This window comes from Polypterus senegalus, chromosome 3, assembly GCF_016835505.1.
Source record: "Polypterus senegalus isolate Bchr_013 chromosome 3, ASM1683550v1, whole genome shotgun sequence".
Taxonomy (NCBI): Eukaryota; Metazoa; Chordata; class Cladistia; order Polypteriformes; family Polypteridae; genus Polypterus; species Polypterus senegalus.
The window spans coordinates 104,536,193-105,689,625 of NC_053156.1; the positions used below are offsets into that span (position 1 = coordinate 104,536,193).

General features: G+C 37.9%; 3 protein-coding genes across 5 annotated transcripts; 2 read left to right on the forward strand and 1 right to left on the reverse strand.

Annotated features, from left to right (window-relative positions):
* The first annotated feature begins 181,917 nt into the window (after positions 1–181,917).
* Positions 181,918–914,341, forward strand: sntg2 (syntrophin, gamma 2). Of its 3 annotated transcripts, none has more exons than XM_039747723.1 (17): positions 181,918–182,414; positions 558,139–558,276; positions 615,022–615,078; positions 615,203–615,260; positions 624,664–624,707; positions 637,030–637,071; positions 654,329–654,416; positions 676,891–676,982; positions 704,744–704,871; positions 729,752–729,881; positions 765,162–765,200; positions 775,886–776,017; positions 823,342–823,413; positions 826,088–826,297; positions 893,504–893,596; positions 911,219–911,329; positions 913,549–914,341. In XM_039747723.1, exons 1-17 carry the CDS (start codon positions 182,346–182,348, stop codon positions 913,678–913,680), a joined length of 1,635 nt encoding a protein of 544 aa, XP_039603657.1. In that variant the 5' UTR covers positions 181,918–182,345; the 3' UTR covers positions 913,681–914,341. The 3 variants fall into 3 exon arrangements, with proteins under 3 accessions (XP_039603657.1, XP_039603658.1, XP_039603659.1); XM_039747724.1 differs by having other exon boundaries at positions 775,901–776,017; XM_039747725.1 differs by lacking the exon at positions 637,030–637,071 and having other exon boundaries at positions 775,901–776,017.
* A 48,072-nt stretch (positions 914,342–962,413) lies between these two features.
* On the reverse strand, positions 962,414–977,492 carry LOC120525442 (marginal zone B- and B1-cell-specific protein-like). The gene is made up of 4 exons (XM_039747726.1): positions 977,171–977,492; positions 973,035–973,144; positions 972,506–972,610; positions 962,414–962,865 (listed from the first exon to the last, which is right to left on the reverse strand). Exons 1-4 carry the CDS (start codon positions 977,354–977,356, stop codon positions 962,694–962,696), a joined length of 573 nt encoding a protein of 190 aa, XP_039603660.1. The 5' UTR covers positions 977,357–977,492; the 3' UTR covers positions 962,414–962,693.
* Positions 977,493–988,749: 11,257 nt separating this feature from the next.
* tpo (thyroid peroxidase) lies at positions 988,750–1,061,654 on the forward strand. Its single transcript, XM_039749754.1, has 13 exons — positions 988,750–988,847; positions 1,009,758–1,009,819; positions 1,010,834–1,010,927; positions 1,011,513–1,011,682; positions 1,013,621–1,013,753; positions 1,021,204–1,021,333; positions 1,024,283–1,024,489; positions 1,026,824–1,027,339; positions 1,032,480–1,032,738; positions 1,041,635–1,041,805; positions 1,045,971–1,046,208; positions 1,058,330–1,058,538; positions 1,061,473–1,061,654. The coding sequence occupies exons 1-13, from the start codon at positions 988,750–988,752 to the stop codon at positions 1,061,652–1,061,654; spliced, it is 2,469 nt and encodes an 822-aa protein (XP_039605688.1).
* Positions 1,061,655–1,153,433: the final 91,779 nt, after the last annotated feature.

Sequence of the window (1,153,433 nt, forward strand, 5' to 3'; positions counted from 1 at the left end):
AGCCAATCTGAATATCTAACAATCAGATGTTGCAAAACCCCCTATAGCAGTGTTTCCCAAACTCAGTCCTGCAACTCGGGCTGCAGGTTTTTGTTTCAACCAGATTCCTAATCAGTGACAACACCTGATAACACTGATCTCATTTAATTAGCTGGTATAGCAGCATGAGCTTTACATTTATAAGACATTTATAAATATTTCTGCTTTTGCTATAGATTCAAATGCTTATATCTCTTTTGTTGATTTCATTATACTTTGCCCTTTCTCTGTACAGTTTTTCCCCCTTTGTTGTATCTTAATAATGACAAAAACAAGCAGAGCAGACACCCAGGCAAACAACACTGAATAATCAAAGGCTGCAACTACTTTAGCGTTAGACCCACTAATTAGTAAATAATGGATTAATTAAACAATTAGAACATCTTAGAAAAGTAGAATGAAAATCAAGATGAAAATACTGTTAAAAAGAAAAAAATACATTATTTCTATATAACTGCTTGTTACGTTTTAATATTTTTTTTTAGCAAACTTAGTTATCTAATTTCTATATTGTTCCCAAAACACAGAACTTGTAAATAACACATCACTTAATTAGCCCAGGAGTTCAATTAAAAACAGAAGCTGGCTGGAACAAAAACCTGCAGCCACAGGGGGTCCCCAGGACCGAGTTTGGGAAACACTGCCCTATAGAATCTTATAATAAATATGCCTCATCTGAAGAACGACAGGAGAAGAGGACAAAGCGATGTCAGAAGAGGGTAAGAGTGACTTCAGGAGAGGGCGCCGGCAACTTGCAGCCATTTCCTTCTGATCGTCGGGAAAGCCTCTCGTGAACAACTTCGAGTGCTAGATCAATGCCGCCCTGGGACATTCGTCCTTGACATCTTTAATTTTTCATAGCTGTTTCTAAAGACTATATATATCCAGACTTTACTATCAGTTTTATTTTTTAGTTTTCTTTGTTCTATTTGGTATTATTATTCATATAATAAATACAACATCGCTTTTACCTTTCTATGCTTTGTCTTCTTGTCTATAGTGATTAACATAATAAAATAGACTAGCCAACCTGCGGCGTAGCATATGCCACATCATTATCAACGCAAACAGTCAATGTGGCTCACAGCTGCATGTGGACTGTAGCCCAGACCAAAGCGATTGAGGATGTGTTTGATGATGTGTTGGGGGCGGGCACATGAGCAAGCAGTGTGCATACCTCGAGGGCAAGGGTGGACTCGGGAAGAGGGTGACAGTTGGCGGGCGGGGCTCCGTCGTGCATTCCCCATGACGTGGCAGGAGGGTTAGAGTGGGTGGTCGGGGCTCTGTCGTGTGTACCCCATGGTCGGATGACTTGGTCGATTATATATACAGTGGAACCTCGGTTCATGACCGTAATGCTTTTCAAAACGCTGGTCATAAACCGATTTGACCGTGAACCAAAGTAATTACCCCATAGGATTTTATGTAAATACAATTAATCCGTTCCAGACCATACAAACTGTATGTAAATATATATTTTTTAAGTTTTTAAGGACAAATATAGTTAATTATACCATAGAATGCACAGTGTAATAGTAAACTCAATGTAAAAACATTGAATAACACTGAGAAAACCTTGAACAACAGAGAAAACTAACACTGCAAGAGTTTGCGCTATAGCGCTATGAACCACGCGCTAAAACACTTTTTTTAATGAGTTTTAAGCATAGGGAAAAAAATGAACATTTGAAAAATCCATAATTTAATAAACAACCAAGAAAAGTAACATTGCAACAATGCACATGCGCGCCTGTGTGTGTGTATCTCTCTCTTGCACGCGCCTGTGTGTGTGTGTGTGTCTCTCTCTCGCACATCTGTGTGTGTGTGTCTCTCTCGCGCAGGCCTGTGTGTGTGTCTCTCTCTTGCGCACCTATGTGTGTGTGTCTCTCTCGCGCGCCTGTGTGTGTCTCTCTCGTGCGCCTGTGTGTGTGTGTCTCTCTCGCGCGCCTGTGTGTGTCTCTCTCTCGTGCGCCTGTGTGTGTGTCTCTTTCATGTGGATTGTAGCACAGACAAAAGCGACAGAGGCTGTGTTTGGTGAGTTGTTGTGTGTGGACACATGAGCAGGCAGTGCACATGCCTCGAGAGTGACGGTGAACGCAGGAGGAGGGTTACAGTTGGCGGGCGTGGCTCTCTGTCTTGCGTGCCCTTAGTGAATTATATATAGATATTTTTAAGAGCACCTGGAGCAGTTTGCCATACGCTCTGTGCTGAGTAGGGAACAGTATGTAAAGTAAGGCATTCATAGTTGATAAATGGCCCATGTTTGGCCATATGTTTGAATATATTCCTAGAGACTAAAGTAATATTTATGTCTGAGATATACTTAAAACTTTGTATGTTGTTCGTGCCAACAATAAGTAAGTCTCTTGAAGAGCCAGAATAGTGACAGACTGTGTTATATTCCTAAGGCACTTGTGTGGGTTAAAGTTCTAGAAGTTAACCAGCAGTGTGTGTGTCATATCACGGGGCACTGTTGTGATTAGTGTCTGTGTGTATGCAAGTTTCTTGAAGTGCTAAGAGAGTGACAAGTTGTGTTATACATAAGGCACTTGTGTGTTTTAAAGTACTAGTGATTAACCAGCTGAGTGTATGTCATTCATAGGGCACGTTGAGTTTCTGTGTGTATGCATATATGTGTATGCGTGTGTTAATCTTAAGGTACGACAGTAGATCAACCTGGTAATGAACCTGATGAGTACACTTACCTCTAGGTAAAGGGTAAAAGTAGAGGGAAATATCACAATAACATGCTTTCCCATCATTCAGACATATTAAATTTCTATTCTCTATTATTTCTTCAATTTATCCCACAAGGTACTGCTGAGCACCATAGCACACCATATCAGTTTACCTCCTGATTGTACTGCTAGTTCATCCAACAGCTCCTCTGTCAAACTGTTACAGGGATTATAAAAATGTATATGTTTGATACTTCCTTCTTTAGTCCAAACTTCATTCCAGTTCCACACCCTTCCCCATGACCCTATATTATAACCCATGTTTTTAAATATTATATAACCTCCTCCACTGCAACTGTCTCTACGAACTTTTATAAAAAAATCCGTAATCTGCTTAAGCAATGTTTCTTGCACACATATAATTTCTGGATTCTTTTTAAGGTGTTTAATGAATCCTTTAAATTCCTGTCCATTTGCAATTAAACTCCTTGCATTGCACTGGAGAATAATCATACTAACTAAGTAATCCCCAACACCTCCCGGCTTCCTTTCAACCTCTAATCTTTTATTAATCTGTTCTCAAGACACATCTTTAAAATCTAAGAACTTCTCAACTTCCTTTATGATTATTTAAATTTTTTATGTTCTGTGTCTCACTTGATTGGTACAATTGAATACATAAGCAATAAACAGAGCAAGTTTATCTATTTCCACTGCTTTATATTTTCCACAGTCTGGACTGTTTTTGGTTCCACTATTTGATCAGCTTTGTCAATTGTAATATTGAGAAATTCATTTTTAATTCAAGTCATGTTGGGGAGCATGCATTGGTACAGTGTGTTGCTGCACCCACTACACGACAAAACAACTCGGGATCCTGGTTGGCAACCCCCCAGGCAAACACGCAGTTCAGTCCCACCCTCCTGAAATGACCCTTTATCTGCCACAGCCAGGTGTTACGTGGGCGACCCCTTGGCCTGGTCCAGTCACTCGGGTCCCCAACAATGAGGATCTTATGAGCCGGATCACCCTCTGGGAAACGCACCACATGGCCGTAGTGCCATAACTGAGGCTCCCTCACAATGCAGGTAATGTGCCTCATTCAGGACTCCATGAGCAACTGCGAATTGAGACTCACAAAGTCAAACCAACAGTTCCCAAGGATTTTCCTGGAGACACAGTACCAAAGGAGTGCAGTCTTCATCTCAGGCCACTAGATAGCGTCCATGTCTTGCAACCATATAGCAAGACAGGAAGCACCAGGACTCTAAAGACTTGAACCTTCGTCCTTTTGCATAGATATCGGGAGCGTCACACATCCCTTTCCAGTGACCTCATGACCCCCCATGCTCTCCCAATCCGTCTACTAACTTCATAGGAAGAGTCACCAGAGACATGAATGTCATTGCCAAGGTAAGTAAACCTCTCGACAAGTTCGACACTCTCTTCGCAAACAGACACACTGCTGATGGCTTTGCCCAAGAGGTCATTAATTCACTTTTAAGAGATAATCATATTGAAATAGTATGTGTTGTTGAATTTGAAATGTCAAGTGATGTAAAATATTTTTCAATATTTGTACCAAGTAATCTTAAAGTTTTTAAAATTAGTTCTATAAGATTTCCATCCAGTTTGCACCTTTTCGTTAGCTCAAACATTTCTACTGCATTTTTTCCTCTGATTCTTTCTTTCTAAAGCACACGCCATGCAGGCCACAAACTTAAGAAATGGAAAGTTGCACGAAGATAAACAATAATAATTTATTACACCAGAACCATTCTCAGTGTTCATGAACAGACCATAGAAAACTTTAACTCTGTGTAGTTTCCTAAATATTTATGTTTGAACCATTTCAAATAGAATTGTTATCAAATATTATATTTAAAAATACAGAATAAAAAGCTATTTGATTTAGGTTTCCATTAAAAATGTCTCACAAATTTCAATTCTAGAAATCTCCAGTACATCTGTATCAATGATATGCAACAGGTATTTTCTGTTGGTATCAGTGTCTGTTCTTCTGCCAGTATTAATTTCCTATACTTATAAAAAACCCTATTAAACTCATACTGCTAACTACTGCAAATTTCTGACAGTGATTTTTAAGTCTTTTTCTGTTCCCTTTTTTTACTTATATTATTCCTAAAGATCCCTCGTGACTTTAACCTGACATTCTGTAAGGAGCAGACTGCTTCCATTACTTGCTTTTGTCTGTGCTGTCTTATTCTAAAATACTGGTTTCCCACACAAAGTCCACATTGAATTATTTGAGATGTGCAGTATGGGTTGGGTTTGTGAATATTCAATACAGTAAACAAATACAGGCTTGTCAAATGGTTGAATGATTTCATTTCATACAGTTTATTTTATTCTTCAAAAATGTTATTTCACTAATTGTAAGAATAAGATGCATAACTAAAATTAACTGAAAGAAGACTTCTTGAACTGCTGCAATTTCATCAGGCAATGGATTTGTTATACCAAAGGAATAGATTTGCATGCAAAAAGTCTTTCCTATAAGGACCATTAATGTTTTGTGGGTTTTTTGCATTTGTTTGGCAGATGTCCAGAAGCAATATCATTGATTTTAGTAAAGACTGTCAATATAACATCTGTATGTGAAGTCATTCTCAGTGGTTGATATACTCATTCTATAAATATATATGAGATCTACCATCTGGAAAATCAGCAGGATTCTGGTTTTAATATGTTTATTGACAAGCAAGCCTTGACCGCTCCTAAATAATTCAAATGATATTACATTATAAGAATTTGAGGAAATATTTGAAATTCCAAGAACACACTTTTTGTGCACTATGTATATGGAGAAAAAGTAACATTTTTAGTCTGATTATAAACTTTCTTAATCTAAATATGTTGATATACACTTTGCCGTTAATCATATGCAGTTAGTATTCTATAATTTCTTTGGTTTCTTGTAACGATTGCCTACACTAGTCCGCCAAGAAAGTGGAACCGAAAAAGTCTCCTCCAAGACACTATAAAATCTCAATTATTTATAGTATACAATTCACCTACAAGCTAAATGTAGTGTTTCAATGTGCGTGTGCATTTTTTGTTCATTTAGTTAATAAGAAATTGCTAGAAATTAGCAGCAAGACCCCTTCTTAAAGAGGTTATGAACATTCCCCACATTCTCCATTTTGATATCTCACATTTCCTTGCAGTTTTCCTGATGTAGAAAAGGGTGTCAGTACAACCCAAGTTAATATATGTGCTATATAAATAATAAAGACTGTTCCATCTCTTTCCTGATTTTTTATAACAGTTGCCACTGCTCCTTTAGAAAAATCCTGCATGACCCAAAAAAACAAATTAGGATTTTCAGAAAAATCCAATTGCTACATGCATTTTTGAAAACACCCTGTGTTGCTTGGTAGCTAAAGCACTGGACTGTGAACCATGAGGTTGCTGGTTCATTTACCACATTTGACTACCTAAATATTCATTATGGAGATGTTTAACTTTATTCATGTACTTGTAAATCATTTTAATAACAGAATCAGTTAAAATAAACAATTGTTGCTATTATGAATTATTCTGTACATTATATATTAATTTTAAATAAAAAGGTTAAAATGCAAATGAAAAGAGTAACTTAAGTGCAACACCTTTTTCAAAATATAATAAAGCAGACAACTTAGGGAGATTAATGGAAGCATCTGGAAATTCTAAAAGAATTAAGCTACAGTATTAATAATTGACCTTGCTTTAGCAATAACTGAATGATCATAGCAGTTATGGAACTAGCTGAAATACTTTTCTTGCTATTTTTTTATTAATAGATGAAAAGGAATATAGTGAAAAATCTTGAAATAGAGAATGTTGCAGAGAACATAGAATAGTAACATACAGTGCAAACAAAAGAAAGCTGGCAGAGGAGGACCAGAAAGATTTGGTGGGAGGGCAGGACTACAATGAATGTGCGTCCAACAGGAGCAAATGCTCCCCAGGAATGATTCTTTTAGAACTGCAGCTTATACTGTATATGATCCCATATATATCCCTGTCCAGTAACTACAGCAGAGATATTAAGACGAGACATTTGGTACAATTTGGGTTATATTTATCTTTCAGCTATAACTCCTTTATATACATTGTATAATATGGTATAATACCAGCCAAAGAGAAGTCTTTCAGCAAAACAATTGTTTTGCAGCTCTTCAGTGGAGTCTTTGATGTTTGTATGTCCATCTTTGGAGGAAATAGTGTCATTTGGTCAGTCCATTTCAGCAGACTTATTCTATGATGCTGTGACAGGCTTTATACACCCCCATGACACTCCCAGGTCCTAAAGTAGTCATACATTGTTTCTTCTGTCCCATACTATATATGGAATATGTTCTATTCCTACAATTAGCACATTCAGTGAGATATTTGCATATTCTTCTGACTAATGCTATATATAGATTAGGTTCCCTTTTTTACCAGTTGAGCTTATTCTTTGACTAAATACTTGTCCACTGCACAATGGATTGTACGTCTCTCCATTACTAAATATGGAACAGTGCACCTGCTACACTGGCCAGTTCTCCTGGGTTTCTTGATTACTGACAGGGGGTACTGCAGTACGGAGACTTGTCAGTGGAGCAGGACAGTGACAGCAATCTGTCGCTGAAGCTGCTCTTCTGTCTGGAGATGATACTGTTCAGTGGATGCAGTAGCCTACTGATTGACAGTAGCCTAGTCAGTGCCTGTCGCTCCGCCACAGATGTCAGACTGTCCAGCTCCGTGCCTACAATAAAGGCTGCCTTCCTCACCAGTTTGTCCAGGCGTGAGACATCCCTCTTCTTTATGCTGCCTCCCCAGCACACCACCGTGTAGAAGAGGGCGCTCGCCACAACCGTCTGATAGAACATCTGCAGCATCTTATTGCAGATGTTGAAGGACACCAGCCTTCTAAGGAAGTATAGTTGGCTCTGTCCTCTTTTGCACAGAGTATCAGTATTGGCAGTCCAGTCCAATTTATCATCCAGCTGCACTCCCAGGCATTTATAGGTCTGCACCCTCTGCACACAGTCACCTCTGATAATCACGGGGTCCAGGAGGGGCTTGGGCCTCCTAAAATCCACCACCAGCTCCTTGGTTTTGCTGGAGTTCAGGTGTAGGTGGTTTGAGTTGCACCATTTAACAAAGTCCTTAATTAGGTTCCTATCCTATTCCTATATAGCAGTGTCGTCAGCGAACTTTTCCACATGGCAAGACTCCAAGTTGTATTGGATTGTATCTGTTTAGCAAAATTCAGCTTTTAGGAAGTGTTATTTATGGACTGCGGTACAGTATATCACTGAAATATATGTATATATGGTAACCATAAATAAATATATTAGGGCTGTTGTTCAAACGAAAAATGTAGATTGCAATAAATCTCACAAATAAAAATGACATTTTAAACCAATTGAGAAACACTTCAGAGGATGTACAATTACAATTATGTATCAAACAGTCATCATCTTATTTTCTATCTCAGTGGGCATTTCATACTGTTGTTGCCAAGTGCACAAACAAACACCTTGCCTCTTTCCACTGGTGTATGCAGAACTATTTAACATGCCATCAGGTTCACTTTGGCTGCCACTAGCTGGTCTTACAACTTACAACAGAATCTTGTTTATCTCATCTGCAATCCCGTAAAATTACGGTGGCTTCCACATCAAGATTTTGTGGTATGGCACCAGTATTGAGCAAACGCAGAAGATTAGAGTATATATATGTGGACAGAAGTGGGTGGTCAGGTCATAAATTAACCTCTGAGGAAATTCTTGAATTTAAATTAAGATATATAGATAAATAATTATTTTAGCATTATAATTATAATTTATCACCAATGCTTTGATCAACACTGTTTCTCTGTAAAAGTACAAACAGTCAGGAAAGAAGAAAAAATACTGATAGATAGATAGATAGATAGATAGATAGATAGATAGATAGATAGATAGATAGATAGATAGATACTTTATTAATCCCAAGGGGAAATTCACAAACGTGGAATCATGTCTGTGATGTTTTGGTGTTTCCTTTTATTTTTTAAGCAATTTTTCAATGTAATTATTCTAAGTATCATGGTGCATATGCCTAACAGCTTGTAAGGCAAATGAGCAATACTGTTTTTTTTCTCTTCATATCTGTTTTGACATACCTTCATGTGGACAGGGTAAGTGTGTTCCACTATGCTAGGGTAAGCTTGCATTTTTCATTTTATGTGTGTGAAAAGCTCATGTTTTAAATGCTTATCTTAGTGGCACACACACCAAACCGGACATATCTATCTGTTTATCAATCTATCAATTAAAATGACCAGATTTTGTTTTTGAAAGAAGAGGACACATTCCTTCATATAATGGTTTTTTATTAGTTTTTATAATCGAACAATTTAATCAATTTGAATATCTTAGTTTATTTTTGACTGCATAGTACATTTTTAAATTAATACAGGGTTGCTGTTTCTCTTTCATGATTGCAAAAAAACAAAACCACAAAAACAGAGATAGCCGCATGCATCGTAACTTAGAAGAAGTCCTCACTACCTGTCAAAATGATCAGTTTTAATGTAATACAGTGATCCCCTGCTATATCGCGGTTCAGCTATCGCACCCCCGCTACATCACAGATTTATTATTTATTATTACTGGGGCTCCACCCCCTGCTCACTTCGCTTGCCCGCCCCCGGGTTTGGTTTACCGCATAAACAATTTAAAGAGATTGTTATTTTCATGGGAATTGTTACATATGCATTATTTTCATTTTACTTTTGTAAAAACAATATTTGTCCCTTATTTCCTGCCCCGGGCGTGGTTAAATCTGTTTCTTGCGGAACTTATAACACTGCTCGCATTGTGAAGGGGGTAGGTTCTGAACGCACGCTAAGGAGATGCGATCGGTTTACTGGTGTCTTGCTGCTGCTGCTGGCCAGCTGTGTGTTGTGCTTGTTGCACTTTGCATCAATCACTTAAAAGCCTGTACAGCAGCTGTCCTTTTGCCACTTTGCGTCTCTGCTGCTAGCGTTCTGAAGGAGAAGGGGAATATGAGGGCTAAACTCACAGGTTAGATGTCAGTGAACTTGTTTTAATTTGTTTGTAAGTAAGACGTGACATGCAAAGTTCACTGTCTCACGGGTTTTGCTTCCTAAGGTTGTAATGTCTAGTCTTGCGTGTCTCTCGGAGATGATCTGGTCTCGATCGCCTGGCTCAAACCCCCCCCAAAGGGGAGGGGCGCTACGCTGCTGCTACTTCGCGTCTTTCCCGTTGTGAAGGGGGGAGCTGAACACACGCTAAGCAGAAGTGGACGGATCAGCTACTGGCTTCTGTGCTGCTTCTGCCAAGATGCCTGTTCGGCTTGACGCTCTGCCCGTTGAACATTTAAAAGCCTGTACAGCAGCTGTACTTCTTTCGCACTGCCTTGTCTTGCGTAACTGTTAAAATGTCTCTTGCGGGATGTCAAATTGTCTTCTGAGAAGATCAAGCCTCGTCTCCCTGGTCTCCCTGCCGAGATTTTTTTTTATAATAGGGAGATGTTACTCACATCCTTAGCCTGATATCCATATGTATTTACAAAGTGTGTTTTAATAAGTTTACATACGTTTAAAGTGTTTCGGTGGGGTATTTTAAGGCTTAAACTATATAAAAAAAAATGTTTATTTATATAGTTTTTCTATATTGCGGATTTTCACCTATCGCAGATGGGTCTCGAATGTAACTTCCGCAACAGGCAGGGGATTACTATATATAGAAACATAATGAAATTAGCCTCACCAAATAGTCTTGACCCTTCTGCTGATGTAGTGTTTCTCTTAAAAGAGGTTTTGTGCTTTTCAGAGTGAACATTAGCTTTACAGTCACACATACCAGCTCTACTTATTGTACATTTGACTTCCTACTAATTACATTGTAGTCAAAATATAATGGTGTCACACACATGCACATGAGAAGCAGCTAAAGGGCTCAAAAGAGGGTAATACCTTGCTAGACCAGGGGGTGGCAGAGTGCACTGATCCTTTCTCTCTTTCTTTTGCACAGCTGTCAGCTGAGCTAAACTGCCATGTGTGCTTTGCTTTAAAATAACTGCACATAGGTTACACTTCATGAAAGTACAAAACATATACCTGTCATACATGAATCAGACAAAATATGAAGGTTTTTGTCTGTTTGTTTACACAGACAAAAATCCCAGCCACATTTTTGGATTTAAAAATATTAGCTACACCACTGTATTAGATCTCAGAAAGCAGACATCTCTGGAAAGAAGAGCGTGCTATATCTATATGTCTACTTTTTTTTTTCAAAAGATAAAATTAGATCAACTCTGATTGTATTGTGAAAAAATAATAAACAGTTTTGTTCACATCTGTGATGCTTTTTGTCCCAAAAATTCAGCTGTTTTAGGAATCCGCTTAGGCTATGTGTCCAATTCAAGTGCCTTTTAAAGGGGAAGCTAGGAATGTGGTCAGGAGCAGAATGGAACTTTTTGCAGGAGTATGAAGGATTAGGTGGTCAGGCACAAGATTGAATATTCAGTACCACACAGACCTCTGGGGACAGCTAATGTTTCTTCACTAGCTGTATCACAGGTATGTGCAACAAACTGATAAGAGTTACAATAATTAATTGAATGAATGGAAGGCATTTAAAATCACCATAGCGGAATTAAATCTTGGCTTGTAAAGCCTTGAACTACCACTAAATTGAATATCAAAAAATAACACTTTACCATTCATATCAATACAATGCAATACTATACAGTATAGTCTTTAGGGAAATCCTGCATCTTTAATTCCCAGTCTTTTTTTTGATCACTCAAGGCACCATAGAAAAAAGGAACCAGAAATTTTGGGGGAATATAAATGTAAATTCTATGAACAATTTTATGTTAAATGAACCGATGACTAAGGTTTTTGGAGGAATTTTTAACTGCATTTAAAATTGAATCCCAGCTTTAGGGGGAAAAAAGGATACAAATCTGAACCCTCTTCAGTCACACAGAGAGAGATTTCTTACTAGTGTCATAGAGTTGAGCGTGCAACACAGACTGAAACTTGATCATTTAAACCAAATAAAAAGAGATAAGATGAACTATAGGGGCTGAGTTGCTACATGTTTTGAGTACCAAAATTAGCTGTAGGTGAAACAAAAAAAGTAGAGAGGAATTTAGAACAAATGTTGCTAGAGCTGCCTCGTGTGTAAAATAAATGGGACACCCACCGATAATAAGGGCATTATTAAAAAAGATAGGAGTTTGCACATACCATTTCTGTATAAAACCTAAACAAGCCTTGACTTTCTGAAAAACCTGAGGCACATATGACATAATAGAGCCAAATTTATTTGTGCTAGATTTAGTTTGGTGCAAATTAGAGAATAACTATATTGGATTCAATGCAAAGCCAATGGGCGGGTTAAGACGAGGCAAGAAGCTACTGAGAAAGGGGATGCAAAATTAAAGCCTAATGGTAAAGTTGCCATTCCCATCTGCTCTGGGCAAAATGACAGCCCATATTTTAATCTTAGGCCGATGTGCATTCCACAAAAAAGATTAACACTAGAATTACCAGAGCCTACGAGAAAGCTTGCAAATCCGGCACAACTTAAATCCTTTCGCACCTTTCTGTCAGCATCTTTTGTCCTGTAAATGTGCCAATAAGTAGCAAGCAGCCTGGTATCCCATCCCCCCGCCCACCACTGCAGTTCAACTCGCAAAGAAGTTTTACAGTGCTCAGTGTTTATCTTCAAGTGAAGTGCTGGAGCTTTAAAGGGTAAAAAAGTACATCATCATTTGGAATACATACATTTCATGTGTGTTCCGTGTCAACAACAATCTATATAAAATGTAGTTAACACAGAAACATTTTTCATGTTTTAGCAATAATTGAAAAAATGTAGACATGAAATGTATAATGTGTGAAACCTGAAGTACAAATATGAAATAAACACTTTCACAAAAGGTACAAGTATAACAAAACAAGTGCACTTTTATTCAAGAATTTAACCAAAGAAAAAAGAAAGCAGGTTATGGTAAGCGGTTGACACAACAACTTGCGTGGTGCAATGCTAAGAACAGCTGCCTTCCAATCAAGAGGTTGCAGTTTCGATATCAGCTGCTTCCCAAATTTACCATTTTCAGTAGTGAGCTGCTCTTATTGTTAATATCTATACTAATAAAAGGCAAAGCCCTCACTGACTGACTAACTGACTGACTGACTGACTCACTCACTCACTTACTGACTCACTGACTCATCACTAATTCTCCAACTTCCCGTGTAGGTAGAAGGCTGAAATTTGGCAGGCTCATTCCTTATAGTTTACTTACAAAAGTTAGGCAGGTTTCATTTCAAAATTCTACTCATAACAGTCATAACTGGAACCTACCTACGTACATTTATACAGCCATAGCCTGCAGCTCGGTCACCGTGTGAGGCGGAGTTGCGTCACTTATCATCACGCCTCCCACATAATTGAGTGCCTGCCCATATAATGCCGTCCATCAGCAGCTATCCAACAGACACGCTGCCATGAAATATTCACGGGTGAAGGACTGTGTTTATGCAAACGAAGATGAGATGGTCAGGGATAGAATAGTGTTTGGCACAAACTCAGCAAAAGTGCGAGAGAAACTTTTAAGTGCCGGGTCTGTGCTAACATTAAATAAAACCATGGATTTCGCAAGATCGCACGAGATAGCACAAGCACAGCTGAGAAGCTTCGATGCATGTACTCCGAGCGGCTCATGTGAACTGACTTTGCAGGACTGGGAAAGGTAAACCCGTGCATGCAGTGTGTGATTTCTCAGATAAAGAGGAAGACGAGCTGCTTATTGATGCAGTAGGAAACGAACAACCCTCTGATGCTGAACAAGCCTTTGTAAACATATCAATAGGAAAGCAAGGTGTAAAGCTTAACTTTAAATTAGGTTCATAGATACACTGCAACTAAATATTCGCAGGCAAATCCACAACTTAATATCAGGAATGCCTGTTAAACATCTTAGATTCACGAGTACCGATTTGGGTAGTGATCACTTCGATGAATGAAACTTGTTCAAAAAACACATTACACAATTGAGAAGGCAGCAAAAGAATATGAAGCGAGTGACGCATACAAGCATATTCATAAGTGCAGCTACTGTGGAAACAAAGCACGGTGTAAACCTTAAGTTTAAATTAAGTTCATAGACAGGCTGCTGCTGGCGTTTGTCATGCCAACGACAAATACGATATTCACAAGATACAAGTTTAATGAGGAGACGCAGGGTATAAACGAGACTTCATCACTTTGTAACGCAGTTAAAATTGCTGTAACGGAGTTAAAATTGCTGGTGAAGGACTGTGCTTATGCAAACGAATAGGAAAGCAAGGTTTAAAGCTTAACTTTAAATTAGGTTCATAGATACGCTGCCGCTGGCTTTTGTCATGCCTAAGACAAATACGATATTCGCGAGGTACAAGTTTAATAAGAGGACGCAGGGTATAAACGAGACTTTTCCTCACTTTGTAACGGAGTTAAAATTGCTGGTGAAGGACTATGCTTATGCAAACGAAGATGAAATGGTCAGGGATAGAATAGTGTTTGGCACAAACTCAGCAAAAGTGCGAGAGAAACTTTTAAGTGCCGGGTCTGAGCTAACATTAAATACTGTAAAGCCGTGGACATCGCAAGATCGCACGAGATAGCACAAGCACAGCTGAGAAGCTTCGATGCATGTACTCCGAGCGGCTCACGTGAACTGACTTTGCAGGACTGGGAAAGGTAAACCCGTGCATGCAGTGTGTGATGTCTCAGATAAAGAGGAAGACGAGCTGTTTATTGATGCAGTAAGAAAGGAACAACCCTCTGAATTTGAACAAGCCTTTGTAGACATATCAATAGGAAAGCAAGGTGTAAAGCTTAAGTTTAAATTAAGTTCATAGACACGTTGCCGCTAAGTATTCGCAGGCAAATCCACAACTTAATACCGGGAATGCCTGTTAAACATCTTAGATTCACAAGTACTGATTTGGGTAATGAACACTTCGATGAATGAAACCTGTTATCTTTACAATGGTTGACAAACACAGAATATAACTTGAACACAACACATCCTCCAAATACGTAACTGATTGAAAGAAATAATGATAATCAAATCCTTGATGACAGCAACACTCATAACAATTACAAAACAATTACATTGACAATCATGTTACGTTATTTTTAAAATGTTTTCTTTTCTTTTTCAGAACCTCTTTAACACACTACTGCGCTGCGAAGCATGGGTATTTTGCTAGTCATACAATAAAAGCATACATTTAATTTGCGTCTGTAAATTTATAGTTAAAGTTAGCGTTTTTTTTTTCAGCTTTATTCTCTCACTCACGTTCAAGCTCCCACACACCCCCAGTTTTCCGATAAAGACGTGGTATAACAAACAAACTTGTTTTGTTACACCCCCTCTTTATTTAAAAACCGTGTCTGATCTTGTGCGTGAACGAGACTGGGAAAACTGTGGACGTGGATGTCAGTGGTGTGCGTGATTGATAATGACTGTTGATGTCAATTATTTTTATTCAGTTTTATTCTTGAGTGCTCCTGCTCACTCTGAATTAGTATGCACCTTCTGACCCATGATGTCACTGACGAAAAAAGAGAGACTTGGGTATATATGACATTTGGAATAATTCATTTTATGGCCTTTATTGTACTGCTTATTTGATATTTGGACTTCAGTCTTCACACATTATACACTTCATGTCTACATTTTGACGTTAGTACTAAAACATGGTAAAAGTTTGTCTTTTAGGTATGTGTTCAACATTTCTGTCATCCTACACTTACACAGATCTTTGTTGACACGGATCACACACGAAATACATACGTATGTCCCAATTAACAATATATTTTTTTAGCCTAGGTACCTGACTCACTGATAAATAAGGGCTTCATTCGGGAGACATTTTTGCAGTTTCTCCGGCGGTGTGGGGGGATGGTATAGCAGGCTGCTTGCTACTTGGGATTATCGACACATTTTCAAGACAAAAGATGCTGAATGGAGACGTGTGAGTAGATTTAAGGTGGGCCGGAATTTACCATTTTTTTTTGTAAGCTTTGGTAATTTTAGTGTTAATGTTGTATGTGAACTTCACACAAGGATGAAGGGGGAGGAGGCAAGGATAGCCCCGTGCTCCTACAGTTTTAATGTGGTAGTATTTTCATCATAATTATAGACAGATGAGATTGAAATTAAAGGGTAAGTTTGTTTCATGAAAAGAGTGATTTATTAACCTCTTCAAAAACAAAATTAAACAATGCAGTATCTTTTAGGGATATACTGTAGCAAAGTCCATTAGATGTGAGGGCCAGTGTGATTTTCTATGATGTATTATGCAAAGCTGGTAACATCATGTCAGGAGAGGCCCACTGAATCAACAAACTAAAAAAAATGGTAGGCTCAGTTATAGGACACACTCTTTAGGTAGAAGCGAAGGAAAGAATGAAAACAAAAACTGAGTGCCATTATAAACAATGCTACATATCCTAGCACTGAGTATTTTCAGCCAACAAATTATTCAGCAGAAGTGTGTCAGGAAACATTACATGTGCTCATTTATACCAACAGCAATATGCCTGCATAATGCCACACTATGACTGTGTTAGCCAAGTCAGAAAGTTTTCTTTCTTTTAAAATTTTCTGATGTGTATTCACACCATAGTGTATGCATCTATATACATATATAAATGTATCTGTTTTCTATACTGACGGCAGATGTGCCCTTTCTTTATTTAATTGGGACTGGCAAAAGAGTCCCTGCTGAATCTCTAATGTACATAATTGCTCCACTATGTGGTGGAGTTTACAGCTTTTACTCTTCCTTTCTGTATTCTGACATTTGAATCCATTGAGTGGGACTCAACAAAAACAAATTAAATTAGAAAAAGTAACCAAAGCAAAGATTTTCTTTTTGCTGGCAAATAGAATTGAGGATGTCGTGGTAACAACCTCGGGTGGCAAGGCATCAATAAATGTGGGTCAATAAAAGAATGTGCATCTAAACTAACAATAAGCTTAAAGCCATTAAATGATAAAATATTTTTGACCATATCTAAGAAAAAAACTATTCTATATGGCATGGAAGCCTATACAAGTATCAGGCAAGTGTCCTGCCTCCCAGCACAACTAGCAGAAACTTTTCTTGTCTTCACTCCAAAATGCAAAAATCTTTACCTGTAGCAATCACCTCTGTGGTTTGGGCATTATAATCAGGTAAGAAGAGCAACTTTTGTGACTTGAGAAATTCCGGTATAATGCCTTTCTTAGCATTTGATGGAAGCACAGGATTTTAAGGTTGTCCCTTCTGGCTGTTTTCTTGTTCAGTTAATTTAGACTACAAAGCAGCCATTTCTGAGCAGAGGCAGAATATATCTGAATCATGTCGTCCAAGCTGGTATAGAAATAAGTTGAAGGATTTAGTGGGTTTACTCCTTTCTGCATTCAAGGCATTGAAACTACCTGTTAAATCCAAAAAATCCTTGAGCAACTGCTTTCACCAAAGCTTGGAATGTATTATTTTCTTCTTTGAAAACACTTTTTGAGTTCATTAATTATCAGTTGCAACTTTTTGGGCTCAACGGCCATGACACCTACACACAAGGCCTTTACAGTCACCAATTCCAGAGGAAGGTCTTCTCTCTGAGCTCATCATTATGAACAAATAAGTTAGCATGTAATTTTGGAGGGCTTCAAGTGATAGAATATTGAATGGTGGTGGCTCAAGAGCAAGGGGCGAGTCACGAATAGTAGCTAATATGCTGCCAACCCTTAATGAGTTTCATGTGGCTCTCTTGTCATAAAGTTAATGATGTCTAAAATGTTACAACAAATTCACAAGAATATACAATACAGAAGCTTATTCAAAAATAATGCATCATAACATTTTCTGAACCCAGTTTTTCCATTCCAGTATCAGAAGGCAGCATCATATGCGAGGCAGGAACACACTCTGAATGGGATGCTAGTCCACTGCAGAGAACACAGATCCACATACTCAAGCACACTTTTGTAGTCAATCCCAGCCAACACAAGGCGCAAGGCAGGAAACAAACCCTGGGCAGGGCGCCAGCCAACCACAGAGTATGCTCACACACACACACACACACACTAAGCACACACTAGGGACAATTTAGGATCACCAATGCACCTAACCTGCATGTCTGTGGACTGTGGGAGGAAGCCGGAGTACCTGGAGGAAAACCACGCAGACATGGGGAGAACATGCAAACTCCATGCAGGGAGGACCTGGGAAGCAAACCTGGGTCTCCTAACTGCGAGGCAGTAGCACTACCCACTGTGCTACCGTGCCGCCCATAATTCCATATTAACTGTGACCAAACTGGTAATTTAATCCTAGTTCTAGGACCATGTGTGCAAAGCACTTTTCAATTCTTCCACTAGAATACATATTATTATTATTTTGGAGATGAACTATTCAACAAATCTTTAATTTTCCTTCCAAACTGGCACTACCCATGCATTTTGCAACATTGCGCTCTGGACTCAGTACAGGCTATTCCCTTATATTTATTCCATATTATTTGTCTTCCCTTTGAGAAGTAGACTTTATAATGTGAAGGACACAGAGGTACTTGACAGGGTGAGAGTGGCAGATGGTGAAGTTAAAGGTTATGTACATCTTTGAGCTATTAGAAATGCCCATAGGTCTCAGTATTTAAATCAAGGCTGAAGATTAATTATTTTAACATAGCATATCCTTTGCTGCTGAGGTTATTTCATATTGTTCTCTTACATTTATTTTTAATCCATCCATCCATTATCCAACCTGCTATATCCAAACTACAGGGTCACGGGGGTCTGCTGGACCCAGTCCCAGCCAACACAGGGCGCAAGGCAGGGAACAAATCCCAGCAGGGTGCCAGCCCACTGCAGGATTTATTTTTAATTGACAGTAGTAATTGTTTTTGTTTTTATGCCATTAAATGTTATTTGTTTGTGTATATGTGCATATGTCTACGTATATGTGTATTTTTTATATACAGTGTATTGAATTACGTTTGTTTATGTTTTAAATTAGTGTGTTGTGTTTATTTTACATCCTTTTTGCATGCTATATTTGCAATTACGATGTAGCATGCTAAACTCATAAGTAAAAAAGTGTTGATATAGAAGTATAGAGAAGGCCAGAAGGAATTGCGTCTTTGTGGACCTGGAGAAAGCATATGACAGGGTGCCTCGAGAGGAGTTGTGGTATTGTATGAGGAAGACGGGATTGGCAGAGAAGTATGTAAGAGTTGTACAGGATATGTATGAGGGAAGTTTGATAGCAGTGAAGACTGTGGAAGGAGTGATGAATGCATTCAACATGGAGGTGGGATTACATCAGTAATTGGCCCTGAACCCTTTCTTATTTGCAATGTTGATGGACAGGTTGACAGACGAGATTAGACAGGAGTCCCCGTGGACTACGATGTTTCTGAAAGACATTGTGATCTGTACCAAGAGTAGGGAGCAGGCTAAGGAGACCCTGGAGAGGTGGAGAGGAGAGGAATGAAGGTCAGTTGAAACAAGACAGAATACATGTGAGTAAATGAGAGGGAGGTCAGGGGAATGGTGAGGATGCAGGGAGTAGAGTTGGTGAAGGTGGAGGAGTTTAAATACTTAAGATCAAATACAGAGTAACATGAATTGTGGAAAAGAAGTGAAAAAGAGAGTGTAGGCAGGGTGGAATGGGTGAAGCAGAGTGTCAGGAGTAATTTGTGATAGATGGGTATTAGCAAGAGTGAAAGGGAAGGTCTACAGGACAGTAGTGAGACAGCTATGTTATATGGGTTGGAGACAGTAGCACTGACCAGAAAGCAGGAAACAGAACTGGAAGTGGCAGAGTTAAAGGTGCTAAGATTTGCATTGGGTGTGACAAGAATGGACAGGATTAGAAATGAGTACAATAGATGGTCAGCTCAGGTTGGAAGATAAAGAAAGAGAGGCAACATTATGTTGATTTGGACATGTGCAGAGGATAGATGCTGGGTATACTGGGAAAAGGATGTTAAAGGTAAAGCTGCCAGGCAAGAGTAAAAGAGGAAGGCCTAAGAGATGATTTATGGATGTGATAAGAGAGGACATGCAAGTGATGGGTGTAATAGAACAAGATGCAGAAGACAGGAAGATATGGAAAAAGATGATCCGCTGTGGCAACACCTAACAGGAACAGCCAAAAGAAGAAGAAGTTATGAATGTGCTGCCTTGGTTAAATACAAAATACAACATCAGCAGCCAGAAAAAAGCTTAATTGTATTCATTACTAAAGCAGGCAGAGTCAAAATCAAGTCTGGACAGGAGGTGAGAAGTTAAGAAGTTCATCATGTCTTCTTTATTTACACACATTTTATACTTTTATTATTTGCAAAGTAATTTTGTATTAAAACTATGTGTGACAGTTCAATTAATAAATCTCTCCATCCCTGCATTTAATTTATGAATCTGTTTTATCCAGTACAAGATAGATAGATAGATAGATAGATAGACAGATAGATCTTTTTACTGTATATCCCCAGAGGGTTATCTTGCTTTGTACAGAAGCTCTGCAAATAAATAAAAACGTAAAAAATTGATAGATATATATATATACTCTGTAATTAAAAAGGAAGAAAAATTAAAACAGAAAGAAAAGTTCTGACTTGACAGTCACGGTCACATCATTTTGCAAGTGTATTGCTGTTAGTATAACCGAGTATAACCAATAGTGTTTCTTGACACACTTCTGTTGAATAATTTGTTGGCTGAAAGTCCTTAGTGTTAGTGTGTCAGAGAGAGGATGTGCAGCATTGTTGATAATGACAATTATTCTTATTATATTTTAATTTTCTCCTTTGGTACTACTACCAGGTGTTCCAGTGTGTGTCCCATAACTGAGCATGCCCTTTTAATAAGTTTGTTGATTTGGTGGACATCTCTTGAAGTGACATTACTAGCCCAGTACACCAGAGCATAGAAAATTACAGTGGCCATCACAACCATCACCAAGTTGTGGAAGATGTGAAGGATGTCACTACCCACATTAAAGGAACACAGTCTCCTAAAAAAAGCCAAGAGAGTACTTGTAGGAGCACACAACGTCTACATCCTCCCCCTTAATAGTGAATTGGCTTTGTGCCTCTTTGGTGCTGCAAAAATCAATAACCACTTCCTTAGTTTTGCTGATGTTAAGTTGCAGACAAGATCATGGGGAGATGAAGCAAGACCTGATAGCACTGTGTGTAAGGTAAAAACCAACCCTGGAGTGCATAGCAGTCCATCACATAGCACACTAAACCAAGGGCAATTTATAAATATTCATCAGCACAACTGCAAAAACATAATGAATTCACGTCATAAGAAACATAAACTTTTTGGATTTTTTATTAAACTAGCCAACCCGTGGCGTAACATATGCCACATAATCAGGCCGATTTTTAATGATTTTTAAGCACAGGGAGAAAATTAACATTTGAAAAATCGGTAATGTAATAAATCAGCAAGAAAAGCAACATTGTAACAATGCACGGAACGAACCAACACACAATCGTCCGTGACTGAAAACTGGCGGACCGCCATCGCTCATGTGCCCACATCCAACTCGCCACTTGAGTCGTTGTCGTCTTTGCACAGTCCAGATGCACTTGTGACTCACGTAGATTTTCTGTGTTCCTGCAGGAGCATCTAAGAAGACGCGTGTTTGTCGCAGATGCGAATTGCTGTATGTAGCGTGTAAAACAGTTTGCCATGGTGCACCCGTTCGTGCGTCGTAACCGAAAACTCGGTTTTTAAAGACTGCTTACTTCATTGTGTTTTAACCTCAGTTGTAAAGGATTGTTTTAAGGATCCCATGGGATACCCCTCGCAAATCGTTTTACACGCTGCATATGGTGATTCACCTCTGGTGTGGCTCTTTCCTGCGTGCGCCATAGGTGTCTCACTTGTCGTCGGCTTAGTGAATCCACGTCCCTTCCGGCGTGCTTTCCATGGGTGTCTTGCCTTAGTGAATTATATATATAGATTTAAATAAAACAGAAATGTTAGCAAAAGTCTTTTAATCCAGGTGTATAAAGTGTAAAACTGTTTGCTTAAAATAAAAATTGAACTTTAATAAAAATAGAATTGAATAGAGAATTGTTTACATTTTAAATTCCCAGTATAGGTTTTGTAACACTACACAGCATTTATATTTTTTGCTGGTATGCACAATCTTACTTACATTTTATTGATAGTTATAGGATTTTTTGCATTGGCCTTAAAATGTATTTAATATTTTATGAGAGGCTGACAATTTCTAAATTATTCCAAGATTATAGCATCTTCAAGTTAATAGAAAAATGTCATGAAAAATCCTAATGAGCCAGACAAACCAGAACTCTATTTTTTGCATTTGACAGCAATTCTCTGCACAAAGCTAAATTTACAGAAATGCTGCAGACAACTGGCTCATTTTTTGATAATATCCCATTCAGCTTCTAAAACTGCACAGGCTGTTATGCATTATGCTGATGGTACTATTATAGCCATATCACAGTTTAAACGGTGTGTATTCAAGTAAAATAATATTAACTTTAGTTTATTTTGTTAGTAATTATAACGATAAATGATAATGTGATGCATTATCAAAATTCACTGCAGTGGAGATGGTTTAAAAAACAATTTTCATTTTTTAAATTGCTCAACATGATTGAATTATTCTAGGTGAAATCCTACTACATTTACTTTGACTCTAAAAATAAAAGTTGTCAGGGAGTCTGTTAGTAGAAAAAAGGGCCACAGGATTCAAAAGAATAAGTCATAAATAGACTGTTCAATCAGTTGTCAAGCTGTCAATCATGTTTTCCAGTTTTACTGACATAAATAAAACATTCTGTTGGAACTTGGAAAGTATTGAGTTATAGGAAATTCTGCACTACACAATCTAAAACAGAAAAAAGTATGCAAAACCTCAGTGTTAACTCATATGTCCCAACATAAATTAAGGGATAGGATATTGGGATATTGTGAGACACAATACCCCATAACACTAAAAGAAGTGTTATGGGATATGGTGCTCTGCACAATCTAATACACATAAAGAAATGCAAAATCTTAATGTTAACTCATATGTCCCAACATAAATGAAGGGATGGGATATTGAGATATTGGGATATGAGATATTTTGTGGCACAATATCCCATGGCAATAAATGAAGTCTAATATAATATGCAATGCAAAACCACTGTGTTAAGTCATATGTTGCAACACTATGAGATTAAAACCTGCCTTCCTTAGCACAACTTCATTATTAAAGAATTAGATCTTGCTGGGTTTTTAATGCAGCATTTTCCCTTGATTCATTTCTTTTGAAAGAGCATGTCTGTAGTACTAGGGCAGGGGTGCCCAATGCGTCAATCGCGATCGACTGGTAGATCACAAAGGTAGTGCAGATAGATCGTATGCATTAAAAAAAAATTTTTTTTTAAATGTTAGTCTATCATATATCCTCCCTATGGCATTTGCCACTTGATTGACATACAGAGCGGTCAGTCTGAGATCTCTTCTCTTCTAACATGCTGGTCATCCCGCACGCACGATCAAACGTGCGAGCTACTGCAAAACTCCGGCTGTGATCTAGTTAGCCTTCCAATTTATATCGACTAAAGAAGGGATTTAAAAAAAATTGTTTGGGGAGGGTATGGGCTGGATGTGGAATTGGAAGAGGATTTTTTTCTCACAATGTCACAATTGAAGTGCGTTTGTCTGCTCTGTCAATCTATCATTGCTATTCCAAAGAAGGAAAATGTGGATAGGCACTTTCAAACTGTTCATAACTACTACAAAACTGACTTCCTTTCAGAAAGCAATTTGAGAAAGAGAAAGGAGAGGGACCTAAAATCGCAGTTAATCAGACAGCCGTCATTTTTCACTCGGCTAAATTCAAAAGCTCCTTGACTGCATTATTCGGCTCTGCTTATTTATGCAAGTCAGCCTTTTCCCCCATGACAATTATTAAACCCAAATACTGTACTGTAGTGACCATAAATGTATTGAATTGTAATTGTGCCATAAAGGTTATTCAGTTATGCAACGTATGACAACATACATTTTATGTATAAAGTATACTCATTATATACAGTATATATATATATATATATATATATATATATATATATATATATATATATATATATATATATATATATATATAATTTTTAATGTAGGTATATCATTTCGACCTGGTCATTTTAAAAGTATCTTGCAAGCCGAAAAAGTGTGGGCACCGCTGTACTAGGGTGTTGTATTGTGTTAGCCATTATGAATGTAGTGAAAAGTCAAGCAAAATGGTACTTTTTATTGGCTAACTAAAAAGACTACAATATGCAAGCTTTTGAAGCAACTTAAGCACCTTCTTCACCTTAAATATAAAATGTTGTACCTGTCCTGGTGTCTATATAAACACAGGGAACTCCATTTTCTGTAATACGTCTTGCCTGAAGAAGCGGTCTGTGCTGCCTTGAAAGCTTGCATATTGTAATCATTTTAGTGAGCCAATAAAAGGCAACATTTTGCTTGACTTCTCACTACTTTGAAAGAACAGTAAGATGGTTTATATTTGTTTACTGTGTCCTACAAATGGTCATGTTTTCATTTGCATATCTTTTTTATAACTGTACTATTCTGCAAACGTTTATGATTTTTTTTTTAACTTATGCTATTTCTGTTATGTATGTGATGTTGTGTTCTGTAATAAGCAGCTCCAAATCTACCAAGTCAAAATCCTGTACATTAAGTACTGGTGAATAAATGTGATTCTGATTCTGGTTTTAATATATTTTGAGAATTTGAGAATATAATACAGTATTAGTTAATACAAGTAAAGAGAATTTATTACAAAATATAAATATATTTTGCAAGGAATACAAGTCAAACATTTTTTACATAAACAGTACTAATACTTCATAAAATGCTGTGAAAAACAGTTTATGCAAATAAAGTCACAATATTGAGGGTTATGATTGTGCAACTCAAAATAAGTCGTGGCTTACCAAATAAAGGTAGCCAGCAATAAGAAACAAGTTTATGCCAGCATTTTTGATGAACATTTTCTTTTTATTTCATAGTTCATTAATCTAAATTAGAATTGTTTTAATTTTATATACTAGCATTGAAAAGTTTGGACTCACCCAGAAATTTTTATTTTTTGATGGAAATTGATACTTTTTTTTCCAAGGAACCATTAAACAGGTATTACTAATTGTGCAAATATTTATTAAATGAAATGGTTGATTTATAACTGATTATTCACAGACAGCAAAGCACCATTTTCAGCAGTCATTACTCTCAGTGTTCTAATGGTGACCTACTGTATATTAACTCACCTAAATTGTGTCTACATTTCTAAATGGTTATTACAGAAAAAATCCCAATAGTGCTAGGTAAAATCGCTTAATAAAGCAAGCAAATTGTCATTCCTAAAGTTTAGTTCTTGGATCACAAATGGCCAAAATAATACTGTTTTCTTAAGAGGGACATCTGCACATTGTTATTTTACAAAATGATGGTTATTTCATGCTACAGATTGTCAGGAAGCAGAGTATCTCATACAAATGTGTCTGCTACTATGTTCAGGGAAGAGAACAAACTTGATCTAACAAAGACAGAAAAATATGTGGAAGGCTCCGATGCACAACTGCATGAGTCTGTAATTTCAGAAACAAACACCTCACATGTCCCTAGTTGGCTGCTTTCACACACCAAATACCAGTGTGCAATAGTTAAAAGTTGACTTCAGGGTGCTGGACATCTCAAAGAAAAAAACTGTATCTGAAACAGGCAAATAAAAAGAAAAGTTTCAGATAGGGAAAATTTGGAATCACGCAGAATTCCACCATCCGATGTCTGTATTATTTTGCCCATTTTAACTTTTTCTTTTGGCTGTGGCAGATTACATTGCTATTTGGTGTCTACTTAAACGTGGCAATTTCTCTGCGTCTCCAAACTTTTGAATGTTAGTGAATTTGCTGCCCTTTATACAATTTAATAAAGCTGTACCTTGATATTTTTATTTATGCACATTCTTGAGTCCAATTTATATAGACAGAACAATGAATTATTTCTGTTGTAATATATAATTTTTAAACTTAATGAAAGCTATGAATCATGGATGATTATTTAGTAGTAAGAGATCCTTGGTAATTTTGCATTCTGACTCAAAGCATTTATGCATTTTAAGTGAAATCTCTATACACAATCAAGTTTACTGGAAGCTTTTCAATGCATATTCACATTTTTTTAATATTATTATACACCTGTACTGTTTTAACCACCACCAGATGGGAGCCCCAAGTTCATATCACAAGAACGCACCAAAATGAAACAACATAATTTGTGTGGGTGTGATTTGGATCTACTATGCAGATAAAAAAAAAAAATTGCAGTGGGTGTGGAAACCATTTTGATTGCAAGAAGCTTCCAAGATCAGTAGTTATCTCCATATTAGCTGTCAGAATTAACAGCAAAGTGAAGGAAAACCCTTTATGTGTGTATGCAGGGATTTATTTATGTGTTTTCTGATTCAGTTAGTTGATAAATGAAGAAATCTGATTTTCAGACAAAATTTTAAGATGGCATTTGTGCATAACACTACAGTAAAGATGAAAACATAAAGAGAGCAAAAAAAAGAACGTGATCCTGGGACAGCCTTGGTCTCAGTCCATATGCCTTGACAAAAGTGGCACAGCAGGGTAGATACCTGAAGATATTTCAGGAGCATTCTTCAACACTAGAATTACCATAGCCTATGAGAAAACTCATAAATCCGGCCCACCTTAAATCCGTTCACACCTCTCTGTCAGAATTTTTTGTCCTGTAAATGTGCCGATTAAGACAAGTAGCAAGCAGCCTACTATTCCATCTCCCACCGTCGCAGAACATTCACTAAGTTCTCCCAGCTCATGCCTTGTTTGATTATCTGGGAGTGAAGTGCTGGAGTTTTAGAGTGGAAATAATAGATTGTTATTTGGAACACATGCATTTCATATATGTTCCGCTTCTACAGTAATCTGTGTAAACACATTGTTAAAGCAGAAACTTTTTCATATTTTAGTAATAAATGTTTCAAAATGTAGGCATAAATTATAGAATGTGTGAAGCCTGAAGTCCAAAGATCAAATAAACACTTTTACAAAATGTTCAAGGATGCTACAACAGCTCCCATGGCGTAGCAGTAAGATTTGCTGACTTGTAATCAAGAGACCCCGGTTCGATCCCCACTGCCTCCTATATTTGCTGTTTTCAGTAGTGAGCTGCTCTAATATTATATAGTACACACATACATTTGGTTTGCGTCTGTAACAGAAGGTGTACATTTATAGTACTGTACTTATAAAAGTTACCTTTTTTTTTTAAATTTTCAATCTAATCTATAACATATGCTGTCAAGTTGCGCACACGCCTTCCATTGCATCTCAACTGTGATTTTAGTTCCCTCTCCTTTCTCTTTCTCAGATCGCTTTTCAGAAGGAAGTCAGTTTTGTAGTTTTTATGAGCAGTTCGAAAGTACCTTTCCACATTTTCCTTCTTTGGAATAGCAATGATAGATTAACAGATCAGACAAGCGCACTTTGATTGTGCCATTGTGAGAGAAAAAAATTCTTCCAATTCCACATCCAGCCCATAAACAACTTTTTTTTTTTTTAAAAATCCCTTCCTTAGTCGATATAAATTGGAAGGCTAACTAGATCACTTAGATAGCCGGAGTTTTGCAGTAGCTCGCACGTTTAATTGTGTGTGCGGGATAACCAGTGTGTTAGAAGAAAAGAGATATCAGTCTGGCCGCCTTGTATGTCAATCAAGTGGCAAATGCCATAGGGAGGATATATGATAGACTAACAAAAAAAATTTTTTTGAATGCAACACGATCTACCTGCACTCTCTTTCCGATTTACCGGTCGATCGCAATCGATGCATTGGGCACCCCTGATCTATGTAAACACATCGTTAAAAAAGAAACGTTTTTCATGTTTTAGTAATAATTGACAAAATGTAGACATGAAGTTTATAATGTGTGAAGCATGAAGTCCAAATATCAAAGAAACACATTCACAAAAGGTACAAATATAACAGATATTTATGAATAAAAGTGTTATATTTTTGAATAAAAGCATTATATTTTTGAATAAAAGTGCACTTGTTCTATTATATTTGTATCTTTTTACGCTACAGAGCAGATTGAAAATTGTCTGTTAGACTTTATCTAATGGAAAAAAGTAATAATTCGAGTGTTGTCCAATGTAGCGGAGTAAGAGTAGCGTTTCTTCTTCACAAATGTACTCAAGTAAAAGTAAAAAGTATGGTGCAGTAAAACTACTCTTAGAAGTACAATATTTTTAAAAAGTTACTCAAGTAAATGTAATGGAGTAAAAGTAACTCATTACTACCCACCTCTGATACTCAGTATCTATACTAATAAAAGGCAAAGCCCTCACTCACTCACTCACTCACTCATCACTAATTCTCCAACTTCCCGTGTAGGTAGAAGGCTCAAATTTGGCAGGCTTATTCCTTACAGCTTACTTACAAAACTTAAGCAGGTTTCATTTCGAAATTCTACACGTAACGGTCATAACGGTCGACAACCGATGTACGTACTTATTTCGATGGTATGACGCCACTGTCGGCCGCCATATTGAACTTTCCAATGTCACTAATTTTCCAACTTCCCGTGTAGGTAGAAGGCTGACCCCATCTTCACGAAATTTGGTTGGTGGCTTCCCTGTGCTAACCAAAACCGATATAAGTACTTATTTCAGTGGTATGACGCCACTGTTGGCCGCCATATTGAATTTTCCTAACGTCACTAATTCTCCAACTTCCCGTGTAGGTAGATGGCTGAAATTTGGCAGGCTCATTCCTTACAGCTTACTTACAAAAGTTAAGCAGGTTTCATTTCAAAATTCTATGCATAACGGTCATAACGGTCAACAACATCCGCCATGTTGAACTTTCTTATTCATGGCCCCATCTTCACGAAATTTGGTAGGTGGCTTCCCTGCGCTAACCAAAACCGATGTACGTACTTATTTCAGTGGTATGATGCCACTGTCGGCCGCCATATTGAAGTTTCCAATGTCACTATTTCTCCAACTTCCCGTGTAGGTAGAAGGCTGAAATTTGGCAGGCTCATTTGTTACAGCTTACTTATAAGAGTTAAGCAGGTTTCATTTCGAAATTCTACGCGTAACGGTCATAATGGTCAACAACGTCCGCCATGTTGAACTTTCTTATTCATGGCCCCATCTTCACGAAATTTGGTAGGTGGCTTTCCAACGCTAACTGAATCGTACTTACGTACATATATACGTCCATAGCCTGCAGCTCGGTCACCGTGTGAGGCGGCGTTGGGTCCCCCATCCAAACGCCTCCCAAGTTGTTCGCTGCCTGCCTATATAAGGCCATCCATCGCTCCAGTCTCTACATTCCCTTCCTTGCTTCGCCACGGGATTCACGTCTCCCTGCTGATAACTACAGCCTTTTTATTTAATCCACAGCTTCTCCGCTGTTTTATTGTTCATTTATTATGATTATAGTTATTGTGTAGGTATTTTAGACTTACTTTACATTGTTCAGATACCCATTTCCTTTATCATTCCAACCGTACCTGCATTAACATGTCTATCGAGGTAATCACCATCGATCAAAGAACTGTCACTTACCGAGTGGTTTCCATGCCCGGAGATGGCACCTACCTTTTCCATTCTCTTTGTTACATATTGCTCGGCCATATCAGGCTCACTCTTGATATCCGGAGGAACATTGTGTCTTATGTATTGAATGACTGGGACAGGTTCAAGGTGTGGACTAATGACGGTACAGGAGATAATTATACTACACAGGAGCACTATAAGAATGAAATGCTTAAGCCCTTCACCTATGCATCTGCTTGTGAGTTGATGGCTACCGCTGAATTGTTCGGTTGTCGCTTTCAAGTGTACCGAAATGGCCAAATATTTTACACCTTTGGACAACCGCCAATGCCTCTTCAACATCTTAGAGTCACAGGTGACAATTTCAGTAGTGGACACTTTGATGTTTATGAATGTTTAAACTCTCAAAAGCTGGATGTGAAGTTATCGATGAAACTGGTTGTATACTTGCAGCGCTTGACAGATGCCGAATGTCTCTTTAATACAAGTCCTACAAACACTGTCGTAATTGAAAGAAACCATGAAACTCAAACCGATTATGACAGCAGCAATCCAAGCTGTGAGATCTGAAACAAGATTACTGTTCACATGGCCAACTGTACGTTGCATGCTTAAGAGTAAGCTCAGCGCACAGCTTGGTCATATTACAACCGGAGGGCCGAACTCACAATGTGGTATACAAAGAGATCCTTAACAAATAATTATTGGTTATTGGTATATTTTCCCTCAGTTTAAAAAGATTTAAATTTCTTCTTAATAAAAAAATAAAGGCAGTACTTTGCCGCTGCGGAGCGCGGGTATTTTGCTAGTATATATATATATAGCATTTTTAATGTAGGTAGATCATTTTGACCTGGTCATTTTAAAGCTAGCTCACAAGCCGAAAAAGTGTGGGCACCCCTGACATAGATTGTTGTAGACATGGAACACACATGAAATGCATGTGTTCCAAATAACGATATGGTATTTATAAAAGGTATGATTTTGCTTGACTTCTCACTCTATACAACTCCAAGCAACTGACACGCAGGTAAACAGACTTGAGCTGAGAAAACTGTGCGCCAGTGGGGGATGTGATAGCGGACTGCTTGCTGCTTATCAACACAAAAGGACAAAAGACGCTGATGGAGAGGTGAGAAGTGATTTAAGGTGGGACGGATCAACAAGTTTTTTCGTAGGCTCTGGTAATTCTAGTGTTAAGGTGGGCCGGATTTATGAGTTTTCTCGTAGGCTTTGGTAATTCTAGTGTTAAAATACACTAAATAGTGAGCATGGATTTCACAAATGTATATTAACCACAAGTCTTCACCTTAATTTGAGAGGTCCATCATAAACAGGAGATCTGAGTGGTAGCTGGATGGAAAAGGACTGGTTACTATTTAGTCTTGAGACTAAATCTATAAGTGACAGGATCACCTGGGGCCTCATGTATAACGCCGTGCGTAGAACTCACACTATAACATGGTGTAAGCACAAAAGCGTAAATGTTCGTACGCCCAAAAAAATCCAGATGCACAAATCTGTGCGAACGACAACTTCCACGTTCTTCCGCTATATAAATCCTGGTCAGCGTAAAAAGTAACGCACATGCACGCGCCTGCTCTCCTGCTCCACATCCTCTCAGAATTACACCTCTTTGAATATGCAAATCAATATACATAGCCCTTAAGCTCAGCCTTCTCTGAAAAGACAATGGCAAAAGCACAAAGGAAAATAGAAGAATTTCAGCAAATACCAAGTGGAGGAAAGGAAAAACATACTATTTGTTGGTTTAAACAGTGGTATAAACCACAAAAGGAAGTTGATCGAGTGATATAACGTGTCAGAGAAACTCGAAAGCTCAAGTTCACAAAATCTCACAGTGCCCGAAATAAAAAAGAAGTTGTCACATATCAAAGTCGGAGTGAAAAGGTGAGTCATAGCCCACCGTCTGAGTGTCATTTGAAAGCTTATTAGGGTACAGAGAAAAAAAAAAGGCAGACAGTGGGAAAAAAGCATGAAATGTCAACTTTAATCTTGAAATTTCCACTTTAATCACATAGTTTATTTTGTCATTAAAATAGAACATCATAAACTTCATTGTAAAATCGTTTAATTTACTAGCTTCTCAAATCCCATCGTAACTTAAGTAGCATGTTAAATGCTTTGTTTTGTATTTGATCTATGTGCTCTATGTGTGTGAATCACTACGTGCCTCTTAAATGGGCTTTCTATTCCTCCGACAGGACACAGAATCCATTACATTTGTAATATTACAGTTTTTTCAATAATTAAAATACTGAGATGTATACGTGATATCATTTTCAAAATGATAGGAGTTAGAGCATGTTATTAAACATGGGAACATGGTGGCGCAGTGATTGTTCATGTCTCACGCAAGATGCTTGCTGCGCCATGCGCGACCTTCGATGAAATACTTTATTGTAGCTGTACTGTCTCTTTCAAACGTACTAACCCCCAATTCCTGTCCTTCCTTTTCTTTCTCCAAATACCCAATCGCCACACAATCAGCTTTGTAATAGACGTTAAGCCATCTGTAAGCTTAGAACGCTGATTCTTCAAAACTTTTAAGGAACACTGAAATATCTTCGTAGTACATGTTTAATTAATCTATCCATCTATCCTTCCACAGTTGCGCCAGCACTATCAAGAATACAGCGCGAGGGAGGAACAATCCATGAACAGAGTGCCAGCTCCTCGCTTAGCGCTTCAGCACCATGTCGTCACATGTTTAATTATTAACAATATAGATTATTTAAATGAAGTTAAAGTTTTATCTGCATAATATAATAAACATATTTTGCTGTTGCATTTCATCTTAAAAATGATATTTTCATCATATGCAAATGCGTGCTTTATAAAGTGGCTCATGTTGTGCAATATTATAACTGTAGTGCAAGTTTGCAGTGAGGTAATTGTACTTATAAGTACAAACAGTTCTACAAGGAGCACTTGATGGACTGATTGAGTGCGTTTATAGTTCTTGGGATGAAACTGTTTCTGAACCGCGAGGTCTGTACAGGAAAGGCTTTGAAACGTTTGCCGTATGAGAGCAGTTCAATAGACAGCATGGCTGAGGCAACGTGTGCTAGATGCTGTATACCGACAATTCTCTTTTCGATCAGCTGCTGTAGATCTGTGATTCCCCACTCAGATACAGTGATATAAATACTCAGTGTGGTACAGTGAGAGTAATATGGAAAATGATGATCTGCTGTAGCAGCCCTTAACTATAGCAGCTGAAAGAAGAAAAAGAAGGTGCAGTGAGAGTAACAAAGCTAAAGCAGCTATGGTATTTGGAATACTTTGGCTATTCCCTGGACCATTATATTGTTACAGATTAGATAGATAGATAGATAGATAGATAGATAGATAGATAGATAGATAGATAGATAGATAGATAGATAGATAGATAGATACTTTATTAATCCCAAGGGGTCCATGAGGGGCCTGGGCCTACTAAAATCCACCACCAGTTCCTTGGTCTTGCTGGTGTTCAGGTGTAAGTGGTTTTAGTCACACCATTTACCAAAGTCTTTGATTAGCTTCATGTACTCCTCCTCCTGCCCACTCCTGATGCAGCCTACAATAGCAGTGTCATCAGCAAACTTTTGCACGTGGCAGGACTCCGAGTCGTATTGGAAGTCTGATGTATATAGGCTGAACAGGACCGGAGAAAGTACAGTCCCCTGCGGCGCTCCTGTGTTGCTGACCACAATGTCAGACCTGCAGTTCCCAAGACGCACATATTGAGGTCTGTCTGTAAGATCCATGCCACCAGGTGTGAGTCTACTCCCATCTCAGTTAGCTTGTCCCTTAGGAGCAGAGGTTGGATGGTGTTGAAGGTGCTAGAGAAGTCCAAAAACATAATTCTTACAGCACCACTGCCTCTGTCCAAGTGGGAGAGGGATCGGTGTAGCATATAGATGATGGCATCTTCCGCTCCCACCTTCTCCTGGTATGTGAACTGCAGAGGGTAGAGGGCTTGGCGGACCTGTGGCCTCAGGTGGTGAAGCAGCAGCCGCTCCGTGGTCTTCATCACATGTGACGTCACATGCAACAGCAACAGGCCGGAAGTCATTTAGCTCAATAGGACGTGATACCTTTGGGACTGGGGTGATACAAGATGTTTTCCAAAGCCTCGGGACTCTCCCCTGATCTAGGCTCAGGTTGAAGATGCGCTGTAGAGGACTCCCCAGTTCCAACGCACAGGCCTTCAGCATTCTGGGCGATACACCATCTGGACCCACTCCTTTGCTGGCACGAAGTCTCCTTAGCTCTCTGCTCACCTGTGCTGCTGTAATTGTGGGTGGGGATGTCTCACCTATGCTGGTATCAGCAGAAGGATGGTTGAAGGATGAAGTTCTCCGAGGTGAGAGTGGGTTAGGGTGGTCAAACCTGTTGTTCATTTGGTTTGCTCTCTCCACGTTTCACTCAGTTGGTTTAAACTAATAAACAATATGCAGTTAGTTTCAGTGTATATGAAAAAGCCGCATCAGAGATGTGGTTCTAAAAAATAAAGGGGACCCACACAGGAACAGTAGCACTGCTTTGAGGCTGGGTGCCGCTAGTTTGCAAAACCGAGCGGAGAACTTGTGTATGCCAGGGTTGGAGCTACTGTGAAAATGTGCGTGGCTTTATGCCTAGTTTAGGTTTTATACATCACGATTTGAGCCTGGAAACGTTTGTATGCAACATTTTTGTGCGTACGCGCCATTTATACATGAGGCCCCTGGTGAAGAGTTCTGTAAGGATATAATTTACCCTGGGGTTAGCTTTCTAGATCACACTCTGGGAATATTTGTTTTTTAACATCAGTAATACACATTATGGATATGTTAAAGACTTAAAAGCATTATAGATTCCCATAATTTCATGATAAGAACTACAAGACTGTTAATTGTTTTTCATTTTTTGTTTTTGGGTCTCTGTAATAGCAGCTTGCTTAAACCACACAAAAACAGGAAGTGTTAGTAGAGAAGATTTCTGCATAAAATAGGCTTGCTTTGAATAGACCTTTTGCTATTTAGGTGAAGATTGGTAAGATTATATTTTAGTCAAATGGCAAAATATAACTTTTTTGGACTTTCCACATGAATAAAAAAAGATTAACCAACATGCTGGGTGCATTGTCCTATTCTAAATTTTAGATCACCTACAATAGTGGTACTCAGTACTAGTCTAGGATGTTTGCAGTGGCTACATGTTTTTGCTGTAACTAAATTTATAATTAGAACCCATTTATTTAATACTAAAATACAATTTAGTTGGGCTTAGTTTTAGTTAACTTGTTTGTTAAGATTAAGAACCCTTAATTGCCTATTTTAATTTAGTTTGAAAATCTGCAGACCTCCAGGACCAGAGTTGAGTGCTCCGATCTAGAAAGCGTTCAAAGCCTGGACATCAGTTTAATGAACACTTTAATTTCTTATTTTTGGTATTGGTCTTTATTTTCTTGTTTCTTATGACGGAGTAAAGCAAATAAATTCTGCATTGACATCTGACAATAATGTGCCATTTTTCTTAATTATTTGACTACAATTGATAAATTTACAGTGCTCCAATGTGTAAGAATCACTAACCGTCCTCTGTTGTCAATTTATCACCTTTGCACAACTACAGTATATCAAGAACAGTTTTATTTTAAAGAATCCATGATATGCAATTGCTTTATACTTCAGTTTTTTGGATTTTTGCAAATATGTAACTATAATTAGTGTATGTCTGCTGTAGCTGTATATACTTTATATTCTACTCATACTTTACAACAAATTCCAGACACATAGTTGTGGTGAATCAATATTGTGGCCTAACCTACATAACAAAGACAAAAGGTGATTGAACAGCACAAGTGAGGGAATGGAGACAAGAAAATATCCAAGTCACTGAATACCCTTGGCTGAGGTGGGCTGGCACCCTGCCCACAGTTTGTTTCCTGCCTTGCGCCCTGTGTTGGCTGGGATTGGCTCCAGCAGACCCCCCGTGACCCTGTAGTTAGGGTATAGCGGGTTGGATAATGGATGGATGGATGAATACCCTTGGAGACCAGTTAACTCAATCCTGAAGAAATGGAAAGAATAATGCTCATCTGTAAATGTGCATAGAGCAGACAAATAAAAAAAAAACAGTGGTCACACAAAAAGAAAAAGGCTAGTGAAGGAGGCCAGACCCATGGAAACTCTAAATGAGTGTGGCTGGGTGCGGGCACAAAGAAAGTTTGGGGCGTCAACCGGGTTGTCCCATTTAATGTCGTGGCACTTAAAAGCACTTAAATGCAGCAAACACAAGTAACATTCATAGGCATTTTCCCTTACTTAGGAGTTTTAAGAAAAGACCAAGGGTTGTTGTGAGGTCCCTCTGGGATGGTTTGTCTCTTATGATAGGTGGACTGAAAGGGGTGGGGTTAATTTACTTCCTTGGACAGCTTCTTGGTGCTGCAGGGAGCAAAAAAGAAAACATTGTTAGCAGCTGCACCCCCTCCTGGCGGTTTAGTACATACCTTGACTGAGCCTGTAAGGAGGTCATCTGATGCAGCGCACATGCGTCTTAACGCGCATTTCTGACAGGAGTTATAAGCTAAAGTGACTGAGATTAGAGACACTTTGCAGATAGCATCTATTGTCCATGGAACTTCACCAGTCGCAGCTGAATAGGAGAGAAGCAAAAAGAAATAAGCTGTTAAACACTGCACATGATTTCTCATGTAGAGTTTACCAGAAGACACATGGGAGACTATGAAATCAGCTGAAATGAGTTTCTGTGGTCCAATGAGACAGGAATTGACCTTTCTGGCCATCCAACTAAACACCATGTTTGGCATCACTGAAAACACACCATCCCTGTTGTGGGGATGCTTCACTCAAGCAGACCCTAAAAGTTTTGAGAGGTTAGAGGATAAAATGAATGCAGAAAAATACAATACAATATAATACAATTTATTTTTGTATAGCCCAAAATCACACAAGGAGTGCAGTAATGGGCTTTAACAGGCCCTGCCTCTTGACAGCCCCCAGCCTTGACTCTCTAAGAAGACAAAGAACAACTCCCAAAAAAACCCCATTAGAGAAAAAATGGTAGAAACCTCGGGAAAGGCAGTTCAAAGAGAGACCCCTTTCTAGGTAGGTTGGGCGTGCAGTGGGTGTCAAAAAGAAGGGGGTCAATACAATACAATACACAGAACAGAACAATCCTCAATACAGTATAAAAATAAAAATTTTAGAAGTACGTAGCAGAATTTAACAATGGATGACATCACATATTTTGATTTGGATTTGTTTAGAGTCCTGGATACCTCATCCATCAAGGTGCCTCCCCCATTTGGCCATTCCACAGCTGAAACAGTGCTGGGCCAGCCAATCCGATGAAAGGAACTCTCTTTCCCATGATTCCAGCAATCATCCATCAGGGATGACTTTACCATAAGCAGGCACAACAGCTTGGCAGGTGAGCCATGGCACCAAGTGCCATATTTGAGTACAGAGAAGAGAAACATAATAGGTGAGGGTTAGTATCAAATTATAACTATCATGTTACTTATGTTTTAGCGCTAATGACTAACAGAGATGCAGTCTGTACAGTTAATCAGCAGCTCTAGTCAGGGTATGCTAAACTGAAGTAGTGAGTCTTCAGCTGGGATTTAAAAGCTGATCCCGAAGGGGCTTCTCTTATAGTAGCAGGCAGACCATTCCACAGTTTAGGGGCCCTGTAACTAAAAGTTCAACCTCCCTCTGTTTGTTAATCCTTGGAATCATAAGCAGACCGGCATCTTGAGGTCTTAATGTGCGCTCTAGTTTATAAGTCATGATAAGTTCAGACAAGTACGCCGGACTTGGCCATTTAATGCTTTATATGTTAAAAGGAGGATTTTGAAATCTGCCCTAAACTTAATCGGGAGCCAGTGTAAGGATTTAAGAACTGCAGTTATAAGTTCGTATTTTATTGTTCTTGTGATAATTCTTGTGGCATCATTTTGGATTAACTGGAGGCTGTATAAAGAACAGTTTGAACATCCAGTGAACACCGCATTGCAGTAGTCAATCCTACTAGAAATAAATGCATGAATTAATTTCTCAGAATCCTGTTTATTTAGAAAGCGCCTTAATTTCCTAACATTTTTAAGATGGAAGAAACATGATTTGGACAACTTTGTAATATGTGCTTTAAATGACATGCTAGAGTCAAAGAAAACTCCAAGATTTCGGGCTGATTCAGTGAAATTAATGGTGATTCCAACTGAGTTAAATGATGACAAAATATTGTTGTGATCAGCGTCATTCCCTCCAACAATTAACATCTCTGTTTTATCTGTATTTAAAAACAAGTAGTTCTCATTCATCCACTCCTTTAATTCACTAACACAACTAATTAAAGACAACATCGGAGAAACTTCATTTGATCTAAATGAAAGGTATAACTGGGTGTCATCTGCATACGAGTGAAAATTAACATTATGTTTCCTAATGATAGATCCCAGTGGAATTATATAAAGTGAAAACAGTAAAGGTCCCAGTACTGAGCCCTGCGGGACACCATATTTCAGTTCTGTGTATAATGATGGAGTACTGTCAGCATATTTCTGTACATATTGGAATCGATTTGATAAATAAGAACTAAACCAAGCGAGCACGGTGCCTGTAAGCCCAACATCATTTTCTAGCCTGTGCAGTAAAATAGAATGGTCAGTGGTGTCAAATGCTGCACTTAAGTCTAACAACATAATTACAGTGGAGTTTCCTTCATCAGAGGATATCAGAATGTCATTTACAACCGGCGTTAGTGCCGTTTCTGTACTATAACCAGTGCGGAAACCAGACTGTAATTTCTCAAATAAATTGTAATGTATAAGATGTGACTGAAGTTGATTGGCAACTACTTTTTCTAGTATTTTTGAGAGAAAAGGTAAATTTGAAATAGGCCTATAATTATTAAGTATGTGTGGGTCTAGGTCTGACTTTTTAAAATACAGTACAGGGAAATCCTGGAGGACAAGTTGATGCAGTTTTCAAGAAATCTATACCTTGAGAGATGATTTTTTTCCAGCATGACAATAGCCCAAAGCATAAAGACAAAGCTATAAGGAAATGGCTTAAAAGTATAGTAATAACATGAATGTCCTCACAATTGTTGAGGTGTCACCCACTGCACTCAGGTCCCAATCCAGGTAGTTCATTTTGTGGTGGGTGTTTCAATGTGCAATCAGCACATGTTTCCACCAACCTGAAGTGGCCAAGCCAGTGTACGTATCTCAATCTAATTGACAGTTTGTGGCCAGACTTGAAAAAGGCTGTTCACTCACGATCCTCTTGCAACCTAACAGAGACTCAGTGGTTTTGCAGAAAAGAACAGGAAAAATTTGTAGAAGTGCAAAGCTGATAGGGCTCTGTCCACTAATACTCAAGGTTGTCATGGCTGCCAAATATGCAACTACTAGTACTCCATTCAGCAGTTTTGTGTTTTATAGTTGGATTTAATTTAGATCATGTTGCAAAGATCTGATTTCACTTTTCTTGACATTAAACAGGCTTTTTTCTGTTTATCCATATCAAAAAAAGCCAAATGAAACCTACTGAGATTTAACTCTTTGAGGGCTGAATATTTTTTTCCAAAAAACACAAAGCAATGGTTTCACATAGAAATCAAAACAAAGCATCTGTTGCTTTGTGCTTTGGCTGCCAGTTCACCAGGAATGCGCAGCAGGCTGGTTGCCAGGCTGTGTTTGCGGGGTGTGAGAGCGGCAGTGGCGTTCACGGTGATCACAATCTGGTTTGTACTTCTCATTATTGTAAGTGGCGGTCCAGGCAGGCAAATATTGACGAAGGTGCGTCAGCTACACGAACCCGTTCAGCACCACGACCAGCTGATGCTGGTACTTCACATTCATTTTCGATCACTTGTATTAAAATCAGAGTCCGACAAGTCAGAATCCAGTTCAGTGATAATATGCAAAACGTCGTACACAGAGCATTCGCCTTGATCTCTTGCCAGATATTGATGCCATTTTTGTCATTGTTTGTGCCTCGCTACTCACGTGAGGGTAGGGGATCTTGGTCAAACCAGTGAAGCTAACTTTCATCCTAGCAAATAGAGTCCAACTAAAGCAATAATGGCGGGTTTTGTCTCCGTTTACAGTTGATTACCACCGTCAACCCCTCCTGTTGACAGAAGTCGACATCAGCCCTGAAAGAGTTAATACTGAATAAAATCTTCAAACCTCCATGTAAGTGAATACTTATTATAGGCATTATATTTACAGAAAGTTCATTTCATTATACAATTATGATTTTGTTTTAATCTCATATCAAAGAGATGTGTAGGTTAGATTAATTGGCAGCTGTAAATTGGCCAGAGGGGATCGAGTGTGAATGAGTTTGCCCTAAAATGGACTGTCACCTCATCATAGTTTGCCATAATATTGTTGAGTTACTACAACCATGTAATAGAAAAAAAGGTGTAGGGATAAAAATGTTTGCACCCACAAAAACACTACACCAAAAATAATCAACATTTAGTCTTTCCTTTGGTATAATGCTGCATTTATGTGTTATTAGAGTTTCTGGAGTTACCATCTGAAATATCATAATAATAATATCATAAACATCTTTCTGTGCACAAGCATTTATGGTAAGAGTTTTGGGTAAAACACAGGGCACCTACCTCATGTACTACTCAATAACCACAACATGCAATTAAATGTTTAATCTAATTTTCTTTTAAAAGTAAACAAGGCAGTGGAATAAGAAGTTACTGCAGTATTCCATATACGATTCAACCGCAAAATGCTGTTTCTGGTTTTAATGGAACAAATTGAGGATACCGGTCAATTCTCCATGACAGCTCAACAAATTAATATAACAGAGATATATATCCCTGAATTCTGTCACTGGTAGTTGCCACTTACAAAATTCCAACAAGGAACCTTGTATAGTACATATTTACAGAATATATGGATGCAGCATCAGTAAGTGCAAGAGAAATGCAAAAGCATTATTTTAAAAGGATGTCAAGATATTAAGCTACATACAGTATACCAGATACAAAGTTGAAATTTCTGCCTAAACCTACGACTCTTTACATTATATTTAAATGCAAGCAATTGCTAAAAATTATACAAAGATAAAAGATTGTACTTTTATTTTTAAACAATAGTTCATTAACATATATTTCTTTTTATCTATGCATATGAATGTTTTATTTATTTATTCATCTGCATAGAATGTTTTATTTATCTATTTCATTAATCTCATTATGTTTTCATTTGCTTTTGCTGAAAAAATAAGGAAGGAAGCTGTGGAACTGATTGATCTATGACATAAATAATATTGTCAACCAAAATTTATAAATGTTATAAGTTATACGGCATACGCAATCACCCAATTTCTGGATATGTCACATAACAGTGATACTTATTATATTAGATCCAGCTTAAACTTCAGTACCCAAGTTTGAAAAGGTTTTCCTTTATTTTTTCCTTTTTAATTTTTACTTTGGCCTTTTGTGACAAAAGAATACATATATATATATATATATATATATATATATATATATATATATATATATATATATATATATATATGTGGTACCTGGCGGGCTGGAGCCGGCGGGCGCCTGGTTATGTTGGGGGGCTCGGGTGAAGGGCTAGGAATATCTCGGGAGCCCAGCATTTCCGCCACACCAGGAAGTGCTGGGGGGAAGACGACAGGAGACACCCGGACAGCTTCCGGGTGCGCAGCCGGCACTTCCGCCACACTGGGGTGTGGCTAAGGAGGAATGCCGGGAAGCAGCTAGAGCCCATCTGGGTTCCTATTTAAGGGGCCGCCTCCCTCCAGTCATCGGCAGAAGTCGGGTGGAATAGGTCGGAGCTGGAGGGAGGACTAGAGGCAGCCAGGAGAAAGGTAGAGGAACTGTGTGGCCTGAACATTGGGGGAATCGGTGCTGGAGGCACTGGGGTTTGTGAGTGCACGAACATTGTAAATATTGTAAATAAATGGGTGTGTTGGGTGAGAAACCGTTGTCCGTCTGTCTGTGTCCGGGCCAGCGTCCACAATATATATATAAAGGATTATTAGGAACACCATACTAATACGGTGTTTGACCCCCTTTCGCCTTCAGAACTACCTTAATTCTATGTGGCATTGATTCAACAAGTTGCTGAAAGCATTCTTTAGAAATGTTGGCCCATATTGATAGGATAGCATCTTGCAGTTGATGGAGATTTTTGGGATGCACATCCAGGGCACGAAGCTCCCGTTCCACAACATCCCAAAGATGCTCTATTGGGTTGAGATCTGGCATTTAAGCGATGCCCAATTGGCACTAAGGGGCCTAAAGTGTGCCAAGAAAACATCCCCCACACTATTACACCACCACCACCACCAGCCTGCACAGTGGTAACAAGGCATGATGGATCCATGTTCTCATTCTGTTTACGCCAAATTCTGACTCTACCATTTGAATGTCTCAACAGAAATCGAGACTCATCAGACCAGGCAACATTTTTCCAGTCTTCAACTGTCCAATTTTGGTGAGCTCGTGCAAATTGTAGCCTCTTTTTCCTATTTGTAGTGGAGATGAGTGGTACCCGGTGGGGTCTTTTGCTGTTGTAGCCCATCCGCCTCAAGGTTGTGCGTGTTGTGGCTTCACAAATGCTTTGCTGCATACCTCGGTTGTAACGAGTGGTTATTTCAGTCAAAGTTGCTCTTCTATCAGCTTGAATCAGTCGGCCCATTCTCCTCTGACCTCTAGCATCAACAAGGCATTTTCGCCCACAGGACTGCCGCATACTGGATGTTTTACCTTTTCACACCATTCTTTGTAAACCCTAGAAATGGTTGTGCGTGAAAATCCCAGTAACTGAGCAGATTGTGAAATACTCAGACCGGCCCGTCTGGCACCAACAACCATGCCACGCTCAGAATTGCTTAAATCACCTTTCTTTCCCATTCTGACATTCAGTTTGGAGTTCAGGAGATTGTCTTGACCAGGACCACACCCCTAAATGCATTGAAGCAACTGCCATGTGATTGGTTGATTAGATAATTGCATTAATGAGAAATTGAACAGGTGTTCCTAATAATCCTTTAGGTGAGTGTATATATATATATATATATATATATATATATATATATATATATATATATATATATATATATATATATATATATATAAAATTAAAACTTTTATAAGGCTCTTGTCTGATTTTCCAGTAGAAGACAGGCTGCAATTTATAACTTTTTAATCAGCAGCCTCACCATGTAGTATTTCTTAAAACTGTCACTGAATCATGTTTTGAAGTTTATACTTTAGCTGTGTTGGTCTGCATATCTGTTTGTTTTCCTTTTCACTACCACTGTTGCTATCAACCATGTTTTGCAGTTTCATAATGTTGCTGTCCTGGGTATGTATTGGTGCTTTTGATTTTTACTGATTTTTAACTTTCAGTACATCCAGCTAATATTGTACATTCAATGAAACTCCACTGTTATGATCACATTTTAGAACTGTGAAATACATTTTTTCAATTTTATTATTTTTATTTTGTATAATATTACTGTTATTTTGATAATGTCATTTTTTGTGGGTGCTGATATTTTCTGTTTTATTTTCATGGTTATGGCCATATTGTTTACGATAACAATGTCCATGCCATTGCTGGAGGTGGTGGTACATACATAACATACTTGAACATCCAAGCATATCAAAACCAGCAATCTGGGTTTTAAAAATTTTGTTAGGACTTATTGGCTTGACTTTTTGCCAAGTTTTGCGTCCTACATTTTGATGCTTGTTTTGATATTTGATACCTGATCATTGACAATCCTTCTTTATTTATCTTAAAAGAAAGACTTCAATGCTTGTTTGAGTTTTAACAAAAAATGAGTCATTTGGACTGGAGTTTTCCACATGGAGTGGTTTAGTTACTTTGCACTATCTTCTAGGAACAATCTAAGGCATCATAGGCACACATATGAACAATGTGACAAATATACAAGTGCTTGGGCTTATTAAGTCTAAGATAATGTCAATATAATAGCTGTAAAACCCATCTTCCTATACTGATCAAGATTAAGAAAATAGTTTAGTCTAGCTCACACCCTATACCATATATGAATATGGTACCAAAATATCTGGTGTCACACATGTGTGCATAAGGGACAGTTTATGGGCTCATTTAAGCCAGAGGGCGCTGTCGACTAATGCCTTTTCTCGTCTCCTCTGTGCAGATCGGGAGACTGACTAAGATGGCGTTGCTTCTGGTGATAAAGGTTCTTGGCAGGAAGATGCAAGGCAACTTAACAACCCTATTATGTGGGATAAAAAGATAGTTGGAGGGAGGGGTACTGTAATAATTTTTACAGGAGAGAGTGAATTTCAATTTTGCTGTCACAAAATATATTAAGCTCTGTCATGGACTTTATGAGCCCCTGAATTGGATTAAGTAGGAATGAAAATGTTATTTTATTTACCACCATCAAGACCAGCTTAAAATATTTCAATCCAAGATGTAAAATTGAGGTTAGTAGACATTTTTCACAAAAGCAATTAAGCATCTTTCTAAGATTTTAGTACATTAATGCTTTTCAAAATCTTACCAATGCCTGAATCTTTAAATCTCTTAAGGGAGTAGTTTGTGGTTTTTGACATTTAATTTTATTAAGAGGTAGTAAAAGCGTCAACCTGCTCATTTAATTTTTAACTGGTTTAATATATTTCTGCAGGATACCTTTTCTACCCGCCCCATGCATTTGCGTGTGTAGTTACGCAGCAAGTTATACACTCCTTCAACAAACACCCATGGCAGTGGTTGTGTTCAGGCATTTAATGAAAATGGTATGAAACTGTAAAAAACAAGCAATACCTATCAGAATTTGTTAACATACATTCTTCTTTAAAAAATCCTTTACATTTAATACAAACTATTTTGTTATTACTTCCTTATGAAATCATATTAATTAAATCAGATTACAATGCTGTTTCATACTCAAACGCAAAATGATTATTTGGATAGTTACGAACCAGGTAACGCATGTGGTTGGTCATCCAGTTGGCAAACATCTGCCACATCCTCTCAATTGCGAGAAGCAGATCCTAGATATGTGTCATAGCTGAGAGGAAGTTGTTTGCTGACTATATTTACATACACACTGAGCATTTGCAAAACTGTAAAGGGAAAAACTAAAACTCAATGTGTATACGAATAAAAGAAACAAAATACATAGAGATTACGGCTTTACAATTGCAAACAAACAGATGGAAATAAATATCTGCCACCTGCTTTTGCAAGCGCTGCTTGCTTCAAAAAGTAGTCCTGATAACAATATAAAACAATACTTAATGCAGCCACTAGAGGTCCCCTAAGAACAACTACTGGACACTACGCTCATTAATCAGATTTCTATCCAAACTTTAGACAAATTTAATTTTATTCATCATTCAAGGAGACAACTGGGTAAAACTACCCTCTCTTTCCATTTGCCGGTTTTGGGAAAATTAACTGTGCCACAACCTATTCCATCAGCACTGGGCATGTCTGGAAACAGCATTGACATTGACATTGACACCCTCCTTATTCACTCATAGGCCAATGTAGAGTCACTCACTAGCCTAAACTGTTTTAATATAGGAAGAGGGGTTAACTAAAAAAAGGCCAAGGACAGAAAAAGAAAGCTCCATGTTGACAGTGACCATTCATTTATTGTTTTTCCACCAGTTATTAGAAGCCTGGTTGTTGGGCAACAGTCTTAGCAGTGTGGCCCAAATGTCATTTTCCTCACCCATATTTGCCAACTCATACAATGGAATCCCTACACATTCCCAAGCAATCCTACAGATATAATCCCTCAGTGTACTCTGGATGGTCCCTGGAATCTACTCCCAGCTGGCCATGCCTATAAAACCTCCACACTGAGATGTCCAGGAGGTGTCTGTGTCAGATGCCTGAATAACCTCAATTGGCTCCTCTCGATGTGGAGGGTCAGCAGCTCTACTTCGAGCCTCTCCCGGATGTCGTCACATCTCACCTTATCTCTAAGGAAGAGCCCAGCCAATCTGCGGAGAAAGCTTATTTCATCTACTTGTATCCACAATCTCATTCTTTTTGTCATTACCCAAAGCTTGTGACCATAGGTGAGGGTAGGGACAAAGATCAACTGAGAAATCGAGAGTTTCGCCTTCTGAATCAGTTCCTTCTTTCCCACTACTGATCGGTATAGCTGATGTGCCTGCTGCTCCAATCCATTTGTTGATCTCACCATCCCTTTTCCCCTTAGTCATGAAAAAAGACACTGGGGTACTTAAATTCCTTCACTTGAGGCAGTAACTCACCTCCCAGTTGTATAGGACATTCCACCTTTTTCCTACTAAGGACCATTATCTAGAGAACTTATCAAAAGAATAAAACTTGATTTTAACTCGAGTAAAATAACATCTTACACCCACTCTGATTTGCAAATTTTCAGGATGCAGACTGTAAACATCTAGAAAACATTTTTGACAAGCTAGAACCCAATAAAGAATAATAGGGATGTGCAGACCTGAAGTACAATAAAAAGGACATCCAGGCACTCTATAGAAGTGTGAAGAAAATCTTCCTGACAGCTGATATTATACTCCCATTTATCAATTTCAACCAGGACTTGTGTGGTAAATAAAGAGTTATAATGTCACAATATATTGATTCTATTTCTAATGACAGCAATAGGTCAGTTCCAAAATTGAATAAAAAGGATTTTAAAAAAGGGAGTGAAAGGATACATTAGTTGAATAAAACTGCAAAAAAATTTTGAAACATTGGCTATGCTATTTAAACTGAAAATCTCAACTAAAAAACAAGTAAAAATTGGATAGAGAAACAAGAGGAAAAAGAAAAAACAGAATTGTATTTAAAAGAAATGAATATCATTACGATCCTGCTGGAGGGTTAAATGATGAGGCAAGCTGAAAAGTACCTTAGTAGTGAATAGTGTTTCTTCGCCACATGGAGATGAATTGGGTGAAAAGAATTTTTAGTAATGGATCACTTTAACTAAATTGTGGGGAATTAATATTTATTTATTTATAATTTAAAACAAATTGTGAGAAAGAATGGGGACAATGAAATATGGGAAAATAAAAGGATATTGGAACTGATTTATGTCTGAGTATTGTTTTTTTTTTTGATAAATAGCACTTACCCATACTGTTCTTCGGAAAAATACCACTTATATATGTTTACAGGTTTGGTTGTGTTTGCTACCACATTAGAGTATGTTTAGATTTGTAGGTTGTTGTTTTGGTTTTAATATTATTACATTAAACATAAGAGCACATCATTTCAATACTGGCTGGTTCCCTGTTGCTATCAATTAAAAAGGTAAATTTATGAAAGCTTTTTTTACATTAAAATAAAAGGTTCCATGTGGTGGAGATTGGTTTAAGAGAAGAGGTTAATTGGCATTTAATGTACTAATCACATAACACCTGAAGGGAGGAAGATCTCTTTATAAAGCCTTATTAAAGAGTAGTAGCCATCCTTATAGGAGTAGGTTTAGAGAAGAGAAACAAGGATTTTCTTCTTTTATTTTTATTTTGTTTTTCTTAAGAGAAGGGAGAAAAAGAACCATAAAAGAAATTCTTGATTAAGAAAAAACAAAAAATGAATTAAACTTGAGTCCATTGAATTACAAGGCTGTAGTCAACGTGCAAGCTTAGTTTTGACCAATACATCCATAAATATACTACTTCAGATTTTTTCTTGTCACATCTCGAAGAGCATTTGCTGCAACAAACCTTATTCATAATGTCTTTTACAAGTGAAAGTCATCCACAAATGCACTATGAGCATTAAGTTAGGTCAACTTCTATTCCCCAGACATATGAGGCTGTGTGGAATGAGACCCTGTGACATAATTTATCATCATTTCCCCAGGGCTGTTCCAAGACTAAGTCAAGATACAAAAAATTAATTTGAATAGCTCTTGAATTTTTTGAAATTGTAACTCTTGGATATTTGAGTTCTTCTGATTCAATTAAACAAAACAGTGCAAATTTAAGCTGATATGTCAAAGCACCCACAGGGAATAGTAAGCTGTTATTCAAGTTAGTTCTAAGCCCCATAATCGTATATAATATGTATATATTCTTGTTTATTTTGGTGCCAGACAGTGGTGATATGTTTCATCTTGGTCAGTTCTGGACATATAAGAATACTATCACTACAACAACATTTATTTATATAGAGCAATAACTCTTTCTAAACAAAGTTATAAAATAAAGTTAGAGAAAAGCTATACAGTATATACTGTGGAACCTCAGTTCACGACCATAATTCGTTCCAGAACTTTGGTCGTAAACCGAGTTGGTCATGAACCGAAGCAGTTTCACCCATAGGATTGTATGTAAATACAATTAATCTGTTCCAGACCGTACAAACTGTATGTAAATATGTAAATATATGTAAAGATTAAGCACAAATATAGTTAATTACACCATAGAATGCACAGTGTAATAGTAAACTAATGTAAAAACATTGAATAACTGACACAAAACACCCAGGCTCCCTGCTCAGCTACACGTGCTGACTCGCTCGCGCTGTCTCCCTTTCTCTCTCTGTAGCACACACACCACCAAAGCCCCTCCCTCCCTCAGCTACAGGAGCAGGCTGGCTCACGCTCTCTCTCTCTCTCTCTCTCTCTCTCTCTCTCTCTCTCTCTAGCGCCACACACACACACACACACACACCACCCACCCCCTATCCTCCCCCCCATCCTTTCCCTGTCAGCTGCCCGCTCTCTCTCTCTGCGCTTGCTCGCTCGCGCTCTCTAATCTCTCTGTAGCACGTGCTCACGCAGCATTTTTTTTAAAATGGGTTTTAAGCACAGCGGAAAAAAAACGAACATTAGAACAAATCCGAAGTGCATGCAAAATCCAACTCACAAGCAACCATAAAAAGTAAGATTGCAGGAGATTGTGCTATTAAACTTAAAGCCTGATCGCTGTAAACACTGTTTTTAAAATGAGTTTTTAGCACAGAGGGAAAAAAAGGAACATTAGAACAAATCCGAAGTGCATGCAAAAACCAACCACAAGCAACCAAAAAAGTACTGTAACAAGATCACTCTATTTTAGCCTTACATTCCAATCGCTGTAAACACTTTTTATAAAATGAGTTTTAAGCACAGCGGAAAAAAAGGAACATTTGAAAAAAGAAAAAAGTAACATTGCACCTAATCGCGCTATGAAAAACTCCATTTGTAAACACTTTCATGAGTTTTAAGCACAAGGAAAAAAGCGAACATTTGAAAAAAGAGAAAAGTAACATTGCAACAAATCGCGTTATGAACTGAAAAATAAACTTTTGAAAAATCCGTAATACAAAAACCACCAAGAAAACTAACCTTGCATGAGTCGAGTTCTGGCATGAGGTGTTTTCCTTCAGGTGTTTTCTCTCTTGTGATTTCTTGGGTTTCTGGTGCTTTTAGCTGGTGGGAGTGAAAGCCTCATGCAGCCATTCCAAAAACAAAGTTCTTGTGACCCAACCCTTCATGTTTGCCCTCCACATTACTGGCAGTCTGGCTTTGTTTACATTGTGCTGCTTGAAAGCACAAGGGTTCTCAGATTGGTAAAGGAGTAAACTGGTTAGTTTTTCCACCTCTTGTAATTTCTTTCTTTACTTCGATTTCAATTTTCTTCAAAACGTTCTTCTCACCACTCTTCACTTGCTTAGAAGCCATAGTTAACTGCAAAAGCACATGAAATAATCTAGAGCACAAAGAGAGTGCACGTCTGACTGAAAACAATGAACAAGGAGCGGCTTTGCTTAAATGAAAAAGCCAGGCAGCCACACGGCTTGCTCGCTTTCTCTCTCTCTCTTTCTCTCTCAGCCTGCCTGTGGTGGGGGGATGGTTCGCTTGCACTACAGCCTGCAGATAGGCAGGCAAACACGTGCAGCAATCTCCTCCTCCCCCTCCCCAGCAGGCACGTGGAATTGGGGAGATGGTTCACTTACTGCCTGCAGATAGGCAGGCAAACACATGCAGCAATCTCCTCCTCAACCTCCCCAGCAGGCACGTGCTCTCACTCTTGCTCTCTCTCTCAGCTCAGGCAGAAAAGGGAAACTGGCTTGTTCGTATACCGAGTGTGTGGCTGTAAACCGAGGCAAAAGTTTGGCGAGCTTTTTGGTCGTGAACCGAGTTGTACGTGAGCCGAGACGTTCGTGAACAGAGGTTCCACTGTAACATGTTATATAAAACTTTACAGAATCAAAATGCCCATCTCAGTAACAAAAACAATGCTCAAATGGTCAGAGAGGAGAGGAAAATAAAAACTTTATATAAATTCCAAGGCCAAAAGACCACCCAGCCCCTTCTGTGAATTCAACAGCAGATAACTACTGCTACGATTAAAAGGATACTCTTGTGTAGCATTTCTTCATCTTCACAACACTGTGTGGCTGCAGCATACTTATGCCAGGGTGCATAGTGCCTCTAATGCAGGGGTGCCCAATACGTCGATCGCGATTGACCGGTAGATCGGAAAGGGAGTGCAGGTAGATCGCGTTGCATTCAAAAAACATTTTTTTAAACATTAGTCTATATATCCTCCCTATGGCATTTGCCACTTGATTGACATACAGGGCGGCCAGTCTGAGATCTCTTTTCTTCTAACACACTGGTCATCCCACATGCACTAACAAACGCGCAAGATACTGCAAAACTCTGGCTGTGATCTAGTTATAGCCTTTCAATATATATCGACTAAAGAAGGGATTTAAAATAAATGTGTTTGGGGAGGGTATAGGCTGGATGTGAAATTGAAAGAGGATTTTTTTCCCCACAATGTCACAATCGAAGTGCATTTGTCTGATGTGTCAATATATCATTGCTATTCCAAAGAAGGAAAATGTGGAAAGGCACTTTCGAACTGTTCATAAATACTACGAAACTGACTTCCTTCCGAAAAACGATTTGAGAAAGAGAAAGGAGAGGGAACTAAAATCGCAGCTAATCAGAATGCTGTCATTTTTCACTCGGCTGAATTCAAAAGCAAAGGCAGACACACCGAAGCATCGTTCCGGGTGAGTCACTTGATCATTAAGCATAAGAAGTCCTTCCAAGATGGAGAGATGATAAAAGAGGCCTTCATTGAGACAGATGGCTAGGGAGAAATTCCTGCTGAGATTTCAAGACCCCATGTCATTAAAGATGCAAAATACAAGCAACTTAATAATGATCAATGGCCGCTAGACTTGATATATTTTTTCCAATCTGACCAACATGTTGAATGAGCTTAATTTACAGCTGCAAGGAAAAGAGAACTCCATGGTCAATATGATTAGCTCAGTTAATGCTTTCAAATGAAAAATGCAACATCTGTCCTCAAAGCTGCAGCGCCTTGATTTGGGGAACATCCAAAACCTCGCGTCAGAGCTGGAGATGCAATGGAAGGCATGTGCGCAACTTGACAGCATTCACTACACAGAGCAGATTGAAAATTGCCTGTCAGACTTTGATAGACGGTTTTAAGACTCGACTTTACTTGAGCCAATCGCTACATTTAAGTGCTATCCATTTAGGGAAGATGTTGAGGGTGATTCACCCACATCAAAAATTGCAACACTGTTTCACCTAAAACTCCTCTACAGTGGAGGATGAGATTTTGACACTACAGGATGACATTCAGCTGAAGTCTGGGGCTCTTGGACAGTTTTGGAACTTACTCACAGTGGAAAAATACCCAAACATGAGGAAATGTGCTACCTCCTTGACTGCATTATTTGGATCTACTTATTTTTTGCAAGTCAGCCTTTTCCCACATGAAGATTATTTAATCCAAATACTATAGTGACCATAAATGTATTGAATTGTTATTGTGCCATAAAGGTTATTCAGTTATGCAAGGTACGACAACATATATTTTATGTATGAAGTATACTCAGTATATATATACAAAAAGTTACAAAAAGTTGCAATTATTGTCCACTCTATAGAACTTTTTTTTTAATCGCACATTTTCAAACAAAACATTTAACTCAAAGTATTTTACAAGATGTTGAAGAGAAAAAAAAATGCAAATAAAAATATAAAAATAAGTATATTTATAAATAAATGTATTAAATGCCAAAAATAATAAATAAGAACAAATGAATATGCAGTTACATAATATAGCGAGTAGCAGAGAAGTAACAACAATAAGTAGTAGATAACATAGAGACTTTGATTAGGGATTACATTGCTAAATTAATTTTATAGATTTCTTAATGATTATAATGATAACTCCTATGCTATGATCAGATGACCAGGTAAAGACTGAAAAATCAAATGTGTAGCTAGTGAGATGCTGGAAAAAATAAATCTGCAGTATTTTCAAGGCCAAAATGATTGCCCAGCCCCGACTGGGCAATCTACCAAACATAAGTGTACTTAAGTAGAAAATTTAATGCAGTGGTCTCGTCGACAACTTGGGTATGCACATTTTCTTCCAACATGATATGCGGCTGCAAAGTACTAATATAAAAATGTGTTTTAATAAAAAGAACTAAGTTCCTCCCAAAGTACGAGGAAATGCTAGTTATACTATTAATTTCATAAGAGATCAAGAAAAATTGGTTGGATAAATCTGTAACGGTAAAGTTTCCAGGTGCCTAGGATCAGAATGTCTTTGTATAGTTTTTTTTACATTTCATTCACGTAATAGTGTTACTTGTGCGTATAAAACCAGAGTTAGAAGCTCTAAAATTTAAGAAGACCTAAGGATCGTTAAGACTTTAGAGCTTTATATACAATTAAAAGCATTTTAAAGTCAATTTTTAAGGATACAGGCAGCCAGTGCAATGATGCTAAGGCTGGTGAGATATGCTCAGATTTTCTTTTTTTCAACTTGCAGTGATACAAAAATTCTAACTTGTGCAATGCTTCTCAATTTAGTTCTATTTTAATTTTTGGGGCATGAAGCATTATTAGCTGTAAAAGTTCACTTGCAGATGACTTCTGTGCTGTTGTGGTGAAACTGATTTGCAACAATGTTCAATATCCAGTAACATATAAACCTTACTTTACTTATATCATGATGAGACCTAACATTTCTGCTTCACCACCACCAGTTTGCACTAGAGACACCCTTTATAATGGGGACTTTCACTAATATCAAGTCCAACCAGTGGTATGAATCAGTTGGGACCAAGTTTTAGACCAGTGTTTCAGTGTCCAGCAGTTGAATTCTTTACCCTGCTGTAATTGTGCTTTCATGTTTTTCACTGCTACACATTGTTGCCTGTTCATCTGTTTCTGTAGCCCATTCATTATAAAGTGTGGTACAGGGCCGGCCGTTCATCCTGGCCAGTACCCCCAGGCCGCCAGATGGAGCCCTCATTGCAGCATAGAGGTGCCCCAAATGCCAGCAGGGAATTATGGATAATGGACTTTTAATGCACAGCCCTGCTGGATACCATGGGGGCCGACAGGAGTCGCTGCAGGGAGGCCCAGAGACTATTTGCCGTACACCCAGGAAGTACGTCATAGTCACGTGGACATTGGGAACGATGTGCTTCCTGGGTGAAGAAAAAAAAAAGGATTTTTATCTGACCCGGAAGTGTTCCAGGTCACATGGTCAGAGAGGGTGAAACGCTTCCGGGTCAAGGACTATAAAGAACTGTGGGAAATCCCAGACGGACGAGCTGAGTTGGGAGGCAGGGTGGCTAAGCGTCTGGGAGTTTGGAGGATTGGATTATTGTATTGTATTGTTTATTGAGTATTTGGGAGTGGAGAGTGCTTTGTGCACATTATTATTATAATAAATAATAACTGGACTTTTTATCTGGTGTCTGACGTGTGGTCTGAGGGTACAAGGTTGCGAGAAAGCCCTAATCTGTCACAAAAGTTTCACATGTAAATTGTGAGAAGCCTCTCTTCTTACCACATTTGTACTGTTCTTATTTGGCCGACTGTGAATTATGTTACCCTGGAGAAAGTGTGTCTCCTCTGTCCTTCCCTATTCTATAAACATCCATTGATTGTATGTTTTTGGGTAGTTTTCCATTCTCTTGACAATGTTCTTAACTGAAAATAGTCTCACCTTAAAGTTACACATGCCTGATCTGTTGGTACCTTGTAAAGGAAAATCTTCGATAACCAGGTCCAGCACTACTCTCGCACTAAAAGGCTTTTTGGACTTCAGAAATATGTGAAAGATTTTATTTAACTAAGATGTATCTCAGGAGCATAGTACACATTATCCTATACTGTATCATGCTTTAAAGAGCCACTATACTAACATTTCTTTGTTAGACAAAGGCTTTTATATGGTAACATGATTACACAAGGGCTTCACTAACATACTTCATAAACACACAGAAATCACGTACGGCGGTAACATACAGTATATGGAATTCAAATCACATCCTTGGTTATGTGATAAGCTTCCAGCATTACTTAAGGACAAAGGCTCTACAGCTGCAGCCTACAAAAAAAGTTTATTTAAAGAAGGTAAAAGACCATTGAGCCCAAGAGTCTAAAATGCTGAAGTATTGTATGCAGGATGTAAGAGAAATCTTTTCTAAAATATTTACAAAGCACCATCTGCACTAATGCAATTACATGGAAGAGCAGGAGATCTTATAAGACAAACTATTACTTCTTTGTTGATAATCAAGTTACATTTTAATAGTTATTAATTTCATGCTAGACTGAAATATTAAGATTTTAATTAAAAGAATAAAAATGCACTATCAGCTGTATTTCAGCCCGGGTTCCCCCGGCATGGGGTTTAAATGCTGTTATGTTCATTTTTTTTTCATATTTAATGTTAACAATGTTGATTTTTAAATTCCTTATTTTAATGTGTATTCTATTATGTTCCATGTGTTTTGTTGGTGGTACCTCAAGAGGTGCCCATCGCCCTAGGCAACTGCCATCAGCCCTATAAACACACAGTCCCTTGCAATTCATTGAATGTGTTTATGTTATGCTGTGTTCTCTAGTAATTATTGTTGTGTTTTTTTTGTGATTTTTCCGGATATTTTGAAAGCTTTCTCTCTTTTTTGACTTTGCCTACTGTCAATTACCTACAGGCAATCCCTGCAATACCACTTGTGCTCTTGAGAGTTTCTCTGTTTAAAAAAACTTTTTGTACAAATAAATCTCTATTTTTATAAAAATTCTTTGTTGCCCTTTTTATAAATAGCTAGGGTTTGACAGTAGTTCCCCCTCTAGTAAGCATTTTGAGTATTTTTGAAGGATTTTTCTGCATTACTTTAAAATAGAAAAGAGGTTTACATGAAAAATAGTAATTTTTCTGTACATAAGAGGTAACCCCCAAAAGATAAGACTGGTTTAGTCTAACATAATATACCTTGCAGAGTAAAATCCATTTTCCAAACCCTCTTATCCAGAGAAGGGTTATGGTTAAGATGGATTCTATCCCAGCAAGCATTGAGTAAAAGACAGGAACAATTCCTGGACAGAGTGCAAGCCCATTGCAGAGTGAACACACACACAAGGGGCTAATTTAGCACTACCAGTCCATCTAAACTGCATGTCTTTGAACTATGGGAAGAAACCAAAGTGTCCAGAAGAGCACAAGACACTTGAAGAGCATGCAAACTGCAGACAGGGAGCACCCAAGCCTTGAACCCTAGTTTTCTTGTTGTGAAGCAACAGTGCTGTCACTCTGCCACCCACAGAGGAAAATGCTTTCACTTATTTTCTTTTTTTTTTTTTCATGGTAATGTTTCCAGGATAGGCACTGGTCCATTATGACCCTAAAATTAAACAGATTCAAAAGACAGACAGATGAATGTACAGGAGTCTCATCCTTGACATGCAGTAATAGTGATTAGTGATACAATTGCAGTGAGGCCTCAATGATCCTAACAAACCAAGCCTGTCTAATTTTCTGTTTTAAAGCTGACAGGTTCTTACTGCAGTCATGCAGTTTCTCTGCCTCCAAAACCAACTTTAAATTGACTCTACATTTTTGACGGAGAAAAATGTCTGTAATATCACAGTTAGAAGACCATACCATAGACACAATGCAGGATCCGTGGTGAAAAACTGAAAAGGGTTGACTTTAGAATCAGTACCACATGAGAAAGTTGCAATGGGAGCACCAGTCAGTAACAGGATTTGGAGTTCACCAGGTTCTTGCGATATTTCAGGTATAGTGAAGAGTGCATAGTTACTTCTCTTAAAACTCTACATATGTTGTGTCCTGTTTTTGCTACATCAAGTTTCAGGATGCCCTGATTTACTGAAACTAAACTCTTTAAACTCTGATAGAATGAAAATGCAGCAATAGGTTTAAGAATACTGTAAAAAGTTGTTGCTTTGTACCAGAAAGTATTATATAATCTCATAAACTAAAGTTTGAGAAACTGTGCCTTAGATTTTCTCTCTACTGTGATTTGTTTAGTCTTATTCTTACTATGTGCTGTCCCGTGTTTGCAGTTTTCAAATTTGATCACATTCACATTTTAACTTCTTATTCAGTGGAATCATTTCTAAAGAATTCCAAATCAAAAATGAAGTCAAATCATTACACATTATTCAGAGCACAAACATCCAAATTCTATAAAAACCTATGATTCTAAGTGCCTTTAAATAGCTCTCATTAGCAACAATACAGTCTCTAAAAAGGTTTTCAGAGTTTTAAAAAATAATGGCTGCATAGCTGAAAACATTTAAATAAGAGTATATGGAAATCAGTACTCTTTGTGGATACAACAAAAGTCACTAAAATATTAAATGCATGCATTAAACATGATTGCAGTGCCGTCATTTTATTCAGATAAAATAGAGCATTTGTGTTTTTAAGTAAAAACGGAACTCCAGATGCTTTAGTAACATCAATGTGTATTACATGTAAATTAAAGCTAGAATTACAATTTTTACAAGATGCTGTTTCAGAGAAACTTAATGATAGAGCTATGGAGAATGACTGGTAATTATTATACTGGTTAGTATTACAGATTCAGAAGAAAGTTTGCAAATAACTGACTTCAAATGTCAGTGGGGGCTGATTCTAAACATGTATTATGAGAAATGTTTTATATTGAGAAGCTCTTTGGAAATGTGTCGTATTTTCCAAAAACGGGTTTCATAAACATTAGTGTGCACGTGACTTAGAAGTGACACATATTATTATTATTAACGATTTTAAAAGAATGCTGAATAAATTCACAAAGCTGAATACTAAAATACATGTAGCACTAGAGCTTGATCTACTGCCCCACAGCTCTATGGTCAATAATCTCATTGAAAATATAGACAGGGACTAAATACAACAACATTTACTGTATTTATATAGCACATTTTCATACATACAATGTAGCTCAAAGTGCTTTACATGATCAAATAAAAAGAAAGTTAATATAAAGCATAAACAGACAAAATTAGGCAATAATATTATACAGTATGTAACAAAGATAAAGATAAGGTTGGATGCCAGGAGGACAGAAAAAAAACAAACCTCCAATTAGACTGGAGAAAAATCTGTAGGGGTTCCAAGGCCAAAAGACCACCCAGCCCCCACTAGGTATTCTAAATAACATAAATGTTCTAAAATCGTCGTCATGGTTTTCAGGTTTCACATGGAAGAATTTGATGATGACTATAATGTGGGCATCTGGGACACCCACCACTCAATCCATAAATGCAGGGGACAGCATGGTACCTTGATCAGGTTCTGGTGGCACAGTTTTCCACCACAGAAAAACTGGAAAAGACGGGAGAGAATAGTACAGATTAGTACGGAATTGCAGAACCCAGAGGAAAATGATAATTCAGTGCTCATATAGACTAATATGTATACAACTAAAATGTAGCCACAAAAAAGCCATCTTAAAATAATGGTGTTTTAGCTGTTTTAATTTGTTCTAAAGTATTAAACTGGAAAATTTCTACTGGTAAAGTGTTCCAAATTTTAGTTGCATAACAGCAAAAGGCCACCTCATGACTTCTTTTCAGGTTGGCTCTTGGAATTGTAAGCAGACCTTCATCTGAAGATCTGAGGTTATGACTTGGAGTGTAAGGGGACAAACATTCCGAAATTTTGGATGGGGCAAGATTGTTTAAGGCTTTGTAAACCATTAGTAGTATTTTAAAGTCAATTCTAAATGACACAGGTAGCCAATGTAACAACACTAGAACTGGTGAAATGTGTTCAAATTTTCTTTTTCTAGTTACGTTTCTGTTTGCTGCATTCTGTACTAACTGTCACCTATTGATGTCTTTCTTAGGTAGTCATATTAGGAGTGCATTACAGTAATCTAGTCAACTGAAAACAAAAGCATGAACTTGTAAAGTTATAAAAGGTAAATGAATACTGATTTTGAGTAGTGCCTTGCAACCAAATGATGTAATGGAAAAAAGTTGTAACAAATTTAATACTTTAACTTTTCATATACAGTTGAGCCTGTGAAAATGAATCAAAGAGTCCCAGCAGTTCAAGTCACATACCCCCTATGATTATGGTCTTTTTTTTTAATGTTTACAGAAAGATCCTTGCAGCTCCAAAGACAACTGCCAGATGGCAAATTGCTTTCTGCAAAATGTTAGGGCAATAACCTGTGTAGGCATAATGGCTTAAAATCTTAGCACAATTCTTTTTAGAAGCTTGATTTTTTTTCTCTAAACTGCATTAGGGGAATCTATGTAAATCATATTTTAATTTTTTATAGTTTAAAATATTTAAAGCAATTAATGTAACATTTAACTTTATTTATGCTGTCAAAATGTATGATGCTACAATATTCATGGTATTTTTAAGAGATGCTACTTTTATTTGGAATCTTAATGTGTAACTGTGTGTCCAGAATGTTGTATACAGGCCAAGTTCAATTGTTTGAAAGGAATACAATGAAAGTGTACTGTGGTGTACTGGCATCCTAGTGAGGATTTTCTCTCTTGTTCCCCATACTGCAGAAACAGAATCTATCCTCAATGCATTAGTATTGCCATAAGGAATTTCAGAAACTGAAAGATTGATTAGGAACAGAAATAATGGCCTGCATCAACCCCAGTTGTGGCTCCAGCTGTACTAAATGGATAAGGCTGCACAGTAACAACAATCAATTGAACGTAATACAAAAATTGACTTTTCATTTGTGATAACACATCCATTACGTACCACCAAGCATGTGAAAAAAGAAGGTCCCAGTAGCTTTGGGCATAAGCCAAAACTTGAACTAAATCAGGGTGGTGCATAAGCTAAGTTTCCCAGTAATTTTAGTAATTTCACGTAGTCTAGCATACCTAATGACTTACTCAAATCAGTCCACAGCTTGCCTGAATAAAATCAGAAATATTAATTTGCAGGGGCGGGGTCTGTGTGCATAAGATCTGACAACCAATAAGGACCCACCAATGCATATAATCCAGCAAGGTGGGATAAGGAACATCTGTGCTTTGGACCTTACAAACAAAAGGGAAACTTGTCTGCTTGGTGCCTCAGGTTTTATTTACCATGACAAAATGGTAAAAAAAAAGAAAGACAGGAAGAGATTGTGGCTGAACTTGCTGTAACTGTAAACCTCCATCAGCCAGCACCCTGCCATAAAAAGCTGTGAGCATGAGATTATTTTGTCAGTGTTAAACTGTGCTGGAATGTTTTCATGCCGTCAGGTAATTTCATATCCCCAGTGATGTTAGCCATTTAAATTGACACACTCAGGTGAGTAGATCACCAATTAAGTCATCAAGTTTGACATACCTTCTGTGACAGTAAGTTGTGTTATGGATCATCAGCTATAGTAGTAATAGCTTGTAGTCCATTCAGGTACTACAGTTATTTAAAAAGCAATATAAAAATAGCATGATAATCTTCATTTGCAGCTCAAATAAGTGTATGCTGTGGTAAAATAATGTGTCTTCAACCTTCACTTGAACGTGAAAATCAACATACAAGAAGGGTTTTATAAACCTCAAAACTGATGTTAAAATGTTCTTTTATATTAGCAAATTGGAAACTCACATCTATGTACCACTGGCAAAGTACAAATATTGTGACCCCCCTCCCCCCAGCTTTAGTTGCACAGTCAAATGCGAATCGCTGAGTAAGAGAGCTTAAGACACTACAGTACATACTGAAGAAAGTTGTAGGAGGAACAATGGCACCTGCCTTTTAGGACAGGAAGTATTCATACGAGTGATATTTTCACAGTGGGTGATGTGGGCCCATCTACCATTGGTGTTTGAGAAAAGAGTGGCAAGCAAGATGCCTCTAAATGGCAGAGTCCAAGTAGTATGCTTTACAAGGATGCGATCAATGGAGAAAGTGCCAGGAAAGAGAGGTTAAGACACTCAAGGGTACCGAAGAAAGGTGCAGGAGGAGTGAAAGGTAAGAGATATTAAATATTTTTACATTTATCTCTGACCAGTAATGTACGTAGTTTGTTATAACTCAGAAGGAAACTGCTGTGGCATTACGATAATAATTCTGAAACATTTTGAGACCAAGTGTTGTTATTTTGCCAGATCCTGCTTCTACTGAGGCTGTAAACATAGATGCTATTTGTAGTATGGCAGTGGCTTTTTTTGTGGCAATTTCATGCTTTGTACACCAGTTATATATTTTCTTTTTCCTATAATGATGTAAAACTGTAAAATGTGTCTATGAGCTAACTTAAACAGATTTCAAATATTTATTATGCTTACCTGTCTGTTGCACGTCATGCAATGCAACATACTAGCCTCTCACTTTTTTAATTAGTCAAAAAATGCTCAAATATTAATTTCTGTTTTCAGAAATTAAATGTATATTTTTGCGTCTGGCTTTCTTGATATCTGATGATGGGATCCTTTGTGTTTTGAGCCCCAACCCCCCACCTACTGGGGTTTGTGGAGTCATCTTCTACTCCAGGGCTACAGTATGTACTCAGTATGCTATTGTTCACACTTTTTTCCTGAAATGTTAGACATACACATGGAAGTATGAAATTTGTACAAAAACAATAACAAATAAATAAAGTGTATACATATTAAAACCTAAGGAAAAATTTACAAACCAAAATATTAATGGCATTAACATATTGATATAGACCCTCATACTTATCTGAGTTCACGTCTGTTACAGCACGTCTTTATTTGAGAACAGCAGTGTCAGATAGGGGGAAGCATGAACGTTACTGAGAGAATAATACTGAAAAAAAAAAACATGCACAAGTACATAAATTTACATGGGCTGTTACAGAGTCAAATCAAAATTATGTTTTTATTCTACTGTATAATAGTAACAATAAGAGCATCTCACTACTCAAAACAGTTATCTTAGTTAGTGACCTAGTCTCGAATGATATAAACCCGCTGCTCCAGGAGTTGGTGCTGTGTAATAAATGTCACTTCTCTTCCACCCACTTAAGACTGGAAGATTGATGGCTTTACCACCACTGATGTCATTTCTGGACTTTGTCCACCTGGACCCACATCTTCCTGCTGAAAGTCCTTAACCCTGAAAGATATGCCATCTTAAATAAGTTCTGTTATGAACTTGTGTCTGTACAGACGTCTCCACAATTGTTAAATGCTTTCTTTGTTTTCAATTGATTAAGTTATACAGGCTTACCAGGGTGGTACCCCAACTCTTTATCAAAGTCTGTCTGTTTTCTCACAGAGGGCTATGTATTGGGTTAAAAATTGGGTTCCAATAACTGGGAAGGAGCAGATCATGGCAATTTTGGTATTCTTGTAAATGTGTTTAGAAGAGCCAAGCAAAATGACACCTTTTATTGGCTAACTAAAAAGATTACAATATGCAAGCTTTCGAGGCAACTCAGGCCCCTTCTTGAGGCAAGATGTATCTACATTCATAATGGCTAACACGGTACAACACCCTAGTACTACTTGTAAATGTGTTGAAATACTGTATACCATTGCACACTTCACAGTTGTTTTAATAAGGAAGATTAATACCAATTAAATTGTTAGCCTTTCTGGTACTGACTTGTCATTCCAATCAATTTTTGGCACATCTTGTCTATACAGATGAAGCATTGTGTAGAAGAATACTAAGAGTAGAGTTGAAAATTGTTAAAAGGACTGCCACATTACTTTAAAGAGACATTTAAATATCCATAGACATGTGATGTGTCCAAAGATTGGCAGGTAACAACATAGATCATGAATCTGCGATTTGCAGATGTGAGTCTATACTCATGGTCTTTATTACAAGGTCTGCCATTAATGGCTTAGATTAGCTTGGAGTGACACAGGTTGGAAGTGGGTATTCATTGAGTCCCAAATTTTGAATTTTTGGATTTTGCACATGGAGACAATATACTTAAATGAGATATGAAAAAACTAGCTGCTCTCATGATACCTTCTACTACAGCAATACTCAACAGGTGGCCTGTGAGAAAAAAAAAACAGTTATGTAATTTCACATTATTTTAATTAAACAGAAAAATATTTATAACTTTTATTTCTTTATTAGCACATTTAGTAACCACTGATGAAGTAGACAATCGGATGAAAAGGTGCAAAGCAGTGCCACTTTTTAACAGAAACATATTTGCCATGCTATATGGATGTCTAGTGAAAACAACTGTTTCCAATCAAAAGCGTGAAACATTAGAAAATTGACAGTGATATTTAATCTGTGTTATTTAATGAGTTTGAAAGCAACTCTTGGTGAACTGGAAGCCAGAACAAGAATACTCTCAGTGTATATTTGTGAGAAAACTACCTACAGGCATTTTGACGACTTCATGATTCCAAAAAGATACTTCTGTTGGTCAAAGATCCACTGCAACATGTTCAAATATCAGTTACAGATGGCACAAGAAAACAAGAATGTTGAATTTGCAGTTTAAGAAGCATGTCTGACTTGCCCTTTTTTGTTGATATCGATTTGTCTTTAGGAATCTGGCTTTTCATAATGAACTTGATTAAGAGCAGCCAACATAACTGTTTCATATATGAGCATCCCATGCAGTTCCTACATGTTTGCCTTGACATCTCTGTCTCCCACATTCAGCAAACTGGCTATTGATTATAAAGACCACTTTTCTCAGACTGACTATGACTTTTGAAAGTACAGTGTTTAAATATTTTAGCATCTATTTAGAGTTTATATGGATTTATTGCATGTTAGCCTATTCATGATCCCATACTGTATCTGCTCTATTTTGACTTTTCATGTATGCCTGAGCCTTTTAACTGTAAAGTAGAGTTAGAAATACCCTTGCAAACAGATACAGAATAATTTTTTTTTTTTTTATTTTGGCCTTGTGTTGATGTTGTTTGGCTAAAAATGACTATGAAAAAATCACATTGATTAACCCATTTTCATTTTAATTGTTTACACTATTATAGTCAATGCTGTTGTGCAACTGCCAATTAGACTGAAAAAATATGTGCCTCACCGCAACAGTACAAATTAACATTTGATTCTGCCTTTAATGCACACAAAGGTTAATTGAACTAAACAGCAATTCTCCTGAAAGCAAATGCAAAAAATTAGGCTATAATTGCATTTTTTAAATATTTAGTACAAAGGTGTTCAGCACAGCTTTCTGTTTATTTTAAGTAGCCCCATCAACTCACGTATCCCTGCACTAGCGTCTTGTCATCTATGTCGTGACTGTTTGTGGCCCGGATGCCACCACCTTTCTAAAGTGTTTTGTGATACGAGTACCCTTCTGTATCCAGTCATGGCACTGGGATCTGTAAAGTGTGTGTGATATTCAGAGCTGCCAATAATATTCTACTCCTTAACCTTTTATGGCCAGTGCCTGTTGAAAATGTGCTGCACATTGCTTGGTCGGGTGTGCACCTATGACCACCCAACACGTGTATAACATGACAAAATTTTCTTTAATTTACTAACCTTCACATGTACTTTCATTCTAGACCAATAATTCAATAATTTACTCTAACTGTGTTTCTAATGTCAGCAGCCATTCTACATGCAGTAAAAAACAGGTCATCAATCTAAGGCTAAGCATGTTCAGGCCCAGCCAGTACTGGGATGGGAGACCAAGGAGGAAAAGCAGGGGTTTCTGCTGAAAGATGTGTTGGTAAGGCCAGCAAGGGGCATTTTACTATGTGGTTTGTGTGTGGATCCCAATGTCCCAGGGCAGTGATGGGAGCACTTTGTTCTAAATATGACACCATTCTTCCGATGAGATGAAAAACCGAGGTTCTGAATCGCTGTTGTCATTAAAACGCCCTAGGCATCTTTCAAAAACAGTATGGTTTATCCCAATGTCCTGGCTAAATTGCCCATCATGGCCTCATCCATTCTGGCCCTCTAATCAGACTCTAACCCCTGTCTCTTATTGGCTATCTCTCTTATCCCATCACCACCTACTACCTACAGTGTTGTGAGTGTACTGGTGCGATAACGGCTGCTGTCACATCATCCGTGTGGGTTCTACACACTGCTGGTGGTTGAAGTGGTTGCTCTCTGTTTATGTAAAGCGCTTTGAATAATAAGATATATGTAATACATATAACAAATGCTGTTGTTATTATTATTATTAATATTATTATCAATTCTAATTTCATTTTTTACCATGCAACATTCATTTTATATATCAAAATTAAATCACTGCTAGAAATAAAGCCATTTTTTTGTGTATGTCATTGACTTTAGTAGAAATGATGCTCTGGACAATGCATATTTCATTTGGACCAGACTTTAGTTGGCCTTTTAAAAATGTATTGTGGCAGTGCACCTTTATATACAAATTAAAGTACTGCTTTGTTTATCATTTTCAACCTTTATTTAAAAGGGGTCAATTTTTAAGATACTGTACACATAAGGCAAATGCAAGTTATCTTTAGTGAAACTGACAAATTCACATAAACCAAACAGAAAATAGCAGATACATTGCAAATTAGCCGGTGAACACCTAACAGGTCTATTAGGTTTCAAAGTAAAGACTCCAGAAACAGTTCTTGACAGACTCATCTTATAAGAAGAATGTATAAAACAATTACTGGTAATAGTTATGTCATTTAACCTTGTTAAGCATTAGAGAGAACATCCTGAGTGTCTTAGCTATGCTCCAGAAAGGTGTTATTTCAGAATATAATTATATAGGCTGAAGACAGAAATCTCTTTAACATAGATTTAATTATAACTGTATTAACTATTTTGTCTCTCTATTAAATGCAGCTCATTTACCTTCTGCTTTTAAGCACTAAACTAAGTAATGGCAAAAGCATATACTGTGTAGTCAGGTTAATATCTAGTGCCTTTTCTTTAAAGAAACTGAGCACATGTTTCCATTACGGTAAGTGACTTTTGAAAACTAGCTTTACTAAACCATAATTCATCTAAATGAAATTAAGATGTCTACCTGTTAGACTAGGAACACTTCCATTAATCTGCACCTTAAATTCTGGTATTTTCACATTTTATGCACAATACTTGACCAATCAATTATAAAAAGTGTTCATAAAAATTATTAGAACTGCCATTTACATTGCCATATTGAGCTGAAGCTGTTCCACTATTAATTTTGTCCCATTTAACGTCAAAAGTGAAATTCATATCAGCTTAATTTATATGATAATAAACCGGACCCTTTCTTCCATACATTGTTAACATCCATAATAAAGAGAAAATTTGAAAATTAAAGAATTATTTTAATTTTAGCAACATGCTTTTTTTAAAATTCTGTTCTTGTAGAACTAGATTAGAGTATTTATACACATTTATTATTTTTATTAATGAACTGAAACAGTTTTTACATTTTTAAAATGTGTATCTCTATATGTTGGCTGCCTAAAGTAATATTGCCATCTAAGTATTAATGTAAAATGCAAAAAAATGCATTAAACATAGGCATGAGTGAAAAGACAATGTAGTGCTTAGCCTTAGCTGAAAGTTCCAGGATATGGCTTATCAGATGCCATTTGTGTAAATCAGTCTGTCTGGTGTTTGTACATTCTACTGTGTATGCATGGGATTTGTTTAAAGTTTGTAATTTTATTCCATTAATAAATTCCATAAAACCTATTGTTAACTGGTGACACCAAACTGGCACATTGCACATGATTGTGGGTGAGTATGCAGAGAATTATCCCATGATAGGTAGACACCTCCTTTACATTTTCTTCATCCGAGGTGACTTACAACATTTATGATACAATTCTTTTCATTCCCAGACTTCCCCATTGTCACACAGTGCCAGTAGCAGCATTTGAACCCACAACCACAGGGTTTGAAGTCCAAAGCCATAACCACTACACTACACTACCTGCCTACCTCAGAATAGGCACTGACATCCTGTAACTGTCTGAATTGAAAGGAGAAAGAAGATGAAATGGATATCAGGATGCATGTTATTTTCTGAGGTGGGGATTCATATGGAGTTACAAAAAAAAGTAACATATTAAAATATATATGAAAAATATAACACAGTGATCTTGATTCAGTATTCAGACATTACAGTAGAAACAGGTGACAATTATACCAGGGAAATGGCTCTTCTGCTTGTCCACTTGCCATGTAAGATTTTTGCCCCATTGACTTTGTAATTTCAACCACTATACATTTTAAATAAGAATAAGAATTTATGCCACATCCTAAAATTAACATTCAAAACATCTCCCGAGTCAGTTCCAATCTTATTAGGATGTACACTCTCAATAAAGTGTAAAAATTCTTAATAACATAATACTTTACAACAAATAATGTATAATTTTGCCTTGTAATATGCTTATGTTAGGCTTACTCATTGGGTCTGCTTAATGGACAAATTAAAACATATCAGTAAAGATGTGGATGTGCTAAAATCAAAAAATGCAAAGGGCAAATCCTAGATATTTTAAATATTTACAAAACAATGCCTCAAAACAAATAAAATATCTGTTTATTGGATCTTTCAAATGATGTGGAATAAATACCACAATAATCACTGTTAAACACAAGGGTAGCAATTCAATGATGATGTTATAAAAATAAGATTACAAATACTGGAAAATTAGGACAAAATAAAATGCAGAGATGCAGAGAAATGAAATAGATTTTGGCAGCATCAAGTGCAAGACAGAAACCTGCCATGAATGGAGCACCAGTGGGTCACAGGTCACCCTCCTGTGATAATTATAATTTTGAGTCGAGGGTTACAGTACCTGTTCTTATGTTTTTAATGTGTTTTCTAATTATGTATTTTTGCCCATGTGACCCTTAAATCCTTCATTAAATTCAGATGCCTCAGAAGAATTTGAATGTAAAGGCAATGCTGCCAGTCTGGTCATTGATACTACTGTATGTTTAAAAAGGAACAACCACAACAACAATATTTATTTATATAGTATAAGCTCAAAGTGCTTTACAAGAAGTAAAAGGAAGTAGACAGATTACATTTACTAAAAAATACATAATAAAAAATAAGAAATAGAAATAAAAGAGTCTTTAAGTATAGTTTATACAGTACTATTGTGTAGCACAGGTTTTAAGTCTCCAGTGATAAAGATGTTAAAACACAAATGCTGTGGTCAATTGGCCAGGAAGGAGAAGAAAATACATATTCCAGCTGGGATGATGCTGGAGAACATAAACTTCTAGGCGATCCAAAGCCAAAAGACCTCCTGACTTTCACTGGATATTCTTCAAAACATGATGTGCTGATGTAATCTATTGTTATGTTGCATCATCCTAGAAGATTGGATAAAGTAGGTCTCAAAGAAAGTTGGGGCTTCCACATTAATTCCAGTATCAAAGGATGCAAAGTACAGTACTTTGATCAGCTGTGTTCATTCTAATTGTGATTGAAAGTCCAGTGTCTCTCATTGGAATTTTATTTGGATTGACCTCACTTTGATTGCTCTTCTGAGAGTGATGTTAATATGTATGAAGGGACTTTATTTCCAGAAAGAACTATTGACTGTGATATTAGAAGTGGTGTATTTCTAATTGAGCTTTTATTGACGTATTAGGCTCCATTTAGATGTAGTCATAGTCTAATCATCCAAAGTACACTCATAAAAATAAAAGTGGCAGAGTGGTTCTTCAGGGTGATGTCATAGGGGAACCACTTTTAGTTCCCAAAACCCATATCTGCATGAAGGTTCCAGAAAGAACCTTTATTTATTTAGGTTCATAACAGGCTCCATATAGTAAATAGCATTGAATAGTGTAGAAGGAAACATTTTTTATTTTTAGCATAGAGAATAGCAAATTAACATAAAGAGCCATAAAAAGTAATTAAAAGCTTCTAAAACATTAGATTAAGCATAAATTAGAATGTTAAGCAAATAAAATACGTCAAGCATATAGTTAACTAAAAAATCAGTTATATTGCATTATTTTTAAGCTTACAGCATACATTACTCGTGTGAGAAAGTACAGGAAAAAGAACAAAAAATGACATACAGAAACCATTTAGAACAGGATAAGAGATTGAAAACACCTGTGTCCAAGGCTAGGAAGCTAAAGGAACGATACCACAGAGAAGATGGATCTGGGAGGCACGTAAAGAAACCAGTTGGATTGGGGAATCAATAGAAAGGAAACAAAAGGCTTTTGCTGTAAGCAAGGTCACACTGATGTAATGCATAAAAGAAAACCTTAGTAAAATCAGGCATTAGCAAGAATATTAGAAGAATATATTAGAAATTAACTTTAGCATAGAAATTGAGATGAATCAAGTATGCCAAGCAAATGATTAAATAAAAACATATACTATATTTCTTTTAATTAAAGCTTAGCTTTTGGCTACCATTATAATATAGCTTGAAAGGCTTAGAGAAGGAAGTGACACCATGAAAGGCCAAATATGGAATAAAGAACATCTGCCCAGTTGAAGAACCAATCAAGAATAAGCAAAACAGAAAGTGGAGTGAACAATAGACAGTTTGGCCAGGTGCAGAATGAGCTAATTGAACGAGGTCAAATTGATAAGAAATTGTTATATAAACTTCGATTGCTGTAATGTTCAGGGCTCAGCTCAATTTGGCCGTATTGGGTTGAGTCTTTGTTATTTTTTGTGTTGATTGATTGCAATAAAGCTTTAAGCTCTGTCTGTCTATCCCGTGTTCTAATAGCCTTTATTTTCAGGTAAAAAGCCTTCTGATGATGAATTTTTTGCCACAACAATAGCAACATATTTGTGAAATACCAAGGTGATGGTTTTAAAAAGACTTTGCTGCATACGAACAGCAACATAGGCTAAGTCCGGGTTTTGTTAATATTTTAGTGCCCTGCTAGGTAGCCTACCATATATTTTTCAGGGTTTTTTTTTTACTACATATTAGGAAGTTTTTCAAAGCACAAAATAACAACTTTACATGCAAAATATTTTTCCCATCATGAAATGGTGCTCTCTCAAGCAAAAGGAGCCACACAATCCAGTAAAGAACTTTAGAGTGCCATCAAAGAACTATTATTTTTAAGAGTGTAGGCTACCATATTGTAGTCTCTAAATGCATGTATGTGCTTTGCTGGACACACAACCCATGTCTTTTGTTTGTGTTTCTGACTTAAAAATCAGTTTTTATATAACATTATTTTAAATCGAGTTAAGACAAAGAATACACTATTCAGTATATTATTTGTTGTCATTCATAAAGTTCATGTGTGATCTCCAAAATTACATTTTGTTTTGTTGTAATCATTTGAACTCAGAGATACCCTCTGCTTATGAAAGTAACTGAAATATAGAACTAGAATACAATTTGATATCGCACCAAGAAAAGAATAAATAAAACATATTGATAGATATACATATGATTGCTACAACTAAAATCAACAAAGCAGATATTTTAAAGTCAATGTGCAAATGAAAATGGGAACATGAAGCTACATTTTGAATTAAGTGGGGAAATAGAGTGTAATTGTGAGATACCTAGCAATACATTATTAAAATGGGCTTCTCTTGAGTAGGATATCACCAGCTTGGAAGTGTGAAATATATTAGCCACAAAGCTTCATTCAGGAAGTATCCGGTTCTATTGTATCCACTTATTCTTGTGGAAACACCCTGATTTTTTTTACTAGTTTTATAACTGAAGGAGTCACAATCAAACTATGCCAGTGTTTTAAGTACCATATTTGTGTTTTCATTTATTGTATTAGTCTTACAAAGTACTACATTAAATAAAAAATTATACAAGTTCACAATGCTATTGCAGCAAAATTGACCTGACAAAAACTTTGCAAGAGATTGTATTCTGTTTGATTTACAGAGTAAAGGCATGTAATGATATTTTAAAAATCTTTTAATGAAACTATTCCACCCCCTTTATATAGCAGTCAGTATTGGCTTTAATGATAAAATATCCAATTTTTTATTTAAGGATTATTATAACTGTATACATTCCCTTGCACACATACACTTTAATATGCATAGATGCAGATACAAAGGTTACACAGATTACTGTAGAATAACACTATGTTGTATCACTTTCTCACAGCTATATTATTCATTTGAGAATGAGCATAATGAGGAGCCATCAGGTTTCTACCCTGCTGTTACGACAGTCTATGGCAATTATAAATGTTCTTTTTTAGCTCCTTGTAGATGAAATTTACCTCCTACTGACAACCTCTGTGTATCTTTCAAAATCCCAACCTTTGATTAGCCAATTTTACTTAGTTCTTTTGCTGCTAATCCTTTTGCTGTGATTGTTTGCTACCTGTTCATTGACAAGCACCTGCTGGAATAGTGTTTGTTTTTCTGTTGATTGATTAAGTCTTCATGATCCACACTTCTAAAAATGCAAATGTTAAACATGTGCACAACACGATAAAATATAATATTGTTGAAGCATTTGGAAAGGCTATTGAATATAGGTATGATTAGTAATTGTACACTGTTTTTTCTTGGTGCCCAAGTGGCATCTGAAATAGCATTGCCATCCTCGAGTAACTAGACGGAGATTCAGTCCTTAGTTGTGTTATCTCCTGTGTGCCTTTTGGTTTTGTTTTGTTCCTGTCCAGCTAGATGCCCTTTGCTGAGGGCCAGGTATCTTGTTACTGTTGTCTCACTATGTGGTATCTCTTCTGTCCAGTTCACATAAACCAACTATGACTTACCAAAAAGTATTTGTTTTGTTTCCCTATTCCAAAAGAGTCTGGCGGTGTCTCACTGAGCAGCAGGAGTGTAGCCCCTTTGAATCAGTCCACATCACACACACTGAACAGTACAGTAAGTGGCAAGTCATATTAAACCAGCCATCACCTACCAAGCAGACCTCACTTTCCTGTTAAGCTAGGAATTTAGTAAAGCAATGTTTTAGGTCAAATTGTTTCCATCTACTTGCCCATCTAATGATTGGAGTACAGTGTATTATTTGTCTAGTCAGCCAACCCTCTCTTCCTTCCAGATGGCTGTGCTTCTGTTTATCTGTGCAGATGTTTTGTCTATGTCTTCTGTCACATATGCAGTAGTTGCCTCTTTTATTTCTTGTCTTTACTGCTGGCCAAGTGACTACTTAGGTAGCAGCTGCATTATTTCCACTGGTATCCGTGCAATAAGAGCATATAGCGCTGTTGAGGAAAATTTAAATAAGCAGCAAACTTGCCTCAATAATTTAACATTGTAGTAGAGGAAAAAGAATTTAACTTGCCCACCCAAGGACAGTCATAATAATGCGGGAATGAAGAGAGAATTGATGAGTTCATCGATTATCAGTAAGACTGGTACTTGATTAAATATTTTGGCAAGGCTCTTACTCTATATACTTTAGTTTTCTCTGTTGTAGGAGACGGGTCTCTGGCCTTTAGACATATCATGGTAACTGAGGAACACTCGTTTTAAGAAACTGAATAATACAATTTATTAATAAACAAAAGGATTGTAGAAATATGATAACTGCATATATATGTTGACATATAAGACAGGATGCAGACAGACTAGACAGATAAACATATAATTTAGAGAGGCTTGCTGTTTACTTGCTTTTGGGAGTTCTAATTTATTTTGGCACAAATGAACAGTTTTCCAATACCATGTCATTAAAGGTGATATCTGATGTTGTCTGGAGTTGTTGCTTTTGTTGCTGCTTCAGGTTCAAGTGGAGAAATCTTCTTGCATTGGAGTGCACATCTCTCTTTGCTGCATGACCCTTTGTCTGTGGTGTGTAGGGCTTTCTTCAGTTAGGTCATTTGCTGTGTCATCTGCCGCTTCATAGGGAAAGGCATTACTGTTTCTGGAACAAGAGTTTAGATGTTGAAATTCATTTCCTGAAGTAATGCCTGCTTCTCAGGCCTTTTCAGACTGGGCGCAGTGCTTGGCTTGGCAGATTGAAACTCAGCTTTTAGCTCCTCAAATAGGCATTTTCAGTCATTTTTGGAGAGTGTAGTCAGGAGCGACCCTGGGCACCATGCCCCAGGGAATCCCCTGAGAATTTTCTTAGAGGTCCCTTGAGAGAGCCAGAGAGAATCTTCAGGATGGCGCAGTGAGTTTTAAGAGAGTATATAACTTATCCTAATTAGATTAAATTCACTTCCAATTACAATGTCAGGGTCTCCTCATAGGAAGTTATTCTGTCCATCAGAGATGTCATTCATAAATTTACAGCTCTTTCTTTTTGTTTTAATTTATTTTATAAGTTCTGGCTCAAGAAGTCTGCAGAGGGGCTTCTGCAAAAATGACAGTTCAACTGATTTACACCATTGTTATCAGATGAAGTCCAGGCAGATCCTGACACAAACAGTTTAGCTAAATTTTACAAGTACCATAAATTTACACTGGCTGTTACACACTCAGATCAAATGTATGTTTTTATTCTATAATAGTAAGAATAAGAGCAGCTCACTACTCAAAACAGAGTTGTCTAGGATCGAACCATGAAAGTCTTGATTACAAGTCAGCAGTTCTTACCGCTTCACCACCAAATTGGTCATATTAATGGCATGTCAATGTCGCACCCTAACGCAAGTTCTTTTTTTGCAGTTATATTCTTGAATAAAAGTGCACTTGTTTTGTTATACTTGTACCTTTTGTGAAAGTATATATTTGATATTTGGACTTCAGGCTTCAAACATTATACATTTCATGTCGATAGAAAGATAAGAACTTTATTCATCCTGAGGGAAATTCTTATGTCATTGGCATGTTCAGTGCAACAAGAGAAATAAAGATAGTACAATAAAGATTTAAAAAGAGAAAAATAGTAATTGTGCAAATATACAAAAATATGACAGTTGTGCAAATGTACAAAAATACGACAGCATATAACAAGCATATGACAATTGTCTAAATATACAAAATATAAATATAACAGATTATTGTTAAATACAGATTATTAGTGTGGGTTATGAAAAGTGACTTGGTACTTGTGCCTCAGTAAAATGAGCTAGCCGCTTGTGATGACAGAATGGAACTAACATACCGCCATAAAGGCTGAAAAATATCACCTACAGAATGAAGAGGAGTTATAAAGCCTTATTGCCACAGGTAGACATGGAACACATGTGAAATATATGTATTCTAAGTGTGAGATATTATTTACCAAGAACAACTCCAGCACTTCACTCCAAAATAAACACTGAGCACTGAGTACCTTCTCAGCGAATGGAACTGCGATGGTGGGCAGGGGAATGGGATAGCAAGCTGCTTCCGGCTTGTGTCGATCGACACATTTGCAACAAAAAAGATGCTGACATAGAGGTGCGAAGGAATTTAAGGTGGGCCGGGATTCCAAGCTTTTTCGTAGGCTTTGGTAATTCTAGTATTAAGGTTTACCCTCAAGTTCCAAATCTCTCCTCCTAACACCTGGTGTTGAGACTTTAACAGGTTTGGTTATCTGCTACAAACCATGGTCTCACAGACCTGCATTTATTATTCCTAACCCTGCTTAGCCCTTTAATGAGATCTCAACATTGACACTCTACCACCTAAACCACTGAGACCAGAAAAATCTAAGAATCTAGATCTAATTAATATTAGTATTATCATATTTACACAGAGAAGAGCCAATGATTACATCTTGCCTGAAGAAGGGGCCTGAGTTGCCCCAAAAGCTTGCATATTGTAATCTTTTTAGTTAGCCAATAAAAGGTGTCATTTTGCTTGGCTCCTCTCTACATTCATAATGGCTAACACGGTACAACACCCTAGTACTATAGTCATATTTATGCATAAAAATAATATACACAAATAAAGGATGAAATGCAAATACAGTCAGTCTTCAACCTTTGCAGAGGTTACACTCCTAGGAAACAACACTAAAGTTGAAGAAACAGATACTAATACATTAAACCTATGTGAAATATGGGATTAGGTTTTAGTAACAACCACAAACTGCTATAGATTCATTAAAGTACACTTTTCTTCATGGAATTTATTATAAAAAACACTATTTTTTAATAGTAGGCACAACACAGTAGCATAAAACAACCCATAAAATGCAGCACAAAAAATAGAATTAGTAACATTCAAAAAACATTTTTTCTTGTGAGTCATTCCCTAAAATTTGGGAGCATAGCAAAAGAGAGTCGATGTTTAACCTTGAGGCTGTGATCAATGATGGAATCATTAGCCTTAATGTCTCTAGCCAGTTAGAAGCTGCCGGCATTTCAGCTGGAAGTTTATCTCACACCTTTAATTTCTTACTATTGACTTAGAACGCTTGGACTTAGAGCCCAAAGGACTTGCACTATGTTTTGGGGGCATAATTGCAAAACAAAAGTTGATTTTTTCAAAACAATGAAATTATTGTATGCAACAAAGACATGGAAAGCTCTTTACTCTACAACCGCAGGATGAACAAGACAGGTATTGTATCTAATTCAGTCCGTACCCCCCAAGCAAAAATGTCAATCAAACCTCGATAACCGCGATTTTTCACATTCAGGGCTTGCACAGAAATCTATACTAAAACACGCCCTTCCATGTGGAATAGTGCAAGGTTCAAACTCCATTCTCTTAAAATAAATAATAAAGTTATTGCCACTCCCCAAACTTGTGTCTTTTTTTTCCTCTAATGCACATAGCCACAAAGCTTGCAAATATATAAAGTGGCCAACCCAAAAGTTAAATATATGAGGTTATATAATACAAATACAAAATCGCAAAAAATGAAACATGTGAATGTATAAATATAAATGTTAAATATTTCAAAAGACAAGGTGAACTACCACAGTTGTTCAAATGGCATGCAGCTTTACCTGTCTTTAGCACCTGAGGACCCTGACACTTGGACTGTATGACTAGTGTTTGTGTTGTATTTCTACTTGGATGAGTAGTAATTTCCTCATGCCAAATAAGGAAAAAAATCTGAAATCTTAGAGATGAACTTGATCCCTTAGAATTAAAATTCATAGTGGATATACAGAAGTTAGGTGTAATCATGGACTCTGATGTAAACTTTAAATCACACATTACAAATATTATTAAGACTGCATTTATAATAATACATTTTATTTATATAGCACCTTTCAAATGCTAAAGGCACTTCACAGAGTCTCAGAAAGAACACTAGGGTAACATTAGATAAAAATATTTTGTGCAGAGAATACTACAACAGATAAATACAGGATATATGAATAATTAAATAGAATAAAAGAGAATAAACCCGAGTAAAATACTAAATTCAATACTTAGATAAAAGTCTGAGAAAATAACAATTTGAGATATAACGCACACACAAATTAACCTGAGCATCTGGACAGAGAGGTAAACTGAAAGAAGGAGCAGAATGTCAGGTTAAGTTGTTTTTTAAAAGAATGAATTGAGTCAGCTGTTCTATTAAATTTAGGGAGGTCATTCCAAAACCAATGAAGGCCTGTCAGCCATAGAGAGCAGGTTAGTGTCTGGCACAGGATTGCAAGAATCAGAGGTGAGTAGGTGAACAGGAGCGTAGTGATTTAGAAGGTCACTGATGTAGTCTGGTACAAAGCAATTTAAAGCTTTGTAGGTTATTAATACAACTTTAACTTCAATCCTGTAAGACACAGAGAGCCAGAGAAGGTGAAGCAGGATGGGTGTAATGTAGTTACTGTTGCTGTTTTGTGTAAGGACTCATGCAGTAGAGTTTTGAATCAGCTGGACCTGTGATATAAGATTGCCAGTAAGGAATTACAGTAATCAATGTAATAAAAGCATGGAAATGTTTCTCAGCATTAGAAGAGGACAGGAATGAGTGAACATGGGATATGTTACATAGGTAGAAGTAAGAAAGTTTCTTAATGTGGTTTATGTGGGTAGAATAAGAATGGGAGGAATCAAAAATGACACCAAGATTCCTTGCTTTAGAAGGTCTGGTGAGATTGTCAAGAGTGATTGAAAAGGAGGTCATTTTCTTATGTTTAAGGAACACTGCAATAGTTAGACCTCTAATAATATTGCAAGATACTGTGAAATTAATTCACGCTTTTGTTTTAGATGGCTAAATTACTGTAATTCAATCCTAACTGGTCTACCTAAGAAATACATCAACCAGCTGCAGTTAGTCCAGAACGCAACAGTAAGAATTCTAGCTAGAAAAGGAAAATCTGAGCACATCTCACCAGTTTATTTATTATTACAAACATTTACCTGTGTGTTTAGAATTGACTTTAAATTACTACTAATGGTATATAAAGGTCTTAAATAATTTTGCTCCTTACTATACTTTGGATTGCCTGTTCCTCCAAGCTGTAACCTTAGATCTTCTGATAGAGGTCTGCTTATTCTTCCAAGCATAAAAGAAGTGGCGAGGCAGCCTTTTGCTGTTATGTACCAGAAATCTGGACTACTTCATCAACAGAGATATTCCGGGCTAATACTGTAGATTATTTTACAAAACTCTTAAAAATCTACCTTTTTAATTTGGCCTACATAACTACATTTTAGTTCTACCCCTTCACAAACTAGATATGCATGCAATTATCATACTCTCCAATTAATTTGTGAAATCTTTATTAATCTTTACTTTTCTCTGTTTTCTTTTCTGGTTCTTCTGTGGTGGCATTCTGTTTCACCACCATCTGATCAATGTCCTGTGCAGTCACGTGTGATATATGTTTGAAAGAAAGCAGACACTCCAATTTCCAAGAGACCCAATGTGTCTAAACCTCTAAGATGAAGCTTAAAAAAAACAAAGAACTACTTTAGAACATTTATGTTAGGAAAAGTGGCGACTGGGCAGTCTTTTGACCTGGAACCCCTACATATTTTTTTTTCTCCAGCAACAATAATATATTTAAGGGCTCTCATTCTCTTATTTGTAGTTAGGTCCATAAGTATTTGGACAGAGACACAATTTTCATAATGTTGGCTCTATTCACCACCACAATGGATTTGAAATGAGATAATTACATGATTGAAGTAATGGCTTTCAGCATTAAGTTAGAGGGTTTACTGAAATTTAGTATGAGCCATTTATGAATGATAGCCATTTTTAAGCATGTCTCCCATTTTCATGGCCAGAAATGTATTTGGACTGTTGACTGACATGCTGTTTCATTGTCAATTGTGAGCAGGTCCCCCATTATTCCATTAACTGTTAAGCAGGTAGAAGATCTGTGGTTGATTCCAAGTGTGTAACTTGTATTTGGAAGCTGTTGCTGTGAACTCTCAATCTGAGCTCCAAAGAGCTGTTTGTGCAAGTAAAAACAGGCCATCATTACGTAGAGAAAACAAACCAAACCTTTCTGAATGATAACAGTATCACTAGGAGTGGTCAAATCAACCATCTGGTATTAAAGAGAAGGGTCACACTGGTGAGCTCAGCAACACCAGAAGGCCTTGACAACCATGTGCTGGATGATTGCAGAATTCTTTCCTTGGAAAAGAAAAACCAAGTTGCAACATTTAGCCAAATCAAACACACTCTTTGGGAGGGTTTGTCTTTGCCAAAATCTACAATCAAGAGAAGACTTCACGAAAGTAAATACAGAGGGTTTGCCACAAGGTGCCATGGTAAACCCCAAGCATAGGAAGCACAGATTAGACTTTGCCAGAAAATATTTTTAAAAAAACAGTCCAGTTTTGTTTGGACAAATGAAATTAAGATCAACATGTACCAGAATGATGGAGAGAGAAGAATATGGAGAAGAGGAGGAACGGTCTGTACCATACCATATCATCTGTGAAACATGCTTCATATGCTCCCTCATGACCTTCCTGCAGCACTTCCTGGTGTGGCAGAAGTGCTGCATGGGCACCCAGAAGCATTCAGAGTGTACCTGGTTCCTGTTCCGACAGCACTTCCTGGTGTGGTGTAAGTGCTGCATTCCAAAGCTTAGCCAATGTCCATGTGCCCCCTGGCGGTGGTCACGGGCCCCCACAGGGTTGAGCTTTCAAACTCTGTTCCCATGGTCCCAACACCCACCAGGGTGGCAGCCTTCTCGTGTTCCAGGGGAGGTAGTGCTCCTCTCCCGGTCCTTCCATCCTCCATTCGTCCTGACTGGGCATGAGCCCCAGCCGTCCGCCACACTATAGATCTATCTTATAAAAGTGTGCAATATTTATGTTTTGTAAACTATTCATGTATTATTATTCTTATCTAATTTGAATTTGTTTTTATTTGCATGTAACTGTGAAGCACTTTGAGCTACATAATTCGTATGAAAATGTGCTAAAGAAATAAATGTTGTAAACAGTTTGTGATATTTGATATCCCTTGCATAGTGCTGAAAATAATTCTTCTGCATATACTGTTTATGCAAAATATACTGTATATCAAATCAAGAAAAAAAGTATACAGGTGGGAGTTGAACATGATTCTATTAACTTGCAGTTATACATGCAATGGCCATGCAATGGCCATATACCAGCACTATGATCACATCACTCCTTTGTTAAATATGAAACATCATTGCACATTTCTACAATTTTTTCATTATGTTTTGGCATGGTCTGGGCCTCAGGGCAATTAGGTTGATATATTAGTTTTTATTTATTTTTTTTCCTTAGGTTGTCTGCAACCTAGTCAAGAATTTCCTGTCAGTAAGTCAATCAGAGATGTATAGCTTTCTATTTAGATATATATTAGATATCTAACTATCAAGACATTCACTGTCAAACTGGTTTATATGAACATATTGAGTGTTTATTAATTATATTATATGGCATTTACTTATCTGCTTTGGAGGTCAGTTTTAAGTGGAGAACTTTAATTTTTTCTTCCATACATTTGCACCTACCAGTGTGTTATTATACCACTGAATTAGCTTATTTACCTTCTTCATTATAAGTTTATACAATATGTGCATGGAGAAGTTTACTCATTAGTAGAGTGAGGAACCACAAGTAATTCTTTGAGCCTGTGTGCTCATGTGTTAACCAAATTAACTTTTTTAAAGATATTTCAAAGAAGCTGTAGACACATATGAACTAAACAGGAGAGCATCTGCTTATATAGTTATTAATAACAAGAATGACAGTATACATTGCTTGCACCTATTTCTTAACCTATTAACTAACTAGACTTTTTTAATGTTAGAAAATCATTTTGCAGGTTCCAGCAATAAAATAAAATGTTAGATAAACAGTAGAAAACCTTTCTAAATAATGTATACTTACTAGGATAAGGCAAAATATGAAAATATCACAAAGTGATAGCAAATTGCAAAAATGATAACTCATATACTATAATGTAACATACTGTTTTTCATACTAGAAATTTACAACTGCTGTGGAGACATTTCATTGTTAATGTATTTATGCTTGAAAGTGCTGAAAATTTATTTTTTTAGGTTCTAGCATTGACTAGCTACTCTTAACATTGACCTGGAAAGTCTGAGGGCAAATTGCCTGAGTATATCGTGCTGGAATACAGAGCTATCTAATCAAAGTCTTGTTTTATTTGTTTAAAAAAGCTATTAAATCACATTAGGTCAACAACTGCCACCACTGGGATCAGAATAAATTCAGTCTAAAAGAAATACTTCACAGAAATGACAACATATTTTTGAATAGTGTTATTTATAGTTGTTTTTGTAATGAAGGAGATTTTTGTCATAGAACCTGAATACTTAAACTTAAAAAAATGATAAACTACAAAGCATGCATTTAGACAGCTGTAACAAAAAGAAAAAAGAAAATTAAATTGCTCCAGGGGTAATAAATAACTTAAATTATCACTATGTAACTGTCTCTTAGGATGTCTCACCATTATCAACATATTTGTTTATTCAGAGAGTAACTCCCTATGTAAATACTCTCTTTTAAAAAAAGTGATTTTGAGGTTTGCTCTGCAGTCCATACACTGTAGTGTTAGTTTCAGAAGTGCTCTGTAAAGCAAAGGCTGGGTCCAAGTCGGTGCTCTTATCTCTTCTCTTAAAGAATCTGAATACCTCTTGTTTGTTGGGTTCTATGATAATTTGAGGAAAATTATTTAATACACACTGTGGCAGTAAGGGGCGCAAGTGCTCCCTTGAACCCTCAGTGATGACTCCAAACACCAGGTAAAAGTCCAAGACCTTTTATTTTCTTTTAACACAAATGTGCACCAAGCACCCTCCACACTACTCATACAATAAACTACAATAAACCAAATATTCTCTCTCCTCGCCCAGACACTTTGCTCCACCACCTCCCAGCACAGCTCGTTGTCTGGAGTGAGGCACCGCCCTTTTATAGCCCCTGACCCGGAGGTGTTTCTGTCCCAACAGTCCACAGTTCCTTTTCCCTTCCGGGTCAGGGCAAACAGTCCTGTTCTTCACCCCGGGAGCACATTGTTTCTTTCCGTCACGTGACCATGACATATTCCCGGGTTATAGGGCACACAAGGGCCCATGAGCCCTCCTACAGCGACTCCCGGTGCTCCCCAAGTTATCCAGCAGGGCTATGTAAAAACACTACATAGTCCATAAGGCCCTGCTGGAACTCGGGGCACGATCCTGCTGTCGGGAGAGCTCCTCCTGGCGGCCTGGGGGTGCGGACCGGCATGGGAAGCCAGCAGTCCTCCACAACACCTATGAAAAATAAAGTGAATCCTGCAAATCTGTCACAAGTGCAAAGACCTTCACAAATCTTTAATAAATAATATGCATGGATGCCATTATTTTGGAAAGACCTAATACTACATATGAATTTTAGACAGATCTAAAATCTGGACATGGCAAAGTGGTGTAGTGGGTTAGAATTTAATGTCTATGTGCAATCTGTATGTTCTCCCTGGTTGTGAGTTACTGTGATTTCCACCCATTTTCTAGAGACTGCTGATTAGATTAATTGCTGATTCTAAATTCAGTGAGTGTGGACCTTGCAATGGACAGGAATGGTTTTGCCCAGAGCTGGCTTCTCATAATGCTGAACTGATTTAAACAAGTTTGAGAATCTTATGTGCTTATGGTATTTTACAAATTAGAGGGAATGTCTGTCTGGATTTAGCATTTTGCAATAGGAATTCAGGGTATAGAAGTGATTGATCCACTAGGTTCTAGTAACCATAATAAAATGCATTTCACAGTGTTTTGACATAGCATATATGAAAAACTAAAACTGGTAAGTTTAGTTCTGGTATCGTAAATTTTGAACAGATGCATCAAAATGTAAATGAATAAGCTGATAAATGTAAGGTGTTAAATGTAAGAATTAAAAATATTAGAATTAAATACACAACGGGATGTATAAAATTTGAAAGTGCACCTTATGAAAATGACCTAGGAGTCACTATTTACAGTCATAAAGTATTCTGAAGCCATTAGGAAGGCTAAGAGAATTTTAGGTTATCAAGGTTATATAGCCTGATGTGTAGAGTCAATGGAGATTATATTTAAGTTATATAACTCATTACTATGTACAGTTTTGGTTTCCCAGGTTACAAAAAAAGACATAGCAGTGCTAAAGAAGTACAGAGAAGAGCACCTAGGTTGATTCCAGGTGTGCATGAAATGGTCTATAAGAAAAGACTGAAGGAGACAAATCTTTTCAGTTTAAGAAAATACTTCCACAAAAAATAAATACTTTTTATGTGATAATTATCCCATGCAATTTGTAGTGATGGCTGAAAAAAAGTTTTAATCTCATGTTTTCATTGAGATCAGAAATAACACATTTTCTCAAAGAATGAAAAAAGCTGAACATTATCAAAAATATCCATGAAACAAATTCACATAACTTGTGTGACATAATTCAAATGTCAAGTCATCCAGCTGTATGCATACAACATGCAAAACATATACATTTTTTGCAAAAATATTTAAAATAAATATGCCAGAAAATCAAAGTAGTGCATAAACAGCAAATGTGTTCAAAAAGGATTGTGCTTTTGAAGGGAAAATCTGCTTCCTTCCCTCATTAACTGATTTTTTTTTAAGGATTTAGACCATCTAAATATCCTACCTCCACCCCCAACTTCTGTCTGCTTATACTCACATACAACCCACTAACCCCCTGCATTTCTTGAAAGGAGATCCTAACTTCCTAAGTCATTCATAAACATCAGGGTCCCTGTCCTTATCACTAATAACTGTATCTATTCTACTAAGTAAACAATCAGTCCCTTCCAAATACAAGATTACTGTACTCCTGTCTATTTTATAGTGAAAGTCTGAAATCGTAACCATTGGTGCAGACCTATCTGTTTACCTCTATAAATGATTCCCTTTCTCCTCTGGGTGTTACGACAACTCTAGGCCAAGACGGACATCAGGATCTTCCAGTATCCTAGTGAGATCTTTTCAAAATCTGTCAGGTAAAAGAACCCTTGTTGTTCCATATACCATTGCACCCCTGGCTCCAACTGCCAGGTCCGGCTCCAAACTGGCAACAAGAAACAAGGATCCCAATGTCCATTTCCTCCCAAGGACAGTTCATTCCTTATAAGACACCCATATTTCCTTACCATCCTGTTCCAAATACAGAAGCTATACACATTCGATACAAACCCTTCACTCCAATCCTTCTCTCTGAGATCCAAATCTATGTGTCCGCTATCCTCCTCCTGTGATGATTCATGCATAGTCAAAAACGATATATCGAGGATATCTAGATTGGCCCAGTCATGCTGCTCCAATTGGGGGACTCCTATTCTGCATACCTTCGTATTCTCAGTCCTGACCAGATATTGTTTATACATAGACTCCACTTCGTACCTTATCTCCCTCAAGATTGGTCTCGAATATCGCCTCTTACGTAGAGCTCCGCATAGTATGTGGATGGCCTTTTCAACATCTGACTGTAAGGTGTTGAATCTAAAAAATCGGATCAACTGCAACTTGACAGTCCCCTTAAAGGTGTGCCTCGGGTGAAAACTGGAGGCGTGCAACAATGCGTGCGTATCTGTGGGTTTAAAGAACACTCTAGAATGCAAAACTCTACCCTCCTCAGACTCTGCAAAGACAATTTCTGTATCCAAAAAAGAAAAAGAGTTATTACTAGTTTTAACTTAATTTAATGTTGGCATGATGCTCATTTAAAACCTTCACAAACCGCTTAAACTCCTCCAAGCTGAAGCACCACACCCCAAATATATCATTCAAATATCTTAAATATAAAAGTAGCAGCTCAGCACATTTCTCAGATCCCGTCTGTTCCCAGTCGGCTATATAAATGTTGGCGTAGGCCGGGGTGTACTTTTTCCATTGAATTCAAAATCGTTACACCTAAGGCTCAGTTCTAGCAATTCCAGGATACCAGTATCTGGCCTATTCAGTTCTGGGAACCTATGGAACATTTTCTGCGCTGCCTTGAGGCCCAACTCCGTACTGATATTCGGTTGCAAGGACTCCACATCAATTGTAAAGAGAAAAGCATTCTTAGGGAACACCCAACCCCAATGATCTGTAGGAAGTAATACGTATACCGAACTTAACTTTTATGCCTCTGGGAAACCGGATTTAAAAAGTGGTCAATCTATTCCGATAAGTGATATAACTCCAATGAACAGCCTGACACAATCAGTCGTCCCGCCAGAACCTCAAAAGGGACCATCCAGGACTCTGGGGGTTTATGTATTTTGGGGAGCAGGTAAAATTTTCTGACGGCCGGGACTGCCAGACCCATCAGGTACCTTTTCTGCTTACCATTAATATAGCCCTGTTGGAACAATCTCTCTAAAATAAGGCCTACCTTTTTCTTAATTGTCTCCTGCATCAGTTTAGTTAGAAGCTTATAATATAAACTGTTCAACAACCTGCGGTGGGTTGGCGCCCTGCCCAGGGATTTGTTCCTGCCTTGCGCCCTGTGTTGGCTGGGATTGGCTCCAGCAGACCTCCTTGACCCTGTAGTTAGGATATAGCGGGTTGGATTATGAATGGACGGTTCAACAACTGTGTTTGGGCTTAGTATAGGTATTGTGCACGATCTAAGATGACCGTTATCGCGCAAGCTTTATAATTACAGTATATCTCTCTGCCATCTTAGGGTCTGGAGAGATCTCTTTTCAGCCTGTGTGAGATTCCGTCTGTTTTGGTTTATAAACTCAATTTGATTTAAAAATTGTAAGCCTTTTTTAACCACATCCAAAACTGGCTGGCTCACCTGCGATGTTTTCCATGTCCAGGTCGAACGGTACACAAAGGGTGTTGTTGTCACCTCTCTGTCCAAATCAAAGTAGTCCAACAATTTAAGCTTCCTATGATATGCATACTGTCAGGGATGCCAGGGGCAACGACCCGGCTGGGACGCCATGAAGGACCGGATGAGGGTCAAAGCCCACCCTGGACACGTGGGGGCCGCCTTCCTGGTTGCTCTGGGGGCCACGAGTTGAGGGCATGGAAGCCCTACCCTGTAGGGGCCCGTGGTCACCACCAGGAGGTGCCCCAATGCCTTGGGGACCTGTTGCCCCAGCACTTCCGCCACACCAGGAAGTGCTGGGGGGGAAGACTTTGGACGACACCCGGAGAGCTGCCGGGAGAACAGCCGGCACTTCCGCCACGCTGGGGCGTGGCCAACGAGAGAGTGTCGGAAGCACCTGGAGCTCATCCGGGTCATGTATAAAAGGGGCCGTCTCCCTTCATTTGAGGCTAGAGTCGGGTGGAAGGATGACGAGGCAAGAGAGGAGAGTGTAGGCGGCCCGAAGGAAGGCATTTGAGTGGCCAGGACTGTGTTGGGGTTTGTGCACTTGTGGACAGTGGGTCTTAGTGACCATATATATTTGTAAATATTGTAAATAAAATACGTGTGGTGGTGAAGAACAACATGTCCGCCTGTCTGTGTCCGGGTCAGCTCCACAATACATATTTCTTTTAAGAAGTTTTAAGTCCACATCCTGAGGGGTTGGGACAAATGTTAATCCCTTCTGTAGAAGAGAGATGTCGCTTTCTGTTAAACTGAAATTTTTGGAAAGGTTATAAATGTTAATCTCTTGGGTGGAGACCCATCTCCTTAATCCACTAAAGAGTTTACCTGCTCCTGCCACCAGTGCGGCCTCAGATCCTATCCAATGAATACCATCTGGTTCGAACTCCATATGTCCAACACCATAACACTCCAACACATGCTCTTAAAATTTCTTCCCAAGCAGTTCATTCAATTCCATAATAAAGCCCACATGCTCTCCGTCTACAAAGTAAAGCAGCTTCGAAATATACATCAAGCTATTGGGAATTTCTGCTGTGCTAAAGCTAGCAACTGTTTCATCTGCTTGTGAATTGTAACCAACCTGGTCCCATGATTATTTATACCAATGGAAAAAAATATTCTCCTTATCCCCTCCCTAGGGGTAATTTTAGCCAAAATACATTTTAGGTTACAAATTTTCGCCCCCGGAAAGCTATGTATTTCCAATAGGTTGTTTTAAACTCTCTTATTCTGCCTACATTAGAGTCACCTATAATTAAATAATGTTTTTTAGAGTCCAAGTTCCAATCCTCATTCCTTTATGTGTTGTGTGTTCATGGATTATTGACCTCTCTACCACTTCCAAGATATTGACCGGGCGAGGGGAGGTCTCAGATCCTATTGGAGATGCATCAAGTTCAGTCTCTGCAGTCTCTACCATCATCACTCCTCCCACTTCTGATGGTAAGTTCCTTTCCTGCTGTCCATACTCTGATTCCAAATCCCCACTAGAGGAATATTCAAGCCCTCGAATCCTATTTCGCTACTAAAACAAACTTCTTCCCTCTGCTCCACTTCCCCACACATTAACTCCCATTCTGTCATCTCACTATTCACCAGAGATTCACGCTGAAGCAATACCTCTTTTTGCCCTTCAAATTCACCCTTGGTACATCCCCTTTCCTCCTCACTCTGTCCCATTACACCTTCAAAAGATGACAACCTCCTAGATGTAAGTGTCAATTAAGGACACACCACAGAAGAACTCTGGCTACTCAACCTTCCCTCTCCCTCCTCTGAGGACAAAAGACATTCCAACAGAATTGGAGTATGCACTTTATTTACACCGATATCACTGTACGTTAAAGCTTTTATTTGCGCAACACCAGAACATGATCCAAAAGCTGGCAATCTCTGCTCTGAATCTGCCCTATCAGGAGTATCACTGTTCTTCACGTCCACCCCATCTTTTAGATCCTCCACAGTTTGTACAATCCTTTTCCTTTGCTGGATCAATAGGTATGATGGGGAACTATGGTTAAGAGTCCTGTTTTAGCAGCCATTTTGCAGTCTCTCAAAGTTGTCATTTTAAAACTAAAAAATAAATTATAATCAGTCATAACTGTCCACAGTCAGATGGTTTTGCTGAACTGAATACCATTTTTTAATTTTCAAGTTAAACAAGTTTACAATAAAAGACTTCCTGCAATTAACAAGTAACCTTCATTGGAAAGTATGATGGAAACCTGCTTATTTGAAACATTGTCCCCTTTATGATTAGGATTCCTTTCTGGTATCGGGTCTGAAGATCTAAACTATAATACCACTGGAATTGCCCATTTAATACAGAATGTAAAAGCCCTTATCATATGCTAAAGATGCCCATAAAGCCTCAGAAGGTAAACATATGTGGTCAAACAAGCAAGGTCATACAAAGGAAAAATCAGGGTACAAAGTGGTTAAATGGCCAAAAGTTTACAAAACAGAAAAGAAACAAAATTAAAAAGACACTAAATACACTAATACAGGATCTCAAACTTAAATAGACTCCAGTATATACCACCATTGATGCCTGAAAAAAGGTATTCTTTTCCTTGGACACAAACACATGATTTTCTTTGAGAAATAGATTTAACTGTCACAGCATGGCAGCCAACTAGAAGAACAATTACATTTCTTGGTATTATGCTTTTTAGATATCATTACCAGTCTATATTAAAACAATGGGTGGTGTAGGGGGAATCTGAGTGGAGTAGTGCAAAAGAATTACTAGAATGTAAAGAGCATCTTCATGATTGTATTTGAATTAATGCATTACAGTTACACTTTACCTTCTATTTAGTGAAATCAATCACAAATCAGGAATGAGTCTACAGGTCATGCTGTCCATGTCGATTTAGCTGATGTATACTACTAATGCAAACACCAGTTCATAATCGACTAATGTATTGGGTTGAAAACAATGCTTTTTACATTATGAGGCAGTAAGACATAATATTTATATGTGTATGGTGTATTAAAATAGGCATACAGGATTATTTTAGATGCATATTTTTTCATAAAATATGTAACAAGATTGTAGAACTCATAATGGAATTATAATAATTGTTTGTTTGGCAGGATTTTGACATGACTGTGCTGCACAACTTTTTTTAGGCAGGATGTTTGTTGGAGTGCCTATTACATATTTTGGAACAGTCTGAAAGCTGAGTGGAATTATGCAAATACAAACTCAAATACCTGTGTAGTGCTATAGATTGTACAAACGTTATGTTCAGATAAAATATTAAGTGTGTGCTCATATGAAGATGTAAAATAAGTGATTGGGACATTTTAGTTTAGCATGACTATAATCTTCTTTGCATTTAGCAAAACAGTGTTTTGGTGACCACAAATATCTCAAATGGCTTGCAGCATCTCAATGATCATAATCACCTCAGCTAGCTTAAGAAGAAAAGCTTCTACAATTCCTCAAGTCAGCCTACCTAAACTGTGTGAACATTGTTTTAAATCACTCTGGTATGTTTTCATTTATTTAATTCCTAGTGTTCTTTGCAAAATATAAAGATATACTGTATATAGGTTAAGACTGATTGATTGATTGGCTGCATTATCTGTGTTGTGAGTCTACATCCTTGTTTTTTATGTTTCTACTACTGTATGCATCTGAATTTCCCCATGGGATTAATGACGTTTAATTAATCTAATCTAAATTAAATTTTATTACTTCATTGAAAGAACCTCATGTTCACTTACCCTAGTATTTACTGAGGAGCAATTGGTTGCTTTCCCACCTAATGCAGGTCCTTTAGGGATGCAAGGGGATGCCTCTAATGGTGGGAAACTGGGTGAAACCAAAGAAAAGGTGAATGGCTGTAAGCTGTAATCACAGAAGCATGCAGCCTATCACTTGAGTATTGTGAGCTAGGATATAACACAAATGTTCATAGATTAAAGTATTGTTTAGGGGTATTTCTTGACCACCAATTAGAAAAGAACATAAAAGACTACTGTGGTTGTCCGAGGGAATCGCAGGCTCGAAAGAGAAGGAATTAGTGTGGTAGCAACCCGGCCAGCCCTATTTGCTTCTTAGTCCAAATAAAAACAAACGCACAATGATGTACAAGGAAACAATAAATCGCAACAAAAATAAGGTATCTGCAATTAAGCTTTTTGGCCTCCCTTCAGAAAGTCTCTGAGCTCCTTAGCTCTGGGTATAAGTGATGCCTCCTTGCAGGTGGTCATGTTTTTATAGCCTGGGTACTGGAAGGAGTGGAATCAGTTGACCTCACTAGGTGGTTTCTCTGTATTGAGGAAGAAAAAAAAGATAAGCCAGTTAGCAGCACCACCTCCTCTCGGCCCAGGGTGGTATCTCATACCTGAGAAAAACGTACATGGTGATCCTCTGATACGCTTGCATGACATGAATATAGTGCCTTTCACTATATAAAATTAAAATCTATTGTCTACAAACATTCAGATTATGTATTGTTGACACAAAAAGCTTTAGCTTGCAATGAAACTTGTAACTCAAAAACAGCATTTTTTACAGTGCATTATTTTTTACATTAAAATATTTTCTGATAAACCTTTAGTAATTACATTTCTAGGTATGTATCATTATATAACAATGTCAATATCAGTTTTAATTATAAAATAATACGTTCACCCAAATCAGATTTGATGTATAGCTAGCTGACCAGCACAGTCAATTTATTTTCAAAATCATAAAAGAAATTTTTTCTGTAGGATTCAGTGATGTGCTCTGTGTTGGCTGGGATTGGCTCCAGCAGACCCCCGTGACCCTGTAGTTAGGACATAGCAGGTTGGATAACGGATGGATGGATGGATGGATTCAGTGATGCCCTCTATTAGTTTTGTTTTGCATGAAAAAACTGATAATCTATTTAAGCATTGAACCCTTCAAGTTTTTCCAGAAGGTGTTTTACAAAGTACAGTTACAGCAGAATAAAATTATAACATTAATTTTGAATAAATGGAGAAACACCTCCTTTTAATGCCCCGCAACTGTGAAATATATATTACACATACTAATTGCTGCTCTCTATGTCTTGCTGCAGTGCAAATTATCAGAGCTGTAGGGTAAAGGAGTTTCATTAATCCATCAAAAAAGTCTTTTTTTGAATATTAGTGTAAGAACAAAACATCTAGGAAGTTTAAAACTGCAGATTCTTAAAATGAAAACATATTTTACCTTTTTTTTGGATGTGAAGAGAACATGCATTTCATTTGCTCATTACTTTGAAAGTCTATTTGATTTATAGGGTTTGGTTTTTTGTTTCATTTATAGGTTCACTTCCAGCCACCTCACATAATCCTTATAGCAATTTACACCTTTCACCAAAAAGTTCTGTCTGCTGTCATATAAACTCTTTATCATCTGATACTAGCCTTTTCCATTCAGCTTTATAGTTCTTGTAAAGTCGTTTTGCAAACCTGATGAACTAGTTTGAAGTTATTTTTTTCTCCATGAAACCTGTGTAGCGTGCGGCCGGGGCTCTTCCCTGGCTGGGATGCCTCCATGCTGGGAGGACCGGGGGATCAAGCGTGGCCAGAGCGTTACCTCCCCCAGGACGCTAGATGGCAAAACCCCTGGGTTGCAGCAGTGCCTCAGACCCCCACCAGGCTTCATGGGAATTGGAGTGTGGTGCAGCCCTGTTAGGATCCGACAACGCTGCCAGGGGGTGCTGCAGCAAGAGCTGCTCAACTCTTTTGGGCAGTTTTTCCGCCACACCTGGAAGTGCTGTCCGAAATGAGTAATCAAGCACCTGGAGCACTTCTTGGTACATTATAATAGGAGCCAGGAGGAGGAGCGAAAAAGCTTGACCTGAGGAGCAAAGGAAGGGATTGTTTGTGCATTGTGATGTGCTTTGGACTGTGTTATACTTGTGTGGAACAGGGAAGGCGTTTCCCACAAGGAAAAAAGAAAAATAAACCTGGCGTGCCTTGAACTTGTGTCCCACTCTTGTCTGTGTTGGGTTCAGCTGGCAGTGCCAGTCTGACATAAAAGAAGTATTGCAATATTCAAATGTCAATAATATCAGTCAACAAGTAATCTATACTAATAAAATGCAAAGCCCTCACTGACTGACTGACTCACTCACTCATCACTAATTCTCCAACTTCCCGTTTAGGTAGAAGGCTGAAATTTGGCAGGTTCATTCCTTACAGCTTACTTACAAAAGTTAATCAGGTTTCATTTCAAAATTCTACACGTAATGGTCATAACGTTCAACAACGTCCGCCATGTTGAACTTTCTTATTTATGGCTCCATCTTCACGAAATTTGGTAGGCAGCTGTGCTAACCGAAACCAATGTACGTACTTATCTCGGTGGTATGACGCCACTGTCGGCCGCCATATTGAACTTTCCAACGTCAGACTCACTGACTCACTCATCACTAATTCTCCAACTTCCCGTGTAGGTAGAAGACTGAAATTTGGCAGGCTCATTCCTTACAGCTTACTTACAAAAGTTAAGCAGGTTTCATTTTGAAATTCTACGCGTAACAGTCATAACGGTCGACAACGTCCGCCATGTTGAACTTTCTTATTTATGGCCCCATCTTCATTAAATTTGGTAAGCGGCTTCCCTGCGCTAACCAAAACCAATGTACGTACTTATTTTGGTGGTATGACGCCACTGTCGGCCGCCATATTGAACTTTCCAATGGTCTTTGTTACCTATGGGCCCATCTTCAAGAAATTTGGTACACGGGTTCCCAACGCTAACTGAATCCTACTTACATACATAGAAACGTCCATAGCCTGCAGCTCGGCCGCCGTGTGAGGCAGCGTTGGGTCCCCCATCCCAATGCCTCCCATGTTGTTGGCTGCCTGCCTATATAAGGCTGTCCGTCGCTCCGGTCGCTTCATTCCCTTCCTTGGATTTACGTCTCAATGCTGATAACTGCAGCCTTTTTATTTAATCCACAGCTTCTCCGCTGTTTTATTGTTCGTTTATTACGATTATAGTTATTGTGTAGGTATTTTAGACTTACTTTGCATTGTTCAGGTACCCATTTCCTTTATCGTTCCAATTGTACCCCCATTAACATGTCTATCGAGGTGATCACCATCGGTCAAAGAACTGTCACTTACCGAGTGGTTTCCATGCCCAGAGATGGCGCCTGCCTTTTCCATTCTCTGTGTTACATATTGGACGGCCATATCAGGCTCACTCTTCATATCCGGAGGAACATTGTGTCTTATGTATTGAATGACTGGGACAGGTTCAAGGTGTGGACTGATGACGGTACAGGAGATGATTATACTACACAGGAGCACTATAAGAGTGAAATGCTTAAGCCCTTCACCTATGGTTCTTCATGTGAGTTGATGGCTGCCACTGAATTTTTTTAGTTGTCGCTTTCAAGTGTACCAAAATGCCCAAATATTTTACACCTTTGGACAACTGCCAATTCCTCTTAAACATCTTAGATTCACTGGTGACGATTTCAGTAGTGGACACTTTGTTGTTTATGAATGTTTAAACTCTCAAAAGCTGGATGCGAAGTTATCGATGAAACCGGTTGTATGCTTACAACGCTTGACAGATGCCGAATGTCACTTCAACACAACAATTTCTGCAAATACTGTCGTAATTGAAACAAACCATGAAACTCAAACCGATTATGACAACAGCAATCCAAGCTGTGAGATTTGAGACAAGATTGCTTTTCACATGGCCGACTGTACGTTCCATGCTCAAGAGTAAGCTCAGCGCACATCTTGGTCATATTACAACTGGAGGGCTGAACTGACATCATGGTATACAAAGAGATCCTTAACAAATAATTACTGGTATATTTTCCCTCAGTTTTAAAAGGTTGACAACATGGCATACAAAGAGATCCTTAACAAATAATTATTGGTATATTTTCCCTCAGTTTAAAAAGGTTTTTCTTCTTAATAAAAATTTTAAGGCAGTACTTCACTGCTGCGAAGCGCAGGTATTTTGCTAGTATATTATATAAGGCAGAATGCACTTCCAAATCCAATAAAATACAAATAAATAATCTAATGACTAAAATAATGAAATTTATGCACTGGAAATGTAGCTTAACAGATCTCAAATAAAGAAAGTATAATTTAATTTAAAATACCATATACAGACATGTTAGTGTATGGCCAAAAAGGTGACTGCAGCATTAAGTGATGAGTTTCTTTGCACATTTATATTTGTGGCATGGGATTTAGTGGACTCATTTACAGACATGATTTCTGAAGTAGTCAATGTTTTCTGTAGCTTCATGTGCAAGCAGAAACAGCAGTAACAACACATACTACTTCTGAGATAATTTCAGATGGAACTAATGCTAGAGGTTCAACTTTCTTAAAAGACAGAATCCTCAGGGAATCCATGCAAAACACCATAGAACCCCTTCTACTGCCCCAAGCTTACATTCTTGCTTTGTAATACATGTTTGTTAACATAATACGTCATTATAACAGGAAAAAGATTAAAACGTTTGTGCAAAGCAATAACAATATCTTAGCTGTTTACCTGCTCCTATTTTTCTTAATCCAAAACATTTTGGGTAAATTCCATAGCCCTTTCTATCAACCAAGTTTTCCCACTGTTACAATACTTTATAAAACTGGTCAAACTATATTCCATTGTTAACAGAACTGCAAGATTGGTTCATTTTTTCTCCACATTATAGCAAAGCCCTTTGCCAAGGCACTAAATAGAAAAGATGCTAGATATAATTTCGACTTGTGGATCAGTATTTGTCACTTACATTTGTTAGTAACTGCTACATGAATACACTTAACTGCTTCATCTGAAAGGATACGTCAATTTTTATCCTTTCTTGACTGGCTTGATATTTTATATTTTGATCATTTATTAAGAAAGTTCTAAATTATATTACATCTGCTAAAATGTTGTGCCTTGATAAAGTCACTATGTGCAATACTTTTAAGTGATGGTCAACATTTACTATTGCAGTCTAAAAATCTGTCTATCAAGCACATCTAGTTTAAGTTATTTTTTTAAATTTAGGAATTCGTCTCCAATGTGTCAACTGTGGTAGGTCTTCAGGAAAGAATGAAATGTAGCCAATAAGCACAAAGTAGAAGAAAAAGAGCTCACATCAAGAGCATGGTTTCTTTTCCTTGTCAAAGAAAAGCTACTGAGTGCTAGTGTCTTATGCAGGTGAACAAAAACACTCTATTGTGTATAAACTGGTGCTGGGTACTAACAACATGCCTTGCACTTTGTAGTTAATAAATAAGATTGAAATAATACTTCTGGCACCCTAAATCCAACAATATCAGACATGGACACAAGTTCAGCATACAGTAACACACAATACTTTATTTCAGTGGGAAACACTTCCCAAATTGTTTCCCACCAGTGCAGCACCAAATATATTATGCACACAATAAGTACACTTTTTTCTCTCTCTGTCTCCTTCTGCCTCCACTCTTCCTCTAGCAAACTTTGTCCTCCACCTCCCGATTATGGCTCCTGCAATGAAGGCAGCAGAGTCCTATTATGCTGCACCTTGGAGTACTTCCGTTGGTCTGTTATTATGGCCCAGAAGCACTTCCAGGTGAGGCAGAACTCCAACATAGTTGGGATCTCCAGAATCTGCAAAGCCCCCTGGCAGCACCCATGGAACCTAACAGGGCCAAACCGGCAAACTCCTGTGGGAATCTGTAGTGCTACGGCAACCCAGGGGAGCTGTCATCAAATGTTCCCGGGTGAGACAATGCCCTGTGCCTTGTGCATGGCGTCTCCCCCCTGTCCTTTCCCACTGAGGGCATCCTGGCTGGGCCAGATATGCAGCCATCCCTCACATATAATATGTTAAACAATAAAAATGCACCAAAAGCATAAAATGTAGATAGTAGTCAATGGCTTTCTCTGTCATGCTATAATTTTGTTAAGTTAAAGAGTTATGGGCCTCATGAAATCCACTGCAGTTGCTTTAAATGCTCTACCTAATAAATAAAAACTAGATTAATTTCTTGTGAAGAACAGAGATATTTAATCATTTTATACAATAAATGACAAAAGATTATTAAATATTAAAAATGTGCACTTAGTCATCTCCAACCTATTACACCATGTTGATCATCTGTATCTTTTAAAGAAACCTAGTATTTACAATAGTAAATCTCTCTCAAATTACAAATTACAATATTTTATACTGTAACATTTATGTTCCAACAATACATTCATATTATTTATTTTGTAGTGTAATGTGTTTGTGCAAAATGTATGTTGTCTTTGAGTGACATTGATTTAACTAGTGCTTCAAACTTAAATAGCCTGTAAATTGTAAGTTAGAATTATATTTCCATTTACACAAAGTAGAGTTAGAATAAAATGCAATGTGCATGTTTTATGTAGCAAGAAAATGTAAAAATGATTGAGAGTTGTGTCCAAAGGTTTTTTTCCCTTGACAATTTTGAATTAAAAGTTGGAGCATTCATCTTTTATTAAAGGACAGTGCCTGTCAGCACACATTAGAGGTGTACCCTCAACACCACGTTTTGTCTGCCTATCATGACTTTGTTCTTTCTCCCACCGTAACTCTGTGCTCTCACTGTAAAACTATAGTCCTATTAAAATTAAAAAGGAGTGGAGAAAGGCTGGCTGTATGGCGGTAAACTCGGGGCCAGATAACAAAGTCAAGCCAGGTTTTAAAAAAGCATGTTTTCCCTTAAGAAAAGGACTTGACTCATTCAAATCCTATTTATAATGCCTCTGCAGTTTGCCATCAACACATGTCTGTCAAAATGCTTGTTATGGAAAATAAACACAGACAAATGACAAAAGAAGAGTAGGAGGAATTCCCCAATGTTTGGTGGTCCGAGTAGTCAAAAAAGACTGTTCACTGGTCAAAAATGAAAAATATTTGACAACCAAGCAATTTTTACACAGGTGGTTTATGGAATGGTGGCAGGAAGGAAGTTAGGATCAGAGAGGAAGCAGAAGTGGTCTTAAAGGAATTGACATCATAACTGTGGGTCGGAAGTGACATCACCATGAAGAGCCACAAATGAAGTCAGCAGTGGGAGCCAGAAGTGATGTTGTTGCGTGGGACTGAGATGAGAAAATTTGAGGAAAAAAGGCATTATTGCTTTGTTCCAACCCCTTATCTCTTGATATTTCATGCTCACTTGGTCCCTTTGGCTGCCCCCTAAGTGTGCATGTGTGACACGACCAAACTGAACCAAGAGGTCGAAAACACAGGAAAGGGCACAAAGGGTAGTACCGGAGTTAGGTCATTGACTATTTAATCATCAAAGCTTAATGTTCTACTGCTGCATACCTGGTTTCCTGGTCTAGCAGTTTCCGGCTCAGGTACATCATGGGGTGTTCAGCACCATCAACACCCTGGCTCAACACGGCACCAAGACCTGTGTCCAAAGTTTTGGTTTGGAGAATAAAAGAAGAAAAGAAATCAGGGGTTTTCAATACAGGTACTGAAGAAACGGTCTGTACCACATTGAAGAAAGCCTTCTTCTTTGTCAGGTCAGTCACAGCTCTTTCCAAAAAATAAGGTACAAACCAGCGGTAGTAACATGCTAAGCCAAGAAAAGATAATCCAAATATTTGGCTTCATTCAACCCAAAGAAACATTTCTTTGGATTGATATGTAGCCTGGCTTTAGCTAATGTCAGTAAAACAGCATAGACCTGCCTTAGATGTTCTTCCCAGGTGCCAGGATAAATGACTACGTCAGGCAGGTGGCACTATATGAACTGTTTTAGCACTCTATCTACCAGACATTAGAAGGTTGCTGGAGCCCTGTGCAGCCCAAATAGGAGTATCTTATACTGCCAGTGCCCACTAGGGGTGCTAAATGCTGTCTTTTCCTTAGCGGAGTCCATTAAGGGAATTATCCAGTATCCCTTTCTTGTATCAAGAGTAGTTAAACATTGTGCATTACATAGCCTCTCAAGGAGTTTATCTACTTGGGGCATCAGATATGCATCAGATTTGGAGACCTGATTGACACGTCGGAAGTTGTTACAGAACCTCCAGCTCCCATCTTCGCTAAATACTTTGCAAAGCATCTGTTTAAGAATTTCATTAAATCTCTCTACCAACCCGTTGGTTTGTGGGTGATAGACTGATGTTTTAAGATGCTTTATGTGGAGAAACCTCCCTGAATGTGTCCAAGGAGACATGGCTTAATACATCAGTTCCGCATTAGAACTACTGAGGTTTCTGCTTTACAGGGCAGTTAGAGATGCTAATTGTTGCAACAAGTCAAAAGGTGGTGGAGTATGTTTTTAATAAAAACTGGTGTACTAACACTTCCTCCTTATCGAGGCACTGCTCCTGCAATTTGGAACAACTTTCTATTAACTGTAAGTCATTCTATTCACCTCAAGAATTTTCTTTCAATAATTCTCATTGCAGTTTACATCCTGCCTGACATGAGTGTGAATGAAGCACAGCAGCAGTTGGCAGACTGCATCACGTCATGCGAATTCCCTGATTTTAGTGATGGGTGACATTAATAATGCAAGCCTAACCATCGAGCTTCCCAGATACAAACAGCTTGTTAAATGCCCAACTACTATGCTATAAAGGACGCATACCGGGATTTACCTCACATGCCACTATGTAATTCTGACCGCGTTATACTATAGTTGCTATCCACTTATAAACAAAGGCTAAAATTAGCTAAACCAGTAAAGAAATCTGTTTGTTCATGGACTGATGAGTCAGTTGAAGTACAGTTTGGGACTTTTAAAATAGGCTTGCAAAAACATTCATGAACTTCTGAGAAGAGGTTTGCGTTCCCTGCAAATCTCTTGTGATTTACAACAATTGAAACCTTTGGTTCACCAAAGAACTAAGGAATATCTGTTAGGTAAAAGAAAAAGCCCATAAAACTGGTGACAAGGATGCTTACAGACAGGCCAGGAATAGGCTAAGCAATGCAATCAGATATGGTAAATGGAAACACAAAAATAATCTGGAGCTTCAGTTTTCAGCAAACAATAGCTCCTCTGTATGGAGATGTCTTCTGTCTGTTACTAATTACAAAAAAACATCTCCCAATGCTTACTCAGATTCATCCCTCCGTTAACAAGTTTTATGGCAGATTTGAACAAAATGTTGAATGTCCACAATCCCTCTGCTCCTCCTGCTCTGAAGTGATTTTGACACCAATCACTTCTTCACACAAGCCTCACCCTTCCTCTTCCTTTTCTTTCAAAGAATAAGATGTCTGGAAGCTGTTTGCAACACAGAACTGCAGAATTTCAGCCTGCCCGGATTCAGGCACTGTGCTAGGCAGCTCGCTCCCCTCTTTACAGACATCTTTATCAGTCTCTTGCCCAGTGTACTGTACCTGACTGCTTTAAATCTTCTATTATTGTTCCTGTTCCCAAAAGTGATAAAATAAGCTGTCTCTATGATTACAGACCTTTTGGTCTTACATCAGTTCTAATGAAAATATTTGAACAGCTTGGTCTAACCGATCAGAAATCTATTACTGCTACTGTTCTTGACACTCTTCAGTTTGCATATCGAGCAAATAGATCTGTGGACAATGCTATCAACATGAGCCTTCACTTTGTACTGGTGTACTGGAGCATCTGGACTATAAAGGATCTTATGCCAGAATACTGTTTGTAGACTTCAGTTAAAGGTTTTAAAACCATTGTCCTTAAACTGTTGTTAAATAAAATTCTACAAACTGAACTGGATCCTTCCATCTGTAAACAGTTTTCAGACAAACCAGAAATAATATGTTTGTGTGGGCTCCCACCTCTTAGACTGTCTCGGTATTAGCGCAGGTGCTGCTCAACACTGTACTTTCTCCCCAACTTTATTCCTTGTACACAAATCACTTTAGGCCCACTGATTCGTCAGTTAAATGCATTCATTCATAAATTCAAGTTCACTGATGACACACACCATTATTGGTCTAATTACTAATGGCAACAAAACACCTTATAGAAAATCCTGTCTTGTGTGTTCATGTGCTTCCAGCAACCTAGAGCTTAATACCCCCAAGACAGTGGAAATGGTCAATGACTTTTGCTTTCAGTAATTACAACCTCTCCCACTAGAAATGAACGATTCTGCAGTCAGTATGGTGGAATCCTTCAAATGTTTGGGCACAGCTATCACAAAGACTTTCACCTGGGAGATTAACAGCAATTCCACCATAAAAAGGCTCAACAGAGGTTGTACTTTGTACACCAACTAAACAAAGTGAATATTTCCCAGCCAATCCTAGTTCAATGTTACAAAGGTATAATTGAAAGTATAATCACATTTTCCGTTATTGTCTGGTTTGGTTCAGCAGCGGCACACTCCAAAAATAAATTACAGTGTGTTTGAGGTCTGCTGAGAAAATAATTGTCTGTGCTGTTCCATCTGTTGCAGACCTGTATACATCTCGTGTCATGAACAACGTCAAAAAGATCACCAAGGATTCATCCCACCTAGCTCATCATTTATTCCAAAAATCCTCCTCTGGTAAATGCTTCAGGTCAATTAAAACTAAAACTAACAGACACCTCAATAGTTTCTTTCCGAGAGCCTTAGACCTCTCAAACCAGTAACTTAGCCTGTCTTCTTTGTGTATTTGTGCATTCTGTCGCATAAAGAGTTATCTCTCGTTTGCTATATTGTTGCTTTCCCTGAGAACATAAAACCTGAAAGAGAGGAAGATGCTTGGAACTGCAATGATCAACAGGCTCTGATTACTTCATCTTGTACTGGATGAAGATTTAAAGCAAACAGGTTTTATGATTCTTTGTTTCAACTTATATATGATGTTAATGGTTTTAATGAAAAGACATAATTTACAAGTTAAAGCTTAAAAGTATTAGTGGTGTGGCCAAATGCAAGATTGTGCATTCTTAGTTCCTTAATGGCAGAAAAGTATGCCTTTGAAAGTCTCTCTATTGATGGTAAAACTGGGTTGAAGTAAAGGTTTGGAAAGTCCCAGTTAGCAAACAACCTGTCATTAGAGGTTCCAAGGGTTGAATGTGCTGGGTGTAGTATGTACAGTGAGACATGTAAGAGTTAAAGGTAATGGGTATATACTGTATCTGATTTTGACATTTCGTCCTATACCCCAATAAAAAAATAACCTAAAAGATTAGTTGCTGCTTTTAATGTTTATGAGATCTGATTAAATGACAAAGCAATGACGTTCAAAATTAGAAAATATTTTTGAGCTATTAAAATGGATATATTCTATAGACTCCATCACTGAGTGATACCAATCCTATAAAGGATTGATTTGTCTGAAGAACACACCAGGCTAACTGTGTTACAAATGTTTCTTTGTTTAATTAAATTAATTTAGCCATTTAATTGAAAATCAGTCAAAAAGTCATGCATTGCCTAATCATCATATCATTTTCAAGGATACTAAAGCATATGTCTGTGTGCATCCATACATTTTATTAAATGTCATTTCACTGACCTGTACAGAGATAATCTGAGGAAGTTACTCCTTGACAGCCGCCACTCCCATTTCCTGACCATGACATGCAACACATAACATGAAAATGAATTTAAACTCTTTGACATAAACATAGACCAAAAATTTGGTATCAAAATCTCTACAGTCATGCCAACATGAATTGTTCAACACCTTACATCTTGCACAAATGAAATTAGTAGGAGGCAACATCTTGTAAACAGGCAAGATTTAACAACAAAATTTTCGATTTTTGCACATTTTCATACAAAAGAGTAGCTCACATTGCTTTAAAAATAATAACAGAGCAAGTATAAAAGAAATAAATAAGAAATAGCTCTTAATTTCCTAAACTTGTCTTCCAGTCCTTTGCTCTACATTGATATTCTTTCCACTAAGATCATGAATAGGAGAGAAGAGAATGCCAGACATACCCTTGGTGGATTACGACACCTACACTGAATGGACATAAATGAATGCCAAATATGCAAACACAAATCTTGTTTGGCATAAACAGGGACCGAATGACACACAGTAGTGTTCCAGGAACCTCAAATTCTTAAAGCACCACAAGGTGCACTAAGATATAAGGTCATAATCTTTTCCATAATTAAAGAAAACATTTATATTACATTGGCCATTTCCCATGACTTCTCAAATATCTGTGCAACCATAAAGAAACTGGCCGCTTTTCCATGCTCCAGAATCTGTGATTCAGCTCTTAAAAAGAATTTCCATCTCAAGATCTTGGCATGAGTTTTATGATCCTTTTGGTACCTGAAACACTCCTCTCTTATGCTCCTTTATAAAAAATGAGAGCCACCACTCCAATGTTGTCTGTAACGCTGGGGCAGGGCCTCAAGACTGGCAGACTAAAGAGGCATGAATACTACATTTGAAAGATCTGTGTCATTTTGGAGTTAACTTTTATACTATCACCAGAGACTTCTCTTTTTCTATTCTACTAGTCTTGTTTATTGATATGCTTTAAGTTTAAATAAGTCTACCTGAAATAATAATTGTGGTTGCTCTTCACATATTCATTTTAAAATGAGAATATAGTTAAGCTTTGACATTTGAATACACAGTTTCTCTATGTGGTGAATATTTCATACTCCAAATCAACATTAATAATGGGAAAAGAAACTTTATGTGGCAATAAGAAAAGTATATGAGAACTTTTTTTAGTAGTTATCAAAATCCATACTTACTCTAGCAGTGACACGCCGGCCCATAGTCAAGCTTTGCATAAAAATTAGCCAGCTTGATTAATCCTTTGAAACCTACTGTTCTGTTGACCAGCTGGCATCTGAGTTCCCTTTAAATCCTCTGTGCACTGGCACAAATAACTTGGTCAAAGGCCAGCCCTATTTTGTCAAGATCAAGCTTAATAAACTCTGAAATGCTGCAACGAAGGCTGGTATTTACTGTTGTCTATTCAGTCTGTGGACCTTGGAAAATACTCAAGAAGAGCAGCTGGTGGAAGTATGCCCATGGAATAAGATGAGTAATGTTTACACTGTTCTGTCTAAATACATAAAATGACAATTTTTCTAATTTTTAATATATTAAATATAGTCAACACCTGTCATTGAATATTATCTCTTTTGTTGTTCTAGGTTTACAAGCTTTACAACAAAAATAACTTTATTATAATGTTTAATATTGTGTGTTTGAACATTCCAGGAAGAAGGAAGTATGGAATTTTCGAGCCTGTCACAAAGTGAAAGCAATTTATCCAATTCCTCTGTTTTTCAGCATCCTGCACTCCACTTGAGTCTGAATTTTTGGCATCTTACACTCTTTGTTTCATTCTTGGACTTTTTAAATGTGTTGTTTATTACTTGTATCCTTATTCTAGTGATGTCATTTTTTTAGACTTGTTTTTTTGTATATTATTTTTTATCATTATTCTGATGGTGCTATTTTCTGACTAGGTTGCTAGGGTTATTGCCAGTTACATTACATGTTGTAAGGTTGCGGTGCACAGTTTTTGGCATTCAACCATATGGTCCTTTTCTTAAAACAAAAAACAAAGACTGGGGTTAGTTAGGAACAATTAACACTAGAAGCCCCACACCTTTTTTCCAGGAATATAAAAGTAGCATTTTGAATCCTTTTGTATCTACTAATAGCTTATCACTCCTTGTACACCAGTGATGCATCCAGACTGCTCTACTATCAAAAAACATATACAGTGATCTCTTGCTACATCGCGCTTCGACTTTCGTGGCTTCACTCAATTGCGGATTTTAAATATAAGCATAGCTAAGTATATATCACAGATTTTTCGCTGGTTCGCGAATTTCTGTGGACAATGGGTCTTTTAATTTATGGAACGTGCTTCTTCAGTTTGTTTGCCCAGTTGATTTCATACAAGGGACGCTATTAGTGGATGGCTTAGAAGCTACCCAATCAGAGAATGTATTACGTATTAACTAAAACTCCTCAATGATATACGATATGCTTCCCGCGCGGTGCTTGATTGTTTGCTTTTCTCGGTCTCTCTCTGACATTCTCTGTGCCTGACGGAGGGGGTGTAAGCAGAGAAGCTGTTTGCCTAGAGGATACGGACGCTCCTCTAAAAAATGCTGCTTTATCGCGGTGCTTCAGCATACTTAAAAGCCCTAAAAGCACGTATTGATTTTTTGATTGTTTGCTTTTCTCTCGCCGTCTCTCTCTCTGACATTCTCTGCTCCTGACACGCATTCCTTTGAAGAGAAGATATATTTGCATTCTTTTAATTGTGAGAAAGAACTGTCATCTCTGTCTTGTCATGGAGCACAGTTTAAACTTTAGACTAAAGGGTGTTATTTCATGTCTAGAGGGCTCTAATAATGTTAACAGTGTGGGAGAGTTTATAAGGGCTTAAAATATATAAAAATAACCATACAAACATATGGTTTCTACTTTGCAGATTTTCATCTATCGCGGGGGGTTCTGAAATGCAAACCCCCGCGATCGAGAAGGGATTACTGTATAGCCTAATACTGCTTTAGCAAATTTAAAAACAAATAATTCCTTGGCAAACAGTACATATTGTTTGCATAGATTTTCACTTTAAACGCTAGTGTACATTTTCAATTAAACTTAAAAATAATACCTTCTACGGTTGCAGTGCCACTGGGCTGAAAACTATTTCAGTATTACTAAAAAAGCAAAACAACACAGTTCAATAAATTGGACTCATAAAATTAAATATGAAGTAGAAACTATTCTTTTGGTTAGAAATTTCTTTGGATATGCAAACATTTGAAAATTAAAGTAACATGTAGGCTTTTACAAACCATTACACATCAGCAGTCAGCACAGATTCTCAGCATCTTCATGATTACACTTTACAGTCTGTGAGTGGCTTCCACACACAAAATGTTAGCAGTTTATTCACTCACTCATGGTGCTTCCTTCACACTTTATCAGTGTCTGTCTGATAGACAATCTCCTGTGTTACCTTTCATGATGGGGTGGCAGATCACATCTCATTTTGTTTCAATTTCAGTAAGCAGCAGGCTTGTCTTTTTATTGAATTTGATTGACTTTCAATTCATGAAGGGACATCAACATTTCATCGAGAATAAGCAACAGTTATGTCTTCCTTCATTTATAATGCATGTTTCAGTTCTACACTGTGACGCGTGAGTCACTGTCTTGCACCCCAAAACACAAGGCCGAGTCTCAGTACTTTAGCAAAACCAGCTTTATTCCACTTGAAACAGGAAAGGTAGGGTTATTTATTGTAGCGGGATACACCACTCTCCTATACACAGACACTGTAAACAGATATAGTCTGGGCTAGGTCAGTGGCCAAGTTATAATGTTCCCTGCATCACCCATTGGCGACAGGCACTTTACATGTAGCATGTAGGCGAACAGCTCATAGTTGCTTCTGTGAGGTTGTGCTGTGGCACTGGGAACCTGTGGTTACCTCGGTGATGGACAAGCAGTCCTCCACAGATGCGACAATCACACCTCAGTGTGTCGACCCATGAGGGGGTCTCAAATGTGTTCAGAGATCTTACAACATGTTGTAAAAAAAATGTGAGTGATTACAAGTGTGTTAGGTTTTGATGATTATATTCTAACTGTCTAATGAACAGAGACAGCAATTCACATCCATGTAACAAGAACGTAAGTTTAATGTCACTGTGCTCTGTACAAGAAATTATTTTATAAATTCACTCACATGTGCAGGACAAAGTTAGCACACAGGGGCAAAATTTAGAAACTGCTAGTCAGCATTTAGAAACTGCTAGAATTTGCAGAATGAAGGGGAGAACTGCGAAAATAGGCATTGTACTATTCCAGTATGTTAGAGATGAAATTGAATCCTTTCCTTTCCTTGTTTGGAAGCCAAGGGAAGGCCTACATGTGGAACAGACAGCATATAAATACTTGGACAGCAGCCAAACACTTCAAAGCTGACGGACGAATGAGTGATATCGGCATTCGTTCTGAAAATCCTTTCAGCGCAGCAACGGAAAATGGCAGACTGTATACGTCAAGTTCCCACCTTGGTATTGTCTGCAATGGCTTCCTCCTTTTTTAATCCCGTGTAAATCGTCAGTAAAGAAAGCTGTTATTTTCTCTTACGTGATTTTTACTGCCGTATAACTGTGGGAGGGATTTCACCTTTTAATATCATATTCTCTATATTTTTCGGTTACTTAAAACGGCAAAATAATAAAAGAACTTATTCCAATTAGGGAGCTATATCACCCCTTAAAGGAAACAGTCCATAATGCTCCATAAAATCACTAACAGCAGTAGAAGAGGAATAGGAAAACATGGTCAACTGCAAACTGGAGGAGATAAATAACGAATGGGTACCAATGTTTAATAGCATTGCTTGTGATGTTAACAGGGGAACTTTTGTTTTAAAACACAAAGACAAATATCTTCAATCATGTTTTATTTTTAATAGAATTTCAGAGTTACAACAACATTTGCATTTGCTGTGCAGAAATTTAGGAAAAAACCCACCTCGAACCGCCACCTTATCGTGGTGGAAGGATTTCAGTGTCCCAATGATCCTAGGAGCTCTGTTGTCCGGGGCTTTATGCCCCTGGCAGGGCCACCCAAGGCCTAGGTGAGGGATGAGACAAAGAGCGGTTTAACAAACCTCCTATGATGAACAAAGTAATTTGGACTGTGTTTTTCTTCGCCCAAAATGGGTCACCAGGGGCCCCCCTCTGGAGCCAGACCTGGAGGTGGGGCTTGATGGCGAGCACCTAGTGGCCGGGCCTACACCCATGGGGTTTGACCGGGCACAGCCCGAAGAGGCAACATGGGTCCCCCTTCCCATGGGCTCACCACCTATGGGAGGGGCCAAGGATGTTGAGTGCAGTGTGAGTTGGGTGGTGGCCGAAGGGGGACTCTGGAGGCAGCTAATAGGTACTGGCAGGCCAAGTGGAATGCTACTTCGGTGGTTGCTGAGGTAAAAACTCGGGCGTGGGAGGAGTTTGGGGAGGACTTGGAGAACGAGTTTTGGATGGCTTCGAAGAGATTCTGGTCTGCCATCCGGCGTCTCAGGAGGGGGAAGCAGCGCAGTGTCAACACTGTATATGGTGGGGATGGTGCGCTGTTGACCTCGACTTGGGACGTTGTGGGTCGATGGGGGGAGTAGTTCGAAGACCACTTCAATCCCACTAACATGTCTTCCAATGAGGAAGCAGAGCCAGGGGACATGGAGGTGGGTTCCCCATCTCTGGGTCTGAGGTCACCGAGGTGGTCAAAAAACTCCTTGGTGGCAGGGCCCCGGGGGTGGATGAGATACGCCTGGAGTTACTCAAGGCTCTGGATGTTGTAGTACTGTCTTGGTTGACACGCCTCTGTAACATCGCATGGACATTAGGGACAGTGCCTCTGGATTGGCAGACCAGGGTGGTGGTCCCCCTCTTTAAGGGGGACTGGAGGGTGTGTTCCAAATACAGAGTGATCACACTCATCAGCCTCCCTGGAAAAGTCTATTTTGGGAGTCCTGGGGCCTCATGTATAAACGGTGCGTACGCACAGAAATGTTGCGTAAGAACTTTTCCACGTTCAAATCGCGATGTATAAAACCTACACTTGGCGCAAAGCCACGCACTTTTCCACGGTACCTCATGCCTTGTCGTACGCAAGTTCTCCGCTTGGTTTTGCAAACTGGCGGCACCCAGCGTCAAAGCAATGGTACTGTTCTTGTGTGATTACTCATTATTTTCATGACGCGGCTTTATAAATACACAGAAACTAACCGCATATTGTTTATTAGTGTAATGCATCTGATTGTAATTAACTCGTAACAATATAATGGTCCAGGGAACAGCCATAGTATTCCAAATACCATAACTTCTTTAGCGTTGTTACTCTCACTTCTTCTTCTTCTTCTTCTTTCAGCTCCTCCCGTTAGGAGTTACCACAGCGGATCATCTTTTTCCATATTGCTCTCACTGCACGACTTGGAGTATTTATATCACTGTATCTGAGTGTGAATCACAGTAGCAGCTGATCGGAAAGAGAATTATCGGTATACAGCTTTAAGGACACGCTGTCTCAGCCACTTCAAAATGTTTTAAACCCTTTCCTGTACAGACCTCGCGGTTCAGAAACAGTTTAATCCCAAGAACTTTAAATGCACTCAATCAATTGCTCCTTGTAGAACGGTTTGTACTTATAAGTACAATCACCCCACTGTAAACTTGCACTACAGTTATAATATCTCACAACCTGGGCCACTTTATAAAGCGCGTATTTACATATGATGACGATATCATTTTTAAGGTGAAATGCAGCAAAATATGTTTGTTAAATTATACACATAAAACTTTAACTTCATTTAAATAATCTATATTCTTCACTGGGAGTGTCGTGAAGGATAGAATAATTAAACATGTACTACGAGATATTTCAATGTTCTTTAAACGCTTTTGAAGAATCGGCGCTAAGCTTACAGATGGCTTAACTTCTATTACAGAGCTGATTGTGTGGCGATCGGTTCCTTGGGGAAAGAAAAGCAAGGACACTTGGGGCGGCCACGCCAATATATATTGAATATAAAACAGAAAGAGAAAATAACAACACAGCTAAAAACGCAGCGACAAATTTCGACAAAAGATAAATGCTTGTCATGAGCACGAGGCTCATGAAACACATGTTTAATAATGTGCTTTAGCTCCTATCATCATGAAAATGACATCACGTATACATCTCAGTATTTTAGTTATTCAGAGAGCTGTAATATCACAAATGTAATGGACTCTGTGTCCAGTTGGAGGAAGAGAGCCAGTTTAAGAAGCAAGTAGTGATTCACACACATAGATCACATACGAGTAGAAGATCAAATACAAAACAAAGCATTTAACGTGCTACTTTAATTACGATGTAATTTTGAGAAACTGGTTAATTAAACGATTTTAAGATGAAGTTTATAATGTTCTACTAAATGACAAAATAAACTACGTGATTAAAGTGGAAAATTCGAGATTAAAGTTGACATTTCGTGCTTTTTCCCCACCGTGTGCCTTTTTTCTCTGTACCCTAATAAGCTTTCATATGACACTCAGACAGTGGGCTTACAACTCTTCTTTTCACGGCAACTTTGATATGTGACTTCTTTTTTATTTCCGGCACTGTGCGATTTTGTGAATGTTAGCTTTCAAGTTTCTCCAACACGCTATGTCACTCGATCAACTTCATTTTGTTGATTATACCACGGTTTATTTGAACAAATAGTATGTTTTTCCTTTGCCTCCACTTGGTATTCGCTGAAATTCTTATATTTTCCCCGTGCTTTTCCCATTGTCTTTTCACAGAAGGCAGCGCTTAAGGGCGATTTATATTGATTTGCATATTCAAATAGGCATAATTCTGGGAGGATTTGGGGCGTTACAAAATGCGCGTGCACGATAGTTTTCACGCTGATCAGGATTTATGTAGCGGAAGAACGTGGAAGTTGGAGTACGCACAGATTCCTGCATCTGGATTTTTCTGTGCGTAAGCACATTTCGGCTTTTGTGCTTACGCCATGTTATAGTGCGAGTTCTACGCACGGCATTATACATGAGGCCCCTGGAGAGGAGGGTCTGTCAGAACCTCAGATTCTGGAGGAACAGTGTGGTTTTTGTCCTGGTCGCAAAACTGTGGACCAGCTCTACAACCTTAGCAGGGCCCTGGAGGGTGTATGGGAAAGAGAATTATTGGTATACAGCATCAAGCACCCGCTGCCTCAGCCATGCTGCCGATTTGAACTGCTCTCATACAGCAAACGATTCAGAGCCTTTCCTGTACGGACCTCGCGGTTTAGAAACAGTCTCATCCCAAGAGCTATAAACGCACTCAATCGGTCCATCAAGTGCTCCTGGTAGAACTGTTTGTACTTATAAGTAAAATTACCTCACTGTAAACCTGCGATACAGTTATAATATTGCACTTTATAAAGCGCGTATTTACATACAGCATGATGACGATATCATTTTTAAGATAAAATGCAGCAAAATATTTTTATTACATTACCTGTATACAGATATAATGTAAACATTTAAATAATCTATATTTTTAATAATTAAACATGCGAGGACACAGTGTCACAGCACTAGCTGGCGTCCCATTGTTCCTGCCTCACGCGGTATTCTTGCTGAGGCTGGCGCAACACTGGCAGGTTAGATGGACAGAATAATTAAACATGTACTATGAATATATTTTAATGTTCCTTAAAAGTTTTGAAAATCGGTGTACTCAGCTTACAGATAGCGCTAAATTTATTACAGAGCTGATTGTGTGGCGATTGGGTATTTGGAGAAAGAAAAGTACAGGAATTGGGGGTTAGTACGTTTGAAACAGACAGTACTGCTGCAGTAAATCATTTCATCGAAGGTTGCACATGGCACAGCAAGCATCTTGAGGAACAATCTCTGGAGGGGGCACCAGTTCGTCTATCACTGCGCCACCGTGTTCCAATGTTTAATACATGATTTAATTCCTATCATCATGAAAATGATAGGAAGTACAGTAATCCCTCCTCGATCGCGGGGGTTGCGTTCCAGAACCCCCCGCGATAGATGAAAATCCGCGAAGTAGAAACCATATGTTTGTGTAGTTATTTTTATATATTTTAATCCCTTATAAACTCTCCCACACTGTTAACATTATTAGAGCCCTCTAGACATGAAATAACACTTTTAGTCAAAAGTTTAAACTTTGCTCCATGACAAGACAGAGATGACAGTTCTTTCTCACAATTAAAAGAATGCAAACATATCTTCTCTTCAAAGGAGCGCCGTCAAGAGCAGAGAATGTCAGTGAGAGAGAGCACGCGACAGAAAAGCAAACAATCAAAAAATCAATAGGGCTGTTGGGCTTTTAAGTATGCGCACCGTGATAAAGCAGCCGCAAAGAAGGGAGCAATGTGAAGGTAGTCTTTCAGCATTTTTTAGAGTAGCCTCCGTATCTTCTAGGCAAACAGCCTCTGTGCAAACAGCCCCACTGCTCATACCCCCTCCGTCAGGCGCAGAGCATGTCAGAGAGAGTGAGAGAGAATGAGAAAATCAAACAATCAAGCACTGCTCAGGAAGCACATCGTATATCATTGAGGAGTTTTAGTTAATACGTAATACATGCTCTGATTGGGTAGCTTCTAAGCCATCTGCCAATAGCGTCCCTTGTATGAAATCAACTGGGCAAACAAACTGAGGAAGCATGTACTTTAAATTAAAAGACCCATTGTCCGCAGAAATCCACGAACCAGCGAAAAATCTGTGATATATATTTAGATATGCTTACATTTAAAATCCGCGATGGAGTGAAGCCGCGAAAATCGATATAGCGAGGGATCACTGTATACATGTCAGTATTTAAATTATTCAGAGAGCTGTAATATCTTGAATGTAATGGATTTTGTGTCCTGTTGGAGGAAGAAAAAGCCCGTTTAAGAAGCACATAGTGAGCACATAGAAGAACATATACAAAACAAAGCATTTAACGTGCTACTTTAGTTAAGATGGTATTTGAGAAACTAGTAAATTAAACAATTTTAAGATGAAGTTTATGATGTTCTACTTTAATGACAAAATAAATTAAGTGATTAAAGTGGAAATTTTGAGATTAAAGTTGTCATTTTCAGCTTTTTTCCCCACTGTGTCCCTATTTTTTTTTGTTTTCTCTCTACCCTAATAGGCTTTCATATGACACTCAGACGGTGGGCTACGACTTGCCTTTTTACGGTGATTTTGATAACTGACAACTTCTTTTTTATTTTGGGCATTGTGCGACTTTGTGAACCTGAGCTTTCGAATTTCTCCGACACTCTATGTCACTCGATCAACTTCCTTTTGTTGTTTATACCACTGTTTAAACCAACAAATAGTAAGTTTTTCCTTGCCTCCACTTGGTATTTGTTGAAATTCTTCTTTTTCCCCCATGCTTTTGCCATTGTCTTTTCACAGAACACAGAACATAAGTGGCTATTTATATTGATTTGCATATTCAAAGAGGTGTAATTCTGGGAGGAGTTTGGGAGGGGAGGCTGGCACATGCATGTGCATTACTTTTCACACTGACCGGGATTTATGGTGCGGAAGAACATGGAAGTTGGCGAACGCACAGATTTATGCATCTGGATTTTTTTGTGCATACAAACATTTCCACTTTTGTCCGTACGCCATGCTTTAGTGTGAATTCTACGCACGGCGTTATGCATGAGGCCCCTGGTCATTGTTCTGTTGCTCCCATTATATTGCTGGTACTCTTATCATATTTGCATGGGAATCACAACATCCCATCTGCCTTTTCAATCCAATCAGAAGATTTCCAGACATAGTTCATGCACAAGCCAACCAAAGGAAGGAACCTGGCCAACATAAATGTGGTGACAAAAGCATTTTCAGAAAGCAGTTTCTATAGCTCAGATCTATGGAGGACCTGAAGACAAATTCCTGTAGGATTCTTGTACAATATGCCTAATCCTGATGTGGGAATTTGTTGTTCTTGATGACATTAAAAGCTGAGCTGCAAATCTCCAACATTAAGGACAGAAAGCTGCCTTGGGCTTTGTCATAATGTTGATAATGCTGTGTAATTGCATGCATTCCTGTTTTTTCAGTCACAACTGTGGTATTCTTGCCTCATTAAAATGAACGAGTTGTCCTTCAGATTATTGGCTTTGACCCATGCTTTCACTGCCCTCCAATTTTGGTCCTTCTGCAATAAATAGGATTTTGAATTTATAGTTAAAAACCCTGATTGTTTTCTGTCTAGCACTAAAACATTTGACTTCTAATGCTAAAATATAGCACTAGAAATCCAACGGGTTGATTGAATTTGCTTTTTTTTAATATTTCTGGATGGACTGTGAAACTATACCTTTTCAGCATTGTTTAAAAAGCTTCTTAAAAGCATCTTTGAGGTTCTGATTTTGACCATTGCTTGTGTCTTATTCTGAAAAATGATTTATGTGCACAACAGATGTAACAGAAAGGAATTCATTAATGTGAGAGAAAAAGAAAATTCACATGATATAAAACAAAAATGTGCTGTAACAGGCCCAAAATGGCAGACCTATGTAGAACTCACAGGAGCTAGCTTTACCCTCTGATTTTACACATTAAGCATGGGTGTCTGCCTATTTTAACTAACCCCTAATGTGTACAAACAAAATAAATGGAATGGCAAAAACAGAATTAAAGAAAACAGACAAACATCAGGAAGTAGAAAACGAAGGTTGTTCAGAATGATGAAAAATACAGTAATCCCTCCTCGATCGAGGGGGTTGCGTTCCGGAACCCCCCGTGATAGATGAAAATCCGCGAAGTAGAAACCATATGTTTGTGTAGTTATTTTTATATATTTTAAGCCCTTATAAACTCTCCCACACTGTTAACATTATTAGAGCCCTCTAGACATGAAATAACACCCTTTAGTCAAAAGTTTAAACTGTGCTCCATGACAAGACAGAGATGACAGTTCTTTCTCACAATTAAAAGAATACAAATAGATCTTCTTCTCTTCAGGAGCAGATAATTTCAAAGAGAGAGAGAGAGAGAAAGCGCTCGCAAAGAAAAGAAAACAATCAAAAAATCAGTACGTGTGCTTTTAAGTTTGCCACTGCATTTTTTAGAGGAGCGTCAGTATTTTCTATGCAAACAGCCCCTCTGCTCACATATCCTCCGTCAGGCGCAGAGAACGTCAGAGAGAGAGAGCAAGATTAAAGCAAACCATCAAAAAATCAATAAGTGTGCTTTTGGAAACACCGCGATAAAGCAGCATTTCTTAGAGGTGCGTCCGTATCCACTAGGCAAACAGCACCTCTGCTCACACCCCCTCCGTCAGGCGCAGAGAATGTCAGAGAGGGTGAGATAGAGGCAGAGAGAGACAAGCAAACAATCAAGCTCCGTGCGGGATGCATATCTTATAGCATTGAGGAGTTTTAGTTAATATGTAATACATGCTCTGATTGGGTAGCTTCTAAGCCATCCGCCAATAGCGTCTCTTGTATGAAATTAACAGGGCAAACAAACTGAGGAAGCGTGTAGCATAAATTAAAAGACCCATTGTCCGCAGAAATCCGCGAACCAGCGAAAAATCCGTGATAAATATTTAGATGTGCTTACATTTAAAATCCGCGATAGAGTGAAGCCGCAAAAGTCGAAGCGCGATATAGCGAGGGATTGCTGTAATGGTCAAAAGCTAAAAGGTTAAAAAAGGCCCAATCTTTTTATTATTTTGCAGGTCTACTTTTTTACTGACAGAGACTGGCAACAGAAAAGGGAACATCATGTGCTCAACTATGTAGGGGCACCTCCTAGACATCACAATGTGGTGACCATCTTGAATTCTTGGACCAAAAGAGTAAAAATAAACCAAAACTGAACTATAAAGAAATAAATTATCATCTTACACCAAAATGGAGCAAACCTTCCCTGACTGACACTTACACCAGCTGCTTTCAAACACGATTTTTGACCTCTACAACACAATATAGCACTAACTAAAAGAAAGCTATTGTTTTTTTATCTTCAATTTATAACAAACACCTATAGTAAGCTATTTCATTTAAACCTAAATATGATCCATTTGTGCAGACTGACTTTAGTTTGCTACCTGATGTGAAAGTGACAATGGACAGCAGGTAGGGCTAAATCAGTTAAATTTTGCCCAATTTCTACAACAGAAATTATAAAAAGTACTGTATAATTTGCATTTTTTGAATAACAAGATTGAGATATTGATTGGAAAGTTTAATAGGGTTTATCTTATTCTGACATGGTTTGCTCATTAAATGCTTTTTTTATTCCTGTAAAAAGAAATAGTATTAAGTTAAACTTCAGGGTGGTGGGGTTGGGCAGGTCAGGAAGAGGAAGACCACAATGACTGAACTTGACATTAGTTGGTAAAGTGTCCTTCCTCTAATGCTGATCATGTCTTCCTAATTTCAGTGGTAGATACAGGAAAATGCAATGTATCTGGTGCAATTCACATGAAAAAGCAGCACATATCTTGTCACGGCATTGTAACTGAATAATCTCCCTCTCCATATTAAGGGTACCAGCAGCCCTATTCTCTCAGAATAAAGCTTACTTGATCTTGCTGAGCGGCACGGTGGCGCAGTGAGTAGAACTGCTGCCTCACAGTTAGGAGACCTGGGTTTGCTTCCGGGGTCCTACCTGCGTGGAGTTTGCATGTTCTCCCCGTGTCTGCGTGGGTTTCCTCCTACATTAACCCAGATGGGAAAAATGATTGAAGCTAGCCCCATGCCAAATTCCCCTAAAAAATGTGTTCTGCATTAACTAAATTTATTTGGGAAAAAAATGAACTGTGCCTTATACCACCACGGTTGCGCAGTGGTAGCGCTGCTGCCTCGCAGTTAGGAGACCCGGGTTCGCTTCCCGGGTCCTCCTTGCGTGGAGTTTGCATGTTCTCCCGTGTCTGCGTGGGTTTCCTCCGGGCGCTCCGGTTTCCTCCCACAATCTAAAGACATGCAGGTTAGGTGGATTGGCGATTCTAAATTGGCCCTAGTGTGTGCTTGGTGTGTGGGTGTGTTTGTGTGTGTCCTGCGGTGGGTTGGCACCCTGCCCAGGATTGGTTCGTGCCCTGTGTTGGCTGGGATTGGCTCCAGCAGACCCCCGTGACCCTGTGTTTGGATTCAGCGGGTTAGAAAATGGATGGATGGCCTTATACCACTTTCAGTTATAACCCCCACACCTCCATGTGGATTAATACCTTTTTCTGTACTGCAGCTTTACCTCCCATATATCTTTGTTCTAAGTCTTTTCTAAAAACGCTGTAGTCAAACTTTATCCCAAATGCATAGAGTTTAAAAGCAGTAACAGTGAAACTAATTCTGAAAATACAAACAATCTATAAGATTAATGAAACAAAAACACAGGGTGGATACAGGGTTAATAAAGGCTGTCTTACTTCCTCAAGATCACATTTTAGTATGAATAGGATTAGCTGTCTGCTTTTGTTTTAAATGCTTATTGGTATTACTTACACGCATGAAACACCTTGGTTTACTTTGCTTTCAAATAACTAATGACAGAGATCATGCTAAGCGTATCTACAGCAATTACATGGTTCCCAGGAGTGAGGGAGAATAGGTTTTATCTTTGGTATTTTCTAAAAATGTTTTTTTTTTTGCAAAATAAATGCCACCAAATATTATATTACAATATTCTGCCAGTTCATACTGCATTAAATCTCAAATAAAATTGTCTGGTGTTTACATGTTTTAGGTTGGTATTTTATTTAATACAGTAAACTGTAAGGGAATTCATTCCTACTGTTATATAAATCCTTGATATTAGGTGTTTTTTTACCATTATTACTCCAACTGCTTAGATTCAGAGACAGTTTTTATCCACAGGTCATAAGGCTACTCATACCACAAGTGTACAGGTGTTTCTTGTATATATAGCATTCATTGTCTGATGTTCATTATATGTTATTGGAATTGTAGTGGTCTCACTAATCTGAAAGAGAAATTCAAGTAATTTAATCTCACTGTTTAAATGTGACAGTTAATTGGAACTTGAACATCTAAAACTGGTTTCGACAAAACACATTTTGTAATTAATATCTACTTAACAGTGACAAATGTAGTGTACTAGTACACAAGGTTAAAGATTCTCAGTGTGATAAATAGGAAGAAGACAACTTTTGTGTATACATCAATTGTTCTTGTTTCTTTTTTATCCATTTGGAGACTTGCTATACTCCCTATAAAATTATACAGATCAAAGTGATGATTTGCTGACTCCACTAAAAAGAATCTGAGACTCATGTTTGGAAGTACTGTTTTGTGTTCTCACTACTGTTTTCTGTTAAAAAGTTAAACTGGCACTAACACAACACTCACACTTTGGTGTACATCTGTGAAACACCAGGCAAAATAATAAATAAATAATATTTAAAAACTGAAAGAGATTAGCTTTAAAACAAAATACACCAGCTATGAACTAAATTAAAATATTATTTTCAGAATCGGGTTTGCACCAGAAGGTTTTGATAGGAGTGACTGTGGTGGGCAGAAATAGCTCCAGGTGGAGCTTAGAAACAAAAGAATGGTTAAGGACAAAGGGCGTACTCTTGGCAAAACTTTAATTTCAAAGCAATCTGTTCAAGTCAGTTAACAGTGCAGAACATTGTGGCTAGCTGCTAGTGGGTGACAAACAGAGAATGCCACAATGGGCCAATGGAAGACAATGGCCATGTTACATGATGGGGAAACAGCAGAAAAGTTAGCTGTACCTAGTGCCAAGTATGTATATATTATTTTGAGGAGTTTCCTGTGGTCCATAACAATAACAATTTTATATTTTCCATGAGTTATGATTTGTTATTTTTAAAATAACCATGCGTATTGTTGGATTAAACTGTTCCTGAGTCTATCTAGTGTTGCTTTTTTTTTTTGTTTGTTTGTTTGTTTGTAGGGGCTTCAGCATTTCTAGGGGTACTGTATGCTCCAGAAGCCCCTCTGTGGTACTACTTCTGTACAGAATTTGAATGCGAAATGAAACTTGGCTGTTTTGCTCATTTTAAGCCCTTCTCTAAATAGTTTGGCAGTTACAAACTCTTTCCTGAAATCTATAAGATGCCTGCCCTTTTTAACTAAATATGCTCAGTGCAAACTTAAGAGATATTGCACATGAGACTGACACCTTTGATAACATTCCAGAAAATAACAAAATTTTACAAGTTTACGCAATCAATATATAAACAATTCAACATGGAAAATTCAGAGAAATAGCACATGGTGAAGCAATGCCAAATTCTTTAATGCAAAATTTGAAACTTTTATAATGAAAACATTTCTCACAACTTTTAAATCTAGTATAGTATGTAAATAAGATACAGAATGTGTATGTACTTCTTAAAGTTCATACTTACATATTTTCATAATGTTAAAAAGCAAAATACATGACATGAAAACACTGATCTTACCAAAGTGCCAACTGAACTGATTGGCTCATAGCTTCACCCAGTGTGCTGCTCCTTGTATTAGATACCAAATTCAACCAGAAAATTTTATGATTATAATTATAATTAATATGTAAATATTTCAAATCTTTTGAATATGTATCACATTTCACATTTAACGTTTCAGTCATTGATAGTGCTATGAATTAACATGATGCATTGCAGTATTAACAAAAAATGATGTAGTACATCCATCCATCCATCCATTATCCACCCCGTGATATCCTAACTACAGGGTCACGGGGGTCTGCTGGAGCAAATCTCAGTCAACACAGTGCACAAGGCAGGAAACAAACCCTGGGCATGTCGTCAGCTCACCGCAGGGCGATTATTTAGTATATCAGATTTAATTTAAATTAAACAGAGTATAAAGATGATTTTCTTCCTCTCACTTTCTCACTTTAAAGCAAGTAATCCACACAAGAATAAAAAGAAAAATAGTTACACACATAGAATAAAGGCAAAAAAAAAGAAAAAATGTATCTTCTATAAACTTAGCTTTTCTTAAGAAGCTTTGGTTATTTCTATACTTAAAGGTTTATTTATTTCTTCTTCTGTATGCTTTAAACATACGGTTCGACTCTTAAATCTTTTATTTTACGAGTTACTTCACACTCAAAAGGCCCGTAGGCCAATGGCACATAGACATGTGCCCGGGCACGGTCACGTGCGCAAGCACGAACGCGAGCACAAACAAGAACACGGTTAAAAAACCGTATGCCTCTGTACCTTACACAAGGCAAGGCTAGACACTAACTGGAGAACATTGTTTGCTCAAAACTGTTAGAAAATGACAGGAAAATACCAACTCAATTCTATTCACGGGGGTTATAGGAACCTCCCATATTTTATGCATTATCATCTAGTAAATATTCATACATTTTATAGAACTAGGAAAATGGCTCTTACAATTATATTGTAAGTGAGCCTGCAATAAGGTTACTTGAACGTCATCATAATTAAAAGGTAAAAGGATGCAGTCCAGATGCTGCAACTGATTTAAACCTTATCAGTTTCTCTTTTTCTTTTTCCAACAGGATATACAGTGTTTTCACACATTTGAGAGGCAGGCAGAGATTTAATAAAAAATAGTATTGCTTGACTTGTTCAGCACATTGAATTATTAATTACTGTAGATGTTTTGAACATTCAGCTAGAGTAAAGTGACATTGCGAGGGGTTAAATACAGGCTTATGACTGAATTGAGTCTAGAGCCAGGAGGAGACGCAGAGAAAGGGTATGCAAAGTCACAAGATAAGCAGAAGTAAGAAATGAAAAGTCAAAAGAAAGTGCTTTGCTGTAGTCACTTGTGAGGTGGACAAATGGATGAGCCAACCAACCTAAAATATTTGCCAGTAACATTTACTATTAAAGCTCTTGGTTCCTTTTATTTTATATTTGTGTTATATTAATTGCCTTCAGCATCATTTGTTTTTAAATAAATGCATACCTTTTAATATATTTAAAGATAATACAGAATTCTTTTGAACGGGAAGGTCACTTTATATTTACTTTCCATTTCATTTCAAGAATTAAAAAAAAAAATGAAACTACTTTTTATTGGAGTATTTTTGGCTGCATCTTCTGAGCCTCAAAAAGATTGTACAGTACGTTTTTTTCACTTATAACATTTTAAAAATAACGTAAGATGATTGTTAATGTAATTGTTTTGTCATTGATATGAGTGTTGTTGTCATATCTTATCTATTTATATTATATATATATATATATATATATATATATATATATATATATATATATATATATATAGCAAAATACCTGCATTGGCAGCGAGAAGTAAAAAGAAAAGGAAACATTTTAATAATAACGTAACATGATTGACAATGTAATTGTTTTGTCATTGTCATGAGTGTTGCTGGCATATATATATATATATTGTGACAGTAGGGGGCAGTAGTGCTCCCTTGAACCCTCAGGTACCACGCCAAACACCTGGTAAAATTGCCACAATGATTATATTTATTATAACAATGTGCACTAAGCACCCTCCACTCCACACTATTCATAAACCACAATACAATAATCAATCAATAATCCTCCACTCCCAGACGCGTTGCCCTCCTACCACCCAGCTCAGCTCAGTGTCTGGACTGAGGCACCGTCCTTTTATAGCCCCTGACCCGGAGGTATTCCTGTCCCGACAGTCCATAGTTCCTTACTCCTTCCGGTCAGGGCAATCAGTCTTTACTTTAACCCGAGCACGTTGTTAGTTCCTGTCACGTGACCATGACGCATCTCCCAGGTCATAGGGCATGAAAGAGCCCATAAGCCCCCCCACAGCGACTCCTGATGGCCCCCAAGGTATCCAGCAGGGTTGTGTAAAAATACTACAAGGTCCATAATGCCCTGCTGGACCTCGGGTATGATCCTGCTGTCGGGAGAGCTCCTCCTGGCGGCCTGCGGGTGCGGACCGGCATGGAAAGCCGGCAATCCTTCACATTTCCCCCCCCTCAGCGACGACAACTGGGGCGGAGCGTCTGGCCCCGCGAGGGACGTCCTCCTCCAAGAGGACGCGTCAGCCGGACCCTGGCTGCGATGTCCATGTCTCCCGGCGAACCTTGGGGGAACGGTGTATCCTTTATGCGCCCACTCCCCGTCCTTCGGGAACAGTCTCGCCACTCGTGGCCCAGCCGACGGCAGTTGTAACACCGACGATGTCCCCTGGGTGTCTCCTCTGCGAGACCAGAAACTCCTCGGGAATTCCGTCAGCGTCACCTCCGCCCCTTTCTCCGCCAAGGAAGGGTTAATGGCCGCTTTGCTGCCCTTTAGCCCTCTCTCCGATATGTCAGGAGACCCACGCTTTGGTTTGGGGACCTCCTGTTTCATCTGGGCTTGTGCTCAGCTTGAGGCTCTCTATGGAAAGAAGAGAGCCTCTTTGCTGTCTGCACACCCGTTGTCCCACGCATATTAGGTCCCGGCGTCATTAGTACCGACTCGTCCCGATGTACAGCACCATCCAGCTGCACCGCACGAAGGGCGCTCGCCGGCGCCCTATCACCGGCGCTACCCGCACGCCAGACCGATCGGGTCCTGAGAGTTGCACAGCCCCGAAAGCCACGCCAAACGCAGGCCCCGGCTGTTTGCTTCGCTTCCCCAACCACTCGGTCATCGTGGTCCCGCCTCTTGTCGGGCACATGGTGCTTCGACAACCGCTACTCATCATCTGCGTGCCCGATCGCACTGTGTTCCTTACACTCTACGACGCTGGACGGACTCACCTGTACTCCCGCGATCGATCATCTCCGAGCTTCCCAACCCAGCCGCTGCACGTAGTCCTGCAGAGCCTTTAACGGGTTGCGCCGCCGCCCCAAGTCCTCCACACGTTCCTTCAGCTGTTGTAAATCCTGTAAGAAACGGCGAAGGGGCGCGAGGTATTCCTCGAGCCTCCATAAGTCCACAGAGTTAATGTTTACGGCCGGAGTTGTTTGCGCTCCGCATTTCGCTACCCTCCGACCGGGAACCAATGAGCACGCCCCTCCTGGCACGCGTTCAGCTGGGTCGCGCAAAGGCTCCTGGGCTTTGGAGTTCTTAGAGGGACGGCTGGCTTCTACGAGCCGGCTGTGATCTGCCTTTTCTTTCCCAATTGCAGACCCTTCAGCCACAACCCGTCCCTCCTTGACGATTGCCGTTTGTTTCGGCGCTGCTTTGCACGCCTTCCCCTCCCCTTCCAGGAGGCTCAGACCCGTCAGGGAACGAACGACCTCATCGGAGGACTCCGAGTGTCCTTCACCTTCCCGACATGCACCGTGGGTGACCAGTCTGTTGTCCTCGTGGGAAGCCTTCGCTAGCCGTCCGCGGCCATTTTGCCGAGCATGAGGCAGTCATCCGAGACGCCGCTGCGATTCTCTCGTGAGCGCCTGTAAAACATGATAAAATAAACCAAACGCCGGGCGCTTTACCTGCAGCTCCCTCCATAGTGTATGGCGGATCCCCGGACTATCTAGGAGTCCGAGGCGCCGACAGCGTCCGTGTCCCGACTGACGCTTACCGGCTAACTCGCCCAATTAGCTCTCGGTCCTCTTCGCTTCGGTGCAGGTAGGTCCAGGCCCTCTCGGCGTCCGTCATGCCCTGCAGCCAGCTGGGACTGACCTTCTTTTTCCCGGTCTTCTTGCCCATGGTCCTGCAGAACGGAATGGCGCGCACAGTTGCAGCTTTCTCGGTAGCGGGTGGTGTTTGCACCTCCGGAAAAGATGGGGAATCCCCCGAGGGTTGTCTGCCCACACAAAATTTGTTTTTAATGCAGGTCCTCTGCCAACAGACGGCCAGAGAATCCTGCCGACTACGCCAGTGTGACAGTAGGGGGCAGTAGTGCTCCCTTGAACCCTCAGGTACCACGCCAAACACCTGGTAAAATTGCCACAATGATTATATTTATTATAACAATGTGCACTAAGCACCCTCCACTCCACACTATTCATAAACCACAATACAATAATCAATCAATAATCCTCCACTCCCAGACGCGTTGCCCTCCTACCACCCAGCTCAGCTCAGTGTCTGGACCTTTTATAGCCCCTGACCCGGAGGTATTCCTGTCCCGACAGTCCATAGTTCCTTACTCCTTCCGGGTCAGGGCAATCAGTCTTTACTTTAACCCGGAGCACGTTGTTAGTTCCTGTCACGTGACCATGACGTACTCCCGGGTCATAGGGCATGAAAGAGCCCATAAGCCCCCCCACAGCGACTCCTGATGGCCCCCAAGGTATCCAGCAGGGTTGTGTAAAAATACTACAAGGTCCATAATGCCCTGCTGGACCTCGGGCATGATCCTGCTGTCGGAGAGCTCCTCCTGGCGGCCTGGTGTGGACCGCATGGAAAGCCGCAATCCTTCACAATATATATATACACACATCTATACACATACATATATACAGTTATATATATATACATATACACACATACATATATACATATACATATATACACATACTGTATATATACACACACACATATATACATACTGTATATACAACATATACATATCTACATATATACTGTATATACACATATATATACAAATCTACATATATATATTAGGTGGGACTCATTAAAAAATTAATCCAATTAATTAGAGGCTGTGTAAGAATTAATCTTGATTAATCGTATGTAATCGCACACGAAATTTGCCCCAAATCGCAAATGTTTTTTTTTTAATTTAAAACGGTTTTAGTGGGCTTACAGAATCAAATAATAGACATGGACATGAATATTGTAAACTGAAGCTGTTTTAATTTCTGAAAAAAAGCTTTTAAACTGCATTTGAATTCAAAACAGAAACAAAAATATCATCCCTGGTTAAAATTGGGCAGACTTAAAAATAAAGTGGTAGTTTAAGTACTTTAAGTACATTTTCAGAATAGTATTGTCTTTAAATAATAATAACCAAAATTTCAACATAAAGTGCAGTTTTCTTCTTAAAAAATAAGTCAGAAACATAAAAGGTAATTTGACCAGCTTACTCTTTAAACTCTGAGTAACATTAGCCAAAATTATTTTGTACATTAGGCTAAAACAGTGTGATCATTGAACATTTTGTAATTAGATGTATTTAGAATTACTAACGGTCACGGAAGTCCAATGATCCCCAGTAAGAGCCACAAAGTCCGCTTTCTGTAATGCATCTAATTTTGCTTGCTTTTCAGTGTGCACAAAACCATGCTTTTATCAAGGCTTCGCTGGTAGTCGAAATGATCAGTCGTAGGAACGCGCTTTATTCCGACTCTAACATTTTTGTAGCTGTGATGTGTGCATCAGTGTAATGGATGTACCAGGAAATCATGCATTGACAAAAGTTCCCGCTTGCTTGAAATTGAAAGTGTGATTAAATGCGTTATTTTTAACGCGCTATGGAGTACATGCATCAAGCTTCTCAGCTGTGCTTGTGCTAAGAAAGGGAAAATTTTAAAAATAACGTAACATGATTCTGCGTTAACCTAATATTTTTCATACGTCCCAAACCAAGGAGATCGAAGGTAAAATGAATCAGGTAGCGTACATAGTCAGTACATCCCTCTCGAATCAACCTCGAATGTCGGCGTTAGAGGCTTAAGACTCTACAATTAGCCACAGCGTGTGGCTTGTCTATGCTAAAGTATGTATTGTAGATCGGGTATATATATACATTTATATATATATACCCGTACCACAGTGGAGAAGTAGAAGTTATGAAAAGAAAAGGGATCATTTTAAAAATAACGTAACATGATTGTCAATATACAGTAATTGTTTTGTGAGTGTTATTGAATGTTGCTGTCATCAAGGATTTGATTATCATTATTTCTTTCAATCAGGCTCGTATTTGTAGGATGTGTTCAAGTTACATTCCGTGTTTGTCAATCGCTGTAAAGATAAGAGGTTTCATTCATCGATTAGTTCCTTACTGCATCAATAAACAGCTCGTCTTCCTTTTATCTGAGATGTGACAAACTGCATGCACGTTTTTTTTCACTGTCTTCCTTTAGCAGGACATTCACTTTTTCCACCGTGTGCTTTGTTTCCGCAGTAGCTGCACTTATGAATATGATTGTATGTATAAGACGCTTCATATTTTTTTGCTGCCTTCTCAATTGTGTAATTCGGTTTTTGTTCCGCACTCTTTGGAACTGTTGCTTTTGTCTGCGCATTGCGTCAGTTCATGTGAGCCGCTTGGTGTTCTTGCATCGAAGGTTCCCAGCTGTACTGGTGCCATCTCGTGTAATGTCAGCTAAGACCCGCACTTAAAAGTTTCTCTCGCAGTTTCAATGAGTTTGTGCCAAACACCACCCTGACCATCTCATCTTCCTCTGCATAAGCGCAGTCCTTCACCCGTGAACATTTACCGGCAGTGATTGTATTGGATTGCCGCTGATGGACGGCCTTATATGGGCAGGCACTAAATTACAAACGCTAGTGGCAGCCTGTCTATGAACTTAATTTAATATAAACTTACGGTTCACGCCGTGCTTTGTTTCCGCAGTAGCTGTACTTATGAATATGCTTGTATGCATCATTTGCTTCATAATGTTTTTCTGCCTTCTCAATTGTGAAATGGCGTTTTGTGCTCATCGCTGTTTGGAGTTCTTCCTTGTTCTCTACGTACTTACGTAGGAGGCGTGATGATGTCACACGAAACTCCGCCCCCCACGGCCATCTCCAACTCAAGACTCCATTACATTATATGGGGAAAAATAGCTTCCAGTTATGACCCTTATGCCTAGAATTTCGAAATGAAACCTGCCCAAACTTTTGTAAGTAAGCTGTAAGGAATAAGCCTGCCAAATTTCAGCCTTCTACCTACACGGGAAGTTGGAGAATTAGTGATGAGTCAGTGAGTGAGTCAGTGAGTGAGTGAGTGAGGGCTTTGCCTTTTATTAGTATAGATTACACCATAGAATGCACAGTGTAATAGTAAACTAATGTAAAAACATTGAATAACACTGACACAAAACACCCAGGCTCCCTGCTCAGCTATAGGAGCTGGCTGCTCAAGCGCTCCCTCCCTCCCTCAGCTACAGGAGCAGGCTGGCTGACGCTCTCTCTCTGTAGCGTGCGCACACACACACCCTATCCTCCTAAACCCCCCATCCCTTCCCTGTCAGCTGCCCCCTCTCTCTCTGCGCTTGCTCGCTCACGCTCTCTAATCTCTCTGTAGCACGTGTCACAAGCAGCATTTTTTAAAATGAGTTTTAAGCACAGCAGAAAAAAACGAACATTAAAACAAATCCGAAGTGCAGTGCATGCAAACACCAACTCGCAAGCAACCAGAAAAGAAAGATTGCAGGAGATCACGCTATTAAACTTAAAGCCTAATCGCTGTAAACACTGTTTTTAAAATGAGTTTTAAGCACAGCAGAAAAAAGGAACATTTGAAAAAAGATAAAAGTAACATTGCAACAAATCGCGTTATGAACTGAAAAATTAACTTTTGAAAAATCTGTAATACAAAAACCACCAAGAAAACTAACCTTGCATGAGTCGAGTTCTGGCATGAAGTGTTTTCCTTCAGGTGTTTTCTCTCTTGTGATTTCTTGGGTTTCTGGTGCTTTTAGCTGGTAGGAGTGAAAGCCTCATGCAGCCATTCCAAAAACAAACTCCTTGTGACCCAATCTACGTGTTTGCGCCCTACATTACTGGCAGTCTGGCTTTGTTTACATTGTGCTGCTTGAAAGCACGAGGGTTCTCAGATTGGTAAATGAGTAAACTGGTAAACATTTTTTCCACCTTTTGTAATTTCTTTCTTTACTTCGATTTCAATTTTCTTCAAAACTTTCTTCTGACCACTCTCCACTTGCTTAGAAGCCATAGTTAACTGCAAAAGCACACGAAATACTGTAGAGCACAAAGGGAGTGCACGTCTTATTGAAAACAATGAACAAGGAGCGGCTTTGCTTAAATGAAAAAGCATGGCCGCTCTTTCTCTCTCAGGCTGCCTGTGGGGGGAGGGGATGGTTTCGCTTGCACTACAGCCTACAGATAGGCAGGCAAACACGTGCAGCAATCTCCTCCTCCCCTTCCCAGCAGGCGCGTGCTCGCCGCTCTCTCTCTCTCTCTTTCAGCTCAGCTTGCAGGCAGGCAAGGGAACCTGGCTTGTTCGTATACCGAGTGTGTGGTTGTGAACCGAGGCAAAAGTTTGGCAATCTTTTTGGTCGTGAACCGGGACGTTCGTGAACCGAGGTTCCACTGTATGTATATAACATTGAAGAGCAGGGTGCTGTTCACCTTGGAGAATGGAGCACGTTCATAAATGTATATGATACTGAAGATTGGGGAGAAGTCCCCTGTGGAAACTGGAATGTGATCATACATGTACAATGAATGTACAATACAATGATATCTACAAGCATGGTGTGAGCAGTGATAAGGGCTCAAGCTTCTTTAATGGAACTGGGCCAGTATGCCTTTCAAAAGACAGGCATTTTCCAGGTTTTAGCTTTACCCGCAGGGCAGAAGATGTGAAGTTAAAAAAGAACATCCTCCTTTTGCCAGGTGTCTAGCAAACTAAGTTAAATGCTTGTTCTCTAACTGTAAAAAATGTGTGTAAACAGCAGTAACACATTCTGAATTTCTAAGATTCCTTGGATAAAGGTTTCAGCTAAATGTAAAATAATAAAATTTAACAACATTTCTTTCTATAGTTGATTTTCATATACAGGATATAGCTCAAAGTGCTTTACAAGAATAGAAAAACAAATTACATAAAATAGAAATCTAAAAAGAACTTTATTGATCAAAAGATTTTTTTCTCCTGTTTTCCTATAGGCACAGGAGGGTTAGGTCTAGATTATTATTATTATTCTTAATAAGGGATTTTACTACAGCTGTCTTTAGAGAATCTGGGAAGAGACGTGTATCTAATGAAGGGTTAACGATGGTTAAGTACAGTATCAATTAGCACACTAAAAACTTTCTCAAAAAATAATGCACATTTATCCTTCATCAAGTTTTTTCACATCTCGTGTTGTCAATCCTATGTAAATGAAACTTAATCATTCATATTCTCAACTTTTAGTCTCTAAGTAGTATGCATATTTTTAGAATTAAATGAACTTGAAACGGCAAAGTTTTTGAGGATTTAGGTAGTAGAGGGCAATGAAATTTACTTAAAGGAGAATGATGCAAAGTGGAAGAGGATGGAGTAGCACAAAGCCCTTTTCCTTACTGCCTCATGATGTGTTCTGCTGCATTTTTAATATTACATTTGAAGTTCATTGTATGAGCCTCGCTACAGTAAAACAAGCCACTATTCTAAGATTAAAAGAACTGAATACAGAAGTATTAACATGTTTTAATAGTTCTACTGTACATTGATATGAATATACTGTTTATTTTAAAGAGTTTAGAAAATAATTTATTTACAAAAAAAACGCAATTTAAATTTTCTTCATATTTTTTACTTATGGAAGGGATGGCTGGTGTCTGAGGTTTGCCTTCTGTGTTTTACACTATCATTCCAGGGTCCTCATGTATAAACAGTGCATATGCACGTTTCCACGCTCATCATGATGTATAATATCTAAACTTGGCGTAAAGCCACACACATTTTCATGCCAGCTAAATTGTTGGCGTATACAAGTTCTCCGCTCAGTTTTGCAAACTGGCGGCACCCAGCATCAAAGCAGTGCTACTGTTCCTGTGTGGTTTCCCTTTCTTTTTTAGATCCACATCCCTGAACGGCTTTTATCAAATACACTGAAATTAATTGCATATTGTTTATTAGTTTAAGGCATCTAATTGTAATTAACCAGTAACAATATAATGGTCCATGGAATGGCCAAAGTATTCCAAATACCATAGCTGCTTTAGCATTGTTACTCTCACTGCTCCTTCTTCTTCTCCTTTCAGCTGCTCCCATTAGGGTTTGCCACAGAGCATCATTCTTTTTCCATATTACTTTCACTGCACCACTCGGAGTATTTATATCACTGTATCTGAGTTTGGAATCACAGCTCTACAGCAGCTGATCGGAAAGAGAATTATCGGTATGCAGCATCAAGCACACACTGCCTCCACCATGCTGTCTATATGAACTACTCCCTTCAGAGCCTTTCCTGTACGGACCTCGCGGTTCAGAAACAGTTTCATCCCAAGAACTATAAACGCAATAAATCAATCCATCAAGTGCTTCTGGTAGAACTGTTTGTACTTATTAGTACAATTACCTCACTGTAAACTCGCAATACAGTTATAATATTGCACAACCTGAGCTGCTTTATAAAGTGCGTCTTTACATATGATGACGATATTATTTTTAAGATGAAATGCAGCTTTATTACATTATACAGATGGTGCCCTATTCACGGATTGTTCCTGCCTGTGCTGTAATCTTGCTGGGGCTGGCGTGACACAGGAAGGATAGATGGATAGAATAATTAAACATGTACTACAAAGATATTTCAATGTTACTTTAAAGTTTTGAAGAATCGGTATTCTATGCTTACAGATCGCTCAATGTCTATTACTGAGCTGATTGTGTGGCGATTGGTTTACTTGCAGAAAGAAAAGGAAGGACAGGAATTGGGGGTTAGTATGTTTGAAAGAGACAGTACTGCTGCAATAAATTATTTTATCGAAGGAAACGCACAGTGCAGCAAGCATCTTGCGAGAGGCAGGAACAATCTCTGGACACGGCGCCAGTTCATCACTGCGCCACCATGTTCCCATCTATAATAATAAAAGGCAAAGCCCTCACTGACTGACTGACTCACTGACTCTTCACTAATTCTCCAACTTCCCATGTAGGTATAAAGCTGAAATTTGGCAGGCTTATTCCTTACAGCATACTTACAAAAGTTAAGCAGGTTTCATTTCGAAATTCTACACATAACGGTCATAGCGGTCGATAACGGTCGACAACGTCCGCCATGTTGAACTTTCTTATTTATGGCCCCATCTTCACGAAATTTGGTACATTACCAATTTTCAAACTTCCCGTGTAGGTAGAAGGCTGACCCCATCTTCACGAAATTTGGTAGATGGCTTCCCTGCGCTAACCAAAACCGATGTACATACTTATTTCGGTGGTATGACACCACTGTTGGCCGCCATATTGAATTTTCCAAACGTCAATGATTCTCCAACTTCCCGTGTAGGTAGAAGGCTGAAATTTGGCAGGCCAATTCCTTACAGCTTACTTACAAATTAAGCAGGTTTCATTTTGAAATTCTACGCGTAACAGTCATAACGGTCCACAACGTCCGCCATATTGAACTTTCTTATTCATGGCCCCATCTTCACAAAATTTGGTAGGCGGCTTCCCTGCGCTAACCGAAACCAATGTACATACTTATTTCGTTGGTATGACACCACTGTCGGCCGCCATATTGAACTTTCCAACGTCACTAATCCTCCAACTTCCCGTGTAGGTAGAAGGCTGAAATTTGGCAGGCTCATTCCTTACAGCTTACTTACAACAGTTCAGCAGGTTTCATTTCAAAATTCTACGCGTAGCGGTCATAACGGTCAACAAAGTCTGCCATGTTGAACTTTCTTATTTATGGCCCCATCTTCACGAAATTTAGTAGGTGGCTTCCCTGAGCTAACCGAAACTAATGTATGTACTTATTTCTGTGGTATGACGCCACTGTCAGCCGCCATATTGAACTTTCCAACATCACTAATTCTCGAACTTCCCGTGTAGGTAGAAGGCTGAAATTTGGCAGGCTCATTCCCTACAGCTTACTTACAACAGTTAAGCAGGTTTCATTTCGAAATTCTATGCGTAACGGTCATAACGGTCAACAACGTACGCCATGTTGAACTTTCTTATTTATGGCCTCATCTTCTTGAAATTTGGTAGGCGGCTTCCCTGAGCTAACCGAAACCAATGTACATACTTATTTCAGTGGTATGATGCCACTGTCAGCCACCATATTGAACTTTTCAACAGTCTTTGTTACTTATGGGCCCATCTTCAAGAAATTTGGTACACGGGTTCCCAACGCTAACTGAATCCTACTTACGTACATATATACCTCCATAGCCTGCAGCTTGGTCGCCGTGTGAGGCGGCATTGGGTCCCCCATCCCAACGCCTCCCACGTTGTTGGCTGCCTGCCTATATAAGGCCGTCCGTCGCCCGGTCTCTACATTCCCTTCCTTGCTTCGCCACGGGATTCACGTCGCCCTACTGATAACTACAGCCTTTTTATTTAATCCATGGCTTCTCCGCTGTTTTATTGTTTGTTTATTACAATTATAGTTATTGTGTAGGTATTTTACACTTACTTTACATTGCTCAAGTACCCATTTCCTTTATCATTCTAACCCCCATTACCATGTCTATCGAGATGATCATATTGCACGGCCATATCAGGCTCACTCTTGATATCCGGAGGAACATTCTGTCTTATGTATTGAATGACTGGGACAGGTTCAAGGTGTGGACTAATGACGGTACAGGAGATAATTATACTACACAGGAGCACTAGAAGAGTGAAATGCTTAAGCCCTTCACCTATGGTTCTGCATGTGAGTTGATGGCTGCCACTGAATTGTTCGGTTGTTGCTTTTAAGTGTACCGAAATGGCCAAATATTTTACACCTTTCAACAACCGCCAATGTCTCTTAAACATCTTAGATTCACAGGTGATGATTTCAGTAGTACACACTTTGATGTTTATAAATGTTTAAACTCTCAAAAGCTGGATGTGATTTTATCGATGAAACCGGTTGTGTGCTTACAACGCTTGACAGATGCCGAATGTCACTTCAACACAACAAATCCTGCAAATACTGTTGTAATTGAAACAAACCATGAAACTCAAACCGATTATGACCGCAGCAATCCAAGCTGTGAGATTTGAGACAAGATTACTGTTCACATGGCCAACTGTATGTTGCATCCTTAAGAGTAAGCTCAGCGCACATCTTGGTCATGTTACAACCAGAGGGCCGAACTGACAACATGGTATACAAAGAGATCCTTAACAAATAATTATTGGCATATTTTCCCTCAGTTTAAAAAGGTTTACTTTTCTTCTTAATAAAAATTTTAATGCAGTAGTTCGCCGCTGCGAAGCGCGGGCATTTTGCTAGTGTTTAATAACATGCTTTAACTCCTATCATCATGAAAATGATATCAAGCATACATCTCAGTATTTAAATTATTCAGAGAGTTGTAATATCATGAATATAATGTATTCTGTGTCCTGTTGGAGGAAGAAAATGCCTGTTTAAGAAGCATGTAGTGATTCACACACATAGAGCACACAAAAGAAAACATAGAAAGAAGGATTTAATGTGTGATTTTAGTTACGATGGGATCTTAGAAACTAGTAAATTAAACAATTTAAAGATGAAGTTTATGATGTTGTACTTCAATGACAAAATAAACTACGTGATTAAAGTGGAAATTTTGAGATTAAAGTTGACATTTTGAGCTTTTTTCATAATGTGTCCCTATTTTTCTTTTTCTTTTCTCTGTACCCTAATAAGCTTTCATATGACACTCAGGTGGTGGGCTACGACTCGCCTTTTTACAGTGACTTTGATATCTGACTTCTTTTTTATTTTGGGCACTGTGCGACTTTGTGAACTTGAGCTTTTGAGTTTCTCCGACACTCTATGTCACTCGATCAACTAACTTTTGTTGTTTATACCACTGTTTAAACCAACAAATAGTAAGTTTTCCCTTGCCTCCACTTGGTATTCTCTGAAATTCTTGTTGTCCCCAATGCTTTTGCCATTGCCTTTTCACAGAACAAGGGCTTAAGGGCTATTTATATTGACTTGGATATTCAAAGAGGCATAATTGTGGGAGGAGTTGGGGAGTGGCTGCAGGCATGTGCACATGTTACTTTTCACGCTGACTGGGATTAATGTAGCAAAGAATTTGGAAGTTGGTGTACGCACAGATTTATACATCTGGATTTTTTTGTGCATACGCACATTTCTGCTTTTTTCTGTACACTATGTTTTAGTGTGAATTTTAAGCACGGCGTTATCCATGAGGACCCCGGACATAAGGGGTTATGGTCACTAATAGTAACATCTCCTTTTTCCTCCAAAGTCCTGAGAAACCATCCCCAGAGGGAAACTGACTTCACCCCAAACATTCCCTCCTTTATAAAAGCGAGACAGTCCCAGCATGACACATCTCATTTTGGAGGGAGCAGACCGATATTGGAACTTGACGCATCCGAGAAAAGACTGAAGAAGCCTCCAGTTTATTTTTTTCATTTATTTATTTTTTAGACAACCCACTTGTCATTTTGCATTGCTGGATGCGCCATCAAATGCCCGTTTCAGTTCAGGAACATTGTAAATATTAAAAGGGGCAGCCCTGTTGGTGCCACAACACTTCCTCCATGACCAGGGTATTTCCTTGGCCAACACTGGCTATGTATCTTATTTTTGTTATACTTTTGCATATTGCACTCCAGCTAGAGAGTTTTATTGTTTCTTTCTTTTAAAATGCCAAATTATCTGTTTTTAAGTGGTTTTTAACTTTTCCATTTATTGCACAAGAACTGTGGCAAAATGATCTTTTGGTAACCATGCAGCTAATTTCCACTAAATGACGAATATACTTTTCCTTTTTAAATAATCTGGATTGCTAACTTAACTTTTTGTCAGATGGCCATAATATTTTGTATTCTGCAGAAAACAACTAATAACTATTAACTAAAACAGTGTTTTGTTCTATTTTTGCTGAAGATGAAAGCAATCTGACTACTATAAAAAGTACTTTTGCCGTAACCTCGGGCCTAAAATTAGACATACAGTCCATATTTTGTAAATATAACACTGAAAGGTTTGCTCTTTCTAAAAAAACAGAAACACGTTTCTTTTAAAATATCCTTAAAAGACTTCATGTTTAATGCTTCATTTGTTGTAAACTGTAAGTAATGTTTTAAATCTTAGTCAAGATTTATATTACATTATTATATGGTTCAAAAAAGCATGGAATGGAGAATGAAGCAGTAAAGAAAGAGAAACAAAAAGAATAGTCTAAACCAGCAAAGTTCTTAACCATAAGAAGCAAAAGTAAAATCAAGATATCAAAACACTCTAAAACTTAAAGATCCTTGTACAGTTTAAATTGCTAACCAAAAGAAATCTGTTTGAGAGAATACCCATAAGCTTGGACATCAGTTTTACCATGGAACCATCTTAAAAACAACTGCCATGATCACTCCACTTGTAATAATGTTATATGTCTGTTCTTAATTGTTGTGCACACATGAGCAATGAGAATTTGGTGTAATTGAAAGTTGTACTCCCATACTCCCATTCCTTATTACATTTGTCTGCAGTGTCTATGCATGAAGTATACACTAATCACCTACAACATTAAAACCAATGGCAGACAGAGAGTGAAAAAATATTTATTTTATTGCAATTGCAATGTGGGATTACAGTTACAATCTGAGATATATTAGTCAGTAGGTAAACAGTCAGTTCTTGAAAGTGATGTGTTTTGAAGGAGGAAAAATGAGCAAACATAAGGATCTGAACAACTTTGATAAGGGCCAAATTGTGATGGCTAGGCGACTAGATCAGAGCATATCCAAGCAGCAGGTCTTGTGGGGTATTTCTGTTACCCAGTGGTTAGTACTTATCAAAAGTCATCCAAGGACAAATGGGTTTCCAGTGACAGGGTCATGGGCATAAAAGGCCAATTGATGTGTGTAGGGAGTGAAGGCTAGCTCATTTGGTTAGATTCCATAGAAGACCTACGATTACATAAACTGATGGAAAAGGTACAGTTGTCAAAACACACAGTGTAGCACAGCTTGTTGCGTATGGGACTGTTTAGTTGCAGACTGGTCAGACTGCCAATGCTGACTCACCCTGTCCACCACTGAATGTAGCACAAATCCGCATGTGTGCATCTGAACTGAATAATGGAGCAATGGAAGAACATTGCCTGGTCTCATGTGTGGACTAATAATTGATCAATATTTCAAATACATGAGAAAATAGCATAATGTTCCTTTATACCACACTATTGAGTGATTCCCTATTTTATATTAAACCAATATAAAAATACTGAGTTAATCTACAGGGGACAGACTTTTTTTATAAAAACTTCTATTCTAGAATGAAGGTGATCTTTAACATGAACCTAACAACTGGAAAAGAATTTGTTCCTTTATGGTTGTTTTGCCACAGTGTTTACCAATCTTTCAAAAATGTCTTCTTAATTATGTTTTTAACTTCACTTAACCAAAGACGTCTCAATATTAATTTGGAATTTACAGAATGCTGGTTTTGCCAATTTATCTCCCCTATCATCGTTTATGTTCTGGGATCCATGAAAGTTGCACATCTGTTATTCAGTCATTCATTTTCCAACCCTCTATATCCTAACACAGGGTCACGGGGGTCTGCTGAAGCCAATCCCAGCCAGCACTGGGCGCAAGACAGGAACAAATCCCGGGCAGGGTGTCAGCCCACCGCAGGGCACACACACCCACACACCAAGCACACACTAGGGACAATTTAGGATTGCTAATGCACCTAACCTGCATGTCTTTGGACTGTGGGAGGAAACCGGAGCATGCAGAGGAAATCCATGCAGGGAGGACTCAAGAAGCAAACCCATGTCTCCTTACTGCGAGGCAGCAGTGCTACCACTGCGCCACTCTGCACATTTTTTATTTGTACACAATCTAGTTACTACATGCTTTAATTCCAAAATCAAACAATTTCTATTTTAAAGATTTTTATGAGCTTTAAGCAAACAAAAATTATAGTCAACTTCTCAAAATGAACCAGTTTTTTTAAAAATGGACCTAATTTATCTATTCTAAGACTTCAACAGCTACCACCATTTAAGCAGTGTGACATCATATCATGTTCCTTCTAAGTCATAATGGTAATCTCTCCTAAATCTGCTAAATCTGAAGGCACATGCTTCCAAAATGAATGCAAAGATCATGTGACCAAACCCAGTAACATGACATAACAGCCATCCTTGAATAATGTAAACAAATAAAATTCACCAGCAACCAAAAAAAAGTAATGTTAAAATATATACCCAAAATGTAAAATAATTGACACTAAAACAGCATGAAATTTATTTAGCTCTAGCTTACTGTACTACTAATCCATCTAATATGGTCCCTTTGCCCGTTTTATTTAGAGATCTGATTTCATTTGATGTCATCTAATCACTACACTGCAAAGTTTCACAAAAAAAGATCAAAACTTAGGTATCTTTCATTCATTCACTGTTTTCACCTCACTTTTCAATGATTTTTTTTTAACATCAATAAATCACTTTGGCTGGGTTATTTAACTTTTAATTCATGACAAACTTTTATTCATGAGACATACTAATTTTAAAATAAGCACACAAACACCGTGAAAGGTTTGGGAATCCGCTCCGTATACTGCAGAGCAGTTGAAAAAACGGAAATGACATCTTTGCAGACTGGAGTTAAAAACGGAACTGATATTGACAAAAATGGAGTTTGTATATACAGTATAGTCAGTGGAAGGAAGTGATGTTATCGGTGAATGGCATTTTGGAACCTGAAGTGACATCATAAAGAGGCGGGGTCTTGAGGACTGGAACTGGAAGTGACGCTAGTTAAGTTGTGGATTCGTCGCTTGTTCTGCAGGAAGAGAGGAGAAAGAGTTAGAGGGAAGCACCCACCCCTGGTTCAGCGGGTAAATGCATTTATTGGAGCCCATAAACTGTCTCCCAAATACATGTGTGTGACATAATACTGTGTTGGTAGTGAGTGCTCATGGTAACTGTTATAACTAAAGAACCAGGAAGCAGATAATTACTGAAGTGTGTGACAGAACTGCTGTCAGATTTTTTGTCAGGGTCAGAACCAAAATAATTGTCCAAGTTGTGCACCAAATTTCTAACACTAGTTTTTTTTTCCTTGTTCTGACTCTTACTAATAATTAATTTTTCTCCTTTTATCTTCAATCCTCATTTGGATGCATTATACAGGTGGATAATAATGACAAGTTGTACCACATGATCTCTACGTAATGTGATCAGCATAGAAACCATAAGCAACCAAATGCCCAGACATATAAAGTTAGGTCCAAAATTGTGCTGTCCCAAGACCAACACTAAGCTAGCTGAGGATGCATCACCAATGAATAAATATAAAACACCTTCACACAGTTCCATAAAAACTATACTTCGCATTTGATTTTGTTCATTTATTAAAGTCAGAAGCTTTCCTTATCCAAATGACAAAGCTTACTCTTGTAGCGTGATTCCCCCCAATGTAAGATAAATTCTCTTATTTTTGCATTCATTCAAACTCTTTTTGAATTGGTTGTAAGTATGAGCTCACATTCTCTCCTGTTTAACTACATTTTATCCATGCATGTTTGAATGATGTCCATTTGTTTGTAATTAGTGTTAATAGCCATGTGCCCATTTTTGCACATTTCTTTAAATACTGGTGTTGTAATGTGAACTTTTGCATACAAGTTGATAAATATTTTGTATGTCTGTATTTGTAACTCTCTCAACCCCCACAGGAAAGCCAGACTGTCTAACTGCCAAGCTTTAGCTTAACATATGGTTTGGAGGGCAGTTGTGAAGGTATTCTGTCCCCCCATTGGTCTGAAGTATGGCTGTTTGGAACTGTCTTGTATCAAAAGCCTTTAAGTACCACAACACCCTATTGGCTCTAGGGGTTGGGCAGAAAAACCTATAAATTTGCTTTTTTACACCCTTCTGTCTCTCTTACCAAACTGATGAAAGAACATCTTACACACCATGAACGAGAAGGACAACACAATGAAGAGCACAGCTTGGTAGCCATATTGAGACAGGCATGCGGCCTGTTCTGAAGAAAGTTGACCACAAATGATACCTTAACTAGAGACATTTTAAGTAACAAACAAGTCTGTGTGCCGCCTGAAACTACACATCAATATTTATCAGGTTGTGTGGTTGCCAATATTCAAATGTACTTTGCATATTGTTATTATTTATGAATATTATCAATAATACATTATTTAAATTGTAACTTAACTCCTGCTTGTCTTTTACTACACCTAATTGCCAAAGGTTATAGATGTAGAAGGGAAGGTGGGGAGAAGTTATATGGTACAATACCTTATAAACAGTGGTAAGTCTGTGAGATTTGAGGCATTCTGACAAAGGCTACATATTAATAATACAAAAAGGGAAAGTAGAGTGAAATATTACTCTACCAGGGAAAAACAACTGGTTTACTTAATTTATTTTTAATTCCTGAACATGATTGGCGTGGATGAACAGACTTCTTGTCATATACTGTACATTGAATTTTGCTTTCCTAAGTTTAATTCTTGATCACGGCCACTCTGCCTTTACTATCAATTTTCAGAGTATGATGAAACTTTTATAATGACAATAAGTTGCATATCTTAATTTATAATTTATCTGAACTAATGTCATGATTTACAGATTAACCAGCACATTGATGGCATGCTTCAATTAAAAGCAATAATGGATTAAGGTACCAAACATTATTATTGACATTAACTAGGATTTCATTAACGCTATAGTAAAAACTTCAGAGTCTGAATTGAAGCCTAATCCTGACTTCATTTTTTTTTTAAAAAAGTTGTTGGTTGTCATTTATACAACTGAATATTGTTTCACTGCTGTGAACATGTGTGGTGTATTGTCTTTGAAATACTGCTGCAGCATCCTGTTCTCTTTTAAGCAAATACCTGAAGCCCTGATGTGAATAATATAAGCTTGAATAATACTAACATTAAAAAATAATGAATAACAACCCTTAAACTGCCACATACTTAGGGGTTAAGGCACCCCCAGACGCCAGATACTTTTTTGCTGCATTTTTTAAGTAGATGTCACAATTCACAAAGAAAAAGTGAAATTTTCATGCAAAGAGCATCACAATTACAGTGGAACCTCGGTTTGCGAGCATAATTCGTTCCGTAAACGTGCTCACAGTCCAAGTGAATTTCCTCATAAGAAATAATGGAAACTCAGATGATTCATTCCACATCCCAAAACCATTCATATAAAAATGATTAATACAAAATATAAAGTAAAAATACATAAAACAAATTAACTGGCACTTTACCTTTGAAAAGAATCATGGCTGGTGTGAGTGAATTTCTAAACTCTTGTGGCATTCCACCCAACAGGGTGACACGCGGAAGAGCGTCTCAAATCAATCGCAGTCTCCCAGCGCTGTAGCAGAGATACACACACACGCGTGCGCGAGAAGAACCATCAGCTCAGTTGTGGTCACATGATGCTCAGCAGACAAAGCGTATCCATACTGCTTGTATTGCAAGACCTCACTTGTTTATCAAGTCAAAATTTATTAAAAATTTTAGCTCGTCTTGCAAAATACTCGTAAACCAAGTTACTCGCAAACCAAGGTTCCACTGTACTGCAATACTGATTTTAAACTATTAAAAAAACTACTGCAACAATCTATTATATGTACAAGGTGCAATTGACGCCATTGATGAAATTCAGTAAATTACTAAGTCAACTGTGCTTGGGTTCCTAGGCCAAAATACCTTCATCTATACTAATAAAAGGCAAAGCCCTCACTGACTGACTCACATATCACTAATTCTCCAACTACCCATGTAGGTAGAAGGCTCAAATTTGGCAGGCTCATTCCTTACATGTTACTTACAAAAGTTAAGAAGGTTTCATTTTGAAATTCTATGTGTAACGATCATAACTGAATCCTACTTACGTACATACATACGTCCATAGCCTGCAGCTTGGTCGCCGTGTGAGGCGTGGTTGGGGGTTGTGTGTTGCGTCCCACATTCCCACGCCTCCCACGTAGTTGCAGCCTGCCTAAAATAGATTTAAATGATTAAACGAGCAGAGCAGACATGCTGGCAAACAACACTGAAAATAAATACTCGCGGGCTAATCCACAAGTTCATAGAGACGCTGTCGCTAAATACTCGCGGGCAAATCAAAAAGTTAATACCGGGAATGCCTGTTAAACATCTTAAATTCACGAGTAGTGATTTGGGTGGTGAGATGTCTATCGAGGTGATCACTGTAATATTTATATGTCATTGAAATGTATTATTATCAGGTATGGTTGAGGCACCTATGTCATCAGGAAGGCACCAGAAAAAGGGACCTCAAGGTTACTATTATGGAAGTTAATTTAGAGCATGGATGCCGTGAATGTAAGAGCTGTAATAAATAAAGTTCCCCTGCATTCTTTAAAAGAAAATTTTGCCAACATTTCATTTTTCACATTTTGTGAAAAGAAGACATGGTTTCAGAATAGAGGACAGTCATGGATTTTGTTGGAGTTCCCTCGCCACGAATTGACTGGGATTCTCTTAACCTGCTGGGAGAATGGAAAAAGTTCAGAGAGCACGTGGAGGTGATGTTTTCTGGCCCGCTAAAAGGCAAAGACGAGAGTGAGAAATGCAGATACCTGCTCCTGTGGACTGGGGAAAAAGGAAGAGACATTTTTAACACATGAACTCTCACCCAGGAGGAAGCCAAGGTGCTGAAAACTTATTATGACTGTTTTGAGGTGTTTGTCATGCCTAAGAGGATTACGATATTCGCGAGATACAAGTGTAATGAGAAGAAGCAGGGTATAAATGAGTCTTTTGATCACTTTGTAATGAAGTTAAATTGCTGGTGAAGGACTGTGCTTATGCAAATGAAGATTAGATGGTCAAGGATAGAATAGTGTTTGGCACAAACTCAGCGAAAGTGCGAGAGAAACCGTAAATGTTTTTTTAAGTCCTTGAAATGATTTTGTTATCATGGCACTAATTTGTGATTAAAATAGACCTTTTCAGCCGATGTAATGATGAGTTTAAACGGGGCTGCGAGATGTGAACTCAGCTTTTTCCGGCAAACAAATTTTCAAAACAAACCGTTTTTTACAACTCTAATCAGAGTCAGAGTAATAATAATTTTTTTTTTTTATTAATTTTATTGCAATCATTCCATACAAATCAATCAATTTTTACAAAAAGTAGGATTGAGAACAAGTCGACCCCCACCCCTGAGAGAGAGAGAGCATGGCCAACGGAGTAAAACTTAAGGCCTGTAAACATACCTAAATTGATGAGTTTGATAAGCCAAATAGAGATGAATGGAGAAAAAAAAAGAAATACAGAAATAATTGCTTCCACTGTGCTTTAAGAGCTTATTCTAAAATATTACTGATTAGATCCTGCCATGTTTTGAAAAAAATCTGTACAGATCCTCTAACTGAGTATTTGATTTTTTCCAATTTCAAATAGTTTAAAACATCGGTTTTAACACTAGAATTACCAGAGCCTACGAAAAAACTCGTAATTCCGTCCCACCTTAAACTGCTTTTAAATCCCTTCACACCTCTCCGCCAGCGTCCTTTGTCCTCTAAATGTGCTGATAAAGAGAAGCTAGGAGCAGCCGGCTATTCCATCCCCCCACCAATTTAGAACGTGCACGAACTTCTCTCAGCTCATGCCTTGATTGAGTATCTGGGAGTGAAGTGGAGTTTTAGAGTGGAAATAATAGATCGTTGTTTGGAACACACGCATTTCATGTCTGTTCCGTTTCTACAGTAATCTGTGTCAACACATTGTTAAAACAGAAACGTTTTTTATATTCTAGTAGTAGATGACAAAATGTAGGCATAAACTATATAGTGTATGAAGCCTGAAGTCCAAATAGCAAAGAAACATTTTCACAAGAATAACACAATTGCGTTTTTATTCAAAAATATAACTGCAGAAACAAAAAGCCGCCTTAACATGTGACATTGACACCAGTTTACTGTAACTGCCTCCGTGGTTCAATAGACTCAGCCCCGGTTAGGAATCAAGGGTCACGAGTTCGATCCTGCCCCTCCGTTTTGAGAAGTAAACTGCTCTTATTCTTACTGTTTTAGAATAAAAGCATACATTTGATTTCAGTCTGTAACAGCCGGTGCAATTTATGATCCTTGTAAAGGTTAGCTTTTTTTTTATTCACTTTTCATTCTCTCAGTCGCGTTCAGAATCAATCCATACAACCCCATCTGACACGGCTGTTTTCACTAAAGACGCGCTATAGCTCTGCAGTGTACCACGATGCATACTAACGCCAAATACCCCCCCGGGTTCTGACACACAAACGCTGGCGAAGCTGCCTTCTTCGTATCTCACCGTCACTTGCTTTTCTTTTATTCAGTTTTATTGAGTGTTCCTGCCAGTCCCCGCATGTTGCTGTATGCTGTTTCTTTTGTACTCCAGGACATGCAGAGGAAAGAATGGTAAAGACCAGTAACTTCAGCGCTATATGCAATCATCAGACACTCCCCATCTGCCCGTGTCGTTCAAACACAGGAACATATACTGGTGTAAAATATAACAAAAGTGCACTTTTATTCAAGTGCACTTTTTCCATCGCCTTTTCCTGTAAGAAGCAATGTACACACTTCTCTCTATGCTGTGGTTTCTATTACACACCTGAAAGAAAGAGACAATATATGTGAAAATATAATCGCACTAATGCAATATTATTTGAAAACGAACAGCGTCAGATCGGGTGTGAATTTATGCAGGAACTGGAAATTCTCTGATGCGGGACCTTCCCCCAGGGAAGAAAGTACAGTGTCAGGTGCTCATTCAGTGTAATAGAAACCATAGCACAGAGAGTTGTGTGCACAGCAACAAGTACACGTGTCGTAAATGTAGGAAGGACGGTCCTTGGGTGTGTGGGAACTGTTAATATTTGAATGTGATGATTTTATATAGCACGGAATGAAAATCTGCACTTCTTAGCATTGCACCATGCAAGCTGTCGTATCAATCGCCTACTGTAACTTGCTTTCTTTTTCTTCGGTTATACAGGTAGTTTTGAATAAAAGTGCACTTGTTTTGTTTGCGAAATGAAGGCATTACACGTGTATTTTTTGAGCATGCCCGCTTGAGCAGTATAAAAAGTATTGAAAAGTATAACAAAACAACAGGCAGATGGGGAGTGTCTGATGATTGCATATAGCACCGAACTTACTGCTCTTTACTATTCTCTCCTCTGCATGCCCTGGAGTACAAAAGAAACAGAATACAGACGCTATAGCTCTGCGTTGTACCACGATGCATACTAAGGCCCCCCCCGGTTCTGACACACAGACGCTGGCGAAGCTGCCTTCTTCGTATCTCACCGTCACTTGATTTTCTTTTTATTCAGTTTTATTGAGTGTTCCTGCCAGTCCCCGCATGTTGCTGTATGCTGGATATGTTCACATGTATTGTCTCTTTCTTTCAGGTGTGTAATAGAAACCACAGCATAGAGAGACATTGCTTCTTACAGGAAAAGGCGATGGAAAAAGTGCACTTTTGTTATACTTTTACACCAATATATGTTCCTGTGTTTGAACGACACGGGCAGATGGGGAGTGTCTGATGATTGCATATAGCGCAAAAGTTACTGGTCTTTACCATTCTTTCCTCTGCATGTCCTGGAGTACAAAAGAAAAAGCATACAGCAACATGCGGGGACACTCAAGAAAACTGAATAAAAAGAAAAGCAAGTGACGGTGAGATACGAAGAAGGCAGCTTCGCCAGCGTTTGTGTGTCAGAACCCGGGGAATGGGTTGGGGGTTTGGCGTTAGTGTGCATCGTGGTACACTGCAGAGCTATAGCGCGTCTTTAGTGAAAACAGCCGTGTCAGATGGGGTTGTATGGATTGATTCTGAACGCGACTGAGAGAATGAAAAGTGAATTAAAAAAAAAAAGCTAACCTTTACAAGGTTCATAAATTGCACCGGCTGTTACAGACTGAAATCAAATGTATGCTTTTATTCTAAAACAGTAAGAATAAGAGCAGTTTACTTCTCAAAACGGTGGGGCGCAGGATCGAACTCGTGACCACTTGATTCCCAAGCGGGGGCAGAGTCTATTGAAGCACGGAGGCAGTTACAATAAAGTGGTGTCAATGTCGCATGTTAAGGCGGCTTTTTGTTTCTGCAGTTATATTTTTGAATAAAAGCGCAATTGTGTTATTTTTGTGAAAATGTTTCTTTGCTATTTGGACTTCAGGCTTCATACATTATATAGTTTATGCCTACATTTTGTCATCTACTACTAGAATATAAAAAACGTTTCTGTTTTAACAATGTGTTGACACAGATTACTGTAGAAACTGAACAGACATGAAATGCGTGTGTTCCAAATAACGATCTATTATTTCCACTCTAAAACTCCACTTGACTCCCAGATACTCAATCAAGGCATGAGCTGAGAGAAGTTTGTGCACGTTCTAAATTGGTGGAGGGATGGAATAGCCGGCTGCTCCTAGCTTCTCTTTATCAGCACATTTAGAAGACAAAGGACGCTGGTGGAGAGGTGTGAAGGGATTTAAGAAGCAGTTTAAGGTGGGACGGAATTACGAGTTTTTTCGTAGGCTCTGGTAATTCTAGTGTTAAAAGAGATGAGTTAGGATTCTTCCAGTTTAGCAAAATAAGTCTGCATGCCAAAACTGTTGTGAATGCAATCACAGTTTGTTTGTCCTTCTCCACTTTGAGCCCATCTGGAAGAACCCCAAACACAGCTGTTGATGGGTTAGGAGGGATTGTGAGACCAAGTTTGTCTGAAAGGTAATTAAAAATTTTGGTCCAGAATGATGTAAATTTGGTGCAGGCCTAAAACATTTGACCCAGTGTGGCTGGGACTTGATTGCAGCGTTCGTAGGTTGGATATTGCCCTGGAAACATTTTGGAGAGTTTTAGGCGAGACAGATGTGCTCGATATATAATTTTGAGTTGAATAATTGTATGCTTTGCGCATATGGAGCTCGAGTGAATTCTCTGCATTCTATTTTCCACTCCTTTTCTGATATATTAATTGAGAGATCTTTTCCCAGTGTCCTCTTGGATCTTTGAAAGGGAGGGACTGTAAAATAATTTTATATATTGCAGAGATGGTGTCTGAGTCCTTGAAACTGAGCAGTATTTTTTCCAGCCTGGATGAGGGTGCAAGATGAGGAAAATCGGGAAGGTTCCTAATTTGAAGATAGTGAAAGAAATGTGTAGCTGGAATGTTAAATTTGGAATGTAATTGTCCATAGGATGCAAAGACGTCGTCTATATAAAGATCTCTAAGCAAGTTAATCCCAATTTTTTTCCAGATATTAGAAACTGCATATGTTTGCGAAGGTTGAACGAGGTGGTTCTCTTGCAGAGGTGCCACAGATAAAAGCTTCTCCATCTTAAAGTGCTTTCTACATTGATTCCATATTCTAAGTGAGTGAAGCACAATTGGGTAATTAGTAAATTGCTGATAACTTGCATTTACTGGGGCACAGAGCAAGGAATATAAAGAAGTACTGCAGGATTTTACTTCTATTGCAGACCAAGCCTGTGTATGTTCATCTATTTGTGTCCAGGTTTTTATAGCTTGTATGTTTGCTGCCCAGTAATAAAACTTGAAGTTAGGTGGAGCCATGCCACCTTCTGCCTTTTGTCTTTGTAGGGTCACTCTTTGGATACGTGGATGTTTTGAGTTCCAAATAAATGAGGTTATTGTTGAATCTAATTGCTTAAAAAATGATTTATTGATGTATATTGGAATGTTTTGAAATAAAAAAAGGAGCTTAGGAAGAATATTCATCTTAACAGTGTTAATTCTTCCAGCTAGAGTGAGATGAAGGGTTGACCATCTATGCAAGTCTTGCTTAATTTTTTCCATGCAGACGGCGAAATTTTGTTAATTAAGAGCTTTATGTTTACTTGTGGTGTTTACCCCTAGGTATTTAAACTGTAAAAGGTAGAGTGTCTAATCTAATATTATATGCTTGAGAATTCACTGGAAAGAGTACACTTTTATTCAGATTAATTCTGAGACCAGAGATCTTTTGAAATTCTGTGAGTGCTGTTAAGACTGCAGGCACAGAATTTTGTGGGTCTGATATATATAGTACCATATCATCTGCATATAACGAAATTTTCTGTTCCAGTCCTTCTCTGATAATCCCCTTTATCTGATCAACAACAGTGTATTGCCAGTGATTCAATGGCGATTGCAAACAGTAGCGGTGACAAGGGGCATCCTTGTCTGGTACCACGTTCTAGTTTAAAGTAGTCTGAACAAATGCTGTTGATACAATTTGAAGCTTCTGGATTGGTATACGGTAGTTTGATCCATGCACAGATGTTCGGGCCAAACTCAGATTTCTCCAATGTAGTAAAAAGGTATTTCCATTCAATCATGTCAAATGCTTTTTCTGCATCCAATGATAATAATATTTCTAGGGTGTTTGACTTAGTTGGTGAGTATATTACATTAAACAGGCGTCGGAAGATTTGAAGATAAGTGTCGACCCTTGATAAATCCAGTTTGATCTTCTGATACTACTGAAGGGAGCACTTTCTCCATCCTTGTAGCTATGATTTTTGAGAGTGTTTTAGCGTTATTATTCAAAAGTGAAATTGGTCTGTATGATGCACATTGTAATAAGTCCTTATTTTGTTTAGGAAAAACAGTGATTAATGCTTGGCAAAGAGTTTGAGGAAAAGTAATTTATGTTGGTGTGGTCATTTTAGATCTGAGATCAGCTAAAATTTAAACAAAGACCGTTGTTAATACCCAGCCGTCATTACTCAGTTTGCCAATAGACAGATGCCAAAACCGAACTGCCCAAAGATAGATTTTGACGTACCAAGCAAATGGCGATACGTTTTAAATTGCTTACAGTTCCGGAGCTGTCGAAGGGTTTACGTCTGTTGACAATGTTAGCCCTGGAAAGTACGCGCCACCAAACCAACGTTCCAAAAACCAACCGAACTTACTGTTATCTGCTCGAACCAACACCGACTTACTATACTCGGCCGTCCAGTGGCGTCACTGAAGAATTCGAACATTCTTAGCCAATCATGCAATACTGCGTCCGTGTGTGCCACATTATGTTTTAACTACAGAGGCAAAGTCCCATTGTGGTATAGCGGGTCCACAGCATTCTCACTAACGGCCTATTTTAAATAAATAATCACCGCTCTCGCCGGAGGTAGCGGGAGTCGGGACTTGGGACGCAGTGTCCCTAACGTGAGAGCCTTGGCCGTTAAGGGATTCCCAAGTTGTTGTCCGGAGGAGCCGACCGGAGCCAAGGATTGGTGAGGCAACTGACAGCAGTAGCAGATGTAAAGAAGGTCAGCTGCAGAGAGAGAGCGACTCCCTTGTTGCGCGGCCCTGATGGGTGAAGCAGGAGAGACGCTAGTTTTAAACGAAGGCACGGGGTTTGTCATTTGTTTTTAAAGACTGCTTCCTGACCGTTTTAACCTTGTTTTAAAGGATTGTTGTTTTTTCTATTTATTATTTTTACCTCCACGTTTTTCTTTTACGGATTATTTATTTATTGAAGAACTTTGGCAATGCACTTTATTTGAACACTGTTTTGTTGACTGTTTTAATAAAAGCACTGTTTCACCTTTTTTACCATCCCCTTGCTTACTTGTTGCCTTCACTGACTAGCTCACTCGGTAACATTATCGACGGTATTGGGTTGAAGGGCTCCCGAATAGCAATGGGAGTGTAGAGCCAAAACCCACATCGTCACACCCATTGCATGGTTCTAACTTGTATTGAGTTGAGGTATTGATGTGAACACCATACATACGGAGTACTGACACAAACACCATACATACGGATAGTATCAAATTATATAAAAGGATAGCTATAAAAACGGCAAATTAAAATAATTGGTTTTTAGCAGTTTTTTTTAAAGTGTTCCACAGTATTAGGCTGGCAAATTTACAATTTTAGGTGCATAACAGCAAAAGGCTGCCTCACCACTTCTTTTATGTTTGGCTATTGGAAATATAAGCTGACCACCAATAGAAGATATATGGTTACAAGTTGGAATGTAGGAGATTAGGCATTCTAAAATATAGGAAGAGGCAAGATTATTTAAGGTTTTACATATTTAATAGTATTTAAAAGTCAATTATAAATGACATGGATAACTAAAGTAACAACAGTTTTCTTTTTGTAGTTAAGATTCTGGCTACTGCATTCTGCACTAATTGCAACTGATTGATGTCTTTTTTAGGTAGTCCTGTTAGGAGTGCATTGCAGTAATCTAATTGACTAAAAATGTGAATTCATTTTTCAGCATCTTGTAATGTTATAGGAGGTCTAACCTTTTATCTATTATTTATGTGAAAAAACTGCAGTCCTATTAATCTGGTTAATATGTGATTTAAAGTTTAGGTCAGAATCAGAGTCAATGATTACACCTAAATTCTTTACCACCTAAGGGATTAAGTTAATTTCTAATACCTTCGTTATTTCCATATTTGTCAACAACAACAATATTTATTTATATAGCACATTTTCATACAAATAATGTAGCTCAAAGTGCTTTACATGATGAAGAAAGAGAAAAAAAAGTAAAAATTAAAATAGAACACTAATTACGGTAAGTCCTCAGACACTAAGACCTCTGTTTTTTCTTTATTTAGTTTGAGAAAATGTCTACTCATGCAATAGGAAATACTGCTAAGACATTGGATCAGAGAAGAAAAGGGTTTCAGGGCCATAAGTAAAGCTGTGTGTCATCTGCATAGCTATGGTAACTCACCTTGTGTTTTGGTATAATCTGACCTAATGGAAACATGTAGACTGAAAAAACAGCAGAACCAGAATGGACTGTTGTGGTATACTATATAAAATATAATGGATCACCAAAGTATAATCACCACAACTAACAAAGAATTTTCTACCTGTTAATTAAGACTGAAACCAATTTAAGATACAGCGGAACCTCGGTTCACGAACGCCTCAGTACACATACAACTCAGTTTACGACACAAAAGTTAGCCAAACTTTTGCCTCGGTTCATGACCACACACTCGGTATACGAACAAGCCAGTTTCCCTTTCGGTTTGTGTGCGCTGATGATTTCCGCACGTGTTGCATTGTTCTCGGTGAGACGTGCGTATGTGCACATGCGTGCATGCTTTCGCTGTGAACTCTTTGTGCTCTATTTCATTTCCCTTCCGGTTCATACATGCCAATTACTATATTTAAGCATGTGTTGAGCCGCTCCCTGTTCATTGTTCTCAGTCAGACGTGCATGCTTTATCTGTGGTCTCTTTGTGCTCTACAGTATTTTGTGTGCTTTTGCAGTTAGCCATGGCTTCTAAGCAAGTGAAGAGTGGTGAGAAGAAAGTTTTGCAGAAAATTGAAATCAAAGTAAAGAAAGAAATTATTGAAAAGTATTGATCTTGCAGGCGAGTACATGAAGTCAAAACCTACGATTTCGACTATTCTAAAGCAGAAAGAATCTATTAAAGCAGCTGATGTTGCAAAAGGAGTTACAGCATTAACCAGGCAGAGACCTCAAGTGCTGGAAGAGGTGGAAAAACTGTTTACCAGTTTACTCATTTAACAATCTGAGAACCCTCGTGCTTTCAAGCAGCACAATGTAAACAAAGCCAGACTGCCAGTGATGTGGATGGCAAACACGAAGGGTTGGGTCACAAGGACTTTGTTTTTGGAATGGCTGCATGAGGCTTTCGCTCCCACCAGCTAAAAACACCAGAAACCCAAGAAATCACACAAGAGAAAACGCCTGAAGGAAAACATCCCTCCAACGCGGAGCCAGACTCTCCCTCAAAACTGTTACCTCCTCTCCACCCAGTTTATGCCAGAACTCGACTCATGCAAGGTTAGTTTTCTTGGTGGTTTATGATTATTTTTTGTATTACGGATTTTTCAAATGTTAATTTTTCGGTTCGTAGCGTGAATTGTTGCAGTGTTACTTTTCACTTTTTACAAATGTTCATTTTATTTTTCCCCTGTGCATGAAACTCATTAAAAAAAGTGTTTATACAGTGATCGGTTGCAAGGCTATAGCGTGAACTCCTGTAATGTTATTTTTTTGGTTGCTTGTGGTTGATTTTTAAATAAAGTTCGGATTTGTTCAAATGTTCCTTCCCACTCCTCCTCCCTCCCACCCGTGCTTAAAACTCATTAAAATAAGGTGTTCATACAGTGTGATATTTGGACGGCTTATCATCCCGGCCAATACCCCCAGGCCGCTAGATGGAGCCCTCCCTGCAGTATGGAGGTGCCCCGAAGACCAGCAGGGAATCATGGATGATGTAGTTTTTATCCTAAGCCCTGCTGGATATCTCAGGGGCCGCAAGAGGGTGCTGCAGGGAGGACCGAAGACTCATTTGTGCCCTATGACCCGGAAGTTCGTCATAGGAAGAGCAACGGGCTTCCGGGTTGAAGAAAAGAACTTTTACCTGACCCGGAAGTGATTGAGAATCACATGGACTGGGGATTGGGAACACTTCCGGGTCAGGAAATATAAAAGGACTGTGGGAGCTCCCAGATGGCGAGCTGAGCTGAAGGGTGGCAACGCGTCTGGGAGCTGGAGGATTGGTTTATTGTTTATTATTAGTTATTTGTATGAGTATTGTGGAGGAGAGGGTGTTTTGTACACTGTGGCTGAAGAATAAAGTCAATCTGAGGACTTTTACCTGGTGTCTGGAGTCGTGGACAGGGGTTCAAGGGAGCATGAGCGCCCTGTATCTACCACAACAGAGATCGGCTTGCAAGGCTATAGCGCAAACTGCTGCAATGTTACAGAGAGAGAGAGAGAAAGAGAGAGAGAGAGAGAGAGCGAGCGAGCGAGAGCTTGCGTGCTGCTGAGAGAGAGAGAGGGTGCATGCTGCTGAGAGGCTGAGAGAGAGAGAGAGAGGGGTGTGTGCTGCTGAGAGAGGGTGCATGCTCCTGAGAGAGAGAGAGAGAGGGTGCATTCTGTTGAGAGAGAGAGAGAGAGAGCGAGCCTGCGCGTGCAGCTGAACAGGGAGCCTGGGTGTTTTGTGTCAGTGTTATTCAATGTTTTTACATTAGTTTACTATTACACTGTGCATTTTATGGTGTAATTAACTATATCTGTGCTTAATCTTTAAAAAATATATATTTACATACAGTTTGTATGGTCTGGAACGGATTAATTGTATTTACATACAGTCCTATGGGGGAAATTGGTTCACGACCAAATCGGTTTACAACCAGAGGTTTGGAACAAATTATGGTCGTGAATCGAGGTTCCACTATACAGCTGGAGAGGCCCACTCATTGACTAATGCAATTTATAAGAATACTGTGGTCTCTGATGTCAAATGCTACACAATTCAAAGATAACAAGAACAGATATGTGGCATCTGTTTGCATTAACCTGAAAAGCATTTACTACTTTAACCAGTGCAGTTTCTGTACTATGATTTGTTCTAAAACCTGACTGAAACTTATCAAGAATTTAATGTCTATTCAAGTAATCATCTAGCTGCTTAAAACCATCTTTTCCAGAATTTTACTTAAGAAAGGCAGGTTAGAAATTGGTCTAAAGTTGTTGAAAACAACCCCGTATCAAATGAGGAGTTCTAACATACTAGATCAAGTACACTATTACTTAGCACATCACAGACTTCTTTGAAAAAGCCTTTTGGTACATGGGTCAAGAATACAGGTAGGGGATTTCAGCTGAGAAATTATTCTGTGTAGTTCGGGTAGATCTATTCCAGTGAAAAAGTTTAATTTACTTAAAAAGGCTTATTAAGGTTCTACGGAATTAACTTGGGGGGGGAGGGGGTGTACTATATTATTTCTAATGTCATTTATTTTGTGTTTAAAAAAATATAGCAAAAGCCTCACAAGCTTCATTAGTAGTTTTTAGGAAGCATTTCATTCAGTGAGCTGTATTTAGCAGATGATCAGTGGATTACCAGAATTATATTTGTATAATTTAAGAGAAACAGGACTACTTTTCAAGGTGGAGTGCGAAGTTATAGTCAGTTATTTTTGCCTTTAATATTTCATAGCGGACTTTCATTTTAGTTTGCTACATTTACACTCAGCTTTCCAAGCATGTTCTTTTTAAATCAGACACTCTTTTTACTACCATTTGCTGTTTTAACTTACTTGTTACACTATTAGTATTATTAAGTTAAGCACTACAATCTGGCTGATTGTTTAAAATATTAGCAAACACTAAAGCTGCAGATGAATCAAAATAACATTTTTTAACAATACGTTTCTCATTAGCTGTAGTTATCAGTATTTTTACATCAAATAATATGCAATAATGGTCCGATATACTGATATCCATGACCTGCCTCACATCAACCTTTAATCTTTTTTGAAATTCCTAAATCCAGTGTGTGTCCTCCCTTATGTGTGGGCTAACTGATGTGCTGACTGAGATGAGAAGAGTATAGGAAGTTAATAAATTCTCTTTCTTTTGGGTCGCATTGGTTATTCACATGACAACTGAAATAGCCTACAATTAAGAATCTGTTATAGTTAGTTATTATATATAGAACCTACTTTTACTTTAAGATGCTATGAATGATTTGTAGTTTACACTAACTCTAATGAGCTTGGAGGTGCTGTTTTTTTTTGCACCTGAGAGTAATCTATTGTGCCTATGATGTTTTGGAAGCCTAAAGAACATTTTCTAGTGTCACCGATACAGCATAGGATGAATTAATTTTACAGAGATTACCTTAACAAAAAAAAAAAAACAAAAACATTAAACTGACGCAGTCCACAACACTATACCTGGCCTGGTGCAGAGCATACTTAGAGATAATGCTTAGTTGCAAGTTAGCAAGTTTAACTTTTACTGATCCTCTTTGGTGGATCTGAATCATGTCTCAGATAAGCCCTGCGTCTGAATTTAAGCGAGGTTTATTTGCGAAGCGTCCTTAATGGAAAACCCCACAGGAGAAGAAATAGTAATTCCACCTTGACTCAATATGTTATTCTGCCTCCTCAGGTTCCTGGAGCATTAAATGTTTGGATTATTCACTTCCACACCATCCTAATTGATGAAAGGGCACTGAGATGGATACCGATGGCTGTACCAATGTTAGTACATAATGTACTCAAGCATGTCAACTTCTGTACAATTATCATGTATTTGTACTTAAACCTGTATGTATTACTTTATTTTAAATAGTTGTTTAGTTATATTGAAGAAATAAGTACATTTATTTATACATAAATAATTAAAAAATACATTTAGAGGCACACATCTAATTAAAGCTGTATTGCCATTATGTTGTGTCACTAACATATTCTATTTTTTTGTGTGGAAATACATTTTGCCTTTTTTAGCAATTTGAAGATGCAGGTTGACACAGCCCTTATATGTGTGTAAATGTTGCAAGGTTTTGATTTTTGTTATGGTTTTTTGCTTTTAAAGCTGAGTGAGCACCTGTCTCCTAAGAAGAGCACCATTCAAGGATAAATGGACTCAGATTGAAATATTATCTCTAAAATACTTATCCTGGTGGTTAAATATGTGTATGCTTTTTGAACTTTAGTTGACATTGTCATTTCCTATCTTTTTTTTTTACTGTACTTCTGATTTCTCGTTATTTGCAAATTAAATATTTTTCTGTTATTTGCAAAATGTAAAAAATACAAGGTAACAATTTGCTTGATTGGTATCTTATGAATAATTCATGTAAAAAGGGATTGTATTTTTGAATGTTTATAATTTTTTCAGACATTCTTAATTGTGCACACAAGGAAGTATAGAGCACAGCTGGATGAATCTTTAACAAACTGTCAACTGGACACATAAATAATGAAGGCTGTTACCTATAGGTCAGAACACAAATCACTCACTCACTCACTCAAGCATCCCAGAAGCAGCTGTTTATTCCATTCTTACGTCTGTCTAAAGCAGAGTTTATTCTGAATATTAAAAAAATAATTACTCATTTTAGAATGTGTTTGGGTATCTGGCTCACTATTCAAATAGTTTTATTTCTTCTCTGCACAAATTTACTACTACATCTCTCTTAAAAATAAAGGTTAAAGTATACTTCTTCAGAGCTATGTTATAAGGAAACCACTTTTGGTTCCCAAAAGACCCATTCACATGAATTTTTTATTTAGATCTTTAACAGGACATTTTTTTCCAACAATGTTCACAGACAGATTTACCCAAAATGTTCAGCTCAAGTTATTTAAAGGCAATGCTACCAAATATTAAGAGAGTGCATGTAAACTTGTGACTCACTGGAACTATGATATAATCAATAAAAAGTGAAAATTACTTCTGCCCTGCACAAAGTAGATGTCTTAAAAGTATGCTAAGTTTATAGTGTGTTAATATAAAGTCTGCAGAGGGATTTTAAAAGTGAGTTTTAAAGAATTCACCCTAAGTGTATGCAATCTTCTGACTTCAACCTGTAAGAAGTATCTGGATGATATATAGGGAAGACTTGGCTATTAAAACAACAATCAAGCTTAATGGACTGATGCTCCAACAGTGATGGATGGATTAAAAGGCAGAAGTCTACGTGACCATCTTCATCAAGCCCTTCCCTGAGAACACTAAATCCAAAGAGAACTGTTTCATTTATGTTAGGTAGAATGCCCAGAAGGGAACTGGGCGGTCTCATGGTCTGGAATCCCTACAGATTTTATTTTTTCTCCAGCCGTCCAGAATTTTTTTTTTTTGTCCCCCCTGGCCATTGAACCTTACTTTTATGTGATGTTAATTAATGTAGATTTATTTTGTTTTCTTATTGTGTCTTTTATTTTTCTATTCTTTATTATGTAAAGCACTTTGAGCTACTCTTTGTATGAAAATGTGCTATATAAATAAATGTTGTTGTTGTTGTCTCCTCTTGTAAAATGTCCTTAAGGGCTTCTGTATGAACTAACTTCCAGGAGGAACCCAATGGATTTTTCTCTATGCCGTATACTAAGACAAGGGAGGATTTGGATCCGATCTGTCACCACCTTCCAGTTTTAATTTCTGCAGTGGAAGATGCCTGTGCAACTACAGGCAATTGATACATGGCTAGGGGTGCCTACCATCATAGTTTAAATGGTAGCTCCAAAGAAAACAGAATGTGAAAGGGGGGTTAAATGCAGAGCCCACACTCTGGCTGACATTTCCTTTTTATTTATTTATTTTTTACTTTTTCAGCAAATCACTGTCTACTACTTATTCAGTTCAAACTGTGTGTCCTGTTTTTAGTTATTAGTTATCACATTTGTTATGTCTCTAGATCTTTTCTACTCGTGTTGGGGGTCTTTACTTACTCTCAATGACCTAAGTTAATGACAGTTTTCTATTTTCTCTTACTCCATGCTCCATTCCCCAATGTCTGATATGGTAGTTTGGAATATTCTTCTTTATGCTGATATTCTCTCACCATTTCTTCCTTTTGCATGAATTTTGTTTCATGTTCTCCTAATTGCACATTAGTCAGGAAGACTAGATTAACATATAACAACAGCAGTTAATATTTAATATGTCATATAATTAAAACTCAGTACACATAACTTTCTATATATGACATAAAAATACAGTCATTTTAACTTTGAATTCTAGGATTTTGTTATTCTATTCCAGTTACTAGTAATACGTTTTGTGGTAAAATTGCAAAGATGTGGCAATGTTAGTAGTTAAAAAGTGGTCATTTTTATTTTTTTTCTTCTTACAAAGAAGAGTGTATTACATTTTTTCTTCTGCAGACTGGGAGAATTGATGGATGACTGACTTTGCAAGCATGTATAAGAAAAAAGAAAGCTGTATAGTCATTTAGTTACTGACACTCACAGGGAGGCTTGATTAACAAAAATATATGCTAGAAGGTCTTTACAGGCCCCGAATTCTATCACGAACAAGGAGCCTAAATAATGACCTTTTCAATGTAAAGCCCACAAGGGCTTCCTCCACTCACGTAACCCTATGGTGTATATAGTCATTATAACATGCACAAAAATAAAAAAAATAGTACCCAATAAAAATCATCAATAAGTGAAGATAATCTCCAAACTAATTGTGTAAGTCTTCTTTATCATGATGGGACAGCCATTTTAAAGCCATACAAAAGAAGTGAAGTTTAATTCAATATGACAGAAAAAAATGAAAAAACAATACAAAGCAGTCATAAGCTCTGGCAAAGCTTGGTGCCACTTTATTTATTTTAAAATTCTTGAAAAGTTCTAACCAATCCAGGGTTAGTTCCAGCCATGCACCCAGTGCTAGTAGGATTTTGGGTTTGGGAATGTGATGCAGCTTAAATAAGTAGTATGCAAGTATCCATCTATCAACTCTGAAAACTAAAATTACTGTCAGGCAAATAGATATACTAGATTTTCTAGACACATATCTATGGTGTGTTGTAGGGCCTGGATCTGTCAGTATTTTTCCATTTTATTCCATTTTGTTTTGTGGAATACTTTAATGGGGCTACATGACGTAAGGTAATATTACTCAAGTTACAAAAGACTTTTAGTCATTAAAGTTGTTAATTGCAAGCTTGTGCAACAGAGATATGAGGAACCCTCTGCTCAAGCAGCTCCAAACTACACGCCTAATGAGCACACCTAATATTGTGCTGTGTAGTATAATTTAATGTGATCTACCTTTCTGATCTCTTTTAGTATGATGTATAAAATAGAATATAAATCTTTTGTTGTCTTGTAATCAAGTATTTGTTTGCAGTGCTTACAGATAATCTTAGTATCCTAACAGTTCGTATATGATGTATGACTCCTTCAGAATTAATGATGGTTGGAAATGCACAAATATTGTTTTAAAGTCAGTCGGTCAGTCATTTTGTAACCGACTTAGTCCTGAACATGGTCACGGCGGGTGCTGGAGCCTATCCCAGCTAGCATAGGTTACAAGTCAAGAACAAATCTTGGACAGGGTGCCAGTCCATTGCAGGACAAACACAAACACCCCAGCCAAACATTAGGGGCAGTTTAGGACAACCAATCCACCTAACCTGCATGTCTTTGGACTGTGGGAGGAAACCAGAGCACCCAGAGCAGACCTGCTAAAACATTTAATTCAAAAACTGAGTGAAGTGGATTCTATATTATTTTCATTTTGTTCTAGTAAATTGATTCACTTTGATTAGTTATGATCATTTTGAGATGATTTCATAACTCTAGCAGCAAAAGCCTTATTTGAACTCTAAAATCAATTTGATTATTTGGCTTTGGATTATTTTATTGTGTGTTTGTACCTTTAGAGTGCCATTAAAATCCAGTTAATTTTAGCAAGCAAGCAAACATTATATATAAAGCACACTGAAAATCAATATTGTGTTAACCAAAATTCTGTATACATGAAAGTTAAAAAGCAAGGAAAAGGACAACAAAGTTATAAACCATATGATCAGTAATATAGACACATTAAGACAAAGAAAGCAAATGTATAAAAAACCTGCATCTAGAGAGACTCGAAAGCTAATGAAAAAAGGTGAGTTTTGAATCTACAGTAATAGAATTAGCAGCTCTAATATTGAGGGGTAAGCTATTTCATAGTCTTGGAGCAGCTACTTCAAGTGCACAATCCCTGTTAAATTTAACCGGATTTGAGGCACATCTAATAACGACTGACATGATGACCATAATGACTTGGTGGTCGATTGGGCCAAGCCATTAAAAGCTTTAAAAACAAAAAGTAGACATTTAAAATGAATCCTAAAACAAACCTGGGAGTCAGCAAAGGGAGGCTAAATCTGGAGTGATGTGACTGCTTTTCTTTTTGCCAGTCCATAAACTTGCAGTACCAATCTCAGACATAACAAATACAACTGACTAATACATATATACAAAGAATTACAATAATTTATATGGGAAGTTATAAATGGATTGTTTACTTTCTCTCTGTAAGTAAATGACAGTATTGGCTTCACTTAAGAGGTCATTCTAAGCTGGGAAAATTAATCTTTGACAACTAAGGAGTTTGCTTGCTTTTCACTATTTTGAGTTGCAGATCAAGCATCACTCCCAGATTTGTAACCTGTGGTTTGACTTCTATTGGCAAGTGCTTTAGGGTTTTAGGGAGTCTTGTAATACTTTTAGGTGGACCAAAGAAGATCACCTCTAATTTACTTTCATTCAGCTGGAGAAAGTTATTTGCCAAGCAGCCTTCTATCTCCTCCAAGCAAACAAAAAAAGATCTTCAAAGAGCAATCATTGTTAGATTTCACAGACAAGTAAAGGTGAATGTCATTAGTACAGAATTGAAAGGAAATATTGCGTTTCCTAATGATCTGCCCTAAAGGTAGCATATAAATTGAAAAGGGAGCAGGCCCTACAATAGACCCCTATGGGACTCCATATGAAACAGAAGTAGAATAGGAGAACTGATTTCCATTTGACAGAAAAGGTCCTGTGATTAAGGTAGGAGGCAAACCAATCCAGTGCAGTACCCAACCTGCCAAACTAATTTTTAAGGCAGTCAAGAAGCATGTTATGATTTACCATATCAAAGGCAGCTGTTAAATCCAGTAAATTCAAAATTGCACAATCACCTGAATCAACTGCAAGTAACAAATTATTAATAACTTTCAAAAGAGCAAACTCAGTACTATGAAATGCTCTGGACCCTTACTGGCATGACTCCAGAATATCATTATCCCCAAGGAAAGACAACAGCTGTGAAAAAAAAAACACCTTTTGAAGGTGCATGTACAGTTAAATAAAATTAACAAATTGTTTGTCTTTCTGGTGAACTGACTCAGAAAATATAAGAATAAAAAGATAATCAGAAAAAAACATACGCAGTAGAAGAATTTATAGCACAAAAGCTGCTGCTCAAAATCATAGGAATGACTTTTTGAGTGGCCCCTAAAAACTAAATACGAATAGCATATGATCAGAAAAACATCATTAATATTAACATCACTGACAGAGAAACCGGATGGTATGATACGATTAAGTATTTTATCATGTACATGAGTAGGACCATTTACAGACTAAAATAATGAAGCAACAGAAGTACAAACATAACTGTTAAAATCATTTAAGATCAGTTATTTATCAGAAATAGTTATGACCAGCAACAAAAAAAAATCTAAATTGTTAAAAACTGAATTCAGAAGTCTGCTTCTTGTCACTCTTGTATAAAGACCCCCTAAATTATGTAAAGATTTTATTTGTGAATTTTCAGATTTTTTTTCTTGCTGGTCTTGACTACATCTGATAAAATACTGATCTTAGGTAGCTTTAATATTCATGTTTTCTGTTCTTTGAAACCGTTGGCTAGCTATTGCATCTCTTTAAATTAACCGAACAAAACAAATATTTCCTTCACATTTTAAATTTTGTTGTTTTACTTTAATAAGTTACTATAATTCGAATCCATGGCACAGTCAACTGCAAAAAATAATTTTCTTTACATTATTTGAGGATTCTTATGGGGTAAACTGCTGGGCACAGGACTGGACCCCTTTGTTTATAACCTCATAGTAGATGGCTTCAGTTTAAAAATATTTCACAGAATTACAGGAGATATTTGTTCTTTCAAGTTGCAATGCATTTGTCATGGATAAAATGTAAAATTATATTAAAGGAGCACATTTTACACTTAATACAGTATTGCTAGGTTTATAGTGAAAAAACCTTTTTGTGTATTTTAATAGATTGTATCAATCTAATAATAAATCACTTGAGTCTAATTAAAATGGAACAGCATGCATTATGTATGTGTGTAGAGGAACAAATTTATAAATTTTATGCAAAGGCCCAACAAACACTGAATTTAATAATTAGGAAACTGTGTGTGCACTTTTTCTGAGTTGTGTTCCCAAAGGCCTAATGTGCCTTCACGCACAATTCATTTTTTAAAATCCAGTATTTCAGGTATAATGGAAAATAAGTAGTTAATACATCTGAAAGTAACACTAATAATAAATAAAATACTATTTTTTGTAAAGAACTTTATAACACAAGATATACAGATTATTAATCAGAACTTCCCACTGAACAAGATACTACATTTTTTGAGTATATTATTTATTCTTAAATACCGCACCTTATAAATAATAATTTGTTTAAGCTTAACTTCATTGAAATCTCAGCTACTATACTAAGTACAAACTAAATCAATATTTTTCATCTAGGGTCTTCAGCAAAACGTAAGGAGCTTACTTTGAATTTCTGCTTATACTGTACCCTTGCAATATTTTAAATATGCTCTGATATTGCTGTCCTTGAACAAAAAAATGTAGATATTTTGTTATCAATTTTGTGGTGCCCTTTATTTGTAACTAGCAAAATACCCGCGCTTCGCAGCGGAGAAGTAGTGTGTTAAAGAAGTAATGAAAAAGAAAAGGAAACATTTTGAAAATAACATAACATGATTGTCAATGTAATTGTTTTGTCACTGTTATGAGTGTTGCTGTCACATATATATACAGTAATCCCTCGCTATATCGCACTTCGACTTTCGCGGCTTCACTCTATCGCGGATTTTAAATGTAAGCATATCTAAATATATATCACGGATTTTTCGCTGGTCCGCGGATTACTGCGGACAATGGGTCTTTTAATTTATGGTACATGCTTCCTCAGTTTGTTTGCCCAGTTGATTTCATACAAGGGACGCTATTGGCGGATGGCTTAGAAGCTACCCAATCAGAGCACGAAGCTACCCAATCAGAGCATGTATTACATATTAACTAAAACTCCTCAATGATATAAGATATGCTTCCTGCGCGGTGCTTGATTGTTTGCTTTTCTCTGTCTCTCTCACCCTCACTGACATTCTCTGTGCCTGACGGAGGGGATGTGAGCAGAGGGGCTGTTTGCACAGAGGCTGTTTGCTTAGAAGATACGGACGCTCCTCTAAAAAAATGCTGCTTTATCGCGGTTCTTCGGCATTCTTAAAAGCCCAAAAGCACCTATTGATTTTTTGATTGTTTGCTTTTCTGTCGCTCGCTCTCTCTCTCTCTGACATTCTCTGCTCCTGATACGCATTCTTTGAAGAGGAAGATATGTTTGCATTCTTTTAATTATGAGAGAGAACTGTCATCTCTGTCTTGTCATGGAGCACAGTTTAAACTTTTGACTAAAGGGTGTTATTTCATCTCTAGAGGGCTCTAATAATGTTAACAGTGTGGGAGAGTTTATAAGGGCTTAAAATATATAAAAATAACCATACAAACATATGGTTTCTACTTTGCGGATTTTCATCTATCGCGGGGGGTTCTGGAACGCCACCCCCGCGATCGAGGAGGGATTACTGTATATATACATATACACATACATATATAAACATATATATATACATATCTACACACATATACACACACATACATACCTACACACACATATATATATATACACATATACACACATATAGATATATATACACATACACATAAACATATATATATATACATATACATATATATATATATATATATATATATATATATATATATATATATATATATATATATTACACCCTTTGGGGTGCGAGCAGCTGTTGCTGGGCTTCCCAGAATCCATCGAGGAAGAAAACAGAAAAACATTATTTGTACAATTTCTTAATTTATCTATCCATTCCTAATAATTAAATGGGCAGGCTATTTCGTATCAGTGCAATACGTTGCTTGTTAAAACAGATGACTTCTGCTCTTACGTGCACGTAGTGTTGCGTGGGCATTATGAACTATCGAATCTGTTCAAGTTTTATTTAAATTTTAAATATAAGTAATTTTTATTTAGTCGACAGAAATATCGTTGGTAGTTGGTAAGTTAAATTTAGTCATCATTGCATACATTTTTCTTCACCACAGAAATGTAAAGAATAAATTCAACTTACATTCCTACCAAAGATATTTCTGTCGACTAAGTAGAACCTACTTATATCCAAATAGAACTCGAAAAGATATATTTTTTCGAATCTGAGCGAGCATTTTAGATTGACTTAACGCGCACCACATCGAGCCCCGTGCTATCGTGCTCTGGCCTGCCTGCCTCAATAAGTCACCATCGCTTCGCTCTTACTTTTTTACCGTTCATTTTATCATGGGCCTCTGTACAGTTTTGTATATTTTCGGGTTGTAATGTTCATTAAATTTACGTATCATCTGGTCTATTGGCAGACTGTGCATCTCACGCGTAGGCCTTCAGTACTGCCCCATCTGAATCAACCCGCCCCTCAAAAACTAATTTATGGTTATAAGAACCATCTTAATATGCAGAAATCTATACTAAGAAAAGGCAAAGCCCTCACTGACTGACTGACTCATTCACTCACTCACTGACTCATCACTGATTCTCCAACTTCCCATGTAGGTAGAAAGCTGAAATTTGGCAGGCTTGTTCCTTACAGCTTACTTACAAAAGTTAAGTTAAGCAGGTTTAATTTTGAAATTCTACACGTAATGGCCATAACGGTCGACAACGTCCGCCATGTTGAACTTTCTTATTTATTGGCCCCATCTTCACGAAATTTGGTAGGCGGCTTCCCTGCGCTACCCGAAACCGATGTACTTACTTATTTCGATGGTATCACACCACTGTTGGCCGCCATATTGAACTTTCCAACGTCACCAATTTTCAAACTTCCCGTGTAGGGAGAAGGCTGACCCCATCTTCACAAAATTTGGTAGGTGGCTTCCCTGCACTAACCAAAACCGATGTACGTACTTATTTCGGTGGTATGACACCACTATCGGCCGCCATATTGAATTTTCCAAATGTCACTAATTCTTCCCGTGTAGGTAGAAGGCTGAAATTTGGCAGGCCCATTCCTTACAGCTTACTTACAAAAGTTAAGCAGGTTTCATTTCGAAATTCTACGCGTAACGGTCATAACGGTCAACAACGTCCACCATATTGAACTTTCTTATTCATGGCCCCATTTTCACGAAATTTCGTACACGGCTTCCCTGCGCTAACTGAAACCAAAGTGCATACTTATTTCGGTGGTATGACGCCACTGTCAGCCGCCATATTGAACTTTCCAACATCACTAATTCTCCAACTTCCCATGTAGGTAGAATGCTGAAATTTGGTACTTATTTCAGTGGTATGATGCCACTGTCGGCCGCCATATTGAACTTTCCAACGTCACTTATTCTCCATCTTCCCGTGCAGGTAGAAGGCTAAAATTTGGCAGGCTCATTCCTTACAGCTTACTTACAAAAGTTAAGCAGGTTTCATTTCGAAATTCTACGCGTAACGGTCATAACGGTCAACAACGTCCACCATATTGAACTTTCTTATTCATGGCCCCATTTTCACGAAATTTCGTACACGGCTTCCCTGCGCTAACTGAAACCAAAGTGCATACTTATTTCAGTGGTATGATGCCACTGTCGGCCGCCATATTGAACTTTCCAACGTCACTTATTCTCCATCTTCCCGTGCAGGTAGAAGGCTAAAATTTGGCAGGCTCATTCCTTACAGCTTACTTACAAAAGTTAAGCAGGTTTCATTTTGAAATTCTACACGTAATGGTCATAACGGTCAACAACGTCCGCCATGTTGAACTTTCTTATTTATGGCCTCATCTTCTCGAAATTTGGTAGGCGGCTTCCCTGCACTAACCGAAACCATTGTACGTACTTATTTCGGTGGTATGATGCCACTGTCGACCGCCATATTGAAGTTTTCAACAGTCTTTGTTACTTACGGGCTAACTGAATCCTACTTACGTACATATATACGTCCATAGCCTGCACCTCGGTCACTGTGTGAGGCGGTGTTGGGTCCCCCATCCCAACGCCTCCCACGTTGTTTGCTGCCTGCCTATATAAGACCGTCCGTCGCTCCGGTATCTACATTTCCTTCCTTACTTCGCCACGGGATTCACGTCTCCCTACTGATAACTACAGCCTTTTTGTTTAATCCACAACTTCTCCGCTGTTTTATTTTCGTTTATTACAATTATAGTTATTGTGTAGGTATTTTAGACTTACTTTACATTGTTCAGGTATCCATTTCCTTTATCGTTCCAACTGTAATCCCATTAAGATTTCTATCGAGGTGATCACCATTGATCAAAGAACTGTCACTTACCGAGTGGTTTCCATGCCTGGAGATGGCACCTACCTTTTCCATTCTCTTTGTTACATATTGCACAGCCATATTAGGCTCACTCTTTATATCCGGAGGAACATTGTGTCTTATGTATTGAATGACTGGGACAGGTTCAAGTTGTGGACTGATGACGGTACAGGAGGTAATTATACTACACAGGAGCACAATAAGAGTGAAATGCTTAAGCCCTTCACCTATGGTTCTGCATGTGAGTTGATGGCTGCCACTGAATTGTTCGTTTGTCGCTTTCAAGTGTACCGAAATGGCCAAATATTTTACACCTTTGGACAACTGCCAGTGCCTCTTAAACATCTTAGATTCACAGGTGACGATCTCAGTAGTGGACACTTTGATGTTTATGAATGTTTAAACTCTCAAAAGCTGGATGTGAAGTTATCGATGAAACCGGTTGTATGCTTACAATGCTTGACAGATGCCGAATGTCACTTCAACACAACAAGTCCTGCAAATACTGCCATAATTGAAACAAACCATGAAACTCAAACCGATTATGACAGCAGCAATCCAAGCTGTGAGATTTGAAACAAGATTACTGTTCACATGGCCAACTGTACGTTGCATGCTCAAGAGTAAGCTCAGCGCACAGTTTGATCATATTACAACCGGAGGGCCGTACTGACAATGTGGTATACAAAGAGATCCTTAACAAATAATTATTGGTATATTTTCCCTCCGTTTAATAAGGTTTAATTTTCTTCTTAATAAAAATTTGAAGGCAGTACTTCGCCGCTGCGAAGCGCGGGTATTTTGCTATACGGTATAAAGAGCCACTGCATCGCAGATAGAATCGCAACATTTGACTCACCAAAAATTCGGATTATTTCTAAACAAAATCCATCCTCCTCTCTTTCCTCAAAAACAGTTCAACCACTCTGATGTACGAATTATCCGTGTGCCTCAGTTCCATCAAAAAGTCCCTTTCTATCCCCATTGAAGCTAATACTGAAAATCGAACCTGCGGCTTTTATCCAATCAATGGGTCTAATTATGGTGATGTCACCGTACGCCTGCTACAGACAGATTGGTTGAAGCAACAGGTTAATTGACATTTATTCTGTGTTAGAGTGCCTGCACAATGGATTGTAAAATCCTCCCTGCCTGGCAACAATTGATGGCTGAAATGTGATTGGTTAAATGCTTTAATACGAAAATACATGCCTGGAAGCAGCACAAAAAAAGCTATGAAAGAAAGCGGTCAGACTATTTGGAATTATTTAATAAGTATTTATGGAGAAAATATAATTAACATCAGTTTGTGATTCAGATATTTTTACATATGAATATGCTAAGCACAGTCCTTCACCCGCGAATATTTACCTTATGTGGGCAGGCACTCAATTACGTGGGAGGCGTGATGACGCGACACTCAACTCTGCCTCTCACGGCCATCGAGCTGCAGTCTATTACAGTATATGGACAAAAAAATAGGTTCCAGTTAAGACCATTACGTGTAGAATTTCAAAATGAAACCTGCTCAAGTTTTGTAAGCAAGCTGTAAGGGTAAGGAATGAGCCTGCCAAATTTCAGCCTTCTACCTACACGGGAAGTTGGAGAATTAGTTATGAGTGAGTGAGTCAGTCAGTCAGTGAGTGAGTGAGTGAGTCAGTCAGTGAGGGCTTTGCGTTTTATTAGTATAGATTTCAGCTATAATTTTATCCATAAGCTCCTTGAGCATTGGAAAGGTGCTATATAAATAAAATGTTTTATTATTAAGATACATAGAAACACATTTTGTCTGAAGATTTCCTGTTTTTCCTACATGCATCCTTGTTTTTGTGATGTTTTATTTATTTATTTATTTTACAATGACCATGGTGCCACTGCATTTCTTTCATGTTTTCAAAACTGTACAGATCCTGACATGGAACAATTTCAAGCACATGGATACATTATACAAGTCATTGATCAGTTGTAGTAAACTAGTTTTTAACTTTTAGTAATTAAAAAAAATTATAACACACAATAAAATTACTTCTTTTTACAGTTCTATCTAGCATTAAAGTCAGAAAACTTTATGCCATTTGCAAACCAAATTGAGTCTACGTCCCTGGTTATGTTAAGATAAAAGGCTAGAGTGTGTCTTTTACATTTTATATCAGAGGTGAGTTGTACTATGCTATTAATAGTAACAACTCATAAATCTCTATATATAATCTTCATTTGGATCTTGATCTTTGTTTGTCCGCGAATTAATTAGCAGAAGAAGCACTAGATGGCAGTAGAGAGACAGCTAAAACATAGGCATTGCATTAAGAATCTCCTCCAGGCTTATACTAATGAAGACTGTAGTACTCCAGTCACACCTCAAAACACAGACATTCAATTCAAACTAAATAAATTGTTGTGCTTTAAATTAACTAAAGAGATCTTCATTTAGATCTTGATCTTTGTTTGTCTGCGAATTCCACGCATGCACAGACCACCGTCCACTTTAGTACATTGTTGTTACTCACAGATGTCAATAATGTGCCGGAATAACGAAAGGGGTGGTGGACAGTGTTACGCTGGTTAGCTCCTGAGGCCTGGTTAGAGAATGAGATTACCGAAGATAAAAGGTACGTGCCTACGTAACATATGAATGAAAGAAAGACAGTGGGTAAAATGAATAACAACGTAACAGCACGTTCCGGAAATTATTATTGTTACATTGTAGCCGGCGAGTGCTGCTCGTCTTACAGTTGTACATGCTCACACGTCAGTGAAGTGATCTCTATTTATGCTTTAAAGAGCCTGGATACCTATGTGTCCCCCTTTAATAACCATTGCTCCGTGTATATTGCCTTACTCTTTGGATTGCCACAAAGCAACCTGCGAGATTGGAGAAAGGTTGAGAAGACATCGTGAGAGGAAACAATAGTGTTGTGAAAACGAGACGGACTGTGAACGGACAGAAGCAGAAATGCTCCTACACCACCACATAATTACTATTCGGACAGTGATTCAGAGTAGGCCGTTCCTATCAAATCAATATCCAAGGGTTTTCTTTTGTAATTTTGTTTCCCTTATAAAAAATTATAATGCTGTGCGACGAAGGGCCCAGTTCATGACTGGCAGCCTTGCTTAAACTTAGAGCCAACTTTAACACGCGCAACATAGTTGGGCGCACATGGCTAGTGTTTATTTACTTATTCTAAAGTCAAGCATTTGTATCAAAATAAGCAAACACCTTTGAATATTCAGAGCAACCATTAGTTTATTATAAATGAATCTCACAATGTAATATATTTTCACCTGCAGGTGTCATTGCCATGCCTCTCATGGTAGTTATTTTAGAAAGCTGTTTGCCAGGAACAACAGTTCACATGTGGTTTGTTTGGTGAGGACTAGAGATGGCTGCCCTGAAAAGAAACAGAAACAACTAAAAAAAAGCAATGCTATATACATGAAATGTGTTTATGTGAAGAAGAGATGGACTTGTATGCAGTGGCCTTCTACAGAGTTTTGATCTTTCTCTCTTTCACAAACACTTGGATTTGAAAAGAACATTGTGTATTGAACTTGGCTTTCCTTTGTATGAAATTTCTGGTTTTAATATATTACATATTTACAGAATTATTGTTCTATATAGAACACATAGGGAACAAAAACAGTTGGAGTGCTAAACCAAGAATACTCATTTTATTGTTGAGGTGATTATGGTAAATTAAGATTACGGGGAGAAAGACCATTGTCATGTGTACCAATTCAGCCTTCACCAACCATCTTTGTTATCCAAAAAGGATGATGGGTAATGATAGTTGGGTCTTTTATTTTTCTGTGGGATCTAAAGAGGTTGGAGTCACTGTTTCTCTGCTGGGCCTGGGCAGGGTTTAATGGGCTGACATTATGTCCTGTGATCTCTTGTGACATCTCTGACCTTTCTTCTGCCTTACTATAATTCTGTCCTTGTAAGTCTGATAGAATGTTCGCCTTCAGAACAATACAGTTTTTGAAATTGATTTTGGATGTCTTTAGCATCTAGCTCATAGTCTTCCAAACATATATGCTACAACACCCTGTGTAGTGGAAAGGTTAGTACCAGACTACACAGTGGGAGTCTTGTAGTTTGAGACAGACTGGGATCAGACTTGAGAGACATCAGACATGGAGACAAAGAAACAAAAGGTGGAATTTTCTAAAAACAAAAAAGTGGGTTTTATTGACAGGTGCACAAAAACAAAAATAATGTCCCAATCAAAAACAGTGAATTATATTTACAATGAATTTGCAAGTTCCAAAATGAAAAATAAAGAAAAATGGTCGTCTTCCTAAAGCAAGAAAACAACTAGGAAAACTACACACAACAAAGTCCAAAGAATCCCAAAAATATTTACAAGGAAAACAAAGTGCACCGCAAACCCAAAATCTATATAAATACATCCACCAAAATAATACTACAACTAGGAGATATCTATGTCTATTTATATACAAGAAAATATTTACAAATAAAGACACAAGCCTCTGTTTGGTATACTAAGAGAAATCGCAATACCAACCACACTACCCACACCACCGAGTCTAAAGACAACCCCAGGAGTTAGGAAATGCCTTTTGTACTTGGGGAACAAATCTTCACCTAATCCTGTATAATGCCACTCTCTTCTGCCTGTAGTGGCTGACACAGGTGCTACCTGCAAGGCAGGTATTAAATAGGCTAGCAGCCTTGCGAGTGCAGCATGAGTGCAAACTTGAACACAGTCTGATGTGCTCCCTTTAGACGAGCTAATACATTCTATGAAAGTAAGTTACTCTTTGTTGGGGAATCCCCGTCTCAAACTAAGGCATGAACAAACTTAACTAAACAGTCCGCACCTTTCTCTTTGCTAATGGCAGGTAGCTAAAAAGACGCTCAACTTGAAGACAGGGTATGTCCACTGTCCTCCAGCAGGCCTGATCTGTCACCGGGGTCCTGCTGCATGAGCCTGTTGAAGCCAAAGTTAAAATGCTCGCAGAAGCACACCCCGTATTTCAATGATTTAAACAGGTAACTGCTTTAACTTTTTACTCTGCAAAAGTTTGCTTTACGCTACTCTTGGGACTTTTTTCCTTTAAAGTTGGTAATGCCCGGTAGGCGGATTACAAAATATACATCTTGAAGGGTGTTGCAAAGATAATGCTCTGATTTGTTTTAACTGTTCACTTTTAAAATTGACTTTCAGTATGAAACAAAGAAATCAGCAGTAGGTTTGTCAAATTATCCAAAAATGAATGTATGAATTTTTTTTAAAAATAAGTATATATTATATTGAAAAATATTTGACATATACCTTAATTATTCTGGGTTCTGCGCATATGTTTATACAGTATTCAATTTTTTAATATTTACTATTAATATTTTTACCTTATTGTTTTACTGTTTTGTTACTATGCATCTGCAGAACGACATGCTTAACTTGTGCACTGTGGTTTAAAATAAGCAGGTGAAAACTATAGCCCTCAACAAATGCGACACTTGAAACCATAGTCCATATCTTAAAAGCCATCATTAATAACAAAAAACAAAAAGAAATTCAAAAAAATGGTACTGTATAAAAACATTAAAATGCATATAAAGTTTACAAATGCTTTATGAAGAAATTTCATTATCTTGTTAACTATCTTTTTATCCTAGTGGTGCTGAATGGAGAGAAAGATTAGGCTCTGACCAGATTCTCACATTCTTTATGTTGTTACTGGAACCAAATCAGGTTTGACAAAGCTGTTTGCTCAAGAACTCCCAAAAATGTAGAAGGTATGTGTACAGATGCATTTCTTTTTATCTTGTTCCTTTCTGGTTTGTATGAGATCTATGGAAAAAAGAAGCTGACAGTTAAGATTATTAGCCAGAAAATCATAATCAGTTTAGGGTTTTGACAGATACCAGATATTTTCTCAATTCAAAATTGGAATTATTATGGCCACCTTAATCATTCAAAAGGATCCAAAAAGAGAGCAACAGCTGTAACTGGTATCAACACTCTTGTTTTGATATGAGTTTCATGCACAAAACCTTCAAAGGCACCTCCATTACATTGAGCAATACCCATACACCAAATGGCACTTAAAACCTTTATACTTTTTATTTCACAAAACGTAAGGGCTCTTCATGAGTTAGGGAGTCATTTTTTTTCTTGCCAGACTATGCTCCTTTAATGTGGGTAGTGATATCCTTTTCATGTTCTACAACTGTGATTTTTTCCATGCTGTGGTTCAGTCATGGGATGCACGCTTGGCATTCTGGAGATAACAGCGAAGACAAAACTGAGGGCCATTTTGAGTAATACTGCAAATTCTCTCTCTGGTACACAATCTCTAAATAATTTTAACCAATGTTTTATTTGGCAGAAGTGTGTCAAGAAATGTAACTTGGGCTCCTTTATACCTACAGCAATATGCATCAATAATGTATCAAATCAGAAGTTTTCTTCTTTTTTGTAAATCCTTCTGTGTATTTGAGAGGGTATGTTGCTTGTTATGAAATTTCCTGACCTTCTTTAAAAAGTTAAATTTCCCCTGTGACACAACATCTGTCTATCTGCCTTTCTCACTGCCACTAGAAAACTGTTTGCTGCTCGATTGCTGTGGTTTAGGGTGGGGATTTATTTGTGGCGTGTGAGGACAGAAATGCCTGTCTCACTGTAACTTTGTTTTTCTCTTCTGTTTTATTTTCTATCTTTTAATTCCTGTTGATTTACTATTATGGGTTTTTATTAAGTAAGATGCTGCTTTAGTAGTCTTGGCCATGGCCACCTCCAAAGGGGCAACAGTACTGATAGAACAGCATCTGCTGAAGTGTGTGTGGTGGTGGTGGTCAGAATGAATAATTGGGGTTAGGGGGTAGGGTAAGGGATATGGCCATGAATGGCAAGCTCTGGTACACTTGATTCCAAAAAAAAACCTAACTATCTCAATCTCATAGGTAAATCTCCATCTGCCAAACCAAGATCCCTCCGTCCCAGATGTTGTATCTGACACTCCACTAGGTCAGGTGTATTCAATCCCAGTCCTGGAGAGCCGCAGTGGCTGCAGGTTTTTGTTCTGACCTGGTTGCTTAATTAGAAAGCAATTCTTGCCAATAAAGCACTAACAAGCTATGAAATTAAATTAACTCTGCTATGTCAGGTCATTCTCATATCCTAGATTTTCTTTCCCTTTCTATCATGCAAATGATTTGAAGGCTAAAATGGACGAGTAATTCTCAGTCCTTCACTTTTTTCTCTTCATTTTTCTTCCAAGTATTTAATTAAACCCAATAGTGCAGATAAATACACACAGGTGTAAATGTAAATAAGCTAAATGGAGAAATGCTGCTCTCTCTTGTCATTTGCATGTTATTGATAATAAGGAGCAATTAAAATAGCTGTTTAAGACAAAATTAAGCAATATGGGCTCAAAATCACTAAAGTGAAGCAGAAGTGTTACTTTAGCAATAAGTGCTTTTTATTAAGGCAACTGGGTTGGAGCAAAAACCTGCAGCCACTGCGGCTCTCCAGGAGGTGATTGAGGACCCCTGCACTAGGTCATTCAAAGCCATAGAAGGTACCGACCCATAAATTGTTAGAGTAGATCTGGAATATGTTTCCCTATCAAAATTCCTCATTAATACCAACATTTTTTTGATTGGGGATGAAACCCTATACACATATTCTGAGAATGTTTGCCGTACTTCATCCACAATGCTCCTGAGAGACCTATGGGAGCAGCCTCTTTTATATAATACTTGGAATAAGGTATGGATGGCCCTCACTACATCTTCCAAATGAGAGTTAACCCTATTAAAATTAATAATCTGGGATTTCACTATCCTCCTAAAAGTATGTCTGAGATGATAACTTGTTCAAAATAATAGGGCATTGTGTCTGTTGGCTTAAAAAAGATTCTAGAATGGAGATGCCTGAAGGAGCCCACTGTCAGTGAAAAATAGATTTCCGTATCTAAATATTGACCATACAAGGATCTAAATTGGCCTGTACCTCTGATAGTAGGACGATTTTGGTTCAGAATATTAAGGAAATCCTCAAAATCATCTTTCGAATGGGTCCAGACTCCAAACATATCGTCCAGGTATCTGAAATATAGGAAAGGGAGGCGGGGATTACAAGGAGTGACATTTTTGTCATGCCCAAATGTCAGGTTTAAGTGTCTGGCCTACGCTGATGATATCAGTATTTTTACTAATTCAACGTGTAACATAGAAATAATAATTTCTTGCCAACGAGTATTTGAGAGCATATCTTTTGCAAAAATCAATTGGTCTAAAAGTAATGTCTTCTTACTCCTGGACTGAATGTCCTACTGCTGATGTACCTGATAAATTGAGTTTGAATAGAAAGCGTTTTTGGAATCTTTGTGTGGTTATGGGTATTGAAAGGGTGGTTGACAGTAATCTGGAGGGAGTTTTAGATAATGTAACCATTTGATTAAACAAGTGGAAATGGATCATAATTAAAGTTTTTTTAGTACTGCTGTAGCACAAGCTTATGTGTTGTGATCCTCCTCCTGGTGCCCGAAAGTGTGAAGTGATTTCCTTTGGAACACATTACACTAGATAAAGTCAGTTATTCTGTTTTTAGCCATAGATGAAAGGCTGTAAGGGGCTTTTGGATGTTTCTATATCAGACACAGCTTTTGGACTACAACTTCTCAAGAAGCTTTTTTTCTTTTGTTTTTCACTCACTTTATCTGGAAGGATTTGGCTTTGCATTTCTTTCCTCATGTTGGGTAGGTTAGATTTTCACAAATCACTTTTAGCAATGAATGTACATAAAATTAACCGTTCTGTGTTGCCTATATTTTAGGGGGGAGTTTTATGAACTTGGTGCTTGGTATTTAGGAGGAACTTTTAATTTTTCCTGTTGATTACAAGATGTACCTTAATTTCAGTGCTTTCTGGCTAAAGACTACTACAGTCTTTGATCATGGTAATGACTTAGGTGTCCACCCTGCTGTAGATCTTTCTTTGCTTCCAAAACATACCTTTGCCACATTTAAGACAACACTGCATTCTGCTGAACCACCATACATTTATATTAGTATTTGTCTATTAAGATTACTGATTTATAAATGCACACTAAAGTATGAATTTATGTAAATTTTCTAAAGCAACATTTTGTACTTTTATTGTATTACAGTTATAAATACAGCATCACTTTATCACTTCTTGCTGTATCCATTTTCAATACTTAATAATTGGAAGGTTGCAGTATATTAATGCCAATGTTCCACTAACTTTGTCTGAATGCCTGCAGGTTTACAGAAGTATTAGCTGAATGACTTAATTATAGGTAAGCACATACAATACGTGCTTTTAAAACCAGCCCTCTGTTTCTTAAGTTTCTTAAACGGATTTTATTTTTATGGTATCAGTTGACAAAAACATAGCAAAAATGCTTCTGATAGTTTTGGATGGTGATAAATGTATTTTAACATTACCACTGACAAAACAAATCACACTTTTAGGCTATACACATGAAATGAAATGTGTGAATGGCATATTCAACAACAAAACTGCAGTCTGTGCATGGGATGTGAAATTATAGTTTACTCAAAAGAAAACGGAATAGAAGCAGATTTGCTAAGAAAACAGTCATAATACTCATAGTGAAGAGAAAGGGGAATCTGAAAATAAAGGTCTGGAAGAAGTGGACTTTAGAGAGAGAAAATCTCACAAACCAGAATTGCAGTTCTCACTTAAGAAACAAAATGAATTGTATTATACAAATGGAATTAATGTTTTCCAGCAGATGTCTTTAATGTTTATCCCACAAAGGTTACTTATTTATATTTGTATGTAGGACCTCCTTTAAGCTAATATTATATGAACCAAACAGTGAATTGATAAACAAAAAGAATCTTAATGTTGCAAGACATCAATGTGCCCTCTTCAAATTAAAATTGTAAAAAAGTAAACATTTTTATGTACACTAAAACAGCAAAATACAGGATGCTGGGAATTATTTCAGTTTTGAGATGTAAAAAGCTATACTGAAGTACCCAAGAAGTATGGAAGTAAAACAAGTCCCATAGATTTAATATGCAATTGAAGAAAAAAATCCTCTAATTAACCAAGTCAGCAAGAGGGCATGTATGATTTGCAGATGAGCAAATGGAGTGCAGAAAATGTAACATGAGAAACGTATTGCTGCTGAATGTAGACTGTTATCATTTAGGAACTGATCACAGGTGGGACATTGTAATTTGAGTGGTGAACCAAACCACTTTTTAAAAGGTTTTCCAATTTTCAGTTAAAAAGTAAATGTACAGAAGAATAGATGCAAATGAGTGGAATGGTTAACTTAAACACAGCATCATTATATTGCTAAATTCAAAACAATTTAGCTATGAAAAAGAACCTTTATATGAAGTATGTAGAAGCAAGAATTCTGTAAAAGCATAGGGTCAAAGGTAGAAGAGTGACACAAAGACATTAATGATACACCAGGAGAAAATGTGAATAAAGTAAAGGATTGATTGACTGCTTGTGTTCTTGAAAATTTAGGAGAATGAAGGTGCTAAGGCAGTTCAACTTTTGGCATGCTTATTAACAGGCTGCTCATGGTTTTAAAAAAATAAAGAAAGAATCACTGTGGCTGTTTGTTCGAATGCAGCAGGGACTCATGAAATTCCTGTTTTCATCATTGGTAAATTGGCTAAGCCACGAGCGTTCAAGAACTTGATTCCGTCGCCCCTCCCTGTTTATTACAGGTTACAAAAATTAGCGTGGATGAACACAGACTTGTTTAAAGAGTGGTTTAATTCAGATTTTGTTCCAAACGTGAAAGGGCATTTAAAGAGCATAAACTTGCCTATCAAAGTTGGACAATGCACCAACTCATCCTCAAGACCTGCCCTGTGATACAGCTGACATATAAAATAATATACTGTACCTTCCTTCTAATGTGACCAGCTTGGTGCAACCCATGGACCAAGGGGTGATTGAAAGCTTGAAAAGACAATACAGACATAAGTTTGTTTCCGAAATTTTGCATCGATCAGAAAATGAAGACAAGGGCCTTCTAGAAATAGTCAAAAAAATCAACATTAAGGATGTGATTTACATGTAAGCTACAGCTTTTCAAGAAATGCCTTCCTCTACTTTTATAAAATCTTGGCAAAAACTTTGGTCAGATATCGAGAAGCTCGTTGAGAATGCAAATCTTTCAGATGGTGAAGAGGTACAAAACGAAACCATTCTACAAGATCTTCAAATGCTATCGGGTGACTACACACTGCAACCAGAAGATATAGAGAATTGGATGAAAAACGGTGACGAGAATCTTGAAAATTAATTTATGAATGATGAAGAAATCATGTACAAGCATAAGGGTGTTCATATGTGCATTTGGCACCAGGACACCCTAGGCCTCAGGTCGATGATCGACTTTGTGGTCGTGTCGTCGGACTTGCGGCCATATGTCTTGGACACTCGGGTGAAGAGAGGGGCGGAGCTGTCAACTGATCACCACCTGGTGGTGAGTTGGCTTCGATGCCAGTAAGACCTGGTAGGCCCAAACGTGTTGCTGGCAGAGTCCCCTGTCAGAAGTAGCTTCAACTCCCACCTCCGGCAGAACTTCAACCACGTCCCGAGGGAGGTGGGGGACATTGAGTCCGAATGGGCCATGTTCCGTGCATCTATTGTTGAGGCGGCTGACCGGAGCTGTGGCCGCAAGGTGGTAGGTGCCTGTCGTGGCGGCAATCCCCGAACCCGTTGGTGGACACCGGCGGTGAGGGATGCCGTCAAGCTGAAGAAGGAGTCCTATAGGACTTTTTGTCCTGTGGGTCTCTGGAGGCAGCTGATAGGTACCGCAGGCCAAGCGAACGCTGCCGGTTGTTGCTGAGGCAAAAACTCGGGCATGGGAGGAGTTTGGAGAGGCCATGGAGAACGACTTTCGGACGGCTTTGGGGAGATTCTGGTCCACCGTCCGGCGTCTCAGGAGGGGAAGCAGTGCAGTGTCAACACTGTATATGGTGGGGATGGTGCGCTGCTGACCTCGACTCAGGACGTTGTGGGTCGGTGGGGGGAGTACTTCGAAGACCTCCTCAATCCCACTAACATGCCTTCCAATGAGGAAGCAGAGCCTGGGGACTCTGAGGTGGGCTCTCCCATCTCTGGGACTGAAGTCACCGAGGTGGTCAAAAAACTCCTTGGTGGCAGGGCCCCGGGGTGGATGAGATACGCCGGAGTTCCTTAAGGCTCTGGATGTTGTAGGACTGTCTTGGTTGACACGTCTCTGCAACATTGCATGGACATCGGGAACAGTGCCTCTGGATTGGCAGACCGGGGTGGTGGTCCCCCTCTTTAAAAAGGGTGTGTTCCAACTATAGAGGGATCACACTCTTCAGCCTCCCTGGAAAAGTCTATTCGGGGGTTCTGGAGAGGAGGGTCCGTCGGATAGTCGAACCTCGGATTCAGGAGGAACAGTGTGGTTTTCGTCCTGGTCGCGGAACAGTGGACCAGCTCTTCACCCTTAGCAGAGTCCTGGAGGGTGCATGGGAGTTTGCCCGACCAGTCTACATGTGTTTTGTGGACTTGGAAAAGGCGTTCGACCGTGTCCCTCGGGGAATCCTGTGGGGGGTGCTCCAGGAGTATGGGGTACCGGACCCCCTGATAAGAGCTGTTCGGTCTCTGTACAACCGTGTCAGAGCTTGGTCCGCATTGCCGGCAGTAAGTCGAGCCCGTTTCCAGTGAGAGTTGGACTCCGCCAGGGCTGCCCTTTGTCACCGATTCTGTTCATAACTTTTATGGACAGAATTTCTAGGCGCAGCCAGGGTGTTGAAGGGGTCCGGTTTGGTGGACTCAGGATTGGGTCACTGCTTTTTGCAGATGATGTTGTCCTGTTTGCTTCATCAGGCTGTGATTTTCAGCTCTCTCTGGATCGGTTCGCAGCGGCTGGGATGAGAATCAGCACCTCCAAATCCGAGAGCATGGTCCTCAGCCGGAAAAGGGTGGAGTGCCCTCTCAGGGTTGGGGGAGAGATCCTGCCCCAAGTGGAGGAGTTCAAGTATCTCGGGGTCTTGTTCACGAGTGAGGGAAGAATGGAGCGTGAGATCGAGAGGCGGATCGGTGCGGCATCCGCAGTGATGTGGGCTCTGCATCGGTCTGTCGTGGTGAAAAAGGAGCTGAGCAAAGCTCTCAATTTACCAGTCGATCTACGCTCCTACCCTCACCTATGGTCATGAGCTATGGGTAGTGACCGAAAGAACAAGATCGCGAATACAAGCGGCTGAAATGAGTTTCCTCCGCAGGGTGTCTGGGCTTTCCCTTAAAGATAGGGTGAGAAGCTCAGTCATCGAGAGGAGTCAGATGAGGTGGCTTGGGCATCTGATCAGGATGCCTCCTGGACGCCTTCCTGGTGAGGTGTTCCGGGCACGTCCAACCGGGAGGAGGCCCCGGGGAAGACCCAGGACACGCTGGAGGGACTATGTCTCCCGGCTGGCCTGGGAACGTCTTGGGATTCTCCCGGAAGAGCTGGAAGAAGTGGCCGGGGAGAGGGAAGTCTGGGCCTCTCTCCTTAAGCTGCTGCTCCCGCGACCCGACCTCGGATAAGCAGAAGAGGATGGATGGATGGATGAAAAAATCATAGCTTTAGCAACCAAAGAACCAAAAGAAAATGATGACGAGAGTGACGATGTTGAAGAGGGAGGAAAGATTCCTCACGGTGAAGCCAGAAATGCGATGGAGGTTGCATTAAAATACATTGAACAACAACGCGAGTCGACTCAGTAGACGTCTTGGTGATGAGAAAATGGAGGGATTACGCATTCAAAAACTCATTGAAGGTAAACAAACAAAAAAATTACAGAATTCTTTGAAAAATGTTAGTGAAAAATATGTTTAAAAAACTTTTTCTTAAATCTTGGTTCTTTTGAAGAAAAAAATTAAAAATTGTTCATACAAAATTGTATTTTCTTCTGTTTCCTCCCTTATTATTTATTTTTACATATGTTTCATTTTTCTTACTTTTACATACATATGTCTAAATACAGTATGTGTTAAAATTGTGCTACTACATTTTTTATTCATAATACATATCTTAGAAATATTTAACTACATGGTCTGTGAGGTCTTGCAAAACGAGTAGCACATACGAGGTGTGGCAGAAAAGTAATGAGACTGGCAACACTGCAAGCAATCTGGCAACGCTGCGCTGTTGTCCTTGATAGAGCACGTGTGTCAGTACCCTCCCATAGCTCAGTGCGAGTTTCAACTCCTTCCGTTAACTACGTGATTTTTGTGACTGCTATTAGCGAAGTTTGTTTTTGGTTGTGCGTCACAAAAGGGGAATTGTCCACAAAGAATTTGTTCCTCCAGAACAAACTGTCAACCAAGTTTTTTATAAAGATGTCCTTGAAAGGCTCAGAAAAAGGGTCATTCGCGTGAGACCAGACATTGCAGACAAATGGATGCTCCATCATGACAACGCCCCATGTCACACTGCCCTCTCCATAACAGAATTTTTGACCTCAAAAGGCATTCCTGTGGTTCCCCAGCCCCCTTTTTCACACTCCTTTTTCCTAAACTGAAAAATGTCCTCAAAAGACGTCATTTCGGGACTTTAGAAAACATCCAAAAGAGTGTAACGGACATGCTGAAGACCATACCGGTTGAAGACTTCCAGCGCTGCTACCAACAGTGGGAACAACATCTCCATCGGTGTGTAGCTGCCCAAGGGAACTACTTTGAAGGGAATAACATTGATGTTTGAAAAAAATAAAAACTTTGGTAAATAAACAATCAGTCTCATTACTTTTCTGCCACACCTCGTATATGCTTTGTCTGCTGAGTGTCACGTGATCATAACTGAGCTGATGGTTCTTCTCATTCTCTCGCTGCCGGATTGTGGGCAATCGTCACCCATTCTCGGTCTCAGTCAGCGTGCCTCACTCATATAGTCAACATCCGTACAAGCGTATACTGTTTACTATAGCATTGTGATCACATGTGTATGTTGTAACGTGTGAGTTCCTGTCTTGCACCCCAGAACACAAAGCTGAGCAAAACCAGCTTTATTCAGCTTGAAAGAGTAACAGCATGGTTATTTTTTGTAGCAGAATCTGCCACTCTCCTATACACAGACACAGCAGTCAGCCAGGGTCACGGCCAGGTTAGTCGCCAAGTAATACTGTGCCCTGCCCATTTATAATGTTCCTTGTATCAACCAGCAACGGCAGGCACTTATAGCATGTCCGCATTCTTTTTGGATTCACTTTTATGGCAAAATGCTACAGCGCTGGGAGCCTACGGTTGTTTCGGGATGCTTTTCAGTGTGTCATCCAGTTGGGTGGGATCCCAAAAGAGTTTAGAAACCTTACAGTTTTTTTTATTTTGTGTCCAAGTGTAGTGACTCTTCAGGCAAAAGCAACTGTCATTGGATAGGTTCCTTGTTAAAGTTGCAAAAAAAGAAGATTCCAGTGAGCCAACAGATAACAGGGATTCCGTTAGTTAGAGTGAAAGTTGTCCTACACAATAAACCTCCTCTCTCTCGTCTCCTTCACACCAGTCATGATTATTTTCTAAGGTAAAGTGCAGATTAATTTGTTTTACGTATTTTTACTTTATATTTTGTATATTTTTATATGAATAGTTTTGGGTTGTGGAACGAATCATCTGAGTTTCCATTATTTCTTATGGGGAAATTCGCTTTGATATACGAGTGCTTTGGATTACAAGCACGTTTCTGGAACGAATTATGCTCGCAATCCAAGGTGCCACTGTATTGAAAGTATATTAGGGATAAGAGGAGGTAAAAAAAGAATAATGGAGTAAAGAACAACTTGTGGCATTAATTCACAGGGATTGTGAGCTTTTCTGGTAAAGCTAGGCAAGAACAAATTAACTCTGTCTTACATTTTAATGAATAACTGAAAAATTTTATCAAGCAAAACAAAAAAAAAAAAAAAAAATTCCAGAAAACATAGTATTAGGGCTGGGTGATATATCAGGGTTTTAAGAAATATCGACATATTTTCATACAATATACAGGATGAGACAATATTGTTTAGATCAATATAGTCCATGTTGCATTAAATTTATACTTGTACAGCCCCCAGTTCACCTTTCTCTTCTTCCTGTTTGTCTCTCGCATAATTTCACTCTGCCCCACCGCCTTCCCTCTCTGAACACAACTCACCCCCCCTCCCACCACCATTTCACTCAGTAAGTCCATCAGGAAGCAACAGGATGGAGACTGATAAAGACATGAAGGAAACTATTGAGGAAGAGCTGGTTTGTAAAAAGAAAAACAATGGCCGAATTATTTGGAGATGGTTCTGGTTCAAAGTGTCAGATGAGCAGAAGAATAATGTATTCTGTAGAGAATGCTGAAAACAAGTTCAGAAAAAAAGCGTCAAGCACTACTAAACTTTTCCACCATTTACAACAGTGCCATAAAGTGCAGTACGAAGAGTGTGTGAAAATGCGTGCTGTAGCCCAGACCAAGAAGTCTTCCCAGCCATCTTCCCCCAAAAAAACACATTAAAAAACTCATATACCCATGCTGTGCCTTATGAGAAAAAAAGTGAGAAGTGGGGCAACATTACTAAAGTAGTGGCTTATCATATTGCTAAAGAAATGGTCCCCATCTCAACTGTGGAACAAGACGTCTTTTTACAACTGCTAAAAACCCTTGACTAGTCGAAATTACTTTGCAAAAGAAGTACTGCCAAAAATGTATACTGATGTTAGACAGAGTCTCACTGCCCAACTCGCCAAAATGTCTTTCTCTCACACTGACCACTAATATGTGGCCCCGCAGGACGTGAGAGCCATACATGAGTGTGACAGTACATTTCATGGAAGAATGGGAATTGAAAAGTTCCTGTCTCCAAACCAGCTACTTTCTCCAAGACCATACCAGGGAGCACATAGCTGAAGCCTTGCAGGATGCCCTCACAAGCTGGATGCTCAACCTGATGGGACTGATTGCTATAACTTCTGACAATGGGACTAATGTCGTCAAGGCGGTGCAACTGAACAAGTGGCTGAGGATGCAGTGTTTTGGTCACAGACTTCACCTAGCTATTAGTGAGTGCAATACTGAATCAGTTAATTTAAAATAAGAAAAAATATGCCAGGTATAATGTAATCTTTTAGCGCTGATTTTTTTTTTTCCTTTTCTCCCAGAGCTGAATATTTTTTCCAAAAAACTTTGGTTTCTAAAAAGCACGCAATGCAATAGTTTCTCACATAAATCAACATATAACCTTTGTTGCTGCATGCAATGTGCTGTCGCTGCGTGTTACAGATCTGGCAGTGGCAATTGCAGCGGCTGGGCAGGGGTAGAGGCAGTGGCAGTGGCAGCAGTGGCACATCAACTGGGGATCGATCAACTAGTGCAAGTGCCTCACTTTCATTTTAGATCTCGATCTCCCAATCACTTCCACCAAATCATAGTGCAAGTCAGAGTCCAATTGAAAATAATAAAATATATGAAAAAATGTCATTCACTGAGTATTTTGCTTTGCACATTCGCTTCACTCTCTCACCTGATGTCAATGCCATTCTATGCTACTCACACACATGCAGGGATTCAATGTCAAATCAACGAGTCTAACAGTCCTCCAAGCAAAGAGGGTCTATCTATAATGTGAGTGAGTTTTTGCCCTCTGCCTGCCTTAAAAGAGTTAAGAAAAGAGTTTTATAGAACCACTTGCAGAGCTACATATGCCTGTTAATCACAAGATAATCTGTTTAAAATGTTTAGGCTTATACAGCTACCACTTATGAAACTGAAACTGTTACATAAACTATCAGTCCTATCGGAGTATGTGTGTTAGACTGAGGATTGTGACACTGAATGAAAGCCCCTGCTGAGAAGAGACAAGAAACGGAAGGGGAGTGTGTGCTGTGTACAGCGCGTGGCCGCACCAGTCACATATGACGTGCAATGGGTTATGCCTCGGTACTATGCAACTCCATTTCGAGCTGCGTGAAGGTTTTTATGGTAGCTAGAGTGTCAATTCTCCCATCAACCCTCAAGTTTTCCCTGAAAGTTGGAGGACTGTTTGCAAGGTCGGATGCAGGTTAACGTCATACCCAGGATGAAGCAATTACGGTTAAGGTTCTTGTTCAAGTACCCAAAGAAGTGTTCTGGCGGTTGCAGGATTCAAACCAGTGACTGCCAGCAAATCCTTACCACCAGAGCCACCACTCCACTTAAGAAGAGACAGGGATGCATTTTAAATACAGAAGTGTTTGAGATTGAAAATGTCTAAAAATATACATCTGTTTCTCTTATTTGCTGATGATTTTACCAAAATGGTTTGCCCGCATCACCTGGGCCATTTCTCTGTATAAGAAAGTTGTCAGCAGCTTCTCCTACAATTGGAGGGAGAGAAGAGAACTGACTGAAGTGAAAAATCAATGAGACAGCCACTCACTGGTGATCAAGGCTGCTAATGATAGAGAGGGTCCTGGAGCAGGAAAGATCACTTTCTAAAGTCCTTTCTGTAGACATGAAAACCTGACCTCTTTTCCCTACCTGGTAGAACATAGAGATCCTGGAGGCAGTTCAGAAAGCTTCTCTTTCAGGAGAGGAGTACATAACCCTGTCATATGTCATACCTGTGCTACACCTGTTTAACACTAATCTCCTGGCACCTGGAGAGGGTCATAGTGAGCTGTGTAAATCCATCAAGACCAGCACTGTGGATTGCCTCAATAATAAATATGCAGAGCCATCCACCAGTGACCTGTTGGTCATTGCTTCTTTCGTGGATCCACGGTTCAGGGCCAAATACATCCCAAATAAGAAAATGGATGCACTAAAATATAGTTATCTTGGAGGCAGAGTCTCTGCTTGTTTATCAGGGAAGATGTTTGTCTGAGCTGCCTCTGCAGACCAAGTAGGAGCAGCAGTTGCAAACACAGCTAAAAAGAAAACAGCACTGGCAAGCCTCTTCCAGCAAAGTCACCAGTACCACTTTCACACAGAGGGTGGCAATAGAAAATGAACTTTCTGGCTACCTGTTGTCAGTTTGTGTAGAGAGTGGTGCTGACCCTCTCAAATGGTAGAAGTCATATGAAATTGCCTATCCAGCACTGAGCCGCCTGGCGAAAACGTATCTTTGTTTGACCAGCCACCAGCTCGCCTTCCGAAAAAACTTTCAGTTGCAGTGGGAACATTGTAACCTGCCACAGAGCATCCTTGAAGCCTGACACTGTTGACTGACTAGTTTTCCTGGCACAAAATCTGAAAAATATACAGTAGGTGGCCTGGCCTGTTGCTTTTGTTCTCTTTATATTTTTATTGTTATTTGAGATGTGTACAAAAAGATGCACTGACTAAGGGATGGAATTTTGTTGATTTCATTCAATCTGTTTACATGTTTTGTTATTTGCACAAAGTCCTAGATGTTTGTACAGGACTACCCACAGTAGGAAGCACTTTGGTAAAGAAAGAACTCTCTACTTCAGTGGAAACCCACTTTTTAAAGAGCAAGTCGGCCTTTAGTTATTTTTGCTCTGTATCTTTTCTGTCTATATGTTCTTAATTGCACAGCAGTGAGTGTTTTGTTATACAGAAAAAGAAAATTTTTTTATTCAAGGAGCATTATTTAATATATGCCAATTAGTTTATTTTTGAGCCATTTCTCATATACATCTACTGCTGTATGTTAATAAAAGTGCCTATGTGACATTTATGTGGCCTTGAATCAGAACTGTCTTTTTGTTATTACTTTAGGGGAAGAAAAAATATCAAGATATATATCGTATATCGCCTTTCAGCTAAGAAATATCAAGATATTTTTTTTGGTCCATATCACCCAGCCCTACATGGAATCATGGCTTTCAAACTGGCAACATGTTAAAAAATCGGATGTTTTCAAAATCAGGTAAATTAGACACAAAAGGTATTTGTCACATTGTTCGGGTGAATTTGCAGCATAGTAAGCCACAGTTCCACTCAGTTTCTGGTATAATAGATGTCTGTAGTAAACAATGCTGGGCAACAGTAAACATTATCAAAAACAACAAAAAAAATCTCGCGTTACTTGCGTCTTGCATTATCCAAATTGGTAATAGACCCCTATTATCAGAAACTTCTGCATTAAAACATCAAAAATACAAAATACATGGGGTAAGGAACATATAAAGAATATATCATTTTTCAGAGCTCACCAGTATTAATGACTAAGCATACATCTGTCCATTTATAAACTCCAGTTATTCTATTATAAATTCTCATAGTGTCAGGGACTACCCTGACTGAATCAAGGTTAACCTTGAATTGAAGGTTAGTTCATCAAAGGGCATGTGCACACATATACCTGTGGTCACCAACACCAAATGAAAATACAAATTGGGGGAACTGAAGTGCCTGGAGAAAACCAATGAAAAGATAAGGAGATTTTTGACAACCATGTCAGAATTTGAATCCAGGTCACTGTACATAAGAGATACGAGAGTTCTCCACTTTGCTAATATGTTATGTATACAAGCTAAAAGAATCAACTTTATGACATTTACACATCAATACTGAGAGATGAATTTAATATAAATTGACAAGTTAATCCATGCATATGATATTATATATGTTTTTGTTAAGGATTATAACAGGCTACAGAATTAGGGTGCACAGTACAATTTTACTTAAATAATTTATTACTGAACTCTTATTATGATATCATGATCAGATTTCACTCTTTATTTTATATTTCAACTTAATAAATGCTTTTAGTGACAGGAAACCTAACCATTCATTAATAAATAGCTGTTTCTTTTTTGTATCTTGAAATGAGCTCTGCATCCTGTGATTAATGACTAAAGAACATCTACATTTTTGCATAATGGATCTGTGTTCAGCATCATATTAATATGATAAATAAGAGAAGAAAGCACTGCATTTTTAATTAATACATGGCAATACCAGGAAAAATAGGTCTTTCTAGATAAAACTATATTTTCAGATTTCAATAGACTGGTCATCTTTAATAGCTTTTTTAAAGAAATTTTAATAGCATTTTGTGTGCTGTAGAATTGTTGTGCCTAAGACTTCATTACACTGCAGGCGATAGAGAGTTAATGCATAACACTCTAAAAATGTCATCACTAGAAAATGGGAGGAGTACTAAAAAGCCAGCAGGTGGAGAAGGCAACATGCTGTACAGAGAGTGAGCTGTACAGCTTAGAGCTCAGATCTGCTGCTCTGCATGCATTTGGCTGGCAGCAGGAATAAGGAAGAAGAATTTTAACAGGCATACCTTGAGGAATAAAATAACTCATTGAGTGAGACTTTTTTAAAATTCTAGGTTGTATTTCTTTTTTTTTCATTTCTCATGCTTAATGCAATTCTTGCCAATATCAGCTTAAAGTTATCTGATGCCATCCCAGTTGTAAGAAGGGCACACAATTAATCAAGATTCTTCTTTCTTTGAGTGCACAGTATGCTCTGTGTCTCCTCCTGTCTATGCCTTTTACAGTCTGGTGAAAGAAAGCTCTGTGGCTTGCATTAGTCAGGCACTTTGGATAAATGACTGATAGAGGATCCTCTGAGTTCAATGATCAAAGCCTTCAGCTGAATGGGAAATGAACGTGACCGGGAAACACACTCCAGAACTGCTTGAGCGCCCTGTCAGCCTTCTCGTACCAACTTGGGCAAGTAGACTAATTTATCTGAGTTTTTTTCATCCTGATTATTGAAGAGCAAAAATGAATCTTGCTATATGGGATCTATTTTTACACTCTTCTGAATGTATCATATTATATATAATTTAATAGCAAAATTATTTATGGTCATATATTACAATTATACAATGTTGCTAAAAAAGAAGTTCTAAAATCTGACTGATTTAATAAATGCAATGCAGAACCAGCAGGAAAGGAATGCTCATACTGTAGTGGATGTTTCAGTACTTTTAAGGATTTTCAAGTTTTCAGGTGGCATGATACTTTGGTGAAGAAAAAGCACAAGGATCTTTGCAGCAAGGTATTCTTTGATGTACTGTAGGCACTGAATAGTTTAAAAAAGTAGTATAAGTTTTACAAGTCCCTGTTTTGCAAGCATAAGTGTAAAGAGATGACAAATCAGATAAATTTAAAATACAGCATATCCAATTTGACTAACATTGCACCTGCCATTATGTGATACTAAATTTCATTTTGTCATTGTTAATAGAATATTTCACTCAGTTAAATAAAAAAATGTTATGTTAATCACATTTCGATATAAAACCATAGGGTGGTGAACATTTCAAACAAACCCAAGTTGTTTTAAGTTTAGCAGTTGGTGTGTAACACATTTGTAAACAAAGAAACACAACTTTATTTGATGGGACATATTCATACAAGTTTTTGTATTAGAAAAATTATTAGAATTAAAGGATTTAAGGGGCTACTTTAGTAGTTTTTTATTATTATTTATAATGAGGAATAATTAGGAGTACAAGGGAACATTTTTAAAAGTTTGCATAAACTGCTTTATATATTTTTCACAACAAAAGCAATGAGTACCTAAAAATGTAAGATATGCAGAATTGAAATTAAATTATTATGTCTGGTAGTGTTTGATCCTGGATGTCTACATAAGCACAAATACAAATAAAAAATATGTAATACTGATACATGTATATATTATGCTACCTCAAGCAACCTTTGGTTATATATTTGCTCAAAGTATAGTAGAGCTTTTTTTTAATGTAGTGTAATTATTAATTTTTCATTACTAAAATCTTGCAGCTTGGGGTGGTTATTTTATAATTAATTTTGGATCATACTGCTCAACTTGATAATGCTAAATAAGGATATTCAATAGGAATAATACATTTGCAAGGTAAATAAGAAAGCTATGGTGACTTTTTGTATTACATCATAAAATGTATCCTCTCTCTCTGCAAGAACTATAGATGATGGCAATGGAAATGAGGCATACTTTGGAAAATGTTCCTCTGGTCCGAAACAGGCGGAGTAAATAAGTTACAAAGCGTGTCAAATATTCTGATTTGCTTTCAAGATCATAATGAAAAATTAGACTTGATGATTAGCAAGTGCGAGTCAGTTTGGGAAATTTGTTTAATAAATCAGGAAAACTGTGTTGTTGCACTCATGCAAATGTGTCTAGAAGATAATGCTTAATATTCATCCTTGAATGCTCAATTATGCTGAATACAAGAGACAACTGGGAACTTTAACTCAAGTCTGTGAATTTTTATTGTTGGAAATATATAAAGGTTTAAGGCTTGTAGTTTTATTTATGAAAATAAACAGATATCCCTGAAATTATACTGACAGAAAAAACGATATGGTAATATTAGTAAATACTTGCTAAATGACTGTTTTCTGTAAAGTTGTAATAGAATTGATTATGTTAGAAACACTATGGCCTTCTTTGCTATTGTTGTTATAATATTATTATTGGATGGTGAGACTGTATGGATTATTCATTAATGGTATATTAAAAAGTGTTTAAATTAACCAAAACTTTTTTTTTCTGAATATCACAGATAAGTGGAGTTAAATGGTTAAAATACAATGGTCTGAATCTTGAACCTTTACCATTTCAATGCCATTCAGAGTGAGAGATTGCAGAAGTGAAGATGGGGTTGGGATAGCAAAGCAAATAAATCAGAAGAAGACAGAATTAAAAAACAGTCAAAGTTTAGAGAAATTTTAAAATGTATACATGAAAGGTTAAGGAAAAAAACTGTGAAAAGAAAAAAGTGAGATTACGATTTTACCTAGGATGAGTCATGGTGAAAAATGAGTCTAACTATGAATTGTACCTCGGCTGGTATTTCTCACAGGTGTCTTTATATCCTTGTAAGTACACAAACAGAAGGATTGGTGTTTTGTGAAGGCCTTCAGAAAACAAAGATGCAAGAATCATTTTTGAGAGCTCTTTATGAATTCCTAGCGCACTAAAGGCTTGTCTGTCTATTATGAAATTCCCACAGTGTGGCAGCTATTTAAAAACTGAGCTAATTCCTTTAATTGTACTTTGACTTTTCATAAATGAATATGGAAGAGTGTGGCTTGGTAACAGTGGTTTGCAATACTGTCCCACAGCTTCTGTGTCAATGGCTCAAATTCCAACACATGCATTTTGTTTATGGTGTCACATTCTCCATTTGCCTGGATGATGTACATTGACTCCCTCACTCATCTCAAAAATGTTTCGGAAAGAATGATTTCAAATTCTGGCCGAATAAATGTGAGTGTGGTTATGTAATAAGTATTCTCTACTGTAAGTGAAGAACCCATCTTAAGTTTTTTTCCTTTGGAAAGTGAATGATCTTCATAGTAATCTATATTTGTTTGTGTTCCTGTTTTTCTGTTAGATTACTATAGGTCAGCATCAATCTGAGAAGTGTGTGTTGGATACTGAAAATGAGTTCTTTTTTAGAGAGACACTTCACAGAATCTACAGAGTACTGCTCAAGATACAGTGTTAATGTGTATCTTACTTGTAGTAAAAATAAGAACCTGAGTAGATGGCTCACAGTTAAGACAAGCCTTCTAATGAGATATGTCTTTTGACAGGGTAGGATTTGGTGGAAAATTTGTTTTATTAAAGTTGACCTTAGTTTATTTTCTCTTATCAAAACAATTGTCTTACTGAAAACTTAATTCAGCATTAATTGAGTTGGTTTAGGTAAAATCTAATAACATATTGTATTTATGGGTGGGTTCAGGAATGACATGTCTAAATACAGCATGGAAATTTTAGGGTGCCAACTGGGTTGTTCCTTTTATTGTAAATGGACAACGATAAAATAAAATAAAGAAATGACGCTCTTTGGCACGTGTCCCAAATGCGAGAATTCAGGAAGTAATGAGTAGTGAGGTTACAGTTGCTGATAGGGAAGCTCCATCTGGCGGGTTGCAATAGCCAGTAATGATGCCTCCTTCTGGGATGCCTGGGGCTTTATGGCATAAATTGCCTTTATCAGGTGGCTTCTTGGCACTGTGGAGAAAGAAGTAGATGACAACATTGGCTGCAGTGCCCCCTCTTGTCTTGGCAGGTTACTACATAACGTGACTGAGCCTGCGAGAAGGTCTTGCGACACGCATGTGTGACACATACAATTTGAAATGGGTTAACATGTTTGTTTTAAAGTACTTCATATTTATTAACTTTCAATCAATGCTTAATGCTTACTTCAGATTTTCTTTACTTAATTCTGCAATAACCAAAATGAAATATTTGCCTTCTTGAAAACTGGACACCATAAGTCAAAAACAAATTAAACAATTGAATCAATGAATTTAAGATTTAAAAACTATATAAGTAATTAACAAACTATAAACAATATAATATGAATATTTTAAAATATTGCTGCCATTTATGTAATCCATTGACATCATTTTAAAGATATGTGAATTTTCAAACACAGAGTAGGCCCACTGGCCCATCAAACTTTCTTCTTTAGCTAATAGAAAAAATGTCCAAATGTCTCATTAAGTCATCTTATACATTTTATAACCCTGTTCACTTCATTTGACATGCTTTAATGAATTCTTTTAGAGCCCCAAACTTTTACATAAAGAAATACTTACTCATTTTGATTTTGAATACAGCCAGCAATCCATACGTTTTGTAAACCTTTATAATCAAAATGAATTGTGTTGGGAGCTGCTGCTTGATCTGGATACATTGGGGCCAATACAAGTCTTGGACATTGTATTTTTAGCCCATTACTCCTTTATTTTCCTGTTGACCACCTTATGTAACAAAACAAAGTAATCTTAAACACAAGGTCATGGGAGCAATTGAGTGCAAGGCAACAATAAATCGTGAATGAGATGCCAGGTCATCTCAGGGCTCAAATCCACTCGTACACTAGTCCAATTTATGAGGAACAGCCAGTTAACATTTTCATGTAAAACTGGTGTATCGAGAGAAAATCCCCCACAGAAAGGTTGAGAACATGCAGAACTACAGACACATTACCACATTTTTTGTACTGACTGTTTTGGATACCAACTCAAAAGAAGACAAATACTGAAGATGGACTGTGTTTTAAAAATATCTTGTGCAAGGCTTTGCATTCAGCCTTTGAATATACATTCCAATATTTTGCAGCTTTGTGGTTCACATTAGCGATGAGGCCTCTGACTGTGTGGTCAAATTTTATATATATTGTGCACACTACATCATATAGACACTGTGTATTCAGCAAAACTGAAAAAGAAGTTCATAGACTTTGTAGATGCTGCTTTGTGCTACAAAATGAAGGCTTTGTATAAGGCTCTTAGGTGTACAATGAAGGAGGAGCAGAGTTTAAAAATACAATTTTAAGTGTGGATATGAACAGTAGAAAGGCCAGAAGGGCTGTAAAATATTTTAAAGGACATAAACCGAATGACAGTGTGAGGTCCAATGCCAGGCTGTGCCCACATGGAGACAGTATGACGCATTATATGGAATTGCAGCTGAGTACAAGGAGAACGGGCTGATATGCAAGGATTATTGAAAAAGGTGGAAGATTCAGTTGTTTTGTCTTATCATTTAATTTTGAGAGGTGAGGTGAGAGGGTCTAGCAGGGAATGGTAGGAGCTCAAAGAAAGCCTTTTTGATATGACTTATTATTACTCTGGCAAAGAAGAAAATACAGGATGTCAGACGTATTCTGATAAAGCACATTTCACCAGAGATGTGGAGTGAGTACAAAAGAGTTTGGTAAAGAAGCTAGATGTGAATGTAAAGAAAGATATTGACAAGTAGGGGATTGCAGCTGCTAGGGAGAGCTGGAAGAGTTTCTGGCTATTGTCAAATGGGAAATAGGGCATTTACTAGAAGTTGTTCTTTAATCAAAGGTAATGGTATATAAAATGGACATTAGTGCAATATTTTGGAAAGATGATTTAGGTTTGTTCTCCCCATGTCTGCGTGGGTTTCTTCCGGGTGCTCCGGTTTCCTCCCACAGTCCAAAAACATGCAGGTTAGGTGCATTGGCAATCCTAAATTGTCCCTAGTGTGTGCTTGGTGTGTGGGAGTGTGTGTGTGCGTGCCCTGCGGTGGGCTGGCACCCTGCCCGGGGTTTATTTCCTGCCTTGAGCCCTGTGTTGGCTGGGATTGGCTCTAGCAGACCCCCTTGACCCTGTAGTTAGGATATAGCGGGTTGGATGATGGATGGATGGATGTTTTTGTTATACTATGTAATGGAGCAGGATGTGCTATAATAGGAATTGTAATTGATTTGTGAGTGAAAATGTGATTGGTGTGAGCTTTGAACAAGGAAACTTTGATTTGTGTATTGTATTTTGTACTGTGTAGATGAAATTTACTTTTATTTAAAAAAATTAACATATTACCTTTTTGTATGTAATTCTGCATTTCTTCTCCTAGAAAAACCTGTCACACTTTCCCTTTGACCATTATCCATCCGACCATTATCCAACCCGCTATATCCAAACTACAGGGTCACAGGGGTCTGCTGGAGCCAATCCCTGCCAACACAGGGCGCAAGGCAGGGAACAAACCCCGGGCAGGGTGCCAGCCCACCGCAGGGCACACACACACACACACACCAAGCACACACTAGGGGCAATTTAGTATCGCCAATGCACCTAACCTGCATGTCTTTGGACTGTGCGAGGAAACCTACGCAGACACGGGCTTGAAAAATTACAGAAAATTATGTCAAGACTTTAGACAATTAACTTTTGACAGCCAATTAGCCCAATTGGAGAAATGAGTTGGATGTATGTTAATTCCTACTAACAACTTAAAGCAAGGAGGCCTATGAACCTGTCCCAGTTACACCAGTTATGTCTAGAGGAATGGGCCAAAATTCCAGCAACTTATTGTAAGAAACTTGTGGAAGGCTACCCAAAGATTTGGCTTAAGATAAACAATTTAAAGGCAATGCTACCAAATATTAAAGTGTATGTAAACTTGTGACCCATTGGAATTGTGATAAATGAAAGTGAAATCATCTCTCTGTGAACATCCATCCATTATCCAACCCACTATATCCTAACACAGGGTCACGGGGGTCTGCTGGAGCCAATTCCAGTCAACACAGGGCACAAGGCAGGAACAAATCCCCAGGCAGGGCGCCAGCCCACTGCAGGACACATGTACACACACCCACTAGGGGCAATTTAGGAATACCAATGCACCTATCCTGCATGTCTTTGGACTGTGGGAGGAAACTGGAGCACCCGGAGAAAACCCACACAGAAACGGGGAGAACATGCAAACTCTACGCAGGGAGGACCTGGGAAGCAAACCCAGGTCTCCTTACTGCAAGGCAGCAGCGCTACCACTATGCCACCGTGCCACCCCCAGCACAATTTGAATGTATTATTAAACCCACTTATCATTAATGACTTTTATTGGCTTGATACATATCTACTTAACTGTATTTCTATTCTGTTAATTTTAAATGTGTGCTGGTATCAAAAACTTTCCACAGTACAAATTTCATGTACATTTATTTGTTGCTGTTTCTTATGGATTGAATTGTCATTATTTACAGTATGTATCAATATATAATACCTTTAATTACAAACATAAGCTTGCTAAATTCAGTTTCTTTGCTGTAGACTGCACAGTCTTTTGAATAGTGTTAGCTCCTTCCATGAAGACTTTTCATCCTCATGTCCTTTAAAAAGAAGCTTTCTATTGGCTAATTTCATTACAGAACAGCTACTTTATTATTTTTTCCCAAAGTCTTCTTCCAAAGCTTCTGAGAAAAAATGTGGAAAGGTTTTACAAGAAATATTCAGGAAGAGCTTAAATATCTACTGCAACTAGTGCCACAACTCTTTAATGATTGTATGTGATAAAAGTATAAAAATACAAAGCCATTAAAGAACTATTTGTAGTTGAAAGAAGCTTTGAATCAGTATGATCTTTTATACAACTAACCTATTATTCAAGTTCATATGAAAAATGATTTACAAACTATGTTAACTGCATACATCCCACTGGTTTCTACAGTTGTGCATAATCATTATATAATTATTTTTATTTTGTTCCTTTGAATGTATATACAACACGTTACAAAAATCATTGCATTAAAAAAATTAATTTCTAAAATAAAAAATACTACTATTACATTATTGTAACCCTAAAAAGATTTTTATTAACATATACAGGTGCACTCACTAACATCATCCTTGAGTCATTGTTTTATATAAAGTTAAGCATTAGTTATAATAGCAAGTTCCTTAAGTACACTACATTTCACTATTTCATTTCAAGTTATTTTGAGAAACTAATGAAGTCATTTGAGAAACAGCTTTGTTCTAAAAACTTACAAAACTAGGAAAGTTGATTTTTTAAGAAATGTTAAACACAATGGGCCGGTTTCCCGTACGGGGATTAAGCCTAGTCGTAGACTAGTCGTGCCATTTTAAACCTGGATTTATTGAAGTAGCTTTCTCACACATGGATTACAATAGTCTCAGACTTGCACTAGTCTTGACTTAAACAATTGGATTTCTAGAAGTAGAATTAGACCTAATCCAGATCTAAATTAAGTCTTAAATTAAACCTGGTCAGAAGCAGGTTTAACCTCAGATTAAAAACTGCTTGCCTCAAGGCTCACGTCCACAGTAGCAAAAAATGGATTACCTTGACTATTTCAATGACAGTAAGAGACCACCACCAAGACCAGAAAGAAGGTTGCTAAAAGACAGGAGCAACCCACTAAATGATTTTGATGATTTACATTTTCTTGACCGTTTCCGTATGTCAAAGGAAAATGCAACAGAAATAATTGGTTTGCTGCAGCCCAAGCTTACAGGTGACTTAGTCAGAGGCACCCCTATTTCTCCTTCCTTACAAATATTAATTACCTTAAGGTTTTTGGCATGTGGAACCTACCATCGGGAAACTGGGGATTTGTGTGGTGTAGGTGAATCAACAGTGTGCAAAATAGTACACAAAGTCTGCAGTGCTATATGTGAACTGAAAAAGGATTTCATCAAGTTCCCAAATGCTGCTGAACAGGCCACCTGCAAGGTAGATTTCTATGAATATGGGAACTTCCCTGGAGTCATTGGTTGTATCGATGGCTGCCACATTCCCATCAAGTGTCCCTCTACAGCAGATGCTGAGGAATTCAGAAATCGTAAAAACTGGTTTTCAATAAATGTACAAGGAGTGTGCACTCCCACTATGCAGTTCTCCAATATTGTTGCACGCTGGAAAGGTTCAACTCATGACTCAAGGATTTTTCACAACTCTTCTTTATATACTCAGTTTGAAGCAAGACAACACTCTGGAATTCTACTTGGTGACAGTGGGTATGCGCAGACAAACTTCTTGTTCACCCCTTATCCCCATCCAGTCAGACCAGAGCAACAGCGCTATAACCAAGCTCACATTCTCACCACAGGGCTAATAGAGCACATGTTTGGTGTATGGAAGAATCGTTTCCAGTGTCTCCGAAATACACTGCGGTTTGAACCTAGGAGGTGCTGCATTGTTATTATTGCAACAGCAGTGCTTCATAATTTTCTTAAACGGTGCGGCTGCCCAGACCCTGATATTGAAGATGATGATGACCAACATGTCCCCATCCCTGAGCTAGCCAATGACAGAAATGGACTTGCTTACAGAGATGCTTTTGCTTTGCAGCACTTCTCATAAATGTGCCTTGAATGATACATAAATGATAGACAGGTAAAAAATTTCAGGAAATTTTTTTTATTTAACTGAGGTTTGGTTCCAAAGACAATTGACACTGCTGCTGCTTCATCTCTCTCTCTCTCATAGACAACTCAAGATGAAGAATTTTCATTTTGACTTCATGTTCTTCTTTTAAATATTTTAATTTACATTCATGGAACTCTATGGCAAGTTTCTCATGAATGGTCATCCTTTTCCCTCTTGACCTGCTGCCTGGATTAGAGACTGCTGGATGCTGACTAATGCTACCGAGGAGACTGGATGCTGCTGCATGTTGGTGCTGGCTGCTGATGGATTCATTTGAGCCTCTTGACTGTTCCCTGCGCCCCCCAAGTCCTGGGTGAAGATCAGGTCATCTTTGTATGGAAGAAAAAATCTAGTATTACATTTGACTTCAACAATAAAGGTCATTACGTCATTTTTGTTACAAGACATGACTTGCATTTAATTACTGTATGTTGGATGGGATAACACATGTTACTGTAAATGAGACATGTCCTATCAAATGAGTCTTTGAAAGATTCCTCACCTGAACTGTCCAAATGGTCATCATCTGGAATACCTTCCAGGGGTTGCTGACTTTCAATAATCCCAGCCAACAAGTCCCCCAACTCCTCTGTGTCTGGTGGAACTGGAAGTCCCCCACCTGTCTTGAAACGCTCCTGACGCGTAGCAGCAGTTGTTTTTTTCAGGTTTATTTTTATGTTTTCCACAGGACCTTTACAAGATAATATACACTCTGAAGTTGGAGTTCTACATAATATTGTTTTCTTTTTACATTTCATTGATGAAAACATTTATAATTTACTGATTTGTAAGAATGGGGCAACAATAAATCATACCTGAACTTGTTGGAGTGTCCGTTTGGTTACTTTTTCATTTGAGTTGAATTCATTCAATATGGAAATCCATGCTTTCTTCTTCTTGTTTTCTGTACCTGAATCATGCTGTTTGTTTTCAATTACAGGATAGTTTGATACAATTTGATTAAAAAGGGTCTTCTCAAATTCACTGAAGTTTTTTGAGCGTTTTCTTTTGTCTTTATCCATTTTTTGGTTAAGTGTAATGACTCCTGTTCCACACACTCCTTAAGACTAATGAATTACAAGTATTCCATACCAGGTTTTTATAGCAACCTCTCCTTAGCCACATGTGCATGCCATTAATCTAATCGGATTTCCAAAAGATGATCTCACTTGTCCTTGATTACCTTAATCTGAGACTCTGTAGTCTAGAACTAGTTAATCCAAATTTAAGCAACATCTCAGAAAGTCAGTTGTTTAGTGTGGATTAATTTAAGTAGAATTAGCCTAGTCCTGGTTTATTTTAAGCCCTTAACGGGAAACTGGGCCATAGTGAGGTTATACTTGCAAATTGCTAAATAGCAGCCTCTTTGGATGCAAGAATCATCTTTGTTTTGTCATTCGTACAAAAAAGATGATCAGTTATTCGAGTAAATCTGTGTCATATTGAGTGTAGCAACTATCAGCCATCTTACCCATTTTCAAACCACTTTGTCCAGTTACAGAGTTGGTCAACACCATAATCATTCCTGGATGGGACACCAATCAATTATGCAATGCATCAATTTTGAGGTAAGTCAGTAACAATAATCAATACAACAAGGGACACTGGAGCAAACCATAGAATCTAGAACATAAATTCCAGGAATTCTGGATAATGCCCAAAGTGCACATCATCAACTGCTATGCCTAAAATTGAAACTAGCTATGTGGCAGGACCACTGACTTTTATCTTAAGTTTCCCCACAAAAGTGTTCACTTTTGTCGATATATAATAGTTGCCTAACGTATATAATATCATGAATAAAAAAATAGTACATGTTAATTTCATAAAACTAGTCACCCTTACAAAAAAGGTCCATTCAGCCATCTATCCATTTTCAAATCCATTAATCAAGTTTTTTCAGGATATATTTTCAATTTACAAGCCTATAAAAACATAAGGTTTTAGTGTCTATATGATGTAGTGTGCACAATATTAAATAATATTCTTATATAATGTGTTTTGTAATTAAACTAATCTTAAAAATTATGCTTATATTGGACTATATAAAAATTCCTCCTCACTGAACTACCAGCAATAACGAGACTGATTTATATACCACAGTCTTATGCAATACAAGTTACAATCAGAAATTATAATACTATAATACACTATAATACTACAAAAATACAAAGCGTCCCATTTCCACTTCAGTATACATAAATGTAAAGTATAATGTAATAAAGGCAAATTTCTTTCATGTTAAATACTGTATTTAAATTGCACAATAATTTATTCAGAACTACATTTATGCATGGTCTTTGGATTTTGTGAGAAAGTTTCATTGTGAAAATCAGCTGTACAGGGGTGAAAAGATTAAAATCGTATGAATTAAACACAGTCAAAGTGAGAAGTATTCTATCGATCAAAGTGACTCTACAGCTACGAAGGACAAAGAATTGTGGGAATTTGAGGTTCAAAGCTCCGCCCATTGACCTGTGCTATTAGCATGTTGAGAACTTGAAAATAAAAATGCAAAATGGAAATTCATTTTACTTTTCATTTTTGCAGCTTCATTGCGGCTCAGGCTGAAAATGAAATCGCAAAGGGGTTTATTTCATTTTAATTTCAATTTCTGCAGCATTCTTGCACACAGACTTTGAAAATGAAATTGCAAAAGAGAGATTGTATTTTCATTTTAATTCTTGCAGAAAATATCCCTCCCATAAATATAACCCAAACATATTTTCAAAAAGATGCTTAAGATACTTGTAAAGATAAGTGTAACATTACCAGATAAGCAAGAGAAATATTCTCATATACATTGATCTAATATTTTGTTTCTTCTTCATTTAATTTTTTAATCTTCATGAGAAGAAAATAAAATGGTATATAATTTTTGTATAGTTTATTAAAGCAGTTCAGAAAATGTTTACTAATACATTTAAATCCATCTTTAGAAACTACTTTTTAAAATAGTTTCTATATTTTGTTTTACAACAACCATGCATTTTTTACATAGACCAGTGTTTTGTAGTAACCTGATTTAGTATTCATTAGTATAGCCACCTTTTGTATTACTCATTATTTCGGAAATGTGCAATGCTATGGTATCCCCAGGGATGTTTATGTGAAACATACAGGTGGTTCATTACATTCACCAATCAGCAATGTAGTCTTTTATCTTTTAGGTATCGCGTATAATAAAGATAACAACAGTAGACCCCCCCGCAAAGTCGCGGTTTAGGGTTTGTCGGACTCAGTTTTTGAGGATTTTTTCTTAGAACCTAACTATTAATTTTTTTAGTGGAAAGCGCAAATATCCTCCGCAATTTTTTATGGCTTTTTTTCGTGGCAGTACTGTGCTGTAGAGAGAACAGGAAGCAACCGCTGAGGGAAACACGGTTTGGGATGGTAAAAGTAGCCAACCCGAGAGCGTTATTCATTTCTCCTTGCTGCTGATTGATTGCTACAATGTGACGCGTCTCCAGGTGAGTGGGTTTACCACCGTTGAGGGAAACGCGGTTTGGGATGGTGAAAGTTGCCAATCCGAGAGCGTTATTCATTTCTCCTTGCTGCTGATTGATTGCTGCTTTTCTATTTTGTTATTCTTAAACGCACAAGATGTCACCGAATCGCCCTGCACCTTCTAAGGCTTCTGGCACTGAACCTAAGCACCAGAAGAAGTTTAAAGTACTCCAGGAGAAGGCTGAACTACTGGATCTGCTCTGGGAACTAAAAAGTTATGCTGCAGTGCACACCACTATGGAATAAATGAAAGCACTGCATGCTACATAAAGAAGAACAAAGCAGCAATCTGGAGTACTGTATCTGTAAGTTTCTGTGATAGTGCCAAAAAGGTAACCTTAAGGAATAAAAATATTGTCAGGATGGAATCTGCCTTGGCATTGTGGATCACCGACTGCAGGAAGAAGAACATCCCCTTGGATAGTAACATCCATGAGAAAGCATGGAAATTGTACCAGCAGTTCGCTACAGGAGACAATGTAGCAACTTCCCATCACAATTTTCTGAAATCTATAAAGAGAAGCCAGCATGAAACCCCGCCAGAAGAAGACCCGTCCAAAGATACAACTCCTCCTGAAGCAACTGAATTAGAGGTGCCACCCAAGGAGTTTTAAGTCCTTCGCATCGTACTTCACAGCTACTTTATCATCATCATCAATATCATTCATCACTGTATTTTAATTAAAAGAAATTATTATGTATTTACTCTACTTGTAACAAAGAAAACTACAGCGCATACCAAAGAAAACGCGCTTGCATGAATTACAGTATGTATAGCAGTAACATCGTTATTTAACATTCTAGCACTGCGGGAGAGATAGCAGTACAATACTATACAGTAGACAGGTTTACCTTTACATTCTGTTTTTAGGTAATGTATTAAGGTAATTTGTTAGGTAATGTATTAATGTATTAAGCTGAGTTTACAACGAAATTAAAATGCTTTGGGGGCATACTGTATTTAGGGTTTAAACTATAAAAATGGGTATTTTTCACAATTCGTGGGTGCTCTAGGAATGTAACCCCCATGAATTTTGGGGGTGTACTGTATATCCTAATGCTTACTGAGATCCTCTTAAAAGAAGATGTGTCCATATTTTTCTATCATTTATTCTTGAACATATTTTTAGCACAAGATTTACAAGGAGTATATTGTGTGATTTCTGACTTTTACTATTCTTTAAATGCTAAGATTTAGATTACACATAAGGAGATGGTTTTGAAGTCCATCCATCCATTATCCAACCCGCTATATCCCAACTACAGGGTCACGGTGGTCTGCTGGAGCCAATCCGAGCCAACACAGGGTGCAAGGCAGGAAACAAACCATGGGCAGGGCGCTAGCCCACCACAGGGCACACACACACTAACCAAACACTAGGGACAATTTAGAATCGCCAGTGCACCTAACCTGCTTGTCTTTGGACTGTGGGAGGAAACCCACACTGTCACGGGGAGAACATGCAAACTCCACGCAGGGAGGACCCAGGAAGCGAATCTGGGTCTCCTAACTGCAAGGCAGTAGCACTACCCACTGCGCCACCGTGCCGCCAGTCTATAAATCTTAAATTATATATTCTGTTGAATTTTATCATAATGTAGAGTGGTGTCCTGCTAGGAGGGGCAGAGGTGAAGACTATTGTGTTGTTTAGCAATGCTATTTAACTACATAATAAATGTTCAAAATGATTGCATTATGTAAGCTGAGTCTGTCACTATGCAAATTTCACATTATTATGTAGTGCATATCAGGAAATAAAAAACAAAAAATGCAATTTGAAAAAGAGTTTACCTTGATTTTGAAATTAACTACAGCATATTTTTATATTAAATGTATATTTTGGCTAAAAAATCTCTAAATTCCTATGGTAGACTTGTCTCAAACCAATTACATGTGTAACATTGTACTTTGAGTTAAAGTGCATAGTTTGACCTTTCCAAAATGTTAATGAAGATGATATTTCCATTAAAGTATACATTTAAATGGACTAGTTTTTATCATCAGCTGCCCAAATTAAATTTACATGATAGATTTTGCAATAAGAAAATTCATTTTATAACAATTTTACTGGAAAGTCAAAGCAAAAACACATTTCAAAGACATATTGTTTCCTGTTGTAGTTTTGTTTATAATAGTCAAAATGATTAATAAAATGTGTCTCACATTCAGAGGAGCATAGGTGGATAGCTGTGGAGTTTTAAAATACCAGAGATGAGAGTAATAGTGGAGCTAATAAAGAGGATTCCTTCATCTGAAAAGGCGTAAGAGTTTATTTCTAATACAGTACAGAATATATAAAAGGTAAAATAACTCCTAACAACTTGTAAATTTATCCCAGATCATTGAGGACCTCTGCTCCTCAGACCTACCATAGTAGGATGTGATTATTCAATTTCATAGCCAGTTCCCAAATATAATGAATTACCTTACCTGGAGGTCATCTTTACATTTACAGTACCCCACTGGTTACAATGTGGAAGTCACATATTTGAGGATTACCGAATCTGTGCACATTTAGGTATTTTTCCCCAATTTGTTGTCTTTTTCATTTTTTCCTTTTATTTTCAGATCCCTTCTGCTTTGAAAACTTCATGATTTTTGCATACAAGCTAAACACTGTTTTCACTCTCTTTTTATCTCCCCTGCCTCCTTTTTAATTTGTATATCATCAAATAAACATTTACCTCTTATTTGGATCTGGACTAATGATATATCAAAAAGCAGAAATATGTTGAGACCTTATTTCCTCTAAGAATCCCAAACCACCAATTCACATAATTGCAGTTCATCAATAGACAGTATTTTAAATGAATGCTACCACCACTTGACAGTATCCATTTTGCCATTTCTGTTTTTACTTTCACTTTTTTATATATTTTAGAATTGCCCTAGCATCTCACCTTTTCAGACTTTATCTGTTCTTTCCATTGTGCTTAAACGTTTGGACTGTAGGCCTACAAAATTGTGCTTACTTTAAAATGGAAAGCAATAGAACCGAATAACATATAACACTGGTGAGTATCTTTCTATAATTCAGTCCACTTGGGGCTTTCCACTGTCAGAATCAATGATGCATCCACTAAATCAATTATTCTCTGGTTGAAGGCAGTTAAGTCCCTAAAATCTTTTATTGATTGCTACCTTGCTATGTAGGTGCTTTTATTTCCTTCTTTCTCAGAATAGTCTTTCTGACTAAATAGCCTTCAAAACTGTAACCCATGCAGCAGGAGCTATACAGCATGTGTGGTTATGGAAGGGTCTGGGGATCAAGCAAAAATGGACTGACATCTATTGGGAAAACTGAATGTGGGAGGACACCAGATATATATTCTATTGTTGTTATATGGAGGATTAACTTTTAAATATATGTACATTGTTCTTGTTAATGCTGAAAGTGAAATATCCCAAGTGATTTGTATTAACACATATATCATACCTTTGGTGGAAGTACTGTACAGTAATGTAGAAGTTAGTGCTGCTACCCCATGGTTTGATGACTCTGAGCTTGAATTTCAATGGTCACCATTCAGTTAAGTTAGCACGTTTTTATCATATCATACTGGGTTTGCTTCTGTATACTTTTCTTTTGATATTTTAAAGATTTGCATGCAACATTTGTGATTCTACAATGAGTATGGGTTTGTATTCCGTGTTAATGATTAGTGCTTCATTCAGATTTGGTTCTTGCCATGAGCATGGGCCTATGTTGGCATCGTTAATCTTCTGGCTGGAATATATGATAAATGTTTTTTAGAAAAAGATGAAAATATTTTCTTTAGATATGATCAGTGATCTACTAAACTGCTTATTTGCAGACTGCATTGCTGCTAATTGTGTAGGAAGTCACTCACATGCAGTACTATTAACTGAGTATTAAGGATTGTTGGAAATTTGAGAATGTTACCTGTGCCATGGTTTCAAGGTTAAATCCATCATTGGAGATGATACCTGAGAGAACAAAGGCATAGTTGTACAGCCTGAGGTTATACCACAGAATTAGAAACAGTCACAACTGTGAGTATCGTAGCGAACCATAATCAAGAAAGCAAGTAAAACCTTAAACATATGAAAAGTAGAGAAGAACATGCTACCCCATGTATGTCTGTCATACTCATAATGCACTCATAAGACTACATTTTAAAGCATTTGTAAGAAAGTGTTTGGAGTATTGTGTGCAGTTCTAGTCACTACAGTACAAGAAAGATATAAGCAGCGCTGTAGAGAGGAGTGCAACCAGGTGCATCCCAGAACATAAGGTCGTGTCCTACTCTGACAGACTTAGAGAATTAAACCTGTTTAGTCTTGAGCAGAGGAGACTGCATGGGGACCTAATCCAGGTATTTAAAATCCTCTAAGGCATTGATAAAAAAGATTCAGCAACATTCTTTTGGCTTAAGGGTGAATCACATACTAGAGGATATCAGTGGAAATTAACGTTGAAATGTATTTAAAACTGAAGCTAGGAAGCACTTCTTTACTCTGGAACAAACCACTGAGACATGTAGTTGAAGCAGAAACCTTGACACTATTTAAGAAACATTTGAAAGATATAATGGGACAACTTAGCTGTTAGCTAAATAGAACGGCTTGCTTGACTGAATGATCTTCTCTGCTCTGTGAAATTTCTTGTGTTCTAATGTCTGTTGTCTCTTGTGTTTTAAACCCTATGTTCCTCCTTTCTTTTCACTTATCTTCAAATAGGTAAAGTATGTCTGCTCTTACAGATCACAATCCCCTTTACTAGTGCTATCAATTAGACCACTCCATCCCTTTGTCTTCCTGTACAACCCATTAGTGGTAGCCTGCATATCATAATAGCATTATTGAGTAGTAAAAATTAAAAATATCAGGGTAGATAAGACACCATTAGGGTGAACGTGTCATATCAGCAGATATATGTGATTAAAGTTAATAGACAGTGACAATTCCTTTGTCACTAATAAGTGATAATGGGAGACAGTTTTTAGTGATAAAACAACAAAGTGGAATTTCATCCTTTATAAATACATACAGTATACGAATAATGGAAATTGCCAGAATCGCTTAATATTTGCTGTGTTCTTTATTTTTTCTGCTGGAGGCCTAAATGTATCCTTTCTTGAACTAAGCCTTTTACACAGCTTTTTTACATCTTTATCATATTTATCTCTGACTCCTCCAATATAATGGATGTATGTGACTCCTGTATTACATACCAAATAAAACTTTGGAATTCTTCCCTTATATTTCACATGTTCAGTGGCATTTCTACATTGTTGGCAAGTGCAGGCACATTCTCAGCAGATTATCCTGTTTTGCAAAAATTAAATAAGTTCTAAATGCAATGGTTTAACGTACTGTTGAAATGTTTATTATTATTAGCAAACTCAACTTTGTTGCCATAATCATTTTTTTCAAATTTCTGTGATATGTTCAATGCAATTTCTTACAGTTGGATGAATTATTTTGGTGTCTGAATCTGCAAGCCCGTTTACATGTTGCTTGGGCAGACCCTTTGGCAGCACTCTTTAGTTCTGCGTGGGGCTTGAATAATTGAGTCCTTTCAAGCAGCAATTGTTTCAATTTTCTATGGCACAATATAGAGGCTCAGTAAACTTGTACAAAATATTTGTCATCAACACTTAAATAAAATACAATTTAGCACTTTGCCTTTTGAACAAAATTGCATCTCCAGTCATGCAACGTTCATTGACTGTCGTCTCTTTGATTGTTTTACCTTTCAGCGACAATCTGCTGTTCCATGGTCCCATCCATTCAAATCTAATGATCTTTACTCTACTTTACCTTTGTATTCATGTCGCTGTCTCTGCTTCACACAACTCACTTGGGATCAGAGGCAGAACAATATGCTCTCACTTCTCTTGTCACTGTGAACTTTGCCAAGCCAGGATCCTTCCGGAGTCTTGCCAGTAGTCATGTACCCAGTCGAATGGATTCAAGCAGAGGTTCAGTTCTCACAAGAGTCATACATACTGTTCTTTAAATGCTTGATCATATCTGTCACTCTACTTCTCCCTCTTGCTCTCTCTAGCTCACACACACACCCGCACACCTTCTGCATGACTCCTTTCTCAGTATGGCCTCACCCCATCTGAAAGTGGCAGACTAAACTCGACCAGAAAGTCATGCCAAAAACGCTCACGTTTTACAATTGGAGCAGTGACAGGATAAGTGTTTACTGCCTTATCCTCTTGACCCTACTTCTTGATAATAGTGTTACAAGCTTTTTGTTAACACAAAAGGACATGTGCATTATTCTAGCAGTGAGGCAAAGCCTCAAATGGTGGATTTTGTGTGAGTCTGTTTTACTTTACTGATGTTTAAAAAGTGAGGGGAAATTGATGTTCTTGTATATTTGTGTCAAATCACGAAGGTTAGACCAGTAGATAGCTTTGAGTGACATTGTTTTTTAAAAAAACATTGAAAGTTCAGTTATTTTCAGGGGGACAGCCTTCATTTATTTAATACCAGTAATGGCGCACTGCACTTGTGCAGTGCATACACTTGACTTGAGCATTCATAGTTTTCATACTCTTTCTCTGTACGTTTAGCATTTGTTGGCTCAGAGGTTGATGCGCTTGCTGCTTCCTGAGCAGCTCTTCTTTTCTCCACCCTAGCGGCCTGCTTCTTCTGTTCTTTCGTCTGCATTTTTTCACGTTAAAACCGATTAAGTCAGTGTTTGTGTTTCAATTATTTTGTGCATTTTTAAAAATTTTTTAATCTGCCTCAGCAATGATTTAAGATATGAAGAGGTAGGGGAAATGACGGCAAAGGTGGTAGGGAATGAGAACGGCGCCCATGCACATGTTCCACTCGGCCTACCTGCTGGCCACTGCTGAGAGTTGAATCTACAATAAAGCAAAGTAAAAATAAAAAGAGGAATAACCTTGAAGGTCAATCATCACCCCCCCGAAAGCGGAAAGTAGTAATGGTTTACGAGCTACAGGTGATTTAAAATCCTGGACAGACAAATGGACAGCAACGGTAGCGTATTATACTGTATATTAAGACTAGCAGTGTTAGACCAATCCGTAAAAAAAGTCCAGGCTCCTGGAAACCATGGATTCTGGCACTTCAATTAATAAATCGCATTGGTTGTGCATTAGTGGCTAAGCGAGGTTTTCTTTCCTTGGCGGTTTTGTTTTACTGATCTGCTAGCCTCCATTGTCTATCGGCGGCTAAGCGGGTTTCTCTCTCCTTGGATGTTTTGTTTTGCCGATGTGCTCACGTCGCTTGTGTATTAGTGGCTATGCGAGTTTCTCTTTTTTCTCTGTGGTTTCTTTGAGCTTCATGCTGTAGCCTCACACTTCTGAGAAATTGATAGGCAATACATAAGCATGCGAAACATTTGATTTTGGTATGGTTTTCAAATATCAAACCCAAAAACATATCAACCAAATGATCATTTGCATTTTACTACGGCTTGCTATACAAAAGTTTATTGCATTTTATTTCATGTTCATAGATCGCATGTCATTACCAAAGCAAAGCAGAGATATTGCATTTCACTTAGCACCATCTCTGTGTTTATTGCACAAAATGTGATCTTGAATCAAACGCACAGTGCTGCCCACTAACCTTTCAGTTAGGACACACAATCTATGGATGAATATTAAAACGCAGCAAGCATTTCCATTGCATTTTAAACTGACATAATAATTGTGTGAAGGGGCAGAGTTAGTTGCCCTCACTGGGCAGTGTCTCGGTACTGACCAGGCAAAGGCCAACAGTGGTATTACATACCTGGCAGGAACTTGGATGGTGACCCTCTGATGTGCATGTGTGAATTACAGTATATAGGAATTATAAAAGAACTAAATTTATTTAAAAAATACAAATAAAAAGCATTTCCCTTAGCCTCATTTACACAAGAAAATTGCTTATACGTAGCTTTGAATTTATCCTAATTAGTACAATGTTGTGCCCAATGCAGTAAGCTCCATGAGTATGGCATTGAGCCCAAAAGGATTTCTTACATCATGGACTGACTATTTTATTTAGTCAACAACCAAGTGGAGGTCAACTGTGGTAAATGCATGAGATATACTTAAACTTTATCCGGAGTAAACTCAGAAAAACGATCATAAGATCACTTAGTACAGTAATCCTGACTTCACTGGAAGGATTCAGTAATGCATTAATGTCTTAAGCAGGTTGCTTTAAACACTGTATGCTGGCTTTTGTTCCTGACAATATTTGAAACAGGGCCAGTTTAACTAAACATGCAGCTATTTTCCTGTTTCTGCATTTAATGTACCAATCAATGTACTGTAGTACCCTATTAACTTTACCATTGTAAAGAATTTACTGAATGGTTCTGTGTTTTCACAGGAACACATTAGCTATCCTGTTAGGATGGATTTCAGTCATTTCTTTCACATATCTTCCATTCAAGTAACCACATGATGATGACTCTGTCAGTGCAAAGTGAAGTGTTTTAACAGTTGCTCCCATTTGCAGAAAGACACATTATCAGTGGTACTAGAAGCTAAAGTGTGTTGCCATGTTTAAAGGATAATCTTTAGAAGTAAGTAAGATAATGAACTCTTAAAGGAAAAGTAAATACTTTAAATGAAAATAAATTTAAAAATGGCATGATGGGAGTCAACAGTACAGTGATCTATTTTCTAAAATGGGTCTGGAAAATGTTCCATTTCTGTGTCAGCAGGTGTCACTACAGGAAAACCCAGGTTTTGGCCATTTACAAAGGATAAAAGCTATTAGTCTGGTATTTATTCTGAAAAGCTAACATTATTCAAGGGCACAACCACATGAATCACAGTGAAAGAAAGCACTCAGTTTTTCCATTCTTAGCAAACAAGTAGAAAACCATTGTCTGATGCCATTAAGAAGTCAAAATAAATACCTGGAATATAAAACTAGTCAAAATAAAGTAGGTGAAAATCAATCAATTACTGTAAGTAATAAAATAATGGCACAAATAGAAGCTTGCTGCAGACTAATTTAGTGTATAGATGCTAAAACTGCCTTTTTAAAACTGGGAAAGGGAAGTAAAGTAGTTTGTTGTAAGTTAAATGTGTGAACCAACAAATTAAGTATTATAATTGACTGTCAATTGCTGTAGATCACTTTTCACCAGTTTTAATAAAGTTTATTGTGCCCTTTATATATTCATTGCTTGTATACTACTTTTTCCCTGCTCATATATGATTTTCAACAGAACAATCTCCAATTCTGATTTGTCTTATCATAAAATGTAATATTATTGTGTAGTTAGCAAATGATGTATAGTAATGTGTTTCCTTCAGTAATTACATGAATTTGCTGAGAAGCTTAGATACCCAATAATAGCCATACAAGAACACAAAACCACAAAGGACTAGCACCCTGTCCAGGATAAGCTCCCATATGCTTCACTTTGCTTATAAACTAGCCCTGCCATAATCTTGATTGTGATAAAAGATGTGTGGAAAGTGAATAACTAACAGACTGACATTAATGGAAAAAAAAACAGGTTTTAAAAATAGATGAGAATTTGGAAGGTGGTTTAAACCTCACTATAACTGCTTATTCTGGTCATGATCGCAAAGCTGCTTGAACATTTAAATTGTTGATAAGACTAAATGCTTTTCAGCTGCAAGGAGGTAATGAAAATTGTATGCAAAAGATTTTTAGAGAGCATAACATGCTCAGTGATTGAAATGTAGAATCCATTCAGTTTAATAAGCAAGACCAAGATTACAGTTTACACACTCTTTTTCTGTCTGTAAATAATGCAGATAAGTCACAGCCTATAATTGTGTATTATGTCAGTTATGTTAAAACAACATATTTCTAATATTTTAATATTTAATATTAAGTTCAGGCTAATGAGTTTCATTTATATCATCTATATTTCCCTTTAATCTATGGTGATGTGTTCATGTATTAATGATCTCTCACTTATTTCTTTACTCTTTACCACTCTTTTTGTTACAGATGTTTTCACCCAGTAGGTCTTGCTAATATCTATCAACAAAATCCATCCATCTATCCTTCCATTCATTATAAAACCTCCCTAATCCAATTTAGGGCTATGAGGGCTCTGCCCAACATGCAAAAATAAAATGAATGAATGAATATCTGAATAAGAAACTTATTGTGATTGTCAGCACCTTTAATAAAAAAAAAGAGTTATGGACACTGCGGTGGGCTGGTGCCCTGCCCGGGGTTAGTTTCCTGCCTTGCACGCTGTGTTTGCTGGGATTGGCTCCAGCAGACCCCCATGACCCTGTAGTTAGGACATAGCGGGTTGGATAATGGATGGATGGATGGAGTTATTGATAGATATGTCATTGATTGAATGTAATAGTTTAAAAAAATACATTTTTAATCTGGTGCTAACGATATGAAATTAGCAATGTTCACTTGGATTTTCCTGCAATCTTCACTGTAGATTACAATGCTTCAGATACACTTAAAAATAGTATACATGTAAGATGAGATATAATGTTTGATTTCATATTTATTCCATTAAGTTTTGATAAATGTAAAAACTTCCATGAAACTTAAAAATGTACATAGCAGAAGTAATTCTACTAGTAACTAGCATCTAATTTTGATATTATTTTTAAAATATTTTGCTTTATGCCAGGTTTTTTGTATTGCCATGGCAACAAAGTTTTTTTTTCCACAGATATTCTCTACTCTAGAAGCTGGCAGAAAATGAACCATGAGGTGAAGTATAATTCTATACAATAAGAAGATGGAAAGAATTACTTAAAATTACTCCTTAAAATACTGTGGTTAGCTTTTCTTACCTGATCTGCAGGACTACATTAAGTTGTATTTATCTTTATCAAAGCTTTCACAGCATGATTTAAGATTCAGGCGGAACAGGTGAATGATGCCATTAAAAGTTGGAAAGAGAATGAAATGACTTTATTGATCTGTAACAGAAAAATGATCTGATTGAAAACTAAATAGTAAGCATGATATTTATGTGTTTTGAAATTAGTTTGCAACTGCAACACTGTTTTAAAACAGAGTTAAACAACAACCTTTAACCCTGCATTACCCAAGAAAACAATTAACATTAATCACTGTATAATAGATTAAGCTTTACCACATCAGGATTTGGTACTTCTTTTGTAAATATATTACATTTAATACAATGAACCATAAATATTCAAACAGATCCCCCATATATTTTCTACACATCATTTATTTTGGTCTCAATTGCTCAGGAGAATACGGATAGTATATCAAGAATTGCATAGGTCAAACTAGATCCAGGAGTAGTTATTTCTGAAACTGAGACAGGAAATGCTTTGCCTACATATCTTCTTAGTATAATTAATTTGAAGAATACCTCATTTCACTTTTTTTACTTTTCAGGTGTTACTCAAACATCATAGATTTTATACATGTATTTCAGGAAACTTTTTTCACACTTACTCTTGAGGTTTTCAACTGTCAGTTTTTGTTTGGAAGGAATACTAACAAATTATTGTACAGGCTTTGCATGACTGCTAGAAGTGAAATGTCAAAAATGAGCCATGTATAGGATATTTACAATTAATTGGCTACTTTTTGCAGTGTATTGTTTAATTTATACAATTTAAGTGTGGGCTGCAAACATACAAAGGGATCGTACGAGGTAGTGTCTTCTTTTTCTTCATGATATTTCACACCTGAAAAGGTGAAACTGGAGAGCACTTAGTAAAGTGTGAGTGAGCAAAAAAAGTGCAAATGTGCAAATAAAGTTTATTGAATGAAATGAAAAGAGTATTTTATTTTTTGTTATCTAGTATGTGTTTTTTAAGTTTGCTTCCAGAAATTGATGTATAGGCCTGCAGACAGGGTTTCCATTTTATAGACTTGATAAGGAAGAGATTATAGGAAAGTTAAAAAATTGCGAGTGTGCTCCCCTGGACTTTTTCATATACTAAGATAGAGGAAAAGATCATCAGAACCACTTCCAGTTATGCAATATTTGTCAAATATCATATCTTTTTGTCTTTCATTATAAATAATTGATCATATCGATACACAATCATTTATCTCTATTCATAATCAAACTTTATATTAAAATGATTTTTTCGTACTTACGGATGTCAAAAAAGGTAGTGGATTTTTTTTATGATTACATATGCAATACCTAAATTTCGTGCAAAGTAAAAAGAGTTATAATCACCTAAAAACATAGAAAATGTGTTAGTATTATATAATATTTGTTGCAATAAATTGCTATAGGTAAAACTGCATTTAGCTACATTTAATTATGATGATGGCATAAATTGAACAAAAATCATTAAATTAAATGTATTACCAAGAACATGACGGGGACATAGCAGCTTATTATTCTCGTTATATGTACATGGCATGTTCAATATCCATCCATCCATCCATCCATTCTCTTCCGCTTATCCGAGGTCGGGTCGCGGGGGTAGCAGCTTAAGCAGAGAGGCCCAGACTTCCCTCTCCCGGCCACTTCTTCCAGCTCTTCGGGAGAATCCCATGCTTCCCAGGCCAGCCGGGAGACATAGTCCCTCCAGCGTGTCCTGGGTCTTCCCCGGGCCTCCTCCCGGTTGGACATGCCCGGAAACACCTCACCAGGGAGGCGTCCAGGAGGCATCCTGATCAGATGCCCGAGCCACCTCATCTGACTCCTCTCGATGCGGAGGAGCAGCGGCTCTACTCTGAGCCCCTCCCGGATGACTGAGCTTCTCACCCTATCTTTAAGGGAAAGCCCAGACACCCTGCGGAGGAAACTCATTTCAGCCGCTTGTATTCGCGATCTCGTTCTTTCGGTCACTACCCATAGCTCATGACCATAGGTGAGGGTAGGAGCGTAGATCGACTGGTAAATTGAGAGCTTTGCCTTACGGCTCAGCTCCTTTTTCACCACGACAGACCGATGCAGAGCCCGCATCACTGCGGATGCCGCACCGATCCGCCTGTCGATCTCACGCTCCATTCTTCCCTCACTCGTGAACAAGACCCCGAGATACTTGAACTCCTCCACTTGGGGCAGGATCTCTCCTCCAACCCTTAGAGGGCACTCCACCCTTTTCTGGCTGAGGACCATGCTCTCGGATTTGGAGGTGCTGATTCTCATCCCAGCCGCTTCACACTCAGCTGCGAACCGATCCAGAGAGCTGAAGATCACGGCCTGATGAAGCAAACAGGACAACATCATCTGCAAAAGCAGTGACCCAATCCTGAGTCCACCAAACCGACCCCTTCAACACCCTGGCTGCGCCTAGAAATTCTGTCCATAAAAGTTATGAACAGAATCGGTGACAAAGGGCAGCCCTGGCGGAGTCCAACTCTCACTGGAAGCGGGCTCGACTTACTGCGGCAATGCGGACCAAGCTCTGACACGGTTGTACAGAGACCGAACAGCTCTTATCAGGGGTCCGGTACCCCATACTCCCGAGCACCCCCACAGGATTCCCGAGGGACACGGTCGAATGCCTTTTCCAAGTCCACAAAACACATGTAGACCGGTCGGGCAAACTCCCATGCACCCTCCAGGACTCTGCTAAGGGTGAAGAGCTGGTCCACTGTTCCGACCAGGACTAAAACCACACTGTTCCTCCTGAATCCGAGGTTCACTATCCGACGGACCCTCCTCTCCAGAACCCCCGAATAGACTTTTCCAGGGAGGCTGAGGAGTGTGATCCCTCTATAGTTGGAACACACCCTCCGGTCCCCTTTTAAAGAGGGGACCACCACCCCGGTCTGCCAATCCAGAGGCACTGTCCCGATGTCCATGCGATGTTGCAGAGGCGTGTCAACCAAGACAGTCCTACAACATCCAGAGCCTTAAGGAACTCGGGCGATCTCATCCACCCGGGGCCTTGCCACCAAGGAGTTTTTGACCACCTCGGTGACTTCAGTCCCAGAGATGGGAGAGCCCACCTCGGAGTCCCCAGGCTCTGCTTCCTCATTGGAAGGCCTGTTAGTGGGATTGAGGAGGTCTTGAAGTACTCCTCCCACCGACCCACAACGTCCGAGTGAGGTCAGCAGCGCACCATCCCCACCATATACGGTGTTGACACTGCACTGCTTCCCCTCCTGAGGCGCGGACGGTGGACCAGAATCTCCTCGAAGCCGTCGAAAGTCGTTCTCCATGGCCTCTCCAAACTCCTCCCATGCCCGAGTTTTGCCTCAGCAACAACCGGCCGCGTTCGCTTGGCCTGCGGTACCTATCAGCTGCCTCCAGAGACCCACAGGACAAAAAAGTCCTATAGGACTCCTTCTTCAGCTTGACGGCATCCCTCACCGCCGGTGTCCACCAACGGGTTGGGGATTGCCGCCACGACAGGCACCGACCACCTTGCGGCCACAGCTCCGGTCAGCCGCCTCAACAATAGAGGCACGGAACATGGCCCATTCGACTCAATGTCCCCACCTCCCTCGGGGCGTGGTTGAAGTTCTGCCGGAGGTGGGAGTTGAAGCTACTTCTGACAGGGGACTCTGCCAGCCGTTCCCAGCAGACCCTCACAACACGTTTGGGCCTACCAGGTCTGACCGGCATCTTCCCCACCATCGGCCAACTCACCACCAGGTGGTGATCAGTTGACAGCTCGCCCCTCTCTTCACCCGAGTGTCCAAGACATATGGCGCAAGTCCGGCGACACGACCACAAAGTCGATCATCGACCTGAGGCCTAGGGTGTCCTGGTGCCAAGTGCACATATGAACACCCTTATGCTTGAACATGGTGTTCGTTATGGACAATCCATGGCGAGCACAGAAGTCCACTAACAAAACACCTCGGGTTCAGATCGGGGCCATTCCTCCCAATCACGCCCTTCCAGGTCTCACTGTCATTGCCCACGTGAGCATTGAAGTCTCCCAGCAAAACGAGGGAATCCCAGAAGGTATGCCCTCTAGCAACCCCTCAGAGACTCCAAAAGGGTGGATACTCCAAACTGCTGTTCGCGCATACGCACAAACAACAGTCAGGACCCTTCCCCCCACCCGAAGGCGGAGGGAGGCCACCCTCTCGTCCACCGGGGTAAACCCCAATGCACAGGCTCCAGTGGGGGCAATAAGTATGCCCACACCTGCTCGGCCTCTCACCGGGGGCAACTCCAGAGTGGTAGAGAGTCCAGCCCCTCTCGAGGAGATTGGTTCCAGAGTCCAAGCTGTGCGTCGAGGTGAGTCCGACTATATCTAGCGGAACCTCTCGACCTCGCGCACTAGCTCAGGCTCCTTCCCCTTCAGAGAGGTGACATTCCACGTCCCAAGAGCCAGTTTCTGTAGCCGAGGATCAGACCGCCAAGGTCCCGCCTTCGGCCACCACCCAACTCACACTGCACCCAACCTCCTTGGCCCCTCCCATAGGTGGTGAGCCCATGGGGAGGAGGACCCACGTTACCTCTTCGGGCTGTGCCCGGCGAGCCCCATGGGTGCAGGCCCGGCCACCAGGCGCTCGCCATCGAGCCCCACCTCCAGGCCTGGCTCCAGAGGGGCCCGGTGACCAGCGTCGGGCAAGGGAAAACGTTGTCCAAAGTTTTCACTCATCATTGGAGGTTTGTTGAACCGCTCTTTGTCTCATCCCTCACCTAGGCCCAGTTTGCCTTGGGTGGCCCTACCAGGGGCATAAAGCCCCGGACAACATAGCTCCTAGGATCATTGGGACACGCAAACCCCTCCACCACGATAAGGTGACGGTTCAAGGAGGAGGCATGTTCAATATTTACATTAAATTAATGATGTATAAATTAAAATAAATGAATAGTTATTGAAAGAATATGCATTATATTCAATTCAGTTTTTAATATGTTGTACACATATTGTCCCTATTACTTGCCCAGAGAGTTTGGACACGTGATTGTTGTTATTGCTTACATCTGAGTCCAGCTCAGGGCGGCGAAAGAGCAGTACAGGAGAAAGCTGGAGCAGAAGTTGCAGAACAACAGCATGAAGGAAGTGTGGGATGGGATGAAGATTATCACTGGCTGCAGCTCGAGCGGGGTGCCGCCATCGAGACAGGCGTGGAGAGAGCAAACCAAATAAACAACTTCTTTAATAGGTTTGATCACCCTAACCCACTCTCACCTCGGAGTACTCCATCCTCCAACCATCCTTCTGCTGATACCAGCATAGGTGAGACATCCCCACCCACAATTACAGCAGCCCATGTGAGCAGAGAGCTGAAAAGACTCCGTGCCAGCAAAGCAGCGGGTCCAGATGGTGTATTGCCACGACTGCTGAAGGCCTGTGCATTGGAACTGGGGAGTCCTCTACAGCGCATCTTCAACCTGAGCCTGGAACAGGGGAGTCCCAAGGCTTTGGAAAATATCTTGTATCACCCCTGTCCCAAAGGTATCACGTCCTAGTGAGCTGAATGACTTCCGGCCTGTTGCTCTGACGTCAAATCTGATGAAGACCATGGAGTGGCTGCTGCTTCACCACCTGAGGCCACAGGTCCGCCACGCCCTCGACCCTCTGCAGTTCGCATACCAGGAGAAGGTGGGAGCGGAGGATGCCATCATCTATATGCTACACCGATCCCTCTCCCACCTGGACAGAGGCAGTGGTGCTGTAAGAATTATGTTTTTGGACTTCTCTAGCGCCTTCAACACCATCCAACCTCTGCTCCTTAGAGACAAGCTGACTGAGATGGGAGTAGACTCACACCTGGTGGCATGGATCATGGACTATCTTACAGACAGACCTCAATATGTGCGTCTTGGGAACTGCAGGAGGAGGAGTACAGGAAGCTAATCAAGGACTTTGTTAAATGGTGCGACTCAAACCACTTACATCTTAACACCAGCAAAACCAAGGAGCTGGTGGTGGATTTTAGGAGGCCCAGGCCCCTCATGGACCCTGTGATCATCAGAGGTGACTGTGTGCAGAGGGTGCAGACCTATAAATATCTGGGAGTGCAGCTGGATGACAAATTGGACTGGACTGCCAATACTGATGCTCTATGTAAGAAAGGTCAGTGCAGACTATACTTTCTGAGAAGGTTGGCATCCTTCAACATCTGATGTAAGTAAGATGCTGCAGATGTTCTACCAGACGGTTGTGGCGAGTGCCCACTTCTACGCGGTGGTGTGCTGGGGTGGCAGCATAAAGATGAAAGACCCCTCACGCCTGGACAAACTTGTTAAGAAGGCAGGCTCTATTGTAGGAGTAAAGTTGGACAGTTTAACATCTGTGGCAGAGCACTAAGCAAACTCCTGTCAATCACAAATAATCCACTGCATCCACTGAACAGTGTTATCTCCAGGCAGAGGAGTAGCTTCAGTGACAGACTATTGTAACTGTCCTGCTCCACTGACAGACTGAGGAGATCGTTCCTCCCCCACACTATGCGACTCTTCAATTCCACCCGGGGGAGTAAATGCTAACATTACTCAAAGTTATTGTCTGCTTTTCCATTTTTTTATTTTTATTACTATTTAATATTGTTTCTTTGTATCAGTATACTGCTGCTGGATAATGTGATTTTCCCCTTGGGATTAATAAAGTATCTATCTATCTATCTATCTATCTATCTATCTATCTATCTATCTATCTATCTATCTATCTATCATTTATATTTCCATGATGCAAAAAATTTGGATGGTTGCTCAAATAAAATGTTACTTCCGGTTGAGTAATTTTTCTAAATTTTCATATCTGTTTGCTTTTTATCATTATAAATATCTATACAAATTTAATTTGAATCATCTATCTGTAATTTTAACCATATTTTACTTGAAAATTTGTGAAAGTATTCCAGTTGCCAGAAGTGGCCCAAGAATTGATAGAATTCTGTATTTTCTGATATAAAGCAGGTGTACAAAATCTCATTTACCTAAAGTTTTCAAGTTATCATGTTTACACACAGACAGACATAATTTAAAAAATTGTATTTTCGGACTCAGTCAAGATTCAACAAAATCTCAAGGTTGAATTTTTTCACAATTCCTATACTTTCTCTCTACTATGTATACAAGAAAGTAAAAACAAAAAAGATTTAAAACAGCCATCAGTGGGATTCAGCTAGACAAGCTTAACAAGTGTGAAACATTGAAATATAGTAAATTTACAAGTGTATATATTAGAGGGTATTGCGTAAGGCCCTGGCCTCCCTGCCACCTTGAATTGGATTAACAGGTTTGAGAATGTTATATACTGGTTAGCATCTCTTTACTTTACTATGCTGCCATTGAGTGGTGACATGCTGCATGTTAGTTGGAAAAGCAAGTAAGAATACTCTGTGCATGTCAAAATGCTACCACTACTGCTATAATTCAGATATGGTAAAGAAAATTCTCCTTAATTTGTTGTAGTAGGATGGCATAGAAACAGAAATGACCCATTGAGAATTATTTTAACATTTTCTGCAAAAAGATGTAGAGTACACTGAATTAGTCATTAGTGGAAGTCTCTGAACACTAAATACCTGTTCATTATACTGAGCAAATTAAAGAGTTTTTACTGTTGTGTAAGCTGTTGTGTAAACTGAGAACAAAATACTTCTACTACATATAGGTGAAAAAGGTTGGTTCTTTCTGTTTTTTGTAATGGCTTCTTGGTATCCACATCAGCTCTTCTTGTAAGGATGAATGCTTACAACAATAAAACAATAATATAAAGTTTATTTTTCTATTGTCTTTTGTTTGTTTAAAGTCCCAATAGCAGGAAAGCATCTATTTACCATTCTCAAAGAGAAGAAAGGTTAAAAGTCCTTAAACTCAGGAGTACCTTGCTATCATCATTTGATCTATATATAGCCATTTTAAAAAAGAAGGAAGTTCAAACAGAAACCATTCATCATTTGATGAGACATAATCTTAAAACAGAGAGCCCAAGCCTTACAAGGTCTGTAACTTAAAAATAACATCCATTGGAGAGTGGGTAAGTGGATAAATGCTTGTCATCTGGGTGCAGAATGCACTTCTTGTTTAAACGTTGTCCTGGAAATAATTTGTCTGAAGGCACTAGGAAGATCATGGAAGATTGACAGACTCAAATAAAATCTCTTTCCCTCTCTCTTTGAATATTAGAGGTTAATAAGAGGTTCCTATGTTGGACAGATAACAACAACATTTATGTCTGTGACACATCTATATACACATGATGTAGCTCAAAGTGCATTACAAGATGTCAAAGAAACAGTTACAAGAAGAGGAAAACAGTGAATAAATAACATACCCAACTTTAAATCAATACATAAAATAGATATATAATTAGCAAAGAAAATGTAGAACCCTTATAAATTGTACATTTTTTTAATTCTAAAAGAGCAGTACAATGATAAGATCAGGCAGCCAGGCAGGACAGAAAAAAATAAGAAAAATTCTAGATGCTGGAAAAAGAAAACAAACTAAATCTGCAGGAGTTCAAGGCCAAAAGACAGCTCACCGGTATGGGTTCTGGGATACCAAGGCTGCTAGTGCACCTGTGGAGGTGGTCTAAAGAATTTTAGAGGACATTCCCAACCCTGAAAGTAGACCACGTCATGATCTGGCTTTTTTCATGATCTAAGTTGCATTTTATTTTTTTTTTTACAGTTATTTCTTGGCCTTTATAAATAACCAAAGCATAATTTTAGAGATAAAAGCCCAGGTACGCATTGATTTTTTTTTTTATTTTTATTTTATACACACTCTTACTAACGTTAAAAAAAACTTTGTTTGTGGTATGGGCACTGCCATTTTCTGCATTCCTTTTGGTCTGGTTGTCAAGCAGTTGCTAAATGGGGTCATCCAGAAATGTGTGCCACACGATATCACCAGGTCAAAGATAGAAATGTCAGCATTGTGCACGTTTTGGGTTTCCAAACTTGTGAGTACTGTTCTCATTATTATTTCAAGTCTGATTTTTGGCTGTGAATTCTTTTGTGTGAAATTATTTGGGGTTTTTGCTTCATTCTCTTCTTTCTTTAAATTATAATTTGTTTCCACATCCTTTGAATTGTTTGTTTGAGTATTCTCTTCTCTGGATCAATATTGATTTTTCTCTTTAATAAAATCACAATTTCCAGACATGATGTTAGACACCATGTTATGGTGCAGCCAAACCTTGCAGAGTATTCATTTTAATTTGAATGAATATGATTTTCATTTTATCATTTCATTTTATGATTTATACCTTTCATTTCAGCTCAGATACCTGAACTATTTCCAGCTAGAGTTTTTTCCCATTTCTGTCTCACATCCAGAACTGACTAGATGTAACATTGGAAACTAAAAGCAGACGTAGTCAGAGTCAAAATGTTGTACTTTACATTTGATGACCGGTCTTATTAAGAACTAGCAAAATACCCGCGCTTTGCAGCAACGAAGTACTGCCTTAAAATTTTTATTAAGAAGAAAATTAAACCTTTTAAAACTGAGGGAAAATATACCAATAATTATTTGTTAAGGATCTCTTTGTATACCACATTGTGAGTTCGGCCCTCCGGTTGTAATATGACCAAGCTGTGTGCTGAGCTTACACTTGAGCATGCAACGTACAGTTGGCCATGTGAACAGTAATCTTGTTTCAAATCTCACAGCTTGAATTGCTGCTGTCATAATCAGTTTGAGTTTCATGGTTTGTTTCAATTACGACAGTATTTGCAGAACTTGTGTTGAAGTGACATTCGGCATCTGTCAAGCGTTGTAAGCATAATACAACCGGTTTCATCGATAACTTCACATCCAGCTTTTGAGAGTTTAAACATTCATAAACATCAAAGTGTCAACTACTGAAATCGTCACATGTGAGTCTAAGATGTTTAAGAGGCACTGGCAGTTGTCGAAAGGTGTTTAATATTTGGGCATTTTGGTACACTTGAAAGTGACAACCGAACAATTCAGCGGCAGCCATCAACTCACATGCAGAACCATAGGTGAAGGGCTAAGGCATTTCACTCTTATAGTGCTCCCGTGTAGTATAATTATCTCCTGTACCATCATCAGTCCACAAATTGAACCTGTCCCAGTCATTCAATACATAAGACACAATGTTCCTCCAGATATCAAGAGTGAGCCTGATATGGCCATGCAATATGTAACACAGAGAATGGAAAAGGTAGATGCCATCTCCGGGCATGGAAACCACTCGGTAAGTGACAGTTCTTTGATCGATGGTGATCACCTCATTAGACATGTTAATGGGGGTACGGTTGGAATGATAATGGAAATGGGTACCTGAACAATGTAAAGTAAGTCTAAAATACCTAAACAATAACTATAATCGCAATAAACGAACAATAAAACAGTGGAGAAGCTGTGGATTAAATAAAAAGGCTGTAGTTATCAGCAGGGAGATGCGAATCCCGTGGCGAAGCAAGGAAGGGAATGTAGAGACCGGACTGACGGAGGGCCTTATGTAGGCAGGCAGCCAACAACGTGAGAGGCGTTGGGATGGGGGACCCAACGCCAAAAGTGGCGTCATACATCGAAATAAGAACATACATCGGTTTTGATTAGCGCAGGAAAGCCGCCTACCAAATTTCGTGAAGATGGGGTCAGCCCTCTACCTACATGGGAAATTGGAGAATTAGTGACGTTGGAAAGTTCAATATGGCGGCCAAAAGTGGCGTCATACCATCGAAATAAGTACGTACATCAGTTTCGGTTAGCGCAGGGAAGCCGCCTACCAAATTTTGCGAAGATGGGGCCGTAAATAAGAAAGTTCAACATGGCGGATGTTGTCAACCGTTATCGACCGTTATGACCATTACGTGTAGAAATTCGAAATGAAACCCGCTTAACTTTTGTAAGTAATCTGTAAGGAATAAGCCTGCCAAATTTCAGCCTTCTATCTACACGGGAAGTTGGAGAATTAGTGATGAGTGAGTCAGTCAGTGAGTGAGTGAGTCAATGAGGGCTTTGCCTTTATTAGTATAGATAATGCTAGAAGAATGCTCAAAAATAGACAGTGTTTTCATGAAACATTTTCTTTCATATACCTGCAAGGTCTGAATGTTGTTTAATGTGGGCAGCCATCTTCCATAAAATTGCCAACATGATGTCATGGATCAGATGGTGTGTATCACTTGCCTAGCAACAATGTAACATCATAGTGACACAAAGCAATAAAATGGCAGGCCCATGAAAATAAACATACAAAGTGGCAGCACCGATAAAAAATGAAAGTACAAAATGAAATGAGATCATTGAAAAAAATGGTAAAAATAAATAATAAAAATGGAACATTATTTGTGCAATCCCGACAGTTGCAAAGCTAACACAGCTCATCACCCAAAGTCTGCAATACCCACTTTACATAGTATAGTAGTAAAAATGCACAAGGTTGTAAATATGTGTATATCCATTGTATATGTTGTATTTTGACCATTGTTTTACTTATAGTCTGTTGAATGAAGATAGGAACACAAAATTAGAATAACAAAAGGTAAGAGATTTGAGACAGTTGTTTGTGAGTGTGTGGTTACCAGTCATTCAGAATAGTAAGCCTTTTTAAAGTCAATGGTTTTAATGCTTGAAATGGTGCTTGGTGTTTGCTCTCAGCCCTCAGGTGACAAAAAAAAATCTCAACTGCAAGTATAGTTGATAAGTGGAAGAAGTTCATTGATGAATTTATAAACTGGTGAATATACACTCCTTAGATGAGACTGAATTGAAATCCTTGGTTGAGGATGAGTTTACTTTTTTGTTTGACATCTTCAATGATGAAAAAGCTCTGTAGGGGCAAGACCATAAGAATGGATTAGATTAGATTGTGCAGGAGATGCTGAAAACCCTGCATACAAGATTGTTTTGTTAAACATGCATTATTATTATTGTAAGGCAGGTATAACACCTCAAGTTATGAAAAAAGTGTTGTTTGATGTTTTTAAAAAGAGGAACTAGCATTAATATTAATTACCAAAGGATCACCCAAGTCAATTCCTATTGGTGTGTAATAGTTGTCATGGATATGTGTGGGTGTCACTGGCAGTTTGCACCTTTTCCTAGTTCTGTTAATGGTGAAATGGCTTAATGTGCAAGGCTGTCCAATGGTTCAGGGAGAAGGGAGAACTTGGTTCAGAGGGCCAGACAAACTGTAAGACGGAGGAGCTTACCATATGTAAATCTGAGGCGGGAGAATAGTGAAGGAGGAGAAAAGAGTGCCAGGCCCAAAGGAGAAGCAGGTGCCACAAGAAAGGTGAGAGTGAAAGCTACTCTACTGGAAAAAGTCAGGTGAACCCGGGTTCATTTTTGTAAGAATTGTTTTCTTTTTCTTATGAATGAGGTGAAGTCATTCGGGAGAGGTACTAACGGGCCAGCATAAGGGACTGTGTATGATTAAGTTTCCCAGAACAGGAGGTATGGCTTAGCGCATCCTTCACCATAACAGACTATAGATGATCATGCCTAACGATGAATATTTAAAGGACTCTGGTTTCAAAATGTTTTCTTTCTCACATATGTGTATTAATGGTGTATGTTGTTGAATGCTTTGTTTTGTTATTTGTGTAGGGTTGAAGTTCTGCAGTGCTGTACTATGTATACAGGGGATTTGTTGTGTCCAATTCCTTATTTTACTGAAATTCTCTTGTATCTCAATTTTTGCTTCTGCTGGTGTGCTTCTGTACTTGTGGTGGTTTAGTAGGGAAGTAGTGTTGTCTTTATCCCAAAAAAATACTGGTTTGCTTTTTGCAAGTGAAGGGTACGTATTATATCTCAGCCAAGTTCTTCACCTTCTTGGGGTTCCATAGTTCAGGTTTGAGTCATTGAAGTATGCTAATGTTACTTTTGTTTACTTTCAGCTTTGTTTCCTATGCATGTGCTATGTTCCATATGTTTTGTGGGTGGTCCCCCACTTGCTAATCATTGCCAGAAACTGTCCTCCACTCTATAAATCTGGAGGGTTTGTGAAGATATAAGAATGAGACAACACTCTCACGAATTGTTGGAATTTTGCCTTCCCCGTGCAGTGAAAAGGTCCAATAGTCTTGCTCAGACTTGTACATTCAAACATTGAATTACATCCAGGACAGCATATTAATAAAATAGTCAGATTTATATATAGGACGGACAGGAAATGATATACAACAGGTATGAAGGGAAAATCCTGGAAGCCGGAGGTGATGTCATTAGCATGGGACAGAAGGGAGGTAGCGGCTGTTGTATACACAGGATGGACATTGAAGGCGGGTCTTCGTAAAGGTTTGTTTACTCGTCTGGTTTTGTGCTGAATAAAACAGAGAGGTGTTAGTACTCTGTTCCAAACCCGTTTTCTGTGAATTATCACACTTCGTTGAGCCGGTCAGCTGCTCCCTACTCAGGCATGTGTGACAGGTCTTACACAGTTCCTGGTTGTTCATTTTGGATGCATTAGGAGTGGTCGGTTTTCTTGAGTTTTCTTGCTTATTTTGATTTTCCTAAGTTTTCATCTTCTGGTCTGTTTTTGCACCTTTTTTTGTATTCTGTGTTGGCACTTTCTTCATCTTGGATGGCCTTGCTGGAAATTCTTTTATGCCTTTTGAGCTTTTCTGAGCTTCATAGTGTGATAGAGCATTTTGTTGTGAAAATAAACCTTTTATCATAGGAATCTGTGTTTGCCCTTATTACTAGCCAGTGTTTGACAGTAAATCCCCCCCCATCTGTGCATTTTTGGAAGTGATTTTGGGACATATGTGTTTTGGGACTTTTGATTATAACAGTTGAACAAATTTGAAAGAATTCAAGTACCCTAGATTATTTTACATTAGTGAAATTGTATATAAAATATTGCAATAGACCATTGAATTGGTATTGTTTTTGCAAAAGTGTCACCAACATAAAAGTGGCAAATTAAGAATTAAGGCCTCTGACAAAGCTTTAAATATACTGGTCAGTTTTCATCCCCATCAATATTGACAATAACAAACAAAAGGTAGCAACTGAAAGAATCAGATTGCAGATACAGTACAAGCAGCTATGATTACAGATGCTGAATCTCCAGATAGAACAAAGCAACTTGGGGTGGTCTGGGCATGAAATTAAAATTCTTCTATTCCAGCCATGGCCCACAGACCAAGGTGAAACTGAGAGATTCTAGCTCTTGGCTTGCCTGAAACATTTTGGAATGCCTAAAGAGGAACTAGGGACTTTTGTTAAGGAAAAGGTGGTGTGTTGTTTTAAGATCTGCATGTACTGTGGCCAATGCAAACATTACCATGAACGGTGGATGGAAACTGAAGTAAGGCATTACTTGTATTTAAAGCTGACATCATCTCCAATCATAAGAATAACAAGGTCAATAAGGTTGTTTCATGTTTAATTAAAACATCAATGTTCTGTCAGTCGATAATTGCCAAGTAATTTGCAGTGTATAAATGTCCTCAATTTTGAATTCCAATTACATTTATAAAAATGCAAATGTGTTCATTGTTGTGAAATTTAATATATAAAATAGGTGTTAATCAAGTAATTAAATTATTTAAGAATTTATTCATTTAAATTGCATTGCAATGTTTCCCTTTGGGTGCAATTTTCTTGTAGAGTTTTTAAACCCTAGCACATTAAGTCTTGTAGTTTCTCGTCTATGTGTCCCTTCATTTGTTCCCATTATCTTTAAAATAAATAAATATTTGAAATAAGTGATGCTTATATAGAAATTAAGTTTTGTTTGCTTAATAAGTAATGTCTGAGTAATGAAGAATTAGAAGCATAAAAACATATGAATGAGTTCATTGAGGTTTAATCACTTTAGTGGAGGAAATTGAGTGCTGCAGATATGGGTAATGATGCCGCTAACACTGTCAGATTCCCATTAGTGCCTGTGCCAAATTATAAGACTGCATCTGCACATGTGTGTTTCTTCTCTAGAACAGCAGGGCTCACTCTTGAAATGTGTCATGCTGGAATCCCATTGCCAATCTTTATTCATGTATATCAGCAGGCAGATATTTCTAATGAGATTTATTCTTGTTCCAAAAGTATGATACCTTGCATTCTCTTGTCAATACTGACTTGTTTATTGTATCACACTAGACCTTATTGTACTAAGTTGAAAAAAATCTGCCTGTCAGTACACTTTTATTCAGGAATTGAGCAGTAGAACAAGGCGTTATTTTATTGGAAAGATTTATAACTTGTTAATTTATTTGTTCATTTGTGTAACCTATTTGATTACAATAAATAAAGCAAATGTGGAATGTACTAATTATAAAAGTTCCTGTAAACAAACTACAGACCAATCTGTAATTAAATTTGTGTATTGCATTTAGAAAAGCTGAAACCTTTTAAAAAAAAAACTCACTGCATATTGTCAAATAATGTAAAGTAGAAAACTAACAAAGAGTTAGTTAAACAGCAAGCGGCATGGTGGCACACTGGGTAGCACTGTTGCCTCGCGGTTAGCAGACCCAGGTTCACTTCCCGGGTCCTCCCTGCATGGACTTTGCATGTTCTCCCCATGTCTGTGTGGGTTTCCCATGCAGGTTAGGTACATTGGCAATTCTAAATTGTCCCTAGTGTGTGTGTTTGTGTGTGCCTGCCCTGTGGTGGGCTGGTGCCCTGCCCAGGGTTTGTTGGCTGGGACTGGCTCCAGCAGACCCCTGTGACCCTGTAGTTGGGATATAGCAGGTTGGATAACGGATGGATGGATAGTTAAACAGCCTAGCCATTTTTATTCCATTAAACAAGTGGAAAGTTCATGGTAGTAATGAACTAAAATACACTTTAGATGATTTCATAATTTATTTGCGGTTTCTTGTAATGGGAATGTTTCCTGCATACCTTATTAAATTGTGCAGCTGCAGGTCAACACTTAACATTGCCACACAAGTATTAATGCTTTAAGAGATGGCCATTCTCTGTAACAGTACATATTGTAGCTGGTTATCCAAGTAAATGCTCTGGACTACAGTCTGTAGAATATTTAGGTGATGGCGTACTGCCAAGGCCTCACATTCTACTCTGCCTACGAGGATTCACTTAGCAGTAATTTCTGACTCAAAAATTTGATGGGTGACTTTTCATGGTTAATAAACTGGATTATCACTGTTTTCAGCTCTGTCTCATGTTTGTCTGCAGAATAACAGAAAAAGAAGTTAGATGCATCCAAAACAATCCTTGAACACATTCAAAATGCAGGCTCAGTGGTAGGATTCTATGCCAACTCCCTTTCTTCCTATAACAACCTTCAATAATATTATGCTAGTTTTGAAAAAGAGTTGAATGTGTCTCTTGTTTTTGGATTTTCAACCAATTTTGTTTGGCTTATGCAGCACTATGAATATCTAAATTTTCATTTGACTGTGGCCCACCACAAGCATCAGGCATTCAATTTCCTTTTAGGCATTTAATAAGGCTGCTTGGTGGCATGGATATTGTTCCCATATAATGGGAAAAAGAACATGGTCCAAATATCTAATACTGAAGACGTGAATGAGAGAAGCAGTCTATCCACCAAACATTGAAATGTCACAGAGCCCTGTGACGGACATTATACTGTGCTACAAGCTGTTTTCTTCTTTGTAGATTCCCTCTAAAGAACTTGGCAGTACTGTTTGGTCATGTTTACTATAGTTGTAGAATTTGGCTTAATTAAAGATCTACTTAAACTCATCTAATCTAGGTGCAGGTTTACAATGAAACTGAAAAATTCAGTTGAAATATATCATATAGCTGTGATACCAAAGCAACTAGGCTAGATAGTGGGCTATGAATCTATCATCGATAGCCTTAATGTTTTTTCAAATCCTAAGCTCAGTATCATCCAGTTTATCCTCAGGAATTTAGTGTAATAGTTTTTTTAACCCAGGACTGGTATATCCTGCAAAATAAAGGAGATACTTCTTGGATCATTGTCCATAACATTTGCTTTCATTTATAGGACTTCTAGCATTTGGATTCTGTGGCTAGATCCTAAAGTGAATGTTAACTTTCTATTGAAGTGATCAGATTGTGTGCATGTTAATACTTTTACCCCTTCAGGCTTAAAATAAAAGAAGTAGATATGTATGATGTATTTGGTTCCTTATTGTTTTGTTGGATTGTACAATCAAGTAATCTATCAAGCTTTTCCTCTTGTTACTCATGTGGGCCTTACCAGGGTGCTCAAAATTTGGTTGCTAGGTAGAAACTAATTGATGTCCCAAATGGAATTCACAGATGATTTTTACTTGATTTTAAAGCCATACCTGTGTGCACAGAGCTGTCTTCATGTGCCTCTTTGCTATATGACACACTTCTTAAAAATATCCACTTTAATGGGATACATATGCAATTATATTAACAAATGAAACAATCTAATCTCATTTTAACACTGTCCAGAATGTGCTTTAGATATCGTCAGGTGTCAGGAAGGGGTGAACAGTCAGCTGTCCTAGGCGTCAGAAATGTGACTTTGCCTGATTTTGTTATAACCAAAGAAGCTTGATGGACTGAATAGTCTCCCTGCTCTTTGTCAAACATCTTAAGTTCTTATAACAGAGGCACCCAAAGGTTTATTTTCTACAAGAATGGTGTTGACTGGAGAGTTTGATTTCCACTGCTCCATTGCCAAGTGCAAATCTCATTTATAATTGAATTCATTCTGTCAGAAATGTTTTTGATAATGAAATTTCAAATTGCCCTGTTTACAGATATTTAACTAAAATGTTCATGAAATGTATGTTAAACTTTATTGGGTTTCTGGCTCCTTAACACAAATATCCTGCTTTTAAAAACAGCCAGTCATGTTGCTGCAACTCATTATATATATACTGTAGCATGTAGACACAGTCAAAAGGATTAGTTTTTGTTTGACCGAACCTTAGAATGCACATAATCTAAGCAACGAGAAGTAATTGTTGGTGCCAGATGTGGTGTTTGTAAGATCTCAGAAACAGCTGTCCTCTTCGGATTTTCATTCACTACAGTTGCTAGTTTACAGAGGGTGGTGTCATAAACAAAAAATACATATAGTGAATTACATTTCTGTGTGCTAAACACCTTGCTAACGAAACAAGTCAGAAGAGATTTTTCAGACTTGTCCATGCTAAAAGAAACGCCACAAATACTCCATTAATAGGTTGTTACAAAAGTGGTATGTTAAATCTGAAGGACATCTGTACACATAACATATACAGCATCTGAGCTTGATGTGAATGGGCTACAGCAGCAGAAGTTCATGTCACATTCCACTCTTTTCAGCAAAGAAAAGGAAAACAAGACTACAGTAAGAGCATGAATCTAAACAAATGAGGATTAGAAAAATGTTGACTGATTTAATCTCAATATCTGCTGTGACATGCAGATGGTTGAGTTACAATTTGGCATTAACAGCATGAATCCATTGATCCATCCTCCTTTGTGCCAAAGATACAGACTGAAAGTGGTATTAAGCTTCTTAATGCCTATTGAGCATTATTTGAATGACAAAGAAATCTTAAGTATTGTTACTCACCATATATACAGTAGCTATAGTCTACACTATATAAAATGGATATTTCCAACAGGATAACGCATCATGTCACAAAGCATGCATTAACTCAAGTGTGTTTTGGGAACATAGCAGTCACTTCAGTTTAGTTGAAATGGCCTCTCCAGATCCCACTTCAATAACGTATGTGGCTAAAAAAAAATGCAAGCGATGCTATTAACTCAGCATAGACCAAAATCTCCAGTAAATATTTCTGACACATTGTCAAACTGATGTCTCAAGAATTCAGGATGTTCTGAAAGCAAAATGGTGGGGAAGCAGCTGGCCACAGAGTATATCTGTCACTCTGAGTCACAAAATTAACAGAGGAATTAAAAGAGGGTATTTATTTAATGCTATATGAATGGCAACTACAACATGAATAAATGCCCAGAACTGAGTACAAAAAGTTTTTTAAAATTTGTTTAAAAGAAAAAGGATACTGGTTTTGCAGATTACATGGAGAGAATAATAATAGTAATAATATCTGAACCTGGAAAAGTTTCTGTTAATATTACTTCATGTGGTTCAGAAAGCATTAAAAGAGCTAAAACAGAACAAATAAAAGCAAAGAGAGAAAAGGAAAAAATAAAAATCATGCCATTGAATCTTTATTGTTTAATGAGATATTAAAAATCAAACAGTACACAGACCTTGTTAACTTGCTCCCAGTTATTCATCTTTCTACATTTTGAACCAAATAAGCAGCAGCACAGTGTAACTGGCGGACAAGCAAACTTCTTTACCAAACTGTATCTATGAAGCACTAGTAATAGTTTTACTACTTAAAAGACATTTAGTTATTGAATACAGATTAACCTTTGTAACAAATTATATTTATCCTACTATTTGTTTTTTTACTGAGATCACAAATGTATCAATATAACACATTTGTAAAATTGAAAGATTTTGTATAAAATGCACAAGATGAAAAAGCTACATTTAAGTTAAAGAAACTTGAACACTGAAAATATCAAACACTGCAGTCCAACTTGGAGTGTTTCCATTTAGGCTCAAACCTGTATTGCCCTACTGTCTTCAGTAAAATATTACAGTATGCTGTCAGCATCAAAGACCCTGAAGTGAAATTCCAATCTCAGATAAAAATGATGGAGATTATAAAGAACTCATTAGAACTAGAGCATATGAACTCAGATCATGCATGCAAATACTCTGCCAAAAAATTCTTTTAATTCTGGCAAAATGCTTGTAACAGTTGAGTTTATCCATCCATCCATTATCCAACCCACTATATCCTAACTACAGGGTCACGGGGGTCTGCTGGAGCCAATCCCGGCCAACACAGGGTGCAAGGCAGAAAACAAACCCTGGGCAGGGCGCCAGCCCACCGCAGGGCACACACACCCACACACCAAGCACACAGTATGTACAATTTAGGATCGCCAATGCACCTATAATCAACCTCATTATTTCTGCAGCAATAACTAGAAAATGTCAGTGGAATTTCTGGTATTTATGGGAAATAGAATAACTATGAAACAGGAGGCAAAAATGATTACCATCTTCAGTTCTGAGTGGAAAACTGAACTGTGGTAATATCATTTATGTGGCTTTTTAGTTATAATTTTGAATGAATGAAGCTGTATTTCAATGACATTATCAACATACTGTATATAACTGACCACTACAGAATTGCATGATGGCCAAGCCTAACACTTTACTTAAACACCATTTGAGGTACAAGTGTGACATTGAAGTCCAATTTTTCTGTCATCCTTTTTCCTGTTTATCAAAACTTTAACCAACTGTGGTGTGGCCTTTTAGCTGACTCTTTACCATGTAGTTCGTACAAGTTCCAACGAGTGCACTTCCTTGGGTGACTTAGTTATGCATTCAATAAAAGTTGATGAGTTCTGATTATAAAAATTAGAAAAATTGTATTGATGGAAATTTAAAGATTTAGTTATATTTGGAAAATAATGAAACCTTTCAAAATCCATTACAAAAACACATAATTACACACTGAAGCAGGATGACTAAACTTGACCTTTTTATAGCTAGAAAATTAGCCTTCTTAATGTTTTCTGTGCACCATCAGAATATTGATTGTTGTTAGCCCACTATAATATCTAGTCCTTCTCATAACATGTATTTTCAAGTTTCAAACCTCCCATCATGTATTCAAATCTAATATGTGTTCTTCTTACCTGTAACAGCTTACATTAGTTAAATTAAAGCTTATCTGAAACAAATCTGTCCATGCATATATTCTGTCCAGAACTCCAGCTGACCAGTCCAGCTGACTCTACATTATTTTAACCATACTGACATTACTGTCTACATTGTAGACCTGGACAATCTCAATGCCATGTCTTTATCTATGCTAATCTTTACTCACACATAAACATCCTAAGATGGGGATCATCATCCAATTGAAAAAGATGCAATTTGTTTTATACAAATGATAGCTCCTTTAAAGTTTTGCGTATCTTTTCAAAAACATGTAACTATGTTATGCATTCTGATTTCCTTGGTTGGTCTTATCTGGACAGACATGTGGCACAAGCAGACCTCCAGAGAAGACCACCTCATCAGCTCTGCTCCTCAGCTTAGCAACTTGGTTTTTAAAATTGGATTGCAGAAGTGGAATCCTGAGCTTACATATGTAATTTCTTCCAACATTGACAACAGAGTTATCTGAGTCAACTATCAAAATAATAACTGTTTAAATGTCTCCTTTGAATGAACTATTTGCCCTTTCCTTCCTCCTAGTACCAAAGCTCATTCAGTGTGTTTAAACATACACACACAAAAACATGGATAAGTGAGGTACCTGGTTAAGGCAGAAGCATAGATTCTTAAAAACCTCTGTGGACACTAGCTGCTGCATCACCAGATCACGCTGTTTTAACATATCCATAGCAAATACCAATACGAAAAGCAAACTGACACTTTATTAATGTTTCTGTTGCTGGATTGCATGTAGCACACTTTTCTGCTTAGTTGTGTAATTCAACCTTGCAAAGTGTCAGTGTACTGATATGTTTGCTTCTTTCCTTATACCCAGTGCTGCTTGGATAATAATAATGCAGGTATTTTTACTTCAATAAAATACGTATTGCATTGGATTGGTTTAAAAAGTAATTGACTTTTAACACACAGTAACACACGTTTCATTTAACACGTTATCCCCAATATTGCTTTTGAGATAGTGTTGCTAAGCTTAGCTCTGTACGTTCAGCTCATCCACATAAATTTAGCAATTTCTGAGATATTGAGACAGATTTTTATCTAAGGGAATGAATAGTGCAATTGCCTGAGCATTTGCATAAATAAATTTAACTTTGTGGACATTTCCACCATTTTCTACCCATGGCTGTTGAAAGGGAGTGAATAACTAACACATGCATAAGCTAAAAGAATTCAGTAGACATGCACAGATTACAAGATTCCTAAATATAACCTGGTTCAAGGTTTACATGGCCACATAACTGGGTTACTCACCTACAAATATACATATTTTCTACATGGTTTCTCAGAGACCAAAATCCCAGTTTCTCTAACAAGAATAAGGGTTTACATAAAATTATAGAAACCTGGGTTGCTGTGAATAACCAGTTTATTAAAGCACATGTAAACACACTCATTATACAATACAATACAATACAATACAGTTTATTTTTGTATAGCCCAAAATCACACAGGAAGTGCCGCAATGGGCTTTAACAGGCCCTGCCTTTTGACAGCCCCCCAGCCTTGACTCTCTGAGAAGACAAGGAAAAACTCCCAATAAAACCTTGTAGGGAAAATGGAAGAAACCTCGGAAAGGCAGTTCAAAGAGCGACCCCTTTCCAGGTAGGTTGGGCGTGCAGTGGGTGTCAAAAGTAGGGGGTCAATACAATACAATACACAGAAAAGAACAATTCCTTAATACAGCATAATAATAAAAATTTTAGAAGTACGGTTTAACAGTAGATGATATGACATAATTAGGTTTGGATATTTTTAGAGTCCTGGAGACCTCATCCATCTAGCTGCCTCCCCATTTGGCCATACCACAGCTGAAACGTTGCTCAGATGAAAGGACCCCTCTTTCCCATGATTCCTGTGATCCTCCATCAGGGATGACTTTACCATAGGCAGGCAAACAACTTGGCAGGTGGGCTGTGGCACCAATTGCCACATTTGGGTACTGAGAAAAGAAACAGAATAGGTGAGGGTTAGTATTCAAATATAATTATCATGTTACTTATGTTTTAGTGCTAATGACTAACAACAGAGATGCAGTATGTACAGTTAATCAGCAGCTCTAGTCAGGATATGCTAAACTGAAGTAGTGAGTCTTCAGCCGGGATTTAAAGGCTGAGACTGAAGGGGCATCTCTTATGGAAGCAGGAAGACCATTCCACAGTTTAGGGGCCCTGTAACTAAAAGCTCGACCTCCCACTGTTATTTTATTAATCCTTGGAATCCTAAGCAGACCGGCATCTTGAGATCTTAATGTGCGCTCAGGTTTGTAAGTCATGATAAGTTCCGACAAGTAAGCGGACCTTGGCCATTTAATGCTTTATATGTTAAAAGGAGGATTTTGAAATCTGCCCTAAACTTAACTGGGAGCCAGTGTAAGATTTAAGAACTGGGTTATGTGTTCATATTTTCTTGTTCTTGTAATAATTCTTGCAGCGCATTTTGGATTAACTGGAGGCTGTATAGAGAACAGTTTGAACAGCCAGTGAACACCGCATTGCAGTAGTCAATCCTACTAGAGATAAATGCATGAATTAATTTCTCACAATCCTGTTTATTTAGAAAGCGCCTTAATTTCCTAACATTTTTAAGATGGAAAAACATGTTTTGGACGACTTTGTAATATGTGCTTTAAATGACATGCTAGAGTCAAAGATAACTCCTAGATTGGGGCCTGATTCAGTAAAATTAATTGGGATTCCAACTGAGTTAAATGATGACAAAATATTGCTGTGATCAGCGTCATTCCCTCCAACAATTAACATCTCTGTTTTATCTGTATTTAAAGACAAGTAGTTCTCATTCATCCATTCCTTTAATTCACTAACACAACTAATTAAAGACAACATCGGAGAAACTTCATTTGATTTAAATGAAAGGTATAACTGGGTGTCATCTGCATACAGTGAAAATTAACATTATGTTTCCTAATGAGAGATCCCAGTGGAAGCATGTAAAGTGAAAACAGTAAAGGTCCCAGTACTGAGCCCTGCGGACACCATATTGAACTTCTGTGTATAATGATGGAGTACTGTCTGCACATTTCTGTACATACTGGAATCGATTTGATAAATAAGAACTGAACCAAGCAGCACGGGCCTGTAAGCCCAACATCGTTTTCTAGCCTGTGCAGTAAAATAGAATGGTCAATGGTGTCAAATGCTGCACTTAAGTCCAACAACATAATTACAGTGGAATTTCCTTCATCAGAGGATATCAGAATGTCATTTACAACCCGTGTTAGTGCGTTTCTGTACTATGACCAGTGCAAAAACCAGACTTTAATTTCTCAAATAAATTGTAATGCGTAAGGTGTGACTGAAGCTGACTGGCGACTACTTTTCTAGTATTTTAGAGAGAAATGGTAAATTTGAAATAGGCCTATAGTTATTTAGTATGTGTGGGTCTAGGTCTGACTTTTTAAGTAAAGGTTTAATGACTGACACTTTTAGTGCATCAGGTACTGTGCCATGCAGTAATGAACTATTGATAATGTTAGAATAGGCTGCAAGAACATCCATTGCACCTTTTACTAGTTTTGTTGGCACTGGATCTAGGGAACAAGTAGTGGGCTTCATTTTAGTAATTAAAGTTAAGACTTCCTGGTGAGTTACAGGATTAAAATTACTAAAGTGCTGAATGCAATGTGGCAGGGTCTGCTAAGCTAGTATTTGGTTTGTACTGTGATGCTGAGATCTGGGATCTTATATTTTTAATTTTCTCATTGAAGAAGTTCATAAAGTCTGTACTGCTAATATCTGTTGGTATTTTGCACTGTTGATCTGAATTCCATTTGTTAATTTAGCCACTGCTCTAAAAGTACCCTAGGATTTTTATTATTGCTATCTATTAATGTAGAATAGTATTCTGAGCGAGCTTTAAAGAGGGCTTTTTTATATTTATTTACACTCTCTGTCCATGCAATTTGAAAGACATGTAGCTTTGTTGTTCTCCATCTACGCTCCAGTTTTCGACACTCTAATTTAAGAGCTTGAGTATTTTCATTAAACCAGAGAGAGTTTCTATGTGCTTTGATCACTTTTGTTTTAGGGGAGCCACTGTGTCCAGAGCATCTCTCAAGGTCACATTATAATGTGATATTAGCTGATCTAAATTGTTTTCCACGTTTACATTTGATGTTAACTGATCTAAATGGTTTTCCACAATTACACTCGACTTACTCAAGGTATCTATAAATTTTGAAGCAGAATTACAATCTAGATGTCGCACTGTCTTTGTTTTAATCTGTGAGTGCGTTGGCATGGGCAGAACTAAATCAAATGTAATTAAGAAGTGATCGGAAATAACTACATTTAATGGAGTAATATTTAAATTTTGAATTTCAACTTTGTAAGTTATAATTAAATCTAATGTGTGGTTATGATTATGAGTTGGACCTTTGACAATCTGACAAAATCCTACTGAATTTTACAAATAAGTAAAACATTTGCTAAAAGTGTCAGTTTCCACATCAATGTGTACATTAAAATCCCCCATCAGAACTACGTGATCATAATTTATAGCCAAATCAGACAGAAGGTTGCTAAATTCAGTCATGAACAATGAATATGGCCCTGGTGGTCTGTAGACTAGCACTATAATTGTGTTGGAATCTGTTTTAATATTTAAAATTAATGCCTCAAAGGATGACTTAATGCCTCAAAGGACACTCATTGACTTGAACTGTATACATCAGACTTAACTACAGTGTAGTACTCTTTTTCTTCCTTCCTTGGGGGTACATTCACTCCCTTATTTACCTTTAACAAATTCAAGAGTTTAATTATTTACTTACTGCCTAATTGCTTCTACTGTACTGCACTTTGCCTGCCCCTGCCAAGTCCAAAACCACTGGTGCGTCACGTGCATACACTGCTGTGCTGCACACACCCTTCACTTACCATGTACTTTTCTGTATAAAGGTAATCCCATCTCTTTCTCGAGCTGGGTGGCACATGGAATCGTTAACCTAGGTGGTGTTTTTGAGAATCGTGGAGGTCCACGTTTCCTAGTCATTGTCTTTTTTTTACTTTTATCTGCAACTTTGGTCATTTATCAGGTCTTCAGGTATTTCTTCGTCTGCTCTGTTTTACTCTCACCTTGTTTTAACATTTCCTCATGATCTCTCCTCTAAGATGAAACCTGCCTCTTCTGCTTGTGCCTTTTCAATCAATCAATCAATCAACATTTATTTATATAGCACATATTCATACAAAAAAATGTAGCTCAAAGTGCTTTACAAAATGAATAGAGAAATAGAAGACACAATAAAAGATAAACATAAGTCAACATTAATTAACATAGAATAAGAGTAAGGTCCGATGGCCAGGGTGGACAGAAAAAACAAAAAAAAACTCCAAAGGCTGGAGAAAAAATAAAATCTGTAGGGGTTCCAGACAAAGAGACCGCCCAGTCCCCTCTGGGCAATCTACCTAACATAAGTCAAACAGTCCTCTTTGTATTTAGGGTTTTCATGGAAGGACCTGATGATGATGGTCACGTAGACTTCTGGCTTTCAGTCCATCAATGTTGGTGCATCATGATGCTTTGAGTAGGTGGTGGTGGCACAGGCCGCCACCACAAGGAAACCGGAAAAAGAAACAGAAGAGAGAGTAGGGGTCAGTATGGATTTTGGAGCCACTGTGAATAATTATTATGAAGAAATGAACATACAGAGTATCAGTATTAAGTTAAAGTGAAGTTATAAAAAGGCCATGTTAAAGTAATGTGTTTTCAGCAGTGTTTTAAAGTGCTCTACTGTATTTGCCTGGCTTAATTCCTATTGGCAGGCTATTCCAGATTTTGGGTGCATAACAGCAGAAGGCCGCCTCACCACTTCTTTTAAGTTTAGTTTTTGGAATTATAAGGAGACACTCATTTGAAGATCTGAGTTTACGATTTGGAATATAAGGTGTCAGACATTCTGATATATAAGATGGAGCGAGATTATTTAAGGCTTTATAAACCATAAGCAGTATTTTAAAGTCAATCCTGAATGACACAGGCAACCAGTGTAGTGACATCAAAACTGGAGAAATGTGTTCGGATTTTCTTGTCCCAGTTAGGATTCTAGCAGCTGCATTCTGCACTCGTTGCAAATGATTTATGTCTTTTTTGGGTAGTCCAGAGAGGAGTGCGTTACAGTAATCTAGTCGACTGAAAACAAAAGCGTGAATTAATTTCTCTGCATCTTTCAATGATATAAGAGGTCTAACTTTAGCTATGTTTCTTAAGTGAAAAAATGCTGTCCTAGTGGTCTGATGAATATGCGATTTAAAATTCAGATTACAGTCAACGGTTACCCCTAAATTTTTTACTTCCGTCTTAACTTGTAATCCTAGTGCATCAAGTTTATTTCTGATAACCTCACTGAATCCATTATTGCCAATTACTAAAATTTCAGTTTTCTCTTTATTTAGTTTGAGAAAATTACTATTCATCCATTCAGAAATACCAGTAAGACATTGTGTTAGTTATTTTTACACACCACTGTCTCCAGTCCCTTGCCAATTCAATCAGTCTGGAAATGTGATCTATCTTTGTCTATTCCTCTTGATTGGCACCTGATTTGTAAGTATTATCACCATTTGCTTCTAAAAATTCCAACCATCAGCATACCCAAGTCAGATTTGTTAATTGTCTTCTGACAGCAGGGGTCGCTGTTGCCCCGTGAAACCCGCAGAAAACACATCCAGAAACCAGGTAAAATAAAGAAATGAATTTAATATTTCTTCAATAGTGCACAAAGCACCTCCACCTCCACAATACTCACAATAATAACAATAATAAATCAATAATACAATAAATCAATAAATCCTCCTCTCCAACCAGCAGCTTCGTCACACTTCCTCCCAACTCCGGCTCAGTCTGCTGGGTTTCTCACAGTCATTTTTATAGTTCTTGACTCCATGTGATTTCATAGTACTTCAGATGAAAACTTCTTCTTTTCTTCAGTCCGGAAGTACTTTAGTTCTTCCATCCCCATGACTTGTAAGTACTTCCGGGCTATAATAGAAACAATGTTCATGTCTCCCTGTAGCGTCCCCTGGCGGCCCACACGTTATCCAGAAGGGCTGTGAAGCCGAACTCCATGGTCCATGATGCCCTGCTGGAATTCAGGGCACCTCCATGTTGCAGGGAGGACTCCATCTAGCGGCGTGGGGATATTGGCCGGGATAAACTGACGGCCATATGTCACAAACTGTACTGTATTTCAATCAGTGCAATTATTTTGCTGTGGGCCATTCTATTGATTCCTTTTATTTACTTCATTCTTCTAAACCCCGAGGTACTTTCTTACATATGTATTGGTTTGTCCTAAAGTCTCTCTTTTTTGGTGTGTTGTGTCCTCAACCTTTCATTCTCTTGGATTATTCTGCTTTTTTAATGTCCTCTTCCCAGCAGACATTATTCTCTTTCGATACAACTGCTGCAAAATTAGCCTCACCTTAAAGCTGGAAAACTCCTTACTCTCAGTTCTTTCATTTTTGAAATCATTTTTCTATAACCTTATGCTTCTTGAATTATCTGCTGCTAGAGTTAATGGTGTGACCAGATCCAGTATTTCTAATTGTGAGTCCTGTGGACAACAATACAGCTCCCATCTAAACATTTTCTTTGGATGTGAGCTGTGATATGATGCTCATTTTTTTTTTTCTGTCTACTGATATTACGTTGTGCTTGTTGAGGTTATCGGTGGGGGTGGGGGGGGGGTGGGTATGTATGGAGGAAAATATTACACAGAATTAAATAAATAAAGACATAAATAAAAGTACCATGAAATGTGAGTATAAATAATGGGTAATAAAATATGTTTTGTTTCTTATTTCTTCATGTATTCATTTATTTCTTCATTTATTTCCTGCAGTGACACAACACACAATATGTCATTTCTATTATTTAAAAGAATGCAATAAAGGTAAAAATTATAAGAATTCTTCAAATGTAAAATATTTTTTTTTCTCAAAATAACAATTTAACATTTTCTTATTGCAGATAATCTTGGAAACGTTTCTTTCCAAGAGTGTGAAACATTATTTGGGAAAATAACGCAGAATACATTGCAACTTCCGAAGAAGTTGTGCTTTAAGTGAATGTGCTTAAACATTTGGCTGAAAGGTAAATTATATCAGGCACCTTTTTTGTCTGATCTAAAAATATAAGAAAAAAACCTTTAAAAAATTTGAAAAATATGAGAGAGTAATATTCTTAATTATTTAATATTGTTTCTTTTGAATTTTAAGATTTTTCTTTTACTGATATTTAAGAAGCAGATGTAATATAGTAAAAGTAACTACCTGTTTGAGGTTATACCTTATATGTCTAAAGAAGTTATTTATTTACAGTGAAGAAGGAAAAGATTTAATGAAATTCGAAATCCTTAATATTACTTTCTGCAATCTCTCCTTTGATTTAATTATGTCAAGAAAGATACTAGGTGAGGGATGCAAAGCATAAGGCCTGTCAAAAATGTTTCAGTGTTCTACTTTTGTATGCATTAAATTGCACATTCAGCCATCTCACAGATTAGAGTGGGCACACCATTTTGCACATGTTTAATATCTGAAAAAAGTTATATATATGATTATATTAAAAAAAGAAAAAATGATCAACTAATTTCAGAAAAAAACATATTTCTTTTAAGACTGATCATTCTATCTGCATCCAAAGACTCTACAGAGTGATGTATAAAATTAAATGAACTTATTTTACAGGTAAAAAGTGGTTCTTAATTTAAACAAGTTTGATCAGTTAAAATTATATAATAATAAAAAGATTTTAGCTAACAAAAATGGATATCTGTAAATATAATAACATGTATGTTGATCAATGATTGCATACTATGATCCACAAAATAAAAGTATGTATGTGGTTTTAGGAATGTGGAAGTTTTTTGCATTTAATATATAAATAATTGATTTTAAAAGCATAAAATACAGAAGTGCCCATTATTATTATGGTTGTTGTTGTTAATACTACTACTGCTACTATGACTAATAATAGTATCAAGAGAAAATATCATCGTCTGGGGAAACTTACACTTATCATTTATTTAATAATATTTGCATTTATTAACTTTAATGCTTTAAAATACTGACATAATCATTGTATCTGTTAATGCTGTGAGGTAAACAGAACACATTCTTAAAATTAATCTGAAGGTAATTGTGAACTATTAGAAGGGTTTGTAAAACAATTTATAATAAACTAATTTCCCATTTTCACATATGGTAAGGCTTTAATTTTTAATTATCTTAGCAATTATATTTTCACTTGTATAGCTGATTTTCTGCATGATATGTTTATAATATTCATAGGAAGTGAATAAGAATTTCAGGGAAAGAGAAAAAATGGAAAATTGTTCCAGAGATAATGCTTTTAAAATAGGACTGGAATATTATGACTTTCACTACATTCTGATATCATACTTTCAGAAAAGGTGTGAATAATTCTCATTTTACTCACTTTCAACAGTAATCATGAGGAAATGTCCCACAAATCACTTTTCAGTGCTTTGGAGCTCTGGCATGATTACTGTATACTGTATGTAACTGTTGCTTTTATGAAGAACTTCACAGGTACTGTACAATTTTCAAGTCGTTACTATGGCAGACATTCTTTTACTTATCCATTAAGTAAATTTCAGAGTTGCAGCCTAACCTTTTCCTTTTCATTGTTTGAATATCATTAGAAACATTTTACTGCATTTTACACAGAAAAAAAAGTTTATTGAACAATATTGCTATTGAAAGTAACACAGCAATAAAAAAATATCTTTACACTCGTAGACTTTTAACTACGACACACGATCCTCTATTTATTATTATTATTTATTAAAGTATAATTCCGTTTGTTTTTGAAAAACAGTATTACATTATTTTATTTGCCAGTGTTTGTTTAAAGGCAGGTTCAATGCATTTCCCATTCTTTCTATTTCTGATTTGTTTTTTTTATGTTGTCTGATGTCTTTTGTTTTGTTACATTCCTCTCTGTCTTTTGTCTTTCTAATTTCCAATAGAAAGTTCATTTTTGCTTTTGTCGCTTTACATACTTCAGTTTCCACCTCCCTTTCTCTCAAGAGTCATCTCAGTACAAAGTAATGTACAATATGCTGCACTGTCACCTTTATAACACTCTTGAGCTCCATATTCATACAGAATAGCTGCAGTACCATGAAAAAGTTTTTGCTAATATCTTTATTTCCTCGTACAGAATGTATCAAGGTCCTTGATTTCCTCTTACAGTATATATTCAGTTCACTTGAATGAATAAACACCGTTTTTTGTTATATGCATCATTTATTGAATTACCGAACCTATCCAGTACCAAATAGCACTGTGAAAAAGTACCGTAATTCACTCATTACGCTTAATTCCTGGCTGTGCCACTTTTATGTGAAATGACTGCAAACAAAGTCTTACAAATTAATATCAGTCTTCCACATTGTTGTGGGGTAATTTTTACCCACTCTTTCTTGCAGAGCAATTTTAATGCAGAAATAGTAGCAGGTTTGTAAAAATTAATCTCCTATTGGGTTTATGTCTAGTTTATGTCTAGACTTGGAGTGGCCAGTAAATAAAAATTTCCTTCTTTTCAGCTATTCTGATGTGGACTTGCTTTTAGATCACTGTCTTACTGTAAATTTATATAAGCTTTGTGATGGTGAGGGTTGGCTCCATGCTCCCTGTTGCACTTGGGAGCCTCTTGAACCCAGCACAGTTACCACAACTGATATGGGCCTGGACAGTGAGGAAAAAACACACCAGTAGCAAGGGGTAGTTTCATCAGTGCAAAAGTGCATTTATTAAATATAACCAATACAAAAATGTCCATCAGTGCAGAATTCAAAAATCATCTTAAATAAATAATCCATCAAAAATCAAGGTGCAAGAGGAGGTTAAAGTCGCCACAGATAAATCCATTAAAACTAGGCTAAAAAACAGCAGGAAACTCCTTTAGAAACACTAGCCTTGGTGCCCCTTTTAAAAATTGCTTTCTCCTCATCCTGTCCCTTCTCAGACTTTGCAAACCAAGAGACGTCTACCAGCAGACCCAGATAACCTTTTGTCCTGGCCCATGTCTCCATCACTACTTCTTTCACATTCTACAGGGAGCCACCGTGCCCTGCTCCGCTTGTATTGCTGCCAGTGTTTTGGCTCCTCCTGGCATGAGCACCCTGTGTGTAATGGTTACTCTTGCTACCTAGTCGCTTCACTTCTTGCACTGGCTCTCTCTCACATTCCTGCTCCTGTACTCCTCACTTTAACCTCAAGCAGGATTAAGCAGGATTAGGTGCAACTGCAGCAATCACAGCTCCAGTGCTAATTTGGGTCATGGGTGATCCTGCACATGTGCACAAAGTGCAAGACCATCCGTTCCTACATCATGTCTTGAAGCTGCTCCCGACTCACTACCACACCTCACCCGAAGACGGAAGTGTCACTGTTATTTATTTATTTTAAGAACATGCCCTGTGCCACAGACCATTAATCACAGGCATCAGCTCATAAACAGATCACCGAACATTCTGCTCAAGAATGTTCACATACGAAAAACAATTCATTATTCTTTCAGTCAAAGGATGCCTGCAGTTCATTGGAATCTTTTAGGATCCTTTGTGAATTTGTTGATAATTTTATAGGTTACATTTAGAGTATTTATATCAGGCAGACTGTTAAAAACAGAGTGCGAAGCAGCCTGAATTTGAATATTGTAGAAAAAAAATCAGAAAACAAGTTTTTATGAGGACAAGATAAACTCATAGTTGAAGATTCAGGCAAGGGCTCAGTAACCAAAGATCTGATTGCCAGTTAACATAGTCTAGTGACTAAACTAACTTGTGAGCTGAGAAACAAAGCAAGAGGCAAACAAATATTCATGACCTCTAACCAAAGAATAAATACAAGCAGAATACACAAAGTATATGTGTATATCCAAAAGCTGGGATACTGGATAACCAGTGCTGCCATCTAATACACATTAGAGTTTAGCTCAAGTCCTGAAAACATTACATAAATACTTTTTAAAACACCATATGCAACCTTGCTAAATGCAAGACATTAATCTGTTGACAAGTCTGAAATTTAAGCAACAAAATCTTTTCACCAGCTCACATTTTACATTTATTATATGGAATACCCATTTACCCGATTGTTGTTTCCCTTTCTCATCTGTGCAAACAGGCATGGCCTTTGTCTTATGTTCATTATCCTTTCTGTGTGTCTGCCTCTACTCTTTGATCATCTCGACAGCTTCTTTTTCATTTGATCACCGTTAGTCACACTCCTTAAACATCATCATTTATAAAAATAACAAGAGTAACAGTAAAGAAAATGCTCATTTCACAGTATCTTGTTTTTCATACTTTTTGTCAGAAAATCTCAAATTGTTCTAACTCTACACAGAGATAATCTTGGCTGGTTCTAGCTATTAATGTGAAAACAATTAACCAGTGCTGACAAACCCTTTCTCTCACTGGACCACTATAATAAAGCACCAAATGTTTCAGTCATACAGTAATTATCTTGTATTTCTATAGACTAAAATGTCATTCACAGACAACAATCATTTCATATACTGTAGTAGCTTTCTATAGCAAACATAGTCTCAAGGTGCTTTAAACACAGCTACTGCATTACAGAATAATTTTCAAATAAAATTTACAATTAAAGCAACAAAAAAGTTGAAGTGGTTTGCTTACGGAAACACACCGTATCAAATATTGGAACTCAACCAGCATCCTAGTGATTTATGGTGCAATATTTTGGCTCAGGTTATTCCAAAAGCTACACAGAGAAAGGCGCTATATAAATAAAATGTATTATTATTATTTATTATTATTAGAGAAATAGGTAGTGTGCAAAGGGTGCATTACATTTGTTTTGATACAGTATGATCCTTCTGTGAGATGAAGGTCCTGTATTTTGATAAGCCAACCTTGGCACCAGCTTTTCCAAAGTGTTGCTCATATATTTTAGATTACGATACATTCTTAAGTTTGTCTGGGAATGGTTTGTCATACTTAAGAAGAGTAGTGGGCCTGCTGTTCAGCTATTTTATCTCAGTTAAAGATTCCTGAATACTCTGTGCTCTGTAGGTTGTTGTGTTCCATGGCATTTAATAGAATTTCCTTCTGCATCAAATGTTAATATATGAGCAGTATTTTAATTGGCAAAAAATAGTTGGGAGAACTCACCGTTGGTTTAAAATTGTGGATAATTGACAATGCAATGAAGGCTAGGCTCCAGCTGCCATGTGACCCTGTCTTGCATAAGCTTATTACGAAAATGGATGGATGATTAAAGTATTTAAAAATATTACAATTACTAAGGGAATTATTGGTACAGTGAATATTAGCTGTCATTTTGAAATAAACAAGAACTCAAGGACATGATTGGAAATTTAAGGTCCAATTTCACTCAATTGTTAGAAGTTTTTTTCTTCATGCAAAGAACCATGGGCACATGCAATAAATTACCAAATAGTGTGGTAGATAGGTGGACTTTAGGCAACTGCAAATCTTGACTTGATGTTTTTCTTTAAAAAATTAGGTGAATAAGATCTTTTGGTGAGCAATTACCATGAGATTAAATGGAAAAAAACTGCATTTCAGTAACATGCCAAACGTCGATGAAGTAGGAACGCGAGTATGTAATCTTAGTGGCACATATATTTCTTTTTATTTTCAAAAAAGCATTTAAATTAGGAGATAAGAGTGTACTGATTAAACTAAAGCACTGGAGCAGTTTGTTGTGTCAAGGTGTGCAAAACTGATTGAAAAACAGAGAACAACAGCTCAAGTTGCAAGGAACATTTTCTGAAATAGTGATGTCATGTCTAGGATAAAAGCTGGAGACACTGCTATTTGTAAGTTCCATAAATGATCTAAATAGATAGTAAAACTAAAAAGATGTGGTTAAATTTGCAAATGACACTAAATAAGGTGAAACTGAGGAAAAATTGTTGACTTCAACAGAATTCAGACCTTGTCAGATATGTTACAGATGTAAATAAAGTAAAGTAACTAAATGTTAGATGTTTTAGGTAGGAAGTAAAAAATATTGTAAATGATTCAAATTGTTAAATCTGAAACTTAAAAATATGCCATACGAAAAGTACTAGGAGTCATAGTGGACCTATCACTGTCCAATTCTAGGTAATGTAGGGAAGCTATTAAGAAACCCTAATAGAATGTTAGGTTACATACCAGCCTTTACAGTTCTGCCACAGATACAAAAGTAAAAAAAAATAAAAAAGCAAGATCTGTGGTGTTTAAATACAACTGGTAATTATAACCCATACTTCGTTGACCCTCAAGTTTACTCCTAGTCCATGTGGCTGCAGGTTCTCATTTAAAGCATTTAGAATTTTAACTGGATGTTTATATTCCATCTATCTATTTTACACAGAAATTAGTTAATTATCTTTAAGATTTTACATTTGGTAATATAAATTACTTTTAAGCAGTTTATTACTAGTAAGATGCTCTGCACTGAGGCCGATGGTATATAGTTTGTGTGCTTTGTGCTCTGATCTTTGTTAACAGTCAGTATTTGGATATAATCAAACCTAAAACTCTACCAAACAAAGTAAAAGAGGTTTACTGCTTACATTTAAAGCTACTAGTAATAGTAACAAATGCAAGAAATTCTATATTTTTATTAATAACACACTACACACTACCAAATATTTCTGACTGAAGAATAAGAAATAGAGGGAATAAATAAACCTGATTTTTATTTAAAATAGCAGACAGACATGAATTTTGAAATGAGTTCGGGTGAAAACCTATAGACCACTGCTTTAGGGTTCAAATCAATGTTTTTGATTTTTTTTCAGATTCTTTAATAGACAATTTCTGTATTTTATTGCTTATTGCTTACAAAGGGGCTACAATCCTAACTGTTTTTCAGGACTTCAAATGCAAAAAAACCCAAATTAAACAGGAAAGCTTTCAAAAGAAAAAAATAATGAACCTTTACTGTGACTGTCATAATGTTTCTGGATCTTTATTTCAGCTATACTCCTTTGCCGCTGAACACTTCTCTTAATTTACAGTATCTTCTTTTTGCCATAAAGTTTGTCTGCAGTGGTATAGTAATGATTTCTGTAAACTCTGTGTTAGCATTTGAATAAAACTTACAAATTTTAAATATCTTACAAAGGAAGATCTTGTAATAATGAATAAGAGTCCTATAACAATAGTAAGTTTAAAAAATATTTATATTGTATATTACATATGTATAATTGGACATTTTATATATACAGAAATATAAACTGCTCAAAAAAATTAAAGGAACACTTTGAAAACACATCAGCTCTCAATGGGAAAAAGAAATCCTCCTGGATATCTATACTGATATAGACTGGGTAATGTGTTAGGAACGAAAGGATGCCACATCGTTTGATGGAAATGAAAATGATCAACCTACAGAGCCCTGAATTCAAAGACGCCCCAAAAATCAGAGTGAAAAAATTATGTGGCAGGCTAGTCCATTTTGCCAAAATTTAATTGCAGCAACTCAAAATTGTACACAGCACTTTGTATAGCCCCTGTGTTCTTGTATACATGCCTGACAACATCGGTGCATGCTTCTAATGAGATGACAGATACTGTTGTGGGGGATCTCCTCCCAGATCTGGACCAGGGCATCACTGAGCTCCTGGATAGTCTGAGGTGCAACCTGGTGGCATTGGATGGACCAAAACATAATGTCTCAGAGGTGTTCTATTGGATTTAGGTCAGGAAAGTGTGGTGGCCAGTCAATGGTATCAATTCCTTCATCCTCCAGGAACTGCCTGCATACTCTCACCACATGAGGCCAGGAATTGTCGTGCACCAGGAGCCACTGTACCAGCATAGGGTCTGACAATGGGTCCAAGGATTTCATCCTGATACCTAATGGCAGCCAAGGTGCCTTTGTCAAGCCTGTAGCGGTCTGTGTGACCCTCCATGGATATGCCTCCCCAGACAATCATTAACCCACCACCAAACTGCTCATGCTGAATGATGTTACAGGCAGCATAATGTTCTCCATGGCTTCTCCAGACCCTTTCACTTTTGTCACATGCTCAGGGTGAACCTGCTCTCATCTGTAAAAAGCACAGGGCACCAGTGGTGCATCTGCCAATTCTGGTATTCTATGGCGAATGCCAATCGAGCTGCATGCTGCTGGGCAGTGAGCTCAGGGCCCATTAGAGGACATGGGCCCTTGGGTCACCCTCATGAAGTCTTTCTGGTTGTTTGGTCAGAGACATTCACACCAGTGGCCTGCTGGAGGTCATTTTGTAGGGCTCTGGCAGTGCTCATCCTGTTCCTCCTTGCCCAAAGGAGCAGATACTGGTCCTGCTGATGGGTTATGGACCTTCTATGGCCCTCTCCAGCTCTCCTAGAGTAACTGCTTGTCTCCTAGAATCTCCTCCATGCCCTTGAGACTGTGCAGGGAGACACAGCAAACCTTCTGGCAATGACACGTATTGATGTGCCATCCTGGAGAAGTTGGACTACCTGTGCAACCTCTGTAGGGTCCAGGTATCGGCTCATGCTACCAGTAGTGACACTGACTGTAGCCAAATGCAAAACTAGTGAAGAAACAGTCAGAAAAAATGAGGAGGGAAAAATGTCAGTGGCCTCCACCTGTTAAACCATTCCTGTTTTGGGGGTCATCTCATTGTTGCCCCTCTAGTGCATCTGTTGTTAATTTCATTAACACCACAGCAGCTGAAACTGATTACCAACCCCCTCTGCTACTTAACTGACCAGATTAATATCCCATAAGTTTCATTGACTTTATGTTATACTCTGATTAAAAAGTGTTCCTTTAATTCTTTTGAGCAGTATATATACCTCCAAAATTCAAATGTTGTACTCTAAATCAAACAATGCGCACTTAATATTTTAATTACTTTGTTCACTTGTGACAGATAGGCCATCTTCTTTGGAATTCTTCCATCACTAGCTTGTCCTGGACAACCCCTTGCCTTCTGTGCAAGAAAATTAGCTTTGCTTTTCATCACCACATAGTTAGCGTTTTTTTTTTGTTTTTTTTTTGAATTTCCAGTGGAAGTGCTACCTATTTTTTTTGTTCTAATCTTTCTTTGGTTTCCCCCCATTTTTTTTTTTTTTTACAAAATCTAGACTGTAGTTTATTTCTTTCTTTTTGCTTCTGTTCTGATCTTGTAGTTTGTGTTACAGGGAGTTAATACAGACCTCAGGGCATACAATTTTGCAAAGCTTCATATGAGAATTGGCCATCAAAATTGGCCTCCACCACTCCTAGCCAGGGTATGAACCTTGCGCCCTTAAACATAGGTGTATTTGAGCCAATTCTACAGCCACTTTATAATTTGCACATCACTTGGGTATGAAGAATGCTTGATCATTTCCTCAGCAAGTTCGTCAAGAATATTAACTTTGGGATACAAATTAAATGTGACTCTGCATGTGTCCAAAAACTGAATCGTCATTCAGGAGATGAAAACAGAATAATGTAAGCATCGTAAGAAAATATTGATATACCTGTAGAATCATCTGATATTCTTAGAGCCAGTGAAGAGCCTGTGGATTCACTTGTTAAGTAGATCATTTTTAAAGTGATTTTATCTTGAATACTGATGTCAACTTAAAATATGTGTTGTTGAAGTTTACATGCAAGTACTGGAGTGTAAATGTTTTTTAGTCCAAACTTTGTAATTTTTTCGAGCATCAAACCTTTCAAAAAATCTGGAATTGCAGACTTAAGAATCAGCTTTCTGGAGTCATTTTCTCCAAGGACATTTCTTGGAGTTACTATGTCAGCCACTTATTAACAATACAGTAATAAAAATGAGGCGCATTAAGCTTTAGCTGATAGAAATTTATATCTCAATGAATTAGTTTAATACAAGCTACCTTTAAAAAACAAATATCATTTAGGTGTTTATTCTACATTGCAACATCCTTAGATTACTATGTGTCTCTTCAAGGCCATCATTCAGGTCCTTCCAATGTAAGTAAGTAGATAAGGATCAGTCAATTTTCCTGCTGTATTAGGACAACCTCTCTGGTAGGTGACACAATTAACTAAAAGGCTGTAAAATGCTTCACTATACAAGTTAACACATTATGAATAAGGCATACTGTATTTGGAGAACTTTTGTAAATTCAGGCAACCCACAAGTAGAGCCATAAGCAACAAGTGTGCCCATTCTAATCCCAATACAAGGTAAATGTTTAACAAGATTAACATGGTACACATCGGGTAGATCTGCTTGAGAGACAGTGTCACATTTTTATTTAATACAAGAATAGGAACCATTGAGATATTGGTGACATCCTTCTTGATAGGCTTTGAAATGCAAACGATAAGTAACTCCGAATGATGTTTACTTGATAGTAAAAAATTTAAATTCTTAAAACATTATGTATCTCAAACAACCTGTATAGAGAAGTTGTTCTTGTATTGTCCATGAATGAACAAGAAAGTCCAAGGAATCAAATTAGCTGAGGGAAAGGTTACAAGTAATGATGTTTTGGAAAGACCCATATGTCTGGGAATAGTTCAAGATATGTTTCTCTATGTTCAGAACTTTTACTTACAGTTATGCTATTCTCATTTGTATGCAACAACAATAAAAACAAGTTCCAGAATATATTTTATGTATAAAGAAATCTGATAAGCACGGTAAACAGATGTATTTTGTATTTTATTGTGCTTTTTCACCCATAGGATTTTTTTGGAAGTTAAATTGTGTGGAACCACATGTGGCTTATTGGTTTTGACTCCCCATTTAAAAGGAAATTTTTTGAATTACTCAATTCAGGCTGTCCAATGTGAAACATGTCAGCTCAATCAGAACAGCACCTCCAAAAAGTTCATGTGCAGTGTCTAAAAGTATAGCCTATAACAGCATGAAAATGAGAAAGGTATTAACTCATACCTTTTCACTCCACAAAGGAGTATGGAGAGGATAGTTCCATACTTCTGTTACAGACGTAATGTTTTTTATACATTTCCTTAGTTGGGAGGTGGAAATCTCCTGTCTGAACATCTTTACACAGAATATCAGACTTCTTTCCAATGCAAATGTATTCATCGCAAAAGAAGTTTTCAGTAGATCCAACATTACCATAGGCACACTCATTGTCTGCTCTTACACATTAGACTGTTCCTTTAAATGGGTTTTCTAAGGTAACCAAATCTTGTAAAAAAGTTCTAACAATTTTTCTTACCCATATATCTTTTAATCATGACTCCTACACAAAACAGACAAATAAATTGAAGAAAGGGATGAATGTGAACCTGGTGGTATAGTGTTTGTTTTTTTTCAGATGTTCCTGAAGGTTTTCAAAATTTTAAATCATCAATAAATAAAATTGCAGAGATTCACAATTCCTCACCTGAAAGATAAATTCTTTGATGCACCACTGATCATCCCTTGAGGTCTTGTACTTTATCTGATTTGCATGGCCTACATTCTTCTAGGCCTTTTGACGTTTAATCACATCATTATGACTGAGTAACAGTTGTAAAGATATTAGCATAAAAATATAATGAAATGTTCCATTTTTCTTGATGTGAAGAAAAAAATTTAACAGGCTCTGCAACACTGAAAAATGGATGTAAACCACATACAAAAGTAGCAATCTCTTGAATGAAAGTCTCATTGACTTGTAAACTTTTTTTTTTAAATATCAGAAACAGTGTTGCTGGTAACAGGAATTGATGTAGAAGTTAGTAAGTATTCAAGTTCTTTCTCAACTTCATCAATGGCTATGGTTGTAATATGCATGACATTTTTACATTTACATTTATTTGCTAATCAAAAACAACTTACAGAGGAGGTCAGCATCATTGACTAAACATTAGTCTGGGAATGTTTGGGATAAAGTGTTACAGGGCAGGTTATACAATAGATCAGCACAAGTAAAGAGCTCTGAAGAGAATACAAGTCAGTTACAAAACCTAACAACTAATACAAGTCAGACAGAAATTCACCAATGAAGAGAGATTTTTGAATGGAGGTGGACAGCTCATTCCACCAGCTAGGAGCTACGAATGAAAAGAGTGTGCATTGAGATTTAATGCCATGCAGTGGTGTCATCACCAGAAGTCACTGAACAGCAAACCTAAGTGGTTGATGTGGAGCATAGGACCTCACAAGTGTCTCTACATACAGTATATATAGGCAAGCATTAGGATTTGAAATGAATATGTTCCATTATGTATGATCTCAATAGAGGAGTGACATATGCCTGCCTTGGCTAGCTAAATACCAAACACTGCTGCATTTTGAATCATCTGCTGTAGCTTGGTAACACATGCTGGTACTTCTGCCAGCAAGGAGGTGCAGTAATCCAGCTGTGACAAGAACAAAGCCTAGACCAGAAATTATGTTGTAGTTGATTTATAGAAAATTTCTGCAGAGAGACACTTTTAATATGGTCAGTGAAGTACAGCTGGACATCAATCGCCACCACAAGGTTGCGTACAGACTTGGCAGGTGTTAGATGATAATGAGCCATGCTGATCAGAAAATCGGGTTCTAAATAGACAGATCAGCTGGAATAAGAAGAAGTTCCATCTTTGCTAAGTTGAACTGGAGATTGTGTTCCTTTATCCAGGTTGCAATATCATTGAGATTCTATCTGATAAGTCTTGGTCCTCTAGAGACAATAACAAGTACAGCAGTGTATCTTTAGCAAAGAACTGATAAGAGAAGCCATAGGACAGGATGATAGGACCTAGTGGAGAGGTGTATAGAGAAAAGAAGTGAGGGTCTAATACCAGTCCTTGTGGCACCCCTATGCTTGCCTGGTGCACTGTTGACATGTCTCATCAGCAGGACACAAAATAGGATCTGCCCAAGAGATAGGATCAAATGCCTGAAGTTGGTCTTAGTGATGCCAAGGTCAGAGAAGGTGACAAGGAGAATCTGGTGGTTGACTATGTCAAAAACAGAGAAGAGATCTAATTTTAATAACATTAATGTTGCTTTTTTTAATAAATAACCTTTGACAGATCTTTTATAGGGTCAGCATCAATGCCTTTACATGAAAATAACCTTAAAAAAATAATATATTCAAAACCTGGATCTACAGAGTTCATCCATGGCTAATTTACATGCAGAACTATTTTAAACAGTCACTGACTGAGAATCGGCTTTCTGTACATCAACTTTCTGTACATGTGCTCTAGCAGTTAAAACCCCAGCTCTAAAATTCTTAAAAGTATACAGATTCTGTTTTTGTATTTATGTGAATGGAAAGTGGCATAAACGTCACTTTGAAACATACATTCAAGAAACATGCAAGTAATGGTTTCATGATTTTTTTAGATGTGTGTTCATATGAACAAAGTGATCTTGCACTGAGGCTGTTTTATCAAAAGTGCATAAATGACAGAAGATTCTTGTGTGCAATGTATATAGGACACAACACTTTTTTCTATGTTTTAAATGTGTATAGACAATTTACAGTTAGGTCCATAAATATTTGGACAGAGACAACGTTTTTCTAATTTTGGTTCTGTACATTACCACAATGAATTTCAAATGAAACAACTCAGGTGCAGTTGAAGAGCAGACTGTTTTTTTTTTAACACAATCCCTTCATTTCAGGGGCTCAAAAGTAATTGGACAAATTAAATAACTAGAAATAAAATGTTCATTTCTAATACTTGGTTGAAAACCCTTTTCTGGCAATGACAGCCTGAAGTCTTGAACTCATGGACATCACCAGATGCTGGGTTTCCTCCTTTTTAATGCTCTGCCAGGCCTTTACTGCAGCGGCTTTCAGTTGCTGTTTGTTTGTGGGCCTTTCTGTCCGAAGTTTAGTCTTCAACATGTGAAATGCATGCTCAATTGGGTTAAGATCAGGTGACTGACTTGGCCATTGAAGAATTTTCCACTTCTTTGCTTTAATAAACTCCTGGGTTGCTTTGGCTGTATGTTTTGGGTCATTGCCCATCTGTATCATGAAACGCCGCCCAATCAATTTGACTGCATTTAGCGGGATTTGAGCAGACAGTATGTCTCTGAACACCTTAGAATTCATTCGGCTGCTTCTGTCCTGTGTCACATCATCAATAAACACTAGTGTCCCAGTGCCACTGGCAGCCATGCACTCCCAAGCCATCACACTGCCTCCACCGTGTTTTACAGATGATGTGGTATGCTTTGGATAATGAGCTGTTCCACGCCTTCTCCATACTTTTTTCTTGCCATCATTCTGTTAAGAGGTTAATCTTGGTTTCATCTGTCCAAAGAATGTTTTTTCCAGACCTGTGCTGGCTTTTTTAGATGTTCTTTAGCAAAGTCCAATCTAGCCTTTCTATTCTTGAGGCGTATGAGTGACTTGCACCTTGCAGTGCACCCTCTGTATTTACTTTCATGCAGTCTTCTCTTTATGGTAGACTTGGATATCGATTCACCTACCCCCTGGAGAGTGTTGTTCACTTGGTTGGCTGTTGTGAAGGGGTTTCTCTTCACCATGGAAATGATTCTGCGATCATCCACCACTGTTGTCTTCCGTGGACTTCCAGGTCTTTTTGCGTTGCTGACTTCACCAGTACTTGCTTTCTTTCTCAGGTTGTACCAAACTATAGATTTTGCCACTCGTAATATTGTAGCAATTTCTCAGATGGGTTTTTTCTGTTTTCGCAGCTTAAAGATGGCTTCTTTTACCTGCATGGAGAGCTCCTTTGACCACATGTTGTCTGTTCACAGCAAAATCTTCCACATGCAAGCACCACACCTCAAATCAACTCCAGGCCTTTTATCTGCTTAATTGATAAAGACATAACGACGGACTTGAACACACCTGCCCATGAAATAGCCTTTGAGTCAATTGTCCAATTACTTTTGAGCCCCTGAAATGAAGGGATTGTGTTAAAAAATGCTTTAGTTGCCTCACATTTTTATGTAATCTTTTTGTTCAACCCACTAAATTAAAGCTGAAAGTCTGCACTTCAACTGCATCTGAGTTGTTTTTATTTAAAATTAATTGTGGTAATGTACAGGACCAAAATTAGAAAAAAAGTTGTCTCTGTCCAAATATTTATGGACCTAACTGTATATGTATACATGGATAGCAGCTGCTGCATCTATAATGCTCATGTTTTGGCCTATAATGTTTTAGCAACTGAAACCTACTTGTCACTACTTGACATTTACATATTTAAATAGTTGAAAAACAAGACTCACTTTTCCAACTGTTGAAAATATCGGTCGGGTAATGATCTATGCTTACACTTTATCATATGTAAGGTTCACACAGTTACTGCTAAAGTATTGGGGATAGAAACTACTTCGAAAATGAAACTGAGGAGAAAAAGTTGTTATACACTAACAGTACAAACACAATAGTTTTGTGTTAATAAGTTTTTATGCTTCCTCTAAATAAAACTACCCAAACAGAAATTGCATATTAATTTTCAGTATTTAAATCTGTGATTACATAACTTACAAAAAATATATGTATTTCAACAAAGTATTATAATATTAAACAGCTGATTGCAGCAAACGCAACACTTATCAAACTCTATGACCACATGTAGAAGAAAAAGTGCTCTTCTGGTGTAGACAGTGTGGCATCCTTTTGTGCACATGCATAACCTGGGTGTCCAATTCTGTCGTTAAAACCATGAAGTCTATTGGCTTTGTTTGATTGTAAAATTAAAAATATTGATATGATGTTTGAGACTTTTAGTTGAACTTAAATTGAAACAAATAAGCTAAGATGGAAAACATTTTTAATTTAGTGTAGAATTTACTTAAAAAGGTTCATAATGGCTACCGATGCCAAGAATTATTTTTTGAGTCCCGAAGTAATCAATTAATCTGTAGATAAAGTTATTTCAAAATCGTAACTTTGCTGGTTTTTAAAGCCATAGTAATGTAACTCAAGAATATGCTTACTTGAAAGTATGTGGTAACTTTTTTTGAACGATATTTTCAATGTGTTTGTAGTTTATCATATGAATTAGAACATAAACAGATTTTCTGGCTCCTTGGGTTCTGCTGGGTCAGCTAAAGAGCTTGCTTAGAGCATCTACAGTAAATTAGATTTACTGATTTAACAGCTCCTGGACCAGATCTGGTCCACAAGTAAATTTTTTCTGGCCATTTCATTGTTCCTGCTAACTAATTAAAAGACTAATAATTTGTAGGCACTTATTGGGAATATAAAGTATGTTAATCCTACCTATTTGTGCCACCGTATCTGTGTTAACAGCCAATTATAATTAGCTAACCACATCAAGCTGGTGTAAGCTGCCATGAGCTATCCATTACTTTAATCTTGCGTGTGTTTTAACTGCATTTGCATCAGCTAACATAGCTACCTGGTCCTATTAGTAAAATGACTCTTTCTACATTATAAAAAGAAAAGTTGATTTGGAAAACAGACAATTTAACAGTGAGTATACAGAAAGAAAAATGGTTAATCACAGCTGGAACAAACAAGTCTTTGTGCTTACTGAGCTCACACTTTTGGTGATGTAGGAATACAAATGTGTGGTGGCATTTCAAGATACCCCAATCTAATTTTACCACAAACTTTCCACCAGGTTCTAATGCTTGCTGTTGGAAATTTTAGGTGCTAGTTAGTCAAGTAGACTTACACTATCTGTTTTATCAGTTTTTGACTATATGCATACATGACAAGTCAACATTTGCATAGGAATGTCCTCACAGGTGGCGCAGTGGTAGTGCTGCTGCTTTGCAGTAAGGAGACTGTGGAAGGTTGTGGGTTTGCTTCCCAGCTCCTCCCTGTGTGGATAGCGCTTTGAGTACTGAGAAAAGTGCTATATAAATGTAATGAATTATTATTATTAGGAATGCCATTAAGAAAAGTAATCGTCCATCATGTCCTGTGCATTATGCTTACATCTTCATAACCTGTTTCACTACTTTTATTTGATCAAAAAATCTAATTTTTCTTATTAAGTGATAACTGCAGCCCACTTAAGCAGGATGTGATCGGTTAGATTAAAGAGCTAGAATATATGTATAGAAAGGAAAAGTGGAATTGAAGGTGGAAATGAATCATTTGTCTTGAAACCGTGCTGTGCCCTGAGAGATATTAGCTGACATATGTATGATATAAAAGAGGGGGTGATTTGTTTGTATGTTTCTTTTCTGAAAAAGCCTCTCTAGAGATGAGAAAGTGAATTGGAAAATGAATGTGAGAAAATAATAAACACTTAAAGACTGTCAATATGTACAAGCAATTCATTTTGGATATGTTCGCATATAATACGCAAAGCACTTATTGTGATAGCCATGTCTGTCTGTCTAACTGTCATGATAAAACAACTGAGCCCCCATGGACCAATGTTGTTGAAATGTGGCAAACTTATTCTTCATGGAGTTTTGCAGGGAGGATTCAATTTTCAGTGAGATATTTTGAGCAGATTATGCTGCGCAAAGTTTTGAAATTCAAAATCCCCCTTTGTAAAGCACTGGAAAATTTGTAAATGTGTCTGTCTTAAAACAGAGAAATATTCTCTATAACTGCAATATGAGTTCACTGTTTCAATTTTACCTTGAGAATGGTTGTTTGAACATTTGTATATTGTCCTGTTTTGCTCTTCTGACAGCCACTTGGATGCCCAATGTGGGGATGGCACATGTATTTGTGCAGCTGCTTACATAACAGCTCCATTCTCTTGGTGCTTTAGTAAAGTTATAGGTCTTAAAAAGGTCACTTCTCTGGAAATAAATGGAAGAGGAAAACAATTACATAAGCATATATACTGTAAGACCTAATTGATGGAATTAATATCTGCAGATTATTATTGTAAAGAACCAGCATTATTATGTCACAGTTGAATGGTGTTTGAAAGGTGTAGCTCCCTAAGTGACGTAAACATAGGATTGGTTTGCATTTACATTTGCATTTATTTTCTTGGCAGGAACTTTTATCCAAAGCAACTTACAGAGAGGTGAACATAATCGAGTAGCCTTAGGCTAGGGCCTGTTTGTTTCTTTAGGTGTACTAGGACAGGTAACAAAAGGTGATTGCCACAAGTGAAAAGATGTAATAACTAATAAACTTACAATCGTAGATTAAGTTTAAATGCTTTATCAATTGTTAATGTAACAACAAATCAACCAACAATATGAAAGACCACAGAGGTTTTTTTTTTTTCTTCAATCAGTTAGATATTCACAAAACAGGTGGGTTTTCAATTGTTTCCTAAATACATTGAAGGAGTCAGAAGTTTGGAAGGTGGTGTGCAACTTGTTCCACCAAATAGGAACTACACAGGAAAATATTCTGGATTGAGACTTGATACCACACAGAGCCGGCATCACTTGACACTGTTGGTCCCTGCCAGATCTGAGTGGGCAAGAAGGAGCATAGCACCTCAGCTGTGTCTACATATACACAGGGGCTGACCCAGGTGTAGACGCATTGACTACTTTGTAGGCAAGCATAAGGGATTTGATCTTAATGTGTGCTGCTACAAGGATCCAGTGTAGTTACCTGAAGAGAACAGTGACATGGTGCCTGTCTTGACTGGTTAAATACAAAATGGGTCACTGCATTCTGGACGATCTGCAGCAGCATATTAACACATGTTGGTACCCCTGCCAGAAATGAGCTGCAGTAGACCAGATGCAACAAGACCAAAGTCTGGACCAGAGGTTGTGCTGCATACTCTGTCAGATAAGGTCTGATCTTGTGGATGAGTGAGAAACAGTAGAAATATGGCCAGAAAAAGGCAGCTGCTTATCAATTACCTAACCTGGCAAGCATTAGCGACAGTGAGCCAAGCTGTACAGAGATGTGTAGAGTTGAACAGACAGGATGGTTGGGATCATAAGAAGCTTGTTTTTTGCCAGGTTGAGCTATAGATGATGGTCCTTCAACCAGGTTGAGATGTTAGTAAAACATGCAGAGACTCTAGCTGATATCGTGTTGTCCTCAGGAGGAAATGACAGGTACAGCTGTGTATCATCAACAGAGCACTGATAAGAGAACCCATGGAATTGGATGATGGAGCTCAGCAAAGTTTAGAAATGGAAATGCAGTTGATCTGTGTGAAGAAGATCTGAGCCGCTTGGCATGCAACAAGGACAACGCTAGTCACTAAAAGCAAGAACAGGGCAGGACTACATTTTGTGCCATGCCAATTACTCAGGGGTATAACATACAACAGACTTGACCATGCCTTATGGTTTATAAGTACCCGAAAAGCCGGTTTTTTGCATTTGGAATTACAGTCTTTTGGTTAAGTGTCACCTTTCGCATCCCAATTATACAATAAGTCAGTTCTTTTATGTTCTTACTTATTTTATACAATTTTAACAAATTACTGTGTTTTAGCTAATATTAGTAGCTAGATGGGGAACCTACTACGGTTGCTTTTCTCCTTTCAAAGGATAATATTGATAGTGATTTTATTTTAATATTGGTAATTTAGTGTTAATAGTTATTTTTCATTTGCCAGTGATTATGTACTATTCTATTCAGTATACTTTCAAAATTGTTATGCTTAAGAAAATTAAAGAACAGTTAGTCACAGACCCTCCAACACTAACACACATGAATCAATGCCATTTATACATCACCTGAATTGATCATCATTGTCTGGTATCTTTAACAGCTATTATGCCATAACAAGTCTGTTTGTGTTTTGTTTTTGACTCCACTGAAAAGTGCGTTTTGGTTTTTCTTTGATATGATACACTTTCTTAATCCCCGAAGGGAAATTGTTTTCTTGCATGACCTTCTGGAGGTCAGTGCATAAGGTCAGCCATTGTACCTCACCTCTGGTGCAATTTTCCAGGCTAAGGGTCTGGCTCAAGTGCCCAATGGAGTAGGATACCTTCTAGCAGTAACTGAATAGGAATTTGAACAGGAAGCCGGCAGATCCGTAGCCACAGAGCCATCACACTTAAAAAGCACATGTAATTGCATTCTATTATTGCTATTATTTTTGAATAAGTCTTATTGTTACAAAAATATTTAATAAACAAAAATGTGAAAAATAACTCAGGAATGAAGTAAATAAAAAATGTTGAAAAAATTCCTGAATGTTACGCAATGCGTACATTGTCTAACTTGCTTATACAGGTAAATGTTGTGAGGGAAAAGAAAATGGCCTTTACAAGTCTGTATCAAATACTTGCAAGCTTGTTGAGGTCTCCTTTGACGTGAGCAGAAGATGAACATCAAATGTTTATCGTTGCATTATTTTCTTCCTCACTTATGCAATTGTTAGCTGAAGAAATTTTAGTCATCTAACTACCAGGTAGTAAATTTACAGTATATGCTTTGTAATTTGAAACAATTAAACTGAGATTTGTTACATATCTCCTTTAATTTTTGTAATGTTGTTGCAATTATGAAATAAAGTTTTCGAACAGAGATGTGAATGTTAATGTAGCTTAATTCTACTAAAATATTTTAAAACTTGAATATGAAAAAATGCTTATCATTAAAGCTTTAGTTGAATGATGGCTTGGCAGCATGTCATATCTCAGTGCATAGCTGGATGAGTATAGATCCTTTAAACTGCCAACTGTTATAATGTGTATTCAGGGAGATTGGGGAAAGCTTTCCCTCAAAGTTAATAGTGCTTTTGGTCCAAAGGGAGCACAATTCTGGCTTTGACAGTGGAACAAAGGCAATTAGCAGCTTCAATTTTCTAGTGCCTGTTGGTGACACTGTGTTCATATCTGCTTAATAATTTTTGATTACCTGTATTTATGTGTTTAGGGAAATGTCAAAATATGGTGTCAGAAAAAACAATTCCATTAGCTAGACATATAATAACTGTTCTTATGGATGTTTTTGGTCTTTTCATACTTTATCTAATGAATACAATGCAAATAAATTCTTTTTGTTCACTTCCAAGTTTTAAACAATGCTTGCATTTTACAGTTGAATGCATTTAAAATGAATTTACAGTTGAAGTCAGTGTTTACATACACTTAGGGTGACTTCCTTAAGACTTACTTTATAACCCCTTCACAGATTTTATACTAACAAACTATAAATTTTACATATCACTTAAGATATCTACTTTGTATAGGGCAAAACTAATTTTGCAAATAATGTTCACAGAGGGCGATACGGTGACACAGTGGTAGCACTGCTGCCTCGCAGTGAGGAGACCTGGGTCCTCCCTGCGTGTAGTTTGCATGTTCTCCCTGTTTCTGTGTGGGTTTCCTCCGGGTGCTCCAGTTTCATCCCACAGTCCAAAGACATGCAGGATAGGTGCATTGGTATTCCTAAATTGCCCCTAGTGGGTGTGTGTGCGTGTGCCCTGTGGTGGGCTGGCGCCCTGCCTGGGGATTTGTTCCTGCCTTGTGCCCTGTGTTGATTGGGATTGGCTCTAGCAGACCCCCGTGACCCTGTGTTAGGATATAGTGGGTTGGATAATGAATGGATGTTCACAGAGAGATGATTTCACTTTCATTTATCACAATTCCAATGGGTCACAAGTTTACATACACTTTAATATTTGGTAGCATTGCCTTTAAATTGTTTATCTTAGCCAAATCTTTGGCTAGCCTTCCACAAGTTTCTTACAATAAGTTGCTGGAATTTTGGCCCATTCCTCCAGACATAACTGGTGTAACTGGGACAGGTTCATAGGCCTCCTTGCTTTAAGTTGTTAGTAGGAATTAACATACATCCAACTCATTTCTCCAATTAGGCTAATTGGCTGTAAAAAGTTAATTGTCTAAAGTCTTGACATAATTTTCTGTAATTTTTCAAGGTCTTTAAAGGCATTGTTAACAAAATGTATGTAAACTTGTAACCCACTGCAATTGTGACAGAGTAAATAAAATGTGAAATAATCTCTCTGTGAACAATGTTGGAAAAACATTACTTTTGCCCTGCACAAAGCAGATGTTTTAAATGATATGCCAAATTTATAGTTTGTTAGTATAAAATATGTGGAGGGATTATAAAGTGAGTTTTAAAGAATTCATCCTAAGTGTATATAAACTTCTGACAAGCTTATCAAATTTCTATGCACTGAAAGCATAATAATTTTAAATGAAGATTCAGTATTTAAAAGTTGAATATGTAGACTGAATACTTTGCTTTTTATCTGCTTTATAGATAGATAGATAGATAGATAGATAGATAGATAGATAGATAGATAGATAGATAGATAGATAGATAGATAGATAGATAGATAGATAGATAGATAGATACTTTATTAATCCCCAAGGGAAAATTCACATACTCCAGCAGCAGCATACTGATAAAAACAATACTAATTAAACAGCAATAAAAAAAGCAGTGCAAGTTAAAAAATGGCTTTGATAGTGGAGGTGGAGAGTGCAAGGCAGGTATAACTGTCAATAATCTTGTATGGTGTTAACGTTTACAAACCCCGGGTGGAATTGAAGAATCGCATAGTGTGGGGAAGGAACAAGCTCCTCAGTCTATCAGTGGAGCAGGACAGTGACAGCTGCTCCTCTGTCTGGAGGTATTTATAGGTCTGCACTCTCTGCAGACAGTCACCTATGATGATCACAGGGTCCATGAGGGGCCTGGGCCTCCTAAATCCACCACCAGCTCCTTGGTTTTTCTGGTGTTCAGTTGTAGGTGGTTTGAGTCGCACCATTTAACAAAGTCCTTGATTAGGTTCCTATACTCCTCCTTCTGCCCACTCTTGATGCAGCCCACGATAGCAGTGTTGTCAGCGAACCTTTGCACGTTGCAGGACTCCGAGTTGTATTGGAAGTCCAATGTATATAGGCTGAACAGCACCGGAGAAAGCACAGTCCCCTGTGGCACTCCTGTGCTGCTTACCACAATGTCAGACCTGCAGTTCCCGAGACGCACATACTGAGGTCTGTCTGTAAGATAGTTCACAATTCATGCCACCAGTTATGAATCTACTCCCATCTCTGTCAGCTTGTCCCTAAGGAGCAGAGGTTGGATGGTGTTGAAGGCGCTAGAGAAGTCCAGAAACATAATTGTTACTGCACCACTGCCTCTATCCAAGTGGGAGAGGGATCGGTGTAGCATGTAGATGATGGCGTCCTCCACTCCCACCTTCTCTTGCTATGCGAACTGCAGAGGGTCGAGAGCGTGGTGGGCCTGTGGCCTCAGGTGGTGAAGCAGTAGCCGCTCCATGGTCTACATCACAAGTGGAGTCAGTGCGACAGGCCTGAAGTCTTCAGCTCACCAGGACATGATACCCTTGGCACTGGGGTGATACAAGATGTTTTCCAAAGCCTCGGGACTCTCCGCTGTTCCAGGCTCAGGTTGAAGATGTGCTGTAGAGGACTCCCCAGCTCCAATGCACAGGCCTTCAACAGTCGTGGTGATACTCCATCTGGACCTACTATTTTGCTGGCACGAAGTCTCCTCAGCTCTCTGCTTACCTGGGCTGCTGTAATTGTGGGTGGTGGGAACCTCTCTCCTATGCTGGTATCAGCAAAAGGATGGGTGGAGGATGCAATACTCTGAGATGAGAGTGGGTTAGGGTGGTCAAACCTGTTAAAGAAGTTGTTCATCAGGTTTGCTCTCTCGTCTCCCTCGATGGTGGAACCCTGCTTCGAGCTGCAGCCAGTGATGATCTTCATCCCATCCCACACTTCCATCATTCTGTTATTCTGCAACTTCTGCTCCAACTTTCTCCTGTACTGCTCCTTCGCCTCCCTGAGCTGGACTCGGAGTTGCTTCGTCACATGCTTTAGCTCATGCTGATCACCGCTTTTATAAGCCCTTTTCTTCTGGTGCAAAAGGCCCTTGATGTCAATCCATGACTTGTTGTTAGCATAGCGGCGTACTGTTCTTAGTGGAACTACAATGTCCATACAGAAGTTGATGTAATCAGTAGTGCAGTCAACAACCTCCTCAATGTTCTCACTATGTGACCCCTGCAGGATATCCCAGTTCGTAGTTCCAAAGCAGTCTCTCAGAGCCTGCTCTCCCTCAGGGGACCACTTCCTGAATGAGCGTATGGTTATAAGTAGCTCCCTCGCTCTTGGTTTGTAGTGAGGCTGAAGAAGAATCAGGTTATGATCTGCTTTCCCAAGCACAGGCAGTGGGGTGGCGCTGTATGCGTCTTTAACGTTTGCATACAGTAGGTCAATAGTCCTATTTCCCCAGGTGTTACAATCCACATACTGGGAGAAGGCAGGTAATGTTTTCTCCAGCGTCACATGTTTAAAATCTCCAGAGATTAGCACAAGCACCTCGGGGTGTTGTGTTTGTAGCTTAGCAACAGCAGAGTGGATGATGTCACATGCTTTCTCCATAAGGAGGGATGTAAACAATAACAACAATGACGTGTCCAAATTCTCTGGGCAAGTAGAAGGGACGCAGACTTACGGCCCTGCAGCAAGTGGAGATTTTAACGGTTACATGTCCAGGGTTGCACCACTAGAGAGTGAGTCCTCCTCCTTTCCGCTTCCCGCAGGTATTTGCGTCTCTGTCCACTTCTATCTGTGCTAAACCTGGGTGGCTCCACGTTAGCATCTGTGATGCTAGTTGTTAGCCACGTTTCACAAAAACACAACAAGCTGTATTCTCTGTAGGTCCTGACATTTTTCACCAGCGCAGCCAGTTCGTCGATCTTATTTGGTAGTGAGTTCACATTTCCCAGGATCACAGAAGGCACCGAAGGCTTGTATCACCACTTCCTTGCTAGCTGCTTAGCCTTTAGCTTAGCGCCGGCTCTGCTGCCACAATACTGCCTTCTTACCTCGTCAGGTAAATAGGAAACCACACCGGCATGGGCCTTTGTTCTCAGCGCTAGAAGTTGACTACCTGAATAGACGAGTCTCGGTGTGTAAAAATCCATGTCCAGAAAAAGGTAGAAAGATAAAGTTATACATGGAGCTGCTGGAAAGGCTGCCACTCACGGTGGCGCCTACCACTACTATATATATATATATACTGTATATATATAAATATATATACATATGTATGTATAAAGACAAGAGGTTTTCAAGTCAAGTCCTTGGCTCCAAATGATTTTTGCATTTATTTTCTTTTAGTAAATGTGCTGATGGGTAGAATTTTCTGCCTTTATTGTGTCAATATAGAAATGAGCTCTGGGATCTCTTCACATTAATAAACATAAGTGAAATATGTTTTTTACATAAAGGTAAATAGGATTTATACCATTTAAACTTTTATCTTCTAATTGTATATGAAATGGCTAGACTGGTGGTAAACTGGTGAGCACTGTGGGTTCATAGCATCAGGGACCAGGATTTGAATTTTAGGCCAGCTAATAAATGCACAGAGTTTCTCCATATGCTTTTTTCTCTTTCAAAAATGTGAAGATGTGTATTTTAGACTAACCAGTGTCTCACAATTGGTGTGTTTATTCTTTGATGTGGACCAGCCTTCCATCTATGGTTGACTCCTTGTGCTTGATGTTGGCAGTTAAGTCTCTTTTGCTCCTCAATTTTGTGTGTTTAGAGGATGAAAGAAAAAATGTTTCAGTTGTTTACGCCACTATTTACTCTCAAGTACAATAGCTTGCAGTTACAGTAAAGTAGTTCCTACTTTTAATATTCATTGTTGTTTAATCTGTGTCCTCTCTACTCTTTGCTAATTGTCACTAAAGGATATAATTTGGAAAGCACATTCTTACAACTGCTATTCCAGTATTTATTATGACATGGTTCATAATGATGATACATGGAATTAAAGTAAGAAAAACATTAGAGGGTGAAGCAGTAATCATTAAAATTCAAATGAAAACCTTACTAATTTGTTATATTTTCTATTAAATTGGTATACTGCCAAAGTGTGTGAGAAGTTCTGGCAGCTTTATTCATATATTCCTACAAACCTGCAGTTTGCCAGCAAAAGCCTGGGATATTCTACTTGTGTGCAAGGGACTGTGGAGGCCCATCTTCACCACATAAAATACACTGTACAGTCTTTTTTACTTTTTCATATAGTACATACTCAAACCAGGGGCAGCATGGAAGTACAGTGCTAAATACTTCTGCCTCATGAATCCAGCATGCTGGCATTATGTTTGTTCCTCCATGTCGATTCCTGTATGGAATTTACTTGTTGTTCTCGTGTGTTGTTTTTTTTTCCCAGCAACCCCTAAAAATATGCATGTTAAGTTAAATGACTATTTTAAATTGGCCCAGTTTGATTGTAAGTGTTGTTGTGTCCCTATAAACTCTGCAGTAGCCCAGCCACCCTGCCATGGGCTGGTTCCCTCATGACCCTTAATTGTGTTAAGCAGGTGTAAGAATATTATGTTACATTGGAACATGTGACTTTGCACAAATCCTGTCCTTAGAGCAGCAAGCAGCAAACACTGCAACCTTCCATTGCCTCCCCTACACCCCAGAAATGCAATGTGGATAGCCAGACTTGGACTGGCAGCTACGTGAGGGGAAAGCCTGCTACAGAGACAAACTTGAGCACAACAAAAAGTTGCAACAAAACAAAAGAATGGACCAGGATGAAGACTATCATTGCCTACAAGCAGGCTGTAAAACATGGAGAGAAACAAGAGCACAAGAGCAGAGCTAAAGAACTGAACCAGTTCTCCAACAGGTTTGACTCATTCCTGACAGTACACCCCTTTCCCAACTAGCCTCTGTGACAAAGCTGAGGAGGTTCTGGAATACCAACTGCTATCTGCACAACCTTCCCCTAAAATGACATCACACGTGTGGTCTAAAGCCCCCCTCCACTTTCTGGACTTTGTGTGTCTGCTGATCAATTGAGGAGAGAGAGTTGGGAAAACTCTGAATTAACATGGCTTCAGGGCTGGATGGAATCAGCCCCAGGGTGCTGAAAGCATGTGTCAGCCAACTCTGTAAGACCCTTCAACACCTGTTCTCCCTTTCCCAGAATTTGCAGAAGCTTCCCCAGCTGTGAAAAACATTTGTGGTCACAGTGCAAAAGAAAAGGCATTCCAGTGATCCCAAGGACTTCAGACCAGTTGCTCTTACTTCAAACATCATGAAGAGCTTTGAGAGGTTACTCATAAAACAATTATGACCCCTGGTTTAGGAACATCTGGATCCTCTGCAGTTTGCATATCAGACACATATAGGTGTGGAAGATGCTCTCATCTACATGCTCCACACAGCCTACTCTCACTTGGACAAAGCCGGCACCACAGTCAGGATAATGTTCTTTGATTTTTCCAGTGCTTTTAACACTAGAATTACCAAAGCCTACAAAAAAAATGTAAATCTGTCCCACCTTAAATCCCTTCGTACCTCTCCATCAGCGTCTTTTGTCCTGTAAATGTGTTGATAAGCTGCAAGCAGCTACTATCACATCCCCCACCGCTGCACAGTTTTCTCAGCTCAGCTGTGTGTCAGTTGCTTAGAGTTGTATAGAGTGAGAAGTCAAGCAAAATGACACCTTTTATAAATACTATATCGTTATTTGGAACACATGCATTTCATGTATGTTCCGTGTCTACAACAATCTATGTAAACACATCATTAAAACAGAAACGTTTTTCATGTTTTAGTAATAATTGACAGAATGTAGACATGAAGTATATAATGTGTGAAGCCTGAATTCCAAATATCAAATAAACACTTTCATAAAAGGTACAAATATAACAGAAAAAGTGTGCTTCTATTCAAGAATATAACTCCACAAAAAGAACCCGTGTTAGGGTGTGACATTGACACCCCTTTGATACAACCGCTTTGGTGGCGTAATGGTATCAACTGTGGACTGGTAATCAAAACTTCATGGGTTTGATCCCGGACGACTACATTTTGAGAAGTGAGCTGCTCTTATTCTTACTATTTTAGAATAAAAATATACATTTGATTTTTGTCTATAACAGCCGGTGTAAATTTATGATACTTGTAAAGGTTAGCTTTGTTTTTTTTATTCAGTTTTATTCTCTCAGTCGCGTTCACGCTCCCAACCCCAAAGATCTAACACTGCTGTTTTCACATAAAGACGTCCTATAACAGAGGTAAACTCAGTTGATGACAGGGTTTCCACATTGTAGAAAGAATGCACGTCACACTTTTGCCGTCGCTGTACTTTGTATATGTACACTGGAAGCTCTGTAGTCTACTTGCGACTTTACTCTGTAGGAAGTAAGTAAATAAATCAAAGTAAATAACATTTGATCTGGCTTTTATGTAAGTAACAAATAAATGTTAATGTTTTGAGCACATGCACCATCCAGATCTAAACACTAGCGTGGAGAGTCACTGGTGTACTGAAGAGTTTATAGCTGCAGGTGGAAGCTGCCATCGCTGTACTTTGTATATAAGAGCCAGATTGAATGTTATTTACCTATTTACCTTGATTTATTTACCTAAGGAGACATGGGTATTATGATGTGTACTGGAAGCTGCTGGAAATATATTATCAGTCCATAGTAGCCAGTGTGTTCTTCTACGTTGCATTCTCCTGGGGAAGAAACCTGAGCTCAAAAGAAGCACAATCCCTGAACAAACTTGGCAGGAAAGCCTGCTCCATCAAAGGAAAAACTCTGGAAGCTGTTGTGGAAAAGAGGCAAAATTGAATGCCATCTTGAAAGATCCCCTCCTTCTACTACAGGAGGTGCTCTTTTGGAGCACTTTTAGTCACAGGCTCATTCCACAACGGTGTGCTAAGAAGCACCTCTGGGGGTCTTTTCTGCCCACTGCATATATTATGCAATTTAGTGCTACTTCCTTGGGCACTCTAAGTTCATCTTGAAATACTGTTTTGTAATATCTGCACAATACACATTTATTTATTTATTTTTATGTATCGCTTAATTGATAGATTGGCTGTATTATTTGTCCCGAGAATACATCTTTTTGCTTTTTATGTTTCTGCTGCTGTATGCATCTGAATTTACCAATAGGATTAATAATTCTTATCTGTTATAATTTAGAGAAGGTAGTTCACCAGCTGAAGACACTAAACAAGGTAAGGGAAAGATATTTTAAATGAAGGAAGGGGCAAGGAGGACAGAGGAAATCAGGAAGACTAAGGCCTACATGATAAGGTCAGAAATTGACACAGCTACATCATTTATAGAAAAGGTTTGTTTAGAGATGTGTCTAAACATGGTCTTGCAGAGCTGATAAAACATTTTGTAACATATTCTGGACTTTTTCTGTGGCATGAAAATGACTGGACCTAAACGGCAACTAACACTCACTCACTGCTGGAGACCAAAAGGAAAGTAGCTTGTTTTTGCCAGGAGCTCTTCTCACATGCAACCAGTTCTGATCCTGAATCAGATGCCTAGTCTGGGGTTCTTTTCATTCTGTTCTTCCTGTTATAGTGGTTTTCACCAGTAGCAGAATGTTGTCTTTAGGTGCAAAGGGTTGTTCACAGAGGCTTATTTTGTCTAATGCCAATATTAACATTGGTTCAAACTTTAAAACAATCCATTATAAGAAGTATGCCATATCTTTATATATTCCAAGCTGGAGGTATGCCTTTGGCTTTAAAGACTAAAAGAAGACAGGCCCATAAGACATGTTCTCCCTTTCAGGAGTCAAATCTCAGAAAGCTGCTTATTCTTAGATTTCATTTTTGTTTTCATTTTTATTTATATCACATTTAAAAGACAACACATGTCCACCAAAGTGCTGCAGAATAAAACCAACTAAGACAAAACAAACATTTAAACAAAATAAAAGAGAAGAGTAAAAATACACATTTTAAAGGAATAAAATGACTATCAAATTAAGAATCCCTGAAGCCTATGAAAAAACTTGTAATCCCGGGCCTTAAATTCCTTTGCACCTTTCCATCAGAGTCTTTTGTTTTGTAAATGTGTGATCAGCACAAGCAGCAAGCAGTCAGCCATTCCACACCCCAACCAGAAACGATGGAGCTCAACTCAGGCAAAGAGTTCTCCCAGATCAAGTGTGTTTATCTGCGTGTAAGGTGCCTGGAGTTGTATAAAGTAAATAATATATTGTTATATAGAATACATACATTTCACTCATTACCAAAGCAGAAATGTTTTCCATGTTATACTAATAATGACATGAAGTGTGTAATGTGTGAATACTTTAGTCCAAATATTAAATACACACATGGGCTTTTATTTAAGAATATAACCAAAGTAAAAAAAAAAAAAAAATCAATTTACATGTTACTGTCAATGAGTTTAACACCCAGGCTTAATTGTCAATCTACAGAAAGTTGATATATATTCTTGGATGGTGCAAAGGTAAGAGTTTCTGCCTTATAACCAAAAGGTTCCAGGTTCAAGACCGGGCACTCCACGTTTTGAGTAGTGAGCTGCTATTATTATTACTATAATATAATAAAAGTCTGTAACACCCAGTGTAAATTTTGGCTAGTTGTAAAAGTTAGTGCTTTTTTTTACTATTCAGTTTTATTCTGTTGATGAAGTTCATGTGGTACAACTTGACAAACACCACTCTGAGTTGATGGCATTTAGCTCCATTCATTTCACAAGAGCAGTGATGTCCCGTCACCGCTGTCTAATGCCATGAGGCATTTGTGCTTTGACAACAAAGACACCCATGCAGAATGTGTGAAAAACAACAGCTTTGCTGTGATTTCGGACATCTGGCAACATTTTGTTAATAGCTGTGTTTTGAGTTGCAACCCAAGGGGCAAAACTTTCTGAGTCTGTGGCCATAAAGACAGAATCGTAACAACAGAGAGCTTCTTCACAGCACTTTCTCTGGCTAATAGACTGCTGCACCACAACGCAATTCTGCTTGGCACCAGAAGTAAAATGATTCCACCTGCAGCTAAAGTCACTTTAGTATGTGAGTAGTTCACCATGCTAGTGTTTAGATCTGGCAGTACCATGCTGATGGTGTATGCCGTCTTACCCAGATCTTTGTAGACACAGAACACACATGAAATGCATGTATTCCAAATAATGATATACAGTATTATTTACCCTATAAAACTCCGGACACCTAACACGCAGATAAACACACTCTAGCTGGGAGTGCTTTTTACCCGAGTTGAGCCCTGTTGGGGGATGGGATAGCTGGCTGTTTGCTGATCGACACATCTGCATAACAAAAGACGTTGACGCTTAGGCGTGACAAACTTGAGTGACAGATGCCCTGGTAGAGAAAGAGTTTTGACATATTTCTGAGTTGAAAAAAGCTTCCACAAACAATAGAGTTTACTTGTTTGTTGAATTTAAGAGCAGAGTCAAAAATAATATCAAGGTTTTTTACATGGCTGTGTACAAATTACCTGACAATGGGCCCAAGTCATTTGTTATAACTCAGTCAGAGCTAGGATAGCCAAATATGATCTCTTTTGTCTTGGTTTAGTTTTAGAAAATTCTGTGACATCCAACAGTTAATGTCCCTTAGACAATTTGAAATGAGCTACACCATCTTGACCTGGCTTTATCCTTTGCGTAACAGTGAAATAATATTTTTTATTTCAGAAAAATGGACCCTTGCAGGGGCCTGTACAACAAAAACAAAACAGGGCCTACAGAGGAGCCTTGTGATATTCCACATGCAATTGTTGCAGTGGAGGAATGACATTTTCCCAACGTAACCAAAAATGTTCCATTTTCCAAATAAGAGGCAAACCGCTTTAATACACTAACCTAAATTCCAACACTATTTTTTAGCCAAACCAACAGAACAGAATGTCAAACACTGTGCTCAGGTCTACAACAATTAAGGTAGCACACTTTCCAGAGTCAGCAGCTAGAAGTAGATCAATAGAAACCCTCAATAGGGGTGCTGGTGTGCTCTAAACCCTCTCTGGAATTAGTCCAGAATATTACATGTACTATTGGTGAAAAAAACACATCAGCCACATCAGTGTTGCACTAAATTCAAGGTAACCCAATGTGCTCCCAGAATAGTTGTTTTACCTTCCCAGTCCTGTAGGCCATAGACTTGGCATGCTTTGGTAACTGTGGAGGAATGTAAAGGAAATGGTGACCAAATACACTGGGGGAAAGTAGGGTGGCAAATGCATAGTAATATGAGTGTAAAACCTTTGATCAAGAAGTGTATTTGTCAGCCCTTGCAGACCAAATTCACACTTGAGCCTTGCATTCTATGGCTGAATTTGTCTACAGGATTGGTGGTAGTTAATGGAAGTTATAAGTAGCATTCATGGCCCATCTGTAGATGAGCAGCTTCAGTTAAAGAGGATAGACAGGATTAGAAATGAGTACATTAGAGGGTTGGCTCAGGTTGAATGGTTGGGAGACAAAGTCAGAGAGGTGAGATTGCATTTGTTTGGACATGTGCAGAGAAGAAATGTTGGGTATATTGGGAAAAGGATGTTAAATATAGAGCTGCCAGACAAGAGGAAAAGAGGAGGAGATTTTTGCATGTGGTGAGAGAGGACATGCAGGTGACAAAGCAAGATGCAGAAGACAGGAAGATATGGAAAAAGACCGCTGTGGCAACCCCTAACAGGAACAGCTGATAGAAGAAGAAGAAGTTAAAGAGGTAACTGGAAACAAAGTGAGTTTCTGTTTCATAATGTACAGTATATTGTGATGTGTGAGTTACTGTCTTGCACTCAAGAGGAGACGCCGAGTGCAAAGTCTTCAAGAAAACCAATCTTATACCCATCAGGAATAGTCAGAGTATTTATTCAAAAGGGAGCTACCAATTCAATACACACAGACACAGCAAACAAATAGTGATTGGGTCAGGTCAGTGGCTGGGTTAGAATGTTCACCACATCAACCATCGGACAAACATGTTACGCAGGGAGGCTGCAAACTTGCAGCTGCCTCAGTGGCCCCATGAACCTGCCGTTGTCTCAGTAATTGATAAGCAGTCCTCGACATATGCATCAACTGCATTTCGGGCATGTAACACAGTTGGGGATTGTCTCAAAAGAGCTCAAAAATCACACAATGTGTCTTCATGACAGGTTTAATTCCAGGTCCTAGATGCATCTTTCATCAGTGTTCATATACCCAGGCTGTTGTAGCAGAATATTTCATAAAAGCTTTGTGAGGCAGCAGGTTAAGCTTGTTTGGGAGTAGTTATGTAAATTTTAACTATAGGTTGTTTAAGAAATTTGTTTGAGCTTTGTTTAGAAAAGGGAGAATCCAAAGAACATGCCTGTAAAGACCCCAATTTGCTTCACAAAAATAAGTGGATAAATTTGTGTTGTCTGAATGCTGGGACACACACAGCCATGAAATAAGCAAATGAAGGATATTTATCAGGTATCACAACTTAAATAACGGCAAGACCATCCACACAAATGAGTAGGCTAACAGATTTGGTGTTTTTTTTTTGTTTTTTTTGATGGGACAAGATACAGTATAGAATTGATTGTTGGCCAATAGCTGAATTGATAATGCTGTCTTCCCATATTCTGTACAACCCATATTTTATTTTTTTTCTAAACACTAAAGATACTCTGCTGAATGTTTCAAGGAAGATACACTCCAGGCAATAAAAAATAATTTAGTATATCTATATGATAGACAAACAGGATATTCAGATACTTGCTGGCAGTGAGTGTGATATCAAGTTATAAGTTGTAAATGAGATTATGCTAAAGCCACTCTGGAGATGTTAAAAGGAACTTCAGGGAAAAATTTGAGGGAATAACAAAAGTTAATCTCTAAATGGCTCTCACATCATAATCATTGTTCTGTAAAGGGTGCCAGCATAGACAGAATTTTTTAAATCTCCTGAACTCTTTAGGTATTTGTGTAAGAGTTTGTGCACTATTCTGTGTCTACTGTTCACAGTTGTCTTCACTTTTCTAGCTGTGAAACACCATTGTACCTTTGCAAATAACAGAGACATATGACAAAGAAATATTTGCTCTCTTATTTAAATCTTTCTACAGAGTTTCATGAGAGGTGGATCTGTTCAATAGGTTTAGGAGGTTGCTTGAAATGCTCTTTTTTCGACTTTACATGTCAAGTCAAGTTTAATATTTCTTCTCTCTTGCTAACACCATTTAGAGTAATCAGCACCCCACCTTATCTGAGTCGTCAAAAGTAAGTCTAAATCTCTTCATAAACAGGTTGCAGAGGTATCACACAACAGGCATTGATAACCCCAAAAAATGATATTTTGGCTGCCTGATAGATGTCTCTGTAGCAAGATCCAAGACATTGCAATAGTACCACAGTTTTTCTCACTCTCTTAACTGTGTTGTTCACCAGAACAAACTCTAACCTTTATAGCACTCAAAAGTATTGTATATTTGCCTGGAGAATTTTAAAAAGGGAAGCAGCAAAACATCTAGTTACAGAATCAATATTGTTTAAGTAGATAGGCTAGCTAATATGGAGATATTTTCTAATCAGCTATGTCATCCTAATGACATTTTTCAACTTCTTAGTATCTCATATTTCCAAAATTAATATTCTCAAACTGGGATCTCAAATGGGATTCATTGTTCCTATGAATACTGAGCTCAGATGGTATCCATTTGGATGGGTTAAATTCTTAACGTGTTCTGCCTAATGCACCACTCTGAGTTACTAGCATTCCTGCTCCAAAAGAGATTTCTGAGTGTATTACTGGAACTCCATCCATCCATTATCCAACACGCTATATCCTAACTACAGGGTCACATATTACTGGAACTCTGACAGGATAATTTTTTTTAAAGTCTTTTAGGTGCCTGTTATCTCACTTGTGCCTGCAAAAAATGGCCCCAGTATGTTTAGTATACAGTATTAAAAATGAATACATTATTATCCTTTTGGTATTGTGATTGTTGGAATTACTTTAATGACATTTGAATATTCTTTAATTGTATGTTTTGTATTTAATAATAAATGCAGGAAGCAGTCCTTTAACAGAAGAATTTAAACTTATTCATCCATAATACTAAGCCCACACAGGTATAAAAGAGGGAGATAAAATGAAAAGGTAAAACTTCTTCACTGATTAGAAGTTCTATTTATAGCCTCATGTATTTGTTATAGGCCATTGGTAAAATATTGAGCAAGACTTAATTCTTTCCTTATGCTCATTTTCCGATTTACATTTAAAACCTCGCTTTAGCTCCTCTGGGTTTGCACGCAAAAGGTCTAGCAGGTGAAATTTTTAATAGCAGTGTGTAAAAAGCCTTCTCTGACAACTAGCAATTAAAAAGACACAATTGTATGGGGTCCACCTCATCATTAACACATTTTTTCAAATACTTTCCTCAATAAATCTTCAAACCATTTGCTTCCAATTACTTTAACATAATTAGCCATTATGAGTCTCAGCTAGGTCAGATACCACAGTTGTTACCATTTAATGTTTAGAGCCATTAAGCAGAAATTTACTGGGTTTCTTTTTCACATTTGTTGGCTAAGTTAATATAGCAAAAAGAAAAAAAACACATTTTGAGTGGATTGTTTTTATCACAACATATTGAACGACAGGTGAATATTAAGATAAAGTCTCGCATGGACTGGCACACTGTGCAGGATTTGTTCCTGTGCCCAGTGATTGCTGGGATAGGCAACAGCTTTCCCACAACCCTGCTCTGGATAAATGGGTTTAGAAAATGATTGGATAAATGACTATATGGTCACATGATGCAGAGAACTATTTCACCTGTATACAGGCAAGAAAAAACTTTGAACATGCCGTTGTTTCTTTAGAAAGTTATTTTTGAAAAATATAAAACATAGGCACAGTAAGCTTAAATGAATACATACAGTATGACATTTTGTATAGTTGGTAATTATTTTATTTGTGGCAATAGAAAAAGTTCCTTGCAACAGGGATCTCATACTAGATTTTGCAAGGCTGCATTGGCTGTAAGGCTAATGCTAATTAAAGAAAACTGTATTTCAGAAGTATCATAATTTCTGAATCTGTACTCATGCTGTGAATGCAGAATTAATCAGGTATAATATATATCAATATGTAAACTTCATTGTCTTGTCTTTTGATATTCAGAAAGATTAATTTCCCATCTACGCTCTATGTTTAGTACTCTGCTAGAATTTTTTAACAGAATTTGCACTTAAAAAGCCGATGTCTGCCTTTTCATCAGCTGCTCCTCTGCTAGGCTCACTGATTTGTATCTTGTAACTCCAGAATGAATTTTGCCATTGGAAGTGATTTAGATAGATTTATAGATTTATGTCAGTATTCTGTGAATTTTGAATTTATCTCTTGCCCTGATATCTGTGAGAATAAAAGGATTGTTTTATATTCACTTTGGAAGTAGAAAATCTAGCAAATGCTTTAGAAGCCTTTGGAACATTTATCAGTGCAGCTGTTATTACAAGAGATAACTTCCACCTAGAGAGTATGTCAATGTAATGGATAAAAATTCTCTTTGTAATGAAGAGTGTCTTAAAGTACACTGTATTAGATAGTAAACAAAACCCTTGGTCTTTGCAAAGTAGTACAACAAGTTGCATGGCTGCTTCACAATTTCAGGAGAGTGGGTTTGAATCTGTGTGCTGTGTTATTTCCTCCCACATCTGGGAGATGTGCACATTAGGTTGAACAGCAAAACTAAATAAGTATTTTAAACACGACACTAAACAGTATTTTTTAGTTAGATAACCAGGGAGATAGTTGAAGTTTGACTGATTTGTTTTATATCAATACTAGGGGGGCCAAGTCTCCCTGGCACCAGAATATTAGTAAAATCTGTAAATGTACAGAAGAAAAATTATTATTTATTGGAGTCAAAAATCATGAAATTCTATAAATATGTAAAAGAAAAATTAATTATTATTTAACGGAGTAAAAATCATGAAATGAGAATAAAATATTTACACTCTTACCAATTGGAGTATTCCTGTTAAACTGAGGTCCACTATGCTCGATGAGTATTTATTTGTTTTAGCTGACTTTCTTATAGATAAAAAAAACTTTTTTTAAAAAGTGACTCATTTAAATAACAGGAAAAATCATATGAAAACTAAAGTGGTATGCAATGGGTCATCGTAACTCGACCTTGTTGATATTTTAGTTTATAATTTAAAAACAAAATAAGAAACTGAAAATCTCACAACATCACATTAAAGTTCGATAAATTCTGAAAAGAATGATATCAAACATACTGTATATATGCAGGTTTTAAAATAAGCCCAATTTAAAGTGAGACAAAAAAGTCACATAAAATCGTTGCACTTTTAGGCTTAGGATTTTATATAGAGAGAGTATGGTAGATTACCAGATGGCTTGTTCAACCAACCTTTAAAGTGTTGACTGGCTTCTGGAGTTCCCATCACAGGGACACGTCTTTTCAAACAATTTTAAGTTGTAACCTTCATTTAAAACCTAGACCAAAACAAATTTAATTTGTCACAGGCAAATTATACATACAGTACAATAAATAACAATGTTAGAGAGTTTACTATAGGAATAGGGTACTGTGTATTTCTAGACACTTTCCTTATTAAAACTGAACTGAACTTCAGGCAGCGGTAGCATTTACCTGACCACAGCACAGAATAGAGGCCACTTTTAGAATGACTGGTATCATGGACAATTTCATTTGTCCTGCTGTAACTTTGCTTGATGGAAGTTAAGGGAGTGCACACCAAGTGATGGTGCTGACCGCACCACTCCCTGCAGAGTCTTGTGGTCCTGCTGTGCGCTTTTTCCAAACCAGATGGTAATACAGTACTGCCTGTCAGAATATTTTCAATGGTGGATGTGTAGAAGTTCTTTAGTAATTTATGCAATTTTCAAGAGTAATGGACAGTCCCTGTACTGTGACATTCACAGGAGCTCATTCATAGGGGTTAATGACTAGGCACAATTAAATTAAACAGGTCTAATTTTGTTGCAAGTAATAGGTGTGTATTCTTCTGTGTGTGCGAGTTGGCAACCAATGAGTGTTCAGCTGGAAGTATAATGCATGCAATGTGCACACCCCAATTAACAAGATTTCCTACAAAAAAGGCAATGGTGGCCTTAAGAAACAAAAGGAAACAAGCTTTCCCTCCTAGACTGCAAACAGAGGAGAGGCTCTCTAAAATCAGAACAAATGTCTATTCAACATCTTGTCTTTGTTGCACCACTACAAAGTGAAGAAAGAAAAAAAGATGCTCCACGATGACTGTCTGGCAAAATATGTTAGCCTCATAATAATCTCATGACACAATAAGGAAATTTAATCCTGTGCTCACAAATCATGAACAAGGTGTATAATATATTATTCTATAATTCGTAGTTATGTAATCTGACATCCTCAAGACAATGAAGTCCTGCAGCTACTGTTTGATATGTTCTGCAACTTGAAGTCATCTATTGTGACAAACTTCTCTGTATACATAAAATTCAATTAAAAATATGATATTTTCATTACATCATTCTTCTTTTGATCAATGACTATAAAATCTTTAAAATTATTCTGCTAAGAAGGGGGTTTGTGGCATGTTAAACTGCTTCTAATTTATTAATAAGCTGCATCCGTGTGGGGGTTAAAATGTTAAGAAATAATAAACAGCAAAGCAAGGAAAAAAAGTGGTCATCATCAAAGTGAGCCAGGGGCTATATAGGAAAAGGTTGATGTTATTAAAACAGTCATTTAACATATCACGATCAGTGAATCATTAGAATAACTGCCAACCATAATTAGAGCTAGGCATCTACTGGAAATTTCAGTTTTCTTGAAAAGAAAATGCTTCACAGATCATCCTTATTTTTCAATTTTATTAATTTACTACCAGATCAAGTTTTACACTGGAAAGTGTAAAAGATGGTTCTTCAAAAGATTTGCTAGAATAAAAAAAGAATGAGATTAAAAATGCAATATTAACACATAAAAACTTAATATCAGGTATGAAATTGTGTAATAAAGGTCAAGATAGTGAAAAGAAATGGTGAAAAGACTAGGATCAAAAAGTGAGGTAAATTTGTGATCAATATAACAATGTCAAAAATCACTTCTAAATTTGTATCCAAAAAATAAAAATGATTATAAATACAAGAGCTTATTTAATGGAATCCAAAAAATTTGAAAGAAATAATAAGGTGCCAGCATCTTTTAAAACATAACGCTGCTGACCTCATGCATTATAAACCATTGGCCATGGGTGTTATGATTCTGACACCCAAACAACAAAGGCCTACAAAAATACCCACAATCCTGACTGGTTTACGCAAAACAAGTCTACCCCAAGGCTATCATAACTATACATGACTATGAGTGTGTTTTTTTTTTTTTAAGGGGTTTCAGTTTGTTTCAATTTGATGTTACATAGTTTATTTTTATTTTCATTATGTGTTTATACAACACAGGAATCACATCACATAACCACGACAGTCACATCCTTGATGTCTTACACTAAAAATATACTGTCAATTCTTTGCAGTAACATTCCTCGGTTGGAATAAAGAAGAAAAATCTTTAGGGGTAGTTACTTTCTTGAAACACAACATTAGGTTCTACAGTATTTAGGTTTTTGAATTCCACGTTTTGCCACTTTTGTCTTGGTTGCCCAGTTCTCTTTCTGATTACAATTGTTTTCATTTTAACTTAAAATCACATTTCAATCTTCTGGCTTGTTTTTGCATTCACAGTAATCCTTGAAAACAAAGTCTCATTACAAAAGCAAGACTGATCCCAGATAAATGAAAGGCTTCAGTCATGGCTTAGGCCTTAAAATGAAGAACAAGCCTTTTGTAAAGTTCAAAAATCAGATGAAATAGCCCAAAATGTAGCCTAAGCCTAACAAGAGGGAGGATGACTGTAAACTTGTAGATAAAAGGGCAAATAAAGAATCTTTAAGAGGATTAACAAAAAGAAATACAAAAAAGGCTGAAAGAAGAGAAAAAGGTAGCTGCGTTGAAGGCCATACTAAGGAAAAGAAACACAATCCAGCATCAAAATTCAATAAACAGAAGTAAAATATCAAAATCAGTAAATCCAATAAACAAAACAATTTTCAAAGAACTCACTAAATGAACCACAAGTAACTTGCTTACCAATATGCTTTTATGAAATCAACACCAGCTTCCAGTCAGTACATGCTTTAAGTAACAGTATAGGTACAAGTTGCAGGGCTAGTGGCATCTGAATAAATGTGATGTCAGGTGTTTTCAGGGTGCTTCTCCTCCACTCTAAGGGCAGAAAAGGAACAGAGGTTAGTAAATGTGTCTTCTCCTCCACCTTTCCCCTTTGTTTCCCCATACAGTACATAAACCTGTGAGGCACTCCCGATGCTTGCATGTTTGAGTAAAGTATTATCATTTTAGAAATCTCAGAAACTGTAACAGTACAATTATATATCGCAAGCTGAATAGAAAAAGGAATAGTAATAAACTGAGTAGTGTACAGGAGTTAATGTCTAAAATGAATCTCCAAACGGAGTTCCTTTATTTTTTATCATTTGTTACTTAAAAGCACCTACAAAGTTTCATGCATTTACCTCCAGATTTTATGTATTGTTTTTAAAATATTAATTTGTTTCGATTACTTTATAAATATAGTATTGATACGATTTCGCACTAAAGATTTTTTTCATATGTTTTATTCAGTTTCACAGTGTGGCTTCTTTGAGAAAGTCTTCAGTGAATGAGCTCAATACTCAACAAATCAATGATTCTTCTGACTGGGCCAAAAAATAGCCTTATTGATCTTTTATTTGCCAGATGTAGGTTTAAGTGTTTTGTAGAGAATGTGAAAGCTATAAAAACATTAATCTTATTTTCAGGTTGAAAATAGTGTTATTTGGTCATTTGCACTCTGTCCAGAAAGTAAGTGGAAATGAAGCAAATGTCTAAGTAAGGAAAAAAAAAAAAGCTCTGTAGATCTGCATCTGCCAGCAATCATGCATAGTATAAAATTGCAGGTCCCTGCTGGGCACTGCATGGCAAATATTTAGCCTTGATTGTTAGGATATCACACCCCACTCCTTAGCCATTCACTTATTTGTTTTTCAGGTTCTAAATTGCCATTTAACGGTACAATTAAGACTTTTTAGAGTATACAGTGTTACACATGTTAACATAACTCTTCATAGCTATTTTAAGTCTTACCACTGTGTCTTCAGATAATCTCCTATAACTCAAATCAATCACAGAAATTAGTCTCCACAAACCAGTTGAGTATTCAGTTGCTTCAAAGCGGAGACCTTCAACTGAAATACAAAGTACATTGAGTGTGAGGTACCCTTACTTTGAAGGACAGGAAGTTGTAGAGACATGAACTTTATTCAGACACTGCAAACGAACATTTGTCTCTTTTTCAAAAGTATAAACTCCATGACAAGACAGAGATGACAGTTCCATCAGGAGCAGAGAATGTCAGTGAGAGAAAGAAAAACATCCATCCATTCATTATCCAATCCGCTATATCCTAACTACAGGGTCACAGGATGACAGGTGCTGAACAAGCTTTTAAGTATGCGGAGTACCGTGCGAAAGGTTTATCACGCGACAGAGTGTAAATAAGGTAAGGTGCAATGTGAAGGTAGTCCTTCAACGTTTTTCAGGGGTTTTCCCAGGAATGTCTGTATTCTCTGGGAGAGCAATCAGCCCCCCAGCTCACAAGGTATTATGAGATGTGTTATCACCTTTTGTATCTTGTCTGTTGATCTGTGAGTAGGCCAGACACAGAAGTTATACAAGGTAGTCAACTACTGGCCCCTCCATTTTCCCTTTGAAGTTCTTTATAAAGAGATGCATATTTTTTGCTTTTTACATACATGAAGGAGCAACTAAAACAGCAGCATTTGTATTTTGAAAATATATATATTAAGTACGCGGTTAGTTTATTGAAACCAAGTAATTTATTCATATGTAAAACATACTAAAGAGCATAATTAATTAAAGTTGGTTGTTTTGCTGGAAAAAAATAACAATATGCAAACTGGAAAAATATAAAAGCAAAGATAACATGGCATAACTTGCCTACTGTATGTTGTGAATTAGGTACCAGGATGACACAGTAGAGATTGTGCACCTGCTTGGTCTATGCTTTAATTTTCCAGCAAATATTCTCCATAAAAAGTCAATGTTTAAAGGAAATATATCTCCCTGGTTGCTGTCAATTAAACTTACATTCTTGTCCAATCAAGTGTGCTGTTTGTGGAAGCTGCCTTGCCTATGTGGGATCACTAGAGTTAAAAAACCATTAACTAGACTGTATCTTAGGCCAGAGAGAAAGTGTAGCATATAGGCATACAAAAGTATGACACATTTCATTATATTAATATTTCTGTTTTTTAACATTTATTTCACAAAGGGAAACTTTCAGATTGTGTCATCTACAGTGTTTTTCTTTTGTCGGCAGAAGCAAAAGTACAGTGCTATGTCTGCAATCTGCCTGACTAAAGCAATGTAAGTTCACTGCAGTATTGACACAACTTGACACAGATCTAATGGAGCAAATGCTACAGCTACATCCAGGCCAACTAATTAGGATCTGGCATGGAGAAATCTGTGATCCTGCCCAAATGTATTTTGCTAGCTGGTTACTCAGCCAATGCATTTTTTAATCCTGACTCAGGCTAGATTCAATGTTCCAAAACTGAACTGTTGACAAATAATTTTATGTGCCTATTATAATCAGGACTCTGGTAAAATGTGATATGTTATAATTGGGCCGCAAACTATTATAAACTGCCAGCCCAAATGCGATATGCCATAGTTGGTTTGCATAATAGACAGCTGATTCTAATCTGATGTGTGCTAGTAAAGGTGCCCTGAGTGGATCCTTGGCAACAGTGACAGAGCACAAAAGGAACCAGGCTAGATCTATTCTGCTAGCTATACATCGTTTGAGTTGATTTCAAAGTTCTCACTAATTTAATCCTTTTTATTTTTTACTTTTGAACTTATTTGTTCTCTTTGCAACATTTTTTATGGGTTAAAAGGCGTTCCCTCAAACCATCCTTACCTCTGAATCAGAACCATGTGTTCTTCACTGTAGCACCCCCCTCATTTTCTTTCATTCATTGCAATTTTAGTTTCTTTTCAAAATTTAATTTCACCTAATAAATTACAATAAACATGGATCTCTAATCAGCCTGACCCATGGCATTTCATTTAGCAGGTCCCAGAAATTCCAATATTGAACCAGTTCATGTTGCACCGCAACATACTCAGTTACACTGTCACTTGATTTCTTATTTCTAAAACTAGAACTGAACAATGCTTTTAGTTTGAAGGGCTTCAGGTTATAAATATTTCTTTCACACTTAGGCAGGAATTAGCCTTTGATGGCACACCAGTTCCTCACTGGGCACATGTGGGCACAGATGGATCAAAGTCATATACAGACACTGATCAACCTGCTGTTTTTCTTCCAAGTTTGGAAAAAACCTGTGTGGACTCAGTGAGGACACTGAAGTTATAGGCAGGCATTCTGCAGTGACGATGATGCCTAGTAACACTACTGCTGTACATCCTTTTTCCAACATACCCATCTTCAATCCATTTAAATACTATGTTAAAAACTGTTACTTTTGATTAAATTTTAATGAAGAACAAAACAGATGATTATTCTGGAAATGAGATATAACACAATACAGACAAAATTTACCAGTAATGTCTCTTTAAAGGAGGCTGCCATTTTCCTTTTATTAAGAATTCCAATACATCTGCTTAACATTTCTAAATATAAATATACTATAGATATACTGTATGCTTGTCATAATCATAACATTATTGTAGAGGAAGCAAAAGTAGTTAAGAAACATTTGTGTTAAAATAAAATGAAACACAAAATCCCTTGTGTTTTCTATCTAATTTTTATATTGCAGTATGGAATTTAATATAATATTTTTCCCTTTAGCAGGTTCACAAAGAGAAGGCCCTTCTCTAACACTTTCAGGTCTAAATTAAGATTGTACTTTTGTAAGGAACTGTAATTCCCTTCAGCATAGTTACGCCTTGTCAACAACACATGTTGCAACTTACATGACAGAATATGGGAAAGCGGGAAGTTGAATATCCATCCATTGGACTAAAATAGTTTTGAGATGCTGATAACATTAACATCGATTAACTGTAAGCATTTTTGTAAGTTCCTATCTTGTCATTACGTGTACATCTTACACAAATGAAATTGACACAACATTTGTACATTTGATTTGCAAATACTGTCGTTGCATTATAAAAATGATATTCAGTTAAATGTGTTATCTTTTAAAGAAGCTTATTTTTTTTAGTATATGTAAATGTGTCATTTTAATTATTTTAACAATTTAAAATATGGCTTCTAGCTGCCATGATTATAAACTGGATTAAAAATATATGAAAACGGATGAGAACATTGACAGATGGATATAAGAGTTTGATACCTCTAGAGCCATCTAGACTAGCTTTAAAACCAATACAAATGCCTTAAATTTACCTATAAAATTGCCATGGCATTATTTTTGAGTCCCAATCACAGAAAAAAGGTGTGCGACACACCTAATATCCAGCTAGCCTCAAAACTGCTAATTTCATGCTTCTGGCCTAACATGCCCCAAACAAAGTGAGTTGGCAAAATAACAAGAAATGTCCCAAAATATAGTTAAAGTTCCACAGGGATACAGATCATTGCCAACCTCTGGCTTGTGCAACAAATGGCCACAAAGAATCTTTATGAACCAAGATTTATGTGAAAATGTAAAATGCTCAAAAAAGCAAAAATACACAAAAAGTAGTTGCCTAACAGGCAATCCTACAGCAAACCAGTCCAAATCCATTGATCCAATGAAAACAAAAAACTGTGCATGAAGCAAAATATTTCAAGAAACAGTAAAATCCAAAGAAAACAAACAATACTTATAATTCCTTTATAAACAATGTTCTCTGGTTTGACCTTACTGGATGGATGGATGGATGGATAGATAGATAGATAGATAGATAGATAGATAGATAGATAGATAGATAGATAGACACTTTATTAATCCCAAGGGGAAATTCACATACTCCAGCAGCAACATACTGATAAAGAACAATATTAAATTAAAGAGTGATAACAATGAAAGTATAACAGACAGACAATAATTTTGTATAATATTAACGTTTACTCCCCTGGGTGGAATTGAAGAGTCACATAGTATGGGGGAGGAACGATCTCCTCAGTCTGTCAGTGGAGGACAGTTACAGCAATATGTCACTGAAGCTGCCCCTCTGTCTGGAGATGATGCTGTTCAGTGGATGCAGTAGATTCTCCATGATTGACAGGAGCCTGCGCAGTGCCTGTCACTCTGCCACGGATGTCAAACTGTCCAGCTCTGGGCCTACAATAGAGTCTGCCTTCCTCACCGGTTTTTCCAGGCGTGAGGCATCCCTCTTCTTTATGCTGCCTCCCCAGCACACCACCTCATAGAAGAGGGCGCTCACCACAGCTGTCTGATAGAACATCTGCAGCATCTTATTGCAGATGTTGAAAGACGCCAGCCTTCTAAGGAAGTATAGTCGGCTTTGTCCTTTCTTACAAAGAGCATCAGTATTGGCAGTCCAATCCAATTTATCATCCAGCTGCACTCCCTGGTATTTATAGGTCTGCACCCTCTGCACACAGTCACCTCTGATGATCATGGGGTCCATGAGAGGCCTGGGCCTCCTAAAATCCACCACCAGCTCCTTGGTTTTGCTGGTATTCAGTTGTATGTGGTTTGAGTCGCACCATTTAACAAAGTCTTTGATTAGTTTCCTATACTCCTCCTCCTGCCCACTCCTGATGCAGCCCACGATAGCAGTTGTCTGCAAACTTTTGCATGTGGCAGGACTCCGAGTTGTATTGGAAGTCCGATGTATATAGGCTGAACAGGACAGGAGAAAGTATAGTCCCCTGCGGCGCTCCTGTGTTACTGACAACCACGTCAGACCTGCAGTTCCCGAGACGCACATACTGAGCTCTGTCTTTAAGATAGTCCACGATCCATGCTACCAGGTATGAATCTACTGCCCTGTCTGTCAGCTTGTCCCTAAAGAGCAGAGGTTGGATGGTGCTGAAGGCGCTAGAGAAGTCCAGAAACATAATTCTTACAGCACCACTGCCTCTGTCCAAGTGGGAGAGGGATCGGTGTAGCATATAGATGATGGCATCCTCTGCTCCCAGCTTCTCCTGGTATGCGAACTGCAGAGGGTCGAGGGCGTGGTGGACCTGTGGCCTCAGGTGGTGAAGCAGCAGCCTCTCCATGGTCTTCATCACATGTGACGTCAGAGCAAAAGGCCGGAAGTCGTTCAGCTCACTAGGACGTGATACCTTTGGGACTGGGGTGATGTAAGATGTTTTCCAAAGCCTCGGGACTCTCCCCTCTATTGTTGCAGGCTCAGGTTGAAGATGTGCTGTAGAGGACTCCCCAACTCCAACGCACCGGCCGATACTCTATCTGGACCCGCTGCTTTGCTGACACAGTCTCCTCAGCTCTCTGCTTACCTGGACTGCTGTAATTTTGGGTTGGGGGAAACTCTCTCCTATGCTGGTATCAGCAGAAGAATGGGTGGAGGGTGCAGTACTCCGAGGTGAGAGTGGGTTAGGGTGTGTGACAGATAGGGGGCGTTGTCTTCCCCTTGAACCCTCAGACCAGACGGCAGACACCAGGTAAAATTCCAATAATTAAAGTTATTTAGACTATAATGTGCACAAAGCACCCTCCACTCCACTATACTCATAAATATCAATCAAATCCAATCAATAATCAATACAATCCTGCATTCCCAGACGTGTTGTTCCCTTCCTCCCAACTCAGCTTGCCCGTCTTCTGATCCTCCCAGTCCATGTGATTCTTGGTACTTCTGGGTCAGATCAAAACTCCTCTTCTCATCAGCCCGGAAGTTTCTTCCGTTTCCGTGACTGTGAATTATTTACGGGCCATATGGATAATATAAGTCCCTGGGCCTCCCTGCAGCATCCCCTGGCGGTGCCCAAGGTATTCAGCAGGGCTGTGAAGAAAAACTCCAAGGTCCATAATACCCTGCTGGAATTCGGGGCACCTCCATTTTGCCGGGAGAGCTCCATCTGTCAGCATGGAGGTATTGGTTGGGATGAATGGCCGGCCATATACCACAGGTGCTCAAACCTGTTGAAGAAGTTGTTCTTCTGGTTTGCTCTCTCCACGTCTCTCTCAATGGTGGCACCCCGCTTCGAGCTGCAGCCAGTGATGATCTTCATCCCGTCCCACACTTCATTCATGCTGTTATTCTGCAACTTCTGCTCCAGCTTTCTCCTATACTGTTCCTTCGCCATCCTGACCTGGACTCGGAGTTCCTTCCTACTAAGCTGTGACCTTAAATAGCCAGAGGGAGTGCTCAGAAGGAGTGATATCAGGGTGACCCTGCCTCACAAAGGACAAGAAATGGAATCATATTTAAAGACACAAAGCCTAAATTAAAATATAATGGAAAATATATAAACATATAAAAAGTAATAATTCAAAAACAATAAAACAGAAAATATACAAAAATACAGACCCATACATAACAGGTATTTGATTGTATGGTGTATTTAACAAGTCTGGGTATTCATTTAATTGTTTTCAGAGATTGGGAATTTTTATTCAAGTTCAAATTGTTGTGAACTGGAGTCACAAATATAACAAAAGTGTATGAAGTTTCCAAAAAACTGTAAAGCAGACCAGAACCCTTTACTGGCTAGCACAGAATAATAACAGTACATCTTGTTTATATAGCACCTGTCTCATGCTGAAAATGCTCAAGGTCTGGAGTCAGAAAACTCCCCAACTATAACCTGCAGACTTCGATCATGACAGGCCTGTAAATGAAAACTTGGCCTTAAACGTTCAAAATAAAATACACCTCCAAAATACTTCACAAAGGAGAGAACTAGTGAAACTCTGGCTTGTAGACACAAGTCCCACAAAGAATGTTTATACATTGAAGATTTAATTAACAGTAGTAGAAAAATACAATAAAATACTCAAAAAGAGCAAAAAGGATTTGTCTAAAAGGCAGAACACAAGAAAATAAACCAGGATCACAGTAAATGAGTCAAACCAAAGAAATAATAATACTGAATTAATGTAAGCCATTCTAATTCAGGGTGTTCATAAGAAATATAATGATTTACTTCATGAAGTAGAAATACACAATAAAGAAGAATAGTTGTTTCATATATTTTAAACCAGTAACCGCACACTGCACTATAACAAACAGTGAATACACTTGATTTGAGCATTCATAGTTTTCATACTCTTCTTCTGTATATTTAGCATTCATTTGCTCAAAGGTTGATGCGCTTGCTGCTTCCTGAGCAGTTCTTTTCTCCACCCTAGCGGCCCGCTTCTTTTCTTCTTTTGTCGGCCTCATTTGCCGTTAGAACTGATTAAGTCAGTGTTTGTGTTGTAGTACATTTTAATAAATTTTTCACTTAAGCTGGCACTTAAGTCTTCAATCTGCCTCACAAATGATTTAAGATATAAAGAAGTTGGGGAAGTGATGCCGAAGGTGGTAGAGATGAGAACAGCATCCATACATATGCGGCGCACGGCTTCCCTGCTGGCTGCTGCTGAGAGTTGATTCTACAATAACATAAAATAAAAATAAAACGAGGAGTAATCTTGGAGGTCAATCATCACCCAGAAAGCGGACAATAGACATCATGTAATATATGTTTACCAAATTTCAGGTCAATGGTTCAAACGGTTTGTGAGCTACAGGTGATTTAAAATCCTGGACAGAAAAACAAACTGCAACAGTAGTGTATTAGCCTATATGTAAAGATATTCAAATCTGTGCTTCAGTTTAAATTCTTTAAATTGAAATTTTTTTTGATTGTAATAGAAATTTGTAATTTTTCACCATCTGATAAATGTCCATAGAGGGCTAGTTATCGGGTAAAAAGTCAGAAATCAAACATAGCATCATAAGTGTTGGTAATCAACAACATTGAAATAGTTTAAAATAATAACTCTCATGCTTATGTTTCAAAATGATCATTTTTAACCTTCTGGGAGAGACTCTTAGAGGGCTAGGGCAACCAGTAAAGAATAAAATATAAAAAACTGTTATAATATTCATGATCAACAACCTTGAAATAGCATAAAATGACAGCCCTGATTCCAATATTACCGATCTCAATTTTTCAAAGTTTTATAAAAAGGAATAACTTTGATCCATCGTATTCCATTAGGAGGTGAATCTCTGGGGTTGATTGATGAGGCATGCATAACTTTAAGTCCTTCCAATCATTTTTGTTTAAGACACCTATTTATTTACTTATTATTAACCCTAATCCTAACCCTGGAAAAACTTTGGTCCAACAATGGCCTAAAAATTTGGTTCCTTTAGGATTAGATCCCAAGAAATAAAAGGGGACCCCAAAAAGTATGAAATCTTGCATTACTCTACATCAAGACAAGTTAAACAGTACATCGTATGTGGGTGTTTTTTCATACCACTGAGTCAGGAGGCACTGGACAAATAAAAAAAACTGAAATAAATTCAAAGTATTCATAAGTAATTCTTATGAACACAACAATACTCACTTTTAACTCCAAATGCAAACACTGTATTCTGCAAACAAATACAAATATGTAATATTTGATCATTTTCCTCAATAAATAAATGCCCAAGTATAATATTTTTGTCTCATTTGTTTAACTGGTTTCTCTTTATCTGCTTTTAAGACTTGAATGAAAATCTGATGATGTTTTAGGTCATATTTGTGCAGAAATATAGAAAATTCTAAAGGGTTCACAAACTTTCAAGCACAACTGTATGTCAGACAAATGTAAGGTCATGCCAAAAAATTCAAAAGATAGTCAGAAATGACACATAAATAAGTTTAACATTTCCAGACTGAAGTCCAAGCTGGACTGCTACTTATCACCTAAACACTAGCCTAATTAATCATAAATTAAGCATATCTGTTACCTGGGTGTAACAACATAAGAAAATCATGTAGAACAGGGTGTCATACTGGGCCTACCAGTACTGAGAAGAAGTTAATAAAACCTTGGGCCTTTATTCAATCTCAAAAGGTACTCCCTTGACACTATTTTCATACTAAACCAATTTTGTTCACAACACTCCACAAAGGCAATGGGATGGAGTAATTAAACAATGTAGAATGTTTTATACAAAATACAATGTGAAAGACAACCCAGCACTCGGACGTGTGCAACCATGTGTCATTTCAAAGGAAGCAACATTGGATGCCAGTCCATCACAGATTATATTTATGTGCATAAATTATTTCCACCATGTAACTTAAAAGATGTGTCTTCAGGTTGTGGGAGGAAAACTGAAGTACACACAAAAAAACCCACACAAGTGGAAAGAATGTGTAAATTCTACACAGTTGTATACAGTAAGAATATATCTTGGCCCATTTCAATCTTTTGCTTACATATTTTGCATGACCTTAATGCACATACCTGTAATTTATATAGTATACAGTATGTGCTATGCATAATATTGCAATAATTGCAATAATAAGAGAATGTAATTTCATACAGAAATAAGGTTGTTTCCTGGAACCTCGCTAATTTCCATGCCTCATACTGCTAGCACTTCTGACATTTTAAACCCATCCTACTAATACAGCTCATATTGAGCAACATACAGTATTTGGTAGTTTTTGTATCTTACATAAAATATAATCCAGTGCTTCTTGATGGATTATTAAATTGTCACTCTTGTAATCAAACATTGAATTCACAAATACATTTAATTGCCATGGTATTCTAGAACCTTAGATGCAGGCTTGATTTGCAGATGGTATGCAGTTGAACTGTTCAGCTGTTCTGTTTAACTGCTGGATGTCTTCAAAAAAATCTCTCACAATTTCCTTGCTACTTAAACTGCAGTTAGCATGATGTCAAAATATAAAATATTTAAGCAATTAATAATTACTAAAACAGTTAACATACTTGGAAACTTACTGGATAAAATATAATTCTTTATCAATGTAAGTTTCAATAAATATGTACAAACATCCAAATCACTCATTTATTATCCTTTCCAATCTAAAGTCAGCAGATGTTGGAAATACAATAATGTCATTGTCAGTTAAAGGATATATTTACATAAAGTCCTGGCCCTTTACAGGACCCTCCATTTCCAGGAGTTATTTATGACATGACGCCCCAAATAATAAGGATTTATACCACAGACATCATGAGAATTCAAAACTTATGCAGGGTGACTAAAAGGTTATGCTGTTGCCTAACTCTAATCCTGACCCTAATCCTAACCTATAACAGAATAATTTTTATCTACAATAAACAGATTCACTAGGGGTTCAAAAGTAAACATTATCAAATGGGGAAACCAGAAATATCTTAAGGATATGCTACTGTAAACTGAAGCTGCCTGGTACATCACAAAATGTTGCTGCATAGGCCCAGTCAAAATTACAGTGTTACACTTTATATACACTTTACACTATATATATAAGATGTATCTATCTTCTCTTTGTGTGCCTTAGCTGATTTGTCTGTTTATGAGTAAACTGTAACATGACAGGGCATCAAGTGAACAATGGGTGTTATTTCAATAACATACACATTGCTAAAAAGAAAATGTGCCTGGAGGTCATTGGGATAAGAAGGTCCGATTAGGAGTTAGCAACAATATTTATGTACTGTATAACTGTTCACCTGATATCAGCTAATATGAAACACCTAGGTTAAGGAAGTAAACTGAATGATTGGAATAGCACCTAATCTAGTCCTTCTAGCAACAAGACAATTCCATAAATGAATATATTTAGGACTATGTGAAAGTCCATTTAGGCCTGAAGCCAGGGAGCACTTCTTTACCGGAAGAACTGAGGGAATCTGGAACAAGCTACAGGGACATTCAGTTGAAGGAGAAAACTTGACAACCTTTAAGGATTTGATATTAAAACATCTTGGCTTCTTGTGAACAGCAAGCTGGATAGACTAAATGGTGTCCTCTTGTTTCTCATATTTCTTCACTTTGATGTTCTTATTTTGTGAAAGAGAGACCTGAACATTGCAAAAGGTGTGTGAAACCTCCAAAAAGATCCACAAAGCAGGCCCAGGCCTTGACATACTTGCCCAGAAATGGCTTTACCAGATTACAGCTCCCCAATTATGACCTGCAGGCTTCAGTCTGCACATGCCTAAAAGCTGTAAAATTTCAAAAAGGCTTTAAATGTTCAAAAATGTATCAAAAACAACTTACAAGTGAAAGTGTAAACCACTGGCTTGATGAGACAACCCAAACAAAGAATTTTTATAAATGAAGAATTTATTTAGATATTAAGAAGGAGCCACAAAATCAGAAAAAAGGCAAAAAACAAAAACAAGTTCCAATGCACAAACCAGACACCAGAGTGAAAAAAACAGTACACTTACTTCTAGATGTACTTAATGTACAAGCAGTATATCTTGTTTTTCATACCTTTTACTTTCTCTTCAGATTTTACTCTCTTATTGTGTAGCTTTATGACATATTGGATTAGTCTATTGATAACAGTCACATAATTTTGTTGTGTACATGTAAGTCCCTCTAAGTTATCTATAAGTGAGTACTTAACTTTCCAGCTTACCACATGTGCTTATGCATAAGTGTTTTCTATATATAACCTTGTTTTCACATAGCACCAACACAACACTGCTTTAATGATAGCTTCATTCACATATGGTCTTATGAAAAAGAGGGAAGCCCTGCCTTATTTATTGTATATACTATCTTCAGTATACCTGGATTAAATATCCCATTCTTTTCATTTCATCAGAACCTAATAATATGAACTACATATGATTGTATTTTTGTCATAGTAATTCTTATGCTTCTTCTTCTTCTCTCAGTTGCTCCCGTTAGGGGTTGCCACAGTGGATCATCTGTTTCCATATCTTTCTGTCCTCTGTATCTTGTTCTGTTACACCCATCACCTGCATGTCCTCTCTCACCACATCAATAAACCTTCTCTTAGGCCTTCCTTCTTCTTTTCCTCTTCTCTGGCAGCTCTTTCCTTAGCGTCCTTTTCCCAATATACCCAGCATCTCTCCTCTGCACATGTCCAAACCAAAGCAATCTTGCCTCTCTGACTTCGTCTCTCAACCGTCCAACTTCAGATGACCCTCTAATGTACTCATTTCTAATCCTGTCCATCCTCATCACACCCAATGCAAATCTTAGCATCTTTAACTCTGCTACCTCCAGCTCTGTCTCCTGCTTTCTGGTGAGTGCCACCGTCTCCAACCCATATAACATAGCTGGTCTCACTACCGTCCTGAAGACCTTCCCTTTCACTCTTGCTGATACTCGTCTGTCACAAATTACTCCTGACACTCTTCTCCACCCATTCCACCCTGCCTGCACTTTTTCACCTCTCTTCCACAATCCCCATTACTCTGTACTGTTGATAGATAAATAGATAGATACTTTATTAATCCAAAGGGGAAATTCTTGTTGATCCCAAGTATTGAAATTCATCCACCTTCGCCAACTCTACTCCTTGCATCCTCGCCATTCCACTGACCTCCCTTTTATTTACACACTTGCATTCTGTCTTGTTCCTACTGACCTTCATTCCTCTCCTCTCTAGAGCATACCTCCACCTTTCCAGGGTCTCCTCAACCTGCTCCCTACTATCAACAACAACACCAACATTTATTTATATAGCAAATTTTCATACAAAACGTAGCTCAAAGTGCTTTATATACTGAAGAAAAGAAAAATAAAAGACAAAATAAGAAATTAAAATAAGACAACATTAGTTAACATAGAAAACGAGTAAGGTCCGGTGACCAGGGTGGACAGAAAAAACGGAAAAAAAAACTCCAGACAGCTGGAGAAAAAAAATAAAATCTGCAGGGGTTCCGGGCCATGGGACGGCCCAGTCCCCTACGGGCATTCTACCTAACATAAATGAAACAGTCCTCTTTGTAGTTAGGGTTCTCATGGAGTCACTTGATGTTGATTGCCATACAGACTTCTGGCTTTTAATCTATCCATCATTGTTGGAACATCACGGTGCTTTGAGTAGATGGTGGTGGCACAAGCCACCACCAAAAGGATCCCAGAAAAGGAAACAGAAGAGAGAGTAAGAGTTAGTACAGATTTTAGAGCCACCATGAATAGTTATTATAATGAGTTGGAGATATAGAGTATCAGGATTTTGATTACAGTGAAATTATGAGAAAGCCATGTTAAAATAATGTGTTTTCAGCAGTTTTTTAAGTGCTCCACCGTATCAGCCCGGTGAATTCCTATTGGCAGGCTATTCCAGATTTTAGGTGCATAACAGAAGAAGGCCGCCTCACCACTTTTAAGTTTTGTTCTTGGAATTGTAAGGAGATACTCCTTTGAGGATCTGAGGTTACGATTTGGAATATAAGGTGTCAAACATTCCGATATATAAGATGGGGCGAGATTATTTAAGGCTTTATAAACCATAAGCAGAATTTTAAAGTCAATCCTGAATGACACAGGTAACCAGTGTAGCAAAATCAAAACTGGAGAAATGTGCATTCTGCACTAGTTGCAAACGATTTATGTCTTTTTTTAGGTAGTCCTGAGAGGAGTGCGTTACAGTAATCTAGTCGACTGAAAACAAACACGTGAACTAATTTCTCAACATCTTTCAGTGATATAAGAGGTCTAACTTTAGCTATGTTTCTTAAGTGAAAAAATGCTGTCCTAGTGATCTGATTAATATGCGATTTAAAATTCAGATTACAGTGGACAATTTACCCCTAAGCTTTTTACCCTCGTCTTGACTTTTAATCCTAATGTATCCAGTTTATTTCTAATAGCCTCATTGTATCCATTATTGCCAATCACTAAGATTTCAGTTTTCTCTTTATTTAACTTGAGAAAGTTACTATTCATCCATTCTGAGATACAAGTCAGACATTGTGTTAGTGAATCAAGAGAATCAGGGTTATCAGGTGCTATTAATAAATACAGTTGTGTGTCATCAGCATAGCTGTGGTAGCTCATGTTGTGCCCTGAGATAATCTGACCTAACGGAAGCATGTAGATTGAGAAGAGCAGCGGACCCAGGATAGAGCCTTGTGGAACACCATATCGGATATCATGTGTCTTTGAGTTGTAATTACCACAACTAACAAAGAATTTTCTCCCTGCCAGGTAGGATTCAAACCAATTTAAGACACTGCCAGAGAGGCCCACCCATTGACTAAGGCGATTTCTAAGAATATTATGATCAATGGTGTCAAATGCAGCACTCAGATCTAAGAGGATGAGAACAGATAAATGGCCTCTGTCTGCATTCACTCGCAAATCATTTACTACTTTAACGAGTGCAGTTTCTGTGCTGTGATTTGTTCTAAAACCCGACTGAAATTTATCAAGAATAGCATGTTTATTGAGGTGGTCATTTAACTGCATAATGACTGCCTTCTGCAGAATTTTACTTAAGAAAGGCAGGTTAGAGATGGATCTAAAATTTTAAAGAGCTGAGGGGTCGAGGTTATGTTTCTTAAGTAGGGGTTTAACTACAGCAGTCTTAAGACAGTCTGGGAAGACCCCTGTATCTAATGACAAATTTACTATGTCAAGAACATTATCAATTAGCACGCCTGATACTTCTTTGAAATAATTTGTTGGTATTGGGTCAAGGACGCAGGTGGAGGGTTTTTATTGAGATATTATTTTTAGTAAATCAGGTAAATCTATTCTAGTGAAAGAGTTTAATTTGTTTATAACGGAATGCTGGGGTTTAGGAGGATCCTTAGTGTTGGGGAGATATACTATGTTATTTCTAATATTAATTTTTTGGTTGAAAAATACTGCAAAAGCCTCACAGGTTTTACTGGAAGTACTTAGAAGGCATTCCTTTGAGTTACCTGGGTTTAGCAGACGATCAATCATCGAGAATACGACTCTGGGATTACTAGCATTGTTATTTATATTCTTAGAGAAATAGCAGCGCCTCTCACAACGGACAGTGTTATTGTATTCTGTTATTTTAACTTTTAATATTTCATAGTGGATAGTTAGTCTTCCTCCATTTACGCTCAGCTCTACGGCATGTTCTCTTTAAATCATACACTCTTTGGGTCTTCCATGGTATAACAATGCTAGAAGATTTTTTAACTGTCTTTTCAGGTGCAACTATATCAGCAGCAGCTCTCACTTTAGTATTAAATCTTTCCACCTTACTATTTACATTATCCTCGCTATTATAGTTGGCATTATAAACGGACTGATTGCTTAGAATGTTTGTAAGTTTTAAAGCTGCTGCTGAGTCAAAGAAGCGTTTTTTAACAATATGCTTCGCTACAGATCACAATGTCATCAGCAAACATCATAGTCCATGGGGACTCCAATCTAATCTCGTCTGTCAACCTGTCCATCACCATTGCAAATAAGAAAGGGTTCAGAGCTAATCCCTGATGTAATTCCACCTCCACCTTGAATGCATCCGTCACTCCTACCGCATGCCTCACCACTGTCACAATTCCCTTGTACATTTCCTGTTACGTACTTCTCTGCCACTCCCCACTTCCTCATACAATACCACAACTCCTCTCGAGGCACCCTGTCATATGCTTTCTCCAGGTCCACAAAGATGCAATGCAATTCCTTCTGGCCTTCTCTATATTTCTCCATCAGTACCCTCAGAGCAAACATCGTATCTGTGGTGCTCTTTCTTGGCATGAAACCATACTGCTGCTCATTAATCATCACCTCACTTCTTAACCTAGCTTTCACTACTCTTTCCCATAACTTCATGCTGTGGCTCATAGTAATTATTGACCTTTTTTAAGGTAATTTACTTTTAGTAATATTTTGCCACTTTTTATACCTTAAGAATCTAATTAAAAAGCATTGTTTCCATTTTTCGCTGTTCCTTTGTTATTTTGTATAACAGTAATGCCCTAAAGAAGAGGTTTAATTTGTTAAAATACTTCAGCATTTTTTTCTTGCTGAATAATCTTGTTAATCACATACAGTAAAAACACAACTCTAGTTCCCATCCATTTCTTTTTAGACTGTTGTTTTGAAACTCATCTTGAACAGAAATATTTCCCTAGTGTGACTTGCATCTTTATTTGTCAATGTTTGTATATATTCATATTTTTTATGTATATCTTGGTAATTTTTCCTACATCTCTTCTGTCTAATTTTATATATACTATATATATATATATAGTGGAATATAGAGGCTGCTATCGTCCCCTTGAACCCTCAGATGACACGTAATAAAACAAGAACAGCAGAACAACGGGGAGACATGGCATTTCTTTTTAACAACCTCCCCAATTCTCCCTGGACAGTCCCAACACAAGTGGCCCAGCCGATGAAAGTAATAACACAACCTCCTCCCATGTAGTAATGTCCTGCGGGACTAGAAGCAGGCTGGCAACTTCCACGTAGCCTTTTGCCTGGCTGGGGGCGGACTAGCTTCCCGCCCACGCGGAGAGCGTCCCCTCCACACTCGCTCTATGTTAGGAGCTCCCTGCCTTTCCTGCAGGTTCTCCATTTCTTTCTGGGGCTTGCTCACACTTTGGGTCTCCCTATGGATAAGAGAGAGACCCTTTACTGTTTGAATCCCTTTATATTTATCAACAACTGGTGTCGGTGTCTTCGGGACCGCATCGTACCGAGAGGCAGCACTATGCAGCTGCTCCGGTTCTTTCGCTCCTTCCCCCGAACACATGGTCATCACACAAGCATCTCTTGTAGGGCGCGAGGTTACTTGGCACCTGCTACTAATTAATTTTATTCTGTACGGTACCAGTAAAACTCACCTATACCGCCGAATCAGTCATCGCGGGAAGCTCCTGACCTAATCGCCAGAGGTGTTCCTCCACCTGTCTCAAAGGCACTTCAGCCGTTGCTCCCAACTCCTCTACCAGTTGCTTTACACTCGACAGCATCTGTCGAAGACTTTGTACAGTACTTTGTTTCCAGCTTGCGCATATTAATATTATTATTTAACTCGGCCGGAGGTGGACTCGAACCATCATCAGCCCTACCTCCCGGCCGGGAGCCAATGAGCACGCCCGCCTCTGGAACATGCTCTGTTAGGTGTCGCACAGGCCCTTGGGAACTGGAGTCTCTCACGGTAGAGGTATGGGTTGCCACCACCGGCTGACTGCGATCCGCCTTTTCTAATTTAGCGGCGGACCATTCAGTCATATCCCATCCCTCTTTACCTTTATTCGTGGCTAGCGTCACTTTGCTTGCCTCCCTCTTCCCCTTCAGGGAGCTCGGTTCCGTTGGGAAAACGATGACCTCACCTATTGTCTGACGCTGACTTTCTGCTTCCCGCAATCCTTTGGGAGAGATCACATGTCCTGCTTCGGCGAATTAACGTACCTCATCCTGGTTAGGTGATCTCTTGTAGTCCTTTTGGTTTCCCCAGCCTGCCCCGGGATAGTCCATGTGATTATTTGTGTCGAATAGGATCCCACAGTTCAGACTCCTAGACCGGCAAGACCCTTCGTCCTCACAGCCATCTTGCTCAGGTGGAAAGTATGTTTCCGACTCGCCGTCAGATGAGAGAAGACAGGCTCCTGCAAAATAATTAAAATAAGGTCCTGTTGCATTGGACAGTTTTGTGGCACATAACTCCGGACTCCAATTGTGTTCTCGTAGTACATAGAGGTTGTCCTTTGTGTCCGATGTCCAACAGCCATGATGCCGTGATGCTCGGTTCCTCTCAGCGTCGATCATTGCCCTGTCTTCTTCACTTCCCACCAGGTATGTCCATAGATGTGTGGCGTCATCTGAAGTCTGCTCCTTTTGGGCATTCCCATTCTTTTTCCCGGATTTCTTTCCCATCACGGTCCGATGTTCAGTGAAGCTTTTGTTGCAGTACTGCCTGTTGGGTTTGCGTCCACGTTAATTTTAACGTTTTTTCTGCGTGTCGTGATGAAGTCTTTGGGTTCTATACACAGAATTATTTCTTTAATCAGGTCCTCTGCCAAACAGACGTCCAGAGAACACTGCTGGCTACGCCACTGTGGAATATAGAGGGCGCTATCGTCCCCTTGAACCCTCAGACACCAGGTAAAAGTTCAAATTTATTATTTATTATAATAATAGTGTGCACCAAGCACCTCCACTCCACAATACTCCAATAGATCAATAACAATTATAATAACCACTAACAAATCCTCCACTCCTCCCAGCAGCTCTGTCGCACTCCCTCCCAACTCCGGCTCATCTTGCTGGGTTTCCCACAGTCCTTTAAATAGTCCTTGACCCGGAAGTATTCCTTCTCCGGCTCAAAACGCCTTCCTCAGGTGTCCTAAGTACTTCCGGGTTAACATCACCATAATAGTCCCCGGGTTCTTGGTGAGCTCCCCCTGGCGGCACCCACGGCACCCAACAGAGCTGAAGAGCCGGACTCCATGTCCCATACTGCCCTGTGGGAATCCTGGGAATCATTTCTGTCCAGGGGAGCTGCCATCTGTATATCTGGGTATGTAGTATCCTAAAAAGGCTCTCTCTCTTAGTTGAGGGACGTCCCGGCCAGACTGAAACGCCGGCTGTCCCTCACAATATACAGTATATATATCAATCCATCCATCCATTTTCCAACCCGCTGAATCCGAACACAGGGTCACGGGGGTCTGCTGGAGCCAATCCCAGCCAACACAGGGCACAAGGCAGGAACCAATCCTGGGCAGGGTGCCAACCCACTGCATGACACACACAAACACACCAAACCAATATATATATATATATATAGAGAGACAGAGAGAGAGAGAGAGAGAGGAGGAGAGATAGAGAGAAGGAAAAAGACAAGACTAAGATAGACTTGTGTACCACCTTGGTCACCCCATATAACTGATGGATTGAAAAACAAGAAAAACATGCAATAATTGAAATGTCTTCTCAGGTTTGAGTTCAGGACAGAACTGCCCTAAGATGGGAGATCTTCCAGCTTTGAGCCCTTCTGGCAGGAATTGGCTAATCCAGGTGGACAGACACCGGAAGTGACATCAGTGGTGTTACAGCCATCAATCTTCTGGTCTGCAAGACAAAAGGCATTATAATACAGCGCCAACCCCTGGAGTGGTGGGAAATTACAATTACCTGAGCCTTTAAGCCTTCCCCTATGTACATGTGTGACTATATGTGTGTGTGTGTGTATTAGTGGGAACTGTTGTTTTTACTATAAACTAGCTGATTACCCAGTGGCATCACTCACTGAGTGCAAGGAATAAAAATAAAATGTAGTATATAAATTATTAAACAGTAAAACATTAACATGTAAGAAGTAAAGATACATTGAGGAGTACTGGAGTGCTTTCGGGTGAAGTACATTTTAAAGGTGCAATAACACAACAGGTAAGTAGCACTAACAGCAGCTTAAATGTATTTGGATCATCTCTCGATAGCAGATCCCTTTGCGAAAGGTGCTACACGACCACTGTGGTATAGAAATTACATTTTTTTATGCGATCCTGCAAATTTCTGCCTGACAACCTTGCAATATGTGCCTGTGATTTAAGAGAAAAATTATTCTGAGAAATGTAGACGCTGCCATTTCGTGCTTAACGGGCAGAAGGTCCAAACAATTCCCAAATCCAAAACTTAACATGAAGAGGTCGGTACATCTTCTTAGATCATTCTCGGGCAACGCGCACTGGTGTACCATGGAATTTTCTAGGGACGCTGCGAAAACTTTTGTAAAATATTTAAAATTGCTAGTTTTTTTGAACATTGGGTTGATTAAAAAGATAATGTTTAAAAAAATATATTTTATGTTGGAAAAACAGATAACGGAACACTTATGGAAATGATCGACAAGGAAATGTGCATCTGTCTTTCGAAAATTGATCCTCGCATCAATCTCATATGTGCTGAAAAACAATCTCAACGTTCACATTAATTAAATTTAAGATTTATCCTTTGATTCCTTTAATAATAAAATGTCTTTCAAATTTGTAAAATTAACTGTTTTATTGGTGATTGTCCATAGATTATATCGTCACGACTTTATTTATGGGCAGTTCCTCAGATGCGCCGCAAAAGAAACTTTTTGGACTTAGTGCGCCGCAACTCGAAAAAGATTGCCTTTCACTGTCTTAGATGTAAACCTGTGGTGTAGCGAGTCCACAGCACACGAAAAAAGGGCCATTTTTAAATAAATAATCACCACTCTCACGGCTTAGTGAGGGGGTGTGGTAGTGTGGCTGAAGCAGTTCTCGGGGCGATTCGCGGTGTGGGCAGTTCTCACCTAAGTGTACAGGTGAAAAACTGTCCACATCCGTGATTGTGCCGTCTTGATAAATAGAAGTGCGAGTCGGTTAGAGGGGAAGGAAAAGAAAGGAAAGACGGAACGGATGTGAGGTTGCAGGTGGAAAAAGCAGGAAACAGTGCGGACAGAGACAAAGCTGGTGTGGAAGAGCGAGCAAGTGAAGGCTCACATGCAGCTTTGCAGGCAGCCTGGGTGTTTGGCCGACACCCAGGGCATAGTAGTTGTGGACGCTCCCGTAGAGTTTGTTTTTATGAAGGACGGGAGTGACCGGAAGGCGGATGACTCTCCGCGGAAGGCAGCGGGAGTTGGGACTTGGGACGTGGTATCCCCAGCATGAGAGCTTTGGTCGCTGTTCGTAGAGCCTACCGGAGCCAGGGATCGGTAAGGCGACTGACCAGCAGGAGAGTCGACAGAGGGCCAGCAGCAGGTAGGGCGACTCCCCTGTTGAGAAGCCCAGATGGGAGGAGTAGGGGAGTTGCCGCAGGAAAGAAGATACCGGACTTTGTTGTTTTAAAGGATTGCGTCCTGCATTATTTTAACCTCGTTTTTAGAAGATTTGTTCTAATGTTTAATTTTAACACTCGTTTTAATGGATTATTTATTTAATGACTTTTGAATGCACTGCACTTATTTTGAACACCTTGTTTTTGTTGTTTTTAAATAAAAGCACTTGACACTTTTTCACCATCCTCTTGCTTTGTTGAGCCTCACTGCTAAGCTCATTGATAACATTACCGGAGATGTAGGGTTCAAAGGCTCACATGAAGACGGTTGGGAGCATTGAACAAACCCGCATCGTCACAGAACCCTCCATTTTCTTAAAAGAATTAATCACAAAAGCAACCTTAAATGTTGCGGGGTTTTAGTGACCTGAACTCACCTTAAGGACAGTAAGTAGTTGTGCAGCACAATTTACAAAGAGAGTCTTGCTTCAATAGCGCCAATTACACTCATTTGCAAAGATTTCCACTCTCCCAGGAGTCAAAGGGGCACTCAAAGTGTCACAAACAGTGCGAAAAGAGAGGACGCTGCCCGAACTGTGAAACTCTCGACCCAGCGGAGCAGCCTGACATTCCGAACCTCTGAGCGTCCACTTTGTTCTCACAACCCCTCGCCGCTGAAGGCGGTGTCGTCTTCACATTTTTTACAGCTCGACAGAGGTAAAAACTAGAAAGACGCAGAGCTGTTTTCCTCATCTCTTCTACTATCAAGTACTGCCAATTAAAAAAACTTATAATGTGACAGTTTCTGCGACAGTCACGTGGATGAAAAAATAAAACTTATCTGTCAGAACGTGAGTGGTGGCAGATGGCTCAGCGCTGGAGTCCAGAGAGGATGCCTGGGAGAGGACGACGCGGGGCAGACTTCTATGGGATAGATCAGCGTGTTTGTGTTTACTTCTTTTCAATATCAGTAAAATAACTCTCACACAAATAATAACAATTTGTAAAGACGATATGAAAATGTCGTCCACAAATGAAGTGATTAGTTCCTGCATTATAAAATGTTCTCTGATCATAAGTAATTTCCATTTTGCATGGTCATACGTAATTTCCGTTTCAAACGCGAAAAGAATTTTATATATATAGATGTGTGCAGTTATTTCTTTATATATGAATTTACGGTATTTATATTTGTAATCACTACACCTGTGTTTCAGTAACCCCTAATTAAAAAATATGCTTTTTTTTCCTTGCATATTTATTTCTGTAGCATTGTGTTTATAGGTCATGTTGATTCTTTTTGGGATATATATTTGGAGTTTAACCTCTGCATTCCTAAGTATTTTTGTTTTTATTTTGTTTCAATTAGTTTTTCAATTTTTGATTATTGTTTAATGATTGCAGTTGCTTTTCTTCATCAATTATTTTAAATGCACTATACATTTTCATAGTTTCCTGTTTATTTTTTCCATTTCTTGTGCTTTTTAATATACATAGGTGATAGTTGTGCATACAGACAGGTTATCCAGCCATTATCAGTAACTCAAAAATAACAAGTTCAGAGCGGCGAGGGGTAGCAGATTATGTAAGAAATAGTTCAGTGTACATTAGGTCTTTAAAGTAACTCAAGATACAAAGCTTCAGATGACCCAAGGGTTTCCTGATGCTTTTATGGAGTGATAACCTAAAAGCACTTTCACACTAGGAAATCACCCTGATTTTAACATTTATTTCATTCTTGTTACTAAAACCTGATGTGGATTTTGCTGCTAGCTCTGTTGTTACTTATATGATTTGTTAAAAAATGGGACCTGATAAACCATAAAAAAGTTAGAAGGTCCAGATTCTGACTCTGTCTTCTGCCACACCAATGCAGAGCATACAGTTTACAGGAAAGTCAGTTAACTACAACCCAGTTAAAGATGGATATAAATAATAAATAAATAATTTTAAAAAAAATGGTTTTAAAATAGCGAGTTACAGCCTAAGTTGAAGTTCAGGTGTAATACTATATTTGGATTGACCCATACTCCAAAAATTACCTCTAGGAAAAAACCTTAAATAAACTTTAAGGCACGATCTTACTAGCAAAAGGCAGAAAGTGTTCACTTAAGCTGTGAATTAGTGTCTGGGAGGCATGGGGGCCAATGGGACCTAAACAAATGAAGGGGTATTCTTTTATACATGTGGGTGTAGGTGGGTTAGCTTGAATCTGAATATGACTGTTTAGTGGGGCTGCTAGTTATTGTTTATTTCTTCTTTTTGTTATTTCATGTATCTTTTTCTTCTTTTCAATAGTAGAAAATAATCTTTTGTACTATTTAGATTGTTTTGCCCATTTTTATTTCTAGTCAGCAAATCCTATTGGATATGGTCTATTATAATGATAATTTTTGAAAATGTATCAAAGATCCTAAATATTTGTGTTGGAATTATAAGCCAATGACATCAGGAAGGCATTAAAAATCACATAACACCAATTAACAAAATAAAATGAAAATGATTTACACAGTCACACGTCTCTTTAACGCAAGACATCTTTAATTCTGCAACACATCTTTAAATGAAGCCCCAGCGTCTTCAAATGTAATGCATACTCCTACTTTAAATGTACATAGTAGTTATCTGGCAGTGTGTCATTGGTGGGAGCTCAGAAAAACTGCCATTTTGTAACACTCTGTGCTCAGATGTGCCCCTTAAAAATTCAGCAAGCTGCAGTTTCCCTGAAGGTTCTAAGTACATGTAAACTATTTTTAAAATAAAAGACCATAGGAAAAAAAAACCCTCTAGCAAAGTTTGCAGAGAACCAGAAGTTAATAACACAACTTACTTGGTGTATTACTTCCACTGTATTTTTCAGTATGTGTCTCTTTTTTTGATTGGTATTAATTTTTTACTATAGCAGTTATTTTTCCATCCTATGGTTAAAAAACAGCTAAAATACCTGATCTGAAATAGTATATGGTCAATGACATTTTGTAATATATTACAGATATCACTAAATTAAAAATCTGACAGTTCATTTTCTATATATTGCCTTTGTAAGATGATGGCACCACTGTCCTGCTTTTGAAATCTGGCCCAGGCAATGTCTTTAAGTAGTTTACACAGTCTACCTGTGTCTGAATGTTTTATTTTTGGATGCACCGGTGTTCATTGCACATCAGAAACATGTTTAGTTCTTGACAGGTGTAAATTTGCACAGCATAGGTGCATGTGTGTATTGTGACAGATTAGGGTTATTGCTCGCACCCTTGTACCCTCAGACACCACGTCAGACACCAGATAAAAGTCCAATTATTATTTATTATTATAATAATGTGCACAAAGCACGCTCTTCTCCACAATTCCCAATAAACAAACAATACTCAAATAACCAAATCCTCCAATCTCCCAGACGCTTAGCCACCCTGCCTCCCAACTCAGCTCATTGTCTGGGAGTTCCCATGATCCTTTTATACTCCCTGAACCGGAGGTGTTTCTGCCCAACAGTCCACAAGTCCTTATTCTTTCCGGGTCAGGGTAAATAGTCCTTTTCTTCAACCCGGAAGTCCGCCACTCTTCCTATGACGAACCTCCGGGTCACAGGGCACGAAGAAGCCCTCGGTCCTCCCTGCAGCTCCCTCCTGTGGCCCCCACGGCATCCAGCAGGGCTTTGCATAAAAACTCCATTGGCCATGATGCCCTGCTGGTCTTCTGGGGACCTCCATGCTGCAAGGAGGGCTCCACCTGGCGGCTTGGGGGTATTGGCCGGCCATCCTTCACAGTGTGTATGTATGTGTATGAGTGTGCTCTGTAATGGACTGATGTCCCATGCAGAGTTGGTGACAGCCTTGTGAGTGATGATGTGAGTTTGTTATTTTTTTCCAGTTTGTTTTATGAATTTTCATTAATCGGCATTTGGAATAAACTCAGTACTGACAGAATGTCAACAGCAGAATCATTTTAAAAATTCAAGAACACATCAGTGTAAAGTGAAATAGAATGGAGAGAATGAAGAAGAAGCCTAAGGCATATGAGTTAAGAATAAAGAATAGCTATAACAAACAATTTTCCTCATATGGAAAAAAAGAGAGAACATAAGATAAATGTTGACATAAAGTCAGGCCTTTTTATGTATTAGTCAGCAGACATGTTTAGGTCATGGTGTAATTATAAATATTTAAGGGAGTATTAGCTTCCAAAATGAAACTGATTCCTTTGAGGTCTGGGGTTTTGATAATTTTTTTTTTAGTAAGACTTTTTATGGCCATGGATGTCAATGTTTCTTTTGCAGTTGAACCTCAAGCTGGTGGATTGCTGCCCCCCAAAATAATGCATCTTAAATTTAGCTATACACAACAGCAAAGAGCTCAGTTCAGGATTAGTTTCTGAGATCTCACAAGTCGACACATTTTCTGGACTTCCCACTTGAAGCACTTGAGGCAATCCAATCAGGTTACATGTATTTCTAATATTAACTTTAATGGCCTCCCATTAAATGGAGCAATCTGAAACATAGCAGCCATAAATTACACATATGCCCCCAAGCCAGCATTTAACGCAGAACCCGATGTGCCTGTTCTGGTTATAATCATTTTATAGAGTTGTGAAACATAGAACAGCACTTTATTATTGAGTAGGATGAGATGAGGAAAAGGCACATTTAACTAGTGTATTTGTTTTAAAGTGTCCAATGATGTGACAATAGAGTCAGTCAGGTATCATAGTAATGCATGGAAAAAAAATGGTGTAAATATCTAATTTTGATTTGTGACGATTTAAAAGGAATTGTTTCTCTGAGTAGAAGTCAACAGGGCCATGAATAATAAAAAAGGAACTTAAAATGGGGTTACCCTTCATGCTGAGACACCTCTGATAATCAGATGAAGGTTTTAACTTAAATATAAAATGAAGATAGAAGCAAAATTGAATGGACATGGAAATATAAACTGCAGGCAAAATTATTTTATTTGTTAATTCCTCATTATATAATAACTAGTCCTGTAAGCCCATGCTGTAAAAAGCCCGGGCTCCTAGAAACCATGGATTCTGGCACTTCAATCAATCAATCACATCAGTTATGCATTAGCAGCTATGCGCAGTTCTCTTTCCTCTACAATTTCGATTTGCCAAATTCCTCGCCTCCGTTGTCTCTCAGTGGCTATGCAAGTTTCTCTCTCCTCGGAGGTTTCGCTTTGCCCATGTGCTCGCCTCGCTTGTGTATTAGGGGCTAAGTGAGTGTCTGTCTTTTCTCGGCAGTTTCACTTTGGCGAAGAGTCACTTTCATTGAGTTTCACGCTGTAGCCTCGCACGTCCAGGCCGGACAGACAGACACACACACTTCCAAGCGTAGACGTTTATATATAAGAAAACAGTCAGGCCTTTCTCCACCAGGAATAAGTGCGGTGGTTGATGACTAATAAAATAAATGTCCAAAATGTTTTACTAGGAATACATGGATGAGATTACTACATAAACATTTTTTGCATCAGTCCAGGTTGTAAGATTTTAGGATGGCTGTATAAGTTTCACTGCAACATAAAAAGGGCTGAGAATATTTGCTAAAACATAGGAATATTATGCTCTGTATACGAAATTATGCTTAAAATTTTACAGTGATGCCCTGTTTTGTTCTATGACCTCAAGGAGGATTTAACATCCATAGTCCAAACCCTGTGCCTGAAGTCTATACAATTTCCCCTATGTCTGCAGGAGTTTCCCTTCAGGTTCTTAGTTTTTATTGTTTCCCTGTTCCACAACCCCCAAAGTTGTGAGTTATGGATTCTGAATTGGCCACAGATTGAGAAAGTGAGGATGTGCATATCTTGCAATTCAGTCGTGGCCAGCCTAAGTTTGGTTCCTGCTTTGACTCTTCACAGCTCTGAACTGGATTAAGTGTTATAAAGTACATAATTCTAGTTTAAGGACCACTATTTTATAATGAACAACAAAGTGCTAAAAGACACGGGAAAAGAAACATCAACAGGGAGACTTTCACTCCCAACTTGCATTTACTAAAGACTGCCTGCTCTAACTCTCATCTGTAAACATTTATAATCATCACCTAGGAGAACTGTCTCTTTCCAGCATTACCCTACACTGCCCTCAATTGTTTTATATAGCACTTTCTATGATGAATTCAGTCCCAGATATCCCCAAATGCTTTTACATATTTAATGTCTGTTCTACAGCATGCTTGTGTTTTAACAAGAGGAACTGATAGGTTAAGTCACAAGTGAGTCAGAAATGGGAATTCAGCCAGAGGCCTTATGGATTCAAGTTAACAGACACACTGCTCTCCTTTACTGACTAAACATAAAACAAGTGAAGCTCTGTGCCAGCCTCTTATCATTCACCCTGGTTACCAAGGTTCTGTAACTTTTGCTGGAGAATTAATTATGAGTTATGCTTGTTAATAGACCCTACCACTATCGTTAGGCTAATTTTTTCCTTAGGCTCTGCTGAGACAACCAGCTACTCAATGAAAATATGTCAGGGTATTTTAAAAACTTTATATTGTAATATTATTTTTACTTTATTATTCATGTGAAAGTATGTATATATAATTTTAAATTATAATAATAAAATAATGGTTTTGTAAGTCAGTATAAACTTGTGAAAAGACACTCCAGAGTTTTCTTTAATCTCTTTTACCTGAGATTCTTCAAAAATAACATTAGCTATTGTATATATCAGAATTTTTTTTTTATAATGTAAAAATCGACTATAACAGGCTTCACAAGGATAAATCAGTTCTTCAAAGTAAACTGAATAGGTTTTCAACTGAAAATTTGTCACAAAATTATACAGTATCCAAAAAGGCAAACATACATCCAAAAATAAGTTGCTATGAAAAATAAAACCTTAATTTCCCAGCACTTTAGTTAGATGCCTTATTAATTTAATTTTATATTTCCTTAAAAGATGGATCCATGCAGATACAATTTCAGTAAGCACATTGGAATTCCCATGACGTTCCCTTTAATCCGCTGTTAGATTCAATTCTAATTGGTTTACTGTGGTGTTCCTGATTCAGCTAAAATCAGATCTGCCTGACTTACTTGTCATAGAGAACATTAACTTTGAATCTCATTTTCATTCACAGTAATATTTTTTTCTATGAGAAGTATAAAAATGAAAACATTGGCTTTCCAAACTTTGTCATCAGCTACTCAATCGGTCCTTCTTTTAACAACATGTTCAATAACAAGCACCCAAGATTTCAATATACTATCACATACACAAATGTAACAATACAAGAAAAAACAACAAACTCAAAAAGTACACTACTGACAGATACTAGAGCAGCATGGAAAAATACCTGACAGATTTCAAACATGATGTAATGAATGAACTCTACAAATCAAATATATATATAATTCACTAAGGCAAGACACCCATGGAAAGGCAAGACACCCATGGAAAGCACGCCAGAAGGGGCGTGGATTCACTAAGCCGCCGACAAGTAAGATACCTATGGCGCATGCAGGGAGGAGCCACACCCACCAACTTCAAGACCATTGGATATGACGACAAATTGCAGAGACACGCCTATCAACTCGGGCACGACGACACAGAAAGAACGGCGTCATTTATATTCGTCTGTCGTAGAGGCCTCATGTACCTCTGAGCCACCTTGACTGTTCATAGAGGCATGTTTCTCGCGGAGGTGAGTCACCATATGCAGCGTGTAAAACAGTTTGCAAGGGGTATCCCATGGGATCCTTAAAACAATCCTTTACAACTGAGGTTAAAACACAATGAGTTAAGCAGTCTTTAAAAACCGAGTGTTCGGTTACGACGCACGACCGCGTGCACCATAGCAAACTGTTTTACACGCTACATACAGCAATTCGCATCCGCGACAAACATGCGTCTTCTTCACTCACGGACAATTATATGTTGCTCTTTCCAGAGTTCCATCTTTTCATTCGCTTACTGTTGTATTTTCACACCAACCCGTTTTAGACAACCGTGTCTTTCCAGAAGTGTTTAGCATTCAATAAATAATTATGCATGAGATTGAGCTTGTGTCTACAGGGCGCAGAGAGGCGTGGGTAAGCCGTTGAACCCCATTCGGGCTGCAAACCGTGGAATTCCCACTAAGTGCGACTCATATGCTCCCACTGATTGCGTCCCTACCCTTTGTGCACACCCCTCTCCCACCTTGCTACTACTGTCGTCGGGTGTCTTGGTGGATTATATATAAAAAAGTAGCCAACGACTCAAGTGACGAGTTAGAAGTGGGCACTTGAGCGGGCAGTACATACTGAACGAGAATTCAGCAGACAGACGGAGGGAGCTGACTGGACGTCCTTCTCCTCTCCTTCCGTTTCACACTCCGCACCGTGCACCGCCATCCCTCCGTCTGGCAAGAGATGGCGCAATTGCGGTCCGCCAGTTTTCAGTCACGGGCGATTGTGTGTTGGTTCGTTCTGTGCATTGTTACAATGTTGCTTTTCTTGCTGATTTATTGCATTACCGATTTTTTAAATGTTAATTTTCTCCCTGTGCTTAAAAATCATTAAAAAACCGGCCTGATTATGCGGTGTATGGTGCGCCGCGGGTTGGCTAGTAACTATATAATATCATAAAACATTGCAATATTGACAAAGTACATAGCTGAACAGGATTTAAAGCTACTATACCAGTTTAGTTTAGTATAGAATACAGGCTTCTGTGCCACTACAATTTCATTAAATAGAATGTAATTTGAAAATGATAAAAGAAGGGACACCAATTACAAACTAAAAAGAACAGGTGGGTCATAGTTGGACAAGCCAATGTCACATTACACATCTTCTAGTTGTGGGGTATGTCAGACTTGCTGATTACAGTTGCTGATCTTATCACCGGACTATGTCAGTTTAAGTGAGTGAAGATCCCTGGCCAAGTTACATTTACCAACTCTGTACAGCCTTTTCATCGCAGAAGTGCTTGCCAAATTTTGTAATAGCCAATAAACTGCTGTTTAAAGGAGCTGGCACTGTAGAAAGGGTTAACGGGGTGGCAAGTTCAGCCACAATCTTGGCTGTTTTTTCTATTTCCATTATGTTACAGTAAATAAAACAGAAGACATCAGACAGAAAAGCTTCTCTTCTGTTTTGTGAAGTCCAAAACACTAGCATTCTGTATTTCTCATGGCTACATTAAATGCATTGTGTTTCTGGATGAGCATTCATTGGTTGTCAGCTGTTATGTACACAAAGCCCGTCCCAAGACTAAAGACAAAATAAAATCTGTCGCATAGTTCGAGTGAGTCACTGGTCATGTCACATTAGGAGAATGGCTTTATGAGAGTGCACCATCGACTGCCTTGGACTTGCTAAGCTTATGTAAATGAAGGCTACAGCTATAAATCACTAGAAAAGTCATGTAATGTGACATTGCCTTAATGAAGAAATCTATGCAATCCGCCATTTGTTAAAGCAAAGGAATTAGTTATGCAAGACTGCTCATAAAGGATGGAGTGGTGTCTTATTTCTTTGTGGTTACTTCATTAGAGTCTACTCGGAGGTTTACTATTTTTATGATCAGTGATTTAGGGAGCTAATGCAAGGGTCATACAAAGTAGCATCATTAACTTTGATATTGTGAATAAAGGTTATATTGTAAAATTAAGCATCTAATGGTTATTCCATATAAACCATGCATCATGCAATTCATATCTTATTGGATCTAGCTATAGGTAATGTTCCAGAAATTTCTTGCAGTATTTTCTTGCAGTCTTACGCTTGACGGGTAGCCCGTGTTGATGTAAATTAAATGTAAATAATATAAGAGTAATAATCAAAATGATAGCACTGTTGCTTGTAAAGCTGTAAATGCGTGGTTTATCGTAATCTTCATGATATTGTTATCAATCATTAAATCACCTATAAAATCTACTGGTGCATTCACATGGAATTGATAAGAAATAATAATCTTCATTCTGTTCCAATAACAAACTCACCAGTTGGGAGTAAGAGAATGAATGAACTTTAGAGAGAATTATGTCCAAGGTAATGACTAGCATTTTACCCCAGTTCAAACTAAGGGTTCTTCAGCCTGTTCACTGGATAGCTAAAACATGAATAAAATAGTCTGTATCTTGGCCAAAGAATGCATCTGCCTAACAAGGTTCTCTGGGTAAGGAGTAGTTAGAAAGATGCCAGAAGTGAGTTACTGTATAAGTTATAAGGAAACAGTAACATTAACAAAATAATAGAATTAATTGTAATCACATAATCTATGATATGGTGATCAGTCTGGTGAGCCCCTTGACATCACTATGTTCTATACCACTATATAGTTTACGGCACATGTAACTTATCATAAAATAGACAAGTCTAGTGATGTCAGCAGGTCAGGAATATTGACCAACATCCTTCAATTTAACTGTCCAGCTAATTCCAATTTGGGTTGCAGGCCACAGTCTATTCAGAAACCACTTAGTGCAAGATAGACACCAGCCCTGGGAAAGGTACCAATCTTTTAGACAGCACACTTATGCACCTTTCTATACTTACTAGACCAAGTCTGAGTTGCCAGTGAAGCAGACCTGCACATGTTAAGGATGTGGGACATAAAACAAGTTACATAGACACAGGAACCACATGGAAGCTCCATATAGACATTATCCAGTCTCCTTGAGGCATAAGGCACAGGTACCACCATGCTGCTCTGGTAAGTAATAATTCAGTAAAAATATATATAAATGGACTTCACCATTAAAACTGATACACATTAAATTTACAGTGCATTCGGAAAGTATTCACAGCGCATCACTTTTTCCACATTTTGTTATGTTACAGCCTATTCCAAAATGGATTAAATTAATTTTTTTCCTCAGAATTCTACACACAACACCCCATACTGACAAAGTGAAAAAAGTTTACTTGAGGTTTTTGCAAATTTATTAAAAATACAAAATCTGAGAAATCACATAAGTATTTACAGCCTTTGCTCAATAATTTGTCGATGCACCTTTTGGCAGCAATTACAGCCTCAAGTCTTTTTGAATATGATGCCACAAGCTTGGCACACCTATCCTTGGCCAGTTTCGCCCATTCCTCTTTGCAGCACCTCTCAAGCGCCATCAGGTTGGATGGGAAGCGTCGGTGCACAGCCATTTTAAGATCTCTCCAGAGATGTTCAATCGGATTCAAGTCTGGGCTCTGGCTGGGCCACTCAAGGACATTCACAGAGTTGTCCTAAAGCCACTCCTTTGATATCTTGGCTGTGTGCTTAGGGTCGTTGTCCTGCTGAAAGATGAACCATCGCCCCAGTCTGAGGTCAAGAGCGCTCTGGAGCAGGTTTTCATCCAGGATGTCTCTGTACATTGCTGTAGTCATCTTTCCCTTTATCCCGATTAGTCTCCCAGTTCCTGCCGCTGAAAAACATCCCCACAGCATGATGCTGTCACCACCATGCTTCACTGTAGGGGTGGTATTGGCCTGGTGATGAGCGGTGCTTGGTTTCCTCCAAACGTGACACCTGGAATTCACACCAAAGAGTTCAATCTTTGTCTCATCAGACCAGAGAATTTTGCTTCTCATGGTCTGAGAGTCCTTCAGGTGCCTTTTGGCATATGCCTTTTACTAAGGAGTGGCTTCCGTCTGGCCACTCTACCATACAGGCCTGATTGGTGGATTGCTGCAGAGATGGTTGTCCTTCTGAAAAGTTTTCCTCTTTCCACAGAGGATCTCTGGAGATCTGACAGAGTGACCATCGGGTTCTTGGTCAGTTCTCTGACTAAGGCCCTTCGCTCAGTTTAGATGGCCGGCCAGCTCTAGGAAGAGTCCTGGTGGTTTTGAACTTCTTCCACTTATGGATGATGGAGACCACTGTGTTCATTGGGACCTTCAAAGCAGCAGAAATTTTTCTGTAACCTTCCCCAAATTTGTGCCTCGAGACAATCCTGTCTCAGAGGTCTACAGACAATTCCTTTGACTTCATGCTTGGTTTGTGCTCTGACATGAACTGTCAACTGTGGGACCTTATATAAACAAGTGTGTGCCTTTCCAAATCATGTCCAATCAACTGAATTTACCACAGGTGGACTCCAATTAAGCTGCAGAAACATCTCAAGGATGATCAGGGGAAACAGGATGCACCTGAGCTCAATTTTGAGCTTCATGGCAAAGGCTGTGAATACTTATGTACGTGTACGTATTTACGTTTTAGTAAATTTGCAAAAATCTCAAGTAAACTTTTTTCATGTTGTCATTATGGGGTATTGTGTGTAGAATTCTGAGGAAAAAAACGAATTTAATCCATTTTGGAATAAGGCTGTAACATAACAAAATGTGGAAAAAGTGATGCGCTATGAATACTTTCCGGATGCACTGTATATATGTGAAATCAGACCACTCGTGCATATTTTGAAAGACATAATTGTTAGAATATTTTTACTAAAAATATATAAGTAGTGAACTTAGCCCTAAATCTTTCAATTGTAAATTACATTTTGAGTGGTACCTGAGCAGAATGATTTAAAATCTCCAGCAGAATGTAAGACCAGGGACTTAACTGATGAATGCAAGAGATAATAATTTTCAAAAGCATATGACTTGAAGATATTAAAGACAACTCATAGAAGAAAATTATTTTACTTATATTGCAGACTTCAGTCCACTCACCCATCTATTCAGCCACTAAAAAATTCAGATCAGGTTGACAAGGGATAGTACCCCCATCAGGGATTTAAAGTGTGCTAAAACCTATATATTTAAGATCCATGACCTTTCAATTAAAAGGTTTTTATTTTTGTACATCTCTCTATTATACAAAAAATCTTGGAAGGAGACTTCGTGCCAAGCTATGCAACCACACCCGGGGCTGGAAGGCCCACGAGACAAGAGTTTATGCAAAGAGATTTGAAAAAGTCCTGCATGGTTATGTCAGACACATTTGACACACATTGGCAGAGAGAAAGAAACGGTATTCGCTTCACGAGCAGTTATATGTTGCGTTGTCATGATGTTATTCCAAACACGGAATCAAAATTCTCTGCAATATTGATGAAAAGATTAAAACGAAAAGAGATTGAATATATGGACATAGGTGATATGACAGAAGTGCGCAGCACGAAATGCTGATCACATGGCACGGCAGCAGCAGCAGCAAGCTAGCAGCTGATCGAGCAAAGAGGAGGTAAAAAAACCTGTACGTGTTTCCCATTGTATCACCGTTTAAGAGGGGGTGTCGGAGGAGCGATTGCGTCTCCTTGGGGTACGCTCATCCCTACCTCTTCACAACGCGAGGGACATAGACATGAAGTGGTTGGCGCATAGCGCAGGTTTGGTGGATGAGCGAAGCGAGTAGGAAGCTAAACCCCCTAGTATTACAAATTAACCATTATTTCATTTAAATCAAAATAAATTAATATTTCCATGGTTTAAATCAGTAGGTCTTATGCAATCTCAGTTTACTCAGAAGCACCCAAGGGAAGTAATCTGTATATTTCAGACTTCATACAAAAGTGTTCCTTTTTTAAATGTTTCAATTTAAGAGTTGGATTAAGGGTATGCATTCAATCAAATGGTGCCATTATAGCGATCTAGCCATATTGAAATCTTATCCTTTACCTTAAAAGTAGCAACTTAGCAGTCTGGTTATTAATTGAAAAGCTATGTTTTCCCTCAAAATCTAGGTGAAAATGTATAATGTGAAAAGGAAAATGTTTTTAGGAAGCTTGGCACCTAAGGATAGGAAATACTCCACCAAAAACCATTCTTCCAATTTAGAATTCAACATCACACACATCTTTCTCTACTTGGATTATCCCAGGTTAAGGTCCTAATAGCATTCTCATGCTAATGGTTCACTGTGGAACATGTTTTGTGAATTTTCCCTATCCAGACCCTAATGCTTATTTATCAGAAAGTCTTAGAATCACAATAATCCCTAATCCACTAACTATATAATTGTTTGGGGTAACTTTCAATTTTACTTTCCTGCCGAATGAACAGTTAATTGACATGACACTGCTGACATACTGTCTTATCTTATTCAACTGTAAGAATTGTAACCCATCTAACGTTACACAATAGGGAAGGTTGTGTTACTAACTTAAAACTAAAAATCTGGACATTGGCCGATTGCAACATTTTATGAAACAATGTAAAACAAATTGGCACAAGCAACATTTACAGGCTCCTGAATACCTCACATCTTTCAACCAGGCAGTTTCATGAACTTAAAAATCTAGTCTGTTTGCAAGGTAAAACATTATTAAAAGAAGCACAGCATGTACTAGAAATGTAGGTGTTAAAGCCTGTGCTGTACCTCATGAATAGTAGGCTTATGGCACTAGGTTATTTTTTTATATGATTACCCAAACACAGCCGATCATTAAGGCTGATGTTGAAATTGCATTGCAGTAATCCAACAACTAATTCCACAGCCTATAGGAATGGCATTTTCAGTGACATTTGCAATGACAATAAACAAAGTCAGAGGCCAGTCTCTTAAAGATTTGGAGCCAATAACAAGTTTCTTGTTTCATCCATGAAAAAGTCTATATATTTAACTACTTTAATGCCAAATCATGCCAGAACCAAGATTCAAAAGGAAATTTACCAAGAAGCTCTTTGATCCACTCATTTATCCATCCGTTGATACATTCATACCTACATTTTCTTAATTTGGCTAATCCAATAATAGAATCACAGTGTGCCAGATCCAATTATGGTGAAGCTGAGTGTAAGGCTAAGTCTTGATCTATGGATAAATACAATGGGCTAATTTAGAGTTCACAATAATAATAAATATAAATGTTGTACATTTGTAAACAAAAATCTACAAAAACCAAGTTGCAGTAAGTTTTTCTCATTCTTTAAGTAGTATAGTTGTTTAATTTGGCCTTTTTATACTTTATTTTGTAATTTATGTTACATTAGCTGTGTTACTTGGCTTTGCGTAATACATTTTCTAAAGACAGTGGGTCTTTAATTATAGTGCTATCAGTTAACTGGGTGTATCAGAAGTACTATGTATCTGACTAATTGCTTTTCTATACACAACATTATCTTTTTTAAACCAAGGGCTAAATTATTGGCAGGCAGGGTGGCATAGTGACTAAGACTTTGAAACTAATAGAATATGGGCTGAAACCCTGCTACTGGTAGTGTGTGACCATGAGCAAGTCATTTCACCTCCCTGTGCTCCAATTGGACAAACAAAAGAAATGTAACCAATTCTATTACAAATGTTACACATCTACTTCAATAAAAGCATCAGTCAAATAATAAGTAATAATAATATTATTATGTTACTAGAGCTGCTTACTCTTGAACATGCTAAACACAATTGTCCATGAGTAAAACATTCCTACATTAGATCACTTCCAGCTTTTTCCTACTTTGCCTAGTGGCATGGCTTCTGTTGATCATCATTGCAAAATACAATTTTACCAGAAAGGGTTTTCCTTTGAATTGAAATGGGTACTCAGTAGGAAAAATGTTGAATTTGTTAGTATATTATTATCACTACTAAATGTTTACAATTTTGATTTGTTTATGTCATTCATTCAAATGAAGTATTTCTTTTAGTGTTTTTTGTCAGTTGTATGTGGACTCTTTTTAGACCTTACAGTTCAAATATATATGCAAAGCAGTGATTGAAGTAGACATACATAAGTGCTGGTATCCCATGTGTGACACTGATATATTAACATAAAGAGTGAGGAGCCCAGAGCAGTAGCTTCAAACATTGCAGCACAATTTCTATGAGTTTTTCATATGAAATTAAACCACCGCAATTTCAGACCAGCCACGATCAAAGAGTCTCGAAATTCACTTTGGAGTTTCAGGTACCAGTGTATTTAAGCTGAAAGTAGATTAAATGGAATGGATAACCATGATGAGAGGCAGTATGCTAGAAAACACTGTTATATTCCATCTAACCTGAGCCATGTTCCCTTTCCACACATATGTTATTGTGCCACTCACTCCCACTCTCACTTAGCAGTTTAGAAGAGCTACGCTGCTGTTATTGCACCTTTCTCCATTTATTAATGCATTCACAACTTCCGAAACGCCATGGTCAACCCCTGGTCTAATTTATGTAGTGGTACTTGGCAGTGCCTGGCACTTCATGGGGGTCTAGTGATTGTTGTTTGTTTAAGTGTGCTTTATGGGATTTAATACTTCACAACAGGAGGTCAATGGAGTGGACCAGTTAACTAAGATGAGAGCTGGTCCACATCTAAGATTGCCTGTATTCAGCAGCAAAAAGAAAAACATTGCTAACCATTGAGCTTTGCTTTTTCTTTCAGCTTCTCCAAACGTTCTCTTTCCATTTCAAAACGTGATCATGTCACATCTGTTTTCCTGCCCAACGACACTGCCCCATCTTTAGTCATCTGTCCAACCTATTAGTTAGGGATGCTATTCGCATGACCTTCATTTCATAATGCACAAAATTCGATCAAATCTGTCAAAGCATTTTGGAGATTTTGGGTTATTTAATTTTTCTATTAGGCAGGGATTTACCTTATATGTCAATATTGATATATTGACATATATTTTCTTAGTGGATACCTAGTGCACTAGATGTACATTCCTACCAACTTTCAGCTTTTTATCTAAATGGGAAATAGTGCTTTTGTTGATGAGTAAGACAGTCTGTCAACTGTTCATTATATAGTATACAGTATATATATTTTCACATACATGCACATTGGGGACAGCTTAAAGGCTCTGGTGATGTTAATTTAACACCGATCCACAACATGATAGTGTAAAATAGCAGATATTTTCTTCTACCCTCTACAGACGTAATGATTGACACCCCAATCACCTCTGACGACACTTCCGGTGCCCCCCACCCCAGACCGGCCTCTAACTGCTTGGCATATATTTAACAGGAAGTGTCATCATCTTTACTAGTTTGGTCTGAATGCTGAAAAGCATTTTTTGCATTTATAATGTACGGGGTCACAGTGTAGCCCCAGTGCATGGAGCACTGTAAAAGATTTTTATTTTGGAAAAAATACAGAAAAAACTTGACTTTATTTTCAATTATGCCTTGTACTATCAAGACAGATGGGAAAGACATATGCTCAACTAGTAAAGAACTATTTAAACTAGAGCTTGTCTGATAAACAGCTTAAATGTGTAATGTTTAGCAGTAGTATCAAAAAAATATAAATTAAATCAACTTCCCATTTCACAAATGTAATTAACACAGCAATATTACACAATAACTGCATTTGGCCAACCATTAATGTTCTCTTAATGTTCTCAGTAGACCATCAGTATAAAAGTATAAAATCATATAGCCCAGATGGCAACTCAATGTAATTTTACAAAAAGAGTTCCTTTAAATTCTGTAAATGTTTTATAAAGCTACAAGGAAATAATCACTTATCTATATACAGGGGGTCCTTGGGTTACGACACAGTTCTGTTCCTACAACAGTGATGTAACCCGGATTTTGGTGTAAGTTGAAACACATCCTAGCCTAAGTCACTTACCTATCCTAACACATTTGCAAAATCATAATCTAGAACATAAAAACACAACTAAACCACAGAAAAAGGAAAAGGACATAAATATACTGTACTGTACACTGTACTGTAGTAACAGAAAAAATGAAAAAAATAAGTGTAAAAAAATTTCTTAGCTTTATTCCTTCTGATCTCTTTACAATGTCTAATTTCACTTCCATCGTGATGGCTTTCCTCACTACCATCTGAAGACTCTGACTTTCATTTAAACCACCAAACAAAGCAACAAAAATGGAACACTTGTGCTGTGCGCAACCACACTAGTTTGCCAACTCCCTCACTCCAATGCCGTGTACTTCTGCTGTGCACAACCAAACTAGTTTGCCCACGTAGTCTAACGGCATAAGCCGAAACACTCACATCTCAATTTTTTTAAGTTTTTATGGGAGTTAGCGTTGTAAACTTGAAACGTTGTATGTCGAGACGTTGTAACCCAAGGACCCCCTGTATATAAAAGCCAAATACCACTGACTCACTCATCACAAAATCTCCCAAGCCATGAGGACTTGAAATTTGTAATGTAGGTTACCCTTGGCCCATAGGTGCTTGCTAAGAAACAGTTTTAAAAATTTCGTAGTCCAATCACAAAATTTCTTATAGTTTTTTATATGTTTATATGTCTGTCCGCTTTTCACGAGAGAACAGCTTAATGGATTTAGATTTGTTTTAGATGGTTTTTTTCTTTAATTTGCTTGAACATTCTGTTGATTTTGTGACTTTCTTATCGCACTAAGCATCATAGTTCCGTTGTGGTACCGATTTATTAGCACAAATCCAAGAGAGTCTCACTGGGTTTGGGGGCGAGAGAACTACTTAACGGATTTAGATCTTTTGTTTTTTTATAATGTGCTTGAACATTCCATTTGATTTTGCGACTTCTCTCATTGTGCTAAAAATCACCTTGCTTGCAGGAGCGATATATTCACGCTAATCCGAGGCTGCGGGCTGACAGAAGGGAGAAGAACAGACGTCAGGAGTAGAGAGCTGGACCAGGCCCTACTCACTGTCCTGTTTCACTAATACATGGGTGAAGCCATGGGGGATGGCTAGTTTATATATAAAGCTACGAGGAAATAATCAAAAGAACTAGATAGTGTAACAGTTTCCCAGCAAGATAAGAAACCTCCAAAATGGTGAATCATACAGATTTGTATCCCATTTGAATAATAACATCTAGATTTTGATGTTATTATTCACTCATAGTACCCTTGAAGCCCCAGCAGAAACAATACAAATTAGGATGTTTGTGATGTCTGCTACAGTTCAAGACAAGACTGCACTCTTTCTCCTCAGCAATCTGATTTTGCTTTCAAATCACTGTCAATTTCTGAGGAATAATGTGAAGGTTCATTGGATTGAGACAGGAGTGCAGCAGAAAACATCTTATTACATGACTACAATTTGTTTTTCTTCATTTCTAACAAGTCTGCTTATTACATCATTTACTTTAGCTAAGAGACAATTTCTATAGAGCTATAAGCTTTAAGATAAAAGTGTGCAGTTTGCATTTTGCATTCCTGCTCACTGGTCTAAATGTTGCTATGACACAAAATATTACTTGGAACTACATTTATAAAGATACTACAAACGTAATACAGCAAAATTTGTCTTTTAGTACATTTTGTGCAGTGCATTAGAATGGATAGATCCAAATGGTTAAAAAGTAATACAATGTGATCAAAATTAGTATTTTTCTTAACCTTTTACATTGTATTTGAATCTGCCTGACCAGTTTTTTAAGATCCTAGATGGAATGATTATGCCATTCATTTAAGGTAATAAACACCACTGCATAAAAAAAAACAAGTTTTAAAGACTCAAGAGTGTATGTGATTTTGGTGCTGCAAAATTTTAAATTGAACTATTTGTGATTTGCAGCGTGCTGTATACTATCCATTCATTGACAACATAGCTAATTATGATAAAGGAAATCAGGATGTCATTTTTTCTACATACTACCTTATCTCCCCAAAACTTCCACAACTATTGCAAAAATTTAGAGCTTATTGAGACTTTAGAGTTAACATAGGCAGCACTTTAAATAAAGCATTTTTGCTATCAGTTTTGCTTCTAACATTAAATCAGATGTTTCCACAGTTAATCTATTTATTATTTTTTGTGTATTTAATTTTTAAAGACTATCACAAATGTCTTTGCATCATTTAAATACCTTCCCTTTAAAATAAATATTACACATAACTACTTTCCCTGCGATGTACTGGCGCCCGGTCCAGGGTTTGTTTCTGCCTTTCGCCCTATGCTAGCTGGGATGGGGTGCATCCTCCCCCACAACTCTGTTCATGACTATGCTGGTACAAAATGACTGACTGACATAACTACTTTCCACACTGCTCACAGATTAGAGATTATGCTAAATGTTAAACTGTAAATAGCATTTTTATCTTTCAGAGTGGCATAACTATAAACTCTTCCCAATGAAAAGTGAACAAAAGAGCATTATACTAAAATATCAAGACAGCTGGCTTTGAGATGACAACCACACTATTAGCTATGTTACTTAGAATCTAATACATTTCAGTTAATGTCAAAAAAGCATTAAAACAATTCTGTGTTCTTCACTTCAAGCTTAGCCTCTTCAAATTATATCCAATATTTGACTAACCTATGACAAATGTATATCTGCCGTAGGCATAAGTTCTGTCTTTGTCCTGTCCTCCATAAATGCTTTGTTCAATTGGCATTTTTACTGTACTGTAGTGAACGCACACTTCAAAATAGGAAAGAGAGGATTAAACATGTAAGCATTTGGGAAAGAGAAACAACTTAGTTTAGCTTTTAAAGCTGGTTTACCTTGGAACTAAAAGATGTAAAGGCAACATATTAACATTAACAAAGAAGAGTTTCTTGCATAACAGGAAAAAAGACATGTTTCTTATATGAGCTCAGGTTTGTACCTCCAGCTGTGTCCAGATGGCTTGTTTTTGGAGAAAAGGTAGGATGGTTGAATGACTTCTAATAAGATTTGCATCACTCAGATACTAACTCATGATGATACAATAGATAGGAGCAGCAGCACAATATTGTAATCCCCCCCTTATTGTTATCATATTCAAATTTTATTGACAACACCTGCCCAACAAAAGGTACAACTTCAATATATGCCCTACTTTCTCAACATAACATGATATTCAGGAAATTTCTAGGACTACAGCTGTATTGTTATTTCAAGTTTCTTTCTTGACATGTTCCATGTTTTGCAGTTCATAATGTATCTTTAATTCCCAGTGCTTTTACCTGTATGTAAATGCTACATCTATGAGGGAAATGTGAACATATGGCAAAAAATTATATGTTTATATAAGCAATTAAAGCATAACTCAAAGTGACAGGCCAATTATTATGTGTGCTGCACTCTAAGCTTACTTTTCTGTCATAGGCTCTTACTACAGATTATACAATGGTAAGTCTAAAATTGTTACTTTTTCAAGTGGATAGCACCGCATTTAATCCTACACAACTGAAAAAAATCTTAGTAACTTAATTTCTTCTAAAATTAGAAAAGAGTCTCTCAAACTTTCTTATTATACTAAATATGGCAACTACAGTACAGAAAGATAACAAGCTGTATTTTCTTCTCCTAGAAATTGGTGCAGGTATATTTCTGTCTTCACTTTCCCTTAAAGTTTTTAGATCAGGGAATGGGGCAAACTTACTGAATGAAATATATTTTTGCTGCAGATTTGACCAATGTCATGTAAACTAATGAAAAAGACGAAATACTGTATGTTAACCAACAAAAGAAATTTGAAGAAAACGTTTAAATATTAATAGTAAATAAGACAAGTGAAGAGAGCCTTCAAGTACTGAAGCACTACTCTTCATAAGTTATGTTATATACATATAGATGGTATGGCCGGTACAATTGCAGTTCATTGGGGGGTTGTCCCCATTTACTTGTTAAAATTATACAAATAAAACAATGCACAATGGTGTTTAACATTCATATAAACAAAATAAGGTTCCCCCTCACCGATCAGGTAATTAAAGTTTATTGTAAGATTCTTGTCAACCAGCTGGTAGAGCTCCTCTCCTTTGTCACTTACTCCATATGTGACACCTTTCCTCAGGACGGTCTTGAATTTATAGCCCAGGAAGCAGAAGGGACAGAGTTAGTTGTCCTCACTTTCTGTGCTGTGGAATACAGAGAAGACAAGGTAATTAGCAGAGGCACTGCTTCCTCTCAGCTTGGGGTGATATCACCTGTCTGTGAAGAACTTGTAAGGTGTCCCTCAGAAGCATATGTGTGACATGGCCTCCACCTAACTCAGCCACACGGGGCAATCGGACCAAGCCATGAGGCTGTGGGTCTGGGAGAGGGCATCAGCATTGCCAAGGATGGACCCTTGCCTCTTCAGCACCAAGTACTTGTATGGCTAGAGACTAAGGAACCAACAAGTCACCCTGGGGATGGAATCTTTATGGGCACATAACCACTGGAGTGGTGTGTGTTTGGTGATCAGGATAAACATGCGGCCCAAGAGGTGATACCAGAGCTGAACGATGGCCCATTTAATGGTGAGGGTTTCCCATTCAATCGCTGCATACCTTGTCTCTTGGTCGAACAGTTTCCATATTTCAAGTACATGATGGGTTGTTACGCTCTGATGATGATTTGGCCCAGTAAGGTGCCGAGGCCAGTGTCTGGAGGAAGAAAGGAAGAGAAAAGTTAGGTGAGGTCACCTAACTTGGGGTTCCTTTCCATATTGTTAGGAGCTTTCTTCCTTGCAAGGGCTGTCAATGCACAGCCCTCTCTGAGAACTGGGGCATACACCTCTTTGGGCCAGTCCAAAATGATGGCAACTTTGGACCACTGTGGCTTGACACGTTCTTCACCAACCACATAATTAGCTTAATTCAACCTGAAGTAGCACTTTTTAGTATTGATCTGGAGGCTGGAGCCACATAGCAAGTGCAGGACAGCTGAGACATTCTTCAGATGCTTTTCCCACGTGCTGAAACGAGTGACATCATTGATACAGGTGGAACTATAGGTCGTGTGAGGCCAGAACACTCTATCCACCAGATGCTGGAAGGTCACTGGGGCCCTATGAAGTTCAAAAGGGAGGATGCAGTACTGCCAGTGTCAAAGGAATCTGCCAGTAGTCTTCGGTCATATCGATACTGGACAGAAATCTGGCACCAATGAGGCATTCCAGAAGGTCGTTCACCCACAGCATGAGTAAGCATCAAATTAGAAGACCTGGTTGAGTCGATGGATGTCACTGCTGAAGCAGTTAGACCCATTAGGTTTGGGTACTAGTACTGGAATGGACCACAAATTATTGCTGGCTTCTGTAATGCTGAGGTCCAGCATTCTTTGTACCTTAAGCACCATCTTTGTCTTCTTTGCCTCCAGGAGGTGATATGGGTGCTCCCAGACCATGACCCTTGGCTCTATAACTATGTTGTGGGCAATCACCAAAATTCATCTCGGCTTGGGGTCTACTGCCCCATGGACAGAAGCTATCACGGCCCTAATGCCTTCCTCTGTCCGGGGGTTAGGGTCTCTTAAAAAAGTGATGTGGTGGGAGTGGCCGCAGTGTTGTTTGAGTCGAGATTGTGCCATGACTGTAATAAGTTTACATTGTACATGCACTTCTGGGGAGGAATTCTCAAACGTGGGTGCCATGTTTATGAGCCAGACCTGGGATCACTGAGCTGCCTCAGGGTGTTCATTTACAAGAGGCCAATCTTTGAGAAGAGGTTGCATAATGCTATGACGTATTCAATAATGTTATGGGAATATGACGTTGCTTCCTCCTACTATACCTCTTAACTCAAGCAATCAATAGGGTTCTTCTTATGTATAGGAGCTCAAATGAAGACAACCCTGTGGAGGCTTGTTGCACCTACCGGGAAAGTGAAAATTTCTGCCAACACGTCTGTTTGAGGGTGGTACACAGAAGTCTTGAGGAAGGTGATGCGGAGCAGTCTAGCAACCTCCTTGAAGGTGGCTGATGTAAAGTGAGCTCCTTTGTTCTTTAAGACTTCTTTAGAGATGCAAATTCGCAAGAAGGCGCCGACCAGTTCCTGAGCGATGTTTTTTGTGTTTGGCACAATAGAGGTATGTCACTGTGCTGATGATTCAAGTGAACTGACTAAGTCAATTCCAATCCGTTCGAATGGGATGTCATTCAGTGGTAGGGGAACAAGATGTACATGATTCTGCCAGGGTATTTGAGTTAACTGCCATTCCAGACAAGACCTACAAAAACAATGCACATCTTTATGCATACCCAGCAACCAAATTCCTCACAAATTTATCATTCCATTTCGCACCCATAAGGGAGGTGGGTGTGGAGTGAAACCTCAGTTGCAGGTTTACCAACAAGTCAGGCGTGGTTCCCACATATATAGCCGAATGGGGTTTGGGTCCACAGACAATACCGGTACTTGGTCTGCAGGCACCCTCTCCCAGACTGGCCATGTCATATTAGGTGGACACACCCTTACCTGCTCTTTACACATGAGTAAAACATTCCAGCATTAGATCAGTTTCCGCTTTCCTAATGACTTGGCTTTTGTTGAAAGTCATTGCAAATGTAAAACACAATTGTACAATTATACTTTTGAATGGAAATGGGCAATTTGTAATAATTACTATTATTAGATGTTTATTTCTTTCCATGTTTTTCATCAGTTGTATATTCAAGCTTCTATTTCACAAAAGGTGCACACATAACAAAACAAGAGTGCTTTCATTCAAAAGAAACAGAAGAAAAATAAATTGGTTTAAGGTACAACACTGACACGACTGCTTGGGTAGTGCAGCAGTTAGAGCTGCTGACTTGCAGAGGTTGCGGTTTTGAGCCCAGCCACTAACTAGAATTACTATTTTGAGTAGTGAGGTGCTCTGATTGTTACTATTATAGAATAAAAACATACATTTTATTTGAGCCTGTAACAGCTGGTGTAAATTTATGGTACTTGTAAAGGTTAGCAGTTTTTTTATTCAGTTTTATTCTCTCAGTCATGTTCACGCTCCCCCTGATCTGACACTGCTGTTTTTAAATAAAGATGTGCTATTACAGAGGTGAACTCAGATGAGGATGAGGGTTCTACATCGGAGAAAGAACAGAAGCCCTCCTCGTAAGAAACGTCCACTCACACATAAAAACAACACAGCTGCACCAGGCTTAAAGGTGAAAGATGGCACCGTTTGGATGCAGCAAGAGGTTGGGTGTCATCCTGTCAGCGGATATTATTGGTCAATCTGCCACGCATGTCCTTTAACGAAACAGTGGGGCATGCCGAGCTTGCCAAGGTATCGTGCAAAGTTCTGTTTGTGATTATGTTTTGTGATGGTCTTTATATGAAAAACATTTATATGTTACTTATATAAAAGCCAGATTGAATGTTATTTACCTTGATTTATATACTTACCTTCCTACAGTGTAAAGTCATAAGTAGACTGCAGAGCTTCCTGTGTTTGATCGACATGGGCATGCTGACAAACTACATGTGCAATGCTACTTCAGTACGCGAATGACTTTAGCTGCAGATGGAAGCTCCTGTTGCACTTTACGCAACTGTTGTTACGGTCTCATAAGCTTTATGACATTAGTCTCGGAAAGTCTTTCTCCCTTGGGACGACTGGGATCTTTTCCTGAATAAGGATTGGCATTGCACATGTAGTTTGTCAACATGCCCGTCTGAGTTGACTGCGTCGGGGGATGGGAAATCAGGCTGCTTGTTGCTTGTGCTCATCGACACATTTACAAAACAAAAGTCGCTAATGGAGATGTGCAAACAAATTTAAGGGGCCTGTTTTTTTTTTACGAGTTTTTTCATAGGCTTCAGGGATTCTAGTGTTAGCTCTTTTAGCTCTTGCAACTCTACATGACAATTACTTTTTTCTTCCCAGTCAAACCTACACAGTGCATAATGTTTGGAAAATATCTGGGATTAAAACATTTAGAGAATTGTATGTAGATAATTTCTTTGCAACTTATGAACAATTAGGGTTCAAGTTTAACTTCCCATCAACACAATTTTTCCACTATTCACAATCAGAAACTTTGGTAAAAGGAACCTAGCCAATTTTACTCACTTCCCTCCAGAAGAAATACTGATCAGTCTTGAAGACTCAGACACCATCTCAACTATATTAAAGTATTCTACAGTTCCTTCCTTTAAAAGATCCCAGGGTATGTTGGGGAAAAGATCTTTCACTTTACCTCTCAGAAAAGGACCGGAAGACAGCCATGCATAGAATACACTAATATGCGCGAAACATTCAATCATTCTACATAAAACCTTTTATTGATTACATTTATCTCATTTAAAATTTTCCAAAATGTGTCCGGGCCTAGATTCAACCTGTGGGCATTGCAATCTAGCTCTAGTCTCACTGGGCCACATGTTTTGTGCCTGCACCAAATTAACATCATTCTGGACAAAAATCTTTGAATGCCTATCAGACAGCCTTGGGGTCACAATCACTCCTAACTGATTAACAGCTGTGTTTGATGGGCTTACAGTTGAGGAGGACAAATTGATTGTAATCGCTTTTACTTCGTTACTAGTTTGTAGCCTTTTCTTGCTCAACTGGAAGAATCCCAGCCCACCTGTTATAAGTCAGTGGGTAACTGATGTTATATTCTATTTGAAATTAGAAAAAAAATCAAATTCTCACTTAGAGGAACTGTTCGAAACTTTTTAAACATATGGCAAGATCTAATTAAAAATAATTCACAATAAACAGTATATATATTACATGGAAAAGGAAATTCTCCTTTGCTTTTGGCTCTCATCTCTTTCTTTTGGATGGAACCTAAATTCTGGTTTTCTCAAGTTAGACTTGATTCTATGGAACATTTTTTTTATTTAAATAAAAATAATAATAATAATAAAACCTATTACAAACATCAATGACATTTACAGGCTGCACATTTAGGCTGCTCATAAAATGAATTGAATGTTTTTACTTGTGGGGTTGTTTTTTCTAGTGCTTGAAGGGGAAGGAAAAAACTGCTGTTATTATGTTTTCAAGGTTTCTTAAATGATCAGGGTTCCCCCTTTAGAGTGCAAGGATTGTCGTGATTGGGCTTTTGAGTTGCAGGAAAATACAGCCAAGAGAGAACAGGGCAAAGAGACTTTTATTTTGTCACTTGAAGAAACAATATTGTAGCGTTATTCAAATCACAGTAAACTTGACAGCTTCATAACTGGCTGTTTCTTAAAATTAAAAGAACTCAAAAGCGTCTTCCTTGGAAGCGTTCAGTTAAAGGTAAGCAGGAGTGTAGTCTTAGGTGGCCTACATGGGACAGTGAACAAAATACTGGGTAAGTGAGCTGGCCATACATAATTTATGCACTATTGAGTACAGTTAATCCTGCACAGGTAAACATTTAAGCTGTTTAAAAGTATGTTTCCTTTGCAGCTGATCTAGACCCAGAAAATGAAAGTGTAGTACAATCAGTATATTTACATGCTTGTAATTGTAAATGATTTCAAAGGACTTGGGTCCCCTTTCAAAGTCTGTAGACTGGAATGTAGCTTCTTGTTCACCTTGTCTTGGATCTGAAGACGCTTCTTCTGCCTCTTCTTCTAGCGCAGATTGGGTAGCAACACTCTGTCCAAGTCTTTTTGCTTCTAACAAAGGAACATCAATGCTCACAGCTACAGCGGCTGGCACTCTCAATGGAACTTTAAATACTTGACTGTAGAAGCCAAACATATTTAAGTCTGGTTTATCATGTCCAGGACACCACCTCTTCTTTAGTCTTCCATCCTCCCTATTGGTTAGTGCTGATGTTAATGACTTCTGCTGCATCTTTTATTTGCATGAGGCCTCTGTCAGTGCAGCACAGACCATCTAAGTTAGCAAAATATTAATAAGTAGCAACAAATAACAAAAACAACTTGTCAGCTAGATTTATTTTTTCTATTACGTCACCAAATTTCAATTAAAACCATTAAGACATTTTTAAGATTTTGGGGTATTTAGTTTTTCTGTTGTTGTTGAGGGAAGTATTACTCCTAAATATTGACATATGAGAATGTCCTTTCTTAGTGGACATCTACTGGCATAGATGCACTATCTTGTGAAATTTCAGCTTTTTAACTGAACAGGAAATACCGAGTTGATGAGTGAGTGAAGTCAGTTAGTCAGTCAGTTAACTTTGCATTATATACATATATAGATTACATATCTGGGAGCAGCAGACAACCTAAACCATTTCTTAAAAAGAATTTTCACAATGTTACTTGTTTATTTTTCATTTTTTCTAAATTGCTGTCTTTTAATTCAGTATTGCAGAAATCTATAGTCGTTTAATTACAGTGAGTGTTCAAATGCCAACACACATATACAGTAGGGCAATGTAGTGCAATAAATGAATCTGCCCGTATATCTTTGAAAAATGGGGTGATACTGAAATGTCTGAAGGCTGCCTACCTGACCATGAACACTCCAGGGCACAAATACTTTATGTAAGGCAGGTTGCCATCTACATCATTTTGCTACCCTATTATAATATATGAGTCTTTACATGTCATGTCAGTTTTACCTAAAGAGAGAGATGAAATTGTTTTTGACCATCTATATATAATTATTGTAATTGTGCAACACCTGAATACAATTCTAATTACTTTTAATTTTATTTACCCTTCTAGTGTCTGAAAAAAGAAACCACTATAGCAATAGTTTGTTTGCTTAAAAGCACAATCCATTGCATCTCTTACTTCAACCATATCTTGTTTGGACACATTACTTCATATGTAAAAACTAAGTATTACAATTTGTTAACAGCTAATTTTCATATCAACTGTATAGAGAAGTAAACAGCTAAAGAAAGTTTACTTCATATTGTTGTGTTTTAATAGTACCAACAATTCATTAGACCTATATTGCCAAACCGTCACTCAGTTGTTTATTTTCCTCAGTGCAAATTGCATTCATTCATAAAAGATAAAGACTTTGCCTTACTGGAGCTCGATTTTAGATATTTTTTTTTTGGACAGCTTTCCATTTTACTGGATAGTCATACAACAATTAAACAATAGGCATCCATCAGATCATTTATGATTTGCTTTATTTGACATACTGTATTCATTTTAGCCATAAGGATCAGAGAGTGTCTGTATTGTGGCTATAATGCAGTAATCCTAACAGTAACATTTCAGTATATTATAAACCAGAAACACTTTTCACATTGCTCTATAATACATGCTTTATGAACAACCTTCGATTGTCAAGCTTGAGCAAAGCGAGTGAAATATTATAGGCATGTCTGTATCTAAATGTAATACCCATTTTAAAAAGATCCAGTTTGGCTTGCTTCTTTAATTTAAGAGGCATCTTCTTTTTGATGAGATGCTGCAAGGAGATGATATCATTGTTATCACATAATATCCTTTACAGTCACGGAAGGTTAACATTGCATGACATTTTCTTCTCTACAGTGCCAGTACAGCAAAGGATATATTGAATAAGAGGCAAAATAAAAATCTCCTTGTATGTTCTCTTCTTGTGATGGCTTGCAGGGATTATATACTGTAAGTTAAATTGCATAACATATAATTTATAACATTATTTTAAATTTAGGCAATATAAGTCTATTTGAAAAAAGCATGCATTAGATAGGATGTTTTTTGAAAAAAACCTTTCATTAAAAAAACTATTATGTCACTTTTTTAATTAACACATTTCTTATATATTAGAATGAAAAGGAAATTAATTTTATTTATATAGTGCAATTTGCATGCTGTATAAACTATTTTTATGTGATATGAAATGGTACTATATTGTTAAACTCAGAATTACTTTGACAGTAAATCAAAGTGAGTTGTTTAATAAACGGTTTCAATCTGGTGGCTGTTACTCAGCATCTAGTAGTAATATAGTATTAATGCAGTAAAGCATGCAAAGTTTTATGCCAGAACTGGACTTAAATGACTGTCAAATTAAATAACAACAACAACATTTATTTATATACCACATTTTCACACAAAAAGTAGCTCAAAGTGCTTTACATAATGAAGAATAAAAAAATAAGACACAGTAAGAAAATAAAATAAGTCAACATTAATTAACATAGAATAAGAGTAAGGTCCAATGGCCAGGGTGGACAGAAAAAACAAAAAAAAAAAATACAGACGGCTGGAGAAAAAATATAAAATCTGTAGGGATTCCAGACCATTAGACTGCCCAGTCCCCTCTGGGCAATGTCAGTACAAAAAGTCTTCCAGATGTGACTCTTTTAAAAAGCTTTTAAAAATGCATGTGCTAAGTTCTTAAAAATTTAACATCAATAATAAACTATAAAATGGGGTGATTTTTAAAGGTACAAACAGTGCTTCCATCCAGGACTTGATCTTACATTTATTGACTAGTTATAAAAATAAATTTCTGTCATTGAAGATGTGTTCAAATTTAACCGACAGCTTCGTTGAAGTTAAATGCGCTTTTTTATGTTTCATGCAGCCATAAAGTAATGCTGTTTATTTTCACAATGAAAAAAAGTCTGTGCAGTCAAAACTCAAGGAAATAAACATAAACATTATTTCAGAAATTCTAAAGCCGTTAATAAACAATAATTTAAAAATTAACCATGATTTATAGTTATTTATATATACAGTTCTTGAAAAGCAACTTATTAGGAGCTTAATTGTTCAAAAGCACAAGTCTTTAATGAAGAGCACAATGGATTTATAGTGTCTGGAAGCGCTCAAACTCTATAAAGACACATTTCACAGACACTGCAGTGTGGGAGAAGGCAGAGTGATGTGTGAATAGGCAACAGTTGTATATAGTTAATCACATTCAAAAAAAAAGTCCATAGTTTTTTCCTCCATTGACAAAACATTGTCTGCCGTGTTTTCTTTCCTCGCAGGGTACTACAGATTCTTTACATGTAAACTAGCTATGTTACCCAGCTGTGCCCAGAATATTTCATAAGACAATGTGTCTCAGTTATAGATACAGGTTATATATAGTTTCATCTGAATTAGAACAGTTATCAGTAGGAATAATGTGAAATTTGATTGTATATTATTATCAACATTAGAAGTTAACAATTTTCATTTGTTTACTCAAGTACAGTATTTCTTTTTGTGTTTTTCATCAGTTCTTTGTAGCCCATCATTAAAGACAGCAGATATTAAAGTATAAGCAAAGCAGGCTTGAAGTCGATATACATCAATGCCTGTGTCCTATGTAGTAACATTAAGAGCGAGAGGTGCAGAGCAATAGCTTCAAGCATCGCAACACAATTTCTATGGCTTTCCTAGTGGAAATTCAATAGCCACAATCTTAGACCCTTGGGACTGGAATCCAGTTTAGAGTTACCAGTTCCATATCTGGGGGGATGGAGGTAGATAGAGTCGCAAGGATAACCAAGATGAGAGTCAGTACACTGGAAAACACTGTTGGTATGCATCTAAGAGTGCCTCTAATCAAAAGGGAAAAACTGAGAAATACCAGCTCGTTTTAATTACTGCGGCTAAGAGTTTCAAAGAGCGAGCAGAGTGGGGCATCCCCGTGTAAATGTAAATGATTTTGGAGGTCGGGGGTGGGAGTCCCCTTTCAAAGTATTACAGTGGAGTAGCTAGTGAATGGCCTGTCAAACTGACTAGTATTTATAGAATTTTCAGGTATCAGGGCCTTAGCCCTATCTGTGATTGTCATATGTGGTCTTACATGTAAATGAAATCGAAGAGCAGAGAAGGGATCCCTTTGGGATTTTGCACATGTTCATATAATGGTGGACATTGATCAGGGGCTATATTGTATATAATGGACAAAAGGGTAAGGGTCTTACCATTATTGTCGTGTGTATAATCAAGACAAAGATCAGGGACTTAAACCTCTGAAGTCCCTACCATACTCCTGAAACCACTGCATCACTCCTGGCTGGTTTGGATAGGAGGACACCACATCCACCTCAGTGCCTCTCTCACTCACCTTTTTCCAAAGACAAGCAGGTTAGATAAACTGACAATTCAAAAATGATTCTGGACTGCCTGCCTGTCCAGAGCTGCTTCCTGCTTTGCACCCAATACTGCTGGGATAAACTTTGGCCTCCATGACCCTGAATTAGATTTTGCAAGTTTGACAATTTATGGATTTTTTTTTCCCTAGTAGGTTATGTTCTGGTTCTTTTGTTGTAAGTACTGCTTCTGGTTTCCATGAAATAGCAGATTAGAATAAATGTTTTCATTCAATATATTAGTATGACTAAAGTTTTTCCCAAGAATCGGGCATTTACTGCACAACTAAAGCAAGAGAAATACAAATGCTAATTTAACTTACTACTGTGTCTTTTTAAAGATTTGTTTAAAATAAAACAAGTAAATGAAATATTAGTTTAAGATATTCAACAAAAAGAAAAGATTGCAGCACAAGTGAAAATAACAGCAGAGACTCTGTTCTTATTTTGGAAAAAAGCCTTTACAATCTTCATATAAATTATGGTCAGTTAATTGCTGCTAACAGAAGGTATACATGGGCAGACTCTGGCGTTTATGTGCCTAATTGTGAATTTAAGTGCTTGTTTGGTGACATGATTAACTTGGGGATAGAAGCAAAAAATGATGAGTATTTGTTTTTCTTAAAGATGTAATTGACAGCAACTGACATGAGGACTTCTAAATCAGCAGACATATGTTCCAGTTCATTTATTGCCTCTAAAACAGGAGAATATAAGTGATATGTGAGCAAATAAAGAATCCTCTCTTGAAAGCAAAATTAAACTAAATAAATATTCATTGTTGAATGGGGAAGAATTTTTCTCAACCATCTAATTCAATGATGTTTTGGAGTCTGGTTTTGCAGAAATGTCAAATCACATCACACTCAGCAATATATGCCACATTCATTGAAAAATTAAAGTGCTATTGGGGGGTTTACATTTTTAAACCTAATAAATATTATTTTAATAAGGAATTAAGAAAATTAGTGCGGTGAAACAATAAAAAGTAGAAGAATTTGTTACCCCTGCACCATTCAGAGTCAGAGAGCTGCTGTTCTTCCGTCCAGCCAGTGTTTAGAACCTGTAATAAAGAATAGAGAGAGTACACACATTGAGCTGGCATTAGCATCGCACAGGAGGATTTATTCTTCCTGTTTGCTGTACTCTGCTCTATGGTGCTCATGCAAGGAGCGCCCATCTAACGACTTGGAGGTGGAATAGCACTTAACTCATTTAAACCATGGTGAAATCAAATGAAATCCTTAAAATAAATAAACAGGTTGAATAGCGGTGCTTCTTTTCTCTCTGTCTCGTTTTAACCTTTAAAGTTTCTTTTAATTTGTCATCCTTTTCTTATTTCAAAGTTTTTTTTTTTTTCAACTTTCAACACTCTACCCCACTAAAATGAATGTCTCCTGACATCGCCATTTTTCTGTGTAACTTCTTATTGTATGTGAGTGTACCAGTTATGGCAGTATGGTTGGAGATAGATGGGGTAGGAAAAGGGCACACAGTTTTAAGTTGTTGATAGAGGTTGGGTAAGTAAGAGGGGGTTTACATCTACACTCCAGTGGCTATCTGATGGTTGACCTAGAGCATCATATGTGAGTCTCAGTGCTGGCCTCCCTCACCATTGTGATCTCCTCACTTCAACCAGTCCTCCTTCATTTTCACCATCCATCTCTTCCACTGAATAAGGCTCTTCCTCTACTAACTATAGCCCATCCTCAGGCTCCTCAGCACCCACCTTTCTCTCAACTTCTTGTATGTCGGGGGGACAAAACTCTCTGGCTGTTACACACAGATTTGGCTGGTTGTGAGAACTCTGCTGTGGCATAGCTGGTTCCTGTTGCTGAGGGTTTACCAACCCATAGCATGGAATTCTGCTACTGAGGTCATCACTGAAAGTATATCCCTCCTCCTCATCAGCGCTCTCTGTACCAAGTCTGCTAATATTTTTTTTTAGTTGTTGATGTCTGTTCTATTTTGTCTCATCTTCCACAGGTAGTTCTTCCTCAAGAGGCAGGTAATTTACTGGCAATAGCAGGTTTCAGTGCAACACTCGCATAGTCTTACTACCTCTCTCTGGCCATACCTTGTATATAGGTCCTTCTCCCAACCTCTCCACCACGCAATGGACTACTTTCTCCCAGTTGGCACATAGCTTCCCTGGGCCTCCTCTCTCTGAGAGATTTTTAACCAGTACCCGGTTACCTGGTTGGAGTGCGACACCTCTTAGATGTCTATCATACTGCTGCTTGCCTTTAGCAGAAGACTTCTGGCTGTTGTTGGCAGCAATTTGATAAGCCACTTGCATCCTATCCGCCCATTTTTGTGCAAAGGTCTGATGATTGTGTGCCTCAGTCTCCCACCTAGAGTTGAAGAGCAAGTCAATCGGCAGTCGTGGAGCTCTGCCATACAAGAGGAAGAATGGGGAGTATCCTGTTGCCTCATGCCTTGTGCAGTTGTATGCATGCACAGTTTGAGGCAGATGGTCTTTCCATTCACTTTTCTTAACCTCTTGTAGGGTGTGCAGCATTTGGAGGAGTGTACGATTTAGATGTTCCACCGGATTGCACTGCGGATGATAAGGAGTGGTCCGTGAGTAAGTAATTCCTGACAGTTGTTGTAGTCTATGGAACAGGCTATTCTCAAACTCACGTCCTTGATCATGATGAAGTTTCTCCAGGTATCCAAAACGAGGGATGAAGTCCTGGAATATCTTCTCGGCAGGTGTCTTTCCCGATTTGTTTCGTGTTGGATATGCCTGGGCGAAGCATGTAAAATGGTCCATAAGGACTAGGATATACTCGTATCCTCCTTTGCTGGGTTCTAGATGTAAATAGTCAATCGAGACCAACTCAAATGGTGCACTAGTTGTAATGGATCCCATTGGAGCTCTCTGACGAATATTGGAGTGGTTTTGTTTAATGCAAACACATTTTTTGTTACATAGTCCTCAATATCTTGCTGCATATGTGGCCAGTAAAACCGTTCACGGGAAAGATGAACCACATTTTCAGCACCTACATGTCCCATATCATCATGCAAGCTTTTTAGCACCATTAATTTTAGCTGTTCAGGGAGAACCAATTTTCTGTGTTGCTTTGTTTTTCGATAGAGTACTCCATTGTCTATCTACAACTTGTTCCATTCATGGACCAGTTTTCTCATCCTTTTACTTATTGTTTTCTTCTCCTTTACATTAGGATTCCATGCCTTGAGTTTCAAGAACACCTCTTCTTTGATAGTCGGATCTTCCTGTTGGGCAGTTTTGATGTCTTCAAATGTCTTACCTGAAATGTTGCCTGTTAGCACAGTCTTCACTTCTTCACAATTAAGCTGCAATGCAGCGACCCAGGGTACATCATCACTTTGGGATGCTTTGCTCCCTTGCCACACTTCAGACACTACTTCTGGTGACACTATCTCTGTATGCTCATCCATTTGCTGTAGAAAGTTTATCGGGTACCTGGACAACATGTCAGCATCTGCGTTCCTCTTCCCTGGTCTATACTTAATATCAAAATGGAAATCTGCTAACTCCCCAACCCATCTGTGACCCACAGCATTTAACCTGGCAGATCTTAAGACATAGGTGAAGGGGTTGTTATCTGTATAGACAATGAAGGTTGGAGCGTAATATAGGTAAATGGGCAATCTGTGACAAATTTCGAGATTAAGTGCCAGGAACTTTGGGTAGGCTAGGATAGGAGGATTGGTCAGCATCTCCACCAATCTTGATTCCACATTCTGATGTTCAGTAGACCAGGTGATTGGTGTTTGTGACGGAAGCTGTCCTTTCTCCCCTTTATTTGCTCGACCTTTACCCTTGTTTTTCTGAACCTTGTTTGTATCACTCAGCTCAGCTGGGCTCTGGAGAAGTTTGAACAAGGGTTTTGCCAGTCGGGAAAAGTCCTGGAGGAATGACCGGTAGTAACTAAGTAATCCCAATAGCATCCGAACTTCTCCAACTATGTCAGGTTTTCTTTCCTTTAAAGCAATCACTGCTTCTAAATCCTTTGGGTCGATCTGAATTCCTTCCCTCGACACCAATCGCTTGATGTAACAAATTTTTTTCTTAAAAAGTTCACATTTGGCCAGACGGAGCTTGGTACCATGTTGTCGCATGCGGCAGAATACTTGTCTAAGATGTTCCACATGGTCCTCAAATCTTTTAGAATAGCACAGGACATCATCCAAGTATGGCACACAGAACTCATCTCTAATGCCTTCTAACATTCCCTCCATACATCTCTGAAATGCAGCTGGTGCATTTGTCAATCCAAAGGGTACCCATTCATAGAGTCCCCAAGGTTTACTGAAGGCTGTTAGCTGCTGCGACTCCTTACTCACAAAACCCTGATGACATGCACTGCCTTGATCCAAGATAGAGAACCATGAATCGCCCTCCAAGCTGTCCAACAGATACTGAATCCATGGCAATGGCTGGCGATCCGGTATCGTATTGCAGTTGAGCTCACAAAAATCAACACACAGGCGCAGGCTGTTGTCTTTTTTTTGCACACACACTACTGGTGAGGAATAAGCTGACACAGACTTATGGATCCATCCTCTGTCTAAGAGGTTCCATTGCGGCATTCACTACCAGGGCACGAGCTTTCTCCAGACTCTTAGTCAGCGATGACACTTGTGCAGTCAGTTCCTGTATGGCAGCCCAGTTAGCTTGGACTTTTGCTTGCACCTGAACAGCATGTGGACTGTACCCATCCTGCTGCACTGCACTGATACTGACTACTTTCTGTCTGTAGGTTTGACCCAACCTATTTTGTCTCTCTGTTTCTTCTCTCACTGACCTCGTTATCAACTCCAAAATAAAGTCATCAGTAATATGGAGGTCTGAGATGTGTGGTTTAAGATCTCGTCTGACATATGAGCATTTCTCATTCATACCCTTGTAAAGTGAATGAAAGAACACTCCTTGCACAAGCTTGCTGTCATACTGAAATCCTGTACTTTGTTTAGAAGCAAACAACACACTTGTTTCAACCCCATTAACCTATACATGAACTGTTGTGGGCTTTCTTTATCAAGTTGTTTGGCATTGCTCATGTCATGGAATAATTCAGTACTGCTTTTGTCCCTTAGGTGTGCCTCGAGAAAACACTTTAGCAAAGCTACAGTCAGGTTATCTTTGGATAATGTGCATGTCTTTAAAGGTACCAGGTTTGATAATTCTGAGCAACGTTCTAATAATCTTAGCCTCAGTAAACCCTTCGACTAGTCCCTCATCAATTTGCTTACACAAATTATTATAACTCAAATCAGAATCTGAATCTGAGATTTGACCTCCATGAATCTTGTATTCTCTACGAGGCAGCAATGCTGCAACATCTGTCAGTTTTACTAAACCAGTTACCTTATCAGCGACCACTGGTGTCGAGGCTATTTTACTAATTTCAGGTGCTACTTCTATTGGTTCAGTCTGTGATACCAAATCAGCATTCTCTTCATCAGCTACCTGGGCCAACTGCAGTTCATTGATGAGGTCACAAAATACAAGCAGGCGAGATATTTCCTGATCCTCACAGCTCCTCAATTGATCACTCCTCAAGAAGTCAACAATGAAGTTAAAAATTTCCAGTTCAGTCGATTCAGCACCTGGCATATCTTCTTCAACCTCATTTTCAAATGAAGCTGTCAGCTTATGGAGTAGGACCCTGTTGGTGGCACTGGTCAGCTGATAAAGCTGTTGCTGGATTTCCCATCACAAATCACGTACAGCAGTTATCACTTGATATCTAAGTCTGCTGCCTAGACCATCGGTTCTGGAAACATGTAATCAGGATCTCACGGTTCTAAGATGATTAGTACCAGTCCAACAGGAAGCACTAATCCCGGACGAACCCCCAAATTTGTTACCCCGCAACATTCAGAGTCAGAAATCTGCTGTTCTTCCATCCAGCCAGTGTTTAGAAACTGTGATGAAGAATAGAGAGAGCACACGCATTGAGCTGACGTCAGCTTCACACAGGAGGATTTATTCTTCTTGTTTGCTGTACTTTGCCCTATGCTGATCGCACAAGGAGCACCCATCTAACTACTTGGAGGTGGAATAGCACTTAACTCATTTAAACCATGGTGAAATCAAATGAAATCCTTAAAATAAATAAACAGGTTGAATTAGGGGGTTGAATTAGGGTGCTTCTTTTCTCTCTGTCTCGTTTTAACCTTTAAATTCTCTTTTACTCTGTCATCCTTTTCTTATTTCTAAGTTTATTTTTTTTCAACTTTCTACAGATGCATGAATATAATCAGTACACAATTTTCTATTTCAGTTAACTTATAATAAAAAAAGTAAAAAAAATCTTCCTGAACCCCAAAAAGATGATTGAAATGTCATGTTATGTTATTTGGAGACTGAAAGTTCTCCCACTGTGACAATGTGGGTGTACATCTTTGTGTGCCACCTTCAGTAAACTGGCAAACCACCCAGGCATCATTCCTGCGTAGTGTCCAAGGCTGCCTGGATGGTTAGTCTCCAAACTGCAGTAAGCAGAAGGGTGATAAATGACTGAATAAAAACTATTTTACTGGACAATGTAAACAGTAAGTAGCCACAGCAGCCCTATTTGAAAAGCTGTAGTTATATGAGCTGTAAATTCCAACTTTTTATTATTTTATGAAGGATTTTTTTGAATGTGGCCTTTCAAATAATATGCAGTATTTCAAATCTAACGGCATTTCCAAAAGTAACAAACTGTGTTTAGTTCCTTTCCATGTTAAATCTAGTATAATAGAAACCTATTTAATATAATTTTTGTTTTTAAATGTTTTAATGTATTCTTTTTTTCATTTTAAAATAGAGCAAATAAAGAAACACCAACACAAATAATCCAAACACAACAGCCGAACAAAAATAATAATTAAAAGGAAATCTAACCCACACCCACACAACATAAACAAAACTTAATACACAATGAAACAAGGGAAATAAACGCCTCCCCAATAACTTCTAAAACAGATCAGGAATAAATGTTATATAACACAATAAGCCCAATCTGCCCACCACCCCATTAAGGTCCTGAAGAGTACAAAAGTTAAAGGGATACCATTTTGCAGATATAAGCAGCTTAGTGACTTTGTCTTTCTTCTGAGGTTTCATTTTGCAGACATGCTCGCCTCGCTTGTGTATTAGCGGTGGGAGAAAAAGTTAAAGGGATACCGTTTTGCAGATGTAAGCGGCTTAGCGACTTTGTCTTTCTTCTGAGGTTATGTTTTACTGACGTGCTGGCTAAGTGAGTTTTCTGTTTCTTCGGAGGCAGAGCCCTTACCCCGACTCCATCTTTCACTTCCGGGCCGGACAGACACACACACTTTCATGTATAGACGTTTATGTATAAGATAAGTAACAAAAAGGTAAGGTCAGATGACTGGGAGCACAGATAAAAAAAATAAACTCCAGTCAGGTTGGAGAAAAAAAACTAAATCTGCAGGGGTTTCAATCCACCAAGCCATTCTACATAACACAAATGTTCTAAAATCAGTCCTCTTTGTTTTCATGCTTCACGTGATAGTATTTGATGATGTTGGTCTTGTGAGCTGAAGGGCAAACCGCCTTCATTCAATCAGCGCAGGGTTCTACACACTGCCTTGATCAGGCGGTAGAGAATCAGATAAAACATCAGAGAATAGAAGGGATTAGTACAGATTGCAAATCCCTACAGAATATGATAATTGTATGCCCATGCCCATATAGTCTATCAGGAAAACAACTAAAATGTAGCTATGGAAAAGCCATATTAAAATAATGTGTTTTTTGCAGTTTTGTAAAAATGTTCCACAGTATTAGCCTGGTGAATTTCTGTTAGTAAAGTATTCCAGATTTTAGGTGCATAACAGCAAAAGGCCACCTCACCATTTCTTTTAAGCTAGGTTCTTGGAATTATAAACAGACCTCCATTGCGACTTGGAGTGTAAGTGGTTAGGCATTCCAAAACATAGAACATCATATAAGGCTTTGTAAACCATAAACAGTGTTTTAAAGTAAATTCTTAATGACACAGGTAACTAATGTAATTACAGTACATCAAAACTGGAGAGATGTGCTCCGATTGTCTTTTCCTAGTTAGATTATGTCTGCTACATTCTCTACTAATTGCAACTGATTGATGTCTTTCTTAGGTAGTCCTGTTAGGAGTGACCTAATGGAAGCATGTAGATTGAAAAAAACAGCAGGCCCAGAATAGATCCTTGGGGTATACCCTAAACAGTATTATAGGTCTCTGAAGCACAAGTAGCAAAGAATTTTGTACCTATTAAGTAAGACTGAAACCAATTTAAGATGCTTCCAGAGAGGCCCAACCAAAGACTAAGGCGATTTATAAGAATACTGTGATCTACTAGTAATTTAACCAGTGCAGTTTGTGTACTGTGATTATTCAAAAACCTGGTGGCTCTGAGGCTAGGGATCTGCACTGGTAATTGGAAGGTTGCCGGTTCGCCAAAAGTGACTCTACTCGTTGGGCCCTTGAGCAAGACCCTTAACCTACAATTGCTCTGTCCTGGGTATGATGTTAATCTGCATCCAGCCCTGCATGTAGGCCCTCAAACCTGCAGGGAAAAACCTGGAAGTTGGTGGCAGAATTGGCACTCCAGCCACCATAAAAATCCTCACACTGTTCCATTCCATCTGAACTAGTGTGGTGCTGAAGTGTCACCTGCTACATGGCTGCACTCAGGTCCTAATCTAGGATCCTGAGTTGGTTTGTCATGTGGTGAGTGCAGGAATGCGCTCTATCAGCGTGTTCTCCGAAACTCTGTATTTCTCTGACTGAAACTTGTCAAGAGTAGAATTTGTAATCAAATGATAATTTAGCTGCTTAATTATTGGCTTTTCTAGAATTTTACTTAAGAAAGGCAGGTTAGAAATTGGTGTAATATTGTCAAAAATAGATGTGTTGAGATTATATTTCTTGATCAGGGGTTTAACCACTGCAGTGTTAAGACAGTCAGGAAAGACCCCCATACCTAATGAAGAGTCCACCATCTCAAGTACACTATCAATTAACACATCACATATTTCTTTGAAATAGCCTGTTGGTATTGGGTTAAGGATGCAGGTGAAGGGTTTCAGTTGAGAAATTATTCTATGTAGTTCAGTGAAAGAATTTAACTCGCTTAAAAGGGAATGCTGGGTTTTCAATCAGATTAACTTTGGGGGGATGTGCTATAGTATTTCTAATATCATTTATTTTGTGTTTAAAAAAATGAAAAAGCCTCACAAGTTTCATTAGTTGTCTTTAGGAGACATTTCACTGAGATAGCTGGGTTTAGAAGACATTATAATAAAGATGTTCATGGTCAAACACCTGCAGTTACCACAGTGCAAATGTGCAAACTAAGATGGCTCAAGGTGTGAGCCCATGGCAATACACTTGGCGCAGTCTCCAACCTTTGCACTGTAGTCTTTAGAAGTAGTAACTGTGTGGCCAAGGCCAGGAGTCTCCTTTAGCTGATGGTGAAAAGAGGCTGCTTTTGAGGGCTGTTGTAATCCAGAGGTTGTAGGTTCATGGCTGACCACTGGTAGTTACCACAGTGCAAATCTGCAAACTGAAATTTCTTGTGTTTTGAGTCCATTGAAATACAAAAAAACTAACCCTAGTAGGGAAGCTTGTTCATAATCATGCATACAACTATATTCACTCATGCAGAATCATTTAAGTCACCAATTAACCTAACACATACACAACTTAAGGGTGTGTAAATAAAAACAGAGTAACACCAGAAAACCCTCAGACATATGAGGAAAATATATAAACTCCACACAGGCAGTGACAGGGCTGGGATTTGAAACCAAGGATCTGGAAATATGAGGCAACAGCACTAAAGACTGTGCCATTTTCATGGTGAAGAAGTGAACAGCATAAATCATCCGTATGTGTGAAATGTAGTAAGTCCAATAATTGCCAGACCTATTGAGTTGTGACAGTTTAACTTGCTAGACTATTCAAACTATTTTATGCTGTGTGATTTATGAAGATTATCATTAAAAGAAAATTGCTCAGAGATGCAGTCATGTGCAAGATTTATGGGGAAATACAGTGATGCTAGCCCTAGCAATTAGTGGTTTGTGCTAACTCTTAGGAATTGCCAAATGTAGCACGTTAATATGGTATTGCTTCACCAGACTTTCCACCAATAATATATCAAATAGTATTATGCATACTTTTCAGGCAGTTGGTTGTTTTTTTGTCTTCAGGAAACAGGATTCCACAAATTCTGGATGTTCAGTTTGAATAAAATGTACACAAGTTTCCAAATTGTATAATCATGTTACATTTTCTGTGCTTGCATGCTATTTGGAATATTTTGTGCTTATTACTTGATAAGCAAATTATAGGCAAATCATTTTTTAGAGATGATAAAGAAAGCTGCCATCAGCATTCTTGCAAGTTGTAATAGAAAATGTTAATTATCTCCTCATGTGACAGCCAAATAATAAGCTATAATATTAATATTATTTCATCATGATTTACAAGCATTTAAGTTAGCATTATAATTTTTCTTTATCTAGTGAATAACAATAATGAAGTATGCATCATATAAGAATATGCATATCAATGATGCATTTTGACAGGTGAGTGTTTGACTGTTATTTTACTAACCTTTTTTTTACAGGTAGCTCCATCTTACCCCGATACTCTGATATCTTCTTTGAGAAAATGTCTCCTACTTTCTGTTATACACTGCTGGGTCCTGAGCCAGTGCAGTCACAACACTCTAGGTAGCACAATATTAAAAAAACAAGTCTTGCAATGTTGTAATCTGAAAATTCTTAGAACATATCTTCTATTAAGACAGAGCTTCTGTTTTTAGCTTTTCTAAAATAGTCTGGTCTAGCACAGCATATTGAGTTTCTGGCTACTCGTCAAAAGTCTCAGATTGAATGTGTAACCCTATTGCATTTATCTCTGAAAAAGATACATTTAGCATATAGAGTAACTGTGAGCCGCCTGTGCTAAAGAGGTGAAAGAGGGATTCACCCTTTTCTGCTTTGAATACTTACAAAGCATGTTTTCCTATTTATTCTATAAAACAGAAATTGGTTCAGGTCTGAACAACATCCCAGATATTTATGGGTATTTACCACTCTTTTGCATTCTGGATATACAGTACTTATAATTTTACAAAATTATTTGTGGGCTCATTTAGGTATTAGCCACTAAATCTTCAGACCCCTATACTATGTATATCTTTATGTTATTGTTTTATTTAGTCTCCTATCAATGTTTTCATTCCACTCATGTGGTGATATTTTCTGTTACAGCAATCGTTTTAATAATATCACCGGCACGCTGTGGATCTGCAATTTGTTTTAACTAATATTGAATGTGTTGTGACAGATAGGGGGCGCTATCGCTCCCTTGAACCCTTGTCCAAGACGCCAGACACCAGATAAAAGTCCAAAAGTAGACTATATTTATTCTGCACAGTGCACAAAGCACCCTCCTCTCCACAATACTCATTAAATAAATCACAATAGTCACAATAAATCAATCCCCCACACCCAGGCGCGTTGCTACCCTTCCACCCAGCTCAGCTCGCCATCTGGGAGCTCCCACAATCCTTTTATCCTTCCTGACCCGGAAGTGTTCTAATCCCCAGTCCATGTGATCTCCTATCACTTTCGGGTCAGATCAAAAGTCCTTTTCTTCACTCCGGAAGCACGTCATTCCCCTTGTCCATGTGACTCTGACGTACTTCCGGGGCATAAGGCAAATAATCGTCTTTCCTGCCTGCAGCGTCTCCTAGTGGCCCCCATGGTATCCAGCTATGCATAAAGACTCCAGTGTCCATGATGCCCTGCTGGTCTTCAGGGCACCTCCATACTGCAGGGAGGGCTCCACCTGGCTGCTTGGGGGTATTGGCCAAGATGAACGGCCGGCCATACACCACAGTGTATGTTAATAAGAAAATTAAATTATTATTAAATGCTCTTACTCACAAATATTGATATTATTGCCATTTAAATAAGAAATTACCAACTGGTGAGCAAATGTATAGTCTCTCAACTGATGCTATCCAATTGATTTTACATATCACTCAGTTGCTCAGTTTTTATTCTCTCCTTTTGCCTGGGCAGAGCTCACATATTTTGCAAATTATCCCATGCATCTGTCATCCACACAGCATTTTATTAAATCACTTTAATCACAGAATAAAGAATATTAAAAATTGAAGCAACTAAATAGTTAGATTTATCAGTAAACATTCAAAGTACAGGCAGTCCCCAGGTTACGGACATCCGACTTACGACTTACGAACGAAGCTGCAGCTGCGACGCATGCGCCTTAGTAACTGCCGCTCCGTCATCTTCAGCCTGGGGATGCTGCAAGCAGTGGCTGGGCAGAGACTGGAGGGGAGCGATTTCACTGCTTGCATAGCTCGCGCGGCTCCCGGCGGCAAGCGGTTTCACTGCCTGCCCACCACCCTCCCATTCGTTCTAGGTGGGCGGCTGGTATTGCTGCAAGCGGTGATCCAGGTCTGGCTGAATGGAGGCCATTGAGGGTGAACAGGGAGGTGGGGGATAAGATTGTAGTGTGCCTCGGATGACTGCCTGTTGAATGGCAGTGGAGGTGACTGTGTGGTGGGCTGGTGATGAACCGCCCATCACTGCCCCCATTCATTCTCAATAGCAAGCCTGCTTGTACTGTTACGCACATAGCAAGAAGTTGTCTCTTGTCAGTACAGGGTGGCCCAGATCTAATTCTGCAGATCCAGATCGTCTGGATGACTTTGATTGATGCAGGGATGATTCCAGTTTGGCACAAAGACGATTCTTCATGTCTTCAGTTCGCACTCTTCTCGATGGTCTGGGATTTTTCGGGTGATTTTCTATGTAATAAACTGAATAAGTTATAGCGTAATGAAAATTGCATAATTATATCTGGCCCACCCTATACATCAGACGTGCTGAGGACGGGTGCCTCCCTGCTGTGATAGCTGTACAGTGCTGCACAGGAGAGCTCATCTTAACTTTTTGTCTTCACCCTTCAAAAATGTGTCTGAAACACAAATCTGATGCAAGTGTTGGTGATACAGTAAAGAAGAGCAAAACCATCATCATTGAAAATAAAGTTGAAATAATAAAAAGGTCAGAAAGAGTTGAAACTCCATCATTCATTGGCAGAGCACTTGGTTACAGTCAGTCAAGAATAGCATTTATTAAAATAATGTACCTGTTCCAACTTACATACAAATTCAACTTAAGTACAATCCTACAGTCCCTATCTCGTACGTAACCGGGGACTGCCTGTACATTTACTTGCAAAATTAAAATTAAACGTTTTCAGCAAAAGTGTTTTGTAAACATTTATTTAAAGTCACATGTTGATGTATATGTTTATATGAAAAGTTGCAACTTTAATGTTTTGCAACAGACACAAATTTGTGATGGGGACAGAGTGCAGATATGAAATTATCACACTTTATCATCCTTTCCAGGACTTATCCTTTGTTATGTTCTCTATTTTCAAGAGTCTCATGGTAGCTGAAGTGTGCTAAATGGTCTGCTGTTATTTTTAAACAAAACAGGGAAGGATTTGAGGATAAGCATTTTTTTTAGGCTACATACAGTATAAGTCAGGGTGTTATATATGTGCACTTTGTTATTATTGAATTATAGGGTTTGATTATGCAGCCATGTGCTATAGGTCTGCTTTTTGTGAGATGAGCTTGATTGCTTTGGTCGGAGATGTGTAAAAGAAAAAAAAGAAGACAATAAAAAAGGTTTTTAGGGTGTTGCACTCTGTCAGCGTCTCTCTCTTAGACATAAAACAGGGCTGGTGCAATATAAGGGATCTTGAGTCATTTAAAACTAGTTCATAAGTAAGAAAGTGAAACAAATTTCTTTTAATTTATAAACCATGCACTTTGGTACTGACTTTTCTGGGAGGAAAACACAACAATTTTTATTTTATTGGATGTGCTGTCCTAACTAAACTAGAAAACACAATACATTTTTTATTACTGGAGTGGTAATGAACCAGTCATAATTGAGTATAGTTTCCTCTACAAAGCATTTTTTTCATGGTTCATGGTGTTGTTGGCAATTTATAAAATAAAGATGTATTGAGATGCCAGAGCTAAACATGGTTACTTTATATTATTTGCAGTTATAACTACTGGATTTTTGGTGAATACCCACATCTAGCTCGTATCATTTTTGCATGAAGTGTCAACCAGTGTTTCAATTACTTATTTTATTATTATGGAGATTACTTGAGAATATCCTTGTAATCTTCCAAGATACACTTTCTGTCAAATTATTTGGTGTAGCAGCACTCCTTTGTTCATATGCAGACATCATCTTATAAACCTATTACAAGTACACATTCAGTGTGCCTTGGCTGCATAAATTAAGATAGCTAAAAATGTTTAAATGACCTCAATTAATTTTTTAATTGGTAGAATTATTGTTCAATTAATATAAAAAATCTAGTTTAGTGATAGTGATACAAAAAAAAAAAAACATGCATAATATTTAAGCCAGGTTCAAGTTTATTGCTATATGTACAGAGGTATGTGAAATTTGTACTTTTACATCTAACACGGCCAACTTTACGGCATAAGGACCAGCAAATATTACTAGTTAGATGTGGACTTTACCTTGAAAACTCTAGATTCTTCCTTACTAAGCAGACAACTTCATTTTAACACTTTTTTCTTTATATTACTACAGTGTCTGCCACAGAAACTAATATAAAAATGGTGTCTCATTCATGATTGATTCTTGTAGGTGCACACTGCCGCTGGGATAGGCTTCTGATGCCTACAACAGAACATATAATTCATTTTTACCAAAATTATTTTGACTCCATTTTGGCTTCATTTATTCTGGAGTATACATTTTCATTTATCATAAATGTGAATTAGTAGGGTGGCACAATAGTGCAGTGTTTTGCAGTTGAGCTTCAAAGCTTCCAGAGATGGGTTTCAGTTCTTTCTTTAATTAATCTCTGGTTGAAACTTGTAAAGATTTACCCTGCTCAAGTGGATTTCCTCTGGGTACTTCATCTCCTGTCCACTTTCCACAACATGCACATCATATCAGAATAACTAAAGACTTCAGATTAGCCAGATTTAAGTCGTTATGGGTATGTGAATAAGTGTGCCCGTTAAAGGCTGGTGTCCCGGCCAGGGGTGGCTTCTGCTCTGTGTCCCTTGCTACCAGAATAATTTGTGTATTTTAAGGACCCTAATGGAAAACGCACGTACAGTAAAGAGACAGATAAATGTTTATCTAGGTAGGCAGGCTGGCATAGTGGCTTAAGCATTGGACTTTAAACTATGAGGTTGTAGGTTCAAATCCCACTACTGACAATGTGTGACTAGGAGCAAGTCACTTAACCTGCCTCTGCAAAAACAAAAGAAATGGTACCAATTATCTCTCCAATGTTGTAAGTCACCTTGAATAAAGCCATTATCCAAATAAGTAAAAATGTTATCTGATAAAAATAAATATTTCAGAGTTTGAAAAGAATTATGTCACTGCAGCATTTTGTGTACTAGAATGGCAAACGAAAGCTCACCCATATGTATTAATCTGTGTATCCCAGTGTTTAAATGCATACTGTATGATCATGACAAAACTGAAATAAGTTTCTAGGTGGCACGGGAAGGTGAAGTTATGAGCGGTCTTTACTTCACAGCAAGTTAGGTAGTATTTGATTCCAATTGAAATTATAAAAATATAATATTCTTTTGCATTGCTCTCTACCTGAGAGTTTGTTTCAAAAAGTGCAAAGAATAAATTGGAGATGTATCAAAATTCTGCAGCAAATTAACATCATTGTGGACCAAAATCTTTGAATGCCTTTCAGACAGCCTTGGTGTCACAGTACCTCCTAACCCATTAACAGTTGTGTTTGATGCACTTCCAGAAGGGTTTAAAGTGGAAGGACAAACAAACTGTAGTTACCTTTACTTCAGTATTGGCACGTAGGCTTATCTTGCTCAACTGGAAGAATTCTAACTCTCCTATTCTAAGTCAGTGGGTAACTGATGTTATATTCTATTTTAAACTAGAAAAAATCAAATTCTCACTTAGAGAATCTGTATAAAACTTTTTCAAAACCTGGCAGGATCTAATCAATAACATTTTAGAATAAGCATTTAAATTGAGGAAGCAGGTTCTCTCTCCACTTTTACTCCATTTATCTTTTTTCATTTATTAAAGTTTTACTCTGCTGGCCTAGCTCTCTTTCTCAGGGGTGGGAGTTGATTTGTTTCAAACCTATTTTTGTAAAACTTGATTTATTTATATGGAATGTTATTTGATTTTAATAAAATCAATGCAATTAAAAAAAATCCAGGACCTATATGACATAAAACTTTGTTATAACAAGAGTACACAAACAAAGCTCATTAAAGCTGATCTACCCATTTTTTGAGCTTGCATAATTAGGACTGTGGAAGGTCGGTGCCTATACCAGACGCATCAGCTACAAGATATTAACCACCCCTACATTGGGTGAAAGGTGAAAATTTGAATCTGAAAAATATACAGTAATCTTCAGATAAACATGGTGCACTATATAAAAGGTGCTTTTTCAGCAACAGTTTACTAGACCTCTTGAAGGGTCATTGGTTAATTTGATCATAGCAACTTGGATTTTTCATTTTCAGATATAGACAGCTAACTGCAGGGCACAGATCTCAAATTGAGGTTTTCTGTTTAGAAGTTATAGATCTGCAGCATGACAAACTGTACAGTGATGTACCTATTGATTATTCTACCAAAGCTGAAAGCTCAAAGTACTAAATAGGGCAATATTTTGTTCATATATCATTTCATTTTATAAGTGATTTTTTATATTAGATGGCTTAGTTTCATACACCAAATTAAACATGCTAGCAAGGTTAATTCATTGCTTGATAAATATTGATTGCTATTAAAAAATGCTTTATGACAAAAGATGTCCATCGTGTAAGAACCCAAACTTTATTATCGGAAGTAACACAAATAGACACAAATTCATCCAAATAAGTAATAACATACACACGACTACTAAAGGACTTGATGCACTTAAGGTGGAAAACAATTATTAATGTTTGTTCCTGTGCATTCATTTAAATCATCTTCATTTAAATTGAAAAGGTCACAGTCAGCTAGGCAGTTTTCAGCATAAAGGGCATACGTCAAAATGTGTTTCCTTTTTTAATTACTGGTTGGCTCAGTTAGTTTGTGTCTCTATTTTAGCCTCCTGAAAACAAACATTTTAATCAGCCGCCGTGTGACTCTTTCATTTACATAGTTATTTCAGAAGGATTACTGTTTTAAACATAAAACACAAAATTGTACTTGCTGATCTTTCTAAAAATAATATGAACATAGCCTTTAGAAATGTTATGGGATGTTACATGCTGCTCGCCAGTTATATTGTTTTGCATTTCTTTACATATAGTTTGCAGTACGTTTGCAATCATAAGAACCGAAGTGTTGTGCTGTCCAAATAACACACCTTTGCATTTAAACTATTAACAATTTCATATCTGAACATTGTGCCATTGGTATTAATACAGGTTTAACATAATATGAATGTAACATTTACCCATTGAAAGTAAACTGATTGCCTTACCAATCCACACAATAGCTTCCTTCAATGCAAAGACAATTTAATCAATCTAGATCCATGATCTCAATAATGCTGTAAAATAAATCAGGAATAAGATGAATAGTTGGGGTATCATATAGGTGAACCTCATATATAATTGTTGGAAGAATAACAAAAGGTTGAAAATTAGAAAAAGATCTTTTCAGACTGGAGTCATGAGATAGACTAACTCAAAATGGCAACGGAACCCCTTCAGAAGAAGCCAGACTGGGACCCGGAAGTGATGTCACTGATGCTGCCAGTCATCTGATCTGTAAGGGAGTGAGGAGGAGAAGCATTAGGCAACAGTACCAACCCTCAACTTGGGATGGAATTATCATTAGGTAAGCTCTCAAGTTATCTTCCAAGCACACGTGTATGACACACATTTTCTTCTTAAAAATAACTAAGTGCATTTGTAGAGTAGAAGTGGAGAGCCTATTGTGCTTCAAAGAAAACTTACAAATTGAATTTTTTTTACAGTTTTCATTAGACATTGACTCGTGCAGCACGGGTGTTTTAGTGTTTCTCCTGTGTTTCCTGGGGAACAGGGACAGGCCTAAGGTGCCAGCGTCTGAGCGGGTAGCCGATATTACAATGATTGCTATTACAATGAATAGTACAAGCCATATGAAAATCCTAGGATTCTGCCAGTTGCTTTACCAACAAGCCAGCCACCATGTGTAGTACCAACACATCTGCTAAAACTACTTTGCTTCAGAATAAATGAATCATGGGTTGACCCAGGCCACCAAACCACAGTGTTTATCCTCTTAGAAAGTCACTGCTTATGGTTAACAAAAACAGCTTCATTCTTGCTAGATGCCCTTATGGGAATATGTGTGCAGTAAAGTGTTCTGATTATGTTAGGAGAACTGGACATTGCTGCAAATTGCCTACAATGAGGTAATTTCCAAAAAAGTTGCATGCAGGTGGGTCACAGTTCTGCAATATAAATGTAATCCTGTCAATTTTTTTTTTTTTTTTATAAATCCCGACTTTTGTGTGGAATGCTGCATATACATGTTTCCTCTTTTTGTGCATATGCATGTCTTACAAATTTGACCCCAGGAAATGAGGGGAGAACACAAGGTCAGAAAACAAATTAAGGTCTGAGCTAAAAATACCAAAGCAAAAATGCCATACAGAAATATTAAAAAAAAGGTGAAGTCCTGACACCCTAAATTGACTTGAACTGTCTAAACACTACATAGCAATTTCCCTCACATATGCAAACCTTTGGATATCAGGATGAGTATGACTCCATTTTAAACAGAGCTATGGCGATATGGACATTGCAATTTCGAATGTCACAATATGATGTTGTTGCTATCAACATCTCTGCAGCTGTCTAGAAATATATAAAACTGTGGCACCTATAATAAAATTCTAAATCCAAAATGGAAGAGCATTGATTTCACAAAAATATCAATTAAAAAAACAACAGTTTAAAGGATAATTAAAGTGAACAAAGTTCATATAGTAATATTCTATGGAGGAACAAAATTCGTAACAGTAGTAAGAGCACTTGCTATTTATGCACCAAGAAAGTGCACACAAGATCAGTGCACCTTTCACACAGTGACCCTTTTAGAGTTAATGGCAAAATGTACCATATGAGAACTTTAAAGTCAGAAGAAGAATCCTACCTCTGTTATCAAATTATAGAAAAAGATTAAAAAGAGCAAATGAACCAACAGCACAGCCACAAAATGACATTGTGTATATTTAAAGGTGAAAGTAGTTTGAAAGTAGAAGGCTTCATTAAAATGTAACCAGAATAATTACTCTTGGACCTATGAATTTTATCTAGCTGGTCTAAAATGAATGACTATAATTCATGATTGTATGATTCACTTACAAATGTGTAACCCATTTTGCCAGCAGTGTATTCCCATCTATTTGTGGTCTTGCACAGCAGGGAAAAGATCCAAAACGTTTGAAGCAATGACAGGTCTATGATTCCCTTTGATGTCCAGGGCTGCATGTGCGGTGCACTGAATGGATCAATGTGTGTCTACCTGGCACTGATAGGCATGGATATGCTTTTAAACCCAATTTGTGCTTGCAAGTTGTTCCCCATGAACAAGGAATTCCCAATAAGTGTAGATCATAAGATCATGCTAATTAAGACCCTGCCCTTTGTGCAAAATGTCCATTGCTACTGCTGATTGGATAATGTAGTGAGGTCCTCAGATCAGCCCCTGCTGTAGTGTTGAGTAGTAGCAGCCTCTGACGGAGTGCCTAAAAAAAAGTAAAAATCGTAACAAGGTTGACACAGATGAACCCGTGAAAAGGTCAAGGGGTGAGAGCAGAGGGCTGATACATCCACCTGACTCTGTCTCTCATAGGTGATCTTCCCCCCAAGCCAGTTCCAGTTCCAGCAAGTTTTTTAATTGGTTTCACTATCTGCAGTTTCCAGTTTTTCAGAAATGTAACCCCTGTGCATAATGAGAACTGACTCTATTACATTTAAAGTACCAAGTTGTTGTATTGTTCCTATTTTAGCCAAGGTGGAAGCTGACAATTTAAATAGGAAAAACAAAAAGGAGTGAAAGTATTTCTTTTAGGGAAATTTAGACAATTGTAAGAAACAAACTACAGTCAAAGTACCAAAATGATAAAAAGAAAGCCTGCATCAAAGTTCCAAATGGAAATCAATATTTGTAGTTAATTGCTCTACTGCTACAAAGGATGTTATTGCCAAACACAATACAGTTATGGCCATGCAAATAGTACAGAAAATGGAGATCCCCTTGTGGAACAAAATGGTGATGTAACTTCTTAAATGGCATGATCCTCTAGGATACTGTATGTTTAGTTGCATTTCTCTCATTTGGCAAGTAAAAGTTTTTGAAAATATTTTTGTGACACATTTTTTTTTTACGGGAGCCACCATATTGTTTACATTTGCTATACAGTCATGTTTCTTGATAATGTCAATTCCTCTTCCTAGCTCTCAGTATCCAGTCTTTTCAAAAGGGTTGAACTGCAGACCTTCACAGCTCTGTTCTGTTAACGAGCCAGTCAGATTGGACACATATTGTAATTAGTCATGTAATGTGACACACTCAGTCATTTGTGTCTTTCCAAACATACTAAATTCAAGGCATACCGCACGCATCATTCTCATAGAACATCCTTGCACTTGGTTAAGGATTGGATTTTGAGAGAGTTATCTTACTCTTTGTATGAGTGTTACTGATACATGTATGCCTTGGATTTCCTTTTAGGCAACTACTTTTAATAAATCTTTTGTTGCAATTTTTGGATGCATTCTAAAGGATGTTTCTCATCCTTATTGAGCATTCTTCATAATTCTAGGGACTCTTTAGATATTTTTGAAGAGATAAAGCCAGTTCCCCATTTTGGGCCCCACAAGGTCAAAGCCTGGTAGTAGCTGAGAATTGGCTGTCTCTGGGGTTATGGTAGGTTATGGTGGGTGGCCTGCTTTTATGGTGGGTTTTTGAGGCCTCAACCCTTTTCGGCGTGTTTGAGAACTTTTCTGTAGAGCCAGCAGAGAAAAGCACTTACAGCATCAGGCACATACGGCCATGTACCTACATTTTTACTGCAGGGGGGACAGCACTGACAGTTGATGTGGAGCCACCTGATTGATAGAAAACCGTTTAACTTACTTTCTGCTCTGCATCACTCTATGAACTGTTGTTCAATGGTTGAGCATCCTGAGGCATGGACTATATAAACAGGGGTGATTCAAGGGTCAATAAATCTGGAGTTTCCAGAGGCAGAAGGTGACAGTAAGGAACAGCCTGTGTGAGAATGATGATATGATGACAGGAGTTGGATGAAGTAGCCGAAGTACTGAAAATGAGGAGTCAGGAGTTGGAAGCCCTGATGATTCAGTTGTGGAAAAAGCTACAACAGATGGCCACAAGTCGGCAGATGTGTGACTGTAGACAGTCAGTGCTGTTACTTTGTGTCTAATGGCATGGATCTTATTTTCTTTTTCCCCTTTTGTAGCTAGGCTAACATTATGAGCAATGTACAAAGTTTCTGATATCCTGACATAAGAATAACATGACAGCAGAGTATAGGGGATAACAAATGAGAAGTACATTTAGATTAGGTAGTATTTTATTATCCCAGAGACACAAGACACATAAGCTGAAAATGTTGTTGTACAGGTGCCGGTCATAAAATTAGAATATCATAACAAATTTGATTTATTTCAGTAATTACATTCAAAAAATGAAACTTGTATATTAGATTCATTCATTACACACAGACTGATGTATTTCAAATGTTTATTTCTTTTAATTTTGATGATTATAACTGACAACTAATGAAAGTCCCAAATTCAGTATCTCGGAAAATTAGAATATCAATTAAGACCAATGCAAAAAACAGATTTTTAGAAATGTTGGCCAACTGAAAGGTATGAACATGAAAAGTATGAGCATGTACAGCACTCAATATTTAGTCAGGGCTCCTTTGGCCTGGATTACTGCAACAATGCGGCGTGGCATGGAGTCGATCAGTCTGTGGCACTGCTCAGGTGTTGCGAGAGCCCATGTTGCTCTGATAGTGGCCTTCAGCTCTTCTGAATTGTTGGGTCTGGCATATTGCATCTTCCTCTTCACAATACCCCATAGATTTTCTATGGGGTTAAGGTCAGGCGAGTTTGCTGGCCAATCAAGAACAGGGATACCATGGTCCTTAAACCAGGTACTGGTAGTTTTGGCACTTTGTGCAGGTGCCAGGTCCTGTTGGAAAATGAAATCTGCATCTCCATAAAGTTCGTCAGCAGCAGGAAGCATGAAGTGCTCTAAAACTTCCTGGTAGACGGCTGCGTTGACCTTGGACCTCAGAAAACACAATGGACCAACACCAGCAGATGACATGGCACCCCAAACCATCACTGACTGTGGAAACTTTACACTGGACCTCAAGCAACGTGGATTCTGTGCCTCTCCTCTCTTCCTCCAGACTCTGGGACCTTGATTTCCAAAGGAAATGCAAAATTTACTTTCATCAGAGAACATAACTTTGGACCACATATCAGCAGTCCAGTCGAGACGCTTCTGACGCTGTCTCTTGTTCAAGAGTGGCTTGACACAAGGAATGTGACAGCTGAAACCCATGTCTTGCATACGTCTGTGCGTGGTGGTTCTTGAAGCACTGACTCCAGCTGCAGTCCACTCTTTGTGAATCTCCCCCACAGTTTTAATGGGTTTTGTTTCACAATCCTCTCCAGGTGCGTTATCCCTATTGCTTGTACACTTTTTCTACCACATCTTGTCCTTCCCTTCGCCTCTCTATTAATGTGCTTGGACACAGAGCTCTGTGAACAGCCAGCCTCTTTAGCAATGACCTTTTGTGTCTTGCCCTCCTTGTGCAAGGTGTCAATGGTCGTCTTTTGGACAACTGTCAAGTCAGCAGTCTTCCCCATGATTGTGTAGCCTACAGAACTAGACTGAGAGACCATTTAAAGGCTTTTGCAGGTGTTTTGAGTTAATTAGCTGATTAGAGTGTGGCACCAGGTGTCACAATATTCTAATTTTCCGAGATACTGAATTTGGGACTTTCATTAGTTGTCAGTTATAATCATCAAAATTAAAAGAAATAAACATTTGAAATACATCAGTCTGTGTGTAATGAATGAATCTAATATACAAGTTTCACTTTTTGAATGGAATTACTGAAATAAATCAACTTTGTCATGATATTCTAATTTTATGACCGGCACCTGTATATACACACAATCAAGTCTACTTCAAAAAAAAAATTCCCTTTAACGGTGCATAAAATAATATTTCAAAAATCAGCAGCGTTCCAATAAGTAACAGAAGTCAAAATGGTTTTAGTGCTAGGAAAAAAAAGAGTTCTTAAATATTGTTGGTCTTTACCCTCAGGAACTTAAAACTGCAGCTTTATGGCAACAGCTGGAATTTAGGAAAAAGATGATAGGTACTATCTGACAGAATTTGGTTGGCCTTCTTTCTAACCTGTTTGTAATACAGTTCACAGACAATAATAATTTATGTTATGATCATGACAATGATCATTTTAATGCTAATTTTTACAATGTAGTTAAGATAGTTTATACTGTATGATCTTGAGTACCTGGGTGTACTTTAGAACATGAAATTCAGCAAGGACTTATTTTAAGGTACACTTCAGCCTGCAGTGTTTTGCAAGCGAGAGAGAAAGAGCAATAGGTTAGCCAGTCTCATTAAGCAGAGCCACAATAGCACCAGAAAGTTAGAAGTGCTGGTACCTAAAAAAACTGATGTTAATCTGAAGAGCAAAATGTAGAAATGACAGAACTGCTTACTTGTGAGTACCAGCGTACTTCAGACCTTGGTCTTCTGTTTATTCTGAGACACTATTTCAAGGGTAGATCGTGTGGCTTGGCTTAAGTAACACTGATGCTGTGCACCACAGTAAAGCATAGAGAACAAGGATTGGAAAGGCCTACTAATAGTTGCAATGACTGGTATTATTAAATTAAGCATAATACAATGTATACAACAGGAATGTTACTTGTGTGACATGTTGTTAGAAGAATCTGGAAGATGTAATTTGCAGTGTAGAAAAACTAGATAAGAATTGTATTTTTAATGAGAAATGTGGATTGTTATAGTAAATGGTGAGGATGTGTCACTGCTAGAGTTGAATAACATACTAAATCTGAAGATGAGTGAAGTAGCAATCCTATTGCTGGAGTGGGGGAACTGATTAAAAAGGAAAATATCTCCTATGTTTAAGGAATTTTAGTCACAAAAATGCGTAATTTGTATTGGCAGCTGTTGAAAAACTACAGTATATACTAGAATCTATCTTGTGTAATAAGGAATAATCAAGGTCCACAAAATCAAAAAGAGTTGGGGAATTGCCCTTGTGGAGCCGACCCGGACACAGACAGGCAGACATGTTGTTCTTCACCACCACACGTTTTATTTACAATAATATTTACAATAAATGGTCACTAAGACCTAGTCCGAAAGTGCACAAACCCCAACACACAGTCCTGGCCACAAAAATGCCTCTTCTCGGGCCGCCTCCACACCTCTCTCGAGCATTGTCCTTCTTCCACCCGACTCCAGCCCTGAATGAAGGGAGACGGCCCCTTTTATATCCTCCTGGATGAGCTCCAGGTGATTCCCGACACTCCTTCATTGGCCACGCCCCAGCGTGGCGGAAGTGCCAGCTGTTCTCCCGGCAGCTCTCCGGGCGCCCTTTTAATTCTTCCCCCCAGCACTTCCTGGTGTGGCGGAAGTGCTGAGGTAACAGGTCCCCAAGGCATTGGGGCACCTCCTGGCGGTGACCACGAGCCCCTGCAGGGTGGGGATTCCATGCCCTCAACTTGTGGCCCCCAAAGCAACTAGGAAGGTGGCCCCCACGTGATCCAGGTTGGGCGCAGACCCACATCCGGTCCTTCACGGCGTCCCGGCCGGGTCGTTGCTCCTGGCATCCCTGACACCCTGTATAATATCCAGCGAACGTTATGAAAATAGCAATGAAAATGGATCAAAAACCAATGCATTTGACAATATACAGTTGGAAGATGTCAATACATATACAGAAAATGGCGGTCAAATGTGATGTGGCAGGAATTGACGTCAAAACTGTTGGACAGAAGTGACATCATTGTGAAGGAACCAGAAGTGATGTCATCATGGGGGAGCCTGGAAGTGACATCATTATCAAGAGCCGGAAGTGATGTCATCATCAGATGCTGGAAGCGGAAAAGGCATTGGGCAGCCATTTTGTGAATCCTGAAGTGGTGAAGGTGAGTGAATGAAATCTTTATTTTTCTTCTTTGTTTCTGATGAAAGAGAGTGAGAGGCATTAGTTCCATAAATCAACCCTTCATCTCGAGATATTTCACCTCATTGCTTGTTGACTGCCTCCTAAGCGCACATGTGTGACACTTGCAAGTTAGTAAAGGTCATTTGCTGCATACGTGAAAAGCTTTCTTAGCCATCATTGTAGTACTTAACAAAATTTCTAAACTTCTGAATTAAAATACCCATTACCACACCTCTATAAGGGGTTTCTTGTACATGAATTGATGTTACATTTAACTTACAGTGTTGTACTCATTGCCTACTTTTGCTTTTGTGCTAAAGTCCCTAGTCTATAGGAGACAAGCAAGTAAGAGTTTCATGTATGTACATGGCAATAAACTTGAACTTAACACAAATGGACACATGACATGCTCAAAAGTGGAAATAGTAGTATTTATGCATATTATTATTTTCTTAATAAATGGAAATAGTTATTTTTCTTCTGCAGAGTACAGATCTTCACACAGCTAAGAATCAAGATGGTTCAAGCGTTTAGTGTAAACAACTGGAGAAGGAGAAGAAATGTAGCATCATGAACAACACTTACATGAAAGGCAACTCCACAAATGCGAGATAAAAATCAAAAATTTTAAGAAGGTGGTATTGTGAGAGACTGACATTTTATTTTCATCACAATCCAGAAGAACAGGCAGCCTCACAGCAACATTTTTTAATAAACCTGGAAATACCAAATTAAAATGAAGGTCTCAGTATTGTGCTTGTGAAAATGAGAACAGCAGTGCCAGCTTAGTTGTTAAACTAAAGTTCAAATAGTAGGTATGAAACTTAAGGAATTTAAGCATGGTGTGTGAACATTTTAAAAGTAGAAGTGACATTATTGTTGAGTGATGATGGCCATCATAAGAACAAGTACAAGTCCCTGGGTCTAAACAATAGTACTTGCACTTAGTCAAAAAATGTTGAAAGGGCAATAAGATTTTTTTAACTCTCTGAGTTCTGTTACCTCCAACTCTGTCTCTTGCTTGTGCCACCATCTCCAACCCATATAACATAGCTGGTCTCACTACCGTCCTGTAGACCTTCACTTTCACTCTTGCTGATACCTGTCTGTCACAAATTACTCCTGACATTCTTCTCCACCCATTCCACCCTGCCAGCACTCTCTTTTTCACCTGTCTTCCACAATCCCCATTACTCTGTACTGTTGATCCCAAGTAATTAATCTCATCCACCTTCGCCAGCTCTACTCGTTACATCCTCACAATTCCACTGACCTCCCTCTCATTTACACACATGTATTCTGTCTTGTTCCTACTGACCTTCATTCCTCCCCTCTGTAGAGCATATCTCCACCTCTCTAGATTCTCATCCACCTGCTCCCTACTATTTCTGCAGATCACAATGTCATCAGCAAACATCATAGTCCATGGGGATTCCTGTCTAAATGTGCAAATAAGAAAGGGCTCAGAGATGATCCCTGATGTAATCCCACCTCCACTTTGAATGCATCCGTCACTCCTACTACAGACCTCACCATTGTCATACTTTCCTCGTACAATGGAAATTTTACAAAAATACACGTATAAAAACTGTGGTGTGTCATATTTAGTGTGTCAGCCATTTAGGTAGCTGATCAATTCCTATGGCACTTGTCTAACTAATAACTTAAGAAAGTAATTTTCTTCTTCAACACAAAATGTAATAACATCAATATCTTCTTTTGTTAAATATGTTTAGAGGTTTAAAGGTTCACATTGGATATGCTTATGGAGATATGTAGCTGTGGAGATGTGTAGTAATCTATAATTACAGTGCACAAAAGTTTAAGTCCACCTGCTGATACTGAATTTATTTTTAAAAAATGATTTTCATTTTGTATTAAAAAATTTTTAAATATAAGGTTCTGACACATTAAACTGAATTATTCATAATTCCTTTAAGGATTATTTCCATGTCTAATGGTGTCTTCTACAGGGACCAAGTTAAATTCTGCATAATGATTTTTTTTTTCATTTTCAAAATCTCTGAACAATTAATGACAGACAAATCAATTAATTATACAGATCTCCTTTCCAGTTCAGACAGCTATCTGAGCAATCAAACTGCAAAACGGTGCAGCAAGTAGAACAAACCTACAACCTGACAGGGCTTAGAAAATACATCCACCAACCACTTTAGAGTACATTCTGGTATTTACTTCCAAAATTTGGTTTGGTCTTAGGAACCCTGGGACTGTCTCCTTCACACTTTACACTTCTAGAGGCTCAGTCTATCCTGGCAGTTCTGGATCTTATCTTCTATTTAAAGGGCCAGAGAGGCTCTAAGTCAGCTGTCTACCAAGAGACTTTTCAAGGAGCCATGAATTAACTCAAGAGGTACTTTTACTGGCAGCTTTCCAAATTTCTTACACTAATCTTTCACTTTTACTATGTTCTCTGCGTATTTCCCTGAACCTTTTAGTGCATTCTATATAATTATTTAGGAGATTGCTCTCTAATGATGATGGCACAGCAATTTCATCTATTAATACAGTGGAACCTCGGTACACGACCATAATTCGTTCCAAAACTCTGGTCGTAAACCGATTTGGTCGTGAACCGAAGTAATTTCCCCCATAGGGTTGTGTGTAAATACAATTAATCCGTTCCAGACCTACGAACTGTATGTAAATATATTTTTTTAAAAGATTTTTAAGCACATATATAGTTAATTATACCACAGAGTGCACAGCGTAATAGTAAACTAAATGTAAAAATATTGAATAACACTGTGAAAACCTTGAACAACAGAGAAAACTGACACTGCAAGAGTTTGCGCTACAGTGCTACGAACCGCTCGCTAAAAACACTTTTTTTTAATGAGGGAAAAAAATGAACATTTGAAAAATCCGTAATTTAATAAACCACCAAGAAAAGTAACATTGCAACAATGCACGCTACGAACCGATCGCTGTAAACAGAAGTGAATTGGAGGTTAAAATCCAATACAAAAAAGTCTTCATTAAATACAACTAGGTTAAAACAATGCTCAGGTCTGTCTCGTTAAAAACAAGCCTTGTGCATTCTTTAACTGCCTTCTTGGCCTTATGCATCCAGCCGTCTCTCTCTCTCTTGCTCACTTGCGTGTGTGTGTGTGTGTGTGTCTCTCTCTCGCACGTGTGTCTGTGTGTGTGTCTCTCTCACTGGCTGCACAGGGAATGCACAGGGAGAGACTGAACACAAGCGGAAATCATTGGCATGCACAAACCGAAAGGGAAACTGGCTTGTTCATATACCGAGTGTGTGGTCGTGAACAGATGCAAAAGTTTGGCGAACTTTTTGGTCATAAACTGATTTGTACGTGTTCCGAGACGTTCATGAACCGAGGTTCCACTGTAGTTGTAGCGTTCTTTTTACCAGTATTCTCTCTACAATAGACACACAATTTTATCGTAATATTTTTTGCAAGGTTTTTCTACTGAAATGATGACAATAGAAGATGTATACACAATATTTAGATACTGTGCTCAAAATCATTTCATGTACAAGTTAATATATATCAATGCAATACTTAATCAATCTCTGTTTGATTTGTGTGTCGATTCAACACTATGTACTATGATTCCTAAATCGGGTGTTTGTAAATCATGGTATGCACTGTAAATTTCCTGAAACCGCCTGCTACTGATTCCCTAACATGTTAATTTATAGGGCTATGAATGTGATTCTACCACTACACTATGACTGAACATCTTAGATCAATACTCTGGGCTTAGATATTCACAGTCAAAGTTAAGGTAATTCCAGACTGGCCCTGTATCAGTGCCTGTAGGCACTTTTACCCCACCCTTCCTTGTATTTCTTTTTGCTAAAATGTTTTTTCCCACAAATCAATGCAATATCTGGTTGTAAAAGTGTATTAATAGGATCTTTTCATTCATTCATCAATGTCTTACTTGGCTTAATTAACTTATATGGTTGTAGGAGGCTAACCAGCAGCTTCAGGTACAAGGCAGAAACCAATAGGACAAATGTAAAACAAAGCCACAAATTGCCAAAGAAATATAAGATTAATAGTGATGATCATAAGTCTATATAAATACAATCTTACTTTGTTTGTATCTTTTTTTCTTTGCCAATCACGCAAAGACAGCTAAGAAAAATCATGCAAATTTGCATGTGCGTTACCATTGCTCTAACTTAAAATATAGACTATAAGGCATACTGGGATAGGGGTTGTAATGGGAGTGAAGCAAACACAAAAACAAGCACTGACATAGGGACTGCAATTCCCATCAGATAGCAGAAGTGCACTAGGGATGATTGGAGGAAGTAATCGTTACAGAGCACAAACATTTGTACAAGACAATGCGGGATCTCCTCAAAGACGACAGGCACAGGATTTTCTTCTCAACTAATTTGGATAACAATTTCATTGTCTTACTAGATTACAACACGTCTAAAGAGTACATTTTTTTGTCTCAAATTTGGTTGTGTTTAACCATGTAGAATTTCCAAAACACAGTGTTTTCACTGGTTATTTATCTCCTTGCAACACTGGGTACTTCGGGTAGTGTAATAATTAAGGATAAGGAAATAACTTCTGGACTCCACATTGACAAATTAAGGAATTTTGAAAGTAATGTGAAAAGACTGTGGACGCTGGCCCAGACACACACAGACGGACATCGTTGTTTCACCCAACACACTGTTTATTTACAATATTTACAAGTTTCTGTGCACTCACGAACCCAGTGCCTCCAGCACCGATTCCCCCAATGTCCAGGCCACACAGTTCCCGTGCCTTTCTCCTGGCCGCCTCTAGTCCTCCCTCCAGCTCCGTCCTCTTCCACCCGACTTCTGCCGATGACTGGCGGGAGGCGCCCTAAATAGGAACCGGATAGGCTCCAGCTGCTTCCCGGCATTCCCCTGTAGCCACGCCCCTGTGTGGCGGAAGTGCCGGTTGCGCACCCGGAAGCTGTCTGGGTGTCCCCTGTCGTCTTCCCCCCAGCACTTCCTGGTGTGGTGGAAGTGCTGGGCTCCCGGGATATTCAGGCACTGGGGCACCGCCTGCCGGTGGCCACGGGTCCCTACAGGGCTGGGCTTCCAAGCCCTTTACCTGAGGCCCCCAACATAACCAGGGCGGACGCCCCCTCGCGGTCTGGAGGAGGCACAAGCCCTCCTCCGGTCCTCCTGGGTGTCCCGGCCGGGGACCACAAGACATAGGTTCATACAACAGTAGCAAATGGAAAAAATGTGCTTGCAAGGAAATTGGAGGGAGATAAAAAGCTATTAAACACAAACTGCTGTCAACAAAAGCTTTCAGCGGCTACGTTAAGTAAATAGAGGAATGTGGGATATAAGTAATGGGCCCTAGCACCAACTGAAAAACCAAGACCTATGACTACGGTGTGTTTTTTAAATCAATTCCTTTGGATGTTAATGATGTTAATGACACAGTATGTTGTTAAGGTGCATTTTGCATATTGCTGATTTTTTCAGCTTCATATAAAAGCTGTTATGCATGATTAGATGGACACCACATCACTTTTAACTGTGCAAAAATTTTAGTATAAGGAGAATAAATTGTTTGTGTGTTATAACTGACAGTGAAAAAATGACTGAATACAGCACCATTGGTTAGAACTAAACCAATAGGATGATACTGTATAATTCATCAGCAGTTATTCTGTTGGAAGTCTGTGACACTCAAATGTTTTTAGAAAGTCGTTATATTGATTGTGAGTTTCATCTATTCTCATACAGTTAATCAGAGGCAGTTTCTTGAATAAAAGTGATGTAGCAAAGTGATGTGCTGCACCAAAGCAAGAGCTGGTGAGTTGTTAGCTAAGGAAGAAAAGATGTGACTTGCACTCTGAAATCAACACATCCATAATACAAAAGGGGAAACTACGAGAGCCGTTTGTTAATGTGGGAATTTGGGAACTAACTCTTCTTGCCTCTCCTACAAAGTTAAATATTAAGAACATCAGACTGTCATTGGAGATTTATACCAGCTTCATGAAAAATTGAAATTAGACTCCAAGATGCTTACAAAGCATTTAGTAGAAAGTAAATGTTTTAACTTTATATATTATCTATATCTATAACAACTCTCTGATTGAGAATTTCTGATTATCATTTTTGTGCTAGAGCATGCACTGTTTTGTTCAAATGAGCTCTAATACTTACCTAGCTAGTTCCATAAATGAAAGAATGCAACTCTCACTTAGGTCTGCAACAGGAACCTTAATGTTAAGGTTAAATAAATTATGTACTTACTGTTTGCTAAAGTTGTCTGAAATATTTTCAATGACAGTGTGTGATGTTATCAATAACAGTGATCTCCCCTTACATTTCACTGTGTCATGGTCAGGGTACAAATTATAGAGAGAAATCAAAGGTATGAAATCCATTCATGTATATTTTTAAACTTGCTTTCTCTGATGCAGTGACTTTGGAATTTAGAAACTGTTCCTGTAGGAATATGTACAAGGCAGGAACCAGCTCTCAATAAGATGTCAATCCAACATAGATACATTTACTTGGCTATTCATGTCAAGCCAACTTAAAATTACAAATCCTTCTAATATCAGATCATTGGAGAAAAGTGGAGTCCTCAGAGCAAACATATGAAAAATATGCAAGTGAGAGTGCAAAAATTGTAAATCTGTTTTGCCCTATGCAGCCATGACTACAATACAGTAAACCATAAAGAAGAAAAAAATGAATAAGCTAAATAATGGATGACAGCCCAAAACTGTGCTTCATCAATACAGTTTAATGACTCACAAGGTATGTTCATGGAATAGTAAATTGATTGCTGAAACTGAAATATAATAATGACAGGAATCACCATCAAACAGCTGATGGATAAGCTTGAAGAGGAACCCAGTAGTGGAACTGAGCTGAAATGACAATGCTGTGATGGCACAATTCGAAAAATGGGTACAAATAATCGGCAATCTGGAGAGGCATGAACCAGAATGAGATGGCCAGGAAATAAACATCAAACTGCCTCCTAACCTAAATTACAATCAGCTTAATATTAAGCTTCTACCCTCGGTTTCTCTGTTTAGTACTGAGGTTTACTTTTGCAATTTTACTTTTTCTCTTTTTTACAGAAGGTGTGGTAGAGTGGCACAGTGGTATGGCTTCTGCATCGCAGTAAAGAGGCCAGGGTTCACATATGGGTCCTCCCTGCATGGAATTTGCATTCTTTATAAACAGAAAACATTCAAGACAGCTGAAAACATTAATGAAATGTATCCCAAGATTAAATTGTGTGATGCTCAGAGAAATCATAAGGAACCCTAAAGCTGCTATATATCCAAGTATCTACAGGATTCTGCCAATATGTGAAATGTTGTATTTCATAACTTTAACATCATAAATAAACTGAAGAAGGAGAGCTTCTTTGGAAGAGCTGCCAGGAGAAATCCACTACTCCACCAAAAAGAACAAAGCAGTACAGTTAGACTTCATGAATAATATTCTCTTAGTACAGTATTTAACAAAAAACATAATTTTACCTGAATATTGGGTAGCAAAACTAAAAACTGAGTATCACCAGAAGAAACTCAATACCAAGGTGGCAGAAAGGTAATGATTTGGAGTTGTTTTACCATTACTGGACCTTGAAGCCTTGTCAGCATTGAGTTCACTATATTTTATACCAGTGTATTCTAGGCCATTTGATCATAAAGCATGGCCATAATTATATTTTTCAACAGAATAATTATCCAGAGCCCATCAGCTTTTTTATAATGAATGGCCATAAAATAAGTTTTTGAATGCCCACAGCACATTCACTGAAATGCTTTGGTGGCAACTTATGAGAGTTGTACATACATAAATGCCTTCAAACATAATATATTGAAGTTTAATACTTCATATATGACTGATAAACCAATAAAGAAAGGTACTGTCAAAGATAAGGTCACAGAACTGTGTTTAGGTTGGAGATGCATGAAGTCTTGCAGTACAACAAAAGTAAAGGCTGAATTACAACTGCAAATTGCTTGTTATATACACAGTTAATTACAGGAGTATGTGATTAGTGAACAGCTTCTCACATTCTTGTAGGTTACATATCGGTTACTAATAAGCAGAACCCTGGAGTCAAGTTGCATTTTTGTTTTCTCTGTCCCTTTCTGAGCCAGTTATTGTCAATTTTTAACCTTGTGCATATCAGTGCAGCTGAGAGATGGCCAAAGACTGAGTCACAGATCAAAAGCTTTGTTTAAAATTCTTGCCAATGGTAAAATTCATAATTGACAATTTCCAACCATAAGTGTATTGACTTCTTTACACATGGCTTCTGCATTTTAGGTTATATTTGTTGAACAAATAATGAATTAATGACACTATGTGTTGTTTGTCTCCTAAGGTTACATTTATCTAATTATAGGACATCATGAGGACCAGATTATTAACAGTTTGTGTCTTGATATATGTCCCAACATTCTTTTACTGCATCCAAAGAGAAGATGTGGCTTTATAAAAGACACAGAGGTAAAATTCTGTAAACTGCAGGTAATATAAAATGTTTCAGTGGCACATTTGATTCCTTAGAGCATAGGTTCTTAATTAATTGTCACGTACAGTCGCGTTTGCATAGCATCTGGGGATGGGTGGTTGTGGGCAGTTTAAAACAAATACCATTTATCTGCTATGGTCCACATTGGCGAGCCTGTGATCACGGTCAGTGGCCATTCTGGGTCTGAGGACACAAAAATGGCAAAATTGGATTACAAGAAAAAAAAGTTTAAGAACCAGTTTAAGAGCCTTGGAGAGCTACTCGTTTTTTTAAATTTTATTTAATTTATTTAAAGCATGTAACATTCCATACAATCAAGTCAAACTTAACAAAACTAAATTCAATTCAACCCGCACACATGCGAGCGAGAGGAAGGCCTACAGCCAGAGTAAAAGTTTTGAGAGTAGTAAAAAAGGTATATAAGTGCTTATTCTAAAATATTATTGATTAGATCCTGCAAGGTTTTAAAAAAGTTCTGAAGAAACTCTTTAAGAGAGGATTTGATTTTTTCCAAGTTCAAATGGTATATAACAACAGTCACCCACTAACTTAACAGAGGTAGGTTAGGATTGTTCCACTTGAGCAAGACAAGTTTACATGCCAATAGTGAAGTCAAGCAATTACAGTTTGTTTGTCCTTCTCCACTTTAAGTCCATCTACGAGTACACCAAACAACACAATTAATGGATCAGGAGTGACAGTGATGCCAAGGCTGCCTGATAGTCCTTTAAAATATTTTTGTCCAGAATGATGTTAATTTGGTACATGCCCAAAACATGTGGCTTAGTGAAGCTGGAGCTCAATTGCAAAGTTTGCAGTTTGGATCTTGCTCTGGAAACATTTTGGACAATTTTAAACAAGATAAATGTGCTTAACAAAAACAATTTAATGTTGAATAATTAAATGCTGTGTACATATGGACAAACAGTAAATTCTGTGCAAAAAAAGGTTTCCTTTTAAGTCAGTCAATCAAAATGTTGTTTATGTTGGTACCTTTTCATCACTGTAATTTTAATATGGTTACAGATAATAAATAATAGATTATACAAAGCAGAAAAACTCATGTTCGTTTGCACATCACCATTACTGCTCTCTATTATTATTATTAGCCAATTATTAGCCAAGGCAGAAGTTTTCTCAATTTTTCAATTCTTTTGTGTGCTTTAGGGGGGTTCTTTGTCTTGTTTGTTAAAATTTGTAAATTTATCCTTTGGACAAAAAAAATGACTTTACAATCAAAATTAAACCAGGAAATGTTTCTGATGGAAACAGTGCTCAAAAATATTTTTTTCATGAAATCTTTTCTTTATAAGGTACAAAGTTCAGACACTACTTTACCTATGACGCTATCTTACATAAAATGGCTTCCATGATATCATGGGGTATGTGCATCACATGCCTAGCACCCATGCACCATCACAGCAACCAGACACACAATATAGCAGCCACTCAAGAAAAAAAATAATCTTACAAAAATAATGTCACTGTAAAAGAAGTCAATGTATAATTAAACACAAATGGAGCATGACTGTATGTATGCAATTCTGACAATGGAGAAAGAAGCTGTGTCTGAATTAGATCTTTCTAGTGGTAAAAAATCTTTTATGGTAAACTGAGATGCAAAGCTGTTGAAAGTTCTTTATCATTCTGTACATACATAATAATTTCTATATTTATTTTATATTTATTTAAATCAAAAGTAATACCAAAGTTAGTTTTTCATTAAATAAAAACAAGTGGCTGTTTTTTTTTTTGATGTTTCCAACAGGAGAAACAACACCTACTGAATGAGAACTAGAAAAATAAATACAACAAAAACCTTCTGTGTCTGCCATGTGACTTCCTTTGAAAATGGGATCCACTATGCAAAAACCTTAACACTTAGGTCTTCAGTCATATTTGACATCAAAGGAACATGTAGTCACCTGGGAAAATGGTGGAAAACAAGATATTAAGCCCCACACAAAGAAAGAACGCGTCAGAAACAATGGAATTGGCATTAAAGTGTTTTTGCTGATTTTATTGGAAAGTGTGGAAAAAGAGTATGAAAAAAAGAATTGATAAATAGCTTAATTCAGTATCTGTGCCAATCCTTTGTAATTTTATTTATTTTTTAAGAATGGCCTTATCTCTGTATTGACTAAAATATGTTTAGTTCAGTAGGTTTAGAAAATAGTTGGATTTTATTTAATTTTTTGGTATGTTTCCACCTGCTGATATATTAAGTGTGTGACCTTATGCATCCCATATGTTTAATATGCCTTGATTCCTTACACCATAATAGTCTGGGCAGTACTCATTACTGGAACAGTTAGCACTGCGAGGCAAAATCATAGCATCTAATTTTTCTGCAAGCTTTTATTTTTCCACATCCTTGCCCATTCCCAACCTCTAATCTTCATTTACATATATTACTTGATAATTTGCATAGTTTAATCATGACAGAGTGCAAATCTGATAGTGACTGCAGAACACCAGGTTAAATACATTTATGAAGTGCATCATTATTTCTAAATCAACTCATATTCCAGTCCTTTGATCTTTTAACCATTGCGGCTGTGTTATAAAGTAATAACTTCCCTGTCTTTAAAATACATGCATGTCAAATTCAGCTTATTGTATTTCTTTAAAAACCGAGGAAAGGTTTCAAGCAAATTTTGATTAATGTGAATCTAAGCTAAATTAAGATAGTAGTATGTAATGTAAAATAAAATAAAATAAAAAAAAATGTAAGGCAGTGACAGCACTCGCCAGTTAGCAAATAAATTTACTTCTTCAGTGTTGTGGTTTAAACTAAAGAAGTATGTGTACCTTGAAGTGGTATTGGATAAAACAGTTGTTTTAAACTTAAGCAAGGGAGCAAGAACATAGTCCCCATTCAAAAGTTTAATGTACAGGCAAATGGAGATGGTGGGAGGGATCCATCGGTGAAGGGGTAGCAAGCAGAAAACAAAATAAAACAGCAGAATTAGAAATGTGAGAGATGGCTTAAGTACATGAGAAGGTTGCCTCACCATATACTGAAGGCAGCTATAGAGAGGGTGGTAAACAAAAGTTGTGAAAGAATATTATTTAACCAAATATACAAGAAAGGACCCAAACATTTCTGGAGTTGTAAAAAAGAATATATACAATTTACAGTAATTCCATTTTAGTCACTGTCAAAACACATACCTTGAAATGTAATACAATTTGTCCCAGTACTTCTTCTATGCCTGGAAATATTTTCTGTACTCATCTTATTTTTAATGTGTCTAGAGCTTCCTGTGATTTTTTTTTGTTGATTTCTTTTTTTTTTAACATGGTATCAAATCACCACTTCAGTCTCAATTTCAAGTTCAGGAACGAAAAAAGTCCCAGGGAGCAAAATCTGAATACAGGAGGTCTAAAGCAACAATCACATTGCTTTTAGTCAAAAACTCTTCGAGTGATAATCCAGAGTGGGCAGGTGTGCTGTCATGGTGCAAAATACAGTTTTGCAAGCAGCACTGCTTCAAATGTTTTCCCCCAATGCTTTCCCACAGATATTTCAGCAGTTCAGTGCAATGTTGTTGATTAACAGTCTGTTTCTCGGGGAAACTCTTTATTAAGAAGTCAATTAATGTCTAAAAATACAATCATTGTTATCTTGATGTTCAAAATCACCAAAGTCCTGTGCACTATTTTTTAATAAATCTCAAAAATAAGCACTCAGTCAGCTCAGTACAATGACACTTCGTGGATGGTGTAACAAGACCATCCTAGCAACACAGTTGATAACTGCACCATTCTCCCATGCTATTGGTTGATTCAGAAATATTTTGAATCAGCCCTCATATGTGCTTATAGAAAACTAGGTTTACAACAGCATACTTGCTTTAAGCTTTATTTAAATTAATAAGTGTAAAAATCTGATGTATTCAGCACATGTGTTTCCCTAAAGAAATCTGTGATTTTAGTAGAATAATATTGCAAATCAATAGGAAAAAAAAATAAAATGTAAATTCAGTGTCCCAGGTGAGTGATTTGGTTTTAAGCTATTACATCCACAGATTCAGATTCTGATACATAAACTGGTAGACAGACACCACAACACACAAACAGATATCATTCTAAAAGTAGTTCAATCATGTACAGAGATGTCTAAAATATGTTGAAATTTTGACTCTACCACAGTAATAATATATATATATATATATATTTATACCTTTTTAGCTGGTTTTCCACTTCTTCAAGAAAACTAAAGATGTAGAATCAGCCATCAGAAAACATCCAGTTTGGTGGGAAACAGAGGCTGTATCAGATTTCAGATTTGCTTAAGTGCTGTTTAATGCTGTAGAATGCAACTTGTTTAGTAGATGTTGAAGGAGAGAACTCTGGGAAAATATGAATGCAGTTATTTTCAAATAAAATATAATCTTTTTCTGTCTAAGAATCAACATTAAGTTTTCTTTGACTTGTAGTTTGTCAAATAGGACAATCGGGCTTCTCAGTTTTGAGGCATTCAAACCAGATATGCGATAACCTGCAAAAGTCTCAGAATCTGATTTAAAGTCCTCTCCACTTATTTCAGTAAAACTATTCAGCAATGAATTTCAATGGGTTTCTGGGAAACCTTCAATTCTAGTGTTGTTCCTTCTAAATCAATCTTCCATTGCAGCTAATTCATCACTGAGCACTTTGTATTCGGATTCTACAGCAGTTGCTTTTTTGTCAAGGGCGGATATCGATTGTTCAACTTCTTCAATGCAAGTCATAAGAGCTTGCTTAACTTCTTCCAGGTGATCACCGAGTACTATTTTATTCTCGATTTTGCTTGCATTTTCCTGTATTTTTCATCAAAGCTTGCTAGAAATGTTTTATTTTTTACATCAAATTTATTGCTTAAATGCACCTTCTGATCTTTAATTTTCTGAAGCAGCTTGTACATCCTGGTGTCTATTCTGTTGTCCATTCTAATGTCAGTTCTGTCTGTTCTCTTGTGTATACCCCTGAGTATGGTAATCATCGCCTTCAGCTCACATAGCTCATTTCCATCTTCCAAACACATAGGAACGTTATCCTGTTGGAGTTGATTCCTTTGACTCATGGGGGTGTTGGTAGTAATTGACAGTGGGGATAAAGGGGCCATACTCTATTTCAATATTCCGCCTGACATAGGTGAATTCTGATTGTCTGCCTCACTCAAGGTTTTGCTTCCTCATTCGTTGTCGGCTAGAGCGGATGCTGCAGTGTGAGGTGCCTTCTGATCTGTGCCTTCACCTGTCTGTTTCAGCTCAGTCTGTGGCAGGCTGTAGCATGAACTTGAGTCTGGCTTAGACTTTGAAGTACCTTTAACTACCTTTTTCTTCTCTTTCCGACCCGTTGATCTCATGCTTATGCTTTTAATATACTTGTAATAAAAAAAAGCTAAATAACACTACTGACAATGGAGCGACGTCTCAGTCATTTGTCTCTCGCAACGGATGAGATCAACTCCCCTGATTTTGTTTTTTAACATTGACAAATGGAGAGATATGGCAAATGCAACCAGGATAAGTTGTACTAAACTTACTGATAACAAAAGATTAAAGGAAATGTGGAATTATACTTTCTCAGAATTGTTTTAAATGTATAGGAATGGATATTTTGTGGAGTTTCATTCAAATGCTGGCTATCTACTTCATCATAAGCAACCCCTGTTGCACGTCATCTGAAATATTTCATTGAGCATGCACACTGATTTAAGTGAGTCTAATATGTGATGCCTGTGTGGCTCTGGTTATTTCACTGTTTTGCACAACACAAAGGCTTCTCAAATAGACATAATGTGTTCGGATTCAGCGGGTTGGAAAATGGATGGATGGATGGAAAGAAAGGCAAATGACCTTCCCAAGTAAATAAAATAACTTAGGGAGGAAAATAAGTCATCCACTTACAATTAAACAGTACTAATAGGTCCTCAATTAATGTCTTGATTTTATTTAAACAAATTTCAGAAATTTTCAATGACAAATTCTATTATGAAAAATAACTTCAGCAATGTATGTATATCTAAAATAATTTTTTTCTCTACAGTGCTTGGTTATATGAGAGTGTATTAGGTTATCCAGGATGTACTAGAGATGCATCTGTTGAGTTAGATAAAAAATAAACCAATAAAGCTTTGTGTAATTTGTATTTTTAAAAAGAAAAATACAAAATTATTCTGTGCCAATGGCTGTCAAAAGTGAATACAGAAATCCAGAACTGAATTATATTATTCTTGCAAGAATTCAGAAAAAAATGATATTTTTATTCCTACTGTTTTTTTAGAATCTTGCCTTTTTGATCCTCTTTTGATGTGTCAGATGTGCACATATAACGTTAAATCCAAAGTCTTTCAAAACAGAGAAAGAAACCTGCTTTTGATTAATCAAACCATGGGATGTGTCAGAATGCATGATGCATTTTCTTTAGTGCATTCTAGTTAACAGTGCGGTGCTTGGACTATAAACATTCCTGACCAAAATTAGTAAGAAAAGGATGTGTTTATTCTACCAAATATACTGCCTACAAGTGATCATTTAAAACATATTTTTGTGTCTTTTATATCTATTGTGATTGTTATATCTCAGCCAGGGTTTCTAATAAGGCTAGGGTTCACATTCATAGTTTATGTGAACTCATGTTTGATACTTTTTTTGTATTATTATTATTTTTTTCACTTGCTATTGTGTTTATGTTTCAATTCCACTTTGACGCCCCATATGTTTTGGGTGGTCACTCAAGATGCAGAGCCAACTGCCAATCACTGGCAGTAACTGCCCTTCGGCTATAAATCTGGAGGGTTTCCCTTGGCAGTTCATTGTGAATGTGTTCTGGAGTTGGTGAGTATGTATGCTTTTGGCTGTGCTTTGTGTTTTTGTAAAATGTCTGGATTTTTTTCAACCTTCTGCTCTGTGTATTGCCCTTGCTGTTCGAGTCTGTATTGGAACTTGTTTGATTTAGATTGCCTTCACGTTACAGGCAATTCCGTTTTGACTATGGAGCTTCATTTTATTGAAGAATTTTTTTTTGATGAATCACTCATTTGCATGTTCTCCCTGTGTCTGCGTGGGTTTCCTTTGGGGTCTCCAGTTTCCTCCCACAGTCCAAAGACATGCAGGTTAGGTGCATCGGCGATCCTGCTTGGTATGTGCCCTGTGGTGGGCTGGCGCCCTGCCCGGAATTTGTTCCTGCCTTGTGCCCTGTGCTGGCCAGGATTGGCTCCAGCAGACCCCCGTGACCCTGTGTTAGCATATAGCGGGTTGGATAATGACTGACTGACTGACTAATTATTTATGTTGTAAATAATTCACAAGGCCCTTTTTGTGTCTAGTCTGGGTTTTTCACAGGATTTTTCCCTCTAGGGGGTAGGAGTGTACAAAATGCATCTTAATTGTTGTTTTAATGGTGTGAGAGCTGAAATTATCAAGTTTGTCACTCACTTTGCAAAAGACAATCAAAAACATGCCTTGAAAGTCCACACATTCAATGTCTCAAGTAAACTAACAAGATAGACTACTGCACATGCGAAGCGAGCGCATAGGCGTGCATGGTCAGCATACTAGAAGTACAGTGCCCCATAGGCTTCAGGCAAAAAAAAAATCAGTTCAAAAGAATTATGGGCGCATTTTGTTTCACAAGGTGTCTTGGTTGGAGGTCCTTGATTCCAGAGCACTTTTTTCTTTCACTATTTAAAAAACACGCATAGATCAGTGCCTCCTCACCAGGCTCCATCCCGGCCCAACTAATATATAAAATGTATACAATAGTATTATGTATACAACAGTGTTAAAGCAATGATGAAGTAGAATGGAGACGCTGGGCATGCCCATAAATCCGAACCATTCTATTCAAACCAATGTATACATCTGAACCGACCACGGTTGGGTAAAAAAGATAAATAAATCTTCTGGCTGCTACTTCAAAAAACACAAGAATACAGAAAAGGCAACTCTCTCCACACTGCCATTGAAAAAGAGACCAGAATCTACTTGATGATACCTGAGGTGGACAGTGATGCACTTGAGTGGTGGGAAACACAATAAGCACATTTCTCCAAATTGGGCAAACTTGCAAAAAAGTACCTGTGCATCCTTGCCTCAAGCAGGCCTCCTGAGAGGAAATTCAACACTGCAGGAAATGTTTTCACATGTAACCATGCTGCTCTAAAGCCAAATGCTGTGGACAAACTGGTGTTTCTGTCACAAAACTTGAAGTGTCCTCAGTGGAATTTTACAATTGTTGTATTTTTTTAATATCTTTGTACAATATTGAACAGAACTTGAAGTTAATAGTTTGCTTAAAAATGTTATAGGTTTGGATTTGTTGTATCTTTGTGCAATATATGACAGAAATTGTTTACAAATGTTATAGTTTTGTTTGTTTTTTTTTCCTGTGCAGTATTTCACAGAACTTTGGACTTTTATGCAATACTACATATTGGTAGATTTTTGTTCTTACTTATAAGCTGCACAATTCACCTTACAGCAGAGCAGTTTATGTTTATACCGAATGTAATTTTCTTGCCTTGTTCTTCAATTTTGATTAGTATTTTATTCCTTTTGGAGTCATATCTTGTTTACATTAAGGGTAAGAGTTTGTTTAGAATGCTCTTATTGTAATAGTTTTGTCAGTCTTTTGTGTAAATCCTGTAGGCCACTTTGAAATGATTTACTCGTACTTGCACTGTGTAATCTCAGCAATACTTTGACTGGTGATTTTAATGTTTTTGTTTTATTTTACTTCAGTTTTAAGTAAATAAATAAGACCAATTTTACTTAACTGTTGTTTCCAATAATCTCATTAGTAAGCTACAATTAATATCCTATTAACAAGAGCAAGCTAGATCAATAAGACTCCTACAAACACATTTTTAAATGATGCAAAAGATCAACTAATTATTGTTATCATCATAGTCTAACGAGATATCATTTTTTTCCAAGATCGCACACTCCTACTAGTGGGCTTTTTTCAAGAAGTGCTTTTGGGATATACTTAATTTGGGACTCCTAGTTCATGATCTGCGGTGGGCTGGCACCCTGCCCGGGGTTTGTTTCCTGCCTTGTGCCCTGTGTTGGCTGGGATTGGCTCCAGCAGGCCCCAGTGACCCTGTAGTTAGGATATAGCGGGTTGGATAATGGATGGATGGATTGATAGTTCATGACATTGACAGGTTCGTCATTGAACACAGTAATAAATAATGCTCTAATCCAAATCCAAATGTATCTTATTTAAGTATTTGTCCCTGCCACAGAAACATTCTACTGATAAAGGATAAACAAAGAAGAACAAAATCATAGAAATATTCTGACATATAGTGAATCCAAGGCACCATTGTGTTCAACAGCTTAAACAGCCACTCCCATTTAATCCATTGCTCTTCCAAGATACTCCGAGTTGAGATGGCTTCTAAAGGGTGACTGCCAAACTTCTTAAACTGTTTGAGGAGTCAGCAGAGGTTATTGTAAAACTCCACCTTATAGATGTTTTTCTAACTATTAAACACTGTTAGGTAAAGTAGCACACATCCCTGGTAGCGTAGTCCTTGAAACTGTGTATTGCAGATTTTTCATCACAAAGATGGTTTCTGACACTTTACTGTTCTAAGTGAATGGTGATAGAATGCTAAATTCTGTGCCCATGAGCTCCTGGGCCTGACAAGACATTGAGCCCTCCTGCAGAACACCTGCTGCCAGCCAGACCAAACCTACAAAGAAATTGAAAAATAATTCTTTATTCAACCAAATGTTAAAGTTTATTTACATTTATAGAATGTCAAGCATCTAATAACTTCATCCTTTTAGCTGATTAGTGATCAGTGATATTAGTGCTACAATAATTTCTGCTGTGACTTACATTCTTTACATGAAGAGGTGACAATTGTGGAAAAACACAATAGCCTATACACACTTTGCATTTAGTAATAAAACACAAACACAGTAAAGCAATCCCTGCAAAAACATGCAATGGCAAAACATTTGATCATCATATGGCTGCCTTCTTTCCTCTTAGAGTGGTGGATGGTTCTGGTGGAGGAAGATGCAAGGAATGTTATGCCAGAGAGGGATCAAGCCTGCTGAATGCTCTGGAAATCTCACTGTGGTGGCTGATGGAGGTGGCAGTGAGAAATGCAGGCTCTGCAGAACTCCAGCAGGTGACTGACAGAGATGGCTGGGAGGGAGCTTAGGAGACGAAGGTCTTGTATGTCACATGTCTGCTGAATACATTCTGATTAAGAGCAAAAGATGAGAGTGAGATACTCATTTTAACACTATGTACTGTACTATTTTAAGGATTTATTTATTGGATTTATGATTTATGGAAGACTTTTAACTGCACTGCATGATAACAGTGTTTTTTGCTATTTAAAAAATATGCACTTTGCACTATTTTACTTTGGACCTGTTGTTGTGTCCTCACTTGCCATAGTCCATCCTTGGTTATGAACCAAGCTGCGGCTACCGGGGCAACATAGATGTTTCTAATCTGTTGTCATTTTTTCAGAATATATTGGGAAAGAATGACACCTTTGTCTAATATTGAGAACTTAAAACTAAACATATCTGCATTCAGCATGAGGTGCTATTGTAAATGATGTTCCACTTAGTAGAAAATCGTTGTTATCTCTCAGAATCTGTAAATATAACAACATGAACGGAGAAGGAGCTGATAGTAAACAGGAGAATTATTGATAACCCTGTTACAAGGACAATTTTCTTATTTTGTGTCTTTATGGACAATTGTAGTCCAGCTGAATTTCGAGAAATGTTGAGAATTAATGTTTCAAACATTTCATAGGCATATAGAATTTCAAGTATCTATTTGATGCATTCTGACACATCCTCTGCTCTGGTTAGGCAAAAGCAGGTTTCTGTTCAGATTTCTGTGTATAACTATTTTTAGTTTAAAATACAATCCTTCTCAATGCTAGCCATTTTGGAATTGTTAGAGGCTGACGTGAACTAGTTAATTTTAAAGTTTCCAATATAAAAAGGTTGTATAGGCATCCAATTGGTATTATTTGGAATAAAAAAAAATCTTAATATTGTACAATTAGAAAGTGCTTTAGAGAAGTAATAAAGAGTTTACTCCATGGTAAAGAGTGCTATCAAATACTGTATATGTGATTATTAAAGAAAATAATTATGATTCACCTTAGACAATGAGAATAAGCAGGGTAGTTGTATATTACAGTAATGTATTTTCAAGTAATCTGACCTTTTTGATTTATTTTTGTACAACAAGTTTAAATTAGTTTTTCTATTTTTTGACTACTGGAATTGTATTATTTTCCTTTTTTTCACACAACGCAGATATTCTGTGTTGCTACTGAAACTTTAAGAAATAGGAAGTACATTCATTTCCCATAATAAGATAAATAACCTTAGGGAATTTTATTCTATCAAATGCAATTTCTAAAATTTTGCTGTTTAACACATAGACTAGTAAGCAGCTCTGAGATTACATAAATTTGTTTGGCAGAATGTTGCAACCATTTATTCTCAACAAGGAAGTCTTATATGATGAATTTCATGATGCATTAAATTTAAAAAGCAAAACAGAGAATAAACAGTAAAAAAGTACTAGAATTTTTTTTTCAAAAGTAAATGTGCCCAACAGTGTATTATACTTATTTGTCTAATATCATGTATTCTATATTTATTAATGTTAAAGTGAAAAAATATGAACTAGGTAATTAATTTTGAAAAATGTTTAATTAACTGGAAATTTAATGTGTTATCTGAATGAAGTGGGTATAACACAAACAACTTACCAATACCTCTGTAGTACTTCCTTAGATATCCCTATCAGGCCCAATAGCGTCTACATGTGCACAATGGTGTCCTTTTGTCAGTGGCTAAAACACATCCTGGTACACTTGCTTAACTTGAGAATTTAAAGTGGCACAGAATATTACCAGCACTCAGCTACTTCTATTTAGAACATATACAACATTGACTGACCTTAGAAAGGCAAACAGGCTAATTAAGAGACTTTCGCCATCTTGCACAGTTGCTTTTCTCACTGGTACCTTCAGACAAATGGAACAGGACCACTGGCTGTTACACCAGTATTTTAGGGACAGTTTCTACCCACAGCCTAAGATTACTGAACAACCATTATAACAAATACTGGATATACTGAATATAATACACCTTATTTAATAATAATAATGCTGTATGCATTTTGATCATGTAGACTTAGCAAACGTGCCAGTGGCAACCTTGAAAAGCAGTTACAAAATGGATTGACTCATGAATAGAAATACACACATACTATGTACATAATAAGTAAAAAGTTAAGAGAATACATATTAAGTGATAGCATTTTACATTGTCTTACTACTATGCACTTACTCTGTAATTACATGCTTAATTATGGTGCAACTAGGTCTATTACTGGGTAATTTCACTGCAACTTATGTAATAGTACAAGCAAGTAAAGATTTTGGTAAGAAAGAAGAATTTGTAAAATGAACTGTTGCTCAAGCTACGGATAACATAACAATAATATAGGGTACTTTGTCATGTAATAACTGCCTAATTACAAGGGGCAACCCACAAATTCCCACAATTAAAAAAAAATGAGTTTGGTCTCATACTTTGTGTGAGATGGATGGCTAGAGCTGAGCTGCATTAGCAGTGGTGTTATTTTATTAATTTTTCAGTACCATCCCAAGGTATTCTGTATTACATTATATGTGTGTATAAATAAGGATGAGCAGCAAACAAATGGTTCAGAAAGAAAAGGAAAAGGATAAGGCAGCTAAACTTTCATCAAAGTGAAGACTGGCTTCAAGGTCATGTGACCTGGAACAGATAGGCGAAAGAGTTGATCTGCCAGGACCTTGTGCTGCAGAATCACCTCTAGCCGAAAGTGAAAGTGGGAGCGAGTGAGATGGGCAAGGAGGATTCATTGACTTCAGGAGGATTATTGGAATTCAGCATGGCCTTTTCATCTCAACAGTCAACCCCCCAATTCAGCCACATCAACCGTTTCAACCCCAACCGGACTTGCAACTCTGCAGAGAAGACCAAAACGCACTTTTTGAGCTGAAGGAAATGATTGCCACACTTGTGGGGGGACATAAATGATATAAACTATTATATAAACAAAGATATAAAGAAAGAAAGTGCTCGCTGACAAACTGGCCGCACTGGAAGATAGATATAGAAGGTCTCCTTGAAACATGCGAAAGTCCAAACCCAGTGAAATTCATAGCTGAACTATTCTCTAAAATAACTGTAGAGGACTTCAAATCGAGCACCGAGATCTCAGCAGCTTACCGTATACGTAAATTGAATACTTCAAAACCGAGAATCCTCATTGTTTGTTTCGATAAAGTACAGGCGAAACAATACTTCATGTCCCTTCTCAGACAGAAAGAGGAGATTATATTTGAAAATAACAACATTCATATTCTCCCCTGCAACAGCCTCTAAACGTGCCGCATACTACAGTATTAAACATTATCTACACAGTGCTGATATCAGATACAGCCTCTTGTACCCTGCCAAATTAAAAGTGAATATTGAAAGTCAGTCTGCTATTTTTAGCTGTCTGAATGAAGCAGAGAAAGAGCTGAGCAGACTGATCTCGATATCATTTTGAAACACAATCATGAGCCATTCCATGTTCTGACAAGGCAAAGAAGATTCTGCATGCAACTTGCAACTTGAACCATTTGTAATCTGACACTTGCTGTAACTATACATTCTAATTCCCTTTCAGCTACCATTCCCTTTTTTTCAATTATATTACATAGGAATCTCTTTCAATGAATATATACACCTCTTGGCAACCATACAGTAACTAGTTATTTCCTTATTTTTCATTTCATATCCTTGATTTATTGTATTGAGAATGTACTATCTATCATACTATCATACATTATCTCAGTCTTCATGGGAACTGTTTAACATCATTCCCTAGGTTTATTTTATTGGGGCTGTACTTTAAAGATACCTCAATTTTAACCTTTTTTACACCACTGCTGGGGGGGTCATTTTGTTGTGGACATGCTCTGTCTCTCTTGGAATGTCTGAGGACCAGGACTATGTGAATTGTGGTCTGCCTCACTTGGGGATGCAAAAGGGGGGAGGATATTTGGGAAGAAGAATGAGAGAGAATGAGTGCTTTGCTATTTCTTATTTATCCTTTCTATCCCAACAACTGTTAATGTGAACATAACAATAGGCTTCATAGCAATAACCCCTGGCAATAATATGAAATCTAGGTCAAAGCTATCATATGTAAAAATTTACTGCCTTAACTAAAGACTACAGAATGTTCAGAAAGGTTCAAAAGTAATGTTTTTATCACAAAACAGTGAATTGTGTGAGCTGGAATGTCAAAGGTCTCAATCATGAATTACACAGAAAGAAAGTATTTACTTACTTAACAGGTTTAAATGCCAATATAGTATTTTTACAGGAGACTCACATAATAAGTAAGGACCAGTTTTGGTTGCAAAGGGATTGGATTGGCCAAATATTTCACTCTGGCTATAAAAAGATTTAGGGGTGTAAGAATCTTCTTAATACACAAAATTACCCCATTTCTAGTTTCAGACGTAAATGTGATCCTGAAGGGGATATGTCAAGGTGATGAGCAATTTATTTAATACTAAAGTGATTCTGATAAATATTTATGCACCTAACCTGGATGACAGAGATTTCATCCAAAATGTATTTGCATCCATTCCTGATGTGAAGTTGCACAGTGCACGAAATAAAAAAAGAAGTGGTCAGATATCAAAGTAGCCGTGAAAAGGCGAGTCATAGCCCATCATCTGAGTGCCTTACAGAAGAGTATTAGGGTACAGAGAAAAGAAAAAAAATAGGGACACAATGAAAAAAAATGTTGAAATGTCCACTTTAAACTCGTAGTTTATTTTGTCATTAATGTAGAATGTCATAAACTTCATTTTAAAATCTATGTTAAAGTTATTAAATTTTCTCAGATCCCATCGTAACTAAAGTTGCACGTTAACTGCTTTATATTGTATGCGTTCTTCTATGTGCTGTATTTGTGTAAATCACTACGTGCTTAAATGGGCTTTCTCTTACGCCGACAGAACACAGAATACATTACATTCATGATATTAAGGCTCTCTGAACAATTTAAATACGAAAATGTATACTTGATTATCATTTTCATGATGAAATGAGTTACAGCATGCATTAAACTTGGGTGCTTGGTGGCGCAGAGAATGTTCCTGCCCCCCACAAGATGCTTGCTGGGAAGTGTAAGACCCTCAATGAAATAATTTAATGCAACAGTACTGTGTCTTTCAAATGTAACCAATCGCCACACAATAAGCTCTTTAATAAATCTCAGACCATCTGTAAGCTTAGAACACCGATTCTTCTAAACTTTCAACAAACATTGAAATATTTTTGTAGTACATGTTTTATTATTCCATCTATCTATCCATCCAGTCAGAGGAAGCACACAGCGCAAGGCAGGACCAATCCCTGGACAGGGCACCAGCTCATCACTGCCACAGCGCCACTGTGCCCACACGTTTAATTTTTAACAGTATACATTATTTAAATGAAGTTAAAAGTTCATCTGTATAATGTAATATGCCTTCTTTAATGTATTTCATCTTAACAATGACATCAAGAGCTCCAAGACGTTAGATCTTGCAAATCTAAATCGACTTAGAAGCCAGGCCTCATCAGATGTAAATATGCGCTCTCTTCTATTGCATTGAATTGAATTCCTTTATTGTTATTGTATGGTACAATGAGATGCAATATGCAAATCCTCCATAAATGTATTATCCTATAAAAGAATAAAATATCAATAGTAATAATAATATGATAAAAAACAATGAAAAATATACAATATGAAAGCATAAGTACAATATTCATCTACATATCGTGTAGATTGTGCTCATGGTTCATAAAGTTTATCATGTTGTGTAATATTACAACTCTAGTTTATAGTGAGGTAATTGTACTTAAATTTACAAACAGTTCTATCAGGAGCACTTGATGGACTGATTTTGTGCATTTGTAGCTCTTGGGATGAAACTGTTTTTGAACCTCGTGGTTCATGCAGGAAAAGCTCTGCAGCATTTGCCAAATGTAAGAGGTTCAAATAGACCGTGTGCATGGCTGAAGCAGCATGTGCTATAAATGTTCTTTAGGGTAAATGCTGTATCCCGATAATCCTCTGCACTCTCAACACAAACGGCCATTGAGCTTTCAGCTGCTGCACAGTTGTGATTCCACACTCAGATACTCTGAGTGGTGCACTGAGAGTAGCAACGCTAAAGCAGCTATGGTATTTGGAATAGTCTGGCCATTCAGTGGACCATTATATTGTTACAGGTTGATTACAATCAGATGCCTTAAATTTATAAACGATATGTGGTTAATTTCAGTGTATTTCATAAAGCCACGTCAGGGATGTGAATCTAAAAAAGAAATGGAAACCACACAGGAACAGTTACACTTCTTTGACGCAGGGTGCCATCAGTTTGCAAAACCAAGTGGAAACTTGCATACGCACAGGGTAAGGCTGGAGTGAGAATGTGTGTGGCTTTACCCCAAGTTTAATTTTTATACATCTTGAAGTGAGCGTGGAAACACGCGTATGCAACAATTTTGTGTGTACACACTGTTTATACATAAGGCCCCACATCAGCAAATGAAGTACTTTATAGAAAAAGACAGGTTTTGCAATGCGAATTTAACCTTTTGACTGCTAAAGTAATGGAACAGATCATCTTTAAATTGCAACATCATTATTATGTAAAGAAGGCCAATAAGATTTTAGTTCAACAAATCCACAAGCAGGAAGTCAGAAATTAAATAACAATATAGATGGAGATAAAATCCTAAACATATAACCCACTCATTTAGAGAGAACTAGAAATCCTTATATTCCACTCAGTCTAAAGAAGATAAAACACAATCTAATAAGTTCTTTGACTCATACAGATACCACAGTTAGATGCTCTTAGTGCTGTGAAACTGGATAGATCTCTTGACATTCCCAGAATTACTAGATGCTACAGATTTACTTTAAAGTAGGAAAGCAGCCAGCCCTGATGGCAAACCAGTGGAACATTATAAAAAAATTTCAAAATAAATTAGCTCCACTATTATTAGCAACATTTGCAGCAGCTAAAGACAACAAAAGTCTAAGCATTAATTTCCGTGTTTCCTTAGAAAAATAATGTGTATCATGCAGACTAACCTCACTCCTGCATAATGACTTTAAGATACTCACCTAAGTTCTAGCTGGAAGGATTTAGAAATTACTTCCTTCTGTAATATCACTAGACCAAATCGGATTTATTAAAGGTAGACATGTAGCTTCTAATCTTGAACACTGTTTAATATAGTATATTCACCTATTAAATCTAGCACCCCAGAGATCTTACTATCTTTGGAAGAAAAAGCATTTGACACGGTTGCATGGGACTACCAGTTCACCACATTGCACAAATTTGGGATTGCCCAAACATATGTGCATGGATCAAACTACTTTATACTAGTCCAGAAGCCTCAGTTTTTGTTAACATTATTTTGGACTACTTAAAACTAGACCGCGGTACTCAAAAAGGATGTGCCCTATCATCATTGTTTTTTGCAGCAGCAAATACAGCGATTGGCTCAGAGCAATTATGCATCAGAGATAAAGGGGATTTTCAGAGAAGGACTGGAAAAGAAAATATAATTATAAGCAGATGATATGGCACTGTTTATATCTGACCCACATATTCCATGCCAGCAGTCCTAAAAGCACTAGCAGATTTTCAAAAGATATCTAGACTCAAAATAAATTTGAATAAAAGTGTGCTTTTTCCAATGAACTCTATAACACACAATATTAGACAGGACACCTTCCCATTTATATTAGCAGATCACTTTAAATACCTAGGGGTAAATGTGACAAGTAAATATAAAGTTCTTTTTTAACAAAAGTTTCCTGTCTGCATGGAAAAAGTTAAGCAAAATGTGAATCGATGGCCCAACCTCCATCTCACATTAGCAGGTAGAATCAGCACTGGTAAGAAGAACATAAGATAAGATAACACTTTATTAATCCCCGAAGGTAAATTTAGGTGTTCCAGCAGCGCACAGCAAAATTAAAGGAAGTACATATAGTTTAAATAATTAAAACATCTAATAAAATATATAAGATGAAACAGATAAGATAAAATACATAAAATACCAAAAGCAGTGGTGTATTACCAATCCACTGTAATAAATACAGTGCAATTTCACAGTATTATAATATGTACAAAAAAAAGGTAATACATGGGATGATCAGTAGCCACAGATAAAGTGTCTAGTGTTGGATAAAGTACCAGTGATTACAGAGTCTGATGTCCCATACATACAATTCGTGAAATAATCCAGTGAAGGATACATGAATTAAAGCACAGAGTTGTACAGTCTGATGGCAGCAGGAAGGAAGACCTACAAACGTGTTCCCTCCTGAAGCAGGGGAGGAGCAGACTGCTGCTCATTGCACATCTTTCTCTTTACTATCACCTCCACAGTGTCCAGTCTCTAGTTGTCTCTATCCTGCCCAAGCTTCTTTTCCTATTTCAAACCATACCCATATACATTAACAAATCTTTCTTTTTGTATTAATTTTATTATAAACATTCCATACAGATAGATCAATTTTTACAAAAAATAGCATTGAAAACAAAACAACCCAAAATATTTCTTTTAAAAACTTTAAATTTTTTAAAAAGATTTATTCATAACCTCATTTATTTGGAATTCTAAACATCCGCACAATCAAAGGGCGACTCTACAATAACCTTAAACAGAAGGGGTATGGCACTACCCAACTTTCAATTTTATTACTGGGCGGCAAATATACAGGCCATAAAGATCTGGACATCAACAGAAATCAATGAATATGCACAAGCCTGATCTGCATTAGAATTAAAATCATGCAGTACTTCTTTATATTCCCTGCTCTGTGCCCCAGAAAATACAAATTATTGTCAATACACTCCCAATTGGCTAGACAGAGGGACCAAGCTGGGAAAGATGTGCAGCAGGTTAGGGTGATAAAGTATAAAGATGGAAACATACTCACAAGCAAGGAGAGTGTGTTGAGCAGATGCAAAGAGTACTTTAAAAGGCTGATGAATGAAGAGAACGAGAGAGAGAAGAGGTTGGATGATGTGGAGATATTGAATCAGGAAGTGCAACGGATTAGCAAGGAGGAAGTAAGGACAGCTATGAAGAGGATGAAAAATGGAAAGGCCGTTGGTCCAGATGACATACCTATGGAAGCATGGAGGTGTTTAGGAGAGATGGCAGTGGAGATTTTAACCAGATTGTTTAATGGAACCTTGGAAAGTGAGAGGATGCCTGAGGAGTGGAGAAGAAGTGTACTGGTGCCGATATTTAAGAATAAGGGCGATGTGCAGGACTGCAGTGACTACAGGGGAATAAAATTGGCACAGCATGAAATTATGGGAAAGAGTAGTGGAAGCTAGGTTAAAAACTGAGGTGATGATTAGTGAGCAGCAGTATGGTTTTATGCCAAGAAAGAGCACCATAGATACAATGTTTGCTCTGAGGATGTTGATGGAGAAGTTTAGAGGAGGCCAGAATGAGTTGCATTGCGTCTTTGTGGACCAGGAGAAAGCATATGACACGGTGCCTCAAGTGGAGCTGTGGTATTGTATGAGGAAGTTGGGAGTGGCAGAGAAGTACGTAAGAGTTGTACGGGATATGTACGAGGGAAGTTTGACAGTGGTGAGGTCTGCGGTAGGAGCGACGGATGCATTCAACGTGGAGGTGGGATTACATCAGGGATTAGCTCTGAGCCCATTCTTATTTGCAATGGTGATGGGCAGGTTGACAGACGAGATTAGACAGGAGTCCCCATGGACTATGATGTTTGCTGATGACATTGTGATCTGTAGCGATAGTAGGGAGCAGGTTAAGGAGACCCTGGAGAGGTGGAGATATGCTCTAGAGAGGTGAGGAATGAAGGTCAGTAGGAACAAGACAGAATACATGTGGGTAAATGAGAGAGAGGTCAGTGGAATGTTGAGGATGCAGGGATTAGAGTTGGCGAAGGTGGATGAGTTTAAATACTTGGGATCAAAAGTACAGAGGAATGGGGATTGTGGAAGAGAGGTGAAGAAGAAAATGCAGGCAGGGTGAAATGGGTTGGGGAAGAGTGTCAGGAGTAATTCATGACAGACGGGTATCAATAAGAGTGAAAGGGAAGGTCTATAGGACGGTAGTGAGACCAGCTATGTTATATGGGTTGGAAACGGTGGCACTGACCAAAAAGCAGGAGATAGAGCTGGAGGTGGCAAAGTTAAAGATGCTAAGATTTGCATTGGGTGTGACAAGGATGGATAAGATTAGAAATTAGTACATTAGAGGTTCAGCTCAAGTTGGACAGTTGGGAGACAAAGTCAGAGAGGCGAGATTGCGTTGGTTTGGACATGTGCAGAGGAGAGATGCTGGGTATAGTGGGAGAAGGATGCTAAGGATAGAGCTGCCAAGGAAGAGGAAAAGACGAAGGTCTAAGCAAAGGTTTGTGGATGTGGTGAGAGAGGACATGCAGGTGATGGGTGTAACAGAACAACAACAACATTTTTTATATAGCACATTTTCTTACAAATAATGTAGCTCAAAGTGCTTTACATGATGAAGAAAGAGAATAAATAAATCAGAATTAAAATAAGACAAAACTCGTTAACATAGAATAAAAGTAAGGTCCGATAGCCAGGGAGGACAGAAAAAACAAATAAAAACTCCAGACGGCTGGAAAAAAAAATAAAATCTGCAGGGGTTCCAGACCATGAGACCGCCCAGCCCCCTCTGGGCAACAGAACAAGATGCAGAGAACAGAAAGATATGGAAGAAGATGATCCACTGTGGCAACCCCTAACGGAAGCAGCCAAAAGAAGAAGAAGAAGACACTAATAATCCAATTGCCCTTTATTCACTCTTAATATGGAACCAATGTAGGAAGCACTTTAAAACAGAGAAGCTCTTATCTGTTGCACAGCTACAAGACAACCACTCTTTTCCATCTTCTGAAACATACACAGTACTTAATGCTTGGAAAATGTCTGGAATTAAAACATTTAGAGACTTGTACATCAGTAATGATTTTGCATCCTACGAGCAATTAGACTTCAAATTTAACTTGTCATCAACACTACTTCCAAGCTAGAAACTATGCTAAACTGAACCTGCCCAATTTTCTTCAGAGTCGGCATCTCCACAATTTGTAAAAACATTTTAAAGTACCTTCCTTTCAAATATCCTAGGGCACAATGGGGAAAGGATCTTTCATTAACATTACAGAAAAGGAGTAGAAGGCAGCCATGCACAGATTACACTTTAGCGCCATATGCGCAATGCACTCAATTGTTCATCTTAAAATTTTCTAACAAGCGCATTTATCTTGATTAAAACTGTCCAAAATGTTTCCAGGGCAAGATTCACGTTTTGGGCGTGCAACAAAAAATTTACTTCATTTTGAACAAACATTTTTCAGACAGCTTTGGTGTCACAATCCCTCCAAACAGCTGTGTTTGGTGTTCTTCCAAATGGGCTTAAAGTGGAGAAGGACAAACAAACTGTGATTGCCTTCACTACACTATTGGCATGTAGACTTATTTGGCTAAACTAGAAAAATCCTAACTCTCCTCTTTTAAGTCATTGGGTAACTGATGTTTTATACTATTTGAAATTGGAAAAAATCAAATTCTCAGTTAGAGGGTCTGTGCATAACCTTTTCAAAACCTGGCAGAATCTAATCAATAATATTTTAGAATAAGCTCTTAAAGCACTGAGGAAGTAATTCTCTTCTCATTTCTTTTTCTTCTCCATTTATCTTAATCCGCCTATTAAACTTATCAATTTATGTATGCTTACAAGCTTTAAGTTTTACTCCGTTGGTCATGCTCTCTTTCTCAGGGGTGGGGGTTGATTTGTTTTCAATCCTATTTTTTGTAAAAATGTATCTATTTGTATGGAATGATTACAATAAAATAAATTAAACTTATAAAAAAAAAGAAATTATTTCTTCACAGTCAAGGAGTTTATTATTTGCTACACAAAACTGTGTCTCAAAGTGAAGTATTTGAATACGTTTAAAAAAATACATAGCCTGCTGTTGTGTTTTAAAATAGAGGTGAAGAATACCTGGGAACACATTTATCCTTTAAGCAAGACACAACAAATCAGGGTTTCATATTTTTGCATTGTGCATTGCACACCAATCACTGTTGCACATTATTGTATTGATTTTTCAGTACTGTATGTTCCATCATCTCATCTCATTTTCTTAACCACTTTTTCCAGCAAGGGTCAGAGGAGCAGCAGGCCAAGCAGGTCAGTCCACACTTCTCCTGTCCCTAGCTTCAGATTCCTGCTCTTCCTGGGAAATTCCCATATGTTCCGAAGCCAGCTGTGAGATATAATGTTTCCACCATTTATTTTATTTAGGTTTATTTATATTTTATTGTAAAGCACTTTTTTTTTAAATTTATTTTAATCTTTGATTAGTACAAAAAGAAGGAATATGAGTAAATTTTATGTTTTTACTAAGAAATATGACATGAAGTGGAAAATTAAGTTAAATGCATTTTCCGCAAATCAATGAATAATTATTATGTTATTTGTTTATTAATAGCATGTAAAAATAAATATTTAAAAGCTAGAAGCTTAAATAATTATTGAAAAAATAGGTCAATTTACGCCAAGTCTTACAAAAAAAATCTCTTTATATCTCTAAAGAAAGTTTTTAACATGGTTGGAAAATCTCTAGAACCTAATCATAATTTGGATTATCCAAGATGCTACAGGGTGGAGCAAGTGAACAAAGCATCTGTCCCAGCAAAATATATTTAAAAGTTGAATGACTTGATCACTAAGAAGTCTAATGTTGTATATAATGAATGTTCTTCTTACCCATAGTCTGAATGTGTAGGAGTGTTGCAATAACTTAGTTAATAGCGAAGAACAAGCACCTGTGGTCCAGATTGTGAGAAAACAGGTGGAGAATACTGGAAAGTGGGAATAATGTTAATTATGTTTAGTTGACAGCACAAGCTTGTTTTTTATTATTAACTTATTTTTTTAAATCACTGTCTTTTTCTGTTTTTCTCTCTTCTTTGTAATTTTGCCTTGGTTGATTTTGTATTGATTTTGAACTGTGCTGTGTGATTCTCCAGAATCCAAGTGGATATTTTGTGTACAGACAGTTTGCCCTGGGAATAAATGAACACTATTTCCCAGTTTCCAGTGTGCATGAACAAGAATTCAGGTTTGCTTAATTGTGAAGGGAAAAGAAACACTGTGGAAACTCAGAAAAACTGTAAAACTGTAAAGATGATCGATGATAAAAGACTAAGAGTCCAGAGACAGGATAAAGCCTATGTACCTGTGAGGAAATGTTTTATACAAACACAAAGTGAAAACGGACTACATTGGAGAGGCGAGCTGCTGCAACTAAAACTATGACAGATCCTTTCAAAAGTACCCCATTACTCATTATTTTATTTGCTTTTTCTATTTGAATACAGTCAGTCACTCAGTCATTTACTAACCCACTTAGTCCTGAACTGCCTTAGCTTTTCCCAGCTAGCACAGGGCACAAGGCAGGAACTAACCCTGGACAGGATGTCAGTCCATCACAGGGCGAACACACACCGACACAAACACACATCCCAACCACACAGTAGGGCCAATTTAGGATTGTCAGTTCACCTAGTCTGCATGTCTTTGGACTGTGGGAGGAAACCGGAGCATCTAGAAGAAATTACACTCAGATATGGGTAGAATAGGCAAACTCCACTCAGGGGGGACCTGGGACCTAAACCCTGATCTCAATACAGATCATCTTTAAATTATTCAAAATATATTAAAATATATTTGCTTTCAAAGTTTTGATTTATAAAATTGCAGTTTAGCTGTTAACTGTGTTTTTCTAAATCTGGAAATAGATCATTTATTCTTTAAAAAGTGGGGTAGAAAATTTGCTAATTAAAAAAGTAACAGAAATAAATGAGTAAGGAAATTTCAAAGCATAGCTAATGAACATATATATATAAAAAAAAATCACTGCCAGTTATGAAGTAATAATACTTACAATGGCACAGCTTACATAATAAGTACAAAGTAAATCTAATCTGTTACAGTAGTTGTACACATCAAAATAGATACAACATAATTACCAATTACTTATGGAGACCTACTTTATAGTCTTTAACAGATAAAATTATTGCTGGCAGTCACACAACTATATCTGCTGTATATTGTGTCAGCATGCTGTATTGTAGCATCAAGATGTAACAGATAACATTTTATTGGATATTGTACTCATTTATCAACCATTTTAATTGAAACAAACTTGGAAAATTGGCATGACTGGATTGCACAGTGGGAAGTGCCAGATAAAAAATGAATGGCATCGTGATGCTTCACCATATATATAACTCAGTTACCTATGAGTTTATTTATTTAGGTATTTGGCTTTAGTCTACAACACACCCAACTGATGCAAATCCAAGAACCAGTTTGAAAAATTCTTTAATAAAATGATGCAACTTTACATCTTGATATGTGAAACTTACCGGTGAGGACTCATAGATGACACTTAGCATATGTAATCTGTGCTCTTGTAGCTTGTTTTCTAAATTTCAAGCATGCAAAGGGGTATTCAATGTGTTGATATAGTCAGTAATCAGGCATATGGCAGTTATAAAAGCATTGTCATTGTATTCAAATATTAATTCTATAATCTCTTTTGAACTGTACATTTTATTTTGCTCTTTAATTTTTGCTGTGATCATATGAAACAAATGCTTACAAAGAACCGTATGAGCACTTTGAATGATCAAATGCTTTTGTTAATCTATTATTATTAACAGTATTAATAGTGTCTTCCCTCACTTTCTATTCCCTACTTGATGCTGCTTAGTGTCTATCCTGGTCCAAGTTCAGCTCCTACCATTCATACATTGATTACAATATATGAGCATAACAAAATTCGAATATCAAGTGTGCATTCTGAGTTCCTGATATGAGAATAACCTCAGTAGTTACTTTTTTATGACATGTATGTTTTTTCATACTGCACCTATATAATGTTGAACAAAGTGGGCATTGCCCATTCTGCTAGGCTTTAGTGGGACACCAGACCTGTAACACAGCACATTTAACAGACTTCCAGCTGCACCTTCCCTCACTTGAATTCCAAACTAAGTGACTGGACTCAAGCACGTACCAGGGTCTGCCTTAACTCCATCTGATAAGAAAGGTGTAAATCAGATGTTCAGCTGACATCTTTCCAGAGGCCCCTTTGTAGACTTTTTAAACCAGAAGGTGTGAAATGGACTCAAGCGAGAACAAAGAGCTGTAAATCAATGAATAACTATTGTAATGGATAGATGAACCCACCTGTTAGGAGAAACTGATTTTGTAATTGGACGTGACTTTAATCTGATCAGGAGAAGTTATTCATGCCCTTTAAACTTGTTACACTCATCCCATCTGGATATGCTGGACACTCTCACTGAGGTCCTTGGGTACTCCCTTGGGACACTCTTCCTGGCACAGTATGCCACCTGGGAAAAACTGTTCTCTCACTTTGCAAAATGAACTCCTGCAACTTTTCTCTGAAACTAAAAGCTGGCGAGCCATTCTCTGTTTGTGGAGCTGAGAAATGACAATCTCTTTTTCTTTGTAGATCAGCAATTTTCAGTCTCTCTGCCAAAGCCAACCTGTGGGAACACGGACTGTAAAGGATGAGAACGAGCTGTCACTTCCAGAAGTGAAACTTTAGCATCTAAACTATTGTGCCAAAAAGTAATGCTTTTCCCTAAGTTGCAGATGACACAGCAAAGGGTCTAACAGCAGAAAGCAAGCTGAGAAAGCAGCATCAAAGAACTCCTCAAAGAAAAAAAAGTAAACAGTAAAGAGAAACAGTGCACTCCAACCTAAGAAGAAACCTCCACTTGAACGCGGAGTAGCAACAAAGCAACAACTCCACACAACATCAGACATCATCTTTGAAGACTTTGTATCATAAAACTATATATTTGTGCCAAGATAAATTAGACCTCTAATTACCCAGTAAACAGCCAGCCTCTCTACGTTATACGTTTACTCGTCTAGTCTGTCTGTATCCTGTTTTATATGTGAACACATATATGCAGTTACAGTATATTCCTATAATTATTGTCTTTATCATAAAATTGTATTATTCTGTTTCTTAAAATGAGTGTGCTTCAGTTATCTTGATATAAGTCTAACAGCCCGAGATACACCTCCTACAACAGTAAAATGTCAGATAAAGTAGGAGCCTTACCAAATTACTTGATTAATTACTAAGTTAAAATTCATCTTTTCATTTCCAACATTTATTGGCATCCTTTTTTGGTGGGCCAAATAAATTGCACTCATTCATAAATTTAGTGGCGTCCCCCAGGATGGGTGTCATTATTGATAACTGATTATCAATTCCAACAATAATTGAAAAAATACTGAAGCAATTAAACTTTCCAAGTTGTTTTACTATTAATGTCTGCACACTTGCAAGAAGGTGAAGGGGCTGCAGATATTTTCAAAAGTTATCAGATTAGGTACAACCTGGAGGTCACAGCTCTAAAACATTTTAAATGCTTACAGCCAGTTCTGTTCTTTAGGAATTAACCTACAAGTACACCCAAGATATGACCACCCTCTATTTGCAAATCAGAATGTTGTTCTTGTACCACAGCCTAGGATATAGCAATTTGCACACTTTGGGTTGTGACTGGGTTGAGCTGAAAGCCCTTTGAGACATTTTTGGATTTATCTTCAATTTTAACTTACCTAATAAACTAACTAACTAATTAATAAGGTTTCATATTATAAATAGGAGTGTCTTAATTTAGGATTGTGGGTTCTTTAGGTCTTTGCTGAATCTTATGAATCTTTGGCTTTTAGTGCTTTTAATGTTCATTGATGTTTATTTTTAAAGCATCTCACTTTCTACTAACATTTTAAATTTGTCTGCATTATAAACTGTACTGATTGTCAAATCTTTTGCTATAATTCAACTATAGCACCTTTTAAAAAAACATTAGGATTATCACTTTAAACTTTTTTTGAGCTTATACACAGCTATGATCTCAGTGGTAGGTGGACCTGTGAGTATAGAAAAGCAGATGAAATTCAGTTATTGGCGAGTCCACTAATAAATTCTCTTGAATAAAGTCCTGACCAAGCTGGTTCTAGCTCTCCGCTGTTTTCAAGATAGTAGTCAACTGTGTGATTTGGCCATGGATCTGAGAGTTTGAAGGCCAGAGGTTAATCACCTTTAGGGAATATAACCATGATGATTGTAGCCCACATATTGAACCATAGAGAGAGCTCTATCAGCAGGCTGCTATGCTGACTAGAGATTTTACTTTTAGTCCTTTACTTTAGACCAGTTTACTACCAATAGACGGCTTCACAGGATTGCCTTCTGAGTCTTTACGTAACTGTAGTTAGACAAGGAATGGCAATCTGGCTCTCAGCACACTAGTAATCAATCAAAGACACTGAATTAAGCTTTCACTTAAAAATTGAATTTATTTGCTTCAAAACCAGTAGCAGCAAATTTAAGCAAGAACTAAGAATTATTCAACCTGTGCAGTATTTATTCAGTCCCAAATGACAGTCCTCAGACGGCCCAGTTCCTTAGTTACAGATTGTATATACTTCATTGAAAAAGAGAGAGATTTTTCAAGTGTCCATCAGGAAAGAAACAAAGCTCCATGTACTTGTCCATTTTCAATTGTTAGCAAATAGAGAAAGGTTCCTTAGAAGTGTTTATTTTTGCTTATGAGCTTAGCTCTTTATCAAAGTGTTAGAAAAGTGCTTCAGTTTTGGAACAAAACATCAAATGAACTGAAACCTTTTCTGAAAAAGGTCTAATAAAAGGCAGTTATCTCTTGTCCTCCCCAAGTTAAGCACACACACCTGGCTTTCTTTCTGCTAGAAGGGAAGGCAGTTTCTCAAAACACACACATATTGCTAAATCATTACCATACAAGCTCAAATTGATAAAAAACAGATCATTTTCTTCAGCAACGCTCCCCTCCATCATCCACCAAGTAAGACGTGGAAGACTCCCAAATTTTAGCTTTCAATAGTAACACATCTATGAAGTCATACATATTCACAGAATATACCTTAATCTTTGTGTCTACCCTGAATTCTGGACTACCTGTGAATGCACTTTTAAAACCACACCCTTGAGTCCTCAGTAACTATTAATAGGCTGAGTCTCCAAAAAGGTTTTGTAGTTGCACTTTCCCTTAAATACTTTCCCACTCTAAGTCAAACAGTTGTTGTTGCCAGTTAAAGGTTATTGATAATACTCCTTGAGTGGTATAGCGGGTCCACAGCCCTCTTAGCAAAGGCTGTTTTAGTGAAATAAAAAATCACCGCGCTCACGGCTTAGTGAGGGGGCATGGTGGCTGTAGCAAGCCGCAGAGCGATATGCGGTGTGGGCGTTTCCACATCCGTGATTGTTCCTGTGGCTAATGTGCTGCAGCTGCTATGTCCTCTCTGCATATATAGAGAAGCGCGATTCAGTTAGGGAGATCAAAGTGAAAAAAAAAGAACAAGGAAGAGAGAGAAAGACGGAGGTGGCTGGAGAAAGCAGGAAAGAGAGAGAGAGAGACGGTGCGAGTGGGTGAGTGAGCAAACGAGGGCTCGCTAGCAGCTATGTGGAAGCCTGAGTGTTAGGCCGACACCCAGGAGTCGAAGTAGAAGTCACTCCCGCAGAGCGATCATGTAGCGGGAGTGACCAATGAAAAAGACTGTCCACGTAAGGCCAGGACGGCAGCGGGAGTCGGGAGGCTTGGAAGTGAAGTCCTTGGTGTGGGCGTCCTGGATGCCAAGGTTTCCAAGTCTTGGGCCTGGGATGAGTGCCAGACCGAAGCCAGGATCGGGAGGACTTCAGACCTGTGTGTGCGTATGGGAGAAAGAACATACAGCTGCTGAGAGTGTCGTTTGAACCCTGTTGTTTTTAAAGGATTGTATTTGTGTATTTTTAACCTCCACTATTTCACAACTCTTTTATGGATTATTTATTTTGAACAGTTTTGTTTGTTGATTTGATTTTAAAATGAAGCACTTATGCACTTTTTTTTACATCATCCCCTTGCTTTGTTGTTGCCTCACTGTCTAGCTCACCTCGGTTATAACTATCGATGGTGTTGGGTTCAAGGGCTCCTGAACAGCCAATGGGAGCATGGAGCAGAACCCGCATCGTCACACCTTGATCCTCAGCCCTCCTTAGATAGGCAACCAGCCCCCAGGTTAACTACTGGAACTACCTGCTATCAGCCAGAAGGTGAATTACGTGCTATCAGCCAATGCTCCACTATCTCTCTTTCTAGATAGATAGGTTAATATAGTGTATGTTGGGTCAGCTGTCCTTTTGCACCCTGAAGAAATCTCTTCACATTCTTCCTGTGTCCTGCCCTGTCTTTTTCACGGGTGTCTCAGTAACTTCCACCTTCTAAAGAATGACAAGGTCCAACTACAGTACCTCTAATAGCCTGGTTTTGTGCACAACTTCACCTTGTACCACCTTGGTGGTTCCCTTCTCCATAGCAGCCTTTTGCCAGCCAGGCACCCCATCACAATATACAGTAAAATATTAACTGCTATTCTTTTAATAGTTCATGTATTTCAAAAATATGTCAGCTTTCTGATGTTACCATCAGGGAATATGTGTAAAGACATAAAAAAGAAAAAGACAGACATAAAAAGATAAAGGGGCAAAACTGATGTAAATGTAATTCTTTTTAAGCTACTGATTGTCTACAGCATACAAGAATATGTATCAACGCACTATATGTATATTTACATAAGGGAACACATCTTTGTCACATTGCATTACTATTTATGTATTTGTTCCATACTCTACATAATTTTTACAACTTAATGCAATTTTTAAACATTCCTAAACATACTATGCTAGATGTATATTATCAATTTTTCAATTCATTTACCTTGGTGAAATAAGCATCAGTGAACATCACTATAGATTGCTTTATTTTTAGCTTACCAAATACTCTACTGAGCTGTTTCATACAGTATATATAACTCATCACACAGTCCAAGATAATTCACAAGAGATGTGTTACAGACCAGTGAATCTTGAAGAATAATCCATTATACCTCCCTACTGATTGCTTTTGCCTAGCATTTCTAAATGTTCGCATCATCCTGTATATTAACCGTGAAGTACAGGACAAGTACAATACCCAAAGAAATTTGTTTGCTAAGAAGGTAAATATATATTATAATATCCCAAGAAAGCTTCTTCAACTCTGTACCCTAGAACAGAATCAAAAATTAGGTTAACTGAATAGCATTTTACTGATTTAAAAAATTTGAATTTTTCATTTTGTATATGAATATTTCAGTGCAAGTACCATTTAAGGAAGTGTATTTAAAGTTTCCCTTATGAAGAAGACTCAGGGCTAATGCTAATATTTACAAATATAAAACAGTAACAATAAAAAGCCTCACAGCATATAGTATACATCCATATATGTCATAGTCAAATAGGAAAAACAGTTTTTCAGTAAATTAGGGTAACTGGAAAGGAAGATGATATTTTTCAGAGAGCATAACATCATTGAGTCTGTGTAGCTTCAACTATGAAAGAGCAGTGGTGCGTCTACACTAAGGGCAATTGGAACACTGCATACATTTCCAGCAAATGGTGCTGTTTACCAAAATGTTAAATGTAAAAAATATTTTATGCAATGACTATAAGACATTCAAAATGGGGGACAGCCAGACTGATTGCATGGAATTGATCCAGGAGCTATCAGGGCTCTGAAATTAGATAATTGGAACATTGTTATTATTTGTAGAATTAGGACACCAAAGAATTTGGAATTGACCAACTTTGAATATTGAAAGATAAATAAAGATTCTTCAATGCTGTCCTGTTCTGTACCTATGCCTCTACAGGGAAAAGTGATTGGGTGGATTACGATTCATTCTGTTTTACAGCGGAGAATGTCAAAATCATACTCATGGTTTCTTTAATGCAAAAATCTAGGCTTTAATGCTGCCCATAAATAGAAACTTCATCTTGACTAGCATATTTTTTTAGAAATACAATTTGTAATCAATATGTTTTTTTCATGTGATGGATAAAAGAAGAGTATAATGTGTCCAGTTGTAACGGTGCTGATTGTAATTCTGATCATCATCCTACAGTCACAAAAATAAAACAAAAGTCAGAAAGCAAAAAAAAAAGACAAGAAATACAATCTTGATAAGTAAATGAATAAATATAGAAATATACATGCCATGAAAAAAATCAACAAGTGCCCAGATATGACGCAAAAGAAGCAGAGCTGATTAAGAAACATGAAGAATCTTACTTTGAATAATATATGATGTTATCAAAAAGATAAGGGAAACAGAAACAATGGCAGTGGAATGTTGCAATGCAGTCATATACCAAATTCACAAGAAAAGGGATACAAACATTTTCAAAAATAATTGGTTACATTTCTTTGTTGGATACTTGGTAGAAGATGTCTGCAGGGGTTTTGGCCAAAAAAGTGAAGGTAAGAACTACTATTAGGGCATTACCAGTGTGATTTCCACCAAGACTGCTCCACAACAGACCAGGGGCCTCATGCATAACGCTGTGCGTAGAATTCACACTATAACATGACGCAATCACAAAAGCCGAAATGTGCTTACGCACACAAGAAAAATCTAGATGCAGGAATCTGTGCGTACTCCAACCTGCACATTCTTCCGCTCCATAAATCCCGGTTAGCATGAAAAGTAACGCTCGTGCATGTGCCTTCTGTCCCACTCCCAACTCCTCCCAGAATTACACCTCTATGAATATGCAAATCAATATAAATCGCCTTAAGCTCAGCCTTCTGTGAAAAGACAATGGAAAAAGCAAGAGGGAAAATGTACTATTTGTTGGTTTAAACAGTGGTATAAACAACAAAAGGAAGTTGATCACCTGACATAGTCGCACAGTGCCCAAAATAAAAAAGAAGTTGTCACATATCAAAGTCACTGTGAAAAGGTGAGTTGTAGCCCACCGTCTGAGTGTCATATGAAAGCTGATTAGGGTACAGAGAAAAAAAAACGCACACAGAAGGAAAAAAGCACGAAATGTCAACTTCAGTCTCGAAATTTCCACTTTAATTACATAGTTTATTTTGTCATTAAAGTAGAACATCATAAACTTCATCTTAAAATCGTTTAATTAACCAGTTTCTCAAATCACATCGTAATTAAAGTAGCACGTTAAATGCTTTGTTTTGTATTTGATCTTTTGCTCTATGTGTGTGAATCACTACATGCTTCCACCTTCTCTTTCTCTGACAGGACACAGAATCCATTACATTCATGATATTACAGCTCTCTGAATAATTAAAATACTGAGATGTATACGTGATATCTTTTTCATGATGATAGGAGTTAAAGCATGTTATTAAACAGGGGAATACGGTGCGTGATTGTGAGTGACCTTCGATGAAATTATTGTAGCAGTACTGTCTCTTTCAAACGTACTAACCTCCAATTCCTGTGCTTGCTTTTCTTTCTCCACATACCCAATCGCCACACAATCAGCTCTGTAATAGACGTTAAGCCATTTGTAAGCTTACAACGACGATTCTTGAAAACTTTTAAGGAACATTGAAATATCTTTGTAGTACAAGTTTAATTATTCTATCCATCTATCCTTCCAGTGTCGTGTCAGCCCCAGAAAGAATACAGCACAAGGTAGGATCAATCCATGAACTAGCTAGTGCTGCAGAACCATGTCCTCACATGTTTAATTATTACATTACAGATTATATAAATGAAGTTAAAGTTTTATCTATATAATATAATCAACATTTTTTGTTGCATTTCATCTTAAAAATGATATCGTCATCATATGTAAATACGCGCTTTATAAAGTGGGGCTGGTTGTGCAATATTATAACTGTAGTGCAAGTTTTCAGTGAGGTAATTGTACTTATAAGTACAAACAGTTCTACAAGGAGCACTTGATGGACTAAATGACTGTTTCTGTACCGCAAGGTTCGTACAGGAAAGGCTTTGAAACGTTTTGCCGTGGCTGAGGCAGGGTGTGATTGATGCTGTATACCGCTAATTCTCTTTCCGATCAGCTGCTGCTGTGATTCCCCACTCAGATACAGTGATAAAAATACTCTTGAGTGGTGCAGTGAGAGTAATATGGAATAAGATGATCCTCTGTGGCAACCCTTAACGGGAGCAACTGAAAGAAGAAAAAAAAGGTACAGTGAGAGTAACAACGATAAAGCAGTTATGGTATCTGGAATACTATGGCTATTCTCTGGACCATTATATTGTTACAAGTTAATTACAATCAGATGCATTACACTAATAAACAATATGCGGTTAATTTCAGTGTATTTATAAAGCCGCGTCAGGAATGTGAATCTGAAAAAGAAAGGGTAACCACACAGGAACAGTTGCATCGCTTTACGCCAAGTATAGGTTTTATACATCGCGATTTGAACGTGGAAACGTTCTTACGCAACATTTCTGTGTGTACGCGCCGTTTATGCATGAGGCCCCAGAAGCCTCATGTATAAACGGTGCATATGCACAAAAATGGCATGTTTCATTTCTAAATTTACATTGCGATGTATAAAAACAAAACTTGGCGTAAAGCCATGCACATTCTCACGACAGCACCCCTCTTGCACACTCCTAAGGCAGTGCTACTGTTCCTGTGTGGTTTCTCTTTCTTTTTTAAATTCACATTCTTGATGTGGGCTTTATCAAATACACTGAAATTGACCGCATACTGTTTATAAATTTAAGGGACCTGATTATAATCAACCTGTAACAATATAATGGTCCACAGAATGGCCAAGCTATTCCAACTACCATAGCTGTTTTAGCGTTCTTACTCTCAGTGCACCACTCAGAATATTTTAACCAGTTGTATGTGTGTGTGTGGTATCATAACTGCACATCAGCTGACCAGAAAGCTCTGCACCGGGTTGAGTCGAGAGGGCAGAGGATTATCGGGATACAGCTACCAGCCCTGGAGGATATTTATAGCACATGCTGCCTCAGGAAAGCCACCAGCATCTGCATGGATTCCAGTCAGTCATGTGCACAGTCTATTTGAACTCCACCCTTCCGGCAAACACTTCAGAGCCTTTCCTGTACAGACCTTGAGGCTCAGAAACAGTTTCATCCCAAGAACTATAATTACAGTCAGTCCATCAAGTGCTCCCAGTAGAACTGTTTGTACTTATAACACTGGTCTACAAAAAACATTTTTTGTTTGCTACTGGGAACCTTAGAGCAGCTCTTTCTTAAATTTTTTACACTGATTTCATATATGAAATTGGAATTAAGCTAGCACGTCAGGTTTTGAAATAAACATCATTGAGGTTTTGACACTTTTGAATATCAATATATCAACACGATATCTGGAGTTTGGACTATGTCCCACCAAAATTGTTTTGATGTGTTTATTCTGAAAACAAACCAGAAGATGATATCAGAGACCAGAGATAAAGTATATTTATGTCAATTTACCTCAATATAAAAGTGAGGTCAGTGTGCCCAAAGCTGTTGGAGGCACTCACTTTTACGCTTGTACTACACATCCATCTTTCTTTGCAAGAACCAATAGTAGTCACCCATCATCAGTTTTTCATCAACTTTATATCCTGATGAAATCTTTCCCCATGCTCATCTCTGACATCGCTTAGATTTGCTGGAAAAAAGTCGAGATGAGAATGTAAAAAATGCGTTTTCAATGACATTCTGGCTCCCGTAATCTAATATACTTTCAGCATATTCTTCACAAGCTCAGTATAATTCTCTACTCTGTGACTGTGAAGAAATTTCTGGACAACCTGCATGAATGACGGTGCTAATAGTGAGCTTCTGTTTCCTTTTCAACTTATCGTCAAGCATCAGTTCACGAATTTCAGGGCCAACAAAAACACCTTCCTTAATTTTGGCTTCACTTTTCTCGAGACCAAACTTATTTCTTAAATGCTGAAACGCATCGCCTTTACTGTCTGGTCACCCTAGTTGTCCTAGACCTGGAACATCATAACTAAAAACTGGGATGTGCTGGACAAAAACGTTTTTTTAGATTTGGAGTCACCAAGTGAAATTTGTCAAAGTACAGGTGAAAGCATCCCAGGGGCTTGTTGTCCAGTGTAATTTCAATTACCTTACTGTAAACTTGCACTACAACTGCAATATTGCACACTTCAGTGTGCTTAAACTTCCTTGGCATACATATCTCCCAGGACCTTACGTGGTCTGTCAATACAACATCTCTGGTGGTAAAAGCACAGAAGCAGCTCTAATTCTTAAAGATGCTGAGGAAGGTCGGACTGTCTAAGCAGCTGTTCATGTCCTTCTATCGCTGATCTGTGGAAAGCATACATACCTGTGGCATCCTGGTACGGCATGCTGGCTTCTTCATAGCTGACAAGAAGGCTCTTCAGAGAGTCATCAGATCAGCACAAAAATTACTAACACACAGTTACCTTCACTACAGGACATATACAGAACTTGATGTTTACAAAGGGTCAAAAAAATCATTAGGGACCCATTTCACCCAGGCCAGTGCCTATTTACTCTGCTGCCTTCTGGAAGGCATTATAATTCTATTAAGACACACACTTCCAGAATACTGAAAAGCTTCTACCTGAGCACTATTAGAGAACTAAATTTTGTTAAATAAGTTTTTACTGCATCTAAGTCTTTCACTACCACCCATGGCATCAAAGTGACAACGGTGCAACATCTCTGAGACATATTGCAATCACTGTAAAATGGACCTGTTTCACTATTTACTACTTATGTTTTCCACCTTCAATGTTTTATTGGTTTTATTGTTTTATTGATTTATATTAATGCATATGTGTAGTTTAAAATGCTGAGGATATGTTGAATCTGTTGAAGATTCTGGTTTTATCATTTTGTATGTACGATTTCATTGTATTTTCTATCCATGAGAGAAAAACACAAACAAGAGTCAAGACTAGCCAGTTATTCACAAAAACCTATGTCATGATTGATATAAAGAAAGGAAGGTTTAGATCCCTAGACCATTTGCAGTAGAACAGGGCAGTGAAGATGGTGTATGGGGCCTGGTGCTGAAGAATGTGAATAGTGGTATGAGAAGCATATTGTGTGCACTGCTGAACAGATGATGAGACATCAATAAGTGAGTCTTGCAAACATTATATCTAACAAAACCAAGACCACACAGCTATGGAAGTTTTATTTCCCTTATCTTAGACATGTTTGTGCAATTGTATTTTTAAGGTGAATTTTGGATATGAAACATATACAGTAGTCCATTTTGTCCAAACATGGAAATTCAGATTAATATAGCCATTCAATTTTCTAATCTTAGTGCAGAAGAGCCATTAAACTAACTGTTGATTTGCCGATACACAGTAAACAAATGGTTACACGGACTTGCTTTTGCTTTCAAAGTTTAACAGACAACTAATTGAGTTTAAAACATTTGCTTCATTGTCTTAATAGACTTTATGAAACTGGAAGGGGAAAAATTAGCTAGAGTTGAAAAAAAATCCAGAAAGCATCTATCTACGAGTAGTAACAGAGTGTAGGGAGAAATCATCATGAGCTAAAGCTATGGCTAATATGGTGGCAATAAAGCAGGTTTCAAACAGCTTAAATAAAATCCATTGGGAAGGAATTCAGGATACTGATGTAAAACTGATTTGAACTGGTTAAAGAGCAAAGAACCATTTCTGAGTTGATATTGAAAGGGTGAGTGCTAAGTTTGCTTCTGTTTTTAAATTGTGTAACTAACTGTCACAAATGTGAACCAAGAAAGTTAGTTACAGTATTAAATGAAATTGACCAAAATATATCATGGGGCCAGCTAAGGCAAATAAGGATTAATTAAAATATGAAAGAAAATAGACTCTGCTTTGCATGTTAAGGGAACGTATTTCAGATAATATACTGTACTATGGCTGTTTTAAATGTAGAAAGTAAAATGAATGACAACATTGCGAGCTTCCTACCATTTACCACCAGAAACAATCAAAAAAGGGCACCAAGGAATTTGGAATACATATGTCGATGTCACACAATTGTACATATGAGGATCCATTCACAATACTGGGCCTGACACATTTGTTTACAAAGTTCAGTATCCTGGGGCTGCTTAGGACTTCAACTGCTGTTCTTTCCTGTTGGACATCTACAACTGAGCTGACCAAATCAGCTGTCACCCAAGTGACGTTTTGTGACAGTGCTGGATTACATTGAGCCTTTGAGCTAACAGTAGTACTAAGCTTCTTTAACTCTAATTTAAAATGTGTTCTTTATTGCTTATTAACATGATACCTCTTCAAGACTCAAATGTACACACTGTCAATAAGAATCAAAAACCATGTATAGTTAGACTACTTACATAACAACAGTTTGTGTCGCTATTACAACATTTTGTTAAGAACAGAGCTATGCTTATTACTTAGTTCAGGAATTTACAACTTACAGCAAAAAGCCTTGCCATCTCAATCAAATATTACAGAATACAAGGCAGCTTTCCTTTTATATGGATGATTGAGCATAAATCCTATCAACATTCTGTGAGCACATACTAGAAAATGATGCATTTATACTATACATGGGCATGTTGTCTGACAAAAACAGTGAACATCATAGCCATCATGAAGCATTTATTATGAACATAAGCTATGCAATTTCCAGGTTTGCATGATATAAATTAAATTTCAATAGAATTCATGGATTATGTTTTGTTTATGCTACCACATACTGTACAGGCTAATTAACTCAATCCTAAAAAAAACATAAAATACACAATAAAATATAAAGTTAATCTTTGTAATACACATTACGAAAGTTAAGACATTTCAAAACCTTACATAGACTGAACTTATGTTAAATGTGGCTCTATTTACACCCCCAAAACTGCAAGAATGATTTCTGCTTTAGGTCAATATATCCATTTAACCTACAAATGATTTCAGGGTTACCATTAATAACACTCTAAAATGGCAAATACAGTATGTGAAAAAGAAACAACAAGCCTGATCTACTGTATATAAAATGCAAAGATACTGTACAGTATTATCAAATCTGCAGAGACTTCAGAGTCATCCTTAAATCAGTTGAAAATGCAGATAAACTGTAAGTAAACCAATGTTTCATGTTGATCTATGTTTAAGTTGTAAGTGGTACACATCTTTGTATTTTTTTTAACAGATACTCCTCTTTGACTCACATGATTCTAAGATGAGTAGGTGAGCTAAATTGACAACTGTGGACCAGTGTATATGAATGGTTTCCGATAGAATGGGAGTCTATGATGACCAATGCTGGGCAACAGCAAACATTATCAAAACCCTTAATGAAGAAATTTCATGTTACTTATTTCACATAATCCACATGTCAAGTCAATTAGTTGTATGCTCACAACATGCAAAACACATGCTTTCTTTTTTTTTTTTTTGGTAAAATATTGTTAAATAAATATGAAGGTACTCCACAAACAGGAAGCCCATATACATGGGATTGTACTTTGGAATTGAAGACAGGACTTTTAACTAATGAAAGAGGGTGGGAGCAATTTCTGATGGTACTCTTGCCCTTTTTTAAATATATATGTTTCAAAATAATTGAGCAATTTCTATCAATAGGATAATTACAGCAGAAAGAAACAGCTTTATTAAGGATTCCAACAACCCCTCCAGCTGTGCTATTTAATTAAGTTTCAAAATGCATGTTTGACTGGCAAACAGTGTGGACACTTCCTCATGCTGTAGGTGTAGTTTAACAAAGTGAAGTAAGATTCACATTAAGCCATTCACATATGTCATCTATGCAAGAATTTGATATCTACTGTACATTTATTTCAAATATACTACATGGGTACAGCTTTTTGTGGTGAAAAAAAGTATTTAACATATTTTTTGTAACTATATATATTCTCTTCTTAGTGAAGAATTTAATAAAGAGAATGCTGATATCCTATTCTGTTATGCAAAAAGTAATAAATAATATAACTATGCAGTAATTCTCTTCATATTAGAAGTCTTCTATGAAACCCTATGGGACTCCGAGGCACCACTGCAACCCATGGGGGCTTCAATCTAGCATCCCGGGGGAGGTACTGTTCTGCCCACACTTGCTCCCCAGGTCCTCTCAATAAAGGACTCCGACCATCTGTGACAACATATATATTTATATTTTAATAAAGTGATGCACAAAAGTTTTGGTTTTTTTTGTTGCAATGGATTTATTCTTCCCAACTGGTGGCACATCCGTCCCTCAAAAAATGTTCCATCAGTTGCCAGTTAAATGTTATTGCAGATTCCTTCACAAGTAAACTAGGTTAGAAAAAAAAAGTCAACTGGTGGAAAAGTGCTGAGCACAAGCAGACATATTATTACAATGGGTACAAGAAAAGAAAAAAAGAAAGGGGAAAGATGCATACGTGGCATTTAAATAAGAAAAAGGACTTGTGTGATGATCCTGACAACAAGGATGCTCATGAGACACCTGAAGGTACCAATAGCATTAACAAGGCTGCTATCTCATCACCTCACCAGTGCTCCCTGACACTACCTCACCAAACAAACATCAACACTTGTCCGGCAACAACATACCTAAAGCACACACACTCTCCCTGCAGAAACCCCAAACACACAACGCCAATCTTGACCTGGGCCCCATTCACCCCATTAAACAGCCCTGCCTTGTGAATGACTGCCATCCTGTCCAGGGTTAGCTGCTGCCTTGTGTCTGATGATTTGGCCCCTGCAACCATAAAGATTGAATTAAGGAGATTTGGAAGATAAATAAAGGGATATTTTGCTATTCAGAATGGCTAATAGTATACAAAATTAAATAAGTCAAGTGTAAGTAACTAATTGAAAACACATATTGACTTCCTCTTCTGTCTCTATTTGTTTTAAGGATAAAAAGGAAAATAAAATATTTTCCAACAGAATTATTAAGTTATAGATCCTCTGCATAAGTATACTCATTTTGATAGACATTATTTTAAATAAATGTTAACATTCTTATGCATGTCTTATGACCAGGAAATGCTGAGAAAGTAAGAATTATAATTGTTAATTAAATGAGAATACTAAATGAAACAAACCCCCTTTAGCCTCTGACAGTTAATTAATATTAGATTGCTGCAATATTATTAGGATAGAAATGATAGTTTCTCTTACATTTTAAATATATTTATCTTCATGATATGTCACATAACTTAATTATCTTAAGTGCAACGTTGGTCTCTTGTCATTTTGCTTTATGCAATATAAAAAAATAATAGCTAAATCATCTGATTGATGTCTAATTTTAGGAGCAAGATCTGTAGCAGGCAGTTAATTATCTTGGATTTAGTAATCAGATTAGTTTAAATTTCAGCTCTTTAGATTTCCACATGTGTCATTAATGCATTGCTGGTGCCTTGACTGACTGACTCAGTGTTTGAAATGCTAAGGCAGTTAACAAATGAATGCCCATGATTCTCCTGCCAATCACAAGAAGCAAACAAGAAAAAGCAATTTTCAGTGGTATTAAGAAGGTGAATGTATCAAGAAATTAAAATTTTCAGGGCTGTCATTCAGATTGGATCACTTTATCTGCAATAGGCTTTTAGATGCATGAAAGCTGATGTTTTTTATACTTCTTAATGTATTTGTTTGTAGAATTTAGACATGCCTTCATTAAAGGAAAATTTGTGTGCTCAGAGCAAAATCATTTCAAAGTAAATCATTTCTAAATATTTGGTACATGGTGTTGCAACAGCTACATTATTTCATTGAATATGAATGAAACAAATTGTTCAAGACACAGTAAATTGAAAAATCAAAAAACATAAATTAACAATGTTTCTTTTTTTTGTTAAACCAACATAACTCTTTTAAATTTCTTGTGTCAATGTATTTTTTATGTGACATTTTAGTATTAAAAGAAACTTAGAAAATAACAAGATGAGGATGAGTATAATATTATTGGACTATGTACTATGAAAATGGTGAAGTTAATTTAAGTGTAGAGCTGCTCCATGTGTCTGTGGTTCACTATTTGAAGGAAAACTTCCTTATGTTTGTGCAAAATTAACCCTTTACAAGTTTCCTTCCAACTATGGTTCCATGTTCTTGCCGAATTCATTTTAAAGTAACAGTCTTGATCCACTGACTAAGTCCCTTCCAGCGGTGGTTTGCAATGTGAAGCGCTAAGGTGCTGCCCTACACCAAATATTTAAAAACTCTACTCAAATTAAGTAGGTAATGTGAAATTATCATGAAATAAATTTATTTGCACAACGAGCCTGGTGTCAGAGCATGTCAATATCCATCTTCAAACTTGTATTTTTTAAATTTCTGCAGCAATACCTATATTTCGTGAGTGAAGGATGCTGGCCAAATGAGAGTATATGTAAATCGTTGATCTTTTGGCAAGCAGGTGACCTGAGACTGCCCTTTAACCTCCTTAGAGTTAAACCCGAGCATAACTCATGCTATAAAAAAAAGTCCTAAAAGCGTTAGTCCTGAGTGTCATTTGGGCAATGATGTAGACACTAGCCATGTGTGCCCAACTACGTTGCGCGTGTTAAAGTTGTCTGTGAAAGGCTACCTGTTTAAACGCGGCTGCCAGTCGTGAACTGGGCCCTTCGTCGCACAGCATTATGATTTTTTATAAGGGAAGCAAAATTATAAAAGAAAACCCTTGGATATTGATTTGATAGGAACGGCCCACTCGGAAACACTGTTCGAATCGTAATTATGTGGTGGTGTAGGAGCATTTCTGTTTCTGTCCGTTGTACAGTCTGTCTCGTTTTCAGAATGCTGTCGTTTCCTCTCACGATATCTTCTCAACCTTTCTTCAATCTCGTAGGTTGCTTTGTGGCAATCCAAAGATTAAGGCAATATACACGGAGCAATGGCTATTAAAGGGGGAGACACATAGGTATCCAGGCTCTTTAAATAGCATCTTTAAAGCATAAATAGAGATCACTTCACTGACATGTGAGCATGTACAACTGTGAGACGCGCAGCACTCGCTAACAATAATAATTTCCAGAACGTGCTGTTATGTTGTCATTCATTTTACCCACTGTCTTTCTTTCTTTCATATGTTACGTAGGCACGTACCTTTTATCTTTGGCAATCTCATTCTCTAACCAGGCCTCAGGAGCTAATCAGCGTAACATTGTCCACCACCCCTTTCGTTATTCCAGCACATTGTTGACATCTGTGAGTACCAACAACGTACTAAACTGGAAGGTGGTCTACGCATGCATGGAATTCGCGGACAAAGATCAAGATCTAAATGAAGATCTCTTTAGTTAGTTTAAAGCACAACAATTAGTTTAGTTGGAATGTCTGCATTTTGAGGTGTGACTGGAGTACTACAGTCTTCAGTAGTATAAGCCTGGAGGAGATTCTTAATGCAATGCCTATGTTTTAGCTGTCTCTCTACTGCCATCTAGTGCTTCTTCTTCTAATTCATTCTCGGACAAACAAAGATCAAGACACAAATGAAGATTATATATAGAGATACCTTGCATAAGAGACGACGATGACTTGGACTGTAAAACTGCCAGCAGTGTTAGTGCTGAATGTTACTTGGGTAACAAAATAGGCGTATCTTAGGTAAGTGTCAGGCCCGAGAGTTAACGTAGGCTATGGTGTAGATGTGTCTTCTCCTAGCCTCATAGTGACGTTTCTGGTGAATCTGTCTTCAGGCAGTAAAATTGAAATGGACAATGAAACCGAAAGCGATTCTGGTGAATCTGAAAGTGATTCTCGCATCACTTGTGCATGTGTAGTGTGTTGTTCATATTATTATTATTATTTGTATTATTATTTGTATCATTAATATACTTTCTACACTTCTGACTTTGTACTTTTAGTGTTTTGTACGTTTTACAGCAGAAAGATGAGATTTAATAAAAATGTAATTTTTCAAGCCAAAAAAATGCAACACTTTCTTTTTTGAGAAAAAATGTAATGCAAAGGAGTTTAATTGGTTGCTTTCAGATTTTTCCAGAAAAATCCGGCACTCTGTACCTGGGACACTCAAACATTTATTAGCAGCAAATTAGTATTGTTTGAGGTCTTTTAATCTAATATTATTGGACAATCGTCAACACAGTATTTCATGTTCACATCAATGATGCCATTAATGTAACTACAGATAAGCAAATGTGACTTTATGGAGATGGCAACTTCAAGCTGAACTTAAGAAGTCAAAGAAAATTGAATTATTTCTATAATGAAACACCCCTTCATAAATCATTTACTTGAAGAAAAAAGAAAATAAAGGAGCTTAGACTGGACTGGACTGAGGTGCCCTAAGAATTCAGCAGCAGGCAAGTTTGCAGCTTACACACAGACTTTTTCCCATTCTTGTTATGACAAATGGAGCTGTCTAACAGAATGTAATATGAGTAATGCCTTTTTTTGCTTTCCCTGTTTGCTGTTTTAAAGTGTTGGTACCGAAGTGTTGAGGACAATGGTGGGGTTATGAGACCTAAAAGATCTTTCTGAAAAACGCAATCGGCATGAAAGTAGCTGCAGTCATCTAGACCAGTGGTGTGCCATGGAAATAATAGTATAGCACACATGGGTCTGAACCTGAGAGGGACAACCTCCTTGTCTGGTTGAGACCTGTCTGATCAGTATGTTGCAGACACAGCACTTTGAGCACTTCACATGTGTCTCCGGACTGCTAGAGTCCATCTCCCTGGGTGTTTGGTCATCAGTGAGCCTCACAGCACGAGTGGATAGTGGTCATACGAGTTGCCTCTGAAGCAGATAGGGCAGGGCAAAGGGACAAAGCAGCAGGGTAACGCCAGCAAAGTGCACATTAAGTGCCATGTCTGCGCACAAAGATCTTGGAGCTGCTTTTTTACTGACTTCTGCAAAAGTCCCACCCCTTCGCACAGTTGAGCACATGTATAAGATATAATGTGTATGTGGTTAGTAAGATAGTGGTGTGCTGTGAAACACTGTACAATACACTATACAATAGCATGAGGCTATATTTTTGGCAGACTTAGTGAAATGACTCAATTTAAGCAGAGAATAATTTGGAGGGCAAAATTTATGTTCAAGGAAATATAGGTATCCTTATCATAAAGGCAGAATAAGATTTAGGTTGGATTTGTCCTGTAGGTGTAGTACAAGACAGGTTGGGGGGCAAGATATGTTTTAAGATGTAGGGGTCTGTGGATCTTGCATTGTGAATTTGTTCCCAGGTGATATAAGCCTGGCAAACTTGCATATTGGCAGCAAGTATAGAGTAAAATTACGGTGGGAATGACTCTGTGGGTGTGGTAAATTGTAAACTGGGATGCAAGATTTGAGAAAAATCAGAGCACTAGTTATTGTATGATGTGTATTTATGTAATACAGAGGAAACGTCCAAAAACTGGGCACTCTATTAATAGAGGCAGTATAGGATTTGGATTTGATATATGCAATGGATGTGTTATAGGACAGACAGAAGTGTGCATTATTGGAAGATTAGAGAGGTGGGGTTGCGAACGTTATGTTGTGGGTTTTGGCAGAATGGGGAACTGGGCAAGTTGGCAGAGGACTGGGCAATTTAGAGACAGGTGTAATATAACATTTGGGTAGCAAGTGCACCTGTTCCTTTCTACATCTATAGAGCAAATTATGAGAAGAATAAGGGGACTGTGGATGTCACAGACTGAAGTTTTGGAGCACAGTAGAAATGGGAAAACCGGCATCAGATTGGGCAGCATGGTGTGAAAAGGTATAATATATTTTAGCCTGGATTTGTCTGGTACTGGACAGGCCAAGATGTGCATTACCACAATGATGCAGACCACAAGAGCATGTGGAATGACCAGATAGATAAATATGAAAGGCCATATATTCTAGATATTTGTGAAAGGCACTATCTAATAGATACTGTATGTGCTGCTTCATTTTGTTCACCCAAAAATTATGCCCCTGCCTAATTTTTTTTCTCCTGCTGCCACTGTTTCCTTCATAATTTTAAACACTTCAACCATGTCTCCTTTTTTTTAAACTGTAAATGCTTAGCTCTTTTAATCATTCCTCATAACTCATCACCTTTTGGCCTGGAATCAGCCTAGTTGCTCTCCTCTGGACTTTTTCTACAGCTGCTATGTCCTTTTCGTAGCCTGGAGTCCAAAACTGTACACAGTACTCCAAATGAGGCCATAATATTATCAGATGAGTTTAACTGTGTAAATATAAAATACAAATTATTAAAGATATGAAATTTGGTATAAAATGCTTTTAGACAGAAAGTAAATGTGGCAAGCACCAGATATTATAATGATAAACTTGCCTTGGACTCCGAAAAATACTGAAGACACATCAGACAATCTTGGAAAAAAAATTGTATTGGAGAACTCTGTGTTCACCATTTGCTTGCAGCAAGCTGGCTGTCTAAGGACAGTTCAAATCATGCCTTCTTGATACTTTAGGAAATTGTGTATATTGTAAATTGTGTTTTACACTGTAAAAAGAATCAAAATGACAAGTTGAAGGGGTACCTCGCTGGTAATCCCCATTTAATAAGGTGACTTTTTGGAATAAATTACTGTGATTCTTAGTGGTTGTTCCAGCAGTGGGAATCACTGACAGGAGCAGGTTCTGCTGACCTTTGGGTTCCCTGATTCTAACGTATATGGAATGTGAAGCAGAAGAGATGGGACTTCCAGTTGTGAGGCATTGGTCTCAGAAGTCTTCTTGACTGGAAAATTCTGCTTTGAGAAGCAAATGGAGAAGTTGTTAGAAACAGCAACGCTTTACTTACCAGAGGACAAATTACCCATTTCACAAGAGTCCTGAACAAACCAAAACACACATGTCTGACAACACATATATACCATATCATTATCAAACCTGCTTAATCCAATACAGGGCTGCAGGGAGACATATCTAATGCAGAGAATGAGTCAGCACAGGATTTGAACCAAAGACACTCAACTTGTGAGGCACCAGTACTAAATACTGCACCACATTCTGTAGACTATGTCTGTTTGTGTGTCAGCATTTATTTTTTCTAACTTTCTATTTTCCATTTTAAATATACCGCATTTAAAATTAGTTTACAATATGATGGGTTAAAAAAGTGGCAGTGTGCTTCATAAAAATGTATTGAATTGAAATAACCTTGAAAATAAAATTATGTTTATAATGGATAAGCATTAGATTTCGGCAACCCACTTTAGTTAGTTACTACTAATGTTGGAAGAGGTTGGTCTGTTTATTGAAAGAGCATGAAAGCAGATGACCAGATAAATGAGATTTATTGATAAAGGAACAAATTGATGAATGATTAATGATGTGATTAATGACCCAGTGTTCACTTATAATGAAAGCATCATTAGGGGTTATCTCTGAAGAATAAGAAAACGTTAAGCAAGGTATCATAATGACCTAAAAATAAAGAGATCTGAAATAACTGGATAACAAAACAGGCTTTTTAAAAAGTAATTTTACTGTGATTAATGAGAATAAAATGGGTTCTTTAATTGTTTTTTTAATTGAATAAATAATGTACATGAATAAGCAGAAAAGTACTAAGCAGTTGAAGGCTCACACCTCTCTGTATGGAGCTTACCTATTCTCCTCAAGTCTCTATGTGTTTCCCCAGGTCCTATAGATTTCCTTCCATATCTTTTATGTGAGAGTAAGGTTACATTGGCCAAGTATGTGTGTGTGTGGGACTGCCCCCTACAAGACCGGTTTCATGCCCAAGGTAGTTCCCTTCATTGCATCTGATTCTGTCAAACTAGATTTCAGTCCTCAGTAACTCTGAATAGGATTAAGCGCGTCTGAGAATAGATGGATTCATTAGCAGTTTCTGAACACATTAGATTATAAATCATAGACAATAAAACATAACTTCAGTTGTCAAGTCCATGAGGAGATTTGTGACTCATTTCTGAGAGTAATGAAATGTACAGCAGATCAGATTTTAGAGCCAGAAATTAGAAGGGAGATCTTTTTTGGAAGAACTAAACTTTATGAATCAGGGTTTATTAGCTTGGAACAAGATATACCATGGCTTACTATTTTAAAAAACAGAAAAAAATTATATAAAACAGAGTAACTGTAAAATGAAGAAGACGTTAAAGCTAATAAATACAATAGTACTTTCTAGGCATAATTATTTTACTGGAATGCCTTTAAATATTTTAATGACGTAACACTTAATGGGTGTTAATGGATAGATATCCTAACCATGATGGGCTCTGCATTGCTCTTAAAGTTTATATGAGCAATTAATATCGAGAAAAAGTAAAGAAACACTAGGTTTTGTGAAGTGAGGTATTGGAAGCAAGAATTTTAAAAAAATTTGAGTATCCAAAAAAACTGGCCTGTCATTTTTGCAATATGAAATATAGAAGCCACGTGACAATTATTTAATGACAGACACCCTTATGAGACAGTTTAAGTTAATTATATAATTTGTTCAAATTAACAGATTAGTAATGAACAGCCATGTCAACTGCAAAAATGTAATCATCTTTATGTTGATAAATATTAAAGCACACCATCCCCTAAAACACTGCTCAAGTTTCACTTGAAAACTCACCCAAAATCACCCAAAAGCTAAGAGGAATGTCCAAAATGACTGATTCAACCATTAGGAATTTCTGTAAATAATGACCAACCCGTCCAGGCTTTGTGTTGTATATCAATCTGGTAACAAAAAAAAGTAAAATTATAATTGTTGCAAATCCAAACTGGATAAAAATAAATAAATGTAATCAGTTGTAGGTCAAGGGGCGGCACGGTGGCGCAGTGGTAGCACTGCTACCTCGCAGTTAGGAGACCCGGGTTCGCTTCCCGGGTCCTCCCTGCGTGGAGTTTGCATGTTCTCCCGTGTCTGTGTGGGTTTCCTCCGGCGCTCGGTTTCCTCCCACAATCCAAAGACATGCAGGTTAGGTGGATTGGCGATTCTAAATTGGCCCTAGTGTGTGCTTGGTGTGTGGGTGTGTTTGTATGTGTCCTGCGGTGGGTTGGCACCCTGCCCTGGATTGGTTCCTGCCTTGTGCCCTGGGATTGGCTCCAGCAGACCCCCGTGACCCTGTATTCGGATTCAGCGGGTTAGAAAATGGATGGAGTTGTAGGTCATTGCCATTTGGTAATATTGCAGAGTTAATGTAATGAACAAAAGCAACAACAACCCCCAAGTGAGGTTTCAACAAAGCTTAATTTTGGCAACTAAAATGATGTTTTAGCAGCAGACTGGCAAATTGGTGTTATTATACTGTGCAATCAGATCACCATACCTGGCTAAAGTTAAACTGACCAAGTAAAACACACAATTACAATAGATTACATTATGGGCATGTCAGAAAGCTGAGCAACCTAGACAACCAGTGATAGAAGGAGCATTGTGCTATGTACATATGCAGAGAAAATACAATAAAATCCATCCATCCATTAATAAAGGAGAAATGTGTCAAGGAAAAAAAGGGATGGAGGAATCAATCTGTCAGTCATAAGCCAGTGGATACTATGACAATGAGAGAGGGAATTATATGTGAATGTTATTTATAGACTATCGTTTTCAATTTAATTAAAATAATCCAGTTTAAGCTTGTCACCAAGTTCATGGACCTTGCATCTAAACACTTCATTGTACAGCTTGATGTTTAACTTCCTGAAAGACAAAGCCCAGGTGGTTTGAGTGGTTGGTCACAGTTCATCATTCGTCACTCTCAACACTGGGGTTCCACGGGGCTGTATTCTAAGTCCTCTGTGTGCTACCTATACAAATATGGCTGCACATGATTCAAACATCATTGTCAAGTTTGCTGATGGCACAACTGTAATAGGCCTGATTGTACCAGCAGATTGTGGACTTTGGAAGAAAACAGAAGAGGCACTACCACCATCTCAGTGTTAGCAGATGGAGAGGATGGACAGTTTCAGATACCTCGGTGCCCAACTATTTTTGTTCATTATTTACATGTACCTTGTGAAGTAATTTCATTAAATTTCTTATGAACACCTTGAATCAGGGTACTAATTCAGATTTTTTATTTATAATTAGAAAAACAAATTACCTTACACAGAATATTTTAAATGTTTTTTACAGTCTGTGAGATATTTATGAATATTGTCCTCAATAATTGAGCAGACTGAAAGACTGTTGTCCTTTTAAACAATACAGTATCTCTACAGTAATGGGCTTCCTCTTTTTGTGAAACATCGCCGTGTGACATGTCGTTGGAAATACCACAGATATACAATGGTGTGACCCACTGATTAAGAGTGACCCCCACCTCCCAAAACACCAGATGGTTAGTACCAAACATTGCTGCCCAGCTGCTGATTTACAAAAGATTTCTAAGGACTGGAACATCACACAGAGTCATGTTTGGGTTTGTTTTGATCTTGAGAATCTGCTGCAAGTACTGATATGTCACCTATATATTTTTGCTGTTGTTTTGTGAAGTTATATGCAACAGTATTTGAAAACTCAGACAAGCAATGTGATGGTTTCTCCAGTTTTTGGTCTATGGCAGACATTTGGTCAGTTGGAGCAGCGGTTCAATGCATTGGTTGAAATATACACATACACACCTTTCAATTGATATATAACACTTGGATAGTTCTTGTACAGAATAATTAAGATTTTTCTTTTTTCTTGCTGACAATTTATGATGCACACCAAGTATGATTTCATACCTGAGTAAAAGTTAACTTTACGTACTGTAAAAATGTGATCACTATGAGTGCATAGTAAACACCCGTTGCTTGAAAACGACATATTGTTTATGTCGGTGTGTGACGTAGTTCACTTGTGTGATGCAGCAAAAGAGGTTTTAGAACATTTTTGAATGCTTGCGGGCTGCTTAGGGTTTAAGAGGTTATTAAATATTTTTGTTTTTTTATTCCAAGATAAGGTTCACTTTGAAATTGTGCAGTGCATTTCAAATTACCCTAGAATTCTTAAGCACATTTAGATCTAAATATGATTTCTTCTTATAAGAAGGTCTAACAATGACTACTTTGAAGGAACTGAGGACAATGCTATTGAATAAATAATAAATAAATATTTATTAATTATGTTTAGTAACAGTAATGGCACACTGCACAATAACTTGCAGTGAATACACTTGACTTGAGTATTCATAGTTTTCATACTCTTGCTCTGTATGTTTAGCATTTGTTAGCTCAGAGGTTGATGCGCTTGCTTCTCCCTGAGCAGCTCTTCTTTTCTTCACCCCGTTATGTTCTTTACTCTGGCCACTAGGTGGAGATAGTGAAGAAGGATAAAGGGAGTGTTACGAAAACGAGAGAGTTCGGAGGACTAATTGTTTTTCCTGTTGTTGCTTCCAGTTCTTGAATTAAAGCTTTAACTTTTGCCACTGAGTCTCTTCATTTATCCTCTAACAACTTAACAAATTGGCGACGAGATACTTACTTGCTTCTACTGGTCTACAATGGCTGTTGCTGCTACTCCCTTTCCTCCGCCATTTCTGCCATGTCCGGGTGAACCTGCTGTACCGTTCGAAATGTGACTGAAAATGTTCAGTAACTACATGCGGGTTCTTGGTGCATCAGGAGATGAATGGCCAGAAGCATGCAAGAAGGCACTTCTCCTTCATTGTCTGGGAACAGAAAGTCAGAGATTGTTTTACATGCTTCCAAATCAAGGTATGTCAATGGAGGACGTCATTATGGCTTTACGAGCTCACTTTGATCCACGGAGAAATATTGCTGAGCGGCATGCTTTTAGAAAACGCGCTCAGGCTGCTAATGAAACGATTTCACACTACGTGACTTGGCAGCTAAATGTGAGTTTGATACTAAATTGGATGAAATGTTACGAGATCAGTTGGTGGAACACGTGGTTGGTCATCGCATACGCGAACGCTTACTTTTAGAAGCCGACTTGACTTTGGATAAAGCTATTACGATTGCTACACAAATTGAAGCTGCTGGTGAGCTGGCAAAGTTTATTTTGGGAGACAGACCAGTGCCGGTACAAACTTTACACACTAAACCTGCGTCTGCTACTGGCCGCCGCTGCAACAGACCTTTCAAGCCTCCAACAGTTTCACAACCTAAAGCTTCTGCGCCTCCTGCAGCCTCTGTTCGTACTTGCTATCGCTGTGGATCTGAAAAACACCTTGCAAATGATAAAAACTGTCCTGCTGCTTTTGCTAAATGTAAAAACTGTCAAAAGACTGGTCATTTTGCACGGGTTTGCCATTCTCGAGAACATGCTCTGTGCAAGAAGTTGCCTTACCTGAGCTTCAGATCCTTTACTTAAGTGACCATTCAGCAACTGATAGAATCCGTTGCAGTGTCACAATGAAAACGTCAACTGCTACTGCACTCGTGGATCTAACTGTGGATTTTGAATCATCCGTATCCATTTTGCCTAAATGTATATATGATGCTAACTTTGAAGGAGAACCTTTACTGCCACCTCCAGTTAAGCTAGTGACTTATTCACATTCTCTACTCCCTGTGCTTGGTTGCTTACCTGTTACTGTGTCCAAAGGTGATGTTACATGCTCTACGTCAGTCTTCATAGTGGAGTCTGGGACTGCTTTGTTGGGAATGGATTTAATAAACGGTCTCCATTTGTGTTATAATGGCAGTACTGTCTTACCATGTGCTACCACAAACTCTATTCCTGTCATGCGTCTTTCTACAGCTCCATTACCTCCACTTGCCCTTGGCTGTGCAAAAGGCTTCATACACAGAGTTAAAGTATTAGACTCTGTTACTCCAGTACGACAAAAATGACGTCATTTACCACTGTCAGTTCGGCATGATGTCAGTGCAGAGCTAAATTGCCTTCTTCAAGCAGGGATTATTGAAAGCATTGATGCCTCTCCCTGTGTCTCGCCCATTCTTGTTGTCCAAAAGAGGACTGGGGGTGTCCGTATGTGTATTGACTTGCGAGAACCAAATAAAGCTATTATTACAGACAGCTTTCCTCTTCCGCTCATTGATGAAATGCTCTTATTGCTGAGAGGAGCAACAGTGTTCTCCACTATTGATTTAGAAAATGCATACTTTCAGCTTTTGCTTCACGAAGAGAGCCATGATCTGACTGCCTTTATTACTCAAGAAGGACTATTCAGGTTCTGCTGGGTCCCATATGGGTTAGCATCTGCTCCATCTGCTTTTCAGAAGATGCTCGCTACAATCTTGCAGGGGTTGCCAAATGTTGCATACTACATAGATGATATAATTTTGTTGGCATGAACACAAGCCGACCATGATCAGATACTTCAAGCAGTTCTTAAATGCATAAAAGATGCAGGATTGCAGTTAAACAAGTCAAAATGTCATTTTAATCACTCCAGTCTGCGTTTTCTGGGTCATACTCTTACAGCACAAGGGATAAAACCTGATCAAGAGCATCTTGCTGCGCTTCTGCATGCTCCAGCTCCAACTGATGTTACCAAGTTACGTTCATTCCTTGGATTTGCATCTTGGTATAATAAGTTTATCCCAAATTTTGCCACTGTTGTAGAACCCTTACGTGCCTGCCTCCACCAAGATGCGCAGTTTTCCTGGTCTGAGGAAGCTTAACACAGCTTTCTGTCAGTGAAAGTTGCTAATTGACAGTCCAGCTCTGGTCTTATTTGACTCTTATTTGCCTACTATAGTTTCCACTAACTCATCTGATTATGGGCTTGGAGCTGTCCTAGCTCAAGTCCAACCTGACCATACGGAGCGGACTGTTGCCATTGCTTCTAGGACTCTTACTGCTGCTGAAAGGAAATATTCCACAGTTGAAAAAGAAGCGCTTGGATGTGTGTGGGCTGTTGAAAAATGGAGGACTTACTTGTGGGGTCGTAAATTTATCCTCCGTACTGATCATCAAGCGTTAACAACTCTACTGTCCTCAAAAGGGTCTGATCATGCAGGCATGCGGATTGCCCGCTGGGCAGCACGACTGTTGTGTTTCAGCTTTACTGTTGCTTATCGTCCTGGGTCACAGAATTACATTGCTGATTGTCTCTCTTGCTTGCCCTTTCCTGCTGCTGCTGAGGACATTTCTGCAACTGAACCTGAGTTTGTGGCAATGTCTCCTTCTCTGACTGCCCTCTCACCTGGTGAGTTTGCTTCTGCCTCTGCCTCTTGCAGTGAGTTGTCTGCTCTGCAAAATTAGATTACCTGTGGTTGACCTTCTTCTCTTAATGCAGCTGACACAGTTCTGCATCCATATTTCAGATTACAAGATGAATTTAGTACACAAAACGAGTTTATGTTCCGTGGTGCCCGTCTTATTGCTCCTGTTTCTCTGCACTATACCTTGGTAGTGCTTGCTCAAAAATGTCACCAAGGCATTGTGAGAACTAAACAGCATCTGCTTGAGCTATACTGATGGCCAGGTATAGATGATATGGTCGCTGCTCAAGTTAAAAATTGTCAACTGTGCCAGTCATCGGACAAGACAGCTAATCCTTCTGCTGCACCTTTACAACCTGTTCCATTTCCATTTGAACCCTGGCAAAAATTGGCCATAGATATAGTGGGTCCATTTGAAACAGCTGTCTGAAATTGCCGTTATGCAATAACCCTTATTATCATAGCAAGTGGCCAGAAGTCACCTTCACTGCTTGTGTCACTGCTCAGAATGTTATAGATTTCATCACTTCAGTCTTTAGCAGATTTGGAAATCCACATTCCATAGTGTCAGATAATGAATGTCAATTCATATCAACAGACTTTGCAACATTTCTGAAAGAAAGAAATATACAACACATACGCACTTCAGTATACCATCCAGCTGCAAATGGTGCCATTGAAAGATTTCATCGTGTTCTCAAAGGCTGCATCCAATCTGCTATCTTACAACCCAAACTTTGGAAACCTGTCATCTCAGAATTCCTTCAGGTATATCGTGCAACACCACATGCTACTACTGGAGTTTCTCCTTTTGAATTGCTTCATGGGTGGAAAATGTGAACATACCTCAATGTCCTTCCTCCTCCTATTGCTTGCAAGGCCAATAATGACACTGTTGGTAAAAGAGTTTCTTTCCTTCAACAGAAAATGAAAAACTATACAGATAGCAGATGTGGTGCACAGATTCCTGTTTTTCAAAAAGGGGACAAGGTGCGTATTCGGAATCCAGTACATGTTCCAAAAGCACACCCAAGATTTTCACAGCCTGTGGAAATTAAAAAAGAAATTGGTCCATGTACTTACCTGTTGGCAGATGGAAAAAACTGGCATTCTTCCATTTTATCTAAGTCAAATACATCTGTGCCAAATGATGCCTCAGGAAATGCTACAATGGAATTACCACCCCAATCTACATCGACATCAATACCTGTGGTTTCTGACATTCCTCCAGCTGAGAAGTTCCCCTCGTTGGCTTGAGGACTGTTACATAATTTGAATTTTTGATGTCATTCAGTGATCATTAGGATGCTAGTGATGTTTACCTACTGTAATTGTACTATTCTTAAGTACAGGGGGAATATGTTATGTTCTTTACTTTGGCCACTAGGTGGAGATAGTGAAGAGGGATAAAGGGAGTGTTACGAAAAACGAGGACTAATTGTTTTTCCTGTTGTTGCTTTCAGTTCTTGAATTAAAGCTTTAACTTTTGGCACTGAGTCTCTTCATTTATCCTCTGACTACTTAACACACCCTAGCGGGATGCTTCTTCTCTTCTTTTGTCGGCATCTTTTCATGTTAAAACTGATTAAGTCAGTGTTTGTGTTGCAATTACTTAGTACGTTTTCTTTAATTTTTCACTTAAGCTAGCACTTAAGTCTTAAATCTGCCTCAAGAATGATTTAAGATATGAAGAGGTAGGGGAAGTGGCGGAAAAGGTGGTAGGGATGAGAACGGTGCCCGTACGCCTGCGCCACACGGCTGCCCTGCTGGCGGCTGCCGAGAGCTGATTCTACAATAAAATAAAATATAAAGAGGATCACCCTGAAAGCGGATAGTAGACCATGTAGTATATGTGTACCAAATCCAGGATTTGTTCTTTCCTGCACCTGATTGTGTTGGGATATTGTCTAGTTCCTTTCAAACCTTGTATTGGAATAATCTAGTTAGTAATCACCTCATGGAGAATCATGCAGAATGGTAAACTTTCAACTGTATTGTTCTTCTTGTATGCCCTAATTTTAATTATTCTGATTTAACACAATGGGTGATATAATTGAGCCAAGATGATTCACTTCTGTTTTAAATATGAATTGCATTCACCTGTAACATCATTTATAGCAGCATTACCTTACAATTTAGGTTTGAGATTTAATATTATCAAAAATCCTAAAGTTCTAGTATTGCATAACTATACATGTTTTAGAGTTCAGGTTCTAATCTGAGTTTATTAGCAAGCGCAGGAACAGGGCAAAAGGAATTAAATGACATAAAGAGGAGTTAATTACAGTTTAATTGTTAATGGCAGGGTGATAATTGCATTTAATATGTAATTATAAAAGTGAGTAGAACCTTTAAATACTTTAGAAAAATCCTATTATTATTATCTACTAAGGAAGGAAACCTTCTGGTGATGGTGTCCATTTCCATAACATATTGTTGCAAATTGAGACACCATGTTAATTTTTGTTTTATGTCAGTTATAATTTTTCCATTTTTCTATTATAGACCATTTCAGAATATCTAACCCCAAGGAAGGTTTCTACATACATTATATATTTTATAGTAATAGTTTAGTTTGGAATAAATATAAATATTTAGACTTAATTTTGTGTGTGTCATGTTGTCACTTTGTAAGTAAAGAATTTTGCTACTCTTTCATCAGGATAAGCAGCACTGCTGCTACGAGCTGCCTCCTAACAGACACTATACATTATGTATCGATGCTACACTTTATAACCTTGCACGGTACTCAATACATTGTCCAATATTATGGATTAAAGCCTTGAACAATCTGAGTCTAGGGCTTGTAGTGTTTAAAGTTTTCTGGTCAATGATTCATAACATTTTATTTGTAAATTCAGTATTACCGGTAAGTTTTAGTGTCGTGATTGTGATGACTACTCCTCCTTTAGTTAATTGCTTTTGATTGTTTTCCTTTAGACTTTGTTCAGTTTTGCTCTCTGATTTTAAACAAAGGTATATTAGAAATTTAGATGTTGACTCTTGTCATGGTTTCTCAAATACCCACATATTTCATGGTTTTTTAAACACCATCCACATGGTTGCAAAAGCAGATGAACTTGGTCTATGTTGTGGTGCTGCCAACAACCTTTGGATACATGCATCTAGCACAATATAGTTAAGGCCAACAAAGTTTTTTCATCATAATTTGTATCAAATGTTACTAAACTGGATTAAGAACAGGCAAAGTGGTCAAGGAGATCTATAAACTAGTAATATACAGTAGATACATATATGGTCCTCTGATGTTTTTAGAGGTACCTGAAGGTCATTATTTAAAATCTCTCCAAAACAATTTCTTTGTTCTCTACTGCACAGTTTGCAGAAAAATTAAATCTATCAGACAGAACCTGTACTAACGGAATGGTATCTGTATGTTCTACCATTCATAGCTGTGGGTATTAAGCATGTTGAGATTTTACCTCAAATTAAAGTGAGGCAACAAGAAACTATCAGAAGTGATTGAAAGGATCACCCAATTATAAATGCAAGAAATTGAAACTTTTGCTTAGATACAAGTATCCCATTCTCTTCTTCTTCAGTAAAATGAAACTGCATTGGAAAGAATGAACATATACTTTTGTTTGGAGTATAATAGTGGAATAAAATGCAGAATATACAGAAAGTAACAGGTTTGGTATTATTCATAAAACATTTACTATTGATTTGTCTGCCTGTAGATCTGTAGTCTGATTTTGTCAAAGACAGAAAAGAATGTTCTTACAGCTAATCAGATGTCTGGCATGGATGCAGGAATGCTGTATGTTTTGGTATAAAAACATGGCTTTAGTAATGTACAGTGTAGTACAATACAGTATCATTTGCATGCAAATTTTAGCACTTCATCCTGGGAGCCAGATAGCAATTTAATACTCCCTGAAATGCATATTTAGAAATTTATACCATTTCTAGGTGTCATTTCAGGGTAAAGTATCATCTAAAAAGAACAGCTTCTGTGGAATTTTGCTTTGTCTTTAGAACCCAGGCTACCAAAGAATGCCACTAACTCTATCCACATAGTGACCAGGTCACCTCCTTGCTGTAAACCGTAGGGGACTAATTTCTCCTACAAAGGTGTATATCTGAGGTCATCGACATCCCTGGTTAAAAGATAAAAACACTAAGCTGCTCTCCAATAAATGAATCACTGAGAGAATTACTCGTCTCTTGAGTGTTGAATCCGTTTTCTAGAATTTGGCTTGGCCTAAAGGGCACATCATTCTGTCACAATGCATAGTATACTTTGCTTAATCAATTAAACAGTTGTCATGTGCAATTTTATACATCAGGACAGGACAAGGGTAAAGCGGAGAATCAAAAGCAATGGTAGTCTAACAATATATTGAATGCAGAAATGAATATGTAAATAAGTTGAAATATCTTAAAATAGTCATGTAGGCTGAATTCACAATGACAAAATAATCTAGGAAAAAAAATCTGTTTCTGTTTCTTTTTGTAAGTATTATCAAGAAATAATGCTTTTGGCTGTTGATGCATTACAATTTGTTGACTGACAATTAAAGCAGAACACATCTCTTTGTTTATAGATGTCCTTAAGATCTATTCAGCTCTCAGTACTAGATTACACTGCACAGTCATTTTATTAATAGTGAGTTTGTTTACTGAAACAGTTCTATCCATTTTGCCGCTTCACTGAACCTAATCAAGGCAATCATTATCTGCTTCATAAAGTATGTTATCAGGATCTAAATCACACCATTTTAAATACTGCAAACTTTTACTCATGAAATGTAGAACATCAGTTTATGTCTCCTATTGAACTACCCATCTATCAAGGGAAGCTTCTCAATTTAATGATGTTAAATTTCCTTTAAGAAAGCCAATGGAGGACTTAGCAGGCTGGCTTACACATTGCATTTTATTTTAACATGCTATATAAATGCTTTGAAGTCACTATTTGGGAGCAACACCAAACTTAATGTAACAGTGGTACTTTTTTAAAGGTGCATACAAGTCAAAAATAAAAGTTGGTTCAGGTGTCCATTGATATCAAAAGATAAACAAGGGGCACAGAGTTTTACATAACTGCTTTACAGATGTAGGAGACTAGGTCTGAATGCCTGTGTGGATTGTTCACATGCCTGTGTGGGTCTTTCTGAACACTCAGTTTTTCCTCCCACATCTCTAAGACAGGAATAATATGAATTGGTGACTAAATTTGCCTAGTATAAGTGAGTTTAAGTGAGTGTTTGCCCGAGTGTGGTCTCTGAACCACTGGGTACCCTGTTAAGGTGTGCTTCCTGCATTTCACTTAAGCCAAGATTTGCTCTGTTCTGTTCTCATCCTGAATTGCTTCTGGAAATGGAGGGATGAAAAAAATGGAAAATGCACTGGCTACATAAAAATAGTCATTTCACTTACTGAGACAGTTCCCAATGCATGAGATTCTTACAGTATAGTACCAGCACCAGCAAGGTTGGTCATCTAGGAAGACAACTTATGGTGACTCTGATAGCATGGAGGCCATTATTTTCCTCCAAGTTGGTAAAGGACTAAATAAATACATTTAGCTTTCCCGAAACATTAAATATGGCACTATTAAATGTTAAAGCTTTAACTAACAAGACATTTTTTATAAACGATCTTATTAGTGATAGAAACAGAGTGAAACGTGGCTTAGCTCAGACAGCGCGGCTGTTTTAATCGAATCTGCGCCTCCGGATTGCAGTTTTACTCGGTCAGACCGCCAGGGAAAAAAGGGGTGCGGCTTGGCAAACATTTACTCGAGCCGGTTAAAATTTAAAGATGTTACTTTTGGTAAATTTAAGTCCTTTGAGTATCTCGCCGTTGTTATTCATGGAGATTCTCGCGTTCTAGTATTATCCGTGTATAGACCTCCTAAATATAACGCGTCTTTCTTTGAGGAATTCTCTGACTTAATGTCAATTTTAATTACGAACTATGACACACTCTTAATAGTCGGCGACTTTAACTTTCATATCGACAATCAGTGTGACCAAAAAGTAAAAGAATTCATGAACCTCCTGGACTCTTTTGATTTGAGACAGCTCGTTAATCAACCTACACATAAAGCAGGTCATACGTTAGACTTAGTGATTACTAAAGGACTAAAAGTTGATATAAAGCAGGTCATTGATATTGGTCTATCAGACCATTTCCTTCTACTATTTAATATAGAAATAATGATAGAAAACATTCATGAGAAGCATATTGTTAAAAACCGGATCTTTGACTCATCAGCAGCTTTAAAACTTACAAACATTCTAAGCAATCAGTCCGTTTATAGTGCCAACTATAATAGCGAGGATAATGTAAATAGTAAGGTGGAAAACTTTAATTCTAAAGTAAGAGCTGCTGTTGACATAGTTGCACCTGAAAAGACAGTTAAAAATCTTCTAGCATTGTTATTCCATGGAAGACCCAAAGAGTGTCTGATTTAAAGAGATCATGCTGTAGAGCTGAGCGTAAATGGAGGAAAACTAAACTAACTATCCATTATGAGATATTGAAGGTTAAAATAACAGAATACAATAACACAGTCCGTCTTGAGAGGCGCTGCTATTTCTCTAAGATTATAAATAACAATGCTAGTAATCCCAGAGTCTTATTTTCTACAATTGATCGTCTGTTAAACCCAGGTAACACAAAGGAATGCCCCAGAATACTTCCAGTGAAACCTGTGAGAACATTGCTGTATTTTTCAATCAAAAAATTAATGATATTAGAGATAACATAGTATATCTCCCCAACACTGCAGAGCCTCCTAAGCCCCAATACTCCATTATAAACAAATTAAATGCTTTCACCAGGATAGATTTACCTGAATTACATAGTATAATCTCTCAAATGAAACCCTCCACCTCGTCCTTGACCCAATACCAACAAGGTTTTTCAAAGAAGTATCAGGCGTGCTAATTGATAATATTCTTGACATAGTAAATTCGTCATTAGATACGGGGGTCTTCCCAGACTGTCTTAAGACTGCTGTAGTTAAACCCCTGCTCAAGAAAATAATCTTGACCCCTCTGCTTTGAAAATTTTAGACCCATCTCTAACCTGCCCTTCTTAAGTAAAATTCTAGAGAAGGCAGTCATTATGCAGTTAAATGACCACCTAAATAAACATGCTATTCTTGATAAATTTCAGTCAGGTTTTAGAACAAATCACAGCACAGAAACTGCACTCGTTAAAGTAGTAAATGACTTGTGGGTAAATGCAGACAGAGGCCATTTATCTGTTCTCATCCTCTTAGATCTGAGTGCTGCATTTGACACCATTGATCACAATATTCTTAGAAATCGCCTTAGTCAATGGGTGGGCCTCTCTGGCAGTGTCTTAAATTGGTTTGAATCCTACCTGGCAGGGAGAAAATTCTTTGTGAGTTGTGGTAATCACAACTCAAAGACACATGATATCCGATATGGTGTTCCACAAGGCTCTATCCTGGGTCCGCTGCTCTTCTCAATCTATATGCTTCCGTTAGGTCAGATTATCTCAGGTTACAACGTGAGCTACCACAGCTATGCTGATGACACACAGCTGTACTTATCAATAGCACCTGATGACTCCGACTCTCTCGATTCACTAACACAATGTCTTACTGGTATTTCTGAATGGATGAATAGTAATTTTCTCAAACTAAATAAAGAGAAAACTGAAATTTTAGTAATTGGCAATAATGGATTCAATGAGGTTATCAGAAATAAACTTGATGCATTAGGATTAAAAGTTAAGACGGAAGTAAAAAACTTAGGGGTAACTGTTGACTGTAATCTGAATTTTAAATCGCATATTTATCAGGCCACTAGGACAGCATTTTTTTCACTTAAGAAACATAGCAAAAGTTAGACCTCTTATATCATTGAAAGATGCTGAGAAATTAATTCACGCTTTTGTTTTCAGTAGACTAGATTACTGTAACGCACTCCTCTCAGGACTACCCAAAAAAGACATAAATCATTTGCAACGAGTGCAGAATGCAGCTGCTAGAATCCTAACTAGGAAAAGAAAATCCGAACACATTTCTCCAGTTTTGATGTCACTACACTGGTTACCTGTGTCATTCAGGATTGACTTTAAAATACTGCTTATGGTTTATAAAGCCTTAAATAATCTCCTCCATCTTATATATCGGAATGTCTGACACCTTATATTCCAAATCGTAACCTTAGATCTCAAATGAGTGTCTCCTTAGAATTCCAAAAGCTAAACTTAAAAGAAGTGGTGAGGCGGCCTTCTGCTGTTATGCACCTAAAATCTGGAATAGCCTGCCAATAGGAATTCGCCAGGCTAATACAGTAGAGCACTTTAAAACACTGCTGAAAACACATTACTTTAACATGGCCTTTTATAACTTCACTTTAACTTAATCCTGATACTCTGTATGTTCAATTCATCATAATAACTATTCATGGTGGCTCTAAAATCCCTACTGACCCCTACTCTCTTTCTGTTTCTTTTTCCGGTTTCTTTGTGGTGGCGGCCTGCGCCACCACCACCTACTCAAAGCATCATGATGCTCCAACATTGATGGAATGAAAGCCAGAAGTCTACGTGTCCATCATCATCAAATCCTTCCATGAGAACCCTAAATACAAAAAGGACTGTTTCACTTATGTTAGGTAGATTGCCCAGAGGGGACTGGGCGGTCTCTTGGTCTGGAATCCCTACAGATTTTATTTTTTCTCCAGCCGTCTGGAGTTTTTTTGTTTTTCTGTCCACCCTGGCCATCGGACCTTACTTATTCTATGTTAAATAATGTTGACTTATTTTTATTTTTTATTGTGTCTTCTATTTTTCTATTCTTCATTTTGTAAAGCACTTTGAGCTACATTTTTTGTATGAAAATGTGCTATATAAATAAATGTTGTTGTTGTTTCCCAGTGTTTATCACAAATGTTTAGGAGTAGTAGTAGTAATAGAGCTAAGTAGTGTCAAGAAATAATTGAGTTCACCAGCAAGTGGTCTCTGTTCTGTACTACATTGATCAGAGTAAAAAAAAATAACTTACACCTAAAGAATATGCAAAAAAGAAAAATAGCAGAATTAGTTCCAACAGTCCACATCAACACAAGTGTGAAGACCCAGCATAAAATAGTGCACACACTTGAAAAAATCATTGAGCTGTCTCTTCACTGTAATCAGAGCAAATTTATTAATTATTGCATCCACAAGATCCTCCAGTATAGTGGTACACACCTTCCACCATCCCCATGGGCTCTTTACAAATCACTTGCCGTATCAGAGCCACCTTCTTCCCCCAGGCTGTCAGGCTTCTCAGGTCTTTGAACTCTGAGTCCCTTTAATTCTTAAAATTGCATTTGGGCACTTATTATTTGCTATTGCACTTTTCCTAGCATGTCTTACACATGTCTGTTGCACCATATGCTTTGTTCATGCAAATATAACCACCATTTGCCTGTATGATGCAATCTTAGTACTTGGAAACAATATCTCATAAAATTGTTGCTATGTCAATAAAATACTATTTGACTTAAAAGATTATGCAGTCCCTTTCTATCATAATTCAAGTGAAGATAATAATTCCTATCTGATTACAGTGCAGAAGAGGAATGGTGGAAATCCTCATCACACAATTACAGTGAGCATAAGGACAAGAGTTTACAATATTACACATTACTACCATCAGTATTCTATGAAAGAATATTCGTGCCAAAATTAAATACAATCCACCATATCAACTAAGCTGAAATGCAATACATATGTAAGCCACTTCATTAATTGCCACAGTTTTATTGTGTCATAATTAAAAATATAGCCAAGTGGCCTATGGCTTTTCACTACCGCATGCAATTTTTGTGTCAGTTTAAAATGCATTATAAAAGCACATTGGATTTTTGTCCATAGGTTGCATGTCATAACTGTAACAATATGTGGAACATATTTGAATGTAACACTGAAATAAGGGGGGATTTATTAAAGGGTTACACAAGTTTAGCATGTACTTGTATGACATGGGAGAAACAAAAGTAAAGACATCTTTGAATGCTAACAAGTGCTTGTCGTGGCTTCAATGTGAGAATTTGCATTTTGAAAAAATAACTAAAAACAAAGCAAATATTTGGCATTTCAGTTAGAGGCGGCTCTGAGCGAACTGCATTTCAATTCTAGACCATGCTTTTATCTCGTCAAAACTAAATGTAATCAAATGACCAATGTCACACATGTGCGTATGGGACACAGTTATAGACCAGGTGGTGGCGAGGTGCACTGATTGTTTCTTTCCTTCTACAGCAGACCAGTTATGGGAAATCCTGCCTGGCGTTGATGACATCACTTCCGGTAACAACACCTGAGGATGCCACTTCCGGTCCCGAAAACGTCACTTTCCGGTCATGGTCACTTCCTTTACCATCCCTTAAAGCCGCCATCTTTGCCTCATCCAGGCAGTTCTGTTTTAGACTCAAACCTATACATAACTGTACACTATTTAACCAATTTTGCTGCCCAGAAACATTATACGGGTGGCTGCGCCAAACCTTTTCTTAAGGCTCCGGTCTATTCTTTTGACACCAAATAGCCTAGAAATGCGGTGCAAGGGGTGTAAACAGTTGGGGAAAGAGGCGTTCCAATCACGAGTGTGTTGTACTTGGAAAGATGCTGAAAAGAGAGTGGATAGGCAAGAAATCCACTGTCTCATTGAACAGGTGGAAGCTGGCAATCTAAATGATGATTTCATTCTTTTGTGCGTCAAAAGAAGGGGAAAAATATATAATATCTAGTTATCACAAAGGGTATGAATAAAAAGTTACAACGGAAAAAACCTCAGTGACTTTGACAAATGTTTCACTATATTCTGTATTTAACTAAAATTGCTAACAACCCACACCTCAAAAATGAAACCGCACTGCTTAATTTAACGTGTATAAAAACAGAAAAACAGCTTAAAACTTTTTCAGGGAGACCTAAAACATACTTTTCACCATTTCAGTTAATCACTCTGCAGTCCCCACTGACAAAGCCTCTGCCTGCCACCAGAAAACAGAAATGTTTAGAAGTAGAATACCCCTTTCTCCAACTGTTGACACTCCTTGTTCCACCTTTTGACACTAGTTGGTCATTTGATTATATTAAATTTTGGCACGATTAAAGCATGGTCTCAAATCAAAATGCAATGAACTCAAGCTGCATCAAATAGAAATGTAATACATCTGCTTTGATTTTAGTTATGACATGCAACCTATGGACTGAATTAAAATGCAATATGCTTTTGTATTTCATTTTATACAGACAATAAAACTGCATACCATAGTGAAAAGCAATGGATCATTTAGTTGATATGTTTTTATGACATGATAAAACCCAATGGATCATTTGGTTGATATGTTTTTATGACACAATAAAACCACACAAAAATTAATGTCCCACTTGATTAAGTATTGCACTTCAACGTAGTTAACACTTTGGGTTGCATTTAATTTTACCACAAATAATCTTCTATAGTTTACATACATAAGTAGCAGATAAGGCACAATCTAAGGAAAACTGTAGGTTTTAAATGAAATGGTGTAATGCTTAACCCATGTAAAGAAGACTTTTTAATCTGAAAAAGCTTGTTTACAAAAGCTCTGTAAATTCTTTAACCAAGTGAAAAAGCTTTTTTAAACTATAAATGCCTGGCAAACTGAATCAAAAAATTTGCAAAACATTTCCAAAAATATTTCATTGTCTGAAAAAAGCACAACATAACACATACACCATTCTTTCTGTGCAGTCTTTGAAACAATACAAAAACTTACCAGGATCCACTGTAAGTGTGCTGCGTCCAGTTATATCCTTTAGAGCTGATGACTGTCTAAAATGAGAGAGGGCTCTCCAGCTCTCTCTAACCCTGTCTCAATCGTTAGACACCTCAAGGTGTAACACTCATTTCTACATTTTCTAAATTTAAGCAGCACCAATCTCTCTACAATTTCCAAATATTATTAATAATAATAATAATAAATAGTGTATAGTGTTTTTCTTGCTACTCAAAGTGCTTAGACAGATGGGATCCACTTCAACCACTACCAATGTGTAGCACCCACCTGGATGATGTGACAGTAGCCATTATTGCACCAGTACACTCATCATACATTAACTATAAGTGATGTAAGGTGAGAGAGAGATAGCCAGTTACAGAGGGAATGATTAGGGGTCAAAATGGACAAGTCCGTGATGGGCAAATCAGCCAGGACATCGCGATACACCCTACTCATTTCAAAAGATACCCAGGGATCTTTAATGACAACAGAGAGTCAGGACCTCGGTTTTACACCTTAACTGAAGGACGGCACCATTTTCACAGCACAGTGTCCCTGTCACTGTACTGGGGCATTGAAATCCACATTCAGACCACAGGGTATGTGTCCCCTGCTGGTCTCACCAACACTTCTTCCAGCAGCAACCCAAACTTTTCCTAGATGGTCTCCCATTCAAGTACTGGCTGGGCCCGAACATGCTTAGCTTCAGGTGGATAACCTGTTCTGAAGAGCATGTGGTATGGCTGCTAGAAATCACTCAGTACATCCTTGGTATTCCCTGTAACTGATTGGAGGTTCTCAATTTCTTCACAGGTGAAAACTTCAGGAAAATGCTAATTCAAAGCTTTTGCAATTTCAGTGTGTGTATATTTTAGTTCACCCCTACTGATTCTAATACACTTCATTTCCTTTCTTGACTATCTTTCATTACTAAAACACTGAAAGAATTTCGATCATCATTCACATTTTCATCAACATTTCTTTCTACCACCTTTTAGCTTGCCTAATAGTTTTTAACTTTGTAACTATTACTGTTTTGCTCTCATAATATTTATGGTCTGTGCTCAAAGTAGTTGTCAAATACCCCTTATACAACAGTTTTTTCATTTGCACCTTTTTCTAGCTCCTTATTTACAATATATACTGTGGAATTTTCTTTAGTTTCTTACCGATTCTAACATTTTACATAAAGTGCTTTTAAACCTGCTCTACTACTCCTCAACTGATTATACTAGAGAGTAGGACAATGTTACCTGGCTGGAACCTTGGAAAGAGCTTAAGCGCTCTATATCTTCCTTAAAATTCAACATGGAAAGGGGAATAGCTTTTCACTGTGTGCTGATTACACCATACAAGCTAACTAAGAACGCGTTTGTGTGGGGATGGCCTTATTTGAATAAACATTAATTTTTGTGAATTATGCTTTTCCAAGACTAAAAGGAACAGAAAGACAGATTACTTTAAACAAGCTAGAAAAGACCAACGCAAAAATATACAGTACATGGCAGCAGTAATACAGAGGCACATGTGAACTGATTTTTTCAAAGATACGGTACACAACACACACATACATTTCTGCATGCTTCTTTATTTCAAAAGGTGACTGCTGAATAGTACTCTGAACTGAACTAGCAACTGAGTTTTATGCTTTACCTTTGTTATATGTACACAAGGTTTTGAAAGCATCACAAATGTAATAATCAAGTGGACAATATACTCTACAGCTGTGCTCTTCCTTGGAGGCTTTGACCAATTTACATGTTATTAGCATGTGGATATGGCTCCTCCTACTGTTTATGGGCAAGTGCACTGCAGATCAAATTTATTTGTTTCTGAGAGAAAGGAGGAGCTATAATTTTTGTCTAATTCACCTAATTATGAAAATGAATTTTTTTAAAAAGTGGGCAAATTTAAAAGTATACACTGTAAACTTTCTGATTATGCTTTTATCTAGTGTCTAGAATAAAGCAGCATTGAGTTATTAATGTAAATAGAATGTAAACTGCCTCTAAACCTGTTCAACATTATCAACAGTCGTGCAGTCTCCAGAAGGTTAAACATAACAATTCTAGTTTTGAATATGTGTTCTGTCAAAACAAAGTAAAATGTATTATACTATGGTCACTGGATGTGGTAACCAGATATGTTAACCTATGCCTCCAGGATGCTAAAGTCTTGCTAAATTTGAGTTAGTAAACCGGGATGTTCGCCATTCTAAAAATGAACCATTCAAAAATCACATAAAGTTTAAAGAATATATATCTATGTTTATGAAAAATACAATCACAACTCTTTTCTCACTCTTTTCAAAGCCTTGACTTGATCTGAGGTGAATTATTTGAGTTAGTACGTCAGGTGAGATGCTCCTATAAAACATTTTAGATGAAAAGGTTTTTTAAATTTTTTTTTATGTTAACAAATAAATTTTCCTGATTATGCTGATTGAACTCCAGACCTTAAGTGGAAACATCACTACTTAAATCACCAAACTGAAAATAAGTTAGGTCTTTTAACAGCAGAGATCCATATAAACTATCCTTCTCAATATTGGTTTTCCCTAAAATATGAGGCACTGATTAGTGACTAAGGTCCTTTTTAAAGATTTTCTCACTCTGAACAATAAAACAACTTACTTTTTCTGGACTCAGTCATCCAGAAACTACTACCCATCGATCCATCCAAACTATTACCCTAAAAATAAAAAGGTAAGTTCACATTTAGTTTAACAGAGAATTATACAGTGAAAAAACATGAATTCACCTCTTAAGGAAAAAACAGGGATTGGACCTGATCACTTGATGATGATGATAATGATGAATCCTCCTTTCTTCTAAACAATTATCATAATTAGGATTGATTCTAGTTAATAGCTAAAAGTTTTATTTTATTATCATCAAAGTTACTCAGTAAAATCTTAATGGCAGATGTAAATTTAATTTCCCCAAAGCAACAATGGTAAATGCAAAAACAAAAAATTAGCTGCCTATCTTATTGAACTTCTTCAGTACGTTTAATGCAGAAGGGGACTTTCTACTAAAGACAGAGGTTGTTATAATCTGCATGTTTTTGCTGTCACCAACCCTAGGGTGGGATGTACAACCCTTTGGAATGTGGATAATGCAAGTGCCCACTCTGTTTTTGGCTAGCTATTGATTTAACATTGCTAAAGGCTCAGCACATTTACTCAGGTACATCTTCTTGTTTTTTCAAAGAATGCAGGGAAGAGTTGACTAATGGGAAATATTGTGCTTTTTGACTCTGATAAGATGTGCCTCTGTGATTTACAGTTAAAAGTATTTAAGCATGGTACCTTGTGGTTTGACTCGGTTTGTACCTTTTATTAACAGTTTACACATTCAAGGACTTCAAAGGCTTTTTTACGCCATTTAAGCTTTTTCAGATTAAAGAGCTTTTTACACTGTCTGTGATTTCTGATTCTGCTCAATTTGCGCATTTTCAGTTTTAAATCCTTGTGTCTTTATTATATAATCTGAGTATTATGGATTGTGCTTGACAGTTTTTTCTTTATTTGTGCATTTTTCACTTCTCAAACTTTTGCTTTTATTATGCTTTTTGAGCTTTATGCTTTTTTTTATAAAACCTGCTTTCACAAAAGTTGAACTTGGTGCCTACAGTTTTACTTGCATTAAACATTATCTACTGCTTAAGTGTGAAAACTAATAACAATTAGGGCTGTTTTCACCTTTTTGACCTTAAAAAATGCTGCAAATGTGCTTCATGTGGATTTTTTGTATTTTTCTTCTTTTTAAAATACTAGGACAACCACAGAAACCACTGACATTATAAACAATATGGCAGGGTGAAAAGAAAAGGAGGGGTTTAACAGGAAGTGGTGGGGCATATGTCACACGATCTTATCACATCATTTCTTGACTGTTTTAGCTGACTTATCAGTAACTACTACTGAGATGTGGTCCTCCATATGACTGGACATTAGAGATTTGCAAGAACTTCAAACCTTTCAAAGGCACTCTACATGAAATAAAGCAGCAAGTTTTGCTGCATTCTTGCAATAATTTTAGTTAAAATATCACTGTAGAATGGCAGGAGAAAATATTCATGCAGCCGCAAGTAACCACAGCCTTCTTTATAATTACCTTTTCTAAAACTCAAAATTTCAAGGTTATGCCAAAGAGCCAAGTTAAACTGCTACATAGCTGATATCTGTGACCCAGAAAGATATAAGATAATAAAGATATTAGGATCCAATAAATTGACGTATTACAGTACATTTCATTTACTCTAGGTGGTTCCTAATTCTCATACTGTACATGTCATGGTGCAGATCTTGTGATTTTGTATATATTTTTAATCTTTCTTACCTTCATTACTGGTTTAAGGGTTTAACATATATCATCTGGAAAACAGTGTATTTTGCTTATTTCCTTGATGTTTCAGACATTTACAAATGAGCCTAGTGTCCTCTTGTGTAGTTTATTTTATATTGGTGACTATTTTGTTGTTGATGATGGATAACTGGACAATATGAAGATGTTCCCTTAGCCGCAGTACATTTTTTTCTCTGTATCTATACATGTCACTGTGCATGAACATCTTCACAATATCTAAAAACAGTAATTATATCTTTTTAATGTATATATTTTTAATGATCATACATTTATTATTTGGATACCTTTACTAAATGTTGTTAATACTGAATTTCAGACTTGACTTTTAAGAGGAACATTAAGTTTGAAAATGATGCTTTTGTGTGCTAAGCCTGTATATTTTTCATGTCACACCACGCTCAGCTCGTGCTTTTCGACACACATGAATCACCCCATGCTGAACAGCAGACCATTTGTGATCACTGAGTCCTGAGTAGTAAAGCATCTGAGAACAGCTTTAAATTATGTTTATTCTTTCTTTATTACTCTTAAATTGATTGTTAAAGTATATGTAGAGAAATTCAAGAAGAAAAAAAATCAAGGAAGAGGTTAACAGGTAGTTACAAATGCATACATAAAAATCATAAAAAAGATAACAAATGAAAAATATCACAAGGTAAAAATACTGTCTAAAATTAAAATAAAAAGGTGAGAAAAGAGGACAAAGCACTAAAGCAGGTAGATAAAATGCAAGGACTAAGCATTATGGTAAAGTAAGGAGCCTGTTTAAATATCATCCTTGCCAAAAACTAAAATGACATTGGATTTTGACCAGTTGTCAAACCAAAATGGGTAGGGTGTGTGGTCAGAATCATGGGGATGTGCCTATAATACAGCATAACAGGTTATTGTACAGGGTGGGCCATTTATATGGATACACCTTAATAAAATGGGAATGGTTGGTGATATTAACTTCCTGTTTGTGGCACATTAGTATATGTGAGGGGGGAAAATTTTTAAGATGGGTGGTCACCATGGTGGCCATTTTGAAGTTGGCCATTTTGGATCTAACTTTTGTTTTTTCAATAGGAAAAGGGTCATGTGACACATCAAACTTATTGGGAATTTCACAAGAAAAACAATGGTGTGCTTGGTTTTAACGTAACTTTATTCTTTCATGAGTTATTTACAAGTTTCTGACCACTTATAAAATGTGTTCAATGTGCTGCCCATTGTGTTGGATTGTCAATGCAACCCTCTTCTCACACTCTTCACACACTGATAGCAACACCGCAGGAGAAATGCTAGCACAGGCTTCCAGTATCCGTAGTTTCAGGTGCTGCACATCTCGTATCTTCACAGCATAGACAATTGCCTTCAGATGACCCCAAAGTCAAATAAAAGTCTAAGGGGGTCAGATCGGGAGACCTTGGGGGCCATTCAACTGGCCCACGACGACCAATCCACTTTCCAGGAAACTGTTCATCTAGGAATGCTCGGACCTGACGCCCATAATGTGGTGGTGCACCATCTTGCTGGAAAAACTCATCATCATGTAGCAATTTCGCATATCCAGTGGCCTTGAGGTTTCCATTGATGAAGAATGGCCCCACTATCTTTGTACCCCATATACCACACCATACCATCAATTTTTTTGTTCCAACAGTCTTGGAGGGATCTATCCAATGTGGGTTAGTGTCAGACCAATAGCGATGGTTTTGTTTGTCAACTTCACCATTCACATAAAAGTTTGCCTCATCACTGAACAAAATCTTCTGTGTAAACTGAGGGTCCTGTTCCAATTATTGTTTTGCCCATTCTGCAAATTCAGTGTGCCGATCTGGGTCATCCTCGTTGAGATACTGCAGTAGCTGGAGTTTGTAAGGGTGCCATTTGTGAGTAGCTAATATCCGCCGAAGGAATGTTCGACTAATGCCACTCTCCAGTGACATGCGGCAAGTGCTACGCTGTGGGCTCTTGCTGAATGAAGCTAGGACAGCCACTGATGTTTCTTCATTAGTGACAGTTTTCATGCGTCCACATTTTGGAAAATCCAACACTGATCCAGTTTCACAAAACTTAGCAAGCAGTTTGCTAACTGTAGCATGGGAGATGGGTGGTCTCGTAGGGTGTCTTGCATTAATATCTGCTGCAATGACCCGGTTACTGCGTTCACCAGACATCAACACAATTTCTATCCGGTCCTCACGTGTTAACCTCTGCGACATGTCAATGGCTGTAAAGAAAGAGAAACTTGTAAATAACTCATGAAAGAATAAAGTTACGTTAAAACCAAGCACACCATTGTTTTTCTTGTGAAATTCCCAATAAGCCTGATGTGTCACATGACCCTCTTCCTAATCGAAAAAACAAAAGTTAGATCCAAAATGGCCGACTTCCAAATGGCCACCATGGTCACCACCCATCTTGAAAAGTTTCCCCCCTCACATATACTAATGTGCCACAAACAGGAAGTTAATATCACCAACCATTCCCATTTTATTAAGGTGTATCCATATAAATGGCCCACCCTGTACATCTGATCTCGAGTTTGGCTTGGGCATCTGTGATTAACCAAAATTATAGATGATACCTGATCATAGGGGCAGAGGACTCTAAGAATGGGCAATCACCTCTGAAAAAAAATTTAGTGCTTTACATTGGCACTATATTGTCATCATCTTAGTGATATGCAGAAAAAAAATTAAATATTAGGTCATATTTTAAAAACTGTTGAATATAAATTGAGAGGCATTATGCTTAGGCTACATAAAGCACTACAGAGTCCACAACGGGAGTATTGTATGCAGTGCTGTTCACCATGCACTACAAAAAAGAAATAGTGCTCCTTGAGGCTGTACAGGGGAGAGCAACCCAGGACTTAAAGACATATCCTACTCTGACAGGCTCAGAGAATTAAACATGTTCAGTCTCAAGCCAAAGACACTGCATTAGGACCTAATACAGGTTTTCAAAATCTCAAAGGAGCTGACAAAGTAGAGCCAGCTGAATTTTTTCGACTAAACTGTGAATCCCATACAGAGGAGACCAGTGGAAGTTTAGGGGAATTGCATTTAAGCTTGAAGTCAGGAAACATTTCTATACTCAAAGGTTTTGTAGGAATCTGGACCAAACTGCTGAGTGATGCAGTTGCAGCAGAAACATTGACAACTTTTAAGATGTATCTGGATGTGATATTGGGACAATGTAACTATTAGCCAAATGGGTCTGATGGACTGAATGGTCTCCTTTAGTTTGTCAATTTTTTTATGTTCTTATGTTGAAGGTACGCTAGAGACACTGTTAAATGATACAGCAAAGGTGTAAAAATGGATGTAAAGTGTGGTCAAAAACAAATTAAGTATAATAATCTCATAAAAATGAAGCGAAACATCCAAAGGAAAACAATTTGTAGTCTTAGAATGATTTAATACAATCAGCTGTTCAGGTTGTTAAACACATAAAAGCTCACACTGCTCAAGTTTATCTGAAATATATTCTATGGAGAAAGGGCCAGACATTGGGGAATTTAGGATTATGTTGCAAGTGAATTTTAAGGAAATGCTATTTTTCTTGTCATATCTTGAAAAATGATCTGTAAAATAAAAAAAAATTGTATAATATTGATCATTCAATAAAGTTCATAAGCTGGATTGTTATAGGTCTCAACGGTAAACTCAAGATGGAAAAGGCATTTCCACATCTTAGCTCCCTGTGGTCAGATAAAGTATTTTCTCAGGGTAGCCATTTAAGTAGCATGGATCAATTGCAGTTGGAAAGGGATTGGGCTGGTAAAGTTTTTTATTCTAACTTTGGTGAGAAGATCCACGGATTGGGAATTCAGCTTCTTAGCAGCTACTGAGATTTTAGAAACTAAAGGGCACTCACTATACTGTATTTTTGGTAGTGGGGAAACTTAAACATACTGGTGAATATATATCAAATTTGGTAGATAAAGAATTCTTAAAATATGCCTTAATTTCCAATATAGTCTCTCATAAGTTAATAGCAGAAGATTTAAATTGTTCATGAAATATTGAGTTAGGCAATTCTAAAACTGCCACAAAATTGTCATATTTTGTTAGAGATTACAATCTCAAACTCATATCCTCTGGGCACTTTTGATTCTCCACCTAAGTGTGAATAACACAAAGACTCTCTGTTTTAAAGAAGAATTTGTGATTGGGTAAAGTACAGGATGAAGTAACCAAACATAAAAAACTCAGGGCAATATTAACAAGGAAGAATGAATTTGAATCTAGATCAATAAATGTGTTAAGATCAGAATCAGAAGTCAGCCATAGGCTACTAGAAGCAAAATGGCAGCTACTTGAGGTTTAGCTGTTTTGAGAGGAAAAGGGTAAGGCAACTACACATTGTCACAAACTTCTTATTGTTTATGTTGTATTATTTTATTTCATTTTTTGAAGTACATTCAATCCTCAACATTTTGGGAGGGGTGGGTAATGTTGCTAGAAAACTGCAAAAGTCAAAGATGCGAATATTAATATATTGAACCTATGGCAAATAGGGAGTTGGGTTCCTGCGCCCCCAAGAACTGTAATCTTTCACTAGAGATTGCTCAAAATACACTTTTCTGCATATAATTCTTTATAACTAAACATTATTTTTTGATAATATACTCTTTTCATAACACAGTAGCCATGAAAAAAAAAATTAAATGTAATACACAAAATAAAATTGGTAACAGGCAAAACATTTTTTTCTTGCTAGTCTTTCACTAAAATACTTTTATGCTCACATCTCGAATGAAAAACTTTAGCTGCTGCTATTGAAAGATTCCAATAATGGAGAGGTCTCAACATCACCATTGACACTTTGTCCTTTATGGCCAGTGGATAGCATTAGAGATCGAGAAGGATGCACCAACTTTAAATAAACCGTCAGTGATGTCTGCTTCAGGCACCACTTGAGATCCTTAAGTATCTTGAAGCATGGGAGTATAGCAGAGATAAGCTGATGTTTAACCTCGAGGCTGTGATTAATGAAGGGATCAATAGCCTTGATATCTCTAGCCAGCTGGTTGATTTGTTAATACCAAACTCATGACCGACAGCGACTGTGGATATTCTGGCACAAAGTTTATCTAACTCCTTTATTTTCTCACTAAGCCATATCACTGACATTGCACTCTTAAAGTCCAAAGGAATTTTAATATGCTTTGGGCACATCATTGCAAAAGGAAACTTTTTTTAAGCAAAACAATGACCAGTGAAGAGCCTAGTAGGATACTAGCCACTCCTCACATTTGCACAGATTATGGCTCGTTTTTATTCTCTAATGCCCATAACCACAAATCCTGCAAATGTACGAGGTTGACAAAATGAACATAAAAATGAAGCTACTAATAAAATTGTGTGAATATTTAAAGTCGTGAATGTTGAGGATCAACTGGATATATTTATTATTGTTTTGTTGTTAATCATTTTTATCATTGTTTTCATTGTGTCATTTCACTGCCATTTTATTTGATTTTTTTTTCTTGGGCACTTTTATTTTGTACATTCTTTTTCATTGGTGTCATGACATTGTTTTTTGTTAACAATGCTAGTTAAATGAGCTAATGGTGCATCACAAATTATATTTAACTTTGAATAATAACAAAGGAAAAACTAAATGAAGTTCTATACACTTCAAAGACTAAAGAACAATTTTTTTGCCATAACGTTCTTACTTTTTGACTTTAAGTTTTGGTCTTTGCTTAGAAGTATGTTCCTTATGACTTTCATGTTTCAACCTCTACATGTTAGTTGACTATATTTTGGAATATCCCTTTAAAGGCAACTTACATTCCAGGCTGTTCATTGCTTCCTAAAGACCATTTGGACCCACCTTGTCCTAAACAAATCCAACCCTCATCAGGAATTAACTGGAGATCGGCCTCTAGCTCTACCTTTTGCCTGAGATTTGCTATAGCCTCTCATACCTGCATCTATTATTATGCAATTCTAATGACATTGCAGTCTTTGACAAATGGACAGTGTCAATAAAAAGTGGGAGCTTGGCTTTCAGCATTGCCTGTAAATTGTGAACCTTATTGTTCTTGCCAACATTCAAAGTTCAGTTTCAAAAGAGCCCCATGCGTTCCTACTTTGCTGTACTTTCTGACCTTCTCACTGTTTTCTAGATCACATTTTGGTCTCGCGCCTTTCTTCAATTACATTTGCTTTTGTATTACTTTCTGCCTTTGTTTTTTGATTATGCGATTATGGTTATAAATGTCAATTATCTTTTGGTTCTTTCCGACTGAAATTCTAACAAGAGCCAACTGAGCTCAAGGAGGTCCCAGCTTTCCTGTCTAAACCTGATAAATGAGAGCAGAGGGACTCACTGAGACAGTTTAAAACAAACCTAACATTGTTCTTTTCTTCTTTGGGACGGCCAGTCAGAGTGTCCTCTCAAGCAGACACCTGGAAGCTACCATACATTTTATCATCTGGAATAGAAGTGTTGGGAACTCAGACAGGACATCTAGAAGACAAGTTTGAGAAACATTTACCTAATTTTGTTCACAGTATGCAAAAGTGTAGACATCCAAGAAATAATGATACAAATATCATGAATGGAGAGTACTGTTTTGTATTTTTAAGTTGTATATGGTGTTCAGGGGTACAACAGTTAGAGTATCAGTTAACATTTTGGCCTTACTATTCCAACCAACCTGAGTTTGACTACTATCTTTGCTGAATCTACACATTCGCCTTGTCTGTATGGGTAATCTCCGGGATTTTCCACATCCTAAAGATAAAGGTTAGGGTTCTGTCAGAACTGGCTGTAGCTCTTTACATTGTAATGGGGTGAGCAACTCTGGGAATTCGACTTATAGACTGTGATAATGGATATCATTAAGTTAACAAGATATGTTTGCAGTCTTTCCTCATCTTGGATTTGCATGAGCTTCAAAATGCATTAAATTAAGTTTAGTAAATTCATTGCTTCTTTATGGCATGAACGTATGAACTTGCAAGGAGAGATGTTTAATTTTTTTTAACTTAATCATCTAGACACAACAATATGTTGCTAGGTGATGTTAACAGAACTTCAAGCTGGTAAGATGTTAGTTAAGAAGACAGTATTTAACCAGTGTGACACCAGCTTTCCTGCGGTGGGTTGGCACCCTGCCCAGGATTGGTTCCTGCCTTGTGCCCTGTGTTGGCTGGGATTGGCTCCGGCAGACCCCCGTGACCCTGTATTCGGATTCAGCGGGTTAGAAAATGGATGGATGGATGGACACCAGCTTTAATCGTGCAAAATTTTGGACTCTTTAAAAAACTAGTATCAAGGGAGTTATAATTTATTGAATTTGTTGATGATGTATTAGTGCTTTCTTCTGACTAAGACTTTTTGGGTTTAGCATTTTGGCTGAAGTACACAACACTTTTTGATCTACTGGAATTTATTCAAGTCTGTTTCTTGACTTAATTTCTGTTTACACTCATTTCCCAGTCCTGTATGTATTTCCCCACTGTCTGGTTTCTCAGACAGCAAACACACGTGTGATTAGGGTGACGTTGTGTGGACAAAGTAAAGGTAATTCCTTTACCTTTCCTCCTCCAGGCCAGGGGAGGGTGGGGTGCATTAAATCTTCTCCTGCCATCTCTACAGGCCAGCCGTGGGAAAACCTATCTGAATCAAGAACATCACTTCCGGTTCTGGCGCCCAGAAGAACGTCACTTCCGATTCCGGCGCCTAGAAGAACATCACTTCCAGTTCCGGCGCCCAGAAGAACGTCACTTCTGGTCCTGGCTCCCAGGCTGATGTCAAACAAACATAACTTTCGGTCAACCTACATCATTTCCGGTTAACATACATCACTTCCTGTCTGACCACTTAAAACCGCCATCTTTTCCAACCTTCATCAGTTCTGTCTTGGACTATCTACAATCAACTACTCTGTTAAATGAAAAACAAACCTTTGCAGCTAGGAATATTATACGAGTGGCTGCCCCAAACCTTTTTTACGTGTGTGGAGTCTCTTCCTTTTTACAATATATATATATATATATATATATATATATATATATATATATATATATATATATATATATATGCAGGGATTATCCTGCTACTGTCTCTTCGTCTTACAGATTCACTCTCTACAGTATACACAAGATCTGATTATATCTGATGAAGTATACAGCACAACTCCTGGTTCAGACTTTGGTCTTGTCATGTCAGGACTACTGCATCTCTCTGCCAGCATGTGTCACAAAGCAGATGATTCAAAATTTAACAGCATGCCTAGTGTTCAAGCAGCCGAGGCGAGCATATTGGCTTACTGTAGAGGCACATATTAAGTTAAAATCATTGATTCTTGCCTACAGAGTAGTCAGTGGATCAGCACTTATATACAGGGTGTTCCAGATCTAATTATGCAATTATGAAAAGGCGAACACATCGCACCCACTGTTCGACTGACAACCATCTCCCCGCCATTTTGGAATGCAGGGCAGGTGCTGCCATCTATTGGCAACAAAAATATTTTTTTGTGAATTCTCTTTGTAATAAACTTAATAAGTAATAGCATAATGAAAATTGCATAATTAGATCTGTACCACCCTATATATGTAGACACTTGTGAGGTCCTATGCTCCTTCTCGAACACTCAGGTGTGCTGATGAATGTCACCTTTGCATTGCATCAGATTTCAGACTCTTTTCATGGGTAACTTCTGGCTGGTGGAACAAGCTGCCGACCTCGATTATAAATGTATACTCCCTCAAGATGTTTAAAAAGTGTTTGAAGACTCTCTTGTTTAGTGAATTCCAGTCTAACTAATTATTAATTGTAGATTTTTTGTTCGAAGTTCTTCACCTGAGGTATTATTTTGTATCCTTGTCCTGTAATGCTTGCTCCTAAACTGACACCCAGACTGATGTTTACTCGATTATGTTGACCACTTTTGTAAGTTAATTTAGATAACAGAATCTGCTAGGCAAATCAATATCAATGTAATATTATAACATATAAATGATGAAATCAGAAAACTTTAAGAAATATAATATGAGGTCATTACTGCTGCGCCCATCTAGTTGCTTCCATTCATGAAATGTTGTCAAGAAAATCTTAGGCCCCCCACAATTCTAAATTTAAGTTGGATGGAGAAAGTTTATATATTTTATTTTTTGACAAAATGATATATTTTTTTTCTTTTGTATTTTCAAAAATAAACACAATATCAACACCAAAATCAGTTTTTAACTTCAGGCTGTATATTTCATGAATTGCTGGAGCATTTGATTGACTGACTGAGAAAACAGGACCGTCAAATATAATAATTTGTCCAACACTACTCATTGCATATCATGGAACACTGCTGTACTCTGTACTATTTTTCTGCAATCTTTGCTGGTTCCTGTACCATTTGATTGTACTTGTACTCTTTATTCATTTCCCTTTACTTTGTTTTTTATTTTATTACTATTTGCAGCTTAAATAACAGAGACCAATAAGAATTCTAGACTCCTAATTAGACTCCTAATTTCAGTTTTTCTTAAAATTACTTCTAATTCAAAAATTAAATTATTTTTTGTCCTAAGTTTCTTTTTTAAGATAGAAAAACAACATCAACAAACTTTTCAGCAATTGTTAGCTGAGAAAATAATAGGTTATGTATACTTAAGTTAATTATTCATGGAAGAGTTTTGAGGAAAGATGATAAGGTTCATATGCTAAACAAAAAATGACAACACAATATGAAACAGTAAAAGCAGCAAGAGATGGCTATTGCAAAATTATATGTTGATTTTTTTTTATGATTGCATAGTTAAAGTAGTTTTTTCATGCAAAAAGTACAAAGTAATTATAAGATGTGAGTTTAATCCAAGTAATTTTAAAACATATAATTTACTCTGATAAGTGTTAATGTTCAAAGTATACATAATTTGAGGTGTAACTTTAATGGCTAAGTGTTACAGTTGTTACCACTGCTGCCTGTCTGCTCGAATTTGCATTTTCTTATGGTCTGTGTGGGCTTTTTCCAGATATTTAGGCTTCCCTTCACATCCCAAAGATGGAGAGATTACGCTGCTTGGTAAATATAAGAGACTGTGGGAGTGAGATTGAGTGAGTCCAGGGTTTTTAAATGCCTTACTTTTGATAAGTATAACCTCTTTCTTCCAATCATCTTCCATTGGAATAAGATGCTAAGACCTTAACACACCCACACTGACATTGTATTTGTAATAGAATACCTACGAATAACCAATGGTCCTAAAACCAAACCAAAATACACAGATCTATATAGAACAGATACATGTGAGTGGGATTAGTAATAGGTAAAACAAAAGGGTTAGTACTACAAGCATCTATGTATTGTTGCATGTAATCATATACTGTAGGTGCTGAATCGTGTCCAGTGGCACATCCAACTTAACATTCAGCAGCTGCTAATTCAGGGATGCAATTGTTCAAGATGTTGACTGTTACTTTGTATTTGATGAAGAAATAATCTGTGTTTGAGAGAGAAGTGTACTAATATAATATGGCTTTTACTGAAACATAACAGCCATGTGTGGTTGGGAGTTTTTTTTCTTAGAGAACACCATCAGTTCTGGGCTGCCAGAAAAATTATATATAATGGGTGAAAAGATCTTTATATATGATTGGACATTGAAATTGTCCCATACAGGTCATAGTTTTTCTCACTACCAGGTTAATATGAAATCCTTTTGTAACTATCTTATGGAGGCACCAGACCAATGTCACATCTCAGCCTGTGTTATGGCATTTCGCTAAGATCACTGTTTCAGCAAGTTTCAAACTTAGCTTTTTACGCCTTAAACACATCAACAAATCATTCCTGCTGTGATGCACATTCAATAATCACCATGATCTGTTCATCTTAAAATTCTGATATTTGATCCTCTAATGGTGGTCTACAACATAACAAATGCAGACATTGCTGTTTGCATACTTGGCCATTCCAGTTTTGATGCAAAGATGTGTCCATAATACAATTAAACAAACTTGAAAATTAGAGGAATGTAAGAATCTGAAACAAAATATCAATACAAAGTCAAAATTTGGGAGCAATATACAGGCAACCCTCATTTATCGCAGTTAATCTGTTCCAGACTCTGCCACGATAAATGAATTTCCGTGAAGTATGATTCTTTATTTATAAATCGAATATTTTTGCAGGGCGGCACGGTGGTGCAGTGGTAGCGCTGCTGCCTCGCAGTTAGGAGACCCGGGTTCGCTTCCTCCCTGCGTGGAGTTTGCATGTTCTCCCCGTGTCTGCGTGGGTTTCCTCCGGCGCTCCGGTTTCCTCCCACAATCCAAAGACATGCAGGTTAGGTGGATTGGCGATTCTAAATTGGCCCTAGTGTGTGCTTGGTGTGTGGGTGTGTTTGTGTGTGTCCTGCGGTGGGTTGGCACCCTGCCCAGGATTGGTTCCTGCCTTGTGCCCTGTGTTGGCTGGGATTGGCTCCAGCAGACCCCCGTGACCCTGTATTCGGATTCAGCGGGTTAGGAATTGGATGGATGGATGGATGGATGGATATTTTCGCAGTTAGAGCATAGAAAACCTGTTTACGACCTTATAAATACATTGCAGCTGCTGCCCCTCGCCTGTGGAACTCTCTACCTCAGCATATTAAGGAGTCATCTACAATTGAACAGTTCAAAACAAGATTAAAAACTCACTTCTTTTCACTTGCATTCAGTGACCTTCAGTAATACTGATGTTTTCCTCTTTGTGATCATATAACATTATTTCTATTTATTATCTATCTTATTTAATGTTCATATATTTTATTACTATTTATGTTCTATTGTTTATTGTTTTTGTTTTTTTTATTTTTCTTTTATTCTATTATTGTAAAGCACTTTGGCCGCAGCATTACTATGTTGTTTTAAATGTGCTATATAAATAAATTGACATTGACATTTTCTAACATTATTAGAGCCCTCTAGACATGAAATAACACCCTTTAGTCAAATGTTTAAACTGTGCTCCATGACAAGACAGAGATGACAGTTCCGTCTAACAATTAAAAGAATGCAAACACACCTTCCTCTTCAAAGTGTGCGTCAGGAGCAGAGAATGAGAGAGAGAGAGAGAGAGCGAGTAAAGCAAATAATCAAAAATCAATAGGGCTTTTGGGCTTTTAAGTATGCGAGGCACACCACCGGACAAAGCAGCTACAAGGAAGGCAGCAATGTGAAGGCATTCTTTCAGCATTTTTTTAAGAGGAGTGTCCGTATCCTCTAGGCAAACAGCCTCTGTGTAAACAGCCCCTCCGCTCACACCCCCTCCGTCAGGACCAGAGAATATCAGAGAGAGAGAGAGAGGCAGAGACAAGCAAACAATCAAAAATCAATATGTGCTATTTGGGCTTTCAAGTATGCGAAGCGCCACACAGGAAGCATATCGTATATCATTGAGGAGTTATATTTAATATGTAAAAAAAAATGTTGCGCAGCTTCTCAGCCATCTTGCAATAGCGTCCCTTGTATGAAATCAACTGGGCAAAGCAACTGAGGAAGCATGTACCATAAATTAAAAGACCCATTGTCCACAGAAATCCGCGAACCAGCAAAAAATCCGTGATATATATTTAGATATGCTTACATTTAAAATTCACGATAGAGTAAAAGTCAATTTTTAATAATAATGCAGTATTTGTCATGTAGAAAATCATTTTAACAAAAAAGCAGAAAGTTTTCAAAGACCTGAATTACAGCATTTATTTGTCACTTTGATGATCATTCCTAACAAAGAACAAAAAGAAATCCTTTTTAAGTTCCAGTTTTTAATGGGGCACACACATTTTTGAAGATGTGATGTAGTAGTAACTAAAGCAGGACCAGAAAATCAATGAATGGCTGGTGTGTTTCATACTATTCTTTTAAACTAGTGTAGTTGTATATGTGCGCATATTTAAAATGATTAATCACTAAGATTTTATTCATAATTAATCTCAATTGTTGTTTTCATATATGTCATCTGTCAACTATGACTTGTGTGAGTTATGAGTTTTTCTCCGTTCTACAGAAACATGGCACCAATTTTGATTTTCTGTAATGAAAACCATTACTTTGTGATTGTGTATTGATGGAATTAATTTGACTTAAAAAAAATTACTACAGTAAAACAATGCTCTTTTTTGACTGAAAAGGCATTCAACTATAATTGTATATAGGGTGAAGAATAAAACAAGATGGATTGTGTTTCAAACATTACACAAGAAATGGCTAAGTAAGATAGTCAATGTACGCACAGTGAAACACTCAGATGCATTCAGTGAATTAAGTTAACTGATATGAAGGTTGGAGCATTTGACATTTTTTATTTACCTTATTCAGGAGTCAATTATTACATTTTTGATTTTTAAATAATTTTGTAGCAATGAACCATACCCAGAAGAATAGTGATAATTGAATACAATCAACTGTGTTAGCAGACTCAATTAAACATATGATTTTTAATGGCACTTTACAATGGAGTTAAAAATGGAGCACAAACAGGCTTGTGGTGGCTCGATAGCTTTTATACACAGCAGACTGCAATTCAAGTGATGTGAAAATGGCATCAGATGACGTGTGTTAGTTCTGGAGGGTCTGTGACTAACAGTTGTTCAATTTTCTTAAACATGACAGTTTTCTATATTATCCTGATGCCACAAACCCATCCTAAGTTTATATCATTTAGGGCAACTGTACCTTTCCTGTGTTTTCTATTAGTTTAAACACCATTTAGCTGCAGGTTGATATCATTGGTTCTTTACAATAATAATCTGCAGATAATATTAGTTCAATCGATTCGCTCTTTTTTATGCTTACATAATTGCTTTACCTATCCATGTATTTCCACAGAAGTGACTCTTTTTTGTACTCTTTTAGTTAACTTTCCTAAAGTAGCAGGAGAAGGCGCTGTTTGAGTGTGTGTGTGTACTCTCCCTGGCCTCTGACTCACTTGCACTGGACATCAGAGTAGCTGTTACTTCATTCATTTTTTACCTAATCTTATTTGTTTTTCTTTTCTCGTAACCTTCTCTTTGACATCTTGTAAAGCACTTTGAGCTACATTCTTTGTAATAAAATCTTCTACATAAATAAATGATGTTGTTGTTAAGTAAAAGAGGAAAATATACAAAATGCACAAGTTCAAGCAACCACTCTCAAGGTAAAACTGAAACAGTAAACTAATTCCTAGTTGAAGTCGCATAGAACGTTTTAAGATGGAAAGGTTAGCAAATTCGTCAATGCTTTTCAAAGCGAAATTTTGGAATTTTAAAACTTCATACACCACAGTTTTTTTGAGATATCTGAACGAAAATGGAATTGTCTTGATAAATAAGTGTGTCTCATCTCAACAAAATTGGTTCACGGGGGACGTAGTTGTTTCATGTATATAGGCAGACAGATGGAAGGACAGACTTAGGCTTTCACAATAGGTGCTTCATGCTTTATATGTGAACATACTTGAGAAAAGAAGAATCAAATTTTAGTATTTGTTTAGTTTGTTACTTTTATCTGTCATATAATGTGCCACTTCAACAAAGATGTACACACTTATCAGAAAGGCTCCAGCACTTTGAGCAACATAATTAAGTTAAAGACCCAATTAAACTTAGGAATTGCATATTTTAAATTGAAAAAAGAAATGAATGACATTTCAAAATTTATCCTTGCACTTTTAATAACCTAGACTTATAGCTTGATATTACTGCTAGCATATAGTGAAAGCCTACTTTATTCATCCTGTTCTTATTTGCTATAAGCTTTATCATACAGTCCTGTGCTACAGTGCTTTGATCAACTCTGTGACATTTATCTTTTACAATACTGAGAGACAACCACTATTAAATACATTTTTTATCATTATTTTGCTGCTCACCTAAACTATGCTTTTAAATATTTTATTGTGTTCTCTAATGCTCTTACTTTTTCGGTTAAAAAAAGTCATGGGTCTGCATGTTCGTTCACAATTGCTAAGATTGTAAACACAGCTATTACTGATGGGTTCATTCTTTATTTAGACAGGAAATCTTTCTGGCCCATCTTAACAAAAGCAAGAGCTGACAAGAATTATTGAGATTAAGCTACAGTCTTAATCTTTAAGAACAGAGTTCTCTAAGTTCGCAACAGACCAGTCATTCTTAGGTTGTTTCAAATTATTCATCATCAGTTGAAATATATACTGTAAATAACTAGACATCAAACCCGTTACAATAATGGGCGCTAGAACAGTAGTGCATAAACATTAGCAGGAACAGGCTATATTAAATGTCAAGGGACCTTGTATGTGGCTGTAATATGCGTCACTGTATTGTGTGCCTTTATTTTTCTCTCTCAGTAATAGGGTTTGTATTTCCGTAAAATGTCTGTAATTTTGTCTGACAGTAATACAGTGGGACCTCGGTTCATGACCATAATTCATTCCAAAACTCTGGTTGTAACCCGATTTGGTCGTGAACTGAAGTAATTTCCCCCATTGGATTGCATGTAAATACAATTAATCCGTTCCAGACCTTATGAACTGTATGTAAATATATATTTTTTTAAGTTTTTAAGCACAAATATAGTTAATTATACCATTGAATGCACAGCGTAATAATAAACTAAATGTAAAAACATTGAATAACACTAAGAAAACCTTGAACAACAGAGAAAACTAACACTGCAAGAGTTTGTGCTATAGCCTTACGACCTGCTCGCTAAAAACACTTTTTTTTTATGAGTTTTAAGCATAGGGAAAAAAATAAACATTTGAAAAATCCATAATTTAATAAACAACCAAGAAAAGTAACATTGCAACAATGCAGCGCAAGCACGCCTGTGTGTTTGTGTCTCTCTCGCGGGCCTGCGTGTGTGTGTGTGTGTCTGTCTCTCGCGTGTGTGTCTCTCTTAAGCGCACGCCTCTGTGTCTGTGTGTGTGTATCTCTCTCACCTGTGTGTGTGTGTGTGTCTTTCTGTCTCTCTCTCTTGTTGCGTGCCTTTGTGTGTGTGTGTGTGTCTCTCTCACCTGTGTGTGTGTGTGTCTTTCTGTCTCTCTCTCTTGCGTGCGTGCCTTTGTGTGTGTGTCTGTCTCGTGCATGTCTATGTGTGTGTGTCTGTCTCGCGCATGCCTGTGTGTGTGTGTTTTGCGTGGGCCTGTGTGTGTGTCTTGCGCGCGCCTGTGAGTGTGTGTGTCTTGCGCGGGCCTGTGTGTGTATGTCTGTCGCGCGCGCGCCTGTGTGTGTGTCTGTCTCTCGCACACCTGTGTGTGTCTGTCTCTCTCACGCATGCACCTGTGTGTGTGTCTCTCTCTCCGCACACACAGGGAATGCACAGGAAGAGACTGAACACGTGCCGTGTGGCCCCGCGCATGTGCTCTTCACCAGAAGACACACACACACGGACACCTGGACGCACACAGGGGTTTTATTAAAGAGGATGATGGAAAAACCTGAGACATTTTACATATACAAAAAAATTGCATTTTTATAAAACAGTCAGGTATACTTTTGTTTAATATGAATATGGTAAAAGAGGAAATTAAATGATGATTAGAATATGTGAAGGAGCACGTTACTTAACTGAAGAACTGTTTAGATGAATTACTGAATAAAACAGTGCAGAAAGTGATATAACGTAAACAGGTGAGGAAAAAGATAAATGAAACAATAATTTAAGTGGTGGACTGAAGCTTGAACATGTCAGTAACTGAACTAGTGTACTGAAAGCTACACATCAGAACACCCTGTTTCAATCCATGTTTCGTCTATCTATCATGCAGTACTATATAATACCAGTGACGGCGTACTGTATGGTAACGTGCAGTGAATACACTTGACTTATAGTTTTCCTACTCTTTCTCTGTATGTTTAGCATTTGTTTGCTCATAGGTTGATGCGCTTGCAGCTTCCTGAGCAGCTGTTGTTTTATCCACTCTTCTCTTCTTCTGTCACCATCTTTTCACGTTAAAACTGATTAAGTCAGTTTTTGTGTTGCAATTACTTAGTACGTTTTTCTTAATTTTTCAATTAAGCTGGCACTTAAATGTTCAATCTGCCTCAAGAATGACTTAAGATATGAAGAGGTAGAGGAAGTAATGGCGAAGGTGGTAGGGATGAGAATGGTGCCCTTCTACAATAAAATAAAATAAAAGTAAAAACAGCAATAAAAATCATCACGCTGAAAGCAGACAGTAGAGGTCACGTTATGTACCAAATTTCAGGTCAATATTTCAAAAGGTTTGTGAGCTACAGGTGATTTAAAATCCCGGACAGACAAATGGACAGCCATGATAGCGTATTATATAAGAAGATACCTTTTACATGTAAATTTTTGCAGATAAAACTGAGTTTTGTATTCCTATAAACATGCAAATTAAGCAATCCTGGTAGATCAGCATCTATATATATAATTCACTAAGGCAAGACAACCATGGAAAGCACGCTGGAAGGGGCATGGACTCACTGAACCGCCGACAAGTAAGACACCTATGGTGCACGCAGAAGGAGCCACGTCCACCAACTCCTGGCACCTCTGAGCCACGTTGACTGTTCATAGAGGCATGTTTCTCGCGGAGGTGAATCGCCATATGCAGCGTGTTAAACGGTTTGCAAGGGGTATCCCATGGGATCCTCAAAACAATCCTTTACAACTGAGGTTAAAACACAATGAAGTAAGCAGTCTTTAAAAACCGAGTTTTCGGTTACGACGCATGACCGCGTGCACCGTAACAAACTGTTTTACTGTGTTGGTTCGTTCCGTGCATTGTTACAATGTCGCTTTTCTTGCTGATTTATTACATTAACGATTTTTCAAATGTTAATTTTCTCCCTGTGCTTAAAAATCATTAAAAAACCGTCCTGATTATGCGGCGTATGGTACACCGCGGGTTGGCTAGTATATGCATATTCTATGTAGATTTTCCCACTGAGTAGACAGAGACTTTTGGTCTTTTAAATTACTACACCTCAAGATGTCATCAAGAGAAGAAGCCTATGCATGCATATATGATCACAGCAGCTTGTTCCAAAATGGCAGCACATAAAGATATTATAAACAACTACAGAAACTAAAAAATAAAATAAAAAGTAAGAACACAGCATTATTATGCTTACTTTCATATCTAATATCGAAGAAATAAAAATAATACCTCAAACTGATATATTTGGCCCATTCACACCTAAGTGTTTTTTAGTGTTTTAGACCAGAACACTGCCAAACTCTTTATAAAGTTACTTGACATTGTTTTCAATGATACACTTTAGCGTCTTAGCAGCAAGCAGTCAGAAAACTGCTTCTTCCACTGAAACTAATGGCAACACATGGTAAAATGCTAGTAAAAAAAGACAAAGAGCGTTTTAAAGCATGTTTACAGGAAGTTAATACCTCTTGCAGCCCAGTGTAGAAAAAGCCTGTAAAGGCCTTGTATAGTAAACATTGGAGCTGTCTTGAAATGAAGGTGTGACCTCAATGGCAGAGCAGGAGACTTCAGTCATTTGTTATGCGGCGTGGTGGTGCTGAAGCAAACCAGCAAGTTTAGTTATGAGTTTGGTGGCTGAGTCAATTTGAAATGCTATGGCAATTGCTCTTGCAAGAGTCACATTATCTGGTGCCATCAGTAATATTTCACAAACTTTAGGGTTACCTGCATGTTCTGCAAGTTGGTCCTTGATAAATTTGTCCTGTAACTCAGCGAATTTGCAAAAGCTGGTTAAACTATACAAGTCAGACTGAAACTGATGAACTGACCCGTCCCACTGTTGATGGCTCAGACGGAAAAGGATTCATTTGACAATGACACTTTGAGGTGTAGCAAAATAAGATGCCAGGAGAATTGCCAATGCAGAATATCTAGTGGGAGCAAACAGCAAAAACCTAGGGATGTTTTCTGAAGGTAGCTGTTCATTTTAGTCGCCAACACTGACAAGAAAAAAGATTCACTGGAACAGCTCCAGTGAGAAGAGTATCTTCTTTTTTAGAAATATCCAGAGGTTGTTACAGATTTGTCATATGGTAAAAAAAAAGTCTCAGGTTATATATGGTATCATGCTGTCAAGCCATATTTGATTTTCTTATTTCTTACCCTGGAAGATAAGAATTTAGAAATTTAAAGCAGATACAAAAGAAAGCTTATGGGCTTGACTAGGTTTATATTGACTCCAAGGTTTGTTTCTTGTTAATTTGTACTTGTTTCTTATACGTTAAAGAAAAAAATAGTTGAGGCTGCAATTTTTCAGAACTGGAGAGTTGACAAGAATTACATAATACAAGCCACTTAACAAGACAGAATGACAGAGAGACACTGCTGGCATAAAAGGACACGACACCATAGAGGATTACATAGATGACCTGAAAACCCCGTACTGAACGAGAAATGACTGGCTTAACAGAAATTGACAACTGCTGCTAGATAGATAGATAGATAGATAGATAGATAGATAGATAGATAGATAGATAGATAGATAGATAGATAGATAGATAGATATTTTATTAATCCCAAGGGAAATTCACATAATCCAGCAGCAGTATACTGATAAAAGGTACACTATTAAATTAAAGAGTAATAAAATGCATGTAAAAGCAGACAATAACTTTGAGTAATGTTAGCATTTACTCCCGGTGGAATTGAAGAGTCGCATAGTGTGGGGAGAAATGATCTCCTCAGTCTGTCAGTGGAGCAAGACAGTGACAAAAGTCTGTCACTGAAGCTACTCCTCTGCCTGGAGATGACACTGTTCAGTGGATGCAGTGGATTCTTCATGATTGACAGGAGTTTGTTTAATGCCCGTCGCTCTGCCACAGATGTTAAACTGTCCAGCTTTACTCCTACAATAGAGCCTGCCTTCTTAACAAGTTTGTCCAGGGGTGAGGCGTCTTTCATCTTTATGCTGCCTCCCAGCACACCACCGTAGAAGAGGGCACTGCCACAACCGTCTGGTAGAACATCTGCAGCATCTTATAGCAGATGTTGAAGGATGCCAACCTTCTAAGAAAGTATAGTCTGCTCTGACCTTTCTTACACAGAGCATCAGTATTGGCAGTCCAGTCCAATTTGTCATCCAGCTGCACTCCCAGATATTTATAGGTCTGCACCCTCTGCACACAGTCACCTCTGATGATCACAGGGTCCATGAGGGGCCTGGGCCTCCTAAAATCCACCACCAGCTCCTTGGTCTTGCTGGTGTTAAGGTGTAAGTGGTTTGAGTGTACCATTTAACAAAGTCTTTGATTAACTTCCTGTACTCCTCCTCCTGCCCACTCCTGATGCAGCCCACAATAGCAGTGTCATCAGCGAATTTTGTACATGGCAGGACTCCGAGTCGTATTGGAAGTCTGATGTATATAGATTGAACAGGACCGAGAAAGTCCAGTCTCCTGTGGCGCTCCTGTGTTGCTGCACACAATGTCAGACCTGCAGTTCCCAAGACGCACATATTGAGGTCTGTCTGTAAGATAGTCCAATCCATGCCACCAGGTGTGAGTCTACTCCCATCTCAGTCAGCTTGTCTCTAAGGAGCAGAGGTTGGATGGTGTTGAAGGCGCTAGAGAAGTCCAAAACAATAATTCTTACAGCACCACTGCCTCTGTCCAAGTGGGAGAGGGATATGTGTAGCATATAGATGATGGCATCCTCCGCTCCCACCTTCTCCTGGTATGCGAACTGCAGTGGGTTGAGGGCGTGGCGGACCTGTGGCCTCAGGTGGTGAAGCAGCAGCAGCTCCATGGTCTTCATCAGATGAGACGTCAGAGCAACAGGCCGGAAGTCATTCAGCTCACAAGGACATGATACATTTGGGACTGGGGTGATACAAGATGTTTTCCAAAGCCTTGGGACTCTCCCTGTTCCAGGCTCAGGTTGAAGATGCGCTGTAGAGGACTCCCCAGTTCCAACACACAGGCCTTCAGCAGTCGTGGCGATACACCATCTGGACCCGCTGCTTTGCTGGCACAAGTCTTTCAGCTCTCTGCTCACATGGGCTGCTGTAATTGTGGGTGGGGATGTCTCACCTATGCTGGTATCAGCAGAAGGATGGTTGGAGGATGCAGTACTCGAGGTGAGAGTGGGTTAGGGTGGTCAAACCTATTAAAGAAGTTGTTCATTTGGTTTGCTCTCTCCATGTCTGTCTCGATGGTGGCACCCCAGCCAGTGATAATCTTCATCCCATCCCACACTTCCTTCATGTTGTTATTCTGCAACTTCTGCTCCAGCTTTCTCCTGTACTGCTCTTTCGCCGCCCTGAGCTGGACTCGAGTTCCTTCTGCACGCTTGAGCTCATGCTGATCACCACCTTTAAAAGCCCTTTTCTTCTGGTTCAAAAGGCCCTTGATGTCACTTGTAATCCATGGCTTGTTGTTAGCATAGCAGCGTACTGTTCTTACTGGAACTACAATGTCCATACAGAAGTTGATGTAATCAGTTGTGCATTCAACAGCCTCTTCAATGTTCTCACTATGTGACCCAGCAGCATATCCCAGTCTGTAGTTCCAAAGCAGTCTCTCAGAGCCTGCTCTGCCTCAGGGGACCACTTCCTGAATGAGCGTGTGGTTGTAGGTAGCGCCTCACTCTTGGTTTGTAGTGAGGCTGAAGCAGAACCAGGTTATGATCTGCTTTCCCAAGCACAGACAGCGTGGTGGCGCTGTATGTGTCTTTAACGTTTGCATACAGTAGGTCGATAGTCCTGTTTCCCCGGGTGTTACAATCCACATACTGGGAGAAGGCAGGTAATGTTTTGTCCAGCGTTACATGGTTAAAGTCTCCAGAGATTAGCACAAGTGCCTCAGGGTGCTGCGTTTGTAACTTAGCAACTGGAATGGATGATGTCACTCGCTATCTCGCTCGCTTGAGGGGGATGTAAACAATAACAACAATTACGTGTCCAAACTCTTTGGGCAAGTAATAGGGGCGCAGACTTACGGCCAACAGTTCGATGTCCTTGCAGCAAGTGGAGATTTTAACGTTTACATGTCCTGAGTTGCACCACTTTGTATTGACATAGAGAGCGAGTCCTCCTCCTTTCTTCTTCCCGCAGGTACTTGTGTCTCTGTCCGCTCTAACTGTGCTAAACCCGGGTAGCTCCACGTTAGCATCTGGGATGGTAGTTGTTAGCCACGTTTCACTAAAACACAGCAAGCTGCATTCTCTGTAGGTTCTGACATTTTTCACCAGCACAGCCAATTCGTCGATCTTATTTGGTAGTGAGTTCACATTTCCCAGGATCACAGAAGGCACCGACGGTTTATAACTCCATCTTCTCTCAAGTTGCCTAGCTTTTATCTTATCTTTTATCTTTGCGCCGGCTCAGCTGCCCCGATATTGTCTTCTTACCTCGTCAGGAAAATAAGGAACCACACTGGTGTGGGCATTTCTTCTCAGTGCTTTAAGTTGACTACTTGAATAGGCGAGTCTCAGACTGTAAAAATCCATGTCAAGTAGTAAAAATAGTAAAAAGTGTCCAGGGAGCGATTCCACATAAAAATTGAAGACTGAATGTTTTACCGTAAGAAAAACAATGGAAACATGAAGACCTAACTAGATTTTCTTGGAACCTCCACAAATTTCCAAAATCTTAATTCTTTAACACTAAAAAGTAAAGCAACCTGAAAAACAGTAAGTCATTTGACCCCATTACCACAATTAGTTCCTTTTCTTTATTAGGAACTTTCTGCCTATGCATTCTATAAACAAAGCCTTTTGTGCACCTTTGAAATTACATGGGTGTTAAAGTTTTACAGCTATAATACTTTCTAATAATAATAATAATATGGTGGACACTGACATGTGAATAATGCAACATTCTGCAAAGGACTGAAGCCAAACAGAATCCCATAACTAACAGATAAAAAGAAATTAAAGTGGAGCTTGAATAGAGCTGTTTAACTTGTGTACACAAACCCTAGTTTGATCATTAAATAAGAAAGGGAAGAGAAGGCTCATGAAAGACACCAGTGTTCTTGTTTAAATGCTTCTCTTTCACAATGTTGGGTGAAATGCAGGTAAGAATGATCATTTGTTTAATCTGTATTTCAAAAGCAAACAGGCATGAACAATAAATATCATAAAAAGTAAGCAAGCATAGATCAGCATCTCTTAATAGCTCAGCCTGAATTATAGGAAAGGAAAAAGCCCTGTGCTCCGTTGAGCCCTTGGTTGCATGAAGGTTGCAGCTGTGTATATTTACATTACAACTTATATTAACAAAATAAAGATATACTGCATTTTGTATGCCCAGCAGATGTATATAAACAGTTTAAGAAAAAGCATTATCACCATTAACAAAAAAATATTTTCAGTGGATACAAAGATAGAAGAGTGAGCGGTTTCTGTCTATAAAAGATTTTATTCTGCAGTGTGAAAAGCAGTGTTTTCACAGTAACCTCAAAGGAAAAAAGAAGAGTTTCTGACAAAAGTTCAAGTTTCCATGTTAATAAATTCAACAAGACTTCATAATCTTTGAAGGGCTATCTTGTTCATCATCTTGTCAAAGTAATGTGTAGAATTTGAGGGTTTAATTTAAAGATAAAGATCATTCTGCTATGCTGCCACTGGATCCATAATAACATTTTCAGCTTTGTTTGTAGCTCTTGTGACATCCATGTATAGTTCGTTACAGTTAAACCTTTCAGTATAGGAAGTAAATACACACCACACCATGCGTGCGTGTTTGTGCATTTTATTATTAATATCTTCTCATCCATTTGCTCCATCCCAATATTGTGGCAAAATGTATTTTCATATTATATACTATACTATATAATATAGTATAGTATACTATATTTGAGTGGACTTGCTTATACAGTATAATAGAATTGCATTCACAACATAAAAAGTGAAAATTCCTTTTTACAATAAATAGCACTGTAGTGTGGGGTGCATGATCAGTCAGTTAATTAATTATCAGTTTTTCCTTTGGCAATGCTGGAAAGTAAATTAAACAATCAACAAGAAACCCCACCCAAGGGATGCCAAGTTAAATGTAGGTCAAGTGAGGGAATACCAGAAATATGAAGAGATCTGTACGATCAAGGCAAAAATCCGCATTAACATTTTCACTTTCTCTGTTGTGGTTTGATGTGGTGCTAGACTTACTTTGACAAATAACCCAAACGCACTTATTGAAATAAACAAAATAATACAATTTATTTATAACATAAGGATAATAGAAGATGGGCATATGTAAGGTGTAAGTATACTATGTATCTACATCAATACGTGCCATTGCCAGAAGGTTTGCTGTGTCTCCCTGCACAGTCTCAAGGGCATGGAGGAGATTCTAGGAGACAAGCAGTTACTCTAGGAGAGCTGGAGAGGGCCATAGAAGGTCCATAACCCATCAGCAGGATCAGTATCTGCTCCTTTGGGCAAGGAGGAACAGGATGAGCACTGCCAAAGCCCTACAAAATGACCTCCAGCAGGCCACTGGTGTGAATGTCTCTGACCAAACAACCAGAAAGACTTCATGAGGGTGACCCAAGGGCCCCATGTCCTCTAATGGGCCCTGAGCTCACTGCCCAGCAGCTTGCAGCTCGATTGGCATTCGCCATAGAATACCAGAATTGGCAGATGCACCACTGGTGCCCTGTGCTTTTTACAGATGAGAGAAGGTTCACCCTGAGCACGTGACAGAAGTGAAAGGGTCTGGAGAAGCCATGGAGAACATTATGCTGCCTGTAACATCATTCAGCCTGAGCAGTTTGGTGGTGGATTAATGATTGTCTGGGGAGGCATATCCATGGAGGGTCACACAGACCGCTACAGGCTTGACAAAGGCACCTTGGCTGCCATTAGGTATCAGGATGAAATCCTTGGACCCATTGTCAGACCCTATGCTGGTACAGTGGCTCCTGGTGCACGACAATTCCTGGCCTCATGTGGTGAGAGTATGCAGGCAGTTCCTGGAGGATGAAGGAATTGATACCATTGACTGGCCACCACACTTTCCTGACCTAAATCCAATAGAACACCTCTGGGATATTATGTTTTGGTCCATCCAATGCCACCAGGTTGCACCTCAGACTGTCCAGGAGCTCAGTGATGCCCTGGTCTAGATCTGGGAGGAGATCCCGCACAACACCATCTGTCATCTCATTAGAAGCATGCACCGATGTTGTCAGGCATGTATACAAGAACACAGGGGCCATACAAAGTGCTGTGTACAATTTTGAGTTGCTGCAATTAAATTTTGGCAAAATGGACTAGCCTGCCACATAATTTTTTCACTCTGATTTTTGGGGCGTCTTTGAATTCAGGGCTCTGTAGGTTGATCATTTTCATTTCCATCAAACGATGTGGCATCCTTTCGTTCCTAACACATTACCCAGTCTATATCAGTATAGATATCCAGGAGGATTTCTTTTTCCCATTGAGATCTGATGTGTTTTCAAAGTGTTCCTTTAATTTTAGCAAAATTATGTCCCTGTGTTGGTTAGTGATCAGTAGGCTCTATCGTTAGGAAAGGTAACATGTGGCTTCTCATATATGGTCTTCTTTTACTTAGGCACTGTTTTTTCCAGTCCATCCCTGGTTACCATTTTGGTGTAGAACAAATCACTCTCACTTTGTTTTGGCCACACCCTAAGCATTGGGGTTTCTGTTGTACAACATAAGTCATAGCCAAGTCAAACAGTGAGTTGACAGAGGGAAACAATAACTTAGGGTCCAAATAAGGTTTTTAAATGAAGGAATAGAAGTCTTGCCATTGGTCTCCTGGGTGCACAGAAGCACATCCTCTTGGTTGACCACTGGTGCAAAGTTCTATCTATCAATGTTACTCATTGTTGATTTATGATCCTTTCTTCAGAATTTCGGTGTCCAGCTTGTGTCTTCATGAGACATTCTTGGATATTATTGATCATCTAATTAGATAAGCCACAGAGGCTGCAAACCATAGATGGGACACATCGTTCAAACTGAGACTTTTGAGCTGGCATTAAGAGTATCTGGCCCTGACTTTTAAGCCAGGAACTGTGTTCCAGCCATAGCAAAACATAGACAATGTCAGTCTTTTCAACAGCATCTTCCTTTAGCTGCTTTAGGCCTTCTTTTAAAAATTCAATTTGTTTGCTTTCAGATTGTATTTTCTTATTTACTGTCCTGTTTGCAATTAATTTCATTTGATATATTTTTTGCATCCTCTCTTTTTCATTAGATACTTCACAATTCGTTCCACCCTTTTTTGTCTCTTGAGCAATTACACTACCTATTAACTATTTCTTCAGACAGATTCTCATTAATTGTCTCAATGTTCAAAATCACATTGCTTCTTTCTCTCCTTAGCAGAGAGAATATGGAGAGACATGCATGTCTGGTTTTATTTCCCTCATATACTTTATCCAATTAGGAATGTCTACCTAATTGTTAATCAAAAGATTCTACTCTTCTTATTATGAGCCAGTTTTGTCATTTAACTGCACTCTTTGGAATAAAAGAATAAAATAAAATAAAAAACAACAAAAACAGATTACGTATAATGGATTAAAATTAAATTTACAATTATGCATTTAGTCTTTCTTCATACTCATTTCCAGTCATCGAGTTTTTTGAATCTGGATTCATTTTATTAGATTACTATATGGATTGTTAAAAACAAAGCAGCACAAATTTTATAATAATAGAGTGATAAAACATAGCATTAATACTGCATTTGTTCCATTAAACTCCCTAGTCTTGTGCTTTGCTTTGTACATATGGAAAAAGCATATGACTGTGAACCTTGATTTGTGTTGTGGGAGGTGCTGCAGGAATATGGAGTAACAGCGCCACTCTTGTGTGCTATTTGTTGCCTATATAAATTCAGTGATAGCTATATCAGAATTTTGTTCACCATGGGTCTCAGACACTATTAAGGCTGTTTTACCACCACCCCTGCTTGAGGTTTTCATGGACAGGATATCAAGTTGCAACCAAGGATGTAAGGGTATCAAATTGGGGAGGCTAGGGTTAGCATCATTGCTTTATATAGAAGATGTTCTCTTTGTCTTGTTAGACTGTGAGCTTTGAAATGCAATTGAGTGATTCACCGCCAAGTGTGAAGCAGCAGGGATAAGGACCAGTACCTTCAAGTCTGAGGTCATGGTTCTTTCTCCGAAAAGACTGTATTGCTCTCTTCAAATGAGGAGGAGACAACTGCCCTGACTGAATAACTGGAAGTGGGTGTCAGCTCGAGTGTGCTCTGTGGTAAACTGCTGTTTGTCCAGGGCTGGTTCCTGCCTTGTGTGCAGTGCTGTTGGGATACAGATTGGGCTCCTAAATTGGACTGAGATGGTTAAAAAAGGTTGAGGAATGTAAATGACTTAACATTGACATTTTTCTTTCTTTCTGTGTCAAGGGTAGCTTTTTTGATTAACTACTTTTTCATAGGGTTACTTTTTAAAATCAGTCACCAAGTCAGTTGTTTTCTATAATTACAAGCTCTGTCCTGGGGCCCCTCGTTTTCATTATTTACCTCCTTTCCCTTAAATATAACATTAGCTTCTACTATTATGCTGATGACACCCAGCTCTATCCCACTAGCAAACCTACTTTTTCCTTTCCACCCTCCTTGCTTATTGATTGCATAGCAGAAATTAAATCCTGGTTTTCTTCAAATCTTCTTAAATTAAATAGTGACCAAACAGGTTCTCCTCATTGGTACAAAATCAACATTATCCAAAACTGATAATTCTTCATTTGTTATTGATAATTCCCCTGTCTCCCCTTCCACACAGGTTAAGAGTCTGGGTGTCATCCTTGATAGTACTCTGTCTTTTAAGTCCCACATCAATAACATCTTCCAAACTCCATATTTTCACTTTCGTAATATTAATCGTATTCGCCTCTCCCTCACTCCCCAGACCACTGCTACCCTTGTTCATAGCCTTGTCACTTATTGTCTGGATTATTGTAATTCCGTTTTCTTTGGTCTTTCTCACAAATCTCTTTATAAGCTTGAACTGGTCCAGAATTCAGCTGCCCACATCATTACTAGAACCCCCTCTATTCACCATATCACTCCCGTCTTGCAGCAACTTCACTGGCTTCCAGTTGTGCAATCAATTCAAAATTCTTCTGTTAACTTTTAAGGCTATTCACAACCTTGCCCCTCCATATCTGTCCAACCTCCTCCATGTTGCCATTCCCTCCCATAAATCCTCTTCCTCCATCCACTTGACTGTCCCCTTTGTCTGTCTTACCACCATAGGGAGCAGAGTATTCAGTTGCTGCCATCTGAGCTTAGAAATATTGAATCATTCTCACTTTTCAAATCTAAACTTAAAACACATTTAAGACTGTTTTTGCTCTTTGACTACAATTGCTCTGTCTGATTTTAAATTTTGTATTTTAGTTTTGTTTATAACGTGTGTTGCATTTATTATTTGGTGTACTTGAGAGTTTAGATAGGCAAATAAATAAAATGTAATATTATTATTATTATTATTATTATTATTATTATTACATAAAAGTAACTTTTTGCTAACTAATGAAAAGTAAGATGGTTTTATGAATTCATTTTTGCCAGTAAACACATCAAGGCACTCCTGATCTTGTTACTGTACAATTTGTAGTAAGGGTTGGAGCAATACAACATTGTAGGAAATATTTAAGGCAACGATTTAAGAAAAAAGGATGAGCAGTGGTAGATTTTAAATAGGTAAGAAGGCGAGGTGCAAGGCAATAGAAGAGTGTGAAGAGTAAAGTATGAATTGATGAGACAAAGAGATTTTTGATTTGTTGGGGTTCTGCTTTGATTATTATACTCTGTTATATACTTCATAGCATTAATGAGCAAACCAAACCCTGATAATTAACCTTACCAGTGTCTGTAGTCTTGTTTCTTTCACTATAATCTAACCATCCACCCATTTCATAAAAAGTTTATCCATTTCATGGTGCATTCCTATCCCAGCAGCCTTGCAAACAAGGCAAACACCAACACTACAAGTAAACACACTTACAGTATGTGTGGTCAATATGCTTGCCTTTGGAATGTGTGAAGAAAACTAACCAGTAACAGGAAGAAACACTCGATGCAAACTCTACCCTGGAAGTGTCCAGACTGTGATTTGAATCATAAACTCTAGGACTGTGTGCAGAAGTGCCAAACACTGCGCATTGTGCCCCTCCAATATATTCCATCTTTATTCATCCTCATCATATGACTGTAGTTTCAGATGACTTCAGTAGGTGTCTGTACTGAATGTTGGAGTTTGGTCTGAAAATGTAATCAGAGTTTAATTACATTGTAAGTCTTTCAAGATGTAACAAGTATATAGAATGCAAAGGTTTTTAACTAACAATCACCAAGTACACTGCCAACATTTACTTAAATGTTACACAAGATAACAAACCTTTGAAATCAAACAATTTGAATATTCTAAAAGTGTATATCATCTACAGAGGATACTAAAATGCCTCAGTAGCATGACATTTAAAAAGAAAATAATACCATCACACGATTCAGTATTCAGGATATTAAATAACATCAAGTTCCGTTTTGAAATTCCCTAAAGTTCTACTGTCTACCACACTACTTGGCAGCTTATTCCATGTGTCTATGGTTCTCTGTGTAAAGAAAAACTTCTTATTGTTTGTGTGAAATTTACCTTTAACAAGTTTCCAACTGTGTCCCTGTGTTCTTGATGAACTCATTTTAAAATAACAGTCTCGATCCACTGTACTAATTCCCTGCATAATTTTAAACACTTCAATAATGTCACCTCTTAATCTTTTTTTGTTCATAATGCTGCCTAATAAAATACATTATGAATTACATTGAAAGTACAGTATTTCAAGTATAAGTTGTTTCATAAAATTCTTTAGATATAGCTGTTAGAATGGTAGTGATACAAAATGTCCAGTCTCATGAAAAAATACAATATGAATCGGCATATCTCTCACTGTTTTTATGACCACCTTTTACATTAATCTTTTTAGTATTCTGGTATCCTGACTAGGTATAGCTGGTGACTGCAGCGTGATTTTGTTGGCTTTTGTGTTGTGTCTTTGAGTGTTAAATAACTTTTTTAGTTCCTGGATAAAGTTAGTATGTCATTGAATTCTTGCACTTATTTTAAATCTTTCTTCATTAAAAATATACATTAAATTTCCATATTATTACTACTAAACTAACACATTTTAAGAGTTAATGTATACAGTACCATGTAAAACATGGATTAGTATTTGAATGTGACAACAATTAAGTCTGAAAGGGCAGGCAAGAAATAGACTATAAATTGAGATTACTAAAAATTAAATGTGAAATGTTTAAATATATGGATCAAGGAGTTTAAATTTGAGGTAGGAAGACATCTCCTGTACAGATATTTCTGTGAGTTGCATAAGTACTGATATCCCGAATGGAAAAGCAAAATCCATTTTTTTTCAATTTAAATACAATATTCAGATTTATTTCAGGAAAATATACAGTGTGACACAGCAATACCATTCCAAATAAAGCCAGTACCTTCATTTACAGTTAATTTAATAGCAGATAAATATATTTTTAGAGAACACCAGTGAATAAATGTTCATTAGTCATTTTTCTTTAACATGCAGTAAATGACTCTGAACAGTTTAAAAATATGAACTATACTGTAGTGCAGAGTTTAAGTAACTAGTGGATTTAATACAATTAAACAATGCCTGGTGGTGTACTTAATTACAAAGAAGAGATCTTTTGACAGTGATGTTGATCTTAACCAGTTGTTATCTCCACTGGGTTCCATCCAATATTGTCTCTTGAAAGCTGATTTCCCAAAAGTCCTCTAACAAAGAGCTTAATTCAATGGCTTTTTTACACTCTGTTTTTCATTTTGCATTGCAATTTAAATGCTATTTTTGGAATCCTGCATTTTATTAAAGAATGCGTATGCACTTTCTAAAAGAGGCCATAGCAACTGTGTATGGAAGGAATAAAGAATAAAGGATTATTGTTTTGTTTTACGCACTGATAATAAAAAAAATTCAAGTAAATTAAGTTGATTTCCTTGTAGTAATAAACATTTATTTTCATCACAGAACTACCAAAGTAATTTAAGAAAATAAAATATTGGTTCCATTAATGATTTTTGCAACTTACACCATGTGCACATTGTATCTGATTGACTATTGTAGGTGTTAAAGCTTTATTAATTAATGTATCACGGCTAAACCTCAGTATACAGTATATTACTTTTAATAAGCATATGTCTACTTAAAAACACAATTAGCAATGAAACATTGCTGGAATTTGTCAGAGTGAATGATGTTTTGTAAAATAGGCAGGAAGTAGCCTATCTGCATTGCAGAGCATGCTTACTCACACCATTTCTGTCATACTAACCATCTGTTAAAAGACAGAGAGAGGTTAGGAGCACACACTGATACAGCGTATTGCCGCACCCACCACATGACAAACCAACTCAAGATTCCAGATTAGGACCCGAGTGCAGTCATGTGACGGGTGGCACCTCACACTGTGAGGTTTTTTATGGTGGCTGGACTGCCATTTCTGCCACCAACCCCAAGGATTTTCCCTGCAGGTTGGAGGGCCTACTTGCACGGCTGGATGCAGATTAATGTCATACCCAGGATGGAGCAATTGCAGGTTAAGTGTCTTGCTCAAGGGCCCAACAACTTAGTGTCATTTTTTGGCGTTTATGTGATTCAAACCGGAAACCTTCTGATTGCAAGTGCAAATCCTTAGCATAAGAGCCACCACTCTGCCCATTAAAATTGTGAAAATATTTAATAAGACAAACCTGCAGTAATAAACCTAATTTTCAACACTTACTTTGCCATAAAGTACAAATTAGAGATATCACAGAATACTTGTCATCGTGGCATACTTGCTAGTCAACTGACATCCTCAGATTGTTGTCTTCTATTTTTCCAAACTCTTGCTAGCATATCTGAACAAATACTTTGTTGTCTGCCCAAGTGGACTCATTAGTGTAAATGATAAAATGACTTTTAACTCTTACTCTTGCCCACCAAATTTTAGAAAAAATTACCGACACTGATTATTAAATATCTGGTTATTGTGTAAATAACGAGCTAATGCGTTATCAACTCTGACTTTTTAATTGTTTCTTTGGCACTAAATTGACATGGGCAGAAGTATCACAAAGATGGCACTGGAAAAGGATATAACACCAAGAATGAACTCTTCAAAAGAGAACATTAATATCGGCTTTCAGATTACAAATCTGTAGAAATGTGACACCAGATCAAGGCTTCTAGATAATGGTAAGGCCTGTGTGGCAGTTCAAATGTGAAACCTGTGAAAACACCAAAGAGGGAGCCAGACAAGTAAAAGTGCACCAGTGTCATACCAACAAGAGTCAGATTACAGACACTTACTTAAAAAGGTATGCACTACCTATTAAAGACAGCAACTGTCAGTGCAACCATCAACTTATCACATACCACATAAAAAATCACTGAAAGGGGCAGGCTTCTCTGAGACTGGATATAATTAATAACCGATTGAAGGGAATCTGCTCTGATAGAGCTGAATACATTAAGCAAGTTAAACTAATGGCTGACAGATTTACACTGTTTTGGATTTGTTATACTTAGTTAAAAGTATGAAAGAAAAAAATAAAAACTGAAAACATAATTATTAGATACACATAAATTACAATGAATAACATTTACAATAAATTACATTTCTTTTAACCAGTTTGTTACATGTATCAAAATATATTGCTTTATTATAAAGCATAGTCCCGTGTTGCAAGTGCTCCCCTACTTGTCTTCTATGCTGTTGTTGTCATTTTATCTATTTGGTGTTTGCATTTGGCCTTGTTTTATTTATACAATACTGGTTACAGATTTCTACCTTAATGACACTCTTGGGGACACTACAAATCATGCATTGCGATTTTATGAATCTCATTAATAGGCCTGTGACATCATGGCCATCAAATTAATGAAACGAGGTCAGTCATTAGGAATTTGCCTGTGCCATGCATAGAAAGGACTTACTTATCAGAGCAAATCTTTGTTTAAAAAAAAATACAAAAAGATATTAGAGTTTCTGGATGGGTATATACTGTATGCTACATTCCAAAGGAGTGCTTGGTTTAGAGTTCTAAAAATAAATCTGTATTGTATGTCTAGTGTGCAAACAAAAGATTAAAGGACAACTGGTGGGAAATGGAACTACTCTATTTAGAGAAAAAGAACAACAGTACAACTTAAAATGTTAAAATATAAGTGTCTGGTGGAAAATACACCAAATAAATATCCATCCATCTATTATCCAACCTGTTATATCCTAACTACAGGGTCAAGGGGGTCTGCTGGAGACAATCCCAGCCAACACAGGGCGCACGGCAGGAAACAAACCCCCAGGCAGGGCGCCATCCCACCACAGGGCGCACACACACTAGGGACAATTTAGGATCGCCAATACACCAAACCTCCATGCAGAAAACCCACACAGACACAGGAAGAACATGCAAACTACACGCAGGGAGGACCCGGGAAGCGAATCCAGGTCTCCTTACTGCGAGGCAGCAGCGCTACCACTACGCCATCGTGCCATCCTAAATATCAAATATCTAGTAAAAATTTTTGATTTTTTAGGACGTGAAAAAAATCTGGCTGCTGTTTAACAGAGAGATTTATAAGTGTACAGGCAATCATGGAGAGTTGTGTTTGTGATACTAATGGAAACATTGGAAATTAGTAACAAAGAAATCTAATGATTTAAAACATCGGGGTGTTCTTATGGATACGCTTTGGCTTTCTCTTTAAATGAATAGCGATTTTTACTTTTGTGATCCTCTAGCACTGGCTACGGTACATGGAATTCCAAATCTAAGTATAATTTCTCTTGCAGACATTTTTGCACAATGGTAGATGTCTGTGCAGGCAAATGCTTCAGTCTATTCGAGAACATCCCACTAACACATATTGTCCCCATTTATTTTGGACAATTTAATAAAGTCCATCTTTACAGTCCTGAGGTCTGGAACAGGCTGGAGGAGTGTTTGTTCAAAACTTTATTAAATGATACATTTTGGAGGTTGCACATTCATTTTAAAATTTATACACTAGTGATGTAATCCCAGTTGTACACCAGGCAAGCGCAGTTAGGGCTACCATTTTACATTTCAAATGTGAAAATCATGATGTGATCATAAGGGAAAACCATACAAGGAGATACTGAAAGATCACTGAATGACCATGAAGTGACAATCCCATTTGGGGATGAAGAGCACAGTTTACTGTGGGTGTAGTGGCAGCAGTCTGGAGAGGGGTAAAAATGTCAATCTCCAAGTGGTGTGAACAGAGGTGACCATGTGTAGTATTAAAACAACAGGTTTCCCAAAATAGTCAACAGCTTATTTTATAGCTGAATCAGCCAACACATTTTCTTTCAATATGGAATCAGAGGCATCACTATATATCACACTTAATAACAACAATGGATAAGGGGAAAAGGATGACATACACTAAATTATTAATTAGTATGTCATGTTTTATAACAGCGCCATAAAAAGTCTAAGAAGGTACTCATACATTTTCTTAAGGATTCCAAACTCATGAGTAACACAAAAGACTTATTAGGATTAATTGTAAATGTTACAAGAGCACTCACTAGCTAAAAAGCAAATATTTCAGTTAAGAGAATGCAAATAGTTCAGTGGCTTGTATTGAGCAGGCAGAAAGTAGGCAGGCAGATTCCAGGCATTTAAATTTTCATTCCAAGCTACACCATATTCTGAAAGCAATTTGGGGATAAAATTTAGGAATAATTCACATAGAAAGTTATTGATAAATTATAGTATTTTAAATAGGGGCAAGGTAAGAAGTTTACAATCCATAGCAGCTAAAAGAAGAGTGACAAGGTAAAGAAGAGAAATGTTCTTTATTTGAGGAGGCTAAATTTATACTAAAACCAGCTTATATTGTGACAAGCAGATAAATGCTGAATAGCCATTTGAATAACTGAAGAAGACTGAGAATGGGACATAACAGGATAAACCAAAAGTAACTGTGCAGTGTCCAGAATCTATGCAGCTGCAACAGAGATGCAGTATATATGTACTGCCACAGCATACTAAACAATAAGGAAACCAATGGCAATAGGGTATGGCTGTTTTGAATAAATTATGCTGTTACTGAATTTATCATTAGAGTCAAGCTTCTAGACATTTCCAATGCAAAGTAGATTGAGAAGAGCAACGATAGACTGCCAGCTCAAAAGATGATGCTGAAAGTAAGGCTTTGCAGGAGGAAGAATTACGGAGCTCTTGGGTGGCATCCTGGACACAAGCTGAGGAAAACAAACAGTCTAAGAATACATTTGCCTAGTGACTAACTATTATTAACCTAAAATTGTTTTTCAGTTATCCACCATTTTGCCTATACTAAATGCTATAGGGGTGGCACGATGGCGCAGTGGTAGCGCTGCTGCCTCGCAGTTAGGAGACCCAGGTTCGCTTCCCGGGTCCTCCCTGCGTGGAGTTTGCATGTTCTCCCCGTGTCTGCGTGGGTTTCCTCCCACAGTCCAAAGACATGCAGGTTAGGTGGATTGGCGATTCTACATTGGCGTTTGTGTGTGTCCTGTGGTGGGTTGGCACCCTGCCTGGGATTGGTTCCTGCTTTGTGCCCTGTGTTGGCTGGGATTGGCTGCAGCAGACACTTGTGACCCTGTGTTTGGATTCAGCGGGTTGGAAAATGGATGGATGGATAAATGCTATAGTTAATGCATATTAAATTTCTCTGTGACTGTCAAACAAAGTTGAAACTGCACCCAACTTCAGAGGACCCTAACAGGGTGGAAAATGTAAGCCCTGTCACTGCACTAACACAGCTTGCCAGATGTCTTGTGTGAAAACATTCCTGTAAGCAGGTAAATCAAGTGGTGGAAAGAGTTTGAAACATCAGCATTCCATTCAAAGAGGTCAGGTCAGAAGAGGTTTGAGATATCCAAAAGTGGGGGGCAGCACAGTTGAATCCATTTGCTGACAGCAACCATACATACTATGAAAGCAATTCATATGCTGTTGATTAAGAGGCTTAGTGGATCCATCCAAAACACTGTCCAAATGTTTAACTTTTTGCCTACAGGATTGCAGTTTAGCTAAAGACACTTTGTGTTTTTCTGCCAGTGCCTTTAATAAATATATGGAATTAGACAGGCACACCTGTTCAGTTTTTGCAGCCAAGAGTAATGCATCACCATATTGAATGAGAACAGAGGAAGACTGAGCCAGGTGAGATTTTAAACACTGGTCATGCTTACACAGTACCCTGTGGAATGACAATCCACGTATACTACTGTAGGTTCACTCAAAAATGTATGATAAACAAGTAATAGCTACAAGGGTACAAGGGTATTGAAAAGAAAGCAATGCACCAATAAAGTAATGTATAGTGCATAGAGGTTGTAGAAATATAGGCAAGGATAGTGGAACGATTGGGCAACATGGAAAAATGAGTAATGTCACACTCCTCACAACATCTAAATCTTTAACAAACTGGGGTTTAATGGGGTTCAGCATTTTAACAGATAATGGAAAATGAAATAATAACATTTTGTCAAAGTAGGGTAGATGAGACCAGACAAAATATCCTTGGGAGTTTCAGACTGAAAAGAGTATTTGGACACCTTGGGTGATTTTCAGACTGAAAAGAGTATTTGGACACCTTGGGTGATTTTCAGACTGAAAAGAGTATTTGGACACCTTGGGTGATTTTCCAGGAACGATAGCATTTTTTACTCTGTCAACCAGGAACATTTGTCCAGCTTGGGGCCTATAATTTGGAAGGAGTTTAGGCATGTACAGGCTTAAACAATTTGGTAGTATCTGTGCAGAAGACACAATGAAAATGTAACTAAGTGAAAATGCTAGTCATGGAGGTAAAACATTGACAATTAGGATAAATCTCTCTATATATAAAATCCAACTTCTGTCTGTCTGTATGTCTGTTCGCTTTTCATGAAAGAACTACTTTTTCTATAATTTGCTTGAACATTCTGTCATTGCGCTAAGTATCATACTACGCTAGCAGCAGTGATATATTTGCTCTAATCCAAGACAGAGGCTGCAGATGGAGTGGAGGGGGAAGCATGACATCAGGAGTGAGGAGCCGGGTTTTGGAGTGCACATTGCCTCTGCTTAGCTAACAATACCAGTTTTTTTTATTGATTTTTAAAGTTTGTCCTGTTTCACTACTACGCAGAGGACGGCTAGTAAAGGATAATAATGGATTAAAGCCTTCTATTTGCTAGAGTAGTACTGAGTGTATGGTGGAAATAAGTAATGCAGTTACAGATTTAGTAATAGGTCTAAGATCTTTAAGTGGAGGTTAGGGTAGGGTGAGCAGGAAAAAGTGAGGGTTGGGGGTGTTAAATGTAGGAGCAAGCATTTGAGCAGGCAGCAGAGACTGCCTTCTGAGAACCCACTCATGATAGAGAAGAAATTCAATGTTTCATTATGTGAGCACAGTGTCCACCTAAGTCTGAATCAGAGAGATTAACATCTTAAGTAGAGATATTAGCAGTACAATGGTGCATAGAAAAAAAGTATTTATTTAAGGAGTGAACATCTACAAAGATAGATAGAACTTTATTTGTCCACAGGGGGCTTTTTTGATTTTCTAAATCAATAAATATATAAATAGACAGATAGGTAAGAAAGTAAATAAATAAATTAATTAATATAAACACACAATTTGGTCTGAACACACACTGAAGTGACTATAAAGCAAGAAAATAAAAAAAAGAAAAGTTCTAATTTGGCTGTCTCAGTCACAGTGAGGCATTATGCAGATGTATTGCTGTTGGTATAAAGGAGCCCCAGTAGCATTTCTAGACACATGTCTGTTGAATAATTCATTGGCTGAAAGTATTCAGTGTTAGTGTGTACGAAAGTATGTGCAGCATGGTTCACAATGGTACTTAGTTTTGTTTTAATTCTCCGCTTTACTACCACCTCCATGGTGTCCAGAGTGCCTCCTATAACTGAGCTTGCCATTTTAATTAGCCTGTTGATTTAGTAGGCCTCGCTTGAAGTGATGTTATCAGACCAGCACACCACACCATGAAAAATCGCACTGGCCATCGTAGAGTTGTAGAAGATGTGAAGGATGTCACTTCCTACATCAAAGGAACTGTTCTGGCCTTTCTTGTACAGTTCCTCTGTGTTCCAAGACCTGTAATTAATGTGGACCCCCAAGTACTTGTAGGAGTGGGCCACCTCTATAGTGACTGGACATACAAGCTTTTTGATGAGGTGAAAGTCAATAACCAGTTCCTTGGTTTGAATATAGGTTAATGGTTTTAAAATAGGGGCTAATAGGGAAATGGTAACTAAAAAGGCAGATTAAAGACTAAGATATTTGAATCTGTAACAGCACATTTATGCTCTACATTCATCTATGACATTGCAAGAAGTGTCTGCTGTTCATGTGCCAAGCTATTGGGCACTTCAAGACATAACCTTTCAAGCAAACAATGGACCTGACACTCTCATTTATAAAAACAGTCCTCCCCAATAAGTTAACAGAGCTATTAGCAGAAATAGGAAATGCATGATGAGCAGAGAAGGGTTCAAGCATTATTGGCAACTTGTATATCTATACTAATAAAAGGCAAAGCCCTCACTGACTGACTGACTGACTCACTGACTCATCACTAATTCTCCAACTTCCTGTATAGGTAGAAGGCTGAAATTTGGCAGGCTCATTCCTTACAGCTTACTTACAAAAGTTGGGCAGGTTTCATTTCGAAATTCTACGCGTAATGGTCATAATTGGAAGTTATTTTTCTCCATATACTGTAATGGAGTTGAGCTGGATGGCCGTGGGGGGCGGAGTTTCATGTGACATCATCACGCCTCCCACGTAATCACGTGAACTGACTATCAACGCAGTACGTAGAAAACCAGGAAGAGCTCAAAAAAGCACTGAAGAAAACATGCATTATATAATTGAGAAGGCAGCAAAACAATAAGAAGCGAGCGACTGACATATACAACCATATTCTTGAGTGCTGCTACTTCGTAAACAAAGCACAGTGTAAACCTAAAGTTTAAATTAAGTTCATAGACAGGCTGCCGCTGGCGTTTGTAATTTAGTGCCTGCCCATATAAGGCCGTCCGTCAGCGGCAATCCAATAGAAACACTGCCGCTAAATATTCACGGGTGAAGGACTCTGCTTATGCAGAGGAAGATGAGATGGTCAGGGTGGTGTTTGGCACAAACTCAGCAAAACTGCGAGAGAAACAATACAGCCATGGATATCACATGAGATGGCACCAGCACAGCTGGGAACCTTCGATGCATGAACACCAAGTGGCTCACGTGAACTGACGCAGTGCACAGACAAAAAGCAACAGTTCCAAAGAGTGCTGAACAAAAACCGAATTACACAATTGAGAAGGCAGCAAAAAAATATGAAGCGTCTGATACATACAAGCATATTCATAAGTGCAGCTACTGCGGAAACAAAGCACAAAGTGGAAAAAGTCAATGTCCCGCTAAAGGAAGACAGTGTAAAAAAAACCCGTGCATGCAGTGTGTCACATCTCAGATAAAGAGGAAGACGAGCTGTTTATTGATGCAGTAAGAAACAAATCGATGAATGAAACCTCTTATCTTTACAACGATTGACAAACACGGAATGTAACTTGAACACAACACATCCTACAAATACGACCCTGATTGAAAGAAATAATGATAATCAAATCCTTGATGACAGCAACACTCAATAACATTCACAAAACAATTACTGTATATTGACAATCATGTTACGTTATTTTTAAAATGTTCCCTTTTCTTTTTCATAACTTCTTTAACACACTACTTCTCCGCTGCGAATATATATATATACCCCGATCTACATACTCTCAAATAGACAAGCCACACGCCGTGGCGCAATTGTAGAGGCTTCGTCTCTAGCACCAACATCCGAGGTTCGATTCCTGAGAATGGATGCACTGAGTATGTACGCGCGCTTCCCGATTCATTTTACCCTTGCATCTCCTTGATTTGGGATGTATGAAAAAATATGCAGTTAACGCAGAATCATGTTACATTTTTTAAAATGTTTCCTTTTCTTAGCACAAGCACAGCTGAGAAGCTTCGATATATGTACTCCATAACGCGTTAAAAAAATAACGCATTTAATCACACTTTCAATTCCAAGCAAAGGGGAACTTTTGTCAATGCATGATTTCCTGGTACATCGATTACACTGATGCACACATCACAGCTACAAAAATGTTAGAGTCGGAATAAAGCGCGTTCCTACGACTGATCGGAGCAAAATTTCATTTCAAAAGACTACCTGAGCGAAGCCTTGATAAAAGCATGGTTTTGTGCACACTGAAAAGCAAGCAAAATTAGATGTATTACAGAAAGCGGACTTTGTGGCTCTTACTGGGGATCATTGGACTTCCGTGACCGTTAGTAATTCTAATTACATCTAATTACAAAATGTTCAATGATCACACTGTTTTAGCCTAATGTACAAAATAATCTTGGCTGAGGTTACTCAGAGTTTAAAGACTAAGTTGGTCAAATTTCCTTTTATGTTTCTGACTTATTTTTTTAAGAAGAAAAACTGCACTTTATGTTGAAATTTTGGTTGTTATTATTATTTAAAGACAATACCATTCTGAAAATGTACTTAAAGTACTTAAAATACCACTTTATTTTTAAGTCTGCCCAATTTTAACCAGGGATGATATTTTTGTTTCTGTTTTGAATTGAAATGCAGTTTAAAAGCATTTTTTTTTCAGAAATTAAAAGAGCTTGAGTTTACAATATTTATGTCCATGTCTATTATTTGATTCTGTCGGCCACTAAAACCCTTTTAAATTAAAAAAAACATTTGCGATTTGGGGCAAATTTTCATGTGTGGTTATATACGATTAATCAAGATTAATTATTACACAGCATCTAATTAATTGGATTAATTTTTTTAATAGAGTCCCACCCCTAATATATATATGTTGATATATATATGTAGATTTGTATATATATGTGTATATACAGTATATATGTACATATGTATATGTATATATGTATGTATATGTGTGTGTGTGTATATATGTGTATATATATATGTGTATATATGTATATATATATGTCTATATTTGTATATGTGTATATATATATGTGTGTATATGTATGTATATATATATATATTAGGCCCCGGCCGGGCTGGAGCCGGCCGGGGCGCCAGGAGGACGTGAGGAGGGCTTGTGCCTCCTCCAGACCGCGAGGGCGTCCGTCCTGGTTCTGTTGGGGGCCACGGGTTGAGGGCATGGAAGCCCTTCCTGTAGGGGCCGTGGTCACCGCCAGGCGGTGCCCGATGCCGGTTTATCCCGCGCGGTTGCCGGTTGGGGCTGGAGCCCGGCCGGGGCGCTTGGAGGACCGGAGGAGGCGAGTGCCTCCTCCAGACGGAGTGGGGCGTCCGTCCTGGTTAGGCAAGGGGCCTCGGGTACAGGGCTTTGAAGCCCAGCCCTGTAGGGACCCGTGGCCACCGCCAGGCGGCGCCCCGGTGCCTAATTATCCCGGAGCCCGGCACTTCCGCCACACCAGGAAGTGCCGGGGGGAAGACTTTGTGTGGCACCCGGAGAGCTGCCAGGAAGACAGCCGACACTTCCGCCACGCTTGGCGTGGCTAGAGGCGGAAGCACCTGGGGCTCATCCGGGGCATTATTTAGGGCGCCTCCCTCCAGTGATTGGTGGAAGTCGGGAGGAAGAAGGACTGAGCTGGAGAGCGAGGACAGGAGGCGCCAGGAAGGCACAAGAGACTGTGGGCCCTGGACTTTGGGGGAATCGGTGCAAGAAGGCACTGGGGTTGCGTGAGTGCACTGAACTGTAAATAATATTAGTGTAAATAAAAGTGTGTGGAGCAAAGTATGCTGTCCGTCTGTCTGTGCCGGGGCCAGCCTTCACAATGGCGCCCAACGTGGGGCCAACCCCCTGCTAAAAGGGGGGGACCCCGTCTTTATAAATATTTTGTGAACGGCCCGCGCAGCAGCGACCCACACACTGGCAGCGGGAGCGCCGCGCACGGCGCGCGGAGCGTTTACCCGAAACCGCCGCGGAATGAAGAGAGGCCATCCCGGGTGCGGAGGAGGAGCGGGCCTCGCTGGAGCGCAGCGGGCTCCGAAGTCGCGCTGTCGACACGGACAGCCAGGCGGCGTGGCGGCGCAAAGGCCACACCGAGGTGGGGGCCTCGGCAAGACGGGATCCGGGAGGTGAGTGCCCTGCCCTGCAGTAATCGGCCCTTCGGGGTCGGTCATACCTTGTTTTCCACAGGGAGGGACAGACCGGATCCGCGTCTGTGGCAGGAGCGCCGGGCCACGGGCTGTCGGCAGTGCGGCTACGGAGGCAGCAAAGGAGGCTGCGGAATCGAGCCGCTGCGGCTCGAGGAATCGCTGCAGCTACAACGCGGTGAGGAGGCACGCCTCCGTACTCCAGCGCAGGGAGACAAGATGGCGCGGGCGGTGGTCCCGCCCGCTGACAGGCACGGGATTGGCGGTGTGTCTTGCGTGCCGCCGATGATTGGATAGAGGCGGGCCCAAGGAATGCCAGTCTCGTGCCAAACCGAGACCCGATTGGGCCAGAGGGAGTGGCCCAGAGGAGGCAGGCGTCGCGTGGAGCTGATGGACAGGTAAGCCCACCGACGTCTGTCTCTCTCTCCACCAGCGGCTCGGCGTGCGTCGGAGGAGTCCCTTCGGCCCGCCAAGCCGCCTTTAGAGGAACTGCTACGTGTTCTCGCCGCTCAGTGTGAGCAGCTGATGGAGATGGCGGTCGCGTCGAGAAAGCCACCGACTGAGACGGAGGATCGGCGCGCGCTGGAACCGGAGGCAGGCAGAACACGGCGGGAGTGGTGAGTGTTGCCGTTCCCGTAGAGCAAGGGGTTCGCCAACATGGCGTGACCGATTACGGACGACCGCTCCGGTAGGCAACCTCCCAACAGCGGATGCGGCGGTGCAGACAGCTAGCGAGGCGAGGCGCTCGAACACGCAAGGGCTGGTAGGATCGGGGCTGCTGAGTGCCCTGGGTCCTAGCGCCCTGCGCTTCAAGCCTGCAGCTGTCTCCTGTCGCTCTGCCTGGACGCAGACGGGCAGGATTTGAGCTTTGCTGTGCTCAGACCCAGACCGTCCAGCGTCCAAGAAAGAAGGAGGAACCGAAGGGTGAATGCCGGTTCCTCCGATAGGAGAGGACGCGGCGCTGGGTGCGCGCGTCCGGAGAAGGGCCGTCCTCTGGATGGGCAGAGGAGATCCCCTGGGCGGCTGGACGAGCTGCCTGCGAGCGTGCCGAGGCCGAAACAGACGGGCGTGGAACCTGCGGCGGAGGACTTCAGCAGGCAAGTTGGGGGCTGTCGGAGGGGGGCAGGAGCACGGTCGATACGGAGACCGACGGGGCGCTCGGGATGAGTGTCCTGGCTGTGCTTCTGGCCCTCTTTTCCTTTATTTTACAGGCCCGAAGCCCCGACGAGCGCTGAGGCCGACGTCGACAGGGACCTGCCCTCCTGGAACGGGCCGCTCCGCGGGAGTGCTCCACGCCGGGAGGACTACGGTGACCCCGCTGGGGGGAACAGCGGGGGCGAGAGCGGCGCAGACCACAGGGGGACGTTTGCGCCGGCGAGGGTGCCGAAGACAGATGTCCCAGGGTGCCGTGTTGGACCCTGGGGACATAGTAGGACCCTCGCTGGGGACGTGCTGCCCTTTCGGGTTGTGCCGCTCGACCCACGTGTCCTCGCTAGCGGTGGGGCACTGTGGCCCCGGCGGGCTGGAGCCCGGCGGGGCCAGGAGGACGTGAGGAGGGCTTGTGCCTCCTCCAGACCGCGAGGGGTCGTCCGTCCTGGTTCTGTTGGGGGCCACGGGTTGAGGGCATGGAAGCCCTTCCTGTAGGGGCCCGTGGTCACCGCCAGGCGGCGCCGATGCCGGTTTATCCCGTCGGGTTGCCGGTTGGGGCTGGAGCCCGCCGGACGCTTGGAGGACCGGAGGAGGGCGAGTGCCTCCTCCAGACGGAGTGGGGGCGTCCGTCCTGGTTAGGCAGGGCCTGGGTACAGGGCTTTGAAGCCCAGCCCTGTAGGGACCCGTGGCCACCGCCAGGCGGCGCCCCGGTGCCTAATTATCCCGGGAGCCCGGCACTTCCGCCACACCAGGAAGTGCCGGGGGGAAGACTTTGTGTGGCACCCGGAGAGCTGCCAGGAAGACAGCCGACACTTCCGCCACGCTTGGCGTGGCTAGAGGCGAAGCACCTGGGGCTCATCCGGGGCATTATTTAAGGGGCCGCCTCCCTCCAGTGATTGGTGGAAGTCGGGAGGAAGAAGGACTGAGCTGGAGAGCGAGGACAGGAGGCAGCCAGGAAGGCACAAGAGACTGTGGGCCCTGGACTTTGGGGGAATCGGTGCAAGAAGGCACTGGGGTTGCGTGAGTGCACTGAACTGTAAATAATATTAGTGTAAATAAAAGTGTGTGGAGCAAAGTATGCTGTCCGTCTGTCTGTGCCGGGGCCAGCCTTCACAATATATATGATGTGTATATATATGTTTATATATGTGTGTGTGTGTATCTGTGTGTATATATATAAATATATATATATATATGCCAGCAACACTCATGACAATGACAAAAACAATTACATTGTCAATCATGTTACGTTATTATTAAAATGTTTCCTTTTCTTCTTCTCCGCTGCCAAGCGCGGGTATTTTGCTAAATATATATATATATATACAGATATATATATATAGAGATATACATATATATAGATATATATATATCTAGATAGATAGATAGATAGATAGATAGATAGATAGATAGATAGATAGATAGATAGATAGATAGATAGATAGATAGATAGATAGATAGATAGATAGATAGATAGATAGATAGATAGATAGATAGATAGATAGATAGATATGACAACAACACTCATATCAATGACAAAACAATTACATTAACAATCATCTTACGTTATTTTTAAAATGTTTTCTTTTCTTTTTCATAACTTCTTTAACACACTACTTCTCCACTGCGAAGCGCGGGTATTCTGCTAGTTTTAGATATAAGAGAAGAAGAGCCATGCACTACAATAACGAAAATAGAGTGTTATGAAAGTCAATAGACCAAAGAGTAAAGCTGCAAGTTCTGCTACCTGCATCTGCTAAGAAATGCACAGATTCACAGGTAAAAGAGAGTGACAGCAGCTTGAAGTACAGCTCATGATTCTGGGGAACCCCTGTTCTAATAGGCTGAATTAATGAGCCTATTAGACAATTAAAGCAATATGTTTTGTTCCCAAAACGAATGTCCTCTACCATGTGTACTTCCATAACTAAAGCATCCTCCTCTCCCTTAATGATACTGTTGTCAATCTGCATGCCCCTGACAAGACTACATTTAAGCTGACAACATTTTCTCAGAGCACCTCATATTTTCAGCACATTCAAGCTTCAACTCATGCTGCAGCCTTTGCCACATTCTCATCATGTCTTTTTCCACATTTTAAACTGATCCCATGTTTTTTACTCTAAACCATTTAGAGAAGCATTTAATAGCAGCTTCTGCATAACATTTCTTCCTTTGTATCAAAGTGTCTCTCAAATATTGCTTTAATTCTCTCAAAATACTAACTTTTGGGCACACCTGCTAATCTTAGTCCATTTTAGCTTTTAAGACATCTTAGTTCTGTATAACTTGAATCAATTCATCCATCATTCCTTCTATGAACTTACTATGTTTATCCTAGCCACTGTTGCAAGTCATGTTTTAATTTGTGACCAAGTATGTTTACAGCTTCCGTCTTGAGAATATCTATTATCTTTAACTGATGGTCTAATAACAAGAGGTAAGTATCCAATGGAATTAACCATTATTTTTATAGTACAATAACTCTTGAACTATAGTACATATGTCAGTAATTGTCTACAATCTATATATGTTTGATATATTGCCAAGCTCTTTAGGGAATGACTGCAGTGTATACATCCCATATGTCTGTCCTGTTCTAAGCATCCATCTTCCTCTCTAAAATAATGAGTTACACTCCGATGTCTCATTTTTTGTGTTGTTCTCTCTGTAAGAGGTTGATGACTCCATCAGAATCTCAGTCGCTTCCCTATCTTGTTCTTCAGGGGAAGAACAGCAGCTGACCAGTTGTTAGGATTGTGAGAAGGGGTGGCATGAGCCAGTAATTATTTTTTTCTTTATTAACCCAGTTACCTTTCCATTTCCATTATACGAGTTCAAGTAAGGATACAATCCTGAGGCATTCTCTTTCATCTGTCTGCACGAAATTGAGTAAAGTCAGCAGCCTTCCACTCTCTACGCTCATTTTGTCTTTATTTTTTCATATCAAATTTGCATGCTTTCTCAAACATTCCGCCTTCCATCTCTGAAAATCACTATTCTTATTCTACTTTAAATTTAGAGTCTTTTCCTATGTAATGTTGTAAATAATAGAATTTTCTCCAATAAAAAAGTGTCTTGTAGTGATCACTGTGCTCTTTACTTTTATTTCCAATTATATTATGTATATCTAAGCCACATTCACAGTTCATATGTTCCCTTTTTGGGAATGTCCACATTATCACAATGTATCTTTTTTTGACCTGTGGAATCTTCTGCTACAAACCTGCTTGCCACCTTTTTCTAAACTTCTGAAATTTTCTCTTCCACTCCTTTCTATTACCTGTGTGCATACCCGTTTTGACACTTCATAGGACAGGGCTGATAGGGGCGTTGGAGGAAGGTGGGTGGGTCTTAAAAAGATTTTTCCCCCTCTTGGGGAATAGATCTACACACCAAGAGTACAGCATTAATTTTTAAAGATCACTGTTCCTTCTACAGTTTAAGTAAGTTTTATTTTTGTGTGAAAGAGAGGCTGCTCCTGGCATGGAGGAAGAACAAGGATCAAAAGTGGTAATTTTAAAGGCTTCATTACCTTTTGATATGTTGGCTACATTTCATCCTTTTTGTATCTCATCCAGTAAAAGGCCTCCTTTTCAAGGTTATGTCATTGGTCTGGTCTGCCTGGGTTTAAAAGTTTGGGGCTTGACGAAACCACTCTACAGGCCACAGTATATACAGTATATGGACACCAGGGGAGTGCTCCAGCTCCCCAAACACCCAACACATACAGGCACAGACAGAAGTTAAAAGGCACAAATAGCCTTTTATTATAGGAAATGCTTTGAATTAAGTGTTTCCCACCATCACAGCCACCAGTATATACAATAAGCACTGTATAACATAATAAACATAATAAAGCAGCTCTTTGTCTTCTCTCTCTATCACTGCCTCCTCCACTCCTCCTCACAATCTTCATCCACCTTCCACCCAACTCTGGCTTGTCAATGTGAGGGAGGCAGCTCCTTTTATGGAGTCCTCAGAAGTACTTCCGGTGTACCAAAGTATTGGTCCAGAAGCACTTCCAGATGAGATGGGTACCTGACAATGTAAGGCTTCCCAGTTTCCACAGCACCACCTGGCAGCAACCCAACAGGGCTGAAATGAAGAACTGAACGCCCCATGATGCCATGTGGTAATCCAAGGCACCCCTGCAACCCAGAGGGGCTACCATTTAGGTCTCTGGGGGAGATAATGTCTATACATAAAATCTTCCATGATGATTAAATTAGAGAAGATTCAGACAAGAAATACACATATACTGTATTTTTTCATTTTTAGAGGAATATTCTATGCTGCATTTCAGTCAGGCTAGCTGAGTGGCCTTGCTTTCCACATTATGTTAATGAGCAATGGCAGTTTGATTGGTGAGTAAAGCAATCATGAGTGTCATGGCTTAGTCTGATTTCACATACATTCAAGATTGTATATGTAAGTTTAAGTTTTAGCACAGAGACAAATAATGATAAATTAATATCTAAGAAACATGTATTCTACGTTGAAAATAATGCGCGCCTGATGTTTTACATGACAAGTTAATAATTAAGCTCAGTTTCAAAAATGAAAATTTCCATTACCAGGGTTGAAATGATGTACTGTTAATATCACTACTCAGTGAGTAACTGATTAGTCTCATTTAATTACATTCTACAGATCTTGTCATGGATTTTTCAGTTAATTAATCTAAAATTTGTGAAATGCTTTTCATACCAAACACTGTCACAAGACATCTTATAAAGCAATTAACAGCTCGGTATAAAAATAATCAAACAGTGCTTTTCCTGAAGTATGCATATTAGCAGTTTTAGAGTAGAAAGTCACCAAGACAAGAAGACAGAATAAGAAAAATAATATGTAACATTTCCCTGCAAAGGAATGGCACCCTGTCCAGGGGACTGTTCCTGATTTGTGTCCTATACTTGTTGGGATAGGCTCCAGCCCCGTGTGACCATGTTTTAGGATTAAATAGGATTAGAAACTCCTGAGTGGTGGCTCTGAGGCTAAGGATCTGTGCTGGTATTCCAAAGATTGCCAGTTCAAATCCCCATCACTGCCGAAAACTAACAAATTCCTAATACAAGAAATTGTATAAGGCGAAATAAAGAACAAAAAAAAAAAAAAAATGAACATAACAACTTAAGACATCTGACAAACAAGTGGAGAAAGCTCAGTCTATCAAGCTTATTTTGTTAGCTAATGGCTAACTTGTTCCAAAATATAATCTAGATACTTTTTAAAGGTTGTCAGTGTTTCATTAAGGCAAAACAGATGACTATGTAAGTTAAATCATGTTAAATGAACAATAGTCCCGTTGGACTGTATGTTTTATAAGTTAACAGGTTCATATGTCTAATTTTGTAAATCTGTCTGGTCCTGGTCAGTCTAATTATTTACCATTAACACTAGAATTACCAGAGTCTACGAAAAAACTCGTAGATCCGTCCCACCTTAAATCGCTTCTTAAAACCGTTCTCACCTCTCCGCCAGCCTCCTTTGTCCTGTAAATGTGCCGATAAAAACAAACTGCAAGCAGCTGGCTATTCCATCCCCCCACCAACTTAGAACGTGAACGAACTTCTCCCAGCTCATGCCTCAATTATCTGGGAGTGAAGTGGAGTTTTAGAGTGGAAATCATAGATTGTTATTTGGAACACACGCATTTCATGGGTGTTACGTTTCTACAGTAATCAGTGTAAACACAATGTTAAAACAGAAACTTTTTCATATTTTAGTAATGAATGTTACAAAATGTAGGCATAAACTATAAAATGTGTGAAGCCTGAAGGCCAAAGATCAAATAAACACTTTCAGAAAAGGTTCAAGAATTTAACAAATGTTTCTGTGGTGTACTGGTAAGATTTCTTCACTTAGAGTGCAGCAGATTTGCTGTACATCAAGAGATCTGAGTTTGATTCCCCGCTGGAGAGAAAATTTATTTATTTTTAACCTTCGCCGTTCTGCCTGCCTGAACTCCCTGTCTCTCTATATAGTAATAACAGTAATTTTATTATTATATAGGAGCTTCCCTGTCTGCCTATCATATAGTGCCTTTCCTTCCTATCTACCTGTATATCTATCCCCTTAGCTGTTTTTTTATATATCTATTATACACCGCCTTCCCTGTTTAGTTATATATCTAGTGCCTTCTCTGCCTGTCTGTCTGTCTGTCTGTTTGATTGCATATAGCGTTGAACTTACTGCTCTGTCCTATTCTGTCCTCTGAGTGTCCTGGAGTACAAAAGAAACACCACCATACAGCAACATGTGCGAACTGGCAAGATCGGGGAAAAAAATACGCTATCACTGATCACAAACCGCAAAATGAATGAAAGAGACAATATATGTAAAAACATAATGCAATATTATTTGAAACCGAACAGCGTCAGAACGGGTTTGAATATGCGCCCGATCTGACGCTGTTCGTTTTCAAATAATACTGCATGTACTGTGCGTTGAAACTGCTGCACTGAATAAGCTGATGCCTTCTGTAACAGCGTCAGTGTGTATTTAAACCCAATCTGATGCTGTTCATTTTCAAATAATATTGCATGTACTGTACCATTTTAGAATAAAAACATACATTTGATTTCAGTCAGTCTGTAAGAGCCAGTGTAAATGCATGATAATTGTAAAGGTTAGCTTTTTTTTTTTTAATTCAGTTCCATCCTCTCAGTCGCGTTCACGATGCCCCCCTCCCCATCTGACACTGCTGTTTTCACATAAAGATGCGCAATAGCTCAAATGTGATTTATTTAGAGACGCGCTATAGCTCGAGTGTGATTTATATAGGGAAGAAAGTACAGTGCCAGGTGCTCATTCAGTGTAATAGGAACCATAGCACAGAGAGGTGTGTACACTGCAACAAATACACATGTCGTAAATGTAGGAAGGGTGTGTGAGAATTGTTAAAATTTGAATGGGTTGATTTTATATAGCACGGATCGGAAATCAGCAGTTTTTAGCATTGCACCACGCAAGCTGTCATATCAACCGTCTACTGTAACTTACTTTATTTTTTCTTCACTTATAGTCTAGAATAAAAGTGCACTTGTTTTGTTATACTTGTACACCAACATATGTTCCTGTGTTTGAGCGACACGGGCGTGCTCAAAAAATAGACATGTAATGCCATGAAAAGTGCACGCAGGCACTTCAGTTTGCAAGCATTGGTACGAGAATGCAGTCACAAGTACGCTGCAGAGCTAGTGCGCATCTTTATGTGAAAACTGCAGTGTCAGATGGGGGGGTGGGGTAGGCAAGGATTCTGAACACGACTGAGGGAATGAAAAGTGAATAATAAAAAAAAAAAAAACTAACCTTTACAAGTATCATAAATTACACCGGCTGTTACACAGTGAAATCAAATGTATGCCAATTAACTTATTCAATATTGTAAATATGGTGTTTTATGTTGTTTAAAACATTGTCATTATTGTTGTTATCAGTATTGGTGTGGCATTGGTGTATACCATTGTTTATCTTCTTATATAATACGCTACCGTGACTGTCCGTTTGTCTGTCCAGGATTTTAAATCACCTCTAGCTCGCAAACCATTTGACCTATTAACCTAAAATTTGGTACACAGATACTACATGACCTCTACTGTTCGCTTTCAGGGTGATGATTTTTATTACTCTTTTTATTTTTATTTTATTGTAGTATCAACTCTCGGCAGTGGGCAGCAGGGTGGCCATGCGGCACATTCGTACAGGCCCCATTCTCATCCCTACCACCTTCTTTGCCACTTCCTCTACCTCATCATATCTTAAATCATTCTTGAGGCAGATTAAAGACTTAAGTGCTAGCTTAAGTGAAAAATTAAGAAAAACATACTAAGTAATTGCAACACAAAAACAGACTTAACCAGTATTAACGCGAAATGATGCTGATGGAAGAAGAGAAGAAGCGGGGTGCTAGACTGGAGAAAAGAAGAGCTGCTCACGAAGTAGCAAGCACATCAACCTCTGAGCAAATGAATGCTAAATGTACAGTGAAAGTGTATGAAAACTATGAATGCTCAAGTTAAGTACTGTATATTCACTGCACGATAGCAGTCCACTGTTACTGGTGTGTTAATATTTAATCATTTAATGTTGTACAGAATTCTTCACATTTGATTTTCACTTATTATTTTTGGCAATGCACTTTGTGCAATTTAATTTAATTGCTGGACTTGATGTAGGCCCTCATCCAAAAATTATCGTCAGTAAAAAGTGTTGCCACCAAGGGAAATTTCTATAATTCTTGGCATGCCTTTCTGATTATTATGATATGGATGTAAGTTTATTATAAAATTTAATTTAAACAGGTTGGGGTGAAACATTCTACCACTGCATACTGTACATCTAGCCTCAAAAATAGTTAGCCAAAGAGCAGTACTATGTAGAGCTCACAAAGAGGTTGCTTTATTCCTTGTAGTATTAAAACACCATTATGCTATAAAGAAAAGGGAAAACTGTGTAATGAAATAAACAAAAGCATAAAAAGAAAATGCTCAAAAATGAAAGACTAATCTGAAATATTCACAGATACTGAAGATAAGTAAATTTATATTTACTTATAAATATTTAAGTAATTAAATTTCAAAAAGATGGATTTTGGTATCTCCAAAAAGATAAGAAAAGATAACAATTTGATCATGTTTCCAGGTCTGCTTACTGTTCTGAAAATGACCAGAAAGTCCATTGGATCTCATCCCTCTTGTCAGATGTCCAGCACATGACCACACCTATCATGTGTGGCTTATGACATGGCTGTCATCTTGGAACACTTGAGACAACGAGAGCTAACACAAATGTAACTAAAACAAAAACCAATGATAAAAGATGAACTAGACAAAAAAACACCAATGAACAGCTTAAGACTGTGACACTTCAGCCATAACACAGTGTCGGAGTAAAGTACTTCTAGAATAATAGCAGCCACTATTATATATTTTACATTTTGCAGATTGAGATGTTTCTCTTCTCTTAGTTGATGTGTTGCAGTGAGATAGAAGGAAGACACATTGACCATTTTTATTGATATTTAACTTTTTTCTTTGCCTGGGGGGAAAAATAAAAAAAAATAGTAGGACACTTTAGTATAAATATAATTCTGGAAACAATTTCAAGAACACCTATGAACATGTATCTGCTTCTAAATATAAAACTGTCCTATTCAATAATTTGTCAAACAAAACTTTTGTAGACTAACAAGTGCTAAAATATTTAAAATTATTTTTCAATAATAATCATATGTTTTCTCATGGCAACAGTTTTTCTCTTCATCATAAAATTATATTAATATGTGTGAATGACCTTATGATGTGACAAGTATATAATGATAGAACATTCAACTCTTCTTCTATTTTACATATGCAATCTAAGAAAAACATTTATAATAAAAACAACAAAAAACACCATTATATTTGCCAACAATGTGTGTTATGTTCTTGTACTGTATATGTCACATCTTAGAATGACAGTGGATTCCCATTAGATTAATTACTGATAATCTGGCTGTATGTGTGTAGTCTCCAAGGCTTCATTACATGCCAAACCTAATTGCCAGGATAGAAAGTAGCTTACATTATTGGCACCACATTTTCAGTAATTATCATTTGTGGTGCCAGTTGTAGGACATTGAAGTCATACTTGATAATTATTCAGTGTTTACTGAGTGGATAAGTAATCTGATAACCACAGTATATACATATATTTAGAATAAGCACTTTATTATCCAAAATGTATTTTTAATTAATCAAAACTTTCTGCTTATGAATTCCTTCAATGTATAGCATTTTTCAAATGATTTAAATTACTACTGTATTTCTAAGCTTAACATAGAAACAGCAAGCAATCTATTTCAATCGATGTTTTGCAAAATATATTGGCATTACTGCAAAATCTACAAAAGTTAATTTACTTTCTTACTATAACATTAGCATCCCTCAACTAGCCATATATTACCTGCCTATTCATGTACTTTTACTTCAGCACTTACTAAGCAAATATTCCATTACTGGCAGCACCTTTTATATACACCACCATATACGGTGTTGACACTGCACTGCTTCCCCCTCCTGAGAAGCCGGACAGTGAACCAGAATCTCCTCAAAGCCGTCCGAAAGTCGTTCTCCATGGCCTCTCCAAACTCCTCCCATGCCCGAGTTTTTGCCTCAGCAACCACCGAAGCTGCATTCCGCTTGGCCTGCCGGTACCTATCAGCTGCCTCCAGAGACCCACAGGACAAAAAGGTCCTATAGGACTCCTTCTTCAGCTTGACAGCATCCCTCACCGCCGGTGTCCACCAACGGGTTCGTGGAATGCTGCCATGACAGGCACCGACCACCTTACGGCCACAGCTCTGGTCAGCCGCCTCAACAATAGAGGCACGGATCATGGCCCATTCGGACTCAATGTCCCCCACCTCCCTCGGAACGTGGTCGAAGTTCTGCCGAAGGTGGGAGTTGAAGCTACTTCTGACAGGGGACTCTGCCAGCCGTTCCCAGCAGACCCTCACAACATGTTTGGGCCTACCAGGCCTGACCGGCATCTTCCCGCACCATCGAAGCCAACTCACCACCAGGTGGTAATCAGTTGACAGCTCCGCCCCTCTCTTCACCCGAGTGTCCAAGACATATGGCCGCAAGTCTGACGACACGACCACAAAGTCGATCATCGAACTGAGGCCTAGGGTGTCCTGGTGCCAAGTGCACATATGAACACCCTTATGTTTGAACATAGTGTTCGTTACGGACAATCTGTGACGAGCACAAAAGTCCAATAACAAAACACCGCTCGGGTTCAGATCAGGGGGGCCATTCCTCCCAATCACGCCCTTCCAGATCTCGCTGCCATTGCCCACGTGAGCATTGAAGTCTCCCAGCAGAACATGGGAGTCCCCAGAAGGTACGCCCTCTAGCATCACCTCCAGAGACTCCAAAAAGGGTGGATACTCCAAACTGCTGTTTGGCGCATATGCACAAACAACAATCAGGACCCTTCCCCCCACCTGAAGGTGGAGGGAGGCCACCCTCTCTTCCACCGGGGTAAACCCCAATGCACAGGCTACAAGTCGGGGGGCAATAAGTATGCCCACACCTGCTCGGCGCCTCTAACCGGGGGCAACTTCAGAGTGGTAGAGAGTCCAGCCCCTCTCAAGGAGATTGGTTCCAGCGTCCAAGCTGTGTGTCGAGGTGAGTCCTACTATATCTAGCCGGAACCCCTCCTTGGACCGTTACCTTATCGTGGTGGAGGGGTTTGCGTGTCCCAATGATCCTAGGAGCTATGTTGTCCAGGGCTTTATGTCCCTGGTAGGGTCACCCAAGGCAAACTGGTCCTAGGTGAGGGATGAGACAAAGAGCGGTTCAACGAACCTCCAATGAAGAGCAAAAACTTTGGACAATGTTTTCCCTTGCCGGACGCGGGTCACCGGGGCCCCCCTCTGGAGCCAGGCCTGGAGGTGGGGCTCGATGGCGAGTGCCTGGTGGCCGGGCCTGCACCCATGGGGCTCGGCCGGGCACAGCTCGAAGAGGTAACGTGGGTCCTCCTTCCCATGGGCTCACCACCTATGGGAGGGGCCAAGGAGGTTGGGTGCAGTGTGAGTTGGGTGGTGGCCGAAGGCGGGCACCCTTGGCGGTCTGATCCTCGGCTACAGAAACTGGTTTATTTCGCTTTTCTTTATTTTTAAATCGATACACTCTGATAACAATGAAGTCATTTGCAAGACAAAGTCAGCCAGACTTATGATATTGTGTATTTCTTATGTGAATGATAATACCAACCAAAAAGAATGATTTTTTTTATATTAAATACTTACTTTTTAAACAAAGCCAAACTACCTTGTTTACCTTTAGTAACCTAACTATATTATTTTTAAAACATCTATAAATATAACATGAAGAAAAAATTCACTAAAATAAGCCTTAAAGCATAAAGACAGAGTTTAAAACAATACTCATCTTGCATTAATATTTTCTGTAACTAATTTCTATCCTCATGTATTTCTACCTTAGATTAAAAATTTATAGATTATTATTGTATTAGGTTTTTCTTTTTTTACAGGCCAAATTTGCTCTTGAAAATTGATCTGATTTAAATTTTGTTATTATTTTGCCTTAATGTACAATATGCCTACCAAGGGATATGTCTGCAACTAAACTTTATATGTTTTCTTTCCAATATTAAAAGAAAATTGAAATTCATGAAATTTTATAATTTGTTTTTCTAAATTGTTTTAACGTTCTCTTTCGCATTTTTATGTGTGACATCTGACTAGAATTATATGTATTCATTGTAGTTTATTGCCAAATCTATCAATTACACTTTCATGTAAAAGATAATTCAATAACTGTTGAATCGGAAATTACAGAACCGTCTGCAAATGTCAGACAGTTTCATGGACAATGAGGCAACTGAAATCATAAACTGCCACTTGAAGAATCCTGGAAGACCTGAGCTGCATATTAAAATAATGCTCAGTTTACTTTTATATGAAAAGCACAACTGCAGGGAACAGATGCATAAATCCCATTATTTGCCATTTCTAAAGTAAATGGTGACTGGCATATTTTCTTAAACAATACTGTATGGGGGAGATCATCCCTTCAGGTGTAGTGAGTGCATTTGCAAGTAATTTTTCTTGGGGCACCAGAAAAAGGATAAAGCCAGAGAGGGCAGGGAGAAGAATAAATACCTCAAAGTCTATAACTGAGAGCTAGTGGTCTCAAGAAAAAAGGGATTATGTTGTCCTTTTAAAATGTGAGAATTAAAAAGACAGGCAGCATACCAGTACATTTTTTATTTTAACCCATTACATGTTACCTCATGATTCCAGATGGACATCAGTAGCACTATGTTGTAATTCTTAGGCTCAAGATGAAGGTACCCAAGTGGCAGAAATAAGGTAATTCATTAGAATATTACCAATCCAGGAAACACTTTTAAGATGCAACTGCCAATTCCACCTTTACAACACAACCAATTCAAAAACTGTACTCACCAGGGGCAAAACTGTGGGTCACATTATTCAGGTTCCCCACTCAGAAATAAAGGCCCTCATTAATGTTTTTATTTGATTTATGGTAATTGACAATTACCCAAGACATCAGTTCGATAGTCAATAAGCCAAGCTACTTAAACCTTCAAGGGGGACCCCTCAGAACATCATTTCCAGGCCCAGCCACACTGCAATTTCTGGCTTCACCACTGGTTCTTACATTGTCGATAAACTACACAATATTTACAAATGTTTGTAGAACATGGGAGTTGTTGGGAATCTTAGAGATTTTTATACTGACAGAGAAGTCATGAAATCTTATCTTTCATTAACATATATTTTTTTTTTACTATATGGGAGTTAGAGAGTGTTTAAGGAACCTGGAAAAGTTTTGTTAACCTTACCTTGATATTTGCTGTGGAGTCTATACTATCATATAGTCATAAATATGTTGTCGGTATTTCTAAACAACACCAGGATCAACAGAGTTGATACATAGATAAGCAGCAGTTGGAACAACACGTTTCAATTAGAATTTCAGGTTACGAACAGAGGGCAACTACAATGTTGTCCAATTCGCAGGGCCACGTGTTTTAACATATCAAACAGTTTTTCTTTCACTTTTCTTTTCTTTTCCATAATTCTCTAGAAGCACTATTTGACCCATTGGGCTAAAACTATTTAATGAACACCCTATTGTGGTGATTTGCTGTACTTTTCCTAGTTTGTTGTCTCTCTTACCAGCTGGAAGAATCCTACCCACCTTTAAGTTTGGAAAAATGTGCTTTTTTTACTTACAATTACAAAAGAAAATGAATTGATTCATTTTATCACCCTGTGATAGACTGGTGCCCTCTCCAGGGTTTGTTCCTACCTTGCGCCCTAAACTAGCTGGGATTGGGTCCAGCATCCTCCAGTTAGGGTTAGAAAGTGACTGACTGACTAATTAATTTTATAAGTGACAGCTTTAATTAATTAATCATGTTGATCCTCTTCTATCTTTTAGGATACCTCATTATTTTTAAGTGAACACTTTATCTTAAATTTTCTCATTTCTTTGCTCCCTGAATGGATAGAAGTGGGTATAATGGGGTTTATTTGAATAAAGTATAGCATTGTTTGTCTGACTGATTTGTTAATGATTATTTATAATGCACAGTAAGTTATAAATCCATTAAAATGGTTATTTAAATAAAGAAAAGAAACAAACAAATAATGAAAACTGGTCCATCAAACAAACCTGGTAATAAAACTATAAGGTTGCACTTCCTTCTTGCTTTAAAGCAACCAGTATTTAATTTAATTTAATTCCTTATTTATCCATCCATCCATTTTCCTAACCAGCTTATTGAGGGCAGAATCATAGGGTGTAAAAACAACATAAATGCAGAGAGACACTGGAGCATGTTAGGCAAGACATTTGAGCATATCAATTGTCTGGTACCCTTTGTCTTTATGGTATTAGTGGTATTCTTTGCTGCACTATTATAAAAAAGCAATTCTTTCTAACCAGCTTTCTCTTTAAGTTGATGTTCTGTTTGTTCTGTTTCTGATAAACCACTTACCTCCTGAGGCAGTAGTAGCACTGTTTCTGTTGAATGGTTCATCTATCCATCCATCTATTATCCAACCCACTATATCCTAACTACAGGGTCACAGAGGTCTGCTGGAGCCAATCCCAGCCAACACATGGCGCAAGGCAGGAAAAAATCCCCAGGCAGGGCGCCAGCATGGTTCATCTAGTACAGGAAAAACATTAACTTGGTTCTGTTCTCTTGACTAACCCACAATGAAAAATCAGGTTTTTTTTCCATTATTCCATGCAATACATAAATTTAGCCACTATCTTTTTTGTCTCATATACAGTATGTGATACCTATATTTTCTATCTGGTCTGCTGCTCAACTTATTCGTCGTCTTTATGAATCTGTCACACCCCTTGATTATGAATTTTAAGTTTCCCCTTTCAATATAAAACTTAAGGTTCAGAAAGATATTTTCGTTACAATGAGGTGAATAACAAGAGTAATGTAAGCATCTTAAAAATAATCCTGAATTTTCTGGTGTGCTTACACAGTATCTTCATGTTAAACTCTTTCTTTTTATACATGTGAGCTTTATGTGAATCGAATCACTTGCTCCTGTCTTGTGCATCTGTGGGTAATCTACATAATCTACTTATTGGTTTATGTCACCAGTATGACTTCATGTTCCATGCTACAACTGTCAATAATATATTGTATATTATATGAAGGTTTCCAGCTGCAAGTGAAATTATGTTCACCACAGAATTTGACAAGCTACTGTTGTTATGTCATTTCATATTTCATTCCACAAAATTCTCATTCTTTTTTCATTCTGCTACTCAGACATGACTTTCATAAAAACAATAATACTTTAATAAAAATTTCAAAGATTCATACATTTTTCCTGCTTTAATAATCACAACATTAAGTGTATAACTTTTCTTTAGTTTTAAATGCAATAAATAATTACTCTCTTCTTGGAGTGCTCTATGAAACAAAAAACAATATGAGACTATATGAATATGCAGCTATAAGTGATAGCTTGAAACAGTATACATATATATACAGTATATCCATTTTGCCAAAATTTCATTGCAGCAACTCAAAATCTTACTTAGTAGTTTGTACGGCCCACGTGTACTTGTATGCATACCTGACAACTTCGGGGCATGCTCCTAATGAGACGATGCATGGTATCGTAGGAGATCTCCTCCCAGATCTGTCCCAGGGCATCACTGAGCTCCTGGACAGTCTGAGGTGCAACCTGGCAGCTTCGGATGGCCTGAAACATAATGTCCCAGAGGTGTTCTATTGTATTTAGGTCAGGTGATCATGGTATCAATTCCTTCACCCTGCAGGAACTGCCTGCATACTCTTGCCACATGAGGCCAGGCATTGTCATGCACCAGGAGGAACCCAGGACTCCCTGCACCAGCATAGGGTTTGACTATTGGTCCAAGGATTTCATCCTGATACCTAATGGCAGTCGAGGTGCAGTTGTCTAGTCTGTAGAGGTCTGTGCATCCCTCAATGGATATGCCTCCCTAGACCATCATTGACCCACCACCAAACCGGTCATGCTGAATGATGTTACAGGCAGAAAAATGTTCTCCACGTTTTCTCCAGACCCTTTCACATCTGTCACATATGCTCAGGGAGAACCTGCTCTCATCTGTGAAAAGTACATGATGCCAGTGATGGACCTATCAATTCTGGTATTCTATGGCAAATGCCAATCGAGCTCAACGGTTCCAGTCAGTGAGCACAGGGCCCGGTAGAAGATGTCGAGCTCACAGGCCACCCTCATTAAGTCTGTTTCTGATTGTTTGGTCAGAGACATTCACACCAGTGGCCTGCTAGGGCTCTGGCAGTGTTCTTCATTTTCTACCTTTCCCAAAGGAACAGATACTGGTCCAGCCGATGGGTTAAGAACATTCTAAGGCCCTGTTCAGCTCTCCTAGAGTAACTACCTGTCTCCTGGAATCTCCTCCATGCCCCTGACATTCTGCTGGAAGACACAGTAAACATTCTGGCAATGGCACGTATTGATGTGTCATCCTTGAGAAGTGGACTACCTTTGCAACCTCTGTAGGGCTCAAGTATCGCCTCATGCTACCAGTAGTGACACTGACTGTAGTTGAATGCAAAACTAGTAAAAAAAAAAACAGTTAGAAGAGATAAGAAGGGAAAAATGTCACTGACAATCCACCTGTTAAACAAATCCTGTTTTGAGGGTCATCTCATTGTTGCCCCTGTAGTGCACCTATTGTTAATTTCAATAACACCAAAGCAGCTGAAACTGATTAACAACCCCCTCTGCTACTTAACTGATCTGATCAATATCCCAGAAGTTTCCATTTTCCTTTAATTTTTTTGAGCAGTATACATATATAATTTATATATTTTGTCATTCTTGACTCTTGTTCATAGTTCACTTTATTAACCTTCTATCTAACATCAATTATGATAAAGTAGTCTAGTTGGGTGACTTAAACATTGAGACAGTGGTGCCTATTTCTTATCAGTTCTTAATGAAATATAAACTATAATTACTGTATTACTTGTAGTGTTGGGTTTTAAAATATAAATAATTAAAACATTTTGGTCATCATTTCTTTACCCTTACATTTCCTCTGACCCTGCTGACAAAGTCATATTTTAAAAGCAGAACTTTTACACATCTGAATAATAATAGTAATATTTAACAATGTATTAAACATTCTGAAAACCTTAACCCTAAAGAAGCAGAAAAAAATGAAGTGGAGTTAGCTGTTGGAAAGTTATCACCTACAGCATTAAAGCACATAAAAAACAATCGGACAGCCATGTATAGACTGAAGACTAGCAGAAAAGCAGTTGCACAGCTATCTGTGTTCAACTAATTAGGAAAAGAACAAAACTACACTGCTGTGCTGATTGAGCAACTAAACAGAAAGAAAGCTTCTTTTGTCTCTGTATACTAGGCAGCTTCTTTTCAGGAGACGAGACAAAAAGGAACAGGACATAGAGATGAAGGTTTCTTATCAAAACTTTATACAAGTTTTTCTTTCTTTTCCTTTTGTAAACAAGTGAAGCAAATAATATCAAAACTGCATCCATCTAATTACTTTGAACTTATTTGAAGTATGTGCAGACAGAAGAAAGATAATGAAATATATTTTTGGCCCAATAGTTATATTTCTTCCAATCTGGCATATTGTGAGATTTTCTAACTCCTTTGAGACCCCAGAAACAGCGGTGGACGACAAAACACAATTGACGTGAATGTTGAGGGTTGTTTGTCTGTTGCTGAGGCAACCACAGGTTTGTGGCACCAAAGAGGCAACTGCAAGTTCATAGCCTCCCCACGTAACATATCTGTCACCTGATGGATGATGCAGGGAAACATTATAACTCATCCACAGACCTGGCCCTGTCACTGCTTGTTTTCTGTGTCAAGTGTGTATTGAAGTTTGAATAAGTACCCTGTCTGTTCCTGTTTTGATAAAAAAGTAAAGTTGATTTTCTTGAAGCCTTTGGGCTCAGCATCTTCTCTCGGGTGCAGGACAGTGACTCATGCGTCACAATGTATAATCATTATGTACCTCTTTTATGTGTTGTATTTTAAAAACTAAATATTTTTAACAGTTAACTATATTTTGTGTAATGGTAATATTTTTTCTACCTTTGAACCATGTTGATATATACTGTATAGTCAAAATGTATCAATTTTTTGTGTTTCATTTGCCACCAAAAAAAAGGAAAAGAAAAAACATACGTTTGTTAAAATTTGGCCTTTTCAGCTGAAAAGGAGTAACCGGAAGAACTGAAAATCAAATAAGCATAGGAAACAGCCTGGCCAAAATGGATTTACTGTAAGTTAGCCTGTCTGGTTCAAGATTTATCATGGATATAGTAATCGTGAGTGAGAGACATATCTGATTTTATGCAGACTTTTGTTTAGTATGTTCCAAAACATCAAGAAAAGTGAAAAAAAAGTTATGGGGCAGCCCTCTTTCCTGATTTTTAACACATTGGAATAGACATTCTCTGAAATCACACAAAATCAATAAAGTACAAGAAAAAGTGCTGGATTTGCATCCAGGCTTTTATAACATGGTATTTTTTGTGATATCATTTAGGAGTATTCTCATGTGCATAAAAGCCTGTGGGATGACAAGATATGCACATGACAATGATAACAAATCACATCCAAAAATGTAATAAAATTTAAATGAAAGCCTCATACAAAGAGTAATTGATATGCAAAACAGCAGAAACATAGCTGAAAGATGCAAGATTTTGACCCATTCAGTTTAAAGAGCTTCTCTCAATATCATACCTCTAGGGAAATGGATTCATCAGACTCTGATATTTGAATGCTGTATCATGCCGAGCATACTGTGCTTACCAAATAAATGAGTCAATGTTTTATCATGGAAAGGATTTTGGGGTGACCCTATTCCAAAACACAGATTCTTTGATTACCATTTCCAGATTCTGTGTTATGTAGACCCACACTTATGTTCTCCACCTTAACTCTTGTCCTCATCCTTGTACTCACCTGGCCTGGAAGACACAGCGCCCATCTGTAATGCATTTGCACCTGGGGATTCACCCAGATTTGACTGCTACTGTACTTTACTTTCTTCTCCTATGCTCTATAAAACAGGTGACAAGCTAGGGCAGGGCAGCAAGCTTGGTTACTTTATTAATTCATTATAGCCTTTAACATTCTTAATACTGTTAATGTGTCAAAAGCAGAAACAAAAAAGGAAATGTATGTGACAAATCACCATGCAATCTGGAGGTCGCAACAGCTGTCATAGGCAATGCTGGTTGACACACCTCATGTGTTAAGGTTACATGGTGGCAGCTAAAACATTCCATGCCATGGAACTTCTTATGTTCTTCTCGTTCTTCCCTCTTCCTTCTTCTCCTTCTTCCTGTTTCTCCTTGAAGCTGCTACATTTTTAAAGCGTGTGTGGGCCAAGGCCAACCCTTCTCTGTTCATGCTTTAATGCATGTGGAAAGTCTAGTAAAAATAATCATTTTGCTATGTTTACATTTTTGAGCTTTATCTAAACCTTGCTTGTTTCCAAATGTTTCTTTCTGCTTGCCTGCAAAAGGTGTCTGTGCACTCCTGTGGATTCTACAAAGATCCCCTTTCTCTGTAAGAATGCCTTCTGTCATTTCTAACACTTCTTCTTTCTGTCATACTGCTATTATAGAGATCAAAAGGTCAAATAAAGAAAATGGGCACTAATTGTCTATAATCTTTTTTAACACTTTATAGCAAAATAATTATAACATAATAAAATCACATTTCCAAGCAGTGAGGAACATTACATTTATAACTACATGGAAACGTGTTATTGAAAGCTATCATTTTGTTGCTGGGTGCAGTTGATCACAGAAAAGCTATCAGGCTTTTCATTTTATGAATCTGCATTTTCCAAGCCATGGAATTGGAGCCTTTTCCAGGCACATCATTTATAACGTGGGAATCATCCCTACATGATAAACTAATTTTACCATAGAACACTCTCTCTCACACACACACACACATCCTAAGTCAACTTGAAGCCATCAACTGCTCTAACATGCGTGTCTTTATAATTACTTACTGTTACAAGCTGCAAAGTGCCTGCAGTTTTGAAAAGAACAGAAATCCTGTCATTCCAGTTTATGATATATACTGCTAAACCAGAAAAGCAGCAGCTTAGCACTGCTACCTCTCAGATACAGCAGTCTTATGTTCAAAATTAGTCATTAAGAAAAAAGTTATTATTTGGTCCTAGTACTTGTAATGTTATTCAATATGAAATGTTTTTTAGTGTCATTATGCTTTATCCTTTCTATAGCTGCTCATTTAAACTCTTGGCTCTGAGGAAGGGGAAGGGTCCCCAAAACACTTCAGATATTAAAGTTTGATCTATCTATCTATCTACGTATATTCAAATGAATTTAGGCTACCTGAGCTTGTTTTATGAAATTTGAAACCATGGACTACTACTGCTTATTACTTACTGTTTTTTGCTATATGTTTACCTTAGTATAGGCTCCTCTTTACTATTGTTATATTTACTCTTCTTTGAAAATGATTTTGTTTCACAACATGAATTACTTTTATTTTTAAATAATATTCCTTGTATATATTTTTGCATTAATAGTCACATTAATGCAACATATATGTTCATGCGTCAATCAAATGTAAAGCTGTTTGCATTTTAATATGAAAAAGTTTCCGCACTTTTTTTAACTCTATTTATTAAGACTTTCAAAAGCAAATTACATCACTTTTCTACATAGTCGCCTTCTTTTGCGATGCTATTTTCCCAGTCACATAACAGTCTCAAACACCACCAATTACTACTCCTCCCGCCTTCACCGTTTCCAACGAAAATATAGAAGTGCAGAAACTTTTTCAATGACCCTCGTATATCTTAATTGTTTTATAATTGCATTGTTAAAAATCCTTTCTTGGTATGCCCTCTTAATCATCTCCCAAAAGGGTCCCATGCATATTTCAACATATACATTTTAAGTAAATGGAATATTTCCAGCATTTTCTTTTTTGAACACTTAATTATGTACATGATTTTGGGCAAAAATGAATCAAGTAGACCTATATAAAATAAATACAAATTGTAGTTCTCCTGCTACTTCAGCAAAGGTCTAAGGGTATAAAAATGATGCTTAAAACAGAAGAAGCCTATCAGTGAGATATGTGCTGAACTTGTGTTGACTGCATATTAGTGGAGTCACCATAGTTTACACAGAAGACCTATAGTGTTAAGTGATTAGACTGGGTAAATAAAGAAATCAGCTTTCACATTATTAAAGTGCAATATTCTAACTTGCAAGATTCCAGAGCATGTCTACAGAACACCAGCAGCTTATAAGTTTTTTTTTATTCATACATAAGAATTGCAATCTGTAAATGATTAACTTAAAATTTTGAAGAATAAGCAGAATGAATGGGTAAAAGCTTGGTTTAGCAGTGACTTTGATGGTTTCTCAGCTGTGCTAAGTGATGAAGTGATTAATACTTTATATGGATAAAGTTTGTATTGAGGGACTACTTCACAGCTTAGAAAAATAATGAAACTGGAATATTTGGCAGCCCTCGAGGTGACGGTGATAGCTTTCAGAGTCATCCGACAAACAAAGTTCGTTTAAATGATTTACAATCCATGCATTTTCATTGTTGTTTTTTTTTCTACTCTATAGACAGGAATATGAGGCCTAATGTGGAAAAATGTAGCCCAGGATCAAATCACAATCATTTCCAGGGCACAGAACCAAAAACACTGGAAAGACTTGACACGTCATGTCTGAATGGGTTTTATTTACAGGATCACTCATAATTACAATTTTTATGAATAAAAGACTGGACATATAAATATTCTAGACGACAAAGGGAAATAAATGTATTTGTCCTACTGTTCTAATAAACATCTTTTTCTAAAAGGAGGAAATGTTAGTATTATTATCAAAGGGGTTCAATGTGCTGTGTTTACCTGGCTGGTTTCCCTGACAGATCCATCATGTTAAATGACTCTCCCAGAGGCAAACAAAAAGGACATCTAGAGGATGGAGAAACTTGATGGAAAACTTTAATTACTAATATCAGGGAAAGAGCAAAAGATTAACAACAAGCCCTGTTATATATTTAAGTTACACTGGCTTGTTTTTTTAAAATTGTATCAGTCCCATTCAGATGTGTTCTGTGAACCTCAAAACTTACACCTGAAGTTAATATCCACTCCCCAGAGATCCACATGTTCCAACATTATTACATAACACTGATCATTTTCTTATATTTAATTAAATCTAAATTCACACAAACTGTATAAAGAAGGAACAACATTTTACATTAGCGACAGAGTTCAATTATAAGTAAGAATTAGCTTCTGATTAAGTTATTGGTTACAGTGAAAACCTGAAGCTACTGTTATAGATTCAGCTTTCAGTGGACTGAGTAAAGTTGCTGTTCTGTACATGCTGACAACCTTTAAAACATTTTTGTTGAGATAAGAGCTATCAAAGCTTGTTATAACCTGGAGGAAATTATCACAATGCACTATATCTAAACCTCAAATCAAATCATGTCTGTGCTTAGAAGTCTTATTTATATATAACAGATAAGAACTTCACCTTTGCAGAATGACTTTACCATGAAAGTCATGGATTTTACTTGCTTATAAAATAGTATTCTGTAAAACGTACAATGCATAAAGCAACAGAGCATGCAGTAAGCAAATTGATGAAAGGAGGAACTTAAAGAATAATACAAAGGTGACACTTAACCTGCTTGAAAAGCGTAAGAAAATAAATTTTAGTACATGACAACATCAGTGGCCAAATTGAACTAAATTATCCTTTTTACCTGTTCATAATATTCAAATCAGAAGGTATTTTCAAAATTAAAGATGGTACAAATTGCAAGAGGAAAATACTTCACTTATAGTAATAAGATTCCCTCCAAAAAGATTTTTTTTTAGATTTGTATCATCAGTATGCCGTACCATGAAAATATGGCAAGAGTGCTTTTGTGTATGATAGATATTTTTAAACAAGACAAAATAATATCAAAAACTGATTGTAAGTAGTGCATAAATGTAATTTAAGATATGCACTGTACATTGCTTTTTGCATTTGTGGTTTTCTATCTTTTCAAATCAATGATAAAATACATGGAAATAAATTTCAAATATATTACAATTCAGCTCAGCTTTTCAGATACTGTATGTGAAAATTGAAGCAAGATATCTAAAAATAAGCATATACACATTATGATATATGCAACACATTTTGAAATCCCTTAAATGAGTTTTAAGTTTTCTCAGATCTATTTCAAAACAATGCCCTGTGCATTTCAAGACATTTCAAATATATTTTGAGACACTGACTTTGTACACATTTTAATGTCTGAAAACTTTCTCTATATATGCCAAAACTATTCCCTATAAAATGTATGACTATTGCACTAGGACTTTTGTCTGTATTAAGATATCTTTAAATGCATTTGATATGTCTAAAACAGAATATTAGTTTAAGATATCTGGAAATGATGTTCCGATATCTTAAAGTAACTTCCTGTTTGTCAAAACTAGCTTAAAATGTAATTCAGATATGCTGAAATTTGAGATATGGTATATTTAAGTGGAGCAGATGCACATTTTAAGATTTAAAATTTGTAACTTATCAAATTTTACTTTAGAAATAGTAGCTCTATTAACTAATGATGTTTTAATAACAGCTCTTTAATTAATATTGTTTTTATCAGTATGCTGGTATGCTGGAATATGTGAATTTCCCCTTGGGGATTAATAAAGTATCTATCTATCTATCTATCTATCTATCTATCTATCTATCTATCTATCTATCTATCTATCTATCTATCTATCTATCTATCTAGTACTGTCATGTGTACAGAATACAGTCAAATGTGTTTGTCCAGCCAAAAAGCAACATGTTGGTAGTTTCTAGTGACACGATAAACAACTATGAATTAAAACACACAACTCAGTTTTATTAAATAGAAACACACATCAGCTTTTATGATATATCTCAAATTTGAGTCAATGTGAAGATATCTGAAATGCATTTTAAGGTATCCTGATATGATGTCAAGTTTAATATACAAAAAAAGTTAATAATAATACATTTTTTTATACAGCACCTTTTTCAAGGTCAAGTTATCAAATGCATTCCAAAAAGTCCTTGATTGTTGGATACATTGTTGATTTTTGATACAGATGAGGAAAATACATAAAAATAAAGCAGAACCAACAATGTTTCATTTTCATTTAGCTGTGCTTGCCAAAAGGTCTTTGTCTAAAGTATTTTCCATAAAGGAACACCCCACCACACCACCTTACAAAAAACTGGAAATAAGAATATAAACAGAACGAAGCAACTAAAGTAAGCAATAAAGCTTTCTCTGCATCCCCCAAATCTTGTTATTTCAGGGAAGCACAAGCCAGTAACTTAAAATTGGCATTAATAAATGATATAGATTTGTAACTTCAGTATTGATTTTTATTTTGGTTAAAAACATAGTTATCATCTTTAGCCTGATGTGTAATTCTAAATTCTTCATGGGGAGAACTTTAGAAAGTTACTCTCAAAAGTTTAGGCAGTTCTCTACCATGGTCTTGGATTTTGTCAGGTTAGGTCAGGTTGGGGAGCATGCATTGGTACAGCGCATTACCACACCCATCACACAATGAAACAGCTTGGAATCCCTGTTGGCAATCCCCCAGGCAGATACACAGTTCATTCCCACCCCCTGGAAATGACCATCTATCTGCCACAGCCAGGTGTTACATAGGCGTCTCCATGGCCTGGTCCAGCTGCTCAGGTCTTCAACAATGAGGATCCTGAGAGCTAGATCACATTTGGGGCCGTAGTGTCGTAACTGACGCTCCCTTACAATGCAGGTAATGTGCCTCATTTGGGACTCCGTAAGCAACCGCTTGTTTGACACAAAGTTAAACCAGTCGTACCTAAAGATTCTTCAAAGAGACACTGTACCAAAGGAGTCCAGTCTTCGTCTCAGGTTACTGGATAGCATCTATATTTCTAGTGCAGTCAATAACTTATCAATTAGGTAGGACTGATTCATGTTAGATGTGAAGGAAGCAGGTGATAACATCACATGATACTACTGAAAATACTGTGGAGAAAAAAATCAGAATATTCTAAATTAACTGTTATGTTGCCATTCTGAAATGCATTTTGACCTCTGCAGTGATGGTTATTATGCACAAACATTTGGAGTGTAACTTGGCAGGACAGAACTCCTTGCTGGATACATTAACTTGTACATCTGGAATTTAACACTATGGCAAAGTGGAGTATTAAGTTCTATATTAGTTACCAAGATTGAAGCAAATAAAAAACAACCTGCAAACATGAATACGGCAGAGATTCAGGGTAAATTGTTTCTACTATAGCCTTTGATAGCCTTCCATAAAATGCTAAAGTTTGAAATTGGTGTAGTAAAATAAACTCCTCCAAATCAGTTATTATTTACTTGAGTACTATCAATTTAGAAGCTTAAGGACCAACAGATGGAATGTCAAATTTAACTAGATTAACTAGGTCGCATCTATGATCAGAAATTGCCTTTGAAAGAATATTAATATCACTTAGAGGTTCTACTAATGAACTGGAAACAAAAAAAGATTTCAACGAGTGACAGCAACTTGTGGCTATCTGAAAAAGAAAAGTAAAATTGTTAGAGTCTGAGAGAAATATGAAAAGAAATCTCAGAGGACACTTTTCATGGCAGTGGTAAAAGCAGTAATTGATCAGTTTAAAGCCCAAAGTACAGAATATCTGGTAATCTAATGTGTTCTGCCTTGCAATGAGACAGTGTTATTTTTTAATGCATGGGTTTTGGAGATGACATATTCTCAAATGGTCAAAACGGGGCAAAATCAAAAAACCAACTGTTATCAAAATTTGAACATTTAAAAAACGTTTATAAGCCTTTATTCCAATGTTTTGTTAACTATAAGGAGTTTAAAATCACTAAAATCACGATCAAGCACTATTATTTTTATCCTAAACTGAGATGAGCTGAGAATGCACATATCAACCTTTATACCCTTAAACACTCCTGGGTGGTTGTGAGAAAGATTGCAATGGGTGAAGTGATATAATGGTGGTGCCAGTAAACAAACAAAATGGGGTTACAGGGAAACAACACAAATATACAAATTTCTCATGCCACTGCGAAATAAATATCAGGCTCTAATGATTCCTTCTGTCAAAAAAAAAAAAACAAAAAAACAAAACAAAGCAAAATAGCCTTACTGATTGCAAAAATCCATTCAGGAATTCCCACATAAAATTAATTAAACAACAACAAGTAATGCGTGAGATAAAAATAGAATATTCAAAGAATGAATGTGCATAAACTGAAGAAAAAAATATTTATTTCAAACTCCCATTATAACAGACTGTTCCCCCTCAGAAGTGATAGTTCTACAATAAAGTGAATGACTTAAAACAGTTTCACTGTTTTATTAGAAGGTAAGTTTGATAATCTTTATTAAAGATCCTTAGCACATATTTGCTATTTATTGAGATCTTTCTTGCTTATATTGTGACAAAAATTGAGGTAGGAGGATTCTTGTGACATTATATTGAGATTGCCTTTGTTTAAAATCTTGTATAAATGAACGAACAACATAGTATTAGGATAATGAAAGGAAAATAATAAAACACCACTTAAACTTTACTACTAGAAAATTAACAATGTATTCATGTCTAAAGTAACCACCCAGCAGTACCCAGCATTTCTGAAAAATGTATGCATCATGTCATAACTAGGGTTTAAATTCATTTTATTGTTTGATTTATGTTTATGTGCATCATTCTTTATTTTTGTTTTGGACTATGTATATAGGCCACCCTTGTATTGTGCCATGTGTTTTATGGGCAATCCCTAAGTGGCAGGGCCATCTGCCAATCTTTGCCAGGAAGTGCCCTCCACCATATAAATCCATCAGGTTTTCCACAGTGTTTGGTGGTTTGTTTCAAACATGCCCGGGAGTGGTGAGTTTACTTGTATTTTGCTGTGCTTACTGTGATTTCAGATTTTTTTTGACTTCATGCTCTGTTTTTGACTTCACCTTTGGATTGTGTTTTTGGAACATTCCTAAGCTTGGTTAGTATCACTTCCAGCTCATTTATGCCTTTTGTGCTCTTTGGAGCTTTTTTGTGAGATAGGGCATTTTGGTGATAATAAATATTTTTATTTATAATGTGTTTGCTCTTATTACTAGCTGCAGTTTGACAGTTGGCAATTTTGGAAGTACCTTTGGGAGTACGCAGTTTAGGCCTCTTAATCCACTGACTAAGCCACCAAACATACACAACAAGATAAGTGGTAACTCCTCTGTTTAATACGCATCAATATGAAGTGATCTAAGACATTAAGAGAAAATGCTAACAAAAATAATGAATAGCAATTGTAAATCAGAAGATATTAACTGTAAAGGAAAAATTTGAATACATTGCCCAAGCTAACACAGACAACAACTAAATGAAAGAGACTCACAAACTGTTGATTAATCTGTCATGTGGGTATATTTTCTTCATAAAGATGTGAACACGTAATTTATTATGAAGCCATTGAAAACTTTTGTAAGAGCAGCTGTAAATGATTTTCAGCCATCCAATGTATAAAATGAAGGACTATATCCTTACTTGTTAGGGTTTCCGCATGGTAAACTTACTTACACTTCTTAACTGTTCATTCATTGCACCCACACTGGAGAAGATTTGGAATTGGGCCCTGTTGTGGATTACTTCTGACAATATAAAAGCTTCATTGAGAATACAGATTTCATTCATAAACTATCTGCAATTATTTAATGCAGAATTGGGACCTGAAGCAAAATAAGGCTGTTAACCTTGCATGATTTCTAGGTTGTTTGTTCTGGTAAAGGATGTTGTCCAAAGGATGTTATCAGATAGTTGGCTTTGAAATCTTTAGATAACTTTCAATACAGCATGTTGTATTTAATTTCTAATATGACCAGTTCAGATTTCTTGATGGCATTCTCGATGCAAATGGACCCCACCCCTTGGCCTCGACTCTCTTCCCATTCCAGTAACTTCGTCTGTCTCCAATCTTGGAATCAAAATGGATACGGTCCTGAAAATGGATGCTCAAGTCAACAGCACAGTAAAATCCTGCTTTTTCCATCTCAGGCGAATCGCCAAACTCAAGCCTATTCTGTCTAACCACCTCCTGGAATCAGTAATCTATGCATTCATTATGTCCCGGCTCGACTACTCAAATTCCTGCCTTTATGGTATCAGTAAAGCCACTCTTTCTAGACTCCAACTGGCTCAGAATGCGGCTGCAGGCTTCTAACTGGAAGTAGCAGAAGCTAACACATTACTCCAATTTTAAAAACCCTACACTGGCTGCCGGTTAGATTCAGAATCGATTTTAAGATTCTCCTCTTAACCTATAAGGCATTAAACGGTCTAGCCCCCGCCTATTTGAGTGTCTTGCTCCATTGTCACAATCCCCCTCGTGGTCTTAGATCCGCAGATCAGCTGCTCCTAACCGTTCCTAAGGCACGTTTTAAAGCTCGTGGTGAAAGGGCTTTTTCCGTCTGTGCACCCAGGCTCTGGAACTCCCTACCCTTAGTGGTTAGGCAAGCCGCCTCAGTCGCCACATTTAAATCTCACCTAAAAACGCACTTCTTCACATTGGCTTTTAATTCTTAACCTGTCTCATTTCCACTTTCTTCTTCCTATTTCTCTATTTTATTGGGTCCTCTGACCTGTTTTTAGTATCTCTGTTTTAATTTTCTCTTAATGTTTGTTTTTAATATTTTGTTTTTAGTCCTGCTTCTTTTTTAACTGTACAGCGCTTCGGTCAGTTGTAATGCTGTGTTTTTAAGCGCTCAACAAATAATATATGGTATGGTATGGTATGGTATGTCATTACATGCAATGGATTTTCATAAGTTCAAAAGTTTTGCCTTCATTTCATTTTGTTTACTTTAAAAGCAACAATATCAATACTGAACTATCTGGCCAGAGTTAGGCCAAAATTATTAAAACTTACATGTGATTTACAAAATATCATTTTGCTAACCCTTCACTGCACCTGTCTTAAGGGTCCAAGTTGCTAAAACCTCTTAGGTATATATGATTCTTAGATTGTTCCAGAGAGGGGTTAATAATAAAAGAGCATGAAAATTTGCAAGCTATCCCTTTCAAGTAACATTATTTAGATAATATTCATTCTGATATCTTAATGCATTCCATCAAGATAATGTAGAGATTCAAATATTAAATTCCTTATTACAAAGAAGTTTGGCTAAATGAAATTCAGTAACAGGAAGTTTTGTGAAAACCTTACAACAAAATGCACTATTTACCAAGATACTGTACTTAGTTCAGTCATTTAGAATATTTACCTGTAGAGGTGCGGGTTGGCTCCATGCTGCCGGGTTCTTCCAGGGAGCCTCTTGAATCCGCTACTGCTGATAATGTACTCAAGGGAAGAGCCTAGCAAATGAGGGCACTCACACATAGCAAGGGGTAGATGCAAAGTGGTAAGTGCTTTTATTAAAACAAAGTCAATCAAAACAAACAGTGTTCAAAAGTGCAATGCTCTCTTCTATAAATAAGTAGACATAAAAACAGTGACAGTCTGCAGTTTAAAAATTCAGATTTAAATGAGATTAAGACCAACAGCAATTCGGTCCTTTATCTTTTGTCGGATGAGCCCAGCACCTATTCAATTCCGTCTTCTCAGCCCACCCATTGCTCGCTCAGCGAGCAGAGACATAAGCAGCCACAGTCCTCACTACTTGACCCCCATCTTAGCTGCCTCCAAGTGGCACCAGTCAGGCTGCCATGGCTCGGTTGTCCTCCCATCTTCTTCTTGCACCCTGGTGTATCTTGGATCCCTGGGGTAGGATGCCACATCGGTCGTTCCCACTCCTTAACAGTGTATCAGTGGGAACAATCTGACCCTAGAGCGCAGATTCCTATCTCCATCAAGGGCCTAAAACTATGCTGCCTTGCACTCACCCTGCCTAGCTTATCCTGCCTCTCTCCATGAGGCCGTTCTCACTGCTCTCTCTGTCTTGATTTTTCCTCCTACCTCAGCCCATGCAGGCTCTTTTTAAACTGACCGTTTTATTGGGGCACAGGTGTACACGCACCTCTCCCAGCAAAGAAATAATGAGGCACCTTCCTGACGCAGGCACTCACATGTGTTTTCGCAATCTGGCAAGTATCCCCTCATCTATCCTTGGAACAAAATGTGCTCGCAATTAGCACAGCACCACGGACCACTTATCACATCAACTTGTTGTTCACTTTAACTCATTTTGGCTGTAGTGTGCCTGTGAATGGTTGGAAGTGCATAGTGTGACAGGTCATTTGGACAATGGATGTGTAGAAAAGACATATTACTGAAAACAGGTTCAAGAATAGACAAAAAAACTTAGTAATACATTCCTTAAATATCTGTTATGTATTTATTTAGATGCTATATATTTGGTGGTTTCAGTTATTTAATTTGATTAGGTGAAGTAAAATTAACATAAAAATATATTAGCATTCGGGCGGCATGGTGGGGTGGCGCAGTGGCTAGCGCTCGCAGTAAGGAGACTCGGGTTCGCTTCCTGGGTCCTCCCTGTGTAGAGTTTGCTCATTATTCCTGTGTCTGCGTGGGTTTCCTGGGTACTCTGGTTTCTTCCCACAGTCCAAAAACATGCAGGTTAGGTGCATTGGCGATTCTAAATTGTCCTTAGTGTGTGCTAGGGTGTTTGGGTGTGTGTGTGTGTGTGCGCGCCCTGTGGTGGGCTGGCACCCTGCCCGGGGTTTGTTTCCTGCCTTGTGCCCTGTGTTGGCTGGGATTGGCGCCAGCAGACCCCCGTGACCCTGCAGTTAGAATATAAGGGGTTGGATAATGGATGGATATTAGTATTTGTAACAGGGCCCAGCAAATATTGGAAAAATAGTAAGTATTTCTTAATAATAAAATGTCTATTAGAGTTCTGTTCTTCAGAATTTTCTACATTAAAGGTTTTGTTTAAATATAATGTTTTTTTTTTTTAATTCTGGAAAGACAGTTAATTTGCATCAAAGGTGTAGTGTGACACTAAATTATGCCTCCCATGCATCAATTTTAGGTATTTAAAGATAATTTTCAGGTACATAAATTGCTTTATATCTGCAATTGTGAATACAGCACAGCTGTAGAAGATTGCTAAATAATTGTATATAGGGAATATACTGTATGTATATTTTTAAATGTCTAATTTTGGAATTGTATAGAAAAATGTATTTCAAACAAGCATTTGTAAGTCTTTAGTATAATTATTTAGTATTTAAGCCAATTCACACTAGACAGAGGGTAAATTCAAACATAAAATGACATTATGCCATGTTCTGTATATAAAAGGCCCTTGTTTTAACACCACAAGGCTGCTGGTTCAGTCTTCCTCCACTAACGCAGTTTGACCAACTAGCTGCCTATACTTTCATTGCAAATTATATACAGTATATACATCTGTGTATGAAAGTATTTAAACAATTGCACAATAGTAGTAAGGCTGATGGTCTTCTCATTAGTGGTATAGCTAGTACATTAAGGTCCCATGGGAAAAATTATTGAGGGGGCATCACCATTTAATATTAAGGAAAAGAAAAATAAAGACTCCAATAAAAAAGTTTAATCAAATGTACTTAATTTAATATAAAGTTTCTTTGAAATATGTTTATGTACGTTAAATATTTAATTTTTGTGTAAGAGGATGTCACTGTAAATACATTATATCAGGAATATGAATAGACCACTTAAAATTTAAATACTGGGAAACATACACTTGGTTATTTATGTAATTAATTGAATGTACATTTAAGGCAAAGTAATTTCAATCAACTGCAGTATAGATTTTTTTATTGAGTGGACACCTCAGGAGAAATGGACACTTTATGGTTTTATATGCTATTTTCATTAAAATATTTGGTAATACTAATGGCAGAAAGCATACGTTGAATTGTATTATATCATGTTTTTTTTTATTTTTCCCACTGTATGATTTTCAATTTCTAAAAGTGTTACTGTAATATCACAAACTTGAGAATCGTTGTTATTAACATTCTCATGTTAATGTTCACAAATTGAATGTCAAAATCAAAACAAGAAAATTGTTCTCATATCTTTTTACTTTATTTCCTCGTCATATGGGAAAACTATTTAAACAATCAGATTACAAAGTAGATAAGTGTTGTCTTCCTAAATTTCTTTTTAGCAAATTCTTTGACAATACTTCTTATGTTTATTTTTTTTTTTTTGCTATTTCTTATTCAGTATTGAGAATTTCCGTTCTGTAAAGTCTCATTTGAGTTTTTAGGATGAAAGTCCATGTCAACAATTTCTGCCATTGTAGAAAAGCATTAGTTAGCTGTGTAATGATAATGTCAAGAAATTAAACATACATCTCAAACAAGTTTTTTGTATCTTTAACTGGACTCTTATTCAGTGATAGTTCATCAATAAATTTTGGCTTTCATACCATATTTGCTGCTGTTGCTGCGTAAAACTTAAATGAAGTCTTGCTATTTCCTTTACTTCTTTTAATCTGTCCTCAAAACTACTAAGGAGGTATTTAATTTTCCCAATTGTTGTCCCCACCATTTCTGTACCACATGAAAGGTCTGTGTTAACAATAGGAATACATTTGCTGACAAGATTGACAGTGTACAGTATTTATTTTTGACCGCTTCACAAATAAAGAAGCTGTTTGAAACTTCTGCAAATGCTGCAGAAGTGACTTGGCTTCAGCTTGCACTTTTGCTGATGAATTTTGCAAAGTTTAGGAAGCAAGAACTTTTATGAAATCAAGGTACATACAGTAACAGCAAGTTCATGTAACAGAATCATCCCTCAATGAACACAAAGCAGGGCTCAGACACTTCAATACTAGCCCTATATTTATGACTTTCTTCAGTTCTTCCCAGTGCCTGACACTCTTTGAGAAAAAAAAAAACATACAGGTTTTCTGTTTGATCATAAAAAATTTTTTATTGCCATAATTCCTCAAATTGAATCTTTGAGCATGAGTTTGAGATCATGATTTCTACAGTGAACTTGCACCGGTAGGGATTTCTATTCTTTAATATGTATCTGAACACCAGTTTATAAAACTCATTACAGAGATACTGTCATATCCTTGGCCACTTAACTTAGACAAATCATTTCCATCATCATTTTTGATTTAATTTAATATTGATGTTTCCATGTTTGCTCAAGTCTGTCCATCTACACTAAAAAGACCAGGTTTTCACTAATCTTCACTTTTGTAGGTTTTTCTTCTTCATTTCTTTTGATAACTATATACTGAGAGCTACTCATTCTTGCTCAAATCCTTTGTTGTATCACATTACTGAAAAATCGTGCACACCTAATGTCAGTCAATATCTGTTACCCTAACTATATCACCCGGCAACACAATTATCTTGTTCAAAATTGTAGGACTAAAGTAATTTACTTTACCTTTGGGTTGCCTAAGAAGTTCTTCCACCAGTGGATTATATTTGTTAAGTAATTTTATGATGGCCATAAAGTTGCAGTCTTCAGAATCTTGGTGTGAGCTGAAAACCAAATTACAATCAGCTAGTGTAAGTGTCACATCAGCTGTTCTTTCTAATTCTTTTACCCAGTATAAATCATTTTTTTTAATTAGCTGCCTCAATAAGGTCAACTACTATAATATAAAGCTAGTACAAGAGTTTGAATGCTGAGCAGATTGTTCACATCTTTTTACATCCTGGCTAATATGTTTCCAATCATTATACCCATTATTAATTCATCTTGTTTTGCATTTGCTGCAAACATCTAGCACGGCAAACAGATGCACTTTGTTTGTAAGAGAAAGAAAGCCACTTTCTCACTCCTTGCATCACCATAAAATAATATATCTCATTGCAGGTTTACCCATTTAAGTCTTTCTCTAAATGTCCTTAGGTTTGGAAACATTTGTCCTCAAGTGATAAATTGTCACTTTTGTAGAAATGTAAAATATCTTTACCAAAATTTTGGTTTCATTTACTTCAATGACAGTATGTGTAGACGTTGCTGTTGCTTTAATCTCAGATTGTCTTTTACTTTTTCCTCTAATTCTTTTTATGATTCATCATGCTCCGTGTTTCCTTCATTACATCAATCTATTGAGGAACTTAGAAGAAAGGTTGCAAAGAAATGTGTAAGTTTTGTGTTTGTTCTTGATTCCTCCTCTGCTGCGTCTTTTGTTATCTTTTCTGTGTGCTTAAATTATATTCTCATTTACTTATATTTATTTAGAGTTGAGAGGCCCTATTAAATTTCTTTTAAATTTTTTTTTTTAATTTCCAATGAGTGGTTCTGAAGAACACAGTAAACATATAATAAGACACCATTGAATAAAGTCGATATTTATTTTTTGTTATTATATTTAAATAGTTTAATAAAAAAAACACTACAACATTAATTTAAAATTTTTTAGTTTGATCGTAAAAACACAATGTGTTGCCGCTTGGTGTGCTGATGCTGCTCTGTCACATCCACTATTACAGCTCCTATTAGGACTTGTAACAGGAGCTGTCATTGGCCTAGTGGCTTGAAAACCATGCCCTTTCAAATAACTTTATTATTATATATTAGGTTGATGTCTTTATCCATGGTGACTTACAAATTAAGGATGCAGCATAACTGTTTGCATATCTATTGTTGACAGCTGGAACACAAAAATAAATAAAGGCTTATTGTTCCGTCTAAGTTCCAGCATGGTAACACTGTGATTAGCACTCATGCCTTATTCATCTGATGTTCTGAATCACACATCCAGTTATTGTACATTTTGAGTATGCATGTTCTTCCTATGTCTGGATATGTTTTTATCCAAGTGCAACATTTTTCTCCCACATCACAAAATTGTGTGTTTTTGGTTAGGTGACAATTCAGGATTGCCCCTGTGCGTATGTGGGAGGATCCTTTGATACACTAGTGCACAATCTAGGGTTGATTCATGCTGATGCTATGAGTATATGTTTGTGCTATTATGCCAGTCAAAACAAACACAAAATAGCCTGAAAACCTGCAAAACCTCACATTCCCAAAACTACTGCCCCGAGTTTCTCACTGGCACAGTTTTTAATGAAGCTGATTGGGACATGCATGTTTACATCAGAATCAAAATAAAAAGATGTGTTTTTCATTAAAACAGAGAACTAATCTCATAACAGAAGATAACTATTTCTAAATATAAAAACTTCTTTTACAAACTGGAGGGTTTAACTGTGAGTATAATTTATCAGCTCATATCAGGAGGTCGCCCCCTAGCAACCAGGCAACGTCCTACAGAAATACTGCTTACAGTGGCTTTCAGCATGAGGATGTCATTACACTTGGGGGAAAAATGCACAAAAGGATTTAAAAATCTTTCAAATAAAGAAATAAAATTCAAACTAATGCATGAAATTATACACAGCACACACCAAAATAAATAAATAAACAGCTAGGCTATCTTAATTTCCTACATTGGCCCCTCAACTTTAAACTGAATTAAACAAATTTGACAAATGCAATGTTAGATTTCAGGAAGGTGACAGAGTGGAAACGGAACTCTAAACCACAAAGTTAACCAGGCCTATCCCTACCTTTAAGACATTATCTGACCCTGTGTAGGCCTTTTAGTTTGCCAACCATAAATAATGTTTTGTTTGTTCGAATGCTATCAGTCACTGTGGGAGTGTGTTTGAGTGTGATCAGTAATGGACTGGCACCATTATATGGGTTTAGTTTCTGTCCCTTACATGGTACAGTCAGGATAAGTCATGGCATTTTGCAACCTAATAATAGAACAGTTCTGTAGTACTAGGGTTTTGTACCATGTTAGCCATTGTGAATGTAGTGAGAAATCAAGCAAAATGACACCTTTTATTGGCAAACTAGAAAGATTTCAATATGCAAGATTTCGAGGCAACTTGGGCCCCTTCTTCAGGCAAGTTCTGTTATAGCATCTGCACTTAAAAGGGACATGACAGGCCATATTCAATGGAACAGCATATATTGATTGTGGAGTTGTATGTGTGTATAGGCTTCTTCAAGCTGACACCTAAGGGATTCATGAAACAAGCTACTGATGAAAATTGGCATACTACTTATTCTGAAACCAAGAAATTCTTCCATCCATATGCCAGTGGTTTAATTCCTTGTATCTGTACAAGAAGATTGAAACTAAATAACAAAAATAACAAAAAAAAAGAATATGAAATACATTCTGTTTCCTTATACTCCTGCTCGTGCATTAAGATAACTTACTCACTGTACTTAAATACAGGTTAGTAACGTTGGGTGGTAGAGCTTTCAGTGTGATAGCCCCTAAAATTTGGAATGCTCTTCCTCTAAGCCTTCGCGAGGAAAAATCTATTATTCATTTCAAACTCCTGTTAAAAACACGTCTCTTCGCTGAGTATTATTCATTTTCTTGTATGTCATTTCTATTGTCTTATTAATGTGTTTATTGAATTGTAAAGTGTCTGTGAGTGTATGAAATGTGGTACATAAATAAAACATATTATTATTATTATAAATATATCACTCTTTGTAACTAATCCAAAAGTAAAATGAAAGAGTATTAGAAATAGGCATAAAGCAAGGTCAATATCACCAAGAATATGTAATAATTTTATATGCACTTTTTATCTCTTGCAATGGTCAGTGCACAAAGAAAACTTTATAGCTGATATAGTATATTCAAAAATATATAAAATTCAATTTGCTATAAATGTCTTGCTTAAGTTATGTAAAAATAATAAAAACATGCAAAAAAGTATATGATTATTTAAGAAAAACAGATGGAATACAGCCTGTGTTCTTAAAATAGAATAAATAGCAGCTTCAATTTTTTATTTTATTTGGAGAAAATAACATTGCATACAATCAAGTTGAACTTATACAAATGACTTGTTAGTCAAACTCGAAACAAGAAGAAAAGAAAAAAAATCAGAAAGTTAAAAAATGAAAGCAGAAACAAAAGAAGACAAAACCTAACAAAACAGAATTAAGCCCCCAACTAAGAGAAAGACAGGAGAGCCAAGAGCATAGGGAAAAAATAGTTAAGAAAAAAAAAGAATGCTTATTCAAAAATGTTACCAATTAAATCTTGCCATATTTTAATAAAAGACCTTCAAAGTGAGAATTAGATTTTTCTAATTTCAAATAGCATAGAACTTCAGTAACCCACTGACTTATAACAGGTTGGTTGGGCTTCTTCCAGGTAAACAAGATAAGAAGAGTACATGCTAGCAGTGTGGTGTATTATAAACAATTACAATCAGTTTGTCCTTCTCCACCTTAAACCCACCAGGGAGTACATGTCACCCAGTGAGGCTAGAGCTAGATTGCAACACTCACAGATTGGGTATTGCCCTGGATACATTTTAGATAATTTTAAATGAGATAAATGTGATCGATGAAAGATTTTATGTTGATTGATTGGATGCTTTGCACATATGGAGCTAGAGTGTATTCTATGCATGGCTACCTTCCACTTTTTTTCTGAGATATTAATTGAAAGATCCTTTTTTCCACAGTACCCTAGGACCTTTGAAATTAAGAGACTTTGATCCTGTTTTATGTATTGCTGAGATGTTGTTTTCCGGAATAGAAATAGGTGGTAGGTTTCTTTTAGCAAAATTTCAATTTGAAAGTAATGGAAAAATTGTGTTGCTGAAAAGATATAAAAACATTATCTATATACTAGGACTGGGAAAGTTAACATTAATATTTTTGCGAATAATGTGACCTTTTTAACATGTTAAAAAATATACTCGCATCCTGGGCTGTCAACGAAACAAATGCCTCAGGCAGTGCTTTGGTCAGGGCAGCATTTTCAAGTATTTTTTTTTTTTACATTAATATTTTTGTAACGGCCAGTGATTCAGAGGGCCATGGGGCTTGACAGCTACTAAGAGCTGTGCATGCCGAAGGTGTAATGCAATATGCTAATACAATACCTCAGCAGGAGGAGGAGGTCCCGGGAGAAAGGGTGGAAGGTGATGAAAGATGTGCTCACCTTGTCAGCGCTGGGGATAAAGAGAAGGAGAACATAGTGTGCAGTAGCAGCATGTATGGGGACCAGAAGTAACAGCACAGTGTGTGGGAACAGCGCAGAGTGAACAATCTAGTAAAGGGGAACAACAGTCAAAGAGTGACGTAATACTGAAGCAGAAGGCAAGCAGTGTAAAAGAGTTGAACAAGTCTGATTGCAATTAGAAAAGTTGAGACATCTCAGCACAGCCACAACAATGGGAGCTTAACTGGGAAACAATGAAAAAAAGTTAATCAGTTTCAAACTCCTGAAACGTGTACTGGTGTTATTCCTCTCTGACTGATTGTGGGTGTTACAATACAAATAAGTTACAGTAAGTGTGTACCTAAAGAATTATATACACATCCAGTACCAAATGTATATATTACCTTTAAAATGTTATGAAATCAATTTTTAATGTAAAGGTTTACCATTTCATATTACAAGGTTCACAACAATACGCCCCATGTCAATATGAAGACCTGGTGTTCAATTTCTTGACTTATACATACTGACATAGGTGCAGAGAGTGGGGAGTGGGGGCTGGATTTATGGCAGTGCTGGTGCAATAGGGAAAAGTTGCAAAGGTAAAAATTATGCTGTCTTTTTTTTCATTTTATGTTTCTGTAAGAAGATTGAATCAATGTCATATCACATAAGTATTAATTAAATTATTTTTGAGTGACACTAAAACCAAAATAAGTTTTTAGTATCTCTGTATTTAACTTATCAGTCTGCTGGGTAGCTTACAATGCTGACTGCCCTAATATAATGACAAAATTCTACGAAACAGAAGTATAGTGATTAGTTTGTAGTATATTGCCTAATTTGTGCAAAGAATGCAAGATAACCATCCAAGTAATGCACAGTGCCAGTTTTTAAGCAAGACAGCAACTATGGAGATCTTTTTTAGCGTGCCAGGTGCAAAGGTGTAAGTACAGCAGTGTTTTCCAACCTTTTTTCTGTGGTGGTATACCTTTTGTAACCTAAAAAATCCCAAGGCACACCATGATTCTACAAGCCACAATACCATTAAATCTATACATGTACTAAACTTTCTGAAGGGGTTGGACAGGGGGTGGCAAAAAAAGCAGCTAGGAGATTGCTGTTTACAGACACAGCACATAGTGAGCACTTTGGTTACATTTCCCAATTGCTTCATCTCTTTTGGCCACTCATACAGATGATCCCCTCTCTGCCTCACTCCATTGACCCAGGGTCAGAGGCAACTCGTATGCTTACTGACTCTTGGCTCTGTGAGAGTCGCTGGCAAACATGCACCTAGGCAGATGGACCACCAATATATCTCCTGGCTACTAAAGTACTCTCTAAGTGCTGTGCTTGAAAAACGTAGATCATGGAGCTGCTTTTATATTGGCCTGTCCAGATAGTCCTGTCCTCTTTGGATAGGTCTTGACCACCTGAAGAGTATATCTCTGTCAAATCTGGACCCAGTGGCACTACACTGTTGTTTCCATGGTGCACCAGTGGAAAAACACATGTAGAGTAAAATCATAAAGTCATTGATGGTAATAGTAGTAGTTTCAGCACAAATTTTAATATATGCCAATTTAAGGGATGTGTATTCATCAGTCTTTAGCAGTGCATTCAAACTCAACAGTTATTTTGATTTTGTTTTACTTTGATACGTCTGTGTCTCATATGCTATGCCAATTTGACAATTAATACATTGGCCTCGTTTTCTTATTGCCTTCTTTTCAACTTGCCTTTTAGGAAGGTATTTAAATTCAGGGTGTACTTGCTCAAGTAGTATTTTGTTAAAAGTTCAAATTTAAGGTCATTGTTTAAGTTTAAACTGTGTCATTATTTTTTAAATTCCTTTATGTTAATTCTATGTTCATTTTGTGATTCAGTGTGTATTTAATTCAAGATTTATGTATTAATTTTATAATTACATCCTTTAATGTTAGATGCGAATAATCACAATTAATTACTTACATTTCCGTGATTAATTTTTTTTAATCGATTCTCAGCCCAGCTATTTAGAGTTCTCCGAGTATTTTTGAAAACCAGGACGTTTTCCAAAGATTAAATACTGTGCTGGTTTGAGAGGATTGAAAAAGGTGATTATTGTGTAGAGGAGCAACAGATAAAAGGTTCTCTGCCTTGAACTGCATCATGCATTAGTTCCATATTTTGAGTGATTCGTGGCAGATTGCATTGTTCGTATTTTGACAATAATTAGTATTTAAAGGGGCACAAAACAGTGCATATAAAGAAGTACAGCAAGATTTTATTATCATTGCAGACCAGACTTGTGTAAATTCATCAATTTGTGTCAATTTTCAGGTATTTATAGCTTGTATATTTGCTACCCAGTAATAAAATTGAAAGTTAGGTAGTGCCATGTCGCTTTCTGCATTAGGTTTTTCTACAGTTACCATTTGAATGTGTGGATGTCTCCAATTCCAGATTAATGAGGTTGTAAAAGAGTCTAGTTTATTAAAGAAAGATTTGTCAATTTAAATAAGGATGCTCTGAAATAGAAAAAGAAGCTTCAGAAGGATGTTCATCTTGACAGTATTGATTCTCCCTGCTAATATGAGACAGAAAGTAGAACATCTGTTCACATCTTGTTTGATTTATTTCCATGCTCATACCAAAAATGTTTTGAAAAAAATCTTTATATTTACTTATGATGTTTACCACATAATATATAAACTGTCTTAATACAATTAATGAATAGATGTTCAGTGTAGTATGGTGTGCTAGAGAGTTAACCAGAAAAAACACACTTTTATCCAAATTGATTTTAAATCCAGATATGTTTTGAAATTCAACTAGTGCATTAAGAACTACTAGTAAAGATGTTTGTGGGTCTGATATATACAGTACTATATCATCTGTATATAGCTATATTTTCTGTACAAGTCCATCTCTGATGATCTCCTTTCTTTCTAATGCATTTCAAAAGTGAATGGCCAATGGCTCAATTGCATTTGAAAATTGCAAGGGTGATGAAGAGCAAGCTTGTCGAGTACCGTGCTCTAGTTTGAAGCAGTTTGAGATCTTGTTAATACAGACTAAGGCTTCTGGGCTATTATGCAGTTTCAATTTTAAACTGGATATTTTTATACTCTAGATAAAAATACAAAACGTATGGCTTAGAGAAATTACATTTTTTATTAGTTTTGATTTTTTTAATGGTAATATTTCATACATAATAACTGAACCTGACTTAAAATTCTAACTGACTATATTAGAAATCAACACAAGTAAAAAGCAGTGTACAATTTCAAAATGTTTATGGTATTAATAAAACAGGACTGCTTTTAAAATGATTAGGTATAAATGTTTTTCCATTTAAAATAAGTACATTTGTACTATGTTAAAAGAATGAATGACAAAAGCAACAATTGTGCGTCACTACAAAAGCATACAAATAAAAGCATCCAGATTTTAAAAATATTGAAAGGTTGTTATTATGCTAATGGAGCTCAAAAATGTATATTGTAATAAAATGTCATGAACAAAAATATGATTTTCTTCTATGCTCTTGCTGCGAGAGGTCACTGCTATTATGAGGGCTACTGCTGATTAAGTTTATCAGTCATCTCTCAGCCTTATTATTTACTATTCTAAGTGGGGTACTTGATAGATGGTAATATATTCCCAAAACATTTAAATAATTCTGTGGTAACTTTCAGTTGGTCTTAATTTAATTTTCAATATCAGGCTTTCTAGCTTCCATTTTGTTACAAGGTATTCTATACCACACTGCTTGCCTGGTAGATAAATTGGTTTTATCTTGAGTTGTCATGCCATAGTTTATTTAGAAATTAACTGCTAGCTTTTTTCACTTTCTGTTTATTGTTGTTTTTAAATTTAGACATTGCGAACTTGAACCCGGACACAGACAGACGGGCATCTTTATGTTCACCCAACACATGTTTATTACACTAATATTTACAGTATAAAGTCAGTGCACTTCCCAGTGCCTCCAGCACCGTTCCCCCAAATGTCCAGGCCACACAGTCAAAGCTTCTCTCCTGGCCGCCTCCTGTCCTCTCTCTAGCTCCGTCCTCTTCCACCCGACTTCCACCATCGACTGAAGGGAGGCGACCCCTTAAATAGGAACCCGGATGGGCTCCAGCTGCTTCCCGGCACTCCTCCGTAGCCACGCCCCAGTGTGGCGGAAGTGCCAGCTGCGCATCCGGAATCCGTCCGGGTGTCCCCTGTCATCTTCCCCTCAGCACTTCCTGGTGTGGCGGAAGTGCTGGGCTCCAGGGATATTCAGGCACCGGGGCGCCGCCTGGTGGTGGCCACGGGTCCCTACAGGGCTGGGCTTCCAAGCCCTTTACCCGAGGCCCTCAACATAACCAGGGCGGACGCCCCCTCGCGGTCTGGAGGAGGCACAAGTCCTCCTCCGGTCCTCCTGGGCGATGCCACAACATTCATGTTTATTTTTAGATTTGGCACAGTGGTGGTTTGTATCTGTTAATCATTAGTTATGCTAGGCAGGATCCTGATCTGAATGTCTGGAAGAATAGCATCATGTGCTGTTTTTGCCATTTTTCTGTTTTGTTACTGCAAAAATAGACAATACACTCACAATTTTAGGTCTTAAATATTTTATTTCTCTCCTCTTTTGTTTATACTTTCATCCTTTTGTAACTGTACGCCATTTAGCCTGATAACCAATTTGTAATTCTTTTCTTCAAACAAACTTTGCCACCAGTCCTACCTTCATCATACCCCTTGCCAATAACTGCGACCTGCTCTCGGCCCTGCCTTTCACTTTGAGTTGTGTAAGACACAGTAGAGAGACATTTATACAGTCATACACTATATTTTGTTATCATTCAATAATCAGTTAATTAGGTTCCTCATGCCTGACCCTTTCTTGTCTGTGACTTTTCTTAATGTATTGCTTCTGTCATGATGCAGTTAGGAGGAAAAAAAGTAATTTTCTTCTGAGAGGGGTGAGTTGCTGAATTTGTTTTTTGAAGTAGCTTATGTTAGAAACACAACGCTTGGGTCATAAATGGAAAAACAACCTTTCAGAATTTTAATGAAAAGATAGTGCCAGAATTCAAGTTCAAGAATAAAAAATGTTTGTTTTTTTCTTTTAGCCTTGCAATAAATAAAAAGAAAAACTATTACACAAGTTTCTAGCTACAGCTCATTCTCAAGAAAAGCTACAGCATGTGGCTTTCTGTATAGTGTTCAGCCAAAACCTTGCATGTCATGAAATATGCCAACACATGAACGATACGCTTAGCCATTACAATCATGTCATAGCATTGACAGTTTTTGGCTCCTCCATTTTTGCTTTAATTTGAAACATCTTATCTTTCCTAATATTTCTAATAGTTTTACTACTTGACTGAAACTTGTGTGTTTGCATTCAACAGCCCAGTCTGTCTATGGCTGTTTCTTTGAAAGTCAGCTCCAATCTACCTGTTTGATTTTTATTTGATGCTCTGTACAGCATACAGAGCCTGTATTTGTGACTGGATTTGTATGCTGCCAAAGCATTAATCATCTAATCACACACCTTTAAATTTACTGGGCTTAGACCATGCCAGCTTCAAGCGGCATTTTGTGCCCTTAGAAAGATTCTACCTCATATGGGAGCCAGATGAAAACGTAAAAGATGAATAAAGAGACCCTAAGTGTATAGTTGTCTGACAAATAGGTTTTCACCTAATGCCATTACCAATCTGCTTACAGCAACAAAGGTGAGAAACAACCTCTTCATTTCACAGAAGACGTGTATAGTATATGCTGTTTTTCATGACCTAAAACTCGAAAACATGTCACCACATTTATTGAATGTTGAACTTGAGGTCCCATATTGTACAGGGATTTTACAACACCTAGTGCAATAGTTTGAACAGATGACTAAAGAAAGTGGAATGTAGTATATGCTATGAGTTTGTAAAAAGAAAAAAAATCCACCTTATATATTGATGCAAATATGCTATCAGAATGTACTGTAAATATGAGAACTAAAGAACTTTTGACAGCATGGAGGTGTTTAGGAGAGATGGCAGTAGAGTTTTTAACCAGATTGTTTAATGGAATCTTGAAAAGTGAGAGGGTGCCTGAGGAGTGGAGAAGAAGTGTACTGGTGCCGATATTTAAGAATAAGGGGGATGTGCAGGACTGCAGTAACTACAGAGGAATAAAACTGATGAGCCACAGCATGAAGTTATGAGAAAGAGTAGTGGAAGCTAGGTTAAGAAGTGAGGTGATGATTAGTGAGCAGCAGTATAGTTTCATGCCAAGAAAGAGCACCACAGATGTGGTGTTTGCTCTGAGGATGTTGATGGAGAAGTATAGAGAAGGCCAGAAGGAGTTACATCACGTCTTTGTGGACCTGGAGAAAGCATATGACAGGGTGCCTCGAGAGGAGCTGTGCTATTGTATGAAGAAGTCGGGAGTGGCAGAAGTACATAAGAGTTGTACAGGATATGTACGAGGGAAGTTTGACAGTGGTGAGGTCTGCGGTAGGAGTGATGGATGCATTCAAGTTGGAGGTGGGATTACATCAGGGACCGGCTCTGAGCCCTTTCTTATTTGCAATGGTGATTGACAGATGAGACTAGACTGGAGTCCCTGTGGACTATGATGCTTGCTGATGACATTGTGATCTGTAGCGATAGTAGGGAGCAGGTTGAGGAGACCCTGGAGTGGTGGAAATATGGTCTGGAGAGGAGAGGAATGAAGGTCAGTAGAAACAAAACAGAATACAAGTGTGTAAATGAGAGGGAGGTCAATGGAATGGTGAGGATGCAAGGAGTAGAGTTGACGAAGGTGGAGGAGTTTAAATACTTGGGATCAACAGTACAGAGTAATGGGGAATGTGGAAGAGAGGTGAAAAAAGAGGGTGCAGGCAGGGTGGAATGGGTGGAGAAGAGTGGCAGGAGCGATTTGTGACGGGTATCAGCAAGAGTGAAAGGGGACATCTACAGAACAGTAGTGAGACCAGCTATGTTATATGGGTTGGAGATGATGGCACAGACCAAAAAGCAGGAGACAGAGCTGGAGGTAGCTGAGTTAAAGATGCTAAGATTTGCATTGGGTGTGACGAGGATTATAGGATTAGAAATGAGTACATTAGTTGGTCGGCTCAAATTGGACATTTGAGAGACAAAGTCATAAAGGCGAGATTGTGTTGGTTTGGACATATGCAGAGGACAGATGCTGAGTATATTGGGAAAAGGATGCTAAAGATAGTGTTGCCAGGGAAGAGGAAAAGAGGAAGGCCTAAGCGAAGGTTTATGGATGTGGTAAGAGAGGATATGCAGGTGATGGGTGTCACAGAACAAGATGCAGAGGATAGAAAGATATGGAACAAGATGATCTGCTGTGGCAACCCCTAACGGAAGCAGCCAAAGGAAGAAGAAGTTTCATGTAATGTAATATCTGCACTGCAAAATCATTATGGAATCAAAATATAAGTTATAAAAAAAAGTGCAATAGGTTCTGAGATTGACAGTTTCCTGATGATAAACATAGCGTTAGAAACAGAAAATTCTTAGCTAATTGACATTTTTCTTTCCAGAGGTGTGCACTTTTGCATATTACATACACAAATCATGCTTTGCCAAATGTAAGCAAAAAAATATCTCAAGAAGGTAAAGAATGTGTTCTGTTTGTGATTGTTAGGTTACAGAGCTCTAAAATGTTTTGTGCCTTTATCAGTAAATATGCTATATATAATCTGTATATAATACCCAATTATAACAGTAACTATAATTGTCTGAAATCGGTATTTTGTGGGTGACAGTCATTAATGCTTCCTTTTGAATATGCTACGATGATACAGAGACTTTAAATTGGTTAAATATTTACTTAAATAGGAAATATTAGGCTTTTATATTGTTTTTTTGCTCAAGAGAACTAAATAAAATGTAATAATTCAAGAAATCCAGGGAGTGAAATAAATTTGCCATTTCCTACTTTTGTCTAAAATTGCTCACATTAAGTTCTGGTTGAATTTTATTCTGTTTTTCATTCAAAAGTTTACCAAGCCAGTCAGGTTAAAGTAATAATTTTTACAGAAAAAAAATTAAAAGGCATTTCCCTGGGTCCTTCTCATATTTTCTAAAGGTTAAGACTATGCAGTGGATATAAAAGAGTAACATTTTTGAAAGATCACATTCTTGAACTTCTTGCGTATAATCTGTATTTCTGAAGTAAATCTAATTGCTCTTCTCTGAACTTTCTAGGGGCTTGTTATATAGTTGTTGTAGTATAGAGACCAAAAATGTAAAAAGTATTCCCCATGTGGCATTATAGAGCTTGAGTATGACTACTTTCAAACTGTATTCTACATTTTTTTATGCCTGTGAAAACACAAAACAAAGCAAAGGTCTGTACCCCAGACACCCGATGCTTCTTCTATTTCCCAAACTGACTGCCTTGGGTTGATTGCTGTCACAATGCATTAAGAGCACTGCTCTGATGTCAAACAAGAAGATGCATGTTTCCTTCCAAAATAAAACAAAATACTACTTTTTTGAGGGCTATAAATAAAAAACAAATAAGCAGATGTTTCTGAACTGAATTAAATCCCATTAAACAAGCCTAGCCAAAGCACTAAGGCAAAACCTGGGAATCAGACAAAAGACCAAGAGTTAAAATCTGAATACCAAAAATGAAATGATTCCAATTGTACTTATTTACTGAATCCATGTGAGGCAAACTGCTGACAAAAACATTCAAGAACACTGCAACTAGGATGAGCAGTCACCATAAAAACAGCACTTGAAAGTACTCCAAAATTCTCTTGAAGGTAAGTTTTTTGCCACAAAAATTCTCTGTGATTGGATGATGAGCCTTCACCACTTGATAAAACACTGTGATTGGAAGGTGGGAAATTGCCACAAAAGATATTTTTGTGAAAATGCATTATACTATAAAGATGTGCTGCCACAAAAATCCAAACTCGAAAATATATTGTTCTATAAAAATGTTTACCACTCTGAACACATGCTGAATCCAAAATCTCAGACCAAAGGACTTCCTTTGCCCTGCTCATCTTTACTATTAAGCCTTCATGACACAACTCATCAAGACAATATTTAGCAACCTTGACATGAACCCTAGAAATTTGCTAAATGAACACTGAAAATGAAAAATGAACTTGTGACACACTTAACAGTTAAATGAAAGAATGAAATTCTTCCTTGGACAAGGTTATAAAAACAAAACACATAGAAGAAATTAAAGCCTGAGAAACCAACTTTTAAAATAATGCAACCTACAGGAGTAAGATAACAAAAAACATTTTTAAATGTAACTCAAATCTCACAGCACACAATTATTGCCTGCAGTATTGTTTTGAACACAACAGAGATGACATTATTACAATACAATACAATATAATACAATGTATTTTTATATAGCCCAAAATCACATAAAGAGTGCTCCAATGGGCTTTAACAGGCCCTGCCTCTTGACAGTTCCCCAGCCTTGACTCGCTAAGAAGACAAGGAAAAACTCCCAAAGAAACCCCAGTAGGGAAAAAAAGGAAGAAACCTTGGGAAAGGCATTTCAAAGAGAGACCCCTTTCCAGGTAGGTTGGGGATGCAGTGGGTGTCAAAAAGAAGGGGTCACTATAATACAATACACAGAACAGAACAAATCCTCAATACAGCATACAAGTAAAAATTTTAGATGTAGCAGAATTTAACAGTAGATTATATCACATAATATGATTTGGATTTGTTTAGAGTCCTGGAGACCTCATCCATCAAGCTGCCTCCCCCATTTGGCCATTCCACGGCTGAAACAGTGCTGGGCCAGCCAATCCGATTAAAGGACCCCTCTTTCCCAAGATTCCTGTGGGATGATTTTAACTTAAGCAGGCAAAACAACTTGCAGGTGGACCATGGCACCAAGTGCCACATTGGAGTACCGAAAAGAGAAACAGAATAGGTGAGGGTTAGTATCCAATTATAACTATCATGTTACTTATGTTTTAGTGCTAATGACTAACAACAGAGATGCAGTCTGTACAGTTAATCAGCAGCTCTAGTCAGGATATGCTAAACTGAAGTAGTGAGTCTTCAGCCGGGATTTAAAGGCTGAGACTGAAGGGGCATCACTTATGGAAGAAGGAAGACCATTCCACAGTTTAGGGGCCCTGTAACTAAAAGCTCGACCTCCTACTGTTATTTTATTAATCCTTGGAATCATAAGCAGACCGGCATCTTGAGATCTTAATGTGTGCTCTGGTTTGTAAGTCATGATAACTTGAGACAAGTAAGCCAGACCGGGAGCCAGTGTAAGGATTTAAGAACTGGAGTTATATGTTCATATTTTGTTGTTCTTGTAATAATTCTTGCAGCAGGATTTTGGATTAACTGGAGACTGTATAAAGAATAGTTTGAACATCCAGTGAACACCGCATTGCAGTAGTCAATCCTACTAGAAATAAATGCATGAATTAATTTCTCAGAATCCTGTTTATTTAGAAAGCGCCTTAATTTCCTAACATTTTTAAGATTGAAGAAGCATGATTTGGACAACTTTGTAATATGTGTTTTAAATGACATGCTAGAGTCAAAGATAACTCCGAGATTTTGGGCTGATTCAGTGAAATTAATCAGGATTCCAACTGAGTTAAATGATGACAAAATATTGTTGTGATCAGAGTCATTCCCTCCAACAATTAAAATCTCTGTTTTATCTGTATTTAAAGACAAGTAGTTCTCATCCATCCACTCCATTAATTCACTAACACAACTAATTAAAGACAACATTGGAGAAACTTCATTTGATCTAAATGAAAGGTATAACTGGGTGTCACCTGCATATGAGTGAAAATTAACATTATGTTTCCTAATGAGTGATCCCAGTGGAAGCATGTAAAGTGAAAACAGTAAAGGTCCCAGTACTGAGCCCTGCGGGACACCATATTGAACTTCTGTGTATAATGATGGAGTACTGTCAGCACATTTCTGTACATATTGGAATCGATTTGATAAATAAGAACTAAACCAAGCGAGCGCAATGCCTGTAAGCCGAACATCATTTTCTAGCCTGTGCAATAAAATAGAATGGTCAATGGTGTCAAATGCTGCACTTAAGTCTAACAACATAATTACAATGGAGTTTCCTTCATCAGAGGATATCAGAATGTCGTTTACAACCCGCGTTAGTGCCGTTTCTGTACTATGACAAATGCGAAAACCAGACTGGAATTTCTCAAATAAATTGTAATGCGTAAGGTGTGACTGAAGCTGATTGGCGACTACTTTTTGTAATATTTTAAAAAGAAAGGGTAAATTTGAAATAGACCTACAATTATTTAGTATGTGTGGTCTAGGTCTGACTTTTTAAGTAATGGTTTAATGACTGACACTTTATTATTGGAATTAGAATTTTCAGATAATGAGAACTTAAGTAACTGCTGATTAATCTTTAACAAAAAAAAAAATCCAAAATACAAAGTCATAAACAATTAGATTTAAATAAACAAATGAGCCGTACCAAATTTTTTGTTTTTCCATTGCTTGTGAGTGCCTCCAAAAGACAAGTCTTAATATTTGGATGCTTTATTGTGAGTCATCTTCTTTAAAAGAGCAGTCAGGCCAATGTTACTCTCAGTATCAGTGTACAGTATATTTTGCCTATCAGGTCCCATTGAAAAGCATAGACAATTATCATAGATTTTCAAAAAGATTAATAATGGTCAGAAACAAAAAAAATAACTATACAGGTATGAAATGTGCATACATACAGTATATAACAGTACAAGGGATTACCTATTTCTAAGTATTATTATCATTAGCTTTTAAACCAATTCAGTATAAAATTTCTGATTTTTGTATCTAATGTGTATGCATTGTAAGGTTTCTAAACTCTTTTAGGGCTCCCCCCAATGGATTGACACACCAAAGAGCATCCCAAAGTGCGATCACTGCGTCTATGGAAGACAGCTCACTGTGAAAACAAATCCAAAAAGATCGAGGTCATTTTATAAGCACCTGCCATCGATGGGTGATGCAAGGAACATTGTAAATGCAGGGAACAGTTTTACTTGGCCACAACCCTGCCTGATTGCTGTGACTGGGTATAGGAGAATGGTAGATCCTGTTACAATAAATATCTGTGCTGTTCCTGTTTCAAGCTGAATAAATCTGGTTTTGCTAAAGTACTGAGACTCAGCCTTGTGTTTTTGGGGTGCAAGACAGGGACTCACACGTCACAACATATATACAGTACAAGAGATTACCTATTTCTTAGAATTATTATTATTATTATTATTATTAATATTCACTTTTAAATCAGCTCTGAATAGTTTCTGATTTTTTATCAAATGTGTATACATATATACAGTACAAGGCATTGTCTATTTCAAAGGTATTATTATTATTATTAGCTTTTAAATCAATTCTGTATAATTTCTGATTTTGAATGCTGATTAATCCTTAAGGATTATGAAAAAACATTTATTTGTATAAGAAATAGTCTAGCTTCAGATCTGTACTTTTTACACTTTATACAATAATTTTACTTTCTATGTGTAAAGCTTTTAAATTCCTTGTATTAAATTGTATTTTGCTGCAAATCAATCAATGTTGTATTTAATCCAGGTTATTTTTGCTGACCCTAGACTAGGACTGTTTTGTTTTATATCTTGCAGGGCCATGTGCAGAAGGCATATAAAATGATAATCCTGTGCTTTATCTTTCTCCCAGATGCTTCCCCTTAAGAAATTCGTAGATCTTTGAACTATTCAAATAACATGGGTGAATGGTGGTGCTAACAGTATGGGATAGGATAAAAAGGGTATTAAGTCACAAACGTTTATTTCGGAATGCTTTTAATGTTCAAAAAGTGCATGGCCTGTAGTATTCAGTCCCCAAACTGGCTGTTAATTTGCATATTTCTCCATCTAAACTATCTGCTGTTTCACTCAAAATGATTTTATTTTCAGGTATAACCAGTTTATTTACTACATCTAATTTATAAGACATACAAAACTGAAACCTCTGTTAGAACACATTGGAATTAAAATAATTCAGTTAAAGATGGTAGTAACCATTTTAATGTTTGAAGCACATTACAGTGTCAATCAGTCATTTTTAAACCTGCTTATTCCTCACAGTAAGGAGACCAGGGTTTGCTTTTTGCAGTTTGCGTGTTCTCCCTGTGTTTGTGTAGGTCTTCTCCCACATTACAAAGTCATACAGGATAGGTGGATTGATGATACTAAATTGGCCCTACTGTGTGGTGTGTGTGTGTGTGTTCGCTCTGTGATGGACTTGTGCCCTTTCCAGGGTTTGTTCCTGCCTTGCAATCTATGTTAGCTGGAATAGGCTCTCGCTACAACTAAGTTCTGGACTAAGTGGGTTAGAAAATGACTGGCTGATTCTCAATACTGGCCAAAAGCTCAACTGAGGATCTAAGGGAAAAACTTTTTATAAAATTAACACTTGACAGGACCTTGATATATTAAATATTAGGAAACCTCTTATTAGGACAACTATTTGATTTGTCTTTTTTATTTTGGTGACATATTTTTTCCTTTTAATAAATATGTCTCCATATGTTCAATATGAAATAATATTTATATAATAAAGGGATGCTTATAATTAAATTCAAATTGTATTGCATAAATAGAATGTATCCTCTGGTGTATATTTAAGAGACTATAGCTGTGATACCTTTGGAAGAATACAAATCAATTGCATTATGTCCTAACTGTGAAATGTACACTGATAGTTAGATATTTCTTAAGACATTGCAACATTTAGGTCAGTCTTTTCATGTGTGTATGAGGCCTGACAAATTGAAAATGCAGGGATCTCAGATTGAAAATTATCTTCTGTCAAAAGCAAAGATTGGTTGTTTTTCTTTTTGGCTGGTTTGAAATTGGCTCTGTGTTTGTTATTTATTTTGCATGACCCCTTCAGGTGAAGATACTTCTGTTTTGAAATATTTATTTCTAGACAAACACTCTCTTTTAAGGAGACAGTCAGCAAGAAGTCTTTTTCATAAAAGTTCCATTATAATAAAGAATTAGTTTATCACATCATGGCAAAATAAAATCCATTGGGAATTGGGAGTAATTGAGGCACCTGAATTAACAAGCCATAGTTGATTTGGTTCATTATATAAAAATGCTCACTGCAAATAAAGCCTACATTTACCTCTTATTCTATAATAATAAGGATAAAATGCAAACCATCAACATTATCAAGCCACTGAGAATCAGATCAGGGTTCTTGATGTAAAAATTATTTTTGCAACCTAGAAAAAGTCTCAAGTATAAAATAAAATGTTGTTAAAACACATTCTATGCTGAAGCAGGAAAGAATTACAAAATAAATGGAGTTAAACCTTAAGTAAATGAAAAGACAAGAATAGTAAGGTAAATAAAAAATAAAGGGAATTTTCAGTATATATTGCACTAAATTATTGGTCCACTTCAAGACATGTTAAATATTAAGATCTGCAGTTTTAAAAAAGAAAGTAAAAATTATAATGGAGATTTTGGGACAATTATAGCAAAAATATATTACCATAAACTGCATGTTTTAACCGCTTCATAAGCAAGAAAACAGAAAATAGAATAGGAATTAAAATTCTCAATACAATGGTAGCATTGCATCAAATTCGTACAGTTATATTTTTTTGTGAAAATCACAACAGTGAACTGTTACATATCTAAGTAATTAAATAAGCTTCAAAATTTCATTGCACTGAGAAATTAATATAGGTGTAAGGAAACACTTTTGTCTGGTTCAATTATTTTCCAATACTTTGTAGACTGGTCATGACAGTGTTATTATGAGAGACAATAGATTCATATTCTAGGCTTAAAAATGGCACATTCTCCAGAGTATATTTAAAGCCAAATCATTCAGCAAGAGAAAAAAAAACTTTAACTAAATAAAAAAAAAAAATCTTTTGCCCTCAATCATAGACTGGTCTCAAGGCAAGAAAACATTGTAATTTTTTGAATTTTGGATCAGATATCACCTTAAAGGATGTGTCTCGACTAATGTAATATGGAATCACAGATTTTAATAGTTTCTTAACAGTGCTTGAGTAATTGGCTTTTTATGGAAAGCACGCTTATAATAACACAGATTGTAATCTTTGTTTTCTTTCAAGAGCTTTGCTGGATATATTTAGATATCAAGCAATAAGCTGATCACCATTCATCCCTGAAAGTTCAAGTAGTCTACTTTGCTGCTGATAAGGCACATTCATATAAAAGAAAATAAGGCAATAAAAAGTATCACAAAATAGATTATGCTAACTCAATCAGTGCAGTTAAATATTTTGACATTATAAAGTGGTATGGACTTTTTTTGCAGGTAGATTCAGAGGTTAAAGTTAAATTACATTTTAAGGCATTAGGTTTTATGTGTTGATTTGGCTGAATGGTGCATATCTGCTTGATCTATTTCACATGAACATTTTTGGTAGCATGTTTTTTTTTATTAGTACAATATTAAGTCAGATCAGATCATGTCAGGTTAGAGAGCATTTACTAGTACAGCGAGTTGCCATACCCACCACACAATGGAATGGCTCGGGATCCTCGTTGGCAACCCCCCCCAAGCAGACACGTGATCCAGTCTCACCCTCCGGAAATGATCATCTATCTGCTGCAGCCAGGTTTTACTTGGACGTCCCCTTGGTCTTATCCAGCCGCTTGGGTCCTCAACGATGAGGATCCTGCGAGCCGGACACCCATGGGGAATTGTGCCTCTTGGTCTTAGTGTCATAACTGACAATCCTTCACAATGCATGTAATGTGCCTTATTTGAGACTCCATGAGCAACTGCTCATTCAACACAAAGTCAAACCAGCAGTACCCAAGGATTCTCCAAAGAGACAGAGTGCCAAAGGAGTCCAGTCTTCATCTCAGATCACTGGATAGGCTCCATGTCTTGAAACCATATAGTATAACAAGAAGCACCAGGACTCTAAAGATTTAGACCTTTATTCTTTTTCAAAGATATCTGGAGCACCACACACCCCTGAATGTCACTGCCGAAGTAAGTATACCTTTTGACACGGTCAACACTCTCTCTGCAGACAGATCCTCTGCTGATGTCTGTGCCCAAAAGGTAATTAAAGACTGGATCTTGTTTTTTATTCTGTACACTCGCAAGTCCAGACATTCAGACTCACTCAGTTTCTCGATAGCCCCAATCAGAGCCCCCATTGAAGATCACAGCATCATCAGCAAAGTCAGGATTAGTGAGTCTTTCCTAACCAACAGATGCCCCACAGTTGCTGGACCCACAGCCCTTACCAATACCAAGTCCGTGCAAGCATTGAACAAGGTAGAAGCAAGAACACATCCCTGACGAACCCTAGAATCAACCACAATCCAGGCCATCATCCTTGCCTTTCCAGATAAGGACAAAAAGTCCCATTTTCTAGTCAATTGGGATGACGCTCGTCTCCCAAATGGAAGCAAAGATTACATGCAATGCCAGGAGGACAGCCTTACTACCAGCCTGGAGAAGTTCACCCCAGATACCACAGATCCCTGCAGCCTTCCCTACCCTCAGCTGGTTTACAACCTGTGCAATCTCAGTGAGACTGGGTGGTTCACAGCTAATTGGAGGTTCTAGCTGAAGGATCAGCTTTAAACAGCTGCTCAAAGTAGTTGAGTCCAGCAGGTCAAACTGCAAGGTCATATGTATGGACTGTTCCATCACTCTCCCTAACTGTGAGTCTCCAAGGAACAGATTCAAATGTGTGTAATGCTTCGATTCCACTGTAAGCAAGACGTGGTTCACTAGTTCAAAGATGGTGTATCACTTGCTCAAAGATTCCTCTAACAAATGCCTCCTTATCTGCCCTCAAAGCCCTCTTGCCATCCTTCTTATTTCCAATACAGACTGGAGTTGCTATTAAACCGTATGCTTCGACTCACCTTGATAACATCCAGGGTGCCCTATGAGATGAAACACCCTCTTGTGGGAACACCAACAAACCCTCAGCAACATTCAGAGACTCAAGTCTCCCACATCACATTAGGATTGGCATTCACATTCAGGTCTGCAAGTTCCTTACGCAAAGTAAGTGCAAACCCATTAGAAACAGCCTGGTCTTGAAGTCTGGCCAAGTCCAGCCTCATTCTCCTAGCAGGCGATAGTCTAATCTACCAACAGTAAATTGGCTTTACAGAGTAGCAACAACAATCTGTGGTCAGAATTCATTAACCAGGCACTTCTGTAAACCATGCAGTTCTGTAGGAGCCTCCAGTATTTGCCCATGAGGATGTTATCGATCTCCTTAATAGCAACACCAGTATTGGAGTATCAAGTCCAACGATGCAGCTCAGGTTGCTGGAAACAGGATCCAGTGATCCATAGCCCTTGACGTTTTCCAAAGTCAAGGAACATGGAGCATCTTTTACCACGGTTGCTGGGCTCATGGGGACCAACACAATCATCATAGCCAGGCCTGTCAGTGCCAGTGGTTGGACCAGAGGAGTGTTACCTCACGGGCACCCATCAATCACTGAGTGAATCTGTGAATAGAATGTCTCCCTCACAGAGAAATCACTCACCACAGTCAGATCATACACTGAGGTCAGTCAGGTCAGGTTGGGGAGCTTGCACTGGTACAGTGAGTTTCCGTACCCACCACAAAATGAATCAGCTCAGGATCCCAGATGGCAACCCACAAGGCAGACACACAGTCCAGTCCCACCCTCTGGAAATGACCATCTATGTGCTGCAGCCAGGTGTTATGTGGGCATCCCTTTGACCTGATCCAACCACTCAGGTCGATTATGACAGCCATCAGAGTGGTCAGACCAATAAAAGGTCTATCCACCTACAGAGATCTGGCCTTTTCCAGCTCTGTGTACCTCAGAGAGTGTAGCCACTGAAATGAGGAGTTTACGAAGCTCCTCCGAAAGCAGAGGAAGTTGATTGTCTTGCCGGAGAGACAAATCGTTCCACGTACCTACCCAGATGGGCTGCCTCAAATTAGGACCCAAATGCTACACCATGGGTTCTCAGTCCTTTGTGGCTGCAGGCTTTTGTTACAACCAGATTCACAATCGGTAATAATAACTGATCTCATTTAGTTAGCTGGTCTCTTTTCTCTTCTGTTATTCTACATTCAGAAAAGCACAAAAGTATAATTTTTAAATTTATAAAATATTTAGAAGTATTTCTATTTTTTCAATATCTTTAAATGCTTAACTCATTTTTTTCTATTATTTTGACCTTTTTCAGTGTAGTTTGCTTCTTTTGTTGTATCTTAATAATGACAATTCAAAAGAAGCAGAGAAAACACCTGGGAAAACAACACTAAATGATGAAAGGATGCAAAAACTTTAGCATCAGGCCCACTAATTAGTAAATAATGGATTAAATAACCAGAAAACCTGGAAATGAACAATGAAAATCAGGACGAAAATATTGTTTAAAAGTAAGAAATACATTTTCCATACAACCAAACTTAGTTTCGTAATTTTTACATTGACTCTAAAACACAGAAACTGGGTAATAACAGATCACTTCATTAGGCTAGCATTGCAATTAAAAACAAAAAAACTGCAGCCAAAGTGGGTCCCCAAGACCGAGACTAAGAACCACTGGGCTACACTGTTGGTTATTGTAGAATAGTAAATAAGAGAAATCAGATAATGAGGAAACACCTAGATAATATTTTTTCTTAATTTACAGTATACACAATCAGGGAAGATAAAGAATGGAAATCAAACTGCTTCTTACTGATTGTTTAACAGCCTTTTTCTTAGTTCACCGGGGTTACCTGGCTTCACTTCAAATTTTTGGGCACGTTTTATGGCTGAAATGCCCTTCCAGATACCATCCTATTTTAGCCAGTGACATCATTGCTATTGAAAGTCACATGGATAAAGGAATGGATCAAACTATAATACACTAGCAACACTTGGACCTGAGGCCCTTGAAAAAAGGTGGTGCACGCATCTCTCACAAAACACAGCACCCCAGGTCTCTGACAAGTTTGCTGCAATGTCTTTTAACACCATTTAGTGTAAGACCTGAGGCCCAAAAATATGGTGAGAGGAGCCCACATCTCCAGTTCTTTGGTTATGTGTGACTTTTTCTTGCGCATTCAGTGTATGATGAAAACAATCAGTTGGCCTGTGCAATGTGCTTGACTATCAGCAGATCTCACTATGATTCTTTTCCTGTCAGTCACAGTATGTATGCACCATTCTGCTTTTCCCATAAGAAAGATCTGAATCTCTATTTCATAGCCTGGGTGGCCAGCAATTAATTTATCATGGTCTGCATATCACTTCATTAGCTTTTGATTTAGACTAAGATCAAGGTTCAAGGCCGGGGAGTTTGCATGTTTTTGCGTGACAGACAACCCTTAGCATTTTATATACAGAGGGGTGGGGAAAAGTAGGTTCACAGTTGTGAGTATGCTAGTTTATTCTTGTATTATTATTTATTTATTAATTATTGCATTATTTATATCATTTGAATTCTTATTTGTCTTCTTCTTCTTATTATTATTATTAAAGTATGCTTGAGTGTAGCAGTCTTTTTTTCACCCAATCAACTGTAAGCCTATTTTTGCCTACCCTTTGCCTAAATATAGATACTGCAAATAAAGTTCAAATTTTGCATTTTATACGGGTGCTGTCTCATAACCCTGGACTCTTTTATTTTTTTAGCTCAGAGCTGGTATTTTTGTTGATTTTGCATGGTCTTGTTATTCATGTGTGTATTTTCTTTGCATGCTAAAGTTTCTTACATTACATTTTGCCTGAAGAAGAAGCATGAATTGCCTCAAAAGCTTGCATATTTTAATCTTTTTAGTTAGCCAATAAAAGGTGTGATTTTGCTTGACTTCTCACTTTATTCATAATGGCTACCACGGTACAACACCCTTGTTCTACCCACTTAAAAATCTTATGAGTGTGCTCAATGAATGACTGATGCTATGTCCAGAACTTATTAGTGAATGCTTTACAAGCATTTCTGCAGATAGTAGATTTGATAAAAGGATGAATGGAGTTGATTAATTAATTACTATTTCTGGAAACTATACCAGATCAGGCTCATGAATAATCTTAATTTTGTCTCTGTTTTCACATGTAAATCCCTCAGGCTATCTTTAATATTCTCCCACATCAGGGTAGACAATCTCAGTCCCTTAAGTTTCATTGTATTCGGCCTTCCATACCTTTGAATTTAGAAGCAATAGGTATACCTTTAGCTAAAAATGGTAAAAACCAAGACTACTTAGTTAAGAAACTCTTGATAACATACAGACCCCTACCACCTTTCCAAAACCTGTGGAAGGTATGCCCTACGTTCAATTCTATGTTATTCCCTAAGTGGGTAGGTGATATGTCAATGTAAATTCCAGCAGGTTACTATCACTGGGCATGTGCTACCAACTAAAAGAAGCTAAACTATCTACAGCCCATCATTATATACTGTATTTTTAAAATTTAAATCCTAAAAAACCATTACAAATTACAAATTGTTACAATTTGAACGCAAACCATTTAAAAGTTAAGTAAAACATACTTACTAAAAGTCATGTGTCAAATTCTTTTGATTTTCATGTAGATATTGTTAATGTATGTATCACTGAAAGCAAAGAGATTGTGTGCAGTACAAAAGTAGAAGATAATTGAGCATTATGTGAATTAAATTGTAAAGGCTTTAAAACAAGAACAGCAATTTTAGATCAATGCTATCATAATGCAGAATTGTAACATAATTCTTCAAACAATGTGCAGCCTGTGTTGACTAGCTGAAAAGAAATAAGACAGTTGTTTAATGACTGGCTGGATAGATATGAGAGAAACAGAATAGCCACTACCTTTATGTATAAACAACTGGACAGAAACAAGTTTACCACCCATCAGTGAGACATGTTGAGCCGGACAGGATGAGGTCAGTTACCTGCAAGTTGGAAAGCCAACTGGACAGAAACAGGACATCTGCTGCTCAGAGTGAGGCCACCAGCTCAACATGTCAGCCACAGCTCAGCAAAACCAATCAGCTGGATAGGAACAGAAACAAAATAAATGCCCAAACTCTTTCTCTGTCTAGAGTGCTGAGGCCTAGAAGCATATAACATAACCTTCTATCACCTTTCAAGCCATTTGCAAGCAATAATGCATTGATTGTGTTGATGTTAAGTAAAAGCATCTGACATGTCACACCTCACACAACATTGCACTCAGCAAAACATGAACAAAACTAAATAAAATGACATTAAGAAAATAACACAAAATGTACTAAAAGATCCTGACACAAAAAAAGAGTTGTAAGGTGAATTTGATGGGTGAGAAGTTTTAGTGGAAAGTGGCCATGGGAGTGGTTAAACTGGGAAAAGAGTTGGAGTGTAAGTGTAGGGTGGGCTGAGAGGTTGTCAGAAGTGAGATGGTTGTGAGGTCTCAGGAGGTGTGGTCCAATTATGCTTAACTCTAAGACCAAATCTTGGCAAAATATTAAGGAACAAGTCAAACCTACTGCATTAAAGTTTAGACTGTACAGTGTTACAGGAGCATAATAACAATTAAGCTCACAATATGGAACACTAATGTAGATGGATTTATCATTTCTTAATATTTCAAACTGTAGATTATGGATCAGAATGTTTTTTTTCCTGACAGTATTAAAGAATGTGAATATACCATACACATTCTCTGACTCCCCACAGAAAATGATGAAAACCCTTTGCTCACAGATATGTAACTTTTCTGCTCATGTGTCCTTTACTCATTCAGAATTTCCCCAGAGTTTCTGTGTGGCATTCTTGTAATGAGATGGACAAATGCACATGGTGTCAGAGGAACCAAATCAAAAACTTCATTCAGCTTTTTAATAGAGCTCATCCTGTAACTTGGTGTCAGACATTGTCTTCATAGATAGCTCATTGCATCTCTCTGAAGAGTTTAACAAATAATACAATCATCCTCCAGAAATAAATGTGAAGACATTCATTTTCAAAAGCTATAAAGTAAGAGTTATAAAAATCTACAAGTAGGAGTAACAGCAACAACATATCTAATTTTATCTATAACAGACATTGCTTTGTTTTCTATTGAAAGTAAGTTTTGCTACAAAAATAAAATATGAAAGTGACAAGTCAATAAAAGGCTACCTCAGCATAGGTTTTGTTTAAGAAGTGCCAGGAAGGACAATAACACCATTTACTCTTTTGTGTAACAGAGTATTTGTAAGGGATTCATTGTTAACACAAATTGATAGCATTACAGTATTTGTCAGAGAGCAAGCTTTGCATTAAATTCAGCAATAAATATAATTAAATAGTCTATTATCAATATGTGTTGCTGTTGTCTTGGAGTTATTTTGTTATGTGAACATGCATTTTTTGCCATATTTATATACAGTATTTATACATAAACGTAGCTTGGATTTATACACACATATCAAGTATTTAATTATTTAGCTCATTCTAGAAAAAGCATTTTAATTAATAGTGGGTGCTATATGAACATGATATTAAGCATGGACTTTAAGCTTTAATGTAAACATATTTAATAACCTAATGTCTAGCTTACTCCCATCTGCTTTTTTTAATATTAGCTCTACTTAACATGTTGGGACTCTGGCCATATGGTAATGTAGTAGGCATCACTGCCACCATACAGATCCAGTGTCTTGAGATAGAATCCCATGTCTACTCCTTGTAGAGTCTGTATGTTTTCCCTGAGTGTGTGTGATCTTTCATCTGCTTTTCCTCCCCATCCCCAAAAGACATGGTGGTTAGATAAATCCAAACTGGCCCTGTTTAGGTGCATGTATACAGTATGTGAGTAAGCCCAGTACTGGACAGGTGTGCTATCCTGGGCTGTTTCCAGGTAGCTCTGGGCACACGGTAGGGTAGTCTTCTGCAACTCTGAAGTGAGTTGTTTGTTTTTGAGAATGTTGTGATGACATTCTGTGGATTCTATATTTCTTACCTTAAATACTAGTTAGCACAGCAAATCCCTTTAAGACATAATTAACATAGACAATAGCAATTAGCCTAATCCACGGTGTTCATTTTGCCTCAAGTTCGGAGAACTTGGCAAAATGTATTGAAGTCAATGGGGAAAGACTAACTGAACAAGATTTGACTGGATAATAATGGTGCAATCATCTTTTAAGTGTCCCTGAGGGCTAGGGAAACATCTGCCACAGATTATTGTGGATTAAAAGGTGACCGGAGCTGTGCCAACCACTGCACGACTGTGTCTCTGTGAGATCAAAGAAGAAAGAACCCATTCAGAAAATGCACAATCATATATTTCATCAAAACAAAGCATCCATCCATCCTCTTCCGCTTATCCAAGGTCGGGTCGTGGGGGTAGCAGCATGAGCAGAGAGGCCCAGACTTCCCTCTCCCAGGCCACTTCTTCTAGCTCTTCCGGGAGAATCCCAAGGCGTTCCCAGGCCAGCCGGGAAACATAGTCCCTCCAGCGTGTCCTGGGTCTTCCCCGGGGCCTCCTCCCAGTTGGACGTGCCCAGAACACCTCACCAGGGAGGCGTCTAGGAGGCATCCTGATCAGATGCCACAGCCACCTCATCTGACTCCTCTCGATGCGGAGGAGCAGCGGCTCTAGTCTGAGCTCCTCCCGGATGACTGAGCTTCTCACCCTATCTTTAAGGGAAAGCCCAGACACCCTGTGGAGGAAACTCATTTCAGCCGCTTGTATTCACAATCTCATTCTTTCGGTCACTACCCATAGCTCATGACCATAGGTGAGGGTAGGAACGTAGATTGACTGGTAAATTAAGAGCTTTGCCTTACGGCTCAGCTCCTTTTTCACCACGACAGACCAGGCATCACTGCGGACGCCACACCAATCTGCCTGTCGATCTCATGCTCCATTCTTCCCTCACTTGTGAACAAGACCCCAAGATACTTGAACTCCTCCACTTGGGGCAGGATCTCTCTCCCAACCCTGAAAGGGCACTCCACTGTTTTCTGGCTGCACTGCAAAAAGCAGTGACCCAATCCTGAGTCCACCAAACCGGACCCCCTCAACACCCTGGCTGCGCCTAGAAATTCTGTCCATAAAAGTTAGGAACAGAATCAGTGACAAAGGGCAGCCCTGGCGGAGTCCAACTCTCACTGGAAACGGGCTCGACTTACTGCCGATAATGTGGACCAAGCTCTGACACCGGTTGTACATGGACCGAACAGCTCTTATCAGGGGGTCCGGTACCATATACTCCCGGAGCACCCCCCACAGGATTCCCCGAGGGACACATTTGAACGCCTTTTCCAAGTCCACAAAACACATGTAGACTGGTTGGGCAAACTCCCATGCACCCTCCAGGATTCTGCTAAGGGTGTAGAGCTGGTCCACTGTTCCGCGACCAGGATAAAAACCACACTGTTCCTCCTGAATCCGAGATTCGACTGTCCGACGGACCCTCCTCTCCAGAACCCCCAAATAGACTTTTCCAGGGAGGCTGAGGAGTGTGATCCCTCTGTAGCTGGAACACACCCTCCGGTCCCCCTTTTTTAAGAGGGGGACCACCACCCCGGTCTGCCAATCCAGAGGCACTGTCCCCGATGTCCATGAGATGTTGCAGAGATGTGTCAACCAAGACAGTCCTACAACATCCAGAGCCTTGAGGAACTCCGGGTGTATCTCATCCACCGCCGGGGCCCTGCCACCAAGGAGTTTTTTGACCACCTCAGTGACCTCAGCCCCAGAGATGGGGGAGCCCACCTCCAAGTCCCCAGGCTCTGCTTCCTCATTGTAAGGCATGTTAGTGGGATTGAGGAGGTCTTCGAAGTACTCCTCCCATCGACCCACAACGTCCTGAGTCGAGGTCAGCAGCACACCATCCCCACCATACTGTATACGGTGTTGAAACTGCACTGCTTTCTCCTCCTGAGATGCCGGATGGTGGACCAGAATCTCCTCGAAGCCATCTGAAAGTAATTTTCCATGGCCCCCCCAAACTCCTCCCATGCCCGAGTTTTTGCCTCAGCATCCACTGAAGCCACATTTTGCTTGGCCTGTTGGTACCTATTAGCTGCTACCTATTAGACTCCTTCTTCAGCTTGACAGCATTCCTCACCGCCGGTATCCACCAATGGGTTCGGGGATTGCTGCCACAACAGGCACCAACCACCTTACGGCCACAGCTCCGGTCAGCCGCCTCAACAACAGAGGCACGGAACATGGCTCATTCGGAATCAATGTCCCCCATTTCCCTCGGGAAATGGTCGAAGTTTTGCCGGAGGTGGGAGTTGAAGCTACTTCTGACAGGAGACTCTGCCAGACGTTCCCAGCAGACCCTCACAACACGTTTGGGCCTACCAGGCCTGACCTGCATCTTCCCGCACCATCAAAGCCAACTCACCACCAGGTGGTGATCAGTTGACAGCTCCGCCCCTCTTCACCCAAGTGTCCAAGACACGTGGCCGCTAGTCCGACGACACGACCACAAAGTTTATCATTGAACTGAGGCCTAGGGTGTCCTGGTGCCAAGTGCACATATGAACACCCTTATGCTTGAACATGGTGTTCGTTACGGACAATCCGTGATGAGCACAGAAGTCCAATAACAAAACACCACTCGGGTTCAGATTGGTGGGGCCATTCCTCCCAATCACGCCCTTCCAGGTCTCACTGTCATTGCCCACGTGAGCATTGAAGTCTCCCAGCAGTACGAGGGAGTCCCCAGAAGGTATGCCCTCTAGCGCCCCCTCCAGGGACTCCAAAAAGGGTGGGTACTCCAAACTGCTGTTCGGCGCATACGCAGAAACAACAGTTAGGACCCGTCCCCCCACCCAAAGGTGCCCTCTCGTCCACCAGAGTAAACCCCAATGTACAGGCTCCAAGTTGGGGGGCAATAAGTATGCCCACACCTGCTCGGTACCTCTCACCGGTGGCACTCCGGTGGAGTGGTAGAGAGTCCAGCCCCTCAGAAATGCCGAAATCATAGTCAAAAGTTAGAAAAACTACATAGGTCTTTTAAAGGCAAAAAATTCAAAGTGACGTGTCATCATTAAAGTTGCTGGCTCATTCTACTTTTTGAAGTTGCACTGAAGGCTCTCCAAACTGTCTGTGCTGATGCTTTGCATTTTTTATCCTATCAAAAAGATAGAAATGTCTTTCATTATTATTATTATTTAATTGAGTCTCCTGTTTTTGGTGGGGGGAGGGTGTTGCCAGGCTCCATCAAAGTTTGTTTTTTTTAATCTCCATGTGGCTTATTATGCATGAATAGAGCATGTGCCTCCTTCTCTTGTACCAACGTGGAACTCGAAGATCAAACTGCCCATTTGGCAACCAGCTGAGATAACTTGTTATTTATGCTGTATGTTTCCTAAAAATAAAAGTTTGAGAAGTTGCATCATTTACTTATCTGTTCTACAACTAACGTAGTCACACAGAGTCTGTAATGCAAATGATCTGTATTATATACCTGGGGGATGGTCCCATCCAGTGTTGGCTGCAAAGTTCTCGAGAGTGCACAGTAATGCTGCAAATTCACTGCAAATAATGCTTTGGTGAAATTCGTTGATCAACTCTAATAGCCTGTATGGGAAATAGTGAAATTTAATTTGTCCGCCCAAGGAACAGCAAACAAATGCAGATAATAGAGTGTAGGATCTCTTTTTCACCTTCTGGCCAGGATGGCAGAAACGTGAAAAGATCTGTACAATTCATCAGCAAGATTCATACATTGGCAAAAGCCTACATTAACACTTTCACTTTCTCTGTTGTGATTCAAAACAAGGCTGAAAACTCACTTTTAAAAATAACAGAGACATGCTTGATGAAATAAACAAACTAAAACCATTAATTTATAACATAAGGATAATAGACAATTGAAAAAATGTATGTAAATATACACACACATACACTATATATATACATATAGAGAGAGAGAATACAGATATACAGGTGGAATCCCATTGTAATGAAACTTATGGGACAATAAAATATTTTGTTATAATGCAAATTTCGTTACAACAAATATTGTGAAAATGCATATTTTATTTTGACTGGGATCACCGGCGATTCGGCATCTATTTTGTGTGCTTGAGTGTGGAAATAACCGCTCATATTTTGAACGAAGTTTTCAGACTGTACCTGACTTTTCTATACAGTAGTGGTTGAACAGGATGTACAAAAGGCAATACATTTCTGTAAAGTAAGATATAAGAACAAATTAACAGATACTTCGATAAATAAATTGAGGTCATTCCTTGTAAGTGGGTGTATTGTTGAATTTGATTTAGACATTACAGAGTCCAGGACCCGGGACCAGGATATGACAGGTCCAGAATGGAAAGTGGTTACATCTACAGGGCGTAGAAAAAAACAACTTAAGCAGGCCAAAATGCAGGATGTCCCGAATTTGGTACAGACTTTCTCTCCATCTTTATCTCTTCCTTCTATTTCTCACTCTTCCAATAAAAAATTTTCTGATGGGGATGATGGGGTACATATGGTTAATAATTCCACATCTTCAACGGTTTATTTGTCTCCAAAAATTGGGAGTCTGGGGAGGAGAGAAAGGGAGGGGAAGAGGTTAGTTACCGAACAAGGGAGGGAGGGATCCCCAGGGGGGTTGGGTATGTCCTTCTCTTCTATATCATCATTGGGAGCCACAGAATTGATTAAAGGAACCGGGATTTTAGAAATTTTGGATGAAAAATTGGGGGGAGGTGAGTCAATGGGATCAGGATTTGTTGAAGATAGGGATAGGTATTCTTCACCGGATTCAGTGGCTTATTCAGATTTGGGTAAAGGACAGGAGGAAGGTGGGAATGGTTTAGTTGAACGGGATCAAGGGGAAAGAGAAAAAATTATGAGAGAGGATCATAGAATAGGGAATAGTAGTGAATTGGATGGGGTGGATATGGAGGAAGGCTTACTTACCTTGGATGATCCTGTAGTAAACAGTCTGGGGTTACGTGTACCTAGGGTAGAGGAAGAAATAGGTAGTAAGGAACGGGAGGAAATACTTACCTTAGGAGAAATGGAGGGGAGTGATCGGGAGATGGAAAATTTTAGGACATTAAGTGAACAAGTAATAAGGGAGGAGGAATTAATGGGTAAATCTGATATGTTTCTTTTAGGGACACCGTCGGTGCAAATGGAGCCATTAGGAATAGACACAATGAGGTTGGAATCAAATGATAGAGTGACAGATGGGAAAGAGATGAGAAGGGAAGGAGGGACACCCGAATTAATGGGTGAATCCGATTCCCCTACTGATCCCAATAACCTGTATGAGTATGATATTATAAATAAAATTGAAATTGTAGATCGTCCGACAAGGATTGAGGGGTGGAAGCAGGATGTAAAAAGGATTCCGAATATTACTAAACCATATTTGTTTCTTGGGGATTCAAATATTGGGAGGATACCTCACTATAGGCAGAGCGAGTTGCAGGCCTTTAGTTTCCCGGGGGCAAGAGTTCAGGACCTTAAGACTGTGATTGATAGGATTAAGAAGCCAAATAATTTGGTCTCAAAAGCATTGGTTTGTATTGGTCTCAATGATTGTAATAGAGATCGGGGATTGAGAAATCCTAGGGACCATTTACAACAGTTATTTAATACCCTTAAGCGTAAATTTCCCCGGTCGACTGTTTATTTTGCTACAATCCCTTATTCGGTAACAAATCAATCCAAAGTAGTTTGTGAAAGGATACAGGAATTTAACCGGTGTATCGGGACCCTACCAAAGATTGAAATAATAGATTCTATGGGACAGGGTGATGTAGAATTTGAAGACGATAATTTACATTGGACAATGGAACAGGCCTTTTTTATCGGAGATCAATGACTAGATGGTATGGACCTGTTGCAGGAATCCTATAGGTATGTTTCATCTGAGGAATGTAATATTTATAATCTGAGTCGTAAATTTAGGCTAACTACATCAGATATAACTTTATTGCAAAAGGGATTGTCCTTTGTACCTACCCCGTTGGAAACAGATATGGAGGAAATTGAAAGGGACGTCTGTAGATATCATAGACAGTTAAAATTATTAGATTACTTTAATTATGAGGCAGGACAGGGGCCAAAAAAATTTTTAGATCCATCACATTGGGAGCCTAAAAAACAGCAGTTAAGCCAGGGGATCTTGGAATTGATCCGTGAAGATCAGCAAGATCTACAAAAAATGCGGTTGGCATCTAAACCACTAGATAATTTGACCCAGGAAGAGAGGGTATCCTTAGAATACTTGAGGAGGTGGAATAAAAACATTATTATTAAACCGGCGGATAACGGTTCCCTGACGGTGATCATGGATAGGGAACAGTACATTTGGGAAGCTAAAAGACAATTAAATAATAGATGTCACTATAAACGTTTTAAAAAAAACTAAACGAGATAAGACGCACAATAAAATGAAGGTTATACTTGATAATATGCAGGACGATGGGTTCATATCAGGTAAACAAAAACGTTATCTGTTAGGACCTTCAGATCCTTCGGTACGGAGATTTTATTTGTTACCGAAAATACATAAAAAACCAGACTCCTGGGCAGTACCCTACCAAATTCCATCAGGGAGACCGATTATTTCGGATTGCGGTTCGGAATCTTATCGGGTTTCAGAATTGATTGAGTATTACTTACATCCTTTATCATGTCAACATAATAGTTTTGTACAGGACACCTATTATTTCTTACAGATTATTAGGGGGAGATCATTTCCAGAACAGGCCTTGATATTCTCAATGGATGTGGAATCATTATACACTAATATTAGTATTGATTTGGGATTGAAGGCGGTTAGGGAAATGATGCAAGAATATCCAGATAATAATAGACCCGATAATCATTTAATGGACTTACTCAGATTAAATTTGACTACGAATGAGTTTGATTTTAATGGTGTTCTGTATTTACAGATATATGGTACAGCGATGGGTAAGAGATATGCGCCCTCTTATGCGAATATTTATATGGCCAAATGGGAGGAAGAGGCGTTTGAAAAATGTCGTAAATTACCAGCCTTATACTTGAGGTATTTAGATGACATATTCGGAGTTTGGCTGCATACAGAGGATGAATTCAGTCAGTTCGTTAGTACATTGAATAGTATCCATGATACTATCAGGGTAAAAGCGGAGTTAAGCAGGGAAAGTATAACCTTTTTAGACACTACGGTTTATTTTGAAAAAACACCAGAAGGTTCTAAGAGGTTAGGTGCTAGAGTTTTTTTCAAGGAGACAGACACACATGCCTTATTAGAAAAAAGTAGCTATCATCCGAAACATACTTTCAGGGGAATAGTAAAATCTCAACTAATCCGATTTTACAGAATTAATACAGATTATGAGCATGTTCAACAGGCAATTGCAATTTTATTTTCATCTCTTTTGAAAAGGGGATATTCCAGGAGATTCCTGAGAGAGGTTAGATTGGAGGTGGAACAAACCTTTAGAAGTTATCTGGACAGGCCCTATAATACGAGGAACGGGAAAACGGGTATTCCCCAGATCACTAAGGGACCAGATGATTTATCAGATTTATCAGATATTTCTTGGCTTACCCTTAATGAATCAGATAATGAATCGATTGTTTTCAAGGGTTGGAGTACTTACCTTTTGTCGGATAATAGAGGAGATCCTAAATTAGGGTCCAGCAGGCAAAATAAGGGTATGATTGGAGGTACTTCTTTGAGAGCTGAAATTGAGAAATGTGTTAGATTTGAAGACGGGGATACTTACCGTTGGCTTTGTCCGTGTTTCCTTCTTCCTTCTTCTTTCCAATATGGGACATCCGGCACCTGCAAAAGAAACAAAACATTATACATCCACAAAATACATTAATTACTTACCTTGGAAGGTATATTGAGGTAGAGGACCTTACTGCGAGGATGGAAAGAGAATTATCTAAATTATTTCAGGGCGATAGATATAGAAAATCACTTATAGGTACCATACGGACTATCCCTAGCCCGAGTTCTAAACTTAACTATACTGGGTACTTCCCTGATGTTAAGAATTGGGGGGAGATACCTAACCTTAAGATCGTGATGGAGACGCCTAATCTTAACACCATCATATTGTCTATCCCTAGCCCGAGTTCTAAACTTAACCACACTGGGTACTTCCCTGATGTTAAGATTGTGGGGGGGATACCTAACCTTGAGATCGTGATGGGAGACGCCTAATCTTAACACCATCCTAGGGATGCCTAATCCTAAAATAGTGGGAGATGGACCTAACTTTGGGATTATGTTGAGGGATCCAATTTTGAATCAGGAAATATCGTTGGATGGGGATATGGATGTGGAACTAGAGGAATGGAATGACACGGTTATATTAGAAAGGATGATTTCACAGGATAACCTTAGCCCAATTTTTGACCCTGAAAAGCAGGGGTGGGATTGTAGAGAAAGGGAGAGGAGGGGAGAGGAACAGATAAGGACGGTTGACAATCCTGAAACGAAAAAGAATTTACTTCCCTTGGTATTTACATTCTCAGCGCAAGCACAAATAGTGATTGGTATGGTGAAATATAATTTTAGGGCAGCCCAATTATTAGACGATGACTTAGGAGGTGTGGAATTAGTATCAGCTTTTAGAAAAAATAGAAATCTTAAGGATCTTCTGGTAAGGGCATCATGTGTGATAAGAAAGAAGAATAAAATAGCGTGGCAGATCCCTTTTAGAAATAAGAAAATAATACGGAACCCTTTTACAAATAATGCACGGGCCATTTTTCAAAATTTAACCTTAACATCTAGGAATTGTATTTATGGAATCCAATGCAAAAAATGTAGTTTAATCTATATTGGGGAAACAAAAAATATGGTCAAAACAAGATTCATCCAACACTTACGTAATATGGAAAACCAAATAAAAACAACTCAACTATATTTGCATTTTATGGATCAGGAACACTTACCAATTTTCTTTCCGCTTGAAATGGATAATAGTTGGAATAAAACTAGGAGACTTAAAAAAGAGGAGGAATGGATTTTGAGTTTAGGTACTATATTCCCTAATGGGTTAAATGAAAAATAGGTTTTTCTTGTTAGGTATGAATGTGTTTTTTTATTGTAGGAATTATAAGATCAAAATTTAAATGAAATAGAACTATGATAATAGTACCATCAGGAGTGAACCCGTGCATGCCACCTCGGTGGTATCCCCTACCCTAAACCTAACCCTTAGAAACTCTCCCACAGTTTATAAATATTCTCCGCACAGTTATACAGTAAACCCTTGTTGATCGCGGTTAATCCGCTCCAGACAGATAAATGAATTTCCACGAAGTAGGATTCTTTATTTATAAATCTAATATTTTGGCAGTTAAAGCATATAAAACCTGTTTATGACCTTCTAAATTTGTTTTTTAACATTATTAGAGCCCTCTAGACATGAAATAACACCCTTTAGTCAAAGGTTTAAACTGTGCTCCATGACAAAACAGAGATGACAGTTCTTTCTCACAATTAAAAGAATGCAAACATATCTCCCTCTTCAAAGGTGTGCTCGTCAGGAGCAGAGAATGTCAGAGAGAGAGAGAAAAGTAAACAATCAAAAATCAATAGGGCCGTTGGGCTTTTAAGTATGCGAAGCTCTGCGATAAAGCGGCCCCAATGAAGGGATCAGTGTGAAGGTAGTCTTTCAGCATTTTTTAAAGAATCGTCCTATCTTCTAAGCAAATGGCCACTGTGCAAACAGCCCCTCTGCTCACACCCCCTCCATCAGGAGCAGAGAAAGTCAGAGAAAGTGAGAGAGACAGAGAAAAGCAAACAATCAAAAATCAATACGGGCTGTTAGAGCTTTGAAATGTGCGAAGAACTGCGCAGGGAGCATATTGTATATTATTGAGGAGTTTTATTTAATACTTAATACGTGCTCTGATTGGGTAGCTTCTCAGCCATCCGCCAATAGCATTCCTTGTATGAAATCAACTGGGCAAACAAACTGAGGAAACATGTACCATAAATTAAAAGACCCATTGTCTGCAGAAATTCGCGAACCAGCGAAAAATCCGTGATATATATTTAGATATGCTTACATTTAAAATCTGCGAAAGTCGAAGCGCAAAATAGAGAGGGATCACTGTAGAGCAATAAAGTATCTCCATTTTCCTTTAAAACTAGGACTCACCTTCCTGTCTCTTGTGCAACTACCTGTATAAAAAATAGCACTTCTTAAACTGCAAAAAATATTTTATTTGAAATATAGGTATGAATACAAAATAAAAATGAGACATTAGATGTAACCTTTATATTTTATGATAATACAGGTATGAAAATACAGAATAAAAACAAGACGTTAGATGTAACTTTCTTTTAATAGAAATACAGGTATGAACACAGAATAAAAATGAGATATTAGATGTAACTTATTTTTAAGAGAAATGCAGGTATGACGATACAAAATGAAAAGGAGACATTAAATGAAGATAATAGTGTGATTCCAAATGCTTTGGCCACATCACTTCATTTCTTCATTCCAGAATCAAGTTTTACAAGGATTGTTAATTTTTCTTTCAGTGTAAACTGGCACCATTTGTCACTTTTACAGTGCAGTATCCGAACATGACACAACTACCCACATGAATGGTAGGTGGAGCACTGACTTACAATTCGGCTATCTTTATGATGTCGTGCCGACACTCTCAGTGAATCTGCCCAAGACCAGAAATTTTGCAATAGACTGTTTCTTTCTTTGAAACAGCCTGTTGCAGGGCTCCTGAGATTCTACATGAAAAGTATAGGCATGACATTAAGTACTTTTTGCATCACATTGTTATCTTCAATACTCATTTTTGGTCAAAAAAATGTTTGTTAAACTGAAATTTACCTTTCATTAAAATTAAATTCATTTAACATGATGTTGTATGAATATTTCTTCTGGCAAACAAAATGTATTTGTTATTTTGAAAATTACAGTACTTGGTATTCACTAGAACTGGATCTGACCTGTACAAAAGACTCTAACAAACAGCAAAGAACAGAAAATTATGAAAGCGTTGTTGAACTTTTTCTCTCCTATAGAGGAAGGTACAAAACTTATCAATTCTATCTCTTGGCCTAGATAGAACTTTCCTGTTTTATAGGTGTAGCTGCATTTGTCCCAAATTACCAAAGATCTGCAGCTTTTATTTTGCTTGGTAGGATGGCTTTGGCAATAGTGTGACACGTGTTCAAATAATTCCAAGGACTAAATATCTTTGTTTGAAAAGTTTTAGTAAAATTCAAAGCAAAACAGTTCACAAAAAAATAGAAAAAAAAAATATATTATAGAAAAGAAAAGTTCTTGTTTAAGTAAGTTCTGTTTAAGGCTTTGTCATACTGTCATACTTTTGACACATTAAGCACGGTCAGAAAACTGTATGCCATCTCCTATTTGCAAACATTAACTCCAAGCTAGCAGTAAAAGTATTTCCTAACTGGCTTAATTAACACTCTGTTTTACATATACTGTATAACTAGTCAGTCATTTTCCAACCTGCTACCCTAACACAGGGTCACGGGGATCTGTTGGAGCCAATCCCAGCCAGCACATGGTGCAAGTTAGGAACAAACCCCGGGCAGGGTGCCAGCCCATCACAGGGCACACACACTCACACACCCACACACAAAGCACACACTAGGGAAAATTTAGGATCACCAATGCACCTAGCCTGCATGTCTTTCGACAGTGTGAGAAAACCCACACAGACACGGGGAGAACATGCAAACTCCACGCAGGGAGGACCCGGGAAGCAAACCCAGGTCTCCTTACTGTGAGGCAGCAGCGCTACTACTGCACCACCATGCCGCCCACATATATAACTAAGAAAGTTCTATTTTCTGCTAAATTACAGGGGGCAAAAGACTACACCATATTCTATATATAAATATGAGAAAATTATATTCTATTGAAATTAAGCAAACACTTACATGATGATAACATTAAACATTAACTTTCTAGGATTGGCTGTTACAACAGGAAAAGGTACACATTTTATGAATCCTGATTCATGAGTTTAAAATGAATAAGTTCTTCGACTGGTTATGAAGTTTCTACTGCTTACAAGTAGTATTAAATTGCTCAGTTTATCTTTGCCCTTGCTTAGAACCAACCCGCACCACTCTGAGTTCTGACACTGTGTGTGTGTTTGTGTGAGTTACTGCTCTGCCCTTTCTTATTAGATTTAGGATAAGAAACACAAACTTTTCCTTTACAAGGTTTTTTTCTTTAGTTACAGTTATATCAATATCATAGTACATTAACTGGCTTTGTCCTATCTTTTAAATTACAATTAATAGTTCTTAGAATCAAAGTATACTTATGGTTTAAGGTGAGTATATTCTTTTCTTTGTGCAAGAGGTCTCCTTCTTTGCCTTTGGTTGCACATTCTGGTTGCAGGTGGTACTGCAGTTTTCTCTTTGAGGGTTTTACACAAAGTGTCCTTGGATGCTAGCAAACTTACGCCTACTAAGTCAACTGGTGATTAGTCAGCAAGGCATACACATGGTTTACGTACAGTTTCTCTCTTTTGCTCGTGTCAGTACAGCTGTCCTCTGAGTAAAAGGATTGCTTCAACCTCTGTTATGTCCACACCCTATCACCTATGGGTTCTAGCTATGAGCACCCAAATTATGGGTAGCTAAAACTGTAGCACAGTGAAAGAAATACAGTTAGGTTTTCATAGGGAGGAATAAAGGTTTTGTCATTGGCTTCTTTGGTGCACATACATCCATCCTCTTGGTTGACCACTGGTGCAAAGTTCTCTCCATTAGTGTTACTTATCCTGAATTTACAGTTTTTTGTTCAGAATTTGAGTCCTTTTTGCTCTTTAAACAGAGATGTTCCTGGCTATTACATGGTCTGGTATCAATCAGTTTATCAGATAAGGCTGTAGATGCTGCTTTCCAAAGGGAGACCCATTCAGGCAAACTTAGACATTTTTGCTGCCAATAAGAGTGTCTGACAGCATTTCACTGAGCCAGGATTTGGGTTCTGATTCTAAATGAATAATGACAGTCTGTCCTACACTAATGTAAATTAGATACTACATTTGCACATTAAAAAAGTGAAGAAATAACAAAACACAGTGAGCACAAATAATTATCTCAAATTATTTTGTGCAAGATTTTGCCTGTACATGACATACACATAACATGAAGTCAATACTGTCTAGATGTGTTTCCTTGAAATGGTTTGTAAGAACGGAGATAAATGTCACCCCAGTTAACTGTTGTATTGCAAAAAGAAGAGCACGATCTAACAAATAAAAAACTTACACCTCACCAATTCCTTTAACCCACACCAAGCTGAGGTTAACACTGGATTCTGGTTTATCACTTTGCAGCTCTGACAGCAACATCAGCCAAGTCTCTATCTCTATCAGAAAGAAACTTGTGTTTCCAGTTGAACACTGGACTTTCAGCCCAAGATCTTGATGTTGTCGTCTTATTAGCAATGATTATTTGTAGGTACATCTGTGTATAACTAACAAAAAAATTTACTTCTGTGTGTCACTGTGTATGTAGAACACTACCTCATTGCACTTCATAAAAGTTACACTGAGGATAAGATACAGGAAAGGAAAGTCCAACTCTTTAGCCTCTAGCATGAAGTGGACAGGCATCATTTTGTGCTGCTTTCATGAACCTCACATAATGTAAAAAAGTAGGTTATGAAAATTTGTACATGGATGAATAGGACTAATATATATATACAGTGTATATATATACTGTATACAGTTGTGACAGTTTAGGGCCATATTGCACCCTTGAACCCCTGTCCACGACTCCAGACACCAGGTAAAAGTCCAATAATCAACTTTATTTAAATGCCACAGTGCACAAAGCACCCTCTCCTCCACTATACTCACACAAATCACAATAATAAAGACAATAAATCAATCTTCCGACTCCCAGACGCTTTGCCACCCTTCCACCCAGCTCAGCTCGCTGTCTGGGAGCTCCCACAGTCCTTTTATATTCCCTGATCCGGAAGTGTTCCCAATCCCCAGTCCATGTGATCCTGTATCACTTCAGGGTAAGGTAAAAAGTTCTTTTCTTCACCCCGGAAGCCCGTTACTCTTCCTTTGACAAACTTCTGGGTTATAGGGCACAAATAAGTCTTCGGTCCTCCCTGCAGCTCCCTCTTGCGGCCCCTGTGGTATCTACATAGTTCATAACTCCCTGCTGGTCTTCGGGGCACCTCCATACTGCAGGGAGGGCTCCATCTGGCAGCCTGGGGGTATTGGCCGGGATGACAAGCCGGCCATGTACCACACAGTATATATATATATATATATATACTAGGTGTTCCCCGTAGCTCTGCCTGCATAGTAGTGAAACAGGACAAACTTTAAAAATAAATAAACAAAAACTTATCGCTAGCTAAGCGAAGGCAACGTATACTCCAAAACACAGAGGTAGACCGACTCCCCACTCCTGACATCACGCTTCTCCCTCCCCTCAGCCTGCAGCGTCTGTCTCAGATTAGCTCAAATATATCGCTCCTGCAAGCGAACTATGATTGTTATCGCAATGAGAGAAGTCACAAAATCAACCGGAATGTTCAAGCAAATTATAAGAAAAAACTCGATCTAAATCCATTAAGTAGGTCTCTCGTTCGCTAGCTAAGCGGAAGTAAGTTCGCTCTGAGGCTGACGCATGAGTGAGGAGGGCTATGCACCTCTCCACTCGGCCTGCTGCATCTCTCTTGGATTTGCGCAAATAAATCAATACTGCAAGTGAACTATGATACTTAGCAAGATGGGAGAGGTGGCAAAATCACCTGTAATGTTCAGGCAAATTATAGAAAAAAACCCGATCTAAATCTGTTTAGTAGTTCTCTTGTGAAAAGTGGACAGACAGACGTTGGATTTTATATATATATATATATATATATATATATATATATATATATATATATATATATATATAGGTATAATATGTATAACATATATATAATTTGTTTAATCTCTCTCTTCACAACAACACAGACACAGGTTGGTTCTTTGAAACGTGTGTTTATTGCTTGGGCTCGTCTTACACCGTCACGCCTCCACACTGTGACAACTCATTGGCCGCTTGTCATGAGAAGGTCCTTAAATCACTTTGATTGTCTGTTTTAGCTTCAGATATTTAAAGTTTGAAATCTTTAATGCAACATGGTAGAGCCTCGCATTTTAAATTTAGATATTTAAATTTAAACTATATATTTATAAAGTTATTTAACCCATTATTAATCAATTATCTACAACATGAACTTTACATTAAAAATTGTTAATGTTTTCGTGTATGCTTTAATAGTGTTTGAGAATTCTGTTAGCATACTGGGTTTTTAAAAGTGGAAGAATTAAGTGAACCTGAAAGTAGGATAAAGATAAAGGTATGGTGTAATTTTAAGTAAATTTAGCTGCCAAATTATCAGTAAATTATGAGCAACAAATTTGGTTATTAGGAAAATAAATTTGTTTGCTGTCTTTTTTTTAGTTAACCATCCCAAGATCTTATTATGATGATTTTTTCTTTAATTCTGAAAAACTAGGGAAGTCTAAATACTAAAACAAATAATGACTGATGGGAAATCATTTGATAAGTAGCATAAAAATGGGCAAATCAAAATATTTAAAAATACTACTTAGAGTTGGTAAAACAATGCCAATAAGCTCAAAAATACTAATTAAAATAAAATTTGAGTAATCCTGGGGCCCACCCCAGCAGCATAAATGAAAATGCAGGTCAGAACTCAAGAAGAAAAAATGAGCTAGTATTATTTTTAATCACCTCTTTTTTATTTATTTAGCTACAATTTTAAAAATGTACTATATCCAGCAACACCTGCTCCTGAGACTACTGAGTCTTCATGTTTGACACTGATCCAGAGTTAGTTGCTTCATCATGTACAGAATGCCCATCTTATGCTAGATTTATAGCTAATGCAGTGCAGCAAGCTGTGATATTATATTTTCTCAAGTGTCGTATTCCTGTTTTGTTTTTATTTAATTTATTCAGTGTTTCTTTTTAATTGACTTGAAAGGATTCCAGCAATTTTTTTGCAAGTTTATTGAGAGAAAATTACAGAGCCTAAGAGAAATGAATTGTGAAAGTGTATTATAAATACTCAAGTGCAATGCTTTATTTTTTTTCTACTCATTTGGCATAAAGAAGATATTGATTTAGAACAAAATGGCTTGGAAACTTGGCATTCCCCTTTCTTGCACTTATTGAAGTCAATCAATACTTTGCAGTTCACAGTGGGAAGCTGGGACTAGCTTGCCAAGACTGTTGGCTGCTCAATTGAGTCAGAAATGAAAGGAAAGATTGTACAAACTTTTCAAGAAGAGCAAGAATCTTATTCACAAGTTGTTTAATTTACTTTTTATAAATGTAATTTGAAAGCACCAATTTGTATCTAAGAATTGCTGATTCCTTCTCTAAACTGTTGCATTAACATATTGTTTTAGCGGTGTTACCATTTATGGCATTGCTCCTTTATATAATACTGCATTTCTGAAACGTTTAGCCGTTCTGCTATTCTGGGGCACCTTCATCAACACTGTGATGACTTCTAAGTCTAAATTACTCTGTGATGCTTTGGGGCCATGGAGCTAAATTAATGTAAGAAACACTATTTATTAAATTACAGCTTACATATTGTGTAATTGTATATGTTCGGCATTAGGAAAATAAACAAAAGCAAAAATACTCACAACTACACAGTCAATTGTGGATATGTGTGTGCATAATACATCAGAAATATTAAAATATTTTAGTTGTCATATTCATGTTTTTTAAATCAATTTCTTGACCTGCATTTTCTGAGTTATCTCACCTCTTTACCATTCCAACTTTTAGTTATCTTCTTATATAATACGCTGCCGTGGCTGTCCATTTGTATGTCCAGGATTTTAAATCACCTGTAGCTCGCAAACTGTTTAACCTATTGACCTTAAATTTGGTACACATATACTACATGGACGTCTACTATCTGCTTTTGGGGTGATGATTGACCTCCAAGGTTATTTTTTTTATTTTTATTTTATTGTAGAATCAACTCCCAGCAGTGGCCAACAGGGCGGCTGTGCAGCGCATGTGTATGGGCGGCGTTCTCAACCCTACCACCTTCGGCATCATTTCCCCTACCTCTTTATATCTGAAATCATTCTTGAGGCAGATTAAAGACATAAGTGCCAGCTTAAGTGAAAAATTAAGGAAAACGTATTAAGTAATTGCAACATAAATACTGACTTAATCATTTTTAACGTGAATAGATGCAGATGAATAAAGAGAAGAAGCGGGCCGCTAGGGTGGAGAAAAGAAGAGCTGCTCAGGAAACAGCAAGCACATCAACCTCTGAGCAAACGAATGCTAAATGTACAGAGAAAGAGTATGAAAACTATGAATACTGAAGTCAAGTGTATTCACTGCACTTTATCAAACAGTACCCCGTTACTGGTTAATACGTATTGTTTCTGGAAGTCTGGTATACTGGCCATTACTTCTCCATACGAATCTCTTTCTAAAGAAACTAATTAAAAAATATACATAAATACTTCATGTTTGAAAGGGTTAGGCAATTTTAAAACCATTTTTTGTACATTTTTCTTCTTTTGAAGTTTAACTTGCCATAATGTTCTTCTAATTAAAATAAGGTATTACCTGGGGACCCAATTTTCATTGTCTTGAGTACTGCTATTTCAACACTAACAAAGGGATTCATATCAAAAAAGTCTTTAAGAACCCAAAAAGAACCCAAGTTAAACATTTGAGTGAAACTTTAGAAACTGCGGACTGTCACGTCATTTTAGTAGTAAATAAAAATATAGTGTCTTATAGGAGTGCACGCTAGAATAATATTTTGAATCACATCAGGTGGATCAATATGAGCATACACTTAAACAGGACCTAACCCATAATGCACTGGGGATACTGATTATCAACAACAAACACGGTCCAATCAGAAGCAGTAAAAGTGGTCAAATGCTTTAGAGCTTTATTTTATTTTTTTCAGTTCAAGTTTATTGGTACATGACACTCTCCTGTACCAAATTCAGCAAGCACTTTATACTTAATTATAAATTATAATGTATACATTTACATGTACTTATTTGGCTGACACCTTTATCCAAGGTGACGTACAACATTTATGATACAAATGGTTACATTTCTTTTGGTTTTCCAATTGGAGCACAGGCAGGTCAGGTGACTTGCTCGGGGTCACACAGTGTTAGTAGTGGGATTTGAACTCACAACCTGATGCTTTGAAGTCCAGTGCCTTAACAACTACACCATACTGCCCACCTGCATTGTAAACAGAAATACATGAAACATTGCAAATAGTTCAGGTGTATTCTGTATTGTACTTGGACACACAGTGGAACATATTAACTGAAATATTCAATATTTAGTTGCCACAATTCAATGACCCTATTATAAAATGTAGCAAAAAGATTGTGACCAAACCATTTTGAGTCGAATCAAGGAAAATGCCACATAACATGTAAAATGATGAAGGGATGGCATTGTATCTTAGCAGGACATTACAGACTAACTAAATTTCACAAATGTCTTACACTTATACCCTGATCTACTACTTCTGAATAAATGTTTGGCATAATGTCTCTTTGGACAATGGACTATCATACTTCTTCACTCTCTCATTTTACTGTAGCCTAATCCTCTTTCTTTTCTGCCAAGAGCTGTAAACTGAATTCTACATTATGTTACTGAGGAACATTCTAGCAGTTTCACCAGAGAATAATAAAAAATACTTTGAGGACAGTTCATGTAAAATTAAAGTCACATTTTCCAAAAGCAAATACCATGTTTGCTATTTGATTATCTAATCACTACTCACCCTTACCTGCTTGTGCTTGGGCAATCATTTCCTCATCTAAAACTCTCTTGAAATCAAGGTACTGAAGTGTGTCCCAGAATTGAATCCAACTATTTGTGGCAGAAAGATCAATGAAATGGAGCACTTCATTCTGCACAGATGTTAGTATTTGATTTGACATCAAATAATAGCTTCTCTTGTAATAACAGAGAACAGCTACCTCCATTCTGTGGTTTAATCAACTATTAGGCCTAAAGCAAGTCTGGAAACATTGATAAGATTTTTTTTCTTTGTTTTGGAACATGATGTGGCTGTCCTAGAGTTCTGTCCTTTGGACTATGGAGGCCATGACATCACATGCTACCCTGGCACTTTTTTTGGTTTTCTTGGGACAATTCTGCTGCAGCCCGTGATTTTCAGGCACCTTGGCCTTGTATTCTTTAGGATTACACACTTTATCACTTACCCAGTTGCTAGTAGGAATATCTCAATTGTGAGTTGTATTAGTGAGGCATAATTGTTTGAGTTCCAGAGTATAAGATGTAATGTAGCTATTTTCAAGAGATGGAACCACTGATTAGAAAGGTTATGAAGGTTTCAACCCAGCAAATGGAATGTCTTCTGCTTCAGCAAAACAAATCTGTTCAAATGTTTCTGCAGTCAACAAAGAAATAATCTAACTCAAACATCTAGTTGCACTCTGTTCCTCATGCTGCAGTGAGGTATATCTGGAAAGACTGCAAAGCGCTTAATCTTTATGTATGTGAAAATACAGATTCATTCTGATTCATAAGACAAAGAAGAGTATTATAACATTTTCTTTGTATATTAAAGCTTTCTTAAAGCAAGGCAAGCTTGTATATATTTCTAAAATTTTATTGTATTATTCTTCCTTTTTTTTTACATAGCCACTACCTGTCCTCTTTGTCTAAGATGAGTTGAAATCTAAGTAATCATCACAGACCTCAGTGAACCATCTGCTGGAATGTGTTTTGTAATGAATGTAGTAATAAAATGCATTGCATTTGTCATTCCAACAGATGGTGCATCACAAACATTTGTAGTTAAAAAAATGGATTACTACAAATCTTTGTTATGTGCCATCTGTTGGAATGACAAATGTGCTGTATACGTCTCTGTTATATGCCATTCGGTATGGGATTTGTAAAAGCAGTGCTAATGTTTGTGACACCTCATCTCTTGAAATGACAAATGCAATGCATTTTATTACTATTAATGTTTGTGATCTGATGGAATGACAACAGCATAGCAACTAGACGGACACACAAATACAAAGACGTACGCACATACACTTATTTTTCCAAGGTGGATAAATGGTGCTATGTAAAATAAAACTGAATGGGCCCATAATATTCTGTATCAGGTCAAAGGTGTCACTTCCCTTTTGAATGAAATAAAATAACACTCGCAGAACTTCCACGCAAACATGCTTGCCACCTACAATAGGATGCTTATGCTATAAACTATTCAGATGTATTGTGTAACAAACTTAGTGCAGCATTTAAGAACTACAGTATGAAAAAAACAAATAAGTTTAAAAGCTTTACCCTAGAGTTTTTAGAAGTTAAATGCCAAAGCTCTTAGCATTTGGTACTAAGGCATTCTGGCTTTTTCTCTTCCAAATGTAAAAAATAAAATGTATTATTATTATTATTATTATTATTATATGGGGAATACTGTGCACAAAGCAATTGGAATTTCTTAATTATTTGTTTTCTTTTGAATCATAGAAAGAGAGTGAGGGGGGTTGGGAGCATTTACTGATAAAGTGTGTTTCCGCACCCACCAAATGACAAACCACTCAGGATCCCAAATTAGGACCTAAGCGCAGATCCCTAGCCTCAGAGCCTGCAATTTTGAGTCAGCTTGATTATAAAAGTGATTTTTCTTTTGGTGGTCTATGGTGGTACTGTAAGGTCTGGGCAGTTGTTAAATTAGAACAGTATACTTTTTATCAGTGAATGTTTCACAAAATTCATAAATACACAGTCAGTATCCATCTCATGAAGCTGCATTTATCTTTTACCATGAAGGACTCCCATTGCCTCCAAATAAACCTGAATTCTTTGAGGCATGGCTCCAACCAGGAAATTGCTTAAGGATTTTGGGCCATGCGGAATAGCAGACATTTAATGCTGAAAATCTCCCATTTCACTGTATTGGATTGAGATGTTAGGGAAGACTTTAAGGAAGAGGATGATTTAACAAATGAGTTATAGTACATGTTATGAATTATTTGGCCTGAAAACACTGAAACAAATGTTTTATCACCAATACATGCAGTACTACTGTAGGCAGAACACTCTTTTGTCTCCAGAACAACTGAATTCCTTGAGGCATTGCTTCAGAAAAGGGCTGGAAGCATTGCTAAGGAATATTGGTCCAAGTTGAGCTGTTAGAAGCTTTCAGTTCCTTTAGGTTATTCAGTCACACATTAATGCTATAAACCTAACAATCCACATCATCAGAAGATGCCCTATTGGGCTGAGATCAAGGGACTGTGCAGCCCATTGAAGTAAACACTGACAATTTAAAAGAACCTGTGCAAGTACATGCATACTTTATGGCATGGCACTTGATCAAGTATTCATTTGAAAAAGGCAAGACAGTGGCCATGAAGCAATGCGTAGGGACAGCAACAGTGCTTAAGACACCTTGTGACATTCAAACTATTCGAATGTTAATTGGTATGTTTGGTGGTCACATTCGCATCGTGCAGTAGTCTCATCTTCTTGTTCTTAGCTGAAAAATCGGAAGTGGTCTCCCCTAGATTTTCTCGTATACTCAGATATTTGAGGAGTAAACCGCAAGACAATGCTTATATTTTTATATTATTTACATTAAATAACCATCAACAACAAATCAAATCAAATGAATAAAATATTGAACAATTATTATAAAAGTAAAGTTCAATAAATTGTACTCTTCAGCTGCATGAATAAAAGGTAAAGTACCACTTCCGGTTAGCAAAATTAGACCAAAAGTTGATAGAAATCTACATTTTGTACCTAATACTTATATGCAAAATGTGTTTGACCTAAGTGAAAGTGTACTCAAGTTATTATGTTTACATACACACACAGAGACAGACACACAGACATAATTCCAAAAATGGCATTTTCTGACTCAGGTCTAAAATGCTGAGATTCATCAAAATCTCAAAATGGAATTTTTGGAGGATTCCAATACTTTCCCTGTACTTCATATATAAGAAAGTCACGGAGGTCTAAAATTTTAAGATTCATCAAAATCTCGACATCGAATTTTTGGATGATTACGAGTATACGAGAAAGTAGAAAAGTGTAACCCAGAGTTTTTATCTTCTTGTTCCATTCTTGGTAATTTCTGGAGAATGCAGTGTTTGAAATTCCCAGGAGGCAAGTTAGTTCTAAGAATCTGGAAACACCATATTTGAGTCAATCATTTTACGGTCAAAGTAATTTAAATTGTACGTCTTTCTCAATCGAATTACAACTAATCCCCTTGATCATGTTGATCACATTGGTATGATGTATATGTTAGGATTCAGTCACATGGTTAGCTGTTAGGATGATCAGGTGTATCTAAGCTGTGGAACAGGACACAAAGAAAGTGTCCATGGAGTATAGTTATTACTTTAAGCATCTGCCTAATAATCTGGCTACTATGATAGAAGGGTTACAATAATACATTTTGACAAATATTTTTAAAATATACAGTGATCCTTCGCTATATCATGTTTCGACTTTCGCGGCTTCACTCCATCGTGGATTTTAAATGTAAGCATATCTAAATATATATAACAGATTTTTCACTGGTTCGTGGATTTCTGCGGACAATTGGCCTTTTAATTTAAAGTACATGCTTCCTCAGTTTGTTTGCCCAGTTGATTTCATACAAGGGACGCTATTGGTGGATGGCTTACAAGCTACCCAATCAGAGCATGTATTACGTATTAAATAAAACTCCTCAATGATATACGATGTGCTTCCCGAGCGGTGCTTAATTGTTTGCTTTTCTCTCACTCTCTCTGACTTTTTCTGCTCCTGACGGAGGGGGTGTGAGCAGAGGGGCTGTTTGCACAGAGGCTGTTTGCCTAGAAGATACGGACGCTACTCTAAAAAATGCTGAAAGACTACCTTCACATTGCTCCCTTCTTTGTAGCTGCTTTATCGTGGTGCGCATACTTAAAAGCTCAACAGCACTTATTGATTTTTTAATTGTTTGCTTTTCTGTCACGCTCTCTCTCTCTCTCACAGACATTCTCTGCTGCTGACGGCGCTCCTTTGAAGAGAAGATATGTTTGCATTCTTTTAATTGTGAGAAAGAACTGTCATCTCTGTCTTGTCATGGAGCACAGTTTAAACTTTTGACTAAAGGGTGTTATTTCATGTCTAGAGGGCTCTAATAATGTTAACAGTGTGGGAGAGTTTATAAGGGCTTAAAATATATAAAAATAACCATACAAACATATGGTTTCTACTTCGCGGATTTTCACCTATCGCGGGGGGGTTCTGTAACGCAACCCCCGCGATCGAGGAGGGATTACTGTATACAATTTTTGAAAACTTTTCTGTCAGCAAGCTTTATCTTTAAAACTATCTTTTCTTCTGTTTTAACAGACAAAGACTGGAGTTACATTACTATATAATGAAGAGACAGGAAATACATATGATATTCGGCTGAAGCTAACAAAGGAATTGTTAACAATCCAGAAACAAGACGTGGTCAGAATTGGTGAATGTGAGTCAGATTCAAATGTAAGTAGGCAAATTATATTTTTCATGTAATATTTTTTATTGTAAGGCTTACTCTTAAGTGTGAAGAGAAAAAAAAACAACATTTTTCACAAGGTGCCAATCTTTGATATAATATAGGTAGTAAGTGTTTATTTACAAACATTTAAAATTGCATTGCATATTTACAAACATTAAAATTGCATTTCTTCTTAGGTGCCAGTTGGCTGTCAGCTTCATTTATCCCCACTGAGAATAAATATTAGCAACAGATTTCAGTTTCACACAACTCGCAGTGTCCCTTTAGGATAAAAGATTAAATACAATTTCTGAGATCCCATCTGCGAATATTTTAATTTAAGAATTACAGTAGCAGATGCAATACAATCATACGTAAAGTGTAGAATGATGAAATTTATTTAGAAACATAATTATCTATTCAAATAGGCTTTCCAAAGCTAAGCTAATTATTGGGTATTTTGTAAGTACGTTCAGTACATAAGCTGTAATATAAAGTTAAGAAGTACTCTCACATTTTGAAAAAAATATTTTTTCGTGCATAACAGAGGGACTTCCTGCATTCTGAATATTTTTGATGCATGCTGCCTCACAAGTTTAGGAGAGTGGATTTGAATCCAAGCTCAGACACTGTGTCTAAAGAGTGTGTATATTCTCCTATATGTCTGTGTGGGTTTTCTCTGGATACCTCCAATTTTCTCACATATATCAAACACTTACATTTACATGCAATGGTAAATAGTGTCTCTGAACTGGTCAAGTCTGAATGAACATAAGGATGTTCATGTATATTATGAGCTTGACTATGACCTTGTTTGTATCCCTTTGTGTGAATTCAGTTCAGAAGAGAGTAATAAATGACAACGTTTGACATGCGTATACTGCATATTTTAGAAATGTTGCCATTCAGTAATTACAGTATATATATATAGAAATATTAATTTTATAAATGTATCTCTTTATGTAGTACTAAATTTCAAAACAGGAGATAAGACTTGAAAATGCTGTTATATGTTAAACTAGTATAATTCTAAACCAGCTAATAACATTGAACTGGTTGCTTTGATTTGTTTAAAGAACTTTGCAAAAGCTCATTCTATAACTTCTTAAACTGTATTAGAATCTTGCCTGAAGAAGGGGCCTGAGTTGCCTCGAAAGCTTGCATATTGTAATCTTTTTAGTTAGCCAATAAAAGGTGTCATTTTGCTTGGCTTTTCTCAACAGTTATGTACTAAATTTTAATTTCAAAGAATTGAATGATGTGGGTTTGGTGATCAACATACAGTATCCTGCACAGAAAGTGGTGCACAAGTTTTACATTTATTGACATGTTGCTTCATAAATAGTATTCTGTCAGATAAGACAGTATCAACAATGTCAACTGGTTCTTTTTAAAAGAAGGCTCTAGAGGGGATAACAGCCCCCCATCAGCCATTCATTCCCTCCCTTTTCATCTGTGCATTTAATAGCTTTCCAGTATAAGTATATTCAGGTTGTCTCCATTCTTCACTTTGTCTAAAAGAGCTTTTGTCACCAACATCATGTATTATTATGCAATATCTTCTACTTTAAGGATGGTAGATCTAATTGATTGTTTAGTAGTACAATTTATGACATTCCTGATTGATTTATAATTCTAACAGTGACATGGGGTACAAGTAGTTTGCATTGCAGTCTCACAACTCTAGGGACGTGTGTTTAGATCCCAGCTTGGCCACTATCTGTTTTGATCAGCTTTGGTTTATGGTTTTTTGTTGTTAATTTTGGATTTACTTTCTAGTAAATTCACACAGAACAATAACATTTTCAGAACACTGCAATTGTAATGACTGTATGCACTATCAGAGAGTGAATTGGCAACTTCTGCTCTACTGCACAGACATGCATGTGTGTCAGTAAAAAAGTGTCTGTACTTATGATGCCAATATGAAGTATGAACTGCTGTGGCTTGCGTTTGCAAATTGTATATCCACGTGTGATACACTCTATTTTAGATACCCATAGCCTCCTGTATAGCTAATTGTGTAATCCACAGTACCAGAACCAAATTTCAATGTTGGACCAAAAATGAAGCACTAACAAGACCTCCTAATTATCATGGAGTTTTCTGCATGCTAGCCCACAAGCTGCAGTATATCTCAGTTGCATATGTTTTTACTTAATCAGTTAATTTGATATACTGTAGAGTCACTTGCAGATTGTTTTATGAGCATTGTATGTAAATCAGGAATAAATCATGGAGGGAATGCCAGCCTGTAGTGGGGTGTGCTCTCACACAAACTCATAATCCATGACACAAGGCCAAATTACAGTAACCAGTTAGTCTTTTTGTTGTGAAAGGAAATTGAAACATCCAAACAAAACTCTTGTAGACAAAAGGAGAATGACAGACTACATTCAGAGAGTGGCTGGGTTGATACATTACTTATTAAGATGCAAATTGACTTTCTACAGTAAACACATTTGTTAAAATTACTGCCCCTAAGAAGGAGTTTTCACATTTCAAAAATCAGTGAACATTAACAAAGCATGGAGGAATTTTGAAATCATGGAATGTGTGGGGTTTAATGGAACCAGGCCTAGTTAGAGCACTATACGTTAAACTATGTATCCTTTTTACTTTTGTCGTGATTTTTTTTCATCCACAGCATTCACTGTTGAAATTAATGAACATTTATGCATAAAATGTAGGAATAAGGTTAAGTTTGGTAGCCTCTGCAAGATCTTATATATATATATATATATATATCCACACACACATACAGGAGCGGTTCTAGCCTGTTTGGTGCCCCTCTGGTAAACACAGAAACATAAAACATATTAAGGATTGTACATTAACAAATTTTATTGTAAAAACTGTTGTTGGAAGCATACTGAATTTAACCAAATAAACATATATATATATATACATAAACAAACATAATAACTTACATATAAATTGGAAGAAATAGAACTTTAAATATAAAACAAGTACACACAGAATTCAAAATAAGACATACATATAACAATTATTATATTAAATAAGTATAAAAGTCAGATACAATTAAAATAAGGCATTCCTAAATTGCACAATTAACATGATTGCACTTCGCACAACACACACTGATATGAAGTAATTGTCATCTAAATCAGGACCTTTCTTGCCTTTCTTGATGCAAAGTCATCAAGAATGTCATCAAATTAAATCTGTTTAGCAATTGCATGATTGATGCTGATGATGGCAATGCCAGTAAGGCGTTCCTGAGACATACTGGACCTCAGATATGTCTTCACAAGTTTCAGCTTTAAAAAGCTCCTCTCTGCTGAAGTCACAGTTACAGGTAGAGTAACTGCAATTCTCAGAGCAGTCCACAAATTTGAATATATTTCTGAGAGTTCACTGTCATGCACAAAGTTCAGCAGCTCAAGAGAGGTCATAGATTTTGATGGTAAGTCAGGCAAATTCTTATTCTCCTGTGCAAGCTCTCTGGCCTCCAAGTCTGATTGGTCCTGAAAAAGTAAAGTAGCACTGAGGGCCTTACACTGTTCAGTGAGGTCATCATCTGAGAGATTTGGAAAATGTGTCAGTACTCCAAATTTCTTTCCCAGATTTTCCAATATGGTGAATCTCTCTTGGATGGAAGACACTGCAGCATCAACAACAATATTAAAAAAGGTCACCTCCAGCTTCTTTAGGGCATCACTCAATGGCTTATCAAATGATTCGTAAGAGAAGTGCCGCTTTGTAGATCTCAGCCTTTTCTGTTGCAGAACAGCCTCAAAGTTCATGTCCTCACACATATCCTTAGCTGACATTTGTGCAGATGCAAAGCCTGTTGCCCTGTAGTTGCGGAGACCTCTCTCTGCCTTTTTGAGGAGATTGACCGCTACATCCACATGCATGTTGGGAGACTGCGTGAGCTTGCTCACATGGTGGGTTTGGTTCAGGATGTCATACCACACCACTGTACAAATGCTGAATCTGTATGATCCCACCTCCTCAGACACAGACTGGGCCTCAGTCTTTATGACTGAGTCTTTGGTGTGGTCTCTCAACTCAATCAAAGCCTCTCTCACTGCAGATGCTTGGTACCTCAGGGGCTCAACGCTATTGATCTTACTTTCCCACCTTGTTTCAGAACAGATCTTCAGTGTAATGTTAGCATGTTTTTTCAGGACGGCCCATCTCTGAATGGAGGCTGAAAATAAATTGTAAAGTTTTTGCAAAATCCCAAAGTAACTTGTGGCATCAATAGATCCCTTTGCAGCATCAGCCACAACCAAATTCAGTACATGAGCTCCACAGGGAACAAAGAGAGCTCTAGGATTCAGTTCCAGCAGCCTGGCTTGAACGCCCTTGTTTATTCTCCTCATGTTGGCCTCATTGTCATATGCCTGACCTCTGCAGTCCTCAAAGGGAATTTTCAGCTCTTCCAGCCTGTTTAAAATCATGGATGTGAAATGTTTCCCTGTGGATTCATCAGCTTCCAAAAAACCCCTAAAATACTCGTTAATATGGGGTTTCTCTTGTAATGACACAGTCCAAATCACAACTGACAGCCGCTCCCACCACAATGCCGCCCTGGGCAATGACCCATGCTGCCCATATCAAAAACCACCACTGTGTGTGTGTGTGTGTGTGTGTGTGTATATATATATATATATATCATAAATTGTTTACAATTTCACTACATGTTGGTAAAAGCTGCTGTATAAATAAATCATTGATGAAAGAATAACATATTTTCAATGGCAATATGCAGTCCTTAAAGTATAATGAAGTAGTTAACTGCTCATGAAATGCATCTTTCAGAAGACTATCACAAATTTTGTACATCCTGCATATTCTGCTTGCAAGTTCAAAGCCTGACAAATTATTTTGTGAAATTATGTATCTCATCTGCATCACATGAAAGATAATTTGTTTGCTGTTTCAGACCTTGCATTCTATTGCATGCAGAAGTCATTAGTATAGTTCACAGTGGGGTGACAAAGTGGAAAGTCTGGGAAAAATATATATGCAGCATTCTTCTCAGTTGCATTGTGTTAAAAAAAAAGTTTATGGATTAATGTTTCAAGTGACCAATCTGTAAGCCAAAATCTTTTATACATTTCTTATAGTTTCTTTCTTATGAAAAATGTTCTGAGATGTTAAAAATTGTCAGAAAAAATTGATACAGAGACAGAGACATTCAGATTACCAGCAGATACCTTTCAGCACTGAATGACAGTGACAGTTGAAGGCTGAAACCACTTTTATATTTTATATTTATCTAACAGTTTAACAAAACCCTAAACAGTAGAGTGATGGCATTTTTGTAACTCTAGTGAAATAAAGAGAGACTGTCCACTGATTTATGAGCACCATAATGTAGAGTAATGAGGCTCTACAACTAATGCTGATCAGCAAATTCGGTCTGGAAGGGATGACAAGAGCATTAGCTATACCTCTGGAGATCAAAATAGTTCTTTCCCACCATTACAGAAAGTAACATTTGCTTGTAGAAGTTGATCCATTTTTTGCAGTTCATTTTAAAGTCTGTGTTAATACAGTTGTTCAAGCTCTAAAATGTGATGTGTGAACCTTGTTTGTGCACGGTGAACACAGAGCATAAGGCCATTCTTAAGTAGCCCTGTTCAGGGTTCAAGGTAGATTCACATTGCCCTAGAAGGTGATATAAAAAGGAGGATAGCAAGAAAAAACAGTAAGCCAGCAGTAATGGTTCTGCAAGAACATTAGGAGGACATATTTGATTACTTCAAAAAGTGAACTTTTTATAGTTGTAGACACTATGGAGGAAAAAAGACAACAACAAACACAAGCCAGACTGCATAGTCTGTAGCAACAGGCAGAAAAAGGTATCACCATAGAAACAGTTATTGCAAACAGTGTGACTTACCAATTCACAAAACTGGTTGATTTAAATGGTGTCATTCAGTTCAAAATTATCATGTACAGACTGTTCATAAAATTTCAGCCATTTGATAGTTTTATTATTTAAAAGCCTACTTTAATAAAAATAATGTTACCTCAAAATTAAATATTTATTAGGAAAAAAAGAATACAATTGGCAGCATCAGAATTAAAAAACAAAAAACACTGTCTGAAGAAGAAAAGTAAAATTTGATTTGAGAGGAGATTAACTACAATTAGGGGTACAAAATTATAATAAAAATCAAAATTGTCAATCATTGTACTTGATATATTCTGTATTCCTTATAAGGTATATTGTGGCTGGGTGCAGGAATTACAAAGGTAGAAGTTGTGAGGCCAATTAGGTTGTCCTGTTTAGTCAACTGAAATGTTCAACAAAAGAATGCCTCCTGGCACCATGGAGCTCCATCTGGCAATAAATTAATATACAATAAATATGCCTTCAGTTTCAGTGTTCTTTGTACCAACATCATAAAATGAAATACTTCTTCAAAAATCATGGAATTGTAGATGAGACCAAATATAAAAAAGCCATATATACATGCCACATCACTAAACTGAAGATAATCAAGAAATGGTATGAAAATCTTTTACTGATAAAACAATTTCCATTACTTTTTTAAAGGTTTTTGGCTAGTGCTAAAGACCCTTTCAGAAGGAGAACCTGTTTGTGGTACGAGCAAGAAACAAGTTCATACCATGTAAGAAGGTCATGCTGTTCAGAACACTTTGTAACAAACAGAGTAGGGGTAATACATGCAATAAAGTAGTTGCTACATTTTACAGTTAATATATTAAGGCAGCGGTAGTCATAAATATGTTTAATTCACAAGTAATTGTTGAACCCTAACTACAGTATATCAGTTTTGATTGTTTTAATAGATGACACTCATACAGACTATTAAATTTTAAAGTTGAGAAGGTTGTAAAAAATAGTAAACATCTTAAATGGTTAGGAGTCCCAGGTTGGAAAAAACATTTACTGACCTGCTGAAACTTGCAGAAGTTCTTGAGGTGCCCTGCCCTCAGAAACTGTTGCTCATTGTTGTATGATATGTACTTCATTCCTATCTTGTGTAAAGAGAAAGCTACGGCGAGCTTGGATGCTTTTAAAGGTTGCAGTAAAGACAGCAACAGGTCAGAATAGAAGTTCTTCTTTTACGTTAGAAGATTTTAGACTACAAGGGAAACAGACAGGTACAGTTTGTCTCTTTTGTCTTCCCTCAATTTAGTCCTTGTAAGAAAAGCCTAATGGTCACATTCTTGGCATGAAATAAAGATGCATGATGTTGCAGAGAAACAGAAAAAATACATAATAATAATATTTCAATACTAAATAGTACTGTGTATGAAAAACATACAAACAAGACAATCTTTCAAGACTGAACACAATTGTAAGTTATTAAGTCATAAGTTTAAAATTTTTGATTTCAGGCTTACATTGTATATGATGTAACGGTTTACACACATCCTAACCACTCTCCAGTAATGACCATTTGGAGAAAAAAAGCAAATTCAAATGAACTAGGAATAACATTTATCAATACAGAAATTAGTTGGATTAATGGAAAGTTCAGAATTTTAGTCAGGCAGCAGGCAAGGATCGATATGTAGAAATCTGAACATTTGAAACCAAAGCAAAAATGTTAAACAGTATTCAAATTAAGGGTATTTTACAAAAGTTGCAGCTAGAAACCTACACTAAAAATCTTATTTTTAAGTGCCTTTGAGTTTCCACTATACTGTGTATTTTAATTAGTTAAGAGGGACAAAATTCAGACTTATCCTTAAAAGTACTGCCATGTTTTATGGTAAAAAGATGAAAACATCAATGTCATGTGACCTACTCATCACACGATCAGCAGTAGGTGCCATTATTATAAAGAATTTGGTTACACCCATGGAAAACTAAACATATGTAAATAAAATGTATTATTATTCTAAAAAAAGAAAACAGTGGGCAACAAAATGTAACAAAACTAATGATAAAAAGAACAATAATAACACATCTGTAAGTGAGGAAAAGTAAACTAAGAAAATAATTAATGCATATTTCAAAAGATATCTGGTCTCAGAATTAATTTGAATAAAAGTGTACTCTTTCCAGTGAATTCTCAAACATATAATAATAGATTGGACACTCTACCTTTTATCATTGCAGATCAGTTTAAATACCTAGGGGTAAATATCACAAGTAAACACAAAGCTATTTATCAACAAAATTTTTCCGTCTGTATGGAAAAAATTAAGCAAGACTTGCATAGATGGTCAACCTTTCATCTCACTCTAGCTGGAAGAATTAATGTTGTTAAGATGAATATTCTTCCTAAGCTTCTTTTTTTATTTCAAAATATTCCAATATACATCCATCCATTTTCCAACCCGCTGAATCCGAACACAGGGTCATGGGGGTCTGCTGGAGTCAATCCCAGCCAACACAGGGCGAAAGGCAGGAACCAATCCCAGGCAGGGCGCCAACCCATCGCAGGACACACACACCCACACCCACATTAGGGACAATTTAGAAACGCCAATCCACCTAACCTGCATGTCTTTGGACTGTGGGAGAAAACCGGAGTACCCGGAGGAAACCCATGCAGACACGGGTTGAACATGCAAACTCCAAGCTGGGAGGACCCGGGAAGCTAACCCGGGTCTCCTAACTGCGAGGCAGCAGCGCTACCACTGCGCCACATGCCGCCCTTCCAATATACATCAATAAATAACTTTTTAAGCAACTAGATTCAACAATAAACTAATTTATTTAGAACTCAAAACATCCACGTATCCAAAAAGTGACCCTACAAAGACAAAGGCAGAAGGTGGCATGGCTCTACCAAACTTTCAGTTTTATTACTGGGCAGCAAACATACAAGCTATAAAAACCTGGACACAAATAGATGAACATACACAGGCTTGGTCCGCAATAGAAGTAAAATTGTGCAGTATTTCTTTATATTCCCTGCTTTGTGCCCCAATAAATGCAAGTTATCGGCAATATACTAATAACCCAATTGTGCTTCACTCACTCAGAATATGGAACTAATGTAGAAAGCATTTTAAGATGGAGAATCTTTTATCTCTGGCACCTCTGAAAGAGAAACATCTCTTTCAACCCTCACAAATATACGCAGTTTTTAATATCTGGAAAAGATTTGGGATTAAATTGCTTAGAGATCTTTATATAGACAACATCTTTGCATCCTATGAACAATTACATTCCAAGTTTAACTTTCCAGCCACACATTTCTTTCACTATCTTCAAATTAGGAACTTTGTTAAACAGAACCTGCTCAATTTTCCTCATCTTGCACCCTCCTCCATATCAGAAAAAATATTGCTCAATTTCAAGGACTTAGACACCATCTCTGCAATATATAAAATTATTTTGCAGTCCCTCCCTTTTAAAGATCCAAGAGGACAATTGGAAAAAGATCTCTTAATCAATATATCAAAAAATAAGTGGAAAATAGCAATGCAAAAAATTCACTCGAGGTCCATATGCGCAAAGCATACAATTATTCAACTCAAAATTATATATCGAGCACATTTGTCTCGCCTAAAACTGTCCAAAATGTTTCCTGGGCAAGATCCAACCTGCAAACACTGAAATCAAGTCCCAGCCTCACAGGATCACATGTTTTGGGCATGCACCAAATTAACATCATTTTGGACCAAAATTATTAAGTGCCTTTCAGACAGCCTTGGTGTCACAATCCCTCCTAACCCATTAACAGCTGTGTTTGGTGTTCTTCCAGATGGGCTTAAAGTGGAGAAGGACAAACAAACTGTGATTGCCTTTACTACACTATTGGCACGCAAACATATTTTGCTAAACTGGAAGAATCCAAACTCTCCTCTTTTTAAGTCAGTGGGAAACCGATGTTTTATACTATTTGAAATTGGAAAAAATCAAATTCTCAGTTAGAGGATCGGTACAGACTCAAAACCTGCCAGGATCTAATCAATAATATTTTAGAATAAGCTCTTTAAGCACAGAGAAAGCAATTCTTTCCACGTTTCTTTTTCTTCTCCATTCATCTCTATTACCCTTCTAAACTAATCAATTTAGGTATTGTAGCAGTTGGGGGTGCTAGCGCTCCCTTGAACCCTCAGGTACCACGCCAAACACCAGGTAAAAGTGCCACAATAATTCTTTTTATTATAATAATTACGTGCACTAAGCACCCTCCACTCCACACTACTTATAAATAACCAATAATCCAATAACAATAATTACAATCCTCCACTCCCAGACACGTTGCCCTCCTACCACCCAGCTCAGCTCATTGTCTGGGAGTTCCCATGGTCCTTTTATACTCCCTGACCCAGAGGTGTTCCTGCCCAACAGTCCACAAGTCCTTATTCCTTCCGGGTCAGGGTAAATATTCCTTATCTTCACCCCGGAAGCACATCATCCCTTCCGCTCATGACTTGGAAGTACTTCCGGGGTATAGGGCAAAAAGAAGTCTTTGGTTCTCCCTGCAGCTCCCTCTTGTGGCCCCTGTGGTATCCAGCAGGGCTGAGGATAAAAACTACAAAGTCCATGACTCCCTGCTGGTCTTCGGGGCACCTCCATACTGCAGGGAGGGCTCCATCTGGCGGCTTGGGGGACTTGGCCGAGATAAACTGCCGGGCACAGTCCACAGTATGTTTACAAGCTTTAAGTTTTACTCCGTTGGCCATACTCTCTTTATTAGGGGTGGGGGTTAAGTTGTTTTCATCATATTTTTTTTTTGTAAAAACTGATCAGTTTGTATGGAATGATTACAAAAATATTAATAAAATTAAAATAAATAAATAATACATATTTGACAAACACCATGAGCTTATTATTATTAAGCATGGGAGATTTTTTTGCGTAAATATCAATGTAAGTCTAATCTCATGTGATAAATTGTTGTGTACTATAAAATAATTTTAAGACCTTGTCATGCCACACTAAATTTCATATGAAGATGATGAAATTTTCTCCTGTATGTTCTTTGAGTTAATATTATTATAATATCTAGTTTGCAGGCTTTCATGAATGGCTGTTAATTCATTATTAGCAGATTTTGAAGATTCTTTTCTGTTTTTCTACAGCCCTGGAACTCAGCATCTAAAGTTCTCATGCTACGAAAATATCTCAATGTCATATAGGAGATGGGTCCATAATTTCTAAGCCTTCATGATCCATATACTCTTATAGTTTTCTTAACTGCATTTCCTACCCAAAAACTGATTACTTAGACTTATTTTTAAGTGCTACATAAAATCAGAAATGAATAATGGTTTATATGGTAGCTCTGAGCTAAGAAACACCATTCGTGAATCTGATTAGATACATGCTTGCATATGCATACTGTATATTAACCAAAATAACTACCACACAGTAAAAGTGCAACTCACCTCTGATTCATTAAATTTTTTGCACAAGGAAAATTCCTTCGCTGTGACAGAGTGCCACTTAATCCCACAGCAGTAGAACACCCTACATCCAGATGCATAAATCTGTGCTTATACCAACTTCACCATTCTTCTGCTACATAAATCCTGGTCAGCATGAAGTGTAATGCACGAGCATTTGCCTGCTGCCCCACCCCGACTCCTCCCCGAATTATGACTCTTTGAATATGCAACTCAATATGAATAGCCCTTAGGTTCTGCATTCTGTGAAAAGACAAATGCAAAAGCGCAGGGAAAACAGAAGAATTTTAGCAAATACCAAGTGGAGGCAAGGAAAAACATACTATTTGTTGGTTTAATTAGAGGTATAAACAACAAAATGAAGTTGATCGGGTGACCTAGAGTGTGTTGGAAAAACTTGAAAGTTCAAGTTCAGAAAGTTGCACAGTGCCCAAAATAAAAAGAAGTGGTCAGATATCAAAGTCGTCATAAAACGGCAAGTTGTAGCCCACCATCATATGGAAGCTTATTAGGGTACAGTGAAAAGAAAAAAAAATAGGGACACAGTGGAAAAAAAGCTTGAAATGTCAATTTTAATTTTGAAATCTCCACTTCATAAACTTAATCTTAAAATCTTTCAATTTACTAGTTTCTCAAATCCTATTGTAACTAAAGTAGCATGTTAAATACTTTGTATTCTATGTATTCTTCTATGTACTCTATGTGTGTGAATCACTACGTGCATCTTAAACAGGCTTTCTCTTACGCGACAGGACAAAGAATACATTACATTCATGATATTACAGCTCTCTGAACGGTTTAAATACTAACACGTATGCTTGATATCATTTTCCTGATGAAATTAATTAAAGCATGTATTAAACATTGGGGCTCATTGGCACAGTGGTAGCAACGAGCTGGCATCCAGAGATTGTTCCTGTCTCCTGAAAGATGCTTGCTGCATGGTGTGTGACCCTTGATGAAATAAATTATTGCAGCAGTACTGTCTCTTTCAAAAGTACTAACCCCCAATTCCTGTCTCTCCCTTTTCTTTCTCCAAGTAACCAACAATCAGATCTTTAATAAATCTCAAGCCATCTGTAAGCTTAGAATGTTGATTCTTTAAATCTTTTAAGGAACATTGAAATATCTTCATAATACATGCTTAATTATTCCATCTATTTAGCTATTAGGGTCGTGCCAGTCCCAGCAAGCATACAGCGCGAGGCTGGAACAATCCCTGAACAGGATTTAATTAATAACAGTATACATTATTTAAATGAAGTAAAAATGTATAATGTAATATATATATATATATATATATATTTTACTGTATTCAATCTTAAAATGATATCAAAAACTCCAAGAAGATAGCGCATGGAAATCTAAATTGACTTAGAAGCCAGTCATCATTATCTGTAAATACGTGCTCTCTTCTATTGAACTGAAATGAATTCCTTTATTGTTAATGTATAGTACAATGAGATTCAATATGCAAATCCTGCATAAACATCCTATAAAAAGGTAAAATAACAAGAACAATAATAATAATAACAATAATGCAATAAAAAACAATGAAAAATATACAATATGAAAGCATAAATGGCTCAAGTTCTGCAATATTACAACTGTAATGCAAGTTTACAGTGAGGTAATTCTACTTATAAGTACAAACAGTTGTACCAGGAACACTTGATAGGCTGATTGAGTGCGTTTATAGCTCTTGGGATGAATCTGTTTCTGAACCGCAAGGTTTGTGCAGAAAAGACACTGAAGCGTTTTCAGAATGGAAGGAGTTAAAATAGACTGTGCGCATGGCTAAGGCAGCATGTGCTAGAAGCTCTACCCCAATAATTCTGTCCACTCTTGACACAATCTTTCGTTGAGCTTTCCGATTAGCTGCTGTAGAGCTGTGATTCCACACCCAGATACGCACTGAGAGTAACAACGCTTAAGCAGCTATGGTATTTGGAATAGTTTGGACATTTTATGCACCGTTATATGGTTACAGGTTGATTACAATCAGATGTTTTAAACTAATAAATGATATGTGGTTAATTTCAGTGTATTTGATAATGCTGTGTCAGGGATATGAATTTCAAAAATAAAGGGAAGCCACCCAGGAACAGTAGCGCTGCTTTGACAGAGGGTGCTGCCAGTTTAAAAAGCCAAGCTAAAAACTTGCGTACGCTATGGTTTGAGCTGGTGTGAGGATGTGCATTTAGTTTTTATACGTTGCGTTGTGAGCGTGGAAACAGGCGTATGCAACATTTTTGTTTGTATGCACCATTTATACATGAGGCCCCAGGTGTTCTCAGTGTATATATCCATTAACATATATATCATGCCAAAGCAGAAGAAAATTGGTGTAAAAAATTACATGGTACAGCCTGAGCTCAAGCAGCATTTAAATGTTATCTGCATCAGTCCATCATAATAGGTGAATTCAGTCTCTCCTCTCTGGTTGCCAGCCCATGCAGTAAAACAGTACATCTTATTTAATGCTGTCTGTCTCCCACTGCAACGAGTATATGTCACATTCACTCATTGAGCCTCTTTCTTGTCTGCCTTTGCTTTGTGCCTGTATCGTTTGATTCCCAGTTTCAGCTTGCTTGTGGTTTTTGTACAACCACTCCTTCTGCAGCTGTTCAGCAGCAGTGGCAGTGAGTTAACTTCCTCACAAGGCGCAGGCCCCCAGCTTGTGACCCTTTGGAGACAAGCTATGGTTGAGGGCCCAGACAGCATCTATAGAGCACAGCATGTGGCTTGTATGCCTTTTGTTTAACTTCATCTAAAAGTGTCTTAGCTTGTAACACCTGTTTTATATAATTAAGCATAATACAAATGTGTTAAAAATGACAAAAAAAAATGCATCTCTAGTGTAACAGAAAAATGTACCATCACCACAAGATCTAATATAACATTTTTAAAAAATACTGCACAAAACTTGATATTTTGCAGAGTTAAATATTTCATAAAGTTTAAAAAAGTCTTTAATAAAATTGACATTTCTTGAAATAAAAACTGTTATACTGTACATAATTATCTGATAATACTTGAAAGTTTTTTCATAAGTTTGGACAGAAACCAAAAATATGCTGATACATAGCAGGAACACGATAGCAAAGCACAATCGAAGTTTTTCACCTCGTTAGTGAGGCCATGCATGAAATATGGATTTGCAGTGTATGTTACAACCTACAAGCACAGCAGGCTAGAGAATCAATTGCAGGAATTCTGAAAATGACTTCAAAGACTGATATAGAAAGTTTGATGAATAAAAATAGCTGTCGTGTGCACTTTAATACCTATGTGTAATAATGTACAGCAGTGGATTTATGCTATTTACTGTATATTGTGTATATATATATATATATATATATATATATATATATATATATATATATATACACACATTTGCAATTTAATTTTACTGTGTCCTTTCTTTGACTTTTTCATACTGCAAAAAGGCTATTATAGACTTAAAGCCTATGTTGAATTTACATTAATCCTTCATCGGGTAGTCAGAGTTACAAAGGAGAGTAGCTGTTTGCAGGAAATAATGTTTTTTCTTTGCTGTAAACTTAAGCAACAAAATGTAATATGCAGTAGTGTCAGCAAGGACACAGCATTCAAGCATGCTACAGTATAAATGTAAAGAAGTATTATTATTATTGTTATTATTAGAAAGATTGCTGTTAATAAGAAAAAAACATTATATAATTTTTTATACTTTAAATTAGTGTAGCACTACTCTTTTTCATTTAAGTATTTTAAGCATTATATTACTTTGTATTAATTATTGCTTAGTATAAAATTATGCTGTAATTTAAGCCAATGGTTCTGAATCTTTGCAAGTCAATGGTGCTTTTCATTAGTGTTGCTCCTTAGCAATTTCAGAAACTAGGGTTCAAGTATAGTCATTCTCCAGGCAGTCTAGTTACCTTTTACATCCCAAAGTTGCTGTAAAGTTAGCAGAATCACTTATTAGAATTAAGAAATTTGGTGTATTTATGTGCAAATGTGTCTTATAGACTCACGGGTCATCCATGTTGGTTCTTACTTTCTGTCCTTTGCTGCCAACTTTTCTCCTCATTAACTTTTGACAATTAAAGAGGACATAAAAAATGGACTAATGGATGCCTTTGGATTTGTATTTTTGTTCTAGTTTTATAAAATTATATCATTTCTATGATGTAAAAGTGGGCTCATTTACAGTGTAACACTGCTGTTACGCTGTATACTCTTATCATTGTATACACCATTATATTAAGAGGTCAAAACTACATCTAGATGTACTTTTTATTTTAAACTATTAAATTGCATGCACAAATTAAAAGCCCTCTGCCCTAGCACACCCATGACTATCCTCATATGCAAGACTTGTCGTTTTTTTGGGTTCTTATCATTGACTGCCAAAATTGCATCCAGAATGTCATTCCACATTTTTTAACTAACATACAGGAACAATAAGAAAGAAACAAAAATAAAAAGTTATTTAAGAACAACAGGAACAAGAGGAGTTTATTATAAAGATAGGCTACGTACTTCAGGTAGAAAGAAATCAAAATTAAACACTCTAGATTCTGGAAGGAACTGAAAAAAAATGACAAATTGGGTGACAAATTAAGGTTCTAATGTATTTAGTCATCTTTATACAGGAAAACATGAAATTTACATTTTCAGTTACTTATAATAACATACAGAATTAAATAAAACAAAGAAATAGAAAGAGGACAGATTAAAAACTTACTTGAAAGTTCTAAAATATTTACATCACTTGAAAACAGATTTTTTGCTCAGTACTTCTAGTGGTTTAATGTATATTTGTTTTTTACCAAAAATGGTTACATGATACACATGAAAACATATACACTTCAGAGATTTGTTATTATCTCCAATATTCCTTGTTAAAAATATGTATGCCACTCAATTATCCTCCCTGATTTATGGAAGTTATGCTCTGTGGATAGTGTTTTCTCTGAGGGTGTTGATGAAGAAGTATAGAGGAGGCCAGAAGGAGTTGCATTTTGTCTTTGTAGACCCGAAGAAAGCATATGAAAGGGTGCCTCGAAAGGAGCTGTGGTATTGTATGAGGAAGTCGGGAGTGGCAGAGAAGTATGTAAGAGTTGTACAGGATATGTAAAAGGGAAGTTTGACAGTGGTGATGTCTGCGGTAGGAGTGACAGATGCATTCAACGTCAAGGTGGAATTACATCATGGATCGGCCATGGGCCCTTTCTTGTTTGCAATGGTGATGGACAGGTTGACAGATAAGATTAGACAGGAGTCCCCGCGAACTATGATGTTTGCTGATGACATTGTGATCTGTAGTGAGCAGGTTGAGGTGACCCTGGAGAGGTGGAGATATGTTCTAGAGAGCAATGAAGGTCAGTAAGAACAAGAGAGAATACATGTGTGTAAATGAGAGGGAGGTCAGTGGAATGGTGAGGATGCAGGGAATAGAGTTGGTGAAGATGGATGAGTTTAAATACTTGGGATGAGCAGTATAGATTAGCAGGGATTGTGGAACAGAGGTGAAAAAATGAGTGCAGGTAGAGTGGAATGGGTGGAGATGATTGTGAAGAGTAATTTGTGAGAGACGGGTATTAGCAAGAGTGAAAGGGAAGGTCTACAGAACGATAGCGAGACCAGCTTTGTTATATGGGCTGGAGACGGTGGCACTGACTAGAAAGCAGGAAATAGCTCTAAGATTTGCAATGGATGTGATGACGATGGACAGGATTAGAAATGAGTACATTAGAGGGTTGGCTCAGGTTGGATGGTTGGGAGAGTCAGAGAGGCGAGATTGAGTAGGTTTGGACATATGCAGAGGATAGATGCTGGGTATATTGGGAAAAGGATGCTAAGGTTAGAGCTGCCAGGCAAGATGAAAAGAGAAAGGCCTAAGAGAATGTTTATGGATGTGGTGAGAGAAGACATGCAGGTGATGTGTGTGACACATTGCCCTCTGACATAAACCAAATCATCCATGCCAATAACTTTAGCTGAATGTCTGATTTTTAAATTTTGGTTAGACTGACTACTAAACCAGACAATGAACCTGAAAGTGATGATACACTGGAAAAAGGACAGCATGGGTAGTTCCTATGTATTGTGGTGGATTGCCGGCATTTCACTCCGGCCATCACCCTTAGGCCGCCAGGAGGAGCTCTCCCGACAGCATGATCATGCCCCGAGTTCCAGCAGGGCATCATGGACTATGTAGTGTTTATACACAGCCCTGCTGGATACCTTGGGGGCCACCTGTAGAGGGGCTCGTAGGCTCTTTTGTGCCCTATGACCCGGGAGTGCGTCACGGTCACGTGACAGGAAGAAACGACGTGCTCCCGGATTGAAGAAAAGGACTGTTTACCCTGACCCGGAAGGAATAAGGAACTGTGGACTGATTGGGCAGGAACACCTCCGGGTCAGGGGCTATAAAAGGACTATGGGCCAGTCCAGACACTGAGCTGAGCTGGGAGGTAGGAGGGCGAAGTGTCTGGGCGAGGAGGAGAGAATATTGTAGTGTTGTTTTGATTTTATTTATAAGTAGTGTAGAGTGCTTGGTATACATTGTTATTATAATAAATAATAACTGTGGACTTTTTACCTGGTGTTTGGAGTGGTACCTGAGGATGTTAAAGGTGGACCACGCCACTATCTGCTACAGTATTTATAATCGGCATTACATTCTCAATGAAGGTTGAACAGGCTGATATCTGTCCCTTAAAGTCAAATATCACTTCTTCAGTCTTTTTGACATTCAGAGTAAGGTGTTTCTTATTATAAAAATGTTCTGAACAGCTCACTTAATTTAAGATATGAGTCCCACCAGAATACTTGAAAATCGAATAATGGTCATTGTTCCGTCCTAGGTCACTAGTGTAAAGAATAAACAGTAATGGAGATAAAACATATCCCTGAAGAGCCTCTGAAATTGAGAGAATGACTTTTGAAAAAGTTTCCTGTACTTTGGCTGTTAGTGAATGATTTAAAAGAAAGTCATCTATCCATAATGTAATAAATTATTTAACATACATACTGTTTAGTTTCTCAGTGTGAGGCTGGATGTTATTGAACACTGAAGAAAAATACATAAGTAATGCTCCAACATATGAACCAGGCTTATCTATAAAAGTGTAGATTTCAATGTAAAGTAACCAGTAGAGTATTTTCCACACTTCTGTTAACATACCGTAGTAAGCAAATTGGTAGTTATCTTGAAATGATTTTGTCTCTGTCATTAAAATGTTTTTCACCAAGAGTTTAACGTATTTCATTGGAACAGAAGTGACTAGTGCAGGCCTATAGTCTTTCAGCCTGGAGACCTTAAGAACTAGGGTAATAAGTGATGTTCACAAACCAAATAAGAAACTGTCCAACAACATGTCCAGTACTAATTGTTAAAAAAATTAGGCCTGACATAAACACAACATTGCAAACATTACAGGACTGTACATATGGTGGTTATGGTAGGTGTTTTTCAAAGTTATTAGTCCAATCGTTGGTATAACTTTTTTTAATTATATTTTTTTATTTTTGTTTTAATATGTATTGTCATTAATTCTTCCAAACCAAAGGGGATTTTGGAAGAAACAAGCAAAATGAAGAAACCTTAATGAGGAGTAAAGAAGAAATTGGCCTCATTAACTCCTGCCAGGAAATCCATTCAAGGGTGGTGTGTTTCAAGTCAGTGAAGGTGGTTTTCAGAGTACCTGTCGAAAGCAGAGACAGATTCTCATTGTACATTCTTAGTTCTAGATATCTTTCAGTTCAGTAGACACTGAGAAATTTAAGAAGCATTGTGGACTACACATAATCCATGTAATACTATAATTCTGTGACTTGACTGTGACATGGTGCTGTGACTTGGTTGTTATAGTTGCATCATATAAAGAACTTGGGCCTCATTATAACGCCATGCGTAAAATTCACACTAAAACATGACATACAGACATAAACAGAAATATGCACTTGCACAAAAAAAACAGATGCATAAATCTGTCCATGAGCAAAGTTCCACGTACCTCCCATTCATAAGTCACAATCAACGCGAAGTTTAACACACATGCACGCATCTACAGCCCCAGAATTTCACATATTTGAATATGCAAATCAATACAAACATCCCCTTCCATTCAGCGTTTTTATTTAGACAACGGTAAAAGCACATATAAAAAAGAAGAAATTAAAAAAAGAAGTGGTCAGATATCAAAGTTCATGTGAAAAGGTGAGTGTCTGATTGTCATATGAAAGTGTATTAGGGCCACAGAGAAGAGAAAAAAAAAATTGTGACACAGTGAAAAAAAATGTCTATGCTGAGATTAAAGTTGAAATGTCGACTTTAGTGTCAAAATTTCCACTTTAATCTCATAGTTCATTTTGTCATTAAAGTAGAACATTGTAAACTTTATCTTAAAATCAAAGTTTAATTTACTATAGTTTCTCCAATCTCATTGTAGCTAATGTAACATGTTAAATGCTTTGTATTCCATGCGTTCCCTGACCCAGTCATTAATCATACATGCTTCTTAAATGGGCTTTCTCTTATGCTGACAGGAGGTGCAGGCAGTGATTGCCACACAGAATACATTACATTAATAATATTACAGCTCTCTGAACATTTTAGAATACTAAAATGTATATTTGATATCATTTTCATGAAAAAATGCATTACAGTATGTATTAAACATGGGGGCACAGGGGCACAGCAGTAGCACTGAGATGGTGCCCCATCCAGGGCCTGTTCCTGCCTCCTGAAAGATGCTTGCTGTGACGTGTGCGACCCTGGATGGAATAATTTATTGCAGCAGTACAGTCTCTTTCAAATGTACCATCCCCCAATTCGTGTCCTTCTGTTTTCTTTCTCCACGTAACCAATCAATGCACATTAAATGTCTATAATAAATGAAAAATCAGCTACAAGCTTAGAATGCTGATTCTTCAAAAATTTTAAAGAACATTGAAAAATCCTCATTATACATGTTTAATTATTCCATCCATCTATCCATCCAGGGTCGTGCCAGTCCCAGAAAGTATATAGCGCAAGGTAGGAACAATCCCTGGACGGGGCACCAGCTCCTTGCTACCATTGTGAAACCGTGCTTCCACATGTTTAATTAATAGTATATGCTATTTAAATGAAGTTAACAATTTATCTGTAAGATGTAATATTACAGATAAATATGTAAGTATTTAATATACATACTTTAATAAAAATTATATCAAGTGTACAACCTACTATTCTAACAGCACACAACTCAAATAACATAGCCAGTCATCATCTTCTGTAAATACACACTCTCTTCTACTGAATTGAACTGAATTACTTTATTGTCATTGTATGGTACAATGAGATTCAATATGCAATACCTCCATAAACTTATTTTCCTATAAAATAATAATACAATACAAAAAATGAAAAACATACAACATGAAACCATAAGTACAATATACATGTACATATAGTGCAAATGGTTCATAAAGTGGCTCAGGTTGTGCAATATTACAGTTGTAGTGCAAGTTTACAGGGAGGTAACTGTAATAATAAGTACGAACAGTTCTACCGGGAGAACTTGATGGATTGATTGAGTGTGTTTGTAGCTATTGAGATGAAATTGTTTCTGAGCCTTGAGCTCCATGCAGGAAAGGCTCTGAAGCATTTGCTGGATGGGAGAAGTTCAAATAGGCTGTGGCATGGTTAAGTGGAATCCATGCAGATGCTGGTGGCTTTCCTGAAGCAGCGTGTCCTAAAAATGTCCTCTAGAGCTGGAAGCTGTAATCGTCTGACACAACCTTTGCAGCTGTGATACACACACACATGCAATAAAGAGGTTAAAATACTCCCAGTTGTGCACTAAGAGTAATAATGCTAAAGCAGCTATGATATTTGGAATAGTTTGGCCATTCCATGCACCATTATATTGTTACAGAATGATTACAATCGAGTGCCTTAAATTTGTAAATAATATGCAATTAAATGTGTGTGAACTGAAGAAGGGAGATTTATTGTTGTGGTATGTTTAAAATCAGTGATTGAGTGTGTAAATGTCACCTGTAATTTGTTAACACTTTCACTTTCTGAGCTAATTATAAACCTACAGAGATGTTCACTCTATACAATGAATAACACATGTGTACACACCCTGATTAAATATTGAAATCAAAAAATACTATCACATACATTTTTAAAAACACAACCATCACACATTTCTATATACTATTGACTCTGAAGCTATGCTGAGTGAAGTCTGAATCCCTTTTTCTTTTTAATGGCCAATCAACTTGGCATACAGATAATGCATTCCTACTACAGTTTCCACAAAAATTACAGACAGCTTAAAACAGCTTGAGGGAATGTAATGTCTAACTATATCAGTTCTTTGAACACATCTTGTTTGCATACATTTTCACTTAAATTGTCAGCATATTTTTTCAATAAAAAAAAGATTTTTCTGTCTCTTCTCAACAGAAAACTGCTTTAGTGTTTATTAGTGCAAAGCAAAGTAACACATTTCAATCAGCTGGACACATACAATAACAAATGAAGTAGATAGTCATTTGTTAATAGTTTATAATTTACATCAATGCTCTTATGTTTCTGTGGTGTTGCAAGAGGCATGTAAGCTTTTTACTAAATAGTCCACATCAGCAGTTAGCACAGATTCTTGGCACTTTACAGGGTTTTGTTTTATTGTGTGTGCATTGTCTCACTAGGAAGCATCTCAAAAGTCATGTTGCTGCTTGGCATAAAAACCTTTCAGAATATAATTATTAAAAGCAAATGACACTTTTCAATTAGTTGTGAACATAAAATAACAAATGAAGTGGGAAATAGTTTTTCAATGTAAATAATTTTAAAAAGACTATTACAGCCATACTTACACATTTTATTGAATATACAGTATGTGCAGACCACAAGAACCATGATCAACTGATTAAAACTGCAGCACTTCTTGAGTTTTACTGTTTTTTTTTTTATCTTTTTGGTATTTTTTTTTCAAATACTGGTTAGTGTATTAATACTTGCTTTCTTTATGATAGTGTTTTAGGCAGCTATGTTTTGCACTTCTGAGTATCATTTTTTATTCTTTTTGTTTATAAATATGTATTTTTATTCATAACTAATCATCATGTACTTTTTGGTCACAAGCCCGAGCTTTTTATTATTTCTTCCTCATGTAAAGAATTTTGGAACATTTAGTCTTATTTTGAATTTTAAAACCAGTTTCTCCTTTCTTGGGCCTAGTCAGGCCAAAGCCTATATACAATAGCAGTTTTTAAGCTGGGCTGGATGAGCCAGTGAAGGTCTCAGCCTGTTTTTATCATCTTTTCGGAGGCCACAAACCAACTTTTCCCATATTTGAAACTCCAATTTATAACAGAATTGTTAGCAAATCTTATTGTCTGTAAAGGGCTCATTGAGTCACATCACTACAGTCTTTGCCTAGTAATCAAGTGGCATCTTTCTCCAAATAGCGAACGCAATGTAAAATATATTTTATTATTCACATCTGCAGTTATCCAAAATGTGATGGTTACACTGACTTGAACTGAGTGAAAGGGATTCAACATTTTATTAAAAATACTACTTTTTAGCTGTTATGTTCATCCCTGATTTATTGCATATAATGATTTTTGGCCAAGAGTCTTGTATAGCACAATTTAAGAAGAAAATCATATGATTTTAATATACATCTGCCAATAATGCCATTGTGTGTTACTCCGTACATGCTGCAGTATTTCTGTATAGCTATACCGAAATCATGATCCCATGTCCCATTGGCCCTTATAAAGCTTCAGCAACAGTGTGTCAGAATTGTCATGTAGCATGTTATGCCAAGAAACACTTAGCAAAATGTTTTTAGAGTAAGACCTGGAGAAAAGACGTAGTGAAAATGCAAGCAAAGGTCAGCACTGGAAGATCAAGAGAACTGGCAACAAAACCAAAAAGAGAACCAAAAAGCATAATCAAAGGAGGCAGCAATGATTTGAAAACAGACTTTTTTAAGTAGATTTTTGAAACAAGAGAGAAGCATGCCAGAAAGGTATTTTTATTCACAAACACAGATAGAGAAAAAAGGAAAATGTGTAATGTCAGGGTCATGCGGTGAAAGGAAAAATGGGTCTAAGGTGGTGCAGAGTTTTAAATATAAAAAACAGTGTGCTTCTGTTTGGTGGGTGTGAGTGTGAGATGCTTGAAAGTAGTGTTGCTTCAGGGAGTTCATGGGGGAAACAAGCTGATTGCTTGTTTCTTGTACAATGCAATTGGCTCAGCCTATTTCCTCGTTGACACTCAACCAGGTTGTTAGGCAAGGCACCTCCACCCACAAAGCATAAAGGGCCTGAGTGGGAGAGAGATGGGAGGATAATTAATTGAAGAAAAGAAACTGAGCAAGTAAGGTGAATGAACAGAGAGAAGACAGGACTGAGTGAAGCCCATTGAGATCAGAAGGCAGTGAAGCAGTCAAGGGAAACCCCCGCAGAGGACATGGTGAAAGGCACTCCAGGGATGAATGCTAACTGAAGCAGCAGGAAGATGGGATCATGATTTTATAGAATTATTTTTTTCAATTATTTGTATGCACTGTACTATTTATTGTGAACTGAATGATTAAGTAAACCACACAATGCACTATTTTACACCAACCATTGTTTTATAACATCATTGTCCAAGCCATCCTAGTCATGACTGTCTGGGTTCAAGGAGGAGATGTCAAGAGTGCGGGCAACCCGGGCACCACAGGTTACTATCTCTGAGGACCTTTCCCTATCAAATATACATGTGCTAGATGTACTAAAGTGGAAAGACAAAATGACAACACCCATAATAAACAAAGTGGCATTGAAAACAACTCAAATAAATTTACAACAAATAAAATAAATATTGTAGCAAAAAAATTGCCATTAGAAATGAATTCCTGGACCTGAAAACACAATAAAAGGAGTGTCAAATTACATATATTCATAAAAGTCAATGTGTAAAAAATAAATAGCAGATCACTTCATAACACAGCAGAAGCAAAACAGGCAAATTATTCTCTGATTTGTATCTATTATTGGGTTTGCCTTGTCTGTGAAAACGTTATGATGCTTACTTCTATTGCTGTGCTCTTCACTTGCAGAACATGTTCTCCTTTCCCAATATCAAATTGATGATGGCTGTATACTTCATATTCTAGTTGGGTGAAAACATTGTGATACCGTTTATATTCATTTCTTACCTACCTGAAATAACTTGAGCACCAACAGCTTTTCGGATTTGTCTGTTTCTTTCATCATGCATAGTGAAAAAGTATGTGTGGTTATAAGTGTGACACTTTTTTGAAGATTAATTTCTAGTCTGCAGAAGAGACACAGCCATTCAGACTTAGGCAGCAATGTTCAGAGTAATGTCACAAATGTGTCACACTAAACAGGATGCACAAATACGGTCAAGTGTGAACCATAAGAGAGAGAGAGCATTTCACACCTGCATACCAGCATTCAATGGCGTTGTTTGCAGTGGTGATAAGGGTTTTCCTATAAAAAAAATAAGTCACAGTTTCTAAATGTCATTTTATGGTTTCAACAACATGGGCATTTGTACTACAGTTATTTAGGAAAAGTCAAGGAAGAACAGGAGTATTACACACATACTAATGAAATAATAACAAAATTAGGAACACAGTGCCATTTGGTGTCATTCACAACACTTCTTGTGTTTAATATTAATAAGATATTGTATGTAGTAATATTTAAGAGTGAAACTAATGGATGCGGTTTAGGAAAAATAATTACAATAAGAAATTTTTAATAACTTGGTTGCATAAGTTCACATGTCCTTTAAAATGAAGCGTTGCAATATTTAACAATTAACCATTCACAATCCAAGATATTTACAAAGCCAATATGCCATCAACTGATATCACTTAAAATCTGGTTAGCTCAGAAAAGAATGATTATTCCTAAATGATTTCAATAAAGTTTACTTATATTGAGTAAATTGCTTTCAGTAGCTTGATTTTGCAACATGCATTATTTGGTATTATTTTTGTCTAGTAGTATAAAATTATAAGATGAATGCTTTATGAATATTTTTATACGGCTCATCTTAGACACATATTAATTTAATGTATAGTATTGTACCAAGCGTTATTTGTAAATCTTGGCTAAAAATGATTTAAATGTACAATATAAACTTTACAAAGTAGACAGCAGCTCATGCTAATTAAAGGCACATGATGATACCGGGGCAACTTAGTGTATAGTTTTATGTCCACAGTTTTCTTATTAATAGATGCTAGATGTAAACTCTGCATGACAAAATAACTGTATATTACAATTTTCCACTCACATTCTGTATTAAAATAATGTTTTAAAAATAATTTCAGTGCCAGAAATTTGCAAACAACTTTATCAATGAATCATGCAACTTGGGAAAACCCACATAATTCAAAGAGCTACATTTTTTAGTGTTACACATGAATATGGAAACATTCTAGACTGAATTTGCATTCTAACAGACTTGCCTATCCACATATAGCTAAAAGTGTCATGTAGCAAATTAGGTCACAAAATTAGGTTTATAATTTAGTCAATAATGGATTCAACCTCCTTATCTGAAAGTTACAATTAAACAGTATAAAAACAAATATAAATAATATATTAGTCTTGCTTCTACTCTTCTATGTTTTAAGTTTAAAGTGCTTGAACTGTTTTTTGCCTAATAACTTAGCTGATCAATTGCAAAACCATAAGCTTTTTTCCTCACCTACCTCATATGCAGATGTATTAGCTTCAAAATAATTTGTTCTACCCATAAAGGGTTGATATGTCAATATGTTTGATGTAAACAAAACTTGTAATTGTTGATGGCCTTTACTAATAATACTTTTATGATTTTTTTAGTATATTATTTGTTTCAAAGAAGAATACAATAAGGATAGATGTGGCAAGCCCTATATACAAACGATAACGCAAATGCAACAGAGCAGATCAAATAAATATGGGTAAAATTTGCACTAGGAAAAATTGACACAGCATGACATTCTGAAACCAACAGCTGGAGTGAGGTGGGGCCAATCCTGGCAACATTAGAAGCAAGGCAGGTATTATATGTGTATTATATATTATATCATAGGCATGTATTTTATATTATATATGTAGCTTTTCCTGTGTTTTAAGTAGCACCTTGGTCTTGGGGGAACATTGTTTCATTTCAGTATGTACTGTGGTAACTCTGTATGGTTTTAAGCGACAATAATAACTACTTGACTTGACTTGAATTAATATTGTGCTCATGCTGATACAACACCCTCACACTGGGCCAGTTTACAATCCCCAGGTAACCTTAAATACACATCTCTGAGATGTGGGAGGAAAGCTCTTATGGGTAAAGGGAGAACATACTTAATCCAAACACACAACGACTCAGTGTGGATTTCGAACCATGATGCCCTAATGATGTATCAACACATTTAAATGACAAGAGTATGCATAGATTCACAAAGGTGTGGGGAAACTGATTATTTGGAAATCAGTTCAGCAGTGGAAATTGTATCTTTTGGGATTAATACATTTAAATGCTGTATAAAATACATGGTAGAATCCTCAAAATAAGGACTTCTAACAATGAATGCAGAATGGTGATACATGAGCCTGCAAAAATAGGAGTGATGGGAGAGACTAGAGGAAGAACAGGCACCAAGACTGCTGGGGAAATGCTGGGTGTGCTGCACAAGGAGATGCAAAGAATAATGTGTAAAAAACGACAATGAAATTTATGAAACAAGCCCTAGATGAATAAATATACATTTATAACACCTTAAACTAACAAAAATTTTACATTGTAGTCTAATAATGCAAAGTATTAACACAATCTGCTTCCTTCCTGTTTTCCCTTAAATGATCACTTTTTTTGTTTTCTCTCTCTATAACATTATTTAGTGCGTCCACAAAACTTTTTTGCAGTATTCTAAGTAAATAACTTGAATGTAAAATTATATTCTTCAGTAACAAACATGACATTTAATTCAGCTGTGTTGTATCCATGCATTAATCAAACACCATAGTAGAAAACTTCTTACTTTCAGTGTGCCCACTGGAATATTCAAAAATGAAGTATTTTAAGATAATTACTCTAAGATAGTATTTAATGGGCCTTGTTCATTTGTCAGGTGTAGAAATTTTAGACAGCTCTTTACTTGCAGCAGTACCATAGCTTTGTTATTTTTCTTTTATTTAAGGTATAATATCAGGGGTGGACAAAATACTGGTGGCAGTCTGCTGGGCTGCTAGCTTTGCAAACCTTGCAGTCCAGGTAGGCTTTGTGTTAGCCCAGCTTTATATATTTTGGAGGGTTACCTACAACTTCTTACAGAAAATTTTATTTGGAAATTATTGATGTACTCATGTACACAGCACTCTATCTTCTACCACAGTATAAATACAATCACCATCTTGGATGAGAACATTTTAGTCATTAGATGATTTTTAAAGGAATATGTCATGTTGATGTATGTTTTTTCCAATGTATACATACATAGATTATCACAAATGGTATGAAAACTGCATTAATGCTGTTTCCTCAAATTTACTCATTTAGACACCACAAATTATTTTATTTTACCAAACCATCCTCACTGTCACTTTCATTGTTATTCTGAGGTGCAATATGCCCTTTACAGTGTCATACATCTTTAATTGATCTATGTGCATATCTTATGATAGACAGAAGGACGAGTAGAATCCCAAAGATAAGTTGGAGTGCCAATTAGGCAACCCTGTTTAATGCAATTGTCCAAAAAAATGATCAGAAACTGGTGTTCCACAGTGTAGCAGAAAATAGTCCTCTTAGCTAACTTCTTAGCCTACTCGGCTCTGCTTTGTAAACGGTTCGCCTGAAGGGGGTCAGTCACAGGGGGTTTCGACATGCGGAGGCTTCTCCCTGAATTAAGACATCCTCCAATGAGAATGTCTCAGCCTTATAGCATTTCCATTTTAAAGGGGCGTGGTTTCTGGGACCCTACATGGGGCGTTTTTTTGGCACTGTAGAAAAAAAAGAGACCACAAAGTTAATGACCATGATTTCTCTCGTCCCGGGGTGTTATTGCATATCTTAGCAGAGTCCAGAAGGTGATCCTCAGACACCCATGAGTGACAATATGCATTAAAATTTGTCACGCTTGGACCATGACATTGAATTTTTAAATAAGGGTACCCTTCTCCCTCCCATAAGGAGGTACTCATGTTGGTTAAGATGTGTTTTTGGCCTGAAAATACACGTTTACACACTGCATTGTATGTGCTACTAGTAAGGAGCATTTTCCCAACCTTCACTATACTGGAGAGAGAGGCATTATTTTATTAGGAGCCCAGAGTACATATCAATGGTGAGTATCTAATTTTCCCTGAGGTTTCTCTCTATTCAACATGCCTTTTCTGTAACTGTATAAGGAAAGATCCATTTATGATGGAGTATTGCCCTCTGAAATCCAAAGATTAATGGCCATTTTCTAAGACTGTGACAGGAGCACTGTTGAAATATTCCAACCATCATATACAGTATGTGATCAACAAGCAGTTGAATATGATAGGCCATTTTCTCTGCTATAGTAAGCCCCTAACAGTTGATCCTTACCTGCTACTTTAGAGTACATTTTTGTTTGCATCTTTCCGTGTTTTACGAAATGACTCAGTGCTGCATCAGCTTTTATGAGATGTTGCGGGCTGATTAGTATAGTAAACAGTCTAACACCACTGTGCTTCCTCACCTTTTCAATCCAGAAAACAATGAACTGCTTTTAATTGTGCGTTCTGTGTGCCCTCTGCATATAGCATGGTACATTCTGATTCTGTTTCTGATGCTGCCCCCTCCCTGCACTCATTACTACTTTCTGGAATATCCTCCACATTTAAATCAGCTGAAAATTTTCTTTCTGTATATTTGAAAAGTTATTATGCATTTCTTTTTGCCATAAAGCTGTTCATAATAACAATTCCTTTCACTCGTACCTGATATTGAAGCAGTAGTTAAACAGCACACCTTGTTCTTTTTTTGATCCATAAAAAAAGTTGTTTATTCTTGCCTAATTTACATCATTGTAAATGATGGTAAGATACAATTTATTATTAATTTCTTGCCCCCAATGCCCCATTTGTTTTAAAACTAATATTGTTTCTGTTCAGTATAAGCCTTTAAAATTAGTTTTTTGTTAGGAAAATACTGCATGGACCAAATATATAAAACATTTGGTAGTCTGCTGTGCTTTGCGAGTGTATAGTTTGGTTGTCTGTAACTAACAATTAGTAGTCCTAGGCATCCGAGTATACTCGAAAACTCCTTGAAAGGTGTCTTACAGCATATAGGACACTATGTTAAAAAACAGCAGGTTTCTAAAGAGCCAGCTGAAGCAAATGAAAAGGAGACTGACATAGATCCCATCCCATGCAGCAGATCTGCCTGCCGCTACAGCTGAGGAAAAAAGATGGGCTTAGCATTCCACAACCAGCAATACCTTCACAACTAGTATAGTCATATGTGAGGTAAGTAGTGAACAAACATGCTCTTCTTAACAAAAAGCTTCAAGGAGCACAAAAGACACAAGAGTTGCCTGAATTAGATACTCTCAAAGCCAACAAAGTCCTAAAAACATAAATCTACAAGGGAAGCTCAAAAACAAATCAAAATCTAAGAAATTCACAAAAGCGCAAGAAATCGCAATAACTCACTGAAAACGACCAGCACATTCAATGAACCTCAAGAGACTGCCAATTGTCTCATTCTTTATAGAGCTGAGAACAGTTCTTTGATGGTGACAGCCAGGTGTCCCTGCCTCTCGGAGAACCACCCACAAAACATAGCGTGACAAGTAGCAATACACATACACTAAATATTACACAGAAAGTACATAAAAGTAAAACACAGAGTAACTCAAAAACAACAATTAAATACATAAACTCCTGTAAAACCATGACATATTGGTGAACAGTTCATAATTTGTGATATTCATATCTTCATAATTAACTTTGCTAACTCAATTGGAATCTTCCCTGGCATCTCTGGAGAATTTGTATCCTAATGTAGACTTGAGGAATGAATCACTCATTACATATACTAGAATGCTTCTGAATTTCTCTGCTCTATCTCTTGTTATTTTAAATGTAGACTCTTCTCTTTAGGCATCATTGCTGCAAAGCAGATACTGGTCTCCCAGTGGAGCTGCCCCAACTGTGTCACAATTACTGTAAATATTTATTTTGTAGTTTTTCTGGAACATTCTGTGACAGGTTATCCAGGTCACATTTTGATCTGTAGTAAACTATATCTTGGCAGGTAAAGGACTATCTAACCTTGAATTTGTAACTCTAGTTTTTGAATTTCTTTTTTTATCCTTATCTGTTTGTCTTGCACCTCTCTCCAATCCTCCTGTCTTTGCAAAAATAGGTGATGGGGTTTGGTGATGTTGTAGTGTTGTTTTTTTGCTATATGTTTTTCTTAGAGAAAAAATATGTGCGCATGAAATGACTTCTAGGGCCATGCCTCCTAACAACCAACCACTGTGTCATGGCAATGGATACCCAAATTGTTACAAAATATTTACTCAGTTATTTGATGTCAAATTTTACATTAATTTTAGTGATCAATAATATTTGTGATCTTGTGAGTATACATTATTTTATTTATTTGTTATATTTTCCCATTTTGGGTAAAGGGCTACACTATTTTCTGAACTATTGTTTTTAGCAATGATGTCGGCTGCAGCTATATAAGATAGTGATGTGCTAGTTTACTTGTCCAAGATTCTGGATTTCTAAAACAACAAATCTGCATTATTGTTAATGTTATTCTGAAACTAAATGAAGATTTCTTTTGTGTTGAGCCCCCAGTTTTTGACTTTTTGCACGTTTTTAGACCCACATTTTTGCTTTCCATATACTGTTCATTTTACAAAACCTGCCTGTTCTATTTTGGCAGAAACAAAATAAAATAACAATTCTCAAATCATATATATTGAAAACAAAAGAAAAAAATTGCTGCAATTCAAAACCAAACTACTAAAATACTGATGGTGTTAAATGAGGATATTTGGCTACTATGCTGAACAGATTTGTGCTCAGATGCAACACATACATACTGTATATAGAATATATTTTATCTAAGCAGCTTATATTAATATAAACAATTTAGCCAGCAGGGGGACAACCCAGCCTAACATGGTTCCAGTCCCTAGCCTGGATAAATAAAAAGGGTTAATGTCAGGAAGGGAAAAACCTTAATGATGACATCAATCCTATCAGCTTTGAAAAATGCTAGTATGTACCCCATAGGCTTTAGATTCTTGTACAAAGGTGGATGTATGGAGTTACAAAAAAGGGCAGAATAATAAATGAGACAGTTAGCGGTACAACAAAATTGTGTGATATATCCAAGGAAGCACAGGAAATTAGGCTGAAGTGGTATGGACATGTGATGAAGAGAGACAATGAATATGTAGGCAAAAGAGTGATGGGAACGGAAGTACAAGGGATGAGAAGGCGAGAGAGGACGAAGTAGAGGTGGACAGATAAATTAAAAGAAGGAAAAAAGATTTGACTGAGGAGGAGGTGAAGGAAAGAGCTGTGTGGAGAAAGGTGATCAAGAACATCAACCCCACATAGAAATGGGAAAAGATGAAGAAGAAGCCTCTATTCAAATAAATACGTATAGTATCTGAATATTTGATACTAGCATGAAGAACAAGACAGTGCTGTTCATTATTACAAATGCTTTTTTGCTATTGCTAACAAACCCCTGGCTATTATTTCTGGAAACAGACAGAGTTAAAGGGAATTATAAAGGAAGAAAAATATCAAAAATGATTGATCTATACCAATAATATGATGCTGTATTTCACAGAACCATGCACATAATTTTCTTTCATATTAAATCTATTGGCTGAATTGTATAGAGTTTCTCGTTAGTAACTAATTTTAAAAAAAAAAACTTAGTTTTCCTAGTTCATTGTCTTGCCTGACCATTTTGGCTAAAGGATAAGTTTTTCACATGCACTGTCACCCTGTAAATTTCAGTTCTTTCATATTTCTTTTCCTTGCAAAGGGGAAATTTATAGATACATTGATGGTAATGAAACTTGTGAATAATTTAGTCAATCAGCTTTAAACATTAAGAGAAAAACACATTGCTATTTACTAGGGCTGTCAAAGATAATGTGTTAATAACATGCTAATGCAATGTTACTTTAACCTCGTTAAAAAAAAGATTAGTGCTGTTAATTCAGGTTGTTTTTGATGCTACAAATTTCCCGTAGTTCAACCCGAAAATTGGATATGTGCCACTCTAGCCTTCAAGTTATTTGTCTTAGAAGTCACCCCATAAAACTAAGTTTGTGTGTAGTTACTGTCAAACTAAGTTTAGTTATCGCAGGAGTACAAGCCAGGCATACATTTCAGACTAACAGCATTAACCCAAATAATATGCGACAGACTATACTCGATAGTGTTTGGTGGAACCCAATGGATGCGTTAACTTCTATCAATTTAATGGTAGCAATTGCTGAATGGATAGTCACAGGATGCAAAATGATTTACATCATGGAAGACGAAGGTCTGCACAACATAATTTGGATTGTGTCCAATGACCCAACTTATGAGTTGCCCTTGAGAGCCATCTATATATATAATTCACTAAGGCAAGACAACCATGGAAAGCATGCCAGAATAGGCGTGGATTCACTAAGCCGCCAACAAGTGAAACACCTATGGAGCATGCAGGAAGGAGCCACGCCCACCAACTCAAAGACCATTGGATACGACGACAACTCAACAAGCCACGCCCACCAACTCGGACGCGACGACACAGAAAAACTGACGTCATTTATATTCGTTTGTCGTAGAGGTCACATGCAGCTCCGACCAACGTTGACTGTTCATAAAGGCATGTTTCTTGCGGAGGTGAATCGCCATATGCGGCGTGTAAAACTGTTTGCGAGGGGTATCCCATGGGATCCTTAAAACATTCCTTTACAACTGAGGTTAAAACACAATGAAGTGAGCAGTCTTTAAAAAAGAGTTTTCGGTTACGACGCACGACCGTGTGCAGCATAGCAAACTGTTTTACACGCTACATACAGAAATTTGCATCCACGACAAACATGCGTCTTCTTAGATGCTCCTGCACTTTGTACACACCCCCCTCCCACCTCGCTACCACCGTGGTGGGGTGTCTTGGTGGATTACATATAGAAAGGCAGCCAAAACCGCACAGAGCAATGAAAAATCTACTTGAGTCACAGGTGCATCTGGACTGTACAAAGACGACAAGACAATGACGAGTTGGAGGTGGGCACATGAGCAGGCAGTGTATACTGGACGAGAAATCAGCAGACTAGCATGACGGAGGGAGCGCAGTGGACATCCTTCTCCTCTCCTCCCGTTCCACCCTCCGCGCCTGAGCGCCGCACGGACGATTGTGTGTTGGTTCGTTCCATGCATTGTTACAATGTTGCTTTTCTTGCTGATTTATTACATTACCGATTTTTCAAATGTTAATTTTCTCCCTGTGCTTAAAAATTATTAAAAAACTGGCCTGATTATGCGGCATATGGTATGCCGCGGGTTGGCTAGTAGTAATAACTAGGATACAGAAGGCTGTATGAAACAGAGCGGGCAAAACTAGGTAAGAAGTTGGAGTTCACTGAGACAGTCACACTTACTGGTGACTACTGGACATCACTTGAAAATCATAGCTACCTCAGGGTTACAGAACATTATATTGATGAACAGTGGAAACCACATTCACATGCCTTAACAGTCATGAAAACATTAGAAAGACATTATGCTGAAACATGCACACAAAGATTGTATGAATGTAGCAAAGCAGTGGAACATTGAGAGTAAAGCACATTCACCACAGATAGTGCGCTAAATATAATTTCAGCAGTGAGAGAGCTGCCTTTCAGACACTTGACATGCATTGTGCAAAGCATTCAATGTTCTGTCATGGTGTCTCTGCAGAATAGTGCATTTGACAGTGCACTTTCAAAATGCCAAAAGGTGGTGAGACACTTCAAGCACAGTCCACCAAATACTGCAGAACTTGAGAAACAGCAAGTCACACATAGGCTGAAGATTGAGACACTCGTACGAGATGTGCTGACTAGAAGGAACTTCACTCTGGAGATGGAGAAGTGAGGGCAAAGAAATGAACAACCACTAAGAGATGCACTAACTCTACATAAAACCAAAGTGGCCTTGCTAACAAATGCTGAGCTACAGAAACTTTTGTAGCTGGAGGCATTGCTTGAGCCCTGCAGGTAAGACCCCACATTTCTGGTTATTCATCCAAAAGATGCCAAAACAAGCTCGCACTGCATTGGCCAATGTGTCTGACATTGACTACCGAGAGTTAGCGAAGATGGCCAACATTCCCATTAACAAGCTTACGTCTTGCACTGCTCTTTCTCCTCCTGCCACGATTCCAACAACTGACCTGTGTTTTTACCATTCCCGATTTGGCAAGAACACGAAGAAATGCTGCCCTCCTTGTAAGTTTAGTCCACCCGGCTCAGTCAACACTATTTCATCAGACCCTGCAGACCACCTGCACTACATAACTGATGCCTAGTCTGGCCTGCGTTTTCTGTGTGATACTATGTGATACTGATGCACAAGTGAGTGTGCTTCCCGGGAGAGAAGGGCCTGTTCTGGAGGCTACTAATGGCACTAGGATCCTCACCTATGTAACACAGCATACCACCTTATCTTTCAGTGGAAGACATTTCAGTTGGACATTTATCTTGGCCAAGGTGGCCAGGCTGCTGCTGGGTGAGGACTTCTTTTGTGCAAATGGGTTGCTGGTTGATGTTATGAACCATCGCCTCATAGATGCAAAGGACTTTGCCACCCTTCCCTGCACACTTAGCAGTATCACTACCTTCGCCCTGTACAATAAGATTGGTGTGACCTGAAACTTCACTTGCCTTCTCAATGAATTCCCCCAGTTTTCAAAATCCACTTTTTCCACAGCAGAAACCAAGCATGGTGTGGAACACTACATTTCTACTTCTGATCCACCAGTCCATGCCCACGCCTGTCAGCTGGCCCCCAACTGTCAGCTGGCCCCCGACAAGCTGGCTGTTGTGAAGGCTGAATTTGTCGACATGGAACGAATCGTGTGCTGATCAAACAGTCCATGGCCGTCGCCTCTCCATATGGTGCCCAAAGCAGGTAGAGATTTCTGACCATGTGGGGATTACTGCTGCTTAAACGGTCACACTGTCCCAGACTGCTACCCATTCCCACACATACAGGATTTCTCGGGACGGCTCTCCATGAAAGTAAACTTTTCAAAGGTGGACCTGGTCTGTAGCTACCACCATGTACCTGTGCACCTGGTGGACATCCCCAAATTGGCTGTTATCACCCCCTTCAAAGTGTTTGAATTCCTACAAACACCATTCGGCTTAAAAACACTGCAAAAACATTCCAGAGGTTGATGGACTTGGTCCTAAACGATTTTAACTTCCTTTTTGTCTACCTAGACAGCATCTTGGTTGCCAGCTCTTCCAAAGTGGAGCACCTCACTCATCTCCAAGCCTTGTTTGAGCGTCTGAGCTGGCATGGATTGATTATCAATCCCGTTAATTTCATGTTTGGTGTGCTTGTCATAGACTTCCTGGGACATTGCATTTCAAAAGAGGGATTCATTTGCCTTCCAAAGCCTCTGCTATTACCGATTTTCCACAACCCCGCACCGTACGCATATTCTTGAGTATCGTCAATTTCCACCACCGCTTCATTCCTCGGGCGGAACTCATTATGAAATTTTTATATTAGGCACAGCTGGGCCAATCCACAAAGTCCCCTGTCACATGGTCCTAAGACCTGGATGAGACATCTACACCAAATGTGCTTTAGCTGAAGCCACCATGCTCACACCCCTGCTGCCCAATTTTCCACTCGCTCTTACAACTGACACTTTGGACCATGCAGTAGGGGAGGTATTTGAACAGTGGGCTGATAATGCATGACAGCAATTGGTGTTTTTCAGCAGACATTTACAATCCAATGAATGCAAGTATAGCACAGTCGGCCTGAACTACTGAGTTTCTACCTGGCCATTTAACATTTCCGCTTCTTGCTTGAAGGCCTTTCACTGCATTTGTCAACCACAAACCACTTGTTCTCATGATGTTCAAAGTCACTGACCCATGCTTACATATCAAGAGTTCACAACAGATGTCCAGCATGTCGAGGGTAAGAACAATGTGGTGGCTGACTACCAACCATATACATTGGAACTGACTACTCCCCTCATGGTCAGAAGCCTCCACTTGTTTTGGGCACCATATGGAGGGGCGACACCCATGAACTGTTTCATCAGTGCACGATTCCTAGTCGTTCCATGTTGGCAAATTCAGTCTTCGCAATAGCCAGCTCGTCAAGCCAGCGGACTGCTGTGAGCGTGGACTGGTGGATCAGAAGTAGAAATGTAGTGTTCCACACCATGCTTGGTTTCTGCTGTGGAAAAAGTGGATTTTGAAAACTAGGGGAATTCATTGAGAAGGTGAACAAAGTTCACACCAAGCAATTCTGCATTAGCTCCATAAGAGTAAGTGTGTGTGTACCCTATTGGACTGGTATAGTTGGATCCCATTCCTCAAACCCTATTAATCTACTAAGCAAACAGTAAAATATTTATACAGTATATTTGCTGTATAATATTAATAAGTAGAACAGGAACAAAGCTTAATTTAATTTTAAAATGTGCTGTAGGAAATTTTAAATTACAGATGAGACTTTTTCTCCTAAGTAACTGAGGCAGAATTAAATTTAGATCAGTGGAATGAATCACATAAATTCATAATTTAAATATGTTAGAGGTATATCTGTTCTTCATTAAAAAAAGACAAAGCAGTTTCATAATTAATATGCAAGAGGTATGTAGACATCAAAACTGTATGTCTGCTGTTCGCAGAAATGTGACAAGACAGTTTAAGGAAGCCAAAGCCAAGAAAAATGCAATGCACATTATTCATAAACTATAGGAACATACGGCTAGGCTGAAATAAATACCAAATGGATGACATCTGCTGTCGTAAATATTCAGGTTATCCAAGCAAAATTTGTACATCATAGAATATTCAAAGTTTAATATTTTAATAATGCGGCTCATTTTTGCTCTTCAAGCAAACCATAACAATGACACAGTAAAGAAAAACGTTTCAATAGTCTGCCACAGTCCTGTCCAATTATGAATCGTAGTTTTCTGTTCAAAACCTTACAAGCTTATACTCAGCTAACTCAGCACTTCATGAACAACTATGCTTGAATCTTTTTAAACTAAGTTTCACCCTCACTGCAGCACTAAGACAGTTCTGGTATATTTTTTAGTCAAGAGCTATCCCAAAAGCCATAAATTAGAACTCTTGACTAAAGTATATGAAAAACAAATACTGATAGTCTGAATGTGACACTTTTTTAGATCAATATTGTAACTACCTGGTAATATTGTATCTACACACCCTAACCCTGAATTAAGCAAGTTTGTAAATGCAAGTATTAAATCAGTACTTTATAAAAAAAAATAACATTTATCCAAACTGTCAAATCATATTGCCTCTACCTGAACAAAAGTATGGAAAATAACTACAAAAGTCTTCACAATAGAAACTGAGCCTTGAAGCTGTTCTTGAAGCTCTTGTGCTGTGAGGCACATATCATGCAAGCTGGTGACCCTCATAAATATGTCTTCGGATTGGATTGCAACTTTGGGTCTGCCAGATCTTTTCCTATCAGAGTTTCTTCCAGTTTCCAATTGTATTTGGATTGTGTAGGACATCATACTCACTGATGCTTGGATTTGTTTTGTAATTTCTCTAAATTAAAGGCCTATACTTCTAAGGTTAATAAAGTTCTGTCTCATTTAATTTGTTAATTGCAGTTTTCTTACCATTGTCAATGGAATATTGTCCAAGTAGTATTTCAGAGTAACACAGTCTGCTCCAACTCTGCTTTAAGACAGACAGTTTTTAAGTAATCAACAAAAATTGGGACACCTGTGCAAATTGTTTGCTTCAGCCTTCAAGGCTTAATTTATGTTAACTGCTGCAGAATGTCTGTAGGTTGTAACTTATTAGTTATTCCCTGAAGAAGGCCCATTTATAATCTGATATTTTCTTTTTGATCAATTTTTGTGAATCTAAACTTTAAATTTAAACCTCTGACAGATTATCACTTACCTTTTCACCATTTTAGATCATTCATTTTATTTCAACTGATTAAATTTAAAGAAAATGAAGTGAATGACATTCTGAATTCTGATATTCTGAATGACAAAGGAAGTGAATAACATTAGAAATATTAATACTGCAGACAAGAACAAGTCATTCAGCCCAACAAAGCTTGTCAGTCCTATCCACTTAATTCCTCCAAAATAACTTAAAGTCAAGTTTTAAAGGTCCCTATAGTCCTACTGTTTACCACACTACTTGGTAACTTATTCAATATATTTATGGTTATCTTTGTGGAGAAAAACTTTCTAATGTTTGTGCAAAATTTACCTCACTATGTTCTTGTTTAACTCATTTAAAGTTACATTCTCACTCCACTTTACTTATTCCCTTCATAATTTTAAACACTTAAATTATGTCACCTCTTAATATCTTTTCACTTAAACTGAAAAGGCTCAGCTCTCTTTTCTCACAATTTATACTCTGCAGTCCTATTTACTTTCATTAAATATCATCTCCCACAAATCTGCTCAAGTCTGTATTCTGTCCAAGTCCGTCTGTAATAATTCAACCAATTCTAGATTATCTGCCAATCCCCCAGGTTGGTATCATCTGCAAACTCAAGTAGCTTGTTACTTATATTCCTATCGAAATCATTTAGAGTATATATATATATATATATATATATATATATATATATATATATATTGTAAAAGAGAAATCAAGAGACAGCATAAAGGTTTGGGGTTTCCGGCCCCGTATACTGAATTATGATCCACAATATTGTATCAAACAGGTCTATGTACATGAAAAAATTATTCTCGAATGCATGACAACAAAAGATGGCGTCGGCGGACATTTTATGGAGGAGGGGCCAGAAGTGGAGGAATGCTGGGAAGGAGCCGTGGTGGAAGATGGGATTGATGACGTCATGAGTAGTGGACAGAGGAAGGGCGGAAGTAGCGTACTGCGGGAAGCTGTAGGAGGGAGGCTCATGGCGGCGGTGCGTCTTTTCTTCTGTAAGAAACAAAAGGAGAAAGGTTAGTACCCGCCACTCCCTGCTGGCGAATGTCTTCCCGAACGTATTAAGGTCCGTTCGCGGTCCACTACTCGCGTGTGACACGAAACATCAACCCCAAGCCCAGAACCATTAGGTCGGGCAGACATAACCGAGAGGTCGTGAATACGAGAGAGGGCATCGGCATTGGCCTGAAGGTTGCCACGATGATAAGTGATGGCGAACTTGTATGGCTGCAAATCCAGAAACCACCTAGTGACTTGGAGATTCGACTCCTTGTGCAGGGACATCCACTGAAGAGCAGCGTGATCAGTCACCAGAGTGAATTCGCGACCCAACAGGTAGTAACGGAGATGCGTCACTGCCCACCTAATGGCCAAGGCTTCCCTCTCCACTGATGCGTACCTGGTCTCCCGGTCCAACAGTTTCCGGCTCAGGTACATCATGGGGTGCTCGACACCATCAACGCTTTGGCTCAACACGGCGCCCAGGCCTGTGTCCGAAGCATCGGTCTGGAGAATAAAAGGAAGAACAAAATTAGGCGTTCTTAATACTGGTGCCAATGTTAGGGCTTTTTTGAAGTCACTGAATGCATGTTCCGCCTTGTCGTTCCATACCACGCATAAATGAGCTCCTTTTTTTGTTAGATCGGTCAAGGGTGCTGTCCTTTCAGAGAAACGGGGTACGAACCGGCAGTAGTACCCCGTTAGCCCCAAGAAAGCCTGCACCTGTCTCTTGGTATTCGAACGGGGCCATTCCAGGATGTCTTTAATTTTGGAACATTGTGGCTTCACCTGTCCTTGTCCCACTAGGTAGCCTAAATACTTGGCCTCGTTTAGACCAAAGAAGCACTTACGGGGGTTTATGCGGAGGCCGGCTTTTGCTAGTGTCGCGAGGACAGAGGAGACCTGCAATAAATGTTCCTTCCAGGTGCCGGAATAGATGACTACGTCATCCAGGTAGGCGGCACTATAGGACTGGTGGGGCTTTAGCACTCTATCCACCAAACGTTGAAAGGTCGCTGGGGCCCCGTGCAGTCCAAATGGGAGGACCTTGTATTGCCAATGTCCACTAGGGGTACTGAAGGCGGTTTTCTCCTTTGCGGATGCCATTAAGGGAATTTGCCAATACCCTTTTGTCATATCAAGGGTAGTCAAGTATCGAGCCGTACCCAGGCGCTCAAGAAGGTCATCTATCCGGAGCATCGGGTAGGCATCTAATTTGGAGACCTGGTTTAGATGTCTGAAGTCGTTACAGAATCTCCAGGAGCCGTCAGGCTTAGAAATGAGGACAATAGGACTGGACCAGGGACTATGGCTCTCTTCAACAATATCCATGTCCAACATCCGTTGAACCTCAAGTTCCACTTCAGCGCATTTTGCCTCCGGGAGTCTATAGAGCCTCTCCTCGACGATTACTCCGGGTGGCGTGACTATGTCGTGCTCAATCAGCGAAGTCTGGCCTGGTGACTCGCTCACTACTTCGGGGACGGCCAGGATCGCGTGGGTTAAATCCTGCCGCTGTAGGGGTGTCAGCTCGTCACCGAGATTAAGGGCAGACGTGCATGTGAATAGGGAGAGGGATCTACGAGTGTCGGAAGACTCCTCCCTGTCTTTCCAAGGTTTTAATAAATTTACATGGTAGATCCTCTCGCTCGGCCGACGATTGGTTTGTTTAACCAAATAGTCGAGGAGTCCATTTCTTTTCTTAACCTTGTAGGATCCTTGCCAGTAAACCAGTAGTTTGGAATGGGAGGTAGGAACAAGTACCATCACTCGATCCTCCCGGCGGAACTCCCGGAGGACCGAGTTACGATTGCAACACCGGGCTTGCGCTGCCTGCGCACGAGTCACGTGGTCTTTTAGGAGTGGCCTGATTTTAATGAGCCTGTCGCGCAGTTGTGCCACATACTCCAATATATTGGTGGAGGGAAGGGCCTCGGCCTCCCAACCTTCTTTTAATATATCCAAAAGTCCTCGGGGTTGTCGTCCATATAACAACTCAAAAGGGGAGAAACCCGTAGAGGCCTGGGGCACTTCCCGGTATGCAAAAAGCACGAGTGGCAGGAGTTGGTCCCAGTTTGTACCGTCCACGTTGACTACCTTGCGTAGCATCTGTTTAAGAGTCTGGTTGAAACGTTCTACCAACCTGTCTGTTTGCGGGTGATAGACAAGACGTTTTTAGGTGCTTAATACGGAGTAATCTGGCAACCTCCCTGAACGTATCCGAGGTGAAGGGTGTACCCTGGTCCGTGAGGACTTCTCTGGGTATACCCACTCTAGAAAATAGGTTGACTAATTCCCGTGCGATGTTTTTAGTGTTAGCGGAGCGCAGAGGAACCGCCTCTGGGTATCGGGTTGCGTAATCCACCTTGACCAGTATATATTTATGGTCACGATTCGAGGGTTCCAGGGGTCCTACTAAATCCACCCCTATTCTGTCAAAGGGAACATCGATCAGCGGGATGGGAACGAGAGGAGCGCGGTCCCTCCTAGGAAACTGGCGAATCTGACACACCGGACAGGATTGGCAGAAACGCCGGACCTCCTCATTAATCCCGGGCCAGTAAAACCGGAGCTTTATCCTCTCCAAGGTCTTCTCAGCCCCTAAGAGGTGAGCATGAGCTAGTTCACATATCTCCCGCCGGAAGGTACGCAGAACTAGCAGCAACTTCCGCACCTCGCCCTCGTGGGTCGCAACTCGATATAACAGATAATTTTCCAGCACAAAAAAGGGCTCGCGTGGTATGGAATCGTCAGCCTGTGACAACAATAGCATTCCTGGCAAACCGCAGGGAATCATCATTCCACTGTTCTCTTTTGAATGACGCAGGCGTGGATCGAAACTGGTGATCCAGACTATTTAAAGGGTCTTGCAAGCTGGTGACAGGAAGAGTACCCTGGCTCGTGCCCTCCCCGGCAGATACTTCCTGGTCAGGGTCAATTGCCGGAGAAGCGTCCCCCTGTGTGTCCATTAGGCTCTGCCGAGAGCACGGCGTGGGGACCACAGGAAGGGCGCCTTGCCCCTTCATGACCAGACCCAACGAGGGCCCCGGGAGCGGTGTGCACTTTACCGCAGTTTTTGTGTGACCAGTCCTGTCCCAAGATCACCGGATGGGGGGTTCAGGTAAGACAGTGACCGCCAAGCGAGTCAACTCCCCCTTCCAGGCGATGTAGCAATTTGCGGAACGATAAGACCTGGTCTCCCCATGTACACAAGTGACTTGCAGATGTTGGTTTAGCCACTGTCGCGGTAAAACATAACGGAGAGCGACAATGGTTACGTTGCTGCCGGAGTCAAACAAAGCCACCACCGAGTGCCCATTTAGTAACACCACTCCCGTATTAGGACTTGCCAAGGTATGCAACGGGGCACAGTACCTTTCTGTTGTAGCCCAAGTGCAGTCCATCGGCTCTGTGTTCAGCGGACAGGTAGGTAGCAGGTGGCCGGTCTCACCACACTTGTAACAGCGCGGGGAGGCCGGCTTTTCTTTGGGTTTCTGCAGCGCTTCCGCAGCGCGTCGAGTGGGCTCGGGGGTGGCGGCACGTCCCTGTCGGTTCCCGCGAGCCTGCCCTTCCGACCCTCCGGCTCGGAGGACCGCGAGCTGACGCTCGAGGACTTCCAGGAGACCCTGCATGTCCTTGTAAGGATACCGCCGGCCCTGCTGGGCGAGAGAACTGGGGATAGCGTTTAACAGGCCCTCACAGGCCCCCTGTTCCACCACCTTCCGGGCTTGGGGACCCTCGGGCCATAACCAGCGCCCCATTTTGCCCCAGAAGTCAAAGGCCTGCGCTTGGGCCAGCTTGTCTGGGTCGAACTGCCAATTCCTCCACTCACTCGCCTGCTGGCTCAGCGTGATGCCGTAGCGTGCCAGGATCTCCTGTTTTAGGAGGTCGTAGTCCGCGGCCTCCTCCTTGGGGAGGTCGTAATAAGCCTGCTGCATGGGTCCCATCAGGTAGGGTGCCAGGATGGACGCCCACTCGGACCACTGCCACTGGTTCCGGGTCGCCGTCCTTTCAAAAATGCCCAAATACGACTCAACGTCGTCCGCGTCTGATAAAGGCACAAGAGGCGGAGGCGTTGGGCGAGGTGGATCGGGTCTTACCCTCTGTGCAGCGGCCAACCTGGCCTTCGTCTCCTCCAACTCCCGGTTGGTCGCGGCTTGCGCTTGCTGAAGGGACTGGATCTGCGCATTCATCCCTTACAGCACAGTGTTCAGGTCCTGTCCTTCTGACATAATTTCGGACTGAATATCCTGCCGACTACTCCACTGTAAAAGAGAAATCAAGAGACAGCATAAAGGTTTGTGGTTTCCGGCCCCGTATACTGAATTATGATCCACGATATTGCATCAAACAGGTCTATGTACATAAAAAAATTATTCTCAAGTGCATGACAACAAAAGATGGCGTCGGCAGACATACTCGCGCGTGCGTGACTATATATATATATATATATATATATATATATATATATACATACATATATATTAAAAAATAGCACTTACTGTAGCAATATGCCTACCTGGGCAATACCAAAAGAAAAAACGTGACAATCATGATTGGATATAGGGTGATGTTGTGCTCTAGGAATGGAGGAACTTCCTGTCTGCAGGGGTCATCTTTTGAGTCAGAGTGATGAATAGTGCTTGGTGTAGCACTATTTAAAAATACATTAAGCATAGTGGTTTGTGTCTTATTTTGTATATATTTTCTTTTGGTATATAAAGTAATAAACATCTTCTATTGATAGCATAACTTTGGTGGAGGTATTTACATAAACTGGGTTTGTGGTGCACTTTTTGTCTTTTTGAATATACATTGATTTTTCTCTTTATAAATATTTTTGTGGATCATATTATTGGAAGGACTTTGTTTTTTGTGTTGTATCTTCCTGACTGTTTTTTATTTAGGAAGACTGGCAAACCTTTGTATATATACATTTATTGTTTTTGTTTTGTTTTCACTGGGAGATGAGCCATACACACTATAAATATTGTATAGTTTTACCATTGTTTTGGGGACATTGCTTCTTTGTATTTTATGTGTCAGTTGTAGTAAGGACTGCATAAGAAAGCCCTTCTGATACAGTTTTCCATGTACCTGTAAATAAAAACCCATTTTTGTTTTGCAATACCATCTTTTTTGTGCATGTTCCTCTCTGTCTAACACTTCTCATTTTTCACCTCTCATGTGTAGCATCAATTATTTGTACGTTCTGGAGAGAGAATCCATAAATGCACCTAAACATACATGTACTGCACATGTATTATTACACTATCTCTACAATCTATAGAGTAATTGAGCATGACATATGTGTATATACACAATAAGAGATCTCTGTGGAAATATGCTGCCTTTACAGAATTGAAAGGAGTTCAGTTGTTGGTGGATGAGGCAACATCTTTATTTTTGTACAAGAGGCAGAGTTTGTTTAGTTGGTGCTGAGAAACAATGGCATACATTTAAGGGAAATTCACATGACCATAACTTCAAACCATACATCTTTCAATAACATTGATACTCTCAGTATATCCACCATTGACTGGGTCATGAAACACCATAACATCAGCATGAAACAAATCTACAGAGTGCCCTTTGATGGGAACAATGAGTGGGTAAAGGAGCAGGTAATTTGACATTGCTACACATTCACTGCATGTCCATATAGAAGTTTGGTGCACCATTTTATTGGTTCTCCCTTGCTTTTCACTTTGCCCTGTCTATTGTTATTACAGAGGATCATGGAACTGGAGTCAAATGTTGTATCATACAAAATTAATCTGTTTTCAATCTGGCTAAGACCAGAAATTGTAATGTAATGTAACAGGCCACTGAGCAATAGTACAGGTATCAGGGCAAAGAAGTTCACACATTACTCTTTGTTCAGCCATATAAGACAATGGTCCTGTAGCATACATACCAACAGATGGTCCATATAATTCTGTTAAAATCTGTTCTTTCCTTGATGAGCTTTACAGAAGTCTACTAGTTGCTGAAGACAGGATGACAGGATGCTGGTGCCAATGGTCCACATAATGTAATCACGTGGAACAATGTCCCATTTCATCACTTGTCTGCAGTGATGGAGTGGCTTAGGCCTCATCCACGCATGTTCATTGAATTCCTTCCTCAATATCTGCCATTCCTCAATCTTGTTGAGGAGTTTATTTTTGCCTGGAGTTGAAAGATTTATTACTTCTTACTTCTGTCCTACAACAGAATTCTGTTGTTGGATGTTATGACCGAGGCTTGTAGAACAATAACAGCATCTGACTGCCAGAGCTAAATCAGGCATGCCCAGAAGTATTTCCCAGGTTGTATTGCCAAGGAAAATAGTTTATAGGAGATTGTTGAAAACATGTGGCTCAATATCAAGGAAAGGATATTTCAGGCAGAGTAGATAATTTTGATTCCAATTCTCAAAGAAAGGGCAAATCTTTTTTCCCCAGATTGTACCCTAACTGCATCATGTATCCAATTATGCCTGTTTTTGATCATGATTAGGATTGTATTTGAGTTTGACTGTACCTGTATAATGTCCAATATAGTAATATTTTGTTTTAGTTAATATGGGCCTTCTCTTTTTAACATTTTTTTTTTTACCAGCAGTGTGTAAGTCACAGACTAGCACAAGCTGAGTCCAGGTTTCTGAAAAAAGCTGCTTTATTGTTGTCAGGACAAGAATATGGTGAAACAACAACATTTATTTATATAGCACATTTTCATACAAACAGTAGCTCAAAGTGCTTTACATATTAAAGAATAGAAAAATGAAAGATACACTTATAAAACAAAATAAATCAACATTAACATCGAATAAGAGTAAGGTTCAATGGCCAGGGGGGACAGAAAAACAAAAAACTCCAGACGGCTGGAGAAAAAATAAAATCTGTAGGGATTCCAGACCATGAGACCGCCCAGTCCCCTCTGGGCATTCTACCTAACATAAATGAAACAGTCCTCTTTGGATTTAGGGTTCTCACGGAAGGGCTTGATGATGATGATGGTCACGTAGACTTCTGCCTTTTAATCCGTCCATCATTGTTGGAGCATCATGAAGCTTTGAGTAGGTGGTGGTGGCGCAGGAAAAAAAACGGAAAAAGAAACAGAAAAGAGAGTAGGGGTCAGTACCGATTTTAGAGCCACCATGAATAGTTATTTTGAGGAATTGAACATATAGAGTATCAGGATTAAGTTAAATTACGATTAAAATGAAGTTATAAAAGGCCATGTTAAAGTAATGTGTTTTCAGCAGTGTTTTAAAGTGCTCTACTGTATCAGCCTGGCGAATTCCTATTGGCAGGCTATTCCAGATTTTAGGTGCATAGCAGCAGAAGGCCGCCTCACCACTTCTTTTAAGTTTTGTTCTTGGAATTCTAAGGAGACACTCATTTGAGGATCTGAGGTTACGATTTGGAATATAAGGTGTCAGACATTCCGATATATAAGATGGGGCGAGATTATTTAAGGCTTTATAAACCATAAGCAGAATTTTAAAGTCAATCCTGAATGACACAGGTAACCAGTGTAGTGACATTAAAACTGGAGAAATGTGTTCGGATTTTCTTTTCCTAGTTAGGATTCTAGCAGCTGCATTCTGCACTAGTTGCAAACGATTTATATCTTTTTTGGGTAGTCCTGAGAGGAGTGCGTTACAGTAATCTAGTCGACTGAAAACAAACGCGTGAACTAATTTCTCAGCATCTTTCAGTGATATAAGAGGTCTAACTTTACTTATGTTTCTTAAGTGAAAAAATGCTGTCCTAATGATCTGATTAATATGTGATTTAAAATTCAGATTACAGTCAACAATCACCCCTAAGCTTTTTACCTCCGTCTTGACTTTTAATCCTAATGTATCCAGTTTATTTCTAATAGCCTCATTGTATCCATTATTGCTGATCACTAAAATTTCAGTTTTCTCTTTATTTAACTTGAGAAAATTACTATTCATCCATTCTGAGATACAAGTCAGACATTGTGTTAGTGAATCAATAGAATCGGGGTCATCAGGTGCTACTGATAAGTACAGCTGTGTGTCATCAGCATAGCTGTGGTAGCTCACGTTGTGCCCTGAGATAATCTGACCTAACGGAAGCATGTAGATTGAGAATAACAGCGGACCCAGGATAGAGCCTTGTGGAACACCATATGGATATCATGTGTCTTGAGTTGTAATTCCCACAACTAACAAAAATTTTCTCCCTGTCAGGTAGGATTCAAACCAATTTAAGACTGCCAGAGAGGCCCACCCATTGACTAAGGCGATTTCTAAGAATGTTGTGATCAATGGTGTCAAATGCAGCACTCAGATCTAAGAGGATGAGAACAGATAAATGGCCTCTGTCTGCATTTACCCGCAAGTCATTTACTACTTTAACAAGTGCAGTTTCTGTGCTGTGATTTGTTCTAAAACCCGACTGAAATTTATCAAGAATAGCATGTTTATTTAGGTGGTCATTTAACTGCATAATGACTGCCTTCTCCAGAACTTTACTTAAGAAAGGCAGGTTAGAGATGGGTCTAAAATTTTCAAGAGCTGAGGGTCAAGATTATGTTTCTTAAGTAGGGGTTTAACTACAGCAGTCTTAAGACAGTCTGGGAAGACCCCAGTATCTAGTGACGAATTTACTATGTCCAGAACATTATCAATTAGCACGCCTGATACTTCTTTGAAAAACCTTGTTGGTATCGGGTCAAGGGCGAGGTGGAGGGTTTTAATTGAGAGATTATTTTCTTTAAATCAGGTAAATCTATCCTAGTGAAAGAGTTTAATTTGTTTATAACAGGATGCTGGGGTTTAGGAGGATCCTTAGTGTTGGGGAGATATACTATGTTATTTCTAATATCATTAATTTTTGATTGAAAATACAGCACAGCCTCACAGGTTTCACTGGAAGCACTTAGGAGGCATTCCTTTGAGCTACCTGGGTTTAGTAGGCGATCAATTGTTGAAAATAAGACTCTGGGATTACTAGCATTGTTATTTATAATCTTGGAGAAATAGCAGCGTCTCTCAAGACGGACAGTGTTATTGTATTCTGTTATTTTGACTTTTAATATTTCGTGGTGGATAGTAAGTTTACTCTTCCTCCATTGACGCTCAGTTCTACGGCATGTTCTCTTTAAATCAGACACTCTTTGGGTCTTCCATGGTATAACAATGCTCTCACTTTAGTATTAAATCTTTCCACCTTACTATTTACATTATCCTCGCTATTATAGCTGGCACTATAAACGGACTGATTGCTTAAAATGTTTGTAAGTTTTAAAGCTGCTGCCGAATCAAAGAAGCGTTTTTTAACAATATGCTTCTCATGAGTGTTTTTTATCATTATTTCTATATTAAAAAGTAGAAGAAAATGGTCTGATACACCAATATCAATGATCTGTTTTATATCAACTTTCAGTCCTTTAGTAATCACTAAGTCTAACGTATGACCTACTTTATGTGTAGGCTGATTTATGAGTTGTCTCAAATCAAAAGAATCCAGGAGGTTCATAAATTCTTTTACTTTTAGATCACACTGATTATCTATATGAAAATTAAAGTCGCCAACTATTAGGAGTGTGTCATAGTTAGTAATTAAAATTGACATTAAGTCAGAGAATTCCTCAAAAAACGACGCGTTATATTTAGGAGGTCTATACACGGATAATACTAGAACTTGAGAATCTCCATGGATAACAACGGCGAGATACTCAAAGGACTTGAACTTACCAAAACTGACATCTTTACATTTTAATATGCTCGAGTAAATGTTTGCCAATCCGCCCCCCCTTTTTCCCTGGCGGTTTGCATGGTGAAAGCATTTATCCAAATGGGAACTGTCACTTCAGCACAAACAAACACATCTAGCACATATTGCAATTGACGTCACCTTGCACAAGCTCCCTTCTTCTGTTTAAAAGAACAAATAACCTTTCTTTGAGTGAAGACAGAAAGTGAGCACAACACACAAATGTTCTTCACATCAACCAGTGGGTGACAGACACATTACATGGTAAGCCTGCAAATTTGCAGTTGCACCAGCAGAAGACAACCAGTCTTTGCCTGCTTTAACTGAGTATCGGCACACAGCACAGTTCGGGTGTTGTTATGTTCTCAAAAGTCTCACATTCCTCACACCACCTGCTTTGTTCACACAATAGTAAAAGAAGCAACAGTCTAAGCTGGGCTTGGCCAGACTTGAGAGGACATCAGCCTTGATGTGTGCCCAACCGGGATGATATGTGAACATCAAAATAAAACGGCAGCAAGATCATAAACCATCTAATGAGCCAGGAATTTTTATCCTTCCACCTGTAGAGCACCTGGAGTGGGTCATGATCAGTCACCAGGATAAATCATCTACTCCACAAGTATTAGTGGAGCGCCTTCATCGCCCACTTGATAGCAAACATTCTTTCTCAATGGTTGAATTATTATGCTCCCTGGGAAGCAATTTCCTGCTCAAAAACATGATGTGATGTTCCTCCCCATCAACACTTTGAGAAACTACAGCCCTAAACCAAAAACACTCATCAGTATGTAGAATGAACTCCATCAGTCCAGACAATGCTGCAGTACATTTTGCCCTTCGTCGGGTCAGTGAGAGGAGCAGCTCTATGTGCAAAATTAGGAAAGGACCTTCAGTAATAACCAGCAAGTCCAAGGAAAGCACAAACCTGATTCTGCATTTCCTGACATGGACATGCACGCACCTAACCAACCTTGTCCGACTGAAGTTTAATTAACCCTTTACATATAGAGTACTAATAATAATGTGTCTCTGACATCACCAGTTTACACTTCTTAGAGTTAGCTGTCAACAAAGTCGGCTTCAAACTGTCAAGCACTGCCAATCATTACTAAAAATGACTTCATCATTAAGATACACTCCAGCATACGCAGAATATGATCACAGAATTTGATCCATCATTTGCTGAAAAGTCAATGGTGCACCATGGAGATAACATAGGAATCTGGTGAATTTGAAAAGCCCATCCAGGGTTGCAAATGCAGTCTTTGTGAGATATTGGAAGGAAGTATATGAGGCTTGCCTAAGCCTCTCCAGTAAGTCATCAATATGTGGCATCATGTAAGCATCAAATTTGAAAATCTTAAGTGTGAAAAATTTATACAAGGCCAACAAAGCTAGCCGTTTTGGAACCAGAACAATTGTACTGCACCAGTTCCTTTTACTTTCACAAATCACACCCAAATCAAGCATCTTCTTCACCTCCTTGCGTATCACAGTCCTCGTTGCTTCCAAAATACGATATGGGAGCAGATGTACCTAAACAAAAGTTCAGTTACAATCTTGTGTTCAGCAATTTCAGTCTGGCCAGGTACAGATTAAAAGACATCAGAGTTCCTTCCGATCAGGGACAGTAACTCAGTCTTCTGAGTGTCTGTCAAATCATCACCAATAGCAACCTAAGTCTGAGAGACTGCCATGGTCATGGCCTACACCTCCTTAGGGTTGTGCCACTACTTCAAAAGATTAACATGTAGGATTTGCACGGGTATGTGGCGGCTGGGAATACTAACTTTGATAGTTTACAGGACACAGCCATTTCACCAGAAACTTATGTGGGTCAGACAGGATCAAAACTAGAACCCTATTGCCCTTTTTGAATTCATGAAGTTTGCTCTTTTTATCATAATTACATTTCTGGGTCTCCTGTGTGCATTGCTGATGGTCCACAGCAATGGATGACAATCTATAAATATGTTCTTGGAGCAAAGTGATCAACAAATTTTGCCGGATGAGTGTCAGTGCAAACCCACTTATTTTTCCTGAAAAAGGTCCAACACCACTCTTGGCTGCCTGCCAAACAATAGCTCAAAAGAACTTGAGCCGGCAGAGGCATAAGGAGATTCCCAAACATCGAATAAGTTGAGTTGTCAAGAGCCATCCACCAAATCATCAGCTTAGTTGGGGGGGTTGTCAGGGTCTCACAGCATGTATTTAATCAGAAATGTTTATTGTGGATTACAATAAATGCTTGAAACAAGAATTGTTCTAGAAAACTTAGCATGGTGTTTGTTCTGCCTCAGTGAGATGTGTGATTAGTGTTTTGCTTATGGATATCCAGTGAATGCTTGGACGTGTTATTGTTGTAATGATATGTGTTACTGTTTGAGTGGATTATGCAGTTTTGCAGCAGGTATTTCTTGTTTTGATTGAAGTAGAGAGTTTTGCAGTGAAAACAAATAATTTTGCAAAACTATTGTTTTGCAGGTTTTGTTGATTGATAAGAGGATATTATTATTTCCATCACTGTGGTAAGGCACTAAGAAAAATTGATAAGATACCTTGCACCATAACCCTCTGCTTCACATGTTTTAGCCAATTCTGCACCCATCTATACACTACATCCTGAACTCCCACTTCTACATATACATTGCCACGGTATATATGGTGCAAAACCGTGTCAATAAAAACATGCAGTGTCAAACTGATGCAGGAAAATTGCATGCAGTGGCAAATGCACTCAATAATGTTTAAATAAAATCATAAACTTTTGAGGTAAGGTAAATCCGCCTTGGTATTTATTTCTGCATTACACTTTCAGTACCCATTGTCACAAAAACGAGACATGAACAGATAAAGGTTTGGGGCAGCCACCCGTATAATATGGTATCCTGGCTGCAAAAGTCATTTTTATCAGAAAAACAGCACTGAAGTGCATACAACTGAGTCCAGAACAAGACTGAGGGAAAAGGGAAAAGGGGCAGGCTTTTAAAGGGAAATTCAGGAAGTGAGGTCATAAGGATCGGGCACGTGTTCTTCATTCATTGGATCGAGCCCGGACGTGACGTCAGAGGGGCTGGAGCTGGTAAGGTCTAGTTCCATTGGCTCGGTCTCGGAAGTGACATCAAGAGAGCCAGATGGAATCTCCCGGGAATGGTCTACAGGAAAGGGAGAAAAAGAGTCAGTGCACTCTGCCACACCCCGGCATGCCTCAGAACTGCCTTCGCTCAAGCCCTTTAGCTGCCTCCCATGCTCACGTGTGTGACACTATATAAATATAATTTATATGATATACTGAATAAGCTTGTCATGATTAACAATTTTACCTCAGAAAACATAGCTTTTAACTGGACAGATATAATTTATTATGGAAATTATAGAAAATATAGCAAAATTAAATATATAAAGCAAGAAGAATCACTATATGCAAATAGAAAGACCGTGAAATGATGGAAATTAAAGCCTATATGTATTGTGCAATATATACTGACACATTATGTGCAATTTATACTACCACAAAATGTCTTAAAGGGACACTTGTCCATACATTAGTAATAACTGTTGCAGGCAGTGATTAAGCTGGGTATATCTTGATTTTGACTCTGGTAAAATTTTGCTTGCCTACTACCTAAGAATTTGAATCTCAGTGTAATCCTGCTCAAGGCGCAGAGAGGTGTCTATGAGGCTAAGGATCTGTGGTGGTATTCCGAAGGTTGCTGGTTCGAATCCCCATCACTACCAAAAGAGATCCTACTCTGCTGGGCCCTTGAGCAAGGCCCTTGACCTTCAATTGCTCCAGGGGCGCTGTACAATGGCTGACCCTGAGCTCTGATCCCAAGGGGTATGTGAAAACTAACAAATTCCTAATACAAGAAATTGTATAAGGTGAAATAAAGAAAACAAAAAGATGAAATGGATGGGTGATGACAATCCAGTCTTTGCTGCAAAGACAGATGCCAAGCTGCTCTGGAATTGTTAATACCTTAACCCTAATTGCCCTTCATATTGGTGCTGCCTTTTGTTCCCTTCCAATATATATGTGAATAATATTCCCAATAGTCTAATAACAGCTGAAGTTATGAATAGGAAGTATCCACATGCTCTTCAAAAGCAGCAGATATCAAGGACAAAAAAACTAAGGCTTATTACCTTTAAACATGCAGGCAAACTATTTTAAATGATTTTTATATTTTATATATATTTTGAATAAATGAATTATTTAGATTTTTTTCAGACTATATATACCCGGGTCACAGAGCCACTCTTCATGTTTGCTAATTAACATAAAAAAATGAAATCTGGTTTAAAGTTGTTTAATTATTTTTTATTTAGTTGTCACCCATTATTTGAACCTGTTATTTCAAGCACAGGAGTGTGAGACTGCTGAGCAGAATTCATTGCAAGGCCAACTTAGATATATATCCAAACCCACTTCAGATATATCAGTTTAGATTCATTAGTTGAACAATGTGTGAAACTATGGAATGTGAAAAGAAACCCATGCATGCATTAGGAGAACATACCAATTCCACAAAGAAAGTCATTGAACCAGAACTCCAATTCAGGTGCCTTGAGGTGCTAGTCAATAGCCCTAACCACTGTGCCAAAATGGAACACACAAGTATCTTGTTGCTTATTTAAAAGGTATGAATATATCTTTGAACATTAAAGAGACTTGATTTTCCGGGCACATTTTAATTATTTCAAAAAATCCAAGATCTAATATCCATTTTTTACTGTTGAGAAAAGTTATTTTTCTGGCCTTTAAAAGAATACCATTGTTGGTCCTTACACATGATATGTAGTATTTAAATCAAACAGAATGGTTCCTCTCCTAACAGGCTTTGCTCAAGGAGCTGTTGCAGAGATATTGCATTATTATTACTACATTTGATGCTAAACTCAAAATTATCTCATTAATTAAAAAGATCATGCAGTGCCTGTTCAAGTATAATTAATAAAGAAAAATGGTTCCAATGGGATGCAACTGCAAAATATACAATGCATTCAGAATGTGTTAAGATCTGTTCACTTTTTCTTTTTCTGTGCTCAGCCTTGTGCTAAAGTCATTTAAATGTATGTTTTCTACTCATCAAGAAACACTCAATATCCCAGAATGACAAAGCGAAAACAGCATTTCACAAATTTTGGCAAATTTGTTAAAAATAAAAAAAAATGATTAATAATTTTGACACAAGACACTTCACTCAATATTTGATTAAAGCATCACCGGCAGCAATTACAGTCATCTTCTTGGTTATGACATCAAACCTTCGTACAACTGGATTTGTGGATTTTTGACATTTTTCTCTGCACATCCTCTTAAGCTCTGTCAGGTTGTGGACAGGTATTTTCAAGTATCTGGACTGAGTTCAAGTCCAGGTTGATGGCCACCCAAGGACATTCACAGAGTTGTCAATAAGCCACTACTGTGTTGTCTTTGCTTTGTGCTTAGGGTCATCATCCTGTTGGAAGATAAACCTTCAGCACAGTCCCATGTCCAGTGCTCTCTGGCCAGGTTTTCATTAACGTTATCCCTGTTATTTGCTCCATTAGATTTTCCCTCGACCTAGAATAGTCTCCTAGTCCTTGTCTCTAAAAACAACCCTACAGGAAGACGGTGTTAAGTCATGTTTGGTTTCCTTCAGACATGATGCTAAAAATTGAAGCCACACAGGGTGGTTTCATCAGATCAAAAAATATTGTTTCTCACAGTCTGAGGGTCCTTCAGGTGCCCTTTTGCAAATTCTAAGAAGGCTTTCATGTGCCTTTTACTGAGGAGAGGATTCTGTCTGGCCACTCTGCCATAAAGCCCAGATTGGTGGAGTGCTTCAAAGATGGTTGTCTTTTAGAAAATCTCTCCCATTTCCACACAGATTTTCAAAAACTGATCATCAGATTCTTTTTCATGTCTCGTATCAAGGCCATTCTTCCCCAGTTTCAACCTGGCCAAACTGAGCAGAGTCATGCTGCTCCCAAACGTCTTCCATTTAAAGAGTTCTTGAGAATTTTCGTTAATGTGCCTTGACACAATCCTGTCTCTACACTATATTGGAAATTTTTTCAACCTCATGGCTTAGTTTTTATTCTGATAATGTCAACAGTGAAACCACATATAAACAGGCATGTGCCTTTACTATTCATGTCAAATCAATTTGATTTACTACAGATGGATTCCAAACAATGTGTAGAAACATCTAAACAATAACCTCTGGAATGGGATGCACTTCAACCAAATTTCTAGTGTCCTTCCAAAGGGTCTGTATATTTCTGTCTATCTCATATTTTAGTTTTTACTTTTAATAATTTTGACATTCAGAGATACTGAAGTTGCTTGACAAAGGAAAACTTTTAATTTAAATAATTTCAGTGTAAGGTTGCAACATACAAAATGTTAAAAAAGTGAGGGGGTCTGAGTACTTTCTGAATGCACTCTGTAACATGATTCTTTGAGCAGTAAGAAAAGCGCTATATAAATGTAAACAGTTTTTCTTGAACTAAAAGAAAATAGAGTAGTATCTCAAGAAACACCACAATTCTAAAAAGTGGTCAGTGTTTAAATGATTTATCAGAGCTTAAACATTGTCTTTGTTAACTAATAACTCCTTAGAATATCGACACAGCAGTCTTATATAGAGACCATATTAAAAGGCAATTTCTTGTATAGGGCTAGCTGATCTGAAAATATTTCAGTATATACTTAGATTAAATTACTTTAGTGAAACCCTCTAGTGTGATTTGTACATATGTTGTGCCGAATCTCAGGTGGGCACATAGCTTAACCAGTTAAACCAAAAGAATGTCCAGAATTGCTAAAACCTGGGACATGGTCATGAATGTCGCAGAATTAGAAGCATACCCATAGCCTAATATTTATAGTAATATTTTAGAAAAGATCCACATATTTATTACTACCTTTGAATTCACACTTTAATGTATTGAATATGAAATTGTATTTCTTTTGACTTTACTTTAAAATATGACAATTGCAAAGGGCTATAATTGAATTATTTATGTTATATTGAATTAATATGCTATAGTAAAATCAGCACTCTAAAATAAGACCATTTAATCAGAAAATTGCTATATTGAATTTTTTTTTTAGAATAACTATTGGTTTTCTTTTTCATTTCCTAAAGTATTCTCTTGTAATTACTAAAGATGTCCAGTCAGACAATAGCTGACCACTGATCAGCACTGGTTTTTATTTTGACTTTGTTGATTCTATCATAGCATTATGTTTTATTAAAACAAAATAATATTCGAAAACATGCTCAGTAGAAAGAATAATCTTGCAAAATTCATAAAAGTATGCAATGTTTTGCTATTAAATATACAATTAATAGCATCTATTACTTTTAAAATAATTTAAAAGTTAAGTATTTTATTGTAAACTTATTTTATTGTAGCCATCTAAATTACAGTTGTGCTTTTCTATTTTCATCTAAATCTAGTATTGTGCAATTTTTTAAAGTACAGAACTGTTACACTACGACGCCAACCAGTTGGGGGATTAGGTCTAAGCATCAAGGTAAGTACATGAATAAATATATTACTTTATACATTTATTTAACAGATAACTAACATCTCAATGATTTATTGAGCCATGTACATTTATATACACATAATACAAGCTTGCATATTTTATCTTCTAGGGGGGTGTGGAACATAAAGTGCCTGTGGTCATATCAAAAATTTTTAAAGACCAAGTAGGTAAGAAAACATTCAATTGTTTTCACTTTTTTTTAAAAAAACATTGCCATCTAATTGGTAGAAAATATATGAAAAGAACTAATTGGTTGTATCCTAATCATTTGTAATGTTATAGTAAACTTTGATAATGATATGGGATGCTATGTGGGTAACCTGATGTATTCCTAAAAACAAATAAGAGGGACAAGAGAGTTGCATAACAGCTGACATTACAGCAACATCTTATACCGGTGTAAAACATACTTTAAATAAATAAAGCTTTATAAACTGCATGGAGGAATGATGTTTATGAAGTAAATGACTAGGAGTTAGAAATTGTAAGACATAGTTGTTCCTGTGATTGACTGGCGCCCTCTTCAAGGCTGGTCCCCACTGTGCATAAGGTGCTGCCTGTGTAGGCCCTGGCCCTCCAGCACCCTATATTGGTATAAATAGGCGAAGACCAATAAATAAATGAAACTACAGCAAACTTCAGGGCAGATAAATGTGTCAAGATATTCACTAGTGGTAATAAAGTTTATATTACTACTTGAAACATAACTACAACATTTACCGTGTTTACACTATAATATCAGATCTCAGCAAATGCCAGTGTTAATTTTTAATCAAGTTAGAATTATAGCGGCAACCCTTAAATTTTTTTTCTGATGAGATATAGACCTAATCCAGATAATTCTGAAGTCTCAGATGAAACCATAAATGTTCTAATGAATCATGTAACAGCATTGTATGCAAAACCTCTAAATGTGGTGGTTATAATGTGAATGCACTTAATATTAAAATATAAATTAGTAAAATGTTAATTTGAATTGATCTAATGAAATTGTATAACGTGCTGCAGACGGACGGATAGATCAGTAAATACAAATTTTATTGACTGCAAAGGAAACTGCAGGCTAATGTGATTACATAAAGAAGCATTTATTAAAACATCATGAAAGTGACATTTTAAAAACATTATTTCTTTTACTGATATCCTTAAGGCACTGGCACATAATGGGGTAGATTCAATTACCAGGCACTAGCAGTAGCAGTGAAAGACCTTTGTAACATGGACAGAGTTGTAATGCTTACTATACAATGAGTAGGCCCTGCAATGTGTAGTTCAGTAATAAAAGTAACAACAAGAAGGATTTTCATTAAACTAGACCCAGCAGTAACTAAGACAGAAACACTGGTGTCCATGAAAAAGGGAAATAGTCAAAGCTTCATGGCACTCTTAACAAATAAAGTGAAGGAAAAATGTACTTGGACACCATTATCAGAATCCCATTTTACACAGTTGCTGGATCACATCACTGTTTGTAGAAACAATCTCATCTGCAGCCATTAACTGAAGTAGTTCATGTATATGGGAGTGCTGTTGTAGACTTGAAAACAGATACAGTATGGTTGAACACCATAGGTAAATTGCAGAGATTCAGGCAGGTTGCAAAGCCAGGTTGAGGCAGGAGGTACGGATCTTAAAGCAACATAGACTACAACTGTCTAGTTTAAGGCCTTTGTTGTAAGGGTACCATTGAATCTCATCCACAGCATTATACATATCAGACAACAGGTGTAGATGTGACTGTAGCAGTGGCTGAAACACTAGAAGTAATAAGCCTTGACTCTGATAGAGACAAAACCTGCAGAATTATGAGATGCAAGATAATGGGCACAGGCTGAATGAACGCCTGGACTATAGTCCAGTGTAAAAACTTCTACTATGGTACACTACAGAAGAAATTCCCCCTTCATATGCAAGGAATTTAACCTGAGGAACTTACAATAATAAGTTTATTGAGAAAAACTTGGGATTCAGGATGGAGCAGCCACAAAGCACAGGGTGTACTATTCTCATCTTTGGTGTTAGAACTAGCAACTGAACAGAATCCAAACTGTTAATTGCACAAAGGCACATAGAGTCAGCAAATACAGCCTTGCTCCTATTTTATTTCACTTTAGATTTATGAAATCAGAGTGAAAAAAGTAAATAACAAAAAATACTATTTTGCAATAAACTGCCTATGGTAAATTCATAATATGTATCTGAAGAAGGGACCTGAGTTGCCTCGAAAGCTTACATATTGTAATCTTTAGGGTTAGCCAATAAAAGGTGTCATTTTGCTTGACTTCTCACTACATCCATAATGGCTTACAAGGTACAACACCCTAGTAGTAATATGTATCCAATTAATTTAAATAACTACAGCCTTTGCTTTGACGGGAATAACAAACACACGCTACTAGTGAAACAAGCTGTCTACCAACTGACTTCCTGTGATTCTGCTTCTGCTTAATTTTTATTATTTAGATAAACATTTATAAAGTAATGTTTAACTGTTCTGAATAATAAAGAGCTATTCTGCAAGGCAGAACACAGTGAACACCAAAGAGCAAAAACTTCCTTCTTAAGGTCATAGCAGTTCTTCACAAGGGTAAACTACAGCCATTTCAGCCATCTTCCCAGAATTGTATGTTGGACTGCTTAAATCGGTCTGGATTAGCTTGCCATGTACTCGCCTGTCTGTTTTTTGTCCAGAACTATCCAGCAGCACAGGACTCCCTTCAGCTAGAACCACACAAACAATGAAACCATAATAATTTAAAATAAAGAACAAGAAAAAAGGAGTAAACACTGTAAAGGAAAAGGCAATCTGCCTAAAAGCCCTGGACATTTTTTATTGCAATTTCCTTGTGCTACCTCCAAACAAAATAAGACATGCGCTTCCCTAAACCCACAGTTTTCTGTTTGTCTTCCTTTTCTTCTCGCATCATGGGTGTACAAACTGTGGCACTGCATTGACAAGTTCTTCTTGGCTCCCCTCTCCTCAAAACTACAGTGAAACTGTAACTGAAACAAGGCACTGCGTGCTGGTCCCACTCACAAAGGGACACAGCAGTGCTACCAGGCTGCTCTAAACTTCAAACTTAATAAATAAAATCAGACAGGTAAAACGTCATGTGTTTTTAGAAGTAAAAGTTAAGTAGAGATGAAGAGCATTAGAGTTCCAGAAACTGAACTACCACAAGTGAAGCTGATGAATTGGACAGTGTTTCTGGGTCTGGACTGGACTTAACAGCTCTGCTTGAATAGAATGGACTGTACCATTCCTGAGGCATTCCACACAACTATTACATACATGCATACACAGCACAATCTTTTACTTATCAGGATTAAAGATGAAGCAACCATCACTCGGTGGATGAGATGAATTTACAAAGAGTGTCCGTGGGAGTCGGGAATGAGCAGCAGGAGCATAAAAGATGTCTTAAATTGAGTATGTGGAAAAAAATCACATATGCTCAATATCCATAGAACAGATATGTTTATTAATTTTTTTCAAAAAAAGTTTACATTTTTTAATAGAATATTAATAGTGATTATTAATGCAACAATAATTGAACATTATTTAGGAAAAGTCATAAAACTCAGTTTATCATAGTATTATAAAAATGCGCCTATTGAATATGAGACATCTAACTCACATTTTTGCAGTTTCTAAGATATATTCTCAGTATCAGTTATTAAAAATTCAGAAGGAAGATTTTTTCTACCCTAATATTTAAACTAACCTCAAAAAAAAAAAAGCTAATCCACACAGTGTCTATGGAGATGATAGCAAATACAGCAGATTATTAATTTCTTTACAATGGTCTCTAGGTGCCCATTCAGAAGATCATCTACTGACTTTCCACCAAGCCTTTGATGTGTGGGTTAAATATCAAATTACAGGCTTTTATACAGGTGCATGAACAGAGGATCCAAAAAGACTGTAAATAAACATGAGGAAGGTTTGCTTACAAACACATTTTTTCTGAAAACTGCATATTTATGATATTGTTCAGAAACGTAGCAGAAACACTGGTCTCATAGTGCCTCCAGGAAAATCAACAGAATTCTGTAACAAAAAATAAAGAAAACTGGTGTTTGTTTTTTTTGTTTGTCAATTACTAGAATTAAATTTGAAATCTCAGACTCCAAAGATTCATGATACTTATGGATAAAGATAAAATTAAAAAAATATTTAAAACATTTAAAACCAGTCTCCTTGATTACACTAATCAACAATATTCATTATATTTTAAGAAAGAACTTCTGCATTCCCCTTCAATGAATATTGTTCAAATGATAATAATTAGTATTACTTTTTTTGAAAGAGTAAGAAAACAAAACTAATTTCTTTTTTTTAATATAAGAAGAAAGTGGAGGATAATTTTGCCAATTTCATTTATTAACAATTATTTTCTGAAGATTTTCTAAAGACACACAATTTCTTGATGGGACATTGCAGAACAAACTAACTAGAGTGGTTCAAACAAGGTGAAATTTTGTGTTTTACTTGCAATATGGCTAATAAAAAAAAGGAGTGCATGTAACTTTTTAAATACATTGTGGACCATCATAATGACTTCATAGCACCAATGAATGCTTCATTTATCAGATGGGTGAACATTTTGGCTTCCTTTTAGACACCTTTGTGTCCCATCTTTGACAATTCTAATGTGATGTTTATGAATCTGAGGTTTGAAAAACAGCTCTAATGGAACAAGAATACACGCATTCTCAAAGTAATCAAGAAAGAGAAGTTTCATCATATTTTTGAAGGTACTGTGCAAGAAAGTTCATGAGCTGTTGTAAAGCTTGGCCAGTAGACTTTTATCCTTGGTAGCATAATCTTCAAAACTGAATCATGGATAGCCTTATCACTTAGCTTAGAGACGCTGTCAAGGAGTACAAAAGAAAAACACTCCTTGCACTTGTTGACTTGGAAAAGTTCCTCTCGTATAAAGAAATCACTATGTCAAGTTTCAATGGAATTTATGGTTGACACTTTGATCTAGCTTAAAATGTACATAATGTCAGAATTTGAGGAACCTGGAAGATGCCAACCACTTTTTCCAGCTGACAGAAGTGAATAAGGGCATGCACCAAATGCCTTGATTTATTCCTCTAATCCCAATTTTACCTGGTCCCGCTGCTTCAGTTGGAGGGGCGTTCCTAAAAGAATTAAGACATATATACTCTAGCACCACCACTGAACAGGCCTGACTCTCAAATGCAACACTGATCTAAACAGGATTGATTGAAGTGAAAGAATAAAGAGCATGATGCGTCCATTGCCAATTTTAAAAGAACAACAAGAGTATGGACTTTGCATTCAAATAAATGATCTTCAGTTGGTAAGTATCTTTGTTATCTTCTAAATGTTGCATTTCCCTAGGTGTAGACTAATTTCTCCTGTATGTCACAGAATTATATATCTTAAATTTTTTAATCCCAAGGACCTTATATGTTGAAGATGGTAAGATATGTTAAAACAGTCTAAATAAATGTTGTTATGATTTGCTTTAAACAGTAAATGTGGCAAGGGGTATGCTTCATCATTCTTTTGAAATTATTAAATATAGCTGTTATTGGAGCTCTTACCACAAGCCTGTAAATTCCTTTAACCTGATGTCAGAGCTGGTTACAAAGTGATGATGTTAGACTAGATTTTGTGCTTTGCTTCAATGATGAGCTTGTTTCATTTACAGACACACTGTTTATGCAGTGTGTCTTGGATGTGTCCATTATGCTTCACTGTTGTTAACATGGCCCCAACAGTGTAGCATTAAGGTGTTCAATGGGTTTTATAATGAAAGATAAGGTATTGACAACATATTCACTATTTATTAGTGATTTACTCCACATAGTACAATTACTTAAAATACACAAAAATAACTCAATCATATTATGTTATCAGCATGTCCCGATTCACTGGCCAATTACCGAAAGGAAAAATTATGTTATAATGTAATATTTCCTTCCTTTATGCAATCTTAATCTGCAACAATATTTATAAAATAAACACTTAAAAGTTTTAATTTAATACTGACAATGTTTCTGTGTAACCATTCTGGATCTGAAACATAATCAGACTCACTAAAAAGATGCCAGTCATTTTAAAAATAGTCTATCTAAGTTTTTCTGACTTAACATATACAGTAATCCTATATACTATATCGTGCTTCGACTTTTGCGGCTTCACTCCATCGTGGATTTAAAATGTAAGCATATCTAAGTATATATCACGGATTTTTCGCTGGTTCGCGTATTTCTGCGGGCAATGAGTCTTTTAATTTATAGTACATGCTTCCTCAGTTGGTTTGCCCAGTTGATTTCATACAAGGGACGCTATTGGCAGATGGCTGAGAAGCTACCCAATCACAGCATGTATTACATATTAAATAAAACTCCTGAATGATATACGATATGCTTCCTGTGCGGTGCTTCGCATACTTGAAAGCCCGAACAGCACATATTGATTTTTGATTGTTTGCTTTTCTCTGTCTCTCTCACTCTCTCTGACATTCTCTGCTCCTGACGGAGGGGGTGTGAGCAGAGGAGCTGTTCGCACACTGGCCTAGAAGATATTGACGCTCCTCTAAAAAATGCTGAGACTACCTTCACATTGCTCCCTTCCTTGCAGCTGCTTTGTCCGGCGGTGCTTCGCATACTTAAAAGCCCGAACAGCCCTATTGATTTTTGATTGTTTGCTTTTCTCTCTCTCTGTCTGTCCCTCTCTCTCTCTTCTCTGCTCCTGATGCGCACTCCTTTGAAGAGGAAGATATGTTTGCATTCTTTTAATTGTCATCTCAGTCTTGTCATGGAGTACAGTTTAAACTTTTGACTAAAGGGTGTTATTTCATGTCTCGAGGTCTCTAATAATTTTAAAAAATGTATTTAGAAGATCGTAAACAGGTTTTCTATGCTCTAACTGCGAAAATATTCGATTTACAAATGAAGAATCCTACTTCACGGAAATTCATTTATCGTGGTAGAGTCTGGAACAGATTAACTGTGATAAACGAGGGTTTACTGTTCACGTTTCATAATGCAAGACATGATGTTTTTAATAAAGCTCATTAATGGATCGGCTCTGCAGTCTGATTAGATGGAAATGACCCCCTTATGTTCTGTCTGAAAGAAAACAGAAGAGAAGAAAAAAAAATTAAAGTACAGAAAAAAGGCCAGGGCCAAAAGGTGGTAAGGAATCAAGAAACAGAAACCAAAAAGCAAAGCACAAATGAAACTCATCTTAAAACACAGGCAAAGTCCTAATTCTGTAGAAGTGTTTAGAATAACACACACAAAGGTCTCTACTATTGAATCCAATATCTTGGTCAAAGACAACAAAGTCCCACCATCTCTATATATATAAAATCCAACTTCTGTCTGTATGTCTGCCCGCTTTTCACGAGAGAACTAATTAACAGATTTTGATTGGGTTTATTTCAATAATTTGCTTGAATATTCTGATTGATCATAGTTTGCTTGAAGGAGTGATTTATTTGCGCTAGTCCGAGACAGATGCTGCAAACCGAGGGGGCTGATGCGTGATGTCAGGAGTGGATAGCCAGGTGGGGCCCTCCTCACTTTGAATCGCCCTACCTCTGTCCATGTGTTGGAGCGTATCTTGCCTCAAATTAGATAGCCATACCCGTTTGTTTATTGATTTTTAAAGTTTGTCTTGTTTCACATGGGCAGAGCCATGGGGGATAGCTTGTTTTAATAACCTGTGGATGATGACTTTATAACACATGATTAGGGTCAGATGATCAAGATTACCACCAATACAAAAATGGCCTCATCAAAATGGTGTTAGTAAATAGAGAAATAGCAATAAGTGATACAGTGAAAATTAAAAGATTATTGCAAAAAAATACAAAAAACTATTTACTATTTACAGGCTGTCCACAATGATACATCTGTTTTTTAACACATACAAAAAATATAAACAAAATTTACACACATTGTATACAGTATATCTGACTGAAAGTGCAGAACGTGTTTATTAAAACACTGAGAAACATTCTTTCAGAATTTATTTTCACCCATACATCTTTTTTCAAACCTACTTAATCCAGTTCATAATAATGGAGACTGAAACTTATCTCATCCGCATTAGATCAGTGGCAGGAACCAACGTGAATGGAGTGCCAGTCCATCTCAGGGCACATTAATACACACATCCTTACTCACTTATACAGGGTTAGTTTTGAGTCAGGAGTTGATCTAACATAAATATCTTTAGGATGTGGGAGGAAAGAAGAGTACCAGTAGAATAATCTGTTCAGACATTAGACAACAAGCAAATGCAATGCATATGGTGAAAGGGCCAGGATTTGAACCCAGAATTCTTGAGTTGTGAAACAGTAGTAATGACATTACTACCTGAAACTAAGCCTAATTGAAGAAAATACTTTTTGGACATTCTCTAAAATGACATACAGTGTTACTATATAGACTTTTGGCCCTGTTTTACCCTATACATTCTATCAACTCTCCAAAGATTAAGCACATTGCATTCTTATAAAATCCATCATGAATTTCATATCAGTCTTGAAATACCCGTTAAGCACAGAACTGCACAATTCCCACCAGATCTGCCACTACATCTTCCATCCTGTTTTGATGGATTTATCCTCCTCCTAAATTCCTCCTGTCTAAAAATGTGAGTTCTGGCTATGTACTGTTTAGATACCTACAGATATTTTAGTCTGTGTAAATAATTTTTACTTGCACAACTGAGCACATCAGCTCTCTCAGTTGTAATTAATCAGACTTTTCTTGTTGGACCTTTTTGGATCATTTGAAACATTATCAGCTTTGTGAACAGTCAAAGCCTTTTACAGTCACATTACAATGGTAAATAAATTTTATATGTACTGTATGTAATTCCATTTGTAAAGTAATACTTATTAACATTATTCTAAAATTTACAGGATTTAGTAACTGATAAAACATATTTTAAAGTAAAAGTTGACATCAGCTTTATGCTTCCCTATCTTTATTAAGTCTATGCCTGCTCTCAGTCTTTGTTTCCACTGGCTATACATTTTCACTTCTTTTAGTCTGTTAACACGTTCTTCAGTACAAGAATAGATCTACTGTAGTTTAAATATTAATAAAAAATATATTCTCTATCACAGTCCGATTCCTGTTTATATTTTAAAATGCGGCTTTTGAAATACAACTAATAAAAAACTGCTTTATTATTTAAATAGATAGAATTCAAAGAATATTTTAGCATTCATAAACTACGTGTGTCTTACATTTTTATATACCATTATTTATTTGATTCACCTATTGTAGAAAGTAAATCAGAGTATTGCTACTCAGGATGCTGTTAAATAAGATCAAAAAAGAATATCTTTCAAATATACCAGGTCATTTAATTTGAAAAATGAAAACTGCCAGTATATAACAGATCTTGATTTTCTTATACTGTAAATATTTTTTATTTGGATTGAATAATACAAAATGCAGAAATGTACAGGAATTGATTTGTTGCTTTGCAGTTTAAACATGAAAAAAGTTTAACTGTTTACAAAAATTTTTCAATAATCTTTATTTATATTTTTTTGTGGCAATCAGCTGATCAAACAGGAATGCTGTTTGTAGGAGATGCAGTGTTACAGGTCAGTGCTTTAAAATATTTATCATTTTTAATTTGTTGAAAACCTTTTTTTACATTTGTAAAAGAAAAGGAGTTGTTTATGTGAAGGAGTTGTTCTTTTTTATTTAAAAAACAGAAAATAATTTTCTTTAAAAATTAAGACTTTTCATCAGTCTGGGAGTCTTTAAAAAGATAACTTTTTAAGTACTTTGGCACGTTCCTACCATTTTGTTAAGTTGTAAAGTTTTACTAGAAGACAGAAGCTACAAACCAGTCCAGGTCCAGGTAAGACTGAGAAAAGTATCACATGGCTCAAACATTAGTGTGACACAGAGGGGCATAGATTTATGGGAGACTGGAGACCTGTTCCACCATGAAGGGCTATACAGTATTTTAACTAGAGTGGCACTAATGTTTTGGCAAGATATAGGAGTAATTTAGCTGAGGATTGTTTAAATTAGGAAATGCAGATTGGGAGTGAGGGGAAATTTAAGGCAGGCCATGTTTTTGATATTACACTAACACGTGGCATAATAGCATAAAAATATACAAAGTAACTTTGAAATTACTAGCCCATCGTTGATAAGATGAAAGAAATGCATGTCATGTTTTGATTGATTCTCCAAAGAACAAAGGAATAACAACCCACCATTTAGACTGGAGCTTGAGAATGCCTTAAATAGGGGCAATGCTATTAGCAGCCCACCTGCAATATTAGAAGACCACACTATCTTGGGCTCAACAAAAAAAGAAATCAAGACACAAACTAAAACAAAATATTTAAGAAATGGTAGGAAACTCATTACAAAACTATTAACAAAAAAAGATAACCAGTGAAAACTAGTTTTCAGAGAGTGATAGAATTTTAGAAGTAAAATTCTTATACTTATTGATCAGGGGGCTGGAGATTGGTGAAAGGTTTAATGTTGATAAGCACATGCAAGTAAGAATTTCACTGCACTCTATGTATGTGGTAATAATGACCCTACAAAACTATAACAGAAATAGGGATGGAAATGAGTATGACATAGATGTATATGCAATGTATGAGAGAGCAGAGTTAAAAAGGAGAGGGAGTAGCTATTTAGGCAAAGGAAAAAATAAAAAATAAATTTGCAAAAACCTCAAGTAAACTTTTTTCATGTTGTCATTATGGGGTGTTGTGTGTAGAATTCTGAGGAAAAAAATGAATTTAATCCATTTTGGAATAAGGCTGTAACATAACAAAATGTGGGAAAAGTGATGTACTGTGAATACTTTCCGGATGCACTGTAATCATGGTCACTTTGTTTTGACACTACACAAAAACTAAATTTCTACTAAATGCAAAAAAAAAAAAATCATGGTTAAGTGGTCAAACATTTGGCGTGGACAAAGTCAAAGAGCAATGAAGCATGTTTTGAACCATTTTATGATTAACTCGGTTGTCCTAAACTTAAAAAGACTTTAAAGATGACTCTGTAGTGGATAAATAAAAAAGATTAAAAAAAGTTACAAAAATAAAATATGCAATTACAGCACTAACTGAAGCTTTTATTATCACTTTAAAACTATGGATAAAAAGTATAGTGTCCAACTCCGATCCTGGCAGGTCACAGTGGCTACCGGCTTTCATTCTAACCATTTTCTTAATTAGTGACCAGTTTCTGTTACTAATTAACTTCTTTTTCCTTATTAGTTATTGATTTGCTCTTTAAGATGCAGAACCCTTAATTGTTTCTTTTTTCTTTAATTAACAATCAAACAATAATGAGACACAAAGTAAACCAACACATTACCAGCTAACCAGTGTCCATCATACAATATCTGAAAATAAAAAAAGGTGAAAGTCTCAGTAATGTTGATCTATTTAGGTCCATAAAACATTTTCATAGTACTTTTAGAAAAAGAAAGTTTTTTTTTTGGAAATGTCTGCTGTGACAGAATGAGAACACCAATAACCCATTGAGGTAAATAATGGGTTTAATTAACAACAAGAATCATCTTCTGATTAAGAAACTGGTTGATGAGAAATAGGTTGGAGCTAGCTGGCCATCAGTTTGCTGATTTAACATCTCATTTTTGTTTGGCTGCCATTTATGGGAAGAAAAAATCAATTCAGAGGACAGAGTCTTTAAAAACACAGCAACTAAAACAAAGCTAATAGAAGTCAATTAACAGCAGAAATTGTTCACTGATGAAGAATGTGGCAGGAAGGAAACCCAGCAGCCATTGCAGCCTTCCAGGATTGCAGTTGGACACCCCTGTTTTAAGTCTAGAGTAGTTAAGCTATGACATGTTTGACATGTTCTGAATTATGAAGGTAATTAGAAAGGTGGATCCTAGGTGTTATAATAAGTTCTTTAACAAGAACATGAAACACAAGTGGAAACCTATTAGAAGTATATTCAGTGGAAATATCAGAAAAGTATTTCTTCACACAGAGAACTATAAACACATTTGAGTAAATAATGGAGCAGTAGCAGGTAAAGGACTTTGCGTATCTGTAAAACTCAATCTGATGTTACTCCTGAGAAATTCTATGAATAGAATTAACAAGGTTTGCTAGGATGAACACCCTTATCATTGTCTAAAATTTTTGTAATGTACTCCATGAAGAACCACTATTAATGTAAAAAGGGATTCTTACAACTGCTTAACATTTCAGAATGAGGTTAAAAAGACAGATCTTGTACATCTTTTCACACAAATTTGGTCTGATGTGGGATTATGAATGCAAGTAACTGTAATGAACTTGTCGCTTGTCCTGGCTGAATTAACTACACTTATTTTTACCTGCTTCCTGATCTCTCCATTCGGAACAATGTTTAACACTGTATTTGTATGTGTGTTTCATTGAGAAAGAAAATTCTGCATTTGCAGCGTCCATGTCTTTTCTCATTGATTCTTTGTACGCATCATTGTTTTTAAGTGACCAATTCTGAGAGAATTAATTTAAAATAGTGATTTTCAGCTTTTGCAATGTTTTTTTGAGAAACAGTTTTTGCTCTTTTCCAGCAGAGAAGCAATTCACACCTTACTTGTCATGCATCTTGGTTTTGGATCATGTACTTTTTTCCAGATTATGAATTTACTTTTGTTGGAATCAGTTCCATTGATTTCATTATGTTTTATCATTCTGAAAACCATTTTGTACTATTTAAACATGAGCAGCAGAACTGTCATGGACATGGCATGCAACACTACATAGGCAAGACCTTTGACAGTATTTCATCTCTGTTATATAGTAAAAAAGGTGGCACCCAGCTTTCAGGTATCTATTGGAAGATCAAGGAAATAGTTACCCATTCCTTATGTTTTAGCTCATTAAGACTATGCTGACGTTGCATTCTCTGACTGATGACAACCCATGTTACCATGTAGATTTAAAGTCAATGTTTGAAGCTGTAAATATTTATTAGTTATTGAAACTGGAGCAACAACCAAAATAGCCTGCAAAGGCAATCTTTACATGTTGTTGCGAAATGGCTGGGGGCGGTACCCAGCTGGGATGCCCAGAAGGACAGGAAGAGGGACTACACCTCCTCCGGACCACAAGAGGGCAGCTGCCCTGGTTGCTATGGGGATCATGGTAACAGAGCATGGAAGCTCAACCCTATAGGGGCCCGTGATCACTGCCAGGGGACACACAGATGCCTGAAAAACCCTGGACGTCAGCACTTCCACCACACCTGGAAGTGGTGGCAGAACGATTACCAGGGACACCTGGAGTGCTTCCAGGTGCTCAACCAGCACTTCCGCCACACCAGGAAGTGCCGGCAGAAGTTCATCGGGAGGCACCTGGAGCACGTCCAGGTGAACATAAAAGGGGCCGCCTCCCTCCATTCGTCAGCTGGAGTTGGGTGGAAGTGGACAGAGCTCGGAAGAGAGGAGTGGAGGTGGTGAAGGAAGGCATTGGATTGTGTGCGTTGGGACTTTGATCTGTAAATATGTATAATAAACCGTGTGTGGTGTTTAAACCTTCGGTGTCTGCCTGTCTGTGTCTGGGCTGCTTTCCTCAATGTTCAACATGATTTCCGGGCGGCGCAGTGGTAGCGCTGCTGCCTCACAGTAAGGAGACCTGTGTTCAATTCCCAGATCTTCCCTGCGTGGAGTTTGCATGTTCTCCCTGTGTCTGCATGGGTTTCCTCCGGGTGCTCCGGCTTCCTGCCACAGTCCAGACATGCAGGTTAAGTGAATTGGTGATCCTAAATTGTCCTTGGTGTGTGTGCTTGGTGTGTGTGTGTGACCTGCAGTGGCTCCAGCAGACCCCTGTGACCCTTTGTTAGAATATGGTGGGTTGGATAATGGGTGGATGGAACAGTATTTCCAAGCTTCAGTCCATTACAACTATGAAAGAAGCTGACAAAACTCTACATTCTATACAGCATTAAATACTTAAAAGAAAACAATATTGTAAAAATAGTTATTTTTGATTAAAATGGAAGAGTGCCAACCCATCTGCCAGGTTCTAGTTCCACAGTGTTAGTGAGAAAATGCATTAAAGATAATACTTTAAAAAAAATAATAAACATCATACCATTATAATTTAGTATCTAGTAATAGACAATATATCCAAATACATTGTGAACTAATCACATATTGGTCGTAATTATTAATTGTTTAATTGCTGTACTCATGTCTCTGATCTGCGGTGGGCTGTCTCACTGCCCAGGGTTTGTTTCCTGCCTTGTGCCCTGCGTTGGCTAGGATTGGCTCCAGCAGACCCCCGTGACCCTGTAGTTAGGATATAGCAGGTTGGATAATGGATGGATGGATGGATGCTTCTGATACTAAAAAGTTCAGAACTTTTCACTATATTGCAGTTTCACCAGTGTTTTAATATTGTACTTTATACAGTGATCTTCATCTATATATATAAAGGAGAGTTGGGATCGGAGAGACTGTGTTTGTGTGTTTGTGGAGGGATTAAGAGTTAAGGCGGGTGGGGGAGTCACGTGATCATCACCCCTCCCATTCATGTCATTTCACTCATTTCATTTCACTCCGAGCTGAGCTCTGCTGAGCTCCGTAGCTGACGCGGTCTTGCCGTTATTTTTCCTTAGTGTTTAGTCCTTTCTCCTTTACTAATTTACTGTTTAGTACATGCGGTATTTACACAGTCACTCATAAATGGGGAGAAGACTCCGTGCATAAAATGGGTATTGAAACTACCTTGGAAGACATGCAATCAACGAGGCCATTAAACGAATCACAAGAGAGGTCTTCTAGGTTGGAAAAGAAGCGCTTGGCTGCCAAAATCAGATGATTAAATGAATCTCAACAAGAATCGACTTCTACGTTAGAAAAAAAACGATTCGCTGCCAAAATCAGGCTGTTAAACGAATCTAAAGAAGACAGGATTTCTAGATTGGGAAAAGGACGATTGGCTGCTGAAACCAGGCGGTTAAAAGAATCTGAAAAAGACAAGACATCTAGATTGGAAAACCACGATCCGCTGCCGGAACTAGCCGGTTAAACATGCAGCGAAGCGCGCCAGGTCTGCTAGTCATCAGATATTCCACAAATATTTTTAATACAGAGATGTTGAATTGTTTACAACCACCACACAGAAAGGTATTGCAATTAACAAGTATGTAACATAGCACACTTTATAACACTGTAAATGGTGTTATACAACATAAATGCAAATAACTATTATTATTAAAGGTCAAACCATAGGATGCCATTTAAAGATTGGAAATGGCTGCTATATATTAATTCAAGACAGCAAATTAATGCTTTCTGTGGCCTACAATTTTCATGAGAAGCCCATGGTTAACCATACCTCTATTTTGGTTCTCTACACGCTAGATATAGATAGTCTATCTGTTTTGCATATACAAACTACATGGTGGTCCAGATCTAATTATGCAGATCCAGATCATCTGGATGACTTTGATTTATGTGGGGATGATTCCAGTTCGGCACGAAGACGATTCTTCATGTTGTCAGTCTGCATACTTCTTGATGGCCCGGGATTTTTCGGGTGATTTTCTATGTAATAAACTTGATAAGTTATAACGTAATGAAAATTGTATAATTAGGTCTGGACCACCTTATACAATACTTTACACTCTTCAAAGTCTGGCTATAGAAGGAAGGCAGGAAGGAAGCAATATTGTACATAACAAGGAGTGGTAGATGATTGGCACAGACTCCTACAAGAAAACAATGTGATTCCTCATTGAAGAGAAGGGAGCAGTATTATAGAAAACAGGGAGTACTAGATGATTGTGACCGAGTCCTACAAGAAAAACAATGTGATTCCAACAAGAGCAACTTATTTAGTCACACCAAACGACTAGATGAAGTATTGCCAGGGCCAGTACCTCATATGTGTGTTAAGAATGTCCTGAAAGATTTCTAGTAGCACAAAGACAGAGGATCCGGGTCCACCTAGTCTGGTAAGTGGTAACTGTTGCGTGTATACATATATATGGGTGGCAAGGTGATTTGTCGATTGCCTAGCCCTTCAAATGTGTCCTGTGGATCTGGACTGCAGGGACACCTGGGGCCGACAAAGGTAATTCTAAGAAGATTTCCCAAGGAGTTAGTCAGAGCATTCCTAATCCCAGAGTTGTTTGGAGTGATTACCTGAAAGTTGTCCCCAACTTTGGCTTAAAAATCACGTTCCTGTCAAACCTCAAGTGAACTTGAACTAAGAAGGCTTTGAATTTGAAAGACCTAGAACAGCAGGATGATGGAAAAGCTAGGAAAAGGAGCATTTGATATGGTACTTTAAAGTTGAAAAGATAATAAAGAAATACATATATTACAGGTGCAAACCTTAACAATAACATGCTTTGACTGCTCTCTTGATCATGATTTTCACGGACATCTTATCAAGGTGCTATAATAAAAACAAAAAATTGTATTAAGAGGTAATAGGTCTAAAAATAAAACAGCTTGCATTGGTTTCCTGTCCCCTTGAAAGTCTGTATTGTTATTTGTCATGTACAGTACATGTTGTTGGCTTTGAAGTGAGACATGAACAACAGGAATTGTTTGAATTCCATTTATTAAACAAATCACAGTGTGGTAGGAGTATCTCTTTAATAAAGTGGTATGAGAATTGTATATTCTAAACTTAGAGTTTAAAATGGGTAGTTCCTATGTCAAATTGTAAAATGATTTTTATAATTGTAGTAATAAATAGTATTTAATAAATTGCATCTTATGAAAAGAAAAAGATGCAGAAAAGAAAGATTGGAATCATTTTCTGACATTTACATGCATTTAAAATGATATTTGATTAGAAATGAATAATGTTTGTTTGAAAATGCAGTTTATTTTTTGACCTTATAGTATGCTAATTCTCAATGTGAACCAAATCTGTTACGCATGAAATATCTTTTATTACAGCTCCACTTTAATGTTTTCACATTGAATAATGCATAATTTATAAATAGCATATGACATTTTTCAACAAAAACATTTCAGAGGAAAATCTTTAGGTATGAAATGCAAATAACATTTAGAGAATAAATAAAGGTTAGCAAAAGTAGTACTATAATAATTATAAGCCTGAGTTTAAGTACAAGTAGTCATATAAGACAGAAAGACAAGTACCAAGTTAGTTGCCTGTTTGGAATTATTTCATTTTTTAAATAACTTTTGGATGGAACAAGCCTTATATTTCTTAGACTAATTCCTGCAGTGTTGATGGTGATCCTTAAATTCCGGGAATGTACTGATAACATACACTTGCCCTTCAAGATTTTATAAACTGTAAGTCTGCTTTTGTTTTAAAACAAAAAAAGCATTTTTTTCAAAGTGTGCTCTAATGATAAATTCAGAGGTTATTAGCACTGTCTTTTTTAAATGTACATTTGCATAATTATTTGTATTTACTACTGTAATAGTAAGTTCAATGTTTCTTTTTATCCCTTTCCAGAATGCATATCATTTGTTTTGGTCTTCTGTTTTTTTCCTACACTTTTAAGACTATAAAATACAATATTCCTGGGACTCTCAATGTAATTAAACCCTCAGTCATGTTGCTTTTCTTGAACTGTTTCAAGGGTATGACTGTTTTTTCTTCTAGAGTTAAAGAAACAATAGACTTAATTAACTCCTATCAATGCAGACTGTAGTCTTGGCAATATTGTTTCTGATTTGTGTTCCAGAGTTGTAAAAATGAAAATAATAATTTTGTTCCACACGTTAAATATGTTTTGATGTGGACTTGTTTATCATATTTCCTTGGTTCTTCTTAAATGGCAATACCAATAGTAATTGTACACTCACTTTTATTTCAGATAAAAGAATTAAGATATTTTCTTATAAGCATTTCAAGTGTTTTTACAGTTTTCAGATATGTAGAGTATAATGTTGTATAAACATTACAACATTACATGTTTGTTGTTATTTTTTATAGAACTTAGTGATCAGCATACAATTGATCTTCTACCCATAACCATGTGAAAAGGTTTATTTCATCAAGAAAATGTTTCTTGATTTCCATTTGCAACTTCTAGTAGATTTCTGATTTATCTGTTTGCTGGTCAGTAATATTAGAATATAAATATATACAAAAAAAATAAAATATATATATAAACTGCTCAAAAAAATTAATGGAATACTTTGAAAACACATCAGATCTAAAATGGGAAAAAAATGGGTAATGTGTCAAGAATGAAAGGATGCCACATCGTTTGATGGAAATGAAAATTATCAACCTACAGAGGGCTGAATTCAAAGATACCACAAAAATCAAAGTGAAAAAATGATGTGGCAGGTTAGTCCATTTTGCCGAAATTTCATTGCAGCAACTCAAACTCATACTTAGTAGTTTTTATGGCCCCCACGTGCTTGTATGTTTCCCTGACAACATCAGGGCTGATCCTAATGAGATGACGGATGGTGTCCTGAGGGATCTTCTCCCAGATCTGGACCAGGTCATCATTGACCTCCTGGACAGTGTGTGGTGCAACCTGGTGGCATCGGATGGACTGAATCATAATGTCCCAGAGGTGTTCTATTGGACATCGGGCCCTCAGACTGCCCTCATGAAGTCTGTTTCTGATTGCTTGGGCAGAGACAGTCACACCAGGGTCCTGGTGGATGTCATTTTATAGGGCTCTGGCAGTGCTCATCCTGTTCCTCCTTGCCCAAAGGAGCAGATACTGGTCCTGCTGATAGATTAAGGACCTTCTATGGCCCTGTCCAGCTCTCCAATAGTAACTGCCTGTCTCCTGGAATCTCTTCCATGCCCTTGAGACTGTGCTGGAAGACACAGTAAACCTTCTGGCAATGGCACATTGTGGTGTAGCGGGTCCACAGCTCATGTCAAAAAGGCCACTTTTTAAAATAAATAATCGCCGCACTCATGGCTTAGCGAGGGGGTGTGGTGTGTGTGGCCGAGCGATTCCCGGGAAGTTTGCGATGCGGGCGGTTCTCACTTAAATGCACAGGTGAGGAGTTGAACGCATCCGTAATTATTCCTGCGAGCTGCTGATTGCCACAGCTGATCCACGTCCCTGTGATAAATAGAACCGCGAGGTGGCTAGCAGGGTTGATGGAAAAGAAGGAAGAAAAGACAAACGGAGGTTGCATGAGAAGAAGGCTGGAAGCAGATAGAGGAAAGCTGGTACAGGTGACGAGAGCGAGCAGAGGCTCGCAGGCAGCTGGACAGTGAGCCCTAGTGGGCTCTTTGGCCGACACCTACGGCAGTCGATTGTGGTCGCTCCCACTGAGCATTTTATGAGGAGCGGGAGTGACCGGAAGAAGGTTGGGTTGCCACCGCAAAGGCAGCGGGAGTCTAATGTTTGGAATAGAATCCCCAGCGTGAGTGTCCTGGCCGTTGGGGGAAGCCAAGTTACAGTCCGGTAGGGGCTGAATGAAGCCAGGGATCGGGAGGCCACCAGACCAATCGAGTAGAGTAAAGGTCAGCTGCTTGTAGGGTGACTACCCTGGTGCATAGCCTGGATGGGAGAAGCAGGGGAATCACCAGTAAAAGAAGGTACCGTGCTTTGTGTTTTTAAAGAGACTGTTTTCAGCCATTGTTTTAACCGTTGATTTTTTTTAAAGGACTTATTTTTTTTTTCTATTGGATTTTAACCTCCACCCTTTTCACTTATTTTTATGGATTATTTATTTAAAGATATGAAGCACTGCACTTTTTAATAAAAGCACTTTGCGCTTTTTGCACCATCCCCTTGCTTCATTGTTGTGCCTTACTGCCAAGCTCATTGGTCACATTACCGATAGTGTCGGGTTCAGGGCTCCCAGAAGCAAGATGGGAGCATGGCGCGAACCCACATCGTCACACAAGTATTGATGTGCCATCCTGGAGAAATTTTACTATCTTTGCAACATCTGTAGGGTCCAGGTATCGCCTCATGCTACCAGTAGTGACATTGAACATAGCCAAATGCAAAACTAGTGAAAAGGATGAAAAGGGAAAAATGTCAGTGGCCTCCACCTGTTAAACCATTCCTGTATTGGGGGTCGTCTCATTGTTGCCCCTCTAGTGCACCTCTTGTTAATTTCATTAACACCAAAGCAGCTGAAACTGATTAACAACCCCCTCTGCTACGACCAGATCAATATCCCAGACGTTTAATTGACTTGATGATATACTCTGATTAAAAAGTGCCCCCTTAATTTTTTTGTTACACACAGTATATATATATATATATATATACACACACAGTATATATATATATATATATATATATATATATACACAGTACAGGCCAAAAGTTTGGACACACCTCCTCATTCAATGTGTTTTCTTTATTTTCATGACCATTTACATTGGTAGATTCTCACTGAGGCATCAAAACTATGAATGAACACATGTGGAGTTATGTACTTAACAAAAAAAGGTGAAATAACTGAAAACATGTTTTATATTCTAGTTTCTTCAAAATAGCCACCCTTTGCTCTGATTACTGCTTTGCACACTCTTGGCATTCTCTCGATGAGCTTCAACAGGTAGTCACCTGAAATGGTTTAATTGAATGAGGAGGTGTGTATATATATTACAATATCAATATATTAAAATATTAGCTATTTGGCCTTGTATGCCCTTCCTCAGTTTCCTTGTTTTTCTGAACTTCTCATGCCTGATGCTCCCTCTCACAAGCGTATTCATGTAAGGCCTGCTTCTCAGACTCATTTTGCCTAGTTCACCTCCTTTATGCTATTTGTTTTCCACAAGTGACAGACAGGCCCCCCATTACCCTCTATGAAAACATTATTTATATTCTTGTGAATGGTTTCTGCCTCTAAAGACAACTCTCAGGTTGCCTCTTATGCCTGTACTCCTCTTTGTATGTGTGAACATCTCTTGTCCAAGACTTCCTCTTTCAGTCGCATCACCAAAACCAAACTGAATAACCAAGATTGCTTAGAAGGACAGAACATACACACACACACACACAGAGGTAATAGCATTTTATTATGTAGTAGATAGATTTATAGTAGACCTTTCTTCTAAAGGTTGATTTATACTTATTTGTTGTGCCTATGCTGTAGTTACACCATTGTCTGGGTTACCTATAGCATATCTACAACACAGCCTGATGCACACTCTGAAAAATGTGACTATGTGACATGTAGATATGATCCCTGCACAGATCCCTATGATTCTGATTGTTCAGTTTGGTACCTTTGAATTTCCTGAAATGTGTTTCCATTTGTCTTCTAGTTTGGAAGTTGGAAAATGTATGAGAAAGTGGAAAATGTGAGGAACAAGTATGTTCGCCTAAGCAGAAAAATGTGTAGTAAGAGGAGCAGTGATCCTGGAGGGCAAAGGGCAAAAACTTTGTGCATTTTAGTGGATCATTTCCTTTTCTCACATGCTACAAACACAGTCAACGAATTTTCAGGAATGTGTCTGCGGTGTGATGCAGAAGTAGAAACTGTTTTCATTGGTATATTCTATGCACATAGCTACAGCATACGCTCAACCCAATAGTATAAATCGGTCTTAAGAGGAACAAGCTTTGTAAATCCTTTCGGGAAAATAAATGAAATCTGAACTCTTTCAGTACTTTTCAGTTAAGAGAATTCTGTATCACTCATTGCAATATTTTTTTGTATTGGTTATTTAAATTCAGTATTCAGTCTATTAAATAAACATACAGAACTGAGATTTTATAAAAACAAATACTTTGAATTTTGAAAATTATGATTGAAGGGGTTTTTAGTTTAGTTTAGTATAATGTTGAAAGTAATTTCTTTAATAAATTTTACATTGTATGTAACAACTACTAATGTGGGATATATTAAAAATGTAAGTATTATTTACAATCTAGTAATCTTATTGATTTCCCTCAATTTCAAAAGAACTGTCAACTTCTTTAAAAAATAATGTACACAACTGTCTTAACTGATTTTTTTTTTAATTCACTTAGGTAAATGGAATTAATGTAGAAAATTCAACTCATGAAGAAGTGGTAAGTTATGGTAGATATTCATTCCAGTATTGTTTATAATGTTACTGTATGTCATGGTTTTGTTCAATCTCCAGGCACAGTTCCACCATTTCTCCCATTTTTTATTTCTATTATAGTTATGTCCTTTTTAAATGTTGTTTTTATCGTTTTCAATAACGAGGCCCTGAACAATTTTGACTAGTTCTCAGGTACTCCTGTTAATTAGTGGAGTCCCCCAAGGGCAAATAAAAGAGATGACTCTAACCTCAGCTTTCGAGCTTGTTTTAAGCTTTAAGAGTTTTAAATTACATACTTGGCACTTAGTCAACGGGTTTAGAGTTTGCATTTTTGAATTTTTATTCTGTATATATAGGTTTGTTTTTGGTTTTATGTTCTCGTTTTTCTAGTTTATTTTCTATAGTTTATATGATTAGAACTTACTGTTCTTCCCTTCATTCTTAGTGTTTAGTTTATTTCTAGTTTATTTTTTTCCTTTTGTTAATTTTTACAGGATTTAGGTGTTTATTATAAATTGATTAGTTGATTTTCTCTAGTTACCTTTAGTTTTTCATTGCTGTTTCTTTTAACCTAATTTGTGCTAATAAATCCTTTAATCACAACTTAACTGAATACTTAATTCATAATTAGAGGATATTAGCTCTTTGTAATTTTGTTTCATTTTTGCCTTTCTTTGTGGATTGTGCTTAGGAACAATCCAAAAAATGAGTAATAACATTGTTGTTAAAAGAGTAATAATATATTGTGCTTTAGTAAGCAAATAAACATGTAGTTATATTTGCCAGCTCTTGTGTATACTATGATATATAGGGGAACATAGGCTGTGCTTATTAATTTACCTGCCAAATATATATAATTCACTGTGAGTAGAACACAAATCTGCCCCTGACATTTCTTGCACTATCCTATTTCATTTTCTATTCCCAGTTAATGTCTGAATGACCACCTGCCATGATGACTAAGACATCATCAAAATGTCTGGCCTGAGCATAGTCACAATAATGGTCTCTGGGAAACTATCTCACTAGGTCATCCTCTAACAAATAACTTTATGCTGTTTTTTGAAGTTTTCCTGATGACGATAAATGGAGATGGTGTTTCTCATTCATCCTGATAAAAACAATAAAATTTCTTGATGGAAACAGGCGCTTGGTGTAGTTCAAGCCGCTTCAAATGATTTTTGCTAACATTTTACTCATCTGAACATGGCACCAGCTGTAGTGCCAGTCCCCCTAGAGTTGTCAGGCAAGTGCTGTTCTGCAAATTTCCCTTTAAGAAGCACAGGGGCACAATAAAGTGCTAACTATTTACCAACCATTTGCCAAGCTGAGGAGGACGTCATAGACTGACTCAGTCATAATCTTGATGCTCCCACCATGTGCAGTCTAGTGCTGCATCCCTATCATCCTGCTCATTAAACTCTAATACAAATGCAATATGTCCCTGTGTAACCGGAAGGCAATGTGGCAGAAAGTAGTGTCAGTATTAATTACAATCTAATTCCATATAATGTTTCATTTCAGAATGCACTCTTTTCATTTGAAACACTTAATTAGCTGAATAAAAATGCAAAAAGTCTTTTCTGTTTCTTTCTGTCCATCACAATATGACTCTAAATTTCAGAAATCATTCTTTTAAATGTTTTTGGATCTCCTGTAAAATTTGGAATTACTTGTAGAAAAGCAAAGAAAAAATAAGCATGTATCTGTGCTTCCATTTACCCGCTTTTTAAGGTTGCAAGACACAAGTATGAGCAAGTCAAATACATAAACCAGAAAGCAAGGATGGAAACAAAGGGTTTCTTGGGCAAAGGAGGATGAGGAGGAGAAGTAGGAGGCCATAACTGCCATTAGCATCACGTGTGAAATTGACAAGGATAACCTTTAAAAGAAGGATCTAAGTCTAATTGTTGGAGTGCTAATAGTCCTGTAATGTTTGCTTTAACAGAGAAGAAAAAAAATATTTTGAACTATATACAGTACACCCTCATAATTTGATGGGGTTATGTTCCTAGAGCACCTGCGATTTGTGTTAAAACCGTGAATTATGGATGTTGTTAAAAAAACGCCTATTTTTATAGTTTAAACCCTAAATATGCCCCCAAAACACTTTAATTTCATTTCAACCTCAGCTTAATACATCACCTAAAAAAAGAATGTAAAGGTAAACCCATATACTGTACAGTACTATACTGATATGTCACCTGCAGTGCTAGAATGTAAAATACCGATGTTACAGCTATATGTACTGTAATTCATGCAATCGCGTTTTCATTACCAGAAGCCTTAGAAGGTGCAGGGTGTTTCGGCGGCATCTTGGGGATTTAACCCTTAAACTGCCACATACTTGGGGGTTAATGCATTCCTGGACGCCAAATATTTTTTTGCTGCACTTTTTAAGTAAATGTCACAATTCACAAAGAAAAGTTGAAATTTTAATGGAATACATTTTTTTCATGCAAATACAATTACTGCAACACTGATCATTTTACATGCTGCTAATAAACTGTAAAAACTATTTTAAAAAACTACTGGAACAATATGTACAAGGTGCAACTGACGCCATTGATGAAATTCAGTAAATTACCGAGCCAACTGCACTTAATCTGGCTGCACACAAGCACACAAAGCTAAACAGTGACGCTGTCAGGCTAGTCTAGTGCAGCAGCTCAATCCCAGAGACAGTGAGGCTGCAGTGCTGCAGGGGCCAGCAGTGGTCATTGACCCAACCTGCATGCAGTCACAAACAGAAACAAAAACAAAGCAAACCAGTAATCAAACAGCAAATAAAGAATGTAATTAAAACAAATGAAAACAACAATACCACCCCTGTTCCCTTTACGGCGATTATACATTAAATACAACAAAGCACCAACAAAACACACACAGTAAAGCCCATGAAAAACGGCAACGGATGAAATTTAATGATGAAAATAGATAGTCCAGAGATCTGCACGTTGAATGGGAATGTAAAGATAGTCCTACTGGTAGTTCCTTAGGACTCCTGTACACAGGCAGATGGAAGACAATCCAGACCCCAACCACGAAACGATCCAGGACAAAACAAATAAGTACAGGTACCCAACAGAAGGCAGGCAGAGAGACAGCCCCCTTTTTAAAAGCCGCGCTGACATCCTTTGACCCCAACAGCCCCTGCATCCCCAGCAGAAGACCAATCAAAGCCACTGCAGGGACTGCTGGGAGTTACAGTTTCAAATTCTAGTAGTGTACAATGCACACAGATTGGCTACTTTCACCATCCTAAGCCACATTTCCCTCTATAGTTGCTTCCTGTTCTCTCTACAGTGCAGTATTGCCACGAAAAAAAACATAAAAAATTGCGGAGGATATTTGCGGTTTTCGCTAACAATTATTATTTAGGTTCTAAGGAATAATCCGCGAATGACAAAACCCTGAACCGCATCTTCGCGGGCGTCTACTGTACTGCATGTCTTGAACAGAAGGGAGTTCATTGTTAGTAATATCATATGTCAAATTCATTACAGAATATTAATGAAGAGCTTAGCATGTGGCATGCCAGGAAGTAGTGCAGCCAGTGATATAGGGGCAGCACTGTACATCTACTGCATAGACTTTGCTGAGCACTGATAGAAATATCTGGGCTTTTGTCAGATGCCTAAGGGACTAGTGGCTTTGTTATTCTTTCCTAAACCAAGATGTGTTGTGCACACATCCGTTGGTCAATGATAATTTTTAAAGCTGTTGACCCATACCCATGTATACCATTGATTAATGTATGGTCTGTCTCCTGCTTCCCAGATTCCATGAATGGCTCCTTGATTTTTCTGACATTAAAGAAGAGATTTAATTTCCTGTCACCCCAGTTCAGAAGGCAAGTTTCTTCTCTTTTGGTGGTGTCATCATCCAGTATAATTATGGAGTTGGAGTTGTATTTGGTGATTTAGACTCAGATGAACAATGAGTATGACTGTGAACTACCGTATATACTCTCATTTAAGTTATCCTGCGGATAAATCGGGGCTTGATTTTACCATATAATTTCCAGTATTTTATAATGTTGGTCGTATAAGTCGAATAAAGAAAACTCACGCTATTGATCCACGAGTTTGTGATATGCTAATGCCCACCTGAGAGAGTAACCACGGAGCACACTGCCTTATTTTTTCTATGTATTGTGCCTATGTATTGGACCACACGGTAATACCAGAACTATTCCGAAGTGACGTTTGCACTGTTTTGTGTTTTTTGTATCTTACACCCTCATACACCTTTATTGTAAGAGCATCAATTATCTACAACGGAGCGTTCGATCAGAAGAAAATATGACGCTGGTTTTAATTAAAAGTTGTTGACGTGGTGAAAGAAATTGGTGTCTGAGAAACTGGTGCGAGATTAGAGGAAGCAAGAAGATGTGAAAAAAAAAATTTATTTAAGTGTTGCATTTTTGAATGGGCGTATAAGTCTGGGCCTATTTTTATGATAGATTTTTCGATAATTGCAATTCACTTTGGAGTACTGTATTTAGAATCAACATTAGTGAAGTGACTCTGTCAAACCACCAGTTAGCAAGTTAATCTATAAACAATACTCTGGCATAGCAGTTTTAATTACCCAGATGTTCCATGATGGTATTCCGTGCAAAGGATATGGCATCTGGTTGTAAGTTTTTTTTATCTAAATTTAACCGCACTACACCAACTTATATTGCTGAAGTAATATCTAAATTAAATCAACCTACCTGCCACCAAGACCCTGCCCCTACTTTACTGATTAAGGCTTGCACTGACAAACTTTCTACCCCATTTCTCACGTTATCAACTGTAGTTTCTGCACCTGTGTTTTTCCAAGTGAATTAAAAACTGCTGCTGTAACCCCTGTTTTAAAAAAAAACTGGCTCAGATCCCTTACAGCTAAAATTTTATCGCCCAATTTCTGATCTTCCATTTATGACTAAGATCTTAGAAAAGGTTGTTGCTGCTCAACTCAATGATTATTTAAACTTGCATAACCTGCTTGAGCCTTTTCAATCTGGATTCAGAGCCCTACATAGCACTGAAACTGCTTTACTTAAGGTAGCCAATGACTTACTTATAACCGCAGATTCTGGAATGACCGCTATTCTAGTTCTTCTTTACTTGAGCACAGCATTGCATACAGTTAATCATATTATTTTACTGTGCCAACTTTCAGCTATTGGTATCTCTGGTGCTGCTCTTTCTTGGTTCACATCATACCTCAGTGATCGCCAGTATTACGTCATCATTAGGGAATACAAATCTGCCACTACTTCATTCACACAAGGTATCCCTCAAGGGTCAGTTCTCGGTCCAATCCTCTTCAACATTTATATGCTCCTATTAGGAGAGATTATTCGTTGGTATGGTCTGAGCTTCCACTGCTATGCCGATGACACACAACATTATGTAAGCATTGATGCAACCGCAATATCTTCACCTGTTACACTGACTACAATCGGGAAATCAATCATTGGATGACAGATAATTTTTTACAATTCAATCCTGATAAAATAGAAATCTTATTAGTTGGTAATAAATCTATCCTCTCTACCCTTCGTGGGCTAAAAATTGACATTGATGGGATCCTGGTTCAACCCTCAGCGTCAGTCCATAATTTGGGTGTCATCTTTGATCAGCTTCTTACTTTTTAATCACACATTAGCTCAATAGTACAGACAGCCTTTTTTCATCTTTGCAACATTTCTTATCTGCATTTTTTTTCTCAAGTGTGAAAGATACTGAGACACTCATTCACACTTTCATCACTACCCGTCTGGACTATTGCAATGCTTCGTTTTATGGCCTCCCAACTAAATATATCAATAGATTACAATATGTTAATAATTCTGCTGCTCGTTTACTTACACGCACTAAACAATCTGCTCACATCACTCCTGTAACCTTTACATTGGTTACCAGTTTCTTCAAGAATCAATTATAAAATTATCCTTCTCACCTTTAAAGCCCTTCAAGGGTTAGCCCCTCATTATTCTTCGGAGCTGCTGCTTCCTTACACTCCTGCCCGTGCATTATGATCATCGGACCCTAAGTTACTCACTGTACCTAAATACAGGCTAATAACTATGGGTGGCAGTGCTTTCAGAGTGATAGCCCCTAAAATTTGGAATTCTCTGCTTCTCAGCCTTCACGAGGAAAAATCTATTATTAATTTCAAACTTCTGTTAAAAACACATCTTTTCAATGAGTATTATTCCTTTTCGTGTATGTAATTTCTACTGTCTTCTTAATGTGTGTATTGAATTGTAAAGTGTCCTTGAGTGTATGAAAGGCGCTACATAAATAAAACATTATTATTATAAGTAATTTCAGAAGTAGTGCACACCAACAACTTTAGATGCTGAAATTCTAAACTTCTATAAATATCTCAGAGTTAACAGTCACTAGTGGATTTTTATTGCCCATAACTGATGTGCTGATATCTCATTTTAAAGTGCTGGAAATGGTGGAATCTGTAAAATTTTCCCTTAGCTCTAAAACCTGACCATTGCTACTTTTTCTTGCTTACATCTGGATTAAAGCAACACTTTGGCAATTGTTGTTATATCATTCATATTCACAGACTTGCCATAATTTGTAATGAAACCCAGAGATTGGTGCCATCAGCAAAATATCATCTGTGAAATTTAGTTAGTTTAGTTGTTTAAATTGAATGAATAAAGAAGTAGCAATAAGATGCTTCCTGTGGAACACCATATTCAGAACAAGGCGCTTAGAGATGTTGTCCTTCAGCTGCTTAGAGGATTAACACTAGAATCTCAGAAGTCTTTGAAAAAACTGGTAATCCTGGCCCACCTTAAATCCATTCGCACCTTTCCATCAGCATCTTTTGTTTTGTAAATGCATCGATCAGCGCAAGTAGCAAGCAGCCTGCTGTCCCATCCCCCTTCTTGATGGAGCTCAGCTCATGGGCAAAAAGTTCTCCCAGCTCAAACCAAAGCTCCTTATCTGTGTGTGAGATTCCAGGAGTTGTATAGGGTAAATAATACAGTATATCGTTATTTGGAATACATGAATCTCATGTGTGTTCCGTGTCTACATAGATCTGGGTAAGTGTAGGATAATATCAAATAACCATGTGCACTTTTACTCAAGGATATAACTAAAGAAAGGTAAAGGATTAAGCAACCATATTATATCCCTGCCACTTCAACTCATTTTATGTCAGTGCTCCAGTAGCAACCCCTGGAAAATTCATATATTTCACAATTTATTAAAAAATGAGAGGAACAGTTAAAATTTATATCTGGAGAGTTTATTTACTGTTTATTATCAGTAATGTAATTGAGAATAATTTAAAACAGTAACTTTATTGTATTGGACTGTATTGGACTGAATAAGATACTGTAAATAGTGTTTCTAGTGGTAATGACCCTGAAATAGCTGGTTCATTAGGTTAGTATGTGAGATACAACTGTTTGTATAATTTTGTGTGTTCTTGTGATTTGAGTAAACAAAAAAGAACTTTGATATAACTGACCCTTGTGCATAAACAGGAAAGGCTTACACACAGGCACAGAAATTGTGTTCCACCTCATTTTATTAGTGAATGGTATACTTGTTTGTTTGATGCTTTGTCCAAACAGCATTGGATATTGGTTAGGAACTAAGCCTCAAAAAGGCACCAGTACACAAGGCAGAGTCACTCATTAACTCATGCACTAAAACTTTAAAAATGGCATTCAACCTAAGATATTAGTTGACACCAAAGTACTTAGAAAAAAATCTCTACATAAACAGAGGGAATTCCACACAAATAATGCTGTGGATAACTTGGTTTATAATAGAATATTGGTTTGAAAAATACAGGTATGGTATCTGTGTTTCAAGTGGATAACAAAGAAAAGAGTAATGTCAAGTTAAGTTCATTTCTGCTGCACATTCTAAAATCCTACAAAACGATTAGCTTCAGGCTGACACTTCATTATGAAGTGAGCATGTTAAACAAGGAACAGAGAAGATGAATAAAACAAAAATTAATAACAAAACATATGGATCCGTAGAAGCAAGTTAGGAATGCATTGTTCCAAACAACAATGATGTTATTAAAGTGTGTATTAAAAGCTGGTAAACAAGTCAAAAATAACTTACTTTCAAAGGCATAACTTATCAAAGATTACAGTTCACCAAAGTATGTGTTATGTATAGAATGATTTTCAGTACTTAAATAAATATACTTGCAGGTACTTCCTCTCATCAACAGTTTCACATATTGTTTACAAATAAATGCATAAAAATATATAAATAAAGTTATTATGGTGTATCATGAACAATGATACACATTTATGTACTACTGCAAATTTAGTAATGTTAGCATTTACTCCCCCGGGTGGAATTGAAGAGTCGCATAGTGTGTGGAGGGAACAATCTCCTGAGTCTGTCAGTGGAGCAGGACAGTGACAAAAGTCTGTCACTGAAGCTACTCCTCTGCCTGGAGATGACACTGTTCAGTGGATGCAGTGGATTCTTCATGATTGACAGGAGTTTGCTTAGTGCCTGTCGCTCTGCCACAGATGTTAAACTGTCCAACTTTACTCCTACAATAGAGCCTGCCTTCTTAAAAAGTTTGTCCAGACGTGAGGTGTCTTTCATCTTTATGCTGCCTCCCCAGCACACCACCGCGTGGAAGAGGGCACTCGCCACAACCGACTGGTAGAACATCTGCAGCATCTTATTGCAGATGTTGAAGGATGCCAACCTTCTCAGAAAGTATAGTCGGCTCTGACCTTTCTTACATAGAGCATCAGTATTGGCAGTACAGTCCAATTTGTCATCCAGCTGCACCCCCAGATATTTATAGGTCTGCACCCTCTGCACACAGTCACCTCTGATGATCACAGGGTCCATGAGGGGCCTGGGCCTCCTAAACTCCACCACCAGCTCCTTAGTTTTGCTGACTGGACTGGTCAAATGTTCCATTCTAGTTTTACAAAAAGCTATAGGAAAAAATGAAGTTGATGTTTAGCATAGCAGCCATTTGCCATTCTAGGCCTTTATGTGGATATCAATAACAAGGTTATGACTCTCTTCTTGAAAAGAACACCTTGTTCTCTACAGAGTATAAGGGAAACAGTGGCCCCAAATATACAGTACAGGCCAAAAGTTTGGACACACCTCCTCATTCAATGTGTTTTCTTTATTTTCATGACCATTTACAGCACTCCATCACTCTCCTTCTTGGTCAAATAGCCCTTACACAGCCTGGAGGTGTGTTTGGGGTCATTGTTCTGTTGAAAAATAAATGATCGTCCAACTAACCTGACTTCTGCACAACACAACTGCTGGTCCCAACCCCATTGATAAAGCAAGAAATTCCACTAAATAACCCTGATAAGGCACACCTGTGAAGTGAAAACCATTTCAGGTGACTAACTGTTGAAGCTCATCGAGAGAATGCCAAGAGTGTGCAAAGCAGTAATCAGAGCAAAGAAGATTTTTGAAGAAGCTAGAATATAAAACATGTTTTCAGTTATTTCACCTTTTTTTGTTAAGTACATAACTCCACATGTGTTCATTCATAGTTTTGATGCCTTCAGTGAGAATCTACCAATGTAAATGGTCATGAAAATAAAGAAAACACATTGAATGAGGAGGTGTGTCCAAACTTTTGGCCTATACTGTATTTAATCCATGTTCATAAGTTAGGATTGAGGTCATTATGGAGTTCACTAATGAATGACAGCAGTGACAGTTTTGTCACTGTTGTACAGGACTGTAATGATAAAGTGGAAATCCATGAACAGAGCTTTTTTATTTAACAGTAAGCTTACATCAGTATCTTCCCTTATGGTCATGTACTCAGGGTAGCGAACATAAGAATGTTATCACAATTGCAAGTAGAGTTCCTTTGTCAAACTGCTGGGTTCATTCTCTAGCATAGTGTGAGAAGGTTAGTTTTATTCAAGGACCTGAGTAGAACATGCTGATTTCCTAGATCAAACGGAACCAGTTGAAGTGTTTTGAATATTATCTAAGGATACTGTCTGGACATCTTCCCCAGGATGTACACTAGGGACATCCCACTTAGGGAACACAGCTCAAGGGATGATACTGCATCTTTCAGCTGTTCCCAGAGATTTCCCAGAGTTTCCTGGAGACCCTTTTTGATACATTGTGCTGTGTGGCCTGTTCAAATCAGTGTGCTGCCACTAGAACAAGCAGATCAAGAATAAAATGACATCAGCTGACCAACTCCAGATATTACTAACTGGCCCTAGAGACAGAATTTGAAACAGCCTACTTATCATTTAAATTAGAATTTCAAAAACTGTGTTGACTGTGTGTGAATTAATATCAATATGTATATATTAATATATACACCTTTATATATAAATAAGTAAAATAAATAACCAAAAAACATAAAACACAATGCAATTGTATAATTATTCCAAGAATAAAATGTCCTTCAATTTTTTTTTTTATTCTGTTAAAAAAATAATCTGCCCTGAGAATAATTCATTAAACAGCAAAATCTTTAGTACAGATGACCCATGAAATCTGGACATTAGGATTAAAAACCTTTAGCTGAATTGTAGAACTTGTTATTTGTAAATCCCATCATAATGCAGGGAGAGGGAGTGACAATTTGAGTGATTCCTCAACAGAGACAAATGGTACCATTTGTCTCGACCTTGATTCGCTCAGGATTGTATTCAGCAAAATGTGAAGAGAAGCTGACAGAGATGTTCACTTAGGTGCAATAAGTTCAATTAGTGCTAAGCAACCTTATCTTTTCCTGGCTGGCAGAGGACTCTGTTTAGCTCAGTGGTTAAACTTGCTTCTCTTTGATGTGTCAGATTGTCAGTTTTGAGACAAACTTTGGTTTTCTCTGTTAGAGTACAAATTGTATTATCAGGATAAAGAGAAGAATACAGAACCTATTTTAAATTATCTAGGAAGGTGGTGGTTAATCTGATAACCTTTGTGCTACTAACTTTATAGGTCTCCCCTATTGCTTTATTTTCAATTTTAAATGACTTCAGCTTCTTGGCTACATTATGATTGCATTTCACTGACATCTTCTAGTGTAGACTTCTCTCCTGGAAACAAAACATATTGTACTTAATCCTTACAATTTCAGGTCAGCTTCACATTGATGGTCTGGTCTCAGTTTTGCATTTTAATGGAGTACCCTACTGAAAAATGATACTCAAGGTCAGTTCAAAACTAATACAAGAGAGTGACTTTCACATCCCTTCATTCCAAAAACGGTGTACAATTAAATATGTAGTTGGATGAATTTCAGTGACTCCAAGAAAACTGACTATTGTTCAATGTAATATGCTCCATCCAATAATGATGTTTTTTAATATGTTGTATACAACATAAGAGTTTTTTAGTGATGGCCAAGAACAAAAAAATAATCTTACTTTTTCATGGGGAATGTGGTAAACAAATTTTCTGGCAGAATGGGCATCTATGGAAAATCAATGCCTGACCACAGCAAATAATATAAGAGTTTTCATACAACTGGATGACTTGACCACTTTTCCTTCTTAATCATTGGTGAAGAGTCATCTGTTAAATTCAAAATCTCATTCCTATGTCAAAGCATTTCCTCTGTGTGCACTACTCTGAATTTACAGTTTTTAATATTTTAGCAAAAAATACATGCTTTTGGCCCATTGAAAATATATAACTGGATGACTTGACATGTGGATTAAGCATATGAGGTTTTTCTAATGAATGTTTTAATCCTGTTTGCTGCAGTCCAGTGTTGGTTTCATAAATGGCCATTCTATCAGAACATTTGTTATCTGCACTCTCCATTAAAACAGGAGATTAAGATTTTTGTTAGCCATCACTATAAACTACATGAGCTAAGTAACATTAAAAATAGCATTTTTGATTGGAATACTCCTTTAAGGCAGTAGACCTTAATTATGGACCTGGAGGGTTGTAGTGGCTGCAGGTTTTCCTTTCAACTAGTTTCCTAATTAGAAGACAGTCCTTGCTGATCATGAAACATGGTACTTATTTGGTTGTTAGAGTTTTCATTCCTCCTAGAGAAGTTTAACTGCAGTTTAACTGCACAGTTTCCTTCTCTGGGAACATTATCCATGTGTTTTGTGGACAGAACAGATTTTAACATAACAGTTCTTCCAATTCCCCTCTTATTTATTTCTAAATATTTTTTAACACAAATACTTCATGGTGCTTATGCACAGGTTTAAAAGAAAGCAAGATAGCTGGAGAGCTGCTGGTTTATTGGTTTCTGCATTACATTATTAACTTATGTCTCCTTAAGACTGGGGTGTCCAACTCCGGTCCTGTTGGGCTGCAGTGGCTGCAGGTTTTCATTCTATCCATCTTCTTAATGAGCTGTTTTTGCTGCTGATTAACTTAATTTGCCTTTATTTTAATTGATGTGACTCAGACCTCTTAGTTGGTTTCTTTTTCTTTAATGAGCAGCCAAACAATAATGAGACATAAAACAAGCTGCCACATGAACGGCTAACCCTGAAGATAAAGAAAGGTGAAGGTCTTGGTTGTGTTGGTCTGCTCAGATCATCAAAACATCTTGACAGTGGTCTTAGAAAAAATAGAAAATCAGGAATCCGTTATGGCAGAACCAGAGTAGCAATAAGTCATGATATTCAATAATTAATGGAACAGCAAGAATTGGCTTCTTATTAAGAAAATGATTGGAGTGAAATTGGCTTGAGTTTGACATTCCAATTTAGCTGGTCAACGGTTGGCTCGTTTCACATCTCATTTATTTTTGGCTCCCATTTAATGAAGAAAAATTAATTTAGAGGACTGACTCCTTAAAAACAGGGCTACTCAAATGAAGGCAAAAGGAGTTAACTAGCAGTAAAAACTGCTTGCTGATCAGGAAAAGGGTTAGAATGAAAACCTGCAGCCATTGTGGTCCACTGGGACACGCCTGGATTAAGAAAACAGGCAAAAACTTAACTGCAGCTGGTAAAAACGGAAATAGGCAATTAAGGGTTCTGAATTGTAACACGCAAGATAACTAAAATGTAGTAAATAGTAGTGAGATGGTAGTAGATTCACACCTTGTGGCATGGATTGTGGACTATCTTACAGACAGACCTCAATATGTACGTCTTGGGAACTGCAGGTCTGACATCAATACAGGGTGCCGAGGGGACTGTACTTTCTCCGGTCCTGTTCAGTCTATATACATCAGACTTCCAATATGACTCGGAGTCCTGCCACGTGCAAAAGTTCGCTGATGACACTGCTATTGTGGGCTGCATCAGGAGTGGGCAGGAGGAGGAGTACAGAAAGTTAATCAAAGACTTTGTTAAATGGTGCGACTCAAACCACTTACACCTTAACACCAGCAAGACCAAGGAGCTGGTGGTGGATTTTAGGAGGCCCAGGCCCCTCATGGACCCTGTGATCATCAGAGGTGACTGTGTGCAGAGGGTGCATACCTATAAATATCTGGGAGTGCAGCTGGATGACAAATTGGACTGGACTGCCAATACTGATGCTCTATGTAAGAAAGCTCAGAGCAGAATATACTTTCTGAGAAGGTTGGCAGCCTTCAACATCTGCAGTAAGATGCTGCAGATGTTCTACCAGACGGTTGTGGCGAGTGCCCTCTTCTACGCGGTGGTGTGCTGGGGTGGCAGCATAAAGATGAAAGACGCCTCACGCCTGGACAAACTTGTTAAGAAGGTAGGCTCCATTGTAGGATTAAAGTTGGACAGTTTAACATCTGTGGCAGAGCGACGGGCACTAAGCAAACTCCTGTCAATCATGAAGAATCCACTGCATCCACTTAACAGTGTCATCTCCAGACAGAGGAGTAGCTTCAGTGACAGACTTTTGTCACTGTCCTGTTCCACTGACAGACTAAAGAGATCGTTCCTCCCCCACACTATGCGACTCTTCAATTCCACCGGGGGAGTAAATGCGAACATTAATTTTATTTTAATTCTTTTCATTTTTATTACTATTTAATTTAATATTGTTTCTTTGTATCAGTATACTGCTGCTGGATTATGTGAATTTCCCCTTGGGATTAATAAAGTATCTATCTATCTATCTATCTATCTATCTATCTATCTATCTATCTATCTATCTATCTATCTAAATAAATGGTTTCTAATTAAGAAATTGATTGAAATGAAAACCTGTAGCCACAGTGGACTGCCAGGACTGTAATTGAAGCCCTCTGATCCACAAAGTAACTAAATTTGTCTTTGATAAATGAAAGCGCTAACAAGGCATATAGTGAAATGTCAAGTTTCATTGTCAGCAAGGACTGTCTTATAATTAGGAAATTGACTAAAATGAAAACCTGTAACCACTACGGTCCTCCAGGACCAGGATTGAGGAACCCTGCTTTAAGGTGAGGTGCTACATTGGACAATAGTTCATTTTCTTGGAGCCACTGAAGTTCATTCATAACATATTCCTTTTTATACTGTTTTCTGCATGAAAGGCTGGATTATGAAAGGATGTAAAGGACACTCTCTTTTAAATAAGTCTGAACTGTTGGAGTATTTAAGTACATCTACTGTACTTGAGTTCTGAAAAAGTTATTGTTTTGTGAAATTAGCCTCTTCCAAGGTTTATGTTTTAAAAGAGCTGTGCTGGTTGCAGAGCTGTTTTATAAATACTGCCCTTAAGTAACTGGAATTTAGTTTAGTGATAATTTGGTATCCTGCTTAAATGGTCAATGTCACTTTTTCTGTCAGGCCATTGTTATCATAGAAGGGATGTGCAAACCAACATGAATGCTTTGTCAGGAACACTGAGTAAACCATTTAACTTGAGTAGCCTGACCTCACGGATAATCTCCCACATTCTACAATGAGGTAAATAATATTATAGCATTCTCAGACTTGCTTCATCTAGTTCAGGGCTTTAGGGGGCCAATAGTTAGGAAATAGCCCTGGACAAGGTGCCATTTCATTGGTGCAGGAACTGAACCAGGACACTGGATCTGTGAAATTGTAGAACTATATATTTTGTGCCACTCCCAAAATAAAATATATCATCAGTATATTTTTCATCTTTAGAAAGTTTATCAGCTAATCAAATTTTCTGTTCTTAATTTTAGGGATCTTTAATTGTTCTTTTTATTTTTCTGAATCAAAGAGATTTCTGGTAGATGGTTTAACACTAGAATTACCAGAGCATATGAGAAAACTTGTAAATCCAGCCCACCTTAAATCTGTTCGCACCTCTTTATGGTACTTGTGAAAGTTAGCTTTTTTCAATTTTATTTTCTCAATCACGATCACGCTCTAACACCCCCCACCCCCGCCTCTCCTGATCTGACTCTAAGTAACAGCGCCAGTGTAAATGTACACCTGATCTGATGCTGTTCGTTTTCAAGTAATATTGCATAAGTGCGATGATGTTTTCTGATTGGTACTATTCAGGTCAATGATTTATTCAGAATGTCACATATATTGTCTCTTTCTTTCAGGTGTGTAACAGAAACCATAGCATAGGGAGAAGTGTGCGCATTGCAACAGGTACACATGTCGTAAATGTAGGAAAGACGGTCCTTGCGTGTGTGTGAACTGTTAACATTTGAATTTGATGATTGCATACAGCGCTGAACTGACCTCATAAAAGGTCATAAAATTACTAATTCCAAATATCATATATACCTACGTCTCTGTTTTTTTTTTTTGAAATCATAAACCATAAGGTGCATACTAATTCTGCGTGAGCACGAACACTCAATAAAACTGAATAAAAAAAAATCAAGTGACAGTCAGATACGAAGAAGGCAGATTCACCAGCGTTTGTGTGTCAGGTTTTATCCCTCCAGATCAGAGATTATCCAGTTCCATTGCCACAAAACACCACTCACATCTACAGGTACTCCCAATTTCAAATAAAAACTAACAGTGTCAGATCCCTAAGGCAGTAGTATGTATCGTGATTGTGAAGTGAAGTGAAAAAAAAAAACGGTAACTTTTACAAGTACAGTACTATAAATGTACACGGTCTGTTACAGACACAAACCAAATGTATGTGTGTACTGCATAATATTAACAATAAGATCAGCTCACTACTGAAAATGGCAAATATAGGAGGCAGTGGGGATCGAACTGGGGACTTTTGATTACAAGTCAGCAAATCATACTGCTATGCCACAGAAGCTGTTGTATTGTCCTTGATCCTTTTGTGAAAGTGTTTTTGATCTTTGGACTTCAGGCTTCACACATTCTATAGTTTATGCCTACATTTTGTAAGATTTATTACTAAAATATGAAAAAGTTTCTGTTTTAACTATGTGTTTACAAAGATTACTGTAGAAATGGAACACACATGAAATGCATGTGTTCCAAATAATGATCTATTATTTCCACTGTAAAACTCCAGCAGTTCACTCCCAGATAATCAAACAAGTCATGAGATGTGAGAACTTAATGAATGTTCTGCGACGGTGGGGGATGGAATAGCAGGCTGCTTGCTGCTTGTCTTAATCGGCATCATTTACAGGACAAAAGACGCTGACAGAGAGGTGTGAACGGATTTACGAGTTTTCTCATAGGCTCTGGAAATTCTAGTGTTAAACAAAATCTTGCTTTCAGTTACTATTAATAGACAATATTGACTTGAGTCAAGCTGGAAGACCAAATAGAAACCAGTTTTACAATTGAAGATTTCATTGGGTACAATTATCTATGCATCCATTTTCATAAATTGTTATTTTATATTTATCCCATTCAGGGCAGCATAGAAGAAACCCACAAGGTAAATGAGATGTCAGTGTGTTACAGGGAGTTCCTAAAATTCATCCATATATTAACACTGGGGCCATTTTCTTTTCTTTTAACTGAAGGCTAAAATCCACATGACATAGAAAAAGTATACAGTCGCCACAGTGTGTCACCCCTAGACAGAGTCCAGACTCAAAATGCTTAAAGTCATCAGTACTCCCTGCTGTATCACTTTTGCATCGTAAACAGAATTAATTTACCATATTTTATTTTTAAAATATTACCAGTTTAGGAAATATAAAAAATGTATGAGTGCTTTAAACTTTTTAAATGTACTGCATTATTTTACTGTACATCTGTTATTTCCATTAAATTAATAAAAAATAAATGGCTTCCTTAAAAAATGTAATTATATTAATTATATTAGTTAATAGAATTCTTTTCTAAATATGCATTTTAAAGTAACCAAGAATTTTACAGGTAGACTTATCTATTAAGTATTGTAGTAAACAAGCATATAATCATTTCATTTGATTTCTTGTTACTATTCTGAGACTCTGGTTTTGATTTATGAAATTGACAGGTACACCTCCTGCGGAGCGCTGGGGATGAAGTAACCCTCACTGTTCAGTACCTGAGGGACGCTCCATCATTTCTAAAGCTCCCATTAGGTAAGGCACATCCGGAGAGCAACAAACAAAGGCTGTTATTCTCTTTCTATAAATGTCATTTTTTGTGACAAATAGAAATTTAATGCCATTTCTGGAAAGGATATAAAGAGATCCATTAATAATGAAACATGCAACTGTTACTTGTGAATAAGTAACTTAATATAAAGCTCTAAAATGTCTCTAGTAGTTGATATCTTATGTTTTTTTAATGAAAAATGATATAACATCTTGGGAAAAGTATATAAAGCATGGCAACCTAATAAACATTGACAATTAAAGAAGCATTTTGGCATGTGTCTGTAAAGACTACAGAGAGAAAATCCACAGTGTGAATGAATTGATTACAGATAAAAATAACAACAGAGGGCCATAAATATCCATCCCATTAATACACATTCATCCATACATAGTGACACCTCTCTTATGTGAGGCCTCCTAAAAGACCCAGAAAAGTAGGCCAGGTCCATCACTGCACAGGCCCAGAACAGGCACATCTAATCCAGCTAACCTCAGAAAACTACCCTCAGGGTTCAGTCAGGCTAAGCCCAAAGTGCAGAAAACTGGCTCAATTGTTTAAAATATAAGGAAATGTCCCCAAATATATAAAAATGCCCTACAAGGGAGGGGATGACTGCAAACCCTGGTCTTGTAGAGAGAAGGACAACAATGAGTCTTACTACACCCCCAGACCTGTTGGTTGTATCTCCACAGGGCAGGGCCGCAGACTGGCCGACTCCTCTACATGGAGAAAAACAGCCCTTGCGGGACATGCTGCTGAGCCCTACAGTGCTCATCTGAGGGAAGGGTCCAGTGACAGTAAATTAAGAATGATTATTAGCAAAACAGCAAAAAAACAACAAAAGTTCTAAAAGGGGCAAAAAGGAGTTGCCTAAAATCAATTCAATGTAAACAAATTCCAAAACACCATCCACAAGCAAATTCCAATAAAAGAAGTACAAAAAGTCTACAAACCAGAAATAAAACCAACATAAAGACTCCTAATCAATTGCATTGAACCACTGGCTGGATCTCTCACTCTGGCCTCCAAAGAGGCAGAGGGAGGACCCAGCAGGTTGGTACATCTACCCACAAAACATATGGAATAGAAGCAAATTTAAAAGTACAGTACATGTTACATAAGTAACAGAAAATATATACACATACTGTATGAAATATAATCTTTCAAAAATAACAATTAAAAAAACACAAACTGAAACTGATACACAACAACCTCTATACTTCATACCACAGCATGCTTCGTGGGGCTTACCTTAAAAATAATAGTGAACAGTTAAATGATGCATTAAATCATACCTACTCAGTTAAAGATGCTGTGGAAACCAGCCTTGATACAGGCAGGCAGACACTGATGGTTCAAACACCAACACATGTTTATTGTACATATTTACAAGAATTTACACTACTGCACACAACCCGGAGCCCCTGCACCACTCACCCTCAGTCCAGTCATCTTTAATCTCTGGCCTTCCTCCACTGCCTCCACTGCTCTTCTCCAAGCTTCGTCCTCTTCCACCCGACTCCAACTGACAAATGGAGGGAGGCGGCCCCTTTTAAGTCCACCAGGACGTGCTCCAGGTGCCTCCTGATGAGCTTCCTACGGCACTTCCTGGTGTGGCGGAAATGCCTCACAAACACCCAGAAGCACTCTGGGTGTCCCTGGTTTTCCTTCTGCCAACACCTATGGGTGTGGCAGAAGTGCTGTCATCCAGGGCTTCTCAGGTATCTGGGCGCCCCCTGGCGGTGACCACGAGCCCCTATAGGGTTGAGCTTCCATGCTCTGTTCCCGTGGTTCCCATACCAATGAGGGCGGCCCTCTTATGGTCTGGAGGAGGCATAGTCCCTTTCCCGGTCCTTTCAGGCGTCCTGGCTGGGTACCGCCTGCAGCCGCCTGCCACAATGCTAAAACTGACTATGCATTAAAAGTTTTAATTATTAACAATTACTGTCATTATTCTACTCATTTGCTCAGTGCTAATGCATTACAGCTTTACAGTTGAAGTGTTAAATCCAGGTTCAGGGACAAGCTATGTTGTTTTCTCCAAGGTACTACAGTACCCTCACATCACAGGGTATTTTAAACTATTCTTGTATTAGCACTAAATTTACTGTCATTGACTGGCATGTCATTCACTGCTGACCTCTGCCTTGAACATAATAGTCAGAAAGATCCCCTCATAGACTTGGAAACTGAAACAAATCAAGCCTAATTTATTTTTTCAGTTTTCTTAAGTTTATCCTGTTCTGTGAAAAAGGAAGATGAATTAAGTAAATAAACAATTGACTGTTAATGGAAAGGTACTTTTGGAATGATGTAGAAACCTGCCAGAATCTTTTGAATTTTAGAAACCGCAGTCCCATGTGTCCTGTGTAAGGGTCAGTTTTAACATTTACATTTAAACAGAATTAGTTGACAGACTTCACATACTAATGCTAAGCGGCATGCCTGGAATCAGGATTCTATACTTAATTTTTTTTAAAGCCATTGAATCACAGTAAGTACAGGACATAGAAAATATATTAACAGAGACATACATAAGGCTTCAGATGCATAAGGAGTCTAAAAAAATAATACGATAACCAAGTGGGCAAAGTATTTTTTCAAAAACTGTAATCATGTCTATGTTGACACAGTCAGTCACGTTCCTTGCCACCAACTGATAATCCTGCACAAGAAACTCCCAGAGTCTGTTTTTTTCAAACATTTCCCTCCACTCCTGATGTCTCTTCAGTTATGCAAACAGTAGCAATGATACAAACTACAATATATGGTACAGCTAATTTAGTCCAGTATCCATGCATTAATTGTTGCTTCAAACAAATGACAAAGTGTGTTTCATTAAGGAGAGGGTCTCTCTCCAGCATTCATGTTACATGCAATTGTTCCAAAAATCAAAAAGTATCTTTCTTTCAAAGAGAGACATTTTAACATAGTAAAGCCCCTTCATTAGTGCAGTTGTGTTCTCCATTATTCTGTCAATTAGTCGATCACCCTGCATTCGTCCTACACGTTCTCTGAAATTTTGGTGCCTCTCATTCTGAAACATCTCCTTTACATACAAGATAGTAGACCTCCCTTTTGTTTTGTTAGATCTCTTTATCACTCCTTCTTGATTTTCAATTCACTTTAGTGTAGTCCCCCCAAAATCATAGAGCACATTTAGTGTTGGAGCCCCATTGTTACATATAGTAGAGCAGACTTCTCTAATACCTTGCTTTATGTAAATTCCCTTCATTTAGTTCTGGTTTGTTCTAGACTTATATGCAGACTTTAACTATGTTAGGGGTGCCTCTTTCACATACTTCACTATTTTCTATACATTATTCTGTCATTCCTGAACATCCAATTAACCTGATTAAGTTTAATCAAGGTATTCCTGAAGCACAGACAAACCAAACAACTGTTCTACAGCCATGGCCAAAAGTTTTGAGAATGACACAAATATTAATTTTTACAAAGTTTGCTCCCTCAGTTTTTATGATGGCAATTTGCATATACTCCATAATGTTATGAAGAGTGATCAGATGAATTGCAATTAATTGCAAAGTCCCTCTTTCCCATGAAAATGAACTTAATCCTAAAAACCCATTTCCAATGCTGTTCTGATGAAGACTTCAGGGCGGCCAAGAAAGTCCAGCAAGCGCCAGGACCATCTCCTAAAGTTGATTCAGCTGTGGGATCAGGGCACCACCAGTGCAGAGCTTGCTCAGGAATGGTAGCAGACAGGTGTGAGTGCATCTGCACACACAGTGAGGTGAAGAGTTTTGGAGGATGGCCTGGTGTCAAAAAGGGCAGCAAAGAAGTCACTTCTCTCCAAGCAGCAAACTTTGTGAAAACCAATACTTGTGTCATTCTCAAAATATTTGGCCATGAATGTACATACAGAAACTCCATTCACTGTAAAGGGCTGTTTTTTCACGGTTCTCCTGAAACACAAAAAATAAAGGAACATAAGGGTGATAGCGGTGGAGCTCACAAGCTTAGTGTATTATTACTGGATATTTTCAGTGAGAATGTATTGCGTTACAGAACTGTTGTTTCTTTGTATGAATTGTTTTGACATCTATAAATAACTATGTTCTTTTCACTAATTCATTTATAAGAAAATGTAATTATAAACAGTGGAACCTCGGTTTGCGAGCATAATTCGTTCCGGAAACGTGCTCGCAATCCAAAGCACTCGTATATCAAAGCGAATTTCCCCATAAGAAATAATGGAAACTCAGATGATTCGTTCCACAACCCAAAACTATTCATATAAAAATGATTAATACAAAGTATAAAGTAAAATACATAATACAAATTAACCTGCACTTTACCTTTAAAAATAATCATGGCTGGTGTGATTTTCTAAACTCATGTGGGATTCCACCCAACGGGACGACACGCGGAAGAGCGTCCCAAAGCAATCGCAGTCTCCCAGAACTGTAGCAGTTCGCCGTATAAGCGCATCCAAAAAGATCGCAGACATGCTATAAGCGCCTGTCGTCAATGGGTCATACAAGAAACATTATAAAGATCCCACTACAATAAATAACAGCACTGTTGCTGTTTCAAGCTGAATAAAGCTGGTGTTAAAGTACTGAGACTCAGCTTCGTGTTTTGGGGAGCAAGATGGGGACTCGCACTTCACAGCACACACACACACACACAGTCACAATGCTGTAGTAAACAGTATATGCTCGTAAGGATGTTGACTATATCAGTGAGGGACACAGACTCAGACGGAGAATAGGAGACGATTGCCAGAGAGAGAGAGAGAGAGAGAGAGAGAGAGACGCGCGGGGCGAGCGAGATAAGGAGAGAGAGACACTCTGGGTGAGCGAGATAAGGAGAGAGAGAGAGACACGCTGGGCGAGCGAGCGAGGGAGAGAAAGAGATAGAGACGCGCTGGGCGAGCGAGCGAGCAAGGGAGAAAAAGAGATAGAGACGTGCTGGGCGAGCAAGATAAGGAGAGAGAGAAGAACCATCAGCTCAGTTGTGATCACATGACGCTCAGCAGACAAAGTGTCCCCATACTACTCGTATTGCAAGACATCACTCGTTTATCAAGTCAAAATTTATTAAAAATTTTTGCTCGTCTTGCAAAACACTCGTAAACCAAGTTACTCGTAAACCAAGGTTCCACTGTATATATATTTTTTATTATAAAAACATTTGGTGATCTGAATCTATTTACACATTTTATTCAACAAATTCATTAAAATTAAAAAAAAAGTTAATTTTAGCATTGCTGACAATTAATTATTATAGTTTGCATAATTACCTCATACCACCTAAGGTTTTTCAGGTGAAAATAATAGATAGTACTTTGTAACTTTCAGTAATAAGTTATTAACAAACATTATATAATGCTTCCTGACATATTTGAAAATCATTTATTCATTATTTGTAGATTTCTCTGCAGTACCTAATTTAAAACTGAAATTATCCATCCATTGTAAATGTTAGTATTAGCCAAACAGTCCGTCAGTCTCACGGGCATCTAAAGGGGTGCAGACAGTAAGGAGTCTCCCTTCTTCCCATAAGGGGACCCAGACCATCAGTGCACCCCAAAGCAAGAGGAGATCCCGGAGAAAGAAATGGGATCCTCCTAACAGTGTGCAGCGCAAGCCCGTCTGCGTAAAGGCCGTGGAGGGCTGCGCTGCGAATGGGCGGAAACATCGGGTGCCCTCAGGGGAGCGGTCAAGAGAGCTGGATTTTCCATCCTGCTTCCGATCCCCACAGTGGTTGATTCGAAGGGGAGCAGCGTTGCTATAACTGCGGCTGCTGTGATCACGTCTGGCGGTGTTGTCCAGAGAGGACGTCCAATCACTGTGAACGTTGTGGCAACACCCCCAGACCTGTTGGTTGTATCTCCACATACAACAGTGACCAGTCCAGTGACAGATGGCCGGGACACCTCTTCACCACATCTGCCAGGGGGACAAGGGTGGGAAGCCCAGTATCTCCCACTGGATGCTAGATGGCAGCCTCCCTGGGTGCAGAGTTCTGTGTAGCTCTGCGGGGTTCCGCAGGCGCCACCAGGGGGTGCTGCTGCCCCCTTTTGGGCACTGGTTTCACCTTCACCGGAAGTGCAGCCAGATGTTGCTAATCAAGCACCTGGAGCACTTCCGGGTACCCAATCAAAGGGAGCCAGCGACCATCACTCAGAGTCGGGTGGGAGGAGGACAAAGCTTGCTGAGGAGGAGTAGTGGTGCCAAGAGGAAGAAAGTGCTTGGTGTGTATTTGTATACTGTTCTTGGGACTGTGTTGTGGCTGGAGGGATTACGGGAAAGACGTGCCCTCCAGCTGAAGAAAAATAAAGTTATTTTATTTTACCTATGCCTCCCGTGTGAATCTGTGTCGGGTCGGGCACTATATAGCATCCCTCTTACAACATATACATACTGATATGAAATAGCTGGCCTTTACAATTGGCCAGTAATTTTAATTTGCTTTAGTTATTTGCTTAGACTTTTTATCTTTGGCCTAGTCTTAGCTATATCGAGCTGATACTTGAAACTACAGTACAAGTTTAAGCATTGCTAAGGAACTGGTCTATGCAAGAGTTGCAGACATTCTGATTCCAAGGGTCTTTTTATCAGTAACTTACAAGGACATAAGAAATGCCCACTAATCACATACTCCTACTGTGTATAAAAGAAGTATCATCAACGGCTGTTATTGTCATTGTTTTTACTGTACTGAAGGGCTCTTTGTGCATGAAATAAAGGCTTCGCCCCATTCTGAAACAGCTCTGTGACTTTATCTTTGACAGCAATTTATCTGTTGACATTGGTCAAATAACAATGACAGCAACTGCTCCTTGCTGGTAAAAATCACCCACCGTGTTTTGAGCTATGTTTTCAGGAGGTATTGGTGAGATTTACACATGCGACACTAAGTAAACCATCTAACTGTTCCCAGCTGCATTTAAGCCAGATTCATTCACAGTTGAATTCAGATCTGTAATGCAGTAGAACCCAGCTTATCTGCACCCCAACTTACCATTATTCAAAGGCAAACTTGAATACATAATGAACTACTTTTCTATAATTCATAAAAGCTTTACCATGAACAGTGTACCAAGCGTGTAAATACTATACTTTTAACATTGACTACACAGAGCAAGTGGTAGAGGAACTAATGACTGTGGAAATGGGGCTGTGACTCACTCATCCCTGCTATTGTCAGTGTGTTGCCAGTGTTGACTGTTTATGCATACTGTACTATTTTGTTCTGTTAGGTTTTTTGTGTTTATACATTTCAAAGCTCTGTGGTGAAATGCCGGTGGGAACATGCAAGCCCGCATTCCCAAGTTCAAAGGTGAGTGCTTTGTGGCGTTAAGTAAATCGATAGCTCCATTCCGTAGCCACACACATCCCATGTCTGACTGCTGTGAGTGGTGCACTTCCTTGGTAAAATCAGGTGATGTCTGTCTATCTCTGTGTCAGCTCCCACTATTGATTTTGTACAAGGTTTCAGCCACCCAAGGTAGCGTTGGTTCTCATTACCTTGGAGGATCAGGGTTCTAATGTATATACATCTGGCCCTGTGGGATTAGTGTACCTCTAAGAATTTGTTTTGAGTGTTAATAGAATGGCAACCTATTCACTGATGTTTTCTACCTTGTGGATGATGATGCACGTATCATGAACAACTAACCCTCTTTTTTGTGTATTTAATTTGTTTCTGTTGTAAGAATAAACTAATTATTTTTTATTATACCTAACCATTTCCTTAATGCATATCCTGGCACGACAATCAAATTGAAAGTGTGCTGTATTCCAACGCTGGGCATATTCTTCATGTTCCATAATGTTTTGTATGTAACTAATTTTCAATTTATACTAAATGTTTTTGTTATGTCTTATATCTAAATTATTCTACTGTGTTATGTCTAACAATAGGGTAAACAGTGGGAATGCAAAATTCATAAAGGCAGTGATCTCCTGAAAATTGTAACCATGTAATAATGTATAATTAAGATACTGTAATTGTTTAGTGGTAGGTCCCGATTTTTGTTTTATTGATCTTCTCAAATATGTTTCTTTCCTTTTTTCCTAGTTTTTCTTAATTATATTACAGTAATAACCCTCCTGCTTCTTTGACTTTGCCTAATTTATGTTGTTAAATGTTTAATTGTTTTAGACAGCTATGGTATGAGGCTTCTAATTAGTCAATAGGCTCCAAGTGTTGAATTAGATGTCTCTTCAGCCCCTAGGGCACTAAATTAGATCAGTGCAGCCACTGCTACTCTACAATGGTATTGGTTTACTTTACCTGTTTCTGCTCTTAGTTTTCTTCTTGTGACCTTTGTGATTTTCTTTTCTGGATTTTTAAATATGGCCTTAGGTAATATGTGTTTGGGATTTTGTTTTGTTATTACTTGAATATTTATGTAATCTTATGAAATTCTTTTGTCTATTTATTACTTGAAGTTGTGGATTTTTTCATCTTTTAGTTTTTGACATTTTTTAATAAAAATTTGGATATTTGACTTTACCAGAATTATTTTTGTTTTTTCTTTTTCTTCTCTGTTATACATTTTTTTTCATTTACTTGGATATTTTGTTTTCCTTTGTATTTAATTATTTTAACATTTATTTTATTTAACTATTACCCATATTGTTTTTGTGACCAGAGTTTTTGCTGAATATCCTCCTTTTTAGTGATTTTCATTTAGCCCAGTTCTTTTTAAACATTTGGGGCTTGACAATGTGGCAAAATATGATTTTGTGCTTCTTTTAACTTTGTTTTACTTTGCAGTTTTTTAACAATATGTTTTGTTGTTGCCACATTTTCCACTTTTTTCACGGACCCCACAACTGCAGGATTCGGAGCAGTCCTTTTTTTATTCTTAAAGAGTAACAGCTTCAGTTACTATCATGTACCAAGAGAAGTCATGACACATGACATCATCCATGCACCATTATAAAGGTCAGTTTAGTGGACTTACCTGTTGTCCAAGATTGTGGATAAAACCATCCATCCATCCATCCATCCAGTATCCAACCCACAATATCCTAACTACTGGGTCATGGGGTCTGCTGGAGCCAATCCCAGCCAACACAGGGTGTAACGCAGGAAACAAACCCCGGGAAGGGTGCCAGCCCACCGCAGTGGATACAACCAAGTAATTTTTAAAAATTCACTTGTTTTAATATTATTTCAGGGTATGATCATAATAAGCACATTTCCAACACTAGAGAGAAAGAAACAAAAAACAAGGATGTCACCACCCACATACTGGGAGCGTAAGAATGCCTTCCAGGCATTTGCTGAGATAACAACTGAGCTCAGTTCTGTCTATCAGCTGCCTCCCTGCATGCTCTTCTGCTGCACTGTCAGTCATCACGGCTGCGTCTCTTGTAGGAGGTGGGGCTGCGTGGCAAGCAGCACTGATCACTGCTGCTGTTGTGCTCTGCCCTCCCCTTTCATCTACGGCACAGGCCTCACTCACCTGTACCGCTGCGTGAAATTTATTATAAAGTGAATCTTACACTGTCATTTAACAGATTTTATAAATTAACTATCAAAAAATAAAACAGTTTGACATGTTGCTAAAATATTATGCTGTTATGTTTTACATTTGTAATGTACAATTTAGATAAAGTTGAAGAAGTGGTGATTTTTTGATTTTGTTTATTTTGAGAAAGATTTTGACAAAGTGGAAAATGTGGGGTCTGAATGAAGAAAAAAAATATTTACTAGATAGATAGATATTTTATTAATCCCAAGGGGAAATTCACATATTTTCAGTATACAGTATATACACATACAAGAGACAGAGATGTTGGGGAAAATATTAGAGAATCAGAATTTTGCAAGACTGGACACCTCGTGGAAAGATAATAACAGCTATCAAAAAAAAAGAGTTCTAAGCAAGATGTATGACTTAGACATCAAAGCAAAACAGATGAGCTGGTGAAGCAGTTTCATCGCTTCGGTTTCATGAAACAAGACATACATGTAAGTTTAAAAAGAGAACTGTAGTTTTCAAAGATATGTTTAGAAAAGGTTGTTGTGCTTATTTAGTGATAAATAATGAAAAAGGATGTTGCATGTGAAAGCATGTGAAATGTCGATACAGAGGAAAAGGAAGGTAAAGTGGCAATATCATAGGAAGAAAGAATACATCCTATAGCTAGAAATGAAACATTTACATTTTTAATTACATCATACAGTATACAGTGAACCTCAGTTCACGACCGTAATTCATTCCAAAACTTTGATTGTAACCCGATTTGGTCGTGAACCGAAATAATTTCCCCCATAGGATTGTATGTAAATACAATTAATCCGTTCCAGGCTGTACGAACTGTATGTAAATATATTTTTTTTTAAAGATTTTTAAGCACAAATATAGTTAACTATACCATAGAATGCACAGCGTAATAGTAAACTAAATGTAAAAACATTGAATAACACTGAGAAAACCTTGAACAACAGAGTAAAGTAACGCTGCAAGAGTTTGCGCTATAGTGCTACGAACCGCTCTCTAAAAATACTTTTTTTAATGAGTTTTAAGCACAGTGAAAAAAATGAGCATTTGAAAAATCTGTAATTTAATAAACCACCAAAAAAGTAACATTGCAACAATGCATGCTACGAACCGATCGCTGTAAACAGAAGTGAAGTGGAAGTTAAAATCTAATAGAAAAAAGTCTTCATTAAATACAAGGTTAAAACAATGCTCAAATCTGTCTCTTTAAAAACATGCTCGGTGCATTCTTTAACTGCTTTCTCTGCCTTATGCGTCCAGCCCTCTCTCTTTCTCGCTCGTGTGTGTGTGTGTGTGCGTCTGTCTCTCGCGCACGTGTATGTCTCTCTCTCTCTCTCTCTCATGTGTGTGTCTGTGTGTGTTGCTCTCTCTCTCTCGCTTGCTGCACAGGGAGAGACTGAACACATGTGGAAATCATTGGCGCGCACAAACCAAAAGGGAAACTGGCTTGTTCGTATACCGAGTGTGTGGTCATGAACAGATGCAAAAGTTTGGTGAATTTTTTGGTCGTAAACCAGTTTGTACGTGTTCCGAGACGTTCGTGAACCGAGTTTCCACTGTACCTAAAGAAAAAAATAAGCAGTTTAAATTCCAAGAGATGAAATTCTTGGGATTAAGGTAAGAAACACTAACATTCATTGGTGTCAAAGGGTTCATGATTTCTGCAGTTGACAGCATTAGTGGAAAAAAAGACTGCAAGGGATCGGCCATAGTTGTGATTTATTGTTTTAGACTCCCAACAAACATGATTTCCTTCCTAACCTCCCCACCTTTAACTGATTTATACATCAGGATGGCTGGTGTTAAAATATGGGCAGAACTTTTTAGAACATTACTTGGTGATGCTTCCCAGAAGAATGGTACACAACATTCATAAGGAAAGGTTACCTTTTTGCAAATCAAATAAAAAGTTTTTTTTTTCTTTAAAAACAATTCCATTTTTAGTTAACTTCTTCATGATGGACAAACATTATGTAGGACCAGGCCTATGGCTACCATACATAGAACACTTTGAGTATAATACACTCAATACAAATGGTTATCCTTTCAAACTGGAATGGCTGGTCTTCCAAACCACCACTAACTGTATTAGATATTGCCTAGAGTTGTAGACACAAATAATAGATAACATTCACACAGTCACTGGCCATCTTTGCTGTCTTGATAAAACACTTGTGGCAGAACTGAGCTTAGTTGTTATCTCAGCAAATGCTTGGAAGGCATTCTTAGGCTCCCAGTATGTGGGTGGTGGCATCTTTGTTTTTTGTTTCTTTCTCTCTCATGTTGGAAATGTGCGTGTTATGATCATTCCCTAAAATAATATTAAAACAAGTGAATTTTCAAAACCAGAATGCCAAACTGTATTGTACCAAATCTTTAAAAATGTAGTGTTTTGGGTTAGTTTTAAAGAAAGAAATTTTTTTTTTTAGTTCTAAATTCTGTTTAGAATTACTGGGTTGTATCCACAATCTTGGACAACAGGTAAGTCCACTAAACTGACCCTTATAATGGTGCATGGATGATGTCATGTGTCATGACTTCTCTTGGAACATGGTAGTAACTGAAGCTGTTACTCTTTAAGAATAAAAAAGGACTGCTCCGAATCCTGCAAATTGTGGGGTCCATGAAAAAAATGGAAAATGTGGCAACAACAAAATATAATGTTAAAAAACTGCAAAGTAAAACAAAGTTAAAAGAAGCACAGAATCAAATTTTCCACATTCTCAAGCCCCAAAGGTTTAAAAAGAACTGGGCTAAATGAAAATTAAAACTAAAATACAATAAAACATTGCAAAAACTCTGGTCACAAAAACAATTTGGATAATAGTTAAATAAAATAAACTAGCCAACCCGCACGCCGCATAATCAGGCCGGTCTTTTAATGATTTTTAAGCACAGGGAGAAAATTAACATTTGAAAAATCAGTAATGTAATAAATCAGCAAGAAAAGCAACATTGTAACAATGCACGGAACGAACCAACACACAATCGTCTGTGACTGAAAACTGGCGGACCGTCCTCACGCCTTCTCCTGCCAGACGGAGGGATGGGGGTTCACAGCGCTCAGTCGCGGAGTGTGGAACGGGAGGAGTGGAGAAGGACGTCCATTCAGCTCCCTCCGTCATGCTAGTCTGCTGGTTTCTCGTTCAGTATGCACTGACCACTCATGTGCCCACCTCCAACTCATCACTTGAGTCATCGTCTTTACACAGTCCAGATGTACCTCCACCAAGACACCCGACCACGGTAGTAGCGAGGTGGGAGGGGGTGTGTACAAAGGGTTGGGACGCAACCAGTGGGAGCGTATGAGTTGCACTTAGTGGGAATTCCACGGTTTGCAGCCCGAATGGGGTTCAACGGCTTACACATGCCGGGTAGACACACGCTCAATGTCATGCATAATTATTTATTGAATGCTAAACACTTCTAGAAAGACACGGTTGTCAAAAACGGGTTGGTGTGAGAATACAACAGTAAAATGTTGTAGATGGATGAATGAAAAGATGGAACTCTGGAGAGAGCAAAATACAACACAATAGTGAACCCGCGGCATAACAAACGCCGCATAATTATTTATCGATGGTTGAACACTTCTGGAAAGACACAGTTGTCTAAAAAGGGAGGGTTTCAGGATACAACAGAAAGTGAATGAAAAGATGGAACTCTAGACTTTTCATTGCTCTGTGCGGTTTTGGTCGCCCTTCCATATATAATCCACCAAGACACCCGACCACAGTGGTAGCGAGGTGGGAGGGGGGGTGTGAACAAAGTGCAGGAGCATCTATGAAGACGCATGTTTGTCGCAGATGCGAACTGCTGTATGTAGCGTGTAAAACAGTTTGCTATGGTGGATGCGGTCGTGCGTCGTAACCGAAAACTCGGTTTTTAAAGACCGCTTACTTCATTGTGTTTTAACCTCAGTTGTAAAGGAATGTTTTAAGGATCCATGGGATACCCCTCAGTTTTGACTGCTTTTCTATATACAATCCACCAAGACACCCGAACACGGTAGGAGGGGGGTGTGCACAAAGGGTAGGGACGTAATGAATGGGAGTGTATGAGTCACACTTAGTGGGAATTCCACGGCTTGCAGCCTGAATGGGGTTCAACGGCTTACCCACGCCTCTCTGCGCTGGGTAGACACATGGTCAATCTCATGCATAATTATTTATTGAATGCTAAACACTTCTGGAAAGACACGGATGTCTACGGGTTGGTGTGAGAATACAACAGTAAGTGAATGAAAAGATGGAACTCTGGAGAGAGCAAAATACAACACAATAGTGAACCCGCGGCATAACAAACGCAGTGTGGCTCAGATGTGCATGTGGACTCTTACCACAAACTAAATGGACTAACTGGGTGGTCGGTGAGTTTTTGCGTTCGGGCAATTGGGCAGGCAGTGTGAATGCCTAGAGAGCGAGGGTAGACGCCAGGTGGTGAAAAAGGAGTGTTGGTGGGCAGGAAACGTCTTCCGTGTTCCTGCAGGAGCATCTAAGAAGACGCATGTTTGTCACGGATGCGAATAGCTGTATGTAGCGTGTAAAACAGTTTGCTATGGTGCATGTGGTCGTGCGTCGTAACTGAAAAGTCGGTTTTTAAAGACTGCTTACTTCATTGTGCTTTCACCTCAGTTGTAAAGGATTGTTTTAAGGATCCCATGGGATACTCCTCGCAAACCGTTTCACACGCTGCATATGGCGATTCACCTCCGCGAGAAACATGCCCCTATGAACAGTCAACGTAGGTCGGAGGTTCATGACATGCACATGACATTAACCTGAGCTGCACTGCATGTGGCCTCTACGACAGACGAATATAAATGACGCCATTTTTTCTGTGTTGTCGCGTCCGAGTTGGTGGGCATGGCCCTGCGAGTTGTCGTATCCAATGGTCTTGGAGTTGGTGGGCGTGGTTCCTTCCTGCGTGCACCATAGGTGTCTCACTTGTCGGCGGCTTAGTGAATCCACGCCCCTTCCGGCGTGCTTTTCATGGTTGTCTTGCCTTTCCATGGGTGTCTTGCCTTAGTGAATTATATATATAGATTTTAAATACAAACGATAACAAAATATCCAAATAAATGTAAAAATGTATAACAGAGAAGAAAAAGAAAAAACAAAAATAATTCTGGTAAAGTCTAATATCCACATTTTATAATAAAAAATGTCAAAAACTAAAAGATAAAAAAGAAAAAATCCACAACTTCAAGTAATAAATAGACAAAAGAATTTCACAAGATTACATACATATTCAAGTAATAACAAAACAAAAACCCAAACCCCAAACACATATTACATAAGGCCATATTTAAAAATTCAGAAAAGAGAATCACAAGGTCACAAGAAGAAAACTAAGAGCAGAAAGACAGGTAAAGTAAACCAATACCATTGTAGAGTAGCAGTAGCTGCACTGATCTAATATAGTGCCCTAGGGGCTGAAGAGACAACTAATTACAGCACTTGGAGCCTATTGACTAATTAGAAGCCTCATCCAATAGCCGTCTAAAACAATTAAACATTTAACAACATAATCACCTTCGAACAAAACATAAATTAGGCAAAGTCAAATAAGCAGGAGGGTAATTAATGTAATATACATTATAGAGTAGAATAATTAAGATATACGAGAACGAAAACGATTAGTATAGATTGAAAATTAGTTATATACAAAACATTATTGAACATGAAGAATATGCCCAGCATTGGAATAGAACACACTTTCCATTTGATTCTCTTGCTAGGATAGCATCAAGCTAATAGTTAGGTATAATAAAAAATAATTAATTCTTACAACAGAAACAAATTAAATACACAGAAAAGAGGTTCAGTTGTTCACAATACGTGCAGCATCATCCACAAGGTAGAAAGCATCAGTGAATAGGTTGCCATTCTATTAACACCCAAAACAAATTCTTAGAGGTACACTAGTCTCACAGGGCCAGATGTACATACATTAGAACCCTGCCAGGGATGGGTTAGTCACAGCCCCATTTCCACAGTCAGCAGTTCCTCTACCACTTGCTCTGTGTAGTCAATGTTAAATGTATAGTATTTACACGCTTGGTACACTGTTCATGGTAAAGCTTTTAAGAATTATAGAAAAGTAGTTCATTATGTATTCAAGTTTGCCTTTGAATAATGGTAAGTCGTGGTGCAGATAAGCTGGGTTCTACTGCATTACAGATCTGAATTGAACTGTGAATGAATTTGGCTTAATGCATCTGGGAACAGTTAGATGGTTTACTTAGTGTCGCATGTGTAAACCTCACCAATGCCTCCTGAAAACATAGCTCAAAGTACAGTGGGTGATTTTTAGCAGCAAAGAGCAGTTGCTGTTATTGTTATTTGACCAATGTCAAGTCTGCGGTTATAACAGATAAACTGCTGTCAAAGATAAAGTCACAGAGCTGTTTCAGAATAGGGTGCAGCCTTTATTTCATGCACAAAGAGCCCTTCAGTACAGTGAAAACAATGACAGTAACAGCTGTTGATGATACTTCTCAAATGCAGTTTTAGGAGTATGTGATTAGTGGGCATTTCTTATGTCCTTGTAAGTTACTGATAAAAAGACCCTTGGAATCAGAATGTCTGCAACTCTTGCATAGACCAGTCCTTAGCAATGCTTAAACTTGTACTGTAGTTTCAAGTATCAGCTCGATATAGCTAAGACTAGGCCAAAGATAAAAAGTCTAAGCTAATAACTAAAGCAAATTAAAATTATTAGCCAATTGTAAATGCAAGCTATTTCATATCAGTATGTATATGTTGTAAGAGGTAACGTTATATAACGCCCAACCCGACACAGATTCACACGGGAGGCACGGGTAAAATAAAAACTGTTTATTTTTCTTCAGCTGGAGGGCATGTCTTCCCCATAATCCCTCCAGGCACAACACAGTCCCAAGAACAGTATACAAATACACACTAAGCACTTTCTTCCTCTTGGCACCACCACTATTCCTCAGCAAGCTTTGCCCTCCTCCCAACCTACTCTGAGTGATGGTCGCTGGCTCCTTTTTAATTGGGTACCCGGAAGTGCTCCAGGTGCTTGATTCGCAATATCCAGCTGCACTTCTGGGTAAGGCAAAACCAGTGCCCAAAAGGGGCCAGCAGCTCCTGCTGCAGCACCCTGGCAGCCTGTGTAACTACTGGTCTTCCCACCCTTTCCCCCTGGCAGGCATGGACCCCGGCCATCCGTCACAATGTATATATATATATATATATATATATATATATATATATATATATATATGTAAAATTCCATTAAAACGAACTCCCAGGGACCTAAAAAATATTTCATTGTAACGTAAATTTTGTTGTAATGAGATTCTGTATTTGTTACTATAGTGGTTTCTTGAACCTGCGTCCAGGAGTTTGCAATCATTTGAATAGCTTCTTTCGGGTTAATTGTAATCTCCTCCTGCCTAAAACTTATGCTGACGAGAATTTTTCTCAGCATTTCCTTGCGATAATACACTTTCAGGGTGCGAATGATGCCCAAATCCAATGGCTGTAGCACTGCTGTGCAATTGGGTGGGAGGAATTCAATGTGAACATTATCTAAATGTAGAAGCAAGTTGTGGGCAGCATAGTTATCAGCATAGTCAGGAGCCGAATCATCCTTTTCATTTTCATATTGTGAGATTTCTGAACTCTTTTGAGACCTCTCACCCCCCTACTCCCAAACCCAATGGAAATGACATGCTGAAGTGCGTCCCAAAGCGCAATTGCAACATCTGTGGAAGATTGTTTGTCTGTTGCCCGGGCAGTGCAACAACAGGCTCATAGCGCTGCAGTTAAGCGACACAGAAGCAAATCATAAAAGATCAGGGTCGCGCTATAAGTTCCTGTCTTACACCACAAAACACGAGGCTTAGTCTCAGCACTTTAGCAAAACCAGCTTTATTCAGCTTGAATCAGGAAAGGCACACTTATTTACTGTAGCATGATCTTCCACTCTGCTATACACAGACATAGCAGTCAGGCAGGGTAGTGGCCAGATAGTGACCAAGTACACCTGTTATCTGCCTTTACAAAGTACCTTGCATTACCCACCAATATCTTTTCTGTTTGCTTTGGTGGAGAGATACAGCATAACTGAGAGACACAGCATAGCTTTGAGCTTGCTGTTGCCCCGGCAACAGATAAACAGTCTTCCATAGACACGGAGATCGGACTTTGGGATGCTCTTCGCCATGCTGTCTAGTTGGGGGAGTTCCCAAGAGAGTTTACAAACCTCACATTTTCTTGAATGAGTGCCGCATTAATAGGAAGGTTTCTTGAGCAAGCATCACTAAACCACATAAAAACTGTTTTTCGGCATCTTCAAAGGCAGCAGTTCACATACGTTTGCAACCCGAGATTTTTCTTCTTTTATTGCTCAGTCTTTCAAGAAAGTTGACAGCGTCGATGGCGAAATTCCAAATCCACTGACAACGTCTTTTTTGTTTTTGCCACAATCAAGAGCTGCAAAAATGTAAAGTTTTTTTTTTCCTAATATGAACTCTTATCGTTTTTTCATGTCTGCCGTTTCTATAGGAGGGTGACAATGAGTTAAATTCCAATGTATGTTTTTCAAATGTTCAAACCACCGAAAACAAACACGGCAAAAAAAAACCAAACAGTATGAGGAAAGTCCGAAGAAAGAAAAAAAATTAGAATGTTTCTGTTTGGGGGATCGTTATGCACAACTGAGCTACGGCCACCGAATGAACTGCTCTGTGAATGATACATTCAGGCATATCAACGTCTTTTGGGCTCTTCGTTGTAATGAAAGTATCTGTGGAATGTACTTTCTCAGTAATGAGATTTCTATAGACCCACATCATATGAGGAAACTGTCGGGACAATAAAATAACTTCGTTGTAATGAAAATTTTATTGTAAAGATATTCGCTGTAATGGAATTTTACCTGTATATATATATATATACACACAGTATATATATATATATATATATATATATATATATATATATATATATATATATATAGACCAAAATACTGGATTGAATGTTATTCTTAAGATATTCACATTGGAACATTACAATCAAGTTTTCCTAGCCATCAAGATGTTGCTTTGCTTGTATTTTTTAGCTGTACATTGCATGTTTTTAATGCATAAACTTGAGAAAACAAGGGGAAAATGTTTAGGAAAACCCATGTGGGCATAGTCTTTTTTGATGCAGATTTTACTAATGTCTGCTTCCAAGATTTATGGAGCTGTGATCAGAAATGTATTCCTGTTCTGAGAATCATATCTGGTCCCGCAACACTGAAGGAATGCAGCGATCAGGAGAGGGAGGCAGTGTTTTATGTGTAAGGGAACTGCCCATCACTGACAAGTATACAGCTGTAGTAAATTGTAAACGTCCTTGAAAGTTTGGTTAAGTTTAAGTTAAGTGTTTGTGTGAAATAATTCTTTATAGATCTTCCTTCCTCAATAGATTCTAATCATAATTTTTCATGAATATTGCATTTCTCAACCATATATTGTATGAAAAACTATTTGAAATTTTAAATGCTGTGTGCCAACTGCTGTACTGTTACATTACTAAATGTTCAGAAAAGGAAGTGACAAACATACTTGACATTAATTCTTTTTTCTGACTCTCCAAAGTGAATGCATCACAAAATAGAACCATCCATCTGTACAGGCTGTCAGAGCACACATTCTAACTATACTTTTCCCTCTATTGAGCCCCTTAATAAGCACACACACACACACACACAAACACACTCCCATACACATTCAGAACAATTTAACTATCCGAAAAACTGTAGATTCTATGCTGTGTATTTGGCCATTATTGGGTGTAAATCAGAAATTTAATCTGGAATAGAGGTCACCCAGGCAAATACCTACATGGGGGCAATTTAGAGTTGGAAATTAACCTAATGATGTACTCTTAGGGATGGGATGAAATAAATCTCATATAAATGTGGAAAGAATGTAAGAACTTAAAACAGCCTTCAATCAGTAACAGAACTGGTGACTAGAGAAATTTTATAGCAGTACTGAACATTGCACCACCATGGCTCCACAAAAACACAATGTGATCTGAAATTAAGGTGGCTATTCTTGAAGTACTGCATAGCGAGTACTCTACATTCTTACTACCTTCAGTTTTAAAATCAACTTTTTGGATGTGTAGTGTTTCACTGTATATTTGATAAAGTGGAAAAAAAGCCAGTTCCGGTAGTGAGCTAAGATGAAAACAAAAGATTTTGAAGGATGACTTTTTAATTGGGTGCTTCTGCTGGATGTAGAAAAAAATGCATGGATGATCTTGAGTGGAATTCTACCTCTTGCTGAATTCTCTCTCTCTCTGTCAATTAGCATGAGCAAATATAACACTAGTAGGAGGTTATTTTTAATGAACAAGTACTGTATACATTGGCTAAGAGTGAGTTAGTGTGTGCCTCCTGCTCTTTGATGGGCTGGCAGCCTTTGTAGGGTTATTTCTTATTTTGTGACTGATGCAACTGTTTTAAGGAAAGTGCAGAGCCAGATGAATAATGGAGTCCCTTGTACTTTGTGCACATTTCAATTGGCTCTGATTTTTCCATCGCATTTGTTCAGGCTCTTGATGTTAAAATGGGACAAAAGTAAGCACATACTGTAAGTTTGATTGATTCATATGTGCACAGTTTTAGTGTATACATTTGACACATGAGTTGTGAGATATATTCTTCCATAATTTAGGGAGAGAGAAACTGAACTTGAGCAGTTATTAAAATCCTCAAGGTAAATCTCTGCATTTATTATACTCAAGTTTCCCAGAATCAATTGTATATCTTTCAGTTTTTTTTGGAATTTCAAGTGCTGGGAAAAAGAATACTTAACAAATATGATTGCAGTGTCACAGGGAGAATCTATGGCAATACGTGGGAAGAAGCAATTAAATTGCCACAAAAAAGTGTGACCTTCTCATGGGTTCTACTGTATGCATAATTAAAAAGATGCATTTGGTACAGATTTACTTTGGATTGAAAAATGTAAATTGCTTTAATTACTCTCATCTAAACATCAAAATGAAACAACCAAAATAAATTATGTTGACTACCATAATTTTAACATTGGTTTACATGACTTTGAAAAAAAAATGGATGGATGGATGGATGAATAGATGTTATGCTTTACGAAACTCTGTGATAACTAATTGTGTTACATGTTTAATTTAACAGATATCTCTAAAAATTAATTACATCACTGATACCTTTATAATAAGCTGCGCATTGTATTAGTTTTCTTAGTCGTTAGTTACAGGTTGAAATACAATCAGTGGATGTTTTTTGAGATTTAATACAAAATTTAAAGAGTAGTTTTTTGGTTGTGTAAGGATGGGGCTGTTGTGTTTTTGTTATTTATGTTGTGGTTATTGGATATGTTCTAATGTGATCTTTTTTCATCAAAATATATTTTCCCTCTCTTTTATTTTTGACTGTTTAATAGATGAGTACAAATATCCTATTTCACACTGTCCGGTATTTCTTCTAGCAAAAACTATTCTCATTTTTTATTTGTACATTTATTGTATGTGTGATTTGTATAGCTTAATAATGACATTGTGGTTGTGAGCAGAGATGAATGCCAACATCTATTTTCATTTGACCTTTAAAAAGAATTCATTAGCAACCAAATTTGCTTAAATTTCATTACTATTCTAATGGCAGTACATAGAACTGTAAGAAATGATATTTAGTGACTGAAGGATTCTTTTATTAATCAAGTTGCTTCTACCTATTCTCTTAATCCAGATACATCTTCTTTCTTACATAAACACTTAACATCCCTATTCAGTCAATACTTTAACTATGAACTATACATTTTCATAACAAGAGAACTGTCTAAATTGCTTTAAACTATTCACGTTATTTATCTGTTATTATTGCTTCTACAGTAAAAGCAGAGAACTTTCATTAAATAATTGAAGTTCTCAATCATTCACAATGTCTAAGTCATAAATCTAGTAAAATTAAATAGAACCATTTAACCACCTGAGGTCTTGTGTTAATCAGTCTCCATGTGAACATGTATTATTATAAACCTTATTTTTTTAATGTATCCATTCAGCTATTTTAACTATTTTAACATTGCATGTTTTTACCTTGAAAGTAGACTTTATGAAAAAAATCAAAAACTTTGGAGTCACAGTTGATTCTTGACTTTCTACATCCAGACAGTGCACAGATATGATTAAAAGAGCTAATGTGTTGAGTTATGACGAAAAATTAAAGGAGCTGAGCCTTTTCATTTAGGCAGACTGAGATTAAGATGCAGGATTACTGAACTGTTTACAGTCATGAAAGGAATTAGTACAGTGAATCCAAACAAGATCCAAGGAATACAAAAGGAAATTCTGAATAGGATTGATGAGATTTGTTGGGATGAATGGCCTATTCTTGTCAACATTTTTAATGAGAAACTCTGTTGTTGTTGTTGTTGTATGGGTTAAGGTTAGGATTAGGGTTCCAGGATGTAAAACAGTAAGTTTGTGAATGGCTAATCTTTGTACTTTTACTAGAGCAAGTTTTTATTCTTTTTTAGTAAATGTTGTGTGCATTTGTTTGTTATAATATATGTTTATTTCATTATTTACTGAGCTTCTATAAAAAGCAAAATTTTTACCCTTGGGAAAAATATAGTACTTTCTATTTACACTGCTTATCTATATCTATCTGAACTGAAAATGCAAAAGCTTGAAAAAAAAATGTTAGTTTTTTTTCTATTTATTGTCCAAAAAGTAAAATCTGCCTTTGGGGTAAGCAAAGTTTACTTGACAAGATTCTCTAATACAGATTTCTTCAAAAATCAAAAGATCTTACTGTAAGGAAAACAAGATTTATTTGGCTTAATATATAAATTTGTTAGATTAAATTTTCTGCAGTGTGTTTCTATATCCAAAATAAAGTACATACATAAAAAATGATATATTTCATACTTAGCCATTAACTTAAATGCTTTGCAGGTTCTCCAGGACCATCAAGTGACCACAGCAGTGGAGCCTCTTCCCCACTTTTTGACAGTGGCTTACATCTCAATGGGAATTCCATGAATACAGTAAGAAGGATTTTATGTTCCCACTTTCAGGTTTAATTAAGATATGTTCAAATGAAAAGTATTTTTCCTCAGGATCCGTAGAATGTCAGTACTTGCATGCAAATGCTTTTTTAGCAGATCTATTAAATATTATTTGCTACCGTACGTGTGCTGATCATTCATGTTGCATTAAAGCTTGGGAAGTAAAATCAGCACATCCAGTGAAGAGTACAAATAGACTAAAGTTACTCCAGCACAGTGTAATATTTTTAAGCTAAACCTAGGAAGATTTTACTTTGTGAAGAATGTATTGATTGAGTCATTCACTGCAACCTGTTGGATGAAGTAGCTGTAGCTATATATATATGACTGACTATACTGTACAGCATGTTTTTGATGATACCAGCATTCTATTTATCTGCAAACTAAAAAACACAGTTTCTTAACAAACATGTACAAGAGAGTTAACAGGTTAGAAAAAAGTTTAGGTTAACTTTAAGTAAACTAATGTAAAGTAAAGGTAATCATTAAGTTTTTTTTTAAATTGACAGAGTTTTCCGTTTATAAAATAATCACTTTCCATGTGATTATGTGTCCTTGCATTAATGCACAACTGTGGGTGTGAGAGGGCTAAATCATGTGTCACACACGTGTGCATGGGAAGCAGCTGAAGGGCTTAGGAAATATTGTTTATACATCTGCCCGGGGCGGGTGCACTGACGCTCTTTCTGAGTTCTCTGCAGGTCTTACCCGGAAATCCCACCAGGAGCCGCCATTTCCAGGAAGGACACATCACTTCCGGTTCCGCCCCAAGAATGAGGTCACTTCGTTCCGCCCCAAGGATGATGTCACTTCCAGTTCCGCCCAGAGGACGACATCATTTCCGCCCTCTGTGCTATAAAGCTCACTGCCTTTGCTTAGGCAGGCAGTTCTGTTTTGGACTCTGTTGTGTAACAACTGTTTAAATATGCCTCAAAGACTTTTGCAGCCGGAAACCATTAAACGGGTGGCTGCCCCAAACCTTTCGCCTCTGGTCTCCTCTTCTTACAGTGGCGTAGTCGGCAGGATGGTGTCCCCGATGAACCGGGACACGAACTTCATGGAACCAGGTGGGTGAGTACCGGGCCGAGTTTCAGGGCAGGGAGTGCCGGAGGGTCAGGAAGGACGCTGTGCAGGCTCTGCTCCATGAGCATAACCGGGTTGACCACCCATCTCGTGGAGAAGGTAGAGGGGACCCACAGGCGTGGGCTGGCTTCTGGGGAACACACCGAGTGGCTCAGTATGCTCTCCTTGGCAGGAAAGCCGAGCTGCCCATCGGGACCAAGGTCCCTGTTAACGATGGGTTGTCCCCAGGCTGGCAGGTGAAGAAATAATAAACTGGGAGTTTAACCCAAACAAAGGGCTGTCAGAGCAGGCTATGGCTCTCTGGCAACAGGTGGGTGAGTGGCTACGCCATTCGAGTTGACCCCTACAATAGTGCAGCAAGTGGCCTGTTTTTGCTGCTAAAAGCTACCCAGGATTTTGCCCAGCCGCCTGGGGCTAATTCCATTCTATGGACGAGCTGCTACAAACCTTGCAAACCCAGAGGCCGGCTGTGAAACCTGGGAGGCAGAACAGCCGCTCTGTGGACTACCCGGGAGCTATGTCCTACTAAAGCAGTCCCTTCCACGCAATCCAGAGCCTGTTCCAAGTCGCCGGGCCGCCTGGCTTGCGACCTGTCGGGAACAAGGCGGACCGTAGGGGACAATGGCGGGTTGTTTGTGTGCCCTTAGCAATCCCTGGCGGATAAACATACGGGGAGCTTCTTATTAATGGACATAAATAACAGCGCTGTTCGATTCCGCAGTAACGGTCTGTCGTTGCTCGCCGCTTTATTCTACCGCAACAGTGGATTAAAAGAAGACCAGTCTAAAATGTATACACGGAGATATCCGACATACAATACCGCCCGGTGTTACGTATGTCTCGGAGGAACCCTTCGACAGCTTACCGTGGCGGTGCATCCGGATCCTCCGCTTCCGTAATCCTCGGGCGAGACTGGTCTGATAGTAACGGCGTAGTTTAGAAAGCATTCCCGAAAACTTATGGCCTCGTTATAGATGACAACGATTCATCTCAAGTTGCTTCCACACCGTGTAATCAGCCGACAGGGAGTGGGGCGGTAGGCCAAGAGAGTGACGAAGACACTCCCGGACCGTCGCGGGCTACTACGCCATCCACTAGCGCCCGCAGCGAGGGAGGAATCTCCGCCCTTGAGGTCAGACCGACCCGCTCTCTGAGTTGCACTTTCAGTTTAGAGCGACGCCGCTTCTTTCAAGAGAGAACAGTGGAATGACGACTCTCTGAAACACATAAAGAATGCAGTGGTTCTCGTTAACGCCAACGCGCGATTTGCCCATGCCACAGGGACCTCACTTTGTCGCTGATAATGATTTGTTGTATCGGGTCGCTGAACATGAGGGGAAGGTCCGGAAGTTGTTGCTAATCCCGCTGACCTACCGGCGCAGGTTTGCGAAGTTAGCACACCCACCTTCTTGGAGGCCATCTCGGCCCGATAAAACATTAGAGCGAATTAAGCTCCGCTTTTTCTGGCCGGGATTAATGAGGAGGTTCGCGCTTTTGCTTTCCTGTCCGGAATGTCAACTGCGGCAAATTCCTAGGAGGACCGTGCTCCTCTGATTCCCCTTCCCCTTATTGACGTTCCCTTTGACAGGATTGGGGTTGACATAGTAGGACCCCTAGAACCCTCAGCCCGAGGATATAAATATATACTCGCCCTCGTGGATTATGCTACCCGATTCCCTGAAGCCGCTCCATTGCCCGCTACCACAAAAATATTGCACGGAACTAGTAGGAGTCTTTTCAGTAGTAGGCATTCCTAGAGAAGTCCTGACGGACCAAGGAACGCCTTTTACCTCGGAAACGCTCAAGGAGACTGCCAAGTTACTGAAAATAAAGCATTTAAAGACCTCGTGTATCATCCTCAAACCGATGGCCTAGTGGAGAGATTTAATCAAACTCTCAAGCAAATGCTACGTAAGGTAGTCAGCAAGGATGGGAGGGATTGGGACCAACTCCTCCCCCTTGTCCTCTTTGCATATCGGAAGTTCCTCAAGCCTCTACGGGTTCTCTCCATTTGAATTACTGTACGGAAGACAACCCGGGTTTATTGGATATTTTAAAAGAGGGCTGGGAAGGGGAGGCACAGCCCTCCACTAATATTTTGGAATATATCGCCCAATTGCGCGTAGATTTGATGCAATAAGACCGATTCTAAAAGTCATATAGAGGAGGCGCAATCAGCACAGGCCCGCCTTTATGACCGTGGCACGACTCTCCGGAGTTCCAACCGGGGGATCGCGTCATGGTATTGGTACCAACTTCTCACTCTAAACTGCTCGCCCATTGGCTAGGCCCCTACGAAATTAAGGAAAGGAAGGGATTGGTTGACTATTTGGTGAAACAGCCCAATCGCCGACCAGCTGAGCGAATATATCATGTAAACCTGCTGAAACCGTGGAAGGAGAGGGATCCCGATCCCTCCTCCGACAGCCCTGCTCTCTTCGCTGAAGTAAGTTCCCTTAATTTCGCGAGCAGCTATCCCCAGGCAGAAACAAGAGCTCAAGCAGCTATCCGCTCTGTCCCAGAGGTGGTAAGTGAAAAACCCGGTCGGACCTCTCTGATTGCGCATGACATATTGACTGACCCGGGGGTGATCGTCCGTGAGCGACCCTACAGACTCCGGAGGCAAAGAAAGTAGAAGTGGAACTGGAAATCAAGCGAATGCTGGCACTAGGAGTAATCGAGGAAAGTAGTAGTCCCTGGTCCAGTCCCATCGCCTTGATTGCTAAGCCTGACGGCAGTTGGAGGTTTTGCAATGACTTCCGCCGGCTTAACCAAGTTTCCAATTGATGCTTATCCCATGCCTCGCGTGGATGACCTCCTCGAGACTGGGACCAGCCAAATTCTTGACTACACTTGACATGACAAAGGGGTACTGGCAGGTTCCTTTAACGGAGTCCGAAGGAAAAACCGCGTTTAGCACTCCTAGCGGACACTGGCAGTATCGTGTCCTTCCATTCGGGTTACACGGGCCTGCGACTTTTCAGCGCCTGGTGGACAAAGTGCTCCGCCCCATAACTCGCTCTGTGCTGCCTATCTGGATGACGCGTCATCTATTCCAGCACCTGGAAGGAACACATACAGCAGGTCACAGCAGTATTACGGACACTGGGAGAGGCGGGCTCAATCAACCCCAAGAAATGTTTCTTTGGATTGAGGGAAGCCAAATATTTGGGCTACCTAGTGGGCCGGGGTACTGTGAGGCCACAGTGTTCCAAGTTGCAAGCCATAATGGCCTGGCCCGTCCAAAACCAAGCGGCAAGTCCAATCCTTTCTCGGTTTGGCGGGTACTACCGCCGGTTTGTGCCTCGCTTCTCCGAGAGCGCCCTTGACCGATTTGACAAAGAAAAGAGCTCCTAATACGGTGGTATGGTCTGATAAAGCGGGGCTGCATTCAGTGACTTAAAAGGGCTCTGACTTCAGCACCTATCTTGATCTCCCTAACTTCTCTCTCCCTTTTATCCTCCAGACGGACGCCGGACACAGGCTTGGGTGCCGTGTTGAGCCAAAGCGCCGACGGTGTTGAACACCCCGTTATGTACCTGAGCCGGAAACTGTTGGACAGGGAGACCAGGTACGCGGCGGTGGAGAAAGAGGCTCTGGCGATCAAATGGGCGGTAACTCAGCTGCGGTACTACCTCTTGGGTCGCGTGTTCACTCTGGTGACGGATCATGCACCTCTGAAGTGGATGGCCCTTCACAGGAGTCGAATCCACGGGTCACGAGGTGGTTTCTTGACCTGCAGCAGTACAAGTATACGCTCGCTCATCGACAGGGGTCTCTTCATGCCAACGCCGATGCCCTCTCCCGGCCCACGACCTCTCGGTGCAGGTCGCCCGACCCGGCGGGTCTGGGCTGAGGGGAGTCTTGTCACACACGTGTGCATGGGAAGCAGCTGAAGGGCTTAGGAAATACTGTTTATACATCTGCCCAGGGGCGGGTGCACTGACGCTCTTTCTGAGTTCTCTGCAGGTCTTACCCGGAAATCCCACCAGGAGCCGCCATTTCCAGGAAGGACACATCACTTCCGGTTCCGCCCCAAGAATGAGGTCACTTCCGGTTCCGCCCCAAGGATGATGTCACTTCCAGTTCCGCCCAGAGGACGACATCATTTCCGCCCTCTGTGCTATAAAGCTCACTGCCTTTGCTTAGGCAGGCAGTTCTGTTTTGGACTCTGTTGTGTAACAACTGTTTAAATATGCCTCAAAGACTTTTGCAGCCGGGAAACCGAATTAAACGGGTGGCTGCCCCAAACCTTTCTACGTCTCTGGTCTCCTCTTCTTACACATGAGACTGTGATGCCGGTTTCCTTGCCTCCAAATTAATTAAAAACTTGTTAAAGACACAAGTTTACCTAACAAGTTAAATAATGAGCTTGTTATTCAATACCAATTAGACATGAGTGCATGCGGGAGAATGTTAAGATCCCCCAGTTACGTCATACAGACCAGAGGTCTCATGTATAAAATATTGCTTAGATTCCATACGAAAGTTTGCTTGTGCTCAAAAAACAAAAATGGTGTGCTAACAAAACAAAATGGATATACATACAGCTGTATGTACACAATGTGCTTCTCCAAGTTCTTTTATAAATCACAGATTACAGTATTTTGCGCACCATAAGGCGCACTGGATTTAAAGGCGCACTCTCAATTGCGGGGCTTATTTCTGTACTTAAACCATAAATAAGGCGCACCGTATTATTCGGCGCATGCAAAAACAAGGTAACAGAAGCAAAACAATGAATTTAGTTAAACTTTATTCTACTACGTATTTAAAAATACACTTACATTGTTTTTTGATCAGTCTGTTGTCACAAATCCATCGAAGTCCTCACCTTCTGTATCTGAATTGAACAGATGGGCAAGTTCGCCATCAAACATGCCGGGTTCCCTCTCATCATTGTCGGAGTCAGTCTCGTTGCCGGGTGGCTGTTCAGCAATGATTCCAGCTTTCGCCTAAGCTCGGACAACAGTCGAAGCAGACACCTTAGCCCAGGCATCCACAATCCATTCACATATGGTGGCGTAACTCACCCGGCGCTGCCTCCCAGTCTTAGTAAAGGTGTGTTCGCCGTCTCTCATCCATCGCTCCCATGGCGCTCGCAACTTCACTTTGAACGCCCTGTTTACACTGATGTCCAGTGGTTGGAGTTCTTTTGTTAATCCTCCTGGAATGATGGCAATCTCCGTATTCATTTGCTTCACTTGTTTTTTCACAGTAGCGGTGATATGGGCACGCATGGAGTCGCAGATCAACAAAGACGATGATGCATGGAAAAACCCGCCCGGTCTCTTCACATGCACCTCTCTCAGCCACTCTCTCATTTTCTCCTCGTCCTTTGGATTGGCCTTAACGATGACTCCGGCTGGAAACTTTTCTTTTGGCAGCGTCTTCCTCTTAAAAATGACCATAGGTGGTAGTTTCTGTCCATTACCGTGGCAACCAAGAACAACAGTGAAAGCCGACTTCTCATGCCCCGTGGTGCGTATGGATACCGTGCTGGTCCCCTTTTTCTCCACAGTATGGTTCACGGGGATGTCAAAAGTGAGAGGGACCTCGTCCATGTTGGTGATGTGGTTGGGCTGGATATTTTTGTCGGTAATCTTGTTGTTGCAGTAGGTGCGGAAGATGGTCAACTTTTCTTTGTAATCCGCTAGCAGTTGCTGCGCCACGGTAGTCCGTGCGCAGATGACGCCTTTTCATAAAACGAAAGCACCAAGACGGACCTCCTTGAAAGTGTTCGAGCTTCATGTCTTGTGCTATCGTTATTGCCTTCAGTCGAATGGTGACTGTAGATATGCTTCTCCCTGCTGCTCTTTGTTCAAGAATCCATTGTTCAAGTTGGTCTTCCAACTCTGGCCACCTCGCCTTGTTCCCTCGGAAACTCTGTTTTGTCTTTTTAACTTGGCGCAATTCATTCTCCTGCTTCCTCCACTTCCGAAACATAGATTCATTGATTTTGAATTCTCTCGCTGCTGCTCTATTCCCATTTACAACCGCGTAACTGTGATAGCCTGTAGTTTGAATTGTGCATCGTAAGCATGTCTCTTCTCTGATGCCATTTTCAGGGTCCTTAGCCAAACAAATGTTGTTTCACAACGCACCAGTAGAACAATATCCCTCCCTGCCGTAGGCGTGGCGGAGGTAAGCATACGTCTAGACGTACGTGGCTTTACGTAATGTTCTGCAATTGGTTTATCGCTGCCAGCGTACGTACCGGTAGTGTATGTATTACTACGTTCCTATGTCGGCAGGAAATGGTCCGACAGTCAATCAGGCGGAGCGCTTACTAAAATGCACAACAACATTTTTACAGATTTTGGAACTCAGTGCACACATAAGGCGCACCGAATTTAAAGGCGCACCATGGATTTTTGAGAAAATTAAAGGGTTTTAAGTGCGCCTTATAGTGCGCAAAATACGGTAATTTAAGACAATCCTCTTGTGCATGCACTTTTAGTCACTCCCTGTCACTGCCTATCAGTAGCCATATATGGCATAAAAACACATTTTTTGAATATTCATAATCCAATCATCATATAGATTTTCCCATGTTTCTGAGCAACCTCTTTTATGCAAATCATTACAGAACATAGGGGTTAAAAGGCAGAAATCTAAACTTAAGTGAACGTGAATGTAGGTATTACTGGAGAACTGCAAAAAAATTCTTTTTGCTGATATTTCTGTGAGAGTCACAAATAAAAGAAAATAAAACAAAAGTGGGAGCAGCCGAATGAAAAGAGCAATTGCAGTGTGCCATCATGTAGTGCCCAGACTGCCGCCAGTACACAGCATGAATTGATACAGACTATATGCCCAGTACTGCCAGACTTTTTAATTATTAATTTTATTTCAAGGAAATAACATAGTATAAAATTAAGCAGATTAAATTTGCAGAATGTATACAACAAATTACTTCAAAATCAATCTAGAAAAAAAAACCCAGAGAATTAAAAGAAAAAGAAAACAGAGAAAAAACATAACCTAACAAAACAAAGAATCCAAAACCAACCAGACAGAAAGAAAAGAGAGGACAGCCAAGAACAAAGAAAAAAATCTAGTTTTCCATATATGAATGCTTAATCTGATCTTTTTTTAATCAAGTCTTGTCATGTTTAAAAAAAAAAAGTTTTCCTCTAAGCAATAATTTGATTTTTTTTCAATACAGAATGTCAGTTGTCAACTGACTCATAAAAGGTGCGTTTTGGATTCTTCCATTTAAGAAAGATTTAAGTCAATGTGCTAGTAGTATGGTATAGGGTATTATATTCAATTTGTCCTTATTTGCTTCAAGCCTGTATAGGAGTACACCTGGCACAGCTGTTAATAAGTCAGGGGTGATTGTGACACAAAGGCTGTCTTCTAAGTATTTAAAGATCTTTGTCTAAAATTATATTAATTTGGTGCATTCCCTAAACATGTGCCCTAGTGATGCTGAAGCTAAATGTCAACGTTCACAAATTGAGTATTGCCCTGGATGCATTTTAGACAATTTTAAATGAGATAAGTGTGATTGATGAAAGATTTTAAGTTTGGAGCAAATAGAACTAGAACTAGACTGCATTCTATGTATGGCTGACTTCCACCCCTTTTCTAAGATGTTAACACTAGAATCTCTGAAGCCTACAAAAAAAAATTGTAATCCTGGTCCACCTTAAATTCCTTCACATCTCTCCATCAGCATCTTTTGTTTTGTAAATGTGTCGATCGGCACAAGCAGCAAGCCAGCCTGCTGTCCCATCCCCCCTTGACGGAGCTCAACTCAGGCAAAAAGTTCTCCCAGTTCAAGCCAAGGCTTCTTATCTGTGTGTGATGTGCCTGGAGTTGTATAGGGTAAATAATACAGTATATCATTAATTCAAATACATGCATTTCATGTGTGTTCCCTATCTACAAAGATCTGGGTAGGTGTAGGATGAAAGGAAATGTGAGAAATAAAGAAATGCTGCACACATACCTAAAGCAGAAACTTTTTTCCATGTTATTCTAATAATGATGTGAAGTGTGTAATGTGTGAAGACTTTAGTCCAAATATCAAATAAACATGTGCTCTTTTATTCAAGAATATACCCAATGGGGAAAAAAAAAAATTATTCAATTTAAATGTTGCTGTCAATGAGTTACAAACCCAAGCTGAAATGTCAATCAACAGAAAGCTAATACAGATTCCTGGATGGTGTAGAGGTATGAGCTGCTGCCTTATAACAAAAAAGTTGCTGGTTCGAGACCAGCCGCTGGTTATATTCTTGTATAAAAGTGCATTTGATATTTGGACTAAAGTCTTCACACATTATACACTTCATTATTAGTATAACATGGGGAAAGTTTCTTCTTTAGGTATGTGTTACCCAGATCTTTTTAGACACGGAACACACATTAAATGCATGTATTTGTAATAAGGATATACTGTGTTATTTACCCTATACAACTCCAAGCACCCTACACGCAGGTAAGGAGCCTTGGCTTGAGCTGGGACACCTTTTTGCCCAAGCTGAGCTCTGTCAAGTTGGAATGGGATGGCAGGCTACTTGCCGCTTGTGCTGAGCAACACATTCACAAAACAAAAGACGCTGATGGAAAGGTGTGAAGGAATTTCAGGTGAGCCAGGATTACACGTTTTTTCGTAGGCTTCAGGGATTCTAGTGTTAATTGAAAGATCCTGAATCTTGACCTGAATCTTACAAACTTAATTAAGAACATTTTTGTTGAACTTGTAAAAAAATAAAACATTAGTCAGACACATTTGAACATTAATTGAAGGAAAGTGCTTTCTATTTACAAAGCACATTTGTTCTGTGACGGTGACTTTTTCCCAGCATGTGTGTGGTCTATTGTGCATTTTAGATTAGGAAATTCAACAATCACAGCAAACTGCCTTTTGATTTCAGCTTGCTCACCATGACAGTAAGGATATTGCATGTATCTGGGTAGAATCGTAATTTTACCATCCCATACACATGGCCTGACATGGCACAGGGATAACTGCAAGATTCCTGACTGATCAGTTCACACTGAAAAGCACTCATTGCGAAATACCCTATGGTTATTAAAACCTGTAACAGAACAGGGATCTCATGATTTCTGTGTGATGGTCTCAGTAATATAGCCTTGAATTCAACTCACAACTCCAAGAGACACCTCTAGGAAGAGCCAATAATCATCATGAGCTAAACAATAATTGTGATCCCTAAAACCTTGCTTTAGCCTGTCATTGGTCATATCCTGCAAAAGAGATAATGCTGCCATTGCTAGTTATGTTGTACAATACACGGCACACCCTTTTTATAGACAAAATAGACACAGACTAAAAGCAGTTAACATTAAGCATATGTGTTTGAAAGAGCATGTCAGTTAACTATGATATAATTAGTTCAAGAACATTGGAATGTAATTAACTCATCATTGAAGTGTACAGGGACATGAGATTTTCTGTTCACTTTATTGTCCTGCTGCCTGGAGTCGATAAAACGCATAAGACCATAAAAAGGGCTTATGGGTAGTTAAAACTTGCCCTAACTTTAAGTAAATTTCCATACAGAGTTTATGTTTTGTCCTATAGAAGTTTCCAAGAGAAAGAAAGTTTTATAAACAAGGCCCAGGAAGTTGATTACATTTACTGTGATTTGAAGTGGCAAAGATATTGTCTGTTCCTTGAAAAATTATAAGATTTATTGTTAATTTTTATATGGACTTATTCTAGTAGAACGAGAGAATTTTAATAATAGAAATATCAAGAATGCAGTATTCAAGCAGATTTGAGTTCGCTTTCCTAACTGAAGTGTATATTTCAAATATTTATTGGTCTCTTTATTGCAACACAATTTGAATTCATTTAGAGAACAAAGGGTAAAAAAACAGAAAAAAAAATCTGTTAAAATGTAAACAGTTCATTCATTATGTAAGGTGTTTTTAACCATTATATGCATAAAATAATTTTAACTTAGAAAACAAAAATATTAGTTCCCTAGCAAATGTAGACTTAAAGCAGGAATCATCACAGTTTATAAAGACACTGTTTACAAAATACATATAAATACTAAAATACCCATCTTTTATTCTTATATATTGCACTTAAATTATATCAATCAAACTTTCTATAGACCATTATTTCTTAAATTTAACAAAACAATTATAATAACATACTGCCTGACACTTTTGTTTCTATATTGACATGAACAATAATTATGTAAATCTGTGAGCTTTTGATGGTGCACACACTGACTGATCTTATATTTCTTCAAATTGCTTCTGTATTGCAGTCTTTCATCTTAGACACACACTGAGTTAGCTCATCTGTTTCATGACACAATTTGGCACTCCCACCAATGCTGTCTCACTTGACAGCTACTTATTTTACAAGCATATAGCTAGCTCCCAAATGAATAGTTCTACTACATCCAATCTACAGTGCTTATACCTTATTGCAGTTTTAAGTATATCTGAACAAGTAGGAGAAATATAAAATAAGTTTAAGTTGAATTTCGAAATTTAAATAATTTTCTGAAATATGTTCCTTTTCATTCCCATTTGTAAAATCAGGCCCAATTGCAGCCAAACCTGATTTATATAAACTTCCTTTATTTTGACCCTGATATTCAAATGTAAACTGCCAGAATAAAGATTTAACACAATATGACACAATCAACAAAAATTCTTAAAGAGAGCGTACTGTTTATCTATCAGTATGGAGCAGGCAACAATACCATTTTTAAGGCTCTGGAACACCAAGAAAACAGTGCAAGCCATAATCTCTAAAATAAAAATGAACCTTTTCAGGAGTGAGAAACCTGCCAAAATTACTCATGGCACAATATGCAATCATGAAGTCACAAATCATATTGAACAGCTTGAAAAGAACAACAGGTATCCCTTGCATCAACGAAGAGCAATGTTTATAACTCCTCGGTCACAAACACTGGAAGCTGATATGGGCTTCATTGGAGAATAGCACATAGAAACCACAGCTAACCAAGAAGAATATAAATCCTTATTCTCATTTGCCATGAATAGCCGGATCATCAATAGTACTTTTGGGACAATATGGTATGGACAGGTGATACATAAATTGATTTTCAAGGTACATCCATGCATCCCACTATGTGTCTGGCATACTAAACACAGCACTCAACAGTAAAACTATGAGAGGAGTCAAACATGGTGGTGGAGTCTTGGTGGTGGGAGAATTATTTGCTGTATCAGGATCTTGATGACTTAATTTAAAAAATTATGAATTCTCCTCTATATCATAAAATTATTAAATTAAATGTTCAGTCATTTGTCTGAGAGCTGAAGCAGCAAGACAATGATCCATAACACAAAAGGTAAATTCACATCAGAATAGCTGAAAAGAAGTTTAAATTTAGGACTTGCCTAGTCCAGACCTAAGCCTTGCACAGATACTGTGGTGAAGTCTAAAATGAGCACATCATGTTTTGTTAGCCTACCTAATGTTTTCAAATTAAAAAAAAATTTCAAGAAGATTTGGTTTAAAATTCCTCCACAATGATGTGAAAAAAAATGATTTTAAATTACAAGAAGGATTTGATGGCACCCATTACAGCTAAAGATGGCACAACCAGGCATTAAAAGATGGGTCTATTACTTTTTCTCACAGTGCCAGTTGGTGTTAGATAGTTTTGTTCAGTCAATAAATAACATAGTGTAGGTAAAAGAAAAGGTGTTATTTGTTCCCATTATCTAATAATAAATTTTGCCGGATGACCTGATTTTCATTGATTTCATTGTCAAAAATGTTCAATTATTGAAGAAATTAGGAAGGAGATAAATATGTTTTCATGGCTCTATTTGTATAGATTTTTTAAATTTGGAGTTGAATGTAAGCATACTGCATTGAATTTAGTTTATTCAACTAATACAATCTAATTTATCTTTTCATTTTTAGTATCTCAGAGCCCCTAACTACTAAATATCTAGTTGTTGGGGTAGCCTAATCTGGCCCAATGTAATGTGAGTTTGTACAGAAGTTTCTCTGATGCTAAATTGAGTGGCAGTTCTGTAGTATTAGGCACCTTTTTATCCATATTTTTCTGCATATTTTTGGTTTTCACACTTGACAAATTCATTTTTCCCATTACAGTGGAACCTCGGTTTGCGAGCATAATTCGTTCTGAAAACGTGCTCGCAGTCCAAAGCACTCATATATCAAAGTGAATTTCCCCATAAGAAATAATGGAAACTCAGATGATTCATTCCGCAACCCAAAACTATTCATATAAAAATGATTAATACAAAATATAAAGTAAAAATACATAAAACAAATTAACCTGCACTTTACCTTTGAAAAGAATCATGGCTGGTGTGAGTAAGTTTCTAAACTCTTGTGGGATTCCACCCAATGGGACGACACGCAAAAGAGCGTCCCAAAGCAATCGCAGCTTCCCAGCGTTGTAGCAGTTCGCCGTAAAAGCGTATTCAAAAAGATTGCGGACATGTTATAAGCGCCTGCCGTCGATGGGTGATCCAAGGAACTTTATAAATGCGCCGGGCACAGTACTGCTTGGCTACGACCCTGCCTGACTGCTGTGTCTGTGTATAGGAGAGTGGCCAATCCTGCTACAATAAATAACCACACTGTTGCTGTTTCAAGCTGAATAAAGCTGGTGTTGTTAAAGTACTGAGACTCAGCTTCGTGTTTTGGGGCGCAAGACGGGGACTCACACTTCACAGCACATACACACAGTCACAATGCAGTAATAAACAGTATACACTCGTACAGATGTTGACTATATGCGTGAGGCACGCAGACTCAGACGGAGAATAGGAGACGATTGCCCACAAGAGAGAGAGACACACATACACACACACACGTGTGTGCGCAAGAGAGAGAGAGACACACACACACACACGTGCGCAAGAGAGAAGAACCATCAGCTCAGTTGTGATCACATGACGCTCAGCAGACAAAACGTATCCATACTACTCGTATTGCAAGACCTCGCTCGTTTATCAAGTCAAAATTTAATAAAAATTTTAGCTTGTCTTGCAAACCACTTGTAAACCAAGTTACTCACAAACCAAGGTTCCACTGTATTTTCATATTCTGCTTTATTTACCTAATGCCATTTTGAAGATCATTAGATTTCAGTCATTATGCTGCTGATGTAATGGACATTACTGTATAAATTGTTGGTGTGTGTGAGTAGGCCCTATAATGGGCTGGCACCTGACCCAGTGTAGGTTCCTGCGTTACACTCAGTCATTTGTAGGACAGGCTTCAGTCTCATGTGACCCTGAACTTGATTAAATGGGTTTGAAAATATTATGTATATTTTCAGTACACTGTTTATAGAGATCCTTAGGTTAGATGCAGGGCTTTCTAATTGTTTATGATATCTTTCATTTTGGATTATTCATAAGATTCAAGGGTAGCCAGAATATCCCAGCACAGAATGAGTTTCACTTCTTCAGCTCCTAGAAGTGAGCTGAAGCTCTGGATGTTTTCCTAATTTATTGTGTAATTGAGTAAAATTAGAATCACTGTACACCAAGGCATGGCTAGATAGTCATGTGAGATTCGGTTGTGTTGGAGTCTTAATCAAGCATTATGTTCCCTTGAGTTCTTTGTGTGCAGTTTTCTCATGTGGGCAGCCCTGGTTATCAAGGCTATGAATTAAATCATGCCTAGAACGTCACATCTAAAACATCCTACTTTCTATTCCTCTATTACCCTGAGCATAATTGGCAGCCTCAGAAAGGCAAAAGAGAAGAGCTACACTGTTGTCTCTTAGGTGTGGAATAATGTAGCCAAGGTGATCAAAAAAACAATGTATCTGTTACATTGCAATTTAACTAGGAACACAATGTATCAAATAAGTAACTGATGTCTTATTGGGATTTAGTGTACAAGGGGTGGCTTTCCCTTTTCCGTAACTTCAAACATGTCAAAACACCCACCCTCTCAGGATTCAACCATATCTTTTTCTTTTTACATCAATTCTCATGAGCTTTCTCCCCAAACCCATCTTCTAACAGTGGACTCATTGACATTCTGTCAGCCAAAAGTGTCTAAGCTAAGTAGGATTTCACATGCAAGCCAAGACCAGAAATCTCTTTCAGAATTTGCCAGGTGTATAAAAGTCCCATACCTACCCAAAACTCGCACATATACAGTAGATTCTGTTCCACTTCTAGTGTGAGATTCTATTTTCATGACCCTTGTAGTGCCCATCTTTTCGCCAGTACAACCCTGACACATTTAACCTTGGCAAGCATCAGTTTTACAAGAGAGAATTGATAAAACAATCATTTGAAAGCCAAAAAAGTATCTGAAAATCTGCCTCTGCTTAAAATGGCCTTTTTTATTTATTCATTTGATGACAGCTCTTACTTAGTGCTTGTGACAGATTAGGGCTTGCTCGCACCCTTGCACCCTCAGACCACACGTCAGACACCAGGTAAAAGTCCAATAATGATATTTATTATAATAGTAAAGTGCATAAAGCACACTCTTCTCCACAATTCTCTAATAATTAAATAACCAATAACAATAATAATATCCAAACTCCCAGACGCTTAGCCACCCTGCCTCCCAACTCAGCTCGTCCGTCTGGGATCTCCCACAGTCCTTTATACGCCTTGACCCGGAAGCGTTTCAACCTCTCCGTCCATGTGACCTGGAACACTCCTGGGTCAGATAAAAATCCTTCTTTTCTTCACCCAGGAAGCACATCGTTCCCTTTGTCCACGTGACTATGACGTACTTCCTGGGCGTAAGGCAAATAGTCTCTGGGCCTCCCTGCAGTGACCCCTGGCGGCCCCTATGGTATCCAGCAGGGCTGTGCATTAAAAGTCCATTGTCCATAATTCTCTGCTGGCATTCGGGGCACCTCTATGCTGCAAGGAGGGCTCCATCTGGCAGCTTGGGGGTATTGGCCGGGATGAACGGCCATGTACTGTATCACATGCTCAAATGAAGACAAAGGAAAGCCTTAGGAAATATTGAGAGCAATAGTTTGTTCAAAAGATTATACTAAAGATTGATCACATTAAATCAATCCATGTGGATGCTGATGGAGTGTGTGGACCATGCAAAGGTTTGCCCAGGGGTTTGGCTGGATTGGAAAGGAAATGAAGAGATCAAGGGTAATTTGTCACACAGCTTGAATAGTCTGTTTGTGATGAAGGATACAGGCAAAATGAAGAAATATATTTAATTTGATGTAATAGTGACTAGATGTTCTGATCAATTTATCAGACCAAAAAAAAAATACTGTAATATTGAGGATTAAATTAATTTAAGTATCATTCCAAGAAAGTGAAAAAGAAAAAGCAAAACATGCAAAATATGAAATAACTCCTTTATGTGCATTTAAATTTGCCAGTTTAGCTGTCATAGAAACTCATCTACTAAACTGTAACTTAACACACATCCCTGCAAACATAAAATAAATCTTTTATACATTTGACATTAAAGAATGTTTTCCTTTTCCTTCCTATCAAAGAAATCATCCTTTGGCAATTTTCTGTGTTCTAAAGTAACATAATATTATTGCACCTGTTCTGAAAAATATAATTTACTTGGATCAATTTTTATAGATTTAACCAAGAAACCTTTCATTTAGTTAATCATTAAGTACTGCATTCAGACTTTGGGTGGCTTGAGCAACAGAGCTCTTATTTGGTTTCTTTGGGATCTGTGAACAGCTTCTTAATCTCTTATTACCAAAGGGAATGCCAATGATTGCTACAGGAGCAGGCAATTTGCAGATACTTGAGGCAAGAGCTAATTTTGGTGCTTATCCTATAATGATCCAGCTCTAACACCAGGATAAAACATGGATGTATTTAAAAAGGTCAATGATTACATAAATTCAAACAGATGTTTTTAAGTGTATTAAGCTGAAGTCTGTTGTTCTCCTTTTTTCAATAAAACTTACAGAACTGTTTTATTGCCCACCTGTTGTATTAAAAGTTTAGCACACTAATTACTTTATAAAATGAGCATCTTTGTTGAAATGAATTTATTTACTATAGCATAAAAAAAATATACTTAAAGTTAGTCTATTAAATCAAAACAGAAATCACATTGTATTTCATTGTAGGTGTTGTTACCTTAAAGATTAATTTACAATATAAACTGTGCATCTGCATATGATCAATAATGTTTCAAATTAATTTATTCAAATGCAAAGATTAGCATCACCTAGGACATGGTGCCAGTCCATAAAGGGGCATATTCACATTCTGCCATTCCTAATGTACACATCATTAGGATATGGCAGGAAGCCAGAGTACCAAGTAGATTTGACCGGTCTTGAATTTGAGCCCAGTAGACTCTGATTCTATGGGCCAGTAACAACTAATGCATCACCATACTGTCCTGCATCAACATTCTCATTTAATTTTATTAACTTTTACACGCCACCCAAAAAAGAAATAATTTTATAATTTCTTGTGAAGGAAAATTAATAGTATAGGCAGTAGATTTAGGACCAAAATATGAACCAGGACACTCAACTGATAATTATCGATCTTAAAAATATATTACATTACAGTATGCAGTAATTGGAATTTTACTTTTGTTTTTTTAGATTTGCTTTCAGTATCATTAATAAGCATTTTCAGTTACCAAGTCTGTTTAGAAAAAACTGAAATGTTATAAAACTTGAACAGCACTATGTAAATCATTTAGTTTCTCACAGCTCTGGGGCTGAGGGTTGATGTCTGCGTTGTCACTATCTGTTTGGAATATACATATTCTTCTTATATTGTATAGGCTTCTCTCCATGCTTCCCAATTTCCTCTTGCCTTTGAAAGTCTTGAACATCTAGACTCATGAACATATATTGTAAATATTTGCTTAGTTGCCCAGCATTCCCAGAAAATAAAATAAAAATATAAAGAAAAGCATTATACATGATATATTACTACATTTACATGGGAGGAAAGGGATTTAACAAGTTCATTATGGATTGGCCTATTCTGGCACCTTAAGTTTTGCACACACAGACACTATCCACTAAAGCTCTCATTATGAGTGATGGCTGCACAGCCTGTCACTCCTCTGTACTCCACACAAAATAGAGACTCGGTAGCTTTTTTGAGCAATGCACACGGGTGTCCCCAGATATAAAATAGACTCTAAAGACTGGTATTCCCTTGTCCCCCAATAATAACTTTTACATATGAAGGGTGATACACTTTCATGGTGTCCCCAGATATAACTCTGATATTCCTTAGTCACTGAGATATCCTAGACACTGGAGGCACATACATCATTGATTAAAGCCTTCCAAATTGTGTGTTACTCCCTCTCACTATTGGAGCCATGCCTCTTCAGCAGATACCTTGATGGAAAAAAAAAGTGGTTATCTCCCCACACTTAGGTGCCTTGTATCCATCATATTACTTTAATCTCTTAAGATGTGAGGACAAAATATAGACATTTAAAAGCAAAGCAACATTTGTGAAAGATGGGTATCAGCAAGAGTGAAAGGGAAGGTCTACAGGACGGTAGTGAGACCAGCTATGTTATATGGGTTGGGGACGGTGGCAGTGACCAGAAGGCAGGAGACAGAGCAGGAGGTGGCAGTTAAACATGTTAAGATTTGCATTGGGTGTGACGAGGATGGATAGGATTAGAAATGAGTACATCAGAGGGTCAGCTCAGGTTGGATAGTTGAGAGACAAAATCAGAGAGATGACATTGCGCTGGTTTGGACATGTGTAGAGGAGAGATGCTGGGTATATTGGGAAAAGGATGTTAATGATAGAGCTACCAGGGAAGAGGAAAAGAGGAAGATCTAAGAATTGGTTTATGGATATGGTGAGAAAGGACATGCAGGTGGTGGGTGTAACAAAGCAAGATGCAGAAGACAGGATGATGTGGAAGAAGATGATCCGCTGTGGCAGCCCCTAACAGGAGCAACCGAAAGAAGAAGAAGAAAATCAAAACAACATTTATTAGAATAGAAAATGTCAGTAAAATTATAATTTAAATAAATGATCGAAAACATCAATGATTGTATGTAAACCCCTAATAAAATATAGCCTTGTTTCAAAGGCAAAATGCTTAAGAAATTCTTTCAGTAAAAATATGGAAGCTGAAGTGCAGCACCAAAGAAAATATCTCTATCAGAAATTAATGGAAAGGAGGGGAAAAAAAGCTTTTCTTTCAGATGGCTCATCTTGATTTAGAAGTCAGGCTGATTTTTGGATTGCATCTTCAATTTCGAAGTGGAATGGAATTTCTTTCATTTGATTCATCCTTTATGCCAAATGGCCCTCATAAGGTTTCCGGAACTTGTGATACAGATAATGGGCTAACTATTCTGGAGATGGAAAGTTAGGCCTAAAAACGTTATCATTAATTTTTGTGTAGAACACTTTATCTTGTCAGGGATGTTTATTTGTATAGTGTCCTGTTCCATTGGGAAAAAGGTACTCCTGCCTGGTGTTGGGTTATAAATGTATTGGTTATTCTAACCTAAGATTATAATGCGAGTTATACACTAAAATAACATAAAAGAAAAAAGACAAAATATATATGATTATAAACTAAAGCAGGAAATATATTCTTACAATACTTCACATAGGGCTTCATTGCATTGCTTTGTATGAAAATATCCGTTAACTAGAGTTGCACAGTTCAAATTCAGTACAGTTCACCGTAGCTCTACTGAGCAACACAAAAAACAATCCCAAAATAACTTTTTAACTCTCCAGGATAATTACCAACAGCTTTATTATTCTTAGTGTTTTTGCAATGTTACTTTTATTTGTTACTTTTAGAACTGGAAAACTTTTTCATGTACAATATTATTGGTTTTTCCTTGTAGTGCAAATAACCCCAAATTTCAATAAATAACTGGGACAATGTTAATATCATTCCATTTGGAGAACAGAGATTAATTAATCTATTAAAAAGGGAAACTTATGTTTTACATCAGATTAATATATATAATGTGTTACTGTTGTGCCTGAAAAACTAATTTATGAAAAAAAAAAATTTTAGTAGTACAAAGTGCAATCACAAAAAGTAATAGTAATTTAAAAACCAGGCTGTTGGTATTTGTAGAAATTGGCAAGAGCATTTATAAATAAATAATTTCAATATTCCAGCAGTTATATTATAAATGTTGCCAACATATAAATATAGAATCTGCTTTTTTAAATTAATAAGCTGCAACAAAATTAGTTTAAAAAAAATATTCATTATTGTATCATAGACTTTAATGTTCTAAGATTTCTTGTTCCTTTCAAATAATAACAAAGAACTAACTGTGCAGCATGTAAAAAGACTTATTTATAGCACCACAAGGTTTGTTACTGGCTGCTGGTTAGTAATTTATTACTTTTCCTAATTAATGTTGCAAGAAAAGAATTAAACTTTTTTTTTAGAAGGCTTTGCAGCTTGGTGATTAGTACTGAAACATTAATGAAATCACAATCCTTCCAAAATATTGCCATTGTTTTCTGACCCCAATCAAACTGTTCTTCATACTATTCATTCTAGGCAGAAGGTAAATTAAAAAATATAAATAAAAACACTTAATTATAGAGCTAAATAATATGTTACTTGCTAATTGTTTTATAAAAATGGACCATTTTCTGAAATGGTTCAAGTATTTGCCTTGTGATGAATTTAATATTTTCTAATCTTTCCACCCTGCCATCCTTAAGGACAAAGACAACAAGAATGTTTTTTGGATAGACAATTTTCTCAAAATCGAAGAAAATAATTATTTATTTTAGAAAACAATTATACTGTTGTCATGGTGCACCACATATTAAATGCACAGCTTTTAAATACTAGCAGTAACGTATTAATGAGGAAAGCAAATAATGGATGAGAAATATTAAAGCACCATTACCTTTCCTGGGTTTTCTGTTTTATGCTCTGTAATGGATTATAGTACTGCTTATTCTATACACTGAAAGCAAAATAGGTGAAATATTGATTGATAACACTTTTAACAGATAACAATTGTCAGATTTGTGCCAACCTGAAAACACTACAACTACACTTGTAGAAGTAAAGGTGCCAGAGTGGTTCTCGATGCCATAGAGGAACAATTTTTGATTCCCAAAAAACCCATCAACATGAAGTTTCCAAAAAGAACCTTTACTTGTTTATATGCATAACATACTCCATACAGTAATTACCCATGGGTAGATAATAACAGATTTGTGAAATACTAACGAGTCATGATTTTGAAAGGAGTCTTGCAGCATACAGTAACCCAGGCTAAGTCCAATTTTTCTTAATCTGTTAGCGTCTTGCTATGTAGCCTAAAATACATTAAAGATTTCATTTTTTCCTACAAATTTGGACAGTTTTCAGAACACATATGCAAAGAACCATTCACCTAATTAAATGGTGCCTTGTCAAGCAATTGTTCTATGTGGAACCACACAGCCCACTAAAGAACCATAAACTGTCCTTAAAGAAAGATGTCATGGTGTGGTTATGGTCACAAATTAGTTTCAGCCTATTTTAATATGCAAATACCAAGATTACACAGAACACTTTGCTGTCTGGTTTTACACTTAGTGGAAGTGTTCATCACAACTTGGAAAAAAAAGTGGATCAAATAGGCCTTAAAGAAACAACATAAATTCTCAAACAAAAGTAATAAAAAGTAGCAAGAACAATACTGATCTCCATATGAATGAGTTTAAACATATTGCCTCTAAAGTTGTAGTTTATAATAGCAAAACCATCAGTCTCATTCTTCATCCTGCTATTTTTGAAAAACTGACCCACGTCACTTTGCCGACTGAGGGTGACAATCTGAGGTCTCTGGTTTTTACTGAAATTTTAAAGGACTTTAAAAAATAATAAAAAAAGACTTTCATTACAGCCATTCTAAATGATTATTTTTTGAATAGCACTCATTAGTACTCTGAAGGAATGGTATCTCTGCTGCTGTCCCACAAGGAGACTGGGGTTTGTGTCCTGCCTGGAGGTTGCACATTCTTCTTGTGTTTGTTTGGGTTGGTCCAGGTGATCCAGTTTCCTTCCACAGTCCAAATACAAGCAGGTTAGGTGAATTAGCATTGTTAAGTTTTCCCTAGTGAGCGAGTGTGTGTGTGTATTTGTGTGTGTTTACCCTGGGGACCTGTCCCAGCGTTGTTCCTGCCTTGAAGCCAATGAATGCTGGGATAGGTTCCCATGGCCCTGCCCTGGATAAACAGTTTGGGAAAATGGCTGGATGTATAGTACTCTAAAGAGTAACTGTTTTATGTTAGTTTATATGAGTATATTTTTGGCTGACACACATATGCATCAATGATGTTATGTAGTTCTTATTGCTATTCTAATTGATGCATCACTGTTTAGTAGGCCCATTTAGACTGTGAATGTTTGGTCATTAATCCATATATACCAACTAGCTGTGTAAAGGCCAGAGTTATACTTCACGCGACGCATGCTGCAGCGGACGCTCTAGCTATGCAAGCATTGTAGTGTTTATACTTGTGCACGTACTTTACGCAAATCTGGAGGAATCCACCAGGTGGCAGTGCGAGATATTATCATGGTGAGAACATATTCGGCTTCCCTGTGTTGTGAATTGCCTAGAACACCTATTAAATTCCGATGACTCCTTACCACAATATCTCTGGATGGAAAAGGATGTTTATTGATTAAATTCATCAATTCAGGGATGTGTCCATTCCAGCAAGCATTGGGCACGAGTGAGAAACAATCCCTGGACGAGGCCTAAGCTCATCGCAAGGTGAATACAGGCACACACATACACTAGCGTCATTTTAGCGGCACCAAATCTGCATATCTTTGGAAGGAAACCAGAGCACAGTGTGGAATACAAGCAGGAAATACCAGCAACATAACTCCCTGCGAGACAGCAGTGTTACCGCTTCACCACCGTGTCACCCCCATGTGTGTAATTATACCCCCATGTGTGTAATTATTAGCAGTATTCATTATTTAAATGAAATTATATGTAAAATGTAACATGCACACTTTAATGCATTTCATCATGAAAGTGATATAAAGTATAAATCGAAGGATTCTAAACGTGCAGAGAGTTGGAATATCATACATTTAATTTGTTCTGTGTGGTGATATATTGCTGCTTGCCGCTGCTGTCAGGTCCAAGAAGCTTGTAGTGTATAGAAACTGGGATGACGTTTATGATGGTCTGCTTTAATGATAAAGTAAACTACGAGGTTAAAGTGGACATTTTGAGATTAAAGCCGAAATTTCTACTTTAATCACAAAATCCACAATTTCACCGCGTCCTTTATTTTTTTCTCAGTGGCTCAAATACAGCGCTATACATTATGTTGTTGTTGTGAAGTTGCTGAAAAAAAAGACGGCACAAAAGATGGTATGTGAGACTTTTAAAATGTATCGTGTCATTACGATCGGGAATATGCAATGCTTGAATATAAAAGCACCACGAATACATCTGTATGTCGGCATTTTGCTTCACCCTTTTTCGAACCGTTCATCAAACAGCGGAGCACGCACATCGATCCCCGTAGGATCTGCATAGAGGCGTTCTGTCACATGTAGATAATAAACAGAGACTCTAAAATCACATTCCGACTTTTAGCACACTGCGCCCCCCTGACTTTTTGCTCGTACTGCATCTCGTGCACACGTTCCGTTAATTTATGAGGACCTGCTCAGAGGACGCGTGAAATGAACGCTGGGAACGCGTGGCAGCCATGATGTACGCGTTCTGAGCATTAAGTATAAACCGGCCCTAAGCCCGTGCTGTAAAAAGCCCCAAAGTCCTAGAAACTATTGAAATTGTCAAAAAAAAAAATTAATTGTTGAGATATCAGGTAACGCTTTGCTGACGTGCTCATATCACTTGTGCATTAGCGGTATGCGGAAAAGTAAAAGGGATAACGTTTTGCTGATGTTAGTGGCTAAGCTACTTTGTCTTTCTTCTGAGGTTTCTTTTTGCAGACATGCTCTCCTCGCTTGTGTTATTAGCAGCTAAGTGAGTTTTCTGTTTCCTCGGAGGCAGGGCCTACCCTGACTCCACCTCTCACTTCCGGGCCGGAAAGACACACACTTCCATGTGTAGACATTTATATATAAGATATGTGACATATCCTTCTGCACAATTCATATATTGTCAAGATGAACATTTACAATATTTAATTCGACATGATACATTCTTATTCATGTTGTTAAGAGAATTTATGTTTACTTAAACATGAGATCTGGGTGTATACAAAAGTTATAGCCTCAGGACCTGTGCGTATCTTAATGTAGCTCTGGCAGATGGGGATGCTATCAATGAGATGCACCCATATTGTGTTTCTTGCTGAACCATTTCTTGTGTCACACATCTGTATCCTTGCTGTAAATACTGTACTGTACTGTGGAGTTTTATTTTCAAAAACAAGACTAGGCAATTTCAACAAATCTCAAATGAATAGGATCATTTAAGTACCTCAGACTTCCCTTTAACTTAGTCATTGGTTTGCAGATGTGATTGTTTTTCTTAAATGCTTAACAAATTTAGTCAGTTGGTATATTGGACTTGTAGAGGATGGCAAGCATGGGCTGGCAACTCTGCCAGGATGGTACAAGGTTCCTTATTCGGCCAGGAAGCAATGCAATACTGGAACAGGAATGAAGGCAGCACATTTCCTGCTTCAACCAAAAGATGGGCAGCAGGTGCCAAAGACGCAGTGGAGATTCTGACATCCTGGATGGGCTCAGTCAAGGCCATTATGCTGTAAGGACAGGGGAGATAAAATATATAAACTATATCCTCCCCTGAGACATGAGATTGCAGCATCCCAGGTCTACGGCACCCATACTGACACCCACAGGGTATGCTGGGATCTGTAGTCTAGCAAGTTGGCCCAGTTGCATTCTGTGGGGGTACTTCAGAGATCTGTGAGCATTACTTTGTGGAACTTCCATATGACCCAGAGGTGCTTCCAACAGACCATTTACACAATGTTTAATTGTTAAACAGAAACAGTATTTAATTTAGTATAGACTCTTATACGGCTTTGAAAATATTCAATAATAATCAGTGGCGTAGCTCGAGTTCGTGCCGCTCAGGGCGGGGCTTCAATTTGCCACCCTCCAACATATTAAAATGACGTATAGAGAAAAATTAAGATACATTTTGCATAGATTTATTCATATATAAAGAAACAGCAATAATTTTTTATATACATTTATAAGCATCAACTAGAAAAGAATACAGTATAGACGCACTGATAAGCCGTGTTCTGATTATTAGTTTAATATAATTACGCTACGAAAACCAGAACCAAAGTAATAGGTGGGGATGTTTTCTGTGCAGAGCAAGAACGCATTCGGATTAATAACAAAATGAAATTATAAATTGTAAATTAGTTGCTTATCTTCCTAGAAATTATTTTTTTCATTGCCTCATACATTTCAGCTGCTGTGTCTGATGCAGAAGGATAGTCTGAACATTATTTTTCAAGCATTTGTGGTTAAAAATCAGAGAATTTGACTTTTTTCATACATGAGTGATATTTTTCTGAACCCTGCTGCTTACACATGAATTGTACTGAGCCTTGTGGCCAATAATGCTGCCCCCACAAATGTACTGCCCGGGGCGGACCGCCCCCCAGCTACGCCACTGATAATAATTATTAACCAGATTCACAAACAACTTTGAGCAAAAGGAAAACAAAAATACTTCATGGTAAATTTAAGTGCTTTATGCATATTCCATACCTTCTTTCAAGCCTCCATAAATACACAGTAGAAGTTTTAGATTACAATATTGCATCAAATAACCACAGAGTTTTGTAATCATGTAGCAAGCAATACTGTCTATATAGTTTCCCTGTAATTGTGTATATCATGGAAAAATTATAACTGCACTGCAGGAATACTGCAGTTAGAGTGCAATTGCTACTTCTGCGCTTGTTTAAATATGAAAATGATAACTAATTTAGCATTCACAGCACAACAATCTGAAGGTTCTAATTTAATTTTCAATGACTGAATTGTGACTGTGACAGCTTACATTGCAAAGCTCATTAAGCTTGTAGATGTTTATACTTTTAACCAAGAAACATTCTTGAATCCGTTAACTATTTCTACACTTTACAATCAGGTAAATAATAACATCTATTAAACACTGCAAGTTATTAAATTACATCAACTAAAAATTTACTATTTATGCATTGTGCAGTGAGAGAAAAAACAAAAGGGAGAGAGAGCACAAATACAGGGTGCCCTTGTGTTATATTGCAACATTTTCAATAATTTCAGTGAAACCAAAATAAAACAAAAAAAGTGTGAATATTAGAAATGATTCATCATACAACAGATATTCAACTGTAGAAAGGACACCACATTCTTTTTGGCCCACCCAACACAGATGCAAATCTGAGTCTCTCCAGTAGCTTAGCTTGCCTCCTTCAATGTTACAATCAAAAAGATTGTTTTTTTTTTACTTCTCCTGTATCACTCTCTCACTGTCTTCTTCCTGACAGTGAACCTTAACTTCAGCTTTCCTTGAAATGTAAGATTTATTGGGCTATGGTGTGAAGTTTCTTAAACCTTCCGCAGAAGTCAGTGGAAGCCTGCTTTGGAAACACTAAGTGACAACCATCAGTGGGTGCTTCAGTATTGTCAGACCAACAGCAAGAATGAGCACTGTTTTATAAAACGCAATTGACTTTGCATACCCAAATATAATGTACAGTATATCAGGTGAACATGTAAAGAAATCAACATATTGAAAAAATATAATGAAAAAAACAGTGATTCATTTGAACAAGTTCAAAACTTGAAAAAGGGAAATGTAAAAGCAGTAGTGAAAACATGAAGAAGCATTTCAAGCATGGGATTCAAAACAGGAACCAAATTACAAAGCATAAAACAAATCCAAAGCCAAAATTGAGAAAAACATGCTAAACTCAAAACAGACATACAAAATGAAGCAGAGCTCTAGGAAATGGTTAAAGGCAAGACTGCAAATGCTTGAGTAAAGCCATTTTCCTTGACTCATCTTTTTATATTCCCTGTCACTCCATCATGTGACTACTGCATAACAAACATTGTCAAGCAACAGACTCAAACAGGAGAAATAAACAAGGAGGTCGACTCTTCAAGACTTCATGCTGCTTTATTGCAGATCACTAGCCTTCTGCTAGTCCTCTCTGTTCTCAGATTTAAAAATGGAAGACTACATTGTCTATCTCTCCATCTCTCCTTATGTGGACTCTAGGGGTATTTTATCTGAACTCCAACTAAGCCTACAGGTGTTACCACCCTATCTTAGGCTCTATCTTCCCACATATTCCATCAACCAGTTCCACCACTGGCACATTCCTTGCAGACTGTATGATCATCTATCTATCTATCTATCTATCTATCTATCTATCTATCTATCTATCTATCTATCTATCTATCTATCTATCTATCTATCTATCTATCTATCTGGGCATTTTTAAAGTGCCCTGTTTATAAATTCTGTTTATTACATTCTTTTTCCTTTTCACTCTGTAGAATTTGTATGCAATGTGATAGCACATTCATGTCAATGGACATTAAAACATCTAGAGTTTCATCTGTATAAATTAATATTCTTGAAATAATTGTAACTCGTATTATATGAATTGGCAAATTATCCTAAAGAGCAAACCATGTTCTTTGCAGTGTGTGAGCTGATAACATGATGCACTCAGTGTCTCTCATTTATTCTGTGCAGGCACCATCATCACCTTCTTCACCCACAACTAATGAACCAAAGTTTGAAAAGCGCTGGCTCGACACCTTATCTATCCCACTGTTGATGGCTCGAGTCTCAAGATACAAAGCTGGAACAGATAAATTAAGGTTTGTAATCCAGAGGGGGGAAGTCTGGTGTAAATTGCTGCATAGCCATTTCTGTTTATGAAGCAGGGGTTAGTTTTTGTCTGGATTTTTTCATTAAAGATAAGAGATTGTGAAGCTCAATATCTATGCACGTACATGCTGCTGACCTTCCAAGGTTGCTTCTCTCAAAAATAGGAGGCTGCCAGTTGTAAAATTCTGTAATTGAATGGTTCTTGTTATATAAGGTGAAATGAGCAACACCGTTTTATGCTAGCAAGACACCTTTAGGCGATTATAATTAAGTCCATCTAAATCAGAAGGGCTAAGAGGTAGTTAAACAAAAATAAGCAAATATGCAGTTAATGATAAATAACTTCCCAAAGGGTTTAAAAATGTATCTCAACCTTACATATTATTTGGAGTTATTCTTGGTCATATTAACTTTGTAAATAACATTGAAACATTCTAATAGGGGTGTTATGAAAATGTTAATGTGTTTCAATTATGGTAAATGGTAAAAATTAATTTATGATGGTTTAAATTATTTCTGGTCTATTGAGATAACTAATCTTTCATTTTAATAATGGAATGTAATCACTGCAGTTTCATATTTTACACTGATAATGTGTTATTTGTGATAAAGGTCATTTAATTCTTTTTGTACTCATAGTGCTAGAGAACAGAAATTGAGGCCACACATAATAGTTAATGCAGACAAGGTGTTATTTTTGCTGAGAGCTCTTAATGCATCCATTATTGTGCAGTACACCAAACTTTACATTCCATTACACAAATTTGTCACATCAAATTTGAAGCACATACTCTTACAGTTGTTTGGTGGATTTTACTGAAATTAATTTGTGAAATAAGGAGGTTGGGCAAATAAATGAAATGCTATGCATTGAAACAGAGAAGCAGGTACTCAGCTTAATCCATGCATTGTAAATTATACACCCATACATTTTCTGTCCTGCTTCTCCAATAAAAGTTTGCCTATCTTGGCAGCTCTGAGTTCAGGGCAGGAATCAACCCTTAACAGGACACAAGTGCTTAAACTTTGTGTCACAACGGGGAGATTTTATAAATCCAACCCTTTTACTTAGAATAATGTCGAGGAGGTGAAGATGTACAAAAATAGCAGATTTATCCAAAAACGTACTAGTATAGAAGGGTAAGTACAGAGACAATGTATAACCCAGCCTCTCCCTTTCTCATCCTAATTGAGGTTTTCCCTGTACCTTACCTCTTAACTCCAAGCTAATTGAGTTTATGGGTTCATGTCTAGCCATATGCTGACATTATGTTCACTATACAGCCAGTGGGAGCCGTACTGTTATAAAAGAGCCACCAGGTTAGAGTTCCCACCCTACAGGCAGAACAAAAAAAAGCAAATTATTTGGAATTTAATTGAAGCTGCCAGGCAAGTCTCTGTTTTTGTGAACCTTTGTCTTGTTAAGATGAGCCTTTCAGACCCAACCACATTACATCTTACCATTATTTGCCATTAATGTTAGTGTGTGGAAGATTAACAAAATTGGTTTTGTGAAAAGGAGAGAAGAACATTTTTTTTTCTTTAATCCTCAGGTACAATAAAATATTATTTTTGCACTGGCATTACTGCTTTGCAGTTTTCCCGCTATAATTATTTCACCTTGAAGTAATAAGTACACATTAGGGAAGGCAACACATAGACAGATGTAACGAAGCTAATTATATGTTGATGATTTAATGGAGTAATTTAATGTAATTAAAGGCATTACTCTGAGTTCAAATATTTTATTGACATGAAATTCAAGTCAAAGGTATCTGTTGGATTTGATTTTTCATTCTTAAGAAATTGTAGCTTGCTTTATTTATCTAAGTGTTTCCAGCTTCTATTCATAGTTTAAAATATTTTTTCCTTCCCAAACAAGCTTCTTACTTATGTTTCTACCCCTTTATACTTTACCTCAAAATAGGTGAAGATTATTTTCACTCTGAAAAGAGCATAAAAGAAGGTTAGAGACTCAATATTTTGCCTGTATAGCCAATATCAGACAGATTTTTGTCAATAAATTGACTGAACAGTGCATCTTGTGTTTCCAAGTACCTCATATGGCTTTCATTTTAACACATATTTTATTAGGTGTCACTGCTATATTAGTGTTATATTAATAGAGTCTGAAATTATCCAAAATGTTTTATTTTTCTAATTTCAAACAGTATATGATAATACAGTGGTTATCAATGTTGCAGTGAGATCTGCTTCAAAGATTCAGTGTCCTGAATTTGAATCTTCTACCCCATCACAACCACATTGAAATTCCATGTTATCCCTGTGCCTACATGCATTTTTTTCTGGTTATTCTTTTTTCCAATCACATCCAAAGGTGTTATTTATCTTACGTGCATATGTCTATAATACACATTTGATCAATGATATTCAAAAATGTATGAATTTCTTTACACATACAGTATCTATTTTCATTTATTTATTGAATCCATTATTGCAAATGCATTGGGCGTAAGACATTCACAAAGGTGGTGTGGTGTAACAATGAATTAATCTGAAAATTGACACTGCAATTCCCATTGTCAGTTTCTGTTGTATATACTTCATTTGCACTGAGAACATAATCTGTCTTTTTTTCTTAATACAACTTTCTTCAATGCAAGCACTATAATAATGTGGAAAAGGACATACAGTATGTTTCAAAATATAAATTCCAGTTGCTGCTGATTTTTGCCTTATTTATAAATTCTCTATGAACTCTTCATGCTAACCTTTGTTTTTTTCTTTAACATAGATTTTGTTACATTACATTAAAACATTTTATTTATATGACATGCAAAGGTTTAGTGCAAATGCTTGTTCTGAGAGTATTGTTTATATTTTTGAAAACCAGAACATTACAATGGCATCTGTTTAAAGATAGACATGTACACAAATCAAATTTGAAAAATGTCACTCTAACATTCATCAATATATCATATCCATATTATACTGTATGAATGTAACTGTTACAAAGATTGATGGTCAAAAACAAAATGTCATTTCTTTTAGCAGCTTTCAAACAATAATTAAAAGCACATTTTTGCTTATATTAGGAGTAGCTTTTTTAATGTACTTTTTTATATTTATTATGCAATTCAACAAAATGTTTCAAAATATGTTAGCTTTACATCTCAGATAACAGATGTCCAGTGAAAGCATGAAATTGAATTGGAATCTGGGCTACACTAGGAGGCCATGTGTAGCTGGATGATAAAATAGTAATCAAGAACATGATGTCGAAAATGACATACACTAATGTTTGTGGAGGTGAATGCGATGATATTCAGTACAGCCTGATGAAATTGAAGAAAGCTAGAGTATATTACCATTTTGTTTAGAAATTAGTAAGGATTATGGTGAGCTAAAAAAAAAGTAGCAGGACACTAAACAGCCTTTCCTTCCAATAGCAGCCAGGCCAAGGACTAAGGTGATAAAATGAAGATCGGGACATCATGTATAAACGGTGCATACGCACAGAAATGTTGCGTAAGAACGTTTCCACATTCAAACCGCGATGTATAAAACCTAAATTTAGCATAAAGCCATGCACATTTCCACGGTACCTCATACCCTGTCGTACGCAAGTTCTCCGCTTGGTTTTGCAGACTGTGAGGACTCGGTACCGCAGCGCTAGCAAGTTCAAGTATTGTTCCTACCTCGTGCTGTATATTTGCTTAGGCTGGTGCGACACTTAAAGTATAAATGGATAGAATAATTAAACACGTACTATGAAGATATTTCAATGTTCCTTAAAGGTTTTGAAGAATCGTCGTTGTAAGCTTACAGATGGCTTAATGTCTATTACAGAGCTGATTGTGTGGCGATTGGTATTTGGAGAAAGAAAAGTAAGGACAGGAATTAGAGTTTAGCAGTTTGAAAGAGACAGTACTGCTACAATAAATTATTTCATCAAAGGTCACGCATGGCACAGCAGCATGTTGTGTGAGACATGAACAATCACTGCACCACCGTGTTCCCATGTTTAATAACATGCTTTCATTCCAATCATCACAAAAAAGATATCACGTATACATCTCAGTATTTTAATTATTCAGAGAGCTGTAATATCATGAATGTATTGGATTCTGTGTCCTGTCGGAGAAAGAGAAAGAATGGAAGCATGTAGTGATTCACACATATACTGTAGAGCACATAGAAAACCAAATACAAAACAAAGCATTTAACGTGCTACTTTAGTCACGATGGGATTTGAGAAACTAGTAAATTAAATGATTTTAAGATGAAGTTTATAATGTTCTACTTTAATTACAAAATAAACAATGCGATTAAAGTGGAAATTTTGAGATTAAAGTTGACATTTCGTGCTTTTTTCCCCACTGTGTGCCTATTTTTTTTTTTTTGTCTGTACCCTAATATGCTTTCATATGACACTCGGACGATGGGCTACAACTCGCCTTTTTACGGCGACTTTGATATGTGACTTCTTTTTTATTTCGCGCACTGTGCGACTTTGTGAACTTAAGCTTTCAAGTTTCTCCAACACGCTATGTCACTCGATCAACTTCCTTTTGTTGATTATACCACTGTTTAAATCAACAAATAGTACGTTTTTCCTTTGCCTCCACTTGGTATTCGCTGAAATTCTTATATTTTCTCCCGTGCTTTTCCCATTGTCTTTTCACAGAACACTGGGCTTAAGGACTATTTATATTGATTTGCATATTCAAAGAGGTGTAATTCTGGGAGGAACTGGGGCCGGACAGCAGGCTCGTGCATGTGTGTTACTTTTCACGCTGATCAGGATTTATGTAGTGGAAGAACGTAGAAGTTGGAGTACGCACATATTCCTGAATCTGGATTTTTCGGCTTTTGTGCTTACATCATGTTATAGTGCGAATTCTACGCACGCCGTTATGCATGGGGCCCCAGGACTGTAGAAGGTGACGCAAAAAAAGAGTTGAACCATATCTCAATTATAGAAAACCTAGTCTGTAATTTGTTGTTTTTTAGTGAACAAAATGATAAAAAGTTAAAGGTTATTTCCATGCTGAAAAGGAAAGAACAAACCGTTTGGGCTGGTATAGCCATTATCAGGTGTGACAAATAAAAATACCAGCAGGTGAAAAATACTAAAAAAAAACCAACATCCCAGAAGTTAGTTGTGCTTAAAATGTATACAAAAAGAGAAAAAAATCATATTTGACCAGAATTGCCTTGAAGAAGAATATTGACAGTATGAGTGGGTTTACAATAATTGAAATTATTTCCTTTCAAACCAAAACAAATTTATTGCACCAATTCTGTCAGTTTCAAACAAAGATAATGAAGGTAGATAATTCCTCTTACCTAAGGGAAACAACAACAACAACAACATTTATTTATATAGCACATTTTCATACAAACAGTAGCTCAAAGTGCTTTACATATTAAAGAATAGAAAAATGAAACACACAATTATAAAACAAAATAAATCAACATTAATTAACATCGAATAAGAGTAAGGTTCAATGGCCAGGGGACAGAAAAACAAAAACTCCAGACGGCTGGAGAAAAATAAAATCTGTAGGGATTCCAGACCATTAAACCGCCCAGTCCCCTCTGGGCATTCTACCTAACATAAATGAAACAGTCCTCTTTGGATTTAGGGTTCTCACGGAAGGGCTTGATGATGATGATGGTCACGTAGACTTCTGCCTTTTAATCCGTCCATCATTGTTGGAGCATCATGAAGCTTTGAGTAGGTGGTGGTGGCGCAGGCCACCACCACAAAGAAACCGGAAAAAGAAACAGAAAAGAGAGTAGGGGTCAGTACGATTTTAGAGCCACCATGAATAGTTATTATGATGAATTGAACATACAGAGTATCAGGATTAAGTTAAATTAAGATTAAAATGAAGTTATAAAAGGCCATGTTAAAGTAATGTGTTTTCAGCAGTGTTTTAAAGTGCTCTACTGTATCAGCCTGGCGAATTCCTATTGGCAGGCTATTCCAGATTTTAGGTGCATAGCAGCAGAAGGCCGCCTCACCACTTCTTTTAAGTTTTGTTCTTGGAATTCTAAGGAGACACTCATTTGAGGATCTGAGGTTACGATTTGGAATATAAGGTGTCAGACATTCCGATATATAAGATGGGGCGAGATTATTTAAGGCTTTATAAACCATAAGCAGAATTTTAAAGTCAATTCTGAATGACACAGGTAACCAGTGTAGTGACATTAAAACTGGAGAAATGTGTTCGATTTTCTTTTCCTAGTTAGGATTCTAGCAGCTGCATTCTGCACTAGTTGCAAACGATTTATGTCTTTTTGGGTAGTCCTGAGAGGAGTGCGTTACAGTAATCTAGTCGACTGAAAACAAACGCGTGAACTAATTTCTCAGCATCTTTCAGTGATATAAGAGGTCTAACTTTACTTATGTTTCTTAAGTGAAAAATGCTGTCCTAATGATCTGATTAATATGTGATTTAAAATTCAGATTACAGTCAACAATCACCCCTAAGCTTTTTACCTCCGTCTTGACTTTTAATCCTAATGTATCCAGTTTATTTCTAATAGCCTCATTGTATCCATTATTGCTGATCACTAAGATTTCAGTTTTCTCTTTATTTAACTTGAGAAAATTACTATTCATCCATTCTGAGATACAAGTCAGACATTGTGTTAGTGAATCAATAGAATCGGGTCATCAGGTGCTATTGATAAGTACAGCTGTGTGTCATCAGCATAGCTGTGGTAGCTCACGTTGTGCCCTGAGATAATCTGACCTAACGGAAGCATGTAGATTGAGAATAACAGCGGACCCAGGATAGAGCCTTGTGGAACACCATATTGGATATCATGTGTCTTCGAGTTGTAATTCCCACAACTAACAAAAAATTTTCTCCCTGTCAGGTAGGATTTAAACCAATTTAAGAGAGGCCCACCCATTGACTAAGGCGATCAATGGTGTCAAATGCAGCACTCAGATCTAAGAGGATGAGAACAGATAAATGGCCTCTGTCTGCATTTACCCGCAAGTCATTTACTACTTTAACGAGTGCAGTTTCTGTGCTGTGATTTGTTCTAAAACCGACTGAAATTTATCAAGAATAGCATGTTTATTTAGGTGGTCATTTAACTGCATAATGACTGCCTTCTCAGAACTTTACTTAAGAAGGCAGGTTAGAGATGGGTCTAAAATTTTCAAGAGCTGAGGGGTCAAGATTATGTTTCTTAAGTAGGGGTTTAACTACAGCAGTCTTAAGACAGTCTGGAAAGACCCCCGTATCTAGTGACGAATTTACTATGTCCAGAACATTATCAATTAGCACGCCTGATACTTCTTTGAAAAACCTTGTTGGTATCGGGTCAAGGACGCAGGTGGAGGGTTTTAATTGAGAGATTATTTTTTTAAATCAGGTAAATCTATCCTAGTGAAAGAGTTTAATTTGTTTATAACAGGATGCTGGGGTTTAGGAGGATCCTTAGTGTTGTGGGATATACTCTGTTATTTCTAATATCATTAATTTTTGATTGAAAATACAGCGATAGCCTCACAGGTTTCACTGGAAGCACTTAGGAGGCATTCCTTTGAGCTACCTGGGTTTAGTAGGCGATCAATTGTAGAAAATAAGACTCTGGGATTACTAGCATTGTTATTTATAATCTTGAGAAATAGCAGCGTCTCTCAAGACGGACAGTGTTATTGTATTCTGTTATTTTGACTTTTAATATTTCATGGTGGATAGTAAGTTTAGTCTTCCTCCATTGACGCTCAGCTCTACGGCATGTTCTCTTTAAATCAGACACTCTTTGGGTCTTCCATGGTATAACAATGCTAGAAGATTTTTTCACTGTCTTTTCAGGTGCAACTATGTCAACAGCAGCTCTCACTTTAGTATTAAATCTTTCCACCTTACTATTTACATTATCCTCGCTATTATAGCTGGCACTATAAACGGACTGATTGCTTAAAATGTTTGTAAGTTTTAAAGCTGCTGCCAAGTCAAAGAAGCGTTTTTTAACAATATGCTTCTCATGAGTGTTTTTTATCATTATTTCTATATTAAAAGTAGAAGAAAATGGTCTGATAGACCAATATCAATGATCTGTTTTATATCAACTTTCAGTCCTTTAGTAATCACTAAGTCTAATGTATGACCTGCTTTATGTGTAGGCTGATTTATGAGTTGTCTCAAATCAAAAGAATCCAGGAGGTTCATAAATTCTTTTACTTTTAGATCACACTGATTATCTATATGAAAATTAAAGTCGCCAACTATTAGGAGTGTGTCATAGTTAGTAATTAAAATTGACATTAAGTCAGAGAATTCCTCAAAAAACGACGCGTTATATTTAGGAGGTCTATACACGGATAGTACTAGAACTTGAGAATCTCCATGAATAACAACGGCGAGATACTCAAAGGACTTGAACTTACCAAAACTGACATCTTTACATTTTAATCGGCTCGAGTAAATGTTAGCCATTCCGCCTCCCTTTTCCCTGGCGGTCTGCATGAGTAAAACTGTAATCCGGAGGCAGATTCGATTAAAACTGCCGCATCTGAATTAAGCCATGTTTCATTTAGTGCAATAAGATCTATTTTTTTATCACTAATAAGATCGTTGATAAAAAACGTTTTGTTAGTTAAAGCTCTAACATTTAATAGTGCCATATTTAATGTTTTGGAGGTGCAGAGATGAATACTATGTGCGTTATTGATATTTGGAATAGGAACTAAATTATTATTATTAGCGCTCTGTGTGTATTTTTGTTTAATCTGTGATCTGTTTTATAGTTTTAATACATTGTTCCTCTAAAATAGTGATTTTAATTAGATTATTGGAGTTTATGCCGTATTTCCTAGGTTTTCTACGTGCATTGAGATTGCTTATTACAGTATTAATGTTGTGCACTTTAACGGAAGACTCTATTAAACATTCATCATGTCCTGGCACAACAGTATTATTTCGGAAGGGGTTAAGAGCAGAGATAGATAGTCAAGAAAACGAATTACCTTCGATATGTTTTCGGAGAGGACCCGGCGCGAAACTGTTCGGATGCAGGCCATCACGCTTGAAGAGACGCGCCTTTCCAAAAGAGATTCCAATTGTTGATGAAACCGACATCCTTCTTCTTGCAGAAACCCTGTAGCCAGTTGTTCAACCCTAGCAGACGACTGTAGTACTCGTTGGATCGTCTGACGAGAGGTAGTGGACCTGAAATGAAGATCTTTGCCGATGGGGTCCTCTCCTTCGTGTCTTTAATCAAAGCTGCAAAGTCAGCCTTCAGGATTTCTGATTGTCGGTGCCTTATATCGCTTACGCGCATGCAGACGATTGATCCAACTGCCCTCTCCTTGTGTTTCTCGTAGACTGCTGGCGACGCTCATTATATCTCGGACACGAGCACCTGGGAAAACAAGAAACAAACGATTTTGCATTAGGGCATGCGACATTAAGGTTTCTAACGATAGAATCACCTACCACTAATACATCACCAGGTGCTGAAGGCGAAATGGGGACGCGGAGAGGGTCAAACCGGTTCTGAGATAGAATGCTCGCCTGTGCCGATGGAGGTGCTCTGGCCTTGAACCCCCGCCTGCATAGCTGAAATCCACCGAGGTCAGCAACGGCGTCGCTCCTACGAGACGCGAGGGGTGAGGTCGGCACAACGCGGGGTTGATGTTTCGCCGGTTCCAGATGGCAAGGACGGTTTATCCAACAGCCGGGCCTTCAGATTTCTCAGGTATCTCCGTCGGGACAGGAGTTTCTGAATCTGTTCATCAAGTGCCTGGAGTTCCTCAACTACGATTTCAACGCGAGTTACCCCACTGTCGGCCATTTTCTGCTTCGTGCCCTAGGAGAAATGAGAGAGAGAGAGGTTAGTAATATGTATTACAGCCCAGGATTTTAGAGAGTGATGTAGGATTGCTAAAGGAGAAGTCCAGGAGACTTCTGAGGGTGAGGCTGAGGGTGTCCACTATGCCAGTGCTGCAGGGCTATCTAAGTAATTGTTGACCATGGATGGGTTCAAGGGATTATGCAGAAAGTAGCCTTTGAGTATGATATAAAGCTACATTGCAATAGGGAGCTAAGAGTTAGACATGTGCTCACCTTGTCAATGATGTAGTGTGGCGAGACTTAGGGAGAAAATGAGAGAGTTTTGTGAGGGAATTAAGCTATTTTTCATCATCAATCCATCCATTCACTTCCTTAACCCACTTATCCAGGGCAGAGCCATGAGCAGCTTGTGAAACATTATTTTCAATGAGGAGCATTTAGACAGACACCTCACCTTCTAAAAAAGGTCTAAAGCTGCATTATATAAGCTAGACCCTGGGGCTATCTACAGTTAGTTTTCTGTTTAATTTGTTTATTATTTTCTGCCCTCTTACAATATTTCTATCTCTTAAGCGTTGCATTGTGTTATGTAATAAACAATTTACTTTGATAAAGGCTTTATTCTGGGTTAGGTGCCCCTTGTCACATAGAAATAACAATGCTTGGAGACAACAGGTAGCCTGATGTGATATTTCAGGCTGTTTTTCTGCACAGTTTGTGGTACACAGAGGCATAAAAAATTGCTGCATGCTAGAATTCATCTAGGGTTAAGGAGCTTGAGTTGTACATGAAATCACATTCTTTGGTACTACTGAAGTGTCAGCTGCTTTTAGAACTTAATTCTGTACACTGTAACAAGATCATTGTGGTTTCTGTTTATCACAAAAACACCCATAAAATAAATTTGTATTAGTGATAGAAAAGTTAAATAAATGTTACATAGGCTTATTACTAGGCAACTATCAAATACATCAGTACTGTACATGATTTTATAAATGACTATTAATCCTAGGCGGATTCATACAGAATATAGTAACATTCTTAATTATTCAGACTAAAGATATTCTCAGTTCTGCACAAGATTAAATCTTCCAAATTATAACGACTGAAAAGCACGTGCAACAAATGTAAAGGTCAGGTGCACTGTTTAAAATCATGAGATTGACTCTGTAGCCAGCAAATGAAAAGATCATCCTTTAAACCCTTGTCTGCACATGTCAAGCAGTTCTCTACTGTGCTGTGTGTGGAAAGGTCATCCTCATGTAGTTCTCCCTGATGCACATAATTGACAGAGCAAGACAAATGTCACAACATATTATATATATTTTTTAAACTCACAGCCTTGTGTAAATTCTGCTTACTAAAAATGAATTCATTTTGCCTATAATGCAACATGTCTTTATGATCAGAGTTTGAAAGATTTTATTATTAAAGAACTCTTCATGACAAAAAGAGTTCATGAACTAATCCAAAAATAATGGCAAAAAATGCTGCATAGTTCGTAGTATGTGAACAAATTGTACATTTTAAACATTAACTTACTGTTCATCTATAATTTATAAATGTATCTACTTCACAGAGAAATTACATACCCAGTTTTTCACATTTTTCACCATTATGTCTATAACTCCCAGTATTAAATCCATCCATTCATTTTCATAACCTGCGTACCCAAGGCAGGGTTGCAGGGACCAGTATTAAACATATAACATAATATATACAGTATCTAGCTCTGCACATGCAAACTTTAAAGGCATTAGAGCAGACTTCAACTTGAAGGAGAAAAACTGCACACAAAATTCAGCATTAAAGATTTAGGGCCAAATACAGATCAGAAGATGCTGGCCTCTCATTCTGAAAAGTTCTGAGTTTTCTATTTCACGCCTGGAAGAAATGCTTACTATCCAACTCTCACAAGCAGCATAGCATGAATGAAAGTCCATTCATTTTAATGTCATGGTTTGTATCAATAAATAATGCACTTGGTAACAGCTGCACTTTCAGTACCACCCCTATTGCTAGCTGCAGGTCACATAGGAAAAAGGTCATGTGGTGCTTCTTGATATATGATGCTGCTGATGCCTCTTCTCTCCAGGTGTCACCTCTTTGATGCTTCTGTTTCTTGTTACACTAGGCTTTTACCAGGTTGAGCTTCTTTATAATTTAGTCTTGCTCTGAGGGCACCCCACAAGCGTTGCAAGACAAAATTGTGACTAAACTACATAGATCCATAAGCATTTCTATAAATGCATTTTCCAAGGTACAATAAGCTATGCAGACAGAAGTAAAAATACACTACACAGAATTTAAAATCAAAATCTATTTAATTATAGCATTTATAGTGGCTGCATTTAGGATATCCTCAGTAAGGTTAATCTTTATTCACTTCTCAATATAGAACTGCTTCCCCTTTGAGATGTCGGATAGCTACTTTCAATATACAGCCCATTTCAAGCCAACTCACACAGCCTTTTAGCACGATTTAGCTTTGAACACTCGGAACACTCCATTTCTTTTTTTTCTTCTTGCGCTCTTCTTTTGTGGATTTCCTCATTAACATGTTGCAAAATCAATTTTTGCTTCAACGTAAGATTTTAGAAAGATTACCTCACTTACCCTTAAGTATTCTTTGGCAAAACGTCAAATTCATTTTGAAGACATAAGGAAGGAAAAAATGGCAAATGCAGAAATTTATCAGCATGCTTTACTGCCATTCAGCAGACATCTTAGAAAAAAACGTCTTTGGATATCAGCACCACCTATATACAGTATCTGCTTACAAAAACTGCAAGGACCCAAGTTCTCTAAATGACAGAAGCTGTAAGCATGTTGTTATCTGAAACTACATATATATATAGTACATACATTCATTTTCAAACATGCTGAATCCACTTCATCACTGACAGGAGCTGGAGTCAGTCTAGCAGCTGTATGTATAAGGTTGAAGTCAACCCTGGACATGGTTTGTGAAATTATATTAATATCATTTCATATCATAAATGATATTAATATCATAGAAATAAAATATACAAGATTAATATTTTATTGATTGATGGGGTAGAGGGATCAATGCTTTCTCAACAACATCACAGAATCATAACTTAAGGCCAATATTATATTAGATGTGGCAAGGGAAGCAGAGTGTATATTATACTCTAACTTTTCTGTTAGGATCACCTGTATTTTTTGCTTATACACTATGTATATTTGGCAGTTGAAATGTGATACTGTTCACTACTGCTGTGCTGAACAGAACAACAACAACAACAACATTTATTTATATAGCACATTTTCATACAAACAGTAGCTCAAAGTGCTTTACATATTAAAGAATAGAAAAATGAAAGACACAATTATAAAACAAAATAAATCAACATTAACATCGAATAAGAGTAAGGTTCAATGGCCAGGGGACAGAAAAACAAAAACTCCAGACGGCTGGAGAAAAATAAAATCTGTAGGGATTCCAGACTATGAGACCGCCCAGTCCACTCTGGGCATTCTACCTAACATAAATGAAACAGTCCTCTTTGGATTTAGGGTTCTCAAGGAAGGGCTTGATGATGATGATGGTCACGTAGACTTCTGCCTTTAATCCGTCCATCATTGTTGGAGCATCATGAAGCTTTGAGTAGGTGGTGGTGGCGCAGGCCACCACCACAAAGAAACCGGAAAAAGAAACAGAAAAGAGAGTAGGGGTCAGTACCGATTTTAGAGCCACCATGAATAGTTATTATGATGAATTGAACATACAGAGTATCAGGATTAAGTTAAATTAAGATTAAAATGAAGTTATAAAAGGCCATGTTAAAGTAATGTGTTTTCAGCAGTGTTTTAAAGTGCTCTACTGTATCAGCCTGGCGAATTCCTATTGGCAGGCTATTCCAGATTTTAGGTGCATAGCAGCAGAAGGCCGCCTCACCACTTCTTTTAAGTTTTGTTCTTGGAATTCTAAGGAGACACTCATTTGAGGATCTGAGGTTACGATTTGGAATATAAGGTGTCAGACATTCCGATATATAAGATGGGGCGAGATTATTTAAGGCTTTATAAACCATAAGCAGAATTTTAAAGTCAATTCTGAATGACACAGGTAACCAGTGTAGTGACATTAAAACTGGAGAAATGTGTTCTGATTTTCTTTTCCTAGTTAGGATTCTAGCAGCTGCATTCTGCACTAGTTGCAAACGATTTATATCTTTTTTTGGGTAGTCCTGAGAGGAGTGCGTTACAGTAATCTAGTCGACTGAAAACAAACGCGTGAACTAATTTCTCAGCATCTTTCAGTGATATAAGAGGTCTAACTTTACTTATGTTTCTTAAGTGAAAAATGCTGTCCTAATGATCTGATTAATATGTGATTTAAAATTCAGATTACAGTCAACAATCACCCCTAAGCTTTTTACCTCCGTCTTGACTTTTAATCCTAATGTATCCAGTTTATTTCTAATAGCCTCATTGTATCCATTATTGCTGATCACTAAAATTTCAGTTTTCTCTTTATTTAACTTGAGAAAATTACTATTCATCCATTCTGAGATACAAGTCAGACATTGTGTTAGTGAATCAATAGAATCAGGGTCATCAGGTGCTATTGATAAGTACAGCTGTGTGTCATCAGCATAGCTGTGGTAGCTCACGTTGTGCCCTGAGATAATCTGACCTAACGGAAGCATGTAGATTGAGAATAACAGCGGACCCAGGATAGAGCCTTGTGGAACACCATATTGGATATCATGTGTCTTGAGTTGTAATTCCCACAACTAACAAAAATTTTCTCCCTGTCAGGTAGGATTCAAACCAATTTAAGACACTGCCAGAGAGGCCCACCCATTGACTAAGGCGATTTCTAAGAATGTTGTGATCAATGGTGTCAAATGCAGCACTCAGATCTAAGAGGATGAGAACAGATAAATGGCCTCTGTCTGCATTTACCCGCAAGTCATTTACTACTTTAACGAGTGCAGTTTCTGTGCTGTGATTTGTTCTAAAACCTGACTGAAATTTATCAAGAATAGCATGTTTATTTAGGTGGTCATTTAACTGCATAATGACTGCCTTCTCAGAACTTTACTTAAGAAGGCAGGTTAGAGATGGGTCTAAAATTTTCAAGAGCTGAGGGTCAAGATTATGTTTCTTAAGTAGGGGTTTAACTACAGCAGTCTTAAGACAGTCTGGGAAGACCCCAGTATCTAGTGACGAATTTACTATGTCAAGAACATTATCAATTAGCACGCCTGATACTTCTTTGAAAAACCTTGTTGGTATCGGGTCAAGGACGAGGTGGAGGGTTTTAATTGAGAGATTATTTTTTTTAAATCAGGTAAATCTATCCTAGTGAAAGAGTTTAATTTGTTTATAACAGGATGCTGGGGTTTAGGAGGATCCTTAGTGTTGGGGGATATACTATGTTATTTCTAATATCATTAATTTTTGATTGAAAATACAGCGACAGCCTCACAGGTTTCACTGGAAGCACTTAGGAGGCATTCCTTTGAGCTACCTGGGTTTAGTAGGTGATCAATTGTTGAAAATAAGACTCTGGGATTACTAGCATTGTTATTTATAATCTTGAGAAATAGCAGCGTCTCTCAAGACGGACAGTGTTATTGTATTCTGTTATTTTGACTTTTAATATTTCATGGTGGATAGTAAGTTTAGTCTTCCTCCATTGACGCTCAGCTCTACGGCATGTTCTCTTTAAATCAGACACTCTTTGGGTCTTCCATGGTATAACAATGCTAGAAGATTTTTTCACTGTCTTTTCAGGTGCAACTATGTCAACAGCAGCTCTCACTTTAGAATTAAATCTTTCCACCTTACTATTTACATTATCCTCGCTATTATAGCTGGCACTATAAACGGACTGATTGCTTAAAATGTTTGTAAGTTTTAAAGCTGCTGCCGAATCAAAGAAGCGTTTTTTAACAATATGCTTCTCATGAGTGTTTTTATCATTATTTCTATATTAAAAGTAGAAGAAAATGGTCTGATAGACCAATATCAATGATCTGTTTTATATCAACTTTCAGTCCTTTAGTAATCACTAAGTCTAATGTATGACCTGCTTTATGTGTAGGCTGATTTATGAGTTGTCTCAAATCAAAAGAATCCAGGAGGTTCATAAATTCTTTTACTTTTAGATCACACTGATTATCTATATGAAAATTAAAGTCGCCAACTATTAGGAGTGTGTCATAGTTAGTAATTAAAATTGACATTAAGTCAGAGAATTCCTCAAAAAACGCGTTATATTTAGGAGGTCTATACACGGATAGTACTAGAACTTGAGAATCTCCATGAATAACAACGGCGAGATACTCAAAGGACTTGAACTTACCAAAACTGACATCTTTACATTTTAATCGGCTCGAGTAAATGTTAGCCAATCCGCCCCCCCTTTTTCCCTGGCGGTTTGCATGAGTAAAACTGTAATCCGGGCGCAGATTCGATTAAAACTGCGCGCATCTGAATTCAAGCCATGTTTCATTTAGTGCAATAAGATCTATTTTTTATCACTAATAAGATCGTTGATAAAAAACGTTTTGTTAGTTAAAGCTCTAACATTTAATAGTGCCATATTTAATGTTTCGGAGGTGCAGAGATGAGTACTATGTGCGTTATTGTTATTTGGAATAGGAACTAAATTATTATTATTAGCCGCTCTGTGTGTATTTTTGTTTAATCTGTGATCTGTTTTATAGTTTTAATACATTGTTCCTCTAAAATAGTGATTTTAATTAGATTATTGGAGTTTATGCCGTATTTCCTAGGTTTTCTACGTGCATTGAGATTGCTTATTACAGTATTAATGGTGTGCACTTTAACGGAAGACTCTATTAAACATTCATCATGTCCTGGCACAACAGTATTATTTCGGAAGGGGTTAAGAGCAGAGATAGATAGTCAAGAAAACGAATTACCTTCGATATGTTTTCGGAGAGGACCCGGGCGCCGAAACTGTTCGGATGCAGGCCATCACGCTTGAAGAGACGCGGCCTTTCCAAAAAGAGATTCCAATTGTTGATGAAACCGACATCCTTCTTCTTGCAGAAACCTTGTAGCCAGTTGTTCAATCCTAGCAGACGACTGTAGTACTCGTTGGATCGTCTGACGAGAGGTAGTGGACCCGAAACGAAGATCTTTGCCGATGGGGTCCTCTCCTTCGTGTCTTTAATCAAAGCTGCGAAGTCAGCCTTCAGGATTTCTGATTGTCGGTGCCTTATATCGTTTTAGCCGGCATGCAAGACGATTGCTCCAACTGCCCTCTCCTTGTGTTTCTCGTAGACTGCTGGCGCACGTTTCATTACATCTCGGACACGAGCACCGGGAAAACAAGAAACAAACGATTTTGCATTAGGGCATGCGACATTAAGGTTTCTAACGATAGAATCACCTACCACTAATACATCACCAGGTGCTGAAGGCGAAATGGGGACGCGGAGAGGGTCAAACCGGTTCTGAGATAAAAAGCTCGCCTGTGCCGATGGAGGTGCTCTGGCCTTGAACCCCCGCCTGCATAGCTGAAATCCACCGAGGACAGCAGCGGCGTCGCTCCTACGAGACGCGAGGGTGAGGTCGGCACAACGCGAGGTTGATGTTTCGCCGGTTCCAGATGGCAAGGACGGTTTATCCAACAGCCGGGCCTTCAGATTTCTCAGGTATCTCCGTCGGGACAGGAGTTTCTGAATCTGTTCATCAAGTGCTTGGAGTTCCTCAACTACGATTTCAACGCGAGTTACCCCACTGTCGGCCATTTTCTGCTTCGTGCCCTAGGAGAAATGAGAGAGAGAGAGGTTAGGTTTTCGCTCCACCACCAGTGTCTGAAGTGGATATACATAAGTTCACGTGCTATATGTTTAAAAATGATTTATTCGATTTAAGAGCATGTAGCTGGAGCTTGAATGCCATGAAACATTAAGATTCTAATGAAAGAGCAGTGCTGTTACTCCTTGGAGTTTCAAGAGTTATAAGCGTTATGATGCACTCACAGTTGATAGAAGGTTTTGGGGGAGAAAGCAGTTTACCCCTTGGATTTTTGAAGGCCATGATACATTAAAATTCAATTGAAGAGTGGGAGAGGGGCACAACACTGCTGGCTTGTACCAGCCAACACAAGCATGGCAAAAGAAGTATCCTCAGGACTGGGAGGTTTTAGAGGAGTAGCGAGCATAGTTAATTCTGCAGAGAACTTTTCCTTTCAGTTTTTCAAAATTTATTTTAATGAAAAGAAGGGATCTCTCTGAAACATAAAATTACATGTATCTTATGTCATAAGTAATCTTTATGATTAATACTAAGAAAAAGCACCTCTCTTGATACAGAGTGTTATGGGTTTATTTTTTCTGGATTCATTTCATGTTCTTTATGTCTTTTTGGTGTTTTGGGGATATAAACAGTTCATATTTAAGGTTTATTCTATGCTTCAAAACATAACAATTAGTTAAAATATTTAACATTTTATTGCAACTCCATCTTGTTTTTCATGGGTGCCACCATTTTTGGGTTAAGGTTTATGTATTGTTGCTTGCCATGCTGCTATGCAGGACTACTGGAGTTCAGAATCCGTAGGTGTAAATATCAGGGATACTAAATTCCTGGTTATCTGGTATTAGAGATAGAAGAGTCATGAAGTGGCCGTGCAATTACTTTTTCCGGCGCCGCATCCGAGTGTCAGCATTTCCAGCAGCTTCGTATACAATTTTATCTTTTTACCTTTTTATCTCTATTTTTCTCTATCTCACTGATCACTTCTACCACTTTCTTTTATGTGGAATTGCTCCCTGACACTTTTACACATTTTTACTATTTTACTATTGTGAATTTCCCCTTGGGATTAATAAAGTATCTATCTATCTATCTATCTATCTATCTATCTATCTATCTATCTATCTATCTATCTATCTATCTATCTATCTATCTATCTATCTATCTATCTATCTATCTATCTATCTATTATCTATCTATCTATCTATCTGTCTATCTATCTATCTATGTTATCTATTTACAGTGTTTCTTACATAAAGTTCATCTACCATTGTGGTGTGGGAGCCCCTTTAAAAAAGTCACTGTTTTGGTCACATGACCACTTTTTATATTTGTTTATGGGTTAATTCAGACATGTACTTAAATAATGATTATTACTGTTTTGCATAATGCTAATCTGGGAAGTCAAAAATGTACCACAATTCCTAATTATTTTAATAACATTAACAATAAATAATTACATTATTAAATAAGTTAATAAATAATAAATAGCAATAACTAAACTCAAAAAGAATTCTTCAATTAAAAAGTACTTACTTAATAGAATAAGTTTACATATAAAAAAGAATGTTAATCATTACCACAAAAAAAGTCCAAATCAAATCATAACAGAGCTGGTGTTAAAGTTGTAGACAAAGATGACCAATGAACCCTGATGTTATATTGTAGGTGTTTTGGCTTTGCTTCTGCCTGGACTAGAAATTTAGCCACTGCCAGATGTAGAGCTGGATGCCCTGAGCTTTACCTGCAAGTACTGCATTAGGCATCAAAAGTTATGTGTCTCCTCTTCACCCACAGCACCCAGTAGCAAGCTGTATCATTTTGTCTCACTCTTTCTGACTTAGTATGACTGATACTCTTAGTGAGATTAACTTTAAAAGAATTTCAAGAAAACTAAATTGGAGTTTGACAAAGAGATCATACCAATTCCCAGTTTCCAGTTTTAAAATAATAATTTTTAGGATAGGCTTTGGAAATCGTCAGACAATTAGTAAACATCAGTGTGTCTAAATATTCACAATTGCAAGAGCTATCATTATGTACAACTTTTCTCTTCAGTGGTGGGCCCACTATAACAGATAACAAAAATGCTATGTATCTGAGCAAAGTAGAATGTTTTGTTCAATAAGCTATTTTATCTGCATATTTAGTCTTTGGAAGCCTGTAAGCAGAAAGGCCACGGTTCAGTCCCAGGTGGATGACTGAACTATTGCACAAACAGAAGCATCCACTTTTCACTATCATTCTGCATGGTCACCAAGCCATCATCCTCCTCACATTCCAGCTTAAGGCCAAGTGACAAACTAAAGACCCTAAAGTGCCTTTCTTTCATTTTCTTACCATATGGCCACCTAATGAGTCTAGTGCCATCCAGGCTTCTCAGTTCACAGGTCACTTCTTCCTTATAGGCCTAGCCCATGCTGAACCACACTGACTGTTTATAGGTCATCTACAATCTATGAGTCTTTGTGTGTTTTGGCACACAAAAAAGGTTAACAGAATCTTATTACATTTTACTCTGGTTTTCCACTAATTCTATCTTGTTAAAATTATTAAATAAGGATGTGAAACATGGATGATCCCATGCCACTTCCTAGACATGCATTCATTAACCTGGGCATTCAACTAGCCTGTTTAAAGATAGATCCCATTTATACCCCATGAAGTTAATATCCCTGTGCAGTCCTCAGTTGTCTACAGTAAACACCAAATGGTTTTTCTAAGATTAATGTGGTACAGCCATCTGAAATATTGTCGCATCTGAGCCCTTAACATGCTTTCTGCCCTTAACTTCCTCAGCACCTGGAGTCACTTCTCACAATAATACTGCAAGGTGGTGCCAATTTTGCTCTTTAAATGCTGGGAAATCCTGTGGTGACATTTACTTAGCAATTTTACAATGGCATTCTTCAATCATTTCCATTAGGAGGAAAAGAATGAAAATAAAATGTTTTTTGATTACTTCCAACAACTAGCTGAACTACTGCTTCTGCAGCTGAATTTTTTTCTCCATATTTTTTTCTTAAAGAATTGAAATTTTTTTTTCCATTTAAATGCATTTCCATGTTCTGTAGTCTCCAGAGGTGATGAGATGCTGAAATTGGATGGCTGATTAGAAAATGAAACATAAAAACTCTCAGACAGGAAAATGATTATTTTACACTAGTTAGATTTTAAGATATTACATAATCAGCATGCAAAATGTCCCATATTTTATCATCCCTTTGGCAAGTCTTATCTAATATTAGTCAATAATACATTTTGACTATTTTACAGTTGTGGTGTTTTCAAAATAATATATGTTTTATTTGTACATTGTAAACTTGTTCTTTAAATATTTTTGGGTGCTGCCCTTGAGCCTCTATATACACTTTTTTATAAATATTTGAGCTTTTTGGCACTTGCAGCATTTTGTGCCCTGATGAATTCATTTGGATTAGCGCTGATGGTGCTGTTGCTATGACAGGAAATTTTCCTATAATTTCAAGGCAAGCTTATTCCATTTCTGGAAAATTGAAGTGCCCAGCATTAAACAAGAAAATAAAAATGCTACTTTTTAATGTTTAAGAGATGGAAATCCAGAATTTAGAAAATTACTGAAAACCTGGTGTCAGGAGAAAGAATTGCAAAGATAGAGTAAAATCTGATGCCATCAAAACCAAATCTAGTGTGGAGAAGAAGGTAAAATGAATTCTTAGTTCTCAGTGACTGGTGATTTCAAGGCTTGCATTTGGGTTACTCCCTTGTCAACATGCCTAGATGTAGATATTGTAGATTTCCTGACTTTAGAAAGCTTTATCTGGTTGTTCTGCCCCACATCTAGTTAGTTGAGACTGTTATTTGTTGAACTGTGCTCCCTCTTCATCTTGTCATTTATTAATACACCTGTCAGTCACGTCCCACACTCACAGTGGTGTCATAAAAGTCTATGAAATTCACGTAAAAGCATGTAGGTCCCATAATAGTTATTTGAATACAGTATACCCCATGTGTCTCACGTAGGCACCCCTTTATCTCTTGTTTCGGTCATGTCCGAAGCATATCTTTTGGGTATATAAACCTCTGGGTCTGGTTGAACCTCTGTCTACGCGTTTCTCTTTGTCTTGATCCAGCCATGGAAATCCCTCGCCTTTGTACTTTTCTGCCTCACTCTGCACTGTCCGTGCTACTTGGCCGCAGAGAGAACAGTGGAGATTGGGCTGTATACTGTAAGTTGAACTAAGTGCTTTTGTAGTGAGCTACACCAAAAGAAGACTGCCAATTTCACGAGATTCAGGAGAGGCAAAGTAAATAAAGCTGAAACGCTTAAGGCAATCAAATCCCAATTCGGCTTCTGTGTAAACTGATTTTCTTGTTGTTTCTGGACACGAGAAATGCCAATCTATATTGGAAAGCAGAGCATGAACAGCCCTTACTGCTCTTCAACCTGTCAGTAGGCGGAGTTGATTTAAAAGATGCCATGGAGATGCTGCACTCCAAATACTGTCTTTCAGCCAAGTCGTCCCGAGATCCTTCCTTTGATCCCTGGCACACACGTCCCTTTACTTAGCAGGTGAGGAGCAATGTTCTGCGGTTCAGCGGAATTGCCCTTTTATTAAGTTGCCGTAAGATATTTCTTTGATCCGCGTGGCCAGAACGTTCCTTAACATGGCTGTCTTAACGATTCTTTTGCAGAGTAGACTGCCCCTCGACATGGATTCGCCTTTTTACTTTTCTGCCTCACGCCGCCCTGTCCGTGCAACGCAGCCGCAGAGAGCTTAAACAACAAGGTACGTCCAGTAAAAGCCTTCAAGAAAGCTCGCTCAGCCCTTCTCATTTTGTATGTGGATGTGCCGAGTTGTTTAAGCTCTCTGCAGCCACATTGCACAGACAGCGGGGAGTAAGGAAGAAAATGGTAAATAGTATAGTTTACATCTGCAGCTTGGAAACAAATAACGTGATCTAAAGTGACCAGGCAGTAACAGAATTTTCTTTTCTACTTTGCTGTGCTTACTATTGAAAATACTATAGATAGAAAACCTGATACAGCATGCATTCCTCCTCTCTTAATTTTATTTTCCATTTTACAATAAATTAATTGAAAGTATAATTTTAGACTTAAATGAATAAATAATAAAATGTGTCAAATTAAAATTTTAAACCATTCACAAATATGCTCAGATAGCCACAGATCCAGACAGTGATCATAACTTGACTTAAACCTTCATCTGTCCAAAGTGCACCAACTCAACAGAGTTTCACTTAAACTCTTTGTTTTTTGAAATCCATTCCATATTTACAGATCTCAGTATTAGTGTATAGCTCTAATGTATCCATTAACTAAACCCACCTAAAACCAGTAGCAGGGTCTCTGGGAGGTGAAAGCTGTACTGAAATTTTTGAATGCTAGGTAAGAATTACACATGAATAGAGTGCTAGTCCTTTTGTAGGGCACACTCATTCACAAAATTATGCGTACCAAACAATTTAGAGCTCTTAGTTAAAATAAAAAACATGTCTTTGGTAGGAAAACCAGAGTACCCAAAGACAGACAACACAGAAATGAGCAAACATGTTAACTCCTTCCAAATTCCATGTGACTGGAATAGGAGATCTTCCTGCACTTTCACTGTAATAGCTTTTTAGTGGTTCCCTGTGAGCCTTCTGACCACGAATAGTGGTCAAGTGAACTGTATAAAAATATTGTGATAGGCAGCAAGGTGAACAGGGATATTGCAGGCAGGAGATGTTATGAAAATGCAAGGCTAGGGTACATCAAAACACCAAAATGAGACATAATGATATGCTGTCAACATGCCGTTGCGAAATAGTAGTAATGCTAGTGCAGTTTTGCTGTAGCAATGCAGTTTGAGTTACTATCTGTAATTATACCTTACCAATTTTATTTTTCTTTATTAAAATTATTTGTGATTCATTTAAGAAGTAATGCTCCTAGCCATTCTGCCAAAGTCAAAGTAATCCGACATAAAAAGAAGCTGGAGGAAATATTCCATCAAATACTATCTATAAGTAAATTACACTATTTAGTTTTCAACAGACATAACTCTTGCCTGTAAATTATGTCTGCTAAGCCACAGTCTACTCTGAAGACATATTTTGATAGTGTACTCCCAAGACAAGATCCACACCAAAATTACTTTGAGTATTTTTGCAGCTTTCATTGCTGGTGTTTCCTTCTAGAAGACAGCAGACTGCTTCTCAAAGCATACTAAAATGTCTAAAATTATCCCAACTTAAAACACATTTTTAAACCTTCTTGATTAACAGTTCTCAGTTGTCTTGTAATGGTATACTGTTTGCTCTGCCACCTATGTGTCACTACTTTACAACCAACAGTGTGCTAAAAAATATAAGTGTTCATATAAACTGAACATGATTGGTATCATACTCTCGGTAACCTTTATCATACTTATATTTTCTGCTATAATTTGAATATTTCATTTGGTATGCATTAGTGTTAAAGTTAAAAAATGTCTAGTCGTTAGTGGTCCATTTATTGATATTTTCCTTATGCTATACAGGTTAATTAGTATAATTTTGTTGAAGATTTTATAGCAATAATTCACATTCTTAAAAGTTGCATAATCTACTATCCTAGCAGTGTGGAGACTTCTGTATAGATGGCAAATCTTAGATATGGTAGTATAATGTCATATAATGTCATGAGTGAAGGAGGTTGCAGATGGACTAGAGACCCAACTGGGGTGGTTGGTCATACCTTTCCTAACATAGAAGCCAAATTAACTGGATTAGCAGTGGGGAGGATTTCCTAACAGGGAAGTATGTTCTCCCAGGATTCTGCATGTCAGCGTTCCTCTGTCATTATACTGGTTTAAACACCCATAGGGCTGCAAGGGATATGTACAGTATTTTGAATAGACAGCCCAGTTGGGGACATCCACAGCCACTGTTGGGAGCTCCTGAAAGACAGCTGCTTTGCCCCCATGAGTATTCAACTGGAAGCGCTTTTGAAGCATGCTTCTAATGTACCAGAAGTACTCCCGGGTGTGACTTTAAGAGAAGCATCACCTGCTTAGGAAGGGAACTTGGATTTGGGAGTGGAGATAAGTAAAGTAGGAGGTTGAAGAGGTCTTAAGGTAATTAAAGCAAGTATATTATGTAGCATTTAAAAAAACAGATGTTTTTCTACCATAGACATTGTGTCAGTTATGTCCTGGGTGAGGGATACAAGAAGTCCTAACTCCATTACACAAATCATCAAAACAACAAGAAAATGCAGCTGTAAATGAGCTATTAAGAAAACATTAATTTCTCTGTTGTATTCTCTTTCTTTCTCACTTTTTTATTACAAAAGGCCTAATGGTTTTGAAGTGCTTGCCTTAGACGGAGTGAGTAGTGGAGTTCTTCAGTTTTGCACAGCATCTGAAACTACAGACTGGCTACGAGCAATATCAACAAACATCAATGACTTAACACTACAAAACGTATGTTATATTTTTTACTATGAACTATTAGAATCTGCACAACAACTATGTGTAATAATATTATTGTAAACTGAATATGTGCAGTATGTGAGACTATCAATATACATTTACAGTATTCACTTTAAATGTGCTACAGGATAGCATGTCTGAGATACTGTACAGTATATAATACGGCTTTGCTATTTGCTTCTTTGATGTTTATTTACATTGATGACTCCACCATTGCTATCCATTCACCCATTCTTTATTGAACCCACATAATTTAGTTTATGGTTGTATGGAATTGTGCTTAGCTTAGCATCATCACCAACTCTGGAACGGGTATCAGTTGCATTGCAATTATTTAACCCTTTTAAATATAATACAACTTTATATTTTGCATTAATGGTTGTTTATTATCTTTCTCACTTTTTACATAATGTTTAAAATCTTTTTTATATTTTTATAATTACTTATTGTGTAAGGCCAAATCCATCTGTAGTCAAGTTTATATTAAATTACTTTAATTACTATTCTTTACAAGTTTAGATACCTAGTGTGTTAAATGTTTACACAACATTTATCACATATAAATTCAAAACACATTATTTTTATGAGGATGAGTGCAAGGATCTGACATTGTGTCTTCCAGCACCTCTCTCATTCTGATGCTCTCTGGATCCTCCTGCTTAGCATTCCCTTCAGTTCCAGGCAGCTCTGGGATATAAAGTGGAAAGTCATTCTTCACTGTCAGCCTCTTCATAAACTTTTAGGGTAGAGTTTCTGTATTAACAGCAGCAGTAAACTGAAATGAACAAAGCATGTGTTGTACTTACTTTTTAAAACATTTTAAATGTTTACGTTTCACGCTTTCTACTATAGCAGGAAGAGAATGGCTCTTATTTCCAGTTCCACTTATTATGCTCTGATTTGTAAATTTTAGGTATTTTTACAAAACACATACTTTTTTGTTTATTTCATGGTTGTTTTTATTGTCAAATAATAGTAATAGTAGTTGTATTATCACATGGACAGAGTATAGGAAAATTCTTACTTGTATGTGCTGCATGCAACATGTCACCACTCTCTGATCGAGTGATAAATAAGAACGCTACTTCATTTTATTTAAAACCAAACACAATGAGGCTTACCTTTCACTCAGTACTTTAGGTAGGAATGTTTTTCATTTCTGTTTCTTACATAAAGCATCTATTTATTTTTGTATTTATAATACTGTAAATAATCTGAAGAGCAAATGGAGTCAAGTAAAAATGTACACCCCTTGAAATGTTTTTTCTTTTTAATGTATTTGAGATATCAAGATTTTGATCCTTATTTGAACAGTATCTATTGACAAATAAGATATAACACACCACATATTAAATTTTGAAGTCCATTCTGTAATTACAATAAACATAAATGCATATTTCACATGTACTGTTTAAAATTAACTACACTCCTTCATGTATCATGACTTTAAGTGCCTAAAATAAGAATCAGCCACACCAGGTTAGGTGCAAATGATTACAATGTCATTAGAGAGGATCTGGCCTGAACCTGTGCTATTTAATCCACAGACATTTAGTTTGGTTTGCTCTTTGTTGCTGAAGTGTGTGTTACCGCCATGCTGAGATCGAAAGAGCTCTCTAAGGCTCTCTAAGGTTATATACACTTATGAAACTGGGAACGGATTTAATACAATTGGAAATCAAACGTTTTATTGTCCAGAAGATCATCTATAAGTGTAGATGGTTTCAAGCAATTGCCAACTTGTCCACGATAGGCCACCCCAGCAAGTTCAACCAGAGAGCAGAGTGGAAGATGAAAGAAGTCTACAGAAACTTTAAATACTGTTTATATGAAGATCAAATCTTAATACAGTAAGTCCAAATGTGTTTAAAAAGAAAAAACATATCATGGGATGTACTTACTTTTTCACATGAATGCATTTGTGTTTATGTACGAGTACATTAAGTCCAAACATCCCTGCATCAAATACTATATAAGCTTTAAAATAAACAGAATGCAAATACATTTTCATATTAATTTTAATATATATGTATAGTTAAGTGCGGTGGGCTGGCGCCCTGCCCGGGGTTTGTTTCCTGCCTTGCGCCCTGCGTTGGCTGGGATTGGCTCCAGCAGACCCCCATGACCCTATAGTTTGAATATAGTGGATTGGATAATGGATGGATGTATAGTTAAATGTGGCATACTTGTGCTCTGGTTAGTGCTCCTTACTCTCAACTCCAAGTAAATGAGTTTGTATCATGGCTCAGTCCATGACTCTGTGAGTACTTATCATTTTGCCAAAACCCCAGAAACAGAAAAACAGTAAAATAAAAATGATAAATTAACCTCAAATGAGTGAATAAGGCTGTGTTTCACTGTGTCCTGTGATGGATCGGCTTGCTGTCTAGTGTTGGGTTCTGTCTTGTACCCAGTTCATCCAGAATAGGATGTGGTTACATTTGACTTTAGATTAAATAAAGAAAATGGATAGTTTGATGGACTTGATCAATGATGAATTACATATGTTAAAGAACTGGAATTCATGCCTGTTAAAGAAACTTTGCGCTTATTTTATAATCATAACATGAGTATGTAAAGTGTTGATGCTATTGTATAATCTTGGACATGAACATGATAGCAAAGTTTTTACATACTGTACTCTTTAATTCTTTTTGACACTCATGAAGTTAACATTTAAATTAAAAAAATAGTGAAATAATGTGAAATATAAAAATAATGAATAATTCTCCAATGGAACATCAGTCCATGCCCTTTCAAACAGGAGATGGATGGTCAAGGTTCATCAACCATGGTAGGGTGTGGGAAACACACAAGTCATGTACATACCTCATCAGACAGAGGTCCCATGAGCATGCTGGCCAGGAAAGGTGATGACAGGCTGGATAACATTCCTGATGTAGGTAGCACTTGTGAATGTTCTCTCCACAAACACAAAGCACAAATAAGCACTGTAACTAATAGCACCCCACACCCCGATACCCCCATACTTCACTAGGTCTCCACTGGACACATAGATGACCATCATTATTTCTCAAGCAGAGTCTGTTTACATCACTTGAGACAACAGACTGACATTCCAATCAGCCTGTTCAAGGTACCACTGAAAGTGTGCATGCAGAGAAATGAATGGCAGTCATGCCAGGAGAATGCATGACCACAGTCCTGCTTCAAAAAGACAATGGCATATGGTCTGAGTGAATACTAGTGTGACGGTGGAATTGAATGCAAAGTCTGTTAATTACACAAATGGTGCATAATGACATCTACTAGGCATCAAAAACACTTCACAGATTGCTGTTCCATATTTGGTAACATCAAAAACTTTTCCTTGAATACCACATATTGATGGTAATGTGTGACCTTTGCCTTTCTATGCCCCACTGCCATTCAGATTGGTATGAGAGATGTTTAGCAAGATGATATGAAGAAATCCACAGTGACTTTTTTACTAATTTACTTTTGGAAATTCTTTGATAAGAGATCAGTAGTGAAGCACGATTTTTAAATAAATAATCTGGTCCCTACGCAGGTGCGGGGTTTGTGCATACTGCACCATTGTGAAGTTGATTGGGGTGCTTGGCTGATTGTGCATTCATGTGCAAAAGCAACTGGGTTAGTCATGTGCCTTATTAGCACTTTGGAGTAGGCAGACCACACGTGCACCGAATTGGCCAGTTCAAAGGGAGCTTGCACGGCAGATCAAGAAGAAAGAGCAAAGTCAGGTCAGATCAACAAAGGGAAAGGAGCCCATGATGTTAAGGAGTGTGGGCAGGTGATTGGGAATATGCCCTGGGGGAGTGAGCATCAGGCCTGTGCTCGAGTATGGGGCTGGAGAAGGGGCTAAGCATGAAGAGAATTAGGAGTGGCCTCATTGTGCGGTGTCTCCCTTTAGATTTAGGACTAGCTGAGGGAGAAGTGAATGGGGTTTGGTAGTAAGAACCCAAACCTAGTATTGTTGGATGACTGCACCTGTGGGTAAACAATGTCCTGATGGGGTAAGCTGAGGAGCCACCAGATTTTAGAAAGAGGCCTGTGATTTTAACCTTGTTTTTATTGAAATGTTTATTTGGATATTAACCTCCACTTTTTGATACTTTAATTTTATGGATTATTTATTTATTCATTATTAATGGATGGAGCACTGCACTATTTGAACTTTGGATTTTGTTTTAATAAAAGCACTTGGCACTTTTACACCAATCCCTTGCTGACTGTAGGTGTCCTCATTTGCCTGGCTCATCTCATTTCGTGAATATCAATAGTTCTGGGATCAAGAGGCTCCCTGAAGCAATAAGGAAGTTTGTACCCAACCTGGACCATCGCAAGTCTTGCATAGTAATTACATCAAAGATAGAGTTCTAAAATTAATATGACAGCATACAGGAAGCTGATATAGCCAAGCTATTTATAGATTCATATGTTGGTTGTGTTTACATGAAAAAACTCATCCAGCAGAATTTTGATGAAATCTTTAATACCTTAGCAAGAAAGATCATTTAATTAGGTAATGAATTTGAAAAGTGATGGAAGTGTGCATTTCTGCATTGAGAAAGAGAGGAAAGTTGGTATTTCAGTAAATTTTGTTATTTTCAAAGCTCAGCATATTGTCAATGGTAACACAATGGTCAGGCCTTTCTCTGAAGGGTCTGTACATTCTTACAATACTCTCAATGGGGTTTTCTCTAGGTACTTGAGTTGTTTTATTTTGTATTTTTTTCCAAATTCCACGAATGTACATTTTTAGATTAACTGATGACTATAAACTGAGTCAGTGTGATTTGAATTGGGTCTTGCCTCAGGTCCAATGTGGTCAAGATAGGACCCAACACTACACAACCTTGAATTCAACAAAGCAGGTATGGAAAATGCATAGATGGATGAGAAGACACTACTCCAAGGCTGTTAACAGTGGAAAATGAGACGAGGTTTGCTGTGACCAATATCATATAAGGAAGAGTCAAACTGTGAGCTAAGCAGGTATCTCACAAGAAGTAGTTCACCTTTAACACTGCTGAGTTAGTAGAGAGCCATTCAATAATGTTGCTGAAGCAGGCGATAGGATTGCATGTATCCAATATATAATTTTTTACAGAAGTGAGTATCATCTACAAAACATTGGAACAATTTTTGTGCTGCTATTAAAAAAGAGTAATATTAGAACATTAGAAAACCAGAACATTAGAACATTGCAGACGAGAACAGGCCATTCAGCCCAACAAAGCTTGCCAGTCCTATCCACTTTATTCTTCTAAATAAACTTCAAGTCTAGGTTTGAAAGTCCCTCAAGTGTTACTGTCTATCATGCTACTTTGTAGCTTATTCCAAGTGATTTTGGTTCTCTTTGTAAAGTAAAACTTCTTAGTGTTTGTGCAACATTTACCCATGTTTCCAACAGTGTCCTCTTGTTCTTGATGAACTTATTTTAAAATAACAGTCTCCATCCGCTTTTATCATTTTAAACACTTCAATTACATCACCTCTTAATCTTTTTTAGCCTAAACTGAAAAGGCTCAGCTCTTTTAATTGTTCTTCATAATTCTTCCACTGTAGCTCTGGATTGAGCCTCGTTGATCTTCTCTGGACCTTTTCTAGGACTGCTATGTTTTTTTTGTAGCCTGTAGACCAAATCTGCACACAGTACTCCAGATGAAGCCTCACCAGTGCATTATAAAGCTTGAGCATAACCTCCTTGTACTCCACACATCGTGCTTTATAACCTAACATTTTGTTAGCCTTCTTAATGGCTTCTGAACACTTGCAACGAATCGTGTTGTGCTTTTGGATGAACACGAATATCAACTCTGTCTTTGATATCTCCATCTTTCGAAACTATTATAGCTTACAATTCTTCACATGTTGGTTTATTATGCGAATGTGATCTTTTGGATTCATATAGATTTCCAAGAAAACTTTTTTGTCCGTGTTTTTCAGATAAATTTTGTGTAAAATGCGATAGTTTTGGATGTATGGATTTGTATCACCTGAAATTGTGAATTTCTAATACATCCGATCATTTAACTCTTTTGATTCTATGTTGCATCGCTTCTCCGTGATCATAAATAGAAACTTGACCAAATTGTGATTTCTTTGAAATTAAACTTATAGTAGCTTTAATTGTTGCGGGACCACAGATTCTCATAGTCTATTGTCCTGAATTATATAAATATACGTTTTGAGCATTGAATGATGCAAACGCGAATAGATATTGCAGATTCGGATATTTTGCCTGTAGTGTTTGTGGATTTCACTTTCACCAAACAACAAATCTTTTAATTCTCACGGATACGCCTCTTCATTGGGAAGACACACTACTTTTCTCTGATGGCAACACAAATTAGACGATCTACAAGTCTCCAACTTCAAGTTGAAATCTAAACAATATATTTGATCTGTTTTCGCTGTTCCGTTATTTCACCGGAATAATTTCCGTTTGTTTGCGCTAATGTGATCTTTACTATAATTTTTTTGCGACTTTTGAATTGTTGTATTTCCATTATTTCTAACCTGCTCTGCATGTGTATCACGCCAACATTTTTGAATTCTTTATGACGTTCTACTATGTCAACTACTCTACTTTTATTTTAGGCCTCAGGTGTGGTTAAATCTCTTGGCTCAAAGTCTTGTCTCGTGGGATGTGAAAGTGTCTCTCTGGGAAAATCATGTCTCGTCTCTGTTCCCAAGATATTTTTATTATAATAGAGAGATGTGTTTTGGATTTATTTTATTTTAAGAGAATAAAACACATAGAATAATACACAATTCAGTTAAAGATGCAGGCTTGTAAGCAATACAGTGGTTACAGCCTTTTGTTCTAAAAAATAAGCATGCACAAAAACAAATTCATCAATCCAAAAAGAAATTTGCTGTAATTGTAACTTAGTTGCAGTATTTCCTAAACATGTCTGAGATACTCAGTATCTCTTCCTCAATTATATTTAATTAAAAACAAAGTCACACTGTATATATTAATTTGGTATTAATGAATGAGAATTTTCATATTGTAATAAATAACATACATTATAATAACTATAATAAGAGTTTTGCTCTTATTTTAAATAAAATGTTCACAAATAAACCTACTATATTCCAAATATGTTTAAATAATTTCATTTGTAAAGCAGGTTTCAATAAATCAATGAAGTAATTACTTCATACAGCATTATGTAATGTTTTAGATATTAGATAATAAATCACATAATGGCATATGAGCAGCATGGTGGCGCAGTGGGTAGCACTGCTGCCTCACAGTTAGGAGACCTGGGTTCGCTTCCCGGCTCCTTCCTGCGTGGAGTTTGCATGTTCTCCCTGTGTCTGCGTGGGTTTCCTCCGGGTACTCTGGTTTCCTCCCACAGTCCAAACACATGCAGGTTAGGTTCTAAATTGTCCCGTGTGTGTGCACCCTGTGGTGGGCTGCCACCCTGCCTGGGGTTTGTTTCTTGCCTTGCGCCCTGTGTTGGCTGGGATTGGCTCCAGCATACCCCTATGACCCTGTAGTTAGGATATAGCGGGTTGGATAATGGATGGATGGATGGATAATGGCATATTGCAATTGTTATAAGATAGAAATGATGGACAGGCTGAAAAAATTTCAGATGCCTGTTTTTGAGTAATAGTGTTCTGATACATAGCTTGAACCTAGCAGGATGTCAATATCATTGAATCCCACTTAACATTAAGATTCTAAAAGCTGTTAGATAACATAAGCCTCCATCAGCAACCTGAAGGATTCCTAAACAACCTATTCAACATGCAGATTAATGGTCAATATAAGTGGGGTAGCTTGAGTTCATAAATGGGCTCATGATTGAGTTTATTTCATGCTTGGTTAGTATTAACAAAGGACAATCAGGAGGCTGAGGAACATCATTTTGTCTTCCCGAACCACTTTATTTTCTACAGAAAAACAGTGCAGAGGATAATGACTACCTTTGTTGGAGGCTGGTATGGCAACTGCTGTCCCCACTTCCATCCATAAAAGATATTTATGACAAGAGACACCAAAGCAAAATCCTATAGCCCCAGTTCTACACTGCTTTGACACTTTGGAGCAATGAAACTTAATGGGCATGCCTTTAATTAGTTTGAGTATAAACAAAACACCACTTATAAAATCTAACAATCTCATTTTTGTGCACAGTTTAAAAAAGCTTTTAAATAAAAGAGAGAAAAAAAAATTTGGTTTGTAATAGCCGTGTGGTGTAGGAAACTGCCGGGAAACCACAAATGTATAAGGTAGCTATACAACACAATGTCTTAATTCTAATTATAAAGGCCTAAATGAAGGGAGTAAAAATTAAATGAAATGAAAGTATTTAAGCCATTGTTTAACATAAATATCAGAATAAATTAACAAAAAGAAACAATAAAAAAATAATGGAGGGAAACACATCAATACATGTAAGGTAAAAGGGCCTTATACAATATATAAAGTTTCAATGTTCCTGTCTTGAAACCTATAAAATTGGATTTACTTTAATTCATTTAGGAAACAAAAAATTAATTGGAGGAACAATCAATAAAAAGAGATATTAAAAAAGGAATTTATTTAAATGAAGTTTATATAATCAAAGAAATATTCCCTCATGCTATATTTGGAGTTCCAAGTTATACCTTAAAAGATGTTGGAATGAAACAAAAGGAAAAGTAACAGTAACCAAGGTTGACAGAGGATGATGGTTTGTGCTGTATTTTGTGTTTGAATATCTAAAATTGTAGGTCTTAAAACTTTTGGTGGGAAAAATTTGACAAGAATAGGAATGACCAGATTAAGATGAAAAATATAACAATAAACAAAGAACAAGTCAAGCCTACTTGATAGACACATCAAAATATCTATTTCACTGCTGCAAAAACCCTGAAATGAACTTACAGATGAGAACATAAAAAATATAAGACAACAATAATTTCCTTTTTACTCAGCTAGTATACCAGACATTGATATTTTCAAAGTGTGGACTTACTAACCACAACCCAAAAATCTTCCTTTGGTCCAAAACACTATTTCTTAAAAAAAAACATTGCCTTCTGTACTGCAGAACTACTTATCTGAATCTGACATTTTGACTTAAGTTTATTTTATTGTTTGTGTTTTGTTCTTTTAAATAAAGTAAAATAAAAAAATAATTTTATAAAATTAATAAACTCTAAAATGAATATATTTAAAGTGTAATGTTGAAACACTGTACATGTAATGTAATACTGGTATTACATAGATAGATAGATAGAATTTTAATTTCTCCCCAGGGGGAAATTTGACTTTTTACAGAGCTCTTCCAATAAGTAAATACTTAAATTGATAAAAAAAAAAATATATATATATATATATATATATATATATATATATAAATATATGTACATATATATAAACTACTCAAAAAATTAAAGGAACACTTTGAAAATACATCAGATCTCAATGGGAAAAAAATCCTGCTGGATATCTATACTGATATGGACTGGGTAATATGTTAGGAACAAAAGGATGCCACATCGTTTAATGGAAATGAAAATTATCACCCCACAGAGGGCCGAATTTAAAGACACCCCGAAAATCAAAGTGAAAAAATGATGCGGTAGGCTAGTCCATTTTGCCGAAATTTCATTGCAGTATCTCAAAATCGTAGTCAGTAGTTTGTATGGCCCCCACGTGCTTTCATGAGATGAGACGACGGATAATGTCTGGGGGATTTCCTCTCAGATCTGGAACTGGACATCACTGAGCTCCTAGACAGTCTGAGGTGCAACCTGGTGGTGTCAAATGGACCGAAAAATGATGTCCCAAAGGTGTTTTATTGGATTTAGGGCAGGCGAACGTGGGGGCCAGTCTATGGTATCAATTCTTTCATCCTCCAGGAACTACCTACGTACTCTCACCACATGAGGCTGGCACTGTTGTACACCAGGAAGAACCCAGTGCCCACTACACCAGCATAGGGTCTGACAATGGGTCCAAGGATTTCATCCCAATACTTAATGGCAGTCAAGGTGCCTTTGTCTAGTCTGTAAAGGTCTGTACGTCCCTCCATGGATATGCCACCCCAGACCATCACTGACTCACCACCAAACCGGTCATGCTGAACGATGTTACAGGCCGCATAACGTTCTCCATAGCTTCTCCAAACCCTTTCACATCTGGCACATGTGCTCAGGGTGAACCTGCTCTCATCTGTGAAAAACACAGGGCGCCAGTGGTGGACTTGCCAATTCTGGTATTCTATGGCAAATGCCAATCTAGCTCCACGGTGCTGGATAGTGAGTACAGGGCCCACTAGAGGACGTTGGGCCCTCAGGCCACCATCATCAAATCTGTTTCTAATTGTTTGGTCAGAGACATTCACACCAGTGGCCTGCTGGAGGTCATTTTGTAAGGCTCTGGCAGTGCTCATCCTGTTCCTCCTTTCCCAAAGAAGTAGATACTGGTCCTGCTGATGGGTTAAGGACCTTCTACGGCCCTGTCCAGCTCTTCTAGAGTATCAGTCTGTCTCCTGGAATTTCCTCCATGCCCTTGAGACTGTGCTGGGAGACACAGTAAACCTTCTGGTAATGTTAAACCATTCCTGTTTGGGGGTCATCTCATTGTTGCCCCTCTAGTGCACCTGTTGTTAATTTCATTAACACCAAAGCAGTTGAAACTGATTAACAACCCCATCTGCTACTTAACTGACCAGATCAATATGCCAGAACTTTCATTGACTTGATCCTATACTCTGATTAAAAAGTGTTCCTTTAATTTTTTTGGAGCAGAGACTGAACACACTCCAGAATGACTAAAATGAAAGTCAGACTTGGCTGTCACAGTTCCAGTGAGGCATTATGCAGGTGCAGTCTGATAAGGAAGAACAGCCAGCTGTACCCTTTCTTAAATTGATGTGGACCACCAAGTACTTGTTGGAGTGCACAATCTCTACATCCACTCTCTGAATACTGACCAGACATAGAGGCTCCTTGGTGCAGTGAAAGTCAATAACCAGTTTATTAATTTTGTTGATGTTAAATGTGGACAATTCTCTTTTCACCAGGAAACAAAGTGCTTAACCTGACTCCTAAGGTCTGTCCCATGCCCTGTATCAATAAGTGCAGAATCATCTGAAAAATTCTGCAAATGACATGACCTGGTGCTGTATTTATAATCAGAGGTGTACAGAGTAAAGAAAAAAGGAGACAGGACTGTTCTTTGTGTTCCAGTGTTGCTCACATAGTCCTTTAGTCTCACAAACTGCATTATCCAGGATGCCATAGGCTCATCCACCTGCATATCTCTGAGCTTACCACTTAACTGGGATGGTTGGATGGTATTAAATGCACTGGAAAAATCAAACAACCATAATCCTCACAATGCTGGCAGATTTGCCCAGGTGAAAATAAGTGTTGTGGAGCCAATAGATAATTGCATTCTCCATTCTAATTTTTGTCCACTAGGCAAACTGGAGTGGGTACAGGTGGTCTACCACAAAATGACTCATATAGTGCAGGAACACTCATTCAAAAGTCTCATGATGTAAGACGTAAGTGCCACTGGTCTGTAGTCATTAGGTGAAGATTTGCCTACTTTCTTTGGAACAGGAACAATGTAGGACATTTTCAACAGCAGTGGCACTTTCTGAACCCTTACAGACAGATTGAACAGGACACAGAGGACACCACAAAGTTTGTCAGCACAGGCGTCAAGACCTCAAGGACTGAATCCATGTGGTCCTACAGCTTTTCCTATGTGTAGCTTCCTCTGTTGTCTCCTTACTTAGTCTTTTGTTATGGACAACCCATACTGATTGTCAGAGGTGGACTCATCATTTGCTTATTATGTTGATGTGGTGGGGATGGTGTGGGATGACTTGTCATTAGAAGAAGGTGGCAGTTGGAGGGAAAATCTATCATGTGCTTGAAAAATGTATGCAATCATTCTAATTTAAAATACATCCTGTTTGCAGTTTCACTTCATTTTACATGGGAGTGTGTAATAATCATGTTTTCATTAATATTTAACAGAGTTAACAGCCAACAATGTTTGAATTGACTAATACATGCAGTTTGAATACACATGCATCTCCTTTAACATTTTATTTTTATTAAACATGTTTGGTTCTTTTTTCTGCTTCTTTCACTGTGAAATTATAAATAGGTTTATATCTCATACTGAAATATTAAGCAAATTCATAATCATTTAATATGTTTCACAAAACACATTCCCATGGAAGGAATATAGTAAATTCATTTGATTTTTCATTTACCAGAGAATCCAAAACTTTACACAGTTAACAATCATTGATATTGGGATTCAATTAAAAGTGGTGGAATAACAGAATGTAAAGAAAAATATATGGCTCCAATTCTCAAAATAAATTTGAAAAATGCTAAACTGGCACCACTAGACAGTCCAGAATTACTTGGAAGTGAAAGTTAATCAGTTATTACTGAATCTTCTTATCCAGTGGAAGCCAGAATATGAATTATTCCCTGATTCTAACAATGCATTAAAAAATCCATTACCTTTGGTGTTTTTTTTTTAAATGAAATACTCAAAATAAAAATAAAAGTATTATAGACTAGTACTATACTGACAGAGCTATCATCTTGAATTTTGATTCTTTTGTAGTAAAACAAGTTGTTGTGGTAAGCTACAAGAAAATAAATGAAACATGAATTTATTTAGAAATTTAAAAGGAACATCAATCATGACAAAGCAATAAAGACCACCACAATGAAGCTATCTTGTGAGAGAGAGAGGTTGGGAGCATGTACTGATGCAGCGGGTTGTTGCACCCACCACATGACAAAACACCTCAGGATTTCAAATTAGGACCCAAGCGCAGCCATGCAATGGATGACCCACATCACCACACTAGTGTGAATGGAATGGAACAGAGGTTTTCTTTACAGCGGCTTGAGTGCCAATCTTGTCATCAACTCCGGAGTTTTCCCTGCAAGTTGGAGGATCTGCTTGCAGGGCTGGATGTAAGATAACGTCTAACCCAAGATGGAGCAGTTGCAGGTTAAGGGCCTTGCTCCAGGTCCCAATGGAGTGGAATCACTTCTGGCATTTATGTGATTCGAACTGGCAAACTTCCAATTGTTGGCATAGAACCCTAGCCTTAGAGCTTTAATAAGACTCTAGGAACCTTCAGATCTCAACTTGATGTTGTTTTAGACAATCTAAGTGAATAGGATGGAAGTTTTTGATGGACTGAAATCCTGTTCTCGTTAAAAATGTTCTTTTGTTTTAATGCCACTGTTTGTAGAAGCATTCAGTTGTTCATGGAATTACAAAGGTGTTGGAAAATATTCCTATGAAAAGTGAGGGATCACTGTACAGTATATATTTCTTTACTTTGTCTCATGTCATTCCTTCTGACTCAGTCATAAAAGTACATTTTTACTAGTCTTTGTAAGATTAATTCTCCTTATATTCTAATTGGCAGTTTGTGTCGTGCAAAACTGGCACACAAGAGTGAGACAGCTGCCAGTCTGTGATCTGATGAGCAATCAAGATTACAGCAGGAAAGTTAATATCATATCCACAAGATAGTGCAACTTTCTAACAATTGTGCAGAATCAGTCCTTAATAAGTTTCTAACTACAGTATGTCCTCATGTTTAAGAATGAATTTTGAAGTAACAGCTGGGTATCAACTGTACTAATTCGCTTCATAATTTGAAAGGGCTGCCCACCTCCATTCATACTGCTGACTCCCTTAATGTACAGTATTTAAGAAGCGATTGAAGACCCATCTGTTTTGTGAATATATCTTTTGAATTGAAAAGAAGTAAAAAACAAAAAAACGTTGTGCTATGAAACTTTATATTCTTGGTTATGTGTTTAAGTGTAATTGCTTTATTGATTGTAAATGTATGAGTTATTGCTTCTTTTTTTCACTTTTGGCTATCAACATTTGTTAATTGTCCTATTACACTTGCTGAACAAACAGGCCCTAGCCTAATGTTACTTGATAGTTTACCTCGTTTGTAAGTTCCATCCATTTTCTAACCCGCTGAATCCGAATACAGGGTCACGGGGGTCTGCTGGAGCCAATCCCAGCCAACACAGGGCACAAGGCAGGAACCAATCCTGGGCAGGGTGCCAACCCACCGCAGCGTTTGTAAGTTGCTTTGGATAAAAGTGTCTGCTAAGCAAATAAATGTAATTGTATCCTGGGTGTAATAAGTGATTCTGCCCTTTTAATTGTATTACCCAGAGTGCTATGTAGTTGATGCAAACAGGAAGGAATGAAGGATGCACGTACTTTAGTGTTGTGCTTATTTGAGCAGCAAGTAAGTATGTCAGGGAAATAAAAATAAGCTACTTTTTGGTGTTAGAAAAGTGAGTACCTGTCATTGAATTTGTGGAAGCCAAGCATTTGTGAATTTATGCTTAAAGTAACTGATTCAGCATAACTGATAGATGCTTCCTTAGCTGTTAGGGACACTTAAAAGACTATTACACCATTATAATCCATTCAAAACTAGTTCAGTTTCCCAAACATTTCCAATGTTTTACTGAACTCATGGCTAAGCAAAATTAGCAGGGTTTGCTCATCATTAAAGGAGAACACAATAATACACAGTATACCAGGTGAGGCCTCTCTAGTGCATTATACAGGTATAACTTAAGTTTGAAATCAGTTGGCTTAATGTATATAGCATGGTGTTTGGAGTACAACCTAACATCCTATTAACCTTCTTGATTGCTTCTGTACACTGTTTTGATGTAGTGATAAGTCTACTGTGACTCCTAGATCCTTCCCATAAATGTGTTTTCAACTTTCAAACATCCTATTGTGTATTTAAATCTAACATTTTTAGATGTAATACATTTCATTTAATTTATTTACATTAAATTTCATCTGCTTGTATGTTGTCTAAGTCCCTCTGTAGCTGTTTAGCTGATACTACATTTGGTATCATCTGCATGCTAACCAGATTGTTGTCTATATTCTTGTCTAGATTTCCTAAGTATATTTTAAATGGCAGCAGTCCCAAAGCAAATCCTTGAGAGACGCCACTTCTAGCAACACCTAATTCTGAAAACATTCCCCTTATTATAACCATTTGCATTCTGTAACACAACTAACTTAGTAAGAGGCTCACTGAAAGTAGAAACACCACAGCCTCACTTCTTCTGTCATGAAGCTACGTTAAACGCCATACAATGCTATTATAATTTCACCTTGTTCATAAATTATCTAATATTAACTTATAATTCTGCCTTCTCAATCTTAAAAATGCAACCCATTTTTATCTGTTAAAGCACAGAACTTCATTTTACACTTGAATCCTCCACACACTTCTCTCCTTACAGTATATTGAATATAGCTATTACTACTACAATAGTAATGTAATGTATGTAAACAGATATGTAGTACTGTAAATGAAAGAACTGCATTGGAATGTAGAAATAATGTATCTGGTGGTGCAAATATGTAAACACTACCAGCTGAGAAACAAACTAATACATATTGAAATGTATGATGCCTTGTTAATGTTGAGATATAGGTTGTTGTTATCCCATCATTTAGTAATCCCACTGTTCTAAATAGCTAGTCCCAGTACTGTTGCATCATTTGAGGACTTGATGACAATCTCCTCAACTGCATCACATTCCTTCTCATAATCAGTTAATGCTGATGCATATTCATCTCTGTTAGTTTGGGTTCCTTCAATGCCTGCTAACTTCAATATATTCCAGTCATTCTGCATCACTTTCATGTGTATCACTGATGATTTGACTTGTCCATGATGTTGTCCATGTACATGGTGCAGATAAAAACAAACATAATCCAAGTGATTAATGAAGAGGTATGCAACTTTATAATTGCCCTAACTAATTCTGTAAAAATGACCCACTTTTTGGCACACTACCTGTACATTCTAATTAAATTTTCAAAGATTTATTAGAATTATTCAATCTGCTAGTAAGTCCACAGTTTTGCATTTTCATACTTAAGAAACTTCTTCAATTAGAGCACTATAATCTTTAAGTTTTTTCTTTCTCATTTGTTTTTAATTAGTACATTTTTAACACCTTTTTCATGAGTAACACTTACATGATGTTTATAAGGTGCTAAGTTAGCTGGTTAGCCATTGGCTGTTTTCTTATTTACACCTCATTTGTGACTGGCAGCTGGTTGAGGAAAAAAATAATAGCTAACATTCAAATGTCAGAGAAATACAACTAGAGACTTTTGGTGATGTTTAAGATTGTTGACTGAAAGCTAAGGCGGCTTGCCTCATCAATCTAAAACTTTAATTAAAAGCAGATATTGATCTTTAAAGAACAAACTTGTCAAAAAAACTGATCAACCAGGATTGCACTCCAAGATCTTGGCTGCCTTCCCTAGTAACAGACTTACACTGAGCTGTCATGTACCATTAAGAAACTAAACCCAGCAAGTATTTTTAAAATTGGTGAAATAAAGTGTAGTAACACAACAGTGCTCTTAAGAAAGTCATGGATCATGTAATGAGTTTGCATGGTAAGTGAAAAGCCATATGCCTCAAGTGATGGATGAGCAAGACAAGAGAAATTAATAATATATATGACATAGAACTAATAATAATAATAATAATAATTTTTCACAAATATATAGCACTTTTCTCTCTACTCAAAGTGCACATAGAGAGTGAGGAGCCACTTCAACCACCACCAATGTGTCACACCCACCTGGATGATGCAACGGTAGTCATTTTGTGCCAGTACACTCACTCGCCACATATTGGTTAACAGATGATGAAGGGGAAACAGAAATAGCCAGTTAGAGACAGGGGATGATTAGGGGGCCAGAATGACAAGGCCATGGAGGGCAATTTAGCTAGTACATTGGCATACACCCTGCTCTTTTCAAAGGATGCCTAGGAATCTTTAATGACCATAGAGAGTCAGGACCTCGGTTTTATGTCTCATCTGAATGACAGCGCCATTTTTACAGCACAGAGTCCCCATCACTCCACTGGGGCATTGGGATCCACACACAGACCACAGGGTAGGCACGTCATGTTGGTTTCTCCAACACCATTTCCAGCAGCATCTCAAATTTTCCTAGATGGTCTCCCATCCAAGTACTAGAACATGCTTAGTCTTCCTCTTCGGGCTGCTCTCATTATGGGTCACCACAACTGATCATTTGTTTCCATATCTTCTTGTCCACTTGCATTTCTTCTCTCACCACATCCATAAACCTTCTCTAGGCCTTCCTCATTTCCTCTTGCCTGGCAGCTCCATCTCTAGCATCCTTCTCCCAATATATCCAGCAACTCTTCTCTCCACATGTCCAAACTAACGCAATCTAGCCTCTGGCTTTGTCTCCAAAACGTTCAAGCTAAGCTGACCCTCTAATGTACTCATCCCTTATCCTGTCTATCCTCATCACACCCAATGCAGATCTTAACATCTTTAGTTCTGCCATCTCCAGCTGTGACTCCTGTCTTTTTCTCAGTGCTACCGCCTCCAACCCACATTACGTAGATGGTCTTCATTCATTAACTTCTCAAAGTACTCTTTCCATCTATTCAACACACTCTCCTCAATTGTGAGTACGTTTCCATCATTATCCTTTATCACTCTAACCTGCTGCTCATCTTTCCCAGCTTGGCCCCTCAGCTTAGCCAATCAGTACAGGTCCTTTTCTCCCTCCTTGGTGTCCAAACTCTCATACAACTTATCATATGCCTTATCTTAAGCTTTCACCACCTTTCTCTTCACCTTATGCCTTATATTTGTGTACTACACCCTGAGGCTCTTGTGCTAATCGCTGGAGACTTTAACCATGTAATGCTGGACAAAACATTACCTGCCTTCTCCCAGTATGTGGACTGTAACACCTGGGGAAATAGGACTATCGACCTACTGTATGCAAACGTTAAAGACGCATACAGCGCCACCCTGCAGCCTGCGCTTGGGAAAGCAGATCATAACCTGGTTCTGCTTCAGCCTCACTACAAACCAAGAGTGAAGGCACTACCTTCAACTACACACTCATTCAGGAAGTGGTCCCCTGAGGCAGAGCAGGCTCTGAGAGACTGCTTTGGAACTACAGACTACAGTAAGAACAGTACGCTGCTATGCTAACAACAAGCCATGGATTACAAGTAACATCAAGGGCCTTTTGAACCAGAAGAAAAAGGGCTTTTAAAGGCGGTGATCAGCATGAGCTCAAGCGCGTGCAGAATGAACTCCAAGTCCAGCTCAGGGCGGCGAAGGAGCAGTACAGGAGAAAGCTGGAGCAGAAATTGCAGAATAGCAACATGAAGGAAGTGTGGGATGGTATAAAGATCATCACTGGCTGCAGCTCGAAGTGGGATGCCACCATCGAGAGCGACGTGGATAGAGCAAACCAAACGAACAACTTCTTTAACAGGTTTGACCACCCTAACCCACTCTCACCTCAGAGTACTGCATCCTCCAACCATCCTTCTGCTTATACCAGCATAAGAGAGACATCCCCACCCACAATTACACCAGCCCAGGTGAGCAGAGAGCTGAGGAGACTTCGTACCAGCAAAGCAACGGGTCCAGATGGTGTATCGCCACTACTACTGAAGGCCTGTGCGTTGGAACTGGGGAGTCCTCTACAGCGCATCTTCAACCTGAGCCTGGAACAGGGAAGAGTCCCGAGGCTTTGGAAAACATCTTGTATCACCCCAGTCCCAAAGGTATCATGTCCTAGTGAGCTGAATGACTTCCAGCCTGTTGCTCTGACGTCACATGTGATGAAGACCAGGGAGCGGCTGCTGCTTCAACACCTGAGGCCACAGGTCTGGCACGCCCTTGACCCTCTGCAGTTCGCATACCAGGAGAAGGTGGGAGCGGAGGATGCCATCATCTATATGCTACACTGATCCCTCTCCCACCTAGACAGAGGCAGTGGTGCTGTAAGAATTATGTTTTTGGACTACTCTAGTGCCTTCAACACCATCCAACCTCTGCTCCTTAGGGACAAGCTAACAGAGATGGGAGTAGATTCACACCTGGTGGCATGGATCGTGGACTATCTCACAGACAGACCTCAGTATGTGCGTCTTGGGAACTACAGGTCAGACATTTTGGTCAGCAACACAGGAGCGCCGCAGGGGACTGTACATTCTCCAGTCCTGTTCAGCCTTTATACATCAGACTTCCAATATGATTCGGAGTCCTGCCACGTGCAAACATTCACTGATGACGCTGCTATTGTGGGCTGCATCAGGAGTGGGCAGGAGGAGGAGTACAGGAAGCTAATCAAAGACTTTATTAAATGGTGTGACTCAAACCACTTACACCTGAACACCAGCAAGACCAAGGAACTGGTGGTGGATTTTAGGAGGCCCAGGCACCTCATGGACCCCGTGATCATCAGAGGAGACTGTGTGCAGAGGGTAAAGACCTATTCATACCTGGGAGTGCAGCTGGATGACAAATTGGACTGGACTACCAATACTGATGCTCTGTGTAAGAAAGGTCAGAGCTGACTATACTTTCTTAGAAGGCTGGCATCCTTCAACATCTGCAATAAGATGCTGCAGATGTTCTATCAGAGAGTTGTGGCTAGCACCCTCTTCTACGTGGTGGTGTGCTGGGGAGGCAGCATAAAGAAGGACGTCTCACGCCTGGACAAACTTGTTAAGAAGGCAGGCTCTATTGTAGGAATAAAGCTGGACAGTTTAACATCTGTAGCAGAGCGACAGGCACTAAGCAAACTCCTGTCAATCATGAAGAATCCAATGCATCCACTTAACATTGTCATCTCCATGCAGAGGAGTAGCTTCAGTGACAGACTTTTGTCACTGTCTTGCTCCACTGACAGAATGAGGAGATCATTCCTCCTCCACACTATGCGACTCTTCAATTCCACCCGGGGGAGTATATGCTAACATTATTCAAAGTTATTGTCTGTTTTTACATACATTTTTATTACTCTTTAATTTAATATTGTTTTTTGTATCAGTATACTGCTGCTGGATTATGTGAATTTTCCCCTTGGGATTAATAAAGTATCTATCTATCTATCTATTGTCACGCGACGCTGAGTAGGAGGTCAGCTGGATTGATTCGACAGCACCTGGGAAACCACTCGCCGCCAGGGAATGGTGGGGTATTAACTTTCTCCCTCTGCTTCCTCATAGGAAAAAAGACCGTCCTGCACCATAGGCATGGATGACCGCGTGCGATACTTCCGCCCTTCCTCCGCCATCTTGCCCTGACGTCATCCTTCCCATCCTCCCTTGCGGTCCTTCCCGACATTCCTCCACTTCCGGCTCCTCCCCAATAAAATGGCCGCGACGCCAGGAGTCGGCGTCGCGCATATGAACTGTTTGTTTATAATTTTGACCTGTTTTTTGTCTGTACAATATACGGGCCGGAAAACCCCAACCCTTGCTACTGTCTCTCGGTCCTTTACAAGTGGCGAGTCGGCAGGATACAGAATCCCGGAATGACGGAGGGACAGGACCTGAACACCGTGCTGCAGGGAATGAACGCCCAGCTCCAGGCCCTGCAGCAAGCGCAAGCCGCTACCAACCGGGAGCTGGAGGCCACGAAGGCCAGGTTAGTGGAAGCCCAACGGGCGAGACCAGACCCGCCCAGGCAGCCGCCTCCTCCTATGGTACCGATGGGCCCTTCGGAGGACGTCGATGCCTACCTGGGCATGTTTGAGAGGACGGCCACCCGGAACGAGTGGCAGCGGTCCAGTGGGCGTCCATCTTGGCGCCATACCTGAAGGGACCCGCGCTGCGGGCCTATTATGACCTCCCTGAGGAGGAGGCCGCTAATTACGACCTCCTCAAGCCCGAAATATTGGCCCGCTACGGCATTAGCCGGGCCAGCAGGCGGCGAATGGCGGAACTGGGTCTTTGACCCGAAAAGCCTTCGCGCCCAGGCGTTGAGTTCTGGGGCAAGATGGGCCGCTGGCTACGGCCAGAGAGCCCCGGCGGGCGGAAAGTGGTCGGCGGGTGGCCTGTGAAGGCCTGGTCAATGCAATGCCCAGTTCCCTCGCCCAGCAGGTCCGGGCACGCCTATCAAACATGTCGGGCCTCCTCGGCGTCCTGGAGCGTCAGTTGGCGGTCCTCCGACTTGGGGGGTCAGAAAAGCCTGCTCGCTGGAACCGGCAGGGGCGGGCGGCCACCCCGAGCCCCTCGACGCGCTGCAGAAGCGCCAGCCAGAGCCAAAGAGAGGCGGGTCCGCCGCGCTGTTTCAAGTGTGGCGAGACCGCCACCTGCTGCCAAACTGCCCCATCACATCGCCCGGAGCCTATGGACTGCAGCTGGACATCAGCGGAGAGGTATTGTACCCGCCGCATCCCTTGGCGAGTCGAATCGGGAGTGGTGTTGCTAAATGGGCACGCCGTGGTGGCTTTGTTTGATTCCGGCAGCAACATTACCATTGTTGCTCGCCGTTTCGTCTTACCGCAACAGTGGTTAAAGCAGCATTTGTTGGTTACCTGTGTACATGGGGGGACTAGGTCATATCGTTCCGCTCACTGCTATCTTACCTGGAAGGGGGAACCAATCCAAATGACGGTCGCTGTGTTACCTGACCCCCCCTTCCCAGTGATCCTGGGACAAGACTGGTCTAAAAGAATCAGCGGTAAGCCATTCGCGCTCCCGGGCCTCGTTGGATCTTGTCATGAGGGGAAAAGGCACCCTCCCGCGGCCTCCACGCCGTGCACAAGGGCAGGCCCTATGGGCGCTGGTGTCTCGGGGACCTTTCGTGGCTACGGACCTTGACCCGGAAGATTCCGCGGAGAAGGGACTAGCCAGGGAACTCTTCCCGGCCCAGGCCCCAAGACCCTCTCGGCGGCCTGGACCATCAATTTCGGTCCACGCCGCCTCCTTTAAGAGGGAGCAGTGGAATGATGACTCCCTGCGCTTTGCCGGAATGCATTGTTCTGCCTAACAGCTCGACAGCGGACGGATCCACACCGCTGGAACCCTTCTTTGTCCTTGAGAATGATCTGTTGTACCGGTGGCTACCCATGAGGGCGAGGTGCGGAAGTTGTTGCTAATTCAGCGTACCTTCCGGCGGAGATATGCGAGTTGGCACATGCTCACCTCCTAGGCGCCCACCTCGGGGCCGAAAAACACTGGAGAGGATTAAGCTCCGCTTTTACTGGCCTGGGATCAATGAGGAGGTCCGGCGGTTCTGTCAATCCTGTCCGGAGTGCCAGACCCGCCAGATTCCTAGGAGGGACCGTGCTCCTCTAGTCCCTATTCCCCTCGTGGACATCCCCTTTGAAAGGATAGGGGTCGATTTGGTGGGACCCTGGAGCCCTCAACCCGTGGCCACAAGTATATCCTAGTCATGGTGGACTATGCCACCCGGTACCCAGAGGCGGTTCCCCTGCGCTCGCTAATACTAAAAGCATCGCACGGGAACTGGTTAACTTGTTTTCAGCGTGGGCATACCCAAGGAGGTCCTCACGGACCAGGGTACGCCCTTCACTTCTGATACGTTCAAGGAGGTGGCCAAATTACTGCAGATAAAGCACCTGAAAGCGTCAGTCTATCACCCGCAAACTGGCGGGTTGGTCGAACGATTTAATCAGGCGCTTAAGCAGATGCTCCGCAAGGTAGTCAGCGCGACGGCAGGAACTGGGACCAGCTCCTCCCGCGTGCTTTTGCCTACCGGGAGGTACCCCAGGCCTCTACGGGCTTCTCCCCTTTGAATTACTATACGGGCGACAACCCCGGGGAATCCTCGACATCCTAAAAGAAGGCTGGGAGGCCGAGGCTCTTCCCTCCTCTAATATTTTGAGTGCGTGAGCAACTGCGCGACCGACTCACAAAGATCAGGCCCCTCCTAAAAGAGCGCGTGACTCGTGCGCAAGCAGCGCAGGCCGGTGTTACAACCGCAACTCCGTCCTCAGGGAGTTCCGCCCGGGGACCGAAGTTATGGTGCTCGTCCCGACCTCCCACTCGAAGCTGCTCGCTCACTGGCAAGGGCCTTACGAGGTTAAGGAGAGAAAAGGACTCGTCGACTATTTGGTAAAACAGCCCAATCGTCGACCGAGTGAGAGGATCTATCATGTCAACCTGTTAAAGCCCTGGAGATAGAGAGGAGCTCCCAGCTCCGTAGGTCACTCTCCCTTTCGCAAGCACAACTGCCCTTAACCTCGGCGAAGAGCTGACCCCAAGCAGCGGCAGGAGTTAGCCCAAACACTCCGAGCCATCCCGAGGTAGTGAGCGAGTCACCCGGCCGGACCGCTGATTGAGCCGCGATATAGTCACGGAGCCCGGGGTAATCGTCCGGGAGAGGCCCTACCGACTCCCGGAGGCAAAACGCGCAGAGGTCGAACTGGAGGTGAAACGTATGTTGGACATGGACATAATTGAAGAGAGCCATAGTCCCTGGTCCAGCCCTATTGTCCTCGTCTCCAAGCCAGACGGCTCCTGGAGGTTCTGTAATGACTTTAGACGTCTGAATCAGATCTCCAAGTTCGATGCCTACCCCATGCCCCGCATTGACGACCTCCTTGGCGGCTGGAGTGCGGCTCGATATCTGACTACCCTTGACATGACAAAAGGGTATTGGCAAATTCCTTTAACGGCATCCGCAAAGGAGAAAACGGCCTTTAGCACCCCTAGCGGGCACTGGCAGTACAAGGTCCTCCCATTTGGGCTGCACGGGGCTCCGGCGACCTTCCAACGTCTGGTAGATAGAGTGCTGAAGCCTCACCAGTCCTATAGCGCCGCCTACCTGGATGACGTTGTCATCTATTCCGGCACCTGGGAGGAGCATCTACTGCAGGTCGCAGCTGTCCTCCGAACACTGGCTAAAGCCGGCCTCCGCATAAACCCCGGAAGTGTTTTTGGATTAAAGGAGGCCAAATATTTAGGCTACCTCGTGGGACAAGGACAGGTGCGCCACAGAGCTCCAAAGTTAAAGACATCTTAGAATGGCCCGTCCGAGTACCAAGAAACAGGTGCAGGCTTTCTTGGGGCTTGCGGTTAACTACCGCCGGTTTGTTCCCCGTTTCTCCGAAAGAGCAGCACCCTTGACTGACCTGACAAAAAAGGGCGCTCCCCTATACGTGGTGTGGACCGACAAAGCAGAACACGCGTTCAGTGACCTAAAGAAGGCCCTAACGTCGGCACCTGTGTTACGGACGCCCGATTTTGGGCTCCCGCTTATTCTCCAGACCGGCGCCGGACACAGGCCTGGGTGCCGTGCTGAGCCAAAGCGTCGATGGTGTCGAGCACCCTGTGATGTACCTTAGCCGGCACCTGATGGACCGGGAGACCGGTGCGCTGCAGTGGAGAGGGAGGCCTTGGCCATTAAGTGGGCAGTGACCCACCTCCGGTACTACCTGCTGGGTCGCGAATTCGCTCTGGTGACTGATCACGCTGCACTTCAGTGGATGTCCCTGCACAAAGAGTCGAATCCGCGGGTCACCAGGTGGTTCCTGGACTTACAGCCGTATAAGTTCACTGTCACTTATCGGCGGGCACCCTTCAGGCCAATGCCGATGCCCTCTCTCGTATTCACGACCTCTCGGTTAGGTCCGCCCGACCTGACGGTCCTGGGCTAAGGGGGGGATCGTGTCACGCACGCTTGAGTAGGAGGCCGCGGATTGATTCGACAGCACCTGGGAAACCACTCGCCCAGGGAATGGTGGGGTATTAACTTTCTCCCTCTGCTTCCTCATAGGAAAAAGACCGTCCTGCACCATAGGCATGGATGACCGCAGTCGCGATCCTTCCGCCCTTCCTCCGCCATCTTGCCCTGACGTCATCCTTCCCATCCTCCCTTGCGGTCCTTCCCGACATTCCTCCACTTCCGGCTCCTCCCCAATAAAATGGCCGCGACGCCAGGAGTCGGCGTCGCGCATTATGAACTGTTTAGTTTATAATTTTGACCTGTTTTTTTGTCTGTACAATATACGGGGCCGGAAAAACCCCAACCCTTGCTACTGTCTCTCGGTCCTTTACACTATCTATCTATCTATCTATCTATCTATCTATCTATCTATCTATCTATCTATCTATCTATCTATCTATCTATCTATCTATCTTCTTCATCTCTCTGATTATCTCACTTCTTCTTCACCAACATCTTCCCCTGTAAACTGTCTGATGCTTCCCCATTCCACCACCAAGATTCCTTGTCCTCCTTCCTCTGTCCACATGTCACACCAAAAACCCTTCTAGCTGTCTCCCTTACCACTTATGCTGTAGTTGTCCAGCTATATGGTAACTCTTCACTGCCACCCAGTGCCTATCTAACATCCTCCCTGAACTTCTCCTTCCTTATTCAACTTCCACCATTTGATCCTTGCCTCTGCCCTCACTCTCCTCCTCTTCTTGATCTTCAACATCATTCTACAGAACACCGTCCTATGCTGCCTATGCTTTCCCCTGCATCCACATTGCAGATTCCAATCTCCTTCAGACTGACCCTCCTGCACTGGATTTAATCCACATGTATTTATCTTCCCCCACTCTTGTATGTCACCCCATGTTCCTCCCTCTTCTCAATAATTACCACAGCCATGTCCATCCTTTTCGTAAGGTCCACTGCCATCTGACCTTCTTCATTTCTCTCCTTGACCCCATACCTACCTATCACCTTCTCATCATGTGTCCCCTTCACCAACATGTCCATTGAAATATTCTCCCTTGAGTACACTCTTAACCACTTCATTTAGCTAACTCCAGAAATCTTATTTCTCATCTCTTACACATCCAACTTGCTGGGCATATGCGCTAACAACATTCATCATTACTCCTTCACTTTACAGCTTCATAATCATTACACTGTCTGACACTCTTTTTACCACCAAAACACTCTTAGCATACTGTTCCTTCAGGATAGCTCCTACCCATTTCTCTACCCATCCACACCATGGTAGAACAATTTGAATACACCTTTGACATACTCCCCTTCCATCTGGTCTCTTGTACCCAAAATATATCAACCTTCCTTTTTTCCTCATATCTTCTAACTCTCTCTTTACCAGATGTACTGCCAACATTCAAAGTTCCTACCTTCACTTTCACTCAACCTACTCTTCAATCTCTCCTCCTGCCTGCGGACATTGTTCTTCTCCTTCAGCCAACAGTAGCCCAGTATCCCCCAGCACCCTATTGGGTAACAGTACTCGTGGCAGCCATTGTTGAACTGGACCACAATAGATCTTGTATGGAAATCTGTATTGTTGCCCACATATTGATCTTGCAAAATTTTCCAGTTATACTCCATTTATCCGGGGTTGGGAATTGCACAAAGAAACACACTGGTTTGTGCACCCCTTGTGGCTGGGTTACAAAAACCTGCTTATTAATCAGGGTTTACTCCTGGCTTTTTCTTTTTTTTCCCCCAAAAAAGTTAGGTTTGCCAGAAATTCCAAATTGGAATGTATGTGGGTGTGAGTATGGGTGTGTGCATAAATGGATACTATGATGGACTGTTTCTTGCTTTATCTCCAGTGCTGCCAGGATAGGCTGTGCTCCCAGTTACCTTTAATTGGGTTAAGTGGATTTAAGAATGTTATTTTAACATGAAAATGACCCAATAGATGCACTTTATTAAAAGCTTACAAATGCTGTGTTTTACTTTCAAGTAGATTAATGATAAATCATTATGACACAGTAGTCATCCAACATTAACTGGATTTTTTTTATAAATGGAGACCATTTATAAATATTACAAGTGCTTTTTGTGTCTGAAAACAAAGCCACAAACTTATAATTTCTTAATTAATCACAAGAAAAATAATCACAATATCCTACTATCTAAAACATATTAAAAGCTCAGTTTTCATATCAAAGGATTACTTTTTTTAAGATATCCAAACCAGTTACTCTGATAATGTTTTAATGTATTTTCTGTTATTGCCTTTATAGGAAAAAATCCACTATAAAGCAATTATAGAAATTTTTTAAATTTTTCAGCCATCACTCCTTCCTAGAGACACCCCCATATTAACGTACTATTTCATCACCTTTGCCCTACTGCATAAAACTGACAAAATAAAAATCGGAGTCAAAGAATAAGTACAGTTCACAGAGACTGTAGACCAAAAGAAAAGGCATTGTCCCTACATCAATAATATATTTATAATGTAACTAGAATACTATTTAGTTAGAAATTTTTATTTCTTTCTACTGGAAATAAAATAGCACGTCCCAAAGTCAGCATGACGGTAAGGCAGAACTAGATTCTTCCACTTGAGCAAAATTGGCTGTCAAACTAACAAAGTAACAAAGTATTAAGCTCTTCAAACATAAATAAGCGCATGGCTCTTCAGAGAGTCTTGGTTCTGTTTATCTTACTTTCTTCAGCAGAGGATTTTCTTTTAATATTCTAAGACCTTCAATTTCTATCAGACTTCAGCCAACCACATCTTGAGAGTCGTCACACCTGACAAATGATAGACACTGGACTGGATGCATGCCCAAGGACAATGTCTGTACGATTTCCCAAAATCAGAATTAACTGAGTCCACTCTCTTCACTCTTATCAGCCTGACCCCAGGTGCTAATTCCACTTTAGCATGTCAAGCCGATTCTGTTTATCCAGTCTTTTATTCTACTTACTAGACGAACAGCCCTTGAAAGGTAATGCAAAAGTTCATATTATAGTAGTAAAGGTATTCCTAATATGTTTGTGCCATGAAGCTTTTGATGCAGGAAAAAAGTCTTCAAAGAAGAGTAATTTCAAAATGTACTACATTGACATTAAAAAATTAAAAATTAGTCGGAAAAGACATGCAAGAAAGTTTTTTAACTTTGTTTTTTACTAAGCTTCACTCCTCACATTCACTTTATTTCATTAATTTTCTGATACCAACAGTACACAAAACATCCACTGATTTCTCTGGGTTTGTCTCTTTTTCATAATGTCACAGACAGTTTCTGTTCCTTCCAATACATAATGAGGAATAATCTTAACAATTATTGATAAAATAAACGTATCTAAAATTTCATTTTAATGTACTTTAATATTAATCAAAAGCAGAAAGGGTTAAAATTTACTTTTTAAAAATTAAACACATGGAAACTTTAGACTTTCTAATTTTATTTCAAATCAAACCACATCAGTGTTTTCACATTAAAATATAAATCATCAATAAAAGCATTTGGTGTACACAGCCACACAAGGAAAATGTAACCCCTTGATAAAACCCCCAAATGCATTATTGGGGGGTTGTTAAATAAACATCACTTTTAGTAGTGCCTAGAAAACATGTAGTTAACAATTTTAGCATGAAAAAAAGATGGTGGAAATTTGAAACATTTCTGTTCTTGGCGGTTGTATGTTAAGAAAAGACTGAGGCCTGGGTTTAGAGTTTCTCTAATGTAACATGTAACTGTCAATGTAACAAAATATTGTTTTCTAATGGTGCAAATTTTTCAAAATTTTGTGTAGCACTTGTATTGCAACCTGGAAGGAACACCACCTCTAGCTCAGCTTGGCTCATTATCATTAACATACACCAAGTCTCTATGCAACCTTGGCATGATGATCAATGACCAACTGTCCATCACTGATCATGTTTTAATTTCCTCTCAGTCTTGCTGATTCACCCATTACAACATCCGCAACATCAGACCATTTCTGACAGAATATACAGCACATCTACTGGTCCAGGATTTGGTTTTGTCACATCTGGACAACTGCAATTCTCTGGAGGACCAGCATTTGTCATCAAGCCATTGCAGATTATTCAAAATGTTGTCTGTTTTACAACCAGCCAAGGTGGGCAGATGTCATTCCTATTTTCGGATCACTACATTAGCTACCTGTAGCAGTGCATATTAAGTTCAAATTCTTGATGCTTTCTTACAGGATAGTAAGTTGGTTATCTCCTATATATATATGGAGACATTTGTGAGGTCCTGTGTTTCTTCTCAACAACTCAGTTCTGCTGATGAATGGCACCTTGTAATGCTACATCAGTATGGCATCAAATCTCAATCCAGAATCTTTTCATATGTAATTCCTAGGTGGTGGAACTTCCATTTGAAATGCTGATTTCCTCAATGTGTTTAAGGAGCATTTGAAGCCTCTTTTTATTTGTTGAATTTCTGCCTAATTCATAATGGCTTTGATAAGTTCTTCTAACTAAAGGAAGTATAACTAGTTTGTTTTATGTTCTGAGCTCTTCATTTGTGGTGATCAATTTTGTAAGCTTGGCTTGTAACACTTGTTCACAAACAGCACTCCAGACTGATATTTATACAATTATGTTAACCTCTTATGTTGCTTTGGCTAAAACCATCTGCTGAGTAAATAAATGTAAATATAAATGTATACCTGCTTTGAAATGGCAAATGTCATGTTTTCTTGTGCAAACACAATTAATAAAAATCTTATGTACTGTAATTCGGTAACAGATCAGTGAAGCAGAACATGAGTTGAAAGTATATCGTAAAGGGTCTTCTTTCTTCTTTTTCATCTTTTCCCACTTCTATGTGGGATCAATGTCCTTCATCAACCTTCTCCATAAAGCTCAGTCCTGCACCTTCTCGCCAGTCAAGCCTTTTTCCTACAGATCTTCTTTAATTTTATCCATTCACCTCCACTTTGGCCTCACAGCATTCTCTTGCCCTGAAGTTCCTTTCCCATTACTCTTTTACCCACATATTCAATATCTCTCCTCATCACATGCCCATACCACTTCAATTTACTCTCCCACTTTTGTTGTACCCTGCTTGTCTCATTTCTTATTCTGTCGTTTGTTGTAATTCAGCACTCTCACTTTTGCAGCATCCAACTTCTGCTACGCTCCAAAATATCCAAGTATCCAAATTATCCAAATGGGTAATATAAATAAAAGGCAAATGGTCTAAACTAGAAGTAGTAAAATCTATTTTCAAGTCAAAAGTAAAATATCAAAAAAGTTGGGTAAAAAAAATAAAGCAAATGTCCTGGCTATCAGATAATTCTGTCACTATAATAATTACTAACCCTAATTTGTAATGTTCTAAAAACACTATTAAAGAACATTTTAAGGTATTTCTGCTAGAGTTAAGCTCCTCTCCTGTGACCACTGAAGATATTATTTATCTATTATTCCATCAAATGGTGCACTGAAACCACTACTAAAAAACTGCTGATATGGTATCAAAGTTTGAAAACTAGAAGCCATTCAGATGAAATTCGGTGTCACTGAGTCTGAGCCAACTTTACTGTATGCTTACAGCTACTGTGCCAATTTACAAGTGTAACAGAACACTTACAAATATATTTCCAGTTAATATTTAATTTACACGGTAAATATATGTAGTCGTAGTAGCTGTCAGTAGTATAACAATACAAATGTATACATAATTAAGGTTTTTTTTAACACTAGAATCTCTGAAGCCTACGAAAAAAACTCGTAATCCTGGCCCACCTTAAATTCCTTTGGCACCTCTCCATCAGCGTTTTATATATATGTTTTTCAGCACAAGCAGCAAGCAGACTGCTGTCCCATCCCCCATACTCATGGAGCTCAACTCGGGCAAAACAAAAGACGCTGATGGAGAGGTGCGAAGTAATTTAAGGTGGGTCAGGATTATGAGTTTTTTTATAGGCTTCAGGGCTTCTAGTGTTGAAGGCTTAGCACAAGAATTAAAACAAATAATTTATGCAAAATTATTGAAATGAGACCTCTTCCATTACAGGTAAATTTTAAAATTAAGCAACTTGAACTATATACAGAAAATTAGGAGAATTGATTAGGCATAATTATGTTTTCAAATTCTAGAATGGTCATTGTCTGTGTGGGTTTTGTATTCTTTCTCTGTTTGCTTGGATTTATTTTTGTTTAATAACTATTGAAAATTGGCCCAATGTGAGTTAATGTGTGCCCATTTCGGGGTGGGTTCCTGCCTTGCATGCGGTGCTTGTAGCATAGGCTCCAGCCACCTGCAAAAATGTTTTGGAATAAGCTGAAACCTATTTATTTTGATTTCCAATTGCAAAGTATCACTGAAATAAATTAACATATATTAAAGGAATACTGTACCCAACAGAACAGAACTGCTTGTCACAGTTTGGTTCATCATGCTCAGCCGGAGATGTTAGCCAAAGGTAAATATGATTTTGGCTTCCTGCAAAGAACTATGTGTCTTCTGTCTGATCCCAGTACAGTAATCCCTCCTCGATCGCAGGGGTTGCGTTCCAGAACCCCCCGCAATAGGTGAAAACGCTCGAAGTAGAAACCATATGTTTGTATGGTTATTTTTATATATTTTAAGCCCTTATAAACTCTCCCACACTGTTAATATTATTAGAGCCCTCTAGACATGAAATAACACCCTTTAGTCAAAAGTTTAAACTGTGCTCCATGACAAGACAGAGATGACAGTTCTTTCTCACAATTAAAAGATTGCAAACATATCTTCCTCTTCAAAGAATGCGTGTCAGGAGCAGAAAATGTCAGAGAAAGAGAGAATGCGAGAGAAAAGCAAACAATCAAAAAAGAATAATTACTATTAGCATGCATGGTGGTATTTAATAACACAGCTGAAACACAGCTGAAACAGGAATAAGTGTCATTGAAAAGTATACTGTAATATCATACTGACAAAGGATAAAAAAACGGAAACAGTTTATTATTTGACTGATTTCAAACCAGAGCATGAAAGCTCCCAAAACAACTGACACAAAAGTCACAGGCACCAATCTCTGCAACACAGACATTTATTTCCATCGGGAAACAGTTTCCCCTGCTTCCCACTGCAGCCTAGTACAAACAGTATACAAGAATAAGGCACCAATATACAGTCTGTTTCTTCTCCTTGTCTCTCTTTCCTTTAGGTCACTTCTTCTTTCACTCCTCTTTGCAAGCGATATCCTCTGACTCTGGCTTACTTCTGTGAGGTAGCTGGCTCCTTTTAAGCCACACCCAGGAGAACTCCAAGTGGCTCATTAGAGTGGTCTGGAATTACTGCCAGGTGTGGCAGAAACCCAAAGTAAGGCTTTGCAGCTCCTGCAGTTCCCCCTAGCAGCATCCTTGGAACCCAACAGGGCTGAGTGAACCAATGCCAAGTCCCATATAACCCTGTGGGACACCAAGGGGCCATTATACCCCAAGAGAGCTGCCAAATAGCAGTTTGGGGGAAATAACACCCTTCATAAGTCATCTCCCCCGTCCTTCCATTATATATATATATATATATATATTTCTATTATAAAAGAATATCTTGAGACGAGACTATTGCCAAGAGATTTTTTCCAAGTCCCGCCCTTCTTTCAACCATTTTTAACCACGGTCCTCTCACCTCTCATTCGTGTGAATGCTTTTGTCAGACACAAGACTCTCAACTTATAAATTTTTATGTTTTCCTCACTTTAAGTTTCCAATAAAAGAAAACTTATGTCCAAATCTTATTGAAGAATTTCATCCCGAAGAGTTATCAACAGAAGAGATGACTACATGGGCAATCCTAGCACTGAAAAACGATGAAGTCAAACAAATTAATGTGAAAATTGTCGATCGGTTACATGGCAAATTGGTTAAATGCGCATCAATGGACTATGTTGAAACAGTTGGTGGTGATGTTGTGGAAGATGAAAACATCAACTTACAATATCCCATAGAATATCTAAAACCATTAACACTGTCTGGTCTTCCACCGGCTGAATTACTATTGAAAGAAGGATGTATCGTAATGTTATTGTGTAATTTATGTCTGAGTGATGGTCTATGCAATAGGAAAAGATTAGTTGTATTCAAAATTGGTCAAACAATTCTGACATGTAAAATTTTAACAGGCAACAAGAAAGGTAATGTAGTACATCTTCAGCAGATAACATTAGACACCAAAGGATATCTTGATATGCCATTTGTATTAAAACGTTTACAGCAGGGTTGTCCAATTCTGGTCCTGGTGGGCTGCAGTTGCTACAGGTTTTCATTCTATCCCTTTTCCTAATCAGCGAGCAGTTTTCACTGCTAATTAACTCATTTTCCCTTCATTTTAATAGCCCTGTTTTTAAGGATTCAGTCCTCTTAATTGATTCATTTCTTTATTAAATGGCAGCCAAACAGAAATTAGAATGTCACACTCCAACCAATTTCACTCCAACCAGTTTCTTAACGAGAAGCCAATTCTTGCTGTTAATTAAAGCCATTATTGAAAATCATGACTTGTTGCTGCTCTCATTCTGTCACAGCATATTGCTGATTTACTGTTTTTTCTGAGACCATCGTCAAGATGTTTTGATGACCTGAGCAGACCAACACGACGTAGACCTCCACCTTTCTTTATTTTCAGGCTAGCTGGACATGTGGTGACTTGTTTTGTGTCTCATTATTGTTTGGCTGCTCATTAGGAAAAGGAGATAACTAAGGGGTCTGAATCACATCAATTAAAACTAAGGCAAATCAAGTTAATCAGCAGAAAAAACGGCTCACTGATAAAGAAGATGTGTAGAATGAAAACTTGCATCCACTGTTGCCCACCAGGACTGGAGTTGGGCAACCCTGGTTTACAGTTTTCCGTTAGAATAGCTTCTGCTATGACAATTAACAAATCACAGGGACAAACATTCGAAAAAGTCGGTTTATTTATTAGAGAGAAAGAAACGATATTCACTCACGGGCAGTTGTACGTTGTGTTGTCACGATGTAAGTCCAAACACGGAATTAAAATTCTATGCAATATTGATGAAAAGTTAATTCAAAAAGTAGTTTTTACTGAAGTTTTACAGTAAAAGTGTAAGTTTAAAAAGTATTTGTGTTAATTTCAAAGCTAAACAGAACAAAAATGTATAACGCAACGAACACCTGTACCTCAACGTGAAACATAATTTTCTTTCAATATATTACGTTTTAGTATTTTTAACTTGGTTAATTACTTGCTGTAATGTAAAATACTTACTTCTATTATGCATATGTAACAATTCCCATGAAAATAATCTGTTGTACATCCGCTTCCCTATATGCGAGCTGCAGATTGGCGAAGCAGCTAGTGCGTAGGGGTTGGCGAGCTAAATGAGCAGGGGGCATAGCCCCCTAGTGTGTATATATATATATATATAGAAAGAGAGAGAGTGGCCACAGGAAACAGAACAGGGTATGACAGAGATATGTTAGGGTACCAACCAGGTTACTCCTTTTAATTGTCAAATGAAAACTTAGCAATGTGTGCTTGGAGCACAAAATAAAGGGCTTCAGTCAGCTTTGACCATATAAAGCAAAATAGCATTAGGTCTGTCCACATAAGATGCTGGGTCATAATGTGATTCCACTTTCAGGGAATGGTCATCTTTCATGGTGTCTTTACTTCTCTTATGGCTGCATTGTACTTCCAATTGAGCATTCATTGACTCAACCGATGTGCCCACAAGAGCCCACATTTACTGTAAGACGTAAGACACGTTTGATTTTGCTGTGCCTTATCGGAGGATTCTGTCAATGAATCACTGGGGATGTCACACTGCGCAGCTGGTAGTCACAGGCACTCAATTTGACTGTCCATGACTTGTTAATATTATTTAAATGAAGTTTATAACTGGAGGGACACGTTGTGCAATGTCAGCCTTAGTGAATGATTCAAACTATCTGACAATAAAGCATTACTGAAGTCAATCTTGCTTGACATGAATGGACCAGCTTTACAAGATTGTGCATTTTAAGGAATCACCTTAATTTTGTAGTATTTCTAACTCAGAGAAGGAAGTTTTTTGAAAGCACAAACATGTGGTGGCTGAAAGAAATCCTTGTCAAAAAGTAACACTAAACTTTTGGACAGATTTAGCTAAACTAAAATTCAAGTCACATAACTGGCTCATCCAGCCCTTCTCATCTTTAAACAGTTAATTAATATGTAATTGAAAAAGTAGTAGTATTTACTTTTAATAATAATTAAAACTCAGTGTCAACATTCAAATGAAAGTTAATATTGTCTTTTCTATTAACATCTCCTAATGGCAGAGAAAATAAAATTGCTTCAGGCACCAAACCCTGATGGTAATTGTTCTGATATTACAATATTATAAAATTACAATAACTAGATCATCTGTTCAGCATCAGGAAATGACTAAGGAGTTTCACACAAAAATAAGGTTTAACATTCAGATTTTAGATTGACATGCTGTGTAGCTCCAGGCAAATAATTATATTTAATCAATTGTGTACACTAAATGTAGTGTAAAGTTTTTTGTCAGCCATGATATATACACTGTAGCTGAAGAAATAATATCAATTATGCTTTTATTTTCACTTGCTATTGTAGGTATTTGCTTAGATTAGTTTTGTATGTATAAGAAAGCAGTCTGTTCTCATCAACAAAATCTATTCTTGATTGGTAAATAATAAATTATTTATGGTAAATGCATATATAATTTACAAAACATTTAATTTTTTTCTCCAAACAGATGAAAATGGCGAACAGATGCTGCTCTGCCAATGACCAGGTAAGAGTTACTTCCCAACTGTTATTTTCTTATAATCTATACTAATAAAAGGCAAAGCCCTCACTGACTGACTGACTCACTGACTGACTGACTCATCACTAATTCTCCAAGTTCCCGTGTGGGTAGAAGGCTGAAATTTGGCAGGCTCATTCCTTACAGCTTACTTACAAAAGTTGGGCAGGTTTCATTTCGAAATTCTACGCATAATGGTCATAACTGGAAGCTATTTTTCTCCATTTACTGTAATGGAGTTGAGCTGGATGGCCATGGGGGGCAGAGTTTCATGTGACATCATCACACCTCCCACATAATCACGTTAACTGACTATCAACGCAGTACGTAGAAAACCAGGAAGAGCTCCAAAAAGCGCTAAAGAAAACATGCATTATATAATTGAGAAGGCAGCGAAACAATAAGAAGCGAGCGACTGACATTTACAACCATATTCATGAGTGCTGCTACTTCGGAAACAAAGCACGTTGTAAACTTAAAGTTTAAATTAAGTTCATAGACAGGCTGCCACTGGTTTTTGTCATGCCCACTGTAATGCGGGATACAAGTTTAATCAGAGGACACAGGATATAAACGAGAGTTTTGATCACTAAGTTAAAATTGCAGGTGAAGGGCTGTGCTTATGCAAATTCCGAGAGAGTGTGTTTGTGGGGGATTGACAGTTAAGGCGGGTGGGGGAGTCACGTCATCAACTCCCCTCCCATTCACCTCATTTTGCTCTGAGCTGAGCTCCACGGCTAATGCCGTCTTCCGAAGCAACTTTGTCACACTGCCACCAAATACTCAAAGAAAAATCCACAAGTTAATACACACCCTGTCTATAGAGTTTCTCCACACTCAATGTATTCCTCACGTCCCCTTTATCCCCTCTGATCTCCCATTTCAATTCAGATGCCTCCAATTTCCAGTAAGGCTCTGCTGAGCGATGACAAGTAATAAGTCTCAGGGACAGACCCTACAAAACGATGCCATTGGTTTCAGGCAAGATTGCTTTTCTCCTGGACAACTATACTTGCATTCTCAAAAGTGACCTCGCGCAGCTTCGTCATATTACAACCGGAGTGCAGCCAGAAACTTTTAAGTGCCGGGTCTTACTTAACATTAAATTAAGCCGTGGATATTGCAACATCACACAAGAGAGCAGCTCACGTGAACTTACTGAACGCAGTACGAGTGATCACTTCCATGCATCAAACCTGTTCAAAAAACGCATTACACAATTGACAAGGTGATGGCTTTATATGGCGTTCGTTTATAAAGCAGCGAAGAGGCTGTGTGAAGGCAGCTACACAAAAAAACAGCAGAGCACCACACTCTGAATGTATTCCTGGCATCACCGTTATACCCCCTGATCTCTCATTTCAATTGAAATGCCTCAAATTTCCAGTAAGGCTCTGCTTCGCGATGACAATTAATAAGTCTCAGGGACACACCCTACAAAAGGTTGCCATTGATTTGAGGCAACATTGCTTTCCTCCTGGACAAAACTATACGTTGCATTCTCAAAAGTAATATATATATATATATATATATAAATATATACACACCCCGATCTACATACTGTCAAATAAACGAACTACACACCCTAGCACAACATGAAAGGCTTCTCCTTTAGCACTGACGTCTGAGGTTCGATTCGCGAGAGTGGGTGCAGTGAGTGTGTACTGCCTGATGAGCCCATCAGGCAGTTGGATTTAGTCTTTAAATTTCTATGGTGAAAAAAAATTTATGCAATGATGATTATATTTAACTTTCATTCCTACTAAACATATTTCTGTCGACCAAATAAAAATTACTTATATTTAAAATTTAAATAGAACTTGAACAAATACGATAGTTCATAATATCCACGCAGCACTAAGTGCACGTAAGATTAGGAGTCATCCGTTTTAACAAGCAGCGTATTGCACTGATACGAAATAGCCTGCCCATTTAATTATTTAGGAATGGATAGATAAATTAAGATTTTGTACAAATAATGTTTTTAATTTTTCTTCCTCAATGGATTCTGGCACCCCCAGCAACAGCTGCTCGCACCCCAAAGGATATATATATATATATATATATATATATATATATATATATATATATATATACATAGATATATATATATAAATATAGATATACATATATAGATAGACAATATAGATAGATATAGATATATATATAGATAGATATATACATATAGATAGATAGATAGATAGTTATAAGTGTATGTAAATGTGTGTCTATATATATGTATATGTATATATATATATATGTATGTATATATATATATATATATATGCCAGCAACACTCATGACAATGACAAAACAATTACATTGTCAATCATGTTACGTTATTATTAAAATCTTTCTTTTCTTTCATTACTTCTTTAACACACTACTTCTCCTCTGCAAAGTGCGGGTATTTTGCTATATATGTATATGTATATATGTATATATGTGTATATATATATATATATGTATATGTACTGTATATAAGCAAGCAATCAAATAAAAAAAAATGATATCTTGTTCCAGGTTTATTTGTAATCTGGATTTAAGGCTCTTGTGATTCTGAAATAGAAAAAAGTAATTCAGAAAATGAATATACTACTGAATCGAAACTAAAATCCATGTCATCTTGTCCAGTGATGGTTCCTATCTTGTGCTCAATGCTACCAGGATAAGCTCTGGCTCTCCATGACCCTGTAATGAAAAAAGAAGATTAAAACCAGATGGATGAACACAATTTATTTTTAATTTATTCACAGACAGCAAAGATGTTATCTTGCAAAAATGGCATGCTTATAAAGAATTTACTTTGTTTGAGACAAATTTTCTTTAAATAGTACAGTCTCAAAATTTCTGTTTAGTCCTTCAAACATATTAAGCATTACCTCAAGACATAAGATTTTTGTTATTATATCTATTACTCATTTTGTCAAAGGAGAAACATAACAGCAGCAGAAATATTATGTAATAAGTTCCTTTCACCTTCTATCTAGTGGAATTCTAGATATAAGGTCTGTAAAAAAAATCCACACCCTAGCAAAGCAGGCCTGCCTTTTTTCCAGGTCAAAATGTTCGAGCATATCAATTTCTACTGTCCGTCAGTATAGAGTCAGTCTCAAATATATAAACCATCATATATAAACCATGAAATTTTTAAGGTGTGGGTCCTCTATGTAAAAGCAGCTATGATTTCTTTTCTTTAATAAAAATTACATTTTGTCATTTTAAAATCTTTTGATAGTTCTATCATCTTTTCTCTTTTATCATGGAAGATCAGAGCTGCTCAAGGTCATGATCCGGTTAAGAGTAAAAAAATAAAAAAGGAAAAGAAAAAGTAAAATAATGTTGTGGTTATTATTGCTAATTAATAATAGAGTTTTAGAGTTCAGACAATCCATGCATTTTACTAAGCAAATGTGTCATCTAATTAAGTCAGAACCCAAAAATCTCAGAAACCCAGCATCTAAACATGAACAAAGTTCAAAAATCAAATACATTTTTAGAACAATTTAATATTTTATTTTCATTGTTAATATTTTTTTTTATCATTTTTGGTAACATCGTCCAAGCCATGGATTTAAAAAAAAATTATTTGGAAATTATTTTCCATCAAATTGTTCTTGGAACAGTGGCATGCCTGACTGAAACATACTGAGAGACTTTCTTTAATTTTTACAGACCACAAAACTTAGCATTTCCTAAGACTGCTAAAGAAAAACAAGAATCAAGAGACTTAAGCAGGAAACAAGAACCTTAAAACTGATAGACTATCTATCAGGAAGCAGAGGTTTATTGTGCAAGGAAATTTATCAGAATTGGCTGTTGTTAAGAGAGGGGTTAGTGGTAGGGCCGCTGCTATTTTTAATATATATATAAATGATTTAGACAGGAATATAAGTAACAAGCTGGTTAATTTTGTAGATAAGATAGGTGGATTGGCAGATAATACGGAATCTATTAAATCATTACAGAGGGACTTGGACAGCATACAGGCTTGGGCAGATTTGTTTCAGATGAAGTTTAATGTAAGTAAATGTAAAAAATTATACATAGGAAGTAAAAATCTTAGGTTTGAATACACAATGGGATGTCAAAATCGAGAGTACACCATATGAGAAGGATTTAGGAGTCATAGTGAACTCTACGTTATCAAATTGCAGACAATTTTCACAAGCCATTAATAAGGCTAACAGAATGTTAGGTTATATAGCATGATGTGTTGAGCACAAGTCCAAGGAGGTTATGCTCAAGCTTTATAACACACTGGTGAGGCCTCATCTGGAGTACTGTGTGCAGTTTTGGTCTCCAGGCTAAAAAAAGGACATAGCAGTGCTAGAAAAGGTCCATAGAAGTGTGACTAGGCTGATTCCAAGGCTTCAGGTGATGAATTATGAAGAAAGATTAAAAGAGCTGAATCTTTTCAGTTTATGCAAAAGAAGAGTTCGTCAAGAACATGGGGGCAGAGTTGGAATCTTGTTAAAGGTAAATTTTGCACAAACATTAGGAATTTTTTCTTTACACAGAGAACCTTAGACACTTGGAACAAGAAACCAATGTTTTATGGTAGACAGTAAAACTTTTGGGACTTTCAAAACAACACTTGATGTCTCAGGATTGAAACAAGAACCAAACCAAATTCTCCCTGTAGACCATTTTTAGTAGCTATTTATTTTTTTAAATCTTGCAGACATTACTGAAGCAGTCTGGAAATTTATATCTCAGATAATATTCCAGAGTTCCCAACTTTTCAAGAATCAGGTTTCAGTCAGTTTCCATAAATAGGAAATAGCAAAATCCCCAGTTACATCTATAACTAAAGATTTATTTTTTGCATCAGTTCTGGTAGTCTAGTATCCATTAAGACACTAAATCATGGGTTTTCAAAGTCAATAAATGCTGATAAAGTTTGTCTTTCACGTCTGGCAATGCTTTTGTTCCAAACTAGATGCTAAGGTCAACAAGAGAATTGAGATCTTGAGAAATATTTGAAATTAATTGAGGAAGTTTTTCAATAAAATTGGGAAGCCATTCTTAATATTGCTGATAATTTATCTTGTGATGCAGTCCAACTCCTTCAGCCTGATGGGCCCATTCAAAACTTGAGCTTTAAGAGGAACGGTCTGTAAGGAATTCTTTAAAATTATTTTTGCTTATTTTTATTTTTTTTAAATGTAACATGTTATTTTTTATTTTAATATTTTTATTGGTTTTTCGGTGACATCATCATTTCACCCTTTTTTATATTTGCTTTTCATCGCCACCTCCATTGTATGTTGCTTGATTTCATGGTCATTTCCATTTTGTGTTTCTGGTTACTTTGATGCTATCTGGTTGCTATGTATGTGGGGTATGTATGGTGGGATTTAAGATGCGTGGTAGCAATGGTATATAAAATAGCTGTGTGCAATGAGCAAGTGTCTGAATTTTTGTTATTAACTTAAGGTTGACTCACTAAAGGCTTGTGCTTATTTAGAAAGTACATCTCGTTTCAAATGCTTGTTTGGTTAAAATTTTTATTTTAATTAATGTTCTTATTTCAGTATAAATCTTAGAACTTTTCAATCCAACTGAATAGTTTGAATTTTCAGCTAGCTAATAAAATCATACTTTTAATTAAGAATAAAACTTTTGCTTGATTTTATATGTGGGATAATTTCAAATTATCCACCATATCTGATTTTTTAAATTCATCATGTTCCACAAAGCATTCTCTTACTGGTTTCACATTTAACCTTAACACCTGCAGAAAACTTACACTTGGTGAAAATATTATTTTTCTAAAAAATATATAAAGTATTTCAACTACTTTTATCAGTAGGGGGAATGTGGTATTTCAAATGACATACATGTAACAAAGTTATAATTTCTACTTTCTTTCCTGCACTTGTGATATATTTAAAATCTTCTTAACAGATGTAATAGTAATATATTCAGAGCTTCTTTCTGGGCAAGACCAAAAAATAAATATGTATCTTTTGTTATAATAATTGCTTCATTGTGGGTGGTCAGCCAGGGAGTGATTAGGAAATCACATTGTTATAAAAATTAAGCAGTAATAGCACTGCAAATTGTTTGACACTATTCTGCATAATAGCTTTAAATTGTACTATTCTTCCATATGCAACATTAAAGCTTGCTTACTTTTCTGTTGAAAATGACAAAAAGCAATTGACAATAAAATTGTTATACTTTTTATTATTCCCTATTTTGTAAGCAATATAAAAGCTAGCAGCTTTTTCAGAAAACAAGACTGTGTCCTGATACAAATAGCACAAGGGGACCTAGTCCAGGATAGCAGTCCATCACAGAGCACCAACACAAACCCAAACTCACGGTCAGTCAATTTAGATTTGAAATGCCAAAATGTAGATGTCAACATCAGTAGTACAGTAGTCATTTTGAACTGATTTGTTAATTCTAATTGTGCAGTTTTTAGTATACACTAGCAGTATGTATCAGAGAGATGTTTTTTTTTCTTTTGAACAACAAAATCTGGCTAAAGACAGTGCAGTAGAGTCAGAATTAGTGCATTAATTAAAGAAACGTCTGTTACATAATGAAATAAACTGAGGTATAGGTGATCTAATACATGCAAGATAATGTGAGTTTTATAACTTTAATTTGAATGGTAAACTTATTCATCCCATATATCCTCTAAATCAGCTACATTCAGCTAAATTGACAGAGGTCAGTTTTTCTTTTAAAACAAAGTACTCATTTGGAATTTTTCTACCCTTTGTCAGTTGCTATTTATAATTCAGCTCATACCATTGGGCATGTGTTTAAAGTAAAATTAAATGAATCACAGTATTCATGAATTAACGAATAGAAACATTTTAAAAAAGCACTCTTCATTGTAGGTTTTCACATTTCAACAGGCTTTTGTCTCCAGTGTCTCTAAATTTCCCTAATACTTGCTCTTTCTCTATACTCTTTTTTCCTGCATCATTCAGTCAAGTATTGTATCTCTGCTGTCATGTACAATTTTTTGCTGTTCTTTTCTCAAAAGTAGAGCATGTCCACATTGGAAAAGTTAAATATTTAATTTTGTGATCTCTTCATCCTTTTCTGAATATACCGTATATACTAGCGTTTAAGTTCTCCCTCACTCTTTATTTCTAGTGTGTCCCAGTCCTTTCCCATTCTGGAAAACTGTGCATCTATAGAGGGATCACAGCCCCGGACAGTGCCTTCCTTATTTACTGCCTTGATGATGTACATTGTCTCTGCTAGTGTATGCCTCCTTATACTTCCCAGTATTATCATTTTGCAAATTGTGTTGAATTTTATTTGCCTGAAATGATTTTTTATTGTGGTCAAATGTAGTTTTGTAGGGGATCCCAGAGAATCTTAATTACTTTTTTTTTTCTTTATGTATTGTCTCTGGATCAATTAAATTAACCATGTTGCTTGCTGCTTTCTTTTTCATGTTCTCAGACATCCAGATCTTTATAGCTTGTTGGCATCCAGTTAGGTCCATTTTGACTTTAATTTTGATTGATAGTGATTCTAGTTTTGACTTTGTGTTATCCTGGAAAACATGTATCTCCTTGTGACCTGCCATTCCTCCATCTCTTTGCTGTATACTTAGACCTTTTCTGATCCTTGACCCCACCCTGTGTCACTTTTTCTGCCTGTCAGTCCCTGTTGACAGAGCCATCAATCAGAAATGCACATACAATGACTTTATACCATTTGCTGATTAGCTTCTTTAAATTAAACACTTAAAAGACTTCTTCAATTAAACTCTTACCTACAAAGTTAAATAAAAAAATTAACATATGTAGTTTAAAAAGGTTTATTCATTATAAGTAACTTGTTTTTCAAAAATTAAACATAGACTAGTGTCTTCATGAAAAGAAAATGAGAAAACAAATCATTAGATGCAGCAACTAACCTCTGAAATAAAACGTTGGAACACAAATCTGCAGACACAAGTGTTCACCAGACTGTTATGAAAACACCTTAAACATTAGAGACATAATCTAGTACTGTTAGAATAAGCAGAATATAGGACAAATCATGTATTTTGTAAACAATGAAAGCAATGCAATTGAATTATGACACACATCTCTGCTATAGATGAAAAGTGAAGTAAAAAAATTAGTATGTTTAATTAAATGAATAGATAGTTGCATAACACTATACATACAATTCACACTAAAACATGGTGTACAGACAAAAGCTGAAATGTGCGTACACAATAAAAAAAGAGATGCATACATCTGTGCATACGCCAACTTCCATGTTTTTACGCTACATAAATCCCAGTCTGCGTGAAATGTAATCTCGTGCATGTGCCTGCTGCCCTTCCAAGAATTACGCCTCTTTGAATATGCAAATCAATATAAATAGCCCCTTTTTTTTTGCGTTCTGTGAAAAGACGGTGGCAAAAGCAAGGGGGGAAAAGAAGAATTTCAGCGAATACCAAGTATAGGCAAGGAAAAACATACTATTTGTTGGTATAAGCAGTGATATAAACAACACAAAGAAGTTGATTGAGTAATAGAGTGGAGGAGAAACTCGAAAGTTCAACTTCAGAAAGTCACAAACTGTTCAAAGTAAATAAGAAGTGGTCTGATATCAAAGTAGCTGTGAAAAGACAAGTTGTAGCCCACTCTCTGAGTGTCATATGGAAGCGTATTAAGGTACAGAGAAAAGAATAACAACACAGGGACACAGTTCAAAAAATGTACAAATGTCAACTTTAATCTTAAAGTTCCAGTTTAATCGAGTAGTTTAATTTGTCATTAAAGTAGAACATCTTGCCTGAAGAAGGGGCTAGAGTTGCCTCAAAAGCTTGCATATTGTGATCTTTTTAGTTAGCCAATAAAATGTGTCATTTTGCTTGATTTTTCTCTGTATAATGAAATAAATATGCTTTACTGCATTTCATCTTTAAATGATATCAAGAGCTCCAAGAAGATATCGCTTGTGAAATCTAAATCGACTTAGAAGCCAGTTATCATCATATGTAAATACACACTTTATAAATTGGCTCAGGCTGTGCAATATTATAACTGTAGTGCAAGTTTACAGTGAGGTGATTGTACTTATAAGTACAAACAGTTCTACCAGGAACACTTGATGGACTGATTATGTTCGTTTAGAGCACTTGGGATGAAGCTGTTTCTGAAGCGTGAGGTGCCTACAGGAAAGACTCTGAAGTATTTGCCATACTGTATGGAGTATGTTAAAATACAGGGTAGTCCATGTCTAATTATGTAGATCCAGATCGTCTGGATGACTTTGATTTATGCGGGGACAATTCCAGTTCAGTGCAAAGATGATTCTTCATGTTGTCAGTTCGCACACTTCTTGATTTTTCGGGTGATTTTCTATTTAATAATCTTAATAAGTTATTGCGTAATGAAAATTGCATAATTAGATCTGGACCGCCCTATAGACTGTGCGCATGGCTGAGACAGCACGTGCTAGATGCTGTATCCCTATAATCCAATTAGCTGCTGCACAGCTGTGATTCCACACTCAGATACAGTGGGTTAAATACTCTGAGTGGTGCACTGACACTGACAATGCTAAAGCAGCTATAGTATTTAAAATAGTTTGGCCATTCTGTGCACCATTATATGGTTACAGGTTGATTACAATCAGATGCCTTAAACTAATAAACGATATGCAGTTAATTTCAGTGTATTTGATAAAGATGCATCAGGGATGTGAATCTAAAAAAAATGAAGTAAAACCACACAGGAACAGTAGCACTACTTTGACGCTGGGTGCTGCCAGTTTGAAAAACCGAGCATAGAACTTGCGCAAGCATGGGATTGACCTGGCATGAAAATGTGTGTGGCTTTACACCAAGTTTAGTTTTTATACATCGGGATGTGAGTGTGGAAACGGGCATACAGAACATTTTTGTGCGTATGCACCATTTATACATGAGGCCCCAGGTGTCTTAATCTCTAACTGAAATGTTCTCCAGACACTTCCCTGAAATGTGTCCTAGGTCTGCCCCTATGCCTTCTTCAAGTGAGCTATGCCTTGTACACTTTCTTTTGGAAACTCAGCATGAATAGCCTAACTACCAATAGCCCAAACCATCTTACCTGTCTCCTTTAAATCTGGAGATGCAGCAATTCTGCTCTGACATTGTGCCTTATTGCTGAACTTTTCAATCTGTCCCAGAGTGTAAGCCCATTAACCTTGTACAGGAACCTCATTCTGATCACTTGTGCACACATTGTCTTACTCTTTCAGACTATATTCAGAACTCATGACCATATGTAATAATGGGAATTTAGACTAAACCGGAAAATCGAAAGCTTGGTTAGCAGACTTAGCACCTGTTTTACTGTCACAGTTCTATAAAACATTTGTTAAAATGAATTCACTGGTCAATCTCTACCCTGTGTCTTGGATTAAATGCCAAGGTAACTGAATTTCTCCAAGGCAAGTCATTCTTTTTTAGAATAATACAGTATAATAAGTAGCTTCAGAAAAGCAATTGAATAATGTTTAATGTTTTAATAACAATAAATAGTTTTTCTCAAGGTTATGAATGTATTCTTGCTTTGTATTTTATGCTTTGAATATAAGAATATAAAGGGAATAAACATAATTAACATTAATTATTGACAGTACAACAACTTCCAGAAGCATTATGCTTATAAATTATAGTGTATTTTTTGATACATTATTTTCATTTTGTGAAGGTTTTTCTTTTACAGATTATTCATATGGGTTGGGTCAGCGAAAGGATACAAGACACTGATTCTTCACACCTATACAAGTTCAAATTTCTGGCATTGAAAGGCTCTTCATTGTACATATTCTGCAACCCACCGGTAGGAAGAACAAATTTTTTAAAACATTCTTTAATTTAAAATGGAGCTTTTGTATACACACTGTATTTAAAAGCATTTGAAGTTCTGTATGAAATATTTGTAATATTACAGCCTTAGTATCTCCCAGAACATTTTTATTAAAATTGTACATCATGTCAGCAGCTTAGGAGGGAACAACTGAGGAACATACAAAGCTACTATACTCTTCACATCAGTCATGGAACTTTGTATAGGGCTACCTGCAGAAACAACTATAGTGTGTTACGATCTAAAAATTGTGTTAAGAGGGCACAGTAACTAGGTGGACAGACATTAATGCTGGCATGGATTAAACAATGACAGAACTTGTAAGACATAACAGTTTTAAGGTGATGAATAGAAAACAGGCATATATTTAAAATGAGAATATCTGCAGCTCACTCTGGTTCTGGGAATACACATATCCTAGTAGTTGTGATGCCTTTGTTGTGGAGTGGCAGCATTAAAACCACTATGGCCAGTTTATTTAAAGGAGAACTCTCTTATTCTGAGTTACCCACATGGTTTTGTACTGTAAGAGGATGATGTCTCATGTGTAAGATCCTAACTCTCTTGTACCCTGCTACATATACAAGAAAATAAATCACTTCAGTCAATCTTCTAATTTTGAAATGCTATTTGTTCTAAGAAAAGAAGAAAATTAGAAAAATGGAAAAACCTTGTTGGTGCCATGTATTTGTATCCTTCTTATTAAAAATGTGTTGATTTGAAATCTGTCATGATTCCCTTTAAAGATTTTTGTTATGTAACTGGACAAACAATCCAGAAATATTATTCCTCAGTAATACTATTACTATTATTATATATGTTTAAAAATAATACTGTATGTTATTGATCAAAATGTTTGCTTAATTAAACTGTAATGTTGATGGATGTTTCTATGAAAGTGTTTTTTCTTTCTTGAAATGGCTTTATCAGTAATATATAATGAAGTAAGAATAATATGAAAAAATATACACAGTTTAACTTTAAATTGAATAATCTTTATATGTATAAAATCCAATGTCTGTCTGTCTGTATGTCTGTCCGCTTTTCACGAGAGAACTACTTAACAGATTTAGAGTGTTTTATTTTCTATAATTGCTTGAACATCGAATTTGCAACTTCTCTCATTGCGCTATGTATCATAGTTTGCTTGCAGTACCAATTTATTTGTGCAAATCCTAGAAACATGCAACAGGCTGAGGGGAAGGGGGAGGAGAAGCCTTACGTCCGCTTAGCTAACGAATGAGAGAACTACTTAACAGATTTAGATGATGGTTTTTTTATGATTTGCTTGAAAATTGCGGTTGATTTTGCAACTTCCCTCATTGCACTAAGAATCATAGTTCGCTTGCAGGAGCGATATATTCGCACTAATCCAAGACAGAGGCTGCGGGCTAAGAGGAGGGAAAGCATGACATTAGGAGTGGGGAGCCAGGCAGGGCCCTCCTCACTGTCCTGTTTCACTACTGCGCAGGTGGAGCCGCGGAGGACGGCTAGTAGCTAATAATTTAGCACCACTATGTATACAAAGATTTTGCTTATTTTATTAAGCAATCTCTAAAGCTCATATACTACACTTTTATGTCTACTGATAGTTCACATACCTAATTTTCGGTATTTACTTAGATTAAATTGTTGTAAATCAAAGGTATGGCAGGAACATGTCTTATCTTTCAGATTTGTTTTCCATGCTGAAAAAGAGCCCTTATAACTGATTTAAAGCAATTTAAAGAGTCTTGTTTTAAGGCCCATCATCTGTTGATGACTACTTTTTCTCCAAGGAAAAACATCAAAATGTGTTAAAACAAAAAAGTAGGAAAAATTAATTTACTACACACTTATATACTTGTCCCATATGTAATGGGACCATGAAACTGCAGGACAAATTGAATTAATTCAATTTCTGCAAAAAAGTGGTATTCTGTTGAATTGCAATGTTATTGTAATGACTGTTTGAATGTTTTTTTTTTGTTTGTTTAGAAGATATATTTTTAGTTATATAGTTATATTTAAGTATAAGAGTATGTCTTACATGCAATAATTATATTTAATGAAAATATAATGAAGCAGCACTAAATATGAAGTTTTTACTGTGTATGTATTTGTGGATATACAGTGGTTTTCAGTATTCAGACCCCTTCGTTTTCTGCACACTTTATTGTGCCGTATATTTAATTTCAAATGAATTAATACATTTGTCATATTTGTCTTTCAATCTACACTCAATAACCCATAAGGTCAAGGTGAAAACATTTTTCAGAAAGGTATTCACATTTACTAAAAATCAAAAACTGAAATCTTTCAGATGCAGGCTGGCCATATAAGGCCAGTGTTTTATACACTTAGAATTAAATGATACTGAAATCCAACTTAAGATCAAGTTATTAGTTTTCCTAAGTCTATAGAACAGGTGCAGCAGGTAAGCCACAGTGCTTCTTTTACACTATTATATACTTTAATAATAATTCTTTGCATTTATATAGTGGTTTTCTCACTACTCAAAGCGCTCAGCAATTGCAGGTTAAGGGCCTTGCTCAAGGGCCCAACAGAGCAGAGTCTCTATTGGCATTTACGGGATTCAAACCAGCAACCTTCCGATTGCCAGTGCAGATCCCTAGCCTCAGAGCCACCACTCCGCCTTTATAGAAAATGCAGTATATACTTTAGGATAAGCCTTGAATTTTAGGATCTAAAATAGACAAAAAATCTGTGTGCAGGGCATTTATCTGCAGTGCTCAAATTTATTTTAAGCATTGTTCACTTTGACTGTATGAAAAAGCCCTGAAATTCTTATATAAAGTAATGACGACAGTTACTATACATGTTAGTAGAATTGTGTCTGTTGCATAATTCTCTTACTGTAACTTATTTCCCAGTTTCATGGTGTGGACCAGAAGGGACTCACCGCCGCCCGAACCCGACACAGACAGGTGTGGGACACAAGTTCAAGGCACACATTTTTTATTTTTTATTTTTCCCTCGTGTGAAACCCCTTCCCTCATTTTTCACAAGCACAACACAGTCACAGCTCTCCACAAAACTCTTTTCTTTCTCTTCTATCCTTCCTCCAGACAAGCTTCGCCCTCTCCCACCTGACTCTGGCTCCCGGAGAAGTGGCTGCTGGCTCCTTTTATAAGGCACCTGGAAGTGCTCCAGGTTTTTGTTGACCCAGTTCTGGCAGCACTTCCCCAGCAAGGTTGAGCTTCCATTCTCCAAACCTGTGGCGCTGTTGCATGCCAGGGGGCTGCCCTCTAGCACTCCGGGGGAGGTAATGTTCTGAATAGGTTCTCTCCCCTGGAATTTCCATTAAAGGGGTGTCCCAGCCAGGCAAGGGCCCTGGTCGTCCACCACAATGGGTAATAGAAGAGCTGTAATTTATCATGCACCCAGCTTTTCCTATTTATTGTATTAATCCAACAATCAAAGTGTATAATATATCTAGTCAAAGGTCGTACAATATTCATAAAGAATGTCTAATCGCTAGCCACAACTTCACAGTAGAGCAGCAGTTCTATATAATAAATATTATGAGAGAGCTCATATCAAGTTTGGTGGACTCCCGCAAAAGATATCACCATGACATTCTGAAGTAATATATTATGGAAGAATGTGTACTTTCTGAACTGTAGGCTAAGTGTAGTTTTTACTGAAGATCAGGGCTTGAAATGGGCTGTACTGGAATGGCATATTGGCTTTATTCCATTTTTCACCGTGGCATACCTGCAGTAAATAGTTATGTAAAAACATCTCTCGCTCTGGCCATGAAGGGAACTCCCAGACCACAAGCTGTTCAATTCAATCTACACAGAGTCACATTTCAGGTCCAGAGTTTCACAGAAAATAATCAGAAAAGTCTGTTTAAACACACTTTATTCTTGAACATGAAAGAAAAATAGCAGAGTCTTTTAAAGGCATAGGGCAAATGCGTTGAACATAACTTTTTTGACTCTAGTCTTCTCCTGCCGGTTAATTTAAAGATGGCACAAGCATCTCCATCAGCTATATCGAGCTCTGTGAACAATCTACAGGACAGAAAACTCAGCTGGGCAGTGAACCTAATATACAGGAAGATGAAGAGCTTTATAGGTTTCTGCTAGCATAAAACATAATGTGAGACACGCAACTTTGCATTTGTACTTAATCTGCATGACTAAATTGTTACACCTTTGAAAGGCTGTTCTGTACTTGAACTAGCCATAGAAAATAAAAGCACTGACATTACCTACCGTACTAAGTCTGTTAAACTCCTAAGGTAGTATAAGTTAGTTTGCAACTGTGTTCCCCTCTTATGAAAATTTCTGTGTTCAGTGTTCCTTCTGATTTGGTGCAGTCGCACTTTGCTGTGATTGTCACGGATCTCCTTGTGTTTGCACATCTTTGCGTGCCATGTTTTCTTTTGATTTAATGTGTGCTCCATGAAAAATTCCAGTCTGCCCTTCAGTAAACAAGCACATGGAGCTGCCAGCCTGCTGTTTCCTCACGCACAGCAATGATGTAATGATGTCTGCGTTTTAGGTTCCAGGTGTATTACACGTCACTTTACCAGTTTGCACTGTGATTGATTGACAGACAATAAACTTTGTTAAAATGGTACGGAAAAAGCAGCAGGCAGGGTGCACACATTTCTTACTCCAGCCATGGAAATGAGTAACCCCCAACCGAAGGAGGTACAGTGGAGTAGAAATTGATGTAAAAGACTTCCAACAATCAAGTAATTCAAATAGATTTCACATAGATTTGGCACAGTTTTAGCAGTTTAGTGTTTATTTTGCAAGCAGAAGTCAGTGGGCATGCATTTTTATGGTTCTGCTCCAGATATGGAAATGAGTGTCCCCTCCAGTGGATGATATTCAATGACACAGTGAAGAGGAAAATAATATAGAAAATTATCACCAATCTTTTTAAGTCAGTTTTGAACAATTTTATAATTCCAGAATTCATCATGCAAGCAGCAGTCAGGGAGCAATTATACAGCTTTGCTTCAGCTGTGGAAATGAGTGGACCTTGCAGTAAATGATAGATAGTGGAACACATTAAACATGAAATTGATATAGAAGGCTTTCTACCACCTCTTAAAATAAATCTTGGAAAATTTTAGCTCTCATTTTGCAAACAGCAGACAAGGGGCATGCATGTTTACAGCAAACAGTACTGGTGGTGACCATTGCTAACCCGGAGCTCTACCAGTCCGGAATGGAAATCTTTATTGTGGTCTGCATATTCATTTGGCAAAATTTTGCACCGGATGCCCTTCATGACATAACCCTCCCCATTTATCTGGGCTTGGGACCGGCATGAAGAAACACACTTGTTTATGTATCCCCTGTGGCTGGGTTATTTCTACAGCAAAGGCCAAGCTGTGGAAATGAGTGTTCCCTCTTATGGAAGGGATGAAGTGGCACAGTAGCTCTGAAAGTGCTATGGAAAACTCTCAGATAGGCTTATTAAAGAAACTGTGCGCCTGATGTGAAATGTAAGATCCCTCCCCAGTTTAAAGGCTTTTTTTTGATAGAAATGATCAAAGTATTTCTTTCAAACAGTTTTAATCGCTCATACAGCACTGATGAAATATGCTAAAATGACTGAAAATTCAACTAACAAGTGTCATTTTTCGGTACCATTTTAACAATGTTTACTGTCTACCATTAATCACAGAGAACCCTGGTAAATGACAAATCCACTGAATGTCACTGAATCATGGTGTACAAACTTTCACGAGGGATCGCTCTTTGATCAAATGTACTTATATGAAGCTGCGCTGCTCACAGTGTGATGTCGTGACAAATCAATCAAATATCACCGAATCACGCTGCTTGAACTTTCACAGGGGACCACTCTTCAATGTACTTGTATTGTTCCATGCCGTGCCATACACTTTGCAGTGTCATGTGGGATTCCCCTCTTTCCCCAATTGATCGGATGTCACTGTTCCACTCCACTGTTTTGAGTATGCCAGTTTTTGACTTGCATGCCAAAAAGGTGCTGTTTAGGCTGATTGGAAACTCTAAAGTGGCATATGTGTGAAAGATTTAGGTGTATGTTTGTGTGACTAACTCTGTGTGAGTCCGTCCTATGCTGCTTCCTGCCTGGTGCCCAGGCCTGCAAAGAAAAAGTGTTGCCTCCACCCCATGACCCAAAATTGGACAAAGCTAGTATGAAAGTATATGTACGTACTTAGTTTATTCTAGATGCAAAATGCAAGAAAAAAAGCAACATTAACAAATAAATAATTTAGAACACACAAAACCTATATGGTGCAACTGCAATGGGAGGCAGGAGAGCTTGTTTGAACTGCAGCATAAAAACTCCAATCCTTTGTAGAAAATGTCAGGTTTCTAGTTGTCTAGTTGTAAACAGAAATTGTTTCAAGGACTGGTGTGAAAATTAATTCTGAAAGTACAGGTTTGGATGAGTACATAATTATACATGCAAACTTAAAAATTCTTTACTTACTGGCTTCAGAGTTTATATATTTATAGCGTGTGTGTGTATCTGTATACGTATAGTTTTGTATATAACTGCAGCTGCAATACTTTCTTGAGACACTGCTTATGTATAAGAGTCTAAATGTTTTAATAAACGGGACAAGTTATGCCAAACTGTAAAACATTGCTAGTATAAGTATATGCTATATACTGTAAACCCTGCCGTTCTTTCTTATATTCTGTAAGTGCCTTGAGCATGGGAAAGGCACTATATTAATAAAATGTATTATTATTTATTATTATATGAAATCTAAACTTGGTACAATGATAGCTGACAGACTGGGGCACAAAGAATGATTTCAGGGTTGTGCATCATAAAATGTCTTGATGCCTTGGTTAGGCCCATATACTGTAAAATCCAGTTTTTTGGAGATTTTTTTAAAGTTTGATTTAGTATATATTAGTATATATTATAGTGAAAAGAAGGTTTTTTTATTTATATTTTTTAATTGGAGTGTTATATTTAATAGTCTTCACCCTTATGTAGTGTCTTTTTTAAATAAGCACAATAATATCCATTCATTTTTGAGTATGCAAGTGTGCAAAGTATAAGGGGTTACAATATCGAGGGTCAGCTTATCAGTGGATGGGCTTATCTTCAGGTGTCTACACTAATATGTTTTGTGGCTAGGACTTGGGTAGTAGCACCAGTTCTGACCAACAGTGTGCTCTATCAGACAGGAGCAGGATCATAGGAGACCCGGTGGGAAAACTCGGTTACTATATTGAATGACCCCAAGACACTAGAGGGCACTTTGGAGGCCCATTACAATACATTTAGGCATCTGGGAAGAGTAACTGATCTTAGGACTCACTAGTAGGTTTTTATAGTAATAGTAAGAGTTTATTAGTTGAATAGGTGACTCCTGTGGACATAAGGTCATTGTTTTTACCCTTTTAATTGTGCTTTCTGTTCTCTCTGTTGTGTTTAGTCTTTCTTTAAAAAAAAACTTGTTTTTATATACTTTTGACCTCTTTAGATCTTATTTTGGTTTGGGGACTGCTCATCTCTATATAAACACTTCAGACTGGGTCTCCTCTTTGCCTGGAATAAAAACGAGATTAGAATAGAGGAAGAAATCATTCACTTCACACTGTCACAACTAGTACTTCAGAATTTTCTGACAGCAGTGAGCGAAGAAGCCAGTATTTAACAGAATTCTAAAGTATCCTTTTTGTCAGAATTCTTGTGGGCAGGTCTCTGCCACAGTCCACAGTAGTCCTGCAAAAGAGAAGCCTCAAGGACAGTTTATGAATAGAGCCAGCCATTAAGAGTACTGCTGTGCTCTCTTTTAAAAGCTTCATTCATTGTGAGGGCCTGGAGGTGTTACAGGCTATAGGATTGTGTCTTTTCTTTTGACAGATATTTCTGCAAAGGCTGCCTTATCAGGAGTGTTTTGTCTAGTACCGATGAGCTATATGATCTACACTTCCTCTTTATGGGCAAATCAAGCAAACAGTTCACTCGCCTGGTCACAAACCTGTAAACACTGACTACATCATTCAGAATGCTACAGAGTACCTCTGCTCTATTTTGTGATAATTTTGACAATCAAATTGACAAAAAAGCTAACACAATTAAAAGAGCACCACAGTTCTATAAAACAGATGAAATGACAAAACTGAAAGCAGTATTAAATTTAGTAAAAAAAAGAACTGATCATTTTTTGTAATACAAGTGGTGCTCAACCAATATATAATACAATACAATACAATTTATTTTTGTGTAGCCCAAAATCACACAAGAAGTGCCACAATGGGCTTTTACAGGGCCTGCCTCTTGACAGCCCCGCAGCCTTGACTCTCTAAGAAGACAAAGAAAAACTCACAAATAACCCTTCTTGGGAAAAAATGGAAGAAACCTTGGGAAAGGCAGTTCAAAGAGAGACCCTTTTCCAGGTAGGTTGAGTGTGCAGTGGGTGTCAAAAAGAAGGGGGTCAATACAATACAATACAATACAATACACAGAACAGAACAAATCCTCAATACAGTATAAAAATTAAAATTTTACAGGTACGGAGCAGAATTTAACAGTAGATGATATCACATAATATGATTTGGATTTGTTTTGACCTCATCCATCAAGCTGCCTCCCCCATTTGGCCATTCCACAGCTGAAATAGCGCTGGGCCAACCAATACGATGAAAGGACCCCTCTACCCCACAATTCCTGCGATCCTCCATCAGGGACAACTTTACCTTAGGCAGGCAAAACAACTTGGCAGGTGGGCTGTGGCACCAAGTGACACATTTGAGTACCGAGAAGAGAAACAGAATAGGTGAGGGTTAGCATCCAATTATAACTATCATGAAACTTATGTTTTAGTGCTAATGACTAACAACAGAGATGCAGTCTATATAGTTAATCAGCAGCTCTAGTCAGGATATGCTAAACTGAAGTATGAGTCTTCAGCCAGGATTTAAAAGCTGAGCCCGAAGGAGCATCTCTTATAGTAGCAGGCAGACCATTTCACAGTTTAGGGGCTCTGTAACTAAAAGCTCGACCTCCCACTGTTGTTTTATTAATCCTTGGAATCATAAGCAGACCGGCATCTTGAGATCTTAATGTGCGCTCTGGTTTGTAAGTCATGATAAGTTCAGGCAAGTTATGTGTTCGTATTTTCTTGTTCTTGTAATAATTCTTGCAGCAGCATTTTGGATTAACTGGAGGCTGTATAAAGAACAGTTTGAACATCCAGTGAACACTGCATTGTAGTAGTCAATCCTACTAGAAATAAATGCATGAATTAATTTCTCAGAATCCTGTTTATTTAGAAAGCACCTTAATTTCCCAACGTTTTTAAGATGGAAGAAACATGATTTGGACAACTTTGTAATATGCACTTTAAATGACATGCTAGAGTCAAATATAACTCCTAGATTGCGGGCTGATTCAGTAAAATTAATGGTGATTCCAACTGAGATAAATGATGACAAAATATTGTTATGATCAGAGTCATTCCCTCCAACAATTAACATCACTGTTTTAACTGTTTTTAAAGACAAGTAGTTCTCATCCATCCACTCCTTTAATTCACTAATACAACTAATTAAAGACAACATTGGAGAAACTTCATTTGATCTAAATGAAAGGTATAACTGGGTGTCATCTGCATACGAGTGAAAATTAACATTATGTTTCCTAATGATACAGTAGATCCCAGTGGAAGCATGTATAGCGAAAACAGTAAATATCCTAGTATTGAGCCCTGCGGGACACCATATCTCACTTCTGTGTATAAAGATGGAGTTCTGTCAGCACATTTCTGTACATATTGGAATCGATTTGATAAATAAACCAAACGAGCACAGTGCCTGTAAGCCCAACATCATTTTCTAGCCAGTATGGTAAAATAGAATGGTCAATGGTGTCAAATGCTGCACTTAAGTCTAACAACATAATTACAATGGAGTTTCCTTCATCAGGGGATATCAGAATGTCGTTTACGACCCGTGTTACTGCCATTTCTGTACTTTGACCAGTGCAGAGAGCAGACTGGAATTTCTCAAATAAATTGTAATGTGTAAGGTGTGACTGAAGCTGATTGCCAACTACTTTTTCTAGTATTTTATAGAAAAAGGGTAAATTTGAACCTTATAATTAGTATGTGTGGGTCTAGGTCTGACTTTTTAAGTAATGGTTTAATGACTGACACTTTTAGTGCATCAGGTGTTGTGCCATACAATAATGAACTATTGATAATGTTTAGAATAGGCACTGCAAGAACATCCATTGCACTTTTTACTAGTTTTGTTTGCACTGGATCTAGGAAACAAGTAGTGGGCTTCATCTTAGAAATTAAAGTTAAGACTTCCTGCTCAGTTACATGGTTAAAATTACTAAAGTGCTGAATGCAATGTGAGACAGGGTTTGCTAAGCTAGTATTTGGTTTGTACTGTGAAGCTGAGATCTGGGATGTTATATTTTTAATTTTTTCATTGAAGAAGTTCATAAAGTCTTTACTGCTAATATCTGTTGGTATTTTGCACTGTAGATCTGAATTCCCATTTGTTAATTTAGCCACTGTTCTAAACAGTACCAGAGGATTTTTATTATTGCGATCTATTAATGTAGAATAGTATTCTGAGCGAGCTTTAAAGAGAGATTTTTTATATTTTTTAACACTCTCTGTCCATGCAATTTGAAAGACATGTAGCTTTGCTGTTCTCCATCTGCGCTCCAGTTTTCGACACTCTAATTTAAGAGTTTGAGTGTTTTCATTAAACCAGGGAGAGTTTCTATGTGCTTTGATCACTTTTGTTTTCAAGCGGGGCCACTGTGTCCAGAGCATCTCTCAAGGTCACATTATAATGTGATGTTAGCTGATCTAAATTGTTTTCCACGTTTACATTTGATGTTAAGTGATCTAAATGGTTTTCCACAATTACACTCGACTTATACAAAGTATCTATAAATTCTGAATCAGAATTATAATCTAGATGTCTCATTATCTTTGTTTTAATCTGTGAGTGCGTTGGCAAGGGCAGAACTAAATCAAATGTAATTAAGTAGTGATCGGAAATAACCATTTAATGGAGTAATACTGTATTTAAATTTTGAATTTCAACTTTGTAAGTTATAATTAAATCTAATGTGTGGTTATGATTATGAGTTGGATCATCCTACTGAATTTAACAAATAAATAAAACATTTTCTAAAAGTGTCAGTTTCCACATCAGTGTGTACATTAAAATCCCCCATCAGTACTATGTGATCATAATTTATAGCCAAATCAGATAAAAGGTTGCTAAATTCAGCTAAGTAGCCAAATTGTCGAAACAAAACGAGGCGATCCAATTTTCGATTTGCCTATTTGCTATCAGGTTCCTAACGCGGTCCTCCAATTCACAGATTTTTCCGACCAACTCTAAATTAACTAAACACTTTGGCGGGTGAGGCTGTCTACACTGTCGGCCGGAAAACCTGAACTGTATATGCTGCAGGACGCACAACATATAAACATGCCCTCAACGGGCAGAGAGCAGATAGAACTTACGTTTAGCGTTGATATCATCTTCTCCGTTTTTGTAGTAACTTCTGTGCTTTGGCACTTTCCGCGTTCAGCTTAATCACTAAGAGACCGTTGGTTTTAAGTTTCCACCACCCGCTGAGTGATCGACTTTGATTTCTCACTGCTGGTTATTTCTCCTGGTCAGCTTTTGGCTTTACTTCAGTTGAACTTACTTGGGTGTTTGCGAAGGGCTACGTGCCTGTGGGAGACGCCGCTGCTCTGTGCTTCTGCTCGCTGCTACTCCGTAGAGGTGTGGAGAGGAAAGGATTTTGGATTTTTTCCTTTCTCTTAAACATCATCTTTATCCCAACCACAAGTCAAAACTGAAACATTCATAATAACTGAGAAGCAACACATTATAACTCAGAAGAAGCAACAGTAACACCAAATCACCAAAAGGACCACATCTGAAGATTTTAATTTCTTAAGCACAAAAGGGTATCCACAGTCATAGCTAGAGAAAAACTTTGTACCCAAAGCAAAATTTTATATTGAGATGAGACCAGACTGGGAGTAAATGTATCCATTGTAAAAAATAGGTGAACTTCTGGAACTGAAGGTAAAGGGTGACACACACAGACCAGAAAAAGAAGAAAGTAGGACTGGGGCAGAATATATTTGACAGACTTCCTGGTTCTAAGAGACACCAATAATAGCATAGGGGTCCGGGCAACTCCAATGATATACAGCAATGATAAGTGGCCTGTGGTGCTGTGCTAGTTTTAAAAATAAATAATCATGTTCCATGAAGTGCAGGCTGCAATCAGGTATGTGTGAGTGTGAGTGCATGGCTGATCGCACACATACATGTGGAGGCCGGCAGATCAGGATGGTGCCTCATTCATGCCTTGGAGGAAACGGCATATCATACCTGCACGGCCTGATAAGGACTGGCCGAGAAAGAGGCAGGCACAAAGAAAATAACGGTCAGAATGAGAGGTTGGATGTTGAAAATGAAATGAAAAGAAAGAAAGGGCATAAATGAGTTGTGGATCTGAAGAAAGGAATCAGGCAACTGTGAGGACAGCCCCTTGGAGGAGTGGGAGGCCGACGCTCGTGGGGTTGAAGAGGTCAACTTGGCAGAGCATTTTTAGGTAGCTGGAGTGGCCTGATGTCTGCTCTCATGTAAGGCTGAGGACTGGCAGCAAGAGCAGTAAGTGAGAGGTTCAGTGCTTTGCTGGGAGACCGTGGGAAAGCAGGGACCTGAACCTATGAGAAAAGATTGAGTGAGCCTGTCAGGAGGACGTCCCATTTGGGGTAAGCGGAGGAGTTGTTGATTTTAGAAGGATGCATTGAGGACTGAGTTTTTTTTTGACAGAACTGTGTCCTACCTAGTGATTTTATTCTCCTTTTATTGGATTATTTACTGGATTGTTTTTAACCTTCACATTCGCTGGTTTTTATGGATTATTTATTTATTTATTGAAGAACATTTTGAAGCATCATACTATTAATTGGAACACATTTGGATTTTTGATTAAAAAAAAATCACTTAACACTTTTGGACCTAACCCTTGCTATGCTTGTCATCGTTTGCCCGGCTCATCTTGATCTATGACTATTGACGGTTCCAGGTTCAAGAGGCTCCCAGTAGCTACAAGGGAGTGTGGAGTTGACCCGGACCATCACAACAGCACAGTACCAAGGAAAATGTTTAGAATGTTTAAAGAATGTGTTCAGTATTGACGAAACAGCTCAATAGTTTGAGGGCTATTAGTTTAAGCACATTACATTTGTCTATTATCATGACTAAGTTCAAGATCATACCACATTTCTTTAAGTAATTAATGCAGAAAGGTAATTCTGAAGAGTTCACTAACATTTCTACAAAACTGTTTTGTCTGTGTGTTTAGCTGTGACCTACAGAAATGAATAAACTGCTTGTTTAGATTTTAAGAACAAATGATATTTAGTTTGAAAAATGTATGTTTTAGAATTTTGGTTTTCGATAAATTTCATTTTTTTCAAAGCATTTTTAGTAATATTTATAATTTGTATATTAAAAACGTTCAACATTTTGGGTGGTTATTTGTTCATGGGCACCACTTTGTGAGTTCTGTTCATGGCTGTGGCCATATTTTCCAAGATGACCATGTTCATTAACAGTCTTGTGACATAGAGATTACATGGCATATTGAGTCATCATTCCTTGCCTATATGATGGTGGCAATTGGTTCTTAAATATCTGTTAGAAGATTTTACAAAAGAGTTAAAGGAGTTAAAAAGAGGAAGGTTATTATCAAAGCTCATCTGAGCTTTGATTAAACCAATTTGGTCACACTGAACTAATTCACTAATTATAATTTCAAATTTAAGGGTAACAATTTTTGTAGTAGTTTAACATATTTACCTTATATATGTCAACATCTTCTTATCCTGTTCAAGAAAATGCTATTTGTACAACTTATTTATATTGGTGTTTGAATGGGACTTTGAGATAGCAGAGTAAATACCTATTATTTGGGGATGGGAAGTGTGAGGGATAACAGATTTCAGAATGAAAAGTAGGAAAATGCTGAAAAACCATCCAGATGTGGTTCCCAAGACCATTTTCTTGTTAAGGCTCCTTTCAGTTACAAAAATCAAAATGAGTTTTCCAGTCTAGCAGCCCTTTCAGTTGACAATTAAGACAGAAAATCACCAGTGTTGCCAGAAGCAGGACGTATGGAGTCAGGAGTGGGAGTTAGAATCACACAATCTGTTTTTAATTTGCTCATTTTCATTAGCTGCTCTTAAATTTCATTGGAGTTTGTGCCACTAGTCTATAGGACACACGCATGCAAGAATTCATTTTACTATATTACATACATAATAATCTTGAACTTAATACATTTCTCAAGCTAATGAAATCACTATAAGACTTTTTCAAAAAGAAGCTAATATTTTAAATTAAGCTAGAACACCAGGACCTGCAATGATAACATTGCAAATCACTAAGGAAAATAAAAATAAAAACAAATCAAGTCTTACAAATGAACAAATGCAATAAAATTCAAAGAACATTATGCTTTAATAAAAAATTAGAAGAGAAAAGAAAGCTTTTAACAAGACGGAATATACACAGAATGGTCTTGGTTGGCATTCAGAGATTCAAGCAGAGCACAGAGGGAGAAATCTCTTAAAATGAACGTTAAAACCTGCCTGAAAGCTGCCAAAACTAATTAAAATCACAGCATAGTACTTATTTGGCCGCTGGCTTAGATGTTTAGGCAGCTAGAATTTGACAGCAAACATAAATTGCTTGTAGTTGTTGCCCAGTGGTCGTCTATTAATCTGGGCTCACTCACTACAACTTAGTCTTGCTATAAATTTCTCAAAATGAAGAATAAAAAAAAATTAATGAAATGATATTTTCTTGCATTATTATTTTTAGAATTCCTATTTGAAAATGTTAAGATATAAGTAAAAGAAACTTATTTAGGAATAAACACAAAAGAGACAAAGGTTTTTAGCTAAATGGTTTCAGTCTCTCTGTGACCTTAGTGGTAGGTTATTTTATTTCTTTGTAATATGCATTAAATAATTTTGTATAAAATATTGTCATTTGCAAGATGCAAAAGCTTTAAAATAACCAAGATATAGGTTACATCCTTCTGAAACCATTATTTATTTATTTTATTTTTCTCTGAGTGTATAGTTATATTTGTAATTGATCCCATAACTCAGAGGTCACTAACAGGCGGGCCGTGGTTCGTGTCCAGACCCAGAAGCTGTCTCATACGGACACAGACTTACAGCCAAAATAGAAGGTTATGATTTAAAACCTGACGGGGCGCTTCTATTTTATCTGGTGCAGCTTTTGTAGTCTTTACCGTAATGTTTTAGTGGATGAGGAAATGCACAGACCAATTGTATGTGCATTAAGCCATTTCACGTGATACCACTCAGCCAATCAAATTTGTGTATTCTAGGTGGTGAACATTGCTTTACTTTACTTTGCAGCACAGGCAGATGAGAGAGTTAGAGGCAAGGAAGACAGATGGAAGAAAGAAAAAGAAAGATAGCGATACATGTAGAAGAAAGTGATAGATACAGATGACTGCGCTGGAAAAAGAAAAGATGGGTGAGATAGAGAAAGGAACAGAAAAATAAAGAACAAATGGAGCTCTCCAAAAAAAGGAAAATGGACAGTGAAAATAGAGCATTTAATCCGGAATGGACAAACTCATTTCTGTTCATACTTCCCACTGGGAACACTAAACCAGTGTGTCTCATATGTTCAGAAACCGTGGCATTTGTTAAAAGTGCCAATGTGAAACGACATTATGAGACGAAACATAAAGGTTTTGAACAAACATACCCACTCAAATCTGAAGTGAGATCACAGAAAATAATTAGTTTTAGAGCCCAAAATGACCAGTCCACCAGGATCCTGAGCCACACATTCACTGCCCAACAATGTGCTTATGAGTGTTCCCTCAGAGTTGCTTGGATTTTGTCAAAACTAAATATCATTCCAGGCTCACCAAAGAACACCTCCACATGTCTATGAGAATGGCTCTCACTCCATTCAAGCCCAGGTTTAAAATCCTGGCAGGACAAGCTAGAGCTCAATTCTCTCACTGAGCAAAAAAGTGGGGCGATGAATATAAGAGGGGAAGAAAGTGAGCATTTAAAACTGTCTAATTGTTAAGATTTATTATCTGTAAAATTGATTGAGACTGCTGAGCCAAGATGTGAAACAGAAAAGGGGAAATTCAAGCTTTTTCTCCAATTATTTTATTTTTCTAAAGTTAAGCACTTTATTTAAACATGCACAATTTTCACATTTTATTTATTTTGTCTTATTTTGAAATGCAGCCCTACTTTTATTTAGTAAATTTAAGAACTTTATATACTGTGACAGAACATCATACATACTGCAGTCATACATACATGTTCAGTTCTGTGTTACATGACAATAAATATTGTCAAAACGTTTTTGAATTGCACTGAACTCATTTGATTTGAAAGTCTGGTATTGATTACATGCAGATGCTGATACAACTACTAGGCTACTTAAATATATATGATATTAAATAGTTAGTCAACATGATCTTCCAGACCATTGCTTCAAGAAATTTTCTCTAATTGGACCTGTTTAGATTTTAGTTGAATACCCGTGCCATAACTCATGGTGTAAGGCAGGTGTGGGCAGATTCAGTCCTGGAGGGCCGCAGTGGCTGCAGGTTTTTACTCCAACCCAATTGCTTAATAAGAAGCACTTATTGCTCAAGTAACACTTGTGCTTCACTTTAGTTGTCTTGCTCGTTACGATTCTGAACCCTTATTGTTTGTTTTAGTCTTAAACAGCTGTTCTCTTGGTTTTAATGGCTTTTTATTAGCAATAAGATTCAAATGACAAAAGAAAGCAGCTTTTCTCCGTTTAGTTTGTTACCATTTACACCTGTGTGTTTTTATCATGCACTATTGGCTTTAATTAAATACTTGGAAGTAAAGTGAAGAGAAAAAAAGTGAAAGATTGAGTATTACTCCATTTTAGCCTTCAAATCATTTAGATGATATCCTTACAAAGGGGAAGAACATCTAGGATATGAGAATGGCCTGATATAGCAGATTTAAAGCACTAACAAGCTATCAAATTAAATTATTGGCACGGATTGTTTTCTAATTAAGCAACTGGGTTGGAGTAAAAACCTGCAGCCTCTGCAGCCCTCCAGGACTGAATTTGCCCACCCCTGGTGTAAGGTAATAGTATGTAAGAACACAAAATATACTAATTGAAAAGTTTTTAAGAGCATTAGACATGATGATGAAATTAAAATACATTATACCTCTGCTTTCCTAAAATAGGTCTTATATAAAGTAATTTTGAGACTGTTGCTGTTATTGTGGGCAGCTGCCTTAATTGGCCATTAGTACCTCATCTGCTTCCTTTTTAACATTCATAAAGTGTCCCCTGTAAATTTCTAGTTCACTGGAAGCTGCCTTACATTCTCACTTGTCCTCTCCAGATAATATTGCATGCAAGGCATACCAGTGAAGGTTTCAAGACAAATGGCACTTTTTACAACTGAGAAGGAATTAACTGAAAGAGATGTAAATTAGTAATGGAATAATCTGAAATGATTTAAACCTCATATGCCTGATTTGGGGGAAAGGATCTTAATAATTTTGGCACCAAGTTGCTTGATTAAAATAACTGGAATTGTATTGTCTGGTTTCAGCTTATAAGTAACTTGTACAGTTAAGAAAACAAGACACATAAAAGTTAAAAACACAAACTTCTGAATTGAAAAGCCACCTGCTAATGTGCATCTTTAAATACAATGTGGAAGTTAATTTTAATCATCTATAAGTATCTTTTGTACACAAACTTACTTTAATGTCAATAGCAAATTATTAGTCACTTTTTTATATTAACTTTTATATTTACAGCGTGATTATGAGTATGTTTATCCATCCACCATTCCACCCATCTTTCCATTGTTAAATAAAAATAACAAAATGTATCTATAATTGATCTACATTTTTCTAGCTGATTAATGGAACAGGGTATAAGATGCCTTATAAAAAAAAAACAAGTTGTAAAACTTTCAACAATTTGCTAAAAATGTAAACATCTCTTCACAAACTGACTACAGGCCAGGGGCACTTGCATCTCACATCATAAAGAGAGATTGGTCCTGGACTATATGAGTGATCTTGTGGTATACCACCTAGACCCACTGCAGTTTAGCTATTGGACAAAGATTAGAGTGGAGGATGCAATTGTCTATTCTCTCCTTGAGGATTATGTTTTTTGATTTCTCCAGCGTCTTCAATACCATCCAGCCTTTCCTGGTGTTAAGCTCAGAGATACACAAGCGGATGAGCCTGTGACCTCCTGGATAATGGACTCTCTGTCAGGCAGACCACAGTTTGTAAGACTTAAGGACTGTGTTTTTGATACAGATGTGAGCTGCACTGGAGCACCACAAGGAACAGTCCTGTCTCCTTTTCTCTTCACTCTATACACCTTAGATTATAAACACCAGGCTGTGTCACTTGCAGAAATTCTCAGATGATTTTAAACTTTAGAGTTTATTGATAAAGTGAATGAGACAGAGTATAAGAGTAAGGAAAGAGAATTGTCTGCATCTTAACATCATCAAAACCAAGGAACTAGTTATTGACTTTTGTCACACCAAAGAGCCACTATGTCCATTCACTATTCAAGGCGTGGGTGTAGAGGTGGTCCACTCCTACAAGTACTTTGGGTATCCACATTAATGACAGGTTGGACTGATCTTGAAACACAGAGGAACTATATAAGAAAGAGCAAAGCAGGCTTGTTTTCCTTTGGAGATTGCTTTAATGTGGGAACTGACATCCTTCACATCTTCTACAACTCTGTGATTGCCAGTGAGTTTTTCTTTGCTGTGGTGTGCTGTGCTGGTAACGTCATTTCAAGAGAGGCCCACTGAATCAACAAGCTAATTAAAAGTGCAAGCACTCTGAACCCCCTGAAAGTAGTAACAAAGGATCAAATTAAAATAAAACAGAGTGACATTATGAACAATGCTGCACATCCTCTCTCTTCACATTAACGAGTACTTTCAGCCAACAAATTATTCAGCAGAAGTGTGCCAAGAAACGCTATGGGAGCTCTTTAATATATCAACAGCAATATGTCTTCAGAATGCCTCACTGTGCTTGTGACAGCCAAGTCAGATCTTTTTCTTTATTTTGCATTTTCTTGCTTTATAGTCATTCTAGTGATCTATTTATGTACTTATTTATTTAAAGAGCTTCTGTAAAAAAAAAAAAATTCCTTGGAAACAAATAAAGTTCTATTTATCTATTGTGGCAGTAGGGAGCAGTATCGCTCCCTTGAACCCTCAGGTACCACGCCAAACACCTGGTAAAAGTGCTACAGTAATTATTTTTATTATAATAATGTGCACTAAGCACCCTCCACTCCACACTACTCAAAAATAAACCACAAATACAAAAACCAATCCTCCGACTCCCAGATGCGTTGCCACCCTTCCACCCAGCTAAGCTTATTGTCTGGGAGTTCCCATGGTCCTTTTATAGTTCCCGACCCGGAAATGTTCTCATCCTTTAGTCCATAATTCGTTATTACTTCCGGGTCAGATAAAAGTCTTTTGTTCTCACCCCGGAAGTACATCCTTTCTTCCGTTCATATGATTTGGAAGTACTTCCAGGGCATAGGGCAAATAACACTCCCCAAGCCTCCCTATAGCGGCTCCTGGTGGCCCCCATGGTATCCAGCAGGGCTGTCCATAAAAACTACAATATCAATGAGGCTCCGCTGGAATTCGGAGACCTTCCATGCCGCTATGAGGGCTCCCTCTGGCGGACTGGGGGTATTGGCCGGGATACAAAGCCGGCCATGGACCACACTATCTATCTATATATCTATCTGTGGTATAGCATATCCACAGCTCGCTGAGCTCGTTTAGCAAAGGCCATTTTAAATAAATAATCACCGCTCTCGCTGCGGCTTATAGAGGGGGCGTTGGGCCATAGCAAGCCACGGGTCAATCTGCAGTGTGGGTGTTTCTCACCGAGTGCACAGGTGAGGAACTGCCCACATCCGTGATTGCGCCCGTGGCTAATATGCTACAGCTGCTATGGCCCGTGGCATTATAAAAGAAGCGCGAGTCGGTTAGGAGGAAAAGAAGGGAGATCAAAAGGAAGTAAAGAAAAAGATCGAAAGGAAAGAGAGAACGGAGGTTACAGGGAGCGAGGAAGCAAGGTGGTGCAAGAGAGGAATAGACACGCGGAGCGTGTGAGCGAGCGAACGAACGAGCGCTCGTGGGCAGCTGCGAGGACCTGGGTGTTAGGCCTACACCCAGGAGTTAGAGTTGGATGTTGCTCCTGCTGAGCTACCAGGTAGCGGGAGTAATCAGAGAAGGATGGCTGGCTGCGTAAGGCCGAGAAGGCTGCGGGAGTCGGGAGGCTCAGGCGGTAAACTCCCTGGCATGAGCGTCCTGGTTGTCAGGGAAGCCAAGTCTCCGAGGCTGGGATGAGTGCCAGACCGAAGCCAGGGATCGGGAGGTCTCCAGTCTCATGCAGGAGTTGAAGAGGGCAGCTGCAGAGAGTGTCTCGCCTGCTGCAAAGCCTAACTGAGAGAAGCAGGTGAGACGCTAACAGAAAAGATACACCAGGCTTGTCATCGTTGTTGTTTTTAAAGACTGCTTTCTGAACGTTTTAACCTCGTTTTAAAGGATTGTTGTTTTTCCTATTTATTGTTTTTACCTCCATGTTTTCTTTTAATGGATTATTTATTTATTGAACTTTTGAGAGAAGCACTGCACCTTATATGAACACCTGTTTTTGTTCTGATTGTTTCTTTTAATAAAAGCACTGTTGCACTTTTTACCATCCCCTTGCTCAATTATTGTCTCCACTGACTAGCTCATCGGTGACATTACCGACGGTGTTGGGTTCAAGGGCTTCCAAAAATCAGATGGGAGCGTGGAGCCAGAACCCGCATCGTCACACTATCTAAAAAATTTTAAATGTTGAGATTTAAAATGTATTCTTAACTCTTTGCATATAAAAGGCTAACTTTACACATGTGCAATGCATTACTGCATCTGGCTTTGTTTTTGACTTCATCTCTTACAACTGACAGTGGAAGTTTATTTTCTCCAAATATGTTGCACATTGGAGTAATTACTGGACAAATATTGTCAAATGCTGATGTTAATCAGTTTCAAATGCTTTGTTTTCCTGTGTGTTTAAACAAAATCAGGGTCTTTATGTGTACTAATTCTGTATTTAGTCATATGTAAAATGTATACATGCATTTTACCCAAGAGCTTGTCATAGTACTCTGCACCTGCACTCAGTGAAGAGCTCTATAGAAAAAAATAAACTGAACTGACTTGAATTTAATTTAATTACTTTGCTAGCTCCCTTAATTTGCTTGTGGTCTTCACCTGCTGGATCAACTATTCTTCATCCGCTTATAAGGTGTGACCACCAGGAGGCATACAGCTCCCTATCCACAGACACAAGTGTGACACAAAAAACAAGAGTTTTATTTCTGTTATTTGTGAGGATATGCTTCCAAATAATTGGTCCCCACAGCACCAAGCACAGTCCCAAGCACAATACAGCACACAACAACCCTTGGGTCTTTCACTTCTCTTCCCCTCTCTTCTGCCGCCACTCATTCTCTGGCAAGCTTTGACCTTCTCCTACCGACTCTGGAATGAAGGTGGGTGGCTCCTTTTATGCTGCTCCTGGGAAAACAGCTGTGTCAAATGCAGGGGAGGGGAGGTATGGGGGGGAGTTGGGATCGTGAACGTGGCTGAGAGAATACAACTGAATAAAAAAAACAAAGCTAACCTTTACAAGTATCATAAATTACACCGGCTGTTACAGACTGAAATCAAATGTATGTTTTTATTCTAAAATAGTAACAATACGAGCAGCTCACTTCTCAAAACGGATTCGTCCGGGATCGAAACCGTGAAGCTTTGATTACCAGTCAACAGTTGATACCGTTGCACCACCGAAGCTGTTGTAGCAAATGTGTGTCAATGTCGCACCCTAATGCGGCTTCTTTTTCTGCAGTTATATTTTTGAATGGAAGTGCATTTGTTCTGTTATATTTGTACCTTTTGTGAAAGTGTTTCTTTGATATTTGGAATTCAGACTTCATACATAATACACTTCATGTCTACATTTTGTCAATTATTACTAGAACATGAAAATAGTTTCTGTTTTAATGATGTGTTTACATAGATCATTGTAGACATGAAACACACATGAAATGCAAGTGTTCCAAATAACGATATAGTATTTATAAAAGTCATTTTGCTTGACTTCTCACTCTATACAACTCTAAGCAACTGACACGCAGGTAAACAGACTTAAACTGAGAAAACTTTGAGGGGTGGGAGGATGTGATAGCAGGCTGCTTGCTGTTTGCTGCTTATCAACACATTTAAAGGACAAAAGGACGCTGATGGAGAGGTGCAAAGTGTTTTAAGGTGGGACGGATCTACAAGTTTTTGTCGTAGGCTCTGGTAATTCTAGTGTTAAGTTGTCCGAATTGAACCTATGTGGTGACACCCAAATTTTGCTACTCAACTAAGCTGGTACAGCCTATGTAATTTCCCCATAAGCAGTGGGTAAAATTTTCTGCCAAAAATTGTGCAAAATTAATATCTAAAAAGACTTCTAGTAGTTGCAAGAGGTTGGTTCAACCGGGTACTGAACCTAGGGGGGTATGAATGCTTTCAAATTTTTGACATTTTAGTTTTTAGATTTTAATTCTTTATATCTTAATTCTCTTTGTTGTTTTGGGGGGCAGCACTTTGAACAACATGATTTTATTTATAAACAAAAATGTTCAGCTTGTGACAGTCATTTGATTGAAAAAAGGCTGAGACTAAATGCTTTTCAAGACCATGCAGGTAGCAAAATCACATATTGAATGCAGCTCAAAAGTCCTTACAAAAGTATAACACAATTTAATATCAAAAATATAGACATGTAATTATAATTAATAACTGAAGTGAAGTGTGCCACAATATAAGGTAAACTTGGCACAAAGTGTAGCTATTTAAAGCCTTTATTTATATTTTTGAAGAGCTGTCAGAAAAAGGTTATATGTACGGTATATGTGTGGATGTGGCTTCACAGCAGCATGGTTGCGCGTGCCTGCAGCGTGTGCTTGGTGCACAAAGTATGTTCTGAATTTTCTGAGCACCTGGGCTGGCAAGCCCAACTGACCCTAACTAATCTGAGGCTGAGAGAGAAAAATGCAATACAAACTGTGTTTTGGCAACCTAAATAAAACACTGTAGAAGTTTATTAAAAGTTCCAGGAAGTTTCTTAAAAAAAAGTTTATTAAACGTTTAAATAAAGTGAAAACAACAGCACCTACTGGGTAGCACCGCGCAGTTTAGCTGTGTTACAGCATGTGCGCCGGTGGAAACTTCACCAAGTGTAGATTTCCTGGAGGAAGGAGAAATGCAGTGTGTGCAACATCATAGCATACTTCCTAATAGAATAATCAAGTGTGCATTGGCAGGGATTAGGTGGAATCAATGTCTGGCTGAACCTACTGAATATTTAGGGTGAGATAAGGCAGTTGGGCTAAGTAAGTTAAAGTCCTAGAGGGTTGGGAAAGGGCTCTTTATGGCGTGCTTGTCTTTTGTACATTTTTGTAAATATATATATTTTTTTGTAAGAAAATGAGAGATAATTTGAATTTTGTAAGTTCTTTTCCCTTTTCTGATTTTTGTTGGAGCAGAAGAAAGGGAGGACTACATTTTGTGTAGATATTTGTTTATCTCTCTTTTAACTATTTATGTGGGTGTCATTGGGACTTGTTCTTCTTCTTTCGGCTGCTCTCGTTAGGGGTTGCCAAAGCGGATCATCTTCTCCCATATCTTTCTGTCCTCTGCATCTTGTTCTGTTACACCCATCACCTGCATGTCCTCTCTCACCGCATCTATAAACCTTCGCTTAGGCCTTCCTCTTTTCCTCTTCCCTGGCAGCTCTATCCATAGCATCCTTCTCCCAATATACCCAGCATCTCTCCTCTGCACATGTCCAAACCAAAGCAATCTCGCCTCTCTGACTTTGTCTCCCAACCGTCTAACTTGAGCTGACCTTCTAATGTACTCATTTCTAATCCTATCTATCCTTGTCACACCCAGTGCAAATCTTAGCATTTTTAACTCTGCCACCTCCAGCTCTGTCTCCTGCTTTCTGGTCAGTGCCACCATCTCCAACCCATATAACATAGCTGGTCTCACTACCATCCTGTAGAACTTCCCTTTCACTCTTGCTTATACCCACCTGTCACAAATTACTCCTGACACTCTTCTCCACCCACTCCACCCTGTCTGCACTCTCTTTTTCACCTCTCTTCCACAATCCCCATTACTCTGTACTGTTGATCCCAAGTATTTAAACTCATCCACCTTCGCCAATTCTACTCCCTGTATCCTCACCATTCCACTGACCTCCCTCTCATTTACACACATGTATTCTGTCTTGTTCCTACTGACCTTCATTCCTCTTCTCTCTAGAGCATATCTCCACCTCTCCAGGGTCTCCTTAACCTGCTCCCTACTATCGCTACAGATCACAATGTCATCAGCAAAAATCATAGTCCACGGGGACTCCTGTCTAATCTTCTCTGTCAACCTGTCCATCACCATTGCAAATAAGAAAGGACTCAGAGCTGATCCCTGATGCAATCCCACCTCCACGTTGAATGCATCCGTCACTCCTACCGCAGACCTCACCACTGTCACACTTCCCTCGTACATATCCTGTACAACTCTTACATACTTCTCTGCCACTCCCAACTTCCTCGTGCAATACCTCAGCTCCTCTTGAGGCACCCTGTCATCCTCCTTCTGGCCTTCTCTATACTTCTCCTTTAACACCCTCAGAGCAGACATCGCATCTGTGGTGCAGTTTCCTGGCATGAAACCATACTGCTGCTCACTAATCATCACCTCACTTCTTAACCTAGCTTCCACTACTCTTTCCCATAACTTCATGCTGTGGCTCATCAATTTTATTCCCCTGTAGTTATTGCAGTCCTGCACATCCCCCTTATTCTTAAATATCAGTACCAGTATACTTCTTCTCCACTCCTCAGGCATCCTCTCACTTTCCAAAATTCCATTAAACAATCCACTCCACTCCACTGCCATCTCTCCTAGACACCTCCATGCTTCCATATGTATGTCATCTTGACCAACAGCCTTTCCATTTTTCATCCTATTCATAACTGTCCTTACTTCCTCCTTGCTAATCCGTTGCACTTCCTGATTCACCATCTCCACATCATCCAACCTCTTTTCTCTCTTGTTCTCTTCATTCATCAGCCTCTCAAAGTACTCTTTCCATGTTTCCATCTTTATCCTTTATCACCCTAACCTGCTGCACATCTTTCCCAGCTTGGTTCTTCTGTCTAGCCAATTGGTACAGGTCTTTTTCTCCATCCTTAATGTCCAACCTCTCATACAACTCATCATATGCCTTTACTTTAGCCTTTGCCACCTCGCTCTTCACCTTGCGCCTTATCTCGTTGTACTCTTGTTTACTTTCTGCATCTCTCTGACTATCCCACTTCTTCTTTGCCATCCTCTTCCTCTGTATACTCTCCTTTATTTCCTCATTCCACCACCAGGTTTCCTTTTCCTCCTTCCTCTTCCCAGATGTCACGCCAAGCACCCTTGTCGCTGTCACCCTTACTACATCTGCTATAGTTTCTCAGCTGTCTGCTAACTCTTCACTGCCACCCAGTGCCTGTCTCACCTCCTCCCTAAAGTCATCCTTGCAGTCTTCCTTTTTCAACTTCCACCATTTGATCCTTGGCTCTGCCCTCACTCTCTTCCTCTTCTTGATCTCCAACGTCATCCTACAGACAGCCACCCTATGCTGCTTAACTACACTTTCCCCTGCCACCACTTTGCAGTCTTCAATCTCCTTCAGGTCAACTCTTCTGCATAGGATGTAATCTACCTGTGTGTATCTTCCTCCACTCTTGTATGTAACCCTATGTTCGTCCCTCTTCTTAAAATACGTATTCACCACAGCCATGTCCATCCTTTTAGCAAAATCCACTATGCTCTGACCTTCTTCATTCCTCTCCTTGACAACATACCTACCCATCACCTCCTCATCTCCACTGTTCCCTTCACCAACATGCCCATTGAAATCCGCTCCAATCACCACTTTCTGTCCCTTGGGTACACTGTTCATCACTTCATCCAACTCACTCCAAAAATCTTCTTTCTCACACATTGCACACCCAATTTGTGGTACATATGCACTAACAACATTCATCATCACACCTCCAATTTCCAGCTTCATAATCATTACCTGCATTAGCAGGTCCATATGGTGCTTAAGACAGCACCTACACTGAGAAAGGGAAAAAAGAAAGGAAAGAAAAGTGCAAGAGAAAGAGAAAGAACAGCATATTCTTAAAGTAAGTGAAAGAACCTGAGAGTAAGAGAGTGAACCAGGCAGGAGAAAATCTCCAGGCAGCCAGCAAGAAGTGCTGTTCTAGAGAGATAGATGAGGCCTGCAGAATAACAGATGGAGCAGGGGAGATCGTGGGCTCTAGGGGTCTCCTTGCAGATAGTGGCAGAGATGATAGTGAGAAGAGCACGCTTTAGTATACTGTCTACAATGGCCAACGGAAGTGGCTGAGAGAATACAGAAGAGACCAAATTCAGTGGCATGTAGCATCCGCTGAATTACCTTTGAGCATGATCAGAGGAGACAAGAGGTTCACTGGCCAAAATAATTATAGCTGATTGTGTATTTTTGAATCTCTTTTAATTATTTATGGTATAGTCCCATTGGCATTGTTGTTTGCAAGTATTTATTAATTGGGGATATTTTTATAACTGCATAGTGACACTTTTGCTTTTTGCCTATAATAAACATGCACTTTTGCACTGTAACTTCTTGTTGTCCCATCACTTGCCCTAGTGCCCTAGATCATTCTCGTTTCATGAACTGCTAGATGTAGTCTAGATCTAAATGTTTAAATAAGTAGTCAGATCATTTTTTCTTAGGAAGAGATTCAGTTTAATTTAAGAAACTTCCTTCAATGTATGAAGTGACATCACTTACATATTCATCAGCTCTGTGATGGCCAGTGTGATTTTTATTTGCTGTGTTAGAGAGCCACCGAATTAATAAGCTAATTGAGAAGACAGACTCAGTTATGTGAAACACTTTTAACCCACCATTATGAATAACACTGCACATACTCTCTGTGGCACACTAGCATTGAGCACTTTCAGCCAACAAATTATTCCACAGAACCCTTTCAAGAAACTTTATAATGAATCAATGTTACTGTGAGTTGTCTTTTTATCTTAAGCTACGTCAGAAGCTTTCCTTCTTTTTTGTAGTTCTGGTGTGTATTTATTTGTTATACTATTTATGTATATATTGAGCCTTTGTAAAAATAGGCAGATATACAATTTGAGAAAAATTAAGTACTGTCTATCTGTGTTTCTATCTTAAAACATCAGTTTTCCAACCATTTAGAATAATGTACTTGTGGACGGGTTAATTTCAGCAATTTTTTGAGGTCAATTTAAGTTATTTTATGAAAGGTGTAAAATGCTCTGTGATGACTAATATAAATGACATCTGCTACTGCTCCTGAGATCACTCCCATATTTAAACATATATTATTAATGCTCTGAGTGAGATCGATGTTTTAAAATTCCACACTTGGCCATCAATTCATGGCTGAAGTTGGATTTATCAGACAATCAGTGGTTAAAAGTAATATTTTGTTGCACTGTTATGTTTAATGCTGTAGAAGCGTGAATGTCTCTCAGATTGGAAAGAGAAATACATAAAAAGGGTTCAGATATGAATAATAAGCCAATTTAGCATTAGAATCTTTGTCCCAATGTCAATGGGCATTGTGTTTTTAAATCTTTTAAGTATTTCATCACTGTGCATGTTATGCTCCTGTCCTTCTTTTTCCTAAAATTCTGCACTGTAAATGCTTGTACTGTTGTAATTCATAAATTCTATTCAGAAAGTTTGATATATACTATATATATATATATATTGTGGAGGAATGCTGGCTTCTCATGCCGGTCCTCACCCCCAGGCCGCCAGGAGGAGCTCTCCCGACAGCAGGATAGTGCCCCGAGGTCCAGCAGGGCCTCATGGACTTTGTAGTATTTATACACAGCCCTGCTGGATACCTTGGGGGCCACCAGGAGTCGCTGTGGGGGGGCTTATGGGCTTTTTTGTGCCTTATGACCCGGGAGTACGTCACGGTCACGTGACAGGAAGGAACAACGTGCTCCTGGGTTGAAGTAAAGGACTGATTGCCCTGACCCGGAAGGAATAAGGAACTGTGGACTGTTGGGACAGGAACACCTCCGGGTTAGGGGCTATAAAAGGACGATGCCTCAGTCCAGACGCTGAGCTGAGCTGGGAGGTAGAGGAGCAAGTGTCTGGATGAGGAGGAGAGTTTATTAGGAGTACTGTATTGGTTATTGTAGTAATTTATGAGTAGTGTGGAGGTTGCTTTGTGCACATTGTTGTTAAACGAAAATAAAAAGACTTGGACTTTTATCCGGTGTCTGGAGTCGTACCTGAGTGTTCAAGGGAGCACTAGCGCCCCCTACTTCCACAATATATATATATCTATACTAATAAAAGGCAAAGCCCTCACTCACTCACTCACTCACTCACTCACTGACTCATTCATCACTAATTCTCCAACTTCTCGTGTAGGTGGAAGGCTGAAATTTGGCAGGCTCATTCCTTACAGCTTACTTACAAAACTTAAGCAAGTTTCATTTCGAAATTCTACGCGTAACGGTCATAACTGGAACCTACTTTTGACCATATATATGGCCATAGCCAGCAGCTCGGTCGCGTATGAGGTAGAGTTGTGTGCCGCAGCATCACGCCTCCTATGTAAGTACGTAGAGAACAAGGAAGAGCTCCAAAGAGTGCTGAACAAAAAACTAATTTCACAATTGAGAAGGTGGCAAAAGATTATGAAGCGAGTGACACATACAAGCATATTCATAAGTGCAGCTACTGCGGAAACAAAGCACAGTGTGAACCGTAAGTTTAAATTAAGTTTATAGACACACTCCCGCTGCATTTGTCATGTCTACAATGAATACGGTATTCACGAGATACAAGTTTAATGAGAAAACACGAGGTATAAATGAGACTTTGGATCACTTTGTAACGGAGTTAAAATTGCTGTAGCAAGAAACTTTTAAGTGCCGGGTCTTAGCTAACATTAAATAAAACCGTGGACATCGCGAGATCGCACGAGATCGCACGACATCGCACGAGCACAGCTGAGAAGCTTCAATGCATGTACTCCGAGCGGCTCATGTCAACTGACTTTGCAGAACTGGAAAAGATTAAATTAAGTTCATACACACGCTACGTCTAAATATTCGTAAGCAAATCCACAATTTAATACCAGGAATGCCTGTTGAACATCTTACATTCACGAGTACCAATTTGGGTGGTGAACACTTTGATGAATGAAACCTGTTTTCTTTACAACGGTTGACAAACACGACATGAACACAACACATCCTCCAAATGCGAACCTGATTGAAAGAAATAATGATAATCAAATCCTTAATGACAGCAACACTCATAACGGTCACAAAACTATTACATTGACAATCATGTTACATTATTTTTAAAATGTTTCCTTTTCTTAATTTATCTTGAAAGACCTCCTATCAGTGTCACAAGCAACAACACTGAATGTCAATACCCAGGCATGAATCGATTTCTCTCTCTCCTCCAAAACATAATTGACTGCATTTTCATATTCTTTCTACCTTGGAAAATAAAACCTAGTTGTTGTTATTTAATGTTGGTGCCCAAATGTGAATTGCGGTCTCTTTCGCTCTCTTTTCACTGTTCCAAAATACACTAATCTCAGAAAAAATATCACTTATCATCACTTGCTGTATTGTGGCATTATTTTGGTACATGTATTATTGTGGTACTTATAATTAAAAAAGGATTGTACATTCATTTATTTCAGTTAACTAAGCCATGAGTTAAGAACATCTTCCACATTCTTCTTTCCCACATCAAAATGTTGCTGAGGTTTGCTGAGCTGAGGTTTGAGGTTTACAACAATATTCCATGAAATATGCAAATATGGTGTGACGCATGAGTTGCTGCCTTGCACCCAAAAGACAAGAATGAGTCTAAGGATTTCAGGAAAATCAGTTTAATTTAACTTAAAACAGGAACAGCAAGGTTATTTATTGCAATGGGAGCTACCACTCTACTACAGGGGCAGGGCCAAGGCCAGGTCAGTGGCCAAGTTATAGTGTTCCCTGCATTACCCATCGGGTGGCAAACGTGTTACATAAGGAGGCAGTGAGCTTGCAGTTACCCCTGTGGCGCTGTGAATCTGCAGTTTCCTCAGTGACAGACAAGCAGCCCTCCACATGTGTGTCAATTGCATTTCGGTGTGTCGCCCATTTGGGGAGGGTCTCAAAAGAGTTCAGAAATCTCACAATGCCTGTAATGTTTATAAACTCTTTTTAACTATTAAATAGTGAAGCTGCTGATGCCTTGCAGTTAGGAGACCCGGGTTTGCTTCCCAGGTCCTCCCTGCATGGAGTTTGCATGTCCTCCCTTTGTCTGCGTGGGTTTCCTCCGGGTTCTCCGGTTTCCTCCCACAGTCCAAAGACATGTAGGTTAGGTGCATTGGCAATCCTAAATTGTTACTATTGTGTGCTTGGTGTGTGAGTGTATATATACGCCCTGCGGTGGGCTGTTGCAATGCCTGGGGTTTGTTTTCTGCCTTGCGCCCTGTGTTGGCTGGGATTGGCTCTGACAGACCCCCGTGACCCTGTGGTTGGGATGTAGCGGGTTGGATAATGGATGGATGGAAATACTGAAACTGTTTTTTGCTGCACACCAAGATGCTGTGACATAGCATTATTTTGAGTTTTTCTCACTCCTGACAATGTGGTAGGGAAAGATGCAGAGGCAAAAAAAATAAATAAATGAAAATGTGGAAATCGTCACTAATAAAGATGCAAAGAATTGGCACTGACTGTTGCTGTAGACTTTTTTTTAATAAACCTATACTGTATGCTTCTTGTTCTTGGCAAATGTTTGCATTTTCTCAGAAATATGTGAGCATGGAGCAGTTTCTGGAAGATTTTTTTTTAATTTTTTAACTGAAAACATACAGTACATTAATATTTAAAAATGAATATATATGCCAACAATATATGCTGTGTGCCAAGTCATTATTTATTTTTAAGTTTACTCAAGCTTTGTTAGGCTACCTAGGATTTCTTGGAGTAGAGAAATAGGAATGCACAATCAGAATGCTGAGATGATAGACAATTAATGACAACAAAAGGATTCACATTTGACACGTTGCCTCAGCAGTATTGAAAAAATGTGTGACAGTTCTTGTTAGTAAGGCAAAAATAAATAATTGCAGAAAACAGAAAATGGTGCAGCCTTGTGCTTTACTGGTCATGAGAATGATGAGTACTGCCAATTTTCTTTGTCCTGTTACAGTTCTTCTTCTGGGTCATGGTCCTATGTACTAGAGGCAGTAGACAAAAATTTGTAAGAACCTGTATTTCAAAGTTTACTATAGCTAGTTTCTTACACAAGCATTTTCAGTTTTATGGTAATTGCTTTTTAAATCACAAAATGCTTGAGTTTTAAAAGGCACTATAGCATTTATGTATTTGATAAATGATTTCTTGAAGTACAATATCAGCAGCAGTCTTAAGATTATTACTAAAGTTATTAAGAATGTTGTGTAGATGGTTGACAGTTTTCACAGGAGTACTGACTAGATGATTGAGAATGATGCTTGAAAATTCTAAGGCTGAAACTGAATCAAAACAATATCTCTACGTAATGCATTACTCCGTATTTTAATTGTGAATATTAAAGAAAACACAATAATCATCTGAGAATTAGTAAAACATTAGCATTAAGTCCCCTTGGAATGACTAGGTCCAACATATGACCACAATCTTGCGTAGGCTCCATAAAATATTGACTAAGATAAAGAGTGCAAGATGTTCAAAGATTTCTTTGCTTCGCAGTCATAAATCTTACATACATGAAAACTGAAATGGAAGCAATTTTTACAACAGAAAAAATAGCCAGAAGAAACCTAGATTGGTAACTATAAATAGGTTTATTTGTCTTTTGGATGCAAGATCCAGATTGCTGTAAAAAATTGCACAAAAGTTGCTACACACCTCTGTTACAGTAATTTGAGCAAATAATAATAATAGTTCTGAATGGATAGATTCATTTGGTACCATAAGCCTGCTCTTTCTTCTTGACGGAGTGCAGATTGGGTTAGGTGCATTTCTGGCACTTGATATATGGTATTGTCCTGCATTTTCTTAAATCCTTAAATTAATGATCAACAAAATTGTTTAGCTCAGGGCAGGCACAAGATATAGTGTTAAGGGTTTATGCTGGCACCTAGTGGCAGGCACTATAAAACAGGCAACTCCTGTTGGCAGCCACCTATAACTTACAATTCAAATAAAGCAGCTCCAAGCTGGCTTGTGGAAACTAACTCTTTGCAGTTCATATGCACATGTTGTCAGAAGTCTGAACCGAAAGTGCTCTGATTTTGCAACAGCTCAGCAACACATCTATCTAAGACTCTATGTGAGAAATACCTTATACCCAAGCAACCATGTTCATGAATTCCATACCAAAATGAAGATGTCTGGCAACATGGCTACGAACTGAGGGAGATTTTCAAAGTGGAATTTCAGGACTTTATTTTAGCCTCTGCACAAGAAACCCACAGAGGTGCTAGCAGCCACCTTGAGATGAGCAATGAGTAACGAGTCCCGACATTTCTACTGATATAATCTGCACTTGACAGAGGAGCAACAGAAGGATGCTCCACCTTCAAGAGGCATTTTAAACCTACGAAAAATTTTATATTCATGTTTTCAGATCCTTCAAGCAAGAAAAAGGTGGGACAATAGACACCTATGTAAACAAGTTGAGAAAGAAAGCTGCTGTATGATTATACACAGTTGAAGATGAAATGATTAGAGACAGGATGTTGTTGGGTATTACTGATGAGGGCACATACCATTGCCTTTGAAGAGAACAGGAACTCACTCTGCTATTTACATATGTCTAGCTGCTGTACAAACAAATCTGCAGATGAAGGTGCTAATGCAGACTAAAATGGATGACACAATTAACGCTGCTATGAGGTTTCTGAACTCTTTTAACAAATAACGGGACAACATGCCGAAGCACAACTGTGGCGTCTGTGGAGGACTGCTTGTCTTTCGCTGAAGCAACCAGAGGTTTGCAGTGCTAGCTTAGTGCAGTGGAAACAACCACGAGCCGATTGAGATCACGCTATAAGTGCCTGTCACCGATGGGTGATGCAAGGAACATAATAAATGCAGGGAATAGTATAACTTGGCCACTGATCAGGCACCGGCTATGCCCGTTTGCTGTGTCTTGTGTATAGCTCCAATAAATAACCCTGCTATTCCTGTTTCAAGTTGAATAAAGCTGGTTTTACTAAAGTACTGAGACTCAGCCTCGTGCTTTGGGGTGCAAGACAGGGACTCACACGTCACACTGTGAACATCCAAAGACTTGCTGAATAAAACACACTTAAATAAGCACAGCAAGTCATGACTCCTGGACAACCTGGGGAGCGCAGAGAAGTGTAAATGCACACACAACCAGGGAAGAGCTATGCCCAGTTTTTGGCTAGACTTGCCAAGTCTGCGGAACTCTAAATCACTTTGCAATAGTGTACTTTAAAACGAAGAGACGTCAGCATCAGCTGCATACTGTAGACACGCAAACTGAGTTTGAAATGGAGGAAAATGAAACTGACAGAAAAAAATATACACCACCAGTAGGGCAGGGTCACCTTGCTCCTGAGGAAACATTTGGTTTGTCAACTTGCAGCTCTGTGGCACCACTCAATGTTGCCTGCTGGACTCGGGGGCAACATGCAATTTCATGAGCTTATGGGGTAAAAGTAAGCTGGCACCCAATGTAAAGCTGATACGTCGTCAGACAAAACTGAAATTGTATTCGGGGGAGGTGATGAAGTCACTGGACCTTTTTTGAACTCAGTGCCTGATTAAAGGACACACCCACAGGCTAGAATTCTAAATAGTTGAGTCAAACCAGAGTCTGATTCTGTTGGGTCAATATGCAAGCGTTTGGGCCTGATGTACATTACAATACCAGAAGAACCTCATAACATTGAAGGCCACACTACAGGGATACTGGCCAAACACCAAATTTACCAGCAAATACCATGTCTTATTCAACAGTCCCATAGAGTCTCTCCCTGGGAATGTGCACTTTGACCTCGATTAGTCTGTCACATCAGTGAAATGCTCACAACGCAATGTTAAAGTTCAGCTGGACAAGCATGAACAAGATGGTTAGAACAGCTGAGAAAATCAGAATTTGAATTGACCCAAGGCATTGAATAAAGCTCTGAAAATGTCCCACTATATAATGCAGATGCTTGAAGATGTTCTCTACAAACTGCCTAAAGCCTGTCTTTTCTCATTGGTGGATGTCCATGATGTTTTTCTACAAATTAAATTAGACAAAAAAGCAGCTTCCTTACAATCTTCTGGGTGCATTTTGAGCAAATGTGCTGGCTTAAGTTAACCTTTAGAGTGTCAGTAGCCCCTGGTGTATCAAAAAAAGCAACATGAATTACTGGTTGGACTGTGTGGGGTCGAGCCGATCATGCATGATATACTAATAGTAAGTTTCAGAGATTCTCTGGAGGAGGCCACCTGTGACCACGATGTCAATATACTGTACTTGCTGTCATGGACTGATGCAGAGAAGTGAAGCTGAGACTTAGCATCATCAAGCTGCAATTTAAATTGAAAGAGGTCTGTTTTCACTGACATGTGCTCTTACTAGAAGACCCCAAACCAGATCTGGAGAAGGTAAGGACAATAAAAGACATGCCAGTTCGCACCAACACGAATGGTCTGCAAAGGTTCATCGGCTTTGTTACCTTCCTGTTGAAATTCATGCCCCGCCTCTAAAAGGAGTGCAAGCTCTTACACAGGCTCCTGAATAAGTATATGCTGTGGCACTGGCTACTGAAGCACCAGACGGTGGTGAACAGTGTTAAACACCTGGTCGCTATGGTGCCAATATTGAGATATTACAACACTTGCAGGCCTCTAGTCAAAATGGCGTCGACTGCTACCTACTGCAGGATGGACAGCATGTAACATCTGCTTCTAGAGCTCTCACTACAAACCGATTTCATAGCTATGGTTGGGGGGAGATCACTGTTGAAACTGACCACAAACCGCTAGTCACAATCTTTAACAAACCTTTGTTTAGCATCCCAAAGCATGTTGCTCTCACTCCACAACTACACCCTGAAAGCAATCTGTAAAAATATGTATGTGAGCGACACGCTGAGCAGAAATACAACATGCTTACATGAGGCAGACACGCTGCAAGTCCGCCATTCAGTCTGCAACAAGGACAAAGAACAGTTCAACATAGAGGACTTAAACCTGGCAGACTACTTGAATGTGTCTGTCACAAAACAGGGAGTTCACTGAATGTGATGAGCACCTCCAAACCCTAAAATCAGTAGTGCTAAATGGATGGCCTGACATGAAGGCAGAAACACCTGTAGCTATTAGGGAGTATTGGGCCTTGAGAGATCAAATCAGCCTACAGGATGGGAAGCTTTTCAAAGGTCATCTTGTAATTATTCCCAAGCAACTACCTCCAGAGATGCTGCGGCATATTATTTGGAGCTGCGTAAGAGATGAAACATGCTTCAGAAAAGACTTTATGCAACAAATATCCATACAAACAGCAGAAAGAGACAGTGATATTACACGCTCTCCCTACATGTCCACGGCAAATTCTAAGCATGGGCCTATTCAGCTTTCATTGATCATTATTCAGTCTTCTGGTAAACTGAGCTATTGCCTGATCTATCAGCAGACACAACCATCAAAAGATGCAAACCTCAGTTTGCCAGCTATGACCTGCCAGATTGGATCATAAGAGACATGGTTCCACAATTTGCTTGTGTGAAAATTTTCAAATTTGCACTGCAGTGGGGTTTTGAGCATGTTACCTCATCAAGTAAGCAGTGAAAATCATTTAAAGCCTTTGCAGATAGGCAAACCGTGTGGGTAACGACACATGGATAGCGATCTTGTCTTGGAAAAACATGCCAATGATTGGCATGTACACAAGTTCCATACAACAACTGATGGCATGTAGACTGAAAACAACCCTCCTGGTGAATGACACAATGCTTGAACCATGCATAATTACAAGTGTTTGCAGTAATTTGGATTTTAAAAGGCAAGTTGTGAAACTGACCTTTGATAAAACAGCCAGAGGTCTTCCTGGGCTGAATGTGGGGCAAAATATATGTATGAAGCCCTTTCAAATCAGCAGAACTGGAATATGGAGACGAAGGAGTTGCCTCAAGCAGGTAGCTCTTTGGTCCTATCTGGTTGGTATGGAGGGCGCCCATACCAATGCAACCAAGTGTACCTGCAGAATTCGTCCCAACTGGGCCCATGGAAACGCTTCAGAGTCACACAGATTACAGTGAGGCAACGCACCAAGGTGAAAGCAGAGGACCAGCTGGTGTACCTGCCTGCAGCCGACAGCACTCCTGCCTCACAGCCTGGGAAGAGGATGAAAGCCCACACCAGTGAGAATACATCTCGGATCCTGTGATATAAACGTAGTGGCAGACGCATTCAGCCACAGAAAAGACTCGACCCCTAAGTAGAGCATTACTGCACTTATGATTATTCATATTCGAAATGTTCAGTGTAAAAAATTATTGCATTTTGTGAGTTGGATATCTTTTAACATTTCTACACTAATAAATTTGTTTAAGAGTAGTTGCAATAAAGAGTAAGAAAATTGGGGTGTTAAGTGGTTATGCTGCCACCTAGTGGCAGACACTATAAAACAGGCAAGTCCTGTGGTCAGTCACTTGTTACTTGCAGTTCAAATAAAACAGCTCCAAACTGGCTTGTGGAAACTGAATCTTTATGGCTTATATGCACAAACATGCAATACATGTGATTTATGCAAACATATGTTTCTGTTTACTCATGACATACTGCCAGGGTCACTGCTGAAATCATTTGATCCTTAAAATGTGTTTGCTTTCTGTCATGGAAAATAAATTTGAGGTTAGACACATACCTGTAAATATCGTTTTAACATTAAATTAAGTTTCATCAGCTTAGAAATGTAAATACAGCACATGAGAATTTCTCAGCTTTAAGGTTTGTCTGATTGATTGGTAATAAAATAGAATTTCATATATTAGTGTATATATTTGTATAGAAAGAAATGAATAAGGTGAACCTTGAAGTTGGATGTTTTACTGTTCAGGCTTGTACTGCAGTCAATGTGTTATTACGGATCCCTCAATTACATTTGAAATGTAAAACAGAAATGAGTAAATGCCATTCTTCTAACTTTGACAAATGCATTCCTTAACAAATGCAAATGCCAAAGTGTTATTCCATGCCTTTACTACCTCACTTGTAATCCCTTGCTCTGTGGACTTGCTAACATCAACCTCAATATAATTTAGCAAGTTCAGCTGTCAGACTCATAACACACAAGACCCTGCCTACTGTACTATTATTTTCATTAACTCTTTTCAAAGGTCAAAACTACATCAAATGATACAGTTACTGACTTAATGGTCTTAATTAACTTTGTAATTTTGCTGGATCTCCATCTTTCTTCAATGATATGCTCTATCCCATTGTCTTTGCTCATTTGATTCCAGCAATGCATTAGTTACTAAAAGAACTAGAATATGTTCAATAGGTAATTGTACTTTTTAGTAACTTGTGTAAACAATTCTTCCCCTCTATTCATACAGCAGAAACCATTAACACTTTCAGGTTTGTCTTAATATGTGCTATTTAGTAAGCTATATATTTAAAACTTCAAATTTATTTTAGGAACTACCTTTCCTATTGGGTTGATTTTGTGATTTATTTTTCATTTTGACCTTATTTGGAGCAGTGTATTTTATTTACTGTTTTATTTATGTGACATTTCCAGGATGCGTTATGTGACCTTGATGATCACTTTAATGATGATGTCATTATATATTATTATATCCAGTAGGGGGTGTTAGCTCCCTTATTGGAATGAGATATTTTGTAATTGCGGCATGTTACATAACCCAAATCTTTATAGATACATTAGTGATACGGCAGTAAGAAATCACATAGGAGAAATAACTTAGCTTTCTTTAATGATGGCTTACGCTGCATAACAGATGAAGGAAGCCAATGGCAAGAACCCAGTTCGACATTGGAGGCCCGATGTGTAGAGTCTACCATTTTATATTCTCCAGATCGGATGACGGTATCTCCCATCTGTCCGTTGGCTTCAAAGGTGTACCGGGCAATGTTCCAAGGCTTTATACTCTTTCTTCATGTGCAGGCCCCCACTTAGGTGAATCATGCCATTCCAAACAAGGCAAATAGGATACAATTTCATGCTGAGTTTGGCACACAGAAATAGCACACAATGGTCATCAGTCTGACTGGCCATTTCTCAGTTGTCCCTAACTTGTCTTGTCTTAAAATGCTTGCCTAGCCATTCTTATATCGTGAACTCCTGTGTGCTATATCTGGCTCTGCGTTTACTATGCACATGAGTAGAAAAAGACAGATTTATAAAATATATCTGCACAGAGCACAGTGACATATTAAACTTATACACTTATTACAATTATACACTACAGTATATACTGTATGTTATTCATTGATGGATGCACAATGTCTTGTTTCTTCAATTAAGTTACCCTATTTTTCAAGTAAGCCCTAGTGTTAAGCTTGTCTTCTCATTCCTGGCTTTTGTTTCGCCTTCAACTCGTGATTAATAACTTGTCGTTTTAATTTTTTTGATGTTTAAAAGCCTGATGTCTCAGTTTTGACCATTTGTTTTCTGGCTAAGAAATCACCTCCTGGTCTTTTTTGTTACTCGCAGTAATCTCTAAGGCACACAACATTTCTCAAAACAAATGGAACAACGTAATGTTATCAGCATAGTCACATAGTGTTGGTGGTTGTTTATCCTCAATATAAAAATAGACCTGTTAGAATGATGGGATCATTGGTGTTTCCAATCATTTAAGAAAAGTGAGATTCCTTTCTTTTACCATTCCTTTTTGTTGGGTAAACATTTTCTGAAAGCACTAACAGAAATAACAGCACTTGTAGCATGACCTCACACTACCTGACCTTCCGTTAAAAAAACTGAGATATCTGGCTGTACCATGATACATCAACTGATAAATCATGGCAGACTGTGCCAAATCAGATAGGAATGCTAATCTGGATGCACCTAAAAATAAGCATGTTAATGGTAAAAATTGTATATTTAACAAGTATGTAAGCCAAAATCAGAAGCCTGGATGTCATACACAAAGAAGGCCAAAATGAGCACAAAACAACAAGCAGAATCCAAAGGCACGCAGGAAGATAAAAAATCAGAAATTCAGACCCAAAGTCATCAGATCAAACTTGGTAAAAGAAAAACAAAACACAAGAGGAACACAAGTCTGCTAAGACTGTTGCCCCGCAACCAAGCTTGAGATAAGCAGTGGAAAATGAATCAAAGAATGAATGAAGAGGAATACAAGGTTAAGAGGTTAGGAAATGGCTGATAAAAGCCAAGAGTGCAAATGCCAGAGCAAAGGCACTATCCTAGCCTCTCCTTTTATTTCCCCAGCAACTGCATCATGTGACTGCTGTCCAATAAATGTTGCCAAGCAATAGACCAGTATAAAATGAGTTGACAGCAAAAAGCAAGAAAACAGAAAGGCTAGAGGTGGAGCTCAGATCATTCTTTAAACATTTCTTATTTGCACTTGGTGTAAGTGCCTGTGCTTCTAAATAAGCACCTTTTATTTTTATAGATCTAACTATTAATAGTTTTTAAGTTTACTTTTTCCATTTGATTTGTTTTATTTACTGCACTGTACATTTGTCCCCATTTGAGGTTAGTTAAAAATGCTGGTGCTAAAGCTATCTGTGCAGAGTCAGTGTGAAACAAGCTATTGTGAGGCTGATAAAGGCACTATTTTAAAGCTCCTCTTTCCTTAACCTAGTGTTTAGGGAGCATTAGAAATTATAGAACACTGTGTGCTTTCTAGTCTTCTTGTCACTAACAAGACCTTAGGGATGCAGCAGCATGCTTTTCAAACAAATGTACTTATTTCTTTGCAATAAATTTATTTATTTATTATTTATTTATTTGTGTGCCAAATGAGCTTTGATACCCATGTCTTCACTTGTTTTGTAAAGGTAATTACAACACAGACATGCACATTTTCATTGAAGTTTTTTTTTAAAAGCCTTCAGTACTAGGGTGTTGTACTGTGTTAGCCATAATGGTTACAATGAGAATTCAAGCAAAATGACACCTTTTATTGGGTAATTAAAAATATTACAATATGCAAGCTTTCGAGGCAGCTCAGGCCCTTTGAGCTGCTTAGGAGCTTGCATATTGTAATATTTTTAATTAGCCAATAAAATGCGTCATTTTGCTTGACTTCTCATTTAAAAAGCCTCGGAAACTTTACAGGTCAATAAGATAAGTTTCTTACAGGAACAGACATTGAGTCATGCAAATTGCAATACAAGCACAGATACAATGATGCAATAATAGCACATCAATTTGTCTGCTTACAACATCAGGTTTTGCTAAGGAGATTGTTAATCCTGTAATTAAAGTCTCTAGTGCTTTTTACTGTAAAGGACATGCACCCTGTCTAGGGTCTGTTCCTGCCTTGCACCCTTTGCCGGCTGGGCTAGGCTCCAGAAGCCCCCAAGACCCTGCTCAAGATTAAGTTGGTTAGACAATGACTAATGACTGACTGAATAATATTTCTTTAAATAAACTGTCAATGTACAACTGAGGTAGGCTTGCTTACTTCCGGTCGTAAAATTAAAGGAAAAAAAGTTAAGTAATTTGCAAATTAAAGTAAAAAACTGGATGTTTTTCAGCCTCCATGATGAATGTTTTTTTTCAGTAAAGTTTATCATTGCCACATTAACTCACTGGAAAGATAAATAAGTAATTGACACTTAATATACCTGATACTTTAAAATGAATACAAGCATACATAACACAAAGCACACAGAAATAGCACCTACAGTAGGTGAGGACCGTCACTATACAGTATTTCCGTTCACAAGATTTCCAATACTTTAAGCTCAAACCATAAATTAGACAAGAATACATTCAAAATCAGCATACAATACAACTTCCCCTGAGTCCAGGTGAATTCTATGCACTAGTCAATATTGGGACAGTTTCCAGTTTTGCGCATTGTCACCCCACACCTGTAGCAAAAAATGTTTTTTGTGGATCTGGTAGATAGACTCTTTCTTTCTCAGGACCCCATCTCTTTGCCATAAGAGATATGACTTCTTTTTACTTCTGTGATGTGCTCCTTTTTTTTCTTTCCCGCTGTCCATCATTCTATGGTGTTGACTGATAAACTCAATTGGCTCCTTCATTGTCTTCCATGAGTGTGCCTGGATAGATCTGTTAGGAGAACTGGTGGGAGAATGCAACTGATAATCCATATCCATCATTTACATGATCTGGTCTGTCCTATTTTCCATGGGTCTTAGCCCCTTAACCACTCAAAAATCAAAGGTGTTAGCCCTGATTAGTTTTAATGGGTCAACCAATGAGACCCGACACTTATAGGCACGTATACTCAAGTCCCACCATACTGGCTAAGGATCTCTTTCTTGTGGACATGATAATCCTCACTTTGTTGTTCATTGAGACATATTCTTAGTTCCTTTTCTGTGAAAAAAGAGTAAGTAGGCGATCCCAGTGCTGTTGAGGCTTCTACACTGGGTGGCCAAACGTTCACAAAAGTATAACTCAAAATTTTCTTTTGAGTGCATTGGGATTAATATCCTGGCATGTTACCTCTCTTTAACATTTCAGTTATTCATCTTCCCCACTTCATACCTCCTTTCTGTACCAACACTGTTGGATAATTTACATCTTATAGCTGCAGTTGCCACATCTGCTTTACATTTGCAGTGTCTCCAGGACTGTTTGAATGTTTGGCAGATCTGACCTTTTTGGGAGAATCCTGCCAACTGCACTATTGTTAAGAAACAACAAGTAAGAGGTAGAAGGTTTGTAGCAACCATAGTCAAGCCCATTAACAACCATTGATAGACTTGGTGTCCACAACTGATGACATCTTGAAGATGCAAATGGATTTTAAACTATCTGGCTGAGACAGGTAGGGCTAGAGATGAGAGTGGAGACACACTCACTGAAAAACAGGTAAGTGGCTCAAATAATTCCATGGTGTACCCATAAAAGATGCACTACACTAACGAGTGTAACAATATACAAGCAGCAATATACTTACTTACAGGTATGGTGCCAAGGTCTGCCTGGATCCTTTCTTTCACATTCTGTATCCATCTTACCCCACCAATTGACTCAATCTGACATTTTTCTGGAGCAACAAAGAGAGTAGACTGTCCACATAAACTGTACTTTGTTCCATTTGGAAAACCCCTTATGTTAGCTCAAATATATGAATCCACTTAAAACTTGTACTTTGCATAGCTGGACTGATTTGAAAGGTGTTTCCATGACCTCCAACTCCAATGGTAGCTCAAGAATGTCTTCTTAGTCGGTTGACATATGCTATCTGTCGTCTTAATAAAAAGAAATATTTCAAATAAAATATTTCTCACCTTGCACCCAACTAGTGGGGATTGAAACCCAAAATACTTTTTGAGAATTTTAATTTACTCTTCTGCACCTTTGTTATTGAATAATTTCAATTAAAAAAACAGCTTAAGGGCAAGTCGTTGCCCTTGTGTCACAGTGCTCGGTTGTGAATTTCATGTATACACTCAGTTCAATTAAATGTGATTTATTTATTAAAAACAAGACAAAATATGGCACAATTATCTCATACATTTCCCCTTTCTTAATGTTTGATTAATGTCTACACTTCAGTTCACAATTGTTTTGGAATGATGTCCACTGAGGAAATGTTAGAAGAGATTTAATTTTCCTGAATAGTTCTAAATATTTGATCTTACAAGGCTGCATCTGAAAATAAAAGTGCACAATAGTAGAATCAAGCATTGGTGGCACAATAATGCAGTTGGTATTGCAATTACTTTATTGACCCAATGTCCTTGTGTCCTGGGTTTGATTTCCATGCCTGCTCATTGTTCATGTGGAGTTTACACATTCTCCCTCTATCTGCATGGACTCTCTTTTCACATTCCCAAAGACATGCTGGTTAGGATAATTACAAAATTGTCTCAGCGGGTGTGTATGAGTGGGCTCTGCATAGGACAGGTGCCCTGATTTCTGTCTTGCACACAGTGCTGCTGGAATATCATCTGGCCCTGCATACTTCTGAATAGGATTAAGAAAGTTTAAAAATGAAAAACACTATTCTGGATTGCTGTAAGCAAAATAAAGTTTGCTCTGAAGTAATACAAGTAACATTATAGTGAAGGCATTGAAAAAAATTGTACTTTTTAATATGAATTTAAGAAGAGTGATACTATCGTGTAATGCATTCATTGGGTTCTGAAGTGTTTAAAAGTGACATTGAGAGAAGAATCACTCTATTGGTTAGGTGTAAAATTGGACATTATTATATTATTCCTAATATAGGAGCCTTTGATTTTGCTTTTGTTAACTCTGCTGACATCTATATATTTGTTGTTGTTGATTTAAGAATAAATGTATGACTTTGCTTATATGTATTTATTATGAATTGAAGACTTTTCAGTGCAACATTATCGTATATAGTGTACTTTAGAAGGTATTTTATACTGAAAGTGTTGGGGCGCCAGATGGTGAAACACCATATAATTGAAGATTCCAACAAAAAAGAGGTTGCAAAAATAAAAGAGTAACAGCCAGGCTGCAAGGTAATGTCTTCTCAGACGTGGGTCTTTTGATCAATGTCTTCTGGTGTTGGCATTCTATATAAGTTAGAAGAAGATGGCCCAATTGGGCGGAAATGAAAGTGACATAACAGCTCCTTGCACTGTGAATCTGCGGCTCTGAGGAGGAAAAGAAAGGCGAGGCAGTAAATGACAGTGCCAACCCTGGACTTGGGGTGGAATTACTGTTTAGTAAGCCAGAAGCTGTCCCGCATTTGTGTGTGTGACAATATACAGTCATTAAATAATAATAACAATTTAATGCTGTAAACGTGTTAAATGCTGTAGATAACAGTAACAATTTAATATCCCATCTCCTTTTTAACGACTACAGTTACTTTTAGTTGGGAATATTTAATTATCAAGACTTTTAACCTTTTCTTTAAAGAGTTGATCTTTAGGAAACATTCACTGATACTTAATAATGAGCCAATTAATGATTTATAATTAATTTAACAAATCTTTGGGAGCTGGGGTGGTGGCCACATAGGAGTACCCAAAAAAAAAATGCATATTTAGTGACAACTCCATTTAGCTAGTGACTGGACCAAGACTCAGAACCATGAACATGGAGCTATAAGGAAGCAGGGCTGTCTCATGTGCCCTTAAAATGGTAATAATAGTCAAAATAGAACTTGCGTGAAAATTATGTATATCTTGGAATAAATAAGTGATTATTTCTCTTATTTGACTTAAGATATCTCCTTGATCTCCAGATTGCAAAGTCTTCTTTTGAGCTGCAGCTGTTCTGCCCTGAAAGAAATGCACTTTTATGTTTATTGGGAACTAGTTCAAAGACATGATCTCATTTAATAAAGCCTTAGGTGGTACTTTCAACTTACAATAGTAAAGGATCTCAGACACTTCTAAGAAAGACCTAATAAATACAATAAAATGCTCTTTCTTATGCCACAAACCTCAATAGCACTTATCCTTCATGACAGATTTAATAACAATGGGTTTTAAGGGATTAGGCTAGAAACACTGATGTGATAAAAGATAAATTATATATAAGAATGATCAGAAATTTTTCTCTCTGCTAAGCAAGATCTTGAGAAGAAGAACTCAAAGCAAGGTACCTTATATAAAAATGCAAATGTATCTCATCTTTCTGCAAGCCATTTGTAACCATCGAAATTATATCTTTTTTTTTTAAATATCCTAGTATGAATGCTAGTACATCATTACCTAAATTGCTGTGTGCCATATGTTAACAGATGTTTTATTTTGTTGTTATTAAAAGATATTTAATTTTACTGAGATGTGAAACAGTAAATTACTGTGAATAGTTTGTTTCTCTCCAGAGGCTACATACTTAAAATATGAGTAAACTAAAATTAATCGTGTGCACGATTTTATATTCACTATCAAATAAATTGCATTGTATCTCTAGATACCTTCATCTCAGCCTCTCATTTCAATTAATACATGAATATTTTCACATGTATAGACTGCAACTTCTCAATTTGCCAGGTGTGACTATGAGTGAAGTGGTACGTATAACCTTGAACTGTGATAGACCACCACTGAATGCCCCATAACCCAGAATTAGGTTAAACTGTTTGAAGTTGTTATGTTATGTTTACTTCAACTTCATCTTCAACTTCAACTTTATCGTGTAGTTTATGTTGTGAGTGGGTTGTGTCCTTAATGATGTTATGGGCACTCCTGAGAACTCTGGTGTTATAGATGTCCTCTAGTGCAGTTAGTGCTGTTCCAGTGATATTTTGCATTGATTTTACCACCCACTGTAGAGCCTTGCAGTCCCATGCTGTACTGTTCCCAAACCAGATTGTGATGGAGTAGGTGAGAAAGAGATTACTATCCTGACACCACTTCACAAGGCCAGCCACCTCCCTCCTGTATGCTTGCTCGTCTCCCACAGAAATCAATCCAATGACAGTGGTATCATTCACAAATTTAATGATACTGGTGATATGCTGGAAAGCGACACAGTCGTGGGTAAAGAGCGTGTACAGGATGGGACTCAAAACACATCCTTGCGTGGTTCCTGTATTTATGACTATTGTTTTGAAAATGTTGTTCCACAGCAAGACTGACTGGGGTCTGCCTGTTAAAAAGTCCATGACCCAGTTGCAGTGAGCAGGTGGCCCACATAGAATGGAGAGCTTGTTGGTGGGCTTAGCTGGTATCACAGTGTTAACAGCCAAACTATAATCAATAAACAGCAATTGGGCATAGCAGTCCTTATTCTCTAGGTGTGTAAGAACTGCATGCAGTACTCTGTTGTGTCCCCTGTTGACCTGTTTGGTCTATATGTAAACTGCTGGGGGTCCATTGTGTCGGGTATGAATGTTTGAATGTGGCTCATAATGATTCTCTCAAAGCAATTCCTCACTATAGGAGTCAATGCAATGGGCCGGTAATCAGCTTTCCTTCAGACAGTTTAATAACATGTCTAACAACCTGGGCCATCATGTAGAAGCAGTGAGAAAGAAAACCTGATACATCTTACAAGAAATACATGAGGAGGAGTCAATTTAAAGTTAGATAATGGAATGAATCTTAACAAAACTAATAATGCCATTTCTCAATGTAGTCTCTACCCTTCTCAATGCACTTGCGCCACCTGCCTGGATTCTAGCAGAATAACATTTTTGTCTTGTCCTCGCAACCACTCATGCACCCAAGTTAATGTCGAACACTACATGCTGAGGGGTACTACAGTCACTAGTGCAAGTTACTGTGACTTGCTGGAGACCAATGTGAAGGCTGCTATTCGATCCAAGCGGCGGGGACTGCTGTCACATGGAGTTGTTTTGCTGCAAGACAATGCGCGACCACACACTGCTAAGAACACCAAGGCTTGTCTGGAGAAATTGAAGTTTGAGGTATTGCCACACCCTCCTTATTCACCAGATTTGGCGCCGTGTGATTTCCACTTTTCTGGACCGCTAAAAAAACATCAGGGTGGTTGTCGATTCAAGACAGGTGATGACGCGAAGAAAGCGGTGCACGAGTGATTGCAAGGACAAGACAAATTATTTTTTATTCTGCTGTAATTCCAGGCACTTCCAAGCAGGTGGCGCAAGTGCATTGTGAATGGTGGAGACTACATTGACAAATGACATTATCAGTTTTGTTAAGGTTCATTCCATTTTTTTAATAAATCCCATTTTCTAACTTTAGCTTGACTCCTCCTCGTAAAACTATATACAGCACGCATAGCAAGTGCTAATGTACATTTTATTTTTTTAATATTAGAATAATATTTACAAAAGATAATTATTACATGAACATTTAAAATGCTTTATTAATTTAATTCCATTTACTCACAGTAATTTTACTTTCAGGTTGGCACAATGGACTGGGTACGAGCAGAAATAACACATAACCTCTGTGAGGTTCTTTTCAAGGTTCATAAGGTAAGAGGAACTCTAAGTGGCTTGTCTGCTATATGGTGAGGTCAGTTGAATTCGCAGACTCTTTTTGATTTTAGCTTACAAGGAAATGAAATATTAAATATGACTTGTTTTTTTTTAAACTTCTCATGATGTAGCAGATAATATGTTAACTGAAGGACTTTTGAATTCTGATTTTTTAGTTTTCACAAGTGTCACCTCTTTGCTAACTATCAAAAATGTAATATAAGTTGTAGCACCACAAAGGGGCGTACCAGCCTCCCTATCCGACACAGACAAACACAGGAGGCACAAATACGAGCACACAGGACTTTATTGTTCTTTTTCTCCCTTGTGGGAAACATCTTCCCCGTCTCCCACAAGTCTGGCACAGTCCCACCAGCACGATATAGCATACTTCCAGGTCTGGTGGAAATGCTGTGCTCCAGAGCTCAGTGTCTGCTTCAGCACCCCCTAGCAGCGCCCACGGACTCCAACAGGGCTGTATCAATTTCCAGCTCCCATGGAACCCTGAGGGAGTCCGAGGCACCACTGTCATCCAGGGCGGCTGTCACCTAGTGTTCCGGTGGAGGTAACACTCTGGCCGCGCTTGCTCCCCCAGTCCTCCCAGCGTGGAAGCGTCCACCACACTGTGTATTCACCAGCCACTTAACTAGGTAGACCTAGCTAGTACTGGATTGGACCCCCTTTTGCCTTCAGAACTGCTGTAACTCTTCATGGCATAGATTCAACAACGTGATGGAAATATTCCTCAGGGATTTGACATTGTTTGCTGCACATGCATGATGTGAATCTCCTGCTCTTTCACGTCCCAGAGGAGCTCTGTTGGATTGAGAGCAAGTGAATGAAGAGGCAATTTGAGTACACTGAACTCAACGTCATGTTCAAGAAACTATTTTAATTTGAGATTTGTGAAATGGCACATTATCCTGCTGGAAGTAGGCATCAGCAGATGGATACACTGTGGTCATAAAGAGATGGACATGGTCAGCAGCAATACTCAGGTAGACGGTGGCATTTACATGATGCTCAGTTGGTACAAAGGGTCCGAAAGTGTGCCAAGAAAATATCCCCCAAACCATTACACCACCACCATCAGCCTGAACTGTTGATACAAGGCAGGAAGGATACACGCTTTCATGTTGTTGACACCTATATCTGACCCTACCAGGCAATCTTTTTCCAATTTGGTGAGGTCTCCTGCTGCTGTAGTCCATCTGCTTCAGAGTTTGATGTGTCGTGCATTCAGGGATACTCTTCTACATACCTTGGTTGTGACAAGTGGTTATTTAAATTAGTGTTGCCTTTCTATCAGATCAGTCTGAACACTGCCCAGAGACCTGCCACTCACTCAATATTTTCCCTTTTTTGGACCATTCTCTGTAAACCCTAAAGGTGGTGGTGCATGAAAAGCCCAGTAGATCAGCAGTTTCTGAAATACTCAGCTCCTCTGGCACAAAGAACCATGCCGCATTCAAAGTCACTTAAATCACCTTTCTTCCTCATTCTGATGATTGGTATGAAATTCAGCTAGTCGTCTTGACAATGTCTACATGCCTAAATTCTTTGAGTTTCTGCTATGTGAACGGATGATTAAATATTTGTGTTTATAAAGCAGTTGAACAGGTATACCTAATAAAGTGAGCAGTGAGTGTAAATGTACAGCATTTTTAAGCCAAGACTAAAAAAATGTAGATTACGGAGATTTTGTTGATGTATCACATGGTTTGTGGGGATATAATAATAAATGGGTGCACAAAGAAAATGTAGGGAGTTATAACTCAGATATTTCTACTTTCCAAGTTCCAGCCATAGTGTAAATGTAATTCTGCATAAAAAAAAAAACACTAAAATACTTTTGACAGGTCATACTTTTCTATTTTCCATATTTGATTACTGTACAATACCTTTATGGTTTGTAGTATTGTCCATACTACCCATAAGGGTATTATACTGTAATTATTGTTTTATTTTAATTGTGCACTCCAGCATTATATGCAATGCATAGTTATTCAAACACAAAAAATTATTACCTGTCTTGGTTCAATGTATTTTATCCAGTAAGCCTTTGACTATAAGATGTTCTGCCTTAATATTTTAAGCATGATTTTTTCTTCATTCCTCTCTCTTTCTCTCACTCCACATCTATATAGATCTTTGTTGCTTTTCCCACTTTGTTATTCACACTGCCTTGAAAGTGTATTTTACATAATGACTTAGATGTGGTTTTTGAGTGGACAATTTGGACTTCCTCTGTTATGACTGCCTGATCTTTATTTCTGGAAAAGCAATTTAGTTTTGAATGCCAACCCTTGCAACTTCTAAACATGTCAAATCAAACTTTTGGGGTTGTCAGGAGCTGAAGCCAATTCCACAGCACTGGTCTCAAGACAGAATCCAACTCTGAATGAATGGGTGCAATTGCTGCCCCGTTTAATTCTTTCTCATTTATACTGAACTGAAAACCACATTTCCAATGTTATCTAATGTCTTTCCCATATTACAACTATTTATTTACTTATGATCTTTTCATTATTTAAGATAACATGAAAGTGAATAATATCTTCTTTTACTTGTCAATTCACCCCTCCCAATTGACTTTAGATATACTATTATATTTGGAATTTTCATGAGAATAACAAATTCAGTCTTACATTATAAATGTTTTTTCTTTTAGCTCTGGATCACAGAAGACTGCTGGCTGCAAGCAAACCTTTATTTAGGTCTTCAGCAGAATTGTAAACTGCAAGACCATAGACCGTACTGCTTCAGTGTGATGGCTGGACAAGGAAAAAGCCATTACTTTAGTGTTGAGCTGGGTAGCGATCTAGCAGTGTGGGAAAAATCATTTCAAAAAGCAATTTTTATGGAAGTTCAAAGAACTGGGGTGAGTACCCAAAATTCATAGTTTTAATGATTGTGCTAGATGAAAGTATGAATAAATGGATATAGTTCCATTAGGAACATTGTTCCACATGTTCAAGATGTTCTAAATCAGTTATGTTAAAACAAAATAGTAAGAAAAACACAAAGAGTGGAATAACTTAAAGAACTACCTTATGGAAAAGATTTACACACCCATCCACTACATTTGATTTGGGTCAAAACATCACTTTTTCCCCCCAAGTTCCACTGTCAACTATTTACACATTTTCCTTCCGATCAAGTTACTCTTTTTAAGTATTAAGCTTCAAGAAAAAATAGAAGTGAAAATAAGAAACTCTAATATTTTGAGAAAGACTTTAATGTATTTAAGTCTGATAGGGGTCTGAGGGCTCTTATGTGAAGTTTAATATCACATAATGCTTTTTGTTTTTTTGGTGTTTAATTTATCATGTTCCTGACCTTGAGTTTGGTTCTGCCTCTGATTAGATGCCTTGGGTTTGCTGCAGTTTGATTCTGACCTATTTCAAATTTTGTCCATGATTTTGCTTAGTGCTGTAACTCTGCCACTCAATTATAAAGCAGAGGAATAGCAGACAATAAGGAGAAAAATCATTCCTCTAATAATCATTTATTTTTTCACCTCAAATGTTCCTTTAATCAGGCAGCCTGATCTTCTCAAAATAAGTCCTCTCATTAAAGGCCAACCAGACTTTAATCAGAAGTAGCTTACTAAAATATAAATAATATATAATAGTAAGCAATCAATTAAAATTCTGCTCTTATTACTTACTAACAGACATGGAGATAAAGTCAGGTATAACTCATCTCATATGCAACTGCAGTAAACTGTTTTCCAGTTTCTAGGAGTTTTCAGTGGCCTTTTGACTGTTTCACATTATAACGTACAACAATAAAGAATAGTTATGTATTTTTTGGGATTATTTTACTATGATCAACTTGTGCATAGTGTATAATGCCAACATAAAAATCTCAATTTTACAGATTTTTCCAAATGTAATGGTGTATAATAAATTGTTTCACAATGGATAAATGAAAGATTGAAAGTGAATGATACCACCAATGCTAACCCCCCAGGGGTCAAAATTTGGAAGAAGCATCAGTGGCAGGAATTATAGAATTTATTCTTTAGGAATACACCTCTATCAGGTTTGCATGTCTTGTCTATTTTTTTTGCAAAACTTCCAAATTTCAATAAGATCATTGTTGTCTCATTTGTGCACAATTGCATGAAAACAGTAACAAAACATGGAACGCTGCATGACTGTCCCAAATGACTATGAGTAGATGCCTCTCATGATTTTTGCAGTAAACAGACATTGGTGATGCCAGCAGATCTGTACATTCATTGTTTACTGAAACGGACAATATCCAAGAACAAAACATTTGTCTCTTAAAAAGCATTGGATATAAACAAAATAAAAAACAGATCCCTATACTATATACAGTATTTCTTAAAGCTTCCATTCAATTCAAACTATTTTGCTTTTGCTTTGAACACTGTCAATTCAGATCAGATCCGTTGCTCTTTCTGGATGGTTGCAGTGTTTTGTCTTCATCCTGGGGCTTTTGCATTTCTTTGCCACACTTTAAGATTCCTCAGCTACACAGCAGCTGACATTAGCAGCTATTTTGTTTCTATGATACCCTAAAATTAGTGCATTCTGTTTATTCTCAGCTTGTTTTTTGGTTATTTCCTCTTGTATTCTGTCCTCTTTGGTTCTCTTCTTGTACTACCACCTATCCCAACTCATCCATGTTTCTTTTCAGTGGCTGTTTGCTTTCCAGTGCACAAGAAAATAAGGTCATCCATGAGCATTATGTGCCTGTGTGTTTGTCTGTGGCCTTCCCACCATCTACCTTGTGTGTGTTTTCCTGCCCAGCTGCTACCTGTCATAGGTGAATAGCTGTGTATGTGTGCAGTTGCCAATCTGACCTCACAGTGGCTTCCTTGGTTCCTGTGAGTTTGGTTTTGAAAATGGCAAGTCCCTATGAAAGTTTCCAGCTTTCTCCATTTTTAAGATATTCTGACATGTGACATCACAAATGCCATTTTCCATAAAAGCACATGTTGAGAAAAGACTTTTAAATACTCAGAAAGGATAAGGTGGTTCTTAAAGTTTGGTTGAAAGATCCATTACAACAAAAAGATTTGTTTTGATTTGCTGCCTCTGATACCCTAATATTAAGAAAATGGATTGTGTGTTTTGTATATAGTAATGGGAGCTAAACATGGGTTTCAATGGAACAAACTCCTACTGTGACATTAAAAAATAGAGGTCTTCTGTGTTAAGGGAAGGCTATAAATCAATGTCATTCCTCCCAAATTATTTATCATATTTAGAAGAATACTTGTGACATCTTTGATGTGATGTCAAAAATGTAAATGTCTATGCATGTGTCAGATTTTAAACAAAAGGAACTATTTGGAGAGAAGACCAGCAGGATTACATTTGATGAGGCTGTAATTCAAAATGAAAATGTAGAGGTAACTTTTGATTGTGTCAGAAGATGTGAATCAAAACAAAAATGTTTGGGTTAGGGGTTGTTATTGCCATTGTGTGTGTCAGTCACAGAAACTAACCCAAATTCCTAACACTACCAGATAAGGCAACTAACAAGATATGAAATGTGTTGTGCCCACTTCAAGAAATGGCCACTCAAAGGAATTTAAAAGTTGGTCACTTTTTTAACAACGTCACTTCCAATATAGACAGAAGTTCGGTCTGCCTTCTGCTTCTGTAGTCCATGACAGGATCCTTGGTTTTACTAACATTAATGATGAGCTTGTTGTCTTGCCTTCATTGAGTTAGCAGGTGGTCCTCATCTCTTTAAGACATCTCATATTTTTGATTATCAGCCCAATGATGGCAAACTTAATGAAGGAGTTGGAGCTGTGTTTTGCCACACAGTCTGATGTGAAAAAGGAGTACAGAATGGGGCTAAGCATACTACTCTGTGGAGTGCCTGTGTTGAGGGTCAGTATAGAGGATGTTCATCTGTCATCCTGCACATGCTGTGGTCTGGTGGCGTGGCAGAAATCAACATCTTAATTAAAGTGTGAAACTTATACTCTACTGGGACACGTTTGATAAAACCTTTTTGAGTCAGTAATCAGGAGAAAGCTTGTCCATCTTTGTCCTTTATTACTCTTGCAGCACCTTGATGAAGCGGGAGCACCCATCACAGCAGTCTGTTATAGCATGGTCAGAATGATCAAAATGTTAAGGGTATAGGTCTATTTTGTAAGCAATACAATTGACATAACAGTGTTAATCAATGCATATATTTGCTCTGGTTGGTTTGTTGGTCTACACCCAAATGACTTATTAAAAACAAAAGTCTACTTCATTATACTGTATTGTTGTTGTTCTCGTATCCTTTGGGTTGAGCCACTACCCTTGAAATTTCTGTATATGTAACAACTGTCCAGTCTTGTTTTTACAGAATATCTCCTGATATCTCAGTCATCTTTTTAGTTAATTTTGTGTATTACATCAACTTTCCTCCTAGTACATTTGTTTAATCACTTCAATAACTTTCTTTATGCCATTTTCAAACAAATGCTTATGTGTTTCAATGTGCACTGCAAACCAAAATATTTAACTACTGGTACCTCTACATTATTAGATGATTTGCACAACAATGACCAGAGATTGAATCCTTATACAAATAACCATATTTGCATCCTCATGTTCACACCCATAAAGTCGCCCTGTTTTACATCCAGCTGTGGTCTATACTAAGCTGTTCCATTAAAAGCAGTTATCTTGCTGAAAGTAGGTGTCAATTCTCCCTTCTTAAGACATCAGCTCTACTCTCATTAATGCAAGCCACTGGCTCATGCATTTAAATTGCAAGGGTTGTACGTAATTCTGCCACCAGCTGGGTTCTTCGGTTTGTATCTGAGCTTTCCAGTTTCACAAACGGCACACTCACCCCTCTATGCATAAGACACTCCATTTCTGTTGTGCCCAATTATTACTTTGTTTGGCTATTTTTCGACTATTTAGGCCAAAGAAACCATAGTATTATTTGTCCTGTGTTGCCACCAACTATTAATATCTCTATGATCCTAAGTACTCCAATTCCTATAATCAAACCTATGTTAAACACTATCCCACAAGCTTTGTTTCCTTTATACTTTGTTGTACTAATTTTAAAAGGTTTGTACTATACCCTGCAAAACGTATCTAATTTAGCACATTCAATTTTAGCACCCAATACCAAGCAATTTGTGTCCTGATGTTATATCTAATCCTAATGCAAAGTTCATAGTACATTAATATTGACAGTTCTTTTCATCCTTCTAGATCAATTACTGATTCTCAAATAAAATATACATCCATCATGAAAAACAGTAGTTATCAAACAAATAGCACATGTTGCTTGTGTCAAGAGTCTTCTAGTTTAAACTCTTCAGCTCATACTAATTGACTTAGACATTTTGTCCTGAGTATCCGTATTCCTAAAACACTTAAATTTACTATCATTCTTCTCAGTTAACAAATTTTCATTTAATGTTAATTCCTATACTATAATCAATAACTGACTTTAACTGTTAATGCTAATGTGATGATAATCACTAATGTAATACTAAACATAATAGTCATATGTTACATTTTGATTAACAGTCCAAATTACATAAAAATATTAACTCCTAAAGGTAACTTGTATCAAAAGGCTTATTAACATCTATGCAAAAATATTTACTTTTACACATGGCTTTTATTTTAAGTGCTTGCAGATAATTAGCTTTTCCTCCAATAACTTCCATAACTCCATGGTTCAAATCTTCCTGGAAAGACATTGCTGCAGAAAAGAGAAGGAACAATTAAATTACCTGGTCAACAACTATCAAACAAGTGAATGAACTGTACGGTAAATCAGGCACAGTTAAAATTGGTTCTGGCAAAGAGCATAGAATCCTGCAGAGTAAAAGCAAGAAAATTTCTTTTCTGGTGAAAATTTAAGCAGGTCTTGGGGTCCAATAACCCTAAGCAAAGGATATCAGTATCTGGAACTCTTGATGTCATGAATGGGGCTCTGGTCTGGATGACATGAAGGATGTCCTCTACGATTCTGGAACCCATGATGATCTTTCAGGGTCACCAATACAGTTAAGCTGTCAGAAGCAGGCAGTCATGATCTCTTTAACTGACACTTGAGTAGGTTGCCCAGTAGTGAGTTGGTCCACGGCTTGATCCCCACTCTGGTTTGGTTTGTTTCCCCTTGGAGTTGGACAATTCCTTTGATTACAGACCTTTATTACAGCTCAGTCTCCGGGTTCAAATTCAAGTGTAGTTATGTCCGATGAACTAGGAAAAGCAGCTGCTACCTGCAAGTATAAAGACTTAAGAGTTTCATTCCATATTAGTCAATATTGCAATACTTCATCTGTAATTTTTGAAAGTAAATTATGGATCCAAAATAACATCTCAAGAGGTGTTAGGTCTGTTTCATTGGGTGCAACCCTTTTAAACAATAACGCTAGCAGCAAATCTAGTTTGCTTATTTCTTGGTTAATTTGTTTTTTAATGGTCAACGTGAAATCTGAAGGTGGTAAGCTTAATGTATATGTTTCCATTAGTTGTATCCATTATGTTCAAAAATAGATCCCTCAATAAAAAAAATCCTCTAGAGTTCGATCTACTTTGGCCATTGTTGTCAGCTCCACTCAATTATAAGCATATTCATCATAACAAGTAAATCATCACAATATGAAATAAAGCTGATCTCAATACAAAGTATAAACCAAGGGAAAATTGTCTCAAACTATTGCCACATAACCTTTGCTGTTAAGATCATAACTTTACAAACTAAAATAAATGATCAAACATTCCCCCCATAGAGGGAATGTGAAGTGAAAGGGAGGAGCACTGGAATCGTTAGGTAGAATGGTCCTTTCATAATATTGGCTGGCCAACCACTGACTCAGCTGTGGAATGACTAGTAAGGAGGAGGCAGCTTGATGACAGAGGTCTCCAGGACTCTGAACAAATCTGAATCGTATTATGTGATATCATTTACTCTTGCATTTTGCTCTGTACTTGTAATATTACTATTGTAGTATCGTATTGTATTGAGGATTACTGTTCTGTTCTGTGTATTGTATTGTACTGAACCCTTTTTTTTAAAACTCACTACATTCCCAACCTACCTGGAAAGGGGTCTCTCTTCGAATTGCCTTTCCTGAGATTTCTTAAATTGTTTTTCCCTACAAGGGTTTTTTTTTTCTTTTTTGGGAGTTTTTCCTTGTCTTCCTAGAGTCAAGGCTGGGGGGCTGTCAAAAGGCAGGGCCTGTTAAAGCCCATTACGGCACTTCTTGTGTGATTTTGGGCTATACACAAATAAATTGTACTGTATATATAACTCTCAGGGGCGGCAATGTGGCGCAGTGGGTGACGCTGCTGCCTTGCAGTTAGGAGACCTGGGTTCGCTTCTCGAGTCCACCCTGCGTGGAGTTTGCATGTTCTCCCCGTGTCTGCGTGGGTTTCCTCTGGATAATCATTGCAGTACTTAAAACTAAAATGCAATTTTATTTATGCTTAATAACTTCGATTTCTTTTGTCCATAACTTCTTATTAAGGCTAATTGTTCATGCACACACTTTTGTTGGCATCTTCTCTCATCTTTTCCAGAATATTGATTCTGTAGAAAAAGTAAATTCTACCTTTTTTTTTAGTTAACCTCCCTTTTTACATCATATCTTAGTATGGAACACTACCTGGACTGGAAGCCAATGCTCATTACTAGCTTCCTTGCTGTTACAGAGAATATGCATCCTTTTGAGCCTGGCCAGTACTCAAGAAGGAAGGCAGTGTGCACATTATAGTAAATCTGGAGGCTTTCATTGGAGCTAATCATATCATTTACATTTTAAATTCAAAGCATAAACATTTATGCACATTTTTATAAATTGCTTCATTTTTTCAGACAAATCCACATATTTTCACACATTGTATTTAACCAATTATATTCCCAAACCTTGCTTAATATACTCCTTTACATACAGCAAAATATACTCAGGGTGAGTTAAACTGTCCGTAACACATTTAAATTTTAAGTTTTTATTATTATTATTTAGCTTCTACTATTTAAAGCATTTACATAATCCTTGCCTCTAATGCATACATTCATTTCACTGTACACAAAAACATACAAACCTGAACCTTCATTTTCTACTGTCGAGCAGCAGTGCTAATCACTGTGCCACCATACCACACTTCCTTAAGTTACCTAAAGACTCATGTAAAGCATTTAAAACAATATCCATAACATATATTTATATATATTTTTTAGAACCTATTTATTAAGTCAGCTGACACACATACATACACACGCACACCCACTAGTATTATCTATGCTTAATACACATTCTGCATTTTCCAAAAGCATCAGAATATACACATTTTTACTCTTAAAAAAAATTGTCTCCCTTGCATTTCATAATTATCAAAAGAACATTTTTCCTTAAGACTTGATCAGGATTCATTTAGTTTTTTTTTTTATTAATTTTATTACAATCCATACAAAGCAATCAAGTTTTTACAAAAAGAAAAATTGAGTTAAGAACAGATCGATCCCCACCCCTGAGAGAGAGAGCAAGCCAAACGTGTAAAATTTAAGGCTTGTAAACATACCTAAATTAATAAATTCTCTGTGCTTTATAAACTTATTTTAAAATATTACTGATTAGATCCTGCCATGTTTTGAAAAAAGTCTGTACAGATCCTCTAACTGAGTATTTGATTTTTTCCAATTTCAAATAATATAACACATCGGTTTCCCACTGACTTAAAAGAGGAGAGTTTGGGTTCTTCCAGTTTATCAGAATAAGTCTGCGTGCCAACAGTGTAGTGAATGCAATCACAATTTGTTTGTCTTTCTCCACTTTAAACCCTCTGGAAGAACCCCAAACACAGCTGTTAATGGGTTAGGAGGGATTGTGAGTCCAAGGCTGTCTGAGAGGTAATTAAAAATTTTTGTCCAGAATAATGTTAATTTGGTGCAGGCCCAGAACATGTGACCCAGTGAGGCTGGGGCTTGGTTGCAACGTTCGCAGGTTGGATCATGCCCTGGAAACATTTTGGAGAGTTTTAGTCGAGACAGATGTGCTCGATATATAATTTTGAGTTGTATAATTGTATGCTTTGCATATGGAGCTTGAGTGAATTCTCTGCATTGCTACTTTCCACTCCTTTTCTGATATATTAATTGAGAGATCTTTTCCCAGTGTCCTCTTGGATCTTTGAAAGGAAGGGATTGTAAAATGATTTTATATATTGTAGAGACGGAGTCTAATTCCTTGAGATTGAGCAGTATTTTTTCCAGCATGGATGAGGGTGCAAGATGAGGAAAATCTGGAAGGTTCTGTTTAACAAAGTTCCTGATTTGAAGATAGTGAAAGAAATGTGTAGCTGGAATGTAATTGTTCATAGGATGCAAAGACGTTGTCTATATAAAGATCTCTAAGCAAGTTAATTCCAAATTTTTTCCAGATATTAAAACTGCATATGTTTGTGAAGGTTGAAAGAGGTGGTTCTCTTGCAGGTGCCACAGATAGAAGCTTCTCCGTCTTAAAATGCTTTCTACATTGGTTCCAGATTCTAAGTGAGTGGAGCACAATTGGGTTATTAGTGTATTGCCGATTAACGTGTGTTTATTGGAGCACAGAGCAAGGAATACAAAGAAGTACTGCAGGATTTTACTTCTATTGCGGTCCAAGCCTGTGTATGTTCTTCTATTTGTGTCCAGGTTCTTATCGCCTGTATATTTGCTGCCCAGTAATAAAACTGGAAGTTAGGTAGAGCCATGCCGCCTTCTGCCTTTTGTCTTTGTAGGGTCGCTCTTTTGATGCGTGGATGTTTTGAATTCCAAATAAATGAGGTTATTGTTGAATCTAATTGCTTAAAGAATGATTTATTAATGTATATTGGGATGTTTTGAAATAAAAAAAGGAGCTTAGGAAGAATATTCATCTTAACAGTGTTAATTCTTCCAGCTAGTGTGAGATGAAGGGTTGACCATCTATGCAAGTCTTGTTTAATTTTTTCCATGCAGACGCGAAATTTTGTTGATATAGAGCTTTATGTTTACTTGTGATGTTTACCCCTAGGTATTTAAACTGTTCTGCAATGATAAAAGGTAGGGTGTCTAATCTAATATTATATGCTTGAGAATTCACTGGAAAGAGTACACTTTTATTCAGATTAATTCTGAGACCAGAGATCTTTTGAAATTCTGTGAGTGCTGCTAAGACTGCAGGCACAGAATTTTCTGGGTCCGATATATACAGTACCATATCATCTGCATATAATGAGATTTTCTGTTCCAGTCCTTCTCTGCTAATCCCCTTTATCTGATCAGTATTTCGACAATGTATTGCCAGTGGTTCAATGGCAATCAAAACAGCAGCGTGACAAGGGCATCCTTGTCTAGTGCCACGCTCTAGTTTAAAGTAGTCTGAGCAAATGTTATTGATGCAAACTGAAGCTTCTGGGTTAGTATACAGTAATTTAATCCATGCACAAATGTAGTAAAAAGGTATTTCCATTCAATCATGTCGAATGCTTTTTCTGCATCCAATGATAATAATATTTCTGGGGTGTTTGATTTAGTTGGTGAGTATATTACATTAAACAGGCGTCGAAGATTTGAAGATAAGTGTCGGCCCCTAATAAATCCAGTTTGGTCTTGTGATATTACTGAGGGGAGCACTTTCTCCATCCTTCTAGCTATGATTTTAGAGAGTATTTTAACGTCGTTATTCAGAAGTGAAATTGGTCTGTATGATGCACATTGTAATAAGTCCTTATTTTGTTTTGGAAAGACAGTGATTAGTGCTTGGCGAAAGGTTTGTGGAAGAAATTGGTTATCTCTGGCTTCTGTAAATGTTGCTAATAGGAGGGAGCTAGCTGAGCGGAGAATTTCTTGTAAAACTCTGCAGGGTAGCCATCAGGGCCTGCTGCTTTTCCACCTTGGAGTGACTTTATAGCATCTAGTAATTCTGATAATGCCAGAGGTTTATCAAGTTCCTCCACACTAAAAGCGTCTATTTGTGGTATCTGTAATGTATCCAGAAATGCATTAGATTGTATATTGTCTTCTTTAAACTCAGTAGTATATAGGGATTTATAGTAGTCTCTGAAAGTGTGCATTATATTTTTGTGTTCGATGATTTTATCTCCGTTCGTGTTAGTGATTACCGAGATTGCGTTGCGCACTTCTTGCTTGTGAATTTGTTGAGCTAAAAGCTTATTAGCTTTCTCTCCATGTTCATAGTAATGATGTCTGGATTTGTAAATTAGTTGTTCAGTTTCTTTAGTTGTCAAGAGGTTTAATTCTGAATGTAGAGCCTGCCTCCTCCTATGTAGAGTCTCGCTTGGTAGTCTGGCATGTTCTTCATCTATTTTAGTAATTTCGCTTTTTATCTCTGCTACTTTCTTGCTTCGGATTTATTTCTGTGGGAAAGATATGAGATAATCTGTCCTCTTAAGAAGGCCTTAAGAGTTTCCCAGAGTATTCCTGCAGAGATCTCGGGGATGTATTTGTCTCTAGAAAGAATTTGATTTGTTTGGATATAAATTCCGTACAATTCTCGTCAGCTAATAGAAGCGGGTTGAGGCCATCTGGGGTGAGTGTATGGGGCTTAGTAATTTCAGCTCCAAGATCATAGGTGCATGTTCGAAATAACAATAGCATCGTATTTACAAGATTTAATCTTAGGCAAGAAGTTATTGTCTATAAAGAAGTAATCAATCCTTGAGTAGCAATGATGTACTGGTGAGTAGAAAGAATATGTTCTTGAATTTGGGTTTAAAAACCTCCAGGGATCTGATAAGTTGTGATCAGTTATAAACTTTGTAATTATCTTTGCAGTGTTAGATGCCGTCCCCCCTGTGGAGGAAGTCCTATCTAAAAGTGGATTTAAAACACAATTAAAGTCCCCAGCCATTATAACTTTATGAGTGTTCAGATTGGGAATGGATGCAAATAAATTTTGTATAAATTCCTTATCATCAACATTAGGTGCATAAACATTTATCAAAATCATTTTACAGTTAGATAAGTCTCCCATGACCATTACATATCTCCCTTCAGGATCCAATACTACATCTGATGCTACAAATGGTACTGTTCTATGTATGAGAATTCCCACCTCTAGTTTTCTTTGTAAAACTAGAATGGAACATTTGGCCAGTCCAGTCTTTTTGCAGCCGGAACTGATCCTTGCTTAGTAAGTGGGTTTCCTGTAAAAATACTATTTTAGCATTTAGACCTGTTAGGTGAGAAAGTACTTTCTTTCTCTTTAATTCGTGATTCAGGCCTTTAACATTCCAGCTTACGAAGTTAACTGTCCCATCATGGAGACACTGATTCTGAGTTTTTGATGTCATTTTATAGTCTTAACTGGAAGTGAGATAGTTTAGGTCTTAATTTCCTATTTCCCCAAGAGTTGTTGCCATGCAGCTTATTATTACGTTGATAGTTATAATTATAAAGATTGAGATGATAGATTAGGTATAGATCAAGCCTGCTCTCTTTCTCTCCCCCCCTTAACCCCCCACCCTCCCTTTTGCCTCCCCAAGTGAGGCTAAAACCCACTTCACGCAGTCCCAGTCCTCTGACATACCCAGAGACAGAGCACGCCCAAAGCACAACAAGCCCCATGCAGTGGTGCTTTAGGGTTAAAAGATAGAGATATCTGTTACCAATATAGTCTTTAAAAAGAAAAAAAAAAAAAATTTTATATATATAGTCTTCAGCAATTTTAGTGCATTAAGATGATACACCCAGATAATAAACCCGGTGATGGTGTTAAAGATGTGTCCAAAATAAGCATAACAAGTCTTAATGCAGTAATAGCAATAACAGTAAACCAAGGGTATGATATTGAACAGTCTCGTTTAGGGTAGAGATGAAATAATTAGAAAAGAAAAAAAAAAAAAAAAAAAAGTAGGAAAAAAGTAATTAAGCACAATAAAACATAGATAGATAGCCTAGTAATACTAAGTAATAATAAGAATATATGAGAATATATGCTGATAAAAAACCCGTATTTTAAAACGAATAGATCAGACAGTAGATTATTAATCCTAGCTTTATCATTTACCGCCATGACTCACTATTATGTATCAGAATAGTCCCGGGATCAGCTTTCTTAATTCATTTTCTGCTTCTTCCTTGCTAGCGAAGACATACAATTGACCCTGCCATTCCACTTTCAGTTTTGCCGGATACAGGAGGCTGTATTTGACACTGGCTTGCCGTAGCTGCTGTTTAATATTATAGAAGGCTGCGTGTTTAGTAGCTGTTGCTGGAGAGAAGTCAGGGAAGATACAAATGTGGTTATTTTCATATATAATATCTTCCTTGTTTCTGAGGAGTGGCATCACCTCTTACTTAAATGATAATCGTTCAAAACGAACTATAAAAGATCTTGGTCGGGGTCTGACGGTGTTTGATCGCTACGTAAGCCGCTGCTATCTCAGATTCTGTTTTAAAGTCATCCCCTATTATTTTAGAAAAAAGTTCAGCTGTGAATTTCACAGGGTTTGAACTTTCTCGATTTTCCGGCAGACCTTCAATTCTGACATTATACCTTCTACTCCCATTTCTAAAGCAACCAGTCTGTCTCCAAGTTTTTCTCCGAGTTTTTTGCATTCGGAACTGACATTTACTGCTCTTACCTCGGCACTGGCAGCTAAATGTTCGCCATTTCAATCCGATTCGTGAATGTCTCCTTGAAGATCCTCCAATTGATCAGTAAGCTGCTCAGTTTAACCGAGTTTTCCTGAATGCGCTCTTCAATTTTACCCAGCACCTGTCGAAGCTCAAGTTGCACCTCTTGACGCAGCTTTTCATTTGCCTGTTGGAATTCCTGTCGCAGCCATTCATTGGCCTGTTTCATCTCCTGTTTCAATTCCTGTTTCAGTCTCATGTGCCTTTGCCGTTGCTTTCTCATTAGCCTTCTCGCTTTTCTTTATATCTTGCGTGAGCTCAGCGAGCAACACCTTCAGTTCAGTTCAATTGTGCCTTCTTATACCGTAGATGAAGCAGCAGACTTTGCTGTAGCCGGCGTCCCCGCTGCTCCAGGCTCGTGTAATTGAATCCGCGGACTTCACGGCCCTTTCCAGTTTCAGGTAATCTTCTCCAATCTGCGAGCTATCCAGATCTGCATGCACGATCGCACCTTCGCTCCCTTTTCGCTCTCAGCCGCGATGTAGCGGACCGTGGTCCCGAGGAGTCTGTGCTTTCGCCCATCTGATCCAGGTCTGTCTCTGAAAGGCCGTATCTTGAACTGGGGCTTGCTGATCGCAGCTTGGATGTAGCTTTAGTTTTCGATTCTTTTGAACCCCCCTTCTTGTTGGCCATGTTTATATGTGCTTACATATACTGTAGCAGTCCCTCTCGGGTTGAATAAATACAGGATATCTCAGGATAATAAGCAAATAATATGAAAAATAACACCACTGCTAGCGGAGCACCACTTCAGACGTCCATCTCTTGCATCGGACGAGACAAAAAAAAAAATCAGGATTCATTTTGGCATGTTTAGAAGTATTTTTATAAGCAAAGGTGGAGACGTTTCCATTAAACCAAATATTTTACATTTTCATAACTAATATTTGAACTTAAATCAGTTCAGAGCTTTTGAAATTTATATCATATTTTCACAAATTGCATGCACAATATATTTTCAGCCATTGGTAGAACATTCAGTGCAATACAAGTACTGTACATTTCAGACAAAGTCCCATTCACACGCCATTTCTTAGGCATAGAACAACAGCTTCAAACATACAGAGCATTCTGTGAACATGTTTCAATCACTCACAACATTTTTATGAACCTTTGTACATACTAGTTTCAGAAGCGCTATAGTTACAGTTTTCTGCATTTTTCTGATCTATGGAAATTGTTAAGTTACTATTTATTATTTAGAATTAATATTATGTCCTGTAGTGTGCAAATCGACTGTCCGATCCGGGCACAGTGTCAAAAGATCAATCAAACTGTCCAACAGGTGGACATATACAAATGAAAACACACAAATCTATCCTAATGACAAAAATCTTATCTTTTAATGTAAGCTGTATTCTTTTTCTTACCATTTATATTTAGTAAATTATTTACTCATCAATTACTATACAATTATCTTATTTAATTTGTAACTCTATTCTCCCTACCACGGGTTGCAACCTCTTACTGCATATTCCTATGGGCTTTCGCTATCCTTTCACTTGTCTTATGGCTTCCACTATATGTGTGAAGTGACCTTCACTTAAAAATTCCTGGACCAGCCCTTATATTCAAGAGTTGTCCGATTCTAATGATCAGTTCCTATTCAAAACAGGACGCTCATCTCTTGTTTTGGCCTTACTTGTTGTTACAACTACACTAAACTAAAACTGCTAAAACTACAATTTACCTCAAAAGAACAATATTCATCCTACCCGAGTTCAGACAGTTGCATTGTATGGGTCTTGGGTCCTATTCAGCAGTTCCCAATCTGCTGGGTGTTCCTCACCTGTAGGAATTGGACTGCTTCAATGTAGGACACCAAAACTGTGATAGAAATCAACACCTAAATTAAATGAAAAAAATGTATCCTCCACTGGGACAAATTTGATAAAATCTTCTTGAGTCAGTGTTTAGGTAGGAGAAAGTTTGTCCATCTGCATCCTTTATTACTATTGCAGCACCATATTGAAGAGTGAGCCTCCATCACAGCAGTCTACTACACCAGGGTCAGAGTGATGAAAATATTAAGGGTGTAGATCGGTTTTATAAGCAACTGAATTTACATTACAGTTTCAATCAATGCATACATTTACTCTGGCTGTTTCGTTGGTCTACACCCAAATGACATGTTAAAAATAAAAGTCTATTTTATTATATTTTTGTTCTTCTCAAATCTTTTGGGTTGAGCCACCACCTTTGAAATTTCTGTGATCTCTTAGTCATCTTTTTAGTACAATTTTTGTATTATATCAACCTTCCTCCTAGAACACCTGTTTATTCATTTCAGTAGCTTCCTTCATGACATTTTCAAACAAATGCTTGGTAGTCATTCTTGCTGGTGCAATATTGTTAAAAGGTATGCTGTAAGTCTGTCACCATATATTTTGGACATAAGTGGATAGCTGACACAGCAGTGGTGAATGCATGGAGAAGCTGAAGGATATCTTTGGGAATTCGTACACAGAGAGACAAAGAATCTGAATCACCCACTTCCAGGAATGGAGGAAAGCAGGCCTAAAACAGGGGAGAGAAGTGATTCAAGTCGAGGTCTGACACCAGGAGGAAGAAAGGTCCAGAGCTGTGGAACTTTGATTATAACGAGCCTGATTAAAGTGGGACCTACCACAAAGAAATGTTACATGGTCTGAACTTTTAAGACCGGAGCTCTTTCACATTTCTTTCCTGCTCCGAACAGTGGATGACACCCTTCCAGCACCAGCAAACCTGCATAGATAGGGAGTGAAGAAGGAACACTGTGCAAGTTATGTGGAGGGAGAGAATGTTGGCACACATACTGATGGGGTGCAAGACAGCATGTACCCAGGAAGATACAGATGGTGCCATAATAAGGTCCTCAGAGCACTGGCAGACAACCTAGAACAGGACAGAATAAAAAAGAGAAAGGCTCATGGAGCACCTGTCACATCCATCGAGTCCATCAGGGAAGAACAGAAACCACCATGCACCAAGAAAACCAAGAATAGCTTCTTGCAGATGGCAAAAATCATGGGAGATGAGGATGACTGTGAGTAGTAAATTATTTTTCTCACAGGCTGTCGAAAGAACACTGAGGCCTGATATAGTCATATAATCTGAGGTAGCAAAGATGTTTATCCTGATTGAACAATGGTCCAATGGGTTCATTTGTCAAGAGGCCTCAGAAAGAAAAGCTACCAAGCACCAGGACCTGATGCAAGAACACAGGGACTAGTTACGGAAGATCTGGTTATTCCATGTCAAGGCTGGCTACAGGGGTTTCTTGGTACAGTCTGTGTGAAAAATGCTCATAGCTCTGGATCTCATGGGAAGAGAAAAGAAGATAGATGTTTGTCGGATGGGAGAAGCAGTGGAAAGTGCCTCTTGTTGACTTTGGAACAGGCAAGAGGAGTTGGAGAAAATGGGCAGTGACTGGAGGGTGTTATGGTTCAGGGTCGATACAACTGAGGAAAGATGGGTCATCTGATTACATCTCCTTCTGATAGAAAGCTTCAGCCACAAGTTTGTGACTGAGGGTATCAGCATAGAAATGCATTTAATAAAGATGTCACTGTAGAGTTAGCTAATTGGTTGTTACAGGCTTTTAAAACATGCCCTGAAATTCCATCTGGGCGGTTTTGTTGTGGCTGTATTAAAGTGTCATTGTTAACTTGCAGTTTAAACAGAAAAAGCTAATTTCACCCAAAATTAATTGCAAAATCTAAATTTTAGAAAAACATCAGCATCAAAATTCTCTTACCCTATTCTAAGTTCTAAAAATAATAACTCACTCAGTATACAATAGAATAACAAAGGTCCGGGACATTGTATTTAAATGTAGCCCGGTTCACTGTCTGTAGGAGTCTGAATATTTTACTAATTTCTGTATGTTTTTATTTCCCTAAATCCCAAAAAATGTGTGCATTAAGGTACCTGGCATGACATGAGATAGCATAGACTTCATTTATTGGTGGCTGCCTTGTTTTTAATGGTAACTGAATAGAATAATCTTTTCAAAACTCTGAAATGGATGATTGGCTATAGAAAATACATGAATGAAAAACATACCATCAGGCTGTAATTTATTTTATTGTAGATTGAATAAAGCATTCACTGGCAACATATGAGAATTAAATGTACATTCCCAAACCAATTTTAACCAATATTTCTTAATTTTGTACTATCAAGAAAATTCATCTATCCATCCAGCTGTTTTCTAAACTGCTTATCCAGTTTAGAGTTGTGGGGAGCGAGTACCTGTCCTCACAGCATTCATGGCAAAGCAGTAACACACCCTTGACAAGCCGCCGGTTTATCACAGAACACTCTCATTAACTCACGCACTCACACTGAGCCAAAACAGAGATGCTAATTAACCTATCCTTCATGTGCTCTTCTTTCAGTACTGCCATGACAACATATGCGTCTCTGCCCGTGCTTATTTCTGTCTCCTTCCTAGTGCCTTGTTTGATCTTCATAGACAAAAGCTATCTGAAATGAAGCCAGTAAACTCAAACATATATCATAGTTTGGAGTGGCAAAACGTTTCATGCCCTTTAGCTGGCACATAGATCTACTGCTACAAGAAAAATATAATACCAGTTTTTAAATAACGGAAAAATATTATAAAAAACTGTATTCTTAATCAGCATGGTGACACAGCGGTAGCGCTGCTGCCGCCTCGCAGTAAAGAGACCTGAGGTTGCTTCCCAGGTCCTCCGTGCGAGGAGTTTACATGTTCTCCCCGTGTCTGCGTGGGTTTCCTCTGGGTGCTTCGGTTTCTTCCCATAGTCCAAAGACATTCAGGGTAGGTGCATTGGCGATCCTAAATTGTCCCTAGTGTGTGCTTGGAGTGTGGGTGCATGTGTGCCTTGCGGTGGGCTGGCACCCTGCCTGGGATTTGTTCCTGCCTTGTGCCCTGTGTTGACTGAGACTGGCTCTGGCAGACCCCTGTGACCCTGTGTTAGGATATAGCGGGTTGAATAGTGGATAGATGGATGGATGGATGTATTCTTAGTCCATGTCCTCTGTTTACTTCTGGAAAGACAGAGATTGGCAATCAGACACTATACAATAAATGTCTGTTTTGTCTTCCAGAAGGAACACCAAGTGATTTGTCCCAAAGGTATTTGTCGGGGGGCCAGTCAAAATGCAGAGTAAGTCCCAAGCATAGTTGGGCTGTCAACCAGACAAACCCTGTTTAATATCTAACAAAAACAACAAAAAAAGGAACTTCACAGGCACACGCAAATAGCACAGGCATTGGCCTCTTATTACAAACTAGTGGGGTTTTCTGGTAATTACGGTCTGGAGTTGTTCCTGACAGTAGGGCTCTCAGGTCCAAATGAGATGCCACCTTCAGGGGACATCTCCCTTTTATAATGGACAGACCAGGAGTACAATCCAATCCAATACAATACAATACAATTTATTTTTGTATAGCCCAAAATCACACAAGGAGTGCCGCAATGGGCTTTAACAGGCCCTGCCTCTTGACAGCCCCCCAGCCTTGACTCTCTAAGAAGACAAGGAACAACTCCCAAAAAACCCCAGTAGGGAAAAAAATGGAAGAAACCTCGGGAAAGGCAGTCAAAGAGAGATCCCTTTCCAGGTAGGTTGGGCGTGCAGTGGGGTTCAAAAAGAAGGGGGTCAATACAATACAATACACAGAACAGAACAAATCGCCAATACAGTATAAAAATAAAAATTTTAGAAGTACGGAGCAGAATTTAACAATGGATGGCATCACATAATATGATTTGGATTTGTTTATGGTCCTGGAGACCTCATCCATCAAGCTTCCTCCCCCATTTGGCCATTCCACAGCTGAAACAGTGATGGGCCAGCCAATCCAAAGAAAGGACCTCTCTTTCCCATGATTCTAGCGATCCTCCATCAGGGATGACTTTACCATAAGCAGGCACAACAAAGTAGCAGGTGGGCCATGGCACCAAGTGCAACATTTGAGTACCGAGTAGAGAAACAGAATAGGCGAGGGTTAGTATCCAATTATAACTATCATGTTACTTATGTTTTAGTGCTAATGACTAACAACAGAGATGCATTATGTACAGTTAATCAGCAGCTCTAGTCAGGATATGCTAAACTGAAGTAGTGAGTCTTCAGCCGGGATTGAAAAGCTGAGACCGAAGGGGCATCTCTTATAGTAGCAGGCACACCATTACACAGTTTAAGGGCCCTGTAACTAAAAGCTTGACCTCCCACTGTTATTTTATTAATCTTTGGAATCCTAAGCAGAACAGCATCTTGAGATCTTAATGTGCGCTCTGGTTTGTAAGTCATGATAAATTCAGACAAGTTATGTGTTCGTATTTTCTTGTTCTTGTAATAATTCTTGCAGCAGCATTTTGGATTAACTGGAGGCTGTATAAAGAACAGTTTGAACATCCAGTGAACACTGCATTGTAGTAGTCAATCCTACTAGAAATAAATGCATGAATTAATTTCTCAGAATCCTGTTTATTTAGAAAGCACCTTAATTTCCCAACGTTTTAAAGATGGAAGAAACATGATTTGGACAACTTCGTAATATGTGCTTTAAATGACATGCTAGAGTCAAATATAACTCCTAGATTGAGGGCTGATTCAGTAAAATTAATGGTGATTCCAACTGAGTTAAATGATGACAGAATATTGTTGTGATCAGCGTCATTCCCTCCAACAATTAACATCACTGTTTTATCTGTTTTTAAAGACAAGTAGTTCTCATGCATCCATTCCTTTAATTCACTAATACAACTAATTAAAGACAACATTGCAGAAACTTCATTTGATCTAAATGAAAGGTATAACTGGGTGTCACCTGCATACGAGTGAAAATTAAGATTATGTTTCCTAATAATAGATCCCATTGGAAGCATGTAAAGTGAAAACAGTAAAGGTCCGAGTACTGAGCCCTGCGGGACACCATATTGAACTTCTGTGTATAATGATGGAGTACTGTCAGCACATTTCTGTACATACTGGAATCGATTTGATAAATAAGAACTAAACCAAGCGAGCACGGTGCCTGTAAGCCCAACATCATTTTCCAGCCTGTGCAGTAAAATAGAATGGTCAGTGGTGTCAAATGCTGCACTTAAGTCTAATAACATAATTACATTGGAGTTTCCTTCATCAGAGGATATCAGAATGTCGTTTACAACCCGTGTTAGTGCCGTTTCTGTACTATGACCAGTGCGGAAACAAAACTGGAATTTCTCAAATAAATTGTAATGCGTAAGGTGTGACTGACACTGATTGGCGAATACTTTTTTTAGTATTTTAGAGAGAAAAGGTAAATTTGAAATCGGCCTATAATTATTTAGTATGTGTGGGTCTAGGTCTGACTTTTTAAGTAATGATTTAATGACTGACACTTTTAGTGCATCAGGTACTGTGCCATACAATAATGAACTACTGATAATGTTTAGAATAGGCGCTGCAATAACATCCGTGGCACTTTTTAATAGTTTTGTTGGCACTGGATCTAGGGAACAAGTAGTGGGCTTCATTTTAGAAATTAAAGTTAAGACTTCCTGCTCAGTTACAGGATTAAAATTACTAAAGTGCTGAATACAATGTGAGACAGGGTCTGCTAAGCTAGTATGCGGTTTGTACTGTGATGCTGAGATCTGGGATCTTATATTTTTAATTTTCTCATTAAAGAAGTTCATAAAGTCTGTACTGCTAATATCTGTTGGTATTTTGCACTGTTGATCTGCATTTCCATTTGTTAATTTAGCCACTGTTCTAAACAGTACCCGAGGATTTTTATTATTGCTATCTATTATTGTTGAATAGTATTCTGAGCGAGCTATAAAGAGGGCTTTTTTGTATTTATTAACACTCTCTGTCCATGCAGTTTGAAAGACATGTAGCTTTGCTGTTCTCCATCTGCGCTCCAGTTTTCAACACTCGAATTTAAGAGCGCGAGTGTTTTCATTAAACCAGGGAGAGTTTCTATGTGCTTTGACCACTTTTGTTTTAAGTGGAGCCACTGCGTCCAGAGCATCTGTTTTGATTTGGGAAAATGGTTCAAGGGGTTCTTTTAGAGTAAGTTGGCAAAAATCAGACAGAAGAGGTCCGATACTTCAATAAAATTTACTTATTCAATTATAACATTTAAATACATATAATGCAGTAGCGATAGATTATAGAAATAAATATATATATGCTTACAGTAATATATTTAAAGAAACAAACTTATACGTACAGTAACATACATCAAAAAATCCAGAGCCATCATCCTAGACCAGTAGACTGAGGGAGCCCGCATGTCAGTCTCGTCAGAGGATCAACCCCGTGTGCCTTTTATCAAGAGAAGACCGGGCGGTGTGCACCTTTCCCCACGGTTGAGCGTCCAAAGAAACTGAGGGCGGAACCTTCCTTTATATACTAATTAGGTGTCCTTGCCCAAAAGCGGCCTACGTGGAAGCAGACAAGCAGTGTATGCAGAAATGATCAGTTTCAGCATACACACCCCCCCCTCCCCCTCCATGAGACACGACATTTGGCCTTGACTGAAGCAGTGCCTAGTACTAGAAGACACAGTAATATGCTTACATGTGAAAAAAGCCTCTCGAAGTGAAAAACAACTCCTTACATAGCCTTGGCTGTATCTTTAGAACATTCCCGGCTGTTTCTCCCAAAACATTAGTAATGCAGCTGGGTTTGCACTGGAGCGATCAACGCCCATCTGCTCTCCTGATTCCCTTCCTCTCTTTAGAAAAATCCTTCCATTACAGCATCTCTCAATGTCACATTATAATGTGATGTTAGCTTATCTAAATTGTTTTCCACAATTACACTTGACTTACTCAATGTATCTACAAATTTTGAAGCAGAATTACAATCTAGATGTCGCACTGTCTTTGTTTTAATCTGTGAGTGCGTTGGCAAGGGCAGAACTAAATCAAATGTAATTAAGTAGTGATTGGAAATAACTTAATTTAATGGAGTAATATTTCAATTTTGAATTTCAACTTTATAAGTTAAAATTAAATCTAATGTGTGGCTATGATTATGAGTTGGACCTTTGACAATCTGACAAAATCCTACTGAATTTAACAAATAAGTAAAACATTTGCTAAAAGTGTCAATTTCCACATCAGTGTGTACATTAAAATCCCCCATCAGTACTGCATGATCATAATTTATAGCCAAATCAGATATGAACAATGAACAATGAATATGGCCCTGGTAGTCTGTAGGCTAGCACTATAATAGTGTTGTTTTAATATTTAGAATGAATGCCTCAAAGTTGCCTAGATTTTTAGATGTGATTTGCATTTTGTTACAATAAATTATTCTAAGTCCTCCTCCTCGACCAGAATCTCTAGACTTATGAAGGAACGAGCATCCATCTGGTAACGCCTCAGCTAGGGGGACAGTGTCACATTTACTAAGCCAGGTTTCAGTGAGAAGACACAGATCAGATTTTGTACTTAATATAATATCATTTACCAAAACAGCTTTACTGCCAAGAGAGCAAATGTTCAATAAGCAACATTTAAAACTGCATGCTTCTTTCTGAACTGGTGATATATTTTTTGTTTTAATTTGAAATAAATTTCTATTACAGGTGCCCCTGGTGGAGGGTCTGGTTTTATCCCTTGGTCTAATTATACACCTTATTTTTTTGTTATCAATTAATGTAAGGTTTGTATCAAGACAAAATTTGCTGGATGCCCCACAACAGGGATTTTAGAGTGGTGGTGGGAGTGGTAGGGCTTCTCTGACTTCATTCCCCTCGAGGGGCGGTTTACTTGGCACTGTGAGTGAAAAAGGAGACAAGACTAGACTGTTACTGACAGTGCCCCCTCTCGTCCCAGGGTGGTAACTTAGGTGAGCCTGGAAGGCAACCCTCAGGTATACACCTGTGACACGTCTTACACAAAGAAGATCTGAACTTAAAACAAAAAAAAGAATATCATGGTCAAAATTAAAATATATGAATGAATTGCAGAGTTGGCTCCACACTCCAAGTTGCTCTAGATCAGGGTTCCCCAACTCTGGTCCTAGAGGACCACAGTGGCTGCAGGTTTTCATTCTAACCCTTTTCTTAATTAGTGGCCTGTTTTTGCTGCTAATTAATTTCTTTAGAATTAATTTGAATTAACTTGCTCTTGAAGACTCAGATTTATTTTTCCGGAATTAGCAGCCAAACAATAATTAAATACAAATTGAGCCAAATATGCCCAGCAAACTATGTCCATCTTGCAATACCTGAAAATGAAGATCTCAGGAATGTTCCCAAAACATTCTAACAGTGCTCTTAGAAAAGAGAAAATCAATAATTTCTGAAATGTATGCTATTTCACAAGGAGAGCAGCAACAAACCATGAATTTAAAAAAAGGGTTTAATTAACAACAAGAATCGGCTCCTAATTAAGCAACTGGTTGGAGTGAAATTGGTTGGAATTTGTGGCCCTGACTTATTTAGTTTTCTGTTGGCTTAGAGGAACGATGAAGAAATTTAGGGTAACAAATCTTAAAAAACAAATCAATAAAAATGAAAGAAACATGAGTTAATTAGCAGCAAAAACTGGTCAGCAATTAAGAAAAGGGATAGAATGAAAACCTACAGCCACTGTGGCACTCCAGGACGGGAGTTGGGGACTCCTGCTCTAGAGAGCCTCTTAAAGCAGCCACCATCTGTAACATAACTGGGGGATGAGCCTAGCAAATGAAGACACTCACAAATCAAGAGGTAGGTGCATAAGTGTATTAGTGCTTGTATTACAACAATCATAACAATGTCCTAAACAAACAGTGTTTCAAATTAAAGCGCAGTGCTTCATCAGTCAATAAATAAATAATCCATAATAACAATTGATGGTGGAGGTTAAAATGTGATAAATAAATATCCATTCAAATCAGAGTTTAAAAGCCACAGATGATCCAGGAAACTTTATTCCCCAACTATTGCCCTTTAAAAGTTGGCACCTCCCTCCCTTATCCTGTTCGGACTTTGCCACCCGACAGGTGCAGTCAACCTTCACACACTGGCTAAGGTCCTCATTGCCCGGCCTTCGGCACATGTCCCCTGCCGCCAGTCCCTCGGCATTTGCTGGAGACACTGCATGTCGGACCATTCCTACTATCCTGGCAATCACTCTGCAGGATTTCCCTTTTTTCAGGTTCAGGCTCCTGTAGCCCTAAATATCACACCCAACCACTTTCCTCTCGCTCCATGCAGCACGGGCAGTCGCGCTCTCACTCTTCTCTCCATTTAACTTTAACTCTCTCTCTCCCCCTGGCTAGTCTATTTTCCTCCTTTCATCGTTGTGCAGGGTCCTGTTCGTATTGCCTCTCTAATTGGGTACGGGTGTCACAAGCCGTTATCTCCTCGACTCAATTGAGGCGCGCAACCAATCTTCAAATTTCCACATTTGCATTCAGCAGGATTGCCCAAGTACTCCAATTAGCCAGTGTGAAACACACTCGTGTATACCCCCACTTGATTGGAACCTACACCTTCTCAGGGCACAATTATTTATTTAAAATTGGCCACTAATTACTGAGCTTCAGATCCGTTATTCCACACTGCTTTGGAGTTTTCATAAACAAAACATTCACATTCCTTACCTACTTTATTTTCACTGTAAAGATTTATACTTTCTTTTGCACTATGCCTTTTCTTCAGGTCTGCTAATCAAATTATTTCTTTCAGAGTACAAAGAAAATATTGTTTTCAATTTTAAGTAGACACTAAACAACAGCCCATTTTGCATTGTTTTTAGAGAGTCTGTACCTGGCTTAAACTCTCCATTTTGTATGCCTTAATTTGTACTATCTTTTTTTTATTGTATTTTTTTAAAGATAATTAAGACACCGCATATGTACCTTACAGCAGTGTTTATTTTCCACCCTGCATTATTCTGGACAGAGGTAAAGGTTAAAATTGCTACTTCTTTTTAAAACAAGAATATCAAAATTTTCTCTGTCAGCTGTGCTATAATTTGGTACCATATGTTAATATACATATCACATTAGCTTTTAAATTATTCTATTCATTCTAGTGTATTTATTCTACAGTTGTCGATTAACCTTTTATTTGCATAATACTGATAATTGCATTGATTCAGTTGGGATTCCTAACTGCAATTGAAATGAATTAAAGTCAACATTCTGATAAAGCTTTACACATTGTGTATGATTGTTAATGCTATGTTTTTATTCAGTATGTTAAAATTCTGTTTTTTTGTGCCTCTGATTCCATTCCTCTACATTCCTGGAGAAAAACATAGTTAAGATTAATATATTAAATAAGCTAACTTTTAATAATTCAGCCATATTAATATTTCAAACACTGTGCCCTTATAATACTTTCCTATGAGTGTTTTTATATATTATTGCCTTATACTGTTTTAAGTTAATAGAACATTACTTTGAATATATGAGGAATTGTGACACCTTCTCAAGAAAATTATGGAATTTAAGGAAGCTTCCTTGAACATGTGGATCTTGCATCACTGGACTCCATGCTAAATGTAGAATAATGTATTTTTGATATGAACTCCCTTAATTGCAAGGGGTACTATGTGTAATGTTTAAATTAAAAATGATTTTTTTAAAAATAGAAATATAATGAATTAATCAATAGTCAGCATATCTGATATGAGCTCCACGGTATATGAAAATATTTTGGTATAATGTAGTTGTAAGGATGATTAGACTATGGCTAAATTACCATCGAACCAATATTCTGTTAAAAATTAGTTTGGCAGCTCAGTCAGAATAAAATGCTTTCAAAACTGAGTAATCAGGCTGATGCCAGTCTAAATGAAATAATACAGACCTCATACAACTCACAATCACATTTTAATTAAACAATTTGTGCTCCAAATGTTGCTGCTTGACTGCATTCAACATTTTGTTATTTAAACTATAATATCGGCTCACCTCTGACTGTACTTCTTAGCCAGAGAGAGAATGTTGGTATTCCATTTATTTTGCAGATCAATTTTGTCATATCTTCTCATATAAATGCATCTCTACAATGCATATACTTTATATTATTACTGTTCATTCCACAAAATACTATTCACAGTGCTGAATTAATTGCTTATATCTGATGTTGGAATTACATTAATGAAACAACTTTCGTTTTACACAGCTAATTGTTAATCACAAAAGTTTAGCATTTTATGAATATATAGCACTTCACAATATCTGCACGTGTTAATTTAAACTGATTTATTGGGGAAGATTTTCCATTCATTTTTTACGCATATCTAGTAGGATTTAATATATGTTGAGCACATTTGATTGAATCATCATCATCACCTGATTCTTATTTATATTTAATACTTGCCAAAGTACCCGACATTGTTGGGTATACTTGTTGAATAGGTTAAGGGAAAAAAGCAAAGGTTTATGTGTCTTTTAAAAGGGAACTGTGCTGTTATTGTTAGCTGTCCAATCCATCATCCACACTGCCTTTCTATTAATGTCTCTGTTCTCTTGAGTCGAGAATTTGCTCATTTTGGGTCCAGTTGGATTCCACTATCTATCTATCTATCTATCTATCTATCTATCTATCTATCTATCTATCTATCTATCTATCTATCTATCTATCTATCTATCTATCTATCTATCTATCTATCAATTGCAGTAACTCCTTTCTGGGTTGTAACCATGAACACTGGCATTAGATTAGATTAGATAAGCTTTATTAATTCTATGGGGAAATTCAGATGCATAAAGCAGCAGAAACATAAAAAACAAGGATACAGAATCACAGTGTGACGGTGCAGTTTAGCTCCATGCTACCACCACCAGGCATGAGTCAGGCAGATGGGGAAACACAAACAGCAAGGGGTAGGTGCAAAAGAAATAAGTGCTTTTATATAAAAAACAATCAAGTCAAACAATGTTCCAAACGAAAGTGCGGTTATTCAATAAGTTTTGTAAATAAATAATCCATAAAAACAATTGCAGTCCGTAGAGGTCCATCCACCCATTTTCTAACCCGCTGAATCCGAATACAGGGTCACGGTGGTCTGCTGGAGTCAATCCCAGCCAACACAGGGCACAAGGCAGGAACCAATCCTGGGCAGGGTGCCAACCCACCGGAGGACACACACAAACACACCCACACACACACCAAGCACACACTAGGGCCAATTTAGAATCGCCAATCCCACCTAACCTGCATGTCTTTGGATTGTGGGAGGAAACCGGAGCGCCTGGAGGAAACCCACGCAGACACGGGGAGAACATGCAAATTCCACGCAGGGAGGACCTGGGAAGCGAACCCAGGTCTCCTTACTGCGAGGCAGCAGCGCTACCACTGCGCCACCGTGCCGCCCTAGTCCATAGAGGTTAAAAATAAAATCCATCCAATAAACAATCCTTTAAAAAATGAGGTAAAAATCTGAGAGACTTTTCACTGTTCTTTAAAACTCATGTTCCCCAATGCTGCCTTCTAAAATTCAACATCTCTTCAGCTTACCCTATACGGGATCTGACAACCGAGAACAAGCCCAACCGACAGGTGCAGTTAACCAGTCTATCTAGGATTGGGTCACCTTTGCCAGGCCCACGGCATCCGTGAAGCGCCATGGTGAGCCACATACATCTCCCATCACCACATTTCAGGCTGCTGCTACACCCTGGCAATGTCTCATTACTAGCACCCCTTCTTCAGCAACAGGCTCCTCACCCTGAGGCTCTGCTCCCAATCACCTGCCTCCATTCTGTCCCGCGTGGGCTCTCACTCTCTCTCTCGTCTCTCTTCCATTCTTTCCATTCCATTTCTTTTAATCTCTGTCCTTCCTTTCTCTTCCTCTTTCCTTCTCCTCTGTTTGATCTCATCCTTTTCCTTCGGTTTGATTGACCCATTTCTCATGCTGGCTAGTCTATTTTTCTTCCCTTTTTGTTTTCTTTCCACTCTCTGACTTGGAGGCTTCTCTTATACTTAACTGCCTAAGTGGATGCAGGTGCTAGGAGCCACTTCCTCCACTGCGCCATTGAGGCACCTAAACAATCCACCTACCTCTGCATGTGTGTGAGGAACGGTCAGCCAATATCTCAATTAACTGCGAAGTGAAAACACACTCGCACTTACCCATACCCACTCGGATCCTGCAACTTTATGGGGTTGATCAAGCTTCACCCAACAGCCCTCTTCAAAAGTGCACAATCCTCCTTTTAATATTACAGTAGTTGAAGCAGCACACAGACTTTTCCGGCTAAGTAATGTTAAGCTCTGGTCATTTTGTCTGCTACTCTGCTGCAGTCTGTCAGCAGGTGGCACTGCAAACTGTAGCACACAGGGGGAAAAATGCTGGAACCCACAGAGTCAAAATGTTGGGTTCCAAAGAAGTCTAACTTTCTATATGATCCTAGAGAGCAACTATATAAAATTTGCTCCAGATCTGTCAAAGTGTGTAGGATCGTATAGGGAGCTCATAGACAGACATTCTGTTATATACAGTGTATATGAATATAGTTATAATAATGCATAAGATTAGTAGTTTTCACACATCAAGAAAACTGGGTGCAGTGCTTTCCAGTCTTGTGTGTGACAATCTCCAACTCTTCTTCCAGATGGCAGCATTATATCTTGTACATCAGTACCACTTTTGCTTTCATTAGTTATCAATCAATCAAATTGTAATTGGGTGGAAAATATGATCATAGGAGAAATACAATTAAAAGTATCAACATAACAAAATACAGATCAATAAAAGAAACTCATCACTTAAATATATCATAAAGCACACTGAAATGTCCACAAAAATAAAAATAAAAGCTGAATTTACATTAGACATGGCAGGATAAGAGTGACAAGATTTTTCATATATAATTTGTAACTGCATGATTCTCTGTGTGGGTTGCTTTTATTACTGCTCAATTAATTTTTTGACAGCTTTAAATTAATCCTAACATTGCTCAGTATTAATATTTTCAACAGTACTTTTTAATTACATATTCTATCATTTCTATTAAGAGTTAGTGTCCAATTTAGATTCTTGCCCTTCCTTGTGCTCATTACCTCAAGCATCGCCTCCAGCTCTCCACTCATTCAGAACTGTATTGCCAAGTTTAAAAAAGTTCTTCATTATCCTACTCTTCTGTAATTTGAAAGTAGTTACTAGTGTTTTATAATTGCTTAGAAATAAGCGGATTACATAAGTTAATGGTTTCTCGTTTTGAAATATTGACGTATTTTCAACTTTGTTAAATAAAATAAACAACTGATCAAAATAAAAGGATTGTGATGTGCAGGTAGAAGGACTATTAGGATAAAAAAAACATGGCAGGGGTATTTTGGGAGTTTGCAGATTGCAGATACCAAACAACAGTTATTAATGACAAGAGTGACCTGTTACAGTTAAGAAGAACATGAGCCAAATTGGGCACATAAACAAGGTGACAGAGCATGTTTTTATTGTTTTAGAAATGTTCTGTGTACCCCAGGTCACAGAACTGACGATAAAGCACTGTTAATTACAGAAGGCAGACTAAAACTAGAATAAACTTTTTCAGCAATAGAGTATTACTAGCAGAATACCCGCGCTTCGCAGCGGAGAAGTAGTATGTTAAAGAAGTTATGAAAAAGAAAAGGAAACATTTTAAAAATAACGTAAGATGATTGTTAATGTAATTGTTTTGTCACTGATATGAGTGTTGCTGTCATATATATAGACACAGACACACACACATACACACACATATATATATACATATACATATATATGCATATATATACATATACACATATATACATATACATATATAGCAAAATACCCGCGCTTTGGAGCGGAGAAGTAGTGTGTTAAAGAAGTAATGAAAAAGAAAGGAAACATTTCAATAATAACGTAACATGATTGACAATGTAATGTCAATGTAATGAGTGTTGCTGGCATATATATATATATATATATATATATATATATATATACATACATATCTACATATATACACACACACATATACATACACCTATATCTATCTATCTATCTATATATGTATATCTATATCTATCTATATCTATATATCTATCTATGTATATATCTGTCTATCTATATCTATATATCTATCTATGTATATATCTGTCTATCTATCTATTGTGAACGATAGGGGGCGCTCTCGCTCCCTTGAACCCCTGTCCACGACTCCAGACACCAGGTAAAAGTCCTCAAGTTGACTTTATTTTGTCGCCACAGTGCACAAAGCACACTCTCCACCACAATACTCATATAAATCACCAATACAATCAATAAACAATCCTCCAGCTCCCAGACGCGTTGCCACCCTTCCACCCAGCTCAGCTCATAGTCCCATAGTCCTTTTATACTCCCTGACCCGGAGGTGTTTCTGCCCAACAGTCCACAAGTCCTTATTCCTTCCGGGTCAGGGTAAATAGTCCTTTTCTTCAACCCGGAAGTCCGTCGCTCTTCCTATGACGAACCTCCGGGTCACAGGGCACGAAGAAGCCCTCGGTCCTCCCTGCAGCTCCCTCCTGTGGCCCCCAAGGCATCCAGCAGGGCTTTGCATAAAAACTCCATTGGCCATGATGCCCTGCTGGTCTTCTGGGGACCTCCATGCTGCAAGGAGGGCTACACCTGGCGGCTTGGGGTATTGGTCGGGATAAATGGCCGGCCATCCTTCACACTATATATCTGTCTATCTATATATGTATATCTATATCTATGTATATCTATATCTATCTATCTATCTATATATCTCCTTTGGGGTGCGAGCAGCTGTTGCTGGGGGTGCCAGAATCCATAGAGGAAGAAAAATTAAAAACATTATTTGTACAAAATGTTAATTTATCTATGCATTCCTAAATACGTAATTAAATGGGCAGGCTATTTAGTATCAGTGCAATACACTGCTTGTTAAAACGGATGACTCCTGCTCTTACGTGCACTTAGTGCTGCGTGGGTATTATGAACTATCGTATTTGTTCAAGTTCTATTTAAATTTTAAATATAAGTAATTTTTATTTGGTCGACAGAAATATGTTTAGTAAGAATGAAAGTTAAATTTAATCATCATTGCATTAATTTTTCTTCACCATAGAAATTTAAAGACTAAATTCAACTTCCATTCCTACCAAAGATATTTCTGGCGACTAAATAGAACCTACTTACAGATGGAGCCACGTCAAATAGCCGTGGCCGTGTGAATGGCGTGCGAATGGCGTACGCCTGCCCTATACGCCGTGATCCCCCTCCCTCTACTGATAGAAGTGTCAAGATTTCACAGTAAACACGCCCATTCATGCCCTATTTATTCATTTACCTGGTTCCACCACTAGATGGCGCTTTGTTCTCAAGAACACGTTAACACACGCCAGCAATTTAGCTGCGCTGAGTTGCAATCACGTGATTTTAACATTATATTTTATTATTATAATTATAACATTATATTATATTATTATATAGGAGCTTCCCTGTCTGCCTATCATATAGTGCCTTTCCTTCCTACCTATCTATATATCTATCCCCTTAGCTGTTTTTTATATATCTATTATACAGTGCCTTCCCTGTTTATTTATATATCTAGTGCCTTCTCTGCCTGTCTGTCTGTCTGATTGCATATAGCGCTGAACTTACTGCTCTGTACTATTCTGTCCTCTGCATGTCCTGGAGTACAAAAGAAACAGCACCATACAGCAACATGTGCGAACTGGCAAGATCGGGAAAAACACGCGTTACTGATTACAAACCGCAAGATGAATGAAAGAGACAATATATGTAAAACATCATCGACTAATGCAATATTATTTGAAAACGAATAGCGTCAGATCGGTTTTGAATATGCGCCCGATCTGACGCTGTTCGTTTTCAAATAATATTGCATGTACTGTGCGTTGAAAGTGCTGCACTGAATAAGCTGACTCCTTCTGTAACAGCGTGTATTCAAACCCGATCTGACGCTAATATTGCATGTACTTAACTATTTTAGAATAAAACATACATTTGATTTCAGTCAGTCTGTAAGAGCCAGTGTAAATGCATGATAATTGTAAAGGTTAGCTTTTTTTAAATTCAGTTCCATTCTCTCAGTCGCGTTCACGATCCCCCAAATCTGACAATGCTGTTTTCACATAAAAACACGCTATAACTCAAATGTGATTTATTTGGAGACGCTATAGCTCGAATGTGATTTATTTGGAGACGCGCTATACTCGAATGTTATTTATTTAGGGAAGAAAGTACAATGTCAGGTGCTCATTCAGTGTAATAGGAACCATAGCACAGAGAGATGTGTACACTGCAACAAGTACACATGTCGTGAATGTAGGAAGGGTGTGTGGGAATTGTTAATATTTGAATCTGATGATTTTATATAGCACGGATCGGAAATCAGCAGTTCTTAGCATTGCACCACGCAAGCTGTCGTATCAACCGCCTACTGTAACTTGCTTTATTTTTTCTTCACTTATAGTCTAGAATAAAAATATTTTACTAACTAGTTTTATTAATTCATTATTTAATAATAAATAGCATAATCATCATGGGTTGTGTATTGAGTGATTTAACAAATCTGTTTTATTAATCGGTTTGTTGTTGTTTTTTTTACCACGTCATCTATTTCTGAAACTATGTTGACAATACAAGAACTGCCTATACAGTATATTAAAGATACGGTATAGGGCTTCCTGGACACTGCAGTTAACTGAAGCAGTCAATGCTCCATCTGGCGGGATTATACAGCATTGCAACCATCTTTTTAGAAAGCGCATGGGGGCGTTTATGGGACGGGGCATCGTTAACTGCGTCATCGCTGGGATCACATTCCGTGCACGGATCGTGCATGGTCCTGTCATGGTCCTGTCATGGACCTGTCATGCTCCAGGCGGCTGTTTGACGTGGCTCCCACTGTATATCCAAATTCGAGCTATTGAGCTGTCGCCTGCATGCCTGAATAAGTCACCCTCATTTCGCTCTTACTTTTTTACCGTTTATTTAATCATGGCTAGTCGCTGAAAAATTATAACATGGAAGGAGGATTACACTGAGTATGGCTTTACCAAAACAATTATTGATGGCAAATAAAGTATCTATTATTCATAAAGCTTCAATTGGTGATCTGTTTTTCTGCGTTAACCTAATATTTTTTCATACTTCTTCCCAAACCAAGGGGGTGCGAGGGTAAAATGAATCGGGAAGCGCTGATATATATATATTGAATATATTGAAATAGTTTTACTATCAAATAATGCAAACAGTACGCGGCACATGCTTCGCCCTAATTCTGGGCTCATCAGGCAGTACACACTCACTGCACCCATTCTCGGGAATTTAACCTCAAACGTCAGCGCTAAAGGCGAAGCCTCTCATGTTGCGCTAGGGTGTGCGGTTCATTTATTTGACAGTATGTAGATTGGGGTGTATATATATATATACTCAGCAAAAAAAGAAACTCCTTTGACTTTCAACTGTTTTTACTTTCAGTAAACTTAATGTGTAAATATTTGTATGAACACTGAAAGAGTCAACACCATAAGACATAAACTAAAAATGTTTCACATTGTGTCCCTGAATGAAGGGAGGCTCAAAATCAAAAGTACCAGTCAGTATCTGGTGTGGCCACCAGCTGCTTGAAGTACTGCAGTGCATCTCCTCCTCATGGACTGGACCAGATTTGTCAGTTCTTGCTGTGAGATGTTACCCCACTCTTCCACCAAGGCACCTGCAAGTTCCTGGACATTTCTGGGAATGGCCCTAGCCCTCACCCTGCGATCCAACAGGTCCCAGACGTGCTCAATGGGATTGAGATCCGGGCTCTTCCACTGCGAGGATGATCAGCTGTCCTTCCTGTTTCCCTGTAGCGCTGTCTTAGGCGTCTCACAGTGCGGACATGGCAATTTATTGCCCTAGCCACATCAGCAGTCCTCATGCCTCCCTGCAGCATGCCTAATACACGTTCACGCAGATGAGCAGGGACCCTGGGCATCTTTCTTTGGGTGTTTTTCACAGTCGGTAGACAAGTCTCTTTAGTGTCCTGCGTTTTTAGAACTGTGACCTTAAATGCCTACTTTCTGTAAGCTGTTAAGGTCTTAACGACCATTCCACAGGTGCATGTTAATTAATTGATTATGGTTAATTGAACATGCATGGAAAACATTGTTTAAACCCTTTACAATGAAGATCTGTAAAGTTATTTGGATTTTTAAAACATTATTGTTGAAATACACAGTCCTGAAAAAGGGACATTTCTTTTTTTACTGAGTATATGTATTACTTTTGAGAATGCAATGTATAGTTTTGTCCAGGAGGAAAGCAATGTTGCCTCAAATCAAATGCAACCTTTTGTAGGGTGTGTCCCTGTGACTTATTAATTGTCATCGCAAAGCAGAGCCTTACTGGAAATTTGAGGCATTTCAATTGAAATTTGAGATCAGAGGGTATAACGGTGATGCCAGGAATACATTCAGAGTGTGGCGCTCTGCTGTTTTTTTGTGTAGCTGCCTTCACACAGCCTCTCCGCTGCTTTATAAATGAACGCCATATAAAGCCATCACCTTGTCAATTGTGTAATGCGTTTTTTGAACGGGTTTGATGCATGGAAGTGGTCACTTGTACTGCGTTCAGTAAGTTCACGTGAGCTGCTCTCTTGTGTGATGTTGCGATGTCTACGGCTTAATTTAATGTTAACTAAGACCCGGCACTTAAAAGTTTCTGGCTGCACTCCGGTTGTAATATGACTGCGCGAGCTCACTTTTGAGAATGCAAGTATAGTTGTCCAGGAGAAAAGCAATCTTGCCTGAAATCAATGGCATCGTTTTGTAGGGTCTGTCCCTGAGACTTATTACTTGTCATCGCGCAGCAGAGCCTTACTGGAAATTGGAGGCATCTGAATTGAAATGGGGGTGCAAGGGTAAAATGAATCGGGAAGCGCTGATCAATGTAATCGGTGTACCAGAAAATCATGCATTGACAGAAATTCCCCTTTGTTTGGAATGCAAAGTGTGATTAAATGCATTATTTTTTAACACATTATGGAGCACATGCATCGAAGCTTCTCAGCTGTGCTTGTGCTAAGAAAAGGAAACATTTTAAAAATAACGTAACACAATTGCCAATGTAACCTTTTGTAAGTAGTGCCTGGAGGATTCAGTGTGGAGAAACTCTAGAGACAGCGTGTTTATTAACTTGTGGATTTTTCTGTGAGTATTTGGTGGCAGATTCACAAAGTTGGTTCCTCAAGACGGCGTTAGCTGCAGAGCTCAGCTAACAGCGAAATGAGGTGAATGGGAGGGGAGATGATGACGTGACTCCCCCACCCGCCTTAACTGTCAATCCCCCACAAACACAGTCTCTCGAAATTTGCATAAGCACAGCCCTTGACCTGCAATTTTAACTTAGTTACAAAGTGATGAAAACTCTCGTTTATATCCTGCGTCCTCTCATTAAACTTGTATCCCGCATTATCCGTGGGCATGACAAACGCCAGCGGCAGCCTGTCTATGAACTTAATTTAAACTTTAGGTTTACACCGTGCTTTGTTTCCGAAGTAGCAGCACTCATGAATATGGTTGTATATGTCACTCGCTCGGTTCTTATTGTTTCGCTGCCTTCTCAATTATATAATGCATGTTTTCTTCAGCGCTTTTTGGAGCTCTTCCTGGTTTTCTACGTACTGCGTTGATAATCAGTTCACGTGATTACGTGGAAGGCGTGATGATGTCACACGAAACTCCGCCCCTCACGGCTTTCGAGCTCAACTCCATTACAGTATATGGAGAAAAATAGCTTCCAGTTATGACCATTACGCGTAGAATTTCGAAATGAAACCTGCCCAACTTTTGTAAGGAAGCTGTAAGGAATGAGTCTGCCAAATTTCAGCCTTCCACCCACACGGGAAGTTGGAGAATTATTGATGAGTCAGTCAGTCAGTGAGTGAGTCAGTCAGTCAGTGAGTGAGTCAGTGAGGGCTTTGCCTTTTATTAGTATAGATGATTGTGAGCTTAGGATATGTAGAACTTCTGTTTTGCTTTTATTTTTGGCCTTTATTTTAATTTTTAACTTTTAATTATGTTTACAGTTTTTTTTAATGTTTCAGCACTGCCTACTTTGCTTTTGATTTCTTTTTATGTGTACAACAATTTAGAGTTTTTTGTTTTTTTGTAGCAGTATCCACTGCTACCACATGGCAGTTGGAGGTTGCAACATGTGACATCAGCTATGTGCCAGTATAAAATACTGAAATGAACAACCAGAGGTGAGTTGTCACATGATATTCTCTGAGCCTGACACTGGTACCAAAAAAAAGTGTAGATACCAACAGAAAAACAGATTAATTTGGTAGCAGTAATACAGAACTGTGAGCTGGCATTTTCAGTAGAAGAGACTGAGAATTTGAGATGTGAGCATAGATACTAAGATGTTACATACTGAATGCTTCTGTAAGTGCATATTTGCCAACATTCTTATTAGTATGCTCTGTTAGCATGTTCTCTCTTTGACATGAACACCATTGTTGCAGCTCCAGGCAATAATTTGAAGAAAACAATGGTAAATTCGTCGAGTTGTTACTGTATGTAACAGTATTTCTCACTTCATTCAATAAAACTTAAATTAAAACATAGAATTTCGTTTCTTGGTGCAAAGAGAATTGCCAGCATCTTAACATCAGCAAAACCAAGGAATTGGTTATTGACTTTGCCGCACTAAAGAGCCTCTATGTCCGGTCACTATTCAAGGGGTGGTTGTAGAGGTGGTCCACTCCTACCAATAATTTCGGGTCCACATTAATGACAGGTTGGACTGGTCTTGGAACACAAAGGAACTAAAGTATATAAGAAAGCTGAGCAGACTCTTTTTCCTTGGGAGACTGCATTTTTTTAATGTGGGGAGTGATATCCTTCACATCTTCTGTAATGACCAGTGCAGTTTTCAAGAGAGGCCCACTGAATCAAAAAACTAATTAAAAGGGCAAGTTCAGTTAGAGAACACACTCTGGGTCCCCTGGAGGTAGTAGAAAAGCAGAGAATTAAAACAAAACTGAGTGCAATTATGAACAATGCTGTATATCCTCTCTCTGACACAGTAACACTGAGGACTTTCAGCCAACAGATTATTCAGCAGAAGTGTGGCAATAAACACTATTGGGGGCTCTTTTATACCAACAGCAATACACCTGCATAATGCCTCACTGCCAAGTCAGAGGTTTTCTTTTCAATATTCTTGCTTTTTAGTCATACTGGTGTGTGTTCAGACCATAGCGTGTATGTTTATTTATTTGCTTATATACCTGTTTTTGTATTTATTTACTTGTGTACGAAATGGACAGCATGACAAAGGAAAACAGAAGTGTTTTGACAAATAAGGTTTCCCCCTACCTATTCTAGTGTTGGGCTCCATGGGGGAGGTTTCACTGCCATCTGTTTAGTGTACAAGTACCATTTAGGTACTTACACAAGTTCCATTTATTGTTTAAGGAGCCACTGTAAAGGTCTATCTGTGTTTCTGTCTGTCTATCTATCTATCAAATAGAACAACCAGGGAGAAATTGCATTTTTGTTGTCTCATTGTATTTGCAGCTTATTGATACTAGCTTAATGCATTGAGTTTGCATTTATTTTCACAAAAACATTGCACAAATCCTTACTTGCTTTTATTTAGCTTAAGCAGCAAATCAATACTGACCTTCTGTTTCTCCCAGAATGTAATTCGGAAATGTACATGTGCATATTGAAACTGGAAGGTGAGATGTCACAAGTGATACCTCTGGACATTCTGATATCATGTGAACACTGTAGTGGTAATCATGTGGAAAGAGCAAGGGGTATGGAAGGCAGCCTGCCTCTCAATACCCAGTTTTGCTGCAGTGGGAGGAGTTTAGATAGTCCAACAAGCAACTTATTACCAATGACTACCTGAAATGGCCACATTATTATGCAGCAGAACAGCTGCTAGTGTGTATGTCTTGGAAATCGCTGCCTTAGCATTAGCAGAAGTGAAGTGTGATACTAATTGCTGAAGTGATTGGAAGACTGTACAACAGAGACAGAGTAACTGAAGGCACAGTGGAGCCAATCTTTGGCTGTGCTATAAATGGACCATATATGTGCTAAAAGCATGACATGTTGAGGGAGAGGGGGCACGGTAAGCTTATTACAAGTGGCTAAATGACTTATCTTCCAAGAACAAGTAGTAAATGTAGCTGCCAATTTTGAGTAGCACTGACGAAGATGAAAGAAGAGTACCTGTTTGAAGTGGGCACGCAAATGACTACCTTAAACCGAAGACTTGGTTAAGTGGAATCAGCTCTGGGCATAAGGCAGAAGTTGGGAGATAGGACCTGAGCTGCAACATAGCTTAAGCAGTTTGCTTCAAAAGACCAGGCAGAAAAGACCCCAGAAGTGCTTCTTAGTACACTGTGGTGAAATGAGCCTGTGGCTAAAAGTACTCTAAAAAAGCACCTCCTGGAGGAAATGGAGTGGATTTTTCATGTTGATATCCAGTTTTTGCCACCATCCTCCTTTTCAGAACAACTTCCAGTGTGTCCAGAGTTCGTCATTTAATGGCACAAGCTCTCCTGATAAATGTGTTCAGGCATTGTGCTTCTTTTGAGCTCGGGTACAACAAATGCCCCTCACACCACCTTCAGTGAGGCAACAACTTTGACATTCAAAGCCAAGTATATTAGAGAAGGAACATAAAATGATACAGGAGTTATTCATTTCTATAAATGTGCAATTCTACCTGTAGTTTGTTCCCCTGTGTATTTTACAAAAACAATTAGTATTAACAAACTAGATTAGAATTTCACTTAAGGTTTATGAAGATTACTTTGCAAAAATGAGTCTATTTTACCTTTCTGCCTGGATGGAAGACCTAGTGTGCCTTAAGAAAAAAATGAAAAAGCTGTACTGAGTCATCTTTTTGGCAGCAGTATTTAAATAAGAATTGAATCACAAGGATCGGGGTTATATTAAAAGCACAGGTTGATACTAGGAAGACAGCTCTCCAATAAAGCCCAGGATGTGAAACCAAAATTGTAAATTGAAAAATATAGTAGAGGAGTCGATAACTAAAATGATTTCACATAGCAAGAGCCAAAACAAAAGACAAAACTCATAGTCAACTAACAAAAGAGTCTGTTACCAAAACTGGATTCAAACAATAATGGAAACACTAGTCTTTTCCGTATTTTATCCACCAACTTAGAAAATCAGGAAGTGAATGATGCAGCCCTTTATACCCTTGATCTGGTGATGCCATGCAATGCATTCTTCTGGATGGGATGACTTTGCCTAGCAAGTACTTTGCAATCAGACCAGAAAGTATACACAATATGGTGCACTGCAAATCATATTTACCTATAAATTTTATTAAAAACCTATCTAAACAAAAAAAAATTAATTAATTGTGCCCCTTGACCTCCTAATCCCCCAGAATAAAGCCATGATTATATTTAAATGCCAAGGAACAATTGCAAAAAATTAAAATATAACTCCGATCATGAAAAATGCTTCTTGGATCTCAATGTTTTGCCTCATTAGCAAGCTTGAAAGCTTAGGAAAACCACTTCAGCCTTATCACAAAAGGCCAAACTATGTATCGTTTAAGGAATTTACTGAATTAAATAAAAAACCAAAAACAAAAAAGTAGGAGAACTAATAGAAGGAATTAAAGAACAAAATTCAAGCAAACTTCAAAAAGTAAACAAAAATAAAAAGTGTACAGAGATTTCAAAAGAAACAAATAAATTAAAAGGAAAAAACAAAACTGAAGCAAGCTCATAACAAAGCCAAATCTGAAATCTTAAATCACTATTCAAAGCAAGCCAAAAATGAAAAATCAACGAAATCAAACCAAAATATGTTTTTGCCACCTTTTAATGTAATGTAAATTTTTTAAAGAAAAATATAATCTTTCTAGTAAAAAAAAAACTATCCTCAAGGGTGTTTAGTAGCTGTGTGAATTTGTTACTGCATGCATTTTTCCTCTGCATATTTGACATTGTGAGCTTTTCTCATGTCACCATTCTCAGAGACATTCTCAAAAATATTAGTTTGCTTGTTGATGATATAACAAAACAGACAAAAGCAAGAAAAAGGTTAGGGGATCCTCCCTGTATACGTGGAAAAAGACTTGAGACAGAATCAAAAGATATGTTAATGTGACCAGAAGTACTGTCTGTGGAGGAACTTGAGGACAGATTAGGCAGGTGTTGTGGTTCTGTAGGAAGAGGAAAAAAGTCATTAGTATACTTTGCCAACCTCTTATCCAGTCCAGTATGTTCTTCTATGCGCACGTTTCTGACAATGATCTCTGTGTAGCTTCTTGCTACATTAAGAATACTTCTGCAGGATTTAACCATATTTCTACAAGACAAGCTTTATCAGTTCACACTATAACCATTGGATGTAATAGCCATTCTATTTCCTTACGTGCTGTATTTGATGTTGTGTAACTTTTTCTTTTGTGTTTTGCTGCTTTTGCAGTATATTCATCAAGTGGAAAAAATGCACTTGAATTTAAAGTAGTATAACATGCTGTTGTATGACTAATGAAAGAAGTCTCATACAGTATTTGTTCTATTCTGTTGACCCAAAGGAATAATGTACACATGCATAACACATCTCTGCAGCTGTCAACCAGCTATGGATTAGGACTGTGTTGGAAATACTGTTGACGCATATATTACAAAAGTAGTTCAGAAACATTTTCAATACACTTTTTTATTGCTAGTAATTTACTGAAGAATTATTTGAACATGCTCAAAGGATAACTATTGTAGTTGTATTTGCTGTAGCCCACATTTCTCTGTTAGATTCAACAGCATTGCACCATTGAGAAACAAAGGCATGTTTACCTATCTTATCCCATAATGAATCTCACAGTCACTTCTTTATTTATACAGAGGCTAGGCTGGATTTAAGCCATTCCATTCACTTGCTTTTGGTCTCCAGTTCTAAATGATAGATCAGTGCTTCACCCCATGTGATACTATGTGTGATACAAAACAATATCACCTTCAGGCTTGTAATGGGTGAACAAATCTGAACACACCTCTTTCTGCACAGTTTTCTGATAAACTGAATATCCATATGTATTACAAAATAACTTGCAGACTTTTCCTGGTACTGTAGTTGTGAATGAAGTGCAGAAGTGTTGCAGCTTTTCTGGGAACATTTTAGAATAATTGAATATGATCCTCATAAGATCACCATACTATTATTTCTTTACTTGTTTCTAGTGAGAAGTCAAGCTAAATGACACCTTTTATTGGCTAACTAAAAAGATTACAATATGCAAGCTTTCTAAGGCAACTCAGGCCCCTTCCTCGAAAGCTTGCATATTGTAATTTTTTTAGTTAGCTAATAAAAGGTGTCATTTTGCTTGACTTCTCACTACATCCATAATGGCTAACACGGTACAACCCCCTATTATTACTTGTTTCTGTAATGTCATGGTCTTTTTGGTTACCATTTAAAAAAGATTTTTCCAGCTTCTTGTTTTCAGGTTATCTGAGACTGTAGCACAATTACTTAAAGATGTTATTAACTTCTGAAACGTTTTTCCTTTCAGACTGGTGGTATGACATTTGTGTAATCTCACCTTTGAAAACTGACTATATAAGGGTTAAAGGGGAAATTCACTCTTTTTGATATATAGGCTCATTTTAATTCTCACTATGGGTTTGTGTCGATATCACAGACCATTTTAAATGTGTTGTTTATTAATAAGATGTGGATTGCTGGGATCTTGTGTATATTAAGCTTATTCAAGTGTGCCAATAAGCAAAGGATATAAATTTGCTTTCTGGTAACCCCTAATAAGTGTCAAAAAAGCATATATGTCAAGCAGAGTGAATATCTCTCTTATTATAGCTACATTGTTTTTAATGTTTAATAACCTAACATGGAAATTATGTGTCATGTGTTCTGATAACTTTTCTTCACCTAAACCATCCACCCTTAATACAACTTAGATCCAAGTAGCAGTTTTTAGTAGCAAACAATAGGAAATAGTTTAGTAGTTTTGCTCCAAACCTGTATTCAGGAATTTCACCATTAACAATGGATTGCTCTATCAAAAAACATTATTTGGTGGATTTTATTTTATTGTGCGCTGGAGTTAGTATTACTGTAAATTCCCTAGAAGTCAAATAGAAAAGCATCAATCATTAAGGAAAGTCAGCTTTTTTATAGATTACCTAGTAGATTTCATATTTTTTCAAGATGGTCCTTTTTTTCTCTCTTTGGATATTGATGCTTAACATACTAATAATCCCTTGTGAAATCATATTTTTTATTCATACAGACATCATTTACTTTCTCATAAAGATTATATTTTTCATTTCATGCTTCATATGTTTCTTATATTCATAATACTTACATTATCCCAGATGCAGCTTTGTACCACTCTATAATTCACTGTTCCCACTGAATACATGTTTTTCATTGTCAATCTGCCAGATGGCACTTCAGTATTTTCTAACAGCAAAGTACTGATTTTTTTTTCGGCAAGATTGCTTCTGTGCCCTGGTTTTATTCCTTTATAAAAAACTGATGACCTTTGAGAAGCACTGAATTCATAAGACAACCATTATTTAACTATAACTAAAATAGATCTAGCAGATATAATAAGCAGAAAAATATAATATACCATTAAATTATCAATCCCACACAATCCATTTTAGGGTCATGGGTGATGCAAAGAGAAAGAGCCCTGGATACGGGGTCAGATAATTGCAGAGTAAAATAAAAATGTTTTTCAACCTAATTAATCAACTAAAATCTGCTTAACAAATGGGATACAAAGTATGTCATATCCTAAGTTCAGATGACATATCAGTGTTTTATTGTATGAACTACACCCAGTATTTTGTACACATTGCCTAATTTAGGTGTATTTGGTATCTGATGCAGAAATCTTGAGTTTCAGCTGTTTCTAAGTTTCTGATATTACGTTATTCTTACTTTCATCATATAATTGTAGTAGCAGGAGTATCTGGCACTGCCCGGGATGAGGGTACCAAGTACATTTTGGAATTAAACACAATCTTTACTTGTATATGTGGAGAACCTGTGCAAAATTTGGTGGAGATAGGTTCAACAATGTCAATTTGCTTACTGGACAAACAAACAAATATACATTCATCTATCTATTAGATAAACTCTATTGCAAGAGAGACAATGCCAAATCTAAATAGAATAAAATAATATTCATCCAGGAAAATAACTACTTGAGTACATTTCTTAAACACAATTTTCAGTACATACATTTTGGAGTCATCAAGGTAAATGTCTAGACTGACATCTTAATTTCCAGCAGTGGCAATTTTAAGTCTCCACCTTCAAATTAAAGTTGCTAGCAAGGTCCATATGAAAAATACAGAAAATCAGACATAAACTATGTAGTGTACATCCCCACAAGTGTAAAAAAGAACATCTTTAATACGTTAACCTTTTTCACTCTTGGGATTCAAATGTGAAAAAGTGGTCAATCCTCTTGATAAAATACATATACAGTAAGTGGCATTTGCACGGTCAGTTTAGCTAGTCTCTAGCACTGTTGCTACATTTTACAGCTATCACAGTTGGCTTGTTTACCCACATTATTTCATGTGATATCTGGCCCCTCTGGGAAAGTGGCGAATAAGAAAAAACTGTTGGATGCCAGAAGCAAAACAGCCTCAAGCAGAAATGAAAAGCTTTTACAGTACTAAAGAGAGCAAGAGTCCATGATATAATCCTGTTATTCTAATCCAAAATCTTGATTATTCCTAACATTTCTGTGATACTTATGTAAATTACACAAAGATTATCTACCTGAAGCTCTCTCACTGCTTAGGGTATTGAACCTTTTTCAGGACCTTAGATGTTTTAACTAATATGGTAATGTATGGGGTACTAGAAAGTTTCCTTTACAGGAGAAGTGCATTTAACACTTCTGTAAATTATTAGCAGTATCTTAACCTTACATTTGGTTTATATGAAGCACTAACATCCTTTCATCATATGTTGGAAAGTCTGTTGTGATTCCAATTTTAAACTGTTAAATATTTAGCCAGGTGTCAAAGTGATACTGGACTGGTCAAAATTCAGTGCTAAGTGACAGATACAAGAATTTTTATAAGGTAATTTCAGAGGTTTATCACACTTCTCTGAAACAATGGTGCCAATCACAGAATTAATATGGGAACAGTCACCTGTAACGTGGAACCACAACGCGGAAATGTCTGCTAATGACCTTCACCTAACTTTAAGCTTAGTCCATGTCTATACTTTTTAAATTTCGTCAACCTCTACTTCGATCAAAAGCTGTCAACACCAGACCAGACAAATGCTGCTGTTGAACCTGAGATAATTTCTTTGACTTGGGAAGTGGAGCAACTAAAATATTACCTTCATTTTCAGGAATTTATGGTGGTCACTGATCCTGTTGCTCTATAATTGATGGCTAACAGGAGAAGAATCTTTCAAATACTAGCTTGTTTCTTGCCCTTAAATCATAACGTTTCATGGCTCTGAATCAGACGGGTCGCTGAACACTAATATAGATGCTTATCTTACATTTACAACCTCATGACACATTCAGTTTTTACTCCTTGGACCAAACATACAGAAATTTCAGAAAGGCAACTTCCAAACTTTCCATTTGTTTATCCGACCACCACCCTTCATGTAGTGAGCTAAATGTAAGCTCACACTGTTAACTGTAAAAGGACAATAGGAGAGTGCAAGCGAAAGTGTTATTGCCCAGGGCAGACGAGATGATTCAAGTCTTCTAGGATGGTTTTGCCTAACCTTTTTAAGGCAAGGCTCCACAAAATGTTGTACCACCAGGTCAAGACATCCCGCTAGTGCAAATAACATGCTATAAAGGGGAACATGATCTTGAATCTTGGGTACTGTTAACAGTAGTCACACAGAATGATTTGGATAATAGTATATCTAGAAATCAAAGCAAATGGTTAACTACAGAAGACCACTAACACAAATGTGATCATATATTGTGTGATGCTTGTTGTCAAGTTTTTTTGTTTTTCTTGGCATATCCCTTATAAAAACTGATGTTTTGAAATGCTGCCATTTTTTCAATTATAAAATGTTAAGTACTGAACTCTTACTAGGTACAACTAAAGGTGATAGTTCTTAAACCACATGCAGTCAATGGCATTTGGGAATTTTAACACATGATTAATTTTGTGTGTGAGTGTGTGTCTTTTTCCTGTTCATGCCAAATGCTTTTGTAATGAATTATTATTTACTGTAAGTACCACAATATTTTTTGCTGTCAAATAAAAATAGAAAATCTAAAATTTCCATAATTTAAATTTACATAAATTATATAGTTGCATATCAATTCAGATCAAAAAAAGTAAAAAAAATCAGTCACAGGTTACACATGACTTTGGATCAAAACAGGAAAATAACAAACTCATTGTGAAGGCTGAGCCTGCTTCATGGCTTTGTAGTGTTGCTTCTAGGTTCAGCTTATTCCTCTACTTATCTTTTAAAAGGACGAAAATTATATAGACAACATCTTTGCATCCTATGAACGATTACATTCCAAATTTAACATTCCAGCTACACATTTCTTTCACTATCTTCAAATTAGGAACTTTGTTAAACAGAACCTGCCCGATTTTTCTCATCTTGCACTTTCGTCCATGCTAGAAAAAATATTGCTCGATTTCAAGGACTTAGACACCATCTCTGCAACATCTAGAATTATTTAACAGTCCCTCCCTTTCAAAGATCCAAGAGGACGCTGGGAAAAAGATCTCTTAATATATCAGAAAAGGAGTGGAAAATAGCAATGCAGAGACTTTACTCAAGCTCCATATGCGCAAAGCATACAATTATTCAACTCAAAATTATATATCGAGCACATCTGTCTCACCTTAAACTCTCCAAAATGTTTCCAGGGCAAGATCCAACCTGTGAACGCTGTAATCAAGTCCCAGCCTCACTGGGTCACATGTTTTGGTCCTGCACCAAATTAACATTATTCTGGACAAAAATTTTTAATTACCTTTCAGATAGCCTTGGTCTCACAATCCCTCCTAACCCATTAACAGCTGTGTTTGGTGTTCTTCCAGATGGGTTTAAAGTGGAGGACAAACAAACTGTGATTGCACTCACTACACTTTTGGCACGCAGACTTATGTTGCTAAACTGAAAGAATCCTAACTCCTCTTTTAAGTCAGCGGGAAACCGATTTTTTATACTATTTCAAACTGGAAAAAATCAAATACTCAGTTAGAGGATCTGTACAGATTTTTTTTCAAAACATGGCAGGATCTACAATAATATTTTGGAATACGCATTTAAAGCACAGAGGAAGCAATTATTTCCACATCTCTTTTTCTTCTCCATTCATCTCTATTGATTATCAAACTCATTAATTTAGGTATGTTTACAAACCTTAAATTTTACCCCACTGGCCATGCTGTCTCTCTCTCAGGGATGGGGGCCGACTTGTTCTCAATCCTACTTTTTGTAAATATTGATTGATTTGTATGGAATCATTACAATAAAATTAATTAAAATAAATAAATAAATAAAAATAAAAGGATGAAAATTATTGAACATTGGTGACTCTTTGAATAAAAAGCTACTGCTGTTGATTAGTATTAATGAATATTAAATAAAAATTATATTTTTTTATTATTAATAATTATTAACATTCATGTTTGTTCCACATTGTATATTGTATTCTGCATTAGTCTGCCAATTTCTAAAACTGCTTGAAAAATGATGTTTCACTGACAAGTTGACTAAAACTGAAAGTATTGTAATGTTGGACATGAGAGAGAGAGAGAGAGATACACACCTCATAGTCTTCTTTTTTTGGGGTGAGGTGGAGGGTGTGAAAAAAAGAGCATATGATGAGTAGTGCTGTATAGTTGGTTTTATTTAGTGTTATTTGTGTAATTTTTATAGTCTTTTTCTTTAAATAGATAATGAGGAGCACTTACCTTGAGTATTTGAAGGTAGTGCTGATTGAAGATCCAGTGAAGGAAAGGCAGGACAGCTGCATGGGTGTCCGTGCATCAGAGGCATAATTAGAAGGAGTTGTGGAGCGCTCCACAACTCATCCAAGTCTGGATGGAAGGAGACACTCTGGCACAAGGTACATAGCTGCAGGGAATAGAATAAAAGTTACAAAACACATTTCCAGTGTGAGTTAAATGGTCCTAGAGAGGGAAGGGACATTACTTAGCAGTAAATATTAAAATTAGGAGTGTTGGTTTTTGTGCACACACGTACAAGTGTGGATTGTCAATTTAAAGTCCTTTTTCCAGATAAACCAACCTGCATGAATTAGTGCAAAGTAATAGGAGGGAGCTTGGTGAGAGGTCCATCAGTCTCAAAGTACAACATCCCACAGACATATAAAACAGGAAGATGAACACCAAGGATGGTCTTCATTTGTCGGTATTGAGTCTATTGTTAGTGGAATGTGTACTGCCATACTCCTGAGCAGCCTGACTAAGGATAGTAGGAGGTGCATACTATTTTTGGATTATCCCTTAGAGCCTGAGAAGTGCACAAAAGTTGGATAAGTGCACGTAAGTAATACAAAATATTATTTAAAGACAATCTTTAAAATTGGAATTCATTTTTTAAACACCATTGTCCTGCAAAATCTCTAAGAAAGCCTATAGTTCAAAGAAATGTTGGTTAGGTTAATTGCTAATTCCAAACTGCCCTCTGTGTAAGAGTAAGTGTGGGTACAGGAGAAATCCCATGCAAACACAGGGAGAATAACAAGGACACTGAATTAATGAGGCAAGGGAAATCACCACTGTAACACCAAAGTGCCCAAAATATGTTTACTTATTTAATAATCTGAGCAGACAATATTCATTCCAATTTTTTTTCATTTTAAAATGCTGAACTAGACAGGTATGCATTTTTCACCAATTTTATTTTCCATTGCATTTCTTGACAACTAGTGGTTGCATGAACAATCTGAGAATGAAGGAGGATTGTAAGGGAAGAACTTGAAAGGTATCTCTTCTTGGAGGTGCCAAGGTACTTATATTTCTGAACTGTATTCATCGGTAATCTATTTACAAATGTACCTGAACAGTTCTACAAAATCTCAGGGTTCAAGATCAATTTGAATAAGAGCATAATATTTCCTATAAAGAAATTTGCATTTCTGCTTTCTTTATGTTACGTTTTAGCCATGGTTCCCCCTAGTGTGGGGTAAAGATACTGTTTTTGTATTTATTTTATCCATAGTCTTTGTTACCAGTGTTCATTTTTCAATTTCTGGATGTCATTGTGTGTGGTGTTACGTTCCTTAATTCCCCAAAAAAAAAAGATTCCCCAAAAGGCAGGGCCACCTACAACTAACTGCAAGGTACTGCACTCAGTCCTACAAAGTTGCAGGGTATCCCACAGTACCTTGTGCTTCATTTGAATAATCTAGGCAGTGGTGAGCATTTCTTGAGATTTTGCTGTGCCTTGTGCTTATTGTGATTTTTTGGATTTTTACCATTTTGCCTGGTTTTCTGACTTCATATTGAGACTGTTACATTGGGTTGCCTTTATTATTACAGGCAATTTCTTTTGCTTTTTGTGTTCAACAGAGATTTCTTTTACACATCAGAGCATTTTTGTGAAATTAACCCCTTTATTTTATAAAGATTCTGTGTTTGCCCTTATAACTAGCGAAGGCTTGATGGAAATGGGTGGGAGAGATTTTGGGACTCTGTCTGGAGAGGAACACTTAGGTCACAACACTTTTCTTCACAGCATTTCACATATTTTAATATTGATTAAATCAATAATTCTCTCAAAATTTGTACATCTTCTTATGTACATAACATGCAAAAGCCCCTACTGTCATTGTCATGTGTTTCCACTTATCTGTATAAAACAATTCTGCTGTCTGTTTGCTCTCTGGTACACTTATTCTTCAAAGAAATTTGTTGGGAAAGTTGTCATTTTAATATCTTGAGTAAAATATTCTGTACAAACATCGAATTTTTAAAAACTCGAATTAAAAAAGAATTCCTGATTTTTCTAAATCGTCTATCTTAAAACAGGCAAATACTCTGTGAGACCGGAATTATAGATTCATTTGTTCATTTTATATATACATTGAAAGCTTATTTCAACCTATAGTGTGGCCTTCAATTGCAGATTAATTTACTCTTTCAATTTTACCTTAGGAGATTATTTCAACATATACATGTTCTGCTTTTACATGTCCAATAACTGTTACTGACACAAAACAAATTCCAAATAAAAGTTATTGAAATGCTAGCAGAGTCACACACCTGGTTGTACATGTGGACATACTTTGTAGATTTTAACTCTCCATCATTTACTTATTTCAGAAATTTCATGACTAAAAATGTAACCTACAAGTAGCCATTGACTCTCCACAACTAGCAACTAAAAAATGTTACATCAATGTTATTTTTTTATTGATTGAGCTGGAACCATTACCACAAGCATATCTGAGCTCAGTTTTAGAGCTACAGTAATCCCTCGCTATATCGCGCTTTGACTTTCGCGGTTTCACTCTATCGCGGATTTTAAATGTAAGCACATCTAAACATATATCACAGATTTTCACTGGTTCGCCGCTTTCTGCGGACAATGGGTCTTTTAATTTAGGTTACATGCTTCCTCAGTTTGATTGCCCAGTTGATTTCATACAAGGGACGCTATTGGCGGATGGCTTAGAAGCTACCCAATCAGAACATGTATTGCATATTAACTAAAACTCCTCAATGCTATAAGATATGCTTCCCGCGCTGTGCTTGTTTGCTTCTCTCTATCTTTCTCGCTCTCTCTGCCTGACGGAGGGGGTGTGAGCAGAGGGGCTGTTTGCACAGAGGACACGGACGCTCCTCTACAAAATGCCGCTTTATCGCGGTGCTTCTGTATACTTAAAAGCATGTATTGATTTTTTGATTGATTGTTTGCTTTTCTTTGCGAGCGCTCTCTCTGACATTCTCTGCTCCTGACGCGCTCCTTTATAACGGCGCTCCTTTGAAGATAAGATATGTTTGCTTTCTTTTAATTGTGAGAAAGAACTGTCATCTCTGTCTTGTCATGGAGCACAGTTTAAACTTTTGACTAAAGGGTGTTATTTCATATCTAGAGGGCTCTAATAATGTTAACAGGGTGGGAGAGTTTTTAAGGGCTTAAAGTATATAAAAATAACCACACAAACATATGGTTTCTACTTCGCGGATTTTCACCTATCGCGGGGGGGTCTGGAACGCAACCCCCGCGATCGAGGAGGGATTACTGTACTTAATACTGTAAGATGCTATTAGAAATATATATTTTATGTAAATTTTAATGTATATAATTACATCTTTTTGTTTAGTGAAAAAAATAATAAAAACTGTGATAGCTTTGTCTTTGATGAGGTAAATAAAGAAAAAATTATAATGCTTTTAAAAAAATGTGTTACACCATACAAACACATTGTTAAACTTGTTTCCAATATAGCTTTTCAAGAAATCCTTTCAAAAACTGGACATTCTTCTCAAATGAAAAATGTCCATGCATAAAAAGTTCTTCATAGCTTTATGCTTGTGCCATTTGATTTCTGATTGCAAATATAAGTATTTTGAAACCATGAATAGAATCAGACAGAAATGAACTTATACCCATTCTGGTTTGTTATGGAGAGGAAATATTGCAAATGATCCACCATGTATGCTGTGTTCTTCATACCAGTTACCATTGTCTACTGTCAATTAACTAGAATATAGTAGAACGTTGTGTCAGTGCATGAAATACATGAAGGCTCAGATATAAGTATCAGTTGCACCCTTACAAGACAACTACATACATGTAGTGCTTAGTATTTAATACATGGAGTATGCTCAGTATGGAGAATTTAAGAGATTTGTGAATTGACAATATACTTACATCTTTGAACAAATGTGCATCAAATGAACACTTTACATATATTACCTTCTTCATATGATAAAATATTGGTAATATTTTAATAGTTTACCAGTGTTTTCACAAAAATGCACATCTAGATACAGCAAGATCTTTTCAGAAGCTGAATGCAAGTTAGCATATTATTGTCTAACTTAAATCAAAACTAAACATTACTGTTTTGCTCTCCCACTGATCCGTTTGCACATTTGCACTATAGTAAATAGCAGTGATCAAACCCGTGTCGCCTGACTCAAAAGCATTTCCTTACAGTGTGAACTAATAGGAGAACTCCCATGGGCATGAGACCATGGCCTGCTTCTAAGCACTGCAAGTGGAGTGCTTCCTGGTGATGTCTAGCTGAGCTCTTCCTTACTCAACCCCCACCTTTTGAGTGTAGCACCATCGCACATTCCACCACTCTACAGTAGAAATCTTGCCAACTATGCCAAATGTTTACTGTGGACTCACAACACAGGCTATAACAGTTTTTACATTTGCACTGTGGTAACTGCCAGTGGTCAACTGTGAACCCATGACATGTGGCTCAGAAGCTGCCATTTACAGTCTGGGTTAATATAAGAACTCCGCTGCTAACACAAGCAGGGACTACTTCTAAGCACTGCAAAAGATGTGCTTCCTGGTGATGGCAGCTGAGCTCTCTCTCACTCAGCCACCACCTTTTGTCTATAGCACCACCTCTCCACAGTGCAAATCCTGCCAACAATGACAAGTGTTTTGCAGTGGACTAACACAACAAGCTACAGAAGCTTGCAAATTTGTACTGTGGTAACTGCCGGTGGTCAGCTGTGAATCTATGATGTTTGATTCAGAGGCAGCTTTTCATAGCATGAGCTAAAAGGAGATCACCCATGCTCAAATGAGCAGGGAATGTTTCTAAGCATCGCAAGCAGTGTGCTTCCTGGTGAAGACAGTAGAGCTCTCTTGCACTCAGCGCCCATCTTTTCAACATCGATGCTCAATCATGCATAACTCTCAAAGCTCAGACTACTGTATATAAAATATATCCAGGTTAAGGCCCTACGTCTCAATAATGTTTTCTGGCCCCTGCTCCACTGCATTACATGTTTTAAGAATGTCCCCTGCTTAGACCCTATTGAAATACATTGCAAGCACGTGATCTAATCTTGCTTAGCTGGAAGAATCGTTATATGATAGAATGTCCTATGTTACTTAAAACTAGAAAACATTATACTTAACATTTCAAAATGCTTTAGAATGATAATATTGCACTTGATAATTTCAACATGCTGATCTATTTATTACCTTTTGGGAATTCCATTATTATTATTATTTTCTTTCTCTGGCCTGTAGGTGGTTAGAGAAGGAGTATCTAATTTGATTTGAGTAAGATGTAATGCTACATGTTTTAAAGATTTTTAATTTCATCTATGTAATGATATTTCTAAAATCAGTAACATTAAAAAATTAATTATATTTGCCAATAACATTTTTATGATAACTGTTTGGCCAAAGAGTCACATAATTTGATCTTAAGAAAAGTAATTGCTCTTTGCAGTATTAAACACTTTTTTCTTCTGTCTAGATACAGATAAATGTTATATTGTCAATAGTTCAGATACTTGCTTTTTTCTTTGAAAAGGAAAAACAGTTGTCAGAATTCTGCTAGCATCCTAGCTATTTCCCCTTTAAACAAAAATTATAGGATGCCAGAAGATAGTCTGAGTTGATGCTATAAGGCAAAGAAAGGTTACGGAATATAGATTGAACCTTTCTATGGCAAGAACAAAATACCACCTGAATAATCTATTTAACCTCCATTATGTGGTTAAAGCAAAGGTCTTAAAACACTTAAGACAGCATGTCATGATGTAGCAAGGTAACATGATGTGATTATAAAATAATCTCTAACATGCCAGAGTTTAAATCAAGAAAGACTAATCATTTAAAACTGAGTCACTAATATACAGTAGCTCTTATTACCTTTTGTGCTAGCATCTGAAGCATTTCTGGTTATAAAACATTAATAGATGTTGATAAAATGTAGAATGGGAGGCTTAGGGGCAATGAAAAACATTCTAGTACATTCTGAGCCATTTTTTATTTTTTCCTTAGAGAAGTGTTGACTGGAAACATTATTTTATCACAGATTAGAGATACCACGTTATTAACATATGTCACTGGAGAGAGAATTTTTACAACTGAATTTCCAAGTCAATAATTTAATGAGTGGGGTTAGTTGCAGAAAGTAAAATTATGAACACTCTGACTAATTTAGAATTGCCAGTGATCCTAACTTTGTTTGTCTTTGGAAATATTTTACAAAAAATGAAGTTCCTTGAAAAAACATCTGTGCATAGGTAGAATGCACAGACTCCTTGTGGACAATAACTAGGTGTGGGTTCTATATTTACATTTACAATTATTTGATAGTAGACGTGCTTATTCAAAACAACATACAAAAAAGGTCAACATAACCGAGTAAACGTCAGTCTGGACGACTGTTAGGGAACAAGTGTTAGAGGACAAGAAAACTGATCACCACAAGTGAAGATCTATGTTATCTGTTTCTCTTTGTGTGAAACGTGAGCATTAATAATTTTACTTTTGTATTGTGGACCACATTTACACATATAACTTTATATTAAAGTATTGGACTGAAATCTACTCTCTAAGTGTTTTAATCGACATGTTAGCTATTCCTGCAAAACCAGTCAAAGACCTTTAGTTTTGCTGTCCTGCACTAACAGTTCCAGTTTTATTAATATTTTCAAAATTATATTATTAGTAATAATACAGTATACTGTAATGGAAATATTTTAACTAAAAGGAGTTGTTCAAACCCAAAATGCAGTGCTATGTTATAAATGGTCATATTAACTTAATTTGTTTTTTTACTAACTCTGCATTATTGTTAAATTTGAATTTGCTACTCTCCATCATATAGTTTGAAGGAAATTGTCAAATGTGAAATTTCAGTGATTTGTAGGTGTTTTCACATTTTTGGCCACTGTCATTGTGATTTGCTGGATTCCTGAGTTTTATTTATAAAACTAACATATAGACATTTTTTTTTCTTAAAGGAGAGATAAAAGTGTCATAATCAGGTGTTTTGTTGTTCTCACTACTATATACTTGAAAGGACAGGCAAGTAACTACAAAGGGTCTGGGTGTGCACGGGTAACAATTTGGTGGCAAGCCAAAAAAATAAATTAATCATTGTAGAACTATTAAAGCGTATTATCATTATCCTTGTGGTGCATCAAAACTTACCATTTAGCACACAGTATATAACAGCAACAAAAATATTCAGAGGTTTTGTATAATGGAGACTGTAATATAGCACATGAAGTCAATCAGCCTAACCAACAGATGATCATAATAATAATAATAATGCAATACAACAGTCATTTGAAGCAAATCTGTAGCCTAAAGTAAATGTCACAGTTTTCTACTTTTATTATTTTTATTTTATAATATTTTATGGGTATTATATCATTGATAATAATCTTTAATAACTGTTAATTACTTTGTTTATCTGAGCAGGGAGAAAGAAGGCACAAGTTTTGTTAATCTTTGGTGATCACTGTTGGAGATCACACTGCAGCTCAGTTCTGATTTTTTCACTCATTTGATACAGATCTGATCTTTTTCGAGAAAAGTGAGAGGCCTAAAAAATAAATAAATGAATTGAATTACAACCTTTCAGATTGGATCAAGCCATTCCTTTTATATGTAATGCTCCTTTATATCCAGTACAGACATATCGACCTGAAAGTGGCAAGAATTTGAACACTTGAATGAGAATTTTGTGGAAACTTACACTCCTTAATTATTTTTTGTACATTTATATAACATTCATTATATCACAAAAATGAAAATCAAAATAGATGACATTACCTAATTAGCAGTTGGTGTGACTGGAACCAGCCAATACCACCCAATTGCTATGCATTTTCTGATGTAATTGGAGAGCCTCAAATGCACATGTATCCGAGAGAGTACTTAAAGACAAACGGTGACATAAGTAATCAAACGTCCCCCTCAAAATACTTCTTAAATTGTCAAAACTCTTCACATCTCACTCTCACCAGTTCTGGTTCCTCTCTTGCATTTCCACATATACCGTAGATATGACAGGGATAATTACATTTAAAACAAAAGCTACAATTTTTAATTTTCTGTTTTGTATACCTTGCTGTTAAGAGCTGACAAATTCTCAGATGTGCACTAAAAACAATGTTAAGTAGTGCAGCAGTTAGCATGCTATTAAGCTGCATCTGTCTGACAAATTATTTTTATTAATTTTATAGATGTGGGGCACATTCAAAACTGGTATCTTTAGATGCTCATAATGGATTTGAATCACATGCAAAATAAATTTCAACAGTCAACTGAAAAATTGGATGAGAGCCAATGTAAAAGAATACATAAATAAACCTTTTTTGAAATTCCTGATAGTGGTTTTATGGAAAAAAGAAAAATAAATTAAAACTTGAAAAATAAAAGAAAACAATTAGAATGTCTTTAATATGAAAATCAGTTCTGCAAAAGTTAAAATTAGCAATAATTTCAAAGTGTAATAGCAGTATTATTAATAAAAGATTAGTAACTTAATAATGAAAGATCCAATGTGATGAAACTCCATCCTATAGTGTGTGACATATGTAACAAGGTACAGTTTGCTGTTTACTCATGACAGCAACTTCCACTGACATAAACAGATGCCAACTAAACCAAAGTTTTTTAATGGGTGGGCAGGGCATAGACCCACCCAGGTCCACCAGTAGCTTTGGCACTGTATGTTAGCAATGCATTGCATAAGTAACTTAACACAATCTTGTCTGTGGGGGTAGGGGCCACCCGATGGTCACAGGACCTTGAGTAATTGCTTAGTTTACTTAGGCTAGGAAACTGCCCTGGTTTGTACTAGTAGAACTAAGAAAGGAAAAGATTTGTGCATTAATCATTAGTGCTTGAAAGAGTACCCATGTAACCCTAACCCTAACCCTAATTGTTGCTGTAGGGTTAAGGTTACACGGGTACTCTTTCAAGCACTAATCTCGTATAGAGGAGGTGGAAGGGTTGGTCTGTGAGTATTCATCTCCGGAGTGAAGGATTTCTCATTTGGTAGAATTGGATGAGGTACAGCGGAATTTTGATGCTGAAAGTAGTGGCGATGTATTACGGGATGGAATTCAAAATATGGAAAGTGAAGTTGAGGAACGACGCTCGTTGGAGGTAAAGCAATATAGAATGGAGGGAGAGAGGGGGATTTTGGATGAAGGATTAAGAGATACTGTTAGTTATTCTGTTGTAGGAAACTCGGTGAGATCTTCTACAGATTTATCAGGCTCAAGGGAAGTTGAATTGAGGACGGAGTTAAAGGAAGGGGAGAGGATGATTGGGGATGGAGTAACATTGCGAATGTTGGATGAGACCTCTTCTCAAACTGATCCCAGTGATTTGGTGAATCGTAGAATTTTGGATGACATAGAGGAAGTACAACGGCCCGAGGTTGTGAAGGGCTGGAGAATGTTTTTGCAATCCAAACAATGGAGTTTTGAGCCAGATAGGAACTTCATATTCATGGGGGATTCCAATCTGGGAAGGATACCTTATTTTAGACAGGATCGATTGGCGGTGTATAGCTTTCCAGGTGCGACAGTGAATAACATGAAAACGATTGTCGATACAGTAAGATCAACTAATAATAAAGTTTTGAAGGTATTGTTGTCAGTTGGGGTGAATGACTGTAATAAAAAAACACGGCTCGAGAGTTAGTTTAATTAAATGTTGGTTTCAGGGATTGATCAATAGGTGTAGGATGAAGTTTCCGTTAGCAGAGATCTTGGTAGTTAGGATACCATATTCGGAACAGCTGCAATCAGAGGAGGTAGTTCAAAGAGTGAAGGAAGTAAATGGGATTTTGGACTCATTTATTGGAGTGCAGGTGGTGGAAAGTTTAGGTTTGGGTGATGCGAAGGTGGAGCTAGAGGATGTAATTCATTGGACAGGAGAATATGGATTATTGACTAGAGGTATTGGATTTATTGGAGGTGGAGAGGAAATTTGTTTTGGCTAAGGGAGTAAATATTTTGAACTTAAGTAATGGATTTTTACTGACACAATCGGATATTGATTTATTGCAGCGGGGATTGAGTTTTGTGCTGGTTCCTTGTGAGATAGATTTGGAAGATGGATGTGAGAGATGTAGCTAGATATCATCGTAGGTTGAAGTTACTGGATTATTTTGAATATGAGGTTGAGCAGAACCCAAAAACTTTTGTTCAGCCTTCGCATTGGGTCCCGGAAGTGGATAAAGTAAGTAAAGTGGTCTTAGATTTAATTGAAAAGGATTGGAGATATATAGCTAGGATGCAAAGCTATCCTAGGGTACCAGATAATTTGACGAAGGCAGAAAGATTATCGCTGGAATACTTTAGGGTTAGAAATAAAGATATTATAATCAAACCCGCAGATAAAGGTTCCATGACAGTGATCATGGATCAGGACCAGTATATCTGGGAAGCTCAGAGACAGTTAGGAAATCGGTTGCATTATCGTCCACTTAAAAGATCAATCCGGGAAAAAGCTAAGAAGGATATGGTCTAGATTTTAGAGCTTACGCAGGAGAAAGGATTTATCACATATAAACAAAAACAGTTTTTGTCAGGACCCTCGGACCCAATGCCACGTAAATTCAACCTTCTTCCAGAGGTGCATAAAAAACCAGAGGTATGGACAGTGCCATATCAAGTACCACCTGGTAGACCTATTGTATCGGACTGTTCTTCGGAATCGTACAGGGTTTCTGAGTTTTTGGATTACTATCTTAATCCTCTTTCTCAGAAACATAATAGCTTTGTCCGAGATATGTATCATTTTTTGCAGTTGGTGAGAGATAGGGTTATACCAGATAGGGCCTTTATGTTTAGTATGGATGTGGAATCACTTTATACGAACATTGATATTGGATTGGGTATGGAAGCGGTGGCTAGAGTCTTCCAGAAATTTCCAGAAGTGGATAGACCAGATGAGCATCTTCTAAAATTACTGGAATTGAACCTGAAGACTAATGACTTTGAGTTTAATGTGGTCAATGTACTTGCAGGTTCATGGAATGGCTATGGGCAAACGATATGCCCCCTCTTATGCGAATATAGATATGGCAGATTGGGAGCAACAGGCATTTTTGAAGTGTCATAAGTTACCGCGATTATATTTTTATTATTTGGATGATATTTTTGGTATATGGACGTATACTAAGGAGGAAATTCTTAGGTTTGTAGATACATTAAATGGGGTCCATAGTATGATTAATTTGACTGCTGAGATGAGTTCGGAGACAGTGACTATTTTAGATACCCAACTTTATTTTAAGAGGGTGTCTGAAAATGAGAAAAAGATCTGCTCAAAAGTTTATTTCAACTCTACGGATACTCATGGTTTGTTGCAGAAAAATAGTTATCATCCTAAACATACATTTAGGGAAATTATCAAATCACAATTGATTAGATTTTACAAATGAACAACATGCCCGTGAAGCGACTAGGATTCTTTTTGCAGTATTGAAGAAGAGAGGTTATTCTAGGAGGTTTCTTAGGGAAGTGCGATTGGAAGTAGAGGGGACATATAAAAATTATCTGGATATGACACAAATTGTATTGAATAAGCAGACAGGGATTCCACAGATAATGGAGAGAGAGGATGAGGGAAGTCTTGGGAACATGTCATGGCTTACACAATGTGATTTAGAAGAGGAGGAACAAATACAGATTCAATTGGGTTGAGGAACGGCAGGTTATTGTTATAGGATGGAGTCTGATTGGAGGACTTTGGTACAACATTCTTGGGTTTCTCTATCATATCTTCTGGTGGTTAAACAATATATTAGATTCCCTGGAAAAGAGAGAACTTACCTTGTTTCTTTTTCTGTTTCTTCTTCTTTTCTGTTGCCAATCTGGAATGGTCTGATCCTGCAAAAGAAAGAAAGGGAGGATGGAGGAAATATCAGGCAATATTTTGGGATAATCCAGGCTAGGAGGGGTGTTCTAGATACTTACCTACACGAGATGAAGTGGATGATTCGGGACCTGGAGGAAACTAGGTTATTTGAAAATTATATACTTACCTTGTCTGGCGAGGGAGTGGAACAGACGATTGAAGGACGTGTTGGATTGATATTGACTGGCCCCCTCATCAACCCTAATCTTAACATTAGTGGGAGGGGCCCTGATGTTAAATCCCAGGGATTAGGGCTGGATCCAGGGGGTAAGGTCATCAACCCTAACCTTAGTATCGGGAGGGGCCCTGATATTAAGTCCTGGGGATTGAGGCTGGATTCAGGGTTGAAGGAGATTAGGACTGTTTCTGAGGAAAGTCATAGGGGCCCTAGTGTGGAAGTAGTATTTCCTGGGGGTGTGGATATCAAGGTATTGACGCCCCCCCCCATCAACCCTAACCTTAATATTAGTGGGAGGGGCCCTGATGTTAAGTCCCAGGGATGGGGGCTGGATTCAGGGTGGAAGGGCATCAACCCTAACCTTAACATCAGGGCCCCTCCCCCGATATTAAGTCCCAGGGATTGGGGCTGGATCGGGGGGTGGAGGAGATTAGGACTGGGTTTGAGGAAAGTCATAGGGGCCCTAGTGTGGAACGGGGATTCCCTGGGGGTGTGGATGTTAGGGTATGGACTGGCCCCCCATCAACCCTAACCTTAACATTAATGGAAGGGGCACTGATTTTGAGTCCCAGGGAATGGGGCTGGATTCAGGGTTGGTGAGATGGGAGAGTGGATTTTGGTTTTCATGGGAGGGCCATTTCCATAGAGCACTATTCGAATGGATTCCTTTGATTTCTTATGAGGAGAGATTGTTTGGAGGTGAGGAGGATTCCCTTTATTCTAGGATGAATAGGGATGGGTGGAATGATCCATATAGGTGTAGTTCGGTTCGATTTAGGGATTATTGGAAAGGTAGTGAAGATGGAGAGGGAATGATTCAGGTGCAATGAAAGGGGGGATGGATGGATACAAAAACAATTGGGGCAGCAATGTTTGGAGGTATTAGGAAGGATGAATATGAAGCCGGGATTAGAGGAGGGTATGAAGTGGTTAGTGGGTGAAGTACAAGGAATGGAATGGTGGGAAATATATAGAGAGCAATTTTTGGACAGGGAAGATGGAAGAAATAATAATTCAGAGGAGGAAGGGAGTGATTTGAATAGGGGATTGGATATAATCAAGAGTTAATCCCGATGGTATTTACTTTTTCAAGGCAGGCACAGGGAGTGATACGAATCCTGAAAGAAAATTTTAGTGAGGTACAAGCTCAGGATGAGGACTTGCAATGTTTTAGATTGGTGGCGCCCTATCGTAGGAATAAAACTTTAAAAGATCTGATGGTTCGGGCCTCTTGCACTAAACGTAAACAGAATAAAACTGCTTGGCAGATTCCCTTTAAAGAAAAGAAAATGGTTAAAAACCCTAAGACTTTGATGGAGCTGTCAATTTTCCAGGATTTATCGTTGAACACCATTAATTGTATTTATGGGATCCAGTGCCAGATGTGTAATTTGATATATATAGGGGAGACTAAAAATACACTTAGGGCTAGGTGCATTTAACATTTGAGGCTAATTGAGAGCCAGGAAAGACGCACTAAATTATATGTTCATTTTGGACAGCCTGGCCATAGCCCATTGTTTTTTGCACTGGAACATGAAAGCTATTGGAATAAGACCCTTAAGCTTAAAAGGAGTTAAAATAGATAGAAGCATTAGGGACCTTTTTTCCGGATGGCTTGAATGAAAAGTGATTTGATCAAAGGAGGACAAGATGGCTGATTGTTTTTTGTGTATATGTCATTAGTATATTACACCAGGGTAATTAAGTGAATAAAATAGAATTGGAATACAAGATGGAGCTGGTGAACCCGTGCATGCCAGTATCGCTGGCATCTCCTACCCTAAGCCTAACCCTAATTGTTGCTGTAGGGCATAGAATTGAATGACAGGCACATTCATTTCTACTTAATCTAAAAGGTTGATACATTATTATTTTAAATAAAGTGGCAGTGAATTTCAAAGTTAATGAGATAAAATACAAGCTGATTCAACACACTGTCAAGTATGTGTTGTTATGTAAATATTACATTTACTAGTCCTTCGAATTTTCTGGTTTATACTGAGAATTCTGATGGCAAAGCTGGTGATCTTTTTTAAATAAATGATTATTGATTTGTAAGCTTTTTAAATACTAAAACATTAGACTATTACGGGTAAAGTCGCTTAGCACCCCACACCTCTCCATTTCACATCCTCATGTAGAGAGGCTCATTGTTAACCTGAGGCCTCTGAGTCAGTAAGTGGCAGTGGCAATCCTGGTGTGCTGAAGGTGAACTCTATTAGTATAGTAGTAGAGAAAGCCTCCCTCTAATCCAAAGATCTGCTGAATTTGAGTTCTCATGCTGCTGTTGCTGCCATGTCAGGAAGGATGAAAGAGGCTAAGAGAGAGAGCATTGCCTCTGTGTTGTGCTCTGAGCGAGTTCTTCCTGATGACCTGATTTGCCGTGTTACCACAGCCAAATATATTATGCAATTTCAGTCATTTTGAGGTAGGAGAATACAGTTAAGAGAGAAAAACACAGAGGAAGTCCAAAGAAGCGTGACTATTTTGATTTTGGGAGTGGGCTGTGATATAACAAATATATTTAGTAAGTTTATATAGTTTATGATTTCTGTTAACTTCGTACTATAAAACATTCAACATATAATCCAGATTCAGGACAGGTCAGGTTGGGGAGCATTCACTGGTAAGGCACCTTGTCAAATCCACCACATGACGAAACAGCTCAGGATCCTAGTTGGCAACCCCCCAGGCAGACATGAAGACCATTTGACCATTTATCTGCTGCAGCCAGGTGTTACGTGGGCATCCCCTTGGCCTGGTCCAGCCGCTTGGGTACTCAACAATGAGGATCCTGGGAGCCAGATCGCCCTCGGGGAATTGGACCATACAGCTGTAGTGCCGAAACTGACGCGCCCTCAAAAAGCAGGTAATCTCCCTCATTTGGGACTCCATGAGCAACCACCAGTTCGACACAAAGTCAAACCAAAGATACCAAGGATTCTCTGAAGAGACACGATACCGAAGGGGTCCAGTCTTTGTCTCAGGTCACCAGATAGCATCCATGTATTGGAACCATATAGCAAAAATGGAAGCACCAGTACTCAAAAGACTTGGACCTGTGTCCCTTTGCAGAGATATCGGGAATGCCACAGACCCCTTTCCAATGAACTCATGACCACAAGTGCTCTCCCAATTTGTCTCTACTGATGTCTTAGGAAGAGTCACCAGAGACATGAATGTCGCTGCTGAAGTAAGTAAACCTCTCAACGAGGTTGACATTCTCTCCACAGACAGACACACTGCTGATGGCTCTGCCCAAGAAGTCATTAAAGGCTTGGATCTTGGGTTTTATCCTGGACACTCGCAAGACCAGACACTCAGACTCCTCGTTCAGTCTCTCAAGAGCCCCGATCAGAGCCTTCATTGATAGCAGATAATGAGTAAAACACCATATAGTAAATGTAAAATCAGGCAATATAATAATAGTATTACACTTTATTTATATAATACCTATTTTTATAAATAATGTTAACAAAGTGATGTAACCATTATAAGGGATAAAACAAAAAATCATTTCAAAGCAAAAACAAACAAGTTCTAATATTCTTTTAAAAAATGCTAAAATTATCAATAGACATCATTTCATCAGGGAGGATCCTCCAGCATGATATCATAACAGCTAAATGCCGATTCCCCACATTTTAACCTTATCTGTGTATGGCTATATGACAATCTTAGTGACATAGTAAGAACAACAACATTTACTTATATAGCACATTTTCATACAAACAATGTAGCTCAAAAAGTGCTTTACAAGATGAAATAAAAAGAAAGTTAATATATAAAACATAAAGAAGATTAGGCAATAATTATATACAGTATGTAACAAAGAAAAAGGTAAAAGGACAGGAAAAAATGTCACTCATATTATTAGTGTAAGTATTCTCCAAGCAGCATTCTAGATTTTCTGCTACAGTGGAGTGGTGCATTTTGAAAGGCAAGCAAGAAGGGCATTGAAAATAATGCAGCCTGCAATGCACAAGGGCATGAATAAGCTTCTTACAATCTGCTCTGTTGTGTACTTTTGAAATTTATGTAACTGAAAATGTATCATTTTGCAGACATTGCTAATATATCGTTTAAAGTTAAGGTCATGTCACTTGCAGAAATCCTCAGATGACTCTGCAGTTAATGGGTGTATTGATTAATGGGATTAGAATTGGAGTATTGGAGTCAAGTGAGAACTTTGTTTCTTGGTGCAGGAAGAATTGAAACTAAACCTCAGTAAAACTGAGGAACTAGTTATTAACTTTTCACTGCATTGAAGAGCCTCTGTGTCTAGTTACTATTCAGGGAGTCAATGTAGAGTTGGTCTACTCCTACAAGTACTTGGGGGGTCCATATCAATGACAGGCTGGCCACACAGAGAAACTATATAAGAAAGGGCAGAGCAGGCTCATTTTGCTTAGGAGACTGTGTTCCTGAACATCTTCTTCTGGAATGGCCATTGCAATTTTCTATGCTGTGGTGTGCTGGGCTAGTAACATCACTTAAAGCAATGACCACCAAGTCAACCAATTTAAAAGGGCAGGCTCAGATCCCCATGGAAGTCATAGCAGAGCAGAGAATTAACCCAAAACTGAGTGCCACTATGAATAATGCTGTTCCTCCTATCTATCTATCTATCTATCTATCTATCTATCTATCTATCTATCTATCTATCTATCTATCTATCTATCTATCTATCTATCTATCTATCTATCTATCTATCCTTTTTTGTGCAGTAGATACATGGAGAGGCAATTTACAGTATAATGATAGCGAAACAGAATGCCTTTGGACCATGGCAATGTCCTCAAGCTGCTGTAAAACCACATCACTGGATCACCAGGCCACTCTTTTGTGTTGTTTTTCAGGCACTTTAACATAATTAAATATATTTTCTGTCTGTCTCACCATATTGGGGCATAAGCATAAATGTTTTAGCTTAGTATAAAAAGTGTAAAAAGACGTAAAAGTAGATTTCTATGCTTCACCATTAAAATTACATTCTGTTTGTAAATATTTAGCAAGATCAGACTTAATTACATTATATTTAACTTATTCCATGTATACATATGCTATTTAATTGCATATTGTGTAGATCTGCTAAAAGTATAGATTAAACATGAACTGTGCACATTTTTATAATTCCTGTTAAATTCTCATTTACAAATGGTGTGCTATTGATGTTAAACTGTTTTAAATTATTTAGCACATCATATGTGTGAATTATAAACTGCAAAAAGTGTGAAGTTTTTTCCAAGGAAAATAATACAAGGTCCTAGACATTAACCACATGCTACTCATTTTTTTTATTATTATTTTTGCTTCAATTGACACCACACAGTGATCTCTCACTCATTTGTGGATCTGCAAAGCTGGTAATATGTTGTGTTATGTCAATTGTTCTGTTGCTTTCTGTGTTCAGTTTATGAAAGACCATATGCTCATTATTTAATGAGATTTGCAAAACTGCTTCAGTGAATAACATCTCAGTATTTACAAGGATGATTTAAATATTAATGTAGATGTATAGCAGAACTGCTTGTCTAATGAATGTATTGTACTATATAATTTATGTATCTCTTCTCATACTGTCAGTGTTAGTCCAGACATTATGTGTGATAATAATTTTCCTAAATTATTCTACTTATTAATAGCATATAAAATCTTTAATGTATTTTATTATTATTGCGAAGCTAAACCCTTTTGATTTTTGTACTTATAATGTTATTGACCACCATAGTGTTAAATTTACCCAAGCTTTCAACTGGGACTTGGTTCATATTTTATTCATTTGCTAAACATGGCAAGTATTCAATATGACTTCTACTCACATTATGGAGGAGTGTTATCTGTATAATCTATCTCACTCAAACATCAAACTTCATTGAGACATCATTAGCATGACAAAACTAACTTTTAATTTGTTTAGTTCAGTTTAGCACTGCAGTTAGGCATTGCTTGACCTTTGAGCAGAGACAATGAAAGAAAAATGGTAATTGCATAGAATCTAGCTTGCACTAGTGGCCAAGGTTAAAGAAAACAGCCATTTCATTTAATGGCAGGAAATGGCTCTACAATATACAGTATATGATAGTAGGTGATTCATTGCGTAGTGTATATAAGAACAGCGCTACACACACATCAGTAGACTTCTGAGTTGACATGTGGCCTGAAGGCATCACTTGTGGTAGAAGGAATAACAATAAATACGAGAAGAGCAAGCAAACTTCATTCGGAAATCATCACAATCTAGAGTAAAACCTGGGAGCCAAGCAACATGAAAATGTAATACTATTTGCTCTGGCATCACCAAACTACACTACTAAAATGATGCTAGATCCTGTTCACACAAATAATAAGTAAACATCAATATAGTTGGAGTACAATTACTGTGTATCTACTATTTAAACTCAGAAAATTATAAATCAAGTTCGGGGGAAGCCAAAATAATTTGTGGAATTTTTCTTGAATGAAGAGTAAACAGACCATTTATTTTGGCTGAACATCTGGTCAGGTGTTAGTAAAAAGTAAAATAAAGTTTGATATATTTTTTTTTTTCGCTAGCATTGGTTCCTTGTGTAAAAGGCTTTCAATTGGAGCATTTCATTGTCAATATTTTGGTAGCCTTTTTGGTATAAGAAAGCTTTAACATCCAACTTAATAAAACTCCCTGCTAAGAGAATACAGAAAAAGGGCAGAAAAATAGCTTAGCATTACACTATTTACTATTATAGTTCATCGAAATGTTAAACTGTAGCTGATAATGGTACTTCATGTTCAGCATTATCATTTATCACCTATATTATGTCATGTGTAATATGAAAGAGATCTGTTCTGCTGCTGTGTAATATAAAGATGGGTGGTCTAAAAAAAGGAACTATGATCACAGGCCACTGTTGCATATTCACTATCAAAAAATGGCCCTGTGCTTTGTATTTTTAGTCTGCTTTGCACAGAAGATGGTGCAAATCACAAATTGAAGTGTCACTTCAATGAGAGCAATCAGTTACCTTTGTATCTTTATGTAATGTTAAGGAGTGGTTAGAAACTGTTATAGACAAAACAATTTTGTGTTGTTTATCTTATGAAATGTAATTCTCTACATGGAAAGGCCTGCTTTAAGAGATTGTATTATTGACCAGTGCTGCTTCCTGTTTCACAAATCAGGAATCCTGGATCTGCTTATTTTAAGTCATTCGTCACTGAGCATCCACCATCTGAAATGTTGATCAGATTGATTTTTGATTTAAATGTGGAAAAAAATATTTTGTTCTGAGTACTTGTGTGTTTGAATATTAAAATGTTTGCATTTTCTACTTATGCTTGTTTAGTTACTACAGAAATTTGAACAAATTGCCACATTCAAAATTGAATGGAAGGGAGTGGTACAAATCTTCCATTTAGGAATGTTGTTATAAGGGACAAAATAATAGATAGATAGATCATTTGTAATTTTGTGAACTATTCATGTTTTCTTATGTTAGCACTTCTATTATGTCATCTGCAACCTCAATAGCTTTACTGGCAAGACAATACTGTGTGTCCGTGAATTATAAACTGAGTCCAGGAGTTTCAGTGCAGCTAGTAACTCTTATTCTTCTTTCCACTATCATGAAAACAGGCTCTTCATGTTTCCAGTATTACTGAATTTTGAAACTTCATAAGTGCAAAATGTCTGGTATCATGAAAAGGCATTCGTTGTTTTTAGCTTTAACTGAGAAAAATGTTTAAAAAATGTTAAATGTCTTTGGATCATGTCAGTATGTTACTGCCTAATATTTTAGACCATTCTCGGCTTGGTCAAAAATGAAAGCATTTGTAAGATTTTGTATTTCACTTTTATATTTTTGTTGTCAGCTTTGTATGTAATAGTAACAGTATTGCTGTCAGCTTAATGCAGTGCAATTTAATTTAATAAGGAGCCTATTTACTGGCACTATGCTGATGTTAGTCAGCAATAACTAGTTTAAAAAAATATGTGAAGTATTGTTTTAAATGAAAGTATACAGAATTTACGAAGTTTTTACGCCAATAGTAATGCACATCACAGCTATCTGGAATTTTAACTGAACAGTCCAAAGGAAAGGACCTTAATGCTCTTGAGCTATTCTCTAAGTGCTAGTCTTCATGGGACGCTGCAAGTAACTAGTAACTATCTTCTGCTCCATTCTAAATGATGAGCGAAACAAGCCTGAATGACATAATCTGCCTTGAATATGGAAACACAACCTTTTTTTGCATAAATTGTATTTATTTCATTTAAAGTAAACATGATTTACAGAAATAATAAATGTTAGAAGTTACAGAATAAATGTTAATCACAGAAATTACTTTAATGAAGTGTATCACATGGATAGAATTGAACGAATGAAGTGAATGGACATGTAATGCAATAGACTATTTATTTTGGAAAATAATATATTCTCTCTCTATTTTTCTTCCTTTTACAGTCAAAGACATACACATGTAGTTCACAAGGAAAATTGTTAAGTTTTACAATTGATTTTGCAACTGGTTTTACTTGCATTGAAAACAGCACAAAGGTAAGTCTAATCCATGATATCATAGCTTTTTTTGGCATATGCTGCTTATACTGTACATTTTAAAATTGCACAAAGGGAATCTATGTAAATAATTTGCATGTATATAAAATCATTTTCTCCAAAACATAAAGAATAGATAAAGAATATAAATGCTAGAGTATAAGGGCTAAATTAATGCTAACTAAGGCTGAGATGTACTCTGGGTGCCAACCAAGAAGTCACATTATTGGTAAAATAATAAGTAAAATAATAAGACTAAAGTCTTTTGAGATATGTTTTCATTCATTTTTGAAAACTACAGATGAAATAAACCTTTCAGATTATAATGTGGGGCCGGAGCTAAGATTTGATAACCAATAAATTAACAGCACTAGCAGACCATCCATCCATCCATCCATCCATGGTCCTCACCTTGGTATAATCTTGTTCAAGATGTGTACAGGCCAGATGTCCTTGCAGTCCAGTAGGACAAAGCTAGGAAGCTGAGACTGATGTGGGCCATGACTGGCTGGTACCAGTAAAGGGAGATCAAGACTGATGTCACTCAGAGGTTTGTTGGCTTCTGCTTTCTGAATGAGCAGACAAAAGCCAGAATCCAGCAGTCAGGGCAGAAGTTCAGATTGTCATATCAAGAGATGACCAATATCTGGATTAGAAACTGCATTGAATTTATTTAAAATGTTTAAGATGGATTAATTATAAAAATATATATTTAAATCAATTTGGCCAAAACGGTTTAAGAAAAAAATGTTTTTCTTGGCCATAAAGACTGATATTATGAGCAGTTTCACAATTAAAAATTTAATGTGTGTTGCCTTCTAGGCTCCTAAACTAAGCAAGTACATTGCGTTCATCAAAAAAGTTTTCAAGATATGAATATGTAGTTTTTTGCTTAAGGCAGCCAATCAGCATCTCTGGCTTTGACTAAACGAAGCACTCAGATACCTAAGCTATAAATACTTAGACACACTGCAACACCAGAGAGATTTTTTTTTTACTTTAAACAGACACCAAATAATTGGAGAAAGCAAACACAAACTGTTCCTATTTCTGTCAGACATTGACATCATCAGTCCCCGCTTCTCACCTACACTCCCTGTTTTTTCTTGAACACTTTTTATTCTTCCAAAATATTAATCTCTCTATCTATCATTGAGTCACTATTCAAACTTGTTCACATAGTCACTTATAATGTCAGAATGTGCTCTAAAACATCTGTTTCAGGTGATATTTCGACACATTGCACTTTCAATTGCTATTTTATCAGAACGTTCAACATACACATAATGAAGCTTTACGGTTTTCCTCAATGACCAGATATTAGTGTCCAATAATTTAAATTAAATGCCTGAGACCTCGTACAATATTGGAGCAAACCCACTAATGGCAGCCTGTTTCCCAGCACAGCTACTAAGTAAAACAACATGCTATAATTAAAGGCTTTAGTGTACAGTACCCACTTGTAAATAAAGAACAACTGAACTGGTGTAAATGAACGGTCAAGAGCATCAAGATAGTAAATGAAAATAGAATAAAAATATAGATTGTGCTTCATTGTTATAGACACAAGAGGGATAAGGAGAGTCTTTTAACCAATATCTGAAAGAGCCTACCAATAGAGCATCATGAGTAGACTTAGGGAGATATTTGAATAAAAAAGGAAGCATACAGCTAAATGGCTTATTTGATTTTTCCATGAATCAGCATCATGTGCATGATACCAAAATAATGAGAGAATGGATTGTCAACTTTCAGCTTCCTGACAAGAGAGTGGCTATTGTGCTAATCAGCTTTCAGGTCCCCTAAACAAAAAACAAAATGAATGCAGCTAGTTTTGAAGTAAAGGATCAATGCCACTTCCAGTAACGGAACCAGTCCCTACTTATAGATGCAGCCAGAATCCAGCTAGCAGTTACAAATATAAAATGAATGTCCATTTGATTGCCTTCTTGTCTGAAGGAGTCTTTACAGAGGTGTCAGCTCAGCTCTGATTTATACCTTTGTTATCAGATGAAGTAAAGGGCTGACCAAAGTGTTAGTATGAGCTGCAGATCAGCCATTCACTCTGGAATGCAGATGGTGGGATACAGCTGAATTTCTGCATCCCTGTTAAATCTGCTGTCTTAATGGGCCTTGTACCACTGAAAGCCTAACAAATTGGGCAATGGCCAGTTTGTTGTAAAATGTACAGAATGACTTTACAAATGGATAAAAATAGACACTCTTAAAAACTTAAAATGAAAAGTTTATTATAAAACATTGCTCATATTACTTCTCTATTGGCATAACTGCTAGACTTTTCTGCAGTTAATCACAGTAAAGAGATCATGAGTTTGTGCCCCGGGTACTCCCTGTGTGGAAGTGCTTTGAGTAATGAGAGAAGCCTTATATAAATGTAAAGAATTATTATTATTATTATTAGTTTCAGCTAACACTATATAACTTATATAATAATACGTTATTCCAAGGAAGTTTGGTTTTTATGTGTTTGGTGTCTGAATGTTTGGTTTGCAGTTTGGGCTACAATGTTTTGGTTTTGTTTAACATCTTTTCTTTGACCTCTGCTCATTTTGACACTGTTTCCCTCTTCTTTTCAATTACTTAAATTCTGCCTTCAAGTCTGACAAATTCTAACCAGATAGCTTGCAACCCAAATAAATTAAAAAGGCAAAAATAAAAAACACAATGAGGATCCGAAGAACACTGTTGCAAAAGCAACTAATGCCTTAGGAAGGGTTTGCAAAGACAGTGCTAATATGTGTATGTTTTCTATGTGTTTAGGCGTTTTCATGCACTTGATGTGTGTTCATGTCATATAGATAGATAGATAGATAGATAGATAGATAGATAGATAGATAGATAGATAGATACTTTATTAATCCCAAGGGAAAATTCACATAGTAATGTTAAATGCTGACATTTTGTTGAGCTGTGTGAGACGTGTTTTGGGGTGGGTGTTCTGCTTGATATCTGGTCATGCCTGTTTTGCCAATTATAATGCAAATTGTGGCAATTTTTATCCTGAAAATACATTGGTGACAGACACAATATTTGGCAAATACATTCACAGAAATGTGCACATTTATTTAATTGCATACAGACAAATAAATTAATTTTTACATTGTTTGTATTAGAAAGCCTACTAATATTCTCACTCATTCAAGGGGAGGAAAGATCCCCAATTACATTACCAATGTCTTTAACAACATTTGACAAATCACCTTAAAGAATTGTATTACCGGCTACAGAACTCCCACCAGAAATCTTCAATACATCTTCTCTCTAGGTAAAAATGATGTAGACGTTGCAAAGTCTAAACTTTCTTTAAGTATGAATTTACATATGATAGTCTCTTCTCATTTACCAATTAGATGCATCCATTTTTAAACTTTCAGTAAAATCTACAAAAGTTGCAAAGGTATTAAACTTCAACAATAACATTTCAATAATAATGTAGTTCCTTAGAATGCTGCAGAAAAATAAAAATAAAACTTGATCAATCTAAATCACTGTAAAATGTGAAATTACATTCTTTTTTCAAAGTAACCCCCTCTGCCGCACTCCAGGGGCCTCATGTATAACGCCGTGCGTAGAATTCGCACTATAACATGGCGTAAGCACAAAAGCCAATATGTGCTTATGCACAAAAAAATCCAGATGCAGGAATCTGTGCATATTCCAACTTCCACGTTCTTATGCTACAAAAATCCCAGTCAGCGTGAAAACTAACGCTCGTGCACGTGCTTTATGCAACGCCCAAACTCCTCCCAGAATTACGCCTCTTTGAATATGCAAATCATTATAAATCGCCCTTAAGTGCAGCCTTCTGTGAAAAGACAATTGGAAAAGCACGGGGGAAAATATAAGAATTTCAGCCAATACCAAGTGGAGGCAAAGGAAAAACATACGTACTATTTGTTTAATTAAACCGTGGTATAATCAACAAAAGGAAGTTGATCGAGTGACATAGCGTGTTGGAGAAACTTGAAAGGTCACATTCACAAAATCGGAAATAAAAAAGAAGTCGCCGTGAAAGGCGAGTTGTAGCTCACTGTCTGAGTGTCATATGAAAGCTTATTAGGGTACAGAGAAAAAATACCTCTATTTTATATACCTCTATAATGCTCTGTGTGTGAATCACTACGTGCTTCTTAAACCGGCTCTCTTCCTCCGACAGAACACAGAACCCATTACATTCATGATATTACAGCTCTCTGAATAACTAAAATGCTGAGATGTATACGTGATATCATTTTCATGATGATAGTTAAAGCACGTTATTAAACATGGGTTTGACGGCACAGTGATTGTGTGCGACCTTCGATGAAATTATATATTGCAGCAGTACTCATGGCCTCTGTGTCCAATAGAGAAAGTCCAATGTCAATATGTTAGCTTATGCACGGTGGATGGCCACGTCTGTTGCGGACACTGCATAGCTGCCTCGTGCTCATGACACAAGCGTTTAACTTTTGTCGAAATTTGCCGTTGCGTTTTTAGCTGTGTCGTTATTTTCTCTTTCTGTTTTATATTCAATATACTGTATATTGGTGTGGCCGCCCCTGCAGTCCTTGCTTTTCTTTCTCCAAGTAACCGAATGCCACACAATCAGCTCTGTAATAGACGTTAAGCCACCAGCTTAGAGCGCCGATTCTTCAAAACATTTAAGGAACATTGAAATATCTTCGTAGTACATGTTTAATTATTCTGTCCTTCACGCCAGTCCCAGTGAAGAATATAGATTTTTTAAATGAAGTTAAAGTTTTATCTGTATAATATAATAAACATATTTTGCTGCATTTCATCTTAAAAATGATATCGTCATCATATGTGAATACGCGCTTTATACAGTGGCGCAGGTTGTGTAATATTATAACTGTAGTGCAAGTTTACAGTGAGGTAATAGTACTTATAAGTACAAACAGTTCTACAAGGAGCAATTGATTGAGTGCATTTAAAGTTCTTGGGATGAAACTGTTTCTGAACCGCAAGGTCCGTACAGTAAAGGCTTTGAAACGTTTTGCCATGGCTGAGACAGCGTGTTCTTGAAGCTGTATACCGATAATTCTCTTTCCGATCAGCTGCTGCTGTGATTCACACTCAGATACAGTGATAAAAATACTCCGAGTGGTGCAGTGTGAGTAATATGGAAAAAGATGATCCGCTGTGGCAACTCCTAACGGGAGCAGCTGAAAGAAGAAGAAGCATGTATTTGGAATACTATGGCTATTCCCTGGACCATTATATTGTTACAAGTTAATTACAATCAGATGCATTACACTAATAAACAATATGCGGTTAGTTTCAGTGTATTTATAAAGCCGTGTCAGGAAAATAAGGAGTAACCACACAGGAACAGTTGCATTGCTTTGATGCTGGGTGCCGCCAGTCTGTACAACCGAGCGGAGAACTTGCGTACAACAAGGTATGAGGTACCGTGGAAAAGTGTGTGGCTTTACGCCAAGTGTAGGTTTTATACATAACGATTTGAACGTGGAAAAGTTCTTATGCAACATTTCTGTGTGTACGCACCATTTATACATGAGGCCCCAGGTGTCAACAATGGCTGTTTGGCAAAGCAAATCCTCAACTCCCATGTGATAAACTGCAGCACCTTGAGTCCTGAAGTCCTAAGAACAATTCCATTCAGCTTCATAGTCTCATCTTCAGGTTCAAGCAGCATCGGGTCATAGCACCTGTGTAACCTCAGTCTCACGTTGTCATCTATAATTGTGGTTTATGTGCAGAGAGAGGCCACAAAAGGGGGTTCATCCAACACATCTGTAAATCTTTATTACACTGTACAGTAATACAAAATATTTACAGGGTCACATTACCTGCACGCTTTGTAATATAAAATATATTACATTTAAATATTAAAGCAACAATTATTATTAACAATTAAAAAACTATAAAAAACCAAAAGAAAATCTTGGCTCACAGTGGCCATTACAGAATTAAGAGTGTGCACAGCCCATAGTTGCCAGGTTCCTAAAAAATGTATAGCTCAATGACAGCTTAAAATAGTGAATTAGCCCAAAAAAATAGGTCAATGCCCAAGATAGACAAAAAATGACTGGAAAGCGGGTAGGTACATACCATCAAAGCCATATACCATGACACAAAATGAGATCCTCCATTGGAGATTTTACAAAACTGAAGAACATATACAAGCACAAATAGTAGGGGAAGGGCTGCCAGAGAGATGAAAAAAATGGTAAGAATGATGAGTAAAGAAATGAAAAATAGCCCAAAATAGCATGTTGTTTTTAAAAAAAAACATAACAGGTGAAAGCCCTATTTTTCCGTGGACATCGATCAAAAATAGCCCAATCAGGTGAGAAAAACATGGACTGGGCAACACTGGCCCAGACTTGTGCGTCCATTTTCTCTTTAGGAATGAATATACCATATACATAACAGGGGTTTTGATGATGTTAATTACCAGCTCTGCAATGGCCCTCCTTCTTATTAAAATTAAACTTATCAAAACACTCTTAGGATTTTAACCCTCACAACCTAATTAAAATAACAAAAATATATAAATGAATAAATAATACTGGAAGGCTACCTAAACTCTGTTACGCATGTGCTTAGCCTGACCTGCAGAAAACAACGAAAAGGAATGGGCTGTTGCTAGGGACTGACAAAGGTGGGCTTCCTGTACTGTGATGTTTACAGCTGAAAAACAATAATGGACTATTGGACTCTTCCACGTGCACAGTAGATATGCAGAAAATATGTGGCACTTTACCTTTCTTAAACCACACTACACTTCCCCATACTGAAATTAAAGGGCACCATAGAAAATTCATTTTACTTTTGTTGTGTGAATTCTATGCAAATGCCAAAATAATGCCAGGAACTGTGTAACTGAGTGTATCTATACTAATAAAAGGCAAAGCCCTCACTCACTCACTCACTCACTCATCACTAATTCTCCAACTTCCCGTGTAGGTAGAAGGCTGAAATTTGGCAGGCTCATTCCTTACAGCTTACTTACAAAAGTTGGGCAGGTTTCATTTCGAAATTCTACGCCTAATGGTCATAACTGGAAGGTATTTTTCTCCATTAACTGTAATAGAGTTGAGCTGGAAAGACGTGGGGGGCGGAGTTTCATGTGACATCATCACGCCTCCCACGTAATCACGTGAACTGACTGTCAACGCAGTGCGTAGAAAACCAGGAAGACCTCCAAAAAGCGCTTAAGGAAACATGCATTATATAATTGAGAAGGCAGCGAAACAATAAGAAGCGAGCGAGTGACATATACTACCATATTCATGAGTGCTGCTACCTCGGAAAGAAAGCAAGGTGTAAACCTAAACTTTAAATTAAGTTCATAGACAGGCTACCGCTGGCGTTTCACATGCCCACAGGTAATGCGGGATACAAGTTTAATGAGAGGACGAGGATATAAACGAGTTTTGATCACTTTGTAACTAAGTTAAAATTGTAGGTGAAGGGGTGTGCTTATGCAAATTCGAGACTGTGTTTGTGGGGATTGACAGTTAAGGCGGGTGGGGGAGTCACGTCATCATCTCCCCTCCCATTCATCTTATTTCGCTCTGAGCTGAGCTCAGCTAACGCCATCTTCGAAGCAACTTCGTCAGACTGCCACCAAATACTCACAGAAAAATCCACAAGTTAATACACACGCTGTCTCTAGAGTTTCTCCACACTGAATCCTCCAGGCACTACTTACAAAAGGTCACATTGACAATCGTGTTACGTTATTTTTAAAATCTTTCCTTTTCTTAGCACAAGCACAGCTGAGAAGCTTCGATGCATGTGCTCCATAACGCGTTAAAAATAATGCATTTAATCACACTTTGCATTACAAGCAAAGGGAGCTTTTGTCAATGCATGATTTCCTGGTACACCGATTACATTGATCAGCGCATCCCGATTCATTTTACCCTCGCACCACCTTAGTTTGAGAAGAAGTATGAAAAATATGAGGTTAACACAGAAAAACAGATCACCAATTCAAGCTTTATGAATAATCGATTCGCCATCAATAATTGTTTTGGTAAAGCCATCCTCCTTCCATTTTATAATTTTTCCGCCACTAGCCATGATTAAATGAACGGTAAAAAGTAAGAGCAAAGCGAGGGTGACTTATTTAGGCAGGCATATATATGACAGCAACACTCATGACAATGTCAATCATGTTACGTTATTATTAAAATGTTTCCTTTTCTTTTCATTACTTCTTTAACACACTACTTCTCCGCTGCGGCGGGGTATTTTGCTATATATATATATGAATGACCTCCAAAGAGCTGAGACTTTTGATATCATGAACGTGTCTGCAAAACTGGGGTCTCCTGCCCAGCAAAAGTCGAGCAGCCAGCGCGTGCATAGCTGTGCCGGCCTTTGAGACGCTGACTGCGCTTCTGCCTTAAGTCAAAGTGAGCACTTTTAATTTTTTTCATCCTCCCCCTGCACTATAGCCCAGACAAGTGCAAACACGGGACCCTATTTCTACACCACGGCAAAATAATATTAAGGCGATTCACGCTTTCTTTTGCACGATATCGATTATGAGGTCCTCAGCTCGGATTATGAAGACACGCACAGGAGTGGAGGACTGACAGTGCCATCACAGCCGATTAATGGCGGGACGTCTCACCAGTCTACACAAGACCCACCGCGACTGTCCACAAAAGGCAATCATAACGTCAGCGAACACATCTCTCTATACTATATAAAAGAAAAAGGCAACTTTCCTTTCTTTACACCTTTTTCCTTTTATCCCAAACCAAAGCCTTTCTCTCTTAACACTGCAGAGGACACAAAACTAATTTTCTTTAAATGCCGGTAAGGCACATTACCAGAGGCACAAATTTGAACGTTCACATAGAAAATGTAATTTCAATGTACCTGTACTTCTTAAAACGTTAATGTTTTACTGTTTAATAACTTATAGACTATAATTTATTATTTTTCCCTTGCACTCAGTGACCAAACCTATACACACACATATAGACACATACAAACATACACACAAGTATATGTATGTGTTTATATATACACACACACACACACACACATACATACATACACACATATATATAATTTGTGTGTGTGTATGTATGTATGTGTATGTATATATAATGTAGATAGGTATGTATGTATGTATATATATATATATATATATATATATGTATATGTAGATATGTATATAGATATGTAGATATGAAGATATGTATGTGTATATATGTATATATATATATATGTATGTATGTATGTATGTATGTATGTATGTGTGTGTGTGTGTGTGTGTGTGTGTATATATATGACAGCAGCAATCCAAGCTGTGAGAAAACAGTAAAAAGGAGGCGTGTCAGACATCGTGGTACATTTTTTGATGCAGCTACCGAAAACAACTTCGTGACGCTGCTGCCAAATACACAAAACAATTACTTTGACAATCATGTTACATTATTTTTAAAATGTTTCCTTACATCCTTTCCTGACATCGCTGCGAAGCGTGGGTATTTTGCTATATATATATATATCACAGCGACACTCATAACAGTGACAAAACAATTACATTGACAATCATGTTATGTTATTTTCAAAATGTTTCCTTTTCTTTCTCTTTCCTTCTTTAACACACTACTTCTCCGCTGTGAAGCGGGTATATATATATAGATAGATAGATATATATATATATATAGATAGATATGAGAACAACATATACTGTATATATATAGATAGATAGGTAGATATATATATATATATAGATAGATAGATAGATAGATAGATAGATAGATAGATAGATAGATAGATAGATAGATAGATATGAGAACAACACTCATATCAATGACAAAACAATTACATTAACAACCATGTTACGTTATTTTTAAAATTTTTCCTTTTCTTTTTCGTACCTTCTTTAACACACTACTTCTCCGCTGCAAAGCGCGGGTATTCTGCTAGTCCTAAATAAAGGTCACTGCAGCCTTATTGACTACAGCACATTAGGGATATAACTTTCTGTTTTCAATCAACTACCCTCAGAGCCCCATAAAAATGTAATTTTTGTGTTATTTTTCATCCAGGCATCACCAGACATCAATAGTAAAGTGATAATGGTCCTGATGAAAAAGAATATTTTTCATTTCTGTTGTTAAAAATGATAGTATTTAATTTCTGACACAGGAATTATCTTGGCAATGAAAAAAATAACTGCTGAAAAGAAATGGTCTACTGTTCAAAATCAAACACCCAAATATCTAAAAAATTATTATGGAGAATCCACAAGTACAAAATAAAAAACAATAATATGGCCCCATTTGTGGTGTAGTATGTTGTACAGTAACAGAAAGAACACCTGCCAGATTTTCTGTAAAGCTAGGGTGTGTGGATTTTTGTTAATGTCAAATTTTTTCTGGAAAACTATATTGTTAGTGTGTGTAGCATCAAAGAAGCATACAGCAATTCATTAAATCTTATACCTGTATATGCTAAACACAATTTTTGTCTGTAACAAAAACTTTGGTTAAGTTACTATGACAACAACCAAGCATACTGCTTATGAGAAATACTCTTATTGTTAGGTGCTTGCACAGGTACATATTGTATTATCCAACTAATTTTCTTAACTGAGTGTCTGTAGCCCATGGCAATGAAACAATTATTAAAAGTGGCTAAAATCCTAGAATTCTTATTAGTTTCCTTTATATTATTAACGGTAAATACAAACAAGGGGCTTTTTAAAGTCATTGGAAAAATCTATACAACAAAAATCATAGAAAAAAATAGCAATTAAAACTAGAATCCCTGAAGCCTATGAAAAAACTTGCAATCCCGGCCCAAGTTAAATCCCTTCACACCTCTCCATCAACATCTTTTGTTTTATAGATGTGTCGAGCAGCACAAGTAGCAAGCAGCCTGCTATTCCAGTCACCCCCAAGACCGCGACACAACTCTGTTTGGCACCAGAAGTAAAATGGGACTTCCACCTGCAGCTAAAGTCACTTTAGTATGTGAGCGATTCGCCATGCTAGTGTTTAGATCTGGCGGTGCCATGCTGACGGTGTATATGCCCAAAAAAAAAGCTTTCTGTTGTTACGGTTCTGCCTTTGTCCAGAAACACTCCATAAGCTTTATGACCACATACTTGGAAAGTCATTGCCTTGGGTTGTAACTCAAAAGATAGTTCTTGAAAAAATGTTGGCAGATGTCCGAAATTGCAGCAAATCTCTTTTTTCACATATTCTGCACGGGTGTCTTTGTTGTCAAAGCACAAATGCTGTATGGTAGTCTGATAGCAGTCATAGGACATTGTTTCTTTGATTGCCGGAACAACAAATAGTTCTGAGCAGGCGTCGGCCTCAGCAGCAACTGTGGTCATCGCTGCTGTTGTGTAAAGAATGGAGATAAATGTCATCAACTTAGAGAGGGAGAGGCAAGTTCGTTGTACCACGTAAATGTCACTGACAGAATATAAACTGAATAACTTTTACAGGTAGCCAAAATTTACACCGGTGTTACAGACTAAAATCAAATGTATTTTTTTATTATATTATAGTAGTAACAATAGCAGCAGCTCAATACATGGAGCGCCAAGACTCGAACCCAGTACCTTTGGGTTAAAAGGCAGCAGTTCTTACCTCTTACCTGTTAACTGACATTCAACTTGGGTTTTTAACTCATTGACCGCAACATGTAAATCGAATGATTTTTTTTTTTTTGTTATATTCTAGAACTAGCAAAATACCCGCGCTTCGCAGCGGAGAAGTAGTGTGTTAAAGAAGCAATGAAAAGAAAAGGAAACATTTTGAAAATAACGTAACCTGATTGTCAATGTAATTGTTTTGTCACTGTTGTGAGTGATGAGTGTTGTTGTCATATATATACATATATATATATATATATATATATATATATATATTTACACACACACACATAAACATATATATATATACATATCTATACATATACACATATATACATACATATAATCTACATATATACACACACATATATACACACATATACATACATACACACACATATATACACACAAATACATATATATATATACATACACACACATATATAAACATATATATACATATACATACATATCTACATATATACACACACAGCTATTTCAGTATCAGTGCAATACGCTGTTTGTTAAAACGGTTGACTCCCGCTCTTACGTGCAATAACAAATCAAATCATTCAGTTGTCTTTGCTCATATGTCATTTTAGAGCTGGACGCCTGGCATCTTTTTTTGGCCACAAGTTCGTTTCTGTTTGGTGTGAGGTTCTGTGTTGTGGAGATTCTCAGGATGGATTGCAGGTGCTCATCAGTGAGGCGACTCCTGTGTGCTGTTTTGTTAGTCTTTATCACTGAGAAGAGCTTCTCACACAGATATGTACTACCAAACATGCACAAGGTTCGAGCTGCATGTAGACAGACTTTTTTTGTTCTTCAAAGTCACCAAAGCGCCGTGCAAACTCAGTGCGCAATAACTCTAGCTTCGCAATAACTTGCAGCATCATAAGGTAGACTTGATTAACGCGGTAAGTGTTCGGCAAGGCAGCTGAAGCGCTGCATTATGGGATCTGTAGTTTATTGTGTTACCAGCGCTTCATATACCCGGGCTTTAATAACAATAATCTATACTAATAAAAGGCAAAGCCCTCACTCACTCACTCACTCACTCACTCACTCACATCACTAATTCTCCAACTTCCCGTGTGGGTGGAAGGCTGAAATTTGGCAGGTTCATTCCTTACAGCTTCCTTACAAAAGTTGGGCAGGTTTTATATCGAAATTCTATGCGTAATGGTCATAACTGGAAGCTGTTTTTCTCCATTTACTGTAATGGAGATGAGCTTGAACGCCATGGGGGCGGAGTTTCGTGTGACATCATCACGCCTCCCAAGTAATCACGCAGTACATAGAAAACCAGGAAGACCTCGAAAAAGCGCTGAAGAAAACATGCATTATATAATTGAGAAGGCAGCGAAACAATAAGAAGCGAGCGAGTGACATATACAACCATATTCATGAGTTCTGCTACTTCGGAAACAAAGCACGATGTAAACCTACACGTTAAATTAAGTTCATAGATAGGCTGCCGCTGGCGTTTGTAATTTAGTGCCTGCCCATATAAGGCGTCCGTCAGCGGCAATCCAATAGCAAACTGCCACGGGTAAATATTCACGGGTGAAGGACTGTGTTTATGGAGAGGAAGATGAGATGGTCAGGGTGGTGTTTGACACAAACTCAGCGAAACTGCGAGAGAAAGTTTTAAGTGCCAGGACTAAGGTAACATTAAATACAGCCATGGACATAGCACGAGATGGCACCAGCACAGCTGGGAACCTTCGATGCATGTACACCGGCGGCTCACGTGAACTGGCGCAGTGCACAGATAAAAGCAACAGTTCCAAAGAGCTGAACAAAACCGAATTACACAATTGAAAAGGCAGCAAAAATATGAAGCGTCTGATAAGCATATTCATAAATCCAGCTACTGCGGAAACAAAGCACACGGTGGAAAAGTCAATGTCCCGCTAAAGGAAGACAGTGTTAAAAAAAACCCGTGCATGCAGTGTGTCAGGTCTCAGATAAAGAAGAAGACGAGCTGTTTATTGATGCAGTAAGAAACGAATCGATGAATGAAACCTGTCATCTTTACAGCGATTGACAAACACGGAATGTAACTTGAACACAACACATCCTACAAATACGAACCTGATTGAAAGAAATAATGATAATCAAATCCTTGATGACAGCAACACTCAGTAACACTCACAAACAAATACTGTATATTGACAGTCATGTTACGTTATTTTTAAAATGTTCCCTTTTCTTTTTCTAGCTTTTTAAACACACTACTTCTCCGCTGCAATACGCGGGTATATATATATGTATATATATATCCCGATCTACATACTCCAATAATGGATACTTTATTCGCCATCAATGATTGTTTTGGTAAAGCCATACTCAGTGTATTCATTAGATGAACGGTAAAAAGTAAGAGCGAGGGAGGATGACTTATTGAGGCATGCAAGCAAAACCACAATAGCACGCTGGCTCGATGTACGAAAAATACATCTTTTCAAGTTCTATTTACTCCATATGTGTCAAACTCAAGGCCCGCAGGCAACATCCGGCCCGGCGTGTAATTATATCTGGCCCGAGATCATTTTATATACTGTATTATTGTTATTAATGGCCCGGGATATGAAGCACTGGTAACACAATAAACTACAGATCCCATAATGCAGGGCTTCAGCTGCCTTGCCGAACACTTACCGCGTCACCGCCGTCTCTTCAGTCGTTTCCTTACTTTGCGAAGGAAGTAGCTTTTTTAGAGCTTCTGCACTGTTTTATAAACGAACGATATATAAGAAAGTCCTTTTTCCTTGCTTGCCAACGAAGCAGCCTTTTATTTAATCCACGGGTTCTCCGCTGTTTCATTGTTCATTTATTACGATTTTTATAGTAATTGTGTAGGTTTTATTTAATCCACGGGTTCTCTTCTGTGTTCACTGCGGTGTCTTCTTTCGTTTTACGAGCTTGCCAAGGAAGCAACTTTCTCATATCTTCTGCACTGATTTAAAAACGAACGACCTATAAGAAAGTGCTTTTTCCTTGCTTCACCAACGAAGCAACCTTTTTATTTAATTTACGGGTTCTCTTCTATTTTATTGTTCATTTGTTACGATTGTTACAGTTATTGTGTAGGTTTTATTTAATCCTCGGGTTCTCTTCTGTGTGTCACTGCGGTGTCTTCTTTCGTTTACGACCTTCGCCAAGGAAGCAGAAACTTACAACCACCGAAACTTTGTAACGGCACAAGACTTCAGGTCACATCTCTATAAAACAACCTAATTGAAGCAACTATATTTACTGGCAGTGCCTCAGTGACACAGTTTTTATTTCTCACATCCCCGTTATACCATCTAATCTCCCATTTTAATTCAAACGCGTTCAATTTCCAGTAAGGCTCTGCTTCGCAATGACAATTAATAAGTCTCAGGGACAAACACTACAAAAGGTTGGCATTTATTTGAGGCAGGATTGCTTTTCACATGGCCAACTGTATGTTGCATGCTCAAGAGTGAGCTCAGCACACAGCTTAGTCATATTACAACCAGAGGGCCGAACTGACAACGTGGTATACAGAGAGATCCTTAACAATTAATTTTTGACATATTTTCGTTCAGTCTAAAAATGTTTACTTTTTTATTAATAAAAATATTCAGACAGTATTCCACCGCTGCAAAGCGGGTATTTTGCTAGTACAGTATATAAAATGATCTCGCGGCCCGGATATAATTACGCCGGGCCGGATGTGGCCCGCGCCCTTGAGTTTGACACATATGGACTAAATAGAACTTGAAAAGATATATTTTTCAAATGTGATCGCGCAATTCAGATAGAGTTGACGCGACTACAGCCTGCATGCCTCAATGAGTCATCCTCCTCGCTCTTACTTTTTTACCGTTCATCTAATGAATACACTGAGTATGGCTTTACCAAAACAATCATTGATGGCGAATAAAGTATCCATTATTTGAGTATGTAGAGCGGGATATATATATATATACATATATATATACCCGCGTATCGCAGCGGAGAAGTAGTGGGTTAAAAAAGGTAGAAAAAGAAAAGGGAACATTTTAAAAATAACGTAACATGACTGTCAATATACAGTATTTGTTTTGTGAGTGTTACTGAGTGTTGCTGTCATCAAGGATTTGATTATCATTATTTTCTTTCAATCAGGTTCGTATTTGTAGGATGTGTTGTGTTCAAGTTACATTCCGTGTTTGTCAATCGTTGTAAAGATGACAGGTTTCATTCATCGATTCGTTTCTTACTGCATCAATAAACAGCTCGTCTTCTTCTTTATCTGAGACCTGACACACTGCTTGCACGGGTTTTTTTTACACTGTCTTCCTTTAGCGGGACATTGACTTTTTCCACCGTGTGCTTTGTTTCCACAGTAGCTGCATTTATGAATATGCTTATCAGGCGCTTCATATTTTTGCTGCCTTTTCAATTGTGTAATTCGGTTTTGTTCAGCTCTTTGAAACTGTTGCCTTTTATCTGTGCACTCGCCAGTTCACGTGAGCCACTCGGTGTACTTGCATCGAAGGTTCCCAGCTGTGCTGGTGCCATCTCGTGCTATGTCCATAGCTTTATTTAATGTTACCTTAGTCCTGGCACTTAAAACTTTCTCTCGCAGTTTCGCTGAGTTTGTGTCAAATACCACCCTGACCATCTCATCTTCCTCTCCATAAGCACAGTCCTTCACCCGTGAATATTTACCCGTGGCAGTTTGCTATTGGATTGCCGCTGACGGACGGCCTTATATGGGCAGGCACTAAATTACAAACGCCAGCGGCAGCCTGTCTATGAACTTAATTTAAAGTGTAGGTTTACATCGTGCTTTGTTTCCTAAGTAGCAGAACTCATGAATATGGTTGTATATGTCACTCGCTCGCTTCTTATTGTTTCGCTGCCTTCTCAATTATATAATGCATGTTTTCTTGAGCGCTTTTTGAGGTCTTCCTGGTTTTCTATGTACTGCGTGATTACGTGGGAGGCGTGATGATGTCACACGAAACTCCGCCCTCACGGCGTTGAAGCTCATCTCCATTACAGTAAATGGAGAAAAACTGCTTCCAGTTATGACCATTACGCGTAGAATTTCGATATAAAACCTGCCCAACTTTTGTAAGGAAGCTGTAAGGAATGAACCTGCCAAATTTCAGCCTTCCACCCACACGGGAAGTTGGAGAATTAGTGATGAGTCAGTGAGTGAGTGAGTCAGTGAGTCAGTGAGTGAGTGAGTGAGTGAGTGAGTGAGTGAGGGCTTTGCCTTTTATTAGTATAGATAAAAGCACACGTTTATTTGATATTTGGACTAAAGTCTTCACACATTATACACGTCATTATTAGTATAATACGGAAAACGTTTCTGCTTTAGGTATGTGTTCAGCATTTCTTGACTCATTTCCTTTCATCCTACACTTACAAAGATCTTTGTAGACACGGAACACATGAAATGCATGGATTCTAAATAACGATATACTATATTATTTACCCAATACAACCCCAGGCACCTCACACGCAGATAAGGAGCCTTGACTTGAGCTGGGAGAATTCTTTGCCCGAACTAAACTTCATTGGGGGGGAATAGGATAGCAGGCTGCTTGCTGCTTGTGCTGATCGACACATTTACAAAACAAGAGATGCTGATGGAGAGGTGCGAAGAGATTTAAGGTGGGCTGGTATTACGAGTTTTTTCGTGGGTAGCAGGGATTCTAGTGTTAAGCATAACGTAACCAGTCTGGCCATTTATTTCTTGACCTTGCTTTATCTATTTCCTAGTTTATGGGGAGCTGAGGCCTACTCCAGCAAAACTGGAGAAGGTTTAAGAACTAACCTTTGACAGGTTGAACAATCCATCACCCATATCTGCACTCAGTGATAATATCTAATTTGAAAAGATAATTAGAAAAACAAATTCAAAAGTGCTTTTTCTCATTTTATTGTTAGTAAACTCTGTGACAATATTAATCAAAAATAGTTATATAGTATGACATTCATGTTTAAATATATTTTTTTCCCAGAATGTTCTTTGGAAGTACAAGTTTTCACAGTTGAAAGGTTCTTCTGATGATGGAAAGACACGTGTGAAACTTCTTTTCCAAAATACAGATACCAAACAAATTGAAATGAAGGTAAATTATAAACTCACATTGGTAGTGACACCATGGTTGTATCTATAATACAAAGCAAGTCAATTATATTTTGCTCTAGTTTAAAACTAACTCAGTATAGGGGAAAGATTTTATGAAGTTTTCAGCTTTACAGATTTAACTGTTGTTTGTGCATACTGTACATACAATGCAGAGTCTGACCTCACTTGACAACAGTGGACCAACCTTTCATACATACTGCAACCTTTGAGAAGTTCAAGGGGTTTGAGAGGCCTGCTTACATGCACTGATGACAGTGTAGTCTGAAGTGACATGAGGATGGTGACATGAGAATAACAAATAGGGCTTTGGGGTTGCTCTTACATGCCTTTTAGTCCACAGGTTTCTAGAGCAAGAGCTGTTTTCACACTCTTAATATTAAGTCAAAGCTAATTAAGGTAGGTGTGAAACATCTGGTCCTTAGTCTTTTTTATGGTTTTCATGAATAAAATTATCAACCTTAGAAAGTACACATTTTGAGGATTTCAACTTCTCTAGCATCATCAGTAGTCATTTCTGGTGTGATGTCCAACAATGTATAACTGAGTGAGGATGTTAGAATGACTGCAAACACCCACAATTCTGCCCACTTAGAAAGGGTGACTTGAACTTTGAAGTGTTTGTAGGTGTTGCCCCCAAGAATTTTGCTGATTTTATTCTTGAGTGTAGATGATATAGTATGGGTAACCAACAAATTTTTGCTGAAGTGGAAATACTACTGTATGCTGTTGGTGAAGTAGCAACTCAGTCCTCAGAATAAACTATCAGATTACAGGGTATTCTACACCCCTGTCTGTATTCTTTTTATTACCTTCAGGTAGTAACAGACAAAAATGATGTTGCAGGTACTGGCCACTAGGTTCCTTCACAGAGTTTCTGTGAAAAGGTGATGAGCTTAGTAGTCTGTGATAATCACAGAGTAGAGAGGCTGCTGCTCTGGATTGAACTGAATCAAATGTAAGGTTTCGTCTACTTAAAAGTACAATCTCAGGGCATCTTCTGGGAAAAGCATCCTGGGAAGGTACACACACCACACTAGAAGGATTCACAGACTTGTCTTGGTGGGAGGTCTCTCAGTAACAGCTGGCAACTTTGGTTTGCCCTACTTAGGGGGAAACACTGGATGAACAAGTACTTTGGATTCATTGAATATCAGGTTTTTTTCAGTTTTGAAACTGCAAGATTCTGAAAATTATATTAACAGGCAGAACAGAACAATCTAGTTGAGAACAGCCCATTCAGCCCAACAAAGCTTGCCAGTCCTATCAACTTAATTATTATAAAAAAAATCAAGTATAATTTTGAAAGTTCCTAAAGTTCTACTGTCTACCACGCTACTTGGTAGTTTATTCCAGGTGTCTATAATTATAATTTTCTGATTCTGAAATACAAACTATATTCAGTGTGGCTAATTAGACTGTGTTGTCCAAAACTTATATTGGAAAAACCAAAACAGCATAATGAATAAATATAATACCGTAACATTTTTCTTGTATGTCTTGACAATGCATCTGTTTATGTATGCTTGTTTCTATGTGTTTTATTAAGATTTAAGTGTAACTCCATTAGGAAATTCAAAAGTTTTATGCATTAATTTAGTCTTATAATCATGGTAAAAAGTATTTTCCATTGCTTTTAGCTTGAATTACAAATGTCTCTATACTCTTAAAAATAAAGGTGCCAGAGTGGCTCTTCAGAGCAATTGCATAGGGGAACCATTTTTGTTTTCCAAAAGCCCCATCCACATGAAGGTTCCAGAAAGAACCTTTATTTATTAAGATTTGTAATAGGCTACTATAGGAAATAACCAGAAACAGGTGGTAACAGATTTGTTAAATACCAGTGGCTCGTGATTTTAAAAGAGCTCTTGCTGCCTACAATGAAACAGGCTAAATACAGATTTTCTTAATCTCTTAGTGTCCTGCTATGTAGCCTACCATACAATAGAGATTTCCATTTTTTTCTGCATATAAGAAAGTTATTCAAGCACAAAGAACCCTTCCCAGAATTAAATGATACTTTGTCAAGAAATGGTTCTATAAGGAACCATACATCCCAGTAAATGCAACACTGATTGCAACAGAGATTTTTTATGATCAAAACTATAGTTCTAAATGTGTGCTGAATTTACGTGTCAGTCATCATAATAGCAGATTTAGATGAAGAAGTTCTAATGTAATATTTTTCGTTCTTTTTTTCAGGAGGTAGAATTCGCCGACCTAACAGCTGTCCTGCATTGTATACATTCTTTTATTGCTGCAAAAGTGGCAGCAGTAGATCCAGTGTTCATGGATAATCAAAGTGTTGCAAGAAAATACATGTATAACAGCTAATAAGTAAAAATTGACTTTTTCACTGTAATATTCTTAGATAATGGTTTTATGCACATAACATTCAATTGTATTTTTATATAAAACATGAAAAACTAACAACATAAAATCTGAACTCACAATCAACAAAAACCTGTCACTTTTGAGTAGTGTTTCTTGTTATTTGGAATTTACTTAACTTGCCACATGTATAAAAAAATGCTTGGATTATAATGTAATAAGAACATTTTTATAAATAAGACAAATGCTTGCTAAAATTAAACAAATAAGATTACATTATAAAGATTCCATTTAAGACTGGCAAAAATTATGCATTTTTTTCACCATATTCTGTATAAGAATACCACCAAAACCTCCTTGTGTTGTATTTAGTTTTAAACATTGCAATATGTTTGCCAAAAAATTATTTTTTTATTTTTTATTTTTTTTAAAGCAAGGATTACAATATACAGTCTAGTACTGTGTTCACTACTTTTCTTCATTGGTAGAGTGTTGGATTCTTGCTTGCAAGCATTTCTGGTTATATTATTACCATTAATACTGTTCATTTTGCATAGCAATTAATGGAACTGGTATGCAATCACAGTACACCATATTCTTGACACGTTTTTGCAGCTTAAGAGAATTTTTTGCACATCTATTTGAATAAATATCTATTTATTTATTGTTGTATGTCCCTGAGTTCTTGACTGTCCGTGATCTTTTTTTCTTATCAGTAACACATTTGCCAGCAATAGATATTTTTATTAATATAACTTGAGGTTGGGTCAGAGAAAACATTATATATAAATATATAAAAAGGGGTGCCAAAATGTCAAAAATAGTCAATTCTGATAAGTAATAAGTCAGATATGATTTATATTATGTCTTTGTACATATGGTATATATAATAATGTATATTTATATAGTACATTTATATATAAAGTCAAATTTTAGATACTGAATATTTAATTTTTTGCATAAATAAAATCAATCCCCACCATAAATTGAGTCAGTTTTTATAAGTAATACTTTTATGGTTGATATGGGTGATTGTGAGCAGATCCCTTACCTAAAAGAGTCAATAAGCATGATCAGAATCTAAGTAGCAGAACATAACATAATGGGTTATTAAGGAAATATGTACAATAATGACGGGTTTTCACAAAAGAATAATAAATGAGGGTAAAACAAGAAAACCTACAGCCTACCTAAACACCTTGTGTCCTGCCTAGCACCTGGGGCCTCATGCATAACGTCGTGCGATGAAATAATTTATTGCAGCAGTACTGTCTCTTTTAAATGTGTGGTAATAACCCCCAATTCCTGTCCTACCTTTTCTTTCTCCAAATACCCAATCGCCACACAATCAGCTGTGTAACAGATGTAAAGCCATCTGTAAGCTGAGAAGGCCGATTCTTAAAAACTTTTAAGGAACATTGAAATATCTTCATAGTACATGTTCAATAATTCTATCCATCCACGGTTGCGACAGCTACCGCTGTCCACCGTGTCCTCACATGTTTAACTATTAACAATATAGACTATTTAAATCAGGGGTGGGCAAAGTCATTCCTGGATTTTGTTCCAACCCAATTGCTTAATAAGAAGCACTTATTGCTCAAGTAACACTTCTGCTTCACTTTAGTTGTCTCACTCGTTAAGATTTTGAACCCTTATTGCTTATTTAATTCTTAAACAGCTGCATTCTCGGTTTTTAATTGCTCCTTATAAGCAATAACATGCAAATGACAAAAGGAACCAGCAGTTCTCCATTTTCCTTGTTACCCTTTACACCTGTGTGTATCTATCTTGCACTATCTGGTTTAATTAAATACTTGGAAGGAAAGAGAAGAGAAAAACGTGAAGGATTGAGAATTACCCATCCGTTTTACACTTCAAAGTATTTGGATGATATCCTTAGAATGGAAAAAAAATCTAGAATATTAGAATGACTTGACATAGCAGAGTTAAAGCACTAACAAGCCATGAAATGTAATTATTGGCAAGGATTGTTTTCTAATTAAGTAACTGGGTTGGAACAAAAACCCGCAGCCACTGCAGCCCTCCAGGAATGACTTTGCCCACCCCTGATTTAAATGATGTTAACATTTTGTCTGTATAATGTCATAAACATATTTTCCTGCATATCATCTTAAAAATGATATTTTCATCATATGTAAATATGCACTTTATAAAGTGGCTCAGGTTGTGCAATATTATAACTGTATCACAAGTTTACAGTGATGTATTGTACTTATAAGTACAAACAGTTCTAACAGGAGCACTTTATGGACTAATTGAGTGTGTTTATACTTCTTGGAATGAAACTGTTTCTGAACCGTGATGTCCTTACAGGAAAGGCTCTGAAACGTTTATCGTATGAGAGCAGCTCAATAGACAGTATGGCTGAGGCAGCGTGTGCTTGATGCTGTATACTGATAATTCTCTTTCCGATCAGCTGCTGTCGAGCTGTGATTCCACACTCAGATACAGTGGGATAAATACTCTGAGTGGTGAACTGATAGTAACAACGCTAAAGCAGCTATAATATGTGGAATAGTTTGGCCATTCCGTGGAAAATTATATTGTTACAGGTTAATTGCAATCAGATGCCTTAAACTAATCTATACTAATAAAAGGCAAAGCCCTCACTGACTGACTGACTGACTCACTGACTGACTGACTCATCACTAATTCTCCAACTTCCCGTGTAGGTAGAAGGCTGAAATTTGGCAGGCTTATTCCTTACAGCTTACAGCTCCTTACAAAATTTGGTAGGCGGATTCCCTGCGCTAACCAAAACCAATGTACGTACTTATTTTGGTGGTATGACGCCACTGTCGGCCGCCATATTGAACTTTCCAATGTCACTAATTCTCCAACTTCCCATGTAGGTAGAAGGCTGCAATTTGGCAGGCGCATTCCTTACAGCTTACTTACAAAAGTTAAGCAGGTTTCATTTCGAAATTCTATGTGTAACAGTCATAACGGTCGACAACGTCCACCATGTTGAACTTTCTTATTTATGGCCCCATCTTCACGAAATTTGGTAGGCGGCTTCCCTGCGCTAACCGAAACCAATGTACGTACTTATTTCGGTGGTATGACGCCACTGTCGGCCTCCATATTGAACTTTCCAACGGTCTTTGTTACTTATGGGCCCATCTTCAAAAAATTTGGTAGGCAGGTTCCCAACGCTAACTGAATTCTACTTACGTACATATATACGTCCATAACCTGCAGCTCGGTCACCATGTGAGGCGGCATTGGGTCCCCCATCCCAACGCCTCCCACATTGTTGGCTGCCTGCCTATATAAGGCCATCCATTGCTCCAGTATCTACATTTTCTTCCTTGCTTCGCCATGGGATTCACATCTCCCTGCAGATAACTACGTTTTTTTTATTTAATCCATGGCTTCTCCACTGTTTTATTGTTCATTTATTACGATTATAGTTATTGTGTAGGTATTTTAGACTTACTTTACATTGTTCAGGTACCCATTTCCTTTATCGTTCCAACCGTACCCCCATTAACATGTCTATCGAGGTGATCACCATCGATCAAAGAACTGTCACTTACTGAGTGGTTTCCATGCCCGGAGATGGCACCTGCCTTTTCCATTCTCTTTGTTACATATTGCACGGCCATATCAGGCTCACTCTTGATATCCAGAGGAACATTGTGTCTTATGTATTGAATGACTGGGACGCTTGACAGATGCCGAATGTCACTTCAACACAAGTCCTGCAAATACTGTTGTGCAAATACTGTCGTACCATGAAACTCAAACCGATTATGATAGCAGCAATCCAAGCTGTGAGATTTGAGACAAGATTACTGTTCACATGGCCAACTGTACGTTGCATGCTCAAGAGTAAGCTCAGCTCACAGCTTGGTCATATTACAACCGGAGGGCTGAACTGACAATGTGGTATACAAAGAGATCATTAACAAATAATTATTGGTATATTTTCAGTTTAAAAAGATTTAATTTTCTTCTTAATAAAAATTTGAAGGCAGTACTTCGCCGCTGTGAAGCGCAGGTATTTTGCTAGTAAACAATATGCGGCTAATTTCAGTGTATTTGATAAAGCTGCATCCGAGATGTGGATCTAAAAAAAAAGGGAAACCACACTGGAACAAAAACACTGCTTTGACGCTGGGTGCCGCCAGTTTGCAAAACCAAGGATTAAACTGGCGTGAAAATGTACGTGGCTTTACGCCAAGTTTAGTTTTTATATATCACGATGTGAGCATGGAAACGGCCATATGCAACATTTTTGTGTGTACACACTCTTTATACATGAGGCCCCAGGTCTCCTTAACATTTCTCTTCTAACTTTAGCCTTCATGTTCTCTGCTCCAGATGAGCTCTTGTCTCTGAAATCAATCCTCACCTGGCTGTTGGATAAGAATTATTGACCCAGAAGACCTTCTGCTGTCATTCTCACATAACTAAATATCACTTCTTGAAGTAATGGTATTTCCCAGGACCATAGAATCTTTTGATTGTCTAAAGTATGGCCACACAGTCTTGGTTACAAGTGATTTAAAACACCATCACACCTGTCATTTTCTTAATATACAGTACATTTCTGCCTAGAGAATGTTTTTCTTGGCATTCCTACTGGGGTTCCAGACCTCTAATAATTTAATTTGCAGTCTCTGTAAGCTTTATGGAACCATAATATGAATTGAATTAGTTGTACATGAACAAAAAATGAATAATTCAATATGATCATTTCTGGAACCAATGGGACCTTTTTAATACTAAAGGACAGGTCTTTAAAAATTTAGAGGCTCTGCAGTTAAATGTGGTAGTGTTATTTTCCCTTTGAATTTTAAGAAAGCTTATGTCTTTTAGCTTAGCAAAAGGGTGTCTTTCTAGCAATAGGTGTTGATTTTGCTGCAGAATTCTGAATGAAATGCATTTTTTCAGTCGAATAACAATGCACTGTAATAGTCAGTTGTACTAGATGCACTAGCTTTTCTGAATAAAAAAAAAAGTAGATCTTCATTAGTGAAATTTAACCCTAACCCTTAACCCTAACTCAATATGGAAACCAAAATTCAAATCCAAACTAACACGTCAAATTTCCAAACTGAAGAGATCTTTTTCACAAACTATTACTACTAAAATTGATTTGCTTTAGAATTTAGACTGATGTGCAAACCTGAACTTTGTACCACTATACTAGTGACATCATGTGGTATCTATAGTCATGGAAACCACAAACAATACAGCTCAGAATGATAGGGCTTATAAGAAAAAAATGGAACTGTGCCAAAATCCAAAATATTTTTAACAAACTGAAAATTACTAACCCATCTCAGAATTGTCAGTTGTCTGTATTGTCTTGCTGTTTACAGACTTTTAAGACACTTTTTTCTAAGTTTAAGGACATCCGATTTTGTCTCATTTACGGTTTCATCTTATTGAATCAGTTAACTAATGACAGAGTAAGAGAATTAACTAGTTTTATTCATATACAAGCATATCAGGGTGCCCAACTAAGATCTTAGAGGGCTTCAATTGCTGCAGGTTTTCATTCTAATATTTCCTTAATTTGTGAACAGTTTTTGCTGCTAATTAACTTCATTTTCCTTAATTTTAACTAATTTGCTTTTTAGACTCAGACACCTTAATTATTCCTTTTGTTTTCTTAATTAACAGGCTAACAAAATGAGATACAAAGTGAGTCAACACATGACCAGGGTTCTGTTCCAGAAAGCTGATTAGTGTGAAATTTGGTTGAAGTAAATCATGATTCATGGAAATCAGGATAATTCCATTACTGTAAACCTGGATTTATCTAAACCTGTGTTTCTGGAACAGATTATGCCAGAATTATGTGATCTGTGAGGCTAAAAAATGTGGATAACTCACAACTTCTGCTTTTAGTAATAGGCTCAGGATTTGTCTGTTCCAGAAAAACAGATTTGATGGTATTCAGTGCAGTTACTGACATGGTTATAGAGTCTGAACTCGAAATTTATGGTACCACTGACTCCATCTCTTCTGTTTGTAATTTAAGTCAATGTACAGTACTTATCAAAAGTTTTAGGTCACCCAGAAATTTTTATGTTTTGATTGAAATGTATACTTTTTTATCAAGATACCATTAAATTAATTAAACTATAGCCAATGCATTATTAGTGTGTATAATGGCTACTACTGCTTGAACTGACTGATGTTTTATTATTCACATATGGCGGCAAAGCCCAATTTTCAGCAGAAATTCCTTCAGTGTCCTAATGGTAAACTCCCATAGCTTATTCTGAATTAGTTATGTTTAAATGCTAATCGGTTATTAGAAAAACCTTTGTAACTGCATTAGCACCACCGAGACCTGCTATTCTGTTCACTGTGCTCCGAGGTAGTCACAGTTCTGGCTTCAAATGTGGACAAAATGAATCAGCTTTCCCAAGAAATATTTTTTTTTTTTGCAGAATGAAGGTTATTTCATGTGACAGACTGCCAAGAAACTGCAGATGTCATCATACAAGTATGTCTATTAATGTCTTGAGAGAAGAAGGCCAATTGGTTCCATCCAGGATTGAAGAAGGGGAAAGCCCAGATGGGCAACTGCATTAGAGGATGAAAACATCAGAGTGTGTAGTTTGAGAAACAAACACCAGACATGTCCTCAGTTGTCTTCTTCACTAAATTCCTTTAAAATCAGGTTACATTTTTAGCAAAAGGCTATAAGAAAAATAGTGTATTTGAATTAGTATATGTGAAATTGGAACAGTCCAGGGGCCTCATGCATAACGATGTGTATAGAATTCACATTAAAACATGCAATACAATAAGCAGAAATGTTCGTATGCACAAAAAATCCAGATACATAAATCTGTGCGTACACCATAAATCCTGGTCAGCGTGAAAAGTAACGCACATGCATGTGCCAGCTGCCACTCCCCAACTCCTCCCAGAATTATGCCACTTTGAATATGCAAATCAATATAAATAGCCGTTAAGCTCAGCGTTCTGTGAAAAGGCAATGGCAAAAGCAAGGGGGAAAATAGAACAATTTCAGCGAATACCAAGTGGAGGCAAGGAAAAATGTACCATTTGTTGGTTTAAACTGCGGTATAAACAACAAAAGGAAGTTGATCAAGGGACAGAGTGTCAGAGAAACTCGAAAGCTCAAGTTCACAAAGTCACACAGTGACCGAAATAAAAAAGAAGTTGTCAGATATCAAAGTCGCCGTGAAAAGACGAGTCGTACACAACGTCTGAGTGTCATATGAAAGCTTATTAGGGACACAGTGGGTAAAAAAGCACAGAACTTTAATCTCAAAATTTCCACTTTAATCATGTATTTTATTTTATCATTAAAGTACAGTATAACATCGTAAACTTCATCTTAAAATCGTTTAATTTACTAGTTTCTCAAATCCCATCGTAACTAAAGTAGCCATTAATTGCTTTATGTGTGTGAGTCACTACATGCTTCTTAAACAGACTTTCTCTTCCTCTGACAGGATGCAGAATCCATTACATTCGTGATATAGCAGTTCTCTGAATAATTTAAATACTGAGATGTATACTTGATATCATTTCAGTATTCATATCATATCAATTAAAGCATGTATTAAACATGGGAACACGGTGGTGCAGTGATAGTGACGAAATGGCGCCCCATCCAGACATTGTTCCTGCCTCACTCAAGATGCTTGCTGCGTCGTGAGCGACCTTCGATGAAATAATTTATTGCAGCAGTACTGTCTCTTTCAAACGTACTAACCCCCAATTCCTGTCCTTCCTTTTCTTTCTCCAAGTACCCAATCGCCACACAATCAGCCCAGTAATAGACATTAAGCAGTCAGTAAGCTTAGAACTTCAATGCTTCACAACTTTTAAGGAACAATGAAATATCTTCATACTACATGTTTAATTATTCTATCCATCTATCCTTCCAGTGTCACACCAGCACCAGCAAGAGTACAGCGCAAGGCAGGAACAATCTGTGAATGGAGCGCCAGCTCCTTGCTAGCTGTTAACATTTAATCTGTGTAATGTAATAAACATATTTTGCTGCATTTCATCTTAAAAATGATATTGTCATCATATGTAAATATGTGCTTTATAAAATTGCACAGGTTCTGCAATATTATAACTGTATTGCAAGTTTACATTGAGGTAATTGTACTTATAAATACAAACAGTTCTACAAGGAGCACTTGATGAACTGATTGATGGTGTTTATAGTTCTTGGGATGAAACTGTTTCTAAACCGCGAGGTCAGTACAGGAAAGGCTCTGAAGCTTTTGTTGCATGGTAGCAGTTCAAGTAGGCAGCATGGCTGAGGCAGCATGTGTTAGATACTGTATAGCGATAATTCTCTTTCCGATCAGCTGCTGTAGGGCTGTGATTCCACACTTAGATACAGTGATATACATATTCCAAGTGGTGCAGTGTGAGTTATATGGAAAAAGATGATCCGCTGTGGCAACCCCTGACGGGAGCAGCTGAAAGAAGAAGGTGCAGTGAGAGTAACAACGCTAAAGCAGCTATGGTATTTGGCATAGTTTGGCCATTCTGTGGACTATTATATTGTTACAGATTAATCACAATCAGATGCCTTAAACTAATAAACAACATGCGGTTCATTTCAATGTATTTGATAAAGCTGCATCAGGGATGTGGATCTAAAAAGAAAGGGAAACCACACTGGAACAAAAGCACTACTTTGACGCTGGGTGCCGAGCAGAGAACTTGCATACGGCAAGCATTTAGCTTGCGTGAAAATGTGCGTGGCTTTTCGCCATGTTTAGTTTTTATAAATCACGATGTGAGTATGGAAACGGGCTTATGCAAAATTTTTGTGCACACTGCCCATCGATACTACTGATTGGATGGTTTAGCAAGGTCCTTGGATCGGCTCTGTCATGGTTTCTTTATTCTGTATCCTCAGCCATGCCAAACTGATTATGGAATCATTTTCCTTGAATTTTATTGTAGGTTTTTCACAATCCAATTTCTGGTGGTGTTGGTTGCAATGGAAAAATTTTTAAAAGCTTTTCTATTAGAAGAAATGTATTTTTACCCAGATCTTACTGAGTATTTTTGAGTCACATATATGAAAGCTTCATGCATTTGCAATCTCTACTGTTTCAGACAAAGGTGAAGCATTTACATTTACCTAACTTAAGTAGTGATATGAAATGGCTTCTTTCTTTATATATAGAAATAGATATACAGAAAAGAAACATAGCACTTGCTGTTAGGCTGAAATTAAAATGAAATAACAAAACCAGAATAATAGGAAAACAATGAGTACAGTAAAAAACAGGAAAAAAGGTAAATAACAGTGACTATTTAAAAAAGTAATCTTGCAATTTTCAGTAACTTGTGTAAAGCCACCACTGCTTGACATTTCTACAGCACAGAGCTAATGAGATGTTGTCCCATTACTGCAGAAGGCCCTGGCAAAGTTGCACTCACTGACAGGTAGGGGGTTATATCTTTTGGATGTGGTGATCCACAACAACAGAAAGATGTTCTGTGGGGTTACAGTCAGAACAGAAGACAGGCCAAGGCAGTCCCTGAACACAAGGATTCCTTCGGCCAGTTGTGACTGGCATTGTCCAAAGATTGTATAGAAGAGGTGAGCAGAGGGCCTCTAATGGCTCAATAAGTCCAGCACCATGGAGTGGCTTCTTCTTCCCACTTTTATGTAAGGTTGATGTGCCTGATCAACCCTTTCAATACAGCTTGGTTGTGCATCTCCTTCCCAGTCAGACCCTTTTCTTCAGATCTTCTTTTACTTAATCCATCCACCTTTACTTTGGCCTCCCCAGCTTTCTCTTCCCCTGTACTTTCATTTCTATCACTGTTTTCCCCACATATTTGTTGCCTCTCCTCCTCACATGTCCTTTCCACTCTTTGATTTTTGATCATCATTTTGGTTGACCCTTGACTTGTGCCTGACGTCTCCTTTTTTTCCAGTCGAGTTCCCACACAATTTCTGACTTTAAATATTCATTGTGTCTATAACAGTAGTAACTCAAAGATAAAAAACCTACTTTCAAACTTAATTGTATACTCTTAAATTAACTGTATCTTGGTTACTGAAAGAGTATTTATTTGATTTTCTGAAGTGACTGGCTTATACTCTGAAGTATAAATATAAAATGAAATATATAACAAGAACTGAATTGTAAGACCTGAAATTGAAAAAACAAGACTAGAAATTAAAGTGCTAATTATAAAAGAATGAATGTAAAGGGAAATATTTATACTGTACTGTAAATACGACGGACATTCAAAAAGTTTCTGCACTTTTATATTTTCATTGGAAATGGTGAAGGTGGGAGGAGTAGTAATTGGGCATTAAAAAGTTGGTACAATGATAGGAAAATTGCATCACAAACGAAGGTCACTATGTAGAAAAGTGATGTAATTTGTTTTTGAAAGAATAAATAGCGTTAAAAAAAGTGCCGAAAATTTTTGAACATCCCTTGTATATCTATACTAATAAAAGGCAAAGCCCTCACTCACTCACTCACTCACTCACTCATCACTAATTCTCCAACTTCCCGTGTGGGTGGAAGGCTGAAATTTGGCAGGTTCATTCCTTACAGCTTCCTTACAAAAGTTGGGCAGGTTTTATATCGAAATTCTACGCGTAATGGTCATAACTGGAAGCAGTTTTTCTCCATTTACTGTAATGGAGATGAGCTTCAACGCCGTGGGGGCGGAGTTTCGTGTGACATCATCATGCCTCCCACGTAATCACGCAGTACATAGAAAACCAGGAAGACCTCAAAAAAGCGCTGAAGAAAACATGCATTATATAATTGAGAAGGCAGCTAAACAATAAGAAGCGGCGAGTGACATATACAACCATATTCATGAGTTCTGCTACTTTGGAAACAAAGCACGATGTAAACCTACACTTTAAATTAAGTTCATAGACAGGCTGCCGCTGGCGTTTGTAATTTAGTGCCTGCCCATATAAGGCCGTCCGTCAGCGGCAATCCAATAGCAAACTGCCACGGGTAAATATTCACGGGTGAAGGACTGTGCTTATGGAGAGGAAGATGAGATGGTCAGGGTGGTGTTTGACACAAACTCAGCGAAACTGCGAGAGAAAGTTTTAAGTGCCAGGACTAAGGTAACATTAAATACAGCCATGGACATAGCACGAGATGGCACCAGCACAGCTGGGAACCTTCGATGCATGTACACCGAGTGGCTCACGTGAACTGACGCAGTGCACAGATAAAAGCAACAGTTCCAAAGAGCTGAACAAAACCGAATTACACAATTGAAAAGGCAGCAAAAATATGAAGCGCCTGATACATACAAGCATATTCATAAATCCAACTACTGCGGAAACAAAGCACACGTTGGAAAAAGTCAATGTCCCGCTAAGCCCGTGCATGCAGTGTGTCAGGTCTCAGATAAAGAAGAAGACGAGCTGTTTATTGATGCAGTAAGAAACGAATCGATGAATGAAACCTGTCATCTTTACAACGATTGACAAACACGGAATGTAACTTGAACACAACACATCCTACAAATACGAACCTGATTGAAAGAAATAATGATAATCAAATCCTTGATGACAGCAACACTCAGTAACACTCACAAAACAAATACTGTATATTGACAGTCATGTTACGTTATTTTTAAAATGTTCCCTTTTCTTTTCTAGCTTTTTAACACACTACTTCTCACTGCGATACGCGGTATATATATATGTATATATATATATATCCCGATCTACATACTCGAATAATGGATACTTTATTCGCCATCAATGATTGTTTTGGTAAAGCCATACTCAGTGTATTCATTAGATGAACGGTAAAAAGTAAGAGCGAGGGAGGATGACTTATTGAGGCATGCAGGCTGTAGTGGCGTCAACTCTATCTGAATTGCGCGATCACATTTGAAAAATATATCTTTTCAAGTTCTATTTAGTCCATATGTGTCAAACTCAAGGGCGCGGGCCACATCCGCCCGGCGTAATTATATCCGCCCGAGATCATTTTATATACTTATTATTGTTATTAATGGCCCGGGGATATGAAGCGCTGGTAACACAATAAACTACAGATCCCATAATGCAGCGCTTCAGCTGCCTTGCCGAACACTTACGCGTTAATCAAGTGTAGCTTATGATGCTGCAAGTTATTGCGAAGCTAGCTCACACGATGCTGAAGAGAAAAGTTGATTCTGAAAATAGAGCCTTTAAAAACCGATGGGAGGCTGAGTATATGTTTACTGAACCCGTGTGTCTCATTTGTGGAGCTAATGTGGCTGTAATTACAGAATTTAATCTAAGACGGCACTATGAGACAAAACATCAGGGTAACCTGAATGCAATGCAGAAGATACAGAAAGCAGCATAATTAAATAAGAATCTGACACTTCAGCAGACGTTTTTACCCGTGCACAATCACAAAGTGATTTCAAGTGATGCTGCTTTTATGGGAGACACAAATGCACCAGTGCACCTTGCCCCACTTTCCCTGTTGCCAAGTAATGTTAAACCAAGTCGTCACTACGGTGTTCCCAAATACGCACTTTGCTGATAAACTGAGCGCACTGAGTTTGCACGGCGCTTTGGTGACTTTGAAGAACAAAAAAAGTCCGTCTACATGCGGCTCGAACCTTGTGCATGTTTGGTAGCACATATCTGTGTGAGAAGCTCTTCTCAGTGATAAAGACTAACAAAACAGCACACAGGAGTCGCCTCACTGATGAGCACCTGAACAACTGAATGATTTGATTTGTTATTGCTGAAAGGAACACATTTTATTTATATTTCTAGGTTTTGTTATGCAGCATGTTCATATTTGAATTTGTATAATTTTGACAGGATATATTTTTATGGAGAGCAAAATCTTTTGGGATATTTAAAATCTAAGTTTATTTTTTATATAAAATTACATAAGAGTAAAGAAATTTGAATGTTTGTTCTTTTAACGTTTACTTTATTTCTAACTTGTATAATTTAGACAGGATATATTTTTATGGAAAGCAAAATATTATAAGTTGTTTAAGGTTTGAGTTGATTTATTCACGAATAATATTCCTGTCTGTTTTTACCATTCCTACCAAAGATATTTCTGTCGACTAAATAAAAATTCCTTCTATTTAAAATTTAAATAGAACTTGAACAAATACGATAGTTCATAATATCCACGCAGACTTGCACGTAAGAGCGGAGTTATCCGTTTTAACAAGCAGCGTATTGCACTGATACGAAATAGCTGTGTGTGTATATATGTAGATATGTATGTATATGTATATATGTTTATATATGTGTGTGTGTATGTATATATATATATATATGTATTTGTGTGTATATATATATATATATATATATATATATATATATATATATATATGACACCAACACTCATCACTCACAACAGTGACAAAACAATTACATTGACAATCATGTTACGTTATTTTCAAAATGTTTCCTTTTCTTTTTCATTGCTTCTTTAACACACTACTTCTCCGCTTCGAAGCGCGGGTATTTTGCTAGTATAAATATATATTGTCTCGTGCAGCCAGGGCACCTTTATTGGCCGGGACGTGTTTTTACAGCCACGTTCTCTCCCCTGGGCCTTTCATGATAGAGCCCCACAGGGCATGCTGAAAAATGGAGTTTGCTGCAGCCCTGTTGGGTTCCATGGATGCTTTCAGAGGGAACTATGGAAACGGCAGAGCCATTCATGGCAGGAATGCCGCTACACCCAGAAGTTCTGCCAGAAGGAGATCACGGGACACCTGGAACACTTCCAGGTGCTCCATAGAAGTAACCAGCTGTCACTACTCCTGGAGCCAGAGTCGGGAGGGAGAAGACAAAGCTTACTGGATGAGGAGTGGAGGTGAAGAGGAATGAGAGAGAGAGAGAGAGAGAGAAAAGAGAAAGAAGAAAAGTACTGTGATCTGTGCTCTAATTTGTGCTTATTGTAATGTGCTGGTGTCGGGAGTGATAGAGAAGAGCTTCCCCACGAAATAAACATGTGGTGTGCTGAAACTTGCATCCTGGTGTTCGTCTGTGTCTGCGTTGTGGCCCTGCAGGCCACTTTATATATATACACAGAGTTATACAAAGGTTTGGGGCAGCCACCCGTAAAATTGCTTTCACGGCTACAAAGTTGCTCAAATAGATACAGCACTGATGTGCACAAAACCAAGTCCAAAACAGAACTGAGGGAATAGGGAAAAGGTGGAGGCTTTTAAAGGGGAAGACAGGAAGCGAAGTCAAAGGGGTCAGGCTCATGAAGGTCTTCAGCCATTGGTTCGTGCCCGGACGTGACATCACAAGGGCCGGAGCCGTCAAGGTCTCCTTCCATAGGCTAGGTCCTGGAAGTGACTTCTGCAGGCAAGGGAGAAAAACAGCCAGTGCACTCTGCCACATCCCAGTGTCTCGGAACTGCCCTTACTCAAGCCCTTTAGCTGCCTCCCATGTGCATGTGTGTGACAATATATATATATATATATATATATATATATATATATATATATATATATATATATATATATATATATATATACACATATGCATGTGAGTGTGTGTGAATGAAGCAATCAATTTTTACTGAAGTAAATATATAACTCTTGTACTTATTTATTTATTCAACATTTATTTTCTCTGTTTTATTTTAAACTTTTTGTATTTTTTATTTTTCACTACATATCAATTTATTCTTTTTATTTATTTTGAATTTTGGCATCCTGAGATTACACCAACTAACTTGCTGGCCACAGAGATTAGCATGTTGATCTTGTGTTTTTAATGTCAGATGACAGAACTTGAACATTTTAAATCTCTCAAGCTTAGCAAAAAGGCAATAATATTCTAAAAATGGAAATGCTGCTAAATACTATATGTAATTTCTCATTTCTCATGACATAAACACTTATTTGTATTTTTAGTCATTAGGTAGTTTTAAAAAACAAACAGCTCCTTAGGCTTATTTCACACATTTCTACTCTTTGTGTTGGCTTAATCCATCTTGTGTACAGCATATTTTTTTCTTAGTTACACATTCTTTTCCCAATCTTGTCTTGTCCCTTTAGCTGTTGATCCTTCTCCGGCTGTTCTCACACATCTTGTTTCCTAAATTTCTTTCCTGCTGTATAACTGGAAGCATATCTTTTTAGTTTTGAAACTCTCAGTGGCTAAATGTATCGTACTTTACTTTTTTTAATTTATAAATATTTAACACTGTTATTAACCCATATAAATTTTAAAAGAATATTAACATCCTAATTTTAGTAGCTTATTCCAAAACTTACTGGGCTGGGAGACAAAGTGGGGGTTTCTGAACACAGCAGAGACACTTCTAACTTTATCATTTACATTTAAAACCCAAAAGGCTGTGAATGAGAAGGTTACAGTATATACTGTGATTCATGAGTATATCTTGAATAGTATATCTTACACACCAAAAAGGTGGCTGAGTCTTAGTACTTCAGCAAAATCAGAATTATTCAACTTGAAACAGGAACAGCACTGTTATATATTGTAGTGGGATCTACCACTCTCCTATATGTAGACAGGGCAAATGGGCAGAGTTGAGGCCAGGTCATACTGCTGTACTGTTCCCTACATTTATAAGGTTCCTTGCATCACCCATCGTAGTTGTTTCTGCTGTGCTGTGCTGTACTGTGGCGCTATGAGGCAGAGCTGCAAACCTACAGCTGCCTCGGCGACGGACAAGCAGCCTTCCATAAACACAGCAATTGCGCTTGGGAGTCCTGCTTGAGAGTCCCAAAAAAGCTCAGAAACCTCACATCTCCCCCTTAGGTTTGTCCACACTGGTTTGGGCAAAGTGACTGTCTAAGTCGGGCTTGGCCAGCTCCGGTACAGTGGCGAATATCATAAGCAAACTAAAGGTGGTTCATTCAAAATTGTGCGCATTGGGCCATCCCCCCTCACTGACTTGACAAACAGCAGAAAGAATCGTAATGTTGTCTGGACCAATGCCTGTGACAGAGCCTTCTCAGACATAAATGGCTAAAAAATGATGTTGCGCTTAAAGGCATTGAGCTTGCTTGATTTAGCTCTTATTTATCAAATCAATTCCAATATGTACAGAAATGTGCTGACAGTACTCCATCATTATACACAGAACTGAAATATGGTGCTCAGTACTAGGACCTTCACTGTTTTCACTTTACATGCTTCCACTAGGATCTCTCATTAAGAAACATAATGTTAATTTTCACTGGTATGCAGATGACACCCAGTTATACCTTTCATTTAGATCGAATTAAGTTTCTCCAATGTTGTCTTTAATTAGTTGTGTTAGTGAATTAAATGAGAGGATGGATGAGAACTACTTGTCTTTAAAAACAGATAAAACAGAGATGTTAATTGTTGGAGGGAATGACGCTAATCACAACAATATTTTGTCATCATTTATCTCAGTTGGAATCACCATTAATTTCACTGAATCAGCCCGCAATCTAGGAGTTGTCTTTGACTCTAGCATGTCATTTAAAGCACACATTACAAAGTTGTCCAACTCATGTTTCTTCCATCTTAAAAATGTTGGGAAATTAAGGTGCTTTCTAAATAAAAAGGATTCTGAGAAATTAATTCATGCATTTTTTTCTAGATTGACTACTGCAATGTGGTGTTCACTGGATGTTCAAACTGTTCTTTATACAACCTCCAGTTAATCCAAAATGCTGCTGCAAGAATTATTACAAGAACAAGAAAATATAAACACATAACTCCATTTCGTAAATCCTTACACTGGCTCCTGGCTAAGTTTAGGGCAGATTTCAAAATTCTCCTTTTAACATATAAAGCCTTAAATGGCCAAGGTCTGGCTTACTTGTCTGAACTTATCATGACTTACAAACCTGAGCGCACATTAAGATCTCAAGATGCCGGTCTGCTTATGATTCCAAGAATTAAAAAAATAACAGTGGGAGGTCGAGCTTTTAGTTACAGGGCCCCTAAACTGTGGAATGGTCTGCCTGCTACTATAAGAGATGCCCCTTCGGTCTCAGCTTTTAAATCTCGGCTGAAGACTCACTATTTCAGTTTAGCATATCCTGACTAGAGCTGCTGATTAACTGTACAGACTGCATATCTGTGGTTTGTCATTTGCACTAAAACATAAGTAACATGATAGTTATAATTTGTTACTAACCCTCACCTATTCTGTTTCTCTTCTCTGTACTCAAATGTGGCACTTGATGCCAAGCCCCACCTGCCAAGTTGTTTTGCCTGTCTATGGTAAGTCATCCCTGATGGAGGATCGCAGGAATCGTGGGGTAGAGGGGTCCTTTCTTTGGATTGGCTGGTCCAGTGCTGTTTCAGCTGTGAAATAGCCAAATGGGGGAGGCAGCTTGATGGCTGAGGTCTCCGGGACTATAAACAAATCCAAATCATATTATGTGATATCATCTACTGTTAAACTCTGCTCTGTACTGTAAAAGTTTTATTTTTATACTGTTTTGAGGATTTGTTCTGTTCTGTGTATTGTATTGTATTGACCCCTTTCTTTTTGACACCTACTGCACACCCAACCTACCTGGACAGGGGTCTCTTTTTGAACTGCCTTTCTCAAGGTTTCTTCCATTTTTTCCTTACAAGGGTTTTTTTTAGGAGTTTTTCCATGTCTTCTTAGAGAGTCATGGCTGGGGGATGTCAAGAGGCATGGCCTGTTAAAGCCCATTATTGCACTTCTTGTGTGATTTTGGGCTACACAAAAATAAATTGTATTGTATTGTATTGTATAATTGCTTCTTTGTCATTGTTCCCGGTTCTGCACAATCCGGACTTTTTGAAGGAATTTATTCTGCAAATAGATGAAAGCACTTTCAGTTTTCGGCTCTCACAGTGTTTTGAGGGGTAAGAACACCCCATCATGGTTCTCTGCAGAAAACTGCTGCTCAGGGAGCATAATTATTCGACCATTGCAAATGAGTGTTTAGCAATTAAGTGGGCAGTGGAGGCCCTCCGCTACAACCTCTGGGGATGGAAGTTTACCCTCGTAACTGACGATGCTCAGCTTCAGGCATTGGTGCAGATAACATTATGGGAGCGCTGTAAATTCAAACAGCCCGTCTGGAGTGGCGAACACGGTTTTCTCTTTCATGAGGTCCAGGGTGGAAATATATGAAGACTGTCCAAGATTTCTAACTGCTCATCCAACGTAGCATAGGGTATGCATCAAACTTGGAAATTTTATTCAAATGGCTAAAATCAATACAGAACCAAACCAAAGCATCGGGCTTTGACACAAGTACAATTGGGCTCCGCAACTCGCTTTTGTTCAGAAAGATCATGCCTAACTGGAGCATCTGCTGCACTTCTTCATGTATCACCTTGCTCGTTGCCTCTGGCAGGTGATACGGGGGCACCTGCACAGTAACACCGGGTGGAGTTATGATCTTGTGTTCCTCATGTCTGTCCAGCAAGGAGTGGCTGAAAAGTTGTCAGAGTTACTCTTGATCAGTGATAGCAATTCTGCTTTCTGAGTGTCGTTAAATCATCCCCAATAGCGACTTCGGTCTGAGGAACCACTGCAGACGTGACCAGGGGCCTCATGTATAAACGGTGCGTACGCACAGAAATGTTGCGTAAGAACTTTTCCAAGTTCAAATCGCGATGTATAAAACCTACGCTTGGCATAGAGCCACGCACATTTCCACGGTACCTCATACCTTGTCGGACGCAAGTTCTCCACTCGGTTTTGCAGACTGGTGGCACCCAGTGTCAAAACAGTGCTACTGTTCCTGTGTGGTTACTCTTTATTTTCCTGACACGGCTTTATAAATACACTGAAACTAACCGCATATTTTTTATTAGTGTAATGCATCTGATTGTAATTAACTTGTAACAATATAATGGTCCAGGGAATAGCCATAGTATTCCAAATACCATAACTGCTTTAGCGTTGTTACTCTAACTGCACCTTCTTCTTCTTTCATCTGCTCCCGTTAGGAGTTGCCACAGCGGATCAACTTTTTCCATATTACTCTCACTGCACCACTCGGAGTATTTATATCACTGTATCTGAGTGTGAATCACAGCTGCACCTGATCGGAAAGAGAATTATCGGTATTACAGCTTCAAGAACACGCTGTCTCAGCCACGGCAAAACATTTCAAAGCCTTTCCTGTACGGACCTCGCGGTTCAGAAACAGTTTCATCTCAAGATCTTTAAAAGCACTCAATCAAGTGCTCCTTGTAGAACTGTCTGTATTTATAAGTACAATTGCCTCACTGTAAACTTGTACTACAGTTATAATATTACACAACCTGCACCACTTTATAAAGCGCGTATTTACATATGATGACGATATCGTTTTTAAGATGAAATGCAGCAAAATATGTTTATTATATTATAAAGATAACACTTTAACTTCATTTAAATAATCTATATTCTTCACTGGGAGTGTCGTTAAGGATAGAATAATTAAACATGTACTATGAAGATATTTCAATGTTCCTTAAACGTTTTGAAGAATCGGCGCTCTAAGCTTACAGATGGCTTAACTGTAGAGGGCAGAAGGCAGAGGGGACTGGGCAGTCTAATGGTCTGGAATCCCTACAGATTTTATTTTTATCTCCAGCCGTCTGGAGTTTTTTTTGTTTTTTCTGTCCACCCTGGCCATAGGACCTTACTCTTATTCTATGTTAATGAATGCTGATTTGTTTTATTTTTCTTACTGTGTCTTTTATTTTTCTATTCTTCATTATGTAAAGCACTTTGAGCTACTTTTTGTATGAAAATGTGCTATATAAATAAATGTTGTTGTTGTTAACGTCTACTATAGAGCTGATTGTGTGGGGATCGGTTACTCGGAGAAAGAAAAGCAAGGACTGCAGGGGCAGCCATGCCAATATATATTGAACATAAAACAGAAAGAGAAAATAACGACACAGCTAAAAATGCAGCGGCAAATTTCGAAAAAAATTAAACACTTGTGTCATTAGCGCGAGGCGGCTATGCAGTGTCCGCAATGGATGTGGCCATCCACCATGCATAATATACCATATTGACATTGGACTTTCTCTATTGGACATAGAGCTGCCCATGAGTACTGCTGTAATAAATAATTTCATCGCATCGAAGGTCGCACACAATCACTGCGCCGTGAAACCCATGTTTAATAACATGCTTTAACTATCATCATGAAAATAATATCACGTATACATCTCAGTATTTTAGTTATTCAGAGAGCTGTAATATCATGAATGTAATGGATTCTGTGTCCTGTCAGAGGAAGAGAGCCAGTGTAAGAAGCACGTATTGATTCACACACATAGAGCAAATAGAAGATCACATACAAAACAAAGCATTTAACATGCTATAATTTAATTACAATGTGATTTGAGAAACTGGTTAATTAAATGATTTTAAGATGAAGTTTATGATGTTCTATTTTAATGACAAAATAAACTACGTGATTAAAGTGGAAATGTCGAGATTGAAGTTGACATTTCATGCTTTTTCCCCACTGTTTGCCTTTTTTTTCTCTGTACCCTAATAAGCTTTCATATGACACTCAGACAGTGGGCTACAACTCGCCTTTTCACGGCGACTTTGATATGTGACTTCTTTTTTATTTCTGGCGCTGTGCGATTTTGTGAACGTGAGCTTTCAAGTTTCTCCAACACGCTATGTCACTCGATCAACTTCCTTTTGTTGATTATACCACGGTTTAATTAAACAAATAGTATGTTTTTCCTTTGCCTCCACTTGGTATTCGCCGAAAATTCTTATATTTTCCTCCGTGCTTTTCCCATTGTCTTTTCACAGAAGGCTGCACTTAAGGGCGATTTATATTGATTTGCATATTCAAAGAGGCGTAATTCTGGGAGGAGTTTGGGCGTTACATAAAGCGCGTGCACAAGCGTTACTTTTCACGCTGATTGGGATTTATGTAGCGGAAGAACGTGGAAGTTAGAGTACACACAGATTCCTGGATTTTTCTGTGCATAAGCACATTTTGGCTTTTATGCTTACGCCATGTTATAGTGCGAATTCTACGCACGCCGTTATACATGAGGCCCCAGGACTGCGTGAGGGTCGTGCCACTCCTTTAAAAGGTTAACATCCAAAATCTGTACCGGTTTCAATCGCCTGGGAATCCTGACTTTATAATTCACTCTGGACATACACTTGGCCACTGGGCACACAACCGTCCGGAGGAGGATCTGTTGCCTCAGGAAGTCCTAATTATTGAGCCTTCTGGGAGGGAGGTTTCACATGACCTGTAGGGCCTCCCCAGTTAAAAACAGGGCCACAATAGCCAGCCAGGCTCCCTTGTCCCAGCACATCGAAGTTGCCGTGGGCTTGAAGCAGAATAGGAAACACTCTGGGTCATCCAAGGGAAACATCATCACCAGCACATCCCTGGGAAGCGTGAAGGCTGAAGCACCTGCAGGAACCTCATTTTGATCCACTGGTATCGGGATATTATATGCCTCATGGGGTTCCATTGGTGCAAGACTCCAATCCTGGTACCATTTGATGCGTGAGACATTGTCTTGCACCCCAAAAAGGAGTCTCAGTACTTTAGCAAATGCAGCTTTTTTCAACTTGAAACATAAACAGCACTGTTATTATGCAGAAAACGGGCAGGGTTAGGGCCAGGTCAGTAGCCAAGTTATAGTGTTCCCTGCATTTACAATTATCCTTGCATCACCCTTCAACAACAGGCGTTTATAGCGTGACCTCAATCAGATCATAATGTAGAGGTTTCTAATGCACTATGCTGTAGTGTTGTGAACCTGCAGTTGCCTCAGCAACGGACAAACAGCCTCCACAGATGTAGCAATTGCGATTTGGTGTGTCGTCCTGTTGGTGGGGGAGTCCCAAAAGACAATATACAGTGGATTCAGAAAATATATAGACCCCTTCTCTTTCTGCAGACTTTATAGTGTTGTTGATTTAATTTTAAATAGATAGTTTTGCCAATTTTGCCCATCAATCTACATTCAATAACTCATCATGACAAAATGAAAGCATGTTTTCAGAATTTGGAACAGAATTCATTACTATATTTAACACCACTTATCTTGCTAAATGTAATCTGTACATGATCAGAAAATGTTGTCTGTTATCTACTTGTCTGTTCAACATCTCCCTTCACAGACTGGACCTTTAATCTCTTAAATTGTCCCTGCCAAAAATCCACTATTCCCTGTTTAATTCCTTAAATTAATTTGTTTAAATATCTTGACATCCATAATTCTGTATAGGGCATGGTTACTTCAAAATTATCATTGTGTCTTTAAAAATGTTTGTGCTTCTCTTTCCTCCTGGTCTGTTCTCCATCTGTGTTTCTGCTTCATCATAGGTCAAAATGAATGTCCTACCCCAAATGAGCTTTGCTTTCCTTTTTTCCCACTTATCAATACATGGATAATTACACCCAGAGGAGTAATCCTAGTTGTGATCTCGATTGTCTATGAAAACATATTTAAGATTATATAAAACATATTGCTATAATACAGACTTGGTGACCTGTTTCAAAATGGTTGTATTAGCTTACAAATACTTTTAGCAATTTCAGTAACAATAGCTTCTGCAGGGAGATCTTTTAGCAAATTCAAGATGATTTAAGATTTTTAAAGCTCTATAGTGTCTCAAGAATATCATGTGGATTTAGCCAGCATGAAAATCAAACATTGCCAGAACAATTAATCTGGATGCTCTCATTAGAAATATTTCACAAAAAAAGGAAAGTAAACACAAAGTCTATTTTTTACTTTTGATTTACAATCCTTTCATCTTACATGCATTGTGTAATTTAATATGAATAAAAGGATGTTGAAATATGCATTCTGTCCACTGGCCCGTCTTTTCACTCTTTATCATGTGGGAGGGAGTATAGGGGCATAAGGCCTCAGATGCAGAAAATGAATAAATTGCTCCATCCCACCCTTTTATCACGTTCTATACTTTTTCACCTTTTTCTTAAAACTTAGCAGAGAAAAACACAATGGCTAATGCAGCAAGAAAGGGAACAGGAAAGGGTCCCTCAAAACATTTTTGCACAAATTCATAAAATTCCTTTTAGTGGGTCTGCCCCAGCCCATTCAAAGCTTTGCACATGTTTACCTGTGCAAACTGGAATAGCTCTACACACAAACTAGGCCAAAACATAAGATTTAAATTTTGAAAATACAAAAACAAGTAAATATTAGAATATTTTCAAATTAGATTAAAGATTCTAAGTGTTACTTGTTTATACACGATATTTTAATGTTATTAATATGGTAATGGCAGCAACATGAGGAACAAAAGGCATCAATAAAAACTACCAATACTTGGGCTACTGTTGTTTTAATATAGGAGCCATTAAAATCCCTTACAGGTACATTCTATAAAAGAAAAGCATCTGCGCAACCGTTTTTCTTCAGCCTAGAATCGATGGCTGGGTGACAAAGAATTTGTTAGGATAGTGAACCATAAAATCAGCAATGCGAAAGAGCTTAAATGCCTTTGAGCTGCACACATAACAATAATATTTTTAGTTTTTTTTACAGGATGTCTCCAAACCATGAAGTGCTCATGACAATGTTATGTGAATACTGAGGATTTTCTCTTTTTGTACTAAGTGATGTGATTAAAAACAAATTTGTGCATATGTATACTACTGCCTGTAACAAAGCTGTTCAGGATTGCTTAAACAAACTAAATGCAGTCATTATTTTAGTTTCTCCTCAGCTAAGTGTCTTTTTGGCTCTTAAGATCAGGAGACACTCTCTTTTATATAAGTTGAGGCACTGTGACTCATTTGAACAGATGATGCCTGTGCTTGTGTCTCACAAATGAAGTAACTGAATATACAAAATTTTGCATAATGGTCTGCAAATGTTTAGTCCTCACTGTAAGTTTTACTTTGCAGGCATTTCCAAAGTAAATAAATTCTGTAAAATGATTTTAAGTGTTTACCAGGAAAATAATAAATTAACAAACATTTAAAAAAAGTTGTCTCGCATTAAAATCATTACTAAGAGAAATGTGTAATTTTCTATTTACTGCAACATTCCTTGTGAATTATGTAATAATTAAGTACATTCCTGCATGGCTTGTTGTGGCCAATAGGGGGAGTACCGGCAGCTCAAACCCCAGACACAAGTACACACATAGAGTTATGCATTAAAATGTTATGTACAGGGGGACACTCTGCCCATAGCAGGTAATCACCAACTGTGCTGTCCTGCCTGGTTCCCGAGTCTATCCTGGGTGTCACTCATTGTCCAGTTAGAATGCCAGCCCTGATACAGTTGATGTAATGTCCTTCCACATCTGGGTTCTGCGATGGAAAGGAGATATTGTCACTCCCTCCCTGACCTATCAATGCCTCCTGGCCAGGTAAATGTATATGCAAAAACAAGAAGAAAACATTGTTTTGCTTTTTATGTATAGTGTTATTTTGCTTTTATGGATCAAAAAATTGGCAATGACATAAGCAAAATTTACTTGACAAGATTTCTTAAGCTAAGTAATCTTAAATACTAATTTTCTATAAATCAATAAATCTAACAACAAGGAAAACAAGGTCTACTGGCTTGATACAAAAACATTTTACTTGCTTAGATTTTACTTTTTAGCACTGCGGAATGCCAGTTAGTCCCTCACACATATTTAAACTAGTTCTAATTAGATTTTGTTGATCATTTTTGTGTGTGTTTATATTAGGCTGAACAATCCCATAAACTCGTTTGTTTGCACCACATATGGAAAATGGACTAACCTTTATAATATGATCTTTCTTTAAGAGACAAATTTGGTGACAGATTGCTCTCCTATCTTCTCTCATTCAAGTTTTTCTTGCCTTTCTTTTCTGGAATCCAGAATTTGGCTTTAACATTTCAATTTAGCAAAATGAAAACTCATCTAAAGTTGTCTAGTAAGTGTATGAATTACCACTCTTTGATTCAAAATACTGAGGAACACTTTAAAAATCTGCTAAAATGCATTAATTGTATTTGGCTTTTTTGTGGCTACATTTTGGTTGTACTCCTAATAGACTATATGGGAAAATAAATGAACATATTCTTCAGAGATCTGCAATCTTTACTAGTCTCTACCCTGTTCTGCTGTCTTTTCCGGTTATTCTGTGGTGGTGATCTGCTCCACCTCATCAAGGCAACATTCAGCCCTCTGCATTGACAGAATGAAGACAGGTGCCTCAGCTGTCCACGAGACCAGCTCAATCAAATCCTATATCATGAAGCCTGAAAACAAAATGGAATGAATTAAGAACATTCATGTTAGGTGGAATGCCCATTGGGGGCTGGGTGGTCTTTTGTCCTTGGGACCCCTGCATATTTTATTTTTTTTCTCCAGCCTATATATATATATATATACTCAGCAAAAAAAGAATCGTTCCTTTTTTCAGGACTGTGTATTTCAACAATAATGTTTTAAAAATCCAAATAACTTTACAAATCTTCATTGTAAAGGGTTTAAACAATGTTTTCCATGCATGTTCAATTAACCATAATCAATTAATTAACATGCACCTGTGGAATGGTCGTTAAGACCTTAACAGCTTACAGAAAGTAGGCATTTAAGGTCACAGTTCTAAAAACGCAGGACACTAAAGAGACTTGTCTACCGACTGTGAAAAACACCCAAACAAAGATGCCCAGGGTCCCTGCTCATCTGCGTGAACGTGCATTAGGCATGCTGCAGGGAGGCATGAGGACTGCTGATGTGGCTAGGGCAATAAATTGTCATGTCCACACTGTGAGACGCCTAAGACAGCGCTACAGGGAGACAGGAAGGACAGCTGATCATCCTCGCAGTGGAAGAGCCCGGATCTCAATCCCATTGAGCACGTCTGGGACCTGTTGGATCGCAGGGTGAGGGCTAGGGCCATTCCCCCCAGAAATGTCCAGGAACTTGCAGGTGCCTTGGTGGAAGAGTGGGGTAACATCTCACAGCAAGAACTGACAAATCTGGTCCAGTCCATGAGGAGGAGATGCACTGCAGTACTTCAAGCAGCTGGTGGCCACACCAGATACTGACTGGTACTTTTGATTTTGAGTCTCCCTTCATTCAGGGACACATTGTGAAACATTTTTAGTTTATGTCTTATGGTGTTTACAGTGCATCCGGAAAGTATTCACAGCGCCTCACTTTTTCCACATTTTGTTATGTTACAGCCTTATTCCAAAATGGATTATTTTTTTCCTCAGAATTCTACATACAACATCCCATAATGACAATGTGAAAGATTTTTGCAAATTTATTAAAAATAAAGAAATTGAGAAAGCACATGTACAGAGCTCTTTTGACCGCATGTTGTCTGTTCACTGCAAAATCTTCCACATGCAAGCACCACACCTTAAATCAACTCCAGGCCTTTTATCTGCTTAATTGATAATGACATAACGACGGACTTGCCCACACCTGCCCATGAAATAGCCTTTGAGTCAATTGTCCAATTACTTTTGAACCCCTGAAATGAAGGGATTGTGTTAAAAACATGCTTAAGTTGCCTCACATTTTTATGCAATTGTTTTGTTGACCCCACTGAATTAAAGCTTAAAGTCTGCATTTCAACTGCATCTGAGTTGTTTCATTTAAAATTCATTGTGGTAATGAAATGAAATTTATGAACCTAACTGTATAAATATATATATATATATATATATATATATATATATGAGTATATAAGGATACTACTCTTCTACTTGATATTTATCTGTTTTTAAGATTGTTTAGATTTGTTTCTTTTTTTCATTTCATCTTTAATATTATTGCCTTATCTGTTTTTCCTTTTTTGTAACTTTCTCTTTGATATCTTGGAAAGCACCATGAACTTCTTTCTTCTTCTTTTGGCTGCTCCTGTTAGGGGTTGCCACAGTGAATCATCTGTTTCCATATCTTCCTGTCCTCTGCATCTTTCTCTGTCATATCTCCCACTTGCATGTCCTCTCTCACCACATTCATAAACCTCCTCTTAGGCTTTCCTCTTTTCTTCTTGCCCGGCAGCTCCATCCCTAGCATCCTTCTCCCAATATACCCAGCATCTCTCCTCTGCATGTGCCCAAACCAACACAATTTTGCTTCTCTAGCTTTGTCTCCACACCGTCCAATGTGATCCAAGCCTCTAATGTACTCGTTCCTAATCCTGTCCTTCTTTGTCACACCCAATGCAAATCTTAACATCTTTAACTCTGCCACATCCAGCTCTGCCTCCTGTTTTTTTGGTCAGTGCCACCATCTCCAAACCATATAATATAGCTGGTCTCACTACTGCCGTGTAGACCTTCCCTTTCACTCATCCTGGTACCCTTCTTTCACAAATCACTCCTGACACTCCCCACCCCTGCCCCAACTCCACCCTGCTTGCACTCTCTTCTTCACCTCTCTTCCATAATCCCCATTACTCTGTACTGTTGATCCCAAGTATTTAAATTCATACATCTTCACCAAATCTACTCACTGCATTTTTTCCATTCCTATGACCCCCCATTTCATTCACAAACATGTATTTTGTCTTTTTCCTACTGACCATCATTCCTCTCCACCCTAGGGCATATCTCCACCTCCTCAGGGTCTCCTCCTCCTGCTCCCTACTCTTGTTACAGATCACAATGTCTTCCGCAAACATCATAGTCCATGGTACTGTCTATTCTCATCTGTCAACCTGTCCATCACCATTCAAATAAGAAGGGACTCAAATCCGATCCCTAATGTAATCCTACCTCAACCTTAAATGCATCCATCACTCCTACTGCAGATCTCACCACTATCTCTCTTTCCTTGTACATATCCTGTACCACTCTTGCATATTTCTCTTCCACTCCTGACTTCTTCATACAATACCACAACTCCTCTCTAGGCACCCTGTCAAATGCATTCTCTAGGTCCACAAAGACACAATGCAACTCCTTTTGACCTTCTTTATACTTCTTCATCAACACCCTCAGAGCAAACATCACATCTGTGCCTTCCTGGCATGAAACCATACTGCTGCTCACTAATCATCACCTCCTAGCGGATGCCTTTCCTGATAAAACCCTCCCCATTTATCCGAGCTTGGGACTAGCATGAAGAAACACACTGGCTGGGTAATTGTTTTTTATGAAAATGTGCTATATATATAAATTTTGTTGTTGTCGAAGTTCATGAGGTCCGGGCTGAACCATTCTTGCTAAAAGAGTGATGAGGGGATACAATGTTGAAACTGCATGGATGGCTACTCCTGGCAGAACCATTAGTGTCTAAATCATAAGTAAATTATTATTTTAAATGTAATTTTAAAAACTGGCTAATAAAAACTACTAAAAGTTTTTTCCAATATTTTTCATGGCCAATGCCAGCCAGAGGGCCATGGAATTGTCTTTTTCTCCCACACCTTATGGTACCCTTATTACAGAGTAACGCAAAAGTAAACAGTAATGTGATTGTTTTTACTGGAAGTTTTGAGTAAAGTACTCCTGTTACATTTTTTAGAAGGAATTAGTAATTAGTAAAGGATTATTTTCTTTGAGTAACTACTCCAAACCTAGTAATCAAATATGCTAGCATAGCATACTGCAAGTGGAGAGTCTGTATGTCACAGCTTAACAGATCTCTAAGTAATTATGAAAAATGTGACAGGAGAAAATAATAAAAAAAAAAATGTAATTAAAAAGAGTCCAACACTTGTGATATATGATTATGTTGTGAAAACTTAGTTATGGCCTTGAATTGTTATTTGGATCATTTGATCCACACGTTCATCATGTGAAATATTTTAAACCAGCCTTGACCTATCTAGTTTTTTATTTGCTCCCATTTGTTTGAGTTTGAGATACTTGCTCTGAGTTTCTCTGGAGAATCTGCTTGAACAAGTCTGGAAGTTTACAAAGGCTTTCATGGAGTGCCAATTTGGCACCCTTAGCCATTGCTGTTGATCTGCCACTTTTCTACTTGTAGATGGCATAATTCCTACTGAAGATGAAATGTGCTTTGAAAAAAAAAACATGTCACTGAATAATCAGCAAGAATAAAATATAAAAGCCCAGTGAATGCAGCTTGTAAGTTAATTTGCATACACAATCAAGTGGTGTACTCGTATTCAATACGGCTAGAAAATGCTGCTCCCTAATCTCATCCTATTTGTCAGCAGGTTGCAGAATTAGTGAAAATCAAAAAATGATAGATAGATAGATAATTTGTTTTGCCAGGAGTGAGGATAAAAATGCTGCCATGAGTCTTTCAAAGCCCCTTATATATCTGTCCAAGAATCTGAACTAATAAAAAATGAACATTACTTTATGCTGTATCATACAAATGGAATTTCAGCTCTTAATAATGACATTAATGTGGCATAAAAAAAACCTTCCACATCTTTTTCAGTGTATTATGGTTTTACCATCCTAGATTACTGAATTATGTTATTTTTTTTTTGTTTTATTATATTTTCCAAATTATTTTTTGCAAATTTGCAAAACATCTTTTGGTTTTTATATTATGTTATTCTAGGTTATGTTAGTTATATATGTTACATTCCTTGTTGTTTGTCCATGAAATGTCTGTCTCACTGTTAGTTACTACTTATGTCTTTTGGCTCTCCTATTTGTTTTATCTACAAGCACCCCTTTTTGACAGTGTGGTCTTTGGACTCTCTGCACTTTGTAAAGGATTTGTTGGGCCTTTACAGATTCTAGATTTTAGAAAAATGCTCTCTCTGATAGTGGACCTCTGAGGAATTTTGAGGCCTTCTTCTGGAAGCTAAGCTTTAGTTTGAGTTCTGTAAGCTGGGGAGATCACAATACGGAGGTTGCTTTGTGTAGGTGTCTTCGCCACCATTGTTGTACTTATTATCCAGTTTGCTTGAAAGTAGTGTTTTGTACTTTTCTACATTAAAATGTAGGAATCTAGAAAAATTTATTTTATATTTTCCGTTTTGTTTTTAAATTCATTAATTTTTAATGTTTTACTTTAAAAAAGTATATATAATCAACTATAATAATGTTACATTTTAATAATACATTTTATTTATGTGACACCTTTGCCATATCAAAAACTCTTCAAAGAAATTCAAAATTAACCAGAAAAAAGCTGAAAAAAAATTAAATACACAACATTAGATACAAAATAATATCAGCATAAAATACTAAATAAAGATAAAAACAGAAAACACAAAAGTTTGAATTAGAATAAGAGACAATAAACCAGGGTAAAATACAACAATACAAATACTTTGAGAAACCCCTGAAAAAATAACATAATTTGTGCTACAAACGCAAATCATCCTTAGAAACTCGACAAATTAGGCAGGGTCAGAATGTTGGGGTAATTTAAATGCCTTCTTGAAAAAGTGAATTTTTAGTTGTTTTTTGAAAGAATGAATTGAGTCAGTTGATCTAATAAATTTAGGGAAATCATCCCAAAGCCTTGAAACAATAGAGCTGAAGACTTTGTCACCCATAGAGGTCTGGAGCACAGCAAGATTGCCCGCATCAGTGGATGTTAGTGAGTGGACAGGAGCAGAATATTAGAGGAAAGTACTGATATTTTCTAATGCAAGGCCATTTAAAGCTTTATAGGTTATTGATAGAATTTTTATTAAATCCTGTAAGACACAGGTAGCCACTGAAGGCACTGAAGGCAGAGCAGGATGGGTGTTACTGTATGTGTGTGCTGTTGCAAGTCTGTGTAAGGACTGTTGGAGAAAGTGTGGATAATCATGTCAACCCAGAGGGATGATAATACATGTAGGAATTGGAAAGATGAATTTTAACTTGGCTAATTAGTTTTCAGTTTTGCCTTCAGCAATAACCGGTAATTAATGAAATAATTTGTCAAGCCCTACTTTATTTACCTTACCTTTCTCTGTTGTAGGTGACGGCTGTCCTGGCTTTAGACTTATATCAAGGGAAGTGAGACACGTGTTTTAAGAAACAAAATAATACAATGTATTGATACAAGGATTATAGAAGTATGATATATATATATATATATATATATATATATATATATATATATATATATATATATATATATATATATATATATATATATTTATATATATATACTGCTCAAAAAAATCAGGTTAATCAGAGTATAGCATCAAGTGAATGAAACTTCTGGGATATCGATCTGGTCAGTTAAGTAGCATAGGGGGTTGCTAATCAGTTTCAGCTGCTTTGTTGTTAATGAAGAGGGACAACAATGAGATGACCCCCAAAACAGGAATGGTTTAACAGGTGGAGGCCACTGACATTTTTCCCTCCTTATCTTTTCTGACTATTTTTTCACTAGTTTTGCATTTGGCTACGGTCAGTGTCACTACTGGTAGCATGAGGCGATACCTGCACCCTACAGAGTTTGCACAGGTTGCACATCAATATTTGCCATTGCCAGAAGGTTTGCTGCGTCTCCCAGCACAGTCTCAAGGGCATGGAGGAGATTCCGGGAGACAGGCAGTTACACTAGGAGAGCTGGACAGGGCCGTAGAAGGTCCATAACCCATCAGCAGGACTGGTATCTGCTCCTTTGGGCAAGGAGGAACAGGATGAGCACTGCCAGAGCCCTACAAAATGACCTCCAGCAGGCCACTGGTGTGAATGTCTCTGACCAAACAATCAGAAACAGACTTCATGATGGTGGCCTGTGGGCCCGACGTCCTTTAGTGGGCCTTGTGCCCACTGCCCGGCACCATGGAGCTTGATTAGCATTTGCAATAGAATACCAGAATTAGCAGGTCCACCACTTGCACCCTACCCTTTTCACAGATGAGAGCAGCTTCACCCTGAGCACATGTGACAGACATGAAAGGGTCTGGAGAAGCCGTGGAGAATGTTATGCTGCCTGTAACATCGTTCAGCATGACTGGTTTGGTGGTGAGTCAGTGATGGTCTGGGGAGGCATATCCATGGAGAGACGCACAGACCTCTACAGGCTACAAAACGGCACCTTCACTGCCATTAGGTATCGGGATGAAATCCTTGGACCCATTGTCAGATCTTATGATCTTATGTTAGTGCAGTGGGTCCTGGGTTCCTCCTGGTGCATGACAATGCCTGGCCTCATGTGGCGACAGTATGCAGGCAGTTCCTGGAGGATGAAGGAATCGATGCCATTAACTGGCCCCCACGCTTGTCTGACCTAAATCCAATAGAACACCATTGGGACATTATGTTTCGGTCCATCCAATGCTGCCAGGTTGCACCTCAGACTGTCCAAGAACTCATTGATGCCCTGGTCTTGATCTGGGAGGAGATCCCCTAAGACAGGGGTGGGCAAAGTCGTTCCTAGAGGGCCACAGTGGCTGTGGGTTTTTGTTCCAACCCAATTGCTTAATAAGAAGCGTTTATTGTTCAAGTAACACTTCTGCTTCATTTGTGTTATCTCGCTCGTTCTCGCTAAGATTTTGAACCCTTATTGCTTATTTTAGTCTTAAACAGCCGTATTCTCGTTTTTGAATTGCTCCTTATTAGCAAATGATAAAAGAAAACAGCAGTTCTCCATTTAGCTTGTTTCCATTTACACCTGTACGGATTCATCGTGCACTGTTTGGTTTAATTAAACACTTGGAAGGAAAGTGAAGAAAAAAACTTGACATAACAGAGTTAAAGTACTTAAAAAGCCATGAAATTAAATTATTGGCAACAACTGATTTCTTATTAAGCAATTGGGTTGGAACAAAAACCTGCAACCACTGCGGCCCTCCAGGAACGACTTTGCTCACCCCTGCCCTAAGACAACATTCGTCGTCTCATTAGGAGCATGCCCCGACATTGTCAGGCATGCATACAAGGATGTGGGGACCATATACTGTATACTACTGAGCACAATTTTGAGTTACTGCAATGAAATTTCAGCAAAGTTTCAGCCACATCATTTTTTCAGTTTGATTTTTGGGGTGTCTTTGAATTCAGCCCTTTGTAGGTTTTCATTTCCATCAAATGATGTGGCATCCTTTCATTCCAAACACATTAACCAGTCCATATCAGTAGAGATAGCAAGCAGGATTTTTTTCCCATTGAGATTATGATGTGTTTTCAAAGTGTTCTTTTACTTATTTTGACACAGATAAATAGTTTTATGATAGCAAGTCTTTATGGATGATGTCTGATGTTGAGTGGTTCCAGGTTCAAGTGGAGGATTCTTCTTGCATTGGACTGCATTATTTCTTCTTGCTGGATGATCCTCTGTTTGTGGTGTTCTGTGATGCTGATCTCTCAACTTGCTTTCTGATGTTAGGCCCTTTGCTATGGTGTCTATAACTTAGGAAAAAGCATTACTCTTTCTGGCAGAAGAGATTAGATACTGGAGATCCCTTCTTGATGTGATGGCTGTTTCTCAGCCCACTGGACAACAGCTTAGCTTGGCAGGGAGATTGTCAATTTCTGATCCACAAAGAGAAAGAGGTTGTCAGTTCTCCGCTCCACAAACGGCTTTTAGATTCTGAGAGAAGTTTCAGAAGGTCGTTTTGCAGAGTGAGAGCATTTTTCATTTCCTTTTGCAAATTGCCCTAGTGAATCACCTGAGAGTTTCCTTAGAGTGCCCTTGAGAGAGCCACAGAGTGTCCTGCTTTCCCCCAGATATTTCAGGATGGTGCAGTGAGTTTTAAGGGAATGTATAATCTCTCCTGATTTGATTACATCATATAAAAAAGTATTTTAGCAAAGAATGAGCAGGTATGACATGTATGTGGACCTTTACAAATCTCCATGTTATTTATTACCCTTTCAGACTCTGTTTTCTTTCTATTTACTGCTCGAAGATGTGCCGCTTGTATAGTCTCTTTAAGAGTATTCTACTTAGAGCCAAACATTTTGTTTAAATGAAGTAATGTTACAATAAAGTTTTGAGTGCATAATTTTCTGATATATAACATTTCCTATATTTATAATATGCACATCTGTTTGAAAGAGCAAAGGCTTAATTAAATCATTTCAGTACTCTGCATGTACAGTACATTTACTGATTTCATGCTGTTTACTGAATTGCAAGTAAAACATGAGTCTGGCAATCCATCATATATTTGATAAAACTTGCTGCCCTTACTTGGCCCATATTCCAGCACATATTCTAGCAAAGCTTTCCACAACACAAAGTAATAAGAAGCTTAGCAGAACAGTGTATGTAGAATCACAACTAAAGAGACTGGCAGGTTACTGGGGGATAGCATAAACCCTTTCTAAAATCTATGTGACTTACAATTACTGAATCTGAGATGAAATTTTTTAAAAATCCAAGATAAAGAGAGATATATCACATTCACTGTTTTCTACATTTAAAATTCTTCCTAAGTATGCTTCCTTACATGTCTTAAATGTAAAAATATTTTGAGATGATCAAAGATCTTCTGTACATCACGCTGTATATGGAGATGTAACAAATGAGCTTAGACAAAACCCTGGATTTTGCCAGAACACTCCATATTTGTATCTTTTTTCTATGCTGCTTTTTCACAGTACAAAACACACACAGGGCAAGTTAATAAACAATACTTTCATCATGATATAAAAGAGTACTTCTTAAAAGACGAGGGGTATCACTCATAACAGCAGAGGTCTGTGAGTACTAAAGAGGTACTGTTTATTTATATTTTATCTATATATCTATATTTTTTCCACAGTGTCTTTCATTGACTACATGAAAACTCAGTGGAAAGCTTAGTAAAGCAGATGAATTAATATTTTGCAATATGCTGATCGGTAAGCATGCCAAGGAGAAATGGCTGGCACAGCCAAGAAACAGAGTTGAGCAAGGTCAAAATGTATTCAGACAGGGACAAAAAAGGATCAACGGATGACAAGGATGCCTAACCCTTCTAAGTTTATGAAATTACAGAAGTGAACGGGAGGAAAAAGTACATAATCAATAAAGGAGGATATAACTATGTTGTTTATTTAAAGATGAGGAACTGTCTGGAAGCCATATTTTTAACTCCACTGTCACATTAGTTGGCAGTACATTGGCGCTTATTTTGCAGAGTTTGACTATGTAGCTCATTTATGTGAGGCAGGCCAGAGACTACCTAAGGGACATGGTCCTTTAAAGGCTATAGAAAGTACAAAGTGTGATGGTGTGGGTTGGCCCCGTGTTACCGGGTCTTTCCAGGGAGCCTCTTGAACCTGCTACTGTCGATAACATACCCGAGGGATGAGTCAGTGGATGAGGATACAACACACAAGCATAGCAAGGGGTAGGTGCAATGTGCCAGTGCTTTTATTAAAAAAAAGCATCCATATCAGAGTGTAGAAAAGTGCAGTGCTCTCTTCAATCCCTGGCCCCTCCTGGTGAGAGTGTGTTGTTCTCCCACCACTGCCAAACTTTGCCTCTGCCCAGTGAGAGCACATCCTGAGTTGCTCCTGCTCCATAGTCACTCAACAGGAAAAATCCCGCAGCCCCCTCCTAAGCGCCGACCACATGCTCCTTCCTGGGGTTCACCTACCCATCCGCCTGCTTCCTCTTGTCTTGCACCGGATCTCTTTCACTCCTGCCTTTCTTACTCCTTCCTTTAACCTACTTTCATTTTTTCTCTCCCCTTCTGTCCCATGCTGGCTCCTTTATCCTCTGCTTCCTAATTGGGTATGGGTGAAAGGAGCTGCTCCCTCAATGGTATCCTTTAGATGTCTGACTGATCTGGCTTCCTCTACACGTTTATGCGGCGAGGTCAGCCAGTTTCCCAATTAACTATGTCATTAAACGCACTCACATACAGTCGTACCCAATTGGAGCCTGCACATTCAGGGGATGATTATTTATTTAAAAATGGGCCACTTTTTCCTGAGCCGTGGACCCTCTATTCCACACTGACATACAGTGTTCTAATTACTACCAGAAAGCACTTTGGACTTGTGTCCCAAAACCATAACCATACCTAGAAGGAATTCTGGATCTGGGTGTTTGGTCATGGGTGTTGAGTTAAGACGTGAGTTGTGGTGAACTGTCAGTTGGGGCAAAGCAAATAGGCCCAAGGAAGAGATGTGAAGAGAGAAGAGAAATACTTTGTGTGGTACTATGGTGGGCATGTAGGTAAGACACCTCACTGAAAAGAAAACAATTTACAACCTGTAAAGGAAACTCCACATGGGCAGCATAATTTGATTTTCTTTTCTGATAATTTTGTATTTTCTGTCTTCCTGTGATAATCTTTCTCTTATGTATTCCAATTGTATAATAAATACAATTATTTTTGACTCCTTGGTATCATTCCGCATCACTATTGTTACAATTACATAATGCAATAAATTGTGTTAAACAAAGATAGTTTATACAAAATGACAATGTTTGAATTACAATTGTCCTTATTTTGTATTTTTATACTGATGTTTACTTGTACGAGCTTCATCAATTCAGATTCCATGCAAATGACATTTGTTTAAAGTATTTAATTACTGATAACAGTGGGGTAAAATATATACTGACAGTAGCTTAATACTGAAAAGTCAACTTGTACCTGGACTCAAACAATGGTTGGGGACTGAACAATTAATAATGACCAGGGTTTTACAAAACAAAATGGTGATGGACATGTTGACACAGAACATAGACACATGAAATAAGTTACCAAGTAGTGTTGTAGACGGTGATACTTTAGGGACCTTCAAAACTAGACTTGATGTTAATTTGGAAGAATTAATTGCATAGGACTGGTGAGCTTTGATGGGCTGAATCATCTGTCATCATTTCATTTTTTCAAATGTTATAATGTTCTAAAGATGGTAGCCCTCTAAGCACTGTTGACAATGCAGCAACTGTTAATATCTGTGTCCAGGGAAATTTGGAATTCACTAAGATTTGCTTTGTGGTAACCTAAAATAACAAAAAGGATGCGTTGATTAAGTGAATCATACATGTTATATGTCTCAGCAACAGTAAAATATTATAAGAAAGATGCACAAAGAAACACACTTCTACTGTCCCGATTGCAACATATATGTTGGTTAATGTTTCAAAACATATCACACAAAGGACAAATACTAAATCTGCATCAGTACGGCAGTGGACGTTAAACATGCTTTTGCTAATGAATTTATGTTTACATTTTGGTATTTACATATTTGTATTTGAATGTCATATTTTTGACTTATTTTCTGCTGGTACAGGCAGCTTATTTGGTATTCCTTGTGCCTTGTACAGTATTTAGAACCTAAGGAGGCAGGGCCACCTAATTATTCAGCTGGAGTACTGGTTCCAGCAAGTATTTAACAAACAGCTCAAATTCCCACTGCTGTTTTGGCATTTTCCTATTGTAACCCCTGTTTTTGAACTTGTGAATATTTCCATGATGCCTTTCCTGTTTTTGACTCCTATTTTGCTTGTAAAGCCCTCTGTTTGTTTGCTGTTTATTAATATTTTTGCTGCATTTTTTCTAAGTTATGGGATTTAAACTGAACACTTGTTTAATAGCCATTTGCAATGCCTATATGATGGTTCCAGAGGAGATCAATTTTAAATATGACATCCTGAGTTGTGCTCAAGTGCATGTGATGGCTATTGGTCTTAAAACCAATACCAAAATTCTGTTATTTGGGTTTTACAAACTGTAGATGGAAGAGCCAAAGGCAGGGTAAGATGTGTGGTTTTGGCTCTTTATCATGGTTTGGATTTTCATTTCAAGGGGTGAAGGAGGAAGATACATAAGTGTCTGTTCTGCATTCAAATCCTTCTCCAGTATACCCTTAAAATAGTCCCTATTAAAGTCACTTGACACCCTCCCATATAGAAGAACATGTACAAAGGAAATTAGAAAAATAATCTTTCTATTGAACACCTTGATCTGTGCCTTCATATTGCAACAATAATTTAAAATTAAAATTATTGCACATACCAATGCGTCAGCTTCTCTCATTGCATAGTGAGCAGATGTTAAACCATTTACCTTGAATAAACGAAGTAATTCATAATGTGACTAATATAAATAAATAAATAACATGGTGTGAGTTTAATAGTAGCCCATTGCTTTCCATCATGTTTTCAACATTTCAATATGTATAACACTGCATGATACTTATGACTACATTTCCAAAATACTGCCCTCTTCCCTACACATAGTTTAGAAAAATTGAGTTATGTATTGTTCTATTTATAAGGGGTTAACACAATATTAAGCATATTTAATATGCCACAATCCATCAATTAATTTTCTAAAGTCACTTTCTCCATTACAGAGATGGACCCTATCATACCAGTACTACCATAAGGCATAAAGCAATTCCATCCCTGGGAAACCTCAAATAAACTTCCAAGCCAATTATCATAATATGCTGCATATTTAAAAAAAAATCTTTGTCATTGGCTTTAGGAATCACTGGCCTGGGGGAAGGCTTCCAAATTAAAAATGGAAAGTAACACAAGGATCATTAATTATTAAGTGATTATTTTATTCCTGCAGGTTCTGCAAAACTTACATCAAATGTGTGTTTCCTCTAAATGTAATTTTACTAGCTGTGGTAAGAGTGCAAGTCAGTTTTATTTAAATTGCCATGTTAAACTGATATACAGTATTCAAGGTTAAAATATTCTCATCAACGTTTATGCACTCCTTTTCTAAAATTTTGGAATGGATATCACATTATCTCTGCATGTAGATTAAAATAATTACTGGTTAACCTCTTTTAGAAATAGAATCATTACTCATCGTGAAGATTCAATTCTGGTCTGTTTGCTTTGAGACTTGAATCTCCTGACACCCACTACAATGTCCTAATTAAGTTAAATATACCTAAACTGTAAATGTTTCAAATATTTCTTTTGTCTTTTTTCATTCATTTTCCAGGCACTTAATATACTGCATTTCTGAAGGGCAGCTGCATATTCAAAATACTCTGCATTTGGCCTTTTAAAAACAATCCCAAAAAACAAAGCACTGTCTTCTGCATACGTAAAAAGGTTACCAGTGGTCCTCTAATATTCTCATTTCAGTGGTATGCAGAAAATAACAAAGTTGATAGGACACGGCCCTGGGGAACACCAGCATTTAAAACAATTTAATTTGAGAATATTTGATTTATAAAAACCTTCAAAGGACATTCTGAAAGAAAATCCCTAATCCTGCGTATAAGGCATTAGTTAACCTTCAATTTAAGCAACCACTGCAAAACAATATGAATTTGGATTGCATTGAATGTTAAACTAAAATCGATAAATAAAATGAGCTCAACAGATTTAGGTGGCTGTGATATGCTATCCTATTTCATCAAGTTAACAGTCACATCTTTAATTCTCCTTTGTGCCTTGTACTCCGACCATAAAAGGTCAAACAATTCTATAGTGGATAAAATGAGATGGCTACTAACTACTCTTTGCATACTTTCATACTCTTCAATAGGACAGAAGGGAAGCTCAGTGCTGAACCTTGTGATTTTATTACATACTTACAGGTCACAAATACAATAAACGTGACTTTTGTCAAGTATTCAGAACTGTACATATATTAAATAAGAACTAAAATATACTTATGTATATCATTTTGTATTATTTCCAACTATGCAGAGTCATGCAGATCAAAAGCTTACCCAGCACTGATTGCATGCCAGGATCCTGAGCTGAATGGAAAGTAACTCTTACACAGTTACACATTCACCCACATTTATTAAAAACAAAAGCTCAGATTTCTGATTCATATACTGTAAATGTTCAGACCCTTTGGGCAGAACTCCATGCACCATTTTTAGATAAGTCCAGGCACTGCAAAATACTATCTTTATGGTGAAGCATGGTGGTGGCAGCATCATAGTATGGGGGTGCTTCTCAGCAGCAAGTATAGGGTGTTGGTCAGAGCTGAGGGGAGGATGTAGCCAAATACAGAGAGGTCCTTGAAGAAAACCTGCTCCAAGGTACATGTGATCTCAGATTGGGATGATGGTTCACCTTTCAGCACAAAAATGACCCAAAGCCAAGACCACACTAGAGTGGCCCAACCAAAACCCAAACTGAAACCCCACATGGGTGGAGATACCTGAAGATGGTAGTTTACAGATGCCTCCCATACAATCTAATGGATTTGCCTGGAACAATGGAGTAAACTTCCCAAATCAACGGTGTGCAAACCTTGTAGAGACTTAGCCAAGGAGATTAAAATCTATAATTGCTACTAAAGGGGGTTCTATAAAGTATTGAATTAAGGGCCTGAATACTTAAACAAATGAGAAAGTTCAGTTTTTGAGTTTTAATAATTTTGAAATTCTTTTTGAAAACATGTTTTCACTTTGTAATAATGGGTTATTGAGTATAGCTTGATGAGTATAGATGTCAAATTTATTTACAATTAAACCTACAACACAATAAAGAATGCATAAAAAAAGAAAGTGTCTGAATACCTTCTGAAATCCATTGTTTATCCATATTTATAGCATGCTTACATGACAAAATGTTACATTTGTTGTTCCTCAAACATTAGATTCATCAAGTTGTGTGACGTTCAGTCTTTTCTTGATTGTTGGGACCAAATGTGAGAGTTCTAACATCTTAGAATTAGGGATGTTCACGTGCCACATTCTTTAAAGTTAACAGAGTTCACGTGCCACATTCTTTAAAGTTAACAGAGAGTGGTGTGATAAAGAAAAATCATCTGGTCAATAACAGTTTTGTGTGCAAAACACCATGCTAATGGAAGAAGTCAAAGGAGAATGGGCAGATTTCTTCAAACTAGCAAATCGGCCACAAAAACACTAACAATAGCTCTTACGCAGAAAAGCAACTCTAAACACACAATGTATCAAGACATTGCAGTTGGACGGTCTAGAGCCACACAAGACTACACTGTGTTCTAGTCCTGTCAGCTTAAAACAGGATGTTTAGACTAAAATAAGCATGTGATCTGTAAAAGCAGATGAATGAAGGTTAAAATAATGTCATTTATTCTGAGAAATCTCGATTTCTGTTGCAATATAAAGATGATAGGATGAAACTTTGCCGCATACATGATAATCATATGGATCCATCTTGCGAATGCGGTACAGACTACAGGTGATATTATACAGTAATACTGCAAAGTACATTTTCTTGCCATGAATTATGCCTTCTAATGCTAATTGAGTGTATGTTGAATGCCAGAACATACCTTATTTATTATTACTCTAGTAGTAATATATCTATAAATTATCTTATCCACTTTGGGACTAATTTACATTTGCCAGTCTTAAGTCCACCTGATGACCAAAAGGACAGTCTACTGATAACAGATGAAATGCCACTGATATCTACAGCTTAGGTGCAAAGATGGTCAACAAAGATTCTGTGTTGGCAAGAGTAAAATACTTTATGATTATTTAAGAAAACTAGCCAAGGTACCTGAAAGATGTTGACCTGTGCAGATCAGTAAGCTGTTTGGGTACCCATCTTATGCAAACTTTACTGTACTCCAAGTCATCATCCACTACGGCATGTGCAGATTCATAGCTGATGTTCAAATGTGCAGCAACAGCGGACAACATTCTCTGTTGAAGGCCTTAGGCATGTTGATGTGGGCTTATGTGCGCAATGCTAGTGGTCAACTAGATCAAGCTTAGTCGGTTACACTTGTTCTTCCCACTTTAAACCTTTCTACCCATTTATAAACTTTTTGTTGAGTCATGCTGTTTTCATTTCTGTACTGTCCCTCAGTGAATTTCAGCAGGTTTCACTCCCTCTGCCCAAATAAATCTCACTATGGCAGAGAGTCTAATAGGTTCAAGGGAAAGGAAGCTGTCAAGCTGCAGAAGGAGGCTTTACATATCATGTTAGCATGAGGGTCTCCTGATCTGAGTGGAACATTCCAGCTTTCCAAAAGTCAGCAGTTGTAGCAGTGGCCTAAGTGAAAACCTGTGGGTAGATAAAGCTTGATGAGGTTGTGTAGAATAACTTTCCAGCAGCCTTGAAATGATTCAACCAGACTTTCTTTCAACAAGGTGAGAAGGATGGGAAAACTTTGATCTAAATTGTAAATATTAACACAAAGTGGAAGGAGCATTATAAAGAATTCCTAAACCTAGTGCAGTGGTGGGCAATGTCGGTCCTGGAGAGACACAGTGAGCACAGGTTTTCATTTCTGCCCAATTGCTTAATTAGAAACCAATCCTTGCCAATCGCAGACTTTATTTAATTTTATGGCTTGTTAGTCTGCAATGTAAGATTCTTATATCATAGATTTTTCCTTTCCAAGGATATCATCCAAATGATTTGAAGCCTAAAACAGATCATTTTCACTCATATTTTCTATTAAGTGTTTTAGTAAATCAAACCGTGCATGATGAATACACAGAGATTTAAATCTTAACAAGCTAGATGATGAACTGCTGACTGCTTTGTCATTTAAATCTTATTGCTAATAAGAAGCCATTAAAACAGTGACTGCAGGTGTTTAAATATAAAATAAGCAATTAAGGGTGGGGAACCTTAACAAGCAAGACCACTAAAATGAAGCATCAAAATGTCACTTAAGCAATAAGTACTTTATCGGTAGTAATTGACGTCATTAAAAAACTGGGTTGTAACAAAAACCTGCAGTTACTGCGGCCCTTCAGGACCGACATTAACCACCCCTGACCTAATGAATATGCCCTTTACATTATACAGATACAGTAGGTGGTCAAAGAAGCATTAGATTGGTTGTGTTCATTTTAATAGCTGATTTCTCAAAGATTAAAAATCTTTGGTAAGGCCACAGGGTGAATAAGATATGTAAATTGAGAGCTTTGCCTTACGGCTCAGGTCCTTTTTCATCATGGCAGACTGACGCAGAGCCAGCATCAATGCGGGCGCCGCACCGATCCACCTGTCGATCTCACATCCATTATTTCACTCACTCGTGAACAAGACCCTGAGATACTTGAACTCCTCCACTTGGGGCAGGATCTTGCTCCCAACTCTGAGAGGGCACTCCACCCTTTTTCGGCTGAGGACCATGGTCTCAGATTTGGAGGTGCTGATTCCCATCCCAGCCGCTTCACACTCCGCTACGAACCGATCCAGAGAAGGTGAAGATCACGGCCTGATGAAGCAAACAGGACAACATCATCTGCAAAAAGCAGTGAACCAACCCCGAGTCCACCAAAGTGGACCCCCTTAACGCCCTGGCTGCGCCTAGAAATTCTGTCCATAAAAGTTATGAACAGAATCGGTGACAAAGGGCAGCACTGGCAGAGTACAACTTTCACTGGAAATTGGTTCTACTTACTGCCGGCAATATGGACCAAACTGACACCGCTTGTACAGAGACCGAACAGCCCTTATCAGGGGGTCCGGTACCCCATACTCCTGGAGCACCCATTACAGGATTCCCCGAGGACACAGTCGAATGCCTTTTCCAAGTCAACAAAACACATGTAGACTGGTTGGGCAAACTCTCATGCACCCTCCAGGACCCTGTTAAGGGTGTAGAGCTGGTCCACTGTTCCACGACCAGGACAAAAATCACATTGTTCCTCCTGAATCCGAGGTTTGACTATCCGACGGACCCTCCTCTCCAGGACCCCTGAATAGACTTTTCCAGGGAGGCTGAGGCTGACACTATTCAATACCTGTATTTGCAGAGCAAGAGCTGTGTTTGCATTAAGTTGAGTCAGACCAATGTGAGCATTGCAATCCACCAACAGTGTGTCTTGTCTCCTTCCATTTTCATGAGTTCCATGGACAGGTCATCAAGACACAACTGAAGATTGCAGAGTATTCAGTTTGAAGACAAAAGAATTGCACCTCTGCTGTTTGCAGATGATGTTCTTCTCTCGGATTTTTCAGATTGTGATCTCTGGCATACACTGAAATGGTGCACCAGAGTATGATGCAGCTTGGATAAGAAACCACACTTCCAAATTTGAGGCCCTCTTGGAAAAGAGTGGATTATTCCCTCTAGGTGGGAAGTGAACTATGTGGAGGAGTACTCAAACAAGGGAAATGGTGTTTGAGAAATTGCCTAACATACTGGTGCAACAATTTTGTGAACATTATACTGGACTTTGCTATTGAAGCAGACACAAATTCTCAATGAAGCTATTGATTTACCAGGCAATCTACATTGCCATTCTCACCTATGGTTAAGAACACATGACAGACAGGAGGAATGCAATCAAAAGTGGCTGAAGGTTCCTGTACAGGGTTGCTGGGTTCACTGCTTGTGATAAGAAACTCAACAATAACAAAGACCTTGCAGTAGAACCATTGCTCTTCTGGATGAAGAGGCGAAAGTTGAGGTTGTTTACTATAGACATGTAGTTAGGATATGTTTCCCATTAAAAGTTTCCAAGATACAACCCACTTGGAAAAGACTCAGGGTACAGACCCAGGAAACACTAGATGGATAGATAATATATCTCTGAAGGCCTGGAAGACCCTGAATATTCTTTAGGAAGGTCTTGGGATGCCTGATTAGCCCAGCTCTGTACATTTTTATTACAACCCTAATCAGGATAAGCAGAGTTAAAATAAAGATGAAAAATGATGTTCTGCTAAATATCTTGAATGTATGAGCAAGATCACAATGCAACATGAAAATGCAGATTAAACAAAACTGTCTTTATTTAAACCAGTGCTGAAAAGTGAGTCAGACTCTTTAGTTGTGATACATTGACGGTGCATATCCTTTAGTGTGTTTATGCCGTTTATTTACATGAGATGATTTTTGTTTTGTCTTTTTTACCACAGCTGCCATCTATAGGACATCTGCCTTGTATCATTTTCAAAACATACTGCTCTTGTCATTCTGCTTTCTCTGTGAGTTTGAAAGACTGCCTAAAGGTTTACTATTTCCGCAGCATCTGCTGTATTTTGAAACTCCAGAGGGATTTCAATCAAATGTTAGAATAGCACGGCATGACCTTTAAACCATAGAACATAATTATATGTCAGCACTCAAACTCAAGGCCAAATCATCTAGTATATAGTAGCTGTTGTGTGCTGTGCCTTTGAAGCGGCTTCTTATCCTCCATGACTTCCAAAAATAAGGAATGTCACTATAACCATTCCTTAAATAAGATGATGATGGGCTGCAGGCAAATCAGATGCAATATTCAGGAGCATTGTTTCAAGTCTCAACAAGACCATGTTCTGCTAAAAATGAAACACTGCCATCTAGTTTTTAAAAGGTACTGTCTGCATAAAGCATGTTAAAATAAGAGTACTCCATGCCAAAGACACAAAGATGCAGTGAACTGACAGCACCATTAGACAGAATATTCTGCAGGTGAAAGGCAGCATAATGAAACTGAGTCTAACCGATATTTACAAGAGTTATCTAAACAAAATCAATGATGGCTCAATCTGAAAATTTCATACTCATTGATTTTAATTCAGTATTTTTTAAAGCCAAAAAGAAAATAATTAAAACAGAAATTTCATTAAGGAATATACATTTACACACCAAACAGCTGGAGGAGATACAGTTGCACAGTATAAAGCATTAAGGAAGTACTAGCAGAAGCTTCTTGTAATAACCAAAAATGGACTGTAAGTTTGAAGGCTGTCTTGGAATTTATTTTGCCATCAAGGACAATGCTACCATTCAGAATGCACACATCAGAAACCATTAAAAGTAAAACTCCACAGAATTATTTGTTGTTAAAATGTATATATTTTTCAGCATGCAATCATTGAAAAAATGTAGTAACAATGGATACTGCTATGACTATTAAATGTTCTTTACTTAAAAGCAACGTGGGTGAACATCATTTATTCGTCATCTACATTTTAATCCTTAGGAAATCTTGTGTACAGCATCTTCTTTGACTTTCAGGAATGGACAGCCGCACACTCATCTGATGTTTATGGCAAGCCAAATTAACATTTAGAGATATCTCAAAATGAATTTCAGATATCTTAAACTGTAATTTTGAGCAGTGTGGTGAAAGAAACTATAAATTATGAAATCTGGATCAAACATCGTTTTAGGTTAAAAAGTTGAAGTCTGGAAGTAAAATTAAAACATATGGATATTTTCTCAATAAATGTGTCTCAATACAGTGAGCTGATCACACAGTCCCATAAAGATTAACAAAGTGGACCCTAATGGAATCAATCAACTCAGACAAATGTCATCAAAGCATTCTTGGTGTTCTGTAACAGCAGCACAAGCGTGGCAATTATTTAGAGTTAGGGTCTGTACACAGGTTGTTATTACTATTATTATGTATTGTCACACACATGCAAGTAGGAGACAGCTAAAGAGCCTGAGTAAATGTAATATTACACCAGACCAGGGGGTGGCAGAGTGTGCTGACTGTCTTTCTCAGTTCCTTGCAGACCATTCTCGGGAAATCTCACCAGGTCCCAGCACCTCTGATGACGTCACTTCCGGCTCCGGAATACATGACATCATTTCCTCCATCAGCCCTTAAAACCGCTATCTTACTTCCAAATATTCAGTTCTGTTTTGGACTCAGTCTTGTGAATATCTCTGTTCAATAATTTCAAACTTTTGCAGCCGGTATATAATATACGGGTGGCTGCCCCAAACCTTTATATTGTCTGAAGAGTCTTTCTTCTCACAGTATTTATTTAGCAGACAGCTTTGTCCAAGGTGCAAATTCATTTAAATTACACTATTACTTCTAGGGAAACCAATCTAATACTGCTTTTCATTTCTGCAAACAGTCTGTTCTATCTATCTATCGTCTATCTGTGTCACAGAAATAGCATCAGTTACAAATGATTTGTTATCCTGATCTCGGTATTTCAGTCATGAGACAACACAAGAGCTTTTAGATTTTTATTGCAGCTAACCAGAAACACGGCACGGTGGCACCGCTGCTGCCTTGAAGTAAGGGGGCCTGGGTTCACTGCCCGGGTAACTCCCTGCAAGGAGTTTGCATGTTCTCCTTGTGTCTGTGTGGATTTCCTCCCACAGTCCAAACACATGCAGGTTATGTGCATTGGCAATCCTAAACTGTCCCTAGTGTGTGCTTGGTGTGTGGGTGTGTGTGCTCTGCGGTGGGCTGGCACCCTGCCCGGGGACTTATTTCTGCCTTGCACCCTGTGCTGACTGGGATTGACTCCAGCGGACACCTGTGTCCCTGTGTTAGGAAATAGCGGGTTGGATAATGACTGACTGACTAACCAGAAACAAAACAAAAAAAAAAAAACTTCCTAGAACAAAAGTTTAGTGTAACAATCAAGAAGAAAGCATAAAATCTACATTTAGCACACATTTAATCACTATTACAATTTCTTGGATTCTGAGGTGTGCATTTCTGTATTGTTTTCTTAAACTCTGCTTATTACACTGGATCTTAATTACTAACAATTGTTTTTTCAAGTAGAATTCATAACGGGCCAGATTTGCTTTCCATATTAATTCTGCAGCCGTATACATTTCTTACAATAAGGTGCAAGTGTTCCACAGTGGTCAATGTGTAATGGTAAAGATCTTTTTCCTGCTTTCTGCAATTGACCGTAAACACTCTTGTGTGTGTAGTGATGTCAAGCATATAAATTCAACATTCTGAGAATGTCACAGAAATTGTGTGATATATGTTGTAATATTCCTTGGAACTTCAATCACCCAATAATACAAGTTGCACATGTAGGAGGAAATTTAGTGTGATGTGTATTCTTTCTTGGCCTATGGTGCATATATCCATTTTGATTCCACATTAGACATTTAGCTCATTACATGACAGTAATAATGGTAGATCATAATGTTAACACTCTGAACATCTCTTAATTCAACTTGGGGTTGTAGGAGGTACAATCCTAACCTCGCAGCCCTAAACTCAAAGCTCAACACAGGAAACTGTATTGCAGAGCCCATTTATTATCACATTTATGCCCACTCTCTTCTACAGGGCCAATTAATCTAACATGTACGCTTTTGACGATGTGAGAAAAAAAAAAAAAAGAATGGCTGGAGGAAAAGCCACGCAAACATAGGGAAAATGCACAAACTCCAAATGATAAAGATTGGTGTGGGTTTTCAGATCTGTATTATTTTACAAACTAGTTGCGTTCCCAGACCTTACTCGGGTATTACTTCAAAACTCTGCTGTCAGGTTTACTTTTTTACTGATGTTATAAAAAAAATCTGGAGTGTCATCCACTTGATTTCTTTGTGCATTACGTTATGAGGTGATAAAAGAATATTTTGTATTTTGATGACACTTCACAATTTTTGTCACTTGGCCATTATGGAGAAAACTAATATTTTTGGAGGTACACATTTTTCAATATAGAAGGGTCTCCTGTAAATTCTTAACCCGATTTCTTTATTTAGACTGGAACTTGAAATGAAAAGAAAATGTCTGTTAATAGGACACTAACAAAAATGTATACTGCTTTATTTCTCAATTACAAAAATATGTTTTAAATTCATTAATAAAATGACTACTATATATCCATACTTTTAAATAACAAACACAAATAATAAAAAAAAACAGTGAAGGCTCAAACATCTCTCACTAACTGACAATTGTGACACATGTGCAGACTCTGCTGAGGAATTGCTTAGAATGTAATTTCCTCCTTTACGCATCTATACTGCAAAGACAGGATGTGTATTTAGCGTGCTGGAAATTACAGTAGGCTCCACCACTCAAGCTTAACAACAAACGGCTGATCTGGCTGCATAACTGTAACTGGGCTTACTTGTGTGGATGCATCCGTTGCCAGCTACATTCAGTGATGTGTATATATGAAAGCAAAAAATGCCTGAAGAGTGACAAAGCACACACTGTACTTTACCTCAGCATTAGCGATGGCCTCTATGTATTCATCTGTGTCAAAATTAGCCTCGTTCATTCAGAATTAAAAAACAGTACAAAAGGCCTTAGTCTTCCACAGACACATTGTTGGCTGCAATGTTATAGATACAAAATGTCTTCGCTTCTAGAACTCAGAGAACAAAATACAAATTTTAGACTGAAAAATGGTTTTATTTGTAATCTTTATTTCTTTAAGGCACGCCTATATAAAAATAAACATTTTGAATATTCTTAGATGGAAATAAGAAATACTGAATATCTGAAAAAATAAACATTAAAAATTACACACATTTATAGATTTTTCATAAGACCAACATATTCTGAAGGCACAACGTTAACATTCCAATTTTAAAAATGTGTGGCACTTCATTCATTTCATACCATACAAGGCTGCATATTGACATCAATTTATATCATGAACATGTACTCCACCCTCAGGAATATTTTACAGTTCTTTTTCAGAGGATTTTCGTTTTTTTACTTGACCAGATTTTGTGCAGTCTCCATTTTTTCCAAAACAAAGAAACTCTTCTAAGAAATGATGATTTTTTCTGTAGGCTTCGTAAATATCAGCTTCCTCATACTCCCCAAGATAGCTATGGCACATTTTATACAGTCTGAAAGAGAAAACAGACAACAGTAGACAGACATATTAAGAGACTCAAAGGATTCAGCGGGTTGGAAAATGGATGGATGGATGGAAGTAGCCCTCGATGCCCTCAAGCTCATTAATCAACATTCAAACAATGTTACCTTGATTCTACTAGACAGTCAATACAAATTAATTCTAAGAACACCATGTTTGTGCTTCTCTGTTCTAATAATAATGTTTTCACCTCACTTTGTCATTTTAAATGCTTCTGGCAAAATACTCTGTTCTATCTGTTAAATACACGCAAAGTTAAAGTGAATATTAATATTATATTATGTGCTTCGTATACCTTTGTATAAATAAATGCTTACAATTCTATACCTAGTAAAACTAAGCAACAGAACTGAGGCTACTACTAATATTCTCGTTTAGGAAGAAAACTAACCAGAGAATAAGCACAAGCAACTCCCAAAGTGGGAAGAATGGTGGTGCAGAGGTTGGCATGGCAGAGTTCTATGTCAGCACGTGTGGAGTTTGAATGTTCCATCACTTCCATCACCAACTCTAAACTTGCCTGATATGAGTACATGTCGCTAGTGACGGAATGACACCCCATCCAGGGTTGTTCCATCTTGTGTGTAATTAATGCTGCTACAGGCACCAGTGCCTTTGACCCTGAACTGGTTTGGAAATGGACAGCTTTTATTTCTTATTACTTTTCATTTATAAATACGCAACTACAGATAATGAAATCTAGCATTGTTATGAAAGTATTGTAAGAATTCAAAAAAATAAATGCTATAACACAATCAACATAAGTTTTTATACATTTTTACACCATTTATTGCACTTGATAAACATTTTTCTGACTTTAAAAAAAGTTTATTGGAGTGCAGCATATTTCCAATTCAAAATTAGAAGTATGTAAAACTACACAAAGACTGAAATTTAAATGTTATTGAATAAGTATCTTCTTAAAAAAGCTCAACAAAATTATTTTCCCTGTTGCTACTGTGACATGCTACATAGAAGTATTTGGCTTCCATATATTTGGGCACTGAAAGATATGCCTTAATCTGCACCTTTAACAAACTGATTTACATTTAAGTAGATCTATTTTAAAATCCTTAGCTTAAATAAATTTTGCCACGTAATTTCATACACACTCAGTCCAGACCATGGTTGCAGGGGGGTTGGAGCCTACATCCCAGCTCGGTCAGGAAGCAAGGCAGGGCCAAACGCTGCACAGGATGCCAGTCAATCACAGGACAAACACACACAAATACTGTACAGCCACAAACCAGTGGCAATTTAGAGTTGCCCTTGGGTGGTTGAAGGAAACTGGAGCAGCTGGATGAAACCCATGTGGACGTGGAAAGAACATGGCCATTAAGGTGTGTATGTTGGTTGCAGTGCCACTTCGGTAATGGGTAAGAGTGGGATAAAAACATTAAACAAAAGAGCTTTATGATATCTTAAGATCAACATCAGGCAAATTTTTGAGAGCAAAATCCTGCCAGGCCAATAGGTCATCTGCTGTATAATCCAGTTCAACCATTATATACTGGTAATGTTAGCAAACAGTGGTGACACAACAAATATTTAAAATTTTAATATTTTAACTGGCACTAGTTCATCTCTAGTCCCTACAAAAAACAAAGTACTTCACTCACTATGGCACATGTTAAGCCTATATTTGGCTCAGGAAAAAAAAGTATTATTTCAAGTGATCTATATGCTAAATATTTTTCAAGTATATTAATGTGAATATATACAATTTTAGAACTAGCTATTAAATGTTGTGATAGGTTCTAAAGGTCAGGAGCATGTTGGGTTTAACAGATGCCTGCTTTATGTATCAATTTAATTATTTATTTCATCTTTGCTGTGACTTTTCAGTCCCCCCACCCCAGCTTCCAGGGGCCTTAGATGATTGGCCAGTAATTAAGTCCCCATAACTATCACTGTCCTCTAACACTGCATCCCCATGTAAAAGTTACTTTGCTATACTCTTCTAACATACCTTACTTTTTCAATACTGTAAGACTATGCAGTATGTACAACAAACTGTTTCATTTATGCAATTACTTTTTTTACTGCAAATATTTATTATAGTATTTTTGGTAGGAAAACCAAAACTGTGACACACCAGAAACATAATAAAAATGCAATTTGTGCCTCACAACTAGGATTACTTGTGTTAGAATATTATTCTTTGAAAAAAGTCAATAGACACCCCATACTACTGAAGAAAACAAAAATTGTTTATAAAGTAATTTCAATAACATAGAAGTTGATCATGAATGGTTTAGAAATGAGGGTTCACTATTTGATTTTAGAAAATAAGATTCTGCAGATAAATTTAATTTAATTTTTTGCAAGTAAGAAAACCCAAATACTTTTTTCATATATTCATATGATTTTATGAAACCACTTTTTTATTGCAGTACTGAAACTATCCTTATAATAATGTGTATAAGACAGGAAATGATTATTATTTTTGAAATAAGGTGACAAGATTTCAGATGGAGCTTTACAATTGTAATATGTAGTTTTTGAACCCCCAAAACAAGTTTTTCTTTTAATTTTGCACATTTATTTTGGTTTTCTCAATGTTAAATATTTTTGTTATTAAGTTTCGCCAGTATCCAATTTTATGGATAAAAACTAAAAACAAGGGCGGCACGGTGGCGCAGTGGTAGTGCTGCTGCCTCGCAGTTAGGAGACCCAGGTTCGCTTCCTGGGTCCTCCCTGCGTGGAGTTTGCATGTTCTCCCTGTGTCTGCGTGGGTTTCCTCCCACAGTCCAAAGACATGCAGGTTAGGTGAGGTGGATTGGCGATTCTAAATTGGCCCTAGTGTGTGCTTGGTGTGTGGGTGTGTTTGTATGTGTCCTGCAGTGGGTTGGCACCCTGCCCGGGATTGGTTTTGCCCTATGTTGGCTGGGATTGGCTCCAGCAGAGCCCCGTGACCCTGTGTTCGGATTCAGCGGGTTGGAAAATGGATAGATTGACGGAAAACTAAAAACAAAGTAGGCTGAGGTTGTTAATCATGAAAAGGTTTATAAAGCAGGAATCTTTTGTCTTGGTTGCTTGACTTTCGATCTTGGCTTATTTTTGGGCTTCTACTGGATATCCAGGTTCTGAAATCTGCCTGTTTTTTTGACAATTCCTTTGTTTGCTCCGTTCAGGCATTGTTTCCTATTCCACAATTCAGAATTGTTTCATAACATATGATTCACAGGTATAGATATAAAATCAAATACATTTTTCATATATTTAATTGATTCAGTTTATTTGCAGGAAGAAAGCCGCTAGGCATTTTTCAAAGGCAGTCTGCACAACAAAATCAAATGCATTGAACTTTTTCATACTTTTATTTAAATTGTGTATTTTATTCTCAAAAGTGGTTACTGTGCATGTATTTTATTGGGACCAAGAAATAAATTATGCATTAAAGCTATAACAAAGCAACTGGTAAGATAATGTGCATGCTCATACTTGAACGCAACAGAGCAATAAGCACACAGGTTCCGTTGACCAAATAAATCGAAGAATAATCAAACATTCTCTATCACCATGAATACTAAGAGGTTTGCATTTTAGATGAGCCGGGATTTTTGTATAGAAAAATAACACCAGCTAAAACTGAGAATAACTGAAAACAAAACATATTCAAATGAACTTTTTAAAAATTAATCGCTAGAAGCGCTTTTTATAAGCAATTATATTTTAAAATCCCTTATTTGTGATCCTGAAATGCTCTGGCACTTTTTAATTTAATGTTAAAAAAATGTCACTGATTTCTATGGATACTCATTTAAATTCCTTCATTCTTTTGTCTATTTAACAAAATGTGCTTGTTTTACTAAGTGGTCCTGCACCTGAATTCAATGTTAAAATCAGTATTAAAAATAGATGGTCACATTGATCCCTGCATCAGATAGATATGTAAAAGGCAAGTGAGCATTTAGAAGTAACCTTGATTACTTGAGCAAAACTGAGTAATTAAACCATCTATTTCGTATACAGCAAGTCTGAAACATACAGAAAATATTTTATTGAGAATACTCTGACATTTCTCCCCAACTACTGATCATGGTGGATAGCTCATTTAGGGAAGATTTTTTTTAACTATTCTTGAAGCCCATTTCAATTTTTAATAAATGGAAGCAAATGTGCTTCAGTACCCTTGCTGACCTCCTTCACTCTCTGACCCACATTTTCCATGTCCAGTGGCTTTGTCATCAATAACAAATTGTACTACCTGTGATGCCTGTTCATTTTATGGTCCTGATTTTTTAATTGGTCAATGACGATTGTAATAAATTGTAATAAAATACATTAATTTAAAGTTTTCAAGCATTTTATTGTGTATGTTTTTTGTTTCAGATCCAAGTAAATTTAAGATGTGTAAAAAATCAACCGTTGTGGTATTGTTGAACTTCAAACAAACAGAACAAAACACCTTTGGAGATTCATTCTTGTTTCATCTTTTGTGCACTAGGATATGTCCCCTTCATATGCCACGGTCAACAGAACAGCTTTAGAATTTCGTTCTGGCAGAATGTCATTTGAAGATGACCTAAGATGCAGGCTGCTTTCAATCTCAGCAACAGAAGAAAATGTTACCACTATAGGGATTAATTAAAAAGCAGTTGAATCCATTCTTCATGTGCAATTAAACATGAGCAAGGTCTGCACACATTGGGCACCTTTTGCTGTAACTAGAGTCCTTTTATTATTTTTGTACTGCTTTTTCCTAGACTGTTAGTGGCATGTTATGTTTTTGACATTATTTCTTGAGAATACAATTCTATCACTTATTTCTATCTTTGCAGTGGTTTTCTAGACATTTAAATTAGTGTATTACCATGACATCAATATTGATTTTCTTGGGTGCCAACATTTTGTGGATTTTTTATTAAGGTTGTCATAATGTTGTTATGCTGGAACAACGTGGAGTACGTGGTGCATGACATAACTGATGCAACAGTAACTAGGTTTCCATCCAAGGAGTTTTTGCGAAAAAATATTTAGCGCTTCAAATTTTAGCTGATGGAAATGCTAATTATCGATAAAATGTTGTACATGTCAACATAATATTTTTCCGTTTAACTTTAGCGCATAAATTCCATATCGATACTTCAGATGTCGCAAAAACTACATTGGAAACACTTTTGTCGGAAAAAGGGCTTTAACGCAAATAAATGTGTCACATGATACATTTTCATCATGTGCAATCAAAACGAGAATGGCGGACAGTTCGCATGGTCTGATGAAGAGACTCGTTATTTCTCGTGATGAGCCAATGCAGTAGCGGACAGGCTGGGTCTCCTGCTACTAAAAGGCGTACCTGAACTCCCTCCACATCAACTGTAGCCTGGGGGTGTCTCTCAGGATGTCTAAATAATACAAAAACCGCAAAGGTAATTTACTGTGCCAGTCAAAATATTTAATAAACCGTGTGTTTCATTATCTAAACATTTTTTTCTTATTATTAAATGGCAGATGTTTTAGCTTATATGAGAAATTCTCTCATTAATATTAACTTTAGTTTTTTTTGATTAAACGTCGTTATTTTGTATTAATTCAAATTTCAGTTTTAATTAAAAACCTTAAGAGAAGCAGGTTACAGTACTAATTCAGTTGTTATTGCACTGAGAAGGGATGTTGAAAGGTAGGCTCACCTGTACAGATCCGATGCTGCAAACACAGCTGCATCATGGGCACTTCCACGAGTGCCAACGCAAATGTCTCGTATCATGCACCTGTCATCAACAAGGGCCTGGAGAACAATAGATGGCCACCCTTTGCGATTAATGTAATCGAGGTAGCCTTCCGTCGGGGGAAGAATAGGCACATGCGTGCCATCCAGCGCACCGTAAATCTGTGGCACAAGATGCACCAAGGAATTGCGGTATGCAGTTTCATTGGCCTCCGCTACAGTCGGAAGTCTGATATAACGCTGCATTAATTTTTCTTTAATAGCGGTGCACACAGCATATACACATCGATGGACGGTAGTTTTACTAACCCCGAAAGTTTCTCCAACTACTCTACACTCGACGCAGGTTGCCAGCTTGTAAAGGGCGATGGTAATCCGCTTTTGGGTTGGAACCAGTGGTCGGTGGCAACCTGTGATGGGCGCAACATCAGGACTGATGAATCCACACAACATCTCAAACGTCGGCCGTGTCATTCTAAAATGTTGCAGCCACAGATTTTCTGTGAAGTGTCTCTCCATCACCTCCTCCCAGAAGGTCTTATTCCGTCGTCTCTCCCATACCCGTGGGATTCATCACACTGGGGTACTTTCTTCGAGCTCTAGGGCTATCAGACAAGCAACTGCTTCATTCTGCTGTCGTCTTCGGATATTATGTACAATTCCAATTATTTGTGAAACTGAAATAACAGTAAGCTGGCAAATTTCAAAAAACTGTCGGAATAATCTCTCCATTTCTTTGTTTCTTTGTTTAGTGGAGGGGGTGTAACGTGGAACACAAAAGGTAGATAATTTGCGACATACACAAAATTATGTATGGAAACAGCTCAAGGGCAGATTTTTTTTCGTGATACAACAAAACTTATGCGACAGTTCGTTTGGGGGGATGACGTCATCACGCACACCATTTTATCAATAAAAAGCCAGTTGGATGAAAACAGGCTGGAGACTGCAAATTTCGCACATTTTTTTTACGTATATTCTGTTTGTCGATAACAAAACGTTGCAAAAAACTGGATGGAAGCTTGGCTAGTGTAAAGGTTGGCATAGTGTACTTCCAGGTTATCCGAGAGTGTGGATTCAAACCAAAATACCTTTTGCGAACTTAGTGCTTAGTTCTACTGTATCAACCTCTTACTTTTGAATTTTGACAATATATTCTGTTTATTGTTTCAGCAACTCATTTCTATCTGCTAGAGGCATTAAATTTCAGCTCACGATTCAAAGTATGTTTCACCTCCTTGTCAGTTTCCTAAAATAAACTACCTTTCCCTTGGTGGCAGAACGAAGAACTAGTCCATTAACTGTTCCAAGTAGAATCACATGCTAATGCATATGGACTGAAAGACATTCAATTGCAGTTTCATAAAGGAGGATGAAACTTGGACACATCTGTATGACAACTGGGCAAAAACAACAATTGAAAGAACAGAAACATAGGTAGGCCTCAGATTATGATAGCCTCAGGTTAGGAAATTTCTGCAGATACAAAACAGCAGATAAACCCACGACAATTTTTTCTTTTCAACTGAATTTAAATTAATTCTCATCTAGCAATTTACTACTTATAAACAAAGCAACTATGACATAGTTTTAACACAGATGAATATATACCAGCTGTCTCGAACAGTGAGTACACAGTACTGCACACTACACACAATTTTCAATCACTTTGTGTTTTTATGAGCATGTGCACATGAACACAACAAGCAGCACACACAGCTGCATAGTAAGCACATTCACAGGTAAGCAGCACTGATTGTTACTCCAAGAATCCTAAGTATGTGTCCAAGCTGTACCATCTTAGGGAGCATAACTGCTGGGAGGGAGAGGTCACATTCTTAGGGATCCCTCAGTAAAGATGACATGTGTCATTGAATGTAACTGGCAGAATCCAAATCCACACAATAAGCTCTGTAGACCTTCTTGTTATTGCAAGATTTAAAATGTGTTTTATACCTATAAACACCAAATACCTGTGTAATTTACAACACAGACATTGAATTGTGGGTTTTTGGACGATTCCAGACTTTTACCATTTTATCCCTCTCTTTTAATTTGCCAGTTTCAACTATATCTTTATCTTTGAAACTCCGCTTTTAAGGTCAAAATGCCACACTTGTCTTTTCATTACTGCAGATGATGCTTGCCTTTGGTGTGTACTATTTAAGGAAATAGCCAACTGAGGGCCTATAAGGTGTCTGTTTCACAAACTAGACACTGTAATGGACTTGTCTCCTCTTGTACACTTGCATATCTGGGCCTTCTCTTTATTTTTGTGTCCTGGTTTGATCCAGTTTTCCCTCTTAAGACTGTAGTGGGCACCTCTGTATGAAATCTTAATTTTGTAAAACATCAACAGACTGACATGTATTTTAAGAAACTGTTTTGTTTTGACCATTTTTGAACCCAATATTGAACTTTAATGGAGTGCCAGTACTTTGACCCAAAGGAAAGACAATTTACTTGGTTTGTTGAAAAGAATAACAGGCTTTAGTTGTGCTAACAACTGAATTACCAATGAGCATTTCAACATAATTAAGGATAAAATGAGACCATTTATTATTGGGACACCGCAGTTATGGCTGCTGAAAATGGGGCCTTGCAGTTTTATGTGAATACTAAATTATAAATCAGTTTTAAATATAAAAGTTATTTATTTATTGATATCTGAATGAATAGCATACTTGTGCTCTAAATAATTTCATTTACATTAGTTTAATTTGAGATATGCACACTTTGGCTAATAAAAAAGTAAAAACTATATACATATAATTTCCACTTTGATGTACAAATAACAGCATACTGTCTTATAATAAAAATAATATGAGAATGTTACCATTTCTGTTCCCAAAAACTTAAGTTCAGATAAAATCCACATAATTATATCAAGTGCTCAACATTAACATAATGACTTAATAAAAAAATGGCTGCAATGAAAGTAAGTAATGCAGAGTAAGGGTATGTTTATTTTCTTTCCTACACTGTTATCATACATTTTACTAAATACGGTGTTCAACTGTATGGCCAAAAAGTAAAGAAATCTGTTTTTGTTTTTTGGTCCCCCTTGCATCCAAAGTATTATTACAAACAGTAATAATCATTTTCACATATTCAAGGGTAGAATTTTTTTTTCTATCCAGTTACAATAGGTGAATTCATTGTGTGGCTAAAACTCCTACTAGGGATGTTAAAAACAGAAGCCATGAAATACAAAAAAAACCAAAACTGTCTCAAAATATATAAGAAACTTCGTCACTAGAGACCAGATATGCTTGTTAATTAGAATTCTTTTCAAAATCGCTTGCCTTCCATATCTTGCCTTCCATATATTATTCTAATAGTCCTTTATCCAAAAGTATATATACAAAGAAACACATTCTTCACAAAAAAATATACACACATACACACACAAATTCAGAAGCCCTTAATATTACACATATCAAATTTACTTTCTTACAGTTTCTGTGGGGGCCAAGGAAAAACAATTACAAACTAAGTATTCCTCCATTCCTCCTTTTTTATAAGTTTAATTTTTATTTTACTGAAAAGTTCCTTTGCACTACATTCATGTATGAAAAGGTGCTATGTAAATAAATGTTGTTTGTTGTACAGTTTCTGTGGTGGGAAGGAGAGAAAGTGGCACAGTTAGAAAAAAAAAAAAAAACCTTGAAAGAAACAGTAGAATAAGGGAAAATTTGTAAATACTGTATAATATGAGGCCTGATTAAAAAAATTCAGTGACTATTTTAAGCCAGCCTAAGAGTATGTTATAAATACTTTTGAATTTACTATAAAAGCATTTAGCAAAATGTCTGAACCAGAGTTAAAATTGTAGAACAGCAGATTTATATACAGTATAAAAATTGACTATATGGTAAAAATGAGGGAATTTATAAACTTATTTTACTTTATATGCATTTAAGATAGAAAGGCCAGTTACCTTCCTGGCCAAGGCCCTCCAAGCATCACCATGCCCATTTTTTCTTCTTCTTCCAAACCAGGCCCAGAAATTATTTTCATTCCATTCACCTCTTTTACCCCATACCTAGTTCAAAACAGGACATATTAAACAGGAAGAATAGTTAAATAAGATAATAAAACTGAACCAAATATGGTACATTTGAATGTTTTTCCCCACTCTTTTTATATTCAAAACTTACAAAACTATTAAAAGCCTAACATAAGACATTCTAAGAATAGGTTATTTTCACATTTTAAGCTAGATTCAAATGATAGGGTTTTATGAAGTTATAAACAGTGATATAATTATTAATGTGATTTTATTAGGTGTACACAATTCCTAATTTAACAAATCTTTCCATAATTTACAGATTCGTCTCAAATAATTTTCAAAATATCTTGCAATGAAAAACATGCCATGTTACACAGTATAAATGCAGTAAATCACAGATATATTTTTTTAATAAATAAAAATAAAACAAAAGCAGTCTTCAGTAAATCAAACTTACTGGTCCCATTTCTGAGAGCAGCAATGCTCAATCGTATCAATGTACTCCGATTCACTTAGTTGTGTTTTTCTAGCCCGCTTATTCTCAGCTTTAGAAAGATAGTCTTTAATCTTCCTCCCAAAAAAAAAAAAATCAACATTAAGTTTAATGACAAAAAAACATTTAGTTAAGAGTATATTTTTACACTGGTAAAGCAGAATGGATATTTTCATTGATTAAAGTTGATGTAAATTACAAATTTAAAACTTTCCTCATACCAATATTGTAAATTCATAAAGAAAATGACCTCAAAAGAATACTTTAATGATCAATGATTAAGTTAAAGCACATCATTTCATCATCTCAAACCGCTTTTCCTGATAAGGGTCATGGTGAGAGCAGGCCAAGCAGGTCACACTAGACTTCCGTGTCCCCAACTGTAGGTTCCAGATCTTCATGGGGAATTCCCCGGGGTTCTCAAACCAGTCAACAAGCATAATCTCTCCGGGTTGTCCTTGGTATGCAGCAGTTTAGTGGCAAGCATAGGCATTGCATATTTTCACTTTCATATTTCCCATTTTTCAAAATGAACAACACACACACATGATTTTTTATTTCATGTTTGATTATATAATGATATAATGTGTTATAGTGTCTAAAAAAGAAAAATTGTGAAATATATGAACAGGGACAAGTTATGTATGAGCACATTACTTAAAAAACATAAATGAGTCAAGTGCAGGCTATTTTAAAATTTTTTTGCAATCCTTTTTTAATTAAAGAAAACAAATATGTACTAAGAACAACCTGCAATGTTGACAAAGTTGAAACTAAACAATGCTGGGTGGAAGCAGTAGCTCAAAGGTGTTGATAACAAATGTTACTGACTGGTGTCTAGTTTCAAATACTAGAAAATTAGTAACCAATAAGTAACATGAAAATGTAAGAATTAAGAATAACAACACTGACCCCTACAGTATCTGCGAAACATTGGAAGTCTATCCAGGACTGACTGCCTACTGCCATATGACTGATGACAAGATTGGTCCCAGCACACTGCAATCCTAAATTTGATTAAGCTAGTGAGATAATATTAGGCAGCACAATTATCTGACAATACTGTACACATTGCTCCTGTTGATATATGACACCTAGTGCAACATCCCAAGACTGTCAGATTGTAGACTAACCACCATTTCCAACTCTTGCTGTGTCACAATGCTCCCTTTGTTCATCTCTGCCTAACTGGGGATTAGCTCGGTTTAGATGTGCTACTGTTCTTTAATATATAGCAGGTTCACCAGGTATATACACCATATGTAAATAAATGTTAATTACAATAAAAACATTCTCAGGCATGCCTAAACATTCATGAAAGTGAACCTATTCTGTTACACTCATTGAGTTTATAAGAACCTACCCTTTTTAACTACTTCCTCCCACTTTCTGCCTATCCTATAAATTAATTAATCTCTTACCCAAATTCACTTTTTAACGTTGGCAAGGGAAGTAATATAAAATATATGTCTGGAAGCAAAATAGTATACTTTTTGTTTCATTTTTCCATTGCTGCGGTCTATATTTTGTAGTTTAAACTGATTATTCTAACAATGTTTCTTAAGAATACAGGTCCATCACAGTATCAAGTCTTTCCTGCACTGTCCATTTTTAGTTCACATGTCTGGTGCATATCATCTTTGCTACACACTAGCACTGAATACTTTCAGCCAACAAATTATTCAGCAGAAGTGTGTCAAAAAAAAATGCTACTGAGGTTCCTTTACATCAACAGCAATATGCCACAAAATAATGCCTCACTATGATTGTGACTGCCAACTCTTTAGGTTTTCTTTCTTTTTAATCTTCTTCCTTTGTATTGATTTTGTTCTGTGTTCAAACTATAGTGTGTGTTACATAAGTACTTTATTAGTATTCTCTAAATATCTCTGTTCCTATACCATACCCATAACCAGTACCTGTGCGTGGGGTGAGGCGAGGTGACAAAGCAATCACCTCAGGCCGCACTTAAGGTTACATTTTTATGCAAAAGCATTTTTTTTTTTAATTTCAAAATAATAATACAAAAAATGAGTTAAATATGAACCATAAGAGTTCCAAACGTATTAAATGTCAAATTAAAAAAACAGCCTTGATAAAGTGTGAGACAGATCTTATTTTTAAATATTTCATATATCTCAGAACTTCTATTTGCACCACTAAAAATGAACTGCAAGCTTCAGAGAAATAAAACATGTGCATTTTAAATTTACATTTCAGGAACCAACATTGGTACTCACTTTTCAGATTTTCACATATCATATTGTATACATATATTGATTGCCACTTACAAAATTTTATTAAATTTCTGAATCACAAGTACAACGCCTGTTAATTGTCTTTAAAAATGTGCCTTGCCTTAGGTTACATTATTTAATGTGGCAGACCTGCCTATAACTACGTTATCCGTTCCAAAAGTAAAATGAAATGGCTGTCAGAATGCAACCCTTAATTACTACTTGTTTATTTATTTATTTTTATAAAAGAAGCATGGTCAAAAGGCTATTGTAAGGCTTAGAGGATACACAAACAAGAATGTAGAATACATCTCAAGACTCTTAGGAACTCCAAACACTTGACTTCTCACTGCAGCACAAGTGTTTGCAGATTCTCTTGTACTGTACTGCTTTGGAACACTCTCTGTTCATGCCTCTCCATCAGGTTTCCTTAATCAAAACATTTAAATAATGTCTGAAAAGAAAACTTTTCACTGCATTTTAAATTAAATAATTTCATAAATCCCTTGCATCAAAAAGGACTTGGAAATGATTAATTCACAATTAATCAAAATTTTCTCGACATTTGGAATACTTACAGTACTTATCATTCTCTGGTAAGGACTGAACCAGCATCCTTCTGGCTAACATGAATCACTGCCTAATTATGTGTGCTCTACCTGTATTCTTCCTATATAACTGTCTCTTTTGTACATATACATTTATTTCAATTTTTTCCAGGTGGATCCTTACATGTTTCATATTCTGAGTGTGTATACTGGGTCTTCCCAGTTTAATACTGCATGTTGTTTTGTGTTATGATTATTACATTTGTAATGGTATATATTGTACACCAAATTTATATATTAGTGAAAGTGTGTTTTGGATTAATACATACAATACAAACTTGATTTTGTTGGACAACTGTGTTAACAAATTACCTCCTGCAAAGCAATCAACAGAAACAAATTGGATAAAGGGTTTAACAGAAATGACTGAACTGTGACAGTTTATTGTAAAAATAATATGTCCACTTTATGTTTACAAGACATCTGAAAACATGACTTTCCCAAACCTGTCTGATCACATTCTGGGATCTGAAAAACATTCAAAACATTAACAGATTCCAGATGGGACACCATTCAGTTGCATGTCTTACTCACATGCTCACCCATACAGACAATTTAGAATCTGTAGTTAACTTAATAAGTGTGTCTCTGCAAATTTAAGGAGAGATGATATACCACAAGGAAAAACTATAAAGACAATGGAGAATGTGAGAGGCAGTAGTGCTAACCACTGGACAATTGTGCCACCTTTCAAAACATGCCCACCTGAGTAACTGTTGAATTTAAAAAATTCCAGTACTTTGTTTAAAAGATATGACTTGATTTTTATTTGCAATGAAGATGCACTTTTGTAATAATTTAAAAGAAAAAATACATTAAATATAGAACTGTATACTTAACCCAGATTTAAGACCGTGCAAGGATAATGCAGTTTATGACTTTACTGGTGTTGGCTGGCTTCTGGGAAACTGATAAATTGGAATTAAAAGATTCCCTGCATGACGGGATGGGAACAATAATCAAATGATCTGCGCCCATTTCAGTCGGTTCATCTATTCAACTTCTATACGACATTCTTTCTAATGTTTTCAGTCTTTTTTCCTTAAAAAATAAATTTTCCCAACTTTAAACCACAACATCTATATAACGTTGTCAGCCGTAGCGCGTGCCCTTCAGCCTGCTCCAGCTGCACCTGAAGTTCAGGCCAAGAGCGAATCCCTGTGGCTAACAAAGAGATAACTTTTGTCTAAATAAAATCTGCTGGCAAATGTTTGGAATTGTGTATAATTTTAAAAATGAATGTTGTTAACCGTACCTGAAACGCAATTGCCCGACACGCGTCGCAGCGCAGATGAGGCGGCATGTGGCTCGAATGTGTCTCCTCCGTGTCTAGCGTTGGGGCCGAGAAACTAATTGTTCCTTCAGAGCCCAACTTCTCATTGTTCGTTCTGCCAAGCCCGTATACCGCCGCTAAAACGCACACTGTCAGCCAGCTTTTCATTGCCGATCTCTTTCTATAGCTTTTGGCTACATGAAGTTCATGCTGGTTTCTTTTTGTTGTTAAGGAAATGAACGAACGTGGGCTGGCCAATAAGAGAAAAGATCGTGGCGTTTCGAGGAGACGCCGCCTGGAGACTGAAGACACCGTCAAAAAGAAAAAAAGAAAGTGAAACGACTTGGAGCTAAGGAGACCTTTAGACGAAGGTTGTATCCGCGTGCTCCGTTAAAATGAGGACGTTTCTTAGGTTGATGACCCATACTTGTATCTGGGAAAAAATGCAGGGCACACCTTTTTCGTTATAAAATTCAAAATTTGAAATCTTTAAGCTCCCCGTGTGTGTCAGGAACGATTTTCACCCATCTGTCTACTTCCTGTTACCCGCTTAATCCATTTTATCAGCAGATTTTTTAGGATTGTGCTGTGGTGGAGTCCACCTTGCAACATTAAGTGCAAATGAAAAACTAACAATGTATGTGGGCCCATTTCATCGCAAAACACACCAGTGGTGCCCACACCGGAAGGTGTCTTAGATGCTTAAAGCCCCTGACCTCTATATTGTGCAAGGTCCCTGATATATATATATATATATATATATATATATATATATGTACACTGTATCCCAGGAGGCTCTGCAGCGCGGTACATAAAATTGGACTGTTAATTATGATTTCTTTCATATTGGGTTTCAAACAAGTTGTATGCAATGTTGGTTTATAGCTTTGGGTATAAGAATTTTTTATTGAAGTGTAAAGGTGTGATAGGGTGGGGTTTCAATTTGCCTACCACCACTTATTGATGCTGCCTGGTCTATGAGTGATTGTGTTGCTTGAATGTGTAAACATTACAACTGTTAAGAAAACATTCAAAGAAAAAGCATTTTCTTGATAAATCAAGTGTGTCTGTCACTATATACAGTTAGGTCCATAAATATTTGAACAGAGACAACTTTTTTCTAATTTTGGTTCTGTACATTGCCACAATGAAATTTAAATGAAACAACTTAGATGCAGTTGAAGTGCAGACTTTCAGCTTTAATTCAGTGGGTTGAACAAAAAGATTGCATAAAAATGTGAGGTAACTAAAGCATTTTTTTAACACAATCCCTTTATTTCAGGGGCTCAAAAGTAATTAGACAAATTAAATAACTGGAAATAAAATGTTCATTTCTAATACTTGGTTGAAAACCCTTTTCTGGCAATGACAGCCTGAAGTCTTGAACTCATGGACATCGGCAGATGCTGGGTTTCCTCCTTTTTAATGCTCTGCCAGGCCTTTACTGCAGCAGCTTTCAGTTGCTGTTTGTTTGTTGGCCTTTCTGTACGAAGTTTAGTCTTCAACAAGTGAAATGCATGCTCAGTTGGGTTAAGATCAGGTGATTGACTTGGCCATTCAAGAATTTTTCACTTCTTTGCTTTAATAAACTCCTGGGTTGCTTTAGCTGTATGTTTTGGGTCATTGTCCATCTGTATCATGAAACGACACCCAATTAATTTGACTGCATTTAGCTGGATTTGAGCAGACAGTATGTCTCTGAACACCTCAGAATTCTTTTGGCTGCTTCTGTCCTGTGTCACATCATCAATAAACACTAGTGTCCCAGTGCCACTAGCAGCCGTGCACGCCCAAGCCATCACACTGCCTCCACCATGTTTTACAGATGATGTGGTATGCTTTGGATAATGAGCTGTTCCACGCCTTCTCCATACTTTTTTCTTGCCATCATTCTGTTAAGAGGTTGATCTTGGTTTCATATGTCCAAAGAATGTTTTTCCAGAACTGTGCTGGCTTTTTTAGATGTTGTTTAGCAAAGTCCAATCTAGCCTTTCTATTCTTGAGGCTTATGAGTGGTTTGCACCTTGCAGTGCACCTTCAGTATTTACTTTCATGCAGTCTTCTCTTTATGGTAGACTTGGATATCGATACGCCTACCCCCTGGAGAGTGCTGTTCACTTGGTTGGCTGTTGTAAAGGGGTTTGTCTTCACCATGGAAATGATTCTGTGATCACCCACTACTGTTGTCTTCCTTGGACGTCCAGGTCTTTTTGCGTTGCTGAGTTCACCAGTGCTTGCTTTCTTTCTCAGGATGTACCAAACTGTAGATTTTGCCACTCGTAATATTGTAGCAATTTTTCGGATGGGTTTTTTCTGTTTTTGCAGCTTAAGGATGGCTTCTTTTCACCTGCATGGAGAGCTCCCTTGACCGCATGTTGTCTGTTCACAGCAAAATCTTCCACATGCAAGCACCACACCTCAAATCAACTCCAGGCCTTTTATCTGCTTAATTGATAATGACATAACAACAGACTTGCCCACACCTGCCCTTGAAATAGCTTTTGAGTCAATTGTCCAATTACTTTTGAGCCCCTGAAATGAAGGGATTGTGTTAAAAAAAATGCTTTAGTTGCCTCACATTTTTATGCAATCGTTTTGTTCACCCCACTGAATTAAAGCTGAAAGTCTGCACTTCAACAGCATCTAAGTTGTTTCATTTAAAATTCATTGTGGTAATGCACAGAACCAAAATTAGAAAAAAGTTGTCTCTGTCCAAATATTTATGGACCTAACTATATATATTTATATATATATATATATATATATATATATATATATATATATATATACAATAAAAGGCAAAGCCCTCACTCACTCACTCACTCACTCATCACTAATTCTCCAACTTCCCGTGTGGGTGGAAGGCTGAAATTTGGCAGGTTCATTCCTTACAGCTTCCTTACAAAAGTTGGGCAGGTTTTATATCGAAATTCTACGTAATGGTCATAACTGGAAGCTGTTTTCTCCATTTACTGTAATGGAGATGAGCTTGAACGCCGTGGGGGAGTTTCGTGTGACATCATCACGCCTCCGTAATCACGCAGTACATAGAAAACCAGGAAGACCTCAAAAGCGCTGAAGAAAACATGCATTATATAATTGAGAAGGCAGCGAAACAATAAGAAGCGGCGAGTGACATATACAACCATATTCATGAGTTCTGCTACTTGAAACAAAGCACGATGTAAACCTACACTTTAAATTAAGTTCATAGACAGGCTGCGCTGGCGTTTGTAATTTAGTGCCTGCCCATATAAGGCCGTCCGTCAGCGGCAATCCAATAGCAAACTCCACTAAATATTCACGGGTGAAGGACTGTGCTTATGGAGAGGAAGATGAGATGGTCAGGGTGGTGTTTGACACAAACTCAGCGAAACTGCGAGAGAAAGTTTTAAGTGCCAGGACTAAGGTAACATTAAATACAGCCATGGACATAGCACGAGATGGCACCAGCACAGCTGGGAACCTTCGATGCATGTACACCGAGCGGCTCACGTGAACTGGCGCGTGCACAGATAAAAGCAACAGTTCCAAAGAGCTGAACAAAACCAATTACACAATTGAAAAGGCAGCAAAAATATGAAGCGTCTGATAAGCATATTCATAAATCCAGCTACTGCGGAAACAAAGCACACGGTGGAAAAAGTCAATGTCCCGCTAAAGGAAGACAGTGTAAAAAACCCGTGCATGCAGTGTGTCAGGTCTCAGATAAAGAAGAAGACGAGCTGTTTATTGATGCAGTAAGAAACGAATCGATGAATGAAACCTGTCATCTTTACAGCGATTGACAAACACGGAATGTAACTTGAACACAACACATCCTACAAATACGAACCTGATTGAAAGAAATAATGATAATCAAATCCTTGATGACAGCAACACTCAGTAACACTCACAAAACAAATACTGTATATTGACAGTCATGTTACGTTATTTTTAAAATGTTCCCTTTTCTTTTCTAGCTTTTTAACACACTACTTCTCGCTGCGCTGGGGTATATATATATGTATATATATATCCCGATCTACATACTCGAATAATGGATACTTTATTCGCCATCAATGATTGTTTTGGTAAAGCCATACTCAGTGTATTCATTAGATGAACGGTAAAAAGTAAGAGCGAGGGAGGATGACTTATTGAGGCATGCAGGCTGTAGTGCCAACTCTATCTGAATTGCGATCACATTTGAAAAATATATCTTTTCAAGTTCTATTTAGTCCATATGTGTCAAACTCAAGGGCCATGGGCCACATCCGCCCGAGATCATTTTATATACTGTATTATTGTTATTAATGGCCGGGTATATGAAGCGCTGGTAACACAATAAACTACAGATCCCATAATGCAGCGCTTCAGCTGCCTTGCGAACACTTACGCGTTAATCAAGTCTAGCTTATGATGCTGCAAGTTATTGCGAAGCTAGCTCACACGATGCTGAAGAGAAAAGTTGATTCTGAAAATAGAGCCTTTAAAACCGATGGGAGGCTGAGTATATGTTTACTGAACCCGTGTGTCTCATTTGTGGAGCTAATGTGGCTGTAATTACAGAATTTAATCTAAGACGGCACTATGAGACAAAACATCAGGGTAACCTGAATGCAATGCAGAAGATACAGAAAGCAGAAGAATTAAATAAGAATCTGACACTTCAGCGGACGTTTTACCCGTGCACAATCACAAAGTGATTTCAAGTGAAGCTGCTTTTATGGGAGACACAAATGCACCAGTGCACCTTGCCCCACTTTCCCTGTTGCCAAGTAATGTTAAACCAAGTCGTCACTACGGTGTTCCCAAATCGCACTTTGCTGATAAACTGGCGCACTGACTGAGTTTGCACGGCGCTTTGGTGACTTTGAAGAACAAAAAGTCCGTCTACATGCGGCTCGAACCTTGTGCATGTTTGGTAGCACATATCTGTGTGAGAAGCTCTTCTCAGTGATAAAGACTAACAAAACAGCACACAGGAGTCGCCTCACTGATGAGCACCTGCAATCCATCCTGAGAATCTCCACAACACAGAACCTCACACCAAACAGAAACGAACCTGTTGCCAAAAAGATGCCAGGCGTCCAGCTCTAAAATGACATATGAGCAAAGACAACTGAATGATTTGATTTGTTATTGCTGAAAGGAACACATTTTATTTATATTTCCAGGTTTTGTTATGCAGCATGTTCATATTTGAATTTGTATAATTTTGACAGGATATATTTTTATGGAGAGCAAAATCTTTTGGGATATTTAAAATCTAAGTTTATTTTTATATAAAATTACATAAGAGTAAAGAAATTTGAATGTTTGTTCTTTTAACGTTTACTTTATTTCTAACTTGTATAATTTAGACAGGATATATTTTTATGGAGAGCAAAATATTATAAGTTGTTTAAGGTTTGAGTTGATTTATTCAGGAATAATATTCCTGTCTGTTTTTACCATTCCTACCAAAGATATTTCTGTCGACTAAATAAAAATTCCTTCTATTTAAAATTTAAATAGAACTTGAACAAATACGATAGTTCATAATATCCACGCAGACTTGCACGTAAGAGCGGGAGTTATCCGTTTTAACAAGCAGCGTATTGCACTGATCTGAAATAGCTGTGTGTGTATATATGTAGATATGTATGTATATGTATATATATGTTTATATATGTGTGTGTGTATGTATATATATATGTATTTGTGTGTATATATGTGTGTGTATGTATGTATGTGTGTATGTATATGTATGTGTATATATGTAGATATATATATATATGTATATATGTGTATATATATGTGTATATGTATAGATATGTATATATATATGTTTATGTGTGTGTGTGTAAATATATATATATATATATATGACAACAACACTCATCACTCACAACAGTGACAAAACAATTACATTGACAATCATGTTACGTTATTTTCAAAATGTTTCCTTTTCTTTTCATTGCTTCTTTAACACACTATTTCTCCGCTGAAGCTGGTATTTTGCTAGTATATATATATATATATATATATATATATATATATATATATATATATATGTATATATATATATATATATATATATATGCTCAAAATCTCAAGGAGAATCCCCTGCATATTAATGTTATTTGAATGTGCCATTAACGCCAAGGGGCACTAACCCCCTCTCTTCAATTATACATAAGTACACTCATAAATAGGGACGCTGATACCATCAAATCTTGAAGAAGATGTGTTGTTGCAATGACCTTCATAGATATGTGTTGATTGTTACTGAGTATGAACCAGTTTAGGGTTTAGACATTAATTGACAACTTCGAAATTGCAAAAAACCTAAGTGAAAATGGGGAGAATTTGCAAACTTAACACAGAAGGGATCCCATTAATTATGATTCAAGTTCTGCAAGGGCACTGTACTACCTTCTGTACCACCGTGTTACTTTATACATTTTAAAGAGTTTAAAGTTTAATTAACTGCAGTTAGACTCTGTCAGTCATCTAGATTTTGCAATTGACAATTCGTACTGCACCAATATATGCTGCTGTGGCTGAAAAAAGCAAGGAATGACTACAAAAAATATGTTGGAGTGCCAGCCGGGTTACTCTATTTATTCAAATTCAGGTGTTAAACAAAACAGGTGCACAAAACCTAAATAACCTAGTGGTATAGCCTTCCTTGTTTGGTTTACGTAGTTTGGTTGAGCAAGTTCGTCTTGGCAGGAGCTCATGTCCTGCAATCTGCTTGTTTCCAAATTAGATGCCTCCTACTGGGGATGTCTGTCCTTTATTGGGCTTGGACCAGAAGGGACAGGGTCAGTTGCCCTTACTGGACACTTCCTTGCATTGTAGTGGCAAAAGGAGATGATGCAGTTAGTAGCAGCACCCCCTCTTGCCCAGAGTGGTATTACATACTTCTGATGAGCCCGGAACGCGATCCTTCAACATATATTTGTGACAGAGCTAATGGGCAACTCAGCTCTACTTACAGTAGAGGTGCAAAATATTTTAAGGAGTACAGCCACTTTTTTAATTCAAAAGTTTTATTCAGATCCACAATCTATGTTTGTTCAACTTTAAGGTAACAGTTCCCAAATTATATGAAAAAGCTTATTATTGAATTGAATTGCAACATATTTTAGTGTCAGTACTGGTTGCATGCCATAACTCATCCATGTGACTCTTGCTCTTTATATTTCTTTTTTAGACAGCTGCTTCCTTAGATGCATTAGTTGGAAAGCATACAAATTTGGCATTTTTATAGGTTCCCCTGCAGTCAGCTGTGAAGCTGAATATTTCCATAATGGATTGCCAGCTTGTACTGTCGATGACTCACCAGTGATGCCGTTCCCAAGCTGATTCAGCTTGTCAGCACCATTTACAATATATTACCTGTATATATTACTATATTACATATTATATATAATGCAAGTGTTACATGTATATTGTTCCTCATATGTGATTTAATCACATACACTTCAGTAACCAATTATAAGAGTATAAGTGTTTCAGCCAAGATGTTTCTGGGGTTTCATGAAGGCCAGAATCATTGTTGTGTGATATTTTCAGTCATATACTGTTATTCATTGTTGATATTTAATTAAGTGTGTAATATACTTAGTTATACTACAAGAATAAGGAGCCTAATTCAAGATGACTGCAAAAACAAAACTAAAAAAGGTATATACAAAAAAAAAATGTTTGTGAAAAGAAACACAGCACATCGCCACTCTCGTCACCATGAGTCATCAATGAGGCTTAACCAAACATAGCTTCCATTGTTCTTGTTACTGTTCATAGAAGATGGTTCTTTGTGCTTTGCCCTACAATATACAAACAACTTTAGTTATATATAGATCCTTTCTATAAAGAATATAATACATGGATGAAAAAAATGTGTCCCAACTTTAATTAAATTGGGTTGCATTTTTTTTCAAGAAGCTAAGGGATAAATGGTGAGCTGTTCTGAAAACAATCCGAAGATTCAATGTAATGTTTGCTTTATGGTTATTTTTTTAATGACCTATCTACCCAGAACACACTTTGTTGCACTTATCTACACCTCAATAGATTTAAGTTACACTTTGTTTTTTTTAGTTATACTCAGCACGCAAGCCCTGCTGATTGTTTTTATTTCTTTTACTTCACTAATAGCTTTGTGTCTGAATTCACTAGATTTACAGAAGTTTAATGTATTTGTTATATCCTGGTCTGCTTAAATGATTAGAACAGCACAGAGGAGAACAAACCAAGGGCTAATACACATATACTGACTCCTAATCATCATCGTGGATATTGCCATTAGTTAAGCCATGACTTTTTAGCAGATACTTCTTTCTAATGCTTTGTTTGAGTTGCTCTTGTTTTCATAGCATTTTTCTTGAGTTTACGTTAATTAAAGCAGCTTTGAAGCACTAGCCATCTTTTAAAGAATTCAGTCTTTCTAATTCATCTACTTCATACTGTGCCCTGAACAATGCAGAAGTAGGAGCCATTGATCTGCAGCTAATTGGAGAGCCTCCGCTATGTGAGCAAAAAGCTTATTATTTACAGAATTAATGCTTATTCAGACCATGTTTATAATGCAGCACTGTTTTTAATGGAAATGAAAGTAAACAAACAAAATCAGAAGATCTAAGAAAAGTTTTATTATTAACCAGTTGGTAGAATAATTAAAAAAAGGCTTGATTCAGACATATCTCAATTTATTTAGTGAGCTGGCATTGTCCATTATAGAATCATACAAAATTAGAGCCAGACATGTCAGCCTCTGATATAAGACAGATAGTAATCATTGATGAAATGTTGGTCCAGAACTAGCCATACACAATATATACAGTGCTTGCACTAATCAAACCTTGGGAAGTCGGAAAAATTATACCAAGGGAATGTCCATCCATCCATTATGGAGACTCTGTAATCCAGTTTAGGGTCAAAGGGACTGGAACATGTCCCAACAGCTAAAGTGAAGAATTTTTTTAAAATTAAAAAAAAATCCTGAGCCTTTTCTTGTCTCTATTAATGGAAATGAAGAGTGCTAAGGTGCCAACATGAGCACAAAAAAACTTAAAACTTACCAAATCTGTTACAATTTAAGTAAATGTGCCTTCTGCGTTTCCGAGGCGTGTTTGTGCAACAAAAGTGAATTGGAAAAAATAAATTTTATCACAGTCTCTTGACACTTATTTTCTTTAGGTAAGGACACTTTTCCTGTTCACTTGTCTCCTTATAGTGGCCATCACATTCACCAAACTTGTAAAGCTTCCAAAGCATTGTCTCTGCAATTCTGTTTTTTCAATGGATATTTTCTGCCACGGTTTGTAACAACAGATATGTATGCTCAAATCATATGATTATTTTTTTTTGAAACAGCACCTACTCACAGAGTAGCAGCATTGCAGTGAAGAGTGCACATTATAGTTCCATTGTATTTTGTACACATAACAATAAATCTAAATTGAACTGAACTAATTGTTCTGCATTATATTTTTGTAAGCCTTACATTTTTGAAACAGCCAAGACACCTGCATGTCAATACTATGTTCATAAGGCCAATCACTGTTAAGCACTTTCTGTAGTATTGTGGTAAAGCACATTAAGATCCGTGGCTTTAGGCAGGTTTTTTAAAAAAACGGTGCAACTTGGGCTCTATGGTTGCATACATGGCTGAGGAACTGGGCTGATGTGGGGTGTTTGGTATGGCGGCGAGATGATTGATTAATTAGGTCAGTTGCCCCTCATCAGCATTCCACAGACTGCAATTCGAACACTGAATTGTTCAAAGTGTTTAAGGGGAGAGCCTGAGCAGAAAGAAGAGGTAAAGTAAAACCATGAAAGGAAAGGAGGAGAAAAAGGAAGGCAGAATTGGGGGATTTGAACCAACACAATGATGGGAAGCAGGCTGTCAGTGGCACTGTGAAGGAGCGAGTAATTGATGCTCCAGGGGCGGATCATCCCTTTCTGCTTCTAGTGTTTAGTGAGCCTTTCTAGGGATCCAGTAGGTGCCAGAAAGGTGTGGGGAAGATGAAAGGTCTAACTTGAAGTAGGTTATGAACATGGCTGCTGCCATCTCCGCTAGCTGCAATGTCAAGGTCATGGTTAGTTTATTATGATCAGAAACTGTGTACAAGTACTTAGTGAAATGAGAAAACATACCTCAATGAGCCACAGTGTAACATATAGCAACATGCAAAAAATGCATATAAATACTATAAATACACAAATAGACAATGCAGCAGTGTAACAGTATACATTTTGTGAAACCTGGCCCCGGCACAGACAGACGGACAACATTTTTGCACCCAACCCACTTTTATTTACACTAATATTATTTACAAGTTCGCTCACGTGCACCCCCAGTGCCTTCTTGCACCGATTTCCCCAAGTCCAGGCCCACAGTCTCTTGTGCCTTCCTGGCCGCCTCCCGTCCTCTCTCTCCAGTTCCGTCTACTTCCTCCCGACTTCCACCAATGACTGGAGGGAGGCGGCCCCTTAAATAAGGCTCCCGGATGAGCCCCAGGTGTTCCGTCTTTGGCCACGCCCCAGCGTGGCAGAAGTGTCGGCTGCCTTCCTGGCAGCTCTCCGGGCGCCACATAAAGTCTTCCCCCCGGCACTTCCTGGTGTGGCGGAAGTGTCGGGCTCCCGGGATAATTAGGCACTGGGGCGCCGCCTGGCGGTGGCCACGGGTCCCTGCAGGGCTGGGCTTCCATGCCCTGTACCCGAGGCCCCTGAACCAGGACGGACGCCCCACTCTGTCTGGAGGAGGCACTCGCCTCCTCACGTCCTCCAAGGTGTCCCGGCCGGGCTCCAGCCCCAGCCGCGGACCGTGCGGGATAAACCGGCATCGGAGCGCCGCCTGGCGGTGACCACGGGCCCCTACAGGGCTGGGCTTCCATGCCCTGTACCCGTGGTCCCCAACAGAACCAGGACGGATGCCCCCTCGCGGTGTGGAGGAGGCACAAGCCCTCCTCTCGTCCTCCAAAGGCGTCCCGGCCGGGCTCCAGCTCCGGCCGGCGACTGCATGGGATCAACCGGCATCGGGGCGCCGCCTGACGGTAACCACGGGCCCCTACAGGGTAGGGCTTCCATACCCTCAACCCGTGGCTCCCAACAAAACCAGGACGGACGCCCCCTCGCGGTCTGGAGGAGGCACAAGCCCTCCTCACGTCCTCCTGGGCGTCCCGGCCGGGCTCCAGCCCCGGCCGGGGGCCACAATTTGTATGCATTAAAAATTGTAATGGACTGTGGTATGAAACTGTTACTCAGTCTTGCAGAACCAGAGTGGAAACTACAATATCAGTTTCCAGATGGTAGAGGAGAGAAGATACCATGTAACAAGAGCAAATGGTCTTTAACAATTTTAAGGGCTTTGTTATAATAGTGGGTTTGGTAAATGTCTTTCATGGGAGGAAGAAGCGCACCAATAACCTTCTCAACTGCTGTCACTATCTGCTGTAGTGTGTTGCAGTCCGAAACATTACAGTTCCCGTACCAGACAGTGATGCAGGTAGAGAATGGACTTTCAATGGTAGTAAGAATTGGTGGTGGGAAGCTCACTCTCATCAGTCTCCGCAAAACATACAGATATGGCCGAGCCACTCTTGGCTATGGAGGTGGAGTTGAGGGACCAAGAATGGTCATCCATGATGTGGACTCCCAGGAATTTGATGTTTGATGGTGAAAGGTGAGTTAGCGGTTCTGGAATCCTGAATTCTATTATTATCTCTTTTGTCTTTTCAACATTAAGAAAGAGATTATTGCACTTACACCAGGCAGCCACACTTGGCACTTCCTCCGTGTATGCTGAGACATTATTGTTCTTCATGAGACCCACCAGAGTCATGTCACCTACAAACTTCACGATCTGGTTCCAACTGAACTCTGCTCAGTTAGCAGTGTAAAAGGCAAAGGGCTAAGGATGTATCCCAGTAGTTCTCCTGTGCTCAGTGAGATAGTTCTGAAGGTGTTAGTGCCAATGTGCACTGACTGAGACTGAGCAAGACCCAAGCATGTTGAGCTGGGGAGAGGGAAAGTGGAAAAAGTGCTGGGCTGGGTCAGAAAGAGAAGCCAGATTTCTGTGCAGTTTTAATGAAATAATGATTTTATGACTGATTGTAACTTTCACGGAAGGGCACGTGTTTTTATGGATTATTTATTAACCATTTAATGGATGTCGCACTGCACTTTTAGAACACTGTTTGCTTTACATCAAAGTAGTTGAGCACTTCATTTGCCTTGGCTCATTTGTTCATGACTATCAACAACTGTGAATTTAAGTGTTGCAAAACCATGGAGCCAACCCAGACCATTACAGGCATGTTGTGTGCACCCATGTTATAAAAATGCAAAAAAGGCAGAGCGTGATAGAATCATACTATGATGAAGCAGATAGAAGCTTCACAAACCAATTATCAGATTTTATAGGGCATGCTGAGTTACTTTTGCTGATTATATGGTAATAACTGAGGACAATGTTTTTGAGTGAGTTAACTCTATGACACTCACTGATACCAATCAATCAGCTCTGCCTCCTTTAAACCTTATAAACGTCAATGTGATTAAAACTAAACTGCCTACATCTATTTAGTCATTTTCAATTGACTCTACACTACACGTGCGCACAATTGTTTAGTCATAAGACCACTGTGGTGCAATCATGCATGATGATACTGGGCAACAGCAGGCAATATCTTTGCGGTATAACGTAATAAGCTTCTGTATAGTGAAAAACTGTGAGACATCATATGTGTGATTTTTTCAGTGACTATGATCTACTTGTCCACAGAACAGAGATAGCAATTCAACTCTGGGTATCAACATTGAATAATATAAATATCAGCACTTGGAGATGACTTTTCAAGGTGAATGCGGGAGGAAACGGTACCCCTGAGGATGAAATTTTTTTGTGGAGGAATATGAACAACGCAGAGAAGTGCACTGCACAGCTGATTTCCTTTTAAAATGGCTGAATCTCAGAACAATGTTTTGCTTTTTTCCTTCATAAAAAGACATGGATCCATTGTTTTGCAATATGTGCAATCACAAGAGGTGGATCAATATTTGGTAACTCTTTCAGCTTGAAAAATGGATAAATTGGGTTAGTTTTAATGCCTTTGTTTTCACATTGGGACATCTGTACACTTCATTTCCATTGTAAGTGGCAACACTTTCTGTCTTGTAAAGGAAGTCAGTCATTCCAGGCATGGCTTCATTACACACACACTAGTGTTTTGGAGTAAGTTTACAGATTCAGAGCACATTTCACTCTCTAGCTCCTGGATGACCCTCTTTATAATCCTTCCAGAGCATTCAGTACAGTAACATGGGTTACACTCCCTGTCTAGATATACTGTATTGTCCTTGTCAGTACACACCACTGACTGTCTGTTAGGGTTGTGCCTAGGCCAGCCTACATTTCCCTACTCTACTCAGCCACTCATCATGCATACATTTAGTGTTAAATGCAGTACACTGTATTTAATTTTCCTTTGAGGGTGTGTGTATTGATTTCCATCTCATGCCTAATGCTGTTAGGATAGGCCTTTTCTCAGAAAATAAATTACATGTATATAAATAAAATTATTGCTTCTTATTACTCTGCATTTTAAGTTGATTTTATGTTGAAGGTGATCAAATTTCATGTAAAGATAATTCAGTGTAACTGATTACTAGTATACCACTTTCTCTCTGTCATTTAGCTACAAAACAAGGCAGATGAAACTAAATTATACTACCATATAAAGTGAAAATGTTATTTTATTGCAGTTTTTATATTTTATATGAGGATGTTTAATGTTTGATCATGCATTTAGATTTCTAATTTGATTTCATTTATGCAGCTCATTAACATTTGCAATCTGTAAAGAACATTAGAAGGCAGCTGTGTTTTAACAAAAGTAGGTTTCTGAGCCTTTTTCTTGATGTCAGCCTTTTTTGTGTTCTTTAGAAATGCCAATGAGCTTTTGTAAACAGGAAATTTTCATCAAGAGGAACTACACTACATTGAATATAAGCATCCAATAGTGCTTTTAAGAAGTGAGTGCTTGGGCCCGGAATATGAAGTGAAGGGCATGCTCAATAATCTGTTGCTTGAATGAAAAGGCAAGACAATAAGAAGAAAACTGTTGGTGATATGGAATTTTATGTAAAGATAAAAAATAAATGGACCAGTATACTAAAAGCTGTTCTCATTCAAGGCAAAAATTTAGAATTGATTCCCAAAAGCTGGTCTTGCTAAGTATGTATTTTATGCTATTGTTGTCAACAAGTTAAAATACATCTTGAAAATGTTGGCCTGTATTAAATAAAGTGGTTTCTTTATGTTTAATAAATGGTAACATAAAGTGAAAATGTAGCAGATGTTTTACAGCCAACACTGAAAGAGGAAGTGATGGGGTTTACACTAGTCAAGTTTGTTTTTTTTTTTAAATGTGTTTTAAAAGCTACAATTCTGAACACTATTTCATATATGTAGAATTATTAATATTTTTTATATTAGACCAGTAAAGCAAATATATTTGGGTATTAAAATACAATACATATAATAAACTATTTTAAAAAATGACCTAAAGGATCCATATATTGTTATCTTACCGGATGCACCTGCAAAATACAAAAAAAGCAACTTAAGTAAATGAAATCACCTAAAGGATGCAGGTGTCAGAACATGAAAATGCTTTTCAATAAACTTTAATACGTGCCCTCTATATTTAAAGAATTTTTACTAAACAAAGTAACAAAATTATAACATTTATAGACCTGCTTAATTCAATTCATACTGTTTTATACTTGCCCTGGCAGCATCAGGCAACGGGTAGGAACCAACTTCACCCTGGAACTATTCAGAATTAGTAATAAAACACATTTTCTGGGATGTAGCATTAAAACTAAAGAACATGGAAAACCCCATTTAAACTTAGGGAGAACATGCAAACTCTACATAGGCAGAAACCAGGACTGAAATTCAAACATCATACACTAAGGGCCACATGTATAAATGATATGTAAGCAAAAATATGTTGCATACACCTGGTTCCCAAGTTCCCTTTGTATAAAAACTTTGTGTAAAGCCACACACATTTTCACGGTAGACTAAGACTGTGTGTACATACTTTTCTGCTTGGTTTTGCAAACTGGCGGCACCCAGCATCAAAGTAGTGCTACTGTTTCTGTATTGTTTCCCTTCTTATTCATACTTGCATCAACGACACAGGCTTTATCAAATACACCTAAATTGATTGCACATTGTTTACAAATTTAATTCACTTGATTGTAATCTTTCTGATGCATGGACTGACCAAACAATTCCAAATACCTCAGCTGCTTTAGCATTGTTTCTATCAGTGCACCACTCACAGTATTTTAACCCACTGTATCTGACTGTGGAATCACAGCTGCATAGCAGCTGATTGGAAAGCTCTACGGTGGGTTGTGTTGAGAGTGCAGAGGATACAGCTTCCAGCCCTGGAGGACATTTATAGCAAATGCTGCATAAGGAAAGCCACCAGCATCTGTTTGGATTCCATTCAGCCATGCCACAGTCTGTTTGAACTTCTCCCATCTAGCAAACACTTCAGAGCTTTTCCTACACGGACCTCAAGGCTCAGAAACAGTTTCATCCGAAGAGCTATAAATACACTCAATCAGTCTATCAAGTGCTCCAGATAGAACTGCTTGTACTTATAATTACAATTACTTCACTGTAAACTTGCACTACAACTGTAAAATTGCACTATCAGAGCCACTTTATGAACCATCTGTACTATATGTACTTGTTTATTGTACTTATGCTTTCATATTGTATAGTTTCATTGTTTTTTTTATCATATTATTATTATTGTTATTTTATCATTTTATAGGAAAATATGTTTATGGAGGATTTGCATATTGAATCTCATTGTACCATACAATGACAATAAAAGAATTCGATTCACTTCAATAAAAGAGAGCATGTATTTACAGATGATGATTATTGGCTGCTAAGTCTATTTAGATTTTCAAGAGCTATCATCTTGGAGCTGTGTTCTGTTAGAATACTAGGATGTATACTTGAAATAATTTTCATGATGAAATCCATTAAAGTATGTATATTACATTTTACTGAAAAATCCATCCATCCAACCATTTTCCAACCCGCTGAATCCAAACACAGGGTCATGGGGGTCCGCTGGAGCCAATCCCAGCCAACACAGGGCACAAGGTAGGAACCAATCCTGGGCAGGGTGCCAGCCCACTACAGGACACATACAAACACACCCACACCCACACACCAAGCATACACTAGGGCCAATTTAGAATCGCCAATCCACCTAACCGGCATGTCTTTGTGTCTTTGGACGGAAACCGGAGCGCCCAGAGGAAACCCACGCAGACACGGGGAGAACATGCAAACTCCACGCAGGGAGGACCCGGGAAACGAACCCAGGTCTCCTAACTGCGAGGCAGCAGCGCTACCACTGCGCCACCATGCCACCCCTGAAAAATCATTAATTTCATTTAAATAATGTATACACTTAATAATTAAACATGTGGGGTAGTGGTGTTGCAGTGGTAGCGACGAGCTGGCACCCTGTCCAGGGATTGTTCCTGCCTCACACTTGATGCTTGCTGGGACTGGAGGTTGGTATGTTTGACAGAGACAGTACTGCTGCAATAAATTATTCCAGTTCACAGTCATGAGTGTCCCAGCAAGCATCTTGCGGGAGGCAGGAACAATCCCTGGAATGGGGGAGGCAAGAAAAATCCCTGGATGGGGTGCCAGCTCATCACTACCACTGTGCCACCGTTCCTCCACATGTTAATAAATGTTTTAATGCATTTCTTCATGAAAATAATATCAAGTATACATCTTAGTATTCTAAGATGTTCAGAGAGCTATAATATCATGAATGTAATGTGTTCTGTGTGACGGTTCCTGCCTTCATGCTCCTGTCTATGAAAGAGAAGCCCATTTAAGAAGCTAGTGATTCACACACACAGAATATGAAGCTTTAGTTATGATAGAACTTGAGAAACTCTAGAAAATTAAACATCGATTTTAAGATGATGTTCACAATGTTCTACTTTAAATAATGACATAATAGACTACTATTTTTCTTTCTCTGTGACCTAATGCACTTCTGTATGACAATCAGACGGTGGCCTACGACTTGCCTTTTCAGCTCGACTTTGACATCTGACCACTTCTTTTTTGTTACGGGCACTGTGTGACTTTCTTTGCTTAAACTGTTGAGCATTACCCAATCAATTTCCTTTTGTTGCCTATACCATTGCCTAAGCCACCAAAAATATGTTTTTCCTTGCCTCCACTTCACTGAGTAGGACCTCCACATCACAAAACACAGAATGAAAAGGGATATTTATATTGATTTACATATTGAAATATGTGAAAATCTGCAAGGAGTCGGGGTGGGGCTGTAGGCACGTGCATATGCGTTAAATTTTACATTCATTGGGATTTATAAGGGGGAAGTGTGTGGAACTTTGCATATGCACAGTTTTATGCATCTTATTTTTTTGTGTGTATGCACATTTTCAGTTTTGTCCATACGCCATGTTTTAGTGTGAATTCTACGCACACCGTTATACTTGAAGCCCTACATCTTTTGTGTTACAGTGCTACTCACATTTAAAGTTATGTACTTTGTTTAAATTAATGTCTAATTAATAATCTTTTTTCTTCCCCTCCCAGACTGTGTATTGCACATTTGGCAGATGCTTCTACTCCAAGAGATTTGCAAGATTGTTGTGCATTATAACTGTTTACAAAAAAAAAATCCTTTGAAATTCTTTTAGTTACATAGTGGAATGCATACTATTGGACACTGGTGAAAAATAAATGAAAGTTAATTTAAAATGGGAATCTGGGAACACTTTTTCACAAAAAGGGGAAATCCAGAACCAGTTACTGAGTCATGTTATTGAAGCAGAAACATTGTTAACTTTCGAAAAGCATCTGAATGAGAAACTGGGAAAACCTAGCTAAACAAACACACTAGGGGGTCTCCTCTTGTTTGTCATAATTATTAAACTCTTATGTATGTTTGTATTTTTAATGTTTAAGCAGAAAAAAGGTAGGATTTCTGAGGGTCACATAGCAAGTCACAACTGGGAACTGAACCTGTAACCTTATGATTTAAAATCCAGTGCACTGGCTCTTTGATTATTCGTCCAGTTAGTCATACCAACTGTATAAATTACTTTGCTATTTTATGTATGAATTCAATTAATTTTTATTTACTATTCATGCATTTATTTGCACATATTAAAAGAAAAATTCATGCTGGTCAGTTTAAGTAGTTAAAAATTCAATCAGATTTAAACAAGTTTAACCTATAAAGCACTGAATTTAAGTTGTTATATTGCTCTATATATCTATGAATCATGACTTTAGGTTATTTTGTTGTTCCTTTAAAAAGAATGGTAATGGAGAATATTACACAAATTCAATCAAATGATTAGACATTGTGATTGGAACAACTTCTTCCATTTCTGAATCCTTCATTTAAAAAAATATGACCCCTTTACCTGCCCTGTGGCAACTTTCTCCTTGGATGGGCTTCAGTTCAGGTTGTTCATTAGTTTGGTACCATATTTATGTTGTTTGAAACAAGGGTTTCTGTTGTTTCATTTGAAACTCATTTTATAGTTTTGCATGGTATACTGAAATATTATTGCTTTTGTGTAATATAGTCGATTTTCTTTGTTTGGGTAAGTATGTTTCAGTTAAAAGAGTCCTCCCCAAAATTCTCAGAAAGCACTGATGATGATGACATCATATCTAATTTCAACGAATTTGCTAAACCATTAGTTCTGTTAATGCCAGACATACACTATCAACTTTTTAGAAATCGTGTTCAAGTGACTACTCACACTGCAAGATACAGTGTTGCCAGTAGTATATGTGCTCAAACCATACGCCATACGAGCATGTTCGATTCAATTCAAGTGTCAAGATATGAGAGCTCAGACTATATGTATACATGGCCCTTATGGATAATTTTCCCCATTGACATTTTGCAATAAAGCTTTACATATTCAAAAAAACATTATGGCCACAAAATTCTGAAATTGTCAACACAGAAAAGAGCTGTGTTGCTGACTCTTGCTGTACTGTGCTCTGAAACTACAAAGAAAAGAAAAAGGCGTAACCGGGTGGCAGATGGTTGGTTAAGTGCAGACAATACAACCTGTCTATTTTACAGAGAGAATTGCAGGAACATAATCTATGTACTGTAGCTTACAGCTGTGTGTATTTATTTTGAGTTCTTTTGTCATTGGGGTATCTCTGACCACTTTTCTCCTATTCCAGTCTGTCATGGTATAATGAAGAAGACATGTTGGATAGGTATGAGTTTTGCTGCCAGAGTATGGTTAATGTGGTCTCCATGCACAAAATTATAGTTTTCTGCACCATGTCTATTGCAATTATTGTTGCCACGCACATACTCACTGCACAAAGAATTTCAGAAAATATGATACTGACTTTAGAAAATTGGCTCTCATGAGGCTGCTCACACACTACAAGACAACCGACTAAAATTTCCGATATGATAGAAATTCTTCTGATTATACAAAGGGCCAGTTATTAGATGCAATCAGGCATTGCAACTCCTCTCATAATTAATATTTTTCTAAGTATGCAAATTACATCAGATAAACAATACATTTTCTGATAATGTTTAATCCAACCCAGGATTGCTAGAGCCATTCCTACAAGTACAGGAACAAGACATAAACTAACTATGAAAGGGGAGCAAGTTCATCACAAAATACCATTCAGAAATGAACAAAACAACACTCTGTCATCCATCCATCTACCCATTCATCGATGCATCTGTACCAATTTATCCACGTCAGGGTGATGATTGGACAAAGCCTATCCTAGCAATATCAACCATAAGACAATAGCCAACAGTGAATAGCACATGAGTCTATCAAATGGGACACGGATACAGAAATCCATGCTTACTCTTACAAGGCAATATAGTAATACTGATCTACCTAATATTTTGTTCCTTCAAATATTTGAGGAAATTGGTGGAAATGGTTGGTGGGTACGGGGGAAGTGGGTGATGGGTGAAAATAATGCAAAACTGTCATAATTGTCATGCAGAATGTGCTTTTCTTTAGACTCAAGCAGGGTTACACGTCTGCAGTGTTAATCACTTTAACAGAGTACCCCCTGCCAACACTTGGTTAACAAAGGGTTAACAAAGTGACACAACATAATAACAATTAGATCCAGACACCAGTCTTTGTTTGTATTTTTTTGTTTTACTTCCCTAGTAGGCTTATAGTCACACCTGCATTTTATTTAAATTTCTTGGTCGCTTGATTCAGACATATAACTTTATTTTTTAAAGACTGATTACTTTTGATTTGGACAAAATTATCTCCTTATTGGACTCAACATGGAATATTACAGCAGGTAGCTCTTGATAGCCCCTGTTTATTCTCTATGCATGACTTATTTAATCAGTAGTTACATAAATAATGGAGATGAGTCAGAGTACAGGAAAGTCATGGAGTACCACAACCTGCAACTCAATATCAGCAAGACAACAGAACAACTGCTGGACTTCCAATGTGCCAAGAAGCCTCTGAGACCTGTCATAATTTGGGGGAGGATGTGGAAGTGGTGCAACAACAACAATAACAGCATTTATTTATATAGCACATTTTCATACAAAAAATATAGCTCAAAGTGATTTACATAATGAAAAATAGAAAAATAAAAGACACAGTAAGAAAATAAAATAAATCAACATTAATTAACATAGAATAAGAGTAAGGTCCGATGGCCAGGGAGGACAGAAAAAACAAAAAAAAAAATAAAATCTGCAGGGACTCCAGACCATGAGACCCCCCAGTCACCTCTGGGCATTCTACCTCACATAAATGAAACAGTCCTCTTTATATTTTGGGTTCTCACGGAAGGACTTGATGATGATGGTCATGTAGACTTCTAGCTTTTAGTCCATCAATGTTGGTGCATCATGATGCTTTGAGTAGGTGGGGGTGGCACAGGCTGCCACCACAAAGAAACCGGAAAAAGAAACAGAAGAGAGAGTAGGGGTTAGTGCGGAATTTAGAGCCACCATGAATAGTTATTATAATGAATTAAACATACAGAGTATCAGGATTAAATTAAAGTGAGGTTATGAGAAGGCTATGTTAAAGTAATATGTTTTCAGCAGTGTTTTAAAGTGCTCCACTGTATTGGCCTGGCGAATTCCTATTGGCAGACTATTCCAGATTTTAGGTGCATAACAGCAGAAGGCCACCTCACCACTTCTTTTAGGTTTTGCTTTTGGAATTCTAAGGAGATACTCATTTGTGGATCTAAGGTTATGATTTGAAATATTGGGTATCAGACATTCCGATATATAAGATGGAGCAAGTTTATTTAAGGCTTTATAAACCATAAGCAGAATTTTAAAGTCAATTCTGAATGACACAGTGTAGTAACATCAAAACTGGAGAAATGTGTTCAGATTTTCTTTTCCTAGTTAGGATTCTAGCAGCTGCATTCTGCACTTGTTGCAAATGATTTATGTCTTTTTTGGGTAGTCCTGAGAGGAGTGCGTTACAGTAATCTAGTCGACTGAAAACAATCAATCTTTCAATGATATAAGAGGTCTAACTTTTGCTATGTTTCTTAAGTGAAAAAATGCTGTCCTAGTGGTCTGATGAATATGCGGTTTAAAATTCAGGTTACAGTCAACAGTTACCCCTAAGTTTTTTACTTCCGTCTTGACTTTTAATCCTAATGCATCAAGTTTATTTCTGATAACCTCATTGAATCCATTATTGCCAATCACTAAAATTTCAGTTTTCTCTTGCAGAGCTACAAGTACCTTGGGCTTCACATAAACAACAAACTGGACCGGTCTGACAACACAGTGGTTCTATGTAACAAGAGCCAGAGCAGTCTGTACTTGCGAAGGAGATTCAGGTCTTTTGATGTGTGTAGCAAACTACTGGAAATGTTCTACTACTCCATAGTAGCCAGTGTGGTGTTTTATGCTGCAGTCTCCTGGGGAAGCAACCTGAGCTCAGAAGAAGCATAATGCCTTAACAAACCTATCAAGTAAGCCTGCTATATCGCAGAGCAAACTATGAACACACTGGAAGCTGTTATGGAACAGAGGAAGAATGCAAAATTGGATGCCATCATGAAAAATCCCCTCCAGCAGGTGCTCTCCTCAAACATTTTTAGCCTCAGACTCATTCCACCACAGTGTGCTAAGAAACGTCTCTGGGGGTCTTTTCTACCCACTACTATCATGCTATACTTTCATCTGATATACTCGTTATGTTTATTTTTTTATTTATCAATTAATTCATTTATTTATCAATTGAAAATTGGATGTATTATCTGTCCTGCCAGTCTCTATCCCTGTTTTTAATGTTTCATCATCTCACAAGTTTATTACCACTTCAAACTAGTTTTGCATCATCTTGTTAGCACTTTTCCAGATATCCTTACTTGAAGTTCATCGCTGGCCTTTCAGATACTTTACAAGAAAATAAATCAACTGATTTAGGTTTAAATTAAGTTGCCTTTTAGCTGTCTTGAGCACATTTAACTCATTTAACAATTTAAATTATAATGAGTGCACAGTACATCAATGTGCCTGATATTTCCATTTCTTGAATGTTTCTTGTGATTTCTGTGCTGATTTTCTTCCAACCACAGCCAAGGCCTAGGCCAAGTAGTCACCCACGTAACACCTGACTGCGGCAGATAGAGGGTCATTTCCAGAGGGTGGGACTGGACCGTGTGTCTGCCTGGGGGTTGCAAACTGGGATCCTGAGTTGTTTCGCTGTGTAGTGGGTGCAGGAACACCCTGTACCAGTGCATGCTCTCCAACTTGACTTGACTTGACAGCTCCTTATATGCCAGTACCATCTTTGGTGGTCTTTTGATGAGTTGTACAGTTTTTTAGTGTATGATTTTGTTATCCCTTAAACACTGATTTCCATGTGGTTTGACCTAATAGAGTTTGAGTTTCTTTCAGCCTATATTCTATTTTCCAATTTACAAAAAAGAGTTGTGTAGAAGGTACATACATGTGTGCATTTGATATCCTTCTGAGAGTCATATATTATTTCAAAATGGTGAAGATTTCTAATCTCAGCTGCAGAATAATTATCAGTTGATTTGTAGCATCACATTTTCCTAAAAAAATCTTATTTTGTAACTTCCATTTGGCTATAGTTGGCAATGTCTCATGAATGTCAAAACTCACATGCTCCAACCACTGTTTAAATTTGATTGCCATCATTTGAAGATGTAACTTTTATACTTTTTCAGTAAAGTTTTCTCCTCTTCAAAAATGAGCTACTATTTCGTGTTAGAAATGACACCCAACTGATCATGAGTAGAATAAAAAAACATACATTATACCAGAGTCCTCAACATAATATGGTGTGACCTGCCAGTTGGCAGAGATACCTCACCTATATTACAAGAGAGATAGATTGAGGCCTAGAAGAGCACACCAGAGGTGGCAAACACTTTGTTGACACTGAAAGGCACTATGTTCCAGTAGGGATTGTATTGACCTGTGCTGTCCCTCAGATGGTGCAGATGGGTGGGAAGTTGTCTGGTGGTAGAGAGAATAGTATCTAAAGACAAGAAGAGAAAGGCTTTTTCACAAAAATTGAGAAAAGGGAATGTATGGTTAAGGTACTGGTTTGGGCAAGTGGACAAGCCAACAGAGAGTCTGGGGTTGAAGACTTGTATATCTCTCCCTTAATTATTTTTGTTAATAAAGGTGTCACTTATTTTTACCTTTTGCCATTCAGACATATTCCTAGGGTTTAATAGTGGTTTGAAGATTCACAGATAACTCTGTGTTGCTGGGATAGGTTCTGACCCTTGCAACTGTAAATGTTACATTGTAAGAGGTTTTTTTTTAATATATAACTAAATTGATGAATCAGAAGAGAATCTGAATAATGTACTAGGTTTAAAGACTTAACTGCCTTTCCAACATAATTTGTCATGCCTACTTTTTCAAACATATGTCATGCTTATTTCAGTTAAATGCTTGAAAATTCTAAAAATTGTTAAGTGCTATAAATCACAGAAGCATGAAGAACATATTGTATGCAAACATTGTGCACTTCAAATGGGACTCTTAACTTCGGGACACAGCCCATTACTTTGTGACCATCCAGAAATGTGTTTGGGTCTCAGTCAGTCAACTGCATCAGGTAAGAGGTCTTTATAACTTTATTATCTATGTATTGAGATTTATAGAGCATAGAGTTTCTTTGACTGGTAACAAAAAAAACAAAAAAAACTTATAATTAAGTTTGGGTCATCAGTGAAATAAAATAAAGAAAAGTTGAATTAGTGGGTTAAATGATGAACTATTTAACTTTTCTAAACTGGTCACATGCTCTGTTGCTGCCAGATCAGGCTGCTTGCATCTCCTGAATAATGGAATAACATATCAAGCCTTAGAGCTGAAGCGTATTGAATTCTGTCTTTAAGAATATAATATTTTAAATAATGAATTATTCTAAAAAACATAAATGACTGCTTACATATTTTTTAATCATAAGGGCAATTTTGATTCTTGGCAATTCAGAACACTGATAATGATAAAAGAACCTAATTATCTGCATTACATAGTAATTTATAAAATTGGGGTATGTAGTGTATCTAGAGTGTACACAGTCTACTGCAACCAATAGTTATCTGTTATTGGAGTTTTATTATTTTATATATTTCACTTAAATGTTCATCACTTCTAATACAATTAATGTCTAAGAACAGTTTTTGAACAGTTTTATACAACATTATGGTAGTCTATTCTTTGTGTGTTCTTCAAAACTAAAGCATTTTAAAATAAATGAGTAGTTTCTCAACTAAAACAAAGACCTAGAAAATATACGCAGCTTATAACATATTAAACTAATGCAAGTGGTTAATACTGAGTTCATTGGGAAAGAGCAGAAAACAAGTAGTCGAAAAGTCAAAGAAACAGATGTGCAGTCCAAATTTTATGAAAGAATATTTCCTAGAAAACACTGGTATTACTTCTTTTTAATTTACATAACACATGGCTGGTAAGAGTGTATACAGTACCTGATCTGCTTACATAATTAAACTAGTTTTTTTCCTTTGAAATATTCCATAATGTCTTAGTATTGCTTTTATAACACAATTGTCTATCTCTATATATATAAAATCCAACGTCTGTCTGTCTATCTATCCGCTTTTCAAGAGATAACTACTTAACGGATTTAGAACTTTTTTTTCTATAACTTGCTTGAACATTCCGGTTGATTTTGCGACTTCTTCCATCATGCTAAGTATCATAGTTCACTTGCAGGAGCGATTTATTCGCGCTAAACCGAGAGAGCGGCTGTTGGCGGAGGATAGGGGGAAGCATGACATCAGGAGTAGGTAGCCAGGACGGGCTCTCCTCACTCATGTGCCAGCCTCCGTTCAAGTCACTCCACCTGTCACCACGTTTTGGAGTGTAACTTTACTCCACTTAGCTAGCAATACCTGTTTGTTTATTGAATTTTAAAATTTGTCCTGTTTCACTACTACGTGGGCAGAGCTGCAGGGGACGGCTAGTATTTAAATATAGATAATATAGTCATGTCATTTTCTAACCTGCTTAATTCAGACCAGGGTCATGGGTGGGCTGGAACCTATCCCAGCTAGTTTTGGGTGCAAATCAGGAACAAACCCTGAATGGGATGCCAGTCAATCGCAGGGTAAACACACACACACCCACAAACCGAACACACAGTAGGGCCAATTTAGTGTAGTCAATTCACCTAATATAGTGCCAATAAAAATATTTTGCCCTGAAAGCTTTCTACATTTTATTGTTATACAACATTGAATTACAGTGGATTTAATTTGGCTGATCCTTAGAAAAAAATGTCTTGAATGTCAAAGTTAAAAATAAGATCTCTGTAAAGTGGTCTAAATTACTTACATATACAATACACATAATGATTAAACTCATAACTATTCATCCACATTAATATGACACCTCTGAATCATCACTAGTGTAACCAATTGATTTCAGAAGTCACATAATAGCGAAATGGAGATCACCTGTCTATAGTAAAGGGGTTTCAATTGATTTTAGTATAAATGCACTTTATCGCGAAGGTCCAGCTTGTTTGAAGTCAGTATGGCAATGTAACTTACACGTTGAAAATAAAAGAACATTCCAAGCTACTTTGTGAAAAGGCGACTGAAAACTATAAGTCAGGGGCCAAGTCACTGAATATGCTTTGGAATCCCATTAAATCAATCATTATGAAATGGAAAGGGTACTATACAGCCATAAACCAGCATAGACCATCGCCAATTAATAGTGCAAGGAGATGACTAGTGAGTAAGGCTGCTAATTCTGAAGGAGTTACAACCTACAGTGACTGAAATTGAAAAGACTGTGTATATGGCAACTGTGCCCAAGTTCTTTATCATTCACAGCTTTAAGCGAGAGTCAAAGAGGTAAAGAGAAAGCCACTGCTAAATAAAAAAATCAGGGAAAGCATGTGGGAGACTCTGAAGTTAAATGAAAATGGGTACTATGGTCTGAAGTGACCAAGTCAAGCTTTTTTTCTACCAGAATAAACACCATACTGTATTTGCCCTAAGGCTATCTTTGCAAATTATTAAAAACACACTATTTCCACAGAGAAGCATAGTGGTCACAACAGCATGTTGTGGGGATGCTTCACCTGTAAATGTAAAATGAATGCAGCCAAGTGCAGTGAAAATCTAGAGGAAAAACTCATTCAGTCTGCAAAAAATCTGCATCTTGAAAAAGTTTTTTTTTTTTTCCATCAAGACAAAAACCCGAAGCCTAAAGCCAAAGATACACAAAAGGCTTAAAAACAACAATGCGAATGTCAGGTTGCAAATCTCAAACCAAATGAGAATTTGTGGCTGGACTTGTAAAAGGCTCTTTACTCATGATCTCCTGACAGAGCTTGAGCAGTTTTTCAAAGAAGACTGGGGAAAATTGCAGTGTCCATATGTGCAAAGCTGAAAGAGACCAGTGCACACAGACTCAGGGCTGTCATAGCTGCCAAAGGGGCATCTATTAAAATCTGACATGAAGGGGTGAATACTGTGTGATCAATTATTTTGTGTTTTATAATTTAATTAATTTAGACCACTTTACAGAGATCTGTTTTAACTTTGACATTCACGAGTTGTTTTCTAATGATTACTGTGTAAAAAGCAAAATTCAATCCATTGTGATTCAAAGATGTATAAATATAAAATGTGAAAACTTCCACAGGAATGAATACTTTGTACATTATTTATTATTTCCCAGTTCCTGTACTTATAAGACTTTGTCGAGGTTTAATTATTTGGATCTGAGACAAGCCACAGAGATATGGGTAAATTGTTTAGTCAATAGAATGGCAGATGCTTTATTATAACAAATAAACAACATGTATCCTGGCAGTCTGTGAGTTTTAACCCTTATCACTTACTTCTTTTACAAATATAAGCATTTCATGGAGTTTTGAGTGGGAAAAACATTATAAATTAGGGACTTCACAAATTTAAGAAGGAAACAAAGTGAATCGTAGGACTTATCAATACCCAAACATTTTTATATCTCTTCCTTAGTTTTAGTCCAAAAACCTGTTGATGCAAAAGCCTTTGAAGTGAATACTTTTATTCTAATAATAATACTATTTATTATTGTTATTTTTTGGAATTATTTTGGATTATTGCTCCTAATTTATGAAGACACTTTTTTTATACAGACATCACAATATTGTTTACAATTACTGCAGTGGCTGCTGGTCCCATGACCTCAGCAGGCAACATGTGGTGTCATAGCACTGCCTATATAAAGAACAGCAGCGCATTGCAGTTGACATCCAAGCTTTTGAAGTTCAACAAAGAAGTCTTTTTCAGCTGTCACTTTATTAACCTTTTTGACTTTTAAACTCAACATTTTTTCCTTGCTTCTGGGCTTTGGTGCAATCATTTGACTACCATTAGCTACTTCTTATTTATTTTTTTTGGCTATACCATTTTATCTCCTGCCCAATTTCCAATTATCCTTTTCAGGACTAGTCTTACTTTTTTTTCTCTTTTTTCAGAATAGATATAACCTTTTCCGCTTGCATATTTCTCAGATAAGATACAGTATTTAGAAACCCAAAATACTACAGTGACTTTATAAAAACTCACACATATCTAGCTTAGTAAATTATTGATTTGTTTTGAGTTGTGATAAAAATGTGTCATATGCAACACATTGGTTTCCACATCTTTAGAATGATCAGAATATCATACAGTAAGATATTACTACCAAGAAAATCACAAAAGATATCATTTACAAAGGTGTGAGAAACTCCTGAAGTACTAACCAGTACTCAGGGTGAGATAATATTCAGATTGACTTTAGTACTGAAAGATATTGCTGAAGAACTGTCACTGTTATAACACAATAAAACTTTCTTCTATGCTTTCTTTTCATTCTTACAGATTGTGTTCAGCTATCCTGCTGCCACAAATGCTGTCCAGCTGCCACTCTCTGCCACTACCTATTGTTCACTGCAGACACATAAACTCTGAGATGAGAACATGAGTGTGACTAGATAACAGGTTGAAAAGGACTCGCTTGGCCAATTTAGTGGCAAGAATGTTTCTTTGAGAAATAAAGAATATATTTTTTTCCATAAATCATGTTTAATTTTGGGTTCTTGTAGCCCACTGGACAGCCCATGCAGAGGTCCAGCATGATTCTACTAACCCCATAATATAGTAAACTTTCCAGTTTCGTTTCACCTTAAAGTAGATGAAAACTATGTACCTATCTTCACCCCAAAAAAATATAACCCAGCCTATACATGCCTCTTTTCCTCCATGAAACTGGTTCTCGTTTTTATAGTTCCACAGGTAGTGTAACCTGTTTTTATTTTCAGGTGAAATATTAGGTACAGGTGATTTAGTAAGTTCTTTTTCATACTTTATTTGTTCTAATAATGTCACAAGTTTTTTTTTTTTAATCTTACTGATTTTATTGTAATCATTCCATACAAATAGATCAATTTTTACAAAAAATAGGATTCAAAACAAATCAACCCCCACCCTGAGAAAGAGAGCATGTCCAATGGAGTAAAACTTAAAGCTTGTAAAAAAACATAAATTGATGAGTTTAATTGGCGGATAAAGATAAATGGAGAAGAAAAAGAAATGGGAAGAGAATCTACTTCCTCAGTGCTTTAAGAGCTTATTCTAAAATATTATTGATTAGATCCTGCCAGGTTTTGAAAAAGTTCTGCACTGATCCTCTAACTGAGAATTAGATTTTTTCCAATTTCAAATAGTATAAAACATCAGTTACCCACTGACTTAAAAGAGGAGAGCTAGGATTCTTCCAGTTTAGCAAAATAAGTCTGCGTGCCAATAGTGTAGTGAAGGTAATCACAGTTTGTTTGTCCTTCTCCACTTTAAGCCCATCTGGAAGAACACCAAAAACAGCTGTTAATGGATTAGGGGGGATTGTGACACCAAGGCTGTCTGAAAGGCATTTAAAGATTTTTGTGCAGAATGATGTTAATTTGGTGCAGGCCCAGTGAGGCTGGAACTTGATTGCAGCGTTCGCAGGTTGAATCTTGCCCTGGAAACATTTTGGACAGTTTTAAGCGAGACAGATGTGCTCAATATATAATTTTGAGTTGAGTAATTGTATGCTTTGCGCATATGGCGTTCGAGCGAATTCTATGCATTGCTACCTTCCACTCCTTTTCTGAGATGTTGAGTGAGAGATCTTTTTCCCATTGTCTTCTTGTCACAAGTTTTATTGCCAGACTGCTTTCTTCTCTCACAAAGTCTTCAACTTTATGACTGGCTAATTAATCTTCAAGATCTTTGGAAAATATAATTTCTTAACACACACACACACACAAATTTCCCAACGTACATCTACAACCAAACTTTTGAATATGATGTATTTACCAATGGCATTAGTTCCTCTGGTCACACATCAAAGAACAGTGTACGGCTAAAGAAAGAAAATTAGAAGGCCACAGGTTTAACAGCAAAGAGATCAGGGATGAAAGCAAAGTCAAAACAAAAATGGTGGTCTAAACTGAAAAGGCAATGCTTGTGTGTTAGAATCCAGTACGTAAATCAGTGTCCAAGTCTTAAAAACCAAGCCCAAAAAGGTAAGTAACTGAATGATGTCTGTCAATTACAACCCCCAGTGAATTTTTTTAGATTGAATTCACAAAATTGGACAAGGTTTGACTTTTGTGGTACTGATGCTTGACAACTGACACCTGCATCTTAGCGATGGGAACACAAAATGGCAGCACCCACTGAAAAAAATGGCATCACAGGAGATATGCCTCAAAACAAACCTAAAGCACAAAAGGTGCAAACTGACTTTTTCGGAATAAATATAAGGTCTTAAACAAAAATGCATTAAGGCAACAAAAAATTAACAAACATAACAAGAATCATAATAGACAATTTCTAACCATTCTTTCCTCAGTGGCTGATAGACAGTTGCCACGCAACTCATCTAGGTTTGTAGGAAGAGGAGAGAATTTTAACTTAGTTAATTAATTATCAGTTTTGCCTTGCTAGTAATTAATGAAGTAATTTGGCACGGTTTCCACTTCATTTTCATTACCTTTGTCTGTAGGAGGTGGTCTCTGACTGTTACACTTATATCAAGGTAATGAAGCATAATCATTTTATAAAACAGAACAAAGCATTCTCTTGATAAACACAAGGATTATATAAACATGTTAACTGTAACACATATATCAATATAGAAAAGAGGATGCAAGACAGACAAGATAGACAAACATGTAACACAGAAGAGTCAGGATGTTTACTTGCTGTTTAGAGTTCTAATTAATCTTGGCACAGAAAGAGTTTTGCAATACCAAGTCTTTAAGGATAATTTGCAATGTTGTATGGAGTTGTTTCTGTTATTGCTCTGGGATTCCTCTTGTGTTGGAGTGCACTGTTTCTCTTTGCGACATGGTCCTTTGTTCATTTTTGGCTGTGCTTTTCTCAGCTAGCTGTTAGGTTCTTGGCTGTGCACCCTGCATCTGTACAGGGAAGCATTACTGTTTCTGGTGCAGGAGTTTAGGCTCTGAAGTTCCCTTCTTAAAGTAATAGCTACTTATCAGTCTTCTCAGGCTGGGCTCAGTTTCTGGCATAGAGCTTGTCTTGGCAGAGTGGCTCTCAGGTTCCAGGTCCATAAAAAGAAGAGATTGTCAGCTTTCAAAAGAGAGAGTGGCTCTTCAGCTTTTAGATTTCAGAGAGTGAAGTGCTCATCAGCTTTCAGAGGGAGCTAAGAAGAGATGAAAGCAGCAAGTTTTGAAGGAAGGTGTGACCTCTGGTGTTTGGGTCAAATTCACTTACAGTTACAGAACCAGTGTCTGGTCATAGGCACATTCTCTTGTTCATCACATACGGGGACAGTTCAGTTTTCAGTTACAGGCCTAAGATGGAAGTCCACTTAGGCACCTTCATGTCTGAGGGAGACTCTGCAGAGGTGTCAGCTCAACTCTGATTTATACCTTTTGTTAACAGATGAATTACAGGGTTTACCAAGTATGTCACAAGTTGCAGGTTAGACATTTTTTCAGGAATACAGGTTGGGGCTGAAACATCTCTGTTAAATCTTGTGTCTTAGTAGATCTTGCATTCTATAAAAAAGCCTAGCAGAATGGGCAATACCCACTTTGTCCAAGAGGTTGTGGTAGCACCAACTGCTGGAAGCATATAAAGAATATGCCCAGTATACTGCTTTATCCAATACCAGTCCTGGAGTTTTTATTCATCTTAGAAACCGTGACAATGTCATAAACAACATTAACATAAATGATGCTGCATAAAATCTAAACAAAATAAAGCAGAACTATATTTTCAACTACTGTAATATTCTGTAAGAAAAATATCTCTGACCAGTAAATGAGATGTAGTCTTTAGAAGGTGTGCATGAAATAATAGCTTAAGATATTAAATGGATATGTGGCATAACAGCAACTTAAATTTCTGTAAGTAGCTTTATGAAGAGATATAAATGCCTTTTGGGGTATCAACACATGTCTTGATGAGTCTTATAATGAACTCACGTACTGCCAATTATTGATAAAGCACCTTACTATTCATGATATACAAGATAGTTAAGTATTAAAAGTATACAGTAAATTGACTTATAATTGAGCGTGTTAGGACTGTACCATGGGAGCCACACTATTATGGGTTTTCTAATGGTAAATTTGAATAATCATGTTTTGGCAATGTGGTGGGCTGCCACCCTGCCCGGGTTTGTTTCCTGCCTTGCACCCTGTGTTGGCTGGGATTGGCTCCAGCAGACCCCCGTGACCCTATAGTTAGGATATAGTGGGTTGGATAATGGATGGATGGATGGATGTTTTGGCAATGTTACTGTAGTTTTTTGGTTGGTATCTATTATGAAAATACAGTTTAACAAGAATATATACTGATGATGAAATTTGTCATCAGACTAATTCAGCAAATCATGTTATGTGTTAATACACTGATTATTATTATTATTATTATTATTTTTTTTTTTTTGGCTTATGTTAGGAATGAGGATCCACAAATTCCATTATTCTGCAATGACAGCACACTGTGGGGTTTTCATGATGGTATTGTTTGCCTGTGGCACAGTCATATATGTAATACATGATGAAAATAACAATATTTTAAATGGTGAGTAAAAATCTGTATTATGATTTCATAACAATTTGCCAAAGTAATCAAAAGGAATTTGAGAACAACTTTATAATATTTTGATTTCAGAAGGTTTGCCTTTAAAGTATGTCTGGATCACCAGAGTTCAAAATATTTATCTATTATTTGATTGTCTTTAAACATATTTATATTGAAGTGTAAATGATGCTTACTGACAAGCCATACCATAAGCACACTTAAAGCCATGGGCTGCCTGTCTGTGACAAGAATATAAGTAAACACTATTTAATATGAAATATAGTTACTATTTATTATCATATTTGAAAGTAAATAGACTGCTGTACTGTCTTCCACACCTTGCTGCATAAGGACAATTTGTCATAGTGTTTAACTTTGCCAAAGTCCAGGTTTGTAAGGATTACAACACACTGCATGAAAACTGAACTTATTCATTTAAGGTAAGATAAGAATGAGTTATTTATTAAATATTTACTTTGAATGAAATCAAGTAATGACTGAGGTTGAAAACTATGACATACCAAATTATCACTTAGAAATTCTGTAGCTTGAAATACTTAAATTTATCTTTAAATTATTTACCAAGGTCTTCATATGCAATTAGGATATCTGTAATTAATTTAAAGGTGTTTTCACAGCCAGCTCATCTGGAGCAGCATTTTCAAACTATGCAGCATTTTTCCCATAGTTTAGTTTCTTTAGATTGATGTGAACATGTCAATTGCTTGTCCAGTTCACTGGACAATACCAAAGGAACCAACCCAGTGTGAGTGTGCGTGTGTGTGTGTGTGTATGTGTGTGTGTGAGGGACCTGTGAGGGATTGGCACATTGTTCAAGGTTGATTCCTACCTTGTGCCCAGTGCTGCTGGTTTAGTCTCTACTATCCACCACCAAAAACTTATGGGGGTTAGAAAGTGTTATATTATTAACAAATTATGTTGTATTTCAGGAAATGTCAGAACAATTCAAGATGCAATTATATCTTCCTCTTTGCTTGAAAGTTTACAGTTGGTGGACAGAGCTATTAAAAATACAATAAAAAGGTAAATCAAATCACAATTTTTATATATATACTGTATATGTATGTATGTATGAGATATATACCCTTTTTGCAGATTTTTGTAATTTTTCTCACCAATATATACTGTATTATGATTCTTCCTACAATCAACATTTTTGACTTTGGTTTGGGCTTAATCTGTGTTTTAGGCCATCTTGAGCGCTGTCCAGCTATGAACTGCTAGCGGGCACTGACTTAAGCCAGTATATCATGAAACTCTAACCCAGTCATCAAGCCATCACGATTTGGCTCTTGTCAAAGTCGCTCAAATTCTTATGCTTGCCTATTTTTCCTGCTTCCAACACATCACCTTCAAGAAACAACTGTTGACTTGCTGCCTGATATATCCTACCCCTTGACAGGTGCCATTGTAACGAGATATTCCATGTTATTCACTTCATCTGACAGTGGTTTTAATGTTGTGCCTGATTGGTGTACATATGTTTGCGTGTGTAATAAAAGAAAATTTTTACACAATTAAAATTTCATCTGATAGCCTGTACTGACTTTTATATGTAGAAAATTGCAACAATTATATACAATTTAAAGATTTTTGCTTCATTTTTAGGAATGATATTTCTAGCAAACTGCCTAACTCCATACAGATGTTATCATTTTTAAAAAGAGCAGCACCAGAAAGTGAAGAGGTTTCAAGGGCTGCTGAAATTTTTGAAACTACATGTCACATAATAAAGAAGAATATATATCAGAAACATAAAAGATCTATAAATACTACAGGTAATTATACAAAAATAAGTGTTTTCATTTAAATTAACTAAACAAAAGAAACAAAGATAATGCATGTACTTGAGTGACTCATAATATGTTCAGCTTGCAAGAATGCAAGATAAGCTGGCATCGGATATTTATTATTTACTTGTCATTATACTAAGCTACTTTAAAAAAGATTAAGCGTTTTTTATTTAGAGCATGTGCAAACCAAATCACAATTTACTGATGGTGCAGCACAAAGTTAGCAGACGCTGTAATAGGGTTTATGTATGTACTTAATCAAAACTGTCACAAAATGAAAATGATGAAAATAGTCCAACAGTCATCAGAACAAACCACTGACCTGGGCACATTATTGAATTTGTAAGGCAATAATAATGTGAACTGTCATGATAGTAATACTTTGGATCCTCTAAATGCCTGTAATGCTGCATTTTCAGCTTTCAACGCCCTAGTCAGAGGTACTCGAAGTAATAACTGAAAGTGCAGCAGCAGCCCTGTCAATAATATTACAGTCCTTTGCCACCTGAACACATCATCCAGGATTATTATTAAGACTGCTTCAAACCAAGTGGTGGTCAATTTACATCCATCTAGCCTATTCTGGCACCACTGGGTGCAAGGCAGGGGCAATCTTTGATTAGGGTCCCAGTCCATTACAGGGCACACTCTGACACACACCTGTATTTGACCAGAGTCATATTTGAGCTGACAATAAACCAAATACAAATGTCTTTATTTTGAGGAAGTGAAACTAGAGGACCCCAAGAAAACCCAGACAAACACAGGGACAACATCATAGCATCACTGTTCAGATGGTTACTGAGTGATATCCCAACATATGCTGTTAAATTTTTTTGGCAACATTTTAACATTCAACATGGAAATGTATGTTCCTGCGAAAAGATGGCTTCCTTTTCTTGGTTGTTTTCTGACTTCATTTTATTGTTACCGAGAGAAGATTCCAGTATCCTTTACATGAAGATTAATTCATTTATTATTAATTTATTACACTTTTTATTTTGAAAATATTAGTATTTCATTATAAACTTAATTAGAAACCTTAGGCAATTAATTGTTTACAACTAAAATTAATTGGTAATTTTGTAACTCTATTTACTGGTCGATCTACGTTCCTACCCTCACCTATGGTCATGAGCTATAGGTAGTGACCGAAAGAACGAGATCACGAATACAAGCGGCTGAAATGAGTTTCCTCCGCAGGGTGTGTGGGTTTTCCCTTAAAGACAGGGTGAGAAGATCAGTCATCTAGGAGGAGCTCAGAGTAGAGCCACTGCTCCTCCGCATCGAGAGGAGTCAGATGAGGTGGCTCGGGCATCTGATCAGGATGCCTCCTGGACGCCTCCCTGGTGAGGTGTTCCAGACATGTCCAACCGGGAGGAGGCCCAGGACACGCTCGAGGGACTATGTCTCCTGGCTGGCCTGGGAACACCTCGGGATTCCCACGGAAGAGCTGGAAGAAGTGGCCGAGGAGAGGGAAGTCTGGGCATCTCTGCTCAAGCTGCTGCCCCTGCGACCCGATCTCGGATAAGCGGAAGAGGATGGATGGATGGATAAACTTTCATTGTAGGTATTAAATTATATGGAGCAATAAAGACAAAACTGAGACTTCAGTAAATATGTGGCAGGTGAAGTTTAATTATAAATAAAAGACATGTCTTACACATGTAAAACTAAAATATATATATTACGTACTGTATAATTTTGCCTGTGTGGTCTGAAACCTAAAATCACAACTTAATGATACTTTGAATAAATTACATGAAAAGTTACTGACAAAATATGTAATGTGATACAATAATATAATTATTTTTGAAAATTAAAATTAAAATTAATTGGATGAAAGGGAAAGACTTTTCTAATAGTATAATATCACCAGTCTTATGAAATGTTATTTGTTTTTATTTGAATTTCTTTTTACAGACTTTCTTACAAATGATGAACTACGAAATATTGCAGCAATATCTGGATGTCATTCTCACTTACAGCCTCACATTTGTCCGAAATCCTGTTTAATAAACAAATACAGAACTATCACTGGAGCCTGCAACAACAGGTAGTTGCAGCATTATTTTACTATGGAGAGAAATACATAAAGCATTAAGAAATAATAATGTCTTGAAAACAGTGCAATGCAATTTTGGGTTTTGGCACTAGAGCCACTGCTTGCATTTTCTTTTGCAATTCCATATAATCACATTTATTGTCATATGCTAGGCTGGATTAGGATGCTGAGATACCAAACACTGTACTTTCAGGGTGCTTTCAGATGAGGCCTATAGTTGAAGAATGTTACAATGTTATCTGTTCTTAACTAAGCCTGCTTCATCCAATGGGAACAATGCACTTACCAAGAGCAAATAATTTGACAGGGCTATCCATTCTTAATAGCTTTGTACAGCAAAATTACATTTTGAAAGTATGGTGTTTTGGCCTTTAATGAAACATTACTTTATGTAAATTTCCTTAAGTGCCTACCCATGTGGAAATAAGGGAGTATGATAAATAAAAAAGCTAAAACATTGAAAACCTCAATAACCCTGGATTAATAAGAAAATACAACTTTCATGGTCAAATAGAAGCACTTTAATGTATTATTTCCCATATTGCATAGTTTTTGCTTGGTATGTATCTGGGTATCGAGTGCCACTATCTAAGACTGGTGGTTTTCCCTTGGAATTTGCAGCACTGCATTTTAAGAGGGGTGAAGGATGTTCTCCTTTAATATTTTTAAGTGCTGCGATCAAAGAACAAGAGTGGGAGTTGGGGGTTTGGTGGTGGTGGATGGGTTCAGTTTTCAACGCCACAGCTGGGAACTGGAGGTCGATGGAGTGGAGCAGATAACCAAGATGAGAGGTGGTATGCATCTAAGAGTGTCAGTAGCCAATAGCAAAAAACAGCACTTGCTATCCATAGTGCCTTGACTTTTTCTTGAGCTTCATCAACTTTCTCTTTCCATTTTATAATATGATCACATCTTTTTCTTTTCTTGCCCAGGACACCAACCTGGTTTCAGTAGTCTGTCTCTTATTTGACAGTCATGCTATTCTTGGGGTATGTCAATCACTTCTGCAGTGTCTTTCATTTGCGTAAAGCACACGGTCAGCAGAACAAGGCGCATGTTTTGGCATAATATTAATAAACATCAACAATACATGTACTGATAGAAAAAAAAACACACCTGCTAATTTTCTTTTTTTATATTGTCACCAAATTTCAATCAAATCCATCAAGATTTTGGATTTAGTTTTTCTATTGTGGAGAGGGGTTTACCCCATAAAAAATATCAAAATGCCCTTTCTTACTGAACACCTACTACCCTAGTTGTACCATCCTGCCAAATGTAACTCTTTACCTAAATGGGAAACAGTGTTCTGTTGATGAATGAGTGAATAAGTGAGTGAGTGAGTGAGTTATGCTATTTAGTCAGCTAGTAAAGTAATTAGATATTAGTTTTTGATGTCCTATGAATCCAAATAAACAATGACATTTGCATGAATAATGCATCTTTATTCAACTTGTCTTTAGGTGGGTTCTGGATTGTGACAGGGGAGGGGAGAGTAGGTCCCATGCCTGTCATAAGTTTTTCTGATCACAGACGCACTAACTACAAGTACATTTATATCTTTGTCTATGTCCCATTCAGCAAATCAGTGAGCAGTGAAATCATTTTGCTTAAAGTGTCCAGCACTGTTTATATTTTAAAGACATGTTTACTTCTTTCCACATATATTAACATGTCACATGACTATATTTTAAATGTAATATTCTTTTCTGAAATTAACAGTTCTGGATCAATATTGGATTGTAGTTTAACGTAATGCTACTTGACAGCTTTTGTGCTACAGGTTCAGTATAAGTTAGAGGCCTCCCCTACAAGACTTAATGTGGCTTCCTTGCAATTGCATTTCATCCCACTGTGCACTTTCATTTTCATTCTGTACAAAGACATGCATTCCAATACAGTAGTGTCACCTTAGTTTGTGCATGTCTATATTGTGTGGCACCCCATCTAAAGCTGGTTCAAACTTTGTGCTCTTTGCAGCTGGACTAGTCTTGATCTGACAAGGATGATCCATTTATGAAAATTAAGTAAGGAATGAATGTGGAACACTGAGAAAAGCAACAGTAAAAGATCATCTTGTAAACATGAAAAAGCAGAGGAGTTACACTTTGCTCAAAACTTTTATCTTTTGTGTAGTAATTAACTTACCTCAGCTTTATTATATTTTGGCAAAATACAGAATGAACTACTGACATTTCAGACATATATTTCTTTTGCACAATAGGTCTTTGTTTAATGATTTCTTCAAGTAAATTAAGTAATTAGTAGGCATGCACCTTTATTTTCTGCATTATGTGTGTCTGATTACAAAAGGAAGCAAAAGCAACCTCTTACAGTTCCTTTTCAAATGGGGAGTACACCTTCCTCTGAAAAGCCCGACTGCAGCTTTCAACCGTCTGTTCCAGGCTATTTATAAGCAAAAATGACTTCTACTTATTCAGGTTACTGTTTGATATGGTATCTTATCTTTTTTATTTTTTATTTTGGTTTTGCATTTTTAGTGTGAAGCTACTATACAGATGCATGTAGCCCCCAGCTATGCCATAATATGAAATAAGTTCTTGAACCTTGATAATGAAAACTTTTCATGTTTTTATCTTCAAGCACTTTATTCTGTTTTGACATATTTTATCTGGAATTACATAGGCAGGCAAGTTCACTTGTCACTAAATACTAAACAAATCAAAAACATTATAGTAAGCATAAACAATCCCTGGATGTCATTGAGAATACAGTTTTATTTGTTCTGTCTCATACGATCCTTGGTGGCAATGATACTCTTAATATTAAACAAGATGTGCATGGCAGCATAGTTAAGAAGTGAATGAATCATGATTCCTAAACATCATTCTGTCACTTTTTTTGCAAATTTCCATTCATCATTATGAAGGCCTGTGCCTTCACATTCTGATAAGCTGACTTCATGGTGCATTCATTTCTAGATTTGTTTTGTGTGCTGTTCTCTTTTTATGATGATGGATGTCTGAAAATAACAATCATTTATTCTAGTCATCAGATAAATAGCTGAAATGTTGAAGTGGATTACAAAAAAAAAAAGCTCTACTGTTTTAGGTTATTTCTCTCAATGGCTTACATATCTGAATAAACTGTCATTCTTTCAGATTAATTCTAAAAAGGGTAGTGACCCAGTCTAGAAATTTGTTTCATTGTCCACCAGTAGGCTAGCTTTATTTTGTCTGCGATAATAACTTTTATTTCTGGTCTGTGCTTCAATGACTAAGGTTACCATCAGTTGTTATTTCAGCATGATGATGCACTGCCACTTTTAAAGATCTAGATGTATGTGTCTGAATAAGTAAACTTATGCCAGAGAAGTTTAATTCACTTCTGTGGATTATGTGGCCATTGCTAATTTGTGAGGATGCAATCATGACAGTCAAAGCCACTGAGAAGATGATCAGCTCATACCTACTTAGCAGCGTTGTTCTTTATGTAGGTAACAAGGTGAAGCTTACATTCAGCTACCTGAGTGAAGTTGCTGAGTTGCTGTAGTTTAGGAAGCCAAAAAACCCTAAGATTTCTCAAGTTGATATCGATGTGAGAATGGGGAAAAAAGAGAGGCGTAAAGAAAGCAGTTGAGCACGCTGTAGCATGCTTATGGCACAAAGTTCTGGTGGGAGCAGTAGCATCTGTCAGGCCAGACTTGGGAGGCATCTCTACACTTCACTATACCTAGGCCCAAGGCAAGGAATGATGTAAGTTAGTGCAGAATGAAGTGCAGGTGGGAATGGAGGAAGTCCACACTAGTAGAATTAACAAGGCACGTTGACAAGATGGAAGTATGTCATGGAAAGAACGATCATGTGACTGGCTGAAACCCTTCTTGATCAAGTCAGTCAATGTTGTTCTTCCCAGTCCATTCGCCCTTTTTTGCTTGGGCAAGGTTGACTCACCATTGTGCTAGCTGTGCCAGTATAGAGATACACTGGAGCACGTTCTCAGCATCTGCCCTAAAGCCCAGGGAGAGGGGTGATATTGTTGGCACCATGACCATGTGCTAAGAGCAGTAGCTGAGTTAATATGCTGTAGTATCATTCAGAGAGCAAACGATGGATTGATGAGGTATTCCATCATCTTTGTGAAAGCAGGGAATAGGACATAGCCTCAGCTGTGGTGTCCTGGCTTACTTGGAGAGGCTAAGGACAGGAAGCTTAAGCTGGACCTAGGGAGGCAGCTCATGTTTCCAGATAACATCGTGGTCAGTGGCGTACAGAGACTTATGCAGGGGCACGGGCAAAACTCTCTGGCACTTTCCAGAAATTTAACTGATGTATATACTAAAACAATTTCTAGGATTATAATGTAGTTATACTCATATCTGGTCATTCTGGTCATTGTAGTAGCAATTTTTTTGTAATGAAAAATACTGAGTTATTGAAAAATAATTCTAGATATTGAATTGTTTATTCTTATTTTTCAAGGCATTAAAAGGTCTTTTTTTTAAAACCTAAAAGCTTGTCTCAAACTGAAAAGAAAAAAAATATAATAAGCTAACAAGTTTGAAGCAAATTGTAAAATTTTTAATTTAGTTCCACCAATGCTTATGTAGCATATTGGTCAACACGCTTTTTCCATACTCTATGTAATTAGTATGCAAATTAAATAAAATGTACTTTTCTGTTCATTTTTTAAGCCATTTCTGGATCTGTAAGAAAATTCTCATTGTAGACATCTGTCTGAATATGGTAATAACAATAGGAGGAGGAGGTCAGATAGCCTCTCCTCACCACTATTTTGTGGTTTTGATTTCACCAGTGTCATCCTTAAAAAGGAGAGATCAACGCATGCTGTTATGGCAGGTAATGTGGCATACATTTTGATGAGTTTGCTCAAACAGGGAAAGACAGTTTCAAAGTCATTCTGTTTTAAGGTTATCAGTAGGGCTTGTACATCACTCTTGGTTAAGACAAATGAGGAGTGGAACACTCTGAGCTCAGACAGTAGTCTTCTATACTGTAGAAATCACACACACTTCTAACCATCTGCAATTCCCCCTCCTGCCCCCATGTGCATGCCAGTGATTGAGGTGACTATACTTAGGCCAAATATCGTGCTGGTGTCAGAACCATTAAAGAAGGTGGTAATACAGTTGAATGTCCCGTGAGAAGATCAATGAGAAGAGTCCAACTAGCCGAAGAGAGACAAATGCAAATTTGGTCCTAAAGTGCCACAGACAGGGCTGGAGAGCACAGTGCACGCCTTTAGAAGTAGCATGTATGGGGTTTGTAGCCTATTCCCTCTGCAAGGCCTTTGGCCAACTGGGCATCAGAGGTATATATCACAGAGGACAACCATCAGGAACATCACAGAAGCTGATGAAAAGACCTCAAAATCTGTGGACCAAGAGGGGTTTGCTGTGGCATGTGAATCCTGCTTGGAAACAGGCTTAGGCCTGATCAGTCTTGGTTGGGTCACCTGTGTGAGGGTGTTTAAAAGACCCAAAACACTTGATAACCCCAGGTTATGTCATTGACAATGAGGTTAAGTGCATCTGGAGATTTATGTAAGAACCGAATAAGACAAAGTCATGGTTAGTTATACATTAACAAAACACTGGAATATAGAATTTTTATGGTGAAACAAAAGGTTCAATTAGCAGAAGATGCAGGTGGTTTGTTAAAAAAAAGTTCAGAGATCTGTCCAGTAGTTAAATTGCATGAGTCAGATAAAATACACTAGGAAATCTTGCTATTGTCAAAAAGACTAAATGAATTGAATGGTTACCAATCGCTTTTGTAAACATTTTAATATCATATTGTGATGCCTATAAGTGTCACTTTTCACTTATGGGTTATGAAAGGGGACATCCTTCATTTGTGTAAGCAAAAAACACATCTACAATACTAACATGATGAGTGCCACAAGAGCGAAAACGTTTCACTGCCAGTTTCTCTTGACTAAATCATTATATCTTCTTGAGTATCATTATAGCTTCCACTCCAGGATCGGTGTAGGTTATCAAATAAAGATAGAAAAGTTGTTGGTAGAAGAGCACTGTTATGGACAGATAAAATAAATTAAGCATAATTGTATTCTTTGCATTTTTTTAAATAATAATTTTTATCTCTTTCTTTTTTGCACTTATAGAAAAACAAAGATACATTTGCAAAATAAATACAGTACTATGCACAAGAATGACCAGATGAAATCTTAATAAAATTTAAGACTGAAATAAAATATTCTAGACCAGGGGTCTCCAACTCCAGTCCTGGAGAGCTACTGAGGCTGCAAGTTTTCATTCCAACTCTTTTCTTAATTAGTGACCAGATTTTGCTGATAATTAACTATTTCCCTTTATTTTAATTGACTTTTCTTGAGACTCTGAATTGATTCTTTTTTCCTTAAATGGCACCTAAACATAAATTTGATGTGAAGTGAGCCAACAGATGACCAACTAAGTTGGGGCCTCAAACTCCAACCAACTTCCCTTCATTCAGTTTCTTAATTGAAAGCCAATTTTCATTGCTAATTAAACCTGTTATTTAATTCCATGATGCTCATTCTGCCATGGCAGACATTTCCAAAACTTGATTTTCTTTTTTAAGAGTGCTGTCAAAATGTGTTGTGGACCTGAGCAGATCAGCATTACTGAGGCCTTCACTTTTCTTTATTTTCAGTTACTATGTGATGGACGCAGGTTGTTGTTTATGTGTTGGTTCATTTTGTGTCTTAATATTGTTTGGTTGCTAATTAAAGAAAAAAGAAATATTTAAGGGGCCTGAGCCTGAAGTTGTGCATCAATTAAAATTAATGCAAAGAGTTAATTAGCAGCAAAATCTGGTCACTAATTAAGAAAAGGGTTAGAATGAAAACCTGCAGCCACTGGGGCCCTCCAGGACTGGAGTTGGAGACCCCTGTTTTAGACAACCTTTAATGAAAACGCACACACAATTGTGTTACTGTTGTGAATAAAGTTATATAGAAGAATACGGAAAAAAATAAAAATTCTCTGAAAAACTATTAAAAGAGGGCAGCACAGTGGAGCAGTGGTAGCGCTGCTGCCTTGCAGTAAGGAGACCCGGGTTTGTTTCCCAGGTCCTCTCTGCGTGGAGTTTGCATGTTCTCTCCATGTCTGTGTGGATTTCCTCCAGGTACTCCAGTTTCCACCCACAGTCCAAAGACATGCAGGTTAGGTGCATTGGCGATTCTAAATTGTGCTTGGTGTGTGTGTGTGTATGTGCCCTCCAGTGGGCTGGCGCCCTGCCTGGGGTTTGTTTCCTGCCTTGTGCACTGTGCTGGCTGGGATTGGCTCCAGCAGACCCCCGTGACCCTGTGTTAGGATATAGTGGGTTGGACAATGACTGAAAATACTAAAAGTAAATAAAATATGCATTTTGTTAAAAGAAATCAATGTAATATATTTTGAAGAATGAAATATTTAATGTGATGCAATAAAATAAACTATTTTGTTATCATTCAGAAAAAATCCTAGGTGGGGAGCATCCAATACTGCTCTGGCCAGATGGCTTCCTGCTGAATATGAAGATGGCTTTAGTCAACCAAAGGGTTGGAATCCTGGTCATGTATACAATGGTTTTGAGCTTCCATCAGTAAGTTTTCAGTGACAAAAAGTTTTTAAGACTGTCTGATTGCTAAGATATAAACTGCTCAAAAAAATTAAGGGAACAGTTAAATCACACAATGGATCACGATAAATGAAATATTCAAGTAGAAACTCTTTACTGAGTAATACTGTGTAATTCATTGAGAACAATATTATGTAATAATTGAAACCAACATCACCAACCACTGAGTGCTGGATTCAACATCACACTGAAAATCAAAGTAAAAAGTTTAAATCAAGGGCTGATTCAACTTGTGCGAATTTCAGCACAGCAACTCATAATGTGACTCAGTAGTGTGTATGGCTACCACGTGTCTGAATGCTCTGCCGACAACATCTGGGATTGCTCCTGATGAGACGGTATATATCCTGGGGGATCTGTCCCCAGACTTTGATCAAGGCATCAGTGACCGCTTGGACAGTCTGGGGGTGTACTTGGCAGCATTGGATGCACTGATACATGACATCCCAGTGGTTCTCATTTGGATTCAGGTATGGGGACTGTGCAGGCCAGTCAATGGCATCATTGGCTTTGTCATCCTGGAACTGCCTACACACTTTGGCCATGTGAGATCGGGTATTGTCATGCACCTGGAGGAACCCAGGGCCCACTGCACCAGCATAAGGTCTGACAATGGCTCTGAGGATCTCATCCCGGTACCTAACAGCAGTCAGTGTACTGTAGCGTAGCACGCGGAGGCCTGTTTGACCCTCCCCCCAGACCAACACTGACCCACCACCAAACCGGTCATGCTGGATGATATTGCAGGCTGCATAACTTTCCCCACGGCGTCTCCAGATTCTTTTACATCTGTCACATGTGCTCAGTGTGATCTGTGAAGAGAACAGAGCACCAGTGGCATGGCTGCCAATTGTAGTATTCTCTGGAGAATGCCAATCGAGCTTTATGGTGATGGGCTTTGAGCACAGGTCCCACTAGAGGCCCTCATGCCACTCTCTTGGAGTCTGTTTCTGACAGTTTGGTCAGAAACATCCACGCCAGTAGCCAGCTGGAGGTAATTTTATAGGGCAGTGCTCCTCCTGTTCCACCTCGCACAAAGGAGCAAATGCTGGTTCTGATGCTGGGTTGATACCCTTCTATGGCCCTATCCAGCTCTATGTAGCCATTCTCCTGGTATCTCTGCTTTGCTGTTGAGACTGTGCTTGAAGACACAGCAAACCTTCATGTGGCAGCAGGTATGGATGTGCCATCCTGCAGGAGCTGGACTACCTGTGCAACCTGAATTGGTTGTGCAGGTACCACCTCATGCTACCAGTAGTGATAAGGACATTAGAAAATGCAAAATTAGAGAAAAATCAGTCAGAAAGGATAAGGAGAGAGCAATTGTCTGTGGCAACCACTTGCAAAACCATTCCCTTTTCTGGGATTGCCTTGCTGTTGCCACTCCAGTGTACCTGCTATCATGTTCATTTACACCAAAGCAGGTGAAGTTGATTCACAATCGCTTATGCTTCTTAACTGGACAGACTGATATCCGTGAAGCTTAACTGACTTGATGTTAGACTGTGATGATTAGGTGTTCCCCTAATTTTATGAGCAATGTACTATGGTTTCAAAATGCAATTTTAGCAAATTTTGCAGGATCTGTTACATTATTTGTCATCTTGTAGTTTGATGGTAAACTCTTTGAAAAGAAGCAGGTTCGGTTTTGAGGGTGCCAGGTGCCAGATTCACATGTTCACATGCATTTTCACCCTTATTTTAAAATCCATTATGTAAAGAAATGGAGGGCTAGCTAAAGTAAATCTTGCATAAAATGGGAGTTTGGTTCTGATAAAAATGCTTTTCACAAACAGAGACAAATTTGAATAATGTTCACCTTAATGGTTTTAAATAAAGCTTATTGTGGGTATCACCTAGATGCACCTTTTTGGCATTAAGTATAAGTAAGTGTGGGTCATGTGAAATATGAAGTGCAGGTCAAACTGTCAAAAATCCAGGGAATCAAAAAAGAAAATAATTTGAAAGAATAGCCAAGACGATGGTATTCTAGAGGTCAGTGATTTTTAAATCATAGAATATTATAAAAGGAGCATAGTTGATAAAATATACAGATGCCACAGCCAGAAAATGCTAGAAACTAGTGAACAAATAATAAAATAAGATGACATTGTTATATATTTGATATGGAATATACTTATTGCAGCTAGACAATTGTGTGCCTAATGTTGTAGTAATTATGTGGCAACTGTGAAAGAGAAAAGATTTGTTATCACATTGTTTTTCAACGGTTTGATGCTGTAAGCTTGAAATGTTTGTGGAGACTGTGTTTGATGTACCGAAAATATGTAGATATTAAATTTTATAGTAAGAGGTGTGCTACCTACAATCTAATTAATTTAAATCTCAATTCATAATTGGTTAGATGAGTTTACACAGATCTTAAAGATGAAGAATATAACAAGTTCACTCTATACTTTTGAGGTTGTATTAGTTATATTAAAGTATTCATGCAGACTTATCAGTACTCTGTTTTTCAAACTTGATGAGTGCTTTGCAGATGAACCCAGAAAAAATAAAACTGGTGGTGAATTGTCAGTGAGTGAGAGAATCGGATGATGTCAAATAAATTGCTTTCAGATTATCTTTAACTAGCAAATCCTATGGTTCTTTCTAAGCATAGAGCTCGGGCAGATTTATAAATAATAAAATATTACTGATTCATAATTACTACTGACTTTACTGCACCTTTAACGGTATTCAAGAAATCAATAATGTTGGCACAGATTTAATATACAGGCTATGAAGTTGTTTAAAGTTAATATCCTGCCTTCATTGGGAACAAGCAGTGAAACATATTCTGAGAAAGGTATTCGGATGATTTATAATGGCTGAAGAGAAAACTAATGACAATGAGGCTTTATATATTGTTGATATGTATTTTTGACTAATATTTGTATTATTTGGCCACAGGTTCGTGAAGTAAGCAAGGCACTTTTTCAGTCATTTAATCAAAGTTCAACCGAAGATAGTATCTACAGTCGCATGCTTGTAGAGTGGGGACAGTACATTGATCATGATATTTCATTTACCCCTCAAAGCATAAGCAAATCTACTTTTATAACTGGAGTGGACTGTCGGAATACCTGTGAAAATTTAAACCCTTGCTTTCCAATTAAGGTACAGTACAAAAAATAGTAATACTGCACTAACTTCTTCATTTATTATAAATATTTAGTTTTCATACATTGTATCTGCTGCAAATTGCACTTTTTTATTTTCATTACTTATTCATTACTCACAGCAGTCAGAGAAGAGTGTTATACAAAAACTAAACTGAATTGAATTACTCCTATCAACGTTTTTCTCAATAAGTAAAATGTTTGTTGATAAGGTGATTGAGAATAAAACAAATTCGAAAACACCATCCATAATATAACATGCATATTCACAGACTCCTTTATGCTTTGTCAGCCTCAAAATCTTTATATGTAATACATTTTTTACATTCCATATTGACTGTTTTCGTTTGGAATATATTTAACATTCCAGGGCTAACAGAAATGTAAGAAATAAGTTGTGGGGAGCTGCAATAAAAATGTCCATCTAAATTTTGAATTTGCTTCAGTGAGTGGAAGCCTTTACTAACAGCATTGTCTATAAGGCAAGATCTAGTTCTGAGTGGGTCACCAGTTTATGACAGGGCACAGATTTTCACTCCAGGCCAGTTCAGATCAACACTTAACCTACAGTATGTATGTCTGGCTTTGCTGAACTTTTTATGCTAATCATTTATTCAGAGCCTCTCTAGAGTGGTATATATGTTAATTGTGAAGGCGTGCTAAAGACCCAATTAAGATATTTCATTATGATCTAAGGCTATAGAAAAATGAATCTTCTCAGATAGGTGATACAGCTTTTTAACTTGCAGCATGTTAATCATAATTTTTAATTTTACCTTTTTTGTCCAAGAATCTCCTTTAAGCACAATAATACCAGTGTTGTCTCAACTGAATTTTCACAGTGTTTTTAATGCTTTTATAATGACTAGCCAACACGTGGCGTAACATACGCCGCATAATCAGGCCGGTTTTTTAATGATTTTTAAGCACAGGGAGAAAATTAACATTTAAAAAATCGGTAATGTAATAAATCAGCAAGAAAAGCAACATTGTAACAATGCACGGAACGAACCAACACACAATCATCCGTGACTGAAAACTGGTGGATCTCCATCGTGCCTTCTCCTGCCAGACGGAGGGATGGGGGTTTACGGCGCTCAGGCACGGAATGTGGAATGGGAGGAGAGGAGAAGGACGAAGGACATCCATTCAGCTCCCTCCGTCATGCTAGTCTGCTGATTTCTCGTTCAGTATGCACTGCCCGCTCATGTGCCCACCTCCAACTTGTCACTTGAGTCGTTGTCGTCTTTACACAGTCAAGATGCACCTGTGACTCACGTAGACATTTCATTGCTCTGTGCGGTTTTGGCATCTTTTCTATATATAATCCACCAAGACACCCGACCACGGTAGTAGCGAGGTGGGAGGGGGGTGTGTACAAAGGGTAGGGACGTAACCAGTGGGAGCGTATGAGTCGCACTTAGTGGGAATTCCGCGGTTTGCAGCCCGAATGGGGTTCAACGGCTTACCCACGCCACTCTGAGCCGCATAGACACACGCTCAATCTCATGCATTATTATCCGCGGCATAACAAACGCCGAATAATTATTTATTGATGGTTGAACACTTCTGGAAAGACACAGTTTTCTAAAAAGGGAGGGTTTGAGGATACAACAGAAAGTAAATGAAAAGATGGAACTCTGGAGAGAGCAATATATAATTGTCCGTGAGTGAAGAAGCGGATGCGAATTGCTGTATGTAGCGTGTAAAACAGTTTGCTATTGTGTACGCGGTTGTGCGTCGTAACCAAAAACACGGCTTTTAAAGACTGCTTACTTCATTGTGTTTTAACCTCAGTTGTAAAGGATTGTTTTAAGGATCCCATGGGATACCCCTCGCAAACCGTTTTACACGCTGCATATGGCGACTCACCTCCATGAGAAACATGCCTCTATGAAGAGTCAAGGTGGCTCGGAGGTACATGAAGCCTCTACGACAGACGAATATAAATGACGCCGTTCTTTCTGTGTCGTCGCGTCTGAGTTGGTGAGCGTGGCTCTGCGAGTTGTCGTCGTATCCAATGGTCTTGGAGTTGGTGGGCGTGGCTCCTCCCTGCGTGTGCCATAGGTGTCTTACTTGTCGGCGGCTTAGTGAATCCATGCCCCTTCCGGCGTGCTTTCCATGGGTGTCTTGCCTTATTGAATTATATATATAGATTTTCTGATAACAAGTTGAATAAGTGTTTAAAATGTTAAGAAATTCTCAACTGGAATCAGGGCACTATCTTACTTACAAGTCCATAAAATATCAGCATGCTAACTATTGTCTGAAATATGTCTTTTAATGCTTATTTAAATCGTTAACTTTAAAGCAATTTTTATTTTTATTTTAGATTCCAGTAAACGACTCATTTTCTACTTTAAGAACGTGTTTACCATTTTATCGATCCTCTCCAGCTTGTGGTACTGGTGATGGAGAAATCCTGTCAGATACCATGAAAATGTCTAATAAAAGGCAACAGATTAATGGTTTGTCATCCTTCATTGATGCTTCAACTGTCTATGGGGGTACCGTTTCTGTTGAAAGCAAAATTCGAAACTTGACAAGTAAGGAAGGACTTCTAAATGTAAATAAAAAGTACCAAGACAATGGACGAGAATTTTTACCTTTTGTTGCTGAAGTCCCTTCACCTTGTGCTCAAGACCCTTTAGATAACAATGGGGAGCGAATTGACTGTTTTCTTGCTGGGGACAGCAGATCGAGTGAAGTTCTTTCCCTGACTACACTGCATACTATTTGGCTACGGGAACATAACAGAATTGCCAAAGTTCTGAAGAAAATAAACAACCACTGGAGTGCAGAGACAGTCTATCAGGAAACTCGAAAAATTATTGGGGCTTTACATCAGGTTGGTGATATAGTCAATTTATTTCAGTTTGTTATTATAGTAGATGAGTTCATGTTTATCAGATTTGACAGTTTGAGGAACACATAAGGATACTTGTTTGTCAGATGTTCACTATCTTGAGGGTTGCAGTGCTTGGAGTGGTTTAAATTATCCTTAATGGTATCATTTTACTTAATTTCATAACATACCCATATTGTCCTAAAACTGTACAGCAAGACATGTTTAACATGTTGCCTGATCAGTTTTATTTAAATACCTATTTTTTCCTAAAAAGCATGCAATTTTTATCATTTTTAATACATTGATGAGGAAATATGAAATGTCAACGGCCCAATGGATTAACATGGTATTAGAAGGAACTGGGTTAAAGCAGCTTAAACTCCTCAATGACATTTCTTGGAGACACACGCTTTAAATTCCTAAATTACTGTTTCCTGTGAAATATATATAAATAATGCTTTAATTGAGATGCCATCAAGGAATGATTCCATGCTTATGCAGCTAGAAAAGGCTCTAGAGGCAGCAACCATTAATTGGAATGTGCTCATTTGAAAATGGGTGGATTGATGGAACTATGCAGAACATTCTAGAATGAAGTAATGCAGTGTAGTAGTTTTTTTGAACTGTAACCTTTATTTTGATACAGAATTATTACAGAGCACATTGTGAGACTATCTATAGTCCCGGTATAAATTACACCTCACACTTTACAGGAAAAACAAAGTTTAACCTACAACATATCCCCATTTCAGTTTGATTTTTATACCAACAAACAGGTGTATTGAGGAATACTTAATAGGTATTTTTTAATATTGTTTTTTTTATGTATTTACTTACTCTAATATACTGTATAATGCGACTTTTGAGGATGATGTAGTCCAGAGCCAAGCTTAAGGTAAAATATAACTATCATTTCGATTATTTTTTTTTTTTATAAATAAGTAGCATTCTGTCTGTAACAAATACATGTTTTTTTGTTTAGAACATAGCTATACAAAGTAAAGGCAAATTAACCAGATCCAGTTCCAAATAAGTATATGTAATAATAGATTGTAGCATTTATTATGTCTATAGAAAAAGATGGCTGTAATGATATGGAAATAAATGGGTTCATAACTGTCCACATCTTGGCAGCCTTCTTAAACATTTTTAAAGTGATTTATTACTCTATAGATTTTTATAGGCTTTTAACAAGATCAGAATACATGAGTTGAATACGTTCACTTGTAATGATATTTTCTTACATTATATTTTATAAAATGAATGCTGATTACAGATTTTAATCCAAAGGAAAATCCTGTTCACTCTTTTAAATTCTGAGCTTGAAAGTTCAGTGTTGCTTCTAAAGAGATGCTACAGCCCATATCAGTTTTTTTCCCCATCTCATCTGCTCAGACAGCCCACACGCGCCATCCAAATTTAGGGTCATTAATTAACCTAAAATGCACAATACTCAGAATGTGGGAGAAAAGCCAGAGTGCCTAGGTAAAAGCACAGAAGGAGAACTGGAAAGTGTTACCTTCATAGTAATAGAAAGTGTGCAGCAGGATTAGGTTGGTATGTCTTCAAATTAGTTTAAAGTTAATCAATTCTTTATGAATACCAATGATAGATGCCAAAAGTAACAAGTTTCTATCCTACTATATTTTGAAACCTGTTTTCTTACAACTATACAAGATCATTAATTAATAACAAAACTATCTCAATAAATGTGATTTCTGTCAAAATAGTTCATAATATTCTTTAACCTGTCAATTCAACGTCAAAATATATTTTTTCCAATAACATTTTTTGAGCCTTGGAATTTGAAAGTTTCAAGGGTGTAAAAAAGTGCTAGCTATCCCAAAACAAAGCAAAGCACATTTCTCTAGGTGAATTGTCAAGTCTGTAAACAAGAATAACTTTCTAGTTAGTCCTTTCTTTTCAAAGTATTCTAGCTATGATAAAATCAAACTTGTTGACATACAGTGGTTTCAGAAAGTATTCAGACTCCTTCACTTTCTGTAGTTTTGTAGATTTAATTTTAAACAAATAAATTTGCTATTTTGCAAATCAATCTACACTCAATTACCCATAACAACAAAGTTCAAAGGTGTTTTCTGAAAAATTAAAAGGTCTCACTCATTTAAGCATTCAGGCCACTCCAAATTGTGGTAAGATATTTTGTCTTAATTATCCTTGACTTGTGTCTAAACTTGACTGGATTTCACCTGTGGTAAATGAAACTACTTGGTCATTGATAAGAGCACACACTTGTGCATGTCAGGTCCCACAATTTACTCTGCATGGCAGGATCAAAACCATCTCATTAACTCCAAGAAACTTTCTGTAGACCTTCGTGATCAAATTGTGGTGAGGCTTAGATCAGAGGAAGGATATAAAATAATTTCTAAGCACAGTGGCCTTAATAATTGTGAAGTGAAAGGAATTTGGAATCACAACCACTGTTCCTAGAGTTGGCTGTCTGGCCAAACTGAGTAACCAGTCAAGAAGGGTCTTGATCAGGGAGGTGAGGGGGAACCCAATGACCACTCTAGAGCTTCTGAACCCCTCTGCTAAGATGGCAGAAGCAGTTGGAAGGATAACCATGTCATCAGCACTCCGTCAATCAGGTGTCTAGTTGAAAGCCATTCTTGTGTAAAAGGCATATGAGAGTTTAAAGGACTCTGAGAGCATGAGAAAAATGATTCTGTGGTCTGATGAAATAAAAATTGAACTCTGTGGGTAGAACTCCAAACGCTAAGTCCAGCAAAGACCAGGCACTGCTCATCACCATCTCTATAATAAAACCTCTTAGTGGAAGAGTCATGGAAACTGGATGGAATTAAGGGGAGCATGACTGCAACAAAATACAGAGAGATCCTTGAAGAAAACCTGATCTAGAGAGCATGCCATCTCAGACTAGGGTTATGGTCAACTTTGTGCAAGAAAATGACCCAAAAGCATAAAGCCAAAACAACACTGGAGCTGCATCAGGACAAGTCTCTGGCTGTCCTTGAGTGGTCCACCCAAAGCCCAGGATCTGATGTCAGTAAGAATGGCATAAATTAACCCAAATCTTGGTATACAAAGCTTGTAAAGACATACCCAAGAACACAAGAAGCTGTAATTGCTGCCAGAGGGGCTTCTACAAAGTACTGAGTTAACAGTTTGAATACTTTTATGGATTTGAGGTTTCTGTTTTGGATTTTAAATAAGTTTGAAAACTTTGTCATTATGGGTTATTGAGTGAAGTTTTATGAGCATAAATGGTAAGTTTAAAATTAACTGTGCAGCACAATAAAGTATACATAAAGTGAAGTGGTCTGAATACTTTCTGAATCCACAGTATGACTTGTTTACTTTCAGGATTGTTGTTAATGGGGACAAGGCATATTATCTGAGGGGAGAACCAATTTGAAGTGCTGCTGCCATGCAGCATAGTAAACAATGCATTAGACTCTAATACTTTGAACATTAGGAAGAAAGCTGTTAGTGCAAAACACAGGTCTCTTGGTGTGGACTAGCAGAACTATGTCAATGGTACTTGTATACTGACTGTCACAGTTTATAAGGACAAGCAGTACTTTTGTGTAATAAGCAATTATAGTATTGATTGATTCTATTAATTCATTCAAATTAACTTTTTTAACATTTCGCACATGTTGGTCATATTTTAATGAGGTTGTGCATAATTGTACATGTGGTCTACAAGTGACATAATAAAGTGATCTGAAAGTTACATCAGTTCTAAAACTATGTCTGTATAAGCTCATATTTTAAATGTGCTTATATTTAGATATTCCCGAAGGTTGATAGTTTAACTGAAATTTTCTTTAACTTAAGTATCCCTTTTTGATTACCAGTACAAAGTTGCTGTTTTTATGCTGCTTTTTGGCTAAAGAATTAGTTTAGCATTAAGATTGTTTGAACGGTAGTAAACCTTATTCATGCATTTTATATTAGCAATACTTTAACTCTAAAAGTGAATATATTTTAAAGCTTAAGAAGAAAGACAAGATACCTATAATACTGCAGGATGATTCATGAGTTAGCATAGCCCTCAAGTTTATATAGGTAAACTTGCAAGCTGCATTGTATAGACAAATAATTTATCTGGTGGTTTTAAACTTGTGTCTACATAAAAGTGAAATAAGTACAGAGGCTTTTTCAGTGGAAAATTATGCTCTGCACTTTACCCAGTCCAATGAACCTTATAAAATTTATTGGGTACTTGGTATGCCGCTGCAAAGAACAATTCAAAGCACAATGCCTGAGTTTTATTGAGGGTTTAAAGACAAAGCAGATTTACCTTGTGTCACAAATTAAAAAACGTGGAAAGAGTATGAACAACTTTATTGACAGGATTGAAAGTTGGAAAATCAAAATCCACACAATCTACAATAAACTAAAAGAACTAATAAATAAAAATACAGTGTGTACTAGCCAAAGAAAAAGTTTTTTTTCATAGTTTTCTCCATATTTTCACCATCTCACTGATTCTTTTTTGTCATGTATCATTGCTTAGGTCTTTTTTGGCCCCAAATTAATCTTACATGTATTTCTGTTTTAAACAACATAAGTCAAAGAAAAGTATTTCTTTGTCTTAATGCAGGCTGTTTTTGCCATTGTATTGTGTATGTAAACATATGGTGAGCGTTGGTGGCCACCTTTATTTCAGGTAATTATTACATTAGTGGTAATATAGCATGAAACTTAGATGATTATTATAATGGAATGACAGATGACCGCATAATTTGAAACCGAGGGTCTATTAGCCCTTTGGCAGAGGAGGACTGCATGCAGGAAAGCCAATTATGAAAGCATACATGCACAACAAATAAAAAAGGATTCTCATTGCTACTTCTGTATCATATAGGTGTGTCATAAGTTCACAACACATGCAGTTCAAGGTAGGCAAAAATGACAAAGATTAAACAATGGGTACAATAAAGTAAAGTCCTCTTTCATTAAATTATTAAAGTTAACTGAACATTATGATTGCCACTTTCTACAGTTGTTGTACAACTGTTAACAATAATAATGGCATAAATCAGCAGAGGTGTAGAGTATAAAAAAATCTTACAAGAGCAGTTTGATTGACATTATTTTAATAACATGCTTGCAAATAACTATGTGCTGTTTCTATTCTCTGTTTCAGATCATTACCTTGAGGGATTATGTTCCAAAAATAATAGGCTCTGATGCATTTGACCATTATATTGGAAAATACAAAGCATACAATCCACTATTAGATCCAACAGTTTCCAATGTTTTTTCAACAGCAGCTTTTCGCTTTGGGCATGCAACTGTCCCACCAGTTTTAAAAAGACTGGATAATATGTTTGAGGAGAAACAGAATTACACATCTGTCAGGCTGCATGAGGCATTTTTCAGTCCCTGGAGGCTTATAAAGGAAGGTAATTTTAATGTTCATTAAAAGCACTTTGAAAGTAACAGTCTTCATAATGGGTTTAAAAGTGCTAATTAAATAAAAACATTCTTGTTGAGAAATGAATTTCATTGAATGCACAGAATACTACTTCAGCAGGTAATGCTTTTAAAAAGGTCAGTGTGAAAGAAGAAAACTGAAAAGCTAACACAAGTTAGCCCTTGATTTAGCATATCAATTACAAGTATTGGATGGCTTGCTGATGTTCACTGGTACCTTAGAGGCCCAGTAAGCTCGGTTTGATTGCCAGCCTTATAAAGTACATTTGGCCTGCCATGTATGCCCAAATACAAAGTACTTCAGTCCGTCTCAGGAAGATAAGTATCTATGAAGATTGGCCATCTCTGTCTCAGCACTGCATACTTCACAGTCGTTAGTTTTCAATAGCCCTCCTGCTTTATTTTCTCTAGGTACATCCTAACATACATCTTAAAATGAAATATTCTCACAATGAAAAAAGATTAAGAGTTATTTCCACGCTGAAAATGAAAGACAGTTAAAGGCACAAAGTTATACAGGCAATACAGGCAAAATGTTATGTCTTTAACCTCTTTATTTTCAGCATAGAAAAAACCTTTAACCTTTTTTTCTTTGTAGATGTCCATGAAAGGAACTATTGTGATACAGGCAATTCCGTGTCGCGCCATACTGTTGGGTACCCATTGTTGTGGCACAGGATGGTTGTTATGGCCGCGTCCTCAGAGGTTGTGACCTGATTACTGCAATGCAACAGATACAAAAAGTCTAAAAAGTATTAAAAAAATCTTTGTTTGTTTGTGTATTAGCCTTTTGCTTATGTCCTTGAATTTGTTTCTTGCTCTTCATTTTGATCTTGATGCAGGATTTTCTTTGATCTCCAAATTGTGACCTGTTTTGATTTCACATCCTGGTCACTCCTAATGTTGTCTTCCAGGCAGACACAACAATATGCCACCACAACCCTATACTAACTCCATACTCTCATAATAGCATGCTATATAACTACAAGTCTATCTCAACTTCATTCCCCAAATTCAATCAAAATTACCTAGGAAAGTGTAACTGATGTAAAGGTACAGTGTTAGGTGGTGGTTACCTTTATCACTCTGAAATTCATGACTAGATAATTCCTGTAGATGAAACGAAGAGTTCCTTGAATATCTTCTTGTCTTTTGATCTATCGTTGTTGAAAGATGTTTGTGTAGTGACTCTTCTTGTCCAGAATCCTTGAACCAACCTGTATGGTTAATGGTATCCTAAAAGTTACACATGTTCATTAGCTCTTCTTGATCTTGTAAATTTTACACATCACATTGAAAATATTTAGAAAAGGGATGAGCAAAAATGTAACCAACACTTGTTCACATACATTTATATTTCAAATGAAATCATATGAAACCAACATCAGCACATGTAGTCCCTTCTATAGGCAGAGATTTCAAAGTTTAAAAGAGGTCCAATTTTTTTTTTTACTTTAGTACAGAATTAATTCTTGACAGGTTCTCAAAAAACTTTGGACTATTCTTTATTGTCATAATGCTTGAATTTTTTTTATTTTTATTTCAGTTAATATGTTTATCTCTGAGCGTTTGTATTTTATATTTTAGGTTTGGGCAGAAAGTGTGGCTCGTGACATCAGACATCTGCCTGAGAGTTCCATCTCATAAATTGGTTTTATTTTATTAATTCATATTCTGCTGTTAGACAGATGGGTCCTATGACCAATAAACTATTTCTACCAGCTCATTTCAGGATTTATCCTGTTTTTCTTTCATCTTAAGTATTTATTACCTGGTTTATTGGCATGATTATGGTCCTAGGGAATGATCTTACATCCTTTTGAGGGCATTCATGCATCTCTTTTATTGAATTCTTTTCAACTTCATCACAATGGGAATCTAGATTTTCATGTTTGTTTTTATTTCAGTTTTTCATCATAGGTTTCTTCATATCCTTATTTAATTCTGTTGTATTTAGCGCACTTTGTTATTTATTACTATGTGTCGTTATTAATATTGTTTTGATTATTGATTTTATACTATTGCATTATGTTAATAGTATGTTCAGTAGTTCTTTATGTTGTGTGCCTTGTCTTTCTTGTGTTGTCCATTTAGAGGTAATGTCCTCTGATACTACAACTTGGGTCCACCCCAGGCCTTTATAAGCTTGCAACTTCTGCAGTGCTGTGTTTCAGCATTATTATTAATAATTTCTCTTGTACAACTCTTTTGCAGGATTTTGGATTTTTTATTTTTGTTGTTTTTCTTGTCTTATAGTTTGTGAACTTTGGCTTGTTTAAGGATAAAGATCAGAATTTGTGAACTGGTTTTGCTGCTTGGTTTACGTTGATCAGCCATACCCTTTTGGGTTCCCCTCTGCCTTTCTGAAATCTATTGGCCTTGCTGCCAGATTTGTCATGGCTGAATGTACAGCAGCAGTATGAGATTCCTTCTGCAACCACAGCACCAAGCATACAACGGCTTTCTTTAGACCCTATAATAATCTTTTCATCATCAGAATCACCTTTTAGCAAGCCATAATGTGTTACTATGGCTTTAATGGCTCTTTAGAATGTTGTTGTTTAGAGGATATAGTTTGCTATGTACCATAGGAAACTTCACTAAGAATATTAGAATGCAAGGCATCATAATTATTAAATTGAAACACTGTTGCTGAGGGAGAGCTCTTTAGAACATTAGAACAATCTAGATGAGAACAAAGCTCACCAGTCCTATCCACTTAATTCTTACAAAATAATGTCAAGTCTAGTTTTGAAAATCCCTAAAGTCCTACTGTCTACCACACTACTTAGTAACTTGGTAACTTACTTATAAGTGTCAATGTTCTTTGTGTAAAGAAAAATTTCCTTAACAAGTTTCCAACTGTGTTCCTGTGTTCTTGATGAACTCATTTTAAAGTAAACAGTTACGGTCCACTGTACTAATTCCCTTTATAATTTTAAACACTTCAATCATGTCTCCACATAATACTTTTTCTAAAACTGTAAAGGCTCAGCTCTTTTAACCTTTCCTCATAATTCATCCCCTGTAGCCCTGGAATAAGCCTAGTCGCTCTTCTCTGGACTGTTTCCAGCGCTGATATGTCCATACTTCTTGTTATCCTAGAAACAGATTTATCAATCGCCTTGTTTTTCATCTATAACATGGTGCTGTTTGTCTTGCATTCTTTCCATCATTATTTTCAGGAAAGCTTGGGCTGCCTGTCATACTTTGACATCCCAGCATTATCCTATGCACCTAAATCAGCAGTTTTCAAATGACTGTTCTTTAAGGATTCATATTAGTTTAGTCATTAAAAATTAAACATTTATGAAACTGAAAGCTATTCAAATCTATTTGATTTCACCTTGATTCTAATCAGTCTCAATCAGAGACATACCTTGACTGCAGACAGAAGTCTAACACAAACTCAAAATAAAACATCAACGATTCTTGCTCTGTGTCAGTATTTAAGAAGTAATTCTAGCATTCTGTGTTATTTTTGTCTTCCAAATTATGTTATTTATGTCACATGCACCACAATGCTGTCTGCTGGTTGCTATGAATGTGCATTCTACTAGCACCTGATTATGTGTAGTAACAGAATAGAGCCTGGTTATCTATACTAATAAAAGGCAAAGCCCTCACTGACTGACTGACTCACTCACTCACTCACTCACTGGTAACACAATAAACTACAGATCCCATAATGCAGCGCTTTTTAATCAAGTCTAGCTTATGATGCTGCAAGTTATTGCGAAGCTAGCCCACATGATGCCGAAGAGAAAAGGTGATTCTGAACATAGAGCCTTTAAAAACCGATGGGAGGCTGAGTATATGTTTACTGACATTGCCAGTAAACCCGTGTGTCTCATTTGTGGAGCTAATGTGGCTGTAATTACAGAATTTAATCTAAGACGGCACTATGAGACAAAACATCAAGATAACCTGAAACACCTGAATGCAATGCACAAGATACAGAAAGCAGAAGAGTTAAAGAAGAATCTGACACTTCAGCAGACGTTTTTACCCGTGCAAAATCACAAAGTGATTTCAAGTGAAGCTACTTTTATGTGAGACACAAATGCACCAGTGCAACTTGCTCCACTTTCCCTGTTGCCAAATAATGTTGAACCAAGTCAAGGCAACAGTGTTCCCAAATACGCATTTTGCTGATAAACTGAGCACACTGCGCACTGAGTTCGCACGGCGCTTTGGTGACTTTGAAGAACAAAAAAAGAATTTTCAGTTGTTTCGCAACCCATTTGCCGTCGATGTGGAAACTGCACCTGTGCAGATTCAGATGGAGGTGATTGAGTTGCAGTGTAATGGCACACTCTAGACAAAGTACGATACTGCAGTGCCCGCACAGTTTATTCACTCCATTCCCGCAGAAATGCTCCAGCTCCTTCTACATGCGGCTCGAACCTTGTGCATGTTTGGTAGCACATATCTGTGTGAGAAGCTCTTCTCAGTGATGAAGACTAACAAAACAGCACACAGGAGTCGCCTCGCTGATGAGCACCTGCAGTCCATCCTGAGAATCTCCACAACACAGAACCTCACACCATAAACGAACTTCATGCCAAAAAAAGATGCCAGGCGTCCAGCTCTGATAAAATGATATAAGAGCAAAGACAACTGAATGATTTGATTTGTTATTGCTGAAAATAACAAATTTTATTTATATTTCCAGGTTTTGTTATGCTCCATGTTCATATTTGAATTTGTATAATTTTCACAGGATATATTTTTATGGAGAGCAAAATCTTTTGGGATATTTAAAATTTAAGTTTATTTTTTATATAAAATTACATAAGAGTAAAGAAATTTGAATGTTTGTTCTTTTAACGTTTACTTTATTTCTAACTTGTATAATTTAGACAGGATGTATTTTTATGGGGAACAAAATATTATAAGTTACTGTATTTAAGGTTTGAGTTGATTTATTCCGGAATAATATTCTGTCGACTAAATAAAAATTCCTTCTATTTAAAATTTAAATAGAACTTGAACAGAAACGATAGTTCATAATATCCACACAGACTTGCACGTAAGAGCGGGAGTCATCCGTTTTAACAAGCAGCGTATTGCACTGATACGAAATAGCCTGCCCATTTAATTATTTAGGAATGGATAAATAAATTAAGATTTTGTACAAATAATGTTTTTCATTTTTCTTCCTTCATGGATTCTGGCACCCCCAGCAACAGTTGCTCGCACCCCAAGGACTGTATATATGTGTGTATATATATATGTGTGTATATATATATATATATATATATGTTTGTGTGTGTGTGTGTGTGTGTGTGTATATGTATATATGTATGTATATATATGTTTATATGTGTGTGTGTGTGTGTGTGTGTGTGTGTATATATACAAAGTATATGCCAGCAACACTCATGACAATGACAAAACAATTACATTGTCAATCATGTTACATTATTATTAAAATGTTTCCTTTTCTTTTTCATTACTTCTTCAACACACTACCTCTCCGCTGCGAAGCACGGGTATTTTGCTAGTTTAAGATAAAACTGCATTTAAAAGTCATCCACACCTTTATTTTTAGCAATGGAATCAAATTTAAAAACACTCAAAATAAAGCAAATTATTTACAAGTTTCAACCAGTTGTAGTTGAATAATTGTTTTAAAAAAGCATTCATGAAGAACAAAAGTGAATAAATGAGTGACAAGACCATAAACTCGTACTTCAGGGAATTTCCAAAAAACAATCTAGACAGGCCATTTCAACACTATTGCAATAGTGGAAGTCCCAACAATTCCCAAAGTACTTTCAATAATGGCCACTAGGGGGTGTAAGTCCATCACATCCCAGCAAGATATGAAACACCACATAGAATGTTTATAAAATATAAAGGTTCATTTTTGACAAAATCATTCTGTAGAACACAAAAGGCAAAATAAAATTGTCTAAAAAGCAATGACAGTCCAACACAAACAAGTCATAATACAGTATCCCACAGAAAGTCAAAAACAGAACAAAAGGTTCAAAAATACCAGAAATCCACCAAAGACACAGGAAAACACAATCATTTCACCACTCCCAGAGTGCATATCAAAATGAACCGCCAGGAACTAAGTAATGCAATCCAAATTATAGGGTGGAATGCAGTTCCTTGTGGTGATTGGCAGAAGGCCCCACTTCTTGTGGAACCACCTCTAAAACACATGACTACATATTAACATAGACAAAACTAAAAACATAAATTAAAGGAACAAACATGAATAAAAAAGACATTAAAAAATTTAATTCCCAGCCAAAGGAGGAACACTGGCTGAGATATGTCAATTACACTCTAAAGCAGGGGTCCTAAATCATGGCCCTGGAGGGCCACAGTGGTTGCTGGTTTTTATTCTAACTAGTTTCCTAATTAGATTGCAGTCCATGCTGATAATGAAACTTGGTATTGAACTGTTTGGATTGTTAATGTTTGCAATCATCTAAGAGCAATTTTAATTACACTGTAGAGTTTCCTTCTGTGAGAACATTATCCAAGTGTTTTCTAGACCAGAATAGATTTAAACTTAATGGTCCTTCCAATTCCCCTCTCATTCATTTCTAAACATTTTTATCACAGATGCTTCATGGTAAGCACGTGAGCCAGAGAACTGCTGGTTTATTGGTTATCTACATCTTATTATTAATTAATGTCTGAATAAGAAAACAGACAACAATTAAAACTTAAATGCAGCTGCTAAAATCTAAAATAGGCAATTAAGTGTTCTGAATGGTAACAGGCAAGAGAACTAAAATTAAGCCCAAAAAAGGTATTGTTTTAGTAGTAAATAAAAGGGTTCTAATTAAGAAATTGGTTAAAGTGAAAACATGCAGCCATAGCAGACCTCCAGGACTGTAATTGAGAACTTCTGATCTACAAAGTAACTAAAATTTGTCTTTGATGAATAAAGGCACTAACAAGGCATAGAGTTAAACACCAACTATCATTGTCAGCAAGGACTGAGTTCTAATTAGGACACTGGCTGGAATGAAAACCCGTAGCCACTGTGGCTGTCCAGGAACCGTGATCGAGGACCACTGCTCTAAAGCATAAGGCAATAAAAACAAAAAGGGAGCAGACAAAAATCTTAACTTTTAACGAGAGAGAGATTGAGTGCAGATGCTAACTGAATCTATCTTGACCTTTTATAACTAGCTTAACTGAGACGTTATGTGCACATCTAAATTAAATGCACACTTACACAAATGCAATCTAATAACTTATAGTGTGGATATAGGAAAAAAAAACAAAGTTATGTGTTCACCAGCAATACAGTAAATAATACAAAAAAACACTTAAACCCTGACATTAACCACGCAATTTTGTTTTATTTCAAGTTTAGTAGCTACTAGCTAAATACCCGCGCTTCGCATCGGCGAAGTACTGCATTAAAATTTTTATTAAGAAGAAAATTAAACCTTTTTAAACTGAGGGAAAATATGTCAATAATTATTTGTTAAGGATCTCTTTGTTTACCATGTTGTCAGTTCAGCCCTCCGGTTGTAACATGACCAAGCTGTGGGCTGAGCTTACTCTTAAGGATGCAACATACAGTTACAGCTTGGATTGCTGCTGTCATAATCGGTTTGAGTTTCATGGTTTGTTTCCATTACGACAGTATTTGCAGGATTTGTTGTGTTGAAGAGACATTTGGCATCTGTCAAGCGTTGTAAGCACACAACCGGTTTCATCGATAAAATCACATCCAGCTTTTGAGAGTTTAAACATTCATAAACATCAAAGTGTCCACTACTGAAATTGTCGCCTGTGAATCTAAGATGTTTAAGAGTTTCGGCTAGCGTAGGGAAGGTGCCTACCAAATTTCGTGAAGATGGGGCCATTAATAAGAAAGTTCAACATGCCGGACGTTGTCGACCGTTATCAACCTTTATGATCATTACGTGTAGAATTTCGGAATGAAACCTGCTTAACTTTTGTAAGTAAGCTGTAAGGAATGGGCCTGCCAAATTTCAGCCTTCTACCTACACGGGAAGTTTGAGAATTGGTGACGTTGGAAAGTTCAATATGGCAGCCGACAGTGGCATCATACCATCGAAATAAGTAAGTACAGCGGTTTCGGCTAGCGCAGGGAAGCTACCTACCAAATTTCGTGAAGATGGGGCCATAAATAAGAAAGTTCAACATGGCGGACGTTGTCGACCGTTATGGACCGTTATGACCATTACGTGTAGAATTTCGAAATGAAACCTGCTTAACTTTTGTAAGTATGCTGTAAGGAATAACCCTGCCAAATTTCAGCTTTCTACCTACATGGGAAGTTGGAGAATTAGTGATGAGTGAGTGAGTGAGTGAGTGAGTGAGTCAGTCAGTCAGTGAGTCAGTGAGTCAGTCAGTCAGTGAGGGCATTGCCTTTTATTATTATAGATGTACATGATAAGTGTTTCTGTCTCACTTGAGTATGACTACAATTTTTGGTTGTCCTTAAATTACTCTTGCCCCCGATTTCACTTCTATTTTGATCACTCATCTCTTGATTAAATGTACTTGATAAAGTGTAAATAATTCCTATAGGCAACATTTTTATAATACTTAAGAATGCCGGGAGAATCACCCTCTCTAGTCAGAATTAATGGCTCATTTTACATTTGATATGTGTTTGAGAAAGATGTGCTCAAACTTATTACACATTACAGAAAATCTTTTCATTCAGAATTGTTAGTTTTTTAAACTGGAAATGGTCTGCCACAAAGGAATCTCTGTTTTAATGTGATATTAAAAATTGGTTTGATACAAGCTGACCAATTCTGGAGAAAACACACTATAAATTATTTTTGAGTTACTGTATTCTCTATAAAATATGTACTTTATATACAAGTGTAACAGTGATTCGTTTTTTAGGTGGATTGGATCCAGTAATCAGGGGAATTTTGGTTCAGCCAGCAAATGTGATAGATCAAGATTACCTGATGAGTGACGAATTGACAGAAAAGTTGTTTGTATTTAATGCTACTGGTACATTTGACTTGGCTTCTTTAAATCTACAGCGAGGACGAGACCATGGCCTTCCAGGTACTTTATTTATTTACATCTTCATATATGCAGTAATATTGATGTTATTTTCACAATTCTTTTAAAGGAAAACTTGTCCCAAAAATTATTTTTAGATATGTTAGCTACCCCATATAGTATGTAGTGATGGCAGAGAAAAAATGTTAAATCTATTTTTTTCATGAAGAACAGAGATAACAAAGTTTCAGATAGAAAAGGCATCTACGGTTACTATCGCTGGACAGTGTGAAAAACATTTGTGAAAAATTTTCAGTCTCATAATCCAAATATCATGTCATCCATATGCTCACAAGGTCTCAATCAAATATGTTTTTACTAAAATACTGTTAAATCAACTATGGAATGCCCTCAAATGCAAGTGAGCATTTGAATGGAAGACCCCCAGTCCCATTCATTGGTTTCAAGTTTACCCACGTAACAGCTTATTCAGTGGCTAACATTTCGCTTCATATGACATCAAATGGCAAAGTGCACTGGGAGACTGAGTACTGTACTACTAAATATTAAAAGTTAAAGAAATGTGAGTGAAAACATTATCAAGAAGAAAATATGCCTCATACTTGTGCACATCCCAGTCACTTCAACAACCAGAAGATCAATTCACAAGTGCAGTAAATAATCCAGAGGTGCTTCAGTTGAGGATATGAATATAAATCTAATGACAGGAGGTGAGTATACAATTCAAATGCTCATTTGTGTTTGAAAATCTCTAATTTTTGTTCACAGCAGCATTTCCCAGAATTGGTTGATTTAGCAATATATAAGTAAAAATGTGATAAACCAATGACATAGAAAATAATTTCAGTCTAAAGCTGTGTTTTTGTTAAATATTTTCATAAATGACAATATTTTTCAAAATGATGCATTTCTTTAAATTTGAATTTTTGTAATGAATTATTTCCTTTCCTTGTGTGAAATATTAAATGGGAGATCACTGAGTTTATGATCCCAGCAGTAAGATTACACTTTACCCATTCCAATTCAAGTATGATATTCTCTAGATACAGTTACTTACATTGTGACTTGCCAGGTTTCTTGAAGTAGCTTGAACTTGACACAGCAAGCTAAAAATGGGCGTGACTTACAGGAAACCCCAGAATGCCACTAGTTTGTTCCACCTTAAAATACAACTTCTTGACATAAATTGCTAAATTTATTTCCCAGATCTTAGAGGAAGGGATGAGGGTTTAGTTGAATATCATGGACAGTGATGGTCTGTAGACGCACAATCTAATATGATTCTTCAAAAGTAGACAGACAATTGGAAAAATCAGAGGGGTAGCTGAAATAAAGAGATATTAACTTACTAACAAGCAGGATGTACAGTACTATGGCAAAGCCCAAACTTCATCAAAAAATAAACACATGGGTCATAAGATGGCTATACAAGAGGCAAAAAACATTGAACATAAGGAAATATTCAGTTAATTTATGGACGAATCAAACATTGACTGACAGTACAGGTAAGTTACTTAAAGTTCTAAAGGTGCTACCAAAGAAGTGGCATATTACCTAACGTGGAAAGATATTAGAAATTAGTACATTTTAGACAAAAACTGCCATGGCATTCAGTGATTTAAAGGGTATTGTTACAAAGGCAATCCAAGACTATCAAATGTATCATAATATTAATAATTTAAACAAATACCAAATAATTTAAATACTGTACATGGCATCTTGGCAGTCTTGGGGTACAATGATATTCTTCCGTTATTTCAGAATAAGAGAACTGCCCTGACTGAGGGGAATGAAAGCAAGTTACAACTGCCAATGTGAAAACTGAAACTACATCATAATTTGTCTGCTTTCATTTTCCTGTTTTCAGCACATAATAGCTAACCACATCCTGCAGAACAAAACTTAATGCAAACCAGGTTCCTTACCTCAGCAGGCGACAGGTGGAATACTCACATCCATCACAAAGTTAGTGTCACATAAACAGAAAAATATAAGGTAGATGATTGCTTTGGTCATGCACATTCCAGACTCACTTTATAAAGAGAGGAGTATAAAAAAGAGGCAGATCTTGCTTGTAAATCTTATTTCATGGCATATCATCCGTGCTTAATCTGTAAAAATACTGAATGTTTGTGTGTTTTTAACATAGAGTTTAGGTTTGATCATAAAAGATATTTCTTACAAATCAGTATGCCACACCTAAGCTTCACTGATTTCTTTGTTTTCTCATAAATCAATCCCTGGTTCTCGATCTGGTTCTTCTATCTTATCCTGAAGATGAAGATTGTTCATATCATCAAAGAAACTCTCTTTTTTGGTGTTTTGATGCATGACAAAATACAAAATACTTCAGTCATCCCTGCCAATATGGTGAAAACAGGAGAGAAACAGTGCTGAAGTAAACAAAGGTTAAACTCATAATGTTTGCACAAACTGTATATCCCAAACAAATCATGCTATTAGCTCAGAAGGCAATGAGTTTACCACAGTTATGAAATGCATTTGTATTCAAGGTAAGAATGTCAGGGAGCTTAGCTAATTCTGTATCTTTTTTATGTAAACATTTACCCATGATATTACTTTGCTGTGACAACCCCTAATGGGAGAAACCCAAGAAGAAGAAGAAGTGCTATTTTACTGTTAATATTATTGTCTGCAGTATCAATGAGGGTAAGCGATACATCACAGAGTCAAAATCAGTGTCAATTTGATTGAAAAGTTGCAGAGACATTATTAAGTTAAATATATGCAAAGATCCACATGTGGTATGGGTATTAGAAGATGGCTAAATGACATTGACATTATTATTTGATGATTTTTTTCTAAAAATATATTAAGCAATGTACTATAGCTACCTTAGATTCAGAGAAACAAAAACAAACTTTAACTCACTAGAAAAGGATACAGCACATCTTTTATGCTTACAATCATTTTGGCACATTTTGTTCTACTATTTGCTCTCATTTACATAAAGTGCTAATAAGAAACATCAGACAGTTATACAGTTTTGAGTATTTATTTTGTAAATTAGCTTTTTCTTTTTAAAATTAGTTCTTAATGAGATATATACATCAAAAATAATTCAAATAGTAGTTACTAGCATTGTTTACCCTAATCTATGAAAAGCAGCACAATTAATCAAGTGCAAGATTGCTTTTCTTAATTTTAGAGGCAACCCCATTTGCAGGCTTATTTTTACCCCTTTAATAAGCTTATTTTGCTTACATACGTCTAATTTATTACCAAAATTTTTCTCAGGCATTTTAATAACTTTGAACTATTCCAGTAATTTGTATTTCAGAACATTTAACCTAGAAAACCACAAAACTAAAATTGCAACAGGGCAGTAAAATAAAGAGAAGTCCCTAGAGCATAAGCACAAAGAAGTATTAAAATAGTCTCATCTGAAATAACACACCTTCAGAATTAGACGGGAGGTGATCATCTCATGACAGTCTCTAGAGGTCAATTATATCTGACATAAAGAATGAGAAGAATAAACTCTTACTTAAAAGACTGTTGTTTTTAGCCTTTCAATTTACTACTAGATTCAAATTCAAAACAGCCTTCTTGGAATCTGCCTCAATGCTACAGAAATGTTGGGTCAAATTCCAGAAATAAAACTTGGATACTTTTATCAGAATGTTTAACTCTTGTCTCATCTGATCATACAGTATGTGGTCCTTGTCAAAGACTCATGGACACAGCCATTTTCAAGTGAATAAGATATCTGTAGATCATTCTTTAGGGTTCTTTGTCACCCCCATGAGTATTGTTTAAAGGTCTTTGTCAGACACCCATTCCAAAAGAGAGCTGCAACAGTACTGAATTACTTTACGTTTTTTAATATTTGTCTGCCTGTGGAACGATAAAGAGACCATTTTCAGATTTGTAACCATCACAACTCTGTCTTTTGGACATGCTATTTCAAACTTCACTAGAATAGTGTTGTAACCAGTCAAGAAATCAAATCTGGGGTCAGGCCTCTTCAGGCACACAATTAAATGTTTCCACATTGACAGGACCACCTAAATATGACTACTTCATTCTTAATGTTATGTGGAATATTTGATTAATCAAGACTATTTTATCGACTATTGCATTTTAGATAAAGAGATGATCACATTTCAGTTGACATTAATGCAGAGAATTCCACATGGTTGCTAAGCATTTTCTCACATCTGCTTCTATTTTTTCCAAACAACAGGTTATAATGACTGGAGAGAATTCTGTGGTCTCCGTAGACTTAATACAGAAGGTGACCTAAGCACAGTAATAAGTAATGCAAATTTAACAAAGAAACTCTTGGAAATATATAAACATCCTACCAATATCGATGTTTGGCTGGGAGGACTTGTGGAAGACATTCTTCCTCGTGGAAGAACAGGGCCATTATTTGCCTGTTTAATAGGAAAACAGATGCATGCATTAAGAGATGGTGACAGGTAAGGTTTAATTATAATTATAATTATAATTATAGTAGTTAACAAAGGAAAGAATAGAATGCAAAAAATAATTTGAAGTAGAATTCATAATGTATTGAAATAACTAAATACAACCAGAAAGAAGGCACAATAGGTACCTCCTGCAACATTGTACATTTTTTATACACAGTTCATATTTAGTACAGATACTGAAACTTGAAACCTATAAAAATCTTTAAATTTTAAAAATGATAAATCTCCAATTGTATACAGGTCATGCGGTGCCAGATGGGTAAGTTTATTTCTTTTTATTGCACTTTGAGGGAAACAAATAGTCTAAATTAAATTTTTACTTATTAATTATTTTACTTTATCATGTTAGTTAGGAAAAAAAATCTAGGAATAATACATAAAATGTTTTAGCTTCCCTTGAGATAAAACCAAAATAAAACATTTCTTTCAGAATGTCAGATAAAAAGACACTAATTGTAACATTAATAATTGAACAATCTGTAGAGAATCTAGAGAAGAGTAAATGTATCTACCTCACTACCCAACCCCGATCTACCCACAACCCCTATAAGTCCAATGGAGACTAAAGTCAAGAGTGTGTAACCATTTGGAGAAATATTAAATGATTTACCTGTATTTATTATGTTTTGTCATTTAAATATGTTGGGGTTAAAAGGCTGATTAATTCTGGCTTCCAAGAGCTCATGATAGAAAAGCCTAAGATTTTTAGATTGTTAGTGTGATTGAGTCAGGGGATTGTGAATGGGATGCATATTGCAGGTCCTTGCAGATATCTGTTCTGCCTAGAATATGATATGTTGGCAGGACTGAAAGGCGGTAGAATAAGGTACTAGGACATGAAAACATACTGTAAGTCTAATGTAATGCTAAAGGTAAAAATGGGAGATCATATATCAAAAAGGCAATTTTTAAAAGACTACATAAAAATCATCAAAAAAGAAGGTAAGAGTTTCAAAAAAATCAAAGGATGATTTCCAACGGCAAACTTTTATTACAATATTTACTGTACAATCTTAGGCAACCTGGAAGTTCACAGTGCTGACCTTCATACCATCACAATGACTGCATCACATATCACTCTCTACTGTTTGTCCAAGCATAGCGGCATAGTTAACAATTGAATGCAAAACCTCGACAAAATTGTGGTGTCCATTAAAAATAAAATGGCATCATGAACTAACAAAAACAAGATTTAAAAAATATTACCAAAAAAAAAACCACTCAAACCAAAAAAATTAGAACATGAGTATCAGTAGACTTTGCACCCTAGGAACCAAGTTACCCAAACTATTCTATAACATTTCAGTAATTACTTACAGCTCTATTGCTGATATTTATGATCATAAAATAGGTAATTACAATAGCAATTGACAAGAAGAATTCATAATGAATTGCAGAATTATGGTATTTGAGGGTTCATCAAGAATGCCTCTTTCTCTTGCATGATTTGGCTCAAAAACTAATCAGTATACTGTATTGTCATCTCATAACAGGTTAATGCTTTTAGTTTGCCATTTTTCTAGCCACTTTAGCTCTAGACTGTCCTCACGAAACTGTGACACACAGACTCACACAGTGACAGGCATACACCCATCATCAAGATATCAATGTTTTCGGTATCAGGAGACCCTAAAATGTCAAGAATCCATTGAAAACCGGATATCCGAATCCGGGTGGTTTGTTGTGTAGTGGGTGTGGCAACACACTGTAACCAGCGCATGCTTCCCACCTCTCTCTCTCTCTCTCTCTCTCTAAAGCTTTCGCTCCTCTGCCATAGGTTATGGTGAGGGAGGGTGCAAAGCACAAATCTGACACTGTCGATTCTTTATGTAAAAACACCCCTAAAATGGACTGAAAAACACATAACAATGAGCAAGGAAGGAGTGAAAAAAATTCAAACTAAACCACTGAATACAACAATATTAATCCTAGCACATACAGTCTATGTTAGAGGTGAGTTGGGCAGCATATATGAGGAATCAAGAAGGTACAGAAAGAACATCAGATAGAAAACAGGAATTAGCAGTCCAGAAGGCAGAAATCCCAAAAGGTATACAAAGTGCAGAAGATGTTATACTGCCATAGCTAAAAGCAAGCATCAGCTTTAAGGCCAATTGAAAAATATTTACAAAGGGTATGGTAAACATGATAAATATTTAGAAAATTATGCGGTATAAATTGGGGTTTTTAGTCGAATATGATATGCAGTATTTCCCAGAAGAGATTGTCAGAAGAGGGGAGAGGTAAAACATCAATTTTATCTTTCTTCTACCTTCTTAACTTTTGTGTCTCTAGTTTGCTCTGAGTTGCTCTAGCTCCTTGCTCCCTTTGATTTTTTGTAGCTCTTAAAGCCACTTGCTGAGCACCTAGTGCCTTGCTCACCTCCATAATTTATGTCAATTTATTTATATATCATATTTAAAACAGCATAGGAATGCTGTGGCCAAAGTGCTTTACAATAAAAGAGGAAAAAAAACATATAATTAACATAAATAATATAAAGAGAAATAAAATAAAAGAACATAAATAAAATAAATAATAAATAAAGTGTCAGATTACATAATCACAATGAGGAATCCATCAGTATTACTGAAGGTCACGGAAAGCAAGGGAATAGAAACGAGTCTTGTTTTGAACAATTCAATTGAAGACGACTCCTTTATGTACTGAGGTCAAGAGTTCCACAGGCAAGGAGCAGCAGCTGTAAAAGCTCTGTCCCCCTTAGTTTTACACTTGGTACGAGGGACAACAAGAGACAACTGACCAGAAGATCTAAGCACTCTAGATGGCTGGTGTAAAGCACACAATTCAGATCAATAGGCAGGAGCAAGCCCATGTAAAGATTTAAAAACTAGCTATACGATTTTAAAATCAATTTGAAAACTGACAGGCAGCCAGTGTAAAGAAGCTAATATTGGAAAAACAGAATCAGACTTTCTTAATCTGAGTATCAGGGATTTGCTAATCCCAGAATACAGTGAGTTGCTGTAATCAAGGCGAGAAAAGATAAAAGCATGAGTAGCTTTTTCAAGATCCCTAGAAGATAAAAAAGGCTTGATCTTACCTAACAGACGGTGAAAAAAGCAACTCTTGACTACAGAATTAATCTGTTTCTCAAAACAGAAGTTACTGTCAAAAATAACACCAAGATTGCAGACTTGAGGTTTGCAAAAGACAGAGAAAGAGCTGAGAAGTCCAAGACCAATTTGAGCTACAGTAGGCAAAAATCTTGTTGAAGCAGAGAGAATGGTGCAACCGTGTTGCATGTGTATATTTTTAGGGTTAACTCATATAATCATAATAACAATAATGATTTCATACATTTTTTATAGGTGTTTGCATGTTCTCCCTGTGTCTCCGTGGGCTTCTTTTGGGTGCTCTGGTTTTCTCCCACAGTCCAAAGACATGCAGGTTGGGTGCATTGGCGATCCTAAATTGTCCCTAGTGCATGCTTGGTGTGTGTGTGTGTGTGTGAGTGCCCTGCTTTGGGCTGGCGCCCTGCCCGGGGTTTGTTCCTGCTTTGCACCCTGTGCTAGCTGGAATTGGCTCCAGCAGACCCCTGTGACCCTGTGTTAGGATATAGCAGGTTGGAAAATGACTGACTGACTGACGTTTTTTGCAGCACTAGTTTATGTAAAGTTCATTGATTTTCTTCATAGAGTCATTTTAAAATTAGAAGTATTGAATACGTACTGCTTTGATTTTATGCCCCTGAACTGGTTATTAATTATGCTATGTATCAGTTTCACTTTTGTAATATTGGTGTTGCCTGTTTTTGTGGTACATAATTGAGCAGCTAGTGTATGAAACCATAAGTAAATGACTAACAGGTAGGAAAAGGAGATTAATAAACTGATGTCTGTAAATGAAAAGCAGCTTCATTTGAGCCCACTTGAATGCTGTTACACATTTTCGGTTTCTTTTCCACATGTCAAACAAGCATTATGCACAGCATTGGATCAGTGTGCCTTGACTGCCTGATTCTCAAGATCTATAATAAATATGGAAATTGTTTTTCCTCTGAATTTATATTCTGTAGAATATGCAAAAATTCAATTGAAACTCTAAGATTAAGTGTGATGTGCCAGCAATATCACATGAAACTCATTTTAAAGTTAAAAGAGCTTTATCCAGTGCTGTTTTATTTTAATTTGTTTACATGAATTGTCAATCCTCTCACATTTGGCATCATAAAAACAACCTTTTTTTTCAGAAAGTACACTCACAATACATTGCAAAATGAATGTCATTAAGAATGGGAGTGCTATTTTTTAAACTAACATTAATAGAAATATGCTCCAATTTACAACAAAAGATTATTTTTAAGTTTTCTTCTAAGATGTTAGTGTTACAAATCGTATATTTAAAAGTGACATTTTTGGATATTTGTGAATATTTCATTTGAAACGGTCATTCTTAGAAATGGTTCCACAGCTCTTTAAATTATGAACATAGTGGATCTTCAAAATGTGCCCTAGTATATTTTTCAAGCTGATCACAACATCTTAATAGAAATAGAAGTCTTCATTAAGTCAGTGTCAGTAGTGGGAATTGAACCCACAATTTCAGGGTATGAAGTATAAAGCCTTAACCACTACACCTCACTACCTGGCTATGCAGTATTATTCAGTATTTTATGGCCATTATAGTTACATAGTTTAGTAATGTGTATGTTTAGCAAAATATACTGCTGTGGTCTTTCAAAGAATTACAATGAAAAAGGCGATGACAAGATGACTGATTTCGCAATTAATTATATGAAATTTTTCTTAACCTTGACAGAAAACTGTTTGTAACAGGCTACTTTGTTATTTCGTTCTAAGAATAGTCAAGTAAACATTAGCCAGTATGAAAGTAAGTTTTAACACAGAGTTCCTGCTTGAACAAATTGTGTGTGTGATTATAGATAGGTAAAGTGGATTATAATCTGTAAAATTGATTAGTAGTTTAGAGTGGCCCAGTAGAACAGTGGTCATTGCTGATAATTCGTTGCCCATGTGGATTTTGCACATTATCCCTTATGTTGGCATGTGTTTTCCTTCAGTACCCTTTAAGACCTTCAGTTATGTTAACCCTTGAGTGTAGACTTGCTGCAGTATGAGCGAGTGTGTGTGTTGGTGTATGTGTGTGTGAGCAGGATCTCAGATGGACTGACACTGTCCAGGGCTTTTCCTCATATTATACCCAAGCCAGCCTTATACATCCGTGATTTAAGGAGGTTTGAGAATGTTGTTATTAGTTTACTTTTTGTTATACGTAACAGGTGTTTAAAATAATAAGTTTAGTTGTTTGGATCTTCACCAAATCCTGATAACATTCATTGTGTTGTTTGTTTTCCTGTTCCTGTTATATTTTCCTGCTCCGTTTATTGTGTTAATATTACGTCGTCAGTGTGAACCTCTTCCAGGCCCATTCCTTACAGCTTACTTACAAAAGTTAAGCAGGTTTCATTTCGAAATTCTACGCGTAATGGTCATAACGGTCAACAACGTCCACCATATTGAACTTTCTTATTCATGGCCCCATCTTCACTAAATTTGGTAGGCGGCTTCCCTGCGCTAACCGAAACCAATGTATGTACTTATTTCGGTGGTATGACACCACTGTCAGCCACCATATTGAACTTTCCAACGTCACTAATTCTCCAACTTCCCGTGTAGGTAGAAGGCTGAAATTTGGCAGGCTCATTCCTTACAGCTTACTTGCAAAAGTTAAGCAGGTTACATTTCGAAATTCTACGCGTAACGGTCATAACGGTCAACAACGTTTGCCATGTTGAACTTTCTTAATTATAGCCCCATCTTCACGAAATTTGATAGGTGGCTTCCCTGCACTAACCAAAACCGATGTACGTACTTATTTCAGTGGTATGATGCCACTGTCAGCCGCCATATTGAACCTTTCAACGGTATTTATTACTTATGGGCCCAGCTTCAAGAAATTGGGTTCCCAACGCTAACTGAATCCTACTTACGTACATATATACGTCCATAGCCTGCAGCTCGGTCACCGTGTGAGGCGGCGTTGGGTCCCCCATCCCAACGCCTCCCACATTGTTGGCTGCCTGCCTATATAAGGCCATCCATCACTCCAGTCTCTACATTCCCTTCCTTGCTTCTCCACGGGATTCACGTCTCCCTGCTGATAACTACAGCCTTTTTATTTAATCTATGGCTTCTCTGCTGTTTTATTGTTCGTTTATTACGATTATAGTTATTGTGTAGGTATTTTAGACTTACTTTACATTGTTCAGGTACCCATTTCCTTTATCATTCCAAACGTACCCCCATTAACATGTCTATCGAGGTGATCGCCATCGATCAAAGAACTGTCACTTACCGAGTGGTTTCCATGCCCGGAGATGGCACCTACCTTTTCCATTCTCTTTGTTACATATTGCACGGCCATATCAAGCTCACTCTTGATATCCGGAGGAACATTGTGTCTTATGTATTGAATGACTGGGACAGGTTCAAGGTGTGGACTGATGACGCTACAGGAGATAATTATACTACACAGGAGCACTATAAGTGTGAAATGCTTAAGCCCTTCACCTATGGATCTGCATGTGAGTTGATGGTTGCCGCTGAATTGTTTGGTTGTCGCTTTCAAGTGTACCGAAATGGCCAAATATTTTACACCTTTCGACAACTGCCTATGCCTCTTAAACATCTTAGATTCACAGGTGACGATTTCAGTAGTGGACACTTTGATGTTTATGAATGTTTAAACACTCAAAAGCTGAATGTGAAGTTATCAGTGAAACTGGTTGTATACTTACAACGCTTGACAGATGCCGAATGTCTCTTCAACACAAGTCCTACAAATACTATCGTAATTGAAAAAAACCATGAAACTCAAACCGATTATGACAGCAGCAATCCAAGCTGTGAGATTTGAAACAAGATTACTGTTCACATGGTCAACTGTACGTTGCATGCTCAAGAGTAAGCTCAGTGCACAGCTTGGTCATATTACAACCGGAGGGCCGAACTCACAATGTGGTATACACAGAGATCCTTAACAAATAATTATTGGTATATTTTCCCTCAGTTTAACAAGGTTTAATTTTCTTCTTAATAAAAATTTTAAGGCAGTACTTTGCCTGCGAAGCGCGGGTATTTTGCTAGTATGTATATATATGTGTGTGTGTGTATATATATATATGTGTATTTATATGTATATATATATTAATATGTATATGTAAATATATGTATATGTATATATATATATGTATTTGTGTATATATGTATATATATATATATATATAAATGTGTATATATGTATATATATATGTCTATATTATTATTATATACGTGTATATGTATATATGTATGTATATATATATATATATATATATATATATATATATATGCCAGCAACACTCATGACAACGACAAAACAATTACATTGTCAATCATGTTACGTTATTATTAAAATGTTTCCTTTTCTTTTTACTTCTCCGCTGCCAAGCGCGGTATTTTGCTATATATACATATATATATATATATATATATATATATATATATATATAGATATATATGTATATATAGATAGATATGACAACAACACTCATATCAATGACAAAACAATTACATTAACAATCATCTTACGTTATTTTTAAAATGTTTCCTTTTCTTTTTCATAACTTCTTTAACACACTACTTCTCCGCTGCGAAGCGCAGGTATTCTTCTAGTCTATATATATATATAAAAGTCAATGCTTGTGTGTGTATGTATGTATGTTCCAGAATCACTTCCAAACTGCTGGAGTGATTTTCATGAAACTTGGTACACATGTTTCTCATTGGTTGACTAAAAATACTGTAGGGTAAAATCAACCCTAACCTACCCCCTTCTGGGTAGGGCAGGGGGGTGATCTTGCGGTCTTGTATGCATGTCATCATCCAGTTGACATTCAGAACTACCAACAGAGGGCGAACTGGAGGTGATTGCCAGCATTCTTTATGTTTGAGCACCACCGCGCCCCTGTTGCTCTTGAGTTGGCCGGTTTCCGAGTGTCAACTGGATGATAACATACATACAAGACCGCAAGACAAGCACATTAGTGAGTCTTTATTGTTTGTTAATTTATTTTTTATTTTTAAAGTTGTGTTTTTTTTTATTATAAACTGCTCAAAAAAATTTAAGGAACACTTTGAAAACACATCAGATCTCAATGGGAAAAAAATCCTGCTGGATATCTATACTGATATAGACTGGGTAATGTGTTAGGAATAAAAGGATGCCACATCGTTTGATCAAAATGAAAATTATCAATCTACAGAGGGCTGAATTAGGGAATCCATTCAAATTTGGGAATCCCACATGTCGTTCCCGGGGATCCTGGGCTCCCGTGAATGACACAGTGCACGGGCATCTCACATGTGAACAGTTTTAGAACGACCGACACTTATTTTTAATAAAACTACTGCAATATGTTGACACCAATAAAAGACTAACCTTAACTACAAGCAGTTCATGCTGTCATATAAGTACATGTATCTAGTTAGTTGCGTAATAAGAGCGTAGAAAGCACAACGTGTCGAGCATGCGGTTGTCCAGGCAAGAGCGCACTTTCGTGCAGAGTACGCCAGCCGCTGAGAAAGCACGCTCTGCCTCCACTGAAGTAGGTGGCACAGTTATCAGATACTGATACACTTGTTCTAAACAATGCCAGAGCTTGTCATTGCTCTGAAACACCGCCATTTCAGCTTTTACTGATGCGTCCAGTTACTTGTCATCATTCTGTGATGGTAAGTTTCTTGGCACAGCTAATGCAGATGCAATAGACTGATGCATTGTAATTTCAAGTTGCTGTTTAAAGCTGTTGTCTGATGAAGACACCAGCCTGTACTGTCAACAGCACGTGCCACAGATGTCAACAAACACTGCCCCGTCCCAGCATTCGTGAGCTGCAGAGTGCAGACACCTTCCAGTCCGCTGTGCTCAGTCTTAGTGGGAGCCGGGAGACTGACTGCTGCTGGTCTGTTGTTGACTAAATTAATGAGCAACACACTACACCGTGGGCCAAAAAACCATGCCACTTAATTATTTTCAACTATAACTCTTGTTATTTCTTGATTGATTTTTACACTTTTACACGCTATATATGCTAGCTTGGCCTTTCCCTTTCAGCTGGAAATTCCAGCAGTTTCATTCCCGGGATTGGATTCCCTAGGCTGAATAACAAAGACACCCCAAAAAATAAAGTGAAAAAATGATGCAGCAGGCTAGTTCAACTCCAAATCGTACTCAGTAGTTTGTATGGCCCCCACATGCTTGTATGCATGACTGACAGCGTCGGGGCATGGCATTCTCCTAATCCAAAGATGGATGGTGTCCTGGGGGATCTCCTCCCAGATCTGTACCAGAACATCACTGAGCTCCTGGACACTCTGAGGTGCAACCTGGAGGCGTCGGATGGACCGAAACATAATCTCACAGAGGTGTACTATTGGATTTAGGTTGGGCGAGTGTGGGAGCCAGTCAATGGTATCAATTCCTTCATCCTCCAGGAACTGCCTGCATACTCTTGCCACATGAGGCCGGGCATTGTCGTGCACCAGGAGGAACCCAGAACCCACTGCACCAGCATAGCATCTGAAAATGGGTCCAAGGATTTCATCCTGATACCTAATGGCAGTCAAGGTGCTGTTGTGACCTTCCATGGATATGCCTCCCCAGATCATCACTGATCCTCCACCAAACCAGTCATTCTGAACTGGCAGCATTACGCTCTCCACAGCTTCTCCAGACCCTTTCACGTCTGTCACATGTGCTCAGGGTGAACCTGCTCTCATCTGTGAAAAGTGTAGGGTGCAAGTGATGGACCTGCCAATTCTGGTATTCTATGGCAAATGGCAAGCTCCACGGTGCCAGGCAGTGAACATAAGGCCCACTAGAGGACGTTGGGCCCTCAGGCCACCCTCATGAAGTCTGTTTCTTATTGTTTGGTCAGAGACATTCACACCAGTGACCTGTTGGAGGTCTTTTTGTAGGGCTGTGGCAGTGCTCATCCTGTTCCTCCTTGCCCAATGGTGCAGATACCGGTCCTGCTGATGGGTTAAGGACCTTCTACAGCCCTGTCCAGCTCTCCCAGAGTGCCTGTCTCCTGGAATCTCCTCCATGCCCTTGTGACTGTGCTGGGAGACACAACAAACCTTTTGGCAATGGCAAATATTGATGTGCCATCCTGGAGAAGTTGGACTAACCAGGCAACCTCTGTAGGGTCCAGGTATCGCCTCATGCTACCAGTAGTGACACTGACTATAGCTACGCAAAACTAGTGAAAAAACAATCAGAAAAGATAAGGAGGAGAAACTCTCAGTTGCCTCCACCTGTTAAACCATTTCTGTTTTGGGGGTCATCTCATTGTTGACCCTCTAGTGCACCTGTTGTTAATTTCATTAACACCAAAGCAGCTGAAACTGATTAACAGCCCCCTCTGCCACTTAACTGACCAGATCAATATCCCAGAGGTTTCATTGACTTGATGCTATACTCTCATTAAAAAGTGTTCCTTTAATTTGAAGCTTGGTTTGAAACTGTTGTTATCTGGTCATATTTTAACTCACAGTGTATACAGAACTTTATATTGGCATAATTTTAATGTGTTCAATCATTGAAGCGTATGCTTATGTATGTAGATATTTTAAAGTTTAGTTAGAAATAATTGTAAGGGTTCCAAGGCTGTAGTTGGTGATGAATATAGAAGAATAAATTGAGTTAAATCAACCAGAATGTCTTATTCTGCTTTTCACTCTTGCAAATAGCTTTTCTTCAGCCCTTGATTGTTGCTTTAAAGAGAATTGGGGTTCAGTTCTGAATTGTGTGCATATACAATTATACCATGCCGTACAAACTGCATACAGCACTCGACTGCTAACCACTTTAAGAGCTGTCAGTTCTCAAGTACAGGGAGTGCATGAAAGACCATGCATATATGAGATACATTTTAGACATATATCGATACTCCTTTTTAGGTTCCCCATTGCTACAGATTTTTCATGTATGTTTATTTAAGGTTATTTTAAACAAATATCTTGCCATTCCCATAGAGTATTTACCATTGTTGAAGCTTTTAGGATAGGACTGGTCCCAATTTGCATTGTGCTCAAGTATACCCATTACTTTTTTATCTTTTGTTGGATTTTGCATTGCGGGTGGAATCTACTCATCATATTCTGACTGCAGCACAAATTGTGTATGCAACTTCCAACTGCTTTAAAAGCTGTCAGATATCACAATGCTATAGAAAAAATATTATTTTAGTAAGACACTGACACTTGCTTTCAAATCTTGCACACCCACTGAATGCTATTTCTGCCTATCTACTAATCCAAAACTAAAGTAAAGCAATAATATGTCATAGGAAAGGTCAAACATTTAAATTTTGCTAGTTGATTTTTTTTAACATACAGTATCAAGCTATTGAAGGCTGCAACTTTTACTCACTATGCTCAATGATGAAGGGATCTTTGTATTTTATTTTTAGTTTGCTGCGTGCTTGTGAATCTTGAAAAAATAGCAACACCTTGGAAACGCATCTTTCATTTTCTCTTCTAAAAAATAGGAAACCCCTGGGTACATGGAATTATTATTATGTGAAAAAATTAGCGCAATAACAAAATTGATATGCCTTCACAGTTTTAAAGACTTTCAAAATTGAAATAGACTTTCGGATTTTAACAGAATTTTGTATTTATACCAGAAAATGTATATTTTTAGGGTTAAATATGATGTATTAGTTTCTTTAGTAGTAATAAACCACCTAGAAAACATGCATTATTAAAGAATTGTATTGTTTGCTTGTTTTCATCTTGCGGCTGCATTTAGGTACAGGTATTTACTTATAACTTTACAAAAGGAAATATTTGTTTAACATTTTTTTAAATAAGGAGACCTGTTAAATTATTATATGAACCGGCATATAATACAATTACTGTTATGTTTACAGTGGTAAAGGTAAGATGTCTAATAATCAACATCAACTGTTTTGATGGTACTATAATTACTTGTAGAATGAGAGGTGTTATTATTATTTTTTTGTTTGAGTGGATGCATATTTATAATAAATGTGTTATAATTAAACTTTTTTTCCATCTAGGTTTTGGTGGGAAAATGAAGGTATATTTACTGAAAGTCAGAGAAGTGAACTTGCAAAGCATTCGCTGTCTCGTGTAATGTGTGATAACAGTGGAGTCAATGAAGTGCCAGGAGACTCTTTTTTGTTATCACAGTATTCAAAAGATTTTATTTCATGTGATATTATATCAAGCATGAACTTGAATGCGTGGAAGGAAAGTAATGTTCAAGGTATGTTTCATAAAAGGTAAGCCATGTTTCTGTTCTGTTCAGGAATATTTGAGTATTAAAAAGTGCCATGTGGTTAATACTTCAGCACTTAAAACTGCCATTTATAATGGATTTTCTGAGGGATTATAAAACATTTTATAGGCTTCCTTCTGAATAACTACAGTATATACTGCACAGAAAAATATGCATTTTTTATAATCTATAATCTATTTTATAATGTCATTTTTTATAAACTATAAAATCCCACTGATAAGCTTTAATCGTGATTAGCTGCTGCATCATTGTTGTGTTTTAACTATTATTATAGTCCAAGAGAAAACTGTCCTTCTTCTCATCATCAGTAACAGATTCATGTAAAATGCAAATTACTATTTAAGAATACATTTTTTTCTTTTATAAACCCCATTAGCAGCTCTCTTGCTGCATCACCCTATGAAATACTTCACCCCCCATTTACTTCCACTTTTATCTCACTGATGGGTCCAGAGAGGGAGTCATGGGTTGACATCAAACTTACAATTAAAAAAACTAGCTAGTTTAATTGTCATTTACAATTTTAGCAAAGTATTCTTTGAGTTTGGCCCATACAAAGTCATTATAAAGTCATATTTCACAGCAATTGTATGTATATGTATATATGTGCCCTGAAATTGAGTGGCATCTCTTCTAAGATAATTTCCTAAGTTGTGCCCAATTGTCCCAGGATAGGTACCAATTTCCAAAACTTAATTAGCAGGTGTTAAAGTGGATGAATGAATAGATGGTACTTGTTGTGATCTGGGCGTCCCAAAAGGACAGGTACAAAAAACACTTCCAAGGTTGCCCACTAGAAGGAGGAAACACTGTCAAAATAACATGACTAGAAACAACAAGGGTCTAGACAAATTTTGATATAATAAAAGGTTTATTTTTACCAAAAGGCTTTACAAACCCCAAAGCTCTGAAGAGGACAAATGAAATGTCTGGAAAGGCAAGGCGATACACAATAGACAAAGTCCCAAAACAGAATCCAAAAATCAAGGTCGAAAAACAGAACAGGGGTTCAGAAATACCAATAAACACATTCCCAATCTGAAATTTACAGGCAAGATCAAAAAACAAAGCAAGTGTTCAAAAATCCAGAAAATCACAAAACAGCAAACTCCCAACAACTCTCTTCAATGAACCGCAAGGAACTATAGGAGGCTCTAACTTAAATAGGGTGAAGGGCCATTCCTAGCAGTGATTGGCAGGTAGCCCCACCCCTCGGGAGCCACCCACAAAACACAAGGGTTATGTCCCTTTCCCAACACATACACAGTAAAATGAACAAAATAAACATTAATACTAATTAATACTAATAGAAACACAACTGTGAATTCCAGCCAGGGTGAACATGATGGCAGAAACATTAAACATTCTTTAACAATAGGAAGACAGGTACAAAAAGAATGCTGTATTATGGTCTGTAAAAAAATATTGCTTCCTTACAGTATATAGTATAGGACAAACCATGCAACATAAAGGACTAAATGAAGGTGCCAATTGCCTGATTCCTCCTTCAAATGAAGTAACCAAAAAAAAAGGACAAAGCTCTTCTCGTTACTTCTGATTACTTTAGCTGCTTACTTTACATTGCTCTTTAGCTAGCCATTCAGAATGCTGGTGTGGCCAGCTGGCATATCTGCCTGGAAAAACAGCTTTCTCATTTTTTGATATCATGCTTCATATGTGAGTGAACAATTTTATTTTGATAGAGAGGATAAAATGTTGCTGGCTGTGAGTAGCTGCAGTGTGCATGATGACTGATTGAGTGATGATGTGGCTACAACCTAGCTCTAGAACTCTTTAAAGCTAAAATACAATGAAAATCTAAGTTTTTAAAAGATACTGTATACTGATGTGATAAAGGGAATGAATGAGCTATGCTTAAGTTTGATTAGAGGCTTTGGACAAAATTACCATAAAAGATTTCTTATCTATTCTATTTTTAAACCATTCAATTTAATGAGTGTGTGGGAGGTTTTCTCAGGGTGTCAGTGAATCACAAGACATATAGATTGTGGTCAGGCGGTGGAAGGACAGACTGGAATCAGTCAAAATTTTGGGGTGCCAACCGGGTTGTCCCTTTTATTCGTTGCCAGATGAAGTAAACTAAACAAAAAATGTGCAGATGCACTGATCACCTGTCCGGGGATCTTACGATACAGGAGTCAGTCTCGTGCTCTGCTTTTTGGCTTGTTCTGGCTATTTAAAAGACACCTCTCTTTAGGCTGCCGTCCTTTATGACAAAACCACCAGAAGGTGAGGGCTAGGTGTCCTTATTGGTCAGTTTCTCTGAGCTGTGAGGTCAAAAGAGAAACTGGACAAAATCAGCGGCAGCACCCCCACCTTGTCTTGGCGAGTTATTACATACCTTTACGAAGCCCTTGGAGGAGTCCTCCGACACCCATGCATGACAAGATGTATACACTTTTACCCATACTCATACTGGACCAGTTTAAAGTGACAAGTTTCACAATTTAACCTATTACGTTTAACTCTGGTATGTTAGCAAAACATATACCTGGAGCAAAACTCATGTGGACGTAAGGAGAACTTGCAGATTCAGAAGACTGTGGTCATGCTGTAGCTTGAACCCAGTCTTATGGAGCTGAGAGACAGCAGTTCCATCCACCATGCCATCCTTTAATGTAAAGTGTCTGACATAAATAACAAAAAAAAAATTGCAATGCCACGTATTGCCAGTTGATATTGCATAGGTCAGTTACAACAGGTAAACCATTCAGTGAAGTCAATCATCAACCCAGATTTTTGAACTGTGCCTCAACAACACAATATAGCTAAAAAGCTATGACATACAAATCAGGCCAGAAATTTAGCCATTGTATTACTCTGCAATGATCATTTATGAATTATTGACAAGATAATATTTGTGTCTCCATTCCATTGCAGTGGGCGTATGTGGATCACCCAGAGAAATAGAAAATGGAGACTATACATTTTGCCCAAATTCTTCCCAGGTGGTTGTTTCCTATTCGTGTTTTGCTGGATATCGATTAGAAGGACATGAAGAAATAACATGCACAAAAAGTGGATGGACTCATGATCCTCCTGCCTGCGTAGGCAAGTTATAGTTTACTGTGTCAAAATATGTTTAAAATGTACTGTAAATCAATGCCTTTTTCTGAAACGTTAGAAGTCTTCTTAAAAGTAAGTTAAAAAAATTTTTGTTTACTTTTTTCTCAAATAAGCCTGCACAGTCATGCAATTACAATGTTATTTATTTGTGCTGAATTTAGAAATTTGATGTCTTTAAGTGAATTTTAAATTAGAATAAAGTGAATAAATGTGAAACAAAAAACTTCTTCTTCTTCTTCTTTCTGCTGCTTCCCTTATGGGTTGCCACAGCAGATTATCTTTTTCCATATCTTCCTGTCTTCTGTATCTTGCTCTGTCACACCCAGCACCTGCATTTCCTCTCTCACCACATCCATAAACCTTCATTTAGGCCTTCCTCTTTTCCTCTTGCCTGGCAGCTCTATCTTTAACATATTTTTCCCAATATACAGTACCCAGCATCTCTCCTCTGCACATGTCCAAACCAATGCAATCTTGCCTCTCTGACTTTGTCTTCCAACAGTCCAACCTGGGGCGACCCTCTATTGTACTCAATTCTAATCCTGTCCATCCTCGTACACACCCAATGCAAATCTTAGCATCTTTAACTCTGCCAATTCCAGTTCTGTCTCCTACTTTCTGGTCAGTGCTACCATCGCCAACCCATATAACAAAGCTGGTCTCACTACCTTTCTGTAGACCTTCCCTTTCACTCTTGCTGATAACTGTCTGTCACAAATTACTCCTGACATTCTTCTCCACCCATACCATCCTGCCTGCACTCTCTTTTTCACTTCTCTTTCACAACCCCTGTTACTCTGTACTGTTGATCCCAAGTATTTAAACTCATCCACCTTCACCAACTCTACTCATGGCATCTTCATCATTCCACTGACCTTCCTCTCATTCACACACATGTATTCTGTCTTGTTCCTACTGACCTTCATTCCTCTCCTCTCCAGAGCATATCTCCACCTCTCCAGGGTCTCCTCAACCTGCTCCCTACTCTCACTACAGATCACAAGGGGACTCCTGTCTAATCTCATCTGTCAATCTGTCCATCACCATTGCAAATAAGAAAGGGCTCAGAGCTGATCCCTGATGTAATCCCACCTCCACGTTGAATGCATCTGTCACTCCTATCACATTCCTCACCATGGTCACACTTCCCTCGTACATATCCTGTACAACTCTTACATACTTCTCTGCCACTCCTGACTTCCTCATACAATACCATAACTCCTCTCGAGGCACCCTTTCATATGCTTTCTCCAGATCCACAAAGACACAATGCAACTCTTTCTGGCCCTCTTTATACTTCTTCATCAACACCTTCAGAGCAAACATTGCATCTGTTGTGCTCTTCCTTGGCATGAAACCATACTGCTGCTCACTAATCATCACATTCCTTCTTAACCTAGCTTCCACAACTCTTTCCCATAACTTCCTATAACTTCAGGCTGTGCACATTCCCTTTATTCTTAAAAATTGGTACCAGTACACTTCTTCTTCACTCATCAGGCATCCTCTCATTATCCAAGATTCCATTAAACAATCTGGTTAAAAACTCCACCACCCTTTCTCTTAAACACCTCCATGCTTCCACGGGTACTGTATGTCATCATGACCAACGGCCTTTCCATTCTTCATCCTCTTCATAGCTGTCCTTACTTCCTCCTTGCTAATCCATTTCACTTCCTGATTCAATATCTCCACATCATCTAACCTTTTCTCTCTCTCATTCTCTTCATTCATCAGCCTCTTGAAGTACTCTTTCCATTTTCTCAACACATCCTCCTCGCTTGTATGTTTCCATCTTTACCCTTTATCACCCTAACCTGTTGCACATCTATCCCAACTCTGTCCCCCTGTCTAGCCAATTGGTACAGTTCCTTTTCTCCCTCCTTAGTTTCCAATCCCTCATACAACACATCATATGCCTTTTCTTTAGCCTTCACCACCTCTGTCTTCACTTTGTGCCTTATCTCCATGTACTCTTGTCTACTTTCTGCATCTCTCTGACTATCCCACTTCTTCTTTGCCATCCTCTTCCTCTGTATACTCTCATGTAGTTCCCCATTCCACAACCAGTTTTCCTCCTTCCTCTCTCCAGATGTCACACCAAGTACCCTTCTTGCTGTCACCATTACTACATCTGCTGTAGTTTCCCAGCTGTTTGATAACTCTTCACTACCACCCAGTGCCTGTCTCACCTTCTCCCTAAACTAAACCTTGCAGTCTTCCTTTTTCAACTTCCACCATATGATTCTCGGCTGTTCCTTCACTCGGCCTCCTCTTCTTGATCTCCAACATCATCCTACAGAACACCATCCTATGCTGTCTAACTACACTTTCCCCTGCCATCACATTGCAGTCTTTAATCTTCTTCAGATTGTCTCTTCTGCATAGGATATAATCTACTGTACTTGTGTACATCTTCCTTCACTCTTGTATGTCACCCTATGTTCCTCGCTCTTCTTGCATGCTGTCCAACTTTGCTTTTTGTGTTGTGCCTATTCTGCGTGAAGTGAATAGGTTAGAAACTGGATGAATGGATTGATGGATGGATGGATGGATGGAATTAAAATTTGCTGTATAATCATCATCAGGCAACTAATTTCAGTGAGCAAACACAGCTCTTCTAAGCTGGTTTTGCAATTTAAAAATTGTATTATACAGTAAAATATTTTCAAAGTTTACTGTGTAAAAATTATTCAAATTTTCAGTGTTATGTACAGGTATAAGTAATTGGAGGTGTCCTTGAGTGTGCTATACTGTAGCTGCAACTGTAATATATTAACAGGGCTTCCATATGTCCAAACATAATCTGATAACAAGACATAAATTTCATTTGACTGTAAAATCCTATGTATTTTGATAAATTCAGACTTGTCAGTAGAATTATCTTCATGGTTAGTTGACAAATTCTGGTGTACCAACCAGATTTCAATAATGTAAAATTTAACTAGTTATTTAACTTAGTGTGACCCATACATGTACCATATACTGTACTCCATACCATTTGCAGAACATATTTCTAGACAACATAATTCTTATTTATTAGGCTGGTCACCTTGTAGACAAGCTAATATTAGTTAGAATAAAATTAGAACCGCAAGTCTTCAGAGTGATAAGAAATAGGTTCAAAATCACATTGACTGATTGACTAGATAATGTGAGGCTTTAGCTTCTAGTTATTATGCCTATCACAGCAATTCTTAAACAAGAGGTTTTCTAAAATCTGACCTCATTTACATTTCCATTGCTCTCTTATTACTATTGTAAACCTTTAAATAAGATTCAGTTAGAAGAAGCATGGACATTTTTTGTAAAATATTCTTTCATTTTCTACCAATTTAACATTTGAAGCATTACTTTACAATTCTTTACTGTCTTTTTGCACAAACAATGTCATCTACAATAAATTATTTATTTTGAGGATGGCAAAACAGATTGGCTCGGCTAATAGTTCATTTCTTTTGATTGCTTTTTAGTTTGAGGTGAAGCCTGTACAAGTACCTTATGACCTATGGCATCCATTCTACTTATGTGACCTGGAGTACACATTTTTTTTACAATCTATTCCTCCTGGAAAAAAATAACTCATTGCCCTTAAAATATTCATCAGTGTTTAGGTATTAGAAGGATTCTTCAGTGTTGACCTTTTGCTATTGTATTCCCATGCTACATTTATGTTGTTCTGCCATGTGTCTGCTATGTCTATATTTAAGCAATATGTGGCCTTTTATGAAGGGAGCAGAACCTTCTTGGCCTGTAATCACTCTCTGCATCACAAACATTGGAAATGTAATAGGAGTGCAGTGTTTCATGGTTCAGTTTTTCAATATAGATTCACAAAATGTTTTAATATTATTTTTCAGATTTAACAGTTTTCGTTTTAAAGTAGATAACTGTAACATTTAATTATTTTAAATTATTTATTACACATGTTCAGTTCAGTTGGATAGGCTCTTAATGTATGGTGTTAATTGCTATGGATTAAATTAAGGTTAATGGTGGAGGTACACCAATCTAATTGAAATTTCAAATAAAGTACATAAGATTATACACTTAAAGAAGGTTTGTAATAATAAAATGTACTCACTAGTCTAGACTGTATACAAATTCATTCATAATGTAGTAGCCTTCCATTTTTCCTTCATTTATTGAATCTAACTATTCAAGTTCAGGGTCCAACAGGCCGCATATATCAACTCATACTATACATAAACATTCATAGAAGACCAATGTGTGAAGACCAAAGCATCATAAATTTACTATTTCAGATATTGAATGAAGATAATTATTATGCCACAGTCATTAATGACAAATACCATATGGCAGTATAAACTATTTTTAAACCTTTTCTTCTGGATGTTTATGCTGTGATCTGCCAGTTAAATGATGTTTCATAGAAAGTATACAGTAATATAATAAGTTTTATAATAACTCACTTTTGTGTATCACTTAACTTTATTTTTAAGGTCATGATTTAGATACTGGAAGGCTGTCGGCAGGAACTCTGTCTTCAATTATACTGTCTTCCTTTCTACTCATCTGTTTAGCTATTATATTTTTCACTACAGTTCGGCACTGGTAAGTAAATAAAAAAGTTATTTCATAAGGTTAAAATTATTTTATATGTTTCATCAATTTGTTTAACTAAGCAATGCCCCAAGTGAACATGTTCAGTGCCAAGACAGATTAGAAATTGTATTGTATTAGGGTATAGTTTGTGTTTGAGTTCAGCACTTGTTAAAATCTTAAAGTCATTAAATAAAAGGTAGTGCATCCAGTAATTTTAAGCAGAGTGCATGGGGAATGAAATCAAGGCTTTTTAAAGAATATTTGATTGATTTATCACATCAGATTTATGAGACTGTAAGTGTGATTCAAAATGTGCAAGACAAAGTACCTTTAAGCATCATTTCAACTACCCTGTGCAAAAAAGGAAGCAAACACAGAAAAAGGTTTGGGGCATGTTTGTGACCCCATGTAATAAAAAAATGAAAACAAAACAATCTTTTTACAAAGATGTGAGTTAAGTCTTTTCAGACAGGAGTCCAATACAGAACTGAAAAAAATTTTGCAAAACTTCCTGTCAGATGGGTTCCAGGCAGAAATGGGTGGGTCCATGAGGGCGCACAACGGAAATGATGCCAATGGTGGAATTGGTGTCAGTCTTCTATTCTGCAGAAGGAGGAAGAGAGAAGGCATTAGAACACAACCCTTGGTTTGGCAGGTAACTACCATCATCAGAGTCCTTAAGCTGCCTCCCAAGGGTACTTGCATAATGCATGAAAAACAGCATGGACAAAAAGTAATTTGAGTAAGAAATGAGCAATAAAAAGAAGCAACTGTTTGGTCAAGAATTGGTCCAAGAGGCATACATTTATACTAGTGAATGTAATGTACCTTCACAGAGGAAGTTGCTAAACTGTAGTATAGATAGTCTCCAGATGTCCTCTATATTTATAGCTGGCCAAGATAATAATGAATCACGCTGGCATTTTGGTAGGTTTGGCATACATATTTGGGCATTGTTCTTTGTTAGAACACTTTACACAAAAGCTGGCATTAAGGTTTACTGGATAACTAAATTTCCTCCTTGAGACAAATAAAGTAATATCTATCTATCTATCTATCTATCTATCTATCTATCTATCTATCTATCTATCTATCTATCTATCTATCTATCTATCTATCTATCTATCTATCTATCTATCTATCTATCTATCTATCTATCTATCTATCTATCTATCTATCTATCTATCTTCAGCTATATACCAGTTCAGAATGTCATTCAGATTGAGCCATTGCCCAAGTTGTTTAATGTATAGATCCTGAAGTTAATGCCACAGCTAAGAAGGTGAAGTCATGGCTGAAGATGACCTAATGTCATCTCTTTTCAATCTTCTTGAGCCTAACTCCAGTCGTGAAACATAGCAAGTTTCATGACTATACTGTATGTGGCAAGTGTTTATATGTCTCAATAGCAGGAGTTTAAACAGGGTATGTGTGACCATACATGTACAAAAGAAAATAGATAAAAGGTAACTCTGTGCTGAAAGTAATACTAAAATAAAAAACTGTGTACCATGCATTAGGTGTTCTTGAAGATGATTATGAGGAGAAAGTAGAGAATCGAAAGTAGAGGGAAGTTTAGGTAGTTAGCTTAGATGTTTTAAAAACTCTGCATAAATAAGATAGTGGACCATCTGATATTTCAGTTAAATATTACATTTCTACATACCAATCTATAAATATTTACTTTACACTACATCCAATAAAGTTTCTGACACATGGCACTTTTATTCCTAATGAGAGTTTTTAATTATAAAGTAAACAAGCTGACAGGCTTTTTTTAAATAAGAATTTAAAACATGCTGTTTTAATTGTGTATTTTACCAGCACCAATTAGAGAGTAAACTTTACAAGGAATATAGTTAAAAAGGGATTGTTAAGGCTAATTAGTTTCAGAGGGTGGTCTAATAAATTCATGGAATGCTTTACTGGGTGGGGGTGTACTGCTACAGAATTTAATTAGTGTCACAGTATTTTATACATTGAACTGTAACTGATGGTTTTACACATTGGACCATATTTAGGTAAAGTCACAAGTCTTCTGGCTGACTTTGATGTTCTTATATACTACATATTTAAAAAAAATAATGTTTACTTAACTAGGGGTTTTGTGCTTTTCACTGACAACCTTTATATCAAGGCAGCCTACAAAATCAGTATACAGTATATTACAACTGTGTGCAAGTACTTTTTTTAAAGGTAAGTGACTTGCTTGGACTCACAAAGTAAGGCAAGAACTGAACTCTAACACCTTGTGGGTTAAGGACCACTGCTCTAGACTGTACACCATACTGTATTTTATGTTATTGCCTCCTAAAACTGTATACATAGCAACCCAGAATTATGTTTTAATATGTACTGTATATGAAAAATGAAAGTAATATTAACATGTAATAGGTGTCACCTTGTATTTTAGATACAGAATATTAAACTCTTCATCATTATAGTCACAATTTATTATTAACCCTGACGGCCGGTTAATAAGATTTTTATTACACATAAACATTCATTTCAACATTTTGTGAAAATCAGTTCTGTTCATTATGTTGCAGTATATGAGACAATTCATTCTTACTGTAATTACTTATTCTTCAATGGCATGCCTTTTAATTTCTATCCATCTATCCATTATCCAACCTGCTATATCCTAACTACAGGGTCACAGGGGTCAGCTGGAACCAATCCCAACCAATACAGGATGCAAGGCAGGGGGCACCAGCCCACTGCAGGGCACACACAAACAAACACCCACACACCAAGCACACACTAGGGACAATTTAGAATCACCAATGCACCTAATCATGTAGGCTGACAAAAGTTTAAGAAATGTGAAAATGAAAGAGTCAATGTACCTGAGAAGAGCTTGAAAGAGACAAGCTAGAGAGAAGGAGACAGATAGAAAGAAAGAGGGGATCCTCTTCACTGTATCCTGCTGTGGCACTTTGTGCCACTGCTTTACCTCCAAGCTGTTTTCCTTCTCATGGGAAGACATTAGAGATACTGAGGGCCTTGAAAGATTATGTTGTCAGTTTAGACAGCTCAGTGCAGACTCTGCTGTAGAATGCCCAGGAGAAGGTGGGTAGTCAGTTAGCCAAGGTCTCCAAGACTGTGAGCATGTCTGACTTTGTCTGTTATAACTGACCATGGACCCACCAAAGGTTTATTTTCTTTAGGGAAGCTGCTGACTTCAGTTCTGTTTTGTCAGTATGCCATTGTTTAATCTATACATATAAAGGAGAGTTGGGATCCGAGAGACTGTGTTTGTGTGTTTGTGGAGGGATGGAGAGTTAAGGCGGATGGGGGAGTCACGGGATCATCTCCCCTCTCATTCACATCATTTCATTCAGTTCATTTTGCTCCGATCTGAGCTCCGCAGCTGACGCGGTCTTGCCGTTCTTTTACCTTAGTGTTTAGTCCTCTCTCCTTTACTAATTTATATAAAGGAGAGTTGGGATCCGGGAGACTGTGTTTGTGGAGGGATGGAGAGTTAGGGCAGGTGGGGGAGTCACGTGATCATCTCTCCTCCCATTCACCTCATTTCATTCACTTCATTTCGCTCCGAGCTGAGCTCCGCAGCCGACACGGTCTTGCCGTTCTTTTTCCTTAGTGTTTAGTCCTCTCTCCTTTACTGATTTACTGTTTACTAGATGCAGTACTTACTGATTAGTATTTTTTCCTTTAGTGTTTCTACTTAGTGTTTCTTAGTGTTTTGTAGACACGGTGTGCCAGTGTTCCTGGCGGTGTTGCGGTTTACTGTTACTTTCTACTTCATTTTTGTACTTTAATGTTTAGTAGACTTTTACTTTATCTCATTTACTGTTGTTTTTTACTGTTGTTCCCGGTGCTGTTGCCCTTTTTTACTTTATCTCATTTAGTGTTTGGTAGACTTTTACTTTATGTCATTTACTGTTGTTCCCGGCAGTGTTGCCGTTTTTCTCGTTTCTATTTTTTATGTAGCATGTTCATGAATTAGTCATAGAAAAAATGTATATATTTTGGCTCCAGGAGGACAAACCAAAAATGTTGTATATAAAGAAGCTCTATAAGCCGCATGTAGATGCATAATTATTCCAACTACAGCGACTGCAGCGAAGCGCACATGGTCTGCTAGTAATTAATTAGAGGAAAGATATTATTGGATTCCATTTATGTTAATCAGTTTTGAACCACTTTGTTTAACTGTGTTTAAACAAATCTGTGCCTTTATGTGTAGTCATTATGTAATAAGTAATTTGTAAAGCTTGTATTTATATTTACCTGTAAACCTGTCACAGTGCACTGTGCCTGCACTCTATAAGGAGCGCTATACAAAAATAAACTGTATTATAAATACAGCTACACTTCAATACAGAACTTTACTGTTATGTAAAGTGCAGTTTTCTACCTCAGTGTGAAAAGTGAGTATTCATTAATCGCCTACTGTAGCTTGCACAATTTTTATCACAGATAAGTACAGTAAGCATTTTACATTAAAAATGTGACCGTCTTTTAATAAACTGCTTATGTTAATTATATTTAATTCTCAAGAGAGGTTATTATTAGTAATAGCATCCATTTATCTTTAATGCCTGTATAGGAAGGCTTTTGTTCATCTTTAATGGTTAAGACATGATACGCTCTTTGCTTATCTGAATACAGTATGCATTGCCATAGAGTGATAATGGGATTGCTGACAAACTCAGACACATCCTTTTTATTTGCAGCTACCCTGGGGTTGACAAGATAATAATGCTGTCAATTTCTGCTCTCAGCCAGTAAAATGAAACAGAAACCTTCCTGTGTTCTTTACAGATTTACTATAGACATTAGCAAACAAATTCCTTCTTAAAATGTGTTTAATGTTTTCACCACTGGTAAATTTGAAACATGACAAAATAAATAAGTGTATTTTTGTGACATTGATTTCTAGCAACCTACAATATTACTTACAGTTTAAAGGGTCTTCATTTTTGTATTTTAGCAAGAATGTAGAAGACAAAGAAGCTCACTAAAGAAGACTGGCAAAACATTAAGACATTTGGCCATTTTTGAGGAAAGTATGCATTTGTACGCATGAGCATTCCAAATAGAGAACTATGTCAACTTGTGTGCTTCACTGATTGTGTTTTTAATGTAAATGCACAGCCCTACCATGCATATTAATCATGAATTAAAGTAAAAAGTAGTGGAGTTAACTGATTTTATTTAACACATTTCTAATGAGACTAATGTTGCAGTGGCACGGCAGACAAACTGGTTTCCATACAGATTCACTTTTTGAAATGCTTTGTCTGTTAATTCATAGACTGTCCAGAGCTAAAACCAGTGAGCAGTCTTGTAATATGCAATTGATATGATTTACTCCAATTTCTATAGCTATGAAGACATAACCTCATTAAAATGGCAACTAGTAAGTATGTCTCTAATACTTGGTTTTAAATTCCCTGCATTTACACTACCTTTATTTTATGCTAAAGGGTATTTTTTCCATGATGTAATAAAGGAAATATACATGTAATAAAAATCAACTTTAATTCTACTCTAGTTCATAAGAGCGTGAATTTTTTGATATACAAACAAACTACTTTACCACCTGTGTTGTCTGCTTTAATATTTTAGCAATTGTCATTTTACAGTGACCATTTTAGCAATTTTTATATATTTTTTACTGTTTTAGTCTATTCCACTTTGAATTGTTGGACAAAGAAAGATACTGAGTGACAACTAAAATAACAGAAAGATCAACCAGTGGTAATGATAAAATTAAAGATATTAAAAAGATTTGATTAAAGCTGCAGATCATGCAGAGATGACAGAAATGGCTAGACGTTGTAGTCAGGTGACCAAAATTCTCATTTTAGTCCAAACTATGAACAGTTTTCTCAAACTGGACTTCCAAGAGATGATATTTTCATGGACTCTGCAAATAGGAAAGTATAGCAGGAAAAAAAATCTGCGTGAGAGTGTAGTAGTTTGTTAATAAGTCAGAAGATCTTATTCTTAATCTGTCCAATTACAGTCATAGTCCTGCGTAACCAGGTGCCTTAAAATACATCTAATATGACATGCAGAGAAAATCTTGACAAATTATGAATACTGAGAGTTATGTATATGTCATGTCATTTTCTAACCCACTTGATCCAGACCAGGGTCATATGGGTTGATAAAGCCAGTCCCAGCTAGCATAGGGTGCATGGCATGAACAAACCCAGGGTGCCAGTCCATCGTCAACCAAACACATACACACAAGGACCAATACAGCACTGCCAATGCACATAACCTGCGTGTCTTTGGATGGTGGGATGAAGCTAGATCACCTGAAGGAAACCCACACAGACAAGGGGGAAACATGCAAACTCTACACACGGAGGACCGAGGACGCAAAACCTGTCTTCCTTACTGAGAAGCACCAGCACAGCCACTGTGCTACCGTACTGCCCAGAGTTATGTATATATACTGCAGATTGTTAAATAAATGATAACATTGCTAGCAGTTTCTCTGTATGCAGCATGATGCAGTAAAGTATCACAGTAAAGTATTAAACATATTCAGTTTTAATTAGACTGTCTGTGTTGCAATTTCTCCACTTGGGAATATAATTCACAACTATGTAACGATTTTTGTTGATTTTCAAAAAATTATTTCAATATAAGTCCCTTTTAAGATTTTTTTGCCCGCATTCTAATTTACAGATAACAGGAAGCAGTGAAAAATCAGGCTGAAGAGCAGTCTATTAATAGTACTTCTCATTTGACCCTGTTCTATGTAATTTGTTGCTTTTCTCGAAAATAATTTAATAGTAGAATAAAAATTTCAATGTGAACAAATAAGAAAATCAATCATACTCCTGAATTTTATGATATTAGTACAATGTAAAACTTTGCTTCCAAAAGCAAATAAGACAGAACTGTGTTTCTGCATTTCAATTCACAAAATGCTCTTGCATAAAATGCAACAAGTTTGAAAAAGCAATGGGTTGAGCTTCAAGCATAAATTCACTTTGGATTAAGAGTTTTGAAATGCAAGAAAAGAACACTGCAGCCTTGGTGGCCCACCAAAGCAGACAATGCTTCTCCTGGAACTTTTCATTAATATCAATGACAGTGGAAAAACAAATTAATGTGATACTGCCTAAAGGTTTTACTGCCATAACATTGTAGAGCTGGCTATGTGCATCTGTAACATCTTATCCAGTTAGAATGTTTGCCTTCCTAAAACATTTTGTCTTTTGTACAATGCAATTAAATACAATACAATTTATTTTTATACAGCCACAAATCACACAAGGTGTGCTGCAATGGGTTTTAACAGGCCCTGCCTTTTGACAGCCCCCCAGCCTTGACTCTATAGTAAGACAAGGAAAAACTCTTAAAGTGAAAAAAATGGAAGAAACCTTGGGAAAGGCAGTTCAAAGAGAGACCTTTTTCCAAGTAGGTTGGGCAGGCAGTGGGTGTCAAAGTAAAAAGGGGTAAATACAGTACAATACACAGAACAGAACACAAGTGATCTTCAATACAATGCAATAGTGTGATTGAAATATTACAAATACAGAGCAGAATTCAACAGTAGATGATATCATATAATAGGATTTGGATTTGTTCAGAGTCCTGGAGACCTTGACCATCAAACTGCCTCTCCCTATTGGCCATTTCCCAGCTGAGTCAGTGCTGGCCCAGCCAATCCGATGAAAGAACCCCTCTACCCAATGATTCCTGTGACCCTGCATCAGAGATGACTTTTCCTTAGGTAGTACAGTGGCACTGTACAGTTTACTGTTGGATTGTAAGGATTTAATATAACATGTTTTAAAATAAAACAAATACATTCATTTTTGTGGCTTCTTTTGCAAATGCTTATTTTAAAGAATTGTTTGATGACACCATATCAACTAAAGGTTCAGTTTAAATGAGGTGTGTCTGCGAAGCCTTCAGCTTAACTCAACACGAAAGCTAATAGGATCACAAGATGTGATATAAAATATGAAACCTGTATTATTTTCCACTTTGCTACTCTGCTGTATTAATTATTTGCAGTATTGTTTATTGAACATATTATAGATGAACTATAGAATATTCTGAAATAAATTGGTGAAACATATGCTTTACCCAAATGAATAGCTGTCAACAACTTTATTACAACCTCAGTGCAAGCTCTCTACTGGCCATAGCACTTGCTTTGTGTGAACTCTTACGATCCAATTGTCAGTTATTTCATCACTGCTAGGATTACGTGTGATTTTGTCCATGCGAACATATCCATTCTCTAAAAACATTGAAGAACTGAGTAAGGAGGTCCTTACGAAACTTAGGTTTTTCTTTATGGATAAAAAATTATTTTGTTTCAGGGTAAGAAAGAACTCAAAATGATTTCTCCACAGCTGATGTTATTTTAGGTGCACTGCCAAATAATGCATTGATGGTAATAAAAATGGCCACGCTCACAAACCATAGCAATACGGCAAATTTTACATAAACTGCCAATAGCAACAGTCATAAATGTTTAATGCTTTCCATGATATTTTTAACAAGCTTAGACATGTGGTAATGAAGAGCAGGACAGTTGGCGCAAGGTAGCAAAATTACAATATAATCACTTTAAGGCCTGCTCAGGTGAGGGCCTTCCTCAAAATATTTAACGGTTAAAGCTGAAAATACTGATTGGATTTATTAACCTGATCTCAAACCTATAACGTAAAATGTCAGTTATAGCTTTCAGTCACATAAAATCCTTCTTCTGTAACATGTGTATGGTGTCTTTCCTGCTCATTTCATAATAAAAACAGCTAGTATGAAGCTCATCCACACAAAACACTGTCACATCTAGATTTTTTATATATTTTTAATATAAATAAAAATAATTTGATATGTGACAGCAAGAAACAGAAATGACTGTTTATAAGAAACACATCTCCAATCCACAGAAATGTTTTCACCAGGGAAGCTTCAGATTACTTCTAGAAACTGTGCTCCGCTATTTGCAAGCATAGCCCAATTAATATTTGTGTAGTTAAAATCCCTCATGACTATAATACTCCCCTGTAAACTTGCCTTTTTAACATATCTAAAATCATGTGCAATGAAATTACTGTTTGAATTGGGCTCTTTTTGAGCATGATTCAGATTTTCTTTAAGGTTGTATGTGATATTAATTGTATCCAGCTTCTTTGGAAAAATAATCTTTGTCTAGGATTATATTTATTAAGAACAAAGATTTTGATCTGCAATAACACAAGACTTTCTAAACTCAGCACTTGTATTGATGAGCACTAATTGTGGCTTTGCTTTATGAAAAATAAATTATGAGTAGCATTGACCTTTTTACTTTTTTAAAGTCATGAAAAGTTGGACTGCATGTTTAATTACTAAGAAAAGGCATGAGAACAGTATTTTTGTATATGTGACGGTGCAAGTCGGCTCTGTGCTCCCACTTCTGTTATGGGAGACTCGAACCTGACACTGTCGATCGAGTACCCAAATGAGTTGGCAGATGTGGACACAACACGAAGCAAGGGGTAGGTTCATAACATTGCCAAGTGCTTTTATTAAAACAAATCAAAACAGTGTTCAAAAGTGCAATACAACAAAATGTTCAATAAATAATAGAATAAAAAAGTGATGGTGGAGGTTAATATAATCAAATAAATAACCCTTTAAAACGAGGTTAAAACAAATCAGGTATGGTAGAAATTTAACATCTTATTCAAGAAAGAAACATCCCCTAACAGAACAATTCAGTAATCGGGCCGGAGAAATGCTGTTCATTGTATCTTTTAATTACTCCTCGGCAAAATGCCTTAGAGGGAGCATTCTTCAAAAGCAGTCTGTTACAGCATGGCCAGAATGATTAGAGAGAACAAAGAACAGAGGCTCACTTTATAAATTACTGAATTTACATACAGTGTCAATCAATGCATACTTTTTACTCTGGTTGGTTCATTGGTTTACACCCAAATGATTTATATAAAATAAAAGTCTATTATATTATATCATGGCTCTTATACCTTTGAGTTGCACCACCACACATTTCTCTGCATATAACAATTGTCCATTCTCGTTTATAGGACATCTGCTGATTTCTTAGTCATCTCTTATTTATACTTCAGTATATTTTGTATATGACATCAACCTTTCTTCTGGTGCTTTATTTACTTGACCATCTCACTATTTTTCCTAATCCAATTCTTATCTGGTTGTTCACTTAACCTTTATCTGGTTTCCCGATGTTCCTGAACAGGTTTCTGACATTTATTAAGCCTTTATGCTATTTCTTTGAGATGAATGCTATGTTACCCTAAAATTATTCTTCCACACAGTAAACTGTCCCTAAAAACCATGAGCCCAGGTGCACTCCTTAAAAAGCTGACGTCTCCTTGACTTAACGGACTTAACCCGAAAGAATCCTTGCAGTTAATGAGGCACCTAATCTGCAGTTCAGCCACCCTTCCATGTTTCTCCTAGGCTCAGGCCCCTTGTAGTCCTCTCTGGCTCCCAGCAGGGCACCACATCAAGCCTGACTCCCGCTGCCAGGCTTGCGTCACTGTGGTCCAGGGCACCTTCCGCATGACGCCTCTCTGAGCCTCTCACAAAAATTAAATCTAAACACCTAACTAGGTTACCTTTAATAACTTCTTATTGATTTAAGCCAATATTACTATGTGATGCAATTTTCACTTTAATAGCAAAGTCAGGCATTAGTAACATATAAAGGTTTGACAAAAGATTGGAAGAGATTCAGTCTGTCAAGCTAATAGCTAATAACTAACTTGTCTAAATAGACCACCGGTACACTTTAGAAGATGTCAGCCACTCCAAATACATGCATTCAAATGGCATTTCTTTATTACAACTGTGCTCAGCTTGGTGTCTGTTTTATCTCTGTTGCCTTTTGTTATTAATATGGATATTTTTTAGCTTTGATTTGGTTCTTCAGAAGCTCCCTTACTGGCATCTTAATGTCAGTTGTATGTAAACAGTCTCCCACTAGAATGAAAAGAATTAGTTCCCACTGTTCCAAGGTCAATTTTCTAACTTGAATGCATCAAAACACATCTGTTATGTGACACCTGGACATCCAAATGCCCATGACTGCTGCTCCAGTACGTTTGAAGCGGCATACAGAAGAAATAAAGAACGTCTCCTGAGAGTAAACAGTCACTTTATTTTTCTGAACTGCTGTTCAAATTATTCTCGGCAGATACTTTCACCAGCAGCTGTAACTAAAGGCCTGTATGGAGTGCCAGCTCATTGTTGTATACACTCTCTCACACACAAAGTAATACCTGGCTAATTTAGAGCCAACTATTAACCTAATAAGCATGCCTTGGACATGTTTAGGACTGAAGTACCAGCACAAAACTAATGTGGATATGAGGAGAATGAGTAAACTCCATATAGATATTAACTAGGCCAGGGACTGAAGCAAGTTTCTGTAAGCAACATGCAATAGCACTAAGCACTGAGGTACTGTGAGCGATGCCCCATACCATCCTTGTGCCTTAAAGAGATCCAACAATGCGGCATATAGCAGTCATACCACAGAGAAACCAACATGAGTGAGAGAGACACAGACAATGTGCTACAAAATAGACAGTTCTTTATTAAAACAGGTGATATAAAAACTGTGTTTCAAAAAGTTAAAATATGCTCATATGCTTGCATAAAGATGAAATAATTTCTGAAACAGAAAAACACAGAATAGTTCATGTCCTTCCACCTCCATCCATCGTCAGGCTATTCGAAGGGCAATAAGGACTTTAAAAAAAATCTAAATAACTAAAAATACAACACTAATCTCAGGCGTTTTCCATTATCACTGTCCCCAGGTTGCTCAAGGGAACTAAGGAGTCTTTATAAAAAGAAAAATAAATCAAATGAACCAATTGTTGTGCTTAAAACATCTGTCCCTCCTCTCATAAACTCTAGAGGATAAGCCAAAAATATGTGCACCTCCTCCTCACCTCATTCAGGTAAGTCAAGAGTACCTCGGTGCACCCCTCCACTAGAGGGGGACTCAGTGCTGATCACAAAGACAAATGCACACCTCTGACGTCCATCCTCCCCTATTATATGTCCCCTTGCATTCCAAAGCTCCAATCCCATTGGATGCCTTACCTAGTTCCTTCCAATTATATAGGTTGCTCTACATGCCGAAGAAAGCGATCAAAATCTGTGCGCATGCTTGTGCACACATGTACAAGCACAGGCACTCTCACTTGGGCCACTGATCAATAAGATTCTTATTCTCTTCAATGCAGCTTGGTACCTCATGTTGGAATGCCTCCTCTCATCCACATAGTACTCCACAACCTGGCGTCACACTGCCTCAGACGTGGGCACTGCATATGCAGCTGCCTTACCATTCCTCTCAACCAAAGCTCTCACAGCACCACCTTTTAACCACTCAAAGTAAGCACCACCTTGTATAACTATATACCAGCCTTTAAATCTATAAATAGCAACACTCACATTTATAGACAAACACCATCGTTACAGTGAGAATTACCACATTGTGCCCCACATTATTAAAAAAATAATTACATTTTTATAGCACTTTACATAGACGGAAGTGAACCACTTAAACCACCACCGATGTGAAGCATCCACATGGATGATGCAAAGGCAGCCATCTTGGCGCAAATACACTCACCACTTATTAGCTATTAGGTGGTGAAGAGGCGCGAGAGATAGTTAACAAATAGTAGACAGAGGGCAATTATGAGGTCTAAATGGACCAGCAGGGCATTGGAAAACACCCTACTCTTTTTGTCTCTAGAGTTTCTCCACAGTCTGAATCCTCCAGGCTCTACTTATAAAAGGTCCAAGCAAAGGGGAACTTCTCTCAATGCATGATTTCCTGGTACATCGATTACATTGATCAGTGCTTCCCGATTCATTTTACCCTCTAGAGTTTCTCCACACTCTGAATCCTCCAGGCACTACTTACAAAAGGTTACATTGACAATCATGTTACGTTATTTTTAAAATGTTTCCTTTTCTTAGCACAAGCACAGCTGAGAAACTTCGATGCATTTCTCCATAATGCGTTAAAAAATAACGCATTTAATCTCACTTTGCATTCCAAACAAAGGGGAACTTCTCTCAATGCATGATTTCCTGGTACATCGATTACATTGATCAGCGCTTCCCGATTCATTTTACCCTCCCACCCCCATGGTTTGAGAAGAAGTATGAAAAAATATGAGGTTAACGCAGAAAAGCAGATCACCAATTGAAGCTTTATGAATAATGGATACTTTATTCGCCATCAATAATTGTTTTGGTAAAGCCATACTCAGTGTAATCCCCCTTCCATGTTATAATTTTTCCGCGACTAGCCATGATTAAATGAACGGTAAAAAAGTAAGAGCGAAAGCGAGGGTGACTTATTCAGGCAGGCAGGCGACAGCTCAATAGCTCAAATTTGGATATAAGTAGGTTCTATTTAGTCGCCAGAAATATCTTTGGTAGGAATGGAAGTTGAATTTAGTCTTTAAGTTTCTATGGTGAAGAAAAATTTATGCAATGATGACTAAATTTAACTTACATTTCTACTAAACATATTTCTGTCGACTAAATAAAAATTACTTATATTTAAAATTTAAATAGAACTTGAACAGATACGTAAGAGCAGCAGTCATCCGTTTTAACAAGCAGCGTATTGCACTGATACGAAATAGCCTGCCCATTTAATTACGTATTTAGGAATGGATAGATAAATTAACATTTTGTACAAATAATGTTTTTAATTTTTCTTCCTCGATGGATTCTGGCACCCCCAGCAACAGCTGCTCGCACCTCAAAGTAGATATAGATATAGATTTAGATATAGATATACATATATAGACAGATAGATATATATAGATATATACAGATATATATATAGATATATAGATAGATATATATATGTAAGTATATGTGTGTGTCTATATATGTAGACATTTATGTATATATATATGTATATATATATATATATATACTGTATATATATGCCAGCAACACTCATGACAATGACAAAACAATTACATTGTCAATCATGTTACGTTATTATTAAAATGTTTCCTTTTCTTTTTCATTACTTCTTTAACACATTACTTCTCTGCTGCGAAGCGCGGGTATTTTGCTAGTTATTAATATATAGCCTTTGTCAGAATACCTCAAATCTCACAGACTTACCACTGTTTATATGGTATTTTACCAATTAACCTCTCCCCACCTTTCCTTTTACATTTATAACCTCAGGCAATTAGGTGTAGTAAAAGACAAGCAGGAGTTAAGTTACAATTTAAATAATGTATTATTGATAATATTCATAAATAATAACAATATGCAATATGCAAAGAACATTTGAACATTGGCAACCATACAACCTGATAAATGGTGATGTGCAGTTTCAGGCAGCACACAGACTTGTTAGTTATTTAAAATGTCTCTAGTTAAATCCTCATTTTTGGTCAGCTTTCTTCAGAACACGTCACATGCCTGTCTCAATATGGCTGCTGAGCTGTGTTCTTCCTTGTGTTGCCCTTTTCAGTTCATGCTGTGAGATGCTCCATCATCATTTGGTCAGAGAGAGAGAGTGAGGTAAAGCAAGCAAATTTATATATTTTCTGTCCAACCTCTACAGCTAATAGGGCATCATGGTTCTTAAAGGCTTCTGATACAAGCCAATTCCAAACAGCCATACTTCAGACCAATGGGTCAGAGAATACCTTTACACCTGCCCCCAAAACCATGTGTTAAGGTGAAGCTTGCTAGCTAGGCAGTTGGGCAGTTTGGCTTTCCTATGGGTAACATTTGCCAACCCTGTCGTAAATTCACTATCCTGACTTAGTCATATGGGGTAAACATGAATCCTTCTCACTAATGAAATTCTAATATTACATTGCTTTGCTTAAGTTGCAAATAATGACATACAAAATATTTATCAACTTGTATGCAAAATTTCACACCACAATAAATGCAATCACAAGTTTCATTCTATCTCAGTACTTAAAGTGCCCGCAAAGTTTGTGAACCTCTGAGCCGTGATTTTTTTGTTGTTGGCATCAGCTTTAAAAACTTTGAACTTTAAAAGCCTCACACTAAATAGTTTGAATTCTCCCAAATCTAGTTAGCTGTTAAGGTGCAAATTGTCCACAATATGACATAAGAACTGGTCCATTTCTTCTTAAGTTATGGTGTGCATAAAATATTTAGGAATATTGAAATGCATTTTTCTATTGAAAACCTCCAATACAAACTCCATACATATATGAAATATTCTTCTTCTTTCGGCTGCTCCCATTAGGGGTTGCCACAGCGGATCCTCTTCTTCCATATCTTTCTGTCCTCTGCATCTTGTTCTTTAATACCCATTACCTGCATATCCACTCTCGCCACATCCATAAACCTTCACTTCACTTTTCCTCTTCCCTTGTAGCTCTATCCTTAGCATTCTTCCACCAATATACCCAACATCTCTCCTCTGCACATGTCCAAACCAATGCAATCTCGCCTCGTTGACTTTGTCTCCAAACCGTCCAACCTGAGCTGACCCTTTAATGTACTCATTCCTAATCTTATCCATCCTCGTCACACACAATGCAAATCTTAGCATCTTTAACTTTGCCATCTCCAGCTGTCTCCTGTTTATTGGTCAGTGCCTCTGTCTGCAACCCATATAACAAAGCTGGTCTCACTACTGTCCTGTAGACCTTCCCTTTCACTCTTCCTGATACCCATCTGTCACAAATTACTCCAGACACTACTCCACCCATTCCACCCTGCCTGCACTCTCTTTTTCATCTCTCTTCCACAATCCCTATTACTCTGTACTGTTGATCCGTAGTATTTAAACTACCTTCGCCAACTCTACTACCTGCATCCTTACCATTCCACTGACCACCCTGTCATTTACCCACATGTATTCTGTCTTGTTCCACCTGACCTTCATTCCTCTCCCCTCTACAGCATATCTCCACCTCTCCAGGGTCTCCTCAGCCTGCTCCCTACAATTGCTACAGATCACAATGTCATTAGCAAACATCATAGTCCACGGTGTCTCCTGTCTAATCTCGCCTGTCAACCTGTCCATCACCATTGCAAATAAGAAAGGGCTCAGAGTCCATCCCTGATGTAATCCCACCTCCAACTTGAATGCATCCGTCACTCCTGCCGCAGACTTCACCACTGTCACACTTCCCTTGTACCAATCCTGTACAAATCTTACGTACTTCTCTGCCACTCCCGACTTCCTCTCGAGGCACCCTGTCATATGCTTTCTCCAGGTCCACAAAGACTCAATGCAACTCCTTCTGGCCTTCTTTAAGCTTCTCCATCAACATCCTCAGAGCAAACATTGCATCTGTGGTGCTCTTTCTTGGCATGAAGCCATACTGCTGCTCTCTAATCATCACCTCACTTCTTAACCTAGCTTCCACTACTCTTTCACATAACTTCATGCTGTGGCTCAACAATTTTAACCCCTGTAGTTGCTGCAGTCCTGCACATCCCCCTTATTCTTAAATATTGGCACCAGTACACTTCTTCTCCACTCCTCAGGCATCATCTCACTTTCCAAGATTCCATTAAACAATTTGGCTAAAAACCCCACTGCTGTCTCCCCCATCTTCTTCTCCTTCTACGGCCAACAATAGCCCAATTTCCGCCAGCACCCAGTTGGCTAACAGTACTGGTGGCAGTCGTTGTTAACCCGCATATTGATTTGGCAAAATTTTACACCGGGTGCCCTTCCAGACATAACCCTACCCATTTATCCGGCCTTGGGACTAGCATGAAGAAACACACTGGTCTGTGCATCCCCTGTGGCTGGGTTGCATATATGAAATATTGTGAAAATAAAAAGTACATCTCATTGTAGAATGTAATGTATACATTTTTTTAGCTTTAAAGTAACGAATTAAAGTAGTTGCCATTGTTAAGTTGGCGGAGTTATTTTGCTTTTATTAAGTTTCCTGAATAAAGTGCCACAAGTTTCATGACAGGTTACAATGCCAGTTATGCTCTCTTAGCAAATAAGGAAAAAAACAGAAACAAGAGAAACATGCACACATGCAGGGATAAAAATCACAACACCTGCTACAAGTTATGTTTCTCTATGGCCCCCAGCAATGCTTTACAAGATGTCACTGTGACAGGAAGATCTAATTTAACAGAAGCAGAATAGGCATATTTTATTCATATTAAAGTTTCCTGGCCTGACATAAAATGGCATTAGTGGGAAGTGACCTTTCCAGTCTTAAGGGATATAAAATGTGCATCTCATGTTTTTTAATTCTTTCCTCGGGATGTCAGCAAATAAGCAATGGAGCACTTATTGCATCTTGGATTGTTTAACCTCTTGTTTGCACAGCTGTGCAAGCCCATCCTCAAGGGTCTGAATTACTGGCAAAATAATAATTCCACTTTATCCAAAATATGAGCTTAGGCATACTAAGTACATGCAGTGTGCTTTAGCAACATCTACTGTAGTTGATTAACATTTTTGTATTGACTGCTGATGTATTTTAAAAGGCAAGTAAATGAAGAATCAAATAAACAGGAAGAAGATCTGGGAAGCCAATGTAGGGTCACTGTTTAATAGACCAGATGGTAAAGTTAAGAATATGATCAATAGCTTCTGGTTCTAAAAATTATTGTCCATTTTCTGCAAGTGCTTCTCTTATATTAGATGACCAGAGAGGGCACAGTGATATTAGGAGCTGAAAGGGTGGTATTGCATCATCATTTTGTCCTAATTTTCTGTTCTGAGATGGAGCATATACTGTAAGCTGCTGTGTCACACCCAAATCCTTCCCCGCCATACCCTTTAAATCAGTCTCTGAAAAAATCACCCTGTGACCTTGCGCCCTGTGTTGGCTGGGATTGACTCCAGCAGACCCCCGTGACCCTGTGGTTAGGATATAGCGGATGATGGATGGATGGATGGACTTCCTGAAGGTGCCAGAAACTGGACCATGCTGACTCAAAAGGATCATGCAATGTAGATTTTTCAGTTACACATTAACATTGTAAGCATTGTATTCCACAAATCCCAAATATGCCTTGTTGAACTGAGATGAGGGGGACTATGCAGGTCATTGGAATAAACTGAAAAATAAAACCTCGCTTGTGGTATATTAGATATTGAATCTGTTGTCTTGGTGGCATGATTATGTTTAAAAGCTGTAAGTTCTCTCACTGTTTTTCTCTTCCTAATAATTCACTGCCTAACCATGTTTCTCTTTGAGTTACACATGTACTAGAAATAAACCGGAATACAGTGGAACTGCAGGTTCCGAACGTCTCGGACCACGTAACAAAGTTTGCCAACTTTTGCATCTGTTCACGACCACACATGATCCAGCAGTTTCTCTTCAGGTTCGTACGTGCAGATGATTTACACATGTGTTCAGTCTATCCCTGTGCAGTGAGCGAGCAAGAGAGAAAGCACAAGCGAGCGAGAGATAAAGAAAGCACGAAAGAGTGATAGAGAGATAACGAGAGAGCAAGCGAAAGAGAGAGAGAGAGAGTGCGAGAAGGCAGTTAAAGAAGGCAGTAAGGCCGAGAAGGCAGTTAAAGAATGAACTGGGCTTGTTTTTAAAGAGATGCTTCGAGCATTGTTTTAATCTCTTATTTAATGAAGACTTTTTTCTATTGGATTTTAACCTCCACTTCACTTCTGTTTTTATGGGATCATTTATTTATTGAAGGATTCTGAAAGCACTGCACTTTAATTTGGACTTTGTTTTTGATTGTTGTTTTGTTGATTTTACTAAAAGCACTTGGCACTTTTTGCATAATCCGATTGCTCCATTGTAGGGCCTCACTATCGTGCCCATCGGTAACATTACCCATGGTGACGGGTTTAAGGGCTCCCAGAAGCGAGATGGGAGCATGCAGCGAACCCGTATCTTCACAGACTTTACCTCAAAACTGTAATCTCCTCTCTACCCAGTTCCTTCTCACTTCCTTCATGCCAGAACTTGACTCATGCAAGGTTAGTTTTCTTGGTTGTTTATGGTTAGTTTTTGTATAAATTACGGATTTTTCAAATGTTCATTTTTTACCCTGTGCTTAAAACTCATTAAAAAAAAAGTGTTTACGGAGAGTGGTTCGTAAGGCTGTAGCGTGAACTCTTGCAATGTTAGTAAATAAGAAAGTTCAACATGGCGGACATTGTTGACCATTATGACCGTTATGCGTAGAATTTCGAAATGAAACCTGCTTAACTTTTGTAAGTAAGCTGTAAGGAATGAGCCTGCCAAATTTCAGCCTTCTACCGACACGGGAAGTTGGAGAATTAGTGACATTAGAAAGGTCAATATGGCTGCCGACAGTGGCATCATACTACCAAAATAAGTACGTACATCGGTTTTGGTTAGTGCAAGGAAGCCACCTACCAAATTTCATGAAGATGGGGCCATAAATAATAAAGTTCAACATGGCGGACGTTGTTGACCGTTATGACCATTATGCGTAGAATTTCAAAATGAAACCTGCTTATCTTTTGTAAGTAAGCTGTAAGGAATGAGCATGCCAAATTTCAGCCTTCTACCTACACGGGAAGTTGGAGAATTAGTGACGTTGGAAAGTTCAATATGGCGGCCGACAGTGGCGTCATACCATCGAAATAAGTACGTACATCAGTTTCGGTTAGCGCAGGGAAGCCGCCTACCAAATTTTGTGAAGATGGGGCCATAAATAAGAAAGTTCAACATGGCGGATGTTGTCGACCGTTATGTGTATAATTTCGAAATGAAACCTGCTTAACTATTGTAAGTAAGTTGTAAGGAATAATCCTGCCAAATTTCAGCCTTCTACCTATACGGGAAGTTGGAGAATTAGTGATGAGTGAGTGAGTGAGTGAGTCAGTCAGTCAGTGAGGGCTTTGCCTTTTATTAGTATAGATACCAAACTATACCTTTCTTTTAAACCAAGTAATGTTTCTCTTGTATTGTCCTTAATTAATTGTGTCAGTGAATTAAAAGTGGTTGGATGATAACAAAATGTCTTTGAATACAGAAAGAAACAGGTAAAGTATTGGGGAATGATGCAGACTGCAGCAATACTCTGTCACTTTCTAACTCGTTTGGAATCACCATTAGTATTATGGAATAAGCATACTTCTTAGGTTTGACATTTGCCTTCTTCTTCTTCTTCTTCTTTCGGTTGCTCCCATTAGGGGTTGCCACTGCGGATCATCTTCTTCTATATCTTTCTGTCCTTTGCATCTTGCTCTATTGCACCCATCACCTGCATGTCCTCTAACACCACATCCATAAACCTTCCCTAGGCCTTCCTCTTTTCCTCTTATCTGGCAGCTCTATCCTTAACATCCTTCTCCCAATATACTTAGCATCATTAAACACTAATTAGAACACTATCTAAAGTCTTTTTTCATCTTAAAAACATTGGAAAATTAACATGGTTTCTAAATACGAAGATACAATGCAATTAGTTCATGGATTTATTTCAAGTAGGATTGACTACTGAAATGTGTTCTTTATAGTCTGTTTAAATCATTCTTTATGCAGGTTTAAGTTAATTTAAAATGATACTGTATGAATCATTACAAGAATCAGAAAGTACAACCTCATAACTCTGGTTCTCAAGAACTTAAGTCCATGGCTTCCAGTTAAACTTAGGGCTAATTTCAAAACTTTAAATGGTCAATTCTCTGTTTACCTATTTAAACTTATCACTAAATATAAACCAGAGTGCACAAACAGTTCTCAAAAAACAGAGTACTTAAAGATTTCAAGGATTAATAAAATAACAGTGTGAGGTAGAACTTTCAGTTACAGGACCCCAAAGCTTTGGAATGGTCTGCCTGCTTATATAAGAGATGCCTCTTCAGTCTGAGTTTTTAAATCCAGGCTGAAGACTCATGACTTTAGTCTAGTATACCTTGACTAGAGCTGCTTAGTAACTGTGTATACTGGAAATCTGTTTAGTCATGTATACAGAAATATAAATAATACAATAAATATGAACTAGTACTAACCCTCCCCTGTTCTGTTATTCTTCTTGGTGTCCTACTGTGGTGCTTGGTACCACTGCTCTATTGCCTAGCTCTTTTCTTACCTATTGAAAAGACATGTGCTGGGAGTACTGGGAGCCTTGGAATTAAGGGATTGAAAGATTCTGTAATCATATTAGATGACACAGCACAAACTTTACTGCAAAATCCTAAGAATTGAGTGGGTAGACTGTGATTGTGTCTGTTTTTTTTCTTACATACCTAACCACAGACCTCCAAACCTGAGGTTTATTTTCTCAAGGGATAGTACTGACTGGAGTTTCTATTTTCCTCTTCTCTACCTGTTAACTGGCCAAAATTCAATGATAATGTTAATGGACAGATATTCATAGTTTCCATTTATGTTAATCATTTTTTAACCACTTTAACTGTGTGTTCAATCAAATCAGAAATTTAATGATTTTGTATTTTATAATTAGTAATATGTGAAGTTGTAATTGTAGTTTACCTATGAACTTCTTAAAATATTGTGAGTCTTCACTCAGCGAAAAATGCTATACAAAGATAAACTAAATTGAATTGATACAAATCTAAATATAGTATACAGTGGTGTGAAAAACTATTTGCCCCCTTCCTGATTTCTTATTCTTTTGCATGTTTGTCACACAAAATGTTTCTGATCATCAAACACATTTAACCATTAGTCAAATATAACCCAAGTAAACACAAAATGCAGTTTTTAAATGATGGTTTTTATTATTTAGGGAGAAAAAAAATCCAATCCTACATGGCCCTGTGTGAAAAAGTAATTGCCCCTTGAACCTAATAACTGGTTGGGCCACCCTTAGCAGCAATAACTGCAATCAAGAGTTTGCGATAACTTGCACTTTTACAGTGCTCTGGAGGAATTTTGGCCCACTCATCTTTGCAGAATTGTTGTAATTCAGCTTTATTTGAGGGTTTTCTAGCATGAACCGCCTTTTTAAGGTCATGCCATAGCATCTCAATTGGATTCAGGTCAGGACTTTGACTAGGCCACTCCAAAGTCTTCATTTTGTTTTTCTTCAGCCATTCAGAGGTGGATTTGCTGGTGTGTTTTGGGTCATTGTCCTGTTGCAGCACCCAAGATCGCTTCAGCTTGAGTTGACGAACAGATGGCCGGACATTCTCCTTCAGGATTTTTTGGTAGTAGAATTCATGGTTCCATCTATTACAGCAAGCCTTCCAGGTCCTGAAGCAGCAAAACAACCCCAGACCATCACACTACCACCACCATATTTTACTGTTGGTATGATGTTCTTTTTCTGAAATGCTGTGTTCCTTTTACGCCAGATGTAACAGGACATTTGCCTTCCAAAAGTTCAACTTTTATCTCATCAGTCCACAAGGTATTTTCCCAAAAGTCTTGGCAATCATTGAGATGTTTCTTAGCAAAATTGAGACGAGCCCTAATGTTCTTTTTGCTTAACAGTGGTTTGCGTCTTGGAAATCTGCCACGCAGGTCATTTTTGCCCAGTCTCTTTCTTATGGTGGAGTCGTGAACACTGACCTTAATTGAGGCAAGTGAGGCCTGCAGTTCTTTAGACGTTGTCCTGGGGTCTTTTGTGACCTCTTGGATGAGTCGTCTCTGCGCTCTTGGGGTAATTTTAGTCGGCCGGCCACTCCTAGGAAGGTTCACCACTGTTCCATGTTTTTGCCATTTGTGGATAATGGCTTTCACTGTGGTTCACTGGAGTCCCAAAGCTTTAGAAATGGCTTTATAACCTTTACCAGACTGATAGATCTCAATTACTTCTGTTCTCATTTGTTCCTGAATTTCTTTGGATCTTGGCATGATGTCTAGCTTTTGAGGTGCTTTTGGTCTACTTGTGCCTACTGTGTCAGGCAGCTCCTATTTAAGTGATTTCTTGATTGAAACAGGTGTTGCAGTAATCAGGCCTGGGGGTGGCTACGGAAATTGAACTCAGGTGTGATACACCACAGTTAGGTTATTTTTTAACAAGGGGCAATTACTTTTTCATACAGTGCCATGTAGGTTTGGATTTTTTCTCCCTAAATAATAAAAACCATCATTTAAAAACTGCATTTTGTGTTTACTTGTGTTATATTTGACTAATGAGATAATCAGAAACATTTTGTGTGACAAACATGCAAAAGAATAAGAAATCAGGAAGGGGGCAAATAGCTTTTCACACCACTGTACTTGAAAATAAACTTTCAAGTGATTAAAATGTACCATTTGATTATAATCATTTGGAATTTGCAATCTGTAATCAAAATACCATTTTCCATATAACAGTAACCATTCACTTGTTCCCACTCTCTACTGTCTATAAACAGTACATTAGACATTTACAAGTAAAAAAACTGCCAAACTGAAAGTTGAATTGCAAGGTCAATTCTATTTCTTCGCTAGCAAGGAAGAAGCAGAAAAGGAATTAAGAAAGCTGATCCCGGGACTATTCTGATACATAATATTGAGTCATGGCCGTTAATGATATATAGCAAGGACTAATAATCTACTGTCTGATCTTTTTTGTTTAAAATACGGGTTTTACCATCATATATTCTCATTATTCTTAAGTATTACTAGGGCGCTATCTGTCTATGTTTTATTGTGCTTAATAATTTTATCTCTACCCTAAACGAGACCCTTGGTTTATGGTTATTGCTATTATTGCATTAAGACTTATTATGCTTATTTTGGACAAATTTCCAACACTCTCCCCCGGGTTTATTGTCTAGGTGTATTATCTTAATGCACTAAGATTGCTGAAGACTATATCTATATATATAATTCACTAAGGCAAGACAACCATGGAAAGCATGCCGGAAGGGGCGTGGATTCACTAAGCCGCCGACAAGTGAGACACCTATGGCGCACGCAGGAAAGAGCCACGCCCACCAACTCCAAGACCATTGGATACGACGACAACTCGCAGGGCCACGCCCACCAACTTGGACGTGATGACACAGAAAAAATGGCGTCATTTATATTCGTCTGTCGTAGAGGCCACATGCAGTGCAGGTCAGGTTAATGTAGTGTGCATGTCATGCACCTCCGAGCTACATTGACTGTTCATAAAGGCATGTTTCTTGCGGAAGTGAATCGCCATATACAGCGTGTGAAACGGTTTGCGAGGGGTATCCCATGGGATCCTTAAAACAATCTTTTGCAACTGAGGATGAAGCACAATGAAGTAAGCAGTCTTTAAAAACCAACTTTTCGGTTACGACGCACGACCGCGTGCACCATGGCAAACTGTTTTACATGCTACATACAGCTATTTGCTTCCGCGACAAACATGCGCCTTCTTAGATGCTGCTGCAGGAACATGGAAGACGTTTTCCTGCCCACCAACGCTCCTTTTTCACCGGCCAGCGTCTACCCTCGCCCTTTAGGCATTCACACTGCCTGCCCATTTGACCGGATGCAAAAACTCACCAACCACCCAGTTAGTCCCTTTCGTCTGTGGTAAGAGTCCGCGTGCACGTCTGAGCCACGCGGCATTTGTTATGCCGCGGGTTCACTATTGTGTTGTATTTTGCTCTCTCCAGAGTTCCATCTTTTCATTCACTTATTGTTGTATTCTCACAGCAACCTGTTTTAGACAACTGAGTCTTTCCAGAAGTGTTTAGCATTCAATAAATAGTTATGCATGACGTTGAGCGTGTGTCTACCCGGCGTGGGTAAGCCGTTGAACCCCATTCGGGCTGCAAACCGTGGAATTCCACCTAAGTGCGACTCATACGCTCCCACTGGTTGCGTCCCAACCCTTTGTACACACCCTCCTCCCACCTCGCTACTACCGTGGTCGGGTGTCTTGGTGGATTATATATAGAATAGCAGCCAAACGAACAGAGCAATCAAAAGTCTACGTCACTCACAGGTACATCTGGACAATGTAAAGACGGTGACTTGACGAGTTGGGGGTGGGCACATGAGCGGGCAGTGCATACTGAACGAGAAATCAGCAGACTAGCATGATGGACGGAGCTGAATGGACGTCATTCTCCTTTCCTCCCGTTCCACACTCCGCGCCGTGCACCCCCATCCCTCCGTCTGGCAGCAGAAGGCGCGAAGACGGTGCACCAGTTTTCAGTCACGGACGATTGTGTGTTGGTTCGTTCCGTGCATTGTTACAATGTTGCTTTTCTTGCTGATTTATTACATTACCGATTTTTCAAATATTAATTTTCTCCCTCTGCTTAAAAATCATTAAAAAACCGGCCTGATTATGCGGCGTATGGTACGCCGCGGGTTGGCTAGTATATTTTAAATGCACAATTTTTTTTTTTTTTGTCTCTGGGTATGTCAGAGGACCAGGACTGTGTGAAGTGGGTTCTAGCCTCACTTGTTGAGGCAAAAAGGGAGTGTGGGGGGTTAAGGGGGGAAAAGAAAGAGAGCAGGCTTGATCTATACCTAATCTATCCTCTTAATCTTTATAATTATAACTACCAATGTAATAATAAGCTACATGGCAACAACTCTAGGGGAAATAGGAAATTAAGGCCGAAGCTGTCTCACTTCCAGTTAAGACTATAAAATTACATCAAAAAGTCAATGTCTCCATGATGGGACAGTTAATTTCGTGAGCTGGAATGTTAAAGGCTTGAATCACAAATTAAAGAGAAAGAAAGTACTCTCTCACCTAACACGTCTAAACGCTAAAATAGTATTTTTACAGGAGACCCACTTACTAGGCAAGGATCAGTTCCGGCTGCAAAAAGACTACACTGGCCAAATTTTCCATTCTAGTTTTACAAAGAAAACTAGAGGTGTGGGAATTCTCATACATAGAACAGTCCCATTTTTAAACCCAAACTCAAGAACATATTCTTTCTACTCACCAGTACATCATTGCTACTCAAGGATTGATTACTTCTTTATAGATAACAACTTCTTGCCTATGATTAAATCTTGCGAATACGATGCTATTGTTATTTCTGACCATGCACCTATGATCTTGGAGCTAAAATTACTAAACCCCATACACTCACCCCGCAGATGGCGTCTCAACCCGCTTCTATTAGCAGACGAGAATTGTACGGAATTTATATCCAAACAAATCCAATTCTTTCTAGAGACAAATACATCCTCCGAGATCTCTGCAGGAACACTCTGGGAAACTCTTAAGGCCTACTTAAGAGGACAGATTATCTCATATCTTTCCCACAGAAATAAATTTGAAGCCAAGAAAGTAGCAGAGATAAAAAACTAAATTACTAGAATAGATGAAGAGCACGCCAGACTACCAAACGAGACTCTACATAGGAAAAGGCAGGCTCTACATTCAGAACTAAACCTCTTGACAACTAAAGAAACTGAACAACTAATTTATAAATCCAGACATCATTACTATGAACATGGAGAGAAAGCTAATAAACTTTTAGCTCAACAAATTCACAAGCAAGAAGTGCGCAACGCAATCTCAGTAATCACCAACGCAAACGTTCAGACAGACTTGGACTCACAATCTCTCCTAACCCATTAATGACTGTGTTTGGTGTACTTACAGATGGGCTTAAAGTGGAGAAGGACAAACAAACTGATTGCATTCACTACACTTTTGGCACGCAGACTTATCCTGGTAAACTGGAAGAACCCAAACTCTCCTCTTTTAAGTCATTGGGAAACTGATGTGTTATACTATTTGAAACTGGAAAAAATCAAATACTCAGTTAGAGGATCTGTACAGACTTTTTTCAAAACATGGCAGGATCTAATCAGTAATATTTTAAAATAATTTCATAAAGCACAGAGAATCTATTAATTTAGGTATGTTTATAGGTCTTAAATGTCATGCTGTTTGGTTTGCTCTCTCTCCTACGTGTGGGGATAGATTTGTTCTTAACTCAAATTTTCTTTATGTAAAACTTGATTGATTTGTATAGAATGTAATAAAATTAATAAAAAAAGAATATACTGTAAATATAGATTAACTAGTATGGATCCAATTTAAGTCACACAATAACCCTTTTATCATATTTTTTAACTTCAGTTACAAGGCATGCTGGTTTTACCACATTAGTTATAAAATTAACCTGAATAAAAAATTAAGATTCCATATAACTTTGTTTAATATTGGTAGTGTGTTAATCTTAAACAGTGTTGACACTGAATACATTCAACAGCTTTTTTCTTTCTTTCAGCACCTGATTGAACTCCAAGCTTTCACATGCCATAAAGAATTTGTCCTTACTTGAAAAAAGAAAAGTTACAGAGCTTCATCTATTGAATTCTAGAAGTATGGCAATTACCTCTAATGTGCTCTGCATGTCCTAACTTTAGGTAGGATATATACACTTTGTGACATGGTGCATTATCCTGCTGCGAGTATCCATTTAAATAAAGGTAGACTGTGGTCATAAAGATATTTCATACATAGATAAATACATACTTAGCAACAATGCTTTGGTACATTGTGGTTTTCAAATGACAATCTAGGTGACTCCTTTACATATTCTACAATATTACACCACCACACCCAGTGAGTACAATTGATACAAAACAGGATGGACCCATGGATTCATGCTGTTAATGCCATATCTGACCATATCTTATGCATGTTACAGCAGAAATTAAGGTGTGCCAGATAATTTACAGGTAATGTACTGTATCGCATAAACCTGTCATAGTCACATTTTTGATTTATGCTTGTCTAAGAAAAAACTATTTTTACAGCTGTTAACAATCTTTCTACAAAAACACAGTAGGGCTGTAATTACATGAGAATTGTATAGAAGAGACTGCTGCTGTGCCACTAACAATTCATTATACAATTATTCACTTTTGCTTGCTTCTTTTGTTAAAATATTTATCAGGCTTTTGCAACTTCTGTTCTAATTTTCAGAATTTGGAAATATAGTATTTAACAATTACAACACTGCATTTTTTGTTTTGTATTTTCCCTCTGGTAGATGACTCTTTTATTTGTTTTTGTTATTTTTTTTCTGCGCTTTTATTGATGTCCAGTCTTTCTTTTATTATTTTTTAAGAGCCATTATTCTATAACTATTTTATATTTTTGTTTCTGCTTAGTATAGTTTACTGATTATTTTCTTGTTCAGATATTGATTGAAAATTGTATTTTATCTAATTTATTTCATTTTTGGTGGCAGTTATCGCTTAATAGGTGATAATAATGATGATGTTGATGATGGTTAATGATTCTTTGATTAATGAATTTTAAATTCTTCACTTAATTTAACCATTTCATAAAATAATGTGTGTTTTTTGACCTCCCAGTATGGGTGTAAATTATCAAATTGTATTGCCCTTTCTAAAATGACCACAATAAGCATTTCTTTTCCTCACCTCTCCTCTCCTCTTTCTCCCTCTCTCTCTTATTCTTGTCTCCCAGCTTCCTGCTAGGTAAGCCTTTGCCTTTGACTTTAACTTCACACATTGACTCCAGGATCACAAGACTGGTGAGAAAGAGGAGGACAGACACAGCTTGAGACCACTTAAATTATAGTGTGCTGTGTAAAACCAACAAACATAAATCTATGGCTTTTTCTGGTGGTTCCATATCTGAGCAGCATTTAACATTTAAAAAAAATGCAGCCCCAAGTTTCTCTTCCTCAATGACCAACTGGAGCCCTTATATTATGTATGGGATCCCTGTTATACCTTTTAACAAGCCGGGGGACTTTGCTGTTGTTCAAGGCTTCTAATGCAAAATATTACAGAATTTGTTTAAGATGTGAACCTCTAAGTGCATTTTAAGTTGAATAGGTAGTTTAATATTTACAATTAGCTGGTAGTGAGTAGCTCCCCTTTTAATCTTATGGACGAACACAAGAGTGCACAGCGATGATGATTGTATCATATATGACTCAGTCCCCAAGTTTCTGTAGACTGAATTTATCTCCCCTGTACAAAGTTCATTACACCGAATCTCATATATGTTCCACAGGGATTAGATCTGGTGGGTCAACGGCACAGGAAAAAATACTCATATTGCTTGAGCCATTTCAAAATAATCCTTGTCTGAATCTCAATAGGGAAAATGATGGCCACAAATAGTCAACAAAAATGGTCATCCATCACAGGAAGCCTAGCATATGACTACAAAACACACCACAAAATTGGCATCACCTGTACCAGTCTGCAGTTTTTACTCCAGGCATGACTGCTTTTTCACAATACCCTTCTGTCTATAACTAGTAACAAATAACTAGATGTGGACCAAGACATATTTCCCCCTCTAATAGCTGAGAGTTGCTGTCCACTGCAACGTTTTCTATCTACAGTATCTATCTATCTATCTATCTGCTCACAAGAGTTTGTGACACTCCATCTCATGGTGCTTGGTTATTGTAAGTGGAAGACGTAGGTTACTCAGGGAGTTGGGCAGTGCGGCTAAAGTGGAGCTTTTATTGAGCGTAGAGCTAGACATGTGCAGGGGAGGTGATTAGCACCACAGTACTCATTAACAGCTTCACAAATAAGCAAGCAGGGCATTGTCTAGGTAAAAGGGTACCTGAGTAACATTGACGAGAGGTATTTGGAAGAAAGAGCATTGATCGATGTGGAGTTTGTGAAGGAGAAGGAAATCAGGACATAAGTATTGTTTGTGTGAAGATAGATGATGAAAGGGCCAAACAAGTCATTTCTCCTTCAGTAACAGCATTCCTTCTAGGACAAATCTAGAGTCAAACTTATTCTGCTGCAGACAGGAGCATTGCTAATGGTGGGCTGGAGCGCTCAGTGTGGGTACCAAAGGAGGTGTCCGAGAGCAAAAGTCTCAGGTTCATTGGCGCAATCAAGTCTGCAGACAGAGTGCGGGGGAGACGTGAGGACACCCGAGGGAAATCAATGGCTGCAAAAGGTTGAAGCTTAACAGATTTGTTCACAATATTGACTCCAAAACAGAACCGAATAGGTGGAGGTAAGATGGCGGCTTTAAAGGCCATTGGAGCAAATGATGTAATTGATGCCAGAACGGGAAGTAATATCTTCAAGACTGTAAGTGACGTCTTCAGAGGCGCCTGATACCAGCAGTGACATCTTCAGGGGTGCCGAAACGGAAATGATGTCATCAGAGGTGCTGGAACCCGGTGTGATTTCACGAGAATGGTCTGCAAGGAACTGAGAGAGAAAGTCAGCGCACTCCGCCGTCCACTGGTCTGGTGTAGAATTAAGCCCTTTAGCTGCCTCCTACTCGCACGTGTGTGACAGTCGCTAGTATATTCATCAGGTGAGTGGTGACGCTTACGATAGGACTCGATCGACAGACTAAGTTTATTATTGGGAATTGTATTTTGAAGATTGCTTCTGTGGAGATGAACAGTGATTATATTTTGCCTGTTTTATTTTAACTGTTTTATTTATTGATTTTACATTTGGTAACCCCAATATTGCTGGTTTTAGAAATTACTGTGAGGGCTCCAAGTGTTCCCACTTGGCACAATGACACTTATTGTTATTAATAAACACGCACTTTTTGCCATATTGAATGTTATTTTCTCCCTTCTCATTTGCCCTTGTCCATCCTTGGCTATGAACTACAGGACACCCACTAAAGGAAGAAGCCAGTGATGGAGGCTTGAGTGTTCACAAAGTGCAAAGGTAGAGTCCACACTAGACTAGTAATATTTGCTGATTATGAAATTGGAGAGTGATGACTTGCAGCCTGTTAGTACACTAAACATGTGACAATAAACATAAACTTAAACTTGGACTTAAATACGGTACAATAAAAATGGATTAAGTGAAGGGAAGTGTTAATGTGTACCTGCAAAAGGAAAGAAACATAAATGTCATTCCTATGATGACAAAGTGGCTTGTAGTCTTCATTAGGTATAAAACTTTTTTCTTTATATGGTACCAGTATATTGCTTAGAAGTTATTTTGAACAGTTCTAAAGCATTAGACAGACAGCAGGACTCTTCTGCTGCCTTTTATGTCATCCTTTTTAAGTCTCTGTAATACATCAGTTTTCACGCTCTCCAGTTTTTTTAATATGAAAAGAATACTATATGCACAAAACAATGCATAATAATACACTGCCTCTTTTAACATATTTTAGCATTATTAATGTGTGTGGATTGTGTACATAAACAGTGTTTGTCAATCTTTAAGCCCTTAAATGACAAAATGTCCTTGATCCATCAAGTCAAAGGTGGATGTAGAGGCCATACATTATTTTTTTCCCTGTGGCCGTTAAGCTTTACTAATCAAAGTGTTTTATTCATCTCCTCTAGAGACAAAAATAACAGATTCCATCTCAAACAATACCTGCCACTCTGGAAGCATTTTAAAAATTCATTGCTCGCTTGACTTTTAAAGATTCTGTGAATCCAAAACTTAAGCCGAAGTATTAAGTTGACAGAGCTATTTCTAAATTTGTCCTCACACAGGAGGTGACAGAGTCTCAAAATCAATTTTCATTCCTTCAAGCTTGCCTCTTACTTTTCTAGTGTCTTCTTGTTTTCTTTAACTATTTGCCCTTTTACATTCCATATATAAGCAAACTCACTTCAGATTCCATTTTAAACTTGTAGATTGCTCGGAGTTTCTTACTTGACCTTCATATTTTAGGATATTTTTTTTTACTGTTTTCACTTCAGAATTTGGAAGTTTATTTTATAAAGAAAAGTATATTGATTAGAAGGGCAATCTGCAGTGATTGTGTTTGTTATTTGAAAATCTTAATGTACTGTATCTTAAAGACATTAGTGTACTGTACATATTGATACCTGTAGGTGTTAGTAGACAGTGATGTGGAAATGATGGGTGTTATTTGTACTGTGATGAAAAGTTTGGAGTAAAGGGTGTTTGGTTTACTAGATCCTGGTCTTGTGTGTGCTTCACATATACTAGGGCTATTCAATTGGCGGCCCTCGGGCCACATGCGGCCCAGAATCAACCTCCAAGGGGCCCAGCCCGTGGTTCCGCCCATAGATAATAAATTAATATATATTATTCATAAATTGTTATAATATAATATATATTATAATATAATATAATTTAATATATATATATATTATATTAATATAAATATAAAGTATTTATTATGTCTATGGTCCCGCCAAAAACGCGCATTCCTACGTAAATTACGTAGCCTGCAACACGCAAACAATGCAGAGCGTGCTGGTAGTAGCTTAGATTACTATCAATATGTCTTTCTCAACAATGAAACGTAAAATTGCCAATGAAAACCGTAAGTTTAACCTGCCTGGACTGACAAATACTTTTTTATTTTACCGCCACATCCAAACGCCAAACCGATGTGTTTAATTTGTAATGATTGCGTTGGAGTATTTATAGATTACAATGTGCGGAGGCATCATGTTGAGAAACACCACACTTTTCGCACCAATTTTCCAGAGGGATCTCAAGAGAGGGCTGCAAAAGTGCAGAGTTTGATTGCATCTTACAACCGGAGCAGTACTACCATGGTGCGGTCATTCACAGCCCAAGAGAGAGCTACTGCAGCTAGGATTGCCACCCGTCCTTTAAAATACGGAATCGTCCCGTATTTGAGAATGAAATTGTGCTTGGCCCCCAAGGGACGTGGCTCCCACTGCAGTATGCGTCCCTTATTTTTTTGTATTAAAAGTGGTAACCCTAACTGCAGCACTCCTTCGTGTTTCCTGAATACTGGCAAAAACGAAAAGGCCATTCACAGACTCTGAAACCGTGAAGGACTGTATGCTGGCTGTCGTGGATGTGGTGATAAATGACGATAAAATTAAAATGAGCGTGGTATCTGCTATAAAAAACATACCCCTGTCAGATACTTCAAACATTCGTAGAGTTGAAATTCTTGCTGCAGATGTGTATGAAACGCTGTTAGGAGACCTGATGAAAGCTGATACTATGTCTATAGCAGTAGATGAGTCCACAGACAAAACTGATACTGCTCAGTTGTGCATATATGTCCGTTTTTTTGATGGCAAATGCTTCCGAGAGGAGTTGCTCGGCCTACTGCCGTTAGAAGGACACACAACTGGCGATATAGTCTTTGGGAAAATTTCCGCCTTTTTTAAAGACAGTGGTCTGGATATGAAGCGTGTGTGCATGCTTGTGACAGATGGGGCTCCGTCCATGACAGGGAAAGTGAATGGTTTGGCAGCACGTTGGTCTGTTGTTGCACCTCAGTTGATCTCCTTACACTGCATTGTGCATCAGGCGGTGTTGTGCGCAAAACTAAGCGGGGCAATCAAAACGACAATGGAAAGCGTTATGGCTATAATTAATTTTATTCGCTCCACATCAAGCCTCCAACACCGCTTATTCCGCATGCTGCTGTCAGAAATGTCTGCTGAGCACCACGACCTTCTTTTGCACAATGACGTGAGGTGGCTGTCCAAAGGCAAAGCACTGGAGCGTTTCTGCGGTCTCAGAGAAGAGATCATAATTTTCCTACGCGGCAGCAAGCAAAAAAAGGCAGAAACGCACTTGATTCGCATACTGGACGACAACTTTATGGCCGATGCCTGCTTTCTGAGCGACATATTCAAACACCTGAACGATCTCAATTTGGGACTACAAGGCAGAGACAAAACTGTCATCGACCTTGTGGAACAGATGCGCGCATTCCATGTTAAACTGGACCTTTTCGCAAATGATTTGAGCACAGGCCGAATGCTGCATTTTCCGACACTCCGCAAATGCATCTCATTCCCCACACAAATCACGGATGTGCTGACAGATTTCATTGCGATGTTGAAAAATAACTTTGCTGGTCGATTGGATGGACTTGATCTGCACACAGAGTTGGCCGTTTTTGTCAGAGACCCGTTCACTGTTGCAATAGAAGGGGACTTATCAGCCAGAGCTAAGAAACTGGTCCCTTCCATTGACAAGGGGAAATTCACACTCGAACTTGTTGACATGCAGTCATCTGTAACCATGTCACAGGAGCTTTCCACTAACGGGCCTGCAATGTTTTGGACTGATGTCAACGCACATCAGTTCCCTAACATTAAGAAAGTAGCGATCGTCATGCTCAGTATGTTTGGATCAACATATACATGTGAGTCAAGTTTTTCACACATGAACTCCATAAAAAGCAACTCTCGTTGCTCCCTGACTGACCATACTCTCCACCAATGCCTTCGAATTGCATTGGCAACTTACAAGCCTAAAGTCACTGCTCTTGTTCAAAACAAAAAATGTCACTTCTCCCACTAAGTCAACAGGGTAACTGTAGCCTACAATACATCAATATAATGTGGGATGTGTAACAGAGGCACGCCTAATCACACATGGTGATTTAAAATATGTTCCCTCAGTGTTGTTATAGTTGTGAATACTGTGCACTTTGAGATGTTCCTGGGTCAAATGTGTGCAAGTTGTTTATTTTGTTTCAAAAGGAAACAATGTTATTTCTAATAGCCTACTACTGTGCACTATTTTGTTTTATGTACTTTGTGATCAGATAGGTCAGATATGTAGCCTAGGTCAGTTTTTTTTTCTTTTGTAAGTGGAAAAAATAGGGGCTACCTCAGATTCTGTTAATTCAGCTCTTTTTGTATGCACCTTTTGCTCTGCAAACTGACCAAAGTTAAAAAGAGAAACAACGAATAAACCTTATGTTTTTCAATAAATTTGTTTGTGTTGGTTTTAAAATGTGTCATTACGAGCTGCTTTGCCGCTAAAATGACTGGCCCAGCTAACCTTCTTGGTTTGACAATCTGGCCCAACTGAATTTGTAATTGAATAGCCCTGACATATACCATTTAATGTTTAGAACTATAGGGATGGTACAGTGCAGCAGTTGTAGCACTGCTGCCTTGTAAACAAGACCCATGTTCACATCCTAAGTCCTCTATGCAGAGAATTTGCATGTTCTCTCTGTGTCAGTGTGGGTTTCTTTTGGGTGCTCCAGTTATCTCCCACAGTCAAAGAAATGCAGTTTAGGTGGGCTGGCAATTCTAAATTGGCTCTGCTGAGTGTGTGCTGTGTGTGAATATATGACTGTGCCTTATCTATGTTGGACTGGTAGTCTGCCCAGGATATTATTGCTGTCTTCCACCCTAATTATTACTGGGATAGGTACCAGCTCCCTGCAACCATGCTGAGGATTAAGTGGCCACAGAAAAAGGTAATGGCATAGTATCTTATATGTAAACGTCTACACGTGGAACTGTGTGTATCTGTCCGACCCGGAAGTAAAAGGTGGAGTCAGGGTGAGGGTGCCACCTCAGAGGAAACAGAAAACTCGCTTAGCCGCTAATAACATAAGCGGGGCCAGCACATCAGCAAAATGAAACCTCTGAAGAAAGACAAAGTCGCTTAACTGATAACATCAGCAAAACGGTATCCCTTTTACTTTTCCACCTGCCGCTAATGCACAAGCGATGATGACACGTCGCCAAAATGATTCCTCCTAGGAGAGAGATGCCCAGAGTAGTTCCTTTCAATTACCTGACATCTCTACATTTCAATTTTTTTTTCTGACAATTTCAATAGTTTCTAGGACCACAAGCATTTTACAGCATGGGCTTACACAGCTAGTATTTTATATTGAGTTGGAGATGTCTATTCCATGGTGTTTGAATATCAGGCTAAGGGCCTTGCTTAAGGGTCCAACAGTGTGGATCGCCTCTGGCAGTGATGGGATTTGAACTGGCAACCTTCTAGATACCACCACAGATCCTTTGAGGAGCCCCATGTATATAGACTAAGGTTACTAAATTAAACTGGTGGACAGATAAGTAAAGTTTGAAGAAGAGCATTAAATAGAAGAAGGGACAGTGGGAAGCCCTATCTGTTACCTCATTTTAACTTATTGGGGTGGGATATAACAGCATTTGTGACAAAAGAAGCAGATGGAGAATAGTAAAGAGTTAATGAAAGCATCCTTTGTAGGACATGCCATTTAATGCCCATTTCATCCAATTCCTCTGATTACGTTTTGGTGTCCAATGAGAGCAAAGCAGCTGGACAAGAAAAAGTTGAAGTATCATCTATAACATAAAGAAAATGGCAAATAGTGTCATATGTACAGTGTGTGCTAATAAAGCCAGTTTGATTAGGATAAACTACTTTATGGATAACAGTTTGCAGTCAACACTCAGGCCATTTAGCTAGTAACTTGGGATCAACATTCATCAAAGATATCAGACAATAGCTTTCACAGCCATCTTCATTCTGTTCAGGCAAGAGGGTAAATAAAGATGTATTGGTATAGGGATTTATATTAGAAAATGAGATGGCAGAATCTAACATGAGAAAAAGGCGGTCTGATAACTGCTTCTAATAAGCAGACAAGATCGTCACTCAAATCACATCAGTGCCTTACCCATTGGGTCTATAGCCCTCTTTAATTCAAATACTGCTATGGGAGCAGTCAAAAATTAGGTGTGTTTCTCACAAGGATAGGAATGTCCAAGTTCAATTTTAAATAAATTAATGTCTGATACTAATGTTTGAAAAGTATCAGAAAACAGCAATGAAAAAAGCTGAACAAAAAAGTAAATTTATTTCCTTGGATTTATTAATAGGAAGGCCAGATGTATCTTTTATATGTGTGGCAGACACCAAAAAATTCACATTTCCTTAATCCAAGAGCTAAAAATCCACAGCTTATACCCGAGAAATATAGTACTGGAATCTCAAGTGGAGATTTTTGCAGCATTGAGAAGTTTAACTCAAGTCTGTTTTGGCTAATCAGAGTTTTATAATTATTGTCTACCACCTGGGGGCAGGCCTTTTCCAAAGATAAAAGATGTGACTCCAGATCAGTAATTTCTCATCATTTTGATCAGTAGCCAGATAAAATAAAGGAGCCACTATGCTGCTCTGATTAATTGAACTAAACTCATTGAAATGGGAAACAAGTTTTTGGCAGAAATTGGGTTTTTAAGTAAAGAATTGTTAAAGTGTTAGCAAAGGGTACAGGTAGGGAGAGCACGCATTTATGGTTGTTCAGATATAAGACTGAGTATAATCAGCTATGAAAAGAATATGCAATGCAATCTAGATTGAGTATGATAATAAGAAGAATTAAAAGACTTATTTAACAGTGCATTTAATAAGGAGAAATGAGTCAATTAAACTCGGATCAGATTTTAAAGGGCATGAACAAGCTCTGAAAAGTACGCAAAGAGACCTTATCCCATAAGTATCCATAGCAGAATATTTGTTAAAGCCATGGATTATTAAATAACCTGAACATTTCAAAATTTTAGTAATAAAAGTGCCAGAATGAAAATTGGTAAGGAATTAAACTATATGTGCAACACAGAATTATTTTATTCCCCTTTGATTTCACAGAGGACACAGCAGAATCTCCGTTTTGCATCTAAACCCAAATCAATGATTTTAAGAGGCAGGTTCTGTCTATGAACATCCCATATTGATGAAGGAATGGCTGAGGATGAAGGAATAACATCCATCCATCCATTATCCAAGCCACTATATCCTAGCTACAGGGTCATGGGTGCCAATCCCAGCCAACAACAGAGCGCAAGGCAGGAAACAAACCCTGGGCAGGGTGCCAGCCCACCACAGGGTGCACACAATTATCAATCAATTTGGAATCACCTATGCACCTAACCTGCATGTCGTTGAACTGGGAGGAAACCAGAGTACCCGGAGGAAACCAATTCAGACATGGGGAGAACATGCAAACTCCACAGAGGGAGGACCCGGGAAGCGAACCTGGGTCTCCTAATTGTGAGGCAGCAGTGCTACCACTGCGCCACCATGCCGGCCGAGGAATAACATGGTAGCATGTATTAGCAAAGCATGGAACATTTCCTTTAAAAGTTCAGATTCTTATATAAAGGAAATATTCACCTTCCTGCACCATAGAAGGTCAACAATGCTGTTCTTCTTGGTATTTGCTCCTAGGCCCTGGACATTCCAGGAAGAAATTGCCAGATTAAACATGATAAAACATAGCAGCAACAGAAACAGATGTTTGAAATGGCCCAAAAAGATAATACTAAGGTCATTATCCCTTCTAGCTTCTGCTGACAAGCACTCACTGGGTAGTCACCTGAAAAGCTACTCCCTCAGATTCTTTCATGCAAAATGTGAATAAAAAATATGCATTTAATCAAAGTGCCCACAGGAAAGAAATTCTTGAAAACCTGACTTAAGGTTAATTTTATAGAAACTGGGTAAATAGGTATGGCAGGTCTGAATTGCCAAAATTGTTCTAATGTGTCCTTTGTCTTGGTTTACTTAGTACAACCCCTAAGAGGCCACTGTATATCATTGTGTGTCAAGCCTCATCTGCAACAAGAAATACTTCAACCTTAAAATATCTCAGAAATAGATAATGATGTAATCTAAAACAAAATATTAGATACAAATGCAAGAAGGACTGTTTGTTTTATCCAGTAAGATGGTTTTCCCACTTGCCCACCAGCAAAAATAGTGCGGTCCAACACTAAACATTATACCACCCACCTTTATGATTCTCTTTTTCTCTTGTTCAAATCTTTACATGAGTTAAGGCCTTGCCCTCAACTCTTAACTCTAAATCTATATGATCATTAAACTTAGTTAGGAAATTCTTGTGTAATAATTCCAAGAATCAGGCAGGGATTAGTAATTCCACAAAAAGTCCCAGGGTCATCACCAGAGAACTTTCTTTGGCAATCCTAGGTATTCTGGCATCCATGGACCATTTGTAAATATAATTAAAGCACCAGACATATTTGGTAGTTTACAAACTATCGAAGTATCGAATATGCTTCATGTGTCTAGTATCTATTAGCAATGAAGAATTCTGCCAGTTCCTGTTAATCTTTCACATAACCACGTTGGTGCCCTTGGGGTAAAATTTTCTGGGGCATCTCTAATTAAAGCACAAGTATACTACCTCAAGCAAAATTTATATATGAATAATTTTAACTGCAAACTCTCTATCATCACAAGTATTACGTCTTTTTTCAAAATGTTGACCATTAAATGGTAACAATCCCATCTTTATCTGCCTGTGGCAAACTGCAAATACAAAGTCTTATCTTTGTTGTAGTTCTGGCCAAAAAGGGGTTTTTAACCTGAACCTGGTTGGTTGGAATATGGAACATTAGGACATAAGAAAATTGACAAGCGAGAGAGGAACATTCTGTTCATCAGTCTTGTTTGTTCAGCTAATATCTATGCTGTCCCAATACTGTATGTCATCCAAATACTTCTTAAATGATGTTGGGGTTTCTGCTTCAACTAAATATTTCAGTAGTTTGCTCCAGATTCCCACAACTCTTTCCATAAAGAAATGCTTCCTGGTTTCAGTCCTAAATTTACTTTTTCTTCATTTCCCCTGGTATTCTTGAGTATGTTTTTTACTGTATAATTCGAAGAATTTAGATGGATCTACCTTGTTAATAATGCCTTTGAGAATTTAGAAGACCTGGATTAGGTCCCCACACAGTATCATTTGTTCGAGACTAAGCATGTTTAATTCTCTCAGTCTTCCACAGTACATGTCCTAAAATGTTGGTATGCACTTGGTTGCTCTCCTCTGCCCAGCTTCAAGTGCTTCTATGTCTTCTTTGTAGTGTGGTGACCAGAACTATACACAGTACTTCAGAAGAAAGAATAAGAATGGAATAACTATACGTAGGTTGGTTATTTGCAAATATTAAGCCCAGTTGCTTTGGACCCTTTGAAGCCGCTGTCATTTTATTCTATTCATTATTTACAAAACACCATATGATGTGAACTTTGCTATAATTGGACAGGAGTTAACAGAATAATACAGAAAAAATGTAGCCTCATAAGTTTCACTCAGAATCACTTGGTTCTGAAAAATATGCCAAAGGTCCAGTTCAAGATACTACACAGTTGTGATCTGATAAGCTGCTTTTTTGAGGGTGATGGACTGCTCTGTGCCATGCCAACAAAGTCTAACTGAATGGGGCGTTGACACCAGTAGGGAATTACCACGGTGGATCATATGACAACCATTCAAAAAGAATGTGAATGTGGATGTGTGGCTATGCACATCTCATCATCTTCTAAGATGCCATGAAACTGTAACATATTTGCTGATTGGCTACTCACTGTCACAGGATAAACATGACCTTGTAATAATGTACAAATTTAAGACAACTATGGTCACCTTAAAGACAGTAATATTCTCATACATGCTTAATCCATTTTGGGGCCTGGGGACAACAAAGGCTAACTTGGCAGCACTGGGGCCAAAGCAGAAACCAATCCTGGAAAGGGAGCCAGTCCATCATTGGGCCCATGCACAAACACAATTTAAAATGACCAATCAGCCTACACTGCAGGCCTTTGGAGTTACAGTAGGAAAACTGGAGTACCCCGAGCGAATCGCATACAGTACATACATCACATACAAGAAGAACATCTAACCTTCACATGGACAGAGTTTGAACACAGGACAATTTATCTGTGCAACAGTATTGCTAGTCATTTCATTACCATGCATTTCCTTAAAAAAATATACTTTAAAAATGTTAAACTAGTTTTACTTATCTGCTTTAAAATAATCAGCATGCTATTCACATTCACATTCAAGTGAAGACTGGAATAGCACTGGTAAACAAGGAAGTAAAGTGTTTTGGTATTTCTTGTGGTACTCCTGCTACTTTTTGACCTATTTTTATCTTCAAAGCAGGGGAGTTGTTGAAAACTAATTCAGGTAACTTTTAAGGCACTTATTTGTCTCACTAAGTTCTGATCAGAATCAATGGGTAGCAGTTAATTGGGACTTCTTGGCAGTTATGAGGTTCCTAGCTTTTTAAGCAGCTGTAGAGAGAGAAATGACTTCAATTTGAGTGAAGATTGTACACACGCTGGTAACAGTGAGGTACTTCAGAAGTTTGGGCTTTTGCTGAAGTAATAATGATGTTACTTTTCAGCCTACTTTTTTCCTCATGTACAGGATTAACTCTAGTGTTTTCTGCAAATATTACTTAGTTCTTTGTTTCTTTTATTCAGCAGTGTTTTAATATTGTGTTTTTATGTTGTGAACAAGTGTCAGTCTAATTTTCAGATGATGCCTCTCATTGTTCCAATGAGGACTTTTTCTCCCCCAACTTATCACATTTCCATTGTTTCCTCTTGTTGCTGAGTACCCTCCCTTTCAGACAAATGTCCATTTCTTCTTATTTAATTTGTTTTCTTTGTCCCCTAAAGTCTTTCATTTCTGGTGAATAATGAAACTACTGATATCTACTCCCAAAAAATAGATTTTACTGCTAATGCTTTTCATCTTTCCATTGATTTTGAATCTCTGACCAAAACTTGCATTACCTAATCTATTTTGATAGATGGGCCGCTAAACATGCGTGGCATGTGTTTCATCCTATCAGCTATCTGGGTATTTGCTATTTCTCATTTTTAAGGGTTTGTGAAATAGAGAAAGCACTGTGAGAAATAAATTGTGAGATGATTAGAACAACAAAAACAAGAGGTTTTAGGACGCAAAAGTTCAAAACTGGGAAGACAAATAGATCAAAGTAAACAAAACCAAACTGTAAAGATAAAATCATAATTTGAAGATGATAGTGAGGTCAAAACCAAAATAAGAATTCCCAGGATTAAGCCTTATTGGAAATAAAGCTCACTACTACTAAAAATGCAAGAGGCAGAATATATCCACCAAAGGATACTAAACCTGCCACACACTTCCATATTTATACCAGAATTCCCAGGTGCAATGATTGTTTTTTTTTCTTCATTTTTATAAGATATACTAAAGTATTATGTACAAAGTATGCATCTGTTTTTTTTATCTGTGTTGGGGTTTTCTTACTTGTAGAGTTCAATTCTGGTCTTTATTTTCATCTAGAAATGTTTCTTAAAAAGTAAATTTTACAAGTATGCTGATTTTGTTCAGTTACGGGCACAGCTATTTTGAGAGGTTAGCATGATCAATAGCTATGGCAAATTTCCCAGAATAGGTAACATCATCAGAGAAATAGTTTATATGCTTCCACGTAAATTTTCCAGGATTTGGATGATAAGAGTGTGTGTGTTATTCTTGCAACAAAAAAGTTCTCCTTGTTAACAAAAAGGCTTTTGACATAAGGTCTATCATTTTTGGTTATTATTTATAACTTGACAACAGATTAGTTTGGCTTGAACTTTTGACGTTTTCTCATCTCGTGATCCTTTTCATTTAAAATGGTCTCATTAGTAAAAATAGCATATTTCTGAGTCATTAAACCAGTGATGTCTCAGACTGAAGCTCCTGTGGCAATAGTCAAAATGGTCAAGGTCAAGTGTTGAGTAAACAAACAAAATAAAGCAATAATGAAAAACAATACCCTAAAATGAAAACAAAAATAAAAAGTAATGGTGGAAATGAAATTCACAAGAATCTAAACCAAACATACGACAAAAACATATGTATAAAAGTGATTCAATTCTACACTAATCATGTTAAGATCAACTCTACCTCATTTTCACACACAATCAAAATTTTTCCTCCCACCCGGTCTATAATTCCTCTGCATATCTTATAAAACTTTAATTTCTTTTCTTTTCCCTGCCATCTCATCCTTACAAATCTTTTAGTGTCAAACTTTGATGCACTCTTTCTTCTCTGTGCCTTATTACCTTTATTTCTGTTTTTCTGTGCTTCCTTCTAATGATTGCTTTGCCCACCTTTCTGTTCTTCATCTTCTTTTCAACTTGATGATCACTGCTCTGTGGTCTTTTATCTACCTCAAACCTATCCTTATTACACCTATCTAATCTTTACTGTGCTATCAGGCTAAAGTAAAATACATATGGTGGAAAGTGCCTTTAGAAGGAAAATAAATCGCTCCTTTGTTTCTCCCTTCTTCTCATCTCTCCATTAAGCAAACAAATTTTATTAAACTAAACTGAAATCAAAGGATGGTTACTTTATTCCTTCAGCTAAAATGTTTCACCATGATCTTAATACCAGTGTTCAGTAGTGAGGTTAGTCTAATGCACATTTTTAAAGGTCTTTATTCTCCTTTTTTGTTTGCAACCTTATTTCTTAATTATAAGGTAACTATTGCTGCCAAATCCAATTATTGCATAAGAAACATTACTGTGCTTTATTAGTTGAATTTTAGATGCCAAACCAGGATGTAGAGAAATTTATTTTGGTGTTATATATAACAAAAGTAAATACAATTAAGTGCACAATATTCAATATATGACACCATAACAGCATTACATACAACAGGAGTGAATGACCAGTGACCACCAAAACTATAATCTTTCCCTAGAGATCACTCAAGATACACTATTCTTAAAGCAATTCTTTTTACCAAAACACCATATTTGATAATATGCACCTTTAATAACACAGTAACCAGTACACAAAATGCAATGCGTAACATGCAAAAAAACATTTTTTTTGCTAGTCAGTCCCAGAATTCTGTGGTGTTTTGTGCTAACATCTCAACTAAAAAAAAGAGAACATTTAATCACTGCTGTTGGAAGAAGCTGAGACTGTTGCAATCTCGACATCACCTCTGACACTCTGTCCTTCAAAGATGGAGGATGGGGTTGGAGATCATGAACGACGCATTGGTATTGCAATAATCCTTCAGTGACTTCTGTTTTGTGTGCTGCTTGCGATCCTTAAATGTCTCAGTGTATGGGAACATAGCAGTGGCAAGCTAATGTTAAAACTATAGACTATGATCGATGATGGGATCAGCAGCCTCAATGTCTCTAGTCAGCTGGTTGATTCATTAACATTAAACTTGCATCAGAGAGCAGCTGCTGACATTCCAGGAAGTTTATCTAATGCTTTTATTTCCTGATTAAACCACAACACTGACTTAGTATGCTTGGGCTTAGAGCCCAAAAGAGACAAAATAATGAAAATAACAATGGGGTGGGGGGACTGTATCTAAAAGAAATCAGCACAGCTTGTGAAACAAGCAAGCACTTTCACACAGCAAACAGCAGTTTCAGAAAGGGAACTTAACATATCTTTTTTGGCATCATATCACATTGCCTGTGCGATGAAAGTTCACACAGTTGGAGAAATCTGATATTACCGGTTACCAAAGACATAGTGCTTGGTGAGGAAGCTGCCTGTAAAATTGACATGGTCCCTTTGGCAGACAATACTGTGTGTAGACAGATATCTGACATGGCTGCAGATGTAGCAAACCAATTACTGGAACAGGTAAAAAATAGCCCTTGGTTTGCTTTGCAGTTTGACGAAAGCAGAGATCTAGCTAATGCAGCAGAGCATACTGTCTATATCAGATTTACTGAAGATGAAAAGTTTTTTGAGGAGCTTTTATTCTGCAACGAAATTTAGGGAAAGACCACAGGTCACAAATTTTGGACACTTTCATGCAGGCAAATTTAATTAACTGGTCTTATCTCATAGACGTCTGTAAAGATGGTACCACTGCCATTACAGGCAAGTGAAGTGGAGTTGTTGTGTTAATAAAAGCCAGAGCTCCAAATGTGGTAGATAGACTGTAGATCTCTGCATGCTTCACAGAAAAGCACTTGTCGCTAAAAGGTTGGGGGACAAATTACAAGTGCTTGTAGACGTTTTTAAAATTGTAAATTGTATCAAAGCATGTCCCTTTAAACACAGGTTGTTTGCCAAACTGCGCGGTGACATGGGCACCAGTTTTGAAAGTCTTCTGCAGCATTCTGTGGTCCAGTGGCTGTCTCGCGGGGCAGTTTTACAAGTGTTTGATCTCCGCAAAGAGTTAACATTTCTCTCGTCTGAGAAATCCCAGTTTCCTAGTTGTTTTGACAACCAATTCTGAAGCTTTCTTATTTGGCCGACATATTTCAGCTTTTAAATACCTTGAATCAGAGCATGCAGAGCCATAATCACAGCATACTTAATTTGCAAGATAAAAATTGTGCATTTATACAGAAAAATCAGACTTTGGGAGAAAAAGCTATATGAAGCAAATATTGTAATGTTCCCGCTGCTTCACCCGGAGCTAGGAATGTCCAAAGCACCTGCAGACTTAGTCCTTCATATAATATTGTCACATTTGAAATACCTGAAGGAATACTTTAGCAACTGTTTTCCGAACCTAGACAATCATCATTTAAACTGGATCAGAAATACATTTGAGAAGATTGTCTTGATTTGAGGTCACAAGAGGAATTAATTGAAACAGCCAATGGTGGAAGTTTGGAAATGCAATTCTCTTCCATTCCCTTGTCAGAATTTTGGAGCAATCCCAGAAACAAATGCCCAGTGTTGAGCGAAAAAGCCATCCAATGCCTCTTATCATTTGCAACAACATACCTTGTTTTATATAGTTTTGTTACAAGGACTTAACAGGTAGTAGGTTTGTATAGCGGTTTATTATAGACATGTGGGATATGTCATTTTTTGGATGGTGACAGTTAGGGGTTCCTCAGCTTAGAGGCCTTCACATGAAAAAGATTGGGAACCACTGAACTAGAGCACAACCTTCTCTATGGATCAGTGCAGGGTCTAAATTCCATTCTTTTCTAAAAAGTTATTACCACACTTCTGAACTTGCGCCTCCCTTACTTTTCTCTACTGCATGTAGCCATTAAGCCTGCAAATGTGTGAGGAAAGTAAAACATAGATTACGAATAAAATCATGCAAATACAGTGATAACTTGGTATACGTCCATTTTGGAATAAGTCCAACAACTTGATATATGTCCTGTTTGGACATGAAAAATTTTGCTTGGTATACAACCTTTGTTTGGAATACGACTCGCGTGCTACCCTTGTTTACCTCTCTCTCGAGACAAAGCCACGACTTCCCATGAGCTTCAGTATGGCAGTTGCTAACATTCAGTGAACAACCCGCGTGCTACCTGTTGTATATAATTGTTCAATGATGCTTTTGTCCATTGCTTTATGTTCGGGTGTTGATTGATATGGTCTGCGTCTTTTGAGACGTATGACTGCCTTAGGGAAGGGTGTGGTTTAGAAGCCACGCTGTCTGGAGAGTTGGTTAAACATGGTTCAAAATAAACAGCATTCGAAATGTTATTCTGAGTGTGTCGCTACTTCAGTCTAGAGAACACTACACTACCCTTGTTTACCTCTCTCGAGACAAAGCCACGAATGCCCATAAGCGTCACTACGGCAGTTGCTAGCGTTCAGTGAACAATCCGCGCTATAACTCACTATGAATTTTCATGTGATTTTGTGTTTTTTTGCGTAAATTTGAATTGATTGTTGAAAAGTACGAAGGTGGCATGTGTATCTGGAACATGGCTGCAGCATACCATATGCCGAGAACAACGGTATCTACGATTGTGAAAAACAAAGACGTTATTAAAAAGTAAAGTGAGGTTAAATTTTCATTTATTTCATCTAATTGCTTTTGTATTTATGTATTTTAGTATTAAGCAGTTGTAAAGGACCGAGGAGACAGTAGCAAGGGTTGGGGTTTTCCGGCCCCGTATATTGTACACACAATCAAAAAAACGGGTCAAAATTACAAACAAAACAGTTCATAATGCGCGACGACTCCTGGCGTCGCGCCATTTTATTGGGGAGGAGCGGAAGTGGAGGAATGTCGGGAAGGACCGCAAGGGAGGATGGGAAGGATGGCGTCAGGGCAAGATGGCGGAGGAAGGGCGGAAGTATCGCGACTGCGGTCAATCCAGGCCTATGGTGCAGGAAGGTCTTTCTTTCTATGAGGAAGCAGAGGGAGAAAGTTAATACCCCACCATTCCCTGGCGGCGAGTGGTTTCCCAGGTGCTATCGAATCAATCCGCCTCCTCCTACGCGCGTGCGTGACCGATCCCCCTTAGCCCAGGACCGTCAGGTGGGCGGACCTAACCGAGAGGTCGTGAATACGAGAGAGGGCATCGGCATTGGCCTGAAGGGTGCCCGCCGATAAGTGACAGTGAACTTATACGGCTGTAAGTCCAGGAACCACCTGGTGACCCGCGGATTCGACTCTTTGTGTAGGGACATCCACTGAAGTGCAGCGTGATCAGTCACCAGAGCGAATTGCGACCCAGCAGGTAGTACGGAGGTGGGTCACTGCCCACTTAATGGCCAAGGCCTCCCTCTCCACTGCAGCGTGCGGGTCTCCCGGTCCATCAGTTTCCGCTAAGGTACATCACAGGGTGCTCGACACCATCGGCGCTTTGGCTCAGCACGGCACCCAGGCCTGTGTCCGGCGTCGGTCTGGAGAATAAGCGGGAGCCCAAAATCGGGCGTCCGTAACACAGGTGCCGGCGTTAGGGCCTTCTTTAGGTCACTGAGCGCTGTTCTGCTTTGTCGGTCCACACCACGTATAGGGGAGCGCCCTTTTTGTCAGGTCAGTCAAGGGTGCTGCTCTTTCGGAGAAACGGGGAACAAACCGGCGGTAGTAACCCGCAAGCCCCAAGAAAGCCTGCACCTGTTTCTTGGTACTCGGACGGGCCATTCTAAGATGTCTTTAACTTTGGAGCTCTGTGGCGCACCTGTCCTTGTCCCACGAGGTAGCCTAAATATTTGGCCTCCTTTAATCCAAAAACACTTCCGGGGTTTATGCGGAGGCGGCTTTAGCCAGTGTTAGGAGGACAGCTGCGACCTGCAGTAGATGCTCCTCCCAGGTGCGGAATAGATGACAACGTCATCCAGGTAGGCGGCGCTATAGGACTGGTGGGGCTTCAGCACTCTATCTACCAGGCGTTGGAAGGTCGCGGGGCCCGTGCAGCCCAAATGGGAGGACCTTGTACTGCCAGTGCCCGCTAGGGGTGCTAAAGGCCGCTTTCTCCTTTGCGGATGCCGTTAAAGGAATTTGCCAATACCCTTTTGTCATGTCAAGGGTAGTCAGATATCGAGCCGTACCCAGCCGCTCAAGGAGGTCGTCAATGCGGGGCATGGGGTAGGCATCGAACTTGGAGATCTGATTCAGGCGTCTAAAGTCATTACAGAACCTCCAGGAGCCGTCTGGCTTGGAGACGAGGACAATAGGGCTGGACCAGGGACTATGGCTCTCTTCAATTATGTCCATGTCCAACATACGTTTCACCTCCAGTTCGACCTCTGCGCGTTTTGCCTCCGGGAGTCGGTAGGGCCTCTCCCGGACGATTACCCGGGCTCCGTGACTATATCGTGCTCAATCAGCGGTCCGGCGGGTGACTCGCTCACTACCTCGGGATGGCTCGGAGTGTTTGGGCTAACTCCTGCCGCTGCTTGGGGGTCAGCTCTTCGCCGAGGTTAAGGGCAGTTGTGCTTGCGAAAGGGAGAGTGACCTACGGGGCTGGGAGCTCCTCTCTATCTCTCAGGGCTTTAACAGGTTGACATGATAGATCCTCTCACTTCGGTCGACGATTGGGCTGTTTCACCAAATAGTCGACGAGTCCTTTCTCTCCTTAACCTCGTAAGGCCCTTGCCAGTGGCGAGCAGCTTCGAGTGGGAGGTCGGGCGAGCACCATAACTTCGGTCCCAGGCGGAACTCCCTGAGGACGGAGTTGCGGTTGTAACACCGGCCTGCGCTGCTTGCGCACGAGTCACGTGCTCTTTTAGGAGGGGCCTGATCTTTGTGAGTCGGTCGCGCAGTTGCGCACGTACTCAAAATGTTAGAGGAGGGAAGAGCCTCGGCCTCCCAGCCTTCTTTTAGGATGTCGAGGATTCCCGGGGTTGTCGCCCGTATAGTAATTCAAAGGGGAGAAGCCGTAGAGGCCTGGGGTACCTCCCGGTAGGCAAAAGCACGGCGGGAGGAGCTGGTCCCAGTTCCTGCCGTCCGCTGACTACCTTGCGGAGCATCTGCTTAAGCGTCTGATTAAATCGTTCACCAACCCGTCAGTTTGCGGGTGATAGACTGACGCTTTCAGGTGCTTTATCTGCAGTAATTTGGCTACCTCCTTGAGCGTATCCGAAGTGAAGGGCGTACCCTGGTCCGTGAGGACCTCCTTGGGTATGCCCACGCGAAAACAAGTTAACCAGTTCCCTTGCGATGCTTTTAGTATTAGCGGAGCGCAGGGGAACCGCCTCTGGGTACCGGGTGGCATAGTCCACCATGACTAGGATATACTTGTGGCCACGGGTTGAGGGCTCCAGGGTCCCACCAAATCGACCCCTATCCTTTCAAAGGGATGTCCACGAGGGGAATAGGGACTAGAGGAGCACGGTCCCTCCTAGGAATCTGGCGGGTCTGGCACTCCGGACAGGATTGACAGAACCGCGGACCTCCTCATTGATCCCAGGCCAGTAAAAGCGGGCTTAATCCTCTCCAGTGTTTTTCGCCCCAGGTGGGCCTAGGAGGTGAGCATGTGCCAACTCGCATATCTCCCGCCGGAAGGTACGCGGAATTAGCAACAACTTCCGCACCTCGCCCTCATGGGTAGCCACTCGGTACAACAGATCATTCTCAAGGACAAAGAAGGGTTCCCGCGGTGTGGATCCGTCCGCTGCTGAGCTGTTAGGCAGAACGATCGCATTCGGGCAAAGCGCAGGGAGTCATCATTCCACTGCTCCCTCTTAAAGGAGGCGGCGTGGACGAAATTGATGGTCCAGGCGCCGAGAGGGTCTTGGGGCCTGGGCCGGGAAGAGTTCCTGGCTAGTCCCTTCTCCGGCGGAATCTTCGGGTCAAGGTCCGTAGCCACGGAAAGGTCCCCCGAGACACCAGCGCCCATAGGGCCTGCCCTTGTGCACGGCGTGGAGGCCGCGGGAGGGTGCCTTTTCCCCTCATGACAAGATCCAACGAGGCCCCGGGAGCGGCGAATGGCTTACCGCTGATTCTTTTAGACCAGTCTTGTCCCAGAATCACTGGGAAGGGGGGGTCAGGTAACACAGCGACCGTCATTTGGATTGGTTCCCCCTTCCAGGTAACATAGCAGTGAGCGGAACGATATGACCTAGTCCCCCCATGCACACAGGTAACCAACAAGTGCTGTTTTAACCACTGTTGCGGTAAGACGAAACGGCGAGCAACAATGGTAATGTTGCTGCGGAATCAAACAAAGCCACCACGGCGTGCCCATTTAGCAACACCACTCCCGATTCGACTCGCCAAGGGATGCGGCGGGTACAATACCTCTCCGATGATGTCCAGCTGCAGTCCATAGGCTCCGGGCGATGTGATGGGGCAGTTTGGCAGCAGGTGGCGGTCTCGCCACACTTGAAACAGCGCGCGGACCCGGCCTCTCTCTGGCTCTGGCTGGCGCTTCTGCAGCGCGTCGAGGGCTCGGGGTGGCCGCCCGTCCCTGTCGGTTCCCGCGAGCAGGCTTTTCTGACCCCAAGTCGGAGGACCGCCAACTGGCGCTCCAGGGCGTCGAGGAGGCCCGACATGTTCTGATAGGCGTGTCCCGGACCTGCTGGGCGAGGGAACTGGGCATCGCATTGACCAGGCCTTCACAGGCCACCCGCTCGACCACTTTCCGCCCGTCCGGGCTCTCTGGCCGTAGCCAGCGGCCCCTCTTGCCCCAGAACTTCGAGCGCCTGGGCGCGAAGGGCTTTTCGGGTCAAAGACCCAGTTCCGCCATTCGCGCCTGCTGGCCGGGCTAATGCCGTGAGCGGGCCAGTATTTCGGGCTTGAGGAGGTCGTAATTAGCGGCCTCCTCCTCAGGGAGGTCATAATAGGCCAGCGCGTCCCTTCAGGTATGGCGCCAAGATGGGCGCCACTCGACCGCTGCCACTCGTTCCGGTGGCCGCCCTCTCAAACATGCCCAGGTAGGCATCGGCGTCCTCGAAGGGCCCATCGGTACCATAGGAGGCGGCTGCCTGGGCGGGTCTGGTCTCGCCCGTTGGGCTTCCACTAACCTGGCCTCGTGGCCTCCAGCTCCCGGTGGTAGCGGCTTGCGCTTGCTGCAGGGCCTGGAGCTGGGCGTTCATTCCCTGCAGCACGGTGTTCAGGTCCTGTCCCTCCGTCATTCCGGGATCTCTCTATCCTGCCGACTCGCCACTTGTAAAGGACCGAGGAGACAGTAGCAAGGGTTGGGGTTTTCCGGCCCGTATATTGTACACACAACAAAAACGGTCAAAATTAAAACAAAACAGTTCATAATGCGCGCCGACTCCTGGCGTCGCGCCATTTTATTGGGGAGGAGCGGAAGTGGAGGAATGTCGGAAGGACCGCAAGGGAGGATGGGAAGGATGACGTCAGGGCAAGATGGCGGAGGAAGGGCGGAAGTATCGCACTGCGGTCAATCCAGGCCTATGGTGCAGGAAGGTCTTTCTTTCTATGAGGAAGCAGAGGGAGAAAGTTAATACCCCACCATTCCCTGGCGAGTGGTTTCCCAGGTGCTATCGAATCAATCCATGCCTCCTACTGCGTGCGTGACGCAGTGTTTAAATTATTTTGTACAACCCCATCAATGTATAATATGCCAATAACAATATGATTTTCTTTCATGGGAACGAATTAATCATTTTCCCTTTATTTCTTATGGAAAAAATTAATTTGGTATATGTCCTGTTTGGTATAAGTCAAAGGGTCTGGCACGGATTAAGGACGTATGCCGATGTACCGCTGTATTTGGAGTTATGAAAATTAGACGTGAATGTTCAGGTTGGACTGTATATTGTATTTGAACACCAATATATAAAAACAATCTGACAATGCATTATTACTCAAACCCAGTAATGCTATGTATAAAGAATATCTTTATAATGTAAACAAAATTTCAGTTGGATGGAGATGTTTGGAGATCAAGCAGAGCCAGAACTAAATCAAAGACTGCTCAAACAATGTGTCTGCAGCAGGAAAGAAACTATTTAGTGTTGATTAGATGTTGTTTCTTAATTTCCTAATAGAAATAACTGTAAGAAACAGCTATACCAGGTGAGTGTGGTCTTTGATTATACTTCCTGCAGGTTTCCTGATTCATGGTATATAAAGGTCCTCAATATAGTGCAGTTTCAGGGTTAGAATCCTTTCTGCTGTCTGAATAATACTTTGTATATTAACTTCATGTTTTTAATGGGCAGATGCTTTGCCATACCAGACAGATACAGAAAAAGTGGAGATGCGTTTAGTTGACTGCAGCAAATTAAACTTTCCTGATAACAGGAAGGATGTTTGTATTCCAGTTTAGACTGTGTGTAATAGTTGTTTTAAAAAGTTTAAATGATTATACCCTATTGAAAGTGACACCATTTATAAGCAGAGTATTCAGATTGAGATTGTTGAAAGTACACCAATTGGTATGGCACCTCATCCTTGTCTGTGATCAAATTGACTAGGGTGCTGTCTTTAGCAAACTTTAGCAGTTTCAAAGATTGGTTGCTATAGATGTACTCAATTAACACACTCATTCTGTACTCATTATAACCACTGGTATCATTGATTTCTCAAAGCCATTTTCCCAATACTGATAGGCCTACAAGATTTTTCTACTGTGCTAAATTCGCTAATGCCCAGTGTTTCTATCATCCCCTTTGTATCTCTAGGAAGAGATACTATCACTCAAATATATTACAAAGATCAGAGTTATAGTAGGAAAGCCACTTGCTTTAACAGACTTTGTTCTTCTTAATCAATTATTTTTATTTCAGAACATTAGAAAGATTTAGACAAGAACAGACCATTCAGCCCAACAAAGCCTTACCAGTCCTATTCACCTAATTCCTCCAAAATAACATCAAGTCAGGTTCTAAAGGTCCATAAAGCCCTACTGTCTTCCACACTATTTGGTAACTTATGCCATGAGTCTATGGTTCACTGTGTGAAGAAAATCCTCCCAAAGTTCCTGCAAAATTTTAACAAGTTTCCAACTGTGTCCCTGTGTTCTTGTTGAACTCATTTTAGTAATTAACTGCTCCATCTCAAAATATTGCGATTGGAGTTTTTGAGCTGACTCACAAAGTCAGCTGCCACTAAAACATCCTCTGAGAGCAACTTCTCCCAACCATCCAAGAACAGTTTGGTGACAAACAATGCCTTTTCCTGCATGATGGAACACCATGCCATAAGGCAAAAGAGATAACTAAGTGGCTCGAGGAACAAAACATCAAAATGTGGTGTCCATGGCCTGGAAATTCCCCAGACCTTAATCCCATTGACAACTTGTAGTCAATCCTCAAGAGACGGGTAGACCAACAAACCCCACAAATTCTGACAAACTCCTAGCATTGATTATGTAAGAATGGGCTGCCATCAGTCAGGATTTGGCCCAGAAGTTGATCAACAGCATGCCAGGGCAAATTGCAGAGGTTTTGAAAAAGAAGGGCCAACATTGCAAATAATGTATTTGTCAATAGAAGCCTTTGAAACGTATGAAATGCTTGTAATTATACTTCAGTATACCTCAAAAAATCTGATAAAAAGATCTAAAAACACTGAAGCAGCAAAGTTTGTGAAAACCCATACTTGTGTCATTCTGAAAACCTTTGGCCAATACTTTAAATTTTGGTAAATACATACTTTTGATAATTTCTGCTATTGTTTTTGCTATTGTTTTTTAAGGTGCCTGTCCTTTATTGTTGCTGAATATTACATACCAACAAATACATTATATTGAACTGTATGGAATAATAACAGTAAAGTAAACTGAAAGGGAATAAGAATTTAAACCCAGCAATCAATGAGCAAAGGCACAGACTGCTAATTTCAATCACAAACATTTGTCTTAAGCCAGAAGACATAAAAAAGAAAAGATTCTCACTTGGTTCCATCCACCTCTACTGAAAATACAAGAAAAGAAAAGCTAGAGTTAAAATATTAATAGCTTTTCATAATCCCACGCTAGAATGTACATTATTTCTTTTGTGTTAATATGTGGAATGCAGGGAGCAGATGATATTCACATGGTCTTAATGGGTAAGTGAACTGGATCTGCAAGAATGAGGGGTCCAGTATTACTAAATATAATCATCTTGCACCTTTCTTCTTCCATCGCAAATGTTAAGACCTGTACCACTATGGACTTGCATAATGTATTGCACCTCCTAAACATGTTGGCCATGAGACATACTGACGTTTCTCAACAATATGTGCTCTGCACAGGAAATGGGCAAATAGGTTGTTACTATTTGTTTAAAGCTTCTTTATAGGCGCTAAACTCAAATCTGTTCCATTATACTGTATTCTTCCACTGCTGATACAAGTATACTCCTTGATCTGTGTTTTTTGCCTTCATTATCTAAAAAAAGCATGTGAAATGCGTATAAAGGAAATTGCATTTTGAAAAGAGACATAATCATTTTTGAGTGACTGTGTTAAAACATATGACCCTTTAGAAATAGGAAGTTAAAAAAATGCAAGTGTAATAAAAGAGCATCCCAATGTTAAAAATCATTTTCAAAAAAAACAAAACAAGAATAAAATTTTCACAGGACTGAACTTCCCCTGAAATAATATGAAGTACTTTGACACAAGCCTGAAAAATAAGACGAAAAAGCATTCTGATCAGTGCAGTACTTGTATGGTCCACTGGGTGGTAGTATAAAGTTCAAAGTAAATTTTAAAATAGTGTACAAGAATGGAAGCATTTACAACCTGATGAGTAAATGCTCTAAACAAAAAATAATTTATCTTGATGTTGAACTTTCAAAAGAAAACTTGATAGCTCTCCAGCAAATTTTACAACAATCTATACTCAAATTGTAAAAGAATATATTTCATGTATTGCTGGCATAGGAAGATACATTTTACATATGGAATGTGTTGTTCCATAAAAAGGCAAAAACACACACTTTTATTGGTTTTAAAAAGCTTAGTTCTTGATCTGATCTAGACAATCAGACATTTCATAGAGAGCACCCTGTGCTAGGATACAATATAACAATGGTGTTTACTTGCATGTGCAATGTTTGAGTATAACTATTAAATAGTCATAAGAGGTGGCACTTAACTTGAGCATTTGAAGGTGGTGCCATGAGAAATCTGGTACAAAGAAACAAAAAGACAGCTGTGAGCATGGCTACGGGGGTGCAGTGGGTGCAAACGGTGGAGTGATATACCATTGACCCCAGTTGGAATATGAGGAGGCATTCTGACACAAGGTACTGAGCTGTAGATAAAAGAGGAAAAACAAGTGAAGCCATCTTAGTGAGACAAAAAGGTTCACACTGGTTTTAGGACAACATTCTGCTCCTGAATGTTATTATGGACTTTGCGAGAAAAGAGCAGAGGCATTAAAAGTCCCTCAGTATTAACAGCACTCAGGCCCTCAGGGTGGACAGTTTCGGATACCTCGGTGTCCACCTCAGTGAGGGCCTAAACTATTCCAAACACACCAACACATTAGCAGACAAGGCACCACAATGTTGTTACCACTTTAGACATCACAAGAATTTCAGGCTGCCCTCCCAATTGTTAAAGAACTTCTACACATCCCCAATTGAACGTATTCTGACAGGATGTGTTACTGCCTGGTTTGGGAACAGCATGCAGCAGAACTGGAAAGCTCTACAGGGAGCAGTGCAGTCATCTGAAAGTATTACTGGGTGTGCCCTCCCAAACTTTGAGAACATTTAAAATGATGAAAATTATCAATGATTCCAGCCATCCCAACAATGGCCTCTTTTCTGTACTGTGGTCAGTTAAATGCCTAAATTCCAGTTCAGAGACTGAGGAGAAGCTTCTTACCACTGTTAATTATATTTGATATTTAAGTTACTAAATTATTTGATTATTTTGCATTGTTTAACACATTTTGAAATTGTATTAATTATTTCTGATATTTATAAAAACCCAGCCACAGGGGATGCACAAAAGAGTGTGCTTTTTTGTTCCAGTCCCAAGCCCGGATAAATATGGAAGGTTACATTAGGAGGGGCATCCAGTGTAAAATTTTGCCCGATCAATACAGATTTCCAGATACAGTTTTGACCTAGGCTACATATCTGACCTATCTGATCATAAAGTGCATAAAACAAAATAGTGCACAGTAGTAGGCTATTAGAAATAACATTGTTTCCTTTTGAAATAAAATAAACAACTTGCACACATTTGACCCAGGAACATCTCAAAGTGCACAGTATTCACAACTACATGTATAACAACACTGAGGGAACATATTTTAAATCACCATGTGTGATTAGGCGTGCCTCTGTTACGCATCCCACATTATATTGATGTATTGTAGGCTACAGTTACCCTGTTGACTTAGTGGGAGAAGTGACATTTTTTGTTTTGAACGAGAGCAGTGACTTTAGGCTCGTACGTTGTCAATGCAATTCGAAGGCATTGGTGGAGAGTATGGTCAGTCAGGGAGCAACGAGAGTTGCTTTTTATGGAGTCCATGTGTTAAAAACTTGACTCACATGTATATGCTGATCCAAACATACTGAGCATGGCGATCGCTACTTTCTTAATGTTAGGGAACTCATGTGCGTTGACATCAGTCCAAAACATTGCAGGCCCGTTAGTGGAAAGCTCCTGTGCCATGGTTACAGATGACTGCATGTCAACAAGTTCGAGTGTGAATTTCCCCTCGTCAATGGAAGGGACCAGTTTCTTAGCTATGGCGGATAAGTCCCCTTCTATTACAAAAGTGAACGGGTCTCTGACAAAAACGGCCAACTCTGTGGGCAGATCAAGTCCATCCAATCGACTGATGCACAATGCAGTGTAAGGAGATCAACTGAGGTGCAACAAGCGGACCAACGTGCTGCCAAACCATTCACTTTCCCTGTCATGGACGGAGCCCCATCTGTCACAAGCATGCACACACGCTTCATATCCAGACCAATGTCTTTAAAAAAGGCGGAAATTTTCCCAAGGACTATATCGCCAGTTGTGTGTCCTTCTAACGGCAGTAGGCCGAGCAGCTCCTCTCGGAAGCATTTGCCATCAAAAAAACGGACATATATGCACAACTGAGCAGTATCAGTTTTGTCTGTGGACTCATCTACTGCTATAGACATAGTATCAGCTTTCATCAGGTCTCCTAACAGCATTTCATACACATCTGCAGCAAGAATTTCAACCCTACTAATGTTTGAAGTATCTGACAGGGGTACGTTTTTTATAGCAGATACCACGCTCATTTTAATTTTATCATCATTTATCACCTCATCCACGACAGCCAGCATACAGTCCTTCACGGTTTCAGAGTCTATGAATGGCCTTTTCTTTTTTGCCAGTATCCAGGAAACACGAAGGGATGCTGCAGTATAGCTCTCTTTTGGGCTGTGAATGACCGCACCATGGTAGTACTGCTCCGGTTGTAAGATGCAATCAAACTCTGCACTTTTGCAGCCCTCTCTTGAGAGCCCTCTGGAAAATTGGTGCGAAAAGTTTGGTGTTTCTCAACATGATGCCTCCGCACATTGTAATCTTTAAATATTCCAACGCACTCATTACAAATTAAACACATCGGTTTGGCGTTTGGATGTGGCGGTAAAATAAACAAGTATTTGTCAGTCCAGGCAGGGTTAAACTTACAGTTTTCTTTGGCAATTTTACGTTTCAGTGTTGAGAAAGACATATTGATAGTAATCTAAGCTACTACCAGCACGTTCTGCATTGTTTGCGTGTTGCAGGCTACGTAATTTACGTAGGAATGCGTGTTTTTGGCGGGACCATAGACATAATAAATACTTTATATTTATATTAATATACTATATATTTATATTAATATAATATATATATATTTATATTAAATTATATTAAATAACAATTTATGAATAATACAGTGGTGTGAAAAACTATTTGCCCCCTTCCTGATTTCTTATTCTTTTGCATGTTTGTCACACAAAATGTTTCTGATCATCAAACACATTTAACCATTAGTCAAATATAACACAAGTAAACACAAAATGCAGTTTTAAATGATGGTTTTATTATTTAGGGAGAAAAAATCCAAACCTACATGGCCCTGTGTGAAAAAGTAATTGCCCCTGAACCTAATAACTGGTTGGGCCACCCTTAGCAGCAATAACTGCAATCAAGCGTTTGAGATAACTTGCAATGAGTCTTTTACAGCGCTCTGGAGGAATTTTGGCCCACTCATCTTTGCAGAATTGTTGTAATTCAGCTTTATTTGAGGGTTTTCTAGCATGAACCGCCTTTTTAAGGTCATACCATAGCATCTCAATTGGATTCAGGTCAGGACTTTGACTAGGCCACTCCAAAGTCTTCATTTTGTTTTTCTTCAGCCATTCAGAGGTGGATTTGCTGGTGTGTTTTGGGTCATTGTCCTGTTGCAGCACCCAAGATCGCTTTAGCTTGAGTTGACGAACAGATGGCAGGACATTCTCCTTCAGGATTTTTGGTAGACAGTAGAATTCATGGTTCCATCTATCACAGCAAGCCTTCCAGGTCCTGAAGCAGCAAAACAACCCCAGACCATCACACCACCACCACCATATTTTACTGTTGGTATGATGTTCTTTTTCTGAAATGCTGTGTTCCTTTTACGCCAGATGTAAAAGATCCCAAAAGTTCAACTTTTGTCTCATCAGTTCACAAGGTATTTTCCAAAAGTCTTGGCAATCATTGAGATGTTTCTTAGCAAAATTGAGACGAGCCCTAATGTTCTTTTTGCTTAACAGTGGTTTGTGTCTTGGAAATCTGCCATGCAGGCCGTTTTTGCCCAGTCTCTTTCTTATGGTGGAGTCATGAACACTGACCTTAATTGAGGCAAGTGAGGCCTGCAGTTCTTTAGACGTTGTCCTGGGGTCTTTGTGACCTCTCGGATGAGTCGTCTCTGCGCTCTTGGGGTAATTTTGGTCGGCCGGCTACTCTTGGGAAGGTTTACCACTGTTCCATGTTTTTGCCATTTGTGGATAATCGCTCTCACTGTGGTTCGCTGGAGTCCCAAAGCTTTAGAAATGGCTTTATAACCTTTACCAGACTGATAGATCTCAATTACTTCTGTTCTCATTTGTTCCTGAATTTCTTTGGATCTTGGCATGATGTCTAGCTTTTGAGGTGCTTTTGGTCTACTTCTCTGTGTCAGGCAGATCCTATTTAAGTGATTTCTTGATTGAAACAGGTGTGGCAGTAATCAGGCCTGGGGGTGGCTACGGAAATTGAACTCAGGTGTGATACACCACAGTTCGGTTATTTTTTAACAAGGGGGCAATTACTTTTTCACACAGGGCCATGTAGGTTTGGATTTTTTTTCTCCCTAAATAATAAAAACCATCATTTACAAACTGCATTTTGTGTTTACTTGTGTTATATTTGACTAATGGTTAAATGTGTTTGATGATCAGAAACATTTTGTGTGACAAACATGCAAAAGAATAAGAAATCAGGAAGGGGGCAAATAGTTTTTCACACCATTGTATATATTAATTTATTATCTATGGGCGGAACCATGGGCTGGGCCCCTCGGAGGTTGATTCTGGGCCGCATGTGTGGCGGGCCAATTGAATAGCCCTGCCTTTGAGCAAAGAGAAGTCATAATAAATGCCATGTCTGAGATATTGATTTAATTTAAGTATTTGTCTTTTTTCTTCTAAGAGTTGATTCATTTTCTGGAATTGCCTGAAAGGAGGTGAAGAAAAAAGGACTGGACTTCTGTTGTGTTTTAGGTTTTAACTCTAAAAGTCTTTGATGGTTCTTTTGAGTAATTTGGACAAGAGAGAACAATTAGAACAATTAGAACAATCTAGACGAGAACAGGCCATTCAGCCCAACAAAGCTCGCCAGTCCTATTCACTTGCTTCCTCCAAGAAAACATCAAGTCGAGTTTTGAAAGTCCCTAACGTCTTACTGTCTACCACACTACTTGGTAACTTATTCCAAGTGTCTATCGTTCTTTGTGTAAAGAAAAACTTCCTAATGTTTGTGCGAAATTTACCCTTAACAAGTTTCCAACTGTGTCCCGTGTTCTTGATGAGCTCATTTTAAAATACAAGTCTCGATCCCCTGTACTAATTCCCTTCATAATTTTAAACACTTCAATCATGTCACCTCTTAATCTTCTTTTGCTTAAGAGAGAAGGTAATAGGGCTAGAGTCACTGAGTTTATCTCTGGTTTTTAATGTTTTTCTTATTTATTCATAGATATAAACTGTGACTTTTGGTTAGACTTACCAGTGATATTTTTTTCACTTAAATGTTTGATATTTGAATATGTATATCAACTTATTTTATTAAAAACTGTCAATTTTTTCTACCATCCTGTTTGCATCTCTCACTTGATTCTTGTGGTTGAACCGTTGCAATGTGTGTGGTGGGTATGTGTTCAGTTAATAATGTGTGCATATATATATTTATTTATCTGTCTATTTATGTATTTATTTATTTAGGGATGCCTCTGCAATAAAAGCCAAATTTCCCATATGGAACAAATAACTATCATCATCATCATCATCATTTTCATCATCACAGTAACTAATTAACAAAATAGAATCACACAGTTAATCATACATTCATTGATGCGCAAACTTGGACACATCCTCAATGTTTTTCTGAATTTATAAGGTGTTTCGGGTCTTACAACAGACACCCTTTCCCCAGGTGACACGACTGAGGTTGATCAAATCTCAGTGTGTATCCACACGTCACCCCTTTTCAGCCAGATCCATCTTACAGTGTCTCTCTTCAGCTTCCACACTGTTGTTAATGGCTCTTCTCATACTTGCACCAGTTATGATCAGACTTCAGTAGGTTCGGCTGAGGGAGTGGCCTGCAATGCCATAGCAACCCACTTCCACTGGAATCTACCTGTCCTTCACCCTTTTCTATGGCAGACCTCCAGCAGTTTCTGGTACTTTTCCCGTTTCCTCTCTTGTGCCATTCATCCACTCTTCCCAAAGCATAGTTAACTTCAGGAGGACAAGCTGTTTTGTAACCTTGGAAACTAGGATGATGTCAGATCTTATCATGAACTGATATGTGATATGTAGTGGGATTTTTAGCTGCCTACCTAGGTCAACTGTCATCACCCAGTCTTGTGCCATGTAGAGCAAGCCAACAAAGTTATTCTTGGTTCTTTCCATGAGCTGCACACCCATGTCACCCTCCCAACCACATCGCTCAGACGTGGTTCCTTCAGATTGAATTCTGATGTTGTCTCTCATGAAGTTATCAGTGCCCTAAACAGGCCCAATGGTTGATCCTTCCTGTTGTTGCTGTAAGTGCGCTTAAGGTACTCATTAAATGCACCTCTCAAGCAGGTCAATCTACCCGACGTCTTCTGCCCAAGGAGCTGCTTGGTCAACTTAAAGATGTTGACAAGGAATGCTGCTGTCCTTATCACCCTCTTTTTATGCCTTCTTCTGTGGCTCACTGCTCTCTGCAGTGTCAGAAGCTCCTTCCTAATGATTACTCAAAGCTCTGCTAAGCTGGCTCTCTCTACATCTTCTGTCACCTTGTACTGCCTCTTGAGTGACGTTCCTCCCTGAGACGCTTGATCCAAACTGCTTGGTGGTTCAGGGAATAGGTCGCTGGTGTCGATTTGATGGCCTTTATGCCAAATATCTCACTTGCAACACTCAACATGATGGTGGCCATAGTCTTCAGTTGATGGTCCACATTCCCCTTAGTGATCCATTCTAGGATCCAGTCTATGACCTCATCGAATTGCCTCCACATCACTTTCTTAAAGGATTGGGGACTTTTAATCCTGGATTTAGCTAGTGGGGCACCAGCATTTGATGGGGGCTTGGCTGGTATGGCAATGCTGTCCAACGTGGATAGCACATAGTGGCTCTGTGCATTGCCAGTGGTTGATTACTCTTGTTGGCTCTGTGCACTGCTGCTGGACAGAGTTGCCAGTAATGTGCTGGCAATAGGTTTAGGTGGCACATGGAGGTTTTGGATACTATGGTTTGTCTCTAGACCTGACCACCTGCATTTCACCAAAAATTACTTCTGCGCACTATGTGATCACTTCTCCAGTCTGGTGTATCTTCAAGCCTCTGATGTTCTTACAGGCCTTGCCACATATGCACTGTATAATTGCTGTTGTTCCATTGTCTTATATCATAATTCTTAGGTTTGTCCGGTAGGGGTGCTCATCCTCCATCACGTCAGGAACTTACTAAGTTATGTAATGCCATAAAGGTTTATTTTCTTATTAAATTTCATTGAGCTTACAAATCCTATTATATTATGTAAGATACAATCCAATCAATACACAGTCAATACAGAATTTCCAAAAGAGTGCTAAGATGCATGAAGTAATAAGTAACACTTAATCTCCCAAGCCACACAGCTTTAAGACCCCAAGATCCAGATCTTTATACATTTTTAGGCTCATTTTCACACATACTTCCCTCTGCAGGAACTGCTCATATGACACATTGAGAAAACATCTCATAGGATGGCAATGTTATAACAATGTTTTGTTTTAATGAATTGTCTAAATTGCTTTAGAAACATTTATTTCAAATAATGATAGATTCAGTTAATCTATGCTAGGGCTGTCAGATTAGACCAAACTTAAAAGTTTGAATATTCAAATAAAAAATATGTATATATATAAAAACTGGATACTTAAACAAAAGTAATTTTTGTGTAGCCCCAAATCACACAAAGAATGCCTCAATGGACTTTAAAAGGGCATGTTTAATTGACAGTACCCCAGCCTTGACTCGCTAAGAAGACAAGAAAACATAGGATAGGTGTATAGGTGCTCTCTCTCTCTCTCTATATATATATATATATACTGTATAATTTACCTGTTTTTTACATTGTACAATTTTTAATATTTTACATTTTTCTCACAGTGTATTTGTAAAGCTTAATGTACAAATGACTGGTGCACTGCTACTTAAAGAGGCATATGAAAACTCTCAGGAAGATGACATTTGAAAACACTCTGGGCAGTAAAAGTGTTTTAATCAAGGAGTAAGAGGAGCCCAGAATACTTTTCACTGCATGCTAAAAAGAAGCACATTTGTTTTATCCCCAACTATGATTTCATCTCCTAGTAATCAGTAGAAATAAAGCTGTCCACCCCTTTTATGTAAGTTTCAGGTATTTTGAACCTTTATTTTTTTTTTTCATAAATAAAAAAAATGAGCGTACTGAATTATTCATTATATCATTGTGTTAACTTTATCAAAAAAATAAAAAAGATTCAAGGCCAATAATATTGTTGGTTATTCTATAACTCAATACTTGGGTTGCTTCCTAATAAAACTCCTCACATTTAGTAAAGGATGGCCACATCCTGTCTAAAGCCAAATTAGCCACTCATTTAATGCCATTTTGGACAGAAGGGTCTCTATTTTATTTATTTTTTTACTTGAACTGATATATTAGATTGTGAAACATGTTAAGTAAATTACTTCTAGGCATCAGGGCCAGCTCTGTCATTTGATATAGATAGATATTTGTTCACATTCTGACATTAGAAATGACTTTTGTTATATAACTAAGCATAAATACTCAGGGCTCAGAAGTTTTCAGTTGCAGAATTCCATATTTTCTATTCCATCATCCTCTTTTTTTCTTTTATCTCCAGCCTGTTATTAGATCTTGTGGTATTTCTCTGTCTTCTTTGCTCTTACCCTCTTTTAAATCTTTCTCATTCATTGTCCAGTCAGACAAAATCTGTTTATGCTATTTACACCTTTTTACACAAATCTGCCTTCAAGACCTTACCATTCGGTAAGTCCGAAAGCGCAATCTTTCAGTGTCTGCTCCTCTTACTTGGGATCTGACTTTTTAAGAACATCAGTTTTGCCACTAGAAATCCCAATCATCAGCATTCACAATTCAAATGTGTGCATCACCTGTATATATCTCCCTGTAAACAGCTTGCATATGCAGTTTCTTTCTACTGTCCTCTCCTATAATATCCCATATCACATTTTCCTTCTATTAGACCTTTCTGCTCTTTCACTTTCCTATTTTCAGCAGAGACTGTAATATTTGGGTACAATCACTACAAAGGTAGCCCTGGCTTTAAGGTAGAAATCGCCTGTCTCTAAATGTACTTCAGGAAATCCTCATTCTACAGTCTTGTGCTCGCTGAGCTACCTCCTGCTCGAATTAATAATGAGACTGGCTCAAATGTTTTTAAGTGGAAATGAGTATTATATCTTGCCTTAAAAAGGGGCCTGAATTGTCTTGAAAGCTTACATATTGCAATCTTTTTAGTTAGCCAATAAAATATGTAATTTTGCTTGACTTTTCACTAAGTGGAAATGACATATGAAACTTTGGACTAGCCTGGATGGGACTTTTACTTAATGAAAACAGTGTTTCCTGTGTCCTTATCCTTGTGTGTGTCCTCCTCATTAATTAACTTGTGCTATTTGGGGCTGTGGGATGTGTGTTTTACTTTGTGCTTACGTTTTCATGGTTATGTTTACTGTAGCTGTTATTTTCATATTTTCCTAATGCAGATTTGACTTTTTTTTTTACAAAAAAAAAGAACCAAAACATAATATCTTAGGCAAGAACTACTCTCAGATAGGGTGTCACCAGGCTCACTTATACTGTACATACACCAATATTGAGTCATACTGGTTAACTTTGGACTTGCCAGTTAACCAACTATTCAAATCTCCAGGATGCCTTTGGTAATTTTGTCTTGTCTTACTGTTTTTAATGCCAATATGTCTTCATTGTCTATAATTTTCAAATCATGAATATCTTCTTAACATTCCATTTTGGTACCAATACGAAAAAACAGAGTATATGTTATTTTCTTTTTAATATTTTTTTAATTTACAGTTACAAAAATAACATTTGAATGATACAGCTCTGTGATGGGCTGGCACCCTGTCCAGGGTTTGTTCCTGCCTTGCACCCCAACCAAGACCCTGGTCTGGATTGAGCGTGTTAGAGAATGACATGACATGACATTATTACTGTTAAATTCTGCTCCGTACTTCTAAAAGTTTTATTTTTATACTGTTATGAGGATTTGTTCTGTTCTGTGTATTGTATTGTATTGTATTGTACTGACCCCCCTTCTTTTTGACACCCACTGCACGCCCAACCTACCTGGAAAGGGGTCTCTCTTTGAACTGCCTTTCCCGAGGTTTCTTCCATTTTTTTCCTACTGGTTTTTTTTGGGAGCTTTTCCTTGTCTTCTTAGAGAGTCAAGGCTGGGGGGCTGTCAAGATGCAGGGCCTGTTAAAGCCCATTGCGGCACTTCTTGTGTGATTTTGGGCTATACAAAAATAAATTGTATTGTATTGCATTATTAGCCAGATTAAAAACACCTGTTAAAGGAGATTGAAAAACAATAGATAATTTAGGCTAAAAAACCAGGAAGATCAGAAGTTATTGCAGAAGAACATAACTTCAAACTTACAAGACTTAAATTAAAACAGAAGTAAGAATGTCAGTTCCAGCTGTCTGCAGTTCACGTACTTAACACTAGATGGGAGTATTACACAATGTTTCCAGAATTGAAAGAGGTACTTGAAAACAGCTGTCAACGAATAAAGTAAGTTAGCCCTATCTCAGAAAAGAAAATACCTACAGGCTTATAACAAATGTACTCTCCTTCTTTTAATCAAAAAGGCTACCAGTCTTGGCTTTCCATTCATCTCTACAGGGGCCAACCAGTGACACATTAAATTTACTCTTTTATCATGGCTTTGGCAAAATGAATGAAAAATAGCAACACTGTGATGACCCTGTCAGATTTCTTAAAATGGTGGTGCAGTGCGTCATACAGCATTATACTGCAGAAGTCCTTCAGGCTTCAGAAATGACAACTAGATGGTGCACATGCTCTTTTTAAGAATCTTACTCATGGCTATCTTTGTGATAGAGAGTGATTTATTTTAGGCTGATAAAAGCAAAGCTTTAATGGCAGGCTAGCACACTACCAACAGAGCTGTCAACATCCTAATATAACCAGTACTAACAGTGCCCAAGATACAGTGAGAAAAAATGTGCAATTAAAAATTAAAGGAATTGATCTGAACTGTATACATGATATCACCAAGACATTAAAGGCAAAAAGAGTAAAAGCCACGTAGCAGACATTTTATAATTGCTTATTATCCTTCATACAGTTTTTTCAAAACAGAATTGAACTTTGATTGACCATCGTAACTACAGCCAGAAAGAAATGATAACTTTATTAATATGTTCGTGTTTAGACTGGACTGTATAGTAATTGTTGTGACCTACAAGAACTTTCCATGCAGGTCACCTCAAGTATTTTTATATAAAGACTGGCAGAGAGGGCAGCATGGTGGTGCAGTGGTAGCACTGCTGCCTCGCAGTAAGGACACCTGGGTACGCTTCCTGGGACCTCCCTGCATGGAGTTTTCATGTTCTCCCCGTGTCTGTGTGGGTTTCTTTCGTCCTGTTTCCTCCCCAGTTCAAAAACATGCAGGTTAGGTGTATTGGCGATTGTCCCTAGTGTGTGTGTGTGTGTGTGCGCATCCTGCGGTGGGTTGGTGCCCTGCCCAGGATTTGTTTCTGACTTGTGCCCTGTATTGGCTTGGATTGGCTCCAGCAGACCCCTGTGACCCTGTGTTAGGATATAGTAGGTCGGACAATGACTGACGGGCAGAGATTTTCGTTTAAAAGATGATGAGAAGAATAGTAAGGACTTGCCAAGGTCAGTAACTAAACATAAAATTCACTGGGTATCATTAAACTCAAGAGCATAAATATTTTAAAATTAAAATATAAACCTAAATGCTTTTATTGAGCAAGACTACCTTTTATTTTCACAGAGACTGTCCAATGTTTAGCATACTTAGTCATTTTCATGGCCATGATGAAGTTACATATAGCATCAAGTACATTACATGCCAAACAATATATAGCTCCTAACAATCTGACGCTAATTGCTATACTATTGTTAAATAAATCATTTTCAGAATATAAACACATTCAAAACAAATCATGCGTTCTGTCTACAATTCAAAACCTCTTTTTCATGTGAACATACTTTGGAGTGGGAAGTCTATGGCACTATAGCCGAAAGGGACTGGCGCTTACCCCTCTTTAAAGGGCTCCTTCAGGTCGCTTGGATCATGACCTCCCCAGGCACCACATTAAATTCACAGAAAAAACTGTTTTTCATTTATCCAGAGCCATAGGTAAGTGGGTGAGACAGGACTTTACTCATAACACAAAGCTGTCAAAGATAAATTCACAGAGCTGTTCTCAGAGTGGAAGAAAAATCCTTCACTTTATATGCATGGAACCATGCTGTATAGGGAAGGCAACAGCTGACTTACAGCTGTTGATTAGCGTTTTAAATGCACAAAAAGTTGCAGAAGTATGGAGTGCCTTCAATTAACTTTTCACTGTCCTTGTGAGTTATAAATAAGATAAACAAGGCCCTGAGAAGAAAATGTTTTTCTTTCATACTTTATTAAGGATTATCCACCTTTACCTTGATGCCCACACATTCTCCTGGATAATGGACTAATTGACCTACAGACAGCTGTTTGTGAGGCTCTAGGACTTTGTGTCAGAAATGATGATGTGTGATACTGGGGCATCACATGGACCTGGCTCCCTTCCACTTTACCCTTTTCACAACGGACATTCAGTACAACGCCTGTGCTTGCCATCAACATAAATTCTCAGATGACACCTATGTCATAAGCTGCATTAATAATGGAGATGGGAAGCAGTACAGGGGACTCGTGGATTACTTTTTCTTGCGGTGCAGGGTGAACCACCTGCAACTCAACATCAGCCCAACAAAAGAGTAGGTGGTAGAATTTGTGCCAAAAGAGTCTCTGAGATCAGTCACCATTCAGGGGAGGATGTGGAAGTGGTACAGAGATACAAATACCTGGAGGTTTACATAAACAGCAAAGTGGACCTGTCCGACAACACAGTGGTGCTGTGCAATAAGGGCAAGAGCAAACTGCACTTCCTGAGAAGACTCAGGTCTTTTGATGTATGCAGCAAGCTGCTGGAGATGTTCTATCAGTCCCTAGTAGCCAGTGTAGTGTTCTACCCTGTGGTCTCCTCAGGAACCAACCTGAGTTCAAAATACACACAATGCCTGAGCAAAGTTATCAAGCAAGCCTGTTCTATTACAGGGCGAACCCTAGATACACTGGAAATCGTTATGGAAAAGAAGATGGTGTCAACATTGGATACCATCAGGAAAAAAAAACCCTCCATACCCTCTATGAGGTGCTCATTCCACCACAATGTTCTAAGAACCCCCCCCTGGTTGATCTTTTCTGCCCACTGCCTTGAAGCAATTCAATGCTGCAATTTCTGCACAATATTTATTCATTTATTTATCTATATATTAATTGATTATTTGTACTTTGAGTCTGTGTCTTTGTTTTTTCTTCTGCTGCTGTATGCGTGTAAATTTCCCTTTTGGATTAATTTAGTTTATCTAATCTAATCTAGGGTGGCACGGTGGTGCAGTGGTAGCGCTGCTGCCTCGCAGTTAGGAGACCTCGGTTCACTTCCTCCCAGGTCCTCATTGCGTGGAGTTTGCATGTTCTCCGAGTTCTCTGGTTTCCTCCCACAGTCCAAAGACATGCAGGTTAGGTGAATTGGCGATCCTAAAAAAAATTGTCCCTAGAGTGTACTTGATGTGTTTGTGTGCCCTGCGGTGGGCTGGCGCCGTGCCCAGGGTTTGTTTCCTGCCTTGCTCCCTGTGTTGGCTGGGATTGGCTCCAGCAGACCCCTGTCTGACTGACTAATCTAATCTGTACTCTAATGTAATCTTAACCCTGTACATGTTGAGATTTTACAGCCGAGAGCTTTGGAATAACAGTGAAAAATCAAAGCTGGAATGAGCTTCCTGCTTTAAGAATTCTCATTTGTTTAACAGTAGCTTGTGATTGTGATGTTGTGAACATATAACTGGATAAGTGAGATTTTTTATTATGCCACTCAAGTAATCATATTTTAATACTGTTTGCTGTTGTTAAAATTTGGTCACATTTGAAACCCATTGTATCAGAAGTTTTGTCTTTGTTCTCCATGAGAACATGAGATTGAAAATTCTTCTTTGCCATTTAAACAAACAATGTGGGATAAGTAAAAATATATATTATTTTGGGTGGATTATCCCATTAAGTTTTTCTTTATGTGCGATCTTGATTATTAGACTTACACTCAGATTTATAAGTCCTAATTATTCGGAATTTTAAAATAATTAAATTATTGAAAACTGGATTACAGTTTGTTTTGACCTTTTCAATTTCATATTAAGTATTTATTTCTTTTCATTTGTACATAAGAATTAAGTACTTGTTTTCTTGTCGTTTCCCTCAATTAATTTTGTTTAGTAGGTTCTGTTTAGTTCTCTGTTTAATTATTATATTTAATTTTTGATTCTTAAATCTGATTTGCTTTACTCCTTAAAACTTGTATTTTTCTCATTGTTTCAGCTAATAAAATGAATAGTTAATGATTTAATCATAATTTGTTATTTGTGAACCAGTTCAGGTAAGGATTGCCTTTTGTGGAGAAGTCTAGCATTAGTGGGTATTTCTAATCTTTGTGGGTGTGCCTATAGGCAGCAAATCCTGACACACTTGCTCAAGAAAAAAATGTTGTTTGGCTGAGGCACACTTGAGGAGTGATGATCAGTGTTTATTTGAGGTTTAGGTGAGAAATGCTCCAGCTGTAATAAACCCTTGGACAACCTTAACACTCCCAGTATTAGCAATGACCCCAGTGCTGCTGCTAATTCAAGGTTTATTTTATCCCCATATAGATCAGTCAGTCATAGATATTTCCATAGGTGAAGCAGGTCAAAGTCACACTACTACCTCTATTTTTATGTCTGACTTATTAATAACATCATGGACACCTTTTTAAGATGATGCAGCAGACTTGTTGAAATTTCCACATGTTGCAGTTCTGTCCCCTATGCTCTGTGTTTCCATTTGTGGAAGGTACAAATGACTGCTTAATATTCCAGTCATGCTTCAAAAGGTCCTCTGAACTTTGTTAATAAGTTTTTAAATATACGAAGAACAGTCAGATTGAGTGTTCAGTAGAATTTCTTCAATTTAAGGCCTTTAAATGTCTTATTTAAACTGAAATAAATAATTAACACTGTTGACACATTTCTACTGGGATTTACAATATGTTCCATTCCCATTTTGCTTGTATGAAATATGTGGAACGATTCTAGAACTTGGCTAAGATAAGACTGAATCATTTAATCATGCTTTTAAATGAGAAAAGAAAAAAAGTCTGTTTTATGTTGTATTTCAGAGTAAACATAAGTGCAATAGGTTTTTAAAATATGAATTGCTAATAAACTTTAAAAGAAGGTCCAGTTCCACAGTTCAGTTACAATACTGAAAATGTAATTATAAGGTCCCACTTTAACGATCATTCCTTAACATATTCTTCAGTTTATCTGAAAAATTACATAAAATAAAAGGCACAGTAAAAGTTGGAGAGATATCCAAGAAAGTACAGCAAAGTAGGTTCAACTGGTATGGACAAGAGATGAGGACAGACAATTACTATTTAGGAAAAAGGGTGATTGGAATGGAGATACAGGGCATGAGAAAGCCAGGGAGGCCAAAGCGGAGGTGGAAGGATTAAGTAAAATAAAATCTGAAGGAGGGCGGCACGGTGGCGCAGTGGTAGCGCTGCTGCCTCGCAGTTAGGAGACCCGGGTTCGCTTCCCGGGTCCTCCCTGCGTGGAGTTTGCATGTTCTCCCGTGTCTGCGTGGGTTTCCTCCGGGCGCTCCGGTTTCCTCCCACAATCCAAAGACATGCAGGTTAGGTGGATTGGCGATTCTAAATTGGCCCTAGTGTGTGCTTGGTGTGTGGGTGTGTTTGTGTGTGTCCTGCGGTGGGTCGGCACCCTGCCCAGGATTGGTTCCTGCCTTGTGCCCTGTGTTGGCTGGGATTGGCTCCAGCAGACCCCCGTGACCCTGTATTCGGATTCAGCGGGTTAGAAAATGGATGGATGGATGGATGGAAAATCTGAAGGAAAAACTTGACTGGTGAGGAGGTGCAAGCACATTGACCACACACAGAATCGGGAAAAGATAAAGAGGAAGAAGAAGAAGAAGAACATAACATTATTAATACAGGTAATGTATTTTGAAAGTGTTGAGCACAAACTATGAACCAAACCTGGGCAGGGTGCCAGTCCATCACAAAGTCTATTCTTGCGTGGATTCACAACACACTCATGATCATAAGGGACCAGTCTGGAAACTAAAATTAATCTAGAAGGCAAGTGTTTGGGAGATATGGGAGGAAATACTGGAGAACCCTGACAAAAAACCTGAATACATGATCTGGACCCAGCTTTTTATGTTAATTGACAAATTTCACTGTCCTGCACTGCTTTGTTCCTTCCTTGTGCCCCAGTGCTCCTGGCATATGTTCCAGCTTCTACAACGCTGGAATGGATTAAGTTGGGTCAAAAGTGCATTGGGGGCATGTTGAGATTGCTCAGTAACTCAGTCCTATTAATGTCTGTCAATCCCCTGTGCAGTGCTAATTGTAATAATGTATAATGATAATAATAGTATTAATAATTCTAGAATATGCTGCAATATGAAAAAAAAAATAATACATGTTAAAAAAAAAAAAACAGGAGTCGTCATGCTCTATGTACGTGTCCACGTTTTGCTGATGTGTTAGAATTTATTAAGCCATTCTTTCTTTGGAGCATATTTCCAAAACAAGCCACCTGGATACAACTGAAAAGTCAAGAGATGTCTTCAATTTACAGAGATACCTTCAATGTAAACACACTGTTTTTTGTTAAAATAAAATACAATTTAAAGTCAATTGAAGTGATAAATGTTTCTTTAAACAATTGAGTGATTTGTTCTTTTCTACCCATTTTAAAGTGAGTACATGTGTTCTTTAGGAATACCAGTAGCCAGCTAGATAAATGATGACAACGAACCCCAAAGTACTAGGTGGTACAAGTACAGTCCAGTGCATCATTAGGAAACATTAATGGGGTCAGGAACACAAAGGCATGTGGCTATATAAATACTATATGTAGGTAAATTGAGGAGTGCAAGAAATCAGAGGCCACCACTCGGGTAAGAAGATGAGACTGGGTACAGGCTTTCCTGGCGAGGTCATAATGACATAAATGGTGTTAGTGCTTAGGAGGTGAGTGAGAGACTATGCTTTGTAGTTATGGTACTCAAGTCGGGAAATTGGGCAAGTTAACTCATATTTTTAGCCAGGGAGATATAGCATTTGCTTAGCTGATACTTTGTATTCTCCCTTTGGTAATCCTGATCATATCTACACAGGTTTCCTCCTGGTGCTCTGGCTTACTTCCTACAGCTCAAAGAGGTACAGGTTAGGTGGACTGGTGCTGCTAAATTTGCCCTAGCTTGTGTTGTGTGTGAGTGTGTTGACCCTGTGATGGATTGGCACCCTGCCCGGGGATTCTTCCTGCCTTGAGCCTGAAGCTTGCTGAGGTAGACTCTAGCTTCCCCATGACCCTGCTCAGGATATGTACAGTACATTCAGAAAATGGATGCATGTATCACTGGGGAGCTGGGAAAAATGATTTACTGTGTTATTTCCACTTCTGCTTCTATCCTTGTCAGAGGAGTTTCCCAACTTATTTGTAAACTTGAAATTACACTAGTTCTTTGTTCTAAGTCTGTCTGATTTTGGTAAACATGGTCATTTTGTTAGAGAATTCAGAAGTAATACATTAGTTGCAATTTTTTTTTTACATGTCCATAATGTAAACTTAAACAAAGCAACTAAGAAATTTCCCTAATTTCTTATTGACTTATTATTGTGGATTTGCAAATTACATTATGTTAGGGAGCAATGATTCATCCTCTTATGTCATTTCTGTTCCTGGTGACAGATGTATAATGTTACAATGCATCAGTTTCACATTGAATGTCATGAATGCAAACAAGCAAAAGTCATTTTATGCAGCACCTCTCCATATCCCAAAGTGCTTTGTGGGCATTAGCAAATGTTTTCTTATTTGCACACTTGGATCACCAAAGATATTTTCATCCCAAGTGAACTCTACCACTCTACCATATTGCAGAGGGCAGTTCCAGTTTAGGCCAAGTGGGCTCTAATATTGAGGATTGTAAGGATCACTAAGTTTAGAAAACTAATGCTTTGTTGTATTTAAACAAATATATTCATCTATGATTTTGAGAACAAAGAGAATTTAGCATTTAGAGACTTGGGAAGCAACAATGTTTTGAGAGATTAAAAATCTGCAGAAGACATTGGGCTCATTAGAAATGAAAAAAAAAAAACAATTAAAAAAAAAATTAGGGCTTAGAATTTTTTTAAACATTGAAACTGCCCTTTTAAAATGTTGTGCTAGTCCTGAGTTTAAACACTGTGCACTAGCTTTGACATTTGCATTATGCCATTAAGGAGTTTTGGTTTAGATATTTGATTAGAAGGATTTATTGTTTTGTGTCTTTGCATATGATGAACTTTCAACTTATTTAGTATCTAGAATTCATAACCCCCAGCCCTCAAAAATGTTTTTTTTTTCCAGATTATAACACTCTACTATAGCAACATAACGCAGGAAAATGCAGCCTATTTGAAAATGTAGCCTGACAGCCTTTTTATTACAGTAAAAGGCCAAATGTAAAGAGAGAAATATCAAAATCCTTTTTGACAGCACTGTTTAGGTGAGCTATTTGAAAGTGATGCTGTAACTCTGAATGGCAGACACCAACAGTTTCTTGCTGTTGTGTGCTGCTCACCTATCGTTCACTTCAGTGGTGTACTAGCATTCTGCTATAAAAGTAATAAAAAAGCTTATTTATATAGCAACTGGAAAAAGTTCATGATTCCACCTGAGTGGAGATTAGGTAATATTTTTAACATTTGCATGTATGAGAACAGTAATGAAGGAGAAAATGTCTACACTCTAGGATCTCTAGATTTGAAACCTCTCCCCATAACTGATTAATAGATTATATTGAAATGTATACTTCTCTGTTGATTGCGTTTTTGATATTATTCCAGTGTACACTTTCCTGAGTGACATTGTATTGTGCTGCTATCCCATCCTAGGTTGGTTTTGCTGTGCTCAGGACTTCTGGGAGAAGCTCTGGCTCTCCCCATGTCTAAACTGATAAAAGTGGACTAAACAATAGAGGGATGAACATTGTGCAGTATACTGTTGTATTTATTATATGCACTTTGATAAAAATTTGAATATTTTATTATTATTAACCAAAATGGGGTCACTGTAACGTCTCTGATATCCTGTTATACCTTACAAGTTATGACTAAAAGTTGTTTTGCTTGCTTATTATCTCTGTATATGACTGCAACCTCATTAAAATGGAAGCAAGTTACTGTACTTACATACAGAAACACAAGCATTACAAGTCATGAAGATTCTAATCAGTCTTTGAAAATAATGTACAATTGCAAATGTTTTGTTTACATTTTTTTCTGTTGTTGTATACTTATTTTAACCTTGTATATTTTTGATACAATTGGATAAAGGGCATTCAAAGAATGGTTGGGTTATAGGTTGATAATATCTTAAGCTGATCCATTTATGATGTACAAAATAGTACAGAAGACGTATGGAAAGTACAAAGATTAGGCATAGGAAATTTGCACAACTTCAGTTAAATGTCTTTTTTTGTAAATATGTTAGCTCTCTTTTGTTGATATTTGTCACAGAACAGAATAAACAGTATTTTAACTAAAACAAAGTGCTTTGTCACCAACTGTTTCACAGGCTTATGATTCTGCCAAGCAGAGTTATGATTTAAAACTTTCTGTCACAGTGGAGCACTTCCCCCATTCAGGTTCATATACTGCAATAATTTTCCTTTCATTTTTTAAGGCTTTTTATTTTTTCAGATTCTTTTAATCTTTCTTCATGTGACTGTAATAGACCAAGTCTCTTATTTGAATGCGTTTTTTAACAATATCCCCAGATATTCCTCTGTCTACTACATAATAAAACACGAAGGTGTGTGTGTCCAGTCCCTCTGAGCAATCAGATTGGTCAGTTTGGCTTTGGTGTGGTTGGTCAGTTTGGCTTTGGTGATGCAACGAAAGAGGAAGTGCATACGCAGATGAATGACTAAAAAAATAATGACAGAGTCGGAGAAGCAGACTTTATGAGATTGCACACAAGAAAGGGAGCATCAGTGAAGAGATATTCACAAACACACATACAGAGGAAAGACACTGAAGGTACACATAGAGCAAGAGATAGCAAAACATTTTCATGAATCTCTTACTTGTCTTCAACAAGTATCATGGCTAGCTATATATAAAATATGGTAATGTAATCATATACATTATTTATATTCAACATACTAAGTATTTTTTCTCAAAAAAACTCTTTTTTTGACCTTTAAATCTAATTATTAGAAACTAGAAGGAATGGGAGTAAATGCTGCATAGGGTCTAATCGGCATCTACTGATAATTTTAAGGTTTCATCTCTTACTATACCTATAAGTTCCCTGTTGTAATATACAGTGTAACCCTTCTGAGATTTCAAGTTACTTTTTGAACAAATCACTTTTGGGAAAGGATGAAACCAGAAATTCTGAGTTCAGGTCAGCATTTGACACAGTAGTAATACTAGCTGATTATGGCACTGTCACCAATTCAGAAGCATTTCACTGTAATCTGTCTATGTGATAGTAATGTATTCATCTGTTAGTATGAATTAAGTGAGGGCCAGTTCAATCATTCTGAAACAATCCACAAAATTACAAAAAAGCGTTCAAACTTTTTCTTATAACAGTGCATATTCACCTAATTTTTAAAATATTCCTTCTGTCAATGCAGTGTTCTGAAGCGGCTAATGATGTTATTTGTGAAAGGTTTGGAATGATCTGAGTTAAAAGGTGCTAAAATGGCATTTATGTATGGAGAGAGGTAAATGAGCTATTGAGGGACATGAAACCTAATTCTTCAAAGCTAAGCTACCTACTATATTGTACTTGAGTACTACAGATATATTGTATTTCACCTTTCTGTATAGTTGCCGTTTGATTTTCTGGATGCCTTTTTGATAGACTGAGAAGCAACAAATTAAATTATTTCTATTCAAGCTTTACTGTAAAGTCAGTTAACTATGGAATTATTTTCAAATCGTGGGAATATTTTGTTAAATTGTAAATAAGTATGTCTTTCCTTTTTCTCTAATCCCGTAGATCTAAACCACATGACATAGATAGATAGATAGATAGATAGATAGATAGATAGATAGATAGATAGATAGATAGATAGATAGATAGATAGATAGATAGATAGATAGATAGATAGATAGATAGATAGCTTTTTACAGAAGCTCTTTAAATAAATAAATAAACCAAAATGACTGAAAAGCAAGAGATTATTTTGCTTCAGAATGATAAATCCCGTGGAACCCAAATTTACCTGACACTTTCATTCATAACAGTTCCTTTCTTTTTTGGTCCACTTTATACCTTTGCCTTATTGTTATAACATGGTTAATATCGGCGATTTACCCATTATCTGAACCACTTTTTTCTGCATGTAAGTTATTGAAATTTCATTTGAGGAAACTGGACATTGAAGCAGAAACATGCTATGACCTCAGATCTAAGTTCTAAAGCCAACTGAGCAACACAAACAAATGGTGGCAATCGTGCTAAGACGTCAATGATGTATGAGAACAAAATAATATACTTGAGATATGCGCAAAAGGAAGCAGCTCAAGTAATATACAGCTTGTCAGTGTGGTGAGCAAGCACATACAAAACCAACGTAAAGCTAAAAAAATTGCTAAATCTGTCTGAATTGTTAATGAATTTAAAATGCCTGCTCAAATATGTGCAAGAGAAACTTGCAAAGTTTATACCCCTGACTCATTTTGGACCATGGTATTTCAACAGATGAAAGTGTTGACATTTTGATGTGTTGTTTATTGTAAGACATTTTAACATCTTTGAATTGCTTGTAGTTGGAGGATGTGCTAGAGTGAATCAGTAAATATAATTCAAACTACAGATGATGGAAAAAAAAGTTTTTTAGATTGGCTATGACATCCCTGCCTCTGACTCATTTTGTGACCCTGCGTAAGCTGCTTCAGCTGTCTATTCTCCAGCTGAAAAAATATTTACAATATGTAAAAAAATATTACCACACTGCTCTATTAATCAAGTTATAACATTTGTTTACAAGAGATTATAAGGATTGGAATTTGTGTGGTAAAAGAAAGAACAAGAAACATGAAAAGGGTCAGGGTCCTTCATGGGAAACACACATTTACTACAGAGAATAATTAGTTGTGGGACATGAGTGGCATGGCTGGGTTATGTGAGCGTATTGCCAAACCTTATGGCATGAATTTAGAGGCTACGTAGCAACTCACATGTTCATGTCATTTTTCCTTCACAGCTAGAGACCGTAGCCCAGAAGCAGTATAATGATGCTGCCTGATCCCCACGTCCCTCGGTCTCTACGACATAAGAAGGGTTGCCTCTTACTAGGTGGTGTCAGTTGTTGACCAGGGTGGCCGAAAAACACATCCATGTTGTCCAAAAACTGCAAAGAATCTTTTACACTTTGCCTAACGACAATACAATGAGTGCTTCAGTTGAACTCCTTCAACCTCTCACTTTGGGTTTCTTTGTCTTTTCTGTATATATTTAATTTATATACTGTAAAGTATATAAAAAGATCAGCTAAATCATGCAATGTTTTCATGCAACTCCTATTTTTCTTCAAAACTGTACATCATATATTATACATCAGTATATATCATTTTTTTCATCTATATTATGAGAAAACAACTATGATACTCTTGTGTAAATACAACCCATTTAACATGAATATATCACAAAATACATTATATATATGTACTGTATACTCTGCTAAGGACAGTAGTGGTTCAGTTGTATGTTATGTGTTGTGCAATAATAACACATCTGTCTCACAGTAAGTAGAATGTGAGCTTCAGTCCCAGGTCCTCCCTGTGTGAAATATTGTAAAAAGGGTGCTGGGCCGCTGTAGGCGGCCAAGGGGTTCACATCCCTAGTATTATATTTATTCTTACTCATGGATTCATAGGGCACACCTTCAGGACTGCTGAGGTAGGCAATACCAACTGTTTCCCTTCTTGCCCACAGCTCAAAGGCAAATGCATCATACTGGCTCTTTTACTAAGCTCAGCCAGATATATATATATTTATTTATCTCTGCCTGATATATATATATCTTATATATTTAGATATATCTTATACATAAACTTCTACACATGGAAGTGTGTGTGTCTGTGTGTCTGGTCCGAAGTGTGAGGCTGCAGCAATAAAGCTTAAACAACCGGCAAGGCGACCCCAAGTTAACGAGTCAGAGACAAACTTGCTTAGCCACTGACAGACAAGGGGGGCGAACACGTCCATAAAATGAAAATACCGATTCTGCATTTCAGTTTTTTTCTGACGATTTCAATAGTTTCTAGGAGCCCAGGCTTTTTACAGCACAGGCTTAGACAGCTAATATATTTATATACTGTATATATGGAAAGAAGGTTGTAATTTGAGACCAAGACAGAGCTCCATATAAAGGCCATTTCTTCTTGCCCAATCACACACTTTAATTTCCAGCTTTTTTGGTCATTGGATGGGGATCACCTGGCTGGTGCCTAGACCATTGCTTTGGTGTCCACCATGGTTCTATGGTCTCCTTTATAACATATCTAGAAAATGCAGTGATTCAAATTACACTCATTTGTTGAGTATAACCTTGTTTTGTATGTTTTGTTACTTGTCAGTTTTCATCCTTACTTCCTTATGTAATCCATCCCTCTGCTATTTTTCATACCATTCTGAACCTCCTCTTACAGGGTTATTAGGTATTCTGGAAATTCTACAGCTAAAACAAATTTAGATTTTTTATTTAATAAAAAATTGAAGAGAAAAAGAGAGACAAACAATAATAAAGTACAAAAAGTGTAGAGCTTTAAATTGTTTTTGTTACTTTATTATGGGAACAAAGAATGGAATAGCAGGTACAGTCTTCAAAGTTGAATAGAAATATTAGTGCAATGAGATTTAATGTCCTTGCTAATTCTTACAATGTGTTTATGAATAATTTCATTACATTTGAAAGCCTGTGTGTGCTGTATATTCACATATAGATTACCTCAAGATAGTCACCTCACTATTACAAACCTATAAGCTGACATTAATTTTTGTAGGATATATTCTTTACAACTCTATTCTTATGTCACATTCAAAAGCTTATTTGAGAGAAAAAAATAGGTTCTAGTGATTCTTACTATAAATAAAGACATATCAGATGCTGGGAGAATTGGAATTGAGGGAGATTAAAATTCTGTTGTCACATTAGATGGGTCCACAAAGACTTTATTGTAGAATGGTTGGGAGAATGTGGATAGCCAGTTATGGGCAGCAAGTTAGCTGAGGTCTTTGGAACTGTGAATATATCTAAGTCTGCTATAATTGTGGACCCTCCCAGAAGTTTATTTTCTCCAGTGCTGCAGACTGGAGTTTTTGTGTTCCTTTCCACGTTTATCAACTGGCCACAATTAAACAGTTGATTAATGGATATATATTGTTGGCTCAATTTATTTTAATCAGTTTCAAAGTGCAGGTCAGGTCAGTTAGAATGAAGAGCAATGGCATAAAATAAAAAATGTTATAATGGAACTGGAACAAAGTATGGAGTAGACAATTCAATGGCAGAATCATTTCCTTCTTTCCAACATCAATGGCAGCAAGAATTCCCAACTTTTCATGCAAAGTAAATTGCTGCCATTTGTTATTTTGTGACTCACCATTTTTTTAACAAGAATTTTGTTTGCATAAGAAGATCATGATAAAAAGTTTGAGAAAATGGAGGTCACTTTTGAAAATGAGAATTGCTGGGTGCATAAATTTGTGAGTACAAAATTCAAAGAGAGATTCAAATGCAACAAAAAAAAATATTATGATGTGCACATGTTCACAGGGCAAAATCTCTGGAAACTGGTTGAGTAGCACAAACACAAGGAAAGATCAGCAGTCAGCTGTTTTGCTAAAGGGCAAGCCAAAAATGAATCCCCAATCTGGTTGATGTGCTGAGCGGGGTCAAGCCATGACTGGAGAAGCCCAGAAATAAAGTACAGTGTAATCTCAGATTTTTGTAATAGAGCTTTCCTGAGGAGTTTGTTGCTTTTCATTATACATCAGTGAAGCTACACGGTATGCCTGGTTATGATATGGTTAAGATTAGAGTTGTGGGAGGGTTATCTGACTGAAATAATGATGACTGTCCCGTTAACCAAGTGACATAAACATACAATCCAATTCAGTGAACTCCTGAATTGAGAAGCTGCAGAAGAAATACATATGTTTTGCTGGTCTTTTCATGAAAAATGACTTAGTTGTAATACATTTTGCAGATAAAATGGACTTCACTGTAATGAAGTTTCTTTAATCATTAGTTTTATAGACAGTTGGCCAGGAGCAAAACAAAAATTTGTTAAACCGAGTTTGTGCTAACAGAATTAGACTTATATTTTGTTTCCAAAACAAGACAAATTTCTGTCTTTATGTGTACTCTTGATGTAAAAAGTGTTTTGCACAGTTTTCATCTACCTGTGAAAGTAGTCTACTCCTAGTGAATTAAACTGGATTAAATTGAATTGATTGAATCTATCCTTCTATTATCAAACCCACTTTATCCAGTCCAGGGCTATTGGTATTATTTTTTAAATATTTTGCAAAACAAAATCTGCTTAACGCTTTTCTTTATTATGATGGGAACTGGGAAGTACCATCCAGCATTTGTTGTGTTGATTCAGCCTATGTGCATATTTTATTTACTAGTCAGGATTGTTGAAATTTAAAACTCCTTGCCATTATATTGGTATGTGATACTTCACCACAGGAGAAACGAAGCAAAACTACATCAGTCACACTTATTCTATTCAGTATTCGCTCTGTCCACTGACTGGAGTCTGTCATTTCTTTTCTGGTTATGCCTCCTAAATGTTGTTTAAAATGTAACCTTGTTACTCGATGTTTTATTGAACATCACACCCTTGCTTATCTGATTTGGAAGGTGTTGTCTAGGCAAAGTTTTAGTGGGCGTGATTTTTGTCAACGTGTGCTGCCCTTTCATTTATTATGCAAACACACTTTATTTGAGTTGCGCATTAGCCTCAAAATGAGCAAACATTTCCTGACATCATTGGCCATCAGCCATATTAGGGCAATTTTACTGAAAAGGTTACTGCCTAATTCTGATTTTGAAAGACATGAAGAATAATGCTTTTGCTAACTTGGAAAACAATATATAAATGTTTTTGATCATGTTTATAGCAAACACCACTATTTACAGTTGATGATGTCCTAATAAGAGTCTTTCTTTCGTACTGTCCCTGTCTCTCTCTATATACTGTATATATATTGTCACACACATGAGCATGGGAAGCAGTCTAAGGGCTTAGGTGGGAGTAAGACGCAGAGTCTGGGGTTGATTAATTGCACTAATGCCTTTTCTCCCATTTCCACAGACCTCCAGAAGGAAAGCCCACCTAAAATTCTTCACTCTTCCAGCAGCAGTTTGCACCCCCTACTGAGTCCATTTCTGCCAGAGGACCCTCCCTTTCCTGCCTTCCATCTATAAAACCCGATCATTCCTTTTCTTTAGTCAGTCTTCTTGTTTGAATTTCTTTTTGTTTGAAACCTATAGTATACGTGGTGGATCCCCCAAATCTTTATCTTGTTTTTGTCTGTAATTTATTATATATATATATATATATATATACTAGCAAAATACCCACGCTTCACAGCAGAGAAGTAGTGTGTTAAATAAGTTATGAAAAAGAAAAGGAAACATTTTAAAAATAACATCACATGATTTTCAATGTAATTGCCGTAGACCTATTTTAGTATTGACAGTGAATTTGATGATTGTAAAGAGTTTAATTTATGATTGTAAATGTTGTGTATGAGAAATGCACATTTTTAGAATGTAAGGATCTCTTTGTGAACGACGTTTACAGTTCTGCCCTTGGGATGTAAAATGACCAAACTGTCTGCTGAGCTTACTCTTGAGCATGTAATGTACAGTTTGGATTGTTAGAAGAAAAGCTGTGTCAAGTCAATGCCAACCTTTTTTAGACTCTGGCCCTGTGACTTATTTATTGTCATAGTGAAGCAGACCCTTACTGGAAATTGGAGGCGTTTGAATTGGAATGGGAGATCAGAGGGTATGAGAAGGATTCGAAGAATAAATACAGTCTCCCCTGAGCCAGTTCCAGTGAAAAAAGTTGCCTCAATGAGGTCCTTGTGCAGAGATTTGATCTGAAGCCTGGTACCATTGCAAAGTTTTGGTGGCTGTAAGTTTCATAGTAAAGTGGTGGAGTAAACGAAAAGGTAGGAGTCACCAGCAGGAAGACGTGAAGCAAGGCAAACAATAACAGGCTTGAAGCGGTAGAGTCAATGAAAAGGCAGGAGTCACCAGCGGGAAAACGTTAAGCAAGGTAAACAATAATAGGCTTGAAGCGGTGGAGTAAAGAAGAAGGGAGCAGTGAGCACGACGAACAGCTAAGGAAAATAAGGAAGCGAGTGAGGTGGCACATGAGCGCGGGATATCATTAGTACATATAGGTAGGACAGCGGCCTTGTGCGTCTCTGCTGTGAAATAAATCCTCTTAACGGAATAAGGAATGAAACCACCAAAAGGAGAGGTCAGTTCCGAAAGTTCCTTACAGCATAATGGTGAGAACCGCCAAAAAGAAGATTTTATTATTGAAAGTTCATTATGTACATCGTTTGTGGAGTACAGTTTAAAGGATAAGCATGGGAAATTTGGGTTTCCTACGTATATTGGAAGTTGCAGAAATAGTGAGGAGGGGTTTCCCCTATCTATACAGTGCATCCGGAAAGTATTCACAGCGCATCACTTTTTCCACATTTTGTTATGTTACAGCCTTATTCCAAAATGGATTAAATTCAATTTTTTCCACAAAATTCTACACACAACACCCAATAATGAAAACGTGAATAAAGTTTACTTGAGATTTTTGCAAATTTATTAAAAATAAAAAAACTGAGAAATCACATGTCTATAAGTATTCACAGCCTTTGCTGTGTGTGTGTATATATATATGTTGTTTAGTAATTCGAAATATTTTTTTTTTGTGATACCGAAGAATTTTACAGGAACTGTTAAGGGATTTCTGTAAACCAATACTCCAGAAGGAAGATAACAATAAGCAAAAGATGTGCAATATAAAATGGGGTTTAAATGATGTATGAAAAAAAAGACATAAAATAACATATAAGAATATCTTAGACCAACTTGTTGCTCACTAAACAATACAAGAACATACAATGAAAATGCAAAAAAAAAATATTCGCAAAGATGAATCTTAGAATGTGAAATATATTGAACTACAAGGAACATTTTCTTTGCAACATTTTTTACATCTCATTTTTCTATGTTGTGTTCTGGTAGTGGCCTAAGCAGTACTAGAGAATCAGTAAAGGGGCCATTCAGAAAATAAAAGAATAATTTTTGATAAGATGTTATATGTGACAAGGTACTATTTTCAATGTCTTATGTACTTAAAAGTTATTATGATTTGTACAGGTAGACACAGTAGAGAATGGTACGTTGTAAATGTGATAAAAGTTTTACGTTGCTTTAAGACCAGTGGGATTAAGTACTAGAAAACAATACATATTTTCCTTATCTAGCAAAATTGATTTTGCCCACAACTCTGCCTCAAAAAAATAAACTACGCCACAAAAATGTGACAAATATTTACCACAAATTTCTCAATAGATCACAGTTCAGGTATTTTGATTGAATTCCAAAAATGTGGAATGCCACAGGTAAGTAAATAATGGCATATGCTCTTTGTAAATTTTTGCACAGTCAACCCTAGATACAAAATGATAACCTGTATCTAAAATTAGCACAAACCAGACACTCTTGGTTACATTTGTCCAATGCCAACGCTGAGGACACATGTAAAGAGGACAATAGCGAGTTGTGTGCCACAAGCATTTATTGTATGAAGCAGACTATTAGAATATACACAGAATTGACATTTGTGGGTTTGTTTAAAAAGTATAATTTTATAAAAATTTGCCTAGCTATAATAATGAGTGTTCTTAATGTCACAAAATATTTATCTGCTGCATTACAGAAATATTACAAAAAAGGTTTATTACTCTGATTGCTCATTGTTCGATAAAGAAGTACCACTGACATTTCACAGACAGGCAATGCCATCAGGGGAGGATCTCAGCTCACAGATGATAAATACTACTGGAAAGCACAAATTCTCAGTTTTTATGGAGAAATTTAAGAATCTTGATACATCAGTCTATGATAAATAAAGCTTAGAATAAACATATCTGGAAGAAACATGGCATGGCACTGCTCTATGGTAATTTCCTGTACTTTGACATCAGCAATTTTGGGAATGCATTCTATTCTCTGATTGATTCTCTCAACTCTTTGGTTTGCAAATATCTACTTCACTCAGCATAATCCAGTTTAATGTCCATGAATGAAAGGTGGTATAAAGATATTCTCTTCTAAAGAAGATTTTATAGGAAAGCAAAGAGCACCCTGAAAAGTGTCAGAAAGCTTAGTTTCTGTACTCCTTTGAGGAAGTTAAAGCTTTGTGATATTTTAAATTGATATTTAATAAGACTTGAAATAATCATGTCACAAGGAACCAGGAACATGTTGTCACTGAGACTTTGGGTCTCAAAGGATTAAACAAGGAAAGGCTTAACAATGATTCTATACGATAGACTTAACAGGAACAAATACAAATATATGAAAGTCCTGTTCAAGAAATCAATTAACTAAACCACAAATGAGTCTATTCAATACAGCATGATAGATTACAAAGAACACAAATACTAAAACAAATGTTCAATTATTTTGCACCAACTTCAAAAAATAAAAACTGCTGGGTGACTTGGGAGAAGGCATGTCTTTTCAATTAAAATATTAAAAACAGAAAAGTCAATGTTCATATAAATTACTCGAGGAAGTATAATGGTAATAGTTGAATAGTGTACAAAATGCACAGTGTTTTCAGTTGTTCCAAAGTACCAAGCATCCAAAGCAAATAAAATAAAGGTGAGTGTTAGTAAACAAGCTGACAAATTAGAAGAAGATATATAATATAACTCAAGAGAATGTAAAAACAAATCATTGTATACAGTTTACAGCTAGTACTGTGTATTCATAATATCCATTTGTTCATCCATTTTCTTAAACCTCTTATCCGAGACAGTGCCACAGGACAACTATATATATTGTTACAAAACTGGAAAAATAAGAGAAATGTACTATACCTACAAAAAGCAACAGAGAATAATCAGATGTCTATTTAACTGAACTACATTCACAATTCCACTTAGGTCATCTGCTTACTTTGTAATTCAATTTGGAGGTAAATTTTCATGTTCCTTGTTTCAGAAGTTATTACTTTATTCAGATTTATATATTACATTATATATATTATATATTATATGTTCTTTATAAACAGACAGCATTTAATAGAATTACAAAGTCACCAAGAGACCAGAAAGTGGTAAAGAACCTCTATATCTCTGCATGTACAAATATATGCAGAAGCTAGATGAGAGCTGCATCCCTCTGATTTTACAAAAGGAAGAAAATAATTAATTTTGAAGTATTGAAAGTGAGAAACAAGGTGTTTATGCTGTTAAAGTTTCATCAGGTGTGAGCCTGAATTGTAGCAAATACAGAGGGCATGCTATATAGATGAGTGAGCGGTACGAAAGGGTAGAAGGTCAAATTTCATGATAAAAACAAACTTTTAAGAAGATAAAGGTTGAATTTTACTTGATCATTCACTGCTAGCAGGATATGTGAAAAAATAAGTTTAGCTTCTGTATTTTGTTTTCTGTGTTTCTTTTGCATTTTGTCATTTTTAGAGTAAATATTTTTGAACCGGGCAGCACGGGTACCACTGCTGCCTCACAGTTAGGAGACCCGGGTTTGCTTCCTGGGTCCTCCCTGCCTGGAGTTTGCATGTTCCCCCCGTGTCTGTGTGGGTTTCCTCCCACAGTCCAAAGACATACAGGTTAGGTGCATTGGTGATCCTAAATTGTCCCTAGTGTGTGCTTTGTGTGTGTGTGTGTGCCCTGCGGTGGCCTGGCGCCCTGCCTGGGGTTTGTTTCCTGCCTTGCGCCCTGTGTTGGCTGGGATTGGCTCCAGCAGACCCCTGTGACTCTGTAGTTAGGATATAGCGGGTTGGATAATGGATGGATTTTATAAATGTTTTTGAACCTGTCAGCATTCAAAAAAGAATAATTAACACAGAGTTGGTTCTGTCTTTCAACAGCAGTAAACCCTAAACCAAAATCAAAAGCCAGAAGAAAGGTTCTGAATGCTAAATGCATTTCTTAAAGTCTATCACCAAACACATAGAGATTTTCTTAGATTTAGCCACAAATTTGGACGACCTGGAAGTGTATGATGCCAAAGTGTGCACCTGAATGGGATGCTGCATAGCAATGTTGTGGCAAACACTACCCAATATGGCAGTATGCAGGAAAACAAAGTGGTACCAAATTGGGATAAGAAGGGGTGCTGTTGCTAACATTTTTGTCTCCTTTTTCCCTCACAGCCTCTAGAAACCTCCCCTTGAGGGCAATGAAGCCAAAGAAGCCACGCCCCTTCTGGTATGCATGGTATAAAAGGGAGACGCACCAGGATGCTGCCGGGTCATTTTGGACCTGACTGCAGTAGTGAACACGAGATGGAGGGAGGGAGAGAGAGAGAGTGAGTGAGTGAGTGAGTGAGTGAGTGAGTGAGTGAGTGAGTGAGTGAGTGCATCATTACAGTTTTCTTTTATTGTTGGAATTAAATGGGGTTTTGCCTAGTTGGCAACAGAAGCATTTGGCTTTGCCCTGCTTCATCATTCATCCTGCTACAATATATATATATATTAAAGGTTGTGGAAAAGGATAGAAAGAGCAAAAGACTGGTACAGCAAGAGGAATGGGGACAAAAGAATCAGCAAAAAGATACCTGACTCGATAGCTACACCAAGTACTACTGGGAATAAGGAAGAAAAAAAGAGTGCTGAGGTTGGTGTGATTTATTTCTTGAAATAATGTTCTATAAATAATTTTTACTAGCAGAAAAAAATATTTCCTCAGACAGATGGGGGGCAGCAAATGATTTCTTCATGCAAAACTTTGACCCATGGTTTGGCAGGATCTTTTTGTTGGCCTTGGAGATTGCTATTGTGCCCATTCTTTTAATTATAAATACTATAGGCTGCAGGCAAAGAAATAGTTTCTGAAACCACTGAAGAACTGCAGGGTGTTCCTGACGAGGAAAATTGTTTTACTGATTGTCTCGGAAGTTAACTTTCAGTGACGTTTAAAATCTGAACTATAGCACATTGAGAATGGAATCTGGAGATAACCCAGCAGTAAAGGGTCAGATTGAAGTGGCAAGAATAACTGAGAGATGGTAGGCAAGAGGGAGTGTTTTGATGACTGAAGCAGGAACATGGGTGAGCCATCCTACGTTATACTCTAGCTGAAAACCTGTTACAGACAGGTCCATGAAACCTTCATTCACGTTATTTGCCTTTTTTGATTGTTTATGTTCTATGAAAACTAATCTTTCTCATTTGAATGTTTAGGTTAAGTAAACATTATACTTTTGCATTTCTATTTCTAGGTTAGGATGGCACACAATGGTGCCTC

Coding starts and splice junctions, on each gene's coding strand:
- sntg2 (XM_039747723.1), top strand. CDS start 182,346: ATGAACGTGACCGGGAAACACACTCCAGAACTGCTTGAGCGCCCTGTC. Junction 615,261..624,663: donor AATTTTTAAAGACCAAGTAG/GTAAGAAAACAT, acceptor TGTGGCAATCAG/CTGATCAAACAGGAATGCTG. Junction 776,018..823,341: donor ACATATTCTGCAACCCACCG/GTAGGAAGAACA, acceptor TTTTACTTTCAG/GTTGGCACAATGGACTGGGT.
- LOC120525442 (XM_039747726.1), bottom strand. CDS start 977,356: ATGAAAAGCTGGCTGACAGTGTGCGTTTTAGCGGCGGTATACGGGCTT. Junction 972,611..973,034: donor TGCTCTCAGAAATGGGACCA/GTAAGTTTGATT, acceptor GTTTTGAACTAG/GTATGGGGTAAAAGAGGTGA. Junction 962,866..972,505: donor GGAGGGCCTTGGCCAGGAAG/GTAACTGGCCTT, acceptor TTTCTCTTTCAG/ACTGTATAAAATGTGCCATA.
- tpo (XM_039749754.1), top strand. CDS start 988,750: ATGGCCGAGCCACTCTTGGCTATGGAGGTGGAGTTGAGGGACCAAGAA. Junction 1,013,754..1,021,203: donor ACTGGAGCCTGCAACAACAG/GTAGTTGCAGCA, acceptor GTTATCATTCAG/AAAAAATCCTAGGTGGGGAG. Junction 1,027,340..1,032,479: donor TTATTGGGGCTTTACATCAG/GTTGGTGATATA, acceptor TCTCTGTTTCAG/ATCATTACCTTGAGGGATTA.